The following is a 1,153,433-nucleotide window of genomic DNA, read 5'->3' on the forward strand; positions in this document are numbered from 1 at the left end:
CTAAAGCAGCTCTTTCAGCTTTTAGCTTACCGTCTCCTTCTGCCTTCACACAGCTTTTCCCCCTACAGGCCCCCTTATCAATGGAAGGGGAGAGTTGGGCTAAGAGACAAATCTAAGTGAAAGAACTTAATATAAAATCATAATGAGAACTAAGTTGAGAAAACAATGCTCAAGATATTTGAACTCAAATTCTGACAAAACCCTTTCGTTGTGTACCTTTTTTAGGGATGAGGTAACTCAGGCCCAGAGAGGTTACATAAAGTAAGGAAATCACAGAGCCCGTAAATGATGGAGCAGGGATATGAACTCGGTCCATCTGGCTCCAGAGTGTATGGTCCAAATTATCCTTCCAGGACAAGGCTTAGTTTTGAGCAGAGAATGTCTCGCCGGCTCCTTCTTCTCTTAGCAGATTTCTCCCAGAAGCTGCTTTGGTCCTACCTGCAAAGATAGGTCTGAAAAAAACCTGATGGTGGGTACTTTACAAGGTCTACCTCTCTGAGGAAATCAAGTTTCATTGGTAACTGACTCCACAATGTTGTGAGGTGATGTTTTGCTCCTGCATTTCCAGAAACAAAATTTGGTACCATTGAGAAGATACATAGCTGTGTATCTTACAAGGACAAAATAGAAGCTTTGTAAATACAGATAACAGGAAGTTAGAGGTTTCCTCACTTCCTCCTTCTAATGCAAGAAACAGTTACAATGATATTTATATACTCAGTATTATAAAATAAAACTTATAACAATATTCATGACATTAGATACTGTCAGTTACACACAATTTAGTTTCAGGGACTAAACTCTCCCAAGCTAAGTGCCAGTATTATACATTTTACATCTGTTTTTACTTCCCTTTTTATGAGCATTAAAAAACACAAAGCTGGGCTTCCCTGGTGGCGCAGTGGTTGGGAGTCCGCCTGCCGATGCAGGGTACGCGGGTTCGTGTCCCGGTCCGGGAAGATGCCACATGCTGCGGAGCGGCTGGGCCCGTGAGCAATGGCCGCTGAGCCTGCGCGTCCGGAGCCTGTGCTTTGCAACGGGAGAGGCCACGGCAGTGAGAGGCCCACGTACCACAAAAAAACAAAAAAAAAACTGCAAAGCTTACCTTGGATCCATGAATCTCTTTACATAGGGCCTTTTCTCAGCATTGGGGTGGAGAAGATTAGGAAGTCAAGTTACCTCCGAAAGTAAACAAAAGGTCAAAGGTCTCTTGTTAGCCTATCCTCATTTTTGTGATTTCTGAGTCAGCTATGAATGAACCCTGGGTGAAGCAATGTTAAAAGGATCATAAAGACAAGACTTAACTAGGACAATGTATTAAAATACTAATTTAAGAGAGCTTTTGAACTAGGCCAAATGTGCCTTTCAGATATTTCCATAAACTTTCCATTGGCTTTACCACTGGGATTTGCAAGTGAGAACCTGAGGACAAGATTTGTCCTAGTTGGTTTTTTTCCCCCTCGTGTTGACCCTTCGCAACCTCCAGTTAAATGCTTTCCAAATTAAGTATTTCCAGACTTGTGTATACCTACTAAAACACTGTTTTAAAGTCGCATTTTACCTGCTTCCTAGAAAGTGGCTCTCATTTGTAAGCGGTCTTCCTAAATGAAATTGTATTATTGCAAACTAAAAATGAGTATTTCCCTGTTTTTATTTTTCATAGTAAATTCTTCTCTAGTGGAAAAAGTGAATTTCAACTGATCCTGATGATTCAGTTGTGTGTTTTCATTTTACATTAGTAGAATGTGTTGCAATGAGGGCCATGTCGGTAAATACAAGAACACTTTTAAAGCATTCTGTACTCAAAGGGTTCCCAAAGCAATTATTCCCGTACGAGTTGTATCTCAACAAGTAAAGGAACTGGCATTTTCATCAAACAGCTTGACTTTATATTACTAGAGAAAAAATAAACCTGGCTAGTATCTGTATCATAAATACATAGAATGAATTCATATAAGAAGAAGTAATTTTAAAATCTAGTCAAAAATAGATTAGAATTGGAAATACTGTGTTATAATATGGAAAAATAATCTGAAAACATATTAGCTAAGAAACTTATAGTTCCTTTTTTCATTTCAATTCTTTACATTTTCTATCAGGATTGGTTGTACTTAGTGCCAAATTCTCTTCGTAAAAAATAGCGTTTAAGTAATAGCTGTTGCTAGGTCTTAAGTTTCCTAGTCTAGGGAACTCATAGAACTAATTGAGTCTTCTTATATCTCAAAATTAATGCCAGAAAGAAACTAAGCATGGAGAAAAATCAAATAATTAGAGAATAACTACTGATTATACGTATGGCAATTCTACGGTATATAAAAGGAAATATTAATGTGATTTAGGAGTCTTTAGAAAGCATTGGAGAAGTGAAGAAAAGAAAAAGAAAGTGGAAGAATCTCAAGGATTCAATTTCTCTGCAAGGTAATTTTACTTAAACTATATTTGCCTGGAGGATCTAATAGCATGTGTGTGTGTGTGTGTATAACTAATATAATAATTTCTATGTCTTTCATGAAAACCATTCTCTTGAGCTGGAAACAGGTCCCTTATTCAAAGAAAAGTATCCTGAAACTAGTTTCTAGGGTCCTCCAATTTCATCAAGTCTAGCTACATAAAGAAGATGTATTTGTTGCTCCACAGAGCAACCAAAAGCCCTTCTTCCTGGACCCACACTTGGGACTCTGAGTAAAAATACAAGGTGGAAGGGTGGAAGGATGGCAGATTCAGCATGACTGGCAAAAACTGGCGTGCCTCTGGCTCAGATCTTATAGAATAACAGCTCCGCAAATACATAAGGCACGATGCCAGAGACTGGCCAAAAATATTTTCTACTGGGAGTCGGGGGCACGGAGCCTTGCAGCAGTCAGCAGTGCCAGGAAGCACGACTGATGCAATCCATCTCTGGGGCCCATTGCTCTCCCCACTTAGAAGCCCTCACTCCAGGCCAGGGATCCCTCTTTTCAGTTATTCTAGCAGGAGTGGAGGGGGGTTTCTTTCAGTCGTCACCATAAGCGGGTTGTAATCAGGTTGTGTTCCCATCTCTACGCTGGACCACAGGGCCCTACACATAGTAGGCTGGCCGTTGGGTCATTGGGGGCTAATGGAACAGCATTTTGTGATACCTTCTCTAAGCTTCCATGCTCCAAAAGGATTACCGGCCCCCAAGGCCGTAATTCTGCAGCTGCTCTGAACAGTTTTCAGTTGTCTCCTAGACGGCCAAAAGCTGGACCAGAACCTGGAGAGGGAAGTAGCATCTTCCCTACCCTTTGTGGAATCAGTCCCGTGACGGTGACTGATGGATGGTTTCCCCACGCGGTGTCTGTCCCTCCCCCACCATTTGCTTAATTCCCCATCCCACTCAAAGAGCCCCTTACAGTTACAAATGCTCTAAAGAGGGTCTCTAAGGTTCACGTCTTCACCATCTTTGGGCCACAGCCACTATCAGTCCTTTTCTTCTAAGATAACAGGGACGGAGCCACGAGAGTCCCGAGGCCAGAGCCTCCAGCCCACCTCTGCATCCCCAGCGCGCTCTCCTGGAGATGGGGATCTTGGCATCCAAGGCCTTCCTCTCTCCGCCGTCCCCTCCTGGGTGACCTCCAGGCTTTGGAAGAATGGGGAGCTGGACTTCCAACGACACTTGGGGGAACTTAGTTGTCTGCCTGGCGAGCAGCAAACGCACTCATCGTGTCCTTCATTTTGAAGCGGGTGCTTCAGTTCCTCAGATCCACATCCTGCTATTTTCGGAACTGTACAGGCCAGGAAAGATTTGGACATTTGCTAATAGGGTAACACGTGCTTCAGGGGTTTTATTTCCCTGCAGTTTTTGAGATTTTGGCAGTTTGCCATATAGACATTGACAATATTGTCAGGGCTTTATCTTTTAGTATTGTGACCTTTTTCCTGAAAGCTAATTTTGACGGGAGGACAAAATATGGCATCTGAAGATCTGCGTGGAGGAAGGCGCTAGAATAATGGGTCAAGGACAGATGAGGTAGAAAATGATATTCTTTTGTAAACAGCAGCAACTGTTTCCCTATTCTTACATAAGTTAGGCATCCAATTAATTGATTGTCCTTAGACTAAGAAAAGTATATTTTTTATAAGATAACTATATTTTTTAAAAATGTAGTTATAAAATATAGTTATATTTTTATAGCTATAAACGGTATAGTTTATACTGTATTTTATAGTTATAAACTGTTATATAGTTAACTATATAGTTATCTTATAAAAGATAACTATATTTTTAAAGTACTACTTAAATGACTAGTTTTAAGGATATTGATGAGATAACTATATATTTTTAAAAGTACTCTTCAGATAATTTGAGAAACTTCCCACATTCAAAAACTAAGGGAAATCTTATTTCCCAAATTCTCCTAACATTTCTTATCTTCTCACTTGTAACTTTGGCATTGTGGCCTTTTAAAATTTTGTCCTTGACATTTACCTGAATAAGCTTTTCCACCATCTTCATTGCTGCTTTTTGTACGAATTAAGGCTGTTCACGTTACAAATGAGATTTGCTCCCAGTTTCTTAATTCTTAAATAATGGCATCGGCCCTAACCATTTCCAAGGGGACTGAATGTGTTCATCTATAATCATAGAATATTAACAGTTCTGTTCAAAATTTATGTGTACCCACCAAATTTCACCTTGTGAAATGACTCCTTTTCTGTATACTTTACCGCTGCGATTGTGTAATTAAGGAAATGCTGACTCATCCCAATTAAAGGCTGGAACCTTAGGATAAAGGAGACAGGCTTGCGCAAGACCCTTTCATATTCTAATTCCGAAACACACAGATATATCTCTTCCCTGACTGAAGTCAAAAATTTATGGCTCCTGAAGACATTTGAGTGACAAGGGAAAAGAACATTTAACTAGGAGTGCCACAAGTCCAGTTCTGCCTCTAACTAGTGCTGTGGAACCCCAAGAAATTCCCTTGGCCTCTCCAGGCTCCATTATCTCATATGTAAATGGTAGGCTGTCATCATGAAGCCTGTCCACCTTCCTCATCTGATGAAAGCTATGGAATTTCATCCGAAACATTCTCATAGCCATAAAGTTTTCTAGTCAATTTTAGGGATTGATGTACCTAAGGTTAAGAATAACTGCACGGACAGATAAAGATCCTTTTACCTCTTGCTTTCTATGATGTTAAGCCTTGGGAGCTGCTAGTGGAACTGGTTTCTTACATTTTCTTAGTCTATTCACAGGGTTGATGGCTGAGGATGCGAAATGGCATCTTGTATCCATGGCAACTGTGAACACTCTCAACTAGTCTGTGAAGATAATGCTTAAGACATCTACATAAGATAAACATGTGGTTGACAGTGGAAGGATCCAATTACTGGTTCAGTGGATTTACTTAATTCGACTGCCTTTTGCACTAGATGAAACTTTTCTGGAGCCTGCAATGAGATACTTAATGAGAAAGTCCCTTGGAAACTAGAAAGTGCTTTACAAATGTAAGCAATTGTTTCCTTTTCATTTTTTACGACAGATTTATACGATGAAGAGCATAAAATTTTGCAATAGCAATATCCCTGTATGCCCAACTTTGGCCAAGCTCATTAACTAACCTGCTGGATCTAGGGGAAAATCATCCGCTCTAGCTAAATGTTACCAGGCACTTTTGAAGAAATATAAAATCGGTTAACAGTATGACTTCTGTGCTTTTGTCTCACTGTGGACTTTCTTTCCTTGTTTAAACGTTTCTTGACCTCTTGAAATGCCAGATACCACCCTGGGAGCTACAGTACAAAGCAGGGGTCATTTAATTCCCTAGTGCCTGAGTTAGCCTATATTTTGACGTCAAAAAGGTCTAACGTTGGCGATTTCATGTACTTCCACCTGTACGTACACTGTGCCGCCCATTCTACAGAGTCAACCGAGTGCCCAGTTCCTGCCAGTTACTATACCAAATGCACATGGACTTGGTCTTAAAGGAGCTTGTGTGGTTTTGGAGAGAGAGTGGCACACACATTGACAATCACAACAGAGTGTGCTGCCTTCTTCTTCTGCCTGAAAAGATGGGTAGACAAGCAGGCAGGGAGGGCAGGATGGGTCAGCTACCGGGGGTCCATGCGAACCACAGAGAAGTCAGACTCCAGGGCTGCAGGTGTCTTCAAGAGCATATTGTTCAACCTCTTCATTTTACAAATGAGAAAATTGAGTCTCAAAAAGTGAGAGTGATTTGCAAAGGTTGAATAATCAGTTAACACAGGACTAGAACTCAGGGCGCATTACAGCATCCCTTCTCAGCAAGGGCAGTGTTGCCTCCAATGGGGGGGAAATTGGTTCCTGGGGGCAAAAAATTTTTAGATATTACAGTGGTCATCTCCAAAGGGCCATACTACATAAACACATATCTGTGGCATTAAATTTTCATGGGGTGGAGGGATGGTTACAGAAAAATATCTAAAAAGGTTTCTCACAGGGTAGGGGACAATCGTTATTTTTAAAAGTTGACTTCACTGTGGTGGTTTCATGGATATTAAGTCAAAACTCATGAAATTATATATATTAAATAAATGCAGGTTTTAACATATTTACACTTCAGTAAAGCTGTTAGAAAATGTTGAGAAACACTGCCTTACATCCTTTCTACTGTTCTTTCTGCTACTTTGCATCACAAACTGAGAAATAAAGATCCCACTACACTGAAACCTCATCTTTACTCCTTGGTCCTGGATATTATTTTATTGTCTAGCTTTCTTTCTTTCCATTTATTCTCCATTTTCTCTTTAATTCTCTTTTCCTACCATCCAACCATTACAAGCTATGAAGGCTAACTTGTTGTTAGTGAACTACTTATGTTCAGGCACTATGCACTGTGATATGTCTTAACTAATACTGCAAAACTGATGTAAATGAACAGATGTAGGAAACACAATCCCTTAACTTTATTCTCTAAAACAAAATCCATATTGAGAAACCAAATTCATAACATCCTAGTTTATTGGAAAAACATTTTATGGTTATACCTATAATAGCAGACATTAATGAGGAATGAACATTCACTATGTGATTGTTACCTGATTTTTACAAAACAAAGGAATTGAGGTACCAATTACTCAAAGTCACACTCTCATAGTCAGGACCACATATCTAATAAGTGGCAGGTTCAAGATCTGCGCCCTGGCAGTCTGGCTCTAGAGTACAATCTTTGCCCTCCATGCTACACTAATGATTATGACCCAAACTTGGAGGCAGTCTGGGTAGTTGCACAGTTGAGTTCTTGTTTCCTTGGTAATGTTAATATAGGGGGATTATGAGCCAGTTCCTGAGGTTATTTGTATATGTATTTCCAAGAGCTTGGAAATTTTAAGGAGCTGGAATAGCGATGGGACGGGGTCGGGTGGGGTGATAATGGACCTGACACAAAGGTGGAGTTAAGAGTTCTGAAGAGAACAGACAAAACCATGCTGGGAAGTTGATATATGTGCTTTGGAGGTCATAAGTTAAGAGCAGTAAAGCAACAGAAATTTTCAAGCATGGCTAATGTTGAACTAGCTGTTCACAAGTAACCTTTCAGAGAAGCAGCCATGTGGTCTATGTCCTGGTGAGAAGAAATGCGGGACCACTCAGGACCCCTGTCCAAGGTCCTACTTGTCTCCATTAAAGGTTGCATGTCAGTTAGGGTCCCACGAGAGACAGACACTAAGACACAATCAGACATGCAAGAGGTATTATTGAGGGAAACACGTGTGAAGGATGAAGGGCTAGAGAGCAGGTGGAGACAGGGAGCTCCTTCAGCCTGTGATGCAGTCTGACTCTCGTGCGTGAAGACAGAAAAGGAAAGATGACTGGGTAGAAATAGTCATAGGTTGTTCAGAGCAGCTCTGAGAAAAATCTCAGCCAGGCCAATGGGAATCCGCAGCAGAGTTTGACCTTTAGACGTCAAATGGCACAGCGCTAATACCCCTGCCGTGTCTTGGCTTGGGAGGAATGGCCTCTATGTAAATGCCACAGCAAACCCAAAGGTGTGGCAGCCAGAGCCCTGGCACACCGACCTCCTCATGGCTGCATCTTTTTTTTTTTTTTTTTTTTTTTTTTGGTGGTACGCAGGCCTCTCGCTGTTGTGGCCTCTCCCGTTGCGGAGTACAGGCTCCAGACGCGCAGGCTCAGCGGCCATGGCTCACGGGCCCAGCCGCTCCGCGGCATGTGGGATCTTCCCGGACCGGGGCACAAACCCGTGTCCCCTGCATCGGCAGGCGGACTCTCAACCACTGCACCACCAGGGAAGCCCACGGCTGCATCTCTTGAAGGGCAGTCTGCATGGTGCATCTCCATGACCACCACAGGCACTTATTCTAGACCATTTTCAAGAACCTCACACAGTAGGTGTCATTATCCCCACTGAAAGATGGAGAAACATGCTCAGAGAGGCTAAGCAAATTTCCAGAAGTCACACAGCTTGTAAATGGTTGAGATAGAACTTGAACCAAAGTCTTTCTGTTTCCGTTCAAACGTATTTTCTTTAGGATATCTAAAGCTTTATTGAGGTCTTAACAAATTCTTAAAAGTAGGCAGGGGGGGCTTCCCTGGTGGCGCAGTGGTTGAGAGTCCGCCTGCCGATGCAGGGGACGCAGGTTCGTGCCCCGATCTGGGAAGATCCCACATGCCGCCGAGCGGCTGGGCCCGTGAGCCATGGCCGCTGAGTCTGCGCGTCCGGAGCCTGTGCTCTGCAATGGGAGAGGCCACAACAGTGAGAGGCCTGTGTACCGCAAAAAAAACCAAAAACAAAACCAAAAAAAAGTAGGCAGGGGAAGCTTTGCATTACCACAGGGCATAAGGGGAGAAGTCTCAGAGCATACAATTTCATGGATAGCATACAGGATGTAAAACAAATTAGCAGAAACTGGATGTGATCAACTTAAACATTCTTGGATTTAAAATTCATGGTTTTAATCATCTGTGAGGTTTAAACAGAAACCTCGTTTGTAACTTGAAAGACTTTCAAATTTGACTGATTCATACAGTTGAATATATTAGGTGTAGGCAAGCTGATGTTACTGAATGATCTACTTAGCTTCTGAGAGATGCTCCTAGCTCACTTAGCAATCTTGTTGTGACTTGGCTTTCTTATGCTGAGTCATCGTCTCATATTCAGAAACCAATTTTCACCTAGTGAGGTGAAACCAATTCTATTTCATTTTGAAAAGTGGCCAGAAGAGAAACTACTGTTAATGCTGATAATGGAAGTGAAATGCCTTAAAAAATCCTTAGCTAAAAATTAAAATTTCTGGATAAACTAGAGTGCAATGTCAAATTTTAGTGTGGTAGGGAGGATGGGAGGGAGGGAGACACAAGAGGGAAGACATATGGGAACATATGTTTATGTATGACTGATGCACTTTGTTATAAAGCAGAAACTAACACACCATTGTAAAGCAATTATACCCCAATAAAGATGTTAAAAAAAAAAAAATTTTAGTGTAGAACAGTCACACCCTGAATGGGTACACTTTATGGTCTTACGGAGCAATGAGAAAAGGGCATTTATGACATTTCAAGAGAGTTCTCTGGCCTCGGCCATGTCTGTTCTCAAGCAAGAGAGAGATCTTTAAGGGACCAAAAGGAAGAGGCCACACTACTGTATTTTATGGGGAAAATCATAGGTTATGGTGGTATTTATGAATTTGGAGGATTCCTGGAAGTCCTCTACTTACCTCAGAAAAATGTTACGGTCAAGCATCTGCTACATCAGGGCTTCTTGATTTCTCACTAGAGACCTGCTCCTCCCTCAGTGCTGTCATTTCAGAAAATGGCACCGTGGTCATCCAATTGCCCAGGCTCTAAACTCAGCACCTACCTGCGTGCTCCTGATTTTCTCACATAGCTCATTTCATTCATCGGCAAATTCTTCCGGCTCTAAATTGGACATGGATTCCGTATCACAGTCCTTCTCAACCAAGTCTACCACAGCTAGTCCTTCCCAAACTACCAGCATCTCCTGGAAGATGGTGTTCCAGTTTCTGCAGCCACCCTCCACAGAAAGTACCCCCTGCAGCCTCCTGGGTGACTGTCAGAAAGTATAAGCCAGATCGAGGCAAACAACAAAAAGCCTTCAGGAGCTTTCTACCTGGTTTAGAATAAATCAGTATCCTGTTCACGACCTCTAAAGCCACACGTGATCCAGTTCCGGGCCTCCCCTTTGACTTTCTCTCCTCCCCTGCTCACTCACTCTGGTTGGCTTTTCTAAAAATGACAAACATGATCCTACCCCAGGGCCTTTGCACTTGCCTGCAGGTCTATAAGGCCCCTCTCCTCTCTTTCTTAGGTCTCTATTCAGAGGTCGCCACCACAAAGAGCCCTTCCCCAACACATCTGTGGCCTTTCACCCTGGCAATCTCTACTTTCTTGTCCAGCTTTACTTTTCTCCATGGTATTCATTGCCATAACATTACACTATATATGTGTGTATCTTTCTTCTTGTGTATTTATTCATTATCTATCACCCAACATGGGAATATAAGCTCCAGGAGAGCAGAGAACTTGCTTTACTTCTGCTGTCCCTCCAACACCTACAACATGTGGCACATAGTAGGTGCTCAATAAATATTTATGGAATAAATGAATGAGTATCTGGATAATGTGTGTCCTGCCTTTCATAGTCATTTAGAATAAGCAGACACTGGAAAGGAGATAGCACAACGTGTGGCACATAGTAGGTGCTCAATAAATATTTATGGAATAAATGAATGGGTACTGGATAATGTGTGTCCTGCCTTTCATAGTCATTTAGAATAAGCAGACACTAGAAAGGAGGTAGCATCTGTGGAAGAGCCTGGTGGGCTTGGTTAGAGATTCCAGTCCCATTTCTTGTCCTGGGTCAGCCTGAGGCTTCCTTGCCCCTTGGAAGTACAGGACATGGCATGCAGGGCATTAGTCCCAGGACACTGGGATAATCCTGCTGGGGTGATTCATGTGAACGGCTTCAACATGTGAATGAATAAACAAAGTGTGATATAGTCATATAATGGAATACTATTCAATGTTTAAAAAATGAGCCACTAAAACTGTAAAAAGACATGGAGGAATCTTAAATGCATATTGCTAAGTAGAGGAAGCCAATCTGAAAAGGCTACATACTGTATGATTCCAAATATATGACATCCTGGAAAAGGCAAAATGATACAGACAGTAAAATGATCAGGGCTTGTTGAGGATTTGGGGTGGGGGGGAGGAATGAGTAGGTGGAGCACAGGAGATTTTTCAGGCAGTGAAACTATTCGCGTGACACTGGAATGGGGGGGACATGACATCGTGTATTTGTCAAAACCATAGAATGTACAACACAAAAGTGACCCCTAAGGTAAATGATGAACTTTTGTTAATAATAATGTATCAATATTGGTTTATCAATTGTAACAAATGTTCCAATTTGGAACATTTAAGGCAGGATGTTAATAACAGGGGAATTGCAAGGATGTTAATAACAGGATGTTAATAACAGGGGAATTCTAAGATTTTCCCATCAAACTAAAACCTCTAAAAAGATAAAGTCTATTAATTTTTCTTTGTGTTAAAAAAATGACACAATTATATGCTGTCTCTAATACATTCAACCATAACAATATAGATAGGCTAAAGATAAAAGAGTGGAAAAAGATATATCAAGAAAACATGAGTCAGAAGAAAGCAGATAAAGCCGACTTGAGAGCAAAGAGAATTACCAGGTACGGAGAGGGCCATAAGGATAGAAAGATCAATCCACTGGGAAGACCTAGCAGCCACACTCCTGGGCATTTATCCCGGAGAAATGAAGATGGTGGGATATTTCTATATCTCAATTGTAGTGATGGTACATGAAAGTGTACATATGATAAAAATGGCAAAGAACTGTACACACACCTGGTACCAATGCCAGTTTCCTGGGTTTGATATTGGACTGTAGTTACACAAGATGCAGCCATCCAAGGCAACTGAGTGAAAGGTACATGGGACCTCTCTGTATTATCTTTGCAATTTCCTATAAGTCCATAATTATTTCAAAAGCAAAACTTGAAAAAAAAAAAAAAAGATGATGGCGGTTGAGAAAGTGATTTTTTATGTAAAGTTCATGTCATCTGAGTTGGTTTCACCTGTAGCCCTGCCAGCTGCTGCTTCATAATCCCTGATGAACTTCCTTACAGCGGCCCTCTGTGACCTCTGCCAGATGTGGCTACCGGGCTTCTGTTCAATCTCATTATGGCACTCTTGCCAGCTGTGTCCCTGTGCGCACCATTAAACATTTTCAAGCAGCCCTTGACAAGTTCTTACAGGTGTAACTTTTCCATCAAAGGCATTTCTTTCATTTTGCCTTTTTGAAGTACCTAAGAGATGTGATTTGCCCTTTACTCAATCATTTTTCAAAGGACCGTAGGCATCTATTTTCTTCATTTTTACTTGGTTAGTACACTTAAATTCTTCAAGGAGAGACAAAAAGGCAGACACTGAAAATTTGTGTATCAGGAAATTGAACAAGCAGGTATTCAGGGTGGCTGGGACCAAAAGTGACAGGAGTGTTAACAGCCCAGAAAACGTCTTGGTAGTCCTGGAACAAGGAAGTAAGCCTCCCAAAATTCCATTTCGATTTAACTGAGTTGATGATGCGGAATCCTGGCTACAGGGAAGGATCACCTTGGGACCCTCAAAACATAGCAACACTCACATCCTACCACAGACCAGGTAAATCAGAATTTCTGAATTAATCTATACCAAAGACACACGAATACTTGTGTGTATGTTGTATATCAGACTTCACGCACTCCTGTGGCACAGATAAGTGCTAGGGAGTAAAGTGAGGTTGAAAGGGGAACAGGAAATGTGTGTGTGTTTGTTGAAGGGGTTGCAGGTTAAAACTGGGTAGTCAGAGAAGCTCTTCTTTGCTCCTTTTATTCTTGCTGTCCTTCCTGAAGTTCTTTCAGTGGAATTACCTAACCTACAAAAGAGGAAGTCTTGTTATATATCAACGTCAACTTGCATTTACTAAGTCAACATTATCAACATAAGGAACTTGTCTTGAGAGTAAATATTTATAAATCCAGATAAATAGGCCTGATGGCTATCTCACAAGTTAAAACACGCAGGAAAGAAAGTGACTCATTGCAGTTACTCTTTGCATTAGGTTCTCTGTACCAATACATGGCACTATGTTCCGTAGTTCAGAATATTACTTCCTTTCCAGACTAATACATCTTGAAGGACCAAAGTTCATTTAGGGTAAACCATTTCCTTTTAAAATATAAAATGGGGCTTCCCTGGTGGCGCAGTGGTTGAGAGTCCGCCTGCCGACGCAGGGGACACGGGTTCGTGCCCTGGTCCGGGAGGATCCCACATGCTGCGGAGCGGCTGGGCCCGTGAGCCATGGCCGCTGAGCCTGTGTGTCCGGGGTCTGTTCTCCGCAACGGGAGAGGCCACAACAGTGAGAGGCCCGCGTACTGCAATAAATAAATAAATAAATAAAATATAAAATGTATTGTCTTTTCTAATTATAGAAATATTTGACTTTTGGACAAAAGAAAAGAAAAAAAATTAACCATGATCTCACTGTTAACATTTTGGTTTATGATCATCTAGTCCTTTTTATCTGTATATACATTTTTTCCTTTTTTCCCTCCCTATTATGTTTTCAAAAATATACTGGGCAAACTATAGTTATAATATATAACTATATTTATATATTATATATAGTGTATATTTATTTATAGTATAATTATAAACCATAGATATAAATTATAAGTAAGACAATTGAAATATTTGGGAAAGTGGGTGTTCTGGAAAATGGAAAGTTCTGGTGCTTTTTCTCCTATATTGCCTCAGCCATACACACGCTTGGTGGTACCCAGACCTGGTCATCATCCAGCTCTGTGCATGTCTGAAGACTCAAATTCCAACATCTACTCTGATGACAACATTGCTATCTTCCCCTTTCATGACTCAGCTTCTCTTGCTATTTTCCTTTTCAATCTCATTGATCTTTCCAGTCTATTGAACTTTTTACTTTCTTCCCACCAGCCCTCTTCTCTCTTCAATTCCTTTTCTATCTTCCCCAGATTCTGGGGAAGATCCACACCTATAACTCCCTTTATCTGCACTTTTTCCTTTGTGTCCCTTGGCCTCTCAATCATGAACCATGTAACTATAAGTGTCCACTTTGCCAGTCTAAGAAAACCTGGAGTCTTAACACTGCCAGAGAAAGTCCCCTAAGAGCATAGACTGCTTCCCCCACAGCCTCCTACGGGTCCTCAGCAAGGTCAGAAATTCTGTTTCAGGCTCCTGCTGTAGCGACCTTTCCAACCCTTCTCTTCTGTCCTCAATCTCCTCTCCAACTACTCCCCAGACCCCTCAGCAGATGGCTTGTCTTCCTACTTCACAAAGAAAATGCAGCCTGACACATAGGAACTCCTGGGCTCCCTTCCCGATCTCAGCCGTGCCCTTGCCAACTTCTGAGCCCATCTTTCCTCCCTTTCTCTTTCCCCAACAGAAGAAATGTCCCTCCTGTTGAAGACCAACTCCTCTGCCCTGCCTGAGCCCCGTTCACTCCAGTGGTTATCATTTTTCCTTCGCTCTTTTTTTTTTGGCCACGCCTCTTGGCTTGTGGGATCTTCGTTCCCCGGGCCCCGGCACTGAAAGCACCAAGTCCTAACCACTGGACCACCAGGGAATTCCCATCTTTTTTCTCACTTATATTTTCGCTCTTTCCTTCTCACTTGGGTCCTTCCCTTAGACCAGTGGCTCCAAATATGGCTGCATTGAACTCACCTGCGTTGCTTTCAAAAAAACGGATGCCTCAGCCTCACTTCAGACTAATTAAATCAGAACATCCGTGGGCAGGGTCTAGCCACAGGTATGCATCAAAGCTTCCCAGGTGGCGTTACTTGCTGGCCATGGTTGAGATCTGTTGTCTTAGTCATTTGAACATGCTCAGTTCTTTAATATAGAGAACGTCTCTCATTTCCTCCCATACCCTCCACTTTACAACCAAACTTCTTGGAACAGTTGCTCATACCGGCTCTCTCCTTCACTATCAGTTCATCCCTAATTCAATTTTGCTTTCTGCTTCTAGCATTTTGAATTCCATAAACTCCTTGTTCCTAAAATCAAGGACACACTTCATCCCTGGTTGTACTTGACCTGACCAGGGTATTAGACACTGTGGTTGTTTTTTGTGAAACACTTGATTTCCCTGGCTTCTCAAACCCCCCTGCTCATGGTTTTGCTTTTTCTTCTCGCTGCTCCCCAATTCTTTCAGGGGTTCTTCCTCCCCATCTGCTTTTCGTGGTGGCTTCCTCTACTGTTCCAGCCTCCATCTTCTCTTCCCTCATTCTCTCATGAATGTCATCTGTTGCCATGGCTCCCACTGTCCTTGGTAAACTGAAGCGTGACCCAAGCATCCCAGAAGCTGCAGACCTGTGGAACCAAATGCCTTCTGAAGATCTGCATTGCCTAATAAGAAAAAAAAAAAATTTGCTTTGCTCTTCCTTTCTATGTGCTCCTAAAATAAGGAAGTATACCCAGTAAGTATTTACATAGAGAAAGTTATATGTCTCAATACAATGGTAGGCCCTTAAAATTCTACTGGGCCAACACTGATTCTTTTCAAATACCTGTTCTCAGCACCCCCATTCAAAAGGCTCCTTGAAGTTTCCAATCTTATAACAAAAACTCCTGCTGAGTATCCTGGGCTAAGGATCACTGGGGGTTCTCTCCCCTACTTTCCCTGCCCCCTTCTGCTGGCCAGACAACTCCGGGGGGGTTGTTACACTGTGCTTGTGCACAAAAGAATGTGTACACTTTCATTTGGCTGTGTTAAGGAACTAGAGTGGTCAGTCTCTGGTTTCTACAAAGTGCTGATTTCCCTGTATCCCCCAAAAGAGGTCAACCCTGGAGGAATGATGGAAGAAAAACACCACAAAAAAACCTAAGAGACCACAGGTTGGGGCAAAACTGGGGTGGTGTGTGGTGGGGAGAGGCTGGGTGAGCGGTAGCAGACAGTGATGATGCTGATGTGGTATGAGGATAAGATAGGAAGGACGCCGTAGAATTCTGCTTTTGTTCTTCTTGCTATGCCTTGGGCCAGACAGTGCCAGCCCGGCCACCTGCAGAAACCTAGAGCTCTGGTTCAAGGGTCTTTTGGAGGAAATTCAGGGCAGCTTGAATGTCTCATGCTTAAGAATTGAGAAAAACAAGTGGGGACTGACTATGGGCAGTGCCCTCCCCGCTCTCCTCTGTCCCCCCAAAGCCACCAGGTGGGGAATGATCATCTAGAGAGGGTCCCAGGCACCAACTACTGGCAGTGGCTGGAATGCGTGGGGCTAGTAAGGGTGAAGAAGCTGAGCTGAGTTGTTTTGAGGCAGGAGGGCTGATTGGGTGATGTGGGTTCCTGGTTGTGGCCCTCCATGCAGGGCCCAAACCCTCCTCCTCCAAGCTCACGAAGTTCACGTTGTCTGGGATCTTGTCTGATGCACTGCCCTATAGGTTCAGGGCAAACAAGAGCTCATTCAACAACATAACAAGACTATGGAGGAGCATTTCAAAGAAAAACATACTGTTACAGTTTCTGTAAGAGGTAGAACTCTCAGAACAGACAGACCAAGAATTTAAATGCAGCCTAATAAGCACGAAAAATGAGATCAGGAAAATTATTAGCAATAAGGAAAAGAAAATGAGAACCAAGCAGAAATATTTGCTGTTTCCACAATTTTACTTTTAATAAAGCACACATCAGTGTGAAGAGTAACAGAATGGATACAGCCAAGGAATGAATTAGTGAATTGGAGCACCAGACTTGGAAAATCTCCCAGAAGAGATGAAAGAGCAAAGAAATAAATATTATTAAATAAAAGTTATGGGATATGGAAGATAGAAGTAGAATATCTAACTAATAGGAGTCCCAGAAAGAGACAAAAATTAAAAATGGAGAGGAAGAAATATTTGAAGAAATAATAAATGAACAAATTCCTTTAAAATTTTTATTTTATTCATGTATTTATAAATAATAAATAAATTTTGCAGAATTAATTTTAAAAAAACAAATAGGCATTAGGTTGTAAAGACACATAGAATACTAAAGAGAAGAGATAAGGAAAAACATCTACAGCTTATAGTAAAATTTAATCACACCAAAGACAAAGGAAATTCTAAAACCCACATATATAAAGAGAAGACTATAGAAGAACAAAAATCAGATGTCTATAGAGAGTGGAGTAGTGTTTTAAAAGCATTGAAGAATTGAGGGAAAAAAACTTAGAACATATGAATGTTATATTGACACAACTGTCATTTAAATCTGAGGGCATGAAATAAACATTCTCAGGCATGTAAAGTAAAGGCTTTGAACACCTTGCCGTGCAAAGCTCCTCACTGAGAAGAGTTTTGTGTGAAGTATTTAAAGACAAATCGAGAAGATACTGTTGCAAGAAATAGTGTAAAGAAAAGATGAACAAATATTTTGATGCCGCTTGTCGTCTTTACCGATAGCTATGACCACCCACCAAAGTTGTGCATGGTATGAACCTGATGAGTGCTGGGGGCAGAATAGGTAGAGGGATGTGAGAACACTAAAATTCTTGTCTTTGGGGGCTGATTAACATGAAGCACAGAAAAAGTGAGGGACAAACTGCAGTAATAGATAAAGGCGGTAGATAGAAATATATGTCAGTTATTACATAAAAGCAAATGAACTAAACATGCCAGTTAAAAAACAAATATTGACAGATGCTGTTTGCAAAAGACACACCTAGGCATATTGGATACAAAGGTTGAAGGTAAAGGATGTTAAAAACCTGTCCGGAAGATACTAACTAAAAGAGAGTGGGTGCTTCGTATTAACAGAGATTCGGATAAAGAGATGAAGACTGTAGTTGCATAATGAGAACATGTTCAAGCCATTAAACACCTAGTAAGACCTTCAAAATATGTGAAGCAAAAACTGACACAACAGTAGGAAGACATTGAGAAATTCACCACCATAATAGGAGATTTCAACTCACCTCTCCTAATGATTGAAGGCCAAGCAGACAAAAATAAGCAAGTAAACAGAAGAACTAAACAACAGAAATAATAAGTTGGACCTAGTAGACTTTTCGGAGTTCTGCTTCTAACAAGAATACATGCTATATAAGGAATGGATAAACAGCAAGGTCCTACTGTGTAGCACAGAGAACTAAATTCAGTATCCTATGGTAAACCATAATGGAAAAGAATATGAAATATATATATGTATATATATAAAACTGAATCACTTTGCTGTACAGCAGAAATTAACACAACATTGTAAATCAACTATATTCAAAAAAAAGAGTATGTGTATTTCCTCTGTAAACATAAAACATAAAAATTGATCATATACTCAGCCATAAAGAAAACCTCAGATTTATGTATATGAAGTAATGTTCCCATGGACCAAGCAGTTGTGAAAGGGATTCAGTTGATGCAGGAAATATGGAAATGTATTTCACAGCAGCACCATAATTCAATAGGAACCCTTTCTTGGAAGACTTCCAGGCTGCAATTTTCTTATTCTGATGGTTAAATGGCCACATTTCCATGGAGCAGGGTAAATTTACAACTTTCAGCTAGGTGACTGGATAGTTTAAAAAAAAAAAAAATTAACATAGATAGTGTAGTAAGTGTTTGCTTTAAACAAGAGAAATAAGTGCAATTCATCATCCTATGGGCTGAGTTATTTTCAAATAGCTTGTATGCTAAATAAAATGTTTATTGAAGTCCTAAAAGTAACTGATAAACTAAAAATAGAGCATGGGTAAAATGATGCTGCAACTCACCTGACACCTTAAAAATATCTGGAAATGTTATCTGTCCATCTAGGGCACTGGTCTTAAATATTTTTGACCTTAAACCACAGTAAAAATCCATTTTATGTCTATATAAATGTACATGTATGTGCATATCTGTGTATATATGTCTAATGGACTAGATCTATATTTAGCTGTATATCTATATCTATCTAAAGCAAAATTTCAGAAAATAACAGTTCTCCTTACTATATATGATATACTTTAATACAGGGGTCGCCAACTCCCAGGCCGCAGACCCCTACAGGGCCGTGGCCTGTTGGGAACCCGGTTGCACAGCAGGAAGTGAGCGGAGGGCGAGCGAAGCCCCATCGCTCGCATTAACGGCCGAAACATCCTCCTGCACTGCCCGCCCTTCCAAGGAAAAATTGTCTTCCAGGAAACCAGTCTCTGATACTAAAAATGTTGGGGACCACAGTTTTTTTTATGTATATTTATTTTTGGCTGTGTTGGGCCTTTATTTCTGTGCGAGGGCTTTCTCTAGTTGCGGAGAGCGGGGCCCACTCTTCATCGCGGTGTGTGGGATTCTCACTATCACGGCCTCCTTTGTTGCGGAGCACAGGCTCCAGAGGCGCAACGGGCCCAGTTGCTCCGCGGCATGTGGGATCTTCCCGGACCAGGGCTCGAACCCGTGTGCCCTGCATTGGCAGGCAGATTCTCAACCACTGCGCCACCAGGGAAGCCCCGGGACCGCTGTTTTAATATTTTCTATCCTATCCTATCCTATCTTATTCTATATTCTATTGAAAGTAATCCTGGTTCCCAGTAGAGTAAATCATTTTTTCTACTCATGAATGGGTCCTCAATTTTGAAAAACAATTATCTAGAGTACTTTACCTTTTCAAACACTTATTCTGATTGCTCACCCTTTATTGTATAATAAAGAATTTATCCAGTCTTTGTCCGACTTCCCAGCATGTAACTTGTAAAACCTTTGGAATTTCTCAAGTAGTAGAAGGGTCTTTGTTATTCACGAGGCCCTTGGATCATGCCTGAGTTTATGCTAATGAGGTAATTCACGGTCGGCCCCTAGATATCTTCAGGATGGGGGCTGGTCACCAAAAAGACCAAGTACAGATGAGAGGGCTGGGACTTCCAGCTGCCTGACCCCTGGGGAAGGGAAGGTGGCTGGAGATTGAGTTCAGTCGTGTGGCCAATGATTTAATCAATCAATGAAATCCCGGTAACAACTCTGATCCCTGAAGCTCAGTGAAGCTTCCTAGTCGGTGAACACGTGGATGTGCTGGGAAACTGATACACCATGATTTCATAAGAAGGCACAAAGTTTCATATTTGGGACCTTCCCAGACCTATGTGATTCATTATTTGGCTGTTTGTGAGTTGTGTCCTTTATAATAAAAGTGTGACGAGAAGTATAACTCTTTCTTGAATTCTGCGAGTCAATCTAGTGAATAATTGAAACTGATGGAGGTTGTAGGAACCTCCGAATTTGTAGCCAGTGGGCCCATTAATTAAAAAAATTAACATCCTAAAAATATCAATGGTTTTTGGATATCTATTTACAGTACTATTTACAGGTGGCTTGGGGACCCCTTGACATTCTGGCTGGTGTCTGAGGTGGGACAGTCACGTGGAGGACCGAGATTTTACCTGGTGGAGTGTGCACTAATTCCAGGCGCTAAGTGCTAGAATTGAACTGCATTATATCAGCTGGGGTGGAAACAGGATACCTTCTTGGTTCTTCTCAGATAATCTTGACACAAACAGTCTCAGGCTGCACATGGACCCTCATAATCCACCGAAAGCCATTTAAAATGGAGTAAAATGCTGTCACTTTTCTAGTTGGGCCCTTGCAGTGTCATCGCGAGGGTTATAACAATATATCAATTACTTCTCTGCATTTTCCCATTTATTTCACTCAAGCCATTTGGACTTGGGGAACTTTATTTCATAACACTTTTCAATTTTTCTAATATATCATTGGTATGTCCTTGTAAATTTTTAAGCATTTTGTTAATTATAGGTATTAAATCTTTATTGTTTATAAAGGTTTATTGTCTATATTAAAATGAGTTTCTTGGTTCTATTTGCGTATCTCTGATCTGCAGAATCAGGGTCCAGTATCTCTGTGCCTGCCTCATGTACTGATCTCTTGATGTCAATGAATCTGACACCAGTCCCTGCCCAGTCTCCGTCTATGTGATCATTACCATTTTTATTTTTAATTTATTTTTTATTTTTAAAAATTTTCTCTAACTCAGGGTCACTGTGTAAAATACAGGACCCTTGATTAAATTTGAATTTCAGAATACAAGAGTTCTGTATTTTTATTTGCTAAGTCTGGCAACCCTACTCTAATTATTCTTCTAATAATAAAAAAGAATAACTGGATTTTAGAAATTTTCAGGTAGGGCATATGGCTTCTGCACACACAAAACATCAGTTATGCTTAATTCCATACGGAATTCAGAGTTACACTGGAAATGCTAGATACAATTTAACACCAAAGAGCAAATTTTAGAGCAGATTTGGAGACATTCAACATTCATCTTTTTATCTAATTGTCTTTAATATTCTGAATTTTGGAAAAAATAAGAAATCTTTTTGTTAAGTTCCCAGAGGATATTTACAAACATTATCAGAAGCAGGTCCTATCTTCACTACTGCCTATCATGTAAAATTTGCCCAAGTTGACACAATTTCCAAGAAGTTTATCTAAGACTGAACTGAAAGTTTCTCTTCCACATGATCAGCTCAGTAGCCACATGCAATGGAAAAATTAGATGCATCTTAGGAATCCACTCACCCCAACCAAATTTGGAGTCATCCTCAGCTGCCCCTTTCCAGGAGATATGTACCTCATGGTGCACCCTGTGGTGGTCTTAACAGCTACTTCTCAGAGGCAGGAAGCGTGTGTAGCCTCCTTTCTTTCTTTCTTTCTTTCTTTCTTTCTTTCTTTCTTTCTTTCTTTCTTTCTTTCTTTCTTTCTTTCTTTCTTTTCTTTCTTCCTTCCTTCCTTCCTTCCTTCCTTTCTTTCTTTCTTTCTTTTTTTAACAATCAAGTACTATACAATGTTTTGAGAGGGACCTGGAAGTTTGCCACTTTTTATTTAGCAGATCTAGGAGGGAAAGCAAAGAGGCTGAAGGGTTGTGAACCGGGGAGTGAATTTCCATTTGTGCCCAGAAGGATGGCAAAGAACTCGGGTCAGGGGGAGGTCAGGAAGTGTGGTGTGCTCCTCGGAGCTGACACAGAGGCAGAAACGGCTGCTTATGGTCTGTCAGTTTGTATTAAGTTTCAGAAAGAAAAATAAAGGCTACTTTCATCCCTTACTGGTCATGCATGATAATAGGGCTCAAAATCCTTGCTCTAGTTCAGGGAGACACCAGCTCCCAGATCAAATGGGTCATATGCACAAACAAGAGAGACTATTTCACATGAAATAGTTTAGAACAAAACTACCTATGTTGTACAAATAGCTGAGGAATTACATAAAGATTTTTAGAAAAGCTTTGGTACATTCCAAAGTTCAGATGTATTTAGAAGTGACAATTGAAAGTTAAAATCATTTGACTTAAAATTAGTTGTTAGTATTTCATAAGACCAGCCTGTGTAGTAAGCATTTCAAGGCAATTACTGCATTTAATCTTCACGACAGCACTAAAGGTACCCATTATTATCCTCACTTTATAGCTAGGGTAACTGAAGCTCAGAGATGTCAAGTGATTTGCTCAATGTCACAGAGCTAATAGTAGCAGGTCAGGGTTCAGACCTGCACTTTTAACAATTCTATATTGTCTGTGATGTCTGTTTTTTTTGTTTGTTTTTTTGGGTTTTTTTATTTGTTTGTTTTTTTAGTTAAAGACTATAAGCTACTACAGAATTGGTAATATTGTTTGTTTGTTTGTTTTCATGACTGGAAATGCCAAATTGATGTTGGTTTTGAGAACTAATCAAATTTGGCTGTTTTGAATATCTCTGCAAGTAAATTTAATCTTAAAATGAGATTGTTTTCTTAACAATGCAATGAGTATAGGAACAAAAGCAAAGTGAACTTTCAAGGAGGTAGGAAACGCTTCTGTTCCGTTGAAAGCTATTGATCCAGCACAGATAATTCACAATAAAAAGCCATTTCAGCTAAGTTTGGTTTGACTTTGGCAGCGGTGGGGAAGTAAGGATGAGGAAAGGCAAGTGAACGTGAGTGAGTAGAGAGAAACAGAAAGGAATTATAACTCATTGCAGAAACAGAAGCAAGAAATTGTGCAAGAAATTGTTATTTATGCATAAATAAAGTACAAATCAAAATACACCCACACTCACATTTGAGCCTCATATTATGTCTAGTTGAGGCAAAGACACAGATTCAGAAAGGCTGACAGAAAGTGAACAGCAAGAGAGGTCAACCAGAAGCTTCTAGTACTTACAGCTCAGCCAGGCCTGCAGTTGGCAAACAAAAACAACAAGAGCAACAATAATTTTTACTAACCTTCCATGACCCCTTGCTATGTGCCAGGACCTCTTCTGTGTTAATTCATTTTTTACTCACAATTCCAGGTGCTAGAAACTACCGCTTACCCCATACAGACAAGGAAACTGAGGCATGAGAGATTACTCTACTTTCCCAAGGCCTCACAGCTGTTAAGGACGGGGTCCCTGTTTGCAAGTCCCAAGTTAGTTTCAGCTAGCATTTTCTCATGCCACACAGAATACAGGGTGAAGTGGAAATGAGTTTGGTATTAAGTCTCTTTAGGGTTGGTTCCTGCATGGTTACATAATGATATTCTTGGTGCCTTTAAAATCCTTAAATATTAAAGTACTTACTTTTCAATGTACCAGACTCCTCATGTTCATCACCTCATTTAGTCTCACATGCATATAAATAATATTCCCCATTTTAAAATGAAGAGTTTCAGTGAAGTTGCGTGATTCATTTTTGGTCACCGGGTACATTGGAAAGCAGGTCCACAAAATTAAACCCTGCAGGGGAGGAAAAAAATCTTTTCTTCTATCCATCTAAGCTTCTCTAGCTGAGTTCCTGTAAAGGAGAAAGACCAGAGACAGATTAATAAAAGAAAAAAACAGAAGTTTATTTGCATGAGTTTATACATGGGAATATCCAGAGATGACAAGCTCAAAGGGATGGTTAGAACTTGGGTTTATATATCAGTTAGACCAAAACAAAAGAAAAGGCATTTTGGGCATCTGGGCAGGATAGGTTTTGGGAAGGTGACCAGGAAAAGTATGGGAAACAAGGGTTGTTTAAGAGTTTGTTATGCAGATTTAAGTAGGCGCCATTTTTCCGTTGATAAGAATTGTTTCCCCCTTAGAGCAGTTCCTGTAGCATTTGTTGTAGAGCTGGTTTGGTGGTGCTGAATTCTCTTAGCTTTTGCTTGTCTGTGAAGCTTTTGACTTCTCCATGGAATCTGAATGAATCCCTTGCCGGGTACAGTAATCTTGGTTGTAGGTTCTTCCCTTTCATCACTCTGAGTATATCGTGCCCCTCCCTTCTGGCTTGTAGAGTTTCTGCTGAGAAATCAGCTGTTAACTTTATGGGAGTTCCCTTGTATGTTATTTTTCGTTTTTCCCTTGCTGCTTTCAATAATTTTTCTTTGTCTTTAATTTTTGCCAATTTGATTACTATGTGTCTCGGCGTGTTTCTTCTTGGGTTTATCCTGTATGGGACTCGCTGCGTTTCCTGGACTTGGGTGGCTATTTCCCTTCCCATGTTAGGGAAGTTTTCGACTATAATCTCTTCAAATATTTTCTCTGGTCCTTTCTCTCTCTCTTCTCCTTCTGGGACCCCTATAAAGAGAATGTTGTTGCGTTTAATGTTGTCCCAGAGGTCTCTTAGGCTGTCTTCATTTCTTTTCATTCTTTTTTCTTTATTCTGTTCTGCAGCAGTGAATTCCACCATTCTGCCTTCCAGGTCACTTATCCGTTCTTCTGCCTCAGTTATTCTGCTCTTGATTCCTTCTAGTGAAGAGCGTGGGCAAAGGTACGTTAACCTTACCTTCATTTAACATGAAGTTCCAAGATAGATGTTCTATTTACTTAACAATTAATAAGCTATTTAAATATCACATATGATTTTCTGTGACTTTTTACTATACTTTTCAGGGAATGATATCTCTTGTTCCACTAAGCAATCTGGTTACATATTTTGAGTCACGTATTTTTGCTGATGTACAGTAGTGCTTTTTAAAGGTGGAATTGACAGCACCCGGAAACAGATTTGATGAAAGTTCAAGGCCACATAAAATTGCTGCTGTGTACTTAGCACATAAAGGAGCATTATAACTCTGCGTCCATGTTTGCTTGGCCTGGTGTGGTTTGTCTTAGTCTTGGAATGGACACAGACAATACCATTAAAAGGCACAAAGAAATAAATGGATTTTTCTCTTTTCGTGTCTTCATCAAAAAAAAAAAAAAAAAAGAATTGTTGAGTTCTCCTCCTCCTAGTAAGGGAGAGGAAGACTTCTCAAACGGAAATTTTCTTTATAAATGTAAATTTACTTTACAAAAGGAAAACTTGCGCCCAATTTTTAGAACTTTTCTTGCATCTAATAGTTTTCAGTGGCCTTTAGCTCAAAATAATCCATATACTAAAGAAGCATGCTTTGGGGTGGCGTATCCTGCTATCCCTCAGCTCTATGGAAAAAAATCTAGATGACCTTGAGTATAGTGATGACTTTTTAGATACAACATCAAAGGCACAATCTATGACAGAAATCATTGATAAGCTGGACTTCATTAAAATTAAAAACTTCTGCTCTTCAAAAGACACTGCTGAAAGATTGAAGATTAGGACAGAAAAAATATTTGCAAATACATATCTGATAAAAGATGGGTTTCTGAAACATACAGAGAACTCTTAAACCTCAACAATAAGAACACAAACAACCTCATTAAAAAATGGGCCAAAGCAGACACTTCACCAAAGAAAATATACAGATGACAAATAAGCATAAGAAAAGAGGCACAACATTATATGTCATCAGGGAAATGCAAATTGAAACAACAATGAGATATTACTACGCATCTATTAGAATGGCCAAATCCCTAACACTACACAAAGACCAAGTTATTCTTTGAAAGAATAACTAAGAAAGATTCCTTTTCCTCAAGATATTCAAACACTCTGCACTTGTTGCCTTACTCCTGGTCATTTTGAAAAAAAGTTCCTCATGTTTGAAACGAGTTGACTTTCTAAGAATCATCAACTGCTACTTTTTGTTGTGTTTTCAAATGATGGCTTTTGGCCATTTCCCGCCTTTGAATACTACGACTTTCATTTATATTTTGCCTCTTCTGAAGGCAACTTCAGTCTAGAAGGTCACGGGGAGGCATCAGCAATGGAAAGATACACAAATACTAATTTCAAGACGAATAAAATGGATGGAGTAGTTTGACAGCTGTGCATTCTGAAACACACAGAAAAGATTTTTAGATGCTTAGGTAATTGAAGCACAAGTATTGATGGTTCGTGTAGTTTTTAAACACATTGAGGAATCTCTCCTGTGAGAACTTAATCCATTCCTACAGAGCTAGTGTTTTCTATATTAACCTAGTGAGAGATTAGAAAATGAGAGCTAGTGGCAAGATGCTTGCCTTGGTTTACGAATTAAATACGAATAATAGAAAAAAATTCTTTTTTCTCTGAGCCAGCTAGCTGATTGGAAGAAGCAGATAGATCACAGTTCATATACCTGTTCCTCCTCTTCCAAGCTCTGTAACTTTAAGTATGTTATTAAATACTTCTCAGCCTCAATTTTTTAATCTGTAGAATGGGATTTCCTATTTTCTCTCATGATTGTTCGGAAGATATATTTAAAAGTGCTTTGTAAATGGCCATATATTTTTCAAAATAACATTTATAGGAAAGTGGCTCAGATTATTGAGGAAAGTTTTCACCAAGGTAGTTTCAATAATATCTAGATGGGAACATTCTTATCTTCCTAAAATAAGTATGGTAGATATGAAATTTAACCCAACTTTTGCTCTGCTAAGGGAAATTTTAGTATTTTAAATATCTTCATAACTGAGATAGTCTGTTCATCGTAGAGTGGAAAAATAAATGAGATCCTTGGTCAGATGCTTAAAAAATATGAAGTGGCTGACTTTATAATTCTGAAAATAATTTTTGGGAAGGTACCCTACAAAGAGCAGACCAAGCATAACTCCCTGGTGATGCCAGGCCAGGAAGGAATGCTTCCAGGGAGTTAGAAGTTTCTTTCTTCCTCATCTTTAAAAGAAAATATGAAGAGGGTGAGTAACCACCAACAAGGACCTACTGTATAGCACCGGGAACTCTACTCAATATTCTGGGATAACCTACATGAGAAAAGAATCTGAAAAGAATGAATATATGTATATGTATAACTGAATCACATTGCTGTACACCTGAAACTAACACAACATTGTAAATCAACTGTAATTCAATAAAATTAAAACACACACACACAAGAAATGTACCTTATGTACCTGAATGTAGTCTGACATGGTCTGGTTTTCATAGTTGGTCCCAATGGGGAGGCTTCCTCCCTCCATCTCTCTTTCCCTTTTTCCCTCCCTCCCCCGCTCCCTTTCTACCTCTTTCCATCCCTGTTTCCTTCCACTGCTATTGATCATCTACTCTGTATAATGCTACTAAAGTCTAGGGACACAATAGGAAAAAAGACAACATAAAACCATCCTCATGGAACTTACATTCTAACAGAAGGACAGACATTAGCCACTCATCTTACTTGCAGAATCAATAAATACTCTTTTCTTTTGAAGTTTACTATTCCCATGGATGCTATGTTGTGACTACAAAGATTTAGAGATGATCAGAATGAGTCAAAAATGTTCTTTATGGTTCTTCTCTGTCTATATGGTTCAAAAAGCTGATTTATTAGTAAGTTCTCCTGATTGTTGGAGTGGGGTCTACGCCAATGATCAAAGTGTCCTCACTGGATACTGATAACTCTATACCTGCACTGGACAGGCTAAATTCATAAAAGCTTTTATAGACTTCTAGGGTAATTATTTTTTATTTTGAATATTTATAGGAAAGTAAAGTAACCCAAACTGCATATCAAATCAACCACCTGAAGTATTTAAATGCATAATTAATGTAATGCTTATAATTACTTTCCTCCATTAAAAACTGGCATTTGAATATTTGAGTGCATGATTTTAAAAAGCTACATTTTTTTTTTTTTTTTTTTTTTGCGGTACGCGGGCCTCTCACTGTTGTGGCCTCTCCCGTTGCAGAGCACAGGCTCTGGACGCGCAGGCTCCGCAGCATGTGGGATCTTCCTGGACCGGGACACGAACCCGCGTCCCCTGCATCGGCAGGCGGACTCTCAACCACTGCACCACCAGGGAAGTCCTAAAAAACTACATTTTAACAAGGTACTTCAGTCCTAATAAATTCAGTGCATATATGTTTCCCTCTATGCAATCATAACTACGGGTTTGTATGCTTCTGAGCTCAGAAATCCATTTTCCCTCTAGTATTTGTTAAATGTTGCTGGAGAATGAATTGAAAGGGTATGGATTTTTGAGATGGGAGTGTACCCCAAGGGGAGCCTTAGGCTCTGTATGAATAAGCAAAGGAAAAGGCTGGAGAAGATACCCAGTAGGCATGTCGGTGTTATTTACCCAGGGGAGTGGAACTGAGGTAGGAAATACTACCTACTCCAAAGAATTTTTTAATTGGTGGGTTTACAATTTTAATTTTTTTTTTACTTTTATGTGTGTTGATAATGATTCTTATGAAGTCTGCCCCCCTTCCCATCCCGCAAATAACAGGTCTTTCCTTCACCTTCCCTACATCACTAGCCATCACCAGCGCCAGGCTCTCTGTGGCTTCCACCCTGAGCTCTCTACAGCTGTCTCCCAAGGCTGCTTCTTTAGGCTTCTCTTCCCCCTGAGGCCATCACCTCCACATTTACACCCAACCTTTCTATCCGGATAACCCACAGTTACCAGTTACCTTGAATGTGACCCACCCCGAAGGTCATCATTCTTTCAGTCAGAACTTAGTTTACTTCCACACTTATTATTTGTTTGCTAATAGTGTCACCACCTTTTTATTCATTTGGGCTTGAATCATCAGCATTTTCCAGGTTGTGTCACCTCTGGGTTGCTCTGGTCAGATAACCCAAAGCCAGGTAACACTGGTCCAGTTCTGTTCCTTTTCCCGTAAAACCCATTCAGGCTCTCACTGTCTTCCTCTGGAGGACTTCTCTGTTCTCCTGCTTCCCTTACTCTGCCCAATCCGTCCTCTGCACCATGAGTCATCCTCTGCTTGTGGTTTGAGCATTTCAACCATTCCCCCCTCCTAGCCTCCGGCTCAGAAACTTTGAATGACTCCGCATTATCTATTGAACTTCTAACTTTGTAACCTGACATTCAGGATTTCTAGAACATGACCTTAGCTGTCATTTCATCCACTCTTTTTTTTTCTCCCTCCCCTCCCTCCCCTTCACAAGTGATCAAGTGCTGGGGATGTGTGATGAGGAAGGCAAACAAACTCCCTCCCTGCCTTTCTAGAGTGTGCAGCTAAGAGAGAGACAGACAGATGAGCAATTCTAATCAAGCATGATAAGTGCTCTGATAGGGAAGTATGGGGGTCAAGGGAGGATGCACAGGGAGCCCCCCAACACACACACACACACACACACACACACACACACACACACACACACACACACACAGTGTTCTTCTCAATAATTCTTAACACTCAGTTCTGTTTTGATTTCCCATCTCAGTAGCATTTCAGCATGTTCTACATGTGAAATAAGGTCTTGTTAAAAAAGCTTGTTTCTACCATCTTTGCTTCATTTCTACCAACTAATATGTTCCAGAATGTTTTTTATTACAAAACAAGCTGGAATAAATTCAGAGCATTTACCAAGAAATATTCCTTGATCATGTTTTTCCCTGAGGAGAGTATAAGTGGATTACAGCACTAAAAACAGGAAATACTTTGAAAATTGCGAAAAATCAGTGTGGGGCAATAATAACAGAAAATATTACTCTTTTAAAAATTTTTCTGAAGCTCCTGCTTTAGGGAAGAAAATGATAAAAATATTATTCTTCCTTTAGAGTGGTAAACTTACTCTAATGAATGCAAACTCTTTTCTTCCTTGTGGTAAAAGGAGCAACCAAGCATAATGATACAATTTATGATTAAAGAAAGGTTTTTTTCCCTATTAGACCTGTGCCACATTAGGTATTCGTAATATACAGAATATTACTACTACACACACCTATGGACTCTTCTTTCCTCTTACATCTGGGGAGCTCTAACCTGTGCATGCCTGGGCATGAAATGTTTACCTTGTTCTCTTCACATTTTTCAAAGCAATTGCTCTCCTATCTAGATGCACCAGCAAACAAGTTCTTTTCCCCCAAAGTTAGGCTTTGCAACATTACAAGAATTTGTATAACAAGGTCCTGCAAAATTTGAGAAAGGCCAGAGCCAGTTTCTTGGGGAACCATCGTAAACAGTGTTTCTCCAACATTTACCTAATGTCTTCACCAGCTCATGCACTTAGTAGCTCTGGGGCATGCCTGCGGTCCCTGCGGTGTGTGTCTAGTGGTAACAAGGTAGCTTCCTCTGTCCTCCTTCTTGTCAGCAATAATGTTGTGATATTAAGTGTTTGATGCTAGGTATATGTTTAGAACACAAGGCAATGCATAAAAATATGTGTATAGCCATTACAATGAAAGAGACATCCCTCCACTACTAGCTAAACCCCCTCCAGTGCCTACTGTGGTCGTTTTTTTAGCACATTTGGGGAACAACGATATGGTGACAGCATGGCCGGATTCTTCTGCCCTCCCATCCTGAATGGGGCTGTGTTCAGTTCTTTCCCCTTCTGAACCACAGCAAGTCTCAGCCCAGGTGCTGTTTTCCTCTCGGTCAGCCCTTCCTTCCCAGACCATCCCTGGTGTGGCTACTGAAGCCACACACACACAGCTTTACTTTTTAACGATGTCCCTTCCCCTCCTGTCCTTCCCTTTCACAGTGGGGTCTCTGTGACTCTCATTCTTTACTCATTTCCTGTCTCTCACACCACCTCTCTTTTTTCCTGGGACACAGGACATTTGGAACATGTGAACATTTAGTGACTCCTTTATCCTATTCTTTGGTTTTTTTTTTTTGTTTTTTTTTTGGCTGCATTGGGTCTTCATTGTTGCGTGCGGGCTTTCTCTAGTTGCAGCGAGCAGGGGCTACTCTTTGTTGCAGTGCACAGGCTTCTCATTGCAGTGGCTTCTCTTGTTGCAGAGCATGGGCTCTAGGCACGCAGGCTCAGTAGTTGTGGCGCACGGGCTTAGTTGCTCCTCGGCATGTGGGATCTTCCGGGACCAGGGATCGAACCAGTGTCCCCCGCATTGGCAGGCGGATTCCTAACCACTGTACCACCAGAGAAGTCCCCATCCTATTCTTAACGTTGATTCAGTGATGCCTTTACTCCTTCACTTATGAAACTATTTTGCACACATTATTCTAGCTGTTTGAGGAACCCTGGGGCCTAAAGGGCATCTCTGATGGGTCAGAAAAGATAACATGGATTTTCTTGCTTCATCCCATAGGAACAAAATGGGTTTTACCACAGATTCCTTAGCGCAGGCTCTGCTTTCCAAAAACACATTCACCACTGTTGTATACACAATGTAATAAGTACTTTGCTCTGTAGTGATGTGCTGCTTTCTGTTGTATTTATCCAACAGTAACATGTCACAAACAGTTAGGGAGGACCTGCCTCATGCAAGGCATTGCATTCGTGCTGGACGTTGTGCAAAGATGGATAAGAAGCAGTTCCTGTTCTCGCTGGTGACTGCACAGTCAGAAGCGTTCACAACTAGCTGGGAATCGGCTCGCACACCTCCACCCTCATTTTCTGTTCCACGTTGATTTTTGTTGAGGCACTTGCCTTTTGTCATAGCAACTGCAGAAAACATAGCTTTGCAAAGATATGATAGGGTCTACAGAAAGGTGGCACAATCGAATACCGAAAATATGAACGAATTCTAGCTAATAGTTTGCAGGGTGACCGGCAGATTTGAGTAGTGCTGTTTCCCTTGAACACTTAAAATATCCTGCAAAATCTCTGTGAGTTCACTGTGGTACCCTGGGATATCTTAAAGCAACTTTTGGGAGCTATAGGTATTTTATTTCACTTTATTGCATGCATTAGTATTTTTCTTTTCCATATTTTTGGGGATACTTTAAATACAATCAAATTATCATCAATACATGATTTCAAAAGTCTTAAAAAATAATTCATTTTGGTTGGTGCTGCTGTTCAGTAGTCCATAGCAGTTTGCCATGCAATTTAAATGTGATTCCAACTGTGTCCACATGCTTGTGTTTACTTGGACGATACTCATCTCTACCTGCGTGAACCTTGGAGGAAGCCAATTGCTACTGTTGAGTGTTAGGTCAGAAAGATGCATGCTTCCTTTTGTGCAGACAACTGTGAAACAGTAAAGTGGATTTGTTGGTGATCCTTGGTAAAGATGGTCTAGTGCGTTGTTTTTTTGTTTGTTTTTTACCATGACCGATTACTTTTAGATTTCAATTAGACAAATTAAGAGGCATAGGAAGTGAGCATCCGGTAGTGTGGGAGGTGTGCTCTATGTCACACACTCCCTCGCATGCACTGCCCTCCAGACCTCTCCCTTTGCTGCCAGCCTCTGCCAGCGTGACGGAGATGCTGCTCTATCCAGGGTAGGGTCTTGATCTCACAGACACAGGAAAATTTGAGCCATCGCTGCAGAAGAGGATTAAGACACCTGCTCTTCTCCCTTGATACCCTGAGCCATCCATTTCCCTTGAGTGTCTGCAGGTCAGTCTCAGAGTAGGAGTTGCCCTTGCCCCCATGCCCCAGCAGAACTCCTGGTCAGTGAACATGACTCCCAGCACGTGCTTTCTGGCAGTAGCTCTTCAAATCATTATCATATGACCCACGAGGATCCTGTGAAGAATGGGCATTTGTTCCTTTTCTTGCTTTTATGGACACCTGCTCTCTCCAATAAATGTATAAGTAGTGGTAGAATTTAATGATGGCAATATGATTCTTATACTCAATATTAAGTAATTCACCTGTTTATAATCATAATTGGCAGAAGATAGCACATTATTTGGGGGCTGTGTAAAGATGAGCTTCAGGGTTCTACAATACCCTAGACCATATTACTGCCTATGGGCTAATTATCAAGGGTAAGATAAAAATAAGTACCAGTGTGTACATGACATTCTAATGAGTCCTTTAGAGTACCTTATATTAAGAGTTTTCTGTAGGATACAAACAGCATTACATGGAATAATGAAATCTAGAAGCAAACATGTGCTAAGCTAAACAACATCTAACAAGTTTCTCCACGGCAGGAATTCTCAGGGTCTTTAATATGTTCATATGAGTGCCCAAGCTTCAAAAGCAGGTTAAACTGTTCAGTATTTTCTAAGTTTAATTTATTCTGGAAACTTTTACTTACAAAAACAAACCGGATGAGGCTGATGTTCACAGAATACATGTTGGAAGCAGTGTTCTTTTGAATTCAAGCCCTGGTGTTGGAAGCTGGACATTTGGACTTTCTCTGCTTCCCCTGGGCTGTACTGTCTCCTTGGTGAAACGGAGATAATCACACTATTTGTTAAATACTTCAGAGGTCTATTGGGCCAACTGGGTTTACGCAGGTTGTGTTATAATAAACATAAGATCGAACATTATTTTTCAGCAGTACATCTTACACAGAATCCCTTTTTATCCAATCTTAATAAAAGCAAAATGGTAATTTTATAATCTATAAACTTTGCTAGCAGATAAAAGACCAGATTTTCAAGGTGCTGCTTTACGCCTGAAGGAAGTGCAGTGGCAAACATTACATATGCAAATTGTTGGACTGGCAATTCTCTCCCAAGGTCAGCTCAGAACGGCTGCTTGTGTCTCAGTAAAGGAAGACTCTTTAAAAATGATCTCCAGGGGCTTTCCTGGTGGCGCAGTGGTTGAGAGTCTGCCTGCCAATGCAGGGGACACGGGGTCGTGCCCCGGTCCGGGAAGATCCCACGTGCCGCGGAGCGGCTGGGCCCGTGAGCCATGGCCGCTGAGCCTGCGCGTCCGGAGCCTGTGCTCCGCAACGGGAGAGGCCACAACAGTCTCTTAATCTTTAAAAAAATTGCCGATTAGTCAGATATTAACATTTGGGATGATTTGGGATGTTTCGTTAGAATATCATTTAAACATTTAATGACTCACGGTAGAAGAAAATGATGTGGGTGTTATTACAGAAATCAGACTTAAAACCTTCTTCATGTGAATTTCTAGAAGCTGAAAACAGCCCATTTTACACTTGAATATCCCATCTACAGGCTGCTGAGTAAACTCTGCTTAGGTGTGGAGAAGAGATTGACTTAGGGTTTGAAGATGTCTAAGTGTATAAGAACAATGAGATACAAGTGTGTCATACGTATAAAAAGAAACTTTGAAAGACATGAATCAGGAATCATTTCTACTTAGGTTTTCAAATTGTGGTAAAATACACAAAACATACAATTTACCATTTTTACGATTTTAACATGTATAGTTCAGTGGCATAAAGTACATTCACAATGTTGTGAGACTATCACCACTGTCCAGTTTCAGAATTTTTTGTCACCCCAAATGGAAATCGTTTACCCATTAAGCAGTCAATCTCCATCCCCAGTCCCTCAAGCCCCTGGCAACCACTAGGCTTCTTTCTGTCTTCTTGGATTTGCTTATTCTGAATATTTCAAATACATGTACATGCAACATGTGGTCTTTTGCGTCTAGCTTCTTTCACTTAGCATAATGTTTTCAAGGTTCAGCCATCCATCTCGTAGCACGTATCAATACTTCATTCCTTTTGATGCCTGAATAATATTCTATTGTATGGATACACATTTTGTTTATCTATTCATCCATTGATAGACATTTTGGTTGCTTCCAACTTTTGGCTATTGTAAGTAGTGCCGCTATGAACAATATATAAGTTTTTGTTTGAACACCTATTCTCCATCATTTTGGATATATATGTAGGGGTCTTAGTTCCCTGACCAGGGATCGAACCCAGGCCCCCAGCAGTGAAAGTGCAGAGTCCTAACCACGGGACCGCCAGGGAATTCCCTGGAGTGATGCCCTTTGAAAATGCAAGAAGGGACCACAAGCTAGGGGGCCTCTAGAAGCCAGAGAAGGCAAAACTCCAGATTCTCCCCTAGAGCTACCACAAAAAATTATGGCTTTGCCAACATGCAGATTTTAACCCCGTAAAATTCATTTCTGACCTCTGACCTCCAGAACTATAAGATTATAAATTTGTCTTGTTTTCAGCCACTAACTTTGTGGTAACTTGTTAAAACAGAAATAGGAAACTAATACAGATCCAGTATTTTTGAAGACAGGAGATGTATTTTAAAAGTATAAAAAAAAAGTGAAAGCTTGAGATGAGAATGGCTTCAGTAGACTGCACCCCAAGACAAATAAGTCTGAAGTCCACCGAGCACCTCTAATGGACATATGGTTATCCTGACCCTGCAGACTGCTCTACTAGGGATTTTAATAGAAATGTACTACTTATATGCAATAGTTTGAATAAGCATATATATTTGTGAAGAAATAGTAGCTAGTAGAAAGGAAACCTATTAAGATGAGACTTCTAAGTTTTCTTGTAAAATCGACTTAATGCTCAGTAGAGGTCGGTAATGGAGCATGGCAGAAAAAGATATAAAAACAATAAATATGGATAATTTGGGGACATATTAAAGTTTTTACATCTCAAAATTAAGTTAGAGATATATCTTCGTTTAAAATATATATATATATGGAATATTGTGCATACCTTTGTTTTGTTTTATTTTTGTCTTTTTGGAGTAGAGATCATCTTTATGGAAGCATAATTTACATTCAATAAAATGTACCCCTTTTAAGTGAATGATTCAGTGAATTTTGACAAATGTTTGCACTCAGGAAGCTACCACTGCAATCAAGATATAGAACACGTTTATCACCCCCGAAATTTCACTTGGGCCCCTCCTCAGTTATTCCCTATACCCATTCCCCAGCCCAGACAACCACTGACCTGCTTGCCAGCAATATAGATCAGATTTAATCTTTCTCGAATTCACGTACATGCAATTGCATTTTACCTTCAATTTTATATCTTAAATAATATTTTAAATGTGATAGGAGCCCCAACTATTAAATTATGGCAAAAATCCTCAGTGAAATGTATAGCAATTTTTTTTTAAAGTATTTATTTATTTATTTTTGGCCGCATTGAGTCTTAGTTGCAGCCCACGGGCTCCACAGCGCATGGGCTCTCTAGTGGCAGCACCTGGGCTTAGTTGCTCTGCAGCACGTGGGATCTTAGTTCCCTGACCAGGGATTGAACCCATGTTCCCTGCTTTGGAAGGTGGATTCTTAACCACTGGACCACCAGGGAAGTCCCTATAGTGATTTTTTGATAGGAATAATTACATCTGAATTCCTACGTTAGGATTCTGTTAAATTGATTTTTTTTTAACTAAATATATTTGTCACTAAAACAGTTCTCTTACTCTAAAGCAGTGTTTTTCTTTTCCATAAGTAAAATGATCTTATAAAAGTTCTATCAATGTTTTAATAGGCTTGATGTTTTCCTTCTCATTTTCTCTTTCTGATGAAGAAATCACTTGGGGTTACTTTAGAATCCAAGTTGGTGCTTATTTTCCAGGCGAACAGTCACGGTTGTTTACAGAACAGGTGTGGATCAGAGATGAGCAGAGCATTTTGGAAGGATTCCCAGCCAGGGTACATGAAAAAGACTTTTAAACAAGCTCTGACATTTCCCAAGAGATGTTGCTTCAAAGTCAAATAAAATACTCTAGTACTGGGTCAGATATATGTTATATGGCCTATCTTAGAAGTGTACTACATTGATGAAGAGGTAGAATTTAAAAATTTGTGCACTTCATGTATGCACATATTTCCTCTCTACATCTTCCAGCTTTAATAAATCCAGAATATTGGCTGTTACTGGTTTCAGGAGTGTCTGAACAACTGAATCTCGACAAGGAAGTTGCAATGTGTGTCTCACATTGAGAGTAATTGCAAACTCCTTCTAAATTTCTTTCTCAGCAAAGTTGTTTATCTTTTACCTCTAATTTGTTTGGCTCACCTTAATAAGTGATTACAGAAAAAATATAAAAAGTGTGCATATGGACTATTAGATCTTACCTTATTTGTCACTATTTGCCAAAGTCTGTCATTCAGGGTACAGGATGGAGGGTTTGCAGCTTCCCTAATCTGAGAACTATCAGTGCCAACACAGTTCTAGAAAATAATCACCAAAACACGTCTAATTGGGCTTCCCTGGTGGCGCAGCGGCTGAGAGTCCGCCTGCCGCTGCAGGGGACAAGGGTTCGTGCCCCGGTCCAGGAAGATCCCAGATGCCGCGGAGCGGCTGGGCCCGTGAGCCACGGCTCTGAGTCTGCGCGTCCGGAGCCTGTGCTCCGCAACGGGAGAGGCCACAGCAGTGAGAGGCCCGCGTACCGCAAAACAAAACAAAACAACAACAACAAAAAACACGTCTAATTACCAGGCCATAGAGAAGAGTGTTTTTATACGCTCATCAAAGAAACGCAGCTAAATCCTCTGAGCCCTCATTGAGCATCAAAGCCTCTTTCAGTAAGATGACAGTTCTCAAAGGTAATCTGAAAATTCCAGCTTCCAAGAAAACGACCATTTCCAACACTAAATATCAGAACTGCTGAAGCTGAGAAAAGCAATGAAAATGGAAACAGAGTTTGAAACAGACCCCTCAGACACAAAGATGTCAGAAATATCGAGTAAAACGTTGGCAACGCCCAAGTAGCTTGAATAAAGGCAGCGTAAGGTCAGTGCTCCACCTGCAAACGTGCAGTCATCCAGGTGAGGGGCTGTGGCTAAAGGGCCTCGTTCCCTGAATGGTGGTGCTGTCAGATCAGACCTCCGGGGGGACCATGAGTGTGTGTGTGTGTGTGTGTGTGTGTGTGTGTGTGTGTGTGCGCGCGCGCGTAGACAGCTTATGTCAAAACGTCTCTTTGGGAGTATTTCTTTCCCCTGATGCTCTTTCTAAGCCTCTTCTCTGTTAGCCACCCCGGCTGGAGAGTGGATGACCCACACTTTCTTTTCTCTTTGGAAGCAGGTGAAGTGCCCTTCTGCTCTCAAGTATAAGTGGCTGAATCCAAGAGGGAGGAGCTTGCTCTGGCTAAACAGTGAAAAACCTTCCAGGCTGCAGAGTCTCCTAACACTGCAACACTTCCATTTCTGTTACTTTAAACTTTTCCTAAGAACTCCATGGCCCTTGATGCTGCTAAGCTTTCCACGAAAGACTTCTCCCTGTGGGGGTCTCTTCGTGAGTGAATTGTCTTCACTATGTCTCCAGATCCCAGGGCTCCGTGAGGGTTTCTTAGCATCCACACACCAGTCAAATCACACCAGCTGGGTTTGTCCATTTTATTTATTAGGCATCTGGGTAATGTTTGGGTAAAAGGTATTTGCAGCTGAAAAAAAATTGAAAAACATGAATAAAATGGGTTACATGACTGAATTTGAATCCTGACTCTCCCACTGTATATAGCCACGTGGCCTTGGGTGGTGTAACTCATTTAAGCTTCACAATATCTGTAGAAAAAGGGTAGCAATACCTCATAGGGTCGTTATGAGGATAAGAATTGACAACGAATATAAAACTTTTGCTGCAATAGCTGACATGCAGTCAGCACTCAATATGCAATGGTTGTTGTTAATACCATCGTTATTATTTGAGCTCTAGAAATTTCGGAAGGCTCTGGAATGGCCTTCAGCCTTCTGGGATCACAGTGGTCCTCTAGTGAAGCTTTAGCACAGAGCAGAGTCTGGTCTTTAATGCATGCCTAGCACTAACTGTGGACCCTGTGTATAGAGGCCTGAGGTCCTTGTGACAGCACTGTTGTGAAGAAAGTGGGCTCATGCACAGGTTAGGAGGCAAGAAATGCTTTTCCAAAAAATAGTGGGCTTTGGGGTAACATAATGGTGTAGTTTGCTTTAGATACTTCTCTTTTAATATGCTAAGTTGGGTGAGCAAATATTATAGAAAAATATCCCAGCAGCCTGAAAGAACTAAAAGAAGCTACAGAGAAATCATTAAAGAATGTATTTGAGTTTTGTGAATTATATTTAATGCAAAGTGATTTAGTTCATAAAATCATTTACAGATGCAATAACAGCTACCATATTTCATACTTTACTAACATTTTTATCCTCATTCTCATGACACACTGTAAAGCAACATTGAAATATGAAGAATCCGCCAAAATTCTGAGGGAAGAAAGTAGCAAACCCTAGATTAGGGCCCAGGTCTGTCGGAACCTAAAACTCATCCAATTTTTTCTCTACCACACCCTTGGTTTCCCAGAAAATGTCAAAATGCCAGAGGATGGGAGCCTTTGCACTGGGGACAGATGCTGTGTGTCTACCTGTGTAGGTGGGACTTTTTGCTGCACTTTCTCTGGTGTCTTTTACTTAGCACCTCCTCCTTAGAGAAGGTTGGATCAAATATGGGCATCAGATAGGATACCGGTCGCAGCATCTTCCTTTGGTTCAGTCCTGGGACAGTGAGAGAGAGAGAAACTGTTCCTCTCATTTCTCCCACCGATTCCTCTTGGATGTGGCCCTTATTTAAAACCATCAGAAATACCCTTTATATAAGACGTCAAAATTCTAGAGCCGAGGAATCAGGAAGTTCATACTTGAACCATCCCTATGGTACATCCCTGCTAGCATCTTCCCAAGAACTGCTTTACATTAATATTCCGCTATAAAATGTAAAACTTTACACTGAAAGGGGAGAACTCCCGCCTCAGTCTCTTCCCTCCGCCATTGTTGAGTGGCCAGGGAACCCGAGGGGAAGGTGGCAGGGGCCCTCGACCCCAGCCCCCCAACCCTGCTCAAGGCTGCACCACCTCTGGGGCTAGGGATGCACCCACCTCCAAAGCCAGGTCCGCCCCTGGGGCCGTGCACCAGGAGAGAAGAAAAGGTGGAGTTTTAGAAGACCTTGAGCTCACCTCCTCCCACGAGAACACCAAGTCACAGGTAACTGCTGAACAACCATCAGCAAAAAAGACTGGAACCCACCAGAAAAGATATTCTACGTCCAAAGACAAAGAAGAAATCACAAGGAGTTGGTAGGAGGGGCACAGTCGTGATATAATCAAATCTCATACCCCCTGAGTGGAGGTATTATAATTATATAATTATTCTCCACAAACTGGAGAATAATTATATCGCAGAAGTTCTCCCACAGGAGTGAGAGTTCTGAGTCCCATGTCAGGCTCCCCAGTCTGGAGGTCTGGCCTTGGGTGGAGAAGGCCCCAGAGCATTTGGCTTTGAAGGCCAGTGGGTCTTGATCACAGGGGCTTCACGGGACTTGGGGAAACAGAGACTCAATTCTTGGAGGACACACACAAGGTCTCGTGTGCAGCAGAATCCAGGGTAGAAGCGGTGACGCTGTGGCTGTGGCTCTCTCTGGAGACCTACCAGCTGGTGGCAAACATATCTGGGAGTACTCATCTGAAGAAGGACACCTTATATGGGACATTAGCACCAAGACCTGGTCCCACCCAACAGCCTCTAGGCTCCAGCGCCGGGATACCTCAGGGCAAACAACCAGCGGGGCGTGAACACAGTCCCACCCAACAACAGGCAGCCTGCCTAAAGACTCCCTGAGCTCACAGCCACCTCCAGACACCCCCTGACACAGCCCTGCCCACCATTGTGCCAAGACCCAAATCCACGGCCCTCCCACCAGGAAGCCTCCACAAGTCTCTAGACCAGCCTCACCCACCAGGGCGCAGACGCCAGAAGAAAGAAATACACAGTCCCACAGGATATGGAATTGAGTTCTTAAACACAGGTCAGAATCTACCCTGGGACCAGCTAGTCCCTGGCCTTTGGGTGGCGAAAGGAGAGTGTACTTCTAGGACACACAGGATATCCCCTACAGAGGGCCACTTCTCCAAGGCCGAGAACATAACTAAGCTTCCACATACATAAAAATGCAAATAGAATTTTGGACAAAATGAAACAGCAGAAAAAAATGTTCCAGACCAAGGAATAAGATAAAGCCCCAGAAGAACAACTGAGTCACGTGGAGATGGGGAATCTACCTGAGAAAGAGTACACGGGAGGGGGCATATGCCCTCTGCCAGGTGCATTTAGATTGCGTGGGCACTGAGCCAGGCTCTTTCTCTTGTTGTTGACACAGAGGCATGATGTCTCTATATGAAGATAATTGCCACTGAGTGACTCAATTTTCCTAGGCAAGCTTTCAGCCTCTGTAACTCTTCTGGAGGGTGGCAGTCAATGGGTAAGACTAAATAGAAAGACTACTGCCCAGTTCAGAGCCTATTTCCTTCTTTTTATTTTACTTTTCTTTTATTTATTTTTAAAATTTTTTAAATTAAAAAAAATTTTTTTTTTAATTTTATTTTTTATTTATTTATTTTTTTACAAACCCTTGTGTCGAGGGCTGACTTTCAATAGATCGCAGTGAGGGAGCTGCTCTGCTACGTACAACAGAGCCTATTTCCTGATCTCAGTTTGTAAGTGAACATTCAGGAGGGAGCCCATGGCCTGGAGAGAAAGCTGGTGACCAGGGAAGAGCGGAAGAGTGGTTTCCACTGCCACCTGCCATGATGAGCTTCCACCTGCCATGATGAGTTGCCACCTGCCATGATGAGCTGTCACTGGCCCAGCAGCTGAATGCAGGTGCAGTGATTGCAACTGTGAAAGACTGGAGCAGAAAGACAGCCCTATGTGGGAGCAGCAGCCATGGGGCGGGTTAGTGGTCACACTAATTCTGGAATTTTGGAAGGGTTTTGTTGTCCTTTTCAGCTGGGACCCCAATCAGATAATGAATGTTCCTACTAAAAGCAACTTGAAATTACTATTATTGTCAAAGTATCTAGAGAATTCATGAGACGAATGTCACCATAGAAGAAGACTCTAGACCCAGGTCAAAGGGCATTCACTACAGACCAAGTAAACAGACAAGGTTACTCCCGGGATAATAAATGATAACAAAACCAGTTGGTAAAGGGCTTCCTGAAGGTTACCGGTGAGCATCTGCTGATATAATGGCAAAAACTTAATACAAATAGTAATAAAGGCCTTAATGGAACATAGAGAGAGGGTTTTGTGTTTTTGTTCAAGATAATGTTTTGTGTTCAAGATAATGTTTCATAATTAGTATTTCATTATGTGAGTTACATTTATCCATAGTCTTTTTTCTTTAAAATATTAACTATTTAATATGAAATATTTTATATTAAAATATAAAAAACTTAAAGCATTGATCTGAAGAACCCCCTCCCTGAAGAAGCTGAGTCCTGGGCATTGTGTGTCCCAGGAATCCGGTCAGGTTCAATGAGCTCTGGGGTCTTCCACGGAACTCAGGTGGGGTGACCCAAGTCGTAGGTTCACAAGGAAAAATTTCAAATGAAAACCAAGCAGACCATTCAACAGATTTATTTGTTGGAGAGAGCGAGATAAGGAGAGAAGCTCCTGGTATGAGGCAAAGGTACAGGATCCTAGGAAAATGGATGAGAGCAAGCGGATTCTGAGCAGGGGCTGGTTGGGGGACCCTGAGGAGTACCCTGAACTCAAGAAAGTAGCTGCAGCCTTGTTACCGAGGACCGTAGGCTCCAGACCCGTGCGGTGGGAGGAGAGGTACTGATGACCCGGACAGCACGGAGGGTTTCAGGGATCTCTTGCTGGGCAGCTGACCCCCAACAAGGCAACAATGACTGATTATTTCTCACGGTCCTACTAGTTTGCAGTCTGGGTGGTTCTTCTGCTGATTGTGGATGGCTCGACAGGGGCCTCACTCAAGCTGGCCTCACTCACGCGTCTGGCAGTTGGCTGTTGACTAGAGCAACTTGGCTCTCCTCCACGTGGCCTCTCACCCCCCAGGAGGCTATACCCAGCCCTTTCAGAATGCACTGGCTTCAGGCTTCCGAGAGAACAAGAGCAGAATCTGCAAAATCTTTTAAGGACTAGGTTTTGTAATGGATAGGATGTACCTTACCTTATGTTCTATGGGTCAACGACACTTACAAAGTCAGTCCAGATTCAAGGAGGGTGGAGAAACAGGCTCTATCTTTTAGTGGGAAGAACAACAAACACTGAAGAGGAGGGTGGACATTTAATACATGGAGCTTTTGTTTTAATATGGCTTATTTCTTTGGGGGACATACGTTATGTTACATAGACAGTCCTGATTCTTTCTCCTTATTTTCTTGATATCATATAGCACTTTCTAACCTTATCCAATAAGCATTTATTACATATCTATTACATTCTGGCATTGTGCTAGTTGCTAGGAACCGATCAGCCACTGTCTTCAAGGAATTTTTTCTTTCTTACCTATAAAATCAGAGAAACAGGATCTGGGTGGGGTAGGATGGGGGAGAACAACAGCAGGACAGAGCTTGAGAGGAAGGATGGCAGTAGAAAGCCAGTGACATGGGAAGGTACAGTAGGTTGGAAGGGAAACAGGATTACATCATCGGATTTTTCCCAAAACTGCCTGTAAGGGAGAATTTTATTCTTCCCTTAAACTTAAATTTTTCTTTATTCTTTTCTTAAACTTAATTTTTCTTTTTCCAGGAATAATCTGACTTCAGAGAAAGGAAAAGTCCGTGCTGGGAGTTCTTGGCACTAGTGGGAAGTAGTTTTATTGTTCTGGAATACCTCTGAGAGAAAGGAAATGTCCAGTGATGACCCAGAACTATGGTAAGTCAAATCGGGGTCCTTCAGGCCATTTCCAGACTCAGGGTCAGTGCCAAGCTTGTCCATTCAAGCAAGCTTTCCTGGAGCAATCTTACTTGTATGTGGAGCCATGGCAGCTCCTGAGCATGGTGGGAAGGAAGAGCCTCCTGCACTGGCAAGTCTCATTGGGGCACACATGCCATCTGTCACTTGTCTGGCCCACAGTTTACCATCCCCCCGCCCAAGTACACCAGTATGGGAGGAAAAACAGAAAACAGAGCCAGCTCTGTTCACTCCTTTGTTCGGCAGAGATGGCTGGCAGGGTGCCACCCACTCAGCTACAAAACACCAGGGCTTAAAACAAGCACCATCTCATTGTCTCTCAAATCTCATGCCTTATGTTGCATAAAGAAGTCTTGGAAAATGTACTGTCAGCTGGCACTATGGAAATTCAAGTGGGTTTATTACTTTCTAAAAATAAGATGAAAACTCTGATTGTAAAAATTTACGTCAACTTCTTCCTCCATAACACTCAATTGTGGAAATATCCAAGTTTAGTGGGCTTCCACGGTAACCCTTGCAATATTTTCCTGAGGCAGATGGAGAACAAATAGCTTCCTTACAGGTGTTCAGATGATGCACTTTACTGAATCATATTGAAAAAAACCTGGTACATTTTTTTCATCTACATGTGCACTCATGTACCCTGCTATTGTATCAGGATGCTCTTAAGTGGGTGCCCATTTCCTATGAAACAGCAACTGCGTCTTCCACAGCCTTTCAGAACATCTGCCACTGCTACCCAAACAAATCCTGGCATAATTAGGCAGTTCTAATGTAAATGTTTAACAGAGGCATGGGATTCTCCTCTGATTACTTTGCTGCTGCAGAGAAATAGGACCTAATTTAACATTAAGCCTGTAATTAGAGAACAGTGCTCTTCTGCTAGGGCAAACTCAATCCCTTGCATTTTGATAATGACATATTCAGAACTGAAATTAAATTAAGCTAGAAAATCATAACTCTACCTTAGGGTAACACACTAAGTCCATCTCATGTGGACTGTTTACAAAAAGTAAATCTAAATCACCAGGTGCCAGAGGTGACTTTATTGGGGGAACTGCAATTTTTTGGTTTGTTTACACTGGGATCTCCCACTCCTTCCGGCTTATTTATTTATTTAGATTCGTTGGTTGGTTTATTTAAATGACACTGTGGGGAATGTGAGTGGATGCTCTACAGTTGATGTATTTCATTTACTTAAGAGCGCAATGATGATACAAATACAAACAGGCACCGATGTTCATCTTCATGTGGGCCTCTCCGTATAGAACAAAAAGACCCTTCATCTTTTATTTTTCAAGTAGGAGAAGCAGGTTTGGCCAGATAAGTGTCTCCAAGTCCCTGGTCATTTATTCCGAGGCATTGCTGTCGGGGCTTTTGTTGATGACCAGGGAAGCTCTCTTCTCATATATGTGGGGCTGCAGGCTGAGCCTGAGCGGGAGCTGCCGTCCTGTTCTACAGCTACTGGTAATGACAGACCTGGGACAGCACCACAGGAGGGAGAGGCTGAGGTTCAGGGAGTGGGCGAGATCATTGTAGAGAAGAGATCAAGACACCGAGAGTGACGTGTACGCACGGTTATATCTAAAATGGATATCCAGGGCTTCCCTGGTGGCGCAGTGGTTGAGAGTCCGCCTGCCGATGCAGGGGACACGGGTTCGCGCCCCGGTCTGGGAAGATCCCACATGCCGCGGAGCGGCTGGGCCCGTGAGCCATGGCCGCTGAGCATGCGCGTCTGGAGCCTGTACTCCGCAACGGGAGGGGCCACAACAGTGAGAGGCCCGCGTACCAAAAAAAAAAAAATAATAATAATAAAATGAATAACCAACAAGGACCTACTGTAGAGCACAGGGAACTCTGCTCAGTATTATGTAACAACCTAAATGGGAAAAGAATTTGAAAAAGAATAGATACATGTATATGTATAAGTGAATCACTTTGTTGTACCCCTGTAACTAACACAACATTGCTAATCAACTCTACTCCAAGATAAAATTAAAAGTTAAGAAAAAAAAAGACACTGAGAGATCAGGCTGCTATAAATCGCAATTTCCAAGAATTTTCAGAAGGGAATTTCAATCTTGCAGGAGAATGATAGTGAGCTAAAGTGAGCTAAAGTCATCAAGAAATGTAGGATAATGATCTGGGGATCCATGAGGACTTACAAGCAGTATTCTTTTTATCACATGATCTTCAAAGCCGGAAAGTTTTGGAGTAAAGGGAAGGAGAATAAGAGTGGGAAGGAGGAAGAAGAAGGATATCTACTCTGCCTTTCAGTGGAACCATACAAGGACGGTGGGAGAAAAAGAGCCATTTCTTGAGAGGATTACAGGGAAGGTGGTGTCTTTGGGGGAGAGCCAGGCTTTTGTTCGATAAAGAAGGTGAAAGGAACATTTAGGGACAAGGTTGAAAATACGGAGCATCTTGCTGATGGTGGGTGGTGAGTTCTGAAGGGCACAGTGGAAGGGTTTCTGGAATTAGAGATGGAGAGAGGTGAGAGAAGGAGAAAGAAAAGGAACCGTGCAGAGTCTCTCAGGGATTGGGGACCACTGGGGGATGGATGAGGGATGGCTGGAGTCTCAGGCTTCTAGTTGTAACTGTCAAGGAGGAAAAAAAGGCATAATGAGTTTAGTTCCTTGGCTAATCAAGGCATAGTGTGGTGCTGGGGAGTAGAAAAGTATGTATTTTAGGATTTCAGGAGCTTCCTCTTTATCCCTGAAGCATTAGGATAGTTTATTGCTGAAATTCACTGGACATTGTATATTCCGGAAATTAGACTCCAGCCTTACCATCACTTTTTGTCATTGCTCTTTGTTTAGTGACTTTTCCGAGCTAATTATGTAAAATCCATAACCTTTGTTATATGGAACCACTGAAATCTCTGCTTGGTTAACTTACTGGTCAGCTAAGGACTGGCCAGAAATTTCCTTAAATGCTTTGAATCACTGTTTCCTATCTTTGCCAAGGGAATCTGCATGTGTGTTAAGGCACGTCTTAAATGACAGTTTACAACTGTGCCTTAGCTTTTGCTCCTGCTTTCAAATAACCTCAAGGTCAGCCAGAGGGGAAATATTAGGGTTTCCTCATGTCTTTCCTCGACATGTCCACAGACTTACACATGCATGTGGCTTTCTAGATTTCCATGAATATGTCAGAGCATTTCAAAGACTGTAGACATTTCATTCTCAAGACTTCTTTTATAGTTTTTGGAGCACTTCTTTTTAATCTTACTTTTTAAAGCTATGATTTAAAAATAATTTTTCTATAATAAAAAATAATATTTTTTGATTTTTTCCCAGACAGAAGCTATTCAAATAATGTGCTGTTGTTTTTATAGACACATTTAATCAAACTTTGTATGTATAGATAATTAAATCATATAAATATTAGCCTTTTACTTGTTTGCCTTAAGAGGCAGGCACCATATCTTGTTTACCATTCTGTCTACAGTAAGCTAGTACAGTGGCTGACAAATAGTAATCACTCAGTAAATACACAGAGGCAAATTCGAGGACAGAAAATTTCTTTAAGGATGTCTGATGAATGATTGCCTCTTTAAGAAAGGTCTAAACATTTTAATGCTTTCACCGTTGGTGGTAACTGCAATGAGAGAATCACAGCTTTTGTCATTCCTATATTTAAAAAATCAAAGCTAAAATATACAGGAGTGTATGTGATACTCCAAACCACTACTGACATGTCCCACGTCAGTTCTTATATTTTAGCATCCATTGTTTTCACGCGATATTTGTGCTCATTTTGGAAGAAATTACTTTCTGGCCAGCTTTGACTATCTCAGCTGATAAATTGGGACTCTTCAACTGTCAGAGAATTAAAATGTTAATGGAGCTAATCTGTTGTACAAAAATTCTCTTGTTGCTTTTACCAAGGACATGTATCGTGCTTTCAGATGTAAATGTTTTGAAATTTACATTTTATGCTTTGCCGTTATTCAAATAGAAAAATCCTTGTGTGGAAAATAACAATATACTTTTATTACAGTACATAGTGCATGTTTAATGATGCTCTTCAAGTGAAATGAATGGATTTTTCAGATAATCTTCCTTTTTAATCCCCAAATTTACTTTCTTTCTAATTCAGAATTGGCATCTGTATTACATTCATGTTGCATAGAAAAGAACTTACACATTAGCCTGTGAATCAACCTCAGAAAAGTGTGAGGTGAGGTTTTATACTTTTCTTTTTATCAAGCGACTGCTTTAACGTTAAGGGGAATCTAACCTGGAATTTTCATAAGAGGCCTTTGTCACTGTGGAAGACTCTGGGAAGACATAGTTTCTTTGGTGCTGATATATTTGAATGCTGTTTTTGAGTCTAGTTGTTGAATTGATGGGAAATGAACACACCAATATATACAATATCAAAAGCTAAACATCTCATTTAGATCAGTGGCAGAAGTAATCAATCCTATTTTAGTGGAAATATCGTGAAAAAATCTGAATTCTGTAGATGTTCTCCCTCAAAGTCTTCCAGACTTAAAAATTCCATAGGATTTCTGTAGTATGACCACAATGCAGCATCATTTATATTAAATGTATAAGAGGGTGTGTGGTGCTTGGATCCAGAGAGACATAAAATAAGAGAAGAAATTCAGCCACGACTGGCACCTTGCTTCATCAGAAAGAAAGCATGATATCAGCAGCCTCATATTAGCATTTCTTTTTGGATCAGGCTTTAGGCCACAGCTTGCTAGCACTCAAAATAGGTGGTTATTTAAGCAGGAAAAATAAATAGTTGTCTGACCTCATTAAAAATGCCAATTGGTTTGTGATTTATTTTTTCTTTAGTTTTTCAGTTGATTATTTTTCAGTTGATTATTATGACATTAGATAAACCTGGCATGATTAGCAAATGCCGCCAGGAAAATTTTCTAGGAAAGAAAAAGAAGTTAATGCTCAATGCCTTAAGTTATTGAATGATATGACAAATTTGTGGGAAAATGCCTTAGTTAGAACACGGATGTACTTCTCTTTTTCTAGCTGCCTCATTCAATGGCTTCTGGGAGCCACACTACCTGGGTTGAAAACCCAGCTTGGCTATGAAGTAGCTGTGTAACGCTGGCAAGTCACTCATCTGCTTCATTAGTTTCTTCATCTGCAAAATGGCGATAATAGTGATGACCTCATAGGGTTGGTATGAAGGTTAATTGAAATAATATATGTCAAACACTTTGAACAGTACCTGACATAAAATGCGCTATATGTGTCTGCCAATACTAGTACTAGTAACTCATTTTATAGGACACAAGATATTAGCAATTTTAAGAATAAGTTATTAGTTATTATCGCTAAAGAATATCCTTATATATTGCTTTTACTTAATGATCTCTTCACCATTAATTTAGCAAATAAATACCTTTTTTTTTTTTTTTTAACTCTGAGACTTTTGCAGAATGGGAGCATTGGGGATATGTTCACTAAATTGCTCATCGGAAGATTCATTACCATTAGTTGAGGTAATGGCTACTTGCATCATTAGCTTAAATCAACCAATGGGCAGCAGTGATTTCCTCAGCTTTTCCTTATGAATGACTTTTCCCTTGCTTGGACGCTTGTTTCGGTTTAATTCTAGGTGAGTCACTGAGGATTTCTTTCTCAACTTACATATTTTTAAAATCTTGACAAATACTCATATATTTCCATCGTTAGATTCAGTGCATATCTTTTTTTTTTTTTTTTGCGGTACGCGGGCCTCTCACTGTTGTGGCCTCTCCCGTTGCGGAGCACAGGCTCCGGACGCGCATGCTCAGCGGCCATGGCTCACGGGCCCAGCTGCAGCGCGGCGTGTGGAATCTTCCCGGACCGGGGCACGAACCCGTGTCCCCTGAATCGGCAGGGGGACTCTCAACCACCGCGACACCAGGGAGGCCCCCCTCAGTGCATATCTTTTTTTTTTTTTGCGGTACAAGGGCCTCTTACCGCTGTGGCCCCTCCCATTGCGAAGCACAGGCTCCGGACGCGCAGGCCCAGCGGCCATGGCTCACGGGCCCAGCCGCTCCGCGGCATGTGGGATTCTCCTGGACCGGGCCACCAACCCGTGTCCCCTGCATCGGCAGGCGGACTCCCAACCACTGCGCCACCAGGGAAGCCCCAGTGCATATCTTTTAAAAGCCACTCCTCAAAGAACAGAAGGAGGAAAACCAAACCACTGGAAGCCTGAGGAGTACTTCTCTGATTGTGGTAAAGTACCAGCTTTTGTTTTGTTTTTAAATTTGCTGCTGACCAATACTTCTATAAAATACAGTAAAATGGAACTTCTATGAAAAGTGATCATGTAGCTGGATGACATGGCAGTCTCAAACTGCTCTAAAAGTTCCTAAGCCCCTACTTGTAAATCCTGTATGTCTTTTGAAATGGAGCGGTAGCAAACACTGTGGGCTGGCACCTTGAGTAGTAACACTAATACAGTGCATACTCACTCAGATGGGCGTGTTCATGAAGGTTATTTTAGGATATCAGTCTTGGTTCCTTAAATGAGTGGTAACAAATGTCCACTGTCCTTCACAGAGCTGGCCTTATGCAATTACTTATTTCTCATTCAGTATTTAAATTCTCATTTTAAATACAATGTGTTAGTAACAGAAAACAGATCTGTGTTTTCCTGAGGCCTGGGATAGGAGGGTAGTGACTGCAAAGTGTCACAAGAAACTTTCTGGGGTGCTGGAAATGTTTTATATCTTGTTTATACTGGTTGATAAATAGACATAGGCATTTTTCTAAACTGTCTGAATTGTACATGTATTATGAGTGCATTTTATTGAATGTGAATTATATCTCAATAAAGTTGGTTATAAATTTTAGAAAATATGTTTAGATTTTAGAAAATACATTTTTGATCTGTGAAGAAATTGTAGAATAGACCTAATGCTCCCCTGACCTTTTCAAGATCAGGTATTGTGGACACACATCTTTTTTACTGTGTTCCACACCATAATCTGGTAACCCACCATACACCGTGTTGTACTGCTCGTTGACAGAACCTTGTGGTGTTGGAAGCTGCTTCACATGATAAAGGTGGACTTTGTACTCATTGCCTCATTGGCTTGGAAAGTCCTTTTTCATTTTCACAGAAGCCATTTCTTTAAAATAAGAAGACCCCAAATTCTTTCACAAGAACCTTTGGATTCCTTTTAGAATTTATGTTATTGTTCAAAGGTGAAATAAGCTTGGGTTTCTCAGAGTAATTTTAAATTAAAAATTTAAAACATTCAAAGAAGATTTTAGCAAGTTATACAATATGTAAATATTTTGGGTGAAGGAGTAACCATGCATGGACATATGTACACATGAAACTGATCTAAACTACAAAGTCACAGAATAAATATGAAAGTCCCTTCCCAGTCTTCATAGTACAGATGCACTCATGATTTAATTACTAGCAATAAAACTCTTCTATATTCAAGATGAGAATAATGATTGGTTACTCAGGGAAGGCTAGGAATAAGTTTTTTCTCTGCCATAATTACAAAGCAGGTAATTTCTTATTAAATGAGCAGAAAGAGTCTTTAAACTAACAAACCAATATATTATGGTCCTACAAACGAAGTAGGACCCTTTGGGGCTGCTTATGTGTATGTTGGGTCCAGGAAATCCTCAGCTGACCATCATCAGTATTGCTGGGCTCAGCCCAGGTGGTTACCATATGGCTCCCTGCTGTTTACTAGCATGCCCACGCCCACTTTGCTGCTTTTACTTCAATGGCTGCTACTTGACTTTTGACAGTCTGAAGTTCTAACATTTTTCATGCTCTCTTCAGGTCAGCAGCACCCAAAGCCTTTCTCTCAAAAGAACTTGATTTGGGGAAACTGTAGTTTTTGCAGCCACTTCAGGAAGTTCTACATTCCCCTGTGGGTTTATTATTGGGAATTTCACTGCCTTCTGCCTTATATTTAGACAGATGACTAGTTCCAAATTTCCCCCTATTTCTTTGAGAACCTGTTGTCTACAACTCACTCTTTAAAAATAATTTCTGTTATCAGGTAGGGTTTTTGGATGTAATCAATAGAATTATCTCTGAACAAAAAGAGGGATGTATCAGAATTCCATTGGAGGAGCTCATACAAATGATGCGGGACTGGACCACAGGCTGAGATCAGGAAACCCAGAAAGGCTGGGCAAGAGGGGTGACAGTGGTGCTGAGACAGGGACGGAGATGTCAGGGTCCAATATGGTGTATGGTTAAGAAGTAGGTCTCCTCTTAGACATGATTACTCCTAGCATCTATTTACTGCTTTTGATCCTGACAGACTTCCAAACACAGCAAACAAACTTAAATGTACATATATCCTGCAAAGTATTTGAAGGGTTTTAGTAAAAGTAGTTTCCATTATTTCTAAAAAGACTTTTTCTATTCCAAATATTCAGGCTAGTACAGACGTAAGAGAGCAGAGATTAATAATTATCCTGTCTTCAAACGTGACCTTCTTTGAGCCACTTAGCAATATTCCCAATGAAAGAACTGAGTGTAATTGGGCCAATAGCTATGTAGACTTGTGCTAAACTACCAATCTGAAAGGTCATGTCTTGTTGAAAGTATCTTAAAACACCTGAGAGACAATTTCCTGGTTTAGAATTAGAGAAATTAATTAGGACAAATATTCTTATTAATTTGGAAACAAAGTTGAGTTATTTGAAGATCTAAAACTAGACACACACCTTTGGGAAAACATCTATGAACAGGCTGAGTTCAGCATCCAGTGAAGGGAGGAATATTTGAATAAAGTATGTTTTAAGAAAGCAGATGTGCGGAATTAAATTGAGGATGGTATGAAGGGGCAAAGAGACCAAAACTTATAGATGCTGCATGTCATTTGGGAAAAAAATCCAACAAAGAACCACAAACAAACAAGCAAAAGCAACGGAACATGTGCTCCCTTTCTGTTTTTGAAGCCATGGAGGAAAATATAAGCCACTGGTTGGTAATTTCACGTAGTGTGACATTCCATGCAAATCATTAGAAGGCTTCCAACTACAGGAAGAGATTATCCACAAGCAGAGAAAATGGCAAAGAAAACATAATTGGTTGAATTGTAAGAAGCTCTACCTCAAAAAGGAGGGCCATATAAATCGCGGTTGGAGTGGACCATTACTAGGCAATTACTTCAGTTCGACATAAGGAAAGCAGAAAATTGTGCACTAGGGTTGGGCTAAGATAGATGGAATTCTGTGCCCATCTCTGTCTTTCACTTTGCTTGAGTACCATCTGTTTGTCCTCGCGGCCTCAGGCAGGAGCCAGCACTGGTTTCTCGGGAAGGGGAGTGGTCCTTGTGTATGTCATTGCTTGTCCTGGGGATGATGGTGATGCTGTTCAAGGTGCAGATTAGGTGGTGATGGGAAGCTTTGAAAACCCAAAGATTATCTTTCTGCTCTTGTAGAACAGATTAGAGACAAGTGGAGTGAGGGAGAAAGAAGTGGGGCCCTGAAAACCAATTCAAACTGTGCTCATGACCCTGAAAAGTGTCTTTCTCAGATTTCCTGTCTATCAGATGCAAAGGCTGAATTTGAAAATATCTAAGGTTCCTTGTACGTTTATGTTTCTGTGCTTAGTATATAGTTTTGTGAAGGTGAATTATTATTCTGGAACCCTTTTCAAATTCTTGTTCTGAATGAAACAAAACACCATTTTTTAAAAGTAACTGTCAAATTTTCCCTTTGGTATTTTCTGACGCTACACTTACTTGTGGCAAACAGTAGGGGTCAGACAAAGAATAGCTGTATTTTTTCCAGTCGAGTCCAAACTTCTGTTGCCATTGCCTTACCTTGTGTAAAGATTCTAAAATCAGCCAAATTATATGTACTGTGGATATTTAGATATGAGTTTTTTTAGTGAAGTCTTTTGACTTCGTTTAACTTAAATAAATGAGAATATCACACAATTTTGAAAAATAAAGTGACCTGTTTACTGTGAAAAAACTCCACTAGACCAGAGCAAAAGTTATTCTTGTTCAGTTGTAAATTTCTAGCATCAAGTGGGAAATTTAACAGCAGAAATATTGGATTAGGGAGCTGGGAACAGCTGATGGTTGGACATTAGGTCCTACAGGCAGGGTCCTTTTTTTTTGTCATTTAGCACAAACACACTGTTATTGTTTCAACAGTGTGGTGAGAAGTGTTCTAAAGGGCACAGTCTGGGAGCAGAGTGTGGGAACCATCACTCTCACAGGCCAGGAAAACCAGTGTGGGCCTCCAAGTGAATTACTGCCACCAACTCGAAGACTGGGAGAATTTTTAAAAAATAATTATCTTGTTGTCAATAGCAACACAATGAAGATATTTACCTTTTAAGCTTTTCTAATAGGCTTTCAGACACAGGATAAAACTTAACTCAATGAGCATTTTATTAAAAAGAAGATGCAGTTTCATCATAATGTTTTCAAAATGGGCGGAGTTGCATCATCAATAGAAATTCTTTAAAATATTTAAAAGATGATGCGTGAATATAAGGAGAAGTCTTTATAATGGAAGGAAGGGAAGGAAGATTAATTGTGCATTCGGGGGAATTGGTGGCTGTGTTTGGAAAGCCGACCAGCACGGAAGAACTCTGCCAGCTCAGCTGTGTCACCGTCAGCTTGACCCTCCACGCCCAGCCGGGGACCATTTCTGGGCATTGATGATGAGAGCAGCAAGAACGCATTCTGATGAGTCTCTGCCCCTCAGAGCATGTCAGGAGGTTTGACACAGGGAAGATCATTCCAAGTACACATTTAGCATGTCACAGGTGTGCTCCCCTTTTGCAATCAACGTGTAAAATTCACTTCATTTCCTCAGAGAATATACATAGTCTGTAACTGCAATTTTCAAATAAAACTGAGCTGTGGAGTTTGGACCAAGCCCTATAGACCAGGGTGCTACCTCTTACAGTGCAGAGGTCAAAGTGGATAATGTACACACTGTCATCAAAGAAAAATAGAGTGTTTTCTGTAACAAGAGGAAACGTTTCCTCTTGATTATGGACTACCAGAGCTTCATAAACCCGTGAAGCATTTGGATAAAAACACAGTACATGATGGTCTCTAAGCGGAAGATGGGACAACCATTTTTTTCAATTTTATAACACATGTTTCTTTTCATTAAAAAGGTTTTTATTGTTAAAAATCTCAAGCAAATACTAAAGCAGAAAGAATAGGAAAATGAAGTCCCATGTACCTATCACCCAGTTCCAACAGCTACCAGCTCATGGCCAATCTTGTGTCATTTATAACACCACCTGGATTATTTTGAAATAATCACCAGACATTATTTCATTTCATCAGTGAATGTGAAACATGTTTAAGAAATTCCTTTCCGGATGTTAAGTCTCCCAGGTGAACCACTAATATCACTGAACTTTCAAAGTGAGCCAAGAATCCCAGAATGCAGGATCTGGGTCATATTGTACGGTGTAGTCCTCCTATATTGTAAATGCTTATATAAATGAAATTGTATTAAATATAAATGAAATTGTATTAAATACAAATGAAGGGGCGTCTAAAAGTGGAAAAGAAGCCAGAAACATGTAAATACAGACTGGAAGATCTTTGCAAGGTGTTTGTGGTTGATTGTGTGTGTCTCTGTGAGTGGGTGTGTATGTCTGCATGTATTTATGTATTTGTCTATCTATCCGTCCATCCATCCATTATCTAGCTAGCTAGCTACCTACCTACCTAGCTACCTATCATCAATCTATCCAAAATTAGAATTTTCTTTCTGTGCTAATGAAGAATACATCTCCTTTTCCTGAACTTACCATATTCCTCGGCACTCTTTCTAACTCAACAGGGCATGTACATCCGAGCAAACCTCTGGGTCAAGGTTGAAATGTGGCTGATGTACAAGAGATGTGGCGTTGACCTAAAGTCCAAGAGGAACACATGATCAGTTCTGTTGCCTCAATCTTCCTAGAGCTCTTGGTTATTTGCTGGTGTTTGTGGGCTTACTAATACCTCGTGCAAAGTCATGTGGCTTCGTGTCTGCACGCTTCGTTCTCTCCATCCCCTCTCCCAGGAAGCTCTGTCCTTGATTCTTCCCACAGGCAACTGCTATAACTCAGATCAGTTGGAATTTATTATTGTATATAGTGTGAGTTAAGAATCCGATTTTATCTTCTTTCAAATGGCTTTTAAAACTTTTTTGCCCTTGTGATTTGAGATAGTCTTTATCATGTATTAATTTTCCATTTGTTCTGGGTCAGTTTTCAGATTGTGTTCTATTCCACTGGTCCATCAGTTTATTCAGGGGCCAAGACCACACTGTTTTAACTATAGGGGCTTCTAAGTATGTCTTCATGTGGGATATACTTCATCATAGTTTTTCTTTTTCAGTGCCATCATAGCTATCCTTGCATTTTATTTTTCATTATGAACTTTGGTATTGGCTTGTGTAGCTCCAAAAAATGCCTGTTATGTATTTATTTTTTGATCACCTTAATTTTATAAATCAATTGAGGGAGAAATAACATTTTAACCATGTATTAAGTTATCCTATCTCAAGAGCAAATGATGCTTTTCTGTTTGCTCAGGTCTCCTTTTGTCTACTTTAGGGATGTTTTAAAGTTTGCCTTACATAGGTTTTGCAAGTTTCTTGTTCAGTTTATTCCTAAGTATGTTATACTTTATTTTGCTATTGGAAATGGGACTTTTTCCAATATTACATCTTCTAACGGGTTATGATTTCTGTATCAGAAGCTGTTGATTCCTTTATATTAGTTTGACATTCTGCCCTATCACTGAATTATTTTGAGTATAATTTAATTATGTTCAAAACCCGTATGCCATGATATTTGCCAGTCTATTTATATATTCATGCTCTTTTATAGTATTTTAACTCTACGCCCTTGAATGATTTTTTAACTATAGTTTTTCTGTTAACCAAGGATGTAATTAGGATTACACTTGGAATTTACTATGATTTCCTTTAAGGAAAAACTTTTCCCATCTTTGCCACATTTAATGTTATACTAAATGCTCCGTGTATTAAACTTTTTTCCAAGTGTGCTGCATTTCTGCAATCTTTGCAATCAAAGAACCTGGGTACATTTCTTTCTTTGCGAAGGAAGCAACACTTGCTTAGTGCACGATAAATGCTAATCTAGAATACTGCAGATTTTTCTTCACAACTGGTAAGATGTAATTTTTCCTCAACTTAGCATATTGATTTTATGGTCCCTATCATAAAATCGCAGGCCTGGGAAGTGCCTTGAGAAGCAGTTCCCCTGGCTCCACAGAGAACCAAAGAACTTGGCATGGAGATATCCTACAATTTTCTTCAGAAGCCCATTTTAGTGTTTAATAATCCATCAGATTCTCAGAAAATTTTTCTTATATCCATATTAAATTACCAATGGTGCATAGATTTTTAGTTGCAATCCTGAATAACTGGAATAAATGACCTTTTCAAGCAAAACAGATATCCACGTAGGATCTGAAGAAGGGCAGTCTATGTGAAATAAACTGAAAATATAGCCTTCCTGGGCAGGAGCAAGAGATTTTCAATCAAGTGTGCCCAACTCCACAAAGTGTTTGTGCTGCAGTAAGCTGGACAGTTGTCATCAAATGATCGGAGATGTAACCCTCTTGGACTCTCATGAGTAATACCAGCACCAGGACTGAAACTGACAGCACAAGATGAACTATGACCCAGAGTCAGACAAATTGTAGTTGTGCTGTCACGGTGATGGGTCAGGCACACAGACAGGCATTCCAAGGCGATCTTAGCAGGCACTCTGTCTGAGAAGACAAGCCCGGCCTGAGCCTGGCTCCCCGAACTACTGTGAGTCATTGCAGGGCAAGACCTCCTTTCGTTTTTCTTGTTCTCTAGATGCTGGTTTGCCTGATGTTTGACCTTGACATATCTGATGATTTCTGATTGTAGAATCAGAAACAGTAGAATAGTCCTGCGTTTACAGAATAGTCAGAAACTCTAATGACTGGGTAGCCTGGTGGTTCAGGGAAGGATGTCATTCATCCCCACTCCATCAAAGATGGAGAATAAGATGGGATCAAGAATGATGGACAATACATGGGACAGTGGCCAAGAGAACCTCCCAAACACGCAGCAGACTACTTGTGAACAGTAAACAAACTTTTATTGTCTCAAACCATTGAGATGTTTAGGTTGTTTTTTACTGCTGTGCGATTAGCCTCTCCTGACCAACACAATTTTGAATCACAATTTGAAAGTGTGGCATTCTGCTTTTCTAACTTAACATTATGTCATTAGTATTTTCTCCATTTTGCAGTATTTAAAAATAATCGTCCTTTTAAAAATGAAGTAATATGAGATAATAATCCCTCAAGGAGATGTATCATCATTTATTTAACTAATTCCTTATGGTCAATCATTTACACCTTTACACGTCTCCCCTGCTTTTATATAGATAATATTAAAAATGGGTTGATCCATAGAATTTCTTCAGATTGATTTCCAGGAGTGGTTTACTGATTTCTTTACTAAATTATAAATTAATGTATTTCTTCATGGTCTCAATAATAATACACTGAGCCTTACAGATGAACTTGACAATGGCTGTAAGCGTGTGCTTGAAGATAACTGGGAGATCAGTCTATACTATGCTCGAATCCGTAGGTGCGCCACCCTGAACTAAGGCATGAGCTTTGCTTTCTGGGCGGAGAGGTCCCTGCAGTGGCCAGTCCTGCTGTCAGGGGCGTGGCCTCCTTGTCACTGGGGCAGCCATCACCCTGCAGACCCAGGTGTGTTCTGGGGCAGCTTCTCCTAACCCAGCGGCACTCACGCTCTAAAGGGCCCTGACGGTGCTTTATCTCTCGGCTCTTCCACTGGAGCATCCCTGACGCTGCGGAGGCTGGAGGCTCTGAAGGATCTGATTGGACAGGAGGTGCAGAGAAGTTACCGCTCCCCAGGAGAGCTCGACCAATAGGAGATGGAAGAAGCGGATAATTCCTCTAACATCCTCTTGAATACAATTTGAAAACGGCGTAGTTTCGTACAGTCTCTCTGAGGACAAGAGTAAACAATCCCCTTGTCACCAAGCCTTGTCATTCAGTACTGTGCCCTCTGTGTTCACCCTCCTTCCTCCGTGGGCTTACTCCAGTGAACTCTGCTTCCCTGAGATTGAGGTCCTCTCAAAACATGTTCGCGTATGAAGTTGTGTTTCAGGCTTTGTTTTCTAGGGAACCTAGGCCACGAAGATTACTGTTGCTTGAAAAGCACTGGAAACAACGACGGAAAAACGTTAACTCACTCTTCTTCATGTTAGCATTCTGATACTACTCTTACTATCTTAACATGGTTAAACATGCTGCAAAGGAGACGAAGTTCCTAATTCAAACTCATGTTAACTGATATCACCATAAAGCTTTGGGTTTGTACGGCTAGGCTAACAAAGTCTTTGTAACTTTCCATAGCACTAGGGATCTGTTTTGTGCGTGTGACCAGGACACCTTGAACCATAGCAACAAGGAGAGAACTATAACCTTCCAGGAGACAAGCAAGCAAGCAAGCAAGCAAGCAAGAAAGGAAGGAAGGAAGGAAGGGAGGGAGGGAGGGAGGGAGGGAAAAGAAAGGAAAGAAAGAAAGAAGAAAAGAAAAAGAAAGAAGAAAAGAAAGAAAGAAAGAAAGAAAAAGAAAAACCAAATATGTTAGATGATGTTTACGTGGTAGGGTAAACTTTCTTGCATCTAGAATTTTTTTTCTTTTAATTCTAGATCTAGCAAGATATGTAATTATAAGTAGAAAGTGTAGGTAGTACATTTCATGTTTAACTAATAAAGAAAACATGTTAAATATAAAACGCACAAATGTAACACATTTTGCTAAGGGCTTTTTTTCCCCTGAACAGGTAGTTTGTTTATTTAGGGTTTATGGTTGAAAAGTAAACCCGGGAGGAAAGGAAAATCCTTTATAGCGCTTTGTCCAGCACACGTAAACCTTTAAAATCACGATCACGTGTCCAACTCGAGTTGCAGGCAGAGTGTTTATGTCACGCCCTTTCAGAGTTCTTGCTCACCAACCATTTAAATACAGTGCTTTTTTTTTTTTTTTTGCGGTACGCGGGCCTCTCACCGTTGTGGCCTCTCCCGTTGCGGAGCACAGGCTCCGGACGCGCAGGCTCAGCGGCCATGGCTCACGGGCCCAGCCGCTCCGCGGCATGTGGGATCTTCCCAGACCGGGGCACAAACCTGCGTCCCCTGCATCGGCAGGCGGACTCTCAACCACTGCGCCACCAGGGAAGCCCTAAATCCAGTGCTTTTAGCCTGAATCACCGTCATGACAGATTAGGAGGAGGATGTGCAACACACTCACCCAAGGGGGCCGGCGGCGAACATGCCTCACAGTGACGTCGTGAGGAGCTGAGTATTTATCCCCCAACTGTCCATCTGTCATTGAACACTGTTTCCAGAGTCATTAATTCTCTTGATCTGCATGCGGGCACAGAGAGTTCCCACACCCAGCAATAAGTTGTGTAACAGATGCCCAAGTTCCTCAAAGCCCGCTATCCCATCCTTCTGGTGTGCTCTGTCCTGCTTCTGAGGACTTTTTCAGGAGCCCCTGAGGACTGGGCTCCCTGAATAAACACAGCAGAATGGAAGTGCCAGGAAACGAATACCGCCAGATTCTCCTTGTCTCTGTATAACCAGTAACCCTCCGGAGCTGCAGGTAAATACCCAGCTCTCTCTCTCCTTTGGTGGGAGAATTCTAAAATGCTGAGGTGTTTGTTTATACCAGCGCTACTCAAACTATGCACTGCTGTCTGGTGCAAAAACTGTATAGTGCTGGGCTTCCCTGATGGCGCAGTGGTTGGGAGTCCGCCTGCCGATGCAGGGAACACGGGTTCGTGCCCCGGTCCGGGAGGATCCCACATGCCGCGGAGCGGCTGGGCCCGTGAGCCATGGCCGCTGAGCCTGCGTGTCCGGAGCCTGTGCTCCGCAACGGGAGAGGCCACAACAGTGAGAGACCCGCGTACCACAAAAACAAAAAAAGAAAAACTGTAGAGTGCTGATCAGATCTCACAGTTCACACCTTCTTGCTAGGTCAGAAAGGAAGGCAATAGCTTAGAGAAGCGCAATTCTCTCTTAAAATCTTACATAAAACTGTTAAAATTCCATTTCAAAATGTGGCTAAGTAGAGGATATTTTAAAGTTCTAATTTTCAAATGTCTTTTAATGTATATAGAGCATTCTTTCCACTTGTATATAGCACTTTGAAATAACTTGTGGTTTGAGCACTCTTGAGATAACAATAATTTTAAATTGAGACAGTAGAAAATATAGTGCCTAATACATGGTACAGATCACTTGCCCTTTATATCAGCTGTTCTAAATATCAGCTATGGAGATTGGAGTAGTTGGCATTTAATGTCCCTTTCAGCTCACATGTTTTATTAAATTGGTGTTTAGAGTCCATCAAGACACAATTCAAGCAACATGTTGGTTGCCCCCCAAGCTTCTCCTCCAGGCTCTCTGCTGAATGTCGGTGTGCATAAACTCTGCACAATCTGCTTCTTAAGAGTCCAAAGGCAACTTTATGTCACGATGCAATGCCCTTTCCAGTTAGCTTTTACGTTCTACGTGCTGAAATAATTTCTTAATATTAATCACATGAAATTAAAAAGGAAGCAACATTTGGTTTCTAACTATACATCTGTAGTGCTGACATTCATCTCTAAGAAACTGAGGACGTGGTCTCTCTACTCCAGTGATTTCTCATCCACTGTCAAAACACCACTTCCTCAAAAATCAGATCTTAAATGTTGGGTGATTGGGAGAATGTTCAGTATGACAACTGAACATTAAAAGTAGCTTTGTCATATATGACAGAAATTAATGTTTTGGTTAGAAAATCATTGTTACCCTAATAAAATAAGGTAATTGATGAGAAAATAATGTTAGTTGCTTACATAAACCTGACTATATGCCAGATTCTCTCTTAAACATTTTACATAGTTTACTCATTTAATTCTTAAAACAAACCTATGAAGTACATACTATTATTATACCGACTTCACAGATGAGGAAACTGAGGTGAGGTAAAATTGATTTACCCACAATTATGCAAGTAGTATGTCATAGAACCAGGCTTTTCCCTTAGACTGACTCTATGGATTCTTAATCGATACATCATACCACAGAGCCATTTTCTCAAAGATTGTTAACTAATACGTACTTATTGCTGCTTAGTTATTAGAATAACAATAATCAATAGGAATGTTATTTGGAATGACTAGAAAACTAAAGTAACATTTCATGCTAGCATTTTCCATTTTTTTAGGTTTTTCTCATCAGATATGTTTCCTACACATACAATGAGTTTCTTCCCGGATGTATGTTATTGGAATTATTGGCAGTTATGTTAAAGAATGTCCAGAGACTTCTTTCTAACAACTACCAAAACCCTTGTTGTATTATTTTCTTTTTAATTTTAATGTACTTGTTCTTTGGGGTTTCTTTTAAATAGCTTTATTGTAACATAATTCACGCAGCATGAAGTTCACCCATTTAAAGTATGTAACTCACTAGACTTCATTATAGTCACAGAGTTGTGCAACCATCGCCACAGTCTAATTTTAGAACATTTTCATGACCCCCAAAGGAAAGCCCATATCCACAAGCAGTCGCTCTCCCTCCCCGCTCTCCCCCTACAAAAGCACTCATCTACTTTCTGACTCTATAGACTTGCTTATTCTGGACATTTCCTATAAATGAACTCATAAAATATGTAGTCTTTTGTACCTGGCTTCTTTCACTTAGCATTAATAATTTTAAGATTTATCCGTGTTATAGTAGGTATTATTAGTACTTCCTTGCTTTTTAAGTTTTGAATAATATTTTACTGCATGGATACGCCACATTTTCTTTATCCATTCATCCACTCATGGACATTTGGCTTGTTTCCAGTTTTCAGCTGTTATAAGCAGTGCTGCTTTGAGTGTTCATGTACAAGTTTTTGTGTGGATATATGTTTTTATTATGCTTGGACATACATCTAGGAGTAGAATTACTAAGCCATGTAGTGGCTGAACCATCTGACATTTCCAGCAGCGATGTTTAAGGTTCAAATTTCTCCACCATGGTAACACTTGTTATTGTCTGTCTTTTTTATTTTAGCCATTTTAGAGAATCAGAGGCAGTATCTTGTGATTTCTATATGAATTTCCATGATGGCTAATGGTTTGACCTCTTTTTATGTGCTTATTGAACCTTTGTATATCTTATTTGAGAAAATGTCTATTAAAATCCTTCACCCATCTTTTAATTAGGTTGCTTGCATTTTTCTTATGAGTTGTAAGAGTTCATATATTCTGAAATAAAACCCTTACCAGGTACACGATTTGAAAATACTTTTTTCCATTCTGTGTGTTACTTTTTCATTATTTGAGAGCATTGTTCGTGCCACAAACGTTTGTAGTTTTATGTAGTGAAAATTCATTTTTTTCTTCTGTTACTTTTGTTTTTCCCGTCATATCTAAGAAACTGTTACCTAACCTAAGATCATAAATATACACACCTATGCTTTATTCTAAGAGTTGTATAGTTTTAACTCTTATGTTTTAATCTACCATCCATTTTGATTTAACTTTTGGTATGATATAAGGAAGATACTTGTGGTAAACAGAATAATAGCCACTGTAAGGATGCCTACAACCTAATCCCTGAAACCTGTGAATATGTTATTTTACATGGCAAAGGTTTCAGGGAATTAAAGTTTTAAATGGAGTTAAGGTTGCTAATCAGATGACTTTAAAGTAGTGAGATTATACTGGATTATCCAAGTGGGCCCAATGTAATCACAAGGGTCCTTAAAAATAGAAGAAGGAGGCAGAAGAGGAAAGAGAGAAGAAAGTGTGAAATACAGAAAAATAGAGAAAGTGATGCAACATTGTGGGCTTTGAAGACGGGGAAAGGGGTACAGGAGCCAAGGGATACAGGCGGTCTCTAGCAGCTGGAAAAGCCAAGAAAACTTATTTTTCCTAGAGCCTCTAGAAAGAAATGCAGCTCTGCCAGCACCTTGATTTTTGTACAGTAAGCCCACCTGACTTCTAATTTAAAGAACCATAAGATAATAAATTTTTTGTTATTTAAGCCACTGTGTTCGTGGTAATTTGTTATGGCAACGCTAGGACATCAATACAGAGCCCAGCTTCGTTCTTCTGCATGTGGAGATTCATTTGTCACAGCAGATTTTGTTGAAAAGCTATTCTTCTCCCACTGGATTGTCTTGGTACCCTTGCCAGAAGTCACTTGGCCATGAATATAGTTGTTTCGGGACTCTCAATTCTATTTTTTTGATCTGAATGTCTATCTGTATGCCAGTACTATGTTGTCTTTATTATTGTGACTTTTTAATAAGTTTTGAAATTGAGAAGTATAAGTCCTCCAACTTTGTTTTTCTTTTCAAGATCCTTTTGGATCCCTAGCATTTCCATATGAATTTTAGGATCAGTTTGTCTATTTCTGCATAAAGCATCTGGGAGTTTGATAGGGATTCTTCAGTTAATTAAAGGATCTAATTAATTAATTTAAAGTTAATCTGTAGATAAGAGTGGATCATGACTGAAAACTCTGAGGCTTGAGCGGTGCTTTCAGGAGTCACCCGTTGACCTCATTCCATGTTTCAGGACGCCACGATTCCCTGCAAGGTCCTTTACCAAATGACAGAGCATGTATCTCTGGAGCTCTGCAGTTGATTCTGTTAGATCTGCTTGTTGCTTATCTCTGTTGGGGATCACAGCCTCTGTAGGCTGTCAAAGAGAACTTCAGGCTGTCACTCTTTAATCTTTAATCAACAGCCCCCAGTTTCTCATGATTCCTCTGCAAGGCACAGAGTTGGCAAGAGACAGGAGCCTTTATTTGAACAATCTCTGTTTATTTAAGCCTAAAGTCCATATGCCTCCTGTCACGTCACGATGACTCAATACAAGGACTAACTTTCTGAGCAGTCTGACTGTTCTAGAATCCATTCTCTCACAGGTAACTGCAGTGATGGAAACATCACTGAAATAATGGACCCAGACTAACCATTTGTCAGGGATGTATCATAGAGAAGAGGGCAAAGGAAATTGCATTAGAACATTTATTTTCTTGCCACATGATGAAGTGGCAGACATAGTTTTGAAATGCTAAACCATGTCATTTTTTTTTATCCTTGTTTTCCCCCCTTTTTCTTTCTTCTTTAAAGCCAATAGTTGCTATTGTGCTTTTCTCATAAGAGGGAGATAAAAGATCCAAATGTAGAAAAGAGCCTGCTAGCTTCTGGTTCTGATCTCTTTCCTACAGTCTGCCTGGACATTAGCATATCTGATATATGTCCTTGCCCAGTCCTGGTTGGTCAGAATGGCTTCTGAACGTATGGTCCCCATCCTGGGATCTCCCAAAATGCCTTTCGGGAAGGTCTCCTTCTCTGATGTCTCCCTGCTTTCTCAAGCTACACTTTAGTTTCTATGGTTCTGGCCCCAGTCTCCCATCCATTACCACTATTACTAAGCAGAATTTTGACACATTTATTAAATAAACTTTAAGCAAATATTTGTATATTATGATATATGATAATACAAACTCAATTATTTTCCAAATTTCTCGTGTCTGAATGAATGGGAAAACAAAAGCATACACCATTTGAGTCAACTAATTATAAAATATTTTTTGAATAAATAGTTGAATTACTTTGCAGTTACACTAATAATTACTGTTAACATGTCAGAAATGAGTGGGCTACAAAATAGTCGGTCTAGTTACTTAGGTGATTTTAATAAATGAGCTGGGTCAACAGTGTACTCATTTAATCAGCCATTTGGTGACTGGTTATTATGTTTAAATGAAAGCGTTCAGAAGACACTGCTAAAAGTTTCTTAAAAGATGATGTGAAGTATTATGTGACTTTCTTCAATTTACAAATATTTGTAATGTATCCATGGCATAAAATCACTGCACTGCAAGAGAACAGACATGGATTCTGCCTTCACAAGTTTCCAGTCTGTTTCAGAGATTGACAGGCCAGCTGCCTACTTTTATGAATAAAGTTTTATTGGAACATGGCTACACTGATTTATTTATGTACTGTCTATGGCTTCTTTCATGCTACTAGGACAGAATCCAGTAGTTGTGGCAGAGACTATATGACCTACAAAGTCTCAAATATTTTAGTTATAGCTCACCATTTAGAAAAAGATTACTGACACATGGGCTATTATAATGTCACAGAAATAACAGCAATATCACAGGTAAATCATAAAGAAATTGAGAAGAAAATAAGAGACATTTCAGGCATTAAGAAAGATGCCTTTTCTAGATTAGACACTTAAATATTGTTGGTATATTGAAGCCATCAGTCAATTTGAAACTTGAAATATTTGACCTTGGGAGAGGGAATTTATGCTGACCATCTAGTCAAGTGGAACAATGCAAATAAAATTTCAGGATATTTCCTCTGTGGTTCTGCTACATCCCCCCCAATCTCCAGTCACTCCCTACAGTCCATCCAACAAGACTGCCTGCCCTTCTCAACACTTCTCTTCTGTCACTGGGCTCACACTCATTGATGTTACTGAATCTCTTCTCATCCTCTTATCATTATCTACCTATGGAATCCTACACATACTTCAAGATTCACATGCAAGGCTCTTTTATTCCCATAAAGCTTCCTTTCCTTGTTCTCATTTTTGGAAGCAATTTCTCTGACATTTGTCCTCTCTCAACCTTATCCACAATTGTCTCATGGGACACTTTACACCCATAAATTATTCTTAAATTGTTCATAAATTGCTTATACTCTAGTAAACTGCTAGAATATAAGCTTTTAGGGGACAAAGTTTATGTTTTACCTGTGTTAGTTCTTCATGATAGTTAATAAAAGTCAGTAAGGGTGTAATAAGTGATAGCTGCCATCTGGTTCCCTCTCTGTTTTAACTCTGCAGAACATTTATTGTTTATCTTGTATTTTCTCATTGTTTGTTTTGTTGAATGGCTGTGTCCCTCCATCAGAAGGTAGACATCATTTGAGTAGGAATTTTGTCTGTCTTTTTCACTGCTATGTCCCAACTGCCTAGCACATCCCAAGTGCTCAAACAAAATGTGTTAAGTGAATTGATAATTGAGTGAATGAAAGAAATCCTAAACCTGTAATTTCAGGAAGTAATGGTTAGTGCCTTCATACACTAGAACAATTTTATTTGATGTTTAATAAGAACTTTGATAAATGAGTTTCCCAAATTATCTGTGAGCGGGCATTCTTATATTTACAAGTTCTTAAATAATTACATGGGGAATAGTATGCAAATTCAAAGCCATTAATTCTTCAAATATAAATATCAGTTTATCTGTAAGAAGGTATAACATTCTTCAAGATTAATAATTATAAAATACGGGAATTTTTAAAGACTTTGTACTGATGCTGAATTTCAGGAGATTAGAGAATTCGATAATTATCTACTAATGCCTCCTACTGCCTGATAAATTCTAACAGGGTAATTACCAATATGCTCCATTATTGTTCCTAAGGGTAAGACATGATGAACAAGAAATTTCTAGGCAATTATTCTTCTCTGGTCTGGTTAGAAGATACTAGGCAGATAAAGGGACCATTTAATCATGCAGGAAAAGCACCCATTCACTGAAAAAGGGCTGCTAGACTTTTTCAGGACTCTTAATATACAAAAAGACACTTTTAAATGGAGGAATGCAGACAATTGGCATTGTACACAACTGACACGGCTTCAGAGATGACAAAGTGAAGATATTTCTGGTCACTTGTTATAAAAGCTCAGAAATACAAAAAGTCCTGCTTAAAATTTCCCCTTTATTGCTTGTTTATTTTCTTCAACTTGCTAAATTCACACTTAAATCATATCCACATGTTCTCAGTTTAAACCACAACCATATATATATATTTTTTATTTTTGCAGTACGCAGGCCTCTCACTGTTGTGGCCTCTCCCGTTGCGGAGCACAGGCTCTGGACACGCAGGCTCAGCGGCCATGGCTCACGGGCCCAGCCGCTCCGCGGCATGTGGGATCTTCCCGGACCGGGGCACGAACCCGTGTCCCCTGCAATCGGCAGGCGGACTTTCAACTACTGCGCCAGCAGGGAAACCCCACAACCGTATTTTTAACCACAACCATTTCGAAGCTAGAAAGATGACTCCACATCACTTTCAGTTCCTCTTTTTATATTCATGCTTGATAAAGAGTTCATACAATTAGAGTCTGTGCTGAGCAGAAATGGCTTAAAGGGCACATGTCACAGTTACTTTCCACTGGCAGCTGGAAGTGACGGAGCTTCAGACTTTTCAGACTGTAGTCAGGCAGGCCTGGCCTGGACTCCTGGCTCAAACAACAGTAAGTGTGTGCACTTGAACAAGCTATTGCAACCCTGGTCTACAGCTGGGGGTAACGATAGCACCCATTTTACAGAATTGTGTTGGGGAAGAAATGAGATCACGATGGAGGTACCAACAGCTCGTGCCACACGGAATGCTGAGCGTTTTCAATGTTTTATCCCATGTTATCCTCACAACAGCCCTAGGAGATCAGAACTACTGTTATCCCTACTCTCAGAAGCAGAAACTGAGGCACAGATGATTGAGTGAGACACAGTGAGATCTTAATGTGTATTATTATTTGTGTTGGTATACATGGAGGACTTCTATGTTTTACTTGACTAAAAATATACTAACACTAAGAATCAACCAACATTACATTGACCCTGGGACTAGGCTGAATGCTTTACATGATTTTCTGAATTAATTCTCACATCTTTCCTTGGCCATACCACAGTAACCCCAATTTTGCAAATGAGCAAATTGAGGTTTAAAGAGGTTGAGTTATACGTCTGAGGTATAAGAGCTAGAAAGCAAAAAAGGCCAAGATGCCAACCCAGCAGCCTGATTTCAAAGACTGCAGAAGTAACCTGTGCTACTCTACACTAACCCGGGTTTATTACCTCATACCCGGGTTGTTAAATAAGCAAGAGGAAGTGGATTTGACAAAGAGGTAGGTTGTGGAGTAAGAACAAGAGCGTCCAGAGTAACTGGAATTCGATTTGGCACACACATATTATCGTCTAGTAATACTGTGTCAAGCACTTGGGGCAGAGAAAGTAATATGATAGTGAATTGACTCTAAGGTGCCACTTTTTTGTTTGTTTGTTTTTTTATACAGCAGGTTCTTATTAGTCATCAGTTTTATACACATCAGTGTATACATGTCAATCCCAATCGCCCAATTCAGCATACCATAAGGTGCCACTGTTTGTGATGTGGATTATTATTTTACTTTCAATTAAGGAAAAGAGTACCAAGAGTAGTAGGAGATCCTGCATTAAGTTGAGACAAGGGTTATACACTTGGTATAAGAGTAAACAAAAAATGAGCCTGACAGGCAGAAAAGGACAGGGGAAGTTACATGTCTCAGTCTCAGCCCTGGGCAAGGGAGGAAAACAGATCTCACTTGAAAATGTGAAGCTGGTATTCACTCATCTTTGTGGTCTGAAAATACACTACAGGTTTAATCTAAAGTGGTTTCAGATTAGTAATTTCTGACAGAAGCAAACTCAAATACTCTCTACGAGAACACACAGCAATTCAAGCCTAAGATGATTTTAATTGCCATTGATTGTAAAATGCATTCTGATTTCAGAGTTTTTGAAATGTGGGGAAAAAAACTCAGAATAGATGAAAGAGGGTATGAGATGTACTTCTTGCCTTAAAAGAGCTTAGAAACATCTGGTTGCATTATGATTAACAACATAAAACACAAACAGCACAAGTTATTATATCAGAGTGCAAAATGAGTGTTGCCGATGGTAGGAAAATGAGAATTTAAAATACACAAACTTCTGGCGAGAGCAGTGAGTTGGAAAGTCTTCATGAGTAGGTGGGACTTAACCTGGATCTTGATACCTGGATTGGATTTGGATGGGGAGGGAAGGAGGGAGGCCATGAAAGAAGGTGTGGAGTGAGATTAAATTACAATATTTTTAGATTGGAGGAAATGAGGAGACCAGTCCAGCTGGAATGAGGAACTTGTAGTGGGCAGGTAAGTTTTGAGAGTCCTATTGAGAAGATATCATAGAAGGCTTATAAGAGGAGACCTAAGTTAAGAATTAGGACTGGAAATGAAATCATTCATTCATGTATTCTGTTAGCCACTTGATCAAAAAACTACCCAATCAACAAGCATTAAGCAGACTGCTTCATGCCAGGTACTGTTCTGGGAGCTAAGCATAAAATGATGGATCATACAGTATCTTGTCCTGTAAGTTACAGTTGTTTAGCAGAAGAGCCAAGTAAACAATTGGGCTTATACCACAGTATGTCCTATCATAATAGCTGCAATTTATCTAACAACAATTGTTTCCGAGGTCCTAAGTAGATAATTTATATGTTATATATTTTAAAAACAAAAAATAGTTATTTTAAAGTCAGTTTCTTATGGCAGCAATAAAAATCCAACACATTCTGTCTGATCAGTTCTACTTCCTTCATCCCTCAGGGGTGTTAATTCTGAAAGCACTTCCCAATCAACTTCTTGCAGCAGATCTCTGCCTCAGCGTCTTGTTTCCATGGGACATGCATGACCTATGACACTAACAAATCTTTGACTCATGTTTTTCTACTTGAAATATCAAGCTCATGCTCACTGAATCACTGGTGGTATTGAAACGGAGCAGGACCCTGTGGTCCTTGCCCCCCATGTCCTCTGCCTGCCTTTTGTCTGCGGAAAAACTTTAGCCAAAGAATAAGTTTAATCAGAGAAGTGAGAAAATGCAGAAGCAAAGGAAAACAGTCCAATAAGACTAAATAATAACAGTTTAGTCATTAAGCAAAGTCAAGGACCCTTAATTCCTCCTCAAGGGCTATAGATAAGATTCTGAGCCGTATCCTGTGAACTGTCTTATGGATATTGAAACCCTCCCCGGGTAGAAGAAGTTAACTACGTGATGAGCAGACTGTAGCCATGACACAAGCTGCCACAATTCTGAGAACTGGCCTCAAGGAAATGGAAACAAACCGACCCTGGAACTGAAGATTAACTGTACCTAAAACAATCAAGATGACGCTAATCAGACCACCACGTGACTGATTTCAAGATGACTGTCAGAGCTGCCTGTGCTGTTTCTGCATGGAGCCCCCTCCCTCTGTCTTGCCCCCTGATTGGCAGTGGGGGGAGTTGGCCTTTGGACAGGAGTCCGCCCTTCCCCTGGTTGCCGGCATCCAAATTAAAGCAAACTTTCCTTTCCACCAACCTTGCCTCTTTATTGGCTTTTGAGCGATGAGCAGCTAGACCCCACTTTTAATTACAGTATTGCTGATAAAATCAACTCAAGGGCATGAGATCATGCAGCTTTATTTGCAAAATTTATAGCTTGGATAGACAGGTCAGCCTTTGCGGGACCATGGCCAAGAATGTGATGGGACAGGAGGAGGCTGGCGTATAGTGAGTCAGGGAAATCAAAGACCCAGTGCAGCTGTCAGGGAGACCCAGGCAAGCACTATGGGCCCTTCCGTTGGGGAGAAGCTCTACAGCAGGTTTTAGGAACCCAGTCCCGAAGTCTGGTAGGCAGAAGATTAAGAACCAAAGGGCCCGGGTGGTAAGTACTGAGGCTAACATGCAAGAGGCAATTAATAAATGCAAACTCCCTATTTCTGTCCCCATGTGGATATCTGAGAAACTCCTCTCTTGCATGGGATTCTTTCTCAGAGTATAGTTTCCCCTGAGCAGCAGGAAAAAGTGCTTTTTGTGTGTGGGTACTTTAAAGCAAATAAAGCTGTTATTCAAGGCGAAAGGAAAAAAAGTCAAACAAATTGTCTCCTCTCTCATTTAAAAACAAAACCAGAATAACAAGGCCCAGACGTACATCTGAATGTAACTACAGGGAAAATAAAATGTGCTCGGCGTTACCACCTGTCAAGGCAATACACGGTGTACAGTGGAAAAGGGGATAAAAGCTACCATTAGTGTCACTGAGTCAGCACGGGGGACCTGTGAGACACGGGAAATGCATTAGCCACAAAATGGACTCATTTGAGCACTTTTCTTAAGATGGTAGGAGGCTTTTTCACATCAGTCAGTGTTGAGGCTCACAGCTCTGAGCATCTTGAACAGAGTTACCCGATACCAAACAGACTACAGCGAAAGCCTGATTACCTCCATCCATGTTGTGAATTCATCTCAACACTTGAATTATCCCAGCCTCTGGGAGCAGGAGAGTGGCTGTGACATTACCTCAAAGAGGTCCAGAGAAAGAGATAAACACTGGGCTTTCCCTCTCTGTGCTGTCTGTCTAAAGCATTGCTCGCCCTCTGTGGTGTATCATACTTGTGGTGTACGTGACCATTACCTGACAGACTGAAAACCACCTTTACATGAGGGTCTGAGTTTGATGACTTTATTGTTCAAAATTTAATTTCCCGCGCCATCTTGCACAGCAAATATCTACTGAGTGAAAGATAACCACCTAAGAGGAACGGCAGTTTGGGTAATTGCTAAAAGGCATAGTTGGCCTGACTGTGGTCGCTAACTGATGCCAGGTGGATTTGATGAGCCTGAGATGACAAGGTTCCCTGCATCCACCAGGAACTTCCTACCAGGCCACCTGCCTGGTCATGACCTGCCCCACCAGCACACCTATGCCTGGTGGTCCTGAGAGGGGACCTGGCAACCCTCAATGAACAAGAGAGGGGAGGGGACAATAGCTGCTGGCTCAGGTTCCCTTGCTTTCTAGCCCAGTGAAGCTTCAGGATCTCTGACCTTGACGTTTGGGAACAGAGATGTTACAGGCATCTGGTCCATCGCTGGTGAGCATGGCCTCAACCTGGCTGCTTGTACTTGATTTCTCCTGGTGCCTGCACAAATCAGGCCACAATGATTTGGGATGAATTTTTTTAATGCTTTTTACCTAATATGATTAAACACTGCACACCAGTCCCACTAGAATAGAAGAGTCTTAGCAAAATGTTTAGAACTATGGTGTACTATAAAAACTCAACTTAGTTGTTAATATTTTTACTAGTTAGCTGGGTTTGGCATAGCAAAACATCATGCACTGGGTGGCTTAAAACAATGGAAATTTAGTTTCTCAAAGTCTGGAGGCTGGAAAGTCTAAGATCAAGGTTCTGGCAGGGTTGGCTTCTGGTAAGGCTGCTCTTCCTGGCGAGACACACACACACACACACACACACACAGAGAGAGAGAGAGAGAGAGAGAGAGAGAGAGCGAGAGAGCGAGAGAGCGAGAGCGAGAGAGCTCTGCATTGTTTCTTCTTATAAGGACTCTTCTGAATTAGTGCCCCATCCTTATGGCCTCATTTAATCTTGTTTTTTTTTTAAATTTCTGTTGGAGTATAGTTGCTTTACAATGTTGTGTTGGTTTCGCATGTACAGCAAAGTGAATCAGCCAGGGGGGAGGTGATAAATTAGGAGACTGGGATTAACATATACACATGACTATCTATAAAATAGATAACTAATAAGGACTTACTGTAGAGCACAGGGAACTCTACTCAATATTCTGTGATAACCTACATGGAAAAGAATCTGAAAAAGAATGGAGATATATATATATATATAACCTCATTTAATCTTAATCACTTCTTTAGAGACCCCCATGTCCAAATATAGCTACACTGGGGGTTAGGGCTTCAACGTACGAATTTTGGGGGGACACAAACATTCATTCCATAACGTCCATCACATTGATATGGAAATATTGATTTATTGATAATTAAAAAGAATGCAGAATTCTGAATAATTTGTAATGCACAGAATTTCAATTACTAGTGGTGACCCTTAGGCTATTGTTACAGATAGCCAAAAAAAAATCACTTCACATCTTATTGTGATTTTCAGTTTACGGAGATCTTCCTTATGTATTAAGGACCACAACTATCCAATAAGTGTTTTTAATTTTGCTTCATTGATCAAATAATTTAAGACACTAAAGAATAACATGAAGAAAAAATATCCCCAGACAACAGGTAACATATCATGTCATATAAACTGAGAGTCACAGTAAAAGTTACAGCAAAATGGTACATCCTTACGTTTTACTGAATAATTATTGTCATGCTTATCTTCATGATTTCTTTCCTTCTGTTTATGTTAGGTATAATTGACTTCTTTTTTCCTCTAGCTTCTTAAAGTGGACTATTGACTTGAGGTACTTCTTCTATTCCAATATAGGCACTGAATACTCTCAATTTCCTTCGATCATTGCTTTACCTACTTTTCACAAATTGTGGTATGTTGTGTTTTCATTTTCATTAATTTAAAAATATTTATTTCTCTTCTGATTTCTTCTTTGACTCATAATATTTAGGATATTGTCGAATTTCCAAATACTTGGGATTTTTCAGATAAACTTCTGTTACTGATTTCTAGTTTATTTCTCTTTTGTGTAGAAAACATACTTGGCATGATTTTTTTTTTTTTCTCGCGGTACGCGGGCCTCTCACTGTCATGGCCTCTCCCGTTGCGGAGCACAGGTTCCGGACACGCAGGCTCAGCGGCCATGGCTCACGGGCCCAGCCGCTTCGTGGCATGTGGGATCTTCCCGGACCGGGGCACGAACCCATGTCCCCTGCATCGGCAGGCGGACTCTCAACCACTGCGCCACCAGGGAAGCCCTGACTTTTACCTTCTTAAACTTGCTGAGACTTCTTTGAATGTCCAGAATAGAATCTCTCAGTGAATATTCTACATGAACTTGAAAAGAAAGTAGCTGGGTGGAGTGTACTGTGAAGTCATGATCTACATATACTTAAACTTGGTCTTAAAGAGAGCACTTTTTATTTAGGCTAAGATTTTTTTCTTAGAACTTATAAGGACATGACTTCAACATTTCTGAGCGATTTATATTTTAAAAGCTGATCTTAACTACTGCATATTTCATCTTTCATAGGCAGGAAAATACTCTAGTACTGGTTGGCAAGGAAGGATAGCATCACGATGGGTAAGATGGTGGCTCATGTGTGTTTGTGTTTGAGTCAATGCATGAGCATGTGTATTCTTATGTCCCTTTAGATGCTGACTTATTTGAGTCTGGAATTTTTGAAATAGGTAAACCCTATATTTCTATTTCTTGAGGTCATCTCAAGAAACCCTTGTGATGATATAAAATATTTGGGGGATAGCTATGTCACAGATTGAGAAATGGGTACTAGAGATAAGTTAATTATTAATAGAATTGAAAACTTGGCATTCCCAATCACAATTCCCCAGCCCCAAACAATTTTATTTTTATCTAAAGAGGAAAACAATTAGTGATACCTTTGATTATTAGTTTTATTTCCCTTCTTTACCCTTTTTGACCAGAAAAACTCTTCATTCTTCAATCATTCATTCACTCTCTTATTTGACAACTATTTATTGACCCCTACCACTGAGCTCAGGTTGTATGGACAGAGATGAAAGCAGCAGTCCCTGTTCCCAAGGAACTCACGGCTGGTTCGAATTGTTCAACGGCAGAGGGCAGATGGAAAACAGCAAAGCTAGAGATGATGCAAGTGGCCACTTAATTTTCATTGATGACAAGGAATTCAAGCATTGCTGTTTTTCCCATTGCAAGAAATATGAGACTTCACAGAAAAGTCAGGACTATGGATGTAGATTCGATGTTTTTACACTTGGAACCCCCATCCAAAAATGTGAGGTTTTCAAAATAGAAGTCTAGCGTTGATTAGGGCATTCATTTCCCTGGAATGATGAGAAATGAAAGTGGTCATAGAAACAAAGAATAAATAATCAAAGAGACAATTACATGGCGAATAGGAAGAGTAGGAATGTATATACTCAGAAATGATTTTATTTTTAATTTCTCAAATATTGTAAAACAAGAACAACAAAGATTTGCTATATAATAAACTTTATCCCTCGAAGAGCGGTGCCCACAGTAATCCTGTGAGGTTTGAACTAATTTTTACAGAAGCAGAAACTGAAGCTCAGGGAAGTTAGGTAACTTGCTCAGACACCCAGCTATTAGGTGGCAGAATGACAATTTGAAATTAGGAGAGGAAGGCTCACAGGCCACGCATTTTGCAGCCTTGGTGCATACCATCTAAGAATCCTTCAGGAGCTGCCCTGCTCTGCTCCTGTGGCTGAGGGCCATTCTGCCTCAGGTCCTGGGCCTCCCACTGCAGGATGAGAAAGAAATGAAACATTTCCCCTCGGATAGGAAGAAACTGACAAGGATGTGTTTTAATTAAATTTTAGTAGAATTTACATCCCAATAAGGGTGTGAATTTATTCTCTCTGTCGTAATCTTTCCGGGCCATTTAAATCCTATTTCCTAATTAAGAATTTCGTACCAAAACTGTATTCGTGCCTACTTGCCTCTTCAAATTCTGTTTCAATCTAATAGAATATATTTTCAGACTTACAGAACTGAAAAGAATAAAGCAGTTTAAAATTCACTTTAGTGTACTCAAAAGGAAGCTGGGTGTCATTTTAGGCCCTGGCTCAGCACTTTACAATGGATTTTGCGGGAACACACATGTTTCCTAAAAGTTCATCAGTAATAGGAATTTCATTAGAAAAAAAAGGCTAATAATATATTAAACTGTACACACACGTGCACAAACATACATATATATAAAATGTGAAGACTAAATGTTCTAAAATGTACATTTAAAAATTTTATATGATGGCTTGTTTTTAAGATGAAGGGTATTGCGTCTGAGAAAAGGAGCATTATCTGAAAGACCATCTGATGAAGAACCTCAGTCCCCTGGGCGTGAAATATAAGTAGCTTTTCCAATATGTTCTAAGAATGACACTGTGCTTGTCTTTTTCGTGTTCTATGCTTCTATACCCATGATTGTATAACCATGTTATACATTTGGCATATAACTTTAAGATGGGATTCTGACTTTATTAGATGTCCTCTCTGTGCCAACCACTTGATATGTCCCAAGATTATAAAGACCAATAGGACATTGAATCTACCTGCAGAGGCAGAGCAGCTGGTCAGAGGCAGTGAGCCAACCTTTGCCAAAGCATAGCATAATCAGATTCAACATACAGGTAGGCACAGGTAAAGTGATGCGTAAGTAGGATTTGGAAGGTTAAGAAATTAGGCATGGAAGAGGCTCAGGTTGTCTCTAAATAAGCCAACACTACCCCTCTGAAATAACTTTTTTTTTTTTACATTATGGCTACTCTAAATTTTTAAGGAAAGTATACACAATAAAAGTATATGATTTAACCAGTTAGTCTCCAAAATAAGGTATGTATACAGAATTTTAGAATACTTTTCTATTTGTAATAATTTTGAATATATTTTCTATTGTAAGGGACTAAAAAAACTTAAGGGAATGGAAATGTAAGCTTTGTTAGCTATCATTGTAGATGCTTGGTATTATATTATTAAGTTAAAGGGAAAAATTGAATGAAATTGCCAATTGCCATTCCAAAATCATGGTGAGTTCTTACCTAATGTAAGAGTATGTCAGTAATGTAAAATCTGAATTCTGTCATGATAAGCCTTACAGGACAAAATAAAAATGACAGCTGAGGTAGTTTAGAGCTGAATTTGTCAGTCTTCAAAATAGTATTTTAAAAGTAGACCAAAAATCCCCAGTCCATTCATATTCGTTTTGTCTGTCCACTTACCTTGTACAGTGTAATGTCAACTCTGCTGATTTGTTTTAAACAAATAACTGTCTTTTGCAATCACAAATTAAAAAACCTGACTAGTCTCAGGATAATTGCTGAATAATAATTTCTATTCACAAATTACTTCAGTGTTTAACTTCTACCATCAAATCTAACCATTTTACATTTAACTCTGAAAATTGAGATCAAAGATAAAAAAGTAATTTTTTAAACAGTCTTCTTTCTTTTCCCGTTGGAGAAAAAATTCAGAGGAAAAGAAGGATGGAAGCAAAGTATCAGAGTTGAATGATAAAAGGTATAATACAGCAGAAGTTGTAAGTGTCAATGTTCAGATATAGTTTGCTGCTAAACAAGAAGGACATGTTGGCTTGTTTCTCGTATGGAAAACAAAACTTCAGCTTGTATTTTAAATGTGAATTGGCATATGCAATTTCAGCGTAGGAATTATAATAAGCACCCTGGTTTACAAGGTTTAAACTTCCTAGGAAATATTGAAGAATTTAATAAATTAATGTAAACCCTGAGAATAAATTTAGAAATGTATACTAAATTTATTTTATTCTAAAGCACAGAGAAATGATCAAAACCAGGTTGTACTCCCAATTGCATTTGAATTATGAAATCTTTGTCCCATAAATGCTCTTTGAGTAGCCAGCACCTTCAGGACATCTTGTAGTTTACAGTTTCTACTGGCAATGTAGCTTCTTTAAAATTCAAGGAAAACTTTAATATCAATAAGAAACAGATCAAAATAGTTCATGCTAATAAAAAACGAGATCAGAAGTTTACTCGAGTTTGCAGCTGTATTAGTTTCCTAATGAAACAAAGTACCACAAACTGGATGCTTTAAAACAATAAAAAAGTCTCACAATTCTGGAGGCTGGAAAGTCCAAAATCAAGGTGTCTGCAGAGCTATGCTCCCGCTGAAACCTGTGAGGAAAAAGAAACTTCCTTGCAGCTTCCTAGCTTCCTGTGGAGGTCAGTAGTCCTCATGTCCCTTGGCTTGAAACTGCGGCACTCTCATCTCTGCCCCCTGTCCCTTGCGTGTGTATGTCTGTGTGCCTTCTTAAAAGGACACTAGTCCCATTAAATAAGGCCCCACCCTACTTCACTCTAACCCCATCTTAACTGATCACATATGTAAGGATCCTATTTCCAATAAGGTCACATTCTGAGGCATTGAGTGTTAGGACTTATCTTTTGGGGAACTTAGTGCCACGTATAAAGTCCATTGACCATTTTCTTCTTTTTATTTTTTTTTTCACTTTTTGTACTGAAATAGTTTTAGATACAGAGCAAGTTTCAAAGGTTTTACAGAGGATTCTCATATACCTTCACTCAGTTTCTACTGATGTTAACAACTTTCATAAGTATGATACCTTTATCAAGCTAAAATAATATTGGTAAAATTCTATTAACAAAGCTAGAGACTTTATTTGTATTGAACCAATTTTTCCACTAATACCTGTTTAAATGTTTTTGGTTCCAGGATCCAACCTAAGATACCAAGTTTTATTTAGTTAACTTAGTTGCACCTCCAATCTGGGACAGTTGTTTTAATCTTTACTTGATATTTTATGAATGTGGCATAGAGACTTTTGAAGAACATTGGATATTTTGTAGAATGTCCTTCATTTGGGTTTTTCTGATGTTTCCTCATAATTAGACTAGGATTATGAATTTGGGGGAAGGATATCACAGAGGTGAAGTGCCCTGCTCATCACATCATATCAGGAGGTACATTATACCAACATGGCTTGTCTTTGGTGACACTAACCTGAGTCATTTGGTTAAGGTTCTGTCTGATAAGATTTCTCCACTGTAAAGTTACCATTTCCCCCTTTTCATGTTCTGTTCTTTGGAAGCACGTCATTAAATCCAGTCCATACTGATAGGAAGGAAAATTGACTTTCACCTCCTGGAGTGGAGGGGAATATAAAGAAATTTGTGGACATAGGTTAAAACCTACAAAGTAATTAGTAAATGTTTGGGGGTAGACACTTTGAGGCTATGCAGGTAACCTGTTTGTCCTTAAAGGTTTGCCCATTAATTTTATCATACATCAGTGGATCTTACCTGCAGCAATTATTACTGTGGTGTCCAGGGGGTAATTTCCTACTTTGCTCATACCATATTCTTTTGAAAACAACTAAAAAAAAAATAAGAATTCTGGTGCAGGATTAAAGTAGTTATATCTATTGAGATAGCTTAAGCTAAATAAAATGCATTAATAGTGTTTTCTTTGAAACAGTATCAGCTCTAAGAAACAAACCCATCACCATGCTTTCTAGGGGACAAGTGCATTAGAGCACTGAGTGATGCGAAGGTGCTTAATGGTCCCAGAGCAGGTGACTTACCCTCTCTGACAGCGCTCATTTGTAGGAGGTGTGCATTCAGGAGTCCCCCAGGGCAGAAATATAGACATTCTCAGGTAAAAGCAGTTCTTCATAAACGTTATAACCTCATTCCAACGCGAGTTGTCAGTGAACAGCTTTCCAGATTGACAGCTTAAATCAAGAAAATGTCACACATATACAGTAACTGGCCTAATCTTTTCTGTAAATTGCTGCCTGTGGTTTTCAAAAACGTAGTAAATTGCTGGCAATTGACAATGTGTCTCCCTGCACGGCTAACTTCAGTTCTGCCCAGTTAACAAATCAGTCTTAAATTATTCATCAGATCACCCAGTGTCTGTGTTCTGATTGACAGTCATTGATTTTAGGGACCTGGAATTCTATCTTTTATACGGAGGTGACATTTTCCACCTGATTGTTTCTATTGTCTTCAAATGTAAAATTAAAACCATAAGCAGGAAAAATAACTACACCTCCTGTTTCAGTATCTCAGTTCATGTTGAGCACAAGTCACTACTCAGGGCTTTTGCTGTCCTATGCTGCTCGGAAGTAGAGCAGGCTGTTTTCTCAGACTAACAGTGCCTCCTAATGTTTCAAACACAGAGGAGTTTGTTCTCCATTAATTGTATCATTATAGGGCAAAAATAAAATGATGAATTATATGTACAACCTAAAACATCAGATGGCCCGTTAGGAAATTGTGCTATTATACCATTGCACATTGTTCTAGGAACAGGGCTAGATTAGCTCAAATAGCTCAAACAGAATTTTGTTCCTAAAATAAGTTTAGGGATGTAGTACTTTGTTCTGAAAAGACATCTTAACACTATTTTTTCTAGCAGTATACTTTTTTAAGGGGATTTTTCCAGCAGCATATTTACCCTTCCTTGAAACGTGCTTTTGATCAATACTGGCTCTAAGCTAAATAATACAGAGGGGCTATAAAGGAGTCTTATAGTTGAAAAGCACATTTATCTATATTTGCTCAACAAGATTAACTGCAGGGCACCTTAGAAGGGTCCCCAGCAAGAAGCATGTCACAGTTGCCCTGGTCTATAACATCGTAGCTCTGCAGTTTTGTTTAGAGCATTTCTCTTCAAGACCACCTTGGAAGGACAGTGATCCGCATTCTGATTCATGATCGTATGCAGTCACAAGTATAACTACAGGTAAAAGAAGAATCTGGAAAAAGAGTGGAGGATGGAGATGGACAGATCAACACAAATCCATCACAAGGGATAGGAAAAAACTGCTTTTCCTACATGTGGTTGGTCATAAACGTTGTCCTCATATGTGAATATCAGCATTAACTATGAATTATTAAGGCTGTATTCTCTTGGTTCTTTTTTTAAAATAAATTTATTTATTTTTGCCTGCATTGGGTCTTCGTTGCTGCGCCCAGGCCTTCTCTAGTTGCCGAGACTGGGGATGTGCGTGGGCTTCTCATTGCGGTGGCTTCTCTTCTTGCGGAGCACGGGCTCTAGGCACGTGGGCTCAGTAGTTGTGGCTCACAGGCTCTAGAGCGCAGGTTCAGTAGTTGTGGCACACGGACTTAGTTGCTCCGCGGCATGTGGGATCATGCCGGACCAGGGCTCAAACCCATGTCCCCTGTGTTGGCAGGCGGATTCTTAACCACTGTGCCACCAGGGAAGCCCTCTCTTGGTTCTTAAACACAGTAACTTATAAACTCATCATGTTTTCCTCTGGGAGACCTTTGCTCATCTTTGGTTTTAACACTCCTGCTTTATGTACTCAGAATTCCAAGAGAATTCCCTTATTATAACACTTTCACATTCTATCGTTATTATTTACTAAATTGTCTATGCTTTCCATTCTATAGAAAATTTCAGAAGCAGACTATCTGGTGTATTCTAATGTTCTGATTGTCATGCTCATAAGTTCTGAATTAAAATCTGGATGTATTGATTTGTGTTAGGTTGGACTGTACACCACAGAAAAGCCCCAGAACCATGGCTTACAAGACATTCTCTCATATACAAGAAATCCAATAGCGAGTCAGTCTGGATACGATGTCACAGCTTCACAGAGACAGAAGGTCCCAGGCTCTCCTGCTATCTTTCTGTTCTGTTATCCTAACCAATGACTTGTCTGCTCCAGGTTACCTTATGGTCCAAGCTGGCTGCTCAGGCTTCAGCCAATCCTTTTTTCCATCCTCCCCAACATAATTGGTTTGATTTCCTCATCATTCTGCTTCCCCTGCATTCTCAGCCTTTCTCCTTCAGTGTGAGAGACCTAGTCTCTTGTGGGTGCTCTGAGACTGCCGCACCAGTCAAACCACGAATCAAATGCACAGGTACCCTGGTGCCTCTCCTGGTCAAGGCCACTCTAAAGCCTCTACCCACAATTTCTCATGTATCAATAGCAAACTGTCTCTGTGCAAAGAGAAATTTTTTAGATCTGCCTATAAGTGATTCTTGTCAAATGAGTTACGGAGGCAAATTTGTATAGCAATTCAGTGACTCTCCTTTTTCCTTTGTAATATTTCAGAAAGTAGAGTTGCATTCTTGTATTGTAAGCTCTGTTCCTACAAGGCTCTTTGGCTAACTGTTCATCAGTTATCATTTAATTTTGTGGTGGTATTCTTTACTATTGTATCAAACTACTTGAAGGCATAAATAGCCTTGTGTTAAGAAAAACAATGTGGCATGCAAATCAACATGTTTATTATGTTCCCTTTTGTAATCTTATGAGACATTGCAGATGTCGCCTAAAAGTCTTCATTTGGATTTTCCTTTTAATTGAAATTTCTCAACTATAAGAGTAGGAGTGTATCCATTAAATACATGAATTAACATCACAGCAAGAGAATCCACAATCTTAAAGGCATTTACTGGTGTTCTATTTGTTCTACACATTGTTCTTTTAGAATGACCTTATATTATATAAGCTCCATCAAGAATTCCACCTGTATGAATTGCCTTTCGAAAGGCACAGGAACACATCGCACTGGACACTAGGAAAGTGGTTTTCTCTGGAGCACAGCACGGCCTTCACTTGATGTTTAGCAGCCGTAGCCTACTCTCAATGGTTTAACTTCTGCAGACAGTGACCTAACTGTCATAGATTGAAATAATTATAGGTTTATTAAGAAAGAAATGTTGTTTTTATTGATGCATGTGAGCAAAGTGCATAAATTTGGAGACCATCACATCAGAAGAGCCCCAGGGACACCAGGGAACCTGAGTGCTAGCAGGATCACCTCCCAAGCTCCCTCCAACTTCAGTCTGGCTCAGATGAGCACCCACTGCTCCATCCTGTCCCCTGCCCAGCTGGCAGAGTCTGGGGGAGGAAGTTATGGGTAGGCGAGGAAACCCTCAAGCCACAAGCCACAAGTGTGGTTTGCTTGGCCAGGGAGCAGACATGAGACAAGTATTTAACCACCAAGTTTTAACGGCTAAAGTTGGTACAGAATATGCATGATGTACTAAGAAACTGAGACAGGGAATCTAACACAGAAGAGTTAGGAAAGGAGATATCGGAGAAAATATAATCATTTCATATTTATACTCCTGAATTGAAACTATGCAGCAAACTAATTACACAGATAAAGCATTTTATTTAAAAAGTTGCTTATTCCAAAATGTTGATTGGAGGGAGAATGTAGTATGACATAAAAATGGCAGAGAAAATATATTTTAGTGTAGTTATCCAATTATATTTGTAAAGACCTGTTCAGTACAGTTCAATTATAAATATGAAATCAAAGAGATGCTGAAAGAGGGCAACTAAAATGGTGACAGAGGAAAAAATGACCAATGATAAATTCCCATGATCAAGGTCAAAGATCATGATGTCTAATGTTTGGGTCAAATTCTCATTCATAATGCACTATCCTGCCCTCTTTTATCTCAAGTCTTCAGTAAGTGTCTGCCATGCCCAATGGTCCTGTGTTTGTGGTGTCTGATACAACAAAGGAAGTGACTGGAAGAGGGACAACATCTCAGGGAAATGGGAGTGACCATGAGGAGCTTAATCCTAGCAGAAAAACAGGCTGCATGCTGCCAATTCCACAGGATGTACCTTCTCTAGTCTAAGTTACAATCTATCTCAAATTAGGTTACGTAGAAGGAAATAAAGCAAATTCAAATTACAAGATGCAAAATGGATTGAAATAAGCAGAAAACAGTGTACATAATGATTTTATTTGTAAAGTTCAAATTATTTTATAATATGCATATGATAGAAGACTGGGGCAATTAATAAAATAACAACACATTATAAAAGAGAAATTTAGTTTACAGGTATTGAACTTAGTGTAGGAAATGCACTGTATGGTCCATAGATATATCCATTGATGGGAAATGTGGTGACAGGTTCTAACTATACAGTGATTATAATGTAGAACAAACAGAAACTACCTCTGAGGGTTTTAGAGGAAATCCTCTGGGGATATCTTACTGCTTAACTGAATCAACGCCTTTTTTACAAAATGGGCCTCACTGGAGTTTTTGTTAGAGTTATTCCATAAGAATCTGTGCTGGTCAAGGCAGATTTTCTAAGATCTAAACCATAAGGTATTCAGAAATCTTCGAGAGTGACTTAAAGCAACAGCATGCATTTGAAGACTATAGTTGGAAGTAAATTTAAAAGAGATATGGCTTTTTATTTAATCATACCGTTTAGGTTCGTTACAATGACAAATTATACTGTGTACAAGAAAATACTTAAATCACTTAAATCAAAATTCAGCACAAGCTGCTCTTATATCTGGAAGGCAATCAAACCCTGCTTCTGCAGGAGTCATGAGAAGCTTGTACTTCGCTGACATTTGAACTGGATAGGCTGACAATAACAGTTGTGAAAGGATTACTGACCCTCCCGAGTCGCTCCTTCTGCCCAGTAGCGTTTGGGCCAATAGAACAAGACCGAATTTTGTTCTGAAGCAAAGTTTTATTCTTTGATCAGAGAATGGAGAGATGCCAGCTCGGCTCTAGAGCGTCCCGCTGCCCCTCCTCCAGGCTGGGGAGGTGCTGCTTTATAAGACTCTCATGGTGGGGGGAGTTCTCATGGGGTGCAGCCTCTCTGGACACGGCCTGCCGCCATCTTTTTTTTTAATAAATAAATAAATTTATTTATTTATTTTTGGCTGTGTTGGGTCTTCGTTACTGCGCACCGGCTTTCTCTAGTTGGCGGCGAGCGGGGGCTGCTCTTCATTGCGGTGCGCTGGCTTCTCATTGCGGTGGCTTCTCTTGCTGCGGAGCACGGGCTCTAGGCGCGCAGGCTCAGTAGCTGTGCGTCGCGGGCTTTCCGTGCGCAGGCTCAGTAGCTGTGCCTCGCGGGCTTTCCGTGCGCAGGCTCAGTAGTTGTGCCTCGCGGGCTTCGTTGCTCTGGCCGCCGCCATCTTGAATCGTGGTGTTTCTTCAGCGCTTCTGCGGGTGCCCGCGAAGCTGAGGTGTCGGGGCTACCGTTTTGCACCAGGAACTCTGGTCTGAAGGGCCGGGTGTGAGGCCTCTGCACGCGGCACCCTCTGAGCAAGGGAAAGTAGACAAAGCACAAAGGAGAAAGAAAAAGGTTAGACTTGATTTTACTGCCCACTTTCTGTTTTTATTTCCTGGGAATTGTTCATGGGTTAGGCTGGTGACGTGTCGCTCCAATGCCTTTTGGCCTGCTCTTCATTCCTGAGGGGCAGTGAGGGCGCAGGTCCGTCTTCTGTGACTGCTTCTTGCTGATTTCAGGCATTGTTGGAACCCTGAGTGGAGGTGCAGAACTTCTCCCAGCCGCCTTTAGGGGTGTCTGGTTGTCACCAGGGCTCGGCCCTGACTCTTCATCTCCCTGAGCAACCACCAGTTACTTGTCTTTGGAGACAAGGGACCCGGGACAATGTAGGATGCATGGCCCAAAAATCAACAAGACAATAGTGGTCACGTGTCAAACTTTTCCTAAAAATGCAGGTCTCTAGGTCTTCGGCCTGTAGGCGAGTGTGCCCTGATGTGGTCTGAGTGTGCCCTGCTCACACTCTGGTGGTTTTTCAGAAGAGAAGCTTCAGGTCAGAGGGAGCAGTCATGGGGGCTGTTGGCCCCAAGTTGTCTCACCGGAGGTTGGGGCTCGGGGTGGGGGGGCCTCTTCCCTCAAGTGTGAAGCACCCATGGAGTGAGCCCCGCGACTTCAGAGCGGAACGGGTGGTTAGGATCACTGGGTGGGGTCCGCCCCACTTAGGAGGGAGCGGGGCCTGCGGGCTGTGGGTTTTCCAGGTTGTTAGGTGCACCCAGTCTCCTGGCTGGAGGGGCTCAGGGCCGGGTTGATGGGTGTGGGCAGACCTGGTTACCCTATGCAGTGAGGGCTTTCGTGATTTCTCCTACCTGGAGGGCGACTTGAGTTGCTCCATCTCAAAGGGGTTAAGATGTCCCTTTGCTCAGGCTTGGGGAGTGGGCGTACCGTACAGGAGTTCAAATGCACTTCACTTTAACTTATCCCTTGGGGTAGCCGCATGCAGCGCAGGGCATTCAGAGCTAACTTAATCCAGTTGTCTTGAGTTTTCTGACATAGCTCAGCTAAGGCCCATTTCAGGGTCTGATTGGACCTCTCTACTTTCCCCAATGATTGGGGTCTCCAGGCGGAGTGCAAGTTCCATTTTATGCCCGGGGCACGCACTCATTATCTCCCTTACCACTTGATTACCACTTGAGACACAAATGCTGGACTATTATCGCTTTCTAGGGATCCTGGGAGCCCAAACCTGGGGGTTGTTTCTTTTAGTAATGCCTTAGCCACTTCACCTGCCATTTCAGTTCTAGCAGGAAATGCTTCTGTCCACCCAGAAAATGTGTACTGCTCTGCATGACAGTGAAATCAGTCTGCCAGTCTTCCCCAGGATATGTCCCTCTGGTTTGAATGGACCTTATCTGGGGACCCCTGGAGGGTCTGGTGTTGCGGTGGTTCATTGTGCAGATGCAGCGTCATCCCTCAACTGTCCAACTGATTATACTTTTCATGCCAGGAGTTGCCGTGACCTCAACTGACCAACTACATAGGGTTTCCCTTCCGTAGTGAGTTCCTTGATGAGCCTCCCGGATGGCTGGACAAGCTGCAGTTTGGGAAAAGAAGTATCGCCCACGTTCATGAACTAGTCACCCGTGGCTTCCTAAATCTCTGTTGAAGCCCAGTTTTCAGGCTCTGCCTAACGCTTCCTTTGTATAGATTGGGGAATGATTGCAGGGTTCTGGCCAGCAAGGTTTGAGGGGTGGTTACCAAGTTACTGGTTCTAGGGCCGGCCCTTTTGGCGGTTGCGTCCCCTTTGTTGTTTCTCTTTATTACCTCTGCACCTCCCTTTTGGCGACCTTTACAGGGAATTGCTGCCACCTTTTCTGGAAGCTGCACTGCTTCTAAGGGCTTCAATATGCTTAGCCGTGCTTCGCGTGTTTGTTCCCCGCAGTAAGCATCCCTCTTTCCTTCCAGATAGCCGCGTGTACCTCTAGGACAGCGTATGCATACCAGAGTCTGTGTAAACATTTAAGATCTTCCCTGTCCTGAGCTCTAAGGCTCGGGTGAGGGCTATCGGCTGGGACTTCTGGGCAGAAGTCCCTGGGGGGAAGCTTCTTGCTTCTGTGAGTTGGGTCTGGGAGGTTACTGCTTATCCCACCAGCCCTTTTCCCTGTCTCATAAAACTGCTTCTGTCCGTGAACCTTCCTCTTCGGTGTTTGGGAGAGGCTCACTTCCTAGGTTTGGGCAACTGGAATAGATGGTGTGTATGGTTTCTGTACAGTCATGCTCCGGGGGCCCCGTTTCTGTGTGTAGCAGGGTGGCAGGATTTAGCATGCTTTTTAGCATTAGGTTTTTATAGTAGCCATTGTGTTGTTTAAAAGCATAGCCTGAAATTGAACTGCCCTTCGGGGGATAAGCATTCTCTTCCCTTGGAACGTACTAAAGCCTAAACCCTGTGTGGGGTCCATGTAGGGACTGGCTGACCAGATGTTAACTTTTCAGGTTATTTTGGGGGGGGGTAGCTGCTACTGCCCACAGGCAAGGAGGCCACCCCCTAGCTGTTTGATCTAATTATTTAGAGAAATAAGCAGCTGCCCCAGTAAGGGGCCCTAGTTTTTGAGCTAATACCCAAGGGCGATTTCCCTTCTTTCATGAATGTGAAGATCAAAGAGTTTAGCCAAATCTGGGAGGGCAAGGGCAGGAGCCTGAAGTAATTCTTTCATTCTTGGACGGCTCCTTTGCATTCGGAATTCCATTCAAAAGTACTATCGTCCTTTCCTTTCAACTTCTCATACGGAGGTCTAACTATTTAGTTATGCCTCCAGATGTGGCAAAACCCGGCCCTCCCCAGGAAACACCTAAGCTGTCTTCTCGTTTGAGGAGGGGCAAGGCTGCAGATGGCTTCTTTCCTTTCCCAGGGTAGCCTTTTCTGACCTTCTGTGAGAATGAAGCCTAGTAGGTAGCACTCTCCAAAAGGCCTTTGGGGTGAGGGTTACTTTCTACGGCTCTTGTCAGTGGGGAGGGGGACAGAGTTCTTGCGGGTCCAGTACAGATGTGCTGCTCACAGCACTCCGGATCCAAGTGTTGGGTGCAGCATCTTTGCACGTGGTCCTCCTAGTTGAGGTGTTGGGTGCAGCCATTTCATACTAGGAACTCTGGTCCTAAGCACCAGGTGCAGGGCCATGCATGTGGCGCCCTATGAGCAAGTGAAACCAGACTAAGCACAAAGGAGACAAAAGGAAAGCTTAGACTTTATTTTATTAGGTTCTGTTTTTATTTCCCAGGAATTGTTAATGGACTTTACCAGTGACATAAGGGTCAGACTCTGGGCGACTGTCTGCTATCTGATCAGGAATTCAAAATATGAATCACCACAATAAAACATTCAGTTATTTATAAATAAGTCTTCCACTTAGACATGCAGAGATGCCATCCTTTGTGATATATATACTTTTCAGGATTTATTCAAACTGTGAAACCGATTTGCTCTGTATGTTGTTGCATTAACATGCTTAGTCAACCCCTTTTCTGCTTTTACAACAAGAATGTTTAAAACAATGTTTCACTTAGTCATTTGGAGTTGTGTTCATGCTGATGTTACTTATCTAAAAAGGTACATGAAGATACACTGGAAGCCAAGTCCCACTTCAGCGTGAAAAACAAAAACATAAGGCTGTTGTTTTGAAGTTTTGTTATGTTTACATATTTCCAAAGTCATTATTTACTATTTAAATCAGCATTTCCTTTAAAATATTATCTTGATTGTTACATTAACAATAATGTGTGTCATAATAATTTGTAAGTGTACTTTTTCATACCAGTAGTATGATAAACAGCATAATAAACTTGCCGTAGAGAGACTACATACTTCCTGATCAAATTAGATAATAACATTCCTGGTGATTGTACACAAGACAAAAATAACATTAAAAGAGAGAAGAAAAATGTGGGGATGGAAGGCATATATACAAAATAGGTCAATAACAAAAGTGTCAGTAAGTTTAAATCTTCTGGGAAGAAAGACAAGGAACACTCAGAAAACCATGGTCTTTAAAGGTCCACTAAGATATTTCAAATTTCAGAGTCCAGTAGTTTCTACCACTTTCAGTACCTGCCAGTAAAATTAATTTTTAAATTGTCTTGCTGGCCTGAAAATATAACGTTATCCTTAATGCTGACTTCATTACTGTTTTCTAAGTATTCTCATTTCGTAACAAATAACATGCAAATTTTTTGCGAGGCCACCCATAATATTACAATAAATTACACTAATAAATTGTCAGGACTAGAGACAGTGACAGCACTTTCAGAGTCCTGACAGAAAGCTAGTTCTAAAAACAGATATTCAGACTTAAGTAAGTAAAGGTTATTTTCTCAATCCATTTTTATGAAAGTAGAAAATATACTTTCTGTGGATCATATGGTGAAAATATTAACTAAAAAAATGCCATGAAACTTTAATGAATAGGATGAGAATGAATAAATTAATGACCGATTTCCATAATGAAGGAAAGCCTTCCAATCAAACCTATAAATCTGTTGTGACCCATTAATTGGTTTTTATTAATGGCTCTTTTTATATTAGAGAATATCTTAATTACTAGAGAGCATTGGTTATCTTTAACTTAACTGGCTAGTGCGAGATGGAGATCTAACCAGCCACTTTCTAGATTCAGATAAAGAAACTATGCCCTAGAGAACTTCATCATAGAACAGCTTGAGTGAATAAGAATGATGATTTCCTTGGGGAAAAGTCACCACGCACCAAAAACAATAGTTTTCCCATTCATTTTACTTTATCAGAAAAGCCCACGAATAGTTCCTTTCCTTAATTTTCATTATATAGGCAACTAGTGATAGTTTTCTATCAGTTAAGATAATGAATGACTTAAGTGATCTAAAATTATGAAGAATGTTATATTTGTTTTATTATATTATTTCTTGTTATTTTATACTCCATCCCTTATTAGAACTATGCATTTTCAGCAGTGTCAGTGAATAGTTAAGTCTTCTCAGAGGCTTATCATAGCCACGAAATTTAATTTACATTCTCTCTGCTTTTTGTTTTTGATTTTTTTATAAAAGTGTAGTATTTCCCAAACTGGTTAAGTTTGCTATCCTGTCACTCATTTTGTCTTTGAGGTGGAGGTTTTCCTAGTGTAACTTACTTTTAAAGGACCATAAAACTGTAGAGATGACCTAGGCTCTTGACTCTGGAGATTGGGAGAAGTTGGATAATGTAAATAGTTAAAAATACGTTGAGGAAAATTCCCAGTTAAGCTTTCACAGTACAACAGAAAAAGCTGAACAAACTGAATATTAAGACTTTCATTGGACCAATAAGAGAACTGAGATTTCAGGGAAAACTGCTCCCCTGAAATTTGGGGGGACAGGCACATCCAGAGAGAGAGCTGAGATCCGCCTGGAGCAGCAGATGCTGGCACCATAAACTGGCAGCAGCACTTAAATGGTGATTTTGATGAACTGTTGGAGGCTGAGCGTGGACCAGCATGACAGAGGGAAACTCCACAGTGCCAGAGTTTCGGTGGGCTCCCACACTTCCATGGACTTTTCCCCCAGGAACCCCAGCAGGTTTTCCTGTGAAGATCTGAGAATGGTCCCCTTAGGGCTTCATCAGGGAGTAGGGAGTGGGGAAGCGGAAGCGCTGTGAACTATGCCTTCGGTCTTCTCTGTAACAAAGCCTGCTCTGGGGAAAAGGACTTCACCAGAGCCTTATCCCTGCTTAGGGAAGAGGATTCCTCCTCTCTAGACTTCAGATCTCAACAGAGGGGGGAAACATAGTCAGCAGGGGTCAGGGCTTCACAAAAACAAACTGGAAATCAGAGAAGGGAGTGGGCAATAGGGGGACATGGTGTGGGAGCTATACAACTGGACAGATACTTTGTGAGGTCCCAGTCCTGAGACACAGGCTCACTGAAAGACTGAGGCTCAGCTGGACAACTGTACAACCCCCCCTCACCCCCACTCCCCACCTTACCATCACACCGTTAGCTCTCCAGGAGATTAACAGTGGATTACAGCCGAATGAGCTGTAAGACACAGGCTCTCAGACAAGAATTATAAAGCGGGCCTGAAGTTGAGAGAGGAGACACAAGCATACTGAAGGAATTTGAAGTCTTTGGTAACTATAAGCTACAACAAGTGTTAAACACAGCTCAACTGCTAGCCAGATTAATATAAATCTTCAAATGAGAGGTTTATTTACCTCAATTTCTATTAGCTGATAGCACCATGTCTGGCTTCCAAAAAAAAAAAAAACAAAACACAAGGCATGCAACAGCCAAGAAAAAGTACCCCCTAAAGAGACGCAGCAAGCATCAGAATCAGACTCAGATATGACATAGATGCAGGCATTGGCAAACAGATAATTTAAAATAGCGTAGTTAATGTGTTCAGGGCTACAACAGTAAAAGTAGCGTATAAGAACAGATGTGTAATGTTTACAGAAAGATGCAAACTTAAAGACGGAATCAAAAGGAAATGCTAGGAAAAGCAACACTGTGACAGAAATGAAGAATGCCTTCAATGAATTCATCAGGAAGCTTGAAACAGCTGAAAAAGAATCAATCTAGGTCAATAGAAACTTCTATAATGAAATTCAAAGAGAAAAGAAAATGGAAAACTAAAACACAACCAAAAATAAGAACAGAATATCCAGAAACTGTGGGACACTATGGAAAGGTGTAGCATAAATGTAACTGGAATAAGTGGAGAAGAGAGCAGAGCATAAGATATATTTGAAATAAAAATGGCTAAGAATTTCCCAAATTAAAGACAGACAGAAAATCACAAACCCAGGAAACTCAGAGAACACCAATAGGATAAAAATACACACACACAAATACCTACTCATATCACATTCAAACTGCAGAAAATTAAAGACAAAATCTTGAAAGAAGCCAGAGAAGGAAAAAAAAAAAAACAATGTTTCCTATAGAAATATAGAAAACAAATGTTTCTCATCAGGACACATGGAAGAAAAGGAGAGAGACACGAAATGTTTAAAGTGTTGAAGGAGAAAGCACTAAACTTGAGTTCTATAGCCAGCAAAATTATCTTTGGAAAATGAAGGATAAATACTTTCTCAGATAAACAAAAACTGAGGGAAATCACTGGTGACAGATATGACCCACCAGAAATGCTAAACTTCTTCAGGCAGGAGGGGAATATATAGGTCAGAAACCTGGATTTACATAAAGAAAGGAAAGATTTACATAAAGAGAAAAAAATACATGAAGGTAAGAATATCTCACTGTTTAAAGCAATAATAACAACAAAGTAATTAGTATATGGAGAAGTAAAATGAATATCAGCAATATCACAAGGGACAGGAAGGAGAAATTGGGAAGATTTTGTTATTAAGTGAAATGTGAAGGTGTATAGTTGTAGTTCAGGGTGGAATTATACTCATTAAAAATGTATATTTTAAACTAGGGAAACCAATAAAATATTTTAAAAATAAATATAGTTGATATGCTAACAGAAGATAAAATGGCATCATTAAAAAATGCTCAGTTAAAACAATGAAAGGCAGTAAATAAGAAAAAAGAAAAAAACAATTTTGGGATTAATATATACACACTACTATATTTAAAATAGATAATCAACAAGGACCTACTGTATATCACAGGAAACGCTACTCGATATTCTGTAATAACCTAAATGGGAAAAAAATTTGAAAAAGAATAGGTATATGTATAACTGAATCACTTTGCTGAAATTAATACAACATTGTAAATCAACTATACTCCCATATAAAGTAAAAATTTAAAAAGAAGAGAAAGGGAGACATAACAAAAAGACAAATGCAATAAATAGAAAGCAGTTACAAACATGGTAGCTATTCATCTAGCTGTATCAATAACTATTTTAAATCTGAATGGTTTAAATAACAATTAAAAGACAAAGATTTTCAGAGTGGATAATAAGACCCAACAATGTTTTCTAAAAGAAACTCATTTTAAATGTAAAGACAGGTTTCATATGAAAGGATTGAGAAATATATACCATGGTAATACTAATCAAAAGAAAGCTGGAGTAACTGCATTAATTTCAGACAAAGCAGACTTCAAAACAAGGAGATCGGGCTTCCCTGGTGGCGCAGTGGTTGAGAGTCCGCCTGCCGATGCAGGGCACGCGGGTTCGTGCCCCGGTCCGGGAAGCTCCCACATGCCGCAGAGCGGCTAGGCCCGTAAGCCATGGCTGCTGAGCCTGTGCGTCGGAGCCTGTGCTCCGCAACGGGAGAGGCCACAGCAGTGAGAGGCCCGCGTACCGCAAAAAAAAAAAAAAAAAAAAAAAAGAACAAAACAAGGAGATCATCGGGATTAAAGATGGCCACTATATAAGGACAAAGGGGTAAATTCTCCAGGAACACATTACAATGCTAAATGTGTATGTGAACAACAGAAGAACCCCAAAATTCATAAGGCAAAAACTGATAGAACTGAAGGGAGAAATGCACAATTATATTTTATTGTTGGATATTTTAACACCTGTCAGTAATTGATATATCAAGAGGCTGAAAATGTGTAAAGATATAGATGACCTGAACAGTATCCTCAAATCAACTTGGTCTAATGAACATTTCTAGAATACTCTGTCCAGCAGTAGGAGAATATACATTTTCCCCAAGCTTGCATAGAACATTCACCAAAATAGTCCATATTCTGGACCATGAAATACACTTAACAAATTTAAATGAACAAAAAATCATACTTAGTGTATTTTTAAACCACAATGGAATTACTCTAGAAATCAGTAATAGAAAGGTAGCGATTAACCAACCCCCCACCAATATTTGGAAATTAAGCAACTCTTAAAAGATAAACTGAGGCACATTAAAATTTCCAAGAGTTTATTTGAGCATACATTGATTCCAATTGGGCAGTGTCAAGCCCAAAGTTTTTAGGAGCCCTCCACCCACAGAACTAGAGGAGAGATTTTTATAGAGAAGACAAGGAAGCAAAGCAAGGAAAATTTTGATTGGCTGTAGCGTAAGACATTTCTTTATTTGGGAAAGCCTGGTTGGCTGTTTATGATTGTTCTTAAGTTTCATTTTCTCAGATCCTAGTGCATTGACTGTGGCTTATGTAGCTACCAAGGCATAAGAGCCACCTTGGCTTATGTAGCTACCAAGGCATAAGAGCCACCTTGGTCTAATGGCCTCCTCGTTTAATGAACACAACACACTTCTAAATAACACATAGGTTGAGACAGAGTCTCAAGAAAAAATTTAAACATTTTAAACACACGAAAATTTTTTTTAAAATATCAAAATTTGTGGGGTACAGGAAAAGCAGTGCTTAGAAGGAAGTTTATAGCATTAAATGCATATATTGGAAAAGAAGAAAGATCTAAAACCAATCATCTAATCTTTCCCCTTAGGAAACCAGAGAAAGAAGAGTGAACACTCAGTAATTCCATAACCAAACTGAGTACCGTATGGTTAAATAGTTCATTGAGAATTTATTTACATTTACCTATAGCGCTTGCTATTTTGTACATTTTTTTGCGCAAGTGATTATAAAAACTGTCTTTATAGAAAATGAAATTAAGTATGGTAAATAACTTATTAGATTGTGGTTTCTAGTACACAGCCTTTATATTGGCCCAGAGTAGGGTAATATATCAATCATATTTGGAAGAGTTAGAATACAGAGTTTTTGTGTTTTCTTTTTTTCTCCCCAAATTAACTTAATGATTTGGAGAAATATCCAATAATGTATAGGATGAAATTTTTTCTGGATGTGTCAAAAATAAATTCAATATACATATTTGTAATTTACTAAATTAATTATAATTTGAATTACATTGTTCTTTTCAATCTTCAAACAGGAATTTTGAAGATTTTAAATAGGTTTTTAGGGTTTTCACACTTATAATTTACATTCTCATCATCACCATGTTCATTTCTTCTTGCATGGCCAAAATCTGTCCTCTGATTCTGGCCAGACTCCATTTTAAATTCCCTGGGCAAACCTTGAACTCAGATGTGGTGTGAGATCAACTGTGCCATTATATGCTTGGCGTTCTGTGTTTTGTTCTCACTGTGAATTATTCAATGTGTGCAAGCCCTTGTTATCCTCCTTGCAGACAGTCCTTTTTCAATATAATTTAATACTTGAGTTCTAGAACAGTAATCTGAAGATATCAAAGTGAATAACAGTTTTTTCCTTTCATCTTCCTGTAACAATTTAGCAGTGTTTTTATAAAAAGACATGGTAAATCTAAGACACTTCCAGTCACAATGTGTTAAGAACTATTCTGACTATTCTAAACAAACCCATGCAGTGACTATTATATGTAGAAAATTACCAGTAATAGGAGCCCAGTGGAAGTCAAGGAAATCAAAGATATGCCCCTTAAAGAGGCTGAAAGTTTTACAAAAAACCCACAACAATCTAGTAGTGTTTAATTTATGTACACTCACACTATTTTGATATTTCTTTCATGGTTAAAGTGGCAGATTACAGTTTCCAAAAATGATCACAGAGTATTGCTTGTCCCATATCTTTTTCCAGAACCTTGCCGCCCCCCATCAAGAGGTGGCTTCAGATTCCCCTCCCCTTGAAATTAGAGCTATGGCTGCCTCGACAAGGAGAAAATGACAGAATTCAGGAACTAGAGGCTAGGTCACAGCTGGTCACATAACTTGCACCTGGCTCCTCCCGGTCGTCGGATGTTTTCCCGTGGGCCCACCACAATGTTGTGAAGAAACCAGGCCACACAGGGGGACTTACACGAGTTCTGATTGACAGCACCAGCTAAGGTCTCGGCCAGCAGCCTGCATCAGCTGGCAGATGTACGTGTAAGTGAGCCTTCGGAAGCCCTGTTTTCCGGGCCTTTGCGTCTTCCAGCTGAGACCCCAGACATCGCAGAGCAGAGAGGAGAGCCGTCTCCACAGGGCCCTGACTGAATGTCTTACAGCCAAATTCGTGAGCATAATAAATGGTTGCTTAAGCCCCTACAGTTCCCAATCATAATAACTGTAGCAGCTAGTGAGGTCTGAATGTTCAGTTTCATATTATGGCACCATATTAATAGATGTTTGTTACCAAATTCATAAACAGTTTTATGCAGCTTCTCTCAGGATGTGCCGAGGATCTTGTGAGGATTATGATTTCAAGTGTTAAATAGATGTTAGAGCTATGTGGAGAAATATATATGTAAGTTGTCCACACTAGCAGAATCTGGGAAGACTTATGATATAAATTTCCTACCATGCTTGATAAAATGATTGGCTTATACTTTCTGCACAACAATTTCAGGCTTACAGTAACAGAGCTAAGGCTATGTGGAGGAAATTGTTGCACGTTATCACCTCCCTGTGCGCAAATATACATTTCTTTTTTTCTCAAAAGAATGGCAGTTTTGATGAGAGCTAACCACTTGTTAAAAACAAAGCTTCCTGTTACAGTGGAGGATTACCGGACTGAATGTCAGTATTATGACATAGTGTGAGTGTGTTTCGTGTTTGGTAATTGCAGTCATTTTTGCTTTTGTTGTGGTCATCCATTTACAATGCTTGGTGTCAGTTTATTTCTCTCTTGTAAAAATAAAATACAGTGTGTGCATGTGAAAAAAACAAAACTACAAAGCTTCCTTATTATTTACTATGTCCTCAAACTATGGTTCAAACTGGAGGAAAGTAATCCCTTTGAAATACATTTTGTGGAGACCTAACCTTTACAAGGTACTTTCTCTCTTTTTAAAAAAAAAAAATTTGTGGAGTGTAGTTGATTTACAATATTGTGTAGTTTCAGGTGTACAGCAAATTGAATCAGTTACACATATACATATATCCACTCTTTTTTAAGATTCTTTTCCCATATAGGGCATTCCAGAGTGTTGAGTAGAGTTCCGTGTTCTATTCAGTAGGTCCTAATTTCTCTTAAAAAGTAAAAAACTATTTTGGAATAGTCAAATGCAAATTACGGAGCCATGAGAGTTTTGGCTGTATTGTCAGTATTAGTCCATTTTTGCTATATATATAACATTGTTAAGTAATTTTAAGATGTACTAAAATATGCATATATATAATTTACGATGATGCAACTGAATTTCATGAATTTCAGTGACTACCAGGATCATTATTATGTATAAGTTTTATATTCTTTATCTGTATAATTTTTATAGTTTTTTATAGTGCCACCTGCTATATTAGGATACTATCTGATATATTTCAGGCATTTCCCCCCTTCCTAGATTTCCTAGATTATTTGTTGAAATAATAATTCCAACAAAGTAAGGCAATGATTAGTTATACTGATAACAGTAGAAGCAACAGATTAGAAATAAAAACGGCACCTGAAGGATATCACCAGATATTCATGGCAGCTGTTTGGATTGGTTAGCTTTAATCTCCACTGACAAAAAGAAATGTCCATCCAGGAAGCCGAATCTCTCTTGGTTAAGGTGCACCTTCAGTAAGCTGTGGAGGAGAAAAGAAAAGAGCAAGTGCCTGAAGACAACCACAGCAGAGCCACATTCATTTCATGGGTATCTCTCCTAATTATTAAGTGACTTGTCACAGTCTCCTGCATCCACATATTGAAAGATACATAGAAATGGCCAAAAAGCAAAATGATCAGAGTAATATAAATAAATGGGCAGCCTTCCATTTCCCTATTTATCTCTGACCCTAATTAGTTGCCATGAACAGCCCACTAAAAATGCAGCCATTTACTCTTGATACATGTGTAGCCTGAAGGTACTAACACAAGTGCTGTGCTCAGAAAAATAGATCCCAGAAGGGCAGTTACAGGTAATACAGTATGAAAGCAACATTATTTTAAAGTCTGAAAGCAACATTATTTTAAAGCTGTCATGTAGGACAAAAGAGTCAAGGTAAAATTTTCAAACAAGTAAGAACAATTTCCTGTTCTGTTAGAAAATGTGTGGGTAACATTCCATTTTAGAATATTAGACCAAAAGTACATAGTGAAAAAGACTCTAAATAATGAAACCTATTAGGAGATCTGTATTCTTTACCGAGGAAATATCTCTCTCTCTCTCATCTATCATCCAAAAATCTATTCCATAAATACCTCAAAGATACATTTGATGTGAATTGAAATAAAAACAAAAATAAAAGGTCACCTAAAATAATTCATGCATAATAAAAGACAAAACAATAAGATAAATGAAGAGAGCAGTCTTGGTGTGGGTTTCTTTGGATTCCTCTTGATACTTTTTGGACTTCCTGGATCTGATGGCTGTTTCTTTCCCCAGGTTAAGGAAGTTTTCAGCCATTATTTCTCTGAAAAATCTTTCTGTTCCTATCTCTTTCTCTTCTCTTTTTGGGACACCTAAAATATGTTTATTGTTCCATTCGATGGGGTCCCATAAGTCCCTTAAACTATCTTCACTGTTTTTCTTTCTTTCTTTCTCTTCTTTCTTTCTTTTTTTCTTTCTTTCTTTCTTCCTTCCTTCCTTTTTTCCTCATCTGATTAGATGATTTCTACTGGCCTGTATTCAAGTTCACTGATCCTTTCTTCTGCTGTTCTAGTCTACTGTTGAATATCTCTATTGAATTTTTAATTTTATTTTTCAGCTCTATAATTTCTACTTGGGACTTTTTTTTTTAATTGGGATGTAGTTGTTTTATAATGTTGTGTTAGTTTCTACTGTACGGCGAGGTGAAGTAGAGTTCCCTGTACTATACAGCAAGTTTTTATTTGCTATCTATTTTATACATATTAGTTACTGTTTATATGTCAATCCCAGTCTCCCAATTCATCCCACCCTTTTCCCCCCATGGTGTCCATACATTTGTTCTCTGCGTCTGTGTCTCTATTTCTGCCTTGCAAACAGGTTCATCTGTACCATTTTTCTAGATTCCACGTATATACGCTGATGTGTGCTATTTGTTTTTCTGACTTACTTCACTCTGTATGACAGTCTCTAGGTCCATCCATGTCTCTACAAATAACCCAATTTTGTTCCTTTTTATGGCTGAGTAATATTCCATTGTATATATGTACCACATCTTCTTTAACCATACATCTGTCAGTGGGCATCTAGGTTGCTTCCATGACCTGACTATTGTAAATAGTGCTGCAGTGAGCATTGGGGTGCATGTGTCTTTTTGAGTTATGGTTTTCTCTGGGTATATGACCAGTAGTGGGATTGCTGAGTCATATGGTAATTCTATTTTAGCTTTTTAAGGAACGTCCATACTGTTCTCCACAGTGGCTGTATCAATTTACATTCCCACCAACAGTGCAAGAGTGTTTCCTTTTGTCCACTCCCTCTCCAGCATTTATTGTTTGTAGATTTTTTGATGATGGCCATTCTGACTGGTGTATTCTCACTTTGTTCATGCCTTGCTACCCTGACCTTAGCAAGCATCTTTATGACTATTGTTTTAAATTCTCTATCAGGTAAATCACATCTCCACTTCATTATTGTCAGTTTCTGAAGATTTATCTTGTTCTTTTCTTTGGAACATATTCCCCATGTTTATTCATATTCCTTGACTCTTTGGGTTGGTTTATCTGCATTAGATCAAAGAGTTACCTCTCTCAGTATTGACAGACTGGCCTCCTGTATGAGATGAACCTTGTCAATCAGCCTGGCCCAAACTCCTGGGTTGGTTTATCTGCATTAGATCAAAGAGTTACCTCTCTCAGTATTGACAGACTGGCCTCCTGTATGAGATGAACCTTGTCAATCAGCCTGGCCCAAACTCCTGGTTGCCCCTCAAACCTTGGTGGTTTTGAAAGCAGCTATCTTTGTTTTTAGTGGCTCCCAATAATTGAGAGTGTGCCAGAACCCATAGGTGTTCCAGTGGTACATTGCCCATATGCCTCTTCTGGCTCCTGAAAGATTAATACTTGCCTTCCCCTTCAGCTCCCCAGTGCAGGCTAATTCAAGTCCAATCTTCAGGTAACAGCTGGCAAAGTCAGGAGGTTAGCTAAGCAGCCTAGCCCCTATCAGGGAGAAACCTAGGTGCTGGGTATTTCTGCCCACTTAATCTGTGCTGATCCAGCAGGTATAGTTGCTGGGACCACTTTTACATCCAACTAGAATTGCCTTTTTTTTCATGTGGTCTCAGGGGACACATCAGTGCTGAGCCTTGTCAGAACCAAGAGCTCGGTGACAGTTGCTCAGCTGGCAGCCATTATACTTAGGGTGCTAGATGTGTGGACAAGCTCTTTCTAGGGAGAAGCTGGAGACTTGGTCTTATTGTTGGAGCAAGCAAGAGGGAGACAGTTGAGGAAGTGCCCACTGGCTCTTCTGGGCTCCAGGCAGGATCCCAGTCAGCTTTAAATTGCAGGCTGATTATAAGCTGGATCCTCAGACAGCAGCTGGGAAAGCATGCAGTCACCAGCTTTATTTAGATATAATTCACATATCATACAAATCATCTGTTTTAAAGTATACAGGTCAATTTTTTTTATAGTCACAGAAGTGTGCAACAATCACCACATCAATGCATTTCTATCATCTCAAAAAGAAACCTGCAATCTTTAGCTGTTACTCTCCTATCCTTCTATCTTTCCATACCTAAGCAACCACTAATCTACTTTTTGTTTCTATAGATTTGCCTATTCTGAATATTTTATATAAATAAATTATAAAATTTTAATGTTTTGTGACTGGCTTCTTTCACCAAGCGTGATGATTTCAGGATTCATCCATATAAGCAAAGAATGTTCCATGATATTAATATACCACATTTTGTTTATTCATTACTCAGTTGATGGACATTTGGATTATTCCACCTTTTGGCTATCATGAATAATAATGCTGCTATAAATATTCATGCACAAGTTCTTGTGTGGACATATGTTTTCATTACTCTAGGTATATTGCTAGGAGTGGAATTGCTGGATCATATTTAATTCCATGTTTGCAATTTGAAAAATGGCCAGGCTCTTTTTCAAAATGGCTGTACCATTTTATATTCTGACCAACAGTGTATGACAGTTCTGATTTCTCCACCTCCTCACCAAAATCTGTAATTATCTCTTTTGGATTATAGCCATTTTAGTGGTTGTGATGTCATACCTCATTGTAATTTTGATTTGCATTTGTAAGAGTTCTTTATATATTCAAGAAATAAATTCCTCATTAGATATATAATGATTTGCAAGTATTTTTTATTATTGGTTGGCATTTCATTTGTTGGATCATGTCCTTTGAAGCACAAAAGTTTTAAATTTTGATGAAGTCTAATTTGTCTATTTTTTCTTTGTTGTTTATGCTTTAGCATCGTGTCTAAGAATCTATTGCTAAATCTGATGTTATGCAGATTTAGTCCTTTGCTTTCTTCTGAGAGTTTTATAGTTTTATCCATTGCATTTAGATATTTAATCAATTTTAAGTTAATTTTTGTATATGTTGTGAGATAAGGGTCCAATTTCATTATTTTACATGTGGATATCCATCATTTCGGCATCATTATCATCTATAATAGTAATAGATACGATTTGCTAACATTTCATCATGGAATTTTGCATCTACATTCTTGAAAGATACTGTCTATAGTTGTTGTGTTTTTTTCTTGTAATGCCTCAATGCTTTGATATCAGGATAATGCTACTCTCTTAAAATGAGTAGGAAAGAGTTTTTCTACTTTTTTTGAAAGGTTTTATGTATTATTGGTATTCTTTCTTCTTTCTTGGGAACGTTCACCAAGAAACCTCTCTGGTCTGGAAATTTTCTGTATGGGACTGTTTACAATTATGAATTCATTATTTAGTAGACATTTGGCTACTCATATTTCTTTATTTCCTCATTAATGAGCTTGAAAACTTGTATCTTTCTAAAATGTATTTCATTTAAGTTGTTGAATTTAATAAAATATCATTTAGTTCATAGTACTCGTTTATTATCCTTTTGATATTTAGGATCCATAATAATGTTCTCTTTTATTTCTGTGGTTAATAATTTTTATCTTCTTTCTAGGTGACCTAATTTTAAGAAGACCTATGTGAGGAGGAGTGGCTTCATTGCCTGTGCATTTTTAAAGAGTTTTTGTTTTATTTTATTTTGTTTTCTGTGCCTCGTGGAGATTTGGGGACTAGATTAAGGTAAGCAGCTAAGACAATCAGTTGTTTATGCTGTCACTGAGTTCCAAAATTGAAATCTGTCTTTCCTAGTGGGACTTTAACAGGAGCACAATCCTTGTGATTGGATGGCTTTGTACACAGCACAGTCTCACAGTTCTGAAATGCACCTCCACCAGCAAAACGCTTCCTCTGAAATTAGACGTGTTAGCATCTGTTAAACTATAAAAATATGACGATCTATAATGAATTGGACTAATGGCTTCAGTCCTGTCCTAGGACTGAATTCATTAGAACCTTTCCTGAGAGGAGGTTTGTGCAGAGGAATAATGGGGCAAAGAGATAGTGGCTGGGCAAAAGGCATAGATGGGGCAGGAGCAAGCCTGGGTAAAGGAAAGAAAAAGATCTCAGACACGAGCAGAGAAACCTCATCTACAGCACAATTTTCCTAAGACTGCTTCTGCCAGAAGAATTTATTTCTACTTAGGGTAAAACGAACATATTATCTGTGGTTGGCTGAATAATAGCTGCCTGAAGATGTTCAAGTGCTAATCTCTACACCCTGCGAATATGTTATGTATGATGAAGGGGAATTAAGGTTGTTCATGAGCTGACCTTAAGAAGGAGATATTATCTTTGATTGTACAGTTCGGCCCAGTATAATCACAGGGATCTTTTAAAGTGAAAAAAGAAAGTGGAGGAGGAGGTCAGACTGGTGTGACGTGATAAGAACTCAACTCACTGTTGCTGATTTTATTTTATTTTATTTTTGAATTAGTGTTTTTATTTTCTTTTTTTAAATTAATTTTTAAAATTGGAGTATAGTTGATTTACAATGTTGTGTTAGTTTCTACTGTACAGCAAAATGAGTCACTTATACATATACGTATATCCACTCTTTTTTAGGTTCTATTCCCGTATAGGTCATTACAGAGTATTGAATAGAGTTCCCTGTGCTATACAGTAGGTTCTTATTAGTTATCTATTTTATATATAGTAGTGTGTATATGTCAGTCCCAGTCTCCCAATTTATCCATCCCCCGCCTTCCCCCTTGGTAACCATAAGGTTGTTTTCTACAACTGTGACTCAATTTATTTTTTGTAAATAGGTTCATTTGTACCATTTTTTAAGATTCCACATATAAGCCGTAATATATGATATTTTGTCTTTCTCTGTCTGACATACTTCACTCAGTATGATGATCTCTATGTCCATCCATGTTGCTGTAAATGGCATTATTTTGTTATTTTTTATGGCTGAGTAATATTCCATTGTACATATGTACACCTTCTTTATCCATTCTTCTGTTGATGGACATTTAGGTTGCTTCCATGTCCTGGCTACTGTAAATAGTGCTGCAATGTTGCTGATTTTAAAAATGGCAGAAGGGGATCATAAGCCAAGGAGAGGAGGCATCCCCTAGAAGTTGGAAAGGGCGAGAAGACAGATTAAGAAACACACCCCTGCTGACTCCTTGATTTTAGTTCAGTAAGACCCATTTTGGACTTCTGATGTACAGAACTGTTAGATAGAAAATTTGTGGGTTTTTAACCACTAATTTTGCGATACTTTGTTAGAGCAGCACTAGGAAACGAAAACACTACCCAAACAGTTTAAAGTATTTCCCTACATTTAAATAAGTGGTTGTTATTGTATTCATCCTCATTGCAATAATGAACTATGTAAAAACACAGAAAACAATATTCTATTACAGAGATTATTTTAACCCAACAACTTGCTGAATTTCACTTTTCTCTCTAAGATATGTTATCGAATACCTGCATTGTGTGTGTGTGTGTGTAATTTAAAATAGAATTCTATCTGTTAATATAGTAGTAAATATTTTAATTTTACTTGTTTATTTTATCCTAATCATGTATTTCTATCCCAAGGCATCTCTTACATGAAAGACAGACTGTATTACACAATTAAGGGGAAAATTTTATTCAGGCTATTGCATTAGGAAATATATTTCTTAATGTAGAATGCCTCGAGGAAGGAGAAAACTTGGGGTCTTACAGAGGCAACTAAGCAAGGTGATCATGAAGAAGGCTGGCCAATGAGTCTTATGGGAGTCACAAGGCGGGTTGGAGATGGGTGTTACCTCTGAGTAAAGGAGAGCAGAGTGCTTCTTTGTGGTTAGTTGTTTCAAGGGACATAAAGAGGTAGAGAGATTTCTTAGCCATCTGTTTTGCAGGAGGACAAGCCTCAGACAATGTACAATATTTCAGACACAAAGTGAAATAACTCAGAGAACAAAGGCTGGTAGTACGGTCAATAAATAATTAGCAAAGAGCGATAAACAACACAATTGATCAGTATGTTAGCATAAGAGTAGTACAAATGATAATCACTAATACTGCCAGACCTCCTGTTTCTATTTTACCTTAATACACTCAATACAAATATTAGTGCACAATTAAAGATCACTCAAGTTATTGTTCTCAGTGAATTAAAATTTACCAGTCAATCAATACTAAGCATTTTAATTAATTAAAAATTTATTAAATCCCTATTTGGTGCCTAGGCATATAAGATACACAGATACTCACCCTTCAAGAGCTTGTATTTTAATGGATGTACTCTGCAAACAACTTAATCTGTTAATACAGGTGGATCTATGAGACAGGATAGAATGTAAGTTATTAGTTTAATTGGATAACGTGGCTCTACCCAGTCTCATTATACAAATAAATTGAGTAATCTCTGGAGCAAACTATATGTACCTTTAGCTAAAGTCTAATAGAGAAAAGGCAGTACCTTAAAAATACAGAATAGAGGGCTTCCCTGGTGGCGCAGTGGTTGAGAGTCCGCCTGCCGATGCAGGGGACACGGGTTCGTGCCCCGGTCCGGGAAGATCCCACATGCCGCGGAGCAGCTGGGCCCGTGAGCCATGGCCGCTGAGCCTGCGTGTCCGGAGCCTCTGCTCCGCAACGGGAGACGCCACAACAGTGAGAGGCCCGCATACCGGAAAAAAAAAAAAAAAATACAGAATAGAGAAGTTCAAATGGATGTACACCACATCTTATACCCACAAGTGCACTAAAAATAATTCATTTTAAATGTAAATATAGTTGTTTCCTTCCTCTGGTAAGTTTGATGCTATGTGAGCTGATGTGATAGAATGTAATTTTGTAGAAGTGTTAAAGAAGTCTGGAATACAATTGGTTGCAATAAATTACCTATTTTTCTCTTGGGGAGAAAGATAAGTTGTCTCTAAAAGAATGGCTACAGCGAAAAAATAAGTATCAGATAGCACAGAGGAGGAGAATCAACATGAGAATATAAGAGAACATCTTGAAAGGAATGTCACTTGAACTATAGCCTGAATGAGAATTAATTTACCACACAAAAATGCGAAGGAACATAGTATACCAGGTAGAGGCAATGTGAGTGAAAGCAGAAGGTGTAAAACGGATTGGAGGGACCCCAAAGTCAAAAATAAATACAGGGACTTCCCTGGTGGTCCAGCAGTTGGAACTCTGAGCAAGGGGGGCCCAGATTTGATCCCTGGTCGGGGAACTAGATCCCGCATGCCGCAGCTAAGAGCCCACAGGATGCAACGAAAAGATCCCGCATGCCGCAATGAAGATCTTGCATGCGGCAACTAAGACCTGGCGCAGCCAAATAAATAAATAAACAACGTTAACAATCTCTCTCTTAAAAAAAAATAAGTATAAAAGCTGGAAGAACAGTTTGAGGCTTGTGCTAGAGATTTAGAAGCAATATAGCAGCAAACATATATAAGATGGCATATGAATTTCATTTGGAATAGTGAGAAGAGGCAAGGACCTGGGAGAGAAACCAGGAACCTTGACATTTCTGTGAGGAGCAGAAGAGCACCAGCAAAGTACATTGAGAAGGAGCAACTAAAGAGGAAGAAGGGAAACAATGGGAAAAGGGGGTGACACGAGAGCTTAAGAAGGAAGGAGAGTTAAAAGGGTCAAATGTCAAAAGAGGTCAGGTGAGTGGAGGGCTGAACTGTGACCACTGGACTGAACAATATGGATTGGTCTCAAAGCACAATTCCTAAGTTTTCACCCAGTGTATCCCTGTAAACATTGAAAACCCAAAGTGAAGCCAAAGCAAGTCTGGCAGACACTGCCAGCTGCTTATCAGATTACCTGTCCACCACCATGGCCTCTTTTATTTTTCCAACTCCGTCTTTTTCTGGGGAAACAACAGTCCTTCAGAGAAGGAATCAGAATGGCATTTGTCATTTCTACTCCTTCCTCCCCATGGTCTAGACGTGGACGTGCAGTTTAATTCTAAAAAATGAGATAAAGGGGGAAGTTCAAGGATAAAGGCTAACATGGTAATGATGCAAGAATGGAAGGATGGAAATGGTCTGGGTCTTTCAGGATATGCCTGAATCAAGAAACTTATCTTGAGCTGTTCTGTCTTAAGGCTCTCTATAAGTACTCTACAAATATTCTTATGTTTAAATCACTGTTTAGAAAGGTTTCCTGTTTCTTATAGCTAAAAGTATTTCTATCTTGTAATCTATTTACTGTTCCCTCTATGAACTCCATTGTAAGTCCATCTTTCCCTTTATTCATACTGTTTTGTGTGCCCAAAGTGTTCTTTTCCTTAAACTTCAGTATCCAAGTTCAAAGCAACATTAGAACGCCTATTTTAAATGTCAGTCCCATTATGAAGTTTTTCCTTCATCCAATCCAAAAGAATCTATTCGTTTTCTGAATATCCGTATCTCTTCTTCGTAAATCTTTTGCATACTTAAAACAAAGGCATTTATGTAAATGTCCTGACTCCTATTGTTAGACAGTAAGACAAATGAAGGCAGAATCCATGTATAAATTATGTGCATATTTCCAGTGTCTAACATACTGCTTTCCCCATTGCAGTTGCTCCATAAATACTGATTTAGTTAACGAATGACTAAAATGCCCAAGATGATATGGCTCGAAATGTCTCTATATGAAAAGGCTAGTAATAGAGGAAAAATAGATAATATGATATTTAGGAAAATTACAATAAGGAAGAAATTACTATAAAAGAAACCCAAATTAGAAGACCCAGGTCAAGGTACATGACATGTCTTCGCAATTGTGGCCTGTGCCTCATGGCAGCCTGGTGATTATATTATGTCTCTGTTCCTTGGATGCTTAAACTGCTTCGGTATGAAACTGCAAAGATTGCTGCATTTCACTAAGAGCCCATAGATCAAAAATACCAAACACACAACTATTTTTGTGCAGTCAGGGACACACAGTATAGACCATAAAGGAAGAGAGCATATGGAACACAGCAGTAGTCAAAGTGACAGATAAAAGGACCAGAAGAATAAGGGCCACAAATCTCACTGAATGGAAACATTCTCCTGGACAGATGGTGTGATACATACTCAAGGTTACCTTAGTGAAGTGAAGCAGAACTTGAGGCATAAGTGACAATGTACTTATGAAAACTCTCAATGGATGTCTTTCTTCTAATTTCAATGTTATGGCCAAACCTCCTTAAATCTTCCCATTCCATTCCATCTCCTATTGTCTTTGATCAAAGTTTTATTCCCTACATACACGGTTTGTCATGTACAGAACGATCTTACACACATATATTTATTCCCTGTAGTTGCCTTTTACTTGTTTCTTGTTTTAATTATCCTTATCATTAAGATTTCAGGCCAACTAGGGGTAGGAACTTCATCATTGTGTAGAAAGTCCCATTCTTTTAAAACCTAATGTAGACTCTGCATACTATCAGTAAACAGTACAAGGGTTTTGAGCGATAAATTGAATGAATTATAAAGACATCCTTTTCAAAAGTCTTATTTGATTACCTGATTCAGCTTTGACATAATATGGTCTTGATGGGACCATCTTGACCCAACAAGGTGGCATACACTTATTTCTTCTTGATCTTCCTTGGTAAGTACAGCTATAAACACTGGAAAGAGTACAAGAGACAAAAAAAAGAGACCCTGAAAGGTGATAAGAGGAAGAACTGGTTTGGGATCATGGGACTGAAGGAAGAAAGCAGCAGTAGGGCATCTTATGATGGCCCACCCATCAGAAAAACATGACCCAGGCACAGCATTTTTGCACTCCAGCCTAGCAACAGAAGGCAGTCCAGGTAGGCTCACTCTTACCTCAGATTGAGCAGAAGTCTCTCCTACAACATCACAAGAGCCCAGCATCACCAGAAAGGGGGACCATTGGAGCCCTGTTAATAATAAGCATCAGGAAATGTACTTCACTCCCCTCCCCAAGGAGAGAGAGGGGAATGGGGCAGGCAACAGTGTCAAGAGGATTTCACCCCAACAAGGGCTCAGACCAGGGAAGCTTCTTGGTTCCTGTGGGCCAAGCCTGAGGCTGGAGACTCCTCTACCCCACTGAGAGATACTAGGCTGTCTGGCCCAGAAAATCCCCTCCTGTCTCACGAGGCAGTATCGGCAGGACCAGTAGTATCCCCAGCAACACCAGATAATTCAAGTAGGCCAAAATAACATCACAAAGCTTTGAAAATTTAAATTGCCATTGGAACTGCAATCCACAAAAGTAGTTCTAGACCCACATATAAAGTCTAAACCGGTGACTTCTGGCTAAAATAAAAGATTAAAATAAAACTCTGAATCTCCTGGCATAACAGACAGAATGCCCAAGATAAAATAGAAAAGCATACATCATACTAAGAATCAGGAAAATTAAATTTGAATGAGAAAAGACAGCTGACACCAACACCTAGAGGAATCATATGCTGGAATTGTCTGACATGAGTTTTAAAGCAAACCATCATCAAAATGCTTCAACAATCAATTACAAATTTTCTTGAAAGAAATGAAAAATGGAAAATCTTGGCAAAGAAATAAAAGTCATGAAAAGAGCCAAATGGAAATTATAGAATTAAAAAATATAATAACTGAAATCAAAACAAACTTGTGGGGTGGACTCATTAGAAGAGTGGAGATGACAGAGGATAGAACCAGTGAATTTTAGATTGAATTAATAGAATTTACTCAGTCTGAAAAGCACACACCTAAAAACCAGCCCTCTCCCCTAATGTTAACTAAAGATCTAATATTCTTATTATCGCTATCCCATGAAAGAGGAAAAAGTGAACTGGTGAGGCTGGAAGAGTATTCAAAGAAATAATCACTGAAAACGTCCAAACTTGGCAAAAGACACAAACCTACAGATTCAAGAAATTGAGTGATCCCCAAAACGGATAAGCCCAAAGAAATCTATGCCAAGAGACAGTGTAATTAAACTTTTGAAAACAAAAGACAAAGAAAAAATCCTGAATGTCGCCAGAGTGAAATGGCACACTACCCATAGGGGAACGCCAATGAAACGATTCAATGATAGTGGATTTCTTTTATGAAACCATGGAGGCCAGATGGAAGTGACGTATTTTTCAATAACTGAGAAAAAAACAGTCAACAGTGAATTCTATACACAGGAAACTATCCTCAAGGAATGAAAGGGTAATAAAGACTTTCTCAGACCAAGAAAAATTAAGGTTTAGTCACTACAGACCTACTCTCAATACTGGCCACAGAAATTATTAAAACAGAAGGAATCTTCCAAAGGAAAGAATCTTGGAGCATAAGGAATGTAGAAGAACAGTGGAAGGAGCAGATTGAGTACATACAGTAGACTATCCTTTAACTCATGAGTTTTATAAATCTTATAATTGCAACAAAAATTCTAACTTCATCTGTTATTAAGATAATTATATTTACATAATTATATTTAAATGTGAGGACAGTAAAGGGGCCTAAATGAAAATAAGGTTTCCACATTGAACTGTAAATGGTAAAATATTGGTACTAGTATGATGTGATATCACATATAATACTATAATATCAGTGTAACCAATTTAAAAGAGACACACTCAAAACATCGTAAATAAATCAAAATAGAATCCTAAAAATATTTTCAAGTAATTCACAGGAAGTCAAAAAAGAAAGGAAACAGGAGTAAGAACAAGAAGAAAGCAACACAAAAATAATGAAATGGAAGACTTAAATTTAGAAATATCAATAATTATCTTAAATATGATTGATGGATGTAAAAAGACTGAGATTGAAAGAGTGGATAAAAACACAACATTGTTTACAAAAACTCATTGCAAACTCAATAGCGTAGGTAATTGAAAGAGTGAAAAAAGATATGCCATGCAAATATTATATATTACATATAAAAATAAATATAATGTATGCATTATATATGCCAATTACATAAGCCATACTATTAAATATATATGTGTATATATATATATATACATATTTCTCATTCAGAAAAATATCTAGTATGCTATATTCTGTAGAACAATAACTGATGTTTTAGTGTGAGCATTACCTCCAGAGATGGCATTTTATGACTAGTGACACATGTTATCATCAGCATCAATTATTTCTATCTGATTTTAAGTTCTACGTGACTTGGCAAGAATATAAAGATTACTAGGGAAAAGAAGAGTGAAAAATGCTTCTATTACTGATATATTCAGCATTTATTGAATTCCTGCTGTGTTCCCAAACCTAGAGGGTGCTTGCCTGGGTTTTAAATAAGTCCCAGTGAGTAACTCATAACCTAGAAGAAGCGTATTATGCTTTGATCACATTCAAGACTCAAATCGAAAATCTTCATGCATCTGGATTTTTATCCACACTGTCCAAGGCTGTTAAAATTTTGTAAAGTGAAACCAGTAGACTCGTCGTAGGAATGTGTCTTCTAACCACTCTTATGCGTTGGTAAACAATGGAAAATTATTCACACAGTGCAAAATCATCTTTTTTTGGCAGATCACATAAGCAGGCATGTTCACAACTAAAAACATCTTACCATAAGAATAAAAAATCAGTTGTTTAAGAGCTAACCACTGTCTATAGATATTATTTTATTGTTTCACTTTGCTTCAGTTGAAGAAATAGAATAGATGGTTTCAACCCATTGTTCATTATGTATTAGGTGAGGAAATGCAGAAAACTAGAAAGCGTGGCGAAGGGAGTGGAAATAATCCCTGAGAAGGAAACAGAACCTTGACAGACAGGCAGGGGAGAAACCTGCAGGCTCATACCAGCTTACTGTGTTCTGATTCCAAAGACTAACATCACAAGTCAGAGAAAATTGCAGGACCTACATTAAAGATACACACACACATACATACACATGCAATTATTTATGAACTTAAGGGAAAGTAAGATTTATTTGTTTCAAGAGGTGGGTGCAGATTTATTTCATACAGTTTGCTTATTTGAATAGTTAATTAGTGGCTATAGTCACAATTTACACAATAAATTGGGAAATGCCAGTAATAAGGACTGTCAGTTAAGGATTACTTACTGCTAAATGTAAAATAAATGCATAGAACGAATTTAACTAATGTGTCAAAGATGCTGTTATCAATGAATTTGGCTGTGTTTAATGAAAATACCAAAAATACTTTGATGAACAGAGGCACTAGTCCTTTTGGATATTACATCTAATGTAGTGATACAAATTGCTTTTTAACAGTCATATGGATATTCGCTTCTGTATCTTTGTGAGAGAATAGTTGAGGCTCCTGTTCATTATTTTTTCAATGACTTCCTCATAAGATCCCAATCATTTCTCAAACATTAGTACTAAAAGAAAGTTTGCTTCTTGCAAAGCATGTTGTCTCTTTTTCTTGGAAAATTTGAGATATGTAACTTGCCATTTAAAGTTCCCTGTGAAGTTTGCATTTCTATCCCAAGAATTTAGCACAGTGCAAGACTTAAGGAAGGCATTCAAATTATATTTGGGAAATGAATTATTGAATTCAGAAGTTCAGTGTACTCAGAAATTCAGAGCACAGTTTGGTAATAATCACAGCAGTTGTCTTGGGCTATAATATTGGTCTGCTTTATTTTTTTCAGTCCTGTTTTTCTACTTTCATTTCTATTTTACTGGCTTTATTGTATTGTAATTTCTCCTTCTAATGGGCTCAACTTGTGGTGAAGAAAGACACCCACATACCTAATACCAATATAAGAGAGAAAGGAAGAAATAAAACACTTAACAGAGATACAAGCAACATACTACATGAAGCCTGAGGCAGAAGCTGCTGTGTCTAACTGGAATTTATTAAGGAAAGAGAGACCTTGCAAAGATTGGAAATGTATTGAGCATGCTTTATTGAGCTTCCTTGAAGAACAGTTAGTTATTCAATCTGGCTAGAGCAAAGAACTCATAAAGAGTAGTAGGAGGAGATAAAACTGAAAAGGCAACTAAAAATCAGACTGAGAAGGACTGTGAATGCTTAGTTAAGAAGTTTTCTCATTATACTCCAGGCAATTAGGAGCCACTGAAGCAATCTGAGGGAAAATGTAAAGGCATTATTGCTGTTCCTTAGGAAAACAACTTAGATGGCAGTATGAAGGATGATTTGGAGGAATAAGATACTGAACGCAGCAAAACAATTGGAAAGTTTTGCAATGATCTAAGTTATAGATAATAAGAGCCTATACAGAGAAAGTTAGGTATAGATGCAAGGAAAAGTGAAAAGAAAAACAAAATCAACATGACTTGGCCACTAATGGGATATGAAGATAGAGAGTGAGAAGAAATTGCTATGGGTTGAAATGATGCTATTAAAGAATAGAGTTCCAGTAAGAGAAAGAGACATTGAAGAGAAGATAATAACACAGAACATCTCCCGGGTAGTGAGTCCACCATATTTCAGGCAGTGTGTTAGATACTTAATCCTCACAGTAACTCTGTAAAGTTGGGTGTTTTACCCCAAATTATAACTGTATATACCATTAAAGTATCTTTTCCATAGGCACACAGTGGATAAGTGACCAAGACAAAAGTTTAAGCCAGATTAGTCTGAGTCCAAAGACCAAAGAAGAAGCTGTCCAGTAGTAGAATGAGAATGAGGAGATTAAAAAGAAGCCAAGAGGGAGCCCAACAAGGAGGAATCAGTGATCAGTAATGTCAAATACTGCAGAAAATTACATGAGGGTGAAGTCTAAAAGAGGCACGTGGATTTTGCAAGTGGGGATTCATCATAAACTCTGGAAGAGCAGCATCATTTAGGTATCATAGATTGTTAAACTGAAATATAGGTCTTCAGAGTATTGAGGGACGAAGATGATAAGTAACTGAAGCCTTTTTACTTGTAATTTTTGGCAGTGATCAAAGAACAGAGATAGAAAAAGGACTGGGGGCAAGGCACAACCAAAGGAGGTTTTTTCATTGTTATTGATTGTTTTGGTTTTTGTTTTCCCTTTTTATTGACTATAATGAAGACTTATTACAGTGCAAGGAGGCAGTGGTGAGAAAGACATCAAAAACAGGAGAAAGAGGAAGTGAGGGAAGACGTGCTACCCCCTGTGCTCTAGCTGTGGTCTCTGACATGGTGGGCTGCTGGCAGAACTGTGTGGCAGCTCGACAGCGAACCCAGCAAATTGAAACAACGTTAACCCTCTTTTACTTAAACATCACATCTAATTAAGTTTCCTGGCATGTGAAATGCATCCACTGTGAGAAATGATGTATGTCAGGCATAACTCACCATTTAGCATATTTATATCATGAGGAGATATTAAAGATGTTTCCTCAAGCAGAGGATTCTATTATGCACACATATAACAGCACTTATTTGGATATCAATGAGTGGAGACCCATAGCTTATGTTTGCTACAGAAATCTCTATATTTCACCTTTTAAATCAGTGCAAATGTATTAGGGTGATAAAAGAATTAAGGACCATGATCATAAGAAGACTATCTGTAAGGGTCACAGGCTTTTGTCTAGTTGATGGCAAGTAATACACACAAGAGTAACTCACATTTTGCATAGTGACAGAGAGAACAGAGAGAATAGAATATAGTTTGACTTTGGAAGATCTATAAGGATAGCTTTGTAATCGGCATCTTTGAAATCATGAGAAATGAGGAGAACAGAAAAAAAAGTGAGTAAATAGAAAGCCTAGTAATTTGGGGGGAATTGAAAAGAAAGTAAAAGATAGCAAAACAAACATGGCGTCCCTAAAGAGAAGCCCCAAAGGAAAAGAAAACACCGTTGCATCCTAGACAAAAGATGCAAAGGATTCCTAGAAATGGGATTGCTGTTTCTTATGGTACGTGTTTTACTTCATAAGAAATCACAAACTGTTTTCCAAAGTGGCTGACCACTTTTGTATTCCCACCAGCAATGCAGGAGAGTTCCATTTACTCTGCATCCTCACCAGTTTTGGAATATTTAGGATTTATAAAATTTAGCCATTCTAATATGTGTTAAGTGGATTCAGTGGGTTTTTTTGTTTTTGTTTTTTTTTTTTGGTACGTGGACCTCTCACCGCTGTGGCCTCTCCCGTTGCGGAGCACAGGCTCCGGACCCGCAGGCTCAGCGGCCATGGCTCACGGGCCCAGCCGCTCTGCGGCACGCGGGATCCTCCCGGACCGGGGCATGAACCCACGTCCCCTGCATCGGCAGGCGGACTCTCAACCACCGAGCCACCAGGGAAGCCCCTAATTCAGTGTTTTTAATATTGTATTTACAACACAACACTGGGTGATTTAGAGATAATGAAAGATAAAGCAGAAATGATTGACTCTGTACAATCTCACAATTATAATCTAGTTTTTCAAAGAAAACCCATGGCATTTGTTCATTTGTATTAATTAGTAACATAAAAGAACAACTGATTTTTATTTAGGTTACTGTTCATTCTTGATTTTTCTCAAAATTTATTGCAGTGCTCACCTTCCCCTTTACTGCATCATTAGTTTAGGCGTAGCAAACCATAATTCCTCCCTTGTGATCACATCTGAGTCAAATCCAGGATGCACATTCTGCGTGTTATATTCTCTGAACTCATTTTTGTTTATAACTGCAACTCTAAGTACTAGGAGATGACAGAGGACAAAAAATACAGGCTGGGAACATGAAAAGACACGAATTGTCTCATCACAGTGATAGATTGAGTTTTGGACCACATTCTTCATCCCTCTCTGTATCCACCCTTTACCGTGTAACTTTGCAGTTCTGTCCATAAATATCAGAAAATACTTTCCCATCTCTTCAACTTTGGCGTGGCCGTGTGACTTTCTTTGGGCAATGTGTTGATTGCAGTTGTGATAAGCAGGAACTTGAAATGAGCTCACACAGTGGGGCTTGTCCTCTTATACTTTGGCCATTTTTATGAGAGAAATATGTCAGCTGGCCTGATGGCCCCAGGGCCAGGATAAGAGCCAGGTGGAAATGACCCACTCCAGTGACTGCAGCTTGAAGGTCAGTCCCTGCTGCCAACCCACTACCTCAGGAGGGAAACACCAATGCTCATTGTTGTATGCTACTGAAATTTCAAGGTTATTTGTTACGTGGCAGGAACTGACAGATTCCACATGTATGTAATAAGGAATAGATTAACTGTGAAAACTGATGAGATATTTAAGAGAAGGAATATAACGAAGTTGAAGCATTTTGACACCGCATGTGTGTGCATGGGTGTGTTGGAGAGTAAGGGGTGGGGCAAGAGCAGAGCAACTGAGAATACAAGGCTGCAAAGTTTATATTTCATTGGGGAAGTCTGTGGAGAAAAGAATGAAATGACAGAAACATTGTGTTTAAAATGGAGCTGTGTAAGATGAGGTCAGAAGCTAGAGGCTGCAGAAGTAAAATATTTTTTAAAGAATACTGCAATACTTGAGAAGAAGGACTGTAACTCACTATCTCTCTTTGGCAAAACCCAGCGGTCCTGTATTATGGCATGTATTCCCTGTATTATTCCGGAAATGACCCTGGCTAAATGTTACTCTCATTCAATTGAATCCACAAGTCTAATGACAGCCCAGCATCCCTTAATAGTGATGATAGTTACAATCATCATCAATATGTATTTGTTAAGTAGCACAGTTAGTGTCTGGCACCATTCTAAAAACTAAATAAAAGTAACCAAAGAACAATAGAGAATTTGAACTGACTGCACCAAGTAAAAGGCACTAGCCATTTATCATGTTACTCACACAACCAGCTGCTTCAAGAAGTGTGTGCCAAAGAGTTAGCAAGGTTAATATTAAGCCTTTTGTAGATAATAAGCCCACGTGGGCTGAGAACCTGGACAGAAGTCCAAGGACATAAGGATTAAGTCCCAAGTCTACTGTGGAGAACAGCTAGACTTTAGCTCACATTCAAATGCATCTCTCAGATATTTTGATAGGAATGACATTTGGCCTGGACTAGATATTTAGGATCCTCTACAAATTAGAAAAGTTCTCTTAGAGTAGAATAGAAAGACAATTCCTGGAGACAGGACTCTCCATTGAAACAGGTCCAGTACTACACAGGGTCTTGGAGGCAAGAAGTAAGTTTAGGATTAGCAGAACAGATTTTTCCCATAGTGAGAGTCTATTCTAATCGGGCCGCTTGGAGACAGACCTCAGCAATCTCTATGAGGTGCTTGAGAAGAAAACTCAGAGTACACTCATGGAAATTGTCCAAGTACCAAGCATCCCACTGAGAATAATTTTAAAATGATTGCTTCAGTTCTCTTTATTTCTCAAACAGAAAATATATATAATAAGCTTTTTCATGATTACTAATCTTCTAGCATATACTGAAAACAGAATTCCTATGTGTATTTGTTCATTCTTTAAAAATTGTGACTTTTTTCTTTCTCGTTATATTTTATTAATAATTAAAAAGATGATTATATATATTAACACATACCTATATACAATATAACATATATCACATATCATAGTAGATATAGATAGTATACTATATATAGAATAGTACATATAGATAGCTTATAAGTGGCAAAATTCAATATGAGAAATGGCTATTTGACAACCCAGACAAACCGCCATATATGTATGTGTGTATAGATATAGATTACTTATCTGTATCATATATTTTATGTTATGCTGTATTTATTTTATCTAGGTATATACACACACGTGCACACGCATACACACACATATAGTAGTTTTCTGTGATGGTAATCAAATAGCATTTCACATTTTATATTATCTCAAGGTCAGGAAGAAATAGGAATAAATTAATGCCCTAAATTAGAAGAAAAGACTACTTGGATTACTAAATCAGATGGCTATGTTATAATTAGAAAAATGACTTTTTAAAAATAAGACTTTGAACTTCAGTACCTTCTTAATTGTGTAACTTGTTAAGTGTCCAGAAATAACATTGTTCTCTAAAGCTCACGCCCATTAAGCAGAGCATGGCCACTCCATTGTAGTTACTAAGATTCTAGAAAACACTCTCCTGAGAAAAGAGGCAGGTACACGAGAGACTGTTGAACAAACATAAAACATTTCTGGCTAGGAAACTAATTACATAAAATGATACAGAAAAATGAAGCTTCTACCTCTAGAAAGAGGAGGAGCTCAAATTAGTCTCATCTACTCTGATTATATTATCCAGCGTATTTTAACTCTGCTTCTTTGAAAGGGGATCTTTAGAACTCTTCCCATATTTCCTGCCATAATTGCAACCTACCAATCATATGAGCTCAATCATGATGACACATTGAATAAATGCATGTGTCAGTGAATTAATGAATTGTCCTCGCTTTGAACATGGAACGCTAGAGAGGCTTCCTGCTGAACTCAATGCAGATATTTAATGTATTAACCAGAATCCGTGGGTAGGATGACAGCTAACGGCTGGCATTCTTTCCACAGTTCTGGCTCTTTTGCAGGAGCCCTGTGTGTCTCTCATGACCTCAGAAGGGCAAGCTGTGCTCTCAGCATCATTTGGACAGAAAGAAAAAATGGTATCATTGGAGTTACTAACCATGATATCACGTGCTTCCTCCCTAGACAATCTGGTGATGCTACATTAGGAATGTTGGCTGTTTTTCATTCTGATTAGAATGAACTTAGTGGTCTAGCTTACAGTAGTTTATTTCATCAGGTACAGTTTCATGATTTTCGGCCTTTTCATTTAAGTTTACGTTTGTAAACAGGAAGCATACTTGTAAAAGCTGTTAGATGAATCGGGCGTGATGATAATCAGACACCACACCCTGCACATAAAAGCCACCTAAACTTCTCTGCCCAATACCTGGGTTGATTCCCCACTTAGGCTGTTTCACAAGCCCAGGCACTGGCCGCTGGTGCTGTGGAGTGAGCACTCAGCTGGGAGTCAACAGAGGTCAGTCCCATAGCTAATGAGAAGCACAGCTGTGTGACCTTGGACAAGTTACATAACTTTGCTGAATTTCGGTTCCCTGATCCTTAAATTGGGGCTCTTATTTCGTAGAATTGTTGGGTCCATTAAATAAGATAATGTGTGTAAATAATTTAAGACAACACAGAATAAGTGGTTAACATGCTATTAAAATAGTATGGGTTAAAATAGTACCTTTGCATACTTCAGTCTTTTCATTTATAAAAGGAACACGTTAGACTGAAAAATAAATTTAGGTCCTTTTAATCCTATGAGTCTATAAATTTGATATACTGCCTACTATATTGTACACCAAGAGTAGAGACAGTTTCTACCTTTGTATTCTCACCAGGGATAGTGTTGACCGAATGACTTTGTAGCAAGCAAAAATATACAGCCAAGAATGTCAATTGTTCACTGTCAGGAACGTGTGCCTGAGTGACTCTCATAACTCAGAACCAAATCTTATGAATTCCAAGGTAGCGGTATTTTTAATGTAGCTCTTACTCTGCTGTTGCTCATTTTTCTAAATCTCAGCTATAGACATCCTTTACTTTTGTGGGAATCATGTCCACGTTGTTGTTGTTTATAGTAAGCACGGTCTAGTGCTCATATTGTAGTAATTGCCTTTCCTCATTTAATCTGTTTTTAATTATTAATTCAAAAAACACTTAATGAAGATCCCCATAAGTGGGCACCAGTGAAAAAGCAAAATCCCAGTGCAGCATCAAGCAGACAATTTTAGTTACAGCTACTCTTGCTGGGGGGGATTCTGTACAGAGATAAACATAAAATAAGATAGAGTGTGGGATTTCTGAGCAATGGAGACGAGAAAAGATGTTTTTCTCTTACCTGCAAAACTGTTAACAAAAAAGTCACTGAAAAGTATTCTTTTGAAGTACAACTTCAAAAGACATAATACAAATTGGTCGAATATTGTATTTAGGATATTTTCAGCGATTTGCAAAATCAGAATATTTGCAAATCTAGAGCAATATAGTTATAGTTGGTGTGTATTTATTTATTGCGCCACATGACCAAGCTTAGCTGGCACCGTTGCTACAGAGGTGAGCTGTCCAGCTGAGCCCTGATCAAATTGCCATTCTACAGAATCGCAATGTCTTGTGAGACCTGGGGCAAAGCAGGCATCTTGAGACCAAGGAAGGACTACGCTAAAAAAGATGAATCTGTGAAAGCAGAGATAAATCAGAAAGATTCTGGGTCTTTAGTGGCATAACTGAGTCACTGGATTTACCGAACCCGGGTACTGACAGTTAGATGAATTGGCTCCAGTTGTTTTCTTTTTCCTGTATTAGTGTTATTTTACTCATGTTTCCAGATCACAAGAGACAGAGTTCAGTTGGTTTGCTTTAGGCTTCACGTTCATGCCTAGGCTTGTGAAAGGCAGGCCAGCTCAACTGACACGCCCGCCACACTGCATTACTTTTCAGTCTCTACGAAAAATAATTCTTCAAAAGGAAAATGGCAGTGGAGATGCTCTAGCACAAGACAGGAGTAAAGATGCTTAGTAGTCACAAAACTACTAAGTGTTTGCTATAGGAAGAGGAAACTCTACTTTGTCCCCAAGTTATAGCTTTATATAAACAAAGCATTCTTCATTAACCCTCATAAATTTAATTTTAAATTAAATAAAAATTACATTTTTATGCCAAGACTTTATGTATACAAAATAGTAAACCCTGAAAATTACTTAGGTTCTTCCTAGATTTTTTTTAATATATGTGATTATTTTTTCACAAATCTCAATTTGAAAATATGAGTGTGTTTTTCACAAGTTATATAAATTGAGTAGAACTCTGCCATTCAAGTTAAAGGATGGTGTTTTTTTAATGGTATTCCTAATATTATCATAAATACATTTCAATACATGCCAAGAAAGTAAGCCCACAGTGTACCCTGCTAAGAATATAGAACAGCAGAGTTTTCAGATTTGAAGTGGCTAGTTTGAGAGAAAAAGGCAGGGAAGGCTCCCTTTCTTCCATTATTTTCAAAACACTTTGCTAATAGGAGATAGTAACTGAAAAGTGGTGAAAGATACAAGCAATAATGATGATGTCTACATGGTCAGGGATTAGGTCAATAGATTTATATTTATTTATTTATTTATTTTTATTTTTTGCGGTATGCGGGCCTCTCACTGCTGTGGCCTCTCCTGTTGCGGACCACAGGCTCCGGATGCGCAGGCTCAGCGGCCATGGCTCACGGGCCCAGCAGCTCCGCGGCATGTGGGATCTTCCCGGACCGGGGCACGAACCCGTGTCCCCTGCATTAGCAGGCGGATTCTCAACCACTGCGCCACCAGGGAAGCCCAGTCAATGGATTTATAATACATTGTCCTACCAATTTGAAGAAGTTAATCCTCTTAAATTCTCAGACATTTAACATATCTCCTCTTCTTGTGAGAAAATAGACAGGGAATATGTGACTGATAATAAATGAAAATGCTGAGCTCTGCTAAAGAAGCTTGGTGATCTGTACAGTTTCCTGTAAGAAGTACAGACCATGAGGAAAAGGATAGGGCGTGGAGAATACCCAGTTCCAAGGGATTAACCACTAGCTTTGTTTAGAGAGTGCTTAGTGTAGGTTAATCACTAAACATGCATTGTCTCCTTTGGTTCTCACAACCTCCCATAAGATAAATATTATTATCCTCAATTTACTTAAAAAGATATTGAGAATTAGCAACGACAGACGGATAGTATTGATAGTGATTCACCAAAGCAGGATTCCTAGCCAGCCCTGCCTGCCTTCAAGCTCTTGCTCTTTCCATGCCTGGACAATGACACCAGCTTTGTGACTTGGTTGGCAGACGGAGCCTTCCTCCAGCTTCTAGGGTCATTTCATAAACATTTATGAGTGTCTCTTCTCTAGTGATTAGGCCCAGCACCACGTGACTAAACTATGGAATGTTGCTCATGTTTATTATCTTCTATTACATCCCTCTCACTGTAACTTCTCAGGGAGTTTCAGTTAGCTATTCATAACCCTTTATCTCATCCTGTTTGCATCTGGGTTTTTCCATCATTACTTTCTCTACAAAGAAGACAGATGTGTTCAATTCTGTTATTACTCTTTTCAATCTTTTTTTTTTAATAGCAGATTGAGTTTTAATTTTTATTTGCCACAAAGCATAAGATTTCCATAAGAATTAAATACACGCCATTTTTACAGGCAACATTTAATGGATGGATCACTGTTATGATTTCAGCAGTTGATTCTGTTGGTGTAAGTACAATATAATCCTAGAGCCACTGTTAAGGTTCACACAAAATCACTTTTGCAATTCAAGTACAGGACACAAGCAGTAATTGGGTAATTAACATGGTAAAAGCAAATGCTTATGCTAGACAGAAATTAAATACTTTTCAAATTGACTATTTCATGAACAATGGAGTCCTTCTAGGATTATATACAATGGTTAAGCCCCAATAGGCCCATTTGAAAGATTATCATAACGATGAGTAAACCAATGCAGTAAACCTCAAAATTCAAATAAATGCAATGATATCTATTCACCAAAGAACAAAGAGGAAATATTGCCTCAAGTAGCACTGTTATATTTTCTTGTCATAAATTGTTTTCTAAATCTTATGTTTTAAAAAGTCAGTATAAATAGTTTGCTTATTTTCTCACTTTTTAATTTATTTTATTTTTAAAATCAACTTTTTCAAGCAAGTTTAGATCTACAACAAAATTGAAAGGGAGGTACAGAGATTTCCCATATACCCCTGCACACATCCCCCTTATTGACGTCGCTCACCACAGTGCTGCATTTTTTACCAAAGACGAACCTACATTGACACATCATGATCACCCAAAGTCCATAGTTCACCGTAGGGTTCACTCAGCGTTGTGCATTCTGTGGGTTTGGACAAATGTATAATAACATATACTCTTTGTTATAATATCATACAGAGTATTTTCACTGCCCTAAAATACCTCTGTGCTCTGCCTTATCTTGCTTATTTTTTAACTTAACGTTTAGATAGATATGCAACTGAATTTTGTTTCTGTTTTACTTATTTATTTATTGTTGGCTGTGTTGCATCTTCGTTGCTGTGCATGGGCTTTCTCTAGTTGCTGCGAGAGGAGGCTACTCTTTGTCATGGTGTGTGGGCTTCTCATTGCAGTGGCTTCTCTTGTTGCGGACCACGGGCTCTAGAGCGCAGGTTCAGTAGTTGTGGCGCACGGGCTTAGTTGCTCCGTGGCATGTGGGATCTTCCCGGACTAGGGCTCGAACCCGTGTCCCCTGCATTGGCAGGTGGATTCTTAACCACTGCGCCACCAGCGAAGTCCCGCAACCTAATTTTGAAGATAACATCTACATGTATTGCTACTTAATTGACTTTTTTATCATTGGATTATTTCTTCCTCTGAGTATGTTGATTGGTGCTATTATTGCTAATTTCAACAAACATAAAGATAAGTATAAAATATTCTTTGTTCACCAATGCCTGAGGGAAAAAAAAGTCCTGCTTCAAATAATTGGTTTTGGATTCCACTTAATATCATTTTTATTTGGTACTTATCTTTAGAAAAATGATTGATGCTCTTGCAGATTGATGAATATTGCTAAAATGTTCACCTTTACATTGTTTTATATATTCAAATAGGATGGAAAATAAAAGGAATAATAATAATAGCTACAATTTAGCATGTAGCATGTGCCAGGCACTTGGACAAGCACTTCATATGATATTTACCTTAGTAACCACCCCCTGCTATGGTCAGAATGTTTCTGTCCTCTATCCCTCTTCCCCCACCAAATTCACATGCTGGAATCCTAACACCTAATGTGATGGTGTTAGAAGGTGGGGCCTTTGGGAAGTGATTGGTCGTGAGGATGGAGTCCTCATGAATGGGATTAGTGTTCTTAAAAAAGTGACCCCAAAGAGCTCCCTAGCGCTTTCTGCCACTAGGATACATGAAGTCTGTGGCCTGGAGGAGAGTCATCACCCAGCCATGACAGCATCCTGGTCTCAGTCTTCCTGCCTCCAGACCTGTGAGAAATAAATTTGTGTTGTTCATAAGCCGCCCAATCTGTGATATCTTATTACAGCAGCCCAAATGGACTAAGACAGCCCTCAGATAGTTTTACAGGAGAAGAAACTGAGACATAGGTTAGAACCTCACTCTGCTGCTAAGTGGAAAAGCCTCAGTTTAAACAAAGAATTCAGTTGACTCCAGGACCAATGTTCTTAGCTTTACTGGCCATACTCCCTCTTTGACTAACTTTCCTTACATATACTTCTTTTAAAAACTCAAGTTGTACAAAGATTCTCTTTTGCTCGTGGTAGCCCAATATTCTTGCATTGCTACTACTAGCCATCCTTGCCGCTCTTCATGCACTTTTTATCTACTCAACTTCCTCCATGTTAAGATAGGTCTATATTCTAAGAACTTCTCCCAAAGACTCTCCATGAAATTTCAAAAAGAACAGAACTCCCAGTAAATAGCATTCTTAAGTCATTAACTCGCATATTCATTATCGACTTAATGTGCCACAGTCACGCAGACGCTGGGTACACGAAGATGGATTATAAGGAATCTCTACTCTCAAAGAGCTTGATGTCTGGTTAGTGTGCTGGGGAGCAGACGATTATGTAAACCAATAAACAAGTGTTGTAATAAAGGCATCCATACATGATATGGGAGATTAGAGGCAGGTGCTACAGAATAATAATGCTGGAGGGAATCTAGAAAGGCTTCTTTCCTGGGTGGGTGTTAGTTGAGCTTATCTGTGAAGGATGGAAGAGAATTAGACGGAATAATAAAGGTATAACTTCAAAGCACATCAAAAAGTATGTGTTCTGACCAGTAGATGCTCTCTATATATTAATGAAAGAAAGACAGCAGTACATGATGACGTTTTTGGATGACTTAGAGATGATGTCTGACTCTGGAGAGTTTGGACTTACGCCTGGATGGGTTATTGCCAAATAATGACATTGTATTCTAGTGCAGCTAAAATGTTTTAAATTTTATAAAGTCCCAATTTAAAGATACAATGCTCTGTCACAAAAACAAATGAAAATTATCATAAAACATTGCTAAGAATGGAATGGACCAACAAATCCCTCAGTGAGCCAGCTGTCTTCCTAGAAACGTAATAAGTTACAAAAGTTAATTTCTCACATTTTTTAATGTTACCAAGACCCTAAGAGATTTATTGCTATTAGGTTACTTTGTCATTCTCCTGGTTGACCCCCCAGTTCTACTCTCATGGGTAGTCTATGGCTGGTGATCAAGAACTACATATGGGTTAAGTGCAACTTTTATAGAGAGTGATGTGCTGTACGTATCAAGAGAAAGTGATTGTTCTATGAGACATATGGTAATAATAAGATTGAGAATGATATACACATTAACAGCTATAGAATAAGCCACATCTCGCTAGCTCTTTGTCAGTGAGTTATAAATGTATTTGTTTGTCATCGCCTTTGAAAATGCAGATATCTCATCTTCTTGGGAAAAAGTCAACCTTAATGAGGTTAACAGCAAAACCTTAAAGTAATAATGTAGTCGTTAAGCCATGTGGAAATTTTCCCATGATTCTTCATATTTGCGACACTATTTTTCACAAAACAGAAAATACTGTTGTATCCTCTGAAAGTATATACCATCTTAAACATTTTTTAAAAGATGAATTTGCCTATAGAAATGTCCCTTAAAGAAATGGATGGGACTACTGTACATCAGATACGTTGCCTCAATGTGCAACACCTCATCAGGCCTTCTCCACCCTGTCATCTCTAAGTGACCCAATACCGTCCTTTATTTCCTGGACTGACCCCTGTAGTTCTGAGTTTGTGCTGTTTAAAAAAGAACGCCTAGGCCTTTTCAATTCCTTAGCACATCCTGTGTCACCTTGGAAACCAAATGTGTGTATCAGAAATCCCACTCTCCCATCTCAAGCTCATCAAATGCTACAGCCCTGCCCCAAGTAGAGCACCCAATGCCGAGTGCTTGTCAGAAATGCAGGTGGGTCCTCAGTGTAATGAAGATAATTGTTACCTTTTAAGACATTTTAAATAGTTAGGCTCTTATTATAATTCATTACAGAGAATTCTCTTACGTGGCAGGGCTGGGGAATGGAGTATCCTGGTTAGTGGTTCAACTGGAAGAGGAAACAGAAGACGTTAGTGCTCCTGAGACTCAGTCTGGGTCTGTGCGAGGGGACTGGCTTTTTCCAGCGTGTCCTATCATCTAAGAGAGTATCACTGCACACCCTCAAATACCTAAATAACAGCAGAATAACTTTCAGAATTACCAACTCTGGGTAAATGCTCCCTCCAGTTCTTTCCCTCTTCCAGTGCACAGCCTTTCCTCAGGGAAGGCTGTGGGATGGAGTTGCGGCCCATCCCCGTGTTCCGAGCCTTGACAGCAAGGGGAGCAGGGGCAGGAAGAGCCGCGGAATCGCCCGTGAAGGTGGACAGCGTCTCTCTCACTTTTCCGTTTATGTGGTCCGGGAAGCTTTCTCTTTGTGCGTCTGTCAAGCTGTAATGAATATTTCTTTTCCTCACTAGTATAGGTCAGGGATACCATGTCAGAAATCTAATGAAAGTCATCAAGATGCCCCATTCTGGTTAGTAGTGGAAGAAGTAAAACTTGCTCCTGAGTTTACTTTGAAAATATTTCAGGTGGCCCTGGTACCCTGTTCCAAATATTTGATATACTGTTTGAGCATCATTTTTACATTAAATTATCTACAAGAGTTTTTTTTAATGTAGTTTAAGAAACATTTTGACCCTGAGTTAAGAGTGCAATGACTCACCTTCCTTACGTGACTGCATCATTAGCCAGGTGCCAGCTTAGGGAAGCCTGCTTTCCTTTTGACCCTGTCCACCACCTCCATTTCCTGAGACCCCTCCCCTAGCCTCCACTGCACCTCTCACCTGCTTGTCCACCTGTCTGGCTTTCTCAACCTCCTTTGCTTACTCGTTTTCTTTATCTTGCCTCTTAAATAGCGTTTGTCCCTACGACTTTGTCCACAGCTCTTTTCTGTTTCTCTTCTGCTCTCAACTTGTGTGACATACTCCTTTCATATAGCTTTGGTTATGCATCAGAAAGTTCTCAAATCTAATTTGATCTCCATTTCTGACCTCTCACTGTAGCAGAGTCCCAAACGCAATCACATACTTTAGCTAAATAGCATAGATATGGGGTTATTGCCGCCCTCAACCCTTCATTCCTCCTTATATTTCATAAATCAATTAATGCATTATAATCACCTGGTCATTCAATTTAGAAAACTTTTCCATATACATCAAAATTGATTTGTTACTAATCAGTTGTCAGATTGTCCTCCAAAATGTATTTCAAACCCCATTCCCTGTCTTGCTTTCCAGTGATCATCGTCCAGGCTTAGGTTTTGGTTTCTTCACCCTGAGTTTATTCTGAAAGCCAAAAGCTAAGGCATATACTGACCTCACTGACTCCCATCTCTTTCCTGCCCATTCTAAATGCTGCTTCCAGGATCATCTTTATGATATATTACTGTGTCTGTTCCCTGAGATATTGGCTCCCTAGTCTCAGAATAAAGTCCAAATTTTTGGTGCAATATGAAGTCCTTAAAAATTTGAGACTAATATACACACCTAATATTTATCTCTCCTATGGTAAAAGCGAAGTACAAGAGCTTAACCCATTTGACATTAAATCCTTTCCATAGACTCCATGCAGTTTTCCAGTACCTCCTAAAATATAAACTTGAAAACATTGTGGTTTAGAGTTAATTATTGGGACCTCTCTCCCACTGTTACCAACACCTTTCTCTAAGGTTTCTGTCATCACCCCAAACTTGTGACAACAGTTGGGTTGTTTCTACCTTTGACTATAATGAATAGTGTTGTTCTATAAATATTTGTATACAAGGTTTCATGTGGACGTGTGTTTTCATTTCTCTTGGGTACATACCTAGGAATGGAATAATTGGATCAAATGGTAACACTATGTTTATTCTTTTGAAAAATGGCCAAACTTTTTTCTTAAATGACTGCACCATTTTATATTCTACCAGCAATGTACAAGGGTTCCAATTTTCCACATCCTCGCCAACACTTGGTATTATCTATTTGATTCTAGCCATCCTAGTGGGTGTCAAATAGTATCTCATTGTGATTTTGATTTATATTTCCCTGAAGACTTATGACACTGAGAATATTTCCGTGTGTTTATTGCTCTTTTTATACCTTCCTTGGAGAAATGTTTATTCTATGAATTTTTAAATTAGTATCATTTATTATTCTGGTCTTAGACTGCCCTTTCACTTACTACCTCTAACGTGAGTTCATTTTTGCTTAATTTTCCCCCAAAAGATGTAGCATGTACACACATCTTGTAAGCTATTCCTTCCCAAATCTTGTTTCCTGTGTATTTTTTTTTTTTTTTGCGGTACGCGGGCCTCTCACTGCTGTGGCCTCTCCCGTTGCGGAGCACAGGCTCCGGATGCGCAGGCCCAGCGGCCATGGCTCACAGGCCCAGCCGCTCCGCAGCATGCAGGATCCTCCCGGACCGGGGCACGAACACGAGTCCCCTGCATCTGCAGGTGGACTCCCAACCACTGCGCTGCCAGGAAAGCCCTATAATAATATTTCATATCCACTAAAGCCAGATTATTCTCCATCTTTTGTCATATTATATTACACATAAGCTACAGTGAAACATAGACTCCCGCCTTTTACCAATTATTCTTGTTAGTGTTCATATTCCGTCAGTGTGGCGCAGTGCATACCACTGGTATTTTATAGTGTTCCTCTTTAGACCTTTCTGTTAAAATAAAAATGAATCATGTTTTTCTTTTTAGTTCATAAATGCTAGTTCATCCCCCTAGATTGGATTCATGTTCAATGACTAAAACAAACAGCTTTTCTTTAGTGGTTGCTCAATCCCTGATTTACTAGAGAGATATTCTCCTTCCTCAGTTCCCATAAGCCATTTCTCTTATTCCCCAGTTTTTGAATTACCCACAGTTGGTTTTATAACTTCCCCCCCCATATCAGGTGTCACAACTATTCTTCTTGCTTCTCCACTAAGTTCCTGCATTGCATTCACTCATCTCCAACTTCCCAGCACCTTCTGCTTCTCTGTGGTGCTTCCTGAAACCTGCAAGAACACTTCCAAGATGCCCTTCTGCAGCTCTCCTGGTTACCTGTGAAGCCTACACCCCTCTCTGTGTGTAATGCTGTTTCTAATACCCAACATACTAGAGTTTTGGGAGTGTGAAAACGATAGCCTTAAATTACCATCCACATGGAAATTGCTTCCTTGGTTCACAGCCAGTATCTGAGCAACAGCGAACAAAGAATCAGTCCAAGTGCTGATAGCAGGACCCAGGCTGAGTTTCCTCACCCTCAGAGGTCATGAGCAGGAGAGTCACAGTACGTGCCGCGATGGGGCAAAAAGAGGGCTCAGGGCAAATCCATCAGAGCCTGACTTATGGGAACCTTGAAAACAACAGCTTCTGCTGCTCCTTCCCTCAGTTGCCCCTGTGGTGATCTGCACAGAGACAGATCATTTATCCCATTCACCAAGTTCACATTTTTTTCACTGCCAGGGGAGCATAGGTGTGCTGTTGGCCCTGTCCCTGTCAGAGGACACTTAAAAAGTGTGTGTGTTCTTGTGTATGTGTGCCTGCATGCCTGGGTGGGTGGATGTGAGTGTGTAAATCTCTGTGCATCGTTGCCTTCATTCCAGCCCTGGCAAGGAGCTTAGCTCAGCTCCTGTGTATTTCCCCACATGATGGACACTCTAACTTTTTAACCAGCTGTTTCCTCCCCACCTCTCTGAAGGCACACTTCTCCCACTGACTTTTCCCTCTGCCCAGGAGGTCTGTAAGTTGTCTCTGATTGTTCTTGGACCTTTCCCATGTTTCACCTCAATCAAAGCTGCCTCTACATTTGCAGTCAAACCACATATCTGTCCATCCTAAAGTCACAGGGTATTCCCTTGCCTCTCATTTTCTCCTTTATAGCTATATCAATTTAGTTTAAAGTCCCCATGACCCCTTTAGAATGACAGAAAAAAGCTGTATATTATTTTTGAAAGAGGTGAAAGAAGACAGGGACAAAGAGAGGAAAGTAACATATAAATTACCAAAAAGAAAAAATGGGGGAAATGAGAGAAGTATTTCATGTCCTTGTAGAGCTACTAGAGAAACATTCACCTACTATGAAAATGTGCACACACATAACAGTGTTTGCACAATAAAAATATAGGAGTCATTCACTACTTCCACCACATAAGTCTTCAGATGTGCAGACTTCTCTGGCCTAAATCCCATCTGAAAGAAAAAGTAAGTTACTCTCTTATGTTTCCGTATGTTTTCATACATATATTTCTCAGGGGCCCAATACTCATACGAAATAAGTATCATTGTACTGGCTCTAATAAGTTAAGCCTTCTCATTTGATCCTGGAACAGAGCAGCAGAATGCTTTAAGCTGATACTAGGGTAAATCTAATTGGCAAATTCATAACTGTAACCTACAATGATAATAATAACAAATGTTTATGGAGGGCTTACCATGTATCAGGCACACTTCTAAACACATCACCTGCTTTGTTCCCCTGAAGTCTTCTTTCAGCTTTGTATGTCTTATTACAGTTGAGCGAACTGAGGCACAGAGAGTCTGAGCAATTTGTCCGAGGTCTTCAGTAAGACACTTGACATAACCGTGATTTACCTGCAGGGACTCAAACCACAGAGCTATTGCTCTTGACCACACTTTTATGCAGCTCTTTAATAAACTGCACCATCTGTTGACATTTTCTGTCTGAATCAACCTGAGTTTACACGGGGCAAATGCATTGTACCAAAATAGAGGACACCACACCTCAATGCCGTGTGAATGATGGGCCTAGGAGGTGGATGGCAGTAGCATCTTCAGCACGTCATGAAATTTCCATGTTCTTGTCATCATACTTCTGAATGGCTAGTCTAATAAACAAGTAAAAGGAAATGAAATTCTGGTCAGAAGAGAAGAATTAATGCAATGCTTCTCCAACTCTAGTCAAACATGCAGGTTGCTGAGGGCAACACGCAGTGTTCACGGTTGGTGGGAAGACTAACAAGTATTTACGGTACTATTGACACAGGCAGTCCCCTGAACGGACAAGCAATGCTGTGGTTTGTCGGGGAGGGAACAGGAGAGGAAAGTGCTGTTATTTCCCTCTCCTCTGTCTGCTCCATTGCTATCAACCTTAAGGATGTGCTCTGTTTCCTGTTTTCCACACTTGCTCTCCCACAGCCACTGGTGCTGCATTACCAGCAGAAAGTAAATCAACAGCTTCATCTCCAGCAACTTCGCTGCCAACCAGCCTCCATATTTGTAGCTCAGGTGGGCTCCACAGATTATAGTTTCCTTGATGTTTTGGCTTGAGTCACATCCCAGGACTGGGCTATGGTGTTAATACCCTCTTAGCCAGCATTTTTTAGATTATTCTGCTCTTACTACTTTGGGGCTATGACTTGAATTCCAGCCTACACTGTACCCTGACCAGCGGCTGATGTAGTTGAGGTTCTTGGTTCCTGATACCCTCCTCCCCATCTGTTGCAGGAGGCCTCCCTGACCAGGACAGTTCCTGTTGATTCTCTTACTTCGATCCTTCACCCAATATGTCAGGCCCACTAACCCTCTGGACACCAGCTCTCCCTCTGATCACTGTGCCTTGACCTGGCTTCTCTGGAAGGTGGCCATACTCAGAGTTAGTATCTCTGCCTCCCAATGTGACTAGAAGACACTTAGACGACACAGAGAACTAAAATATGATTTTATTTTCGATTCCAATTTGTCACATTTTTCTATGGAAAATTGAGTTGGACTACCTACGGTTAGATGGAAAGTCCAAGAAAATATTAAAGACACTGTTTTTTAGAAAAGGTCTTCTGACTTTACAGAGAAAGGTGGGTTTGGGAACAACAGGATTGTTTCCTTATTCATGAAAATAAAACATCACGTTCCGAAGACAAGAAGACATGATTTCTAGTCCCAGAATATGCTGATAAGGCTCCTGAGGATATAACACTAAACTTGCTTGAAAATAAGAGGTGACAAGTGACAAGTAGAGATGCTATGCATCAGAGGACTTCAGAGGATTTTAAAAAAACAGTGGTAAGTCCAGAAAGGGTCAGAAAGGAGACAAAAATTGAGTTGAGCTGTAAAGGATGAAAATAACTTGGAAAAAACCCGAATATCCTATTTCATGGTCATTTAATGCATACATAGGAAAGTAGGGGGAAAATTATCAGAGAAATCCACCTGCCAAGTTCAAAAACTATTGAAGCTCTTGACTGTCAGTATAAATATTAAAATAATGAACTTTATTTTACTGTCAAAAGACAGTAAGAAGGCTTTTTCAGTAAATTCTTCAAATTTGACCACTTTGCAGGTATAAGTAGCAGTAAGAATAAATTTTAGGCTATAGGCCTTCCTTAGAGATAGAGACGTACAGAGAGAAAGGACATACAGAGAGATTTATTTTAAGGAATTGGCTTATGAAATTGTAGAAGCTAGCAAGTCCAGGATTTTCAGCAGGAAAGTCCAGCAGGATGGAGACCCAAGAAAGGGTTAATTTTACAGTTCAGGTCTGAAGCCCAGGTGTAGGCAGAATTCCTTATTTTTCAAGGGATAGCAATCTTTTCTTTTTTCGGGCCTTCAACCGACTGGATGAGGTCTATCCACAACATGCTTTAGTTTGTATGTCAATCTCCTCTTAAAAATACCTTTAGAAATATATAGAGTATGTTTGACCAAATATCTGAGTATTGTGGCCTAGCCAAGTTGACACACAAAATTAACCGTAAAACTGTTGACTGAAAAAAAAGCACAAACTGAAAGTTGCCAGTTATGTTTTATCCGGGGCCCTTACTGAGAACTATAGCTAGGGAGACAGCCTCTTAGATAGCTCTGAGGAACTGTCCCAAAGAGGCAAGGGAGGCGCCAGGCTACTTAGGAGTTTCTGCTGAAAAAAGCAACCAACCAACAAACAAAAAAGTAGTGGGACATCAAAAGATTACTGCTAATCACAAAAAACAGACATCTCAAGTTAATACTTTTAGTGCTTTTCTGTGTGTGGGAAGATGTAAGTGTCTGGGCTCATTGAAATTATTCCTTAGATATGCATCTTAACTATCTAGGGCCAGTATCCCTTTTCCCTCCATCCTGAATTCCCTTCAGGGTGCACTGCATCTGTCTGGGGCGGCTGCAGTGGCTGATAACTTGATGGTGGGCACGTTCTCTCTTTACTGAAATGTCAGGCAACATTTTTTTGTCCACAGTATCTTCTGAGAGAGAGCTTCAGATAATGGCTTGGGACAGGTCCATCTCATCTGCAATTTTATTGTCTTTTCTAGCTGAGGAGGAACATAGATTTTATTGTGGTGCCAAGATCTTTACATGTTATTTCATTGAACTCCCATGAGAGTATATTTGAGATAAAGACTCTGTGTCCCAAGAAAACTTCAAAGCCAGGTCAGGCAACTCCAACACAACTGCATCGGCGTTCCACCTCATGACACAGCTTCCTAGAACTGTGTTTCTTGCCAGATCTGCTCTGATTTTCTTTGTGTCTCATCCCTGGCTCATTTATGATTTCATAATGGCTCATAATTTTGTAGATTATGAAATATTTCAGGCATAGAGAAAAATATGGGAAACAATAAACAGACACATAACTATCACCTTGACTAATCAACGTTATCACTTTTTCTTGTTTTTGTTTAGTTTTAAGGAAGAAAATGTAAAGATACAACTACACCTAACCTCCATCCCTTTTAACCTTCATTCCCCAAAGGAAACTACCTTCCTGAAGTGAGAATAAATTATTCCCGTGAACTTTTGTGCCTTTCTTTAATAAAAACTGTAACTATAAAAAAATCAGTGTTAAAAAATTTATGTCACTTGTGCCCTACCATGCCCATTCTTTTGCAATATTTTTTCCTGATTCTTCCTTGGTGTCCACCCTAGAGAAATTAGTTGTGCATAATATCTGTATAAAAATTTATACCACAGTCCTGTCTGTAAGAGTGGAAAAATTTGTAAACAAGCTAATCATCCCACGGTGGGGTTAATATAAATGAAAAATGTTTTATCAGTTAAATGGAATACTGCCTCGCAGCTAAAATAGATGGATAAGATGTTCCGAATTTAGGGTTGAAAAAGAAAACTTAAACCAAAAGGGTGATGTATATAAAATGATATCTTAAAATTCTCTTTTTAAAATATCACTTCCTTGATAATATAAAATTTGAATAACTTTATTCAAAAACACTCTTGGTGTTACCACTATTTTCTCTTTCTGAATATATGCATATCCTGTAGTTTATGTGTTGGATCTTGTGTTTAAGTCAGCTGAAGGGTGCCAGATTTTGACATTTTAATAGGTCAACATATTAGCCAGACCTCATTCAGCTCTTGTTATTGACGTTACCAAGAAAAGTAAAGATAAAAGAACTTTTGGGGGTTGGTAGATGCAAACTATTACATTTGGAATGGATAAACAACAAGGTCCTAACATATAGCACAGGGAACTGTACACAATATCCTGTGATAAACCATAATGGAAAAGGATATAAAAAAAGAACGTATATATGTGTATAACTGGGTCACTTTGCTGTACAGCAGTAATTAACACAACACTAAATCAACTATACCTCAGTTTTAAAAATACACTTTAAAACAAAAAACTTTTTTAAATTTCTAAGAACAGTTCCCATATGCTACACTCTCAATAAAACAATATTGCTCAGTATTTCAACAGAGCAGAGATCTGATAAGGTAATGGTAGCTTGACGTATGTTAATGAATAGATATTCAGATAAACCTCACATGGGAAGCAAATACCTGTGTGAGCACAGCAGTCATTCTCAGACCTGCTGGCACAGGCCAGGTCTGCCTCACTCTGTGCTATACTCTTGCTTGATAGAGCTCATCACAACAGCAATTGCGTAGTTTAAATAATTTATACAATTAAGGTTCTTTTCTCACCTACTGGACACTCAGCTGCATGGGGTCAGGGATCATGCTCAGGATTTCCAAGATACCAGAAGAGGGAAGGAGAGGAATACATTTACTAAAATAATTCACACCAGTGTTGTCAATCAATATGCACAACAGATCAGACAGTTTTTTCATGATTTGCAAAGAGTTTGCACTGCACAGTGAGAAATTATGCAAAAACAGTGAAGACACTTGAGTCACTGACAACCATAATCTTGTCCAGAAATGACCAATACATGGCACAACTGCTGCTACTTCCCAGTGCTGCGACTTTGGCAGACCTCGCCAAGTGAGCTGGGCATTCTGCCTTGGTGAGCACGTAGATGAGATGCCCTCAGGAAGATCTTCATCACTCTGCAGCAGCCTCGTCCAACCAGTCGGGTTTGGCATATAAGAAAGGACCACTTGCATTCCTGATCTAAATCTACCACTCTGTGTTTACACAAGAAAAACAAGACTTCAACAAACAAAACCTCTTTCCCCCTAAAATCTCAGAGTCCACTCTCGTACTTCTCCCAGTTAGTATATTTCCCTGCTCTTTTTGTGAATCTCATCTCTATTTCTATGCTTATTCAATTAACTTTGTTGTTAGAAGCTATCTCAAATGTCAGTAAGAAAAATGTTAGTGTAAAACAGTGGAAAAAAATAACAATTTTCCTGAAGTCACATAACTAATTATTAGTAAGTCAAGACCCTAGTCAAAGACTAAGCAGCTGTACTTGTGATTTTGAATTAGTTACCTATATAAGCAAGTATAAAAAAGAAATTTTGGGGTTAGTTTTGTTTTCAAAAATGCTTCTCAGTGGAAGAAGCACAACATTTGAGGAACTTCATTATCTTTTGTTGATGCAAGAAAGTTACTGAAAAATAGACAAGTAGAAGCCATCATTAGCAGCTTTTTAGAGAGAGATGGACATTCCAAATCATTTTTGCCAAACTCTTGTGAATCTGAAGCAACAAAATAATAAGACAATTAGCATTAAGTGCTGATTTTAGCTTCCTACTTGAATTTGGACCAGATTTATTATGGAGAAAATGTATTTTTTTTTTTTGCGGTACGTGGGCCTCTCACTGCTGTGGCCTCTCCCGTTGCGGAGCACAGGCTCCGGACGCGCAGGCTCAGCGGCCATGGCTCACGGGCCCAGCCGCTCTGCGGCATGTGGGATCTTCCCGGACTGGGGCAGGAACCCGTGTCCCCTACATCGGCAGGCGGACTTTCAATCACTGCGCCACCAGGGAAGCCCGAAAAAATGTATTTTTATATCAGGTGCTTAATTAATACATTGATTCAACAAGGAGTTGCAACTTCGTATTGTTTCATTATACATTTAAATGCTTATAGGGGTTTATGGTAGATATATCCTTGCTAAACTTTTTATTCATAATTGATTTACTTGCTGTGAAATTCTTGGTCATAGCTGCCTCAGTTATTTTCCTGTGAAAAAATATCTATTTGTGATGTGGCGTCTAGATGTATATGGAAGTTGTACAGAGAAAGTGTTGTCTATGTCTCTGACCTGAGTGGGGCTCGGGGATGGAGGAGCAAGAGGCAGCCTTCCAGGCAGAGGGAAGAAAGCAAGGGCAAAGGTCCTGAGGCAAGAGAGAGTTTGACATCTTTTGGAATGAACAATTTTGCCCTGGCAGTAGCAGAGGACGAGGAAAGTTGGTACAGTCAGAGAGCTACAGAAGGTTGTCCAGGCCAAGGCTAGGAATTTGGATTTTAATATAAATACGTTGGGAAGCCATGGTTGAGTTTTAAGTGGTGAAGTGACATAACCTGACATCTTTTAAAATGATCATCTCCCTTTTAACTTTGAATTACTGCTATTTTGGTAAATAACTTCCTTGCAAACTGGCCAGTAAGCAGCTCAAGGTTAGGAGCAAGTTTTTTTATTAATCGAAGTGCAATATTATATTGGTTTTAAGTGTACAACATAAGTCATTCTGTATTTTTATAGATTACACTCCATACAAAGTTATTATAAAATATTGACTGTATTCCTTGTGTTCCATATTACATTCTTGTAACTTATTTATTTTATACCTAGTAGTTTGTACCACTTAATCCCTTCACTTAATTTCCCCTCCCCCTGCTGGTAGCCACTAGTTTGTTCTCTGTATCCGTGAGTCCTTTTCTGCTTTGTTATATGTGATCATTTGCTTTATTTTTCAACAGATTCCACATACAAGTGAAAATATACAGTATTTGTCTTCCTTTGCCTGACTTACTTTACTAAGCATAATACCCTCCAGGTCCATCCATGTTGTCACAAGTGGCAAAATTTCGTTCTTCTTTGTGGCTGAGTAATATTCCATTGTATATATACTAAAATTTTCTTATCCATTCACCTGTTGATGGACACTTGGGGTGCTTCCATATCTTGGCTACTGTGAATAATGCTTCCATATCTTGGCTACTGTGAACATTGGAGTGCATATATCTTTTTGAATTAGTGTTTTCTTCAGTAATACCCAGGAGTGGAATTGCTGGATCATATGGTATTTCTATTTTTAATTTTTTTGAGGCACCTCCATACTGTTTTCTATAGTGACTCTACCAATTTACATTTTCCCCAATAGTGCACGAGGGCTCCCTTTTTCTTCACATCTTTGCCAACACTTGTTGTTTCTTGTCATTTTGGCAGTAGTCATTCCAACAGGTGGGAGGTGATATCTCATTCTGGTTTTGATTTACATTCCCTGATGATTAGCAACATTGAGCGCCTTTCATGTGCCTATTCCTGTCTGTATATCTTCTTTGGAAAGATGCCTATTCAGGTCCTCTGCCCATTTTTTTAGTTGGATTTTTTTGTTTTTTTGATAATGAGTTATGTGAGCTCCTTATATATTTTGGGTATAAACTTACTTTGGTTGTGTCTCTTATCTTTTCCTAATCTCATTTCTCCAGGACAAGGACAGGATCTCTCTCTCTCTCTCTCTCTCTCTCTTTTTCTCTCTGATTTTTGCATAGTATCTGACAACTAACTGTGTTTTAAACATAAGGATGTTTGATAAGTCATTTGATAGCAATTATCAAACCTGTGTCTACAGTTGACATATGTAGACATATGTAAAAATATGTCTACAGTTGATTAAGTGGGTTAACACAAATAACACACAGCTGCTTTTGAGATCAAATATAAAACTGGAAAGGCAAGTGTAAAAAGAATCCTTTGACGGGATGTGGATATCTTCAACTGGCAGCATGGCAAAGAGATACTGGGATGGCAATCTCTGCCTGACAAAAACACAATGGAGCAACTATGAAAAAAGTAAACTAAAAGCAAATGACAGGAACAGGTGTTGATTAATTGCCTTCTCTTCTACTCATAACTACTTGTTAATTTTATGTGTCAACTTGACTTGGCTATAGGGTGCCCAGATATTTGCCTAAACATTATTTCTAGGGTGTTTGTGAGGGTGTTTCTGGATGAGGTTAACATATGAATTGGTGAACTGCTAATGCAGATTTTCTTCCCAACGTGTGTGGGCCTCATTCAATCCATTGAAGGCCAGAATGGACTAGGCTCTCTCTAACTGTCTTTGAGCTGAGACATTAATTTTCTCCTGCCTTGGACTCGGACTAGAACTGAAACTTTACCATTGGCTCTTCTAGGTGTGGACTTCTCAGCCACCATAATCCAATGAGCCAATAATATATACACACACACCCATATTCTATTGGTTCCGTTTCTCTGGAGAACCCTAATACACTACTCATAATAGAATTATGACCAGGAGTGAATGTTTGTCAAATACACAAAAGAATGAAAAAGGAATGCATTTCTGAATAAATAATTGAACATGAGAAAAGAAGTATTAATATGGATAGGATTAAAGACACATATTGGACCAATTCTGGCCACATCTAAAATCTGAATGGAAAGGAATAAGTCTTCACATTAATATGCATTTATGATTTATTGTTGAAAATGTAATTAGTCCCTGAAATTATCCTTCTCCAGAAGTTTGTTCATTCTCTATTTCTTGGTGGTAATTTTCTTATTAAACTTAAGTAATCTCTTGCTGATTAGCATGCATTTAAATTGCAAGGACAATTTATTAAATTACATCTTTATAGAGAGGTTAAATTATTTTAATTACATGTTTGTAACATACAATTATAAGATAAATATGATGATGTTAAATGTGTAACAATAGATGGGATAGTGACAATTTAATAAGGTATTATAAATTTGGAATGTTAAGTACTATTGATTTGAGCTCAACTGTTCTCAAAAATAAAAGCTGTAGAGTAATAATTTCTCACTTAACACTTTGAATATACTATATTTTTTGTTTTTCAAATGGGTACAGTGTAATTTTAAAAATTAAAATAGAAGCCAAAAATTCCCTTTAAATGATGAAATCAGTATGCTAAAACATTCTCATTGCATTTTCAAATGAGAATGATTGCCTCAGATATTTATGCAAATTTTGATTTTCACTGTTCAGTAGTGTTGTGATAGATAATTCACAAATTTATCTCTATTACCATGTGGCAATGATTAATTTGTATATTTAGGCATGTAAACTGTAGTTGAGTGCATTTTCCAAAGGTGGCTTCACCCCATGTGCTCTTCTGCATGTGGCCTGGCCACTCCCCATCAAGAGGTGGAATCTATTCCTCTTTCTCCTTGAACCTGGGCAGGCCTGTGATTGCTTGAACCAATAAGAATATGGTGCAAGTGTTGCTGTGCATCAGGAAAGGGCATTGGCCTTTTCTAGCCTGGCAATTGCTACTTCCTGCTTTTTGGAATGCTCAATCTTGGAATCTACTGTCTTACTTTGAGTTATTTCCTCCACATAGCATTTATGATTACCTTACAGATTACATATTTAATCAATTATATATTCGTTTAATATTTGGCTCCCTCCAAAAAAATGTAATCTGCTTTTCAATGCTGAATCCCTGGTACACGGCAGGTAGTCGGTACATATTTGTTGAATCAGTGAAATTATGCCTGGAAGGGAAAAATTCCACCTGGGGTTTCATGAAATCACAGTCTGCCTAGTCTGAAGAACCAGAGTCAGTGCAGCCTCCAGGACTGGGTTGAGTCACTGGTTTCCTGAAGCATCGCCCTCTGATAATAGGTGAGGCTGAGACTCTCAAAGACCAGCTAACTTTCCAAGGATGGAGTCAGTTGAACCCAACTTCTTTCCCTTTTACATTCAATAGAGAAATGAGTTGAGCCTCAGAAGGAGGGATTTATTTTTCTCTTCATCCTGATATGCATGAAATCCTGACAGATATAAGTGATGTAACATTAAGTAGAGGTATGAATTGGCCAGTTTCTACAAAAACGTAATTGCTAACTTAACAATAAGTTCACCAACATTAAGGAAACGAGCTCTACTTTTTAACAGGGGATACAACATAAAAATATTTTGTATATACAACAGGAAAGCCAACTTCCACTTTGGCCATGACGAGGTAACTGGGATCAGACTTACCTCATCATTGGACAGCAGGCAGTACAGGACTACGAATTGTGAGAGAAGGGAAACCCATGAGGTGAGTGTGACATCTGCCTTGGCTTTCTGCCCGGGAGTGCTGTATATAAATCCCAGTGTAGATGGATAAAAACTCTCGAGAAAAATGGTGGAGCTGATGGGACAGAAATTGGAGTTTAGGGCTGCCCAGGAGGCTGTAATGTAGGCATTAGGGTTGGGGAGGGGAGAGTTGTATCCTTTTTATGACCTAGCGTGGGAGTCACTTGTGTCATTTCTGCCACAGTCAGAGGCCCACCCAGATCCTGGGAGAAGGAACCGAGGACCCGCTACCTGGTGAGGAAAATGTTAATGGCACGTTGTAGGAAAAGCTTGTGAGATGGGGAACTCGTTGTAGCCTTATGGAAAATACAATTTGCCATAATGTTAGAAATTACATGGAAAGGGACTAAGCATTTTGTCTTAGGTCTGGTTCCCCAGGAAATTTTACATAAAAATCGAAGAACACTTAATAAACATTTGCTGTATTGGGGACACTGATTTCACCCTTAGAGTTCATAGAGTTCATTGAGAGACACAGAAAATAGTAGAAGGAGTGGAATTTCTTTCCGTGCTCCAGGCTGCCCCTTGTGAGTGGGGCTGACAGTACCCCCTCGACCTGTGTGAGAGGCAACGCAGCTTCATCTAAATTGACAAGGGCTGGCCTTTCTCTGCTCACTTTCCAGCAGCTGCATAAATCAAACTCCTGTGTTGCCAAATGAAACTGTGAGAAGCCAATGTTGCCACTAACCCCAGTACCGCCTCAGCTGGCTTTTCCTTATTTTATAATCGTTCATTTCTGTGACGTTCATATTTTTATCAAGAAGTTGGCCCTGCTTTATTCAAGAGGATTAGATTCTCTACTGTATACTTTGCCTTTGGACACAAACATTACCCGAAAGGCATGATTCTTTCCTGCCTTAGGCTTATCACTTCTCTTTAATCATTATACTTAACCTTCAATGACAGTCCTCTTTAATAATGACACTTAATCTTCAGAGAGTACTTTTCATGTACTTGGAGGAAAAACATGTGAAAGGGAAAGTGCCAGCACTACTTAAGTCCCAAAAGGCTTTGGTAATTCACTTGTGCACACCTTCCAATTTAATTTACATTTTCCTGGATATTAACCTTTAAAGGCCAGAAATTATAGATATTATAAATACCAGAAAGCTTTAGTTTAATATTTAAATGGTAACTTAATATACGAAGAGGACAAAAGCAGAGGACATAATATTTGGATTTTAGCTTGGCACCTACAGCTATTAGAATCTGTGCAGGGTACAGCATTTCCCTGAGATGCCAACTACTTGTATATAAAGTACATGTGTCAGAGCAGATCGTTTCTAATTACAAGCTATAGAATACCCTATTTCTTTCAGTGCTGTATCAGCCAGTTTGAATTTTATATGACTTCAAAGACTGTTTTTTAAAAAATGCACATAAATTTTTTTCCATCTGCAAATAGATTTTCAATTTATATGATTTTCCATGAGTGTCCATAAAAATAAAACTTTTGTTCTGTTTATCACAAATTTGACTTAACTGTCGTTTATCAAGAACGCACTAATATATCGATACAGAGTGGTATTCTGTGGGCTCGATCCAGGCTGCTTTCTCTCTTGGTCCGTGAAGTTTTATTGGCACACAGGCGCACATGTCAGTTTATATATAGTCTATGACTGCTCTTGCACTGCAGTGTCAGGGGTGAGTGGTTGAGACAGAAATCTTAGCACTACAAAACCTCAAATATTTACTTTCTGGCTTTCTACAAAAAAAAAAAAAAAAGTTCGCATATCCCTATTTTAGAACAAAGGAAGTCAAACCCAAAAATGAAAGTAAAAATCTTCAGAAATTCTTATCCTTAGATTGAAATACCTCTGGTTGAATCTAGGTACCTCAAGAAGTTTCTCAAATCCTTAATCAGTTTTCAAAAGTAAATTTACATTAATAAACGTCTTTAAAGTATGTCACTGTGGTGGGGAGGAGTATGGAGCCCTGGGATACAGATTAAGTTTGTCCCTAACTTTAAATGACACTTCTGGTGACTTATTGAAGTTATCCAGACAATTTGTCTTTATCACATCATTTTTCTCATGCCTCTCCTAATCTATGCATTACTCTTCATAAGGTGTGAAAACTATCTAGGTCTTTCCATGAGCACCAAAACCATCAGTGGGTCAAATTAATCACAGTAACAACAACAAAAGAACTCTCTTCAAACTGAGGACAGTAATGCATAAAAATACGAAACTTTCCTGGTTTCTGTGATTCATTAAGAAAGAGATTTTACAGAGTAAATAAAATTGTAAGGTACAAATTACTACATTATCCTCATATCATTTTATAGCTTTAGTTTTTGATTTGAAAGACCATGACGTTCTCTACGAATTACCAAATTGTACTGGGGCTCTGGGGCAGAAGAGTGGTGATGGTGATACGTAACTGTAAACGAAAGACGGAAAAATATAGATCCCCAAAGTAGGATATAATTGCCACATGAAAAACCACATAGACAAAAACTCACCAGAAATCTAAACTTAAAGAATATTGAAGTAAAAATTACATTAACTTGGATCTCCCAGAGATCCTGTTTTAAGAGACTCATACCCATTCATTTCCTTTTTCAGATGCACTTAGCCAGTCATGTGAATGCATCATTGACATGGGGCAGCCCCAGCATGCAAGGACCGTATGGATAGTGCTGATAATTTTACTTGTGGTCCATGCAGAAACTGATTAACCTTAATGTGGCTCATTAGAAATGTGAATCAACACAAGTTTACTTCACTCTGATCTCACAGCAAGACACAGCATCAGCAAGAATTAAATGGGCTTGGAGGTGGGGAGGTAGTGTGAAGGAAATTTTCTACTTCAATAGAAATGTACTTTTTAGGTGTTTTTAATACTTAAAAATTACTCCTGCAGTCAGGACCTCTAGACAGCTTACCATCCAAAAAGAAAGGTGGGGAAGAAAACCCAGGCAGCTGGTGCTAAAGGGTGTGGAAAAAAAAAAAATTACTCCTGCAGAGAACATAATCTGCCACTATAAATCACTTGCACATGACCTGAAGGATAGGAAATAAAAGGAACTTTAATACGTGTAAAAGTTTATTGTTACTTTTATGATATAACCAAATGAATATAAGCTGTAGCTACAGCTAACATAAATGGGCAGTTCTGACCTAAAAGCCATAGCGTAGGTCTGTTTGTGCGAAACATATCATTCTGACTGTCCTAAGTGCTCCATGAGCTTTAAATATTTTATACCTTCCCTACCTGTGAATGTTTCCAGTCAAACACAGACACAATTGGAATATAGCAGGTTGCCTGGAACAGTAGTTCAGGAAATCAGGCCTGTATTTAATGGACTGTGGGTAAAGCAAGCTTAGTATCTAGCCTTGGTTTTTTATAGAGTCTTTTTAAAAAAATTTTTGGCCACATTGGGTCTTCGTTGCTGCGCGCAGGCTTTCTCTAGCTGCGGCGAGCAGGGGCTACTCTTCGTTGCAGTGTGCGGGCTTCTCATTGTGGTGGCTTCTCATTGCGGTGGCTTCTCTTGTTGTGGAGCATGGGCTCTAGGCATGCAGGCTTCAGTAGTTGTGGCACCCGGGCTCAGTAGTTGTGGCACGTGGGCTTCAGTAGTTGTGGCGCACGTGCTTAGTTGCTTCATGACGTGGGATCTTCCCGGACCATGGGATTGAATGAACCCATGTCCCCTGCTTAACCACCGTGCCACCAGGGAAGTCCCTCTAGCCTTGGTTTTTATTCATCTATTTAAAAAATGTTGATGCCTTTATTATTTTATTCAAAATCTATCCTCATTGTAGAAATATAAAATACATAAGGTGGAAAGTGTAAGATCCCTTTGATTATCCACCCCTCTCTGCCAACCAGAACAACAGTTGCTAACAGTTTGGTGTGTAGTGTTATAGACTTTTTACAGGCATATACTAATACAAATATAAGCATAAGTAAGTATGTATACACATACAAACAAATTAGTGTATATATGTATACATATATGTAATTTGTGTGAAAATAGACTTTATTTTTTAGAGCAGTTTTAGGTTCACAGAAAATTCAGCAGAAAGTACAGAGAGTTCCCATGTCCTCCCAGCCTCACACATGCACAGCCTCTCCCATCATCAGCCTCCACCCGATAGTACATTTGTTTCCATCCATGAACCTACATTGACACATTACTATCACCCAGAGTCCATACTTTACATTAGGGTTCACTCTTGGTGTTGTACTTTCTATGGATTTCTACAAATGTATGACATGTACCCACCACAGAAGTATCTTACAGAATTGATTCACTGCCCTAAAAAATTCCCTGTTCATCTCTCCCTCCTTCCTAGCCTTTAACAACCACTGATATTTTTATTCTCCACGGTTTTGCCTTTTCCAGAACATTATATAGTTGGAATACGATGTATTTCCAACTCTGGAAACTATCTGCTATCTATACCTATAGTTCTGCCTTTTCCAGAATATCATATAAATGGAATTATATAACATGTAGCCTTCTAGGCCTGACTTTTTTCACTTAGCAAAATGCATTTAAGATTAATCTATATTGTTGCATGAATCAACAGTCTACTTTTTATTGCTGAATAATGTTCCATTGAATGGATATGCCACAATTTGTTTATCCATTCACCTACTGAAGGAAGTAATAGGATTATTTCCTTTTTTTTGCTGACTATAAATAAAGGTGCTATACAAATAATGGAGTACAGGCTTTTGTGTGAACCGAAATTTTCAATTAACTTGGGTAAATATGTAGGAGTAGAATTGTTAGATTATATGATAAGACAATGTTTACTTTTTTTCAGAAACTATCAAAGTGTCTCCCAAAAGAGCTGTACTATTTTGTATTCCCACCAGCAATGAGTGAGAGTTCCTGTTGCCTTACAACCTCCCCAGTAGTTTGCACTGTTTTTTATTTTCTTATTACTTCTATCAGTCCTCATAGGCCCATGATGATATTTCATTGAAGTTTTAATTTGCATTTCCCTAATGATAAATGATGTTGAGTATTTATTAACTTATTTGATTAGTTTATTAACAAATTTAATATTAACTAATAAATGTATTAACTTATTTAATTATTTAGTGACGTGTCTGTTTATATAGTTTGTACTTTGTTCATTTAATATTTTTGAATTTTAAAGAGTTCTTTATGTATTCTATGTACAGATCCATCATCACAGACATGTGATGTACATGTATTTTCTCCTATTCTCTGGCTTGTTTTTTAAAAAATTTCTTAACAATGTCTTTCAAAAAGCAAAAGTTCTTAATTTGGATAAAGTGCAATTTAGCAATATTTTCTTTTATCGGTAGAACTTTTATTGTATCCAAGAACTCATTGCCAAACTCCAAGTCAGGCAGATGTTTTTCCTATGCCATCTTCAAGAAATTTCGTAGTTTTACGTTTTGCATTTAGGTCTGTGATCAGTTTTGAGTGAATTTTTGTACGAGGTGTGAGATACATGTCAATGTTTATACTTTTGCACGTGGATATCCAATGGTTCCAGCACCATTTTTTGAAATGACTATAATTTCTTCATTGAATTGTCTTTACATCTTTGTCAGTATCTGTATTGGTCTGTTTTGGGATTTTCCATTCTGTTCCATTGATTTACATGTCTGTTTTTTTGCCAGTATCACACTATCTTGATTACTGTAGATTTATGGTAAGTTTTGAAACTGTGTAGTGTAGGTACTCTAATTTTATTCTTGCTTTTCATATTTATCTCAGCTATTCTAGTTTCTTTGCCTTTCCACATAATTTTAGATTCAAAATATCTCCAAAAATTTTGTGGGAATTTTTACTGAGATTGTGGTAGGAATATAGATCAAATTGTGGAAAACTGACATCCTAACAATATTGAGTCTTCCAATTCATGAACATGGAATATCTCTTCAATTATTTAAGTTTTTGAATTCTTTTATAAATGTTTTGTACTTTTGAGCATACAGATCTTGCATATATTTTGTTATAATAATACAGAAGTGCCACATTATGTTTTGGTACCAGTTTATACAGTATTGTTTTTTGAATAAAGAACCATTTTTTATGTTTGGTATGTAAGAGTAAAATTGATTTTTGTTTATTTGTGGGTTTTTGTCATCAAAAAGGTTGAACATATTTAATAATGTATACAACCTGATGAGTTTGAAGATGGGTATACACCCATTAAACTATCACCACAATCATGAGTCACAAACTTATCCTTCAATTGCAAAATTTCCTTCTGCTCTGTTTGTTGATTTGTATTTTTAGTATTTCTTTTTGGGTGTCATAGGAGCACTTACCATAAGAGCTATCCTCTTAGCAAATTTTTAAGTGTACAGTACAGTATTATTAGCTATAATCTGTATGTTGTACAATAAATCTACAAAACTTACACATCTTGCATAATTCTCGACCATTATGTTTTAGATAATTCTTCTGAAATTTTTATTAATTTTTTGTTATTAGTACAATATTTTTCTTAGTTTCTTTAACATACTGTAGTTATTTCAGTGTTCTTTCTTGTGAAAACCGGTGCTTTCTATTCTTTGTAACAATTTTTTCCTTTTTTTTGGTCATAGTTTTCTGAATTTTGATTTATTTTCACACATCATATAATGTCTTATTGTATATTGAATCTTCTATATAAAATAAAGTAGTAGTCAGGAAATCAATAGTACTTAATTTCAGAACAGGAGATACCCCTTCCTCTGTGAGACCTGATCTAAGCTCTTATTGTAAATGGATCTGTTACGGGTTGAAGCTTTTGTTCACTTGAGTTCACTCTTGTCTCCCTCCTCTCCAGTACTCTGTCCTTAAAATTTTGGCTGCTAGGGCCTCATCAAAATGCGATGTCTGTCTCTTAATTCATCAGAATCTCCATGGTCTGCTCTTATAAGCTGATTTTGAAGGTGCCTCCATGAAGAATCTTGATGCAACACATAAGCTTCTTTGTTAATTTTAATTTTCCAAGGATCACAGCCCTGCACTGCCTGTGTACAGTTAACTGTTTCATGTATTGTGTTGAATTGTTTTCCTGGTTGTTTACGCCAGGAGGCAAATTCTGATACTGGTTCCTCCAACACAGTTTCCTGTGATTTTACAGCTTCTCTGGCTTGTTCTCATTATTACAATCAGAACTTGTGAGTGTTTTTTGCCTTCTAGCTAGATGTAGAAATCAGGACTACAATATTTGTTAAACTCTTGCAAATATAAAAGGTTCTGTGGAATTGTAAATTAAGTATTATTCCACTTGGCGTTGTACCACTCTGCTGTAAGAGTGGTAAGTGGTCTCTTGCATGTCTTTGAGTGAGAGGGATTTAATTCCCCAGTTCAACATGGACCAAGTCATCAAATGAGACTTGAGGCCTAGAGTAGTGGTTAGTACTGAGCCCTGATGAAGTATGAAAGCATGGTGGGCATGTGAGTGCTGAGGAAGTCTGAAATGCAGTGTAGTCTTCTAGATAGCAACATCAAGGGCCATCAATACACCATTTCTTAGATCATTGCTGCATGCTGATGTTGAGATGTAATCTAATCTTTGATGATGATATAAACTCCATATTCAAATCACATGGTCTAGGAAAAGCAGGTAATTTTAAAAATGCAATACACTTCAGTTAGGCTATTCCCCATGAAAAGATCAGAGACAACAGGACAAAATATACTGTAATAAGGCATAAAATGTTTGCTAATGTATGGTGTCTTTTCCAGGTTACTTTGAAGGTTAGGCCCTTCCTTAATTCACATCAGTGTCATGGAGAGTATTTTGGGTGACAACCCTTTCATCTTACGTAGTAGTTCACTAAAATAATTCTATAGTAATGGGTAATTTTTTAAAATACTCCCAAATTTCTTGTTTAAGGACCTCAAGATGATTGAAGAGGACCTTGGCTGAGTTCTTCTTCTACCCAGAAGGTAAGACTGAGTTGGGAAATGAAATAAAATGTCTAGAGGGATACATACCCAGCAGGTTGTGAAGACTTCAGACTTGCAAATAACTTTCATAATGATTCTGTTTTCCCTGAACATCTTTGCAAGGTCAGAGACCATTTCTGTGCATTCCTGTGGATTATTTTGGGTCCTTTGGCCATCTTCTAAGGAGGAATAACTTAAGGGGAAAATAAAGAGAAATTATCAAACTAGAAGACATACCTTTTAAGGGAACCAGGTTGAGTAAGATAACTGGTTCTAAAATGTTTTTTATTGCTTATTCTTATTCTTGCATAAACTATCTATCATAAACAACCTATGGTAAGTTAACAATATTTATACTTTAATTGGATGTGTATAGTCCTTAGGACAAGTTAATTAACTTTTGTTTTTATATGCCTCTCTTTCATTTGTTCTCAGAGGATCTCAAAAAAGATAATTAAGCATTCTCTAAGGCACTTTCACAGTCCTTATTACCACTGATTGCTAATAAGACAGCAGAAAGTAATTTAATCTTTTCAGGTTAATAGAATAGTTTTGAAAATCTGTTATTTTTGAGTATGAAAAAATCAATTACTATAGCAAGAATGCTTTCAGACACAAGCTGGAATTAGAGCAAACACAAAGATGCCACTTGTTTTAATTTGTTCTAAGTCTGTCAATCAGCTTACATACATGAAATTAAGAGTGTTTCACTTACGAGTTTAAACAAAATATTGATTACTGTAAATTTTATGTCTCAATAAATTCAGCACAAATTAGTTTGGCCCGAGCTCCAGACATAGAAAAGAATATGGTTGCCACAGAAAAAAAGTGTTTATTAATATTTTTATTTTGAATTATGTACAAGCTGCATTTAACTACAGGAGTGGACTATTTGATGCATTTATATTAATTCATGATCTTACTTCTAGTGAGCATTCTAGCTGATTGAATAAAAATGTCAGCATATTTAGAAGAAATTTTTATAATCGGGAATACGAAAACATTTAAACAAAGTAGGAATGTCTCTTTAGCTGTCTCTAAACCAGATCAAGAACAGACTTTTTAATTCCCCATTCTTCTTCTTTCTTATTTAACCTGGCAATCCCTACACTTGAATGCAACCGTTTATTCGTTCAACAGACACTTGTCACTTGTCTAGAGTAATCTGTCCCTCACTGGGAAATTTTGATTTAAAAAAGTGACACATGGTGGATGATGCCTGTGCCCCAGCCTTTAAAATCTAGGCACGGGAAGCAGAAGGTGCGCCTGAAGAAGAGAAGTGAAGCCGACAGCTAGAGAACTATTCACAGTCAGTGTCCTGGCACTGGCTGTTCGGTGGGAGCACATGCTGCTTCACACCTTCATGCCTTTGCCCAACTGTTCCTCCGCTTGGCGGGTCTTTGTCAGTCTCTCTGCACCACATCACCTCTGCCTCGTAAGCACATTCACTGTTCAAGCTCACCTCATTCATTAAGTCCTCCCTGAGCATCCCTCATCTCAGGCCATTCTATTGTTGTTGTTGTTTGATCTGCATGGTGAGAGCATGGCATATGTCTTTGACTAGTCAAATAAATTCATATATTTTCTATTTATATAAATATACACATCAGAGGAAAGGTAAATTCCCACTCATCACCACTCTTTTCTCCAGCCATGTTACATACCAGTGAAGAGTGGACGTTCTGGGTTGGACCAGCTTCATTTAAATCTCAGTTTCATCAGTTACTAGTTGCAGAACATATGAGTTATAATTTATTTAACGTTGCTGTGCCTCAGTTTTCTCATTTAGAAATTGGGGATAATAGCTATTTTGGAAATTGGGGATATAGTAGTTACGTTATAAGGTAACTGTAAACATTAAGTTTTAGATAAGAATAAAGCACAGTGTATGCATTCACTACACATTAGCTATTAAGTAAAGAAATGCTGCATAGCCATATCCACAGGCGAATTTAGAGAGAGGAAAAGGCACCCGTGGAGAGAAACCCTTTGGGGAGCTCTTTTATTTGCTCCAGAAAATTAACTCTGCCTCAGAGTATATGGGGCAGTGTTACCCAAATGCCTTTACTTTTCCAAAGAGCAAAGTCATGGGCTATCAGTTTCTTTCATGGCACCTTTGTATGAGTCCTTTGGAGTAGGAGTCAAAGATTCTAAGGGAGTTATCCCTACAAGAATTACCTCACCTTTTGCAAATACTGATCTGGCCAGGTAGATACCAGATGAGTTTCCATAGGCACAAACAAATTGACAATGGCCTGCCTGGGATCAGGGAGCTGGTAGCAAAGTTCCTGTTTAGAGGAAAGATGATTCTTGGCTACCTGTATGCTTTGAGTTATGACCTCTGACTCTCTGTGGTAGGTTTGCTAGCCATATAGACAGCGAGTATGTCTGAACATGCTAAGTGGATCATTCACTATGTTTTAATGCTTTGGCCCACAGTCAAAGTGAATTGTTTAAAAAAATATTTAACTGTGAGTATAAACTAAAGAGAATATCAGCATTTTTTTTCTAGCATCAGGACAAAGGGAAAACTTCCTATTCTGAAAAGTTTCACATCTATAAAATTCTGCAGATAAATAAGACCCAACATATTCATCTAATGAAGTGATAAAATTTGCCCTTTGATTTTTATGCTATAGTCTCTAATCTCTGTAGGACAAAAAAAAAGGTCACTCACAAGATAACACCATGGCATATTTTTATTAAAGACTTCACAGTAAATTATAAAAATTATAATATAAAAATACAAATGATGAATATAGCATTAACTATCCTTTATTGCCTGTCTACTTGTGTCAGGTGCTTTATGTGATATACATGCATCTATTCTACAGGTGTATATTGAGCATCTTCTGAGGGGAGGCCATTAACAGTGCAAAAAGGACCACTGCTCTCATAACCAGACTAAAAAGAGGACAGACATTAAGCACTCATCACCATTAATCAATTTCCATTGTGGTCAAAACCATAAAGGATAAATTCAAGTGACATGGGAGGACTTTGCTGAAGGAGTGATATTAAAACTGGGAATGACAGGATGCTAGCTGAAGTAGTGATGAGGGACAGAGACACCTTCCAAGTAAAGAATACAGCCTATGATAATTGAAAGTCGGGTGTTATACCCATTCTACAGGGAAAAACAGAGCAATGTTAGAAAATACTCATTTTGACAAAATTAAATAAAATTCTGGAACTTGGCTATTAAAATTACACTTTTATAGAAAAATACTCATTTAGGAAATAGAAGTCATAGCTTTGGACCCAATTATAAATTGATATTCACACTGGGAGTTGATGACACTTTTATAATTATTCACTGTGTAAGAATTCAATCTGCAAATATTAAAGATTCAGTTCTACTCATATGCAAAGCCTGTTCTTTGATTACGGTGTTCAGTTTTTCCAACATTTGGAGAAACAGGTTTATTGTTTCTAATATTCCTATTGTCTAAACCTTTGCATTTCTTTCTCTCTATTTTTGCTAGGAAAGTTTTGAATCTCAACATCTTTAGAGGTAGACCATGCTTGAGTCCAAGTTTTAGTCATATAATCACCTAAGCTTTCAAATTCACTCACTAACACAGTAAATCCGAAAGTTCTAGTAAGTGCACGCACATCAATCATTTTGGTCTGACCCCATGTTATATTGTATTCTCCTTTGTCTAGTACCCTAGAATCAACTCCCAGGCATAGTTATCTATGTGTTTGCAATGCCATTGTTGTATTACCTATTTTCCTGTTCTCCTGAGACATCCTGACGTGGACACCAGCATCAGCCCACATGATCCTCTCCTCGGTCATTAGGGTCCCAGAACACAGGTTCCCTCCTCCAAGCTCAAAAACACCAGAACTAGCCAAAGAGAATCAAATCCCTTCTCTGGGGTCTGCGTTTCAGCTTGATGGAGCTCATTTTCCAAGCTTCTGAATGTTAATAATCTCAACTTCTCCCCCAGCTTACCTTTCCCCATGATAATGTTGTAGATATTTCCTCTATATATAGGTTTAGGTATACAATATACCTAATATAAAATATATTGCCATGATACCTTAATGTGGATTTTTTTTTGCATTGTTACCTAGTTTACAATTCTATACAAATTAACGATTCTTGGTATTAAATTCTCCGTTAAAATAACTACCACAGTTTGTCTCCTGAGTAGGCAATAGACTGACATAGAAGTTTTTATCAGGAGTCGTCCCAGGAAATAGTACCTGAAAGTCGGGATTTGGGAGTTGGCTGGCTCATGTCTCAGAGCTTGAACACAATCCCAGGCTCCTTGCCAATGGGAAATGAGATGCTAATTAGTCCTAGGATACTGCAGAATTATGAGTAATCACCTTTGGTTGATTTTGATGAAGTGCCTTCTCAAGAAATTGTCTTGGGGACCATGAGGTTTCTGCACCGAATTTTACAGTACTGTTGACTACAGCAACAGTGACATGGAAATAGTACTGCGCTGGTAAATGTTTAATAACTGATTCCAAAAAAAAATTATCTGTCGTCACGGTCAGTTTCCTAGGTGTAAATATTCCCACCATGCCCAATATCGACCCTCAAATGTGGTGCCACTGAACACAGAGCTGGGAAGAGATACACACGTCATGCTGGCTGATATAAGCCATTTCCAGCATGTGTTGGCATGGGATGGATTTTTCTGACTGCACTGGGGTTCTTACAAAAACACTTACAAACTCAATTCTGTAAACTCTCAGGTCAAGTCATGATCAGAGAACAAAGAGCTTCTATAGTGGCCCTAGAAGAACCTCTTACTTATGAAGCCATCGGAAAAAATTTTCTGAAAAACTAACAAAGGCTTTAGTTGTGAAGTTTGCAGAACTACAACATAGAATGGATTCACAGTCTCGTCAAGTTTTTCATGTGAAATTGAGGATTGTCATTGGGAAAGTGTGGGACCCTGAGGCTCAGCAGCTTGTTTCATGTTTAACATCCTCTCTAGGAGATGCTGATGCTGCTAAAGTTTGAGAACCACTGCTTAAATTCGGCCTTGAGCAACTTACATCTTTATTTCCTAGATTGGGGGGAAAATATTTAGCATCAATTCAATGTTATGTTTTTTAAAAAGTTATACAGAGCTCTTCTTCCTAAGAACTCACATAACATACACATTTTATATATTACAGGCGAAATGCAATCTTTAGTGAAGGGTATCATTCTTTTATGTTATAAAAAAATAAGTAATGAAGTTATTTACATATTTGCCATATCAAATCAACAAGTATTTATTGGATACCTTGTATGTACCCATTCAAGTCTTAGGCACTAAGGGACAGAGTAAGGATAACTATATCTTTCCTAAAAATGACATCAGAAAGGCATTTTCTTTATCATCTGTGATAATTAAGATAAACTTTCTTTAGTTATACTCCAGCAGGCTCCATTGATTGAAGATCTCACGATCTTATTGAGGAAATGAGGCTCATAAAGTAAAAACAATTAGTAATTAGTACGTAATAATTTTCAGTCAAGTGACATCTTGTATAGTGCTATAAATTATTAATGCTTCATTTGTTAGACTAGAGGAATTACTGTGAATTTTAAAAATAGGAAGTCTTCAGTGGAAATACTTGAAATGAGCCTTCAACATGAGCAAAACTGTGTTTGGTACAAAGGAGAGGGTGAAGGGTTCTGCTAAGGAAGAGCGTGTAAGAACAATGGTTTGAAGGTGGAGATTACCATATGCGCAAGGCAACAAGATGGATATTTAGAGTAGTTGAGGAAATAGTTTAATTAAATCAGAGTTTAATTATATTAAATATGAATATAAGTGCACTTATATTTGCACTTTAACCTGTATTAACACTGGGTAGCTCATAAATCATGGAGGACTTGAAAATGTGACTTGAAATGAATGGACATATCCTAATTTACCTGAGGCTGGTGAAGGGCAGTGGAGTCTGGCAAGGAAAATGGAACAAGACAAGATAAAGTATTGGGATCATAGTGGACAGATGTACTGTTTGATCCTTTTACAGTACTGTTGACTACAGAAACAGTGACATGGAATTAGTACTGGGCTGGTAAATAACTGATTCTCAAAAAACATTATCTGTCGTCATGGTCAGTTTCCTAGGTGTAAATATTCCCACCATGCCCAATATCGACCCTCAGATGTGGTGCCACTGAACACAGAGCTGGGAAGAGATGCACACGTCATGCTGGCAATGTCTGGAGACTTTGTTGGTTATCAAAATCAAGGGTTGCTACTGTCTTCTGGGATGTTGCTAAACATCCTACAAAGTGCTGGAAAGTTCCCCACAGCAAAGAATTATCCAGGTCAAAATATCAGTAGTGCTGAGGTTGAAAAAACATGATGTGCTCTAAAACTCTTCTTTCTGCATTATTCTTAAAATGAAATAAGAGGATTAATTTCAATAAGTATTTAACTGATTTCTCTCTTTCTTCTACCTTCGGCATTTAAATTATCAGATGCTTCAAAACTCTATTTCCCAAATTAGATCCTGAATCTTGCCAATTATTCCTCTAAACCTTAGGTCAAGCCATCATCACGTCTGCTTCCATTCTTGTTCCTCCTACATTTCATTAGCAGCAGTGTAATTTTTCTAAAGCCTGTGAGAACATGGCCCTCCTCTGCTCCACAGCCTCCAGTGGCTTCCTTTATGATTTAAAATCAAGTCCAATCTGCACACCAGGACCTGCGGTGTGCCACAGGACTTGGAGGCTGTCTAAGGTGCCTGTTACCCGTGATCCTTCATTTTCCACTCTTTTCCAGGCACTGCTCTTTCCATTCCCCACAAATATGCCAAGCTCATCCCCTCTCAGGGCTCTGCACTTACATTTCCTCTGAATAGAATGTTCTTTTTCCTGAGTTTGATGTGGCTTTTCTTTTTCAAAATTTAAGACCCCGCTCAAATGAAACTTTCTCCAAGAGACCCTATCCCTGACCCTTGATTGATTTTCCTCATAGTATTTATGACTTTCTGAAATGTTCTTCTGTTTTCATGTCTCAGTTGTCTATATTAATGACAAGAACCTGAGCCTCAGGAAGAAGGGACTTGGTCCTACATTGCTATTGCATCCCTCATGTCTAGAACAATGCCTGCCATGTATCAGATGATCAGTAAATATTTATCGAATAATGAGTGAATGATTGAAAGGATGATTGGAATCTAAAGGCTAGGAATTTGCTTAATGCTGTGGATTCAACAAGGTAGACACAGTATGTATTCTCTAATCTTAGGATAAGGTCATTTTCTCCTGAGGGAAGTAAAGTGTAAGATGCCACTCCAAGGTCAGGAATGGACTGGCTGCTCTGAAGAGCCATCTTTGCATTGTTCCCGCGTCTGGCTACCCGCCTGCCGCAGTCACCTCCGCCGGATGCCGGCAGCTTTACCGCCAGCGTCGTCGAACTCCTGCTTTCTTTTTTTTTTTTTAAACATCTTTATTGGAGTATAATTGCTTTACAATGGTGTGTTAGTTTCTGCTTTATAACAAAGTGAATCAGTTACACATATACATATGTTCCCATATCTCCTCCCTCTTGCGTCTCCCTCCCACCCTCCCTATCCCACCCCTCTAGGTGGTCACAAAGCACCGAGCTGATCTCCCTCTGCTATGCGGCTGCTTCCCACTAGCTATCTACCTTACGTTTGGTAGTGTATATATGTCCATGCCTCGCTCTCGCTTTGTCACAGCTTACGCTCCCCACTCCCCATATCCTCAAGTCCATGCTCTAGTAGGTCTGTGTCTTCATTCCCATCCTGCCCCTAGGTTCTTCATGACCTTTTTTTCTGTAGATTCCACATATATGTGTTAGCATACGGCATTTGTTTTTCTCTTTCTGACTTACTTCACTCCTGCTTTCTTCTTAACCCGCTGCGTCGGATCACCGGCCTGCCCCATCATGTCAGATGCGGCCGCAGACACCGGCTCCGAAATCACCACTAAGGACTTAAGAAGGAAGTTGTGGAGGAGGCGGAGAGTCGGGAGAGGCACCTGCTCGTGGGAATGCTAGCGAGGGACATGGGGAGCAGGAGGCCGACAACGAGGTAGATGGCAGGGGGAGGGTGACGGTGCGGAGGAGGATGGACGTGACGATGAGGCGGATGACGATGTTGACACCAAGAAGCAGGAGACCGATGAGGAGGACTGGACAGCAAAAAGGAAAAGTTAAACTTAGAGGCCACCGTGACCTAGTCACCCTCCACTTCCCGTCTCAGGATCTAAACGTGGTCCCCTCCGAGGAGGGTCCCGCCTGCCCGCCCGCCCATGCGGGCAGCGCCACCCGCAGGTGACACGCGGTCCCTGCCACCCAGCCAGAACCACAACGCGAACTTGCAACAGGGGAGGAAAAGAGAACCACAACTTCCAAGGCCCTGCTTTTTTTTCTTAAAGTACTTTGAAGAGGAAATTTTGTTTGTATTTTTAATTTGCATTTTATATTTTTGCACACAATTGTTAGGGGGTCAGGCATTTTTAATGATCTCGGATGACCAAACCAGCCTTCGGAGCGTTCTCAGTCCTACATCTGACTTGACTTGTGGTGTGAACCATGTTCATTATAATCTCAAAGGATGAAAAAAAACTTGTAAAAAAAGCAAAAACAACAACCAAAAAGCAATCTTACTCTGAGCATTCCAGTAACTTTTTTTGTGTATGTACTTAGCTGTACGATAAGCAGTTGGTTTGTATGAGATGGTTAAAAAGGCCAAAGATAAAACGTGTCTTTTTTTCCCTTTTCTTGTCTATGAAGTTGCTGTTTATTTATTTGTCCTGTTTGATGTATGTGTGAAACAATGTTGTCCAACAATAAACCAGAATTTCATTTTGCTGAGTTGTTCTAACAACAAAAAGAAAAGAGCAGGAATGTGTTATCCAGGTGGAGAATGAGAAGAGCTTTCCTTGTAAATGGACTATGAAACACTGAGGCGCAGAGCTAAGAGGGGGGCTGAGCCGTGAAGGAACTGAAAGAGGAGCTGCATGGCTGTTCTGGAGACAGGCACAGAGGAAGCAGAGCTGAGGCTGGAGGATAGGAAGGCAGATCACAAGGGCCATATAGACATTGTGAGTGTGGACTTTATCATGGGGCACTGGAGGGCTCTAGAAGGGTTTTTAAAATAGTAGATAATAGTATCATATTACACAGTAATCAGAGCACAGGACCTGAGTTTATCAAGGCTTCAACTAAACTACATTTGCATAAGCACGAAGATCAGAATTTGGGTACATAGGAGAGTCGGTGGTGAATGTTCCTGAGAATGTTTATAATCCAACACTCAGGACTCACGCCAGGTGAATGACAGAATGGCTCAGTGCCAGTCAAATCCTGGTTCAAATGACACCCTCTCCTGCAATATATTAAATATTTCACAAATTGCAGAAGACATGTTTTTTGACTAGTGAGATTATTTCAGTTGTGAGCTCTTCCACAATTTTCCATTTTAAATAAATTGATTTAATTTTCCTCTTCTATTCATATGCAGATCTGCTAAATTATGTTTCACAGAAAGAAAAGTGGTCAGATTTAATCAGACCATTCATACCAGCCAGGGCTCTCAGTAATTACTTTTTATATGAGATAATTTTAATTTGCCTTACATTTACATAATGAAATTATTTTGTATCACTTCCCAAGGTCTCAGGAGGAATATGTTAAAATATCAGCATTCGGTAGTCATTAAGTATTTCGTTTGTTTAACAGTATTGATACACGTCCTACTGTGGGTAAGGTGCTGTTGCTCTAGGCACATGAAGCAGAAGGATCATTGTGATTGTTTAGAAAACACAAAGCTAAACAGTTATTTGGATGTCTATGAAAAATATTTCAGGGCCCAATGTGAATTTTGGGGGGAATGTGCAATCAGGGATGACCACCTTCACAAAAATATTTATACATAATTTTATTCTTATTTTTAATTTGTAGACCAAAATTTAGGAAAAATTATTTGTGCGTGTTTTAGAAAGTGGTTTAAACTTAGTCCATGAGTTCCTGTAACTGTAATTTCTTTGTAATCAGAAACTGAATCTCACTTACCTTTGTAATCTCTGTATCTAGCACAGAGCTGGACACACAGTAGATGCAAAATATTTTTTGTTGCATAAAAAATAGCGTGGGAAAAATTGTCTTTTTTTTTTTTTCCCTGCAAATCATTTGGCTGTTAAATCTGACTAGTGGGCAATTTTTCAAATTGTCTGTGAAATCTCATATTGAAAATTAATTATGTCATCACTTCAGCTGGCAACATTTGGTACTTCCAAAATCAAGCTTACTGTCATTTTTCCCCTTGCATATGTATCCTTTTCAGTCATTTTTATCATACGGGTACCTGTGGTTCCCCAAAGATTAGCTTCTGTAAAAACATGAATGATTTGTTTGTACATGAACAATATACATTCACATCTTCTTCCACCTATCAATTTTACTAAAATTTACTGAAATATGGACACTTTAAGGCATATCATTATTAATGTTAAAATAATGTGAAACTAAGAAGTTTGTTTTGCATTAATGAAGCTCTTATGCAAACTGTTCTTCCATTGTCAAATGAATGTGGAAATATAAATATCATTCTCCAAGGATTCAACTTGAACATATGATAAGGTCAGGATTTTAATAGTTTATAAAAAAACTTTTGCTGCGACTACATACTTAACAAATTTTAAACATTGAAGTAAGGTTTAGATTTTAGATTAAGCAGATGTGAAAAATAAATCAGTCATATTGAAAGAGAAGAAAATAAAGTGAAACTTTCCAAAATTCCAAACTCAACAAAATGCTTATGCATTTTCTTCATTTATTTCTCCAAATAATTGAATGAGAAATAACTTATTTGAAGCTGTGTTTAAAGAGTTATATCATGGTGATATTAACAAGACAACAGCTATGATACCTATTTAAGATTTATTGGATTTATTATGCTATAATGTATATGATAGTATATAATATAGTATATTATGTATTGCTCAGGATTGATGTTGAGTTTCATAAAGAGATTTACAAAAAAAATGAATTGTGAAGTCTGATTTGTCTCAGCACCCAAAGTACATGCAAAAAATAATATAGGGCTTCCCTGGTGGCACAGTGGTTGAGAGTCCGCCTGCCGATGTAGGGGATACGGGTTCGTGCCCCGGTCTGGGAGGATCCCACATGCCGCGGAGCGGCTGGGCCCGTGAGCCATGGCCGCTGAGCCTGCGCGTCCGGAGCCTGTGCTCCGCAACGGGAGAGGCCACAGCAGTGAGAGGCCCGCGTACCGCAAAAAAAAAAAAAAAAAAAAAAAAAAAAAAATATATATATATATATATATATATAAATGCACATAGGTAGTGACATCTCAGATTTTTAGATGTTCTTTCTAATTTGGTGGTAAAATGTTAGATCCTTAATAATATTCCTGTTGTGTTTTTTTTTTTGGCGGTACACGGGCCTCTCACTGCTGTGGCCTCTGCGGTCGCGGAGCACAGGCTCCGGAAGCGCAGGCTCAGCGGCCATGGCTCACGGACCCAGCCACTCCGCGGCATGTGGGATCCTCCCAGACCGGGGCACGAACCCGTATCCCCTGCATCGGCAGGCGGACTCTCAACCACTACACCACCAGGGAAGCCCTCCTGTTGTATTTTTTAAAATTTCATTTATAAAGGGAAAAGGGGAACTAAAGTGGGGAATTGTACCTCAAAGTTAGTAGTTTCTTTCTTTTTATAAATTATTTTTCCATGTCTCTTTAGAAATCCTACTTTCACATGTATTTTTCTTTCTTATCCAGAGGATTTCATAACTTTTGCTTTTACTCCATGGTCAATGTTTCCTCTTCCTCCTTCATTATGTTCAGATAAATTTTCTTCACATTGAAGTTCCTCCTTCCTATGCTTATTGCTTTGTTCTCACTTTCACCTGTTCTCCGATTCCAGGTATCATCTTAATTTTGCCTTCTCTCTGTGATTCTTATTTCACAGCCTGGATTATATCCCTATTTCTATCACCAAGTTAGTGATTTCATTTAACTCCTTTCATAAGAACTATGTAAATGAACGATCCCTTTGTCCACTAATATCTTCAGCTAATATACCTTTAACAGTCAGAGTGTAAAGAACATCCATCCAAATGGCCTCCCCATAACTTTCCAGGAAAGTATCACGATGCCAGGGCTCTCAATGCCTTTCCTAGAGGTGGCAGCAATGATTCTCCTTGTCTGCTCCCAAAAGCAAAAGATATATGGAACTGGGCAGATAACTATTGCTCCTAGGTGTTTATCCCTACAGGGGTTATAAAGGCAATTGCTCTTCTTAGATGGAACTGAATATCCATTTTATTCATAGAAAAAGCATTTGAAAAATAACATTAATTCTCCAAGATAGTGCACTTTTGTGTTGCTTTAAGTGATCCCCAACGGGCCTGAACACTTAATTGGATTCCATGCAATTATGAAATGGTATCAGGAAACAACTTAATAAGCAAGGTATTTTGCTCTTTGGAAGAGCAAAGACATTGAATAATTTTCTTCTGTTATGCATCCCTGTGTCCATTCAAGGAATGCAGGTATAGAAAAGCATTTCTAATTTACCTCTTAATAAAAATGTTTATTCATGAAATATTAAGTCAAGGGATGGGTTACTTTTTCACCCACATTGAGCCCTTCCTGTATCCTAAAGTGAATAATGTGTGATTTCTCATGCGGGTGGCAGAGGTTATCCAAATTAAGATGCTGTTTGAGAGTAAGCTTGGAAAGGGTAGGGAAACCATTGCCTTGCTTTTCTCATTTTCTACCCAGCTGACAAAAGTTAGTTTCAGATAGAGGAAACTTCCATCTTTATTTTCTATTCTTATGCGTTCTCACAGGACAGTTCAATCTTACACTTACTGTTAAGAGTTGTGAGCGTCGAGCATTCTCTGGGCCATGTTTCTCTGATGAGTGGAGTTAAGGCATGAAGGCAGTCATGTCATGGCATGTCGTGACAGTGTGGTTTTGTTTCCCTGTGGCCCCAACTGGCTTCAGGTTCCGTGACTTTGTGTTTACACTCTCCAGGGAGAAAGCCCTCTTCCCCCAGCTGGGACCCTCTCAGAGGACAGGTCAGCCATGCCACAGCTTTTCCACCAGCATCTAAGTGGATCAGTTCACTTCAGGCTTGTCTTAGAAGGTCTACGGAAGCCTTTTTTCTGGCTTTATCAAAGAGCCACATACTTTGTGGGTTTAGGGAATTTCTGTGGCCCGTTAGTAAAACTGAGAAGCTGGCTTCTCACTTGGCCGCAGAGTTCTTTGCTAGTAAGTGACTGGACCATGTTAAGTCCAGTATAGTCATGTGGCAGGTAAAGCTTATGTACTTCAGGTACAGACAGAACTGGGTTGAATCCCAATTCAGAGACTACATAACTGAGAAATTTATTTAAGTTCACTGAGTCCTGGGTTCTTAATTTTAAGTTAGGGCAACTTAACTGTAGCAGTTGTTTGAAAGTTATACATAATAAAGTGTAAAGTGCTTAGAATAACACTTTATGAGCAATATATAGATTGAGGGTTTGGTAAGAGCAGCTGATTAGGTGTGAATAAAAATTAGTCTTCTTCAATGGTCCACATCGAAAAATCTTTAAAGAGAACTCCAATCCCAAGATGTTTGGACTGAATAAAATAATAATATGTTAAATATGGGGGAAAAAAAATTGGTCTTCTAGTTTGGCTTGTTTGTGATCATTTACCATACTCATTAGGACTTGAATAGCCAGGGAAGAAGTCTTAAGAACAAAAATTTACTTGGAAAAAGAAAATAAAATGTCCAAATCATGAAATAAACCCTGGTTCCAAAGGAAATCTCCAACTATTAAAGATGGAGATGGTATGAAGGTTTAAAAAGTTACAGCTTTTATATATCAAAGATAAAAAGATAAAAATTATTATTCTGAAAAGTCACTTTCAATGTTCCAAAGTAACTCATAGGAAAAAACTTTAGCATTCCATTTGGAAAAATTGTTGTAGCAAATAGACATCACATTTTTTTTTTCTAGAACTAAGCCAGTACAAAAACTCTACATAGTTCTTAGAAAATACGTAGGGAAAACGAATTAACATTTCAGAATTCTGTGCTAACAGGTTATAATTTTCTCTGTTAAGTAATAGGATGCATGAGTTAAATATACCAATGAACAGTGTAGCCTTTGGGAATATTTTTGAAAAGTGATTTTCATTTTTATAAAAGAAATTGTTTCCACTATCTACTTACCTAGGCAACAGAAACCTTAAGTAGAGCAATTTAGTTTTTCTTCACAAAAAACATTTTCAGTTGAGTTCAGAAAGCAGCCCTCACTGGCTCAGGCTCACCTGGAATTCCAGGCATCCTCAGTATCCCAGCAGATACAGCCTTGAGATAGCAATGCTTTGTGAGATCATGTGGACAGTGTATGTGACTGACCCATTAAGGCCTCTCTATAAACTCTTAAGATTCTGCGGGGTAAGGATGGAGATTACTGACCTTGCGGCCACCTGTCGTAGACAAGCCTCGTATGTAAGTTCCCTTACTTATTATAACTGCCTCCTACAAATCTGGAGTTCTCTGTCTCTTTCTTCTGTTTCTCCTTGCCCTCCGTGTACAGTGACCAGTTTTGAATTTCACCTGGGGAAGCTCCCAAGATTGCAAATCAACACATATTTTATTGTATTTAATCCTCACATACACATTAGGATTTTGGTTATATTGCTGCCCCATTGCATAGACAAGAGACTTGGAGCTTAGAGAGGTGAGCTCATGTGCCCAGGGTGACGGGGCTGATGCAGCAGAGCCAGGATGCAGACCCAGATCAGTCTGCCTCTGGAGCCCCCATTCTTGGCCACGTGGACAGGTGCCGTCTCCCTCACTGAGGACCTTGGGTCACTGGGACACTGCCTTCCACGCCAACTGAATGACTGGTCTCAACTTCTTGACCAAAAGATTGCACAGGTGGTTTTCATGAGGATATTTGAAATGAAAGTTTAGATCATTGATTTAATGTTCTAGTTTTTTCTAATATAAACTTTACTGTGACATCTCCCTCTGTAAGTGCTTATTTAGTTGCATCTCATAAATTTTGAAGTGTTGTGTTTCCATTTTCAATAAAAAATATTTTATAATTTGCTTTTCTGAATGTACATCCAGTTGTTCAAAAAGCCTGTTTTGAAAATTCTTTCCTTTCTTCATGAGATTGTTTTGGTGTCATAGAAAATTGGCAAGCTGTATAGGTGTGGGTGTATTTCTGAGAACTCTATTATGTTTCATTGATCTATTCTTTATCTTTATTCTGGTATTCTGGTATTTTTACTTTATCTTTATTCTTTATTTTGTATTTATAGTCGGCTTGAAATCTGAGAGTGTAGGTCCTCCACCATTTTTGTTTCTAAAGAAAAATTTATTTAGAATATTCTAGGTTATTTGCATTTCTTTATAAATTTTAAGCACAGTTTGGGTTATTTCTTTCTTAAATATTTGATAGAATTCACTGACAAAAGTATCTGAGCTTGGGGTTATCATTGTGAGTACGGTTTGATCATGATTTCAATTTATCATCTGTGTAAATATATTCATATTATTATTATTTTTATTTCATTTTGTCATTTGAAAATGACACCATTTTATGACTCTAGCATTACCCTGATACCAAAGCCAGATAAGGACACTGCAAGAAAACTACAAGCTAGCATCCCTGATGAATAGAAAGGAAAAATTTCTCAACAAGATATTAACAAATAAAATTGAAAGCCCTTTGAAAGGATCATACACCACAATCAAGTGGGATTTATCCATGGGATGCAAGGATGGTCCAACATACACAAATCAATCAAAGTGATACACCACAGTAATAGGATGAAAGATAAAAATCATAATCATCTCAATAGGTGCAAAAAAGCCTTTGGCAAAATTAAACATACTTTCATGATAAAAACTCTCAACAAATGCTATATAAAAGGAATGTAACTCAATGTAGTAAATGCCAATTGTGACAAGCCCACAGCTAACATCATACTAAACAGTGAAATGTTGAAAGTTTTTCCCCTAAGATCAGGAATGAGACAAGGGTACCCACTCTCACCTCTCCTATACAATATATTATTGAAAGCCATACTAGGTACTGAACACAATTACTGGAGCAGTTAGGCAATGAAATGCACCCAGATTGGAAAGATAGAAGTAAAATTGTCTTTTTGCATATGATATGATTTTATATATAGGGAAAATTCCAAAAACTCCACAAAAAAAACTAGAAAACAAATTAGAACTAGTAAAAAAATTCAGTAAAGTTGCAGGATATAATACCTGCATACAGAAATCAGTGTGTTTCTATACGCTAACAACAAAAGATCTGAAAAAGAAATTTTAAAATCCCATTTACAATAGCATCAAAAACAATGAAATACTATTATGTCAATTATATCTCAATAAAATTGGGAGAAAAAACAATAAAATACTTAGGAATAAATTTAACCAAGGAGGTGAAAGATCTCTACATTAAAACTATAAGACTTTGATGAAAGAAACTGAAGAAGACACAAATATATGAAACGATCATGTGCAAAGATTGGAAGAACTTAAACTTTGAAAATGTCCTTACTACATAAAGCTATCTATAGACTCAATGCAATCCCTGTCAAAATTATAACAGCACTTTTCACAGAAATAGAAAAGCTACCTTAAAATTTGTGTGGAACCACAGATGACCCCGAATAGCCAAAGCAATTCTGAGAAAGAAGAACAAAGCTGGAGATATCACACCTCTTTATATCAAATTATATTACAAAGCTATAGTAATCAAAACAGTATGTTAGTGGCATGAAAACAGACATATAGTCCAATGGAACAGAACTGAAAGTCTAAAAATAAACCTTCACATATACCATGAATTAATACATGACAAGGGAGCCAAGAATACTCAGTGGGGAAAGACAAATCTCTTTAATAAATGGTGTTGGGAAAACTAGATAATCATATGTAAAAGAATGAAATTCAATCCCTATCTTAGGCCAGTTACAAAAATTAATTCAAGATAAATTAAAGACTTAAACATAAGACCTGAAACCATAAAATTCCCAGAAGAAAACATAAGGAAAAAGCTCCTCGACATAGGTTTGGCTACAATTTTTTGGATATGACACCAGTAGCACAAGCAACCAAAGCAAAAATCAACTTCTCCTCCCAAAAGAATTGACTAGGCTACCAGGCATAGAACATACTTGGGGAAAGCAGAAGTTAGGAAGGAAAGCACTGGGGTTCAGAATGAGAGGTTCCACATTTCCCTGCTCAGTATGTTTTCTGGACCCTGCTTTCCCATTGGGAAATGGAAGTAATTACAGCCATTTATTAGCTTGTCTAGAGGCCTGTTTAAATTTAAAGTACTTCTTTTCATTTGTGTACTTTAAAAAATCATAGATTTCAACTAAAGCCAGTGAGAACAATTTTGTGTGTCCAACAAAAAGGAAGAGTACTTAAAATGCACTCAAAATATCTAGTCTCTGGAAATATTTTAAAAATAATTGTATAGGGCTTCCCTGGTGGCGCAGTGGTTGAGAGTTTGCCTGCCGATGCAGGGGACGCGGGTTCGTGCCCCGGTCCAGGAGGATTCCACATGCCGCGGAGCGGCTGGGCCCGTGAGCCATGGCCGCTGAGCCTGCGCGTCCGGAGCCTGTGCTCCGCAACGGGAGAGGCCACAACAGTGAGAGGCCCGTGTACCACAAAAGAAAAAAAAAAAAATAATAATAATCATCGTATAGTTGTTTATATTCCTAGTGGTTGGAGAAGTGTCCTCAGAGTGCTATTTAAACATTTAATAACACAGCCAAGAAAATAATCTGAGATACAGTCAGCCCTCTGAACCCCCAGTTTCCTCATCTGTGAATTCAACCAACTGAGGATTGAAAATATTCAGAGAAAATTTTTTTTAGAAAGTTGCAAAAAGCAAAACTCGAATTTGCCATGCTCCAGCAACTATTTAAATAGCACTTACATTGTATTAGGTATTATAAGTAATCTAGAGATGATTTAAAATATATGGAAGGATGTCTGTAGGTTATATGCAGATACTATGCCATTTTATATAAGGCACTTGAGCATCCCCTGACTTTGGGCCAGGAACCAGTCTCCAGGGGACAACTGTATTATCACAGGAATCAAACTTTGAAGCCCAATGCATGCCAAGGTCTAAAGGCAGAAAGCAATCCATTTATAATTGAATATCTCACTTACTGTTTGCTCAGTGGACTCTACCTGTGCGTGGAGAAAAGGTTGACAGAGGGTTTAAATAATCTCAGGGTCATAACAATAAGAGAACATATGTAGGCGTAAATGTTATCAGGTAGCAAATTTAAAATGACTAATTAACAAATGCTTCCATTTGGGTGCTTTAAGAAACTCCTTTACTGGCAAATGTTTTGGAATCAAAGGTTTTCTTGGAAGAAAAGAAACATATTTTTTAAGTTAAATTAAAAGCTCGAGGTGTTAAGGGAGTAGAGAACGATGTCAATTGACCTGCTTCCAAAGCAAATAGATTGTTTTCTGCATAATATATGCAGAAATATATTTAGATTAACATAAATCTAAAACATCGGTGTGTATCCACCACAGAAGACCTACATCATGGGGAATTTTGTCATCCTGATACTGCAATTTTCCTGATTATTCTTGTCATTCTGATGGCCATTCTATGAGGGTGAATCGTATGAGAGTGCTAATACTCAATAATAGAAATATAGTTGTAAATACAAATAAAATGATATAAATACCATGTCTCATTTTCAATATTGAATACAGATGGCTTAAACAATAAGTATAGTCCTGAAAAATAATGTGAATCTTTAATTTTTATAACCTAGAAGTATTTTTTATATCATAAAAAGCTATATAAAATACAGTATAAACCTTAAGTAAAGCTGTTACACTTTCAGATATTAATAATTCTTTCTGAACTAATCATTGGGAATTTGGGTTTAATAATTCTTTTTTCATAAAAAGCAAGTATATTTAAATTTCATTAAAATAACCTTCTGAGTTAAAATAAAATTTTCCACATGAGTAAAAGAATAATTAAAAAGGCCTAAGAACACTTTAACCAGGCTTGCCATTTTGCATCATGTTGTAACATTTTCTCATAAAAAAATCATTTAGTTACTTTAGAATCCATGTTGGTGCTTATTTTTCAAGAAAGCAGCCATGATTGTTTACAGAGCAGATGTGGATTATAAAAAAGTAGAGCAGAACATTTTGGAATAATTCCCACTCAAGGTACATGAAAATGATATTTAAGCAACTCCTGATATTTCCTAAGAGATTTAGGTTAAAAGTTTAAAATTAATCAAGTAACTGCAGCTCTAAAGCTGTTAAAACACAGACGTTTTTACTATGCACAGTTGGCAGATATTTCCCTCTGTCTCCTCCAGCTTTAACACATCTTCACTGTGCTTCATGTGGCTGTTATCAGCATCAGCAATGTTTGGACAGCTGAATCCCAGGAAGGGGTTCCAAGCTGTGTCTCATATGGATTATAATTTTGACTCATTTCTTAGTTACATTCTCAGCCACGTTTGCACGGTTTTTTTTAACCTCTGGTCTACTTATATCACTTTAAATTAAACCAATTACAGAGAAAAAGATGAAGTGAATGTGCATCTGAATTGTTCACATCATTTGACATTCTCTGCCAAATAGTGACATTCAGGATGGAAGTTCAGAGTTTTGATTACAAGTACCAACACAGTTCTAGAAAGTAATCACTGAAACAGCTATAATTATCAGATGTCAAAGAAGGACCTCTTTATGTAATCACCGAAGGAACAGTACTGGATCATCTTGGCCTTCACCAAGAATCAGAGGACTGGATGCCTTGAATGTAGCTGCTTCCAGTTCTCAAAGGATAATCAGTAAATTCCACGTTGATAAAAAGGCTGTTTCATCAAATGTTAGCAAAGCTGAAGTTGAGTAAAAGAAGTGAAAATGAAAATCAAGTGAAATGAAATGAAATCTAGTGAAAAAATGAAAATCAAGTGAAATGAAAATGAAATAGATTTCTAAGAAGCAACACAGTGAGGAGAAAAACTGTACAAAAAGTGAGAAATACCGAAGTAGGTCCTGCTAAGTAACATCAGTCTAAGGACTTTGCTGCATAGGGTGCATTAGTACAGACAACTGGAAATCTGCAGTAATCCATCTGTTGATTGGTGCCCTGGGTGGGGAACTCCTTCTGGGCAGTGTCTGCGTTGCCTCAAATTATTTGTGGAATTCTCAGTGCATGTGGGTGTAGTGACGTGATTAAGAGAACGGAGCCTAACATTTTTAAAGAATGCTTTGAAAACTCTCCTCTGCATTCTGCTTCTTCCAGTCTCTCTGCTGTTAGCTCATCAGGTTGGATAATGAGTGATCCCCGTTGCCTTTTTCTGTGGAAGCTGGGAGAAGAGGGTGCCTGCTGTCATTGGAAATGGCACCATTATCTTGTCTAAACTGTCTAAACTCAAGAGTGGGAGAAGTGTCCGGGCTACTGGGCACCCTGACAGGGCAGTGCTGCCGTTTCCCTTACGTTAAATGTCACATGTATGTAGCCTGTTTATATTTCTCAAGTAGTTTATACTTCTCAAAGAAGTTTCTGAGAAGCAGCTTGCACTAAAGTGAGTGCTTTTCATTTTCTGTAGGCCCTAGAGTTCTGGGCTTGAACCACACCAGCTAGATTTGTCTGTTCTATTTATTAGGGATCTAGGTAATATTATGAGAAATGAAATTGGGAAACATTTTGATAAAAAGAGCATGGATAGTATTTTGATAAAAAGGGATGTTCTGGCTAAAAAACATTTTAGAGCAACTAATGTAGTAATTAAAAGCCAGAGTGAACTGGATTAGAATCATGGCTCTACCACTTTCGACTGGACTGTATGTGAGCAACCTAATCTAACTCAGCTTCAAATCAGTCATCTAAAAATTGGGATAATGATATTTCATGAGCTTGTTATGAGAACAAAAGAGGATAATGAACTTAAAACTTACGCTAATGCCTGACACACAGTCTGCGCCCAGCGGCAATAGTTACTGTCACTAGTCTTTTATAAATAGGAAAATCCAGAAAGGGCTGGAATGGTTCTCAGTCTTCTAGAGTTAATCACAACCCTCGTATGTGGCTTCAGCACAGAGCAGAGACTAATCTCCCTGGCCACGAAACCAGGTCCCCTGCATAGAGGCCTAGAGAAAATCATTTCAGCAAAGCTGTCGATCATCGTTAATTGATACATTTTCTTTTGTGCATTATAAATATTTTGAACTCTCTATGGTCACTATAATAGCAATTTCTGGGTAATTTATATATATTTATTTCCCAAACCATATAGAAACCTTTTAAGGCAGACATTATTAACTACATTTCAAACTTTAAGACACAAAAGACCAGAATGATTAGGGAGCATTTCCAAAATCAGAAGTCAGCAGAGCTCAGATTAGAACCCAGATCTGTCTGCCTCTAAAATGCTGCTCTTTTATTCTCCTCTGACATTGGGTTCTCAGCGAATCCTGAACACCATACTTGGATGGGAGCTCCAGTGTTTGCGGCAGTCACACTCCTGACTATTTCCTGCAGTTTCTGTGGTGCTCTGTCCCCCAGCGCTGCCTCCCTGAGATCAGTCCAGGGAGGCTGCATCAGTGACCACAGATTGCTACAGCATTTGCTGTGGCCCAGCTTTGGGATTAGGGAGAAGGAAAGTGTATTAGTTCCCCAGGGCTGCCATAACAAGTACTTCAAACTGGTTCATTTAAAACAAGGGAAATTGTGTCACAGTTCTGGAGGCTAGAAGCCTGACATCAGATTGTTTTCTGAAACCTACAGGGGAATCCTTCCTTGCCTCTTCCTGGCATCTAGTGGTTTGCTGTCAACTTCGGCATTCCTTGGCTTGCAGCTGCCTCCCTCTAATCTCTTCCTTCATCATCACAAGGCATTCTCCCTGTGTCTCTGTCTTCACGTGGCCATCGTCTTATAAGAACATCAGTCATATGGGATTAGGGCCCCACCCTGCTCCCGCATGACTGCATGTTAACTTACCTAATTACATCTGCAATCATCCTATTTCCAAATAAGGTCACATGCTGAAGTAAAGAGAATTAGGATGTCAACATATCATTTTTTATGGGACATCATTCAACTCGGAACAGAGAGAAACTTGCTTCTCTTACTTTTCTCTTCCATACTTCCTAAAACTCAGTTTAATCTATAGTCATGACCCTTGTTTAGAACTTGATAAGAAATACTGTCTTCATAGAACACAACAGAATTCCAGAGTCAGGAAAATATAATGTTTATATTTAAGCCATGTTTACTGAATATGTCTGTTGGCTTCTTCCTGAGAATCATTGCATATATTGGTAAAAGGATGGGAAATTAATACAAAATTAAGAGTGCCTGATATACGTGTGCATAGTGGAAATTAAGCCACATCCCTTCCATGTCTCTCCTCTGTCAGTGGCGTGGAGGGGTGGTTTCTTGACAGTTAAGTTAGATCGTTGCCACATTCATTTTCTTCAGGAAAGCATCTTAGCCCTTAGTAGAGAAACAGTCGGTCACTGAGGTCACGTGAAAATGTGAGACGGTGGGGGCCGGTGTCAGAACTTGCATTAAAATCTCCTTTTATGATTGAACATTCAGGAGAGAACGCATGGCTCAGAGGGAATGCAGATGACCAGAGAAGGGCAGGTGGAATGAACGAGTGGCCACAGGTGTCACAGCTCAGTGTGCATCTGTAGATGAGACAGTTGTGAAATGGACCAGGCAGGAATCCACTTCAGCTACAGCTGCCCTGAGGGAGTTGATTGTGGTGACTCTGGGACTTAGATCCCAAACAGAAAACTGTTCTTCTTGCTAAAAAGAACTTGAAGTGGTTGTTAATTCCACACCATCTAGAAAATTAGTGGGAGCAGAAAAATACCATCCAGAAAAACATGTGTAGCTCTCAGAGAGCTCTCTGATTATAAAGATGATGACAGAACCAAGCAAACACAGGAGGCCGTTCATAGGATGATAAATTAAGACAACAACAACAAAAATCAACGGTAAGGATTTTCCTTGATGTCCTCTCTGAGTACTTTCAGATGGAAAGGCTAAGAATGAATTCTGCAGATTGTAGGAAACACCCTAATGGGGTTTAGAGAAGAAAAGGAACTTTCTGCTCAAAGCAATGCTGCATACTGTTAGTCCAACTAACGACTTATTGATGACCAACTTTTTGCCTCCACATGTCCCACATTAAAATATTTCTACAAATAAATATTATCTGAACCCCCTTCCTGAGAATGCAGGGCCCTGTGTGCTGTGTGTCCCGGGAATGTGGCCAGATTCAATGGGAAGTGGGGGCATGTCGAGGGGGTCAGTGGTCCGTGAGCTGCACTGTGTGGAACCCGGGGTTCATGGGGAGTAGGTTCATGGGGAAGAATTTCAAATGAAAATCAGGCAGACCATCCAACCAATTTGTCAGAGAGTTAGACAGAGAGGGAAGATCCAGGTTTGAGCAAACTCTTAGGAAAATGGATGAGAACAAGCATATTCTGAGCAGAGGAAGTTCAGAGAGCCTGAGGGAATGTCCCCAACCTGAGAAAGGAGCTTATTATAGAGGAATCTTGGGCCTCAAGCAGGGGGGCAGGAGAAGACATGGAGTAAACCTGGATCCAGAGCTTATTTCTTTGTGCATGAACCGGGTCACCTGCACAGTCCTGATTCTTTCCTCTTTGGCTTCTCTGACCCACGATTAGCCCTTCGAGCATTGTATCATGAGATGAAATAGAGGAAACAGAGCCAGCTGCACTTCTTCTTGAGGGCAGTGACTGACTTAGTGCCTTCTATTCAACTGTGAACCACCAGGGCTTATACCAGTAAAATCTCATAGCATTACAGATATCATGTATAAGTGAAGATAAAAAGGGCTTAGGAAATGTGTGGCCAGTTGGCACAAAAGTAGCCTATGTGGATTTTTTTTTCAACATTAAATTTCTGATTACAATAATTTAAATAGCTTTCTGTTTCTACAACACTGAATTTTGAAATGCTTCAAGTTTTCTGGGCTTCTTTTTGTGATATTGCAATATTTTCCTGAGGCAGATGACAACAAATACCTTCATTACAGGTGCTCAGATGATCTATTGTAATGAGTTACATTGAGAAGCATCCAGTACATTTCTTGATTTCATACACTCATATATCCTGCTCTGATGTCAAGTTGGTCATAAGTTGATGCCCAACTCCTATGAAACAGTGACTGTGTTTTCCTCAGCCTTTCAGAACATCTGCCACTGCTACCCAAACAAATCCTGGTGTAATTAGGCAGTTCTAATATAAATGTTTAATAGAGGCATGGGATTCTCCTCTGATTACTTTGCTGCTACAGAGAAATAGGACCTAATTTAACATTAAGCCTGTACTTAGAAAATAGAACTCTTTTGCTAGGGTAAACTAAATCCCTTGCATTTTGACAATAACTTGCATTTGAAATTTGAATTTGAACAACCTAGATAATCATAGCCCTAATCTGAACACACTAACCTGGTCAATCTCATTTAAGTTGCTTTCAAAGGGTAAATTCAAATCACTATTTCCATGAGTGGATTTAACTTAGAGCTATTATTTTGTGTGCTTTATTTATTTATTTTTTAATTTTTGGTGACATAGGAGTCTTCTACTCCTTCCGTCACCCTTTTTCTCTTTTCTTTTTTTTTTTTTTCAGTGCTTGCAGATTGTATTAGAACAGTTACGGCTTTTATAGTTTAGTGTTAAAACAGCACAGGTGTAAATCGTACAAATAGTCTTAATACACATCTTTGTTTGGTTCCCTCTATCAAGAACAAGAGATGCTCAGTAGCTCCATGTTTTATGTTTCAGCAGGGGGAGGAGTTTGGGCCAGTCTGAATCCTCAGTGTCTCAGGACAATTAGCCCTGTCTGTTGTTGAGCAGGGCACCTGATTGTCCTTTTATTTAGTGTCACAGATTAGGATCTGAACAGAGGTTGCCATTTTGTTGTATTGTTATTGGTAATGATGAGATCTTGGGTGTGACCATGAGAGTGCCTGAGAAGAGTAGACACATAAAGTCATTGTGGAAAGGAGATCAAGCAACTGAGAGGCCAGAGTGTGGGAAGGATTAATATATGTACCCCAAAATTGCCAAGAATTAAAACAGGAGAAAGTCCATGATTTGAGCTAGGGTCTAGAATCAATAGAAATGAATGGAAATAAGAAAGCAAACCAGGACTTCTCTGGTGGTACAGTGGGTGAAACTCAGTGCTCCCAATGCAGGGGGCCTGGGTTCATTCCCTGGTTGGGGAACTAGATCCCACATGCATGCAGCAACCAAGGAGCTGGCGAGCCGCAGCTAAGGAGCACGCCTGTTGCAACTAAGACCTGGTACAACCAAATAAATAAAGAAAAGAAAACAAACCAAAAAAGTTATAAAAATAATTATCTGATTTATGAAATTCAAAGCTTGAGAGGTCTTTAGAAGGAAGGGAAGGAGAATAGTTTGAAAATAACAAGTAAGAAGAGCAATTCAACTTCCTGCCCCACCCTCTAGCACAACATACAAGGTAGAAGGAAATACAGCCACCATTTGAGAGGGTTGAGAGGAGATAAGGTTCTCAGGAGAGAGTCAGGTTTTGTTATATCAAGAACATGAAAGGACAGACTTCCCTGGTGGCGCCGTGGTTAAGAATCCGCCTGCCAATGCAGGGGACACGGGTTCGAGCCCTGGTCCGGGAAGATCCCACATGCCGCGGAGCAACTAAGCCCGTGCACCACATCTACTGAGCCTGTGCTCTAGAGGCCACATGCCACAACTGCTGAAGCCCTGCTGAAGCCTGCACGCCTAGAGCCTGTGCTCCGCAACAAGAGAAGCCACCGCAATGAGAAGCCCGCGCACCGCAACCAAGAGTAGCCCCCGCTCGCCACAACTAGAGAAAGCCCACGCACAGCAACAAAGACCCAATGCAGCCAAGAATAAATAAATTTAATAAATTCCTTAAAAAAACAAAACATGAAAGGAGCATTTAGAGAAGAGGTTAAGAATGCAGGGAGATGTGCTGATGATCGAAGGTGAGGTACAGAGGGCACAGGAAGTTTTTCAGAAGTTAGAGGTGGAAAAAAGGGGAGAGAAAAGAGGCCATCAGAGACTGGAGAGTGACTGATGTCCTCGGTCTGGAACTTCTTACGGTGACTGAAGACAGAAGAATCAAGCAGAACGAAGTTAGTTTCTGTTGTTTCAAAGTAGGTGGTGGTGGAAGCGCTGAGTGTGGGCAGTGGAGAGGAGTGGTCCTGGGGCTCTCTCTTCACCCCTGATAAGAGTGTAAAAGCTCTAGGGGTATCATGCTGTTAGTCCCAGCGTGCCACTCGATTCCAGCTGGGGGAGCAGGAAATGCTCTTGGAGCATGTGTGCTTTGGTTGCACCCTCCTTGATGAAACTGAGACTTTTGAAGACACCTACCACCAAACAAGTAGGCCCAGTTTTTACTTCTGATGACAAAGGTATAAGTAGGCATGACCCAGTGCCCTGGTCCACTCCAGATACTGTGACACTACTCAATACTGCCTTAATTCTCCAGAATATGGGGAATTCCTTCAATGGTCTCTCCTTAAATTCATTAATAGAGGTGTAAGGGACCTAAGAAATATTCAAGTTCAACCCTTTTCATTCTACAAATGAGAAAATTGAGACTGAAAAGGATTAAGTATCTTGGATAATGTCTTGCTAAAAGTTAATGGACAAGTCAGAATTATAACTCAGATATCTTAATTCTTAATCTTTTTTTTTTAGGTTTTTTTTTAGGTTTCTGTTGGCTTCTAAATTATTATGGCTTTAATCACTTTAAACATAGTTTTAGACCAGAAAATATGCAGATTATTTATCTCATGAACTAAAACTTTTAAATCCATAGTGTTTTGAGACTTAGAATATAGAATTTATCCATATTTCAAGCATTTTTTCACAAAATACTTAACAGTACTACATGAACAATATTAACATGTGGTTAAGGTGTTATTTGGGGGGACTTAACGGCTGACTAAGGAATGTGAAATAGGGTTACTGTAGGAACTGTACTTGAAGCAAGTTTTCTGAATTCTCTCTTTCAGTCTCCCTAGCAGTGAGATGCACATTAGAGAATCGCACTCCTGCAGTAGAGATTGCATCTCTTTAGACCAGCGGTCCCAACTTTTTGGCACCAGGGACCAGTTTCATGGAAGACAATTTTTCCACGGACGCGAGCGAGGTGGTGGAGGGGGGATGGTCAGGCAGTAATGGGAGCCATGGGGAGCGGCAGGTGAAGCTTGTCTCGAAGCTTGTCTCGCTCACCCACCACTCACCTCTTGCTGTGAGGCCCTGTTCCTAACAGGCCGCAGATTGGTAGCGGTCCATGGCCCGGGGGTTGGGGACCTCTGCATTAGACAGTAGGGTTTTTTTGTTTTGTTTCGTTTTTGTTTTTGTTTTTTTTGTGGTACACGGGCCTCTCACTGTTGTAGCCTCTCGTGTTGCGGAGCACAGGCTCCGGATGCACAGGCTCAGCGGCCATGGCTCACGGGCCCAGCTGCTCCACGGCGTGTGGGATCCTCCCGGACCGGGGTGCGAGCCCGTGTCCCCTGCATCGGCAGGCAGACTCTCAACCACTGCGCCACCAGGGAAACCCCTGGACAGTAGGTTTTGAACTTCGCTTATGAAGGATTTTTCTCAGGGTGACATTGGACACTAATCTGTATGTTTAAAATGATGCACATAAAGCCCTGACTGCTGTGTTATATGCCTGAGGCCTCAAGGTAACTGCATTGCTGAAGTTCACAATTCCTTGTGGTTCCCTTTTTGCAGAAATTCCATGTTTCCTGTGATAGGATATGTTGCTTAAAATATTATAATTTTTACTGGTCTTTCTTTGCTGGCAGAATTCAAACATAGAATGTAAACTGAGTATAATTTGGAAGAGAATTATGAATTAGAGGAAATAAGTTATGTTTATTATATTAATGACCTGTGATTTTTCATTTTTCTACAATACAAAACAAAAGGTACTATTTAGGTTGAATTTTATCCCCAAATACACAACTTTCGAGAGACAGTAGTGTGCAAATTCAATCCAGTTTACCTTTATAGATGATTAAAAGCATGGATATACCAGTTTCTGATATTACTATGTCCCCTGGACCTTCTGAGTGATTTTTAAGCAGTTAAAAGTCGAGATAGCAATATAAAAATCAATAAAAGATATCTGACTCACCAGATTATTACATTCTAAACCTGTAGTATTAAAGTAGTTTTTCTGTATTATTAATTTGCTGTAAAGAATCTCAGTTTCTAGAAAAGCTGTTTTTAGAAATTGCTATTCTGAATCAGTTGTTTGATAACTTCATATAAATATTTAGCTGATCAGTTAGGAATGATAAAAGTCCGCTTTTCTGTGTTCTGCTTCTTTTGCCTTTATATTCTCAATTCTCTGTAAGTTTAAGTAGGGGAGGAAAGCTAAATTAAATACAAACAACTTATGTATCAACTGCCAATATTTTCTTTGCATTCTGAACACATCTTTTAATCTCTAGAGATATCCTGGTTAATATTTCAAATACTGATGGAATTAATGTTTCTTTGGGATCTGTCATCCAAATTCTTTTATCCTGTTTCAAAAGAAAGTACAGTGTGACATATCAAACGTTGTTTTGTTTGTTTATTTTTTATTTTTTTCAAGTATTGTTTTTTTAACAGCTCAGGAAAACCCTGCTTACCCCATGAAAATCACTGTCATTCAAATACTGAGTTTCTTGGTCCAAAAGATCAACATATTTTCAGTGGCATCACAGTTAATTACAGAGAAATCTGACTCCTAATCCAGTGCTTAGAAGACATGAGTAGCACAGGGTCATCACACTGAAAATTAAAACTACATAACTAATCAGAAATTCCTGGAGGCATCTGATCTATCCCAGACAAGAGAAAAATATTAAAAGCTAAATCATTTCAAAGTTCAGGGAACTGAGATTCCAGTGTTACTATCCAGTTTTTCCTTACCAGTTCCTTATAGCACCATTTGCTGTTTCATTCTCCTGCAGACGAATCGTTCAGGTCTCTGAGTGATGTGGGGCTTTCTTCACACTATTTACATTAATATTATTTAGTTATAATAGAGGCTGTATTTTCTTTCTGAATTACAGCCAGTTTGTGTGTGTGGAAATATAAATTATCTCATAGCAAATAGGACAAAAGTAATAGTTTAGGGGAAAACAAACTTATTATATTCACTTAAAAATTTCACAGGAAATTAAGAATGAGAAATGTTAAATTGAAGTTAAGAAAGGACCCGATAAACTCCAGTTTCCTTAAATATTTCTCTTTATAGTCACCTTGCTTCATATTCTTCATATTTTACAAACACAATTGAGAAAAAAATACCTCTTCTCCGTCTTTTCTCAAAATCCTTGAAGATTTTCACTCCAACATAGTACCTGAGAAGTTTTGTTTTACATTAAAGCAGAAGAGTCTTTTGGACAACACACACATAAGAGGAAACTATAGAAGATGAACAAGAGTTTTTTCAATCCTTTGAATGGTATTTAAGAGCTATCAAGTCTATGGAGAACTAAGGGAGTGATATCTAAGAAAACAAAAATACTCCCAAGAGGTAATTCTGGCTTTTAGGAGGGAACAATTTCCTCCTAGATCCTGGAAGCCTAAGAGGTTGAAAAAAATTCTTCAATCAGTTCACAGACTGCTGGGACAAAAGTTGAAATTCAAGATCCATAAAGGTGCCTGGCAAGTGCCGAGAACTCTGAAAGTCTACACCGTAAAATAAAGCTACACTGAAAATAGATCAGCAGTGTTTTGAGTTCCCAGGAATTAGCTCTGAGACAGTGCCTGATAACCCTTGAAAGATTCGGTATTTCCATTCCATTAAAGAATTACCCTGGTAAGTCGCTTTAGGACCGTTTGATTATGGTTAGGACCAGTTTCACAGGGTATACATAAAGGATACATTGCAAGGTTCATTTTGAAGTCCCTCCTGCCTTCTTTTTTTTTTTTTTTTTTTTTTTTTGCGGTACGCGGGCCTCTCACTGTTGTGGCCTCTCCCGTTGCGGAGCACAGGCTCCGGACGCGCAGGCTCAGCAGCCATGGCTCACGCCGCTCCGCGGCATGTGGGATCCTCCCGGACCGGGGCACAAACCTGTGTCCCCTGCATCGGCAGGCGGACTCTCAACCACTGCGCCACCAGGGAAGCCCCATGTCCCTCCTGCCTTCTTTTATGCATGTTGTCTGTGAACTCTTTCAGGCCTGGGAGTCAAGAGAGGACCAGCTCTATTTATTACGGTGGCTCAAGACAGACTTTTGTCCCAGAACTCAATTTTTATTTTGATTTTTGATTTTCTTCCAGGAAATTCATGTTCAGTTGACCTTGGTAACATTGTGAATCGAATGGGTTTATTGTACCAGTCCTGCTGCTTCTTATGATAAACATGTTTGCCTCAGAGAGTGCTCTGGCCTGGCATTTGTGACCCTAGGGTCTACAATATCTCTTATTTTTCATGGCAGAAGCAGTGCAAATCTCCCAAAGTAGTCTTGCTATAATATAGATAGGAATTAGATCTCGGATGAGCAGAGGTATTTTATGTATACATATATATATTCATATGAATTTGATTTTGGATGAGCACAGTGGCAATGCAATTAACTAATCTAGCCACTTCATTCCATAGAGGGCTACGTTCCTCTCTGGGTTTATGGATAGGAATTGTCATTGCTACCAGCCTTATTTTGCCTGGAACTAAATTCAGCTTTTGCTTGTTAACCTGTAATGTTGCTAACCTGGATTAATTTTGGATACAAGCAACAGAAACCAATGTTGAAAATCAAAGGAGATTTATCAGAATGCTAGTGGAGGAGCTCATAGAATGGTTAGGATGCTGGGCCCCATATTTGGAAATCAGACAGGAATCAAGAAGCTCTGGAGGGGTGGGTAAAGGGACAGCAGTTAAGCTGATTCAGGGACGGGGGATTCTAATCACCATTGTTTACATCAGAGAGTTAGTATTCACTCAAATGTTATCTTTATCATGTATGTTTCTTCTTTAATCTTGGCAAACTTTCTAAACACTGCAAACATTCAAATGTATACACAGCACTCATCATTGGCAACTGCTCCATCAAAAATTTTGCAAAGTTTTATTGCAAGTTTATTTTAACAATATCTCCCAAAATGCTTTTTTTATTCAAATGTTTCCATCAGTACCCTTAGAGACGAGAATTAACAGTTCAGACAATGAGAATTGTGTCATTTTAAGACCAATAATAATTAAGCAACCTCTAAGCATGACTTTCTTTAATCATCTTATAAATATTCCCAAGGTAGGAAATTGAGTGTTAACTAGAACATTAGCTGCTCAGACTTGTGCTGAAAAATTAACTTGATAGGTTACATCTTGTCAAAAGTATCTTAGAATACCCTGGTGACAATCTCCTGGTTTAGGAAGCAAATGTCTTCATTAGTTTGGATATAGGAAACAAAGTTGACTTATCCAACATTGAAAGCTAACCAGTCATCATTGGGAAACTTTTATAATTTGACTGAATTCAGGATCCAAAGAAGTGGAAAATTAATGAATTTTAAAAAATGCAGATTTGGGGGTATATACAGTATATAAAAGCACAAAGGAGATCAGAAGAGCTGGATGTTCAGATCTTAAGGAAAATAAGCATTTTTCACAATTCACAATTCTCCTCTTCTTTATCTGCCAAGAACATGATCACCTGAAGTCATGGATGAAAACTTCAGAGGGCTTCTGTTGTAAGAAGAGATTTCTTCCTGCCAGAGGAAAGAGGGAGTTGGGTGAATTAAGGAGCTGTATTTGGGAATGTCTTGTAAATAAGTGGATAATTACTAAGATTGTCTCTGTTGCCTGGAGAAAAGTCATACAACTCTAAACTCAGAACTGGATTAATAAAGAATTAATTCTTTCTCTGGCCCTTTCTGCTGTGCCCTTGGACTAACTTGAACTTGCCTACCAACTTCCAGTCAGGCAAGGAGTGAGTGTACCTGCATCTTAGCCATGGCAGGGCTCAGGAAGCAGGGAAGACAGGGATTAAAAGCCAATGATTGTTTTTCCATGGTTGTAAAATAGATTTATGGCCAGTGGAGTGGGTGCAAAGATTGAAATGCAACTGCATAAACTGATTTAGACTAATTCTGTGATCCTAAAAATGGTCAGGCTCGGTTTTCTCTTCTATCAAATGAAGGTGTTGATCTCTGAGCTTCTTCTGGGTTGATGCTTCTGTGCTTGGTATTTACTCACTAAGGATGAACTGTTTTATAATGAAAAAAACTATGGGTATGTGTTTCTTTTGAAACAAATTCTTTTGTTTAATATTGTCGGAACCCACACTTATTTGCTCTTAACACTAGGGGTCAGGCTAAGAATAGTCCTGTTTTCTATGCCGTCATGAGCCATGTCAGATATTGTAGATACCCAAGATGTTTAGATTTTCGTTATGTCTTCTGAATTTCCATTATGTATTGTTAGATTACTCATTCACACTTTTTCAACAATAAATATAATAAACTAAATAAGAGATACTCCCTACAAACTAAACAATTAAGGAAATAAAAGTATGCTTCTCATGTTTCCAATGCCAATATTACAATCAAAATCCAACAGGTGTTTCAAAAGTAAATCTTACAAGCACGTGCATAACAGTTAGCAATCTACATCATCTTTTCCCAGGTATACCATTGTTATGTCCATTTTCCTAACTCTCCCGATTTCTTTCTCCTTTTCTTTTTCTCCCCTGTGGAATTACAGGTACTTTGACAAAAGCAACAACTTGCCACAGACCCAGAGTAACATTGAAAATCAAACAAATGCAATCACAAAGATGGGAAATTAATAGCATCCACTTTAAAGTTAGTTTTAACGGACTTTAACATCATTTTGACATTTTTAAGGTTCTAGTTTTTTATGTTTAACTTACTGAGTATAGATGCACCTTAAACACAACTGGTCTCACACACAAGTGCAGAAATAGATGCAATGTGATTTTACATAGAATTAGTGAATTATTTCACCTCATGTGGGTAATCCAAAGTAGAGCAAGGAAGGGAATGAAGATGTGGTTAGAGCTCAAAAGAGAAGGTCGGCAAATATTAGCTAGGGCTTCATGGGCTGTACAAGTAGAAGTGGTCTCTAAGAAAATATAAACAGATAAATTGCATTCCATGAAAAGAACCTCTCCTCTGCAGAAAGAAAAAAAAAAAAAGGCTCGTGTGTGTCTGTATGTGTGTGTGTGCGTATCACTTTCATTCATTTAGCTCCTACGTGCCAGGAAAGTAGCAACTGTCTTTTGATTTTAGCCAGTGTAAGCTGGTGCCTGTGAATCTTAAAGACATTTGTATCCACTAACAGAGCATGTGCTTCAAGAAACTATTCTTTCTTCAAAGAACCAATGGAATCAAACATTCTCCATGTGCCAGCTTTTACCTGAAGAATGATTTGATAAAAAAGTGAAGACACTGTGCAGAGCGCAGGAAAGCTTTTCGTAAGTGAGGGTCTTTGGTTGAGACAAATCACTGTGCTCAAGGAAGAAGGACCGTTTTCCTGTCAGTGCCCTGACCCAGTGTGCTTTGTAAGGGTCTCCTCGCCCTGCCAACGAGGAGGGGTCAGCAAGCTCTGGCTGCTAGACTGTGGATCCATTGACCTTTTATGTTTTTTATTGTTTCCACTGCCCTTTAAATTCCACATCAATGTTTTGTTTTCTCCAGGGCATCTTTTCAGGCCTAGATAAGTAGGATGCCTCTTCGTGTACAGAAAATGATGCCTCCTCACAGATGGAGCTTGGAGGTGAAGGGCTAAGAACAAAGCAGACATCCCCTCCCTCTTTCTGAGGCTGCTGATTCTTTTCTTTTTTCAACATCTTTATTGGAGTATAATTGCTTTACAAAGGTGTGTTAGTTCCTGCTGTATAACAAAGTGAATCAGCTATACGTATACATGTATCCCCATATCTCCTCCCTCTTGCGTCTCCCTCCCACCCTCCCTATCCCACCCCTCTAGGTGGTCACACATCACCGAGCTGATCTCCCTGTGCTATGCGGCTACTTCCCACTAGCTATCTACCTTACATTTTGTAGTGTATATATATCCATGCCACTCTCTCACTTTGTCACAGCTTACCCTTCCCCCTCCCCATATGCTCAAGTCCATTCTCTAGTAGATCTGTGTCTTTATTCCCGTCTTGCCCCTAGGTTCTTCATGAACTTTTTCTTTTTCTTAGATTCCATATATATGCGTTAGCATACGGTATTTGTTTTTCTCTTTCCGACTGACTTCACTCTGTATCACAGAAGTTCACACATTTTTGCACATTTTTTTTCTCTTTGGTTAGCTCCCTTTTCCTCATTGATTTGTAGATATTGTTTCCACAGTCTGGATATGAGTGCTTTACTGGTTGAAGCCTATTTTAAGATATGAAAAATGTTAAAGTATGTTTGAATATTGATAGGAATTATTTATCGATTCAAGATACAGAAGGAAAAATGTAGGAGAGAAACCCTTGCATGAGCAGTAGAGGGTAGGACCCATCCAGTGGGAGGAGCTGGCCATTGTGACTATATTGGAGGCAACTTAAACCTTTACCTAAGTGTTTCTGTTATCTTATTATTATAAATGTGATGAATATTTTAATTAAATAAAATTGTATTTCTATATCGGATCATTTTCACTTTCCAAAAATGGAAACTCTTAATTAAAAAAATAAGAAAATAAAGGCTTTTTGCACATATATAAAGGTAAAGTATTTTGTGCTGTGTTAACTGGCTTTCTGTTATAAGGACATATGCCACTGTGTCATGGTATTAAATCTTAGAATATTATTATTGCATCATTTAACTTTTTTTGTTCCATTTATTTTTCTTCTTTAGTCTTTTGAATAATATTAATTTTGCATTATTTTTATCTAATTATATTGTTGTCTTCTTTTAAACAGCACTTTTGTTAAATGTTCTAATGTATATTTTCAATTACTCACTTGAAATTGTCTTGGTTTGTTTCTTGTTTTTTTATACTTTATTTATTGTGTGTTTTAGCAAGTTTTAGGTTCTTCTGAATTTTTAAAATTTCTCTTACCTTGTTTATTTTTATTATTGTCTTTAATTTCTTTCATATATTTATTTTTGCTAAATTTATTTTTAGCTTTTCTTAATTTGACTAGTAGAAAATACAAAATAGATAACTAAAAAGGACCTGCTGTATAGCACGGGGAACTCTACTCAATACTCTTTTTTAGATTCTTTTCTAAAAAAGAGTGAATATACGTATATGTATAACTGATTCACTTTGCTGTACGGCAAAAACTAACACAACATTATAAATCAACTAAACTCTAATAAAATTTTTTTAAAAAGCTAAAAAAAAGAAAATATATTAGCAGCAGGTATTTAAATAATTCCCACCCTAGTTTGAACACTTTTATTCCTTCATTCAGTCTTCAATGGATTTTTGGCTCTTTGCAGTCCTTTTTGTAGCAAAATATGTAATAAAAATCCATGGCCTTTGCTTGTGCAATCACGAGTCATACAACAAGTTGTGCAACAGGTTTAACAGAAGAGAGAAGTCAGCTGATCGTTCTATTCCAGGAAAGTGCCTCCCTTCTGGGTTAGTTTCATCAAACACTAAGTGTTCATGAGATTTGGGGGATTTCTCTGACACTGCTATATGGGAGTGTCATATTAGGGAGAGGTTGGCTAGGGCCAAGAATTTTCCTTATATAATTTCGGAATGAAGACAGTTTCTTCTTCGTGGGATCACCTAACAGACAAAAAGCATCCCCCCCAAAGTCAGCATGACTTTGATATTTCAGAGCAAGAAGAATTCTTGCCTCATCTTTTACTTTAACCCTCAGCTGTCTTAAAAGAAAAGTATACTTCTTAATAGTTATGCTTGTGACTTTAGAAAGAACTATTTTCTTACAAGACTTTTCTGTCTTTGCAAAGCTAAGTGGAAAGCTTGCAGGACACAGGTCTCAGTGACCTAGCATGGATAACTGACCATTTTATCATCTGATTCTGGGTCCCGCTCTAAGGGAACACTTTTCCTTCAGTCAATTCCACCCAGCCTCCTTCCTCATTACAGGGTGGTATTTTCCACTCTCCCTCACAGTGTAACTGCCCCTCCAAACCCCCTCTCCTGCAGCATTATAGGTCCTTACAGTTACCTGCATTGTTCATTATCCACATTCCCCAAATGTGAGAGCTGTATATGGTCATTCTTCTCAGCTGACTTCTCAGTTTGCCGTGAACCTCCACATAAAATAGAATCTAGAAACTGGAGGACTTTTCCAGATCTGAAACTTAAGACCAGATCTGAGAGTTACTTGTTACTATGGCCAGAAAACAATCAGTCTTTTTCCAGGGAAATTAAAATGTTTTGTTCTCATGAGATCGAATTAAACCGATTAGAGAATTGGTTAAACATGATACATCTTAATCTGTATTAGGCCGGCCATATCCAGTGCATGGTGATGTCTATCAAGTCACAGTTACATGCTGGGCTGGCCAAAAAGTTCATTCAGGTTTTGCTATAAGATGTTATGGAAAAACGCAAACGAACTTTTTGGCCAGCCCTACTCTCTCTTTCCAGATATCTCTAGAGCACAGATAGGTTTTGTTGTTGTTGTTGTTTGTTTGGTTGGTTGGTTGAGTGTTTTTGGCCATGCTGCTCCGCATGTGGGATCTTAAGCACAGAGTTCTAACCACTGGATTGCCAGGGAATTCCCGTTATTTTTATACTAGAAAGATTCCCGGACTATACTTCCCAGTGGTTAACATTATAATTACAATAGTTCATATCTTTTAACTTTCCTCTTTAATATTCTTCCTTCCTTAGATGCCTAGATTTTAAAAACATGAATCCCCATTCTTTAGGAATTTTGACTCTTTCTTCTCTGGCTGTACAGGAAAAAGATATATAGTAGAGATAAGAGATCTAGCTATCCTGATTCTAATTAATGGCAGGTGGGAGTGTGGCAGATTATTACCCACCTCACAGGCTCAGGTAAACATTTTATACTTTCCCCATTTTGACTCTGACATTCCGTAGTGAGAGACGGCATGCCCTATCACTTACAGCCCTCCTGCCAAAATTGTCTGTGATCTTGCTTTTACAAAGAAAGCTCTGTCCATGGTACCATCTATATCCTGATGACTGGCATAATTATTTCCCAAGATCAGAGCACCATACTTGGTAATGGCATTATCAAAGACTCCAGGGAAAACACACCAACCAAAGATAATGATTGAGTTTTACCAGGGATGTCAAAGAAGAAAATCATCACTCAAAATCTAAAACAGAAAGGTGAATTTGTTGTTTATTAGACAAAGAAAAATTGTGCTTGCAAGATGCAATCTCTCTGAATAAAGCAATTGCTGATCTCACATAGGATTTGGAGAAGCATGGGGTTCAGGAGTGATGATGTACACAAGCAAAATCTTTTAGGGATGCATTAATCTCTAGCTGTGAAGAGTTGGTTCTTGGAGCGTAGCTATTGCTGATACTTTCAGGAGTATGGGACTGTCCCAAAATGCCTGGCATCCAGAAGTGTGATTACTGATTCAAAGTTGTCTTTGATCAATTGGGATTTTTTAATACCAGGTCTGAGAGTTACTTGTTACTATGGCCAAAGAGCAACCAGTCTTTTTTCAAGGGAAATTAAAATGTTTTTGTTTTTGTGGAATGTTTTTACATTCTGCTTTGTACTAGAGTTACACATGCCAATGTTTCATCTACTTGACTCTATTTAAGCTCCTTGAGGAACCTTGTCTTATAGAATCTACCCCCATTTCCCACAGCACTCTGCATAGTCCTCACTGGGTTGAGAGATACTCCATGACCAACCTCTTCAGGAACTTAGCAGTAGTGCCACCAGAGAAAAGAGGCAGAGCATCTTTTTAATGAGTTCAAAGAAACGTGAATGGAGAAAAGTTTTAAATTTCAGACAGAGATGGCTATAATTGCATCAGGCAACAAATTCCCTAGTATACAACAAGGAAAGGGGAAGCTAGGATAGAAGCCAAAAGCAGAACGAAAAGACATTTTATACAGGCACTTCTTTGCTTCTCTGGCTCCTCAAATCTGCCTCCATCTATCTATCGTCTCACCTGCAAGTCTAGGTCTGACCTGGACATTTTTCCCTGCCCCACTTTTTCCCAGCCCAGCAGTGCTTCAGCACAGTTAAGACCTAAAACCTAGCTGAGATGTGATTTTTTCCAGAACATAGGGTTCTCTTTTCCTTTCCACTGGTCGCACAGGGTTGAGTGCCATGCACTCATACTTGTAGCCCTTGAGTCCAGCATACCTTGTCCACCCGCTAATGCTAATTTAAAAGGTCAGGTATCTGCCAGGGCTCCAGGTCTACCTGGAGTCCAGAGATTCATATTAAGATTATATACTCTAGATTCTTAGACTAGAGGCTCACCTTCAGCTTCAGAAATAGTGCTGGAATTATTTAGTTCCCTTGAATATCCAAGAATACCCTAGTCTATTCAGGAACTGAGATATTGCCTCTTAAACTTAGGGAGCTCCTTGACTAGGTTCCCAAATTCTCTGGTCAGTCAACCCTGTCTTATGCTAGCAATCATTACTTTCTTTGCTGCATTAGAGTTATTTCAGTCCTTGTCTGATCCTTTTTACCCTATTTTTAGTCCCTCAAGCACAAGGACAGAATCTCCTTCTTTGTATCCCTAACAGAACCTTGCACGGAACTTGCACAGGAAGGTAGTATAACAAATATTGCTGAATGAATGGATATAATTAATTAAGTAAGAACTTTTAGCAAGTGTCAGAAAACCTCTGAGAGAAGTCTGAATCTCAGGGAAAAGGTCACCCTTTAGGATCTGAGCTTCCGAAGACCCACCTAGTCCATCCCTCAAATTCATCCAGGAACATGGCCACTTCAAAGTTCTTAAAAGGATGGATACACTCATAATTTATATGCAACAATATTCATTACTCCTATGGTCCACTTGAGACCTAAGTCGTCATCCATTTGTTTATGTGGATTATAAATCTATAAATATTCCTTGTTGCCTTGGGGTCGTTGAGCCCTCTCACCAAAGGTCTATCCTTATTCTCAAAGCTTCTATCTTTAATTCAGTTGCTGCTTCCACTGTTGTAAATGTATACCCTCCACTCAGACTTCTCAGTTCTTCCTAACTCAGTTTCTTGGAGGCTGTACTGCAAAACTACTTCAGAATATAGTAGCTTGAAACAAAAAACATTTCATAGGAACTAATGGTTTCATGGATCAGAGATTGGGCAGACTTGGCTGGGTAGTTCTTCTCTATTTGACATGGAGTGGCATCTCACAGTGATATTCAGCTGAAATGTTCTGGAAGGTCCATATAGCTTCATTCACATGCCTGTGCCAGTTGAAGGAGGATGTCTGGAAAGCTGACCTCAGCTGGGCTCCTCACCTTGCCCATGTAGCCTTAGGTCTTCTCCATGTGGTATCTCTACCTGAGAAATCAGTTTTGAATGGCAGCTCAGAACTTTAAGAGATCAAAGCAGAAGCTTACAGTCCTCACTAGGCCTGGGACAGGCATAGTGTCATTCCACTCCTTCATGCCATAATGCTCAAGGGAATCTCAGTCCAGTGTAGATTCAGTGGGAAGGGAAATAGATCCAACCTCTCAAAGAGATAAAAGCCAAAGACTCTGCTACCATCTCTCCTACAGCCCAAACCAAAACCTTATTTGTGGGTCTCCAAAATGCAAACTAGATCCACTTCTTGCAAGATGCCCAAAGTCTCATCCCATTATAACATCATCTCAAAGTCCAGAACCTTATAATTTATATCAGGACCAGCCTTGGCTGAGGCTCCTCAAGAGCGGTTCCTTGAGTATTGTTCCTTTTGATCTGAAGGTCTGTGAACTAAAGAGACAAGCGATCTGCACACCAACACACTCAATATACAATACGAGACAGGGTTAGGGCAACCACAATAGACACCTGTCTTCAAAATGCGGGAAAATTCTAGGCACATAAATGATTCATAACAATTCTGCAACTGGACGGGTACATGTTGCTGGTTTCTTGGGTAGGACTCTGTCCTAATTCCTGGAAAACATTCTCAGTGGTATTTGGATGCACCCTTCATGGATTTGAGTCACTGTTCCTTTTCCATAAAAAACGTACCAGGTTTGCAGCTGTGTAGTCTTCTCAGCCAACTTCCTGTCTATAAATTGTTAGGAGACCAAATACCAAAGTTTTCTTCTTTTTCATTTTGTGCTGTCTTTGTATGTTTTAATTAACAGTCTTTCAGCCAGTACATATCTCCTAAAGTTTTGTAGTTGTTTAATACATCAGATTTATATTTCACATCATTAGACAAAAGCCACTTACCACCTTCAGCAATCTGTGAGGTTTTGGAAAAAAAATTTTTAATTCTTAAAATTTTTAAAAATGCTATTTCTTAACAAAGAGGATCTGTAAGGCACACCCTTATATCTTTATGGAGTATTAAGAAAGGAGTCTTTCAGCCTCATCCTGACTTCAGTCTTTCTCAGAGACCTAGTCTTTCCGTCTTGGATTTGACTTTTGCCCTATGGCCATTTCTTACTTTGAGAATCTTTTCCTGGCTAGAAAGACTGTCCTGGGTACTCTATATGTTCTCTAAATTCTGATTAAAAACTGAACAACTTCCACTTCTCTTTTTATGTTTTATAATATACTAGACTATTTTATCATAGTGAGGATAGTCAGCGTTTCAGCATTCTGCCTGGAAATCCCCTTAGCTAAATCAATGAGTTCATTACTTAGCTACATTGCTTATCTTCTACATTCCTGCAGCTCTTAAGTGTTGCCAAACATTCTGATACTAAGTAACTAGGCTTCCTTTTTCTTGTCACTGTATCTCTTCTAGTGAATTGTAAAACGCATGAAGCCAGAACCTCATCTTTTCTATCGCTATTATATGCCAGTAACCAGCACAGTGCCTGATACATATTTGCTTAATAAATAAATGGAAATAGGAATACCATCAAAGTGAAATTAAAAATTAGTAATAATGATATACTTATCCACAGGAAATAAAAAAGAGTAAAAAATGTTGATGAAATTACAAATGGTACTTAGTGTCATACCAAGTACCAAAGCCTATGAAAACGCCCAGAAATTCTTTGCAGTATTTCTACATAAATGTCCTTCTGCCTCCTTCAGTTCAAATATTCAAGATGATTAATGGAATGCAAAGCATCTATTTCCCATTCATTCATTTTTTATTAAGATTAAAGCAACATTACCAGTATTCATTGGGCTAAATATCTTCTGGAAGCTAAACAGGCAAATAAATAAATCAATGTTGTTGATCAAGAAAAATGCATTCTCAAGAGACAAAGAAGGACACTATATAATGATCAAGGGATTGATCCAAGAAGAAGATATAACAATTGTAAATATTTATGGACCCAACATAGAAGCACCTCAATGCATAAGGCAAATACTAACAGCCATAAAAGGGGAAATCGACAGTAACACAATCATAGTAGGGGACTTTAACACCCCACTTTCACCAATGGACAGATCATCCAAAATGAAAATAAATAAGGAAACACAAGCTTTAAATGATACATTAAACAAGATGGACTTAATTGATATTTATAGGACATTCCATCCAAAAACAACAGAATACACATTCTTCTCAAGTGCTCATGGAACATTCTTCAGGATAGATCATATCTTGGGTCACAAATCAAGCCTTGGTAAATATCAGAAAATTGAAATCGTATCAAGTATCTTTTCTGACCACAATGCTGTTGAGACTAGATATCAATTACAGGAAAAAATCTGTAAAAAATACAAACACATGGAGGCTAAACAATACATTACTTAACAACTAAGAGATCACTGAAGAAATCAAAGAGGAAATAAAAAAATACCTAGAAACAAATGACAATGAAAGCACGACGACCCAAAACCTATGGGATGCAGCAAAAGCAGTTCTAAGAGGGAAGTTTATAGCAGTACAATCCTACCTTAAGAAATAAGAAACCTCACAAATAAACAACCTAACCTTACACCTAAAGCAATTAGAGAAAGAAGAACAAAAAACTCCCAAAGTTAGCAGAAGGAAAGAAATCGTAAAGATCGGATCAGAAATAAATGAAAAAGAAATGAAGGAAATGACAGCAAAGATCAGTAAAACTAAAAGCTCGTTCTTTGAGAAGATAAACAAAATTGATAAACCATTAGCCAGACTCATCAAGAAAAAAGGGAGAAGACTCAAATCAATAGAATTAGAAATGTAAAAGGAGAAGTAACAACAGATCCTGCAGAAATACAAAAGCTCATGAGAGATTACTACAAGCAACTCTATGCCAATAAAATGGACAACCTGGAAGAAATGGACAAATTCTTAGAAATGTACAACCTGCTGAATTGAAACTGTGATTAAAAATCTTCCAACAAACAAAGCCCAGGACCAGATGGCTTCACAGGCAAATTCTATCAAACATTTAGAGAAGAGCTAATACCTATCCTTCTCAAACTCTTCCAAAATATAGCAGAGGGAGGAACAGTCCCAAACTCATTCTGTGAGGCCACCATCACCCTGATACCAAAACCAAACAAAGATGTCACAAAGAAAGAAAACTACAGGCCAATATCACTGATGAACATAGATGCAAAAATCCTCAACAAAATACTAGCAAACAGAATCCAACAGCACATTAAAAGGATCATACACCATGATCAAGTGGGGTTTATCCCAGGAATGCAAGGATTCTTCAATATACGCAAATCAATCAATGTGATACACCATATTAACAAACTGAAGGATAAAAACCATATGATCATCTCAATAGATGTAGAGAAAGCTTTCGACAAAATTCACCCATTTATGATAAAAACATAACACCCATTTATGGTAAAAACCCTCCAGAAAGTAGGCATTGAGGGAACTTCCCTGAACATAATAGAGGCCATATATGACAAACCCACAGCCAACATCATCCTCAGTGGTGAAAAACTGAAACCATTTCCACTAAGATCAGGAAAAAGACAAGGTTGCCCACTCTCACCACTATTATTCAACATAGTTTTGGAAGTTTTAGCCACAGCAATCAGAGATGAAAAAGAAATAAAAGGAATCCATATTGGAAAAGAAGAAGTAAAGCTGTCGCTGTTTGCAGATGACATGATACTTACTATACATAGAGAATCCTAAAGATGCAACCAGAAAACTACTAGAGCTAATCAATGAATTTGGTAAAGTAGCAGGATACAAAATTAATGCACAGAAATCTCTTGCATTCCTATACACTAATGATGAAAAATCTGAAAGTGAAATTAAGAAAACACTCCCATTTACCATTGCAACAAAAAGAATAAAATACCTAGGAATACACCCACCTAAGGAGACAAAAGACCTGTATGCAGAAAATTATAAGACACTGATGAAAGAAATTAAAGATGATACAAATAGATGGAGAGATATACCATGTTCTTGGATTGGAAGAATCAACATTGTGAAAATGACTCTACTACCCAAAGCAATCTACAGATTCAATGCAATCCCTATCAAACGACCACTGGCATTTTTCACAGAACTAGAACAAAAAAGTTCACAATTTGTATGGAAACACAAAAGACCCCGAATAGCCAAAGCAATCTTGAGAAAGAGAAACAGAGCTGGAGGAATCAGGCTCCCTGACTTCAGACTATACTACAAAGCTACAGTAATCAAGACAGTATGGTACTGGCACAAAAACAGAAATATAGATCAATGGAACAGGATAGAAAGCCCATAGATAAACACGCACATATGGTCACCTTATCTTTGATAAAGGAGGCAAGAATATACAGTGGAGAAAAGACAGTCTCTTCAATATGTGGTGCTGGGAAAACTGAACAGGTACAGGTAAAAATATGAAATTAGAGCACACCCTAACACCATACACAAAAATAAACTCAAAATGGATTAAAGACCTAAATATAAGGCCGGACATTATCAAACTCTTAGAGGAAAACATAGGCAGAACACTGTATGACATACATCACAGCAAGGTCCTTTTGACTCACCTCCTACAGAAATGGAACTAAAAACAAAAATAAACAAATGGGACCTAATGAAACTTAAAGGCTTTTGCACAGCAAAGGAAACCATAAACAAGACGTAAAGACAACCCTCAGAATGGGAGAAAATATTTGCAAATGGAGCAACTGACAAAGGATTAATCTCCAGAATTTACAAGCAGCTCATGCAGCTCAATATCAGAAAAGCAAACAACCCAATCCAAAAATGGGCAGAAGACCTAAATAGACATTTCTTCAAAGAAGATACACAGACTGCCAACAAACACATGAAAGAATGCTCAACATCATTCATCATTAGAGAAATGCAAATCAAAACTCCAATGAGATATCATCTCACACCAGTCAGAATGGCCATCATCAAAAAATCTAGAAACAATAAATGCTGGAGAGGGTGTGGAGAAAAGGGAACCCTCTTGCACTGGTGGTGGGAATGTGAATTGGTTCAGCCACAATGGAGAACATTATGACGGTTCCTTAAAAAACTAAAAATAGAACTTCCATACGACCTAGCAATCCCACTACTGGGCATATACCCTGAGAAAACCATAATTCAACAAGAGTCATGCACCAAAATGTTCATTGCAGCTCTGTTTACAATAGCCAGGACATGGAAGCAACCTAAATGTTCATTGACAGATGAATGGATAAAGAAGATGTGGCACATATATACAATGGAATATTACTCAGCCATAAAAAGAAATGAAACTGAGTTACTTGCAGTGAGGTGGATGGAGCTAGAGTTTATCATACAGAGTGAAATAAGTCAGAAAGAGAAAAACTAATACCGTATGCTAACAAATATATATGGAATCTAAGAAAAAAACAAAAAGGTCATGAAGTACCTTGGGGTGAGACGGGAATAAAGACACAGACCTACTAGAGCATGGACTTGAGGATATGGGGAGGGGGAAGGGTAAGCTGTGACTAAGTGAGAGAGTGGCATGGACATATATACACTACCAAACGTAAAATAGCTAGCTAGTGGGAAGCAGCCGCATAGCACAGGGAGATCAGCTCGGTGCTTTGTGACCACCTAGAGGGGTGGGATAGGGAGGGTGGAAAGGAGGGAGATGCAAGAGGGAAGGGATGTGTGGACATATGTTATGTATAACTGATTCACTTTGTTATAAAGCAGAAACTAACACACCATTGTAAAGCAATTATACTCCAATAAAGATGTTAAAAAAAAGAAAAAAAGTAAAATGCCTTCTCATTTCTCAAAGCATGAAAATTTGCGGCACAACCAAGCTAAATGGAGAACTGCCTAAATAATCTATGAGTATAGAAAAATAAATAGGTTATATGCCATTTAAAAATAGCATGGTACAGGGATTTCCCTGGTGGCACAGTGGTTAAGAATCAGCCTGCCAATGCAGGGGCCATGGGTTTGAGCCTTGGTCTGGGAAAATCCCACATGCCGCGGAGCAACTAAGCCCGTGCGCCACAACTAGTGAGCCTGCGCTCTAAAGCCCGCGGGGCACAGCTACTGAAGCCCATGCACCTAGAGCCCGTGCTCTGCAACAAGAGAAGCCACCGTAATGAGAAGCCTGTGCACCACAACGAAGAGTAGCCCCTGCTCACCGTAAGTAGAGAAGGCCCGCACACAGCAATGAAGACCCAATGCAGCCAAAAAATTAATTATTTTTAAAAAAGAGTAACTTTAAAAAAAATAGCATGGTACAATCTTTGAGAGCCATTTATATCTTTAGTTTCTTTTATAATATGAATGCAGGGACAGCATCTTGGAAGGTTTCTAACCTCTCTCCTGTTTATTGAATGTAGACAGTAAATAAATGTATTTTTGAAAGAGTTTCTGCATTCTCAGTGCATGAGTTTTAAGTGCTACATTAAAAACTGTAGGTTTCCCTCCCAAGATTATAGTATCACTGGCATGTTTGCAATCAGTCAAACTTGGTAAACATCTTGTAAGGCAGCAGTATTGGTTTAGTGCACTATAAATGCTTATCATTCCCTCTAGAATATTTTATGTTTGCTTTCTTTACATACTGATAAGATATAATTTTCCTTAACACAGATCATTTATTTTAAAGCATGAATCATAGAATGCCAGCCCTGTAAATTACCTTGAGAAGCCGTCTATTCCACAGCCTTGCTTTCGTATGGGTCCTCCCTAGCCCACACTGGATAATGTTCATTGATTCCATTGTTAAAGCCCTTTGAAGGAAGAGGGTCCTTCAGTTTTCTTCTGTAGCACATGTCAGTGTTTAATAACCCATAAGACTCTCAGGAAATTCTTCCTTATATCCATCCTAAATTACCAATGGCACATGGATTCAGAGTTCAATCTTAAGTAACTGGAATAAATTACCTGTGCTATGGAAACAGACTTTCACTCTGAATTTGAAAAAGTGTTGTCTGAGTAAAATAGACTGAAAATATTACTTCTCAGGGATGGAGAGGAGATTTTCAATCAAGTGCCCCCAACTCCACAAAATGCTTGTGCTTCAGTAAGCTGGGTGATCGTCATCAAATAGTGTTGGCAAAACCCTTCAGGACACTTTCGAGTAGTCTAAGCATCATGGCCAAAATTGAAAGCAAAAGATGAACCATGACAAGAAGTCAGACAAATTGTGGTCAGGCTTTATGGGTGATAGGTTATGTACACAGACAGGCATTCCAAGCTGATCTCAGCAGACACACTATGCCTGAGCAGATGATGACAGGTTGAGCCTAAGTTCCTGTGCGCGTTGGTGTCTTGAGAACAAAAGGGGACAGAGACTGTCTTTTCAGGAGGTTTTTTTAAAATCATAATACCACTGTATTATCTGTGATTACACAATTTGGGTATTCCTAGGTGAAGACCTTCCTTTTTTGGCTTGTCCTCTGGGTTCTTTTGTTTAATGTTTGACCTTGGCATTTCTGATAGGTTCTGATGGTGGAAGGTCAGGAGTTTATGTGAACAAGCAGCATAGTTTATGGATTGGAGAAGATGGTGGTTAAAAAATAAGCTCCTGGAGTTGGCTGAGTATGGATCCGAGTCCTTAATATTTGTGTAACTTTGAGTAAATTATTTTTTTTTAAAGCTAAGGTTTTTTCAACAGTAAAATAAAAATAACGGTATATACATCACACATTTGCATGAAGATTAAGTGATATAATTCATGAGAAAAGCTTAGTACTTTTAGCTGTTATCTCTGTCAATAAATACAAGCATGAGCAAGCTAACATTAAAATAACTTCACTTATTTTTAATTCAGCAAACATTTGCCTATCATCTGCATGAGTAAAACACCCTGATTCAGACCCTTTGATGGAATCAAGAGTGAATTAGAGAAAGTTCCCAATTTCAGTCATTTTAAGAAGAGATGTAAGGCCCGTTGAGCACAATGTAGGTACTCAATAAATATTTTCCAATCAATATTTATCAAAACATTTTAAGGGGCTTCCCTGGCGGCGCAGTGGTTGAGAGTCCGCCTGCTGATGCAGGGGATACGCGTTTGTGCCCCAGTCCGGGAAGGTCCCACATGCCGCGGAGCGGCTGGGCCCATGAGCCGTGGCCGCTGAGCCTGCGCTTCCGGAGCCTGTGCTCCGCAACGGGAGAGGCCACAACAGTGAGAGGCCCGCGTACCGCAAAACAAAACAAAACAAAACAAATTTTAAAAGTCGTTATCATGCAACATATATAGAGATTGAGAAAAGTAGAGATAAAGGGTCATATACATAGTTTAGGGGGCAGAAGGGAGAAATAGAAAATTTTTAGATAATGAAGGTGAAAAAGGTAGGATAAAAGGAATATTGAAATTTTGTCTGGTTTTTGGACTAGCACAAATACCATTTGCCTCATTTATCTTCTGAATATCACATATTATTAGCACTTCTCAATATCCTTTTTGCTGGTTCAGCTGTCCACCTTAAAGGAGAGTGACACCAAGCCTTACTCTGTACTATGTTTAAGCATCTCTACAGATGAGTTATAGAATCATCGATCTCTAATGAGGAGGGTTTCACTCTTCCTTTCAAGTATATTCCTTTCACCCATGCTCAAGATTCTGTTTATGATGGTTTTTTTTGGGTTTTTTGTTTTTTTTTTTTTTGCGGTACGCAGGCCTCTCACTGTTGTGGCCTCTCCCGTTGCGGAGCACAGGCTCCGGACGCGCAGGCTCAGCGGCCATGGCTCACGGGCCCAGCCGCTCTGAGGCATGTGGGATCTTCCCGGACCGGGGCACGAACCCGTGTCCCCTGCATCGGCAGGCGGACTCTCAACCACTGCGCCACCAGGGAAGCCCCAGTTCATGATGTTTTAAGTATTTGTTATAGCAGCACCCCACTTCTGGCACCAAAATATGTATTAGTTTCCTATTGCTGCCATAACAAATTACCACAAACTTAATGGCTTAACACATATTTATTCTTCTGCATTTGTGGAAGTCAGAGGATCAAGTCAGTTTCACTGGACTAAACTCAAGGAATCGTTGGAGACAGTGCCTTCTGCAGGCTCTAGGGGAGAATCAGTTCCTCGCTTCTACCAGCTTCCAGAAGCTGTGGCATCTCTTGGCTCCTGGATGATTTACACTCGTTTCTGCCACCATCATCACATTGCCTTATGATTGTGAAGTCAGTCCAACGTTAGCGTATATTTGTATGCTTTTATCCTGATCTCTCTTTGCTGGGCAGCCTAAGAAAAAGCAACCACTGTTACTTGAAAGCTACAGGACAAATAAAAGAAGAAGAAGAAAACAAAAACCTTGAGTTGTTATTCTTTGTATGTTTCATCATTCTTCTCTCAGATTTCAGGTCATCAAAGAAGTGGTGTTAAAAAGGCTGAGCTTTCTAAGGCAAAGTCAAGTTAGCAAGGGTAATTGACATTGCTATTGAGTCTGTGTTATCCTAAAATTCAGCTAATTATCTAAGGTTTTGACTTAAAACATAGATATAGGAAAAACCTCTGTAGGGAATGTCCTACCAGCTTAACCTTCTCTAACATGTGAAAAATTACAGTACCAGTATCTTTACTCCATAAACTTAGATTGTTCATGCTTGGCCATTTAAATATTGTGGCCTTAACAATATTTCTTCAAAATGGTATATATCGAAATAGGCATTAGAAAATAGGAAAGCAAATTGAAGACTGCTTGTTGGCAAGCTGGGACATAGACTAAGAAACATGACTAAATTTGTGGGAGGTAGGGAAATGGGGGAAGGGAGACATTTGTTTGGTGGAGTGTACCTCAGATTGTAGTGGAGATTATAGTAAGTTGTATAATAGTCACAGTATAAGACACGTGAGGGGATAAGAACAGAACTGTCTGAAAAGGAGAAGAAGTCAAAATCTGAAGAGGCGATAACAAGAGAATGGAGACCTTTCTTTCTTGTGCGATAAGTTATTTCCATATTACCAAGACAAACTGGGAGAATATAGGCATGAGAATTTAGAGTTGGAAGAGCACAAAATAATAACAGATTACATACGTTTTTGTACTAACAGATACGCATTCAGATGAATTTCAGGAGGAGGAGGGTAGGACAATGGGGAAGAGAAGGAGGAAAAAGGGAAGGAGAAGCAGAAAGAGAAGAACAGCTGCAGTAGCAGCAATGGCAGTGACAACAAAAAGGAAGCCCTGATAACAAGCTGAGCTGCCTTAATTGCAGGGCCCTGGAGAAACCGAATGCATATCAGCTTCTAAGGCAGCAGACTGAGCAGCACAGTTAAGACCATGGCAGAAACGGAGAAGTAGCAGCTTGGGACAAGGGCCCTCCCTGGGGGCAAGCATCCTTCCAGTAATGGTTAACACTTGGAGAAGCTTAATCTCTGCTAGGAAGTGTACTAGGCCTTATGAATTCATTAAATCTTTTAATAATTATAACAGTATTATGAGATAGGTACAATTACTATCCTTATTTTATCAGTGAGGAAATTGAAGAATAAAGAGATTAAGTAAACTTGCTCCAGCTAGTAAGTACCAGAGCTGGGATTTAAAATGAGGCAGTCATATGCCAGAACCCACTCTCTTAACTACTGTGTTTTACTGCCTGTCATACTAAATTAGAATAGGGAGCAATTTTTTAATGAAAGTCCCAATTAGTATCCGCTCAAGTCACTGGCCTCTGGCCAGCTGGACAGGGTGGTGACAGATCAATGCATTTCATTTATAAGTACCAGCCGTCAGTGCTGATCAAATTCAATGGAAAATATATAACAAAAGGAATCTCTAAGAGTCATTTTTAATCTTATAAAAAACAAATGATAACGTCTTGTGTTAGTTTTGCAGTATATGACATCTCAGTTTTCGCAGACAGGCTGGCATCAAGTAGGAATTATGACACTTGTTTTTAAGGTGAAAAATATAAGCTAGTGAGGTTGGAATTTGCTCAGGGATGTTATTTCTAAAAAGGAAAAGTTCTCAACAACAGGTCTTTCATGAAGTCATGTTCTCTTTCAGTTATGCCATGCTGAAAATTAACATCTGTTGAAAAAAAAATTGTGTATGGAATTTCCTACATCTGAGGTAAATCTATTGAATATAACTACAAAAGCCACTGATAAGGGATCATGGTGGACACTCTTTCCCAGGGTCACTCTTCCCTGGCTGTCCCTCTTGTGGACTGTTATCCTTCTTGGAGCAGTAGAGACTTAGGGTCACAGATAATTTCATTGGCTTTCTGCTTACCTAAACTCTGATCTATTAAAGTTAAAAATGAAAGGAAGTGGACCTCCATAGTTCCCCCAGCCTCTCCTCATTCTGCCAAAATCCTGGAAGAAATTCACTATCCTGTGATTTCAGGAATGGTATTCAAAATTGTGAGCAAGAGGTGTGGCTCAGGCACCTACCAACCACCGAGGCTGGCTGTGGAGTTACCCCTTCAGTTATTGGGTTATGGTAGGTGCAAGGAAGGTACCAGGTCCAGGAGATGGATGGGTTGGAGGGAAGAGTCCTTGAATGGCTTGGGACAATGGCCACTTAATAACTGGAAAAAACTTTTCAATATTTTAATTTCAGTATAAGCCTACGAGTACGAACTAGCTAAATATTAACATTTGTTGGCTTCCTTGAGGGCAGAAACTATGTTCTAGTTTTCATTAAACACCACAGGTCCGCAAGCCTTTACAACTCTAAAATCCAAAAAAGCTCTAAAAGATAAAAATCGTCTCTATAACTCATTTGGCTGCAGCACCTTGTCTGCCTTGATGTGAGACCTTTTATAAACTTCATTATTCCTAAGTGAATAGTCATGATTTTCACTGCTGACACATTAATGTGTTTGATTATAGGATACTATTTAGGGATCCCCTGGGAGTATTTTGTAACAGAAGATGCATGAACTGTTTCACTTTCCTAAAACTTGAAAAATTCTTCATTCAGAAGCATATCTAGTCCTAAGAGTCTGAATAAAACGGCTGTGTACAGATACCATCTAGCATGGTATATACTCTGGGACAGAGTAGCTTTCAACAGCAGATTCTACATTGTTGAATGAATGTGCCTATGTGGCTTTCAAAATTATGCTTGATGAGAAAAAAGGGTTAAGGGAGTAGAAAAGCCAGTTTCTGCTCAGACTTGGTTTTGTACCCTTAGTTTATGTAAAGTCAGAACCAAAATTATATCTTTGGATTTATATCACCCCATTGTTTTCTCCACAAAGGGCAGGACTGATCCGTCATATATGGACAATTTACAAATGTAGATACTCAACAACAGGACTGTATGACTAAGTCAGCACTTACATAACTTGTCGTGGTTTTATGTAGAACCCCACATATGGAAGATATTCACAACCCTTTACATTACTAATAACCTTAAAAGGAAGATCAATATCAATTTAGGGAACGATGGGCTTTACTTTGCCCAGAAATGTTTCCAGTGTCCCAGCAATACTCTGACAATATGTTATGAATAGTTAAATTGCCTTTTATATGCTTAAAGTGATTAAAGATATATAAAATGCTAGCCTTTAAAAGTACCAGAAATTGTCTCATTGGAATACTGTGAAAGAAATACCATCAAACACTAAAGAAAGAGAGATGAGAAATCCCAGTATTTTTAAACAGATTCGTATAAATATTTCTGCAAGATGAATTCGCTTGAACCCGGTGGAAACTCATCAAGTTTTATCAGTGAAAGGCTCTCATCAAATCACAATCACATAATTTGGACAATAAACAACATAAAGCCCAGAATAATGGGAAAGACAAAAGAAGCCAAACCCAGATGGCCTGAAAATCTAAGGAGACCGAAAGCAGAATGGGGGGCAGAGGATATTCCCTATGGTGGGGTAGAGACGGTCAACAACCGAAAAGGCTTGGAACCCTGGGCAGTGAGAAAGCAGATTGCAGACCTGAAGTGCTACCTGGAGCACGTGAAGAATAGATTGAAATACAAGACATGAGAAGCAGGCAAACTGGCTGGAAGACCATTGCACATCAGTCCGCTTAGGCATAAGAAAATGAACCAGAGTTATAGTGAGGATGGAAAAGTATGAGAAGGAAATATAGAATATATTAAATTTTTATGTTGCCTTTTCTACTTACGTAGTAGAGTCATGCTAATGGGTTAATAACTCTGGGCTGATGGGCTAAAGGCTGATAGACTTTGCCTCTTTAGCATATTTCTACCTTTTTACAAAGGAGAGAAACTGAAGATTAATGAGTATACGCATTGCAATGGTTAGAAATGTTTTGTGAATATTTCATGAGGAACTGAAGACATATAGCAGTCCTTGCACAATTGTCATAATCTGATGTATTGTACCATTGCTCTGTCATGTTTATGGGGAAAAGAGTAAGAGGAAGATGTGCAGTCCTGTCCTTGGTGAGGTCCGACTGCAGCAGCAATGATACTCCTTTTCTAATCAAAACATCATTATTCTTCATGATAAACTCAGAGAGTAATGGAAGCTGCATTGAGGAAGGGAGACTACAATTATCTGAAGTCCCTTTTTGCTGTGCTGAAAACAAGTAAAAGATAGTACTTCATAGAAATCACTTGCGCTGTACCACAATCCATCAGGCTATTAAACATGTCTTTGAGGATAAGATTCTAAGGTTATTAATCTATATAAAACCAAGTTTTCCAGCCCTGAGGAAAGCTGAGAAAATTTCCCAAGGGAATTTCTACTCTAAGGCTAAAGAAAAGAACCAATTCAGATTTTTATCAATAAACTTTAATATAATGTATATTATTTTTTAAAAGAAATACCCCTTCAGTTAGGTTTCCTTGTTTATTCCATCTCTGGGGGGAAGCACTTATTAAAGCTTTTGTGACGAATAATTTAGTGAAATATAGAGAACTGAATATATACCTGTCTATGCATCCACTTAAAATTTCTCTTATTATCTGCTGTAATGTATTGATACCGAGAGGTGTTGCTCCATTACATTTTATAGTGAGCTTATAAATACATTAATATAGCTAAATTGTTTACTCTTATTGATGGGGTAAAAATAAAAACTATTATTTCTTGATCTATATTTTGTCAAAAATGAGTTTGAGTATTTGACTGTTGGGTGAGTTTATTGCCTGCAGTAGTATGGAAACCACCTTGCTCTGTGACTTTGGGAGCTTCTCTTTATAGCTAGGCATCAGTTTTTTTTATTTTTTTCTAATTGAAGTATAGTTAATTTACAATGTTGTGTTAGTTTCAGGTGTATAGCAACGTGATTCACTTATATATATATACATATATATACACATATATATGTATATATATATATATATATATGTTCTTTTTCAGACTCTTTTCCATTGTGGGCCCTGTGCTATACAGTAAATCCTTGCTGCTTACCTATTTTCTATATAGTAGTCTGATCTATTAATCTTAAACTCCTAATTTATCCCTCCTCCCCTTTCCCCTTTGGTAACTATAAGTTTATCAAAGGGGAATGTCTTTGTAAATCTATTTCTATTTTGTAAATCAGAATCTATTTTTATTTTGTAAATCAGTTCACTTGTACCATGTTTTTAGATTCCACATATAAGTGATATTTGTCTTTGTCTGACTTCCTTCACTTTGTATGATAATATCTAGGTCCATCCATGTTGCTGCAAATGGCAGAATTTCATTCTTTTTTATGGCTGAGTAATATTCCATTGTGTAGATATATCACATCTTCTTTATCCATTCATCTGTCAGTGGTCATCTAGGTTGCTTCCATATCTTGGCTATTGTAAATAGTGCTGCTATGAACATTGAGGTGCATGTATCTTTTCTAATTAGGGTTTTTCTCTTTTCTGGATATATACCCAAGAGTGGAATTCCTGGGTCATATGGTAACTCTATTTTTAGTTTTTTAAGGAACCTCCATAGTGGCTTAGGCATCAGTTCTTATATCAGTAAAATTAAGAACAAATAACATGTATACAACATGTATTCTGGACAAATTCATATTTTCCACCACAGTTAAAACATCAATAATAAAACCTATTGTTAGGAATACTTATGCATTCATTTGTGATATATTAATAAATATATTTTAAAGAGTAGAGTATTATTTTATTAATTTTTCTGGGGGGGGGTTACCCCCAATAAACTGCCCTATGTACTGTTACTTAAATCCTCCAGGACAAAGACAATGAAGAAAACCTAAGGACACAACATCACAACTGTGATATCTTTTATAATCGAAAAATCCAGCATCACAGGTATATATATTTGCTAATAAACTAACAAGTGATTGTGGATGGTGGAATTTAAGTCAGTCATTAAAATGCCTCCTTTAATATCTACTCTTAATATTTTATGATAAAAGAAACTTATGAGGTATGTGTATGAACAGATCTACTGCACTGTACTTGTTTCAGTTTCAACTTAAAGAAATCACTGATTTGCTGAGCCTTCTCTGATATGTCTTTTCTAACTCTAATCTTCATCGCCACTGGGATTTCTTTGAAAACTGCAGGGAAGTAACTTCAGTTTGCCTACCCTTTCTTATTCCTTCAGTGGTTATTGAGCTATACATATATTGTCTTGTCGTGTAAGCTCCGCTTATCTAAAAGACACTTATTTGCCCTTACATGTTTGAGGCTCCCACTTCATGCTTCCTAAAGCATATCAGATTTTTTAGAACTTAAACATCTTTCTGGGGTCCCTGAGTCTTACAACTTTTTGCCTTTTTCAAGCAATAGTATTCTCCTTTTGATGTAGGACTGCCTTTATTCTGGGTTAGTAACCTGTTCAATTCAACATTTATTTAGTGAGCATCTTCTCTAAATCCAATATTGTGGTAGGGTCTGTATGAGACCAAAAAAGAGGAAAAAACCTAGGAATCCTCACATGTCTGAGTTTGGGGTATATTCCCTCTGCAGCTTCCTTTCACTCACCTGAGTTCAAAAAACTCCTCCCTCTGCATCTTCTCTTCTGCCCCAATCTCAAGCCAAATTACACATTTGCAGCAAGAATATTAATAACTACAAAAGTAACCTAAGCTTACTATTAAACCATGTACCCCAAAGGTCAGATTCAGTAGTCCGCCCACAATGGCTGGGTTCCCACACACTGCACCAAATATAGATCACTACTAAGTAGAGGCAAGAATTGGAGCAGTGACACCACATACTTCTGTGGTCTTTGAATCTAGATGCCATCTCCTTCCCAGGCTAACTAATTTCACTCTGTGATTAGCCTTAGTCTGTTCTGTAAACTACTGAGTAAATTAATTGTCTTGTATAATGATTCCCCTTGCCCTTACCACTTTGTGGTACAGCTTCTGCTAGAAAAGCTCTCATTGTCTGTATTTCTTTCAGTTTGGATGGTTTCTCTATTTTCCATATCCAGTGCAAGTAACATTCCCCTGACTTCAACAACCAATCTGTCTGACCTGTTACACTGAGTCGAGTCACAGAAATTATTATTTTATCTTGTTCCTGGGATTGTAGCTTCTGTTCTCAATGATCCCTGGAATCAGACTCCTTGAATACTGCACATTGAACCATCTGCTGGTCTTAAGGTGGATTATTAACTTTAGACTTGGCTTTAACATAGGGAGAAAAATTATTTTTTAAAGCTGAAATCATACCCACCCCAGAGCTAATTCCTGAAATGGTAATGTGAGGGCGTGAGTTCCTTATCTTTCAAACACCATCTTTGTTTACAGATCACTCTGCCCTCCCCCCAAATGTCACATTTTAATAACATCATCCTTCTTCCAGTCACCTAGACTCCAAATTTCAAAGTCATCTTTGGCTCATCTTATTCTTTCCTGTCTTGTATCTACTTCATTTCCAAGATCTATTTTTCTATGCTTGTCATTTCCACTGCATGACTATTGTGTAGCTCACCTTATATGTCATATATCATTCTTTTAATTGTTCATCAAAAGTCCATTTCCCGTTACAATCCATCTAGCATACTACAGTCAATCTTTATTATGTAATATTTTAATAATATCAGTTTCTGTTCAAAAGTTTCCAATGGTTTCATTTTTCCCTATATAATTAAGATTAACCTAGTTTTAGATACTGTGACCTTGCTGATCATGGCCTCACTCTACGTTTTCTATCTTATTTCTCACTTATTCAGGCTCCTTATTCCAGTCCAGCTGCCCTTCTCACTGTCCAAGTACATGCTGGACTCATTCTCCTGAGTCTTTAGTCACTGCGTTAGGGTCTCTGCATGAAATGGATGGCAAAGTAACACTGGATGACTTGAGAGACTTTAATATAGGAATACTAACAAAACTATGCACAAGAGGGATGGAAACCACCAAAGATAGCATGATTCCCTAGAGCTAGTATGAATGGGAATTATTGTTATTTCTAGATAAAAAGGGATCAGAGGAAAAAGTAAATGCTGGAAAGTGCAAGGGGAGATTCACGTTGACAGGATGACTAGAGGAGTCCTGAGGATTGGTGGAGGACCCCACAGGGAAGGAGCCAGGAGAATCGATGTATCTGTACCCTAGCATCAGCTTCCTCCCGCCTCTGATCCCATGATGGCGGCTCCATGTGGCCACACCCACCAAAACACTGATGGTGAGGGGACATGTTGGTGTAGCCTAAAAAGGTCAGCCTGCTGGCACACAGAGAACCTTGAAGAAGGTGTTAGAATGATTTGGTTGCAAAAACAGAAGACATCCAACATGTTTATTTTCTTTTCCTTGTGCTTGTTTTTACCTTTACTCCTTCCTGCTTCCTACCCACTTTATTTTTATTTTTTATATTTACATACAATGAATACACTTTTTGGTGTGTGGTGTTATGAGTCTTGACAAGTGCTTACATAGACTTGTGCAACTCCTATCACAATCAAGATACAAACCATTCCATCACCCCCCCAGGAGCCCTCACTCAGCTCTATGCAGTCAACCCTTCTCCCGTCTCCTAACCTGGCCACCAATGAAACACTCTCCTTTCTTATAGTTTTATCTCTCCCAGAGTATCATACAAATGGAATCGTACAGTATATAACCTTTTAAGTCTGGCTTCTTTTGCTTACCAAAGTCTTTTTGGGATTCATCCATGTTGTTGTGTGTCTCAGTAGTTCATTTGTTTTGAATTGCTGGGAAGTATTTCATTGTATTAATGTACCACCTTTTATAAAATCCACTCACTTGTTGAAGGACATGAGGGGTAGTTCTAGTTTGGGATGGTTATGAATAAGTGGCTATAAACTTTTATGTACAGGTGTTTTGTTTTGTTTTGTTTTGTTTTGTTTGCGGTACGCGGGCCTCTCACTGTTGTGACCTCTCCCGTTGCGGAGCACAGGCTCCAGACGCGCAGGCTCAGCGGCCATGGCTCACGGGCCCAGCCGCTCTGTGGCGTGTGGGATCTTCCCGGACCGGGGCACGAACCCGTGTCCCTTGCATCGGCAGGCGGACTCTCAACCACTGCACCACCAGGGAAGCCCTATGTACAGGTTTTGTGTGAATCTCACCTGGGAGTGAGATTCTGGGTCGTATAGTAAGTGATGGTTTACTTTACAAAGTGACTGTGACATTTTGCATTCATATGAGCAATATTTGAGCTTAGCTTGCTTCAAGTCCTTACCAGAGTTTTTAATTTTTGTTTTGTTTTGTTTTTTTGTCTGTCCATTCTAGTATCTGTAAAGTGGTATCTCACTGTGATTTAAATCTGCAATTCTTGATGACTAATTGATGTTGAGCATCTTTTCATGTGCTTATTTGCCATTCACGTATCTTCTTTGTGGACCTGTCCAAAATTACTGTCCTTTTTTTTTTTTCCCTTTACTGGACTGCTTGTTTTATTATTATTTTGACATTTTATATTTGGAAAAAGTTCCCGTGTCATATATGTTACTTACAAATGTTTCTCCTAGTCTGAAGCTTGCGTTTTGAATCTCTTAGTAGTGCTTTTTAAAGAGCAGAAGTTTATAATATTGAGATACTAAAAAGGGAATTAACTATAAAATAGAGAAAGCATTTGAAATCACAAGAAACAGTGTTTTCTAAAGCTGTCTGAATACCTTTGAAATACTAGATGAAATGCATGATCTTCTAGGAAAAATGCAGTTCACTAAAATTGACCTCAGTAGAGGTCAGGACAATTACCAAAGTAGAAATACTGATAAAAGATGTAGATTACAAAAGTAGCACCTGATCCAGATGATTCTGAGGAGGAATTTTGACAAACTTTGAAAGATTTGATAATCTGAACGCTACTTAAACTATTTGAGAGCATAGAAAGAAAAAGGAAGTTTTCCAGTTTCATTTTATGATTTGCTTCAAAATAATGCAGGGAAGCAAGGGGGTGGTTAGAAATACAGATAAAACTGGTCTTGACTGGAGAAGTATTAAACTTAGGTGATAGGTATGTGAGGGTTAATTATACTCTTCTCTGTAGTTTCAGATTGTATGAAATGTTGCATAATTGTAGTTTATAATAAATAAGGCCATAATTTTGCAGTGAATATATAAAGCATTTATGAATAGAAATGAAAAAATAACTTAGAAATTACTTTTATAAAACTATACGAAATAAACTTAAAAAACAGTATCCCACCAGTGATAAGAGATTTGAACAAAATATTGGCAAGCTAAGACAAGTAATTGGAATGAAAAATTAACAGGGTAAAGATACATAGGCTCCAACATGTAAAAATAGGATAAATATTTTAAAAGAATAATGTAAGTAATATTTTCCGATCATGTTATATTAAACTAGAAGTATATATATATACTTTTTATATACTTTTTCATATTCTTTTCCATTACAGTTTATCACAGGATATTGAATAAAGTTCCCTGTGCTGTACAGTAGGAACTTGTTTTTTATCCTTCCTATATGTAATAGTTTGCATTTGCTAACCCTAAACTCCCAATACCTCCCTCGCCAACTCCCTCTCCCCTTTGGCAACCACAAGTCTGTTCTCTATGTCTGTGAGTCTGTTTCTGTTTCATAAATATGTTCATTTGTGTTGTATTTTAGATTCCACATATAAGTGATATCATATGGTATTTATCTTTCTCTTTCTGATTTACTTCGTTAGTATGATAATCTCTAGGTCCATCCATGTTGCTGCAAATGGCATTATTTCATTCTTTTTAATGGCTGGGTAATATTCCATCGTGTGTGTGTGTGTGTGTGTGTGTGTGTGTGTGTGTGTGTGTGTGTGTATCACATCTTCTTTATCCATACAATTTTATTTCTAAATACCATGCCAAAACAGTATACCCCCAAGTGATGTAAAAAGGCAAATGACAAACTGGGATAAAATACTTGCAACTGATATCACAGTTAGAGACGTCAATTCTGTAATGTGTTAACAGGTCTAAAGAAATCAAGAAAAGAAATGACTTCCAGAACAGTAGTGTAAGAAACTCCACAGACTGGTTCCCCAGCAACACAACCATAACTGGCAAATATTAATTTTAAAAAGAGGTAAAGTCTCTGGAAACTGTGCTAAGGTTATACAAAAAAAATGAAGAAATATTTTTTTATAAAAAAAGTCTACTAAATGTTGGTTAGAACAGAGTTGGCATCACTTGACCATGACCTGCTCCCTCCCTCCCCACTCAACTCTGCAGGAAGGGAGCTCCACTCCCCAGAAGGATGTGGTAAGAAAATAGAGCTCCCTTTCCTCACAGTCCCTAGTCCAGGGCTATGGTATCTTTCCGGGAGGCATAGGCTGCCAGGATTTCTAATTATCTCCCAGCTCCATGTTGCACAGGCTAAATTCCAAGTGAGCCTAAGATGTTAGGACTCTTCCTCCCCTGGCCCCCACTTACAGGGCAGAACCTCTACTGTAGGCATGGCAGGTCCTAATCACCTTCCCCCTGGATCACTCATTCCTGGGGGTTCAGAGCTGAGAGAGCATCCTGGTCATAAATCAGGAGTGTCACTCAGAAAGAAGGGGGTCACTGCCCCACCTCCGGCTGGAGAAGAGTGGCTCGGAGAGTTTGCTCAGCTAGAGAGGCGGGTCAGAGCTCCGAGGCGCCTCGCCCCACACACTGGCTTTACTTAGAACTGAATGTGGGTGTGTTCAAGCCTGAGATTGCTTTCAACACCAATGGAGATTTTTATGGAAAGCTGTTAAGAGGAGATGGGTAGCTCCATGAAAACAGCAGGCTAACTTGAAGGCCGGCTACACTACCAGAGAAAGAAAAAAGTCCTCCTGAGGTCAGAACAAAACTCAGATACTGACTTCAAGAAATATCCCTGCAAAGGATATCAGACCTTGGAGAAATTTATGCTCCAGTTTGTTATTGAAAACAATAGAGCGATTAGTCAGCTATTAGCGCAGCCTAAAAGCTACAGATGATACAATGAGAGGCAGACAGCTTAACAGATTTATTAGAGATAGAGACATTCAAAGAGAACCCTGATAATACAGCTGTCATCCCCAGATGACTGTGTGCGTGCCCTAGGCTGCAGCCTCTGAGGGGCCACAACACGGGTTTAAGTGTGAGCTGAGCAGTAGTTCCTGGTGTTGGGGGACAGTTATGAGGAAGGGGCCCAGAGGGTCTGCAGACACTGGCCCTGGCATCACGGCACTGTTGGAATGAAGCCAGCAGGCACCTATGTGCGGACTTGTTGGTATGTGAGAAAAATCCCAACGCGAGTATGCTTTTATAACTCAGACTTCATGTAACTTGCTGCTTTCCAAACATGGAGATCCAGAGTACAGTGTGCAGGGTTCTGCTTCTCCAAACTTCCTAGGACTCAGTCATGTGTGGTGCAGGGGAAAGTGGGAGTGGAGTTTGTTTGGAAGTTTACATACCTGAACTCTACCCTAGAACACTCTGATTTGGTGGTCCTGGATGAGGTCCAGAAACCTGCCTTTTTAATAAGCATTCCAGAGACTTTTAAGAAAATGGCATATAGATGTCAGTGTTTAGTTGTGAACATTTTGATAATTTATATTAGTGTAATTCTTTCCTTCTAAACTCTTCAGTTCTCATTAGATTTATCTCTGTTGAAAAAACGGTTACTTTTCCTGGGATGTAGCTATGCCCAGAATTTCAGAAATTATGTGAAAAGATAAATGAAAATAATTTAATTAATGTATTCATTTTTGTTGGAGGATGGAGGAAACGAAAAGTACCCATCAAACCGAGAAGTTACCTTGAGACTGAAAACTGAGGTGGGCAGCTGCATATAATCGATGGATCAGTTTATTATAGGATGAGTTACTCATAGGGTGGGATCGGATCTGGTGGACAACCATTCAGAAGCATTCACAGCTGCACTGCTGAGGGGCCATTGGGATAAAGTTTAGAGTTAACCTACGGTATGGGGGTGCGTGCTTGGAAACAGGGTGTGCATTCCTAAGTCAAGATTTATGAATGGGAACCTAGTCTTGTGGGCACTGGGACTACGGTCCTCTTCATTGTTTGGGGACCCACAGAGCATAGAGGCCATGTGGTCCTAATGATTATTAAACAATATCCATTACCTACAAAGCCCCTGAAGACAGAGAAGTGATTTGCCATTCAGTACAGTCCTGGGCAGGGTCAGCGTAAGGACAGGAGGAACTCTGGGCGCCCAAGATGGTGTCACGTATGCTAACAACCATACAATTTTAGTCATCTTGCAAAGGAAATTTTGTAATATAGAACAAAGGAATTCCTTTTGCTCACATTCCGCAATGAGCACTCTGAATGGAAAGCTAGTCAACTCAGCAGAGTAAAGGAATGGCGCCCTAGTTTTGGATTACTCGTGGGCAAACAACAAGTCGTATCAATCCGCACCTTCTACTCCACACCTCCGCTTTCGTCTATTTGAGATAAGTAAGGATTAGTAAATATTCTTTCACTGTCTTCAACAATGGTTTTTGAATTCTCCGGAACCTCCATGGCCTGTTGAGTGCAACAAAACATCCTTCACTCTCAAGAGCTTGAAGCCTAAGCTTCCCATTCAAAGAGCTGTTGACATCACTTGCTTCTGGAACACAGTAGGAAATAGCACAATAGAAAAAAAAAATACAATATCAGTCTGGTTTGAATTCTTCAAGCTTATACAACCAAAGGAGATAATTCTGAATTTAGGAACTACTGAATTACAATTTTTGCCCACTATACTGTTAAATAAGTCACTTTTAACCTATTTTCCTCTATTTAGAATAAGGAGTGTAATATCACATATTTCAAAGGCATGGCGATGGAATATCCCAGATTTCAGTAAATAATTTGCGACTGGAAGCCACTAAATGCTAAGTGTTATTTTAACTGCTGTGCCTTGGAGAGCATCCATCAGCGTTGCTAAGGGTTGCACTCGGGGTCTGGGAGCTTGAAGGTGAGCCACCCCGTTTAGCTTCTTCATGACTCATTGATCTAAGCCCTTAGCCTATGCTTGAACTGCATGTTTCTTAGAGAGTGGCTGGAGCTAGTAGCTGACTGCTCGCTGGGGACGACTTGGAATGACCCAAAGCAATATCAATGATAGCTTGAACTGGGTGCGTAAGGGAATCTGAAAGGTGAAAACTGAAGGGCTTGTAACGTATATTCCCTCCAATGCCTCCAAGTTTGCTCTGCGGTAGATTTTCTCTAAAAATATGTTATCTGAGCAACTTAAAACTTCCAGTAGCAATAACTCATCTGGCTGGACTGTGAGTTTTAAGGTGAAGATTCTGCAAAGCAGTAGAAATCTGAAGTCTGGCACATACCCCAGACTCATACTGCTGTTGGGCTCTAAATAATAAATACTCCTTATCCAGTATTCAGCGCAGCCACACCTCCAGCCGGAGTGAACACATTTGTCATAAAGCAGAAAACGTGACGATTTTGGAGACATTTTGTGTGTTTTAGTTTGGTTTCCTCTAAAAGTAGAGCTTGAAAGGGGGTTTTAGGACAGGTAATTTGTCTGACAGATGAACTCAAGAAGCAGAGGAAAGGAAGGGAGGGAGACAAAAAGACACAGAAGGAGGAAAGCCAATATAAGCGTGCCTTATTGTTGCCACTGCTAAAGGCGATTGGGCGATTCGTTCAGAACCTCTGGGAAATGAACAGAACATTTCTCAGAAATGTCCTTGCGAGAGTCGGGAGGCTGCAGTCTTTATCCACTGACACTCATCACCCATTGGTTTAAGGTCACCGCCAAGGGTATTGGCTTCAGGCTGTGCCTGTGGCTGGTCAAAAGAGCTCTGTTGGCATCTCAGAAAGCCCTGGAGTATGATGCACTGATCCAGGCTGTGCGTGTCTGAGGTACAGCCAGGTGAGTCAGAGCTCAGGTGCCACGCTGCAGGTGAGGCTAAAACTGAGATGAGCCACGTGGAATGTGTTACAGTCCAGCCTGCTGCACTCTTCAGATTGTGTCATGTCCCTCACTAAGTCCACTCTGCCACCACATTTTCAAGGTGGGAACTGGCTACAATTTCTATCAAAAAGTTTTATACAGGCAGGTTTAGTAGAACAAGCTACCGTCCTCCCTGCTGCAAGTGGTATCCAGACGACAGTTGGAATTTATCATTTCCCTCTGCATCCATGCCTTCTAGGTATCGCTCACCCGCATCCGGCACTCTGGTAGAACTACGTTGCTCACCTGGTACAGAGCCGCAGACCTTCATCCCAGAGGGGTCTGCATTCTTGATTGCCTTGCCTTTTTGTGGCAGTGTTTGTTCCAATTGTCTGTTCAGTAAGCATCAGGCATAGAAGTGCCAGAGAACCCCCGGGGGTCCCCAGGTCGCAGCCATATTCCCCCTTTAGCTCCTGATGGCAGAGTGGATTACGCTAAAAACTACAAGCCTTCCTGTGCTGAAACTAGGAGTCTAAAATGCCCAATAAGTTTCAGGGTAAACTGTCCCTTACTGTCCCTTGGTGGAATGTTTGCTGTTTCTTTTTCCCCTGGACTGCTAATTCTGTGGGATATACGACCTGTACAGCACACATCCTGCAGGAGTGTTGCTGGAGGTGATGGGGGGCGAGGCAATTCCACTTGTACCTTGGTTTGATGCAGACATAGAACAGTCCCCAACCCAGGCCTCAAGATGCCGTTATTTCCAATGTGGCCCTTATTTTAGCAGAGGATACCTCTTCAGATGATGCATTCAGTTTCCATTGAGTTCTCACCCTTTTAAGCTAATTCTGGGCTGCATGTTTAGCACATTTTACTGTATGTCTGGAGGAGGCATCTAAGTGTTGCCATGAGACCTTTTGGCTGTCGCCAGCTGCCTGCACTGGGTTGATAGCTGACTAAGCTGAGCCCGATTCTCTTTTTTGCTCAAGCCTTCTCGGGCAGGTAGGGAAAGCCAGCCCACTCCATCACCACCATATTTACCATTGCCCCGTGCTGTTCCTTTGCTAGAGCGACTGAAGGACCCAGTGCTGGCTTACGTTTCTCTCCTCTCCCTCATCCCAGTCACCTCACAGATGGCTCAGTAACTGTGCTGCTAAACACGCCAGGGATTATTGCCCCCTCCTCTAATCGCCAGAAATGGGCTGATGGTCTGTGATAGACCCGGCTCTAGGATCTCATTCTGAGTACTTTCTAGAATCACTTCTTATACCAACTGCCTTGGCTTAAGTTCCCCTGACAGGACAGCCTGTGGCAAGGATTAGAGCACCTCTATGTTTTGAGAGGTGATCATAGGGGAATGAGGAAGCAGGGTTATTGAGACAAGGAAAGGTGAAAAGCCAATATAAGCATGCATTATCCAGGATGCTACTGTAATCAACAGTAGCTCAATTTTGCCATGACTGCTCAGAGCAGAGAGAATGCTCCCAGAATTAGCCAATGGCTCCCTTTCCCTAATGGAGCTGCTAACTTTCTGTATCTCTAGGCTGCGTACAAGCCTAGGCTGAAACGAGAGCCTGCTAAGTTGGATAAGATCTCACGAGATAATGGCAAAAGACGCAGGTGTTTGATTCGTCGGGGTGCTGGCAGCACAGAAGCAGGCTGAGCCTCAGTGGAACTGTCCACCACAGTTAAAGGTCAATTCAGGAGTGGGCCAAGTTGCTGGGAAGGGAACATGTGACACGTGTGCTGCGATGTGGCACTACGAAGGAGTAATCTCATCGCCTGACCTAACCCACACCCTCCCCAAGCCCAACCTTGTCCTGTTAGCCACTCTGCCCAGATTCCACCCCATCAAAGAGGCATCTGTATGTGTACCTGGAGAGCAGCCAGAGACCCAGAGCACACTCTCCTGCACTTTCACCTACTGCCCTGCAGATGATGCTGGTTGCATGTTAAAAAAGGCCCAGAAGGTTTTTTTGGTTTTTGTTTTTGTTTTTTTCTTTGCAAACTGTGACCTTGCATTGTTTAGAGGGGACCCTTCTCTCCCACCATAGTGTTTATCACAGTGCATATCAAAGTCTGGCCACACTGAACTTGAAATCCTTCCCCAGAGACAGGAGGCAGGGGTTGTGGTTAGCACCGGGCTTGAGGGTGACAGTCCAGGTTTAGTTCCTGTTTCTTAACCAACGATGCATTCTTTGTCAAGTTAAACCAGTTTCCCATGCTCTTCATCCTTTAACAAGACGAAATCATCTCTTTCATGGGCTCATCAAAAGGATGACATTTGGGTTTTCTGTGTTTGTATACACAGTATGCATTTTGTTTTATACACTGTAAATGTGTATAAATGCACTGTAAATGTTCTGGAAGTATCCCAGTGCGTGGCAGCTGTTAGCCTGCTGGGTCTTTGCGTGGTCGTCTCCATCTTCCCCGAGTGCACCTCTCCCACACACCGCATCCTTTACAGCCTTCCCTCTGAAGTGTCCTGGACGAGTGCAGTCAGGGTCAGTCATAGCACGGCGTTCGTAGACCAAATGTAGTCATAAGTGAGCCATCGCCAGATGCCTTGTGAAAATACAAATGTCTTCTGTACTTCCCCCCATGTGTCACTCTAGTAACCCTACTGAGAAAGAAAATCATTTAAATCTCACATGACTTGTACGAAATCCATGCTGTGCTTTTCTAATGCTAAACAAACATCTTGATAAATCACTCTCCTCTCTTCCGTGAGTGGAATCTATGCAGACCAGGCAGGGTTAGACACACAGGCAATTTACTGAGGAAGTGCCCTGAAGGATAAAGAGGGAGGGGAATAGGAATAGGAGAAAGGAGTCTTTAGACTTAAACTGTCCTGCAGGGGCGGTGGCTCCTGTGACAGCAGAGGGGAAAGGAAGGACTGAGAAAAAGGAGCCTCAGACCACTGTGCGGTTCTGGGATGGGCTCACCAAGCTGATAGGAAGTCCCCAAGCCAGGGTGGCTTGTGAGAGGAGCCCCATGTCTGGCACATGCAGACTCAGCCCCAGCTGCCCCGCCGTCCTCAGTCATTGATGGGAGGCAGCAGGGGGAAGCGGGGCCTCAGCACGGGCACCTGAGAGCGCTCGGAAGCAGCAGCTGGGGGCTGTGAGTCTTCCACAGAAAGTTCTCTTGATGAGAGGTATTAGCGAAGCATCTCCACAGTTCTCACAAAGATTTTTCTCTTCCAGCGGCACTATCCTGTTGACTCTTTGGGCATATATGATTTCTGGCCCAGATTCTCTCAAGAGCTTGGAGTAAATTTGTCCAGACCAGCAGACTCGGACTCAGTCAGAGCTAAGCGTGTTAAGCCAGCGCATCTAGATCCCATGCAAAACGCCAAGTCCTCTGAACGAGGCTTCATCTGCAAGGGCGTGTTGCATGTGGCAGGAAGAGATGGTCGATCTATTCAGCACTCATTTATCTCTCTCATGAATGACATTTGCCTCAGCCCAGTCCCTCTTGCCCTGCCCCAGATGTGTAGGATTTTAAATAAATAGTTAGCTAAGTTTTAGGTCTGCTGAATGTTGATCTCTTCTGAGCAGTTGATTGCAGACTTTTTTGCTGCATCATTGGGCTTTGGCATATAACTAACTCCAGGTGTTTCAGGAAATGCCTTTAATGGTCTGGAGCTTTCTGTCTCATTCAGTGAATCACTCCTTCATTTTCCCACCCCCTGCACATTTCTTGTTAAGAGATGTTCATGTTAGCTGCAGTTGGCAGGTTGAGTAGAGAGCCTCAGACTGTGCTCTTAACAGAGAGCTTTGTCTCTGGCCTGTGGTCTATCAGCCTCACTGGCACTGTGATGAGTTTGCCAGGCTCATCTTTTGTCTCTATTGATGAGCATTGGGCTGCAATTTTTTTTTCCAGGAGGGAGTCTTTCTCTGTCTACAGATCAATTTGGACTTGACGTTTAAAGCTAAGACTTCCTTCTATTTCTGAGCAGTTTTGTTGATATCACTTTCTATACTCTATCAGTTCCCATGCTCTTTAGTATCTTTTCTAATTTAACGTTAAGAGCATTGAAGAAAATATAAACACCCTGGCGGTTTTGAGACCTCTGACACTATTGTATTAGTGAGTTGCACTTTATCTGTTTTTTCTTTCTGGTAACCAAGGAGCCAGATAGGTTTTATTTCTTCAACATCCTATCCCATGGCTACAAATTAAATCCCATGCGTTTTCTTCTTCCAGGTGGAGTGATAGAGTTACCTAATTTTCAATTTTTGGTGTGAGGCTGCACAAATGACCCTTGACTTTGTCTCCCAAAAGAGACCTGAGTGGTGGCTTTGATCTGATAGAGAGATCAAGTACACAGTGACTGACAGTTACGGTGGACAACTCTTCGCTGCTTCTCAAGAGATGAGGTCCAGGTATCAGAATAGCGTCCCAGCCTAAGCAGCCAAAGTCTCAGAGATGATGTCACTGGATAAAACCTGTTCCGCTCTGAAAAGAATATTTCCTCCTTCGACCCTCATCTGCCTTCCTATTACAGTCATTATTTAAAGGTATAAGTGCTTCACAAACAGTAGTTCATTATTCCTCAAATCAGTTTATGAGGTAGAAAAGGAAATGGGAGCGTCAAGGCTTAATCTCTCATAAGGTCTGAGACGGTGATTTAAAGCAATCATTGGGACCCTTCTACTTCCACCAAAGCAGTGTGATCATTCTACTAATATTTGTTTTCACCTTTCTTTTTATACACTCTCTTATTTTTAATTGGGTAACAATTGTCTGACATACGGAGTCAAAGAGAAGTGTATCACTGATGAAAATACATGAATAATGTTACACATTATAGAGTGTCTTCCACTGTGTGTACACTTTTCTTTTCCTGGCTACTTTATTCTATTTATTTATAGCAAGTGAAAAGAACTTTTTTTCCTTTTCATTTAGATACATTTGTTATTTGTTCTATTGAATGTTCTGTCTGCTTTTCCTGGCAACAATGTCTGCTGTTTTATATTTTTGTTTCTTGTCTTCCATCAGTGTGGCCACTTAGCACACTGCCACGTTTCAGGACTGGAGGGAACACAAAGGCGGTCTTTCTCCTCTCTCTGACCTTGAGGTCTGATATTTAAGGGGGCTTCTTGCACTGTGTCCCCACATGACAATAAGAATGCTATAAATGCCTTGGAACCACTTTCAGTTCAATTCCATTAAGTGAAAATTTATGGAAAGTAGTTCCATGGAGTTATAGGGACGCACCTTTTATGATTATTATTATTGATTGCAATAGGTTTCAGTCCCATTCTAATCCTGGTATTCGGGGTCCATGCGAGGGTGGAGAAGGTACCTGCGACCTTGGACTTGGCTGTTCGTTTTCCCACCATTTGTCCTTGAAGTATGAGCTGCAGGAAGTTTGTCCGACTCAGAGCCTGCCCTCCTCTGTGGGCCCCTGCACCCCAGGAGGCAATGAGTCCCTGCCTCAATTATCCCAGGGCCAGGTACCAGGCAACTCGGGACCATCCCATAGCTAGGCTCCTGCTGAATGTATTCACACTAGCCAGTCCTTAACTGTTCACCTTAACCTGCCTTGCCTTTGCCGGGAAGCCCCTGGAAAGGTCTAGCCCAGGCTTTCCCCTCACTCCTGCTTTCTGCCTACTCATCACCCGAGGCTTCCCCACGTGGGCCTGCGTCGTGTGCTGGGACCTGTGAGTATAATAAACCTTGTTTTCCCAAATCTCTCCTGTGTTTCCTCTTGTGGCCGCACCTGACTGGCCATTACATGAAAAAACAAAATAAAACAAAACACAGAACAGTATGGAATGTTTTAAATGTGCTCTCGGCTATTCAGAAATATCCAGAGATTCAGTGGCAAGGGACATAAAAGTGGATTTTATTTTAATAGAAAGATTCTTCAACTATCCTTTTCACTTTATTAAACTCAGATACCAGGCACTGTCCTTGGCCCTGGGAGATACAGGGATGGAGAAGTTGTGACTCTGTTTCTCAAGGAGCACACAGTCAACTGGACAAGATACAGAAAAACAAATAAATGCCTTTTGTGTATTTGGTGCCCCATGAGAGGTGGAGAACTTGGGGGAGGGGAGACAAGAAGGGAGGGTTTGCATCCCCTTGAGCATCACAGAAGATTGTCTGGAAGAAGGGATGCTTATTTAGTCGCCAAATATGTTACTTTTTTTAACCAGTTGTATTGATGTATATTGACAGATGTCCAAGATAAGAGGCTATATGTATGGCTTTCCAGGAAAAGTCAAGCATTTTGAAGAAGTTTCTTGAAGAAACAATTTCTCAAACTAAAGGATTTCAGAACGGATGGTGCTTGGGTGGTAAACCTGAGTGCTGAATAAAAGGCTTAAAAAATCCTGTACAGTTGACCTGTGAACAACATGGGTTTGAACTGCATGCATCCAGTAATATGCGATATTTTCCAGTAGTAAATACTACAGCAGTACAAGATCCCGTGTTGTTTGAATCCACAGATGTGGAATCCAGGATATAGAGGAACCTCGGGATAGGAGGAGCCTCAGGATGTGGACGGCTGACTATAAGTTATACTCGGATTTTTGACTCTGTGGAGGGTCGCGGGGTCCCTAACCCTCATGTTGTTCAAGGGTCAATTGTATTCTTGTTGGATGTAAAGCTTAAGACATTTCAAGTCTTTAATTATAGGTCATTTCTTTAGGTTTGACTCTACTCCTATAGAAAATATTCAACTTAATGAAGAAAAAATTATTATCCTCATCTCTATACAATAATTTCATTCACTTTATATTATAAATTCTTATTAATGTCTGTCCGGTTAAAAAGAGAAAGAGGGAGAAAGAACCAGGAATTGCCAACATATTATAATGAAAAGTATTAGTAAATACACTCTTTTTTTTTACATCTTTATTAGAGTATAATAATAGAGTATAATAAAGTATAATAACACAACTAAATTGTGTTAGTTTCTGCTTTATAACAAAGTGAATCAGCTATACGTATACATATATCCCCATATCTCCTCCCTCTTGCGTCTCCCTCCCACCCTCCCTATCCCACCCCTCTAGGTGGTCACAAAGCACCGAGCTGTTCTCCCTGTGCTATGTGGTTGCTTCCCACTATCTATTTTACACTCTTGATTATTGAGTGCCTGGTAGTGTCAAAGGCAACTATTACTAATCTTGTTGTTTTTAGAACATATAATACATACAGAATATAAGACGTCTTTATTCTGTGATTCATGAAATTTAGGTTTTTTGTTTTATGATCCCCTCACATACAAAAAGAGGAAGGTGGTGAGTCTTTTTTGAACTCCGTCTCTTAGGGAAGTGCTTTGTGAGCTGCACGGACTGCGTGAGGAGGTTCTCAGCCATGCTTAGTCAGGTTGCAAAGAGCGCAGGATATGTGTGCCATCCGGATCTAGAGACGGTGCACAGCCTGGCTGAACAACTCCTTCATTCAATTCCCTTGCCTTCTCATCTGTCTGTAACACAATAAAGGAAATTAAAATCAGTGATTGATTGTGTTTCAGTGCATTATCATCAAGACCAAACACATAAACACTGCACCAAATGAGAAGCTATTTAACCACATTCTTTTTTTTCTGTCAATCTAACTTGGTGTGTCATGGGCCAAGTAATTGACATTTATTTTATTCAAAAGAGGAAAGGAAAATCATTTATTCCATTTGAGTGTTTCTCCTGTGTTAACAGAACATTCTGTTTTCCTTGAAGAATTTATATTTAGGAAAATATACAAAAATCTTTATTAAATGGAAATCGTTATCATATAACCCATTTGATAGCACTACTATTTCAGTTTTTTCCCTTAACTGTTTCTTATTAGTTTATTTATTTTAGTTCATGGAAATCTTAAGTGTGAATTCTGACATTTCAAATAGGCTAGGAAATTAATTTTCTTCATTAGAAAGGGTATAAGGCTGCTGTTCCTTTTATTGAACCATATTATCTTAGTGCATTAGATTTTATTTGGGTATCAGTTTGATACTCTTAAAATAGAAAAAAAAAAGTAATGCAAAACCTTTTATTATCAAATTTCCTTCCAAGGATAAGGTTATGCCCTGGAATAATTGGCTCGTATATTGCCTTTTATTTGGTTAATTACTCATGTGGTCATAAAGACATTTCGTATTTCTAAATGGGTTATGGTACCAGCGGTGAATAAAACAAGCTGGTGTTATACAGAAGTTAGACATACAAAATGCAAGATGAATCTGGAGGAAATTTTGAGATTGTTTTAAAAAATGGTCTTTTCTCCCCTCTGTTAAAGTATTTGCGACTTGATGATAGAAATAACTTTCCTTTATTTATATGATGATAATAGAAACGACATTCCTTTGTTTAGTTAACAAGTATTTATAGTGATCAGTTTTAGGGAAGGGAGCATTCCAGCCTCTCAGTGTTTACAATCTTTCTAAGGTGGGTTATGGTCATTCATGACAGACAGTGCCGTACTGATGCAGCAGCATGTCCCAGGGGCCATACAAAGTGTCACTTTTCTAACCATCTACCTAACAGCTTTGTTTGAAAAGGGGTCCTGGGATAGGGCTAGCATTGTGGATTTTGGTCAGTACTCAAGTACTTGTACATGTGTATGGATTTCTCTAGGGAGATTTCTCTAGGAAGAAGATTTACCTGGTGGAATTTCTGTTTGTAAATATATATATATATATATATATATATATATATATATACACACACACAAATATATATAACAATATATAATATATATACTTTTTTTCAATGTTACCATATATTGTGAAATTACTTTCCAAAGTGACAGATTTAAATTCCTCTTATCAGTATATGAGTTCCTGCCACGGTTTTATATTTTCAAACTGGCAACGATCGGTCTTATAGTTGTTAAATTGTACCTTGCTGTTTTAAATTATATTTCCATAACAACCCACTATTCCTTTTTATCATCTTTTGTGAATATTGTGTCAGAATCTTTAACCATTTTTTTCTATTGATTACTTACCTCATTGATTTGTAGGGATCCTTGATATACAGTGGATATTATATTCTGCAGTTACATGTTTTGTAAATACCTAATTCCGTTTTCTGGCTGGTATTTAACCTTTATTTAGGATGCCTAGAATTTAAAATTTTCATATACTCTAATTTTATCAGTCTTTTCTTTGGCTCTTCCTATATTCTGGTATTTGTTTAATAAACCCTTTCTTACACCAAAGTTGTTAATTTTCTATATATACTTTTAAATATTTTAAAGATGTGCTTTTCTTATTTAAGTCTTTAACCCAAGTAGATTTTCATAATATGATACAAAATACAGATTTTATTTATATGTGGATAGTCCATTATTCCAGCATCATTTATTAAATAGTATGACTTTTCCACTGATTTGTCGTACCTCAACTTTCATTACTAGTCCAAAATATTCAGTATATCCATTGATCTATTTTTTGATGCTACGCAGTTTTCCCCATTGGTTTATTAGTGTATCGTTAAGCCAAAGAAAGCTATTTTAATTATAATTTTATTAAGTTTTAATATTTGATAGAATATTATACATAATCTTGGCTTGTTCTTTCCATTGATTTTTCAATATGACTTTTAAGATAAAGTTCTAAGAAAAATACTAGTGGAGTATTTATTGGAAAAACTGTAAATTTATAGATTGCCATCTTTATGATTCTGTGCCTTCCCAACCATGAACATGGTATACTCATGTTTTTTTGTTTGTTTGTTTTTAGGTATATATAGGTATTTATGTCACTCGATAAAATTAAGTGAAAGGTCTTACATGTGTTCTCTGGATTAATTCTTAGGTACATTAATGTTTAATATAAATGGTATATTTAAAAAATAATATTTTCTAATTAGTTGCTGCTGTTTTATAACAATTTCAGTGATTTTTTTTTACCTTGACTTTATACCTAAAAACCTTGTTGATTTGAATAGTGTTAACTACAGATTTTCTTGGGTTTTTATATGGGTAATTTAAACATCTCCAAACAATGACAATTGATGTCTTTTTCTGTTCCTGATTATATAACATTTCTTCATCCTGTCTGACTGTACTGGCCAGGAACTCTAGAACAATAATAAATATAAGGACTGTCAGCAGACATCGCTTTCCTTTTCTTAGTGTTTATAGAAAATATTGATTGTTTCAACATTAAATATGATAATGTTGATGGTTTTGTTATAGGTAAACACATCAGGTTAAGAAAGTTGTCTTCTATTCCTAGGTTGGTAAAAAGCTTGTAATATAAATAGGTATTGGATTTTATCATCATGTTATTTTCTCACATCTTCTGAGACAATCCTATGGTTTTCCGCCTTCAATCTGTTAATGTGACAAATGACATTAAAAGAATTTCTATTGTTCAAGCATTCCTGCATTACTAGATAAAACCAATGCCATTATTCTGTATTACTGATGGATTTTTTATATGTATGGTCAACCTAGTTTTCTAATATTTTCAGGAGAATTTTTGCACCCTTAAAGAAATTGGCATATCATTTCTATGTCATCTGCCAGTGGGTGGACCTGACAGAAAGTCATACTGGTGGATGAGGGGAGAAGTTACTCTCTACCTGCTTCCTCTAAAGCTGCCCTCAGTGGTAGCTGCAGTGATATTAATGCTGCAGTGGTAACAGATCTGGAAGTCGTGACGACACTGATTTCAGCAGCGGTAGCAGCACTGAGGGATCCCCATGATGGAGGCTACAGGGAGGGAATGGGAATAATTCAGGAAGTAATGACAATATTAGCTACACCTGTAGCAGCTGACATGCGAGTCCTCATGGTGGCAGCTTCAAAAACAACAGTAATGGCCCAGCCCCAGAAACGCAACCTCCTAGGCTCCTGCTTAAGAAGCTGAACTTGGACATCTGAATGTTTGAAGTATCTGCCACTGACCTTCAGGCAACATTTTCACTCCTGCAACTTAGAAGAAACAGAGATTTCTTGTAGTGACTAATTTTCAAGCAACCCTACCTTTTCATCTTTTGCTCCACACACCCTCACAACTGATTTTTCTATGCAATATAATAAATATGACTCTTGTTTTGTTAGCCCACACAATGTTTTAATTTCTTAATTAACTGCAATTGTGGAAAAACTTGACAGTCCTTAGAGCAGGCAATGCTGTTTCTTCTCCCTGCAAGATAGCAGTTCGCTGATGCCGAGTCATGGCTTCCCCTTTAAACAAGTTCATCACATTTTCCATCCATGCTGCTTCCATTACTACAACTCCTGCCTGGCCCTACACACACTGATATTTGCCGCGCCCACTGTAAATGGTAAACAAACATTGCAGGATTTCAGGAATAGCATCCATTTTCTTCACTTACCGAAGCAAGATGCATTTCAAAAGGTACATAAAGATAATTGCCTTAAACTTCAGTAGTAATGTTTAGAGCCACCTGTAGCTATTAAATGACAAGTAAATAGGCTAATCACATATAGTTTCAAAGTTAATTGTTTGGAAACAGCAGGGTTTTGGGTTTTCTTGGTTTTCTTTTGCTTGTTATTTTAAGCCTTAAGTAAAAAATGACATTACTTGCTCCACATTCTCAACTCTTTGTAGCTTTGCATTTTTTTTCTTCCATGCATATGAATCCTTTGAAGTCAACCAGGGCTGACTACAGAGGACTGTTTGTGCAATCCAATCAGGCTAATTTCAATTTCAAGTGCAGCAGACAGGCATGCTTTTCATCGCCTCCTTTGTGAAGCTATGATGGATTGACTACTGTTGAGTTAGTGAGATTTCCAGGAAAGGACAGTACAAGTGCTGTCCTAAGCAGCCTGTTAATAAATAGACCTCAAGTCTTGAAATCTTCCACTTGCTATTTTATGTTAAGAGTGGAGTAAACGCCACTAAAGCACAGAATACATTTCACTTTGCAGTTTCAGCTGAAGAGCTACCGTTATTTACATTCTCATGTGTTTCTAATAAGAAGTACAAGGAAGAAAGCCCTGTATAAAAGAACATACAGGGGCTTCCCTGGTGGCGCAGTGGTTGAGAGTCCGCCTGCCGATGCAGGGGAGACGGGTTCGTACCCCGGCCCGGGAAGATCCCACATGGCGCAGAGCGGCTGGGCCCGTGAACCACGGCCGCTGAGCCTGCGCGTCCGGAGCGTGTGCTCCGCAACGGGAGAGGCCACAACAGTGAGAGGCCCGCGTACTGCAAAAAAAAAAAAAAAAAAACCAAACATACAGACTTGTAAGAGCAAGAACTGGTAAGAAAAAGAAGTAGAGTTTCATGCTGTCTAAACATATTCTTATTTGCTTTACCCATTTAAAAATACTTTAGTGCAATCTCTTTCAAATATTATGGGTAGAATATGAAATAAGCACCTAAATAACCCTTTAAAATTACTTCTAAATGATTATGATGTGTGTGTTTGTGTTCTTAAGCATAAAAAATCATAATTTGAAAAGATGCATGAGCTATATTAAGCTCAGGAAAAATTAAAGTGTTTCCTAATGATTTTCTTTAATTTACTTTTTATTGCTTGAATTCTTCCAAAAGAAAGAGAAAAACAGAAATATCAAATAATGAACAAAGCAAAGGAAAAACAAAATACATTATGTAACCAAATCCAACATCAGTTCTCAATTAAAGTCAAGAGAATTTTAAACATTGTACTGATCGAAATAATACCTACCTCTTACTGCGTATTCACCATGGGTCTGGAGCAGTTCCAACAGCTTTATATTACTTCGCTCATTTAAGTCTCATAGCACTTCTCTGTTAAGAACCTGTATCATGGTCCTCACGTTACAGAGAAGGGAAGAGAAGTAATGTAAGTTTCTCAAGGCCGTGGAGCTGCTTGCGCAAGACTTGAGCACAGGCAATTGGGCTCCGGAGGTTTCACAACACGTCACTGGCTCTCGTCTCCCAGATACATATGTTTACGTGTTGATTTACAGTCAAACTTTGCTAATGCTTCTTCCATTAGACATGAACATTAATCATGTTTTTAGGGGTCTCAGGGCACACCATGTCTGTCTAATTCGGTCCAATTCTGCCCCTCCAGGTCACCTTCCGTTTGGTTGAAGACTTGAAGGAGGAATTTGGTGAAGCTTGGGGAGAAGAGGGGCAGGTGAGTAAGACTTCACAGAGCAATGGACTTTTTAGCTGATGCCTGAATTTGATGAAGAGTTCCCCAGGGAGAGGTGACGAGGCGACACGCGTGGTGCCTGTCTGGAGCTTGGTAGTGGAAAGGGAAACCTTGTTGGACATTCAGTCGCCCCAGGGAGAAACAGTGGGAGAAACAGTAGGAGATGCAGATGGATGATAAAGAGCTTTGTAAACCATCCTTAGGACCTCACCCACACCTGGACCGCAGCTCAGCAAGCAATAGTGGAAAGAAATCTTCCCCCAGGCTATGGGACACTTAGTGTGCCACGAAGAGGGAAGTTCTGCATCGACCCTGATAACACCTGAGACCTGCTCCAATTCTAGCATTAAGATAATGTTCATTATAACGTTCATATCAAATTTAGGAACCTTTTCTGGCTAGTAAATTCCTTCCCTTCTTCTCATCTTGGTAATCATGGGACCCAAGCCAAAAGTCAGGCCTCTCTGGCCACTTTTCACGGCTCTACTCTTCCACCCTCGGACGCTTCCTCAAACACTGCTTGCTCTTTATCTTCGCCCCTTAGACGGTGCCCAGTGGAATCCAAGATTACTGTGAACAAGTTCTTCTACATTTTCGTTATCTTCTTAGTATTCTCCTAGCACATCCTAACACTTCCATGAGGAGAAAGATTTCCTGGAAGCGGGGAGCTGCTCTCCGACCTCACCAGGTTCCTGCCAATTTCTGAACCTAGAGCAATCTACCCTAAGTCTTTTCCAAGAATAACTGCTCCATTCTTAAATAAAGATGTACCAAAGCCCATGGCATCAGGTTACAACACCACCTCTCTGCCCGCTCGATATGACCTCCAGTCTCTGGGTCACACAGTCTTCTGTATTTAGGGAGAACTGTAGTGCTTCGTTCATGGATTCTTTTTTCCACCCCAATTCCTGCCATTTTTAGGGAGACATAGTTCTTTGACTACTTGATGTCTATTTTCACTTCCAATCAGTTTTTTTCCCCACTTCCTCCCATGATTGTGAGCTGGACCTTTATATCAGCCAGCATTCCTTCATCTTTGAAATCTCCAACTCCTACAGGTCGTCTTCTGAATGCAGCCCTCAACAGAAATAGACCTTGTTTGGGATGCTCTCTAGTTTTCCTTAAACTGAAATACTGCCCTTTCTGTCTCATTTTGTTTTTTGCTGCCACCATGTCCCTGCTTTCTGAGTCTCCTCCTGTGGTCTCTCTGACTCCATTTGTGGAGGATGGTAGTGTCTCATTTCCTATGTGGACTCCAGCAGACAGTGATGGGGTTTCATAATGCAATCACTAATAGACATTGCATACCAGAGGATAAATACCTAAGAAAATTGCCAATAGGAAAATGGCTTAGGACAGTGACTTTGTAAAGCATGTATTATGGAAGTAACAACTGGTGCAATTCCAGGGTCCTGCACCGATTAACCTTTACAAAAGTTATTCAAAGACATGCTTATTTGGGCTTGATAGTCAACCAAACATGAAAAAATATTTGAATTGTTTACATCAGCTCATTATAATCTGTCCTTGTGTGCCCAGCTGAAAAAAATTTTTCCTGATAAAACAAGGTTTTGTTTTCTCTGTATTTCTCTTTAAAGAGACTTTATTTCATGTATATTGTTGATCCATTAACCTTTAACTCACAGTCAACAGCACCATAACTCAGGCCTGAACAAAGCTTATCTAACACACATATTTGGCCTGGATACAGCCTCTTAAAGGGCTTGGAGCCTAAAGGGTATGCTGAAGACAATGTAACATCTAATTTCCTGTAGAAAAGGTAAAATTCAACTAGGCCTGCTCTCGTGAAACTTATATCCCTGGGCTGAGAACCATCTGACAACTTCAGACCAGGGCGAAAAACCCAGGCCCTCTTTAGCCAAACACTTTAGAAATAAGACTGTATTCTGGGCAGAGCTGCTGGACATCATTAGCCAGGTTTTTGCCCCAGGTATTAAAAAAATACGTATAGGGTTTCCCTGGTGGCACAGTGGTTGAGAATCCGCCTGCCAATGCAGGGGACACAGGTTTGAGCCCTGGTCCACAAAGATCCCACGTGCCGCAGAGCAACTAAGCCCATGCACCACAACTACTGAGCCTGCGCTCTAGAGCCTGTGAGCCACAACTACTGAGCCCACGTGCCACAACTACTGAAGCCCGCGCGCCTAGAGCCCGAGCTCCGCAACAAGAGAAGCCACCGCAATGAGGAGCCCGCGTACCGCAACGAAGAGTAGCCCCCGCTCGCCGCAACTAGAGAAAGCCCACGCGCAGCAACAAAGGCCCAACGCAGCCAAAAGTAAATAAATAAATAAACTTATTAAAAAGAAATACATATAGTGATTTACTTTGCTGTATAGTATAAACTAATGCAATATTGTAAAGCAATTATACTCCAATAAAAAAAATAAGGAACATTAAGATTGAGGCCAGACTTATGGTTAGAACCTTGCTCGGAGTGCCCAGAGCTTTCCTTTCTCATTCAAGATCAAAGTTAGCATTATCATGTGCTTTTTAATATGCGGACTAATCCATCTGCATTTCCTTTTTAAAATTGTCTAATGATGTCTATGCTTAAAATTACAAATGACGGTGAAGTGTTATAGGATATTTGTTGTATTTACCTTTATTTCCACCCTTAGACTCAATAGTAGTGACAGGAAATTTTGCCTGAATTTCTGTGCCTTAGACCAAGTAATAATGAGAGAAAAAATTGCCTGCCTTCTTCAAGTTAAGCTCAGAGGATCCACTCCTACTTTCTGCAGGATAAGTTAAGTTTACATCCATTAATAGCAGGTTCATATGTTGGTTATGATAAGAAGGCTGTGCTTTTTCCTGCAGTATGCTTTTGCAGAGCATTTAGATAAAACTCATCCTCTCAATTCGCTTATAAATACTTAGTAACTTAGTCATTTTACATAAACTGCTTCAATTTCAATGAAGAATGTTTTTTCTTAGCATGAGATATAAGCATACATGAATTTAAAAGCAGATCATCTTTATGTCTGTTTCTTCAAGGATATATTGAAAATAGGATTTGCTGAAAACACCAACGATCCTATAAAATATTCAATGGCATCCATAAAAAGGTAAGAGCAGACAAAAATATTCTGCAGCACTTGGATCAGAAATAGGGTCCGCCAGCTTTTGAGGAAGTGGCAGGCTAATCTAGAAGACTTGTCTGCATGGGCATCTCAAGAAGCCCCCAGCAGATGGTGCTAGCATGAGACCCTCCTTGGACAGGGATGAAGGGCAAAAGTTTCTGGTAGCAAATGTTTGTTTCACCACATGCATGACTTTTTGGATTAGCATCATCAATGATTCCCATTTGGGCTCAGAAGAAATCTCCCCTCCCCACCACTGTCCACTTGCCCATCCATTCATTCAACAAACTTTTTTTTTTTTTTTTTTGCGGTATGCGGACCTCTCACTGTTGTGGCCTCTCCCATTGCGGAGCACAGGCTCCAGACGCGCAGACTCAGCGGCCATGGCTCACGGGCCCAGCCGCTCAGTGGCATGTGGGATCTTCCCAGACCGGGGCACGAACCCGTGTCCCCTGCATCGGCAGGCAGACTCTCAACCACTGCGCCATCAGGAAAGCCCTCAACAAACATTTTTAAAGTTAGGAACTAGGCTAGGAACAGGGCAAGCACAAAAAATGAGCCAGGACTGCTGCCTGTGACAAACTAGAGGAGTCCTGGAGGATTCTGACACGATATGCCTGTGCTTTGGGATTATAACTCTGTATTTGAAATGAAGGTTACTGTCAACTCTTTTTTTTAAAGTACTCTGATCTCCCTACCTATTGTGATTCACGGATGTGAGAAATTTCTCAGTGTTCTTATGACTATCTCCTCTTCCTTTACTACCATGATAGGAGAAAATAAGATATAGCATTTAAAGAGTTGAATATATTTCTTCTCCCTACACTTTCCCTCCTCTGCTAAAGAAACAGCAAAAGTCAAATTCCTTTGTCACTTATTGAATTATAGCATGTAAGAACAGCTATCGTGGAGCCAGGTTCTTCTGCGCCTATTGCAAATCCTCAGTTCATGAGCAGAGAATGTGTATCACAGGAGAAATCACGTGTAGTCATATTATATGGCTGAAAAGAGCCATAACAAAATCACTGAAGCGTCTTTTTAAAAATGGCCAACAATAGCATACTACATGCCAGGTATGTAGGGAAAAAAGTCCTTGCAAACACATATGAAATAGTAATTATGCTGTTTAGTGTTAAACACATCTCTTATTGCTAGACCATAAGCATAATGTAATTATTTTACCTTTAAATTATATTACCTAATGACTTAGAATAAACTGATCGTTTAAGATTTGGTAATCTGGCCCACTTTAATACACTATGTTGAAACAATGAATTCAAGTTGAAAGAAGGAAATTATACCAACCTACATCCTATATAGGCTCATATAGCACTACTGCCCACACTGAGGCTGGCAGGGTCCAGCAGTGCTCATCTCCAGGCTGCTTCTGCTTCCCAAATCCCCCACTGCAGCAGGGTCCACGTTCCCCATGCCCTGAGAACAGCTGAGAGTCTAACCGAAGTCATGTTCCCTGGCAAGTGGTTGGGGAAATGGCTGACAATAAAGTCTTAAGAGATGACCTGCTTCATGGGCTTAATATTAGGTTTTTCTGCTGTTAAGTAGGAGACTAGTGTGTACAATAGTTTCAAACATGGCTGGCTGAGCACCTTGGGGGCTTTTAAAATACAGATTTCTAGGCACCACCCTGATCCATTATAAAAAAACGATCAGGGTGAGAGAGTTACCATTTGCTTTTGTAATGCTGTACAACAAACACTGCTAAAAAGCTCAGAGGCTTACACTGCTTTCTTGCTTACAGTTGTGTGAGTGGGTTGTGGGTCAGCTGTTGTGAACAGACTCACCTTCACTTCTGCCCACATTCCATTGGCCAGAGCAAGTCACATGACCAAGTCATGCGGTGCCTCAAGTCATGAGTGAGCTTGATATATACTCTGCCCAAGGGAGCAGGGCGGGGGGAGGAGCATTTGAGGGTTGGTGCTGAGGGACTAGGTGTGACAAACGTTACAGGTGACCCTTATGAAGTCAGTGCTGTATGTGTTGGAGGATTGCTATTCTGGTGCCACTAGAGAATATAAGGGAAATAATGGGCTCCATTCTTTCAGTAACTCAGCAAGTATGTATTGTCACTAATACACACTGTCCAAAGACAGAAGAGGAAATAGAGCTCATGTAATTCAGTAATAATGGATAATTAAGATGGAAAGGGAACAAGAAAAGGGGTACCGTATACAAATTGAGCATGGGCACGAGCCCATCAGGGAAGGATTCTCAGAGGAGGCAACATCTGAGCTCAGCGACCGTGACGGGTGAACGTTTTCTAGAGAAGGGAAGTGCATGAAGGGGAGGGAGTACTCTAGTGAAGGAGGTTACAGGAGAAAATGAGGAACTTAGAAGCAGCATATTATATCTGGCTATGTGTTCTCCATAATCCTACTTCTTTCTCCTCGTGGTCCCAGAGCTAGATTACCTTTGCCAGCCTCCCTTGAACTTGGATATGGCCATGTGGCTGAGTACTGGCCAAAGAATAAGCCCAGAAATGCTGTGTATTCCTTTCCAGGTCTGGTCCTTAAAAACCTTCCACAAGCAAACCTCCCCTCTCTCACTCTTTCCCCTTCAATCAGCTGAACGGGAGGAGGGTGAAGCCAAAAGATGGAAGAAGCTGACTCACTGGACAATCACATGGAAAGTCTTCCGCATTGACTAGCGGCACCGTGGTTAAGAATCCGCCTGCCAATGCAGGGGACGTGGGTTCGAGCCCTGGTCTAGGAAGATCCCACATGCCGTGGAGCAACTGAGCTCGTGCGCCACAGCTACTGAGCCTGTGCTCCAGAGCCTGCGAGCCACAACTACTGAGGCCCGCATGCCTGGAGCCTGTGCTCTGCAGCAGGAGAGGCCACCGTAACGAGAAGCCCACGCACCGCAGCGAAGAGTAGCCCTCGCTCGCCGCAGCTAGAGGGACCCCGTGCACAGCAACAAAGACCCAACGCAGCCAAAAATAAATAAATAAATATATTAAAAACAACAACAACATTTTGTGTGAGGGAGAGAGAAAGTTTTATTGTCTAAAGCCACCAAGATTTAGGATTTGTTTGTTACAGCGGCTAACACTACTTGCTTTAACTAACAGAGATAATGTGTTTTACTGATGGTAAACGATGGCTACGAGGCAGAAAAAGAGGTTAACAGTCACTGACTCGCTGTGTTACTTGCTTATTCTAGATACGTCTGTGGTTAGTTTGAGAACCAAATGCATTAAAAGATGTAACAGCACTTTAGCACTATAAATCTGGGCAAAGCGTTAATGTTAACATGCAGTGATGCCCAGTTGAAGGGTTGGTTCACGCTACAGAGACTGTCTGCTCAGAGCAATCATTAATAGGATGCATTTATGGCAGAAGAAGCATGACAGTGTGTTCTTCTGATAGCTTTTTTATTTCTAATGGGCTTTGACGTGTATTCCCAAAGGTTCAAGCTTAACTGTCGCTGAGATGGGCCTCTTTCTCCATCTTTCAACCTTGGATATGCCTTTTCTCCAACGAGACTTAAGAAACAAAACCCAACTCATTAATCAGTGTGTCATCACATGACTGGAATTAAACAGTAAAGCAGTAAAACCTCTGAGCTAAAGCGACAGCAAGTATCACAGGTGTATTTTTCTGCTTCCATTTCAGAGTATGACACGATCTGGAAGTTGTTCTTTCTGCCAAAAGGAGTAGAAACATAAAGGCTCACCTTTCCTCTTCGAAATGAGGGCTCACAGAGAACTGAGCTTTGCCAAATGGAGAAAGGAGGAGGTGTAAGGGACCGATGAGAGGCACCCAGCAGTAACCCTTGCCAGAAGTGACTTTTTCTAAATGTGAGAGTTGGTAACTTTGTACTGAAAACAGATGTTGAGCTGCACACAGGCAGAGACTGAGAATAATTAGCATATAATTAGAATAAGAGTTTTGTTGCGAGGGCAAGATTACTTCATTGGAGATCATCATTATACAGGGTATCTAGAAGTAGCTGGGCAGAACCCATCAATGTTGGAAGAGAAATACAGGCATGAGCAAAACAGAGTGAGTTCTTTTTCTCACCTCTTGCTAAGAGTGACTCAGATCCTTAGTGAGGAAGAAATGGGAAATTCATGTCAGCATCCCACTGTGTAAAATTTCTTGTACGTAGTATATTGTGATGTTTTGGGTTAGCGATCATGAACTATATGCATCTCACTTATGCTGTGGGATAAGTCATTACCTGCTCATCTCTTTATGATTTTTATAAAATTGATTTAAAGAATCACTTTAAGTCGTTTTCATATATAAAATCCAGGTTGCATCCTACTGATTACTTAGTCAAGGTACCGGTGCCAAGAATGGGACACCAGGTGAGTGTAACCATGTCTTACTTTGGGCTTTTATGGAAACAGACCCTTAGATGAAAATTCAAATGCAAGCAGTTTGTTTGCGAGATGATCCCTGGAAACCACGGAAGCGGAGTGTGGACATGAAACCGAGAAGGGGAAGAGCCAATAAAAGGTATTGGGTTGGCCAAAACGTTCGTCTGGGTTTTTCCATAGGATGTTACAGAAAAACCCAAACGAGTATTTTGGCCAACCCAGTAAATTATGAAACAAATTACCCCTGAGGGCCACGGAAGCTGGGGAAATGATACAGAATATGCACCTTTGACTTATCTTTGCCAAGTGTCGAGGCAGCTGAAGTATTTCTCTTCCAACTTCTATCAGTCAGGAGGTGGAAATTCTCTGGAGCCACAGCCTGCCCTGCATGTGAAATCCAGGCACTGCCGGGAGGAACTGGACCCGTGTGCACCGAAATGGTAAGGACAGAGGGATGCGGTGGGACAGCCAGAGCATCTACTACGAACCGCTGTTGGATGCCATCTTAACAAGACTTTTTCTAGACTGGATGTGCTTCTTGGGAAAATTACTTTTGTGCATCTCCCACTCTGTCCCAGCACCACTGATTTGCCTACACACCTGAGGACCTGTTTGCAGGTACTCAGGATTGACTAAAACCAAGAATAGATTTCTGTGCCTTAATTAATTTTTATTTTAATCAACTTATTTTTATATATAACATATTCAAAACTGAGCTATATTTACAACTGTATTCAAAATCTATCAGTTCCTTACCACTGCTCTGTTAAGCCCACTATGGAAAACATACCAGGCAAACCTAAGAGGTCAAAGGACACTATTTAATACAATGTATAATGTAGCGAGTTGTAACTCTTTCAGGTGAGACCGTAGCCTTACTGAGGGTACTTAGGGATCTAGTAAATGCAAAGGGAATCTATGCCATTTGGCCCGGAATGCCACTTCAAATTTTCAAGACTGCCTCGGAATATCACAGTGATTTTACAAAGGACTACTCATTTTCTCTACTATCAATTTCATTTTCTTATTTTCCCATTCAAAAATATAAAGGGAACTTATACGATTGTATTGTCTTTAATGGTTTCTAAAAATTCTCTAGATTTCTTGAATAAAAATGCATGGGAATAAGCAGCAGCAGATTCATTGTGATTTGAAATAATTGAATCACTGATTTTAAAATGAAAACAAATGTATATTTATGCACATTGGTATATTTTGGGGGGACCATATATGCATATTATAATACCATGGACAAAGTAAAAAATCCATCATTTATATATACCTAAAACATAGTTTGCTTGGGCTTCCCTGGTGGCGCAGTGGTTGAGAGTCTGCCTGCCGATGCAGGGGATGCGGGTTCGTGCCCCGGTCCGGGAAGATCCCACATGCCGCGGAGCGGCTGGGCCCGTGAGCCACGGCCGCTGAGCCTGCACGTCCAGAGCCTGTGCTCCGCAACGGGAGAGGCCACAACAGTGAGAAGGCCGCATACCGCAAAAAAAAAAAAAAAAAAAAAAAAGTTTGCTTCATATTAGCCTGAGCTAATGCACTTTATATTAGGTTTTACGTTTCTGATGGGCTACTGTTCAGTATTGCATATGCCTGCTGTTACATGTGTAGCATATTTTATATGATTGTTTCTTACTTTTAACTACTTATTTTTAAGTATTATTAGACTTACCAAAAAAAGGTGTTAAAGTAAATTATAGAGATTCCATATACCTTCCTTAATGTTACCATCTCAGATAAACATTATATAATAATATAGGACCGATTCTGGAACCAGAGAGATGTGAGCAAATCTGCTGCAAAGGTTCATCATCTTGTAGAGATATTCTCTCCACATATGGTGCTGAAATGGATAAAAATTTTAACATCCTTGGTTTAAAAACGAGAGAAAAAAGAAAAAAAGATCTTTGCTTTCCTTTGAACACAATGTAATCCAATAGACAGACAGATAGATAGATAGATAGGTATCAAAAGATAGATAATACATACACACATACATACAAAACCGAGTTGGGTGGCATCAGGATTCACTGACTTTGTATTAATGTTCTCTTTTTTGCTTTCAGTCATGCCACCTTCTCTCGTTCTTTGTTGGATGTCTAGCTAAGCCACCATGCAGAGGAGTCTAATCTGATCTTCTGAAATCTTGAGAAAAGCAGAGGGCAGGGGAGCAGATTTTAATGGTAGTAAAAGAAGTGTTTGTGTCTCTGATATGAGGGCTCTGACATAGTAGGCGTGTAGTAGCGTTTGTTGCATAGAAATCCCCAATGGTCGCCAGTGTTTGGCAATAAACTACTGAGTGAGAAATGCTTGAACTCCTGGTGTCAGTAGTGGTGGCTCAGTTCATGATATTAGAAACACTCTACATGCATATCATTGCAATATTAATTATGATAATAGTAGCCACAAGATCAGTGCTGTTAGACCACTAAAGTGTGTGCTAGGTAAATATTAATTGAGGCTTAGTTTTGAACCCAAACAGAAATTTAAAAAGATGGTGCTTGGTTATCCCTTTCAGATTTTAAAACTAGCTATTACTAATAATTCTTGAAGCAAAATATTCCAAAGAAATTTCCTCGCTTTCTCCTTTTGTAATTCTCGAATCTTCCAGGCTTTCTGGTGTCCTTAAAAACACTCTTACATCCCCTATCCATCTTCCACTTCTTTCTCACCTTACCTCCTAATAAAACAGCCCTTGGTGGGGGGGGTCACTTTTAAATACTATGATGTAAAGTGCTTGTAATAGCAAGAAGTATCTCTCTCCCGTGTCCCCAACACTCTGGGACATTCATCGCTATGCATAACAAGTGAATCAGTTCAACTAGAATTGACTGTGGCCTCAGCAGACATTGGACAGCACAGTGATGTACCACAGCCTTTACCGCCATGCTTCACACACTCCACTTGTAGGTCTCCACATTTTGCTACAGGGTGAACCTTATCTTTGCTCCAACTGAGCAGCCATCCTGTCATTACAATGTCTGTCAGATATTCATGAAGTTAAGCTAGTTGTGGAGGATTTAAATTTTCTTGCTTAAAAAAGGTGCCAAGAAGGGCCCCCCATCAAGCAGGCACCAGGGCAAAAAGCACACATTTAGGGGCACGTTTGGGAACTTTTCTCAATGGAGATAGAAGAACACTTGATCAAACTGCACACTATTTCATTCAAACAAAAATGCAGACCTGGAAGTCTTCAAAAAAATTTGTTTTAAAAAGCAGTGAAATAATTAAGGAGGAACTTTAATTCCTTCAAGCTGGTGTCTCAAATCTTAGTATTTGAAGTCCTGTGAAATCTAGACATCTGCACTTCTGAGTCTGGTCTCTAGGGACACTCTCTTAACTCAGTTATCTCACTCTTCCTGTGCATAGGTATCTTGCTTCTCTCTCAACTTTAAGGGGGACAGGACTGGAGTTTCTCAAAAGGAATTTTACCAAGAAACTGAGAAATAAAAAGAAGAAAGAAAAAAACCCATAGACTCTGATGTCATTAGGGTATGTCTGCCTGTGTATACGTATATGTTTCATACTTACTGTATTCTACATACATGTGTGTATATGTATATAGTCAATACTGTGCGCAAAGTGTTATGCTAAAAATGTGCACATGTTATCTTTTTTAATTCAGCAAATGTTGAGTTTAACTATTGTTATAAGCACTAGAGAAACAGCATTGTTTTGAGTGGGGGAGATGGGAAATTATAAACAAAGCAATGTTTTGATTGAAAATGCAATAGACTGACTGGGGTGTTAAATCAGATGGCGTGGTCAGCAAAGGCCTCTATGGATGTGACATGAGGTGAGGGAGCAAGACACATGTAGGTGGAGGATGAAGAAGAACTGTCAGGCTTATTCCCATGGGGCAAGTTGTATATCACGCCCACTTTACACAGGAAAATGAGGCCTCGAAGGGAAGCGAAGTGACTTGTCTGAGATTCTACAGTGAGGAATGACACAACCAACCATACATTGGATTAGTTGATCCTTAGATTATTATTTCTTCATTAATAACTTTTCCAAAATCCTCCCTGGGCCCCACTGTTTCCATTGCTCAGTCACTGTCTACTCTCTTCTCCTCTCCTCTCCCCTCCCCTTAGTGACAGCACTCGGTGACAGCACTCAGTGCCAAGTGGGCCCCGCTCCATTGACCTTCTGCTTTCCCTTCCCACCTCCAAGCCTTCGGGGGAGGAGAGGTAGTATATCACTCAGCTCTGCAAACTTGGCCTTTGCCAAGGCAAAGCTAGCATAGCCTTTGACATAATAAGCAATTACGAAAAGAAGAAAGAAGTATTTGAGGGCAGCACTGAGGAAGAAAGGAAACAAAGAAGGAAGGGAGGACGATTTTTAGTTCATGATGGAATTCAATTTAGAAAAGGAATGAGAGACCGAAGAGAAAAACAGAGGTAGTTTCACACACTTTCTAGACTTATTACTAGCACTGTGCCATCTCTGAGTCTTTCCTCTTCCTCTCTTTCAAAGCCAAATGTATTTTTCAACTGTCTTTAACTGTACAAGGAAGAAACGCCGATCTGGGTCTATCAGTAGAGAGGGCAGTGGGAAAGGGAAAGGTATAGGAGGACCCTCCTGGTTCCCTGGAATCACACCATGTGAGTGGCACTGACTCTGAAGATAGGGTAAATGCAAATTACTACGCCTGCTTCCCAGTGGGGAGCAGTTAGTGCCAGTGCAGGTGTCACTCGCATCCTAAGATTTAAAGGCAATATGGTAAACACGTACATCAAGGCGCTCTTGAGTCACATGACCTGGCTTTGAGTTCCTCTTGGTCCATTCAGTAGCCGTGGGATGCCCTGTTCCCATTTCCACATCTTTGCACTGGGGATGCTCATAGCAGCCATTTCGTAGGCTGTTCTGAGGGCTTAATAAATGAATACACATAAAATACTCAGCCTGGTGCTTGGCAAGGACGCTGCAAATTTGGTACTTCCTAAAAAATAAATAAAACGATGAAAAAAGGATACTGGGGTAAACATATGTAAATGTGGAGGGAAAGAAGGGCCATTATGTTTAGTATCATCATTCATCACAATCCCTGATCGTGAAGAGGCTGTGATCATTTCTGGACGTTGTAGGTAGACTAGTTCATGTTCTCTCCCTCTTCAGCTGCCTCCTACAGCTTTCAGAGGGGTCAGTGGCCTGGAACTTTCTGTGTTGTCCTTTTCTATATTCTAAATTATCTATTTGTCAGGGTCTATTTTTTCCTGTTGTTTTCATTCATCATGAATGGTGACGGTTATGTTTATTGTGCATAAAAGAAGCATGCCCTCATGATCTCTGATGTCTTAAAGGTTGGGTTTAAAAAAAAAAAAAGGAAAAAAGGCTTCTGCCTCTATTAGTCCCCTTCTCCCAGACAATGGACAGAGGTGGAATCTAACAACTCGTGTTCTTGACCCCTTCATTGACCCAGATCTTCAGACTATTCCGTGTGTCCCTACTAGCATTTCAAAGACATCATGCAACCATTTTCCTGGGAGCTCTGTTTTAAGTTATAAACCTCAGTCCTGAAGGAACGGTTTAGAAAGAGCCAGTTAATTTCAAAACAAATAAAAACCAAACTCCCGGTAATGTGTGAAGGATTGCCTTGAGCAGAGTTTCCCTGCACGGAGTGAATTTTTAAAAACACAGAGATCTCTCTCCTTTTCTCACTAACCTACCACTAAGGACCCAAGAGGGCCGCAGTGGGTTAGAACGGGGTTTCAGTGCCAAGATCCGCAGAAAACCTCTTGAGACAACTGGCCGGGAGGCTTGTTCCTGCCTTTCCAGGTACGCGAGCCCCGTGCGTTGTTCCACCAGGTACAGCAAATGTGCCCATGAAATCTGACACCGAGCCTGAAGAAACTGAATCCTCCGCAGAACTCCTCCGCTCTAATCTAGTAGGTGAGAGAGAGCAAGAGAGCCTCCTTGGGGTTCATGGAGAGTTTGTCCTGGATCTTAACCATCCGGGATTTCCAAGCCCCTTCCAAACAATTTCATTCTCTCTAGGGAGAAATCATATTTATCCTCACCCAGGAAACATTCTCCATTCCTAGAAAAAGCCACGCGTCCTCTCCTTTCACGCCTGGTGATAATCTCTACAGCATTTTAGTGGAGAAAACCTACGCCAGGTCTCGCGGCGTCCCGCTCCATCCCCGCGCTCCCGGCCGGCGCACCTCCTCGCCGCAGCATCGCCCGCCTCTCGCCCATCCAACTCGGTCAACTTTCCCCCTGAGACTCCGGCAGGGGCGCCCTCCGGACAGCCGGCCGCAGCGGCAGGGGCGACCCTGGCCCCGAGATCCCGGAGCCGCGCGCCCAGCGCCGGCCGAGCGGACGCGCCCGCGCTCGCAGCCCGCCGTCTCGGAGCTCGGCCCGCGCTCCGCCGCGCTCGCCCGCCCTCGGCTTCTCGCCTCCGGGCCCCGTCTCCCACGGGCACCACGCCGTCTCCACTCCCACCCTCTCCACCTCCGGGGCACCTCAGCCGAACCCGGTTCCCTCCTTCGCACCCGCCTTGACCACCTTCCCGACACCCAGCACAGCCCCCAGCGAGAAAGCCCCGCCAGGGTCTCCCCAGTTCCACCCGCTGCCGAGGGTCTCCAGCACCCGCAGTCGCCCCTGTTCACGCTCATTCATATTCATTCGCATTCTCATTCTCCTCGTCCTCCCTCTCCAGACTCCAAACAAGACAGGCCGACCCTCCCCCCGGCACTCCCTTCCATTCATCCCTTCCCGCCACACGCACACGCACACGCACACACACGCACGCACACACGCGGCCCTCTCCACTTTTCAGACGCCCACCTCCTACACACTCCCCTCCCCTAAACAGACTTCCACCCACTCACCATCTGTAGCCTGCCTTCCGCCCCCGCCCCGCCCGCCCGGCCCGCCCCCCTCCCCAAGAAGCAGACCTGCACAGCGGGCGGCAGGGACCCCCGCCAGACGCTCGGGTCGTGCTCGCCGTCCTGACCTCTGCCCGCCCGGGAAACTAACAAAGGCGGCGCGCGAGCCCGGCCCCGAGAGCTGCGAGCGGCGGCCGCGGGGCGGTGGAGCCTGGGCCGGGCCGGGCGAGCGCCGGGCGGGGGCTGCTCAGGAGTTCGGAGGCAGCGGCGCCGGACGACGCAGACCTCTGGCGGCGCGCGCCGCTCGGACAACGCGGGCACCATGGGCTGCTGCACCGGGCGCTGTGCGCTCATCGGCCTCTGCGCGCTGCAGCTGGTGAGTTCCTGCCCCGGGACCGGCCTCGCCGGCTCCCTCCGCGGAGCCGCGGCGCCGGGCGGGCGGGCGGCCGAGCCCTGCACTCCCGCCGGCTCCCACCCTCCCCGCCGCTCCCCTCGCACTGCCCTCCCCGCCGCGGGCACTCACCGGGTCGCCCTGCGGGAGGGCGCTGTCTCTCCGCGGCCCCGGGAACGGGGGTTCACGCGCCCCCGCCGGGCGTCGCCACGAGGTCTAGGGGCTGCTGCCCGGGCGCCGGGGGAGTGAGCGACTTCCCAGCCCCTGGGTTGGCCGGCTGGCTTTAGCACCTCCGCACTCCCGCTGAAGTTTCACAGGGGCTTGTGGGCTCTCTCTTCTCGGGATGGTTTCCAGTAACGTTGTGTAACAAGGTGCGTGGGAATGCCCAGGTCCGAGGAGACGGGGCGAGCTCCAAGTCTTAGTTAAGAGGCGGTTCTTCCCTCCTGCGGTTGAAAGGGGGTGATTGAGGAGTCTTGGATCTCCAGGAAGGAGGTCGCGCTGTGTGTTTTTAAACAGAGTGTTTCAGCCCCTGCCCTTCCAGTTTCTCTTTAGGTTTTGTAGAAATGTTGCGTGTTCAGACAGCGACAGACTGACAGCTGTCATCAGGGAGAGAAGGCGCAGTGGCTTGTCAGGAAGTGCATGGAATGGGAAGAGTGGAGATCGATAGGGCTTTCAGTGGGGAGCGAATGCTTATCTTGACATATGTCCTATTGGGACCTAGACTGGGCCTGTGGTCTATTTCATAGTCGCTTGAGGTCAAGGCCACAGACCTTACGTGTGAGACTTGTGTGTGAGAGATTAATAGACATCGCTCTTTTATTACACTTAATACAGACTCAGTAGATGCTCTGTCAAGCTTTCTTCCAAGTGTTGTTTTTTAAAGTCATAAACATTAGCTAGCATATTTTGACTAGCAAGAGGAAAAAGGTTTTCGGTGAGTTTGACCAAGTCATGTCAACCCTTGCAAGACTCATTAACTGAGGGATAAAATAATGCTCTTTATTTAATAGTTAGTCCTTGTACCCACGAATGTTTTAAAAGGCTTCACTTTTCTCCTCCATGTTTTACTCTCCCATTAAACCTGCACTTTCGAGGTGCTCTTCATTGTTGACATAATGTGTGCATAATTTATATATTTATAGATCCGGAATCAGTGACTACTTTTCTTTAAACCTGTGGAACAGTCCCTTTTGTCCTATTGAACAATAGGATGTATTTTATAGAGTTTCCTTGAAAAATAATTTGAAAATTCACTGGAACATGAATTTTTTTCATTAAGGAGAGAAGGTCAGAGGATAATTTACACTTTGGTTATCAGAAGTGGACGTGGCTTATAAGCTGGGAAAACAATAAATATTTAGTCAACTTTGAATATGCAGAATTGTAGATGGGCACACTGGAGTGTGTAATCTATAGTAGCAGAATCCTTTCTGTTTTCTGTGGAAGTAACATGGAAGGGTTTTTGATGCAGCGGATTTATCAATGCAGTTATGATTTCCTTAGCTGAGGTTGTGATACTTGTGATGGTGATGTGTTTGGTGTTTCGTGTGTCAGCCTCGAATGCCTGCATTTTCCACATACACCTTCTCAACTGATAGAAATGCAACTTACTCTTCAAAGCTCATCTCAGAATTCCACCTTCTCTATGGAGTCTTCCTTGGTGCTCCAGGTAAAGACCAATCCCTTCTTTTCCTTTAATTGCACGGTAGGTTGCTTTTTCCTCTGTTAGAACACATTTCATCCTCTTACATTATTTTAGTGATTTCCACATTACTAGACCGTAAGCAGCCTGAGCATAAGGATCAAACACTGTTCATCTTTGTAAACCCTGCGAGTCCTTAGGAGAGCTCGTATTAGGAGAGAAAACATACAGCTGAATGGATGACGGTAATTAACATTTGCCATCCATACCGGGTTTTTGCATGAACGTTATTTTATGTTACCCCTAAAATTATCCTCTGAGGAAGGCACCCATTTCACAAGCTTGCAGATGAGGCAGCTGATGCTTGTAGAGTTAAACACCTTCTTCAGATCAATAGGTTTTGGATGGTAGAGACAGCCGCGTGATGGTAAACGCTTAATAATTGGATCTCGGACAAAACAAAACATATATGTATATTTTAGGTTGTTACATAATACATTATAAATCTTATATATAAGGATGTGTAGCAGTCACTTTGACAAATAATAAAACACGCAGTACTCTTTATTGTAAATTCTACATAACCGATTAATTCTGGCAGGATCTCTTTAGTTTGATGAACTTGATGGACTCTTGGTTCTGTAGTTCTGACATAAATGCTGGTTAATATTTTTATTTCCTTTGAGGAGGAATAGGAAAGTGAAACCAGGAAGTTGGTATTGTGACTTCACTCCATCGATGACGTGATATTGGTTTGAACCCAGGTGGAATTCTAGACTGCCCCTCCCCCCCATAGCCCGAGGCCAAGGAGGGGCAGAAGAGGCAGGCAACTCCTGATTGGTAGGCGGCAGGTTTAATTTGCAAGAGAATTTACAACACTTGTCTTGGAAGGGCTGCAAGCTGAGTTGCTCTCCGCCCCCACCCACAGCAGCCAGAATCTTCAGTTTATTTAGAGGCCTTTTTGGGTTCAGTCATGTCTACTGTCCAGATGGTCTCAACAACACATTGCTCTGTACAGGCTGCATCCTTGAAACAAGCCCGACTGAGGGAATGGTGGGCAGGACATATATTTGAAGACTGGGAGGGAGTGGGGAGCCTCTCATTGCCCGGGTCCAGCTCGAGGGTCAACTGGAGGTCAGGTCCTCTCCATGACCTCCTCCAAGGTATGAGCAGATTCTTTGCGGAAGTGGGTAATAGTTTTCAAGTACTGGAAAATTATTTCCTCAATTTTTTTTTTTTTAGTTTAACTATAGGTGATTTACAGTACTGTGTTCGTTTCAGGTGTACAGCTTCAGATTCTTTTCCATTATAGGTTATTACAAGGTATTGAATATAGTTCCCTGTGCTGTACAGTAAATCTTTGCTGTTTATCTATTTTATATATAGTAGTGTGTATCTGTTAATCCCAAACTCCTCTAATTTATCCCTCCTCCTCCCCTGCCCCCTTTGGTAACCATAAGTTTGTTTTCTATGTCTGTCTGTTTCTGTTTTGTAAATAAGTTGATTTGTATTATTTTTTTAGATTCTACGTATAAGTGATATCATATAATATTTGTCTGACTTACTTCACTTAGTGTGACGATCTCTAGGTCCATCCGTGTTGCTGCAAATGGCAATATTTTCTTCTTTTTTATGGCTGAGTAATATTCCATTGTATATATGGACCACATCTTCTTTACCCATTCATCTGTTGATGGACACTTGGGATGCTTCCATGTCTTGGCTATTGTAAATAGGACTGCTGTGAACATTGGGGTGCGTGTATCTTTTCGAATTAGAGTTTTCATTTTTTCTGGATATATGCCCACCAATGGGATTGATGGATCATATGGTAAATCTATTATTATTTTTTTAAGGAACCTCCATACTGTTCTCCATAGCGGCTGTACCAATTTACATTCCCACCAACAGTGTAGCAGGATCCCTTTTCTCCACACCCTTTCCAGCTTTTATTATTTGTAGACTTTTTGATGATGGCCTTTCTGAACCATGTGAGGTGATACTTTGTTGTGGTTTTGATTTGCATTTCTCTGATAATTAGCGATGTAGAGCAGCTTTTCATGTGCCTATTGGCCATCTATATGTCTTCTTTAGAAAAATGTCTATTTAGGTCTTCTGTCCATTTTTTGGGGTTGCCTCAGTTCTTCTGTGCTATTGGCAATATAATGACATGACACAGTTTAGGTTGAATACACATTACTAGAAAAAAGTTTTCCATCACTTTTTTAAGTCTAGACGATCAACAAAACAATGTTACACCCTGATTTTTAGCATTTGCCAATTTCTTTGGTGTAAATACTCCCACCTTGGCCAGTTTGAACTACAACATTACATAGCATTTCCATCATACAGATAAAATAAGCATAAATAACCTCAGAAGCATAGAAAAAGGAAGACAGTAAAATAATGAGGAAAGGATGTGTTTTAAATATTTAGTCCCTCTGTTTTTAATACAATTTAAAGTTTTTATTATTTATTTTAAAATAATGATTGTGTTTTACAACTGGCTCATAAAATCCTAAAGGTCTAACTTTCTGATCTGCTGTAAGCCTCCTCCAGCATGCCACTGGGTAGGACTCCCAGATCTCTTGTTGTTTCCACTGAAACCAGCTGTTATTATTTTCCCTTTCGTGTTTTTTTCTGCTCTCACCAACTGTTGGAAGATGGGGGTTATGAAGCAACAAATAAGTGCGGGTGTTGAGGGCGCATGGTATTCGGAGGACACATTTGCTGAAGAGAATCTACGTGCTGATGACTGAGTCACTGTGCGGACCATTAAAAGATGGTCCATTAATTCCTTCTTAAAGTTAAAGAAACAAATGAAAGGTTTTTATCATCTCATTCACACTTCATCCGACCTCCCTCCTCCCCAGATTGGGGATATCATTAGGGAGAATTTACCATTTTGAGGCTAGTGTATTTGGATGCTCTTTGGTTTGCAAAATCTCACTGTTCTTTCTACTTCCTTCACTGCACTGCTCTGGCCACCTCCCATGTTACTGTGCTTCTACCCTCGAGCACATTTGTGTGTTTGCCTCAGATGCCACATTCACGTTCTTAATTCTGCTAAATGAGCTTGGAGAGAATGTGAAAAGCATGAGTGCACGCCTGTAGAAAACTGTGCAAAGTAAATCTTTTCTGAAAAAGCAGTTCATCACCAGGTAACAGATTCATCAAGTCATCCAAGAACTTTAGACACATTTTTGTGAGGCTACTTTTGATTTTTCTTGTTTCAGAAGAATGTGTATTCTATTATTATATACGTGTGAAACACTTGATCGTATGCTTTTATTAAATTGTTTTTGGTTGCCACATTTAAATGAGTCTTAACGGCATGTTTTTCAGTCTAAAATTTCTTCCACGTGCATTTCTGAGCCACTTTCTCAGAATGGCCTCAGTGAAATGTTGAACTTAGCTTGGCAGGGATTGCCCCCACAGAGCTTCAGATGTCTTCTCAACATCACAGGGGCAACTTTGTCCCTGGATATGGTTATTACCAGGGGAGATTCATTGCACCTTGCATCACTTTATGGACAGGTTACCACCATATTCCTATGAGGCCTAAAAATCCCAAACTCTTACTTTACATATCCACAGTAACAGAAATCTTTAGAGGATTTGTAGAAAGCAAGCAGCTCTTAACACCTAGATGGACTCTGTTTTTATTTTAAAGAACATCCTGTCAAATGAAATAAAACCAGTAATTTTTTTCTCCCGGTGAAAATCAGTTAACTGTCTCTCCACTTCACATTCAAACCGTCTTGTGATCACCTGTGACACTACGATGCGGAGATAAAATGTGTTGAGAGGGGTCTGAATGATGGTGGTGTAGTTGTGGTAACATGTTTTTAAGCAAAGTTTTATGAAGGGTACCCCTCACTTATAGGTATCTGGCGGTAGCTGCAGATACATTTATTTTACTATGTAGATGTACTGATGCTTTTGTTTTAAGATGTTTTTAATTTTAATAGCTTTTTCTCTTCTCCTGAAAAATATAATTTGTAATCATTTAGTTTCTATTCTTTTTCTATATTTAAATACTCTGGTTCATCTTATGAAACTTAGAAAAAGAGAAATTAAAATTTCGGCTAATAATGAGCCTTTAGTTATGACGTGATTGGTGTTGAAACCATTACAATATTCTGCATGAGCCAATTTTCTACAAATCCATTTACAGCTCTCTTGTTATTTAAGTGTACAGAGTATTGGATTTGCTTAAGAAATGTTATATTCTTATAGTCTTATGGGTTGACTTGTGTTCCCCCCAAATTCTTGTGTTGAAGTCCTAACCCCCAATAACTCAGAACCTGACCTTCTGTGGAAAAAGGACAATTGCAGGTGTAATTAGTTGAGTATCCTTATATAAAAGGGAAATGTGGACACAGGCATGCACACGTGAAGAATGCCATGTGACAGGAAGAACAGGTGATACTTGTGCAAGCCCAGAAAAGCCAGAGGTTGCCAGCGAACCACCAGAAGCTGGGCGAGAGGAATGGAACAGGTTCTCTCTCAAAGCCCTCAGAAGGAAACAACCTTGCCAACACCTTCATGTTAAACTTCTAGCCTCCAGAACTGTAATACAATAGAATTTCTGTGTTTTAAGCCACTCAGTCTGTGCTCCTTGTTTACAGCAGCCCTTAGCAAACTTTCTTTGTGTTTATCTCTTTGTGTCCATGCTGTTTCTTTTACTGGATTTCAAGTCCACAAATGGCAGAGACTGATTTACTCACAGAATTTTACACTACACCCTGCAGAGGGTAAGCACTCAGTAAATACTTGGAGAATAAATTCATGCATAAATGAATAGCTAAACTTCATTGAGTTTTTTTTTTTTTTTTTTTCCTGTGCCGGGCATTGCTGTAGATACTTTTGAAATCATGTAGTTCTCACAACCATTCATTTTGGAGATTTAGAAATTGAGGTAGAGAGTTTCAGTGACATGCCCAAGACTGTCCAGCTGGTAGACTGGAACCGGGGTTCAGATTTGAATCTGCACTCGCTCTACTGTGTTCTTTGCTTCCTGGACTTGAAATAATCGACACCATTCAACCATTATTCATAGAGTCCCAAGCACTGGGTATACAGGTGTGAGCTATTCAGATGTAGGCCTGCTCTTTTGGAGTTTGTATCTGAGGGCAGCAGGGCTGCCAATAACTGTAAACAAAGATTACCTAATTACAAGTATGAAGTACCATGAAGGAGATGAAAGTGTAATATACACAGAGAAGTAGGGCGGGGTCGTCTTCGCTGGGGTGCTCAGGAAGACTTCTCAGTCCTGCAGAGGGAGGGGAACCATTCTAAGGAGAGGAAACCAAATGTGCAAAGCCTCCAGTTCTGAAGGAGCCTTGAACGTTTCTAGATGTGACCGGAGTCTGGTGTGGCGAGGGCACAGCATGAGATGGGGTGCACGCGGTGAGATGGCATTGGACACCTGCGGTGGCACCGGACTTCATTCAAAGAGCAATGGGGATCCCCTGGAGCATCTTAAACAGAGTCCTGGCGTCCAGTGCCTTGTGTTTCAAAACACTCTCATTGCTGAGTAGAGAATAGACTAGAGAGAAACAAGAGAAGAAACGGCAGCGGGGATCTTCTTCTGTTATTCTGAGCAAGGGAGAATTTGAATCAGACACATGCGGGAATTCGAATCAGGACAGATGGGGGAAGGGATGGACTTGGGACATGATTTAGGAGTAAAAGCCTAGGACTTGCTGAGGGGTCAACCCGCACGTTTTGTGTAACAGACTTGAATTGAAGTGCTTTTTACTGAAAGTGGGAAAATTGGGTGTTGTGGGTGTGAAGGTGGAGCCAGGAGTGTTTGGAGACACAAGGGTTCTGTTTGAGACACTTTAAGATTCTGACACCTAAGGCCAAGTAGCTGTCAGGTATCTGAGCTTGAAACTCAGAGGACAACTTTGGACCAAATATTCAGACTTGGGCACCATGTCCAATACTGGTATTTAAAGCCTTGGAGGAGATCAGTCAAGAGAGAGAGCATACAGGGAGATCAGCTCGGTGCTTTGTGACCACCTAGAGGGGTGGGATAGGGAGGGTGGGAGGAAGACGCAAGAGGGAGGAGATATGGGGACATATGTACATGTGTAGCTGATTCACTTTGTTATACAGCAGAAACTAACACAACATTGTAAAGCAGTAATACTCCAGTAAAGATGTTAAAAAAAAAAAAAAGAATAAGAGAGAGAGCATAAAAATAGATGAGAACAGGGTGGAAACCAGGACTCAAAGCGGTAAAACTGAGAAAATGGAAATGCACAAAGTTCACTGAAATGGGAGTATTTATATATACTTGTGTTATTTTATTCTTTTTTTTTTTTTTTTTTTTTTGCGGTACGCGGGCCTCTCACTGCTGTGGCCTCTCCCGCCGCAGAGCACAGGCTCCGGACGCGCAGGCTCAGCGGCCATGGCTCACGGGCCCAGCCGCTCCGCGGCATGTGGGATCTTCCCGGACCGGGGCACGAACCTGTGTCCCCTGCATTGGCAGGCGGACTCTCAACCACTGCGCCACCAGGAAAGCCCGTGTTATTTTATTCTTCGTAAAATATCAAGTGCTATTGATTTTTTTAAAAAACGGTCCCTAGTTTTAATAAAATCATTTTCATTCTGGTCACTTCCATGTGGATTTTTGTTTTGCCTAGTTTGTTTTCCCTCTAAGAGGATAATCCTGATCATAAGGTGTTGAAAAATAAATTGCTTTCTCTCCCCAGAACTTCGATAGGACTTTCTATTTTAAAAAATGAGCTGCTCTGTCCATATTTTTTCACCTTTCTCTCACCAATTTTACAACGTATACTTTAGGTCTCCGGGAAACATTTGAACAGTTATCCAGATTATATAAAGGAAGAATTTCAAATGTAAGCCTAAGAAATTTTGAGTTAATATTACTTAAGATTTTGGCATTAGAGACATATTAATATAAACTTTGCAGTTTCTTTGCAAACGTTTGTATATGTGAGCAGAAAATAAAGCAGATATATTTGTGTATATTTTGACAGTTTTCCTAAGCGTATGTTTTCATCAGGTGAAGTACATTTTGCATCAAAGGCAGGATTTCAAGTGCTTAACAAAAATTACTCATTAAAGATAAAAATCAGAACAGAAAACAGCAAATTTGAGGGCTTTCACCACAAGATGCCAAACCACAGAAGCATCTACCTTCCCTTCTTCCCAAGGTCCCAGCGAATGAAGCCCCAATAGTGCTGGGAAGAAAAATGGAACAAACAGATGACCAGCCCAATGGAGGGACCTGGGAAGATAAGAAGCAGAGCGTATTTGATCAGAGCATTAATATAAGCTGTGTGTGGCACCCAGGTGTGGTGTGTTAAGCAGAGATCCAACACTTGATCCGCTTGCTGGGAGGGGCACCCTGGCACGGGACTGGAGACTTGGGTGCCTTGTAGTGTTGCATTTTGAAAGTTAGGTGTCTAGTATCATTGTGGAGATACTATGGAATAGGAGAATAAATGTTATCAGTCATTCTGAAGGTGAGGCTGATTCATAGGCAAGTTAACATTTATAGTAATTTAGACAAAAAATGAGAAGGTTAAAAAGAAAACCACAAATGATTATCTTTTTAATTGCTTGTTTTGATTTTCTTGTAAAACTTACGTTACACTGCAAAGAAATTTTAACATTAATTTTGGAAAAAGATTTTTCAAACAATTTTGAAGACATTTCGAATGTCAATTTTAGGGAGACTATTTGACAAATACTTGATAAGGTTAAGCGGACCTTCTTTCTTAGGTGCATCAAAAATTCATGCTTTTAGTCCCCATTAACACTAATTGATGTTAATGTGTGTGAATCTTCATGCATTTACAACAGAATGAAACATTAGACTAAAAGATGACACTTTGTCTGTCAATGATCGGTATTCAAAATGCCAGTTAAATGGTAGAACAAGCAAATAGCACAAACTATCTGATTTACATTTTTAATTTGATATATTTGGCAGATACTAAAATAAAATAGGCGATAGGCCCTAAATATCCTTTAATGGAACATTCCTTTTTTATTATTAATTTTTATTGGAGTATAGTTGCTTTACAATGTTGTATTAGTTTCTGCTGTACAGCAAAGTGAATCAGTTACACATATACATATATCCACTCTTTTTTAGATTCTACATAGGTCTAGGTAGAGGATTGGAGAATAGATATTTTAAGATGGGCATAGTAAAAAAAAAATCTGGGGAAATCCTTGAGTCTTGCTTAGTCACGGAGTTAGGGAAGGTGAAATCCTTGAACTAGCAGATTGCTATTCTGTTGGACTCTTGTAAGAGCATCCCCAGTTCCTAGATTTGGAGGAGAAGCATCTGTCTATTGTGACGGGAGATGAGGCTGAAGGCCGCTGGGCAGCCGGGCTGGGGGCAAGGGCTCTGATTGCAAGAATTAGATGGTCCTTTGTTAAATGAAGGGAGGGCAAGATCGTGCCAATGTTAACGATCTTGTTCTGTTTTTCTAGGTTTCTTTCTTTCTTTTTTTTTTTCTTTTCTGCCTAGAGGACCACTCCTTAGAATGGCTTTGCTGATTAATTATATTCCTGAATCATTAAGTAGGATTAAATGTTTGAGTTTCTTCTCTCCACTCTGTCCACAGGTACTCGTGTTAAGAATGGTTTCATACAGAGGCCTAGCTCCTTTATTAACAAGCGGTATTGGAATAGGTTTGTAGCAGTCAGATTCTCGTAAGAGATGAGAGCTCAATGGATGTGATGATAAGTCATAAATATATTTCTGACAGTTTCTCTCTATTGCAGTCATTAGAGACCGTGGTTATACTTTGGTATTGATTCACGTGTAGTATAATAAGTGCTTGCATGTGGGAAGCGCCAGGCTACAGAGGTTGATTGGTTAAATCTGTTAATTAAAGTACAAAGTGGAATGCTCTGCTCTCCAGTTGCGTTTCCTGTACTGATAACTAGCTGTGACGGATCATAATTAAGATAATGGGAAATACAAAATTCTCGTTAATGGTGACTCGTTATCAATTTGTATTTAAAATACAAATTCTTGATGAGGGAGCTCTTTCAAATGATAATTTATGAAACGTATCATATCTTAGATTTGAGAGGTCTTTAAGAAATGATCTAGACCCGTCTTTAGCACTACAGCAGGTCAAAGCATGAATCTTCAATACCGAAGACCCTGCTGTCGATTCTTAAATATCTCCGAGAATGGACACTTTCACCAGTAGCCAAGTCCTCCTTATATTTTAATTGAATTTCTTGTGCTTCGATTTCTGTTCTCTCTTCTGTACATTTGCCTTTTATCTGCAGATGAAGGCAGTGATGTACTAGGGCCAGCTCGTACCAACCGGGGAGAATTTACTGCTATGTTTCCAGAAATTCTGTGAGCCGCATGTTAAATACAGCCTTTATTAAGCATTCGTTACATACATTTTAAATTATATTAAAATCCAAAGTAATAAATATCCCAGTCTCAGCCCTTCCTAGTTATTTTCACTGCATTGCACTGTTATTGGTGCTCCAGGGGTGATTTTTACATCTATGGTGTCTGTGGGGTAGAAATTCTATGTAACAGTATGCTGCTCAGCATCGCCTTCCAACTCTGCATCCAGTGGCATCATATTGGTAGCTAAAAATCTATCATGGTGGAAGTGTTCATGTCATAAAGATACGCAAACTCCAGTCAGGCCTTCCTCTCGCTCCTCAGAGCGAGTCACTCGTGATTTACCAGCCGCCACTGGGGTGGGCCTTTCATCAGAAGAAAGCAGGTTTTCTTCCTTGGACATACAGGAGCCGATTTATAAAGCCCTTAATGTAACTAATTAATGCGTGAATAGAAAGTGTATTTCCTAACCTAAATGTTCTATTTATTGCTTTTGAGTGCATCTGCAAAATTGTATAAACATAATGGAGAAGTTTTTATTTTCAAAAATTCCAGTATTAACTCCCTTTGTATAATAGCTTTCGGACCTCCCTAAACATTGGAGTTGATAACTGATTTGTGACTAAATGATCCAGAGTTGATCATCGTTTCACTTCTAGGTGACTGACTAGACTCTAGAATCCCACACTGAGAGGAAAGTCCTTTCTGCCTAATGGGTGTTGCTTGATTCCTGTGAGGGAAGAAGGACTTAGGCCCAGGCCCAGCTGCCCCACTTGCCTACTTGTTGGTCCTCAAAGCTCCTTCCACGGGGATGTCAAGTAATCAGTGGCAGGAAGACCAACATACCCTCTTACACCATGTCTGGTTCTTCCAGGCTTGGCATGAGCTTCAGTTTTTCCATTGTCCCCACATTGAAATATTGAATGTTCAGTCTTGCAGGAGGCTGTGAGAAGATGATTTATTTGAGAGCACACTAAAAGATATTTGGCTCATAAAATTTATTTTCTGAATTTTAAAAAGTTCCCTTGTTACAATATGGAATAAAATCCTATTGCCCCCTCAGTTCCCTTGTTTCATTCTTCCAGATATTAATATTTTTCCTAATTACAGATGAGAAAACTGAAATGTGGAGACATTATGCTGTGTATTGAAATCATGTTAGGATATGGCTTAAGCCATCAGAAATGTAGAAAAGTGGATAACAAATTTTTGCGTGTGTTATCTTAAGACCGGATTAAAAGAGAGAGTTGTTTCTCTGGGCTCAGGCCAAACCTGTTGGAAAGAGTAGTTATTTAAGCAGGTGGTTTCTTTATATATAAAATGTGATTTTAAACTACGATCCAAGTGACTTAAGTAATAAGAAGTGGCAATGTAACTCTTTGAAGCAGCCTTCTTTATTCTTCCATTTCTGTTTGTAGAAGGTAGCTTTCCTCATGATGGATATGTATTTTTAGAGTCTCTCAGGAGGCACCCCAATTTATCCTGCAACAAAAGAATGAAAGGTAAGGTTTATGCAGACCAAATATTCTACAGTTTGTGCATGCTCTACTTTCTTCAACAGATGAACCACTTCTGACAATGCTTTCACTGTCCAGATAGAATCTTCTGATACCATCGGACCTCAACTAACAACTGTCCTCTCTCTCTCCATAAGACTTGAAGCCATGAATCCTTTTTGCTCTCTGATGGGAAACTCTTCCCTGGCCTGGGAGTGTGTGATTGTCAAAGATCTAAATACTGCATCATTGACTGAGTGTCTTGAATGCAGGGCCAATGAGGGGAGAGCATTAGATGAAGCCACTGAACCATTAGGAAGCCTGTGAAGGTTCCCTTACAGCCTTTTCATCTAAAACAGAACTGTGGTTGGCAATACAGACGGAGTTGTCCTCAGGGATCTGTCCTTCGCACGCGGGGTTCTGTTGAAGCGTTTCACAAGAAGGAGACAACGCTTTGTAACGTTTCACAGACTACATCATACAGAGGAGCACTGGTCATCTATTATTAACATGTTAGTTTGACTAGTCCTAAAGTGTCTTTGTACATACTTTTTTACTCCTTCACCACGGATGATACTTTTATTGGAGGGCAGAGGTTTTGGGGAATTTAAGATATAAATAATAGCTCGATTTTCTTTCAAGACAACACAAGTACAAAATATTGATTTTCTTAGTATATTTTTCTTTATTAATGACAAAGTAGTTTGGTAGTTAAAAATAGGCATGGATTCGAATTCAAGATGCTTTACCTTTGTCCCATTATATTGAAGAAATAATATTATTTGCATATTTTAGAGGACTGTACCTAAGCTGAAGAGATAATTATATTTAAACATTTTCAGACATCTAAAGTTTATATTTCTTATATTTTTAGTCACTATAAAATTTAATTTGATTTTGCAATGTTGATTACTAATACCAATGAAAGGTTTAAAATGCCCTTTGGAGAATGGTAGTTAAAAGCTCTTTGTTATGAATAGAAATACACTTCTTTAGTCAATATGTATTTTCCATTGTATTTAATTAGGAGGTAATCTGAAATTTAGATTTGGGTCCTACTTCACCTGCAATACCTATGTGCTTTCCGTGACCCAAAGTGAAAGGCAAAGCAACAGAGAACCCTTATCCCACAGGCATCACAATTACTGGTTAGCTGCGGTGTAGCCGCGATTTTCTCCAAGGTGCTCAAATGAGTACAGGAGGCTCACCTTATGGGGGGGCGGGTCACAACCGGATGCAGGATTAGTGCTATAAGGACAACATTTAATGTGATATAACTGAACTCAAGATAGCAGCAGAAAGTTAGATGACATTAGAGATAGGTTGTCCAGACTGAAGTACGTGTGAGTGGAAAGATAGTGCAGCAAATCATGGCAATTTCATAAGCTTTATCTCTAAGCCTGAGGAATAAAATCCTTAGACATTTCTGGGAGTTCCTGGTATTTGGACTTATTTTTTTTCTATCACATACCAGTATAGGGGAAATGGTGTTTTTGACAGGATTAAACTACACACTCATGTATAAACTCCATTATGTGCAATAATAACAATTTGCAAGAAAGTCCTGGAGATAAAGATGTGAACAGTAATAAACGACAGACAGAAGACGAATCCGCAGTGTAATATTCTTTGAGCAGTGAATACTGAAATGCGTAAATGTAAGCATGATATGTAGCAATCCCGTCTTGTCAGCTTTGATCAGATATGTTTAAGCCAAAGGATGTGATAGTTTCATATTTCTCAGTGAAATATTTTGAGAAATGTACAGTCCAGCTTAAAGGGAATGCTGATTTGGAAATAATTCAGAAGGAAAAATGAAGGAATTTGGACTGTTTAGCCTAATGGTAGGTTATTAGCATCACAAGGAACTGTTCCAGAATGTTGAACGGAAAGTCCCCTCCTCCCCCCAACCTCCTCCTGCTTCAGTCTGTGTTTCCTTCCTCCCTGGAATCACTGTCCTACTCTGCCTATTCTGACCCACCTCAGTTACTGAGCCAGTGTTGACAGTTAGAATAGTACGTATGTCATCTTCAGCTCTTCAGTTCGTTGCCATTAAGTCTTTAAATCACATACATAAAACTCTTCTCAGAAGCACAAAGAATGAAAGATAATAATACAGCAAGATGACTGATTAGAGAAACTTGGACACCTTAGAAGAGTTGTTCCTCGTTCGTCCTTATCCACTTGATTCTCAAGCTTTCTTGGTGCTTCCCAAGATCTGACAATTGCTAACTCGTGCTTCTAGCCTATATAATTGCACGGGGCCTGTCCATATAATAAGACGCAGTTGATGTTAACTTACACCATATTTAGTTACATCTGTTACTTGTGCTTCCTGCATCAGTCTCTTACTACAGAGAAAGATGCAGACAGTGAGGCTGACATACCGACTTGCATCCCGGAGACCCTCCCTCTGCAGACCCCAGCTGCAGCTCTATCTGTTCAGCTGTCCGTTGTGACGGTAAAATTACAACTTACTGGTGTCTGTGCCGCTGTTCCTGTGACCACCATCTGCCTGTGTCATGCCGTGAATTCTCTCCTCAGTTGTATTTTTGTGAGTGTGACATGCTCACGGAGGCTCTCAGAGGCCACCTGGAGCAGTGTTTTATGATCTGGCCTTTCCCACCCATGTAGCTGAGAAAGGAGCCGTGTGAAATTTCCAAAACGGCCACTTCCTTGACGTGTGAGAAAGGTGCTGTCAGAAGCTTGCACCTCATGGCAGCAAACAGTGGATAAAACAGGTGCATAAAAGGTGCTATTACAGAAAATGAGTTTGACATTAATTTAGGTGTGCAAGTGATCAATTCTTAACTGCCTACTTCCCAAATCATTGTTTACAGTTACTACCTGGAGCTTGAGAGTAGCTGCGTGTTTCTTTCTACCACTCCATTCGCTTTTCTCTCCATAGTAAAACCATGGCGGTGACTATATAATTATTCTCTTCTACCAAGTGGCAGGCGTGATCAAATTCTGTAAACACTTTTGTCTGAACAAGATGTGTTATGAAGTTTCCTGGAAGAAGATTTTGGAAATTGTTTCTATGATGATTTAAGGAATAGAATAGATTGGTGCTGCTTTTGTCTGAAAGGATAGATTCAGCCTGTATTAGTCAGTGTTCTCCAGAGAAGTAGAACCACGATGATATGTAGACGTATATCCTATTATATGTGTATATGAGGAGATTTATTATAGGAATTGATTTATGTGATCATGGAGGCTGAGAAGTCCCCGCCTGCTGTCTGCAAGCTGGAAAACCAGGAGGGCTGATGTCCACGGGCGGGAGAAGATAGATGTTCCAGCTCAGACGGTGAGAGCAGATTCTCCCTCCCTCAGCCCTTTTGTGCTGTTCAGGTCAACCACAGATTGGATGGTGCCCACCAGCATTCCTGAGGGCGAGCTTCTTTAGTCAGTCAGCTGATCCAGATGCTGATCTCTTGTTAGAGACACCCTCTTGGGCATGCCTAGAAATAAGGCTTTTTTCCAGTTTTACTGAGGATTAAATGACATACGTTACTGTCTAAGTTTAAGGTGTACAGCCTGGTGGTTTAATTGACATATATTGTGAAGCGATTGTAGCAGAAGGTTCAGCTAAATAGTCATCAGGTCATATAGATACAACATAAAGAAAAGAAAAAAAGAAAAGGAAAAAGATGTTCTTCTTGTGATGGGAACTCTTAGGATTGACTGTCTATACAACTTTCCTGTATGTCATACAGTGGTGTTCACTGTAGCCATCATGTTGTACTTTACACCCCTAGTACTTATCTGCCTTATAACTGGAAGTTTGCCTTTTGACCACCTTCCTCCGACCCCCCTCAACCCTCCTCCACCTCTGGTAATCCCACATTTGACCTCTTTTTCTATCAGTTTGTTCGTTTTTTAGATTCCACACATAAGTGAGATCATACAGTATGTCTTTCTCTGTCTGACTTGTTTCACTTAACATAATACCCTCCAGGTCTGTCCATGTTGTTGCCAATGGTAAGATTTCCTCATTTCTTATGGATGGAATATGTGTGTGTGTATATATTAAAAAAACATGTAATATTATTATATGTAATATGTATTATATAATATATAGAGTATATTTTGTGAGATATCTATAAAAACTTCTTTATTCATTCATCATTCATCCATCAGTGGACCCTTGGGTTGTTTCCATGTCTTAGCTATTGTTAATAATGCTGCTGTGAACATTGTGAACATGGGGGTGCAGATATCCTTTTGAGTTTATGTTTTTGTTTCCTTTTAGATATATTCCCAGAAGTAGAATTGCTGGATCATGTGGTAGTTCTATTTTTAATTTTGGGGGGTACCACCATATTGTTTTCCATAGTGGCTATACTAGTTTACGATCCCACCAACAGTGCGTGACGGTTCCTTTTTCTCCACATCCATACCAGTGTTTGTTATCTCTTGTCTTTTTGATGATGACCATTTTAACAGGTGTGAGGTGATATCTCAGTGTGGTTTTAATTTGCATTTCCCTAATGACTAGTGATGTTGAGCATCTGTTGGCCTTTTGTATATCTTCTTTGGAAAAATGTCTATTCAGGTCCTTAGCTTATTTTTTAATTGGGTTAGTTGGGTTTTTTTTGTTGTTGTTTTTGGCTGTTGAAGTGTATGTGTTTTTTTAATATGTTTTGGATATTCATTCCTTATCAGATATATGGTTTGTAAAATTTTTTTCCATTTTGTAGATTGTCTTTTCACTTTGTTGATATTTCTTTTGCTGTGCAGAAGCTTTTTATTGATAGTTTGATACAGCTGCACTTGATTATTTTTGATTTTTTTGCTTGTGCTTTAGATGTTATAACCAAAAAGTCATTGCCAAGACCCATTTCAAGGAGTTTCATGGTTTCAGGTCTTACATTTAAGTCTTTAATGGATTTGGAGTTAATTTTTGTGAATGCTGTAAGATAGGAGTCAAGTTTTATTCTTTCACATGTAAATATCTAGTTTTCCCAGCACCATTTATTGAAGAGATTGTATTTTCTCCATTGAGTATTCTTGGCTCCGTTGTCAAATATGAGTTGACTCTATATGCCTGTGTTTACTTCTGGGCTCTTCATTTTGTTGCATTGATTCGTTTGTCTGGTATTATGCTTGTACCATACAGTTTTGTTTACTGTAGCTATATAGTATAGCTTGAAATCAGGAAGTGTAATGCCTCCTGCTTTGTTCTTCCTTAGGATTTCTTTGACTATTCAAGGTCTTTTGTGGTTCCGTATAAATTTTAGGAGTTTTTTTTTTTCTATGTCTGTAGAAAATGCCTTTGGAATCTTGATAGGGATTGTATTGAATCTATACATGGCTTTGGTAGTATTGACATTTGAAGAATATTAATTCTTCCAATCCATGAATGTGGGATGTCTTTCTGTTTATTTGTGTCTTCTTTGATTTTTTTGAAAAATTTGTAGTTTTCAGAGTAGAGGTCTTTCACCTACTTGGTTAAATTTATTCCCAAGTATTTTATTATCTTTGATACTATTGTAAATGCTTTCTTTCTTTTTCACAAAATCCATTGTTAGTGTATAGAAATAGTATGGATTTTTGCATGTTAATTTTGTATCTTGCAACTTTAGTGAATTCATTGATTAGATCTAACAGTTTTTTAGTTGAGTCTTTAAGATTTTTTCTATATAAGATTATGTCATCTGCAAATAGAGACCATTTTACTTCTTCTTTTTCAATTCTCAGCCTTTTATTTCTTTTTCTTGTCTGATTGCACAGCTAGGACTTCCAATACTGTGATGAATAGGAGCAGTGAGAGGGGGCACCCTGTTTTGTTCCTGATTTTACAGGAAAAGCTTTCAATTTTTCATGATTGAGTATGATGTTAGCTGTGGGCTTGTTATATATGGCCTTTATTGTGTTGAGATATGTTCCTTCTGCACCTTATTTTGTTAAGAGTTTTTTTTTTTTTATCCTGAATGGATGTTGAATTTTGTCAAATCCTTTTTCTGTGTTTGCTGAGATGATTGTATGATTCTTTTCTTTTATTCCATTAATGTGGTTTATCACATTGATTTGCATATGTTGAACCATCCTTGTGTCCCAAAGATAAATCCCATTTTATCATGGTGAATGGTCCTTTTAATGTGCTGCTGAATTTGGTTTGCAAGTATTTTATTGAGCATTTTTGCATTTGTATTCATCAGGGATATTGGCATGTAGTAGAAGTAATATTTTATCAACTCTCTGGGCATCCCTTAGTATAGTCAAATGAACACATAAAATAAACCATCACACCTCAATTGTTGGAAGCAGAAAAATAAACCATGCAGCTTTCAGTAAACATTGATAGACACACAATAGGTACCTGATACTTGCAAAGCAAATATTTGTCACATTTGTTTATTTTTATAATTGTACATTTGAAGTAGTCATTTCATTTAAGTATGATGCAGAACGTTTTTAATATTTTAATCATGCCTTTGAGCCAGTTCCCTTCTCTTATTCACACTTAAACTTGTAACTCTCGAAATTAGAGTCTTTGGGAAGCTCTACATTGACTAAACTTTTCTGGTTGCATCAGGTGGCTTCAGATTTGAAGGCACGAGGAAATTTCAAACAAGTCTGAACTCTTAATATTGGATGATGCCCTCTCAGTTTGGCTTGAGATTTTAAGGATCTGAAACTTAGTGGGTTCAAATATGTGATGTAATTCCTGCATTTATCATTTATGATTGCACTGAAAATAAACATCACCCCAAGGACATATTTCTCAGGATATTCCATGCCCCACAGAACTGATTTAGAATGAGTTCTTCTCTATTTGAAAGGGACCTTATTCTTTCTTTCTCTCCCTTCTCCCTCTCTCCCTTCATTCTTTGTTAACTCTTCTCTCTCTTTCATTCTGCCTTTCCTATCTTAATTTGTTTTCTACCTTCTATTAACTTTGTGTAGAGAAAAGTGAGTTTGAAAGGTTAATAATATGTTGCATAATAGCACATATTTTTCCTGAGTGCTAATTTTGAACATTATTATTCCCATTTGATAATGCTTGTAGCACTTAAAATTAATTCACTTCCACCAACATGATTATTTGTGGGGCTTTTTGGAGCCTCATCTATGGACTCACAGCAGGGAATTGTGACTAGATAGAACTGAACTAAATTTCAGAAACCATTATATTCATTCATTCATTCATTCATTCACCATCCATCCATTCGTTTGTTCGTGAATTTCTGCAAGGGTATTTAGTGAGGGCTAACCATGTATCCTGCATAGTGCCAGATACTGACTCAATAGGGCACACATAGTCCTCCCTCAGTGGAGTGTGGCATGTATGATAACAAAACATAGTTTAGTCACAGTAAATGTCTGAAGCACAGAGGATTATCACATGAGTAACTGTTATAATATATGTGGGAGATTTTTTGACTAATGCTTGTGGTAGGAGTGTGGTTAATAGTAACATTACCTATCCAAACGTTTGAAATCATTTTTCTTTACTACTGTCCAAACTGTATTTATGACTATCTATGAGATGAATTGAAAAATCAACCTTGGGGCTTCCCTGGTGGCACAGTGGTTGAGAGTCCGCCTGCCGATGCAGGGGACACGGGTTTGTGCCCTGGTCCGGGAAGATCCCACATGCCGTGGAGCGGCTGGGCCCGTGAGCCATGGCCGCTGAGCCTGTGCGTCCGGAGCCTGTGCTCCGCAACGGGAGAGGCCACAAAAGTGAGAGGCCCGCGTACTGCAAAAAACAAAAAAACAAACAAAAATCAACCTTGTTCTGAGAAGTTTATAGTCTTGTGACCAAAGACAATTAAGTAAATAGATAATGTCAACGTAATGTGCTGTGATACAGAACTAAGCCCTAGAAGCTCCGGGGTCCTGAGTGGGCATCTAACCCAGCCCGAGAGGGGACTCAGGGACACTTTCTGGAACCGCGATATCGGCACAAAGTGTGAAGGATGGTGGCCTAGTGTCAACGAATTTGGATAAGGTTAACTGATATAATCATGAGTAAGTAATTTATGCTCAGTTTTATTGTAGACAAAGTAGAAGGTCAAACCACGTGGCACATTAGCAGTATCTAAAATAATGAGAACTATTAATAAAAATGGAGTTTTCTGGTGACAAAACAATCCACCTCACCTTCTTCAAGAGAGGGAATAACAAGATGTGCACATTAAAAAGCACGCCATTGCACCGGTGTGTCCCTGTCACACAGATGCTAAGGTTTGCTAAGGAGTTGCAGAGTCCCAGAAAGTGTCGCTAGGATCCTCAGAGGTGAGAAAGCAGGAAATACCAAGCAAGGGGCCCTGGACTCCAATCCTGATCTTCTGTAGGAAAGGGAGGCTCGTAGCATTTTAAGCAGAACAGTTAAGATTGTTTTATAAAACTCTAAAGTCTAAATAAGACTTATTTGGGAAAGTGTTGCTGAATTGGTTGACCGGACCAGCTTTGGAGTCATCAGATTCCCACAGTCATTAAGGAAACTGATGCTGAGACTGGAACAGCACAAGCTTTATTCAACAGCCAAAGGATGGAGAAGCAGGAACCGAGTTTGCAAATGAACTTCTCAATCCAGTTCGGGTGGAGGCACCAAATATATAGTAGAGTCGAGGTAAAATGGAGGGAAGTGGACAGAGTCGGAGGAATATTTATGCGTTATCCAGTAACATGGGTGTGGTTTGGACCCAGAACTGATGCAGCTCTCCTTTTTAGTCTTTGTGTGGGCTTTTCCAGCTGTTGTCATGGCAATTGTAAACTGTCATGGCGCTGATGGGTGTGTCACTTAGTCTTACAATGAGCTTATAATGAGGCTCAAGGTCTGCCGGAAGTCAAATCTGCTCTCTTGGGCCTAGTTGGTTCTAAACAGTTCCTGTTTTTTTCTCTTTGCAGATTCCTCCTGAAACTTAGATAAGAGTAACTGGTTTCCATTAGAGGGAGAGGCAGGGGTATGATTCTGGGGCAATAGCCTTGGTAACAAGAGAGTTTCTACTATTGAAACAAATCTTAAAACTGCAGTTTAGAAAGTGTGAAGTGGTTCTAGATTTATTAAAATCTAGATTTTTAATTTATTTTTATTTATTAAAATTGTTAAATTTCTGTTTATTAAAATTCTTGCTAGGGATTTTCCAATTTAAAAATTAAGATGCTTCACTTCACATGCGTACCTTCTTGCTAAGTGATGGCAAATTCCTCTAGAAATATACACACATATGAAATAAAAATGGTAATTTTAAATAGATGTTATCACAACTTCAAACACGTTCAAAGAGAAACATAGCATGAAAGAGTTAATCTTACATGCTGTGTCTTTTAAGGGGACACTTGAGGATTGTAGTACACATCCCACTTAAGAGTTGAAGTATCCAACTGCATCTATCATTGCCCTTGTACACAAACTATGTTTAAAGGAAGCATATTTTAACTATACTGTATTATTTTCAGAAGTATAACAACTCTGGTTTTTGAATTATAACAAATAATAAATACAACGTGCTAATTGTGTTCCACAGTTGAAACCTTGGTTCATGTAGATATGACTCCAAATTGTAGCAATAGAGCAAATCACTCAATTCGATTTTCCTACATAGCGTTTTTCTATATATGGAAAAATTACCCACTTTTTAAAAATAGATTCCTGAATCAGTAAACCCCGGTGAAGTTTTAGTGTTTTTAGATCAAATATTGGCAGTTTTGTATGTTTCTCCCCAGTTATTTGTCCTGATTCTGTTGGCAGATACTATGCTACATTCACATGAACATGCTTTATATTTGAAGATGGTTATCTTCTCTGAATTACTACTCTGGGCCAATATCCTGTATTGCTATCATTCTTTGGTTTATTTTTTATTATTTGTGTATATTTCTCCCTTTGTAGGAATGGAAAGGTTCGTGCCATCCTTGTTTTTTTTTTGTTTTTTTTTTCGGTACGCGGGCCTCTCACTGTCGTGGCCTCTCCCGCTGCGGAGCACAGGCTCCGGACGCGCAGGCTCAGCGGCCATGGCTCACAGGCCCAGCTGCTCCTCGGCATGTGGGATCTTCCCAGACCGGGACACGAACCCACGTCCCCTGCATCGGCAGGCGGACTCTCAACCACTGCGCCACCAGGGAAGCCCATCATTCTTGTTTTTGTATTCTTCACCGTGCCTGTACTCTGATTTACGCACAGGAGTTGCTCAACAGATATATGTCGAATTTGGGTGAATGTGTTATTATATCTTCAGTATCGTCAGGTTGCTTTTGCTTGCAGGAAGCAACTCACCCAGGTAAAAATTGGTTAAACCGGTGCTACTCAAAATGTGATCCACAGACTGGTATCAATACATAAATTTCATTTCTGACCTGTGAGGAGCTAAGTAATTAAGTCAGCGTTTAGACCCATTTGTAGCAATTTGAATTTGTCCTGACATTCAAGTGGTTGACCATTATCTTAGGAATTTTTTATTGAATTTTAGAAAAGGTTTTGTCCTCAACGGATTGAAAATTACAAAAAGAAATGTCCTTTATTACAGAGTGTTTGAGAAGCACTGTCTGTTTATTAATAAATCTCACGTAACAAGAAATCCAGAGAGAGCTCGCTGCTGGGGTCAGATTATCAATTCAACAGCATTAGGGCCTTATGTGGTGTTTCTGGGATTCTCTTGGTCTTGTCTACTCTAGTTACATGTGCTTTCTGCAGTTCTAAGCCTCGTGCTTTCACGTGAAAATACTCAACTCAGGAAGGAAATGGGCAGATAGAAAAGAGCCCTTCCTCTTTCCCAGCTCTCTTTTCATCTGGAAGGAAAATCTTTTCCAGATTTCTCTGCATATTTAATTGGGTCACGTGCCCTTTCTGGACCAATCAGTGCAGAACTGTCATGTCCTAGTTCACCAAGACCCATCCTCCAGGTAGGACACCTCACTGCATGAGCAGAGCCAGAGTTCTGTTGACAAGAAGGACAAGAGAATGCTCTTCTGCTTCTTCCTCTGAAGACCTAAAATTATCAGAAAATGACATAACCACTGTCAACGTTGCAATAAGTAGGGAGGTATGATCATAGTTCAACTTTATAGACTATTATGCTCGGTATTTTATGTAGTTCTTTGTATTTTATACAACCACCCTGCATATAGCCAGTGTTATCCCTAGTTTACAAATAGGGAAAATGAGATCTAGAGAAGCTAAGTATCTTGCCCAGGATCACATCACTGGGAGGTAAAACAGAGCTGAGAATCAAGCTCTGCATCATGAAGGTCTAGACCCAGGTTCTTTCTACTCCGTTACAAAGCCTATTTTGATTTGCTGCCCGTGGGGTGTACACAGTATCCGAAACCTGGGAAAGTCTGACCCAGGGAGACTGACTTGAGTGATGCCCTCTTTCACATAGGTAATGTGAAACGTCTTAACAGTTCTACGTGCAGTTAATTTAATTTCTGGCACATGGGTCTTCACTTTTTTCTTATCTGGTCACTAAAATGTAAACCCTCTTTGCTGTTGTCTGAAAAGCATCCCCTATACATCATCTGTCACTGTCATTACTGCCCCAGAGGTCAAAGGCCACCTCTGTTGTCGTGGGATTGGATGTAATATGTAGACAGATGTATTCTCTGTAATTCTGCAATCTAGAAGACCACTGGTCAATAAAACCCCTCTCCATGGTGGATAAGTATAGCTTGAAACTTCACTAATATCGCGGAACTATTTATCGGCAGCACTGTGGCTTACCTAGGTTTTCTTGGGCTTTCAAAAACCATTTTCAACCCTAAAGAGGGTCACACAACCAACCTTCAAGCACTTCTTTACAACAGAGTTCTTCGGTAAATTGAAAATTGCCCAGTTTATGGTATTCTCCCTCAATCTTCCAGTTTCTCATATTCCAATTCCCTAGAAAATTGCTTTGAGAAAGATGAGACAGTATATCTCCGGAGCGGTCCAATTTTTTTCATTCTATTGCTGAGCCGGGCATACAGTCCTAATTATCTTTGACCATGCTCCTTTTTGCAGGTGATAGTCTGTTCTAGTTAATGCATGCATCATAGCAAAGTGTACAGGGCTGTAAAAACAAGCCTTGGAATATTCATCTTTAATGCCCAAATGTGTAGATTTTATTATCACATTTCTGAAGATTTTAGCACTTATCAAACGATGTGGGTCCACCTTAAGATATGTTTTTCTTACCACAGCCATACATTGTCAATTATACTCAGTTGTAAGTTACTTCAGATCAGCAACTTTGACTTGTGTGGCGTTTGATAATCTCGTTAATGTTGCTGACTCGGCCTTTGGATGGAAAACCCCAGCAAGTACACAGTGCATAATTAAACATTCTCATCAGATTTACCATTTCATGAGAAGTCATAAAAAGAAAACTTTTTGAGCAAAATTAGCTCATCTATCTTCTAAAAATTTCTATGTACTTTAGATTAAGTAAAATAAAAGTAATATGTTGAAGTACAAGTAATGCAAAACAGTTTGATTAATTTTATTTTAGTTCATGTGGAGGGCTTCCTGCTTTTCTCCATTGTTTGGTAACCCAAATACCACATTTTTCCTTTGAGAACATAATGTGATATTGGTATGGCAATATGGAAGGTCTGGCTACCTTGAAGTTTAGGGTGCCTTGTGAAATAATTTATTCTTACTGTTCTTTTGAAAATTTGTGAAAAACTTAAAAATTGTTCTCAAAAACCTAATATTTTTAGATGTCACTCATAAGAACATGGATATGTCTCCTATTTTCTTAGCATCGAACATGAAACATATTCAGAGCATTCTCTCTGAAATTTCTTTTGAAGTATTTCGGGTTGCTTTTGTTTTAGTTAGAAGCAATACAGAGTCAAAGCCTCAAGTTATAAATCTCAGTGGGTGTTTCTGCCAGGATTGGAATGCAGCTTGAATAAGATTTACTGTGACCTAAACTTTCAACAGAATAGCTCATGACAGCAAGATACGTCCACAAATGAGGGTTTTTCTTATTGCAATCAACTCTTTGACTTGTTTGTTTTTTACTGTTGTCTTTAAGCCCAAGATTTGTGGCAGACCCAGAGACTGGGAGTTTTAGAAAGAAACCTTTACATTGGACTGACTCAGGGAGAAAACTGAGAATAGCCTGGTTGTGTTGTCTGGGATAAAGTAGCAGGGTGTGTGTAAGAGCTGAGGCAGCTACATAAACCCCAGCTCTGGCCTGGTAGCGCTGGGAGGTGGGCGGGATAGCATGAGCTAAGAATTTCCCTTATACTTTATCCAGGTAAATAATGTAATGCTTTCACAGTGCTCCATTTTCCTTGTAGCAAAGAATTACCAGCGGTTGTATTTGAATGCTTTCAGGGTACTAAGGCTTCTAGGGGTCCACTGGTGCCATGGCACCAATAGAGAGGGTCTTTTACCTTTTTTTTTTTTTTTTTCTGCGGTACGCGGGCCTCTCACTGTTGTGGCCTCTCCCCTTGCGGAGCACAGGCTCCGGACGTGCAGGCTCAGCGGCCGTGGCTCACGAGCCCAGCCGCTCCGCGGCATGTGGGATCCTCCCGGACCCGGGCACGAACCCGTGTCCCCTGCATCGGCAGGCGGACTCTCAACCACTGCGCCACCAGGGAAGCCCTCCTTTTTTTTTTTTTAATGATGTTTTAGAGCTCATCTACCACAATCCCTTTCTTCTGAGAAGAGAGAACTGATTTCAGCTCTCCCGTTTCTTCAGAGGGCGACCTGGGATGCTGAGCTCCTGTGGCAGTCAGCTCTCTCCTCCCCCAAACTTAGGGAGAGTCCACAAGGCTGTGCGGGGAGCCCAAGGCCAGCTTGCCTCCCCACCGTGGTTGGAGGTTAGGGTAGTTACTTGCACAGCTCAACCGAGCAGTGCACAGAAAGGTATGGCTAACAGCAGAGGCAGGGACTGGTGGTTAAAGGCTGGAAAAGAGCCTGCCCTCCAGCCAGCCTCGGGCGGAACAATGGGATCCTAGTGTTCAGATGGAAGAAGTGCTCCGTGAATGTTTTTTGGTAAAAGTGAATAAAGGAGGGATTGAATGGATAGACTTCTGGAGGGGAAGGTGACCCTAGAGTCCGGTCATTCAACCATTTTCCTTGGGAATTCCCACAGCATGCCATGTTATGTGGTTCTTCACCCAGGCCAGTATTGCACCCTTCCACTCGCTTGGGGCATTTGGACCTGTGTGATGACGTTTTGGTTGTCACAGTGATGGGAGCCGTAGGGTGGCTGAGGTGCTACTGGCACTCAGGTTCCCAAAGAGCAGAGATGAGCCTTCAGCGAACAGGAAGTCCTGCCCGATGAGAAAGTGTTGCCTGAAGTAGTAAGTAGCAGCCCACTGAGAAGCACTGAGTCCCCATCTGAGTTCTTGGAAAGGAGGGTTAAAGACACGAAAGTCGTCACTCCCTCAAGTACCCAGATATCTTGTCGGACATGTAGCATTCAGGATAAGATTTCCTTACGTTTAGCCGAAACCTTGAAAATTCCTTCAAAGGAATGGAGAGACCTGCCAGCTTCCTCTGATGTTATTCCTACGACACATTTACTGACCTTCCCCATCCTGGTGACTTTCCTCAGGGTGTGACCCTGAGGACAGTTTTCTTTGTCCTTGTTAAGGTGCGGCATTTGGAACTTGACCCCGTCTTCCGTCTATGGCTTGACCATGCGGTGTGAAGAGCACCTGTAGCATTAGTGACGGCGACTAACTTAGGACTTGGTTACAGCTGTTACCGTTATTTCTATTAATGTAACCTAAGATTGCATTTGTCTGTTTTTGATTTTTATCAGCTGATTGTCCATTAACAATTCAAATCTTCACAGCAGCCATTGAGAATCAGAATTTCCATCATTCTGTACCAGGGAGTAGCATACTATATGGTAAAGAACCAGATAATAAATACTTCAGGCTTCTCAGCCCAGCTGATCTCTGTGGCAACTACTGGACTCTGCCTTTGTAGCCGGAAAGCAGTCGTGGACATGACATAGATCCACGGGTGTGGTTGTGTTTCAGTTACATTTTATTTACAAAAACAGGTGGTGGGATAGTTCTGGCTCCTGAGCCACAGTTTGCCAATCCCGGCTCTGTACGTAAAGAATAATTTGATTAAAATCCAAATGTGGTACTTTTTTATTACGTCTGTTCATATCATTGTATTGATTTCAGCCATTCATTCCAATCAGCTGAGAACCTCTTGAATTCTCCTTATTCAAGTTCTCTTATCCAGTAAAAATTAGATTCTTTTATACTCTGTATCACCTAATACATCACTTTTTTGCTTTTATCTACTTACTCTTCAGACCAAAACAGACACCTTGCACGGAATAAAGCCAAAAAGAGACCCTAACCACATAATAAGATGATTAGTGGTCTAAGTGATAAACATTTGATTACCATAGTTTAATCATCAACTAATTCATGAAAACACACCAAAATTCTGGTATGCAGCACAATTACTTCTTTTCTTTGTAAGAATCATGAGGGGGTTGTGTGTATTTTCTTCCTGAAATCAAGATGTATGTCTGTTTCTGTCTCACCCCTAGGTTCTTCATGACTTTTTTTTTTTCTTAAATTCCATATATATGTGTTAGCATACGGTATTTGTCTTTCTTTCTGATTGACTTCACTCTGTATGACAGACTCTAGGTATAAAGACCTACTAGAGAATGGACTTGAGGAAATGGGGAGGGGGAAGGGTAAGCTGTGACAAAGCGAGAGAGTGGCATGGACATATATACACTACCAAGTGTAAGGTAGATAGCTAGTGGGAAGCAGCCGCATAGCACAGGGAGATCAGCTCGGTGCTTTGTGACAGCCTGGAGGGGTGGGATAGGGAGGGTGGGAGGGAGGGAGACGCAAGAGGGAAGAGATATGGGAACATATGTATATGTATAACTGATTCACTTTGTTATAAAGCAGAAACTAACACACCATTGTAAAGCAATTATACTCCAATAAAGATGTAAAAAAAAAAAAAGATGTATGTCTGTTACAGGTTCTCGCCATGCCACTGCATAATGCCAACAAAACTAATATTGCTCATATAAAACTGGCTTTTAGTAAATCATCTGTTTACTCATATATTCTTACAGTTTGCTGGGAAGAGATGAAATCTTATCAGACCCACCCCTGTACCCGCTCCTTTTGAGAAATTTGCCCAATGGGGTTTTCACGCCATTGTAGCATGACGGCACAGACTTCTGACTGTGGTTCTGAGGTCCCAGTTAAGGGTCTGTTAGAACCCTCTGTGGGAAGGAAAGAGTTAACAGTGGTCTTGGGGCCCTTTTCCTCCTTCTCAAGGACACCCTGGGCCACTGCTGACCTCCACGAGTCATCCTGCAGACATTCCAAGGAGATTTAGTAACAGAAAGATAATCTGAGAAGCTCATATCTAAGATTGTCTTTAATAGAGTATTCTCTTTCTGTCTTGATTACTTCTTATAAATAAACAAACCTGGATTTTATGTGATACAGGTGGCCAGAGAGTGGAAGTTAGTCATGTGAGTTTTTCAGCCACACAAGGAATGAAATATAAAAACTAAGAGGGCCCTCAACTCTTTTTTCTGAGATAACTTGCATTAGACACGTAGTGACACGCATCTGTTACTCTGAAGCTGAACTGCATCCCTTTTGGGGAAAAGAATGTTTTGAAGCTGTGATAGTTCAGGCTTTCTTCATGATTGCAAGTGTGTCTGCTGTTACTTGGACTGTTAAACAAGCCCCACGCTAGTTAAAGCAGTAAGGACAGATTTCAATTGGGGATATGCTATTGCAGTAGGGAAATGAGTCCAGGGGAACTGAGTTTAACTTGGATTTGTAAAGAGGTGATGGGGGATTTTAAAGGGAGAATGAGGATACAGGGAGGGGGTGAATGGGGGCTCTGTAGAGTTAGGGAAGCGAAAAGTTACAAAAAGTGGGAAGGGATGGTTGGTCCATGTGAAGAGTTCGTTAACTGGTGCTTGTGACTTGACTCCTACCCTCCCACAGACCCTGGAGACAGGGGCCCTATTTTCAGGTTTTGGCTGGAACAAACACTAAACTCTTTGGGCAGCCTTGAGTTTTCTCAGGCAGGCACTTTAAGGGGAGTTAGGGTCGTCCTTGGGATGCAGCCTTGAGCTGTTAGAAACTGTGTTAGTGTTTGTTCAATCCTTGTAGGCCAAGGTTGACGGGGCTATTCAAGAAGCAGGCTCAGAGGAGTCTGGCTAGAATTTTCAAAGAGAATCTTTAGTATCCTTCACTAATCATTAGTGAAGTTGGGTGCTATCTGTGATCTGTGATTGCTGTGAATCAGCTGTGATAATACAACACTTTGGGATTCTGCACTGTGGTAATATATCAGTTGGGCCTGAGACTTGAGGCTGTGTGTGTGTGTGTGTGTGTGTGTGTGTTTGGGGGGAGTCTCTGGCTACTTTACGTTATTTCTTGAGTTTAATTTTCTTTTAAGGTGTTTGGTATGTTATTTCATTTTCCATCTTGATTCAAAAAGAGTAGAAGTAAGAGAGTATGTAATTCTGAGTTTTTTCTGCCATTTTCCTCAAGTTGTTAAACCCATTAATTCCATAGTCATAGACTTACTTCAGTTTCTTTTTTAAAATTACATGAATCCTGCCTTTTCCAGTTTAAAGACCAGTTTTGATGAAGAATAGAGTAAATCTAAGTGCTGTAAAAGTCAAATATTATTTATGTTAAAGGAGTAGGAGAACCTTTTATAATTTATATTTAAAGTATTATTTAGTATAATTTAGGGAATCACAATGTACAATTTTTGTAGTATTATAATGTTTCTAATATAATTCTATTATCAGAAAACTAGTTCTATGAGTATTACCATGATGTGAGCCTTTTAATTATTTTAGTGTTGAATATATATTGAACAATATACATTGAACAATATTCACTCTGCTGAATTTGAAGCTTACTAATCATTTTCTTCTTGGATTTTCCATGACTTTTTAGATGCTGAAGAAAGATAAACTATTTGAGGCTATAACTTAGCTGTGTATAAAATCAGGGTGTCTTTTTCTTGGGTTTAAGTAAGATCCAATACGTTGGAAATGTAGGGAAGAAATTCACATTTGAGAGAATGGTAGGTTACTAGTAGGTAGGTCTATTATGTCAGTTCTGATTTTTATTTTTTAAATTAGTAATTAAAGAGAAGTATTTTTGAGTGGTGACAAGGCTCTGCATTGCTAGGCAACATCGCTGGACTTAAGAAGGAAAACTAGAAATGGAGCAATTATTGTACTTCTAATTACCTCAAGCTCTATCCTAATGACCAGTTGTAAAAATGAGAGATGGTGTGCTATAAAGTATGTATATGCTTCAGATTAATTTTATATTTACCTGCATGTTCGGTTTTGCTATTAAAATTACTTTTTTTTGGTATTAGGTTGGCAAATTTCCCAATTTATTAGTTCTTCTGTTTCTTTCAGGCAGTATTTAATAGACTGCTGAGGAAAGTTAAAATTAAAAGGCCAGGAATTTATCATTACTCGCAGTCATGCTCAAATTAATGAGAATGGTAATTTTCAATGCTTTTTTCATTAGGAATAGTTTCAATTTGTTCAAGTCAATCATCACAATAAATAATTGTTTTGACTCTCTTTTTAGAATTCAGCTAATATTTCTATGCTTTAGAATTCAATGAATATTTCTATGCAATAGTAAATAAAATGCATATTTTCTCATTACTTTTCTGAATTTTCTTTTTCCTAATGCTCCATACTTTTACCACAAAAGATTCTATTCCTATGATCTTTGACTTTTTTATTTTTTCTTTTGATCTGTATAATTTAATTAATTGCTAATGATAGCTAAATTTTGTTGAACAGTGAATTTCAGTTTTAATAATGATGTATAAAATGCCCTTTTCAGAAAATGCCCCCAAACAAACTACTTTTGAAATCAAGGCTAGATACTCTTGAATATAATATAAATTTGTTATTAAAAAACATGTGTGTTTCAGCTAAGTTTTTAACGAACCTGTCAACAGTTATTGGATAGAATATTATATAAACAAGATACCTTTTCCTTAGGATATTTTCTGAATCTTTGTAGTACTTTCTAGTTTGTAGGTGAACAGAAAGAGATTTGTATTTTTGAACATCTGGTTTACTCCAGATTTAAACTTGGACCTGGGCAGGTTTGTGGCGATGTATAGGCATGTGAGTGGACAGGAGTTATTGATGACCACTAGTGTCTGTCACTCACACACTGAGCTTTCTGGGCTGCCCCGTGTTGCAGGCACTCCCTCTGTGGGCTGTGGGTAGTGACTGACCTCCTATTGGAAAGGAAGATGAGTCATTATCCTTTATGTGATGTAGCTCGTGTGGTATAAAAATGTATCGACTTCTCTGGACCCTTTTCATATATAGTCATCTTTAAAGTTCAGATGAAATGTACTATACAGGGCTGTTTTCCCAATTAGAAATCCAAAACAAAGGGATTAATTTTGTTTGTTTTATAGGAAGGATTAAGGTAAGTTAACATGGATTTAGGATATATCCTTAAATAAAGTTCACTTATTTATTTTTAAAATCCTCCTTTAATTATCTGTAGACTTTTGCTTCTGGTAGATGGAGTAAGTGGTACTGAATTTTCTCTTTTGATGTAAACAACTGTAATGCCGGACAGAAGAGATGAGGCAGTTTCTCAGGCATTGGACAGCAGGCAGTGCAGGGCCATGGCCTTGGGAAAAGGGAGACTCTACAAGGTACTTTCTGAATGAGAAGCAGGGTCTGGAGCCCACCCAGACAGCAGGGGTGTTGCTGATACGAGGACGCAGGTATTGGAGCTCAGGGCTGAAATTTGTGGAGCAGGTAACAGAGACAGGAAGATGCACAGTGGGAAATGAGGAGTTGATGAAATTACGACTCAAGACATTGGCTGTGGGCTGGGCCACAAATAGCGAAGAATAGCATCAGAAATTATAAAGAGTTGGATAAATATTTTTCCTTTATTTCTTTCAAAGGCAACGAAAATAAAAGTAATGGGATTGTATTATGAATATTACATCACATATGGATATAAGACATGTGAAAAAGAGATGGCATAAATAAATGGAGTTGTATTGCTGTAAAACTCTTATATTTTACAGCAAGTGTTACAATATTAATTTCTAAGTAGTCTGTGATAAGTAAAGGATGCATATTGTAATTCCTACAGAAAACATAAAAGATAGTTGTAGCTTGGAAGCCAGCAGAGATGATAAAATTAGAAATAATTATGATAATGACCCTAGAAAAAGCAAGAGAGGAAGAACAATAATATAAAAATCCTAACTGACAAATTAGCAGATATACTATTATACAATGGAAAATCCCAAACAAATCAATAATTGCCTCAAATATAAATTGATTAAACATTCCAAATAAAAGCTGTGTATTATCAGACTGGATTTAAAAAAATCAAAATCCTGATATATGCAATTAAAGATCAAAGATGGGGGGAATTCCCTGGAGGTCCAGTGGTTAGGACTCCATATTTCCACTGCAGGGACCCTGGGTTCGATCCCTGGTCGGGGAGCTAAGATCCCGTGTCTGGCAAGCCACATGGTGCAGACAAAAAAAAAAAAAAAAATCAAAGATGGGGATAGATGTACTTTGCCAACAACAAGCATCAAAAAGTTAGTGTGCTTTATGAATATTAAGCAAAATGGAAATCAGAAAAAGAGTATTGCCAATCACAAAGGAGAACATTTAAAAAATAAATATAAAAGGGTCAATTAAAAAAATCCTAATATACAATCAAATGTTAACAGAATTTCAAAATATATTAAGCAAAACCAACAGAACTCTAGGGGAATATAGATAAATTCATAATCAGCAGTTTCAACAACTCTCAGTAATCAACTGACACGACCGATATTTATAAGACAGTACACTCAAAAACTGCATAATATAGAGTCAATATAATGCCAATCAAAAATCTTAATTATTTTTAAACAAATTGACAAGCTCTTTCTGAAATGTAAATGGAATGTAAAGCATCGAGATATCCAGAGCAGTCATGGTAAAGAACAAGGTTGGAGGACTTCTGCTACTTGATTTCAAGATGTATTGTAAACCTCCAATAATCGATACAGTGTGGCTTGACATGAAGGCAGACACATGGAGTACAGGAATGTAAGGAGTGCACAGCAGACCTACGTGTAATTAAGTTTCGACAAAGGCAGCAAGACAATTCAAGGGAGTAAAGAAAATCTTTTCAACAGATGGTGCTGAATACTGGATAGACATATGGAAAAATACGAATTTTGACCCCTATTTAATTCCATTCCCAGAAATTAATTTGAGATGGTTCATCGACATAAACATAAAAGCTGAACTCCTAACTTTCTAGAAGAAAATGTGAGAGAATAGCATTGCAACCTTGGAATAGGCAAAGACATTATAGAAAAGAAAAAAGAAAAGAGCTGATAAATTGTACTGCATCAGATGAAAAACTTCCGTTCATCCCAAGACAAACTTTGCAAATGAAAAGACAAGACACACATTGTAGAAAATATGTGCATTACACCTTCCTGACAAGGGACTTGCGTTTAGAATATTTTAAGAACTAATACAAAACAATAATTAAAAGACAAAAAGACGAATTTATGGACAAAGAGGTTGAAGAGACAAGCACACAGGGACAGATATAAATGACAGTAAGCATATGAAAAATATTCTCCCAGTTATTGTTCATCAGGAAAATGCAAGTTAAAATCACAACCAAATACTATTTCTTACCCATTAAAAGAGTGACAACACAGGGCTTCCCTGGTGGCGCAGTGGTTGCGAGTCCGCCTGCCGATGCAGGGGACAAGGGTTCGTGCCCCGGTCCGGGAAGATCCCACATGCCGCGGAGCGGCTGGGCCCGTGAGCCATGGCCGCTGAGCCTGCGCATCCGGAGCCTGTGCTCCGCAACGGAGAGGCCACAGCAGTGAGAGACCCGCGTACAGCAAAAAAAAAAAAAAAAAAAGAGTGACAACACAAATGGTGGTGAGGATGTGACGCACCTGGAACACTCTGACATCGTTGGCAGAATGTAAAATGGGAAACTGGCAGTTTCTCAGAAACGTAAACATATCCTTACTGCACTCCAGAATTCCACTTCGAGATATTTACACGGGAGAAATATGTGTCGGGACAAAAGCTTGTACACAGTTGTTATAGTAGCTTTATTCATAATGTCCGCAAACTGCAAACAACCCAAATATCCCGAAGTTTCTGAATGAACTACCGATGCACTCAGTAACGTAAATGAGTTTCAAAAATACTGTTAATGTGAGAAAGGAGACAGACATAATCTTCTAGAAGAAAACATGGAAGTTCCTACTGTATAATATATTTAAGTTCAAGAACTTTTATAGTGATAGAAAGGATGGTGGTTCCTTAAGGGTGGGGGAGGAGTGACTGGAACGTGGCAGTTGGGAACTTTCTGGAATGGTGAAAATTTCTGTATCTCCATTGGGTCGTTCGCTAAAGGGGTGTCCACATTTGTCAAAATTCATTGAAGTGTATAAATAAGATCTTTGCATTTCACTGGGTATAAATGTTTCTTCAATCAAAAATATGTTTACGTGTTCAGTTGTAGATACCCTCTTAATACTTTAAAGGTCTGAATTTTGTGTGTTTTTCTCATTTAATAAAAATTATCTTTACGTGTTGCAGGTACCTGCTAATTAGCTTTCCTAGTGCCTCATTTTCATGACTGTAGACATTACACTGTCAGTAGCCTTAAGTCAGCTCTGCATTTTGACCTTTCATTAGAAGGCATGTTCGTGCGGAGACCATTTCTTCCATCTTGTTATGTGCATTCTCTGTAATGACCAGTTATCACTAATAAATTTCTCTTGGACTCCTGAAAAACAGGTGATTAGACTATTTTCTTTTCAAGGTCTGACTTTCCTTTTGTTCTGAGGGTTTCTGGCTGTAGGGAATATGCACACATACCCCCCCTTAGAGTTTCAAAACTTCATTAGGCAAGTCGTTGGACAGAATATATATACATGGACATAGACCTGCTTAAGGAAGATGCCTGGGGTGCCTTAATGGCTTTGCAGCTTGCTAAGAAAGGGAAGCGAACTGACGATAGGGCTCAAACCAGAGCTGCTGAAGCCACACCAAATAGAAGCCGCGCTCATTAAATACCTTCCTAAAGCCAGTCATCAGCAATGCTTTTGTTTCCTGAATTTTCAAATTAACTGATGGTATTTATGCTTACACTTGCAGTTTTAGTTAAAGATTGGAAAGTGCTTAATTGCAAGCCTGACTTATAATAGTCTCCATTTTTTGTGATATGTGGGCAAATATTTTTTTAAAAAATGTTGTATTTATGTACTTTTGAAATAAAAAGAACAGGCCCATGAAACTCTTTGATGCCTTTGGAGATACATTTATCTATTTTTATTTTTTATTTTATTTATTTATTTATCTTTTACATTGATCTGTTTTTAATAGTGTGTTGATTTAAAGAGAAACTGTACAACAGGCAGCACAAAAGTAGCGAGAATTATGAAGATGACATAGAAAATTAAAGTTTGAAAATACTATTCTTATAAGCGGAGAAACTGCGATGCCACCTGCCTCCTCGACTTCTGGGTGTGTTTCATACCGGAAAAGGTGGTCCCTGAAAGGGTATAAAAAGGGAGTCTCTGCTGGGGTGGAGTGAACCAACATGGCACTGGTGCTCGCTGGCTCAGAAAGTTATGTTTGTGGGACTCTAGGAAGTTGTCTAATCTTTTGGTCATTGTAACCCATGTGAATAGGACTTAGGGGAAGACAGTGGTGGCAGTGAGGGACATTCAGTCTTTTTCTGCTTTCTTTGGTGCTGTCCTTGCTGTTCTGGTTAAGATGGCAGATGTGTGGCGCTTAGTTTCAGAGAGTATGGCTTATTCAAGACCCAGAGGTAATGATGCACCGTGGGTAGAATTTCAACAAGAGGAAAAAGGTAAACCATGAATGTGGTATAAGTGAGATGCAAAAATAAACTCTGAAACTGGAACATCCCACATATGTAATTATTTAAATGTAAGCCAATAAGAATTCCTAGATAAGTTTGGTACAAATGGCTTCAGTGACATCCGAGTTCAGTGGTTTAGACGTGCATCTGTGAGCGACCTGGCGGAGAAACTGCCCTTTAGTTTTCAGATTCTTTTTAGTGAAAAGTAGCAACACAGTAATTTAAAGCCTTGGTCCGGGAATGCACTAGAATGACTCTATAATTTCAAGTATATTACTATTTCTGGAACATAAAGAGACACTGTCCTAGGACCCTTCAATACATGTCATAAAACTTCTCCTTTAATCTTTCTCCTGATATATCCCAGGCTTCACAAATGCTACAGCCACTGAAATATACATATTCATTGGAGAAGAGTCACTGTAAAATCGAGACTGTATGCCTTCCAAGCCATTGATCTGAAGTTGCTGGCGGTGAAATCTTGGCAAAATAATGTTTCTGCTGAGTTGTATATTCTGTGATATGGAGGAAAGTTGAGAGAATACACAAATGTATGTTGCGCTCACCTACAAACACAGCATCTGCTTCTTTTTGGAAATGTTGGCTTTGGGGTATCCCATTATCAGGAGCTGTGGCGTCCTTTGAAGGTGTCCCTGGAATGAGAATTAGAGTTTAAGAGGCTGACCCTAAACCAGCCGAGGCTGGAGCACATTATGGGGAGCAGTTCATCAGAGGTTCCCTGAGCTCCATCCTGGTTTCTCCTCTCCTGTCCCCGGCCAGGCTCTGCAGTAGGATTTGGGGTTCCCCTCCAAGTGGCTTTTAGAGCTCTCTGTGGCACCACTGTTATTGACCCCATTGCCCGCTTTTGATACCGCCTCCTGAATTGTGGGTGAAACTTGACATCTGAGGGCCTTCAGATTCCATCCCTGTTGAGTCCCTTTTCCTCTGGAGTTGATAGACGAGGGTAACACGCAGTCCTAATGGAAATATCTGGACCAGGAAGCCTGAAAGCAATTGTAGTTTTTCTTCACTTAGGATTTTACATGATTTATCAATTCAATTTTCTGTACTTGTATATTGAAAAAAAAAAGAAAGGCTAAATTACACACAACTTTTCTCCTAGAAGATTGAATCTGTATATTCTACATGTGGGCGTATTTATTTATGATGCACATTCCTCCATTACAGGACTTGGGGTAGCTTACATATTTTTTCAGTGCAAGATAAGATACTTATTTATATCTGCATCCCAAAGGTCTACCCAAGTTCTTGGTATATTGTAGATACTCCATAGATGTTTATTAAATCAAATTGAATCTAAAATAAAGCAAAGATTTTTAAAAAATAGATTTGAAAAATTTTTAATTTTATATTGGAGTACAGTTGATTTACAATGTTGTGTTAGTTTCAGGTGTACAGCAAAGTGATTCAGTTATACACATACATATATCTATTCTTTTTCAGATTCTTTTCCCATATAGGTTATTGCAGAATATTGAGTAGAGTTCTCTGTGCTATACAGTAAGTCCTTGTTGATTACCTATTTTAGATATAGTAGTGTGTGTATGGTAATCCCAAACTCCTAATTTATCTCCCCTCCTCCCCCACTGAGCAAAGAAGGTTTGGGGAAAGGAAGTGATCACACCAGATATCTGCAACAGAATGTTATCGTTAGACCTTTAATTTGACTCTGAGCTTCCTAAATTCAGCACACCATTCCCTTTGTGATAAATTGTTCAAGATTTCGTTTCTGACAAAACAGCACATAACCCTTACCTTGAAAGTAAAAAGAATATAAAATTTATCTAAGCAAGCTTCATGTAAAGAAGTGATGAAATATAATGGTCAGTATCCTTGACTTTGTTTTCTTTCTATTTGTCTGAAAGATGATACAGAAATATTTTTAAATGAACAGTTCTCATATACCCTCTCTCAAAGGTAGAAGGCACAATACAGCACCGTATTTTAATGAAGGGATTCTCTGTGGACCAGAGATAATGCTGTCTAGGAATCCTCTATTTATATTACAATTTAATATGATAGAACTTGTACAATTTAAGTGAATGGATTCCTATTAAAGTGTCATTTTCAAATATCAGTATTCTTGGCAAGTTCCCAGCACCACTCAGTCCGTGATTCTCTAACAAGTACCTACAACCCAGCTAGTCGTTGTTTTTGACTAAAGAAACAATCCTGACATGAAGAGGCAAAGCTGGCCTTCAGTGGTGGGTGGGTTAGGAGCCTGATTTATGTTCTTAACTGGACAGAAACCAGTTCGTTTCAGTACAAGATGAAGACACTTGGGAGCTTTCATAGGGGAACTATGGAAACATATCAATAGCGTTTATCTGCACTTGGGCTATAGATACTTGGAAATACGTTAGGTTTCATTTTAGAAAGTTTACTGGGGAACATTTTGAAATTTCCTGCAGATCTCTTTTCAGAAAACATCCTACACGAAGGACTGAAAGAGTAGCTTCAGTGTATTCCAGTGGGACAGAAATTCCTAGTTATTCCCTCATAACCCATCTATTAAAAGCCTTTTGGTGGGTTTCCACTGCCCAAAAAACAGGTACAAATTCTTAGCATCCTTCCATAGTCAGATTCTAACTGCTTGCTGTTCTCTACCACCCTTGAACACCACCCACCCAACACCGTCTTACTGCCCACTTCCTGCCGTGAAGGACATACACCACGTGCCTGCTGTTTGTGCTCCAGCTGACCACGCTGGCTTGCTCAGCCTGGGCATGACCTGTGCGTCCTAGTTTTCATCTGTTTCCTCACCTAATGACCTCTTTCTCTGCTTCCCATCCTCACCCATCAATAGCTTATCAAGACGATATAACTGTTCTTCAACCACACCTTCTCAAATCCTCCTACTAAAATCAATCTTTCTGCTTCCTTCATGCTTCCACAGTGCCTTGGGTGGTGTCATATTTCTGCCTTGAGGTGTATATTCCTGTCCACACACTAGATTGTCAGCTCCCTGAGAACAGTAATTTAATCAGCTTTCATCCTACATGGTTCAGTTAACATCATCAAAAGAGCAAGAAAGGACAAGATTTGTTTCAAGTGATTGAAAACTTGAATTTTCACACTTTGGCGCTAGAATTGTAAATTTACAAGACTGACTGTGTTGGACCTGTACATTTGCAAATCTGCATTGAGAGGAGAGAAAATAAATATGTTCCTTTGGTGTCCCTTTGCTATAGAAAGGCCATTTCATCAATTAGGGGAACTAGACTGTATCTAAATGCATGTGACTTACTACAGTAGCTTCATATTTTTAAAAATAAGATGCCTTTCACCTACCTTTTTGTCTTTCTAGATTGAATTTGTACTTTAATGACATCGAGACTCCTAATCAACATTTTGAAGTAAAATGACTATAATGGATTTACTCCTGTTCAATCATAAGATTTCTCCCTCCAGATTCCATTACAATAAAATGGTTAACCTCCCCACCCACTAATCTTTCCCTTAGTTCAAACACTATTTGATGTAACAAAATTTAATACTATTTACCACTATAATTTAGTGGAACAAAATGATTACAGAATCCTTTGAGGTTTATTAAAGTAGCTCCCTGAAGATATTCTTGGATTAAAAAAAAAGCTAATAATCAACAATTTATAATTTCAATATTGTCCATCTTTATATTCATAAGAATAATCCCAACAAGAGTGTGTTATAAGTTTTAATATGCTTGTTAGGAGAATATATTTTTCCAGCATTATAAGTGTTCCTTACCTAGACAGAAAAATATTTAATCTCTTCTCTCTTCTGTTGAAAATGTGGAAGTGTTTAGAATATAGCACAGGTCCGCAGGTAATAAATAAAACTTTTTTTTTCATTTTTCTCACTCTCCAAATCTTTAGGATTATTAATCTTTATAAACTTTCTTTAGTTTGAAAAACACTTTCTGAAAAACCATATATGTCCTAAGAGCACATTTTGCTAGAAGATGCCTGATGTTACCTGTCAGAATTCAGTAACTTTATAGGCATAGTTTTCAAATACCAGGGAGGACAGGGTTACATTTTGTTACAATCAGTGAGTTTTATCTTCTTCCTTGTACAAGTGGGGTTTTTTTGCTTTTGTTTTTATTTTCTGAGGGGGTGGGAATAAACCAAAATTCGAAGATAAGAAATATTCAGTTATGTTGCTTTGTTTAGATAGTCATTACGACTTTAGTCAAAATTTCATGAATGGAGAGTTTTCTTTGATGTGGGGAGAAGCTGATATTGATGAGGAAGATGTATTAGGAACATTGAAGATACTTTTGAAGGTCATATTTGCTCAAAATATATTTAGAGAGTTAATTAAGGAAACTTTTTTCTTGCTTTCTTTTAACTAACTCTGGCTCTATGTAAACTAGAACAGAGCGCTATGAAATTAACCCAGAGAACCAGTATGCTCAGGCCGAGAGAACAGAAGTTGGTTTAATTGTGGGTAATCGAGTTGGCCAGCCTAGATCATGGATCAAGTAGAAAGCAGATCTCAGGAACATTTCTAGTGAACTTTGCAAATAGCTTTTCTGTGGTTATTAATTCACCTGTGCCTAGTGAATACAGGAAAAATATAAACTAACACTTGTTGGGTGCACTGTACATTGCAGTCTTTTTCTCATCCAGTTTTTAAATCAGTTCTACAAGGAAGGTGCTGATATTTACCACATCTTGTAGAGGAGATAACTAAGTCTTCTGGGGAATATGGAGCTTGTCCAAGCCAGGAAGTGGCTTAACCGCTGCTCTGCATTGGTTGTTTCCTTATTGTTATGTGCATATAGGGAAGGGAAAAGACCCACATGACCCATGTCTGTCCAGATGTGCAGAAATACACGGACTGCAGATTTCTTGAGCTCAGGACCTGGAATTGTTTGCCTTTGAATCCTTAGGGGCTGGCGCCCTGTGAAGCTCATTGTAAGCACTCAGAAAACAGGAGTGTTGCACAAATTAAATCATGTCTCTACCTGTCTACCTGAGCTTTAGTTTTTGAACCATCTTGTTTAGTTACTGATTCCCAATTTTACTAATTTTCTATAACATTCACTCAAAATTCTCATGTTGTTCAAGTGAGACCCTTAACATAGATACTCATAGATACTCATAAACTCATAGATGCTGAGTTTATAAATAAAGGAAATCACCTGGATATTCTGAAATTCATTAGTATCTTCTCTCTTTTTCTTTTTCTTTGCTAGTAAGAGAGGTTGTCAGACTGAGTGGAGGCCTGAGCACATTTACAAATTCTGGGATTTTAAAAGTGTGGTTGAGAAGCGGTCTAATCCTGTCCTCTTGTTTTAGAGATTAGGAAAGTGAAGGTCAAGGAAGTTACCCAAGATCAGACAGCCAGTTAGTATCAGAGACCAAAGCTAGCGCTCTATTTATCATAGCACAGCCTTACTTAATCAGTGATTATATCTACATATACTAATCTCTCATTAAATTCTGTATTTATGCATCAGTGATTTCATGAACACGGTATCTTTCAGGTACTTTGCTGGGAGGTGGCTTCATGGGTGTGTAACTCGTGCAGTTGCTCAGGGCCCCGTGCTTAGGGTCCCACACTTACTGTAACGCCAGACAATTACCATTTTAAAATTCTTAACTGTTTTTTAACAAGGGGCCCACATTTTCATTTTGCACCGGGCCCTGAAAACTGTGTCATTGGTCCTTTCTGCTGGACCTTGGTGACACAGAGGCAAACAGACACTGTCTTCCTTTGAGAGACTCACAGTCTAACGGGGAGCTGGACATCGAAGTGCCAGGACTGCAGATGAGGGAGTAAATTAGCTTTGCCTGAAAGGAGAAAAGGAATTCCAGGAAAAAACAAAGCGTAAACAAAGGGCCATGGGAATGAGCCAATGCTGCAGTGAGCAGTGCCAGTGGGTGTGGTGAGCAAAGCAGTGGGATCGTGGAAAGAGGTCAAGAGAAGAGACCCTGGAGGAGGGAAACCTGCAAGTGACAGCAGTTTTCTTTCCAGGCGATGATGAGGACTGAATAAGGTCAATGGCCAGGGGGACCAAGGGAGCGGGGGAGGGGTCTGGAGTTGGAATGTGCAGGGTTGATGCGCAGTTTGGAAGTACATGCAGAGGGAGGGTCAAGGGTGACTGCAAACATTCATGCCCAAGTGCCTGGGTAGGTTAGAAATGCTTTAATTTAGAGAATAAATAGAGGGGAATTCTGGAAACTGGGGATATTGGCGCTGCTATAAATTATTGCGGATTTCCACTGGGTCTTCAACTTTCTCTGACTTTCCAAACTGCAGTGACTTCCGCACATTTCTCCACCTTCTTCAAGCTTTCTGGGCTGTTACAGCTCGTCCTCTGCCCCACCTCTCTCTGTCACTAGTCCCACACTCTGACCGGGTGAGAAAACAGGAGCCGTCAGGTAGGCTTTCCCTCATCTCCCCGCCGTCCATCAATCACTGTTCTCTCCTCTCCACCCATTAGCCCACCTTCCTAAGGCTGCCTCATCTACTCTTTTATTTTTTTAATTAAAAAAATTTTTTCATTGGCATACAGTTGATTTACAACGTTGTGTTAGATTCAGGTGTACAGCAAAGTGAATCAGTTATACATACACATATATCCACTCTTTTTTAGATTCTATTCCAATATAGGCCATTACAGGGTATTGAGTAGAGTTCCCTGTGCTCTACAGTAGGTCCTTATTAGTTATCTATTTTATATATAGTAGGGTGTGTATGTCAATCCCAATCTCCCAATTTATCCCTCCCCTACCGTTCCCCCCTGGTGACCATAAGTTTGTTTTCTACATCTGTGGCTCTATTTCTGTTTGTAACTCTTGACTCGTGGCTTCTTACGTGGGCCCGTTCCCTCTCCCTTGAATTGTCTCTTTTCTACTGCGTTGTTCCTCCTAATGAACACATCTGCCTTTTATCTCCCATCTTAAAAAAAAAAAAAAAGCACAGAGTCCTATGTTCTACCTTATAAGAATACTTTTCAGATACTCTTATACACAAGCTATTTCTACATATATTTATACCTTATCTTCACTTTATTCCAGTTTACTCTTCAACCCACACCAATACGTTTCCACCCGCGATTTTCTACTGAAATGGCTCTTGCATAGGGCTTCCTTATTGCTAAACCTAATACTTACCTTTCATTCTTCAGCTCTCTTCACCCTTCAGTAGCATTTGCTGCACCGGACCATTTTCCTTAAACACCCTGTTTTATTCACTTCTCTAGGACTAATTTTCGCTTCCTTTCCTTGCAAGATTGCTACACGTAGTGTCCACATGCTAACCCCGTGGTAGGGATCCGTCCTGGGTGGCAGCCGTCTCTATTTATCTCTTGCCCAGGGCAGTTTTCACCCACTCTCCCCTCTTTACATGGCTTCTACACTCCAACAGATCCTCAGTTCATTTCTCTAGGCCGGATCTCTGTGCTCCAAATCCTCATGGCCCGTTGCCGTCTACCTCACTGGCTGCCCTGATATAAGAATTCCAAAGCATAGCCCTGGGTGCCCTCCTCCTTTGACCATTTTTCCACCTCTGGCCCCTGTTTCCATCCAGCTGCTTATTACAGAGACCTGAGGGCCTCACACTTGCCCTCACCTCTCATACCTGATGCACTTCCAAGTCTTTTAGGTTCTGTCCCCAAATAGCTCTTGACTGTATTTGCTTTTCTCCATCACCAAGACCACCAGTGGGTAATGTGCTACCTCCTCTTCTTGGACCACCGTAGTCACCTGCTGAGTAGACTGCTGTGCCTCCCCTCATTCTCCACTTGGCAGCCACGGGGATCTTTTAAGCAATAGCTCAGATCCGATTCTGACCCACCTCCGTATCAATTCTGACAACCACTTCCCACCACCGTTAAGATGGTGAGCCCCAGTCTACAGCCCAGGTTGTCTGACCCCTGCCTCCCTCTCGAGCCTGACCTCCTGCTGCCCTCACCTCCCTCTGTCTGCTTTGCTGCAGTCACACTGGCTTTTTTTCTGTCCCCCAAAGTCCCATGCCCTTTCTACCCAGTGCCATCCCACTTGCTGCTGCTCCTAAGTTAACTATGCAGGTGACCATCCCTTTTCTTTTAGGAATCGGTGTAAAGTCACTTTTTCTAAAGACACCTTCTCTTACTTTCCAACCTGAATCTGTTCCTCCAGTTATAACTGTTATTTTTGTCCTTCATGACATTTATCATAACTTGCAGCTAGATATTTACTGAGTGCGTTGCCTGTACCTCCAAGACCTTGAGAAATCCATGTGCAAAGGGGACCATCTCTGCTTTCTCATGGCTATCTCCCTATCACTCCGAGTCTCTGACACAGAGTAGGTACTCAGTAGCTTTTTGTCAAGTGAATGAATGAATGAGAAGAAGTTTAGAGATAGAAAGATAACATTTTCCCTGTATTTCTAAGACATAGCTTCCCCGCGTAAAGGAGTTAAGCCACCCACGCTCTCTGATACAGCTAAGCAACCAGTGTCTGGGTACTGATGTTCTGTTGCTAACAAGGTTGAATATGTGTTTTGGTTTGGTCGGTTCTCTCTTGTTATTAAAATATTTTTACATTGTGAAAAATGTTTTGCTATTCTATCATTGTTCACTTTTTTATGCATTTGGTTTTTTGTTTGTTTGTTTCTGGAATTAGTGAGAAAACTATGAGTAAAGAGAAAACCTCTCTTCTCTCCCACCATGGCTTTCAGAACCTCCGTGATTCTGTGGATCAGAGGTTTTAGTGTGATGGGGGCTCAGACGCGAGCACTGTCGTAGGCCTATTTTACAGTAAATGGAGCCTCGACTGTGTGGTTCAGTGACCCATGCCAGAAAGACAGCCCTGACCACAGGCTTCAAAACGCTCTTCCACTGTTGACACATCTGCTTCCCAGGGAGACTGTGTTCTGTCCTCTTGCTGGAATAAAGGCTCCTCAGATGGAGAGCTCAGGATTGAAGTTCAGTTCCCTTGAACATTTCCCCCCTTCACAGAAAGGTTTAACTTAAATGAAATTTATTTTATCATTACACTTTTTCATGTATGGATAGGATCTGTGTTCAAGATAATTAGAGAGAAACACTTTGTGAATTTAGGAGTTGATGGTCATTCAAAAGGAAAGCCTCTCTGTGTATTACCCCAAGTCTTTTTGCTTCCTTTATTTAACAGCCTTTTATGGCTGTGTCCATGTTTGGTGTAGTAAAATATTTTTTTTTTAATTACTCTTGGAAATATAACACCAATTGAACAATATGTCGATGGAGAAGGCCTTGATTTTATTGCCTTTGCCACAATTCTCCTCATTTAGAAAGAAACACTGTATTTTGTTATCAATGTTGTGGTATATTTTTAGCTAAAAATGTGCAACTTTGAATTTTAATATTGATCTAGGAGTTTTCAATTAGAAATCTGGGGAATGGGGGTGCTATCTGTGTCCAAAATCATAATCAGAAGGAAAATCGTTTCCCTGTCGTTGGTAGGATCTGAGTGGCTAAGTGATTTTCTCATCGTGTGGCGGCTGTGACATGTTATTGCTGTTCACTGGAGGCTTCATTTCTATCATCCAGTCAGACCTGAGTTTGCATGCGTGTCGCGGGAGGGTGGTGTCTGTGTGTCTGTCAGTCGGCAGGGGTGGAGAGAATCTCTCCTGAGAGGTGGCCATGCAATAAGCATGAAAAAAAAAGTTTATAAGAACATGAAACATAATTGTATTATTTTAATTCGAAATAGACAAGAAGAACCCTTTTTTGGAACAGATGTATTAACAAAATTAAATTGAAGGAGAAGCAACAAATGAAATTATAATCCTACTGATATGTCACTTATCTGTGTCTGGGGAACATAATTTGATAAAGGTAGGTATGGATTGCAATGAGATTATCCAGTCAAATGGAAATGCAAAGACAGACTTCAGTCAAAAGTTTAATTTCTAATTATAAAAAATAAAAATCATGGTCAATTTTAACTTAATTGCCATGTTTAAAATATATAGTTCTAGTAATTAAAAAGAAATCAGTCATGAAACAAAAATATTACAGATGGGATAAATAAAAGGAGCTTAAGAAGTATCCTTTTCAGCTAAAATAAGTTTTTAGTGTGATTTTTAGAGTTTATCTTAAATTTTAATTTTTAACATCAGATGGGAAAAATGGCAAAACATATTTTTCATATAAATAATTTAAAAGGTTTAGAGAATTCACAGTCAGCTAGCAAGGAACGTGTTTGGTGGAGCAGAGAGGTTGCAGTGGGTCAGAAAGCTGGGCATTTTTGGTTCACTGAATTGTTACATATTCCTTAAGTGTGTACTTCCGCTTTTTCTCACTTAGATTTTGAAGTTCCCTTAATATACTAACCATTATCAAGTGCAAATTATAATGAGAAGAAGAGCATATTATAAGCAAATAAAATGTACCTATGATAGTAAACTTAATAGATATTGTGTAGGCCGACGAACAGAAGACCACCAAACCTCATGAAGAATAAAGATTTTAGTACATGAAGAGACAGGTCATTGCTTTATTTAAAAAATATTCAATGTGTAAAAGTATGAATTCTCTGCAGTCTAATTCATATGTTTAATGAAATTAAAAATCTAAAGAGGAAACTGTAAATTCAAAGAAATTATTCTAAAGTTCATCTGAAGAAAACAGTAAACATTTTTTTAAAAATTTAAATGTGGGCTTCCCTGGTGGCGCAGTGGTTGAGAGTCCGCCTGCCGATGCAGGGGACGCGGGTTCGTGCCCCGGTCCGGGAAGATCCCACGTGCCGCGGAGGGCTGGGCCCGTGAGCCATGACCGCTGAGCCTGCGCGTCCGGAGCCTGTGCTCCGCCGCGGGAGAGGCCTCAACAGTGAGAGGCCCGCGTACCGCAAAAAAAAAAAAATTTAAATGTTATTTAAGAGGAACATCTCTATAACTAGTATAGACATGCTAAAAGCAAATTAATTTATAGAGTTTTCTGGTTTGGGCACAAAAAATAGACTTATGAAACAAAACAGTTTTCCCAGAAATATTTCTTCATACTTTAGAAGTTAATGGTTATTGAAGAAAACATTACAAAACAATGAAGATAAGGAGAATTACTTAGTAAGTGGTATTGCAATAACTGATTAGAAATTTAGGGAAGGATGAACATAAAACCTCACCTTAAGTTGTCAGTTTCTTTAGGAGTATAATTCTCTATTTTTTAAGATTGGGAAATCACAAAGAAAAGGATCTATGATTACATGAAGGGTAAAAACTGAGTGACAAAAACTGAAAAGGCAAGCAAAAGATTAAGGAAATATTTGCAACAATATAATGAAGGTTTTTTTAAAAAAATGAGTTCATAAAATTAAAAATAGAATTGTTAAAACCCAATAAAGTAGTGCTTAAAGCTGTCCACCGTGGCATTCCTTAAAACCTGCAAATAAGACAACTGTCAATCAAGGGGATACTCAAATTGTAGAATATCTTCATGATGGAAAAACAGGCAGTCTTTTAAAATAACTATAAAGAAAATTAGGTAGCCACATAGAAAAATGCTAGATGTACAGTGATAAATGAAAATGCAAGGCACAAATTGCACGCGCTGTTATCATAACGAGGTAAAAAGATGTCTAAAAAGACAAGAAGGGAATATACACACGTTATAAAAGTTGTGTAAAGACAATGGGATGCTTTATTTTTTACTCTGTTTGAAAAAGAATTTTGTTGTCATTTTATAGTTTCTAAAATTAAGAATAAGCTTAGAAAGTTTAAAAGAAGAATTTGAAGATGTTCATGTATTCCAAAAGTAATAAGGAAAGAAAAAATCATAAAGTTTTAAAAATTATTTTTGTGTATTCTAAAAGATTTTACTGTACACAGAAATCTAATATTTCCCACTGGAATATCATGGTAAGTATCATTTTGGAATAGATAGTTCGTTATGCAAGAAAATACAAGCGATATCTTAGGAATGGGTGATGTAAGTTGTGAAATACACTTTTAGCACTGACGATAATTATTTTCATTTGAACTAATATTCTATGATATCATATGGATTATTTTATTTAGGATTTTCTTGGAGAGTGCCATCCAGCGTATAATCTCATCATTGTAAGTGTCCCTATTAGTCCTTCTTTTTACATACGTAGCATCCTCTTCTCAGTGCCAGCTACCATGTAATACGCCTGTCTAATTATGCTCCTGTGTGAAGACCAACCCCACAATCTGCTTTTTATTTTTTTTGGTCAACCGTCCTATATCTTCAGTGTTGTTCAGCTTGTCTGAATAGAAGAAAATGGTAGAAATGAACTCTAGCTCCATCTACTGTGTATCTCTTTCCGCCTCGTCATGTTTCCCACAGGTCATGGGATCCTTCTGGGTGCTGGGCGACGGGGTGAGTGGCGTCTGTGGATCAAGGAGCTGGGCTGAGCTCTTTTTTGGAATACAACTTAATCCAGAAACTAAGTATGCGAGCCTAGGCCTAAATGCCAGAGTGGAGAGTCAGGGAGAGGTGAAATCCAGGAGGGAATTTGGGTAGCAGAAAGGAAGACTGAATTCAGATTAGCGAGCTTGGAGATAAGGTTATACAGAATCAAAGGGGAGGAGGAAAGGGCTAGAGGGCTCAGTCGGCAAAATAAAGAGTGAAGAAACTTCACTCATGTTTTTATTCACTTCGCAAGTGTTTTTGCTGCTTGCCTGCTCTGGGCACACCCGCGACAGGGCTGGGGTTAGAGTGATGGTACTTGAGCAGTAGCGTGTGAGAGGCGGAGAAGGGTTTCTGCTTTGAATGGACAAGCAGTTAAGTGATGGTACTTTAGATGTGATGTGTGCACGTGGTCAATGGCTTTCCCTTTCGAGAAAACTTAAGACAGCACTGAAAATACACATCATGGCTTCAGGAATGGGGAAAAAGACTTCTTTACATAAATAGTAATCTGGATCTTGTAGTGCCTTGGGAGCTATATGTTGAGAATCTATATACTTTACTGACAAAATTATCATTATTTTCTGAAAATGTTCAAAATAGGAGAATGTGCACATTTATATATACATTATTGTGAATAGAGCTTTTCAGCTGCTGACTTTCAAGGAATTGCTTTCCCATCTCTTTCAATAGACGTTTCCAGAAAAGAAGTGGTGTGTGTCAAAAGCATAGCATGTTTTGCAATGAGAAATGCCAGTCAAATAGGGAGGTGGGTGGTGATTCATGATTCTTGGGCTTGGTTACATCTGTGACCAGTGACATTATCCAAAAAAATACAGGTTGAAAGGGAAAACTTGAAATCTCAATCTCACACTGAAATACTAGATTAAAGAGGGGAACTGGGTATTGAAATGGATAAAAGCTTTGATGTTCCACGTTAATTAGGATTTTGAGTCCTAAGGAACATGAAACTAGGCTGCTACTCTTCTTCACCTCTGGTGAGTCAGGTATTTAAAATACTCCCTGGTGCACTTGGCGGATCCTGTAATTAAGAATTATGGCTTCTGGGCGTCCCTGGTGGCGCAGTGGTTGAGAGTCCGCCTGCTGATGCAGGGGACACGGGTTCGTGCCCCGGTCCGGGAAGATCCCACATGCCACGGAGCGGCTGAGCCATGCGCGTCCGGAGCCTGTGCTCCGCAACAGGAGAGGCCACAACAGTGAGAGGCCCACGTACCACAAAAAAAAAAAAGAATTATGGCTTCTAAAAGTGCTGCCCACTTTGATACTGTTCTACTGCACATCTGTGTAAGTTAGTCCACGCTCTCGCTCTCACTGTGGTCAAGATTTCTGGTTTTTCTTTTACATGTGTTAGCTATTACTGTAGGCTCTGAGTAACAGTGATGACAATGATGATGGTGACGACAGTGACTATAGCCAGATTTCTGGACAGCTTATTTCTCCAGCAGGAACACTTCAGCTTTAGCCCCACTGAGAGTGGGGGCAGGACAGATGGCCAAAGACTTGCACTTCGGGAAAGTGTGTAAACTGCAGGAGAAATGAGTTTGTATTGCTCAACATAGATTTGATAAAATTAGAGCTTATCTACCATGTCTTCCAGGAAGTAAAAGTCACAAGTACCCTTTAATGTAAAGATTATACTTTATGAAGGTATTTTAATGGGAGATAATATAAATTAGCAATAACGTAGTGCACATATAACAATAAAGCCTTCTATGTGCTTTAGAATTCATCTTATTGAGTTGATTCTCACAAGTCATGTGGAGTAGATCTGAAAGGCTTAACCACATTTTAGGTGAGGGAACCAAGGTGTAGGGAGTCTCAATGACTTGCTTGGAGCAGGGAACGAGACAGGAAGATCTCCATGTAGGGGGAACCAAGCTGGCATGCTGAAATCATACTAAAAAATAAAATGAAGGAAAAAAAAAAAAAGAGTATCCAGTTTTCTTTTTTTTGAATTTATTTATTTATTTAATTTATTTATTTTTTCACTGCCTTGGGTCTTCGTTGCTCGCCTGGGCTTTCTCTAGGTGTGGCGAGAGGGAGGGGGCTACTCTTTGTTGTGGTGCGTGGGCTTCTCACTGTGGTGGCTTCTCTTGTTGTGGAGCATGGGCTCTAGGCGTGCGGGCTTCAGTAGTTGTGGCACGCGGGCTCAGTAGTTGCAGCTCGCGGGTTCTAGAGCACAGGCTCAGTAGTTGTGGCGCATGGGCTTAGTTGCTCCACGGCATGTGGTATCTTCCCAGACCAGGGCTCAAACACATGTCCCCTGCATTGGCAGCTGGATTCTTAACCACTGTGCAACAAGGGAAGCCCGAGTATCCAGTTTTCATGTTACTCTATCAGTTTCCCTTTTGTCTCACTAAGTCGTTAATAGAGTCTTACTATTTCAGAACTGGTCTCAACAGAGCCAGACATAATTAACTTAAGTGTCTTCACTTGGTCCAGAGATGTGAAGGAAGACGAGTTTAGAGGCAGTGTGGCAGCAGATGTCACTCGGAGAACCTACAGGGGAACACGTGTCAGCGCCACCAGGGCTGACTGCCCTGGTCTGCACCACAGTTCTCCTTGTTGGAAACCCTGGGAGGCTTGAGTTCTTACTTTATGAAGGATGGCAAAGATATCCGTCTCCAGGGACTAACTCCACTGCTGACGGTCATCCTGGGTCTTAATCACATCCTGAGTGTTGCCAGGAACTGCCCAGGCTCTAAAGTCTTATGTTCTGTTCCCTCAACCCCAACTCCCACCACCCCTGCTTCTCAACCTCATCGAGATATCCGTGTCACATCCCTCATCGCCTTCTTTCTCTCCCAATTTATTTACTCATTTTGGAAGGTTTTCCATTTCTACATTTCCTGTGAATCCAGAGTTCAGCTCTTCCTTCATCCATCATTTCAGTGCCCTTTGTCAATCTGCTATAGCTACCCTACACATCATTAACCCTGAATCAGTCTAGCCTTCCACTTGCACTCCGGTTTTGAATGATATGAAGAAAATAACCCTGTTGTATAGTTTGTTGCTGATACACACTTGGACTCTGCAATTTAGCTAGACCCAAACAACTTTCAGGGGAATTGTTTTCTTGTTCTGAAGAGTATGCATTCTCATTTCTCAAAGTGGTGGTTCTGATTCCTAATGAATCACTTCAAGTCGTGTGTCACTAACAGCTTCTCACATACTGAATAAAAGTCAGGCCTGAACTATAGTAACAGCTCACTCTCTAACCTCCGGGTCCATCTCCATCCATAGTCCTTCTCACCTCCTCTCCTGTAGGGTTGTAGTGCTGTCTCACTGTGGTTTTCAACAGCTGCTACCACAGGCTATCCTAGAAACAGCCTGAATACCACTCCTTCCTGAGTCTGAGCGTTCTCGCTTGCCTAATTAGCCTACAAGGCTTCCATGATGAATAAAAACATGTTCAAGAACTGCCCCTTGCCATGCTCCGAATTCTCAAACGAAGCTATTCATGGCGGCCTAACTTGGCGGTGTTTCTATGTCAGGTTTGCCAAGTGGGGAAACCGAGGGCATTCATGTGGGTCACCTATTCATTAGGAAGAAAGCAGTTTCTATCCTTTGCACTAGGCTCTTCTACTCCCCTAAACCACATGGATAAAAGCAACCTTTCTTCTTACCTCAGCTGGGTTCCCAACTTCTTTTGCAGTCCTTTTTATCAAAGTGGAATCTACAGGTCGTATTTCAAAGACTAGGCATTATTTCTAGGTGCTAAGCAGAAAAGTAATTAAAGTCCATTACACAAAAGCTCTGTTTCTCTTTTGCTTCTCTTTAGAAGCTGGATCAATAACAAGGAAAACATAAACATGGATTTTAAAATACCATGTTAACCAACGGTATGCTCTGTTAGAGTAACAGAGTAGCCCAAGTTGGAGACCCTCAGGGATGTCAGTATGTCCACTGGAGGTTTGATGACGATTTCTGGCTTTTGTCCTAGTGCCAGGTGCACAGAAAGTACTCAGTGAATATTCGCTGCCTGAAGATGTGAGTCCTGTCCTCTGCATTGTTTCAGGGGTGAGAAAAGCCAGAGGTCTCCAGAGAACATGTCACGCAGTTTATTTTCTTCTTAGTAAACAAATGCAGTAGGAGAAAATAATGATGGTCTGGTTTAATCTGATCATAATAAAGTACTATTTGGGCATCTTTGTCAGAAGATTCTGTTTTGTGTTGCTCACCATCTCTGGGGCTTCTTTTTACAACGGTGATATTACAAAGAGGTGTGGGCTGTTAACCCCTCCCACTTGTACCTCTGAAGAAGCAGTGGCGTTGTGACAAGTTCATGTTGCAAATCACTTGAGCTGCCTGCCTGAACTCGAGTGGGTTAAGGGAGCGTGCAGTGCGGAAGTTTTGTGCCCTGGTCATGGTTTTGGACTCCTCAGGACTATTAAAAACAAGGCATAGAATTCAAACAGGTCAATGACAGTTGGGGAAATGTGTTCACCAGTGGTTGGTTTACTGTTTCTTTTGAAAACAGCTGTGCTCTTTGGTCAGGGATTCTGTGACAATTAAAATGAAATGTGTGAAAATGTTGAATGATCCTGGATGAGACTAGTGACCTTGGAAACGCACCACCGTGACCATGGCTCCCTGTTCCAATTTGCTGAAGTGGCCACAGGACTCTTGAAAACCAGCCAGTGACTGAGGATCCAATTTTTAGTCCACTCATTTTTTTATGAGGTTCTCCCCCCGCAAAAAAAAGGAAGTGTTTGCTAACACCTAACTACACTTCCAGGGACCCAAGTGAGCTTTATCCGGACCAGATAATGCTTATTGCAGAATAGATCGCCTTAAAATGAGGACCCTTTTGGAAATTGTAGCTTAATGTGGTGAAGGGACTTGCATACACAATTTGGAGGCTATGAGAAAATATAGTTGACTTATCAAAGAATAGCCTTGACAGGCACTCCCCGTGACTGCTCTCTCTCAAATCGGATATAATACATCTTAGGTTGGAATCAACTTATTTTTCAAAAGTTTTAACTTGAAAAGTAAGATAATTTCAAATTCCAAATTGTTGGGATTGCAGAATCTTTTAAAGTACATATTGAAAATATTGCCTGATTAGTAAAAGAAACACAGCATGTAAAACACAAAACTTAATGTTTTAATTTTAGTTACAGGATTATAAATTTATAGAATAAAAATAACCAACATATGGGCTTCCCTAGTGGCGCAGTGGTTGAGAGTCCGCCTGCCGGTGCAGGGGACACGGGTTCATGCCCCGGTCCGGGAAGATCCCACATGCCGCGGGAGCAGCTGGGCCCGTGAGCCATGGCCGCTGAGCCTGCGCGTCCGGAGCCTGTTGCTCCGTAACGGGAGAGGCCACGACAGCGAGAGGCCTACGTACCGCAAAAAAAAAAAATAAAAAGAAAATAACCAACATAGAATTGCAAAAGTTGTTACAGTTTTAGAGGTTTAATTTTCAAGGGAGTATCTAATAATCTTTTTCTAATTTCCTATTTTTCAATAAGATTTGATTAGAGCTATCTTTTTAAGAAGCTGCCAGGAGCAGGGAAGTAGAAAATGGAACAGACTTCATCTTGTCCCCAGCCAGCCGTGGGATCCTGGGCAAGTCACTGTTTTCCTATTTAAATTGGAATAGGACAAGCATAGTCATCTACAGAAATACATCCTAGGGGATGACGTGGAAACGCATGGCTGAGGAGTTGTGTATGTGTCCAAATCCATCTGCTTAAGCATGTAATCCAGCAGGAAGGAAACCAATGCAAGAAGTTATCAGCGCTCTGCCAGTTCCCACCAGGGGACAGAGGAGGCCGTGTAGCTTGATAGAGGTCCAGATCACTTTGTTTTAATACCGTGCCAGAGAAGTTATTTTCTAATGCATAACTGAGTCTTCAAAGCTGATTCACCTAGCACAGGTGGACACTTACCACGTATTTGCTGAACTGGAACTATGCAAAGAGAATGAAGGAAGAACAAGGAATTGAGAGCCAGCAGGTATAAGAGACTAAGTCTCACTGTTGCTAAAGGACCTGGGCCCTGGGCTGATGACATAACCGCTCTGGGACTAAGATGCTGGATTTAATCGTTTCATTGCGAGGAGTTGAAGCGCCACTGGGTGCCGTAGGAAAGCATCTGCCTCTGTTCTGACTTGCCTAGAGTCACAGCACCCTGCTTTGATTGCATCCTTGGCGTACAGATGTCCAGTAGGTCAGCAGAAGCTACTTATAAATCACAAGAACATCCATTCTTCCGTGGCCCGAACCTTGCTTTGGGAAGTCTCAGTTATAGTGAAAGAGCGAAATATGGGAAGGAAATGCGGTTAAATCTCAAGTTCTAAGCCTCGTTTGCCCTGTGACTTTGGGTCAGTAAAGTGAAAAAATTATGGAGTGTTTCAAGGACCAGACCCTGTTCAGGGTCTGTAAAGGAGATAGCACATTGCCTGGCGCAGAACAGTTTTTCTGTAAACAGACTGTTCTTAGAATCGTGTTTACCATATTTACCATATCATTCACCCTTGATTATACGAAATTTAAAGTATGTTTTTATCTTTCAACCCTCAGAGTTCCAAATACATCTTTATTGCTGTTTTAATTGTTGATAACTCTCTTGAACACAGATATTTCTATTAAATATGACTTTAAAGCTTTAATGGTTACAGATCACTTGGCAGAAATTGGGTTTTAAAGGAGAAAATAGAATTTGAGTTAGGGCCTTCCATAATGTATGCAGATATAATTTTGACAAGAGGACATTGCAAAAATTGCAACTACCTTAAAAAAACTCATCTCAGTGCAGAATACAGTTATTAATTAGAATAAACATGTACCAGTACAGCTTACAGAGTGCCCACTGACTTTGTTGTTTCTTATTGACAAATTCATTCCTAGACACCACTAGTTTTTTAAGGGCAAGTTTTGACTTTCTTTCTAGAGACAATGGAAGCCAGTCCTCTTTCTCTGCATGTCCCTGTGCATCCTGTGTTTCTCCCCAAGGTCTAAGCATGATGGTGTCGCCAGGCCCACCTTCTCGGGTCCATGGGCACTAACCTGTGCATGAAAAAGAATGAAAGGCTGTTCTCCACCCACCGTCTCCATCTGGGTTCCCAAACTTTGTGGTGCTTGGATATCTTATTAGGTTTGAGGACCTTGATTCATTCTCATCCGTTGCATTGGTGAATGGGGAATTTGGCCTCTGAGCCCTGAGATCTCCCTACTCTGCTATCTAACGTCCCAGCCATTTCCCTGGGTTCTGGGGAAGCAGGTTGGAAAGCGCTCAGAGTAAGGCATCAGAGCAGAGCAGGGGATGGTGACCCTAACCCTAACCCTGCACTTTCAGTATATTCTTCTTCCCTGAACTATTACTATCTCTCTTGGAATTTTGATTTGTAGTCAAATACTTTGATTGAACTTTCTTTTCCTTTATTAGTTTTAAACTGTTACATTGTTAAAAGATTTAGTTTATATCTGCCGTTGATTCAGTTCTGCCTGTACTTTTCCTTTGCATTTGTTAAATGTCTTACTGTTTTAAGTGCTGATAATTGTTTTCTTACTATGTGTATTACTGAATTTTAGTAGTTGGGGAGAGAACTAAATTTTATAATTTTTTGTCAAGTTCTTTTTTTAAAATGAGCGACAGTTGACGTATAACACATTAGTCTCAGGTGTACAACCTAATGATTCAGTATACGTATATATTGTGAAAAGATCACTGCAATAGGTCTAGCTAACATCCATCACCACACAGTTACCATTTTTCAAGATCTACTCTCTTAGCAACTTTAAAATATACAATATTTTTTAAAATAAATTTACGTATTTTATTTATTTTGGGGGGCGAAGGGTCTTCTTGGCTGTGTGTGGGCTTTCTCTGGCTGTGGCGAGCGGGGGCTACTCTTCGCTGCGGTGCGCGGGCTTCTCATTGCGGTGGCTTCTCTTGTTGCAGAGCATGAGTGCTAGGCGCGCAGGCTTCAGTAGTTGTGGCTCGCGGGCTCAGTAGTTGTGGCTCGCGGGCTCTAGAGCGCAGGCTCAGTAGTTGTGGCGCATGGGCTTAGCTGCTTCGCAGCAAGTGGGATCTTCCCGGACCAGAGCCCGAACCTGCGTCCCCTGCGTTGGCAGGCAGACGCCCAACCACTGCGCCACCAGGGAAGCCCTACACTACAATATTGTTAACTGCAATCACCATGCTGTATATTACATCCTCAAGACTTATTTATTTTCTAAGTGGAAGTTTGTACCTTTCGACCACCTTCAAACATCGTGAAGGAGTTTTTGAAAGGAGGACTGTTTTACTACCTCTTGCTGCACATGGCAGTGGGTAATAATTGGGTATCTCCCAGGAATTTAGAATTAATAGCAATAAAACAGCTCTGATAGTTGAACTATTAAAGCAGAATGCAATAAGAAAGAGCAGAGCTGTGAAAACCTTAATGGGATAGTTTTTCCCAGCCAGAGAAATACCTGACTGAACATATTCATACAAGGTAAAGAAAGGGGGTATCTGTGTCAATCATCAGAAGGAAGTGTGTTTATGGGGGGAGGGGAGTGGAGAGACGTATTGGTCAGCAATAGAACATAGAAAAAGAAGAGTCAGAGTGTCAGAATTTTGACACTGATCAGTCAGTAGCTGATGGTTTTAGTGGAGTGATACTTTTGGCCAAAGAGCAAGGTAATAGAATTCCATGTTCAGGATGAATGACCACCGAGCTGACAGACACTGCAAACCATCCTAGACTAATGCTATCACCCTTTCAAATCCTGTAACGAACTTGCCTGCTTCTGATCCTAGCACTCACCAAGAAATATTAACCTTAACGTTGGACACTCCATGCAGGTGTGTCCACAGGGAGAGCGTGTGCTGGTCATGACCTCATCAGTTCTGCCACAGTTTTATTTCTCGGTGTACATTAGAAGAGTCAAGTTGCATCCTAATTCTACCACTTTGATTTTCATGAGCTTGGTGGTTTGAATACCCTCCTGAGACGTGGTTTGCATCGCTGAGCCTCTCGACCTGAGGGCCTGTCCTTGTCAATCTGCTGTCCCCACCCCGAGTCGCACGAGACCTTGGGTAGCTGAACAGCTGCTTCTCCTGGTGACACACTGGCCAGCTGCATGCCAGTCCATTTTAAATGCTCTCTTACCTAATCATTTTAAAAGAAACAGCTTTTTTCCGTTATGTTTTACTTCACTCTATTCTATTAAAAATGCTGCACAAAAAGCTTTATTTTCCTGAAATTCAGTGAGATCAACAAGCCAAAATTTCATGTAGAAACATGTTCTCTCGCTCTGTTTCCTCTTTATCTCCTTTATCCCCTCCCTTTCTCCCTCCCTCCCTCCCTTCCTTCCTTCCTTCCATCCTTCCATCTCTTTATCTCCCCTTCTTCCCTTCCTTATTTATTTTTCTTCTCTCCTCCCTTCCACATGCAGTTTTCTCTGAGCACCCCTGTGTGCCCGACACTACTAAGTACTCGGGGAGAAAAGCCCTTATAATCTTGTAGGAAAAAGAGGCACATAATCAAATATGCAGTTAAATATATTTTTCATTTATGACACAAATTCCATTTAACTGCACAAGTCTGTATTAGGCTCCTCTTGCGTGAAGCACCATTTGGGGTTTTGTAGAAGAAGCAAAAAACGTTAAGTCCTGGCCTCAAGTTGTTGTGCTATTAAACATGTAGAAAAAAAAAAACAAGAAAAAATAACTCTAGGCAGAACGTGAGCAATGTTACGTGAATTGTACAAAGTGTTTTTATAGGTGAGAAGAGAGCACTTCCAGCCGGAGTATTCTGGGATAAGGTGTGTGGTGTTAGGTTGTGCAGTAAGACTGCATCAACTGAATTTAAATGGATGGAGAGGGGCGTCAGGACAGCCAGGTTAAGGCAGGGCTGTGGGGAAGACAGAGTAAGGCACACAGAGCTGGTCAGAACTGATCGAGGTGCTCAAGCTTAGGGATAAGTGTAACAGGTCAGGAGAACCTAGCGCTCAGTTAGGAGCTGTGGTCCTGAATGAACAGATGGGGCAGGTTTGGCTGGATAGTTAAGTTGACACCAGAGCCAAAGCTCGTCTCCACAGTTAGCTGTGGGAGAAGCTAGCTGTTCTGAAAAATATTTAAAGAAAAGTATACTTATTTGATATTTAATTATTTTTCTGGAGATGACTCCGAGTGGTGTCTTCAGCTGTACCTCAAAGGCTTGTTCACCTGACAGACCCCTCAGCCCCCCAGCTTTCCTCGGTCTCCACGTCTGAGGACAATATGGTAACTTCAGACCTGGTGTTCGTGAGGAATGATTTGTACTTCCTTCTAAGTGGGGCACAGGGTAAGTGTGGTTGTGAAGACGGCTGAGTCACGGACTAGGGAGAGCCTTAATTTTTTTTAAATACTTGAAAATCTATCTGAGAGTCTGTTTAGATTTATGATTTTTCTCATTTACAGCTTTTACATACACATATAAAGTGACAGCATTTTTAAAAATTAATTAATTAATTAATTTTGGCTGTGTTGGGTCTTCGTTTCTGTGCGAGGGCTTTCTCTAGTTGTGGCGAGCGGGGGCCACTCTTCATCGCAGTGCGCGGGCCTCTCCCTATCGCGGCCTCTCTTGTTGCGGAGCACAGGCTCCAGACGCGCAGGCTCAGTAGTTGTGGCTCACGGGCCTAGTTGCTCCACGGCATGTGCGATCTTCCCAGACCAGGGCCCGAACCCGTGTCCCCGGCATTGGCAGGCAGATTCTCAACCACTGCGCCACCAGGGAAGCCCGGAGAGCCTTAATTTTGAGTTAAGGAATTGAAAGTTAAATTCACATGGCAACGTGAAGAGTTTGAAGGTGTGTCAGAGAAGGCCGTAATCAAGAGCTGTATTCTAGGAAGATTATTCTGCCAAAAGCAAATCTGGACGCAGGACACTTATGGGTATATTGCAACATCTTTGGAAGAGATGTGAGAATGGTCAACTAGAGTAATTGTACTCTGCATGAAAGGTCATCCTCATGGCTTGTGGTGGAAATAAAATCAATAGAACTTGGCCGTCAGTTGACTATAGGCAGCAAATGAGAAGCAAGAGTCTTGTAATTCAAAGAGCTTGAGCCTAGGTGATAAGCCAACTTCTGTAAAAAGGAAGGTCCCATTAGCAGAAGTAGGGAAATAAGCAAGTGCGTGGGAGATTTGGAAACAGAAACTGCAGATCTGCTGAGAAGTCTTGCATTTCACAGCTGAAAGTCTGCCTGTATAGCCCATTGACAAATGGCAGGAGGTGCTTGTTTACCTTCATAATAAAATAGATATTATTTTTCCTCACTCGTGGAAAAGTGAATCTATCATCTAATACATCGTATATTGAAATTTACAAGGGCATCGTCATTTGCTCCAGGTTATTTTGAAAGTTAGTATGACTCAGACTGGTTGGAAAACATTTTGGTGTTTTATCTAAAGAAAAACTGTTATCATTTTAAAACCCCAAATATCCATCCATTATGAAGCTGTGCTCAAGCCATATACCAAAAGTTGCTTTGCTTTATAAAAATGGTGTTCATTTAAATTTGAATTTTAAAAATAATAGTATTTGCACATCTGTGTCCAAATTGAAACAAATCTATTTAAGCATGATTCAAGAGGTTGCAAGGGTAACATTTAAAAGCGAAAAGATTTAAATTGCTGAAAAAATTTTATTTGAGTTTCTAAATCATATATGCCTTGAAAAGCATCTTATGTTTATTAAGAAGGAAAACTGCTCTGCCTAAATACTTCCTGTTTTGATAATGTGGATACAAGTCACTTTCAGAAGTGTTTGAAAGCCAGGAGCTGCAAGTCTACTTAATTCTAATTCATGGCAGAGGATGAAACCATCACCCACTGGAGTCAGGGCATGCTTTATGAAGTTGCTAGTTAACAGGTTCTAAGTCCTACTCCAAGACAAAAATCCTAGACTTGTTTGTAATATGAATGCTAGTCCTAGACCTGTAATCTCCCAAATCCTAGAGTCTGTTACCTCCAGAGAATCCAACCGTGGGGCTTTAAATCCTTCAAGTTGTGTATTTGTATGATTTTTCAGTTACATGGAGATAAGTATGATCATTCAGATTGTTTGTATTGTCTGAAACAGAAATATGTCCTGCCTCACAATTTAGCAGGAAGGTCAAGAAGTACTCTTAGTTCTTTGAAGCAGCCTCGACTGTTTATAATGAAACTTTGGACGTATTAGTAGATCCCCCCAAATTCCAAGCAGTGCTTAAGCTACAACTCTACAACAGAATGGCTATCCCCGAAACTTGTCTGTATCCCACAGTTCTGCTTGGTACTATATATCTTGCATTATACCTCAATTGTCAATTAATTTCATAAACCCTGATACATGAAGAAAAATTCTAAAGGTGATATTTCTATAAAATGGAAAATAATCATTGGTGCAGTGTCAGTCTGGTGACTTAGTGTAACTTGTTTGCTGTGTTTGTAAAATAAAATCGGCTCTACTTTTTTTCAGGTTACTTTCTTTATATGGTCTTACACAATGCCTTTGTGTAAGACAAAGGCATTGTGTAAGACCATATAAAGGGGGAAGGAAACTTGAAGTGAATGTTAAACTTAAAAAAAAATGTACTTAAAGACTTAAAGAAGAGAGTAGATGGGGTTGGATTCAATTCCATATAACTGAAAGCAAAATGTTGGCTATTTTCAATAGTATTTAAATTCCACATGACCTTTCAAAGCCATTTGGTTAGGAAGAGAGCTAAAGGACAGGGAAGACACCTGTATTTAAAACATCACAAAGCACATTATAGATATTAATTCTAAAATTGGGGAAAGGAACAACTTTATATGAGGTTTAGTGTGTTTAGAAAGTATTTAGAAAATATTTCTGTAACGTAAATATTCCTACTCTGTGGTAGGTGCTAGAGTACTTGGGACTTTCTCCTTATTTTTATTATTATTTTTTATTTATTAGTTTGTACGCTGATTAGTCTATAACATGCTGAGGATCAAAGTAGAAGTGGGTATTGCCATTACTTGGCGTATTTGATCAAACGCTGAATAAGCACAGGAGCTGGTTCTGTGTGCCTGTTCTTAAGGCTTGTGTAATCAGATCCGCACAGACCTAGGCTGGCTCTCGTCTGAAATGGAACTAAGCTGTATGTACGAGACTCGGCGTCAACCAGGTATGACCCTTCTGCTGCAGACCTTGCTCAGGAGCTGGGGGTGGGTGTAGGCAATGATGGTGACCCTAGGATCACTCGGAAGATTAGGTCTGTTCCCCTCAAGGCCCCGAGGACTTCAGTGGTCAATCCAGATCATAGTCAAGGCCACCCAACACCTGGACTGAGTCAGGAACGACCACTACAGTACAGTTTCTGGGCAATGGAGAGGCTCTTTCTTGCCTCAAATTCATCTCCCTGCAGGGCTGTACTCGAAATCTCAGCCCTTGAAGAATTATTGCTTAGATGTAGGTTTTGATAACTAATTTTAAAAACGTAACCAAGCCAAATAAAAATGAAACAAAACATGTAAACATGTAGAAACTGCAGCATTTGTTTCCTGCCATTTTATATCCTAACTTTAAGGCAGAACTGACTAAAATGTGTATATTTTGGTTAGGAGCTGGGAGATGAGCAGATAAGGATGCTGAATAACAGCCTGTGGGGGAGGGTAGAAAGGGGCAACGCAAACAGGTGTGTTGTGTGCACTGTGCTCAGTACTTCAAAAAGGTATTGCCTCGTTTAATCCTCACAAAAGTCAGGTATTACTAGCTTCATTTATAAGGTGAGGAAACTAGGGCCCAGAGATTTAATTAGCTTGACTAAGTTCATTCTGACAACAGGTGGCAGATCTATGCTTTCATCTCATGTCTGTCTGACTCCCAACACCATGATCATTTCAGTACCTGAGACCCCATTCGAGTGGGAGGCCAAGAAGTGGGAGAGGAGCCCCCTCCTCCAGGAGGCCGTCTGGATGACCTGCGGGCCGATGGGGCAAGGAGGCATAAATGTGGGAGCCAGAATGCCTTCTGTCCAGGGCATTTTCCGGACTGGTTCAAACCCAAGCGAGGTTCTTGGTGTCAGTGAGCTCTTAGTTTGGTGGTTTTTTCCAGACAAGGATGTGCGTGCCAACCAGGGCACATGGCACTCGACGACTTTCAGGAGGTTCAGTTTCCAGATCCTCAACTTCCATTCAATCTTCCATAAAACTGATCGGCCTGAAATATGCCTGTGGTTGGAATGGGCTCCCTTTCCCACATCCCTCTTCTCAAATTCCATTCTCCCACTCTGCAAAATACAGGCTTACCTCTTAGCCATCCCTAATTTCAGTGTTGTGTGTGGTTCCAAGAAGTAAAAACCAGTGGCGGGCCAAAGAAAGGAACATTCAAATACTGATGTGAGTATTGACAGAAAGAACGGTAGTGACAGAAAATAAAAGTCTTAATTATAGACAGATTTTTGCAAAGAAGTAAAGTAGTTTGGAAGTTTTAAGAAAAAATGTTTATACATGAGAATGAAATTCTTTGGGGGATGTGAAATGTCATTTTGAGTTCAAAGAGAGAAAGAAGCTACGTAAAATTTCTGACTCTTAAAGACATGATTGTACTTATGTGTCATAGTATATGCTGGTGGATTCACTGTAGTATTTAGATTTAAGGATATATTTAAAAGACTAATGTAGCAGTTTTATTTTAAAATGTAATGAATTATAGTATGGTGAAAATTACATCTTTGCAATTATTCAATCTTTTTAGATGTTAGATACATAGAAATTTGTGAGGGTTTGAAGGAAAAAAAATTAGGGTTATATAAACAATAAACATTGATGATCACTATAGATTCTGAGTGTCTGTGGATTGAATGAGCCATCCCCCTGAAATTTTCTTAATCATCCAGCAGGATAGAATCAACTTTGGGAAAGAAAGAGGAGGTAAATTATGCAAGGATCCCACCCTCCCCACCTGCTTCGCCACATTCCTTTTGCACACGCACTTGAAAAGGTGGGAGATGGGAGATGTTCTGGGTTTATAAGTGCAAGAACTGTGATCTCCAAGAAACTTCTAGAAGAAATCGAGGATTTGAAGCTGAATATTCAAATCTTCCAAATGAATTGTCTCATATTATTCTGTCTCTGATTTTCAGGAGGAGTGAATGGTTGCTAGTCGGTATAAGGAGGGATGTATGAAACTGGGTCTCTAGTGAGTAAAGAGCTGACCTGGGAACCTATTGCCTTCAAATCAGCTCCTACTGTCCCCCATCCTGTTAGCAACTATGTTTCCAGCAAAGAGACAAGAACCACTTACTTTTCCTCTGTCGCTATGCTAAGCTAATTATGGATGTGGGCTTTAATCCGTGAAATTGTTGTGAAACACTAACATGGGTAAACTCGCTCAAGTTTTTCCTATCATTGATTAAACAGATAATGGGGACTCTCCTTCAGGAAATCAGTTCTACAGATTGAATGAAGTTAACTCATGGGTCCAAGTCATTTGAATAATGAGAGTTGTGTCTTTGAAATAACAATACTTTTTTTGTAGATATTTATTTAGCCTTCAGATTTTTCTTCCCTTTATTCTGGAAGCTGGAGGAAAATGACAGTGCAGGTGTTGATGCATAACTGGCACATATAAACTTCCCTGTGATGTAAGTCAGAATGTTTCTTTGGAAGCTCAAGTGCTCAGGGCATAAATGTCAGCAGTTTTGAAAAAGCTGGTATTAATTATAAGGAGCTCAAGGGGGAATAGTAGATATTACTGATGGGATTGATAGACACAATGGGCTGAATTCATGAAAAGGTTTTTCTATTTGGGGGAATCTCAACCTGTTTCACTCACAGGTTCCTAAAAGCATAAAAGTTTGTCCTTTCAGAAACTGTGCTATAAGAATTCTGGCACCTTTTGTAAAAGGATATAGACATTAGCACAACTGTTCACAGTGCTGTAAGCCCACACGCAGACCACATATCAAGCTACTTATGGTTCTGAATTTCCATACTCTTTTGTTCACTTATTTATTCATTCGTAAAACGTTTGTAGGGGATACTGTGACCAAAGCCCTGGAGATACTGCTGCCAATAAGAGAAACCCCGTCTGTGGCACAGAAGAGAGACACAACAGTGTTTCCAGTTAAAAAGACCTACAATAGGGGCTTCCCTGGTGGCGCAGTGGTTGAGAGTCCGCCTGCTGATGCAGGGGACGCGGGTTCGTGCCCTGGTCTGGGAAGATCCCACATGCCGCGGAGCGGCTGGGCCCGTGAGCCATGGCCACTGAGCCTGTGCGTCCGGAGCCTGTGCTCCGCAACGGGAGAGGCCACAACAGTGAGAGGCCTGCGTACCACAAAAAAAAAACCCCAAAAAGACCTGCAATAAAATGTATGCATGTGTTTTTATCAGAATTGCTTCTGCTAATTGTCACTTGAGGTAAGACTGATTTTTAAGCACCCTTTAGTGGGTAAATCCACCTTCTGAAAAACTCTCTCTCAAGTTCCTATACAGGCATTCAGAACAAGGCCATGAATTAAGGGAAGATTTAAAATAGTCTGCATGTAATACAACACTGAATCAAGTATATACGGCAAAAGTGGATGAAAAATTTTAATTTCTCAATTACTAGGCAAATTTTAGATGTTTCAGTATTCAATAGCACCCCAGAAAAATGCTCCTGCTATGTTAAATTATTCTGCTGACCTAATCCAGTGTCACAGTCTGGCCCTGGTGGTGGTCAGTGTTGCTTGAGGGTGCCATTTTCCAGGCCTTCAGTTGGGTCTTATTGTTGAACAAGTGAAAAGGCCTCCTTTTTGCTATAATGAGAGGCCCCAAGACTTGTGAAGTGACCAGACTCCTGTCCTTGACTTTAGATTAGTGGTTCCCTGGCAACAGCCTTAACTCTATTGATAGGAAGGCACTGCTTTCTTGTGAAAGGGATCCTCCGGTCAATGGTCATTACCTGGCTCCAACTGCAATGCCAGCCTGTACCATATACTTCTTCCTCTTCGGCAGGAGTAGGATCTAAGCATTACCCCAGCCCCCAACTTGTGTTACATTAGAATCTGGAACTTTCTTTGATAGACGGTCTTTAGTCACAAAGACCCCTGTCCATTCAAGGTGCCCTGTGATGGTTATGTCTTTGCCAAATAACATAGTTGCCAATAATCAAAACACTGCTTCCTTTGCAGCAGATATTTTTAATACGCATTTTACACTGTATTAATGCTAGCAAACTCTTATGTGACAAGGATCTGTAGTCATGAACACTGAACCCAAAATTCTCTCGTGAAGACAACAATCTTTGTTTCAGGAGGTTAAATCTTGAGAGCCCTAGCTCATGTAAGCTGCAGGTAAGATGATTCTCCCAGCTTGCTTTGTTTTCTCTAGCTGTCCTCAGCTTGTAGGACCTTGCTGGGGACAGACTAGCCTGGTGTTTCGTGTAAATAGATCACAGAGGAAGACAATAGATTTTTAAGACACGGGCACCGTTTAGGACACGTCCCTTTTTTCTGACAAGGAGAGTAGATCTGTTTATCTGTTTTAGCACATGTTCTCTAAGTAACAACCCCTGCGTAACTGTTCCAACTGTTTTAAAAAGACACTAGGAGGGAAAACACTGTGGAAAATGGAATTCATAGAAAGCTTTTACATAGTCAGTTTTCCAGAGTGCTACACACGCAAATTGTGATGTGAATGTAATGGCCTGAGTAGTAGTATTTCAGACATTTCTGTTACACTCATTCAGAAGACTCTCTGCCCAGGACTCATCTATTAAATGTTTGACCTCAATTTCCAGGGTAGCCTCAGGGATTCTTCAGGATTTGTCGCAAATGCTAAGAGATGAATGATCATGAACTTTGTTGGAGTGACCCGACTATACGTAATACTTCATTGGGGTTGATTTAGCAAAGGAAGTCCTTTTTTTTTTTTGCGGTACGCGGGCCTCTCACTGTTGTGGCTTCTCCCATTGCGGAGCACAGGCTCCGGACACAGGCTCAGCGGCCATGGCTCACGGGCCCAGCCGCTCCGCGGCATGTGGGATCTTCCCGGACCGGGGCACGAACCTTTTCACTTTCTATACGAAGAACCAGGAAACTAAGTCACACCTGCTCCTCCTTTAGTACAGCGGTCTCAGGTGATAGATACCACTGACGATCCAGTTGCTCAAGATGGAAATCTGGAAATCATTGGAAACAGTTCCTTTTTCCTTATTAGCAGCCAGATTTCATTTGTTTCTAATGCCCGAAATATTCCTTTTTAGTGTGCCCCTCCCCGGTTTACCCACTAGCGTTACGTCAGTGTTTTAGCACCTCTTCCCTCGGTCAGGCTACTGTGATGGCTTCCTAGCCGTTCTGCTCCCAGCCAGACCTTCTTTAATTCTCTGTACTCCTGCTATTCACACACACACACACACACACACACACACACACACTCACACACACACACACACACACACACACACACACACACACACACTCCAGGAGCATCCTCCCAGCTGCTCAGACACGTGCCACTGCTTCCCTGTATCACTCAGGTCACAGTCCAAACTCCGGTTGGACACAAATCTCTTTGCTCCCTTCTCCAGCCTCCTCTGTCCCACTCTCTCTTCCCCTTCCAAAGCCCTCTGCACAGCTCTGTTAAAGTACTGGGGTGCTTTGTGCCCCTTCACACCTGCTCTCTCCTTGGACTCCCTTCCCTCCCCTCCCCAGCTAACTCCTACATGTCCAAGAAGACCCACCTCTTCTTGGACACACAAGCTGGTATCTCTGACTCCCATCTATGCCAGGTCCCACCCCCCTCTACGATAATTTGTGATTCACATGACAGTCTCTCCTACTGGTTGGTGAAATTGAAGGCAGGCGCCGTCCCTCATGTGCTTGGTACAGTCTACACGGGATCTGGCATAGAATAGACAATAAAGGAGTGTGAAATGGCTGAATGGCTAGAAAGGGCACTGCATTCAGACATTTCATTTCTTTTTCTGAAAGATGTCATTACCATCCAAAGAAGGAAGCACTGAGCATAGGAAGCCTGTGTTCTGCTTTAAGAGTTGGGAAAGCTTGAATAATTCTTTCTTATCAGCTCTAGGAAGGAGTTTGATTTTCATCCTGGATGAGCTGGAAGGTGAGTTAATGAGCATTAGGGGCAAATATCTCCCAACTGGACTTTTAACAACTAGTTTATAGCTCCAGGACCCATAGGTTATTGTGTATCTTTGTCTTTGTTTGTGAAAGACCCATTAAACAGTGCTTTGGAAGAGTTCTTTTAGAATGATAAAAAGTCCTTTTATTTTCATGTTTAACTCTGTCTTCAGATATGATTCAGCTGATGTGTTCCCTCAGAGGAGATTTCTTTGAAGTCAGGGGAACTCCCCAGCTGGATGACCTGGGCAGAAACATGCTCTGACTGATCATGATATGAATTTGAAGGGAACAATTAAGGAGTTATTTCCATTTTGATTCTAATAGGAAGCCTTTTTACTTGTATGCCTTTCAACCTGTCTACATTCCTTCTGAAACTTCAGTGGAGCCTCATGTCAGAGCTGTTAAAAAGACTTTGAAAAGGGAATGTGTGAAATCATAAACGCTTCAGAAATAAAATGTTTCCCAGTCCATTACATTCTTAAACCCTTGTTTCTGCCTAACAGACTTTATTAAAGGTCAGTAAGAATGTTTTAACAGCATATTGCTTTAGACCTCCAGGAGAACTTAGTATTTCTCTTATACATATCCATTGTTAATAAGTGATGGGTTTGGTGTTTTCTGAGTTTATATTTTGAGTAAAAACAAAAACTCATCATCAGAAAGAATTAAACATAAACTAAATTGGAACTGAAATTTCAAAGTGTTAAGTTAAAGAGAATATACATGAATGTAATTTGGGGTGACTTTCTCAACTAGACCAATGAATAACATAACATCTGCATAATGGCTTGCAATTTACAAGGAAAATTTCCATACACTTTCCTCATTTTTCTTCATAATGATTTAGTGACATAGGCAGTAATATCCTTTCGTTCTGTATACAAGGAGACTGAAGCCTGAGAAGATGTGGTGACTTAAGGACCCCTGCTAAGCTATGAATGAGCTGCACTGTCTACCTAGGTCTGTAGTCACAAACCTCTGCTTCATCTATTTGCCGTGAAGCGATGTTTCTGTTTTGGTTTTTGTTTATTAGTTTCTTTATAAAAAGTTTTTCTGGTACAATTTACAAGATGGTTTTTGAAAATGCACAAGCTAATACCCCTAAAAATATTTTCAGGTTTCCCATTACACTAGTATAGAAATATGACATTTTACTATCAACTTATCTCCTAAGAAATTAATTTTTTTATTGTATAAAAAAACTAGTTACCTGTCCCTAAAGGATATGTCCTTCAAGTACTCACTGGCATTTTTGAATTTGTGGTTAGTTTCACCTTTCTATGACTCTACAAATTAAATGATCCTTGGCCGTACATCAAAAGATTATCACGTAGTTGTTATTTATTTTTATAGCTCAGGTGAATCTAGCACTAATTCATTATAGTGCAGGTCCCATTGGCCAAATGAATACAATCTGGAAATATGACATGCATTTTAATAATAATAAAGCAATAATTCCGCATTCTGCATAGGCGTACTGGGGGCTACTTAAGGGAAGTTTAATGTCATTTAAGAAATACTGTGGATGCCCTTACTGAAATCCTGTGATAGTCACATTTATTTGGTCTTTTCCTGAAGCCAGGTGTAAACAACCACTTTGGAAGAGCACTTACTAAGCATTAACTTGATAGATTATTTTTCTTAGCTATATGTATTATCATTCAGTAAAAACAAGCAGCAGAAACTTTCCTCCTGTTCTTAGGGTGATAGGAGTTTTGAAGTCTTGATAGAGACACAAAGGTACATCATTAAATGCTTTACCTATGGCTTTGGGCTCAAGTATCATTATTTGAAAGTATTTAGAATGAATCAGTAAAAGCCATCGAACATTTCCAAATCCCATTTTAGAGAATAATTACAGTTATCCATCACCACACTGCTGGCAAGTAACGGCATTGCCTCCTTGGGTATTTTTTAATCCCTTTTTATGGCTCTGTCTCTTCCTTAGGCGTAAGGTCTATAAGCCATTAAGTGGTTTTTGAAAGACCAGGAGACCTGGAGGCCTGGGTGACTATGTCAATCCTATGACTTCAAGAATCAATATATAAAGAAGAGCACTGGCACAATATGGAAAATTAGCCTAAATATTTGGAATTTATATGTGCCGGGCCACGTGAAGATTATGACCCCATACCGATCATATTCCAGAAGATGTGTTGTATGTTACTGGTGGTATTTGGAACAGACATGTAAATTGTACTCTATACCACCTGCCAGAGGAGGCTATATTAGTCCCCCAGGGCTGGAGTAACAAAGTGGCACAAATCAGGTATCTTAAAATAATGGAAATGCATTCTCTCCCAGCTCTGGAAGCTACAAGTCCAGAGTCAATGTTGGCAAGGCCATGACCTCTCTGAAGGCTCTAAGGGAGGATTCCTTCTTGACTTTTGGTGGCTGCTGGTAATCCTTGGCATTCCTTGACTTAAGGAGGCATCACTTCAATTTCTACCTCCATCTTCCCATAGCCTTTTCCCCTGTATGTCTGTGCTCAATCTTCCCTCTTCTTCCAAGGACACCAGTAGAGCCCACCTTAATCCAGGAGGACTTCATCTAAATTTGATTACATCTGCAAAGACCCTATTTGAAATAAGGTCAGATTCACAAGTTCTGGGAGTTAAGATTTCCACATATGTTTTGGGGAGAGACGATTCAACCCAAAACAGATACCATAGATTTCCAAACTCAGTGAGTTTGAACGTTGAGGATGTTGAAATTATAACTGTATTTTTAGTACCAATATGAAACGTAGGTTTATTTTCTATTTCTGTATCACAGATCACCTCAAACCTGAGTGCTGTAAAACAACACCCATTTCATTATATTTCAGGATTTTGTGGTCAGAACTTAGGCAGGGTTTGGCTGGGCCGTTCTCCATGTGGCATCCGTGGTGCTCCACAGCTAGTGTCTCTGCTGGAGGGTCAAAGATGGCTTCATTCAAGCCAGAAAGCTGTGGGTTCAGGACCTTTTCACATGTTTTCTTGAGCAGAGTAGTTGGAGGTCTTACATGGTATTTTGGGGCTTCAAGAGTAAGTAACCCAAGAGACAGGAACAAGAAACTTTCAGTTTCTTAAGCGCCAGGCCCCCAGATTGGCACCGTATAGCTTCCACCATATACTATTGGTCTGTATAGTTACAGGGCGTCCTCAGCTTTAAGGGGAAAGGGGTGACTTTCTATGGAAGGACTGTTGTCCAGCTTCTGGCCATAGATTATTTATGATGCAAAGAAGCCTTTTTATCTAGTTGAAAGAGTTTATCAAGCACATCCTTAGGTTCACAGAAGCCTTCTTTCCTGGCAGAGAGGGTCTAAGATGTGTATAGCCCTTAATGTTATTAGAAGCCCTATTAGACTTGCCCTCAGATTCTTTGAACAAAGAAACACCCATGAGCTTATTTACCCCCTGTCAAGTTTTATAGGCAGTAGCCTGGTTTTAACCTTTGTCCTGAGGCTATTTCTGAGTTTGCGAGTCTATTGCTGGGCGAGACTGGGATGAGAAACAGTTTTATTTTCATACCCAGGCAGCCCTGGCTCCGTTATTCCTGTAAATCCCCCTCACAAACTCAACAATTCCTCCTTTAGTTCATCTCTCTTCTCATATCTTACCCTCGGCAGCTAAAAGCCTGTTGGCACTTTCTCTGTTCTGCCTGTAATCTTCTCTGCCTGGTTCACAAATTCATTCAGTTCCTTTTCTGTTTTCTTCATTATCACACGCGACACGGATGCTGACCTTTCTGCCCATACAGTAGAAGAGTTCTGTGTTCTCCAGCCTCCAATAGCGTATTTTCATTGTCCCTCAAGGCTTCGCCAGTAGTCTTTTCAAGGCTCTTGCAGCTTTTACTAACACTCTCTTTAAAAGTCTTTCTTTCCGCTAACATTCTCCTTGAAGCCCTTCCAGCTTCTGTCTACTGCCTGATTCCAAAGCCATGTCATAGGTTTTATACAATAACATCACACTTCCAGGTAATGAAGTATGTTCCAACTTTCTATTATTGCATTAAAAATTTGTCCTAAAACAAGTGGCTTAAGACAACCACCATTTTATTATACTCCATCATTTTTGTAGATTAGAAATACAGGCAGCTTGGCTGAGAGATTCTTCTGCTCTAGATGGTGTCATCCGTGGTCATTTGGAGGTGTCTGGGATGGTCTAGAATAGGGGTGAACAAACATTTTTTGTGAAGGGCCAAACAGTAAATATTTTAGGCTTTGTGGGACATATTTGATATGACAGCTACTCAACCCTGCTGCTGAAATGTGGAAGAAACTACAGGCATTATGAAAATAAATGACTGTGGTCATGTTCTAATAACATTTAATTTACAAATCAGGCATCTGCGCTGTGGGCCATAGTTTGACAACACCTGGTGTGTAATATCCAAGAAGGCTCCCTACACGGGCCTTTTATTTTCATGAAGATGGCTTGAAGGGAGGGCTCAGGAGGGCTTCTCCCCATCTCTCGGTAGGTGTAAGGCCTTTCTCCATGGTTTCTCCAGCAAGGGAGTCCAACTTCTCACGTGGAAGCTCAGCTCCTAGAGAGCGTTCCAGAGACAGGAAGTGGGAGCTTCCGGCCTCGTGAGGTTTAGGTCCAGGAAATGGGCGCCACGTCCTCATTTCTGCCACCTTCACTGGTCAGTACAATCACAGACCTCCCTTCCCAGGTTGAAGGGAAAAGACACGACCCTTAATGGATGGACAGTCTTAATAGGAAAGGGTGTCAGGTATCTTGTGGCCGTCTTTTTTATTAATGGAAGTATAGTTGATTTACAGTGTTGTGTTAGTTTCAGGTGTACAGCAACGTGACTTGGAAAGATGTATGTGTGTGTAATAATTTTTCAGATTCTTTTCCATTATAAGTTATTTTTTTATTATAGATTATTAGAAGATCTCGAATATAGTTCCATGTGTTATACAGTAAATCCTTGTTGTTTATTTTATATACGGTGTTGTGTATCTGTTAATCCCATACTCCTAATTTATCCCTCTCTCCCTCCTTCCCCTTTGGTAACTGTAAGTTTGTTTTCTGTGTCTGTGAGTCTGTTTTTGCTTTGAAAGTAGGTTCGTTTGTATTGTTTTTGAGAGCCCACATATAAGTGATATCATACAATATTTGTCTTTCTCTGTCTGACTGACTTAGTATGATAACCTCTAGGTCCATCCATGTTGCTGCAAATGACAATATTTCACTTCTTTTTTTATGGCTAATATACCATTGTATATATATGCTACATCTTCTTTACCCATTCATCTGCTGATGGACACTTAGGTTGCTTCCATGTCTTGGCTATTGTAAATAGTGCTGCTTTTTGGGGTGCATGAATCTTTTTTGGGGTGCATGAGCTTTGGGGTGCATGAATCTTTTCAAATTAGAGTTTTTGTCTTTTCTGGATATATGCCCAGGTGAGTTGCCCACACAGCAACAAACATGAAGATGCTTGTTGTCTAAACATGATCTATTGCTGTGATTTCTCTGAAGTTTATATTAAGTTGTTCAAATTCATTTGCAGGATTTTGGGGAAAAGGGCAGCCCTTGTTCATAGTATTCCAAGTCAAAAGAGAGAAAATTGGAAACATTAGGTTGGAGAGTTTTAGCCATATTATTTGAGGAAACTAGAAGAATTCAGGATTCAATCCAGTTACAGGAAAATAACAAAACCTCAAAAACAATGAACAGGACTAGAATGTGACATACGTGAAGGTGTTTTATGGTTTCTGCTGAAACATAATTTTTCTCTCTAAAACCATTTCTATCAAAGATAATTACACTAATTTGTTGGCAAACTAAGTCTAGTTTCAATAAAGTTGGCCTGATCATTTATATAAATGCAGCAAGAATAATGATTGATCATTGGGTTTTTTTAAATCTCCTTTGCCAGAACTTTTCATAAAGAATCTTAGATTGGGACTCGTAAAAGCGTTGAAGCCAGGAAGCCAAGTCAAGGCCTCAGACTTAAACTTCACTTGCAATAACCTTAGATTTGGGTAAAATCCTCTCTTCTCAAGGTTCCCCAAATATACTGAGGTTTCTGAGTCTGCCAGGAAGTGACCTTCCTTACTCACATGATGAGGCTGCTGTGACCCTTGTGAGCAAGGTACCAAGCTGTTCTTCCAAGGGACTTTGTTGGGTCTGATTTCGGATGCAGATGGCAGTAAATGGCAGCTTGCGACAAGCAGCAATGAGCAATAGCTGGAAGCAAAATCTTAGCTCCCTGACCAAGAATCGAACCCAGGTCGCTTGGATGGAAACCAGTATCTTAACCACTAGACCATGGGGCCAGCAGTCAGAATCCACGTCCCCAGTCCTTTGTGTACCTTGAAAGGAAGAATCTGACTAGGGGACGGAAGGTATAGAAGGAAGTAAAGTGTTTCTTAGAAAAGCAGAGTACGTGCAGAAAGACACAGGGGCGAACTCAAGCAAGAGAGTCACTAGAGACGCACCTTTGGGAAGTTTAAATCCTTTTGAAGGGGCTGTCTTCCGGGTCTTTCTCTTCTTCTTGGCCAATAGTATTGTTTTGACCCCATGGCTAATTTGCCTCTGGACCATCCCCTGGGTGCGCACGCACCTCACAGTCAAGATGGGTTTCATTGCCAAGGCCTCTGGGAGGAAGATAGCAAGACTTACTATGGTCTGGCATCCCCTGCCTTTTTGACCCTGTGAAGGCTTTTGCGTATGTGTAGTGTCTCCCTTGCCCCAATGATGGGAAATAGATGATTTCCTTGATCTTTTAACAGGGTTTAGCCCCTCTCTGTCTCTGCCATAAAAGTGCCCAATGTCTGGTCATGTACCCTATTCCTGCTGCTGTTTCTTATATCTCCTGTCTAAAATTATAGACAGGAGTCCGCTCATAAATATGTATTCCTGGAGCCTGTCTCTTGCCTCAGGAAATGCAAACAAGGGGCTGGTAATGAACGTCTGGCCTGGGGCCTGGAGCTCATCTTCTTCTCACCCCAGGAGGTATGAACAGGAGGCCAGTTGTAAATGCTTAACCTGGAGCCCATCTATCTCCTGCCTCAGGTCCATAAAGCTAATCTTAGTTCCTTAGAGCTGTCTGATTATATCTGAGTCTATGCATATCATTCTCAATTATGACATTCCCATGGAAGCCATGGAAACATAAACAATGTTTCCAATTGTGTCCTGTTATAAGAACAGATTCTTATTTACCACGGTAATAGGAATACTCACTCACTGAGAGTTTCCAAATTCTGGACGGATCAAGTAGGGAGAAAAGTTGTTTCATCATTGTTCACAAGGATATACTATACCAGATTTCTGTAAGTCATAGAGAGAGAGATTAAAAGAACAGATTTCCTTAAATCTGGAAAAACAAAGCATTAAAGAAGCAACAGTTTTTCAAACAAAAAAAAAATCATAAAAATTATAGTCATTCTCATGAATTTGTTCAATCCCATGTAATTAATTCTTCTTGATCTTAATCTTGTTAGTAATTTTATGAATCCAGTTTTTCCTTTGAGTTCTGTAAATTCTTACCCAGTTTAATGGTATGATCTTAAAGTATCAGAAACCTGTACTTGTCAGAGTCCTTTCCATGAATCTCTGAAGATGAAACACATTTGCAAAAGAGCAGAGTAAAACAATAACTTCTGTAAATGACAAAAAGACTTAAAAATGGCCATCGTTAGAGGTCTCATGAGAGTTCATTATAGTGCTACTGACAAGGAAATTTGCTTATTTCTGTAACATATGACATTTTAAGTTAATAACTAGAATTACAAGTGATAACATTATACCAGGACATATCAGATTTCTAGTAATGTTATATAATTTCTGGAGCACTAGCATACAAATACAACATAAGGAAGGCTTGGTATTATTTCTTGTTTACCAATACTTCCAATGTAATTTGGCATATCAAATAAGCCTGATTAGTTTAGCATCTCTCCTTTATAAGGAGAGAGAACAAATCTTTTGAGATGTTCCAGGCACCTTCTGGAAAATCCCAAAGTTAGTTCAAGGTAAAAAAAGACTTCATTTAGAATTTGGGGAAGTTTATCAAAAATATCAAAGATTTTGGACACTTGCCCAAATAGGATCACTGATTATTATGAAGCAATATTTAGTTATCTATTTAACCAAAGTGACAAAAGATTTTAAAGGTAAATACAGGAAGTTACATAATTGTGAGTAAAAATTAGCTTTTTTAATATTGAGAAGACTCAGTTTTTTTTTAAGTAATCAAAGACCTCATAAAGACAACATGAAGCACAGGAAATTATTTTGGTAAGACACAAAATCTTTGCATCCTAGGCAGATGACTTAAGAAATAAAGAAAAATCCTTCATAATTGCTTATCAGGAGTAGACTAATAGTCCAATAAAACTTTGTCTTTTTAGCAGATGAAAGAAAATTATAATAACCATTCAATTTTAGCCAGTTTAATTACACAAATAGTTTCTCCTGCTAAGCTAATTTGGAAAGGAAGAGACAAGGTGAAATCTTTACCTTCCTCTCTGAAGGGACATGAGCCGAGTCCTTAAATTACATCTGCAGCTAAAGACAAAAGAAGATGTTGGTTGGGAGAGGGGAGGATGCTAGTTATGGGACGTTACCCGGAAAAGCACAGTAAATAATGGTAAGATGTTATGTAGTTTTAAGTCATTGCTTTCTCCATTGAGAGTTTATCGAAATTTCCTTCTCTTCTTGGTACAGAGAAGGAGACAGGCTTACAGATGGAGATTCCCCTTATAAGTGTGAATGTCTCTTAAAAAAGAGTAACTTCTACTCAGTTTTCAGAACTTCTGTGTCTGCTGTTTCTTAAAAATAACCAGCTCAAAATAATCAATATGCCAAAGAGGCATATTTTGGGGTGGCATATTTGGGTCACCTTCACTGTCCATTAAAGTATTATTTTTTTATTTTTAATTACTTTTTTAACTTTTAACTACTTTCTTATTTATCTAGAAATTGCAGCATGTATTTTGGTGCTATTAGATTACCCTTGGACCTAGTATCGGCTACAGCACGATTTCTGTGTTGTTTATTTTAGAATTCACAGGACATGCAGACAGTTCACTTGTTATCCATTAATCTGAACCTTTTAAAGACAAAGTATAAAAGTGGCAGTTGGAACTTTGAAATATTTGTGTTCACTTATTAATTCAACAGGCATTATTTTTCAAGTACTATGGGAGACCCTGTCTCTTAAAGCACATAATTTGATTTCAAATATGTTTGTAATGTTAATTTTATGACAAAAAGAAGATGATGCGAATTCCTATACCATGGCCTTCTGGGTTTGGATGGCATGTTAACAATAATGGCAAGTCTAAATGAAATTAATCCTAGAAATAATAGAACTAGTAAGTTAATCTAATCAGAATCCCTGATTTATTGACTAAGAAGCAGAAGAGGTCCTGGAGCTATCTGGTCACTCCTTCCATCAAGATAGAGCATCCAAAGCAATTGATTTGACCTCCAGTGGATTAACTCTCTGCAAAATTACCTTCACTCAAGTACAGTTTAAGAAAATACCTTTAACCTTTACCCAGAGCTTTTGCATTTTCTAAAGAATCTAACTTGATGCCTTTTTATATAAAGATACACAAGAAAAAATTCTTTCTAAAATTTAGGACCAGGAAACAAAACAAAACAAAAACCAGAAACAGCTTCCGTTGTCAAGAATTGGTGGGCTTTCCTTTAGCGATAGTGACCTATGAGATTCATCATGTTTTCCTTTTCACTTCGTGCCCAGGACCGTCAGTTAGATGCAACAGGTTAAGGAAATTTTCTCCCTTTATACTCTATGTCGTTTACTGATTGCCTGTTTAACCCTTTTTTTGGCATGCAAGTTTTTATTAAAAGCTATTAAACTGTAAGTTATTTAGAAATAAATGTTTGAAGTCAAGACTACTATTCAGGTCTTCCAACTCTCAATCCAAATTTTAATCCATTCTTTCATTTTGGGGAAACCATTCATATCTGTATTTTTCCCCCCTAGAGAAAAATAGTTGTTTTCAATATTTGTGTAAAAGGAGGATACAAAGCAAAAGAGGTATCTGCCTCTCTACCTCCTTCTATTACTGTGGCTTGAATTTCAAAATTTCAAAACTTAATAAATATCACTCCTCACAATCTCTCAACTCTGAAGCAAAAAAAAAAAAAAAACGGAAGAAAGAAAGAAAAGAAAAAAATATTTTTTGTTTGTTTTGGAAAAGTGGAAATATATTCTTTTATTGGCGCTCAGAACTGTTCGCCATCTTATATAAATGCCTATATATTCATAATAAAGTTTGGAACATATTTGGTTTTCTTCTGAATACAGATTATATTGACAAAGACCAATGCAGTAAAAACCTTTTAAATCAAGCTTTTCCTCTGTGACAAAAATACTTGGTTTCTTGCTTCCTGAATCCATTAATGTATTTTGACTATCACCTGGTCACATACTGCTGGACACCAGGTTGCCTTCCCTATGGGGAAGGCTGAGACTTCTACATAAAGGAGCTCTCAGAGCTCTTGATGTTTCTCTTCTGGTGACTCGGAATAACAGGGCTGCTTTTTCATTGATGTACTGAATGTAAGAGAGTTATCACAGCAGCCACAGCCAGCGTGGCACAGCTGCCCACACTCTTTATAATGTTCTCTGAAAATATATTAATAATGTCAAAAGTTGGGTTAGGTCATCAGTCACAGAAAGAACTGCCCTTGAGAGGTTACGATTTGCTTTCTTAGAATCCAGGGGGAGTCATGGTAGATGTTAGAAAAATGGAGCAAGGCAGACTTTAATGTAACTGCTAATGTTCCAGTAAGAGACCCGTGGAGGAGAAACTGAGAATATACTTGTAGAAAGCAAATCTGATGAGAAGAACTTGGAGTGGAAAATACAATTGCAGAATGTTATTTTTGATTTTATAGCTGCTATATATTCTATTTCCTTTATTATCATTATTATCTCAGAGTACAAATAACATTAGTTATTATTCTTAATCTTTTAGAAAATCATTTGGCAACCTGCACAAGGGTACCTAGTCCAAAGACCAACTGACTACATGCAAATTCTAGTTTTGTGACTTAACTCCTGGACTACCCTGGGCAACTTAACCTCACTTTGCCTCACCTCTTCATCTGCAAAACGGTGATAATAATAGTGCCTACTGTTTAAGATTGTTGTGAGGATTAATGGAGCTAATATTTGTAAATCACGCAGAACACTGCCAGGCATAGAGATAGCATTATTTGAATAGTTATTATTTTTGCATAACATCCTGTTTACTCAGGTGACTAATTGTTTTCCTGATAAAACATTACTCTCTCATTTATATATGTAAACCTACTATCATCATTTTTTTTTTTTTCTGGGACCCAAGTTTTTCCAGCTCCATCTTCTGCCCTGCAAGCCAGGGCAAGTACTTGGACCCTAGCACCTCCTAGAGGATCCTCTCTCTTTTCTCCTTGACCAAAACCCAGGCAGTCCCTATACCTGTATTAGTGCTGGGTCCTTGAGCCTCTTCATACTAATACCCTACCCTCACTTTTCCACCCTATGCTATTTTCTAGAACATTGGCTTTCTATCTGCCTTAAGTTTTACTCTTTCTTTTCTTTTTTTTTAAATTGAGATGCATATATCCCCATATGTGAAAAAAAGTGAGATATATTTGACATATAGCACTGTGTAAGTTTAAAGTGTAAAATGTGTTGATGTGATACACTTATATATTGCAGTATGATTATTACCATAGCTTTACTTAACACCTGCATCATGTCACATGATTATCATTTTCTTTTGTGGTGAGAACATTTAAGATCTAGTCTTTAGCAACCTTCAGGTATATAATACAGTATGGGTAACTTGTCACAATGCTGTGCATTAGATTCACAGAATTTATTCATTTTCAAACTGCTCTTTGACTAACATCTCCTCAATTTCCCCACCCCTCCAGCCCCTGGTAACCACCATTCTACTCTCTCTTTATGCAAGTTCATTTTTTTTTTTTAGATTACACATACAAGTGATATCATACAGGATTTATCTTTCTCCATCTGACCTATCTCGCTCAGCATAATGCCCTCAAGGTCCATCCATGTTGTTGCAAATGGCAAGATTTCCTTCTTTCTCGTGGCTGAGTAATATTCCATTGTACCACTGATGGATATTTAAGTTATGTCCATATCTTGAATATTGTGAATGATGTTGTAATAAATATGGGAGTGCAGATACTCTTCAATATTCTGTTTTCAGTTCCTTTGGATACATACCCAGAATTTGGATTGCTAGATCATATGGTACTTCTATTTTTAACTTTTTTGAGGAACCTCTATACTGTTTTCCATAGTGGTTGCACTAATTTACATTCACCCTGACAATGCACAAGGGCTTCATTTTCTCCACATCCTCGCTGACACCTACCTCTTGTTTTCTTGATCACAGTTATTCTAACAGGTATAAGGTGACATTTCATTGTGGTTTTGATTTGCATTTCTCTTATAATTAGTGATGTTGAACATCTTTTCATGTACCTGTTGACCATTTGTATGTCTTGTTTTGAAAAATGTCTATTTGGTTCCTCTGCCCATTTTTTCATTGATTTTTTTTTATTATTGAGTTGTATGAGTTCTTTATGTGTTTTGGATTTGAACATTCCCTCAGATATATGGTTTACAAATATGTGGTTAGCAAATATTTTCTCCCATTTTGTAGGTTGCTTTTTCATTTTGTTGATTGTTTCATTTCTTGGGCAGAAGCTTTTTAGTTTGTTAGTCACACTTGTTGATTATTGCTTTTGTTGATTGTGCTTTTGGTGTCATATTCAAAAAATTATTGCCAAGACCAATGTTAAGGAGATCTTTCCCTGTTTTACTTCTAGGAGTTTTATGGTTTCAGGTCTTATATTTATGTCTTTAATCTATTTTGAGTTGATTTGTGTAACTGGTGTAAGATGGGGATCCAGTTTTATTGTTTTGCATGTGATTATCTAGTTTTCCCAACACCATTTATTGAAGACAGTAGCCTTTCCTTGTTGAATACTTTTGGCTTCCTTGTCAAAATATTAGTTTATATATGTGAGGGCTTATTTCTGACCTCTTGGTCCTATTCCATTGGTTTACATGTCTGTTTTTAATACCATACTGGCTGGATTATTATAGTTATTAAACTATAATAATATAGTTTGAAATTAAGAAGTTTGATGCCTCAAGCTTTATTCTTTTTTCTCAGGATTACTTTGGCTATACAGATTTTAGGAAAGTTTTTCTATTTCTGTGAAAAATGCCATTCAAACTTTGAGAGGGATTGCACTGAATTTGTAGACAACTTTGTGTAGTATGGATATTTTAAAAAACTAAGTCTTTCAACCCATGAAAGTGAGATGTCTTTACATGTGTTTGTGTCTTCTTCAATATTTTTCATCAAAGTCTTATAGTTTTCAATGTACATATCTTTTATCTCCTTGGTTAAATTCATTCTTAAGTATTTTATTGTTTTCTTTCTTTTAGTTTTATTGAGATACAGTTGACATATAACAACATTCAATATTTATGATGCTACTGTAAAAGGGTTTATTTTCTTTATTTCTTTTTCGGATATTTTATTGTTAGTGTCTAGAAACACAACTGACTTCTGTATGTTAACTTTATGTCCTGCAATGTTACTGAATTTGTTTACTAGTTCTAATAGATTTTTAGTGGAGTCTTTAGGATTTTCTGTATATAAGATCATATCATATGCAAACAGACAATTTTACTTCTTCCTTTACAAACTGGATACCCTTTATTTCTTTTTCTTGCCTAATTGCTCTGACTAGGACTTCCAATACTATGTTGAATAAAAATGGTGAGAGTGGACACCCTTCCCTTGTTCCCTATCTTAGAGGAAAAGCTCTGAACCTTTCACTGTTGAGTATGATGTACCCTTGTCATATCTAGCCTTTATTATGTTGGGATATGTTCCTTCTATATGAAACTTGTTGAGAGCTTTTATCATGATAGTATGTTTAATTTTGTCAAATGCCTTTTATGCATCTATTGAGACGATTGTGATTTTCGTCTTTTATTCTATTAATGTGGGGTATCACGTTGATAGATTTTTGCATGCTGGAACATCCTTGCATCCCAGGAATAAACTTCACTTGATCATGGTGTATGATTCTTTTAATGTGCTATTGAATTTGATTTGCTAGTATATTTTTAGAATTTTTGCCTCTCTATTTATCAGGGATATTGCCTGTGGTTTTCTTTTCTTGTAGTGTCCTTATCTGGCTTTGGTATTGGCATGATGCTGACCTCATAAAATGAATTTAGGAATGTTCCTTCCTTTTCAGTCTCTTAAAGGAATTTGAAAAGGATTGGCATTCTTCTTTAAATGCTTGGTTAAATTCACCTGTGAAACCATCTGGACCAGGTTTTTTTTTTGTTGTTGTTGGAAGGTTTTTAATTACTGATTCAATCTCCTTACTTGGTATTGGACTGTTGGGATTTCTGTTTCTTCATGATTCAGTCTTGGAAGGTTGCATGTGTTCGAGAATTTCTCCATTTCTTCTAGGTCATCCAATTTGTTGGCAAATAATTTTTCATAGTATTCTGTTTTGATCCTTTGTTATTTCTGTGGTATCAGTTGTTATGTCTCCTCTTTCATTTTATTTATTTGAGTCTTTTCTTAGCTAGTCTAACTAAATGTTTGTCAATTTTATTTATTAAAAAAAAAAAAACAACCAGCCCTTAATTTTGTTGATCTTTTCTATTGTTTTACTGAATTTTATTTCATTTATTTCCACTCTGATCTATATTATTTCCTCCCTTCTGCTAATTTTGGGCTTAGTGGTTGTTTTTTTTTCTGGTTCCTTGGGATATAAAATAGGGTTGTTTATTTGAGATCTTTCTTTTTAATTAATATATGCATTTATTGCTATAAACTTCCCTCTAAAACCTGCTTTTGCAACATCCCATAGGTTTTGGTTTGTTGTGTTTCTAGTTTTATTCTTTTCAAGAAATACATTGATTTTCTTTTTTTTTGCGGTACGCGGGCCTCTCACCGCTGTGGCCTCTCCCGTTGCGGAGCACAGGCTTCAGACGCGCAGGCTCAGCGGCCATGGCTCACGGGCCCAGCCGCTCCGCAGCATGTGGGATCTTCCCGGACCGGGGCACGAACCCGTGTCCCCTGCGTCGGCAGGCGGACTCTCAACCACTGTGCCACCAGGGAAGCCCCACTGATTTTCTTTTTGATTACTTCTTGACCCATTGGTTTTCAGGAGTGTATTGTTTAGTTTCCACATATGCCTATGTTTTCCAGCTTTCCTCTGGTTAATTTTTAGTTTCATACCAGTGTGGCTGGAAATGATACTTGGTATGATTTCGGCCTTCTTATTTTTGCCAAGACTTGTTTGGTGGCCTATTGTATGATCTATTTTAGAGAATGTTCCTTGTGGACTTGAGAAGATTGTGTGTTCTGTTGCCGGTGGTTTGAATGTTCTGTAGGTCTGTTAGGTCGATTTTGTCTAAAGTATGGTTCAAGTCCAACATTGTCTTGCTGGTTTTCTGTCTGGATGATCTATCCAATGCTGAAAGGGGTATTGAAGTCCGTTTCTATTATTGTGGTGCTGTCTCTTTGTCCCTTCAGCTCTGTTAGTATATGCTTACCATATTTAAGTCCTCCAACCTGAGTGTTTATATATTTACAATTGTTATATCTTCTTAATGACTTGACCCCTTTATCATTCCATAATGACCTTCTTTTCTTGTGTTACCATTTTTGACTTAAAGTCTTTTTTTGTCTGATATAAGTATAGCTATCCCTGTTTTTTTGGTTTCCATTTGCATGGAGTACCTTTTTCCATCCATCTACTTTGAGCCTCAGTGTTTCCTTAAAGCTGAAGTGAGTCTCTTGTAGGCAACATATACTCGGGTCTGGTTGTTTTTTTTGTTTTGTTTTGAATCTATCCAGCCACTCTGTGACTTTTGATGGGAAAATTCATTCCATTTACATTTAGAGTAATTATTGATATGTAAGGACTTACTAATGCCATCTTCTTAGTTGCTTTCTGGCTGCTTTGTAGTTTCATTCTTTCTTTCTTTCTTGCTGCATACCTTTGTGGATTGGTGATTTTTCGTGATTGCACGCTCTGATTCTCTTTCCTTTATCTTTTCACAAAACTTCTGTTATTAGTCTGTTGTCACATAAGACAGTTCCTTGTTTAACAAATGTTTAAAAACCTATACTTAGTGTACTGAGTGTAGAAACTAGCCTTTTGAAAGTGAATGCAAAATTGCTGTAGTAGAGTTCACATTTTGATTTTTATAGATGAGCACAGGAGTCATTATGGACAATGTATAATTAGTACCCAAGTGTTGCTTAATATATTTAAAGTCAATGTTACTAACATTAGGTAATTTTATCAAAAAGTTGAAGATAAGAAAAATCTTGAAAAGGTTTTTCATCTTGACATGAAAGTATGGATTGATTGTTGTGATTCAGAAATAAATTTGACAGCCAGGCTGTGTGTCGTAATGGCTTTTGGGGTGTTGTAGTCCTTGAGTTGGATCTTGATGGACTCCCCTAAAAACCAAGTAAAGCACTTTTTGAGATGAATTTATAAGCACATTAAATATCAAGGAGACCAATCTCTTTGACTTCTACTTAGAACAGTTGATGTAAATGGCAAATTTATTGTACATAAGCACATGAGGTACTTATGAACATTATGTACATATATTATACATAAGTGCATAAGTGTGCACGATCTTTCTAGATGTCTATATTTTGAATTATTGTTATCACAACAATGCTCATGCTTGTGGTATTTTTAAGTTCTCTACACAAGGTGGAAGAACCATCAAAAGGCATTTTGAAATGAGAACATTAGATCACTCTCTGTGTCGGAATTATTTTCAGCTAGAAAGTTTAACATTTATATGTAGGCTTTTAATAGAGAATGGTGCATTGTATTTTCTCTTCTCTATACTTTGCTTTTCTTTTGAGTTAGCAGTGGGAAGGGGTGAACTGTATCATCTAATAAGTACTTTGTAGTTCTAATTGCTGTATTTTTTTTATGCAACTCAGTTGCCTGTATGTGTTGACTAAGGTCAGTTTTCCAGTTTGCTAAACAGGTAGTAAGCTGTTAAAACTAAAAAATTTGGAATTGCATAGTGTACCATATGAGGCAATAAAATAAGAAATTTCAGTGATTTTTAAACCTTATTCAGCTCTTAAACTAACTTTCAAACTAATTTGCAATAAAATGACCTTGGATATATTTAATCACATGTACATTCCAAAGGCTTTAAAATTATATACATACAGAATAAGTGAGTGCGTCTTGTGAAGTGTGATTAGTTCTCTTATTTTGAAGGTTGAAAATTAACCCCCAAAGCTTTAGAAGGTAAGGAAATGGCAAAACCTGACTATGGCTGAGTCTGCCAGAGGCTTCTACTTTGCTGTAACAGGAGCTAGGCTCTACATGTCCCCAGAAAGGTGGATGTGAGTCATGTTATGCTATGTTAGCAGATCACTGCAGAATCATCAGGGCCCTTGTAGACCATAAGACTTAGACTGGGTTTTCCATGATTCAGGGAAATCATGGGGTATAATAGTTCAATGACCATTTACTCAGTATTTTTAATGGGCACAATAACTGTACAAGTAGCCTTATTCTAGGAATAAACGAATGATATCACATCCCCAGTTTACCTTTCATTTATTATGGTCAAGCTAAGAAAACTAATGATGAGTGATAATCAGGAGAACTGAGGACCTTTAGAGAAGTGAATGAGTGGATGATAGCATCCAGTCCTGAAGAACCAGCACAGATATCTGCCATGGACAGATATAGTTACATGTGATGCTTTCCAATATAAACGCTAAGCTAGTTCTGGAGAGTAGAGTAGTAATGGAGGATTTTAAATATGAAGATTTCTCCTGTAAATTCAGTTCACTAAAAGCAGAGTACTTGGCTTGTCTATGTCCTGCATAACTTAAAATTGCATTTCTATGAAAGAAGATAGGAGCTTTTGTTGAATTAATTCTATCCAAAGAGGAAAATGTATTGGAGCTTTAGATCTTGTGGGAACTTCAGGAGCCCATGATGCTATTAACTTAGAAGTCACAGTGGAGAGAAATATAAATGTTGGACATCTCCAGATCTGAAGCCTACCTTTTCTAAAAAAGATAGCAGAAAAGTTTAGAAAAAGAGATTCATTCCCACGTTCAAAGATTCTAAAAAGACAGATTATCTGGGAATGGTAAGAGACTTTCAAAATACAAATCCTGACTGTACACTTACAGGTGATCCTAATGAAGATCAAAGAGTAAAAATTTCAGCGGAAATATAACTAGATCCCTGTTAAATAAACTTTTTGAAAGGAGATGCACACAAAAAAGTATCAAAGGAGAGGTGCATAAATAACTAAATTCGGATTCTGAAAAAAAAAGAGGAATACACATGTAAATATAATGGCAGATGATCTAAAGCCTACAATGGTGGGATGTTTTGAAAAATGTTCAAAAACTTAAGAAGTATTTTTGCAAAGCTTGTTGGAACAAGAATAACAAGAAGGATGTGATAGGTCCCTTTCTGGGTAGATAAGTATGAGGCTACAGAGTGACACCGAGAAAGCAAGAAGCACTTACTCTTCATTTCTTCCTGTTGTCCAAGTAAGAGAATGAACTTTAAATTGGAAGAAAGAGACTTCATCATTCCCATAGAGGATCAGACGGTGAGAAAGCGTTTGGTGGTTTAAGTCAAATCTCAAACAGAAGAATTGTTCGTTCTTAAAAGGGTTTGAAGATATGATTTTAGATTCACTGTCAGTATTTTCTTTTAGAAATTTTTGACTACAAACATACTAGGCTGCCAGGGATAGACAATTTTGATCCTAATTTCCAAAACTGAGGAAAAGATAAATTCAAGCAACTGTGGATTATTATACTATTAATCTCCAACTCAGGGCTAATGTCATGGAACAGAAGACGACTACTTTTAAAAGAATGTAGTAATCACTAGGACACCTCATGGGTTCACTAAAACCAAGTCATCCCACTTAAACTATTTTCTCTTTTTTGTAAGGCTGCTCGTCCCAGAAAGCATGCTTATCATATTTGAAGATGACACAGTCTTTTAGGCATTGCAGATAAATTTAGTGACATTACTAAAATTGAAAAGTATTTCTGTTGGCTTGCATGATGGAAAGAAACAGGCAAGATAATATACATATATAAATCAACCGCCCGAGCATAGCATGGGGGAATATATATTTAACAACATTAATGTGCAAATAGAGGTTTCAGTTGCTCACAGTTGCTCAGTTTGTATGGGAACCAGTTGTGTCTCTGGCTTCTAAAAATAGGTAACACAATCTTTGATTGCTCTACAGGCATGCAGTGCTGAGATTAACAAAACTCTCCACTGAGCATTACTCATCTGCAGGATCCAGCTTTTAAGATAAGCCCTAATAAACTAGAATGTCCTCACTTGAGGATACGGAAAACCATGTTGTATGACGACTTTTGAAGTAGTTGGAGATATTAGTCTGGAAACCATTAAGCATGATGATTGTATTCAAGTACATGAAAAATAAATGTATTTACTCATTGCTCATCCAAGAAGTAGAACTGACCAAGAAATATGAGCTACATCCCATGCATCCCATTCAACGGGGACAAGAAGTGTCCCTGTTACATCTGGCTTTTAGATAAGTCCCTTCTGTTGTCAGATTTTTCAGTTTTAGTCTAGCAGGAGTGATGGCTATGTAATCCTTGAACAAGCTATTACAGAAACACACCTGAACTAGAATAGGTAATTCTAGTAGTAATCACTTTATATGTAACTCTGTGTGGACAAAGAAAGAGTCTGAGTATTCCCCGAGCCTCATAAGATTTCTCAAAATTTCTCATTTTATGTCTTAAATTACGTCATTGTATTTTTTGCCATGCTTTTATGTGCAAATGAAGGTACGTGCACAAGGTGGTGTCTCCAAATTACCTGGAGGGTCCAGGTGTCTTCGTGTGGAGGTGCAGCAATGGAATTTTTAAATCCTTGATACCACTAGGAAGTGTTGGAGCAAAGCACCTCTGCTTTAGAGAGGCAAGGAGTTGAGACTGCTGACTTTGGGGCAGGAAATGAATTCAGTGAAGTTAAAGCCTAGGTTTGGGCAAAAACCTAACTAGACAGAAAAGATTAGAACTGGGTATGGATGTTAGAGAAGACAGACTGCAGTTTGTTCAATTGGTAGAAAGCAGGATATGCTTAGTGGATAAAGCTGGCTCTAAACATAAGACTTAGGTAAAGTTGGGAAGGAGATAAAGCTTTAGGAAAAGTGTGATTGGAGAAGCAGAGATTGAAACTTGATGTGGGTACGAACACTGAAGCCACATATGTGATTGCGACAGTCCTGGGTCCCAGGAGGATCAAATACATGAGAAAACTAGCAGGATGTATCTTGGAGAAGAAGCAGGTCCAGGTCAGCTACCAGCTTATGGAAGTCCCTGCATGAGATGTGAATGTCTCCTTGAAGGCAAGTTCCATCCAGAAGACAATTGTTCAATTCACCCTAGTTCCAAAGAGTCAACCTACATATATCAGGATCTTCTCTGGCTGGATCCCTGTCCCATACCCACCTCCCACTTCTCCCAGGATCTGAAGATACACTCACCCTCAACGTTCTTACTCCTTTGAGGTTTGGAGTTGTGTGCTGGCAAGGGGTCCACTTTTCCGGACAAATTATTATTTACATTTAATTTTGGTGGTCCAGAATATGTCGCCTTATGGAACTCTTGTACCTAGCTGGTAGGAATGTGAAATGGTTTAGCAGCTGAGGAAAGCAATATGTTGGTTACTCAGAAAAATTAAACATAGAATCGCCATATAGCAATTCCAAAAGGATTGAAGGAATTGAAAGTGAGGTCTCCAAGACATACTTGCACACCTATGTTCATGGCAGCATTATTCATGATAGCCAAGAAGTAGAAACAATCCATATGTCCTCTGACAGAGGGATGGATAAACAAAATGTGGCATATACATACAATGGGAAATTACTAAATTTTCCTTAAAAAGGAATAAAATTCTGACACAGGCTGCAAAATGGATGAACCTGACAACCTGCATAATGGATGAAATTAGCCGTGCACGAAAGGACAAATGCTATATGATGCGACATATATGAGATACCTAGAACAGTCAAATTCACAGAGACAGAAAGCAAAATGGGGGTTTGCAGAGGCAGGGGGAGAGAGGAGAATGGGAAGTTATTGTTTACTGGGGGCAGAGTTTCAGTTTGGGAAGTTGAAAAAGTTCTAGAGATGGACAGTGGTGATAGTTGCATAACAGTGTGAATGTACTTAATACCACTGGTCTGCACACTTAAAAATGGTTCAAATGGTAAATTTTATGTCGTATACATTTTGTTTGTTTTTTCTAAAGACTTTATTTCTTTTAGAGCAGTTTTAGATTTACAACAAAATTGTAATGTTGTAAATCTAAAGTTGCTCTGAAAGACCAGCACCCACACATTCATAGCCTCACCCACTATCAACATGACTCACCAGAACGGTATGTTTTTTACCAAGGATAAACTTACACTAACACATCATACTCACTCGAAGTCTGTGGTTTACTTTAGGGTTCACTCTTGGTATTGTACATTCTGTGGGTTTGGACAAATGTATAATGGCCTGTATCTATCATTTTAATATCATACAGAGTGTTTATGCCCTAAAATTCCTCTGTGCTCTGCCTGTTCATCTCTTCCCCCACCGGCCCAGCAACCACTGATCTTTTTATTGTCTCCATAGTTCTAATTTTTCCAGAATGTCATAGAGTGAGAAGCATATGTATACACCTTATCAGATTGGGTTTTTCACTTAATAATTTGCATTTAAAGTTCCTCCATGTCTTCTCAGGGTTTGATAGCTCATTTATTTTTAGCACTGAATATGTCATTATATTTTAATCATCATAAAAATATCAAAATATGTTACCGTAGAGAGTAATAAGCTTTTTCATCACTGAAGGTGATCACGCAGAGGCATTGGAGAAGTATCGTAGAGCTAGAGAGACTGGAGGTGGAACCCTGACTCAGTGACACTTACTAGCTGTGTCACTTTGGGCAAATTATCACTTCCCCGTCCTCAGGTGTCTGATTTATAGAATGTAAATCATAGTTCTTAAATCGAAGAGATGTTAGAACAACCAAGTAATATGAAAAATATGAAATTGCCCAGCACAGTTTTTGTGGTTTACCAAATGCCCATTACAAGTCAATTTCTGTTGAAAAGTACCTTTCAACCCTTTAGAATTTATGATTCCGAGAGGAAGTATCATCACCGAAAAGTAATTTATTTTGTAATAAACTTATATAAAGTGATTTATGTAAAGATATATTTATTTTGAGATACTATGCAGGAGTCCTGGGCAACCATGGAAGAAGCAGGGTTGTAGAAGTCTCATTCCGGGATGGAGACAGAGAACTCCCTCCCAGGCTGGGTCAGTACAAGTTACGGATGAATCAATAGGGATGAAGCTGCTGGGTTGGTCAAAGACCAGGTATGAAGGCTGGTAACGCTTACCAGGCAGGGAGATTGACGGAAACCAAAGTTTCAGGAAGAGTGGGAGAGAGGACATCTTGGGAGCACAGAATTATGCTGTTGGAACAAGTCAGACTTCTGCAGAGCAGGGATTTTTAGAGAAGTCAGGTAAAGGTGGGGCCGTAGGTGCTGAGGGGCCTCGATTTCAACCCTCATGCGGCTGAACTTCACCTCTTCTTTCTCGTCTGCCTGCCTGGGCGGTGAGCATCTGCTCTTCTCTCACTGCTCTCATCAAGATGTCCGCTAAAGCTTTTCCAACAACCCCTGATAGAAATGACAACTGGCTTCTGGATCCTACACACATTCGTCCCATAGCACATGGAACATTTCATTCACCTACACTGATTCCGACCTATTAAACTTAAAGGGCTTGTAGGGCAGTGTCTCCCCTGCCTCCCCAGGAGTTATGGAGTAAATGCATGCGGTACCAAAGACGAGCAGAAAAGGAGGCTGAAAAATGGGCGAGCCAGGCAGATGCTCTGGAGGAGTCTTGAGGGAAAAGCATTAAGCTGAACAGCATCCTCTTAAATGGCCTTACTTCTCCCAACATTAAAGATAACTGACATTTGATCTAGATCTTGAAGAAGCAGATAGAAAACAGTTGCTTCTTGTTTCTGGAGACGACTTTACACCCTCTGCGCCTCAACTGAGCACCCGACCGCCACAAGGACATGGCTTGTCACGTTCACGGTGATCCCTACCTCTCTCCCTCCTGCACTACAGATCCCTCGGGTCCACGAAGACACCATTCATCTTTGTAACCCTCCGCTACTTTCCTTCCTAGGCACTGGTTCCCAAGACATAGGCACCACATGAATAATTGTGGAGTGAATAAATTAATGATCAAAATCTCAACGATCCAGCCTTTACAAACACCTCCTGCATAATAATAACCCTATTCCAGCTTCGGAGACCCAGACTTACCCTTCTCAGTACAGTCAGGCAGGTTGATGACTTAGGGGTCTGTCCCAACAGGAAGAATGAGCTCATCTGCCTTCTTATTGCTTGATCAGCAGTCAGATCAGATCAACAGCCTGATCCCCGGATGTAGTGTCGTCTGTGCCTTTAAGAGTGAAGCCTCCGAAGCCTCAGTGTGCAGTTCAACCGCGGGTAGGCCTGTGGCATCAGTTTAGGAATCGGTGACAAGGGCTAATTGTGTCTCAGGCACACCTTTGCCCACTTTACAAAAGTTAAAAAAAAAAAAGAAAAGTCTTCCCTAAGACAGGGTTAGTTTAAGTCTAGTTTAATAGTTTCTATGTGCATTCTTAGTACGAAATATTAGCTCAGGGATTTTAATGCAATTAGAATTTAAATTCCACTTGCTGCAAAGAAATGAGTTTTCATTAACACTCCTGATCTGAAATGGGTTCAGAAATCCCTAGGCTGCCAAAGCATGTGTTTGAGGCATAGCCTGGATTCTCCTCAGTTTGCATACTTGTATTTCTTCATTCAGGACCCATGTATTCATTCATTCAGCTGTTATTCAGAAAATTTTAACGTATAAATGGTGTATTATCTCTTTTCTAAGGACATGGAAGCTATAAGAGATCTCACCAGATTATAGACTCTTCTGTTTTACTGGACGCTTTATGGCAGTAATCATATTTTGTTAATTTTTATATCATAAAATCTATTTCAGAGCCTGGCACATAGTAGGAACTCAATAATCATTTATTAATGCATGAACAAATTTCCTGCTCTTACAGAGAAATTTTTGTCAGACATGAATGAATACTTTTTCTTATCAAATGTGGAGAATAACATTTTCTTGTGGCTAACATCACTGGAATTAAAACAGCCACAAATACAAACTTTATGTATAAAATAGACCAACTGGTTTAAGATGTCAGAGGTACGATGTTAATAGACATTTTCAGCTGCTGGGAGAACCTTCAAAACTAAAGCTGTATTTGAGTGGCTTCTGAAAGGAAGTGAGTGTGCATGAGGGGTCTGAGAAGAGATTGATCACAGTTCAATCAGAGATGTTTAAGGGCTGAAGTTTTAACTGATAAGATCAGGTTGTGTTTTGAAAAGTAAATGGAAAGCCTGCCGGTCACTTTTGTTTGTTTGTTTGTTTGTTTTTGTTTTGCTTTGTTTTAAGGAAAGAGGAAACGTATAAAACTCAAAGCATCAGATGTGGAATTCTTTTGGAAAAACAACCTCAAGAATTATTAAACAACGAAAACAGAAGCACCATTGTTGCCAAAGCTACTTCTGTTCTTAATATAAATCATATGTACTCATTGAGCTGGAAAGGGAACCAAAGATCATCTAGCCCAAGCTGTTTTTATTCTAGGCAAGTAAAGGAAGGAATGTGTAGAATTTCGAGAACTGTGAAGTGTCTGAGATTTCACTCTACTCGCAAACTAGCAAGTTAGCTTGTCACAGTTACATGGATGCTGGTAGGAGACCCAAGACTCCTGGGTCAGAGGTGGAAGACAGGTTGTTACACACAGGGGTGACCATAGACAGTGTGTCAGCATCTGTGCACCAATCCCTTGGTCCCTGGTCCCACAGAGGGACGTGGCCGTGTCCATCTGACACACGCACACGCAGTGGGTCACGTTCAAGGAGGAGAGCCCTGAGCTTAGGGACTCTGAATCTTTTCAAGTGGGCAGAAAGCATGTCTGCCCTTCCCTCTACAAGGAGATTTATCATTATTATACAGGGGAATAAATCTGCCTGCCCTTTTCTCTGGAGGGAGATACTGTCTCCACCCTCTAAGGCTACTTGCTAGCCAAACACCTGTGAAAATACAGTCCAGAAAAAAGGGCAGTCAGTCTCTCACTGTCAAGATGTGCAGAAATGCAAGAGATCCGTGGAGATTTGTCTCCTAACAGAAATGAGTCACAGGTAGAAGACCACAAGGCTGTTTTCAAGCCTAGGGCTTTTTTCAATCCTAGGGCTTTCTTCACACCACCATTATTTCCCCATAAACACCCCAAGTCACAGCACATACATTCTTTCATTTTCTGGAAGCCTTGTTTCTCCCAATTTCAGAAGCAAACTTTGAAATCTTTGTGACACAGTTTAGAAGGTCAGTACCCTATATGTCACTCCTAATTCCACATTACTTTACGGCCTCTCTTGCTTTCAAGGTCAGCATTGGCTTCCCAATTTCAGCTTTGATAGGATTAATCAGGCATCTCTTGAGTCAATGGAACAGGGTGGTAGTGGAGAGTGGACAGGATCCAAATGTCAAAGAAGCCTGAATAAAAGGCGACTCAGTATAAAAGATGATTCTCCCACTTTCTCAATAAGAGGAACTAGTATTTTTGGCCAGTCTAAATGTCTAACTCTTAGAGATGTAGGTGAAAGTCTATGGCTGATTTTTAATTCTAAATTTATAATTTTAATTAATCATATATACTTAAAGCCACATATGCAATTATATAGTGTATTAGTAAAGCTGCTTTTTTTCTCTCATTTCCTAACAATGTCATTCAGATTCTTCACATGTATTTCAACATTTAGAGCCACTTTGGGGTCATCTAATGCAGTATTTTATGTCCATCGTTTCTACATTCATATGTTTTTAAAAATTCAATAGGTTTGTTTCTGTGTATGATGTTGCCACTATATTTTATCTCAGGCTATAAATATATTAGGAAAGTTCTTTTCACATCCATGCTGTAGGTATGTATGTAGGTATGTCATGATCTCTAAAATGTAGCAACACCATATGACTTTTCAAAGCGATATTTAAAAACTTTGACTACAGTAACTGCCAACAGTGGCAGGTGTGAGGACATAATCCTAAGCATTAATTCTAAATCCAGGTTATAGTTCTTGGCTCTCCCTGTTTATCAGTTTATTCAGCTGAGCTCCAGAAGCATCTCAGCCAGAATTGGTGGAGAACATTTCAGGCTAATGCAGTTTCTTCAAAACATGGTTATATAGAGCTCTGAACCATCAGAGATGGAATATAGAAACATTTACTGAGAGATGATTTAAGGGGTGGAGGGGAATCCTCGCCTTGTTATACGTGTGTTTTTAGCTTAGCTTTGTAGAGTAATTTGAAATTCTGATCCCATTTTCCTCATCATTAAAATACAAAAAAACTGTGTACGCTGCTTATGTCCTAGAGCTGTTCTGAGTGTTGGACAAAGTAACGAGTGTGAAAGAAGTTTGTGAACCATAATTTACACGTGCTTGTGCATTTGCTCATGCTCTTCTTTCTCTATTATTCTCCATCTGTTAATAGATTGTTGGCACTGTATTCACCCAGGCATCGAAACTTCAAAATCGGGAAACATCTTTCATCTACCCCCTTATCGAACAAATTGCCAAGTCCTGCCAATTTTTTTCTCTTAGGTAGATCCTAGTCTGTATGCTTCTCTCTTCCTAAGTACTGCTGCCTTCATTCCGATCTTGTCTTGACAGGCTCCATGACCACCTTGCAGCCTCTTTTCACACAGCTGGTCGGAGCACTCTTATCTTTAAAGCACATCAAACCGTGTCACTCCTAGGATTAAAATCTCTAAATGTCTCCCATTTGCCTGAAGTCATACTTCAAGTGCGTTTTGTGATACCAAGTTCTGTAAAGAAGTGTCCTCTTAAAAAAGAATTCGATGGTAAAAAGAAAATTAGAAATTCTATAGAGTATATTTAAAATTCTTGTTGCTGAAAAATTGCTCATTTGCGTATAAAAGGCTCTTAGAAGTCCTGGGATAAAGGCATCTCTTTGTTTCCCCAAATAACCTTATATTCCCAGATTATTTGGTAATTAAATTCTTTCGTTTGGCAAAACATCTGTTACTGCTCTAAGAAAGGCAAACCTGAAAACTAATGCCCAAACTCCCAAATACGTTTCAGGAAATGCTCTACTCTCTCCATCCTCACCTCTCTCCTCTCCTGGACATTGCCCCCCAATTCTAGTTAACTCAGCAGAGTTTACGAGAAAAAGAGAGGGGTTTGAGTTCCTCAGAAATTCAGGGATAGTCTACACTCTTAAAATGCTAATAAGTTGTATTATTTGTGAGTTCTATTGGGCTGGCCAAAAAGTTCGTTCGGGGTTTTCACAGCGTCTTACAGAGAACTCGAACGAACTTTTCGGCCAGCCCAATGCTCTGTATTTAAAATTGTTCTTAGATGATAACGTATGACCCACTCTTTTTCTTTGACACATATGAAGGTCATCAAGCTATTTGCTCTTTGAGGTAGCCCATGGACTAATTAAACACTAGGTTTCTAACTCTGGTTGACACTTTAAGAGGAAACAGTGGAGTACATTACAGATTCATACTATGAGGATAACAGATGGAAAAGTCTATCTAACTTATCAAGCCTAGGTGTTGTTAATATCTCAGGCACACATGTGGAGGAAAGGCTGGAATTGTGTCACTGACAGTTTCCCCAAGAAGTACATAAGTTTATAAGATTGAGAGTTGAAGCTAATTAATGTTCTTTGACTTTTTTTTTTTAATACTCAAAGGACCTGAAGATAGTAGTTTGATAATTAGACTGTTCTTCATTTTCAGACTGAAATTAGACATGATTAGGAATGCTGAAGTACTGGACAGGTCAATTGTGCATCATTATTAGAGCCATTTAATGCATTTGAATGGTGGTTGATAAGGTACAAAATGCTAAGTAAGCCGAAAGGAGAAGTTTTATTCAATTAGATCTAAGTATAGATATGAATAAGCTCACATTTGCATTTTTATGCCTTAGTTCAAAAAATTAAACGTGTTCCCTTAGATGTGAGTGGTAGAATATGTAATTTTTGAGAGAGGAGCACTGCTGAAGCCGGCATCTCTTCACACAGTGCATCTCGGGGTCCTCAGACACCAATTGTCCTTTAACAGTGAATTAAAGAAAAGGTGTCTTCAGCATTTGTGCTGCTAAGAGCCATGCCTTAAGTGATAACGTCGATTGCTTGTGTTACTAGCTAATCCCACTTATTTTCTCAGATTTACCAATAAATGTAAAGTAATAACTTACACGTTATTGTATTATTTTCTTCAGGCTTACAGAGTTCATTGGTTTATATAGGTACAAAACTAAGCAAACAAACAAACAACAGCAACAAAAAGTGCAAGGACAATTTCTAGGGGGAGTTTCCTTTTTCTTAGCTACACTTTTAAAGTCTTTTACGAATTCCCATGTACTTTAGCTAAGATTCTTACATTTAAACATTATTTTCCTTAAAGAACTAAGGGTTGGGATTTCAGAGAAGATCCGTAAATATCATCCTTTCTATTCTTTCTATTTATCTGGTTTGGAAACAATTGAGACATAGACACAGAGAGAGATCAAAGGATCACTTTTTGGTTTTTACCTGATAAACGGCTATTGGACTGCATAGTTTATATCTGTCAGCAAGCGAAGTGGACATACTAACCCTTCCTGATCTCCAGGCTGGTCGGTGGACCACTGGATCAGAAGGGAGATTTGGATCTGCAGAGCAGAGCCGCTTCCCCAGGGTTGCTGCCTCTCTTTGGTCCAGAGGGGAAGGACAGATAGAGAATAAGTTCGCCAAGCTCCACCCCGTCAAGAGATCCCGTGGCTGTCATCCACTGACTGGGGTCCCCATAGTTCTACAAGTTGCAGAGTAGCAGGATGAGGCCTGTCTTCTCTTAGAAAGCAGAGGGGCAGCGAGCATCCTTTTCACTTATAGACTCTCACGGATGCTCCTGCTTGGGTAACACACGTAGTTTGTGGGAGGAAGACACCCCCGCACACTTTGCTCTGAAGGTGCCACTGCCCTGTGTTGTCGTAGGGGCAGTGACGGGAAAGCCACGTATGCCTTCATTCTGTTCCTAGTGTAAAGGTTAAATGGAGCTTGGTGGTAATGTTCCTGGTTGAGGGGACAGAGGCTGATTCCAAAGGTCTTACGACACAAATGGCAAAGGAGGAGCAGCCCTGATGTCAAGGTCCTCGAACGTCGCTGTGACAGGTCTGTGAGGTGAGCTGCTCTTCAGAGGCACCCACACCTGAAAGCTCACCTGGGCACAGTGCAGCCTCACTGCAGATGGACTTGTCCTGGAGCCCTTTCCAGCAACTCCGGTGGGGATGCAGCCAGGAAGGAGGGGAGGATGTGTCTCTCCAGATTATGCAGTCTCGGGGCAACTATCGCACTGAGCAGCTGTGGTCCCTTGTGTGAATGACTGAGCATCTGCCTGTGGGATCGACACGTGGACAGGCTGATTACTGGTGGAGGTTCCCAAGCAGCTTGTGCTTAGCCCCTGACTATTTAATCTCAAAGAAAATTGCTATCTGGACATAACCAGGTAGGCTTGTCTAAAAAGAAACCAGCTTTTTACCATTTGGAGCAGTAAAGAGCTCTTTTGTGATAGCTATCAAGAGCACGGAAGGCAGAAATAGTTCATAAACCTCGTGGTGGTTCTGAACAGCAAGGGTCTTCACTGTTCTCTTAATGGATTATAATGCAGGGAGCTAGCAGGCCAGGCATTGCTCTAAGAGCTTAACATGAGTTAACTCATATTCAGCCTCAAAACAGCCCAACACGTTTGTACTAACATTATTATAATTTGTATCTTCATAGTATTAAAAAAGGAATGAGATTCATATAAGGTTAAGTAACCTCCTGAATTTCATCCAGTTAGAAAATGCCAGAATGAGGATTACAGCTGGTCTCTAAATTAGCCAGAGCACGTAACCCCTGCAAGCTGCTACTCCTCACCAGTCTCCTATGTTGCCCGCTATCCCTGATACACGGAGTCCACCTCTAGAAAGGGAATCTGACTTGTGGTTATTTAGAACGTTGTAAAGGAAATACAGCAAACGCCATCTGTTAGAAAGAACTCTTAGTCTGGTTTGCTTTCAGCCGCATTTCCAGGAAATGAACTTTTTTATGTCACTTCATCGTAGCTTTATGGATCATTTGCACTGGTGTTTATATTTGAAGTGCTTCGTGATGTATTTAGCTATTTACTGGTTTTAGAGTTGGTCTTTTCTTCCCTCTACTAGCATAGTAAGCATGTTGAGAGAAGTGCTTAGCAATAGTAGGAACTCATTAAGTATTTGTACAATGATTAAATGAATGAATGAAGTTAAAGAAGTTATTTATTTAGTCTATAGTGGCCCATTTTCTTTTTCACTATAGTTTTAAACAGAGAATAACTGTTACTGACTCAACATTTTTAGGGAGTTGAGACAAATGAATTATTGAAAATCCTTCCAGGTCCGTGATTTTATTAAATGTTGTACCTAATGACTCATATTCTTAATACAAATATGTGCCTGATGATTCATATTCTTTTTTTAAAATTTAATATGTTTATTTTTGGCTGTGTTGGGTCTTCGTTCCTTCACATGGGCTTTCTCTAGTTGCGTGAGCATGGGCTACTCTTGGTTGTGGTGCGTGGGCTTCTCCTTGCGGTGGCTTCTCTTGCTGCGGAGCACGGGCTCTAGGCGCATGGGCTTCAGTAGTTGTGGCTCACGGGCTCAGTACTTGTGGCACGCAGGCTCAGTAGTTGTGGCTCGCAGGCTCTAGAGCACAGGCTCAGTAGTTGTGGCACATGGGCTTAGTTGCTCCGCGGCATGTGGGATCTTCCCGGGCCAGGGCTCGAACCCGTGTTCCCGGCATTGGCAGGCGGATTCTTAACCACTGCACCACCAGGGAAGCCCATGATTCATATTCTTAACGTTCGTATGTACTTGTTTATATTAAATGGATGTAATGTGAAGTTAGCAGTGAAGAGTTAAGTGTTTACGGATAAGATTTCCTCTGCCATTCCCAGCAAGGAGCAGTCTTGTGAATGTTCCTTTCTGCCTCTGGGCTTGGTGCGTGTGCTCTCCTCTGCCTGTACTGCTCACTTCCTCCTATTAGCCTTGAAAACTCCTGTTCTTCCTTTAGGTCTTCGCTTCCATGTCTCTTCTTCCAGGAGGCATTCCTAGGCCCTCCAAGATGGGCCAAATGCACATTCCGTACTACCCGCCCAGGCCCCTTTTGCAACGCACTGTAGCTTAGTCATCTTTTGGTCTGTTTCTCCCACTGGGCCATATAGTCCTTGATGACTGAGATTCGCTCCAGCACTCGTACAAGCTGTGCGGCAGCAGAGGATTTCAGTGTATATTGAGTGAGCGAATGAATGAGCACCAAGAGCTAAGCAAGGGGGTATGTTATAAGAATCACTCTCAAGTAATAGGACATAATTTAGAAGACAATAGGAACAGGAGGCAGGAATTTGAGGGACGCATTCATAATGGTTTCTGGTTTTTAAAGAGCTGGGCATCTATCTATCAACTCCTGCCAGATAGTTTCCGGATCTTCGATGTCGATTCCAGAAGCCAGGAGAATGGAACATAGCACCAAACAACGAGCGCAGACGACGCTTGATGAGGGAGTGGCAGCTGCAGAAAGAAGCTGTGTGTCAAACTCAGGGACAGTTTCCCAGCTGGGTGGAGAAACCCATGAGGCTTTGGAAACTGCATGAATAACAGGCAGGAGAAACTGCAGAGCAGAAGAAAAAAGCAGAGAGTACAAAAAAAAAGTGGAAAAACACCGTAAGTTACATTCAGATAAAGGAATAGTGTAGGAGGGCAGGAATGAAAGAGTATGAATAAAGATATGTGGAGAGGGAGGTAAAGCTCTGAAAGACGCAATAATAACTGAGTTCTGTTCTGAAGAAGAACTTCTGACGGCGACGGCAAAGTGCCCTAGAGCACATGCCTGGTGATGCTGTTCCCATTCATCTCTTGGGACTGCCTCTGTGCACACCTAAGGTATCCTCCAGAACGTTTGTTTCTCTTGACAGTGAGTCAGCGTGATGAGGAGATCACTTTCGAGAACGTGTCTTCCTCTAGCTTTTTTCATCTACGGTTCCAATTCTGTCTTGCCTGAGCCCTCGTGCTGGGACCAGTGGATGCTACCTAACTGTCTGGGACGATGAGTATTCAGTCTGCCTCCTTAGCACACTGGACTTTGTTTGATGTTGTCCTTGTAGCTGTTCTTCTCTTTGAAGATTTGGGTGAAGCTGTAGGACTGCCCCATCAAATGAACGTGTCATCAGCCATGAGACAGTGTATTCCAAAAGTGCTACTCAAATGCTACTGATTGTCCTTAGGGTAGATAAAATATATTATTCAAAAATTATAATACGAAACTATATGTTTCAAGTGCCTTAAACTGTCAGAGAAAGGAGATATCATTTCTGCCTGGAGTCATCAAACAGATATGCCAGGGATTAGAGGAAAGTTGTTTTGCGTCTGGTCCACCAGCTAACTTCTGGGCAAGCCAACATTTATCATAAAGTCTATTGGAGAATCTACTATCTCAACAACTAGTTCTATTTGAAAGACATAGTTTTCTTTTTTTCAAGCAGAAGAAATGAATTGCTAGTCTGAAATTAGAAAGGTGTCTAATTAGTGCTTAGTATCTATTTTTCAATACAGATTAGAAATTTAAAAAAAAAAAACGTATGTAGAATGGTGCAGTGTACCATAATAATGGGGAACAGTTACCCAGAGGATATTTCTCATTTGATTTTCCTTCTCTAGAGGTTTATGTGAGTTTAAAATTTTTTACTTATCTTTTTCTTTAAAACCCATTGCAGTATAAGGAAAAGTGAATGTTTATTGGGCATGTTAATGAGTGAATGAATAGTTTTCTGTATGTGCTCTGCTGTAGTTCCATTAAATGAAAGCACTAAAGCAAATTAGGGCATTACTTAATGTGTATATTAATAGATTCAGGCCTATTAACATACAAAAAGTCAATTAGCAAATCAAGACTTAGAGCAATGCCTTAAAGATAATTATAAAACTTCTGTAAAAGTTTTTTTTTTTCCCCAAATCATTTAACTTCTATAACTTGGAAATTTTATAGGAGCGGTCTCAAGATGACAGTGTAGACAGATCTCGAACTCACCTCTTGCCATGGACACAACAGATCTACAACTACATATGGAATAATTCCCTCAGAAAGGGATTTGAAAAGTGATGCACAGGGCCTCCACAACAAAGGGTAAAAAGGCAGCATCCAGACAGGTAGGAGAGGCAGAGGGACAGTCTCACCAAGGAAAAAAACACATCCCAGCCACGGTAACCCACAAGCAGAAAGGATCACAAAAATACAGATCTTTTCCAGGGATTCTAGCTCCCCCAGGCACTCCAGCCCAGAAATCCTGCACAGGAGAGGTGAGCCTCTAAACACCTGGCCTTGGAAACCAACGGTGGGTATGTCCCGGAAAATCACTGGACTGCGGTGGATGAAAAACTCCCTCTTAAAGGGCCCACACCCAGACTGACTTGACCCCAAAACCGGTGCAAAAACACCAGATTGAAAAGCACATGGACGGTAGGTGAAGGGGATCCACTTATACTAATCTTGAAGCATCTGCTGGAGAGGCAGGAGCCAGTTGGGATCTTCCCCAGGGACAGAGCCACAGGCAGGAGCCATTTCTGTGGTCTCAGGCTGCCTTACTCACACCGATGCTGCTGGGCGTCATTTTCAGATTCTCCCTCTAGCCTGTTAGTGCCAGTGGGTACAACCCGCTGAGAGCCCTGTCCACCCCTGTGCCCTGGCTGAGCCTTACAGCCAGCCGAGCGATAGATCCACCCACCAACACATGCTGCAGTCTCAGGCAGACCCCACAGCCAGTCCAGGGGCCAGCGCTGTCCACCAGGGTGTTGCAGCAGTAGCAGTGGCCCGACCGTATCAGGAAAGCACATGCAGCCCACATAAGGAACATCCCTGGCTTTGAGCACCTGGCTTTGACAGCTGGGTGGGACTGTGCCTCTGAACCTTACAGGCATCTCTTAAAGAAGGTCACTCTTCGACACTGGGAGAGGTAGCTGATTTATCTAATACACAGAAACAAACACAGAGAATTAGGCAAAATGAGGAGACAGAGGAATATGTTCCAAATGGAAGAACAAGACAAAACCTCAGAAAAAGAACTAAATGAGACAGAGCTAGGCAGTCTATCCGATGGAGAGTTTAAAGTAATGGTCAGAAACATGCTCGCTGAACTCAGAAGAGTGGATGAACACAGGGAGAACTTCAACGAAGAGACAGAAGATCTAAGTACCAATAGAACTTAGAACTGAACAGAACTGAACTAGAGGGGCTCATCAGCAGATAGGATAGGCAGAAGAATGAGTCATGAAGCTGGAAGAGAAAAAAAACGGAACTCAGAGCAGCAAAAGGAAAAAAAATTAAAAAGGTAAAGACAGCTTAAGGAACTGTCAGGACAACATCAAGTGGAAAAACTTCATATTACAGGGCCCTCAGAAAGAGAAGAAAGCGAAAGGGTCACAAAAATTATTTGAAGAAATAGTGGCTGAAAACTTTCCTAATCTGGGGAAGGAAACAGACTTCCACATCCGGGAAGCCTAGAGATCTAAAAATAAAATGAACCCAAGGAGAACCACACCAAGACACATTATAATTAAAATGTTGCAACTTAAAAGAGGGACTTCCCTGACAGTCCAGTGGTTAAGACTCTGTGCTTCCACTGCAGATGGCACATGTTCGATCCCTGGTCTGGGAACTAAGATCCCACATGCTGTGTGGCACAGCCAAAAAATTAAAAATAAATTAAAAATAAATTAAAAATAAATTTAAAAAAAAGACACAGAACAATTTTTAAAAAAGTTAAAGAGAAAATCCTAGAAACAGAAAAAGGAAAAAAAAAAAGACTTGTTACATATAAGGGTAACCCCAAAAGGCTATCCACAGATTTTTCAGCAGGAAGTGTGCACACCAGAATGGACGGGCATGACATATTCAAAGTGTTGAAAGGAAAAACGAAAACAAAAACAAACCTTTCAACCAAGAATTCTCCACCCAGCAAGGTTATCGTTCAGAACTGAAGGTGAGATCAAGAATTTCCTACATAAGTAAAAGCTAGAGTTCATCACCACTAAACCAGCCCTACAAGAAATGTTAAAGGGACTATTTTAAGCTGAAAAGAAATGGCCTAACTTATAATAAGAAAACATATGAAAGCAAAAATCTCACTAGAAAAGGTAAATATATAATAAAGGTAGTGAATCGATCACTTATAAAGCAAGCATGAAGGTTGAAAGAGAAAAGTAGTAAAATTAACTAAAATTACCATAATTAGGGATGCATGAAATAAAAAGATGTAAAATGTGTCGTGGAAAGTATAAACTTTGGGAGTGGGGGTAAAAGAATCAAGTTTTGGAATATGTTCAGGTTTACGTTGCTACCAACTTAAAACAGGCTGCTATTTATGTAGGATGTTATATGTGAACCTCACAGTAACCACAAGGAAATAACTTACAGTAAATACACAAAAGAAAATGAGAAAGGAACCTGAATACAACACTAAAGAAAACCACCAAAACACAGGGGAAGAGAGAAAAAGAAGAAAGGAACAGGGAGGAACTACAAAGACAGCCAGAAGTTTAATTAGGTCCCGTTTGTTTATTTTTGCTTTTATTTCCTTTACTTTAGGAGATGGATCCAAAAAAACATTGCTGCAATTTATGCCATAGAGTATTCTGCCTGTGTTCTCCTCTAGGAATCTAGAGTTTGGATTTTATTTATTTATTTATTTTTATTTTTAAAATTTATTTATTTTTGCTTACGTTGGGTCTTCATTGGTGCGCATGGGCTTTCTCTAGCTGCGGCGAGGGGGGGCTACTGTTTGTTGCGGTGCACGGGCTTCTCATTGCGGTGGCTTCTCTTGTTGCAGAGCACGGGCTCTAGGCACGCGGGCTCAGCAGTTGTGGACTCGCGGGCTCTAGAGTGCAGGCTCAGTAGTTGTTGCTACACGGGCTTAGTTGCTCGGCAGCATGTGGGATCTTCCCAGACCAGGTCTCGAACCTGCGTCCCCTGCATTGGGAGGTGGATTCTTAACCACTGTGCCACCAGGGAAGTCCCTGGATTTTATTTATTTTTAAGGGTAGCAGCTTGCATGATAGACTTCATCATTTCCGTACAGCGGTTTCTTTCCTCTATGGAGTTTCAAAATCATTACAGGAAATTTTACTCTTCTATTCTTCCCATCCTGATTAGTTTTATTATCTATGGGATATTTCAATTCCATAGTTCACTGGAGTTTTTCTTGCTTCAATTAATTAAAATGTACACGTGTTCAAAACCTTGGTTTGCAGAGCCATTGTCCAAGCTGCCCTTCCAGACAAAGCACTAGAGCTTAAAGGGGATTTGTTGTCAGAAGAGCAGATCTAACAGAGAACTCGTGTGTAACTCTCTAAAGATATCAGAGGCTGAAGAATCAAAATAGATGGCATCTAAAAACCAGTCAAAGTCTAGATACCTTGTTTTTCAAACCATTTTTCTTTCTTTTATAATTGAGAGGGTTGTTTAAAAAGGTTTGATCTTTTTATAGTGCATTATTATTATTTTGATATTTTTTCAAGCACACAGAAAAATATAGAGAAAAAAATGAAACACCTGTGTATTTCTTGCTCTACCCATTCTCTCCCATCCTCCACATGGCGGCATTTGGCGTTTATTTTTCTCGGTAATCTTTTCATGCTTTATATTTATGGACCCATAAATAATATGGTATTGTTTTGCATAGTTAAGCTTTATTTAAATATTAGTATGTAAAATTTAATTATGTGCCGTATAACACTACTATCGCTTTTTCTTCTGAACCTAATGTTTTTGAGATTTATACATATCGACACATGAAGCTCTAGTTTGCTTATTTTAATTTCTATATGGTATTCTGTAGAGAAGAATGGACATCTCTATTGTTTCTAGTTTTCATACTTACAAACTCTGTTGAAATAAACCATTCGACATATATTTCCGTGTACACACGCTACAAGAATTTCTCTAAGCTTATAGGAATGAAGCAGACAGATCACATAAGCACAAAACTTCAAATTTACCAAGTTCTAAGGTTGCAATTTGCGACTTCTCCCTGCAGGATCACACAGTGCTTATTGCTATACCATCACTCAGTGCTTTCTGATGATAAATTTGTGTTTATCTTTTGAGTATGAAGTGGTATCTCATTGTTGATTTAATTTGCATTTATCTGAGTAGCGTGAGCTTGAGCATTTACATATTTGCTTTACATATTTTTAAAACATATTCAATAAAAGTGTACTCATTAAAAAAGAGGATAAAGAAACTCAGGAAGAAAAATATTGCCTGTAGCTTTTTTATTTATGGGAGACTACAATTAGCTTTTTACATTTTAAGGCATTTCCTTACTATCCTGTTTTTCTTTGAATGTCATTACTCATGGTTATGACTATACATCATATATTGATTTTAAACAGAATTCAGGAACATTCACATATTTTCGATTGAGGATACAAAAATATTTGTTATTGGGTGAATTATTAGTCTTCAGTGTAAAGAAAAATTGACATATGTCATTCAACAGTTTTGTAAAAAAATATACATATTCCTTATGTTGATTTCTGTAACAACTTGACTTTTATGAAAGGAAAATAGAGCCTTTTTGACTAATAATTCTCCTAGCACCATGTTCAATATTGTTAGCTAAGGAATATTACGAAGAATGGAACCAACACTACCTATTGTAATAAATAATCATTAAAATTACAAAACATTTTATTTGAACCACGGACAAGAATGTGGTTTAAGAGACTCATTTGTTTGTGACTCGTAGTGCAACAGATTCAGAAGAAAAGCTGCAGAGGTTTTGCAGAGTCCAGCTGTCCCAGGCTGCCCAAAGCACCTTGGAATTATTTCCTTTGAGACTTAAACCTGGTTAAGGTAGACTCAGCAATCGAGTCTTATCTGAGGTCTGAGTTGTAGATTTGTTATTTTTCAAGATTGCCTGTAGTAAATCTTAAAGAACATTTGTAAACAGGAGCATGTAAATGTGATATGTCCTGAGCCATAATATAATGTGGTTGTGTCTTGGCAGCAAACGTTGTTAAATAGTAATATTATTTGTAAAGGAGTTTGGTGACTAGTATGTTAACATGGTTTAAAAACATGACAAAACGTTTTTGTTGGAAATGGCTTAGGTAGACTTCTGACTGAAGAATGAAAAACAGACAACGTAGCCTTCAATTCGAGCTAGGATGTCATGAGAAGATTTTTAAATTAATAAATGTTGTTCACTTTCACAAGCTAAATGAACTCACTCGCGTGCCTCTGTACGACAACTGAGGCAACCACTTGGACCTCTTGACTTTCGCTTTTGCCGTAAGTGCAGTTGTTTCTCTTAGTTACCACTTTTGATGATGCGGTTTTCCATCTCTTTCTTCTGCCAGATGATAATGGGAATATGGGCGAGAGCATCTTAGGGCTCTCACATCTTCTGGTTGATCGACAACCCAGGAGGTGGATGCCCCCCTTGCCAGCACTGGTCATTAGCACCCAAGGCCCTCACACCCCCAGCTGGTGAGTCAGGGCTTCGACAATGGTGGCCGTGGACAAGGCTGGTAGCTCCGGTGCTGGTCTCAGCAGAGCCTTGTCAGGAGAAACGGGTAGGAGAAGCAGTCTCAACTTTGGGAGATAAGCAGGCTTCCATTATCAACAACTCGAGTTTCCAAACTTGAGTAATTTCTGTTTAACATTCAAGTGAGATAAAGTGAGAGCGGAACAAAGGAAAAGCTCCCTCAATTATTTTAAAACATTATAGTAAAAGCCTTGGTTTCAGCAATCTACAGCTGCTCCTGAAATGTGGGCACTTAAAGCAGATCACAACAGGTGAGCTCAATCAAACGTTCATGTGTGAAATATAAGCTCAGTTGTAAGCCGTTCTGAAGAACTATTACGCCAATAAAAAGCAAATGGTAATGGATTTTTTTTTCCTGTGAGGCACAAATGGGGACTTTATAATTTACTTCTTATGGGGCCTATTGAAAAAAGCCCACTGTGAACTACTTTTGAGTATCCCTGTTTTTTTAAAATATCAATTACTTGGTTTTGCAACTAAAATGTAAATTATGCTTTATTCCATGTTACATTTTCTAGAATCATAAAGGTGAATAAAGTACTGTTTCCATACTTTCTTTACAAGACCCTTTATCATTTCTGAATGTTTGAAACTTCAGTTTGCTTTTTCTTCCCCTTGGCATTGACAATTTTTCCTGTAGTTAAATCTTTTACTTACTTTTTCTTTGTAGGAGAACCTTTAAGAATGCTGAAATCCATTTTCTCCCCATTCAGCAAGACATTTTTATCTTGCCAATCACACTCACGCTGAAATTTACTCTCTCTGCCTAAAGCTTCAAGCACGCATGAAACCACTTTATACAAGGATGCCCTTCTACCATTTCCTTCACAACCCCCAGGAGTCAAATATCTAATCCTTTAGGTTTACAAAATATTGTTTGACTAGGATGGTGCTTTATTTATATTAAGGGAAAAATACTTTGTCAATTAAATAGAACAAGGAAATGAGATGTTGTTTGACAATAGAAAGGTACATCGTTTCTCCATGCCTGCCCCAAAGTAGGTGACATGGCCGGTTATATAAAGAGTTAAATTAAATGGACTCACTCCAGTCTAGGTCTCTGATGGATGGAAGGGAGAGATTTCATCTGCAGCACTACTAGAGCCCAGTCTCCTAGCTTAGTGTTCTTTTCAAGGTATGATAGTTGGTTAGTATCAATGAATACATACATAGTCATGAGTTCTCCCCTAGACATGAATATTTTAATACTATTTTTACCGATCTGCATGTGCAGATTGATCATTCCCTCTTCTAACTTCCAGTTAAACTCCATCAGTATTAAGCTGAGAAGTTCCTTTGTTAGGGAGGACCAGGGAGCTGGAGACCCCTCCTGGCCCCAGTGGTGAAGGATTATCCTTTATCTCTTGGGACTGTAATGCATTCAGGTGTGAGCTAGGGCCATGTTTAGTATTTTGAACATCAATCATCCAAAGATTCAGTGACTTTAGATGATTTTCTTGATTTTAAGGATTTAATGTAGGTAAAGGTACCAAAAATAATATAAACAGCTTTCACTGAAAAGTCATAGTCATAGGTGCAAAGGCTCCAGAATTATGCAAAGCTTTGGGACTCGGAGCCTGCAGACCCCAAAGGATGACCTCAGAGGTAACAAGTAGGGTTACAGAGGGACTTCCTGTATCAAGGATAAGCCCAAGGTCTATAGATATCTTATAAGATATCATTGTATGTTGTAAGAGACCTTTTAGAAATTATAAATGCAATTACTACATAGAACACACGTTTGACAGTGTTTTGTATGTAGTAAGTGCCTAATATACATCTGCTGAATTCATTCATCCTGGAAGCTTCCATTTGTTGAAAGTCTCATTAGCAGTGGGATGCAGGATCTTTCGGGAGGACATATTGACACAATCTATATTTAGAATCAGAACTCTGAGAATCCTACTAGTTTCCTAGAGGCATAAATCCTTCCGAATAGTGTTCCTCTAATGGAGACCATCGTTTCCATCATCATTATCATCATCGTGAACATCTACACCATCTTCATTTCCCTTTATTGAGTACTTGCTTTGTGCCAGGCCTTCTACAGACATTATCTCACTTAACTCTCAGCCGTAACTCTGCAGAGTATTAGTTGCTTCATTTCACAGATGAAGCATGGAAACCTAAAATGGGTATTATTATTTCCATTTACATATTCTAAACTGAGGGTCGGAAATATTATGTTATTTATTTAAATCATTCAGATAGTAAAACCCAGATCCAGAATATAAATAATCCAGGTCCTTCTAACTTCAACTCCCTCAGTTCTGCACAATTGCACAGTTAACACTGAGAAGAGAGAGTATTTTTAAAATTATTTTTTAGTCTACATGCAGTAAAATTCAGTCTTTTTGATTACAGTTCCATGAGTTGTGACAGGTGTTTAGTGTCATATAGCCACAACTACAGTCAAAATACAGAATTGTTCCATTCCCCTACAAAATTCCCTTGTGTTGTCCCTTTGTAGTCAGACCTTCTCCTACACCTAACCTCTGGTGACAACTGACATGTCCTCTGTCTCTAACCTTTGTCATTTCCAGAATGGCATATAAATGGAGTCTACAGTATGCATCCTTTTTTGGTCTGGTTCTTTCACTTAGCATAATGCATTTGAGATTCATACAGGTTTCTGTGTGAATCGACATGGATGAAATGGATTGTATATATATGCCATCGTTTGTTTATCCATTCAGTAGTGCAGGATGGCCTCATCCTAGGACTAGTAATCGCCAGGCTATTGGCCAGGGAGCTGCAGTTCTCCTCCACGAGATGTCTCCTAACAGTAGCTTGGGTCCCCCTCGTGGAGGTCTCAGTATACCAAAGGCAGTGGATGGAATTGTGCTTGTGCACTGGGACTTCCTTTCTCTTGCTTGCATAAGCATTGTTTTTCATCCTCTGCTGATATCTAATTTGCTGCTATTCTATGAACCAAAGAAAGTCACTTGGCCAAGCCCCAGTTACGGTGTGGAGAAAAAGACTCCACGTTTTGAAAGGACACCTGACAAAGTCACATGGCAAGTTTCATACATCAGGTAACTTGCTTATTACTTGCTCCAAATTTCAATTTATTCATGTATAAAGTAGTTATAATAATTCCCACCTCATAAGATTGTTTTGAAAATTTAAACTTTTTAAAAATAGAAAGCTCCTAATAAAAGCACTGTCACTGATAAGCGGTAGCTACAGTTATCCTTGGGGTATCTGGAAACGTTACTGTTAGGCAAAAAAAAAAAAAAAAGCTAGGATATAAAGGACATGATCTCTCCCAAAAAGGAATGCTAGTTTCTGATTATTCTGTCACATTAATGCATGATTTTAGGTTAATTATTTATGTCTAATTTTAAATAAATGACAAGTATGAACAATAAAAATAACAAAAGAATGAATTTATAATACGATAACTCTTACTTTCTGACCTAACATTGTTATAAGGGGAAGAAGTTAGCATTATTAAAGTATACTGGGTTATTGGAATGATGGACATGGTAAAGAACATGATACAGTGGAGAGCCTGCTGGTCTTACAAGACCAGAGTTTGAGCACCACGTAAAATAGTGAACTTGGAAACTCCAAATCAGTACACGAGAAGGAGTGTAAGAAAGGCAATAAATCAGACATCCCAGGTACGTGATAACAGCCTATACTTCTCCAAGATTTGGGATGTACATGAAAGGTCGTACTACTTATAGTAAAGTTTTGTATCAGTTTGTATGATCATCTTCACAGACAGTCGTAAGTACCCACCCAGGCCAGGCAGGTAACATAATTGAATTGAGCGTCACACAACAGGACGTGGTGGATTGTGTAGTAAATGGGGGAGTTCTTGTCCCATCAAAAGCAGGCAATCATCATCCACTACTTAGTGCTAGACAAATGTTGCCACGTGGGACTGTGGGCCACATGGTATAAGGGCCCATGTGATTTTTCAATAAAGCCAGAAAACTAGATTTATTATTTTTTGCTGAGATTTTTGTCCCAAACATGGAGTGGATGAAATAAAAATATGCTCGTGGTAGAGTTACCATGCGGGCTGCCTTTTTTTTTTTTTTTTAATAAATTTATTTATTTATTTTTGGCTGTGTTGGGTCTTCATTTCTGTGCGAGGGCTTTCTCCAGTTGTGGCGAGCGGGGGCCACTCTTCATCGCGGTGCGCGGGCCTCTCACTGTCATGGCCTCTCCTGTTGCGGAGCACGGGCTCCAGACGCGCAGGCTCAGTAGTTGTGGCTCACGGGCTTAGTTGCTCCGTGGCATGTGGGATCTTCCCAGACCAGGGCTCGAACCCGTGTCGCCTGTTTTGGCAGGAAGATTCTCAACCACTGCGCCACCAGGGAAGCCCCAGGCTGCCATTTTTGACCTCTGAATGAATCACTGTCAGCTTACATCTGCAGCCTTCATTAAACTACCGTGTATAGTAAGTGAAGGGGTTCATCTTACCTTCAGCATTGGCGCTTACATTCAGAAAGGACCCGTTATTTTATGGAGGACACAGATGAATAAATAGATCACATTTGCTCGTCATCACCTTTATTCCTCTTCAGTATGATCCTACCCCAATTAGGAGGAGAAAAATGCAAAAACCTGTCTGTTGTGATACTGTTCCCCAGTTTGGCATTTATTTGGGTGCGGCTGTGGTACCCTGGGAAAGTCACTTCACCACTCTCTGTATCTGTAAAATGGAGGCATTGGGCTCAATTAAAGCTGCAGTGATTTTCATTCTAAAATTCCATGTGGCTCTAGTAAGGTGGGTAGTAGTTATAATTTTAAGCACACCGTTTGTTCCATGTGCTTTCCTGTCTTATCCTGAGAAAGGAGAAGCAATAACTCTGCTTATGGTTTCTTGTTGCCCAGGTAAATATCTGGCAACAAAAAGATTTCTCTTTTATATAAATAAAAAATTGCTTTCCAAATATTCTTCCATCAGGCATGGTATATTTAGCCTGGGTAAATGTAACTCAGATGCCTTGATATTTAATGACATTCTGGGGTATCAGAATAAATTATTACCTCTTATCATAGAACACTAACTTTTAAAAATACCTAATAATTTCCCAAAGTGTTTGCTTTTAAATCGTTATAGACCTTAACTTACTAACGTGGGCCTAGAACAGTGTGTAACATCAGCTTCTGTGAATCAGCAGCTACCTTATAAGCATTATTGTGAAGGTTTTAGATATTGAATAAAATGCCTTTGTTTTTATAAGTGTACTTTGGGCCCCTGACGTTTCTTTGTTTTTTTTTTTCAAATTGAATAATTGATATTGATCATTCCTAATATATAAAACCTGCCAGATTGCTTTATCTTTGTTCATTATAAATATAGCCACTTCCAGTTGAACATTGTGTATGGGGCATGGATTTATTTCATGATTTTGAAAAAAATTGAAGAAAAAAATATAATGCTTAGCTATTTTCACTTCAGGCCCAACGAAGTCATATGTGGCAACCAAAAACCCAAGCGTTTGAGGCAGATCTTCGAGCGTGAGTGGACTAATTGCAGTTCACACCTAATTAGCTACTTTTATGAAATCCTGGCCATTGTCTTGCACACGAAGTTCTACTTCAGGCACTTGACAGTCATTCTCGGAATTAATTTTTAAAACAGCCATCAGGGTTGCATTATCCTAATATTAAAATAAAGACACCAGAGCTCAATGAGTTTGCACAGCTTTCCCACGTATCTTGTCTCCAAATTGAGATTTAAGCCCCATTGACCAGCTGTCCGTTATGCTGAGCATGCTGTAGGGCATAAGGCACGCCTCCCCTTGCCATGGTCTGCCCCTTCCAGTTGTAAGGAAATCTCTAGTTGACCAAAACCTCCGTGACCAAGGGAGCAATTGGGTTATCAGCTTGCTTAATGGGCCAGACTAGTGCCTTATCCCTCTCAAATAGACTTCTCCGGGAGAACTGGGAACAAAACTAGAGCAGGCCCTGCAGGTACAGCCCACATCGGCCTCCCCTGCTTAGCCGCGGGTAGAGAAACCGTCCAGGGCAGATAGTCTGCCTGGAGGGATTCTAGCTGGCAGGGCTGGAGGGTTGCTACGTGGAAACTGGCCACACAAAACCCCACAACCAGAGCGCAGTTTCATCCACGGAAGAATCAGATCCACAGTCTCACGACAGGCATGAGTCCTGCACGTCAACACCTTACCTCCGCCTGGTAAAGAAACCCGGCCCCCAGAATGCAGGCTCTCACCTGGCATTTGATTCGTTTTCCTGTGCAGAGGAGAAACAGGGAGAAATAAAGGTAGAGGTGCCCCTCCCAGCACTTCACTGAGGGAAAAGAGGTGCTGGTAGAGATAACTTCCATAGCAAGGCCAAGGCAGAAAGGAGAGGGCCTGGTGGTGACACCCTGTCTAGCCATCCCGGGGCAGCCGCAGCCGTGCCAAGCTGAGGGATGCTCTGGGCTGCCCTCTTTTTAGGGAATAGAAAGGGCTTAATACCCCTGAATAGTTATCTCATTCCTCTTCCTGATTTCTTACAATAACCATATTTGCAGACAAGGGAACTGAGTAAATTTGTGTAGCACATCTGGACCTAGAAATATGTACAGGTGGATATCAAGGAAAAGAGATGCAAAGAAAGCAGAATAACTGTTTATTAAATGGTTCCTGATATAGTTTAGTAGTTGAGGGGAATTCAGTTAAGTTTCTAGGCCGCTTGAGTATCATTTATTGCACAGTAGCAGTAATGACTTCTCTTAGATAATGTTATTTTGCCTAGTTTTGTTTTTTTGTGTGTGAATAATGGAATTCAGTTCAGTCTAAGGGGAGCCTGATTTGCCTTTATAGCCGCTGCGGGGGTAGCCAGTCTGGAAACAACAGTTGTCTGTGCAGGTGCGTGCATCGTTTTCTCCTGGCACCATTGGAACTTTCCTGGGCTGCTCTGGGGAGGCCAGGTCTCTGTCGCACCCTTAAGGGTCAAAGAGGTGGCTTTGTTTAAAACATTCCTTGAGAAGGGACTTGCAGGAAATGAAGTGAACTTGGTTGATGGAAATAATGATCAAATTCAGTATGTGGAATAAGGTCAAAACCAGGTGACAACATTAAATAAAAAGGATGACCATGAAAGATGAGAACGAAAGAAAAGGGAAGTCAGCCTTTGATATGCAGAAAGGTAATTTGGACACAGTGAAGGGAGAAAAGATACGCTGAAATGGAGCAAAGTAGGAAAATCAGGAAATCTTATGGATAAGAAGTGAAATGTGTATAAATGTGACTTTAAAATAGGCTTTAGTGAAAATAAAGCAATGATAAAAATAAGAGCAAGTGCCAATCTTTGAGATTTAATTTGCAGATTACAACGGGAAGTATGGCTATAGGCAAGTTTTTAATGCCACACATTGTTCAATGCAGTATGAAGATGAGTTTGTGTGTGTGTGTGTGTGTGTGTGTGTGTGTGTGAAATACTGGATTCATTTGGGAAAAATACATAGTGTCAAAAAAATCACAAACATTTTCTCATGTTTTGTGGAGTGAAATTGTTCTCTGGCTCGTTCTGGCCCGAGATAATTTCTTTTTAGCATATTAATCTCTGACCCTATCTTAGTAACAACAAAAATCATAAAAAATCACTTGACAACTTGAGAAAGTTCTAATTCAAACGCTAAAATATATTTAGTAGAAAAAAAATTAACACTGATAAAATATCAGAACTGCCAAATAGTTCAAAATTCTGATAGAATAAACCTATGAGGAAATTTGTAGGACAACTCTGTACTTTTTGGGTTTGTTTCCGGTACGCGGGCCTCTCACTGTTGCGGCCTCTCCCGTTGCAGAGCACAGGCTCCGGACGCGCAGGCTCAGCGGCCATGGCTCACGGGCCCAACCGCTCCGCGGCATGTGGGATCTTCCCAGACCAGGGCACAAACCCGTGTCCCCTGCATCGGCAGGCGGACTCTCAACCACTGCGCCACCAGGGAAGCCCACAACTCTATACTTTTGAAAGTAGTTACTACTGAATATTTTTACTCTGCACAGTAGTTAAGTTTATTGGCAATTACCTGATGCCAGAGTAATTCAAAACTAAATAAACATGTAACATAGAGAAATAAATTTTTTCGCACAATCGTAAAGAGCATTTTGCTAACACAGCTTTTAAAAAATGTATATAATTTGGTGGATATTTTTGTAGTCACGTGAAGCTCGCTTTTAGAGCTAGTTTTCAAACTTAAGGATAGAATTTAGATAAGTTTTACAATTATAATGGGAAGTTGAAATATTTGAATTATCTTGAGCTACATAACTTCAAAAAATTGTCTTGCTTACTTGGCCACTTCATTATGCAAAGAAAAGCACAAATGTATTATATTCATTGAACCATTAAATGGGAGTCCAGCAAACCATTAAAATTAATAGGTCATCCAGGAACAGGACAGATATAGCAGGAAAAAAAAAAACCCTAGGTTGATTAGCTGTCAAAATGTTGCATCTGTTTGGTAAGATGAACAGAGGAGCAGCTATTTTTGGTAATTGTCTTTCCATTTTCTTCATCATAATTCGTATGTGTTGTTATTTAAAACCTGCAGACTAGATTTAAATAAAAACATTCTCACTACATTCTTCAAAAATACTAGAAATAAAGAATTTGACTTGGAGATAAGAAAGCTTGATTTCATATTCAGCACCAGCTTCCTCAACTGCAGCAGCAGCATGAATCTTCATGTTGACCATGTGCAAAGATGCTGAATTTTGGCAGAAAACGTTTAGTAAAAGGTAAAGAAAGGTTATTACAGTGCAGAACCCTATATTCTGTTTCAGTAGAATCTGAGTTCATAGTTCATAGAAAATGTATCTTAAGCATTGTTACCTAGGAAGTGACACCAGAGTAATGCACACTTACTATTTTCTTGAAGGAACCAGAGGGTTTTCTTTTGTAGTACCAGGTGATATTCCATTGTGGGCATTTGAGGAAACCCTTGCCTCACTGGGAATTGTTTCAATACAGTGTCATTTGGTCTTACACATACTTCTGGGGTGAGAAAAACATCCTTGGGAATTAAATATTGCTATTTGTGGTAACTGTCTTTCCATTTTTTAACAATGATAAGCAATTTAAGGATTCACACTTTACTGGTATCCTAGACGCTTGTAAAAAAAAAAAAAGATGCTATAAAAGTTACTGTTTATGGAAGGGCATAAAAACATTAACAGTTACCTTACTGATGCATATATGCTACAGTCACAGCTAGACAAGCAACACAGGCCTTAGTCTATGTGGGAGAGCACACACACGTGCCAACACACACACACATGCACACACGCTTGCACACACATCCTAACAACATAATGGACCAGCATAATCTTTAATTTCTTATAATTTTTATAAAATAATGTAAAACCATTAAAAGTACGTAGAAGTTACGGAATATTACTCCAGAAGAGTGGGAAAATATCAACAAAATATATTGGTAATACTTTACTAAAGCTGCCAAAATTAACCTCTCGTTCACCGTGTATGAAAAGATGCTATTTCCCAGATCTTATAAAAGTCATAGACAAATATGTAATAGGGCAGGGATAAACAATTCACAGACTAGAGATAAAGGCAGTCTATATGCAATAGTCACACATTCAAGTGACCAAGGAATGCAACATTATTTTTTATAAATGTTAAGCTTCAGAATCCAAGTCCCTATTCCCTTTGATAACACTTCTGCATGAGACTGGCAAATGTGGCAATTTTTAATCAATTCAGGGTTTAAACTCAACCAGTTCTGAGTTCTCATCCCCCTTCCCTACCTCCCCCACACTCCCACTTCTCCCCCTGGTGGCATCTAAATTCCAGTGTGGAGCTGGGAGGCTTAGGACTGTGGTTCATGGCCTTTGGGGAGAAGGTCATCGGTCTGTGGTTATCCTGCAGCCTCTTCTGACATTCAGAATGGTATTTTGGAGCTGCCGATCTTTGCTAACCCATCCCAATCTTTATTGCATCCACTGCTGGAGAATTTCGATGATCCAGACCACATCTACCCACCTGCTGGAGTTGTGGGCACCTCCCTACCTCCGCTGAGGCTATAGAAAGTTCAGAAGATTGTTTTAAGTCCTCTCAGTATGGACATGTCTGGCCATCTTTTCCTTCAGGCTGATGCTTCACTATTCTGCTTTCGGAGTCTTTCCTAGGAAGCTTACTGTTTTAGTCTTCACCCACAAATCCAACATAGGTCTCATCACCAATCAGTTACCTCTTCTCCAAAAGGACAATCTATATAGGGCTTCCTTGATTCTCATCCACACCACACACTGGGCCTCTTCCTAGAGGAGTGGTAAGATAAGAGATGCCTTCTCAGAAACCTCTGCCATTAGCTAAGTCTCTTGCCTGCCTATACTCAGCTGCCTGCTTGTATCAGTTATCTATTGCTGTGTAACAAACCATCCCAAACTAGTGGCTTAAAACAACAATCACTTATTTGCCCATGATTCAGCAATCTGGGCTGGTTTTCTGCTGGTCTTTCCTGAGGTCCTTTACATGACTATGGTCATCTGGAGCCTCAAGTCAGGCTGACTGACCCAATAAAATTGTATTCACATCTCTGCTGTCAGTGGGGGTGGCTGGAACAGCTGAGGCCTGGCTGGACCTCTCTCTCACACAGACTCCCCATCAGTGTAGCCCAACTGCTTTATCTGACCGCTCAGGTATCCAAAAGAGTGACAACTGAAGCTACCAGGCCTTCCTCATGTTGACCATGTGTTTGTAGCAATCCATCGTCAAAGCAAAGCCATCCAACTAGTTTAGATTCAGAGGAAGGGAAAATAGCATCCACCTCTGGGCGTGAGGAGGAGAATGTACAGGGATGGGAAAAACTGACCCGGACTATCTACCCCTCTGCTGGCAGAATTCATCTCCTGAGCAGGAAAAGGGTTTCTTCTGCCAACGTGAATTCTCACCTCCTCTAAGTCCTTTATGTTCTTAATACTTTGGAAATTCAGAAAAACTTAATTATTACAATTTAATGCATTAGCTTTACCTTTTGTTTGCTATGGGTCTTGAGGCTTATTGTAGGTCAAAAGTGAACACTTGATTGTATTTGCATTCTCTCTTTCTCTGAGGAGCTACCCCTCAGCTTCAAGGTCTACTTTGAAGAGTGGAAAGGCCATGAGAATCGGAGGCGACAAATTTTAGAAACACATTTAAATAAATTACCTGTTTATATTTTAAAATGCTAGTCCACTGACATATTTCTGTTTAGTTTCTTTATGATGTGGCACATTTATCATCTTCCTCTTCTTACTAAAATGTTTACTTTAAAAAAAGAAAGATGTGTTCATTGGAACATCGCTAGAATTTCACTTGTCACTGCAAGAGTCACCACTGAAACCTCAGATTATAGGAGAAGTCAAGTGTGTAACGATACTCCAGGAGTGGATCTCTGGTTACCAGAAGGCCCACTCAGATGGGTTCAATCCCACCTTCCCTCTGGCTCCTGCTGTGGGCTTCAGGTTGGATGAAGAGCCTGAGGCAGCCCAAGGCAGTAGGTGATAGATAGGAATGAAATCACAGCGACTCTAGTTTCGTTCCACTCTCCACGTTAGACTACAAGTATTTCGAATTGGGCAACAAACACATACACACATAATCTGGAGTATTACTACAGATTAAGCTAATCTATCTGCTGTCTCCTTTCCTTCTAAAGGATGAGAGTGATTGGAACTAAATTTGTATGTAATAGCGAACAAATAGTGTGATCAGGAGAAGAAATATGCTTTTGTTGAAAAAGATAAGACTCTGGGGGCTAAGTCTGTACGGTCCCCTGTAGTAGCCACAAGCCACATGTGGCCACAGAGCACTTGGATTATGACTAGTAAGACTGAGGGACTGAATTTTTAGTTGATCTTAATTAAAATTTGAAAACAATCAAATTTTTCCATTTAACCTAACTTTGTTAAATTTTTCCATTTAACCTAACTTTGTACCATTTTGGTAGGGCTGTATTTCACTTTAATGAGTGAAATTTTAATATCCAACTTGAGATAAAATCTATATCAGATTTCAAAGACTTAGTGTGAAAAAGAATGGAAACTATCTCATTAACACTTTTGATATTGATTCCATGTTGAAATGATAATATTTTGGATATATTGAGTTAAATAGAATATGTTAATAAAATTAACTTCACCTATTTCTTTTTACTTTTTTAATATTCCTACGAGGACATTTAAAATTACATACGTGGTTCACATTACATTTCTGTGGAATGGGACTGCAGTAGACTCTTCAAGTTAAAAGTTCAGCATCATTTATTTGTCCTGGATATAAACTATTCTTTAACAATATAAATCTCACCTTTTTTTAATTCTCTTAAGGGTATAAATTGTATTTTGATTTATGATATTAGCAAGAATTTAGTGAGAACCTACTTTATTTTGTTTATTTTTTTAGAACCTACTTTAAGTCCTCCATGTTTAGCGGCACTTTATCTGTTCTACAAGAAATTAAGCCAAATTAGTTTGCACTGTACTCCCAGAACAAGCCCTTCATTTATTTTGCCCCTATGACTGTTCTTGTGTTGGTTACCATCAGGAAAATGTCCCCATCTACCACTCAGAGAACCTTCCTAATGTGACTTTGTTTCCTGGGCAGCAGGTTAGGATGATTTCCTTCTGCATTTTCTATGCTGATGGACTGTGATGTTTCCACTGCTTTAACCTCAGCTTATTCAGGGAGAGAGGATGAAGCCCTTGAACAGGCAGTAATATATTTACAGTTTCTGGCAATCTGATGGAGTGCACAACAGATGCCCACTAAATATTACTTTGAGTATTGGGATATTTGAGGTACTCTTTGGAGTTTTCTAGAGGATTCGTCTTAAAACTCCCAGCTCAGAAGTGGCATTTCTATTATCAGTGGCGTCCTTCACAATCTTTACGATTTTAGAGTCTCATAAGGATGCCATTGCCCTTGTTGCTCCAAAGATACTGATCCTTGCTACCATCCTGACGTTTCATTAGAGGAGGAAATAAAACTTAGCATCCCATCTGTGCCTTTAATTACCTATTTCCTTAAAAAAAACCAAAGCTTCTAAAAGTCACCTTTTGTTGTTTTGCAGAGCGAGGTTATGAGGGTACTGGGGTTATTTTGTTTAAATTAAAGCATTTATATATTGAAGTATGTACCTTTTTTTTCCTCAGGAGCACAAAGAACTCTACAGGCAATAACTCATTTAGATCTTCAAATTCTGTGGAGGGTTGGAGGTGATAAGTAGTATATCGAATTTACAGGGAGCACAGTTGAAATAGAGTGATATGGTGAATTGCTCTGAGTCGCAGAGCACAGCTATCATGGAGCTCAGAGTGGAACCAGGTCGCTTGACTCCCAATTAGTTCTCTGTCCACTAGATCACAGTACCTGCCCCCTTTAGTCCTTGGAAAATGGATGATAAATTTTATATAAAGCTAACGCTCAGTACCTACGTTTATAATGGGCATCTACAATTCCCGGCTTACAGTCATATCCTAGGTCTCTAGTCTGTTATGGGGTGTCTGCCAGCATCCTTCAGCTCAGCCGTGTCCTTGCTGATGTGGCAAAGGCAGGAAGAAAGGCAAACAGGAAGACGGCGATGGAAGGAAAAAGCTCTTACGTGTGTGGGAAACACACAACCCAGAAAGTTCTGGGAAACAGTGATAGTTGCAGAGTTAGTTGGTGAGGAGTATACTGCCCTCTTTTGTGCAGATGGATGTAAACTGAAATGGCATTCCATCCTTATTTATCATTTTCCACATATAAACCTCGACATTAAGTAAGCATAAGGGCAAATTAAACCAAAACATCAACATAAGCAAGCAGTGTTTGAAGCCAGAACTTTCACAGTTCTGCAAGGTCACTGCCCTTTCAAACCTCAGGCGGATTTTGTGCGAGCTGTTGAATCTCTGGTATCGATGGAATGACAGAAGTGAAGGTATAGGATAGTAATTTAAAGATTTCCAGATGGAAATGGTAACAATTAAAACAAAAAATGTCCCAAGGTTCAATAGAAAGATTATTTCAAGTTCTTCAGTTTCACATAAGTAGTCGTTTGCTCCTGGCACCTTAGAGAAATAAGCTGACGCGTGCTCTCTGTTAGCAGCAAGAGCTGCCACTGTGCTGTTTTATTTATTAGTATCTTTATTTTGATTTCTCAGCGATTTCTAATGTATCTTCTTGAAGGTCAGAATTGGTTATGCTGTTTAACATAAGAAATTATAGTCACAGGAATCCCCTGGTGGTCCAGTGGTTAGGACTCTGAGAGCTCACTGCCGAGGGCCTGGGTTCAATCCCTGGTTGGGGAGCTAAGATCCCACAAGCCGATCGGCGTGGCCAAAAAAAAAAAAGAAAAAAGAAAAAAACTATAGTCACAATTTATATGGGATAAAGCTACTCTATTTTTTGTTCCTATTACCTTGGGAGTGTTTAAATTATTTTTTTCGGAAGATAAGATGAACTTATTACATGAAATATGTATTTATTTCTGAGATTTATTTAGACAGGTGTAATTGTATAAAAAAGGGAGAATGGAGAGTATGGTAAGCCTGGAAGAAGATGTAAATGAATTATGTTATCTCTGAAAGAGGCTTCCCATAAGATTCTGGAGACTGGGAAGGTGTGTATCTCACTAGTGGCCCTATTCCAGCGCCTAGAACAGTGCCTCCTGCACAGTCAGCTCGCAGACAGTATCTGTCGACTGTCTAAATGAATGATTATTCAGAAAATCCAGATTTCAGTGACTTGCAGCATGGAAGGGACGTGAAGATACGGAGAAAGTAAGCACAAAAATATCATTTAAGGTGCTTCAAGTACAGAGGAAATACGAACAGTCTCAAATGTGAGAGTTTTTTTTTAACATTATTAAAAGCTGAGGAAAAGGTCTCATATAGTGGAGCGAGTGGATGATAGAGGAGAGGGAGGGATAATAAATAAGACAGGGTTCCTGAACAGCCAGGAGAGGATGGGACCCCAGGCAGAAGTAGCTGGGCCATCTCAGATGAGCAAGGTTCCTTCTGTTCATTCAGGAGTGAAGGGAAAAGGTGCGATCATAATGAAGGCGGGTCCGTTGAGAGAGTTCCTGTATGGTGGATGCTGTCTTTTCTACGAATCGGCTCTTCTTTGGAGAATGACTAGAAGTATCAGCTGTAGATACAGAGAAAGGATGGGGAGCCAGAGCATGATGGAATCCCTGTAAAGAGGTGGAACAGGACCCCATGACAGCACAGTCAGCAGAGCTGTGGGCTTCCCAACAGCCCAAGGTGGAGAAGGAGGTCAAGGGGTCGGTCCAGAGATGGTCCATGGAACCACCACATCAAGCGGGCCATTCCACAGTCTCTGAAATTACCCAGATGATGGCAGCACTTGGGTGGAGTGGAAGACTAGGGGCCAGTAGTAGAGTCTTCAGTAAACGAGGGAAAAGGCAGGGAGGGTGGACCACACAGATAAGGAGAATGGCACGGTCCTGTGGCTTGAATTGCACGCAGACTCAAACAAGTTAAATATTCAGACAAGATCAAATCGTAAACCAACAAAAACACTGACTAAACTAACAGCTGTAATAAACCTGGCTTTATATTGTCTTGATCGCAAATATTTGTCTTTTTAGTCTACTTCTCCTTGTATAAGGTTAAGGATATGAGAAAAAATTACCACAGGAGTATTTCTAAGTGTGTAACAGTTTGCTCAGAAATTACAAAGGGGATCTAAGCTATAGTTATTTGCACAAATCCAAAATTAAAATGTTGAAAAGTATAGACTGATTAATGTAAGTACCAGTGACATTTCTGTTTATGGGCCATTTACACAAATACATTATTTTACACATGAACCCTGAATGTTTTAGCAGAATCCACATTTCATTATTTATCTAAAGCCCTTTGTGAAATGCAATAACAAATCTCAATATTAAAAGTTATTTGGGTTACTCTCTTTTTAATAACCCTATGATATTATCTTTGTAAATATAGCTTCAAGTTGGTTATTTCTTTTTCGTTTATTTAGGGAAGTAAATGAAGAAAAAATTATAGACATTTCCTACGTTTTCAAGTGTGATTTAATTAATTTTCACAGCTGCTAGACCAGAAATAGAATGATTACTTCAAGTTTATAAATCTGCTAGATCAGTATATTCAACTAAAGTTTTACAGCAGCCCCAGAAATACTTACATTCCAGTGAACTCGAGTTCTTGCATCCTTGGAGAACCGAATTTACGTTTCTGCATAGCTGATTTTGATAATGTGAAAATATTTTGCATTGATAAGGCCTTTTATTAATGCAAAGCGGACTTCTGTCCTAGTTTAACACAGCTTTGCTATTAATAACAATATGCCTGACATTATGCCACATTTCAATATCAATAAAATTGGTGGGTGGAGCAAAATGTGAATAAATTATTCACATACAAACAAGAACATTCTTGTTTTCAAAAGCTGGTCATTGGGGAATCACAGGTATAAGTGAGATAAAAACAAACTCAATAAGATACAGCTGTAAAAGAGAAAGGACGCAGGGACTTCCCTGGTGGTCCAGGGGCTGAGACTCCTCACTCCCAAAGCAGAGGGCCCAGGTTCGATCCCTGGTCAGGGAACTAGATCCCGCATGCCACAACTAAAGAGCAACTGAGACCGGCGCAGTCAATTAAAGAGCAACTAAGCCCCAGTTCATATATTAAAAGAAAATCAGATCATCTTTCTCTTAAAAAAAAAAAAAAAAGGGAAGGAACACAAAAGTTAATTTTATAAGTATTGCACATTGCTAACTTGTATGTGGGCATTATTAATATGGAATCGGTTTGCAATGGTAAATTTCACAGACATTTAAATAAATAAGTTACAAATAGTAAAGTCTAAGAGCCAAATATCAATTTTCTCCTACTCTGTTCTATTCAGTAAATATTTGCTCAGTGCCTACTTTGTGCCGGGCACCGTGCAAACAGTTGGTGATACAAACAAGTGAGGCCCCAGCTGCTGGCTACAAGTGGGTGACTTCTATTCCCCAACTATACACACGTATATTTCAGTAAATTTGGTTTATATAACTGAATACAAAGAAAAGAATCAAATTATTTCATTCATATACTTGTAAAGATGGGGAAAACGATTACAGACGCATTCCCCAAAATGTGAGTGATCTGGATCAATTGTTTATAGAGTCTCAGATCTTAGTTTTGATCTTATTTTGAAATAATCATGATTTCCCTACTGGATATGCCTTCGCCCACAGCACCTTTTACATAATAGGATTTCTATGAATATTTTTTTTAAAAGAATAGGGAAAAAAGTAAAGAATGGACAGACATTATGTATTTCTATTCTAAAATGTTTATCTCAGAGAAATACATGTAGTATGCAAAAAGAAGACAAGTAAAAATACCTAAATAAAGTAAAATATCGAAGGATAAAATGTAACTCCTGAAAACCCTGGCTAGAAAGAAAGAGTAGTCTGACAGACCACACGAGTGTTCTCTTTTGAAATATAGGTTAGCATGTGTGAATTACATGCTGTCCAAACAAAAGGGGAAAAATAGTACTGAGCCCTTTCTGTGGAGGCAAAATATAAAAATTGGGACTAATTCATAACCGAAATACTAGTCCTACTAGCAAAAATTTAAAAAAACGTGCTTCTGAGTTTTGTGAAAAGAAGCTAAAGAAAAAAAATATATGTAAAGAAAGATTTCCATTTGACCAGCCATTTATCTCTCTGACTAGCACTGAGCCATTACATCATTCATTCAGGGGAGTGCTATATGGTGAGTCTTGAACATACAATTATGCACATTCGTAAGAACTCCCCTCCCCTCACTCACCATTAAACTGCCCTACCCTTACCCATTCATAGCACCCATCAAGGCCAGCAAGGGAGAGAATGTGCTAAGACAGAAGTCACAGTCTTGTGGGTCTTAACCACAGAATTGGTATCCCATCACCTTTGCCTTATCCTGTTAATGAGAAGCATCACTAGTCTAGCCTGTAGTCAAGGGGAGGAGATGACACAAAGATGTGAGTCCCAGCAGGCTGGGATCTTTGGGGGCCATCTGAGTCTGACTGCTACTGTTAATCATTTTTGTTTGGTCACAGAAGTACAAGAATCTTCCAACCTCTTTTTTTTTTTTTTGCATTCCTAAAGCTACTCTGAAACCTTAGATGTGGCTTTCTTTGTTTATTACACGTGGTATGTGTGTCTGCTATGGCCTCAGTTATTTCCCTCAGTCAGTTTTATTTCCTTGGCCAGGTTGTTTGCTGATTTTTCCCACCTCGGGTTAATTACCTCATGGCTGCTTCTAGGCCACATTTGCATGTTCCCTCATGGCTCTAAAGTATAATACAGATCACATCACTAATATGTATTGGGTTGGCCAAAATGTTCGTTTGGTTTTAAGTAAAAATAAAAGACACATTTTTCGTTTTCACCAAGAATTTTATTGAACACCGTGTTCACTAACTGAATGAATTTTTTGGCCATCCCAATATTGGGCTAAAGCATGCTAATAAAATAATATATTTCACTCCTATTACAGCTCTTTCATCTGTTGCTCATGGAGCACCCAAGTTTACCTTCCACATATCCTGGCCACACCCCCCCACGCCCCCTCCCCAAGCCCACCTCTGTCTTAGTGCATTTCTCTTGTGCTCTTCCCAGCTCTACCCTTCCTCCCTACCTTAACCTTGTTCATATTTTAAGTCTAAATTCACGTACTCTTGATGAGCCTTTCTTCCTTTACAAGCTCACTAATTTCTCCCTTCTCTTAACTAACAAAGTATTAATAATTTATACCATACAAGTTATTACTTGCCTGTAAGTTATTTTGAACCTGTATCCAGTTCGAAATTTATGAGTCTCCTTTCTCCAATAAGTTCTTCAATCAATATTGCTCACTACAGTAAAACCGAGGATAATTTATCTTAGTCACCACAAATGTTTAGTGAAATATTGTCCCAGCATCTTTCTTAGGGAAGCCAGGCTTATATTTAGTCTGTCTCCTCAATACCCAACACATGGCTAAGTGCACACAATGTATTCATTAAATGCTTGTTGACTTGATATGGGCAACAAATAAATATATAAGGCTTGTAACTAATTTCATTGAATATATTTTCAACATCTTGAAGCGAGAAGGGCTGTGCCTCACTAGAATTAGTGTCTGCTATATGAACCGTGTGTGAGCTTTTCAGAGGGACCCTCTGTAAATTTAAGAACTACATTAAAATTTATATGATGTCTAAGATTTGTTTTCAAAACCTAGGAAAATAAGACTATAAGTTGCTAAGATATAAAGTATAAAGCTAAAACGTTCTTTCCCATAAAAAAATAAGTCAGATACTACTCGCTCCTACTTTAAAAATTTTTTTTTGGTATTTCTCTTATGTCTTTTTTTAACCTTTTTTAAAAATTGAAGTATAGTTAATTTACAATATTGTGTTAGTTTCAGGTGTACAGCAAAGTGACTCAGTTTCATATGTATATATTCTTTTTCAGATTCTTTTCCATTATAGGTCATTACAAGATACTGAGTAGAGTTCCCTGTGCTGTACAGTAGGTCCTTGTTGTTTATCTATTTTATATATAGTAGTGTGTGTCTGTTAATCGCAAACTCCTAATTTTAATTTACATTATAAAGCTGTTGTTTCCTAATTTCTGGGCTATAAAATTTGCTCAAACACAGGACCTGTGATAGAACCTGGGATTATAATTTTAAAGTATTATATTAAAAAATGTCATATTTACACACTGAGATACCATTTACACCATTTTTTAGATCTAAAAGTAGTTTTAATGAATTTCCACTGATCTAAACAAAAACCTTTAAGCACAACAAGTATTTAAGAATTTTCTTCTTCCTGCTAATTAGAGACTGCTAATTCCTGTCTCTGATCCTACATTTGAAAAGAGGAACCATATTTTTCACAAATTTGTATGTAATCATGCAAATAGATTAGACAACTTTGTTGTTTCATATGTGTTTTTCTGGGAAAACTTTAATGAAAAATAAATTTCAAGTGAACTTCCAATATTTTTACTTGTAAATATGGTACATATTCCTTTATTGTAATTTAGTTGTTGACCAAATTGCTGTTGCTGTAATCCCTGACTGTCTTAGTCTATTCAGGCTACTATAGCAAAAATACCACAAACTGGGTAGCTTATATACAGCAGAAATTTATTTCTCACAGTTCTGGAGGCTGGGAGTCCAGAATCAAGGTGCCCTCAGATTCCCAAAGGCCCCACACCTTAATACTGCCACCTTGGGGGTTAAGGATTTCAACATATGAATTGGGGGAGAAGTTGATCATTCCTCTTACTTAATGTTCCATGGTAAGCAGAGGAGGTCCCTTCCTGTCTGATGGGTGGGTTCTTCAGAAGGTTTTCCAAAGACCCTTGCTGCTGTTACCGTGTTTCTCCATCACAGTGTTTTGCTCCCATCCACTTGGTGTGAGATCGTATTGGCATATCACCACGACCACCATGTTCCAAACAGCAAGATGGAGGAAAGTGAAAAGGATACAATGTAGAATTTGCTTATAAAACTTCTGTACCTATCCCATTAATGAGAACGTAGACACCTGGCCAAACCTTGCTAGAGAAATTGGAAGATACGGTGTTTATTTCGGTCAGTTCTAAACCCAGTTAGAAACTAGGAATTAACTGAGGGAAAATAGAACAGATTTGAAGAACTACCTGTCTCTGCCATACCGAGAATCTTAAATTTGCAACGTGTTACTGGTGAGGTTGACATTTTTCTCATACATTTATATAGTTTCTCCTGTGAATCACACATTAGTGCCCTCTGCTAATGTTTTCATTGGATTAGTTTTTTGTAAGATTTTTGTTAAAAACTATTAATTATTGACTACCACATTCATTCAAGTATTTTATCATTTTTTTTTTATTGGAACTTTACAAGCTATGTCGTCAAACATCTATGATAACATTTTCATTCCTCTTCGAAAGTTTTCCTCAACTCAAGATCAGTTATAATATTCATCAATATTTATTTCTAGGATTTACCTTAGTTTATTTTATTTTTTTTATTTATTTTTGGCAGCATTGGGTCTTTGTTGCTGCACACGGGCTTTTCTCTGGTTGCGGTGCACGGGCTTCTCATTGCGGTGGGTTCTCTTGTTGTGGAGCACAGGCTCTAGGTGCGTGGGCTTCAGCAGTTGTGGCATGCGGGCTCAGTAGTTGCGGCTCGTGGGCTCTAGAGCGCAGGCTCAGTAGTTGTGGCACACGGGCTTAGTTGCTCCTTGGCGTGTGGGATCTTCCCAGACTAGGGCTCGAACCCATGTCCCCTACATTGACAGGCGGATTCTTAACCACTGCACCACCAGGGAAGTCCCTAGGATTTATTTTAAATTTTAACTTTCACTTATAATTCTTTTTTTTTTTTTTTTTTTTTGCGGGCCTCTCACTGTTGTGGCCTCTCCCATTGCGGAGCACAGGCTCTGGACGCGCAGGCTCAGCGGCCATGGCTCACAGGCCCAGCTGCTCCACGGCATGTGGGATCTTCCCGGACCGGGGCACGAACCCGTGTCCCCTGCATCAGCAGGCGGACTCTCAACCACTGCGCCACCAGGGAAGCCCCTCACTTATAATTCTTTTAAAAAATTTTGTAATGAGTTAATGTTTTTAATTATTTTTATTTTTTATTGAATACAATTTTAATTAAATATTTCAAATTTTTACAATATTATATTAGTTTCAGGTGTACAGCATAGTGATTCAATATTTTTGTAGATTATGCTCCAAAGTTATTATAATGTTATTGACTGTATCCTCTGTGCTGTACATTACATCCCTGTGACTCATTTATTTTATAACTGGTAGGTTATACCTCTTAATCCCCTTCACCTACTTCACCCATCCCTCCAACCCCTTCCCTCTAGCAATAACTAATTTGTTCTCTGTGAGTCTATTGCTGTTTTGTTATATTAGCATAATACCCTCCGGGTCCATCCCTATTGTAGCAAATGACAAGATTTTATTCTTTTTTATGGCCAAGCAATATTCCATTACACACACATACACACACACACACACACACACACACAGAGCACATCTTCTTTATTCATTCATCTGTTGGGGGACACTCAAGATGCTTACATATCTTGGCTATTGTAAATAATGCTGCTATGCACATTAGGGGTGCATATATCTTTTCAAATTAGTGTTTTCATTGTCTTTGGATAAATAGCCAGGAGTGGAATTGCTAGATGGTATTGCAGTTCTATTTTTAATTTTTTGAGGAACCTCTATACTGTTTTTCCATAGTGGCTGCATCAATTTATATGCCCACCAACAGTGCACCAGGATTCCGCCTGCCGATGCAAGGCACACGGGTTCATGCCCCGGTCCGGGAAGATCCCACATGCCACAGAGTAGCTGGGCCCGTGAGCCGTGGCCGCTGAGCCTGCGCATCCGGAGCCTGTGCTCCGCAATGGGAGAGGCCACAGCAGTGAGAGGCCCGCGTACCGGGGGAAAAAAAAAAATATATATATATATATATATATATATATATATATATATATATATATATATATATATATATATAAAGGTCCTCAAAAACTGGAAATGTCCTAGACCTCTCCAGATTGTTACAAGGCTCTGCTATAAACCAGTAGAAGAGTAGCGGAAAGGCAACATGGCTGACAGGCAAAGGTCCCTGAGATTCTGAAGTGGACTCCTATCCTCACTCCCTTGCTTGGCTGGGAAAAGTCCCTTGTTGTCTGTCAGCTTCAATTTCCACATCTGAAGTGCAGATAATAATAGTTTAAAGAGTTTTCTGAAGAAGAATTGAGGTGATATGTATCCTGACACTGGTAATTACTAGGTACAAGGTAACTACTGCTAACAATGTCATTAATACAGAGATGATGTTTCGGTAGATTTTTCTATGCACAGAGAATGTCTCTGCTTGCTGCCCTTGGTTCTGCCTCCCAGAGAAATATTTTCCATGTGTTTGCTCAGAAGAACCCATTCATTGTGGAGAATGTACCTTGGGCTACCTTGTTTGTTAATGCACTCCTGTGGAGCCGAAGGCATCAGGCTTTCACAGTGGTGTAGCCATCACGGCCAGCACACTCCAGCGTGTGCGCTACAGCTGCGCTGGTAAGCGAGCCATTCTTTTTTGTTTGTTTTATATCCACTCTATTTTTCAATTCTTTTCCCATATAGGGCATTGCAGAGTATTGAGTAGAGTTCCCTGTGCTGTACGGTAGGTCCTTATTAGTTATCTATTTTATATATAGTCGTGTGTATATGCCAGTCCCAATCTCCCAATTTATCCCTTCCCCCACACCACTCTCTTCACTGGTAACCAGAATGGATAAAGAAGATGTGGTACATATATATACAATGGAATATTTCTCAGCCATAAAAAAGAAGAAAATAATGCCATTTGCAGCAACATGGATGGACCTAGAGATTGTCATACTGAGTGAAGTCAGACAAAGACAAATATCACATGATATCACTTATATGTGGAATCTAAAAATGGTACAAATGAACTTATTTACAAACAGAAATGGAGTCACAGATGTAGAAGACTGATCCATTCTTAAACATGTCCATAAAAGAAGTCAAAATGGAAACTGTGCTTTTGAGAGTGGATATATTTCTGAAGTAAGAGGGTAGATTGAAGAAACTGTCTCAAATTAAAATATAGCAATAGAGTTATAAATATTTGTTTGGAGAGGGGCAGCTGGGAAAGAATCATGGAAGGGATGGAAGTCTGTGTGGATATTGGATAATTAGTAGGGTACTTGTAGACCCAGCACAGGCAGAGGGCACAGAATGAGTCCACATGGCGTGAACCTGGTTTACTGAGAAATGGCACAGAAATATGATTCAGGGGAAAGTTGGTGTTAGAAAGAAAGGGAGATAAAGCACTCTTAACATTTTACAAACTTGTTTATGACTTTGCATTGTATATTAATATTCCTTGGAAAGCACTCTTTCTTTCATTAGGTTAGTTTTCTTACATCATATCCAAAGACAATCTGAGTCAAAGAGTGATTCCTGGTTGGGTTACTCTAATTCTCACCTTTAATCAGGCTGTATTCCTTGAAAGTGGATGTTCTGAAAACATGAAAACTAACTCTCTAAATGTATTTTACGAAGAACATAAAGAATTAAGGTGCATCTCTGTTTTTTTCACTTGTATCTCCACTCTCTTAGTTAAATATACCTTATATTCAAAATAAACATATTAATAGCATTTTATTTCTGTTAACTATATTCTATAATTTGCTCCAAACTCTGACTGAACTGATTTATGTTAAATTGACTAAGATATGTGACCAAAAACAAACTAATATTGTACTTGAAGTTGTGAATTCGGAGAGGTGAATAGTGGGGAAACAATCATAATTTTAGGTAAAAGGGTCTTTTAACAAATAGATTAAACTATCACGAAATGAAACAAATAACATCTTTGTGTTTGTTCTTAGTCAAGGCTTGTATCTGACAAGCCTTATTGCTGTAGCAATTGATTTTCTTGTATTCTAAAATAACAAAGGATTTTAAAAAATGTTTTCAGGAAGCCTAAAAAAAAGGTGATTTATTTTCTGCTAAGTCTTGTTAGCAATCGATGGTAGCAAGGACTGTAAAAGTGCCTTAGACAATGCTTAATTATCTGCTTGAGATGCTCTAAAAACCACCAAAAGAAAAGCATATGAAAAGGAAAAAGTTAATTAACTGGCTGTAAGAACTATATCCACCCAATTTAACTATAACTGACATGTAGTTATCCCGTGTCAAAGCCCTTTAGATATTTATGTATACGAGAGAGAATAATTTTTAGCAAAAGAAATAAGTAGTAGAAAACTAATGGAGAACCAAATAGCTGACTACATGGTTTTATCCTCAAAAAGATTCTAATTTGCTCATTTCCCTTTATAGTCTCCTCAATTTGCTTGTCCCCGCAAGATAGCCAAATCACGGAAAATAATTCATAAAAAATACTCAAAGAAGGTCTCTGATGTTGTAAGAATACTAAAGGAAAATGGGATCATTATGATGGTTCCACACAAGTCTGAAATTATCAGAGACTAGAAATCCCTGCAGGAGGATTTTGTTTAATTTCCCCGCTGAGTACTGCCTTTCCAGTCAAAGGAAAACTTAGCCTAAGAGCTCTTTCGTCACTTGGAGGAACGTCAAGAAACAGGGAAATTATTTCCTTACAACTAGACAATCATTTTAATGAACTAATTCTATGTTAGAAGAGAGGACTGAGGAGTGGTTTAGATTTGTAACCTAGAAACCCCCTGTGATACTGATGTGACTTAAGGGCTTATGCATCAAGTCAATCTGTGACAGAAACTGTACATTAGCATGATATTTGATGTCTGTCAATATCGCACACATATTTTTTCATGCTGTCTTTGATCTTTCCTGAGGGCTGTGTCAAAAGGGAAATAGCCTCTCCAAAGTATAATGCGTTATCAGAGAGAGAATACATCCAAGTTTAAGGTCCTTAGCCTGGACCATGTGAATTGAATTTTGAATGTCGATTTCATATTTGCTCCAAACATTTGCTTCTCATGCACTTCAACATACAGTAATGAGTCTGAGAACAGGAGACTGTGTTGTCCCTTGGAATGCGACTTGTCATTTAGAAGATCACCATGCCTTCCACACTACCTCAATCCTACTGATCCCAAAATAGTGCTTTCATATTTGATCAGTGCTCAGCAGTATCCATTACACCCACGCCCTGATGTTTTCTCTAGTGACTTGGTACCTTCTGAACCAGTGAAATGAATCTGTCTCATTTCTGAATGTGACGGCCCACTAACCACTGAGTGGTTTGTTGCCTTCTTAATTCCAACGTAATTAATGAAATCCTCAATTAATTACTTTGACAGAACATCTTATGTTTGTGAAAGTTTAATAAATGTTCTGGCCCTTTTAAGAGTAATTTGACTATTTGGGGGACTTCTGTATTCAAATAAAATCTTATTGATTTCAGCTCAATACAACTGAAAATGTAGTCATTAAAGGGCATTTCTTGCGAAATTTTAGATCACAGGTGTGTGGGCCATCTCTGAGTAGAAGCATCAATTTCTAATAAATATTTGGTTTATTAGCTCAGGTTATTGACAGTCTCTTGGTAGGAGGTGGGGAACAGGAATGATCAGCTCATAGAATTGGGTTAAGAAGGGGGAAAAAACAATAGGTTCATGAGTTGTAAAAAATGCACCATTCTGTAGTGGATGTCAATAATGTAGGCGGCTATGCACGTATAAGGGCAAAAAGTATATGGGAAATCTCTATACCTTCTCAGTTTTGCTGCTCTAAAACAATAAGGCTTTAAAAAATGCAGATGGCAAAGTAGCTATAGATATTAGTAAAATAAAAATATAATTCTAAGTATCCACCTCTTAAATTACTAGAAAAATAAGTGAGCAAAGTTAACAGTAAATACAGTCTTCACAGATTTGGGTAACTTTATTTGCATTGTACAGTGATTTCTTAAGCCCCACTGCAATGAAACCATTTTAAAAAGTGCTATTAGAAATGGACAATTCGATATCTATTATACTTTTTCTTTATAAGATGACAGGGATTTTTCTCTAAGCAAGTCCCAAATTTGGGGGTTATTACTTTAAATTTCATTTGACATTAAATTTAATTGACAAAATTAATTGGATTAAGAGGAGTTAAAATTCCCCTTGATGGAAATATCGATAGCTTCTCCCTTTTGTGGTTTTTGAAACTAAGTCTTTAATGAACATAGAAGTCAAGCAAGGGCATGGAATCCGTCCCCTAACATCCTGTCATCCTTTTGTGCCTTTGGTTTTTAATCTTCGATTCACTCATGCATCATATCTTTTTTGAGTATTTACCGAATACAAGAGTCTATGCTGAGTCCTGGTGACACAAATACAAGCAAGACAGATACGCCCTCTGTCCTCATGGAGCTTATAGTCTGTGTGAGCTTGATGCAGACCACACCAACATGAATAGGATAAGATCCAGTGAGGGAAATGCACATAAAATACTTAATAATTACACCCTGGGATAAGTCTTCTGCTAGAGATTTGTATTGACATTATAGCAGACCTCTATTCTTCTTAAGAAAGTCAGAAATGGTGTCCTTAGGGAGCTGACCCTTGAGCTGAGTCTCAAAATAGAGCAGGATTTAGACCCTGTTGTTACCATTGAGTCACGAATGTCTCAACTTTATTTCTTTCATTTTTTTTTTCATTCAACAATACTTAAGTGGAATCCAAGATGCAAAAGGCATTTTGCAGGATGCTACGGAGGCGAGTCAGTCAAGGACTCTGCTCTCAGATTTCACAAGGTGAGAGAGAGAACAGGGAAACAAGGAAGAAAGGGATGGGCAAATGCGGGATGAGAATGCAAAAGATGGGGCTCTACTCCCATGGGGAGCAGTCAGGGAACGATTCCTGGATGCAGTGACATTGGAAGTAGCTGGAAATGCGGCCCTGAGCTTTTCAGCCCTGAGTAGGTCCTGCTCAGGGGTAGGAGCGTTCTGCTTTATCAGAACCAGGGTTTATCTTAAGATAAAGACCCAGAGATGCATATTTGAGGAAAATTTTAGGAAAGGACCACTTCTCCTCCAAGTCTCTGTCCCTGCACTTGATACAGGTAAAGAAACAAATTGCATCATGATCAAGTCATTCCTTTCCATAAAGGCTCCAAACTCTACCTAAAAGGAAATATCACTGGATTTAGGCTTAGGAATTTCAAAAATGTCTTTTGGAAAGCCTGAGTCCTGAATGTGTTTTTGATTAAAACAGTTACATAATGATTAAATTTGGGAAGCATTCAGTCTATAGACCTTTCTTGAAAATTAACTATACACATGTGTATTAAGGAACTTAGAAATCCGGTGGTTAAAAAATAAATGAGGAGATATGGGGATATATGTATATGTATAGCTGATTCACTTCGTTATAAAGCAGAAATTAACACACCATTGTAAAGCAATTATACTCCAATAAAGATGTTAAAAATAAATAAATATATAAATAAATAAATAAGCAAGTCAACCATTAAATACCTCTCGTTTCCCCGATTTTTCATAGAACACATATTAACACTGAAGGAGCTTTGATATACGTCAGTTGTCCTTACACGTCAAGATACTCTCTTTCCCAATAGCAAGCATTAGCTAGGAGAGTGCCTGAAGACACTGGGCTCTGAGGGGCAGGTGGACGATGGAGGACGGGGAAAGGGAGGAAGAAGGGAGGAGAAGAAAAGGGGAGATTTCTGATAAATTGACAATTTTCGGTCATCTCTAATACCTCTAGCTGCTGAAGTATGACAGTTCAGGCTTTGAAATTCTACCTTAGGGTGTGTGCTGTCTTTTATGTCCACCTTCAGCTACTGGAAGTGTCGGGACTTTACTGGCCACCAGGGCTAGGCTTCCTGATGGTTAAAGGCAGTTTCTCCTGGGAGCCTAATAACCAGTTTCTGGTTCACAGCAGCATCAGATTCTGACAACTGAAGGTGGTAGACACAATAAACTCTCCAGCACAGCTTCCTTTATTTTCACCTTTACCAAAAACCACATGCTGACAGTGTTATGACGTGAGGGGACTGAATTGCTGGACAAATGGATCATATAAAAAATAAAAATAGTCAAGTAGACATGTGAAGTCAAAAAATAATTTTAATCCCTTACGAACTCCATTGAAAGGGAGTTATTGCTAAAAGTAACTATGCTAAATTTTAATTAGATGTGTCCATATAGAAGTACATGTAAGTGGCCCAAAGATAAAGTTCACTTTTTAATTTAATTTAATTTAATTTTATTTTATTTTAAGTCTAGAGAGTAACCGACCCAGACAGAGCAAAAGCATGAAGTTAATTTTTTTATTTTTATTTTTTATTTTTTGACCAAGCCACACAGCATATGGGATCTTAGTTCCCTGACCAGGGATTGAACCCTCACCCCCTGCATTGGAAGCATGGAGCCTTAACCACTAGGCTGCCAGGGAAGTCCCTTTAGTGTTTTAATATTGTAAAGAAACACTGGGATAAATATTCTTAGATGTAAATCTTTTTGCTTGCTTTGATTTTTTTTCTTCAAGATAAATTCCTAAGGAGAAATTGCTGCGTCAGAGCATATGAACATTTTTAAACTATAATGTAGCAGATCATCAAATTGCCCTTCAGATATTACGTATCTCACAGGTCCACCAGAGGGTATGTGGAAGAGACAGTATCTCCCCATCCTCACTGATAAATGGAGATTTTTAAAGTACCAAAATAGTTCTTTAAAAGTCTTTCACTCATAATTTACCCCAAGTCTTACTAGCTTTATTCATATTAAGGCAGTCAGGTGAAGTTTCTTTTTCACTCTTGAGTAGAGCTGAATTCAGGGCTGTGAATTTTACATAAAGGTATTTTCTGAGAAGAGTCTAAACTATACAAACATCTTTTATTTATTAAAATAGTATTTAATATGGAGACTTCAAATGAGACAGAATAAAGCCATTACATTACTTTTGTCATATTAAGTGGTTATAAAACAGCTGTGAGCACCAGCTTTTTGTTTTTTCTACACATATAAGGGTTTTATTTTTTTTTCTTTTGGAATTTTATTTTATTTTATATACAGCAGGTTCTTATTATCTATTTTATACATATTAGTATGTCAATTCCAATCTCCCAGTATATATGTCAATTCCAATCTCCCAGTTCATCCCACCTCCACCCTCGCTCCACGCATTCCCCCCTTGGTGTCCATATGTTTGTTCTCTACATCTGTGTCTCTATTTCTGCCTTGCAAACCAGTTCATCTGTACCATTTTTCTTGATTCCATATATATGCATTAATAAACAATACTTGTTTTTCTCTTTCTGATTTAGTTTACTCTGTATGACACTCTCTAGGTCCATCCACGTCTCTAAAAATGACCCAACTTGATCATAAAATGACCCATTTTATGGCTGAGTAATATTCCATTGTATATATGTACCACATCTTCTTTATTCATTCGTCTGTCGATGGGCACTTAGGTTGCTTCTATGACCTGGCTATTGTAAATAGTGCTGCAATGAACATTGGGGTGCATGTGTCTTTTTGCATTATGGTTTCCCTGGGTATATGCGGAGTAGTGGGATTGCTGAGTCATATGGTAATTCTATTTTTAGCTTTTTAAGGAACCTCCATACTGTACTCCATAGTGGCTGTTATCAACTTACATTCCCACCAACAGTGCAACAGGGTTCCCTTTTCTCCACACCCTCTCCAGCATTTGCTGTTTGTAGATTTCCTGATGATGCCCATTTTAACTGTGTCAGGTGATACCTCATGGTAGTTTTGATTTGCATTTCTCTAATAATTAGTGATGTTGAGCAGCTTTTCATGTGCCTCTTGGCCATCTGTATGTCTTCTTTGGAGAAATGTCTACTTAGGTCTTCTGCACATTTTTTGATTGGGTTTGTTTGTTTTTTTGATATAGAGCTGCATGAGGTGTTTATATATTTTGGAGATTAATCCTTTATCCACTGATACATTTGCAAATATTTTCTTCCATTGTGAGGGTTGTCTTTTTGTCTTGTTTATAGTTTACTTTGCTGTGCCAAAGCTTTTAAGATTCACTAGGTCCCATTTGTTTATTTTTGTTTTTATTTCCATTTCTCTAGGAGGTGGGTCAGAAAGAATCTTGCTGTGATTTATGTCACAGTGTTCTGCCTATGTTTTCCTCTAAGAGTTTTATAGTGTCTGGCCTTACATTTAGGTCTTTAATCCATTTCAAGTTTATTTTTGTGTATGGTGTTAGGGAGTGTTCTAATTTCATTCTTTTACGTGTAACTGTCCAGTTTTCCCAGCACGCCTTATTGAAGAGGCTGTCTTTTCTCCATTGTATATTTTTGCCTCCTTTATCAAAGATAAGGTGACCATATGTGCATGGGTTTATCTCTGGGCTTTCTATCCTGTTCCATTGATCTATATTTCTGTTTTTGTGCCAGTACCATACTGTCTTGATTACTGTAGCTTTGTAGTATAGTCTGAAGTCGAGGAACCTGTTTCCTCCAGCTCTGTTTTTCTTACTCAAGATTGCTTTGGATATTCAGGGTCCTTTGTGTTTCCATACAATTTGTGAAATTCTTTGTTCTAGTTCTGTGAAAAATGCCATTGGTAGTTTGATAGGGATTGCACTGAATCTGTAGATTGCTTTGGATAGTAGAGTCATTTTCACAATGTTGATTCTTCCAACCCAAGAACATGGTATATCTCTCCATCTGTTTGTATCATCTTTATTTTCTTTCATCAGTGTCTTATAGTTTTCTGCATACAGGTCTTTTGTCTCCTTAAGTAGGTTTATTCCTAGGTATTTTATTCTTTTTGTTGCAGTGGTAAATGGGAGTGTTTCCTTAATTTCTCTTTCAGATTTTTCATCATTAATGTATAGGAATGCAACAGATTTCTGTATGCAGAAATGCATACAGATGCAACAGATTAATGTATAGGAATGAAACAGATTTCATTAATTTTGTATCCTGCAACTTTACCAAATTCATTGATTAGCTCTAGTAGTTTTCTGGTAGCATCTTTAGGATTCTCTATGTATAGTATCTTGTCATCTGCAGACAGTGGTTTCAGTTTTTCACCATTGAGGACGATGTTGGCTGTGGGTTTGTCATATATGGCCTTTATTTTGTTGAGGTAAGTTCCCTCTATGCCTACTTTCTGGAGGGTTTTTATCATAAATGGGTGTTGAATTTTGTCAAAAGCTTTTTCTGCATCTATTGAGATGATCATATGGTCTTTATTCTTCAATTTGTTAATATGGTGTATCACATTGATTGATTTGCGTATATCGAAGAATCCTTACATTCCTGGGATAAACCTCACTTGATCATGGTGTATGATCCTTTTAATGTGCTGTTGAATTCTGTTTGCTAGTATTTTGTTGAGGATTTTTGCACCTACGTTCATCGGTGATATTGGCCTGTAGTTTTCTTTCTTTGTGACATCTTTGTCTGGTTTTGGTATCAGGGTGATGGTGGCCTCATAGAATGAGTTTGGGAGTGTTCCTCTCTCTGCTATATTTTGGAAGAGTTTGAGAAATATAGGTGTTAGCTCTTCTCTAAATGTTCGATAGAATTCACCTGTGAAGCCATCTGGTCCTGGGCTTTTGTTTGTTGGAAGATTTTTAATCACAATTTCAATTTCAGTGCTCGTGATTGGTCTGTTTATATTTTCTATTTCTTCTTGGTTCAGTCTCGGGAGCTTGTGCTTTTCTAAGTATTTGTCCATTTCTTCCAGGTTGTCCATTTTATTGGCATAGAGTTGCTTGTAGTAATCTCTCATGATCCTTTGTATTTCTGCAGGGTCAGTTGTTACTTCTCCTTTTTCATTTCTAATTCTGTTGATTTGAGTCTTCCCCTTTTTTTTCTTGATGAGTCTGGCTAATGGTTTATCAATTTTGTTTATCTTCTCAAAGAACCAACTTTTAGTTTTACTGATCTTTGCTATTGTTTCCTTCATTTCTATTTCATTTATTTCTGATCTGATCTTTATGATTTATTTCCTTCTGCTAATTTGGGGGTTTTTTTGTTTTTATTTCTCTAATTGCTTTAGGTGTAAGGTTAGGTTGTTCATTTGAGATTTTTCTTTTTCTTGTGGTAGGATTATATTGCTATAAACTTCCATCTTAGAACTGCTTTTGCTGCATCCCGTAGGTTTTGGGTTGTTGTGTTTTCATTGTCATTTGTTTCTAGGTATTTTCTGATTTCCTCTTTGCTTTCCTCAGTGATCTCTTGGTTATTTAGTAGTGTATTGTTTAGCCTCCATGTGTTTGTATTTTTTACAGTTTTTTTCCTGTAATTGATATCTAGTTTCATAGTGTTGTGGTCGGAAAAGATACTTGATACAATTTCAGTTTTCTTAAATTTACCAAAGCTTGACTTGTGACCCAAGGTATGCTCTATCCTGGAGAATGTTCCATGAGCACTTGAGAAGAAAGTGTATTCTGTTGTTTTTGGATGGAATGTCCTATAAATATCAATTAAGTCCATCTTGTTCAATGTATCATTTAAAGCTTGTGTTTCCTTATTTATTTTCATTTTGGTTGATAACTCCATTGGTGAAAGTGGCATGTTAAAGTCCCCTGCTATTATTGTGTTACTGTCAATTTCCCCTTTTATGGCTGTTAGCATTTGGCTTATGTATTGAGGCATTCCTATGTTGAGTGCATAAATATTTACAATTGTTATATCTTTTTCTTGGATTGATCCCTTGATCATTATGTAGTGTTTTTCCTTGTCTCTTGTAACATTCTTTCTTTTAAGGTCTATTTTTCTGATATGAGTATAGCTACTCCAGCTTTCTTTTGATTTCCATTTGCATGGAATATCTTTTTCCTTCCCCTCACTTTCAGTCTGTATGTGTCCCTAGGTCTGAAGTGGGTCTTTTGTAGACAGCATGTGTATGGGTCTTGGTTTTGTATCCATTCAGCAAGCCTGTGTCTGTTGGCTGGAGCATTTAATCCATTCACATTTAAGGTAATTATTGATACATATGTTCCTATTACCATTTTCTTAATTGTTATGGGTTGTTATTGTAGGTGTTTTTCTTCTCTTGTGTTTCCCACTTAGAGAAGTTCCTTTAGCATTTGTTACAGAGCTGGTTTGGTGGTGCTGAATTCTCTTAGTTTTTTCTTGTCTGTAAAGCTTTTGATTTCTTTGTCAAATCTGAATGAGATCCTTGCCGGGTAGAGTAATCTTGGTTGTAGGTTCTTCCCTTTCATCACTTTAAATATCTCGTGCCACTCCCTTCTGGCTTGTAGAGCTTCTGCCGAGAAATCAGCTGTTAACCTTATGGAAGTTCCCTTGTATGTTATTTGTTGTTTTTCCCTTGTTGCTTTCAATAAGTTTTCTTTGTCTTAATTTTTGTCAGTTTGATTACTATGTGTCTAGGCATGTTTCTCCTTGGGTTTATTCTGTCCGGGACTCTCTGAGCTTCTTGGACTTGGGTGGCTATTTCCTTTCCCATGTTAGGGATATTTTCGACTATAATCTCTTCAGATATTTTCTTGGGTCCTTTCTCTCTCTCTTCTCCTTTTGGGACCCCCTATAATGCGAATGTTTGTGCATTTAATGTTGTCCCAGAGGTCTCTTAGGATGTCTTCATTTCTTTTCATTCTTTTTTCTTTATTCTGTTCCATTGCAGTGAATTCCACTATTCTGTCTTCCAGCTCACTTATCCATTGTTCTGCCTCAGTTATTCTGCTATTGATTCCTTCTAGTGTATTTTTCATTTCAGTTACTGTATTGTTCATCTCTGTTTGTTTGTTCTTTAATTCTTCTACGTGTTTGTTCTTTAATTCTTCTGGGTCTTTGTTAGACATTTCTTGCATCTTCCCCATCTTTGCCTCCATTCTTTTTTTGAGGTCCTGGATCATCTTCACTATCATTATTATGAATTGTTTTTGTGGAAGGTTTCCTGTCTCCACTTTATTTAGTTGTTTTTCTGGGGTTTTATATTGTTCTTTCATCTGGTACATAGTCCTTTGCATTTTCACTTTGTCTATCTTTCTGTGAATGTGGTTTTCGTTCCACAAGCTGCAGGATTGTAGTTCTTCTTGCTTTTGCTGTCTGCCCTCTGGTGGATGAGGCTATCTAGCACCAGCTTAATGAATGCAGAAACTTTACTTAACCATCGATAGATTCCAGTCTTCATCTTTTTTGTTATTAGTTGTTAAGTACACAATAAAGCAATTATATTAACACATAGAAGTTGGAGACAGTATCCTTTTTCAGAAATCTTAGTTTGGTCACTTAATTAGGAGTTCTCACATGTTGACCAGTTTCCTAAAATAACAATGATATAAATGTCAAACAGCTTTTCATAAAAATAGTAAAACATCAGAAATCTACCTCATTCTGTAATAAATAGTGATGTCACAGGCTACTGAACTGGTGCCACTTGACTTGGCAGTTAGCATTTTTCACATTTCTCAAAAGTACCAGATTTGGTACAAACAGAATTAAGAAATTAAGATCCCTGCAAAGTAGAAAAAAATGTAATTTTGATGTGTGGGACACACCAAAAAAGAGGGATGATATTAAAATGAATTAATAATTATATTTAAATCTAAATAAAATGCACCAAAGTAAATGAAAGATTGTTTTAGATTCTTCAATATATTGTTTTTCTAATCACTTTAAGTTTCATTTCACAATGTTACAATAGAGGCAAATGAATTAGAAAGAAGAGATGTATGATTCCAAAATGCTATTATTAGATGTGAAATTTTCAATATTATTAGTATGGACAGAAGTAGAATGGCTCTCTTTTGGCAGAAGATGCTAAAAGCATATGAAAAACCATTGATCATTAATGACCTATAATATCTCACAGAACAGCCACAAGACAAGAAAATAGGTATGGCTGACTTAGTTGTACTTCCCTCGAGGAATAGTTACAAAATTTCTTCTGAGTAGAAATGAAGCTTTAACACTCTTAGTTAAAGAAAGAAAAGTTTTCTTTGCAAAATAAAGTCCTTCGTGCCTACAGATACACACAAATAGCAGAATATTGAGACGTTTTCTTTATACACAGGCTCCATTTTAGCTGTGAACGTGGACATCCTGCAGTGTTGACTGACAACTGGGCAGTGCTTTTCTGTCACTTCTAGCAATGACTTAAAATGACTTATTGATGCTACAGGCTATGTCCTCCTGTCTTCCTATGCAAGGAAGGGTCCCTGAAATTCTAAGTTACGGGAGCTACTGAAAGCAGTAAAGACAACATTTTGGGCGTCCTCAGGTAACTCATATCCTGTGAACTTAGAAATGTATGATGACTATTTTTATGTGTAAAACACTGGAAAGGACTTTAATATCCAAGTAGGGATGTTCTTTCTTCCTGATAGAATAAATATTGCTATTTAAATTGAAGTCTAGGAAGGATGTATGATAGCTTGGGAAACTGCTGTAAAATGAGTAAGCTGTCAACTTTGTTAAAACCTAAAAATAAGTCTAAAAACTACATATGTCAAAAAAGGCTAGAAGAAAATACGGCAGAGGTTTATCATTATTTGGTTTACTGTGCAAGGACCTTGGGTCATTATTTTTTAATCCTCCCATGTTCCTAATTTTCCAAATTTTCTTTAATAAACATATACCAATCGTTGTTGTATATAATGCCCCCTAATTTGAGAATACATTATGGATCCCTTGAGCAGGTGCATGGTGGGCGTAATACAGAGCGTCTTGCAGGAGCGGTGGCCACACCTGGCTCCATGTCCCTCCTTTCTGCTACTCTGTTACCCCTGCTTCCCTCGCTTCCCTTCTTTTCAGCCCCTTCTCTGTGCAGGTTTCACATTTTTCATGTGTATCTTTCCATAGGTAGTGGTCCAATCCTTAGTTGAAGGAATAGATAAAATCAATGTTCATTCTTTTTTTCTTTATCTATACTTTGTAATGGGAATCAGTGCTCTAAAATCAAAAGTGAGCTGTGTTCACAAATAGGGTGACAGTTACATTTAGGCTCAATTAAAATTGCTGTGAGACCCACTTCCCCTTTGTGACTTACACATACACCAGTGAGTCTAATAGCTGACAGATCAGTCTGTCACCCAGAATCACCTCAGGTCACCTACCGTATCATCTCTCTCCTTGGCGCCCACTTATCAAAGATGCCCTTGAGGCCAGTGTCAGGGGCAGTCACCATGAAGATGCCAATATCTGTGCTCAGGATGGCTGAGAGCCCAAAGTTGCAGATCCCTGGGTGTCAGAGCAGGGAATGAAAGAGGCCAGTGTAGCTGGAGGATGGATGGCAAGCAGTGGTGTCACCCAGGTTTAGACTGGAAAGGTGGGCAAGGCCAGTCATGCAGAACCTTCTAGGCCAAGTTAATTAAGGATATTAGGCTTTGTCCAAGGGTCACTAGGGAGCTCTTGAAAGATTTTAAGCAGGGGAGAGTGATGTGCAAAGTAAATGATCATTCTGGCTGTGGTCCATATTTGCACAGCTGGTGGGTGACGCACCATGATGAGAACCCAGCTCCTCCGGATTATGAAACGCGGACCTTTTCCACACTGCAGAGAAGACTCTGTGAAGGACACTCTCAGTTCACAAATTCTAAGGGAGGTGCCACATCTTAGGAGACAGTTAAGACGAGTACCATGCAGCCTCTACTTCTCTGTTAGTATAAGTTTGATCCCCGCCAGCCCATGCTTTTCAGTGCTTAAAAAGATCAAACTTAGCAGGCGTTTGAGCCTGGAAGCAAGAAAGCAAATGACAAATCCCAGCATCATTTTGGCTAAGGAATAGATTTCCTTCAAGTGTCTCCACACTTCAGCATTCATCCTGAGCGAAAAAATGCATCCAGCACACAGACTGCTCCCCCTCACGTCACTCTCCGTGTCAGACTTGGAAGTCTCAATACTCCACCCAGTGTAAGGCAGAATCGTTAACTTTTGTACTTAGCCGCGTGGAATCAAATGCTGAGTGTTCCGAACATTTGCAGGCAGATGTTATCAAAGATGTTCTATTTTCACAGTTTCCTCAGTTCTTTGCATAGAACGACCATTGCCACCGAACATGAGGTGCGGTCAACGGAGAAACATTTTTGTTGTTTGTTTGCTTGCTGTTGAATTATGAACATGTGCTCGTACAAGGGGAAGCATTCTACATTACTGCACGGGATCAGCTATTGTTCCAATCTCAGTTTATGGTAGTTTTTGTTGTTTTACTTACTCTGTTGGGAAGCAGGTATTAATATGAGAAGAAAGGCTTTTTTGCTTGCACTTGGATGTTGATTTTAATGGAAAGCAGTTCAGGACCCACTTTTCATTGAATTCTGCCCCCCACTTTGTAACTGGGATCGGGTGCACTGCCTTTACTGAAATGTGCATTTTGTTTACTCCTTCATGCAAGTCCAAGGTCAGGGCAGTTCCTGAATCAGGAAAACATCATTATCTCCAGTATCGATTTGTTAGTCTTTAATTACCTTCCATACTGTACACCGAAAGGACCCAGAAGGTAAATGCTGGAACAAAATCCAGCCCCCACTAAAGGTGCCCTTCAGGTGTGAATTTTATGACTTCTTTGGTCTCGTTCAGACATTAATGTCAATCAAAGGATCTGTGTCCAACCTTCACTGAAGATGAAAAGCTGGTCAAGATTCAGACAAAGTTTGCAGCTTACAGGACAGCACTTTTGTCAGTAGATATCAGTCAGAAGAATCAGTCGAACCAGTATATTGACAAGAGTGTCACTTTCACTCTGTCTTAGGAAATAAGATTCCCGCCTCCTGTCCTGGGTCATTGTCTCACACTGCTCTCCATCCAGTCCTTTCCATCTCCTTTCGTTGTCACCATGTCTCCTTCATCTGCAGACTTCTTCTGCTACTTTCCCTGCAACCTACATCCATGTCCATGCTCAAATGTATGCATATATATATATACTTTTTGTATATATATATATATATATAACAAACTGTATATATAATTGTACATATATAAAGCTATACACATAAAATGTTATATATAACTATATATTAATATAAATATATATAACTATATACAGCTATGACTATAACTATATATATATACACGCACATAAAAATTCCCTTGCTCCTCAATAACTTTCTAGTGACTACACACTCCTTTCTGTTTTCTCATCAAGAGAGAGCTAAGGACTGTGAAATAAAGATGGCCGTGAAATATCTTTTCCGTCAGACATTCTTATTCTCCTGACATGCAGCGTTCCAGGAAGATATATCTGGCCGTGGGGTGCCAGAGGCAAGCAGGTCACGTTGTGGCTATCACAAGAATTTGTTGCGTGTGAGGTGATAAATATTTGCGCAAAACTTCTATTCCAAATATCCTGACTTATTTCAGAGCTCTCATGACCCGTGCGAACTTTGCTCTCAGAATCATCCCTGAGGCTGAGCCCGTCAACTGTTGCCATGTGACCGTCTCCATTTCTGAGGCCTCATCTGGGGATAAGTTGTCAACAATCTCAGCTTGGTTTGTCTGCTTTCTATTCTGTTTCTATTTCTGTTTCCCTCTTGCTTGTCATTAAGTTTTGAATACGATCTAGGTCTCATTGGTTCAAGCAAAGGGCTAAGGTTTTTATTCTTTGCTGAAGAAGTAGCACATAAAGTTACTGATTTTAAGAGATAATTGAGCTCCATACTCTTTTTTTTTTTTTTTGCGGTACGTGGGCCTCTCACTGTTGTGGCCTCTCCCGTTGCGGAGCACAGGCTCCGGACGCGCAGGCTCAGCGGCCATGGCTCACGGGCCCAGCTGCTCCGCGGCGTGTGGGATCTTCCCGGACCGGGGCACGAACCCGTGTCCCCTGCATCGGCAGGCGGACTCTCAACCACTGCGCCACCAGGGAAGCCCTCCATACTCTTTTTACTGCTATAGCTATGGTATTTTATTATATTTTGGTTTTTTTCCTTTTTTGTATGTCTTCATATATTAGATGAGTCACTTCCCCTTTATTTTAAACGTGTGATAAGATTTAACATCTTTACAATGTGAAGTTGTCTCTCAGTGAGCAGAGTGTAACTCTCCATTTATTCAGATCTTTTGTATCTTTTAGTAGAGTTAATAAAGTTTTATAATAAAAAATTTTCTGTACAATGTCTTATGCATTCTTTATACATGATTACAACAATCCCTAGATATTTTATTGTCTTTTTGCCTGTTTGAATAATATCTTATTTTTTATTTTATTTTTTATTTAGTTATTCCTTATGTAGAAGAAATTTTGAATGTTGATCTCATATCTGACAACTTTCCAGAACTATCTTATTATTTTTCAGAATTTACCTGTTAATTGTATTGGAGATTCTTTGTAGATGAACATATATTGGGAAATAATGGCACTGGGTCATGATCATCTCTTTAAGCTTCCTGAAAGATCTTATTAAAGTGTTTGACTTTATTAGAGATCCACAGTTCCTCATCCAAAATGCTTAGGGTGAGATGTGTTTCAGAATTCGGAACTTTTCAGGTTTCAGAAATGTGATATGACACATATTCTATACATTTTGTACAAACCCTGGTGAAGTCTTAGACTCCGTCATCAAACACATTAGTATTTCTGCAGGGGACTGTGTCAGAATTCTCACAAGGAGGATAAAAGCTGTACATAGTTTTTTTCTGGGTCAGGTCAGGTCGTGGTGCCAAATGAAGGAGTCCTAAAATTAAGAAAAATGTTGGTTATAAGGGATATGATGTAGTATGGATTTTTTTTTTTAATGCACAGAAAATCCCCAAACTCCATTTAATCAGTTTTTCCACGTTTCTTTCTTCTTTGGTGCTATTGACAATTAGAGCACAGTTCCTAGTTTGACCTTAAAATTGTCCTATCCAATATCTTTTGAAGGAGCAGATGTTATCTTGGGATTTTTCAAACTGTGTTATCTGTCTTTCTTCTCTTATAGGGTTTATCCTTGCTAACTCAAAAGTTTACCGTGTGAAGATGTTTGTATTGTGATCTTTGTAAGAAACTGAATATTTAAGTGCACCAGAAATCTCAAAAGTATCTGGGGTTAGACAGCTTCATTTAAGTGAAAAGCAACTGGTCTTTAGAAGCAGTGCTTTAAAAAGTATGGGATCCGCTCTTCTGCATCCTTTTCCAAGTCTTCAAAGGGCTATGTTGACAAATACTTCATGAGATTCTAAGTGCATGAAAGCAAACCTAAGATTAGAAGCCAGGCTTACTCTACCTGTAGTCTATTAAATCTGCGTCCGATTTCCAGAACATCAGTCTGCTGTGTTCCACTCTATATCTGTATTTGACTGGAAGCATTCACAAATGGGGAGGACATAAAATATTTAGAGCCCATGGAGAACTCAGGACTGTCAAAATGATCTATTTCACATACATAGCCCTATGCTGGGGTTTTTAGGGCAGATTTGTCCATTTATGTCAAATATAGCTACAGTCTTTGCTCTCTTAGATTTCATTGAGTTCTGTCATAAAACTAACAGTAAACTTTGACATGCATTTGAGTTCTGTTTCTTTTTTCCTTCTCTTCCAGCCTTTGGGTCATGTATACGTGATTGAGAGAGGTAGAATATGTCTTCAGAATGAGTGAGTTTTAAGTATTGAAATACCATAAGGTTTGTTTATAGTTAGAAAGGGAACAACTGCCAAGGGTCTCCCACCTCCTCCCTTTACTTCTTGATGAGTTTATGCCTTACTGAATTGTCAGAAAAAACTTTTTATTGAAATTTAATAAGGCATAGTAAACCATCACATGGCATAGACCACAAGGAGAGCTGCCCACACGTGCTCCTTCCTTGTTGGGTTTGCTCTCTGTCAATAGTGGATATAAATGGCTCTGACTGAAAGGAATTTTAGCAAGAAGATAAATGGGTATCCACAGTAAGAAGAGCCTCAGGCAAAAGCAAAATAATGTATTTTTAATTTCAATATTCTTTCTATTCAGGTGACTAGTGTGTTTTAATGTTTATTTATAGTTCTTGTAACCTTGATGGGATGGAGGGGATAATTTTGTTGTGCCTTTGATGACTGATGTGTTGCTCTGTTTTTACTTCATTCTTTTCTTTCCCTCCACTTTGCCATCCTTGGTTAATTCATGAAGAATGTTGTAACCTTACAAATGAAAACCTGAGGCTAAAACTTACTTTAGTGTATCAAATTGTACTTTTTTTAATAGGATTTACTCTTTTTTTTCCTTAATTAATTAATTAATTTATTTATTTAGGGCTGTGTTGGGTCTTTGTTTCTGTGCAAGGGCTTTCTCTAGTTGTGGCAAGCAGGGGCCACTCTTCATTGCGGTGCGCGGGCCTCTCACTGTCGCGGCCTCTCTTGCTGCAGAGCACAGGCTCCAGACGCGCAGGCTCAGTAGTTGTGGCTCACGGGCCTAGTTGCTCCGCAGCATGTGGGATCTTCCCAGGCCAGGGCTCGAATCCGTGTCCCCTGCATTAGCAGGCAGATTCTCAACCACTGCGCCACCAGGGAAGCCCTATCAAATTGTACTTTAAAAACTCCTCTAAATCTGCAAAGTCACCATCTTCATAAATTACATGACCAAGGTGTATTGTTGTTATCAATAGCATTGCAATGTTTAGTTTCAGCAGAGATCTTTTTACTGCCACTAGGACTGCGTGAGTTAATGAAATTCTAGCTCACCTTCACTATTTGCTAGAACTTCATTTAAGGACTGTCAAGAGCACAGGAAAAATGAAAATCTCTTGGATTTATTAAAATCATCTGAATGATGTTTGAAGGGAATGATATTTGAATTATTCTGAATCTTAACCTCCAGCATTCGAAGCAGGTGGCAGCTTTGGTCTTAACATCCACATTGTTTCAAAACTATCCACTTGTGTGGACTGAGGATGAGATTTGGTGTGAGGGCACCGGTGAGGTAGGAAAGTAGAAGGGCAAAGAGTATGGCTTTCCCAGACCCAGGAGAATTAGAGGAGTAAGCGCTGTAATCCTGTCTTCAATAACATCTCAAACCTGTGAAAATATTCTGCAACAGGACAAGAGCTGCCTGAGGCTTGCTTCTCTGAAGCAAATGCCACTTAATCAATTTAATGGTAATAATTATTGGGTCTATAGGGGCTTTGCTATGTGTCAGGCACTGCATTAAGCACTTTAAATAATGACTCATTTAACCTTTAAAATAACCCTGTGAGGAGATGCTGTTATTATACACACTTTACCAGTAGAGAACTGAGGCTCAGAAAGGTTGAGTAGCCTGTTCGGGTCACACAGGGAGTTCACTGCAGAGCTAGGAGATGGAGCCCAGTCAGTGGGGCTCGAGTCTTCGCTCCTAATCTCTGCTGGGGTGCCTTCTCATATATCCACAACGTAATTCAGCATCAGAAACTAGAACCTAGAATCCCTGCAGAAGAAATTTTGATCCAACTCCTAAATAATTACAGCTATTTTGAAGAATGTCATATTATTTTGGTGTTGTATACTTTGAAAGCACATCACTACAACTTTGTATTGGATTGGCCAAAAAGTTCATTCCGGTTTTTCCATAAGATGTTATGGAAAACCAATAAAAGAGTAGGTAGAGATGATTAATCCACCTTGTTGATGAGGAAATACATACAGTGAACAGTGAGAGATATAGTGATATTTCTCCAAAGGTCATATAGATGGTATTTATGCAGTGTAGAGTGTGGGTAAGTTATGTCTTGACATCAATTTTGAAAATATTAAATAGAATTATGATTTTTTTTCTTCAAATTAGTTTGGATTACATTTATTTGGAGCAGAGGCAGCTGTCATTCATGACTATGCTACAGTAATTTAAAATACAGTAAGCTTATCATAAAATACAATTAACTAGAATCCAGTCGTTTGCCATTGGATCATCTTCCCTTGAAAACAGTCTGCTTAATTTAAGAATCCAATGGCCATTCCAACATGGATATCAAAGAAAGCAGTGTGATGAGCCTCAAAGGATTCCCCAAATCAATCTGATTATTTACATGATTATCCAAAGCATGCATAATGTATGATTATAGATTTATAGATTAGATAGATAGCTTATGTAGAAATTAGGCCGGAATTCTCAGAAGTATGAATGTTCTTATGAGTTTTTCAGAAGACAAGCAAACCAAAATTTGCTATAAATTTTCTAAATAACATGTGTATTGCTACTACGTGAAGGAAATAAATATTTCTAAATAGCATTTGAAAAAGACATTGAGTTCTGTGTGTTTCCCTCACCAGTCCCATCCTGAGCACATTTTATTCTCCCTCCCCCTCCCCCTCCCCCTCCCCCTCCCTCTCCCTCTCTCATATACATTTCAAGACCCAGAATGACATTATCAATTCTCTCTTTCTCCAAAGTGGTAGGTATTTCAACTGACCTTTGACTAGTTCGGTCACGACTCATATCTGATAATTTACAAAGAAAAGTAGAAATGAAGCTAGGCAAGAAGGTAAGGTAGAAGTTGTTGAGTTTGCAAAACAAAAATTGGGTTCAAACAGATGTCAAAGTGATGCATGATGAAATCCCAACATCCACGTCATCTGCCGTATTTCGGCATTGATTAATGCTCTTCGAACATTTCAAGCAGCAGGTAACTTAGCTAGTTGGGTGACAACTCAGCCAGAAAATGCCAAGTGGTAATAAGCACCATGTGAGCAGTCTGTTTCTAGACTCACGCTATCTGGTGGATGTTTGATGGGAAGATCTATGCTAAAATCTGCCATAAAAACATTTTGTAGAATCCTAAAAACTGAGTGTTTCAAACAGTAGAAATAGATTACTTGACATCATTCACAGTCAAGTATTCTTGAGACTTTAAAAAAAGTATTATTTTTTATATTTTGGTTATTCTCCTAATTACCAAAGGGGTTCTTTTCCACACCTTATGGAGATGGTGATAGGAAAGGGTTTTAAACTTAATTAAACAGTATTCAGATTCATAGGACATTACAACTGGAAGCAGTCTAGAAAGCTTCAGAAATGACCTCTCATTTGCTGGGCAGAATATCTGAGGTTGGAGAAGCTAAAGGGGTGTGAAGATGACACTGCTATTTAGTAGGACACTACTTGTTACACATACTTATTGGTTGGCCAAAAAATTCATTTGGGTTTTATGCATAAGATGTGATGGAAAAAACCCAAACGAACTTTTTGGCCAACCCAATATTTCCACATGCACATGCTTACTTTATTTTCCAGGATACCTCAATTACCAGTTAAGAACGTTTGAACACCAATATGGTCCACTCAGTAGAATAATGCAACTCATTCACCATGCTCAGGAAGATACAGCAAACACACACAGAAGATGAGATCTGTATCTAGGCAGGAGGACTTTAAATTAGAATGTTCACACATGAGCACAGCGAGCTCACTTGCAAAGTATCGAGTTCTCTGATACTGGGTTCAGAGGTGAGAAAATCCACTTGCAGTGATGGGTGTTAGAGCAGAATCTTTCAATCTGTTGGAGGACGGGCTGACTTTGAAGTCTTCTTCAGCTATGATCATGAGACTTTGGGGGGGGATGGAGTAGTTTGTCTAATGTTTCTTTTTTTAAATTTCAGCTTTATTGAGGTATATGAGTGTGTGACTTTAATGTAATTGAGCACACAATGATTTCCACTTGTGGTTTATAATCTTATTTTTCTACTTCTCAAGACCATCATTTCTTTTGAAAATCTATTTTCTTGTTTTCTAGCTGTGAGGTCTTTTTTCTAGGTAGATAATGATTGATCAAAAGCATTGAGTAAAGCATGATTTAGGCACAGTTTACCATTGATTCAAATTTATACCAGTGGCTCTTAGTACATTAAATTAGTCACATGTGGATGTAATCTGAAACAATTTGGGTCTGCCATATATTGTAAATTGCTTTTTCTTACCATGGTCATTAGCACCGGCTTATACCCAATTAATTTTTATTCAGGGAAGATTTATTCAAGTCTTTCTCAGGTGGGTGAAATAAGCACGTGGCCAAAAGCCGCCACACTGTCAGAGGCTCACTATTGATTACCTACAGATTTTCTGTCTCTTTGGCTTAGATTGTGTCTATAGGTACGTCCCAGAGGGGAATGGTTAATGTAATCTGGTCTTCAAACGCTCTAGTTTTGTTTCTCGTGTAGAAACAAAAATTACAGCACTACAGCGGAAAACTCAAAGCATATTGTCATCTTCCTGTCTGAGTATCTGCAAGTCTATGTCAAGATTAATCTCTCTGTGTTTTTCAGCTGCTTAGTTGAGGCTGCTGTTTCTGAAAGAGCCCGTGTCTTGTATTCAGCCCTTTGACTTGATTGCTCACACCTAGGGCTAGTTCTACAAAAACTTATTTGCCAAACCTAAGGAGTCAGAAAAATTACAGAGAGGAAGTGTGTGTAAAGGATCATGTTAAGTGGAGTCATGTTTATCAAAAAGGAATAAGGCTTTTTAAACATACAAACATGTCAAAACATATCTGTCCATGGAAACGAGACTGGAGCGTGATGGGTGGTTGGCCTTGGAGGTCATTGACCCAACCCTTCCACGGTGTGAATAATGGGCTGTTGGTAATTTAGTGCCAGACCCTGAACCAGCTGTCACTGGGAAGGTTGGGAAGAAAGCATGTTCTGTTGGTCGTCTTGATTTGCAAAAGCAGCTGGGGTGGACAGTGTTCCAGGTCTTTGTCTTTGTAGAACAACATGCATTTGTCAGATGGAAGGTCTTTCTGTTGCTTCTAAAACATTGCCCATCCATTTGACAGCTAGCCTCTTCACAGGGCGTAGGCACTCCGTATGGCGGCTTTACAAACCTTGGTTCATGCCTTCTTCTTTTCATACGATGACCTACTCTCATATTACTGAGTGCCCAGAACATTCCAGTCATTCCCAGAATCTAAAGGTTGTTTCTCCCAACCCCATGTGTTCTCAAAGCTCCCACAGGCTTTGGAGTGCTCAAATCTTACAGCACATCTCATATTGTCTCTTATTGAATCTTGTTTGATCTTTCTTTCTGTTTCTTCTTTTAGAATTTTGAGCTCCTTCAAGGGAAAACTGACATTTTAATTCATTTTTGTAATTCTGTTCAGAGCTAATAAATGTTTCTGTATAAGTAGGAACAACCAAATGTGCAATGAAAGTGAGTTTGGTCCATTAAAATTCAGTTTAGTAGAATCCAGCAAATTTAAAATCTGTTTTAGGCATAGTATAAGGTTTATTAGTAATTAACATTGATGTTACCTTGGAAAATGTTGAAAGTCAATGCAATCCATCTTGCCAAACAGAGCTACTTAGCAGAAACACAGCATTCCTATTATGGTCTACATTAGAATATTGTAACTTAGTGCTTTTTAGGTCCTGTCATGGAAGCTAGTAGACATATCCTAAAACATGCCAAGGCGCTGTTGAAGGAAATTAAAACTCGTGTCTTTGAACTGAATTTTGTGATATGTAAAAACTATGTCATAATATGGAAAACTATATTAACTCTTGGTGATTTGCTCATTCTCCTCTCGCCCCTAGAGCTGATCCTTTGTCCCTAAATGCTTTCATTTATATGTGATCTTTCCCTTGCTTTGTGTGTATTTGTATCTATCTATCTATCTATCCATCTAGCTAGCTACCTATCTATGTCTCCATACCCCAGGACAAAAAGCAAAAAGTAAGAGGTATATGGGAACTCTCTGTACTATTTTTACGACCTTTCTGTTAATCTTCAATTATTCCAAAATAAAGTTTATTCAAAAATAAATCAATGAAAGGTGCAGTATTCAGAACGTATTCTCAAATTAAAACTGGCAAAGCTGGTGCATCCCTTGACTCCTCTTACATCATGAAGTCAGTAGAATTACTCTTGATAATAGCACGTTTTATCAAATAATTATTAATGTATCGTCTCTCTAGGTATAAATGTATATGTGCCTTTGGATTTACACAGAAGAAAGTTAAAAAGAGAGTAATTACTAGTATTTTATTCATAAAATAACATTAAAAAACATCAATCACTGTGTGGGCCTTCCTTTTTTTCTTGTCTTTGCTCAAAAACATTCTTTTTATTTGTTTGTTTATTTATTTATTTTTGGCTGCATTGGGTCTTCGTTGCTGCACGCGGGCTTTGTCTAGTTGCGTCAAGTGGGAGCTACTTTTCGTTGTGGTGTGCGGGCTTCTCATTGCAGTGGCTTCTCTTGTCGCAGAGCACGGCCTCTAGGAATGCAGGCTTTAGTAGTTGCGGCACGCAGGCTCGGTAGTTGTGGCTCATGAGCTCTAAAGTGCAGGCTCAGTAGTTGTGGCGCACGGGCTTAGTTGCTCAGCGACATGTGGGATCTCCCCGGACCAGGGCTTGAACCCATGTCCTCTGCACTGACAGGCGGATTCTTAACCACTGTGCCACCAGAGAAGTCCCAAAAACATTTTAGTGCTTGTTGGTGTAATGCGAAAGAGTTTATCTGAAATGCTAGTTAGAATGTTCTATTTAAAGATGTTCACAGATCTATCCTGATGGTATTCTAAATCCTGTAATGTAAGAAAAGTCCTCCATGATAGGTCAGGAGGATCTTCAGGTCTAACTATTTTTGGAAAGCAAATAGTTTATTGTCAACTAAACTTTCCAGTTATTCAGTGCTGACTCTGAAAAGTGTCAGAAGTAGAATCTTTCTTGACATCAATGACATTCCACATGCTTAAATATACTTGAAATAAAGATGTACCTGTGAATTATTCATCATAGTGCCTCTTAATAGTGCAACTTAAAATTTGTTTGCAAAACTACCTGGGACTATAGCTCAAATGTGAAGTTAGAATGGCTATTTCAATGTACTGAGTTTAGCATGTAGAAGGACTTTCCATTTTCTAACGTAGTCTTCTAAATAGCTTTCTCCCCACTGGAAAACATTTTAAAGACAGACACAACATAGCATTTTCAACTATAAAATGGGAAGGTATCAATTTACAGCTTGCTTTTTTTTAGAATGTTCAAACTCAAACATTTTTATAGACTCAATAGATTGCTTAAGTCAACAATATCCTGGACTCTTAAGTTAAAATCTTTCTTTTTTTTTTTTTTTTTTTTTGGCCGTACGCGGGCCTCTCACTGTTGTGGCCTCTCCCGTTGCGGAGCACAGGCTCCGGACGCGCAGGCTCAGCGGTCATGGTTCACGGGCCCAGCCGCTCCGCGGCATGTGGGATCTTCCCGGACCGGGGCACGAACCCGCGTCCCCTGCATTGGCAGGCAGACCCTCAACCACTGCGCCACCAGGGAAGCCCTAACATCTTTCTTAAATTGCCGTTATCGTATGCACTGCAAGTAATATACCATCATCAGATTTATACTCTAAATTGCAAATGTATAATTACTAGAATTTAACCTTTCCAAATTGATGTAATTCACCCTAATTATCCTGACTACATAAATGCATGCTAATCAGCAAGAACACACTTAAATAAAACAAGAATGTTAACACAACAACTGCAGAATAAACGAACTTTTAAAGAAGGAAAACATTCAGGGACTAATTACATTTTCAACAATAAATCATACATGCGTACTATTTTATTTTATTTTTATTTTTATTTTTTTGCGGTACGCGTGCCTCTCACTGTTGTGGCCTCTCCCATTGCGGAGCACGGGCTCCAGACACGCAGGCTCAGCGGCCATGCTCACGGGCCCAGCCACTCTGCGGCATGTGGGATCTTCCCGGACCGGGGCACGAACCCGTGTCCCCTGCATCGGCAGGCGGACTCTCAACCACTGCGCCACCAGGGAAGCCCCCAGTTTTTAATTGGGTTTTTTTGTTTGACATTGAGCTGTATGAGCTGTTTGTATATTTTGGAAATTAATCACTTGTTGATCACATCATTTGCAAATATTTTCTCCCATTCCGTAGGTTGTTTTCATTTTGTTTATGGTTTCCTTTGCTGTGCAAAAGCTTTTAAGTTTAATTAGGTCCCATTTGTTTATTTTTGTTTTTATTTCCATTACTCTTGGAGACAGATTCAAGAAGATACTGCTGAAATTTATGTCAAAGAGTGTTCTGCTTATGTCTCCTCTAGGAATTTTATATTATCTGGTCTTACATTTAGGTCTTTAATCCATTTTGAGTTTATTTTGTATAAGGTGTTAGAGAATGTTCTAATTTCATTCTTTCACATATAGCTGTCCAGTTTTCCCAGCACCGCTTATCGAAGAGACTGTCTTTTCTCCATTCTTGCCTCCTTTGTCATAGATTAATTGACTGTAAGTGAGTTGATTTATTTCTGGGCTTTCTACCCTGTTCCATTGATCTATATTTCTTTTTTTGTACCAGTACCATACTATTTTGATGACTGTAGCTTTGTAGTATAGTCTGATATCAGGGAGCCTGATTCCTCCAGCTGTATTTTTCTTTCTCAAGATTGCTTTAGCTATTCAGGGTCTTTTGTGTTTCCATACCCATTTAAAATTTTTTTGTTCTAGTTCTGTGAAGAATGCCATTAGTAATTTGATAGGGATTGCATTGAATCTGTAGATTGCCTTGGGTAATGTGGTCATTTTAATAAAATTGATTCTTCTAATCCAAGAACACAGTCTGTCTTTCCATCCGATCATCAGTGATTCTTTCTAAGTTTCTTCAATGCACAGTTTCTCATTATGTGGTGAAAACTGTTTACCAAAAGTGAAAAATAATCTAAATCCACTATGGCATACCTTGCTTATTTTTACTGTGCTTCACTTTACTGCACTTTGCAGATATTGAATGTTTTACAAATTGAAGGTTTGTGGCAACCCTGTGTCAAGCAAGTCTATCAGCTCCATTTTACCAACAGTATTCGCTCACTTTGTGTCTCTGTTTCACATTTTGGTAATTCTCACAATATTCTAACATTTTGATTATCCTTGTGTTTGTTAGGATGGTACATGATCAGTGATCTTTGGTGTTACTATTGTAATTGTTTTCGGGCTCCACAAACATCATTGTCTTATTTTAAGAAATGGCTGCAGCCACCTCAACCTTTAACAGCCACCACCCTGATCAGTCAGCAGCCATCAACGTTGAGGCAAGACCCCCCCACCAGCACAAACATTAGGACTCACTGAAGTCTCATATGATGACTCATATTAAGGTAAACACATATTTTTAGACATACTGCTGTTGCACACTGAAGAGTACAGCATAGTATAAATATAACTTTTATATGCACTGGGAAACCAAAAAAGCAAAAAACTGTGTGACTTACTTTATTGCAATATTTGCTTTATTGTGGTGGTCTGAAACTGCACCTACAATATCTCTGAGGTATGCCTGTGTTTATCCACATTGGTTTCTATTTTGTTATGATCTAATTTCAATAAAAGTATAATAAGTATATGGCCATCAGTCCCCTTTTCCAACATCCTTAAAAGTTCAGTTCTGCTTAATGTCATATTTATGTCTCTAGATAAGCTTTCCTGTAGTAATTGGCACCATCAGAATGGATGTCAACTCCTGACTTGTTTCCTCTCTCTTTGCCAGCATCTCAAAATTGGATCACTAATTCTGAGTAAGGCAGCCCTAATGCCAGCACCTAGTGGATATCTGTTGGATTTCTGCATTCTTCCCAATAATCAAACTTACTCTCATCCACCTCCGTGTTCTGTTGCTTTTTCTCAAGCCTTGGAGGCCTAGAACTCCATCATCCTCTCCCAGCCCATCACCTCTCTGTTGGCCTCGACCATAAATCTGGGTTGTTTTCTGAAACATGCGAGTGATTCCATCTGAGACGTCACATCCCGGAGTCTGGAATGCCATCCTAAACCAGTACCAATGGCTGGATGTTGTGTCATGCCCTCCTATTTCCTATCAGCCCTATTCCTTTCAAATGAATTCTAATCTTGAATAATAAATAATAATGGTAATAATAGAAGTGATGTTTTGAGCAGGTACTATACGCTAAGCAATGCCTGAATTATCTCATCCTTAAAAACAATGTGTGAAACCATTTTCCATTTTAAAGATGGGAAAGTGGAGGCTTACGAAAGCTAAGTAACTCGCTCAAAGTCACACAGCAGGTGAATAATACTGTTGAACATGGACCAAGTGGCCTGAAGCCAGACCTGTGTTCTGAACTCCACTCTGTGGTTCCTCTGGAATTATGACTCACTGGCCCTGCTGGATTGGTCAGAGGTGGGATGGAGACACAGGGAAGACTTGCCTTATCAAGACTGGTGCCCAATAGGACCTCTAAGTTGGGACTCTCCCCTCTTACCCCTTTAAATGTTCTTATGATTGTATTATTATGTGTTCGAAGAGCTTTGCTTGGCACTGGGAATATGTAACAGACAAGAAAGGCACAGTCCTTTCTATCCAACTAAGCATCTGGCAGGAGAAAGGAACCTTAATCCCATAATTTTACGACAAATTGCAAACCTATTGCTGTGATAAGCTCACTAAGAAGATCGCCATGAACAAGGAAGGCCTGCGGCAGGACGACCTGACCTACTCAGGCCGGTCAGAGCGTTGCTGTTTTGCCTCAGCAACTCAATCAGATCGCTCAGTACTTACTATCTGACTCACACCTCTCTTCCCTTCTAGGTTCAACCACAATAAACTTTCCAGTAGAATTCCAGCTCTGAGCTGCACTGGTCCCAGCATGCTTTCCAGATCTCCCAGTTCATAGCAGCCTCGTCTTCACTAATAGAGGTTTTGCTAAATATATTTATTAACATGTTTCAGGCTACCATTACCTTATCAGACCTCTGCTCTGCTGAAATTTGGAGCAATATTGTTTTATTGATTGGTTACCTACTGACGGTCGCAAGTGCACACATGCATTATTCTCATACCACTGGAGCTTTAATAGTCTGGAGGTAATACAGGAAGTAATTTACTGTCATCTATATATGGCAGTTTGAATGTTGTGGTCAGTCGAGCTGCCAATTTCGAAATTCTGGTCTGCATACAAATAAGTCATCTAAAGTCTTTTCGGAACCAACTTGATAAGACCAGATAGCAAGAAAGACCAAGCCTCTGAACAACATCACTGATCTGATTGCCGTACACAAATACAGTAAAGGGGACCGATTTATTAAGAATGAAAGGTAGACTTCCTTTATGCTGAGTTTTTAGTGGAGTCAGTGATGGGGACTGAATGAGAGTTTGCTAACATGTTGACTTAATTTAGTGTCAAAATCCTGCATCTTTTTGCTGTCTGCCTTGCAGGCATCGACACAGGAGCTGAAGACAGAGCAGAGGTTTAGATAAAGAAAATACTGAAATAGTTTCTTTTTTCTCACCAGTGATAACACTAAGAATTTTTATGTACTAAATCATTCAATATTTTATATTATCAAGGGATCAATCTTAAACAGAAGCAAAAAAAAAAACCTACCATTGTAAAAACTCACTTTATATTCAGTGCTTTCCTTGTCCTAAATGCATTTTGAAAAAAAAAAAGAAAGAAAAGTTCTATAGAGATGTGTAGATCTTGTTGATCCATTTTAACTGCTGGATAGCACTGATAGCATCCCATTCCATAAATCACATTTATGTAAACATTGCAAGGAGAGGGACAATTAGGTTGTTTTCATTTTTTGTTTTACTAGCATACAGTGATTAAGTGAAAATCCTTGTACATATCTCCTTGAGCTCATCAAGTTTCCCTTGGATAGACACCCATAAAAGGTGGGAGAAAAACAAGCCATAAAAAATATGTGCAGTTGGATTGCAATTACATAAATCTTTAAAACTCCCACACATATTACTTATTGATGAATTTATTTATATTATAGAAATTCAAAACTGTGCTCGGAAATGATCCACACCAACTTCAGGAGAGTGGATACTTCTAGAGAGGAAGAAGTACAGGATGAAATTAGCATTTTAGCAATGTCTGTAACATTGTATTTCTTTAAAAAAATGATCTAGAGCAAATTGCAATATGTTAACATCTGTTCAGTCTTGGTGATAACTATGTAGATGTTATATTTTTCTTATACTTTTAAATACACTTGGAATGTTTCATTAGTTCTGTTAAAATTAAGTTCCATGAAAAGTTGCAGGATATTATTTAGAAGAGGAAAATCTCTTGTGTATCATAAAACATTAGAGTTACTGGTAAACAAAGTCTTTGATGCGTACACTAATCTGCCCCCTGTGGAAGGAAGTACATATGAGTTGGAAAACTAGCTGTGAAAAATGATCAAATCCCTGGGTAGCAGAAGGACTCCTATGGCTATGAACGTAAATAGTACTTTCTACTCTAAGGCACTGGGGGTTGGGGAAGCGCCTGGAAATCTTGGGCATTTAGGGAGCTGACTCACACATGACCTGATAAGGACAACTCCACCCCATTTCTGGGATGAGCAGGACTCTGTTACAGACAGGACTCAACCTTTGGGCGGGAAGGAAGTTGTTCTGGGGACCGTTAATGCCACGTGAAATTAGAATTAAATCAGGGATGAGCTACAAAGAGAACTGGAGCTGAAGATTCTAGAAGAAAGGCAAGGCTACCTGGTGAACCTGTGTGGTCAGGTGGGAAGCAGATACGGTTGGCGTCAGAGCCCATCTGAGTTTGAATGATGGGCAAGACAGTAAAGCTCTGAGACTTCGTTTCTTTACCTTGAAAATAGGAATAGTGCCGCCCTCGTGATAGTCTTTTAAGAATTAAGTAGAATAACACATGAAAGTTCTTGGCACCTCAAAAGTTATTTTCCTCTCCACTTGGTAAGGTAAACGTAATAGGGGGTAAAATACGGAAGAGACAGAAACAGCCAGAAGACTTCACCTGTAGTTGTCTGAACTGCTCTCCCAGAAGGCACCTAAGAAAAACTCCCATCTCTGCTGCCAGTTCTCAGACCTGGAAGGAGGACTGGGTGGAGGGTGAGACTGGACAGTGACTGAAAACAGCTACAAATTAATGACGAGGGCAGTTCTTAGATGATGCATATATGCCACACATCAGTTAGGATGCAGCCGCCACTTGGTTAGGCTACACACGTTAGGGGAAGCTTAGCTTTTCTGACCATGACGCTAAGCACTGGGCATCCTCGTTCATGTTCTGACCCCTGATCAGAAGCAGGAAAAATGCTCAAGGACCAAACATCAATCAGTCCCTGGTGGGAGAGCTGCACCAACACAGTCACTGTCTGCTTCTGTCACGTACTGTCTGCTGTGGAAGGCTGTCTCACGCTTTAAAGCATTCATCCCAATGTAAATTTCCGGGGGACGATTTTAAAACGAAACAAAAATCTTTAATATAGGCATTCTCTATCTGCTGCCGCTCTTGTTCACTGCTGCTTTTTAATTCCTCTTTTATTCAAATTAAATACCTTAACCGTCATTCAGAAACTGTGCCTTATGTTGCCGTAACTTCCCACCGTCAGAGCAGTTAATTAGCTCTTGGCCGGGCTGAGATTCTGAAGAGCTTGAAAGGATGATTTGTAATTGTGCATTGAAGTATAGCAAGATGGTTCAGATAAACCTGGTTAAAAGTCCATTGTCTGGCATTTGTCAGTTTCTACAGGATCTAGATTTTCATTTATTTGACAGGAATAGAAAATCTTATTTGTTTCACATCTCTGAAGGTAGAGCCATCATCATTTCTTATAACTGAACAAATGAAGGCTATAAAAACCTAAGGAAAAATGTAAAAAGGAAAATGGGATCTTATTGAAGCAAAAAGCCCTATAAAATTGGAAAAGGGCTTTGCTGTGGAAGACCTATACCATAAAATTGATTCCTATTACTACTGTTACCTTTAAAGAGGTCAAAAATGAGAGACTTACAGAGAATCTTTTCTGTTCATCTTTGCCAGCAAAATTGAGTCCATTCTTCTGAGACTGGCATTCAGAACCCTGTGGGGTTTTGAACCTGACACATCTCTCTGATCATTTCTCCCAGTACTTACCTGCATATACGTTATGTGGCAACTTTTGATCATTTCAGCCCTTCTTAACCACCTGACTCAAGTTTTCCTTGCTTCTGGAGCCTTTTTTCTCCTCTTAGTGGCCCTTCCCTCCTAGGGACAAATTTAGGAAAAATACAAGATGTCTGGTTAAAGTTGAATTTCAGATAAACAAGGGGTATTTTTCAATATAATTATAACTCATGCAATACTTGGGATATACTTTTACTAAAAATTTATATCTTGTATATCTGAAATTCAAGTTTAGCTGGATGTCCCGTACTGTATCTGGCAACGCTACTTCCTCCTCTGAACTCTCGGGGCATTGATTATTCTTATCATTCACTTATCACCTGGCATTTCCAACCTAGTCCCGTTGTATGTCTTCAGTCAGATTTTAAGCTCCTTGGAAACAGAGTGGAGTTCCACGTCCAGTTTGGATACAGAAGGATGTGCAAGGTCTTCATTCATGGGATAAAAGCCAGAAATCACGAGGCCAACATACAAACAAAAATAGTCATAATTTTTTTAAGACATTGAAGAATTGTGAGCACAAAAGAATGTTAAAGGTATAATACCAGAGAAGCTGATGGATGTGAGACCAGTTTCTGAGGCTGTGAAGGAGGCCACCAGCCAGAGAAGAACTGTCTTTGCTGGGACCAGCAGAAACCAGTAAATGCTGGGTGGATCTTTGGGCTGGCATGTTATATTTTAATCTAATGCTAATCCAAAAACTAAGTAATCTTCTCCATCTAGTTATTCCCTCTTTGGGAGTTTTGCTGAGTGAGCAGAGGCTGGGAGCTGGGATGGAAAGTGGAGAAAGACCTCATGATCTTGGAACCAGAAAAAAGAATACCTACAGGGAATAATAATAAATATGACATTGTAAGAAATAATGGAGGCAAAAAAAAATAGAACAAAAGCTTTGAAGTGCTATAACACAAAAACTATATACTGTCAACCTGGAATTCTATATACAATAAAAAAATTTCCAAAATTATGGTTAAATAAAAATATTTTCAGATAAACAAAAGATGAGAGAAATGGTTGTTGGCAGACTCAAACTATCAAAAATGCTAGAGAGAGTTTTTCAGGCTGAAGGGAAATGGTACCACATGGAAATTTATATCTACAATAAGGAATAAAGAACCTTGATAAGGGAAAAAATAAAGGGTAAATATAAAAGATTATTTTCTCTCTTAAATTTTTAAAAAGTCAGTTAAAATATCTTACATTAGAAAGAAAGAAAACATATATGAATTCAGGGTTGATCATGATAAATTAAGAACACATGCTGTAATTCTTAGAGGGATGATTATAAAAATAATGAAAAGAGGCATAGCTAAAAAAAAGCCAGTAGACAAGGTATTAAAACATACTCATTTACTTGAATCCTCTCCAGAAAAAAGTAAAATGGAAAGAAGGAACACAGAATAGAAAGGACCAAAAAGAGAATAGAGACCATGTTTCCCTTTGGAGATCTCTATCTTTGTCATAAACTACTTTTTTTTTTTTTTAATCTCAGCTTTGGTTTATTTATTTATTTTTGGCTGCGTTGGATCTTTGTTGCTGTGCGCGGGCTTTCTCTAGTTGCGGCGAGCAGGCGCCACTCTTCGTTGCGGTGCGCAGGCTTCTCATTGCCGTGGCTTCTCTTGTGGAGCACGGGCTCTAGGTGCACAGGCTTCAGTAGTTGTGCCACATGGGCTCAGTATTTGTGGCTCGCGGGCTCTAGAGCGCAGGATCAGTAGTTGTGGCACACGGGCTTAGTTGCTCCGCGGCATGTGGGATCTTCCCGGACCAGGGCTCAAACCTGTGTCTCCTGCATTGGCAGGCGGATTCTTAACCACTGTGCCACCAGGGAAACCCTAAACTACTTTTTTAAATTTGAAGTTTAGTTGATTTACAATGTTATGTTAGTTTCAGGTGTACAGCAAAGTGATTCAGTTATACATATATATGTGTGTGTGTGTGAGTGTATATATATATATTCTTTTTCAGATTCTTTTCCCTTATAGGTTATTACAAAATACTGAATATAGTTCCCTGTGCTCTACAGTAAATCCTTGTTATCTATTTTATCTATAGTAGTGTGTATCTGTGAATCCCAAACTCCTAATTTATCCCCCTTCTACCCTTTTGTAACCGTAAGTTTGTTTTCTATGTTTTTCTAAGTTTGTTTTCTAAGTATGTTTTCTGTCTTTGTCATAAACGACTTTACTTATCTGAAGTGAATGAGAAAACCACGCCACTTCCGTCTCGGAGAACCGAGCCATTCTGACTCTGTTCCTTGTGAGCCTCTGTGAGCTGTAGTCAGAGGGACTTGCCTGAAACGCTGTGCCTTTGTGGTCAGTTTTGCCCATAAGTTTTCTTTTCAACAGCTTTATTGAGATACAATTTACGTGCCATAGAGTTCACCCACCTAAAGGATACAATTCAATATTTTTTAGTATTGAATATTTAAAGAGTTTTGCAACCATCATGGTAACCTAATTTTAAAATATTACATGAAAAGATGCTCAACATCACTAATTATTAGAGAAATGCAAATCAAAACTACAATGAGGTATCACCTCACACCTGTCAGAATGGCCATCATCAAAGAGTCTACAAACGATAAACGCTGGAGAGGGTGTGGAGAAAAGGGAACCCTCTTGTGTGGTTGGTGGGAATGTAAATTGCTGCAACCACTATGGAGAATAGTATGGAGGTTCCTTAAAAAACTAAAAATAGAGCTACCATATGATCCAGCAATCCCAGTCCTGGGCATATATCCAGAGAAAACCATAATTCGAAAAGATACATGCACCCCAGTATTCACTGCAGCACTGTTTCCAATAGCCAGGACATGGAAGCAACCTATGAATCCATCAACAGATGAATGAGTAAAGATGTGGTCCATATATATACAATGGAATATTACTCAGCTATAAAAAAGAATGAAATAATGCCATCTGCAGCATGGATGGACCTATAGATTGTCATACTAAGTGAAGTAAGACAGAGAAAGACAAATACCATATGGTATCGCTTATATGTGGAATCTAAAAAAAATGGTACAAATGAACTTATTTACAAAACAGAAATAGAGTCGCAGATGTAGAAAACAAACTATGGTTACCAAGGGGGAAGTGAGGGGAGGGATAAATTGGGAAACTGGGATTGACATATACACATTACTGTATATAAAATAGATAACTAATAAGGACCTACTGTGTAGCACAGGGAGCTCTACTCAGTACTCTCTGTAATGACCTATATGGGAGAAGAATCTAAAAAAGATTGGATATATGTATAACTGATTCACTTCGCTGTACACCTAAAACTAACACAACACTGTAAATCAGCTATGTTCCAATAAAAATTAATTTAAAAATAAATAAATAAAAAATAAAAGTAATTAGGATAGGAAAAAAATATATTTTACCCCAAAGAAGCCCTGTACTCCTCAGCTCCTTTCTTCTAGCCACTCTGCTTGTGAAATTTTGGAATCCCAGGCTCTACCTTAAAGACCCTGAAACTACATGGCTGGGGGTAGATGGGGACACGTGTATGTTTAACAAGCTCCCATGGGTGGTTTTGGGGAACACTCACGTTTGACAGCCACATCGGTAATCGTATTCTCTTCTCTCCAGTCCCGTTTCACTTTGCCTCTTCATTAAGTCCTGGAAGTTCACAAAGATCTCATATTCCATGGTGAGAATGAGCTCGCACCCCAGTTCCGGCACTGCCCACCCCCAGAGTCACACCTTCTGGTGCCTTGTTTGTGATGGGCTCCCTGGTTGATGCCATCTGAGGGCCCTATGAAAACTCACGCAGATTTAAAAGAACTAAAATTATTGCTAAAGAACACGAACAAACATTTTAACGAATCAACATAAACCATAGTAGGGAGTAGTGGTTAAGAACAAGAGCGTGAAGTGTGGTCAGGTCAGATCCAAGGGGTCTATCTTTGTGAACTTGAGCAAATCACTCAGACTCACCACAAGTCCTGCTGTGTAATAACAACTTCTTCTTGAGGTTGTGATGAATAAAATGAAACAAAAGAAGTCAGTTATCTGGAAAAATATCTGGGACATGGTACGTACTCAGTAGATGTTTATTATCATTAGAGTTTGTGGCTCACAGTTTCAGGTTCGGCTCGTACTAAGACCAATTGGAAGCATTTTGCTGCTCTATTCCACGATCAGGTTAAGAGGCTTGGAATTTTATAACCATGGCTCTTACTTCATAGGCATGTTGTCACTGAGAAATAGATATGTGAAAACACAGAGGGAAGTGGCAGGGTAGTAAATTGTCTACCTTATTTGGATGGAATGGAGAAAAATTGAGTCTGCACGTTGTTTGAAACTCTTATCATGGAAGCATAGACTACAGCCATGTATCTTTGCTGTTGAAGGATTGTTGGAATCACGTACGTGTTGTATAGTTAGTGTCTGTTTCTATAATTCAAAAGCCATCGTACCCTCCCCCAAATACAACATTTTAGGTAATTTATTTATTTTTTTTGCCTTTGTCTGTTTGACCCTGTCTCTTGTTTCAAGAATAATATTCTGCTTTTCTCTGACACTCTAAAGCGATCACAGGAATTCTAAAATGGACAAGACAAAGGGAAAGGAGAAGAGAGGGAGTGTGCTGTGACTATAGGATGGAGAGATTTGTGGTTTGATTGCAAATACAGAGGCGGCTCTGATTGGGGAAAACATAGGAGAGGTACAAGAGCAATGCAAGGAAACGATTACAGATCTCCTGGGCAGAGGGAAAGTCAGTGCAGGAAATGTTCATGTGGGGAGGAAACAGCTGGTGAAAAATGTTGAGTATCCATCATGTGGGGAAATACACACAGAGGTAAGCAGCCTGAGAGCGCAGGCTCCTTGCCAGGACTGGGATGAGGGCAGGGATGGGCTTAGATTCACACTCATTTATACACACACACACACAAACACATACACACACACTCCAGCATCTTTTGGAGTCCTTTGCCAAGGACAGTGACAGCCGCACATCCTTTGCCCGGTGATGGGTTGGATGAGGGCTGTGGGCTGTCTCTTTGTGTGGCCACTGCAGAGGCAACTAGGGAAGGAGCATCCCAGGCTGTTATTCTCATTGATTTCATGGCTCTCGAGGACGCTGCGGCTCTCTCATCACGGCCACAGAGCCCAGGAAACAATTCTCGCAACAGGACGGTTCTTAAGCCTCTCCCTTTTTTACTTCCATATATTGAGCTTCCTCGGGGGAGAGAAATCGTATCTCTAGGAGATAAGGGCGCTTTGCTTTATTGTGTGAAGGGGGCTTCTGGGAGGTGTATACTCTAGGACCTAGAGAGTCCCACAGAGAAAGAAAATGGGAAAGAGGGATTCAGCAGTAAAGCAGAAACAATTGTTGTGACTCCCATTGAAGTATAATGCAGCCTGGAAGCTGAGAAAAAGAGGAATGACATTCTGAGGACGAGGGCAGAGAAACAGGCTCACCTACAAAATACAGGAGATTAAGGAAATGTTAGAAAAGATAATACGTATATTAAATAGTTTCCAGAACCTAATTCGTACCTAGGAAACAAACTAACTTCTATGAGCTAAAATCGATACATAAATAACAGGTTATTTTTATAATAGAGCCATCTTAAATAGAAAACACAAAAGAAAAAAAAAACCCTCAGCATAATACTTTTTATTGCACTGACAAAATCTGAAATTGAAAAGCAGAAAGGATAAATGGAGGAATGTTCTGTTTTATTGTACTTTGTGTGTAATATAATAAGAGAAAGGACAGGAAATAACCAGGTTTTTGTGATCATCCTATTTTAGAACTAAGATGCTCCTGAGACCTGAAACAAAAATTGTTCCATAGGAGAAAAGATAGCTCGTAAAATGCATCCACGTACTGTGTGCTTTGGAGAAAGAAAAAAGTGGCTTTGTAAAAAATGAAGCAGAAGAAGGAGAGTAGGTGAAAGTACAGCAAATTGCAGAAGAGTTAACTTACCACCAGGGGAAGAAAATGCCATTTCACATAAAAGATAGAAAAACTCCTGAGATGTTTGAAAAGAGAATTCCAGGTTCGTTACTGTAAGTAATTCAACTTAAAGTGCAAACAGGTCAAAGCCAGATACTTAAAGTTTTAGAGAGTATCACATACAGGAAAATATCACCACTGAAGGAAACAATGCAAATCAAAGACATCAATGTTAGCAATGTTGCTTCTGAGTGTGTGCTTTGTATTATCTATGGCATGTATGATACCAAATTCAATAGGGTAAACTCTGCTCAGAGTGTTTTAAATGGGCCTGGGGGAGAGTGATTTTTTTTTCTCATTATAAGCAGCCAATTTTATGGCCCATAAATAATAATTCAGAAATGAAAGTTATATGGAACTAGAAATATGGTTAAATTGTCTAAGATTTCCAGTCAGGACAGATTCTATCTTAATCAAAGGATGCCTCCAACTAAACAAAAGTTGTGTTTGAAATTTAGAAGTAACACAGCCACAGATGTATCCACCCACTCTAAATTGTGTCACTACTGTGAAAATTATGAAATCAAGAGGGAGTAGCTTAATTCTTTAGAGGATTATGAACTCTCAAAGCTCTCATATATGAAAAGATATAAAAGTGTGTTAGAGTAACTAGAAGGACAAGTCAAAAATATAAGGTATTAGTATTCATACCTAATACTTCCAAAAACAGGTTTCTTTATTTAAAAAGGAGGAAGCTTGGGCCATATTTTTGCTTGTGTTGTATCTCCATTCTTGGGTTGCTCGCCAGTCCAAGACTGTCTGTTTTTAACACTAGCTTCATTCTCACCACTATGGTTAAAAAGTCATTATATGTTTGTCAATTTTTCATTTATGGATTTGCTCACAATGATTTTACTCTTAAAAGAAAGAAAAATCATACATAGTCCTATTACCCTAATACTTTTTGAAGCTGTGTTTTGTTTTTACTTTATTCTTTCTGTTCTCTGCTCATAAGCTTATGTATTCTGACACAATAATAATTATAGTACAGTTTTTTTTTTTAATGTGTCCTACCTGCAGCCTAGGGCCCTGAATTTTTAGACTAAATACTGTGTGGGAGTCTTCATACTGTACCCCTGCAGGGGCCTCTTTCCTGCCCAGCAGAACTGATTTCCATCAGCTGCCACTTTTACTCTCCAAATAGTCTCCCTCTCATTTTCAAGTTTAAAGGAAACTTACACTTGTCCTTTTCTCTCTGACTTTATGATAAAATCTTTTCTAGACCATCACCCTGGACTGTATCCTGCTTCCTAAATGTTCCTCAATTGAACGTTATTGCCATTTGGGGTGGGGCAGCTCTCCCTTGAATGCAACATGAAATTATCATGGTTTTTACCCACTATGTATGAGTAGGGCTTCCCCTTTCCTTCCCCCTTTCCTTGTAAAAATGCCCCCCCCACATTCCTAAATTCTCCTTAGAAGGTAGCACCATCCGCCTCTCCCCAATGAGAATCGCTAACACACATTCACCGTGTGAGCTAAAGATTCAGAATCAAATGGCCACAAATGTAGCGTGATCCTAGAACTGTGGCAAAGAGCTAACCATCCAAAAGTGTCTCCCCAACAGGCCTCCACGATTCCTGAAATTCCCACCGTTGGGCATTGCCCCAGGTATATAATGATGGGAAAAAAAAAAACCCAAAACGTATATAGCTCTTACAATATGCCAGACACTGTTGTAAGCGCTATTCATGTGTAGTAATTTAATGAACTCTGTAAGGTACTATTATTATTGTTATTATTATTATTTCCATTTTATTGATGAGGAAATGAGGAACAGAGAAGTTAAGCAAATGGTAACTAGGAGAGCCAGCTATTCAGTTGGTTAGTGGTAGGGCCAGTATTTGAACCAATGTTATCCAGGCCCAGAGTCCACGCATGCATGCTTTTAACCACCACCCTATGATGCCTTTATACAAAGCCAAGGTCACAAGCTCCAGTGGCCACTGCTAAAATAGCTGTACATTACCCTGGAAGAAAGTAAAGTCATGTGGTACATTAATTTTCAGCTCTACTCTATGGATGGCCATCAAATATAAAATTAACACAAGACACATATGTGGTCCTGGTTAAAAATATAAGCATTGAAGTCACTCAGACCTAACTGCCTATCCTGAATCTACCACCGGCAAGTTGTGTAACCATGCACTTAGCACCATGAGCATCATGTAGTAAACTTTCAATACGTACCAGTATTAGTGTTATCATGTTTATTATTAATCATCTTTATTATTAATATCAAAGCACTTTTCCACAGTACTTCTCAACCTGGTAGTCCTTTAAAATCAACGGGAAAGGTTTTAAAAAATACCTATTTTCTGGGCCATACACCATATGAAATAAGCCAGAGTGTCAAAGGTGGAGGGGTGTGGTGGGCTCCCTGAATACTTCTAAAGCGCGACAGGATTCAGAACAGTGTCGGTCCGCTAATATTCATACCGCTGCCAGGCAGTGTGCTGGGTGTGGTGGTGTGAGGGGGCCACGGTACTGGATGCCCAGGAGGTTCTCAGAGAACGGAGCACCCTCAGGTAGAGCACACGGAGTGGAGATTTACTGCATGGGCCCTGGGATCTGACAGGTCTGGCTTCAGACAGGGCCCCCCACTGCTTCATCTTCTAATCCTCTGTTTCGTACTGTGCGTCTAGTGTGGTCTGCAGGTGCTGGCCTCTGCGGTCATAAGAGGCCATAAGGTGTCGTGTTGGACTTGAGGTGTTCCTTAGTCTGATTGTTCTCTGAATCTGAGCAGTCTAAGAATGAATTCCTAGATGTGAGTGTTCTCAGAGGAACTGATCTAAATCTTTGTGTATTGATTTTATTATTGCTATTATTAGAACTATAGTTTATGAAGCACCCATTCCATCCCAGAGTCTACATATATTGTCTCATTTAATCCTCAAAACAACACTGCAAGGTAGGTGATGCCACGCGTTCTACAGGTGAAGAAAGTGATGCAGAGAGAAATCAACTTGCCCAGATTCACACAGAGCCTGTGTGGTGAGGTCTGAATCTGAACCCAGATCCTAGCTCCAAAGTCCCCACTCTCTCCACCGTGTTTGCGTTGTCTTGGATAAGATATCCTGAGTCACCTTTGGGACTGCTCCAAGCGTCTTGTCAAGTCTGGACTCACCCCACATTGTCCTTAGTCTTGAGAATAACAGACCAATTTTGGTTGCTGAGGAGAAGGGAGTGCCAAGTCGTGACTAAGACGGTTCTGGACAAACTGGACGCACTCAACAGGGACCTTATTCAAAAGTGAAGCAAGAGACAAAATGTGTCTGTTGTCTCTCTGATCCTGACTGTGATGACTTAGGAGAAAAGATAAGATAAGGAATATTCTACCCCTCAGGGACCCCGAGTAAACTTTCAGAAGCCAATCAACCTTAGACATGTTATTTCACAAACTTCATTTGGTGCAGCGTTGGTCAGCATGTTTCTGTCCCAGTTGCCCCCAGTGGAATTCTAAATAGCAAGGAAACAAGGGAGAAAGGGAAAGGAAAAGGAATGAAGAGAGACAACGAAAAAAATCTTGACATTTCCCCAGAATATTCTAGAATTTAGCTTGATATTCTTTGAATCAAAGTTTTGTTTTGTTTTTTAAGTAACACTTGGTTTTCATATAACATCTCTCTTCACAGGAATTTAAATGGGAATTCAGTCACTCACGGTTTTCCATGTGATAGTGTTTGTTTTCAAGATGAAGTTGGGGAAGAAGTAATTAAATTTTTTTTCCTATTTGGATGTAGAAATTAGAGGACAGAGTTGGGATTTCCCGAAGTCCCCCAACGAGAGGAGAAGTCATCCCAAGACACTTTTAAAATGGTCCCAGAGGATGGATGCCTCAGGGCTTGTTGAGAAAAGCCCTGGGTTTCTATTTAAAGGACAGCTCTGAATTGTACCCAGAAAAACCATTTCTTGAATAACTTTGAGGTTTTCTTTGAAGCTAGACACCAAGGTCATGGACTTCTGGAGTCCCCTGAATACTGATGAGGAATAACGCCCAGGTGCAGGGGGCAGGGGATGCTTCTCAGCGTCTGTAGGGTGCAGAATTTACAGAGACAAAATCGAGGAATGTAGGGCTTCCCTGGTGGCGCAGTGGTTGAGAGTCCGCCTGCCAATGCAGGGGACACGGGTTCGTGCCCCGGTCCGGGAGGATCCCACATGCCGCGGAGCGGCTGGACCCATGAGCCATGGCCGCTGAGCCTGCGCGTCTGGAGCCTGTGCTCCACAACGGGAGAGGCCACAACAGTGAGAGGCCCGCAAAAAAAAAAAAAAAAATTGAGGAATGAGCAGAATGGAATAATTCCCCAGGGACCTGGAAAGAGGCAGGAGAGGGGACCCTGATGGAGAAGTCACTAATCCCAAGAGAACATGAGCAGCCCCACCCTCGTGGACTGACAGTTGCTGTGAGATCTGGATGCCTGGGCGTAATCATTTAAAAACCCAACATCTGTCATGCTTTTCATATTTATAATCATGATATCATTGTCATTTCAATTTATTGAGTGATTTTGTGACAGGTAATGCTAAATTCTTCCTTGATGTAGGTATTCATATTCACGTTTAACTTCTTCTAACCCAATGATGTTAATAATTGTTCACAACATCCTCTCCTGTGTCCCCCTCTCATCCCTGATGCTCCAGCCACACCGAATTGCTTGCAATTCCTTGCATGTACCGTCCCACTTCTGACCTCCATGCTGTCTCCCTTTTCCCCAGCCACCTCTTACTTATCCACTGAGACGCCTCTCAGCTGGCACTCTCTCTAAGAAGGCCCCAGGTTGGGCGATGTATTCATCTCATATAGTCGTAATTCCAGTGCATGACTCTGTCATTGGACGTAACCCGTGATATACTAACTATCCATCTATTTCTGCCACTCCAGCTAGAACTGTGAGCTGCTTGAGAGCCAAACTTTACATGCCCATCAGCTAGCACAGAGGCAGTTCTGGGGTAGCATTTGGTAAATGTCCATTGCTTTAATAACTGATGGAATAAAAAAGAATGAAAATGTATGGGAGAGCTTTACTAAAGGTCATCTAGAAATCCATAGAAATAACCAAAGCTAAGGGACCTCCAGTCACAAGCAGCTGGACCCAGCCATTGTTTGGGCAGCGTCGGCAGTGGCCTTGGCACCGGGACTGCATTTACGTGTGGACAGGCACTTACTGTGCCACGGACTTAGTGACAACAGCTCCTCCCATCCACCCAGGACAAATAAATCCTGTGCACAACTCTGTCACTGGACTCACCACATTATGTATTAAGATCTATTTCTTTCTTTTGACCCAACAAGAGCTGAATAGTCCCTGACAGGCAGAGCCCCTGGGCCAGCAGAAGATGTGGCCTTGACGTTCCCAGGGTTGCGTCCTTTGTCATAGTGAATGCACAGCCCGGGCAACTCCTGCTTGCTTGTTCTGTCCCTGCAACATGTGAGTGGGGACAAAAACCCTAGAAAGAAGCACTGGTAATGGTGGGAGTGAGAATCTCTATTCAACTCTGAGAAGTATTTTCTTAAAATCCATTCCTAAGAGGCTTTGGAAACCTATGTGGGGTATATATGTATAATTTCAGGTCAGACACCTTAGATTATTTTTATTTGTTTTTACCACATAGAGAGGAAATAACATGTTAAAAATTGAAGTACAGTTGATTTACCATATTGTTTTAGTATCTGGTATACAGCAAAATGAGTCAGCTACACATATATATTTTTTCCAATTCTTTTCCATTATAGGTTATTACAAGGTATTGAGTATAGTTCCCTGTGCCATACAGTAAATCCTTGCTGTTTGTCGATTTTATATACGGTGTTGTGTATCTGTTAATCCCATACTCCTAATTTACCCCTCCCCCTTTCCCCTTTGATAACCATAAGTTTGCTTTCTGTGTCTGTGAGTCTGTTTCTGTTTTGTAAATAAGTTGATTTGTGTTATTTTGTAGTTTCCACATATAAGTCATATCATATAATATTTGTCTTTCTCTAAGTTACTTCACTTAGTATGATAATCTCTAGGTCCATCTACGTAGCTGCCAATGACATTAGTTCATTCTTTTTTACGGCTGAGTAATATTCCGTTGTATATATGTACCATATCTTCTTTATCCATTTGTCTGTAGATGGACACTTAAGTTGCTTCCGTGTCTTGGCTATTGTAAATTGTGCTGCTATAAACATTGGGGTGCATGTATCTTTTCAAATTAGTTTTTGCCTTTTCCAGATATATACACAGGAGTGGGATTGCTGGATCATATGATAACTCTATTTTTAGTTTTTTAAGGAATATCCATGCAGTTTTCCGTAGTGGCGACACCAGTTTACGTTCCCACCAAGTGTAGGAGGGGTCTCTTGTCTCCACACCGAGAGGAAATAACATTCTAATAGCACAAATGTATCAAATCCTGTTTAAAACTCATTCATTCATTAGGCAGATGTTTATTATGTGTTCACTCCATTTGTTGTCTGCTAAACTAGAAGGCTGGCAATAGAGGTTAAGTTATACATATCGGGGTCATCTTTTTAAGGACCCTTTTATTCTGTGTCAACAAGTTTGAGCTTTATTCGGGAAAAGTGTGAAGCCAAGAACACAATGGACTGATGGGACTGTCACTCTATGACTTTGTGTCACGTAGAGCAGCGGTACGGAGGATGGCTTGAAAGGACAAGAGTGCGGACCTAGAGAGATCCTTTAAGAGGCTGTAGCATTTGTTCAGGGAAAAGAGACTCAGATCTAAACAAGGCGATGGCCCTGGGAAAAGAGAAGAGAGAATGGATTTGAGAGTGATTCTGGAGGTCGACTTGAGAGATTTAATGACCGATCAGATATGAAGCCTGGAGGAAAGTGTTTTAGCTTGAGTGAGCAGGGGATTGATAATGCATTAACTGACTTCTGAAATATGGGGAGAGGGCGGGGCTGAGTGATGACAGTAAGTCAATGTTAATTACGAAGTAGTCGTTGGCTTTTTAGCTGAAAATACACAGTACAAATGAGAGTGTCAGCTTAGGAGCAAGACCAGGGATGGAGATGAAAGAAAATTTGGGAAATGGTTGGTATAGAGGCAAAGCTAGGAGAGAGGATTTGATCACACAAGCAAAGCGGAAAGAAAAAATGCTGAGGATAGAGTCCTAGGGGCACCAACATTTAGGGGGCAGAATAAAATAAGCCAGCAAAGGAGACCGAGAGAGTCAGACCAGTGGAGCCTCAACGGAGCCTGATAAAGGATGCTGTGAGAGGAGCGAGTTCCAGGAAAGGGCGGTCGACCTTGGAGCCAAGAAGAAAGGAAACCTCCATAAGTCAGAATCTGTTGATCTCAAAGATGAAAAGTTGTATAAGGAGTTCATTCATGGCATGCTGAGCTCAGGGTCATAGGGTTTCCTCCTTTCTTTCTTCCTCTTCTTATTCCCATCCTCTTCCTCCTTCCTCCTCCTGCATCTTCTTTTAAATGTTGGGGTGTGTAAATTCTTTCATCTGACTATTTGGTGCTCAGACAGTTAACGTATTAAATATTTGGAACATCCCCTCATGGTAATTTGAAATATCGCTCAAATTAAGCTTGGAAGCACAGCTCAGCACGAGCTGAGTGCGGTGTCTTTCTCGCTTGCATTTGATTTTTGACGTGCTATCTTCGACCTAAGGCCACGTGCAAAAGTAATATCCTTTATTACAGTTTCACAAACACACAGAGAAAAGTGCCAGTGCTCACCATGGATGGGAAAAGTGGGAAAGACATTATTAATCTTCCCAGCGCCGTTCTCGGGCTCTTCTTACTGCTTGTGATTTCTTAAGGCTCAGTAAACGGGGACTGGCAACAGCTTCATCCTGCATCCTCTTTCTGAGGAAAGGCTGCATTGTGGAAGAGTGAAAGGCGTGGGGAGGGGGCCATCGAAAATAGGGTCAGTAATAGTTTTGGAAGTTGCCTTGCTGCTGTTTAGATATCTGATGGTGCAAAGGAAGTGGATGCAGCAGGTTGACAAAATCAGTCATCTCATGTAGACCCAGCCTGAACGTCACAAGCACTAACACCTCTCACACCTTTACTTTCTTTCTTTCAATTGGACCAGTAACTGGGAAACTCAATTCCTAGACCAGGTCAGGCCAAAGAATTCATCATCATCAAAATAAAAGGCAAGGCATTGAAAATATCACAAAAGGTACTAGTTACCCCTACTGGCTTCCCACACAGCTTGGGCCGTCACCAGCTGTGGGGCACTGATGAATGGGAGAGCAAAGCGGGTTTTCTGAGATGCTGAGTTTGGTGGCCAAAATGGCACGCGTGGTGCTAAGAAACCGAAAGAATCTGTGCTTCTCTTGTAATCAAGAACTCAGAATTCCAGGGGTCACTCAGTGGAAAAAGGACAGCCGTGAGCTGCTTATGGATGGCAGAGTTTGGGGAAGTCTAGAGGAAGTTCTATACATGGAAGCAAAGAGACAAGGGGAACGGGCACGTGGACATTTGGGGCATGGAGGCACTGATTTCTAAAATGAAGGTTCACTCTTCTTTTTTTTTGTATGAATCCTAATGAAATGGTATGTTTTTAGAGGCGGAGGCAGCATGTCCTGTTGTAATCCAAATAATGGTATTATCACAAAAAGACACAATTGAGTTTCCAAGTTGGCTCAACGGCTACTTTTTAGTGATCCTCTCATTTGAAACTTCATTTTTTTCAAGAGTTTTGAATACCTGCATTTTCACATATGATCACAAAATACACATGACAGTCTAACAGACTGACTCGGTAGAAGAGGATCATCCTGCCGCTGTTAACTGTGGTGTCATCCAATCCCATTATCACCGCACATCTTGTAAACCCATCCCATTCTTTTGAAATGTGACCGTTGTCATTTTTCATAACAACTGCATTTAAGCCAGTTCCATTGCCAGCGACTAATTACATGTGGGAATAGAATTTGGAGGCATATACCAGAAAAATGACAAATATCTGTGACTCTCTCGAGGAGTCTTGACGTTGTCGTTAAATGTGAGAGCTTCACTTTGGTAGCTTATTACATTTCTAGGAAGGCAGCTGGAGCACTGCGGAGATTTATCGGTTCATTTCATTGTTGGCAGTGTTTTACCTTAAAATCTAATTTTTAGTTTTATGAGCTTAAGCACTGTATCTTTAAACTGACATTTATAAAGTTAGGTCACTTGGGCTGAATGGAATTCAGTGCTGCAATAACTTTGGCAATAATTACCCAACCAAGTTTTAGCCGGACCTCCTCTTGTCCCAGGGATACCACCGCCTTACCTACTTTGGCCTGTTCACCCACAGAGAACATCTCAGTGTTCTGGAAACATTTCAGACTCTACCTTATCTTGGTGCCACTGCACATACTGTTCTCTGTGCTTTGAAGGTGTTTCTTATTTCTTCTTCCTAATTCTGACCTAGCCTTCAGGGACGGGCTGAGTGTAAACTTCCCTGTGTTTTCATAGCACCTGTATGCTCCTTGGTCGTGACACTTGACTCATTGTTTTATATAGTTGTCCCATTGCCCCACCCCAATAGACAACGAATTCTTTGAGAGCAGAAATTTTTTCTTTTCCATCTTTACCGTTGCCTGCCTCAAAGGGTAGCACGTCATCTCAGTAAATACATATCATGAATGAATGAATAAGTGAGGTAAGGACTATTATATGTTGCCATTTACTGGGAATCCTGTTTTCCTTTTCATTTCGTGGGAAAGCTTGTGGTGAAAGTTATCAGTGTGTGGGCTTCTGGTTAGTCTGGAATAATGGGATCGGTGGAGGGCGCTAAGGATACCTGGTAGGGCTGCTGCTAATGGAAGAAAAAGAACAATAGACTACTTACTGTGAGCAAAACAAAATCAGTGTAAGGCCTGAGATTTTGCGGAGTATCTGTGTGTAAGGCTGCATTAAGCAGAGAGGTAGTTAGTTAGGGGGGCTACGAACTGAGGGCCTGGAGTGAGTTAGACCTCGGTTTAAACTGTGACACTGCTGCTTAGCAGCTGTGCATCCTCAAGCTCCCTCAAACTGTCCTTGCCACCTAAGTTTGTTGGGAAGGTTAAATGATATTTTATATTATTCTAGCAAAATGGTAGACAGGCTAAGAGTTCAATAAATGCTAGCTATTATTTTTATTTTATTTATTATATGGCAATCATCAGTTTATTTGATTTGAAAATGTAAAAGCTAAACATACATTTATCTAAATCTTGAATTGTGCGTTCATAGCATTAAATTGAAAATTATATCCTGAAATCTTTAAAATGATGTAAACCTTTAAATTATAGATAGAAACATATTAACCTCATCAGTTATCTGTTACATGTTATGTAGGCAGGTGTCTGAGAGCGAATGAACACTTGAAGGGTCTCTGAAGGTCTTTGTAGGTCCCTGTGCCTTGCTTTTAATATCTGAATAATGGAGATTTTTAAAACAATATATTAAAGTCTATGACAGGTAGGTTCTAAGATATAACAAGTTTGGAAAATGAAGACAAAACATTTAGCATATTCAAAAGAGCTGTGAGGGCTTCCCTGGTGGCGCAGTGGTTGAGAGTCCGCCTGCCGATGCGGGGGACACGGGTTCGTGTCCCGGTCCGGGAAGTTCCCACATGCCGCAGAGCGGCTGGGCCTGGGAGCTATGGCCGCTGAGCCTGTGCGTCTGAAGCCTGTGCTCCGCAACGGGAGAGGCCACAGCAGTGAGAGGCCCGCATACTGCAAAAAAAAAAAAAAAGAGCTGTGAGTTTGCATTTTATTTTAATTATGTTCTTTGCTCATCACAAATATCAGTTAGGCAGTCAATAAACCAAGTACAGGATACACTGAATTTAAAATAACTTATCATTGTTGTCTGAGACAGAACATTCCTGCCTTGCAAATTGAAATTCTAGCATCATCCCGTCATTAATATTGCCTGGTGCCTTTGGTGAATAATTGGATCAGTGACCTACATCAGGGTGTGATGGCAAGAGTAACCCATCAACCAACAATCTGGCTTCAGGTCCAACTCCATCACTTCCATGTATGACCCTAGATAAATTCAAGTTATCTGGGCCTCAGTTTTCTTTTTTGTAAATTGGGCACAATAAACCCTAATCTAATTTTCTCAGAGGTTTTTGAGGATCAGATGTTAAATAAGCTGAAAATATATAAAGTAGTATGATAACTATTACTTCTTCATATTAGAAGTGGTCATAGCAGCTGTGATAATCTTTTCCATGTGTCAGTTTGGCAAGGAACAGTCCCTAGTTATTCAAACACTAATCTTGGTGTTACTGTGGTGATGTTTTGTAGATGTGATTAAAGTTCATAGTCAGTTGACTTTAAGTAAGAGAGATTATCCTAGATAATCTGGGTAAGCTTTATTTAATCAGTTGAAAGCCCTTAAAAGCAGAGTTAGGCTTCCCCAAGAGAAGAAATTGCACCTGTACCCCTGCCTATCCATGGGTCATAAGCTGCCCTTCATGATGGCCTGTCCTCATGATTTCAGATTTGCTGATCTGAGGCTCCCAATTGCCAATTCCCTGCACTAAATCTCTTAATATAGTATCTCCTGCTGGTTCTACTTCTCTGGTTGATACAGTAGCAATTTACATGACTCTCTGAGAGAGAAGCATGATGAGAAATACAGGAGACAATAAGGGATGAAGCAATCACATTATATACTTCAAGGACTCAGAATGATTAATAGAAACCTTCTTCAGAAGCTCAGGTGGGAAGGGAAGACCCATGTTCTCTCAGCCCAGCTGCCTGCAGGACGGTGCCTGGGGTGGCAGCTGGGGCAGAGGCCGTTGTAACGACCGCTGGAAGCTGAGGTGACACTCTTCCCACTTTACTGAAGAAACTGGCTAACATTTGCTGGTTGTCACCCAGTTAATATGCTTGTGTTGGATTCTGAACCTTGGTCGCAGGATCTGTGCTTTTTTTTGCCTTGCTAGACTAAGATGGCAGTTCTGAACTTGAACCCAAGTGTAAATAAAGGTCGGTATTCCCTGAAAAAAAGAAATGGGCCTCCTAAACTTCTGCATGAGTACTTATTCTTACTACATAGGAAGTAGTAAGAATAAGTACTCATGCAGAAGTTTAGGAATATGAGAATGTGTTAGCTCACTGAAAAACAAAACTCCATGAATGTTTACATGTGCTTCACACAGTGTAAAGCTGACCCTGGGTGCAAAAGCAATGCCCATCCCGTCAATCAGATCACAGCTGTATGACGGGAGAGGCAGTATATCAAGTCACAGTAGTAAGAACAAGGATGGTGGAGTCAAACAGACTGGAATTAACATCATGCTTTGGTGAGTCATTGTTAGTTACCTGACCTTGGACAAGTTATTCAACCTCTTATATTATTTTTTAATGAAAATATGGGATAACAATAGCTTTCTCTCAGGGTTGTTGTAAGAATCAAGAGATGCATGTGTAGGGCCAGCACAAAATAAACACACAATAAATAGTGACTAATAGTATTATATCGGGACTGTGGATTCTCAACACACTACGCCCTTTCTCATTTTCTGAACTTCTTACTAAGAACCAACATTGATGAACAGCATCTTGAGAGGGTAACTGAACACTCACATATTCCCTACCTTCCACAAGGAAGGAGAAATAGTAAATATCCAAAGAAAGTCATAAGATCACACTTCCCAAATTGTATAGAAAGGTTTATTATAAATGTCACAGTAGTCCTAAGAAATGGACTCCTTAGCCTGTCCACTGGCAATGTATCATTACATCATTACCAGACAACTGAAATTATAAGCACAGCACAGATGGATCCTAAAGACCAATGGCCAACTGTTGTTCTAGCCTTTGCCCATGTGGCCTACATTACTTTTGTTTCCTACCTATTCGTAAGTTAGATGTTTTGGAAGTAACTGTATACAGGGGCTTCCCTTGCTTTCTCAAACTAACCACCACATCTGAATTGTCTTTTGAAAGACTTATCCTACACTTTCTTCCTCTTTTTATTTCTTTTTTGTGTGTGTGTTACACAGGCCTCTCACTGTTGTGGCCTCTCCCATTGCGGAGCACAGGCTCCAGACGCACAGACTCAGCGGCCATGGCTCACGGGCCCAGCCGCTCCGCGGCATGTGGGATCTTCCCGGACCGGGGCGCGAACCCGTGTCCCCTGCATTGGCGGGCGGACTCTCAACCACTGCGCCCCCAGGGAAGCCCCTCTTTTCATTTCTTGAAAGAGGCAAAGAGAAATAATGGATTTAATGACACCAATATTAGCAGTTTACTGCAGTCTGCATAAAATTTTAAAAGCACTGAAAATCACTTAAATAAAAGGGAAAGAGAGCAGGTGTCATGTGTGGGAGGGAAAGGATGGTGGAGGTAGTTCCACCTTGGATATTAAGTCCTATTTGAGTGAATGTAGAAAATAAAAGTCTAGGCTAATGAGAATTTTCTGAGTATTATCCCCATTTCTTTGATTAGTTAGGAAAAGCACCTAGAGTGGGAAGATAAGGGGACTAGGCATAGAACCCTAGTGAGTACCATATATTAAACTGCAGGAGGAGGAGAAGCTCCTGGAGGAGGCCAAAAGACGAGATAAAAGAATGTGACTCTGTAGGGCTTCCCCGGTGACGCAGTGGTTAAGAATCCGCCTGCCAACTCAGGGGACACGGATTCGAGCCCTGGTCCAGGAAGATCCCACATGCTGTGGAGCAACTAAGCCCGTGCACCACAACTACTGAGCCTGAGCTCGAGAGCCCGTGAGCCACAACTACTGAGCCCACAAGCCACAACTACTGAAGCCCGCGCACCTGGAGCCCGTGCTCCGCAACAAGAGAAGCCCCCGCTCATCGCAACTAGAGAAAGCCCGCGCGCAGCAACGAAGACCCAATGCAGCCAAAAGTAAATAAATAAATAAACAAAAAGAATGTGACTGTTTTAAAGAGGGTGTAATCAACAATGTCAGTTACTTCTAAAGGGAGAAGACAAAAAATTGGAGACTAAAAACATTCATTAGATTTATTCATTAAGAAAGTCATGAATGATCTTAAAGGGAACAGTTTAACTGGAGTTGTGAATATAGAAGATGCATTGCAGCAGCTTGAGTCAAGAATGGTAGGTGAAGAGAGGACATAGAAAATCATAGAGAACTTTCCCAGGAAGTTCAGCTAAAATGGAAAGAATAAAGACAGGAATATATCAGGGATTTTAGCAGAACTTAGTGGTCCATGATGGTGTTCAACAAAAAATGTGACGAGTTGCTTCTCTCCAGAAGTGGAGTGTAGTATTTGTTTAATAAGTATAATGATGGAATTTGGTACCACTTGGACTTAGCCCTATACCTGAATGACCTGTGAAACTTTGTAAATTTAGATGCCCAAGCTCCACCTCAAATCTATGAACCAGCACCTCAGGGATGGTGTGAGTCTTCTATGGTCCTCGTTTTCTTTTTGTCTTACTAGGTACTGTATATATGGCCCATGCCCCACCTTATTGAATTGTTTTCTTCTTTATATCAGAGCTAAACATAATAATCTCAAGATGTTACTCAACTCTATCTGCAATTGCTCAAATTTTAGTCTGAACACATACCTTCCAACTATTATTCTATTGTAGTAACTAGTTTAAATGTTCTGACTTGTTACTTTACAAATCTGTGAAAACGTTAGAAGCACCATTTTCTGCCAATTTTGCAATTATGCTTTTCGCAGCTGCATGTGAATAACAGAAAATGCTATCAGGAATTTAATTGGTAGCAATTTTGGAGGGAAAGAGCAACGTCTGGTCTGAGGTCTACGTGGAAATCTCTCCCTCCATTGTCAGAAACCCTTTATTCTGTGGTTACTTCCTATCCCTCACTATCCATTATCCTATTTTGCTATAGCAGCTGGAGTTAAAACTCTCTGCTTGCTGCCCTGCAGTTTTGCTGTAACTGTTTCATGCCCAATTATGTGTAAGCTATGTAAATCTTTATTAAGTGTTTTTGAATCAAAAATTAAGGATAGATTTGAAAGAAGGATTGAAATTAATAGAAGAGCATTGATATAGAGTCAGAAAAATAGACACTATACCAGCAAAAGGAAAAGAAATCTATGGTTGAGCGCTAGAGATAAATAAACGAGCACAGACTATTAATTAAATGTTAAAAATCAGCAGTATGAGAATTACACAGGTACATCTCTTTAGTGCTAAATTGGCTTTTTTCAATAAATTCATTTGATCAATACTGCAAAAGTTATGGGGGATACAAAAGTAGGGAATAATTAAACAGAGAATATGTAAAAATATATTAAAATATATTCTTGTGGGACAAAAAGGGTTTTAGATTTTTTTAATAAATGGAAAAAACGTTAGCTGAAGCACTCCAAGTATAGATATTCTTACTCTCATTTATTGACTTATCTTGTCCTGTACTAAGCTGTTTGCCCACATTACTTAATATCTCACCAGCTCTATGAACTAAGAGTCCTAACTTGTAGATAAGAGAATTGAGATTCATAAGAATGAGGTCATTCGCCCAAGGTCACACAGCTAATAGGTTAACCCAAGGGCTGACTTCCAAGCCTGGAAGCTCTTTATTTTTTAACATCTTTATTGGAGTATAATTGCTTTACAGTGGTGTGTTAGTTTCTGCTGTATAACAAAGTGAATCAGCTATACATACACATATATCCCCATATCTCCTCCCTCTTGCATCTCCCTCCCATCTTCCCTATCCCACCCCTCTAGGGGGACACAAAGCACCGAGCTGATCTCCCTGTGCTATGCGGCTACTTCCCACTAGCTATCTATTTTACATTTGGTTGTGTATATATGTCCATGCCACTCTCTCACTTCGTCCCAGTTTACCCTTCCCCCTTCTCATGTCCTCAGGTCCATTCTCTACGTCTACGTCTTCATTCCTGTCCTGCCCCTAGGTTCTTCAAAACCGTTTTTGTTCTTGTTTTTGTTTTAGATTCCATATATATGTGTTAGCATACGGTATTTGTTTTTCTCTTTCTGACTTACTTCACTCTGTATGACAGACAGACTCTAGGTCCATCCACCTCACTACAAATAACTCAATTTCGTTTCTTTTTATGGCTGAGTAATATTCCATTGTATATATGCACCACATCTTCTTTATCCATTCACCTGTCAATGGGCAGTTAGGTTGCTTCCATGTCCTGGCTATTGTAAATAGAGCTGCAGTGAACATTGTGGTACATGACTCTTTTTGAATTATGGTTTTCTCAGGGTATATGCCCAGTAGTGGGATTGCTGGGTCGTATGGTAGTTCTATCTTTAGTTTTTTAAGGGACCTCCATGCTGTTCTCCGTAGTCAAGCCCGGAAGCTTTTTAGCAATAGAGCCCAGCTGTGCCAACCCCAGCCCAGGGCTCACCCCACAGCACAGTTAAGGCAGAGTTTACCCCATTAAATTGGTCTAAGCAAGGAATTGTCAGTCTACTAACTGAACATTGAGTTTGGGGAACCTCTTCTTTGTAAGTATCATTCGTGGTTATATGCTTTTATTAAAATCATTATGCCCTTTTAATTTAACAGCTTTTAATGATGTACTTACTGCTTGTAATCTGTAAACATACAAGAAAAGGCAGACAACTGTAAATACACACAAGAAATAAGCTGTTTTAAATTAGACTAATAATCCTCCTATACTGCCTCCCAAGGGGCATAGAAATCTGATAGAGCCAGAATTCTTACCATAGCTTCACCATGTGGGAGAACATCACATGTTTTAATAACTCCAGTGAGCTTCAGCTCTTTACCTCTGTCCTGCCTCAATGATGTTGAAAGTGCTGAGTTTCAGGGCTTGTGCAGAACCTCCTTGCTGGGTGATCAGAGATGGAGAGAGCTCCAGGGGAAGGAGCAGTGTCGTCGAGAAAGGAATTTCGTAGACTACCATCTTGCCCCCTGGTTCCGGTAGACACACAAAACTGCTGAAACAAGTTTAGTAGAAAGTCTACTTGTGTTGCTTGTTCCAAGCTTGTATTAATCCATTCATTCATTCCTCACGCATATACGTTTATTCATCAGACCTCATGATAGTGATAGGTTTCAGTGGTGTCAGGGAACATGGGAAGAGTTCTGAAAGCCTACTGGAGACCCTCCTTCAAAAAGGCAGAGCTAAAATGGGTTGTACAACATGATTAGACTAGATTGGACTGACTTGAGCTCGTTTCGGGGGAGGCAGAAGTCTCATTCGCTCTGTATTGTTTATGCAATTAGTTTCTTAGTGGGAATGTTTTAATTTCCGTCTGTGGCCTCCTACTCTCTGCTTCCTCACTGGTGCAGTGATTTCCTAGTATCTTAATAACTACAACGGGTATGCTTTACTTAATGGGTATGAGCTTTAGAGAATAATGTCATTTCTGAACACTTAAGGAGTTTTGCAATTAACAAGGCATTGAAGTTCAAGGTCTTAAAAAAAAGATATTTCCCTAATGATACAGCTGCCAACTAAGGAGCTGATAATCTAAAAAAGTTATTTCTTCTGCTTTAGGCTAAAATAACTTCGTTATGTCTTACCGTGACACAATTCAAGGTGTGTGAAGTGCTTTTTGACAGCTATTACAAAAAGAAAAAACTTTCAAAATATGTAATTCCATAGTTTTTAGTTATAAAAGTGTAGAATTTGAGGGAAAGACAGAGAATGACAAATTATAGCAAAATGAACTACTAAACATAGAATGTCTGTCTCAGTTGTAAACTTGAAAACTAATAGTGGAAGATAGGATAGATATTCTATTTTCGCGGTAAAAACAATAATTATTGATGCAAAGTTCTGTGAGATATGTGGGCAGTGACTTCTAGATCTACCCTGAATTTTCCTTTAAGCTCCTAGCAGTGTCTGTTGCCTTGCAGGTAATTTAATTTAGAATAAACTCTTATAATAGGAGCAGAAAATGGTCTACTAATTCTATAATTCACTTCCAACCCCACTAGTCCCTGCTTGGTTCCAGACCTCTTTTCAGTGGAGACACACTAAAGGCTGACATCCTATTTCCCAGAGGCCAATTCCAATTAAGAGAGGACCCTAAGTATCTAGCATAGGCCCAAAATATCCCTGGTAAAGGCACTGAGAGCCACATTTGAATTTGATGTTGAAATCCAGGAGTCTTGTGCTGTGCAGTTGGAGTTTTGATTCCAGTGCCCCTGGACATTTTTGACTCTCTGAGTTCCCAGCCATAGGGAACTTAGTTTACTGATTTCTTCAGACTGAGTTTCTGGCATTGCCAGATTGAGTTTATTAGCTACAAAAATTTTAGGATTAATATTAGCAAGGCTGCGGGCATCTACTCCTGAAGTGCCTGAGTGGTTAAAGGGAAGGTGGGTAAGCTACCCTACTTGGCATTCATGCATTCAAATCCTCTCATTGCTTAGTTCATTTTATTTGGTTTTTAGAACATTGCCAGGTGTGTGTGTGTATGTGTGTGTGTGTGTGTGTGTGTGTGTGTGTGTGTGTGTGTGTGTAACATGTACACTGATTATAACTGTAGGCTACCATCACAAGTAAGGAAGGTTGGTAATTATCAAGCCTTTGGGCTAGATTGAGAATAATATTTAGCCAGGGTTGTTATGTAACACATTGTAAAACAAGATCCCTGGTTGCTTTGTCAAAAAAAAAAAAAAAAGTGACATAAATATAGCAGATTTCAGCACTTGTTATTGGGGAGGGCAGAACTGGTCTGGAGAATGGTTTATTTCTGTCATCTTTAGTTTTGGGTTTATCTTACTCAACTCCATTGTAAAGATTGTATAATAATGTGATTGCTTTTCTCCTCAGACCTCCTCTTGAAATGTAAACTTTTCAATTTGATTATGAAAACTATCCCTCAACTGCTTCGTCTTCACCTTATTCCTACTTCCAGCTCCACTCTCTCACACATACAGCATCATAACGCCTCCACTTCGTTATATCAGCCTAACTGCCTCTTCAGCTCTCATAATCTTATGCACTGTGCTGCATGTTCCGTGTGGTACCAGCAGAAGCACAGGGGAAAAAGCAAGGACGTTTCAGGCCTCTGCTTAGATCACCTCTGGTGTAATCTCATTGGCCAAAGCAAATCACATGGCTAAGTACAAAGTAAGTGAGTGTGTCTTAGTCAACTCAGGCTGCCATAACAAAATACCATAGACTGGGTGGCTTAAACAGCAGACGTTTATTTTTCACAGGTCTAGAGGCTGGGAAATTCAAGACCAAGGCACAGGCAGATTCAGTTCTTGGTCAGAGCTCTCTTCCTGGCTTGTAGATAGCATCCTTCTCACTGTGTGCTCACGGGGCCTTTCCTCCATGCCTATGCCCGGAAAGAGAGATCTCTGTCTTCTTATAACACCACTAATCCCATCATGAGGGTCCCACCCTCATGACCTGATCTTAATTTAATTACCTCCCCAAAGCCCCATGTCCAGATACCATCACATTGGGGGTTAGGGTGTCAACATATGAATTTGGAGGGAACACAAACATTCAGTCCATAACAGAGTGACGAAGCACAGTCTACCATTTTAGGAGGAACTGAAAACTTATATGGCAAAGGTCTTTAGGATGAATAAAGAACTGGGCCAATAACTCAGTCTACTAAGTGGTACATGTATTTCCCTTCATTCAACTTATATTACACATACTAGGACTTGGGATTATAGCTTGAAGCAAGGTGGAGTCTCAGAGTTGATGAATCTTGTAGCATAGTGGGGACAACTGACATGGAGCAAGCAAAGTACAGATGTGATCATTACTGTGATAGGACTTCCCTTGCCATTCACTATTCTTTTTCTTCTGGAATGTCCTTCCCACTTAATACAATTTATTTGTATCTAATAACAGTTTCAAGACTGAGTCAAATGTCACCTTTTGTAGGAAGTTGATTTCCTCCTATAATCCTTTTTATTCTATGTTCTCCCACTTTTATCAATTCAGGTTCTCTAGTGAACCCCAGGAAAGGGTTCCTTGTTGATACATATTCTGTAGCATATGTCAGACTGTGCCATGTGACTGTCCTAGACACAACTAGGATGGAAGTAATAGTGGCATTTATGTGAAGGACTGCTATAAGTATGAAAAGATATTCCCTGGCCCATGATGAGCCCTTGGTGAAAGTGATGGCAAGTATCACACTTTTTGAAGACAGAAGCTGGATTTTCTGTTCTTTTTTGCTGCCTCTCAAGACAGAATGTCATTGAATGATTCCCAAATCCAATTTTGCAACACTCACAGTATATCTCAAATTTATTTGAGAGGTGTTTCATTTAATGCACTCAAGCAAAATTAAATTTTATTTATGTTAATAAAAATAGAAGAAAATGATATTTCGTGTATCACTGGGCTGGCAAATAAAGTGGCAAAGGTTGTAGCATCATGTCTCCCAAGGGGTTGAAAGTCACTATAAAGAGGTGCTTTAATCAAGGTTACTTAATAACAAGAGGAGGACTTACATATTTCTCTTTAATAACAATTTAGGCAGTATATTTTTAAGGATGTAAGCTGGTCATCCCACTAATAAAACCTTGAAACCTGAGATAAACAAGGACTGCAAAAGAATGCGGTGTTCTCTCTGGTCTTTTTTTTTTCCCTTTTGTGTCCTTGTCACTGCAAGGATTTTTCAGTTCACCCATGAATCTTCCTTTTATTATGTCTTATCATGGTTGAAGCATCTTCTAAGAACTGATAACAGGAGGGGAGAACTAATGATTTATTTCAAGAGGAAGATCAGACATAACGTTTGAAGGTTGACACGAACGTCAGTGAACACTTCATGGAAGTGTGTCTGGATGGGTCTGAATATGTGTACCGCTTGTCACTGAGCAAGGTCGCAGGGCCTGGGGATTTTGAAGCGCCAGAGAACTCTGTCGTCCTCAACCCTGTATCTTGCAGGTGAGCAATCTGGGCCTCAGCAAGGTTGATGTCCTATTTTAGAGCACGTGGTGAGTTGCTGCCAGAGTCTGGATTTGAACCCAAATATTATGGCTCTAATGCTATGCTCTTTGAATCTTATCAGCTTCCTTGGAGATTTATTTCAGCAGTTGAAAGCTTTAGATAATGACATTTAGCATGTCTTCCTTAACTGAGGACAAATGCTACATGGGTTTCGATCCCAGGAGAAAAATGTCAGGCTATATTCTACAATGTAAGAAATGATCAGAAGAGAATTAGATGTTACCTCTGTGGTACCACGTACCAGTGGGAAGGGGTAAAGAGAAGGACACAGCAGTGGGGAGGATTTGATCGAGGAAACGACCCAGGAGTTGGACCCTGACGAATAGGCTGTGTTTGATGTCAGGGTGGAGGCAGCTGAGTTTGGATGTGGAGGGGAAGGGAGGTCATCAGAGAGAACCAGAGAAGGCAGAAGCCCAGGAAGGGAATGTCCAGATAAGCGTTCATCCTGGAAGCAGCGGATGACTCCCAGGCCGCCACAAGGGAGGAAGTGGGGTTTGCTATACCGAATGTGACTGCTGGACAAAAGGCAAACAACTTCGGTTTTCAGAAAATCTGAGACTATATCCAGTTTTCTTCTGTTATGCCGATTACATACATATAAACAGACTCTTACACATGTTCCTTTTGTCCTAGTTATTCCATTTATGGTATTTTTTTGACTGTTTCCAACTAGAGCTAGACTGAACTGAGAATTTGGGGAAAGGCAAAGATGATTTATGACATAACTGTATCACTCCCAAGTTTCCTAGTATTGTTTCATGAATACCGGGTAAAAATGTATTGAATATATGAAAGAATGGGATGCAGAGGAAGACATCATACCCTGACTTTCCATGAGTGGTTCTTGGAGGACCCAGCCCTGCCCTCACTCCATCGCCCTACTAAATCCGCCTGAGTCTGTCCTGCGCCTTGTGGGATCTTAATTCCCCCACCAGGGATTGAACCCTGGCCCTCAGCAGTGAAAGCTGAGTCCTAACCACTGGATCACAGGGAATTCCTTCTCTCTTTTTAAAATTGCTCTTCTAGGGACAAAGGAATCTAGGATGCAGCATGGAATGTGCTCCCTTCAGGCTTTCTCTTCAGGGCCCACACGCTTCTTTTGCTAATTTTCATTTGTTTTCTCAACTCCCTCCAAGTGGCGAAGCTTCCTGCTTACTGGTGTCTTTTATGGGTCTCCTCATCTCTCATGTCTGTTGCTGATTCTAAGCCTTTATTGCTCTTGTAGCTCCTCTTGGGGAGTCAGACTGTATTCTACTGTCTCCACCCCTGATGTCTGGCCATTACGCAGAACGTGCGTCCCCGCTGTTGTGCATTCTGTACGCCGGGGCTAGACTTTGGCATTCTTCCCATGGTGCTCTAAATATTTGTTTGATGACTGCTCACTTCAAAGCTGAAATCAATTTCTGTAGCAAACAGAAGCCGCTGGACTTACGCTTCCTGTGTGTCAGTATTCAGATCAGTGCTTCTTTCTGTATGCAAAATAAAATCGTAAACTTGAGGGATTATCCTTGGTATTTACTAACGATATAACTATGCTAAGCGATGATTCATGTCTGAGACACAGCGTTTTGCTCAGTGGATGCGTTTTAAATACCGATATAAACTAGTTGGATATCATGTTTAAGTTGAAGAGGGTTTGAATAGTCCTTATTTTCTAGACGTGCCATAGAGCTGCCCAGAGCTCTGTCTGCAGTCTATCCTGTAGCAACCCATGCGGACACAGCAGGTGGCCTTCAGAGGGATGTAGTCAGCATTTAGCATCATCATTCCCACCGCCACCAAATAAGCTCCCAAGGCAGTGAGGAAAACCCGTCTCCTTCTAATATGTTCACAGTCTTCCCTCACCACTGCCTTGTTATACCCAAGGAAACCTTCCTATAGACAGGAAAATATACACACAAAAAATACCTTATCTTTTTCTTCTTGTTCCTGCATCCTCTGTTCTATCTCAGGTCTTCCTGTCGTTGCTAAATGTCCTGAAGAACAGGTTGTATTTCTTCACTACTCCTCAGCACCCAACCCTGTAGTCTTGCTTCTGGGCTGTCCCAGTACCTGATGACGGACGCGATGCTGTGTTTGCAGAGCCCCTGATGGATTCCCCTTTGCAAAATCCAGTGGCCCCTTTCTGTTTCTCACCCTCCTGTAATTTTTCTAGTTTATTCCAGCCGACTACCCACTCCTTATTGACACGCCCCCTCAACTCCTGTGACGCTATGCTCTCCCCATTCATTTCTCACTTATTCTAGTTCTTAGTTTTCCCTTCTGACTTCCTCTTTCTCCAGCTACCCTTTAAGAGTAACATCCTTGGTCTTCTCTGTTCCCATGTGTCCTCCCTAAATTCCCTCAGATGCTTCCCCAGCCACCATCTACCTTCAGATGACTTGAAATCTCACGCCCCAGTTATTCTCTTGGGCACCACGGGCACATCTGCAATAGCTTTCTGTGTGTGGACATCCTTTTAGCTTTCAAGTTCAATATGTCCAAAGTGAACCTAGACTGTAAAGAATAGTATAAAGAGCATGACCTTTGTGCCTGAACAGACCAGGGTTTGATTTCTGGCTCTTAATTTGGTGTCTTGGAGAAGATACCAACACTTTTTGTGCAGCATATATAAAAAGAAGCCTATAGAACCTACTTCGCAGAATAACGGTGAGTATAAAATGTCTAAAACAAAACCTGGCAAATGGTTGTCATTCAATACATAGGAGATGTGCAGCATTATTACCTTCTCTTCAATGCCTCTTTTTCTTCTTGCATTCCTCTTGCTTACAATCAAAATGTCATCATCCCATAGTCATTTTCTCTTCCCCTCTATCCCAATCCTCACTTCCAGTCACTGGTCACGTCATGTTGATTCTACTTCTTTAGTCTCCCTCGAATCTCGTCCCAGCTATCTATGTTTTGGTGCTTACTCTTTGTTTCTTGGATTATTGCAATAAAGTTCAAGTTGATGTCTGTTCCATTTCTCGAAACTATCCATTATATTGTCATCAGAGTTGTGTTTTACTTGGTTTTGTTTTCCTGACACACAGAAATAAACGGGTTAGTCTTCTCAGAACCCTTCAGTAGCTCCTTGCTGCCTATGGTACAGTGCCATAATCCCTTAGCTTAGCTGGCATTGTCCTTTACAGTGTTATTCTACTGTCTTTTCCAGATTCCGCTCCCACTAGCTTATGCTCTTGCAACACCAGATGACTCAGTGTCCCCCAAATAACTGTCTGTGTTAATGACACTCCTCTGTAAAAGCCAAGTGCCAGTTACTTTTAGCCACTTCTTCCTTTTGGTTCCTGTAACACTTGAGTATCTGTTTAGTGCTTTTTCATTCTATCGTAGTTAGTATGCAAGTCTTCTTTTTCCCCATAAGCTAAGTCCTTTGAGAGCAGACAAGACAAATATAATGAAGCTAGAAAAAATAAATAAAAAATGGTAAAGGAAGAACCACGAAAAGCAGTTCTGCCGAGAATAAGGTCAATATGGCAATAAAGGCCGTGCACAAAACCTAGTCAAGAGTTAGTCATGAATTCATTCCCTTCACAAGTAATGTTGGGTGAATCCCTTGTACCTAGCACGTATGTACTGAAAAGCAAACAAGAACAAGACAGATCTGGCTCCTACTCACAAAAAAAAATTTGTGGGAATGAGTCATACCCTTGAGATGATCTTAGAAGAATGTACGCAACAGTTCGCTCTGAGGAGCAACATTTCTGCGGGTTCTAAACTCTGAGAGAAATTTCCCACTTGGTGTATTATTTAGGGTCTATTGAGTGAAGTAAAGGGTAAGGCCCTCAACAATGCTTTCATGATAAAAATAGAAGCATAGCCTTATATGACTATTAATTACTATTGAAAAGAAATGAACGTTCCCTACTACATAATAAGGACTTGCTGAATGGTTACTGAAATCAAGCCCTTTGACCTGATTTTGTCAGTCTTTTTACCAAATATAGCCAGACCCACCTCCAAGAATATCACTGACATCTTAGTCGAAATGGTTCTGTGCATTTCTTTGAGATATTAGCACCAACAAACCCTTATCTGCCAGCCCACGTGTACCAGCTTTCTATTGCTGTGCTGACAAATTACCCCAAAAGAATGGCTTAAAGTAACCGAATGTATTATCTTAACGGCTCTGTAGGTTCAAAGCCCTATACAGGTCTCACTGGGCTAAAGTCAAGGTGCTGCAGAACTTGGTTGCTTTATGGAGGCTCTAGGGCAGAAGTTTTTTCTTTTAAATAAATTTATTTATTTATTGTTTATTCATTTATTTATCTATGTATTTATTTTTGGCTGCGTTGCGTCTTCGTTGCTGTGTGCGGGCTTTCTCTAGTTGCGGCGAGCGGGGGCTGCTCTTCCTTGTGGTGCGCGGGCTTCTCATTGCGGTGGCTTCTCTTGTTGCGGAGCACGGGCTCTAGGCTTCAGTAGTTGTGGCACACGGGCTCAGTAGTTGTGGCTCACGGGCTCTACAGCACAGGCTCAGTAGTTGTGGCGCGTGGGCTTAGTTGCTCTGCAGCATGTGGGATCTTCCCGGACCAGGGCTCGAACCCATGTGCCCTGCATTGGCAGGCGGATTCTTAACCACTGTGCCACCAGGGAAGTCCCTCTAGGGCAGAATTTGTTCCTTTGCTTTTTCCAGCTCCTAGAGGCCACCCGTATTCCTTGGCTTGTGCCCCCCTCTTTAAAGCCTCAGGAGCATTGCATCTCTCCGGTCATTACTACGTTTTTACATTTTCCTCTGACTACAGCTGGCAAAGATCCTCTGCTTTTAAGGACCCATGTGATTAGATTGGGCTCACCTGGATAATCCAGGCTAATCTCATTTTAACATCTTTAATCACGTCTGCAAAGTTGTTTTTTTCGTCCTACAGAGTAATACATCCAATAATCATTTGGGGCGGGGGGCTTTTTTCTGCCTGCCATACCATCTTACAGACATGTGCTATTTTACAGTGGAGACTGGGACTCCCCCAGCTACCTGTTCAAAGGAGAAAATTACATGATGTAATTCTGGACCCTTTCCCTAAAAAATAAATAAAGCTGCATTTCCTTAGAATCCATGAGTAATTGTGTAGGGACATGTGTGCATGTGTGACTTAGGACATACATATTTTCTTCTGCTTTATAAAATTAGAAATTAAAGAGGGTGTCTGGGGTGACCATGTCTGAATCTGTCTCCTTTATAGGGGACATTGGAGGCCCCTCTCCTCCTCCCCGACCTCTTCCTCATGCTTTGCATTTCCCTTCTCTTCACCTGATGTGGAATTGATAATAGGTTAAAAGCATCTATTCCATTTCTTTGACGGAAGCAAAATGAAGCAATAAAAATATCTACCAACCCAGGGAAGCTCTTGCATAAGTGACTGGTGTTTATTGCGAATGTAAAATGTTTTTGATGTGAACACGCTGCTTCATGTGATCTTCTGAATAAAGATAATTTTGCGCTGTGTGAATAATTTCCAGTTGTTTTCCAAAGTGTGTGAGCAGTTAGAAAAAATATTTCTATTATGTGCTTGTCGGCTTCACTTTACAAAATGGAAACAATCTTGGATATTGTAGATACAACCAGATGGATGAAGATTTCTGATCTGAGTCTGGAATGTGAACAAAGCATGAAATGCTGCTTGTGGACTACGAGTTACTTGCTGGGATTCATCAGAAACCAATGTAGTCAGTACCTCGGCAACTCTCTAGTTCTGCACACAGTAGACGCTCAATAAATACTTATTCACTGAGAGAATCATGTTTCACTTTTTTTCCTCCAGCCAAGAGTTGTTTGAGGATATTCTTCCAGTCAACCTAATGTGAATCAGGTAGAAATGGCTGACACGCCTGTCAGAATAGTCCCTCCTACCGCCGTGGTCCGCCTGATGCCCACTCCCAGGTCCTTACGAGGCTTTCTACTGAAGCCATCACCTTCCCAGAAGTGTTAACACTATATGCCACTGGTTGAGAATTGCAGAGTTGCCATCATTTCTTTCCTTCTTTGTCTCTTGTTTTAAAAAGTGTCCCAGGATGGATGGAGGAGAAATTATTAACATGACTCTCTCTTCCTTTCTGTTACAAACCTGCTTCCACATCCCCCCAGTTGTAACAAATGATTCAGCTGTTCCATGTGGGGTCTGTAAAGGTAAACATGCCTGCACCCGGCTGCCCACTGCAAGGGCCAGCGAGAGAGGAGGGTGTGCCAAAAGGACACGTAGAAAGAGATGGGGGCTGAGAGTGTATCTGGTGACCTTTGGGGAGGTTCTGCTGGTGCATCATTGGTGCCCAAAAGAGCCATGTTTTCTCTCCACAGTGTAAGTGCTGAAACACATCTTGTTGTGTTGTTTTTCAAACTCAGCTAAAACAGACATCTGTCATAATGCAGTGATGGGGCCTCTATAGGGAAGGTGATACAGTATTGTTTCTAGGAAACAATTCCTTTTATGCCTCTTTCCCTACATAATCATTGAAAGGTGTGCACTGGGCCAGGGAGAAAGCAGGTCTTGAAAATGTGGGGAGATTTTGATTAGAGAGCAGTGAGGCCTTCCCACAGTGCAAAGCGAAAGCACAAGGAGGAAGGTCATCCTTACAGATAATAAAGCTGAATCGTTCCAGGCCAAGCTCAGTTTTCAGTCCTTTACTTTTCACCCTCTTTTGCCCCTCCTCCCTCCACCTTGGACATCACTTTTGGATTCTTCCTTTGCTTTCTAGCTCCTCCAAGCCGAGGCACGGCCACCGGTTTCCTTTTGCCCCACACACTGGCACGCTGGGCTGTGGCTCTGAAGTATAACGTACATTCAGAAATATATACTGATCCTAAGTGTATAATGAAATGAATTTTCACAGAGTAACCACACTAATGTAACAAACACCCAGAAAGGGAAAGAGAACGTTATCATCATCGGTACTCCAATGCCCCTTTGTGCCTCTGCACAATTCGATAGGTTTTTAAAGAAGGGATTTTTGGGAATTCATTCACTTCTTCTCTCCACAGTCATGCACGGTTCCCTCCAGGAATGCACAGTTCTGTACCGTCTTTAGGAGGGAGATGGCTTTCTTTATAGGGTCTAGCTTAGAGCCTTGCGGGAGGAGCAAAAATACCTGGCGCAAGGGAAGGACAACTAAAGGACTTTGCTAAAATGAGTGCAGGATCAACACGAATGACAGAGCACTGATCAAAGGAAAACGGGAGGGGAGTGCAGCGGGATTTTGTCAAGAAAAGCTTTGTCAAAGGCTGAGAAAAGCATTTAGAGATGCATCTCTTCTTATCCTTCACCTCACTTTATAGTTTGTACCTCAGACCCTGTTTCACTGTCTCAGAATAACTCTGACCACCCGCCGTGCCAGGGTGAAGGGTCCTAGCCAGTGAGATCTGTGGCCCTTGTTCTTTACATCCTTTGTCACTTCCACTTATGTCTGTGCTCCATATGCTTCCTTCCTTTATTGCCAATGTTGCATGTCCCTGGCTTAACAAAAACAGCCTTGGGGTTGGTGTTCCTGATCTCTGGGCTATTAGTGAAATGCGGCAGGGGTTGCATTCTTATCTCTAAGCGCCACGAGCATCCAGGTGCCAGAAGTGTGAGATCATGACTACATTGCCATGAGATACGGGTCCACAATTCCAGTAACATGCCATTTGCCGTGACGCTGTGTCTGAAATTGCTATTAACTCTCTCCTCTGACTTTGATTATTCTACTAGGAATTTTCTTTCTTATCATAACTCTCCTAAATATTACATTCTCCGTATATCTCTATTACCAGCTTCATTCATATTGAAACTCAGATATTTTATTAAGTCACTTCTAAGGACCTTCTCTGGACATACAATGTATCAGGTGTTGGGAAATGAAATTAATTTGGACATGGATCTTGCCCTTGAACAAATTAAGGTCCAGCAAGGGACATAGGACAAGTACATAAATACCTATCTTGTAAATAGTCAGAGATTTACAGGAAGAGAAATAGATGGTTGAGGGATGGGAACAGAGAAGTAATTCCTTACGACTGGGAAGAAGAGAGAAAACCATGTGATGGAAAATGATACTTAATAGGGCCTTGAAATTTGGGTTGATTTGGGATATATGAAGATTTTAAAGGAGCTCTTGCAAGAGGAGCTAAACTGAATAAAGGGGAAATGGACACAAAATGGAGTTTGTATAAGAAACAACGGTTAGCTATTATGTCTGTTAGAAATGCTTTCAGACATCCGGGGTTTATTCTATGAGAACCTGGAGGTGGTTGGTCCTAGGATTTGCTCAGGTCCAGCTGTGTCCTCAAGGACGTGGTCTTCTCTTCTTTCACGCCATCATCCTCAGGACTTTGGCTCTTTTTGCCACTTTGCCTTGACACCTCCCATCTAGATCAATCGCTGGAAAGACAAATGGATTTGCTGTGATTGTCTTAGACCATTTGCGACTGAACTCCTTACAAAAACAAGGCTTATTAACAAGAAGGGGGGGAGAGGAGGAGGAAGCAGAGAGGAATAATAAGAAAAAGAATGAGGAAGAGGGGGCTTCCCTGGTGGCGCAGCGGTTGAGAGTCCGCCTGCCAATGCAGGGGACACGGGGTCGTGCCCCGGTCCGGGAAGATCCCACATGCCGCGGAGCGGCTGGGCCCGTGAGCCACGGCCGCTGAGCTTGCGCGTCCGGAGCCTGTGCTCCGCAACGGGAGAGGCCACAGCAGTGAGAGGCCCGCGTACTGCAAAAAAGAATGAGGAGGAGAGAGGAAATGACCTAAAAGTTGGATTTTAGCAGCACCGTGAGAGAGAAGTTTGGATAACGTGTGGGAGCCATTTTATGGGTTAACCTCGTGTTGCCAAATTCCATAGTCAGTTTTTAGTCTTCCCGCTTGACCCCTTCTTGGCGTTTGCCTCAGTTGACTCACCTTCCTTCTCCATGTCACCCCTTCTCCAGTGTTTTCCTTCTACAACAATGGCTGCTTCTCGTCAGTGTAATTTGCTGGTACGCCAACCCCCCTCCGCCCCCGTTTCCCAGGTAAACGGCCCAGTTGCTTTCCTTGTCTCACCTCTCCTGATGGAACCCACGTAAACTTGCCAGGTTTATACGTACTGCTCGAAAACCTCCAGCACAAACTTTGGAGTGTTCTTTCCACCTTTGGTCTGGCTCGCCACACCCACCTCAGCCTCTGTGTCTCCCCTTTTGCTTTCTGCAAGCCCTGAAATACCACATCCTCCCCTTGCTTTGGGTCAACGCATAACTCTTCACTCGTAACTTCATGTAAGAGGCATTTCTTTCATGATGCTGTCTTGCACTCTAATTCCTGTCACTCCTCTGGGGTCCCAGTTTGCTCACTTCACCTTTTCTAGTGCTTATTTCACTATGTTTAGACACTGATTCAGTGACCAATGATTTCCTAAGTCTCTCCAAGGCCACTGTAACCTGCCCACCCCAGGCCACTATGGGCTCCCACCCAGATCACTGGAGAAGTCTTCTTTTTAATCTCCTTGTATCCTGTGGGCTCTCCAAACTGTGCTTTACGCTGAAGTGAAATGATCTTTTCTAGACAAAAATAGTATGGTGACTGTTCTCTGCCTTAAAGCTTTTCAAAAATTTCCTGTTATTCTCAGGAGATAGACAAAGGTCCTTACACTTCATACGAAGACATGCAAGGGGACCCTTTCCAACCTTGACGCACATTTGCCTCCCTCTTACTCTCTCTATCCAAATCCCACTGGCCTTCTTTCATTTATTCAAAAGGTCCAGGCTATCCTCTCCCTTCACAGAATCTTTAAAACGTTTCTTTCCTTTGCTTGGAATGTTATCTTCTCAATCTCCACCGAACTAACTTCTATTCATCTGTCTGATCACAGCTCAAGAACCACAACCCTGGGGAAGCCTTTCTTAATACTCAGGTCCATGTCTTCAAGAGAGCCTCGTCCCTCTCATTCATGGTGCTTATCTTTGTTTATGACCAGGGAACTGTTTTTTATGATTCTTTAATTAATATCTCTTTCCCCGTCTAAACAGTCATCTCTGTGAATGTATCACTTGGGTGTCTTTTGCTCGTGCTTATATTCCCAGTGTCTTGCACGGTGCCTGGCAAAGGTGTAATGCTCAGTAGGTATAACTCTCTTAGCGAAAATGAATGGGTGAATCGACTTTCTATTTTATACCATGAAATTCTGGAGAACTGCGACAGTCTTGATTTGACATGATATCCCAGTACCTTGAAGCGTTCTCATCTATGAAAGTTACTAAAACGATTGATGGATGATTGATTTAATGAATGAACTATTGTGACTATCAGGCTGATGAATTTGGAGCTATCAATAGGAGATTTTAGGTTTGGAAGGAGTCTATTGCCCTAGCCAGCTAACCCCAATACTCCCAACCAGCTCTTCTCACTAATGCTCTTAACTCATTTCTTTTACCCAATCTTCTCTTTTAAATATTTAACAAAACCTGGAAACATGTTCTCATTTCTGCCTCCTGTGATCTGGCCAAAGAAACAGGACCCCTTCAAATATGTGACCATGTTTTCCCTGGTTTTAAAGGATTTGGGGTTTTTAGATCCCTCTGACTTCTTTTTCAACTTTAGAGTCAGTCCTGTTTCAGGTTGATATTCGTTTCTGCTTTTTAATCCTCCAAATCGCCTCCCTTGATCTCAAATTCCAATCTTATACTTGCTTATCCATTCATCTAGAAGCTGCATTGGGGGAATAGGCACTTTGCAGGACTCCCACAGACACAGGTCCTAAAGGGCAGCGTCCACACCGCAGGGACTGGTGCTGGGAAATCTCCTTCATGTGCAGTGAGCAAACTGAGTGTTAGTCCTACTGTTTGCATCTGAGCTGCTGCTGCTACAAATAAAACCATGCCTCTCACCTGGGGTGTGTATTTATGTAACCGCGTTTTTAAGCTCAGGTAAATCCTCAGTCTCAGCCTCATCTTGGCTTCCCTTTCCGACCAGGAAAACTTTTATTTATCACGTTTTTCATTTTCTCTGAACAGATGGTACATTACCAGCAAGTGACAAATAACGAGCTTCCCAACAAGTATTTAGAAACAAATAAATTTAACCACACCAAAAAAATATGGCAGCAGGGTGTATGGGAAACACACTAAGTAAAAGAGTTTATAACAGTGTTGGCGTTCCTACTGGCATCATAAGTCCATTTTTGAAAAAACATAATATAAAATGTTGAAAGAAACTGAATTAGACGGCTCAGTTGGCATCATGTACATTTCCTTTGGAACACAATTATTGGGAAGAATAATCTGCTCTTGTCAAAGCATTTACATTCCTGGAAGACAGAAGGAAGCCCTGTCTAGCCTCGCATGTATAAATAGTAGTAATGCATTATGATAAAGAGATGCCTCCTGTTTTGCTAGGAAAAATATTACTAATGCTGTTTACTACAATGAAATATGATGCAAGTTCAGGCGACGCATTTGCAAAGCTGCATTCTGTCACGTCAGCTCACGCTCGCCACCAGACCCTCCACTCAGATTTTCTAGGGGCAAGGCATGAGAATAGCTATGACTCTGATACAACACTACAACGTCCATTTTATTTCTGTATTCTGAATTTTCAAGTATTGCTTTCCTACACCAAATCTCCCTATTGCAATATAGCTAACGCTACACATAGGTTTCTCTATATTTCATCAGAAATTGTGTTTGTGTAGTGGGTTGGGTCTGCTCCATTGGGTTAAGTATAATTTGAATTACATGCCGGTTCACTGATTTACTAATAATAGTAGCTTACTTTCTTTTTACATAGAGTATCCTTAAATTGGATCCTTGAATATGAATATACCATTGCAATATTGTTTTTATCTGTGCATGTTTTCAAGAAAACAAAATCATGCTAAGTTTAAAGAAAACAAAACCGTGCCAAAGGATCATTCTGATTCCTGACGTTTTTTTTTCGGTTCAACAGAGTTTTTAAAATCTATGCCAGTGCTGTATGTACCTCTAATGATTTTCTAAGTTCCACAGCATAAACCTTGCATATTTTACTTCCCCTCTCCTAAACTGCCCGTATCTCTTCCATGCCAAAATAATACTATGCTGCGTATTCTTATGCATATTCCCTTTTGTCAAGATATATGTATGTGTATCTATCCATCATGTATATCTACACCATGTATATACACATAAGTGTATATCTATCCATCCAAGGGTGGATGTAATCACAAGTTACACAGATAATCAATTGCACCAAGTAGTGTCATATTGCTTTCCAGAAAAGTCATATTAATTTATACTCTCACCAAAATTCCTCATGGTCTTCTGTTTCCCCACATCTTCACCGACACTTGATATTATTTGGACTTGCAAATTTTTGTCAGTCCGACGGAAGAGAAGTCATATCTTGTGTTAATTTGCATTTATTAGATTGCTGATGAGGTTGAACGGTTCTGCATATATTTGTTAGCTCTTTGGATTTTACTGTGAATCACCTACTTATGTCATTTGCTTGCATTTTCTTGGGGGGTTGCCTTTCTTCTTCTTGATTTGTAGGAGTTTCCTTGTATTTTTAAGATATTGTCCCTTGCTTATTTTAGATCCTGTAAATCTTTCCCAGTCTATGATGTATCTGTCAACTTTGTCTAAGACACCCTCTGTGGAATGCCCTTCAATTTTTTCGAAATGTAGTTTGTACACTTCTGAGTCTCAAACTGTTCTATACATTCTTAAGTTATAGCTCCACCCTCCGCCATCCATTTCTGATCAAAATCGCCTTTCCACCTCATCTTGTCTGCTTTCTGTGTAGTATAAGGTTAGGATTCGGAGGGTTCTTTCTTTAACTGGTATGCAGTTCTTTCCCCAATATCTTCTGCTAAACAATCTACCTTTTCACAATTAATTACTGGTGCCAGCATGATCATATTTCAAGTTAACATAGTTGTGCAGCATTTTCAGGTTCTCCATCTTGTAGCAGTATCATACCTCTGCTTATTACTTGGAAATGTGTCTTCATGTATGATAAAGTAAGACCCTTGTTTTTGCCTTTTTTGTCAAAACAGCCTACACTTCACATTACTTTTAAGTAAGTTTTCCAAGAGTCTCAAAAAGCTTTTTCTGCCAATTTGGCATTGTGTCAAACTTACAGATACACTTGAGAAAAATAAAGATTTTTAAAATGTGAAAACATCCATCGATTAACAAAGTATATTTCTTTTTTTATTTACATGCGGTTGATATCCTCTAACGGAGTTTTAAAATTATACTTTGTACAAATCTTATGGGTTCTTGGTTCCCTGAATTCCTAGGTACTGAATAATTTTATTGCTATTATAAATCTGTATCTGGAGTCCAAGTCTTTCTTTTGAGAATCATCTGCAAATGTGTACCAAGCTGCCAATTTTACATTTCCATTTTGGAAGTCTCTTTTATATAAAATTTCATGTCTACCCAACTGAGAATTTGATCTCCATCTCACACCCCAAATGCCTTCCCCTTCAGTCTCTGCATTTTATTGCTTGGTACCACTTTCAGCTCCATCCAGACATTTCGTCATAAATCCTCTACTGATTTCCTTCCAATACTATCTTCTTTTTCACCATCCAATCTAATCCATCATTTTAATGCTAAAATTATTTGTGAGTTTTTTTTTAAATTAGTACCAAAATATTGATTGAATAGATGAGTGAATTATTGTAGCCATTTCTTTCCTCTGATTGCAGAGGTCAGTTATGACTTCTAGACTGCGGCAGTAACATTCTTCTGTCTTCAGCATAAAATAAGATGACGCTCCGTCACAAGGACAGTTGTTATTCTAACAAACTTACTTTCAGAAACTGCCATGAGTATTAATCAAGAATAGTCTGAGATGCACCATACTAACAAATATCCCCAGATTCCGAAGGTTTATTTCTTACTAAGCACAGTCAGCTGCAGATCTAAGCAATTCTCTGGGACAGTGGTTCTGTGTACAGTTGTGAAGTGATACAGACAAGCTGAGTCTTCACCTTTCTGTAGCCGCATAATCCGGAACTCACAGCTTTTCATGGACACTGGAAGGGAAGAGAATGATGTACGACTGTATTTCATCAGTAATCAGAAGCTTTGGGTAAAAGTGATACATTTAATTTCTACTCATCAACCGTTGAATACACGGTGTTGTATACACTCTGTTGTGTTGTATACACTCTGTTCTCTCGGGGTCATGGATTTTAAGTTCTCCTGAAATGGATTTTAAGTTCCCCTGTGGTCAACAGTTTGTTTACAATGGGTCTATTTTTAATGTTTGCTTTTCAGAATTTCATTACACAGGAGAACTATCTAGGAGAAATATATCCATGTCTATATCTATACCTATATCTATATTAATATTTCTGTCTTCCACGTCAAATGGCATGGAAATCACAGCATGAGTTCACCTCACTGGTCATATTCAGCTACGTGAGTTGACTGTGGGAGCAAACAGGAAGACTCAAGTATAATTCAGCACCTGCAGGTGCCCAGTTGATTTCATCATGGAAACAGGTGACCGTGGACTTTGCACTCTCTAGGTAATGTCTCTGTGTATCAGCTTCCTCGTTGCAAAGTATCAGTAACATTAATGCCTTCCTCCTGGGATGTTGGAAGATTAAATGAGATAATGCATGTGACGTATTTAGCACAGTTTCTGGCACACAGTAGTTGCTGTCTAAGTGATGCTGGGTATTAAAGATATACGATTTCATTGTGTATTAAATATTCGTTTTTATATAACTTTTCACATCAAGAACATTAGTAATCAAAAGATTTAAAATTGTTTTTCTTAAAACACAGTAAAAAATTACTTTTTAAAACACGTCTCTTTAAAGTTAAAAGGAGAGACTTTAAAATATTTTTGTCTGTGTATTTGAGTTGCTCTTAAATGTCCACCTAAATTATCTCTGCTGTTGCTAAAACAGCATAAAGAAGCAAATCTTCTTGTGACTTGGATTCTAGCTGCAGTTTGCTGCTAACTAGCTACAGGATTTAGAAGTGACGTTAATGCCTGGGTCCCAGCTTTGTCAGTTCTACCGTGAAGGGATTTACTTGGAAATCTCTCAAACTCATTTTAACATGCAAGTTCTAATATTTAATAGCTTTACCAATGTGTAAGGTGGACATATTTTTCCTAAAGGTAAAAAAAAAAAAAAAAAAACCACTCCATAATATTTCATACAGAGCTTTGTACCAGGACTTAGGAACCACAAGAGAAGTGGAGGACACAGTCCCTGCCTTCAGGGAACCTCTATTAGTGAGGTGAAATTCCTGGCAGTGTCAGCATATTAAAAACAAAGGTAATGAGACTTCCCTGGTAGCTCAGTGGTTAAGAATCTGCCTGCCAATATAGGGGACATGGGTTCGATCCCTGGTCCCGGAAGATCCCACATGCCGCTCAGCAACTAAGCCCGTGCACCACAACTACCGAGCCCGTGTGCCAAAACTACTGAAGCCTGCGCGCCTGGAGCCCATGCTCCGCAACAAGCGAAGCCACGACGATGAGAAGCCCACGCACCACAATGGAGACCCAGCGCAGCCAAAAATAAATAAATAAAAATAAATGTAATAACAAAAGCTAGTATTCAAAATGTCGAGGAAGAGTTGGAGGGGAAAGGTGACTTGCTAAAATTCTTAAGATGGTTCGTTAAAAGATCTGCAAGCAGAAATCTCATGTCTTCTGCTTTCATCCTCCTGGGAGTTTCTTTGTAAGAACAGGCCAGATTCACTTTTCTGCCCCTTGAAATGATCCTGTCATGAATACACATCACATCAAAGAAAAGCTGCTGATCATTACACATTTTACTTTCTTGGAAGATCAGAATACATGAGAACATGTACCATATTAATGCCTACAATCACAGTGGGTACACACAGAACACGTTCTTTTGGTATCATTAAAAGACACCTGAAAGGGGTTCCAAGATGAAATAAAAAGCAGCTTTTAACACAAGGTGATAGAAGTGAACACCGATCCCTCAAAATTCACCATCTGTGGGTATCTCTGCATGGTCGGTCATCTCTCTTCCTAGACAGAGCTGGGTCTGCTGATGGGACCTTTCTCAGCTCTAATCCATGAGGTAATACTTTAAAAAATTGTTTCCAAGTCATAATACTGCTAATATTTTCGTAGCCAGTTGCATTCAAAATAGCTTCCTAAATTTTCAAATTGCCAGGACCTCTTCCCTCTGTGACTTTGGTGTTTGTCTCCAGCCCCGTCCTGTACACACACGTCCCACCACATGTAACCCAGACCAGCGCTCTGCACCCAGGCCATCCAAGGCTTTCCCAGACCAGCGGACGACTGAGGATGTGTAACACTCTCTTGTCAGCTTTTCCCCCGTTTTTGCAGATTCCTGCTTCACATCTATCATATGCAAAATCTGAAACAAGACTGACAAAACCAAAAAAGCTTCAAACGAACTTGTTTGTGTACATTAGATGTCCTTGGAGCTCTGAGACCACAGAGACAACCTTAAATCCTCTTCCTTTGGCTGCTTCTGTTCATGACTTTGTGGCACAACATCTAGAGTCCTGCCCTTCTGACTTCCTTCCTTTCCTCTCTCAACCTTTTTTTTTTTAAATTAATTAATTTATTTTTGGCTGCGTTGGGTCTTCGTGTCTTGTGCACAGGCTTTCTCTAGTTGTTGCGAGCGGTGGCTTCTCTTGTCGCGGAGCACGGGCTCTAGGCGCATGGGCTTCAGTAGTTGTGGCACGTAGGCTCAGTAGTTGTGGCTTGCTTGCGGGCTCTAGAGTGCAGGCTTAGTAGTTGTGGTGCATGTGCTTAGTTGCTCTGTGGCATGTGGGATCTTCCCGGCCAGGGCTCGAGCCCGTGTCCCCTGCATTGACAGGCAGATTCTTAACCACTGCGCCACCAGGGAAGTACCTCCTCTCTCAACCTTTTAATCCTACAGATTGATGAAGCTTATGAGGGGAAATATAATAAGAGATAGAACTCTTGTTAAGGGATTATTTTCGGGATTGTGATTGGTTAGGTGAAAAAACAGTAAAAGAAAAAAAAGATAAAATTAATTTTGATAATATATTTTATTTAACCCAGTGTCTCAGTCAGCTCTGGTTGCCATAACAAAATACCAAGGACTGGCTGGCTTAAACAACAGATATTTATTTCCCATAGCTCTGAAGGCTGGAAGTCTGAGCCAGGTTGGGTCATAGCAAGAGCTCCACCCTTGTGACCTAATTACCTTTCAAAGGCCCTTCCTCCAAATACCGTCACACTGAAGATTAGGGCTTCAACATATAAAAATTTTGGTGGGGGTACACAAATATTCGGTCCATAGCATCCAGTATATACAAAATACTATACTTTCAACATGTAATTAATATAAAAATATTAATGGGATACTTAAATTCCTTTAAAGTCTCCCCAGTCCTCTGTGTATTATACACGGAAAGATATCTCAAAGCAGGTGCTAAATTTTCATCAGCAATACTTGAATGTTATTTATGTCAAAAAATTTACATTTGAAAAAGGAGATTCACAAACCCAAGTTGTCCCACACGTGTCAAGTCTTCCAAACACTGCAGCCAATACCAGTCTTTAGATCTAAATTTAAATCGAGTACACTTAAATAAAATTAAAAATTCCATTTCTCAATCACACTCGCCACATTTCAAGGACACACATGATTAGGGGCAAACATTCTAGGCAGCACAGAGACTTGTTATTTTATTCAGATCTGGTTAGACTTTTACTGGAAAATAATATCTAAGTCTGGACTTAAGGGCTAAGAAGAAATAGAGAAAACTTTGAGAAGCAAGTGAATGTCTCAAAACTATTTTAATATTTTTAAGGTTTTGGGAAAATAGAGTCCTCAAGGAAGGAAGCTATTTCCATTTGTGTGGAAAGAGTGTGTGATATAAAAATTGTTAGAGAGGTCCTTCTCCAACTCAAACAATAGCCAGGCACCATGAATAGACTGCAGCTCTAAAGGAAGAGATTGTTCAGCTGTAAGAAAAGATTTCTCTCTATTCAGAATAGAAAGTTGTAAGAGCTCTGTCCCTGGAGCTCATTAAAATTAGGGCAAATGTACTTCTGTCGGGGATGATTTAGCCACAGTCTTCCTTAAGGACCGAGGGATTGTTCTCTCAAGGTTTCTCCCTGCTCTGATTCCATGATTCTGAGATAACCGGTGGGTAGAGAGGCCACACACCAGCTGTTTTTAAATGTTGTCTTTGGAAGAACGATTAATCTTTGTGATTACATAACTGGTTCTGTAGAATTTTCTAACTTTTTTTTTCTTGCCTGGGAGTGTGTGTATCATTGAGCCAGTGCTTAGCTATGAAAGCAGGAAAGTTCTGGAGTTGTGGAGGAGTCCTTCTATCACTATAAGTATGATTACGGTAAATAGGCAGTAAGTCTCGTGTGTCTCTGAGAGGCACACATACATCCCTTTAAACGGTTTGCAGAAGACGGCTGAGGCCAAGGACGCATCCATGTTGAATGAATCGCAGAGAGCAAGCCCCTTGACCTCACTTGCAAGTCATCTTGAGTTGCTTTAATTGTTGGCAGTGTAGCTGAATGATTGACAGAATGAGCAGATAGGATCGAGACCTGGATTGCAGCCTCCGATTCTCCACAACATCAGTTCCAATTTATCTCAGAAGGCTCATTAACGCAGAGTCCTTAGGGGTTGTCAATTCAAGAAAAAAAGGATTCTAGAAACCGGAAAACATCTTGAGCTGATGTCATCAAAATCTTTATTCCTAGATAAGATTTTAGTTAAGGTTTTCCCTAAATCAGTTTATTTCTTGGTCCGGGAAGTCTGAATTCTTATGTGCCATAATTGCCGTTTAAACATTTTGAATGTAGGACAAGAAGTTCTCCATGTTTTGGTTGAGATTAGGCAAGTGTTCCCTGGATCAGACAATTGTTAGGAAGCAGTGGTGGCAACGATGTTCAAGTTGCATGGCTACCCTCATCCCCTCGTGGGGCTGAGAGTGAATCGGAAGCAAAGAGCTCAGAAAGGCAATGGTCTAGGATTTGTTCAGCGGTAAGATCTAATCATATTCAGACATGAGACCCGTATTCATCTCCATACTGTGTTTGGCGAGAGAGGGCTGGGGAGTACTGGCCCTTCGATCCCAATAGCACAGCGACCACGCTTCTCAGTATTGACCGTATTCCTCAGTATCCATTAGACTCACCTAAACAGATACAAAGTAAGGCAGTGCGGCGAGAAGGGAACAGCTAGGCAAACGTGTGAGAGAGAGTAATGAAATAACCCACTGGTATTGACTGTTGCGTACCAGAAATCAAAATGTTTAGGATGGGGAGATATTTTCCTGATCCAGGGAATGGGAAATGGAAAGGCTCACATCCTGGTTGTCACAGCCTTCCCATGAGATCTCTGGGTTAAGACAAAGGCACCCCAGGGTTCTGCACCTCGGCAGAGGGTAAGGAAGTAATACACCCACAGTACTTTGTTTCACACACGTACGTGTACGGTCAGCTGTACTGGAGTGTGCAGTGGGGCAAGGATTCAAAGAAGCAATGTGATGCCAATAACATTACTTCAGAGACCGAGACTTCTCCAAGCCTCACAGAGAGGAGGATGAGTTAGAAGTCCAGCTGGCTTGGCCTTACTATTTTATAGTCCATTATTTTATAGAGTCTTAGCATAGCCACAAGGAATTTCTCCTGTATGGCTTTGGTTCTCGAGGATAATAATCTGGCCTTAAAGTAACAACAGTTGCTTTCATATAATATTCTCTATAACGTAGAAATGAGGACAAGATGGTTTAGGTCAATGACATTGATAGATCCTACTGCGCTAGAAGAGTCACTGTGTATGTATATGAAAAACGAGGATAAATGAACAAAAGAAGTATTCGGTTCATCACACCAAACTTCTCAAAAATCTAGCTGATGTATCTTGACCAAGATTTTAAGCCAAGATTCAACTGGTTTTACGACTAACAATCATGCTATGTCTCTGATTTGTCTTAAGACTCACGTTGTCATTTCCAAAGTTTCCACTACAGAGATTTATGCTGTCATTGGATCTAATTATGAATTAGTGATTGATTCATTTAGGGAATAATTCAACCAAATGGCAGTGGATTGAAAACTCAGCAGGCCCTGAAGGGACACGTGGGCAGTGCTAACTAATTCTGTCTGCTGATTGGGAATCAACACAGGTCATTCAGAAAATAGCCCTGAAAGGAACAAATTATTCATCTTCCATCCACAGTGAGTGGCCTTCTCAGCCTTGCACTACTGACATCAATTAACCCCCATGGCGTTCTTCATTTATTGGAAATCTCCAGGCACACCCCCATCCTTCTAAGGTAGCTATCCAGAACTTTTCCAATTGGTTTTGCTTTCTTTGCAAAGGTTTTAGACTGAACAGTTGTGCTATTTTTTCACTCTTCATTCTTAAGAGTACTCTGTCCATCCCGTGCAGGTTACTTGTTTACTCTCATTCCTGAGTATATCTTCAGATTTTATGAAATGAATACAGGCCTTCAGAGAATTGCTGAGATACTCTGGTTTAATAGCTGCATTTGTTTGGTGATGTAAATGGTTGTATTAAAGATGTATTCATTGCACGTAAGGATTGATTTTACCAAAGGGCCCGTCAGAGAGAGCCCACATAGAACCATCTATTGCTCTGTCACTTCATCCTTTACAGAGGCTACTGTGGTGGGGCGGGGGTGGGGCGTGTGTGGAGAGACCCTCAAAGGGTAAATGAATCTATGTAAATTTCTTCGATTAGCAACAGCTGTGTAATTCCTGCTGCGCGCCCTCAGCTACACTGACATTAGCTTGCATGGGGAGTTGTGTACCAAGAATTCTGTCGCAGAACCCCTTAATGAGATCTGATTGCATTTTTTTCAAATGCTTACTCAGGGATGCATACTTAAGAGTGAATCGTAACCTTTTCAAAATTGACATTTCAAGGGAAACAAATATTGAGTAGTGGGAGGAGGAGGCAGCAGTAGAAGAAGCAGCAATTTCATAACTAGAGGAAAAGGGCAACGTCGGAGGGAGCCCTTGTTCCTGGTAAACCTGCCACGGCATCCCATGGGGGTAACTGCCTCTCCTCTTCTGTTCCGTACACCTGCTTCTTGCTCCTCTTTCAGATGGGATGGGATTTGGTGCTAATCAGAGGGATTTATATCAAAAGTTTCATTGGAAGAGTCCCTCCATCTTTGACCGTATAAATAATTGAAAGTTATATTTAATCTAATGTATCTTCCAGCCCATATTTTCTCCATCGAAAATTAAATTACATTGATTTTACCTCTAAACTTGACCCGAGTGAGTGGTTTCAAGACTCTTTAAGTAAATCTGTCTATTTAACTTAAGTCAGGTCTAAATGTTTTCACTGTAGATTAATCGCAGAAGCTAGTTTCCCACAGTAAATACGCTCCTACTGTAGGTGATCATATTTACCAGTCTTCTCTGTTCCTTTCTCAAAAAGGAATCTAGCAGTGTTATTCCTTCTATCTGTCAGGGCTGCCAAAGTAGACTTTGTCAAAGCACATATTATCTGTACTGACTTGGGATTCCGGAAGAATCAACGAGCACGTTTTACTCCCCCTTGAGAGGAAGGGATGAAGGTAGGGATGGGTAGATGAGAGATGAAGGAAGGGATGGGTAGATGAGAGAAATAGGCATCCTGCAAGGGGTGGGCTGGGGGAAGGTGGGGGTGACAGGAATCTGAGGCTTCTCCTTCTCTCTGAAGCAGGAAATGCGGTCCTGCTGGGAAATGGAAGTGATGCAGCGTGGCAGAGGCTGCTGTGGGAGCAGGAGAGTTGAACTGGTGCTTGTAAAAGGCTGTACCTTAAGATGGGGAAGTAGAGCTACCTGAAGCAGGAGAGAGATGGCCAAGAGGTATTTGGAGACTATTAACCTGGGAGTAGTGGGCAGAAAGAAGGATGACAAGGCTGGGGCTAAGATTTAGAGAAATAAGTGAGGAAGAAATCACAGTGGTCTAAAAATAAGATGAAAGAACTGTAAACAATGATGTTTGTGCAAGAATAGAAGAAGGGTCCCACAGGACAATGCAAAAGAAGGCTCGATTACATTCGGTGACGAAATATGTAGGGTGAGGGAATGAAAGAGTCAAAGGTGATGCCCAGATTGCTAAAATTTCTTAGGGGGCAGGGATTGTGCCCATCTGATTTTGTATTCCTAGCGCGAAGCATAGGGGCCATATCACATCTAGACACTTAAAATGCATGCTAAACAATCTATGATCCATATTTGAAATGAGACTAAGGAAAAGAATCCAATTTCTATATTAAATAATAGTATTTTTTAGTGTTGTAAGGAGATTAATGGAGATTATGGAGGTGGAATCCCCTTTCCCAACATCCTACCATTAATTATAATACGCATAATTATTTATATCATAAAAATAATCAAAACACATTTTGATGGGATATCAGAAGGAGGAGACATTTTTGTGAGGAAAATGATGGGTTTTATTTTAGATTTTTGAGTCAGTTGTAGGTCATTTAACTGGAAAATATCCAGAAGGGAGTTTAAAAAGCAAGATCAGAGCTTCAGGTTGAGATTGTACTCAAAGCTGGTGGGAGAGATTTATTTACTCACTTTTTCCTTGTTTCATTCACTCGTTTATTCTTTCACTTCATCCAAAGGGATTTGAGGTATCTCCTGAAAATACTAATATTAACACTACATGAAATAAATTTGTTGGAATATTTGGTTGGAGAGAAGACATGAGTAGGAAAAGAAAAACGTGCCAAGCACAAGTTTATTCTGCCATTTTGTTTCGCAGTGTAGCCAATGGCGGGTCACAGGTGTGGCTGTCTGGTCGTAGCTTCCACAGCTTCCACTGGTCAAAGCAAAGAGGAAAATATCAACAGTTAGAAATTTACAGAGTATGGAGGATAAAATGAAGCCAGATGTCAAGAAGTACAGTCTCCACCAAGGAATCCCATAGCATCTTCAGAGGACTCGTTATGTAATACAACGGACAACAATTACTAGAGCATTTGTCCCTAGCTATAGTAGAGAATTTCATAAAACCTTTCCTTATAATGTTCCTCCATGCGCACATTTGACCAAACTATATCTTTACAAAATAATAATGGGGATAAAGCATCCCATTTGAAACAGTGAGGTAAAGTTTTTGAGTGTGTGACCGTTCTGGAAGTTTCCGGAGACACAATCTCTATATATTGTAATTGGCAGATCATTTACTATGTATCTGGGAGTTAATTCACTGAGCCTTGGTTTCCTTTCCTTTATTTCAGATATGAAGAATGTTTGCTCTTTGGTAAATGCTATGGACGGGTTAAGAACTAATGTTTTAGAAAGTGTATTAGTATGTGTACCTCTCCAATCCAGTCAGGATCCAATGATAAACATTAATCAGAAGCGTTTTTATGTATAATACTGCTCCAGAAATGTCAAGAGTATAATGAATCCTTGGGATTCTTGTGGGTCTGAGATTTGACTTGATATCAATATGAAATATGAAGGATTCAATAAAGGGATTTTTGGTGTTGGGGAGTGTGTGTGTGTGTGTGCGCGCGTGGGGAAAATATATCCGTTCTTTCTTGGCCGTTATATCAATCTGTGTGATTTTATGGAAAGAAGAAAACTACTGGATGAATTCTAAAGAGAAGATAAACACTATCCTTGACTCCCCAGCTTCCAGTCCAAGAGGTGATGGGACTGGGTCATGGTGGGTGGACCCTGATCTATGGCTTCTCTCCCTTCTCTGTAGACTAAAATCTTCTCTCTCTTTTAATATCTCCCGACTCCCTCTCATCTCCTCTCTCTCTTTCTCTGTCTCTACACAGGACACATTTATTTGTATATTTTTTGTAGAATAAATGTTACATAAAGGATTTCCATAAGGACTCTATAATGCCAGCGTTACGGTTGCTGTAGTGGACTTTTGGCTGCCCCCATCCCAGCATCTAATCTATACCTTCACTCTCCCTCTGCATAACGTCCGTATTTGAGTGCCATTCACATAGTGATCTCTCTCTCTGTCTCTCCTTCCCGAAGCTCATCCTCCTGGACCCATCTTGTAATAGGAAGGCACTTAGGCTCTGTTGAAGGCAGAATTGAGGGGTGCCAACTAACAGGCTTCTGGTGACCCTCTGAGCCAATACATAACAACATCCACGAAGCCCGGCCGACATAATTTTTCAATTATGGGGCCAGTACATTCCATGTGGTCTACCCCAGTTTGAGTTGGCTCTTCTGTTATTTGCAACCAAAAACTTCCTAGTTTGTATAGTAATGGTTCAGAACACTTCAGGAATGAAGAGGAAATAAGTCATAGATTGAGTGCCTACGCGTTATATCATGTTATCCCACTGAATGGTAGCTACCGTTTTCCCAATTTTCAGATAAGAAAACCAAGGTGCAGCGAAGCTAAGTAACTTGACCGAAGTCATAGTGGCAGAGGCAGGATGAGAAACAGGACTGTCTGATAGCAAGGCCCATTTTCATTCTTCTAGCCCAGCAGTTCTAAACTACTTCTCCTTTATCGTACACAGCAGGTAAGGTCCACATACTAAACATACTCCCACGGGCATACCTAGGGTTGAGTATGGTTCTTGGCCTCTTCCTGTAATTCGGCCTTTTTCTCTGCTATCCAAGAAGGCAAATCGGAATGCAAGTGAGAGTGGCATTCTTACATGATAACCTTGAAATTTCGTTAATTTAAAAGGAAAAAAAAATTACCCAAAACTCACTAAGGCCTTCTGTAGTTGGACTTCAAATTATTCTAGACAAATCTTACTGACACGTTGTTCCTTTCTGCCTCCTACTATGAGAATGAAGTAGACACATCCTCTTACACTTTCGGTACAGGCTGGAGGGCTGAGGAGAGTGCTAACCCACGTACAGAACGAGCACTGGAGTCAGAAGTGTCAAGCTGGGCTCTTGATGTTTTCCTATGAAGTGAACAAATCCCACAGTCTTGGTAGTGATGCTAGAAGCTTCTTCTACGAGTTCTAGCACCAGCCAGTCCGGATTTCACTTGGTTTGGCTGTAGCCCTGCTCTGATGACATTGCACTGACTAGTTTGCCTTTATTAAATGCATTGACTCACCACATTCAAAAAGGTTTGAGATGGCTTACAGTAAAGTCATAGAACTTAGGACTGCAAACAAATGGAACAATAACTGAGCAGTGAAATGGGGGGAGGGAATGATTAGGCAAGTTCAAGAGAGTCTGTTACTCCTGGACAGGAAGTGACCCTGAAATGTGACTCAGACGCTGGAACCATTTTCTGTTTCTACCTCTCTGTCCCAAACTCTTTGACAAGTTTCTGTAGTAAATATACTTCTTGCATAACTTCCATTAAATAGGCCAGAGAGTCTAAGCTCAACCAGAAACCAAACTCAAGGAACTTTTAAAGTTAGGTCTTTATCTTATGACCTTAAGAGCTGATATCTTGGCAGATGTCTGATGACCATGTGGATTCAGAGCAGAACGTGATGCTCTTCATTGATGCTGTTGCTGTTGGTTCTTGGATTAGAAAGACTAATTATTAAAACAACTTAGAAAGTTGTTTTCCTCTGCAAATAAACTCCCTTCAGGTGTAAGAAAATGCAAACAGTACTGCGTTCTGCTTTTTTCTCAACTCTCCATTTTCTGGTTTTGAGTTTTGTTTCGATTCAGTCCTTCACCACCTAAGAAATGTCTGTTCACTTCAATAAGGAGCCACACTTCAAGAATCCTGGTTTGCATCCCATTCATATCTTCTGTCTGCCACATCAGCCTTCCTCACTGAGGGTGCAGTTATGAGGACCAGACTCAGGGGGCCAGAGATAGACAGTTTCTGAGCCTAAAACACGTGGTCTGTCTGTGGGATGCAATAACAAACACCCCTAACGAACACCTCCACAGCTCACCAGATACCTGATGTTTCCTCCTGTCCCTTTAGTATGTCACAAACATTAGGTGATTATGAATGTTAAGTGCCTTCTGTCTTTCCATGTCTTTCTATCTTGTTCAGCACACCACACTCTACTAAATCTGCCTAACATGTCTCGTGGGATGGTACTTACCTATCTATCCTTAAAGCATCATATGAATTCTATCCATGTTTCATAAGTTATTTCCTTTCATACTTAGAGAGTCTTCATCGCTCCCTCCTTGCACTCCCAGCCCACTGGGTCTTTTATGTTTATATTTTTTAATCGTAATGGCGGCACTCTCACCATGCACTGTAAGGATCTAATCACAAGTCAGTTTTCCCAACTATCCTGGGCTCTTCAAGGACAGGGCTCACGACGTCCTGCCTCCCCAGCCCACTCCCTGATGCAGAGTAGGTGGCGTATCATTTTTTCTGAGTAAAGCAATAAAGGAATACAAAGACCCTCCAAGTAGTTTAAGATGCACTGACACAGAGATGGTCTGAAGTGAATGACTAGCTGGTGGTGTTTTTCTCCCAACACCCTGCTCAGATGGTGCCTGGTCTGATTGGAGAGGAGCAGACAGATTGAAGGGAAATAGCCAGATTCTGAGCGGCTGGGCACGTGCCTCACTGCCCACCTTCCTGGCGGGAGTGCTATTCTCAGCTGCACAATCGCGCTTCCTCCTGGAAGTCTGGATCAGCCCTGGGTGCCGTGCATCCTGCCAAGGGTCCTCATGACTGCTCAGTCCCCTCCGATGACAGTGGTGAAGCAGGGACTGAAGACACCTCACCTCCGCGTGTCTGGGGAAACACTGTCATTTAGAATTTACTCGTGAGCCCCAGTGCTCACGTTCTTCTATCTTTGGCATCTCTTCTTTGGTGAACGCACCTGATCTGATGCTCTCTTTTGTGATCATGCCTCAGTCTGGCTCTATTAACTCTTGTTTGTCGGTAACATCCTTGAGAAACGAGGTGATCGTCTCGCATGTACCTTGTCATCACGCTGATCATGACCGTTAGCTGAAGGGGAAGTCCAGCCTCGTGGCATCGGGAGGTGACGTCAAGGCCTGGCAGAGAGACAAAGCCACTCACCCATGCCAAGGCCACGGTCAGTTCTGCCAAGCATCCCCTCCCTGCTTAATCCCCCAGACTGAGGCTCTGTGCCTTCGTGATCCTGTCCAAAGTATAACGTCTATATTTGCACTGAAGCCCCAAGGGGAGAAAACTGCATTATAATGAATGTGTGCTTCGCTAGCTACAGCATAATAAACATCATGCTATAATTATCCATGTTTTCATAGAGCTAGGAAGCTAATCTTTTGAAGAATTAGCATCCCTGACAGGCAGGCTCAGCATTTTGCATTGGTTTTGTGATGATACATAGCTTCGTAGTGTGTGCGTTTGTGTCAGCATTTCAGCATCTCTGGATGAACACCATATCGGAAATATTTTGGTAGTGAGTCCAATTAGAAGTCAGTATGGTTGTAATCACTTAGTGGTCTGGCTCTGCCTTTCAGTTCCATTCTGCGAGGAATTTTACCAATGTAGCCTGACTGTGGCAGCTCTCCCCAGCAGTTTCTGGAGTCTCCTCGTTCTAGGTAAAGTGTCCAAATGGATGGAGGTAGTGAGATTTGAGGGCCTGTGTATGAAAACTCCTACTTCACATCCCATATCACCATGGTGTTCAATGCTTTACATTCTAGTGCAGTTGAGTCAGCATTTAGATCTAGGAATTATCACCACCTAGAATATTCATTTATTTATTCTTTCAGCAAATCTTTCAGTGTCTACCCTGTGTCACTCACTCTCCTAGCACTGTGGATACAAGAGTCGACCAAACAAAAATCTCTGACATGCTAGTGGGGGAGACAAAAAATAATTCAAATAAAAACATAAAATGTGTCATTTTGGAGTGATGAAATGTGCTGTAGGAGAAAAGAAACAGGAAATAAAAGAGGAGTTTGGCAAGGGAGCTGCAATTTATAGTTTGTTCAGGAAAGGCTCCACAGCAAATGTAACTTATACCCTGTTAAAGTGTGATTATCTCAAGGGAAAAAAATGTAAAAAGATGGAATTTTAACCTATAATAACTAGAACTGTTAACAACTGTTGGTATGTTATAGCATGGCCCAGCTGCAGTGGAACAAATTGGAAAAATTAGATTGGAATTCCATATGGTGACACCAAAAAGAAAACAAAAAATTCTCCTATTTTCTCATTAGGCTTGGCGTCACCTTAGCCCCCTGAGCTGGGAGAGCCTTATATGGTGGAATCTTCAGATTCCGCCTCCCAAACAAGTGTTTCAGGATGTTTGGATTGGGGGGAGTCATTCTCTGAGGAACATAATTACATTTAGGGGACAGAGTTTCTCCATTTTGAAACCTCAGTAAAATCGCCTCCTTCTCTCCACAGCTTTTTTCCCTTATAGATGATTTTTTGGAGCTTCTTAAACTTTTTAAATTGTTTTCCCTTTTCTTTAAGACCCTGATCATTACTTATATAGAGAGGAAAAGTCCATATGTATAAATCGGTAGTTCACATTATATTCCCACAAATGGTAATTATGACTAGATTTTTAAATTTTTATTTTATCGAAATACAGTTGATTTACAATGTTGTGTTACTTTCTGCTGTACAGCAAAGGGATTCAGTTACACACACACACGTATATATACACATATGTATCTTCTCTTTTCATATTCTTTTCCATGATCGTTTATCACAGGATATTGAATATAGTTCCCTGTGCTATATACAGTAGTACCTTCTTGTTTATCCATTCTATATATAATAGTTTGCATCTGCTAATCCCGAACTCCCACTCCATCCCTCTCCCACCCTCTCTCCCCCTTATGCCTAGATCTTTTAAGTCTTTTCTCTCTGGACTCAGCAAACAGAACTCCTCCACCATGAAACTATGGAGAACAAAGTTAAGATAATAGTTATTCTGTAATATCATCTAAATTTGCAAGGTTTTAGACACGAAGGAAAGACGGCAGATTGAAATTGAGAACGGGAGCGCGCTGGAGAGTGAGGGATCCTCAGAGGGCCCTGCTGGTCCCCCAGCAATGATGGTCTGTGCCCTCAGGGGGCATCATCATCGCCACGACAACTTCATGAAAATGAGAAAGGTGGGTGGAGCTTGGCCCAGCTCCTGAGTTTCCTGCGGCTCTCTTTATTCTCTGATGACTTTCTTGCCTTGCATCTGCCACTCTATTAAGCACCGTGGTCATGAAATGAAAGCCCTTCCCCCTTAGTAGGCTGATTCCAATATGTGTGTTCAAATGGGTGTGCTCAGGAAGCTCGGCTCCAAGCTAAACAACGACCGTATACGGGAGGAGTTGCTTCCTTTGACGGTTAGTGCGACCCAGGCCAGGTGGGATGGACCAGCGGACCCCTTTGAAGAAAGACCAGCCAACAGGAACACTATAAGTAGAACAGCTCCCCCTCTGTCCGGAGTCCGTAGTGCAGCTCCTCTTTCACAGTGTGGATATTGCTGAGTTATGAAATCACCCCAATCCACACTTCATTTAGTAGTTGGAAATTATGTCACTTTGATCATAATTAAATGTATTTTTTCAACCCCCTAAAACTGACATAGGACGAGTCTCACATGTGAACTGTAAAAATCATCAGCTGTTTCTTATCACTGGTAGCCCAACACAGCGGTGTTCATCCTTTAGCATATAGGATTACCTGGAGGGCTTTTGCCACCACAGGGGGCTGGGCACCACCCAAGAATGGGGCGGGGCCCAGGCGTTTCTATTTCTAACAGAAGTTAGAAGAATTTCCATTTGTTGATGCTCTGGCTCCTGGACCACACTTTGAGAACCACTGGTCTAACAGATACCTCTATTTTTCTACTTCCACGTGGCTGCCTCTCCCTGTCAGGAAAATTCTTCTTTCTTCCTGGCAGAGATGTAATAACATTCCATTTGTTGTTTCTTTCTTTGTATGTTTCCTGATTTTCTGAAAGTACCACAGAATGGTCCCAAAGGAAGTATTCATAAGCAGCTTGTGAAACACAGCTAGACGAACAACATTCCACTCGTTGCAGCTGTATATTGAAATTCAAATTGATTTGATTGTGTGCATGCTTTGTTTATGAGTAGCATTATTTATCATACTTGGAATTGGACTGTCTTTATGGAGTCATTACCACCGTTCAGTTAACACTGAGTGATTCCTCTTTGCATCCAAAATTGATAGAGCTAACAAATGAGCACTGAATTAAATCCATACTACTGCTCATCTTATTGAAGTACTAGTAACATATGTTACGGTGTATGTGCTGCTTCCGTCATATACAAGTCATATGTCATATGTGTATACACAGGTATAGACACACATATCTATGAATCTGTAAATCTCTCTCTCCCTCTCTCTCTCTCTCTCTCTCTCTCTCTATATATATATATGTATATATATATGTATTAAGTTCTCTTGGACACACATTAATATTTTCAAGAAAATGTCCCTAAGTATTTTGGGAACATTCCTATAAGTGGATCCATTTGGAACATGATAAAGAATGTTTATAACGTTTTAAGAGTAAATTTCATTTAAAAATCAATTTATCATTATAACGCCTTCAGAAAGCAAGACTGCAAACACCCATGGTGCCAGGTTTCTAACTGAAGAAGAGAAGGGAAGCATGATTCAGTTGCTTTCCCTACTAGATCTGAAATATATATATATATATATATATTTTTTTTAAGGTATAAACATACAGAACAGTTATTAAACACTTAGCATGTCGAGCGTAAATTTAACAGTGATGTTAATATATGTCCTGTTATGGAACCTAATCGACTGGATTTACTGAATTGCTTTTGCTGTTAGCATATTCTTGGTAGAAATTGGATAAGGGGACCAGCAGAACAGCAGTGGGTGTTTCCTGGATGTTCTAAGTGGTGGATCCATGGACACATCTGGCCAGGCCTGGAGAAACATGGCAGGAACAGGTTCTTTGACCATGAAACTGTCTCTGGAAGAACCTATAAAACCCTCTTGAAACAGTCGCTACTTTTTCTTGTCTCCTGAATTAAATTCTTTTGACAAATGAAGCAGAGTTTAGAGAGGTAACTTGCTCACATTCTCTTCAGTGATATTGGAATAGTGGCAGTAAACCTCCGTTCATTTCCCCCAAACTGAAATACATTTTATATACAGTCCAAACCATTCTCAGCCTACATTCCAGGAATCTTCCCGATGCTCACAGAGGAAGAAATGTGATTTGTGAACTTAGTTCAGTGTCGCTGAGTTCCGCCTTCCCAGCAGGAGAGAGAAGATCTAAGCCGTAATCATCAGAAGGGGGGCCCGTCTCATTCGGGAACAAGCGCGTGCATACGTGGCAGCACATGCGCAAAAGCTGGGTTTTGCAATAAGCACCACAGCATTTCGGGAAAGAGAAAGAAAAGATGAATCGTTACCTGATGCCTGTACTTTAGAATAAATTCTGGGTAGGGCACATTTCAAATGGAGACAAAATGCTAGTATGTCCAGGGGCTGCTTCAGAACTTTTATATAACTGGGGCCCAGGGATAACAAGCTACTTGGAAGGAAGAGAGAAGGCATTTGTTTTGAAGTTCTATTTGTCAAGTAAATACACTCATTTTACTTAGAGTGCACCGGCAAAGTGTTTTTAAAAGATACCTTTGTTTATATTCTATATGATTTTTCTCCACTTACCTAGTTCTGTGTTTATGTTGGCCAGGAGAGGAAACCAGTAGAAGTTCTTGGGGTTCTAAAGCATCTCAGCCTTGGTGCTGCCACTGCTGTAAAGCGCTCAGCATCTTTCTAAGGCGCCACGAGTCATAAGAAGGCTTCGATTAGAAACAAATTCTTCTCCAGTCTCACTCACCAGGAAGACTCTCTTTTTCTTAGTTTAGCTTCATGTACTCCTGGCCACTTCTCCCTAATTGCATCCTATTATATCCAGTAATGCTCTCATCAGTTTCCCTCTTTTATATTTTTCATCCAACAGCTCTCAATCAGCAATTCCTTTGAACATTAGTGTGCAGTTTCATAGAGACTCGATTGACCCTTGAACCACATGAGTTTGAACTGTGCGGGTCATCTTATATGTGGGTCATCTTATATCGATCCCATGGGCAGGGGTCCTGGAACCGATCCCCCTTGGATACTGAGGGACGACTGTAGTTATGGCTTTCTTAGGAACCTCAGAAGATAAATCCTGTTTGAAAACGTGCAAGAGTCTAGTCGCTACGAAGCGAAGCTGGTAACTTTGAGAGTTGACTTCTGCTTTCTGGGGCACCTTTGATCAGGTTGCTTTTGAAAGATCCTTCTACTCAACAATGCATTTGCTGAAGTGCAGGATAATTTTCACTTTTGACACAACCTCAGAGAAGCCAAGTTCAAGGACAGAGCTATGTAGTCTTTGTACCGCACCTCGTGGTGATGGCGACTGTGATTACAGCCCAGCCTCCCTGAGTCCAGGGTCTCCGCCAGGAGCTGCTTCCACTGATGGAAAGCAGGTGTCAGGGCACAGGGACAGGAAAACAGAGCCCTGAGGAACTTGAGAAAATTGTAGGTCTGGCTTGATCACTAAACATGTCATTGGCAGAGGTAGTTCCTATTATGAAGTAACTTTATAGTTGTCTTTTTTTTCCTGTACAATAAATCTTAAAGAGAGTTCCAAAAGAAAGTGGTTTCCGAGTGTGTATTGCCATGAAATTCCTGTCATTTCTGACAACGTAAATGAACTTGAATTCCAATGGCATTGTGAGCTTACATCCTTTGTATATTTATATAATCTTCCCTCCCCCCAAAAAGGAAGAAGAATAGAACCTTCTTTTTCTAGCCAGTGTTCTGAAATGTCATAATGGTATAGCTTGTTAGGGTAATTTTCATCCATTTTGCTGAGCCCTTGATTCGAGAGAAGGATCTCTCATCTGGAAACTTGTTCTTGAGCTCTGAGAAATTTTATTAAATTACTTTGGGTTTTTTGTTGTTGTTTCTTTGGGAATTCTTATTATTTAGGTATTGTATGTCTCATCCTTTTTCTCCTATTGTCCTATTTTTAATTATATTTTCTGAGATATTTTCTCAAATTTATCTTACCTAGTTTTCTATTACTGCTATGTTTTTAAATTTCGGAAAGTTCTTTTTTATGTTGCTTAGTGCTTCTTCCTTAGTGCATCCTATTCTTGCTTTATAAATGTTATCTTCTTCTCGATCTCTAAGAATATAAATGATAGGTTTGGGTTGTTTCCTATTGTGACTGTGGACTTTGCTTCTCTCTATGCGGTTTCTTTCTTCTGAGTTACTTTTTCAATTTTTTTGAAGTCTTTTATGTTAAAGATGTGTTATGATCCTTGACTGCCTGCTCACACTTAAGAGCAAACTAACACAAATCTCCATGCGTGTGGGTGGGTCTTACTGCCTGTGGACTTGACTATAAAGTTATCTGGCCAGATGGTTGCCCTGGGGGAAGACACAGATGGCTGCATTGCTGCATCTTTTCTCTCTTGGTCCGGTCAAATCCCTCAGAGAGACTCTTGCCCAGAGAGTGAAGCCCCAGCTCCCACTGTTCTGAGACCCCACTTGGGAAGAAAACTAGGGAAGTGGTAGTTCGTAATATCAGGTTTGTGGATTTTCAGACCTCTGATTTTCTTTACCAGGAGCCTTGCCGCTGATAAGAATTTGTGTTACCTAGTCTAAATTTTGTCCTCCTCTCCAAAGGATAAATGTTTCATCTTCTACCAGAATTGAGAAAGGACAGTCATTCTGCTGCATGGAGTGAGGGAGGGGATCTGGAGTCTAAGTGCTTTAATTTTCAATGATTTTTGCAATATTCAAAGCACATGGAATTATGTGTAAAAAAAAGTTATTATATATACCCGTACACCCACTACCACACTTTAGAAAGAACCCTCAATGAACAGTTAAATGTTCTTCAGGCACCTTTACAGTGTTACTTCCTCTGTCCTTTGCTTTCCTGTTTCTTTTCAGTAAGTGTATACACCTAAACATCATGTAATATTTTGCATGTAGTTAAACAGGCAAGTTTTTACTCTCACCATTGAGAGTCTCTGTGAGATGACTCATACTTGCGTGGGTGATCTCTTCAGCAAAAACGCACATTAGAAGAAAAGTTTCTGTGTGGCCATCAGCCTGCTTTCTTCTGTAGCAAACCAGCTTGTTACCTGAGATTACCTACCGGTGATGCTGCAGGTTCCACACTCGTGTCGTTTTTCTGAACCAGGGTGTCGCCTGCTGGCTTTTGCTAGCATTCCAGGCCTCTAGCCTTCCTTTGGTCCACCCTGCTCCTTTAATGTCTAGAGAATTTAGAGATCAGTCATTTTCCTTCCATGCCCGTTCCAGAAGGAGCATGTAGGAGAATTCTAGAAACTTCACCCTATGGACTATGCCTTCAGTTTCTATATAAACAGTGGCTCAGAGGTGGCACTGCCTCTGAGGGCCCCATAGGAGACACCGTTGACAACGTTGCAGAGCCCTATTGCGATCAGTAGAATCGCAGATGGGGCTTGAGCACGCATGGCCATAAATGCCCGGAATTGTCTGTCACATTGGTCTAGAATGCAACAGTTCCTGGGCACCATACTTTTAGCACCCAGAGAAAATGCTAATCTTTTATCTGCTTCATATAGGCTCTTTAATTAGATACTTCGGCAAAGTCTTTGCCAATATGTAACATCCTTGATTGGACATCTCAAACTGGTTTCCTGAATTTAATTCTTCTTTCCATTTTGACATTCCTTCCATTTTAGGTGTCTGGTAATGTATAACTGTTTTGGCCGGCATCTCCCAGAGTTTCGAAGGTTTTCATTTAAAATTATCCTGGGTGTCATTAACCGAAGGGAATCACTGTTAATATTTGTGTGCTTTTTTCCAAGTTATTTTTTCTTCTTTACTATGATGAAAGAAACAAAATTGGCATGCTAAATTTAAAAGATTCGTTTTGTGATTATAATGTTATTATGTCTTCACTATAGAAAATTTGGAAAATACAGAAATATATAAGAAATTTAAACCCAGAATCTGAATATTCAGACATAACCACTTTAAAACTTTATACTTTTATATTTCCTTAAGGTGTTATATTTTATTTTTCATCACAAAAGTATTAAAGGCTCATTTGAAAAATATAGATACATAGAGTTATAGAGCACAAATAATTAGGATTCCTTTTTCAGCCTTATCTTTCCCTGAAATAAGGTTCCTCAAGGTTTAGCTTCTTTCAAGTTGGTTGTATATTTTCCCACACCCCCCACACATTACACTATTTATAACATTTATATAGAGCACATATTTCCTAAGATCCGACGATTAGGCAAACTAAAATAAATAGGTGTATACACCAACCTTTAAAATGTCTTACTTAAATAAAACTATAACACAGATACTATTCCACAACTTACGTTTTAAATTAGGTCATTTGCACTGAGCACATCTTTTAACTAAGTGAATATAATCTATCTTATTCTTTCTAATGACCTTATGGGATTGATATGCAATAATTTATGTAGAAATTTCTCAAATGACAGACACTTTGTTTCCAGTTTTTGTACTATTATACTCAACACTGCTGTGTTTATCTTTATATACGCAAAGCATTTTGCATATGTGAGCAACATGTCTTTTTAGTCAGATTCCTAGAAGTAAAATTATTCAATCAAAGGATATATGAATATTTATCCAATTAGTGGAAGTCCAATTATTTTCCAAAAAGGCAGTATAAATTTTACCAAAAATATATAAACATGCCTGTTTCTCCACACCCTCACCAATACTGAAAATTGTCAGCCTTTAAATGTTTTGCCAATCTGCGCAATCCAAATTACTCATTATTATTTTAATGTATATTTCCTTGAGTATAAACACTCATCCAAACCTGATTTTTTGCAAGCAGACAGCCTATTTGCTGCTGGATGGCTGACAATCTATGTAGAAAAACTACATTCCCCAGCATGCACTGCTTCCAGGGCTTGTCCTATTCCTACTTTTGTCTACAGCAGGTTAATGCATTACTCTCATGCCCATATCCATCTCAGAATTAGAGGATAAGGTACAGGAGACCTTCATCAGACCACTCATATTGCAATCCCAGTCGTTTTCTGAGCGTGGTAGTTGGAATGGATGTAGGAAGAAGCACTGATGGTGGCAAAGCTGATGCTTTACATTGTCTCCCTGAGAAAGCAGAAGCTAGTTTCAGAGTTGCTTTGAATCTTGCATTTCGGATCTCAGGAGCACATGGTGAAGATGCTGAGGTGATTGCGACTAGTAGCATCTAGGTATCTGTATCCACAATTGCAGGTTTGCATGGTTTCCAAATAACAAAGCACAAATGGGTACTCGTTGTGCTTTTGGACCCAGCTGTACCAGTGATTATTTCTCCCAGATTCTGTGCTTGCCCCTTTGTCTGTGTTGCACTTCTCTGAATTTTCACTGTTTTGCTGTCTTCATCATAATCACTGTATGAATTCGAAAAGGCCGTGTCATGAGTATGAACCAGACACTATTTTAAATCAGAAGTCTCCGGATTGCCTCTGGGTAAAATATTTTCTATAATTTCATTCTATTTAAACATAAGCTTATAAAACATTGGAAAAGGTAACAAAAGGAAGTACAGTAGTAGATTTTTAAGTCTTGCCGTTACACGCTATCCTGAGGATTCTGACAGCGGATGTCAGGGGATCCACCACAGCTTTAAATATTGAACGATGGGATCTGTGCCAATGGAGCATATGGTTTTAAATGAACAATGAATATTCTATTATCTCGTGTTTGATGCCTGGGAGGAAAGTGGATTTGTGAAGATCTGGTGCAGCTGAACCTCCATCAGAGACAGCCCTTTTCATCATTGGTATCTAAGGTCTAAGGATGGATTGAGGGACTCGTTTGAAGAAGTCAGATGAGGATGAGGTTGTTAATGAGTTACAGTTGTGCCCCACGATGGACCAGCAGCTGCTGTGATCAGATACATTTTGAGTGACTTGCTAGTGTCCCTAATGATCGGAGTTGCCTGAATTTTCTAACACTGGTTGCATGGTGACTTCACCCCTGTCCTTGGAGAGGTCTCTGTTGATTTATCTCCCTCTGGTATCTCCTGGTGGGTTTTTTTTTTTTTTTTTCTTGCGGTACACGGGCCTCTCACTGTTGTGGCCTCTCCCGTTGCGGAGCACAGGCTCCGGACGCACAGGCTCAGCGGCCATGGCTCACGGGTCCAGCCGCTCCGCGGCATGTGAGATCCTCCCAGACCGGGGCACGAACCCGCGTCCCCTGCATCGGCAGGCGGACTCTCAGCCACTGCGCACCAGGGAAGCCCTCTTAGTGGGTTATTAACATGGGGCCATATCTCCTTCCCTCCAGGCCTCAGAGGTTCACTTTTCTCCTGTATGTGTTTGCCAAAAGCAAAGGTAACTAAAAGAACGTTGTATCAGGAGGCATTTTATTTGTTTATTTGCTTGTTTATTGTCGCACTGCACGACATGTGGGATCTTAGTTCCTTGACCAGGGATTGAACCTGTGGAAGCGTGGAGTCCTAACCACTGGACTGCTGGGGAATTCCCGGGATGCATATCATTAATACTTAGTAAAAATAAGGCCCTGGCTTATGGCAGCCTCAGTTGACAATCAGGGGCTTTTTCCTATTTATTCATTTCTCATCGGAAGGGAAAACTCAGAGGCCACTAGGCTGGTGGTAAGGAGAACAGAAGGCTGCGTTTCATGACTTTAGTGATTACATTTCTATTGTTTGGATTGGCTTTAAAATGCTTGTAGAATTTCAAGGCCCCTGGCCCCCAGCTCAGTGATGGTCTAAACACGTGATAGAACTGCTCCTCTGATCACCCACAAGCAAACCCGGTATGAAGGGTCAGCTATCACTGGGCTTCAGGCTGCAAGGAGAGTCCCGGGTTGACTGTTTCCATGGCCACAGGGATTGGCACACTGCGTGGCAGTCAATCACGAGGAAGGTCGTCTCTAAGGCACGGCTTCTCAGATTTGAAGGTGCACACAAGTCCCCTGGGAATCATGTTAAAATGTGGGTTCAGATTCTGTAGCTCTTGGTGAGGCCTGGGATTCTGCAGTACTCACCAGTACTCACCAGCTCACAGGTGCTGCTGATACTGTGGGTCCACATCCCACACTTCGAATATACGAAGTCTTGGGTTCTAAATCTTTTAATTAAAGATGAAGATAAAAACACAACCTCTGTTGGTTTGTGATCCCTTGGGTTGTACATCTTGTACCAACCATCCACTCCCATGCTCTTACCTGGACCTACGTGAACAGAAATTGAATTTCTGCAGCGACCAAAAGGTGATTCCCATTTCTCTGATAATCTCTTTATTCCTCATGAGTTTGCAAAGTAAACCTGCTACAGTTAAAGTTGAGCTTTAATAAATGAGCTGAAAATATGTTCAGCCTTTTACTACTTGAAACATAGTTCACATTTTGCTGAACTACAAATGCAGGACTTGGGAACATTTGTTAAGGAAGGTAATGCTGAAGAAATAGCTTTACATTTTCCAATCTGTTACCTCCCTGTCAGGACTCAGTTCAGCCCTTGCCTCCAGCCGGGGGTCACTGCCATCAGAGCACCCTGGTGCCCCTCTGCTTGGGGTCCTCACGCTGCACCAGGACCAGCTCTGCATCCCATTCATCCCTGGGTCCACATGCTTCCCAGAGCAACTGGCGCCCGTGCTCAATGCATGTTAGTGAAAAAAATCCCCATTGGAATAAAAATATAAAGTAAATTACGGCATGTCACCCTGGTGGAATAAAATGTACCTGGGGAAATCATGGTTGCAACAACTCTAACAACATGAAAATTTTATATTATGTTAAGTGAAAAAAACTGGATGTAACCATGCACTTTTGTGTGTTTACAATTTTTAATATACACAAATAATAGACAAATAACAGAAAGGAACGTGGGAAAGAGAACTGTAAGCTAGTCAAGATGTAGCTTATAGATGATTTAACTTCCTCTTAAAAAGTATTCCTTTCTTATGAAACAGTTTCCAACAAATTATAGGAAAAAAGAAACCCCAGAAGTAATATTTTACTATTATTAGCCGTTATTTGTGCTTCCTTCCACATATTTAATTGCAAACGTCCACTCTACCTAAGACTCCTTTTAGAGATATTAAACAGATTTTGAAAACATTTCATTAACTATAAGAGTGAATAAATTTTTATAGATTACGTTAATGCTCTCATTTTTCTTGTAAACTTTATAGCATTCCCTAAAGTTTGATGAAACGTACAAGGCCCTTAAGGAAGAGCTCACGTCCTCACCCAGACACTCAGTAAAAAAGCTGTTAGGAATTCCCTTTCTCAAATGAGGTGCCGCAAAACTCCCACATCTTTCAATCCAATTCGGTAGTCTGTTCCCCGGTCTGTTCCCCGGTGCCCTCCTTGTCTCTTGGCCTCTGTACTACCTAAGTTTTTTTTTTTTTTTCTAATTTATTTTTTAACATTTTAACATTGGAATCTAATTGCTTTACAATGTTCTGTTAGTTTCTGCTGTATAACAAAGTGAATCAGCTATATGTATACATATATCCCCATATCCCCTCCCTCTTGTGTCTCCCTCCCACCCTCCCTATCCCACCCCTCTAGGTGGTCACAAAGCACCGAGCTGATCTCCCTGTGCTATGCGGCTGCTTCCCACTAGCTATCTATTTTACATTTGGTCGTGTATATATGTCCATGCCGCTCTCTCACTTCGTCCCAGCTTACCCTTCCCCCTCCCCGTGTCCTCAAGTCCATTCTCTACGTCTGCGTCTTTATTCCTGTCCTGCCCCTAGGTTCATGAGAACCTTTTTTTTTTTTTTTTAAGATTCCATATATACGTGTTAACATACAGTATTTGTTTTTTCTTTCTGACTTACTTCACTCTGTATGACAGAGGCTAGGTCCATCTGCCTCATTACAAGTAACTCAATTTCGTTTCTTTTTATGGCTGAGTAATATTCCATTGTATATATGTGCCACACCTTCTTTATCCATTCATCTGTTGATGGACACTTAAGTTTCTTCCCTGTCCTGGCTGTTGTAAATAGAGCTGCAATGAACATTGTGGTACATATCTCTTTTTGAATTATGATTTTCTCAGGGTAAAACCCAGGAAAATCATGTCTTTGTTTTCATCTTGCATAAAATCTAGCCTCAGTAACAGGTATGTCCCTTCATCTTTCTGCCTACAACCTTTAAGTTTGAAAATAATGTTACTAGGTAAAACCAGCTAGCAGCTGATACGGTCACTTTAACCTTTTGCATTTTCACCTGAGAAGGAAAAATTTTGTTCAGAAATTTGGCAACATGAGTCTGTGTTGAAATAGTTTGAGTGATGATGAACAAATCCTCTTTTCGTTAGACTAACCTGTTGATTCCTTTCCTTTATCCAGATGGACCCTCTTCTTGTCTCTTTCTCCCAGTTTTCCCCTACCAGTTTCTGTCTCTATCTCTGTATCTCTGACTTTTTCTTCTCCCTTAAATTGATCTGTACTTCTAGATAAATGTCTTCAAATTAATTTTATTCAAATATTTGAGAGATTATATTTACATGTACAAATGCATACATACACTCACATCTGCACGTTTACCTTGTGTCATCCTCATGTTTCTAGAAGTGCAGCATTCATGAGAAGAGTCTCCTTTGGCTCACCTTGTACCTCTAGAGCCTACCATGTCACTTAATATGTTTTCATTGAAAGAATGAACATATGAATTGAAGCAGGAACAAATGCTATTAGTAGTGAGGTAGGAACTAGTGTGGGAAACCAACAAGTTACTAGAAACTCTTACGATTATAGTTTGCATGTCCACATTGATTGCCCTTTTCTCGTATCTCCAATCATGTCACTTTGTTGATAAATATTTCTCATTCTCCTGTGATTCACTATTTGCTGTCAATCCATGGCCTTTAAAAGGTGTTTACCCTTTCATTTTCATACCAATTCCCCCTTTTCCTCTGAAAAATGTGGACAACACTCAAGAAGCTATAATTCCATCTCCTCCTTGAGCTAGGACAGCACTTGGTTTTCACCTCTCTTACATCATTCATCTCATTCTGCTCCATCATTTAGGAACTTGGCTTACGACTCCTACGAGGTTCTAAAGCCCATTTAAGAAAACAATGATTTCTCTCCTTTTGTATTTTAATCTCTGGCATTGCCTAAATTGGTTCCTGGAACATCACTGACATTGGCTGAATTGAATTTAGAATTTGAGACATTCTGTACAGTGCCTTTAAACAATGTTTATCAAGAGATGGAGAGCAGAGGGCTTCCCTGGTGGTGCAGTGGTTGAGAGTCCGCCTGCCGATGCAGGGGACACGGGTTCGTGCCCCGGTCCAGGAGGATCCCACATGCCACGGAGCGGCTGGGCCCGTGAGCCATGGCCGCTGAGCCTGCGCGTCCAGAGCCTGTGCTGAGGCCCGCATACCGCCAAAAAAAAAAAAGGAGATGGAGAGCAGAAATAATTTTCAAAGAGTAAGGTTCTCAAGGTAAAAGTCATATTTATTCAACTTCTCTGAGGTAAAAACAAGCATTGCATTTTCCACAAATAAAAAGACTTTGGTGCATTTAATGTGTTCCTATAAAACTGGATGTGCTATACATTGTAAGGGATTTTTACAGATTCTTAGAATAGTATCTCCTTTGTATGGAAGATGGGGAAGAGAGTGAGTTTGCACAAGAACAGGTCAAATGTATCTTCGGCTGGCCAAGCAGAACAATGTAAATTCCTTATTTTATTTATAAATCCTGACGCTGTTGTCCCAGAAGTACTTCGGAGCTACTGAGGACCTGCTGGGAGCCTCCGATACTACCTCTGTCACTCTCATATTTCTCCCCTTCACTGTTCTGCAGTATTTGTGTGGCTGATTTATTTGCCAATCTCCTCAACTTGACTGTGGGCTTGGGTGGACTTTGGCCCCATACTTAGTCCTTGACATAGAGTAGAGGACAAACATTTTTAAATTGGGCTGTTTACGCAAAACCCCATAGTGAATGATGATTTAAAGAAGAGAAAACTTCTATCGGTGGCTATCCTGGAATGTGCGAAAATAATTTCATCATCTACTTTAGTATTTTTCAAATGCTGCTCCTCCCTGGTGGATGCGGGCGTGGGACGGAGGAAGGAAAGGCAAAGGATGAGTCTCCAGGGTCCCCAACTTCACTCCAGCTCAGGCTTCTGTAATTTGAACAGAGGGTTATATGGCCATAGGGATTTTGTTTTGTTGTTGTTGAAGCCGCGGACTAGTTAGTTTCCAAATATCAGTGTGGTTGAACCATGACAAAGAGGAAAATCAAAGGAGCTGTGGGAATGATGCCTCTATGTGTGCCTTAGTAATTATTATAAAAGAGAAGAATCTTAAAAACCAAGAGAAATTAGTATTGCCTTGTTTGAGTGTTTGGTGCTAGAATAGGGCTTGCTTCTGACTTATAAACTTTTAACTCATGCTACAAAGGTCAGAGAGGACAGAAAACTTTTACATTTGAACAGGTGTTTTGAGACCTTTGGAAGTAAGTTTGTCAGTTGAGTTGCCTTCAGAGACAACAGAGGTACATCATTGTAGAAACGAACCCATCACTTTTCCAGTAGTTTCAGCAAGAAGACGTTTGGATGCAGAAGTCAGGTGGGAAATGTTCAGAGTATGTTTATTCTTGAAATGTTGGTAGACAAATCTTGATATCAGAGATGTTGCTTGACGTGTACATTTTATTTGATCCTGCATCTTTGACTTGAGTAACATCTCTCTTGGAAAGACTTGCTATACCTTTACTCTATTTGGGTGGAAAAACTATCTTTTTGATCACATTTCTTTGCAAATGTTTTCAATCAGTTCTGCTACCTGCAAAATACCAAAGTAGTTGAGGAGATGGGTCTTTCCATCGGGTTCCCTATGCCTTGATCCAGGACATCATTCATTTACCCAAAATAAAACTATTGAATTCAACATGTACTAAATATTATAGAGCCATAGACACAACTGTTGAGGAAATACAGAGTGAGGACCTTGCTGAACATTGTTTGACCTACATTAACATATCACACTCAGTTCTAATATTTTCTATGTTTTACTTTCTTAATATGTCTTCCTTTTTTTGCTTATTTGAAGATTTATTCTGATTAATTTAGTACTTATTAGAATAAAGATAATATTCTGATTCCAGATTTCCACTGGAAAAATACCAGTTTGTAATTTTTCCAAGCTGTTCACAGCATGCATCTAATAATCCCCTGATAAAGAGTTTAATGATTTCTTTGCATTGGCGATCTGTCATAATGCAGCGCCTGCGAGCTCTTCTTAGTTAAACCGTAGAGATGAAAGAAAGTCCAACCTTGATGAGCAATTCATTCATTCACATTTCCGTTGTTAAGGATGTCACTGTTCAATGACTAAAGAAGCATCCAAGTCTCATTAAACCGTCATGCCATTCGGGAATGGCACAAGGTGGACCAAATGAAAAAGGAACGTGCTATTTCTGAACTTAATGCCAGCTCTCCTGCTTCTCTTTTGTCTGGTTTGATACGTTGACGTCGACGTCTCTGCTGAGGCTCTTGACAAGTATGTACACTTTTAGTTGCCAGCCAGGTCTTAACTTTCACAAAAGAACGGCTGGAGACCTTCTAGCCCTGAGACAGCTGCTGGGATAAAAGGCACCTTTCACTAAAAAACACTCTTTCCTCTTGTGATATACCCTAAAATGCAGCAGTGCAGCCACTGGAGGGGGACTCTGAAAGCCAAGGTAGAAAAAGAAAATTGCTGGATTCATGGTTGGCAGTACAGAGTTATATGTAGTTGGCCATACAATTGCAATCTTGCTGGTAAATCAAGGTGTGTTGCCATGGCGAGATGGCTATAAGAGGAAAAACAGGTGGTGCTGGTTGTATTGGAGACAAAGAAATAAAAACTCCGTGTCTCCTTCTATGTAAAAGTTATGTAGAATTCAATAATTTAGGGAAGAATAATCAGGCTTGTACTACCATTTTTATCCCATTAATGCAGAAATCCACCATGCAAATGGTTACATTATTCATGTCTGTGTTTCCCAGCTCAGGAGTTACCCCTCTCAGTCCACTTATCAAACCATTTCCCTTATTTCCTCCAACTCAAGTAAATGCCCATTTTATTTATTCAACCTATCATGATTTAAAGCAAGATTTCCCACCAAATATTTTCACTGCAAGTTCTCTCTCTCAAACCAGTCTCTTTTCTTTTTCTGAAGAAAAGAGAATCTTTTTTGACAAATATTTATTGTACAGATACATTTTGCAAAACACTGCTATACTCTTTGTATGTATGCTATCTGATACAAATATAAGCTGACCCAGGCCCTGGATTATTAACATATTATATCTTATGCCACAGACTGTTTTGCCCTCTAATATTTACATGACGAGAAAGAGCGTGCAGTATTTTTTCCACTTAACAAAGGCTGATTCATGAGTTTCTAAAAATGCATAATTTAATAATGAAAAATGTAATTTTAATCACTATTATCGAAGAGGATTTCTTCTTTCATTTGTTCCGATGTTTAGCATTAAACAATAATACTGCTTGATGGAGAACTAGATAAGTACAAGTTCCCACTTTGCCTCAAAATGGGATGACCTATGACAGAGATGACCTATGCCATCAGTTTCCTAATAAAGCAGGTCAGTGGGATTTTGTTTCCTTGAAGTAAGACTTTTCTAAATTCCGTGAGAGGAACATGTAATAGAGGCAATATATTACTTGAGATCAGAAACATCTTTGGAAGATGTATTTCTGGCGGAATGGTAGAATAATTTCCCTGAACATCACTGCTGTTAAAAGCAACTGGAAATGTCAGATTTAAAAGATGTTTTAGTCGCATCAGTGAGTTAACTAAAGACACTAAATTCTTCTAAACTTGAGCTTTATTTTCAAAGCTCAAAGAATGGGGAAGAAGAGACAAATCCCAAAGGACTGCCCAAGCTGGGAGTCTAATAGAAGACCCTGCTCATAAAGCTGGAACCCCACACATCGACAGCTTCAAAGTGAAGGTGAGAGGTAGACCCAGACTCATCCCCTAAGGACAAGCAGAACTGTCTTCCTCCAACCTTGCTACTAGGTGGAAAAAAGTTAAAATGTCTCCTCAGTATTCACAAAAATAGATTAGTCCTCACACAGATTTGTCAGCTAAATTCACATCACTTGAGAAATCCAGAGAATATATAAGTAAAGGATTTAAGTTAAAGTGGTGGTAGGCTATTAGTGTCTCCAGGCACCTGGCAAATACAAATGAAAATCCAAAAGGAAATAAAATTCCTTTTGGAGGTTATCTGCCTTCAAAATAAATCACAAAATTTCTAAAAGATAAAGTTCCAAGGACCTAAATTCACAACCAACAATTCAGAATATCCAAAGAACCAAGGGGCCATACCCATAAAGCGATGAATAATCAAACAGCTGAATCAAACTCACAAAGATATCAGTCAGGCACAGAACATGAGATAAGCATGAATTAATATGCTCAAAGAAATGAAAGAGAGGTTTTAGGTAAGGAAAGAGCACAATGACTAAGCATATTTGAAAAAATCAAATAGAATTAACAGAAAAAATATATATATATAATATTAATTTTTTAAAACTCAGTGAGTGGGTTTACCAGATTTGGAAGAGTGGAGAAAAATAATGAATGGGAAAATATTTTGTGAGGACATTATACAGAATACAATTCAGAAAAACAAGAGTTAGAAAATATAGAAGATTAAGAGACAGGAAGATGGAATGAGAAGCTCTACGTGCCTGAATGGAGTTCTGGAAGGGAAAAAAGAGAGGCAGAATAAAACAAGTGTAACTATTTGAAGAGAATTTTAGCTGAAAATTTTCCAGAACCGATGAAAAGCATCAATCATTAGATTCTGGAAGACCAAAATTTACCAAGAAAGATAAATTAAAAACATTCACACAAAGATACATCATAGTCAATCGTCAAAACTTCAAGAACAGGGCTTCCCTGGTGGCGTGGTGGTTACGAATCCACCTGCCAATGCAGGGGACACGGGTTCGAGCCCTGGTCCGGGAAGATCCCACATGCTGCGCGGAGCAACTAAGCCCGTGCACCACAAATACTGAACCTGCGCGCTAGAGCCCTCAAGCCACAACTACTTAGCCCACGTGCCACTATTGAAGCCCGTACACCTAGAGCCCATGCTCCACAACAAGAGAAGCCACCGCAATGAGAAGCCTGCGCACCACAACGAGGAGTAGCCCCCGCTTGCCCCAACTAGAGAAAACCCGTGTGCATCAACGAAGACCCAACGCAGCCAAAAATAAATAAAATAAAATAAAATAAAGATTTTAAAATACCTATTAAAAAAAACTTCAAGAACATAGAGAGATTTTTAAATCTATGGAGGGATGGGAAGAAGACATTTCCTTCAGAGGAAACATAATGAAACAAGACCCTACTGCTTACTAGCACCATTGGGATCCAGCACATTTTTTATTGTGCAGAAAGTAAAATATATTTAATGAGAAATGTTTTTAAGTGTTTGAGTAAAATAAAGATACTTTCAAGTGAAGACAAATGGAAAGAGTTTGCCACCAGGAGACCCTCAATTTAACAAATTTAAAAGTATATTCTTCAGGAAAAAGAAGTTTTCCCAGAGAGAAGGTCTGAGAAGCAAGAAGAAAGGATGAGCAAGAAGCGGTTGTATATGTGGGTAAATCAGATATAAACATTGACTGAATAAAACAATAACAATAATAATGTCAAGATAGAAAACTATATGCAAAAAATACCTATTTGGGAAATTATAGTGTTCTGAGATTGTATTGTTTGAGAGAAAGGGTAAGATGATGATTAACTTTAGACACTGATAACTTACGCATATATGCTTAACAAGTCTAGGGTGATTATTTAAATAAAAGTAATAAAGCCTTGAAACTAATATACTTGAAACTAATAAGGGGATAAAATGGAATGGGGAAAAACTGATAATTTCAAAAGAAGGGATGAAAGTAGAAATAAAATCTTAGAAATGGCAAGAAAAAGAAATACAAAGCAAGGATAATAGAACAAATACACATATATCTTTAATCACAATAAACATAATTGGACAATAAAAGACAAAGATTCTCAGGCTGAATTGAAAATGATAAGCTGAGTCATTTGCTTATGTCATTTTTTTAATGTGAGTTTCTTATAGATGGCATACAGATAGGTCATGTTTTTTAATCCACTCTTCCCATTTCTATCTTTTAATTGGTGTATTTAGACCATTTACATTTAATGTGATTCCTGATATATTAAGGATTAAAATCTTACATTTTATTTTGTATTTTCTGTTCACACTTTTTTCATTTCCTTATTTTCTTTTCCTGCCTTCCTGTAGATTATTTGAACATTTTTTAGAATTCCATTTTGATTTATCTATAGTGTCAAATAATTTTAACGTCTCTCTCCTCTTGGTAATGACACCTATTGCTTGTCTTTTTTCATTCAGTTTGAGATCTTCGTGGTTCTTGGCCTGGCCTGATAAATATGTTCTTCTGTATCATTAATAGCACTGCCATATGGAACAGTAATTATACTTATTGCACATAAAATTACAGGAAAAAGCATTATCCTTATAAAGAAATTTACAAATATGGATCTTCACTAGAAGCAAGGGAATGAGTGTGTCTGAGATAAAAGCTCAGGATGTTGGCAGTGTATCTCTGTTCGATCAGTGTAGCTCATAAAATTAACACTCATTCAACCCCTGCCACTAGAAGAGGGACCAGAAGACAGGTAATATGACAGGTTCTAATTCATGTAGTTGGTTTATACACTTATAATCTAAAAATACTGGAAACCAAGAGGCTAATCAAACTTCCTGGTCCTTTGAGAAACATTTTAATGTCCAAAAAGTATAAGCATGGTTGAAAAGTGATTAATTCAGTTTGTCCCCTGAGACTCTGAAGATCATACACCCATATCAAGTTGATGAAGACTGTGTCACCAAATTAGATCATAGCTGTTGGTTAGTGATAACTGTGAAGAAGAAAATAAAATGCACGTTTAACACCAGAAACACCTCAATCATTGTCTAAGGTTTTCACTAGCTCTGCAATTAGAGACATGCTCCACGGTCAGTGGTTTGCTGCCATTGTCAACATCTTTCCCAGGGTCTGGACAGCAACAGGACACCCAAGCAGCTGCTACGTAGTGAACTGAGGGTAGAAAGAGAAAGACAAAGAGAACCATCAAAAGAAAAATAGACAGTTGAAATTCACCTACTTTAACACCATAAACTGATTATTACTTAAATGTCTATTGTACATTCTAATTTTTCAAGTGAGAATGTCTTCTTTATAGCATAAATACTTTGGCATGTTCAGATGTTTTCCATATTAGTTTCCAAAGAAGAAACATTTAATTTCCTTCCCAAATGAAAAATCTAGTTCTTGCTGAAAACGTATACTTTAAAGGAATTCTTTAGAGAAAGAATTTTGCAGGTGGTCTCTACTACAAATAAAAATGTGAAAAGGCCCTTAGAGAAACTTTCGGCCCATAACCTTCTCTCCGTCTTCTCATGCTGGGTTGCCATTTAAGTAAAACCTCCATGGGAGTCTTAAATGCCACAGCAGGCGTGTTCCTGCCAGCTGTTTGTATAGGTCACCCAGCCGAGGGGTTCAACTTTAGTGTTCTTGGATCCGTTATGGCGCCACTGGAGGGTTGAAATTTAATCTTCAAAAACTGTTCTGTAACAAACTGGCACTTTGGGCTTTTGCTGAAATAGTTGCCTTCTTCCTGGCTTGAGCTATTCATGAACTGGAACTGCATATTTTAAGGTCAGCTTCTGCTTGGCAAAGTTGGAGGAGTTTGGCTGCAGGAGAATTTCTGGCAGGGGAAGGATACTTAGAAGCTGAATCAAATGATGTAATCACCCCATTTAGAGATCAAGGGACCTCTTCAAACAAATACTAACAGATTATTCCCTTCTGCCTAATTTTTGTGAAATTCTTACCCAGAGCATTACCGACTTAGTATGAAAAAAGGAAGCAGAGTGCTATCGCCCAGTTTCTTTATGGCATGGTTCGTCTTATGTCTCCTATCCGTGTCTGCAGGGCTAGCAAATAAGTATGAAAACCCCTCTCTTGACAAGAACCTGTTGGTAAAATGTAAGAATCTTTTTTCAGACTGTGTGCTGCCAAAGGAAATATTTTGAAAGTTTTCTCAATTTTAAGAGCCTCATTTCCCTTAATTAAACCACAGTTTGAAACTTTGTGTATTTAGTTAAGCTCACTGGGTTGATATGAGAACAGTAGTTATTAAAATAATCCCTAACAGTGAGTAACCCAAAAGTTATTGTTAGTGGGCTTTAAGTTTCCTTCTAGGACGCTTTTTGCCCAGTCCTTACCTATTATTTCAGTTATCCTGATTGTATTTGATTTAACCTAAATTGAAAAGCACTTGACCTTTCGTGCACACATCCACAGATAGAGAGGAGACGGCTTCCATACCTGAAAAGAAATCAATGATGATATTCTAATGATTGGATCAAAAGCATTTTAAAACTTTTTTGTTTGCCTCTTTAGTCTTTCCACATTGAATTCATTAATCATTAATAATATATATGTAAGATCTCACTTCCTAAAATGATCTGGTATCATGTGATTTTTTTGCAATGCCTGCCCCTCAAAGCAGACGCTGGGCTCTAGAGAGACCAAAAACTACAAATTCTCTTTCAATTAATTCTTCTTGAAAAAGTCAGAGTATCCTGAACTTGGTTATTGTCAGAGAGTGGCTTGAGAATAAAAACTTCTATATAAATGCAGAGCATTGCTGTTGATCCTTAAGTATCACTAGACGTAGCCCAAGTGATTATTGACACGAAAGCGACTTTATCTAGGCACGAATAAGGACTTACTCATTATCTTTTTATTTCAAATAAGGTATTACTAGGATATATGATATATGCCCTAGTATATATACTGAGAATATTTCGCTTTTTTTCCATTATGCCTTGTTGACAGAGCTTTCTATAGATACTTTTGTGGAGTTAGAGTTCTGTTTATTTACATCAGAATTCTAATACCTGTATCACAATTTTTGAATTATAATGCTACTTCAGTGAATTTTTCTGGAAAGAAATCTTCCTACGGATGCAGGAAGCTTTGAGAGAAGTTCTGGTGACTGTGGTAATGGAGTTGGACATAGCAGGAGCTGGAATCACACTATCTCAGATATGGTTTTCTGGGTCTCACAGAGGGTTAGGGAAAGCTCTGGGCTCTTCCTCGACGGGTCAGGGCCGGGCTGAGATGTGTACACACCTCCACCACACATCAGAGTCCCATCCCTGAGAAAGGTAGCATTGAGAGGGCTGGAAATAACAACTGTGTGGTAGGCGGAATATTGGCCCCCAAAGATGTCCACGTGCTAATCACTGGATCCTATGAGTACATCTCCTTACATAGCAAAAGGGAATTAAGGTCACAGATGGGATTAAGTATTCAGCTGTGGTTAAAATGGAGAGATTTTTCTGAATTATCCAGGAAAGCCCAACGTAATCAATCACAAGAGTCTTTATAAGTGGAAAAGCGAGGTAGACAAGAAGGCACTAGAGGGATGACAACGTGAGGACTTGACCCATGGTTGCTGGCTTTGAAGATGAAGGAAGAGGGCCAAAGAATGTGGGCAGCTTCTAGCAGCTGGAAAAGTCAAGGGAAAGAAATATCTCTTGGAGACTTCAGACGGACGGTAGCCCTGCCTCCCAAGACCTTGCTTTTAGTGCAACAAAACCCATTTTTGTTTCGGCTTCTGAACTACAGAAGATAGTATACTTCTATAAGTTTGAGTAATTTGTTAGATCCTTCAAAGAGCAGCAGTAAACTAATACACAGCTGTTAGCACTTATTGATCACCATCCAAAGTGCTTGACATGCATATCCTAATAGTTACCTGTAAGATTACTATTATCTACCTTTGATGAAGAAACTGAAGCTTGCCTGAGATAGCACAGAAACTAAGCTTCTGGAAAATGCAGCTCGCCTCTTCTGACAGACAGAGAGAGGGATTGCTCCACTTAGAAATTCAGGGGTAGGAGGAAGAAAGACTACATCATGAAACAGCGCACTATGTTTCCGAAATCATTTCTATCTCTTGTGATGGAGCTTATTCCAGAATTAACCTCATTAAACAGTGTGCATTTTATTGCATGATTTCAGGGTAGTATGGTAGAAATAATATAGGATCAGGACATAAAGATGCTAGTCTGATCTCTGATGCTAATTAGCTGATTGTTCTGAGCTTTTCATATAAAGATAATATTTATCTTGTGTTTTTAGCATCAAATTAGATTAATAAATATGGAAAAATGTAAGTGTTAAATGTCCCATTCATAGTATTACTATTCTCTTGGGCTTTAGAGCACTTTTTAAAATTCGGTAGCTCATTCTCTGACATACTAAGAAGTTGATGAAATAGTTGTCATTCTACCGGTTGATATGACCCAATGCATAAAATACACTAAAGAACTTTCCCGAGTGAATTCGTAGTTCTTAAATGCCCTTCACATGCCTCTTTCAGCTCGTCAGCCTCCATAAATCTGTCCATGTGCAGTGCAATATCTGTTCCTTTTTAAACAGGAAACTTTCCTTGATATGTCACCCACAGCTCCTTATTTCTTCAAAAAATAGTTAGCGTCACAACATGTGGCTGTTTTCTGATTTCCAAAAATTGTTTACATGACCAAGTAGCTTCTATCCTCCTGATTGAATTGTAAGGGTAGGAAATGCCCATTCAATTTCCTTGAAATACAGGGACTCAAAATATATAGACAGAATTCAAGAAGCCTTTTCAGATGTTCTGGAGACAATTGCTGAGTAAAGTTAATTCAAGGAACAAACTCCAACAATCGCGCTTGGCATCAAGGAAAATACTCCTCCAAACCCTATGATTCCACCTTCCGCAGCTACATATGCACTCGTGGTCATTCAGGCCACTGGGGAGGGTCTGTTAGACTTGATCAGTTAGACTTTATTCATTTCACTAAATGATTGGTTACTTGTTTCACTGGAATAATAGACTTTGCCTTCTAACACTGCTACCAAAAATAGTACAAAACCATGCAGAAACTGTGAAGCCCTTAACACAATGGCTATCTTTACTGGATAAACCAAATCATGAACAGGCCATATCTAGAATTCCTGGATCCATCGAAGTCTGTGAACACCCTAAGTCTTGGTTATCTCTGTCTATGGACAAGAGAAACTTCTCTAAAATAGCACCTGCTTCAATGTAGTGGTAGATCTGCAAGTTATTAGGACTTTTCGTGTCACATCTCTATGACTAGGCTCCTGATACAAATGCTACTGATGCTTCTGTTTATTTTTTTAGAGCCATGAAAACATATTCACGAATTATGGCTTAAAATCCAAGATCGTAATTTGGCCTAGGCTAGGTCTATGAACACAGAAGTTTGGCATCATCAACCGCAAGCTTGAAAAGTCCACTGGGATTGAGTAGCTATGAGATGCTAGAGCAGATGAAGCAAGGATGATGGTGGCAGAGCTGAGGGCTACACGGACTTTCCAGGCATAAAGAAACCTCCTCTAATACCCAACAGTTATTTGAAATGACCTGGGTTGTATCAATTTAGCCAGTAGGAATGTTAGAGCTTTTAAATTCCCTCTTTAAGGAAAGATTCAGTGCTTCATGGTTATAAAATACCTCATGAATTCCTAGAGTACAGGTTATATAGAAGAGAGGAGCAGTCGCACAGTATGCTTTAATTTCCCAGTCTTTTAGGAAACCATGGTTTGATCAAATACTTTCCTACGATTCCACTAACGTGAGTAACCCTGTTTTGATCTTTTTTAATTGTGTCCGATTCTGGTGAGCCGAGAAAAGTCCCAGGGGAATGGAAGGAAAAGGCAGGTCACGGTGAAGTTCAACCTCCAGGAGTACTCACTTCCTAGGAATGAGCATTCTTACCCAGCTTTTGTTTGGACAGAAGCATGTTGTGTAGATCCAACCTAAGTAAATGACCAGGAAAATGTTTGGTCACCTAGAGTTTTTATAGCTCTTTAATTAAGTGTAAATAAATTTTCACCATTTGTAATCATTATGAGCTTTTAGCCAAAACACTGTGTGAAGCATTAAACGTAATATATGGATCGATAAGAAAGTCACTGCATTTTAAAGGTGCCCCTGTTTGTCTCTATCTATGTTGCTCGGGCATACTAAGGAAATAGGGACACTTCTTGAGCTCTTGGGAGTATGTGTGGTTAATATAGGATGTAGTTAATGAGTCATATATTTATAGGAAATATTTTCACCTTGGAGCCTGATAAAAGGAAATGCCTGACCCTCCAGGAAGAATTTGAGAACACTCCCCTTTTCCCTTGCCATACTCATGAATTTATATAGAACATTCAGTCTCTCCCAAGTTCTGTTAGATATACTTTATATGGTCAGATTATACTTACATTTTGTTCCATAATCATAATGAAGACTTCCAAGCTTTCTACAATTGGATTCTGAAAGTTACAAGCCAATAAGCAACATTCCCATTACAATGAGTGTGGGATAATTTTCATGCAGCCCTAGTATGATCTAGGGTTACATTTCTGTCCTTACAGTTCCAGTGTTGCCAGCCCCATGCCATTCAGGGAGAATGTTTCAGTGGCCTCTTCATATTTACATTCAAAGTCATGCCCAATTTTAATTTTGTTAGTATTTTTTTGTTAGTATTTTTGAACCATAGTTTCCTTGCATCAATGATTTGGTCTCCTTCCTTCTTCCCTTCCTTCCTCCCTCCCTCCCTTCCTTCCTCCCTCCCTCCCTTCCTTCCTCCCTTCCTCCCTCCCTCCCTCCCTCCCTCCTTCCCTCCCTCCCTCCCTTCCTTCCTTCCTCCCTCCCTCCCTCCCTCCCTCCTTCCCTCCCTCCCTCCCTTCCCTCCTTCCTTCCTCCCTCCCTCCCTTCCCTCCTTCCTCCCTTCCTTCCTTCCCTCCTTCCTTCCTCCCTCCCTTCCCTCCTTCCTCCCTTCCTTCCTTCCCTCCTTCCTTCCTCCCTCCCTCCCTCCCTTCCTCCCTCCCTCCCTCCCTCCCTCCCTTCCCTCCTTCCTTCCTTCCTTCCTTCCTTCCTCCCTCCCTCCCTCCCTTCCTTCCTTCCTCCCTTCCTTCCTTCCTTCCTTCCTCCCTCCCTCCCTCCCTTCCTTCCTTCCTCCCTCCCTCCTTCCCTTCTTTCCTTCCTTCCTTCCTTCTTCTCCCTTCTACTCTTCCTTTTTATTAAAATTCTGGTTGCCTTCATTTTTTAACTTGTTAGGAAAAGATGCATATTCTTTTCCATCATATTCTTATAACTCCCAGAGTCTTACCTACTTGACCTTTTACTTAGAAATGATCCTATTGTTCTTTAGGCCACTGCTTCCTGTTCTGTTTTAAACTGGTGACAGGTTAATTTTGCTTTCTCTGAGTGTCTCCTTGCCTTTTTGTTTTCTTGAACTCTCTCCCTTTATTTAAACCTCTAGTTCTCCCAATGTCTCCTTCATTCTCTTCTTTGCTATGGCGTCTCCGCAGAGCCCTCCATCCTCTGCTTTCATCTGGACCAGATGTTTCCTTTTGATGCCGCATCACACATTTGATCACTCCGCCTTTCACTGCTCTCCTGAATTAGAAGCACTATTTTCTAGGTGCCGTATTCAGTGGTGTCGAGATAAATATTTTACCATAGGCTCTCATAACAAATAAACAAGACCTTGGTTTTTTTAGCATTTCCTGATGTCCATGTTGTAAATATAATGGCCAATGTCAAGTTCCCAAAACTTGAAGTCACTGACTGTGGAGTTGGTATCCATGCTCCCCGGCTAGCTGCAGCAGCGCGAGCACATCACTGATGAGACCATTTTGACGGAGATGTTTTTAAAATATATTCATCCTTTTTTTTGAGTTAACAAAGCAACCTGGATATTATTTAATTTCATTCTGTGGCTCTAGGTCATCATTATTAATATCAAGCTCTAAGGCAAAAAGTGGTATCGCTAATGATGACATTGAGAGAGAATATATTTGCCTCTAAACTAAATGACTTAATAGCTGAAAATGGAAATTAGATAAAGTAATTAATACCAAATGCAATGGTAATTTGTTTACTTTTCAAGGGCCTTTTGTCATTGTTAGCTGACTTTTTAAAATACAGTACTCAAATCTAGCTTTCATGGTTTGTATAGTTGTTTTAGCTGCCTCTTGCCTGACCCTTGATATGGTCTCTTCCACATCTGTTTGTCGTTTGTTTATGGCCTTTTATTTGTGCTTTTATTTCAAGTCACTATAAATCCATTTTAAGTTATCAGAAAATGAATATCAATAAGTAGAGAGACGGGGTGTCTCCAATAAAGACTGCAGATTTTCTAATCAGTGGTGTTAATTCGGCTTCCCTTTCATCGTGTGTGTTTTCTTTAATATCATAAAGGAGAATGCTATCCATGCATCTTCTGACAGAAAAGAAAATGGGGTTTCCTCTCTTTGAAACGTTCACTTTAAAGGTTTTTGTGGTGCACGACAGCTTTAAAATAGGGTTGCTTTTCAGGATGAATTGCCCACAGCTGCTCTTCAGGACGTTTTTGGTTTTTTCTGAGCACATCCATCCTGTTGGACATAAAAAACTGCATATGTACATCACTGATGGACCAGTAAATAAAATGCTGCGTTTTTAGGGAAAGGTTCCTGGGAACTAATTAGAGTCACAAGCAGAGAGAAACAGGGGGTTGAAAACACTGTGCTGCTTCTTACCTTGCTCTGATTATTTTGTGTTTTAGCCCTTTCTGTGCATCTCCCACTTTGTGAGTGCAGGGAATGGTGACAAATCACTTGACGATCAGGAAATACCCATGAAATGAATGTGGTTCGGAGTGGGTGTCTTTAGGTATTTGCTCGTTTCTCTCCTCCTCCACAACTTACTGAAGGTGAATCTAAACCCAGGTAAATTCAGCTTACTGGATAGAGGACATTTCTTTATGTCCAAGGAAATTAAAGCTATTCGGGCCTACACCTGCCACATAACTAGAAAAACACCTAGGGTACCATTTTCATTTCCAATCTGCAGTTTCTTTTGCTGGCAGTATGGTTAATCGTGGGATCATTTTCTTAGAAATACTATTTTATCAAAGTAAATGTAGAAAAATGCTTGAAACGTGTAAGATTTGTGTCCAAATACAGCAGGCAGAATTATAAAATTTTTAGATATAAAATGCAATCAATATCATTTGTACATGGTAATGACAGTGTTGGCATTCACTGGACTATATAACATTCATTTAATATATTATCTCAATAAAATATGGTTCAAAGGAACTATGTAACTCTAGTTTTAGATCAGGACTACAGTCAATAAGTAAGCTCATTTTGAAGAAGGAGTTATTATCATTCATGTAAGTAAGTAAGTAAGCCCAGAGTAAGTAAATAAGCTTCATTTTGAAAAAGTGGTTAGTCATTATAATCAATGACAATCTAAAGAAAGGAAAAAAAAAGAACAGAAGATTTGATAATTCATGTTTCACACAGGAAGGCACAGATGGGTAGCTTTTGTTATTGTTTTTGGTTTTTTCCAAAATAATAATAGTCCTAGCATTGCAAGCCTGGAGATACTGTTCTGAGTAGGTTATACTAAGCCAATAATTTACTAAAAATAATGATAAGTTAATATGATAAAATATGGTATCATAAAATGTTGCCTGGATTTGCTACTATAGAAAATGATTTCAGGAGTATATCTCTAGCTCTCCAAGTCTATGAACACTTGAAGTCATAATACTCAAAGTTATCTTAGTATATTTTCTGAGAGAAGTTGCGTAAAGCAGTACATGAAATGGGCACCACGGTCTTAGTGATGATGGTGTCCGTAACTGTGATTCAAATTGACTGCAGCCTTCTCCAGCTGTGAAACCGAGATTAAAATGGTCTGCTGGTGCTTGGGTTAGATGCTCACGGGCTCTCTCTGCTTTGTTGCAGCTCTCAGCATTAGAGAGGCAGATCTTTGACTTCCTCGGCTTCCAGTGGGCACCCATCCTTGGAAATTTTCTACATATAATAGTCGTCATATTGGGTCTGTTTGGAACCATTCAGTACAGACCTCGCTATATCGTGGTGGTAAGTCTTTTTGTTACCATGTCTTTTCATATAAACACTGAAAAACTGTTAGGAGAAGAAGGAAATAGATCATTTAAGTTGTTCCCTTTGATATAACGTGGCTTGGCCATTCTGGCCTTCATTACGAATTCTGTTGAGAGATGATTACCTGGGAGAAAGAAGACTCAGTGAATGTTTACAATGAGAGCAAAGCAACGTGACTGTAAGCGGGAGATGATAGTGAGACTCACAGTGTAATTGAAATCAAGTTTCACAAGGAAATTTAAGATGTGGTTTGGATGGAGTAGGACTGGTTGTGGTCTTGATGTTAGATGAGATATAAATGTACATTAACTATCATGTCAATGGCATATGTCACTAACCCTAAAAAGCAAACCGACCTAGCCATAACTGTTTACTAACTGATAGCAATAATACAATTTAATTTTAATGGACATAAGACATTACAAATGCATGTGCATTTATTTAGTACTCACCCTTTAAGATATTGCATACTGTATATTACTGAACATTTCTCCACTTTGGTAAGATAAATTTGAAACATAAATCCATACTCCAAACTATGACATACATGGCAACACACCCTCCATTGTAGGGAAATTTAATAAGGGATATTCTGTGCTCCGCAACTGACTGGAAGTTATTTCCAGTAATAGATTTCTTCAGTGTAAAAAGAGGGGAATATTTTGGGCTACATGTATAAGAAGGTTGTCAGAAATACCAAGCATGTATAAGGAACTGTAATGAGGGGTGACATACTCTAAAATGCTCATTGAGCCTGAAAAAATATACCATGTTCAGTAGAATTAGTAAATATTTTCTTGCAATGCGATGATTGCCTCACTAGAAGAAAACTATAGACTTAAAAATATGCCATCTTTGCATTTTGGTTTAATCCAGTCACACCTATCAAAAAGAAAAAAGTTATACATTTTTCTATAAGTGCCTCAATTCTCTGTTTGCATCTCAAAATTGGCTTTTGGGTATCTTTCATCATATCACACAGAGGTGAAGGTAACCAGCCCACAGCATAGACTCTGCCCTCAAAATTGCTGCTCCAGGCACCCTGGAACATTTCTGTCACTCAGCTGACTGCAGGGGCTAAACAGTCCCTGCTTTCCTCTTCTTCCCTGAAAGATAGCCTCTGCTAAGCCACTGTGTGATCTACTGAAAAGGTGTTTCACAGACGCGGACTTGCAGCTCAAGAGACTTTAATATGCATAATAGCAAACTATTATTGGAGTCTATGTTCTAGTTTGTTGCTTTGAACACAGAGCACTTTGACTTAGTACATCCTTGTCATTGTGTGATGTTATTTTCTGCTGAAGCACAAAATGCCAGGTGACTGTGCAGCCAGTGGCGTCTATGGGATGAAGCTGTCTGTGCACGTCAGTGACGTACTAGTCCTAGTGCTTCTACCCTCTCCACATGAGCTCTACACGCTCTTCACGCAGCTCCTGCCTTGGTCGAGGCTTTGCAGTCTCTTTCCTGCACATGGACTTCCTGCTTGCCTTCGGCTTCCTCCCTGTTAACGTGTCCCTTGTACTTTTTCTAAATCGCTGGCTTGAAACCCTTCACTAACTCGTAGCAGGATAAAGTCTAAGAGTATTCTGGGCTGCCCCACCTGACCAAACTGGTCTCACAATCCCTACTTCCTTCCTTCCTTTCTGCCCCTCCTTCTTCCCCGATATCTGTTTTTTCTTAACTTTCTCCCTTGCGTTTTTCTTTTACATATTCATTCCTATTTATTGGGTTTCTACACTGTGTGTGGCATTGTGTTCAGTGCGGGGAACAAGGTGAGCAAATACAGACAGACGTGTTTTCTGCCCTCCTGGGTACTTACCTTACAGTCTAGGGAGGGCAAGTGGGTTTTATCAGATAATCATCCACATAAACGTTAAATTGCAACTGTCACAAGTGTTAAAAAGGAGCACGTTGTGCCAGTAGATGTATCCTGGAGGGTCCCTCTGAGCCTGCAGTAGATGTATCCTGGAGGGACCGCTCTGAGCCTGCAGGTGTGACTGTGGAGCTGAGATCTGCAGTGTGCGTGTGAGTTCACCAGGGTAGAGGGGACCGAAGCGGGTTCTGGGCAGGAAGCACCACAGGGCACACAGTAGGATGTCGATAGCAGTAGGTCCCATTCCCTTGTTAAGCATTCACTGAGGACCTGCATGCGAACATGCAGTGTCGTAGGTGCTCAATAAATACCTATTGTTTCCCCATCTAGTTCCCTTCCAGTTCCTAGCGTCCTCTTGCGATAGGACTGGGGTCACTTCTTTGTCCGGTATCTTTTCCTCACTTCCTTCTCTCGCTTCTCCCTCCTGCATGTTGAAGGAGGAAGATTTAGGTCTTTCAGAATCTGCAAAGAAAAATGTCTGTAAGACAGACAATCTACGTTTTTGCTCATCTTGATTTTCTCTTGGTGTGTACGCCAACCAAATCCCTATTGTTTTATTTACTCTCTCATTCGAGACCCTCTCCCAGGAAGGGGAGAGAAAGGAAACAATGAATTGCCAGGAAAGCGGTCCATGCCAACATGTCATTTGGTTTCACCTTCACAAGTGTCCTATGGGTGTGTATTAGCATCCCTAATTTTACAGATGAGGCAAGAGTTAAGGAGAGTTTAAGTGACGTATCCAAGGAACCCAGAGAGTAAATGGCAGAGATGGATGCTATCGTTAGGTTTCTGGAGTTGCGTTATCACGATCTAGGCTCTGCTTCCACTATCACATTCCAGATGCTGTGCTGCCACTGTCAGTATAAGATTTGACACTGGAAACGATCCTGCCTTACCTCCTTAGCTGATCACAGAATGTTGTTACCTATGTGGGATTCCAGATGAACTCTTATTCTAACATGGGTCTAAAGTATCTATTTGGGAGAAATGCTGAAGAATCGTTAGTCAATACGTATGGGAAATCTGTTCACAGAGGGCGCCTTTAATGGGAAGATTATCGAGGGTGCCTAGTTATGGGGAAAGTGACTACTGCACATCATCTTTATCACACCACGAGTAGCTCATCCCTCAGCTGTTTTCATGAATACTTTGGTTCGAAGCCACAGTTGGTGGTCTCCAGGCCACCAATTAATTAATTCCAATTAATTCTGGTATGAAAAAGCCTGGAAATGAATATGGCCTATGTCACACTAATCAAGGGCTGCCTCCAAGGCACCCACTTCTCAACGGCACTGAGCGGAGACCTGGGTCCAAAATCCATACTAACTTCTCACTGAGCGGGAAAGAGATTTCTGACTGTAGGAGGTTTTTCTCTCGAACTTGGCCTCCATTATTGGCTGAAACAGTCACCAGCAGTGCCAGTTAAACAGAATCCATGTCAAGCTAGCAGACATTTTGGAGCACCAAGACACAGAGGGTAGGGTCCTGCCATTTCTTAAAACAAACAGGGTTTATCACGGCTGAATTTAAAGAATTGATCACCCTCATGAAAATGGTTAAGGTAAAGGGGCACGTAGAGCAAGCTCTCCAGTGTCTACAGGCAAATTTCAGACTCCTTAGGGTGGAAATCAGAGCTTACAAAAACTGCTCGTTACTTCTCTCTCTCGCATCCCCTGCCTTCCCACCTCGTGCCAGACGTGCTGACTGATTCGTGTTTTCCAAAGACCACGTGCTGTTTCTTGCCTCCTTGGTTGATATACACTGCACTTGCTCTCTGGAGCACCCTATTCTCCTTACCCATTTGGAAAAATCTTAATAATTCTTCAACTGAATAGTCGCCTTTAAGAGCCTTCTCTGGCCATCCCCCCTGCAGGCTAAGTGCCTCTGCCTCTCTGCACCCATAGATCCTGGTAACTCTATCCTATCTGTCTACACGGTTGCCGTCCTTGCTTCCAGGCCCATCTCATCTCATTCAACAGTGTCCTCCTGTATATGTATACGTATAGCTGATTCACTTTGCTGTACAGTCGAAACTAACACAGCATTGTAAAGCTGCTATACTCCAATAAAAATTTACAAAAAAACAGTGTCCTCCTGGCAGGCAGACGGTGCCTGTCCATGGCTGTATTCTAAGTTAGCCTGATGTGCATGGGCCTTTAGAGATGCTCAATACTTGATTAAACAAATAATAAATTAATTAAAGGTTATTGGATGAAATTATTTTACTGGATGGACTAGACGGTGATTTCTCATCTCAGAACATGGCAACAATAGTTCTGCAAAAGAAGCTGGCCTTATGCCTTGCTTCTTTCAATCTGAACACCAGGATTTATAGGATAATATAAAAATATACATATAAAATATATATAAGATAATATAAAAAATAGTATGTGCCGCTCTGGCTGCACCTACCATTAGCTGACTTACTCCTTGACTTATTTTCTTTCTAATAAATATAACATTGTGGGCCCCTGACACTGTCTTGAGGAGGTCCCATTGCAAAGACTGTTAAAAAAATTCACCCAAATCACAAAATGAAAGAGAGATAATTCCCCTTTGGTTGCCATCACTGCTGAGAAGGTACAGTTTACTACTTCTACATGTATTTTTAGAACATAAAACCAACTTTGTCATAGGGTACTCTTTCGCTGATTAAAATTTATTTTAGCTAAGGTGCAAGGTGGGATATATACATTAGGGATGCCAAGTGTAATCATAGCATTTGAATGCACTTTTGTGTTTCCTTGGCTGTAGACAAAATGAAGCAGAGTGGGGGCTAAGTCATATTTAACAGTCATAAAAAGCACCGTTCTGGAATCAGCTGTTTACTCCTGTCTGCTTTGCTCCTGTGTCAAATATTTTAAAATCTTACTTACGAATTCTAGAAAGAGATTCTGCTCTACAATTATTTAAATCTTTATCATTTCATGGATAATAATTTAATCAAGCGGTTTTACATTCATTTAAATGCAGAAATATTAACTAACTTGACAGTTTTTGAATAAAGATTAACATTGGAATTAAAAGTAACTCAAAGCTTCCTTTAAAAATTAAAAAAGGAAAGCCAAGTAAGTATGCTAGGCCCATATGTTAGTTATTTGGACTTTTATACAAATGTCCACATCCAAAGAACTGCAACTTCCTTTCATTTGAATTGTTATACAGGGAAATATCCCTACTATGTCATCATAAATCTCCCTCCAGAGTTACTGCTCAACATGGCAGTTAAGAGTGTTAGGTTTCCATTCAGTGGTCTCAGATTTATTTCCCCCTGGACATGAATACTAAACTCCAGAAACTATTAGAACAATGGGTGAGCAAGGAAACTACTTTTTTTTTGAGTGAATCTAACATATTGAGTATAATATTGTATCTGATTGATACACATGTGAATGAATGAATGAATGAGTGGCCTTCCTGGTAACTGGAAAACAAACAAGCTCAGGAAGTAAAAATAATTTATGTTATGGACTAATTGCTCTATGAGAAAGAAATAGGCTGGGAGACTGCTAAAGTTCATTTCAATTAAAAAATACTTCATAAAACTATGCAATATCCAGGAAGCCACAGAGAACACATAGATGTTTTTCCATATTTATGGGCATTGTCTAATTAAATTAGGATTTAAAATATGTGTACTGAACATAAGCAAAGTAGGACAGATAAATAGGTTGATAGATTATATTTAGATAGATAGATGATGGGTAAACAGATGGATAGATAATTATACAGAGTGATTTTTTTTTTTTTTACTTTGAGAAGTTAAGTCTTCTATACTTCAAGTATATCTATGTGGCTGTCTGAGCTTGTAGGCATACTCCATGATAACCAAAAGGTATTTGTTAAAAATGTAGTTTGTCTCTTTTTTTTATTCTAGTTTCAGTTGCATTATAAATAAATTGACCCACGTCAAAAAGAAGAGAGGGAGGATAGCCAGTGTCTTATACCATATGTGGTTCTAATACTTTCTGCTTAGGAAATATTCCTTTGGATGTGTTATTCGTGTTGCTAGAAATCCTTTCCTCTTACCTCTGCGTGCAGACTTGGGTCTCAGGTGCACATTGAGGTATATGGTTTCCATCTCATAACAATCCAAAATTCACCTGTACAGGTATCCTTTGTTCTCAACAAACCAGTGTATTAGAATAAAGAAAATTACAATATTGCTTTTTAAAAAACTACGTATTTATATAACACAGGACACAATAGCAAAATACAGAAGAAATCATTTCAAAAACATAACCAGTTATAGAATATATATGAATGAATTTTTGGTAAACTGGTAATCTGGTGAATTGGTTGTTTGATAAATTGCAGAATTTGGGGAAGTGTTAACTTGCAAATTAATCTGTAGTCCTTTTCCTAAGATCTTTTAAAATGAAGACTGTCGTGTAAAATGAAGATCTTTTAAAATGCCCAAGCACCCCAGCTCTGGAGTCAAACTGCCCGAGTGCCTATCCCAACTCTGACACTAACTGGGTGATCAGATGATTTCCTCTCTACCTTGGTATTCATGTGAGGGCTAGACGACTTAATCTGTGTAAAGTGCTTATCACAGTACCAGGAATGCAGAAAGCAGCGGAGTAACTCTTGTTAGGAATTTCGGAGCTGAGGGTTGGAATCTACTCAGCCTGATCATTTTAACTTTGAATGTTTGAAAGTGTCATCAATAGGACAACTTGTGAGGGATCAGAATATACTTCAATCACTAAGCTTGTGCTATGATTTTAAGTAGAATTTTTTATTATGTGTTTTTTATAACTATGAGTTGATTTACTTTTCTAAAAGCATACTTATGGGTTTAGGCTTGCAGTCCTAATAATGAAGAATCATGTGGTTTCACAGTTAATTCAGTGCATTTTCTTACTTTAGTCTTGCTTTATTTTATGTCCTTCCCTTAACCTTTATCACTGGCTTTTTCCTCCTGAATGAGTGGTCTGCACTACTCTGTCAATCAAATATACCCATAATTATATTGATTTAGGATGAAAAATATCAGATACTAGATGCCATCTGACTAGCAGCATCTTTAAAATGTGTTGTGGTTATTGTGACTTTATCAGTTTGCAAAAAGTAAACATTGAGAATGTAGATTAGCTATTTTCAATATTCATGGGGATATTTTGTGGTTCAGAGGAATGCATTTGGTGCATTTTTAAGGAAACATCTAAACCCACTCACACTAGAAGGCTTTGCCAGCGGAAGGTATCAGGTCAACAATGTCGGCAACGACCAAAAGCCTAAATATATATTTTAACTTATGTTAACTTTTTAATATATTTTCCAACTCCTCTAAATTTCCAGTGATTTTGGAGCCTTGACTCATTATTATAAATGTATTATTCTTTTTTTTAATGTATTATTCTTTAAAAAAATCATAAATGACAAAGATACAAAATGTAAATTGAATTTTAGAAAAAGTTGAAAAGCTTCTGATAAGGTTTGTAATAAGATCGTGGCTATTTTATACCGTGTCTAAAATTCATAAGTCTGTTATTTGGCAGAGCATAGAAGAAGCTAATAAATTATTTCAATATTTGTCTTAATTTAACAATAGCTAATAAGTTATTTCAACATTTATCTTAATTTAACAATAGAAAGCAATAATTTAATTAGTATGCCAGTTTAAGAAGTTACGAATTCATAGATTTTTGCAGTACAATAAAATGAATGAGCAAACCGTTGTATTTGATCTGCTCATTGTGTTGCCATGGTAAGTTCCATCCCGAGTCATCCAAGCCGTCCTATATGTCAGCTTTCCAGACCTCAGTGTCTTTGTCTGCCTAAGAAAGTGACCGGATGAATAGAGCCCTAAGACCTCTCTGTTGATGAGTCTTGATCTAAGGCTACCTTAATTCAGTCTGACTAATACTCTTGAGGAAGGCATTTCCTAATACATAATACATTAATAAAACCAATTAATCAATAAGGCTGGCATGTTTAGAGTTTTTTGGTTGTGATTGGAAGGTATTTTCCCATTATGGAAATATGTTGCTTATTTGCTCACTCTTAATCCTACTTATTAATAAGTAGGATTTACTTATTAATCCTACCATAATTAGAACTGGTGTGCTTTTAAAAATTATTTTACATAATCACATTATATTCTATCATGATAGTAGGGGCATACACTCCACTCAATAAAATAGTCCAACAGTTGAAAGGTTGTTAATTTTACTCCATACATCCATTTTCAAACATGATCCTCATTCAGGGATATGGAAGTGAAGCGTTTTGACTAACATTCCTAAACCTTTGATGATTTATTGTAACTAAAAGATAGCTAGCTAGCTAGCTAGGTAGATAGCCCCCAGAAAATTTGCATAATTGTGTCCCTTGGAAAAGCTGGTAGTCAGAAAACAAATCAAATCAGCTCTTGGATTTAACTTGCAACTGCAAGCAGGCAAAGCACTGTAAAAATAAATCTAGTTTTATTGGCATCTACTTAAAGCAGTAGAAACTATTGGATTTTTAATTTCTAGAGATCTTAGGGGACCGCATAAGGATCATTCTTTTCTGAGCGTGCCCTGTTTCTTCCCAGAAGACACACTTATTGACATTTTTATTATCGATTTATTTAGTATGCATGCCTTTCATCTCCACATTTTTCTTCTCTTTCTTCCCCCCACCCTTTCTTTCCAGTATACAGTATGGACTGCCCTCTGGGTCACCTGGAATGTTTTCATTATCTGCTTCTATTTGGAAGTAGGTGGGCTCTCTAAGGTAAGTCCATCATGCTTTTAAAGTACACTTTTAAAAAGAATACACTAATAAATAATCTAAGTAACATTACAAATGGAATACTAATATATATAGGTATATATAAGTATATATAGGTATACAGTAATCTAAGCAACATTAGATACTAATGTTTGATAATAATCAAAACAGAGTTTGGATACCATTAGAAAGAATAACCTTGGGAACATGTTAATACAATGAAACTCTGAAACAATGGCCTTATGATTTAGTTTTTTAAGCTGTCGTGGAACTCAGCTACCAGTGTATCCTCATGTCCAGTTTAAAAAGGCCTAATGTCCCAGTGACCACAGCCCCATATGTTAAGTGAAAAATGGCTTTGAACATTCTTGTGTTTGAAATGGGAAAAGGGATTGACTAAGATGTAAATGTAACAAATATGAATAGCAAATTGCTATCTTTGCTTGAATATTAATTCTGGAAAAATAAAGTTTGTCAGAGAAGGAAATCCTCATTATAGTAAATGGAGCATACGTTTACTGACAACTACATACATCAGTGCAGTGATTCCTATTGTGAAATCCTGATCAGAAAAGAATTGTCTTGATGCAACATGATACAAATATTATTTCTGTCTGTCTAGAACTCATGTCAGCAAAGCACATAATTTTCATTATGACTCTTGCAGAATCATCTTTTGATTACCATCCAAATGGAAGAGCATCTTGAGTTAAGTTTCTAGTTAAGTTTCTAGTTATGTTTCTTAAGCATTTTTCTCATAAACCAGCAGTTCCCACTTGAAATCGTAGAGAAGAAACCTAACAGTATAATTCCAAAAAGAATAAGAAAGCTGTAATCTATCTTTTAGATTTCTTGTTATCAACTATATTTGTGCAAACATTCTATCGTTGTATGATAGTCTCAAATTTTCTTTAAGTAGCATTTGTGGTTTAGATCTCAGAAAATTTGCCTTGACCAACACAGAGACTTTTAGAATTGTTAGGCTCCACTGAAGTCCATACGCTAACAAAGAATTTTCGATTTAGCCAAGCAGCAAATATCCCTGAAGCGTTTTCTCCAGAACCTCCAGAGGTGGTTACTCTTTGTTCTACACTCTAATAACTTTATAATTAGAACTTGTTATCATTTTCTCACATTGGCAAATGTATTCAGGAACCAGAAATGACATTTCTGAGTTACATACAAATGCACCAACATCTACCTTTACCTCTACCTAATTTCTAAGACAGAAGAAAGTGCTTAAATCAGTGCCCAGTTATCATCTGTAACATGCAGATTATAAAGTAATTTTAAAATGCAATTTTATGAATAAAATAATTATGGATAATAAGTTAAGCATAGCATTTTTCAACCCATAACATTTTGTAATTCATGATTTGATTGGTCATTTTAAGTCATACTTTTATTTCACTGGATGGAAATCATCTTTTATCTCTTTCTCTATTAATTGGTTTGGAATAAATTAGACCAGAGGAAATTTGTTCCATGGAATTGGCATCATAGTGTGTTGAAAGAGGACTGAATTTCAAATCATAAGTCTTGGATTCAAATCTTGTCTTTAGTGCTTATAAACTATGGGCCCTTAGGCAAAGTACTGAACCCGGAAAGTCTCTGTGAAATATAAAAACAGGACCAGCTTCTCCAGTAAAGATAGTAATCAGGGTTTGTTTGGTGTTTCGCATTGTTACCAAATATGGTAACTCAGGTAAGCTGCAAAATAATCCTGTGATGTGATTTTTTTTAATTTTTAAAAACTATAATAATGGTAGCATTGATTTGTTCCCCCAAAGGCTGATTTCCCTCCACGGCTCAAGCTAACCTTTGTGAACTGTTTCTTGTAACTGCTTTTCTAATATCAATGTGCATGTCAAGGATTTTTTTTTCCTCGTTTCTTTGGGTTCAAGGTTAAAAAAAATGGGTATAGTGGTCCCAGTTACTCATTTTATTACCCGTTCAAATGCCATTAAGCAGTCAACCAAGTATTCTAGACCATAAATAGGATAGATGACTCCAAAAGGAGCATCCTAAAGAGATGCTCTTGGTTTCTATTTACTGTTTCAAAGGCTGGTAACCTCTCCTTGGCTAGCCACAGGGAAGCCTCAGTTCCAGCCTGTAGGGAATCTATTCTGAAAACTAGAGCAGAGTTAAGGACCCTTGATAAACCCAAGCACCTCTGCCATTTTTTCCAGGTTGCACCCCATTTCATAAGATATTCCTCGTCCGTGTGTGCTAGTTTATATACTAACTTTCTAGAGCCCTCTATCTCCTGCTAGTTCATGAAGGCATTTCTTGGAATTACCCACTTGGATAGGTTAATAGAAACCTCCCTCTACTTTGATTTTTGCCCAAAAGGTCCATTCTAAAATGGTGAATCTTTCTCAAAAGACCGGATTCAGATTAATTTCCACAACATCTCTATGGATTCGGGTGTTATTCCAATGACAGGCACTACTGAGCCATTCTCATTAACTAATAGTGTACTCGCCTGGCCGTGAGCAATCATACGTCTGGCCGTGAGCAATCATACGTCTGACCGAGGGGACTCGATCACACCCTTCAGATTTTTCCCTTTGCTGTTATCTGCCCATCAGCTTGGCATCATACTTTTGTCACTGTGGTCTTGAAGGTCCTGATTCTCCCCAGACCTTCCAGAACTTGAAGGAAATGGGAATGTGTGCATGTATGGGGAGGTTGAGGATGACTGTGGGTAGGTGACCAAAAGTGCCTGCACTTTCATAATCTACTGGAGCCTCAGTTTCCTTTTCTGCAAAGTGAGGAAGACCACAGCACTAGTTTCATTGGATTGTTGAAAGAATTAAGTAAGATGATTCATACAAAGAACTTAGAAAGGATCTTGGCATATTGTGAGGTTTCAGTAAAAAGTGGTTTTTATAATTGCCAATCAACATCATCATCTTTATTGAGAAATTAACAGACATCAGGATCCTCATTCTGCAAACCTGTGGGACCTATATTTATTACTATGCAAGAGCTGTAAAAGGGAAGGAAATGTGGAACTGAGTGACTTGTTTAAAAAGTATGTAACAGTCCCTTGTGATAGGACCTCAGATCTGCATATTAACTTCACAGCTGTAACACGATTAATTAAACCCTTTCCTTCAACATGGAAATAGCGTTTTTGAAATGCTTCTGCAGCTAGATTCTCCTGCTGTCCCTCCCGCCCCCCTTGGAAGGACTTTATGAATCTTTGGAGGCACTAAGACTGTTTTTCATGCTGTACTTTAAGATCACCAAGGGTACAATTAATAAGTTATTGCTGCTTCTTTGGAAGTCCCAAGACTTGAAATCATTTTTTTCTTCCTAGGAATCCATTCAAAATGTAAATATGAAAACCCAACTCATTTGCTACATTTAAAGCTACTGAAAGACAAGTTATGTTGAGTACTCAAGTTGTGCTTGTTTTTAATCCCCCCCAAATTAAGCTTATGCCTTATGGCATCTTTTTGATTACTCCAAATTGTACAAACTTTACGCGAATATTTCTTCTAATTGACGTTTCCTGAGAGATGTATGGAACTTACACATTACTGATCCTAGAGAATTTTCAGTGTGCCGCATTTTCCTAGAATTCTGACTGTGTGTAACTGTGCATGAGTGTAATTTAGACATAAAAAATGAATGTATAGAAATTCTCTGTAGACTTATATTAATCATGAGCTTTGATCAGGGGTTTTCTAAAACTTAGGCAGGAAGCCTGGGGGGGAAATGGACTAACCCTTCCTGATTTCTCCTCTGTACTGGCGTTCACGTTGCCTTTGCACAAAAGGAAAACTACCTATATTTGTTTCTCTATATCGTGTCTTAATGACTGCACTTTTTTCATAGTACCTGATTTGTGGGTATTTTGATTCTTAAAGAAATTTAATTGATACAGCCACTATGGAGAACAGTATGGAGGTTCCTTAAAAAACTAAAAATAGAACTACCATACGACCCAGCAATCCCACTACTGGGCATATACCCTGAGAAAACCATAATTCAAAAAGACACATGCACCCCAATGTTCACTGCAGCACTATTTACAATAGCCAGGGCATGGAAGCAACCTAAGTGCCCATCGACAGATGAATGGATAAAGAAGATGTGGCACATATATACAATGGAATATTACTCAGCCATAAAAGAAACAAAATTGAGTTATTTGTAGTGAGGTGGATGGACCTAGGCTCTGTCATACAGAGTGAAGTAAGTCAGAAAGAGAAAAACAAATACTGTATGCTAACGCATATATACGGAATCTAAAAAAAATAAATAAAAGGTTCTGAAGAACCTAGGGGCAGGACAGGAATAAAGACACAGACGTAGAGAAAGGACTTGAGGACATGGGGAGGGGGAAGAGTAAGCTGGGATGAAGTGAGAGAGTGGCATGGACATATACACACTACCAAATGTAAAATAGCTAGCTAGTGGGAAGCAGCCGCATAGCACAGGGAGATCAGCTCAATGCTTTGTGACCACCTAGAGGGGTGGGATAGGCAGGGTGGGAGGGAGGCATAAGAGGGAGGGGATATGGGGATATATGTATACTGATTCACTTTGTTGTAGAGCAGAAACTAACACCATTGTAAAGCAACTACACTCCAATAAAGATGTGAGGAAAAAAAAAGAAATTTAAGCCACTTCCCCAATGGCAATGATAGCACTTTCTTATCCTCTTTTGACTTAAATCATCACCATCCACTCGCAAGGGTTCTCTTCTCTTGTGAGACTCTTCAGCTGAATATTTCACCTGAGCAGTCTGGCAGGGTCAATGGGATCATTCTTCTTTTTCAAGGCTCACTCTTGTTATCTAGCCTGAGTTGTTCCTCTGTACTTACTAGGAAAAATCTCTTTCTTGATCACGATTCGTTTTCCTTCAAGGTTGGATTCTTCCACTAACTTTGGCTTGGGGCAGGCACTTTCAAGTAGGAAACGTTTAGGCAATTCAGAGTTCCGTGTAGAAGTTATTGCATAGGAAACAGAACTCCCAATCCCCTTCAGCTGCTTACAATCCGTCCATTATTCGTAATAAACATTCTAAATATTTTTATGTTTCAAAGAATTCTTCTTCTGTGGGCAGTTTCAAACTAAATAAGTGATGCATAGTGTATTTCTTTCTTTACGTAAATACAACTTGCTGAATCTAGCAATGAGTATTAAACTTGCATTTATCCTTTCCTTTTGATGATTTTTTTCCTCAGACATTTTTCAGAAAGAACCTTGAAATATGATGTTTATGGAGGGCTGAAGCTAGGATACAAAATGTCTGTATTTGAGAATAATGTATCAGCAAATGATATAGGAGTAGCATCCAATAAACCCAGCAAAACTATGCCTGCTTTTGAAGCTACAAGAATGACATCCTTTTTACTGTATCATGAGTAATAGCATATCTGTATCAATGAGAATCTTTGGAAAAATGCTTAAACTTTCAGTTCACTGGAATAACAAAATATTTTATGTTCTGAACTAATATATTAGTATATATTTATCCTGCTATCCTGAAAGAATGTTTTTGTCTGTAATATCGACTGGGGGAATGGGAGATTGGAGGTGATGGTGGACATCTATCCAGTTATTAAAGATTTATAAAGGAAGAACCATCACAATCTGCTTCTGGGCATTGAATCGAAATGAGACCCAAAAGCTTGCAAATGTTTATTGTTTCCTACACAGTCCTTTACATAAGTGATGCAATTATGTTCTTTTATTTTAAAAAAAAAAGTAGCAAAGCTGTGTAAATATAGTTATGCATTCCTTATTCCAAAGGACTTAAACTATACTTTTTCCCTTGGCCTTGGTCTAAGTGAACATAACTTCTGAAAATAGCATCTTCAGTGTTCTTTGTATGGTAAGATAATTGTTTTCCCTGTAGCTTCTTTTCCACAGTAAAGAAAATTATAAGCACACTTAAACTCAGTATTATATTTTAATAGATTTCATCAAATACAAACATTTTGAAAACCTTTGCTAAAAAATTCCAATTTGCTGCTACGTTATAGTCCAATGACATACAGAAACCACAATGAACTAAGTAATTGCTGCGGCCTGGGTGGTGTTCGGAGTTTTTAATCACAGGTTTGTGCGATAATCTTATGTCCTTCTGTAGAGGTTCAAATGGTTTTTTCAAAAGAGCAGATGGATGTATTATTCGATCAACAGTAACTCTATTTATTGCTGCAGAATGAGAGTCATTGAACAAAGCCAATGCAAATGTAATTGAATAAATAAATAAATATATATATATATATATATATAATTGAATAACTGGGTTATTGTCTCAACTCAGTGGATTATATTCATGAAATGGTTTTATTTCTTCGAATAAGCTGTCTCCGAACTATTTCATCTCCAACCCTGTTCCCATTCATTATTACACTGGGTAACAGATTCTGTGCACAAGTTTGGTCATTAAAAATTAGTCTCCTGGGCTTCCCTGGTGGCGCAGTGGTTGAGAGTCTGCCCACTGATGCAGGGGACACAGGTTCGTGCCCCGGTCCAGGAAGATCCCACGTGCCACGAAGCGGCTGGGCCCGTGAGCCATGGCCGCTGGGCCTGCACGTCCGGAGCCTGTGCTCCACAATGGGAGAGGCCACAGCAGTGAGAGGCCCGCGTACCGCAAAAAAAAAAAAAAATTAGTCTCCTGTCTGATTCAAACCTGTTCTCCTCTCACCAAAGCTGACCATGCTTACAGCCTTTACATACCTTTCTCTCCTCCCTTCTCTTGATTCCACTCCTCAGGGAGAAAAGACAGGACGTAGTCAACTTCTATAACCAACCTTGAGCTGATGGTGGAGTTTGCAGAGATCCTTGACCTCATGCCAGCCTTAGTCTTTTCCAGCCACTTGTAACAGCTGCTGCTGATGTGACAATCTCCAAATTGGCTAATTCTTCCACTAAGTTTAATAAAACAATATTTTTAATAAATCTATAATTATTCCAATAGATGTAAGTTTGTTAAGCCACTGTTTATATAACATTAAGCCCTTCTGCATGGAAGTTGGCTGCTACGTTTCCATGCAGGCATTGTTTTTTTTTAATTTTGGAATATGCAGAGAAACCACACTTTATAGCTTGTATCTAAATGCTTTGCTGTGTTTTTAAGGCAATTTAAAGATGCTACTGCAAAATTTTTGATGCAGTCAGTTGAACATAAGATCATTTTAGAACAATATGTAGTACGAATAGAACATGAGTAAATGCCGTTAAGATTTTGGATTTTTTGTGATGTTAATTAGTTTGTTCTGAAGACACAATCTCTTTGTTGTGAAACGTCAATTAAGAATACAATCCCGGGGGGGGGGGGGGGGGCTTCCCTGGTGGCGCAGTGGTTGAGTCCGCCTGCCGATGCAGGGGACACGGGTTCGTGCCCCGGTCCGGGAAGATCCCACATGCCGCGGAGCAGCTGGGCCCGTGAGCCATGGTCGCTGAGCCTGCGCTTCCGGAGTCTGTGCTCCGCAACGGGAGAGGCCACAACAGTGAGAGGCTCGCGTACCGCAAACAACAACAACAAAAAAAAGAATACAATCCCGGTGGAGAATTTCAGGTGACATTTGCACGCTTCATAAAATTATAGAGACAGATAAACACATTTAGTTGCATTTATTTACTTTTTTAAACCAGAATAACAGCATATACCACTGCGAAATAAAATAGCACCACACAGTCACATTATAACGGATGAATATTGAGCTGGAGGGTCCTGCAGGAACAGAGGGGCCTAGGATAACAGTTACTCAGCAACTACTCTCAGAGAGAGGCAAACGCAAGTCATTTGAATGCTTCGCATCAAATTTTCCTATGTCGTCTGTGAGAGTGGCAGGAGGGAAATCACAGGTAACAATAATCATATCTCAGAAGTTCTCTTTGCCCAGAGAAAGCTTCTCTTTGAGCCACTGGGTGGCTGTGATGGCGTGAGGAATTATGGGCCTGCGGCTTCAGACTGATGGGTTAGAGCCTTGAACACAGACGGCCCTAAAAGTATCTGTGCATCCAGTCTGTGATGTGGCTGGTTACAGCGGCTGCTGGAACCCCAGCGCTGGACCACTGGCTGCCCCAGCACGAGAGTTCTGGATCTCTGGCTCAGAAAGGATAAGCTGGAGAAATCAGGGGGAACTGAAGGATGAGGAAATCAGTCAGAGTCGCCGGGAATGATGTGAAAACTGAAAATGATCGGCCAGAAGTTTAGTGTCAAGGATGAGAAGCGGGAATGGAGATGTGTTTTGCTTTCTCTTGACGCAGGGAGGTGCTGATGGAATGACAACTTAGGGGTCCTTGTAAGGAGATGCCGTTTGGTGTGAAGCTCCTTACAAGTCATGTCTGCCCACCAGCTGGGCTGACTGGCATGGCAGCCAAACATGGACCTGCCCAGGTTAGAGAGGCCGGAAGCAGGAGCCATTCCAGCCCCCCCATGTCCTGTTTGAGGGCCGACAGAGAGGAAAACGGAGGAAAAGTGCCTGGAGCAAAGACTGCCCAGAAGATGAGGCAGAACGGGCTGGTCCCAGCACAGACCACCGAACAGAAGCACAGGGTGACGTAATTAAAGGGGAGAGGGACACAGGAAGTATCTGAGTGTCCAGGATTCGGGGGGAGCCCTCCGCCACCCCTTGGAAGCCCTCAGCGTTGATCCCCCTTTGGCTGTTTTCTGACTTGGGAACAACAGGAGAAGTACAGCAACAATATTCAGTTGTATTTATTAGAATTGTCAGCGTGCTTGCCTGTTAAAATCAGCACATCGAAGCATCCAGCGCTCTAGACTCCTTAAAAATTTGGCTTTTTCCTGGGAACTCTCAGCCTAGTTCAGAAACTAGATGGAATATTTCACAGTCAGATAAGAAATGAAGCTGAGAAAACAAATGAAGACCTTAAAAAAGTAATTCTACTTTATTCTTGCAGAAGCTGGTATGGTTCAAGGTCTCTGAGAACTTATTTATGGAGTCCGAATATCGGTAGTTCTTAATTACCTAAAAGCATGGGAACTTTAAAAACATATTTCTAAGATTAAAGTTAGATGAGGAGGGACAAAATTGAGTGAAATTTAGCTAACTTAAAAGAAAAGGAAGACTATCCATTTGCTAAATTAATTTACAAATGGGAGATATAACTTTCTATGAAAATCATATCACTTTCCTAATTTTGTAGGTGTTCAACTACATCCATCTAATCACTCTTTCATTAAACAAATGATGGCAGAAATTTCTAGCTATCTTCCATTATCTATTCCCCCTCCTTCTGGTCAAGAGTCAGGGAAAATTTACCTGTTTGAGGCGCAAGTGCTAAAACACTATTTCCTTTGCCTTTATACGAACAGGTGTGATCATCTGAGTTCTGGCCGTTAAGATATAAGCAGAAGAATTGTGAAGCCTTCTGAAAAGGCTACTTAAAAGCTAATTCAGTTTAGAAGCAGGCCCAAACTTAGTGACTTGTAGAATACAAATCTTACATTTAAAAGAATACAAATCTTACCCTTCTTCTATAGATCGGAAATCAGACATGAGTCCCAATGGTCTAAAATCAAGGTGTGAGACAGCCACTATGGAAAAGTGTATGGAGGGTCCTCAAAAAATTAAAAATAGAACTACCATATGATCTAGCAATTCTACTTCTGGGTATTTACCCAAAGGAAATTAAATCACTTTCTTGAAAAGATATCTGCACCCCCATGTTCATTGCAACATTATTTGCAGTAGCCGAGACATGGAAACAACCTGTGTCCATCATCAGATTAACGGTTAAGGAAAAAGTGGTATTTTATAGGAATATCACTCAGCCACGAAGAAAAAGGAAATCCTGCCGTTTGAGGGGACGTGGGTGGTCCTTGAGGGCATTATGCTAAGTGAAATAAAGAGAAAGACTAATACTGAGTAATACCACTTACATGTGGAATCTAAAGAAACAAACTCACAGATAGAACACATTAGTGCATTCCAGAGGCAGGGCGTGAGGGGTTGGAAACATGGATGAAGGTGGTCAGGAGATACAAACTTCCAATTAAAAGATGAATAAGTCCTGGGGATGTAATGTACATCATGGTGACTATAGTTAATATTGTATTGTATATTTGGAAGTTGCTAGGAGAATAGATCTTAAAATATCTAGTCACAAAAAACTTTGTAACTCTGTGAAGGGATGGATGGTAATGACACTTACCGCGGTAATCACTTTGCAATATATACATATACAATAGTGTGTGTCAATTATAGCTCAAAATAACTGGGAAAAATTAAAATAAATTAAAATAAAATCAAGGTGTCCGCAGGGCCGTGTTCCTTTCTGGAGGCTCTGGGGGAGAATCTGTTTGCTTTCATTTTCCAGCTTCTAGAGGCTGCCCACATTCCTCCCTGTCTTCAAAGCCAGAGATGGCAGCCCAAACCTTCTTATGCTGCCGTCTCTCTGATTTTCTGCAACCAGGAAACGTTCTCCACTTTTAAGGACTCCGGTGATTAGATTGGACCCACCTGCATAACAGAGGCTTCTCTCAGCATATCAAGGTCCTTCACTTTAATCACCTCTATAAAGTCCCTTTGCCATGCAGGGTACCGTATTCACAGGTTCTGAGGGTTAGGACATGAACATCTTTGGGGACCGCTATTCTGCTATCACAGCGGTGCCAACCATTTGGGACTATGAAGTAACCTGAAGGATGTCGAGGTTGAGATCTCAACCATGTCCACCAGGAGGATGTCAACCATGAGACTAATTGAGTAAAACGAAGAAAGGATCCTGGGACCCTAACCCTGTGGAGCTTCTGTATCAGCCCTGTGTTGCCCACGCAGATTTCTTTCATATGGGGTGGGGGGGCGCTCTTGGCGGGGGGCTTGAAATATGCAGCTGAAAATAATACCTGACCAATCATATATAATTCTATAGATCATTTTACCTAGCATTTACTTGGTTCAAAGCAATGTGCCAGGTAGTAGGGCTACATCCAGTTCCTGCCTCATAAAATGTTCTATGTCATAGGAAAGACACACATTAAATAGGTAAAAACAAGAAAATGTAACCAGTGTTATGATGATGAAGGAAAAAGGCCTCTGATACCATAGAACAGAGAACATAGCATCACCGGGATCAGGGAGGGTTTCCTAAGGAAGACAGGAAGACACACTCGGTAAAGAATAGCATTATAAGTACCATGCTGACCTTTAAAACACAAATGCTGTTATTGACCTACCGTCCACCAGAAAAGTGCTTTCAGTTGCTACTTTTTTTTTTAATTCCCTATAATGAATTTTCGTCAATCCACCCACCTCCATCCCGTATTTTTTCTCCAGACTCTCTTCTGGCCAGCATATATTGGAGAAAGAACTCCATGGGGTTACATGCATCAGAGCCAAGGTCACTACCCTTGGGAGGTGGTCACATAAGGACATGCTCTAAACAAGGGAGCTTTCGAGGTACAGATTATGACTACCAGTGGCCTGGAAATATGTTTAGGAACAGTTGGGAGAAAATGCCAGAATGCTGGAGGTCCTTTTGAGATGGTCTGGAGTTAATTTCCCTGAGCATAAATAGACAAATGTGCTCTTCGAATATACGAGTGTTTCACTGCACAACTGCACTATTTAGCTTAGGGCCAGTAACTGATTCAAAAAGTATTTCAAGGAAGGGCAAACATGCTTCCTGCAAAATCCTCTGTGTGCTACTGAAAGAAAAATGGCCTTGAGTTAAGAAGCCCTTTCAGAACAAGCACTCTATCCCCACACTTATTTTAGCAACAAAAATTCAATTTGGTTGAGCTGTCTGGAGAGTTGATTTGACCCTGTTTCCAGAATAATGTGCGATGGTTTGAAGGCGTCATTTCTACATGGACCATCTATGTTTTAGCTTATACGTATAATTTGTCATTTTGTGCTTGTCCTTAATTCTAGAATTAATAGAGAAAACACTTCCTCTGTGTATTTGAAGTATCGGGGTGCATTAAGACTATTTTAAGTATTAGTGTGAGAAGATGCTCTGTTCTGCTTCTGGGCAGCAGAGAACAGCAGAGGCACTGATTGTGTAGTGAGCTGTGCTCACCCTTAAGTGAGATCCTGAGACAAAGAGTATAATTATTATTTCCTACATACAATTAATCTTATATGCCGAGAACATGGTATGAATTTTACTTTAGTATAAGAGGCAGACAGGCTACTGGTCCCTGAAATCAATGACAGTCAGAAGAGCCTAGACATTGGGTGATCTGATGAATAATTTAAGACTGATTTGTTAACTGGGCAGAAGTGAAGTTAGCCGTGCAGGGAGACACATTGTCAATTGCCAGCAATTTACTACGTTTCTGAAAACCACAGACAGCAATTTACAGAAAAGATTAGGCCAGTTACTGTACATGTGTGACATTTTCTTGATTTAAGATGTCAATCTGGAAAGCTGTTCACTGACAACTGGAGTTTGGAATGAGGTTATAACGTTTATGAAGAACTGCTTTTACCTGAGAATGTCTATATTTCTGCTCTGGGGGACCCCTCAATGCACACCTCCTGCTGGGATTAAATGTGCATATGCAAATGAGCGCTGTCAGAGAGGGTGATGCACCTGCTCTGGGACCATTAAGCACCTTTGCATCAGCCAGTGCCCTAATGCACTTGTCCCTGAGAAAGCATGGTTATTTCTCGGAGAAGAAATCATTGTCTATATTATTTCTTTAGTCCTGTGCCTTCTGGGGGGTATAATCACTTTCATCCTGTACTAGAAGTTTACTTTGCTATTCATAAGAAGCTGATTAAAGGAAAATCCCATTTTTATTAGTGTAATTTCTTTCCACTTCTTTTCCCTATTGCAATTAAGTCAGTAACAATAATTTCTTCCTATTTGAATTTGTAAAAAAGTAAAATGAAAGAAACCTCAGCCCCCGGTGGAATTTGATACCGTAAGGTATCCTGAAGGATAACTTCTGTAGGAAGTTATATACAGCATCATATACAGCATCTCATAATTTAAATACAACAAAGGATAACCTATGATTGATCATTCTTGGAGCACTACCAAAAAATGGGCTTTTGAGATACTTCAAAATTTATACTCAATGTTTACGTTAATCAACTTCTCCAAAGATTCCTGGCAAGCTTAAACATTGCAAATCAGGGTTGTCATTGTAATTCCTCTTCTGAAATCACAGGTGTCAATAGTAACTATATTTTTAAATGAGTTTAGTTTTCCAAATGAGAAGCAAGTCAATGTGTATTGTTGTTAGCAACGAAATCAATCTGAAAACTAAGACAAATACCTTCTCTCCTCTGCTTTGCACCCTTTCTCTGTTGCCCATCTGGCTGGGTCTATAAACTCTTCCAAATTGATGGCAGTGTTTCCTTTAATCATTTGTTCCCACATGTTTTTCCCAAAAGGAGAAAACAAGAAGACCACTTGATAAATTATTTTTTTATCTTCTATATCTAATATTAAAAGCAAAATATAGGATGTTAGAAGTTTACCATAAAAGCCAAGAATCAAACTGTTTAATAGCTAGAGATTAGTATTAGACCACAACTCTGGCTTTACCCAGAGGCTTTTTTTTTAAAAAATCAGTAAAATTAAAGTCCACATGAGTGGACAACTTTTAAGACATTACACTGAAGACTGACAGAGCTCTTCAGTGGCTCGGCAGACTTAACTGTCTTGACATCTAAGGCAGTAGAAAAACACTCTTGACAAACACGTAAGTTTTTAATTACTTACACAATCTTGGCTTTGGGTGACTCTAACCAATTAAATCATACAGTTTCATTGTTCATTCTTTGTCTATAGTTTGTTTTTTGTGTTTTTTTTGCGGTACGCAGGCCTCTCACTGTCGTGGCCTCTCCCGTTGCAGAGCACAGGCTCCAGACACGCAGGCTCAGTGGCCATGGCTCACGGGCCCAGCCGCTCCGCGGCATGTGGGATCTTCCCGGACCGGGGCACGAACCCGTGTCCCCTTCATCGGCAGGTGGACTCTCAACCACTGCGCCACCAGGGAAGCCCTGTCTATAGTATTTTTAATGTAAAATATATGTATACTTTCAGAAGGGGAAAATATGTTGGCTTATTTAGAGCTAGCTTTGTAGACAATAAAATCAATGTTTTATCTGTTTGACTAAAGATTAGACTGGGGTATAATAATGGTGGCAGCTAACAGAATGCCTTGCATGTAGGAGGCTTTCACCATTGTTGAAAACATCAGGAAATGAATTTCCAAGTTCTAAATCGTGATAGGTTTACCCACTAAGGCCCCTTGATGCTTGGATCAGAGTATAATGATTTTTGACTTGATCTATTTCTTTACCTTTAGAAACTCCCCACTTTATTTTTCACTAAATCATCAAAAGCCTCATGTAATTTATTATGAGTACCAAACAGAGAGGTGGTTTATTACATTGCATTTATATTGTGTTTTCCTTCAAGTAACTCAAGGGGCTTTACAAAACATGACAGCAGTCATCAAAACACTTTGTCAGGCATGTGAGGCAAGAAATAATGCTGGTATAAATGCACCACAGGCATAATACTTACTGGAAAATGTTCATTTTCTACATATTTTTCAAGAGATGATCTGTTTTAGAAATTTTCTTTAAAAGAAGTTCCAACTTTCTTAAAAATTTTCTTTTCTCAGCTTTGGAATCAGACATTTTAATGCAACAAATTCGTTGAGCATCTTCTCTGTGCCAGGTATTATTGTAGGTGCTGAGAATATAACTGGGGGATGAAAAGAACCTGCTCTCACAGAGCTTTTATTGTAGTGAAAGAAACATAATATATAAACAAAAAAATACATGACATGATATCATCTGTTAAGTGCTGTCAAGAGGAAAAAAGGCAGGATAAGGGGATAGAGGGTGACTTCATGGGAAGATGGAGTTAAGAGACCCAAGTGGAAGACAGGAGCAAGTCATCCAAAGATATGGGAGGAGGCCAGGTCCCCAGGATGGAAGGATGCTCAGTGTGTACAACAAATAGCAGAGATGCTGTGTTGTGTCCCTAACTGGCTGTGAGTATGGAGAGCTGATCCTGTAGGAACCTTGTAGGCCATGGTAGGAATTGGGATTTGGCCTCAGTGTAATGGGAACCCAATAGAAGTTTGAGTGTAGAATGACAGGATGAAAATTGGTGTGACTGTCATATAGGAAACAAGAGTAGAAGCAAGAGGACCCATAGAGAGATGATCCTGGTGGTCCAGGTAAGAAATAAAGGTAGCTTGGACTAGGGTGGTGGCAGTGACAGAGGGGAGAGTAATCAGAACTGACTTACAGTTGGAAATCAGGACTGGCAGAATTTGCTAAAGGATCAGAGGTGGTGTGTGGGAGAGCTTTAAATTCTGTCTCTGCCACGTGTGATACTGTCTGGGAGCTGTAGTTTTCTCACCTGTAAGAGAGCAACAATACACAAATCCCTAGGTAGCCACAAGGAATTGGTTCCAGGACCCCCGCAGATACACAAATCCACAGATGCTCAAGTCGCTTATATAAACGGCATAGTATTTGCATATAACATAGACACATCGTCCTGCGTGCTTTAAACCAGCTCTAGATTATGTATAATACCTAATACAATGTAAGTGCTGTGTAAATAGTTGTAAATACAATGTAAATGCTAAGTACATAGTTGTCATGCAAATTCAAGTTTGCTTTTTGGAACTTTCTGAAATCTTTTCTTCGAATATTTTCCATCCGCAGTTATTTGAGTCAGCAAGTGCCAAAGCCTTGAATACAGAGGGCAGGACTGTAATCGCCTCTGAGCATAGTGAGGCAGCCACAGTCTCCTGTGACATGGAGCACGCTTTCCATGCTTTGAAATGTCTGCTCCCTCCCCTTTCCCTACTAGCGCTTTTCTTTCTTACTTTCAGTTCTCTTTAACTTCACACTCCTTACTTTTCTTCCCCTTTTGTTTCCTGTTTCTCCTTCGTTGTACAGTGTATTGTCCTTGCCCTCTGAATGGCTTATTTAAGGATGCCGGGATTTTACCAGCTGGGCTCCTTTGAAAACGAAGGGGTCTTTTCAAGGAAGGGGTCCTGAGCCTAACTTTCTTAGTTTCCTGGTAAATCCACTCTGCATTTTTAGACTCTAATCAAAATCCTTGACTCAATCGTTGATGTACTTCTAATATATATAGTTGAAACCTCCATGGAAAGAGAAAAAAAGCAAGATGTGAAGTGTATTTGCTTCTTTCAAACATAGACAGCCTTTAGCATTGAGAGCAAAAGTGGAAAGGGTTTTGAAACTGAAAGTCGGTTAGAAAGTATTTTGTGCTACCAACTTGTATATGTTTACCATGAAATTCTTCTGATTTCAATGAAGATCAGTTCTATTTAAACCCACATTTTGATTTTTTTGAGAAATTCTCACAGTGATTCAGTTCTGACACTAATCAATTCAACACCGACTGGGTGTCCAACTATTCGATCCAGTTCTGAAACTAACAACCCAGCTACCTCAGACTCCACAGGTTAAGGGCTAGGTCCCACAAAGCCTGACCCATTTCACCCACCAGCTGCAGTAGGATACCCAGCTACTCAAACTCCTGCCCAGGCAACTACCAATTCAGGGGTTCCTACAGCCCCCCACTAGAACTCATGAAGGCACTATGAGTACTGGTTTATTGTAAAGGATACGACTCGGGAACAGCTGATTGGAAGAGAAGAAGAGAGCAAGGGATGGGAGTTGGGGCTTCTGTACCCTCTCCAGGTGTGCCGTCCTCCCAGCATCTCGATGTGTTGCTCTGTTCACCAACCCCGAAGCTACTGGAACCACGTTGTTCAAGAGTTTTTAAGGAAGTTTCTTTATGTAGGCATGATTGATTAAATCACTGGTCATTGGTATTTGAGCTCAATTTTCAGTCCCTCTCTCCTCCCCAAAGAGAGTGGGGTGGAAAGTTCCAACCTTCTAACTGTGGTTGCTTCTGGCAACCATCTCTCTCCCTGAAGCTAGCTAGGGCTTTTGTCCTGAAGAGTTACCTCATTAACATAAACTCAGGTAAGGTCAAAAGGGGCTCCTGTGAATAACAAAAGATAGTCCTATCTCAGGAAATCTCAAAGGTTTGAGAAGCTCTGTCCCAGGAACCCACAAATACCAAATATAGATTTTTTTATCACACCACACTATTTAATTACTATCCCATTGAGAAAAGAACTTTCGAAGGACCCTGACACTAGGTGCTAGGTTCATCCAGAATAAGAAAGACACTGAGTGCAGAGGGCGGAAAGCAGGGAAAAAGAAACAAAGGAGGACCTGAAGATCTGCTGGGTACCAGGCAAGTTCACAGAGGGAGCTCATTTCACCCTGGCATCAGTCTGCCAAAGAAAGTGGCCTTTCCCCTTAATATATAAGAAAATGCAAGGTTTAGAGAAGGTAAATAATTTACTCCCGGTCAGATAACCCATGTCTGGCAAATACGATTTTTGATCCTAGGCTGCTGTGTCCGAGACCAAGATCACATCCATTATTGACAGTTGCCTCCCGTATACAGAAGCATCACAAAATGGAAGAAAGAAAAGAAAAACCAGGGCAAACGTAGTACTGTATTCATACGTTCCTCCCCCACCACCAAGGAGCGTTGGGTCTTATCTAAGCAGCCTGAAAGCCTGAGACGTGGGAGGTTTATGAATAACAAAACTCTGCCCAAGTAGCTGACACAAAGGCTACCTACCACAAAGTGATAAGATGAGATGACTTAGCACGGTAATCTTGTGTGTTCAATCATCAAAGGCTGCAAATCCACCTTTGTATTTTCAGATTTCAGAAAGGCTTTGGCCCTAAATTATCTGAAAAATTGTATACTCACAGCTCTGTCATTAGGATCTGAAACAGCGGGCACCCCACTTGGTGCCTCACTGGTTATCCTCATCCTGACACCTGCAGTGGAACCTTGCAACTGACAGCAGAGTCAGCCGCATTGCCCCGTGCCCTTCATCCCTTTCTGCAGATGAGGAAATCACGTCTCTGAGAAGTTAAATCTCTGGGGAACACACACTAAATCGGTAGCTAAAGGGAGTCAGACTTAGAATATCAGACCCATGTCCGTGGACGTTGTCAAGGATGTGATTCAGGCTTGGGGTTGGAAGCATAGAAATGACTTACCAGGATCCAGTAGCTGCCTAAGCGGTCAACCCGGCTGTGAGCAGGGCGAGCAGGGTGTATCTTTTTTTTTTTTTTTTTTTTTGCGGTACGCGGGCCTCTCACTGTTGTGGCCTCTCCCGTTGCGGAGCACAGGCTCCGGACGCGCAGGCTCAGTGGCCGTGGCTCACGGGCCCAGCCGCTCCGTGGCATGTGGGATCCTCCCGGACCGGGGCACGAACCCGTGTCCCCTGCATCGGCAGGCGGACTCTCAACCACTGCGCCATCAGGGAAGCCCCGCGGAGGGTGTATCTTAAAGCTACTCCTCCATCCAGCTGTGTCTGAAAACTGGTGCAATTGTTGTGACCGCCTCCCTGGCAGAGGACGATTACTTACAATGACTTGTCTTTTAAAATTTTTTCCCACTTATTTATTCAGCATTGCTTTTCCCTTCGGTAGAAGAATGATAATCAATAAAATAGATATTCTACACTTTTTTCTACAGTGATGCTGTTGAGTTAATAAACGTTCCGATTTGGTGTTCATGTTGTTTGTTAGACCTCAGCCTCCAACTTGGGGAAACCCTGTACTAATTTAAGCAGGAAACTGTACCCAGTGAAGATGCTACTGCGGTGGACAGATGTTGCAGTGCCGTCGGGTAGTTGCAAGTATTTATTTACCTTAGCCGAGTTCAACTTGGCAATTCCCATACTGGGTCACTTATATTTTCAAGGGAATGGAAACGGAAACATTCAAGCCTGGAACAGCTGATGCATATGGGCAAAAGGTACTGAAAATACATGGCAATGTTTTTAAGGGTCTTTCTGTTGACAAATTGGTGAAATCACTAACCGAATCGGATCTGACTGCTCCCCGCTTTTAAAAAATCAATACTGGCAGAAGTTGGTAGAAAGGAAAGTTGCTTTTAATCAGAATGCCAGCAGTCTGGGGCGACAGTGGACTCAGTGCTCAGCCATGAAAGTTGTCAAGGGAAGAAGGGAAGTAGTCTCCGTTAACTCTGAGACGGGGGGTCAGAGTCGCCATCCCCCGCTGCATGCAGGCTTGTGTGCAGGCTTGTTGGGTCTTCGTGATCTTTCTTTAGATGCTATCTTGTTCGCACAGTTTGTTCCTCCTTTTACTGAAGGGGAAGCTAGGGAAGAGGTCTGACCATCTGTTAATTACTTATTCCTCATTTCTACTTCTTTGATCTATGGAAAGAACCAACAGATTAGAGATCAGGCAAGGTATTGTGTGATCAAAAGATTTGAAAGGTGTGCTAGGGCCAGAGATGAGTCGAGCATGGGGGGTGCCTGGTTTAAGGTTAGTGACAGACAAAGGGGCCTCCTGCAGAGAGCTCTTTCCTGCCAAAAGCTGCTTACAAAATGCTTGTTAAGATGTGGAAAAAAAACACAGTAGTTGACAGCATCCTTGAGAAAGAAAGTGAACTAACCTAGGGCTAGCCCTGAAAGGAAAAGCTACAGGGATGCACTATATACAAATGCATATTAACAAGTCTTTCTGGACAATTTAAGGGATGCCAGGGGTCATTTGGAATATGTTTATTTGATTTTCACCTTCTATGATGACTTTAGACCCAGATCTCACATCAGAAGCCAATGCATTTTGCCTCTAGGTATCGATTCTTAGAAACCTGCTAGCCACCATTTATGCTGTAACTAAATGCAAGAAGAAAGGTAGTGAGGAAGTAACTCCAGTTTTTTTGGAAATAAAAGTAAAGTTTTACTCATCCCCATTCACCGCCGTCCTCCTACCAGTTTTTATGTATCAGACCCTTTTCTCAGCAAAGGAAGATATTAATGATCTTATTAACATATTAAACAATGGCATAGGAAAGGCTGACATTTCCCAAAGCTTTTGGTCAATGATTAAAGCAATGAAAGTTGCCAGTTATTCAGGCCAAGCCTATGGAAGGCCTTCAATTCACTCACTGCCTGAAAGGTCAGGTAAATTAAAGGATAATATAGGGCCAGCCTTGAACATTCTGCGTGCGGTGATCTCGAGTGCTCTTAAAAGTGGCTGAAGCTCGGAGGCCTGGCATTAATTCTAGCCAGCTTCCTGGTATTGATTAAGAAGTAATCGCAAGTGCTCATTTGTGGGCAAAATTAAGAGATAAGTCCTTTTCAGAAGGTCATTTTCATGTCTTCTTTTTAATTAATATTACTGACTTGAAGATTTGCAGTTAAATTAGCCCATTAATTATAAAAGTCATCAGTTTGGAGAGTGGGAAAGGATAATTTATTTATTTGATATCAGATCCAGATTTTCAATAATTTCCCATTTCTTCTGATACCCTGCTAGGAAAGGGCTGAAGTTTTGAAGTATGAGTTGAACGGGTGGTCATGGCTTATGCTGGTTTGTTCTGTTGTTGCATATAAACATTTTTTAAAAACTGAAAAAGGTACTGAATGTAATGAAGAAAAATATCTATCTATCCCCCCTTCTACTAACCATTGCCTTTCCGTATTCCCATTTGTTAAGCTCGGCATAAATGCAGATTTTGTGTTTGTGTGTGTGCATATGTACATAGTATAGACATAACTCAGCACATATATAAAGAGATACACTCTCTAAATTTGTCATTACTTAAACTATATTTTCATATTTTGCTTTTTCACATGTTATAGTAAGAGCATTTTCCTATGTAATAGTATCCTTGGAAAACCATGTTTTGTTGAATTTTTCTTTGAAGACAATGTAGACGCGATAGAATTGTAAGAAATGATACAGAGAGAGCCTGTATATCCTTTGCCCTATGCCTCCTGTGGTAACATCTTGCAAAAACTATTGGTACAATGTCACAACCAAGATATTCACATTTGTTCATTCACATAAAGAGTATTTCCATCACTACAAGATCCCTCATGGTACCCTTTTATAGACGCACATACTTCCCTCCCGTCGTTCATGTCTGGCAACCACTTATCTGTGCTCTATTTCTTTTGTTTTGTTATTTCAAGAATGTTATATGAATGGAATCACCCAGTATGTAACTTTTCATACAGCATAATTCTCTGGAGATTCATCCAAGTTGTTACATGTATCAATTGTTGATTCTTTTTTATTACTGAGTCTGTATTCCATGATGTAGATGTGCCAGTTTGTTTAACCATTCACATAATGGCAGATATCCGGGTTGTTTCCAACTCTTGGCTATCATGAGTGAAGCTTCTATGAACTTTTGTGTACAGGTGTTTTGTGAATATGTTTTCATTTTTCTGGGATAGATGTCCAGGTGTGTAGTTGCTAGATCATTTGATAGTTACATCTTTAGTTGCATGTCAAACTGTTTTCTAGCGTGATTACCATTTTACTGCCCACTATCAGTGTATGAATGATCTAGTTTCTCTGCATATTCACCAGCATTTGGTGTTGTCACTGTTACTTATTTTAGTCATTCTGGAAGGTGTATAGTGAGATCTCCCGGTTTTAATTTGCATTTCCTTAATGGCTAATGGTGCTGAATATCTTTTCATGTGCTTATTTGCTGTTGGTGAAATATCTCTCCATGTCTTTTGCCCATTTTCTAATTGGATTTATTGGGTTTTTAAAAATGTTAAGCCTTGAGACTTATTTATATATTCTGGTTACTAGTCCTTTGTCAGATACGTGGTTTGCAAATTTTTTCTCCCAGTCTGTAGCTTTGTCTTATCATCCTCTTAGCGGACTCTGTAACAGAGCAAATGTTTTTAATTTTGATGAGATCCAATTTATCAATTTTTTCTTTTTATGGATAGTACTTAGGCTGTCAAGTCTAAGAACTCTTTGCTAGCCCTAGATCCTGAAGATTTTCTTCTTTTTCAAACTGTTGATGAAAAATTAATCAATACATCTAAGAAAGAATTGGAAAATTTTATTCAAGCCAAATTTGAGGATTATAACCTGGGAAGAGCATCTCAGAAAGCACTGAGAACTGTTCTGCCCTTAGAGATCAAAGCACAGTTATATAAGTTTTTTGAGACAGAGAGCTGTACATCAAGTGACATATTATTGACAGTTTACATAATCCAGATTTAAGTGTCATGTGGGGTGGGTCATGTGACCCATTACAAGAAGGAATGTTGTCTTTTAAGGAGTTGTCTCGCTGATGCTGGGAGAATGTTGCTCTTTATGGTTGAGCAAGTATTCCTGCTGATGGAGGAGGTCTGGTCAACGCATAATGCAAACACACAATGCATAGTGCGGGGAGAGAGGAGTCCAAAGGACAGAGAAGAATTTTTGCGTTTAAATTTTTCTTGTTTTGCCATAAAATAGGACTTTTATTTCACTAAACATTTCACAGTTTTGTGTTTTATTTTATTTATTTATTTATTTATTTATTTGCAGTACGCGGGCCTCTCACTGCTGTGGCCTCTCCTGTTGCGGAGCACAGGCTCCAGACGCGCAGGCTCAGCGGCCATGGCTCACGGGCCCAGCCGCTCCGCGGCATGTGGGGTCTTCCCGGACCGGGGCACGAACCTGTGTCCCCTGCATCGGCAGGCAGACTCTCAACCACTGCGCCACCAGGGAAGCCCAAGTTTTGTGTTTTATATTTAAGTCAGCGACCCATTTTGTGTTCATTAATTTAGCTGTAATTTTATTCCTTATGTAAGATTGAGTTAATATATTAACAGTGAGTTAACTTTTTTTTTTTGAGTGTTGAGTCCAGAAATTCATGGATGAAGTGAGGCTAGGAGAAGAAAGGCATAATTGCCTATTAACTGAGGATAAACTACCGTCCAATTGAACCAGTTGAGACAAGGGATCTCAACTGACCCCTCGTCCTGGCCGTCCTTCTCCAAAGGTCTCGTCCAGAATGCGCAGTCATCATTTTACTCCTCTCTCTTTATTCCTACTGCTGAACTCTTGAGGTCTTTCATCTGCTAAACCCACTTGTCTTCCTCTTCCTTCTTTCCACGTGTTATTTCTCTGTCTGTTTACAAAGAATATCGACCTGAACTTTTGAAACTTGTAAAGCACTATAGAATTCAAAGAATCTTTCATTCAATAAAAAATCAATAAAAAATAAAATAATAAAAAATCAAGAAAAGAAAAAAAAAGAATAGCATCTTAGTGCTAATATTAACAGCTGCATTCAAATATTATCAAACAACCTAAAACCAGGAGACTCTTCCCTAGAAATAAAATTTGTATATATAACCACGATGGCATTTTCCTCCCTCAGGAAGTCTTAACTAAAACAGTAGGCATGTATTTGTTTATAATCCAGGTTATTTAACATAGATGTCTAGATTTGAAAGTGGATAATAATCTCTAAGAATGCCATTTAGGTGAGCAGGTTCTGAACCAGGATCAAAAGACTCAATAGAAGACAGAAAGACATCAGACGTAGCACATCCTGGAGAAGAGAAATGAGGAAAATTCACAGATCTGGGCTCACAGTATTTATAAACACACTTGTTTTTTTAACCTCTCTCCCCTTATTGACTTTGTAATTGAAATTATCAATATGCATTGGGACTGATGGTCTCAGAGTCAATAGTTCCTTTTTTTTTTCCTTTTAGTGTTTTAATTTTCTATATATTTTCATTATATAAAATGTTTTGTAAATATTCAACATGTACATTTTTATTATTTTTATGTATTATTCCTTTTTTGTTTTCTTTTTTAACTTTTTATTTTATATTGAAGTATAGTTGATTAACAATGTTGTGATAGTTTCAGGTGTACAGCAAAGTGATTCAGTTATACATATACATGCATCTATTCTTTTTCAAATTCTTTTCCCATTTAGGTTGTTACAGAATATTGAGCAGAGTTCCCTGTGCTATACAGTAGGTCCTTGTTGGTTATTCATTTTAGATATAGCAGTGTGTACATGTCAATCCCAAACTCCCAAACTATCCTTTCCCCCTATCCTTCCCACCCCGCCCAATCATAAGTTTGTTCTCTAAGTCTGTGAGTCTGTTTCTGTTTTGTAAATAAGTTCATTTGTATCATTTCTCTTTAGATTCCGCATATAAGTGATACCATACGATATTTCTCTTTCTCTGTCTGACTTCCTTCACTCAGTATGACAATCTCTAGGTCCATCCATGTGGCTGCAAATGGCATTACTTCATTCTTTTTAATGGCTGAGTAATATTCCATTGTGTATATGTACCACATCTTCTTTATCCGTTCCTCTGTCGATGGACACTTAGGTTGCTTCCAAAAGTACATTTCTTGCTCACCACAAGCCCTGATGTAAGTTGGCAGGTGGTCTTCTACATCTGGTGAGTTGGCGATTCCCTTCAACTTGTGAGGTCATCATCTCAACAATTGACTTCCAGACTTGCCCCAGCAAAGGAAGGGAAAGATGAAAGAGATCCATTGAGTTTCAAGTGCCTTGGAATAGAAATGGCTCATTACCTGCTCTCACATTCCTATGTGCCAGTTGCAATCATGTGGCCCTGACCCAACAACAGGGGAGTTACGGAGATGCAGGGACCTCATGAATATTCAGTGAACACTACAGGTCTCTACTGACCTTGAATTTTAGGAAACAATGAGGTGTAAATTAAAAGCCAATGCAATATTTTCCATATTTGGTTGTCCAGACTTCATTACCTATAATACTACAAAGGATTTTGTGGGGAAAATTTTTCATGGTAAAACAAGTTTCGGAAATGCTGTGTACCATATTTAACTCATTGAATTTACAATGTACAATTGTTTATTAAAGGTTTTGAAAAGTTCCACATTAAAGAAACTTATTAAATTAGAATAGGTAAGATATCACAGAGAGAGGTCTGTTTATTTATTTATTTATTTGGTCAATATTTTTTGAATATCATTATTTGCCAGGTGTTGAGCTAGACTTCTGGGGGAAATCTAGCTTTCCTTTCTTAAGCAGAAAATATACAACAGGATGATGAAAGAATAGGAAACTGCTGTTGGCTGTAAGCTATGCAAAGGGTCCAAAGGCTCCAGAAGAGAGGAAAAGAAAAAGAGAAAAAAAAAAGTGTTTCTCTAGAGACAGAGACATAGAAAGGAAAAGAAAGTCCAGTGTCTGAGACCATTAGCTGTAGGGAGAAGCAAATCTCCATATTTCTGTCTGGATAATAGCAGTGGGGTATTCCTCAAAACCACCAATGAGGTAATAAGGGCAATGAGGTAATAAGGGGCCCCTTTTGTCACAGGCCTGGCAGATGATGGAGGATGTTCTCGTTCTCCTATGAGATCAACGATGCCAGAAAAAATTTCACACCACTTTAAATTTATATGGACCATCAACATATGTCAAATGACCGGGTTCTTATTTGAGGAACAATAGTCATAATAAAAATGTTATGGAGTATAAATGGTTGATGGTAGATTTTTCAGTAACATAATGAATAGGTGCTTCTAGATAATGTAAGTGCAAATGGATATTATGATTAGAAAAAATATCATACATTTGTACAGACATTAAGTACCTAGAAACATTAGCCAATCGATACAGCCATTTCTAAAGTTTATAGCTATGTCTAACTTTTATATTTGTATGATTTCTCCTACCTTCATTACTCTATGAATGTCCAGCAGAACATATATTCATATTAAAATAACAACACTAACCATGGTCTGAGCAACTGATAGATAGCATTACTTTGTTGTGATATTTGAGCATAATATTCTCAGCCCGACTTAATCCTTCATGTCTCATTCTTCCATCCATCCATTCATTCAGCAGCACCCATGACATGCTGGACATTGTGTTATAAAGCAATTGAAGTTATAAAGCTAGGATCAATGCTGGACATTGTGTTATAAAGACATTGAAGTTATAAAGCTAGGATCAAGGTCTAGACCTAGTAGATAGTTCTAATAAAAGCTTCAATTAATTAGTTCCTACTGGTCCTTGGCATGTGCTTCTCATTTAATTCTCGCAAGAGTCCCAAGGGGTAGACATCATGATTCACATTTAACAGAAACTAGAGTTTGCTCAAGGTCATATGGCTAAGAAATGGTGAAACCTGGACTCCCGCTTGGATTTTTCTGATTCAAAGCTAATTAGGCACTGTGCTACAGTGAGTTATATAAAACCAATCACTGTATTTCTCTTTTAAATTTTAAAACTATTTTATTTTTAAATTTTATTGAAGTATAGTTGATTTACAATGTTGTGTTAATTTCTGCTATACAACAAAGCAACTCAGTTATACATGTATATATTCTTTTTCATATTCTTTTCCATTGTGGTTTATCGCAGGATATTGAATATAGTTCCCTGTGCTATACAGTAGGACATTGTTATTTATCCATTCTATATATAATAGTTTGTATCTGCTAATCCCAGACTCCCAATCCTTCCCTCTTCTACCACCTTGCCCCTTGGGCAACCACAAGTCTGTTCTCTATGTCTGTGAGTCTGTTTCTGTTTTGTAGATATGTTCCTTTGTGTCATATTTTAGATTCCACGTATAAGTGGTATCATATGGCATTTGTCTTTCTCTTTCTGACTTACTTCGTGTAGTATGATAATCTCTAGGTCCATCCATGTTGCTGCAAATGGCATTATTTCATTCTTTTTAATGGCTGGGTAATATCCCGTTGTATACATATACCACATCTTCTTTATCCATTCATCTGTCGATGGACATCTAGGTTGTTTCCATGTCTTGGCTACTGTGCTGCTATAAACATAGGGGTATGTGTATCATTTCAAATTGTAGTTTTGTCTGGGCATATGCCCAGGAATGGGCTTGCTGGATCATTTGGCAACTCTATTTTTAGTTTTTTGAGGAACCTCCATACTGTTCTCCACAGTGGCTGCACCAATTTTACGTTCCCACCAACAGTATAGGAGGGTTCCCTTTTCTCCACACCCTCTCCAGCATTTATTGTTTGTAGACTTTTTGATGATGTCCATTCTGACTGATGTTAGGTGATACCTCATTGATGTTTTGATTTGCATTTCTCTAATAATTTGCAATAATGAGCATCTTTTCATGTGCCTGTTGGCCATCTGTATGTCTCCCTTGGAGAACTGTCTATTTAGGTCTTCTGCCCATTTTTCAATTGGGTTGTTTGGTTTTTTTGTCATTGAATTTTACGAGCTGTTTGTATATTTTGGAAATTAAGCCCTTGTTGGTCGCCCAGTCCCTGTATTTCTGTTCCATGTGAGGAGTCCTGTCTCCACCATGTACAGACTCTGTGACTCAGGCAGATTGCTTAACATCTGACTTCAGTTTCCTCATCGGAAACTGGGGACAGTAATAGTTCCTGCCTCATCAGGTTGTAAGCTTGACAATTACTCTGATGGAGAAATAAACAGCATGTGATTACAGGAGGACGAGCACTTCAGTTGCTTACGGAATTGAGAAAGGCTCCTAGGAAGAGGTGACAAAGGACAAGGGAGTTGAAGGGTGAGAAGGAATTGGAAATTGCCATATCGCCCCCCCTTCCTCTTGTGGATCTCTTTTGAGCCATGACCACTATTTTATCTCTCTTTACATTATGTATCCACTTAGGGAAGTCAGCAGCAAAGACAAATCTAAGTTACTGAACATTTTTTACATTAATGTCAAACATTGTTGCAAACATTTTACATGTGTTAATGCAACAGAACCCAGACAGCAACCCTGTGACAAGGAAACTGAGGCACTGAAAATTTAAGTAGTTTGCACAAGGACCATGAGTCCTGTCCTTGTGGTTTGCTTAATTTGGAGGAAGGCTAATTTTCTAGCTCCCTAGCCCTTGAGGTATTTCTGTGTTCATTAGCTCCCAACTCCACCCTCTCCACTGGGGTATGGGCACCGCCCAGAGTTTCCTGCTTGCAGCACAATAAGTAGAAGGTGCACCCCATGATTCTATTAGTACATCTCGGCCCTTCAGAGACACTCAACTTCCATTGATTTCCATGGAGAGAAGCCTCATTTAGATGGAAATGCAGAAATGGATTTCTTTGTTCTTAATATAAACTCATATTTTATGCTGGGCTCAATGATTCTGACAAATGGAGAGGTTGAATTCAGATCAATGAAGATTCCAGAGATTGTTCTCACTGAGCAAACACGTCAAGTGGCCTTTGGGGCACAGACGCCGAGAAAGCCTCAGAGGCACTGGGTCATGGTGGAATGTCAGATGTCCTGTCTGCACATAGCTGCTGGTACTCTCGTTTGACACCAGCCTCTGCAGGATTCCCCAGAGAAGGAGGGAGGTCCTGGGAGACCGGGAGTAGGGCATCGAGTCTAAAGGCCAGGGCTCTGAGGACAGACTCCTGAGGTTTGCATGTCACCTCCAGCCACTGGCTCTCTGACAGGTTACCTCACCGTGCCTCAGTGTTCTCATCTATAAAATGCACATAATAATAGCATCTTCCTCTTAGGGTGAACATAAGCATTAAATGACCTACTGTATGTAAAGTGCCGAAAATGGTACCCACCATACATTAAATGAAGCAGTGAAAAAATAATACACTTTGACTGAAAGCATTTTTCCAGAAGTACTCATTTCAGACAGTAAGTCATCCACTCTCACTTCTATGTTGCCAAATGTAGCAATTAACTCTGTTCAGCATGTCAGTGAAATACAGAGCAATAGTTAGCAAGTTTCTGAAGGTTTGCCACATCGCTAACTGAATGATTTGTCCATGCCGTGGATCCAAGGAAAGATGTGCTGGTGGCCAGAACTAGGGGAGAGCCAAGGAGGAAGTTTATCCTTCTCAAAAGAAAGCCAGTGCCCGTGAGCAGCTGTGAGCGATAATGGCCAGGATGTGCAATCATGAATGAGAAGCTCTGCGGTGGTGGCCCTGCCGCTTAGCAGCAGAATGACTCTGTGACAATCACTCTCTCTAAAACTTAGTTTCTCTATTTGAGAAATATGGATAACAGCACCTCACAGAATTAAATATGCTTTAAATGTATTTTTGCCCTGTGCGAATGCTAGCTATTATTGCTTCACTGATTCAGTGATTAAAATGCCTGTGTCCTGGGCGGGTTGGGCTGTTCTAGCAGTTATTGGTAGGCTAGGCTGTTGTGAATTACTTCAAGAGGCGATCAGGCTGCTTTCCCCTTAGGCGTGGCTGGGACCAGGGATGCTGGGTGATGGGGAGCTTTTGCTGAGCTCTGGAAAGGGTGATGGGAAGAGTGTATTTCTTGAAGCATGGAGAACTCAGGAGCTGGGATGGGAAGGGGTCCAGAGAGAAAGATAGTAGAATTCTGCTACTTTCACGTGCTTTGAAGTGAAGCTGATGCAGTCCCTGATATAACAGCTCATCAAGATGATGATGTGCTCGTGATTGCAGTAATTACAACAGCTTGTCTTTTCACAACTCTTTACAAGTTTAAAAATCTCCTTATTTATGAAAAAGTCACAACTCTGGTAAAATAGAGATGGGAAAGGGTGCATCTATTGTCATCCTTAGGATGCTGGTTTCATGGAGGTTTGAAAGAAAGACCCATTTTGTAGGAGGTAACAGGGCCCGGAGGACAGGAAGTAAACTCTGGAGGTAGAAAGGTCGTTCCAGTTTCTGAGCAGCCATGAGCACTTAGACAAGGTCCTGAGTCCCACAGAGACACAGTTTCCTCATCCTTAAGAATAATAGCACCCACTTCACAGGCCATGAAAGGGTGAAATAAGATCGTACGAACGATATGCCTTCTACAGGGCGCTCAATATACAGGGTCCATTATTACCATAGCTTCCCACATCCGTGAAAGCATCCTGCCCTCTAAGCACTGTGGGCATCTCTAAATGCACTGTGAGCTAGGTCATGATCCTGCTTCACAGATGGGGATGTTGAAGGCCACGAAGGTCAAAGGACTTGGCGGAGACTATAAAGCTATCTCACACATCAACTTTAGGAAACGTCTCAGGAGTAGCAGGGCCTGGAGAGGAGACTGGGCCTAAATCTAAGCTCTTGTCAGTGACATGCTAAAATGTCATCATCTCCACGTGGAGTGAAGTGCTCGTATACGTGGCTGCACGAGAAGATGCATGATTGATGCACTAATGTTTTCCCCACTGGGTTTGCACATGGTCTGCATAGCAAATTTTGCACATTTTGTCATCACCTGTATTTGAAAATAGGATGTTTCTGGACAAATTAGCCCATTATCTAACCAATTTTATCACAACCAGTTTTTTTTTTTTCATTTCCCATCTCAATGTTTAATTTTTGGATTGTGGAATTTTTCTTCTTACTGTGCAATGCTAAATCATTTTAAGTGATTCTTCGAGGCTGTTCTGTTATTCTCATCATTAATAAGTAGTCATCCTTTCCTCTGTGTTTTATTTACCTCTAATCTATACATATGCTACGTTCTTAATGTTTTTGCAGAGGTCATGCTTTTAATCACTGTTAGCACTTTAATTTGTGTTCCAGTTGTCAAGGAGTTTTTATAGTTTTCTCATGCGTAAGCCATGGTTTTAGGCAACTTCCCATTCAAGACTGTAAAAAAAAAAAAAAAAAAAAGGCATATATTGTTAACTCATCCCTCCCCAGATGGCAACTTCTACGAGATCAGGGACTGTCCTTTTTGGCTTTCTTCAACATTTTATTCCAAACACCCAGCAGAGGACCTGGGAAGGAGTAATCCTTGATACATGTTTATTGAATGAATGTTGAATATGTGACTTAAATTCATTTTACTTTTATTTAAACAAATGATTCATTAATCTCTCAAAAATATCTACAGTATTTGAAGACATTTTTTCCCTCCAACATGTTTGTGCATAACCCAATTTATGTAAGACTCTGGCTCAAGGCTGTCAGTACAGAAAGAGCAAGGCCTTGCCTAGTCATGAGGGGAAGATGCAAAGTAAACGGATAACTCTAGTAACGTTGGCAAATAACCCGGGCAACGTTACTAGCTTCCAGTCCCTGTCCTAACAACTCATATGTATGAATGTATTCCATCCTCACCACTACCCTATTTTAAGTGCTTTTCTTATATCTGCTCATTTAATTTGCTCCAACCTCAGGCTGTAAGGTAAGTTATTTAGCATCGCTAAGGCTCAGTTTCCTCACCTGTCAAACGGAGTTTCATTTATTGAGTAAATATGTTTTGTACACTTACTGTGTGCTATACACTGTTATAGGTGGTAGGGAGATAGCCACAAACACAGTGGAAAACCATCCTCATCCTCCTGATAATAGCACCTACGTCATAAGATGGCCAGGAGGGTGACATGAGATGATACTAGTAAAATCACCTAGAACAATGCTGGCACATAGTAGGCACTCAATAAATACTAGACATCATTACTATGCAACAACATACACAGACTAAGTAGTTAAATATATATTTTCCATTGACCAGGAAGGAGGAGATTGAGGGATAACAAAGAGTTCAATATAAATTTATTATCACTCAGTAATATAAAAGAAATTCTAAGTACTGGACTGTGATTGACCCAGGAATTTGGGGGCAACACATATTCTTTTAGACTGGAAAATACTAATTAAAGTATTTCAAATTCACTCCTTTTCATTAGACATACGAGTTTCTGAGATTTATGTATGGGTCTGCACCCAAGAGTTGGATTCTTTAAGAGGTGCATACTAATAACTATAATGTAATTACATTAGATAATTGTTTAAGCAAGAGGTGGAGTCTGAACCGTAGAAACACACTGTAGGCTGGCCTTTCTTCCCTCTGAATATAAATGATGTTCTGCAGTCAAATGAGGTGTAAGCCATTCGGCAGACAATTATAATGGGATTTAACCTAATTAGTGTTGGAGAACAGAGACTCTTCATTAAAAGTAACACTTCATAATCATGTAATAATGAAGCTTTCCTGCTCAAAGGCTGATGGAAGACCTGACCCTAAAAAAAAGTATTTTTCTAGATTTTTCCAAATATATTCAGCAAGTCACCAACACTGTGATGAGGTGTATCCAGACGTGGTACCTCCTCCATCCCAGTACTTCTGTCTCCCTTACTTTATTCAAGTCTCAAACCCGACCCTCATCACCCCCAGCTCTGCAGGTGTCATTGCTTTTTATTTCAAAGTAGAAATAGAGGCAAAGAGTTGTGACTTTCCTCCACTTACCTTCTCTCTCTCTCTCTGTAATCACTTTTTCTCTCTGACTCAGAAAGAGGTGCTCTTCTGCCTAGCACCTTCTGCTTCCTCTAGAAATCGCATCTTTACTTCATGTGTTTTTACTCTCCCCCCACTGCTGGATCCTTCTTTTTATCATATAATAAACAAGCCTGAAGCTTCAAGCCTTGTCTCCCATATTAAGAGAAGGGCAACTTTCCTTTACATCCGGGCTCTATCTCTCTTTCACAGCCACGTTTCTAGAAGAACAGATTTGTTTTCACGGTCTCCACTTCCAAACCTCCCACTTAGTCCCCAGAAGGAAGGGACCTGGCATTTCGAATGGCACTGCTCTCCAGTGGTCACCAACGACCTCTCTTTGCCATCTCAAGTCAGCTCCTATTGGGTCCCTTTTTACTGGAATTTTCTGTAGCACTGGAAACTTTTGAACACACTCTCTCCAGCTCTTTTTAAAATCCATGTCCCCAGAGGGACATCTTTCCTGACCTCTGTATGGGGATCTCTGAATGTGTCGGAGCATTTTATCCTCTACACTGCTCTGTGATGTCTTGACTCTGTGTTGCCCTCCCCCATCCTCCTGTTTCTCTGATATCCTGTACCTTGATGAGGGATGCCACCCTACACCTAAAAACTAATCCAGAAACATGAAACACTGCTCTATACCCTCCCCATTCTCTCCTGCGTACAACGTCCTGATAGCAGAATAAGATTCCTAAAGTGAAAATTTGGTCCTGTCACTCCTGTGTTTGTAACCCATCAGTGGTTTCTCGCAGCTTTCAGAAGAAAAATCAAACTATTTGACAAGATACCCAGAGTCCCTCACGAACTGGCCTTGGCCGAATCGTTCATTTTCTCCCCTTGACCTTCCCCCACAGGGAGTTGTCACTGCACGTGTTCCACACTAATTTTCGTCCCCAGAGACTTCTCTGTACTCTCACATCTCTGAACAGCCTTCCTCCCTCTGATGTCCAGCTAACCCCTTATCCTCAAAATCCAGGTTCAGCACCACCTCCCCTGAGAGCCTTTCTGCTAAAAATGTCTTTCCTGTGAGCTCCCAGGGCCCCTCTCCCTTCCGCTAGCTTAACATCTGAGCGTTAAGCTCTCATGGGTGGTTTGACAGTCTCTCTGACTAGGTTTTAAGTCGCCTAAGGGTGAGTACAAGGTCTTATTGACGTTTTAATCACGGGGCTACTTCAGTATCTGGTACAGGTTAAGCATTGGATGTTGTCATATGTTGAAATTATTAACACAACGTCAATGGCCAGGGGAACATTGTAAAGACAAGTACAGCACCATCTGTAAATGAGAGATGCAGCTGATGTGTGACACCCAGGGGGACCGTGGTGCTTGCCTTCATGGGGTGCCCTCTTGATGGCTACCCCCTTTTCTCAGCTACAACACTCTTTCTCCGTACATGTAGATTATCGCATAAGAAGAGCAACAACTTATATTGGTTTGGTAGTTTCTCATGTGTATATATATTTTAATATAAAATTTATGTATTTTTAATATAATCTGCTAATGTGATTTTTTTAATTGAAATATAGTTGATTTACAATATTGTGTTAGTTTCAGGTATAAATTAAAGTTATTCAGTTTTATCTATATATGTATGTATATTCTTTTTCAGATTCTTTTCCATTATAGGTTATTAGAAGTTATTGAATATAGTTCCCTGTGCTCTGCAGTAGGTCCTTCTTGTTTATCTGTTTTATATATAGTGGTGTGTATCTGTTAATCCCATACTCCTAATTTATCCCTCCACCCTCTCTTTCCCCTTCGGTAACCGTAAGTGTGTTTTCTATGTCTGTGACTCTTTCTAGTTTGCAAATAAGTTCATTCGTGTTATTTATTAGATTCCATATGTAAGTAATATCATATAATATTTGTCTATCTTTGACTTACCTCATTTAGTATGATAATCTCTAGGTCCATCCATGTTGCTGCAAATGGCAGTATTTCATTCTTTTTTATGGCTGAGTAATATTCCATTTTATATATGTACATGTATATATGCCACATCTTTATCCATCCATCTGTCGATTGACATTTAGGTGGCTTCTGTGTCTTGACTATTAAAATAGTACTGCTATGAACATTGGGGTGCATATATCATTTTGAATTAGATTTTTCATCTTTTCTGGATATATGCCCAGGAGTGGGATTGCTGGAGCATATGGTAACTCTATATTTAGTTTTTTAAGGAACCTTCTTACTGTTTTCCATAGTGGTTGTACCAATGTACATTCCCACCAACAGTGCAAGAGGGTTCCCTTTTCTCCACACCCTCTCCAGCATTTACTGTTTGTAGACATTTTGATGATGGCCATTCTGACCAGTGTGAGGTGATACCTCATTGTAGTTTTGATTTGCAGTTCTCTAATAATTAGCGATGTTGATCATCTTTTCATGCGCCTGTTGGCCATCTGTATGTCTTCTTTGGAGAAATCTGTATTTAGGGCTTCTATCCATTTTTTGATTGGGTTGTATGTTTTTTTTGATATTGAGTTGCATGAGCTGTTGGTATGTTTTGGTAATTAAGCTCTTGTCGCATAGTATGCAGATATTTTCCCCCAGTCTGTACGTTGTATTTTCGTTATGTTTATGGTGTTCCTTTGCTGTGCAAAAGCTTATAAGTTTGATTGGGTCCCATAGCATGATTTTTAACATTGAAGTACCTGTTGACCCTTGAGGAACATAGCTGAGAAATCCTGGTCCAGAGTTTTAAAATGAAAATACCAAAATACTCTTTACAAATGATAACGTGAACTTTAAATTGTTTCCTTCCTTCAGTTCCGGGCAGGAAATTGTAAGTTTCAGTGGGGTTGAAGTATAGAAAAGGTGTTTGCAGTAGTTAGCTTCAACAACAGTTAATTTACAAATATCTTTAAGTAGGTGTTTAGGTTTAAATGGCCCTGAAGGAGTATGGCTTTCACAGATGAGGGTGAATTCATGCCGTGACTACTCAAAGAAATTTAATAAAAATACCCCTCTAACAGATTTTTCCTGCCAAGAGGCAACGTTCCATCTCTATGTCATCTGTAGCGTTTGCCCCAGGAAGAGAGACAGAATGACCCTGGGCTGCAGGGGCAGATGGGGAGGCTCTGCGATCCCTTGTTTGGGTTGCTTGGAGGCTGTGAAGTGTGGGGTGAGAGCGAGAACGTGGGGCTCTGCCTCTCCGGACTCCACGTCATCACTCAGCCTCCTAACAGCTGGGGGCTGAGCCAGTTATCTAACCTTCCCAAGCCTCAGTTTCTGCTGCATCTTGTAAAAAATGGGGGAAAGCTAGCTCAAATCTCACAGGCTGTTCCAAGCATTATTATTTCCGCAGATTTTGAACGTGTGAAAACAGAAGTATTCGTGGGGATGCACCGTCCTCTTCTCCTTATTTTCCACGTGACTGTTCCTTTCATGTCACTGTTGATAACTGCGTGCCCCAGTACAGCAGGGTCCTGAGCTTCCCAACCATTTCAACCCCTAGTACCTCAGTAGTCTCGTCATCACGGGGGAGGGTTCCGTGTCCACAGCTGTAGTCTTGACTGTGTCTCACGTCCCATGTTTCTTGCAGTGGGGAAGACTCACTGAGAGAGAAAAAGCAGTAGCAGTAACAGTGGTCACTGACTGAGTGTCCGAGTCTTGCCTGTGCTATTTCTAATCCGCGCAAGAGCCCCGCGGGATAGGTGTCACTGTCTGAAGGTAGAGAGAGGCACCACAGACAACAGAGGGATGGAGTGCAGGCAATGGGAAGCCCAGGAAACGCCTGCAGTGGGCCAGGGTCCTGTGAACAGAAACGCCAAAAGTGCAGCTTGTCTTTGACATACTTTCTGCCATATGACCCTCAATTTCAGCCATGTGATTAGAGACAGATCTGCCTGGCCCAGGACAGCAGCCAACCAGGGGGCACCGGCGGGAACCCTGCCCAGTAGAAACCCACTTAGACCTGCCCTTACCTAGTCCGAATGTGAGAGGTTATGGTGAAGGTGTGAGCCTCCCGAGAAGAGGCAGCTGTCATTCAAGGTCACCTCCCTTCTCTGTCCCTAAGCATCTTTGAGAGTGCAGCCAGCACTGTGTAGCGCAGTGCAGGCTGTAAGGCCAGGAGGACTGAGTCTTTACTTATGGAGCTGGGACCCTCCCTCCTCTCTCCTCTCTCCACAAAAGAAATTAGGGTGGATTGAGGAATGTATGCTTAACTGAAACCAAGGAATTAGAAATGTAATTACATAGAGAAGTGCTTTTCTTCTCTACAGATATTGCCCAAGGAGAGCAGTGGCTGCACCTGCCAGAGATGGGAAGAGGTGGTGCCTGGTGGGGAGACGCCAGGGAGAGTGGGAGGGAAGGGACAGAGCTTTGAAGGAGCAAGGGTGTGTGAATGGAGTTACTCCATAAACCAAGCGAGAATGGAAGGGCTGCTATAACTGGCCTTAGGACAGCATGATGGACATGTGGGGAGAAACAAGAGCAAGAAAACGGAGAGAGAAAGAGGAAAGAAGAAAGTCGAAGTGCTGTATTAAGTAGAATCTCAGCTCAGAAGCCGAAGATAAAAAGAATTCAGACTGAACAGAGAGAACCTGGGGATTCCAGTTACCTGGTGGGTCGGGTGGCTCTGTCTCAACTGTGAGAGTCTAGCGACAAACAAAACACCTTCTCTAGAGACCTTAGCCATTGAAGGCATCGAGAGATAAAAATAAATAAATAGAGGATACAAACAGTAAAGCAAAAGGAGGAAGCATTTGAAAGCTCTTTTTAAATGTTTAAATACATGACAAGCTACATGAGATTGTCTCCAAGTTACAACCTCTTGCGATCGTATATTTTTTTATTCTGTGATTCCCACAAATTGTAGTATGAAATATTTATGCATATGAAGAAATTCTGAGAATACATTCATTAAAGTTTGAGATAAAAATCCCAAAGTCAGAGCTGGTGGTTCTTGAAGGAAGGTCTCTTTGTCCCCCAGATGGTGACCATGGGGACGTCCCTCTGCACAGCACATGTGGACAGACTTACCTTTGGGAACTACCTCGGAAAGTTGAATCATATTCCCACACCATAATTTCTTAGTGATACTAATCAGTGATGCAATGTCAGCAGAAGCCATACTACCATTTGGGAAAATGCAAGAGAAAATATCTGAGGGCTGACTGTCCTGTCTACACAGAACAGAACCACGTGCAAATGACCCAGGAACGTGAGGTGTGTGTACCACTATCAGCATCGAAGCTGTGGTAATGAACTCGGATCAAAGCGGTGCAAGCTGAGGATGATTCTAGCTGGCAATAAAAAAAAAAAGAAAGAAAACACTTCTGGCCATTTCATTCCTTCTTACAGATTCAGAAATAGATGGAAATTGAGAACTATGGTTGGAGAGGCCAAATTTCCAGTCCTATCAGTAATGAACTTATTTACAATATTCATCCTCTAATCTGTGGTGCAGCAAACTTTAAAATATTCTATATCATTGTCTCATGATGAATGATTCAAGAAAGAAAAATTGTCATTTTTCACAGCTTCCAAAAACTATAGACACATTTCCAGTGAAGAAACACACACACACACACACACACACACACACACACACACACACACAAATCATGTATAGCAATAGCTACTGTTAGAATTTTCCTAATGCACTTTATTCACAGTAATTAGAAATGGACGCTAAAGCAAGTCTCTCCTTGTACCCTCAAACGATGAAATTTACCATAGTAAATTGCACATTTTAAAAAACAAATCTCTGAACAATGTTGAACTTGCAAATTCATGTCCATGGCAGTTCCCAGAAAATAAAAGTCTCATTCTGAACATGAAGTTCTCCACTTTGAGACGAATCATTCATTGTGAATTGCAGCTATGTCTAGGATAGCATTTTGGTGGGCATACTTCCATTGATGAAACTTTTATCTCTATTTAGGGCTTTCCTCATAATTAGAGAACTGAATTAATTATACTGATACCCTAACAGAAGGAACTCATGTCACTGGTATAAATTTTGCTACAAAGAACCTCATTAGAGAACTCAGAAATCCCCATTAATCTTATGTTCATACTCTATAATGATAGTAATTAGTGATGATAAATTGATATTTGAAAAATACACAATAGTCAGCAATGCTCACTCTATCATGCACTCTATCTGCACTATACTCTCCTAATTATAAATGTTTAAAGTTGAATTTTTTGCTCCTTTGTAATGAATTAACTTTCCTCATGTTATATAAAAACATAACTGTTTTTCATTTTATACACATATCAACATCTATCCTCTAAAAAATTTAGGATGTTTTAGAAAAGTATGGTTTCAAGTTCAGGAGTGTAGTACAAAAATTTGTTAAATAACAAAAGCTAAGGCCAGACATAACCGGGCGTAAAACAAATGGTTTCCTCTAATTAATAAAGTTCAGGATTTAACCGAAAGACCTTTTCTTCCTTTTCATCGCCTGGAGTCTTTGAAGAGCAACCCCGAGGCTGCTCAGAGAGTTCACTGCAATATTCCTTTATTATATGGACCCACCAAGGTGTGGAAGAAACACAGCACCTGTGCATGAGGATGTGCATGCAAATGAACTGCCCCTGTCTGCACATCCTGCTGGAGCAGGTGATTTCTGCTCTTCTCCTGCCCCTCAGGAAAACTCCAGTACAAAGGCACTAATCAGATTACTGCCGAGAAATGAGGAGCTCTCTCAGTCTGGAGTTTCCTGCACAGAAACAAAATAAGGACACTAAGCAATTAGGAGGCTTCTCCAGAGAATGTTCTTATCTGCCTTTAGTGTTCCATCTCAAGGAATCCTCAATCCCCTGGAACCACTTATTAGATGAGCCTAAACAGACTTTCAGGCCAACTTTGTCCTTCAAAGGAGAAGTACTGTAAGTCCTGGGCATATTTGTCATTAATTCATTCTAGAGAGTCAAGATGCGTAATGATGGTGCAAATAGTACTGTGGAAAGAGGCCTCGCAGCAGCTGGCTGGTCGCCTCCAGTGTCAGGGGCCTGGGGGTGAGGTCCTTCTGTCCTGCACAAGGGGAACTGAAGAGTAAGAACACACAGGAAAATGCAAGAACACACAGGTTTCCATGAGGTGAAATATGCCACCCATTTTATGTTGACCCCCTCTGCCTATCACACATTATCAGCAGCATGCTGGAAAGGCTACGGCAGTTCCTTATCCAGTCCCAAAGGAATAGCCAGTAGATTTGCTAACTCTGGGGGCTTCCATTAACTTTCGAAAGCTAGGACAGCTCACAGGACAGTATACTAATAATATGTTCTATTGGTACTTTGTGGCAATATGTAAGAATCTGAAAATATGGCTTCATCAAAATATGAGTGTCCTTAGAGTGTTTGACTCCTAGTCAAAGACCCTAGAAAATGTAAATGATTGACCCATCCTAATAAGGTCTGCAAGCTCCTTAGGTGAATTTTTATAAAACAGTGATGGTAGGAGAAAGATTCGTTTTGAATAAAAACCCATCTCCAGGGCTTCCCTGGTGGCGCAGTGGGTGAGAGTCCGCCTGCCGATGCAGGGGACGCGGGTTCGTGCCCTGGTCTGGGAAGATCCCACATGCCGCGGAGCGGCTGGGCCCGTGAGCCATGGCCGCTGAGCCTGCACATCCGGAGCCTGTGCTCCGCAGCGGGAGAGGCCACAACAGTGAGAGGCCCGCATACCGCAAAAAAAAAAAAAAAAAAAATCTCCAGTATTTTCCCCACATTTATCATTTTTAAAAAAACACTTTTCTCCATTCTTACTCTTAATCCTTGGCCATGGACCAGCCCTCTACATCTGAAAGTTACATGCTACAAATCAGGGGCTGGTGGCAGGAAGCAGTCATTGGAAATGAGAGACACAGAGAGGCAAACAAAAGCTCATCAACGTGTAACTTATTTCCACCTTTCAAAATCTTCTGTAGCCATATTGGCCATCCTCAAAGCTGCCAAGATGACTTTATGATCTGAAGGTCTCTGTTCCTTGGAGGAATAGATTTAATAGCGGAATAGCTATCACACAGGTACAGAGCTGCAGAGTGTATTTGAGTCTCCTGCACCCCAAATGCCAAAAATGGCAACACCTATTAATATTGCTGACCTGTTTGTTTTTCTCAAGACTTAATTCAATAATCTTTGCTTCTTCCTAATGTTACAGATTCAACCTTGATGTCACAATTGTATACGATCTTTTCCTTCCCTGAACCCCAATACAGTTTTCATGTCCCCTGACTACCAGAATCCTATAAGCGCAGAGGTGTGTAGTTCATGTAGTTCCAAAAATACAGTGATGGAGGTTGGGTGTTCCATAAGCTCTGGGCTCCTCCCCAAGGGAACTTCCTCTCATAATCATTTGTAGAACTTAAGATGGAATAAGCTGAATGAAACACTTCAGGAAATGTTTCTAGCACCTTCCCTTTGCCCTGTACCTTGTTAACATACATGCTTATATATAAATCATCACTACTTCTCTGCACACTCTCAGCCTGGCCAACACAGGGTCTGCTTAGCCAGTGGAAGCCCTCTGAGCACACCCACGTGGGTCCAAGTCCCACAGCCATTTAGATATGTCCTCTGCTCATCCAACTTGTCTAGAGCCAGAGGGACTTCCAGTGTGAGATGTCTGTTCATAGTTTCCTTCTTTGCAGCTGGAAACCAGGGCCAGTTCCTTTCAGTCACATTGTGGTACTCAAATTCTTTAACCTCAATAATTTCTGACCCTCAGCATTATGGTAGCAGAAGTCACAGGCTATGCCCTAGAAATAGAAGAGAAATGCCTCGTTCGTATTTTTTCACTTCTCAAGGTGTGGTCCTTGCGCCAGTGCATCAGCGTTACCTGACAGCTTATTAGAAATGCAAAGTCTTGGCCTCACCCCAGACCTATTGAACCAGAATCTGCACCTTGACAAGATGCTCAGGTGATTCACATGCCACCAAAGTTTGTTAAGCTCTCTTACACAGGATAAGAGAACCTCCCAAGTCAGGTTAAGTAATTGTGCTAACAGAAGGCTTTGCAAAATAGATGAAAATTTTAATAATTGCTTTAATTTTTATAAATAAAGGCACGTTATATTGCTATATTTCTGGTGGGTAAACACAGACCTAAGGAACAGAAAGGTTTTTGGAAACTTGTCAGGAGAGCTGGACTCTACTTAATACAGGCTGATTCTTCCATGTCAATTGCAGCTAAGAAATTAGACATGAAATATATAATCACAATAACAAAAATGCTCTCAGTAACCCACGCATGCTTTGCAGACATTTGCTCTCTGTAGGCTTTTGATAAGTTGTGGGAAGGACCACTGCCATTCAGGAAATACGCATAGGTGTTTTTCAGAAGTCTAACCCTAATCCGGCTCTAAATTCCTAATCAGAGGGAGATGTTTCTTGGGCAGTAAAATACGACTCAATAAGTTAAATACACCATTGATAAAGCAAGATATAAGTCCAGGAAGGGGTTGCTTATCTGAATCGCTTACTTTTTAACATGTAAATCACAGAATTATTTTCATGAAAATGTGTATGGGGACAGGTAACAGGAAAATTTAGGTAGAGCTTTCTTCTAGGCTACAAATCTTTTAAATTATTATAGTCTTCTCTCTGAGGAGTTATTTCCACTTAATTCTAGAATGCATTTGGCTAAGATAGATTTCAGATATTCTATTTATGTTTTAATCTCATGTGAAAATGAATAGAGGAGGCCCTTGTTGAATGTCCAGAAAAATGGTGAGTCATCAGTTAATATGTTCTGAAAATGTTAGGATGAAACCTGCCAGGAGAGACATAGATGAAACAAATCAGACCAGCAATGATACTGTACTCTGGGGAAAAATGATCCCTTTGTTATTATAAAGGTAATACATGGTGGTTGTTGAAAACTTCGAAACTGTGAAGAAAAATAAAGTATTCATATGCCCATCTACCCTGAGGCAATAACTTTAAATCTAATTATTGAAAGAGAAACCAGTTTGTCACTAGTAAACTTCCAAAATGTGACCATTTTACATAACAGAGCAGACCTGTCATTGACACCTCAGTCAGAATTCTGTTTCTCAACCAAACATATTTCTATAGGACGCTAGTAGGTACAGTTCGTTAGACAAGGATGATATCTTTTTTTACATTTATTATCGTAACAATTCTCAAACCCATAAAGTAGTTATTTTTAAAAATATTGCTTTTTAGGCTTGTAATTTCATTTCAAATTGGATAATGTTGGTGCTGAACCCTGCCTGCCGGGTTCCCAAAGGACAGCTTCATTTTTAGGATGTGACCTCCTCTTTCTTGGTCTATTGGTACAATGCTAAACAATATAACGCACAATGTAAACAAAATAAGTAATGAACTTACACCTCTTTGCTTTTTTCTGGTGAAGCAAATGTATCCCACTGAATTCATACCTTAATAATTATCTTTTAAAAAGTTAATCTCTTTTCTTTAGTAGATTTCCCCTTAGTCACTTTCCTGCAGAGAAAGTAGGAAGTTTATCAAAAGTCATGTTACTTGTAAGTCAAAGAAGAATGAGCTTTCTGTAGGCACATTCCTTCCTCCTTTTCACACCATCCCTACATGAAGCTGATTTAGAAGATCCATATCACCGTTTGCCTTAATTAACTCGATATGTTCATAACGTAAATACAAAGATTTGTCAGTGAATACAGAAGGAGGTGTGCATTTTCTATCATAACAAGGTAGGGTAAAATTAAAAATTCCTGACATTATCTAAACTTTATACATTATTAAGCACAGAATGGTCACCTTCGGAAGTGCTGTTCAGGTCGTAGTTTTCAGAGCATTCTTCTGTGTTCCGGACATAAAGACATGAAAGAATGTTTGTGCTGAAAGAACCCTTCGAGATCACCTTATGGAGCCCCTTGTCTTTGTTCATGGTAACTTAGCACGAGAAAAATGAAATAACTTGACCAAATTTATTCAGTTAGAGCTAGTAACTGTGATTTACATGCACAAGACTTTTAAAATTCTGGTACATCCAACACGATTCTGTAAAGCTAAAATATCACTTTAAAACTTTGATGTGGTAGGAACAGAAATCCTATATCAACAGTTAGGAAGTGAACACACAAAAACATTACCTACAGAGGTAAAGCTTAACTTATCCAAGACTGGTTCCCTGCAGGCTGGTCTCCCAGAGGAGTTGCATCCTGCAAGACTCCAAAAAAACTAGCTAGAGCTGCGTGTCCAAGGCAATCAGTCCTTGCAGAATGGCAATGTGGAGGATTGGGCCAAGGACCCCCACATCATATGAGCTGCAAGAGTCAAGCTTAGACCCTGCCCCTGACTCTGCTAGGAGAGTTGCTATTGGCTTCCCAATTGTGCATTTTATTAACCCCAAACCCAAGGCCAGGGGCCCCTCCCCAAATCTGACTGCCCTGTGGGTCTCTATGTGCAGTGGGCAGAGAGGGACCTGCACAACTCCCCAGATAAACACTGCTTCAGAAGGCGCGTTGTGTGTGCTATCGGGTATTTGCCTTTGTTGCTCATCCTACACCTAGGGAATCCTTTCATCAGCGCTCCAAACATTACTAGGCATGCCTTTCCACCTGTGGAGAAAGAACTGTTCCTCTCTTTATACGTAAGCTGTTAGATCTCTCATTGTTCTAATGGATTAGTCATAGTGATGCAAAATTTCTTTCAATGCAATGCCATTTACCCTCCATTTGACTTTCCAGTTCCACTTTCTACCCTCTCCTTCCCATAAATACCGAGACTACATTTGTATAGTTTCTAGTAAAGGACTTCCATGCTCTCTGGGTTCCAATTGCTTTTTTGCTAATTGAAGTATAGTTGATTTACAATGTTGTGTTTCAGGTGTACAGCAAAGTGATTCAGCTATCTATCTACCTATCTATCTATCTATATGCATATATATATATATATATATATATATATATACACACACACACACAATCTTTTTCAGATTCTTTTCCATTATAGGTTATTTCAAAATATTGAGTATAGTTCCTTGTTCTATACAGTAAATCCTTGTTGGTTATCTATTTTATATATAGTTGTATGTATATGTTAATCCCAAACTCCTAACTTATCCCTTCCCCCCTTTTTCCCTTTGGTAACCATAGTTTATTTTCTATGTCTGTGGGTCTATCTCTGTTTTGTAAATAAGTTCATTTGTATCATTTTTTTAGATTTCACATATAAGTGATATCATATGGTATTTGTCTTTCTCTGTCTTACTTACTTCACTCAGTATGATAATCTCTATGTCCATCCATGTTGCTACGAATGGCATTATTTTATTCTTTTTTATGGCTGAGTAATATTCCATTGGAACAAATGAAGGGACCCGGTAGACAGTGGAAGGGAGGGAGGAGAGTGAAGTCAGGGATTTTATTCTCCTGGGCTCCACCTTGTGAGACCATCTCAGGCTGTCTTAGGCTGGCAGCGTCCCTTCACTTCACGCCGTTATTGTCCTTGTCTCCATCCCCCTGGCTAGGCTCTCACTTCCCCAGTCTGTTCAGGTCTGAGAGGGTCAACTCCTCCACTGACCCTGCTGGTGCTCGGTTCCTGCACTGTCCTTTGTAGTTCTCATAGACCTTGTCACTGTCTTGTAATTACTCCCTCTGCAAACCCTAGGCCACCTCAAAATATCCTGATGTGAGTGTTTGCCAACTCTTTCCTTTTGGGACCCAGGTTGATGAAATGCAAGCTTTTATACTCTCATCTCTACAAGGAGTCAATACACATGCAGCACAGCGCATCCACACATCTTGGTTAAGGAGTACAGCTAGGTTTTTTGGAAAGAAAGCTAGAAGAAAGAAAAAAATTTCAAAGTGACATTTTTAGACTTCCAGAAGAATAAATCCCTATTTAATCTCTCCGTTGATCCTTATATCTTACTATACACCTATCTCCCACATTTCCTAGAAATTCAGAATTACGACTTTTAGGAACCTTTTTAAAATTAAGTGAATCAAATGTTCACATTATGAAGTCTGTGGAAAGGATGATTATAGATCCGTTATTTTGGGTTATGACTGAAAGCTAAGTAATGGCTGCATATTGATTATAAGTATAGATTTTAGCATTTTCTTTCTGAAGAGCTTTTGGTTTTCTAAATGGTTCTTCAGAAATTCATATGCGTTTGGAAGTTCTTTATTCTTTATCACCTGAAGCACATAGCAGAGTGTCAAGCACAAAACAGATGAGTCATAACTGATGACTGATTAATTTGTTTGCATAATTAATTGTTTATGCAGTTATCTGCCTTCAAATCTGTAATTTTGTAGGCGGACACACCACCCGTAGCTGTATTATGTCTGGCACGTGTGAATTTTGTTGCGTTTTTCTCATTAGGTAGGTTAAAGGAACACCCAGAGGGGATTATATAGCAAACATTACTTGTGGGAAATGTCTCTAACTTTGCTTCATTAGCTTGTCATTGACCTAAGGCAAATCATAGCAGTCTCAGGATGGTCTGATTCCAATACCAATTAAGAAGCACGGAGCAGGAGAAGCCAAGGGGTATAATAGAGCTTGGGTGACTTCTTAATAGTGAGCCACTCCTCAGTGGTTTCAGGTCACAGACCTGGAGAGCGCAAAAATAAGGAGGGTGAAGCTGAACTGCAATTCTTTGATGATACTTCATGTTCATACTCTGGACAAATTTAACCCAAAACCTTCCATTTACCTGAAATTTTTACTCTAATTTTTTTGGGTTTTAAGGAGTAAAAAATCTTACCAGGTAATATAAATATAAATGATACTGTTTATTTATCCTCTTAAATGTAATGAAGACATGCTGTTTTTGGAAAAGGGTAACAGCAGGGACACATTTGGTTTTTCTGAGGTTTTATTTAAGATGAATGAGGATACATATCTCAAAAATAACCAGGATATAAAGAGATTGTCTGCACAACCACAAACGCACCCAATATTTTAAATCCTCCCCCCCGCCCTTTTTTAAATCAAAAATCACACTGGGGACTTCCCTGGTGGCGCAGTGGTTAAGAATCCTCCGCCTGCCAATGCAGGGGACACGGGTTCAAGCCCTGGTCCAGGAAGATGCCACATGCCGCGGAGCAACTAAGCCCGTGCACCACAACTACTGAGCCTGTGCACCACAACTACTGAGCCTGTGCTCTAGAGCCCACACGCCGCAACTACTGAGCCCGTGTGCCACAACTACAGAAGCCCGCGCGCCTAGAGCCTGTGCTCCGCAACAAGAGAAGCCCCCGCAATGAGAACCCACGCACCGCAACGAAGAGTAGCCCCCGCTCGCCGCAACTAGAGAAAGCCCACGCGCAGCAACCAAGACCCAACGCAGCCATAAATAAATAAATATATATATTTTTTTTAAAAATCACACTGGATTGAAGATAAAAGAATTAACCAAATTTATACGAAGTGATGGGTTCTCTGGAAGTTCAAAGACCCACGTTTCTTAAATAGCATTTTTCTGGGTTATTAAGTAAAGGGCATCATTACTGCGGAGCGCCAGCTCTGCTTCAGACAACTAAAGATATTCTGGGGTTTCTATTCTCAACTACCGCTCTTGCCAGGAGTGCAACTTTGTGATGCAAATCATCTGAGGCTCAAGTTATCTCAACTGTTTAGCCCCTAAAACAATTTTCGGAAGTATTTCCTAGTTAATCTGAGGACCCATTTACATGAAATTAATATTCTACTTTCCATAAGTATTACTGTTCTCAAAAGTGGTTTTCTGCTTTATAATTAAATCTTGAAACATTACTTTGAAATACATACCAAAAACTCTGGGGATGAAGCATATTATATATATAGAATACACACAGACACTCTCACATATGTCAGTTGCAGTGGCTTAAAAATCAAAGGGCATTTTTCTCATTCTGTTAGGAAATTAGATGCAGGTATGTTGACTAACTGGGATAGTTGGTCTTTCTTTTTTTTTGTAGGGAAGAATGCAAGAAATAAATGTTTTAACCACAGGTTGTAGTGACAGCCTCCAGAGCATCTGCTGTGAGTTTCGATACTTATATCTGAATGGGACACGGCTCTGTTTCCCTGTCAAGTCCTCAGAGGAAGCCCTTACTAACTGAAGAGTAGGGTGAAGCCTTCCACCCCAGGTCAGAGGGATCCACATCCTTAAATAATAATGAGATTCTAGATGTGGGTGGGGTGGCGTGCCTAAGAGGGAGGCAAACTGCCAGCTGTTGCTCTTCTCTGCAAAAAGGTCTCTGGTGTGAGGCACTCATATCTGGAAACATCCGGAAGACCTGGTCTGGCCGGGGCTCCTCGGGAGTCTGCATCATGCAGCCAGCACCGCAGCTCTTCCCAGCCTCTTCCACAGCTTTAACCTCCCAACCCCCATGCTCAACTCAGTTCAAAGGTTTAATCAAATGAGGCTTAGAAGGTGATTTTTTTAGAGACCTAATTCACTCCTACTAATCATGTATTTTTATACTTCTATATGAAACTGAAAAACAGTGCACTGTGTTAGGTTTTGAATCTGTGCTTATGAAGCCTTTTCATTCATTCACCCAGCTCCAAAAAAGTCATTTAAGATACTAAAGAAAACTAATGTAGGAGATAATATGCTTAGACATAAAAATGCTCTGACTGATCCTATAAGAGCTTGTTCTGACCATAAAATGTGGAGGTTAATTTATATGTTCCTAATGTGTATAATAAGCCATTGTATGTATCCATTTTGAACAGGCTTAGCTTTTACATAAAGTTGATTTCTTTGGAAATCTATTCCATTTAAAAATTCCCATTTATGATATGAGCCCAATTACATTTTATAGCCCTAAAATTTACCATCAGCAACTTCTGTTCAACAGTTAATAAACTGGAAACAGAGCAAAAATATAATGCATGTGATCACATAAAGTAGTGGGGAGTAAAATAACACACACAAGCAAAAATTATAATAATGAAAAAAATGTTATTAAAGGTACAATAGGTTAGGTCAATCACAAAGTAAAAACTCCAAGATTGAGAGCCACGGGGGGGAAATAGCCATGAATGTCAGCTCAAAGAGGCATAAGTGAATAAAAAGGTGTCTTGTAGCCCTAGTTCCCTGTATGTAGTCCCTGGCAAGCAATGCTGATGAGTGTTTAATTTACTCATTTGCTGTGAAATCAATTCTTTAAGACTGGTTTTTTTTTAATTTTATTGACGTATAGCTGGTTTACAATGTTGTGTTAATTTCTGCTGTACAGCAAAGTGATACAGTTATACATATATATACATTTTTTAATATTCTTTTCCACTATGGTTTACCACAGGATATTGAATATAGTTCTCTGTGCTGTACAGTAGGACCTTGTTGTTTATCCATCCTATATATAAGTTTGCATCTGCTAATCAAGACTGGGTTTTTTAATCTGTAAGACAGAAAGGAGACAAACTTTGCAATATATAATAACAGACGCATTCATGTCTATGTGATGTTATTTCTTAGAACTAGTCAATAATATATTCTACCTTGGAACATATGTATTTAAAATCATGTTAAGACCATCAATTATGATCTGTAAGGAAAGCTGTTGAAAAAGTTTACATAGGCAAGACTGCACTCAACAGTTGTCTGTAATTCTGAGGAGAAAACACTGGCTGTTCTGGGACTTGACACAAAATGCAAGGTAGCAAAACTACTTATAAAGGTGCTTATACATGAGGAGTATTTTTAAACCAGCCACTGGACCAGGTTCTGAGGAAAGCAATTATCAGCAAAGTAAATAGAGGGCCTGCCTCTTTTTAGAGAGACAAGAATTAAAGGGTATGTCTGATTCAGCACCATAAGTGCTGGGAGAGCAAATGTGTAGGTGTGGGAGGCGCTGACCTGGACTGGGGAAAGGGTAGAAAGAAAGGAGGGCTTCCAGGAGGAAGTGACGCTTAGGCTGAGATCTGAAGGATGAGTAGAAGTTTGCTAGATGAAGAAGCAGTGAAAACAGTTTATGTGCAGACTTAGAGGCCAGAGAGGGTGTGGAGCCATGAGAAAATAAAAATTCAAAGGGGCTGAAGCCTAAGCTCCTAGATTGCTGAGAGGCAAGAAATGAACCTGAAGATGAAGGTAGGGCATAAGGCATCAAGGTCAGAGGAAGCCTCATTAAGGACTTTTTACCTGAAATAACAGAAAGCCTTTTTTTTATTGAAGTACATATTAGTTTTATATTGCTACTGCAACAAATTACCGCAAACTTAGCAGCTTAAAACAACAGAAATTTATTATCGCACAGCTTCCGTTGATCAGGAGTCTGGGTATGAGAAAGGCTTCGAGGTCAGTGTTTTAAAGGATCTCAAAATCTGCTCTTATTCTTGCTCTAACTGGAAGTTTGTGCTCTTTGACCCATATCTCCCCATTTCCCCCATCTCACAGCACCCACCTGGTAATCATTTTGCAGTATATAAGTGTGTCAAATCAACACGTTGTACACAGTAAAGTTACACAATGTTATAGGTCAACTGTGTGTCAATACAGTTTGGAAAAAATTAAAATAAACAAAGGGACAGCTCTCTATAGAAAATGAACTGGAGGAATGCAGGCAAGGTAGGAGGGTGGCTGGGAGAGGTTATGGAGTAGAGATGGAATGAAGTCGTTGCGGCTGAAGTGTATTTAAAAGATAGAATTGTCAGGGCCTGATGGGAGAACAGATGTGAGTAGTGAGGGGTAAGAGGGAGTGCGGTATCACGGTGACTAAAGGTTTCTGATTTAGGCGTCTGGTGGTCTCATTCACTAGGAAAGGAAATGTCAAGGGAAGAGCAGTTTAGGTTTGGCACGGGGATAAGTTTGGGGTGTGTTGAGTTGGAAACACCTGTAAACCTTCCAAGGAGAAGTGTCCAGTAAGAGCTGGCTCCATGGAGCTGGAGCTCAGGATGGAGATGGAGACCTGAGAGTCATCAGACTCTCTTGGTGATTGAAATCACGGGAGTGGGTGATGTCTCCCCAGAAGCATGTATGTTGTGAGAAATGAAGTGGCCTAGGAGATACCCTATACCATAAATGTGCCTTGATCAGAGGAAGACGGTCTTGTGTCCTAACCCAGGTGTCCAAAGAAGCAAAGCCCAAAGTAAAGCTACATGCTAACCTTTTACTGGGGGGAGAGGATGCCATAGCAGGATGGTAAGAATAAGAGAAAATAGGAGTGAAGTAGAAAAATCAGGAAAGCAAACACACAGTGGTGCATCACGTCGTTAGCTTCATAGGAGACACAGCCAGGGGCTTTGTCATGGGACACATCTCCTGAGAGATCCTGTGGACCTACTCCCCTGGCTGTCAGTCTGTAAGGCTGCAAAAGAGCCCCTCAGTCCTTCTGGGGACTTCTTGGGGAAGCCAGAGCGTCCATGGGGTTAGTCCAGTCAAGCCTCAGTGCTGGAGCTTCCAGTTCCCGTAGTAATGGACGTGATGGAGGCTTTTCCGCACCTCGGTCAGTACCCCCGGGAGAGGCTGGACAGAGGATGGTGTTAGGACGTGAAGCAATGGCATTAGCAGGTGGAATTTTGTAAATGATAGAATAGGGTGAGTCTAAATGGATTTCCTTCAGGGAGGAATCAGAGCAAGTAACTGATGTCCTGGACAGTTTGGGATGGGACTGGGCCAGGCATGTTCTGTGGAGGAGCCAGAGAAGGTGTAGCAGAAGTGGGTAAAGCAAACAATGTCAAAGCCAGCAGGAAAGGCCATATTACCGGAGGGGTCATCAGTGTCAGATATTCTGTCCACTCAAATACAGTGAACACTGAAGTGGGGATGTGCGGATTCCCTGTGCTTCCAGTTGTGTACTTTGGTTTTCCTGTGTGAACCATGCCTCCCTTACTCTTGGCTCACTTGGTTTGGGTTGAGTGAACCCCACCGTCTGGTTTCCAGGGTTAGTATATGGCCCAGGTGCAAACAATCAGCATGTGATCTCCCTGAGCGGCAGGGATGGCCTGTGAGCCAACCAGGCCAATGGGACTCCATGCCAGGAATTTCACTGCAACAACCAGTAAAGAGCCTGGGATTTTTACAGTTTGTGAGCAATAAATGCCCTTTTATTTTTCTGAAGTCAGTTTGAATTGTTTTCTGTCAATTGTTTTGGTAACCAAAAGACACCTGATTACTACAGAAGCAGAAGAGGATCCATTAGATTTAATGGATTTGATGACAAAGATTATCGGTAACTTCAGTGAGGATGGTTTCAGTGGAGCGGCGCTGGCAGAAGTCGGGACCTTCTCACTGCCTCTTCATCCTCTTTCCTCAACCTTTGAGACACAGTTTCATCTACTTGAGAAAGGATGGAGAAAGTCAAGCTAAATGTTTAGAGAACCCAAAAATGACACCACAAAAAATCTTGGGGTTTAGAGCCATGCTGCTCTGGATCTCCTGGAGGGAACAGGTGTGCTGCCTCACGTATCTTTTGTAGGATCTTAATTAAACCTTTCAAATTGTTTAAAAAATCCAGAGAGGGCTTCCCTGGTGGCGCAGTGGTTGAGAGTCCGCCTGCCGATGCAGGGGACACGGGTTAGTGCCCCGGTCCGGGAGGATCCCACATGCCATGGAGCAGCTGGGCCCGTGAGCCATGGCTGCTGACCCTGCGCGTCCGGAGCCTGTGCTCCGCAACGGGAGAGGCCGCAACAGTGAGAGGCCCGCGTACCGCAAAAAAAAAAAAAAAAAAAAAAAAAAAAAAAAAAAATCCAGAGAATGCCAAAAGATGTGTATTTTCTAATAAACCTTCATTTGAATTAATTCTGATTTCCCACCAGTACCTGCAAAAAGAAAAACATCTTTTTTGAAAGGAAAAGAGAATACATTTGCAAGATTATTCCTCCTTGAGAAAAGTGGATTTTTTTTTCAGAATAACGCTGATACATGTTCTTTTTCTTCAACTTTTAATTTATAATTTAATGTTTATTCACACTTTATATTCATATTTGCATGATAAAAAAGGTTCCACATCTTCTTTAAAATGCCTTTTTATGGTTTGAATTGCTAAAGAGAGACACGCAAGGAATTAAAGAGGAATAACAATTTCCAAGTCTCATATTGGAACGATTTGCATAACTGTCTAGTATTCACCTCATTAAGTGTCATTGGCAGAGGATTGTTGCCCTTGTGGAAGGTTTAGGAGGAATATTACTTGGCAAATTTCATGGCAGCTCCGTAATGTCATTCAGTACTTTATATGGAATTATCTCCATCTAGAACTTTTGGCCTTCGATGTTAAACTAACAGTCTAAACTGTCTCTTAAGAGAAGTTGGAATTTAGACCGGTACCATATGATATCACTTACATGTGAAATCTAAATTAGGACACAAAGGAACCTATCTATGAAACAGAAACAGATTCACAGACATAGAGAACAGACTTATGGTTGCCAAAGGGGAAGGGGGGTGGGGGAGGGATGGAGCAGGAGTTTGGGTTTAGCAGATGCAAACTATTGTATATAGAATGGATGGACAACAAGGTCCTACTGTATAGCACAGGGAACTATATTCAATATCTGGTGATAAACCATAGTGGAAAAAAATATAAAAAAGAATGTGTATACATATATATATATATATATATATATATATATATATGTATAACTGAGTCACCTTCCTGTACAGCAGTAATTAACACAACATTGTAAATCAACTATACTTCAATTTAAAGAAAAAAGAATTTAGACTGGTCGGTTAACACCACCTAAAGGCTCTCCTCCTACTAGCTCTCCTGCAGCTTCGCTGAAGCACTGCCAGACAGATGGACTGAACCATTTGTTCTCAGAAGAAATATAACCTTTTTCAGAAGAATAAGAACAGCTTCTCATTCGCAGAACATTAGGATTAAAAAGAAAGCATGAAAAATGTCTAGTCTCCTTTTCAGTCAGACAATTAACAAGAATGTTTCTGAGGAGATTTTTAAGAAGGCAGATTATTTGGGATAAACCAGGTTTAAATAGTCTACTATATGCTGATTCTCTGGTTGTTGGTTAGAATGCCCCTGGTGTAATGGTATGGGTAGGTGGGAGCTACAACTACCATTTTTGAGACAATAATTTCTGCCAGAGCTTTTCTAAGCACTCTACCTTCCATTTGCCAAACAACCCTCTGAGGTAGATACACTCATTGCTCCTCTTTTACAGGGAAGGAAACAACCACAGATAAATTGCTCATGGTCTGCCACTAGTAAGTGTCAGAGCCAGGCCAAAACTCGGGTCTGATACGCAAACCATGCTCTGAACTACTACCCATTTATAAAAAGAGACTGAAAGAACAGAACTCAGGAAAGCAGGAATGTGATATTCTTCATTTTGGCACACTGAACCAAATTCCCTATTGTCATTATGAATTTGTGTCCAGAGCAATAGTCCCACCTTGGTTTATCCAGGATTGTTATGAATTTTTTTCTGGGTTAGATACTGTGTTAGTCAACTTAGGCTGCCTTAACAAGATACCATAGACTGGGTGGCTTAAACAACAGAAATTTGTTTTCTCACAGTTCTGGAGGCTAAAATGTCCACAGTCAGTGTGTCAGCATGGTCAGGTTCTGATGAGTTCCTCTTCCTGGCTTTTAGATAGTCACCTTCTTGGTGTATCCTCAGATAACAGAGAGAGAGAGAGAGAGAGAGAGAGAGAGAGAGAGAGAGAGGGAGAGCAAGATCTCTGGCATCTATTCTTATAAGGGCACTAATTCCATCATGAGGGCCCCATCCCATGACCTCATTTAAACCTAATTATTTCCCAAAGGCCCCATCTCCAAATACTATCACATTAAGGTTTAGGCCATTAATGTATGAATTTTAGGATGGGACACAATTCAGTCCATAGCAGGTACTGATCCAGGTATTGGGGTTTAAAAGTTGAAAAGACCTAGATTTCACTTCAAGGAAATAAAATTTTAAGGGGATACATAAGGAAGTTATTACAAAAATTACAGATCCCAAAATAAAGAACTATACAAGGTATCCTGAAAGCACCAAGGAAGATGCAATTAATTTTGTCTGGGTCTGTGGGGCAGGGTGAAATTAGAGCAGGTTTTACAGAGGAAGAGACTTGGCACTGAATCTGGAAGTGTAAGTGGTTGGCCAGTAGCACATGGGGCTCCACCAGCCCTGCTGTTCCATTGGGGTAGGATGGAGTTTGATTTGTTGTTTGTATGATCAAGACATACACTTAGTTCATATTCTTTTACAAGAAAAGAACATTATTATGTTATTAGCTGGGGACATATACAAACTGAATCACCACAAAGAAGCTCAAAATTGACAAGTCCTTCCTGTGGATTCAGTGGTTCTAATCATTGTTTTAATCCCTCACTCTTAATCATGAACAGACAGCCTGAGGATGACAGATACCTAAAGAAACCCTTTAAAGTGAAGGATAGTGACAAAAACAAAGCAGAAATAAAATAAACTTCTAGAAGCATAGACTGTGCAAAAAAATAAAAAAGCAATAAACAAAGTTAAACACAGTGGAGAAAAAAACACTATCTTAATATTCTAAATGAAATAAGAAAAGATTTTGCAACACCAGAACAATAACAAGGTGCTTAAAAAGTGCAGAAAACAAAGCTGAGTTCTTGGAAATCAAAAACATTATAGAAGAAATAAAGAATCCAGTAAGAAAAAAAAAAAGAACCCAGTAAGAGTCAAAATTTCTTCTCCATATATTTTCATTCCAAATATTGGGTATGGGAAGTTAGGAACAATGAAACAATTGCTATCTTGGAAAGATTGTGTTGGAAATAAAATAAGCCCCCTTTCCTTTGAATCTGCAAGTAAAATGAAACAAAAGTCACCTTCTCTGGCCAAGCCCCATGGCTCTGTCTGCCCAAGGGACCAGAGGGATGGCTCCAGGCGGAGGGTCTCAGGGAGCAGCTGGCAGCTGAGAGCCGACCTGACAGAGGCTGCTTCCTATGAGCAGTGGCCTTGCCGCCGTGCAAAGCAGCAGGACCCATCTGGAGCTGGTTTTGAACCACGGCTACAATTGATTCTCCATTACACTGCCTGTTTTCCAATTTAAAAATCTGATTCAGCAACTTGTTCCGATCTCAGCCTTGAAAATCAGGACATAGATTTGTGAGCCTGAGAATACTTATATGGCTTGCAGAATTTCAGCAGCTCTTCTTTCGTATATCAAGAAACATTTAGCTGGCTGAAGACACAAAGTAAGTGAGGGTCATAGAATTATAAAATCCTATGTTTGAGGTTCTTCTGTGACTCAGGGCAACCAGCCTCATAAATTAGAACCTCACTTTGTAAATGACATTTATATTTAAATATTACCCTTCCCCAAAGAATGTTATTTCAGGCTATGAATTTGTGAATTGGCATAAGAGTGTTTTTCAGGTTACTCTAAAATGTCTAGCCCAGCCACTCCCCAAATTAAATATAGTTCTCATTCTTCCTAACAACTCTTTTTTAAACATAGCCCTCATCAATTTTTTCTTATTTTAAAGAGAAGCTTGAAACAGAGCTCTGTATTTCTGAGGTTGCCTCCAGCTAGGACTGTTCAGGGCAGATAAAGAAACTTACAAGTAAGGAAAGACAATGGAAGCCGCTAGTAAATGAACATATTACCAAATAATTGACAATTTTATTAAAAATCTGTTTGTGTAAATGAAACCTTTTTTTTTAAAAAAAAGGGGGGTATACTTTGTGTTTTCTAAACTCAAGCATTAGAAAGGTCAGTTTCCAGTATATGAAGCTATATTGCAGTTTATTGTGTTTATAACTTTCATGTTCCAGCTATTTTGTTCAGGCTAGAAACAGTACCTAAAGTATTTCAACTCTCACACTGTTTTAAAGGTCTGCCTACATATGGAATTCTATCTTCCAAAATAGCTATCTAAGCATGTCTGAAATTTGCTATTATTTATCAACGGCTCAGAACAATTTTGTAAATATTTCAAAGGTGTACAGTGAAACCTCTTAAGATGTCAGAATCCATTTTAGAAACTGAAATAATGTAGTATAGCATGTATTCAATAATATTCACTTTAATAGACTGGTGGTCAATACTCTACATTTAATTATATTCATTTGAATCCATTTTACGTATGCATTATAAAAGAAGCAAAGCACATCTTGTGTGCCCGCAGTTAATTCTCAGTAACAGGAAACTGGGACTCCCACAAATCAGCAAGTAATCCTCCTTTTATCCTCTTTTACATTCCAAGCCCATTCCCTAATTGTTCATTTCTCCTATGGGTCGAAAGCTGAAAGAAGTAAAAGAAGAAACCTCTATGGTTTACATGTTGCTTTATCAACCCGTTCGTATCATGGAGACGGGATCTTTATGCAGCTCATCATTCTGTCCACAGTACCTAAAACATAAAATAGTTTCCTGCATGTAATGAGTTCTCAGTAAATACTTGTTGAATGAATGAATGGTACCCACTGTTGGTGCCTTCTGTGAAATATACCATGGAGATGGTACAGTAGAAACAGCCCTGCAGGAGGACACACAAGTGCTGCCATCTATTCTATCTTCCACCCCTTCTGGCCTGACCTTGGCCAAGTCTGTGTCTCAGAATTTGAGGTTCCTCATTTGAGGAACTGGGATAAAACTATTGACCCCTTGCCTCAGCAGTCATTAAGTGGAACAAATGGAGAAAACTGTAAACATTCAAATAACCAAACGGACAAAAGAAAACAGAATGACAGAAGAGAATGCAGATCTCTTGGTTTATCTCAGCCGTCCATGTGCCTTTCTGTTTATCATCAGCTTTTAATTATTTGCATTAATGAAGGGCAGCCCAGGCATGAATAATCCCAAGCACTTGTGTTTGGCTTTGGAATTAAATTTGAATGTGCTCTGTGTAGCATTCCGAGAGTATATTCTCACAGAAGTGTGATGTAACTGCAAAGATCCAGTTCTCTGGAGCTGGCTTGGGGGTACATTTGGGATGGCCTCGCAATGTTCCCCTGCTTTAAAAGATTCTTACTGGATGCCCAGACCAGTGACAGTCGTGAGGCGAGCATCCTACACAAGACGTACCATCCTCTGGCAGAAACTTAGTTTGGTCTTGAGGATGTAGTGCAAGATTCTTCAGTAAACTTTGGAAACAGTCGTTTCGTTTATTCGTTTGCTTTATCTGGAAAGAAATTGAGTATATCACTGGAGGACTGAGGCAGTAGATGCTCGGAGTTCTAATTTGTCACTGCTTGGCGTATTATATGTAAATGAGCTTATCCATTCGGATAATTTGATGGTTTGCTTGTGAATAAATGGGTATATCGTCCCATGAAGATATCGAGTCATATATTAAGTCTTTAAAATAAGTACAGTATTCATAGCTTCCCTTCCGTTCAGTGATTTTTCATTGATGAAACATGGGTTTTTGAAGTGCTGTTGAAATCATTTGTTTTCTAGCCTGTGCATTTGTTGATTTGGTTAGTAATTTTCTCCTCCCTCTGCAGCAATTGGCTGATAAACTATTCCTTGGAACTTCAGGAAGTGAAGTATTACCTACTCATTGCTCTCCCTTGTGCCTCCAGGCTGCACTGTAATTCTAACCTGTCCTACTTTGCGGTGGATATGTTTTTAAGTGCCAGAATGTTCTGCATATTTACACTGGAGTGTGTATCTGGAAGGCAGGGGTTATTCAAGACTCTTAAAATGGAGCAGTGATGGGGAGGAAGGAGTGATAAAAAGGGAGAGGACCTGAGCCCACCTGAGAGGAATGTTCCTGAAACCCTGCCCCGACACGGAATTCATCCTTTTTCACCCTCCAAGTGTCCATTCAGTCTGAAACCATTCATATGTCCATGGAATCACTTTGACACTGGGCCTGACTATGTCAAGGTCATGACATTAAATTAGTACCATAGCCAAGACGTAACACAGGGGCACACATTCCACTCCATCTCCTGGTCCGTGCTGAGCCTGCTTCTGAGACGACTTCCTCGGGTTTGTCTCTCCTTTCCCCGTGAGTGTCAGTGACCTGCTCTGAAGGGCTCACCTTCACGTGCTTCCTGCTCTACCAGTGGAGATGAAGTTAGATCTGAACTCAGGTCCGGCCTCTGGCGCCTACCAGCCGTGTGTTAGGCTGACGGTGTGTACCTCGCGATGTTCCGTAAGGATGAATCTGCATGTTACGTGGGAAATCCCTGAGGGCCTTGCACGTAAAACTCTCCATCTTTAATCGATTAATGGGACTCGTGGGTGCATTGCACCTCTGCTTTTGCTATCGTCATGATGACAAAGCGTTTCTGAGACTGAGGCTTTCCAGCACGCTCTGCTGTGCTGGATGGAGATGGGGAGCTGCTTCTTTGTGGTCCTGGAACCTATTTAGTGATGCTGCTTTCTGGCCTGAGGGTGAGGATAGATTTGGCCCTGCAGTGGGCTGCATGCTCTCTGGCTGGCCGAGCACCTCAGGGGGGGTCCGCCTTCTTAGCTGAACCGGAGCCACTCCATGGTTTGGGGGCAAGAAGGTTTCCTGATGGAGCACAGAAGCAGGAATCGTGAGACCTGAGCTCTATGCAGGGCCCCAGCGCTAATTTGGTAACTGACCTTGGACAAACAAAAGAATTGATCTTATGGCCACACCTCACAAAGATGTAGTGAGGATTCACGTAGGCTATCTGGAGCAGATGCAGAAGGAAACACCACAGAACACACCATTAATTTTATAATCTATAATTAAGTATGTGGATAGTGAGGTGTCCACATGCAAATTGTACATTATGCGTTTAAAAACCAAACCTTGTTTCTTTCCTTTCTTAGAAAAGTAAAGAAGCTAATTATGCTTGGCCTTACATTAGTAGAGATGATGACCTGGAAAACTTTATTGGAAGGCATTATGGAAGCTTTAATGTATCCGGCGAATGTGACATCAAAACTGCTAGTGAAATGATGAAAGGCATCACGTAGTCCAGGACTAGAGGCAAAAATGATCAATTATACTTTATTCACAAAAGAAAGGAATCTATCAAAGGTGGTTAGAGATGAAAAGTTCAGAGTCTTAACCCAATTCTGGATGTGAGCATGTGTAGTAGATAGACACTCAGCTGCCCTGGAGACCCGTCCCTCGAGGGCTTTCTCCACGCCCTCCGTGTCCACATCCCGCAGCCAGAGGTAGAAGAGGGGAGACCGGGAGACAGAGCTGGCGGGTCAGCTGGCCCAGGTCGGGCTGTGCGTGGGACTTCTCTGGGCAGCTGGGGACTTCCCTCTCCCCACCTGGCTCTGCTAAAGGAACAGCCTCACTGAACACTCCGGAACAGCCTGGCCGACGTGCACAAAGTGCTTCTACCCCCTTCTAGTACATTTCCGGATACTCAGCAGAGGCAACATGGGGAAATTAGAGCTCTGAAGTTTAGGATTGTAGCAGAAACCCACTTTCATTATTCAGTTAGTTGACAGTAGACTGGAAGCACGGGCACCCTTCCTCCAGGTCGGTTCGCTTTCCTCCCTGGGTCAGCAGGCTTGTGCTGTGATCTGGACCTTCCACGGTTTTCTCTCCTCCTCCCTTGCCCAGTCAGGCTCGGCAATCCTGAGCCCTTATGACCGTCAAGGACTGTCTGAGCCGCAGGCCACCATTTGGTTTCCGTCTGAAGCTGCTCTTCTCATGGCCCCGGGCCTCCAAGTTGACAGTTCGCAGTGTTAACACACTGGGTTCATAAGAACGAATAAATCGGTACCTTTGATTTTCTCTTGTGATCCTCTCACCAGCCTCCACTTCCCTGGGCGGGGCCGCGGAGGTGGGGCAGGTGCAAACCTAGCAGCCCCTCGGTTTATTTCAGTCAAGATCAGCGCTCCTGGGTAAATGTCCACTGAGGCAGCTTCACCCTGAGGAGGCCTGTTCCTCCCCCAGGTGGTTGCTGACTGAAGGGGAGGCCCCTCGTCCTCTTGATGTCCGGATGGCGGTTTGGGGGAGGGAGGCTGGCCGGTGCGAGGTGCTGGCTGCTCCCCTGCACCAGCCCCTGGGTCCTGGCTGTCCTCTGGCTGGTCTCCGCTGAGATGGGTGCATCCGTCTTAACCGTGGAGTCCCGCCTGTGTTTCTGCTCAGGCCCGGCTGCTGTAACTGCCTGTGTGTTCACTCATCCAGGCCCCGCTCCTGGGGAGCCCAGCATCGCCACTGCTGAGCAGGCCCTTCTCCAGCTCTGACTAGTACAGTTCACCTGCCAAGGTCATTCGTGTGAATCCTGAGGGGCCCATCCGTCAGCCTTTGGATCCCGGGTCGCTCAGCTGGTGCCAGAATGAGCCCATCTGAGGCTCCCAGCTCTCCAGCTGCCCCTCACCCCACAGGAACCTGTCATTTCTGGTGCCTTCTGTGCTACACAGGAGCCCAGGCTGGCCGAGGGGCATTAATCCAGCCCCCTCCCTGCCCGCGGGCTCTGAGCTGCCACATTTACCTGCTGTGGTTTCTATAAATCGCAGCCTTTGCTCCTCGGTCTTTCCAGACAATCCAAAACAGGGGTGGACAAAAGTGTCTCAATTCCGATTTCCTGTCAACGTTCTCATCATGCCCGTAACCCTCCCAGCCTGAGATGATGCACAGCCTCTTCCTCAGTTTCTTTCGAACGTGTGCTTCTCTTGGGCATCCCAGTCATTGCCAGTCCAGCTGCAACTGACTCCACAATTCTACTGTGGTTTTCTTCCCCTTTTCTTTGGAAGGTATTTTTGTTTTATTGCTTTTCTCACAGGAGTCATCCTTTCCCTTTAACCATCAGATGGACCTGATATACATTGATTCTTAGACTCTTTTAAATCATTCATACAACAAATTTTCATGGAGTTACGCTTTGTCCTTTGTGCTGGGAATAAAAAAGTTAATAAGAAGTTCTGCCCTTGTAACATTTGCAATCTGGTGAATGGCCCAAAGTTGTTTTTATTTCGCTTTTTATGAAATATTTCATAGATTGGTTGGTGCATTCATGCAAAATTCTTTGAACGCCTACTACAGGCAAAGCACTTTGGGAGACAGCGTATGAATGTGCTCAGCTGGTTCAGTGATGAATAAATACTGTCCTTCTCTGCAAGGATTGATAATCGAGTATGGGAAGTAAACATAGACAAGCACGTATCTACCACAGGACGTAAGCAAGTACTGGGATGGCTGTACAAGATAACTTCTATGGGGAAGTAGATGAAAGAGCAATTCATTATGACTTGAAATAATCCGGAAAGCTTTGCCAAGAATATAGAATTTTTGATGAATCCTTGAAATAACTTGCAAGGCCAAGATATGAGTGTGTTATATTTCAGACTTGAAAACTAGAATAGGAGAAGTGAAGGCATAAAAGTGCACGAGAAGGTATAAGAAAGAGCATGTGTGGCTGGTAATTCCATGTGGCTCGAGCAGAGGGTGATTTGATGGATGGGAAAAGAGATGAAGTTGAAACTGTCAGATTTGCAGGCTCCAAATGTCACGTGGAGTTCAGGCTTTCTTTAAATGGCAGTTTGGGGGGGAAGGAGAGTGGCGGTTCTGGCCCGTGATTTTGGAAAAAAGAGCAAGGAGTAGTTTGAAGCCACAGAGAGGCTTCCTGGCTGTCGCAGAAATTTGGGCAGTAAATTCTGAGGGGCTGAGATGCAGAGGTAGGTTTAGAAGTGAAAATGCGGATCAGACACAAGAGATCTTGGTAAAGGTTCAGCCAACAGTAGGGATGGAATGTGTTAGTAAACAGCCGAAGCAAGGGTCAAGGGCATCCAAGAGTTTCCTGACCAGAGCGGCTGGGAGGTAGATGGTGCTGGGGCAGGGGGACATTATGCGACATACGACTACCTCCAAATACCGCACTTTATTATGTCACATACTCCTGACGATTCTAAGACTACCCCCCGTAAAGGAAAGGGGGGATGTTCCCCCAGAGCACCGATCCCAAAATTCGGGCTCCCACATCTTAACCTTAACCGGTGCTTTCTACATGATATTATCTGCCTGTTCTTTTCCAATAAACTTGCAAAACAGCCTCAGTGAACGCAGTTGAACATTAATAGAAAAGGGGGGAAAAAGGCTCTGTGGACAAACCCAGTCAAGCAGGTAAAACAACAGGGCTGGACACCCCAATGGCCAGTCCTCCTGGAGTGTTTGCTAAATGAATGAATTGAAAGTATGGAGCTGCGTACATGGCTTTAAAGACTATTGCAGAGGGTGGAAGAATGAGGTGTTTGTGAGGATATCTGTCCTCTGCTGGTATTTTCAGTATTTCTTTCCATACATCTGGGCCCTACACCTGCGCCCATATATTCGGCCTCCTCTACTGCTGCATGTTCCATGCTCTCTGAAAGGCCAACTCCTCCATCCTCTATCCCCTCTATCCCATCCTATCTATTCTATCCCCTCTATCCCATCCTATCTATCCTGTTCCCTCTATCCCATCCTATCTATCCTATCCCCTCTATCCCATCCTATCTATCCTATCCCCTCTATCCCATCCTATCTATCCTATCCCCTCTGTCCCAGCCTATCTATCCTATCCCCTCTATCCCATCCTATCTATTCTATCCCCTCTATCCCATCCTATCTATCCTATCCCCTCTGTCCCAGCCTATCTATCCTATCCCCTCTATCCCATCCTATCTATCCTATCCCCTCTATCCCATCCTATCTATCCTGTCCCCTCTGTCCCAGCCTATCTATCCTATCCCCTCTATCCCATCCTATCTATCCTATCCCCTCTATCCCATCCTATCTATCCTATCCCCTCTATCCCATCCTATCTATCCTGTCCCCTCTGTCCCAGCCTATCTATCCTATCCCCTCTATCCCATCCTATCTATCCTATCCCCTCTATCCCATCCTATCTATTCTATCCCCTCTATCCCATCCTATCTATCCTGTCCCCTCTATCCCATCGTATCTATCCTATCCCCTCTATCCCATCCTATCTATTCTATCCCCTCTATCCCATCCTATCTATCCTGTCCCCTCTATCCTATCCTATCTATCCTATCGCCTCTGTCCTATCCCCTCTATCCTAGGAGAAGCATTTACTCCTAAGATGGTCACTTCTCACTTCAGATGCCTCAACTTTTCCTCTCCTAGACCATTTGGATTAGCCTGACAAAAAAGGCTGTAATAGGTCCCATTTTTTAACAAAAACATCTTCCCTATCCCTTCCCATTTGGGGTCCATCTAGAGCCCATTTCTTCACTCTTTATTTTAAAAAATGAGTGTTTACAGTCACCGTGATACCTTCTTTACATTCCATTCTCTCCTGAACCCTCTCAAATCAAACCTTCTATCTCCCTCTCTCTGAAACTGCTCTTGTCAAGGTCAGCACAGCCTGCTTTGTGGGAGGAGAGGACGATAATCAATGATCTGTTCTCATTTTCTTTGATCTCTTAACAACTTTTCATGTAGTTGATCACTCCTTATTTTTTTATTATTTTATTGTTTTGCAGTACGCGGGCCTCTCACTGTCGTGGCCTCTCCCGTTGCGGAGCACAGGCTCCGGACGCGCAGGCTCAGCGGCCATGGCTCACGGGCCCAGCCGCTCCGCGGCATGTGGGATCTTCCCAGACCGGGGCACGAACCCATGTCCCCTGCATCGGCAGGCGGACTCCCAACCACTGCGCCACCAGGGAAGCCCCTTGAGATATGTATTGCTGGACCCAATGCTTTAGACTTCTGACACAAAGCACAGTTACCATGCTGTCAACTCCTTTGGCATTCTATGTCTATCTGAAGAGGCAGGACTTGGCCTCAGCATCCCTGGATCTATAGACACTGTAGTGAAAACGTGTGCTGCTTTAGCTAGCCAGGAGGTGGTCCCTTCTTAGTCGTGCCTCAATTTTCTTTTGGAAATCGACCTTTCTGCTCTTATGTATCATCCTATCAGGAGGGAACAGTTATAGATTTTTAAATCCCAGTGGTGGGCTTCTAGACAAGTTAAAATATGGAAACTGTGGTTCCTGTTCCCTGATTTGTGTCCCTCTGTAGTTTTCTTGGTTTTCACCTGTTTCTAAGGCTAGTCCCTAGTCTCCCACCATTTCTGGGAAACCCCACATCTGCTAATGCACACAGACATATATCTTGCCAGATAAATCTGTCTTATTAAAGTCCCTAGATTTGCTTTATCTTGCTTATGACAAATCATCTTATGTATCGATGCCATGATTCTGAATGTCATATTTTTTAAAAAAGCGGAAAAGCAAAACCCAAGTAAGTACATGTTTGTCCCAGTCCTCCAGCATTGAACATTTACAATTATTTGTGTGGAGAAAGAGTGGCATGATAGATGTTTTCCTGTAAAAAGGGGAGCTATAGCTAGTGGCTTTCAATAAATTCATATTGTTTTCTTCCAGACTCTCATCTTTTAAAAGCTGTTTTAGTATGCTGTCTTCATGCGCACACACTTGCAACTTTTAAGTTTGTGAGGTGGACACGTCACCCAGGATGAGACCAGATAAGAATGCCTCTTATATCTCTCTTGACGAGTTGAGACTTTTGAAAGCCTGCCTGACAGTTTTTTGCTTTAACCAAATCTACTTATGCCCAAGAGCTTTCTGTTACCTCTTTTAAGTGCTCTTGAAAATAGTTTAAGACTTAGGTGCTTAAAACTGAAAATTGAGTGCCACGATTTTATTGACTTTTGAATACAGACAAGTAAGCACCATAAAAATCTCTTCCGAATAACGTCCGCGAGTTGCTTAAGGGGGGTAGAATCATTTGGAAAGAATGAAAACACTATATTTTTCCGTGAAATATTAACACTAGGAAGCTACGTGGTTTATAATTGTATGTATCCTTTTCAGGGTTTTATTTTAAAAGTTGACAAAAGAAAAATTATTTATGATGTCACACCAGTGCACTTTTCTGTGTCACGGCCCTTTGTTTTGCAAGTCACATAAAACTTAACTGACCTAAGTAAGAAGAAAGAATTCATTGACTTTTATAACTGAGATGTTGCATGTGGGTCCGGCTTCAGGCACAGTTTGATCCTTGGGTCTATAATATTACTGGAGTTCTAACTCTGCTTAGATTTTCCCCCCTTTCATGGTGTTTTCTTCAGGACAGCTTCCCTCACGGTAGGAAAGAATGGCTGCAGCAGTTCACGGTCTGACAGCCATACCCCACATCATCTCAAAGAAAGCAACGTGCCTTTGTCTCACAATTCCAGGAAGAAGACCTGAGATTGTCTGACTTAGCTGGATTAGATCATATGGCTATGCAAACCAGTCACCATAGCCAGAGTTATGGAATGTGCTGACTGGCCTCTCTAGCTCATGTGTTCCATCCCAGTGCAATGGTGGGCTCAGCTACTCCAAAGTCACATGAATCCCCAAAAGCAGCTATAGGGAAAGAGGAAAGGGAGAAAAAGACAAAGCATAGGCAACCAACAAGTGTCCAGTCATCCTCCTTCATCTTGCCATTGCAAATTAAGGGCAATGTAGATGTGTGGTACAAAGGTCGTCCACACCATCCATCACTTTGTACCAAGGCCAAGTCTAATGTTACAGAAAAAGACTAATTTTCAAAGAGAGCCAGCAACTTACTCAAGGTCAGACAGCTAGTAAATGATGAAATGGTATCAGCTCCATATTTGTCTGATGCCAACATCAGTGGTCTTTACACATCTAACAGCCATGGGAGAATATTAAGATGAGTCTTATATTTTCTCCAATTCATTATTAATTTTATTATTAAAACTGTTAAGAAGCAAAATTCTTCACACATAGAGATAATAAAAACTCAATTCATTATTTCAAATTTTATTGGAAATTATTAATTTATTTATACATTATCTATAAATTGTTCATTTATTTTCCGTAGTCTATGCCTGGAGTGGGCAAGTTCTTGTAGAGCAGAATGTATGGTAAAGTATAGTGATGACATCATTTTTATTTGCAATAAGGCCAATTATGCACCAGCATCAATAATGATATGATCTGACAGCGTGTTAGATGGTGTTAGATGATGGTTACAGAGAAGATGTTAGAAAATTATAAATGTTTGTTAAAAAGATGCTATGAAATCTACAAGGAGGTTGGAGAATCAAGGGAGGCTTTACGGAAGAGGTGTTGTGTGAGCCAACCCTGGAAGAAAAATGGGAGAGATCTTTGTAAACAGATTAAGGAAATGTCTTCTACTAGGAAAAAGATATGAGCCAAGCCAAAAAAGTAAAGAGAATGTGGAAGGAATAGGAAACAGTACCATTGGACTGAGGTGCAAGAGAGAGAGATTGATTTAATCCTGCCACCGAAGCCTTGGAATTGATTGTTTTTTACAGTGCCAGCGGTGATTTACAGGTGATTTCTAATTTTAAGCAAAAGAGTGACACACTGAGATAACTGGTCCCCCTGTCACTACGGAGTCTTTTTGAGGGTGCAAGATGCTAGGTAGATATACTTTGTCTGTTCCATCTTTTCGGTCCCTTCCTTCTTCATTCTTGGCAAGTCATAGGAAGGGACCAAAAAGATGGAACAGACAAATCTCTTACATGTGTGTGTGTTTGGGAGGGTAATCGGGGGGAGTCTTTGTTATTTATACAAAGTGCTCCCTGTGATTCTCCTGTGTAGCTTGTGAAGCCAGGGCTGATCACTGGTCTACAGAAGACTTCCGCCCCACTTAGCGAACGCATGCAGATTCCTACGATTTGATCCCTACCTGTCTCTCGCCTCATCCAGATGATATGAAAGAACTCAAAACTCCCCAGATGTGCCAGGCTCTTTCAGGCCTGTGCCTCAGCTCGTGCTGACTCTTCAGCTGAAATTTCCCCCCTTTGACGGTCTGCCTAGTGAACAAAGATGCAAGAACCAACTCAGGTGTCCCTCCTTTGGGAAGTCATTGCTTATCTCATCAGAAGCAGGCGTGACTGTTACCTTCTTTATAGTTTCAGTGCCCTTTTGGTAGACATCTCTCTTTCTGTTATTTGTCCATGTGTCAAGCTCCCTTTATTAATGAAGCTTCTTGTACCTAGCCCTGCTCCAATTCGCACTAATGAAGTGAATGTCTCTTAAGTATTGTGCTTGGGGTGAGGGCAACACAAAGGGGTCACAGTCGTCAGAAACACAAAAGACAAAAGATGGCAGGAAGCAAAGAATTAACTATTTGATTGCAGTTAGTCTGGTGTCTTGCTATTAGTTTGCTTAACATGTAGAGGGAAAGATTTTGATGGGGATGGTAACTAATTCCATTTGGACGGGATCAGTTTTCAGTACCAGCCAGGCATCCCGGTGGAGATGCCCAACAAGGCAGCTGTAAATGGGAACTGAGTTCAGCTCTGAATAATACCCCAATGAGAGAATACGTGAAGGGAAGAGGCTTGTTATGTTATAACCATGTGAGATTGTTAGAATCTTTAACACTGGTACTCACTTCACAGGGTAGAAGCAGCGAATGTTCTTGCTGTGTCTTTCGTGAGAGTCTGGCCAGTTACAAAACCTCCAGATAAGGAGAATTATAATAAAGCAGGAGGAAAAGCACTTCCAGCATCCAGTTCTCCCGCCCCGAACTCTCCTGCCCGCATCCTAGACTAAGCTGTGAGACACACAGGCTCCACACACAGCTTCCGCACAGGCTTCCTGGAAATTCCAGGCCACAGTGTGGTCTTGTCCGGCTTTTGTCTGAGAATCAGAAGCTCATTTATTTTTCAAGTTAATGTTTCTGAGTTTCAGTCTGTTCATTTGTGAAACAAGGCTAAGAATACATAACCTACCTATCTTAAATGATCATCGTGCACATTAGTATATGCAAAAAAGCTTAGCCAACTTCATGGCACTGCAAAAATGAAAAGTGATTTTTTTCTATCTGTAACGAGATATTTTTTCTTGTGTCAATTCTGTTAAACTTTTCAGAAGCCTTGTGCCAAAGATCACTGAATTCGGCTCTTTTGCATGATCAATATACCCGTATTTCCAAATCACCTTGATAGATATTCACAAAAAATTAATCATTTATTACGAATCAGAGTTAATATTTTTTCTTAAAACCTTTCGATACTGGAAGAGCATATGCATTTTTCTTCTAAGGCTCAAGAAATCCTGCCAAAATTCATGGTGACCTGATTTATGCAGACAATGGGCAGGGTCGCCTTGGAAGAGCAGCCAGGTTGAAACCACCATCACCGGTCCTGTGCCAGACACCTGTGGAAGTTCTGTGTGGACTTTGAGGGTCGGGGATTCTCAGATTTCAACATGGCAGAAAGCAAGTGAACTGGACCAGCAGCTAATCGTCGCCTCCCCAGCTCATCAAAAGCTGCCAGGTGCTCTCAGGACCACCAGGCAAAGCCATGCTTCTGAGATGGGAGCAGGCATGCTGATGGGGCAGGTGACACTGGCCTGATAGGAGGTTCCCGTGGAGGTGGCAGTGCAGGGGGGGTGGCTCATGCCATCTGAGTCTCGGTTGGTTGACCACAGTCAGACCAACAGTGCCTTCTAGTAATAACATACAGACTCTGATTTTGAATTCTTTTTTTAAATTAGAAAAGAGAGGATTTCTTTGCCATTGTTCTTCCTATTACTCTGTATGTTAGCTTTATTTATTTAAAGTACCCGCCCACAAAGAATACATTTCCTGCTATTCTATTGAAATAATTCTCAGGAGGAGACACTGCCAGCATGAGAGGAGGTTTTCAGACACCCTCATGGGGACTGGAAGAGGAACTTACACTCAGAAATTGCCTCTTCCGTGCCAGACAGAGCGCCAGGGTTTTGCACGGAAGATACTTAACCTAATGTTCACAACAGTCTCGTGAGGTAGCTCGGTAACCTCCCTCCCCACTTTACAGAAGCTCAGAGACGCTAAGCCACTGTGCAAGGATGTGTAGTTAGTAATTAGAAGGACAAGAATTTATACCCAGAAGTGCCTGACTCCAAAGAACATGCTGTTAGATTAGAAAGGAACAGATACTTAAAGGTCTGCGATCTGGTGGGTCCAATCAAATGAGCAAAGATTTTAAAACTCAAAAGATCTCTAACTTTATGACTGAGTTGTACACGGTTTACATATCTGTTGTCCAGTGGTGGGGTCGTTCAGGTCAAACAGCCTTTAAATACGGTGCACAGATGAACAAAGCCTGGGGCTTTTGTATTCTTGTTTTCTGGTTTGTTAGTTTGCTTGTTTCTATATTTTTCAAATATTCAATGAGTAAGATTCCCTGGGAAACAGACCCTGAGGTGCGCGTTACCTGCTGAAGGACCACTGAGGTGTGCTCTTGAGACCTGTAGGAGAAAGAAGGAAGAAGGGTTAGTAGAGGGATGCTGAGATGCCATACAGCAGCAGTAGTGGCCTCACAGCAGCCCAGGGTGAACTCTGAAGCTGGGATAAGCCTTCAAAGTGTCCCTGGAGGCAAGGAGGCTGAGCCTTTGTACCCCGAAATGGTGCATTGGATATGGGGAGGGGGCATAACCCTGGGTGATGCTACTGCCTTCCAGAGAGGGCGGTTCCTGGAAGAGACTGAACTGAGAGCCACCTGGCCCACAAGAGTGCCCCGGTCATCAAGGGGGGACCTGGGTGTCATACTGCAGTATGCACTATAGTCCCCACCTGTGTGCTTAGGGCCCATGGATTCATGTAAGTTTCCCTGATATGGGACTGGTTCCTCCAGGATTTGGGGCAGTCTCATTTCTTGGGATAATTTATAAAAGAAAGCTTAGTGATGTAAACTGCAGCCCCCATAGCTGTGCTGGTCTTGATGCCACAATGGAGAGTAATTACCCTCTGTTCTAAACTGCTCTCACCCTCAGCCAGCACTTCTGCTCCTCTAGTTAGAGGGCGCAGATGTGCATCTCTGAGGACTCAGACTCCTCCACGGCCATGGCACTACGCTTAGAGATGGACCACCAACCTTGAGCGTGACCACAAGGCACTAGACCCCCTGAGTATCACCTGGGCTCAAATTCTCAGAGAGTCCTTTTCCTCTCTCCACCCACTGCCAAGATTGAGATAAGCAAGATGCCCTTCTCCTTCCTTCTGTGTGGTGGATTTTTTTTCTGGATTATATCTACACTGAGGGTATAGTTGTTATCTACGTTTTACGTTAGGAGGTCTCCTAAGTAGACTGCTCACGTTGGGTATTTTTCCCATTATTGGTACATAAAATAATAATGGATGTCACCACCAGTGGATTCATGGATTTGATGAAATATTCCCCACTCTAGTGGGCTGAATGGTGTCCCCATAGATCCCAGGTCTAATCCCTGGAAACTTTGAATCTTACCTTATATGATAAAGTCTTTGCAAAAGTGATTAAGGATCTTGAGATGGACATTATTCTGAGTTATCCAGGTGGGTCCTAACGCCATCCCATGTGTCTTTAATAAAAAAAGACAGGCAGAGGAAGATTATACATGCATGGAGGAGAAGGCAATGAGAAGACAGAGCAGAGAGAAAGTTGAAGATTTTGGCCTTGAAGATCAGAGTGAAGCAGCCACAAGCCAAGGAATGTTGGCAGCCACCAGAGCTGGAAGAGACAAGAAGTAGATCGTTCCCTAGGGCCCCTGGAGGGCAAACTTGCCAACATCTTGATTTCACACATCTGACCTCTGGAACTCTGGGAGAATAAATCCTCTTGCTTCAAGCCACCTAATTTATGGTGATTCGTTACAGGGACCATAGGAAACTAACGCACCCATGGTGCTGCTCCTAAGACCCATTTCCTTTTATGTTTTTATATGAAACTTCCAGAGGTATTAGGAGCTGGGCTGGAGGCCATGTAGTAAAGTTAGGGTTACTCATACCTTCTCTGAACTCACACAGACTGGCTTTAACTATTGGCTTTTACCAATTTCTAGCTGTGGGACCTCAGACACATGACAAACTTTTTAAGCCTCAGTTTCCTCATCTGCAAAATGGGAGCAATAGTCACATCACATAGGCATACTGTGATGATTAAATTAGTATGACCCTATAAAGTGTTAAAGTATCAGGTGCAATGTAATGTTCATTAAGCTATTACTATTAGCATACATTTTAATCAGATTATATATGCCAAGAAATACATAATTCGATTAAAATATATGCTAATAGTACACATCCATCAATACAGATAATTAGCAATATATATTTATTAAGGACTTACTAGGTCTCAGGCAACCCTCTGTGCCTCAGTTTCTCCAACTAAAAAATAAGGATAATAGTACTGACTTTAAAGGGCTATCGTGAGGGTTAAGTGGGGGCAATCCGCATTCAACAGGGAGCCGACTGCAGGACATATAAGAAATATGAGTTGTCACCAGTACCTCTGTGCAATATCTCGCTTAGTCCTCACCACAGCCCCCTGAAACTGGACCACTTTTACTCCCATTTTATAGACAAGAGTTGGAATAAATTGTTCAAGTGCACTCAGCTAGTGTTTGAGCCCGGGTTCAAGCCCAAGTCTGTCTGAGATTACAGTTGGAGAACTCCATTATTTCCAGCTGCCAAAGGAAGGTAACTTTCACCTCTTCAGAGTTTATAGTTTCCATACAGATTCCAAGTATACTCTTTACCATATAGGAGATCTCTAAGTGGTCTCTCTATCATGGAGGAATGTCTTAATTCTTTTTTTTTTTTTCGGAATGTCTTATTCTTGAGAATAAAACAGGAGCATGTTAGCAGTGATCCTGTTAGAATATTTCAGGCAGTAGGAAACATTAGCAGATAATTACCTATCGCTCAAACTTCAGCAGCATCGAGAAACTCTTAGAATGTCCGTGTTTCATAATAATTAACTGTCAATGGTAAATATAACAAGTATTCCAAGCCTGGAAATACAAGAATACTGAGTCTACAAATACTTTGGAAGTGTCTTTCTGGTATATCCAAGTAATTATGAATCACTAAAGAAACTCTTCGCTGGAGAAAAAAGATCCAAGGCAGACTCCCCAAAAGCCAGAGGCCAAGTTCTTTACTACTGCTAGTAAATCTGCAAAACAAGCTCCCTGTACCCCTAAACGGTGGTCCCCAAAGCACAAAGTATCCCTAAAATGACAGGCTCAACCAGCAGGAAACTCATCAGAGCTTGTAAAAAATACCTGGTATTTTGTGTATGAAGACACCACAATTATCTCCTAAATTTTCAGTTTTATTCATTTGTTCATTTACTCAACACTTACTGCCTGAGTGTCTAGGACATGCCAGACATGATCCTGGGCGTTGAAGTTTTAGTAACAAAAAAGACTTAATGAGGTCTCTCCAATAAAGCCTCCTCTCTGGGGTTGGGAGATTGATTTAACCAACCAACCAACTAGAGAAGATCAAATAGTAAGTGAATTTTCTGCAGAGAAATAAAACAGGGAGGAGCCAGGTGGCAATAATCCATTCATTAAATCGTTACTGATCATTTGTTAGGTAACCATCATGAGGGCATAAAATGAAAAAAAAAAATCACATACTCTTCCCTCAAGGAGCTTGAAGACTAGTTTTAACTGTACTGTGGGACAGTGTGAAAAGTGCAGAAAAAGTTAAATGGATCCAATGTGGACAAAAAGCACTTCTATGTGGTAGGTGAGGAGCTTTCTAGGAGCTAAAATGGTGAATGTTCAAGGATGGGTGAGTTTCTACGTACAGGAAGTGATAGGGAACAGCAATGAGAAAAGGCATCCCCCAAACAGAGAAGAGTGTGAGAGCAGAGCAGGAAAGCAACGCATAGCAAGTAGTCTGGCTAAGCTGGGGTTAGAGGGATTGCGTAGAAAACTAGAGGGAAATATAGGGGGACTGTGGGTTTAATCAGATCACAGAGCCCTTGAAAGCCAGGGTAAGGACCAGATTGTAGTTAGGCAATATTAAATAGCTTCAATGCTGAGAATGACATGTTTGGAGTTGTACGATGAGGGGTTTAAGTGGCAGCAGGGGTTTTGGAGGAATAAAACACGAAGGACAAGGGCCCAATTTGCAATAGACCAGGCATAAAAGATGTGTGCTCATCTGAGATGATCATGGTGAAAACGGAAAGAAGAAAATGGCCAACATTTTTTGTTTTCTGCTATAGATGGATGAAATTTCCTGAGTCCATGTGTGCTGGGTGGGGAGGGGAGAGGAGACGGGGGATAAGACTAAGTAACAGAGACCAGGGTGAGAAAGAGAGATGCGGAAGACAATGATCCAGTTGACAGAGATATAAACCATAGAGGTAAACACTGTAACTAGAACTTTTATTGTCACTGTACTTTGGTTTGCGTTTCTCCCTTTGATGGACTGCTGGTTTCATCCTCTTTGAAATATACCAAGATTCAAATCAAATGAGGGGCTCCATGCATTCAGGAACATCTATTAAATGTCTATCCTAAACTAGGTGCTAAGTATTTTTTTTTATTGGAGTAGAGTTGACTTACAATGTTGTGTTAGTTTCGAGTGTACAGCAAAGTGAATCAGTTATACATATCTCCACTCTTTTTTAGATTCTTTTCCCATATAGGCCATTACAGTGTACTGAGTTGAGTTCCCTGTGCTATACAGTAGGTCCTTATTAGTTATCTGTTTTATAAACAGTAGTGTGTGTATGTTTCTTGATAGTGGAGTCATTGTTTTCTGTTCTCAGTTTCTTTAATGCCTCATCTGCGCCTTTGTTAGGGCTTCATTTCTCTCTACTTTGAATTCCAGGAATTGTGGTACCTGCTACCTCCTCTAAAAGGCTGTAAGTGCCTTGAGGGAAAAATCCAGGTCTGTATTGCCATGAATCACGCTCAGTAGACATAAAATAAATGTTTGTACTTTGAGCTTATGAAGTCACATAATATTTGAAATACGCTAGTAAGAGATTTGACAGTGACTACTCCATTCCACCCAATACCCAGTTAGCCCCCAGTTGCATAGTAACTAATTACGAAGTAGATTGCTACACTATTAATACAGTTCATTTATTAGAATGACTCAGATTACCAAGATGAATATTTTGCAGCCCAGTCATTTCAGGAGGATTAACAATATCCTCAGTGAACTACATCATCATTCAATAATTTATCAACAGTGTCGAGAAAATAGTTGATCCAGGCTACATAATCTTTTTTTCTATTAACCTAGGTATAGAGATTTGTGAAAAATAATTTTGAGTTTGTGTTGTGATTCATCACATAACACAGGGATACTGGCCTAAACCATAGGTAATAAATGTGTCATATTTCTAGTGAATAAATGCTGGAACAGAGAGAGGACATTTTAGTAACATTCCATACTAAGTGATAGCTCTTTTTCAAAATTTTTATTGAAATGTAGTTGATTTACAATGTTGTGTTAGTTTCAGGTATACAGCAAAGTGATTCAGTTATACATATATATATATTTTTCTTTTTTTTACATTCTCTTCCATTATAAGTTATTACAAGATATTGAGTATAGTTCCCTGTGCTATACAGTAAGTCCTTGTTGGTTATCTATTTTATATAAAGCATTGTGTATATCTTAATCACAAATTCCTAATTTATCCCTCCCCCCACCCTTTCCCTTTGGTAACCATAAGTTTGTTTTCTATGTCTGTGAGTCTATTTCTGTTTTGTAAAGTTCATTTGTATAATTTTTTTAGATTCCACATATAAGCGATATCACATGATATTTGTCTTTCTCTGTCTGACTTACTTCACTTAGTATGACAATCTCTAGGTCCACCTGTGTTGCTGCAAGTGGCATTATTTCATTCTTTTTATGGCTGAGTAATATTCTGTTGTGTATATATACCACATCTTCTTTATCCATTCATCTGTCGATGGACATTTAGGTTGCTTCCATGTCTTGGCAATTGTAAACAGTACTGCAGTGAACAATGGGGTGCATGTATCTTTTCAAATTATGGTTTCCTCCAGATATACACCCAGGAGTGGGATTGTAGGATCACATGGTAGCTCTATCTTTCGCTCTTAATAAATATTTAAAAAAACAAAACAATTTGAACAAACCGAGAGCAACGGTGCCTCATGGTAAGGGATGAGGAGCTCAGGCCAAAACCGGAGAAATTATGGAAAGACTTGAGACCTTCCAGAAAGACGTATTTGGAGATTCCAGATTGGGACAGACAAATCTGGAAGCCATGCTGCCCACCCAGGACAGGGCAGAGGACTGCGAAAATCAGACATTCCAACATCCAGGCAAGTAGCAGGGAAGAGATCATCTGTCAGAACCGAAGGGACAACATAAAGCTGCAGAAGCGTAGGCCCAAGGATTCAGTAGGAATGGGCACCTTGGAAACAGGACATTTCTGAGAAGAATCATTGTACGCTTCCTACACAGAAGTAAGCAAAGGCTACGGGACTCATCCAGAGTAAGCAGGTGGAGGTTAGAAGACGCATCTGGCAGAGATGAGACACAACAGGATTGAGCTATGGCCAATTCTTAATAGCAGAATAGCCCTTAAAGATGTTCAGGCCCTAACCCCTGGAACGTGTATATATTACCTTCCATGGCAAAAAGGACTTTGCAGATGTAGTTAAGGTTAAGGATGGTAAAATAGGTGGATTTCCTGGTGGACCTTCGTTAATCACATGAATGCTTAAAAGCAGAGAACTGCCTTCCACTGGGAAAAGAGGTCAGTAAGATGAGGCAGAAGGGAAGGTCAGAGAGATTCAAAGCATGACGCAGACTTGATTCTGAAGATGCAGACCATAAGCCAGGGAACGTAGTAGCCTCTAGAGGCTGAGAACCACTCCCGGCCGACAGCCAGAAAGGGAACTTGGACCTCAGTCCTACAACCACAAGGAACTGCATTCTCTCATCATCCTGAATGAGCTTGGAAGCTCCTCAGAGCCTCCAGTAAGGAATGCTGATTCCTTGATTTCAGTCTTTTGTGTCTCTAAGCCAAGTTCCCAGCCAAGCCCATCTGGTCTTCTGACCCACAGAACTGTGAGATAATAAATTTGTGTTATTTTAAGCCACTCAAATTGTCGTAATTTGTTATGGCAGGCATAGGAAACTAATATAGATATCAAAAATCACCCTGAATTGTCAGGAGACATGATTGGCTTAGAAAGGATTCTGGCTATTGCTTTCTTTCAGTTTCCTTTCCTTCTCTACTTAGGCAAAAAAAGAGGTCAAATTTTCAAGATACTGTGGAATTCAGCATATCCAATACCCACAGTGGGACAAACATACTTTCATTATTTCATTGGGCATATTCTGCAGAACTCTGACGTTTTGTGATAGAATTTTCCAATCTCTTGAACCCTGAAATTCAGTAAAGTAACATATAATGTGTGATTTGAGCTAAAACTTTTGATGGCTGGGTTTTTATATGCCTTAGGGTCTCTGCAAAAATGCTTCACCATATTAAATAATTCCAGGTAAATAATTATCCATTTAATTATATAAATTTTCCAGGGTAATTTTCATTCAATTATAACTAATTTTCTAATTATAATTAATATTAAAGTCCCTATAATAATTGGGACTTAAGAAAAAAAGTTAGAAAGACAAGTAAATGTTTTTAATGAGTTGAATAATATCATATATATTGTAGAGATCTCCCAAGCTTTTTTTTGAAACAGTAGCAACTAAACATGAACTTATAAAATATGAAGATAGAACTAGAATGATTTCAATAAAGGAGAAAAGCTTTTTCAGTAATTATTTAGCCCCTTGGTCTTGAATCATGGCATACCACACCTAAATAGTTCTATTTTTGTAAGAATAACCATTCAAGATATTCAATGCAGACACTTTCCCAGTGAGCTGTACTTGCTCTGAATGCCCGTTTTTTTTTAAATGGATAAAATGTGACTAATTTCAAAATTGCATATGTGATTGCAGTGGTGCCTCAACTGGATCAGCTGTGTGTTAGGGAGAACTTTGCCATTATTGGATGAGGGATTCTAGCAAATGAACTTTCACATTCCCCTTCCCTTCCTAAGGAAAACGTTTCAGTTTCATGTAATTGGTCTTCCTTCAAGGTTCATGGTCTCTTCTAGGGTGTCCTAGACATAGAGCTGATACTTAGTTAATTTACCTTTTATTCACATAACAGTGGCCTTTCAATTTTCATTTCTTCCACCTTTCCAATAATGGTTTGTCATTAAAACTAGTTTTGAATCGTATAAGGAAAAACACACCATATGGACAATTTTTTGCTTTTCCACTAGAAGTGATGAGGAGAGTTGAAGTTGGGGAAGATGGACTTTCAAAAATAATATTAGAACATGTATGTTTACATATTTTTTCTATAAATAAGTTTACTCATATAAGCTACCAAAGGGAAAATCAAAGATTCTTCTATATCATTAGAATGTGACTTTAAATCACCTCCTGGGTGACATGCTTAGATCACAGCTGTATGGCTTAATAACGGGATGATCCGGAGAAGTTATTTAAACTTATCTTGGTCTTTATAGAGAGGATTATCAACCCACTTCATAGTTTGTTGTGAGGATGAAATGAAATGAAATAATGCTGATAAAGTACTTAAGAAGAGTGTGTGGAAGAGAGTCAGCTCCCCAAAAAAATATTAGCAATTTTTATTTAAAATGGCAATGAACAAGGAGAAAAAAGCAAACAAAGGTTAGGAATCAACACGAGAAAATGCTGGGCTATGTGTGGGAGGTTGGGAAGAAGAAGGGAGAATTTCTGCCCCTCACTGGGAGTCATGGGGAACCACTAAACAGTAGATGTGATTCCCTGAGGACACCCTAAAGACATGCATAGCGGTGCTTACAAATCTTCTCCCAGTTGCTCTGTTGTGGCTGCAATTTTTTCAACCACTTTTATATGGGAGCAAACCCATGGAGAGTCTTCTTATGTTCAACTAAACATTTTGACTCAAGACCATCATAGACCACACTTGGCACCAGCAATTAGAAGAATCTAGGCAGGAAGCAGAGCTTGTTGATGGTCAATGTCAGGTATTCTTCTTCCTGAGAGTTCTTGAAATAATCCATTCAGCAGGAGTTTTACATCAAACCAGGTCCAGGAGCTGCACTGGCTTAAATGCTTCATGCATCAGGGCATCTCATGTCTTTTGTAGCACCCCCATAGACGTAACTTCTAGAATCCCCAGTCAGAGCGCGGCACTTACTCGGGAAAGCCAAAAATTCTGGCTTCTCATCAGCATGTATAACACATAATCCCAGTACAGATGTAATTTGTCAATCGTGGGTCCCTTTTTCTCATACTCATTGTGGCTTCGCAATGTCATCGGTACATCTTATCTTTACCAAGTTGCCAGGAGGACAGAGAGAGAGAGTTGCCAAAGGTCAGTTTCTTAAGCAGCGGGAGAATGGGTATTGTTAATCCTTTATCTACAATAAGTAACTGGTTTATTAAGAGAAAGATGTGTTGGGATATAAAAATAAAACTCTTATTTGTCAGTTATTGTTCTGAACATGCTCTGTTGAATCCTAATACAATCATGGTTAGACTCTTTAACTTTTCAGTTTTATTTAGTGATTAAATCAGACACATAGAGTTCTTAAAATTCAGAGTCTTTTCTCCATTTCTGCCCTGCCCTCCATGACGTGGAGTGGAAGGGGTTTTGGTCTGGCTCTCAGGAGACTCTCCCATGTGTATCCCACAGATGATGGATTAGGGAGAAGAGGTACAGACGAGAGGGCTCTCTGTGGACTGCCTGGGGTGACATTGCATTTCCTTTTTGGATAGTCACACTGCTGATGTGGCTTGTACATAGTTTGTGACAAGGATGGATGGCGTGTCTCTAACGAGCCTCACTGATAGGGGTCCCGCTCCTTAGCGGACCCCCTAGGCATGCATCTCCTGACCAGCCCCCACTGGCAGCTTTACCCTAATTCCCCTGAAGTCTGTGTGGTAGTTCCCAATCTCAGCTACCATCCATTGCCAACCGGAACCCCACAGGCAGGTCCAGGATCCATTTCAAGAACTGGGAGCTCAGGGGTGGTCAAGGGAAAAGAGGAGGAAGGTGGTCTGGGACCCAGCTCTGCTGACAGAACCCACCAGGCTATCTCTCCCCTGTGTTCTTCTCCCCAACAAAGAAAGAATTGTCAACCTTCAATTCTTGTAGGCGCATCCATCTTTAAAGAGCTATTTCCTTGGAACTTTCCTTCCTCAGACTTAGGGAAGCAAAGTACCCCTTTCCCCATCCCTTCTGATCTCTGCTCTCCTGAAAAAAGTGGTAATTCTCCATTCCCATTATCTTGTTAACTGGGTGTAAGAGTTGGTGGTAGCAGGAGTATAAAGTGAATTCTGTGGAGCAAGCACCTCCCAGAAAAACTGGACGGGGGGTAGCTCGTTCCCCAGCTGGAAGCTCTGTGAGAGGGGAATGTAGGGTTACCTGTAAATACCTTGTTCTCGGGGGGGTCAGGAAGACAACATCCTGCTCTGCACTTAACATCCTCAAGTTTCAATGTACTGGAAAGACTGGTACCAGTGTGTTAGGTTGCTGTAAAGGCTCTTCCCTCCAGTGAGGGTTTTCCTTCCAGGCAAGCCTAGGTCCATCATTAGTGAGATTTATGACAACAGGTGGGAAAGATTTTAATATCCTCTCCATCTGGGGAATATAGAGCTTACACTTGCCAAAGCTCAAGGGAACAAAATAGACTCACGAATACTGAGACTTGGGTGAGATTTTCTAGTTAGTCTCTATAATTATGCCATTTGGTTTAGGAAAAAATTCGTGTTAAAAAGTCTTCAATCCTCCCTTTTAGTCACTGACTTACAACGTACCCTCGTTTTTTATTCAGTTTCATTAACTTTCTATTCCTCACAACAGAGGAAATTGAATTTAATAAGCTTTAATTCTTTACTTCTGAAGCACCTCTTTGGTTCACTCACTTTTGAAAATTGATCAATAACAATTACTTTAAATAAATCACTAAGACTTCCCTCATTCTTGCCTTTTAACAAAGCAAGTTCAAAGAACATTAATTTCTCTTTGCTTATCCTTTTAGTCAAATGGGGAAGTTTATTTTTTTCTAAGCTTCACTGCTCTATACCATCACAGTGGCATTCAAACACTTGCCCTGAGAGGTTTAATTGGGCTGCTAATGGAATCTATATAAAGGATATCTGCAAAACTCTATACAGGTTCCCCCGCTATCCAAAAGTAGAGGCTTCCTAGGAAATCTTTCGTAAGCCGAAATGCCGTGAAGTGAAGAAGCAATGACCTTAGGACACATCTTGCCAACAGATGCTCAAAATACATCAAGATAAAGCACAGATGCTCACAGACACGGTTCAAAGCTCTGGCAGCTGGATGCTGAGATGCTAAGTGTGGTTCCCAGGAAGGAGCTTGGCTTGGCGGGGCCCCGCTCACTGCTTGGGGTGCCCGCTGCCTTTACAATGGCTCAGCTCACTGCAAAACAAACACAACTCTATTTTTGCTTTTTTTCCTAAAAGTGAAAATCTTCCTCGGGTATCTTTTGGTTAGTGAAAACAGGTACTAATGTAGGTCTTTCATAAAAAGCAAAATGGCGTAAAATGAACCTTTGAAAAGCAGGGGACACCTATATATGAAGAGGTGAGGTTCTCTAGTGGGGTGAGGGGAAATGAGTCATCCCAACAGCGTGACTGCTGCATCTTCAGGATAACATGTTTTCAGATGCTCAGCTGCTCACGCTTCTCGTCTGTATTACAATCCCATCACCTTTTCGGTTTCCTTTCTCCAGAACTCTCTTCATGAACCTACTACTCCATGTCCAGAGCCACACTATTCTAAGAATTCATTCCATTTAAAAAATGGACAGTGGTGGTTGTGGAAGCTGAGACGGTAAGCCACTCAAATCTCCTTTCAAGAGAAAGTCTGCCTTAAAGAAGCCACTTAGCCGACAGCCTCCAGCTGGCCACACTGTCCCCAGGCTGCTCCCAGCCCGTCTCTAAGCACAGTGGAAGTGCGGGAGCTGGGTCCTTTCTGGCTGACGAAGCCCCGCTCCAACAGACAGGCTCTACAGCCTTATGAGCCTTTGTTCAGAGCTGCACTGCCATCCACGGACCCTCCTGTGCAGCCCTCCTGCTTCCCTTTCTGCTTTCCAAAGGGTCAGGCCTGCGCTGTGGACCGAGCTCCCCTGCCGCTTCCCCTGCCTGGGCACCTCACCTTTCTCAGACATCCCCACTCCGCCCGCGCCCCGTTATATCTCTTGCAGCTTTGGTGTCCATTTCACAAAGGACCCTGACATGACAAATGCTGTACAACCTACAGAAAAGGCATGTTATCAGAGAAAGGAATAGAGACGTGCTGTCCACCACTTCCGCTTCACTAACCAGTATCTGCGGGAAACAGAGGTGTAATTTTTATATAAGTCTCCTAACCTAGATTTTAAGACTAGAGAGCTAATGGAAAATGGATGAAGATAGTCTCTCAAAATAAACAAGTGCATTCCATCACAAGATCACATTTGAATGAGTCCAAACATACACACTCAACTGTTCTCATTGGAGGAATGTGTGTGTTTTCGTTTCAACTAGCTAAAGGCAACAGAAAAACACAGGAATGACAAGTAAGGGATTAAAAAGAAATCTTCAAGCTTTGGTGTGATGAGTCTTTAGGTTTTAGAAGAAATCTTTAAGCCCCCTTTTTCATTCCTCTTGTCCCTGCAGGCTTCCTTCCCTTCCCCAGAGTTGTGTCTGAGCTTAGGTGAGGGAGGGGGTGGGATTCTGAAAAACCAAGGTCCCGCTTGGGGGCATGTCCCTTTCATCCTGGGGTCCCCAGTGCCTTCTCTGGCTACTATGCCTGGACACTCATTCCAGACAACATTTTTCTGGGTTCTTCTATCTGCCCAGCGTTTTACCTGAAAACAGGTGTGGTGTCTTGTATTCTGAAGCCCCTCAAACCCTTTCTGGGGTAATGCTCCTCCACATGGCTCTAAGGAAGCTAAAAGTACCTCTTTCTCTGAGGCATCAAGCAAGTGCCTTGCTGGTCATGAAACAGTCTACACTTTGTTTATCTAATTCTAATTCACCAATCCAGATTATCTTTTTCAAACCAGTGGGGGAGCTGTCATCTTTTTCTTTCTTTAAATCTTTCTCTGAAATATTTCGTCGGTGCCCCTAAGCTTCCAGCTTCCCCCTGAAGGCTTGGGCTTTTGTAATCGAAAAGCCAAAAGACAGCAGACTTTCTGGTTGTTGTTCTGTACGTCCATCTCCTGGGGCAACAAGCACAATAGCACCATCTGCTTTAAAAGGAAAAGAAAAAGGGAGAAATGCCAAATGGAGGGAAGAACTGTATTATTCTTGCCACTTCAGCATATGGCTAGACAGTAAATTAAAGTTTGAGCGTTGAGAGGAACATTAGAGGTTTTCTAATTCAACTTCCTTTCCCATCTTCTCTATTATATGTTCCTGACAGATGGTCAAGCAGACTCCATAATTCCAGTGACAGAGAATTCGGTTCCTCATAAGAGAGTGCAGCCCAGAATTGTCAGACTCTTAGAAAGGCCAGCCGTACACTGAGCTGGCACCTGCTCTCATTACGGGCGGTGGCAGAGAATGTCCTTCACTGTCCAAGCAGCAGTGGCCTTGGAGCCAAACAGACAGAGATGGTTCAGATAACCTCAGCAAGCTTCGATTTCTTCATCTGTAGAATGGAGCTGATGATATCTAGCTTTCAAAATCATAGGGAAGATTAAATGAGATAAACATGCATGATTACCTGGTATAGCGTTTGTCATGGTAGATGTTTGATGAATATTATTTCCGTCCAGTAATGGTCAAAACACATTCATTCATTCACTGGTAAAATATTGAGTTAGCATTTCTCTTATTCCGAACCGAACCGTGAACGAGACACTGGTAACATAGCAGAGATAAAAGAAATGCATACCTTGTCTTAAGGAGATTAATGTATCCAAAATAAACATCTAGTTAGAAATGTTAAAAGTGCTATGAAAGAAAACACCAGGGTACTTAAGAGAACGCGTATAAAGGGAATCATGAAGAACAAGTGCATTTTCAGTTACACACACACACAAGCCTAATGTATTATCTTTCCCTAAAAAGTCTTCTTATCTCAAGAATAAACATTTCAATGTTGTCATCCATTCTTCAGATAGCATGGTTATGAGATGGCTTAGTTTTTCCTATTAAAATATGGAACATTAAAAGATCCTTAAGTTAACTTAAGCCTAATAATAATTCATATTGTTTAAAATTCCTTTTTGTGTTTTTAAGTCCCTTTAATCATATCAGGTAACAATTGCAAACATGCATCCCTTTTATAGCTGGCACATTGTATGTACCACTTTTTACTGGCTATTTGCTTCTGTAATGTTGAGGAGGAAAATACATTTTAACAGAAACTATAATCAGGTTGCTTGCAGGAACTTATTTTAAAGTTATTTATAAACTATCTAGATAGGGGTTCTAAGTTTCTCCACTTCACTAGACTTGCCGTTCTTGGGAAGTGACCAAAAGTGATGTGTATCATCCCTTCTGTGTAGACACCGGATATCAACGCCTCCAGTCTCATGGAGGTTCTGTCCAGCTGGCTGTGTGCCTTCATCACAGACACAGCGCCCAGAGGGCAGGCCCCTCCCCAAGCACACGCCAGCGTTTAAGCCATCGGCCTGATCACATCTCACATCTTTCATTTTTCTTCCAGTTTTAAGAAGAATTTACACTTGGGCATTGTCTGTACATTTTGTCTTTTAGGCAGACATGGATTTGACCCCATCAGAAGTTCCCAAACCATTAATCTAGTCCATTTACAAACCCAGAAATGTCCATTCAGCAAACAATGTCATCCCAATACACCTGGTTTTAAAACCTAAGTAGATTATGTGCTTGTTTTTTTAGACTCTTTCTCTATGAAATAGACCTCCATGGAGCTCACTATACCTTTATATCAGAAGAGCACATTTTAAAGTACGTTCAGATATTCCTACTCAGCCCACCCAGGTGCCCAGAATTCCTACACACCTACCAGAATTTCTTCTTTTGTGTCTTTGTCTTTTTTGACCCTGAAATTATATACATTTGAATATAAATGTGCGATGTCAGCACAGAGTAGGATGGCTAACCCCGTAAAGAGATTTACAAAGTACCAGCTGGGCCTGTACGGTCCCTTAGGAAAGTTATGATACGTAAATCTCAATTTCCTCCAGTGATATCAAAAGAAGCTCATTGCATCTGGTCACCTGCCTCCACACTGAAAAGCAAAGACAAAAAAGGGAAGACAGATGATACGAGGCGATGAGGTAGAGTGAAAAAGGCTCCTTGGCCTTGGTCCCCCTTGCAGTCCCCTCTGCCCACCCTAAGTACCTGCTCCTTAGGAGCTGGCTGGGCAGTAGCAGCAATCTCAGGGTTTCCCCCAGCGGGGCTCGTGCACCAAGTGGGCCCTTCCTGACCACACACATTCACCAGCAGCTACAACGACGGGGGCAGAGCATGACAAGGCAGGCACTTGTCCCTGAAAGAGGGAAGAACTGTCACCCTCCCTCCGTGAGTAGACGTGGCTGTTCTCACTGTCTCCCTTGAAAGCCTCCTCTGAAATACAAGCTTTCATGCCAAGGCAGATGTACAGTCTGGGAAGTTTTCCAAACGCATCACTGAAAAGCATGAGGTATTCAGCATCCACGCCTCCGCGGAAGTGTCTGTCTCTGTCTCAGGCCGCCTGGCTGGCAGCACTGGTGTGTAGACAGTTGTCCAGAAGCTGGGTGGGGAGGAGCCCAGGCCTGTGACAGAGGCGCTCCCAGCCACTTCTCTTCTCTGTCTGCAGCACCGAGAAGGTTTTCCCTGACAGCTGCACGCATTTCACACGAGCCAAACGTTCCACTGAGGCAGCAGCTGCTTGCGTTTGTCTGAATAAGCTGCACCCTGAAAGGTGCAAAGTCATGAGCTTCAGGGAAATAGCGTCTCTGGCACAGGGACACTAGGTTAATGGCGTCACCCGTTTCCGTTGTGTTTCCTGATACTTGGGATCCTAACTAGAAGCCGTGGACTAAATTATGAAGATAACGATGTGTTCCCTGGCTCTCAGGCAGGAAGGTATCAGACACACAATCCCTGCCCGTCTATCAAAGAGGATAAAGTCATCCAACTTCCAGAGGCCTTCGAAAACTTTCGCGTATCTTAGAGTTACGTGGTTTCGAGTATGTAGTTCAGTGTTTTTTCATAAGAAGTACTTGAAGCTAAGTAGCTTCTCTACCTGGCTTTACACGTTATCTCCTCCGTCATGGAAGTGTTTTCAGCACAGAGGCAGGTGTTATTGTAAAGAGACCAACTCAAGTGAATCTTGGAGTGTCTTAAGTGCCTCCACTCTGGACGGGAACCCCAGAAAGAGGGTGAGATATGCTCATTCCATTGTCTCTGATTCTAAGCATGTTCCAAATTCAGGAAAACAGGCAGAGTCTGGAGTGGAGGCTGATGCAGTGACGGGGACCCCCACCACGGTGGGTGGGAGTGAAAGGAGACAGAGGGCTCTTGAATGTCTTCAGGGAGATTTCCAATTGTCCCCAGGTTTCAAAACTTCTTAACCTTAAACAGAAGTCTAAGATTTTTTTGTTGGTTGGTTTTGGGGTATTATCCAAAGGAGGAAAGAAAAAAACATTTGGTGTATTTGAGAATGTTAAGTTGTCAAATTCTTAACAAGTCCATCAGGCCCTGCATATTCTGGGTCCTATCTTCCTGTATTGCTTCATTTTAGGCCACTTGCCTCTATCAAAGGAAAGATACCACAGTTGACCCTCGAACAAGGTGAGGGCTGGGGGCGCTGACCCCGGTGCAGACAAAAATCCACCCTTATCACTTTTAACTCCCCCAAAACTTAATTACTAATAGCCTAGTGCTGACCAGAAGCCTTACTCATAATGTGAATAGTTGATTAACACTATTAATGTTGTATATGTATTGTATACTGTGCCTCTATAATAAAGTAAGCTAGAGAAAAGAAAATGTTACTGTGAAAATCATAAGGAAGAGAAAATACATTACAGTACTGTACTGTATGTATTCATAGACAATGCAAAATGACTCATCTGTCTGTCGGTACCTACACGATATTGTCTTATATGACACAAAACGCTGCAGATGTTGTATTACTAACACTAGGCATCAGAAATAAAAAGATAATGTGAAAATATATTTACAGGTGTAATGATTCATGCATTGATATGAAGAAGTCACAGTATGATTGCTTTATGGTAGCCTGTCTGTACGCTAATGAGAGAATAGTTATAAAATTTTTACAGCACACAGTTCAGTATTACAGTCATATTCGTGATACAGTATTGGAAACATTGTTACTCAAAAAAAAAAAAAAAAAAACCCGTGATGATAGGCTGATACGCAGTTTCTCCAGTTACAAGAGAGAAAGGCATACTGTACAATAATATAATTCTTTGAAAGCAAACTTATAAAACAGTAAAAAAACTAACATTATCAATTTTATATTAAATATCATTCACCTTATGCCTGCCTATGTAAGGATAGACTAGTATCTGCATGTATTTTATGCATTTATGATATAACCAGATTTTTCTTAATTTTTCCAATATTTCTAGCCTGTGCAGTTCATGTGCAAGGTTTTCCAAATTGTCGCAAATCTCCAAAAATGTTTCCAATATATTTATTGAAAAAAATCCATGTACAAGTGGACCCATGCCATTCAAACCTGTGTTGCTCAAGGTTCAACTGTACTTTGCTTTTGTTTTTCACTTTGTTTTCCTAGCATGATTCATCAAGGCAGGGTTCACGGAATTGATGAGACATGAGCTAGGTCACTGTATCAGTCAGCTGTTGCTGCATAACAAGTCATTAAAACAGCGGCATAAAATAATAAACATTTATTATTGCTCATGAGTCTAAAGGTCAGCCTGCAGGTCTTCTGGCTCAGTTAGAAATATTCATGCATCTGTGATCAGCTCCGTGTCAGGCAGGCAGCTCCACTTATCCTAGCTGAGCTCTCTCACATGTTCCACGACTGCACTGCTGGCAGCTGGCCTGGGATGAGCTTGACTCTCCTTCACATGGTCTGACATCTTCCAGAAGATCATCCTGGGCTTTTTCTCAAGTCACGGCAGGGTTGCAAGGGAGAAAATGAAAACTCTTAAGGCCACTTGAAGCCTAGGCTCAGAACTGGCACGCTTCACATGGCTCATTCTGTTGGCAAGCGTGGGCCCAGAAGCCATCCAGATTTAAGAACCAAGGATCTTCAGAGTCATATTCCAGGAGCTTAGAAACAGGGGCCGTTTTTGCAGTCAAGCCACCACAAACTTCAAGGATCAGTAGGAGTCCAATTGGCAAAGATAATATGTAAGAAGCTTCCAGGTATAAAGAGCAGTATGAGAAAAGCACAAAACATATTTCATAAAGGGCAAAGAGGACTGCTATTAGAACAAAGATTTTGTGTTTGCAAGCACAGAAGAATACTGGAGGTTTGTGGGAAAAGGGATTAGAAAAGAGATGCGGAAGGGATTTCCATTCCACACTAAGAAGTAGAGCCTTGTTCTGTGATCAGTTGAAGGCACAAAGAATTATAGCAGAGGATGCTTGTTTGCAGAATTTAACACTGATCGCCATTTTTTCGTTCTTAAAACTCTCTTTTCCTGTCGGTTTAATGATAATGACTCTTTCCTGGTTTCTTTCTCATTTATCTCATGTTTATTCCTCAGTTTTAGTTATGAGCTCTCTTTCTGTGTCCTGCCTTAATTGGGGCCACCCAGCAATCCATCCTTAGCCTTCTCTTCTCATTTAAAAACGGCCCCTCAGCAATTTCATCCACTTTGTTAATTTCCACTAATGCCGTAGTGATGACTCCCAGATCTGGACCCCTCCCAGACTCTCTCTTGAGCTCTGGACTCATTTATCAAACTGCATCCTGGGTGCTGTTCACACATGTCCAGCTCAACTTGTCTCCAACTGAATCTTAACATCTTCCTTTCTATGCTTCTCATTTTCTCGTGTATTCTTTTGGTTAAAGACCACTGTTATCCATTAGATGCACAAGCCAGAAGCTCAGGAAAGACCTGAACATTCTTTCTCCCCCTCATGTCTCACATTTAGTCTTAGGTCCCATCAATTATATTTCCTAATATCAGTTCTAGAATGCTCCATTTATCAGCTGTGGCAGTGGTTCCGTGGGTTCTCCAAGTTATGTAGGAAGGACAGAGATAATTCAGCTCACCTAATTTTAGTGTGAAGAAGATTTTATTGATGTCGTAATGGTATCTTTTTTTGTTTGTTTTGTTTTTTGTTTCTTGTTTTGCGGTACGCGGGCCTCTCACTGTTGCGGCCTCTCCCGTTGCGGAGCACAGACTCTGGACGCATAGGCTCAGTGGCCATGGCTCACGGGCCCAGCCGCTCCGCGGCACGTGGGATCTTACCGGACCGGGGCACAAACCCGTGTCCCCTGCCTTGGCAGGTGGACTCTCAACCACTGCGCCACCAGGGAAGCCCCCCATAATGGTATCTTGATCAAATGATATTTAAGTAAAACACCTTATATCTCTTTGAAGCATTCCATAACCTGCTCCCTGCAACATAAGAATTTGCACCGCATGACAAGAGGCAGGTGTGTTATCTGGAAAGACTGGAAGGAACAAGCTTTCCAATATGACTTGTGACCTTTACATACTCTTGGTCCCAGAAATCTCATCTTCATGTGACCTACAGTCATATGGTATATATAGTATTTCTCTATGGTCACAACAAAGGCTCAGCCCAGCCTTTCTCTACATCTTGGCACGAAACAGTTATTCCTCCAAGTCTGATGTCAGTACTAAACGAATGCTAAAACCGCATAGGCCCTACCCACTCCATTGAGCAAAGTTGTTTAGATAGCTTTCTTCAAACAAAATCTTATGTGGAACTTCACACATAAAACAAATAAAAGCAGAGCTGGCTTTACTGAAGCATGGGGTAGAGGTGCAAGGACTTGGCCTTTGGGTTTCTCACCCGTTCCTTCTAAGCACCTCCTGCAAGACCCCCGAAGGACCTCTAACTAATCTTAAGGCCCTGAAGAACCCAATTTAAAATTCATGGGCCTGCAGGACCACATGGTAGCTCTGTTTTTAGTTTTTTGAATGTGTTCTTCAGTTCTATAATTAAATAAACAAACAAATAAATATTTTAAAAAAAATTTTTAAATCATGGGCCTAGGGGAAACAGGAGGCCAATGTACTTCAGGTAAAGAGCAAATGTCATTTATATGGACATATGCAATGAGTTCGGCTTATCTAACCAATCCTAGAAAACAAAACTAAAAATTACATTACAGACTGTGTAACAGGGCCTTTTCCCGCCAACCCCCTGCCCTAATCAGCTCTCCCCTGGACTCTGGCAAGAGACTAACTCATCTCCTTGCTGCCAGTTCCTGATCCATCCAGGAAACGAGTAGAACACTTTCCAGAGTCATCTACCTAAAACCAAATATTACCACATCACTTCCAGTATCTGTGAAGCACAAAATAAAGTCTAAATCGCCTATCTGCTACATGAAATCCACTCTAGAAAGGTTCCTGCCCAAACTCTGTTGTCAATTCTTCTCCCTTTCTTAGCTCACATCCCGTAGCCTGGCAAACTGGGAAGAGTTAGAGATTTTCAAACTTGCTGTATTTCCTATCTCCATGCCCCCCACAAATATTGTTCTCTCTGCTGAGAATTAGCTCTCCCTGTGTCTGCCTGGTGCAAGCCCACTTGTCACTCTGTACACAGATTTCATATTACTTTCTCCTGTCTGACGACTTTCCTAATGCCTCTCACCTTAGGCAGCCTCGACCCCTTCCTCCTGTTGCCGTAGCACATGCTCATGTTTCACTAGTCATACTGTGTTAAAATTGCTTACTGGCATGTCTCTCTGCCAAACTTAACTGCAGTTTCCACAAGTGAAAGGACCAAGTCTTATTTACATCCACATCACCAGCACCTAATACAGTGCATGTCATCTGGTGAAGGTTCAGTGATAACTTGAACAAAAATAAGAGCGAAGCTTTAAGAAAATAAGTACAGAAACAGCATGGAGAATGAATTAGAGAGGAAGCCATATGCGAGGGACCAGTTAGGAGGGCACTGAGATAATCCAGGCTGGTGAGTAATGAGGTGAAGCGGGAAATGGTCAATGGCCATAGAGCAAAGAATATTGGGCATCTCTGAAAATGGAATCCACAGTACTCAGTGAGGGCTTGGGAGGGCGGAAGCAATAATGACAATAAATACAAAACTGAGCCTGGGGCTAAGAATGAATGATTTTAATAACAATTCTTGGGAAAGCAGGAGGGAAGCTGAACTCTATTTCAGATATGGTCAACGTGGACTCCGTGAGGTTCACGATGTTAGCTATTGCTGGCAGCTTGAGAAAAATGGTTCCAAACGAAGGGAGTATTTTTAAATTATATATATTTTTTTAATTGGGAAACTGAGCTACTGAGTTTTAAATTTTAATGGTCATCAAGTAAATTTTCACTCAGTTAAATATCTAATTTTCATCACTGTAACACCTGAAGTATATTTTTTTTAAGGGAGTCTGTGTTAGCTATATTGAACTGTTCTGTTAAGCTTCTTTTAAATTACTGTCAGGGTTTCTTCCTTAAAGGTCACTCATTGTAATAGAGTAAGAATGAATCTAAATCTGGATTAAAAGCTTTTGGTGAATTCAGAGTGGTTTTTTTTTCCCCGGACTCAATTAATGACTCAGTGCTCCCTGAAGATTTCATATCTATAGGCAACATACACCATCTTGCTGAGTTAAAATCCTAGTAAGGGATTGGATTAATTCTCCATTCCTAATGAGAAGAATACCAACAATGATTCTAATTATGTCTTAGACTTATAGAGCTCATTTCTTCCTAGGAGCTAAAGGAAGGTCTACATCTGTTACTTTATTTATACATAGAAACAAAGTGATCTGACAAAGGTTACATGGTATGCCACTGTGATTAGAATCCTGGTATTAGAAATCTGGATTTTTAATTCTACATTTAGTGTTCTTTGTTTTAAGAAGTTCCCATTTTCAAAGAGAGAGAGAGAGAAAAAAAATGTAATTTATAGAATGAAGAATTCTTATTTGACATAAGGTAGGCATTTCTGAAAGAGACATCTGTGAAGCTTTGGAGTATGGATTATAAGGCACTGTGAAATTTCTTTTACTAGAAGTATTCTAAGGTAAAACAGATTCATACATGTCTGAAATCATTGACTGGGAGGCTATCTGATTGAGGCAAGGTAGAATAGATTATTTCTCAAGGTTTCTTCCGGTCATATAGTTCAATGATTTCTTTGTGACATGTTCTGTTACATTTTTTCCTAGTAAAATTTTTAAAAAATATACAGCCAATGCAAAATGGCACTGTTAAATTGCCTCCATTTTACTTTACTAAGGAATAAATGGAAGAGACTTGGTCTGAATCTCTCTGCACTTGCCCCTCTACAGTCTGCTTTCAAAACTGTAGCCAGAATGATCCTTTTAAACCAGAGGTCCTGGCAGCCCTCTGCTCAGGACTCTGCATGGCTCCTTTCTCCACGTGGAGTAAGAACCAAGTCCTTATGGCAGCCTAAAGGGCCCTGCCTGAGCTTTAGAAACATTCCTCCTGACCTCCTCATGACCTCTCTATCCTCATCCTCTGTCCTACTACTTGCCCACCGCTCCAGTCACACTAGCCTCTTTGTGTTCCCTGGGCTGGGAACCTGCCTGCCTCAGGGCCTTTGCACACGCCGTTTCCTCTGCCTGGTATTTTCTTCCAAGAGTTATTCTCATGTCTCTCTGCCTCCCCTTCCTAAGACTGTCTCAGATACCACTTTCTTAATGAGAAATGTCCTCATCGCCCCTTATTTAAAATTGCAAACTTCCTCCACCCCCAATAAACTCTGTTTTTTCTTTTTTATAGCATTCTTCACTTTCTAACATACTTAATAATTTGCTTATTTATTATTGGTTTTGTTGTTGCTGTTGTCTCTCCCCTCCTCCCAACCTCTAGCACCTCCCAAATGCTGGAACATATAGTCCTCAGGGGCAGAGATCGTTGTCTATTTTGTTCGTTGATTCATCTCAAACACTCAAATAATGTAATAAATTAATTTAACTCTAAATTGGATCTAAAATAACACATTAAATCAATATAAACTGGGAAGTGGAAAGACAATAGAAAGGACAAGGTAAAAATGGTGAAAAAAAGTTCCCACTTTTCACAGGTGGAGTCAATAGAATAGTGTGATTATGCTCATTAGAAGGGAAAAAAAAGGTTCAGTGCTCTTCTTAGACCTCATTTCTAAATATCCAACCCTGAAATATTTGAAGAGAATTTTCATGTTCCACTCAAGTGCTTAGTCTATTCTGACCCAGGATAAACAATGAGCCGTCTCACAATTGACCTAAGTTCGTGTTCGTCTGTCATCTGAGCCCTTCTGTCTCCTCTTACCGAGTGACACCCAGAATTGAGTGCAGCACAGGGCAGAGCACAGCCATCCTCTCACTTCTAGATGTTTTACTGTTACTAATTCAGCCTAGGATCATGTTTGGGTTTTGTTTTTTTCTTTTTTCTTGAGGCTATATTAATGACTCATATGGAATTCCTATTGAATCGAATTCCTAAGACTCTTTGGCTACATAATTCCCCTCTGTGTACAGCCAAGTGTAGGACCTTAGATTTTTCCAATTAAACAGGAACTTGGTAGATTTCAGCCCATGGCTACATCATGTGAAGAGAGTTTTGATTCAGCATATTTACTAATCATGAAGTTAACTTCAACTATAAATGGAGTGGGGGGAGTCTGCCCTCCGTCTCTTTACATAAGAAATGTAAGTAATTGGAAAAATGCTGAAGAGGACAGATAAAAAGATGAAACCCTGCAACACTTCCCCAGAAACCTCCCTTGTGATTGACATCAATTTATTAATGAGTGCCACTGAGGGACTATATGATGTAAGTAGTTTCTAAGCCATTTATCTGTTGTTCAGATTTCTTTCTACCTGAAGAATAAGAATATTGCCTAAGATTTTGCCAGTTTAAGAGCTAGTCCTGAATGACTATTTCCATCTATTCTCCATCTGTGAACCTAATCAGAGAAATAAATCCAGACGTTCTTGTTGTGAGACACATGCTGGATTCCTTGTGACCTTCCTCAGGATATTTACACACCACTTCTTAATAATTTATCCTAAAATCGTTTTCACAATTTTGCTTCCTACTTTTTGCAAATTAGAAATTTGATGTAACCCCACAAAAGCTGTTGAAAAAAGGTCAAACAAGTTCAAGGAAAATACTAATTTCATTCTTATAAAGCACGTTGCTGGGCTTCTCTATAATTATACTTTTCATTCTAAATCAGTTACATTGAGAATCTCTATTAAACCATGAATGATGCTCAATTAAAAGTCTTTAATTGGCGTTGCCCTTCAAAATGGAATTAGTGCTAATGAAATAAACTGCTTTTGATATTGTGGAACTTCTGATGAAATAATTGCTGCTGTAACTAATTGGGAAGCTTTGCATAGCGAATGCTTCTGAATATCTGCTTCTCTTCCACCTACTTTCCTAGTTTTGTTGGGGGAGGGAGGAACGGTAGGAGATGGAGGGGTCTGTAAGTTGAACTTAAGATCTTCGCCTAACCTTTTCCCACGGTTTATTCAGCCTTGTCCTTTTTTGGTGTTTTTTATTTTTGTTTTTGTGGTACGTGGGCCTCTCACTGTTGTGGCCTCTCCCGTTGCGGAGCACAGGCTCCGGACGTGCAGGCTCAGCGGCCATGGCTCACGGACCCAGCCGCTCCGCGGCATGTGGGATCTTCCCGGACCGGGGTACGAACCCGTGTCCCCTGCATCGGCAGGCGGACTCTCAACCACTGCGCCACCAGGGAAGCCCCAGCCTTGTCCTTTAATTGGGTATTGTTAAAGGAAGATCTTTAAATTTGCTTGGCTGTTATTAACATACCCAACATTATGATTAGTTAGTCAGGAACTGTGGTCTTTGTGGTAGGATACCACAGAAAGATAAATTCACAGATTTTATGCTGCTCAAAGTTAACCACTATGCAGAATGGAAACATGGGTAATCTATGAATTATTACTTAGTATCTTGACATTTTTAGAGCAGATTGTTTTGAAAAAGAAACTTGGTTATTTAATAGCTTGCTGGTGATTTTGAAATTCAGAATGAGTAGATAGCTTAGTCCACTGCTCTGTGATGCTGAACAGTCAACTGGAGAAAGTGTGGGGTGGAGGGGAAGGGAGAAGAAATCTCTGAAGTAGTTTATTTTTGGTTTGAACTTACTTGATAATTCAGAGAGGGTGCACGAGTCTACAGCTTAAATGCTGGTGCTTGGAGTCACGTTGTTACAACCTGCACTGCAGTTCCCTGAGCTAAAAAATGGAGAAATGGTATTTTCCAGAATTGCCTCAGGATAATTTCACTCAAATGTGGAAGTGATTTATGAACTATGAAATACTGTACAGGCTCCCAGAAATATAATCTCTTTCCCCAGTCAGCCCCTAATTCAATCAGAATGGTCAAGTCAGTAGACATGCATTTTTTTAAACCTTGAATCACCTATTAATCAGCACCTTTGGCAAAGAAGATAGAGACGTAAAAATAACAAGTTCTGTGTAAAAAGCTCAAAGACATCTGAAGCACAAGTGTTTACCCGGTATTTTTTTTAAAAAAAATAAACTGACCTCGCCACATTTTTAAGCAATAATCCATTAACTGTTTTGTTGTTGTTTTATGTATTGTTGATTGATTCTTCAACATAGTTTGAAGATGGTAGACTTTCTCTGTCACAGGCAAAATTTTAAAAACTCAGACCATATTTTCCAAACTAAAAAAGTTATATTTTTATACCATTGTCTTCCATCCATTTACTTTATGGACCCTAACTGCTCCGTGGTACTCTTGGCCAGAAACAAATTCATTCTAAAGATTATGTTTGCATTTTGATCCTTTCTCTTAGCCGTAAAATTATACATAGCTAGTCTTTTCTCCTATAAACCCATCTGTGATTGCTGGAAGGTAAATTATTTCATTGAAGGTCAGCATTAAATCCAGCCAGATTTACCTTTCATTAATCCCCGTGTGTTGCTTAGGTTGTAAGCCTTTCATCACTGTAGTGTAACCACTTTTGGGTCCTTTCTCTTATTTTGATTCATAACGCTGCTCTCATGCCATGGATGTGAGGATTTGTCCATCTGGGTGTTTAAAAACATGGCATCAGACCGATGGAGTCGCCGTTTGGTGCTGTGTCTAATGTTCACTTCTTCACTACACATAACCAGCCATTTGTCAAAAATGCCCAGCCTACACTCACCAGGTTACTATGGTCGCGTATGCTTTAGTCATGCTTTCTAATTCTCAATTAGAAAAATCTCAAATTTAGTCGTTACGTGTTTCACGGGTTGTGGAAACACAGGGGCTCCTTCAAATGGACAGCTGAAAAACTTGCCGGGCAGTTAAATGTGGATCAAGTGAAACTCCCCACAGATGGGCGATTGACTATCCCTCCTGTGCTCCGTCTATGTTGAAATAAAAGTAAAATCCTATTTTCAGTATTGAGGAAATAAATGGGGGCGCTAAACTGGCAGAGTCCTGTGCAGCAGGGTGCCACGTGGAAAAGATGATGTGACAGGTACCTTCACCTCCGCTGCTCAAATGAGCTTTCTTTAAAATGAGTCTCGGATCCCCGTTTCCATCATTGAGAAAAGAGCCAGAGTGAGAAACAGACTGTACTTCCCAGGCTTCTCTACTGATTGAGATGCCACCCATTCTTCCAAAGCCAAATGCCACCTCTTCCAGGAAGGCTCCCTGTGTGTGCCCATTTGGAACTGATGTTGCAGTTCCAAAGCAGTAACTTATGGGGCTGAATGCAATGGTCTCCACTTGCCCCTGTGTTCCCAGGATGCACAGAGCTACAGCCATCCAGAGGTGCATCTTTTTCTTCAAATTCCACGTAAGCACCTATGGGTGAACGGCAGCCATGTATGCTCATGTGCCCATTGGAGAGCTTTCTCCATTCTGCTGTGTTGGACAGTCGGGTTCTTTACATGCTTGTCTTCATGTCTAGATAAAAAGCATCTTCAGGTCCACACTCCTCTGGGTCATCTCCACAATGTCTTTGCACTTGAAGGCCTGCAACCAAAGAATGTTGAAAGTTGAATGAATGTAGAACATCAAATCCAATGATGCCATTTTCAGTTCTGTCATGGCTGCCTATACTCATTTCAGACTTTGAATATGTCATCTGTGTATTATATGTGACATAAAAATACAACTTCTAAACCAATATTATTGATATCATTCCACTCAGAAATCATTCAGTTTAAGACAGGAGGCCATACAATTACAATGTTCTCCAAAAATGGGGGAGGGGTGTCAAATGCATTGGAAAATATTTTAATCTGAAAATTGTGGACATTTTAGAAGCAAATATTTGGTTATTTTGACCTTGAAAGATTTTTTTTTTTTTTTTTTGGCCATGCCATTCGGCATGTGGGATCTTAGTTCCCCGACCAGGGATTGAACCCACACCCCCTGCTTTGGAAGTGGGCAGTCTTAACCACTGGACCACCAGGGAAGTCCGAAAGTTAGATTCTTATGCACATAGTGTGTACAGAAAGACAGAGTGCCTGTGGACAATTTGCTTCCTGATCAAACTAATAATTATTTTATTTGTATTACCGAGGATGAACACCAGTGACTGAGACAAACATGGTTTTTGGAGTTTTCTAGATGATTTACATGTTGCAAGTTAGAGTCAGGGGCCAGCACTTTAAAGACTTGTAAATTGTCGCCTGTGTTCTGTCTTTAGCCACAGATCCATTTTTGAAAATTCTAGGTGGTTTGAGTTTAAATTGGTCTCTTAAATGATTCTGTTGTTGTAGAACCCACTTAGCAACATTTAAAGTTTTGTTTCCAAAATTTTGTTCTTGGAAAGCTTAGCTGGTTGTTTCGTTTTGATTCCTAAGTCAAATTTAAGAACTATTAAGACCTCTGCAAAATATCAATGTAAACTTCATTGAAGCCATATAATAATAGAAGAATTAAAAATAAAAACGACAGGGAGTTATGCTTCACTGAATCACATTGTCAGCATTAATGATTGCCTACATTTGCACCAATATTTCATTCCTTTCATTCCATAGCATCATGGGAATGAGCTCCATTAGGGTAATATATTCCAAAGAAGCTCATTATTTTCTGGGCTGGGGGGATAGGGGTATTGTTCCATGACAGAGCTACTGAATTTAATTTCCTCTACCTTGCAAGCAGTACATACATTCATTACTTTAATTTATTAAAAGTATATTACCTAAAACTGCAGTTAACTAAGTCAGACAATTTGCTTAATCTCATAGTATCTAGCATTTTGGTCATCTTTCACTAGGTATTCTCTGAAGCAAATTCTCATTTTCTTTTTAACAAAATCGTTTTCTAATTTAGATTTTTAAGATCAACAGACCATTTCAGCAAGATAATCATTAAATACAGGTTTTCACATCTACTCTTGCAAATTAGCAAGGTGAATTTTGTTTTGTTTGCTCTTATTATTTTTCTTATTCAGTGTTTATTTTATTATGGCTGTGAAAATGGTATTTGCAGATAAGATGTGGTGAAATACATACACTTTTCCTTTCCTGAACAACTTTTTAAACTTCTTTGGAGTTTCTCTGGAAGAGTTCTTTAACTTTATTGTCTAACATTTCTAAATGAGCTTTTAATTTACACCATAATATTTTAAGTACCCAAAAGGTCGTTTTTTTACAAAATCTTCATCTTACTTCATTGTTATGATACTTTTCTCTCTGCTTTCTGTGGATATGAATGATGGTCTTTTATTTCTGGAGAAAGAGAGCCGTCTTTGCCACTAGGGTGTCTGTTTCTTCCAAGCACTTCATTTTCCCCTGTTTGCCGTGGTCTCTGTCCCCTGTCTTCAGGGAGGGGTTGCTCAAAATCTCGACGAATTCCGTGAGTCTTCTTGGCCATCTCCTTCATATTAGGGTGGATTTGGCTTTGCTCTCCAGCTGTCGGATACCCCAGGAGAGAGTCTCCTAGCCTCGCTCCTACAAGGTAAAGCCTGGCTTCATCCTTGAGTACCTGTGTGCTTTTCTTAAAACTCTTAGGACTGTTCTGGTGGCTTAAGGAGGGAACGAAAGTGCATCTATATTTGTTGCAAACCACCATCTTGACCAAGAATTCTCCTTTATTTCTGTGTACTCTTAGCAGCTAGAACATAACTTGCAAAAGTGGAGATTAATTAAATAATCGTTGAGAATAGAAGATAAATGGAAGGAATCTAGGAAGTTAAACAGGGATTATCCTTGCTACTCTTTTTTTTTTTTTTAAATGCTTTGTTTAGGGAAGGTTTTAGTTTGAGTTCAAAGTTAAAGGGTCTGAAAATTCTGAAGAACATATCGTATGGTTCGTTTGTGGCTGAGAACGATGATTTGGTCAAATGGTATGAAAGGCTTTAAGAATTATTCCTTTTTCACTGGCAGCACCTGGCACCATTTGGAACCACAAACACCGTTTTCATAGAAGTTAACAGCCCAGAAGGTATATCACATTTTGATGACGAATGTTCTAAAAAGTTGCATGAATATGACATTATTGACAAATTCCCCCCTCCTATTTATCTTTAAGGGGCTTATTAAATAATATGAGACCGTCCAGGGAGTTTTCTTATATTGCTTTATTATTCTTCAATTAAATTATCACTCAGAGTTCCTGGATTTAGTCTTTCATATTTCAAGGCACTGAGAGTTAAGTTGTGGTCTGGCTCAAGGGATTCTGAGAGGTCTTTAGACCCGGCAATGGATGAGTTCTGGGAAACGTGAGACTCTTCGCTAACAAGGCATCTCAGAACATTTAGCAGGCCCTTTCTTTCTAGAAACTTATGACCTCTATTTTGGGGAAATGTTCTTAAATCATGTGTTGCTGATTTTCTCCCCTCCATGCTGTGTGTCCTCCATGTTCTAATGGGAAATTCTATCACTCAAACATTGCGTATTCTGGATCAATCTTCTAGCTTCTTGCCTTTTCTCTATTTTCCATTCATTTGTCTTTTTACTCTACTTTCAGGGAGATTTCTTAAAACTTTATCTTCCAACCCTTCTACTTAATTTCCAGGTGTGCTATTATGTTTCTAATTTCAAATGCTCTTTTTTAAAATTTGGGTGTCCTGCATTAATAGCATCCTATTTGGGGTTTATACATGTTCCTAATTGTTTTGTTTTGTAGATTTTTTTCTCCCTGCATAATCTGTTTTCTCAAAGTTGCTTGCCTTTTTTTTTTTTTTTCTGTCTGTTAGTTTGAGTCTTTATCTTTGAGAGCCTTTCCTCAGATTTTTCTCATCCTCGGCTTTCTGTGCATGATAACGAGTGAGGGCTTTAAAACTTGATTGGCTCTGCTGAGCACATCTTGGGTCTTCTCAGCTATAGCTTGAATGGGCATTTTATCTCCTCCTGTGTTCTTATCTATTCAACAAATATTTATGGAGAAAGCACAATGTCACTAAGAATTACTGAGATTAATGTTTGCATTTGGTTACATAACATGTCTATTATGAATTGGATATTATTCAATTAGTAGGAATATCCCCTAAATGAAACTTGTTAGGTTAAAATTTGTTAACTCCCAAAGATTGAAGTAAACAGTTCTATGGTTTATATGTGTCAGTAAATAAGACTTTGATATATAGAAGCCCTCATTCTATTACTAAATTTAATAATGCAAATGGAGTTATAGTTTATTGCTTCTATAGAAAGCTTCATCAGTTTCTGAGAGGACTAGAAAGCTAATTGTAATGTATTTGGAATTCTTTTAGAATCAGGTGGTTATTATTAATGTTTATTTCAACCAGAATTAAACCCCGAGATTTTTACAGATCACAGTTTCAGTTTATCCAGATAGTATATTTCCTTCCGGGTATAGTATTAGATATTTAACTTTTATACTTAGATATTTGATCTATACAAGTTTATGGTTCAGCAAGCAATATAATTTGCCAGACATGTCTCCATTTTTCATTTCAGAAATAGACCAATTGCTTGTACAATAGTATGGCATTTTTTATGTAGCAATTTGCACAGACTATAATTTGTTTTCATTTATAAAAAAGTATGAAGTTCGTATTCAGACTGGTTTATTGAAGGAGTAAATCTTTACATAAACGATGACAGTATTATTTTTTAGTGTATATAATTTTTTAAAGAAAACAACATGCTATGATAGCTTTTACTCATGAAATAGAAAGGACTGCTTTTTTTCTTTAAAAGTGTTTAGTAATTGTTTTATCTTTTATATCACATGTATATTATTTTAAGAGAAAAAATTAATTGGAAAGAAAACTACCAAATTTCTTTGAACATTTTCTATATGCCAAATATTCTGCTAAAGTTTACTCTATATGGGTTATGTCATTTAATCCTCATAACAGCCCTACAAGTTTATTGTTATTCACATTTTATGGATTAGAAAAATACCAAGGCTCAATAATAAACATAATAAAATAATGACAATATTAATAATAATGTTTAAAGTCACTAATATTCACTAAATATTCGTGAATATGAGCTCTACTTGGGGCACTGTTTTAACTGCTTTGTATATATCATGTCATCTGATCCTTACCACACGTATGAAATAGGTACCAAGATCATTCCCATTTTACAAATGAAAAAGGGAAAGGATACTTTCCCTCAGAGGGAAAAAAAAAATAACTGACCCAAAGTCACAAGGCCAAATTCAAACACAGGGAGCTGCGTCCATAGTCAGTGCTAAAATATGACTCTTGGATCCCTTGGGACCATTATTATGCTGGGAGTAACAGAAACTCTGACTCAAAGTGCCATAGGCATTAAGGGCATCTAGCATCTCGCATCCCAAAGCCCAGATGTAGAGCAGGTCTCAAGACTGGTTGATGATGAGGTGATGTCATCAAGGACCCAGGGTATTACTATGTCTGTTTTGCCACTTTGGTCTGGCTTCCAAAATTAGGTCTGCTTCTTACTGGCTATCAATTTAAGCAAATTACTTATACCAAGAATGAGCCCAAGTATGTTCAGTTGTAACTGAGAATGACAATGTTGCAGTATTGATTTAGAACTGGAAGCAGGAAGGCTGCAGCTGTTCCAGGCTTCATGACTGGGTACCTATTTCCTTTTTCTCATCTACACGGTCAGCAGAATAATATCACCTATTCCAGGAGCTGTTGTGAGGATTAAGTCAGTTAAAATACATAAAATGCTAAGAACAATGGCTGACACATTGTAAATGCTACGTACGTGTTAACTATTATGGTTGTTGTTTTTCCGGTTATGCTACTGTGAAATGTCCAGAAAAAAGCAATTATAGTGGCTTCCTAGAAATCAAAAAATTTTTGGTCCTGTAGGGGATTTTTTTCCCACATCTGCCTTGTGGGAGTTGCGTTTCAAGCCTTTCCCTTGAACAGCCACCTAATAGGACAACAAGTTTACCGTAGACAACAGTCAGGACGCCCCAGAGCTGAGGGTAGTCACCTTCCCCGAGGCCAGGGCCAGGAAGGGATGGGGCATAAAGAGACAGGCTCAACAACCTTCCTCATTTACTGTGAATATGATGTAGAGGCTGTTAGCATTGGTGCCTCCAAAGAACTTGGCATAAGACGTAACGAAAAAGACAAGGAGCGAGTCAGCAGCCTGAGTTTGCCACCTCCCTCTGCCATGTAACTGCTATCTGGTTGAAACACTGACTCCTCAACCAAAAATCGGAACTAGGTAACCCAGGGTCATTTTGACTGAGTGTGTGCACATCAGTGCCCCCACTGCATCCCTCCAGAAGCTGCACGGACAACCAATGACCTTCCCGATAAGAAGAGATCCCATCCCACAGCTCCTTCTGGTCCATGATACAAAAGATGCTGTGCTTCCCTGCCAGGCCCTTCAAACAAATGAGAATACTAATACACATCCTCCTGACTGGATTTAAGAATCAAATATGATCATATGTAGAAATGCTCTGTGAATCTGTAGGACACAGCAATAAAGAATGGGGGTTAATGTACCCCTACAGGACTTCTGAGCCATCTGCTAGGACGGCAGATTAGTCCTTTCCTGATAATGGATTGATGACAGATGCACAACCTTAGAAGCTATGTTGCCCATTAACCCGTGACACTAGAATCTTAGTTATAAAAGTGAGCAACTTTATAGAACACACATTGGAGACAACATTAACGAAATGATTAAGATTTAATGTTTCCTAATGGGCCGTTATATCCTTTTTTTTCCTTGAAGTAGATTTAAAAATACATGAATCTGTGGCATAGAGATTAGTATCATTCTAAAGAGCTGGCATCAGAACTCTCACAGACACGTGGGGAATTGCTCCCTTTGGCCTGGAAACTGGAATTCTCAGAAAAACGCTTAGAGAATAGCAGCTGTTAGGAATCATCTTTCAAGAAGCCCAACCAAGGGACTTCCCTGGTGGCGCAGTGGTTGAGGATCTGCCTGCCAATGCAGGCGACACAGGTTCAATCCCTGGTCCAGGAGGATCCCACATGCCGCAGAGCAACTAAGCCCGTGAGCCACAACTAGTGAGCCTGTGCTCTAGAGCCCGTGCTCCACGAGAGAAGCCACCGCCATGAGAGGCCCACGCACCACAACGAGTAGCCCCTGCTCGCCACAACTGGAGAGAGCCTGCACACAGCAGCGAAGACCCAATGCAGCCAAAAATAAGTTAATTAATTAATTAATTTTAAAAGAAGCCCAACCAGAATTTACCTAGAAATTAACACCTGCTATTGAAGATATGTCTAATATGCAAAATTAGCAAGGAGGCTATATCCACAGTTTTATTATAGTTTCAGTTCTACTTTAAAATTGCCGTAGCAGAAGAACATTTGATCAGGAGACAGCACTGAGTTTTACTACAAATGAGGGTCTGACTACTACAGCTGAAAATAGTGTCACGCCCAGAAATTTTAATGTGAAGAGGCCACAATTCAGTCAGACATTCTGTGGCTTGAATTGTTAAATGGTCACACTTACCTATAGAAAGAATATTCGTTTTCTAGCTAAAGTATTTATTTTGGAAATACTTCCCTGAGTCATTTTCCTAGAAGTAGGAGCCTATTCCCCATAACACATTAAGCTTCTCAAATTTGAAATGTGATTTTTATGTCTGTCTATGCTTTACTCTTTGCTTCGTCAGTCAGTGATTCCTGCCTAATAAGATTGAAATCGTAGTACAAGAGTCTTTTTTTAAAAAAAACTAAAGCTGTGTTTTGTTTTGTCATATAATTTATTGTAATTAAAGTTGTATTTTTACAATACCAAATGATGAATAACCATTATCCAGCTACTTTGATCAAGAGCTAATTTCAGATTCTGAGTTCATTAAGTTAATTTAAAACTGTCAATAGTTACATATTCAGATTAAGATTCTTATTAAAGAAGTATTTAGTTTTATTACTTTCCTATAAATATGCATTTCTGCGTGAGTATAGAAAATGAGATTTGTAAATAGCACTTCAAACCTTTTAAATTTACTAGACAGTGATTTACCCCCCAGAATCTTCATGGTGGTGAATCAGATGGCAAAAATTACAGGTATAAGAATAAAGTTTATGGCTTTTCCAAAACATGACTTTCTATCCATTATCTCTTAGACTCCTTAAACCTACGATTGGGGATTTTTTTTTTTGGTTAGTGTGACACACTACTTGTAAAACAACCTCAGCAAAAAAAGGGCTTGTGGCTAAATAGAAGAACTTTTCTTGTTACATCCTTGTGGAGTGAAAAACTGTACCTATTTTACAAATAAGTAATTCCCTAGTACTTGAAGTCTGGGATCACACCTAAGGGACACCAGGCTAGTTGACTAAACTCTGAAAAATATGGTCAAACCAATTATTCTTTGATAAGTTTTTAGAAGACATTTTAAAGCGTCTTGTTTAACTCATGCAGCATTTTTCCTCAACATATTAAACCAATTTATCTGCATAAACACAGTGTAATTTACATGAATATTATTCCTTTAAACATGTAGTTGAAAATATTCAATTGTGGCAAAACCATTTTTCAAAGTAGCCTAGCATAACACAGGTGCAAGGCAGTCAATTCTTTATTCCAATGCCAATTCTCCTTCTTTTTTTTTTTTTTAATTATTTATTTATTTTAGCTGTGTTGGGTCTTCGTTCCTGTGCGAGGGCTTTCTCTAGTTGTGGCAAGCAGGGGCCACTCTTCATCGCGGTGCGCGGGCCTCTCACTATTGCGGCCTCTCCTATTGTGGAGCACAGGCTCCAGATGTGCAGGCTCAGTCGTTGTGGCTCACGGGCCTAGTTGCTCCGCAGCATGTGGGATCCTCCCATACAAGGGCTCAAACCCGTGTCCCCTGCATTAGCAGGCAGATTCTCAACCACTGTGCCACCAGGGAAGCCCCAATTCTCCTTCTTATTAGCTGCTGTCTAAAGCAAACTTATCATGTCTATTCTACATAATTTTCTTTTTGTTTTCTTCCTTTCCTATTTTTGTTTATATAGTACTTCCTCACCCTAAGATAAATATTCATGTTTTTCTTCTAATTCTTTTATGGTTTATATTTTATGTTTAACTCTTTAATACATTCAGAATTGACCATTTGATTTTAAAGTGTGTGTATTTTTTTTACATTTTCTTTTTTTTTATTGAAGTAGAGTCGATTTACAATGTTGTGTTAGTTTCAGATGTGCAGCAAAGTGATTCAGTTATGCATACATATATACCTATTTTTTTCAGATTCTTTTCCCTTACAAGTTATTACAAAATATTGAGTATAGTTCTCTGTGCTATACCGTAGGTCCTTGTTGGTTATCTATTTTATATATAGTAGTGTGTATCATTTATTTTATTTAAGAACAAATAATTCCTTCAATGAACATTTATTACATACTCACTCTGTTTGGCACTGTGTTTACAAAAATGAATCCATGCCAGGTCTTGAGAAACATAAAATCAGAGGGTAAGGTAGGCCGTAAAAAGATAAATTAAACTACAATGTGAAAAGGGTCAAAGAGCAGGAAGAAGACACAAAGCTTTGCCTATAGTGGTAGCTTCTCCACTGGCTAGGGTTTGCTTCTCGGGGCAGGTAGGATGCTGAGTTCGTAGAGTGCTCTCATTACAAAGCTGGACTCACATGAGCAGAAAAAAGCAGGTGTACTATTGAATATGAACTGGCTGTGTCCAAGTCTGGACAAAGACAATAGACAAATGTCATTAAGTAGACATTGCTGCTGCCACTCCCACCTCATAAGTCCAGAAAGAGCAGAATATTATGATTGCCTTCCAATAAATATTAGGCATAGGACCGCCCTCGGAATTTTTGCAGTGCTGTGTTTAACCTGTGTATGACGTGGAAGCTTCGGTCAGAGAAGGCTTGTTGGGAATCTATCTTTCCTTCTCCTTTCCTGTATGAGTCGAGCCCCCTACAGTCTCCTGCACATTATTCTGCTTCTCCTAGTGGTGGGACAAGAGGCATGGGTGGCAGAGGGTAGAGTCGGGAGCATGGGTGCGGCAGAAAGGTAGGGAGGATCTGCCATCACGCCCTTAAAAATCTAAGAACCATCAGAAGTAACTTGCATTCTAAAAATGGACCCTATTCTTGTCGCTAAAGTTCTTTAATTATGTTCATTGGCAGCTTTGCATTGACCACGAGCCTGGTTGCATTCTCTGGGGAACTAACATTTGACACTTTCATACATGTGAGAAGCTTTGAAAAGCTCTGGGATGACCAAGTCCTAAGAATCACTGTCCTACAATCAGCTGAGAGCTTGTCTAGTTTTTTTTTGTTTGTTTTGCGGTACGGGGGCCTCTCACTGTTGTGGCCTCTCCCGTTGCGGAGCACAGGCTCCGGACGCGCAGGCTCAGCGGCCGTGGCTCACAGACGCGGCATGTGGGATCTTCCCGGACCGGGGCACGAACCCGTGTCCCCTGCCTCGGCAGGCGGACTCTCAACCACTGCGCCACCAGGGAAGCCCCTCAAAGCATCATTCTTAAAGGAAAACTGTATCGGACTGTGTGAGTCACTTTCTACATAAATGGCTCTGAATTAAAGTAGTTCTAAATACCTTTGTTCTGCATTCACCAATATATTATAATTAATATAGATTGTATACTTTTAGATTACAAGGTGCTCATGAAGAAAATATGACATGTTTGCACTATGATGACTAGAGAACAATGACTATAAATAGCATTTCTGTTAAAGAGATGAGCAAGGAAAAACTGATGCATTCATTCTCAGAGAAGATCTTGTGACCTAATGAGATGTTTAACTTTATAATGATCTATATGTACAGTAGGACTATCTTATTTATAAGGAGGAAACCTACACTGTTTGAAGTCTCCTTGGGCAGAGCATAGACAGGCATTGTTGCCACTTTAGACACTACAAACGATGTAGCTACAATAACTACCCAACATCCATTGAAGATGCCATCTGGTAAGTTGCCCCACAGAAATAATCCCAGCTCATGGCAAGAGGGTTGTTTGGTGGCCAGCTGCAGAAATGTCAAAGGGAAGAGGTTTTCTACTTGGGATAATCGTGTGTGTATTCATCTAGGTACTTATGGAAAGTGTAGCTAAGTGTGCTTTTGGACAAGGTTGATATTTTAAGAGTAGTTGCTATCTGTAAGGACAACCAGAAATTAATGTCTCCCCATGACCTGCAAATTGAAAAGGATTCAAATATTCTTTGGAAAGCTTCAAATTCAACTCTAAGGAAGAGCTAAAAGTGGTCTTTACTTCATTTAGGGGAATTTAAATTACTGGGATTAATCATTGCTAGTAAGAATTCACTTTATAATATGAATTAATTAATAGTTTGGAAGCACCCTGAACTCCTTAGGACACTAGGAAAGAAAACCCCATGACTCAGCCATGGGGTTAAAAAAAAATGACCTTAAATATCATTCCCCCCCTAAAGAATTAATAGTGATAAAATAAACAATGTCCTTTGTGGCCACTGGGCCTTATATACTTGTGGAATATCTGGCTAGTGACACTTAATCTTGTTTAGACGAAAGGCAGAGAGCTAATGCTGACATGAAGCATCTCTATACTTGGTGTGATTACTTATCAGTCATATTAGGGGATCTGTGGAGACATGAAGAGAGACAGTACTCTCAAAACGAATATCGTGGGCAGATGTGGGCTTTTATTCTCAGTTCAGCGCCTGCCCCACAGCAAAGTGAATAGCCCCCCCATCCCCCTGAACACGTGTGCACACACCGAGCTGCTACAATAGAAATCCAACTCTGCATTTGAGTCCTTGTCTCTGGAATTTCCAGATCCCAAGAGGCTCCCTCCTGCAAGCCTTCCAAGATGGTTACTCTGAAACTTGAGATTGGCTGTGAGAGATAAGAACCTGCCAGAGAGGTTTTTACCACATCCAAGTTTGCAATTAATCAGACCTCTTTCCAGCCTTCACGATTATTTGAGCAAAGGAAGCAACTGAGAAAAAACAGTGTTCTTTTGCAGAGGGTTTTGAACCACACCAGCAGCTACATACACAGATCAAAAATACCAGTATTATTCTATTTATCCGGCTACCTTTCAAAAAGGGAACAACTAAAAGGATCATATGACTTTTCCTTTTTTTAAAAAAAAAAAATCCTACCAGATTAAAACAAACATCTATTTTTCTCAAACAAGGAATTTTCCAACCAAAATTTTAAAATAAGCAAGGATTTTCTTTTCAGACAGTAAACTTGGCAAAAAACAGATTGAATAGAAACACTTCTGTTGTGCAAATGAAGTAAAGTGTGTGCATACATGCACATGCGGCATGAATTCTGAATACAACAAACTATAAATATAACACATTAGTACAGGCATGAAACACAAAGGTAGCGCCATTTTATGGTCTCAAAATCCCAATTAGCATAAAAGGCATAACATTGTAATCAAATAGTTATTGATTAACACAAAGACAGAGAAGCCAGATGTGTTGAGTGGGCTTGGTAATTAGCTAAGTAAACTACAGGTGTTTAAAATTCATCGATTACAGCAACATGTACACTTATTGTTAGAAAATCATCTGTAGGCAAATCTTAGTGTCGTCAGGTGCAGCAATTACATACCATAAATGTCAGTATCTGGGAATGTACATTATACTTTCACAAATAATATTTGAGGCATCACTGGCATGAAATGGTTTTTTCCATTGCATTGAAATGTTGTTGCATTCTATGCACAAATACTCAGCTTTGAAAGGCTGTCTTTGCAGGGACATACCTGGTTCTGCCCTATGGACCTGATGCACATCAAAAGTGGGGATGAATTAGGAGATTCGGATTGACCTATATGCACTAATATGTATAAAATAGATAGCTAATAAAAACTGCTTTATAAAAAAAATTCAAAAAATAAAACTTGTAACATGTTTTTTTAAGCGTAACTTACACGTAAAAAACATTTTAATTAAAAAGACACTACTGGGCCTTCCTGGTGGCGCAGTGGTTGAGAGTCTGCCTGCCGATGCAGGGGACACGGGTTCGTGCCCCGGTCCGGGAAGATCCCACATGACGCGGAGCGGCTGGGCCCGTGAGCCATGGCCGCTGAGCCTGCGCGTCTGGAGCCTGTGCTCCTCAACGGGAGAGGCCACGACAGTGAGAGGCCCGTGTACCGCAAAAAAAAAAAAAAAAAAAGGCACTACTGTATATATACACAGTAATAAATTCAAACAATACAAAAGACTTAGAACAAAAAGTAAATCTCCTACCCCAAACCTTCAATGCCTCTCCCCCAGAGGAAGCCACTACTAAGTATGTCCTTCTAGAAAAGTGCTGTGCATATGGATTAAAAAAAACTGCACACATATGGATTTTTTTAAAAAAGCAAATCAGCATAAAACAAGACATGGCTAATGAATGGACAACTACAAAGTAAACACGGATAAGAGAAGGGGAGGTTGACATTTAAAAGAAAAACAAAAGTCTTCCTGCAAATTGCAGACTTTTGTAAATTTCTCGCTGTATTTCCCCTACCCCCTTCAAGGTGGCCCTGCAGGAGGTGGGCTTCATTTATATCATGTCCTCTAATGGGACTAGTGATTTCTTTTAAGTCGTTATTGGAAAACTGGGGGTGAGGGGGGGTGGGGGGGTGTTCGTTTGGATCCTTCCACAGCAGCCAATGGTTTTGGAAAGAAATTCAGCCTTTCACCATGGTTCTTTTCCTCCTTGTTTTGCACAGTGTCTCAGTTATTTTAATAAACATGAGAAAGATGGCTGATTCTCTCCATACTTACCTTTCTTAAGAAATGCATTTGATAATACATTCCTACTCAAGAGTGGGACCACTAGGTCATAAGGCATACATTTATCTAGCGACAGTGGATATACAAAACTTTTTTCAAAGTGGCTGCACAAATTCACACTCCCACTAGCAATAATGGATGTTCAGTGACCTTCTGGGGTTTTTTTAGGTTTTCTCAATTCTTAATTGAGTTTGTGCCTCAAAAAATCCAGTAGCGGGCTTCCCTGGTGGCGCAGTGGTTGAGAGTCCGCCTGCCCATGCAGGGGACACGGGTTCGTGACCCGGTCCGGGAGGATCCCACATGTCGTGGAACGGCTGGGCCCGTGAGCCATGGCCGCTGAGCCTGCGCGTCCGGAGCCTGTGCTCCGCAACGGGAGAGGCCACAGGGGTGAGAGGCCCGCGTACCAAAAAAAAAGAAAAAAAAAAAAAAAAGCCCTATCAATACCTAGTTGTAAGGATAAGAAACAAAATCAAAATGATCAATGGCTGCTCCTCACTCTGCAGACTGTTCTTTATATTCAACACCAGTGGCATGGGCCTAAATAATTATGATGTGCTATGGCTTGCAGGAAGAATTCTCTAAGAAAGCAACAGTAGGGGGCTTCCCTGGCGGCACAGTGGTTAAGCATCCGCCTGCCAATGCATGGGACACGGGTTCGAGCCCTGGCCCAGGAAGATCCCACGTGCTGCGGAGCAACGAAGCCCGTGTGCCACAACTACTGAGCCTGAGCTCTAGAGCCCGCAAGCCACAACCACTGAGCCCACGTGCCACAACTACTGAAGCCTGCACGCCTAGAGCCTGTGCTCCGCAACAAGAGAAGACACGACAATGAGAAGCCCTCACACTGCAATGAAGAGTAGTCCCCGCTCACCGCAACTAGAGAAAGACCGCGCACAGCAACGAAGACCCAAAACAGCCAAAAGTAGATAAATAAGTAAATTTATAAAAAAAAAAGAAAGAAAGAAAGCAACAGTAACTGACAAACACTTTCAAATGGAAGCTTGAAAACCTTTTAAGCTTATCCCTAAGAGCTGCTTTTAATATAGGAAAATAACATGTAATTATTGATATATCAGTAATTAAACTGATGCTAAGTCTTTGTATAATGGGCTCCAAACACGTAAACCTCGCTACCAAGCACTGTGTTTGTCCTTTATGATATAGATCTACAGTACTCTCTGAAATGTTTGGTGCTTCAGTGAAAAGAAAATTATTAGAAATGTAAGACAGTTGTTTTAATTTTTCTAATTCCTATTCTGAGATAAACAGTATTTCAAAAGAAATTTCAACTGACATGAATTTAATTATATAAATGTAAACCCAAAGCTAACTCTAAAATTGAGCAAAATCTATTTTCTTACATACTTGTGGACATCTCTTCAAAGTCACATTTTCACTTGCAGATGGGCTGGCTTATGACAAAAGACAGTGAAAAGACAGAGTAGATAGCCATACAAAATTGGATTCAATGACCCTTCTAGCCACAACGAAGGAAAAAAATGATTATTAGTAGTTGGGAGTCCATTTCTAGAAATAAAGAGGATTAGCTAAAATTAAATTAGATACATGCCAAAAAAAGCAGATGATTAAAAGAACAAAGAAGAATAAGAGAAAGACTAGTTCTTTGATTAATGAAAAATTATAGAGTGGTCTACTGTAATAGAAGGTGGGTATTGAATTTTTCAGGGTGTGAGCCGATTCCAATACTGTAGCTACACTTACTAGGAATAAAATGTGGGCAGGCATATCCACGTACACAGTTAATGAGCATTTCAAAGAATTCTGGAAATTCTTTTTTTTTTTTTTACTCAAGTACTTGAAGAAAATGGGAACAAGTTTGAGATTCACACTAATGAGATGAAAGGGCTTTTAAACACTTAGTATTTAGTTGAGTAGATATTCAGGGAAAAGCAGTGTTCTGGAATAATTTTAAGTCATAACTTTGCGAGTGTGAGTGGATGCACGGATTGACTCTTGTCCACCCCATGTTCTTACTACCTGGACTCCCAACTTCATGAAAAACACCGAATCCTCTCTTCTCAATCCCCTCAATTCCTTGAAACGTAGTTTTTCACTCCCAGCACTCTGCCGGCATTGCATTTTGTAAGGTCCCCATTGCCCACCACTCAGCAAATTCAGTGCTGTTGTTGTTGTTGTTTGTTTGTTTTATTTTAGGAGGAGTTTTTGCCTCTGGCATTACCAACTTCCCTGAAATTCTTTCTCCTGTTGGCCTGGACATGCTCTGTCTCTCCAGGCTGTCCTCACACCTCCCAAACCCTTCATGTTTCTTCTCTCTCTCCTTGCTTTCTTCCTCCTTGTTTTACAAACTGTCCCTTGGTAATCACATACACTTGCATAAATACAAATACCGTTATCCATATCTCTTAAATTCTAAGGACAATGGCAAAGACATCAGTTGTCAATTTTCTTAACCATGGTGTGCTTAAATTCTCAGATAATGTTCTAATTCCAAGAAATGGGAAAGAAATGACATTTGAGAGACTCAGTTATTTTGAAGGTTACTTTGTTGACCTATGGTTTAGCACTAACCCGTGTCTTTGAAAACTACACGCTTTGATATGATAGCCAAAATGTCAGCAAAATAAATGAACTTCTGCATTTATTTATTTACTTTTTCTTTATTAAAAGATCGTAGTTTTCTGAGTTGCATTTCCTTTGACATGCCTGACATAGGAAATTGAGTTTATTATGTGTTAAGGTGTTTTTTAATGTTTGAAATCTAACTACTGAAGGAGATAGAAATCAGACACAAACTTGTGATAAAATTTTATACCAAATTTAAGAGGTCTAAACTTTAAGTATAATTTGATGCTATTGATTTTCTCATTCGAATTTTAATGCAGTCATTGCAAAGAATAGAACAGTTTATAAATATGTTACAGTGCCAACGAATCAAGTGAGAACTGCACTGAGAGAGTTCTGTGAGTGTAACAAATATGTGTCATTAGTTCATAAATTCACTTTTCTTTTATTTGGATAATATAAATTTCAGTCCAAGTCATACTGAAAGGAACTTACAGTCCTGCAACAGAAAAGGCCACTAGGTAAGAATGCGTAAAGAATAGAAATTGCTGTGGATTTTGAGGTCCTACTAGTTTATCCTGAACCTAATGAATTCTATTAAAATTGGAAATAATCGTTTTTCTGTAGTGACCAAGACTAACTATAAGAGATTAAATCTGCTGGCCGGGAAAGGGAGCAGCATGCAGTTTGCCTGTAGGTAAATTGCTTTGTATGAAACTGAATTCACTTGCGAAAGCAATTATATTTTTCTATAATATTTTCCCTCTAGAGGGTAACTGCAAAGGATACATGTAGCCAACCAACAACCAAAAAAAAAAAAAAGATGATGTAAAATGTTTTATTATCCATAAAATTCTGTAACTGTGAAGGTAACTGAATGATATGTGCAGCAAACCATAACCAAGAAAAACAAACAAAAAAGATAGAAAATGTTTTATTATTGATCTAATCAGAAGCATACTTATAATGGTGCTTGAATTACTTGAGTTGAGGAGAAGCTAAAACTGTGAAATAACTGCCTACCAGCCTAAACTGGAAATGTTTCTTACCTTGCAGTGTGGGTACCGCGTACAGCAGGGAGTAACAGCAGGTGAGGGGCTCCCACGCTGGTTTTATTCAGTCCCAGACACCTCGAAGTTCAAGAACTTACATTTCACACCGGCTTCCCTTAAGTTTTCAGAGTTCCCAATTTCTGATACTTAGGAGTGTCCTATGCCACTGAGATGGGGACTTGTCCTCCGAGGGACACTGGGATGCACAGATGTGCGTTATTTGTGCTGCACCATCGGTGGGCGGCCCCTGGGCGGCTGAGCAAAAGCCACGTGTGGTGTCCACTCAACAGGTCCCCCTGGCACCAGTGACAACACACTCGCGTGGAGTGGGGGCTGGGAAATGGACCTGCTCCTGCGTCCTCGGCTCCCCTGCCGATCCACTGTCCCCGGTCCACGGCCTACAGTCCACAGGCGCCCTTGCCATCTCTCCATCATCACACCTCCTCCTTCCTGCTCCACACGGGCAGCTGTAATCTTTAGCTTATCTGGGAGTCAAGAGTCTGGTTCTTCATCTATTCTTTTCAAACTATTGTTTATGACAAAAAATGTTATAGCCTTAGTTCTTCATGGCTGACACTGCAAATACTACGGGGCATCTCTTGAGAATTAAACACCTGCACTGGTGTTTCTCTTTAGAGCTCTGAAAGCCTATTTTGATATGTAAAAGTCAAGGATTGCCTTCTTTGTTCTTTTGCTCAGCTGTAGTGGCATTTTTTGGAAATAACTTGGGAGGAGGGATCTAGCTCCCTTCAGGGTATGAGGAATTGTAAGGGGTTGGGCAGGGGAACATAGTTGGTAATGGGATAACATCACGTCACAGCTAAAAGTACAGATTGCATAGGGTCAAGTCTGGATCTACCACTACATAGGCAGTTCATTTAATTTATTTATTAACGAAGTTGGGCAATTTATTTTGCCTTTCTTTCCTCACCTGTTTTAGTTTTGTTGTTGTTGTTGTTGTTTTATGATCGTTATACAACAAATACTACAAACCTGGTGTCTTAAACAACAGAAATTTATATTCTCATAGCTTATTTTCAGACTTCGGGCCGAAGTCTGAAACTCAGTTTCACTGGGCTGAAATCAAGATGTTGGCAGGGCCGCACTCCTTCTGGAGTTTTAGGGAGAATCCTTTCTTGTCTCTTCCAGCTTTTGGTGGCAGCCAACATTCCTGGACTTGTGGCCACATCACTCCAAGCTCTGCCTCTGTGGTCACACTGTCCTTCTATTCCTCCTTGTGTCTGTCTACTCTCCCTCTGCCTCCCTCTTATAAGGAGACATGTGATTGTCTTTAGGGCCCATCAGATAATCCAGGATAATACCCCCATCTCATGACCCTTAATGCAATCACATCTGCAAAGTCCTTTTCTTGCCATATAAGGTAAAATCCACAGGTTCCAGGGAGTAGGACATAAATGTATTTTGGGGAGACCATTATTCAGCCTACTGTAAGTTAGGATGATGATAGTACGTGCAAGAACACATAGCGTGTGACAAGTGCTCAGAACAATGTCTATCAGGCAAAAAATCTCTCAATAGGGCTTCCCTGGTGGCGCAGTGGTTGAGAGTCTGCCTGCCGGTGCAGGGGACGCGGGTTCGTGCCCCGGTCCGGGAAGATCCCACATGCCGCGGAGCGGCTGGGCCCGTGAGCCGTGGCCGCTGAGCCTGCGCATTCAGAGCCTGTGCTCCGCAATGGGAGAGGCCACAACAGTGAGAGGCCCGCGTACCGCAAAAAAAAAAAAAAAAAATCTCTCAATAAATGTTAGCATATGATGGTGATGCCAATGGCAATGGAGCAACAAGAAAATACAGAAGAAAATTTCAATGTGGACAATATAATTTTTAAATAAACATAGGAACTTTTAAATAAACATGTCATCTCTGGAATTTTGATGTGTGCTAACCTTGAAATGTTATTATTCAAAGAATTATATCACCACATTGAATAACTATAACCGATGTGAAAAATGAGCTGTTTCATTTAGCCATATGATATACATGTCGCCAATGTTAACTTTGTCTTTTGTCACTTTTTACTAGAAATTTAAACCATTTCAACAATTTCATTCATCCTGAATTCTTCCTAAAGTGAAAATCAAAGATGTGATGTGATATGATTGTCTCTTTTTGCTCTCTTGTCTCCTTATATCCTAGGATACAGATCTAATGACATTCAACATCTCTGTACACCGGTCGTGGTGGCGGGAACACGGGCCTGGCTGTGTCCGAAGAGTGCTGCCCCCGTCAGCCCACGGCATGATGGACGATTACACGTATGTCTCCGTCACTGGCTGCATCGTCGACTTCCAGTACCTGGAGGTCATCCACAGTGCCGTCCAAATACTACTCTCTGTAAGTATCACGTTTGTCCGATCAGGACTCTCTTTAATGGCATTTTATATCTAAACTTTCTGTCCATACACCCCCACCGGTAGATAATGCCGTAGATAAGCACACAGAGAACATCCTTTAAACAATGGAAATAGCAGCGATGATGCTAACGGTAGTTATGCTTAATGGCAGGTGACATCTTTTTCCTCTTGGTATCCAGACACTTTGTTTTTAGAACCAGTTAGTTGCTGTAGTTTCTAACTTGAGATACAATCCCCACAATGCAGTGGAATAGTACCACCATCCCCCAGAAGTGGTGCATTGCCCCTTCACTACTGTGGGCTCTTCTCCTAATATACTTCTACTGCTGCAACTACTTCTAATGCATTCTTTTATTAAGTCATGTTAGTTCCAAAGAAAGAAGGATGAAAATACACCCGATGTCTTTCTCAATCTAATAAACCTCATATTTTAAATAATTATTTCTTAAGAAAACAAATTCCTCCAGAGAGTCCTGTACATTTTAGTGCCTGAAATTGGTTGTGAGGATACAATTCCATATAGAGAAACAGAGAGGCAATGGTCTGATTGGACCACAGAAGGCTTATGTGCTAGGAATTCCTTAAAGACATTTTCTTTCCACCAGACTGTCCCAGCCACAGTTTGATCACGCTGTGGAGTGGAATTAATTTAAGATATATACCATCTTCAAGAATGCTGTTTCTTTGAGATCCGACAAGGACTTGGCATTTTGTTTGAGTCAATATGCAATAAAGCCGTTCTCACAACACTTTTCACATGAACCAACCATCTCAGTTCTTCTATCCAGCTGGTTAGAGTTAGAGTCAGAATGAGAAAGACAGGCTCAATAATAAATAAATAGATGACAGAAGTACGAGAGGTGTATGTCCATGAAGAATGTACCTTGGAGTTATTTCCAGAAAGATCTTTAGGAGTCCCTGCTAACACTTACTGTATCTGTTATCTACTGCTGTGTAACAAACTGCTCCAAACTGTAATTACTTAAAACAGTATCAGTGTGTTGCTTAGAGTTCTGTGGCTCAGGAATTTGGGCAGGGCTCGGTTGGATTTCTCTGTTTCACATGGTACTAGCCAGGTCACTCACGTGAACCTTCCACCAGGAGCTCTGCTGTGGTTAGAATATTCTAGAAGTCCTCACTTATATGTCTGGTGCTGGCTGTTGACCCACATTCTCCTCCACATGGCTTCTCTTTTTGAAGAAAACTTGACAGACTTTCTTGCAGCCAGGCTGCTGGGTTCCAAAAAGAGAAGCCCAACATGCAAGCATTTATCAAGCCTCTACTTGAGAGTAATGTCTACTGTTGTCCCATTGGCTACAGAAAGTCATGTGACCAAGCCCAGTATCATTGTGGGAGAGGCCTCTAGAAAGGTGAGAGTATCAGGAGACATGGCTCATTTGGAGCCATCAATATAGCAGTCTTACCCGCCTTTACATAATTTATTAACTATTGTTCTTTAACCTGCATATGTCAAGGTTTAAAATAGTGTTTTAGAACATATTTGAATTATAATTTTCTAGAAAGCCTAAAGACTAGAATAAAATACTTCAAAGATCTTTTAGTGTTCTAGTTCAATGAAAGGCAAATTCTACCCTAAATTCAAAGAGGTTGGACCACAATGCTAAGGAATTTTCTTTCAGAAATGTAACAGGGAATCTGATTATTCTTGGTTTCTATATGCTGTCACTTGTCAATATATGTTTATCAATCTTTCCCTATTCTCTGGTCTTTCTTTACTCTCCTGGCAGTTACATATGAAATTGTGGCAAACTGTATATGTTTAAACCTCTGAATTAAAAAAAAAACATGGAGGCAAATTTTCTTTTAAAATGTTTCAGTCTATTTTGAGGTGAAATTGTCCTAGGTTCTAAAAGTTCTTATTAAATTTTGTAACACTGAAACATTTTTCTAGAATCCTTCATGTGTGAACAGATTCCCCTCCTTTAAAAAAATGCATAGAAATGCATAGAAAACCCATTTTGTGGCATGATGGCATGATTTCCAAGTTTTTAGAATGCTGTAGAATCAGAAAGTCATTTCTCCATAGTAACTCCAATTCAAATGAACAGCAAGGTGAAAGTATTTATATGATAAGAAGCTGAACTAACATGAAAAACCTACTTTAGAGAAAAGTACAAAATGAAGTGTATGTTGCCACCTATAAGTACTTGTCACTTATAAATTAATTCCTCAGCACATTTGTTTAGTGAACGTTCAGAGCTGTCCACCTGCATACAGAGTCCTCATTATCTTGTTCAGCCTTCCAGCAGTAAAAATATAAGTTGCTGATCTCTGACTTTTCTTGTATAATATACCTGCCAGACAGGATTTTCAATATTTTTTCTTTTTATGTTAAAATGAAATATATCCTGACTTTGTTTCACAGCGATCAAATTATGTATTATTGTTGTGGTTGATTGCATATAATTTTCTTTTATTTTCCACTTATTTCATACGAATATGTCTACAATGATTAGAACTGTGATTTTTAAAAATCTGATGATATGGGAATACTTCCTGTATCTCAGCGTGTGCTGAGATGCTTAGCATGTGCTGAGATGTCTTATTAGTGGAAAAAGTAACAGTTGCAAGATTTAACAGCCCCTGCATGGGCAACAACGAAGCAAACAGGCTTTGAGATGAGGCAGGGTCCCAGAGGCCCTGCTGCCCCAGGGGTTACCCCTATAATTGCTGAAGGCCCAGGAATATCTAGAAGGACACAGGGAGGGGCCGGCAAGGGCGCCCAGGATGGCGGAGAGGGGTTTCAGGGCAGCAGTTCTCTGGCAAGTTGAGAGGGAAGTGTTTGAGTGACTTACCCGCGGATACACCTCTGATGGTGGACACCACCTGTATGATTGTCCCGCCTAACAGCAGGGCTTGGAACTGGAAGAAACGAAATCCCAGTCATAAGCATTCAGCAGGAAATGTGTACAAGCTTGATGGAAACAAACAGAGAAAAACAGCAGAGCTCAGAAAGAAGGGATAGGGTCCCACACAGGCTCTGAGAGCATCCGCACCCCACTCAGCTCTCCCCGAGGCCTCCTGCCAATTGTGAGCAACACCAAGTTGAAGATCAAGTGGAATCCCAGGAAAGGCTGTGGACAGTTTGAGGGGAGGGGCACGTTTCATTTAGGAGGGGATGATGCCAACATCTTCAAAGGCAGTAGCCGGGATCAAGGCTGCGGGATCTCCACCTCACCTGAAGCATGGCCAGTGATCTGAGTATCAGTCTCCCCGCCCCAACTCTGCCCCGCCCAGTGTCACGCCTGCACTTTGCTCCTGGAGACATGATGCGAAAGTGCACATGTGATTACTCACTTTCCTTCTGATCACCCTTCGGTGATTCCCGTCACCTTGGAGACGAAATCCGAATTTGCACCTTGTCAGCTGAGGCCCTCATGACCTGCCCCTGCCTGATTCCCACCCTGGTCTCCTGACCCTCCCGGACAGGAGCCCAGCTGCCACCCATGCAGAGTGTGACCTGTTGGCAGGCGAGCCTGCAGCCCGGCCTGCAGCACTCTGCTGGGAATGGGTCCTCCCCCACCGACTCTTCATCCACCGGCCACGGTCCACAAGTAGATATCTTTCCTCCAAAAGTTCCAGGATATGTTAATTTAGTTTTTTTAAATAGACAATACATTCACTTAATTCAGAAACATAAAAATGTGTACGGTGAAAATCCTCCCTCCTTCCCTTGTGTCCCCATTTGCCTGGGGCCCCCATCTCTCCTCCGCATCGGGCAACCCACCCCGTTTTGTCTTGTTTGTTTGTTTAGTGTCATGCGTATGACTCCAAAGTGGCTTTAGGCAAATATAAGAAAATGTGACTCTGTATTCTTAGCTGCACCTCACAAAAAACAGCATACGATATGCATTCTTCTGAGACTTTCCTTTTTTTTCCCTATTATATATTTTGGAGCTGTTTCCATATCAGCGCATCAGTGTTTCACTGTTTATTTTAATGGTCCCCTATTGATTGACATTTGGATTGTTAACTCACCTAAATATAATGATTTTTGGATATATATAAGATACAATATATCTAACATAATATATAATATATAGTATAATACAATGTCAACTGTATATTATAGTTATGTATTTTATCATTTATGACACACATGTTATACTAAATAACTGTGCATGTGTCACTGAGAGCATTTCGTAGACCTGTACATCTCATGCACCCCCAGGCTCTACCAGATGGCCTGCCATGTGCACACTGTTTTAGAGTCATTGAGTCTCTGGTCTGTCTACTTCCCAGAAAGAAAGCTCATTGAAGGCTGGTATAGTGTCCTTTTTTCCCCTGTTCATTTCCGTGGTCCCAGTCACTAGCAGAGTGATGGCACTAAATATTTAGTGAATGAATAAATGACGAATGAACACTTCCAACGTCTGAAGTGGGTAAACACAACAGGAAGAATCCATTGATCAAACACTGGCAGGGGTGAATGCACAGACAAAATGCTGGAGCCAGAGAGAAGATTCCCTTCATCTGGCAAAGGAAGGGGATGTAGGCAAAATATTCTGCAGTGCTTGGCACGAAGCACTCAATAGCTCTGTGTTGCTAACGGTGCTGTTGTTACTACAACTGCTCTTTGCCTGTCCCTGCCCTACCCGGGCTGGTCCTTCTTCAAAGACTAGAGGGATACATCCTGGCGATGCTCTATGTATTGAAACCTTAGTTCATTAATCCCGTATCTGACACCTGTTTCCTGCATGAAAAATGTCATTCCTATGATCTTCATGGGACATGAAATCATACATTTCTATTCTGAGGACTGAACTTTATTTAATATGTATCTATTTTCCTCATTCTGGTTTCCTAGAATTCTTTCCAACCTATGCCTCTCAAGAGCATTTGGCTAACTGAATGTGTTTCAGATTTTTGTGGAAAGTCTCAGAGTCACTACAGTGAAACAAGATTTGAAGTAACCAGTTAAAGGCCAGTTGGAAGCTCCTGAGGGCTCTGATCATAATCCCTTGTTCACCCTGTATCCGTAATACCTAGGGCTGTACCCAGCTCAGAGTAAGCCACTCACTCAGAGTTGTTCAGTAAATTGTTGTATAAATTCTCTGCATTTTAGTTTTACAATCCACAGAATGCATGATTTTTAAACGTGGTACATAATTTAATGTGGCTGTGTCTTGATTTTGTTTCATACCATTTGGTAAAGAGAACCTAAACAGAAAATATGCTTGAAAATTATTTCTGATGCAGATGTTTGGATTGGTGAGGGTACCCAGGTGCAGGGAAAAGGAAAGTCAGTCTGGTCCGAGACCATAACTCTACCTTCGAATTTGTTCTTCCGCATCCATGTGTGCTTTATTTTGAGAGTTTAGCTTATCTTTGTTGCTTTGCTCCCATTAAGGAGAGTATCAAAACAGTTTGTGGTGAAAATTTAAAATTATGTCCACTTAAATTCCAAGCACTGTACTGTACATATTTTCAGATCACTTTGGATTCTCACTCTGGAAATGTAACACCACAGATTTAACGAGGAAACATATACAGTATATGAAATTAAATACTACAGCCCAAAACACAGCATTTCCTTTTTCTACGAGAGAATATGGATAAAATATTTCTGGTTGCAAAAATCTCCATTATCCTTTAATCTCATTCTGCCATACTATACTTTACACATTTAATTACCAAAAATCTGAACATGAAATCTTACAAATGTAAAATAAAACAAGTGGCTAAAAGTCATATTTGCATCACATATGACAGACAAAGGGTCATTATCCATAGACCTGATGAAATCTTTTAAATGAATAATAACATACACATTTAATAATTAAGTCTATGAATAAATGTAATCACATGAGAGAAAATCCAAATTATAAAGGTCTAAAATATGATTATTCTTGATAGTAACTTGATACATGCAAATTAATTTGAAAAATTATTTCACTAACTTAGCAAATTTTTAAAATAATAACATATAGCATTAATAATAAATTGTTACTTGCTTATTGGAAAAAGCATTCTTTACTGCAAGGACCATTAAATGTCCCTACCTTTTGGCCCTGTAACCTCGCTCAATGAAGTTTCTCCCAAGGAAATGATTCAACAGAAACAAAGAGCTTACCTGCACTATGTTTTTTTTTTTAAACTGTTATTTATGATAGCAAACCTAGCTAGCTATGTCTAAACATATACTATTAAAGACATAGTACAGCAATTTACAATGTACTAACATGATAATTAGGTAGTAACAATCATTATGTTAATTTTAAACACCATATATAAGACGTGGAAAGGTATTTATGATTTAAATAATCAGTCAAGGAGGAGAGGTAAGATGCAAAAAAAGATGTAGCATTAAGTGTGTGTTTTCCCCAAAGATGGTTTTACATATGTATCACATTTTCATTAATAATTCATGTGTTTCATCATCGCATGATTTGTGTAGAAGAGTAGAAGAGGTGTTATGATCGTTTTTCTTAGATTATGAAACATTTGCAAATCTCATAATTTTTTATTTAATTATTTGGAGGCACTCTTAAATCTTCGTTATTACTAGATATTCCATTTCAGTGGACTGCCCAGTTCTGAGGTCAATAGGTCAGTAATAATGAATATGCAACTTAAGGCCTTTTTTCATTTTCAGGATTCATTATTTGTGGGTAAACAGACCCATATACTCATGTTAACTATTAAACAAGATATGTGTATTTTAAAGGAACTCATTTTTATAACTAGTAGACAAATCCTAATCTCTAAACCTTTAAAACTCACCTTATCTACATCACTTGAGACTCACCTTATCTACAACTCTTTGGGGCTAATTTTACATATATATAGTCTTGAACCCTCACTGTCAAGATATTTTCATTCATATCTGATAGGTGACAAAGTCTCATTCTTTAATGTCTTTGGAGGCTGTCACCATGGTCAGAGCTGGGCATCAGAGTGCCCTGAGAATTGGTTTTCTGTCATGCCTGTGTTCTTTGCATTGCCTCCATCTAGTCCCATCATCAGCATTCATCCCTGTTTTCTGTCTTTCATATCAGACATCTTCAGCTTAAAGATAAATTAAAACTCAATAGAGAAGGGTGAACAGTAATATTAGACCACAAGGTATCCCACGGAATCTTTATCCTCAAAAGACTGTGTGAATATCTATTCCATCTGCTTAGAGTAAATAGCACGGTCACAGGAGCGGATAATACTATTGCTAATTCAGTAACATACACTCACACAGTGTAAGAATGCAAGTCAAGAAGTAAGCTTATGAAATAAGTTCCAATTGCTATCAATTGTACCCCTCCAAAAATGCAAATATAATTAAAAGTGGGTTTCTTTTAGGTCTTATTTCTGAGTTAACATTTCCTTTATTTAACAAACTGTTAGTATGTGCTTGGAGCTGCTCTGAGTGCTTTGCAAATATGAACTCATTTAATGCTCAAAATAACCCAACAAGTAGGTATTATTTTATTCATTTTCAAATGTGAAACTAAGACACACAAAGAGGTTCACTAATTTGCCCAAAGTCACATAGCCTGCGAGTGACTGAAGCTGGAGCTGACATCCAGGCATGTGGTCTCCAGGGTGCCTGGTCTTGACCACTTCATTGACCGTCCTCATGACATTGGAAAGAGAACCTCCAATTTCCTTCCTGCCCTTAGCTGAGATTACCGGTAACCTCTCTCAGGGCTGAAGGCGGGGAATCTCCTGCTGTGTTGATGGGTTTTACATGGCAGTTTTTAAAGTAATAGAGAGCAATTAATAATTATCTGATAGCTAAAAGATTTGTGGAATGAACAGTTCAAAATGTTTCATTTCACGCTGGAAAACATCTCCTAACCACCTTTTGGTTGTTAAAAAAAAAAAAGGAGGATTTCAACACTTATAAAATGCTAAGTATATCAGACTCTTTTATCTTTTTTTTTAGACTCTTTTATCTTGCTTGCTTGCTGGGGCATTCTAGGTGCTAGTTAAGAGGAAGGAAATCATCGTCAACCTCTCCTGCCCTAAATCCTTCCCGCATTCATCCTGTCTCAAATAATCCATTTTTGTAGGAAATGGGTGATTTCTGCTCGCATCAAATTTGGGGCAATTTCTGAGCACTACCAAGAAGGATCGAGTATTTAGATCAGTTACTCCTCTGCACGAACTCTGGTCTCCCTATTCAATTCCAGCCTCAGAAAATGAATCATCGGTTTTTATCTAAAGTTCTGTAAAGGGATCATTTATTGGACCATCAAAATATTGAATAGAGTTTGTGATTGTCGAGGAAGTACTGCCGTGCCAACGATACTAGAAAGGGTTTGGCAGACACCTTTATGTTCAGGAACCAGAGTATATCTGGTTAATAAAATTGTTTGGGTTATGGGGCTTCCCTAGTGGCGCAGTGGTTGAGAGTCCGCCTGCCGATGCAGGGAACACGGGTTCGTGCCCCGGTCCGGGAAGATCCCACATGCCGCGGAGCGGCTGGGCCCGTGAGCCATGGCCTCGGAGCCTGTGCTCCGCAGTGGGAGAGGCCACAACAGTGAGAGGCCTACGTACCACAAAAAAAAAAAAAAAAAATTGTTTGGGTTTGAAAGTGTCTGTTTGGTGAACTGTGATTTTAAGTCATTTCTTTCTCAGTATTCATGTCTATGCAGTTTATGTTGTCTTTCTTTCAAATGTGCATACATTTTTGAAGGCTTTATTGAAATACAATTCACATACCATGCAATTCACCCATTTAAAGCATACAATTCAGTAGTTTTCAGTATATTCACAGATCTGTGCAACCATCACCGTAGTCAATTTTAGAAGATATTCATCACCTGAAGAAAAACCTACACCCTTTGACTATCACTACCTATCCCAACCCTAAGCAACAACTAATCTACTTTCTATCTCTTTAGGTGTGCCTATTCTAGACATTCCATATAAATGAAATCATATAATATGTGGGTTTTTTTGTTGTCTGGCTTCTTTTATTTAGCATGTTTTCAAGGTTCGTCCATGTAGCATGTATCAGAATTTCATTTCTTTTTATGGCTGAAAAATATTCTATCATATAGTTACTTTTAATACTTCTATCTGTTATAGATACATGTACAATATTTAGCAAAAATTTCAGATTTACAATTCCTATGTAGAAGGCCCTCACCTGCCCACTGATAAAACCCTAAGAGGAACTTAGGCAATTCACCATCTATTTTGTCTACATATATATCCTTGTTTTGGAAACATCTGGGTTTCAGATAGCAATTCTCAGCGCTTAGATGTTTGGTCTTACATAAATCTAACACAGCACTAATGTTGTCTGTCACTTGTACACGGCGTCTATGGGTTTGAGCAACTTAAAACACAAAAACATTTAAAATTCATATCCTCTTATACCATAACATTCTCCTTAATAGTATGTGTATGACTGGATTTTATTCTGTATGTTAATCAGTCATCACAGACATATATGTTTCCAACCACAGATTTTCAAATGATCATGATTATCCCAGACATGTTTGCAGGTCTTCATAAATTATTACTGCTCTACTAGTTTCAAATAATCTGCCAAACATTGATTATTAAATGCAAAAGTGAGTTATGACATTTGGTAGACTTAAATACGATTTTATCAGAGAAACATAAAGCTTAATTAGAAATCATATCTAGCACAAAACCATTAATACAGGAAATCTGAGTTATGTTTAATAATTAATCAAGGCAAACATTGTGACTGTAGGCTTATCGGGAAATTAGAAACCAGAAAGGTAATTTTAGTAATGCTTTACTTAGGGTAGTTTAATGTCATTCAGATGTTGGCAGAGGTTTCCTCTTTAGCCCTAGGTAGGAATAATTATTGGGTTGAAAAAAAGCAGTTTCCATAATAACAAAAGTTAATTCAAAAACATTTACCCTTTTCCTTTAGAAGATCAAATTGCATATAAATTCGATAAAGAAAATCTTATGTCACTTTTTGTATTCTTTCTACATGAAAACAGGCAGTGTATCGTTCATTCAAAAAAACATACCCAGGAAGCCCCTACATTATACAGAGCACTGTGCTAGGAGCTTTGGGCGTGAGAGGAGGGATCTGAATTTCAAGGACATCTGAAATGAGTTACTGGTGGGCTTACAGCAGCTTTCATTCATTCCACCACAGGGAGAATTAAGAATTCTGAAAATTAATTACCTCGAGATACATAAAAACAAAATATTAAAGCATATCACAAAGTGCAAAAATGGAGACGTTCAGGAAAGAAAAAAAAAAAAGCAGTAGGTCGGTTGTCCTAATGAGAAGGTAGAGAAACTCCTTCTGGAGTTCACAATCCCAGGAAACAGAGCTGCCTTGGCCAAAGAGAGGTCCAGACATGCAGGGGTTTTGATTCTTATTACAACTGGTCAAAGGCAAGCTCAGAAGGAACCAAGGTTCAGAGTTCCCATGGCTGCAGCTGAATCCTACAACAGAGAGAACCTTGGGCGACTTCTCACATGTGTTCCAGACAGAAGGAACAGCGTTAAGCAGGGAAATAAAATAAGAAGCCAGGGGAGCGGTGGGTAATTCACTTTGACTTGAGAAAAGAGGATGTGCACGAATGCAGTGGCTTAAGTTGGAAAGAAACTTTGGGGTGAGGAATTTGAATGCCAAGTTAAGGCTTTGGGACTTTACCCTAAGTGAAATCAAGCTAGTTTGGGTTTATAGGCAGGTCATGACTTACACACAACTCTGAACTAGGGAGGCTATTCTGATAGTCGTGTGTAGGATGGATCACATCCGCAGAAACACATATCAGGATGGTCCATCATAGTCTGGACCCGTATGTCCCAGAGTGTCCTTGGAACACCTGTCCGACAAATTGAACCTTGAGAAAGATTCCATGGTGACATAAGTTTGACTGATGTCATGTTATGTCCACTCTTTGGAGATTCACAGTGAAAGTGAGCATATTAAAGTTTGAGAAATCCTGCTGTTTAAAAAAAAACAAAAAACAATCATGGGGCTTCCCTGGTGGCGCAGTGGTTGAGAATCCACCTGCCAGTGCAGGGGACACGGGTTCGATCCCTGGTCCTGGAAGATCCCACATGCCGCAGAACAACTGAGCCCCGTGCGCTACAACTACTAAGCCTGCGCTCTAGAGCCCATGAGCCACAACTACTGAGGCCATGTGCTGCAACTACTGAAGCCTGCATGCCTGGAGCTCGTGCTCTGCAACAAGAGAAGCCACCGCGGTGAGAAGCCCACGCACCGCAGTGAAGAGTGGCCCCCGCTCATCACAACTAGAGAAAGCCCGTGCAAAGACCCAATGTAGCCAAAAGTAAATAAATAAAATAAATTTATTTTTAAAAAATCATGAAAAACGAAGACTTGAGGGACTCTTCCAGATTAAAGAAGACTGAGGAAACATGACAATGAAATGAAATGTGATACTAGAGCAAAATAAAAAAGATCTTTGTGGGACACTTGGAAATTGAGTAAAGTCTATGGCTTAGACAATAGTGTTGGACCAATGTTAAATTTCCTGGTGTTTATCACCATACCATGGCTATGTATTAAGATGCTAACATTTGAAGAATCAGGGTGAAGGGTATACGGCAATTCTTTGGATAATTGTTTTCTGTAAGTCTGAAATTATTTCAAAATGAAACTAAACATGTTTTTTAATCTAGAAAACTACTGCATTCCCAAACAATTTTCTAAAGGAAACACTTTGGGGAATACTGGCTTAAGGGAAAGTTAGGAAGTGTCAGTAAGAATGGAAATCAAAGGATAGATTTAAAAAACATTACTGAGACTTGGCAGTGACGGAGGCAAAGGAGATAAACCCCAAGAAGGCAGAGGGGTCTGCATCCACATGGCAGCTGGGGGAAGAGCTGCTTTGACAGAGAGAACAGGCGAGTTTAGATTTGGACACATGCTGAATCCTGACTCTATTCTTGCTTTTAACATTTTTAAGGTACATCTGTATTTTTAAAACCTAATTACCTGTTGCGATAAAGAACTACCCTCTCTTGCTCATTCCATCAGTATAGCCTCCCCATGGCAATAAGTGACTGGGAATGGAAAATTAGAGACAAAATTATCCAAAAGAATTCACAAGAATCCCAATATGTATGAATTTTTGAAAACATGGACTTATTTTGTAGCATTCAGGACTAAACAATAGTAGTCATTTTGTTAAGGTTGTCGGCATTCTCCACTTAAAATATGGCCCCTGGAAAGTTCTAAGAAGGCTCCTCAGATTTTAACACTCTAGTATCATTGGTAAATACGTGATCATTCACATTCATTTTTCTACAGATTGTGAAACAATACAAGCGCAAGGTGATTTTTTTTTAACTTATACTCTCTTTACCCAGCAGTCAGAAACATCTCCAAGCCAAATAACAGATGAAAAGTGAAAACAGCACCTTGTGGCCAAAGCACCAATATTATCATCTGAATTTTTAGCTTTCATACGCATGTTTATTTTTGTGAAAACTTATCAATATAACGCCTTGCAAATTTAATTATACAGAACCTTCGGGGAATAGATTGTTCTGAAAATCTAAACACAGGAACTGTTTTTAGTGTTGAAACTTTCTAAATTTTAACGTTTAATTTAGTCAAGGCAGGGACCCATTGAATGCTCTTTGTCAAGGGGGTATCATAATGAGAAATGTGCTTAAGGAAGGTGAATTAGGTTGTAGCCTTGAGTTCAGGAGACACAAAGCTGGGAGGACAGCCGTGCAGGCAGCTGAGAGATAAAGAAGCCTGAGCTAGAATAGAGGGAGGCCAATGACACTGAAGAAACAGAAGGGGTGGGGGAGGGAAGGAGTGGGAGTTTGGGATTAGCAGATGTAAACTATTATATATAGAATGGATAAACAACAAGGTCCTACTGTAGAGCAGAGGGGACTGTATTCAATATCCTGTGATAAACCATAATGGAAAAGAATATTAAAAAGAAAGAATGTCTATATGAATATAACTGAGTCACTTTGCTGCACAGCAGAGATTAGCACAACACTGTAAATCACCTATACTTCAACTTAAAAAATGAAATTATTAAAAAAAAAAAGAAACAGAAGGGAGAGAGATCAAGTAAGGAGAACTTGGTCACTGATTAGATAAGAAAGCAATAGAAAGGGAAATCCCAAAGATAACGCTCAGATTTTGAGCCCAGTTGACAAGTAAAATTGCGATAACATTACAGAAAGAGAGGAATCACGAGTAGAGGCTCATTGGGGGTACATCTAAGTTATTTCATTCAGTATATCACATAATAAAAAATACTATGAGTGTGTTTCATTTTAATTTGAGGAGGAAAGTAAAAGAACGTTTCCTGGCAATCAGAAAATCTGGTCAATGCCGGGAAGCATGAAGCCCTGGGGCCTGGCGATGAGGGGAGGGATGGCTGACTGGAAACGGACCAGGTCAGATAGCATTTAGCGCTTTACGGCTACTGTTTTCTACCGTTGCTCACTTTCTAGTTTTGTTTTGTTTTCCCTATTTTTCCTAGTAGGTTTGTTCTAGCATAAAAAAGGGAAAACAATTTTTTTTTTTTGCTTTTTTTTTTTCACCTCAAGAGCTTAGCAACATGCCTTGGACATAACAGGCTCTCAATGTCTTATCGCAAATGACTGGCTTGTAAGACATTCGTACAGGGAAGCAAAGCTAAGCCAGCCGATGGCAGAGACTCGAAAGTCATAGGAAGGAGAAACACGCTGTGCTGTGAAGGGGTGAGTTGGAGTGTGTTGTGCTGTCTGTAATTCACCTTAGCACAGTATAGCATGCGTGCTCTGTACGTGTATTAGTATTACTACACACACTGGGGGCGGGGCTAGAGGCAGTTCTGTCTGGTGGGTTCCCACTTCCAGCACCCTAATCACAGGGTCGACCCTAAACAAAAGCCCACGTATCAGAGGCAGCTTCCAAAAGCCGTCAGCCTCTCTTCTGTAATCAACACCAGACAGGGTTTATTTAGCATACTTGATAATAGAAATGTTGCTTTATTGGTGAAATGAATGGTTCTCAAGTTATGTGCCTTGGCTAGAAATATTCTTCAAGCACTCATGCTGCTTTGCACACACAGAGCATGTGAGTCTAGTGAGTCTACTGGCCCTACACGCTGGGGAACAGGGCTCTAGAGTGTGGGTTCACACCAGCCCTTTGTTCAGATACTTGAGGACTCTGCTGCCTGACTCCAACTCAAAGCAAGGCTGCATCTTGCTGCTAGAATATTGTCGGAAGCAGCTTTTCAGATGCCCCCAAAAACCAGAAAGCTGGGACTTCACTGAGCTTGCAGAACAGGTTTTGTGACTGGTTTTGTGCTATTTGCTAATAAATGTTGCTATGTGTGTGGCAGAGTTTGTACTGAGACTTGCTTGCTTTTAGGTAGTAAGTTTGTGAGAGAGAAAAACTTTGGCCCTTGACTTCCTCTAAATATCTATTCAAAAAAAGGACTTAGTGACTGTAAATGATCAAATTGGTTTATTCAATACTTATCAGAGAAGGCGTATCCTAGGAAGTGGCATTTGAGCAGAGACACCAAAGAAGTCATTTAAAGTGTGGGTCTAGGAATATTCCAGAGGAAACAGGAAGATTCACATGGCTGGAACTTAGACAATACGGGAGAGAGTGATGAAAGATGACATCAGAGAAGTTGGTAGAGGTTAAAGATGGTACAGAATTTGAGTTGGATTATAAAATGCTAGGAAGATATTACTGTGTTTCAATCAGGAGAGTGGCATGATCTATATTTCGAAAAGCAATCTGGAGCTGCTTAGAGAATGGATTGGAGGAGAATAAGCGTGGAAGAAAAGAAACGACTTTGTAGGCTCTTGCAACACATTGCATGGGAGAAGATGATGGCTTGGACTTGGATGGCAGCAATAGAGATAGAAGTGTCTAGATAATGGTTCTTGCAGGAAGAGAAGCAGTGGCTTCTCTTGAGGAAAAGGAAGAAATAAGGATGGAGCTTGGGGTTTGGATTTGAGCCGTGGGGTAGATGATGCTACGAGTTACCGAGATGAGAGAGTCTGGGAATTTTGCTCCACTGGTAAATTTATCTCTTCTCGACATAAGAAATAATGGGAATCAAACATAGATTTTTAAAAATAGTTTTAATAGAGAAATACTTCCAGAAGTATCACAAGACTTAACATAGTCAGCCTAAAAGAAGCATCATCTAGAAGTAGAAGTTATGCCTTCTCAGATTAGAAAATCCTGCCGTTCTAATGGTTCACAACTGGTTGTCATTTCATAATGACTTAAAGCAATTAGTGCAGTATTAGCCATTCACATTTGACTACAAGTAAAATTGATAGCAAGAAAGCCACGAGGACGTGGTGTTCTCTATTTAAATTGATTAATGTAAATAGCTCTTTGGTTTAAAATTGGTTTCTATAAAAATCAAGGCAATATTTGCAATCCATAATTATTACTTTGTAGCAAAGATAATCAGGAAGACATGCAGACAATGAAATATGAACAACTAAAATCTTCAGGATACACAACAGCTTTAATTAATCAGTTAAACTCATCCAAATAAATAGAAAACCATGTTGTAAGGCTTGGCTGTAAAGGATTTTAAAGCCAACGATCATAATAAAAGAAATCATAGCTATCATTTACTGGGTGTATACTGTGTGCCTGGCATCGTCCTTTGAAGTATTATCTCGTGTAATCTTTTCAAGAGTAATACAAAGTAGACCTTATTATCTCTAATTTACATATGAACACACCAGGACATGAAATAAATATCTAGTCTAATTTCCTGTGGTCAGTGATTGGGGAGAGGGCATCAAACTCGGTTCTGATATATCCCCAAACTACTGTGTTTATTGAGGATACTTTGTTAATGCATAAAACAAAAGGCAATATTAATAGAAGTGTATTGATATTAAATATAAATGTATCATTTAGTGTATGCTTTGGAAGGATACTAGAGTTCTAAAGAGTCAATTTGCAAATTTTGCTCATCTGTTTTACAATTTCGTGGAAGTCAAAAGCTTCAGATTGTGAGATTTCTGTGTCCGACATCTGTTGGACAGAGGCAAGAAGAGCGGACATCTATTGTCTTGGCTTGCCAGCTCCCACACCCCCAAGCTTTGATAACAGCACCTCAACTGCTCTGTAGTTAGAGAGCCACACACCCACTCTTGCCCTCTGCATGGGGAAGGTGGGCTCTGGTAGGGCAGGGCTGACCCCAGACCCTCCAGCTCCAGGGTTGGACGTGAGACCCAGGTATTGTCATCAGTATATTCCTCCCCCTGGACCCAGTGATGGGTTCAGAGATAATCATGTGAGGGAAGCTGATCATTGGAACTCAGTTCAACAATTCTTAACTTTTAAGAAATATCAATTCTTTCCTTCAAGCCTGCTGAATTAGGAGGGCGTGCATTTGCAGATGTAGGCAGCCACCGTATGGAGAGGGACTACCTGAGGCAAAAATAACTGTATGAAAGAGGGACATGTACAGAGACAGAAAGAGACAGGCAGATGTAGTCCTGGATCAAGTCATACCCAAACCAGCCCGACCCTGGCTGGCTATTGGCTACTAGACAATTTAAAATCACATATGCAGCTCGCTCTGTATTTCTACTGGCCAGCGCGAATCTGCGGCATCCCTGATGAATGGTGATGCAGCCTCTGCTTGAACGTGCAGCTCATTACCTGTCCAGGCAGCTCCATCCATTGTTGGACTGCTATAAGCTTTAAAAACGAATTTTTGCCTGTAGAACCACAATCCGTTATGTTGGAACTTGCATCTATTGACACTCGTTCTGCTTCCTGAATATCATAGAGTATCTACTCCCTGTTCACATCCAGCTCTTCTGGTTTGTTACTACAAGATGACTTTCTAACCCATCTCCTACAATCTTTAGGACATCACGGACATTTTTGACGGGTGCTTTGCTGACAGGATCCCGTGTTGGCATCAGCAGTAGTTACAGGTGTGTTAGCCATGATCCTTTACGCCTCATGCAAACTCTGGCTCCACCTCCTCCTTGTGAAGCTACCGGTGAGGTATAGATTTCTGCCTGACACCTAGGAAGCTCTCCGTCCCATGAGGTGTCATCTGGAAAAAAGCAGAAGTTACGGTCATCCAGCAGGGATGCTTTCCCCTCCCCTGAGTTCTATCACGGAAGTGGTCTTGGACTTCCGGCTGAGAAGAGGACAGGTGTCAAAAGGGAGTGACAGCTCTGAGTCCACTTTCAGCCCAAAGCAGAGTCTGTTCCCACAGAATCTGCTCCCACCCAGGCCTTGGGAAGGCAGACTGATTGTGACAGTAGATGTGACGGCTTCTTTGTCATTAGTGTCCGTAAAGAAGTATCAAGAAATTTAATATCCTTTTTATATTAAAAATTTTTTTTAATTAGGGAGAATGCCACAGATTGCTACTTAAGTGTATCATGAAGTTTAGGTTCTTGGTGCCTGTTTTTACAAGCAAATCGAATTCAAATCTTTCAGGATAAAAAGTGGCTTTAAAACATCATTATTGTGTGTGATTTTAACACATTCAAAGTTTTTTCACCGCAAAGTTGTGAACACCTATGATAAATTAGCCTTTTTAGTTGGAATTCCTTTCAGGTCAGGATATTGACACTCTTGAAAATAAAAGCACATCTGTATGTCCAAAACCCACTCTTTTTTTCATTTCTTAATGTTCCAACTTAGATTTCATCACTCACCCTTAGAATCCACTGTTTAGTCCAGTGATCAAATAGAAAATTTTCTTGTCTAGGGAAAGCTTTTTATTGCAAAAAAAATTTTTAATGAAAAAACTAAATAAAACAAGGTCAAAAGTTCATGCCAGGAACTAATTAGAGCATCCAGGTTTTGTGGACACAGTAATATGCCCTGATTATCCAGACAAGTAACCGAAGAAGTAATAAATTTTGTGGTGATGAATCCAATTCAAAGTATCAAGAGATGCTAAGACATTTCAGTGCCCTTTCAACTCCCATTGTTTCCATTCCTATCAACATGCAAGACTGAAATTCTGTCCACACGATACCCAAAACATTCAGTTAATTCAGTTTATTCAACCCAATTAATTCAATATGAAAAAAAAATCACCAATGAATTGACAAGCTAGTTTTTACAAAAAAGTTGATCCAAACAGTCCCAGTCCAAGAAGCTTTTATAGAGACCATCTAAAAAGCCAGGGCTTCCATCTCAACTCCTTATTTCCTCAATAAGTCATTGTACTGCCTTCTTCCACGTAAAAAATCACCTTCAGGATCCTATAGTGCCTCTCTTACCCCAGTGCAATGAGCCTTTTCTATGTCATCAAATCCAAAATTTCTAAAATCTCATTGTCTCTAGCCTAGCGAATTAAAAGAGTGCTGGTGATTCCACTAAACAGGTTAGAGATTCAGTCATCCTCTGAAAAGCCTCCTAATTTACATCTTTCCAACCTCCCGCCACAGAGGAAGTGACCACCGAGGTCCCCAGTGACCTTGCTCTGTGTGATAGATGGAGCCTAAGGTGAACCCCAATAATCCTCTCTTTCCATTTATGCCCTTGCATAATCTCCTCCTCTTGCGTGTTTGGACTGAAGTGTATGTTCTAAAATTAGATTGGGGTAATATTTGCACAGCTCTGTGAATATACTAAAACTCACTGAATTGTACACTTTAAATGGGTGATTGGTATGCTATGGGAATTATATCTCAATAAAGCTGTTTTTTAAAAAGTATCATATACTATGACTAAGGGGGTTTATGCCAGGAGTGCAAAGCTAGTTAACGTATAAACATCCAGTCTTTTCTTATTTTTCTTTCCTGCTAAAATTAATACTGCAATGAATAGAGATGTTATCATATTTTTAGAGAATGTTTTAGATAATACATCACTCCCTTTTTTAAATTTAAAATCAAACAGGAATACAATACAGGAAACAGACAGATAGAAATCTGAATATGAGCTTTATCCCTCATAAATCCAGTTGAAGAGCATGGCTTTAAATAGGGCAACTAAATGGGCTTTCTAATCCTTGCTTCCCAAATTAGGCACCCTCACAGCTGGACAGTCTGGGCTCCCATGGGACCAGGACTGAATTAAGTGACAGAGAGCAGACAATGCCTGCGTCCTGCAGGAAGGCTGGCTCTCTCGTCCCCACCTCTACATGCCTCAAGAAAGAGAAAAGGGCTGAACTCAAGTGCTCCCACATCACGAGAGAAAATTTAGTCCCTCCAAATGTATGCACAGGAATGGAGATAAACACTACAAATTAAAGGAATTTTGCAGAGTTACTTACACTAGACATATGAAAATCACAATTAAAACTTTCTATGTTTGTGGAATGAATAAATGATTAAGAATAATTGCATTTAACATTATAGTACTGAATCGTTTTTATCCCACCTGGAATAATATATTTTTAAGTACCCTCCATTTTTGTGTATTGGGGGAGGGGCAGCTTGGAGGTTATTAAGACACTGTAGGAAAACCCTGCCCCAACCCAGTACTCCTAAGGGATTGCCACCTGTTTCCCAGGGTGGGTGGTATCAAATAGGATCACAGAGATTGGCCAAGTTCTGCCTCATTACTCATCTACTTATGTGGAAGGATGCACATTGAATTACTTATTTAAACGTACATAATCTTTGCTACTGGATCCTATGAGAATTAATTCAACCCTCATATCAGTTTTTCATCAGTGGTAGAAAGAAACACACCTGGACTGGAATTCTGTTGCTACCATATCCTGGGTAAACTTTAAGAAGTTCCACTTCTTCATCTGTAAAGACAGTAATGGTGTCTTTTTTATTGGGTAATTGCAAGACTTGGAGATTATACATATAAGGAACCAAGCGCAGTGATTGGCCCATAATATGCATTCAATAAAGTTTAGCTGATAATAATATCACAAGTACCAGCATGCCCATAAAGATGTTAGCCCAAGATTCACAGGACATATGGAACTTCTCTGAGAAAAGTGTTACATAAATGGTAGGTATTTCATATAATATTATTATACATAGATCATCAAAGATGCTGCCTCTTACTGGAAGCAAAGACAATTAATTAGCTATAGATGATTTAAGTAAGATTTGCTGTGGTAGTGAAAAAAATTTTCATATCAGGACATAAACACAATAATGTATATCCCAGTACTTATGGGATAGCCCGCAATAGTGGATGTGTCTAACCTTGTTTACCACGAATGCTTGGGAAAGTTGAAAAACAAAAAACAACACCTACTGAGGGTCCATCATGAGTGATCCAGGGAGCAGTAACAGAAGGGCACAAAAAAGAGAATTGGTCGTGTAATTGCATTCTGTCAAACAGCTAGACAAGCAGCCTGCAGTTTTGCATTAGAATGCGTTTGGTTATCCCATGGACAATGGGCTGGTGATCCTATAAATATTTATTGCTGAACTAAAGAAAGCAGCATAAGCTCTTACCCTCTGCGAAAGGTCCGTAACCTGCACGGTGCCAGTAAAGTATGAAACCCTGATGATTTGGTTACTTCTTAACGTGCTCGGTACATGTGAACAGTCTGGACGCAGTCGTCAGGGGCACGCTCCTGGAGGGCAGTCGTGAGCATATGCTTCAGTGGGTGAGCTCTCAGACCCACAGCTGCTCTCCAACCCGACCCGAAGCAGGACAATGTGGAACCCACGGGTTAGCAGATTTACCTTTATTGGTTGGGAATAAGGATTAACCCTTTATGAAGAGACTGAATGTGAGAACAAAAGGAGAAAGGGGGGGGAAACATTTTTAAATGTTTTATTGGTTGGGAATAAGGATTAACCCTTTATGAAGAGACTGAATGTAAGAACAAAAGGAGAAAGCGGGGGGGAAACATTTTTAAATGATTCTGTGTCTGTATACATTACATAATGTTATTCCTCCACTGTGCCTTGGAAGATATAAACTAATTCTTTCTTTGAAAGGCATGGCATCACTTAAGCAATGAATATACTCCATTTCCAATTCTGTGTGCTATATGTGTTGAACAAACAAAAACCAAAAATATACCACTTCTGGTTTTGCAGATCTTTTCATATCCTGTCTACTCCCAAAAAGATTTAGACTGCTAATAAAAAAGCACAAAACTAAAAAGACCAAAAACAGCTATTGATAAAACAAAGAAAACAATCAAAAATCAGAGAGAGAGGTCAAAATCTGCTGGCAGAGAAAATCTGCTATAACTAAACGTGATAATTATGAACTTCCTTGGCAACCAGAACAAAGAGGAAAACAAATACTGCCATCCTCTTGTTTTAAACAGTTATGATACCTTCTCAAAACTGCACATCAATACACCATTTATTTTTCTTGCTGTGTTGGTATGACAATGAGTGAGTACCAATAGGCAGTGAGCAATGGGCTCCTTGTCTGCATGTGTGTGTGTGAATAGTCCATGAACTTTTTTTTTTTTTGCGGTACGCGGGCCTCTCACTGCTGTGGCCTCTCCCATTGCGGAGCACAGGCTCCGGACGCGCAGGCTCAGTGGCCATGGCTCACGGGCCCAGCCGCTCCGCGGCATGTGGGATCCTCCCGGACCGGGGCACGAACCCGTGTCCCCTGCATCGGCAGGCGGACTCTCAACCACTGCGCCACCAGGGAAGCCCCATGAACATTTTTATTAACAGTTGAAGTGGAAGCTCAGAGGCTACTTATGAATTCAAAGATTAGGACCTTTAATGCAGGAATTCTAGAAGGGAAATAATTATCTCAAACATGTGCTCTATGTCTGGTACGTTTCCAAGCACTGGGGATACACAAAGAATGGGAGGGCATGGTCCTGTTATCGCTACACTTGAGAAAGACATAGTTTTGAATAAGTAATTGCAACTCTGATCAGTGTTACCTATAGTGATAGGTGCATACTCCTCCTGTCACCAGTAGCAAGGAGATTCTGTTCATCCTTGGTTGACCAGAGCCCTTATCTCTGCTAAGTGGGTAGGTTCTGGAGTTAGAATACCTGGGTTTGAATTCTAGGCAGTGATTGGTCTAGATGACCAATGATGAGGTCTGTGACCTCAGCCAAGTTACTTACCCTCTCTGTGCTCCAAGTTCTTCATCGTTAAAGTGGGGACAACAGTAGTACCCACCTCTCGAATGTCATTGTGGGGATTAAACGGGTCTTCTTCTCATGGCAGTCACAGGGTTCCAAGAGCATGCTAGTGAAAACTGCAAGGTCTCTTGAGTCCTAGTTTTGGATGTATTAGCTCAAACCTCGCTTCTAAAGTATTCCACTGGCCAAAGGGAGTCACAAAACCAACCCAGATTCAAGGGACGCGGAAAAAGGTTCCACCTCTTAATGGAAGAGTTGCAAAATAATGTGGGCAGTGTTATAATCTTCCACATGGCAGTGGGGATGAAAAGGCCACTAAAAGTGTAGGATGAATAGATCTTAATGCTTGTTTGGACACAGGGAAGAAAGAGGAAAGAAAGGAACCAATAATGACACCACATTTTCTGTCCTGAGCAAGTAGGTGTATAATTTTGCAAATCACTTGGTACTGAATTGAGAATCAGCCCACATTTTAAACTACAATTTTAAATTGTGTTATTATGTAGGGTCCTTCAAAGGTACTTGCCAACAACTCAGGTTCTTTTGAAAATCAAAATTCTCGATGCTATTTAAATATTGTTGAATTTTCTTTGACTCTATACCTCCAGGGCTTAAAAAAAAAAATTCTTCAGTGTGTAGACTAAGACATATTATTTGTAATTGGTCCATTAGAACAAATTCCATATACACCTGATTTATACCAGTTATTTTGTTGTTGTTCATGAGCAAAACATGAATATCTGACTTCTAGAAAATGGATACAACGATGCTACTTCCAAATGAAAGGTTCTTGGTACTATCCATATATCCCTAGTTCCCTAGCTGTTACAGTGGAAAATGTGTTGACATTTTCCTTTAATAGAGAACTCCTAACAGTGTAAATGGCTGTTCCTCATGGTAAGAATTAGCTCATTTTAAGTAGCTGTTTTGACTTTCACTCATTGTAAAGATTGAAGTCTTCTCTGCTGAGAAAACTATTGTCCTTATTCATAATACAAATTCCAGAAAAATTAACAGCATTACTTTACCAAAAGGCCTTGAAAGTAAATATTGTTGATTATACCTACCTTTGTATATGCACATTTGGTGCTTTACTGTGAATACCTGTAAATATCTCTCCCTGTCTTCCCTTCCCCTTCTGCACAGCCACTGCCTTAATTTAGACTTTGAACAGTTCCTTAATGAGTCTTCCTGCCTGAAGTCTCATTGGGCTATTCTCTACATGTTTCTAAAATGCAAATCTAATCATTAACTTCTCTACTTAAAAAAAGTTACTGTCTCTCCTTTGCCCCCAGAGTCCATTCCAAGCCAATATTTTCAATGGATTTCAGAATAAACAAGTTACTTTAAACTATCCTCAAACTCTTGAAGGAAGGATAGATACATTTGCAAGGAAACTGAGTTATTCCAAAGGGCAGACTACTCATTTTCTTGGCTATAATTCAATCATTATGTTCGACAATTATTTGAGTGGAAATATTGGATATAAGTTGTGTTTAGTGCTTTAAATTTCAAAATATTGTTGTTTATTTTGATTTTTCCAAGCTTATTTCATTCCACATGTAAGTGGTGGGGTATGATATACGTGATGTTACCACGTGATAAGTGCCTTTTGATTTTTGAATTTTTTACTTGTTTGGGATCATCTTCTAAAATTTCAGTGCTCTTAGGTTAATTAAAAGCACACACTGGGACTTCCCTGGCACTCTGCGCTTCCACTGCAGGGGGCCTGGGCTCGATTCCCGGTCGGGGAACTAAGATGCCACATGCCACATGGCGCGGCCAAAAAAGAAATAAAAGTACACATTTACAGAGTACTGGCTTGTGCCAGAAATGGAAATAAAAAACACGGTCCTTGTTCTCAAGGACCTCATGGCCTTTTAGGTAGCCTTTTAGACAAACTTTTAATGGAGAAGAGTAGTGTAGTGTGGCACATGAGAACTAGGTATTGTGGAAGAGTGGAATGAAGAAAGGATCTATGAAATCTAATGAAATCAGGGCAAGTTTCACAGATAAGCTACCATTTGAAATAAGTCTTGAATAGGAATTTGCAGGTTGAAAAGTTAGGGAATAGTATTCCAGTTAGAGGGAATGACATAAACACTTTTATGAAACAGTATGGTTCAGGGAAGCCTAATGATTTATCTGAGCTTAAGATTCAGTAGGAAAAATGGTAGAAGGTAAGGAACTCAAAGGTGCTGGGCTAAGTGTTCTACGCATGCCCAAGGTGGTACACAAACAACACAGTATCAGGATGAACAGCATGCAACTGACACCTTTGTAGATCAAGAGTTGAATACATTGTGAATCAACTATACTTCAATAAAAATTTTCTTTAAAGCCAAACACAAGTATCCTCTGCTTTTCAAATGTTTGCTTTATGCCACTTCACTGTTTCAAAAGACCTACATTAGCTTTCACTAATTAAAAGGAATCCGAGGAGGATTTTTGCTTTTTCTAAAAAAGGTGAAAATCGAAAATAGCTTTTGTTTTGCAGCAAGCTGTCATAGCGGCAGCGGCACCGTCAAGCTCCTTCCCCAGGAACCACATTCAGCATCTCAGCAGCCAGCAGCCAGAGCTTTGAAATGTGTCTGTGAGCACCAGTGCTTTATCGCAATTTATTTTGTGCCCCCGTTATCAAGATATGTCCTAAGGTCATTGCTTCTCCGCTTTATGCCTTTTCAGTTTACGAAGGGTTTCCTAGGCATGCTCTCCTTTCAGATAGCAGAGCAACCTATATTGGAATTTCAGAGATTCAGACTTCTCAAACTCAGCTTTGGCATTTCGAAGTGAGTTGGTCTCACTTGACACATTTGCTTATGAGAAAAAGAGGCCCCCTTAATGTTTTTCAGATAAGGATGGTTGACTAAGGAGAAACAGGTGTAGCTCTCCCAGGAGTCCAAGGAGACCTGGACTCGGCTGAACACCGTGGAAAATAAATAGACGTGACCCCGACTCTGACCCGGCCATGGCATCGCCGTCCTTCCTGCTGACCCATCCCACTTTTTCTCCTGTGGCCCTAGACTTCCTCGGCTTACTCATAGTTTCCACTCCTTCATGCCTTCAACTTACTACAGACGTGGCACCCCCAGCCCTACTCCAAATCACAGCCCTCTGGCCTCAGCTCTCTCCAGCGACTGAGAATGTGCACATGTTTTGAAGTTCTAAGAGGTTGAATCTCATTGGCTCAGCCCCTCTTTTGGTGCTAGGCTGTAGGTCACAAGCCGGTGTATAGGCTGGCTCTCTGTCTCTCCTTGGGGCCACTCCCCCCCTGCAGGTTACCTGTGACAATGGGAATAGCGTGGCAGTTAGTGGCAGCCAGTGTGGGTGCAGCTGCTCATTTCCTTGGTAAAGTTGGGTGAGTGTCTGGCAGCCGGTTCCAGAGGTCTGAGAGGACCTAACCTCTACCTTTTCATTTTCAGCTCTAGGAATATCTAACCAATGGGTCCTCAGTATCATTACCCAGAATATCTATAATCCTCATCTCACCTGACGTTTTGGGGGTTCAATAATTCCTACCCTTGCTGGAGTTTCAGCCCGAGGGAAGGAAAATATCACCAATTAAGTAGCAACAGCATGATGCCCTGTTTTATCAACTAAATCCTTTTAAGTATCTAAGCAATAGTTGGGAGTCATTCCTTTTACCTACGATTTTAGACATACTTGAATATCTACTTTTTTATTTTTAAAACAAAGAGTCTCTCTTATAAGTCCAATAGCTATCAGGAAAACAAGTGAGCTGCAGTGCTGTCAGTAGCTTCGCTCTTTTTCTCTTATCATCTCTTATGGGGTATTTCTTTTGCCACCATCAGTAGCCTTTGCGCGCGTAGAATATTATTTCTCTGCAGGAAGTAAGGTGGCTTGACTGGTAAGAAATGGCCTCATAATGAAGTGATTATTTTTAACTGTGTAGATTCTAGTCTGGCTCCAATAAATATCAAATAGAGCATGAGACAAATGTCATAGAAAATTCCGTTTTCACTTCCGATGTGGTGTATAAGTACAAGAAAAATCCATTCAACTGTCACTGATAAATGCTCTTAATAAATAAAATGTCATCAGGCAAAAACGGAACTCAGTAACAATACTTAGAAAATAGTCCTCAAACCTGAAGCTACTCTCGGGAAAATCTATAGCTCCCCACCCCCCCGACAAATATACCTAAAATACTGGGCTTAAATCTCTGAAAGTGTTTCTTGAGGTAAGTGAAGTGTCAGGAAAGGAAATTGAAAGTTGGTAAGGAGGAGAACTGGAGGTCTCTTCAATGTCAACCCTCCCCTTAGCCTCATTTTCTTTCTTCTTCATCTTCTATAGTTGTTATTTATCTGGGGGAGAGTTGCCAGTAATGTGAGACTTCCAGACAGTTGCCTGTGTCCCTAAGATGCCATAATAATTTGTCTTTCCAGCATTAAGAAAACTCTAACTCTGTGGAAATGCAGAGAAGGTCCCCAACAGAGGGGCTGTGGGAACAGATACCACTTAACTATTGCGATGGAAGTCCATTTTAGTACGGAATTCTATTATAAAATCAGGTCTGTTCCTAAAAGAATTCCCAGTAAACTGAACTGGAAATCAAGACATAGGTCAAGAGACATGCAGTGCTGGGCCACTCTGGGTTTTTCTCCAGCATCAGTTAACGCTGGAGAATTTCAGGAACACCATACTATCTTTCAGAAATCGCAGAACACTATCTTACTTATTTCCCATTGTCTACATTAAAACAAGCAGACATTAGACAGGGGCCATTGCCTGGGCTCTGAAGAACGGAGGGAATGGGATAGGTAGCAAGCAAAGGGGGCACATGGATTACCTTTCCAAAATCATGACTAGGACTTCCCCACAATGCATATTACTCTTTTAATATTTTATAAATCTAGCTTTTTTTTTTACATCTTTATTGGAGTATAATTGCTTTACAATGGTGTGTTAGTTTCTGCTTTATAACAAAGTGAATCAGTTATACATATACATATGTCCCCATATCTCTTCCCTCTTGTATCGCCTCCCTCCCACCCTCCCTATCCCACCCCTCCAGTCACAAAGCACCGAGGTGATCTCCCTCTGCTATGCGGCTGCTTCCCACTAGCTATCTACCTTACGTTTGGTAGTGTATATATATCCATGCCTCTCTCTTGCTTTGTCACAGCTTACCCTTCCCCCTCCCCATATCCTCAAGTCCATTCTCTAGTAGGTCTGTGTCTTTATTCCTGTCTTACCCCTAGGTTCTTCATGACATTTTTTTTTCTTAAATTCCATATATATGTGTTAGCATACGGTATTTGTCTTTCTCTTTCTGACTTACTTCACTCTGTATGACACACTCTAGGTCTATCCACCTCATTACAAATAGCTCAATTTCGTTTCTTTTTATGGCTGAGTAATATTCCATTGTATATACGTGCCACATCTTCTTTATCCATTCATCTGTTGATGGACACATAGGTTGTTTCCATCTTCGGGCTATTGTAAATAGAGCTGCAATGAACATTTTGGTACATGACTCTTTTTGAATTATGGTTTTCTCAGGGTATATGCCCAGTAGTGGGATTGCTGGGTCATATGGTAGTTCTATTTGTAGTTTTTTAAGGAACCTCCATACTGTTCTCCACAGTGGCTGTATCAATTTACATTCCCACCAGCAGTGCAAGAGGGTTCCCTTTTCTCCACACCCTCTCCAGCATTTATTGTTTCTAGATTTTTTGATGATGGCCATTCTGACTGGTGTGAGATGATATCTCATTGTAATTTTGATTTGCATTTCTCTAATGATGTTGAAGGTTCTTTCATGTGTTTGTTGGCAGACTATATATCTTCTTTGGAGAAATGTCTATTTACGTCTTCTGCCCATTTTTGGATTGGGTGGTTTGTTTTTTTTGTTATTGAGCTGCATGAGCTGCTTATAAATTTTGGAGATTAATCCTTTGTCAGTTGCTTCATTTGCAAATATTTTCTCCCATTCTGAGGGTTGTCTTTTGGTCTTGTTTATGGTTTCCTTTGCTGTGCAAAAGCTTTGAAGTTTCATTAGGTCCCATTTGTTTATTTTTGTTTTTATTTCCATCTGCCTAGCAGGTGGGTCAAAAAGGATCTTGCTGTGATTTATGTCATAGAGGGTTCTGCCTATGTTTTCCTCTAAGAGTTTGATAGTTTCTGACCTTACATTTAGGTCTTGAATCCGTTTTGAGCTTATTTTTGTGTATGGTGTTAGGGAGTGATCTAATCTCATACTCTTACATGTACCTGTCCAGTTTTCCCAGCACCACTTATTGAAGAGGCTGTCCTTTCTCCACTGTACATTCCTGCCTCCTTTATCAAAGATAAGGTGACCATGTGTGCGTGGGTTTATCTCTGGGCTTTCTATCCTGTTCCATTGATCTATATTTCTGTTTTTGTGCCAGTACCGTACTGTCTTGATTACTGTAGCTTTGTAGTATAGTCTGAAGTCAGAGAGCCTGATTCCTCCAGCTCCGTTTTTCTTTCTCAAGATTGCTTTGGCTATTCGGGGTCTTTTGTGTTTCCATACAAATTGTGAAATTTTTTGTTCTACTTCTGTGAAAAATGCCAGTGGTAGTTTGATAGGGATGGCATTGAATCTATAGATTGCTTTGGGTAGTAGAGTCATTTTCACAATGTTGATTCTTCCAATCCAAGAACATGGTATATCTCTCCATCTATTTGTATCATCTTTAATTTCTTTCATCAGTGTCTTATAATTTTCTGCATACAGGTCTTTTGTCTCCTTAGGTAGGTTTATTCCTAGATATTTTATTCTTTTTGTTGCAATGATAAATGGGAGTGTTTTCTTGATTTCACTTTCAGATTTTTCATCATTGGTGTATAGGAATGCAAGAGATTTCTGTGCATTACTTTTGTATCCTGCAACTTTACCAAATTCATTGATTAGCTCTAGTAGTTTTCTGGTAGCATCTTTAGGATTCTCTATGTATAGTGTCATGTCATCTGCAAACAGTGACAGCTTTACTTCTTCTTTTCTGATTTGGATTCCTTTTATTTCCTTTTCTTCTCTGATTCCTGTGGCTAAAACTTCCAAAACTATATTGAATAAGAGTGGTGAAAGTGGGCAACCTTGTCTTGTTCCTGATCTTAGTGGAAATGCTTTCAGCTTTTCACCATGGAGGATGATGTTGGCTGTGGGTTTGTCATATATGGCCTTTATTATGTTGAGGAAAGTTCCCTCTATGCCTACTTTCTGCAGGGTTTTTATCATAAATGGGTGTTGAATTTGGTCGAAAGCGTTCTCTGCATCTATTGAGAAGATCATATGGTTTTTCTCCTTCAATTTGTTAATATGGTTTATCACATTGATAGATTTGCATATATTGAAGAATCCTTGCATTCCTGGAATAAACCCCACTTGATCATGGTGTATGATCCTTTTAACGTGCTGTTGGGTTCTGTTTGCTAGTATTTTGTTGAGGATTTTTGCATCTATGTTCATCAGTGATATTGGCCTGTCGTTTTCTTTCTTTGTGACATCCTTGTCTGGTTTTGGTATCAGGGTGATGGTGGCCTCATAGAATGAGTTTGGGAGTGTTCCTCCCTCTGCTATATTCTGGAAGAGTTTGAGAAGGATAGGTGTTAGCTCTTCTCTAAATGTTTGATAGAATTCGCCTGTGAAGCCATCTGGGCCTGGGCTTTTGTTTGTTGGAAGATTTTTAATCACAGTTTCAATTTCAGTGCTTCTGATTGGTCTGTTCGTATTTTCTGTTTCTTCCTGATTCAATCTTGGCAGGTTGTACATTTCTAAGAATTTGTCCATTTCTTCCAGGTTGTCCATTTCATTGGCACAGAGTTGCTTGTAGTAATCTCTCATGATCTTTTGTATTTCTGCAGTGTCAGTTGTTACTTCTCCTTTCTCATTTCTAATTCTATTTATTTGAGTCTTCTCCCTTTTTTTCTTGATGAGTCTGGCTAATGGTTTATCAATTTGGTTTATCTTCTTAAACAACCAGCTTTTATTTTATTGACCTTTGCTATCGTTTCCTTCATTTCTTTTTCATTTATTTCTGATCTGATTTTTATGATTTCTTTCCTTCTGCTAACTTTGGGGTTTTTTGTTCTTCTTTCTCTAATTGCTTTAGGTGTAAGGTTAGGTTGCTTATTCGAGATGTTTCCTGTTTCTTAAGGTAGGATTGTATTGCTATAAACTTCCCTCTGAGAACTGCTTTTGCTGCATCCCATAGGTTTTGGGTCGTCGTTTCTCCATTGTCATTTGTTTCTAGGTATTCTTTTATTTCCTCTTTGATTTCTTCAGTGATCACTTCGTTAAGTAATGTATTGTTTAGCCTCCATGTGTTTGTATTTTTTACAGATCTTTTCCTGTAATTGACATCTAGTCTCATAGCTTTGTGGTCAGAAAAGATACTTGATACAATTTCAATTTTCTTAAATTTACCAAGGCTTGATTTGTGACCCAAGATATGATCTATACTGGAGAATGTTCCATGAGCACTTGAGAAGAATGTGTATTCTGTTGTTTTTGGAAGGAATGTCCTATAAATATCAATTAAGTCCATCTTGTTTAATGTATCATTTAGAGCTTGTGTTTCCTTATTTATTTTCATTTTGGATGATGTGTCCATTGGTGAAAGTGGGGTGTTAAAGTCCCCTACTATGAATGTGTTACTGTCGATTTCCCCTTTTATGGCTGTTAGTATTTGCCTTATGTATTGAGGTGCTCCTATGTTGGGTGCATAAATATTTACAATTGTTATATCTTCATCTTGGATCGATCCCTTGATCATTATGTAGTGTCTTTCTTTGTCTCTTCTAATAGTCTTTATTTTAAAGTCTATTTTGTCTGATATGAGTACTGCTACTCCAGCTTTCTTTTGGTTTCCATTTGCATGAAATATTTTTCCATTCCCTTACTTTCAGGTAAGTAAGGGAATGTCTCTAGGTCTGAAGTGGGTCTCTTGTAGACAGCAAATATATGGGTCTTGTTTTTGTATCCATTCAGCCAATCTGTGTCTTTTGGTGGGAGCAATTAGTCCATTTACATTTAAGGTAATTATCGATATATATATTCCTATTCCCATTTTCTTAATTGTTTTGGGTTCGTTATTGTAGGTCTTTTCCTTCCCTTGTGTTTCTTGCTTAGAAAAGTTCCTTTAGCATTTGTTGTAAAGCTGGTTTGGTGGTGCTGAACTATCTCAGCTTTTGCTTGTCTGTAAAGGTTTTAATTTCTCCATCAAATCTGAATGAGATCCTTGCTGGGTAGAGTAATCTTGGTTGCAGGTTTTTCTCCTTCATCACTTTAAATATGCCCTGCCAGTCCCTTCTGGCTTGCAGGGTTTCTGCTGAAAGATCAGCTGTTAAACTTATGGGGATTCCCTTGTGTGTTATTTGTTGTTTTTCCCTTGCTGCTTTTTTTTTTTTTTTTTTTTTTTTTTTTTTTTTTGCGGAGCACAGGCTCAGCGGCCATGGCTCACGGGCCCAGCCGCTCCGAGGCATATGGGACCCTCCCAGACTGGGGCACGAACCGGTGTCCCCTGCATCCGCAGGCAGACTCTCAACCACCGCGCCACCAGGGAAGCCCTCCCTTGCTGCTTTTAATATGCTTTCTTTGTATTTAATTTTTGACAGTTTGATTAATATGTGTCTTGGCGTATTTCTCCTTGGATTTATCCTGTATGGGACTCTCTCTGCTTCCTGGACTTGATTAACTATTTCCTTTCCATATTAGGGAAGTTTTCAACTATAATCTCTTCAAGTATTTTCTCAGTCCCTTTCTTTTTCTCTTCTTCTTCTGGAACCCCTATAATTCGAATGTTGGTGCGTTTAATGTTGTCCCAGAGGTCTCTGAGACTGTCCTCAGTTCTTTTCATTCTTTTTTCTTTATTCTGCTCTGCAGTAGTTATTTCCACTATTTTATCTTCCAGGTCACTTATCCGTTCTTCTGCCTCAGTTATTCTGCTATTGATCCCATCTAGAGTATTTTTAATTTCATTTATTGTGCTGTTCATCGTTGCTTGTTTCATCTTTATTTCTTCTAGGTCCTTGTTAAATGTTTCTTGCATTTTGTCCATTCTATTTCCAAGATTTTGGATCATCTTTACTATCATTATTCTGAATCCTTTTTCAGGTAGACTGCCTATTTCCTCTTCATTTGTTAGGTCTGGTGGCATTTTATCTTGCTCCTTCATCTGCTGTGTGTTTTTCTGTCTTCTCATTTTGCTTATCTTACTGTGTTTGGGGTCTCCTTTATGCAGGCTGCAGGTTCGTAGTTCCTGTTGTTTTTGGTGTCTGTCCCCAGTGGCTAAGGTTGGTTCAGTGGGTTGTGTAGGCTTCCTGGTGGAGGGGACTAGTGCCTGTGTTCTGGTGGATGAGGCTTGATCTTGTCTTTCTGTTGGGCAGGTCCACGTCTGGTGGTGTGTTTTGGGGTGTCTGTGGACTTTTTATGATTTTAGGCAGCCTTTCTGCTAATGGGTGGGGATGTGTTCCTGTCTTGCTAGTTGTTTGGCATAGGATGTCCAGCACTGTAGCTTGCTGTTCGTTGAGTGAAGCTGGGTGTTGGTGTTGAGATGGAGATCTCTGGGAGATTTTCGCCATTTGATATTATGTGGAGCTGGGAGGTCTCTTGTGGACCAGTGTCCTGAAGTTGGCTCTCCCACCTCAGAGGCACAGCACTGACTCCTGGCTGCAGCACCAAGAGCCTTTCATCCACTCGGCTCAGAATAAAAGGGAGATAAAGTAGAAAGAAAGAATTAGTGGAAGAAAGAAAGAAAGAAAGAAAGAAAGAAAGAAAGAAAGAAAGAAAGAAAGAAAGAAAGAAAGGGAGAAAGAAAGAGGGGAGGGAGGGAGGGAAGGAGGGAGGGAGGGAGGGAGGGAGGAAGGAAGGAGGGAAGGAAGTAAAAAAAGAATAAAGTGAAATAAAATAAAGTAAGATAAAATATAATAAAGTTATTTAAATAAAAAATAATTTTTAAGAGAAAATAAAAGAAAAAAAATTTTTTTAAAAATACAGACAGAACCCTAGGACAAATGGTGGAAGCAAAGCTATACAGACAAAATCTCACACAGAAGCATACACATACACACTCAAAAAAAGAGGAAATGGGGAAAATATCATAAATCTTCCTCTCAGAGTCCACCTCCTCAATTTGGGATGATTCATTGTCTATTCAGGTATTCCACAGATGCAGGTGCATCAAATTGATTGTGGAACTTTAATCCGCTGCTTCTGAGGCTCAGCTGGGAGAGATTTCCCTTTCTCTTCTTTGTTCTCACAGCTTCCGGGGCTCAGCTTTGGATCTGGCCCCGCCTCTGCGTGTAGGTTGCCTGAGGGCGTCTGTTCCTAGCTCAGACAGGACGGGGTTAAAGGAGCCGCTGATTCGGAGGCTCTGGCTCACTCAGGCCGGGGGGGAGGGAGGGGCCCGGAGTGCGGGGCGGGCCTTCGGCGGCAGAGGCCGGCGTGACGTTGCACCAGCGTGAGGCGCGCCGTGCGTTCTTCCGGGAGAGTTGTCCCTGGATCACGGGACCGTGGCAGTGGCGGGCTGCACAGCCTCCCCGGAAATGGGGTGTGAATAGTGACCTGTGCTCGCACACAGGCTTCTTGGTGGCGGCAGCAGCAGCCTTAGCGTCTCCCGCCCGTCTCTGGGGTCCACGCTTTTAGCCGCGGCTCGCGCCCGTCTCTGGAGCTCCTTTAAGCAGCGCTCTCAATCCCCGCTCCTCGCGCACCAGGAAACAAAGAGGGAAGAAAATGTCTCTTGCCTCTTCGGCAGGTCCAGACTTTCCCCCGGACTCCCTCCCGGCCAGCCGTGGCGCACTAACCCCCTGCAGGCTGTGTTCACGCCGCCAACCCCAGTCCTCTCCCGGCGCTCCGACTGAAGCCCGAGCCTCAGCTCCCAGCACCTCCGCCCCGGTAAGTGAGCAGACAAGCCTCTCGGGCTGGTGAGTGCCGGTCGGCCCTGATCCTCTGTGCGGGAATCTCCCCGCTTTGCCCTCCGCACCCCTGTTGCTTTGCTCTCCGCCGCGGCTCCGGAGCTTCCCCCCGCCCCTCCGCCACCCACAGTCTCCGCCCGCGAAGGAGCTTCTAGTGTGTGGAGCCCTTTCCTCCTTCACAGCTCCCTCCCACTGGCGCAGGTCCCGTCCCTATCCTTTTGTCTCTGTTTATTCTTTTTTCATTTGCCGTACCCACGTACGTGGGGGGTTTCTTGCCTTTTGGGAGGTCTGAGGTCTTCTGCCAGCGTTCAGTAGGTGTTCTGTAGGAGTTGTTCCACGTGTAGATGTATTTCTGGTGTATCTGTGGGGAGGAAAGTGATCTCCGTGTCTTACTCTTCCGCCATCTTCCCCAGCAATTCCTAAATCTAGCATTTAGTTTATTAAACTTTTTTGCAACAAAGGATAGATTTTCTTTTCGTTAATTTGTACACCTATGCCCTTGTGAACATATATAATTTATGGATTATTTTTATTGTCTTATATTTCAAATTAACAGAAAGTAATATAACAGAGACCTTTGTACCCAAATTGAGCAAGTATTAACATTTTGCCATTTTTTGTTTCGGGTATTTTAAAATAAAACTTGCAGATATCATCAAAGCACCTTTTTCTCCCACTTTCTTCATCAGTAGATGTTGTCCTAAAGTGGATGAGTAATCTTCCTCTCATAGTTTTTATCTAGTTAATCAATAAAGAATTGCAATGTAAAGATTATAGATTTTTAAAATTTCTTGTTTTGTGCCTTCAATTCACCATGCTTTTCCCTTGCTTCTACTCCTTTCCTGCTTTTTTGTGAGATTCATCCATTTTCTTTATTCCCGTCACTTCCCTTCTGCTAGTTAAGGAGATATGTATATTTTTCTGGTCTTTCAGTAGTTACCCTTAAAGATTCACATATGTACTTGATTTAAAAATCTAAGTTTATGTTTTTATCTTCCTTTTGAACATAATACGGACATAAAGTCCTTGACACTTTAATTCCAGACATCCCCCTCTCATTTTCCATATAATTTTGTCTAGTGTTTTAGGTCCACCTTATTTATAAAGGCCACAACTTAGTGACTAATATTTTTATAGAAGCTGCTTATTTTTTTCTTTTTCCCAAGTTTTCCCTTGGGATAAACGATGCTTTTTTTTTTTTTTTTGCAGTACGCGGGCCTCTCGGGGTTGTGGCCTCTCCTGTTGCGGAGCATAGGCTCCGGACGCGCAGGCTCAGCGGCCATGGCTCAGGGGCCCAGCCGCTCCATGGCATGTGAGATCTTCGCAGACCAGGGCATGAACCCGTGTCCCCTGCATCGGCAGGCGCACTCTCAACCACTGTGCCACCAGGGAAGCCCAAACGATGCTTATTTTGATATTTGCACCTGCTTATCAATTTCCTTGATCACTACTGCTGCTTGCATATAACCCCTCTTTGTTCTAGGTTCAGTTACCCTTGAAGTAGATGAAGTATATGCCTTAGCAGTTCTTTCATAGAGCTCGGGAACAGTAAACTCTGGTTTCATTGGTCTGAATGGCTTTCAGCTACATTCTGTAATAGTAGTTTAGCTCAACAGTTATCCTAAGTCGACAGTGTTTCCCTCAGCATACCATCTTGTGTTGTCTCTTGTAACTGTCGAATGGTATTAATCACACTGGTTTGATAAGTATTCCCAGAAACGTGTATGTGCAAGGAAATATCTGGCCTGAAATTTTCATGGGGAAACAATCTTATAGGTAATTAAGTAGTTCCAGTACTACTTTATTTAAGTCTTTTCAAAATAATTCAGATTCAGTTTTTTAAAAATGCATTCAATGCCTATCGAAGGCTAGAGGCTTTCCCGTTTCACTGCATCTCACAATCTTAGCAAATTTTAATAGCTCCGAATTTTACAGATGAAGAAACTGAAGTGGCCAAATATTTACTCTTGATCACACAGCTAAGAAATGGCATTCATGGGCTGCAAACCTAGGTCTTGTGATTCCAAACCAGTCTAGTTGCGTCTACAATTAATAAAGTTATTTTGTATCCCTTCACTTGTTTTTATGACAGTGAAAGGAAATAGACTAATTAAAATCCAGAGCCCTTGGTCACTCTCATTTAGTGATCACATCATTTATGGTGTCTTCCTCAGGAAGTCCAAGGTGAAAGTCAGCTCCCTAAGTTCAAGGACTGCAAAGCCCAAACCTGCCCTGAGGGCGGGGGAAGAGACTTCCCTTTAGAAGAGTCAGCTGCTTGCTTGAGTGGTTATGTTTGTGAGTTTCAGATTCAGGGGAGGTTCCCACGGTCACATGCTGAGAAACTGAAAAATGGAAAACTGGAAAAATAAATGACCTTTGAAATACAGAAGCGCCTTTACGCCAGAGAAAAATGTAATTTGGTTTTCAGGCATATTTCTCTTCTTTTATGATTTGAGGATATCACCAGGCAGGCCAGCAAGTCTAATGGGAGATACTTGGTGAAGTAGGTCATTTCTGGAATAAAAGTGGTTCTTTTTTTTATTTATAGCATGCGAACATGGGAATTAGGGGGACTGAGTTTCCGTCTGGATCCTGAATCCAATTTGAGAACACACACACAAGTCATTCCGTTTTTTCGCTTAGGAAATGTGAAATCTGAAGGAGATATCTGTCTTTTAATATGTGAGCTAAATGCGTTTCTATTTATTGGACAAACTTTGATGTTCTTATTTTATGTTTTTATTTACCATACTGTGTGTATATGCATGTAGATAGGTGTGTATGTGTCTAGGTAGGTAGGTGTGGATTTTTGCTTTCTTTTTTCCCTTCTCCTGACTTTTGTTAACTTGATAGTTTTAAATACTCCTGGTTCTACTTATGTATGTATCTATATGTTTATTTGCTGCCCACTTGGAAAGTGCATATATGTTTTCTCCCATTAAAGATTATCCTGGGCTTCCCTGGTGGCGCAGTGGTTGAGAGTCCCCCTGCCGATGCAGGGGACACGGGTTCGTGTCCCGGTCCAGGAAGATCCCACATGCCGCGGAGCGGCTGGGCCTGTGAGCCATGGCCGCTGAGCCTGCGCGTCCGGAGCCTGTGCTCTGCAATGGGAGAGGCCACAACAGTGAAAGGTGTGCATACCACAAAAAAAAAAAAAAAAAAGATTATCCTTAGTTTCTTCTTTACATTTTTAATTAAACTTTTAAATTTTAAGAGAAGTGTAGATTTACATACAGTCATAAGAAATTATAAAGAAAGAGCCTGTATACCTTTAGCTAGTTTCCCCCAATGGGAACTGTATCTTGCACAACAATATTATCACAACCAGGATATCGATATCGTTACAGTCAAGATACAGAGAATTTTCGTCGCCGCAAGCATCCCTCCTATTGCTCTTTTCTAACGTTCACCCACTTCTCTCCCTCCCTGCCCCTCTTCTCCACCTCAGTACCTGATCTTTGGCAATCACTAATCTGTTCTCCATTTCTACAATATTGTTATTTCAAAAATGTTATCTAAATGAACTCATAAAGAATGTAAAGGTTTGGGATTGGCTTTTTCTCACTGAGCTTAATTCCCTGTCGACTTATCCAAGTAGCTGCATGTATCAATTATTCCTTTCCATTGCTGTCATAGTAGTATTCCTTGCTAAGGATATATCACACTTTGTTTACTCATTTGCCTGTGGAAAGATACCCAGATTGATTGCAGCGTTTGGCGGTTACAAAGAAAGCTGTTGTGCGTACTTGTGCACAGGTTTTTGTGTGGCCGTAGTTTTCATGTCTCTGGGATAAATGCTCAAGAGTGTAATTGCTGGGTTGCGTGGTAGTTGGATACATAGTTTTTAATGAAACTACCAAATTGTTTTCCAGAGTGGCTGTACCATTGTACATTCCTACTGGCAGTGTATGCCTAATCTAGCTTCTCTGCATCCTCACCAGCATTCTGTGTTGTCACTGTTTTTTATTTTCACCACTCTTATAGGTATATCAAAAAGTCTCATGGTTTTAACTTGCAAGTCCCTGATGGTTACAGCTGTTGAATAATTTTTCATGCACGTATTTGCAATCTGTATATCCTCTTCAGTGAAATGTCTGTTCATGTCTTTTGCCCAGTTTTTAATTGGATTGTTTGCATTTTTTACTACTGAATTTTGACAGCTCTTTATAGATTCCAGATACAGCTTCTTTGTTGAATACGTAACTTGCAAATATTTTCTCTCGGTCCATAGCTTATCTCTTCGTTCCGTTAACTGGGCCTTTCACAGAGCAAAACTTTGACTGTTCACAAGGTCCAGTTTATCAATTTTTTTCTTTTATGGATCACATATTTGGTGTCAAGTCTCAGTCTTTGCATCGCCATAAACTCCAAAGACTTTTTCCTACACTCTTTTCTATAAATTTTATAGTTTTACATTTTACATTAACACCATAATCCCTGTTGAGTTGATTTTTTGAATAAGGTGTGAGATTTAGGTCAAGAATAATTTTTGCCTGTGGTTACTTCCAGCACCATTTGTACAAATGGCCATCTTTCTCCATTAAATTGCTTTTGCACCTTTGTCTAAAATCAGTTGGACATCCTTCTGTGAGTCTATTTCTGGTCTCTGTATTCTGTTCCACTGGTCCATGTATCAGTCTCTTCATCAATATCATACTCTCTTGATTGCTACAACTATACAGGAGGACTTAGTAGTGGATAGAATGCTTCTTCCCACTTTGTTCTTTTATAGGATTGTTTTACCTATCCCAGGGCCTGTGTATTTCTGCATAAATTTTAAAATAAGTTTGTCTATGACTATAGGATAGTTGCTAGAATCTTATTAGGAATCACATTAAATATATACATCAATTTAGGAGGAAATGATATCTTTACTTTGTTCGGTCTGTATGAACATGATATGTCTCTTCACTGTTTAGAGCTCCTTTGATTTCTTTCCTTGGCATTTTGTAATTTGCAGCATACAGATCCCTATACATATTTTGTTAATTTACACATAAGTATTTTATTATCTTTGGAATGATTGTAACTATTTTCAAATAGTTATTTTCAAATAGTTATTTTCCACATATTCATTATTAGTATATAGAATGTGAAAAATTTTGTGTAATAAATGGTCTAATTTCTTCAGCAAATAAGTGATATAAACAAAAAGGAAACTAAGTGAATATAGATTAAAAGGCACTTAAGAAACAAATCAGCCAAATGTAATATGTAGTCCTCATTTGAATAAAACAACTGTGAAAAAGATATTTATGGGACAGTTGAAGATATTTGAAAACAGATTGGATGGAATAGTAAGAAATTATTGCTAATAATGATTTAATAATAATATGAATAAGGATATAATATTGTTAATAACAATGGTAGTTAAGGAATTATTGCTAATTTTATTAGGTAATATAATGGTATCGTTGTTAAGATTTTTAAAAATCTTGTATGTTTGAGTTAAAAATTGAAGTGTTCACAAATAAAACAATCACAAATAAAACAATCCCAGATGACCGGGATTTGCATTAAAATAGTCCAGAAAAATAATTGCAGGTGATAAATGACTCATAATTGACCAAAAGTTACTGTTGATGTTGGTTGATATGAATGAGAATTCATTTATACTATTCTCCCTATGCTAATTCTATGTTTGGAAATTTCCATAATAGTAAGATATATTGCTTAATCATCACCACTTTACATAACAGAACATTTAGCACCTAATCTTCATTTTAATTTATTCTGAGTCATAGACAGCATTGATTAATTTTTCAGTCACACTAGTCATATTTCCTTCTTTTGGGTTATGGTGTTCTGTATTTTGTGGCATTGGTAACAGTCATGGCATTGGGGGAAAAATAATTTATTGGAGCAATTTGTACTTCCTCTGTGGACTGGATGAAGATGGAATTTTTTTCAGAGAAATTACTGGGGACAAGATCTCTTTATCTCCATTACTGTTGGACTCATGAAAGATTTTTATCAGCTCTGAAATTGTAGGCCCACACTTTTGACTCTGAGAATAAGCTGATAGGATTTGAAAACTTTCTGTCCAAAAGCTTGCAAAAAATTTTATAAATATAAAAAATAAGCTTCAAATAGTCTCAGTAAACAAATTTTATTTTTAAAAAACAAGGAAAAGTATTAAAAGTTCGGGGGAGGACCTGCCTGATGAAGGAAAGGACCAGGCAGGGGAAACAGTATTGATTTTTTAAAAATTATCTTAGGAAAATATTGGCTGGAGTAGGCAGGAAACCAAGGCGAGAGGTTGGGGTTATGAAGCTGAAAGATAGTAACCATATGGCTGAGGGTACTTCCTAACTAACAAACTCTTCCAGACGTACAAATTTGTATTTAATCCTGTAGGAAATGGAGGGCCAACGGAGGTTTGAAATGGGGGAATAACAGAGTCGTATTTGTTTTGTAGTTATAAGATAAAGATGTGGAGTGTGGGATAAAGGGGGAGCGATCTGGCAATAGCAACATCAAAAAGGGGAAGCTGTTGGGACTTCCCTGGTGGCACACTGGTTAAGAATCCACCTGCCAATGTAGGCGACATGGGTTCGAGCCCTGGTCCAGGAAGATCCCACATGCCGCGGAGCAACGAAGCCCGTGCGCCATAACTACTGAGCCTGCGCTCTAGAGCCCACGAGCCACAACTACTGAGCCCACCCGCCTAGAGCCCAAGCTCCGCAACAAGAGAAGCCACTGCGATGAGAAGCCCGCGCACCACAAAGAAGAGTAGCCCCCGCTTGCCTCAACTAGAGAAAGCCTGTGTGCAGCAAAGAAGACCCAACACAGCCAAAAATAAATAAATAAAATTTTTTTTAAAAAAAAGGAGGAAGCTGTTGAAATGGTCTAGACAAGAGATGATGAGAGCCTGAACACAGCATTGGGAATGAAAGGAAATGCTTTCGCTGAGACAGATTTAATTAAGATTTGGCGTCTCAGTGGAAGAAAGGGGAGAGAGAAGAATGACTCACCGGATAGTAGCATCATTAAGCAAGGTAGAGGATACAGAACTTAGAACAGGTTGGGGAGGGAGGACATGAGGAGTGCGGGATTAGACACGCTCGCTGTGAAGGTCCACAGGACATCCAGGCAGCGCTGAGGATGACAGCTTAGGATCAGAGGTTAGTTGTCCTCTTTGGCTGAAGTGAAAGGTATTCCATGCCCAGGAAAAATGTGTAGAACAAGAAGACAAGAACAAAGGCAGAACCCTGGTGAACCCACAGACTAAGGTGGGAACGAAGGAGGGGCAGGTTAAAAAGCAACGGCCAGAGGTAAGAGAGAGAATTACAGCAAAATGATATCAATTTCAGGAAAGCTCCCTGGAGTAGGTGAGATCTGAGGAAGTGCTTGACAATGGAAGATGATTATATCGGGGAGTAACAGTCTGTGAAGAAGAAACTCTCAGTAAACAAACATAAACAAGAACGTGCATATTTAGCTAAATAATTTGAAGCAATCTGCGTCTACAGCGCCTTTATTTTTGTTTAATTATCTTTGCAATATGTGTTTCCTGGTAGTTTTTGTTCTCTTAAACCTGTCACAGGCATAATTATAAGCAGGAGTATTTTAATTAATGCTGATTGCATTTTACCTTGATACTCTTGCAAAATTCAAAGCCTAAATTATCTTTTGTAATAATGAGTTACAGAGTTTGAGCTTTTAATTTCTATCAAATGACAGTTGAAGTAAGAATGATACCAACTGTTGCCTAGTAGTATGTGTTTCCCCTCTCTGTTGATAGTAAATGTTTTATTTTATAACTGGCAAAGTCAACTCTCAAATATCTAACTGCCAAGCAGGTGATAATCTGTGGCAAAGTTTTATGCTTCATGATCCATTAGGATGGAGACAGGGCAGTGGTGGATTTTATTTTCTCTTTTCTTTGTGTTTTTATTTCCTCTTTCACTCTGTCGAGATTGAGGTCTTGTCTCCATACCAAAGTTCACATTTAACACTCAAACACTTAAATGTCTTTCTCATCACTGGAAAACGTTTCTGTCCAGAAAGACGGTAACCTTAGAAGGAGAAATAGCAGTTGGATTACTGGAATTTTTTTTTTTTTTTTTTGCGGTACGCGGGGCTCTCACTGTTGTGGCCTCTCCCGTTGCGGAGCACAGGCTCCGGATGCGCAGGCTCAGCGGCCATGGCTCACGGGCCTGCTCCGCGGCATGTGGGATCTTCCTGGACCGGGGCACGAACCCGTGTCCCCTGCATCGGCGGGTGGACTCTCAACCACTGCGCCACTAGGGAAGCCCAGGAGGACTTTTTTTTTTTTTTTTTTCCGGTACGCGGGCCTCTCACCGCTGTGGCCTCTCCCGTTGCGGAGCACAGGCTCCGGACGTGCAGGCCCAGCGGCCATGGCTCACAGGCCCCGCCGCTCCGCGGCATGTGGGATCTTCCCGGACCGGGGCACGAACCCGTGTCCCCTGCATCGGCGGGCGGACTCTCAACCACTGCGCCACCAGGGAAGCCCCAGGAGGACTTTTTGAACAAGAAACAGAATTGGAGAGATAGTACTGCTGGTAATGCTTCTCATTTTGAAGCACATCATTATTTTTGAAGTGGTCATGAATTTCTAAATTACATATTAAAGTGAAAGACACATACCTCTATGCTGGATCCACATGTTCAGCACATCAATATTAGTGTAGATGATAAAAGATAATGTATTCGGTTGCTGAAAATGTCCTTCTTGAGTTCCCATCTTCATCTCATTTGAAGGACACAACAGGTAGAAGATTCCTAAGAAATCCACACTGCCAGGTCCTTGCATGCATGTGCCCATAAATGGATCTTACTAAGTGACACATGTTATTGAAAGGGGAAACTTGAGATAATAATGAATTTCTTATTTACTGCACATTAGAAAGGGAAACCCACAGAAGCTGTACTTTTTGGTGCAAAGTGGCTGTAGCCTTGCAATTGAAAAGCCATTATACAGAGGCTGATGACCAAAGCTACAGATTAGGGCTGGAAAAAAAAATCCCTCCAGGATGCAACTGTGAAAATCCAGTTTCTCGTTACTAGTTTATGATCCTCTGTGAAGTTTAAATTGGGTTGAGGAAGGTGGCCAAATCCTTGTGTTATCAAAATGAAGCGTGTTGTCAAAAGAAAAAGGTACCAACTGATCTATAGTGGTTGTTCTATTGCAGATTTTATCTTCTTGATGGTGGGGCATAATTTATTTCCTCTCACTGGAAGGGGAAAAAATATTTGAAGGATTCTGAGTTAAAGACATCAAAAAATCCCATTGAGAAAAGTACAGAATTAGAAAGCAGTTGATTCTTTAGCACAACAAGATTGTTTCAATGAAAGCATTAACATGAGGTAAATTTTATGTTAATCTATAAAGCATTTTACCTTAATGATCTGACTTGCATGTGTGTAACATATGTGTTGGTTTTGTGTGGTTTAGTATTATAAGGAAAGTATCACAGGATAAAATTAACTAATCTAGGGGACTCTAAGAAAGGCTTACATTAGAACCAAATTGGGAAATGATTCTCAACTCTTTTTCTGCACACACATCACAGAGTACTGCGTCACATTATTCTTGCCGTACTTGGGCTAAGCGTTCAGGTTATTATGATGTCACGTGTAGCCTGAGAAGTCCCAGGGACCATATTTAGGAGATGCACCCTTCAGCTAAAGATGTTCCCCAGCGAACAAATATACAGATGCACAAGCAATCATAAGTCATTCCCCCTTGGCATTGTAATGCTAAGTACAAATAAATTGCATATAACGCTGAATAGAAAACTCACAAGGATATATTTCAAGAATGTTATGGAGGTGAAGCCTGATAGCAAATTCAAACGTAGCCATCTATGAAAAGAACCATTACTTAAATTTGGTTTAAAAGCCAGCATCATATTGCTACCCTTGAACTTCAGCAAAAATGAGAGTGTAGCATTGAGAAGATAAAAATCCACAAACTGATTAGTAAAACCCTTCATGATCTACCACAAATCTACCTTTCCGCTTCAAGGCTGCCACTTTCCGTCTCAAAGCACCACTCAACTGTGGGAGTGCCTCCCACCTTTATAATCACATAGGTTTGTATATTCAGGGACATTATTTTCTGATAGATGAGTCAGGGCAACTCCTTCTAATTCCCACGAAACCGTCATTTAGGCTCAAGCCAGGGTTGTTCTGACCTTATCCTCTGTAGTAGCAAAAATTAAACTCCCACACTGGCTGTCTTAGATTGGATTCCGTGAGCAACAGACTCTGAGGTGGAACTTTGCACCTGGAAGTTTAATGGGGTGTGTTCTGAGGATGCAGACAGGGCGAAGCGAGCAAGTGGGACTGAACAGAGGGGAGAGGTGAACCGCAGTGAAATCTCACAGAGACATCACCTAATCCCCCAGGGAGCTCTGGAGCTGTCAGAGCCCTTCAAAGTTGCTCACTTTGAGGGAAGGAGGCTGAGATTTTTTATTGCTGCATTGACCAGCCATTGGATATGGACCCCTCCCTGACCTGGATGAGACGGCTTTCTTCAGCTGAGAGAAATTTCCCAAAAGCGATTGAGTGAAGAGCCATCAACAACCAACACTCCCAGTCGCTGGGAGAATGAGCGCTCAGCCCCCCGTGGGGACCTGAGTGATGGGCCACGACTCGGACTCCACCAGCCTCACGTCCCTAGCATTCTCATCGTCTCCTCTATCCATTCGTGTAGCATATTTCATAGGTACTCAATCTACCAGATACATGATATCTTGACAATGTAAAGGTGAATGGAAGATGATCCTGTGGTCTAAGGGAAGAAAAAAACATACAAGAAAAAAAAATCATGGCGAGCACCATAATAATAGTAGTTGCAACATGCTTTGGGAATACAAAAGAGGGAGTTTTACTTCATGGAGAGATTCAGTCGCTCTTTCATGGGGGGGTGGAAAGCTTGAGTGCGGTGCTTGTATATTCCAACTTCCCAGTTTCCCACTTGGCCTGGAATGCCCTCACCACTCTTTTTTATATATATATATATTTATTGATTTATTTATTTATTTTTGGCTGCGTTGGGTTTTTCTTGCTGCGCCCAGGCTTTCTCTAGTTGTGGCGAGCGGGGGCTGCTCTTTGTTGCGGTGCGCGGGCCTCTCATTGCGGTGGCTTGTTGAAGAGCACAGGCTCTAGGCAGGCGGGCTTCAGTAGTTGTGGCACGCAGGCTCAGTAGTTGGGGCTCGCGGGCTTAGTTACTCTGTGGCATGTGGGATCTTCGCGGACCAGGGCTCAAACCCAAGTCCCCTGCATTGGCAGGCAGATTCTTAACCACTGCGCCACCAGGGAAGTCCGCCCTCACCACTCTTTTCACCTATTTAAATCCTCTTTTTATAGCCCTGACCCAGTTCTAACTCTACCACAAGGCCTTCCCTCATCAACCTTCCCTACGATCTTAGAGACCTCTGCTCGGCACTAACCAGTGGGCTGCTGATGCTACAGGTCACTTATGATCTCAAGGAGGTGTAATGTCACCTACCTAAACGGTAAACACCAGTAGGACAGAGGACAACACAGTTCTGACAGTTGCTTCATAGATTATTATCATCACAGAATATAGAGCCCAAAGATACTTTAGAGATGATTGACCAAGCAACCCAAATGAAAACAAACAAACAAACAAGAAAGGAGATCGTGACTTTGTCAAGGTCTCCCACATGGCATAACAAAGATGTAAGATTAGAACCAAGTGCATGGACTCCCATCCCCTCCTTACACTGTCTCCTCCAAAGCATGAAACAGTTCATGAGTCTTCGCAAATTTAAGGTAGTTCTGAAATACACATAAGGAAGTAGATTTTTCCCCCAAATAATCTGCAAACTTTATCAAGCTTAGTGATCTTACTTATAATTCCTATTCATTTTTCAGTTTTACTAGACATATATTTAGGTAGAGATCATAAGGGCCTTTTTTACAGATTCAACAGGGTGTTGAGGCAAGTCCATCGTACAGCATGTACATCCAATTGAGCTACTATGGAGAAACTGGGAATATTGTTGTCTCTCTAATCTCTACAGTCTGCCTACAAAAGGTGCCCGGATGCTGTCATGATATCAAATCCACTAGATTAAGTGATCCACTAGTTTGATTAGTTATAATAATGTGTGTGTGTGTATGTGTGTGTGATCTTTACACATACCTCTGTTTGAACCTGTTAAACAAACTGATTGAAACAATGGTCAACAAAACTGCTGATCAGAGTTACCCAGGAGCGTTTTAAAAGATTGTTGAGTCTCTGGGTCTTGCTCTCTGGAGATTTCCCAACTGGGTATGAAATGAGGTCCAGAGAGCTCTGTGTGAAAAGCTCCCAGGTGACCCTCATGTGCAGCCAGCTGTGGAAATCATGTTGTTGTGACGTGTGAGGTGACGGAGCTCCGTCATTCCATGGTACTCCTACAGCGGGTAAAGCCATCATACCCGCTGCCTTATGGCCCCTGACTGCTGGTCAGTTTCAGGCAGCCCCCTCAGTCACAGAAAGGTAGGGATTGAGAGAATGAAGGGCACAACAGTAGTGACGCCTCAAAAAACAACGGAGAACAAATCTTTTACAGGCATATCAGTAACACTGAGGGTGAGTTATGGCAAGTGCTTCACCTTACATCAAAATGCGTGCTCCTGGTTCAGACGTCTGCCGCCTGGATTATCACTTCAGTGACCTATGTTACTCTAGCCTCATTTCCTAGCTTAAGGGAACAGTGCATCATCGAAAAGACCTCGAAAGTTGAGGCCATAAGGCATGAACAAAATAGGTATTACAGGGCTTCCCCGGTGGCGCAGTGGTTGAGAGTCCGCCTGCCAATGCAGGGGACACGGGTTCGTGCCCCGGTCCGGGAAGATCCCACATGCCGCGGAGCGGCTGGGCCCATGAGCCGTGGCCACTGAGCCAGCGCGTCCGGAGCCTGTGCTCCGCGATGGGAGAGGCCACAACAGTGAGAGGCCCGCGTACAGCAAAATATATATATATATATATATATATATATGTATATGTATTACAATAAGAGTTTATTCATCTCTAACAAGTATGTGTGTAAATGTGCGTGTGGGTATAAATGTAAAAGTCTTGTCTAAGGAATAAAAAGAACAAACTTCTATTCATTTAAACTCTCTTGAGTAGGCAACTCAGTATTGAGTATTTATTACAAAGCAGCAAAGCCATACTCAACATTGTGAGCAGCCTCTCCACTGGCCTCTATATTCTGTTTAACTCAGAATTATGAAGTCCTCTAAGGCAGTACATATTAAAATTTCCTTAGAGCAAGGGTCCTTTTTCTCTTTGTTAAATAAGACTTCCCACGTAGAAGAATTCTATCGGCTCCATAGTAATAAGGTCGCTTTTCAGCGTATGAACCCAGAGAAATTGAGTTGCATCCCCTAAGCACTAAATAATTGCCAAATAACAGGAACTGATTTGCTCCAAGACAAAAACCTGATCTCATTAGCACCTGCTGTTTGGGGACAGAGAAGACAATTATATGTGAAGGGTACCATGCTTTTGGAAATGCAAATTAATTATACATTATTTATTGGAAACCCAATGTCCTCCTAGTACCGTGGCTAGGAAAACAGAGGAAGTAAGTGAGAACTTGACTAGCTGAGACTTGCTGAATTGTAAGGAACTATAGTCATGTGCTTCAAATCTGAGTGCCTTGGCTGGGTTGGCTACAACTCTATCCCTAGTCTCAGTTTTCCCCCTTTATCTTTGATGGATCATCAAAGTCTAAGTGTGGAAGGGAAACAACTGTCATTTGGTAGGTTTTAGCCAAGCTAAGCTGATCTGGATGGTTTAATTTTCCTTTTACAGCAAAAATTACAGGGAAATAATAGATAAATAAATAGCAATAAATAGTATGTAAACAATTTCCCAACCCAAACCGGTGACAATAAAGAAGTCACAGCATGGCACGTGCTGGTTTCCTACAAATTAAGCTCCTTCGCATCAGGGTAGCAGAGTCATACCCCTGCTAGAGTCTGTATCCATTGTTTTTCTACTAGTTGCTGGGGTTAGTAACAAAAGGCTAAGAAGAAATAGGATCTCCTCACACACCAGGCAAAGAGAGCGGGGACTTTCAGTTTTCACAAGGCTGCTGCTTTGCTTTCTCTGCCGTGCACATGTCTAGTGTGCCAGGAAAAAAAAGAACAAAGATGGAGCAAGAGTTGTGCCACTGACCTCAGTTTGCCCTCATGTGTGGTTTTCTAAGTATCCATCAAGTTGTCCAAATATGTGGTTACCAAATACTAGAATGTGAGAATATATATAGTTACTTGAAATCTTTATGTAATTTGTTAGTTCACCTAAATCGGCTGCATGACACATTGGAAAGAGGCAGAAGACCCGGGTGTCTCTCTGCCATCTGTTCAAGTCCATAATACCCTCAAGGCTCAGCTCTTCACCAATCACATGAGTCCGGTGGGCCAGAGAGAGGTCTGCAAACCTTTTAAAAATTTATATTATGTAAGTTTTAAAACAAAAGAGTTGAAGGTACATGCATCTATCCCCCTGCTTCAACCATTAGCGACACAGTCTGCAGACTTTTTGATCACATATCCTTGCCATTAAGTTAAGGAGAATTTACACACAACTTATATGTATATAAACATGTATTACTGTAACAATACATTATGCCCATTTTTAAACATACCTCACATGTATGTACTTTTTTTTTTAATTAATTAATTTATTTATTTTTGGCTGTGTTGGGTCTTCGTTTCCGTGCGAGGGCTTTCTCTAGTTGTGGCGAGCAGGGCCCACTCTTCATCGTGGTGCGCGGGACTCTCACTATTGTGGCCTCTCTTGTTGCGGAGCACAGGCTCCAGACGCGCAGGCTCAGTAGTTGTGGCTCACGGGCCTAGTCGCTCCGTGGCATGTGGGATCCTCCCAGACCAGGGCTCGAACCCGTGTCCCCTGCATTGGCAGGCAGACTCCCAACCACTGCACCACCAGGGAAGCCCCATGTATGTACTTTTAATGCATGAGTTAAAATATAATGAAGTTCTATACATGAACGTCCATAGCAATTTTGTGAGAGCTGAAAGCTAGAAACAACCTAAATGTCCTTCAACAGGTGAATAGATAAGCCAGCTAGTGTATTGATACAATGCAAGGCTACTCAGTAGTAAAAAGGAACAAACAACCTATACGTGCAACAACTTAGATGATCCTCAGATACATTGTGAGAAGTCAGTTTCAAAAGGTATCACTCTGTTATTCCATTTATTTGACGTTCTCAAAAAGAGGAAACTATTGTCATAGAAAATTAATCAGTGTTTGCCAGGAGTGAGGTAAGGGTGTAACTATAAAGGGATAGCATAAGAGAGAGTTTTAAGATGATAAAACTGTTCTGTATGTTGATTGCAGTGGTGGGTGTACAAATCTATTCATGTATTAAAATTCATATAACTGTATATCAAAAGCAAAAAATACACTGTATTTAGGTATATATGATAATATACCTAAAAATGTAATCAAAATATATAATGAAGTTCTAATATGTTCTCTTTGAGCCCCAGTGGTTCACCATCCACCTTTTACCTCTAAATTCCCTTTTAGTGATCACAGTCTGAAATAATCAAGTTACTATGACAGACTGAAAATAGTCAAAACTTCTTTGACACTTTCCCACCAAGAGGTGGGGTCTTTGTCCCCTCCCCTTAAATCTGAGAGAGCCCTTTCACTGCTATGACAAATAGAATACAGAGGAAATGGTTTTGTGTCAACTTTTGGGGCCAGATCTTAAGAAACTGGAAGCTTCCACTCACTTTTTTTGGGAACACTCACTCTTGGAACCCACACACCATCCTGTGGGGAAGCCCAAGCAGCTGCATGGAGAATCCCACGTGGAAAGAAATCAAGGCTTCTGACTGACATCCAGCAACCACTTGCCAGCCATGTGAGTGAGCCATGCTGGAAGTGGGTATCCAGCTGGAAGCAAACCACTTCAGCTGATACCACAGGGACAGAGACGAGACATTGCCACCCTTCTGCCACCAAACTGCAGATGGGTGAGCAAAATTAATTACTGTGGTTGCTTTAAGCTGTTAAGTGTCGGAGAGATTCGTTATATAGTAATAGATAACAGAGAGTTCCTCAGGAAAACACAGGCCTCACAGTCACGAGTCATTGACTTATTGCAGAGTTTATTAATGTGCCAACCTCGAGAACCTGCGTCAGAATGGTCTGAAGTTTTGTGAAAAAGCAAGTCCCCACCCCTTGCCAAACCTACTGAAAAAGAATCTCTTCAAGTGGGAATCCAGAAACCCACGTCTTTAACAAGCCACCCCTGTGATCCTAGTGCATCCTAATGTTGGACTCCCAGCAATTCAGACACACTGAAAAAATTAATTGGGAATAGCTGGACTGGGGGGCGATGTCCCGTGTCACTACCAGAAAAGATAAGGAAGTTCAATGAGAAAGAAAATTGCTACAAGCAAACCAGGCAGAGAGGTTCCTGAAGTAAGGTTGTTCGAAAGACAAGAGCACAGCAGAGCATAGATTCTAAATGGACGTGAAAACAAGAGGAAATAAGACCAGGTGTATTGCAGGGAATGGGTAGGAACAGTGACGTTTATTAAATGGCCACATCATATTGATAGGGTATTTAAGCCCTATGGTTTTATGGATTTTGACAAATTAATAGTAATGATGATGATAATAAAGAAGAGGAGGAAGAAAGATGGGGGGAGAAGGTGAGGGAGAGGAAGAGGAAGAAGAAGAAGTGGAGAAAGAGGAAGAATGACAATATAGAGGAAAAGTAACAAAGCTAATTTGTTTTTGTTCTTCACAGTTTAGTGATTTCATACATATACATATATATTTAAAAGAAAACCCAGTTAAAAACTATAATCACCTTTCTTTTATAAATACTCATTTTTTGTTCATTAAAGCTATTCCTGCGTAAAGTAGACTCTTGGAAGACGTGCTTCCCATCTTCCATCACAGAATGAAAGATAGAGACTTTTTTTTTAATTTGCCACATCTGCTTCAAAGTGACTTTGAAATGAAGTGGGAAATGAATACATTTAAGAAACCATCATTGTGTTCCAATTACTAAAAGCAAAAACATCGATCAAAGGAGGAGCCAGAATTCTATTATTAGACATAGATTTGAACTTCAAGGTGCTCAGAGTGGGCGCCAGAAGACAGAAATGGAAAGGATCTATGATTAATGACCGAACATAGCAAATTTCTAGATATATGTTCACAAACCAATATTTTTCCTATCTTTCCTGTTTTTACTTTTGGATTTGGGGCCATAGCTATAAGTCACCTGACACAACATTTTTGAATATTCTTCGATTGGTCTTTTGGTGACGACTTATCAGGAATCTGAGATTCATATTTGATTATCACTTATTTTGCCCACTAAGAAATAAACACATCCAGTTTTTTCCTCTGTATTCAACAAACTGAAGTGTATGTACTAGAATTGAACCTGAGTTTTAATATTAAACTCAAGGGTGGATGTAAACAGTAAATAGCATTAACTAAAGGGTTGAAAATCAAATACTAAATGTGAACACACTCAATATACATTCCTGAACATAACAAGGGCTTGATTAATATAATTTTCCATAAATCCTTCTGAAGGTAAATTAGTTCCTTTCCTTCTTAGAGTCTCCATTATCAATTTCTTTCTGAATTTTTTAATGTATGTTCACCATCATGGCTGGATACAACCATAAAAATACTGATATATCCAACTATAAAAGCAGTTGTATTACTGAAAATACTGTGCTAGAAAATGAAACATATAATTCCCACTCGACCCCTATGTCTAAAATAAATGTTTTAATATAACATATCCTTCTGTTATAGATTTCTAATATAATGTATAGACATCTGTAACAGTAAGATATAAGGAAGACTTAGCAAATTTATTAACTACAGTCCTGTCTTTCATCCACAAGTTTCAATACTGCGTTGCATAACGTCAGTCTGGCCTTCTCTGACCATCCTTGAGATTCCCTTTTAGGTGGCAGGAGGGGGAATTGGAGGAAGGTAGTCAAAAGTTATAAACTCCCAGTTTAAGATAAGTAAGTACTAGGTATGTAATATACAACATGATGGCTATAGTTAATACTACTGTATGATATATAGGGACACTGTTAAGACAATAGATCCTAAGAGGTCTCATCACACGGAGAAAAATTTCTTCCTTTTTTTTTTTTTTTAACATCTTTATTGGGGTATAGTTGCTTTACAATGGTGTGTTAGTTTCTGCTTTATAACAAAGTGAATCAGTTATACATATGTTCCCATATCTGTTGCGTCTCCCTCCCTCCCACCCTCCCTATTCCACCCCTCCAGGTGGTCACAAAGCACCAAGCCGATATCCCTGTGCCATGCGGCTGCTTCCCACTAGCTATCTACCTTACGTTTGTAAGTGTATATATGTCCATGCCTCTCTCTCGCCCTGTCACAGCTCACCCTTCCCCCTCCCCATATCCTCAAGTCCGTTCTCCAGTAGGTCTGTGTCTTTATTCCTGTCTTACCCCTAGGTTCTTCATGACATTTTTTTTCCTTAAATTCCATATATATGTGTTAGTATACGGTATTTGTCTTTCTCTTTCTGACTTACTTCACTCTGTATGACAGACTCTAGGTCTATCCACCTCATTACAAATAGCTCAATTTTGTTTCTTTTTATGGCTGAGTAATATTCCATTGTATATATGTGCCACATCTTCTTTATCCATTCATCCGATGATGGGCACTTCGGTTGTTTCCACCTCTGGGCTATTTTGTATAGAGCTGCAATGAACATTTTGGTACATGACTCTTTTTGAATTGCGGTTTTCTCAGGGTATATGCCCAGTAGTGGGATTGCTGGGTCATATGGTAGTTCTATTTGTAGTTTTTTAAGGAACCTCCATACTGTTCTCCATAGTGGCTGAACCAATTCACATTCCCACCAGCAGTGCAAGAGTGTTCCCTTTTCTCCACACCCTCTCCAGAATTTATTGTTTCTAGATTTTTTGATGATGGCCATTCTAACTGGTGTGAGATGATATCTCATTGTAGTTTTGATTTGCATTTCTCTAATGATTAATGATGTTGAGCATTCTTTCATGTGTTTGTTGGCAGACTGTATATCTTCTTTGGAGAAATGTCTATTTAGGTCTTCTGCCCATTTTTGGATTGGGTGGTTTGTTTTTTTCTTATTGAGCTGCATGAGCTGCTTATAAATTTTGGAAATTAATCCTTTGTCAGTTGCTTCATTTGCAAATATTTTCTCCCATTCTGAGGGTTGTCTTTTGGTCTTGTTTATGGTTTCCTTTGCTGTGCAAAAGCTTTGAAGTTTCATTAGGTCCCATTTGTTTATTTTTGTTTTTATTTCCATCTGCCTAGCAGGTGGGTCAAAAAGGATCTTGCTGTGATTTATGTCATAGAGTGTTCTGCCTATGTTTTCCTCTAAGAGTTTGATAGTTTCTGGCCTTACATTTAGGTCTTGAATCCATTTTGAGCTTATTTTTGTGTATGGTGTTAGGGAGTGATCTAATCTCATACTTTTACATGTACCTGTCCAGTTTTCCCAGCACCACTTACTGAAGAGGCTGTCCTTTCTCCACTGTACATTCCTGCCACCTTTACCAAAGATAAGGTGTCCATATGTGCGTGGGTTTATCTCTGGGCTTTCTATCCTATTCCATTGATCTATATTTCTGTTTTTGTGCCAGTACCATACTGTCTTGATTACTGTGGCTTTGTAGTACAGTCTGAAGTCAGGGAGCCTGATTCCTCCAGCTCCGTTTTTCGTTCCCAAGATTGCTTTGGCTATTCGGGGTCTTTTGTGTTTCCATACAAATTGTGAAATTTTTTGTTCTAGTTCTGTGAAAAATGCCAGTGGTAGTTTCATAGGGATTGCATTGAATCTATAGATTGCTTTGGGTAGTAGAGTCATTTTCACAATGTTGATTCTTCCAATCCAAGAACATGGTATATCTCTCTATCTTTTTGTATCATCTTTAATTTCTTTCATCAGTGTCTTATAATTTTCTCCATACAGGTCTTTTGTTTCCTTAGGTAGGTTTATTCCTAGATATTTTATTCTTTTTGTTGCAATGGTAAATAGGAGTGTTTTCTTGATTTCACTTTCAGATTTTTCATCATTAGTGCATAGGAATGCCAGAGACTTCTGTGCATTAATTTTGTATCCTGCAACTTTACCAAATTCATTGATTAGCTCTAGTAGTTTTCTGGTAGCATCTTTAGGATTCTCTATGTATAGTATTGTGTCATCTGCAAACAGTGACAGCTTTACTTCTTCTTTTCCGATTTGGTTTCCTTTTATTTCCTTTTCTTCTCTGATTCCTGTGGCTAAAACTTCCAAAACTATATTGAATAAGAGTGGTGAAAGTGGGCAACCTTGTCTTGTTCCTGATCTTAGTGGAAATGCTTTCAGCTTTTCACCATGGAGGATGATGTTGGCTGTGGGCTTGTCATATTTGGCCTTTATTATGTTGAGGAAAGTTCCCTCTATGCCTACTTTCTGGAGGGTTTTTATCATAAATGGGTGTTGAATTTTGTCAAAAGCTTTCTCTGCATCTATTGAGATGATCATATGATTTTTCTCCTTCAATTTGTTAATATGGTGTATCACATTGATAGATTTGCATATATTGAAGAATCCTTGCATTCCTGGAATAAACCCCACTTGATCATGGTGTATGATCCGTTTAATGTGCTGTTGGATTCTGTTTGCTAGTATTTTGTTGAGGATTTTTGCATCTATGTTCATCAGTGATATTGGCCTGTAGTTTTCTTTCTCTGTGACATCCTTGTCTGGTTTTGCTATCAAGGTAATGGTGGCCTCGTAGAAGGAATTTGGGAGTGTTCCTCCCTCTGCTATATTTTGGAAGAGTTTGAGAAGGATAGGTGTTAGCTCTTCTCTAAATGTTTGATAGAATTCGCCTGTGAAGCCATCTGGGCCTGGGCTTTTGTTTGTTGGAAGATTTTTAATCACAGTTTCAATTTCAGTGCTTCTGATTGGTCTGTTCATATTTTCTGTTTCTTCCTGATTCAGTCTTGGCAGGTTGTGCATTTCTAAGAATTTGTCCATCTTCCAGATTGTCCATTTTATTGGCATAGAGTTGCTTGTAGTAATCTCTCATGATCTTTTTTATTTCTGCAGTGTCAGTTGTTACTTCTCCTTTTTCATGTCTAATTCTATTGATGTGAGTCTTCTCCTTTTTTTTTTTTGATGAGTTTGGCTAATGGTTTATCTATTTTATCTTCTCAAAGAACCAGCTTTTCGTTTTATTGATCTTTGCTATTGTTTCCTTCATTTCTTTTTCATTTATTTCTGATCTGATCTTTATGATTTCTTTCCTTCTGCTAACTTTGGGGTTTTCTTGTTCTTCTTTCTCTAATTGCTTGAGATGCAAGGTTAGGTTGTTTATTCGAGATGTGTCCTGCTTCTTAAGGTGGGCTTGTGTTGCTATAAACTTCTCTCTTAGAACTGCTTTTGCTGCATCCCATAGGTTTTGGGTCGTCGTGTCTCCATTGTCATTTGTTTCTAGGTATTTTTTTATTTCCTCTTTGATTTCTTCAGTGATCACTTCATTATTAAGTAGTGTATTGTTTAGCCTCCATGTGTTTGTATTTTTTACAGATCTTTTCCTATAATGGACATCTAGTCTCACGGCGTTGTGGTCAGAAAAGATACTTGATACAATTTCAATTTTCTTAAATTTACCAAGGCTTGATTTGTGACCCAAGATATGATCTATCCTGGAGAATGTTCCATGAGCACTTGAGAAAAATGTGTATTCTGTTGTTTTCGGATGGAGTGTCCTATAAATATCAATTAAGTCCATCTTGTTTAATGTATCATTTAAAGCTTGTGTTTCCTTATTTATTTTCATTTTGGATGATGTGTCCATTGGTGAAAGTGGGGTGTTAAAGTCCCCTACTATGATTGTGTTACTGTCGATTTCCCCTTTTATGGCTGTTAGTATTTGCCTCATGTATTGAGGTGCTTCAATGCTGGGTCCATAAATATTTACAATTGTTGTATCTTCTTCTTGGATCGATCCCTTGATCATTATGTAGTGTCCTTCTTTGTCTCTTCTAATAGTCTTTATTTTAAAGTCTATTTTGTCTGATATGAGAATTGCTACTCCAGCTTTCTTTTGGTTTCCATTTGCATGAAATATCTTTTTCCATCCTCTTACTTTCAGTCTGTATGTGTCTCTAGGTCTGAAGTGGGTCTCTTGTAGACAGCAAATATATGGGTCTTGTTTTTGTATCCCTCAGCCAATCTGTGTCTTTTGGTGGGAGCAATTAGTCCATTTACATTTAAGGTAATTATCGATATGTATGTTCCTATTACCATTTTCTAAATTGTTTTGGGTTCGTTATTATAGGTCCTTTCCTTCTCTTGTGTTTCTTGTCAGAAGTTCCTTTAGCATTTGTTGTAAAGCTGGTTTGGTGGTGCTGAACTCTCTCAGCTTTTGCTTGTCTGTAAAGGTTTTAATTTCTCCATCAAATCTGAATGAGATCCTTGCTGGGTAGAGTGATCTTGGTTGTAGGTTTTTCCCTTTCATCACTTTAAATATGCCCTGCCAGTCCCTTCTGGCTTGCAGGGTTTCTGCTGAGAGATCAGCTGTTAACCTTAAGGGGATTCCCTTGTGTGTTATTTGTTGCTTTTCCCTTTGCTGCTTTTAATATGCTTTCTTTGTATTTAATATTTGACAGTTTGATTAATATGTGTCTTGGCATATTTCTCCTTGGATTTATCCTGTATGGGACTCTCTCTGCTTCCTGGACTTGATTAACTATTTCCTTTCCCATATTTGGGAAGTTTTCAACTATAATCTCTTCAAATATTTTCTCAGTTCCTTTCTTTTTCTCTTCTTCTTCTGGAACCCCTATAATTCGAATGTTGGTGCGTTTAATGTTGTCCCAGAGGTCTCTGAGACTGTCCTCAGTTCTTTTCATTCTGTTTTTCTTTATTCTGCTCTGCAGTAGTTATTTCCACTATTTTATCTTCCAGGTCACTTATCCGTTCTTCTGCCTCAGTTATTCTGCTATTGATCCCATCTAGAGTATTTTCAATTTCATTTATTGTGCTGTTCATCGTTGCTTGTTTCATCTTTATTTCTTCTAGGTCCTTGTTAAATGTTTCTTGCATTTTGTCCATTCTATTTCCAAGATTTTGGATCATCTTTACTATCATTATTCTGAATCCTTTTTCAGGTAGACTGCCTATTTCCTCTTCATTTGTTAGGTCTGGTGCATTTTTTTCTTGCTCCTTCATCTGCTGTGTGTTTTTCTGTCTTCTCATTTTGCTTATCTTACTGTGTTTGGGGTCTCCTTTTTGCAGGCTGCAGGTTCGTAGTTCCCATTGTTTTTGATGTCTGTCTCCAGTGGCTAAGGTTGGTTCAGTGGGTTGTGTAGGCTTCCTGGTAGAGGGGACTAGTGCCTGTGTTGTGGTGGATGAGGCTGGATCTTGTCTCTGTAGTGGGCAGGTCCACGTCTGGTGGTGTGTTTTGGGGTGTCTGTGGACTTATTATGATTATAGGCAGCCTCTCTGCTAATGGGTGGGGTTGTGTTCCTGTTTTGCTAGTTGTTTGGCATAGGTTGTCCAGCACTGTAGCTTGCTGGTCGTTGAGTGAAGCTGGGTGCTGGTGTTGAGATGGAGATCTCTGGGAGATTTTTGCCATTTGATATTATGTGGAGCTGGGAGGTCTCTTGTGGACCAGTGTCCTGAAGTTGGCTCTCCCACCTCAGAGGCAGAGCCCTGACTCCTGGCTGGAGCACCAAGAGCCTTTCATCCACACGGCTCAGAATAAAAGGGAGAAGAAGTAGAGAGAATTAGCAGAAGTAGGAAGAAAGAAAGCAAGGAGGGAAGGAAGGAAGAAAGAAAGAAACAAGAAAAGGAAAGAAGGCAAGAAGGAAAGAAAGGAGGGAGGGAGGGAGTGAGGAAAGAAGGAAGGAAGGAAGGAAAAAAGAAAGAAGATACAGTAAAATAAAATAAAGTATAATAAAGTTATTGAATTAAAAAATAATTATTTAGAGAAAGAAGGGACGGATAGAACCTTAGGACAAATGGTGGAAGCAAAGCTATACAGACATAATCTTACACAGAAGCATACACATACACCCTCACAAAAAGACGAAAAGGGGGGAAAAATCATAAATCTTGCTCTCAAACTCCACCTCCTCAATTTGGGACGATTCGTCGTCTATTCATGTATTCCACAGATGCAGGTACATCAAGTTGATTGTGGAACTTTAATCTGCTGCTTCTGAGGCTCCTGGGAGAGATTTCCCTTTCTCCTCTTTGTTCTCACAGCTCCCGGGGCTCAGCTTTGGATCTGGCCCCGCCTCTGCGTGTAGGTCGCTGGAGGGCGTCTGTTCTCTGCTCAGACAGGACGGGGTTAAAGGAGCCGCTGATTCGGTGGCTCTGGCTCACTCATGCCGTGGGGGGGGGGGGGGGGGATGCGGGGCGGGCCTGCGGCGGCAGAGGCCAACGTGACGTTGCACCAGCGTGAGGCGCGCCATGCGTTTTCCCGGGGAAGTTGACCCTGGATCCCGTGACCCTGGCAGTGGCGGGCTGCACAGTCTCCGGAAGAGGGCTGTGAATAGTGACCTGTGCTCGCACACAGGCTTCTTGGTGGCGGCAGCAGCAGCCTTAGCGTCTCCCGCCCGTCTCTGGGGTTCGCGCTTTTAGCCGCGGCTCGCGCCCGTCTCTGGAGCTCCTTTAAGCAGCGTTCTTAAACCCCTCTCCTCGTGCACCAGGAAACAAAGAGGGAAGAAAAAGTCTCTTGCCTCTTCGCAGGTGCAGACTTTCCCCCGGACTCCCTCCCGGCTAGCCGTGGCGCACTAACCCCTGCAGGCTGTGTTCACGCCGCCAACCCCAGTCCTCTCCCGGCGCTCTGACCGAAGCCCGAGCCTCAGCTCCCAGCCCCGCCCGCCCCAGCGGGGGAGCAGAGAAGCCTCTCGGGCTGGTGAGTGCCGGTTGGCCCTGATCCTCTGTGCGGGAATCTCTCCGCTTTGCCCTCCGCACCCCTGTTGCTGTGCTCTCCTCTGCGGCCCCGAAGCTCCCCCCTCCACCTCCCGCAGTCTCCGCCCGCAAAGGGGCTTCCTAGTGTGTGGAAACCTTTCCTCCTTCACAGCTCCCTCCCACTGGTGCAGGTGCTGTCCCTATTCTTTTGTCTCTGTTTTTTCTTTTGCCCTATCCAGGTACGTGGGGAGTTTCTTGCCTTTTGGGAGGTCTGAGGTCTTCTGCCAGCATTCAGTAGGTGTTCTGTAGGAGTTGTTCCACGTGTAGATGTATTTCTGGTGTATCTGTGGGGAGGAAGGTGATCTCCACATCTTACTCTTCCGCCATCTTCCCAGCACCCCCCCCCATTTCTTTTTATTGTATCTATATGAGTTGATGGTTTTTAACTAAACCTATTGTAGTTATCATTTCACAACACATGTAACTCAAACTATTACGCTGTATACCTTAAACTTATGCAGTGATGTATTACAATTATTTCCAGTAAAAACTGGAGAATTTTTTCTTTAAAAAAAAAAAAGATTATCTTTTACTAAAATCGGAAGGCAAAGTAGCAGCTGCTGTTGTCAAGCACCTAGAACTGACAGATTTTTTTACATCAAAGAGAGCAAAGAACAAAGTCACCTGCATGGATCAGGGGTCGGCACTGGACAGACCCGGCCCGCAGATGGAGTTTGGGCGGGGCCTCTCCCTGTGTCTACCTCGTAGCTTTGGCTCTGATGGCTTCCAGCTCTCTGTGGTGAGGTCCATGGTAAAGAGATGACTCAAATGAAGCAATGTCCAGAGATACTTAAGAAACTGGACCCCATAACCTGCCTAGGAACTTAATCAGTGTTTAGTCAATTCAAGGAGTTAAGGCACTAATATCTGTTTGTTTTGTTTTGTTTTGGTACGCGGGCCTCTCACTGTTGTGGCCTCTCCCGTTGCGGAGCGCAGGCTCAGCAGCCATAGCTCACGGGCCCAGCCACTCTGCAGCATGTGGGATCTTCCCGGACCTGGGCACGAACCCGTGTCCCCTGCATTGGCAGGCGGACTCTCAACCACTACGCCACCAGGGAAGCCCCTAAGGCACTAATATTTGTATGAAGAGTTGAGCAGAGAGTGAAAGCTATAAACCTTTTAGTAAACAAAAAACGAGTTTGCCTGGAAAGTTGAAATGCGACAGGTACATTTATCACTAAAGGGAGTAAACGCAATTTCTGTCAAATTCACTCACAGAAAAGTTTAGACTCACAGTCCTGCCTCCGTTTGACATTCATGCAAGATTCCACTATGTGTTTTCTAAGAAAATATTAGCAAGGAGTAAGCAGCTTCCCCACTGTTAGGACCCTGTAAATGACACTGGGTATAACGAACTGGCATTTGTTTTTAATGAATGATACCTTCTTTCTGTCTTCACAAATTTGCAGTTTATTTAAGATGTTTGAAGTTGATTGATTCTGTGCGTCTTCATGAGATGCAGAACATAACACCGTCTCCATTTAAGATTAAAACAGGGCTTCTCTGGTGGTGCAGTGGTTGAGAGTCCGCCTGCCGATGCAGGGGACGCGGGTTCATGCCCCGGTCCGGGAAGATCCCACATGACACGGAGCGGCTGGGCCCGTGAGCCATGGCCGCTGAGCCTGCGCGTCCGGAGCCTGTGCTCCGCAACGGGAGACGCCACAACAGTGAGAGGCCCGCGTACCGCAAAAAAAAAAAAGAAAGATTAAAACATTACTTCATGATATGTTTGAATCGGCAATTCGTGATTTAATAATGATAACAGTTGCTGAAGTGAGCTGTGGATGTTCATAATATAGATGCATGGGAAAGACCCCCTCAATCGGTATCAGGCAATTTAAAGAATTGCCTCCCCCTGCCTGAAAATTCCAGTAAGATTTTAGAGTTATCTCAAAGTGATTTTTAATTGTTCGGTGGAAAATTTTTATCTGAATATGGAAACAATGTGTACAGCATTGTACTATGGTATGCAAACATCGTGGCATTTTGGTGACCAGAGAACGGTATTTCTGTTTCAAGTTTGTAGCTCAAGATTTTGTATTTTTCCATCTGTCTACTGATTTGTAACAGAACAACTTTTGGAGTAGCTAGATTCGACAAAATGTAATGTACTATCAAATAATATTCACACAATTTTTCTAAATTCAATATGCTTCATGGTTAATGAGAAACAAAAGACACTGAGCTAATTCACTTTGTCTCTTGTGCCAAAAACAACTTGAAATTACAAGAGCAGTTTACCTTAGACATGATCCAATATGCCCTCCTCATCAGAGGGAATCCTGTTGTAGGGAACTGCAGGATGCTTGAGGGGTTGATGTCAAGAGAGACGTCGAACTTAAATTTTTTAAATTGGTTTGGCTGCATAGTCTGTGTCTATTAAATGTCTACTTGGTGCAAAGTACAGCCTAAGAGCTAATGAGAGATAAAAGTAAGGAAAAGCCCTCTTGATGCTTAGAAACTTGCTAGGAAAATAAAAAGTATATGGAGGAAGTAGTTAAATCCTAGGATTTAGAAATGTGTAATGATATCAAAATGGGTGTGAAGGCAACGTTCAGAGTGCTTCTCTAAACACTAAGGAAGACAGATGGGACTTTTAGAAAGAGACTGTGGATTTAGTGGAAACTTAATAAGAATGGAAAATGGAAACAAATAGAATTATGTAGCTAGGTTAACTCTCAAGTTAGTCCATAATTGTCTTATTAGACGTGTAAATGTTATTCTGCCCCGAAGTATGGTCTACATAAGTTTTAACCAGAGAAAACCAAACCTTTAGATATAGCAGATGGGGGTACTGGTTGGTAGAGTAGTGATTGACTCTCTCTATATATATGAAAGATTTTGCATTTATAAGATATGATTGCAAATTCTTTTCCCATTTAGATTATTACCGAATACTGAGCAGCGTTCCCTGTGCTACACAGTAGGTCCTTGTTGGTTATCTCTTTTAAATATAGCAGTGTGTACATGTCAATCCCAAACTCCCAAAAGAATAGATACATGTATGTGTATAACTGAATCACTTTGCTGTACACCTGAAACTAACACACCATTGTTAATCAACTATGCTCCTGTATAAAAAAAAAAATTTTTTAACTTTCTCATAAAAAGACATACTTATTAGGCATAAGAGATAGAAAAACCATCACATATTTAATTTGCACAAAATATTTGCACATATCCAAGGGAATAAACTTTGCATTTGGGACACCAATTTCCAGTCATTTGAGTAAAATGTAACTATACATTGTCCTTCAGCTTGAACCAGACAATATTTGTATTCCTGAGGATAGGTTGTACTCCTCTAAGAAAGAAATGAGTGACAAGAAAATGAGCGACTTGTCATTAACTTTCTTAACTTCGGATAACGGGGGAATTTCAGTATGCGTGGCGGGCTTCCCCTTGCTCCTACGTACAAGGGTTATAGGGACCCGGCTCCCCACCTGAGCACCGCAGAAAGCAGATGTTTCTGACGTAATTTCATCCCCTTCCAAAATATATCCACTCCCATCTCTCTATCAGGAAGAATCTGACAGTAAGGCCCTTTCTATGTCATGTTGCTTTTGACTTTACATCTTTCCTCCTTCTAAAGGCTTAATAACAAGAATTCTTCATCTATCATTGACTTTAACTCCCTTATTTATGCACTCAGTTGTCTTTTTTTTAACCAATCTAAAATATGCCAAGCCTGACAGACTATTCTAGCTAAAGATCTTAGAGGTTTCTTTGCCTATATTTTAAAAAATAGACTTTACACCACCACAGAGTGATATATATGAGCCTGTCGCCCTATCAGATGGATTTGGCCTTCCTAAAAAGTCTCTTACAAATTAGTAGAAAAAACAAAAGACATTCATATCTGAAATGGTGATGTTTCAGGCTTTTAAAATAATAAATAAAAAGAAATAAGTCTTTTTTAGAGACCTTCCTTTGATGACTTGGAATGGTTCAGATAAATGAAATCAGAAGTGGGTTCCAAGCTGTAGAAAATCAAAGATTTATAAAAGGTCTTCACTGCACCCAGAAACCACATACAAGTTACAGTATTTTCTCCCTAGATTATAAACTAGATAGAGGATAGGATGGATTTTATTTTCAGGCTTATATATTTACATCCACACCCCCCCCACACACACACACAGCACTGCTCTTAGTAGTCATTCAATAAGTATTTTTGAATGAATGAATGGCTTTTGTGAATGTTAGCCAAGCTTACTGTTATCACTAGGGAGGAAAATGTTTCCCACATCCATCTTCCCTGACCTGCATCATTCTTCAGTTGTTAGTTCCACACACAAAAAATAGAGCTCTCAAAGGGATGTTGACTGACTTAGTGACCTGGTTATATACTTAGAGTTTATCATGCAGATACCATTGTTTAACATAATCTACTCAGTTTCACGACAGACGTCAACGGGGCTTTCTAAGAAATTAATTTTTCATTGTAAAACATGGTTTGAGCTTTCCTCTAGGGCTTGCTCTATTTAAATCTAGAGAATCAGAAAAGAAGCAATAGAAGAGAAAGTGAGATTTTCTTTCCTCTACTTTCCTGTCCTTTTACCCTGCTCTCTACATTCTTTAGTGTTTAAAAAAATGTTTCTATGAAGAGTCCTCCAGAGGACCAGACTGCCTGAGAGTCAGACTGATGGTAACTTTGCTATCCCAATGCTCAATGACCTTCCAGAATGAAAGAAGTTCCACAAATAAACTGCATAATTCTGAGCAAGGCAAATACTACAGGGTGATTTCTCCAATCATTTAAACAGTATTACGTACCTTTTCAGTCCTAGTTTCTGTGTTTAAAAAGCTGGTGACTCAACGCACATAAAGGAAAAATACAACTATGACAAAGGAAAGCAAGAAAACAGTATTGAATCTGTGACTTAGTGAGGATGTCTGAGAAAGAAAAATCACCTGAACAGCATCTCAGCCTCACGGACCTCAGGGCCTGCAGTGATATGCTTGCATGTGTTACACGCTTGCATGTCCCCCAGGGACTTTCAAACTGAAGAGGCAAGTTAGAGGGTTCTCACATCTACTGCAGCCAGGTATTTCAGAAGGTGGCATCACGGCCCCCTAAAGATGTGCATGTCCTAATCCCAGAACCTGTTAAAATGTTACCTTACATGGCACAAGGGACTTTGCAGATGTGAATACGATTAAGGAGATGAGATGAGTAGATCGTCCTAGATTATACAGATGAACCCAATATAATCACAAAGGTCTTTAGTTGGTTTACAATGCTGTGTTAGTTTCAGGTGTATGGCAAAGTGAATCAGTTATACATATACCTATATCCACTCTTCTTTAGATTCTTTTCCCATATAGGCCATTACAGGGTACTGAGTAGAGTTCCTTGTGCTATACAGTAGGTCCTTATTAGTTATCTATTTTATATATAGTAGTGTATATATGTCAATCCCAATCTCCCAATTTATCCTTTCCCCCCTTACCGCCTGACAACAGTAAGTTTTTCTACATCTGTAACTCTATTTCTGTTTTGTAGATAAGTTCATTTGTACCTTTTTTTAGATTCCACATGTAAGCGATATCATATGACATTTGCCTTTCTCTGTCTGACTTACTTCACTCAGTATGACAATCTCTAGGTCCACCTATGTTGCTGCAAATGGCATTATTTCATTCTTTTTATGGCTGAGTAATATTCCCTTGTATATATGTACCACGTCTTCTTTATCCATTCCTCTGTCAGTGGACACTTAGGTTGCTTCCATGTCATGGCTATTGTAAATAGTGCTTCAGTGAACATTGTGGTGCATGTATCTTTTTGAACTATGGTTTTCTCTGGGGATATGCCCAGGAATGGGATTGCTGGGTCGTATGGTAGTTCTATTTTTAGTTTTTTAAGGAATCTCCATACTGTTCTCCATAGTGGCTGTATCCATTTACATTCCCACCAACAGTGTAGGAGTGTCTTTAAAAGTGGAAGAGGGGGTCTTCCCTGGTGGCGCAGTGGTTGAGAGTCCGCCTGCCCATGCAGGGGACACGGGTTCCTGCTCTGGTCCGGGAAGATCCCACATGCCGCAGAGCGGCTGGGCCCGTGAGCCATGGCCCCTGAGCCTGCACGTCTGGAGCCCGTGCTCCGCAATGGGAGAAGTCCAACAGTGAGAGGCCCGCGTACGGCAAAAAAAAAAAAAAAAAAAAAAAAAAGTGGAAGAGGGGAGCAGACAAGTGAGGCAGAGAGATGAGAAGTGAAAATTCAACATGCCGTTGCTGCTCTGAAGATGGAAGGGTGGCCCAGCCAAGGAATACATGCAGGGTCTAGAAGCTGGGAAAGGCAGGGAAACGGACTCTCCCCCAGAGCCTTCAGGAAGGACCGAAGCCCTGTCAACACCCTGGTGTTAGCTCGGGAAACTCATCTTGGACTTCTGACTTCCCGAACTGTAAGAAGACAAATTTATGTTGCTGTAAGTGACTAAGCGAGAAAGCTTGAAGACCATCTCATTAGTCGTTTGGGGTCCCAAACTTTATGGGAAAGGCCCTAAAATCTGTAACCAACGAGTACTTTGAGGCACTTTGCAATTTCACAATAAAAGGCTATTTGTATGCTAAATTAATCGTGTGGTAAAGGCAACTGCCAGGGCAAAAGCTGAAATATCAGCTTAAGTGTCTCAAACGTGCAGATCTCTGGCCTCGCTGATCTGACAGGGCATCCTTGGCCTGAGAGGTTTTTTTTGCAGCTCAATTTATTCACATTTCTGCCTTGAGCTTTTAAAAGACATGATTCCATTATTTACGGAAGGCACAATGGAGGAGCTCTCCAGGGTTACTGCACATAAACCTGGAGAGAAAGTGAGTGTATCCACAGAATAAAATAACTCCTTCGAAATGGTCTGTTCTCATGTCCAAGAAGGAAGATTTATTTCTGGGGACGGTAGGGATTTCAGATTCCTTTCAGAAAACTGCAGATTAACTGCGTGCATTTCAGAGACTTACTTGAGCTTTAGGTTAGTGCTGGCAGCAAAATGGGAAATCAAGTTACAAGAAAATGTTCATTTTTACGCCAAGAATGAAGTAGAGGAACTTTCTGTGTCATAAGAAGATTCTCACTGCATTGCCCTCCCCAGATACTATTTTGATTCCCTCTGACTTCAAAATTATCAGGTGTTCACAGCCAGGGTTTAACAAGGACGCTCTCTTTTCTTGTTCTACATTAGTTTTCTCACTACCGAATGCTGATGTGTTAGGATTGATGTGGTCTTCCTGAAGTTTACGTAAAAGGAAGATTGAGGCAAAGACAAGAGTGAGAAAGACTTACTGGTGAAAGGAGCTTGTTTCTTCTTGGCAACTGTCTGCATTTGGCTTCCCGTGGACTTTGTCACTGCCTGGTCTGCCAAGGGACAGAGGCACTGGGCCTGGGCAATCGATGAATCTCCATGAATTCCACTACCACCCCCCAACAAGGAACTCTGGCCAAGAAGGTCTTAGGGTGTTCCATGCCCTCCGTGCCACTATCTGCATGTCCCACATCCAAAAGGAAATTCGGATGAAATAATTCCTATTTTACCCACCAAGTACATTGTACACAACCGTAAATCGAAGAACAGCTCTCCAGACCTAGAACATATTTGGATACAATTAGAAATAAAAAAGGAATATTTTGCCACGTGCTGGGTTTTTTAGAGATACTGTAAAGGCAGGTGTCCAAAGTTAGGGATGCCTTCAGAGTTTACATATTTTCAATTCTCGTTCCTCCATTGGTTACATGGTTTATAATTCTAATTCTTCTTATTCTAATAATAGATTCATTGACCTGCTGCTAAAGTGATAATCCTGCACCTAACAGAGCTGCCTTCTTGCCCTGTATTTATACCCCCTCCACCGCCCCCGTCACTCCTCCCCCAAACAAGAAGTTCCATAAGAGAGACTCAGGGCTTCCTTAGCTTCCCCCTCCGCCCCACAAGACCTGAATCTAAGTCCTATTCAGGAGAAGTGCTGGACACAGGCAGAGTGAGTACAGAACCCCAAATGAGGGAAGAAACAGGATCAGGACAAGATTGAAAACTTCCTAAGTAAGTGATGTAGCATTTGTATTCATTATTTTTGCTTATCACAGTTATCCCAGAAGGTGTGAAATAAAATCAGAGAAAAGGAAGTTCTCAGCACACATTCACATAATAGGCCTCACAGATGGGTGTGCTGATCAAGAATACTCTTCCCGCAGGCAGGTCTGGAGGAAGAGGAAACCAGCACTATTTAAGCAAGTATTGGACAGTATGTTAAAAGAAAGAAAAACAGACAGAATCACCCAGACAAAAGACAGGTTTCTTTCACTATACCCTGATCTCAGGTGGCCTTGGCCTGCAACGGCTTGAAGCAGGGTTTCAGTTCCCGACCAGTGACTGAGGTTGGGTCGAGGCAGTGAGAGCACCGAATCCCAGCCACTAGACTGGTGGTCAGTGACAAGGCCCTGGTCCTACGGCTTTGCATATGTTATTTTATTTTATCTTCATTCTTTCTTTCTTTCTTTTTTTTCTCCCTATTATACTGAGCCGTGTGGATGAAAGGCTCTTGGTGCTCCAGCCAGGAGTCAGTGCTGTGCCTCTGAGGTGGGAGAGCCAACTTCAGGACACTGGTCCACAAGAGACCTCCCAGCTCCACGTAATATCAAGTGGCGAAAATCTCCCAGAGATCTCCATCTCAACGCCAAGACCCAGCTTCACTCAACGACCAGCAAGCTACAGTGCTGGACACCCAATGCCAAACAACTAGCAAGACAGGAACACAACCCCACCCATTAGCAGAGAGGCTGCCTAAAATCATAATAAGGCCACAGACACCCCAAAACACACCACCAGACGTGAACCTGCCCACCAGGAAGAAAAGATCCAGCCTCATCCACCAGAACACGGGCACTAGTCCCCTCCACCCGGAAGCCTACACAACCCACTGAACCAACCTTAGCCACTGGAGACAGATACCAAAAACAATGGGAATTACGAACCTGCAGCCTGCAAAAAGGAAACCCCAAACACAGTAAGTTAAGCAAAATAAGAAGACAGAAAAACACACAGCAGATGAAGGAACAAGATAAAAACCCACCACACCTAACAAAGGAAGAGGAAATAGGCAGTCTACCTGAAAAAGAATTCAGAATAATGATAGTAAAGATGATTCAAAATCTTAGAAATAGAATAGAGAAAATACAAGAAACGTTTAACAAGGACCTAGAAGAACTAAAGAGCAAACAAACAGTGATGAACAACACAATAAGTGAAATTTAAAATTCTCGAGAAGAGATCAATAGCAGAATAACTGAGGCAGAAGAACGGGTAAGCGACCTGGAAGATAAAGTAGTGGAAATATCTACTGCAGAGCAGAATAAAGAAAAAAGAATGAAAAGAATTGAGGTCAGTCCCAGAGACCTCTGGGGCATTAGACTCACCAACATTCGAATTATAGGGGTCCCAGAAGAAGAGAAAAAGAAAGGGACTGAGAAAATATTTGAAGAGATTATAGTTGAAAACTTCCCTAATATGGGAAAGGAAATAGTTAATCAAGTCCAGGAAGCACAGAGAGTCCATCACAGGATAAATCCAAGGAGAAACACACCAAGACACATATTAATCAAACTATCAAAAATTAAATACAAAGAAAAAATGTTAAAAGCAGCAAGGGAAAAACAACAACACACAAGGGAATCCCCATAAGGTTAACAGCTGATCTTTCAGCAGAAACTCTGCAATCCAGAAGGGACTGGCAGGACATATTTAAAGTGATGAAGGAGAAAAACCTACAACCAAGATTACTCTACCCAGCAAGGATCTCTTTCAGATATGATGGAGAAATTAAAAACTACAGACAAGCAAAAGCTAAGAGAATTCAGCACCACCAAACCAGCTTTACAACAAAAGCTAAAGGAACTTCTCTAGGCAGGAAACACAAGACAAGGGAAAGACCTACAATAACAAACCCAAAACAATTAAGAAAATGGTAATAGGAACATACATATCAGTAATTACCTTAAATGTAAATGGATTAAATGCTCCAACCAAAAGACACAGACTGGCTGAATGGATACAAAAACAAGACCTGTATTTATGCTGTCTACAAGAGACTCACTACAGACCTAGGAACACATACAGACTGAAAGTGAGGGCATGGAAAAAGATATTCCATGCAAATGGAAATCAAAAGAAAGCTGGAGTAGCAATTCTCATATCAGACAAAATAGACTTTAAAATAAAGACTATTAGAAGAGACAAAGAAGGACACTACTTAATGATCAAGGGATTAATCCATGAAGAAGAGATAACAATTGTAAATATTTATGCACCCAACATAGGAGCACCTCAATACATGAGGCAAATACTAACAGCCATAAAAGGGGAAATCGACAGTAACACAATCATAGTGGGGGACTTTAACACCCACTTTCACCAATGGACAGATCATCCAAAATGAAAATAAATAAGGAAACACAAGCTTTAAATGATACATTAAACAAGATGGATTTAATTGATACTTATAGGACATTCCATCCAAAAACAACAGAATACACATTCTTCTCAAGTGCTCATGGAACATTCTCCAGGATAGATCATATCTTGGATCACAAGTCAAGCCTTGGTAAATTTAAGAAAATTGAAATCATATCAAGTATCTTTTCCGACCACAACGCTATGAGACTAGATATCAATTGCAGGAAAAAATCTGTAAAAAATACAAACACATGGAGGCTAAACAATACACTACTTAATAATGAATTGATCACTGAAGAAATCAAAGAGGAAATCAAAAAATACCTAGAAACAAATGACAATCAAAACACGATGACCCAAAACCTATGGGATGCAGCAAAAGCAGTTCTGAGAGGGAAGTTTATAGCAATACAATCCTACCTTAAGAAACAGGAAACATCTCAAACAAACAACCTAACCTTACACCTAAAGCAATTAGAGAAAGAAGAACAAAAAAAACCAAAGTTAGCATAAGGAAAGAAATCATAAAGATCAGATCAGAAATAAATGAAAAAGAAATGAAGGAAATGATAGCAAAGATCAGTAAAACTAAAAGCTGGTTCTTTGAGAAGATAAATAAAATTGATAAACCATTAGCCAGACTCATCAAGAAGAAAAGGGAGAAGGCTCAATAGAATTAGAAATGAAAAAGGAGAAGTAACAACTGACACTGCAGAAATACAAAGGATCATGAGAGATTACTACAAGCAACTCTATGCCAATGAAATGGACAACCTGGAAGAAATGGACAAATTCTTAGAAATGTACAACCTGCCGAGACTGAATCAGGAAGATATAGAAAATATGAACAGACCAATCACGAGCACTGAAATTGAAACTGTGATTAAAAATCTTCCAACAAACAAAGCCCAGGCCCAGATGGCTTCACAGGCGAATTCTATCAAACATTTAGAGAAGAGCTAACACCTATCCTTCTCAAACTCTTCCAAAATATAGCAGAGGGAGGAACAGTCGCAAACTCATTTGTGAGGCCACCATCACCCTGATACCAAAACCAGACAAAGATGTCACAAAGAAAGAAAACTACAGGCCAATATCACTGATGAACATAGATGCAAAAATCCTCAACAAAATACTAGCAAACAGAATCCCACAGCATATTAAAACGATCATACACCATGATCAAGTGGGGTTTATCCCAGGAATGCAAGGATTCTTCAGTATACGCAAATCAATCAATGTGATACACCATATTAACAAACAGGAGGAGAAAAACCATATGATCATCTCAATAGATGCAGAGAAAGCTTTTGACAAAATTCAACACCCATTTATGATAAAAACCCTCCAGAAAGTAGGCATAGAGGGAACTTTCCTCAACATAATAAAGGCCAAATATGACAAGCCCACAGCCAACATCATCCTCAATGGTGAAAAACTGAAAGCATTTCCACTAAGATCAGGAACAAGACAAGGTTGCCCACTCTCACCACTCTTATTCAATATAGTTTTGGAAGTTTTATCCATAGCAATCAGAGAAGAAAAGGAAATAAAAGGAATCCAACTCGGGAAAGAAGAAGTAAAGCTTTCACTGTTTGCAGATGACACGATACTATACATAGAGAATCCTAAAGATGCTACCAGAAAACTACTAGAGCTAATCAATGAATTTGGTACAGTAGCAGGATACAAAATTAATGCACAGAAATCTCTGGCATTCCTATGCACTAATGATGAAAAATCTGAAATTGAAATTAAGAAAACACTCCCATTTACCATTGCAACAAAAAGAATAAAATATCTAGGAATAAACCTACCTGAGGAGACAAAAGACCTGTATGCAGAAAACTATAAGACACTGATGAAAGAAAATAAAGATGATACAAACAGATGGAGAGATATACCATGTTCTTGGATTGGAATAATCAACATTGTGAAAATGACTCTACTACCCAAAGCAATCTACAGATTCAATGCAATCCCTATGAAACTACCACTGGCATTTTTCACAGAACTAGAACAAAAAATTTCACAATTTGTATGGAAACACAAAAGACCCCGAATAGCCAAAGCAATCTTGAGAAAGAAAAACGGAGCTGGAGGAATCAGGCTCCCTGACTTCAGACTATAATACACAACTACAGTAATCAAGACAGTATGGTACTGGCACAAAAACAGAAATATAGATCAATGGAACAGGATAGAAAGCCCAGAGATAAACCCATGCACATATTATCACCTTATCTTTGATAAAGGAGGCAAGAATATACAGTGGAGAAAAGACAGCCTCTTCAATAAGTGGTGCTGGGAAAACTGGACAGGTACATGTAAAAGAATGAAATTATAACACTCCCTAACACCATACACAAAAATAAACTCAAAATGGATTAAAGACCTAAATGTAAGGCCAGACACTATAAAACTCTTAGAGGAAAACATAGGCAGAACACTCTATGACATACATCACAACGAGATACTTTTTGACCCACCTCCTAGAGAAATGGAAATAAAAATAAACAAATGGGACCTAATGAAACTTCAAAGCTTTTGCACAGCAAAGGAAACCATAAACAAGACCAAAGGCAACCCTCAGGATGGGAGACAATATTTGCAAATGAAGCAACTGACAAAGGATTAATCTCCAAAATATACAAGGAGCTCATGCAGCTCAATAACAAAAAAACAAACAACCCAATCCAAAAATGGGCAGAAGACCTAAACAGACATTTCTCCAAAGAAGATATACAGATTGCCAACAAACACATGAAAGAATGCTCAACATCATTAATCATAAGAGAAATGCAAATCAAAACTACAATGAGATATCATCTCACACCAGTTAGAATGGCCATCATCAAAAAATCTAGAAATAATAAATGCTGGAGAGGGTGTGGAGAAAAAGGAACCCTCTTGCACTGTTGGTGGGAATGTAAATTGATATAGCCACTATGGAGAACAGTATGGAGGTTCCTTAAAAAACTAAAAATAGAACTACCATACAACCCAGCAATCCCACTACTGGGCATATACCCTGAGAAAACCATAATTCAAAAAGAGTCATGTTCCAAAATGTTCACTGCAGCTCTATTTGCAATAGCCAGGACATGGAAGCAACCTAAGTGTCCATCGACAGATGAATGGATAAAGAAGATGTGGCGCATATATACAATGGAATATTACTCAGCCATAAAAAGAAACGAAATTGAGTTATTTGTAGTGGGGTGGATGGACCTAGAGTCTGTCATACAGAGTGAAGTAAGTCAGAAAGAGCAAAACAAATACTGTATGCTAACATGTATTTATGGAATCTGAAAAAAATAAAAAGTCATGAAGAACCTAGGGGCAATACGGGAATAAAGACACAGACCTACTAGAGAATGGACTTGAGGATATGGGGAGGGGGAAGGGTAAGCTGCGACAAAGTGATAGAGTGGCATGGACATATATACACTACCAAATGTAAAATAGCTAGTGGGAAGCAGCCGCATAGCACAGGGAGATCAGCTCAGTGCTTTGTGACCTCCTACAGGGGTGGGATAGGGAGGGTGGGAGGGAGGGAGACGCAAGAGGGAAGAAATATGGGAACATATGTATATGTATAACTGATTCACTTTGTTATAAAGCAGAAACTAACACACCATTGTAAAGCAGTTATACTCCAATAAAGATGTTAAAAAAAAATCCATACATGATCACACAGCTATCAAAGAGGAAGAAAGATCAAAACTGCTAAAGTGGTATATAAAGGGTGAGGAGAGAAAGCCTGTGTGTTTTCATTTCAGTAAATGATGAATGCGTAACAGAGAGGCATAAACTAAAAGCTTTGACAAATGAATTTTCTTAGAAATCAATGACTAGATAACCGGGGCAAGATTTATCAAAAGCATAAGAAGTGTGACAAGTGGGTCAGCTTTTCTGTTTTTACAAATGAAGAGTTGATTTGATTCACATATTTAAATTCCGATTTTAAAGAAGAGCATCATTCTTACGCTACTTTTTTCAGCCCTGGATGGCATGATTTAATTGCGTTGGTGTGCATAGTTTACTAAGTGATGCCAGTGATGACACGTGAAATGTACATAACGAAGCATCGTTTTCTTGCTGTTTATTTTCTAACTTAAGAGGAAGTTCAGTTCCCTTTTAAAGAGCAAGATTTTCTTATTTCAGTTCACTTTTCCTATACCCTTACTTCAACTAAAATATTACTCAACTGGGAAGAGTCTAGTTAAATTTTACCAAGTTCAAATAAATAAACATATACGTTTAAATTGCTTTAAAGATAATGAGTTTTTATGTTCCTATCCCTGCCCCCTTTCTTTATAAATAATAATACAGAATTTACTAGATCTTTCCCACCAGCCTCCAATACTAAACAAGCTATTTGTGGGTCTCACATTTACAGAGACCCACATTTACGTGTACAGAGACACATTTGCAGTTAGATTCACGTTTACAGAGACAGTGCTGTGTCCCAGGTAGCAGTAGTAGATGTTGCTTCCAATGGTGCTGATTTCAGTAGCACAGAGGATGCAGCCCAGGAAGTGGAAGGGCAGAGGATAAGGAAATTTTTAATAGCTTTGCTCTCTTAGTGCTTTGTCTGAAAGAATTACTGTTATACTTGACATTTGTTGCCATTCTGCTTTTTCATTTTGCGTGAACATCTGTGTGTTGAGGGGAATAGAGGGAAGACCTCAGAAACGTCAGAATTATTGCGAACGGCAGACTCTCAGCAGTCTGCTTAAATGCTGGCTGTAGAGTAGAAACCTGAAACAATAAGAAGCTTTCTAAATTTTGCAAAAAGCAAAACATGTGATAGGAGGGGACTTACCTGGTGGTCCAGCGGTTAAGACTCCACCCTTCCATTGCAGGGGGCGCGGGTTCGTTCCCTGGTTTGGGAACTAAGATGCCACGTGCCACGTGGTGCGGCTAAAAAATAAAATAAAAATGATTTTTTAAAAATATGTGTGTTAGGAAAGCTGTGACTTCTTTCCCAACAGCATAGGTGTATGGTAGGTGATGCCATGAGGAGTGAGGAAGGGCTCTGGCACACTTAAATGTGATCTCACTTCTGCCCCTTCTTACTTGTGACCTCAGGTAGGGTACACAGTCCCTCTAGGCTTCACTCTTCCAACCTGTAAAATGAAATCATACCACCTACCTCATGGGGGTGTTGAGAAGATTAAGAAGATAGTGTACACAAGGTGCCAGGCTCCATCATCGCCAAATTGCTTTTTCTTCCCTTGCTTCTACTTTATTTTAACATTGCAAATAATTTACACTAACAGCCAATCAAGAACTTGAACCAAGGCCCTTTGTAAGGACCTGGCTCAGCCCCCGCAGAGAGAATCTCTAATTCACTGTGATAGGCTCACTCCTGCATCCTCCTGCTGAATAAGTTGCTGGTAAACCCTGGAGATGTTTGAATAGGCACCGGGGATAGTCCGTGGTGCTTGCCCACATTTACTTACCTGTTGACTTGAGGTCAGTGGTCTACAGTGCAAAACTGTCAAAAGAATTTCTCTGATGCCCAGTGGGCGAGGCCGAACCCCTTGACCTTGGGTTGCAGCTAACTAGGAGCAGCTGTCCAAGATGACTTGTGTTCTTGCACACGACTCACACCAACACTTAGACAACCTTCAATCCATACACCCAAGACGAGAACCTGATACTTCCACCCAGATGATTTTTCTTCTATAGAGACACTGGAGCTTTCCTGGAACTGAGTCATTAGCCTGGCCTCATTTCAGGACGGGCATTATGCCAAATGCCCACTCAAAGCCTAACATGGGCAGGGCAGATAGGGTTCATCTTGCATGAAAACTCATCTATTGGGAGTGACTTCCTAGACAGCCATGTGTGTAAGAATTCTGAGGCCTCTTCTGACTTCAGCATAAACATAAACATGTGCCTTGGTCAGTGATGGCTTCGGCCGGGGGTCCTGGAGAAAGTTGTTTGGGCACATGGCCAAGTTGGAAGCCTCAGTCACTGGGGATCTTCAGAGTGCTGCTTTAGTTCAACACGGACATAGACTCTTGTTCAACAGGTGGCCATATTCATACACCCAGTGCGCTGTGTAATGATTGGGTAATTCCTTCAGTTGGGTGACATCACCATGAACTCAATATCCAAAGAATCTCAGTCTCTGGTCAGTGCTACAAGAGACTCCAGACCCACCCATAATTTTAAATATCACCAAGGATATACATTCCTGGATACTACCTGGTCCTTCACAACCTTTTACTTCCAAGGATGCAGGGGCTTATCCAGTATCACTTGAAATCGTTGAAAGCCAAGGCTTGCAGCTGGTGCTTTCCCGTCACTTCTAGCAGCCTCCTTCAGCCAGCACGCATACTGGAGTATGAAGAAAACAAAATGTACCAATGCTCACACAGGAATCCCAGGACTCTGAAATATATTTAGACTTTTTAAGCCAAAACCCTGCCTGAATTCTACCCTTCTGCCTGAGCTGGGGATCTTCTGCCAGGTACATGAATTCATGACCAGTCAAAGATGGCGTCTGTGGAGAATTTAAGGAAAGAAATCTACCGAAGGGACCCATGTGCCCAGCTACTGTCTCTCTTCCTTGTCACGAGGAGACGCAAGGATGCACATCTGTGCAATGAGCACCAGGTATTAAATAAAATCATTATCCAAAATCGATACTTTCCGATTGACTCTTGGCTTGCTGTATCAACACAGGTGAACCACAGTTCATAGCATACAGGGATTCCTGAGAACATACAACTAGTCATAATCATGAAAAAAGATGAAGACCCTAGTTTGAGCTTATTATGTCCATTTTGAATGTACAGTTGTCTCTCAGTGTCTGTGGGGTATTGGTTCCAGGGCCCTTCGTGGATGCTCAAGTCCCTTATATAAAATGGAGGAGAATTTGCATATAACCTACACACCCTCCTGTATACTTTAAATCATCTCTAGATTACATGTAATACAATGTAAGTGCTATGTGAAGAGTCAGTCGCCAGGGCTTCCCTGGTGGCGCGGTGGTTGGGAGTCCGCCTGCCGATGCAGGGGACACGGGTTCGTGCCCTGGTCCGGGAAGATCGCACATGCCGCGGAGCGGCTGGGCCCGTGAGCCATGGCCGCTGAGCCTGCGCGTCCAGAGCCTGTGCTCCGCAACGGGAGAGGCCACAACAGTGAGAGGCCCGCGTACCGCAAAAAAAAAATTTTAAAATAAAGAGTTATGGGTCTTCCCTGGCGGTCCAGTGGTTAAGACTTTGCGCTTCCACTGCAGGGGGCGCGGGTTTGATCCCTGGTCAGGGAACTAAGACCCCACATGTCCCGCGGTGTGGCCAAAAAATAAATAAAATAAAATAAAATAATAAAGGAGTTAGGCCATGCATAGACCAATTTAACATTAAGTCAACATTAAACAACCCAGACGTGTGACTTGTTTGTCACTGTGGACAGCAACTCCTGGGAGGGAGCGAAGGAGGGAAAGCTGTGAAGCCCACGGGGAAGACGGTAACGGAACTGTCTCCATCTGAATATCAGCTCTGTGGAGTCTAACTGCATCACGTGGGAGAACGAGCTGTCTTGTATCAAACCCTCACCATCAATTCATGAAATGCTGGTGGCGCTTTCTGGTGGGAGCCAAAAGACCCATTAGCCATTAGCACAGACCAACAGAACCTCAATGACACACACAAGTCCGCCAAGAGCTGACTTATTTACTGGCCCTCTTCTGCCCTCTCACTGCCAGAGCCAGTACCTTCCCAAAGCACAGAAACAGAAAGACAATATCTTTTATTTTATTTCTTTTTACAGTAGGTCTCTGTTGGTTATTTTAAATACAGCAGTGTGTACATGTCAGTCCCAAACTATCCCTCCCCCCACCCTTCCCCTCTGGTAACTATAAGTTTGTTCTCTAAGTCTGTGAGTCTCTTTCCGTTTTGTAAATAAGTTCATTTGTATTATTCTTTTTTAGATTCCGCATATAAGCGATATCACATATTTGAGAAAGACAATTTTAAATCTCTTAGAATTTAATTTCTGAAGGCCCCCAGCTGCCCAGTTGCCTGCAATGCGTGCAGAATTTGTCCATTTTACAGCCCCAGCTAGACTGTCTATGTTCACCTTGGAGCGGCAAAAAGCTAGCCCAGGAGAGCGCTAACTATCAGTGAGGTCTCCACACCTCAAATCATCACCCTCCATCACCTCCACCCTGTGTCTGTCTTGCTTATCAGGTACATTGGTGTCTGTTACATTCTTCACGGTGGTGTTAGGAAAACATCCTCCTTCTGTGACTACTGAGAAATCTATATTCATGTCATCAAGAAGGATGGACTGGAAGGACTCCTCTATCAGAATCCCAGAATGCAACCGCAGATATCTTTTCTAAACCCTTTATAATCCATCCCAATCACATTAGTGGATAAACCAAATGTCACGTCAATTCTGCTCTGAAGGGGTAGATATGTCCCTAAAAAATTGTATAAGAAAAACCACAGGATTTATGGGGGAGATGGGGTCAGGGGAAAAACAGTTAAATACTTCATCAATGACATATGAAAAGATATGAAGCTATTAAGATGTTAGCACAGTTTTGCACATATTAAATGGCTAAGAAATAGGTAAATATTGCAATAAATATGGTATTTTACCTTGAAAGAAAAAGATCTGCAGTTTGCTTGTGAAAGTGGGTGACAGAAGGGTCCCAGCCTGAGACTTATTGTGAAGAGGTGGAAGAAAACTTACCTGAAATTTGATGGAAAACTGTAACTTCAGAAGCAAATGAGCTTGGTTCATAACGCATGTGGTAAACCCAGGTAGCTGGGAGATGCTGGTGATGTGTTCGTGTGTGAATTTTGTGGTTTCCTGCACAGCTCAGTTCAGCTGGCTGCAGCTTTCTGTTTGCTTATTTTTCTCACGGACAAAGTCATGCATAAGCAAATGCAAAACTTGCATTACTTTAAAATTGTTCCCAAATACATCAATCACATATTTTCAAAGCAAGCATTATAGCAGAACTGACTGTACTTAGAGCCTCACCTTCAATTTATAGCATCTGTCAGAGAAAATCATGCTGGCCTCTTCCAGCACACCCATCCTCCACCCCCAGAACGTCCCTTGCCGTGTTAATCACCAATTTCATCCTTGTTACTTTTTTTTTTTTTTTTTTTTTTTTTTGCGGTACGCGGGCCTCTCACTGTTGTGGCCTCTCCCGTTGCGGAGCACAGGCTCGGGACGCGCAGGCTCAGCGGCCATGGCTCACGGGCCCAGCCGCTCGGCGGCACGTGGGATCTTCCCGGACCGGGGCACGAACCCGTGTCCCCTGCATCGGTAGGCGGACTCTCAACCACTGCGCCACCAGGGAAGCCCCATCCTTGTTACTTTTAAGCACCAACTGCCCTCTGCCACCGGCCCATTTTAAGGCCAGGGAGCAAACACACCCAAGGATGCAAACTGACTAACAGTAAACCCCACAGAAGTCCTTGAGACAAGAAACCAGATTTGGTTGCCCATTTCATGCCTACCTTGGTCTAGCTGGCTACAAAGCTGGTAGGAAAACAACTTCATCAAGCTTTTGGGAGCTTTCCAAAATTGTCTGTTCCAGGAATGCAAAATCCAGCTCCCGAGGGCTTCACCTGAGGTTTCCTGCTTTTTCGTTTATGGCACCAAACTGTATATAGAGCTTCCCACTCAGCATCTTCATCCACCTAAACGACACAAGGAAAGCAGGTTATTTGGAGGCATGGCATAGATTGTTATGTTATCCAATGTGACACCTCTCCCCTCCCCCACCACGGGAGGCCTGCATGTGCTAAGACACGACCCAGATGCAGACGCAGACACTGAGACCTCATGAGAAGATGAGATGGTACCCTGGCGGTGAGGAAGTAGGTAGCAATGACGGATGGGAGAGCAGGGTGGGCTGGGTCAATCTTTGGGCTGCCTCCAGAGAGAAGAAACCTGCTTTAGGTCTTGTTCTGAGCTTCTCTGTCCCTCAAAGCTTTCTGAGATGCCTACCTGGGCCTCAGCCCTCTTGCATGTTGAGCCTGCCTCCGCTCCTGCACCAAAGCTAGCACCCCAGCTGCTGCTTTGCGGGGGCTTAGTGCTTTGGCGTGTAGTTTGTACCTTTCTCCTTAGCCTTGCCGGGAGCCATGATACACCCACCCCGTCTCCCCACCATGTCTCAGTGACTCTGTCAGAGCTCCACTGTCACAATTATCTGCCGGGATGACAGTTCCCTGTGTCTCACTATGGACTCTAATCCTTTGGCCTCTACTTCACCTCAGACTGTACCTGCCTAGGGGAGCCAACAGTGACATCCCAGAAAGGGATATTTCCCTTGGCTATGGTCCTACAGGGAGTTCCTGGGGGGTCTGTTAGACCACCATGAAAACAAACTCCTACAAGTTTTCAGTTTGCATCATTTTTAAAATATTGTGAGAATTCATTGTATTGCTTGAAAGGAGTCCACTTAGTGACTGTAAAAGAAATGGCATCTTCATTCTTTCCAAGTGGTACAACTTCAATGCTATTTTGTAATTTCTGATTATACTAGGATATTAGCCTATTTGTTACTAAAAACTATTTTGCTTTTTTCATTAGCAATTTGACATCTAATCAGTGTTTGATACTGTGAATGATTTTAAGATTAAACCATGAAGAGGTTTGAATCAGAAGCCTTCACTTCATATCCTAAAATAAGTTTAAATGAGTGAAAGAATAAAGACAGATTCATCTCAATGTGACATGAAGGAGCTGACATGGAACATTTTTTCATTTATTCTCTGATGTCACTTGTGAAACAGATGAACTCTCTTGATAGCCGTATGATACACTCAGGGCTCCAATTGTTTCCTTGCAGTATGAAGTTGTGCTTGTCCTAACCAAATTTCTACATTTACCGTCTTGTATTTACAACAATCTGTTTGATCCGCGGTTCAGTTTGGCTACAGGTACTATTGCCAAAAAGTGAATATACTGTCAGGAATCAAATTATAAAAACAATATTAATAAAACTAGACAGCTGCCCCTTTGTATTTTAAGGCATTAAAAAATATGATTTGGCTTCCCATTTATAGGACAGAGACAATGCCTCATGTAAAACATAGTCAAAGGGAAGAAGAAACTTTCCACAAGAGTGACAGGGTGTGAAGCAGTTTGGTTCTAGAAAGAAGATAGTAATTTGCACAAAAACAAAAAAGAAAATATGCTATAGAAGCAATGAATGAGATCATAACAAAGTCACTTAGGAAATCATTCTCTGTAGTTGAGATGAAGTAAAAATTAAAATATTTTAATGTTGAATATTAAAGACATTAAAGAAAACGTGTTTACTGAAAAGAGGATCCGATATTAAAAACTTGAAAGGTTCAAGTGAAAAATAATTTAAGGCATTTTCAGGGAAGAAAGAAAGGAAATATTTAGCATTTGTTATAATATCTGAGTTCCCCTTCTTTCAGGCAAACAGGTGCTGAAAATCATGAAAAAAGTCTTAGTTCTAAATAAAATACAGTCAAGAGTTTTTAAAGGTCCCTGAAAATCATTTTGGAATTGGAGAAGATAACATTGAGGTGATATATAGGTTTTAGGCAAGATAGGACACAAGTCAATGACTTGAAGAAATGGAAAAAATACAGACACAAGAAATAACACAGAGACTGAAAAGAATACGACTACTCCAAGGAGAAGTCAGATAATACAAGTTTGGGGTCTCAGATCAGGAGGAAAGGTGGCCCAAGTTATTCTTTCCATAAACTCTAAAAAGAGCTTTAAAATGGTTGCTTTACCATCCAAAAATACAGGAGTGAAAAATTCCAGGTTTAAGTGTCCGTGTTGTGCATATGTATGTGTGTATGTGTGTGTGCATGTGTTTTGTGTAGCTGTATGTGTATCCACATGTGTGCATGTAAGCGTGTTCCTGTGCACGTGTGTGCATGTGTACGTATGTAACCATACTAGAGAATCCAAACCCTTCAATCCTTCACACCAAACATCTCTCAAATTAAGGAAGAGGTAAATCAAAGCAAGTAATTTATTACTCTTTAATTTTATTAAAAAAGACTTTAATGTATAAAAGTTTTCAACATCGTGCCTAGAACTAAGTTATCATCAATGCCTGATAATTACTATAGTCATTATTTTTACTCATAAACATACTAAATACTAAACCAAAATTAGACACACCAGAAAGTTCAGCAAGAAGATAAGAGATAGAGGAGAGAATTGAGAATTGACTGGCCAGCGGATGGCTGTTATTCAAATGGGAACCTCCAGCCTCCACTAATACAGACCCTACGTCCCTGACTGCTATTTTCTGAGTAGCCTGTAGCCCCACAGTCAAGTTAGGCAGGAAACAGAGTCCAGGAATAATGAGTCGCCATAATAAATTTCCTACTAAAGTGCACTGCCCAGTAGCAAGAAATGTTAGTTGATAATGACAAATCCGATAGCCTGATGCTGAACTGAGATATTTAAAGCAGCATATTACATCCTTTTAATAACCATGCTCCACTCGCAGTTCAAAAGCATAGAGTAAAAAGCTTTTCCTTGAGCCATCTCCCCAAATGAAATCGATCCCTTGGTTGTACATGTATGAGTATATTTACACTGAAAATCTGTACATAAATTCACAAACACATGCACAGAGAAATGTCGTACATCCAGCAGTGAAAGCATCAAATGGTTTTAAGACAGATCAACAAATCAACTAAACCATTAAACTGACAGGAGACCCTGTACGCTATTCTCATGTCACTCTGAAAAGAAGATAGTGGATCTGACTAGAATGCATTAAAAGACCAGGCTGGGGACGTCCCTGGTGGTGCAGTGGTTAAGAATCTGCCTGCCAATGCAGGGGACACGGGTTCGAGCCCTGGTCCGGGAAGATCCCACATGCCGTGGAGCAGTGAAGCCCATGCACCACAATTACTGAGCCCATGTGCCACAACTTGTGAAGCCCTTGCGCCTAGAGCCCGTGCTCCACAACAAGAGAAGCCACCGCAATAAGAAGCCCGCGCACCACAACGAAGAGTAGCCCCTGCTCGCCGCAACTAGAGAAAGGCCTCGTGCAGCAACGAAGACCCAACGCAGCCTAAATAAATAAATAAATTAATTAAAAAAAAAAAAAAAGACCAGGGTGTCTGGAGATTGAAAAGCATCTTTAAAGGAAAAAAAGAAGAGAAGTGTGACTATTAGAAAAGGAAACAGATGTTCTCGCGAGAAAAAAAGCCAAATTACGAACTCTTGAGCTTTGCAACAGTTTTAAATGATCCTCTGTGGTGCGGCCTAAGAACTTTAAACTTTTAATGAAAGCAAAAATCATTTTATCATACTGATGGCAGAGTATTTTTTCTTTTCGTGTTTCCTTTTCATTCATTCTTGGTTCGTTTTCATTTTTCCCCATGACCCAGTATTTGCTTCCATTACAAGCTAGGACCTTACTAGCAAAGGGAAGTGGACCAAGGAGGCATTTGTCTCAGTCATTCAGGCAGAAACAGTTTATATCGAAATAGCAAGGTGTTTCAGACAAAACAGAAATTTTGCTTGGATTAACCCCACATCTGGTTTGTTTTCAGACATAAAATAAGGTATTGATGATACCACGGCACTGTGACTTTGATCCATCCAGTGCCCTGAGTCCTACCTGTGCTTTGGGACCCTTTTGTGATCACGGCAGTGTTATCATCTGTGTGAAGGCTTCCTTTTGAACACCATTATTCAAGTCTCATATTCTGAAGAACTTAGTAAGGGAAAACTGCATGCCTTCAACACTGATAAACCCTGAGAGTCTCAAGGTCTAAACACGTGAGGGAGTGTTGATAGGACTGTCATCACGTGCTCTGCCTTATGACAACAACGTGGGTAGTGTTTCCATAACCTGTCCATAGACTTCTAGTGATGGATCCACAGCTGGACAAAGCCATCTCCTGAATTAGTATTCAGACCTTTCCCACGGCTGCCCACAGTGGAGATGGGGAGAAAAAGTAAAAAATTGAAGCAAAACGTCAAAAGATCTAAAAGATTAGATTTTTTTCCTCCTTGCCCCTGTAGCTTTCTGACAACAGACTATTGATGGGAATGGAGCATATGAAAGAAATGAGTGAGGACGAGAGAAATATAACCTGATCATGGAAAGGACAGAATGGAAGGGTGGTGTGCCTTGGTCTGCGTGCCCTCGGAAATGGCCTTGGCTAAGAATGTTTTGGAAAAGACATGTCTATTCTAAAGAGAAGCTGTTTTTAACTTTTTACAAAAATACTTTTGAGAAAGAAAAATAAAATTATTGGGTTTTGGTGGCATTTTTTCAATGGGAAAACTAATTTAGAAGGAAGATGAATGACATCGAACCTGAGGAATGAACTTAAGTAGGACCCATCTAGAGAACTGACATCAAGTAGAATTCTTTTAATTTAAAAGGATTAAAAGGCAGAGTAGAAACTCATTTTAAGATAACAAGGTAAGAGAACAAAAAGAAATGAGGCCTCCACATGGAGGCATCCAGGAAGAGCAGAGCTGGGATGGGGGAGCGCTGAGTCCCTGCCTGGAACTCCCTTCAGAGGCGCAGTGCCCAGCCAAGCACTAAGCCTGGGCGGGGGGCGGGGCAGCTTTCCCTGACACCTGGCAGGTAAGGACTTCATCATCGCTTGTGCTTGGGCCTGAAAGAGCGCACCTAGGATCCTACCTAGAGTCAGACTCCTCACCCTCTAGTTAAAAACTTTAATGCTAAAATGATCAGTTAGTCCTACCAAAATCAGATACTTATTTTATATTTTATAAAGTAATCAGATACTTTATACTTTTTTCCCAATGAACAAATGGGAGAAGGTTTATTTTTCAGTTAAATGATGGTGTCAACATAAAGAAAGATACAAAGATCTAATAGGAGACTTTGCATTTCAACCAAGGCTCAGATACGTTCAATAATCTGCTTTATATCAACCTTCCCGTTTTTGTTGTTTGTTTTTCTGGTGTTTCAGAATGCTGGGAGGCTCTTTTAGTACGGCAATAAATGGATTAGATGTTTGAAGGGAAGAAGGTATTTGCTTTGTTAGGTTTACATTTCTTTCTGTACAAGAATTCAACCTATAAAATCCCAATGGAGATAATACCTTGGTTAATCAAATAACTCTTTTCTTAGCAGTTAATATATCCTCCCGGAAAAAGCAAAACCTAACTGTGCAGTTCTCCTTGTCTGACGTGAGAGTCTTGCTGGTGGCGGAGGCATTCAGCACTGAAGCACCTCAGCTTAGCCCCATCCACAGTTACTGCTGCTACTCTTGAGAACTTGACCTCTGCCGTTGCTGCTGTTGGCCTAGACATCGACATGGGGCCGCCTACAGAGGGCCCGTGTGAGGGGGCTCTGTGCCGGGCATGGCCCTGTGAATAACCCGTCCAGCTCCCACAGAGCAGAGAAGGCCGTTCCCTGGGAGGTCAGCAGCCTTTCCTGCGGGTCAGTTTGGTGTCAGGTCCATCCCATCGCCCAGAGAACTGTAACCCTGTCCACAGGCAGATGTCACAAAAGCTCCTTAAACTCTGGAGGCTTCCCACAGTCCTAGATCTTCAGGCCCTACTAAGATGCATATGTAACGCTTCCCCTGCACCAGACACTACATAATCCCTTTACTTATAATAATTCAGTTAATCCAAATGGAAATTCCATTCGTGGGCTAGATATTAGTATTATCACCCTCATTTTTAGAAGGGGAAACAGACACAGAGAGAGGAACTTGTCCCTAGCCACACATCCAGAGCAGAAGCTGGGACATGCACCCAGAATTCTGGGCATATTGCCACCTCACTGAAGCAACTGAATTCACACAGCTCCTTGAGATCACCCAGTGCTTCCAAGCAGATTGCCCAAGGCATCAAGAGATGGAGAGCCTTTCTGAAAAGCCCTACCATCAACTCCCCGACATAAAGAGTGTTCACTTAAAGTCCAGCATCCCATCCTCTTGCCAGGTCTTGACCCAGAGTTTAGTGTGGAATGAAGGGACTTATATATTTTTATATCAGAGCTTTGGGAGAGAGAAGGTAGAGAAACACAGAGATGTCAGATTTCCTTCAGTAACTGCACGCTTAGATTTAAATAGATTGATCCATTTTTCTTTAAAACAGGAGTTTTTAAAGATTTACTTATGGTTTTATACACACACACACAACCTTCCCCAGGTCCTTCCATTTTACGATAAAGACAAAGCAGGATGTAGGTGGCTCGGGGATTCTCCCCATGGGGCCATCAGCTTGGAGACTCCTATTCCAAGTTACTTTGTCCTACTTGTAAATTGACAGAATCCAAAATCTACTGAACACCAGAAGTGAGGGGCATGGCAAAGGTCCAGGTGCCAGAGCTGGACTGTTAATTTCAAATTCAACTGAAGCGTCGCGTTGAAAATCATTCCTGTATTTGGTTTAATCTGCATATTTAATACATCATATTGACTTTTTAATAGACTTTGTTTGTTTGTTTGTTTTGCGGTACGCGGGCCTCTCACTGTTGTGGCTTCTCCCGTTGCGGAGCACAGGCTCCGGACGCGCAGGCTCAGCGGCCATGGCTCACGGGCCCAGCCGCTCCGCGGCACGTGGGATCTTCCCGGACCGGGGCACAAACCCGCGTCCCCTGCATCGGCAGGCGGACTCTCAACCACTGCACCACCAGGGAAGCCCTTTAATAGACTATTTTTTGGTTTCAGTTTTATTGAGATATAACTGACATGCAGCATTGTTTAATTTAAGGTGTACAGCAGAATAACTCGACTCATATATATTGTAAAATGATTACCACAATAAATAATAGTTAACATCCATCATCTCATACAGACACACAAAAAAATGGGTTTTTTATTATGATGAGAACTTTTAGGATCTACTCTCTTAGCCACTTTCAAATACACCATACAGCAGTGTTAACTGTTAGTCGTCATACGGTACATACATTACATCCCCAGAACTTATTTATCTTTTAACTGCCCATTTGTACCTTTTGACCACCTTCATCCAATTCACTCCCCCGCTCCCCCTTTCTGGTAAACAAAAATCTGATCTGTTTTTCTAAATAAGTTTTTTTTAATAGACCTTATTAGGTTCACAGCAAAACTGAACAGGAGCTCCAGAGAGTTCCCATATACCCCCTGCCTCTACCTATGCACAGACCCCCACTATCAAAACCCTATGCCTGTGGTATATGGGAACTCTCTGTCCTTTCTGCTCAGTGTTGCTGTGAACCTAAAAATGTTCTTAAAAAACAGTTTATTAATTAATTTAAAAAAAACCCTCACATCGGATTGGTCCATTTGTTACAATTGATGAACCTACATTGACACATAATAATCGTACAAAGTCCATAGTGTACATTAGAGTTCACTCTCGGAGTTGTACATCCTGTGAGTTTTAACAAATATATGACATGTATCCATCATAAAATATATATATATGTATCATACAGAATAGTTTCACTGCCCTAAAAATCCTCTGTGCTCTATCTATTCACCCCTCCCTCCCCACTAATCCCTGGCGACCACTGACCCTTTTATTGACTCCATAGTTGTGCATTTTCCAGAATTTCACATAGTTGGAATCATACAGGATCTAGTTTTTCAGATTGACGTCCTTCACTTAGGAATTTGCGTTTAAGGTTCCTTCATGTCTTTTCATGGCTTTTACAACCCATTTCTTTTTAGTGCTCAATACTGTTCCATTGTCTGAGTGAACCACATTCACCTACTAAAGGACATCTTGGTTGCTTCCAAGTTCTGGCAATTATGAATAAAGCTGATATAAATATCCACATGCAGGTTTTTTGCGTGGACATGTTTTCACCTCCTCTTAAATACCCAAGGTAGGATGAAATGGTAAGAGTATGTTTGGTTTCATGAGAAATTGCCAAAGTGTTTCCAAAGGGCACCATTTTGCAGTCCCACCAGCAACCGGAATTCCTGTCGCTTCTCATCCTCGCTGTTATTTGGGGCTGTCAGAGTCCTGGATTTGGGCCATTCTAATAGATGTGTCGTGCTATCTCGTTGTTTTAATTTGAAATCCCCTAAGGACATATGCTGTTGACCATCTTTTTATATGCTTATTTGCCAACCATGTGTCTTCTTTTCTGAGATGTCTGTTCAGGTCTTTGGCCCATTTTTCAATGGGATTGCTCATTTTCATATTGCTGAGTTTTAAAAGTTTTTTGTATACTTTGATAAAGTAGCCTTTGATAAAGGCTTACAGTCCTTTATCAGATATGTCTTTTGCAAATATTTTCTCCACAAGTCTGAAGAAATATTTTCTTCACAAGTCTATGGTTTGTCTGCTCATTCTCCTGACAGTGTGTTTTACGTAACAGAACATTTTAATATTAATGTAGTTCATCTTACCAATTATTTTTCTAATGGACTGTGCCTTTGATGTTGGATCTACCAAGACATTACCATGTCCAAGGTCACCTAGATTTTCTCCTATGTTATTTTCTAGGAGTTTTATAGTTTTGTGTTTTATACTTAGATATATGACCTATTTTGAGTTAATTTTTGTGAAGAGTATATTCTTTTTTCTTTTCTTTGTTTTTTGCACGTAGATGTCCAATTGTTCCAACATCATCTGTTGAAAACACTCTCTTTGCAGTACCTTCACTCCTTTGTCAAAGATCAGTTGACCAAATTTATGTGGGTCTATTTCTGGGCACTCTGTTCTGTTCCATCGATCTATTTGTCTATTGTTTTGCCAACAAGCAAGTTTTGAATGAACCCTTCTTACTTTTTGTTGCACTCATCCGAGGGGTTCCAGAAAACTATATTCAATTTTTTAGCGTGGATTTATTAGACAAATGTGGTGTGCCAACAATGGACTAGGCACAAAGCTACACAGAAAAATAAGGTAAAGTGACTACAAGATAAAAAATTTAAATCCTGTAGAACATTAGAAGAGGTCCTTCAGGACTTCCCTGGCAGTCCAGTGGTTAAGACTCCCCACTTCCTATAAGATTAGATCACTCCCTAACACCATACACAAAAATAAGCTCAAAATGGATTAAAGACCTAAATGTAAGGCCAGACACTATCAAAATCTTAGAGGAAAACATAGCCAGAACACTCTATGACATAAATCACAGCAAGATCCTTTTTGACCCACCTCCTAGAGAAATGGAAATAAAAACAAAAATAAACAAATGGGACCTAATGAAACTTCAAAGCTTTTGCACAGCAAAGGAAACCATAAACAAGACCAAAAGACAACCCTCAGAATGGGAGAAAATATTTGCAAATGAAGCAACCGACAAAGGATTAATTTCCAAAATTTACAAGCAGCTTATGCAGCTCAATAACCAAAAAACAAACAACCCAATCCAAAAATGGGCAGAAGACCTAAATAGACATTTCTCCAAAGAAGATATACAGACTGCCAACAAACACATGAAAGAATGCTCAACATCATTCATCATTAGAGAAATGCAAATCAAAACTACAATGAGATATCATCTCACACCAGTCAGAATGGCCATCATCAAAAAATCTAGAAACAATAAATGCTGGAGAGGGTGTGGAGAAAAGGGAACCCTCTTGCACTGCTGGTGGGAATGTGAATTGGTTCAGCCACTATGGAGAACGGTATGGAGGTTCCTTAAAAAACTACAAATAGAACTACCATATGACCCAGCAATCCCACTACTGGGCATATACCCTGAGAAAACCATAATTCAAAAAGAGTCATGTACCAAAATGTTCATTGCAGCTCTATTCACAATAGCCCGGAGATGGAAACAACCTAAGTGTCCATCATCAGATGAATGGATAAAGAAGATGTGGCACATATATACAATGGAATATTACTCAGCCATAAAAAGAAACAAAATTTGAGCTATTTGTAATGAGGTGGATAGACCTAGAGTCTGTCATACAGAGTGAAGTAAGTCAGAAAGAGAAAGACAAATACCGTATACTAACACATATATATGGAATTTAAGGAAAAAAAATGTCATGAAGAACCTAGGGGTAAGACAGCAATAAAGACACAGACCTACTAGAGAAAGGACTTGAGGATATGGGGAGGGGGAAGGGTAAACTGGGACGAAGTGAGAGAGAGGCATGGACATATATACACTACCAAACGTAAGGTAGATAGCTAGTGTGAAGCAGCCACATAGCACAGGGAGATCAGCTCGGTGCTTTGTGACTGCCTGGAGGGGTGGGATAGGGAGGGGGGGAAGGAGGGAGACTCTGTGGGAGGGAAGAGATGTGGAAATGTGTGTGTATGTGTGGCTGATTCACTTTGTTGTAGGGCAGAGGCTAACACACCATTGTAAAGCAATTGTACCCCAATAAAGATGTAAAAAAAAAAGACTCCCCACTTCCAGCACCGGGGTTGTGGGTTCCATCCCTGGTCGGGAAACTAAGATCCCACAAGCCACGCAGCACGGCCAAAAGAAAAGAAAAAAAGAGGTCCTTCAAAAGACACCAAGATAAGGCAGTATATGAAGGTGATAAATTAGGGATGCAAATAGTAAATCTTGTGGTTCTATCTAGGAGAGAGCCATCACTTCCTACTGATAAAATCTAGCCATTATTGAGCTCTGATATGCACTTTTGTACAAATACCTTTTTTAATGGTTTTAGAAGTACCCAAAAAAAAGGGGGAATTTGTTCTGGTTCTTGGAAGTTAAGCAGAGCAAATAAAGTGGTATGTCATTTGAGACTGTGATACTGTGATTAATAAGAAATATATATTTGGTCTTCCCCTTTTTTGACACAGAGCTCCTGAAACCCTTGGAATTTCCTAAGTGATGAGTGATAAAAGTGTCTTTTATTATGTTATGAGGTGAGCTTTGGACTGCAGCCAAGGATGGGTTGGTTGCCAAGAGAAGCAACCATGTAATTAGAATTAGAATTTTAACCCCCCCACCCCCACCCCCAGACCTCCAGGGTGGGGGGAGGGGCTGGAGCTCGAATCAGTCACCAATAGCCAATGATTTAATCAATCATGTCTATGTAATGAAGCTTCCACAAAACCCCAAAAGGATGGGATTCAGAAAGCTTCCAGGTTTTTGAACACGTCGTGATTTGGGGAGAGTGGCACACTTGAAGAAAGCATGGAAGTTCCATGCCCTTTCCCCATACCTTACCATATGCATCTTTTCCATCTGGCTGTAGCTGAGTTATATCCATTTATAATAAACAGATGGTCTGGTAAGTAAAGTGTTTCTCTGAATTCTGTGAGCAGCTCTAGCAAATTAATCAAACCCAAAGAGAGGGGTCATTGGAACCTCCAATGTATAGCTAGTTGGTCAGAGCACAACTAATGACCTGGACTTGTGATTGGCATCTGACCGGGGTGGGGAAGAGGGGCAGCCTTGTGGGACTGAGCCCTTACTTAACCTGTGGGATTTGATGGCGTCCCCATGTAGATATGTTATAGCTGAGTTGAATTGCAGGACACGCAGCTGATGTTGGAGAATTGCGTAGTGGCATATGGGGGAAAACCCAGACATTGGAATTGGTACCAGGATTCTTGGAGGCTCAGAATAGGCATGATTTGAAATTTCAGGGAAGTCCAAGGTAGAGTCAGGAAGCTTTCATGGCAAACCACTTGGGATCGGCCTTGAGCAGTGACCAGGATTCAGAGGGGAGCGTTTGGGGAGCAAAGGTCTGGCACTGGTATGAGTGTGGGGTGACTTTTAATCAGGTTTGGGTTTGAAAGGAGAAAAATGCATCATTACTATTTCTAGTTTCATCTTGGGAAACCACAATGGAATGGCATAATGAAAACTAAAATAATTTTGTTTCCATCAATAAGATTTTAGCTGAAAACATATATCAATATGGACTATATATTCACCTTCCCAATTAAAGTGTGGTATGTTTCGGCGGCTGTAAGAATAATTTATTTTAAACATAAATAGATCTTCAGCTTAGCTGACAGTTCTACCTGTTGGAACCCACATTATCCTTCTTGAATCCGTTGATCTGAAGCAGATTAAAATATTTTAATAAGCCCCCTTAGAAAGATAGTAGGCCAACATTACTAAACTTTTAAAAACACTGCCCTTCAAAGGGAATTATTGAAACACGTTTAAGCTCTGACAGCAAATAAGAATACCGACCAACAAACATATCTCTAGCAAATGAGCATCGATAGCTCTCTGTCTCTGATTTTCCTTTTGTTAGTTAATTTGCACAACGATGAAAGGATATGTCCTGTAGATAGTTTCCTCACTCAAGCCCACTGCCCACACCCAGGATGCGAGTGGAATCCTGCTACTCAGACCACTTCTTCCTTACAACTTATGTATGTTCCATGAGCTATTTTCCAATTTATTGGAAGGTCGTTTTTCTGCCCACAAGTAGAGTGTTTAATTTCTGCCTGTGCCCCTGAACAACAGTATAGAAGCAGCCCCCAGTTCGGAAAGGTATTCAAGCATAGACAGTTATCATTCCAACTCGTCAGCCGAGTTTTCTTCTCCTCTAGCTGGAGAGCCCTTCGGGTGTCCACGCTCTCAGCACGTATGTGCTTGCACGCTCGCCAACTAGGGAGACTGGATTTGAGGTTCCCCTCCCAGCAGGGCTGGCCTGCTCACCCAGAAGGGAAGCGCGGGTCACCGTTTTGGAGTGTTCAGTCTGGATCATGTCACCTCCGTCATCACTAGATAAAGCACTTCCCCACGGCCAGGTAATGTGCCATTTTGCAACCTTTATAAGCCCTTTAAGATCATTAGATGGCTTTATCCCTTTAATATTTTATCCTTTGAAGACCACCAGAGGGCTGTGATTTTTCTCTTTAATGCCAACGAGACATCTGGGACTAGGGAGCGGCATGGAAGAACACGGTGTCGCTGGACCCTTCTGGAAGCCAACGAGCAGAGGGGGGATGTGGGGGGACAAATAGAGCCAGTTTGATGTCACTGTTAACTATTGAAATACTCTTCCTATTTATTATTTTAAGCAGAGACAAAATTTCATCCTTATTTGGCCGGTTTGCATGGTGACTTTGCTTTTCCTAAAATGCAAAAAAATTCCTAGCAAAGCCCCCTGACATGGTTTCCGTCTTAACGCATATCCCTCTCTCCCTCCCTGCCTCTCTTTCTCTACACCCCACTCTTCCCAGCCTCCTTCCTCTTCCTCCTCTTCTTCCTTCCCTCTCCCTCTCTCCATCTTGACACACATCGATGTTATTAATTGAATGAAATAGCAGAGAAAGGATGTCAGGAAAGTCCGGGCTGAAAATTCTTTGAGAATCCATCAGTAAGTGGAGACAGGCTTAAAATCCTTCTATTCACAGGATCAAAATTGTAGCAAAAGCAAAAATAACAAGACTGGGGCTGGTGAATATGTGTGAGGTAAAGGTTACAACAGATTCCATAGGTGACTTTTATCCATTAAAGTCATTAAATATATTTTAATTAAATATATTAAATATTTTATTATTAAAATTAAATATAATTTTTATAAAATATATAATATATATATTATATATTATATAATATATTATATATATAAATTTATATTATATATTATATATAAAATATATAATATATATTTTAAATATATTTTAGTAGTTCTTTGTTACACAATCATTTAATTCCTTTTCTGAGAAGAGACATCTCTAGGTATCATGTAAGGTAAAACCTTTCAGAATTAAAAAAAAAACAACAGAAAAAAGGAAGGAAGCAGTACGGTACTCAAGATAAAAGTATTTCATAGTCACAGCCTTACATAGAAAGGTTAACATTTCAAATGACGTCTGCAAAATCTCCTTCCAAATATGCTTCCTTTCTACTCTTTGATTAACTTCACTTCACATTAGCACCATGGGGGGAAGCAGGCAGACCTTTTAAAACCTATCGCCATACTAACTGATGTGAGAAAATGTCTCTTGATCTAATGACTTGTGAATAAGATTTATCTTCACACTTTCCAGGCCGCAGTTATTAGCCCCCTGGTGAAATGCTCAAATTATATGCTTGAGAACATAGATACAAATATACAAAGCCAGGTGTGCCATTCTAATGCAAGTGACCATAAATTCAAATGTAAAGGAAGGAGATCTTAACGGTTAGGAGAAGATTCTCTCATGTCAAAACCCCAGTTCTTTTGGTAAAAAAAATATTTAGGTACTTATTTATTGATATATATATGGTCTTCTATTAGCTTCCAGAAATAAATAGTAGATGATACCGCTCCCTCCAGGAGTCTGTCATTAATTTGGAAAGTTGAGACATACAAGCATAAAATGGTAAAGAAAAGGTAATAAGATGTGTCAGGCAGTGATAAGTAGCTTTGTAGGTCAGTTATCTGACATACAAAATAAAGGGGGGACTTCTAATACTTAACAGACTCCATTCCACTTTTAAAATACACGTTAGTGTAAACAGTTGGCTTAATAAGAAGAAAATAACTTGTGTAATTATTTCACGCAGAAGCAATCAGTGCTGGGCTCTTGTACAAGCAGGACATAGTTCTAAGTGTGCTTGAGGCAGTGGACTCTCTCCAGACAAATGCAGATACTTGCAAATGTTTGCATAGAATTTTGTGCTCGGATCCACTGGCTCAGGTCCCCTCCCCACTCGAGCTTTCATGTCCCCCTTTTAAGGATCACAAGATAAGAGGAAAGACTCAAACTGCTCAGAGGTCAGTCAATAGGGTGTGGGGATACTCTGGAAAATCTGAGACTGCTCAGTTTGAAAGAGCAGTAGCTGTTCAGTTTGAGCAGACTGGTGACACGCAGAACTACAGGTCCAATTCTTTTAAGGAAAACTAGATATTTGAAATGTTTTGTGACATCTTCCAAAATAATATTTTATTTCTGACAACCATCTTAACATTTTAAGAAAATAACACATGAACAAAATGAAGCATATCTGTGGACTGAAGACAAGGTTCCCCTCCCAGCAGGGCTGGCCTGTTGTTTTGTTTTTTTATTTTTATTGGAGTTGATTTACAACATTGTGTTAGTTTCAGGTGTACTGCAAAGTGAATCAGTTATAGATATATAGATATATATATATCCTTTTTTTGGATTCTTTTCCCATATAGGTTATTACAGAATATTGAGTAGATGTTTCCTCTAGTGATTCAGTGTGGCCTGGGGAAGTCAGGGAGAGCTGTGACATTTACTGATGAGTTACTTCCTAAATATGTGTGTGTGTGTGTGTGTGTGTGTGTGTGTGTGTGTGTGTGTGTGTGTGTGTGTGTGTGTGCGCATGTGTATACATAAAGATATATACAACGGGGAAAGGTTTAAAAAGGAGGCAGCCACCCAGACACTGGAAATGTCCATGATCAACGGGTTGGAATGATGAGAAAGTATGGAACGTTTGGGTAAAAGAGGAGAAATTTTCCCCAACCAGAAGAGAGAAGATTGACTTTGTAGTAGAACAGAGCCTTGGAAGGCAAGTGGAGGTATCTGTGTAAGCAGAAGATTCTTGACTGATCTTGATTAATTGCATTTTGATCATACATAAAGATTTATGCCTCTAAGATATTTGCCATAAGATGGCATTCCCAAGGAAAATCCAACACTGCGTTAGATGGATTAAATTGTGTCAATACCCAACAAAGACACATACTTTAAAACAGATTTCTTCCTTAGCCATTTATTCACTTGTTATCAATCACAAATATGAATTCAAACTCTTGGAGATCTGATTTCAGTGAGAGAAATGCTGGAGCTTTAATTATTTGGATAGCAATCCTGATGTGAAATTCTGCAGAAGGCAAGTCAGAAAATGAGTTGGGTTGAAAGTCAGTTATGCATGCTAACTTCCATTCATGTACAAATATCTGATTAAATCCATATAATGCAGCTGGGTCCACTTTCATCTTTAATGAAAAGAAAATATCACTCAAAGGATGTGAAAACAGAGACTGAAATTCGAAATATGTTTTTCATGAACACTCACAGAATTCGTTTCTCACATTACTGTTGTTTCTGTTTCACTTGTTTGCTTTTTTGTTTGTGTTTTGTTGTTATGGTTTGTTTATTTTTTGTATTGGAGTAGAAGTGCTTTACAGTGTTGTGTCAGTTTCTGCTGTACAATGAAGTGAATCAGCTCTATGTATGCATATATCCCCTCCCTCTTGGACCTCCCTCCCACACTCCCCACCCCCCCATCCCACCCATCTAGGTCGTCACAGGGCACTGAGCTGAGCTTCCTGTGCTTTATAGCTGCTTCCCACTAGCTGTCTATTTTACGCATGGTCGTGTAGATATGTCCATCCTCATCTCCCAGTTCGTCCCACCCTCCCCTTCCCCCTTTTATTTGCAGTTGTTAGTTGTTGTTATTATCTAAGAATGAAAACTCTAAAAAGGACACAAGGGAATACTGTAAAATTTAAATTTTCCTCCCAGCCCTTAAACCAGGGTGGATCAGTTCCCCTCTCCAGTGGCAACAGCTGATATCAATTCTGTGGATAAGCTTCCAGAAATATTCCGTACATATAATACCAGCCTATAATTGAATTTAGCTGCGTATAAAAGAAAGCCCGAGTATTAGTTATGTAGAAGATAGAGACGTGCTTGACTCTCATTTGAGAGGGATGTGGATGCAAGCACAGCAGGCCTACAGTAGTGGCTCCACGGTCACCAGAGAATCAAGCTCTTTTAATATTTCCTTCCTCATCATTCTGATTTCAGATCATTCAGTTTTCTTCCTGAAAATCACCTCGTGATCACAATATGGTGGCTAGAGTGAAATCTATCACGTCAACATTCCAGCCAAGAGGAGGGAATAACAAAAGGGCGTGCCTCCCAGCAGTCAGCTCCCTTCAAAGAGCTTTTGGAAAGCTCACATCTAGTTGACTAGCCTTGTCAGAGGAGGTAGATTTTAAGCCAGGCGCTATGCCACTCCCAAACTTAGGGATTCTAATAATAAAGAACAAAGGAACAATGCATATTGAATAGGCAACTAGCAACCCACTACAGCATACAAGGGAATACCCATGTGCATTCCCTCCCCCCAATTTTTTTAAACGGTGGCACGCTATCCGTACTCACATTGCTTTGATTCTATCGGCCACATTGGTTAGATTTCAGTAGGACCAAAACCAAAGGACGAAATCAGGGGCTGATTTCTTTCAATGACAGGCTCTGTCCTACCCCAAATGCTCATAACAACAGTTGCTTCCTGCCCTCCTTGCTGTTCAAAGAGCTGCCTATAGACCAGCAACAGCAATACCACCTGGGAGCTTGCTAGAAATGCAGGATCTCAGGCCCCGCCTCAAATCAACTAAATTGGAATTTGCAGATTAACAAGATCCCAGGTAATATGTATGGTCATTTGAGTTTGAGAGGCAGTGCATGCCCTCAGCCCTTGTAAAGTCCCAGCTTAGTGAGATGCAAGCCTAGTAATATATTAGGAGCCCTCTCCCAACTCACTGTTAGGGTGTGGAAGTAATTCCATAGCCTTCAATGAGTAACCAGGGCCAGTGTGAGCATCAGGCTGTATACAGTAGTCCCCCCTTATCCTCGGGGGATAAATTCCAAGACCCCTAGTGGATGCCTGAAACCACAGATAGACCAAAGCCTTTATGTATAGTACTATGTTTTTTCCTATACATACATACCTAGGATAATTAATTTATAAATTAGGCACAGTAAGAGATTAGCAACAGCAATAATAAAGTAGAACATTTATAACAATATATTGTAATAAAATTTGTGTGAATGTAGCCTCCCTCTCCCTGTTTCTCTCTCAAAGTATCTTATTGTACAAATGTAATGCCTTTTCCATCGTAACTAAGCACTTATCACTCACTGTGGCCATAACTTTGCAGTTTGAGGCACAACAGTGAAACTAGCACGAATTCCTTCCTCCTTCTTCACAATTTCACCAATTTGTTCTTACAATGGATCTTAGCAACCTCAGCATATGGCTTTTTTTTCTTTCCTTAAGTCAAGAACTTTCACCTTTTCACTTAAAGGAAGCACCTCACCACTTGTCTTTGGCATATCCAAACTGCCAACATCACTACTCGTGCATTTGGGGGCCATTACTAAGTAGAATAAGGATTACTTTAACACAAACACTGGTCCTCTGATAACCAAGTCAGCTGCTAAATGACTAACTGGCAGGACATGCTGAACAAGGGGTGATTCACGTCCCGGGCGGGTCAAAGTGGGATGGCATGAGATTCCACCACGCCACTCAAAACACGGAGCAACTGAAAACTTATGGATTGTTTATTTCTGGAATTTTCCATGTAGTATTTTCAGACTACAGTTGACTGAGGGTAACTGAAACTGCAGAAAGAGAAGCCATGGATGCAGAGGAACTCACGTCCTTCCTGATCTATTCCTAACTGTGCCATCAGCCAGCATGCTTGCTTATTTTGCCCTAATTTCTTGGGCTGGATTCTTTCCTCGAATCCCCACGCTTCCCTCTCCTCAACTGGAAGGAAGGTGGCTTTCAACCCTAGCTGCCTCTGTCCCTGGTTTCTGTATCTCCTTTCATCTGAAGCTGCCTTTGCTTCCAGTCTCCTTCACTCTCCTTAAATGCACTGCACTTGTTTTCCATCCTTAAAACCAAGAGCTCGGCGAATGTATCACTACCCCGAAGCTGGATCCTGGCTCTCTTTCCTCTCTTGAATCGGGACAACCTCGGCTAGGGACTAGAGCCAGGATCCCAGCTGACTTTGACTCTCTCCTGTTGTTTTGGAGCCAGTCCTTCCTCCCCCAGATCCCAGGCAGATCTTTCCTACCCTAAGTTTGTGCCAAGCCTGGATTGTCCCAGCTTGTCCCCTTTGACACAAGGGCCGTTCAACATCACACCCACATAGGACCATGCTGCTGCTGTCAGAAAGGAATTCATTGCTAAGCCCCACCATTGACCTAGCCTTTCGGTCCACTGTTAGCACAGCAAGCATTGCTTCTAGGCGCTGGGGCCGCTGAAGTCCAGAGGCAGGTGGGATAGAGATGGGGAGGCCTGGCAGAATCTAATATTCACAGTCCAGTTGGAGCTTCATGTCGACTGATTCTGTGTGAATTTTGACGGATAAAAAGGCCATTAGATTTGAAAAAGTGTACACTGCTAACCTTTACAAGAGCAATCTCAGCAGAAAAGTAGGGCCAGAAGCCAAATGGCAGTGAATTAAGGAAGGAATGAAAAGCAGAGGAAAGCAGGCAGCTAATAACAACATTCATTTCAGACGTTCATGCGTAGAAGGAAGAAGCTGTGAGACGTGAGAGAATCAAGTGACAGTTTTGTAAGATAAGGGAGAACTAAACATTTTTGAAGGCAGAAGGAAAAGAGTCCATGAAAAGGAGATATTGGAGACAATGTCTCAAAAGAGCAAAAGAAAGATCTTTGAAAAATCAAGATAAGAAAAAACATTAGAGAGACGGGAGTGATCCTTTAAAAAGGAAAGACTCCTTACCCTCAGATGCATTAAGAAAGAATGAAGGAATGCATGGAGAAAGAAAATACAGTAAGGTGTGTCTGTGTATATATTGATCGGTTCACTTTAATAGTCTTACACTCAACAAAGTAATAAGCAAGAATAAGGATTGTGTTGAGTTGGATTCGGGACTTCCATGGGATCAAAAATGTTTATTGTAGGGCTTCCCTGGTGGCGCAGTGGTTGAGAGTCCGCCTGCCGATGCAGGGGACGCGGGTTCATGCCCCAGTCTGGGAAGATCCCACATGCCGCGGAGCGGCTGGGCCCGTGAGCCATGACCGCTGAGCCTGTGCGTCCGGAGCCTGTGCTCTGCAACGGGAGAGGCCACAACAGTGAGAGGCCCACGTACCGCAAAAAAAAAAAAGAAAGATGTTTATTGTAGGAAAAGTCTATGGGAACAATCTATTAATGTATTCTCCTCATTTGAATAGATGGGAAACTGTGAATGAAAAGATAAACTGATTTGCCAAGATGGGCTCAGAGGGATCTCACAGCTGTCAGGATTTGATGCTATGTAGAGGAATTCCTGAAGATCATGAGCGAGACATTAACGCAGAATTTGCCAGGTTCTGGAAATGAAGCTGAGGTCCAGGCTGAGGCTGGGAGTAAGCTTGAGGAGGAAGATGAAGCCACAGTTGAAACTGAGGAAGCTAAAATTCATTTGTTCTTTTTTTTTTTGGTTGTATTGGGTCTTTGCTGCTGCGCACCTGCTTTCTCTAGTTGTGGCGAGCAGGGGCTACTCTTCATTGTGATGCACGGTGTGCGGGCTTCTCATCACGGTGGCTTCTCTTGCTGAGGAGCACGGGCTCTAGAGCACAGGCTCAGTAGTTGTGGCGCACGGGCTCAGTAGTTGTGGCTCACGGGCTCTAGAGCACAGGCTCAGTAGTTGTGGCGCACGGGCTCAGTAGTTGTGGCTCACGGGCTCTAGAGCGCAGGCTCAGTAGTTGTGGCGCACGGGCTTAGTTGCTCCACAGCATTTGGGATCTTCCAGGACCAGGGATCGAACCCGTGTCCCCTGCACTGGCAGGCAGATTCTCAATCACTGAGCCACCAGGGAAGTCCCAGTTCATTTGTTATATTTATAAGGCATGAGCACTATAGTTCTGCTCTACTTTGTGACCCAAGAGGAGGAGCAAAGAAAAGAGAAGGAGAAGAAGTGATACAGGGTCGGGCTTGGTTTGGTCCATCAATGAGCAAGAATGGTTGGGGAGCCTAGGGCTGTTGGGAGGGCAGCATGAGCCACTTTCCACGCACGGTGCCTTCTCAGTGGAGAAGCTCTAATGAAACCCAAGTCTTCACTGTCTCAGGTCTTGCCCAGTGAATATGGAGACATTCTAAACTATGTCAGATATGTGGACTTTGTAGACTAATGACATACACTTGATTCCTGATTCCACTACTAACTAGCTATGTAAACTGAAACTAGTTATTCTGATCCTTCATTTCCTCATCCACAAAAAAAAGATACTACTACTCACCTTACAAATACGCTGTGAAAGTTAAATTCTGGAGAACTTAGCACTAAGTACCTAGTAAATACTCAAATGTCACCACAAATGGTTGCATAGGTCTCTTCTTCTAATGAAATAGAAACAGGCACCATAAAATATAAGGAGATATCATCTGTCTTGAAGTATCAGATTATCACCTAGCAATAGCTGTGTAATATATGCCCATTCAGATATTCTCTAGAATTCTCTACAGTGAATAAGATCATTCTCGCAGCTCAGCTCCCATCATGTGGAAAAGTAGAAAGCTATCACACCTGGTAGGGAACATATACTTTTTGTCAGTGATGCTGAGGGAGATACCTCGAGAACCCTTTCAAGATGCCATATTTTTAAAGCTCATTGAACACTATTCTCTGCAGCTGAGTTTATGTGACACCAAAGCTTCTTCCCACACAATTGCTACTTCTCAGGGCAGAGTAGGGAGACCAGCTTTAACTACCACTGAACCAACCCTTAATGCCTTTCTCCTGGGATGCTCATACAGCAAAACAGTCTCAGTCCGACAACTGGAACAAGAAACCAACAGTCAGAGCTATTGTCAACTATTCTCATTTTTAAACACCGGAAATAGAAGCAGAGGTACCATTTATTTTCACCCACAGCTACAAAAAATATCGCCTATTTTTTACTTAGGATTTTTGTGGGTACAGTTTAAAGCATCTAGAAATTTCACTGGTTCTTGAAGTAAAATATTTTAATCCAAAACAATTAGTTGAAAAAACAGTTTTAGAACTACTTTTCTTTCAGTCCGACCCCTCTTACCCAACCCAAATATCCTTTTTGATTAACACTCCAACTCCCAAATTCCCTTTCTGGAATGCGGTTACATGTAAACATTATGCACTTTGATGGAGGTTGACAATTGGGCCTGAGATATCTACCTTGAAAATGCCAACCGGGACAACAAAGGTTGCCGAGAGCCAGCTTTGGCACCACGGGAACAGCTGCTCCTATGAGAGTCCCACTGACCCCACTGGTAGCACGTGGCTCTGTCTGAGATATTTGGATTGCGACAGCTTTAGTGTGGTTCATACAACCCAGAGCTCATCCCCAGCTTCCATAAATCACGCAACTCACTTTTATCAAAGGTAAAGAACCAAGATTGCTGCTTGTGTGGTTAAGTTTTCCTTCTTGGACCTGGGCAACTGTCTCATCTCTTGAAAGATGAATTTCACAAATTATAAAGAAAACTCCATCCTTCCACCATCTACAATGGAATAGATTCTTAAACACATTATTTGAGGACTCTTAGGAACAAAAATGATAGAACTCCTAGAGGTCAACACAGACTCTCTAAGAGTAGATCATAGTGAATTAACCTTGTTGCATTTTCAGTAATGATTGCTAGACTGTGCTTGGATCGAAATACATGGTGCACCTGAATTTCAACAAAACATTTAGCAATCAATTAAACTCCAATAATAATGAATTTGCCTGGACCCTGACAGGCACTAGAATTTGAAAGGAAATATCACAGCCTTATAGTTCTGGGATCATTCCAAAGCCATTTCATCTTAGGAAAAAGCTCTTAGTTTGGGCAATAAGAAAATGGATAACATTAGTGAAAACCGCCTCCTTTCTAATGATTTCAACATATTATAAGGAATAATGATGACTGTTGCTCATTGTATTGGAAAAGTATCTAGTAAAACGAAAAGTAAAGTCTAAAAACTCCAGATTATTAGACACAAGCATCTTGGAACTGTTTTATGCTTTTGACTCAAATCTTATACTTCTCAGGCTTTTAAAATGCTTTGGAAAGCTTAAATCATCATTTTAAAAGAACAGAGCATGTGGTGAGCAGTGGGGTGCGTGAACACCTGGATAGTACTTAATCCCATGTAAGATTACTATGAAAAAAATCTTGGGACTTCCCTGGTGGCGCAGTGGCTAAGAATCTGCCTGCCAATGCAGGGGACACAGGTTCGATCCCTCGTCCGGGAAGATCCCTCCCACATGCTGGGAGCAACTAAGCCCATGCGCCACAACTACTGAGCCTGCGCTCTAGAGCCCGTGCACTGCAACTACTGAAGCCCGCGCGCCCGAGAACCCGTGCTCCACAACAAGAGAAGCCACCACAATGAGAAGCCCGCGCACCACAAAAAAGAGTAGCCCCCGCTCACCGCAACTAGAGAAAGCCCCCACACAGCAACGAAGACCCAACACAGCCAAAAACAAATTAATTAATTTTTTAAAAAGAAAAATCTTGAGATTATAGTATAAAGGAGCTTGTAACTGCTTTGCCAAGTAAATGCAGATTTGGATTGTAGAAGAGCGGTATATATAGCAGCAGTAAGGAGAGAGGTCAGCATCATGGGCTACAGAGTCAGAGTGTAACTTCCTACCTAAGTGGTTTGGGGACAAACTGATTAACCTCTGTGCCTCAGTTTTCTCCTTCATGGAATGAAGATGATGATAGAACTTAGGTCTTAAAGATATAAGGGCTTAATGAATCAATGGACCCATAGTGTCTGCTAAGCCCTGTGCTGAGCACTAAACGTCCACTAGCTCAGTAACCCTCACAATAATCAATGAAGTGTTTAATACGATCATTTCCCCATTTTATATATGAGGAAACTGAGGCTCAGAGAGGTCAGATACCTGCCGAAGTTTGCTCAGATAGTAGTGGCAAAGGCAGTATTTGAACTGAGATCTCTCCAACCACAAAGCTGGGCTCTCAACCAGCATAACCATTAACTGTAAGATAAGCACTGGATTCCAGGAGCAAGGCTGAAACCCATCCTGAGAACCGGATACACTGGAGGAACACCAGAAGCAAGAGTTGCCACTTGTGGATTCCTCAAGCGCTAAATGGAGCTCCCTGAATGCCTCCAAAGAAGACCATTGGTCCCGGGGACGCTGAAGTTGTTCCAGAAGTCATGAGAAAAGAGATACAGAGGCTCAGAACCAAGGAGGGTGCAGGAACAGCACACAGGCGAGGTGGCAGTACTCATCACAGAGACCATCGGGAGAGGTCAGGCGGTCCATGACATGGGATCCTCCCCCGCCTTGGCCCTGAATGGAGGATGGATGATCTGCTGCAGAACAGTGAAGTCCGGGCAGATCCTAGGCTGTGCCTCTGCTCCCCTCAAAGGTTCATTGGTTACAAAGGCTGGTGCACTGGTCCTGCAGCCAGTTGCTCACAAAGGACACCCTGGGGCCTTCTCAGAACTAGACCACAGTCTCATTCGGTCTCTGTTCAAGAAGGGAATTAGGTGGAATTGACTCCATGTACTAATTCAGCCAAGCGGATCACAGCTCCTGCCACACGTCACTAGGTGGGGCTTTCAAATACATCCCTCAAACAAATTAAGAAACCTGTGAAAACCCCACTTGATTACGGACAAGTAGACTTCCATTTTGCAAAATGTCTCCCCTTAAATTCCACAGATCGTCCAAGCAGAGGAATGCCTGTTTTTCTCTTGGGTTCTCCTAAGATCTGTAAAGTCTATATATCCACATAGAACTCCATCTGCAGCCAGGGGCTGAGAAGTCTACAGAGGTTGCATGACTGTCCCTGGATGGCGGGAGCAGTGTCCACAATCGACAGGGCTCCAGACATTGCCGTTTGTTAATATCCTCTCAACGACTCCCTTGCTGACTGAGCCAGCTCCTCAGTGGGAAGTGGGTGGCAGTAGACAGACACACAGATCTGTCTGCCCTGGGGCAGTGCCTGGCTACCTAAAATGGGGCTCAGAGCACGGCCAGTCTGCCATCCACTGCCTTTCAGTGAGTGCTCTGGGGATCTCCGTTCTCAATACGTAAGATTTGGAGATGGACGTCCCACTGTCGGGTTGTGTGGTCCAGTGGCAAGCTGGATTTGAGAGCGTATTGGCAGGAATGTCCCTCCTGAGACACTGAGGGTGCCCACCCTTGACCCTGAGAGGCACAAGAAGAGTCAACATGCTCTAGTAAGCCAAAGAACAGATTCAAAATGAGTCATCAGAACTAGAGGTCTGAGTTGCCAGAGAGTGAAGTCAACAGCTCAAGATGGAAAGAGGGACAGAAGATGGAACAGACAAGTTGAGGTGGGTCTGAGCGGGCTTCTGCCCAAGCCCAGCTTTTACTCCAGTTCCCTGGACCTGACTCCATGTAGAGGGTCAGGTATGGAGGGGGCAGAGCTCGATGTGACCTGGAGTAAGTTCCCATATATGCTCACCCAACACCCTACCCACCACATTCCGACACCATCACAAGAGCAACTCTTTAGCTCCAAGCTACATTTATGTGCATCTCACACATTTACAAATTGACTTTTAGCTTTATGTTTAAGATTGTAAAATGGGTAAAAACTAGAAGACATTTTCCTTAATAGAAACATTTTTCTTCACATTACCTCGTAACACTCAGGTACTATGACCCTACCACACTATTTACATGATGCCACTGAAGAATCATCAAGCTTGGCCGTGGACACTTAGAAAGGTCCCAGATGTGAGTTACCTAAATAGGCTTGACTGTCTGTTTGTCCTGTTTGAACAATGCTCTTATTCCTCAATGACCTGACACCAGAAATGCACTGAGAACAAAGCTTTTTGCAAGTCAGAGTAACTCGTGTGTCCTCTGTAGATTGCTGAGCTGGCTTGTGCAGAGTGTCTGCATCATAAAAGCGTGTCATTAAAAAGCTTATCTTCCTTGGTGGAAGCCAGCAAACCATTTGTTTTCCATTTTGACTGTCTACACAAGTGCTTCTCATACACATAAGGACAGTAAATCCCCAAAGCCCAAAGTAATGTGATGCTGTTGCCAGTGTATATTTTTATGGTCATCGTAGAGAAAACAACTTATTTCCATATTCATTGATTCATTTGGAGCCCAGGGTGCCAGTGGGACTCTTAGGAGAGTGAAGCAAATGTCTTCAGATCATTTCAGGCTTCACTTGGCCTAGGACACTTCCATAAACAGACATAACACATTCTGGATTCCTGAAGGGTAAGTATGAGCAGTTTGATTAAAAAACAAATAGGTTAGGAATTACTAGGATTCCGAGGATACTGTCTCTAGAGTCATAATAATAAGAAGCCAGTCCCTCCGGGGACCTCCTCCCCTGAGGATCCTAAGTTCCCAGACTTTGTTCTTCTGGGCACACAGAAGAAAACAGATGGACATGGGTGACAGTTGCACGAAGAAGCCCTCCTGGAAGCCACAGAGAAAGAAACGTGTCCACACAGCTCTGTGCGATGAGACTGTCCACCTGCAGCCTTTCTTCAGTCTCAGAGTTTTTTTGTTTTGCTTTGGTTTTGGTTTTTTTGCGGTACGCGGGCCTCTCACTGTTGTGGCCTCTCCCGTTGCGGAGCACAGGCTCCGGACACGCAGGCTCAGCGGCCATGGCTCACGGGCCCAGCCGCTCCGCGGCATGTGGGATCTTAAATATCTCCCTAGGAAGGAAGGATATGCCTGCTGTCCCGTCCAATACAGAGGGTGAGCCATTGCACAAAGCTGAGCCCACACCCCTTCTAAAAGAGGGAGTCAGAAGGTTCCCAAGTTAGTAACCATGTGTCATGTGCCTGGACATTCTGTCGTCTGTCATCCTGACATGACAAGAGGGCAGGCTGCATTCAGACTTGCAGTGAGGGTTGGAGCATTCCTTATGAAAACCACTCATCACTTCAGAAAAGTGGCTAGAAAATTCTTATTCCATCATCTTATTTCTCCTCTCCCCAGGGAAGGAAGCAGCATGTATTCAGGAATGCCTGTAGCTACTTTTAATGTACTTCAAATGTTTGGTTTCATGTAAAATCAACCAATAGTTAATTCATAAGTGGAAATAGACCAAGATCCCTAAAATCCCTTTTCTTTCTACATGTTTACGATACATCCATCTGTCTAACATGGTACAGTCATTGGCTTGTTCTCGTGTTTATTGCATGACCCAGATGGTATCAAAGCAAAACAGCAAAAATCTATGGAACTTATCAAGACGAAAGCTACTGCTGTGGTGAGCAGAGCCGGCTTTTACGTTGGCTGAGTGACCCGGGAACCCTGTGGGAATTTCAGCGTTGCTAACACGCTGGAATTCACCCACCTTATTTCAGCCATACTGGTTTCCCTGCCCCCACTTTGCTTTGCAATACAGCGCTTCTCATCATTTATTCATTCATAAACATTTAATAAGTACCGTCTTTGTACCAGGCAATGTGTCCGAAATGCAAAGTTGAGTTGACAAAAAGTTCTCTCCAGATCCTGGTGGTGGAGACAGACATGCAAACAGATTGTATAATCATGTGAATCGTGCCTCCACCGTGGTACATGAGGCCAAAGTAAGGGAAGGAGCAGATCCTCTTCCTGAAGGGACCAGGTCAGGACTCTCAGAGGATGTGGCCATGCTACCAGCTCTCTCCGATGGTTCCTGCCTTCAAGGGTCTACTGGGAAGTGCACACATAGCTATGATACAAAGCAATGCTGGGAACCGCCATTGGAGATATAAGAACAAAGTGCTGAGACAGTTCGGACTTAGAGGCGAACCCACTGGAGAGATCAAAGAAAGTGACATTAACATCAGGACTTAGAGGATGAGCGGGTTTGGGCAAGCAGAGAGATGAGAACGGGTCAGGGGTTGGCGGGCACGCAAAGAATGGGGAATGTGTAGGGAGTTGGAGCACAGGCTATGGCAGAGAAGAAGAGTGGGGGATAAGCCTCAGAAGCCAGGTTGAAGCAGGATTATAGAGGGCTTGGAGACCGATAACAAGTGCGTGTGTGCTTGGACAGGTGAGAGATTCTTTGTTCTCCATGACCCCAAGTTGTGAATTATGATTTAAAAAAGAGTTTATCCCCATCAGAAAACAAACATGTTGTAGTAATGCCCACTTTTCAAAACAAAAACCAAAATCCCCATCGACCTCCCATCTTTCTCCAGCTGCTGTCCCTTTCTCTACTTTCCTTTTAGGCAAAACTCCTTGAAACAATCGTTGACATCCTATTTCCTCCTGAACCAACTCTGATCAGATTTTTGCCCCACCCTCCATCAAAACCACTTCCATCAGGGTCTCCCATTTCCTCCACTTTACCCAGCCCAGCGCTCAATAACACAGTGCTGGTTGTCCTTGACCTATCAGAGGCCTTGGATGCCCCCAATAGCCCTGGCTTTCTTGTATCTCTGTATCCCTTGGGTCAGTCCTTTTCTGTCTCCTGCTGGTGAGTTAACTTCTCTCCAACCCCTAAATGTAATATGTTCCAGGGCTTCATCCCTGGATCTCTTCTCTCCCTTCACTCACTTCCTTAGTGATCTAATCCAGTCACATGGCTTTAAATACTATCTATAGATACACTGATGACCTCCAAATTTATCATCACTCTTTGCCTGAACCATTTCTCAGGGTTGTGTTTTCAGCTAGCATCCCTAAGGGATGAGGTAACTTCTCCCCCATCCCACCCCTGACAAAGAGTAGGCTTGCTCCCTCTTGCTAGAAAAGTAACTAAAAAAAAAAAAAAATCACTATAGAGATTCTTTAAATACTTCTGTGATGGGTTTTTAGAGGTAAAATTACTGGGTGAAAGAGTATAATGCTTTTTACCAACTTTTTCTTCCAAACGTAGTACATGAGACTATCTATCTGACCACCTTTGCTAATACACACCCACAAGAAAAGAAATGTTGCAAATTTGGTCATAACATAGTTTTCTTGTACTCTTAATGTGCATTTAATTTATGACTGATGTATGACATCATTCCACAGTTTATTAGTTTTCTTTCTTTCTGTATAGCTTAGATATTTACGTTCTTTGCTCATTTTTCTATTGTTTGTCTTTTTTTTTTTTCTTAGACGAATGCTTTATATAGGTGGGATTGGGGGAGGGGGAGGCCTAAGAGGGAGGGGCTATATGTATACATATAGCTAATTCACTTCATTGTACAGCAGAAACACAACATTGTAAAGCAATTATACTCCAATTAAAAAAAAAGTAACTCGGGTTTCCATGGTGGCACAGTGGTTGAGAGTCCACCTGCCGATGCAGGGGACACGGGTTCGTGCCCCGGTCCGGGAAGATCCCACATGCCGCGGAGCGACTGGGCCCGGGAGCCATGGCCGCTGAGCCTGCGCGTCCGGAGCCTGTGCTCCTCAACGGGAGAGGCCACAACAGTGAGAGGCCCGCGTACCAAAAAAAAAAAAAAAAAAAAAAAAAAATGGTGTTGGAATCTAGTCTTATGCCATTTACATCCATTTAATATACTGAAAAAGGTTGAATTTACGCAGTCAGAATTTACAATATGGAGGAGAAAATCATTCAACTGTTACAACTATAGAGATGGATGTTTTTAATGGAAGAGAAAAGAGGTGTCTTTAAAACGAATGACTCAAAACTTTATTTAAAGCAGAAATAATCAGGATTATTATCCTGATATTATTTATTTTATGTGTCTTCACTATTGGCAAGAATGCATTTTATTCCATTTCTTGGAGATAAGCAGAAAGCCACAGGGACTATTTCAACTCATGTTCTGGGAAACCAAGAACTATACAACAGTCAGCTTCTACAGATAAGTGATTAACATGATGTCTAGACATGTTCTCATGAGAATAACATTATTAATTAAACAGTCATTTGGTTAATCATGATAGCAAAAGTAATTTGGGGAATAAATATTTTATTAGTATGCCAGTCAATAAAGCAAAAGTAAAAGGATATATTTTAATTAATTCATTTGTTATAATATTGAGATTATGTCTGACAAATTCTGTTTGAAGGCCTGGACGATGATCTAATATTTCTAATACGGCATGTCTTTATCTTATTGTTTCTGGTTAATGGTATTGCATATTTCAATTACTTAGCCAAAATTCCTTTCTTTACATCTCTCAAGATATTATTAAGATCCATTAGTAAACAATTGGATATGACAAATTTTCTGTTGCTATGCATTGCTCTGTTCTTTAAAAACTGGGTGTTCTCACATTTCATTAATAAAAAATAATTCACTGAACAGGGAAGGACAGTGTGGTATCACTATAACTAAGAGGCTGATCTTACTTTCTATTTGTCAGAAGACTCATTTGGGGGCTTCCCTGTTGGCGCAGTGGCTGAGAATCTGCCTGCCAATGCGGGGGACACGGGTTCGAGCCCTGGTTCGGGAGGATCCCACATGCCGCAGAGCAACTAGGCCCATGAGCCACAACTACTGAGCCTGCACTCTGTAGCCCATGAGCCACAGCTACTGAGGCCCATGTGCCTAGATCCCGTGCTCTGCAACAAGAGAAGCCACCGCAATGAGAAGCCCACAAACCGCAACGAAGGGTGGCCCCGGCTCACCACAACTAGAGAAAAGCCCGCGCCACAATGAAGACCCAACGCAGCCATAAATAAATAAATTTTTTTAAAAAAAACTCATTTGGAAAAAGAGAAATAAATCTATCGATGAATTATCTTCAGTATATAGACAATCTTTTCAGAAACACAGTTAACCCAATAATTTTAAAATAATCCGTGGTTCTAAAACACAGGGAAGAAATACAAAATAAATAAAACTTAAGTAAAAACTTTTTTTTTTTTTTGCGGTACGCGGGCCTCTCACTGTGTGGCCTCTCCCGTTGCGGAGCACAGGCTCTGGACGTGCAGGCTCAGCGGCCATGGCTCACGGGCCCAGCCGCTCCACGGCATGTGGGATCTTCCCGGACCGGGGCACGAACCCGTGTCCCCTGCATCGGCAGGCGGACCCTCAACCACTGCGCCACCAGGGAAGCCCTAAAAACATTTTTTTGAAAAATTATTCAGTTGAGTTTGCTCCTTTTGCCTTTATAAAAGTACATCTATAATCTTCTTCTTATGCAGTCCTTCTAACTTGCTCGATGTCTCATCCTGACCCCAAACCTCTCCCTAAATTTCAACTGCACTTACTCAAATGATGGAATCAAGACTAAATAACTTGCATTTGTTCTTCAGTGTTAGCCATCTGGTCAACCCCTTTTTGTTTAGCCTGGAAGGAAACTTGTATTAGAATCATTAAAAAGTTTTCTGCAAAAAAAAAATTTTTATTTTGTATTAAAAAGAGTCCCTAGAGGTTGCTTCGATTTGTTCCTTTAAATGTATAAATATGTAACGAAGCAATTTATGGAACAGTCATTAGCAGTTACTGCTTTCCAGGTCTCTTGGAAGGCAAACCAGAGAAGGGTGGGGTAGACTTCATTTTCAAGTTAAAATCTCTCTATCAGGATGGGATTTTTTTCAATCCCATCAAATTAACTCTACATATTGGTGTATGAAAAGAGTGTTTTAGCATTGAGTTCACCAAGTTTGCTCTCAAGGACCCTTCTCATCAGTCCTCTGGCCTTTCTTCCAGTAAATGCCAATGAACCAACCAGTAAATGCCAATGGACCCAGCATATCAAATGGAATGAGCTAATGTTAGAAGACACCAACATATGTTCCCTGTCAAAGAGGCTAATAATATGCTAATATACACTTTAGACATCATTGTCATCTCAAAAGGTATCAATGAAGACAAAATAATCATTTATTCTACTTCAAATCAGCATAAAGGTGTAAACAGATTTTTTTTTTGTAGAGATGTATAGTCTATTAGGAAAGTAGAAAAATAATATTCATCGTAGTATTGAGCTATCATGAAGGCCTTGGCTTTATACTAGGAAAGTTCTACAGCACTCAATCAAAACAGTTTGCTTATCTTTCACCTACTTAGATGGAAAAATAATGATTTGTGAGATCTAACTTAGCTGAGTTTGCTGTAGGGGAAAAATTATTGAACTACGTAAGCTATCAAGCACCTGTGGCCTAACTATTCAATAAGCAACGTCTAAGATAAACAATGCAGTATCTAAATGTTGGTCTGTAACAAAAGTAACAAAACTAGTTCAGACATTTTTCTACTGTAACATGATTCATCCATTCTTCTACTACCCTTCTCCTTGCAAAGTGAGTAGAAGAGACCCAAAGTATCCGCCATCCTAGTCACACTGCATACAAAGAAACTCTTAATTTGTTTGGCCGTCACTTGGTCTAGCTCTTTAGGGTTCAAAAGATATCTGATCTGCCTGTTTCTGTCACTAGGACTCATGTCAGCTGAACTCATTGCACTGCTCTTTAAGCAAAAGGGTCATCTTCAAAGTCAATTCTCAGTAGGTCATATTCATCTAATGAGGTCATTAGAGGTCATATTCATCTAATGAGGTCATCTAATGAAGTCAGTAGGTCATATTCATCTAATGAGGTGCATAAAGGAATCCAAAGTAGAACCCATGTATTAAAAGGAATGAACAAGATAATCCATGGGAGCATAAGGAGAAAATGTTACTCCTATTTCTTTCTATCTGTCTATCTATTTTCTAAAAACCTAAGAAAAACCAGCCTTTAACAATATCTAACATGTGGCTTGACTCTGGTAGCCTCACCAGGACTGCACGCTAGGACTTCATGTGTTACTAAAGTACTAGCAATATCCCATGAGGCAACAGGAGCCTCCCTGTATGATGTGGCCGCAGAAGAACTCAAAGGAATATTGTTCTCTTGGGTAGGGTCCTGCTCCCGAACTGCACAGCCAGCTCTCTTCAGAAGGCCTTACCCCGGACTATGGGCGCACATACACATCCCTGCCCTTGAAACCAAGCAGGACCCTGTGAGGCCCCCTGGGGTACAAAAGCCTTTTTGTATCCCTGTTTCTTAGTAGGAAAAAGGTTTCAGTCTCTTAAACATTCCCTGAGTGCCGAAGGACAGGCTCAAATAGTTACTAATTAGGGAAGGGAGGGGATGCAGAAACAAAGGGGGAACAGTCAAGTAAGAAGAACAATATATGTGGTGTTGGTGGCTGGCAGTGGATAATTAACAAAACAATTTCGTATTCAAATGGAATTTACATGCTCAGAGCATTTTCCACAAGTAAATGATTGGTATTTAATTTACAATGAACATATTTTGATTCCCTTTGTGGTAATTAAACATTAAAATAGTTGTAGTAATAATGAGAGTTGCTACAAATTGCTCTACAAATAGTCAAAACTTAGAAATAGATGTTCTGAATAATCTGTGGTGATTTTGCGATATAAGAACTGTAAATCCCAAATCAAAATCTAAGTGAAATATCTGCAGTTTTTTCCCCAGTTCTGTGTACTACTTTAGAAAGCTATTAAACCTAAGTAGAAATGAAAAGGTTCTTTAAAATCACGGCTATTATTTTAAAACATTTAAATAGCATTTAAGATTTTTTTCTATTACAAATTCATAGACGATAATACTGTGTATTCTTTATCTATTGGTTACATAGGCTTTTTAATTATGGACATCTGTCCTAGATTTTTAAGATATTTTTTTCTCCTTTGCAGTTGGTTGGTTTTGTGTATGCCTGTTATGTGATCAGTATTTTCGTGGAAGAAGAGGACACCTGTAAGTATTATTCTACCTACCTGTGGGTTTATTTTATCTGAGATATAGGTTCCAAAACTAATCATTACAGGACCGTGAAATCTTTTATATTTGGAATTTTAAATGATTAAAATCAGCATAGTAAAGTTACAATCAAACATTTACCAACTATACTGCACACACACAAGATGGCGCTAAGTATTGAAACTCTCAATCCAAGTCATGTGGGAGGATGCTCAGAGACAGGGACACCTACAGATAGATGGCTGTTGTTTCATTTTAGTAACTTTTCATCAGAGACCTAAACGTTTCTCTGAGTAGAAAATTGGGGTTGTTTTATCCACCACTAATTGTAAGTATGCTGGCTACAGAATTTTGAAATCTGACTAATAGCGATAACATCAATACAATAACACAGTCTACCAAGAACTACACATACATAAACTACATAAAATACTCTGAGAAAACGAACAATGACAACCTTCAATGCAAGATGTAAAAAAAGAGAGAGAGAGAGATGCTGAAAAAGAATTAATGGAATGATAAAAAGCTAAGTGGTCACATTTTAGCGGAACACTAAAAAAAAAAAAAAAAAAAAAAGACATATTACCCAAAGTTATGTGGGTAGAGATTTAGCAACGTAGGTTAACGAGTGGCATTTATGGGGTGCCTGCTAATGTCTAAGGCACTCCTTGGCACCACTCCATTATGGGTTCATGTAATACCAAAGAAAAATTTAATTTAAAAATAATAATAAATTATTAGATAAACAAATCATACCCAACCATCCCAGGGATTTGGTTATACCGCTGCAGATACTCTCTGGGTTGCAAAGTTGACTCTTAACAAAAATGAGGACAAGTGTCTAGCTAGCCATTACAACTTCTTCCTAGAACACAACTCCAAAAGGGTCTGATGAGTGCTTGCCACCAGATAGGTACAGTGCATGGTGTATGAACTGGAATCCAGTTAACAATGAGGATTTATTTAACCAACCGGAAGAGATATTAGACCTTGAGATTAAACTCATTAGGCAGTGAAAACACACAAACGTACCACATCATCTCTTTTGTGCTTGCTTGGGGCTTTGTTTTGTTTGGTTTTGTTTTTTAATGCTAGATGAGCTAGAAAGTTTCTGACATTTCGAAAGTGCTGTTGTAATGACAATACTTTTGACTATGAGGTTAACTTCAAAAAGTACATTTTCAGGTGTTCCATTAGTAGTTCCACAATTTGACAAAGTTAGTGTACAGAAAATCAGCAACATGCTTCCAACTCACAGCTAAGACAGCCTGACAGCCAAAAAACAACCGGTTGAGCAAGGACAATTTCAACTGGAATTGAAAGCTTAAAAAAATTATTAGAATTGGTGCTGAATAAATACTTCCCCCCAAATGATACACTGATGGATAAATCCCAGCTGAATACCTTATAAAGTACTTTTGAGTAGGTACCAAAATGATCCTGTTTCTTCTCCTCACCGAACTGAGTAGAGGTTCTCAAATGATTCTAATGCTTCATCCCCACCTTATTGTGTGAGGACAGGTAGATTAATCAATAATCTTCTTTTATCTAGTAGAATAAATATATAAAGGGCTTTTCCTTGAAGCTTGTGATTTCAAGCAAAACTTGGAAATGCAAAATGTCATGCAAAATAAAAGGCTCATCTAAATTGGGTAAAAGATTTTTGACCTTCTAGCAGCCTTTTTGAGAGAAATAATGTCAGTGTATCAGATTCCTCCTGGCAGATATCGTAGTTTTAGTGATTTTAGAGTCTTTAGTTTAAGTTTCTCTATAGAAACCTCTGAATCAGCTATTTTAATGCCCATCAAACCAGCCTTGAAGCACCTGCTAGCAGCCTATTCTATTAATGGTTTAATTGTACTGTTTGTTATTAGGGCCCTACATTAAGTTACCAAGAGACATCTGTATAAAGTAGTTATATTACCATCAATTCAAATAATACTTAGAGCCAAAAGGGTTTGGGGTGCTCAAAACAAAGTAAACATGCCGTAGACCAACGTGACATGATAATCGGCGGGGAGCAAGTCGACAGTAGAAAGCAATCACAAACCTTTTAGTCTGAGAGTTCTCAAGTGAGGGTAATTTCATATTTTCTATTGAAAGCAGTAGGAATCAAAGTGCAATTTTAATTAAATTGTCCTAGAGTCTTCAGAAGGCAGATGTGAGCAAAAAGAAATGTCTGAAACCAATTGCAATGATCTCATAGTCTAGTACAATTTGTGCCAACACTTAGGTTTCGGGTGCAACAATGAACTGCCCTTACCAACCCCCAGTCGAGAAGACGTGTCCTTTGAATTGTGTTTCCAGAATTTAAACATAAAATAAGAAAATAATACTGGTAGCCTTCCTATTTATCTAAGTATGCTTCTGGAAAGCTTCTTCTGAAAGGTAACTGCAAGTAGATAATGTAATGTCACAGTATTTTGGCAGACAATATATCATTTATCATTTCGATTTCTATTCTAACTAATGAAAATCTCTGCCTTATTCAAAATGCAAAGTTAAGCCTTTCTTGGACTGAAAGCTGTCGGCCAGCCTTAAAAATTAATAACTACCCGCTTCTCTCCTCTGCACTGCTTAAGTGGTTCTATGGGCGTAACATTTCAGCTGATGGACATTTCTGAAGGGTAATAAATGCTTGAGGAAACATTTATTTCCAGCCACCCATCTTCTTAGCTACCGTTCAGCCTCTTTAGCCATTTCCTATAAAGACTGTGATTTCAGGTCAAAGACAATGAAATAAAAAGCTCACAAAAGCAAGAGTACTGCTAGGTAGGGTCAATACTTTTCATCATTCATTCTAATGAAAAAGCCTATTTATATATGTTTCATTTATTTCCTTTTTTAAAATCTATCAATCTCTGTGAACACTTTTGTGAGACCAGGATATTTGGAACATGTAATCGTAAAAACATGTCAACATAGAGATCGGACTTGAGGACACGGGGAGGGGGAAGGGTAAGCTGGGACAAAATGAGAGGGTGGCATGGACATATATACACTACCAAACGTAAAATAGATAGCTAGTGGGAAGCAGCCGCATAGCACAGGGAGATCAGCTCAGAGTTTTGTGACCACCTAGAGGGTTGGGATAGGAAGGGTGGGAGGGAGACACAAGAGGGAGGAGATATGGGGATATGTGTATACATATAGCTGATTCACTTTGTTATACACCAGAAACTAACACACCATTGTAAAGCAATTATACTCCAATAAAGATGTTAAAAAAATAAAATAAAAAATAACCATAAAAAAAAAGTCAACATCTTGTGTGTGAACCATCTACTGCTGAAATGAACTTGTGGGCTTGTTAGTACCTTGTCAGATTTACTAAAAAGAACGTTTTTAATTCAAGGAAGTGTGGAGGGGAGGCAAAAAGTACTGAAAAATAGTATCAACGTGTATAAATATTGCCAGGCTTTTTCAGAGGAGCTGTTGCTAGCACTACTTCTTCTGATACTAGGTTGCAAACTGCAAATGGGATGTCTGTCGGGCTCACAAAGGCCAGCCTGGGCTGTATATGTTGATTGGCAGGAGAAATGTACATCGAAAATCCTAAGCATTAGTTTTTGAAAAGAAAATGAACTCCCCAGATGTGGGTTCAGCATTTTACATGGAAAATCTCAAAATAGCTCTTTATACAACCATTTGACCCCTTGAGGCCCAGGCTCAAGACAGAAGAAAGAGCCCAGAGTCAGCAACAGAGACATCAATGGTTTAATGAATGGGGGATCTTCCACGTCTGAAGCAGAAAGGGACCTGGAGCGACACCCCACTATCAGGTTGACTCATTGGTTACCAGGGAAAACAGCAGAAAAGCACGCCCCTCACCACCCCTTTGACAAACTAACATAGTGGAGACATTCTGATATAAAGATTAGAACAATTACTACCAGGGGTCGGGGGCAAGTACACAGGCATTTACTGATTAGGCTCTATGATTAAGAGGGAAGGTCAGTCGTGTGGGTAAGGTGTAGGTGAAGCAGGGACTGGTCCAGCAGGGGATGTACAGAGAGCAAGAGAACAGCCATCTTGGGTGGCCTGACCATACAAGGGTGGAGGGACAGGAGAAATTTGTGAGAGTCAAGGATGGAGAAATACATGAGACCCAAGTAACGATGATCCCGTGGTCACAGTCAATATTTCAAAGGAGTCATAGGACTGGTACAATAAGCCATGAAGAATCTACTGGTTCTCAGAGAGTATAAATTTCTTTTGGCAACAATCTGGTGAGTTGCAGCTATCCTCACCACAGCTTAGATTTAGGGCCTGAAGCATGTCCCCATAACTCTGCCAAATAGCTACAAACTTACTACCTAACCTTTCTACTAGAATACAAAATCTCTGCAGTCAGAATCTCTATGTTCCCAGATATAACGCTAGAGCCTAGAAAATGCCTTGCACATAGCAGCTAATATAAAAAGTGATTGTTGAGGGAACTCCCTGGCTGTCCAGTGGTTAGGACTCAGTGCCTTCACTGCCAGGGGCCCAGGTTTGATCCCCGGTTGGGGAACTAAGATCCTGCAAGCCGTGCCTCGTGGCCAAAAATAAAATAATAGAAATATTTTTTAAATGATTGCTGAGTTTATTTATTAAGTCAATTCTCTTGGCCCAGCAACTCATTTTTCAAAATGGATTTCAAAACTACAAGCTTCTCAAATTTGATGAAGTGTTAGGATTATGTTCAGAATTTAGTGAGATGCTTGGTACATTTACAATGTTTTTCTTCCAGTTTTATTGAGATATAATTGACATGCAGTACTGTATAAGTTTAAGGTGTGCAGCATGATGACTTGACTTACATACATCATGAAATGATTACCAGAATAAGTTTAGTGAACATCCATCATCGCATGTAGAAACAAAAGAAAAGAAAAAAATAGTTTTCCTTGTGATGAGAACCCTTAGAATTTATTCTCTTAACTTTCATATAAAACATACAGCAGTGTTAATTATATTAATCATGTTGTTATTATACCCTTAGTATTTATTATATTTATCTTATAACTAGAAGTTTGTACCTTTTGACCACCTTCATCCAACTTACAAATATTTATGTTTAACAAATGGAGGTCCTGCATCTCTTTAGCATAATCAGATGGATTTTTAGTAATTTTGAAGGTCAAGATATAGGGAGATGGGGACTTCCCTGGCAGTCCAGTGGTTAGGACTTCGCCTTCCAATGCAGGGGGTGTGGGTTAGATCCCTGATCGGGGAGCTAGGATCCCACATGCCTCGGGGCCAAAAAGCCAAGACGTAAAGCAGATGCAATATTGTAACAAATTCAATAAAGGCTTTAAAAATGGTCCACATCAAAAAATCTTTAAAAAGAATAAAAGATATAGGGAGATGGAGTAAACCTCCACTATACCACATTAGAGCAAGAGCTTGAGTTTATGGACTCCTGGACAAGCCATCAGGGAGGCCACAGAGACTTGGAAGATAGATGCACCATAGAGTGAACGCAAATGCAAAATACGGCCAAGGGGACAGACGTACGGTCAAAAAGTTGGGTCCAACAGGGTGGAGACCTAAGCCAGCCCCACACATGGGAAGGTCAGGCCGCACAGAATAGGGTTCTAGCTACAGTGCTCTGGTTCAGAGAGGATTCCAGTCCTTGGGCAGGTTAACAAGACAGTCTCTGTAATGAATGTGTTAATAACTCCATGGTGGGCATCCTTTCACGATGTATACATATATCAAATCATCATGTTGTAAACTTTAAGTATATTACAGTTTTGTCAATTATACCTCATCAAAGCTGAAAAGAAGACAGTATCTCTCAAGAAGAATGTCATAAACACCGAAGTACCCAAACCAGTGACTCAAGAGGGGAACTTTCCATGGAGACTAGAGAAGCCGTTTTACTAGAACAAGCTCCAAAGTCAGCACTAACCTCATGGTGAAGTGGAACCCAGACAGTCGTGTCTCTCCAACCCAGAACGCCTATATTTCAACCTAACTAGGGACCATCTACAGCCGTTATTTTCTTCCCCTCTCACTTCCTCATCCCCAGCTACATCCGTTTTCCTACATTCACCAAGCCCTTTCCTCTCTCTGTTGACTAACTTAGATACATCCTTCCGATCTCAGCTTAACTGTCTCTCCCCAATTTAGCCACTTCCCTCTCACCCTCCCCAGGCTAGTTGAGGGCACCCAGGATATACTCTTATATGGTCTCATTGCACACTGCATTTTCCTTGGAAACATTTAACACAACTGTAATTTTTAAAAGTCATGCTATCCCCAGGGCCTCGCCCATTTCCTGACATAATGGGCACTCTGTACAATAGATAATGAGTGAGTATTGAGTGAAGAACTGTGCAAGCAAATGGACTCGGAAGGTTGGTTAGGAGTTCCATTGGCAGAGAGGGGGGAGAATTCTTCCGTTTCTATTCTCTGTCTCCATTTCTATGCATGACCATTCTTCACACAAGCTAGAACCTTGGGCACATTCCTTGACTCTTCCTCACCTCCCACATCTGTTCAGTCACCAGATGAGACACAGTCACCTCCCTTCAAGTACGTGTTCTTCAACATTCTTCCCCAGGACGCCCTCTTCCCCGTGCCTCAGTAGACCCTCTGAACCTGTGCTCAATTTATTTTTTAATTAACTGTGTTCCCCACTTGTAGAGCACGGGGATCGTACCCTGCCCACCCTGGGATCCAAGGACCTGGTTCAGTATCTGGAACATCATAAGAAATCAGTAAATATTTGTAATACAAATATGATGTGAAATTCTGTGCAAATATGTGCAAAACACATAGCAAGGAAAATGCCCTCATGTCGTTACATTATCTCTCATATCACTGTCCTCACACCTTATGAAAATTTAAATTTCCCATTCCTTGCACTATAGAAAAAAAATCTGACTAATTTGCAATAAGTTATATAAATGGTTTGTACACTTATATTTCGTGGAAGTTTTCACTGGCTACTAATCGTGGCCTGTTTTGACAGAAAGTTGACACCAACAAGCAGAGAACACCAATACTCCAGAGGGGGTTTAATTTTCTGTGTTCCCACTTGAAACTGTACGTTAGAAATTATTTAAATGAAGGTGGTCGTCACTCTGCCAATATCTAGCTCTGCGCCCATTAACAAAAGGAATCACCCCTTGGGGGATCCCCAAGGCACTCAGCTCTAACACCACACCCCTGCAGATGATGCCCAGAGCGGGGGTTATCTCAAGGTACCATCAAGTGCATCACGTTCTCTTCATTCATTTACAAATGGTAAATATCAGGCAGCTATTCAGAACATCTCGAGCTGTCTGATCCACATTAGCAGCCCAGGGAGTGTGAAGCATCAGCCTCACCCCTTAAAGCAAGCGCTCTCCACAGATGCCTGTTAGCTTGAAGGAGACATAATCTGACCTCCCTCCATCCCTGGTCAGACAGGTCGGAGCTCTCAGGTTCTCTTGGTTACCAACAGCCCCAAGCTGTGTGGCATGGCCTTTCCTCAAGAAGGAAGACGGAAGGATCTATCCTCCAGATGGTACAGAATGGAAGATGAGGGATTTGGGAACCAGTTGTGATTACGAGGCAGTAACAACAACAACAACAACAATCACATCCTCACGGCACCCTAAATGCAGCGACAAAAAAAAAAAAAGGGCTGTGAGGATTTTATGTGGCTCCTGGGCAATGGTTTTATTGTGGGTTATTAGTGGGAAAATTTAGGAGCCCAAGAGAGATAGCAGCTACCAGCGTTCCGACAGGGTCCTTGTGTTTCCATTTTAATTCTAAATTCAATATCCCTATCCCAACGCCCGCCACACACACCCTTCTCAATCCAAACACTGAGCTGTTCTGCCCGCCCCACCGCGGGTAGGCTGAGCCCTCACCTCTCCAGCCGGCCCTGAGCTGCAGAGAAGCACGTGCTGCACCAGCAGGCCTTGATGCAGCCCCATGACGTCACACGTGCGCATGTGCGCCGGCCGCCTCTCCTTCCTCCTCTCACCCATTCTGAGTCTGCGCCTTCTCCCTTAAAACCGCGGTATTAGTGCTCCCTACCCTGAGACTTTGGAGTCCTTACTCTCACTTTAGGAATGAGGACGTGAAGCCCAGAGAGGTGACGTGATCCTTGCACCCTTGTCTTCTGCCCGCTCAGCGCTGAGACTCTCCCGCTAAGACTCTACAGCAAAGAAAAGGAAAGCCAGTAGGCATGGGTGCCCACAAGCTCCTAGGGTCTCTCTCCCATCGGAACTGTCCATACTCATCCATGATGTTCTCCTTCCCGACATAGAAGAGGAGAGGAGGCCTTCACTCTGTCCCCAGGCTTCTGTGGCTTTTCTGTCCATCCTTCCCACGTATTCAGGTGCCTGCTTCATTCATGATTCTCTTTCCGCCTCCCTAACTTTATATCTCTTTTCCCCTTCTCTCTCCCAGGTTCTTCCTCTCATTGGACCTTTTTCCTCAGTTTATGAATAAAGCCACATAAGTTTAAAAACAAAACAAAAGAAATTACCCCGGCTCCCCACCCGGTATACACTGAGCTTCCCTGTCTCTCATACTTCTTCCCTCCACATCTAGACTTTTCTACAAAATAGTCCAGACTTACAGTGTAACTTTCTCACCTCCTATCCGCTGTCAGGCCGCGGCTGTTGGGCTTTCTGTCCTATATTATCACTGAAAACACTCTCTCGAAGGCCAGCAATGACCTCCTAATTGTCAAGTTCACTTAGATCTTACCGGGCTTCCTTGTAATGGGTGACTTAGGTCACTGCTGACTGCTCCCTTCTGGCTTCCAAGCAACCCCATCTCTTGAGTTTTCCCAGGCAGTCCCATCTCTTGAACAGCACTTATTTTTAAAATATATATATTTATTTTGTTGCACGAGGTCTTAGTTGCGGCACGTGGGCTCCTTAGTTGTGGCATGCCAACTCTTAGCTGTGGCATGCCTGTGGGATCTAGTTCCCCGACCAGGGATCGAATCTGGGCCCCCTGTATTGGGAACACGGGGTTAACCACTGCAACACCAGGGAAGTCCCAAACAGCACTTATTTTACCAATTAAAATTTTTTTCTATTATCCTCATGCAAATTAAGCAGATTTCTAATGCAAACATAGGTAACACATTTTGAAGTACTGGCCCTGGCTGCTTCTGGAGTGATGTTTTATCATTAAGTCCTTAAAATGTTAACTTGCCATCCCCAGTATATAGCTTATACTCTCACCGTTACACTAAAGCATTTTAAGTAAGATCAGACAATGACACAGAGGCATTTTAAAGTAAGAACAAACAATGAAACAGGTGTTCATCCCTCTTAGATAGCAAAATGGCACACAATATTCTCAAGAGCTATACTCTTGGACCAAGTATTTAATGGGAGTCAGATTTTATAATTCCTTTGAAGAAATGTCATGCAAGTAACCAACACTAAGAGGAATATATAGAACACTCATCTTCGTGTGCTGTATTTTTTTTAAAGATCTATTTTTTTTTTTTTTAATTCATTTTTGGCTGTGTCAGGTCTTGGTTACGGCACGTAGGATCTTCGTTGAGGCATGCAGCCTCTTCATTTTGGTGCACAGGCTTCTCTCTAGTTGTGGCGTGCAGGTCTTCTCTAGTTGTGGCGCTAGGGCTCCAGGGCGCGTAGACTCTGTAGTTTGCGGCACACGGGCTCTAGTTGAGGCGCGCGAACTCAGTAGTTGTGGTGCACGGGCTTAGTTGCCCCGCGGCATGTGGGATCTTAGTTCCCTGACCAGGGATCGAACCTGCATTCCCTTGCATTGGAAGGCGGATTCTTTACCACTGGACCACCAGGGAAGTCCCTTCATGTGCTTTATACTAAGCATTTTATTGACTAAAAAAGAATAATTTAGTGTTCTTTCTGGGAGCAATATTTGAAACTGGTCTAAGTGAGGTATTTGGGAGTACCAATAACTTGGATGCCAACGTGAAGATAAAGTAGGGGAGAAGTAAAGGCATTTGTCTCTCCTTCTAAGTTGTACGAGGCACAAAGTAAATTAATTCTAAATTTTATACCTAACTAGCCTTTCAGTTTTGTCCACATTTTTCCTCAGAGGAGGAAACAGGTGCTCGCTCTCTCACTCACTTTCTCTCTTTTTTCTCTCCTCTCTTTTGTTTGTCCTTGCTCTCTCTCTTTGATTATAAGAACAAAAAGTCTAGAGGTGAGTTAATGGTGTACTCAGAGAACAGCTTTCTTTGCTATGTACAGTTCAGTCAAGTGCAAAGCTTGAATGTACATGGTTGTGTCAGAGATTGGCCAGATCTTTGCCATCTGTGTGTTCTTTTTCCGACACACAGCTGGGCTGCATCTCCCAGGCTCCCTGCAGTTAGGTGCCCATGACACTGAACTCCAGATCATGGACTGTGAGCAGAGGGACATGCCCATTTCCAGGCCTAGCGCCCACGTCACTTCCACACGTGGTTCTCCACGCCCTTCCCGCTTCTGCCTGGTGGATACAGACCAGCGTAGGAGCTTTGGAAGCCACATGTTTAAGATGATGGAGCCACAATGTTGAAATAAATACTGAAATTTATTTCTCCAACAAATAGGCATCTCAAGCAATTTGAGTTTGCTGTATGTTAAGGGATTTTCAGCTGGGAAGCAGGACCTCAGTTCCAAGGGAATTCTCACTTTCCACAAATGGATTCAGAGCTTTTTGAAATAGTTGGTGGAATAAGAGGAGAACTCATTCCATACCCTTCAACTGTGATTAATTCCGCCGCCCACAGCATCAGGACTCAGATGACGTTAGATTTGAGTAGACGCAAGACTTTACTCCGATTAAGAGTCTCTTTCTGGTTGGTTTTATACTCACTAATGCTTTAAAACATTTTAATGTCTTCCCACATGACTCAGATGCTTTGCTGACATTACACTGACTCCTTTCAACCATAGCTCCTGATGGAATTCTGTGTTCTTTCTATATTCTAGGTAGCTTGCCAATTCTTGTAGACATTTAAATGCTTGATTGGATTCAGCATTTCTCCCACATCTCTTCTTGTCTGAGGTCATTAACCCATCCAGATCCAAAAGTAGAGTCCAGTTCCAGCATATTATTGATTAATTTTAGGACTTTAAACAAGTTTAAATAGCTAATCCTGTATTGATTTGATTCATTCATTCAAGAAACAGTTATTGAAAGACTTCTGTATACTAGACCCACAAGGATACAGAAATGAATAAGACGTGGTCCCTTTCCCAGGAGATCTTACATTCTAATAAGTGAGCAAGGCGTGTAAATAATTATGGAGGAGTAAAGTGTAGATAATGGTCTGTATAAAGTGAATCAGAAGCACAAAAAAAATAAGCAGAGGCTAACTGTGTGTCAGGGCACCAAGCATGGCTGCTCAGAGCATGAGGACATGGTCTTATATGAAGAATATTACATCATGAGGAAGGGAACAAAGGAAGTGCATTTTAAATACTGGCAAAAGTATGTCAACAAAGCTTGGGAAAACCATGGGATACTCAGGAAGTGATGAGTAGTGAGGTATGTTCAGTTCACTAAGTGAACAGCGGGGTCAGTCTTTGAGGGACCTTGGATTCTGTCTTAACACCAGTGAGTCCCAACCTATTTTATATCTTGGCACTTATAGAGAAAGTTAACATGTATAAGGCACCCTGTGATAAATACATTACTTTTTCCGAGCAATAAATGACCACCCCAAAGGGCTAGCCACCCCAAGTCTTACTCAGCAAGTGTGTACGTGCACACCTACACCCTACTCAGGTCTCTCCTGCCGGGATACTCTGCTAGATGACATGCAATCAATGAATGGATTTAATCTTGGGAAGAATATGATCAGATTCAATTTTCTTTGAACAGTAATTCATAGAAAGAGAAAAGAATTTATAAAACGATCTCAGAAGAAATGGCATTTTGGGGAGGGAGTCTGCCCTAGAAATGGGAAAACCAAAAGTAATAATAGAGGCTATTTTTTAAAAAGAAAAAAGAATATTCAAAGAGGAAATGTTCAAAATTGTAGAAGCAGACAGTAAAAATGAATTATAGAGAGACTTCAAAGTCAACAAGTATTTGTCACTTGATTTATTGAGCAAAGTAGAACATTAGCCAGATTTAAATGAGAATGATAAAAATATATTGGGAAAAACTTGGATAACTGAGAAAAAATGTATTACTTAAGGGAAAAATTATATCTGTTTAGACAGCTTCTTAGAACTGTTTTTAGCCCTTACCTTTTTAAGCAATATTTTTCCTCTCAGCCATTCTATTCTGCTTTATTGACCCCAAAGAGATTTTAAAAATTCATTATGCCATTATTTAAATATTATCTACTCTTAGAAAATTTTAAAGTGGGAAGAAACTGTCAGCACTGATTATGGGAACATCTGCTTCCAGAGATCTGGACCCATGAGAGAAACAAAAGCTGGAAATTCAGCCAAATAAAAATGAAAAGGGAGCTCCAAAAATAGAAAAGGGAGGTGTTTTCGGAATTTTTAAAAATCTTGTTTTCTCTAGAATAAAATGTTCCTCTGAATGAGCCCAGCAGTAGTGACACAAAGCCTCCAGTGATTCGGAGCAGACAGTAACTGAAAACTTACAAAAACTTTGAAAGAGACTTCAGGAAAGCCAAACTGTAGTTGATAAGAGTAAACAGCCATTCCACCAAATTAGTGATGAAGATTAACCAAAGGGTTAAGAGTATGTCTACAATAGGAAAATAGCACAATTTGTGTCGCTTTAAAAAAGCTGAGTAACTTTAAAGGGAATAGAAAATACACTGTTAAAGATGAAAACACAAATAAGAAAGAAAGAAAAAAAAAAGAGAACCTAGCTCCTTTCTTTCTGAATATGAGAAAATCAAAACAAAAAAAGTGGGGCTTCCCTGGTGGCGCAGTGGTTGAGAGTCCGCCTGCCAATGCAGGGGACGCGGGTTCGTGTCCCGGTCTGGGAAGATCCCACATGCCGCGGAGCGGCTGGGCCCGTGAGCCATGGCCGCTGAGCCTGCGCGTCCGGAGCCTGTGCTCCGCAACGGGAGAGGCCACAGCGGTGAGAGGCCCCCGTACCGCAAAAAAAAAACAAAAGTGTATGTGTGTATTGAGGAAGTAGGATGGTGGGAGCTGGTATGTCAGAGGCATCTTTATAAAGGTGATACAACTCTAGCAACTAAGAGTGAGGAAAGAAGCCACGGTGGTAGATGTTTTCTTATCAAAGGACCCTGTAAGGACACTATAACCAGGTTCCCCCTTGCAAGAATCAAAGACAAAATTCTAGAGACGGTCCATGGGATCCTTACAGAATAACTAGAATAAGTGCATCCCTGCATCTAAACACTGAAAGCATTAGGAAAAAGTCACTCTGGGGCTTCCCTGGTGGCGCAGTGGGTGAGAGTCCGCCTGCCGATGCAGGGGACGCGGGTTCGTGCCCCGGTCCGGGAGGATCCCACATGCCACAGGAGCGGCTGGGCCTGTGAGCCATGACTGCTGAGCCTGCGCGTCCGGAGCCTGTGCTCCGCAACGGGAGAGGCCACAACAGCCAGAGGCCCGCATACCGGAAAAAAAAAAAAAAAAGTCACTCTGTGCACTTTGCATAAAAGGGATATATTACCTACAAAGAATCCCACGGAGTGACTTGAAATACCAAGAAAAAAAGAGAGAGATGTTCCCTCAGTATTTGTGCTACTGTGGGGGGAAAGGACTAGAGAATAAAAACAATGCCAGTTAAAAGCTAAAAAAAATGGTGATCAAGTTTGTCACGTGTGCAGACTTCCCTGGTGGTGCAGTGGTTAAGAATCCACCTGCCAGTGCAGGGGACACGGGTTCAAGTCCTTGTCCGGGAAGATCCCACATGCCGCGGGGTAACCAAGTCCGTGCGCCACAACTACTGAGTCTGCGCTCTAGAGCCCGTGCTCCGCAACAAGAGAAGCCACCACAATGAGAAGCCCGCGCACCGCAAGGAAGAGTAGCCCCCGCTCGCCGTAACTAGAGAAAGCCCGCGCGCGGCAACAAAGACCCAACGCAGCCAAAAAAAAAAAAAAAAAAAAAAGGTGTGCACTCAGGCGGATCACGGGTGCACTGGGCGGGTCACATGGGCTGGGCACGTGCTCAGGGAGTGCCCAGCACCAGCCCTGGACAGAGGGAGAGCCACAATCCCACGTGACACTGAACTCCGAAAATTCTGCCTCCCTTGAGCTTTACTTTCTTCCTTGCCACGTCCTTATACGGGGAAGCTTAATTTTCCACAATAAGAAACACTCAGAGATGGTGAAACCTCAGCCTTCAAAACGTGATGGACTAATCAATCCTCCCTCCTCCAGACTAGCTACTCTTTCCAAATATGAGAAAATCAGACTAGACGCAAGCTCAATACAGGTTCCCCAAGGACAGATGCTCTTCTGGGGAAGGGGGAATAGAATGCTGGAATTCTCACAAACCATTGTTATCCTAAGCTAAACAAAGGTTTTGAAATTTTGGAAATCAGTAGTTGATGGGAATGTGTCATCGGAATAAGATAAATGTGTGAATAAATCAACAGCAGCCCGCGGTCTGCTGCACAGTCCACGGCTTTTATCTCACCGAGGGCGTCCACAGCCTGGCAGGCATTGTACAGACGAGTACACTGAGAGCTGAGTCTTCCCAGCTCGCAGCCTGCAAGAAGTGGAACTAATATTTGATCCAGATATTTCAGGGACCAAAATCCGTGTGCTTTCAAACACCCAGCTGTGCCAACAAGGATAACAATGAAATTCTTCATAAATCGGTAAAGAAAGATACATCGGGCACTCACTAGATTAAAACTAAAGCATTCATGTTTAAATATTGATTAAGAATATAAATTACGTGCACGATGTAAGAAAAATAACGGGCTAGCCCAGTAAAATGTAATTGGATGTGGGGAGGCATAGGTAACACACCCGGCTGTCTTCCTGCAAGTCAAATGTCTTGTCAGCAAGTACTCAATATGTGAAGATTATCATGAGAATAACAGAATTTTAGGATGTGATTCAAATACTACACAACTGTGAAAACAATGCCCCCCCCAAAAAGACTGTTGACCTTTAATAGCTGTTCTGTATGGGTATACGATGAAATTTTAATTATTAATCTGCCATGATTAAAGTCTGGTTCAATAAAATGTAACAGAATATGATTTGGCAAAGGTTGTGGGTATGATCTGTAAGAAGCAAAAATGTACCTTCCCTTATTTTCCCAAAACGAGATTTAGCATTTCTTCTCATGGTGGTCACTTCCACAAAGATATTCCATTCCAAGTAACATCATTTCTTCCAAGTGGAAGTTGGCACAGGAAATACGTTTGAAAGGACTACAAACAATGCGGTTTCCTGGCTGCAGGCTCTCCCTGCGGGATCTTTTATAGTAACACCTCAGTTTCCGAGAACAGGTGAAGGGGGCAATGCTCTGCATAACGCTTTTCTGCATCAGCTGATGCCAGGTGTTAATTGTGCTAAGTTTTTTGTTCTACGTTTTAAGACTTTAATAACCAGAGTATATTGAATTCAACTCAATTATCCTGCAGGTCACCCACCAAGCTGTGCCCGGCCCCTCCTTCTGTCTTCCCCGCCTCTTCCAAGGCACTCTTCTTGCTAAGACCCTTTGTGGTGTTCTCACTGTAATGACTGCAGATTCCGTGGATGCTTCCTTTCTAAACCTCCTTTTCTAATACTTCTGAAAACCATCCGTGCCTCTTCTGCTACTTCCCAGGTTTCATTGAAATTCTTCTCCTTATTTCTACTGGAGAAACTCCTTCAATTCAGCATCTTCTTCTCACATCTTTCTCATTACAGTGACTTTTAGAACGCACAGTTGCTTCACTTTCTTAACAATGTGATATAACTACCTTTCTGCACACATAAAAGCTGAAGGTCTTTCCTACTGAGTTGTTTTCAAGTATTTTGTTAAGTCATCTTAAAAAAAAAAACATTTTTTAAAGCATCATTTTAAAAACACTTTCAGAGTCTATAAACTTGCCCTCCATTTGCATTTCAATTTACCTCTTTACTTCAACTACCTTCCTACTCTGGTGTGTGCATAAAAAACTATTTTTCTAATATGGAAACACCAGGCTTCTCTTGTCAAGAGGCCACATTGCTGTGTTCCATCCATAAACGATTTGTGATGTTTTCACTGTCTTAATTACCTACTTTTCAATGATTCCTCCTTAATAGTTACTCTTTTGGTAGTCTTGTCTAGTTCCCAAAATTTATATATATATACACACACACACATTAGGGTAAATAAACTACAATACTTTTTCCACCTTTTGGATATTATGAATAATGCTGTTATAAACATTTGTGTACAAATTTTTGTGTGGATGTATGTTTCCATTTCTCTCGGGTATATAGCTAGGAGTGGAACTACTGGGTCATACGGTAACTAGATTTACCCTTTTAAGAACTGCCTAACTGTCTTCCAAAGTGGTTGCACCATTTTACCTTTCCACCAGCAGTGCATGGTGTCCAGTTTCTCCACATCCTTACCAACATTTGTTATTATCTGATTTTTTTTTATTATAGCTATTTTAGTGGGTATAAAGTAGTATCTCACTGTGGTTTTGGTTTGCATTTCCCTGAGAATATTTTTGTAATGAGGTTGATGTTGAAAACGAACAAACAAACAAACAAAAACCACTTCAGGATGACAGAATACATTTTCTCTCTTTGCTTCTCTTCATCTGTCAGAGGTAGGGTTATTTCAGCCTTTAAAGAACTGCTTTATAAGTTAATCTAAGTTCCCTACAATGACTGTGACCACTTCATAAATGAGTCTTCTACATTTTAACTGCCCTGCATTCAAGATCAGTTAAAGAATTTAAATAAAATTATTAAATCAAGTTATTAAATCAAACGAAGCACCCCCAAATCATCTTTTGAAGCTTTTAGTAAATGGCAATAAATGAAAGCTTATAAAAAAGGAAAACACTGAAATTTATGCTCACAAAAGCAAGCAAACTGGACAAATTAGCATTTAAATGTTATACAGAACTAACAGTGCCGGGGAGGTATTTGGGCTAAACTATACTGCACCTGTCCTCTCTTTAGCAAACTTGCTTGGCATTTAGCAGCGCCTATACGGAAGATATTTCCACAGTGAAAATAGTTAATGCTACATAGGAAGTTATTAGGTCAACTAAAAAATTGGCATATGGTTGTTTGCTTAGATAAAAATATTGTATCAGTATTAATTTTCCTGAAGTTGAAAACTCTACTGTGTAAATGTAAGAGAATATTATTATTTAGAGGAAATGCTCACTGAAATATTTGGGGGTGAAGGGCTTTATGCAAGTAACTTACTCTTGAATCATTCAGAAAAATGTTATTGTATATATATTATTTCTGTGTGTACGTGTCAATACATGTCAATCTAGATGTATATGGAAGAGAAACAGCAAACAATAAAGCAAATAGAGTAAAAAAAAATACTGTGATTTACAGTCAATTAAGGTATCAACAATTTCACATTTACTAATCATAAAAAGAAATTTTGAATAAGATTGTAAATAAATTTATGAAAATAATAAAACCATACTGAAAAAACTATATATTATATATATTTTTTTCCCCAAAATATCAGTGGTTTGGTATGTTAGAGACGAGATGGGCTAAGGAGCAGATTCATGGCAGTACATGAATATATACCAAAAATAATCATTCTGTTAATGTTCCATTTTAACGTTCAAATGAGAAATGTAAAGAAGTTTTCTTTTTATTTTGCTTTAATGAATACAGGTATTCATTTTTAATCTTTATTTTTATAAATAATTTTATTTTGAATATAATTTTTCAATTTGTGAATAATTTTATTCACAAATGTATATATTTGTACTTTTGTTTAACACCCCCTTTAACTTCCAAAATGCCCTATAAATTATAGGATCATTCAACTTTTAGTCAATGATCTTAATTGATCAAGTGATCTTTCTTCTAAATTCCCGCCCATTGGTCAACAAGGTAAGGGAGTTGATATTTGATTAAATATCTAATCTAATAAAAACTTAATCCAGTCTGACTAAATGGCCCCTTTAGGCACTGCTCATTCTCTCTGGGAAAATCTTTTTAGTGTCTCACATTGACTCCCCTCTCACTGCTTCTCTCCTTGAGGTTGTATCCAGGTAACCTATGGGACTTGGTAGGGAAAGGATGGGCCTCAGCCTCCTCTGGTCTCCAGGGGTATTACCTGGAGATGGTCCCTTGTCACCTGGTTGTTGTGAGCCCCAGAGGACTCCAAAGCTCATGTCTACACAGTGATCTGGTGAAGCTCCGCCTCACCTCCTTCAGTGGAGATGGAAGGATAGAGCTAGTCAGATTAGGTCAAGACTTCACTAGAACTTCTAGGCTAATTCATCTCTCTCTAAATCACAGTTCACTAGTATGCCTGTCTTGAGTGGAGGATATAATATAATATTCACAGCTGTGTGCCTAAACACACTGACACAGAGTTCAGTGTTCCTATATGCCCACATATCTGTTAATGTTAGAGTGCTGTAGTATAACCAGAGCTTGGTATGACCTAATTAATATTTTTAATGGACTATGACAAAAAAAAAATCAGGAGAAATGAACTAAGATTAGCTGTAGACATTAGGTTTGGAAAAGAAAGATTGAGGCTTTGATCAAAACAGAAAGAAATTAGAAAGAATATTACCAAAAATAGTGAGTCTATACAGACTGTGAGGCAAGTACCACACCACCAGAGAGAAGTCGACACCTCCTCTGCAAAATGCAGGTGCTTAGGGACTTCCCTGGCGGCCCAGTGGTTGACTCCGCGCTCCTAATGCTGGTGGCATGGGTTCGATCCCTGGTCGGAAAACTAAGAGCCCGCATGGCATGGCCAAAAAGGGAAAGGAAATTAGGGGACCCAACAGAATGCAGGTGCTTATTTGTCAGGGACAGCTTGAGGACAGAAGGCAAGGACATAGATTTTGTGACTTCTCAAAGGTCTTTCTAATGATGCAATAAATATTCTTAAGGAAAAAAACGGATTCTGGCAACAAGAAGAAAAGGTATATCTTTTGATATATAGGGGGAAAGGGCATATCTGTATGCCTAAGGACAAACACATTATTTAAAATCTAATGTTATTTAATGTTACTTCATTTTTCACTAAAGCCAGTAACAACTGTGATTTTTCAGTCACTAAGATCCCAAGTTCTATGTGTGTTTCTTAAAACTTCCCCATTTTTGGACAACTGATAATATTTTGAACAGTCTTTATCTTAAATACACATTCTTCCATTTTTGTGATAGGCAGATACTTTTGTTAATATTATTTCTATGTGTTCTTTTTAAATCACCTAGTACTATGTGAGTTTGCACATTTATTCATATCGGGCTATGTTGTATTTTCAGTTGATTTCATAGGTGGACTTGATGCACACTCCTACTACCAGGATCATGTTGAGTTAAAGCCTGTTCATCTGTAAGTAAAGGTGTGATGAGATGGAAAATATTAATCCTTCTAACTTGGCCAAAACTAACCAAACCTGAAATAATTTGGACCTACCACTACTAATCATTGGTTTAATTTTCCACTCATATTTGAAACACACCTTTCACATGTAACCCAACATTATCATTATTATTTTTCATTCCAAAAAGGATTTGAAGTCGGTACCGTGGTTTATGTTTCTAAAATGATAGTTTTATTTTATTTTTTTTATCAGTAGTTGATTGCCAAATTGAAGGGAAAAAAGGATGATTTAGTCTACAAAACAGAAACTTAATATGTGTCTTGGGGGCAACATAGCAGAGGGAAAAGGGAAGAAAGACTAGGTTGGGATCCATGCTCTATCTGTGCGGCCCCAGGGGCCTCCCTTGAAGTCTCTGAGACTTGGTTCTGTCACCTGGACTCAGTTTCATAGGTGGAGGAGGGAGGATGGATTCAATGGGATAAGGTATGTAGAGCATCTGTAAAGTTGCCCATGACTGTGCCTAGTACTCAAATATTTGACTAACCGGAAGGAAGTCAACAACTACAACAAAAACACCTCAAACTGGACAGATTTCAGTTGAGTATAAGGAAGGAATCATGGTCACTTGATTGATAAAATACTAGAAAACAAGAAAATAGATACCATGACTCCATTCCTAGAAAACTCTAAGTAGCAAATAGACAACTGTATAAAATAATAGATATCATGTGCACTTTGCGTATATTATCTAACTTCATCCTCATGAAACTACTGTAATGTACTAATTAGTAGTCCATTCTATAAATAGACTACTACATCTATGAGGTTCATCGATGATAGACAACCTTCCCAAAGTCTCTCAAGTAGTCAGTGATGGAGCTGGGGTCTTTCCCTCAACATGACATTGTGGACCTGCTCGGACGACCTTCCGATTCTTTTGGCTCAGTGCTCTGTAATTTCATGGAGACAGAGGAAATTTGGACAGCAGTCACTGGTGTAAGAAACACGCATGAAAGTCTTCATCAGCTGCCTCTTTGCCACAGTGGTTCCTGCCCAAATCTGTACCCCCTTCCCCAGCTTCTTTGGGGCGGAAGCCCTGAGAAACCTGCACTGGTTACTCCACCTCCCCATGTGGAATTAACTCGATTCCAGCAGAATGAGCTGAAGGAAACATAGTTCACAGGCTACACAAATCAGCACTGTGCCTGTCACATGAGAGATGTTTAAATATATGTTGGTTTCTTAAAGCCAACCTAATCTGGAAAAACATTCACCCTGTATAACGTTCCAGGACCAAGCAGCCGTCACCTCATTACTCATGCTACTGAGTGCTCATAAATGATCAACTCCAGAAGTGGGTATCTGTGGATGTGGGGAACTTGGCAGGGATTGTGACAATAACAAAGATGATCAGAGCAATGGAAGTGAGAAAAGAACTGAAACAATGCCTAGCGGTGACTTAGAGAGTCTTCTGTATATTTGTTATGTGAAAAGAGGATGATGGATGATGTCTTTCATCTCCACGGTGAAAAATATAACTCAGCAGAGAAACTGCAGTATGAAAGATGTCGGTCAGATGTCAGAAAGATCTTACTATTAGGGGAGGTTATTAAAAAATGCCAATTGATTACTGATGGTAATGGAATCTCCTTTCTTAAATGACACTCGTGTATCCATGTGCCTGAAAAGGGTGTCCTGTGGCATGGCCCAGAGGCAAAGTGACTTCTGTCTCTGTTTCCTAAAGTCCCTTCAATCTCTGTGAATCCAGAACACATGAAACGTCCCGGTAAGTTTACCTAAAAGGCTTTGATCAACTCCACTCCCTCCTCAAAGGGCTTTCTCTTTTTTTTTTTTTTTTTTTTTTGAAGTATAATTTACAATGTTGTATCAATCTCTGCTGTACAGCAAAGTGACTCAGTTATACCCATATATGCATTCTTTTTTAATATTCTTTTCCATTATGGTTTATCACAGGAGATTGGATATAGTTCCCTGTGCTCTACAGTAGGACCTTGTTGTTTATCCATTCTAAATGTAATAGTTTGCATCTACCAACCCCCAACTCCCAGTCCCTCCCTCCCCCACCCCCCTCCCCCTTGGCAACCACAAGTCTGTTCTCTATGTCTATGAGTCTGTTTCTGTTTCGTAGATAGGTTCATTTGTGTTATATTTTAGATTCCACATATAAGTGATATCAGATGGTATTTATCTTTCTCTTTCCGACTTACTTCACTTAGTATGATAATCTCTAGTTGCACCAAAGGGCTTTCTCAACTCCCCTGTTCACTGCTGACCTCCCACACCTTTTCAGCTGAATGTGGCTTCAACTACAGGCTGCAGAAAGCAAGAGAACAAGTTTCTACTTTGATAGATGATGCATATCATTATGTTAGATGAATATGGAATGCCTTTCAACCATGGAGGGAGCAGGAATCGGCAAGATCAAACTAAACCCAAATTAAAATCATTGTGCATGAAACAATTTAAGAGGTCAGTGGGTGCCCCCCTCAGGTATGCAAATATGGCAGAGTTTATCCAGTTGGCATCAACCAGCCTGCTTGATTTCTTTTAATAAAAGCCTTTGTATTGGATTCCATTGTAACCAGCTCAGGGATGCCACATCCATTGTACCAGCAAGACTGGAGGAAAAGCCAATCTTCTGAACTAAATCGTTAGAGAGGGCAGGAACCCTGGCTTTTAACCTTCGTTAAGGCTCTAAGTTCCATAGAGTACAAAGCCAGGTTTATGAAGAAGCCTCTTTATGAAGGAGATCGGGAGAATCTTTATCATATTCCTGGGAACATGGATATAGACGGGTAACTTTCAACTCCAGATGGGTGGTTACATTCACTGCAGACTTGTACAGGGAGCTCTCATTCTTGTGTTTGATTGTGTCACTGCTCGCAATCATAAAGTGCACTTTTCCAGGGCCCACAGTCCAACTGGGTGTGAAGATGTGCACTGGGGTGATGTGATGTGAGGCAGTTCACACGTGGATTTGGTCTTTCATGCTTTGTCTCTCTTTAAAGTACCAGCATCAACGAATGAACTTATTTACAAAACAGAAACAGACTCAGACACAGAAAACAAACTTATGGTTACCAAAGGGGAAAGGGGGGGAGGGGTAAATTAGGAGTTTGGGATTAACAGATACACACCACTATATATAAAACAGATAAGCAATAAGGACCTACTGTATAACACAGGGAACCATATTCAATATCTTGTAATAACGTATAATGGAAAAGAATCTGAAAAGGGGTATATACGTATGTGTGTGTGCACGCGTGTGTGTATATCTGAATCACTTTGCTATATGCCGAAAACTAACACAACATTGTAAATCAACTATATTTAAATTAAAAAAAAAAAGTAATGGCACCAAGCTATCAAGACCCACTGGTTACATAAATTGGTTTACTTCCATTTACAACTGTTTGTTGGTCACTCACAACATGTGTACCAGGCCCTGGGCTGGAGATACAAAGATGAGTAATACTTGGGCTTGACCTCCAGCCGTGAATGATCTAGTAGAGGAGACCTACATAGAAATAAGTAGATACAAAACAATGTCCCCAAGGCAATTTTTTGCAGAAGAGGGAACGTTTACTTCTCACTTGGGGAGAGAAGGCACCACTGGGAGATGATGCCTGAGCTGATGTTGGAAAGACGATGAAGAGTTTATCAAAAGCAGAAGAAGAAAACGAATATCCCCTGCATGGAGGCCACGCTGCAGAGGATAAAGTTGAAAGTTGTGCATATCTAATCTGGCCTTCACCACCATTCTCACATAAAGTCAGCAACCTACTAGGAAGCAGATGTTTAAGCCGCGAAGGAACCTTGGCTCCTGGTGGGGATGCTCTGAGGCCCTCAGCAGCCATTGCTGCACCATCTAAACAATGGCATCCTTTATGCCTAAGGCCATGGCGACGCTTCCGGTGATTGTTGTCTGGGTCTGGCTTGGGGATACGTGACACACGGGTCAAGGGGAGCCTGTTCTGGGGACCATTGTCTTGCCATGGCGGCGAATGAGGGAGCTGTAACTCTCAACATAAGTACATCCTGCTTCTCTGCCAGCATCTCCTCCATTGCTGCTCCTACACCACCTTTCACAATGGGGAAACAGTCAGGACAAGGGTTGCTCACCTGGTCATCAGTGGCTTTGAAGAGGACACCGCCGCAGCAGCTCATGGTGGAAGCAGCAGCTACCCCAAAGGGAGGGGGCTCACAGAAGCAGATTTACCTCTCAGGAAGAAGCAGAGCTTGGCATAAATCCACGCAGCTCTGAAAGAGATACAGATATTCAGGGAATGATGTCAGAGTGAGCAACTGAATTACTTTAAGTTTTGTCAAAATCATCATAATGGTTAGCAACTGGGTGGTGGGGCAATTAAGCTGCATGTGGCAGTAACTCTTCACATAAAAATAATTAGACCAAGGCAGTTTATCAAAGAAAGACAGCAGTGGAATCTCAGAACTGAGTTTCACAAGAGAAGTACAGAGATCTGATGATGCTAGAAATTTCCATGAGGAGAAATTTCCATGAGGAAGACACCCTGTGACTGCAGTTAAGAAAGACGTGATGAAAAAAGCTTCTCCTGTTACTTTTAGCCAATCTTTTTCTAAGGTTTCCAAATGAGAACTTGACTTTTCTCTGGTATCTTGACTTGTCTGATTGCCTTTGCAGGAGGCTAATTTTTCTTCACAAAAATTGTTACATGCTCTGTGGTCACCGCTGACAGACTGTCTGCTATTGCAACCAAGTACCGGAACACAGACGCAGCTGCCCCCCATTTCAGGCTGGCACTGCCGTCAGCTCCACTGTACCTCCACCCCTCACAGCCCAGACTCAGAGGGCATCCGCCTCTGACGATCGGGCTGCTGGACGGAACCAGACATGGTCACATCCATCTCCGCTCTTTCCTGAGAACGGGTGTTTTGTATCAGTATCCTTACAAGTTGGTGCCAGGCCATTCTGCATGTACAAAATCTACATTAAAAACCAGCCAGGAGGACAAATCAAAGGGATGTGTGTGGGTGTGTGTGGGAGATGCGGAGGTGAGAATGATGTGCTTTCAAACCCTGATTTAACAGCCAATAAACACCGATGGGGAACCATCATTTACCCCATCCCTCCTCCATGTCTTGACCAGCCGCCTGAAGACTAATAAAATGATAGCTCTCTGGCTATATCCTGTTTTCATTTGCCCTTGATTGGCTTTCACACCTTCCTATCCATCTATCTACGTGTCTGTCCCTGTGGCACGCAGAGCCAGGTGTCTGTGACCTGCTCATGGGATGGCGGCTCACTTTTCCCATTACTGAGTGTGCAGTTCTGTTGCCTGAGGGCAACCGTCAGTCCCTGGAAAGATGGGCGCTTACAGAGGCATTAACTCTCCGGGACGCCTCAAGCATGCAGAGCACTGCAGCTGTACAGCACTCAGTGCCCTCTTAGTGGTCGCAAAGGAGAGGCAGCTTCCCTGCCTGCCTGCCTTACTTAGCTCAAACGGGGCGGCACTTAGGGCTCACCGCTCCCCCTGGCTTTGGGGAGCCTTCCCTTTGTCACTGGCATTCATGACTTTTTGATCCATCCTAGGAAATGATTATACTATTTTAGGGACAATGTAAGAACACACCTAACGTGTAGCTATTTGACCAAGTAGCAGTGAGATGGCTGTGTTTATATGGTTCCCGCAGTTCTGACTCATCCCTACACTGGCCAGTTCATGCACCATTCTCCTTGCTAGGATGGAACGAGGCCACCAACCGTGCAGCCGGCCACACGTGAGAGGGCCTCCACCACTGATGGTCAGTCATCCTCACTGGGGACACAAAGACCCTCTCGTTTGACACATGGCCTCGCGCACTGCCCCCAGAGCCTCGAGGAGCCCGGTCCTCGTGCTGCCTTGTGAAGCAATAAAGCCTTTTCCAAAATGAGAAAGCTCGTATCTGAACGGTGCTCCCCCCAGGGAAGCTGTCAATTCCTGTCTCTCCCAGGATCTCAGGACTCTTCTCAGTACTTGTCATTGATGTCAATGGGAAGAAAGTAGATTTCTGTAGTGGTGTGGAGATACGGAGCACCTCCCCCCGAAAAAAACTCATCAGCATAAGTAAAAGTAACTTCATTCACACCTGTTCCCAAGAGAAAGTACACACTGATTTTAAAATTAAAGGTAATGAAGATAAACCAAATTTTATATTTAATGTATATTTTTCATTTTATAGTTACATCAAAAATATATATAATCCCCATGTTATGACAGGTTCTGGGAAGAAACAAGACATAATAAAGAATGTACAAAACAGAGTCAAGCGCACACACACACACACACACACACCCCGGAAGTGACAGAGAGACTTAAAAAAGCAATAGAAAAAGAGACAATGACAGGCCTATCAGGAGACACACTTTGAAATAACAACACTGTCTTATCATTTGATTTCATTCTGCCTCGAGGGTAGGTACCCTCAGGTAACTGCCAACATATCTACAAAATCTGCCCAAAAAAATGATCTTAAGGATCCCAGAACTCAAACTCTTCTACCCAGACTAATGGATCCATCATTAAAAGAGTGATAACTAGACATTCTATGTCTCCAGAGGTGATGCAAGACACAGCACCATCTATGAGATATCTTGGGCTGACTGATCTTGGACTGAAAGTGTAGAAAATACAAGAATAACACAGTAAGTTAAATCTCACCACAAGGAAGCAATCAGCCACTCTAGAATGTGGGAAATAGTACAGGTCAAATGAAAACAACGCGGGAGGGGGGACTTACATTTTAAAAGGGATTTAAGAGACATACGAGTCCAATACAGTGTGTTTACCTTGTTTGGATTCTGGTTTCAACAAACCAACTGTAATGAGATGCTTTTAGACAATTGGGGAAATGCAAATATGGACTGGATAGTAAATGATACTAAGGAATTGTTGCCTATTTTGATAGATATGCTAATAAATAGGTTTCAACAAAAGAAGAAAAAATTTTTATTACTTGAGCAGAGTTTCTGAACCTCAGCACTGTTAACTCTGGACCCAAATAATTCTTTGTAGTAGGGGCTGTCCTGTGCATTTTGGGATATTTAGCAACATCCTTGGCCTCTGCCCACTAGACACCAGTAGCGGGCACGCGCGCGCACACGCGCACACACACACACACACACACACACACGGCCAAACTGTGGCAAACAACTGGTAAATGTCCCTGGCTAGGAAGAATCACCGAGTTAGGGAATCATCACTGAGCTGTGCCAATGAGTGACACACAAGACATGACGTCTAGGATTTGCTTTTAATACTCTAGCCAAAAAATAAATAATAAAGTTGTGGTGACTACATGAAATTTAATTAAATAATTTTTATTTTAGTTGAAGCTGGATAGTGAGAACATAGGGATTCATAATACCATTCTCTTTACTTCTGTGTGTGTATGTTTGACTTTTAAAAATCCATCTGTTAATAAAACCTAAGGCAGAGTGGTCAATAGGCTTTCCTTTCAATGCCTCCTCTCACAGTTGCTTCATTGTCTTATTAGAAAACTCCTTGCAGACATATTTCCCAATGCCTGAAGTAACCCTCCAGCATTCCTACCTGGCATCATAGGGACAGGCTCAGCCTACTTCGCAGCTTTTCCAATCCATGTTGCTAAAGCCCCAAAGCAGAAAATAGTAACTATAAGTAGAGGTGACATGAAAGATAAATGTAGTGGGTACCTAGACGTTCCCCCGATGCCCACCAATACTATCACTAACAAAGAAAGAAAACGCCTTCCCCTGCTGCCTTATCCCATTCTAGAAGAGTCACCTGTTGGACGGATGAATAAACTTCCACAACTGGAATCTTCCTTCAGACTAAAAGGTTATATAAAACTATAAAAATCCCACCATTAAAATCTCATCCCTTTATCTTTCCATTTAAATCCTTGTTCAACTCAGTGGGGTCAACGGGCTAGATATTTGGGCTACATCTTTCAGAATGTAGAGAAATAGGAGAGCAGAGAAAGCGTGATAAGTGATAAGGAGAGAACTGCAGGGCTCCCGCCCCTGAGGGGTGAGGAGGGAACAGAATGTACAGGGAGAAGAGTGGCTTCCAAAAAGTGAAACTGGGAAGTTGAACATTTTTTTCAGCTATTTCAAAGTATGATGAAAAAGTCCATTCCGAGCCATAGAGTCACTGAACTGAGTTAATGGAAGAGAATATCTGGATGGGGATATAAAATAAGTATGAAACACCGTCTCCACTGGCACCCTGCTTATAATTTAGTTGGCAGGAAAAAACTTACATACCTGAGTGAAACAATCAGTGCACAATTAGTTGTGAAGCTGAAAGCCCTTCGCTACACATGGGGTCCAGCTGATAGCGTAAGAGTTGCCATTAGCAGGATGAGAAAACACCACGGCTGAGGTAGAAGTGGAATCTTCATGGAGGAGAAGAGATTTCAACTGAACCTCAGAGATGAATAGGTTTGGATCAGCTAAGACTTTTCACAAGAGAGAAACAAAAGTATCCAACAAATATTTATTGGGTGCCAACTGTATAGCAGACACTGTGTTGAGGCTGATACTGTACGAAGATGCTAGAGCACAGCCCTCACCTTCCAAAGGCTTACCACCTGGCATGGAGTCAGGAAGATGCACAGAGTCTTTGTCAAATGTGTGGAGACAAGAATGATTGGAGATGAGAGTGTGTATTCCAGAGAAACAGAACCGATAGGGTGTGTGTCTGGAGAGAGAGAGATTTTAAGAAATCCGCTCATGTGATCACGGGGCAGGCAAGTCCATATCTGCAGGGTAGGCAGGTAGACTAGAGACCCAGGAAGAGGTGACATTGCATCCGGAGTCCAAAGGCAGTCTGGAGGCAGAATTCCTTCTTCCTCCGGGGACCTCGGTCTTTTCTCTTAATGCCTTCCAACGGATTGAACATGACCCACCCACATTATGGAGGGAGTCTACTTTACTCAGTCTATTGATTTAAACGTTAATCTCTTCTAAAAAAAAAAAAAAAAGGAAAGATACCTTCACAGTGACTTTTAGACTGGTGTTTGACCAAATATCGGGGTACTATGGCCTGGCCAAATTGACACATAAAATTAACCATCACAGGGCTTCCCCGGTGGCGCAGTGGTTGAGAGTCCGCCTGCCCATGCAGGGGACGCGGGTTCGTGCCCCGGTCCGGGAAGATCCCACATGCTGCGGAGCGGCTGGGCCCGTGAGCCATGGCCGCTAAGCCTGCGCGTCCGGAGCCTGTGCTCCGCAACGGGAGAGGCCACAGCAGTGAGAGGCCCGCGTACCAAAAAAAAAAAAAAAAAAAAAAAATTAACCATCACAGGGTGGGATGTATGTAAGGGCCATAGGTGGTATGGAAGCCAGACCTGGATGGTTCTTCAGCAGTCAGCCAATGGAAGGCTCTAGGAAGGTTAGGCTAGGGCTGTAGCTAGCAGTTCACAGACATAATACTACCCTGTCAGCTTTACCCCAGGGCCACCAAAGGCAATACCTTTACATCACTCCCCATTTGCTATGTGGCTGACACGTCTTTCCCAGGAAACCGCAAGTCCTCCCCTCCGACATTTACGCCTGCTTGCCCCGCCCTGATCTGAAAAGCAGGGAGCCCAGGTGTTTTGCTTGCTTATTGCTACAGCCACAGGCACAGACAGCAGAAGGCACATTTTGCCTTTTGAAAAGCCTGGATGAATAAAAAGGAAATTTAGTTTTCAATTTTGAAGTCTTTTAAAGCACTTCATCCTTTCTGTTTCAGGTCGAAATAAGTAATGACGCTGACTCTGAAAATGCGGCTGCTGAACTTGACTTAGGAAGCAAAGCACCAATGACAGCACCTCTCTGCATTGACACGTCTCACTTTCTTCCAGAGGATGGACTGCACCTCCCCACTTTCCCACGAATCACAGAGTTCTCCAGGCACGGCCTAAGTGTTATTAGCATTGTTCGCTAGATGAGTTGTAGGTGCTTGGGTGGGTGTTTTTTTAGTCATTTCCTTCTTACATGAATACTTGTAAATTGTACCCCAAAATTGGTTTTTAATCTTTTAACAATATTTAATGTGAGGCATGCAAAATGAAAAACATTCTGTGAAAGCTTTCCACGGTCAATTCTAAGAGAAATGTGGCTTTGTGTAGTTGAGATGTCAAGTCCCCATTGCTGACTGCGGTGATCTCGGGCCTGACGGGAGTTCTCATAGAGGATGTTACCCGGGGTTCCTCGGCAGGAAGTTAGATGCGGTGACAGATGATAAATGGGTACAGATAGTGGATGGGGCTTTCAGACTGAGTACAGATCATTTTTTCAACACCACAGACAAAATAGAGAGTCCTCCTTTGTTCTCGACTTTCAAAAACCCAGAATCATATTATGGCAATCTCAATGTTCAGATGCTTACATGGTATCTCGTTCTTCCTATGTTCTGAAAAAATACATATCACGGGCGTATGAAAGAGTGAAATGACCAGTAGAACACCTTTCCCATTTGGAGGGTATCTCTGAGGTTCAGATTTTCTACCCTTTCTCCCAGTTCGGACACTGGCGTCAGACCTAAATATACAGCTTATAGGTTTATGGGACAGAAATCACAACCATAAATCTGTGATCAGGAATGTTGCTCTTAAGATATTCCAAAAAGTATTAAAATAGTGTGGAATTCTCTATAATACTTCTAAAGAAGATGTTTATATTTGTTCTGAATCAACTTTTCTTTCTCCTACCCCATCCCAAGAACCAAGAAAGTAATATGGGAAACAATATTCCACGGGAAAAGGACTGTTGAAAACATATCACAGTTTTTTCCTTCATATCTTTCAATTATTATTTCCCATATCAAAATAAGCTTTGCTCACTTTGTGTAACAACTAAGATGAGGCCTCCTATAGGGCCCAAAATTGTGTCTACGTGCAGTATTTAATCCAGAAGTTAACTTGGCCCGTACATCTCTAAGTCGGTCTACAAACCATCTTAAATTGTGTCCAATTTTTTGTATGTGTGTAGAGGTTTTTATTTTCCTTCTTCTCCTTTGAAGCCCATATATTTTATAAGATTCTGTTAAGAATCAGAATTTATGCAATAAAGTTGGCCCTGGTTCCTTCCAGTTCATGAGAGACACCATGGGCTTTCCGGAGGTCTGTTGTACTCACAGCCTCTGGGCTGTGCCCTGTCAGTCAGCTGACACTCACTGAATCCCATCACTTTTCATTCCACTGAATAAACCCAAATTCAAAATGAAGAGGAGATAGCAGGGACTGGGGAGAAGGGCCAGTCCAAGCCCACTTGTACAGTTGGGGGCTGGAGCCTAGGGGATTTGGTGATTTCTCCGAAGCCCTGCTGTATACAGAGGGCACAGGCTATGACCGGAGGAAGGAGAAGCCGGAGGGCAAAAGTGGGGGAAGGTTGGGTCCCCAGCCCACCACTGTGGTCTTGGGCAGTGTTAGACATCTCGGTCCTGGAGATTTCCTCATCTGTAAAGTAGAACAACAATCCCTACCTCCCAAGGGTAAGGTGAGGATTAGCTGAAAATATAAAAACTACTGTGTAAACTGTGAAGCATGCCACAATTGAAACAGGCAGTTGCCACTGTCATGTCAGAACAAGACGTTGGATCCTGTCCGGAGCTCTTGTTACCCATTCAAGTGCTGTGCAAAGCCCATGCAAACCCCAGACTCTTCCAAGTTTTCTAAAAAGTAGCTTGAAAAACTTGCCCATATTTAAGAGATGAGAAATAGTATACACTAAACACTGCATTTCTTAATTTTAAAATAACTTTTACATTCAAATTCCAAGACGAATACATATTATTATGGAGAAAACTAATAGCATATAAAAAATGTAGAAAATGAGTAAGACGGAAGAGTAAAAATAACATTTAAATATTTTAAACTGTCATTTCATCACACACACACACACACACGCACAAACAAAACACAGTAAACTTCACAAAACAGTACCACACTCACTAGTGTTGCTGTTTCACCTTCGTATAAATCTGAACATACTTCTACAATGCACTGCAGAGTCCTAGATCTTGTCTAGCTGCAGATTTGAGGAGGAAATCCTCACATCAGTGATCTTTCTATGGATATTCAATATAGGCAACTACTTAATATGGTACGTGTGTTTTTAGTTTTTAATCTTTCTTCATTTAGGTTATAACTGTTTCAATCCCCAATCCCAGCAATCCATAATGGTAATTCTAAAGTTCCAGAAAATTTGCCACTCATCAGAAACAAGTCAGATAGATCTCCCATCTCCCCTCCCTCCCACTGGGCCCCTCCCTGCCTCTCCTCTTCCCGGCCAGTCTTTAGAGGTTCTGCTTACTTAAGACCAAGGGATGAAAAGCAGCACAGGCTTGTGCGGTAACACTCAGCAGCCACCCCTTGATCCGGGTAATTCCACCACAGCACCGTCCAGCTTGCTGCCTCTTAGCAGCGAGCGTTTCCAGGTTTTGCAGCTTTTGCCTCCCGTTTTAGGGAATGTACGCTGCACCATGCATCACGCAGCAGGGTTTTCGACAAAAACGTGTTCACTCTATCTACACTCTTGCTGAATCTTGGCTTCCCTGTATGCAAAGTGTGTGTCTGGTCAGAGCGCCGCGTATATTTAGCCTGTATTCATGTGCTGCCATCCCCTCATCCTAAAAGATGGTCCAACTCCAGGTTCCAGCGCTCTCCGCAGAAGTTGTCTCGATTTACCTGGAGATGCGTCCCCCAGTGCCCATGAGCCCCTAGTGCTGACTGGAATGGAGACGCGAACGTTAAAACCACAGGTTTTTTCCTCTTTGAACCATCCTGGCATCCTGCCTCGTGAACCCTGCCCAACCCTGCCCCAGGCCGTGTCTTCTATCTTGGTCAATGACTTTTCTTAAAGATAAGAGAAGTGTGTGAAGTCACAGGCAGCTGGGATTTACCTTCAAAGCAGCACAGGTTAATCGATGGAATGACAGTGGTTCAGAGGGTTAGTTAGAGAATTCCCAAGGGACAGAAGACACACTGGGGTGTGGAACTGCCTAGATCAGAGAAATCCAGAACGTCTCTTAGGAAAAGCTCTAAGCTAGTACATCCACAAGTATCTTAGCCTTCCACCCGCCATAGAGTGTGAGGGTGTGTGTCCCTGAAACAAAAACTTATGTCCATATCACTCCGACCTGAAGGGCTATCGCCTCACTTGTTTTGAAGATAACTTGACATTCTGCCTAGCATCCTGCCTAGCATCCTTCTTTCTTTTTTCCTCCAGAAAAAATAAGCCTTGCTATTTCCTATAGACCTAAATAAAGGGAGCAGCCGGCTTCAAGAGGCTGATCTAACAAAATAGGGCAGGGCTGCCATCTGTCTCACTTAATGGATGGTACGCTCGCTCGTGATTGAGAGGAATTCGTCTTCATCAACATCAGCTGAAACTTACGATGCAAATCTGGAGAGGACCATCGTGACTGCTAAACTGAGAAGCAAGTGAAAACCAAAATTGCTCTTTTCAATCTTTGCAAATTAGAAAGGAATCTTGCCAAGAATAAACAGATCTTCATTTCATACCTAATTTTAAAATGTATAGTGTCCCAAAATGTGGATTCACTACTATGGTGTAAACATTCTGGCTAATTATTTCTTGAAGGAAATACTTGCTTATCATTTCTGAGTTGCTGTAGTAGGTAACTAGGAGAACGTTTACAGTTGATTAGAATTCAAAGGTTCTGACTTGACCTTTTAGCCCAAGGTGGTAGTTGCTTTAAATGGATAACTGAATTAAGTAGGAAACAATACCAATAATTGATCTTTTCAAACTTCGAAACCTTGAATGTGTTTTTCTTGTTTCCTCCCATTTAAGAGTCATCGGTAATCTCTGATTGACAGATAGTCTATCTATGAACGCTGCTCAAATATTCGTGATAAATAGGCCATAACTCAAGGATATTATGCCCCAAAGTTAAGCTAATACAGGGAATCACTACTCACGTAGCTACATAGTGTGCAGCGCAGAAAGGGAGCAGATATATCTTAAATATTAGAAGAATGTATTTATTAATAAAGAATTCTTCCAAAAACAGAATTCCCCAAAAATTCACAATTTGTGGGCAGCATTTCCCTTTTCATTCTGAAGAAGCTTAATTTCTTTATTGAGAGCTAAGGAAAAAATGCCATTTCTAGAAGGCAGGAAAAGCTTCTTAAATATTGATATTTGTAGAAAAGTTTGGTGTCAGGTGATAAATGAATCATCTTCCTTAGACTTGCAAGCATATGAAGAGCAAGTAGCACATGAAATACTAAACATTTTTAATGAAATATCTGAAGAATCCAGAATATACCTTGGCTTGAACCTGAGAACTAAATTAAGGAAAAAGAAGAAGGAGAAATAAGAGAGGAAGGAAAGAAAGGAGGGAGGAAAGGAGAAAAGAAAGAGAAAGAAGAGGAGGGAGGGAGGAAGGAGGGAAGAATTCAAATTTGAAATTCTACCCAATTTGGATTTGGACATATCAATCCTTAACTTGGTGTTATTGTTCTTGTTTCTTTGAGGAACTGAAAACATTGGACCATTTTCCATTTAGGGCATGCTTTTCCTTTGCTCTCCAGAGTTAAGTTTTTAAAAACAGTTTGAAGAAACCAATAATCTATCTAGTTATTCTCATAGAATTGCTTTGGCAGACAACGTTGTCAGTCTACATTCGTTAGGATTAGAGTTACCTACAAGTGACAGAACAGAAAAATGACAGTGGCTTAAATAAGATACAGGTCTATGTCTCTTCATATTTCAAAATTCTGGAGATAGCAAAGAGGTGGATTTGGGTTCCCTAGAGACAGGGACCCAGGCTCCTTCTGTCTTGCTCCACTATGTGTCCTGCCATTCTCGAGATCATGATTCAAGATGGCTGCCAAAGTTCCAGCCATTGCTTTTGTATTCCAGGTAAAAAGGAGGAAAAAGGGACAGAGAAGGGTGCTTCTTCCATTTAAGGATGTGTCTCACAAGTTGCACACACTACTTGGTTCACCCCCAATTTAGTTGCAAGGAAAGCTGGAAATTGTAGTCCTTATTCATGGTGGCCTTGTACCCATCTAAAATTTAGGGGCTTCATTTCTTAGTAAGAAAGGGAAATGCATATTGAAGAATGCTTAGCAGTCTCTGCCACAAGGTTCAAACTAGGGGGCATGATATTTTGGAATAATGTTTTTATTTACTTTAATTATAATACATTATAGAAAAATACATATATTCTTCAATACTGTGAGGAATTGATTATCACCTCTGTGAAATGAGAATTTCTACCTCATCTTTCTGCCTTTCTTTTTAGAAAGAAAAATGTAAATCTATGACACAAGATACTTCAATGTTTCCCATAATTCTGCAGAGTATATTTTAACTTTCCTTCTCTGAAAATTGAACTGAAAATTCAAGAACCAATCTAATGTATTGCTTGGTTCTCACTGTTCTGCTACAAAAGTACATTAATTCTTCTGTGGTCATAACTCTTCAACTCTTTCTTCTGAATTTATCAGTAGTGTCATTATTTTCTTTTCATTCAATTCAACAAATATGTATGGACATCAGTGCTTAGGGAGGTGGGGAAGGACTTCCAAGTGAACAGTATATGGTCCTTTTCTGTTATTTTCTCTCAGTAAAAGTTAGACTTGTGTTTCCTTTCACCTGTTTTTCTTTAAGAACATAATATTGGCTAGAGACAACGAGTACAGTCGTCCCTTTGTATCCGTGAGAAATTGGTTCTGGGAGCCCTCAGGGAAACCAAAATCCTCCACGCCCAAGTCCCTTAAATAAAGCGGCACAAACAATGAAAACAGTCACCTCCCCCCACCAACACCCCAGATCCGTGGATGTGGAAGCCCGTGGATACGGAGGGGAGGGTGTATTTTAAACTACTTGATAGTACGTTTCTCTAAGAAAACATACAATTGAAGGAAATCGTAACCTGCTTTTGTAATTAGATTTTATCGTATATTCCTCCTAGGCTCTGTGAGTGTGTGTGTGTGGTGTGTGTGTGTGTTTGTGTGTGTGTGAGTGAAAGGGAGACAGCCAGAGCAACAGACATAGAAACCTTCCAGGTATTACTCATTAAACAATACCCCCATGAAGTGATCTTCATCACTGAAAAGTGCTGGTTATATTCTCCTCGCACCTTGTGCCTGCAAATCTGGCAGCTGGCCCTGATCACTGAGATAAGATTGGGTGGCTTATCCATGCTGTACACACACATCTACACACAAACTTCACTAAGTACATCCTTTTCTAAAATCACATTGTTAAAATGCACCATTGTGGCCCATTTCCCTGAAGGATAAATAGTGTCACATTATTTTTCGGAGCGAGAATTAAAAGAAGGAAGATGCCTGGGACAATGTGTTCCTTCTCTGCAAAACTGTAGTGTTGAAAGGATCTCAACAATTGGTTCGCTTGGTTCAGAGATGAGGAGGGAGGCTGGTAGCTGCAAAGGCTTCTCCCTCGTCCCGTCGGTCTGCTGGCCAAGCTTTCGGTCCAGCCTTCTTTTCTCTACATTTGGTGGCCAACAGCTGTCACGCGTCTGGACTGACCCATCCCTTGGCTGTTGACTGCAATCTTATGACTGTTTTCCCCTGGGTTCCTGCTGGTGGCTCCTCCCTTTCCCCCTTCCCTCCTCCTGGATCTGAGTATCAGAAAGTCCTGTCCAGTGGGCTTGCCTCTTGCCACTTTGTCTTCTCAGGACAAAAAACCATCGCAGACCTCAGATCACTGCGCTTTGCTTCCTAAAAGTCAGAACAGCTCCGTCCTTCCTGCCTTCTCCTTTCTTGACTCGTGATTTAAACATACTTCTATCTGCTCCAGTCGAGCCTTCTCATGCTTTTTTGTCAGCCAGCAGATAGTTTACTATTAATTACCAGATAATCAGTCTCTTCTCAAGACTTTTGTTCCTGAGGAAGTGATTTTGTAAATTGCTTCAAGTCATCTTTTAACTGCCTCACATAATTTCATTTCTTTTAAACCTCTTTTTTTTTTTTAAAGGGAATTGCTCTCTTGCACTTCTGTTATCTTAAATCTCTTTTAAACCTAAAACAGCACTCATTGAATGCACTTTTACAAAATAGTTTTCTTGGGTCTCCTATGTAAAGTGAAATCAACAGCCTCACCGTTGCAACACTCCTACTGCACTCCGATCATGACGGTACAACTAGAGTGTTCTATGTGTGAATGGTCATTAGCTTTCTGGTTCCCTCATCATAACTTGCACTGTGTCGTGCAGACTCCTCTTTGCATTGTCCAGGGTGTTCATTATTCTAAACTGTCCCATTTAACCCATTTATTCAACCAATACCTGTAAATAATTATTTACGTCCTTCTATAGCTTTTCATTTTTGCCATCACTCGAAATAAGAAAATCAGTTTCCTGTGCTAAACATTTTAAAGCAAAATATAATCTACAGAGCACCAAGTTAAGTAATTTTAGAGAATGGAATTTGGGGCAACTCACGTGGCATGCTTAACTTGTTTTTTACTAGGGCAAGCAAAGCTCGTCAATTCCATTTTATTTATTATTTTTAAACCACTTGTTTAGTGTGGTGAATTAAGAGAAAAATCACCGGACTGATCTTTGGATTTTTTTTAACATCACAGAGAAAAGCCATTCATTACTCAAATATCTCAAGTTCCCCCAGAAATCAAAATTGCTTGACCCTTTGGAAAGTTCTGTTTGTGCTCTAGGCCTGCAAAGACTTGGCTCTAAAGTTCTGAGCTTGAGTCACATTGGTCCCATTAATCTTTGTCGAGAGGATGTTTTGGGGGAGGGTCGAGAAGAAGGACTTCTGATCCTGTTTTATTCTTTCCTCTTTTGTTTCAGGGCCCATGGCCGTCAACCGTCCTTGACTTTAGTCCACCTGATCTTCACATTTCCATATCTGTAAATATGGGGCTGCACGCTAATTAAAACCTCTTAAGAAAGTGGAGCGTTTTCATTGAAGTTTCCCTGCAAATCTAAGATGCCGTATGATGGATGCTAACAGCACAGAGTATTATTAGTATCGGTGACAGCTGTAATAAGGCTAGGTCTCGTTTTCTCATAAAAACATAGATATTCCAATTTCCTCCTATATAACTCAAAGGGAATTTGGGTGTTAGCACTTCAAAATACTTCTAAGTCCTTAGGGGATCATCTGAAGTGGAAAGTATTAATTTTCTAAATGCATGTTTTATTCTCTTTCCAAATAATAAAGTTACTTCTCATCCCATGGTAGAAATGTATAGGTGAGAACTCCCCCCGAGACCTTCCCAATCTGAAAACACTAAGGAATTTCTGCCATTGTAGGTAGAAAGACAAGAAAACATTGTCTTCTCAGTTGTGCTTACCTTTCAAACTTTTCTGAGACTCCCTTATATGTGACAAGAACTCTGCTTCCTGGCAACCTCTACCCACAACAGAACTGAGAACCGAGGAACACACAGAAAAGGTCTTTGACTATCCCAATAGATGTTATAAAGTCCACACTCTGAAACTCCTGAGTTTTTCCCATAGAAAAGTTCTTCAACCCTCTGTTTCAATCCTATTAACTCTTTTTTTTTTTTTTTTTTTTTTTTTTTTGCGGTACGCGGGCCTCTCACTGTTGTGGCCTCTCCCGTTGCGGAGCACAGGCTCCGGACGCGCAGGCTCAGCAGCCATGGCTCACGGGCCCAGCCGCTCCGCGGCATGTGGGATCTTCCTGGACCCGGGCACGAACCCATGTCCCCTGCATCGGCAGGCGGACTCTCAACCACTGTGCCACCAGGGAAGCCCAATCCTATTAACTCTTAATTTGCGCACAATTCTTATGATCTTAATGATATTATTGTCAATCACATGACAGACTAAAGAGCAGAGAATTAGAAAGGAATACTTTCAACATGCAGGAACACTTGCAATAATTTAACATACTCTCCCTAACTAAAAGAACAGGGAAAGAAAACTAATAAAAATCTATAGCACAGTTGTCTGGAGACATTTAAGGGGAGAATGAATACACTTAGTAGAGCCTGTGGGTAACTGTATTGCTTCAAAGGACAGCATTTTACTCATATGGTGATAAATCCAGATTATCAATAAAAACATTTACTGTAAATTAGGAACAGGAACCCCTTAATCAAGATACGGTCCTTTCATTTGTCCTAAAATTAAATGATCGATTTTTATTTAAATTAGACACTTCAGCATCTATGGGAAAAAGTTTCAAATAACCATCCAGATCTTCAATGTCTGTCATTCGAATGGAAACACTTTAAATGTGGCATTGCTGTGCCCTGTATCACCTGCACAACTTTATACATTGGCCCTGTGGTGAATAAGCTCTTCTTAAATAATTGGGTACATAAAATTGATTCTGGAAACCTAACCATCCAAAATGATTAAAATAAAGACGCTGAGGTATTTTAAAAGTTAAAGTATCAGTAATAGCAAAGACATTCCCTGAATATTCTAAATAGAAGTCATGTTCGAGTGAGATGCTCTCTCGGGGGAAAAAATGAATAGATTTTCAAGACTGGTTTTTGGTATTAGTTCTCTGGAATTTTCCCCTTCGATAAATTTTTCTCCATCTTGTAGTTGTCAAATTATCTCTTCTAGTAGAATGCTCTGATCTTTTTCAGTTGCAAAGATATCAAGGTCCTGGTATGTTTCACAGACAAGGGAAGCCTTTGCAGCAAGCATGAGTGCAGCATGCTTTTTCCACGGGAGGTGTTACCCTACTCCTCTGTTTGCGAAAACAAACTTCTTCCTGGCGCATTCTTGGCCTATCAGCGCTCTATGAAAAGAAATCTCTTCTTTCCTGATAATAGCAGCTTACAGCAAACTAGAATGTGTAGTTACTTCTGCAGTCATGGGTAAGTCTGATTTGCACTTTGATGTGTAAAACTGACAATACCCAGAAGATACTACTGGTCTTGAAGTCTCTGTGCAGGTGGTGACCACACTAGCGTTTGGTACACCAGCTCCTCCAGGGAGACAGGATTAAATGACCGTCTTGAAGCCACACTGTGTGCCAGCATCCCCCCAACCCGGTGTCTAGCTACGGCTGCTGCTGCTTCCTTTCAAAACACCCTGCTCAGCGCCTGCTGTGTGTGAGGGGCTGGGCAGGCACTAGAGATATAAGGAGTTTGCCCACAAGGAGCTCACAGTCAGTTGTGAAAAGGAGTATTAACCTCATCACCCTGAACCTGTTGCTCTGTACAAGCCAGGTCCTGAAGGGAGAGGCTAGGGCCTTCCTTCCTCCAGATTCTGGGCCCCAGCAACCCCAGGAGGAGAAAGCAGAGCCCATTCACAACCTCCCTCTCTCTCCCAGTGATTCAGCAAACAGTGAGCATCTACTTTGTGCCAGAAGCTGGGGGAGTGACGGAAACAAATCACACCTTTGCCCTGAGAAGTTTACAGGAGAAATCTTAGTAGCTTTCAGGTGGTCAATAAGTTGCTTTCCTTGGGTTCGGCCTCTAGAAATGACATCCGTTCACTCTATGATACCCAGGTCTTGCTAGGCCAGAGGCTGCCCCGTCCATCTGGCCAAACCTGTACCATCTTTTCTGTTGTGACTCTGGCCGAAAGGGCAAATGGACAAAATGAGCCCCCTACCGCTCAGGACCTGAATAACAAATGCCAGAACTGCAGTCACCCATCCCAGACAAGCCAAAGCAAGTCTGCAGGGCCTCTGAATTCCCATTCACAGCTCCTCGCAATCAAAAGCAATCGTGGCCACTACTCACTCACGCGATTATCAACAGACATTTTCTCCTTCCACCTCTATGACCCGAGGGTGGTGCACAGGGTCTAGTCCAGAGGTCCTCAACCTTTTTGGCACCGCAGACCGGTTTCGTGGAAGACAGTTTTTCCACGGATGGGTCGTGGGTGGAGTTGGGGGGAGAGGGCTCAGGCGCTAATGCGAGCAATGGGGAGCGGCAGCTGAAGCTTCGCTCACTCGCCTGCCCGCTCCCCTCCTGCTATGTGGCCCGGTTCTGAACGGGCCGCGGACCAGTACCAGTCCGCAGCCTGGGGGGTGGGGACCCCAGGTCTAATTTCATGGATCACTTTTAAATAAAACCCAGAGCAGACAAGTAAGGGGACTCAGTAAAGGAGCAGTGCGATGATGAAAGCAATCCCTATGCAAGATGGCAGAAGTTGCCGGGATTACACGACGTGTAATTATTTCTTTGGTATTGTTTCTAACAAACTCAATATTGTTATTATTATTTATTGAAAGCAGAGTAGCAGTATTTAAATGGTGAGAATGCCTCTAGGTCTTTTTGTCACTGTGACCAACAGAATGAAAGTTTAGTTTGTTCTCACATTTGTAATATCAACTCTGCCATCTTATGGAAAATACTGGAAGTACCTAAAGCATTTCACTCTACAAAGGCAAGGATCTACTGGTAAGAGGACAGAAGGACACGGCCTGTGTATTTCTACATGTTTTTAACCTTTAACGTTTTTACTAACAAATGTCATTTTAAACAAAACTTTCCATCTTGAACGATTCTTAGATTACTTGCCAACCAAGATGTGTCTCAATCTCAACACTACAACTTCATGTAAAAACCTTGAATAATATTTTGTACCAGTATGAATTTCTACTGCCCCCAACACTGTGCAGTGACTTCATTGTATATTAACTTCTTTTCTTACACATATTTGAGCTACCAGGTGAATCAACTGAAAAAGTCGAATTCTGTTAGGAACTATCCTATATGATGTTGGTAGCCTGTGAAAAAGGAATGTCTTTTTTCTTATACAAACTGGTAACAAGACTCGTTTTCACAGTTCCTTTTTACATTTTCTGTGCATATAATATCTGTATATTATACTCATATTCTAAAGTGACCAGAAAGTGTTATTTAATAGAAACTGCATACATTTTTTTATGCCTCTATGGACCTTTTACTTTAGGTACACTTACAATAAATTAGCAGTATAATGTTCTTTTCAATTACGAATAAAAATGTACATTGAAGTAAAAGATGACTACTGTTTTTAATGTTTTTTCCCCATTCCAATGTGTATTTATTAAAGTTAGAAAAGCCCTCTATTTCATACACAAATAAAAGTTACATCTGGGGCTTCCCTGGTGGCGCAGTGGTTGAGAGTCCGCCTGCCGATGCAGGGGACACGGGTTCGTGCCCCGGTCCGGGAACATCCCACATGCTGCGGAGCGGCTGGGCCCGTGAGCCATGGCCGCTGAGCCTGCGCGCGTCAAGCTCCCGTAGAATAATAATGACTATCTTAATCTGAATCTTTCTACATTCCTAAAATACTGTGCAGGTCAACAATGACGTCATCCACAGCATACTCCAGGGATACCATCGGGCCTCCCTCTCCTGTCAGTAGAGAAAGCTCTCCCCCTCGTCCCTTCCCCCTTTTCTACCTCCCAGGACCCTTTGGTCTCCTCAAGGTTTTTGCTACGTACCCACTGCTCGTGCTCAGCCTTGGGCATTAGGCCTAGTTGGGCAAGATGCTGATGTTGGGAGGATAGAGATGGGAAAAATACTGTGCTTTCTATTCCCTGAGTTGTATTACCTGAGGCGTCTTGTGTTACCTTCTGGCTCAGAGAAGCTGAAGGATGTGAGGTAGGTGAGGGAGTACAGAAAGTCCCCTACCTCACTGAGAGGTTCTGCTCTGGACAAGCAAAGTTAAAAGTCAGCAAGGATTGCTCTAATGGATCACTAAGTATAGAAGAGTGAAGGAATTGCCTGGTGGTCCAGTGGTTAGGACTCTGTGCTTCCACTGCAGGGGGCCCTGGTCGGGGAACTAAGATGCTGCAAGCCACGCGGTGTAGCCGAAAAAAATGAAAATAAAGAAAAAAAAATAAAGAAGAGTGAGCCACAGCTCCTAAACCATGCTATCTAAAATCAGGTCACTGGGTTTATCTCCTTACATTACCCCCCAGCCTTCTGTAAAATCTTGTTGAATGCATACATTACTTGTGTGTGTTGGGGAGGAGTGTAAATTAAAATATCATTAGCGTAAATTTGGCACTAGATACTAACATTAAAGATGCACCTATTCTTTGACCCAGCAATTTCTAGAAAGTTGTCCTGCAGATGCCACATATGTGCAAAAAAGTTCTCCACTGTTTCTATTGAAGCTTTTTGGTACAGGAAAAGACCGGAAACAACCCAAGCGCCTACTGGTAGGAAACTGCATAAATCAGTTATGGTGGAACCACGCAATGGGTTATTACGTGGCCGTCAGAAAAGAAAGAGGAACTCTGTGTGTTGGAGGATTTCCAAGACACAGCAAGGGACAGAGCCACTTGTGGCAGCGTGCGGAGTGTTCTATCATGTTGGTGACGGGGGAAGAGAGGAATCCTATCATGTATTTGACTCAGCATAGAGGATATAGAGAAATCAGTTACACTGGTCGTCTGGGGAGAGAGGGCTGGGTGGCTGGGGACATAGACCAACAAAGAAGACTTTGTAGACTTTCCTTTTATAATCTGTTCAGGAAAATTCAAGTTGGTAATAAATAAACAAAATGTTTTGATCTTAAACCAGCCATGCCATGGGCTACTGGGAGAAGAGGCCCCAGCTCTTCCTCTGAGTGAGAACGTTCGAGGGCAGGACTTGTCCTTGAAGACAGTGTGACTCAGGCATCACGTGGGGAAGAGCAGAGGAGCCGTGGGGTCTGCATTTCCTTCTGCCCCAAGTGTAGAGTCCCTCCCTAAGGTACCAACCTAGAAGAAGCCAGGTTTTCTTTTTACTGAGGAAGGTGGCATTTTCTTTCACGGGCAATCGGACTCTGTTTTCATAGTTTCTTTAGTTTGGCTGAAGCTCGGCAAAGTAAACAGCAAAAACAGGTGAACCATAATATTAAACCCACGTCACTGGGGTGTTAACTGAGGCCATTAAATCTTTCATTTGGGATCTAAGTATTAGAGTAGGACTTTGACAACACTGTGAAATCGTACCAAAAGTAGACTAATCCACAATAATAATACAGCAAACAGCATGACTGAGAAATCTGAGAAACGACTCAAGCTTTCCACTTGGTATTTACATTAACACCTACCCATTTTAATGACATAAAGAGAAATAGTGTTATTATACATAAAGAGAAATAGTGATGCTTAATGCATCAGGGCTCAGTGAACGTGGAGGAAAAGCAGATGGCTTCTGTAGATCTGAGAGTATCTTAATATTAAACAAATGAACCACAAATAGATGGGCACGGCAAAGGCACAGCCTGTTGCATGCTTAATCGTGGGCAGTAGGTCTTTCAGATGTTTGTGCTCCGTGCTCTTCGGGAGTTCATTCAAATGGCGCAGGCTGCAGGGCAAGAGCCAGGGGCACTGAACTCAGCTAAGAAGGAGAGAGAATTCACTGTGCTACCAGCGATGGAGGAGCTCAGCCTGTGTCTGAGGGAGAGGAAAACCCTCCTTCCCACTTCTCACGCTTTGTTGTGCTCAGTGTGGAAGCAGGTTGTTGTCAAGAAAACCAAGAAAAGCTACATTGACCTACATTAGTCATGACTGATCTACAAATGTCATGAGACACATGGAAGAAAGAAGACTGGGGACAGGACGGGTGACCGAGGAGGAAGAGGGCAAGGTCCGGGAGAGCTTGCAGGAGCAGAAATGGAAGGAAATCGGAGTAACTAAGGAGCTTTAATGATGCACGGTGTCTACAGAGAGTGGTAGGAAATGTTAGTGTGTTTGTGACCACGCAATCGCCCCCTCCTCCGTAGCCTCATAAAAAAATAAAATGAGGGCTTCCCTGGTAGCGCAGTGGTTGAGAGTCCGCCTGCCGTTGCAGGGGACGCGGGTTTGTGCCCCGGTCCGGGAGGATCCCACATGCCGTGGAGCGGCTGGGCCCGTGAGCCATGGCCGCATCCAGAGCCTGTGCTCCGCAATGGGAGAGGCCACGGCAGTGAGAGGCCCAAGTACCGCAAAAAAAAAAAAAAAAAGAAAGAAAGAAAAAGAAAATAAAATGAAAACTCCACCTGAAGACCTACTACTCCTCAGGGCTTTATGGAGTCAGATTTACGTTCCTTTCTGTGTATGCTGCTGGGCTGACAAGGGTTTTGAGTTGGAAGCAAGAAAGCCTCGTGTTTTGAACAAACGTATGGACGCCAAGGGGGGAAAGTAGGGGGGCAGTGGTGGTGGGATGAATTGGGAGATTGGGATTGACGTGTATACACTAATATGTATAAAATAGATAACTAATAAGAACCTGCTGTGTAAAAAAATAAATAAAATAAAATTCAAAAATTCAAAAAAAAAAAAAGAAAGCCTCATGTTCTGGGGGTTGAATTATTAAAATTGAAACTATGAGCCTAGTACATTTTTTAAGTATATTGGATGCTTGAGGCCCTTAACACCAGCACGTACTTACTAATTGTCGTCAGAGGCTTTAAAGACCTTTGGGTTGCCAGGTTTTTGTTATTTATTTTATGAAAGAGGCCACACAGCCATGGTCTTCTATAGTGGAGTCAACTCTTACTCAGGGGATGAAGTGGTAAAGTGAGTGCATCAAGCAAAAGTTGAGCATAGTCAACATTTCCATTTAAAAAACTGTAATTCACCCCTGAAGTCCAGTACTTGTGAACTGTACACCCGAGTTCAGCCCCGTCAGGAGTGTTTCAGCATTGAACACACAGCTCTTCACTGGTTATTTAATCGGCACCAACCACACGCAGACAGTGATGAAGGATAAAATAGTCCTCACCGTCACGTCAGTTCTAGGTGATGTTCTAGGTGATAAGGCGGAGAATAATGACGTGATCAAGTAAATAAAACTACATCAGATCGTTTTCTGTGCTGTGGAAACAAAGAAAGCAGGGAAAGCGAGGAGGCAGCGCCAGGACGAGAGTTTTACGTAGAGTGATCGGGAAAGGCTCGTTCAGATGGTGACATTTACGCAGAGACTGGAAGGGAGGAAGGAAGGTAGGGCATGAGCCAGCAGCTCTGCCGGGAAGGGCATTTCAGACCGGGAGCCCAAGGGCAAAGGTCAGGTGTGGAAGCGGCTGGGAGGCGGGGAGACCCAGGAAGGAGGCTGGCACAGCTGGCGGCAGGAGTGAGGAAGGGTGGGAAGGATGGAGATGATGCCAGGTCCCTGAGACCTCAGAGGCCAGTGCACAAGGTCAGCCGTTACTCTGAGTGATTTAGGAAGTAGCCGAAGAGTTCAGAGCAGAAGAGTAATAGGATGGAACCCAGGTTTCTGAAGAATCACTCTGGACAGAGGGATGGATAAAGAAGATGTGGGACATATATACAGTGGCATACCACTCAGCCATAAAAAAGAAGGAAATAATGCCATCTGCAGCAACATGGATGCGCCTGGAGATGATCGTACCAAGTGAAGTACGCCAGACAGAGAAAGACAGATATATGATATCACTTACACGCGGACTCTAAAAAAAAAAATGATACAAAAGAATCACTCTGGCTCCTTTGTTGAGAAGAGACAATTGGGAGAGCAGAAGCAGAAACAAGTGACAGGTGAGGAGACTGTTGGAATATTCCAGGTGAGAGGTGGGAGTGGCTTTGACCACAGAAGTGATGGCAACCATGGTCAGGGGTGGTTGGATTCTGTGGGCACCTGTCAGATGAGTTAGTTGTTAGAGGTCTTTACAGAGGAGGGATTGAGCTGTCACCCTGCGATTTTTTTCATCATTACAGTTTTTTTGTGTTTGGTTGGGTTTTTTTGTTTTTGTTTTTTGCTGATTATGTGTAGTTGAATTTGAAAAATTAAACATTCATATGATGACATCCACCAAATTTCCTTTTACTTGGCGACTTGTTCATCTTTCTAAGGATTGTGGTTCTATGCCTACATTCAGTGTTACTCTCAACATTATCTTACTTATAAGCAGGTTACAATCTCTGAGTAACTGTTTCCTCATTTGCAAAATGTGGGTAGTAGCAATAATAATAATAATTTATGCTACATGATGGATGTGCTAATTAAATGAAATATATATCAGCTACCCAGTCCAGGGACTTTGCAGGTGCCCAGCAAATGTCAATTCCCTCCCCATGTTTCTGCCCTTGTACACTGACTTCTTTTATCATAATTAGAAGGTAAATGTCTTCAGGTTACATCTGGGAAAATTAAGATAACAAGAACTCAATTGCAAATTAAAGGTCATGCCTTTGGAATTAGTTGAAGATTTAGGATTTTTAGGATTAAAGAAAGCTTCCACAAAACAACTCGCCTACAGTCTTCACAAATTCAAGGTCATGAAAGTCAAAGACTGAGGAACAGATTAAAGGAGACTAAGAAGACATGACAACTGCATGCAGCATGTGATTCTGGATTAGATCCCAGACCCCCCCGTTTTTTTTTTCATTTGCTATAGAGAACAATAGCAGGGCAACTGGCAACATTTTAATAAAGTCTGTTGATGTTGATAATTATACATTATTATGTAAAAAAAAATTCCTGTTTTTAGGAACTATACATTGAAGTATTTAGGGGTAAAAGGCAACACACCTGCTATTTAATCTCATTTAGTTAAAAAGGAATGTGTGTGTGGGTGTATACATACACCCACACACACAAAGCAGAGAAAGAGAGGATGATGATGCAGATGTGTAAAATGTTAACAACTGGGTAATCTGTCTGAAGGATATACAGGAATTCTTTGTACAATAATTGCAAGTTTTCTGTTAAGACAAATTATTTCAAAATAAAAAGTTTCTAAAACAGAAATTTTCTATTATGAAGGGGAAAGTAAATGACTTTTATGCCATAACTATTCAGGAACTCCTACAGAGGGGAAAAAAAAATCAAAATTAGCAGCCAGACTTTGGAATGGAAACACGTTAAAATGACCCAAGGTAGAGACTGGCAAGGTTCATAGAATTCTCGAGGCCTTAATGAGAAGTGATGAGACCTGAGCTGTAGTATCTTGACACAAGTTCACGAGCACAGCATCAGTTCTTTCTTTAACTTACAGTTCAACACAAGGGCATCATTTGTGTGGATTCCAAGAGGCCCTGAGGGCACTACATAGTTTGTCAGACCTTTCTGTTTGAAAGCGAAGAAAAGATAAAAGCTTAATTGTAGTACCAGAGCAGCAATAATCCACACACGTCTGATCCTACCTCTAAATAGCTGGTTTGGGATGATGCCAACCAGAAAACTACATACTGTGATCACTCCATCACTTCTAATGCTTTTATGCATGCTTTTATTTATGTAAAGTAGGAGTCTGTAAACCTTAACCATGCTACTTTAATTGCACTATTTAAATATCCAAATGGTTCAGCCCTCCTTACTTTAACATGCACATTCCAGTCTTTATTTCTAGGAAAGAATCATCACATAGAATGTGGAAAATGCATATATGTATAAAAAGAAAATGTGGGGGCTGCCCTGGTGGCACAATGGTTGAGAGTCCGCCTGCCGATGCAGGGGACGCGGGTTCGTGCCCCGGTCCGGGAAGATCCCACATGCCGCGGATCGGCTGGGCCCGGGAGCCATGGCCGCTGAACCTGTGCGTCCGGAGCCTGTGCTCCGCAACGGGAGAGGCCACAACAGTGAGAGGCCCGCGTACCGCAAAAAAAAAAAAAAAAAAAAAAAAGATATGAACTGTGACATAAGAAAACATAAAATGTGAGGAGGGGGAGTGGAAAAATGTAGAGATTTTGTATGTGTTCAAAGTTAAGTTATCAGCTTAAAAGAGACTTACAAATATAAGATGTTCTGTGTACGCCTCATGGTAACTACAAAGCAAAAACCTACAGCAGATACATAGAAGATACAGAGAAGGGGATCAAAGCATACCTCGGAAGAAAATTATCAGGTCAGTTCTATCTCAATGTTTTAAAAGGGCCACTGCGGCCAACTGGCCCAGCACTTAGACAAAGACAGTTCACAGATGCAGAATTGAATTAACCCCCTCTCAATGCATTCAGTGCCTCACAGGCTTGCTTCAGAAGGACCTGGGTCTCAGGCAGGGCAGCTGGGTGTTAACTCACTACCTGCCCAGCCCAAAGGACTGCCCAGCAGACCCACAGAATCATGAGCTACATAAAATCTACTATTCTATCTATTACATTTAGAATGGATAAAAAACAAGGTCCTACTGTAGAGCACAGGGAACTATACTCAATATCCTGTGATAAACGATAAGGGAAAAGAATATGAAAAATAAAGAATGGGTATATGTGTATAACTGAGTCACTTTGCTGCACAGCAGAGATTAGCACAACACTGTAAATCAACTACACTTCAATTAATAAAAAAAGAAAAAGAAATAAAATCTACTATCCTAAACGGTTGAACGGAACGTAAACACAACCTGGTAAGCATCAGGGCAGCTGATTCTCTCCTGACATCTAGTGTTCCTGATTCATTACTGCAAAATAGTTCCATTTAATTTTAAACTATGAGAATGAAAATGTTATATGGAATAAAAACTTTGTTCATTTTAGAAGGAAATTTGTTAAGTCCAATAAAACTACAAGCTAGGGCTTCCCTGGTGGCACAGTGGTTGAGAGTCCACCTGCCGATGCAGGGGACACGGGATCGTGCCCCGGTCTGGGAGGATCCCACATGCCGCGGAGCGGCTGGGCTCGTGATCCACGGCCGCTGAGCCTGCGCGTCCGGAGCCTGTGCTCCGCAGCAGGTGAGGCCACAACAGCAAGAGGCCCGCGTACCGCAAAAAAAAAAAAAAAAAAACCCTACAAGTTCAATAATAACAAGGTTTCTGTTTCTAAGGAGCAAAAGATTTTTTCTCCTAATTCTTCCCATATGAGAAAGATTTCCTTGCTATTCTGATAGCAAGGTAGAGGCTCCCAGCATATACATAGGGCTGTCCCATTATTGCAGAGGAGGGAGGGGCACTTACTGAAGGCCTACTATGTGCCGGGTACTGGGCCTAAATACTTTAGTGCGAGTTATCACTGTGCTTTTAGAAGCTACAGGACCGTCCTAACCAGGGTCGCTCACCCTGACGAGGTGCTGAGGGCTTTCCCACTCTGCAGCTGGAAAGGGAGACAGTCAACACCCCTTCTTGAAACGTCGCGTGCCAGGCTACAAGTTACACAACTTGTGGGCAGTCAGAAAGAGCTGGCCTATGCAAATAGAAATGAGGGACTGGGCCTGTCCTTCGAATCCCACATTCCTGTTCCATTGGAGATGTTCCACGAGGGAAAAAAAATGGAAATGCTGGAAGAACTTTGACAGCTGTTGGGAGCACATTAGGCGTCTCTTACTTGTATAAAGGAAGCCCCAGATTTACCCGCTCCTGCCTCCTTTTGTTTCCTTCTCCTAATCCACACACGTTCCCGCACCCACACTTTGTCAGCCTCTGCTCCTCTCCTGCGTCCAGGTCTGGATCCTTGATACTCCAAGCGGGACTCAATGGCTGGTAGCATCATCGTCACCTGGGAGGTGGTTAGAAGTGCAGATCTTCAGGCTCAACCCCAGACCTATTGAGTCACAAGCTGCATTTTAACAAGATCCCGAGATCTTGGTGATTCTGATGCACATAAGTTTGGAAAGCACTGCTCGACACCAGGAGTGGTAACAAATGAGCTTCAGCGGACAAGCCACCTCCAGGAACAGGGGGAGCTGACTGGAACCATGAACTGGCTCAAGGCAAGAGTGCCGGCACAGTAAGGGATGTTTTCTTCGAGCGCGGTAGGCCGTGTGGCATCCATACTTTGTGCTCAGAAACAAACCTTCTAGTACTTCTTACTGTTTACCCTCTCAGCTGCAGCTGTCACTGGGCCTGCCCTGAGCTAGGCAGTATCACCCTTAGACTCGGGCAAGTGGAACCCCTGCTCAGACCTGGCCCATCAGGGGTCTCCACGCTGTGGAGTACCTTCCTCCAAGCTGCCTAAGCCCCTTTCCAGTGCCTGAGACTGGTCAAGGGCAGAAGTGCTCTCTGGGCTGGGTACCCCACGCCTGGAGCTGGTCCCATGCGGGTCCCGGTCCCAGGAGGCACGCACCTCAGCGTTTCATAAGCACTGCCCCAGCCGCCGGCGGGGACGAGCCAGCCAGGGCAGGGCCACGCGGCCAGGCCACTCCGAGCCTGGCCTGAGCTGCACGGGTCCTGCCTCCCACTTCTCCCCGTTCCAGGTGCTGCCCAGCATCCTCGGGCTCAGCAGGATGCCCTGAGCAGCTCTGGGATTCATGCCGACGGGACAGCTCCAGGAGGGCCGCCTGGCGAGAACGGTGCTGTTGACATGCTGATTCTTTTTTATTTTGGGGGGCCATACCACGCGGCATGCGGAATCTTAGTTTCCTGACCAGGGATCGAACCTGCACCCCCTGCATTGGAAACGCCGAGTGTTAACCATTGGAGCACCATGTCCCTTGACATGCTGATGCTAAGTGACTCTCATGATGGGCACAGGACAAGCTCAGGGATCTGGGCAACGGGAGATCTGCTAACCCTTGGGCTTGAGCCGCACGTGGGCCCGCGTATTGGCTCTACTCCTCCAGCTAGTGTCACCGCCGGTTTACCCACGCAAAGGCGGTGGGGTGGCAACACCCATCTCTCGGCCTTCAGGCTTCCGGCCGCTGGCGTCGTTCTCCCAGGCCCCCCCACACGTCAGGCGGTCTTCTGGCAGTGGTCGCCCGTCTCCTCCCAGGACTTCCTGACTTTCTCCGTAATATCAACAGGCACTTCTAATGCACGTCCTCACTTGGCTCCGCTGATGTAGTGACGTCCGGCTGCCCTGGGTCAGTCTCCAGCCAAGCTGACCAGGGACAGACACGCCTTGCCCGAATGGGAAGCTCTCCTCACTGGCCCTCGGGCCAACTGCTGAGCCTCTGCATGGTGGCGTGGGGAAGGCAGCTTTGCAAGAGATTCCATTCTTGGAATAAAGTGCTTCCAGCGTAAAGACTTCAAAAAATACACATGGCTGGCAAAAATGGAAAACTTAGCATGAGTGAAGAAGAAAAAAGATGGTTCACGTTTTCTTGCATTTGTGGCCATCATCGGTGGAGCACGGTCAGAATCTCTGGGAGCAATGAGAAGCCAGCATTCACAGGCAGGAAGATGGATGATTGAGCACTGTGAGTAATGATACAGTCGGGATTCAGGGCTACTAGGGAACTTCAGAGACAAGCAGATCTACAACATTGCAACAGATGGGCTGGGAAGAGCCCGGGCAGTGTAAGAACAGTGTCACTACCTTTTCTTATTGGTGAAAGAGATGAAATTAGCTAGAAACGGCACATCTGTCAAGACTTAACAAGGAATCTTCATGCTCATGGACATAATGAAATCTGCCACACTCCCGTTAAGGTCTTTTCAACTGATTAAATGTGTTAACCCCCTTTGATTTCTATGTTCTGTGCGGCCTTACTGCCCAAACTGTACAGTTTATATCAGTGTCTTCAAATTATTGCTCCTATCTTTCTGTACATAAAATCGTTCCTAATCTCCTCCAGCATCTTGCCCAATCACTCTCTCTGCTTCCCATGTTCCCTTCTCCAGCAGCATCTCTGGAAGAATAAGGACAGCAGATACCTACATGGTGTCAGAAACAGCTCAAAAAATCCTCTCTTCTAACTGTTTGGTTGTCCTCAAGGAAAGCCTAAATTTCAGTGTTTGTGAGGGTATATGGGATGGTGAGGGGTGGAAGAGGGAAACACAGATTGAGAAATATATTAAAATATACCCAGGCAAATATATGACAGCATTTAAATTATTTTCCATGGAAAAAAATACATTCACAAATGATCACAAATATTAAGGACCTACTGTGCTGAACACTGTGGGAGATAAAAACACACACTCTGCTTTCAAGAGGAGTGCACTTTAACTGCAGAGCTGCAACAGCAGAAACAGAAATATGTGTGTGTACGCGCACGCACGCACACACACACGCGCGCACACACCACACTACTCCAGAGACTCAGAGGAGGAATACATCACAGTGAACTAGGGATAGGATTTCAAGTGTCTTCAGACACACAGCTAGCCAACAGGCACATGAAAAGATGCTCAACATCACTCATCACCACCAGGGAAACGCAAATTAAAATCAAGTGAGATACCACCGCACACCTGTCAAAATGGCTGTTATCAAAAAGACAAGAAAGGGAAGATGGCGGAAGAGTAAGACGCGGAGATCACCTTCCTCCCCACAGATACACCAGAAATACATCTACACGTGGAACAACTCCTACAGAACACCTACTGAACGCTGGCAGAAGACCTCAGACCTCCCAAAAGGCAAGAAACTCCCCACGTACCTGGGTAGGGCAAAAGAGAAAAAGAGAAAACAGAGACAAAAGGATAGGGACGGGACCTGCACTAGTGCGAGGGAGCCGTGAAGGAGAAAAGGTTTCTACACACTAGGAGCCCCTTCGCGGGCGGAGACTGCGGGTGGCGGAGGGGGAAAGCTTCGGAGCCGCGGCGGAGAGCACAGCAACAGGGGTTAGGAGGGCAAAGCAGAGAGATTCCCGCAGAGAGGATCAGTGCCGACCGGCACTCACCAACCCGAGGCTTGTCTGCTCACCCGCCGGGGCGGGCGGGGCTGGGAGCTGAGGCTCGGGCTTCAGTCGGAGCCGGGAGAGGACTGGGGTTGGCGGCGTGAACACAGCCTGCAGGGGGTTAGTGCGCCACGGCTGGCCGGGAGGGAGTCCGGGGAAGAGGCTGCTGAAGAGGCAAGAGACTTTTTCTTCCCTCTTTGTTTCCTGGTGCGCGAGGAGCGGGGATTGAGAGCGCTGCTTAAAGGAGCTCCAGAGACGGGCGCGAGCCGCGGCTAAAAGCGCGGACCCCAGAGACAGGCATGAGACGCTAAGGCTGCTGCTGCCGCCACCAAGAAGCCTGTGTGCGAGCACAGGTCACCCTCCACACCCCCCTTCCGGGGAGCCTGTGCAGCCCGCCACTGCCAGGGTCCCGGGATCCAGGGACAACTTACCCGGGAGAACGCACGGCGCGCCTCAGGCTGGTGCAACGTCATGCCGGTCTCTGCCGCCGCAGGCTCGCCCCGCACTCCGTGCCTCTCCCTCCCCCCCGGCCTGAGTGAGCCAGAGCCCCCAAATCAGCGGCTACTTTTACCCCGTCCTGTCTGCGCGGAGAACAGACGCCCTCCAGCGACCTACACGCAGAGGCGGGGCCAAATCCAAAGCTGAGCCCCGGGAGCTGTGAGAACAAATAAGAGAAAGGGAAATCTCTCCCAGCTGAGCCTCAGAAGCAGCAGATTAAAGTTCCACAATCAACTTGGTGTACCTGCATCTGTGGAATACATGAATAGACAATGAATCATCCCAAATTGAGGAGGTGGACTTTGAGAGCAAGATTTATGATTTTTTCCCCTTTTCCTCTTTTTGTGAGTGTGTATGTGTATGCTTCTGTGTGAGATTTTGTCTGTATAGCTTTGCTTCCACCATTTTTCCTAGGGTTCTATCCGTCCGTTTTTTTTGTTGTTGTTGTTTGTTTGTTTTTTAATTTTTTCTTCTTAATATTTTTTTATTTTAATAACTTTATTATATTTTATCTTACTTTATTTTATTTTACTTTATATTCTTTCTTTTTTCCTTCCTTCCTCCCTCCCTTCCTCCCTCCCTCCCTCCCTCCTTTCTTTCTTTCTTTCTTTCTACTTCTACTAATTCTTTCTTTCTACTTTTTCTCCCTTTTATTCTGAGCCGTGTGGATGAAAGGCTCTTTGTGCTGCAGCCAGGAGTCAGTGCTGTGCCTCTGAGGTGGGAGAGCCAACTTCAGGACACTGGTCCACAAGAGGCCTCCCAGCTCCACATAATATCAAACGGCGAAAATCTCCCAGAGATCTCCATCTCAACACCAACACCCAGCTTCACTGAACCACCAGCAAGCTACAGTGCTGGACATCCTATGCCAAACAACTAGCAAGACAGGAACACAACCCCACCCATTAGCAGAGAGGCTGCCTAAAATCATAATAAGTCCACAGACACCCCAAAACACACCACCAGACGTGGACCTGCCCACCAGAAAGACAAGATCAAGCGTCATCCACAATAACACAGGGACTAGTCCTGTCCACTAGGAAGCCTACACAACCCACTGAACCAACCTTAGCCACTGGGGACAGACACCAAAAACAAAAGGAACTACGAACCTGCAGCCTGCAAAAAGGAGACCCCAAACACAGTAAGATAAGCAAAATGAGAAGACAGAAAAACACACAGCAGATGAAGGAGCAAGATAAAAACCCACAAGACCTAACAAATGAAGAGGAAATAGGCAGTCTACCTGAAAAAGAATTCAGAATAATGATAGTAAAGATGATCCCAAATCCTGGAAATAGAATAGACAAAATGCAAGAAACATTTAACAAGGACCTAGAAGAACTAAAGATGAAACAAGCAACGATGAACAACACAATAAATGAAATTAAAAATACTCTAGATGGGATCAATAGCAGAATAACTGAGGCAGAAGAATGGATAAGTGACCTGGAAGATAAAATAGTGGAAATAACTACTGCAGAGCAGAATAAAGAAAAAAGAATGAAAAGAACTGAAGACAGTCTCAGAGACCTCTGGGACAGCATTAAATGCACCAACATTCGAATTATAGGGGTTCCAGAAGAAGAGAAAAAGAAAGGGACTGAGAAAATATTTGTAGAGATTATAGTTGAAAACTTCCCTAATATGGGAAAGGAAATAGTTAATCAAGTCCAGGAAGCACAGAGAGTCCCATACAGGATAAATCCAAGGAGAAATATGCCAAGACACATATTAATCAAACTGTCAAATTTTAAATACAAAGAAAACATATTAAAAGCAGCAAGGGAAAAACAACAAATAACACACAAGGGAGTCCCCATAAGGTTAACAGCTGATCTTTCAGCAGAAACTCTGCAAGCCAGAAGGGACTGGCAGGACATATTAAAAATGATGAAGGAGAAAAACCTGCAACCAAGATTACTATTCCCAGCAAGGATCTCATTCAGATTTGATGGAGAAATTAAAACTTTTACAGACAAGCAAAAGCTGGGAGAGTTCAGCACCACCAAACCACCTCTACAACAACTGCTACGCACGGCGCGCCTCAGGCTGGTGCAACGTCATGCCGGTCTCTGCCGCCGCAGGCTCGCCCCTTGTTTCTCTAGGCAAAAAACACAAGAGAAGGAAAAGACCTACAATAACGAACCCAAAAAAATTAAGAAAATGGGAATAGGAACATACATATCAATAATTACCTTAAATGTAAATGGACTAATTGCTCCCACCAAAAGACAGATTGGCTGAATGGATATAAAAACAAGACCCATATATTTGCTGTCTACAAGAGACCCACTTCAGACCTAGAGACACATACAGACTGAAAGTAAGGGGATGGAAAAATATTTCATGCAAATGTAAACCAAAAGAAAGCTGGAGTAGCAATTCTCATATCAGACAAAATAGACTTTAAAGACTATTAGAAGAGACAAAGAAGGACACTACATAATGATCAAGGGATCGATCCAAGAAGAAGATATAACAATTGTAAATATTTATGCACCCAACATAGGAGCACCTCAATACATAAGGCAAATACTAACAGCCATAAAAGGGGAAATCGACAGTAACACATTCATAGTAGGGGACTTTAACACCCCACTTTCACCAATGGACACATCATCCAAAATGAAAATAAATAAGGAAACACAAGCTTTAAATGGTACATTAAACAAGATGGACTTAATTGATATTTATAGGACATTCCATCCAAAAACAACAGAATACACATTCTTCTCAAGTGCTCATGGAACATTCTCCAGGATAGATCATATCTTGGGTCACAAATCAAGCCTTGGTAAATTTAAGAAAAATGAAATTGTATCAAGTATCTTTTCTGACCACAACCCCATAAGACTAGATATCAATTAGAGGAAAAAATCTGTAAAAAATACAAACACATGGAGCCTAAACAATACAGTAATTAATAACGAAATGATCACTGAAGAAATCAAAGAAGAAATAAAAAAATACCTAGAAACAAATGACAATGGAGACACAACGACCCAAAACTTGTGGGATGCAGCAAAAGCAGTTCTAAGGGGGAAGTTTATAGCAATACAAGCCCACCTTAAGAAGCAGGAAACATCTCGAATAAGCAACCTAACCTTACACCTCAAGCAATTAGAGAAAGAAGAACAAAAAAACCCCAAAGCTAGCAGAAGGAAAGAAATCATAAAAATCAGATCAGAAATAAATGAAAAAGAAATGAAGGAAACAATAGCAAAGATCAATAAAACTAAAAGCTGGTTCTTTGAGAAGATAAACAAAATAGATAAACCATTAGCCAGACTCATCAAGAAAAAAAGGGAGAAGACTCAAATCAATAGAATTAGAAATGAAAAAGGAGAAGTAACAACTGACAATGCAGAAATACAAAAGCTCATGAGAGATTACTACAAGCAACTCTATGCCAATAAAATGGACAACCTGGAAGAAATGGACAAATTCTTAGAAATGCACAACCTGCCAAGACTGAATCAAGAAGAAATAGAAAATATGAACAGACCAATCACAAGCACTGAAATTGAAACTGTGATTAAAAATCTTCCAACAAACAAAAGCCCAGGACCAGATGGCTTCACAGGCGAATTCTATCAAACATTTAGAGAAGAGCTAACATCTATCCTTCTCAAACTCTTCCAAAATATAACAGAGGGAGGAACACTCCCAAATTCATTCTATGAGGCCACCATCACCTTGATACCAAAACCAGACAAGGATGTCACAAAGAAAGAAAACTACAGGCCAATATCACTGATGAACATAGATGCAAAAATCCTCAACAAAATACTAGCAAACAGAATCCAACAGCACATTAAAAGGATCATACACCATGATCAAGTGGGGTTTATTCCAGGAATGCAAGGATTCTTCAATATATGCAAATCAATCAATGTGATAAACCATATTAACAAATTGAAGGAGAAAAACGATATGATCATCTCAACAGATGCAGAGAAAGCTTTTGACAAAATTCAACACCCATTTATGATAAAAACCCTGCACAAAGTAGGCATAGAGGGAACTTTCCTCAACATAATAAAGGCCATATATGACAAACGCACAGCCAACATCATCCTCAATGGTGAAAAACTGAAAGCATTTCCACTAAGATCAGGAACAAGACAAGGTTGCCCACTCTCACCACTCTTATTCAACATAGTTTTGGAAGTTTTAGCCACAGGAATCAGAGAAGAAAAGGAAATAAAAGGAATCCAAATCGGAAAAGAAGAAGTAAAGCTGTCACTGTTTGCAGATGACATGATACTATACATAGAGAATCCTAAAGATGCTACCAGAAAACTACTAGAGCTAATCAATGAATTTGGTAAAGTTGCAGGATACAAAATTAATGCACAGAAATCTCTTGCATTCCTATACACTAATGATGAAAAATCTGAAAGTGAAATCAAGAAAACACTCCCATTTACCACTGCAACAAAAAGAATAAAATATCTAAGAATAAACCTACCTGAGGAGACAAAAGACCTGTATGCAGAAAATTATAAGACACTGATGAAAGAAATTAAAGATGATACAAATAGATGGAGAGATATACCATGTTCTTGGATTGGAATAATCAACATTGTGAAAATGACTCTACTACCCAAAGCAATCTACAGATTCAATGCAATCCCTATGAAACTACCACTGGCATTTTTCACAGAACTGGAACAAAAAATTTCACAATTTGTATGGAAACACAAAAGACCCCGAATAGCCAAAGCAATCTTGAGAATGAAAAACGGAGCTGGAGGAATCAGGCTCCCTGACTTCAGTCTATACTACAAAGCTACAGTAATCAAGACAGTATGGTACTGGCACAAAACCAGAAAGATCAATGGAACAGGATAGAAAGACCAGAGATAAACCCACACACATATGGTCACCTTATCTTTGATAAAGGAGGCAGGAATTTACAGTGGAGAAAGGGCATCCTCTTCAGTAAGTGGTGCTGGGAAAACTGGACAGGTACATGTAAAAGTATGAGATTAGATCACTCCCTAACACCATGCACAAAAATAAGCTCAAAATGGATTAAAGACCTAAACGTAAGGCCAGAAACTATCAAACTCTTAGAGGAAAATATAGGCAGGACACTCTATGACATAAATCACAGCAAGATCCTTTTTGACCCACCTCCTAGAGAAATGGATAAAAACAAAAATAATTGGGACCTAATGAAACTTCAAAGCTTTTGCACAGCAAAGGAAACCATAAACAAGACCAAAAGACAACCCTCAGAATGGGAGAAAATATTTGCAAGTGAAGCAACCGACAAAGGATTAATCTCCAAAATTTACAAGCAGCTCATGCAGCTCAATAACAAGAAAACAAACAACCCAATCCAAAAATGGGCAGAAGACCTAAATAGACATTTCTCCAAAGAAGATATACAGACTGCCAACAAACACATGAAAGAATGCTCAACATCATTAATCATTAGAAAAATGCAAATCAAAACTACAATGAGATATCATCTCACACCAGTCAGAATGGCCATCATCAAAAAATCTAGAAACAGTAAATGCTGGAGAGGGTGTGGAGAAAAGGGAACACTCTTGCACTGCTGGTGGGAATGTGAATTGGTTCAGCCACTATGGAGAAGAGTATGGAGGTTCCTTAAAAAACTACAAATAGAACTACCATATGACCCAGCAATCCCACTACTGGGCATATACCCTGAGAAAACCAAAATTCAAAAAGAGTCATGTACCAAAATGTTCATTGCAGCTCTATTCACAATAGCCCGGAGATGGAAACAACCTAAGTGCCCATCATCGGATGAATGGATAAAGAAGATGTGGCACATATATACAATGGAATATTACTCAACCATAAAAAGAAACAAAATTGAGCTATTTGTAATGAGGTGGATAGACCTAGAGCTGTCATACAGAGTGAAGTAAGTCAGAAAGAAAAAGACAAATACCGTATGCTAACACATATATATGGAATTTAAGAAAAAAAATGTCATGAAGAACCTAGGGGTAAAGCAGGAATAAAGATGCAGACCTACTAGAGAATGGACTTGAGGTTATGGGGAGGGGGAAGGTTGAGCTGTGACAGGGCGAGAGAGAGTCATGGGCATATACACACTAACAAACGTAGTAAGGTAGATAGCTAGTGGGAAGCAGCTGCATGGCACAGGGATATTGGCTCGGTGCTTTGTGACAGCCTGGAGGGGTGGGATAGGGAGGGTGGGAGGGAGGGAGACGCAGGAGGGAAGACATATGGGAACATATGTTTATGTATGACTGATTCACTTTGTTATGGGGCAGAAACTAGCACACCATTGTAAAGCAATTATACCCCAATAAAGATGTTAAAAAAAAAAAAAAGAATGGATGATGCTCAGGAATTACAAAGACAAGAGATAGAATAAAATAAAATAAAATAAAAATTATAAAAAAAAGATGTGGCACATATATACAATGAAATATTACTCAGCCATAAAAAGAAATGAAATTGAGCTATTTGTAATGAGGTGGATAGACATAGAGTCTGTCATACAGAGTGAAGTAAGTCAGAAAGAGAGAGACAAATACTGTATGCTAACATATATATATGGAATTTAAGAAAAAAAAATATCTTGAAGAACCTAGGGGTAAGACAGGAATAAAGACACAGACCTACTAGAGAATGGACTTGAGGATATGGGGAGGGGGAAGGGTAAGCTGTGACAAAGCGCAAGAGAGGCATGGACGTATATACACTACTAAACGTAAGGTAGATAGCTAGTGGGAAGCAGCCGCATAGCACAGGGAGATCAGCTCGGTGCTTTGTGACCACCTGCAGGGGTGGCATAGGGAGGGTGGGAGGGAGGGAGATGCAAGAGGGAAGAGATATGAGAACATATGTATATATATAACTGATTCATTTTGTTGTAAAGCAGAAACTAACACACCATTGTAAAGCAATTATACTCCAATAAAGACGTTAAAAAAAAAAAAAGACAAGAAAGAACAAGTGTTGGTGAGGATGTGCAGGAAAAAGAACCCTCATGCACTGTTGGTGGGAATGTAAACTGGTGTAGCCACTATGGAAAACAGGATGGAGCTTCCTCGAAAAACTAAAATTAGAACCACCATATGATCCAGCAGTTCCACTCCTGGGTATTTATCTGAAGAAAACAAAGGCCAGTAATTTGAAGATTTATGTACCCATGTTCACTGCAGCATTATTTACAATAGCCAAGATACAGAAGCCACCTAAGTGTCTATGGTTAGACACTTCACAATGAGTGAAGATGCAGTATATATATACATACATACATACATACATATACTGGGGTTGGCCAAAATGTTCGTCTGGTTTTCTGCCTACGATGGCTCTAGTAGCACTTAGTTGTCTTTAACTTCATTCAAAACAATTTTATTAGATTGTTAACGTGACAGCTGTCATATCAAAGAGCATTAAAAAAAATTAGCAAAATTGGTAAATTTTTGTATGGCCATTTTAATATCGAATATGGAAGAAAAAAAACATTTCGGCATATCATGCTTTACTATTTCAAGAAAGGTAAAAACGCAACTGAAACGCAAAAAAAGGATTTGTGCCACGTATGGAGAAGGTGCTGTGACTGATCGAACGTGTCAAAAGCGGTTTGCGAAGGTTTGTGCCGGAGATTTCTCACTGGATGATGCTCCACGGTCAGGTAGACCAGTTGAAGTTGATAGCGATCAAGTCGAGACATTAACTGAGAACAATCAACGTTATACCACGTGGGAGATAGCCGACATCCTCAAAATAACCAAATCAAGCGCTGAAAATCATTTGCACCCACTTGGTTACGTTGTTTTGATGTCTGAGTTCCACTTAAGTTAAACGGAAAAAAACCTTCACATATTTCCGCATGTGATTCTCTACTTAATCATTAACAAAAATGTTCCGTTTTTAAAACAAATTGTGGTGGGCGATGAAAAGTGGATACCGCACAACAATGTGGAACGGAAGAGATCATGGGGCAAGTGAAATAAACCACCACCCACCACACCAAAGGCTGGTCTCCATCCGAAGAAGGTGATGTTGTATATATGGTGCGATTGGAAGGGAGTCCTCTATTACGAGCTCCTTCTGGAAAACCAAACGATTAACTCCAACACGTACTGTTCCCAATTAGACCAACTGAAAGCAGCACTCAACAAAAAACACCTGGAATTAGTCAACAGAAAACGTGTAATCTTCCATCAGGATACTGCAAGACCGCATGTTTCTTTGATGACCAGGCAAAAACTGTTACAGCTTGGCTGGGAAGTTCTGATTCATCTGCCGTATTCACGGGGCATTGCACCTTCGGATTTCCATTTATTTAGGTCTTCACAAAATTCTCTTAATGGAAAAAATTTTAATTCCCCGGAAGACTGTAAAAGGTACCTGGTACAGTTCTTTGCTCAAAAAGGTAAAATGTTCTGGGAAGATGGAATTATGAAGTTGCCTGAAAAATGGCAGAAGGTAGTGGAATAAAAGGGTGAATATGTTTTTCAATAAAGTTCTTGGTGAAAATGAAAAATGTGTCTTTTATTTTTACTTGAAAACTGAAGGCACTTTTTGGCCAACCCAATAAATATACATATATACAAACATATATACATATGTATACATACACATATGTATGTATATATATTCCATATATATGTATACATATATATACATTCCATTATGTATACACACACACACACTGGAATATTATTCAGCTATAAAAAAGAATGAAATCTTGCCATTTGTGGCAACATAGATGGATCCGGAGGGTATTATTCTAAGTGAAATAAGTCAGACAGAGAAAGACAAATACTGAATGATTTTAGTTATATATGTGATCTAAAAAATAAAACAAATGAACAAACACATCTAAACAGAAACAGTCATAGATACAGAGAATGAACAGGTAGTCACCAGAGGGGAGAAAGGCAGGGGGTAGGGCAGAGTAGGTAAAGGGGATTAAGAGATATAAACTTCCAGTTACAAAATAAGTTAAGTCCTGAAGATGTAATATACATAGAGAAAATACAGTCAATGATACTGTAACAATCTCCTATGGTGACATTAACTGGACTTATTGTGATGATCATTTTATAATGTATACAAATATCAAATCACTATGTTGCACACCTAAAACTCATATAATGTTGTATGTTAATTATAACTCAATAAAAATTAATAAAAGAATAAAGAGTCTTCAGCAAGGATGAGGTAGGTGGATGGGTAGGGAGTGGTATGTATTTCCAGAATCAATCAATTAGAAAAAATGAAATATCTGTATTTTCAATAAATTTATTTTTTTCTAATCTTCAGATAAAAGAAAGCTTTTCCATGAAAAACACTCAGATTATGTATCTGTCTCACTGACTGATTATCAAATGTGATATAGTCAAATATACTGAATGAAGAATCAGAGCCAGTAACATCATAGAAAAGGAATCTCTGTGGCCTTCTATTATCGTCATGAGTAACAAGTTATTACAACAGTTTAATCATGGAGTTAATCAAAATTTCTCTGTTAACACATTGAAGGCTTTCAATCAAATATATAACTTTGCTGAAACGAAGAAATGTTCCCAGTATAAACTGGACGGTACTGATAAATTAGTGCTTTGCCCTCTTCAACATCAGATTCAAAATGGTGATTGTTTTTCCGAGCTGCAAGAAAAAGAAAGCGTTAATTTTTAAAAAGATAGGATACAATTTTCAAAAGGCTACTTTAAAATATTTCTTCCTATAATCAGCATTATTAAGTGGGATAATACCAGCAAAAAGGAAAAACGTCTTACCAAATTCCCCCAAATAAAGCAGCACCTGATTTGGAGTAGAGCCTTCCTGACAGCAGCCGTGCTAACCCTGCACCAGACCCCACGTGGCGCTCACTCCCCTTTCATTCAAACGCCTATCACACGCCTACTGTGTGCATAGCTTGATGTAGGGCCTGGGGATGGCGACATCCACAAGGCAAGGTCCTAACGCTCAAGAAGTCTTGTCTAGTCACCACACAGAAGTTTTTATAGACTAATCAGGAGGACGCTTCAAGAGGATGGAGAAACTGGCAAAGCTGAGGCAGGGGAGAAGGGAGGCATCTCCCCCAGGTAAGGCAGAAATTTGAAAAGCAAGGAGGCACAAAGAAGTCGCATGGCGAAACTTTAGGTGTGAGGGGGTGAGGGCTCAGACTTTACCCTAAAGTCAAAATAAAGTAAATACAGGCCTCCGTGGCATTTTTAGAAAGAGGGATGTTGGAAAATGAAGGCCATGTAGCCGTTCCTGTGATACTGCTGCAGGGAGCCTTGCTCTGCTCTCTGCTGTTCTCATCACTCCTATACGAACGACATGAAAATGTTTCTTGGGACTAATACTACACCTGGGAGAACTTTTTTTTAATTTGGGGTTTTTGTAATGAAATGACCCGTTCACCGGAGCACAATTCTAAACCACAGTGAACTCAGGAGGAAGCACTTTACCTGCGAGTGTGGACGGAGGGTTGATAAAACCTCAGGGCAAGCGTGAAGGGAGGATGCAAACAAAGTTCATGGAAATCTTCCCGGGGCCGCGACTTGCCAGAGCGACGCCCTAATCCCTTGCAAGTTGTGTTCGTAGCTCTGTCTTACACCCATATCACTCAACTAAAACCCAAGCATCTATAGCCAAATTCTCAATTTACCCACAAACATAACCTAGCATGACTATGCCTGTGTTTTCATCATGAAAAAGCAGGCAAAGCGTATTAACTTTCTCCACTGTGCCAATACCTACAGATAGGCAGCCTTAAAACCACAGACTGATGAGTATAGAGTCAATTTACATAATTGTCTTGGAAAAGTAAGATCTAATCCTCAGAGAATGTCATAATTAAATCATTATCCCTAAAAAGAGTAATTGGAGGGGAATCTAAAGAAAAAAGGACTCAAGAAAACAAAACAAAACAATCTTTATGCTGTTGTTCAGGAAATCAGCCCACTTAAGACTGTACAGTACCGTTAACTGAAAGAACTGTCCTGGTTTGATCTGAATGACTAATATCTCAATTTCAGGGCTTTCACATGAATTAATTTTTTTAAAAGTTAAACCTACAAAACATTTACAGAGTAAAAGTACACAGAAGTTCAGATGAGGGCGATTTCCTTCAAAACCACACTAGAGAGACAAAATTATAACCCCTGCCCCATATTACCTTCAGCCACAAAGAACTCTGCTAAATAAAATGCAGCCCTCACAGCATTAGGCGCATGGGAAATGCCTTTTAATTTGCCCCACTCATAAGGAGCTTTCTCTGGGTGCCACTGGACACCATACACCGGATACTGGTATCCTGCACAAAGAACATAGACTGGTGAGTATTAAGTAGTAACAATGGTCTGGGATATTACTTAACAATTAAATTATGTTTTACATGCTGTGTAAAACATTATTTTTATAACACCCAATGTCAGACAAAATTAAACTGTGCACATTCTCTCAGACACAAACAATTTCAGTTCACAGTCAATGTGAAAGTTCACAATACAATATTTCACTGACTTACAACCTTTTATAATTTGAAATACGATTCCGTTTACTAGGTGATCAGAGTAGAGTGAAATAACTGAGCCTTTGAATATATCCCAGCTCAATAGTAAACCGCACATCTGATTAGTCACAAGTTTCTTCTACAACTCTCTTCCCCCCACTTCATACCACATTTTCATCCCCTTCTATAATGACATTCACATGAGCATGAACTGCGCCAGCATCTTTAGTGCCCTTTTACATAAGTCTCAGGCTCAACTGTGTCTCTGTCTCAGTCTATGGAAAGGTTCATGGTTTCATGCTGACAATTTTTAAATAGATTTTCAAAGTTTAAATTTGGTGTGAAAGATTTTTGGTAATGTACTTCACTTATTTTTAGAATTCTTAAATATCTTTATATACAAAAATGATACGATCCCTAGGATTTACTCCAAAAACTAAGCTGGTATGAGGAGAAAATAGATATGAAACAACAATGGCCATATCAATGTGATAGTTGTTGAAGCTTAGAGGAAGGGACCCGGGGGATCATTACATTACTCTCTCTGCTTCTAAATATGGCTTTAAAATTCCATAATTTTTTAAAAAATATGTGTAATATTTACCTTCTGAGAAATATCTATACTCATCTCTTTTTTTCTTCACATATGCCTTTCCTCATTTTAATTGAAAAAAAAATCCTCCCTCTATTATTCTTGCTTTGAAATTATAACCCTGACTACCACGGGAAATACTTAGAGAAATGAATTATCCAAAAGTAGAGATATCTAGGGAAAAGGGTACTGTCCGCATATCCCATGAGACTCTGCTAAGAGAGATCATGTCAGAAGAAGGAAACCTATTTTATCCTAGCCTTCTTCAGTCTAGATTCACAAGAGAAAAGAACCTACCAGCAAGCAGCTCCGGTCACTCTACTCCATCCCTCCCCACTGCGCCCTCCCCCCCCTCCTTCTTTGTGACATACTCTCTTTCTCTGTCTTGAACCACATGTGATGCCACCAGCAGGAGACCCATGGGCTGGATGACCAGGAAATTAACTGTTACACATAGGTAACTGAAAGGCAGATCTTCTAATATATTTCTTTGAGATATGAAAAGTATTATTTAGAACAAGAAATACCCTAAGTGGTGGTGCAGTGGTTAAGAATCCGCCTGCCAATGCAGGGGACACAGGTTCAAGCCCTGGTCTGGGAAGATCCCACATGCCGCGGATCAATGAAGCCCATGCACCACAACTACTGAGCCTGCGCTCTAGAGCCCAAGAGGCACGACTACTGAGCCCACGCACCACAACTACTGAAGCCCACGCGCCTACAGCTCGTGCTCTGCAACAAGAGAAGCCACCGCAATGAGAAGCCCGTGCACCTCAAAGAAGAGTAGCCCCCGCTCGCTGCAACCAGAGAAAGCCTGCGTGCAGCAACAAAGACCCAACACACCCATAAATTAATTAATTAATTAATTAATTAAATTTATTTAAAAAAAGAAATACCCTAAGTGATAAATTGTAATAAAGATTTTTCAGATAGATGAATGGATAGGACAGAGACACACACTGACATTCAGAAGCAAGTTGAGATTTACTCATTTTTTGTAAACTGCGTCAATAAAAGATCAATGCAGGTTCCTGACAACTCTAGGAATCACGCCCTGGCTCACTAATTTAGAACAAAATATCAAGAACAGGAAGGAAATGCGCATATAGGAGCATCTCAAGTGTTTCTATCTAGTAGGTGTCAGAAAACTTTCAGAAGATAAAAATTTCAAATGAGCCTGGTATGATGACATAGCCAGGAACAGAACCAACATGAAGTCCTATTCCCTAATTTCCAAGCCAATACTCTTTCATTTAAATAATTACTCATCTATTCAACATCTACTGAGATTTCCATAAAGTCCTGGAAACACAAAGAATGACAGAGTCCCAGCTCTCAATGAGCTCTTAGCCTAGGAGGAAAGACAGAACATGAGCAAATAAGTGCAAAGAGACATTCCTAGGAAGTGCAGAGCAAGTATAAAGGAGGAGCACTGAGGATGTGGCGAGAAAGGATAACGGGCAGGGATGGCCTCCAGGAGCTGACCACTGCCCTGAGTTCTTAAAGCTAGCTAAGAGGCCATCAGCAGAAGGGAATGGGGAGGAAGGAAAGCTTTTCAGAGGAGAGGAAAGAGCATAAGGAAAAGCACGGGGGCAAGAAGTGCTGCTCTGTGGAGGGCTGTGTGTACTGAACAGGGTGCATGGAATCCAGGCTAGCGAGGGCTGCGGGGGAGACCTTGAGTAAATGACTGGGAAATCCAGACTCCATCCTCCAAGTGCTGAAGAGCCACTGAGGAGCTTTCTCCCCAAGCAATGTGGTCAGACTGGAATCTCGGGGGATTGCTGGTGACCGGCTGGAAGGCAGGTTTGTGGAACGGTTAAGAGCTCCTGCGGCAACACAGGTGGCAGGTGGTTTATGCTGCAGTCGGACAGGAGGAATAGAGAGATCTGGGAAGAAGAATTCCCAAGAAGGATGTGGGAAGTAGCAAGTGGCACGGACTTCTCAGATGTGGAGGATGAGGGCCGGAAGTCAAGGGCAGCCAACACTAGATGATGCGGTGAATGGCAACGCTGTCAACTAAAGTAAGAAATACAGGAGGGGAAACAGGGTTAGAGAGAGAAGTTCAGAGTGGTTCACTTCAGACTGCATTCATCAGCCTTCCCAGAATTCCGGGGAGGTCGTTTCTGAACCTTCAGACATCTGACCTCCCCCAACAAGGGAGCCAGTGACATGGCCACAACCTGCGAATAGCATGAACTACTTCTGCCTCGTCCCAGTTGACTCCACTCCAGTGCTCGGGCCTCACCAGTAGCACCAATCAGTCTCGCCAGCTGAGAGACCACCTACTGCTTCTGCAAGCTCTCATTCATGGTACTTTGCTTCCTTGTGCACTTGTGATGTTTTGGCTGTGAACCAATCACTTTCCTTAAAACCTCATATGGAAACTTCTTAAAAGTCCCGGAAAAATGCAGGTTCCTCCAGAGAGCACTACTGACGTTTGTTTCTGACACACACGTTGAGGCACTATCAGTCCGGGATAGCTTCAAACACACTTTTTGACTTAAGATGTGCCGAACTTCCCAGTTAGTATAGCGCGGGCCACGCTAGACCGGCCTGTCATGAAAACACTCGGGGCTTTACTGATTTACCAGCCCACCCGCTTAGCGCTACGGTTCAGGATGGCAAACTCTCCCTGCAGTTGTGCAGGCAGGATTCACGGAGGGTCCAGCCTTCCGCGTCCTGCTCCACGGGGGTACTCTCCAGGGAGGGGGGGTCCTGAGCTTCATCTCAAGCTCCCATGACTCAATAATAAGGCTGGTTTAAATACTCCACTTACCTCCTGCAATTTGGGATCTGAATACCCTTACTGTCACTTCATCAATGTATTTACTTAGGAAGATGTTTTTCTGTATGTCAGTCACATTTTTTGCTGTTGTCTGCAGCACGTACTTAAGCTGCAGTATTGCTAGAAACAGAAATCACTTTCTCCATTTATTTCTTCATCCACTCTCCCCTTACTCTTCACTTCCCCTTTTCATCACCCTATCATAGAGGGTGACCCAGGTGAACCACAACTGATTTGGAACATGGGCAAAACAGGCCTCCTGTCTCCAAAAATGCCCTAACTTCTAACTTCAGTCCCCAAAGTAACATGATCTTATTCATAAGAGAACTATAAAATCAAAATTAATAAATATAATAAGTAAAATAAAGTGTACATCTGCAGTGATACATACCTTCCATTGTTGAAATAAACTCAATAGAGCCATCTGTATTTGTAGTTAATATATTGAAAAACGCCTTTAACTTTTCATTCATTGTAAAATTCTAAAGTGCAAAAATAAAAACAAAATAATTACTTCTGTAGTAAATCTAAATGCATTAATTTCATTGTGTTATTAATGTGATACCTTCACAGAGAGGCTCCACTTGTGGAAATTTGCAGTCAGAGGTTCTATTGCTAATGACAGCAACAAGTCAGCAGGAAAATTCTCGAACATTCTGCTCTGCAATGGACCTGAAATAATTCAAGCATAAAAAGAAATAATTTAAACACAGAAAAAATAAAATCCATTGAAGTCAACTGATCTTCAGCCAGAGAGAGGCCATTGTTAAGACATAATCAAGATGACTAAATGATATGCAAACACATCGTTTCCACAGAAGTATTCTAGTCAAGCACAAAATAAGTTTAACACACAATTCCAAATATGTTCCATACTTAATTACTTTTCTTGTAGAACTGTAACATAAATAACTAAAATTCTTCAGATGTGATAACGAGCAGGCTAGCCAGAGAGTAAGCAGAGGATTTCAAAATGAGTTCTCTAGACAGCGCTGAAAAATAGGTGAAATTTTCCACATGTGTATATATTTGTTTTCTCAGGAAAGGACCCAGAACTTTTAACACATTTTCAAAGGTATCTGGGACTTAAACGGGTAAAAATACCAACAACGTAGGAAAAAACATTAACCAGGCCAAGATAATTCTACTCACTAAATAGATCAAAAGAAGCAATGGGATTCCCTGGTGGCGCAGTGGTTGAGAGTCTGCCTGCCGGTGCAGGGGACAAGGGTTCGTGCCCCGGTCCGGGAAGATCCCACATGCCGTGGAGCGGCTGGGCCCATGAGCCATGGCCGCTGAGCCTGCGCGTCCGGAGCCTGTGCTCCGTCCACAACGGGAGAGGCCACAACAATGAGAGGCCCGCGTACCGCAAAAAAAAAAAAGAAGCAATTTACCTCAATGAAGGCTCTGGAGTCTGACACAGACATATGCCAGCAAAGGGATAAGAAAATCCTGACGGTGTTCAAGGCCCTAACGCCAGCTGTCCCTCAATGAATCCCTCATTCAGGATGCTAATGGCTTCCATTAGAATCCCAGAGCCCTACATAATAAAAATCCGCTGATACCTTACTTCAGCAGATTTCATTCCTTTTTTTGTATAAACTCGGTTTTAACCACATACAACCAAAAGAGACTGACCTGATACATACACTTCCCACAGGATTCTTGCAGTAATTAAGTGAGATAATATGAGAAAAAGCTTTGAAAAGTATAGAGCATTTTATAGATTCTATGTATAACAACTACTACTTTCTATCCAAAATCCTTTTGAGAACAGGAATGGTTGGTAGCATTCAACATTCAATTCTGATGATTCAGAAATCAAGTAACCTCCAAGAATCATGATCTATTTACACAGATTGGTAAATAAAGCATTTGTCTGGTCTTTGTCCTGGGTTCCTGACTGGGAGCTTTTAAACCCTTGGAATTTCCGGACTGATAGGTGTGTCTTTGTAATGCTAATGAGGTGACACAAGGTGGCCCCTGGACAGCTTCAGGATGAGGCTGGTTATCAGAAAAACTAACCACGTGATTATAGCAGGTCTGACTTTACCTGGCTATGTAGTGCAATGGACATGCATTGGACTTCTAGAGCAGGTCTGACTTTGAGCTAGCCTCATCTCCAGGGATGAGACAGGGACTGGAGATTGAGTTCAATAACACGGCCAATGATTTAATCAACCATGCCTTCATAATAAAGTCCCGATAAAAACTCTGAGCACCAAAGTTCACCGGAGCTACAGGGCTGGTGAACATATTGATGTGCCAGGAGGGTGACGTGCCCTGACTCAACAGGGAGAGGGCAAGAAGTTCTATATTCCCTCACAGACCTTGCCCCATGTGTATCCTTTACAGTAAAACTCTTTATTGCAAACATAGCACTTTCCTGAGTTCTGAGAGTCATTCCAGTTCATTATTAAACCCGAGGGGGATTGTGGGAATCCCAAGATTCATGGCCATCTGATCAGATGTATGGGTGGCCTCGGGGTATGACTCGTGGCTGGTATCCGACAGAAGGGCAGTCTAGTCACGGAGATAACCTTTAACTGGAGTCTGTGCTAACTCCAGGTCGTTAGTACTAGAATGGAATTGCAGTGCACCCTATCTGGGATCCAAACAGAGTACACAGCCAAGGGAAAAATGCTGACTATAATAATAAGAGCTAACACTTATTAGAGTAATATTTAAAGTGCTTATCAGAGTACCTGGAAAACATTATCTTATTTAATCCTCACAAAAAAATCCTAAGAGGTAAACGCTTTTACAAATCAGGAAATTAAAGCTAAGAGAGGGTAAATGATTCCCCAAGGCAGCAGTGACAACGCTAGGGCTCAACACCAAGTCTGACTTTAGAGTTTTTAATCATGCACTGTCCTGACGTCACTAGAAGCAATAAGTTATCAACATTCAAAATTCCTTAAGCCAGCTTTATAACTCAGTACAAAAAGTGACCATTCACATCTTCAGCCTGTGCAAATAATTTGAAAATTAACAAATGTTATGAACATATTTTTACTCTGATATTTGCAACTTATTAATCCTGCCCAGTTAATATTTTTTTCAGGATCAAAAGAGAATTCTTACCTCTAGTGAAGTTCAGTGGCATTTTAATTCCAACAGTATCTGTGAGGGTTAATAAGCTCTCTCCGCTGACCAGGTACGTAAGCTCTTCAAATCCCAGGCAGGTCCCCCACGTGGGAAAATAGTCTCCCTTACCAAAACCCTGTGCAGAATAAAGAGAAAACTAAGCTTACTCAAACCTTTCAAAATAAAAATTATATATTTGATTTGTCGTACAAGATTGGCACCTGAGGTATACATGGATTTCTAAGGAGTTTTCCAGGATCAATAGTAGTAGGCTATCACTTACTCTCTCTTCTATCAGTAGGATATCACTTAATTTCTCTTTAGATCAAGCTCCCACATAATAGTTCAGGTTTAATTAACCAAACTATCCAAACTCAGTTGTGCTGGGAAAGATACAGACATTTGCCAGTCAACTACCGAACAACACATGTAACATTCAGGGACTGTAAATATCAAGGATGATGCTAGATAAATGCCTATTTACACATTTTCTACAAATCTTGTTGCTTTAAATGACTGTCCAGTTTTGAACGTACTCTGAATGGAAGTCTTTCCTCCATTATCTCAGAATTTATAGTAACAGCTGCATTATACCACCTTCAGCTAATCAGATTTAAATCAGGTGAAAGCCATGATCTGGAAGGAAAGGAACAGTCGGCAAGCAAAAGTAAAATAAAATTTCAGAGAGTAAAAGCTGTCAACTAAAAAAGTACAAATGTACTGGGTTTCTTCAGAGGAAGTCACAACAACCAGTGTGACTGGGGGAGAAGCATTCCAGCAACTGAATTTTCTGATTAACCAAAGATTAAACCCAAGTGTGCTGATAGTTACAAAACTGGGTTTTGTAACTTTTCTAAAAGCAGTGGTTTTCCTGCATAGACTGTAAAATATAACCTAACAGGGCTTCCCTGGTGGCGCAGTGGTTGAGAGTCCACCTGCCGATGCAGAGGACGCAGGTTCGTGCCCCGGTCCGGGAAGATCCCACGTGCCGCGGAGCGGCTGGGCCCATGAGCCATGGCCGCTGAGCCTGCTCGTCCGGAGCCTGTGCTCCACAATGGGAGAGGCCACAACAGTGAGAGGCCCACGTACCGCAAAAAAAAAAATTAATTAATTAAAAAAAAAAAAATATATATATATATATATATTTATAACCTAACAGTAACTCATTTTAAATGAGGAAATTGTTAGGGAGTTTTTTTCTGTTCTTCAATGAGAAAAATATAGAACAGCATTAATTCCTATACTTCCTATCTCAAGATAGGATTTTAATACTTTTATATGCAAGTCTGGAAAATTTTATTTTTAGAAGTTAGAATTGTATACGTTATGTTGAAGGGTCTTACTGCATCCACTTACAATAAACACAAAAGAGGGCTGAACTGTTCTCTGTTTCCATATGCACACCAAACTTGATTTCTGAACTAAATGTTAAACCCCCATTTGCTGGGACCACATCTTTTGTTTGTTGTGATCAGCAGAGCAAAGGACACAGAGTGAAACCGAATAGATCTCACAGAAATCACTTCTCAGGGCTTCTTCATCAGGGCCTGTGGACCCCAGTGGCTACAGCTAAATGGAAGTTCAAGGTTGCTAAGCTTTTTTCTTTGCTTTGAAATCTTCAAGTAGCTAATTACATTTTTTAAAATTTATTTATTTTTATTTATTTATTATTTTTGGCTGTGTTGGGTCTTCATTGCTGCGCACAGGCTTTCTCTAGTTACGGCGAGCAGGGGCTACTCTTCGTTGCGGTGCGCGGGCTTCTCATTGCAGAGCACGGGCTCTAAGCGCGCGGGCTTCAGTAGCTGTGGCACGCGGGCTCTAGAGCACAGGCTCAGTAGTTGTGGTGCACGGGCTTAGTTGCTCCGCGGCATGTGGGATCTTCCTGGACCAGGGCTCGAACCCGTGTCCCTTGCACTGGCAGGCGGATTCTTAACCACTGTGCCACCAGAGAAGCCCTAATTATATTTTTTTTAAATAGGCCTTTGGGTCTTACGGGTTAGGTGGCTCCTTTTTTTTTAAATTGAACAAGCCAGTTACATGAGTCTCTATATGCAAAGGAAGAGTGGCTTTATAATGTTCATATATATGCTTTCCAAATGCATTTTAAATCACTCATGTTATAAAATCTCAATTTTGTTCCCTAGTTTTTCCAAAAAATATCTACTGAGCATGTACTAAGTACATGGAACCATATGATATGAAATGAGGAATGCCTCAAAGGGTGTCAGAGCCATGCAATCTGATGAGACATGAACAGCTAACTTCAAGATATTCTGTCTCTGGGCTTCCCTGAAAAGCTGGCTAAGGCACAAATTAGGGACGGGGTAGAAAGGAACAGCCTAAGCAGATCTGAAAGTAGGAGGACACAGAGTATGTGCTGGAAATACCAGCCTGGCTGCAATTACCTGCACAAGCAAAGTCTGGAAAAGGTGAGCTGTGGACACACTGTATATCTTGACTCAAAGACTATAAAAGGCTACATACAGGTCATCAAGCCAAGCCATTAAGTTTTCAAACAAGCATCTCATATGTTAAAAGCAGTTTCTTAGGGAAATATTTAAGGTTGGGGGAGATAGTAGGACCAGCAAGATTAATTAGAAAATTGCTGTTAACAGTTCAGGGGAGAAATAGCCAGGGTCTGAGCTATGGTGCAAAGGCAGGAGCAGTCTTTTTAGGAGACTAAAAAGGAATCGAGAGGCTCTGCAAGTCACGGAGAGGAGATGAGAATTAACAACACATGAACAGGGACTTCCCTGGTGGCACAGTGGTTAAGAATACGCCTGCCAATGCAGGGGACACAGTTCGAGCCCTGGTCCGGGACGATCCCACATGCCGCGGAGCAACTAAGCCCGTGCGCCACAACTACTGAGGCTGCGTCCTAGAGCCCATGAGCCACAACTACTGAGCCCGCATGCCACAGCTACTGAAGCCCACATGCCTAGAGCCCGTGCTCCGTAACAACAGAAGCTACCGCAATGAGAAGCCCACGCACAGCAATGAAGAGTAGCTCCGCTCACCGTGACTAGAGAAAGCCCGCATGCAACAACAAAGACCCAACGCAGCCAAAAAAATAATTAAAAAAAAAAAAAACACAACACATGAACAACGCCCAGTACATAATGAAGCCAGCTTACTTGGCCACCATGAGGGCCTGGTTCACATTAATGAGCCCAAACAGAGAGGGCCGGCCAGCAGGGCCCTGAGGCTCCCTGGAGCCCAGAATTAAATGAAGCGCAGAGAAAATGGCCAAGAGCTGCCACTGGCTGGAAAAGAACAGGCACCCCAACAGCTAAAGGTGTGACGAGACTAGGGTAATTGTGCAGAAAGTATTACCACGTGCTTAAAAAAGGAATTATCCTCGTGGAAAATTACAAAAGCTCACCTGGAATAATAAGAAATAACTGAGGTTTACCTGTATGGCCAACTTGTAAAATATTTTGGCCACGTGGGCGTAACCTGAATTTATGAGGTCAACACTTCCTCCAGGGAAAAGGATCCTGAAACAACATCAAACAGCGTGCATTTCAACCCCTCCCCACTCCCAGAAAATAAACAATCATTTTATTTTAAAACAACTTTTCCTTACTACATAAGCAGCAAGATCATTAGAGAAAATGAGAAAAATTAGGCAAAAAGAAAATACAAAATATTTACAATCCCACCCATTTGTAAACTATTGCAGTTAACAATGAATTTGTGCATATTCTACCAAACCTCTTGGATAAACAAGTTTATTTTTGAAATAGAGTGTGGATAAATTAAAGTAAAATAAATGGGGGGAGGGGAGGAGAATACACACAGCTAGAAATCAAGTAGAAATAAAATTCCAAGTATAGCTAGGTTTAAATTAAGATGATCAGAGATGCCAATATCAACTGCAGGTCCATAATCATGCGTCAGGCTTAGCTCACAAAAAAAATCTGTTTTAACAATAAAGAACAAACTAGTCATAAAAATATAGTAGGCTAGAATTAAATATCTATGGAATTTAAAATTTATTATTATTACCCTGAAATCTCTTCAGAAATAAGAATGGTGTTAGAAAATTTTGAAAAAGAACACAATTACCATTCTAAAAAATTCTAGGAGAAAAAGGGGAGTCACAAGCATTTGACTTTATTTTACCCTACACATAAAGGAGAGAGAGAGAAAAATATTTATGTTTTCACATCAACTTTGTAAACTAACTCTAAAAAGCTCTTAAAGTAACTAAGGATATTCAAAAGAGATTACAAAGGTTGAATTAAATATATTAAAATTTTTGAAAATACTTAAATATGAATTTGAGACATGTGAAATATCACCTTTGAGACTGTGTTCATTCAGTAATAGGTATTAGCCCACAGAGACAAAGATGGGTAATTTTTGCTGTTAGTAGGATCGTGGTCTAGTAGGAAATATATAAACTATAAGGCAGAACATCTGCCACAAAACCAAGCAGAAAACCCTACAGTTTAAAGTGGCTTAATGAAGACTCATTAGCAGCTCTCCCTTTTCATTGACTCAGTATTTAAAAAGCTGCCTCTGAACAAACTTGGTATGTTTAATCTCAAAGTCCATTCATAAAGTAAAACTTGACTGTCCCTCTCGGTTGACAAACTCCTTCAAAGCAAGGCTCTGCCTTTTCATCTCTGCAAGCCCCGCCCTCCCCAAAAATAAAAACTTCATACAAGGCTCAGTAAAGGTGTTTCGGAAGTGGCATTAGAGTCCTGCTCATTGCCTGCTGTATATTTTTGAGGTTCTACCATATACTCTCTCCGGGACTTATTTATCTTTGTCCATGCCAAAGTACACTGCATATAACAGGCATTGTAAATGTTTCACTAAATTGAACTAACTTTACTGTAAATATTTACTGATCCAAACTGAGGTGAATACAAACGACTGTTTTGAACATAGCTTTTTAAAAAAAAATATTAATAAATGAACAGTTTTCTAAAATTTTTAAAAAGTTCTTTTTATAAAAGTTTTACAGTAAAATAGACTCCCTCCATCCCACTCCTGATTAGAAATAACCACCATTATGGGGCTTCCCTGGTGGCGCAGTGGTTAAGAATCTGCCTTCCAATGCAGGGAACGTGTGTTTGATCCCTGGTCAGGGAACTAGATCCCACATGCATGCTGCAACTAAGAGTTCGAATGCCACAATTAAGGAGCCTACAAAGCCACAACTAAGGAGCCCACCTGCTGCAACTAAGACTCACTGCAACAAAAATTAATTAATTAATTAATTATTTTAAAAAGATGGGTGTTCTTTAAAAAAAAAAAGTAAAAATAAATAACCACCATTAAAATTTGTTATGTTGACCTCATATATGCTATATATATCTCCTCACCCCAACTTTAAAAACAAAAGTAAATGGTAGTATACTATACACACCACTATGTGCCTTGCTTCTTATCACATGGTTCACAGAACAATAGTGATTCAGGGCAACATCTATAGATAGCCTCATGTTTAACCTGTGCATAATATTCTATTATATGCATATAGTCTATTTTTTTATCCAATTCCCAACTGATGGACCGTTGGATGGGTTCTAAATCAGAAGTATTTCAAACAATTCTACAATGCATATGTTTGGGCCTAAGTCTTCACATAAGGGGGGATTATATTTTTCTTTCTGTTTTATTATTTTCTTTTTACTGAAGTATAGTTGATTTACAATGTTGTGTTAGTTTCAGGTATACAGCAAAGTGATTCATTTTTTTATACATATATGTATGTATATGTATGTATGTATATATATTCTTTTTCAGATTACTTTCCCTTATAGGTTATTATAAAATATTGAGTATGTTCCCTGTGCTATATAGTAGGTCCCTGTTGGTTATCTATTTTATATATAGTAGTGTGTATATGTTAAAAGGGCTGATTATATTTGTAAAATAAAATTCCTCTGAAGGGTTTCCTGGGTCATATGGTATGTGCATTTTTAATTTCAATAGATACTGTAAAACTGCCCCCAAGGGCTTCCCTGGTGGCGCAGTGGTTGAGAGTCCGCCTGCCGATGCAGGGGACACGGGTTCGTGCCCCGGTCCGGGAAGATCCCACATGCCATGGAGCGGCTGGGCCCGTGAGCCATGGCCGCTGAGCCTGCGCGTCCGGAGCCTGTGCTCCGCAAAGGGAGAGGCCACAACAGCGAGAGGCCCGTGTACCGCAAAAATAAAAAACAAAAAAACCTGCCCCCAAAAGACTATGTAACTCACCCTGATGGAAGAAATGTTCACCTGTTGAGGTATGGGGACATCATCCTGGCTTACACATGATTTGGCTTGAACTTTACGCTAACTAGAACAGCCTATCTTATGGCGCATCAACCAAGTGCTGTACAACTGCTTTAACCACTAAGAAAATAATACGTTATCCAGAAGTTTCAAAAAAAGTTCACTTTGAAGACGGGGATAAATGTCTCCCCTTCCTATGACGTCCATGCTAGTAGTCCTTCAAAGATAAGGTTCCCTTCCCAGACACCAAGGTCATGCTGACTCGCTGTATATGTGCTAATCTGTCTGTCAAAACCCTGAAGGAATGTACCCTTGTGTTTGATGTACGTTCTTTGCTCTGTCAAGATATAAAATCGTGTTTTTCCAGAGCACTTTCTTCCTGGGCTATAGTCCTCCATTTGGCTCGAATAAACTCTCTTCTGTTCCTTAATAATTGTTTATTGATTATTTGGATCAACAACTCCCATAAGTAAAGGATAAGAACACTGTTTCCTCACACCCTCACCACAGAGTACTAGCACATTTTCTGCTCTTTGCTAACTTGATGGTTTTTAATTGCTATAATTAGCTTTCCTCTAATTGTGAGTAATGTTGCACATTTTTTCATATGATTAAGAGGGTTGCTTTTTTTTCTGCGAGCTAAGCAATCATATCTTTTGCGGAGAAGCTAGAGGATATAAAACTTTTTTTCCAAGTTCTATCCAAGTCACCTTCGGAAAAATAACCAATTAATATTCTCATTCTTAAGACTTATACATCCCCTAAGCAAGCAGTATGCCACGGCCTCCAAAGTGGCTTCAAAACATTTAAGACAAGCATTAAAAGAATAAAGACTATGTCGCACATTAAAAAAAAATTGTATGTTGTCTACTGTGTAACATTTATTTCTTAACCTGCCTTCTCTCTGCAGGACTTCTGCACCTCTCAACTCAGAAAACTAATATTACACCACTGTAAGACAGCTACATAGAAACATGTATTAAATTTATATGTACTTCTTTGCATTGCTTAGACCTCCTACACTATATTAAACCAATGTTGGCAACTCACCCATTAATAGACTTGAAAAGCTTTTCATACTCTTCATCTTTAAGATCAAGCCTGAAAACAATAAAAATAATTACAAAACATCCATTTCCAAAACTTAAGAAGAAAAGTAAGCCTCTAAATGAAGTCACCACATTAATTTTTAAAAGCCGGGTGAAAAATAATTCTTAAATACTGGACTATATCACCTCTTTGCCTTCCTAGAGGCATTTTTTTCAAACTACATGAAAGCCACATACTTATATCCTTGTTTTGCTAATCAGACAAGTAAACATGTTTTCCTCTGGTCTAATGTAATTTGATACTGTGAGGTACATGTTAATATGCAAAACATTAAAGACCATGAGATTTGGGTACCAGTAATTTCTCTGCTAGCCAAGATAAAAAAAAAGAAAAGTAAGGATATTCAGTAGTTTTAAGTAAAGACTAAGAGATTTATTAGCATACCCATCTTAACTACAGGAAGCTTCGGCAAAAAATATAAATGCCAAGTCTCTGCTTCAACCCACCCCTACCGCCAACCGCAAAGGTCTCAGAACTACTGTGTATTCACAAGTCAGAAGAGTTCAGATCTAGGCGGTACAGACTACATGCAGGTCCCTGTAGATGGGCCTAATTTGCCCAGGTAATTATTCTGAAGTTCCCTTCATCAAACATCTGGTAAGGTTTTCCTAACAATTACCACGTTATTGATGATCTTATTCCCTTCTCCAGAGAAAACCCACGGGATTAGTCTGTGACAACTGGCTACAACCTTGACTTATGTCACAGTAAGACAGGTTACTCTTCCAGAAGTTCGACGGAATGAAAGGACAAGGGAAAAGAGCATCCTATTTATGAATTCCTGCAAGAACTGTGCTACGTTCAGAGTCTTCTGGTTGCATAAGAGAATAAAAAGGCATAATGCCTTCTCAGATATCAACTACAGTCCATTTCTGCCGCACAGGAAAGTTCTAGAGGCATTAGGACACTTCTCCCATTATTAAGGAGATACCCATGATGCCCGGACTTAGCTGTGCTTTGCCAGAAAACCCCTCTAGGCTCTCCTCTAAGCCCAAATGAGCTGTGCTGTTCAGAAATTCATAATAATCCTCCTCTGGCAGAGAGCCACAAAGCAGTGGGTGACACTGCAGTGGTGCTTACCACTATCTTAAATGGAGGATAGATGGGCAGGTGGCTGTGACTTGGGAAGTGATAGGAAGATGAAATGTGAGTCCCAGTATTCTACCAGTTCAATCTCCCGATTGTGTCAACAAAGAAGGAACCAGCAGGGACCCAGAAGCTTCCCCATGGATATTTAAACCAGATGGGCAGCTACCACCACGAGGAACCAGAATGGATTCAGATCACTCAGCTGCGCTCCAGGGACTCCTACCAGCTAGCCATGCAGCCTGTTTCCAGTCACTTCAGTCATTCTAAGTAAATGGCTCCCCCATTGTCCATGACTGAATTTTCGGGCCCTGTTTATCACTATTAAGGGGCTTAACTGTTGGTTGGGGGCAGGGGGTGTCACAAACTCAAGCGCCTCAGAGGCCTTGCAGGCAAAACAAACCAGGTCACATTCTTTGAACACAGACGGTGCTTCCATGTTATCAGACTTTCTTGAAACAAAAGACCCTCTCAATAAGTTCTTTTTAAAGAAAACAGCGAAAGTCTGGTAATGATGGCAAATGACACAGCTTCAGCAACGTGAAAAGGAGTGACAGGCGCTGTTGCCAATGGAGAGCAGGTGCTCCGTTTAAAATGAGCTCCAGAAAACTGCCTTCAAAAAAAAGGAAGCCAAAAATTCAGACTTTTACAAAGTCTTCTGATTTGTACATATTTTAAGCACTGCGTGAATGAAGCACATTTTTAAACCAAGAGCAGCTTGTGGGCAGCCACGTGCCAGCTCTCAGGTGGGGGACACTCGGTGGGTCTCCCTAGTCCTGCGGCGGAAGATCATTATAACCTGAGTGCACCGGCCACCCAAGGGCGAAGGCAGCAGACAGAAGGCGGAAGGACACCAAAGACAAACTTCTTCAGCTGCTCCAGGATTAGGTCTCCCATCCTCCTCCTTTTCCTTCTAAACTGCAGAAGTTGGTCCCCAGCACCCGAAATTCAGAAATGAATCCAATGTTACCGGTGTGATCACTTGTCTCGTTCTACATTAGGCAATCCTCTGCAGGTTCCTCTGGGAATTAAGCTGCCATGCATTACATTGTTTTTACAGGATCACGTGATTCTAATTCTGAGCAATATACCTTCAAGTGAACTTTGGGAACCCAAGCTGGAAATTAACCTGAATGCTGACAGTCACGGTTTCAGTATCTCAGGCTTAAGTCCCAGTATTCTCCAAATCATCAGTTTCAAAACTTCCCTAGTTTCAAAATTTCCCATTTCAAAACTTGTGTCATTCTCATCTATTCCTCCCTGTGCCCTTTCATTCTATTACTCGTCAGGTCTTATTGATTTTTTTTTAAAGAATATGTACCCATCGATCCTACAACCACTGCTCTAAGACAAGCCCTTCTCGCTTCACACCTCGCCTACTCACACCTAGCAGCCATCTCTGCACTGGCCTACCTGCCTTTTCACTCTCCACCTCCCACCTGTGTTATCAGCACTAGGTCCTAAAAGAAGAGCTTGCAGAAAAAGCTTCCAGGATCAAAACTTTGCAACACTGTCCTAAGGACTGTCCAGAGCCTCTGCCTCAGCTCTAAAATGCTGCTGTTACCTGGGTTCCAAATAAGATTTCATTTGAAAAATTAGATCTGCTACTATAAAATTGAAGACTAATGTCAAAAGCGAACGTTCATCTTGGAGTAGAGACAGTTAAATGTAAAAGATCAAGCAAAAAGACAATCCTTATGATTCTAAACATAAAACCATTTGGTGGTACCATTCTCAAAATTGTAATATTTGCATTTTTAGTATTAATGTTCTTTTTGAGCAGTACTTTTCTTTGTTACAATTGTTTAATGCGAAATTATTTACAAAAACAAGTTGCCCAGAGCAAACAGTTGTGTTTTGTGTGTGAAATCACTTATAATGGATTAGGTGAGGGTGCTGGAAGACCCCCAAATATAGCCAATTTTGGATGATAAGATAATATCAATACTTACAAGGTTTCTGTTAAAAAATTCAACTCTTTCCAAATCAAAATGACATGCATCATTTATTATCACGTCATGTCATGAATATGACATGAGTCATTTTCTTATTCTAGGTCATTATATCACAAAAATAATGTACCTCCTTTAAAATTGCAATACCTGTCATTTATACTGAAGCAACACTGCTGTAGTAGTAATTTCCAAACTTCTATAAATTTATTTATTTATTTTTGCTGTGTTGGGTCTTTGTTTCTGTGTGAGGGCTTTCTCTAGTTGCGGCGAGCGGGAGCCACTCTTCATCGCGGTGCGCGGGCCTCTCACTATCGTGGCCTCTCTTGCTGTGGAGCATAGACTCCAGACGCGCAGGCTCAGTAGTTGTGGCTTACGGGCTCAGTTGCTCCGCGGCATGTGGGATCTTCCCAGACCAGGGCTCGAACCCGTGTCCCCTGCGTTGGCAGGCAGATTCTCAACCACTGTGCCACCAGGGAAGCCCCCAAACTTTTAGAGTAGAGCGCAAAGGTGTTTTAAAAGTCTTCTTCTAGAACACTCCTTGATTCCCTAAGTGTTTCCTTACCCTAATATTACGGGATGAAGTGCCGCTGCAGATGCCTTCACTCCATTACTTTCACGCTGTCTGATGAGGATCACCTTTTCTGGGGGAAAGGTGACTCATCTCATTCTCTGTCTAATACATATGCCTCATGTCTAATGATATCACAGATGCACAGAGCTTCACACCTTAAACGACTTAATGAGAGACTCCTAAGCATTAGATGTGTGACAAAAATCAGGTGTGATGTGAACACACTTGAATGACGTGATCACAGGAGAGAAAGCATTCATTTTAGAGATAAAAGATAATTTTAGAGATAAAACAGCAGTTGCAGCTTGTATTACTCAGAGTAAACACTATCGAATCATACCTTATGGGTACAACTCTTGCACCTGCGGATTCCAGATACTTTACATAGGATGCAGCAATATAGTATTTTCCCAGGATTTTCATGTTCTCACTATGGCACGTTTGCATTAATATTCCTAAATTACAAAAAAAAGAAGTTTCACTTTCAAGCAATTTCCTTTTTTCCTGCTCAGAAACTGAAACACATCATCCTAGAAATGTCACTACTCTACTCATTTAATTCACAGAATTAAATATGAAACTTCTCCTGAAAGCACGTCTATAGAATTTGGGAAAGGAGTAGTGGAGGCTGATGTGAGTTTTAAGTAGCCTTCTCTCTTGCCTCATTAGGGAGGCCAAATAAGCCCCCCAAGTAGGTCTACAATAGCACCAGCCTTTTTCACAAAACCTAGAATCAACTTCAGAGTACAGATCCTTCAATCTAGAAGGAGGCCTCTCCCTTCCCACACACACACACACACTCTAAGGCACATCGTTTCCTTGACAACAAAGTAAAGGAGTGAAAATATCTTCTATCCATATCTCTCCAACATCATCACCACCACCTTGATCCAAGCAACTAATATCTTGCGTCCCCCCGACCCCAGACTATTATAATAGCCCCTTAAAAGGTCTCTCTGCATCCTTTCTTAAGCAACTGCCTTCCAACTCCATCCAGTTCTCCACATGGAAAGAAATCCGATGACATCACCATTCACTGTTTTGGCATATATTACTGAATCGTACTATATACCAGGCACTGAACTAGGTGCTGGGGACACATGAGTGAACTGAACAAACCAAATCCCTGCTTTGTGGGCTTTAATTCCAGTGTGCGGAAGGGAGAGAAGAGAGGAAACACAGTAAACAAGATCAAAAGGGTAAACAATAGTGTGATGGCTGGTGGTAAGAGCCGAGAAGAAAAGTAAAGCAGCAGAAGAAGGTGTGTGTTTGGGGAAGGAAGGATTGGGTAAGTTCCAATCTACAGGAAAGAAGAAAGTCTCTTAAATGTGGTGGCCAGGCAAGTCCTCTCTGTCGGCAGGACTTCAGAGAGGTGAGGGAGTCAGCCACATGCGGGTATCTGGAGGAAGACGGTTCCAGGATGAGGGAATAGCAAGTGCAAAGGCCCCGAGTCGGCTCTGTGCCTGTCCCGCTGCAAGGAGTGCCTGTGACTAGAGTCCTGTGTTGGCAAGGAGACAAAGTGACAGCAAAGGAAATCAGAGAGAGAAGAGAAAGAGATCAAAGCAGCAGGGGGTACCTCCTTGCTTGAGCACTTCGATGGGTTCCTAAACTTTCACAAACTCTACAGACCCTGATGCTCGGGCCCACCTACCGCTCTGGCTGCCTCTTAGCCCTGAAACCTCAGCCCCAGCACAGCACTGGCATCCAGGACACATCAAAACACATCTCTCCGGAGAGGATACCTGTGCCTGTATCGCTCACTACTTCACCATTTGGAACACCTTCAGTGTCTCTGCAGGCCAGTGTCTCTGCAGGCCCTGACAGGCAGGGCCGTCCTTATCAGTCAGTCACCTGCATCCCCAGCTTCTTACAATAACTGGTATTCATCAGGCACTCAGTTAACATATATGCCACATGCCAAACTTTGTTCAGTAAGACTGCTTTTCTCCTCATGGAGCGGGAAGATCGCCCTTATTAAGGACAATAACAGTTAGCAGGGAAATAATTAGGGAGTGTCATAGGAAATGGAGTGGTTACAGGACAGGCAAGGATGAGGTGCCACAAAGGCGGGCTGGGGACATGTGGACACAAGGTACTAGAAAGGAGGAAAGTACATTAGAGTAGGTAAGTTCCACCAACTTCTCCCCCGCCCCCTCTCCATCCTGGGACAAGAGCTCGGCTATATTCCCCGCCCCTCAAAATGGGACCAAAATTCTACCCATACTTTGAGGCCATCTCATGAATTTCGCGGCTTCTTTTCGTTGATCCTTTGCACTCCTAACTCAGTGCCTTGCACACAGGTATTCAGTTAACTATTTTGTCTTAACGGATCAGGGTAAACCAAAAGCTTACTTACTTTTTCTATACTTGACCCTGGACTTGTTTCCTAGAAACCACTGTTTCTAGCAAAGGGAAAACAATCACTCCTCTTCTTCCCTTTTTCCCTCCCCTCTGCACCCACAATTCCCAGCACACTACATGAGATTATACTTTGAGTTAGTTCCCCTGGGAGATTCTAACCACTATTTTAAGTAGCTTATAAAATAAGGCATTCCGGGTTCCAAATACTGATACACAACACATTTGAAAACTGGGCACTACCAATATACACGAAAAAATGCTCATCTACTTTCTGTTTAGTCACACAATACAGTGCCCATCTTCGGGGTGGGGGGAACACACAAAAAACAATATGAAAGGCATAACACTACAGCTAAAATGAGACCATTTTACCTGTCCACACACAAGTTACTTTCTGCAAATTTAAAATCCGGGCCGATTTCTCCTGGGTTGCTTTCCCCTGCCCAGTATCAAATGTCTATTCTGGCAATGCAAATTGATTTTACTCTCTTTTTAAAACATACATTTGTCGAAAACGAAAAATGACATGCTTCACTTTAACACCGAACAGAACTGCCATTAGGATCACACCAGCCGCTGCTGCCCTCCTCTGCTGGAGATGACTAAGACCAAGGTATACCATTATTTCTTGATTATCTAGCCAATTCGATTTTTATACGTTATAATGCATCGTTCCTCGAAATGCGCCCTCAGCCGGTGAAATTTTAATAAAGATAATGCATGTATAGAATTCGTTTAATCAGTAGAAATTCCTAGCTAAGTACAAACAATTAAACCATCCGCAGGATTCTTCACAGTGCACCTTCCTCCCTTCCAATTTTAAGAGCCTTGGAGTTGAGGAAATCAACGAGGCATTAATTAGCTATATTTCAGCACGATCCAAATGATGGCTTGGCCCCTGTGCTACACAGGAAGGCACACATCCTAACCCTGAACTTGGGTCTTCTAGGACAGGACGCAGCCGCCGGAGCGCAGCTGCTGGAAGCGCCCACCGCGGTCCCGGCCCCCGGCCCCCGGCCCCCGCCGCCTCCTCACCGATGATGGGCTTCTTGGAGGTGGGGGCGGGAGAAGCGGACAGCCCAAGGCTCGCCGCCCCGCAAAGGACCAGGCCCAGCACTCTCAGCAGAAGACCCAAGCTCGCCATCGCGCTCGCCACCTCCCGCCGCCTTTCAAAGGCACGGCCGGCGCGCAGCCAAGCGACTCAACCCCGGCCTCCCGGCCGATCCAGGGCTTAAGGCGAGGGCGGTGCTCCGCCGCAGGGGCCTATGGGAAAAGCTGTCCCGGCGCGTGCGCGCGGCTGCCGCGGGGCGGGGCCGGGGCGGGGCCGGGGCGGGGCCGGGGCCGGGCGGCTCCTGGGTACCAGAGACCCTGCTCGCCCCATCACGGCGCCGCCGCCGCGCCCCCGCCCCCGCCGCGCCCCGCCGCGCCTGCGGAGACTCGGGAAAGTGCCGGGTGGGCACGGGGCGGTCTCCGCGTCTTCGAATCTGCCCTTTCAGTTGTTTTCTCGACGTGACCTTAAGTCACCCAGAGCTAACTGGGGCGCCCGGTCCAGCGGTCGAAGGGGAACCGCAGGGTCTCTGCCTGACCGAAATGGTAACCTGGCAGCAGGGGAAGCTGGCGAGAGGTTCTAGAAGTCGCCTGAGAACTTTGCGCCATCGGCAGCCCCTGCCTAAAATCGTCGGGAGCTGCTAAAATCGTCTTTAGGAAGGCTGGCAGCCAAGTTTGACACCCCAGCGTTCCATACAAGGATGTACGGTGACTTAGGAGGTAATTTCCACATCTTGCCATTTGTGTTCAGGGTCGAGGCTTATGGACTATACGAAGGGAAGACAAGGGAAGGACGATGGATGCGAACACGTCCACGGACGCACCGCCCCAGCCCGAGCTGGGTCGGCCCACCGCTGGCATCGCGGCAAAGGGGCAAGGCCAGGCCAGGCCCGCAGACGGTGCCTCCTAACTTCAATGTTGACCCCAAGCACACAGTGTCCTACAAACGGGGCAGAAAGGATGACTTGGGTTCCTAGTCATTAGAAGTTTTTTGAGGTTTCTGTTTAAAATTTTAAAAGAGATTTAGAAACACTAGGCATATTTTGGTGGGAAAGTAGATGAAAGACAGAGTGAAAACCAAAATATAAAGATTTGGCTTATACTAGGTGAGCGTTCCCACCTATAAGGGTCAAATTCAGAATAAAATTGAAGAGTGTTTGAAAATCAACTCAATGGCAAGTATGGAGGATGCAAAGACGAATTGGACAAAGTCTGTTTTCATAAGTTTACAATTTAGTAAGGAAAAAAGAGAACAGGACTTGTGGAGAGAACGTATTTCAAGAAGAGTGAATGCAATATGTAGTCTGGTTTGGCAAGAAAATAATGCTGCTGTAGAAGGGCATGATGAGTGATAAGCTCCATGGGTGCGGTAAAAGATGTTGTGAAAGGCCTCACATTCTCAGCTGGTTTTGAACACAATTGAACAGAACCTTTGTAAGTGTGAATTTGTGGTACTGGAGAAATTGACTCTCCACATAGGAAAAAGTTAAAGTATTACCTGGCAAAAATACAAAAATAAACTCCAGGTGAGTAAAGATGTAAATGTAAAAGGCAAAATATTATACTTCGATAAGAAAATATAGGAGTGTATGTTCATGACTTTGGTGGTTAGCAGGATTTCATACAACATTATATTTTAAAAAAGACATCTTAGTGGAAAAAAACGTAGATTTAATGATGTTATAATTTGAAAACTTCTGTGTAACTAAGTAAATTCAAGATAAGGCACAAACTTGGAAGATATATTTACAAAATACAGAATTTCAAAAGTGTTCATTTCTAGCACATACTGAAGAACTAAAATCAACAAGGAAGAAAAACAACCTAATAGAAAAATCGGAAAAGAATATGAAAAGACAAATCAGACCTTCACTAGTCATCAGGGAAATGCAGATTAAAGACAAGATAATATGTCACATCCATCAGGATGACAAAAATGTGAACCTAAGTCAAGGGTGTAGAGAAATAAGAATTCTCTTAACACTGCTGGTAGAACTGTAAAGTATTACAACTGTTTTTGAGAGCAATTAGGCAATATCTGGTAACGGTGAAGATGCACATATTCTGTAACACAAACACTTTTTAGACTTAGGTATGTACCCTAGAAAAAGGCTTGCGTGTGTGAATAAATATATACAAGTATGTTCTTTGTAGCATTTTTTTGTAATAGTGAATTATTACATGCAACTTACATCATTATCAATAAAAGAATGAATAAATTGTATAATAGATAATTATGATGCATGAAAATTAATAAGTTGGAGCTGCTTATGAACAGAGTTAAATTTCTTTTAATAAGAAATAACAGGGACTTTCCTGGTGGTGCAGTGGTTAAGAATCCGCCTGCCAATGCAGGGGACACAGGTTCGACCCCTGGTCCTGGAAGATCCCACATGTCACGGAGCAGCTAAGCCCGTGTGCCACAACTACTGAGCCTGTGCTCTAGAGCTCGTGAGCCACAACTACCGAAGCCCACGCGCCTAGAGCCCATGCTCTGCAACAATAGAAGCCACCGCAATGAGAAGCCCACGCACTGCAACAAAGAGTAGCCCCTGCTCTCTGCAATTAGGGGAAGCCTGTGCACAGCAACCAAAAATTAATTAATCAATCAATTAATTAATTAACTTTAAAGAAATGAAACAACAGATAAGTTATGCTGAGGTCCAGAGGATGTCAACGGCCTGAACCAGAATCTGTCCCCACATCTTAATAAAAAAACCCATGAGGTGTACAAAGAGTACAAATAAAGTTACACATGATTCATGCGATACTAGGAGTTGGAGGGTATCACAAACATCAAATTACCAGAAAATTTGGTAAGTAGCAAACTCCAGCAGGAGCAAGCTTCCTCCACTGCTGCAAGACTCTAGATGCTGAGAGTAGAAGATGCAGGGCTTCAGAGAATCTTGGAAAAAGAGGAAAGAGTAGTGGATGATATAGACGTAGCATAGGCAAAATCAAACCCTGAGAGAAAATGTCAAACATTAAGTGCCAAAAGACTGAACACAGCCTGGGTCTTAGAAGGTTATAGTACTGGCTCTCAGGAAGGAGCCAGAGGTGGCAGCTTCAGATAAACATTGCTTCTGAGGGGGACGCAACTGCATTGACAAGGGGGTAGTGTCCTTTAAAGGCACGACGATGAAGGGAAAGGAGGAGGTAAGGGGAAAAATGAAGAGAAGTCATGCCAGCAGCCCCACTTCACCTCCACATACACACAGCTGCCACCACTAAAAGCGTCTGTTAGAGGAATTGCACTTCACTGCACTGGCACAATAAAACACTTTCAACTAGGAAGGGTCTACAGAAGGCCTTGTTTTTGTTTTTTGGCCGCACCATGCGGTTTGTGGGATCTTAGTTTCCCGACCAGGGATCGAACCTGGGCCCACAGCAGTGAAAGCACAGAGTAGTAACCACTGGACTGCCAGGGAATTCCCCAAAAGGCCTATTTTAAAAAGAATCAAACCAACACAAAACTACTCAGAAGAAAACAGAGAAGGTGAATGGTAACATTTCACCTAATGAAAATTCTCCCCCAAGGAAACAGACAAACAAGCAAACAAAACCATAAGACCAAGCTCCAAATTAAAATTAAATATCCTTAAGCAAGTGTTAGATAATACTGTGTACATATCAAATCTAGACCAGAAGTTTACAGCCCAAGAACAGAAATGGACAAAAATGGGATATAAATGGTAAATATCTATACATATACACATAGGTAAGATAGAAATACAGAGATATATCTTAACCCAAACAGAGATACTACTTAGCCCAAAAGAAAAATCAGTGGAACTGTTTGCAGTTGTGTAGAACTGGGAAAAATATTGGAAAATATAAAGTACATGCTCATAGCTCAGCACACGTGACATGTGCCGAGTTCTGGAATGGTACCAGAGACTAGAAAGGCTGAGTAGGAAAGGGAGTGAAACATTGAGTTGTCTTGCAGAGCATTGGAGATAAAGTCCCATTGGAGGGGGAGGGAGCCTGAAACAAACATACAGCAGAACTCCACTTCCAGACACTTGCCATATTTTGAATCTGCAAAGGGTAGGAACTAAGTTTAGATTTGCAAAAGGCAGAATTTTCAAGGCTAAGAAAAAAGAAAATATCCAGGGTACCAACCAAAAACGCAAGTGGACCAATCCTGAAGAATGGGAATGAACCAGAGATGGACTGAATCCTCCTAAGTCTGCAGCCCAGCTCAAAACCTGATTGGATTTACTTGCCTTTCATGCTATCTGACAAAAGAAAGGAAGAGTCATCACTTGATGGGAGGTATTACCTGGAGCCTCTATTAGTTAAACACAATGACCAACATAAAATGTTACTAAAAATACGAAGAAGCAGGAATGTGTAATAATAATCTAAAAAGAAGGGTGAAATAGGAGACCCATAGATGGGAGTTAGAAGAAAAGACTTCTATTTTAATTTTGTATTGAAATATAGTTGATATACAATATTATGTTAGTTTTAGCTGTGCTACATAGTTATTTGATATTTGCATACATTATAAAATGTTCACCACAGTAAGTCTAATAACCATCTGTCTCCCTACAAAGTTATTGCAATATTATTACTTATGCTGTATATGACATCTGCATGGCTTATTTCTTTTCTTTTTTTTTTTTTCCTCCCTCCCTCTCTCCTTATTTCTTATTTAAGTGGAGGTTTGTACCTCTTAACCCTCTTCACCTATTTGCCCTTCCACCACCCTCCCCTCTGAACAACTATTGGCTTGTTTTCTGTAACTGAGTCTGTTTTCATTTTGTTTGTTTTGTATTTTAGATTCCACATATAAGTGAGATCATACAGTATTTGGCTTTCTCTGTCTGACTTATTTCACTTAGCATAATACTCTCTAGATCCATCCATGTTGTCACAAATTGCAATATTTCTTTTTTTTTATGGCTGAGTAATATTCCATTGTATATGTATACCACATCTTCTTTATCCATTCATCTGTCAGAGGACACTTAGGTTGCTTGCATGTGTTGGGTATTGTAAATAATGCTACAGTGAACATTGGGGTGCACATATCTTTTTGAAGACTATTTTTGTTTTATTTGGAGAAATGCCTAGAAGTAAAATTGTTGGATCACATGGTAATTCTATTTTAAATTTTTGAGGACTCTCCATACATTTTTCCATAGTAGTGGTGCCAATTTACATTCTACCAACAGTGCATGAGAGTTCCCTTTTCTCCACATCCTTGCCAACACTTGTTATTTGTCATTGCTTTGATGATAGCCATTCTGACAGGCATGAGGTGATATCCCATTGTGGTTTTGATTTGCATTTCCCTGATAATTAGTGATGTTGAGAATCTTTTCATGCATCTGTTGGCCATTAGAATATCTTCTTCATTGGTGCTGTACTGTGTGTATATGTGTGTTGGGTGTGCAGGAGTAAAGTTAGTCTGACACAGTGATTGAGTGAGGTCAGAGTCCGCCAAGCGAGGCTCAGACACATCAGTTCTGTGTAACATTCCCGTGGCCATGGGCTGAGTCCAGCTGAGGTAAAACAGTTGCTCACAACCTTCCCCAGAACTTCTCTGTTGACTCCAGACGGGGCACCTGCCTACCTGTCAGGGAATATTGGGAGGCTTCTATCAACAACAAAAACTGGACAAGTAAAGAGGTTGATTATTCTGACTGTTGCAATATAGACAGCTCCCCGGATCTGACTATCAGGGTGTTTCACTCACGAGGTTTTGCCTTAGACCTTCATGGAAAGGGGTGAACAGTGGCTTCTGGGGGTTGTTCTGCAAGCAGAAGTCTCAGTCAGGTATCCGAACAGGAAATGCTTTTCTCCGCAGTCAACAAGTTTCAGGAGGACAAAGAGTTGTAACCTTGCCTAACCAGTCATGACAAGTGGTTCTAATCATAGCTAATTACTCATGAGCCGTAGAGCAGGAAACTGGAGACCTTGTGAGCAGGTTTGGGCAGAAGAGAAAGGTCTGTGTTTGCTGATCTCGTCAAACATAATTTGTCTCCGAACAATGTAGGGATTAGAGTAATTTCTGAGGAATTTTGGCCAGGATACAAAATACACACACTTCATCTCCCTTGCCCCTTCCCCCCCCGCCCCCCTTGCTGCTGATTCTGAGAGGTCTTGTGTAGAAAGGGTGATATTTTTGGAAAAGGTTGGTGTGCCTAGAAATAGAGACACAGATGTAGAGAACAAACGGACACCAAGGTGGGAAGGGAAGAGTGGGATGAACTGGGATATTGGGATTGACATATATACACTGATATGTATAAAATAGATAACTAATGAGAACCTACTGTATAACAGAGGGAACTCCACTGTACAGTAGAAACTAACACAACACTGTAAAACAATTATACTCCAATTAAAAAAAAAAAAGGTTGGTGTGCCTAGCCTATACGTGGGGTTAGGAGTCCTGTGATATAAGGATGGAAAAACAGATTGGGCCTCATCGTTAAGGGCCTCAGGTACCAATTAGTAATTTACCCGCGTGCAGTGTTTCTCTGGCGAAAGTTCAGAGAATGAAATCTTGCAGAAAAATAACTGCAGCAGTGGAGGGGTATATAAAGGCAGAACCAGTGAGAAGCTGGTAGTCCAACAAGAGAGGCTATGACAGCAGGTAGGATGAGAGATGATTAGCCTTAGAAATGGGTCATGGTCAGATATTTTCAGGTAGGACTGATAGAACCTGGTGGCCATTGAGCCCTGTGGCCTGTGGAATTGGGTCTATTAGGAGCATGGTGGTGTTGCAGAGAGCGTGGACTTTACAGCTAGGCCGGCCGAGTTCAGTATGATTCTGGCATTTACTAGCCCTGTGATTCTGAGCAAGGAATGGACACTTTCAGAGTTGAGTTCTCTTCTGTAAAAACAGGCATAATGCCACTTACTTCTTTTTTTCCGCAAAGATTGAGTGACACATGTATGTGAATCTAAAATAGGGCCTGGCACAAAATAAGCAGTTCATACATTTGAGTGCCCTTCAGCTGACATTCAAGGCTTCCCATATTTTTTTTCCCAAGCATCCTTCTAGGCAGAAGGCCCACGCTCCTGTAGCATTGCCTTCCCTCCAGAAATATAGGCCTACGTACGACTTCTCAGACGTGACCTACTCCTTCTGGTCTCTGAGTCTCTGCTCATGCTATTCCTTTGCCTGGACTAGCCTCCCTCTCCTCACTTCTGATTGCTCTCTGGGGGAGTCCATTCTTCTTACAGGCTGTGCTTCAAATAGTACCTCCGCTAAAAACACATCCTCTAGATCCCTGGGTGGAAATGATCTTTCCTTCTGTGAAACTCCTAAAGCACTTTATTGCAACCACTCTAAAGGTTCTTACACTATACAGGTATCCGCTGCTTTTCGAAAGGCTGCTTTACACCACTTCACTTTTGCAAAAACCTACATTAGTACCTGTTTTCACTAACCGAAAGAAATCCCTCAAGGATTTTTGCTTTTACAAAAAAAGGCTAAAGGCCAAAATAGCACTCAGTGTTTGTTTTGCCATGAGCCATTATAAAGGCAGCGCCACCCAGACCAGTGAGAGTGACACTGCCAAGCTCCTTCCTGGAACCACACTTAGCATCTCAGCATCCAGCATCCATAGCTTTGAACTGTGTCTATGAGCACCTGTGCTTTCTATTTATTTTGTGCATCCGTTAGTGTTACCCCATTTTGGCTTAAGCAAGGTTTGGTAGGAAAGCTCTACCCTCAGATACCAGGAGAAACCTGTACTGCACTTTACCTGGCTATTTTGGTTTTTTTCCCTTAAATATCCATTTATTTTTTAATTAATTAATTTTTGGCCGCGTTGGGTCTTCCTTGCTGCACACGGGCTTTCTCTAGTTGCAGCGAGCAGGGGCTACTCTTCGTTATGGTGCGCGGGCTTCTCATTGTGGTGGCTTCTCTTGTTGCGGAGCACAGGCTCTAGGCATGCGGGCTTCAGTAGTTGTGGCATACGGGCTCAGTAGTTGTGACTCGCGGGCTCTAGAGCGCAGCCTCAGTAGTTGTGGCGCACGGGCTTAGCTGCTCCGTGGCATGTGGGATCTTCCCGGACCAGAGCTCGAACCCATGTCCCCTGCATTGGCAGGCGGATTCTTAACCACTGTGCCACCCGGGAAGTCCTACCTGGCTATTTTGGATAAGTATTTTCTCTCTTCTAGTTAGCATCCAATTAGTTTTTCTATTCACTATAGTACTTAATTCAATGTACAGTGTTATCAAAAGTAGATATTTAATAGACTGATATGATTGACTTGGATAGAGAAGAGGCGAGCAGTCAATCAAGTGCTAGCTCTGGGGGAGGGAGAAGGATGGGATGTGCCCTTGCCAACCAGAACATTAGTGGGGAGGCACTGCTGCCAATCCTTATTTTACTGCCATCATTCTAGTTCAACCTTTGTAACTCCTAATTCCTCCACAGCATCTAGGTGGGGCAAAATTCAACACACAGGCCAGGAAGGAGTGTTTCAGACAACACCGCCTTACTAGTTTGTTGAGTTTTGGGCTTGTCTGTATGTCTGACCTGTTTCGTGAGCTACTGGCTTAATTTAGGTGGGAGACAAGATATTCTTTGCTCTAGAACGTGTTATTTCTGTAAGAAAAACATAATTTGACAAATGAAATCGTGATCTGGGCTCATAACAGTTTCAGAATCCAAATATCTGATTTAGTGACATACTCTGGCTTTTCTCACTTAGAAGTTTTAACTTCTGAAGTATGCATGGCTTAGTTTTATGAAATTAATTTTGGGTCCCTTTCAGCACAACAAGACAGGGGAAGATGGTATTGAACTGAGCAGCAGGAAAGCCAGCCTGCAATTGAAACGTTTAAAGAAAACACTGGCATTTTTGTAATGGACAGCTAGATGCGATACTTTTTTCTTAACCTCTTCTGTAAGGAAAAGCAGTTTTTGAAAAAGAATGCCTAATATTCATACTTAAAAATGAAAAACAAACAGCTATAGTTTGCATGAAAGATCTTTATTTTGTTTTGAACAATATTAAAACAAATAAATTATCGGGCAGTTCAGTAACACAATGAGCACACGTTAGAGTTAATCTTTTAAAAGGCACCTCTGGTGCAATTACAGTAAAGTAATAGAGACAATTCAATAGCTATTTATTTTGCCACCTTATAAAACTGCCCGTTCATTTTACATTGTTCTTTGAATGTTCTTCAGTGAATCGCTGCATTTCATAAAATATTCAAAGTCCTATAATGAAATGTACTTCTACTGATTGACTTATTTTAATTCTATTTACTGTCAGTAACATCACCAGTGAATCATATTTTTTTTTTTTTTTTTTTTTTGTGAATCATATTTAAAAGATTTTAAAATACTATCCTTTATTCTTGTGCTAAAGTAATCATTCCTTCACAGAGTCAGAAGAAAGTGTTTTAAGCACCCAAATGTGAATGAAGTGGAACTTTGTGATGTAAACCTTCTAGGAATAAAAGTTGGGTAAACTAGAACTTTTTGTTGTTGCTATTATTTATACTTTTTAAATAGTTTTATTCTGCTGTCATTTTTAATTATACAATTTTAAATTGTATGATTTTGTAAAGAAGATTTTAACATTTTTTAGAAAACAGGCATGATCTAATATTTTAAATTAAATTTATAATATAAAGTTACCTTCCCAATGCTAAATCAAAATCAAACACGTTCTCTAAAGAACATTCACAATCACTCCCAATTTTTCACAGATACATGTACAGAGAATCATAAGTATCAGCTCATCTGATTAGAATAATTTTCTTATAAAGAAAAACACCCATTACATATTCTTTCACAAAGATACTATTGTATGATTAATGTTGAAACCCAACTAAGCTAAAAAATGTTTAACAAATTTTGTATACTGTGTTCTTTCATTTTTAAGTTTAAAATAAAACTTAAAAATTATAAAATACTATAAAAATTGTCATAAGTTGAAAGCTATACTGACATGTCTTTCTCAATAAATGAAATATGCTTTAACATAGCTACAGTACAAACAGCACATTTTAACTCCTGATTTTTTTTAAGTAAATATGAATTGTAGGATTTGGCTAGAATGTTCTGATAATACAGTAAAACCCAAATTTCTTCATGCATAATCTGAAAAGTTCCAGATGTAGTTGACAGTGATTTTAAAATGTAAACATTTCCTCTCCCTTGTGTAGTTGTGTTACTGTTCAATTAAAAAATAGAGTCCACGTATACGGCAACCAAATATTATTCCACCTCTGAATCTCTATGTAGTTAACTGTATCAACATGAATAATTTCATAGAGACCTATTGATGCTACACATAAGAGTTTATGGCGTACAGACTCTTCAATCAAAAGTTTCTATTGTGCAAATATGGTAAAATAGAATTTCCCTGAGGTGAACTACCTTGCTGGCCCACAGAAATAACTATATAAAACTGTATTCAGATTTTAATCTGAATTATAGTCTATCTGACACGCACCCAAAATGAGTGTGAATAGATTTTTATAATCAGTTGATTTGTGCTAATATTTCTTTTCAGTGAATATTTATTCATTTATAATCAAACCAGTGTGACCAGAAAAGTTGTTTAAAATAAAACTTTTGAGAAACACACCGAAGTGCGCGTGAAAAGATACTTTAGAGATAACTTTCTTCCAAGTGCAAAAATCAGGAACCTCTTCTATGCTTTTAAGGTATAATAATATTTAATTACTTTAAAGGTAAAGAAAAGATATTTAAAAAGTAAAGAAATTTCCCAAATATCCATGTTGCTCAAGTTAGAAGATTTTTACATTGAAAAAAATCAATCGGAAAAGCATTAGTTTAATGATTCTTTTTCTTTCATTCATATAACCAGGTAGGATCTTACTCATGTATTTTTAATTAGGAAGTCTCTCACATTAAATAACTTCTTCTCCTTTAGCGGTCTGTGAAATGCTGCTGAGATAATTTTCAGACTTCATTATAAAATTTGTCCACTCCTGACAAATGTCCTCCATGGAGTATTCTTTACCACCGTATTCCACTGGAAGAATGTCTGGGAAATGCTGAAGTAACCTTTGTTTGTAATTGTCCCCATGCATATGAATCTGAAACAGCCAAAATGTTTTAGAAGGTATGCCCTCTGCCTCTCAGTATATCAGATGCATTTCCAATGGAAAATCAACACTGTAAGATAAGATGCTCTCATCACTTCTAAGATAGGAGCACATGTATAGATACTACCGATACATCCTTTATTCCTCTGCTTATGAAGCTAATAACTATACTTATGTTTAGATTGTGCTGCTTCTGAATCTGATCAATTTACTGTTCTCTTATATTTGCATCCTTGTAACTATACAATATTTACAAAAAGCCATTCTTTTTTCTTTCAAAAGTAGATTTTTAAAACTCTAAATAAAATCATTTTATACATTCTATTCCCTAATGTACAGGTGATTCTTAGCAAAAGATTGAATATCCTGGGATGGTTCTGTAGATGATAAAAATGTTCTTCCTTTTATTAGTTCATATTAAATAAAAGCATATATCTGAGCACACAATCAGGTACGCAGGGAATAATTTATGTGGTACAGTTGACAGACAGTCTTGGCTAATAAAAAATTAAGAGAAATTATGATAGTTGTTGCGTTGAGAACTTTAAATTTTTGAACATTTTAAACTATAAAAATTGATCATATAATGTCCTGAAGTTAAAATAAAGACTTGGAACCTTTGATTAAAAGCACATCTTGTTAAAAATAAATACATAAATACCTTTACTCATCTGCTAGGCTTCATCTGTACATTCAACAATCATTTAATAAGCACCTACTATGTGCTTAGGATATGAAGACTGAAAGATGAATGAAACAAGTTCTTTGCACTCAGGAACCTTACAGTCCCAATCCTTGATTTTTTTCTGAAATGTTTGAAATATTACCAGCTAATTGAAAAGAAATTCAACCATCTCTTCAGGAAGGGAGAAATAAAATCATTCATAGAGTACTGCCAAAATGTTTAAAGGGAGAAAGTGGCTAGATTTGGTCCTCCCTGCCTTCCCCATTTTGGCAAGTCTGTTTCATGTCAATTAACTTTCATTGAAATGCTTCACTTCTCAATTTAAAATTTTTCTTCTCTTCTTGCTCATGTTCTCCTGTTTATTAGGTTCAGTTTATTGTTGTATTCATTTTTTTGGTCCAGAATATAACCCAAAATAGAAATACTTATTTTTATGTCTGTCAGCGTTCAACAGAAGATGGCCAGCTATTGTCAAGCTATACTGAAGAGAGGAAAAAAAGAATAAACAAAAAAACCCGGCTTTTATAAGAATAAAAGAATCTTCCATAGGGGCAGTTCTTCTTGAAGACAGACAGAAATACCTACTGGAAAACCTCAAAAGAAGCTCTAGAGTCGTCATTTTCTGACCAGATGCAAGATGTTACATTTTCTTAGTATGAAAGAATATACTTTGTAACATTCCAAATATGCTATTATCACTCACATTACCAGTATTTCTATTTAAATAGTTTTTGATATTTAAATTGTCAATGCCTTTAAAACCTGTTTGTGTTCATGCATTAGATGTTGCCAACGTTTGTCTAAATAAATGCTCTAAAAATTATCCTCTACAGATTCATGCAGAAGACTGGTTGCCAGTTTGGGAACTCACACTCTATTGTCAACACTTGAAAAATACCAAGTAATATTGATATTCACCTGAGATAAGACTCTGCAAGATAGGTAAAAAACATCAAATTGGGCTTCCCTGGTGGTGCAGTGGTTGAGAATCTGCCTGCCAATTCAGGGGACACGGGTTCGATCCCTGGTCCGGGAAGATCCCACATGCTGCGGAGCAACTAAGCCCGTGCGCCACAATTGCTGAGCCTGTGCTCTAGAGCCAGCGAGCCACAACTACTAAGACTGCAAGCCACAACTACTGAGCCCGCATGACACAACTACTGAAGCCCACATGCCTAGAGCCCGTGCTCTGCAACAAGAGAAGCCACCACAATGAGAAGCCCACTCACCGCAATGAAGACCCAACGCAGCCAAAAATAAATCAATAAAATAAATTAATTAATTAAAAAAAAATCAAATCTATTTGCTTTAACTAACGACATTAAGTCACATACCTTGGGTACTATGGTTTTCAGTTACACGTGTCTAATTTAAGCATGTTTATTATTTACATAGGTAATACATTCACACGGCTAGAAATCAAAACAAGATAAAAGGTCCACAGTGAGCTGTCTTGCTCCCAACCATATCCTCAGCTACCCCATCCGTACCTCTCTTTTGTTCCATAGAGGTAACCACTTTGGTTGTTTCTTTGCACATCCTTTAAAAATAACTTTTATGCCCATATAACTATAGATTCTGATTTCTTCCCTTTTTATACAAAAGATAGTGTAAACACGATTCTGCATGTTCTTATTTCCCTTCACAATACATCCTGCAAATCTTACTGTGTTCCATTGTGTAGGTGCATCACAGTTTATTTAACCAGCTCCCTCATGATGAAAACTGGGTGGTTTCCCATATTTTGCTACAATGAATCCCCTTGTATATGTAATTTTGTTTATGAGCATGTATATCTGTAGGATAAAAATCCCAGAAATGTGAAGGCTGTGATTTTGATAACTATGACCACACTGCCCCCTACAGGGAATATATCATTTTGCAGTTTCACCAGCCATGTGTTAGAGGTCCAGTTTTTCCACAGCCTCACTAACTTGATTTTTCAAAACTAAAAAGAAATTTTATAGAAGTAGTTGGGTTGTTAGATAAATATTCAAAACACTGGGACAATGCTGTGTGTGTTGGGGGGAGGGGCGGAAATAAGAGAGCAATTTTTAAATAACAAAGGAGTGGAACATTTGGTGCAGAAGAATAGTGACTTGAATATGTTTTACTTACCCGTTCCTTAATTTTTTCAGTCAGAAATGGTTTAATCATGGAAAAGACAGCATGGAAAATTATTGGCTCGTTTATCAAATGGATACCACGAACTTTTAATGGAAAGGAATCCTTTGAAAATAAAGAAAATGTCTTGTTAATAACAAAGCATAAATCAATACGTAATCGTATCGACAAGCCCCTTCTTTGAACACTTGCTAAACTTACAGCAATACCTAAAGTGTGATTTTATTTTCAAAATTATTCCATCAACACAATAGCCTGCTTTATAGTTCACTGTCCCTAGATTAAGAAAAGGTCTCTAAAAAGGTTGCACCTTGTAGTTTAGGCCAAGTATTTTAAGAAATACCTACATCTTTCATAAGCAGGACACAGAAAATGTCTTCCCCAATCACATATAAATGTGCTTTTGAAAAATCAATGAGTCATTTGGATACTTAACCTTTTCCCCTCAAATTTTTATTTTGAGGAAGAAAAATCAAACTTTCATAAAAGTTGAAAGAATAGTACAATAAACACACACTTTTAAACTTTTGACACGGGTATAAGTCTTTCACATCAAAGTAATATCGGCTTTTTTCTAAGGTTTAAAATGTTAAGGATTCAAAGAACAACCCCATCAGTATTTTCCCTACCCAAGGATGTGTTGTTAATATAGAGATTTTTCCTGCCAAGTTTCTTTCATGCAAAACTCTTTTTTTTTTTCTGCACATAGCTTTTAGAGATGTGTTATCAATTGTGATTTTTCCTTTCAGGTTCTTTCTATGAATAATTTTATTTTAAACATAATTGCTAATATGCTCTCTAAATAATTTGCACCCCGTTTTGTTTCACTGACATAATACAATTTTTGTAAACATTGTGAGCTTTAATATTGATGCTATAATTCATCAAATGGATGTACCATTATTTAAGTAACGCTTTTCCTATTTCTAGACAAATAAGCTGTTTCTAATTTTTTTCTATAAAAATTGATGCTATAGGGGGCTTCCCTGGTGGTGCAGTGGCTGAGAATCCACCTGCCAATGCAGGGGACATGGGTTCGATCCCTGGTCCGGGAAGATCCCACATGCCGCGGAGCAACTAAGCCCGTGCGCCACAACTACTGAGCCCGTGCACCGAGAGCCCGTGCACCACAACGAGAGAAGCCACCGCAAAGAGAAGCCCGCGCACCGCAACGAAGAGTAGCCCCTGCTCGCCGCAACTAGAGAAAGCCCGCGCGCAGCAACGAAGACCCAACACAGCCAAAAATAAATAAATTAAATAAGTAAATTTATTTTAAAAAATTGATGCTATAGTAACTATCTTTATGCATAGAAGCAATGGTGGTTCTAAGTACAGCTTTTATCTTCAGATATCCTGGATTGGAATCCCTGTTTCACTGCTGACAAAATGTGTACACTTGGGCATTGCTATGTCACCTCTCTGACACAGTAAAATAATTTGTAAGATGGAAAAATTAATAGTCATATGTCATAAGCTTTGGTGTAGCCATTAAGTGGTAATGCACTTGAAACACTTAGCAAAGTACCTGGCACACAGTAAGCTATTATTATTATACACAAAGTCTTTGCTATATTTAAGATTATTCCTTGGCTAGGTTTCCAAAAGCAGGATTACTGGGTCAAAGATGATGGCCATTTTTAAAACTTTTTTTTTTTCCCCCCGGAAAGAACTGTATCAATCTATCAACCTGTATATCAACTGTATCAATCTGTATCAACCAAAACCTACATGACATTTTGTTGTATGATTGCTATAAATATTATTTTTTGAGTCAATTTTTAATTTAGGAAGAAAATTTTAGTGACTGAAAGATAAAATCACCACATTATTGTTTAAATATATGAATTCTGTGGTTAGAAATTTTGAACATATTTTCACAGTTTGTTGCAACATTCTTTCTTTTTTTTTTTTTTTTTTTTTGTGGTACGCGGGCCTCTCACTGTTGTGGCCTCTCCCGTTGCGGAGCACAGGCTCCGGACGCGCAGGCTCAGCGGCCATGGCTCACGGGCACAGCCGCTCCGCGGCATGTGGGATCTTCCCGGACCGGGGCACGAACCCGTGTCCCCTGCATCGGCAGACGGACTCTCAACCACTGCGCCACCAGGGAAGCCCCATTCTTTCTTTTTGAATTAATAACACTTTACTTCCTCTTACCGTTATTGATTCTATGTATCATTTCTAAAATTGTATTTAATTTTCTAATAAATGTACTCTCCCTTCTCTTTAACATATAACTAAGTATTGTACCGAACAGTTAAAATACACACTTACTGTAAGAACAGCAGCAATCTTCTTGGCTACAGATGGAGTCATCTGAAAAGCATGAGAAAACTGCCAGCCTTCCAAATCAAAGACAGCCTTGATTCCATTCCGTTGTGTTTCTACCTCCTGTACAATAAGCTCGGACGTGATTAGACTTACACGAAACACATCATAAGCTGTGAAAACTTTTGGGTCCCAGTGTGCTAAAAAAAAAAAAATGTAAAAAATCATATCTCGGCACTGTGTAAAGAATCAGAAAGATTTACAAAAGGAAACGAATTCTTTTTAGACTTAAAGGATCTATAGAAATAAAACACGTACAAAGATCATGAATTGAGTAACAGATCAAATTGGTGGTCCAAGAACACGTGCCTGTTTCTCCCTCCCTCCCTCCCTCCCTCCAATCCCTAGCAAAGAACAGATTCTTAAGAGCACGGAGAAAATAAGAGAATAAATGCAGCCTGGATTTGATGGCCAGATGAAGCTACAGCCCAAACTACAGCAGGATGGAACTGCAGCTGAAGGTTGGAATGCCTCTGGGTATGCTCCACGCTCGAAGGTATTGAAAATGGGAAAAGCAAGGCTCTGAATTATGAAGAATAACTAGGGCCCCATTGTAACCACAGAGGTTGCTGCTAAGGGAAATGTGCGAGGAGCAGACAAGCAGGTGGGTCTCTCTGACACCCTCTGTGACGAGCAGCGTGTAGGAGAGGCACGTCCATATAGGCTAGAAAAGTAGTGTGCGCTCGGAAGGGTAGCCAGCTCCCCACACCCAGGAAAAACAAGGAATACCTGTGCTAAGAAGAGGAGCTACTGAGTTCTTGTCCTCTCCCCTCCCCCACCAGTCCTGGGGCAGGCCACGTCATGCAAAATTGACAGTAATGGATAGGCAAGCAGGTGATCTTTAAAAAAGATATGCAACCACTAAGAATTTTAATAGTTTTAAAGACACAGACACACAAAGAAGAGAGGATCCAAACTCAATAGACAAAGGCACTAAAACTGAAGGAAACAGCTAATAAAGCAAAAGAAACATTAAAAGAAACAAAATTGTTTCACTGAGGAAAAAAAGATACCATAGGCTATTGTCATGAGAACAGGCTATTATGAAAAAGAATCAGTTGAGATGTTGGAAATTAAAAGATGACAATCCAAGCAAATCTCAGTTGATGGGATAAATGTCAGAAGAGACACAGCCAACGATGGAATAATGGTTTGGAACATCAAGCTGAGGAAGTCTCAATCTCAACACTGAAGACCCAGGAGTCAATATGTATGAATAAAAAGTTAACAGACATGCAGCTAGATCCAGAAGTTTCAAAATCCAACTAATTAGAGTTCTGGAAGGCAATAATACAGAGAATAGGGAACAGAGGAGAAAGGAATAGTAACAGAAGAGAAAATTTTTCCAAAGCTGGAAAAAGATGCAAATCTTCAGATTACAAGGTTCATGCAATACCTAACAAGATGAAGGGTTAAGGAAAAAAAAAGATTCATGACTAAGGAATGGTAAAATTCTAAAAATACCAAAGTTTCTGGCTTGAACAACTGGGTAGAATGGTGGTACCATTTGTTGAGATAGGAAACACTGGAAGAAAAGTGTTGAGGAAGGAAGGATCATAGGCAGTTTTGAACACGTTAGAATGGTGACTGTGAGATGTCCAGTTGGATACAGCTGAGATCGGGAACTGGTCGTATGGGGCTTTGGGAACAAAGGGATAATGGGGGTGAAGATACAAATCTCAGAGTTTCTGTGCTTATAGGTCTATATAGCAGGGAGTACCATGGACTTACGTTTCTCTCTGTTATGGTAGAGAGGTAAGTAGCTTAAGAAGAGGAGGCTAAGGCCAATGTCCTAAGGAATTTCGGAATTTACAGTAGAATACGTAGTGCCAGCAAAGGAGACTAAGAAGAAACAGTCAGTTTAAGTTGGAGGAAAACACCAGGAGTATGTGGCATCAGAGAAGGGAGGCAAATACCTCAAAAAAGAGGAAGAGGTTTGCTATGTAAAGAGGTCAAGTGAAATAGCACTAAACACATCCACTAGATTTGGTGAAAAGGTCACCGATGATTTGCTAAGGTCATTTCACCAGAGAGGTGGCAGTGAAACCAGACCGGGGGGCGTTGAGAGGACCTGTGAGAAAATGTGGATGGTGAACATAGCTAACTCTAAAAATGTGGCTGAGAATGAGGTGTGGGGAGACGGCTAGGGTGGAGGCTGGAGGGTCTTACGGGATTAAGGAGCTTTTGGATGGCTGATCCTAACAGATTTAAATGTTAATGGATAGTGTGTAATAGCAAGGAAAAATCTAGAGATGAAGAGAGAGAAGGGATAATTAGAGGTATTCCTAGAAAGGTACAATGGAATTGCCCTTTATTTTTAAAAGCCTCAGATTCCTGGTAGGAATCTGAATAATCAATCCATGGATAAACCAGTTCACGTGTACTGTACGACTTCAGACACTGGCTGCAAGCTATAATGGTGCAAAATATGAACAGAATGACTGAAAGTCTGCAGTTCAGAAAATAGTGACTGACTTAAATTTCTGAGCCCACCAACATAGTTGTCTAGACCTGTGCTGTCCAAATAGTAGCCATTAGCCATATGTGGCTATGTAAATTTAAATTAATTAACATTTAAAATAATTACAGTAAATAAAATAAAAATTCAGCTTCTTAGTTGCGATAGCCACATTTCAAGTGCTCAACAGCTACGTGTGGCTAGTAGCTACTGAGAACAATCTCACCATCATAGAAAGTTCTATCGGACATTGCTGGTTTAGACTCTAAGCTCCCTTAAAGCAAAAGAAAAACTTGCCGTACATTTTTAGTTCCTTCTCCAGCAACTATCTAACATTTATTGAGTGCTTAGTACATACCAGGTAATTTTCTAATTATATTTTATATATACTATATTGCAAGATTTAATGCTCACAGAAACCCTATGAGGAAAGTTTCTGCTATGCCCATTTGACAGATGAGAAGATGGAATTATAGCTGCACAGCTTTCCATGTAGCTAGACATAGCAGAGCTGGGATTCCGACCCAGGCAGCATGCCCTAGAACCTGTGTTCCTGAGAACCAAGCCAGTCAAAACTTAATGCTCGCTGCTAAATTTTACTTTTGCTGCTGTAGTACAGTAGTGAGTCTCAAAAGGCATAAAATTATATCCTTTGGCTTATAGGCCAATAATGGCAAAATTTTAGTTTCCCCTTGGGTTGTCCTGCTGGACTGGAGGAAAAGGTTCTGTGCATTTTCTCACTGCTTACACTGCACAGAGATGGTACCAGGGAAGGAGTTATGCTAACGTTCTACCCAAAAAGCTCTACCACAGATTTCCTTTTTTTAGTTCCTCCCATTAATTCAATTAAATTTAGAAAATGTATAAATATAAATGTATCCTATTCTTTCATTTTACTCATAAAACTCTTCTGAGTTTCTCCTTTCGCCCTGGAGTAACATGTTATTCTACATAACACTCAGAAGATTTGCCGCATACTCTCCTGTCTGACCGTCACTAAATTGATGTTTTCTTGATCTTAAAATCTCTTTGAGTTAAACAGTACACTTATAAATTAATAACTGCAAGAGGCTACAGGGAGATCAGCCCGGTGCTTTGTGACCACCTAGAGGGGTGGGATAGGGAGGGTGGGAGGGAGACGCAAGAGGGAGGAGATATGGGGATGTGTGTATATGTATAGCTGATTCACTTTGTTATAAAGCAGAAACTAACACACCATTGTAAAGCAGTTATACTCCAATAAAGATGTTAAAAAAAAAAGAGGCCCTCGCTAAACAATAGAAGACTGTTGACTTCTATTAGTTAAGGTGTTTCTGATCAAAGTAGCACATTTGCTTTTTCACTATTAAGGTCTCATTTTTACTTCTTAACATGAGGAGACCCCAAAAAACCTCCAGCCAGGCATGCAGAGCCAGGATACTCGCAGAAGGAATCACCTGTAGGTTTCCATCTTGTGCTTCTGGGACCTCTGAGTAGGGTTGCTAGATAAAATATAAGAAGCCCAATTAAAGCTGAATTTCAGATAAACTGGATATATTTTTTTAGTCTAAGTATGCCCCATGCATACTAAAAAAAATTATTCATTGTTTACCTGAAATTCAAATGTAACTGGACACTGTAGCTTTCATAAAACAGTTTGACTTGCTACATAAAACACAGATACTTCGCTAAATCTGGCAACTCTAACCCTCAGGAACTCGGGGAACCTCACGCAACTTCCTATAACACCGGTGAGGCAACGACAGGACAGAAGAGCACCTGTAATGTCTGGCTTACAGACAACGACTTCACGATTAACCCAGCTGTATTTGACACAGAAGCTGGAGCAGAAAAACAGAATCATTCTACTTAGTCTTCGGCTACCTTTTCAAGAACTGAATGCAGGATCTTCTTGCAAGACAGCCAAGTGCTGAGTTATAGGCAGGTATCTTATCTATAAGCAGGCAGGAAAAGCAAATCTATAAATATCTTTAAGTTCCCTAGAATATTTACAGATGTGAAAGTTTCCGTAAGTGGATAATTCATAAGATTCTGCTCATGAAATGTTGGTTATCTTTGTCATTCCAACCGGGCCAGGAAAGGATGCTGGGGACAGTGTGAACCCTCCGTTTCGTGCCATTTTTAATCACACACAGGTCGAAGGGAAGGGCAGAAGTTATGGGTTTCCAGCCTCCAGGAAACACTAGGAAGACCTAGGGGTGAAAAGAGGAAGCAGTGGAAAGAAAGAGCGGGGGCTTCCCTGGTGGCGCAGTGGTTGAGAGTCCGCCTGCCGATGCGCTGGGCCCGTGAGCCATGGCCGCTGAGCCTGCGCGTCCGGAGCCTGTGCTCCGCAACGGGAGAGGCCGCAGCAGCGAGAGGCCCGCTTACCACAACCAACCAAACAAACAAACAAACAAACAAAAAGAGGGGAACGTGGAACGGGGGTTCTTTAACACTTGCCTGGGTGCTGCTTCCCACGGCCCCTTCCTCCCCTTCCTCCACCTGGAGAATGAGCTCCTCGCTCCGCAGCCTGGACCCAACCACCGTTCACTCTGTCACTCACTCCAAAAATATCTCATAAATACCTACCATGTGCCACGCCCTGGTTTCGGTGCTTGGGAAACATCAGCGAACAGAACACAGACAAAATCTATGCTCTCGTGGAGCTTGTATTATTATAGTTCAGAATTCTTATTTGAATTTTTGAAACACTTTACCTTGATCTTTTTTACCTTTTCCACCTATTTCTCTTCTCTGTTTTCTTTTCCTCTTACTTTATATAGTTAACTGTGTGGAAGAATGGAAGTAGGATTTTCATTGGTTTTGGATAATTTTCTCACAACGGCCAGTTTTATTCTATTTGGGGGACCTTAAAGACTAAATGAGGGATGTCCCTGGCAGTCCAGTGGTTAAGACTCCAGGTTTCCAATGCAAGGGGCGCGGGTTCGATCCCTGGTTGGGGGACTAAGATTCCACATGCCACACAGCGCAGTCAAGAAAATATAAAAAATAAAAATTAAAAAAAAAATTTTATAAAAGACTAAATGAAACCCAAGTTAAAACCTAAAAAGCTAAATTCTTAAATATGAACTCATGGAAGCTTCCGATATGGCAGTCAAGAAAAATAAAAAAGAGGAAGTGCTGTGTGTGACCTACCAATTCTGTAAATCAGAACTTTGCTGCCAGTGGGGTCTCGGGCTCTCAGGACGCCGACGTAGCCGGCCTTCAGAAGGCCAAGAACGCTTCTAGGATGGAGATCTGCACTTATTTCTGGACATTCTGCTCTCCACTTATAGTAGTTTTCCAGTAACTGGAAAATAAAATAAAACTTATCTACAGATAGCATACATGGTAAGCATTTTGTAAGAGCGATAGGAAAGTCTTGGCATTATGTAGGGCCCTTGCCACGTATTATGTCAGGATTCTAACCTGGGGTATCTTTTTAGCTGTAAAAGCTAAAAGCACACTTCATGCAGGATCTCAGGTGATAGGAGTTAGTCACAAATTCAAAGTTGAGGAATTTTTATTTGTCTCCTGTGGTAAAGAGTCTCCCAAAGATAGCTGTCAACAATGCCTCCCCTCCTGGTGTGCACATGTCATTCCTTCCACCAGCAGGTGGAGTCCATTTGATTCCTTCCTCTTGAAGCTGAGCTGGCCTCCTGTCTCGCTTTGATGGAAGTGACACCGTGCTTGGTTAAGAAGCCTGAGACCTTCTCTTTTTGCTTTCTGGGATCCAGAGACCATGTAGGATTATTAAATAATGAATCTCTGCAGAGAGAGGCCCTGGACGATGAGAGGCCATCTCAGATAGCCTGACCTCAGCCATGGTCCCATCTCATGCAACGTGGAGCACAGACGAACCATCCCCGCTGAGCCCTGCCCAAAGTGGCGCATTACAATAAACAGCCGTGGTTTAAGCCGCTAAATTCGGGGTTGGTTTGTTACTTAGCAATAGAAGGCTGAAACATCCACCTTTTAGTCTTTGTGAATAAGGAAGAAAAGAAATCAAGCAGATGAATTAACTCTACAAATGTTTTTGAGCATCTGCAATGTTCCACACACTTAGTGAGGCACTTGAGGTATAGCAGTGGGCAGAATAAAATCCCTGCTCTCTTTGGACCTCACCGGTTGGTGACAACTGGATCATACAGGCCATGCTATGTAGTGAAGAGCTTGATTCGCAGGCTGCTGCTGCTTCAGGAAAACCTTGACTCCACCACCTACTATCCACTCGGTCTTGGCATGTATTTAACTGCTCTGAGGTCATGTTTTCTCAACATGCGTCTTGCAGGGTGCTGGGTAAAGCATACATGGGCATAACGAGTGGTAGTCAGCCTTGCTGCTCTCTTAATAGGGAAAGTTATTTAGATTAATTGCTCATCCAAGCTTTTAGTGCAGGTTTATATTAAAGATAACTAAAAATTTTTGGTTTTTATTTTCTCTCCTAGAAAAAAGATACAAAGGAACATTTCTATACTGTACTAACAGAAAACAACAAAAATTGACCTTGTTAACGGTGGTATACACTCGGATAGCCTGTGGAACAGTCTGCCTGGATATTAGGTCTTGGCAAAATATGGTTTGAAAGCACCGCATTTTCTTTTTTTTCCCAAAATAACCACCAATAATGGTTACTCTGCATTTACAAATAATACAAACATTGCCAGTGTATTGTGGAGAATACTGACATCAAATTACAGTTAAAATTTATTATATTTCAATTTACCTTTCCATGATTTTCAGCATTCTCAGTTTTTCTAAAATGACAGTATATTTGTTTTGAGTTTAAAGAGATCTATTAGCAATGTGGAATCAAAGTTCAGATGAAAGGAAAGGACAAATTTTGCATTTGAGAGTCACTGGAATGAACATGAGAACTGTAATCACGAAGTAGTCATGATCTGGAGGAGAAACTGCAAAAACAAGTTTAAAAAACCAAGTAAAGGGTGAAATTCCAAGCCTTGGGGGATGTCAACGGCTGGGAGTGGCTGGAGGAAGAGAGGATCTGGTTGGACCACAGGAGATCTGGCACCACAATGTACAGAAGGGAGGGAAAGGCATCTGTGTTGCTCTACTCCCCACTTCTTTCTCTCTGATACTGTTTCCCTCTCTTTCTCTTCCTTTCTCCCTGTCATTTCTGCATTTAAGAAACTTTCCCTAACTGTTTAAAAAAAAGAGAATGTTACTAAGAGTTAAATGCAACAGAGAGGTTAGAAAGAAAAAAAGTCAGTAAATTTGCCAACAAAGAAATAATTGGTGACCTAAATAGCAGATTCCAAAAGGAGTAAGAAAAAAAGACACCTTGTAGATCCTGATATATTCATTCTCTTCTATAAGATGAATTTCTCTTCCTTCTCCTTTCTTAGGGGGCATCAGAATAGTGTTACTAGCATTTTTAATGTTCATTACTTTTTTCATAGTTCCCTCAGATGGAAAATGAGTCCTTTTAATTCTAATTCAAGCAAAACACCAGAAGCAGCATAGGAGCTCCAATACAGAAATAACAATTTTATTTTCCCGTGGAATAATAAAAGTTATAGCTTCATTAACAGGGATCTTTTGGGGGCTTCCCTGGTGGTGCAGTGGTTAAGAATCCATCTACCAATGCAGGGAACACGGGTTCAAGCCCTGGTCTGGGAAGATCCCACATGTCATGAAGCAACTAAGCCTGTGCGCCACAACTACTGAGCCTGTGCTCCAGCGCCCATGAGCCACAACTACTGAGCCCATGCGCCACAACTCCTGAAGCCTGCACACCTAGAGCCCGTGCTCCACAACAAGAGAAGCCACCGCAATGAGAAGCCCACACACTGCAACAAAGAGTAGCCCCCGCTCGCCGCAACTAAAAGAAAGCCCGCACAGCAACGAGGACCCAACGCAGCCAAAAATAAATAAATTTATTTTTTTTTAAAAAAGGGATCTTTTAGGGAATAGAGGCAGGTTCCTCAGCTTATTGATCTCTGCAGAGTGCTGGGCACTTAGGAGACAGGTACATGTGTTGAACGAAAGAATAAATTAATACATGATTAAACCAGCTGGATCCACATGCTTGAAAAAAATGACTTTCATAAAGATGCACAAATTGCCCTCATACTTTTGCAAACTGAAGGCTCTACACCCGGATCTTTGGTTATTACTTTTCCACTGATAAATACATTCAAAAGTCTGGTTGACATAAATAAATTATGTAAATGACGTAAACTGCTACCGAGCAATTCTCCAACAAACCACATAAAGTCCACGGCAGAAATAAAACTGCCTGCGGGTGAATATTCATTACCGAAAGGCACCTGTTTTGTACCACCACTAGCAATAAATAAATATAAAAAGTTACAGCTTATTTTAACTCTGCTTTGTAACAGAGTAGGTTTCTCCTTATATTTTTCGTGTACTTTCCAACAAAATTACAACCATATTTGTGCCACTTTTCTGGGGTTTAATGGCATCATTTCAATTCCCGCTCTCGAACATTCTAAGAGGTAACTATTGTTACCCCATTTTATTGGTAAGAAAACTAAACTGGAAGAAATTACACATTTGTTTCAGGGTAGTAGCTACCAGGAGCAGAGCGGAGTCTGAAACTGACACTTGATTCAGTGAATTTTACAAAAGAAGCTGCATTTAGTGGGAAATGAGCAGGGAGCGTCAGTGGAATTTTGAAAACATTGAAGTATTTAGGAAAACTATAAAAATAATTAAACAATAAAAAACGTATCACATAGAGCAAAAATATAAGGAGGAATATTCACATGTGAAAGATAAGATTCTATATATTCACAAGAATATATAGAATAGACAGAGGTTAACAGTTGTTTTAAACAGATGGGGCAAGTAGAGTTCACTTGAGAGTGCAGGCTCCCCTGAGCTCCGCTCAAGTTCAAATTCTTGCTCTACCCCTTCATAACTGCGATTTAGGATAGTTACTTACTCGTTACATCTCAGTTTCTTCTAAAATGAGAAAATAGTGAGATAATCCACGTAAACACTACTTACCAAAGTAGCTGGTACTCCCAAAGTTATTAGAATTCACAAAAGTCACTAATTTGTTATAATTTCAAATACAAAAACTAGAATAATGAGAAACTTCATTAAAACTGAGGGACTGGGCTTCCCTGGTGGCACAGTGGTTGAGAGTCCGCCTGCCGATGCAGGGGACATGGGTTCGTGCTCCGGTCCGGGAAGATACCACGTGCCGCGGAGCGGCTGGGCCCATGAGCCATGGCCGCTAAGCCTGCGCGTCCGGAGCCTGTGCTCCGCAACGGGAGAGGCCGCAACAGTGAGAGGCCCGCGTACCGCAAAAAAAAAAAAAAACTGAGGGACTTATCAAGGTTTCTTCATACACTAAAACTATAGGGCTTTCATATTTTAAATAAAGGAGTGTAACTGAATTCACTGCCTCTGTGGAGGAAAATGAAAAAACAGTTTCATACTCTTAACTCTCCCTTTTTCCTTTCAAGTTGGCAGAAAAATAGGGCAAAGAGTTCACAGAAACTTGATTCCCATCCCGTAGATTTGGACACAGTCCTTAGCCAGCTCCTCAAGGACATTATGCAATGAAAACAATTCAGGAAAATAAATAATACAGGAAAAAAATATACAATACAGAGGCTGGAGGTCAATTTTATTTTATCTTCTATTTAGACATGCTCCGGACGCGCAGGCTCAGCGGCCATGGCTCACGGGCCCAGCTGCTCCGCGGCATGTGGGATCTTCCCGGACCGGGGCACGAACCCGTGTCCCCTGCATCGGCAGGCGGACTCCCAACCACTGTGTCACCAGGGAAGCCCTAGACGTTACTTTTTTTAATTGGAGTAGAGTTGCTTTACAATGTTGTGTTAGTTTCTACTGTACAGCAAAGTGAATCAATTATACATATACATATATCTATTATTTTTTAGATTTTCTTCCCATTTAGGTCACCACAGATAACAGTAGAGTTTCCTGTGCTATACAGTAGGTTCTCATTAGCTATCTATTTTATACATAGTAGACATTATTTTAAAAAAGTAACCAAAATGGGGACTTCCCTGGTGGCACAGTGGTTAAGAATCCGCTTGCCAATGCAGGGCACATGGGTTCGAGCCCTGGTCTGGGAAGATCCCACATGTCGCGGAGCAACTAAGCCCATGCGCCACAACTACTGAGCCTGCGCTCTAGAGCCCGTTGAGCCACAACTACTGAGCCCGTGTGCCACAACGAGAGAAGCCACCACAATGAGAAGCCCGCGCACCGCAACTAGAGAAAAGCCCGCGCGCAGCAACGAAGACCCAACGCAGCCAAAAATAAAATAAACTTAAAAAAATTTTTTTTTAAAAAGTAACCAAAATGAAATCTGTAAATCATACACTTTTAGTTGTTAGTTACCTATAAATGTTTAATACCCCATTAGAGCTACACTTTTCATTGGACCTGAGATTGTGTCTTCATATCTAGTAGCTGCTGAATAAGTATGAGGAGAGCTTAGTAGCCATCTGATAAAAGAAAAGAAATAGGTAGTCTCCTATTTCATTCCTAATGTCAAAATGAAGTGCAGTAGATCGACAACTCCAACATAAAAAAGAGAAGTCATAAATTACTAGAGAAAATTTTGCAGAAGGGAAGAGCTTATGAAACTAGAAGCAATCACAGAACAATCAAATCAATACATTTGATTACATAAAAACTTTAAAATTCTTCACAGAAAGAAAATAGCATTAACGATGTCAAAAGACGAACCGCAAACTAGTACAACAGCCTATTTTCTTTAATACACGAAGATATGAATAAAATGTTTTGTATTTTATGTAAACAACGTGGAAGAAAATAGCAAAACAAGCAGTTAATTAGAAAGGAATTTAAAAATGTTAAATATATGAAAGATGATTAACCTCACTTGTAATTAAATAAATGCATATTATAATAATAAGGAGAACCAGTTCCTCATTATTATTATAGTAATGAGAACCAGTTCCTAGCAGGTTGACACACAGATCATAAATTTGGTGACACAGCATGGGTGATAATATGGGGAAAGACACCATTATGTATTGATAACATAGAAGTGATAAAATAAGTGCAAACACTTTGGAGGACAGTTGGTCTATTCATCAACACTGAAAATGCACATTGCACTTCATCCAGCAATTGTGCAAGTTCAACTTATCCTATAAGGATTTTCCTATTTTTGTATTGATACAATGAAAAAGACGTACTAGAATACCCAGTTGGTGTGGAAGAAACCCTATTTGTTTTGGTTTCTGTGTTTTGTGAACTGTCAAGCAAATTGTAGAAATTCAAAAAATAATCGTTGAATGAAGGAATGAACAGCATGCACGGCAGCATTGCCAATGTCTGATGACAACTCCTATGTCCAATACAGGAGACTGGTTAATACATTTTAATATAATAAATTGAGACAATGCAATAGTACACAGCCCCCAAAAGAATAAGACACATGCTGAAACAGATTCATCTCTATGATAAATTATGTTAAAAAGGCAAAATGTAAAACACATACATATGCTTGTGTGACTGTAGATTACACCTGGAAAGGTAAGAGACAGGTAACAGTAACTGCCACTGGGTAGGAGGCTGGCAAGCTAAGGTCTGGGGTGAGGAATTTTTCCCTTAGAAAGTTACTTTTAGGAACTTGCTTTGCATTCTTTACTATTTATGGATTTTTTTTTTTTTTTTTTTTTTTACCGTCTGTACTTCTTACTTTTTCAATTAAAAATTAGTTACCAACAACAAAAATCCTCATACTGAGACAGCTGGGACTCTGCACTCTAATACTTCCTCTGCCTCCTAGCTCGCCGTGTGACACTGAGCGAGCCACTTGGAGAAAGGGCTAGATCAAGTTCAACTGCTGAGCACTTCCTACGTGCCAGGCTCTGTGCTGGGTACGTCCTGTTCCGTGAAACTGGTTAATGTTCAGTCCTGGAAACCAGTCATCGCGGGAGGCCCTTTCACCGTTATTTAACAGGTGAGGATGCTGAGTCCAAAGTGCCAGAACTCAAGGTCGTACCCCTCTTTCTGATTCCTGTCTTCCCACCACCCTGCTCTCAACCAGCTGTCATAACACACCTGGAGCCACAAAAGAAGTGCCGGGCTTCCCTGGTGCGCAGTGGTTGAGAGTCCGCCTGCCGATGCAGGGGACACGGGTTCGTGCCCCGGTCCGGGAGGATCCCACGTGCCGCGGAGCGGCTGGGCCCGTGAGCCATGGCCGCTGAGCCTGCGCGTCCGGAGCCTGTGCTCCGCAACGGGAGAAGGCGCAACTGTGAGAGGCCCGAGTACCGCAAAAAAAAAAAAAAAAAAAAAAGAAGCGCCTCATCCGCATCCCCCTACTCAGAACACTCTGGACTGCTTTACCGTCTCGACACTTCAGTGTTACTATTAATAATACTCTTTTGCTAGGATTTGGCTTTAGATCTTCAGTTTTACTGGCAATTTCATTTCCCCCACCAAACGTCGAGTTACCTGCTAAGATGGAATAACTCTAGGCTTCCCACTTTTCAGCTGTCATTTTCTATCTCACCCGCTCTGCCGCGGAAAGTGAAGCATTTCCCCCAAACTTTATAGGTTCGGGAGACTCGTGCAGGGCAGAGTTCCAGTGCTTGGGGTCAAATGGGCCCTCTCCCTAGAAGGTTCCAGCTTTTTTCGAGGTTTCCCGTTTCCACGACCCAGAGAAACTGCAAGGACCAGCGCGGGAATCCTCAGAGCTCCCGCTTCCGCCGCGCGGTGCGCTCGGGCCGCGTCCCCGCCGAGGTCCGGCCGGCGAGCCGGGCGTCGGCGAGGGTCCGGGCCCAGCCGCGGCTTACCGGCCCGTCCCCCGGGTGCGGCCCGGCGGGGAGAACCCCTTACCCGCCAGGCCAGGTCCAGATCGAAGTCCCGGGCGCGCAGGAACCGCAGCAGGAAGGCGTCGCTGAGCGGCCGCCGCGCCAGCCGAGCGCCCGCTTCCCCAGCCCGGCGCCGCAGCTCGGCCAGGCTGGGCTGCAGCAGCGGCGAGTGGTCTGGCAGCCCGTTGAGCTGCGCCCCCGCCGCCGGCCCCGGCCGCGCCTCCGCCATGCCCGCCGCCCCGCTCCCGCCGCTGCCCGGGCGCCGGGGAGAGGTCGGGCCCGCCTCCGCCCCTCCTCCGCGGGCAGCCCGCGCACGCCCCCCGCCCGCCCCGCCTGTAAGGGTGAGCCCGGCCGCTCCTTACGCGGAACCATGTGGCAGCCCCGACGTGCTCAGCGTTCTGGAAGCTCCAGGTCGGAACCCCAGCCTTCCCAGTAAGGAAGGCACTGCTGTTCGACGTCAAGGGGAAGATGACAAAGTTTGTTTGCCTTAGTTGATTGTGATTGGTTGGGATGTGTTTTTTGTTTTTTGTTTTGCTGTACGCGGGCCTCTCACTGTTGCGGCCTCTCCCGTTGCGGAGTACAGGCTCCGGAGGCGCAGGCTCAGCGGCCATGGCTCACGGGCCCAGCGGCTCCGCGGCATGTGGGATCTTCCTGGACCCGGGCACGAACCCGCGTTCCCTGCACCAGCAGGCGGACTCTCAACCACTGCGCCACCAGGGAAGCCCTTTTTAGGTTTCTTTTTTGGGGGGGGGTAGGGATATTTTAAGAATAGTCTGCTAGCGTACTTTGCTTTTTCCCCTCCCGCCCTTCCTTCCTTCCTCCTTTCCTCCTCCCTTCCTTCCTTCCTTCCTCCCTTCCTTCCTTCCTCCCTTCCTCCCTTCCTCCCTTTCTTCCTTCCCTCCTTGTCCTGGAGGTGGAAGGAGCCTTAGAACCACCACTTCACGTCTTGGTGGCGGGCTCGCCGCGGAGCCCTTCTCCCTACCCCTTCCGCTTCACACCGACTCCTCACCTCAAACTGTGTTACAACAGTGGTTTCCAAAATACATATCCCAAAATGGCACCTTCACCGACTCACTGCTTTTCCCCTTCCTCCCAATCCAGGCAAAGTCTTCTCAGTTCTTGGCACTTTACTCTGTTAGTGACATATACCAATAAATGACTAGTAAGTGCCAAAAACAAATCTTTCTAAACACTCTATACTTCCTCTGTTATGCTTCACCACCATGTCTAGTCCCTCAACAGAGAGTCCAGAATCCTTATGTGACCTCATCTAAGTGATCCTGGGTAATGAAGACGGAGCAGGAAAGTGATGTGGAAGCCAGAAAGGTCGTTAAATTGGTCTTTTTCTTGATCTCTGCCCTATCCCAGAGTTGACCTGTTTCCCCAAGGGGGAACCCATGAGACGAATTATTATTGAATATATAGTATGCGACAGGTAAATACTAGAATCGCACAAATAAAACCAAATCTTTGCCTTTAAGATGTCCAGTGGCAGGTGAGAGAGACTGCCATTTCATTCATGAAAAGAATAGTTATTAAGCAGCTTCTGTGTCCAGAACTTGTTCCAGGTACCGAGGGTCCACCAGCAAACAAAACAGACAAAACCCTCGTCTTGGGGGCTTTGATTCTTGTGGAGGGAGATAGACAAGGAATGAGATAAACAGGCAATAAAAGAGAATATGAGAGGTGGTGATAAGTGCTCTGGGAAAACATAAAGCTGTGAAGAAGGATAGCACCTACAGTGATGTTTGAATCAACACCTGCAAGGGGTGAGTAGGCTGGACCAGGGATAGCCTGGACTAGGGATGGGGGGCGGGGTGGGGGGGACGGGTGGAGCAGGCTTGGGAAGCCAGCGGAATAAATCATCAGAATCCAGTAAATAAGCTGTGGTACTTACTTAAATGAGGGCTAGAGATTCCAAGCTTTGATTTTTACTTGGAGTGAGATGGAAAGCTATTGGAGTAAAGGCTTACAATTCAACATGAAAACTGTCATGAAAGAGGCAGAGAGAAAGTGCTGTAGAGAACACAGAGGAAGCCTTCCTGACTCTGCCTAGGAGATCTGGGAAGGCTTCATGAAGAGGGGACATTTGCTTGGGCTTAGTGGACGCATTGGGAAAGTATGCCAGGTGAGGGCGAGAGGGGGAGATCAGGAAGAAAGTACTAGCCAAAAGGTGTAGACTGTGCAAAGCCTTACTTGGAGCTCTGACTAATGAAAACTACAAGGGAAGCCAGTCTTTTCTAGTAGAAGAAAGAGTATACATAGCATATTTTCTTCTCTTTCAATTTTTTTAACACATTTTTCTACTTGTTCTTAGTAATTAGCATCTGCTATTTTGAAATAGGGCAGGAAGTTTAGTGAGGGGGACTTCCCTGGCAGTCCAGTGGTTAAGACTCCATGCTCCCAATGAAGGGGGCGTGGGTTCGATCCCTGGTCGGGGAACTAAGATCTTGCAAGCCATTCAGCGTGGCCAAAAAAAAAAAAAAAAAATGTTCAGTGAGAGGTCATGGACATAGCTATAGTATCATGGCTATAACATCCTTTTGTGGAAGTGAGCTATATGGGGTATGGAGTCCAATTTGTTTAGGTCTGCACTGGTAAAACTCTTATAAGATAAGCACAAAAGAAGGTTTATTGATTGATTTAGATTGATAAACATTAAACTCAGTGAAAATGGAACCAACATGGAGCCCAGATGGCTGTGAGAGACAGCTCCTAATAGCCAAGAGGTACAGTGGTAGCGGGGCATATCTGTGACCAAAATGTGAAGCAGTTCCAGTGCCTACAGTTAGTACCATTGAAGAAAGAGGAAAAGAGAAAGAAAAATAGATGGAGAAGTGGTAGAGTAGACTCCTACAGGAAATCTTGATTACTTTCTTTTTATAGATCTTTATTGGAGTATAATTGCTTCACAGTACTGTGTTAGTTTCTGTTGTACAACACTGTGAATCAGACATATGCATATGTATATCCCCATATCCCCTCCTTCTTTCGTCTCCCTCCCACCCTCCCTATCCTACCCCTCTAGGTGGTCACAAAGCACCAAGTGGATCTCCCTGTGCTATGTTGCTTCTTCCCACTAGCTATCTATTTTACATTTGATAGTGTATATATGTTGCTGCTACTCTCACTTCACCCCAGCTTCCCCCACCCCCCTCCGTGTCCTCAAGTCCATTCTCTATGTCTACATCTTTATTCCTGCCCTGCCACTAGGTTCATCAGTACCATTTTTTTTTTTTAGATTCCATATATATGTGTTAGCATACGGTATTTGTTTTTCTCTTTCTGACTTACTTCACTCTGTATACAAATAACTCAATTTCGTTTCTTTTTATGGATGAGTAATATTCCATTGTATATATGTGCCACATCTTCTTTATCCATTCATCTGTCGATGGACACTTAGGTTGCTTCCATGTCCTGGCTATTGTAAATAGTGCTGCAATGAACATTGGGGTGCACGTGTCTTTTTGAATTATGGTTTTCTCAGGGTATATGCCCAGTAGTGGGACTGCTGGGTCATATGGTTGTTCTATTTTTAGGTTTTTAAGGAACCTCCATACTGTTCTCCAAAGTGGTTGTATCAACTTACATTCCCACCAATAGTGCAAGAGGGTTCCCTTTTCACCACACCCTTTCCAGCATTTGTTTTTTCTAGATTTTTTGATAATGACCACTCTGACTGGTGTGAGGTGATACCTCATTGTAGTTTTGATTTGCAGTTTTCTAATAATTAGTGATGTTGAGCATCTTTTCATGTGCCTCTTGGCCATCTGTATGTCTTCTTTGGTGAAATGTCTATTGCAATCTTGAGAAAGAAAAACGGAGCTGGAGGAATCAGGCTCCCTGACTTCAAACTATACCACAAAGCTACAGTAATCAAGACAGTATGGTACTGGCACAAAAACAGAAATATAGATCAATGGTATAAGATAGAAAGCCCAGAGATAGACCCACACACATATGGTCACCTAATTTACGACAAAAGAGGCAAGAACATACAATGGAGAAAAGACAGCCTCTTCAATAAGTGGTGCTGGGAAAACTGGACAGCTACATGTAAAAGAATGAAATTAGAACACTATCTAACACCATACACAAAAATAAACTCCGAATGGATTAAAGACCTAAATGTAAGACCAGACACTATAAAACTCTTAGAGGAAAACATAGGCAGAACACTCTATGACATAAATCACAGCAAGATCTTTTTTGACCCACCTCCTAGAGTAATGAAAATAAAAACAAAAATAAACAAATGGGACCTAATTAAACTTAAAACCTTTTGCACAGCAAAGGAAACCATAAACAAGATGAAAAGACAGCCCTCAGAATGGGAGAAAATATTTACAAATGAAACAACAGACAAAGGATTAATCTCCAAAATATACAAACAGCTCAAGGAGCTCAATATCAAAAAAACAAACAATCCAATCCAAAAATGGGCAGAAGACCTAAACAGACAGTTTTGCTAAGTAATGCAGACCATCCTTCTGTCTTTCAACAATGTATCTTAGATCTGAAAAAGCATTTTAGAATTCCTGGCATGAGTTTTCTGGAGATGTTACTCACTCTTTGTTTTGAAGTGTCTTCGCTCATATGTTGCTCTGGCAAGCTCACCTGCTTCCTGCACATACATCCAGGCCTCTGATACAAAGATTCCAGAGGGGTTTCTGGAACTAGTGGCATAAGGAAATGAAAACAAAAAATGGAAGGAAAATTAGTTAATATTTGTACAACTAACTTACAGTTTACTCTGAAATTATTTAGCAACTATTTATTAACATGTAATAATTCATAAGTATACCAATTATTTTACTTTCAGCTTCATAAGAAAGACATAAATACTATTTATTATCATTAAGAGATAACTTCCAAAAACGTACAATTATGACTCTCATACAGATATAAAAATGAACGTGTGTTAAGGATTTTTTATTTAACTTGTAAGCAGGGAACCAGGCAGATGTTATGAGGCTCAAAGGAGAAATCAAAATAGCACACATTTACATGGAATAAAGGATGTTGAAATGAATGTGCAAATGGAGACAAAACTAACTTCTTCCACCGTGAAGGAAGGAGGCCAATTGAAACTCTACCAGGTAGGGCAGAATTTGCATGCTTTTAGGTAGCTGTCATTGCCATCAGTGAGCTATAATTTATGGTGTTGTGAAATAGAATCAGATAATTCAGAGGGAGTGCTCTGGAGTCCATACAGTGCACAGCTTTCCCCTGAAGCACAATTTTATCCTACATCACTTGGGATGATGTAAATTTATTTAAAAAAATTTTAAAGTAATGTTTATGGTGGAAAATTTTAAACAGAAAGAGACTACTAGTGAACACTAATGAACAGGCTGCTGCAGCAATGAACGAGATTTTGCCAGTCTTGTTTTATCGGTCTCCTCTGCTTTTGTTTATTTATTGATTGATATTTTTGGTTGCATTGGGTCTTTGTTGCTGCACGCGGGCTTTCTCTAGTTGTGGCGAGCAGGGGCTGAGCAGCCTCAGTAGTTGTGGCGCACAGGATTAGTTGCTTCACGGCATGTGGGATCTTCCCGGACCAGGGCTCGAATCCGTGTCCCTTGCATTGGCAGGTGGGTTCTTAATCATTGCACCACCAGGGCAGCCCTCCTCTGCTTTTTTAATAAACTGTAACATTTTAAAGGATCATTTTCCTGGTAAATACTTAAATGTGCATTTTTTTTCTATTATATTATCAAAATACCATTTTTCACACCTAAAAAAATTAGCAACAATTCCCCAATATCATCTAATACCCGGTCTATATTCAAATTCCCCTGCTTGTCTCAAAAATATCCCTTTTAATCTATTCAAATTAGGATACACCTAAATGCACACACTTCATTTGGTTGGTTGGCCTAAGTGTAAAAAGTAGCTCTCCTCTTTTTTTAAAAAAAATTAAATACTTCGTTGGAGTAACCAGGTCAATATTCCTTAGGATTTACCACATTCTAGATGTGGTGGGTTGCTTTTTTGTGGTATCATTGGATTGTTCCTCTTTCCCCTGCATTTCTTATGATAAGTGTTAGGTGAGTCCATGCGGGTTGTGAAAGAATTCACAGAAGTATTAACAAGGGAAGAAAAGAAAGTTTGTATTCACTTTCCAAGGGAGGAAAGGGGCCAGACGCACAGAGTGGCGTTGACCCCAAATGGTGGGGCTTTGAGTCTTTTATTGGGTTTCAGAGAGCAAGGTGCAGCAAGGAGGGGTGGTTCACATCTGTTCTGGTCCACAGCTGTATCTGCGCTGGCTGTGCTTCTACAGGATGTGCTGAGAATCTGTAACTTTTTGTCTTCAGTAATTTTCCAGTCCTTAGATGTCTGAAAGAGACTTGATAGTGGCCCTTGACAGACGCTACTCTATTCTGAACAGTGTTAGTTGGGTTTACAATAAGTAGATCTAGATGTTTGATTAGATTTAGGTAGTCTTACTCCGGGAAGACTATTTCATGAGGTGACTCTTCCTTGGATCCTTGCGTCTTCTTTGCATAATATCCACGTGGTCCATTTGGCTTACGGTGCTGCTTGATTAGCTGGTTTACATGCTGTCACCCCAATCCATCCATTTGAAAGTTTTCCATTTCCCTTTTACCCAGTGGTTTTGCATTTGCTGATGACAATCTGTGCTTAGGCCCATTACTTTATTAGGGATTGCAAAATGGTCATTTTCTATCTTACCATTCTCTCCTAATTTATTAGAAAGAATCTTTCTGGGAAATAGGAGCTTGCCGTTTTCAACTATTTCGTTAACTTGAAATTTAGTTTTTATGGGAAAGGTAAGATAAATGCTTGACTGTTCTCATTAACTGGTTGGCAATATTTACTAAAGCTGAAAATATTCATGCCTTATGACCAGCACTTTCACTCTATGTATATGCACATATATTCATATGTATAACATGGGTGTAACAAAATGTGTCTATATATGTAGAATACATATATTCAACAAAGAGTACCATATGTTCAACAAAAAAAAATGTAAAAAAAATGTTTGTAGGAGCTCTATTTGTTGTATCCCAAGTTGGAAGCAATGAAACTGTGGACTTAAAAAATTATTCACAACCTAAAATTTGAGAGTTATATTTCATTTGGAGGGAATTTTTAGGACAGCAAGCCCAGGAGGCAGCATCTCAAGTAACCCGGAGAAAACTCTCCGAGGAGACAAGGCGACTGGGGAGTCAGGTTATACAGAAGTTTTGCAACAAAGGGCAGGTCGTTGGGAACATCAAAAGATTGTTGTAAATTAAAGAAAACCAGATATCCCAAGTTTAGGAATTTAGCGCTTTTCTATGTATGGGAAGACGCAAGAGTCTGGTCTCACTGAAATTCTTCCTTTGATATGCACCTCAGCTATCTGGGGTCAGTATCCTGTATTTTCACATCCTAGGTTTCCTCAGGGCTCGCTGTAGGGAGTGGCTGCAGTCTGATGGCTGCTAGATGGCACGTATTCTTTCCTTCCGAAGTTTCCTCAGAGCTCACAGACTCACGTTGGAGGGCTGCAATTGCTGATGACTGTGAAATCCTTTGCTTATTGATACGGCAGGAAATATTCCATTTCTCGAAACTGTCCATCAACAATAGGGGGGATGAATAAATTTTGGTATTTTCAGACACTCAAGCACTCTATATAATGAGAATGAACAAACCAACCACACACAGCGTGGATGCATCTCACAAACATAGGTAGAGTTAGAGAAGGCAGGCACTAAAGAGTTCATGCTGGATTGTTCCATCGATAACAAGCATAAAACCTGGCAGAACTACTGTGTATTAGAAACGTGGGTCCCCATGGGGGGCAGATGGTGATTGGACAGGCACAAAGGCGCTCGCATTCTTGCTCATTTCTACTGGAGTGTCTTGGTTTCTAGGTGTCTTTAGTGAACAGAAGCAGAAAGTGCATTGTTTTAAAGCAGAAGATGCTTCATGAGTCCAGACCTATTTTTCCCAAACTGAAGCTTGCCATGGTGTTACTGACCTTTGATTTTATATTTGTAACCCTGTTCCCTTACACTGGATATCTTACCCCTTACTGATATTGACATACTTAGATGTTTTAATCATATAATTTACATGTAAAAGTTTAAAATTAGCAGTATCAATAATACTGTTAAGAAATAAGATCACTGAATGCTGTTAAAGATTTCCTTGTGGTCCTTTTTGTCCTTAGGATATGTCTGTGGGGAAATTAAACTTGCCTGGATTGCTTAGTGTTTCTATAAAAAGACCTAGGCTCACAGAAACATCTTTACATACCATGAGGATTAGATTATGTAGCAGTGTGTCTAGTTAATTGCTCTGACCTGAAAGGATAGGAAGACTTCTCTAATCTCCTGGAGAAAGCCAGATGACCACATCTCAGTCCCTAGGTTAAGTCCCCACAGTGCCAGGAAGACTGGAATGGCTATCCCAGAATGAGGAGACAGCTCTAAATAGTAGAAGCTGAGAATCAAAGGGAGTAGATCTCTTTGGCTCCTGGGGAGATTTTATATACATACCAAAGGTCTGGAGGTCTAAGGAGGAGACCCTTTTAGGAGGGGTGGAGGACAGCCTCCTTTTATGCAAAGATAAATCATTTTTCCTCAACACTCCTTAGTAGGGGTGTTTGGCCAGTCATGTAGGAAAATTATCCTTTAGTATTCATCAAGTTGCCCTGGGGTCAAGGAATGGGACAAGGGGAACCAACCCACTTAATTTACTGTAAATATTTAGTAAGAACTCTGTTTCTGACCCAAAACACCTTGTGTGTACAGGATAAAATGAATAAAGATGAATAATAAAAACCTTTTTTTATTTTTCCAACTATATCTTATTAGGGATATACAGTCAAAATACTTGCGTTTAAATTCACTTAAGAAATGCTGTTTTCTGTGGGGTTATGCGACCAATTTAATACAGGAGTTTATTTGTCCGCTCCTCCTATTTCCAAATAAGGTCACGGTCTGAGTTCTGGGAAGGACGTGAATTTTGGGTGGACACTAAACCAGTACCAAACCTGAGGGTGGTAATGACTTTGTTTTCCACCTCTTCACTGTTGTACATAGTCCCTTTATTAAACTATATCCTAAATTATCCAATTTGAGTGTGCCATCTGTTTCTGGTCAGAACCCTGTCTGACCAACCAGTGTGGCATATTAAGACAATCAAGGTGTCTGGATGAAGTAAGAAAGCAAGAGAGTTTGCACAGCCCCGGGTAAGATCTGGATCCCAGCTGCCTAAAGGCAACTTGCTTCTGATTATCTTCACTGATAGGGGCTTGGAGAGCCCTTTTTCTTAGGTCAATAGCACAATGTTTATTTGCTCCTGTCAAGAAACCACATCTTGGAACCTCAGCTATAACTGGCATCACCACCGGCTCACGTTTGTAATAATTCAGAGTCACCTTCTAAGAACCATTTGGCTTTTGCTAACTGAAGGAGCAAGTTAAATAGCCCCAATTTCTGCAGTTACCTAGGGATGTGGTCCTGCTTCTGGGTTACTACCTTGGAGATAATATGGGAGATTGGCATTGGGGGTGGGTGGAGAGAGAGAGCAAGGTGGTCCGTTTTGAGGGATTCTTTTTGGCTCTTTCTACTAAAATAGCACGTACTCCATGGGTCATGACCGATATGACCAGATACCAAATATGCTTATTCCCATTATCTGTTCTGCGAGTGAGGAAATGACCATAGGATGAGTCTTCTATCCCATCAGATTCACTAAAATAAACTCAGGTCAAGACTTCATCTATCACTTATCTCCATAACCCTCATTCTGATGGAAACCATAGAGGTATTTTGGGGCTCTGGGGATTAGCTTCATAGTATCTGGGAACCCTTAGAAGCTCAACGTGGTCCTTTTTCTCCATTGCTCTGTTACTCTGATAGATAGCTTCAGGTCCCTCTGCGCTTGATCTGGGGGAAAGATTTGTATTATACACCTGTTGCAGAACAGGGAATGTCCCAGAAGGACCTAGCTTCCCCCTCAATCAAGTATCCCCACGTCTGTGGACTGTGGACTGAGGATGTAAACTGGGTACTTACTGGTCCATTCCTGTGGTGAGGGAAAAGGACCTGGGCTTTGGAGTCAGAAAGCCAGAGTTGGACCCTGATTCTGTTTGGCAGCAGACGTGACCCTGAGGAAGCGCCTGGCTCCTCTCTGAAAGGGGTTCCTTTGACTACCTCATTGGGATGTTGCAACGGTCAAGTCAAATGAAATAATATAGGTGAAAGTGTGTTGTAGTAACTACAGATGCAGGGTATCAAAAGAGCATCCTTATGTTTGTCCAAGATCTGTTCATTGTCAGGTTCATTACGTGTATCACATATATTTAATATATACTTATGTAGATTATATGTCATTATTATTAAGTTTTTTGCTTCAACGTGCCAAAATGCTCACACACGTTCTTTGCTTTGTGACTCTGGCACTGAGCTCTAACTGAACTGATTACTAATTTAAATCAGCTAATTTTGTGTCTGCTACTTTGCTACCCACGTCGCCAAGTGAATTTATCTCAGGATCACATGTAGTCTCTTCTGATTACTGTCCTAGTGACCTTAAATACCGACACCTAATTCTAGCCCAAGTCCCTGACCCTCATTTCATTCCTTCTGAGGCACACATTTTTCCACATTTTTCATCTCTGAATTTGGGATACATGTAAATGGCTTCTTACAATTGCTATTGTCCAGACCACGGTTGTGACACAGTAGATGTTGCCTGCACACCGCAAAAAGGCAAGCATGAAGACTTACAGAGGGAGTGTGCATGACGTGGAAGCAATCTGAAGATAAAATAGTGGTGCAAACTTTTTTGTGTGTGGAAAAATATACATAAGAAAATATGTATCAGTTCAGTCATTCATAAGTGTACGATTAGGTGGCATTAAATACACTCACAAGGTATTCACCACTACCTCTTCTTCAAACTTTTTCATTACCCTCAACCAAAACTCTGTACTCAGTAAACAATAACTCTTCTCCCTGCCAGCCCATGTAACATAATGTTTTCAAGGTCCATTCATGTTGTAGCAAATATCAAAATTGCATTTCTTTTTATGGCTGAATAGTGTTTCATTGTATGTATCTACTACATTTTCTTTAGCCATTCTTCACTTGATGGGCACTTGGGTTGCTTCTGTCTTTTGGCTATTGTGAATGATGTTGCTATGAGCTTTGCTGTACAAGTATTTGTTTGAGTCTCTACTTTCAAGTCTTCTGGATATATACCTAGGAGTGGACCTTCTGCACTGTATTGTAGTCCTATGATTAATCTTTTGAGAAACCACCAAAATGTTTTCCACAAAGGCTGCAGTCGGTGCAATCTTTTATCCTCTGTCAACCAAAAGATCAGGGGTACAAACCAAAAGGTCATGGGCAGGAGATGGGGGCATTGGTGAATCACATGTAATTATCAACATTCCTAATGTCAAAATAAAGTAGTTCTACTAAATTGTACACCTGGCTTAGAGTCCGGAACAAACGAGGCTTAGTTCTTTCGAAGACTCTTTTTTTTTTTTTTTTTTTTGCGGTACGCGGGCCTACCACTGCCGTGGCCTCTCCCGTGGTGGAGCACAGGCTCCGGCCGCGCAGGCTCAGCGGCCACGGCTCACGGGCCCAGCCGCTCCGCGGCATGTGGGATCCTCCCGGACCGGGGCACGAACCCGCGTCCCCCGCATCGGCAGGCGGACCCCCAGCCACTGCGCCACCAGGGAAGCCCTCGAGGACTCTTTTAACAAATGTTGCATTTTAATGCCAGAGGGGAATAATAATTGTATAGAAAACCATGGACATGGATGACTGTCAGTTAAAGAGTGATACAAAAGAGATCGTCCCTGGGTGTGAAGATGTTTTAGGAATGCATTAATCGAAGTATTTTGTTCACATCATCTTTCATTGAAGCTACGGTGCCATGTATTGTAAGACTACATTTCTTATATATGTTATAAAAGTAAAGAGACATTGAACTACGATTCATTGCTGTGGCAACACTGATTACAATATACTCACTGATTTCTGCAATGTAAAAATATTTTTAAAACGTCTTAGACTCACTGAAATGCAGTATTTTGCTTTTTTTAAATTATTTTATTTTATTTTTAGCTGCGTTGAGCGTTTGCGGCTGCACGCAGGCTTTCTCTAGTTGAGGCGAGCGGGGGCTACTCTTCCTTGTGGTGCGCGGGCCTCTCATTGCGGTGGCTTCTCTTGTTGTGGAGCAACGGGCTCTAGGTGTGCGGGCTTCAGTAGTTGTGGCTCACGGGCTTAGCTGCTCTGCGGCATGTGGGATCTTCCCAGACCAGGGATCGAACCCGTGTCCCCTGCGTTGGCAGGCGGATTCTTAACCACTGTGCCACCAGGGAAGTCCCAGTATTCTACTTTTTAATGTATTTACAAGAGTTATTGAGTGGTATATGATAATAATATTTATCTAAGTCTAAAATAGTTCTTTCTATAAATATAAAATATTTGGGTGATAAGAAAGCAGTGTATCATAATGTTTTTCTAAGTAATACACAAAATAATGCTGCCATTTACAATCAATGGCATCTTAGGTTTCATAAATAAAATATCAGCTTTATCTGTGCTTTTGATTCTGTTCACTCCCTTCTTCTAGACTTGAATTATGACTCCTGCTTACCAGGAATATCCATCCCTGTTTTGAGCTTTCATTTAAGAGGTACAGGGCTTCCCTGGTGGCGCAGTGGTTGAGAGTCCGCCTGTCCTACAGTTATTATTTAACATCAGATTAAGAATAGGAAAAGAAAAAAAAGCTAATTTGTCTTTTTTCATAGATAAATGTTAATACATAATATTCCTGTTACATGAAAATTGTTTATATAGGTGGCCTCATTCTGGAAACAGGAATAAATGTCTGTATGTGAAGTTTTTAGAAGGAACGAGGCAATCAGGCACCCACAGTCAGTTTACTTAATGGTGGCCTTTAGTCCACTACCCAGCATTGTAAATAACCAAAAACCAACTCCAGAGAGTGTTTACCTAGCCTTGCCCTGTGAGTTAGTTCTGGAAATCAGTTATGCAAATTAACCAAGTTCAAATAGTGCTTCAAATAGTATTTGCTTCAGTTTGTACTACATGAAATTGGAATTTTCATAATTCAAATGTTTCCAAAATGTATTTCTATAAAACTTGATATTCATGCATCTCTAAGAAGCTTGCGTAAACTGTAATTTAAAAAAAAGATGAAGGGAATTGATTAAAAAGGAAGATGTAATGATTGCTGATAAAAGCATTAGGAAATCAACCTAAGTTTCTGGTGGGAGGGTAAACTGGCACAACCTCTCCAGATCGTTTGGCAATCCACATTCCTGAAAAAAAAAATGTCCCGAAAAATGCCCTGGGGAAAAAAAAAAAAAAAAAAAAAAAAGAGGACATGTAGTTCAACCCAGAGACTTATTCTGAGGAAATAATTGCTTAAGAGTACAAAGATCTACATAAAAGAATGTTCATTTGGGGGGTGGTGAACTCCAAGATTTCTCACTAAATATTTAAAAGTTAAAGCCCCAAGGCTCTGCTGTGGGGTCCCTCTAACTGGACGTAACAAATGGGAGAGGAGGCATCCTCCTGGCTCCGGCCCCAGGCGGGCGGGCCGTGCTGTGCTATCCATGAGAGGCTGGGACCACGGCAACGAGAATGTGCCCAGAGCACACCTGGCGGGGTGGGTACCAGACGCTCAGGCAGAGTGCTTGAAGCAGCGATTGTCTGGTTGAGCCAGTAGAGAGACAGTGAGGGCAGCCGCCCCTGATCTGTGAGTGTGTGCATACCTGCCTGGGCCTCTCTGAAATACCTAGTTGGAGGGAGGACTTTTTGCGGGAAGGGAAGATTCAGGTATTAATACGATATGACCTAATTTTTATCTAAAAACAGGGCAGAGCTGGAGACATGGGAGTTGCATGCTTTAGAGTTTTAAGTATACAACTAGCAATCACAGATTTAACATTTTTGGATTCGACTGTCTCTCATTCAGTAAACAGTTGAGCACCTACTATGTGCCGGAAATTCTTCTAGACTCTAGGGCCACAAATGTTGGGGATCTGTCATTCTCCTTTTAGAAACTGACTCTAAATTAATAGTATATTAAACTGCTTTTTGTTGTAGATAGATCACATTACCCAGACATGGAAGTTGAAAAAAACTTTTAAGCTAAAAGAAATAGTAACAGTTTGAAAATTCCAAATCCTGCTATTGACCAATATTATTCTTGAAAAAATATATGTAAATATAATATCATTTATTCAAGTTTTGAATATTTTATTTTTCCTATGGACACAGGTAGTACATGCCTTGAACATTAGAAAATAATCTAAGAATTCAAATTTATTGCCCCCAAAATTGATATTTTGAAAATGAAAATACTTATGATCAGAACTGAGCAGAAGATTTATGAACATATTATCACAGCTTCAAATTATGATTCTTGTATATTCTAATATTTACTATATGATGATCAATGTGATGAATGACGCTTGTGTTTCATTTCAGGACAAACCTTATCTAGGCTGTTGAATATACTTTAAAAACTGCAATTCGGGCTTCCCTGGTGGCGCAGTGGTTGAGAGTCCGCCTGCCAATGCAGGGGACACGGGTTCGTGCCCCGGTCCGGGAAGATCCCACGTGCCGCGGAGCGGCTGGGCCCGTGAGCCATGGCCGCTGAGCCTGCGCGTCCAGAGCCTGTGCTCCGCAATGGGAGAGCCCACAACAGTGAGAGGCCCGCGTACCGCAAAAACAAAACAAAACAAAACAAAACTGCAATCCCATACGTTTCTTTATAGGCCTTAAATTTTTTTCAGTATATTTTTTTTTTGGCCACGCTGCATGGCTTGTGGGATCTCAGTTTCCTGACGAAGGATTGAACTCGGGCCACGGCAGTGAAAGCCCAGAATCCTAACCACTAGGCAACCAGGGAGCTCCCTTTATAGGCCTTCATTTTGAGGAAATTTAGAGCTACACTCAATGTCCAATTCAAAAATAAGCTCATTTCAGGTCTTTTGTTATATATACCTAGATTTTCTTTAGACAATTATACCTCTTTTGGTTTTTTTAAAATGTCCTGTCTGGTTTTTGCATCATAGTTATCTTACTCTGTGCCTCACTAGGCAATGTGGGAAAGACCACTGGTACCAGCTGGTAGCAGGACCACCTTGGTCCGTGTTCTCTTTGGACATGGGAGCAGTTAGACCACATCTCCCAGGACACCTCCTCTTGAGTTGGGTGAAACATGACTGAATTCTGGCCAGTGGAATTTAAGCAGGTGTGATGGGTGATGTCAGGGACCAGTTAGGAAAACGGACATTACTCTAGGCATTTCAAATATAGGCAACTTAATGCAGATTACTCCTTGCACGACTGTTGGAAAAACTGAGAGAGTAAGAACAAGAATGAAGTAACATAACGTACAGTATGATGACTATGGTTAACACTGCTGTGTGGTGTATTTGAAAGTTGCCAAGAGAATAGATCCTAAGAGTTCTCATCACAAGGGAAAAAATATTTCCTTTTTTCATTTGTGTCTATATGAGATGTTTAAACCTATTGTGGTAATTGTTACATAACATATGTAAGTCAAGTCATTATGCTGCACACTTTAAACTTATACAGTGCCGTATGTCAATCATATCTCAATAAATCTAGGAAAAAAATTTACGTAGAAAAGAAATCCAGAAATTAGTAACTGAAGGAAGCACCTACCACCCCTAAAACTGGAGGAATAAAGGGACTAGGTGGTGTCACCACAGACCAGAACTATGGGGACATGCCACCTCGGCTGTTCTCAGAGGAGGGGTCCTCTCCCTGGTGCTGTATCCACTGAGGAGCTGAGGTGTTGCCACGTGCACTGCTGGAATCATAGGGAAGGGGCCCTTCGCAGGTGTTAGGGCCGTGGACTGGGGTTTCAGGGCTGAGGCTAAGACTGAAGAGGAGGCTTTGCCCAGTGGGTGATGGTGCCACTAAAGACACTCTTCCACAGGCGACTGCTGCTGCTGCAGGGATACTGATACGATGGAGAACAAGGGAGTCTCTCTTCCTCTACCCCCATCTGCCTGTTTTTCAGTAGTATCTCTTTGGTAGAAGCCACTAGAAGCCAGCTGCCGAGGGAGTCTAGGAAGTAAAGGTTGCAAGGTCTCCACCGCACAAGTACCTGTCAGAACACGGAAGGAGCAGACGGACTCAGGGCTAAGAGGCTGGTGACAGGCCTGGAATGTCCCACGAAGGAATTTGGACTTTGTTTCTGAGGCAATGAGAAGCTCTCTGAAAAAGAAGAAATAGATTAAAATTTCTGGAAGTCTGTGCAGTGCATTGTAAAAATATTTAAATTAAAAGAGGAAGAGAATGTGAATATGAATCAACTTTGCACATTTTGTTTTCATAGGACATTTTTTTCTATTAAAAACCAATACACGCTTATAGTAGAAAATTTGAGGAAAACAAAAAATTATAAAAAAGAATTCTGCCATCTAGAGATTGTCACAAATAATATTCAATTATAATTCCTTCTACTCTTTTGTCTAGAAATATATATTTTCAATATTAATGTTAATATTATAGGGTAAAAACAGACTTTACAGCCTCTTCTTCAATCACCATTATGTTGTGAGCATTTCTTCAAAGGGCAATATTCTTAATGGTTACTTAATACTGTACTTGATGAAATACACTATAAATTGTTACACTACAAATGGTTACACTATAAATGGTTACTTAATACTGTACCTGATGAAATACACTATAAATTACCATTTGCAACATTGTTAAATGTGGAACAGAGGGATAAAGTGGAAGTTTACTAGATCCTAAGGTACTCAGATGTCAGATACCAAAATGAATTGTAAGACAAACTGCTCTGTCAGAATACGAAAGTCATTGTCTGAAAACTGGCTCCTAACTCCTGAATGCTTTATCCTCATCTAGGGTATAAAAGGGTCAAAAGTGGAGATGACTTTATCCTTAAGCAAGTTCAGTGAGGTCCTCTGAGAGCTAGTATGATTGGCGCCCCTGTGGTTAGGGCAACCTAGTAGACGCGTATCTGATTCTTGACTGGAAAACACAGGGCAGAGACCTGTGGGCAGCTGCCCTCAGGGTAAGAAGAGAGGAGAGTGGCTGGGCATTCCCATTCTGAGTTTGTGAGGGTAAAAGATGCCAGCTGCGTCCCAAGGACAAGATCTGGGCTGCACCTGTGAGAAAGAGCTGGCCTGGGACTGCTTTACATTCTGTCCAAGAGGGGCTACCTGGGGACACTGGTCACCAAAGAAGTATGTGTGAAGTAGACCATGTCATGTGCTGAACTGTGTCTAAACAGCCCATTAAGAACAAAAACAGGAGCTGGGAGGCAGAGTTCAGCTGGAGGACGATGCATCATCTGTATCAGTATCTCTCAACCGGGGATGTTTTTGTACCCTGGGGACATTCGGCAATGTCTGAAGATTTTTTGGTGGTAACAGCTGGGAGTGAGTGGTGTGTTACGGGTATTGTGCACAGAGGCCAGGTGTGCTGCTAAGCATCCTATGATGCATGGGACAACAGGTGATGATTTGGCCCAAAGGTTAAATGCTACGTTTGGAAGCCCCTGGTGTACATGATGCAGAAAAAAGGAAAGAGTCAGTATGAAACATCTGCCAAAAAATTGCTAGTGGGGCAGTCTCACAACTCTGTGAATATACTTAACATACTGAAAACTTTCAATAGATGAATTATCTTATATGTAAATTATCTCTCTGTAAAGCTGTTATAAAACATTTTATGTAAATCATCTCTCTATAAAGCTGTTATAAAACAATGGGTGGGAGTTCCCTGTTGGCTTAGTGGTTAGGATTCCAGGCTTTCACTGCTGTTGGCCTGGGTTCAGCCCTTCGTGGGGAAACTGAGATCCTGCAAGACAACATTATAGAAATAAATTTATAATAGAAAAAAATTAATATATGTAAACAATGCCTTGAATAAGCAGGGCTCAAGGAAGTTAATCGGAAGGAAACTTTATATCTGTGTCCCACAGTGACTTTACAATATGCCCATTCGAAATTTTTCCTCTGCTCCTGGAAGATTTTTTTGATCATTTCCAGTTAATAAAATTTCTGTGATCACTTAATGTCACCAAAGTAGTCTCGATTTAGAAATTAGAATGTTTAGTCTACACAATCAAAACTTTGAATGGTATTTTACATTAATTGATTTTCTAATGTTAAACCAAGCCTGCGTTCCTTGGATAAGGTCCACTTAGTCACGTGGTATAATCCTTTTTATATTTTGCTACATTTGGTGTGTTAGTATTTTTGTGACGATTTTTGCATCTCTATTCATAATGGGATATTGGTCATTAGTTTTCTTGTGATGTCTGTGTGGTTTTCATGTCAGGGTAATATGGGCCTCAAAGAATGAATTGGGGAGTGTTCCCTCCAATTGTATTTTTTAGTAGAGTTTGTGAAGATTTGGTATTCATTCTTTAAATTTTGGATAGAATTTAACAATGAAACCATCAAGGCCTGAGCTTTTTCTTTGTCGGATGTTTTCTGACTACTAATTCAATCTTTTTACTTGATCTAGACCTATTCAGATTTTCTATGTCTTCTTGATTCAGTTTTGATTCAGTTTGTGTCTTTCTAGGAATTTATCCATTCATCTAGATTATCTAATTTGTTAGCATACAGTTGTTCACAGTATTCACTTATAATCCTTTTATTTCTGTAAGATATGTATTAATGTTCCTTCTTTCATTCCTGGTTTTAGTAATGTGAGTCTTCTCTCTTTTATTTCTTAGCCTAGGTAAACTTTTGTCAATTTCGCTGATCCTTGCAAAGAACCAACTTTTAGTTTCGTTGATTGTTTCTACTGTATTTCTTCTTTTTTTTTTTTTTTTTTTGATAAATTTATTTATTTATTTATGGCTGTGTTGGGTCTTCGTTTCTGTGCGAGGGCTTTCTCTAGTTGCGGCGAGCGGGGGCCACTCTTCATCGCGGTGCGCGGGCCTCTCACTATCGCGGCGTCTCTTGTTGCAGAGCACAGGCTCCAGACGCGCAGGCTCAGTAGTTGTGGCTCACGGGCCCAGTTGCTCCGCGGCATGTGCGATATTCCCAGACCAGGCTCGAACCCGTGTCCCCCACATTGGCAGGCAGACTCTCAACCACTGTGCCAACAGGGAAGCCCTACTGTTTTTCTATTTTATTTATCTTCACTCTAATCTTTATAATTTCCTTCCTTCTGCTACCTTTGAGTTTAGTTTGCTGGGTTTTTTTTTCCTAGAACAGCAGTTCCTTAGAATGACAGTTCCTTATGGTGGAAAGTTAGATTATTGATTTTAGATCTTTGTGCTTTTCTTAATGTAAGCATTTATAGCTCTAAATTTCCCTCTGAACACTGCTTTCAAGGCATTCCATACATTTTGGAATGTTGTGTTTTAGTTTTCATTCATCTCGAAGTATTTTCTAATTCCTTTCATGGTTTCTCCTTTGACCCATTGGTTGTTTAGGAGTGTGTTGTTTAATTGCTACAGATTTGTAAAATTTTCAGTTTTCTCTTTGTTATTGATTTCTATTTTGGTTCCATTATGGTTAGAGAAGTTACTTGCTATGATTTCAATATTCTTAATTTATTGATACCTGTTTTGTGGACTAACATGTGGTCTATCCAGGAGAATATTCCATGTGTACTTGAGAAGAATGTATATTCTGCTGTTGTTGGGTGGAGTGTTTTATTGATGTCTATTTGAGCTATAATATATTCAAGTCTTCTACTTCTTGTCAACCTTCTGCCACACTATTTTATTCATTACTGAAAGCAGGGTATTTATTTTGTTTGTTTTTTCTCTTAATATCTCCTCTAATATTGGTTATATTCTTACAATGCCCACTCTTGTATAAAATCTATGTAATTATGGTTATTTTCTCAGATATCTAGCATTATTGGGTCAAAGGGTATGAACATTTAAAAATATCTTGATCCATGTTGCTAAACCTTCTTCCAGAAAAATTGAACTAGTTAATAAATCCATGAGAAGTAGCACATATTTTTGCAATGTATTACAATGTTTATATTACAATAATATAGGCAGGTTAGGATTTCAAAATAGATGCAACAATGCTATATTAATAGGGGTAGGTAACTGAGCAAGAATCAGATATACAAGTATCAGTATTTTAATTTCCTATCACCGTTATAACAAACTGCCAAAAACTTAATGGCCTAAAACAACGCAAATTTATTTTCTTACATTTCTGGAGGCCAGAAGTCCAAAATCAGTTTTACTGAGCTAAAGTCAGGGTGTTTGCAGAGCTGCATTACTTTGGAGGTTCTTAAAAGAGAATTCACTTCCTTGCATTTTTCGGCTTCTAGCCTGTATTCTTTGGCTTGTGGCCCCTTCCTTCATCTTCAAAGCACATCACTCCAATCTCTGCTTCCATAGTCACGTGGCCTTCTCCCCTGCCATTGACTCCTCCTGTGTCCCTCTTATAAGGACTTGTAATTACATCAAGCCCACCTAGAAAATCCAGGATATTCTCCGCGTCTCAAGATCCTTAATTTAATCACAACTGCAAAGTCCCTTTTGCCATATAAAATAACATTCACAGATTCCAGGGATTAGGATGTGGACGTTTGGAGGTCATTATTTAGTTTTACCACATCAACCTTTTATAGACACTATGTGTTAGATTATAGAAAGAAATATATGTATGTTTCTGTCCCGGGTTCCTGGCACAGAGCTCCCCAAACCCTTGTAATTTCTTAAGTGATAAGAATACTAGGAGCACCTATTGTTCTAATATTTGTCTTTGACCCCATCCCTGGCGCAAAACTCCTAAAATGTTTGAAACTTCGTAACTGATAAGGGCACTAGAAACACCTTTTGCTCTGTGGAGGTGAGTCTGAGTGGGCTCCCGGTGAGAAGTTCGGAATTTCAGCCCCATCCATCATCCTCCAGAGAGGGGAGAGGGCTGGAAATGGAGTTAATAATTGACCATGCCTATGTGAGGAAGCCTCCATAAAATCCCAATGGGAGGGGCTTCGGAGAGCTTCCAGGTGGAGGAACACATCCACACCGGGAGGGTGATGCACCCCAACTCCATGAAGATAGAAGCTCCTGGGCTTGGGACCCTCCCAGACCTCACCCTGTCTATCTCTTCGTCTGGCTGTTCACCTGTATCCTTTATCATATCCTCTAATAAAATGGTAAATGTAAGTAAGTGTTTCCCTGAGTTCTGTGAGCTGCTCTAGCAAATTAATGGAAGCTGACGAGGGGGCTGAACGGACGTCTGATTTATATCCAGTTTGGTCAGGAGCACGGGTGATAACCTGGGCTTGTGACTGCCATCTGAAGTGTGTGACTGTGAGTGTGTGTTGAGGGGAGTCTTATGGGATTGAGCCCTTAACCTGTGGGATCTGACTTACCTCCAGGTCGATAGGATCAGAATTTAGTTAAATCGTAGGACACCCAGCTGGCATCCCAAAGACTTGCTCTTTGTTATTGGGGAAAAGACCCACATTTCGTGACCAGAAGTGTCAGGTGTGAAGTGTTTGATGAGAGTGGGAAAGGAGACACACAGGAGAGAAACACACAGTAGGGAAGAACTGGGTTTTTCCCTACACAGGAAAAAATAAATTGGGGTTTTTCTTTTTACTACATAAATTTATTTATAAGTAACGAATTGTGACATATTTTTGCTAAATCTTTCTAATGGCACAGTATTACAACTCATGACATTTATTGACAAAATTACCAGGAAAAAAAGCTAAAGAGCATATATTATTAGAATGAGAAAATTTTGTGATGTCTGAAGCCATGAGCCAGAAAGATCGCTGGGGGACAAATGTGCAGCAAAAGGAGAAATGTACTGAGCCTCATCAATAAAGGCCCTCTGGGCCAGAACACTTCTGACCTCTGCACGGACCGCTCTAAATGCCATACACAATAGCATGCCTTTGATCATCAGTGTGCCATTATTTTGGATTCCTGTAGCTCAAGATCTGAAACTTGAGAATGACTGGTAATTGCAAAATTAACAATCCAAATTTCTTAACGTACTGTATTGTAAATTAGTGGTTCACAAAATATGGTACAGATACCTCCAGTTATCTCCAAGGACTCATGATTATCAAGGTTGGATATATGTCTGTTTAATGTTTACAACAGACCATTGCTTATATTATCATTCAGCATAAATCAATGGATTTTCTATCATATTTAATAGATGTCACCTCCTAAATATCACATTAAATCAGCACTAGAGGTGCAGTGAGGTGATCTGTTTTTGTTAATTGGTAATGGCACCATGAAGAGATTGACTGGGGGAAATGAATAGTGCCTGGAATTCCAAAGCAGGATCTAAAGTTTGAGAACTAGTGGATTAAAGAAAAGAAAAGGGAAAAAAAAAAAAAAGCCATGATTAATTCCACCGTAGCACCACCTAGTGGAACTTTAGAAGAAATCAATTGGTTTTTCTACTTGGAAACGAGGAAAAATGTAAAGTGACGCAGGATTCATTAAAAGTAAGCACAACACAAATTGCACATCCTCAAGTTATCTGGGAGACTGATATGCTCTCTTTAAAAATAAGAAGCAGCTTTATATTTATAACTAAAAATCCAATTTTTCTAGTTATAAATTCGACATACTCATTTTATGCATATTACAAAACTAAGAAAAAGTATACTAGGATAAGGGTCATTCATAATTCCACCATTCAAGAATGTATATCATTTTAACATTTTTTTCTATGTCTGTATATATATTTATATTTTTAAATAGAGTTTATATATTTGTACTGGTTTCATTTAACGCTTCTTTGGTTACATCAAGCTATTAAATATTTATCTATATAATAATTCTGGTCACCAATTCTATGTGTGGTTTTTTTTCCCTCCACCAAAAAGCAATCTTGGGGCTTCCCTGGTGGCCCAGTGGTTGGGAGTCCGCCTGCCAATGCAGGGGACACGGGTTCGTGCCCCGGTCTGGGAAGATCCCACATGCCGCGGAGCGGTTGGGCCCGTGAGCCATGGCCGCCGAGCCTGCGCGTCCGGAGCCTGTGCTCCGCAACGGGAGAGGCCACAACAGTGAGAGGGCCACGTACCGAAAAAAAAAAAAGAAAAAAAAGCAATGTTGGACTCCACGGGCCTAGCTGCTCTGCGGCATGTGGGATCTTCCCAGACCGGGGCACGAACCCATGTCCCCTGAATCAGCAGGCAGACTCTCAACCACTGCGCCACCAGGGAAGCTCGAAAAGTCTTTCTTTAAAACTCATGGCCGCTCCCAAAGAATTGATACAAGGGAAAACAGAAAAGAATTATTATATGCTATTTAACAAATATTTATTAAATAACTATGTCAGGCAATTGAGACAAAAGTTTGAATAAAATATAATCTCTGCCCTAAAGGGGTTTATAATCTAGTTCTAAGAATGAGATAACATATATTTGTACAATGCTTTTTAGTTTAAAATGTACTGTCACACAGTACAAATTCTCTGCTCTGTTCCCTTTCCATAACCAGAATATAGAGGCCATCAACCAAAAAAGGGCTCTACAGAGATTCAAAGGGAAGCGATTCCTTGCAGTTGCGTGGTAAGGGTGGGCTGGGAAGAGAAGACTTCACGGAGGAGGAAGCAGCTCAGGTGAGCTCTGAAAGGTGGACATACTTCAATAGACAATGATTGGCGGCTTTCATTATAATAATAACTTGTGCCTAGCATAACTTGTGCATAGCATAGCTTGCAAAGTCAAGAGGACATTAGCGACAAGTTTAGGGGAAGCACGAGGACCATAATTTGGCTGCAACACAGGAGAAGAGAATAAATCTGGAAATAAACATGTACTTAATTTGTCCAGATTTGGGGCTAGCAAAATTAAATGAATAAACTGTACTTTAATCTGAGGTAGGAAGATAGGTTTAGCTACTTCAAAAGAATTCCTCATTTATTTCAAGCGACCCCTTGTATTCCCACCAAATTAATTTGATTTTCTGTGCTTCCCTCCAAAAGTCCAATCAAGACGACCCTTTTCCTAATCTGTCCCTAATCGACTCATATACGTCTCCCCTCCCCCCATCCTCTCCCACCTAACAGCTGTCTCTAGGACAGTGACATTTTGACTGTTTCTTAATTTATTTCTTTATTTGTGGTTTCCGATTTTCTGTAAAGAGCAGGAAGTGTTTTAATAATACAAACCTATTTTTGTAATAAAATGTTTATTAATACCTTAGAATATATCCTCCAAGATTCTTTTACATAGAGCCTATGTATTTTTTCTACAATCTAATATCATGCGTACTCTTTGCAATTTACCTATTTTTAAACATCTAGGTTGTACCAAATTTTTGAAATGACTAATAGTGGAGAGCAGTTAAAATTAGATGAAAATAAATTAGTATAAAAAAGTACAATCATGTTCCTGGGGGGGGAAAGCAAAATGGGCAACAATTCTTAAAGATGCATAAAACATTACAAGCCCCCCACCATGACCAAAACGACATGTCGTCCAGCTTGCTTTCCACCAAACTACCGTTGACAAACTATTTTCAGCTGAATAGTAACGTTGCTCTATGTACTGAGTCCTGTGCTAGGCAATGATAACATGAAGATGAAATCCCCGATCCTTATCCTCAAGGAGCTTAATGACTAGTAAGGGACACAGCCTACATAAAGGATGCTCAGGTTGCTATGGGAACACAGAGAAAGGTATCTGATCCTGTCTGAGAGGATCCAGGAAGGTATCCTTGAAGATAGTCAAGCAAATGAGTCCTGAACCATGGGTATGAATTAGGCAAAGAACGGCTGGGGGGAGTGGGAGTGTGAAAGAATTTCCAAGCAGAAGCAACAACCTGTGCAAAGATACAGTCAAGAGTGACTATGGGAATTCCCTGGCGGCTCAGTGGTTAGGACTCCCCGTTTCCATTGCAGGGGCACGGGTTCAATCCCTGGTGGGGGAACTAAAATGCCGATGCTGCACCACCAAAAAAAAAAAAAAAAGAGTGACTGTGGTAGGTGAGAGAATTCTAAGCGATACACTGTAGCTCAAAGGTACAGTATATGTGAGTCTGTGGGAGTTCAAGGGAGTATAGGAAAAACTGTAACTTTTATGTATTTGCAGTTCAGTTTATATTTAAAATTGTTCTTCTTGTGATGCAATTTATATTAGACCTAATATTAATATAATAAACACATGTTATAAAAAATAAATTTGGCCTTATTGGGTTTGCATGCTCCTCATTGTTTTTCCGGTTAAGGGTACGAGTTCACTGAGATTTGGAGACAGCTGCTTTGGGTGAAGGGAAACAGTGATGGGTTTTAAGGAGGAAAGATTGGCAACAAGATGGAAAACTTTGGCAGCAGGATGGAGGGTTGTTGATGGGAGAGAGCATGCAGGCAATTTGGAGGCATTAGTCAAAGTGAGAAAGGCTAAGAGCCTGAACCAGGAAGCAGCACGGGAATTGTGGGAAAGGGACATTCAGAAGGTAATGTAGACAGGGCTTGGTAGACTGACATTGTGTGCACTGCAGAGGAAAAAAGGATAGAAATAACAGAAACAAAAAGAAGGGGATGGATGCTTTGTAAGGTAACCACAAGTGGGCCAAATCAAAAGTCAAATGCAGAATAAATTAATACAGCAATACTACAGGATGCATATCCTCGTTGAAGCCACCGTTCATGATAGTAGTTTAATGCAAGAATGCATTTTAAGTTGTAAATTTCCAGCCCACACAGATGTAACACAAGAAATGTGTTGTTGGAGACTGCCAACCCAGAAGTGAAATAAATGATCAGATTCTGATCAAAAGAACATGTGAAATGTACTGAGTTTCAATGGAAGTGGTATAAAGTTCTGAATTCAGTTACGCTTGTAAACACCATAACATGTTGGGAAGATAGTGACATAGTTACAAGAGCATACAGTCTTTACGACCTTAAGAGAACCCCCATCTGGACACAGTTATGAAACTACAGATAATGTCTAGAAATAGGTATAGGGTGTAGGAGTGAAAATATTTTTACTCTAGAACTATCAGTCATTTCAAGTGAATTTGGGGCATTATGATAGAATGCTACTTTAAATAATGGCTAGACTTTCCCCCTGGTTTTAGACCTAAATATGCTGCATTATCTGATTTTCCAGCCAACTTACCTAGCAAAGAAATAATATCCTAAAAATCTAAGAACTTTTTTGAGCCGAAGCACTAATATCCTTCCCTCTGCCCTCTATGCCCCAACCGTGCCGCCTGTCACTCGCAGTTCTGAAACTGCCTCTCCCTTTTTCCCCTCTACCACTCTTCTCCTGATCACATTTCACCTTGGGCGTATTCCTTCTAATTTCTCATGTTTCAGCTTAAGCGTAATTTTCTCAAGGAGGCATTTACCATACCGCTATATAGTCTAAATTCTTCTGCTATGTGATTCCACGAACTTCCCTTTTGGTAACATTTATTTGACTTGCAATTACTTTTTAGTACCCACCACCCCAACTGGACAGTAAACATCATGTGGGCTAGAACACTGCCTGCCACATGGCAGGCACTCAATAAACACTGATTGGATTAAATTGAGCTTTACAGTTCAAACAGATAAATCAGGTATATTAGGCCAGAATCTCCATCTACAAACTCATATGTGCATGAAATGTACACATAGAAATTGTAGAATTACTACAATTCAACTTCTATTCCAAGGCATCGTTTTACCAGGCTGGCAAAAATTTTGTCTTGGTCAATTCAGTATCTTCCCCTCTTTTCCCCTAATATTTGCATAAAGGCAAGATATTGAGATGAAGCTCATTTCCATGTCATCTGGACCCTCGATCACTTGAGATATCAATTCCCCACCTGGACCTTTTGGATTAGGCCAAGCAGGTTGCCCTGGAGACTGTCTTTTTCCTATCCCACGATTCCTCTGAGTTAGGATTGCTCTTCTCTGCCTCCGTCCTTGGGTCTCATTCCCAAGGATGAGTGGGACTCATTCCGCTGCTTGGTGCTCCAGGCAGCCGCTCCCTCTGGGTCCCGCTAACGCCCAGGGGTCTCCCCCAGAGCTGAAGCTTGGAGCTGCTGGCTCTGGGACCTCCACCCTACCTGAGATGTGCTATCTCTTCACTCGGCAGGGAGCGTGCTCTTCTCTGGGACCCTCCCAGGCTCCTCTCATTTGGACACTCAGGACCCCTCTGAGCCTTGGGGATTCTTGTTTGAGGCTGTCGAGAGACTGTGGAAGAAGGAGGGGAAGCTGTAATCGTTTTGATGCTCCCTCCTCAGCCTTTTGTCTATTAATCCATTAGTTTTTATCCTTAAAACTCAAAGGCCAGCACGCCCCGCCCCACCCCCCACCCCGCCCCATAGCTACATTCCTTCCCTGAGTACAAACAGAAGTGCCTAGGTGCTGCTTTAAAATGGATAAAGGACCAAGAAGACAAAAGGAAATGTTGAGACTGGACAATTTATAACAAGGGTCTACTTGGGAGTATTAACCTTTCTGAAATCATGACATCTGATTCCAGATGTTAAAGCCTTCTTGAAGTACTTCTTGAATTCTGCTTCTTTATCCCTACAATGGCTTCTCTCAAATGAAAACACAGTTGTTTTTAATTGTTCAGATAAAGGCCTCAATGCTATTTTAGGCTGTATGTGTTCTAGTTGTACCCTAAATATATGTGTATTTGTTACATATATTCATGTGAATGTGTAAATATATACACATATACATATCACAATACCATGTCATATAGTCCCATATTATTGTTCAAATAAGTTGCATATTGTACAATATAAATGACCTGCTTCTATCAGATGTGTAAGCTGTTTCCAGTTTTTTAATTACAAATGAAGATGTGATTAAATTCCTTTTACTTGAAAAAGAAAAAAAAGGAAATGTTGAGAAAGAGGAGAGAGACTTGGATGAATACGGACAGACACTGTAAAATCAGTGTTCTGCTTCATATTCACAAGTAAAAATCTGACTCCTGAATGGAATATTTGTGATGAGTTACTAAAGGGGAATGTAGCGATTATTTACATATTCTTAATCTGAGATTGTAGTAAATTACAATCACCAGGCTGTTGGACAGAACATCTCCTGGCATCTACTCAGAATTACCATGTGCCAGAGTCCCTGCTTGGTCCCAGGTGCTGGAAAAACGCTTCTCAACAACCCTGGGACATAGGCATCATGATTCCTTTTTTTTTTTTTGCGGTATGCGGGCCTCTCACTGTTGTGGCCTCTCCCGTTGCGGAGCACAGGCTTCGGACGCGCAGGCTCAGTGGCCATGGCTCACGGGCCCAGCCGCTCCGCGGCATGTGGGATCTTCCCGGACTGGGGCACGAACCCGTATCCCCTGCATCGGCAGGCGGACTCTCAACCACTGCGCCACCAGGGAAGCCCGATTCCATTTTTTTAAATGAGGAAACTGAGCACGTTTTAACTAAAGTTCACACAGCTATTAGGTGGCTTGGCAAGAATTTGAAGCCAGGCACATGTGACTGAAAAACCCACGTGTTCTTAGTATTTTCGTTGCCTCTCATAGATTTTTGGACTCATGAATAGTATTGGTCTAAGATAGTATTTTATTCTTTTCCACTTTATGGTTCTTTAATTCTCCAAAATAACTCTCTTATTTTTTAAAAATTAAGATTATCGAACATTCTTGAAAGAGATTCATAAGGTATTATATTGGCTTCCTAGGCCTGCTGTAACAAAGTACCACAATCTGGGCGGCTTAAAACAACAGAATTCTTTTGTCTCACAGTTCTGGAGGCTGGAAGTCCAAAAACGAGGTGTCCGTGGGGCTGTGCTCCTTCTGAAACCCATAAGGGAGAATCCCTCCTGCCTCTCCCTAGTTTCTGGCGGTCTACTGGCAATCCTTACCAGTCCTTGGGTTGAAGCTGCATCACTTCTGCCTCTGCCCCCTGCATCACGCACGGGGCCTTCTCTCCAGGTCTCCTCTTATAAGAGACACCAATTGTATTGGATTGTGGGCCCACTCTACTCCTACCTCATCCTAACTAATTATATCTACAATGGCCCTACTTCCAAGTAAGGTCACATTCTGAGGTACTAGCAGTTAGGACTTATCTTTCAGGGGACATAATTCAACCTACAATAAGAATGTTCTAAGTACTTTAAACAGCAGAGACACTATTTTGTATACAGTGAACTAACAACTGGTCATCAACATCTCATAGTGAGAAGAACAAAGATACTAGTAAATATCTCATATTTTTCATCATTAGCCACATACTTTTGGATTTAGTAACGTTTTTAAACCTCAGTGTGCAAGCAGTGTATAAAATGCTGCAAAATATTTAAAGATTAGCTCATAATAAATACTATTGATACAACATATTTGTGAAGCACTTGATAGTTTCACCAAGTATTCTTGGGTGTGATTTCTCACTTAGCTCTCAAAAGAACCCTAATATATTTTTCTCATTTTGAAAATTAAGAAATTAGAATGGAGAATGTTAAATACTTGTTTAAGACAGCCTTTCTAAAGAGGCAGACTTGGGACATGAATCCAGATGTTCTTAGTAAAATTCTGGAGCTCTTGCCACACATCTTGGTACCTTTTGACATTTAATAATAATGATGATGATGATAATGATAACTGCTAATGTTTATTGAATGTTTACTATCTGCCAGGGACAGTGCCAAGCACTCCACAGAATTCTCTCTCATTTAATTTTTCCAAGAACCCTAAGAGGCAAGCATAACACCAAAGCACAGAGCCAGTGAGGAATTAGCCACAGGCCACAGAGCTAGTAAATGCGAAAGCCGAGATGCACACTCAGGGGGGCCTTCTCCAGAGCCTGCCCTCTTAACTACTTGTATATGCCTAGCTGACCTTAGGAAGCCTTCCTGGGCAGTCTCTATTCCAGAGTCCTCGTCACCCGAGGTTGCACCATTATTAACCAGCGTGACCACCATTATTAACCACCATTATTAATAATGGTGCACCCTCGTTGCACCATTATTAACCAGCGTGACGGTGTTTATTGGCATCTTACAAACCAATATATGATTAGCCAATTACTTTAAGCAAGTGACTTAATATTTCCACTGCCAGCTGTCTCATGTGCCACATGGAGATATACTGCAGTGAGGGCTAAGTTATATAACACATGTAAATGACCCAGCACACATCAGCCAGGTAATGGGCACTCAATTAATTGTACTTATGAGTCAGGCTGATAATGATAATTTATTGTTTAAAAAGTACTCTGGGGGTTGGAGGAGGGGACAATTAATCTTGACGGGTGGGACTGGAGATGTTATGGGGAAAAGTAACTGTAGGGCCTTGAAGAATAGAAAAATGTTAACAGGTGAAGGGCATGCTGTGGTCTGAATGTTTGGGTCCCCCCAAAGTTCGTATGTTGAATTCCTAATGCCTGATGTGGTGGTATTAGGAAGTGTGGGCCTTTGAGAGGAGACTAGTGTTCTGATAAAAGAGACCCCACATAGATCCCTGCCCCTATTGCCACGTGGAGACACGGCGAAGCTGCAGGCCATGCACCAGAAAGAGGGCCCTGGCTGGAATGCAACTGTGCCAGCACTTCCAGCCTCCAGAACTGTGAGAAATACATTTCGCTCCTGTACACGTGTATAGGCTACCAGTCTGTGGTACTTTGTTACAGCGGCCCAAACAAACAGGGCATTGTACGCAGAGAATCCTGCACAAATGAAATGACGGTTCCAACAAGTGCGCCCTGCCTGTAAGAACAGTAGGGAATCACAATACTGAGCACCCCCTACGGAATTAGGAACTGTGACCCCAACTGCCTGTGCTGTGGGTACTTAAGGAAACCATCCCCTCTGCAGCCATCGAGTCTGTAATTCTCTATTCACGTGTGCGGACCACTGCCATCACCCACGTATCACCGCGCCCTTTACCGACGGAGGGCCACGCTTGCAGTGGCAGGAAGAGCTGGTTTCTGCACTGGCCCTCTGGCCTCCACATCCTGCGTCTGAGGCACCTGATCCTCTTCTTCCCTAAGGACTGTCCTGCCTGCCGCCTGAGACAGTGGCCACCACATCTACAATAGAGAAGAGCACTCCCTCGGGTTTGGAGTTGGTGGGGAGGGCAGTTACTTATTTCCACGTCCACCCTGGGCTGAAGCCCGCGGTAACTCATCTCTCACCAGCCATTATCCAGGGACCCCGGGACAGCACTCTCTGGTCTAGTCCCGTGGCACTATTGGGAGTGGGGAAGGGAGAGGGTGAGAGTAAGTGGAGTTTTCCATCAGAGTCCTAAGGTGGCCTGGGAATCAGCCCTTCTTCACAAGTCAGCACAGCCAGGATTCTCGCCCCTCCTCCCCCATCACCTGATGCCACCGCTGAGTTCCAGCTTCCAAGCTCTGCTCACTGCTTTCCCGCTACCTAGACTTTTCTTCACTGCCCGTGTAAACGCCATCCACTCTGCAACCTCTGTTGATCTCGTAACACTCCTATGGCACTTGGCACATGAATTTTACTCTTTTGGAAAAAGCAGAGACCTTCCTAAAAAAATTGCCTAAAACTTGATTAGAAGACTGGCCTAACCACCTGAAAGGTCTATGTTCTAATTCCAGCTCTATCATTACGTACTGTTACAACCTAAGTCTAACTTTCTTCTCTTATGAATGGATTACATCCTAACTGTCCTGCCTCAGAGGATTGAGACGTGCTCATTTAACAACAGATGTAAACCATTCCTGAAAATTGTAAACCACTATCCAACTGAGGTGATAAGGGCAGGTTTTATCTTCAAAACTAGGAAAGTTCTTTAGAGGATAAGGGCAATGTCTGATTTGCATCCCCCCAAAATGCCTCAGAAAGTGCATCAATTACAGAAGGCATTCAGTATTTGTTGATTAATGGGAAACAATATTTTTAGCAAAAAAGAGGTCTTTTAGTGTAAAGTTTCAGCTTTATACACTTAGTTTTAGTAAACAAGATCTAATGAACATATTTAGCATTTTAAAGATCCAGTGATTTTTCTGACTTCTGAATGACATTTACAAGCATTTACATTTACAAGAATACGAAAAGATTTTCGTATTCTTTTACAACCTAAATCTAATTTCATTACGCTAGATTTATCAGAAACATCAATATTTTCCATTTGAAGCTCCTGATTAAAAAAATCACTTTGGAAAAACCAGAATAAAACTGGAATTCTTCAACATTTTCACGTTAAAATGAATAGTTTTCCTTTTAAAGTATTTTACTTGATGCACTTGTGAAATTCAGGGAAGCACAAATCTCATTTAATAGCATGTAGTGAGTCTTCCAGCTTATGGTGGGTTTAGTATTGACAAAAATGTTGTAACTTTATTTATTTTGGCCGCACTTCATGGCTTGTGGGATCTCAGTTCCCTGACAAGGGATTGAACCCAGACCACGGCAGTGAAGGGGCCGAATCCTAACCACTAGACCACCAGGGAACTCCCCAAAATGTTGTAATTTTCAAACGTTTAAGTTAAATCTAATTTTCTCATGGGCTGGGAGGTTATGTCCAACTTTCTATAACCCCACCACCACTTATAACCAACTACAGATGACATTTGTTTCATCTGCACATTACTTTCTAATGTATTTAACTCACTAACGTAACTCACTTACATGAGAACCACAGTACTCGTATCAAATTTTATTGAATAATTCAGCATCTTCGTCTGTACCTACAAAAAGAGAAAGGAACACTTAATTATCACTTATATTGTATCAATCATTATACTTGTCACTTGAACTTGTTGACGCTTATTATGCCTGAATTCTGTATTTGTAGATATGCCTACTTAAAATGTGGGGGAAAGCGGCGGGGGTTGGAGGTGGTGGGATCAATCGGGCGATTCGGATTGACATGTATACACTGATGTGTATAAAATGGATGACTAATAAGAACCTGCTGTATAAATAAATAAATAAAATTAAATTAAAAAAAATTTATTTGTAACCCTCAGATCAATATTCCAGCAGTTTTGAGATGGTGGACATACACATGGGCAGATTGGGGGAATCTGATTTGCTAAGGGAAGCACACGCTCCCCGCTGAGGTCTGACACGGCTGCACACTCTCTTCTTGTTTCAGCTCGCATACTGTATACATACATCATTTTTGTAGTCTATTAAGTGCTGATTATCACATTTTTGTGCTTTTGGTTGCTGATCTTGCTGTTTAAAATGGCCCCCACCTGTAGCGCTCAATGCTATCTAGTGTCCCTAAGTGCAAGAAGGCTGTGATGTGCCCTAAGGAGAAAATACGCACATAAGATAACTCTGTTCAGGCATGAGTTCAGTGCTGTTGGCCCTGAGTTCAATGTTAATGAATCAACAGTATATATGAAACATAAATAAAACAAGGTTAGGGACTTCCCTGGTGTCACAGTGGTTAAGAATCCTCCTGCCAATGCAGGGGACACGGGTTCGAGCCCTGGTCCGGGAAGATCCCACATGCCGCGGAGCAACTAAGCCTGTGCACTGCAACTACTGAGCCTGTGCTCTAGAGCCCACGAGCCACAACTACTGAGCCCACGTGCCACAACTACTGAGCCTGCGCGCCTAGAGCCCGTGCTCCACAACAAGAGAAGCCACTGCAATGAGAAGCCCGCGCACCGCAAGGAAGAGTAGCCCCTGCTCGCCGCAACCAGAGAAAGCCCGCGCGCAGCAACGAAGACCCAACGCAGCCAAAAATAAATAAATATATTTTTAATAAATAAATAAAAATAAAACAAGGTTATGTTCTGATTGGCTGACAAAAATGTCATGATTAGAGGCTTGCAGGAACTTAACCCTGTGATTCCCTGGGAGCAACGGCTCATTGTTTGCTAATTCAGTTTCCCTGAGACTTTATAGAACCTAACTACCAAGAATAATGAGAATCGACTGTACATTTGCTTGTATTTAATGAACAACAACAACAAAAATAAGGTAACTCTTCTTTTAAAATTTTATTACGGAAAACTAAAAGAGGGAGAATAGTAAACGGACCCCCAGGTACCTAGGACCCAGACTCAACAACAGCCAGTGTCGTTTCCTCCTCCTCTCTCTCTAGCTGGATTATCTGGACACAAATCCCAGACATATACCATTTCATCCATAACTATCTTATAGGTAAATTCTTGTTAACTCTTTAAAACTGTAAGAGTAAAAAATCTGGAAAACCAAGTTACAAAGAAGGAACTGACCACATAAATTGATAGAGTTAACATTTTGATTGATTTCTTCTCAGTCTTTTTACCCATAAACAGAAAGATTGGAACCATATTGATTAGCTCCTCCCTTTTCATTTAACATTAAGCCAGTTTTCCATATCTTCAGTCTTCAAAAATAAAATGTAATAATCCTTTGTACATCATCTCATTTAATAAGAGGCATGTCATTTTTTCCTGTCTGCTTCATTTTTATCTTGAGATAATTGTACACTCACATACGCTGTAAGAAATCATCCAGAAGACACAGTATACTCTCTACCCCACAATGGGAACATCTTGCAGAGCTATAGAGCAATGTCACAACCAGGAGAACGATGTCCATACAGTCAGGATAGAACTTTCCATCACCAGGAGGATCCCTCCCGTTGCCTTTTTACAACCATACCCACTTCTCTTTTGCCCCCAAATCTTCCTTAACCCCCTGGGAACCACTAATCTGTCCCTTCTTCTATAATTTTGTCATTTCAAGAATGTTATATAAATGGAATCACATAGTATGTAAAGTTTCAGGACTGGCTTTTTTCACTCAGTGTGAGACTCAAGTTGTTTCGTCCGTCAGCAGTTCCTTCCCTTTTATTACTGACTAGTATTACAGGTGTGGACATAGCACAGAATGTTTAACCATTCACCCACTGAAGGACACCTAGGTTGTTTCCAGTTTTGGGCTATTATGAATAAAGCTGCTATAAAAATGTGCGTACAGGATTTTGTGCCACAAAAGTGCATTACTTTCCTATTGTGGCTGTAACATATTACCACACACCTAATTTAAAAACCTCAAATTTACTATCGTGCTGTTGTGGAGATCAGAAGCCTGAGTTCCAGGCTTCCCTGGTGGTCTAGTGGTTAAGACTTGGAGCTTCCAATGCAGGGGGCAAGGGTTTGATCCCTGGTCAAGGAAGTTCCTCATGCCATGGGGTATGGCCAAAAAAAAAAAAAAAAAAAAGTCTGAGTTCCTTCTGGAAACTCTAGGGGCGAATCTGATCCCTGCCTTTTCTTTCCAGAGTTGGCTGGCGTTCCTTGGCTCATGGCGGCATACCAAGTGTTGCTTAAAACATCACAAGATCTTCTGACTTTGGCCCTTCTGCCTCCCTCTTATAAAGGCCCTTCTGATTATATTGGGCCCACTTGAACCATCCAAAATAATCTCTCTATGTCAAGATCTTTAACTTAATCACAACTGCAAAGACCCTTTTGCCATATAAGGTACCATACTCACAAATTCTACGGATTAGGATGTGGGCCTCACGGCAAAGCCATTACGTAGCCAACCACAAGTTTTCGTTTCTTTGGGGTAAGTGCTCAAGAATCCAACTATCATTGGTGGTTGCATGCTTACTTTTATAGGAAACAAACTGTTTTCCATAAGTCCCACCTGTGGTGTAAGGGTGATGCAGTTTCTCTACAACCTTGCAAGCATTCTGTCACTTCATTTTAGTCATTCTGATAGGTGTGTAGTGATGCGTCACTGTGATTTTGCGTTTCTCTAATGGCAAAAGACGTCGAACATCTTTTCACGTGCTCATTTGCCATCTGTATACCCTCTTTGGTGAAATATCTGTCCATACCTTGTCTGCTTTATTTTTAATGCAAATAACCAGAAGTTTTTCACAAACTGTTTCATCAAGGCTAGTAACAGAATTTATGGGTTCTTTGAGTAGGTTTTTGACCTGGATCTTTGGGGAAACTTAGGTGCAGTGGTTCTAAAACTTTAGTGTGCCTCAGAATCACCTGTTGAGCTTGATAAAATATAGCTTGTTGGGACCCAAGCCCAGAGTTTCTGATTTTGTAACTATGGGGTGGAGCCCTGGGGAATTTGCATTTCTAACAAACTCCCAGGTAGCAATGATGCTGTTATCCCAGGACGATACTTTGAGATGCTTTAGGGAGACCTTAGGGCTACTTGATGTTTTCTGTTGCCTTTTCCTTGTCATTGTAAATGTCCCTGTAGTAAACATTAGAATGAATCAAATAGTTGTTGTGCTCCAAAGTGAAGTGCTTGGGGGAAAAAAAAAAAAAAGAACAGGGGTATGGCAAAAATCAATCTGATCTCCCAGTGGCCAAAGCTTGGAACAATCTGAGCAACTAAATAAATTACGACAGTACTGGATTATAACCCAAAGAATAAATATCCATGAGTCCATAGTGATAAAAATAAATATGGAAGAAAGGACAAACCTTCCCTGCACAAGAATTCTAAATACTCCAGGAGGTGGAGCTTTAATCCCCTTCTCCTTGCGTGTGGGCTGGATTTCCTGACTCACCTCCCAAGACTATAATATGGAAAGTGGAAAACCTGGCAGACATCCCTTTAACCAAATGACCAAGATTAACATGATCGGTGGTAAGTCATATCGATGTCACATGCCCCCTGTTATGATGTGATAAGAAAGGCATCTCACCTTTGGTATTGTTCCCCTAAATCCACGAGCCCCACCTAGTTGTGAGGAAGGAAACATCAGAAAAACTCAATTTGAGGTTCGTTCTAAAAATATCTGCCCGGTACTCTTCAAAAGTGTCAAGGCCATGAGACAAGAAAAGACGAAGAATCTCAAAAACTGGGGGAAACAAAGTAAAAGAACGTTAGTGAAAAAACTGGAAATCCGGATAGCCTGTAGGTAATCATACTGCAACAATGTCAATTTCCTAGTTTTGCTAAATATACCTGGTTAAGTAATTTATGAACATTAGGGAAAGCTGGGTGAAGGATACAAAGGAATTCTCTGTACTATCTTTGCAACATTTCTGTTAATCTACAATGATTTCAAAATAAAGAAGTTCCCCACCCAGTTTCTGATTCGGTAAATGCAGTGGGTCCTGAACATTTGCATTTGTATTAAGTTCCCCAGAGATGCTGTTACTAGGGAAACGCTCTGGAAAACACCAGTTTACGGAAACCTTAGGGCTACTTGATGTTTTCTGTTTCTTCCTGTCATTGTAAATTTCTCTGTAGTATACACAAGAATGAAAAAAAGTTGTTGACTTTTCTCTTTCAAAGCAGGTGTACTTTTCTTTTTGATGGGAGGAGGGGTTTATTCACTGTTCTGCTCAGCTCTCAGTTTTACCTTAAGCATGATATTTAAGGATTCCTTCCTTCTAAAGATGCATCAATCAACCCTCACATTGAATTTTCCGTGCTTGGTTCACTTATACTGTTACTTAATGATAACAAAAAGCCTTAGAAATTGTCTTAAATATTGGCAAAAATTCAAAGAGAAGTTTAAATGCTGCTAGGTAAGGAAGTGAATCTGGGTAATTACTATGCACACAGTTTATTATAATTTGTCTCTCACTATCCACTGTCACCTTCTTCCTTAATAGTAAACTTTGATTTTTAACTGAGCACATGGCCAACCAGAATATATCAAAATATATCCTCCAAGTTTCCTTAAGTTGGTATTTTCGTAAGACTGTGCCCTAGTTAGGAGACAGGCAGAAGTGCAATTTCTACAAAACGTCCTTAAAGGGGAGAAAGGTGCCTTTCTTCACCTTGCTTTCTGCTGGTAGGAATGACTATGATGGCTGGAAGTTGAACAGTCATCTTGGACCCCAGGTGGAAGTGTTATCACGAGGATGGTGGCAAAACAGGCTGTAAGAAGCCCAATACCTGACTCTGTGACAGCAGCCCAAGCCCGGGACTGACTACCTCCAGACCAATTTTTTAAAAAAATTTATTTTATTTATTTTTGGCTGCGTTGGGTCTTCGTTGCTGCACGCAGGGTTTCTCTAGTTGCGGTGAGCGGGGGCTACTCTTTGTTGCGGTGCGCAGGCTTCTCATTGCAGTGGCTTCTCTTGTTGTGGAGCATGCGCTCTAGGCGTGCGGGCTTCGGTAGTTGCAGCACGCGGGATCAGTAGTTGTGGCTCGTGGGCTCTAGAGCGCAGGCTCAGTAGTTGTGGCACACGAGCTTAGTCGCTCCGTGGCATGTGGGATCTTCTCAGACCAGGGATTGAACCCGTGTCCCCTGCATTGGCAGGCGGATTCTTAACCACTGCGCCACCAGGGAAGCCCCTCCAAACCTCTTTTGTATGAAAGAAAAACTGACCTGTCTTAAGTTCCCGTTATCTTGGACTTGCTATCACCTGCAGCTGAACCTAACTGGAACGGATACCAAGGGTCATGCAGAAGTGCAGGGCCCACGTTTGCCACTGTGCAGAGTGGAAGCTCACTGGATAAAGGCAGCAAGGTGGCTGAGGAGTGAAAGGGGGCTGAACTCCAGCCTGCCCTCTCCTTTCCAAGCTGTGACCAGAGTGGGTATTCACTAGGAGGCTGAGATGCCTGCGGCCCTGTGCAAGAGTGAAGCACTGTCTAGAATCTAGACTCTACAGCTAGTCTGCACACTTCTGGAGGCAGTGGGGAGGATCTGAGATAGTTCCCACAGGTACTTAAAACATATTTAATATTAAATGGGCCACATCTCATGGTAGGTAGTGCTGCCTTCTGCAACTTCAGACCTCCAGGCTAGTTAGGATAATATGGAAGGAAGGAGTTTGTTGGGGGACAGAAAGAGAACAGAAACTCACCAGAACATGTCATTAGGCAGCATTATATGGTGGCTACAGTACAAGCTCTGGAGCCAAACTGCCTGTGTTCCAATCCTGGCTCTCACAGTGATCAGCTGTGTTATTTCAGGCACTTTTCTTAACCTCATTGTGTGTCAGTTTTTGTCAACAGCACTTAACGCCCAACGATGCACTGAGGATTTTAGTGATTATTACAGTGCCTGACATGTAGTGATGAATAAATGTAAGCTATTACCACCATTCTGGGAATTCTTTAGCAAAGGAACCAGAAATTAGCCCTGTATAGCCACTGCTTCTTGAGGGCTTAAGCTCTGCCAGGAATTATCCACATCTGACCTTATTTTACTCATGGGGAAACTAAGGCTTAGAAAGGTTCAGTGACTTTCCCAAGGTTATACAACTAATGTATCTAGCCCAGCTGTAATTCAAACTCAGATTGGTTTGGATCCCAAAGCCATGCTTTTTAACTAAGATAATTAAGGTTGGAAGGCAAAGCCTGTAAGGTTTCACATGCTTCCTCTTGTATACCCTCCGTTTGTTTCCCCACTCATAACAGGTACTGTAGTAGCAAACTCTTTCAGGCTAAGGTCTGTAAGGAAGGAGGATGGACAGACTGGAGAGATCAAGAGCAGCAATTGGAAGGGTGGGGTAGGGTGGAGCAGGGCGGTCTCGGGAAATTGCAAAAGCATTCAGCCTGAGCTGAGAATCAGGCAGAGTCCCACTTGGGACTTGTGGCAAAATGGGAGAGACTGGGGAGCTAAGCAGACCTGCAAAATGCCTCTTGGTGATGTATATGAAACACTGGACTCTCGAGATAAGATTCACTCCTCTTCATTGCTTCTAAAATATTGTTGCATTGTTAAACACAAAGTCAATCCTATAACTTAGCAATTTTATATTTTATAAACTATCACTTATCCGATGGCTTTTAAGTAAAGTAAGGATTTGGCCATTTAAGTAATTTCTTTACATTGAGTCTAAGAAATCTTTGCCTTTATTGCAAAGACGTTGTTTCAACCAACCATTCAAAATGTTGTAAATCAGCTCCTTTGGTTTTGCCAATTTGCAGAAAAGTAACTTTACCAGTTTCTCTTGAACCTTTAAACTTCTGTCCTTTTAGGACTGAAAAAACGTCCTGCAACTGTGCTTACCTTTCCCAAGGTAACTTTATTCATTCATCAAAATCCACGTCAGGGGAGGGTAAAGTCTGACTTCAGAGGTGACGGTTAATGTGAGTTATTCCTACCATGCTCCTGGGGTTTGGAGAGAACAAACACTTGCCGGGGCACCTCCTCTGTGCTTTTAAGTGTTGGCGCCCAGAGCCGCAACCCAGCTACTTTCGCTGCACGTGCTGGCTCGCGGTTCGCCCAGCAACTCCGTACCGAGGGCCTCCGACTCATCCCGCCGCCCACGTGGCCTTGGACGGCCTCGGGCGGCCGCGGTGGAGGCCGCCCCGGCTCGTTCACCTAGGGGCGGCCGCGGCTACTGCCGCGGAGTTCCTACCCACCAACGTTCACTCCGTCACCGGGAGGGCGCCGGGAGGGCGCCGCCGGCCGGGCTCTACAATCCCGGGCAGCGCCCGTCTGCCGCCCACGCCCACTTCCCGCCCAGAATGAGACAAGACTCCGGCTCCTGCCCGGCTCCCCGCTGCTGCCGCCGCCGCCGCCGCCTACCGACGCGCGCCCTGCCACCTCCGAGCGCGACAGAAGAAAGGCACCGAGTCGTCTCAGAAAGCCGGCGCTCGCAGCCGCACAACCGCCCTCCGTACGCGGCGCATGCGCCGAGGGGTCGGCCGCGCGGGCCCATCTCAGATCACGTGAGGGTGCGGAGGCGGAGCCAAGGCCTGTGGCGGGAGGGTGGGGGAGGAAGAGCGAGGTGAGCGCGGACGTCAGAGTGGAGAGCGGAAGGTCAGGGAGGCTCAGAGCGGAAGTGAGACTAGGGAGCCTGTCCGCCATTGTGGACCCGAGAAGCGGAGAGAGAGAGGGGAGGAGAGTGTGCAAGCGGAAGAGACGGGCGCCTTCCACCGACTCCCGAGCGCGAGGCCCTCTTTCTGGCTTCTTAGCGAGCGGCGGCGGCTGGAAGAGTCTCTCGGCCGAGGGCGGCAGCCAACTGCTGTGAGTGCACGGGGAGAGGCCCAGGCGGCGGCGGCGGCGGCGGTAGCAGCAGCAGCTCTCGGGTTGCGGTGAAGAATGTCAGCCACTAGCGTGGATCAGGTGAGGGAGCAGAGGCCGCAGGCTCAGCGAAGGCCCGAGCCCCGGAGCTCCACCCTCGCGTGGGGCTCCGGCTCCTCCCCGTCGCCGCCGCCGCCGGGCTCGTAACGGTGCCCCGGGCACGACTGGTTGCGGTCCCGCCGCCCGAGCCGGGGCGTGTGCCCGGGCCGCGGAGCCTGCGGTCCAGGCGGGCGGTCGCGGGGGCCGCGGAGGGTGGAGGCAGGACTGCGCTCTGGGGCCTTCGGACGCGTCCTGAGGGCGGCAGAAGTGGGGCTGACCCCGGGCGAGCGCTGGGAGACGGCTCCCGAGTGGCGGGTCGGAGGGCTAAGCCCCGGCATGGGTGGGCGGTCGGTGGCGATGGAGGATGTGGTGGGTTTCACTCCTACGCGGATTGTTTAAAATAACTTGTCTCGGATAACGTCTCTGATTAACACGCTTTTCCTCTCTTCCTTTTTTTTTTTTTAATTTTTCCTTATTACCACATCTTTCATCTTGCTACACAGAGACCTAAAGGGCAAGGAAATAAAGGTGAGTTCGGATATTTTTTTACCTTTATTTCTCATTGTTGGTTTGATGTTACTTTTAAACTATGTGAAGGCCTTTTTGGTTTTGATATTTTGTTTTTGTTTTGTTTTGTTTTTGTTTTTTTGAAATGTAGGATTAGAGAAACAGTTTTTCTCGGCTAAGGCAGCCAAATGCTGTCCGAAAGTTTGGTAGGTCCTTGGTAGGTCTTTATAGAAACCAAAGTGATACGAGAAACCGTTTTATTAGCTTGTATTTCACTTAAGGAGGTATTGTTATGAATGTAGTGACATTTCTTTAATTTTACAGCCTGTATTATGTGACTTCTGCCACAGATTCTCCCAGTGTATGTAGATAAGTGGACATTTTCTTCCTGTCTGGTTTACGTTGGAACGCGCAGCCCACATAGAATTTTGTGTTCCAGTAGTGGAAATTGTACTGTTAGTCACTGGTTCCGTTGAAGTCGGTCCCATTGAGGCAGTAGCCAGTTAGAGATCTGGACGGAACAGGCATGTCATCTTGCTCTGTAGTCTTGCAAGGTTTGACTCAATATGGTACTTCAGAAAGGATTGGGAAGGAAATAATTTGTGAGGTTCCTTCCAGGATTATATGATTTACTCTTTAGCTAAAAGAAAAAAAAAGTACTGCTGAAAGTCAAGCATTTTTAAAAAATTAGTGTGATTTGTGTTTATTAATATGGAACCATACAGTCAGCTGACTGAAACATGACATTAATCATGTGACATTAGTAAGGGTAGAACAATAACTGCTTTCTTGGGACGGTGCCAATTAAATAACATTACAGTGAACTATGTATTTATTACATTTTGTAATAGGGCTTGAAATTAGACTAAATAGAATTATGCTTCGTGTTTCTTATTTCTGTAGTGAAGTATTAACCTACAAAGTAAGATCTACAGTCGCCTTTTAGATGTAAAGTTTAATGTTTTTTATTGGTGCTCCTCACGTTCTTAGGGTTTTTATTAGCTATTGCACATTTGAAAGGAATGGGTTCTGTATGCACAGCTTAATTTTCTTTTGAGTTGTAGTACAATATTTTTGAGAATTTTTACATACTAGTTATATGGCACTGTATTAGGTAACAAATTCATTGCTTTATTTTGATTAAAGATGTATATAAACGGCAATTTTAAATTTTAGAATTTAATTTTAGAATTATCTTTTGTGGTGTAAGCACAAAGCTCAGAATTTGATATTGTTGATTTATTTAAAGTGAGTTTTAAAAAATTTATTTGTAAATCTAAAAAGAATGATCCATTAATTTCTTTTTTTGTTAGTCTGCCCATTAGGAAGTATATAGACTTGGACATATGTGCAATCTGTGGTCATTATTGCCTAGCATAAATTATTTTATCCTAGATCTGTGGGGAGGTGGCACTTTGCAAGGCTATTTGAAATGCTAAGTGTTTTGTGTTACCTGCTTTAAGGTAAGTGCAAGTTCTATGAAGTACTTAACTTGTTTGACAAAACAAAATAGAGCATCTACAGCATTGTAAGCCATTACTGTATTACTGTAAGTTTGATTTATGACAGTTATTTCACTTAGGTATGTCCTCATGACATCTTTGATATGAGAGATATAAATTTTCTATAAACAAAATTGTTTATCAACTACAAATAAATATTTACTGGTTAGTAAAATTTTTTTAATCCGTTTGTATCACCTCTGTTAGATGTATTTAGACACACATACAAAGTATTTATTTGGATAGTTGTTTATTCCAAGAGATTTTTCTTGCTTTCCCCCATACTCTTCAGTTCATAATTTCATCCATGGATAGAACAATGGACTAGGATTCCTAGGAGACCTGTGTTCTCATACTGCTGACTTGCCAAGTGAGCTTGAACACATCGTACCTTTCCGTCAGAATTTCCCCTCTCTCTGTAAAATAAAAGTAACAATTCTAGCCATAAATCCTATTGTATGTTAGGAGGGTTGTAGTTAAAGTAGTCCATTGCTCCAGTAGCCATGATAATTGCTGCCTCACCTCATCTATTTATTGTTAAGGTGCAGGAAGACTATTGCCTAAGACCTGGCAGGAGGGAAAAATTCTATTGGCCTAAAAGTATTGGTAATCATTTAAGCTGCTTTAAATTGGTAGATACTACAAGTGTACAAATACACATACACATTACTTGTATTTTTATGCCTCTGATAATTACAAGGAAAAGGCAGCAGTTCCAGTGAACTGATACAAGTAGCTATATGTGTGTTTAAGAAAAACTACTCTGCCTTAGTTGACTTGGTTTTCAAGCTAGTAAAATTGTTTTATAATTTTTCTGTTTACTTTTATGAAGCAGAAAGCAAAGTTATTTTTCTTGAACTACAGTCCCGGTGTTCTAAGAATATGAGTATTAAACTTGAATTCAGAACTTATCAACCTCATGAAAAATGCATGTCCCTGAGGAATTACCAGAATTCTGAAAGCAGAATCCTTTTTAGTTGACTTAATATGATTTCAGGGACTGTGTATTTCCTTTCTTAATAGTCTTCAGTTGACAGCATTAGCCCAACACCTGGCTTCAGTGTCTTTGATTTTCTACTAAGTATTTTTCTGTATGTCCTTAAATACACTAAAGGAGCAAAAATTTAAAAGGAATTCTATATCAATCTCTTTGTAAGGCAAAAATGCTTTTGTAGTATAAGTATACTTCTAGGTTTACTTGTTTATAAGTTTGAATTCTTTTTAATAGATTGTCCCTATGTTAAATATTAGAACTCTTTTATCCTTGGCCAGGGTAGTACTGAAGGATAGTAGAAATTTAAGGATAGTTATGTACCTATTGGCCCATAATTTAAAACTGACTTCATATCACTTTTATTTATTTAACAAGTGGAATTTTTGCTTGCTGGAATAAAAGTACCATTCCTTTCCCTGCAGGCACCACAGATAAAAGTGTCAGATCCCATGCTTCTAGTAGCCTCAGGCCTTGCTGCCTGCTTCCTCCTATCCCTTAAGTTTATAAATAGGCAAATATATGGAAAGGAAATATCTTTTCCCTCCTCTCCTCACCTGCCCCTCCCAACAGAGGGACATAGTCATTGTTTGGTACTGCAGTTTAAAAGAATTAGGCTGAATTTGGCTATCTTTTAGTGTTTCGGAAAAGTAGTGGAAAATGCCTTGTATTTTGGCAATATCTTTTGTATCCTCTCTCCACCCTACCCCTAACCCCTCGGGAAATGACTGCAAAGCACTTTACTGTTATTTTAGGCTTCATTTTATTAATCCTCAAAACATTCCTATAAGGAGATAGAGGGTATATGGTATTGTCGCTGTTTTTGTAGGTGGGAAAACATGATGCACAGATCTGTTGACTTTCCTAACTTGATGTAGTCAGGACCAGAGCAAAGAATCACCTGGCTCCTAAGGCCCATGTTCTATCTTGATTTGACTCTGCTTCATAGAGCAGAGGAAACAGGCGAAGAATCATGTAAGTCATCTGTTCTTTTTTCCCTGAAGAACTTGTACAGACTATGGGACTAGCTTGGATTTCATTACTATTTAATGGCTTTCAGTCTCCAAGACATTAGATTGTCATTAAGTAATGTTCAAAACCTGAAGTCTTTAAGACAATTGAATTTCTTTAAGAAAGGTATGCTTCTGAAACTCTAGGGCTAGCTTCTTATTCAGATTCTAATTTGATGCAAATTGCTTATCAGTATGCGTGAAATACTTAAAACAAAATAAAATACTTTTTCCTTAGATTGCCATAGTCCTTGAATGATCTTTTAGGACTTAGACATTTTAATGCATCATTATAAATGACTATAGACTATTTACTTAGTGTATGAGATTATTTTCTTAGTCTCAGCCTCTTAGAATTAGAAGAAAAGATAGAGCAGATGAGTAAGAAGATCAATATAATATATATTTGGATAAATTTTAAGTAGGTACTTTTTTACTGTTTTAGCAGTGTGGACTAAACTTATGATAATCTAATGAATACAAGAGATAATAGTTGTAATTTTGAGATGGGTAGCTGTTTCAGATACTGTTAAACATGAACGTAACAGTGACAAATATGTACCAGTCCAGGCACGTAGTGAAGAATTCTTTTTCAGGAGGTAATAGACCAGGCATAACTATCCTTGATAGAGGAGTGGTAAAGGAGAACAGATATGTTAGAATCTCTTGGGCTGAAATGATTAGCCCACCTGAAATAACCTAAGGTACCCTCCGCTTTAATTTTGTTTCTAGTGGCTGTTACATATTTAAATTCTGGGGAGCACATTTAGCTCAACTCTGGCATTGATGCATTCCTTATCAAATGCAGTTAAGCCACCTCAGTGGAGCCAGGATCACGGTGACCTTGAGGTTTCTTTTGTAGTCTCTGAGGGGCAGTGTAGAATCATGAGAGGTCTACTTTGAAGACTTCACAGAGTAGTATTTTTTTGAGTGATCATTGCTACTCAGTGGGTGGCAAAGAACTAAGGGATTTTACCTATTTTTGCTCCCATGACTCTGTCAACTTGTATATTTCATTTATGTCTCTGAACTCATTGGAATGATTAGGGAAAATAAAGATGTTATGATATTATAGAAGAACACACAACGTAAATCCATTGCTCCTAACCTTAATTTATAATATTTTATATTTAAGTATTGTATTTAAAAATGCTGTATTTTTAAGCAACAAATTTTCAGGTATTGAGGGGCTTTTTTTTGTTTCCAAGAGATTAGTCGATTAGTCATAAGCTTGTTTATGTGGTCCTAAAGTAATTTTTAGTCCTGTTTGGATCTTGTAATATTTTATGTGATAATAATATCCAAGATTATTAAATACTGTCATTGAATACTCAGATGAGATGAGATAGGTGCTATTAATAACCTCCTTGAATAGAGAAGTAGTCAGAGTTAGACAGGCTAAGTTACTAACTAGAGATTCCCCCAACTTCTCCGTGTTGGACTTGGGATTCAAACCCAGGATCTTTTTACCTTGAGTCTGTGCTCAGAGGCACTGAGACAGTGTCCAGAACAACAGCTTGATATAGAGCATTTATGGAAGTGATCTCTGAACAAATATGGCATTATAAATCACTCTGACTGGTTTTCTCGTATGTTGCAAGAGTAATCATGGTTATCTTTAGTGTCTTAGTTTTATTTATACTTTCTTGTGAAAGTCTTCATGGTTTTTTGTTTAGAGTAAAGGCCCTTTTTATTTAGATTTTTTTATGATAATATTTATTTATTGTGATATTGCTTCAAGTGAATTTTAGCCACTTTCTTTGACTGGAGACACTTAGGATATTTATTTTAACGTCGGTTACCAAACAAGGTTACTTATTTACCTTTATTGGACTGAGTAGTAAAGTGATTTAACAAAGGTAGAGAACGTTCAGAAATCTATCTTGTCAATAACACTGCTTAAAGTGGTTATTTTAGATTCAAACATAGCATTAGCAAACCCTTCCAACATTTTAATTTAACTGCTTACTACAGTGTTGAAATTGGGATATTTACGTTATGCTTTTAGTAATGAGAAGTGTATATATACTTTGTATTTATGTAATCTTGGGCCTATATATACAAGATTTGTAAGTTTTTGGTGGCACATAAATATTTATATCCAAAATTAAGTTAATCCTAAAGGGGGTTTTTAAATGAAAAGAACAAAGAACGCAGGATAAGTTTCCGATTTGATTTGAAAAATATTGAAAATATTAGGTTATTTTGTGAGTTTCATAAAGATAATTACAGTACATCTAATACAAACATATTTTTTAGTTTCAGTACAAAACGGTTCGATTCATCAAAAAGATGCTGTAAATGATGATGATTTTGAGCCATACTTGAGTAGCCAGACAAATCAGGTAAGTGTGACAGTCACATATTTAGGAAATTAAACTTACGTTAGTATTAATTGATTTTTTAAAGTAGGTATTTTAGTTGAATGAGGCGAACCCTAACATGAATTAACCCAGTGTGCCTACATAATAGTGAATAGCAGCTGCAGGCTTTTGGCACAAGAGGGTTCTTTGGAAATTGGAGATGGCTGAAACTAGATTATGAAATACAGGGATATGTATGTATTGTAGTTAGATTTTTTTTTTGACTGTTGAATTTAATCTTCTAATGCTGCCGCCATATCTTCATAGCTAAAGCACATTATAAGGTTTAATTAGCTAGAAGTTTGTGGGAGAAGACTAGTTTGTGCCTGAAATTTTTGGTTAGTATAATTAAAGTTTTAATATAACCTGGTATGTAATCTGGTAGCATAGGAAATAGAATTAAAGATATTATAAACACACTTGCTTATATATTGTAGGCATGGAGAATTTCATCAAATCAAATAACTGGTCGCTTTTGAGGTTCTTCTGTGTTTGAATTTTTCACAAATAATCTTGTGATTTTTGTATATAGGAATAATTTATATTTAAACATTGACCAAAAGAATGGTATTTCTTAGTCTCTGTATACCAATTCTGCATCTCTTTCTGTTTGTTAATAAAAATGTCACTACTAGAAATAAATTTTAAAAAAAACTTTCATTATTAACCAGTTTCTTCAGAGAGAACATTCTGGAATGAAACTGCTTTGTTGTTTTGCTTATAAAAAGACATATGAAAAATGTACCTTGAAATCTTAACCTAGATTTTTTTAGCTTATAAAAGAATAAGGAACCAAATATTGTTACAGAACTTTGCAGTTGCAGAGAAAATTTGAAAAAAAAGTAGTTTCCAATTTGTGGAATGTACAGTTATTTTTAGGACTTTGGAGAGCCATGGTTATGTTCAACCTGATCTACATTTATTTCTCTTTAACCACCCCCTTCTATCTGTTGATCTACATCCCTAGCGTATGTTGGGAGGGAATAAATAAATAAGAAAAAATAAAAATGGGTGATAAAAATCTATGAAAGTTTGGCTACTTTAAAAAAAATGAAAAAGTTCATTTCATTCTTATGTAATCTACCTTTATGATCTCAATAACAAATTTACTTTCCACCTAAAGGTTGGGAAAGAATATATCACTGGAAAATAGGGCAAGATCATTTGTTGTGAAGTGTAGTGCAAGTTTTAAAAGAAATATATTCTGTTCTATTTGGTCCCATACAGTAATCTCAGTTAACATCCTTATGGCAGTGTTTCCAACTTTTTTGAGAAATTCTGATATAATGAGGTGTAGTAGATATTCTCCTAAAAAGATCTCCATGATCAGATAAGTTTGGGAAATTTATTTGGTTTACATAATTGTTTTTTGCTACTTGATTTTATACTTTTTGTATTTTAATGTAAAATGATTTTTTAAGACAAGGGTATGGTATGAATATTCTCTGACTGACTTGTTCAAACTCTATTTTCAAGAAATTTTAATGGATTATAAATGTTTGAGAATTGCTACCTGTGAGAATCTTCTCGTTTTATTTGGTAACAGATGTTTCATAATTTATTTGTCACAGGGGCTTAGAAGATTGGTTTTTTGGCATTCCACAGAGATGCTTCAGGTCTGCCTAGGGGAGACCTGGGGAGGGTAACCTGGATCCTACCCGTGCAGCAGCCAGAGCTGTGCTTTGCTTTTCATGTGTTTTTATATGTTGGAATTCTGCATAAGATTTCACATAAAGTGTTGGAAAGTCATTATTTTTTAAGACTATAAGGGCATTTACCTTAGTGAACCCAGTTTTTAAATTGAATCATAAAAGTTTCCCTATGTTGGGGCAAAAACATCTATAAAAGGTTTGTTTTAATGTGATGTTTAAATGGAAGGTCTTACACTTTATATTAATTAAATCACTTACTGATGTTAGCATCAATGTAATGTGTTCTTTAAAGAGAAGTCTTAAAGTTTAATACCAGTACGGCTATATTTTGCCTCCCTCTCCTTGCCAGTGCTGATGAATAGGTTTTCAGCAATTATCTTTCTGTAATAACTAAAAATAATTGTCTAACCAGGATACATATTTACCTTTTAAAGAATACTAACACTATAGAATATTGAAAACTGGGTTTATTGGAGAGCAGAATTGAAAATTATCTGAAATCTTAAAGGTAAGCTGTACAGAATTTAAATTTATCGTAGTTACTTAGCTAAAATAGAAAAGTTTTTACAAATTGACCTTTTAAAGTACACTATTGAAAAGTGGATTTATTGATGAAATATCTAAAGTAATTATTTTCAGATGTAAAGTTATGCAAGTATTTGTTGTACTGACCTAGCTGAAATAATTGGCTAATTAAAAAATTTTTCAACTAAATATACAGGATGTCTTTAAAATTAAATCCCTTCTTCTGATTTTAATATTACAAATAATAAAAATGATATTCTTTAGTCTAGAAAAGTTTTTAATGTTTGTTTTATATGCTTAGATCTAAATCAAATCAAACCCAGGGATGCTTTAAAAACAGATTGTTGGCCTTTTACTTCTGTGGCAGCTTATTCTATTTTCTCATGCTCAAGTTCTCAGGGAATAATTTTCATAGTAATTTTAAAAGTAAACGTATGTCCTTCAGGACTTAAAATTAGTTCTCTGTAGTTCCTCGGAATAATCTGACGATTAAGTTGATTAAAAATTCAGGTTTAATTGGTACTGTTCAAGATGCTGTGTAGTTTGTGCATATACATTTGAAGAATAAATTGAAAAAAATGAAGTTTGAATTGGTCTGCCTGTATATATGGGGAAATAAATTCCTAGCCATGCTTATCAGAGAAGAGGTATAGAGAACTAAGACAGTAACAGATTTTTTCTGTCCGTGTTATTACTGCCCTTAGGTAAGGTTTTCATTATCTCTGCTGTTGGAATGATTTCTTAACTGGTAATTCCATATTGCCACTCAGCAGTCCTCTTAAAGTCCAAGTCTGTTGCCGTCATCATGTTAAAGACTTACCAAAGCTTCACCACAGTGGATATATTCACTATATGAGAGCCCTTAAAAGGGCTCCACTTCCCTCCCTGCCTCATCTTTGGTCAACTTTATCCATGTAACTTATTTAGGGAATAGGACTTCTTATTTTCTGAAAATATAAGTATTTTCTGAATATTTTCTTTCATGATCTCAAGCTTTCCATTTATATATATGATGTACACACACAGACTGTCATGTTTGTCACTTCATGAAGTCTTCTGATTTTCCAGTTACTTGCCCCCTCCTCTTTGTACTAGAGTTTTTGTTTTGCTTTCTTCTTATTTCTGTAACAATACCTATCAAATTGCAGGGTAAATATGTCTTCCCTACTAGACCTGTGAAGCGTTCCAGGTCAGAGACCATGTCCTTTATCTTATTTTCTAGGTTATCCAATGTACTCAAGGATTCTAGGTTGATTCTAGGTAGACTGGCACTGTATCTGGCATGTAGTAGGCATTCATTAAGCATTTATTGAATAAGTAGATTAGGTTAACTGCTAGAATTAGGGAATGAAGAAGTATGCTTGATGAAATATTCAGATTAATTGAGTATAATGTATGATACATTTTTTCTTATGACGTCTATGTGATTAAATATGCATCTTTTTTACTTTTTGAGAAGTACAATAATATTTTTAAAATAACAGAAGAAAATGTACATAAACATTAAAAGTATATTAAATTTCACTTAACTTTTTGTTAATCTAGTAGTTAGTTCTGGGGTTTGAAGTACCTCAGGTTCTTAATGGAAAACAGTTTCCGTTTTTCTATGCAGATGTGCTGTTTTTGGTGAATAATACCTCAACTGTTTTTTATTGAACTTCTAGGACATTGTACAATGTTCTTTCTTGGAAGTTTGGATATTTATGAAGTAAAAATAGGTATTAAGTTACTATAACTGAAAGACTCAGTTATAATTGAGTTGTATTAAAGTGTCCTCAGGTCAGAACAGTAATCATGAATTTTTTCTTAGTATTGTTCAAGTTTTCTTTGAGATAATAGAAAAACAATTGACCTGACTCACAAGGCTAAGAAATGATAATTATAAATGATTTTGAAATTCAAAGGAAGAGTTTTTCATCTTTTCTATATTTTAGTTTTCAAATTAAAACAAGATTAACTCCTATACTTCAGTATAGCACTTTGCAGTTAACAACTAGATTTTTAAAGATATGTAATTGATTACAGCATTTTACCGACGAAGAAGCAGGGTTAGAGAAATTAAATGATCTGATGATCACTGACATAGAAACTGCAAAAGTAGGGAATAACTACTGTTGATTGAATATTTAGTGTGTCCTAGGTACATTATCTTTATTTCTTTTTAATATTCGAGAAAACTCAAGTTTTAAGTAACTTGATATTGGCTTCACACAGCTGATAAGTACTGGGTTGGGATTAGAATTTAGTTACCTCGTGGCTTCACATCCACCTTCAGGTTGCGTTTCTAAGTTTATGCTCTAGGTAAAGGGTTTGTGGATCTGTTACTTTACAAGTATGTTTCATTATATCCATTGATTATAATATATCATTTTTTATGTGTACATATTGTTATTTTCCCCTTTTCAGTTAGTCTTTTGAGTAAGAGGGAAGTGCCAGACATTTCATATCACTTTCTTAAAGGTTATATATCTTTAAACAACAAAGTAAAATTTCACTATTACTGACCAATTTCAGAATTATGAATAAACTATTTTAAAGTGATTATTTGGACATAAACTGTTAAATTGATTGTACCTCGTTGTACCAGGTTTGAAGTAAAAGGTGAAAGAAAGTTTTGAGTTTCTGTTTTCCATCATCAGTAGGTGGAAATTTTGTTCCCCTTCATTCCACTTAGCTAGCAATTAAAAATCTATCTTACATTTAGCAGAACGTTTAAAAATATTTCCAATTATAATTGAAGCTCTGCTAATACAAAATGTGTTGACCATATCTTACTTTTAAACGTTAGTAGTTTCCTACAGCTTTGTTCTTACTAGAACCCAAACCAAAACCCTTGCCTTTTGGAAGGAGACTGCTTAAGTTACTTTCGTAAAGCTGAGGAAAAAACATCTCATTCAGCTAAAACTACTGAAAGAATTAGGAAATAAATAGCATTGTTTGATAAACAGGAGAAAGCAGGCCATTTATCCAATGTACTCAAGGATTCTAGGTTATCCACTGTACTCAAGGATTCTAGGTTGGTAGCATAGAAGCACTGGATAGCTCTGTAGTCAGGTAGGGACAGCAGTTGCATCTCTGCTCATTAGCTTGAGCTGACTGTTTGACAAGGCCCTTGTGATTAATGGAGCACATTTTAAAGTAATTTAAACTTACCGTTTTGACAAAATTAGTAGTTTAGGGGTGAAGTAGTAAAACCCATGATTTAAAAAATAATTGAAAAGATATTTAATAAAAGGCCCCACAACAAAAGGGTGTGGACCTGCTCCAGCCCCAGAAGTGGCAGAATTGGTGAAAATTTGTTACCCATTTAATCTAATAATATAGCTTGGGGGGACTTTTTTTTTTTTTTAATAGGAATCAGTATATATTAGATAATGTGTTAAAACCGGGTTGACAGACTGACCCAGGGACCAAAACTTGTTTTCTTTGAGGAAACCCTTGAGCTAGCAGCTTTCTAAAGGGTTGTTAAAAGAAGATGAATATGGGACTGCAACCAGATGCTGTATTGGGCTTTTGCAGAGCTTAAAATATTTGCCTTTTGGCTCTTTAGTTTGCTGATTCCTGAGTCATGTGATGGATATAGACAAATTAGGAACCTGATGTGTAACTGTTGCGCAAAATTCAGCATTTGTGAGGGTGAAGTAAGAATATTCAACGTAAGTTACGAGTATAATTTTGCAAACACTTTATCATGATGAATGAACTTAAAAATTTTCCACCTTGTCTGTTTTTCCACTCCCACATCCAGGTAAAGACTTACTAAGTCCAGATTTCAACGCCAACATTCTAAATTAAAACTTTGAAACTGAAACTGATTACCTCCATATTCAACTCAGCTTCCTTATTCTTCCCTCATGTGGAATATATTCACTTCCCTGTGCAATGTGTCTTTAACTGTAGGTTTTCTTTTAGAATGAATATTTTATATCAGTATTTTTCACAATGTACGCATTCAGTAAGTGTTTGGTTAAAAAAGTAATAAAGGGAAACCTTTAATAACTCCAAAAAAACTTAAAAGTTAAAAAAATCTTGATTGTGTATGTTCATTAATATTGGCTAAATTTTGGGGCTTTCTCAACAGTGACTTCAGTATGAAGTACTATGAATACTTTTACTTTCAATAAATAATTTGGTGATTGAATTATAAACAGGTGTGTGTGTGTATATCCATGGCTACTGAAGCTTACTCATTATTAATTTCTTCAAGAATTTTTTTTTTTTTCTTCGAAAACCACTGTTGGTGACTTTGAGCTTCCCTCAGGCTTCATTTCCTTCATACTAATATTGTGAGCATTCTTTGAATATATTTTCAAATATGGTTAACAGTTATCCAATATAGTTAAAGAATATGTTCAACTAAATTAGTAAATGATTGACACATATATTTCCAGTTTTGAATACAGTGGAATATACTTAATATCAAATGTGTTTAAAGTCTTTTTTTTCTTTAAATAATGCTGACATAGTTGTTTTTTGTTTTTAAGTTCAGGTTTTACTGAAAACAGTAAATCTATGTCTTAATTATTAACTTAAATGCAGCCTTTATTTGATTCTCTTGTCATTTTTATTTAATTATATGAGAGTCATTTGAAAAGGCAAAATATGAAATTAGCTTTCTTATGGACAGTGGACAGTTTTAATAGTTGTAAGGTATGTCACAAATAACTTAATAGTAATAGTAAAGCATTTTAGTTTTCAATAATAGGCCTTTAAAAAATAAAATGAATTCCAGGTAGTATCTATGATGTAATTGTCACATATGTATATTGATATACTTTCTTGAGTGGGAAAGCAGTGGCAGAATAATCCCAAGAGAGTAACAGCCAAAAAAAACCAGAATGGATTTGCTCCATTTTGCACTTTGCTCCATTGCATTCTCCACTTTGCTCCAGGGAACTTAGAATGTCTATGTAAATAAAGTGAATAATCAGCCTTCAAAATGGTATTGACCCTTGGGAGGGGAATACAAATGGTCTTGACTAGATATTAGCTTAGTTTTTTCATCTTGCTTAATTTTACAAATTCTGAAGCTCTGTCCAAGGCTTTAAAAATCACACCTAAATCATAGAGTGAAAATCTATTACAGTTGTCCCTTGGTGTCCCTAGGGGATTGGTTTCAGGACCCCAGCTGATACCAAAATCCACAGATGTTCAAGTCCCGTATATAAAATGGCGTAGTATTTGCATATAACATGCACATCCCCCTGTATACTTCAGATCACCTCTAGATTACTTATAATACCAAGTACAATGTAAGTGCTATGTAAGTAGTTGCCCGTGTGGCATATTCAAGTTTTGCTTTTTGGAACTTTATGGAAATTTTTTTCCTGAATATTTTCGCTCCATGGATGCAGAACCTGTGGATTGGAGGGCTGGCTGTATCAGACATATTTTTGGCATAAGAAATGTACTTTCAAAAGAAATCTGTAGAATATTTTATTTTTTACATTGGCTAGTAACAAATTTGACTGAGTTTTTTCTTTAATAAGCTTTGATTTTTGGCAAATCACTAAATGGATGATTAATTTTATTCAAAATAAAGGTCAATTTAATTACAGTAATTCTGGAAAAAATGATAGGAACTTAACTATTTCTAAATTAAAATTCTGATTAGGAAGGTGATAAATTTGTTACGTAAAATTTAGAAAATAGGCACCTGTAACCAACCATTAAGAAACCATTAGGATTTTGTTTTCTTTTTCAAAATGAGCAAGGCAAAACAAAACAAATATGGATCATGCTCTAAGTATGATCTTGAATCTTTTTTTGTTTTTCCTCTCAGAGTGTGAACATTTCTCTATTCTAGTTTTTCTTTATGAAAGTACAAAATTTAATTGCTGAACTGGATTCCATCATAGAGATAAACTGTAATTCCTCTATTATTGGGCATAGTTTCCATGTTTGTTTAATCCTTGCACATAAATTTTTTGTTCATCAGTTGCTAAAAATAAAGCTAACAATCAGTGTCTCTGCAAACTTTATAAATCAGTTTTGTAGAAATTAGAGTATTTTTAAATCGTGCACAGAGGATCTGGCTCTTAAACAAAAATAATCCCTACCATATCCCCCCACCCACCTACCCCCGCAAAAAAATACCCTGTAATTTCATTACAGATAAAATAAAAAGTCATCAGTAAAGTTTTTCCTTGATAAAACGATTTGAAATTTTAACTTTATCTGGAACAAGTGCATCTGTTTTCCATTTATTTAAAACTATTTGATTTTACTCTTTCAGATGTTTCTCTGCCCCCTAATCTTATTTCTGTCCTGATTGTGGTCTTTTGTTTTCCAGAATAACAGCTATCCACCAATGTCAGATCCATACATGCCTAGTTACTATGCTCCATCCATTGGATTTCCATATTCTCTTGGGGAAGCAGCATGGTCCACAGCTGGAGACCAACCTATGCCATATCTGACAACCTATGGACAAATGAGTAATGGAGAACATCATTATATACCAGATGGTGTGTTTAGTCAACCTGGGGCATTAGGAAATACCCCTCCATTTCTTGGTCAACATGGATTTAACTTTTTTCCTGGTAATGCTGATTTCTCTACATGGGGGACAAGTGGATCTCAGGGACAATCAACACAAAGTTCTGCTTATAGTAGCAGTTACGGCTATCCACCTAGTTCTCTTGGGAGAGCTATTACTGATGGACAGGCTGGATTTGGCAATGATACTTTGAGTAAGGTGCCTGGCATTAGCAGTATTGAGCAAGGCATGACTGGACTGAAAATTGGTGGTGACCTGACAGCCGCAGTGACAAAAACTGTAGGAACAGCTTTGAGCAGCAGTGGTATGACTAGCATTGCAGCCAATAGTGTGCCGCCCGTTAGCAGTGCAGCGCCTAAGCCAACCTCCTGGGCTGCCATTGCCAGAAAACCTGCCAAACCTCAACCGAAACTCAAACCCAAGGGCAGCGTGGGGATCGGGGGCTCCGCCGTGCCACCACCTCCTATAAAACACAACATGAATATTGGAACTTGGGATGAAAAGGGGTCAGTGGTAAAGGCTCCAGCAGCCCAACCAGTTCTGCCTCCTCAGACTCTAGTCCAGCAGCCTCAGCCGTTAATTCAGCCGCCACCATTGGTGCAAGGCCAGCTGCCCCCGCCGCAGCCGCAGCCACAGGCGGGAGCGCAGCCGCAGGCCCAGCCTCACCAAGCACAGCCGCAGCCACAGCCGCAGCCGCTGCAGAATCGCTGGCTCGCTCCTCGGAACAGGGGGGCGGGCTTCCACCAGAACAGTGGAGGGGGAGGTGAAAACTTTGGTTTAGGTGTTGTTCCTGCCAGTGCTTCACCTTCAAGTGTAGAAGTGCATCCAGTGCTGGAAAAGCTAAAGGCCATAAACAACTACAATCCCAAAGACTTTGACTGGAACCTGAAGAACGGACGGGTGTTTATAATTAAAAGCTATTCTGAGGATGACATTCACCGTTCCATTAAGTACTCTATCTGGTGTAGTACTGAGCATGGTAATAAGCGTTTGGATGCCGCTTACCGTTCCCTGAATGGGAAGGGCCCACTCTATTTGCTCTTCAGCGTGAATGGCAGTGGACATTTTTGTGGAGTGGCTGAAATGAAGTCTGTTGTGGACTATAACGCGTATGCCGGTGTCTGGTCTCAGGATAAGTGGAAGGGCAAATTTGAAGTTAAATGGATCTTTGTCAAAGATGTTCCCAATAACCAGTTACGGCATATTCGCTTAGAAAATAATGACAACAAACCAGTTACCAATTCAAGGGACACCCAAGAGGTACCCCTAGAAAAAGCTAAGCAAGTGCTTAAAATAATTGCTACTTTCAAGCACACCACCTCAATCTTTGATGACTTTGCACATTATGAAAAGCGTCAAGAAGAGGAGGAAGCCATGCGTAGGGTAAGAGTACAGTGATTTTTGTGTGTAGGGTCTTTTTATTGGGGTGGTGTGTATGGATTGTAATCTTTAATGCCTTTTAATATTACATTCTGAGTTTAAGAACTTTACTCTGAAGGCAACCAACCACTTAGCTTAAGAAACAGAACTCTGCAGACCCCGGTGAAGGCCTCGGATGCCTTTCCAAGGGTAACCCTTACTCTGAATTTGCTTCCTGCGTGTTCATACTCCTCAGGTGATAAAGGTCTTTATTCTTTATCAGAGTCCTGAGTTGTGCATTTGTAATTAAGCAGACTTAAGAACTGGCTAGGGATTCTAGTCGCTAATCTTAAACTTTAATTTTACGGGAAAATGTATTTGGAGTTTGAGACAAACAGCTTTTAAAGTACTACATATTTTGTATTTATGATAAATAGATATTTTCCCCCAAGATTCCTGAGGCTTGTTCATAACTTGTACACTTAAAGCACTTGTACAAAATATAGTAAGGATTTGACTTTATAGGAAGGCAGCTTAGAATTGAGAAGTGGACTTAAACTCTGCAGAATTTGATTTCTAATTCTGTTATTTGCCCACTGTGAGACTCTTAAGGGAGATGTATCCTGAAGTTACACACTGTTTATTACTTGCGTCAGGTTGGCTGGGATTTGATCACAGAGCCCATAGAGCAGGACAGGCTGAGGAATATTTTCTGTTCCAAGCTACAAAAGTAAATTGCAGAGTCCTATTTATAGGAGGGAAAGAGAATGGATGGAATAGGCAACTAGCAGATTTTTCCATAGACAATACATTTAAATTTCAAATGAAGCAGGGCTTAAGTTAGAATCTTCTCCAGTAAATTATGTTGGTTACTATGGAAAGCTTCTATGTAGAAATTAAGATAAAGCACGAACTTCAACTTTATCTGTATGTAAAACATCAGTGATTCGTTTCTGTTGTTTCTGTTTGTGTGCGCCTGAGTATCCTGTGGCTTTTTAGTCTGTACAGAAGAGGGAATTGTTCAAATAACAATCCTCACCGCTGAATAATGTTGAAATAATGATCCTGCCAAACCTTATGGCATATAAATATCAATTAGGGTGCTCCCTGAAAATGCAGCTTCTTGAGACCCACTCAAGGAAAATCTGATATATTTGATAAGGGACCTGGTATTGTTACAGGCACCTCAGGTGATTCTGGTGCTAGTGATTGCTGTACTGAATTGTTAGAAATTTTGCTTTGGAATAATACGTATGACTCTTAAAGGCCCTGCTCAACCTTTCCAGTGAATTGCTGAATATAATTGAGTTTTCTCCAGGTTAAATGTGGGAAGTGAGGGAAAAAGGAGGATCAAGAGTAGCTTCTGAGTTTTTGAGCTCAGCAGTTGAGTAGATTGTCCCACTGTAAGTGCCTTTACAAATAGTGAATCAGGAGAAATGATTCAACTTTTCTTTTCTTCCATCACCCAGGACAGGTCACCTTGTACGTCTTCCCACACTTCTCCTCTACCCAGTCTGAAAATTTATCTTAGTTTTATTTTTTTATTATATAATTGTCTCAGGAATTATTTATGTTTTATAATCATATATACAACAATGATTTAAACTTTATTTTTTTATTTTTTTTTTGTGGTACGCGGGCCTCTCTTGTTGCGGAGCACAGGCTCCGGATGTGCAGGCTCAGCGGCCATGGCTTACGGGCCCAGCTGCTCTGCAGCATGTGGGATCTTCCCGGACCAGGACACGAACCTGTGTCGGCAGGAGGACTCTCAACCACTGCGCCACCAGGGAAGCCCTAAACTTTATATTTTTAAACTTAAAAATTTTACATTTAAATTGTTTCATGGCTTACTGCCAGTCTTTTTATAATGTGTCTGAACCCACCTTTGACATTTTAATTTGGAGCCTAGCTTGTTTTATTACCATCATCTTTTTTTTTTTTTAGGAAGAGTAATTTGATGTAATATATTTATTAAGCGCTTCTAAATCCCGAAAATGCCTTTCTTTGGCCATGATATGTGAACAACAGTTTTATTGGATATAGAAATCTTGGGTCACAGTCTTTTCATTCAGGCTTTGTTTTATAGTTTTCTATTTATAGTCTATTATTTATAGTTTTATATTATGGAGAAGTCTGGGGCCAGCCTAAATTTTCTTTCTTTGGAAATAACTATTTCTGTCTGTGTGCACAAAATTTATTCTTGCTATGTGAACATGTATATGGAATGTGCACAGTATGGGTCTCTTACAGTTTTCCTTATTCCTTCATCTGTAGGCCAAATTTGTTTCTTTTTCTTTTTCCTAGTAATGTCAAAAAATATATTGAATCTTTGTCCTTGAATGCCATTGGTTCTTATCTTCATTATTTTTCTTTGCGTTTGGAGAGTTTCTCAAAATTGAATTTCCATGTCATTGATTTGATTTACTTTGTGTTGGTTCAGTGATTTGTGAGGTTTTGTATTTTTCAATGACTGTTAGTTTGCTTACATTACCACACCTAGTTCTCCCTTCACACCTGTTGTTTTCTTACCTGAATCCCTTGTTCCAGAGTCCACTTTGATTTTTTTTTTTCCCCCTTCTTGGCCATTCTTATCTTGATTTTATTGAGCACAAAGATGACTGTTGAAAGCTTATTTCTGCTTCCTGTAATTATCATTTTTAAATTCCTTCGTCTTACATATCTTTAATTTTTTTAATTAACACACAGTAAAATTGTAAATTATCTTTTGCTGCCTCTTTCTAGTCAAGTGCTCCCCTCCACTAGTAAGTAATTCACTGATCTGTTCTCTCTCTCTATAAGGCGTTTTCCATAATTTCACATGAATGAAATTACAATGTGTAATCTTTTAACACTGGAGTCTTGTACTCAGCACGATGTCCTTGCAGTTTATGTTGCTTTGTGTATCAGTTCTTTGTTCCTTTTAATTCTGTCTTTCCATTGTATGGATTTACCAGTTTGTTAACCATTCATTCTTTGAAGGACATCTGGTTGCTTTCAGATTTGAAGAATGTAAATAAAGGTCCTATAAATATTTGTGTATATATCCTTAAAAAATTTTTTTTAAATCATACAGTGAAAGTCACTGTTTTGGGCTGTACAGTTTTATGAATTGTAACACATTTGTAGATTTGTGTAACCACCACTATCAGGGTACAGTATTCCCCCCAAACTATCTTTTCTTTCCCCCTTTGTATTTTATCTTTCCCCAGTGTCTATCTGAACTCATTATAGTTTTGTTAGTATCCTTTTTTTCTGAAAAAGTATTTTAAGACTCTTTGCTTTTTTTTTTTTTTTTCTGTCATCATTAAACCAGGCAGAGAATCATCCGGATCAGGTATTTGCCCCCAGATAGGTTTGTTTTTGTGTGTGTGTGCTTTAATGCTTGGTGTTAGTTGCATATTCTCTTTCCATTGCAAACGTGGAGATGGGAGAGCCATGATGTATGTTGACTTTACCAGTTAAGTGATTCATCAACCTGTGAAGAGTAAGAAGGGAGAGCCAGTGCAATGGATATGCTAGTAGTTGAAATTTGACTTTCCTTTGAGTTTGAAACCACCATGTCAGGAAACCTTTTCCCTTGCTTATTAACTGTTTGGCATGTGGGATATCAAGTGTTCTTGCCGTTTTCTTTCTGGAGCTGTTAAAGTCCTTGTCCAGGCAGAAATTGTAGATACTCATTTGTAGATTTCCTCTTAGGTACGCTTGTGTTTGCACTTTGGCTTTCCAGCAAAACTACTTTCAAATACTCTTGGCATCCCAGTGATGAAGGATGTGCCTCCTGTCTATTCTAGGTCCTCCTTGGCTCCATCAAAAAGGACAAATCAGTGGTGTTTTGCTAGGATTTCCTTCACTGGTTATGCCTTTTTTCTTTTTTAAGTAAAAGGAGTTGCAAGTTATTATTTATGTTCTCTTTTAATGTGACCCCATCTGTCTTGTGTTCAGCTGAAATTCCTCAAAGCTTCTGATATGTCGAGGTCACATTTTCCCAGGTGCACATCCTTCAGAGACCTTGGGTAAAGTAGGGGTTCTTAAGCAAGACAAAAAATGGCACTACTTATAAAAGAAAAGATTGATAAAAATTTGCCTAGATTAAAATCTGTTCATCAAAAGATGCTTTAAAGAAAGTAAAAAGACATGTTAGGAACTGGGAGGAATTTGAACATAACTGACCGGAGACAGTTGTCGAGAGCATTTAAAGAACTCCTGTGCATCAGTTTAAGAAAAAAATAATCCACTACAAAGATGGGCAAAAGATATGGATAATCCTTTCATGAGAGAGGAAATAAATGTGGGTAATAAGTGTAAAAAGATATTCAGTCTTAATAATAATTCAGGAAGTGCAGATCAAGACTATAATGAGAAAATATTTTATATCCACTCATTTGGCAAAATTAAGAAATTTGATAATAGCAAGTATTGGAGAGACTGTATAACAACAAAAGGTCTTATACAGTTGCAGGTGGGAGCATTGAATTGATATAGCCATGTGGGTGGGTAGTTCTGCATTTTCTTACAAAGCTGAATGTTTCAGTACCTTGTAATTCAGCAATTGTCCTCCAGGATATATATCTATACCTAAGAGAAACTTCACGCATACCCCAGAATACATATAAGAATGTTCTTAGGTGTACAGTTGATACTAGTAAATAACAGGGAACAACTCAAATGCAATCAGCAGGAAAAATGCTTGCTTTATGGTTTTTTTGAGCAATTTGAGAGTGCGTTTCATACGTCATGGCTCTTTACCCCAAAAAAGTATCATATATATTTCCTAAGAATAAGGATATTCTCTCATGTAACCGTGATATTCTGTCAGTTGGTCCAGAGTGTCCTTTAAGCCTTTTTTTTTTTTAATCTTTTTTTGTAGTATAAGATCCAGGCTAAGATTAGAATAACCAAAACAGTTTTGAATAAGAACTATTTTAGAAGGCTTATACTAACCTGACTTCAAATCTTTGCCTTCCCCAAGTGTGGAAAAATTTTTTTGTATATTTTTTAATAGAAGTTTTGTAGTTTAAAATTTTACATTTAGTTTTGTGGTTACTGTAGCTTTCTTTCATTTCTCTTCTTACTGTTTCATTTTTCTCTTTAAGTTCTTCAGCCTATTTGTGATAGCAGAAAAGAAGTTTAAAAAAAAACGAATTCCATCTTGTCATTGCTGGGTCTTTTTCATTGACTGTTTTCTTGTCCCTTTTCTGGTTATTTTAGCAGAGGAGGAATTCCCCAGCTTGCTTTGCCAGTACAGCAGCCTATGGAGGAGCTGACCAGACATACCCTGTCTGTTCATATAAAACTTGGAAAGTCAGATTCTCTATCTTAGACTGAGGGGTAGTCGTGAAACTTAAAACTGCAGGAAAAATCCATGCCAGTTATTGCAGTGTTTGTATAGTTCTTCATTCTTAGATTTGAACACATAACTTTGATATATTTGATTAAAATCAAGCTTGATGAAAAAACCAAGACAAATCCTCTAAAAGAAATAGGTATTCGGAGAGCAGAAGGTAATTTATACAAGATTTGATTTGTTAGGATTCACATGGAAAAAGAAAAGAAAACCAGAAAATGTTCTTGGAAATGAGAAACAGGATTGTCAGCAGTTTTTAAAAATGTTTCTTTTTAAGCAAGTGGATTAATAAAATGTTAATGTTTTAGATCCAGTTAATCATCTGGAATTTCAAATCAGAAATTTCCAAATGTGGAATAATAGAGATGAAAAATATAAGGTGTGAAAGATGTGGTGGAAAGGAGGTCCAGTATATCTAAAGGAGTCTTTAAAAAGAGTACAGGAAGAAACAGTTGGAGGGAAGAACGACTAAAGAAAAATTTCCAGAGCCAAAAGATACATGTTTTCAGAATGATGGGCTCACTGAGTAACCAGCAGGATTATTTAAAATTGTAAAAGATAAAAAAGATAAGATAAAGAGAAAAGCTTTCGGAGCAAAAGGCCTGTAAGAAAGCTACACAGGAAGGAGAGTCAGACTGTTACCAGAATTCTGTCATCTACAACTCTGGACACATATAAAATCATATTTTGTAGTATAGGGGAATGGGGCATAGAATTATGTTCTTAAAGATGAGTGTCGAATAATATCTGTGAGGGAGGAGTGCAAAATAAAGATTTCAGGTGTACAAGAGCTTAGCTACATACCCTTCATAAGAAACTTGAAGAGGTATTTCAGCAGAATGAAAAAGGAATTTAAGAAGGATAACACCTGGTAGCTGGTTATACTAGAACCATCAATAGGGACTCCGTATGCATTTTGAGTCAGAAGGTTCTCATTGTATACAGTGGACCTCAGGGCTGTAAGCCTCCGTCTGTTAAATGGCATTGTGGTCTTAGACAAACGACAGGAGCCCTCAGTTGGGAAGCACTGACCTTGGAGATGCTCTTTGAGAGCAGGACTTGCTTTGTTCTTTGCTGAATCCTTAGCACCTAATGCTTGGCGCATAGTGGGTGAAGTCATAAGGACAGTCACCAGAACTAAAGATAGAGTGAGTTCTATTGTAGGGATGGGGAAGAGGAGAATATAACGTTCACTGTGATAAATTGCTCGTCATATACAATGGGAATTGATAGTGTCTGAATTGACAAGTCAAGAAATGTATATATTAGCATGCCACTTAAAGTCAGTAGTGGTAACCTATCAGAGGAAGTTGAAATAGAAAAGACTAGAGGGGGATAGGGGAGCTTTACTTTTTTACTTTAACTTGCAATTGTATGTATTACTTCTAACGATAAAGCTAGTTTGATTGGAAAATAAAGAAAACAAAAAACTGCTAATGTCTTGAGTATATTATGTCCAGTATAAATTCGAGTAGTCTACATAGCCGTAGAGTCTACTTTTGACTATTTAGATAACCTTTTACTGAAATTTTACCTTCGTTATACTGAATGTGCATCATTTAGCTTCTACTATATTCTTTCATTCTTATAAATCCTTATTGATCAGTAAACAGTCTGAGGTGAGATTTTTAGTTTAATAACTTTTAAAATTCCATATAGGAAAAATTAGTGTTTTCAGGTACCTGTAACTTTGAGATGAACTTAAGGCATAACTGTAATAAAATCCTTATTAGTTTTAATTTCCAGAACCGTCTGTGTATTTTAATCATTTATGCTATTTTGTGTCGCTGAGCCTTTCCAAAGAGTAAAGTTTAGTCCCTGATATAATTTTTTTCAAAATTGGAATAATTTTGATTCTGAGATGAGATGATGTTTAGGTCTGTCTCAAAGTAATCAAGTTTGCGCTAATATACAAGAAATTACTTCAGTTGTAGTTATTTTAGTAGTAGTTACTGTTGTTAGCAGTAAGCATTTTCCTGACAGTTCTGTACTTCTTTTTTCTCAAGTGGAACATTTAGTTTAATGCTTTCCCATTAATCAGATTGCAGTTCTTAGGATCAAGAATGGTTGAAGTCTCTATCTGATGACCTTTCAGTAAACTCTTCTACAATTGTAGTTGTCTATTTGTGAGTTGATTATGATGAACAGAAACAAATTCAGTGTATAAAATCTTGCTTTTCCTTTCATCTTCACTGTAAAATTTAAAGAATATTTCTCTGGAAAACAGTTTTTGGCCCAGGATGTATCACACGTGACAGAATAAACTTACATTACGTATTTAAGTGAGTAATTCTATGATAAGACATTGAGTGATATTTGAATAATCAAGATGATTCTGTTTTTATTGTAGTAATACTCTGTTCTGAGCTTAGTAATAATTCTTTATAAGCCAGAATTGGGAAAAGAGGTACTTCAATTAGCATTTTATAACACTGATTTTTTTTTCCCCATCAGATTTATCTTGGCACCCCATAGGAGAGTTAATAGTGGCTATGTTAAGTTCCAATGTTGATAAAGAAATTTATGAGTTTTTAGGAGATGGATTATTCGGTTAATCATAGATCTTTGGGAGAGATTTGTTTCACATGGATTATGGTGTGAACAGTCATCCTTAAATTGAGTGGTATCTCAGTTGTCTATTTTTCTTTAGCAACAAATGCATGATTACAGTCAGCCCTCCATATCCACAGATGTGAACCTGCAGATAATGGAACCCGTGGATACAGGGGGCCAGCTGTAAGGGCCTTGAGCATCCTCGGATTTTGATATCCACGGGGGCCCTGGAACCAATTCCCTGCAGGATATATAGTATATGTGTGTGTGTGTGTGTGTGTGTGTATATATATATATGTAGTGTGTATATATGTATATATATACACCTAGGATGTAAAAAAGCTACAAGTGGACAGTTCCACTTGTGAACAACAATCTGGAGTATAATAATTTTATTACTTTCATTTTATCATAAAGAGTCCGAAATCTCACTCCAAAATACGGTTGCATATTGATTCCTTCGCTCGGCTTTAAGACCTTGTTACTGGGTTCCAGAGAAGTAGTGTCATCCTGCTCCTCCCACACTCCACGGACAATTCTAGCCTATGTCCTGTGTTCTAGTCAACCTTTATCACCATATATTTAGAGCCTGCGTGTTCTTTTTTTAACTGTTCCCTTATTCATTCAACAGATAAATATTAAAGGTTACCAGTAAGCCACTTAAGATAAATAGCTCTTATTCTTTTTAAAATTTATTTTATTTATTTATTTTTGGTTGCGTTGGGTCTTCATTGCTGCGCGCGGGCTTTCTCTAGTTGCGGCGAACGGGGGCTACTCTTCGTTACGGTGCGTGGGCTTCTTATTGCGGTGGCTTCTTGTGGAGCACGGGCTCTAGGCGCATGGGCTTCAGTAGTTGTGGTGCAAGGCCTCAGTAGTTGTGGCGCACGGGCTTAGTTGCTCCGTGGCACGTGGGAATCTTCCCAGACCAGGGCTCGAACCCATATCCCCTGCATTGGCAGGCGGATTCTTAACCTCTGTACCACCAGGGAAGCCCCAATAACCCTTTCTTTGTAGAACTCAGAGGTCTTGGAGAGACAGACATAATTTCTCTCAGTAAAATTTTGTAGTTTTCACTGTTGAAAACCACATGGCTCTTACTGAATTTGTTTCTAAGTATTTTATATAATTTTTACTGCTATTGTGAATGTAATTTGTATTTTCAGTCTTCCCAGTTGTTTGCTACAATTTTATATCAATAGAAATGTCCTATATTGTGTGACCTTGCTAAATTCACTTAATAGTTCTAGTAGTTCTAATAGAACATCCTTAGGATTTTCTGCCTAACAGATCATATCATCTGCAAATAGAGACCGTTTTATTTCTTTTTGATCTTTATGCTTTTTTTCTTGTAATTTTATTACTTGTATTACTTAAACATAAAATTAAGTGAAAACTCTAAAACCAAAATAAAACTGCACATAAACAAAAAATTTAGTGTGATGAGTGATGTTATTTTGCCGAAACTAAATCACAGCTCAAAGCATGAATTAGTCTTAAGTTTTAGAACCCTGTTTTTACTCTCATTTGGACCACCTAAACTAACACATGTTATGACTGTCCTCCACCATTTTCACTATTTGACCTCCTTCCTAACTCTTCCATTTTATAGTACACTTTGAGGTTATTTGATCTTTGGTACAGATGAATAGTTTTTTATTATTAGACTGCATCTGCTCTTTTCTTAAACTTGACACACAATAAAGCATCAAATGCAAATGTGGGCACTGGAATCTTTGTAAAGTAGTTCTTTACTATAGTGTGGTCATGCAGAAGGATCAAGAATGTTAGAGTTTTCCTTCTCCCTCTTTGTAGAGGGCACCACTGTCCGCCCTTCCAGTTCAGGCCAACAATACTGGACTAATTCGCAATATTCCTCTTTCACACTCCATATCTAACCAATCTATCAGTAAGTCTTATTGGCTCTGCTTTCAGAATAGATCCAGAATCTAAACACTTTCCACTAGCTCTCCATCCTCCATTATTATTATTATTGTACTGGATGATGATTGTGCTAGCCTCCTTACTGGCCTTCGTGCTTCTACTTTTGCTCCTCTATACACTCCGTTACCATCAGAACAGCCCTTAAGAGGTCCTTCTGACAAGTGAGACTGGACTCAGTTTTCTCCTGCTTTTCTGAAGGTAGTATCAAAGTGTTGCCAACCTCAAGATACATCAGGAAATACTCCTTTTTCTAGTCTCTGGAACAGTTGGTATAAGTACAGAATTCTTGTGAAACCACATGAGCCTGGGAGTTTTTCTTTGGGTTAGATTTTTAATTGTTGGTTAAAGTTCTTTAGTTATTATAAGTCTTCAAGTTGTCTTTGTATTCTTGAATTTGTTTTGGTAAATTTTATTTTTAGGAAGTTGTTTTAAGCTTTTTTTCGTATTGGCATTAATACTATTTTAATTTTTTTTAGCTGTGTGAGTCTTCACGATATTATTTATGATTCATTTCTTTTTTTTAAATCAGTCTTTCCAGAGATTTTTCTATTGTCAGCTTCTTTTACCCCCCAAACACCAGTTTTTATTTTTGTTCTCCTAGGCTCTCTTTATCTTTGTTTTCTGTTTCATTATTTTCTCCTGCTGTCTTATTTGATTCATTTTACTTTGGGGGACTCAATGCTACTTACTTTCTAACATATTGAGTTGGATGATGAGCTCATTATTTTTCAGTTTTAAAAAAATGTTTTTTTAAATTCTATACATTAAATTTCTAATTTTATTTTTCAGGGCTTATTAGATTTAGTATATTTATATTGTACTGGTGTAAAAAATTTTGAATTTTTGTTATGATTTTTTGGGAGACTTTTAGAAATGTGTTTCAGATTTTCCAAATATGGTAAGATTTTGTTTGTTGTTACCTGTTTTGCTGTTAAAATTGATGTCAGAAAATATGCTATGTATGATACTGACTCTTTTGGTATTTAGATTGGTTTTCTGGTCTGGTATATAGTTCCTTTCTGTGGTGGTTCATTGTGGACCCTGTAATGATTTGGCTCCGTTTTCTGTATTCTGTATATTCAGTCTTTATTTTCATTAACTTGTCTGCTTTATCAATTACTAAGAGAAATGTGTTAAATTCTCCTGCTATAATTAGGAACCTGTCAGGTTTTCTTTGTAATTCTGAAAACTTTTAATATATGTAAAGTTGTATTTTTAGTTTAATACTGTTACAGCTTTTTATAAAAAATGTTTCTTACTCAGTATGTAGTGGTTTTTGCCTCAGTGGTTTTTGCATTAGAATCCACTTTATCTGATATTAATATAGTTGACTAAGTCTTCATTTGGCTTGTTTTATGTTTAGGGTAAATTTCTTGTAAATCATGTGTAACTAGATTTCTTTTTTTAATTTTGAGCTCTTTTGTGTTTTTGTTAATGAACCTCCATTTTTTGATTGCTTGATAAAAATGTATAAATAATATAAATGTGTATTTCTGCCATTTTATGTTTTGTGCTTTCTAGTTCACCTAGATCTTTCAAGCTCCCCTCTCCCTCCTTTCCTGTCCTAGCACAGGAAAGGAGTTTTTAAAATTTTTCTCTTTTCCTGTCCACTGAGTTAGAAGTTATGCATTATGTACATAGATTTAATCTGTATATTTTACTGATTCAGTTAAAGGTGCCATAATTGATTACAGTTCAAAATGAAACAGCATCTCTAACTTCTATTTAAATAAAACATGGTCCTCATTCATATACCTAATCATCTCCCTCAGGTTAAACCTCTCTTTGTCTAGCTTATCCTTAAGTAGTATTGCCCTTTTTTTCTGTAGTTTTGGGGTTTTTCATGGAGTTGATGAATTTCTCTAGTTTTGATCAGTCATTTCATGGGGAGGAATAAGCAGTGAGCTGTTACCACTTTTTGCTTCATCTGTAATACAGTGTTTTATATCCAGCTAATTAAAGCAGGCTTCAACATTTCTCATACAAATCTGTTTCCTTCAGCTGAGAAATAAATTTCCTTTATGTTTAGGCTGGTTTTTTAAAAGCTTTAGGGCCTTTGTAAAATTAGACTACAGATTCCTGGTTCCAAATTCTTTTTTTGTCTTTTTTTTCCTTTGTTTATGTTGTTGGATTTTTGTTCTTGTTTATCCTTTGGAAACATGATTAATTAGCTGGCTCTGTGTCTGTTTTCATTTTTGTTTTTTTCTTTAGGAATATCTCACTGATGCTTATGGGTGTATGAAATAATTCATTTGTAGTTATCTTATAGTAGGGCATTTATTTGTTAGCTTTCTGTATTAAACACTGTTATTCTAGTCTAGGAATATATAAAGATGAAAAAGAAAGGACTTTAGTAACAAAGAACTTAAAGTTCTCTTTGGAATTTATTTTTATAAATTGATTGATTGATTGATTGCTGTGTTGGGTCTTTGTTGCTGCGCCCGGGCTTTCTGTAGTTGCAGCGAGCGGGGGATACTCTTCATTGTGGTGGCTTCTCTTGTGTGGAGCACGGGCTCTAGGCGCGCAGGCTTCAGTAGTTGTGGCTCGAGAGCTCTACAGCGCAAGCTCGGTAGTTGTGGTGCATGGGCTTAGTTGCTCCACGGCATGTGAGATCTTCCTGGACCAGGGCTTGAACCCATGTCCCCTGCATTAGCAGGCGGGTTCTTAACAACTGCGCCACCAGGGAAGTGCCCTCTTTGGAATTTAAAATACAGTTTTCTGATGGTGTCACAGGGGATGGGACATTAATTTGACCATTGGCAAAGTATATACATATTTATTATGGAGCATGTGTTACTTATAGAAAAGTGGGAGTAGTGAAGCCACAAATAGAGAGTCTTATAATGTGTTAGACACAGTGGCTTTCAGTGTGGTCCTTGGACCAGCAGTATTAGGATCACCTTGAACTCGTTAGAACTGCAGGCTCACAAGTTCAGCTTCAGACCTTTGCGGCCCAATAGTGAGTGTTTCCACAGCCATTCAGGTGATTCTGATGCTTGCTAAAGTATGAGAACCAGTGATGACACATTAAAGCAGATGGTGGCACAAACAAACTACGTAATGCATCCACTTGACAGGCATGCAGAGTGCTAGTCATCCTTTTTTTCAAGGATAAGTATTACATGTGGATAATTTGGTTAATAAACATCATGAAAACGTCACTCAACTTATGTTCAAGGGGTTTCTGCTTTCTTAAAAGAAATTATAATAATAAGTATTATTAATATTTCTTCATGTGAAAAATTATGCTGAATCTGAGAGTAGGATATGGAGGAAGCTTGTGATTCAGTGGTTTTTTTTGTTGTTTTTTTTTTAAGTTAATACTGAAAGCTTAATTTAACGCAGTTTAATGCAACTCTTTTCCTTTCCTCCTAACCCTACCTCGGCTAATAGTTTTCAAATTGCTTCAGAGGACTTCTGGTCTGTTTTGATACCTCACCATCAAAAACTCACTGAAAGGGCTAGAAAGACATTATTGTAATAGTCTCACCTAAACAAAATTCTGTGGGAAAACAGAGCTGTGGTGAGGACCTATAATCTCCTGAACTAGGTCTTTGTGTTTGGACTTCTTTATTTTAAAATGGTTTGTGGTAATCACACTGAGGTGTGTATAGGTAATAGTAAATCGTTTTTAGCTAATTACTTGAAAATTAGTATTTGAAGAACTTCTTATGGAGATGGTTTACATTATAAATGCATATAGTTTAAATCATTAAATAATGATGGTGTTTTGTTAAAGGTCTTTGTGCTTTTCTTTCAGGAGAGAAATAGAAACAAACAATAACCATATGAAGATGTCCTGTTAGAATTATACAACACTAATGATGTAGACTCTGGAAATGCCTAATAAGTCAAAGAAGACGTTATTAAAGCTTTTTTCTGCTTAAGGTGACATCTTTGAACTCTAACACAGAACTGACTCTCCTTGTAATGGTTTTCATCAGCGCGTCTGCCCTTATACTCTCACCAAACACACTTGAGAACTGTAACTTCGTCAAGCACTTTCTGTCCTGAAGCTTTTACCAGTATCTGCTGTCTTTTGTAATTATGCATCCTAGCTAAGGCACAGAAGACTGAATGAATGCAAGGATTCATTAACTCTTTGAATTTGTTAAATACTAACAGTTAACCATTAGAAGTGGTTCAATGATGTAAGAGTCACACTGCTTCAACTTTTTCTTTGTTGTAGTTTTTAAATTGTCAATTTTTAGCTATTTGACAGATTAAAAGCAAAATAATCATGCCATATTTAGTCCTGGAGTTCAAGTCTAAATGTTTATGTGAAAATTATTGTAGTAAACTTTTAATATGGCAAAGCAACCTTATGCTCTATTTTAGCCAAATGAAACATAATCTGAGATTATATTAGAACATTTCCCTTGTCTTCAAACTGTTTGGTGTAACAGAATATTGATATGCAGCTTGGTGGATTTCACCAGTTAATGCACATTCTTCTCCCCTCCTTCCCCCAATAATATGTATACTGAAAAATGTGCATTTGTCTGAGGAATTATTTTGTTTGCTACCACTTAATGAATCTCAAAATTTTGAGTAATGTACCTCAGTCTAATCAGACTTTTTATGACCTTTATAACTACATTTAAAACCCTTAATTCCTATTTCTGGGTGTTTGCGAGCCTGATTGCTATCATGAAGTAAAAAATTTATTACTCTAGGTATTCACTAGCTAAATAAACATAGTTCTTGTTTAGCAAGCATATATTGTTCCTCAACTCCTTTCTCCAGCTTTTGCAGTGTCCTGGCATCCTTAAAATATTTGAAAATATGGCCTTGATCCATGGATTAAATCAGTATCTAAGTGAATGTGTTGATGTTTTATTGATCAGATCTATATAAATGGGAATACAGCATATATCTGGGTATTCTTATAGTTATCTTTTTAACATCTTATTTTTTTCGTTAATTACATATCAACATTAATTTTGTATCTTGAAACAAATTGATTTTGTATAATTATGTGTCAGACATCTGTATTAACTGATCTGATGGCACATGGTTATGAAATAATGTACTGCCCCTTATATTACTGTTCCAAAAGGAGAAAGCTATGTAGAAAGATATGTTAAGGATGAAAATAGCAATACAGTAGATTTGAGTACCTTGATGTTTTGCATTTACTCCACTTATGTTTACATCATGTTTAGAAATGTTTTCATTTACTATGGTCTTTGGTCACTTCGATTCAAAATTTAGTGACAGATATTTCTTTGAGGCTTTCATTTGTGTGATTTTTTTTTTTGTACAATGTTTTCTTAAAATGTACAAATACTGTATTCAAGCGAAAACCAATACAGTATTTGTAGCTAAATTGTAGCTACTTCACAGTGCTTTGGTAGTCCCAGGATAGTTACCAGTGTTTACTGAAGGGAACATCAAAATGTTAATAGTATATTACAAAATAAAGACTTTCTTAAAGGAAAATTGCACCTATTTTACCTTTTTTAAGAGTAAGCCATGAAATCTTGTAGTAACATGTCTCGTAACTATTTGTAATGAAAATTGGCATTTGGGTATAGTCACCACAGCAGCGTTCTGCATCCCTAGGATTATATAGGTAGGACATGTCAGAGAGGGGACACTGTCACTCGGGAGGTCCTGTTAGAGAAAACTGTACAGGGGTGACCTTGTGGAAAGGATCTGAGTCTTCTCTCTGAGGTTCTCTTCTTCTTGGTGCTTTATTAGCAACTCTGAATATTTTTATAAAACTAGTTACATTATACACGGATTGAAACTTGTTTAATTTATATTAGGTTTCTGTGTAAGAGATGTCACGGAAACACTCAGCAAGCAGGCTGATTGCAATAGCAGACTCAGAAATGTCAAATGTAACTCAGCAGTCTACTCATGGTGAGGAGTACATCCCAGTGCCTTTAACCTGGATTTCTAATATTAAGTGAAATGGGTGCAGCATTCCTTTGGGGAAAAAGCCAAGACAAAACAAAACTTTTCAATTGGTCAGTTTTTTTCCTCATTTAAATTTTCTTCCGAGTGCCTCTTCTCTCTCCCTCCTTGGTCTGTCAGTGTACAGCAAAATGTTTTTCCTCTAAGTGAGATGATCAGAAGTTGTCTCAGTAGCACAACTAATGGAAGGTTTCTTAGCTGTGGGGACCAAGAGGGAGAGAAACTGGGCTCTAGAGCAGGAGACTGATCCAGTGTTCTGAGTAATCACAAATTAAGACATTATTGGCCCAGTAACTTTCTTGCTTAATGTTTTTCCAAGATCTGGTTTGAATGTTTCTTAATTAAAGTTATCTTACGTGGGTGTTTTATTTTGAAAGGTATTATATAGTTTGTATATTTAACAGTAAGGGGGAAAATGTAACCAAAATTAGTATTCTTTCTCTATACGTATTGGTACTTGAAGATTCCTTTCAGAAGAAACCCCAGCCTTTTCCTAAGTTCAATCCTCGTTTTAACTTAAGTGATCTTTCTAATTCAAAAGCTGTGTTCTTTTTGAATACCATGCATGGGGGTTAAGCTGATGTTAAAACAGTTTGCAATAAAAGAAGAATCAGCTTAAGTCATTTAATCATTTCAAGTGCATTCTGCATCCTATAAAAATAAGTTTGAGAACTTTAAGAGAATTGTGTTTCATTAAGTTTTGCATATCTTTTGTTATGCCATGTAAATTCCCTTCTTTTTCATATGATTAAAGAAAGGTTATGATAAAATGATTAGTTCATTTACATTCACTTGTAGCAGTTACATGAGAATTTAAATTTTGTCGTGTTTGGGTTTGTTCATTCCTGTGAATGATGGTACAGTTAGGTGAGATTTTCTGTTATGGTACCCAAACTCACCATTTGGTCCTCTTTAATCTTTGAGGGTTTCAATAAAAATTGTTCACTCATATCTGTGTTCTTTCCATTTTATCTTTATAAATACAGATTGCCTTCCAGAAAACGTAACATTCTTGTCAGCTCTGTTACGAATTTCCTGATTGACATACCTTTCAAGTACAAATAGATTATGTCATTCGATTTAGTTGGCCATTTGAAATTAAGTGGGGAAATTAAAGAGAGGAAGGATCACAGTTTATCCTAATCTTTATCCACTCCAGTGAGCTTACTGAATTACATGCTCTTAACGCTAAACTTAGAGCAAAAGAGAAAGAGGCTTACTTAACAGGAGGAAGTCTTGGCACCAGCTGTCTCATAACCCTAATCCCCCATTCTTGGTACCAAGGAATGCTTTTTAATAGTGTGGACGTTTTCCTTTGGGCTGGATAGAGCTTGTGGAGATGGGATCGTGGTGACTCTGAATGGTGCGTTGATAATCATTGCTGGGCTCTCTAAGGCACTCGTTCAGATGGGGGAAACCAGAGTTTTAGTTTTGTGCTGCATACCACACTGTTAGCCTGCGATCAGAGCACAGTTTTACAGCACCCCAGGTGTCCCACATTGCAGCATCATCTCCTAAAGAGGGTTTGCATCTCTTCAGCGTACTTATATTTGAGGCTACTCATTTTTAGGTGGGACCCTAATTCTTACTGGCTTTGCTTTATCTTGCTTAGTGACATTAGATTTAGTCATTGTAGTCTAGGAACTAAAATATTCTTGCAGTTAGAAGTTAACTGAGCAATTCAAGGTCATTTGCTTTCTAATCACAGAACAGTTGATCCGTGAACAACACAGGTTTGAACTACATGGGTCCACTTGTACACAGACTTTTTCCAGTAGTAAATACCACAGTGCTGCACAATCTGAGGCTGACTGAATCTGTGGATGCAGAGGAACCTCGGATGTGGAGGGACCGTGTGTGAGTAGGGCCGACTTTAAGTTGTATGTCGTGGAGGGTCAGCACCCCTAAACCCCTGTGTTTTTCAAGGGTCAGTTGTACTTGTCATTGCGTAATCATGATGTGTATTCTTTCCTCATTTCTCTTGGTGCAGTGATAGTGAGGGGCAGAACTCCCCTGTAGATCACCCACAGGTAGTAGCGGCAGTTTAAATACAGTTTGTTTATAAATTGTGCACTAAGTTCAGAATTTTTCTACTCCATATTTTGAGTTACTTGTATGTATAACATTGGAGCTAAATGTAAATGAAAACTGTCTTTATAAAAGTCAGTGTACAAGGAAGATGTGAGTGCAGAGTTCGAAACACTGGGGGAGTTCCGCATCCCTTCCTGCCACCCTGGGCCGCTTCAAAGAATACCCCTTACACAGAACACACTTAGAGCTTTAAGTAGCTGAACGTCATTTGAAAACATCATTGGCTGTTTCTGACACATCTGTAACCAGAATGGAATTACTGTATAGGGGAGGATCTTAGAATTGGGAGTTGGAAAGACCGGACTTACATAGTTACTTCTAACTGGTAGATGGACACTGAACAAATCACTTCCTTTGTTGTTAGTGCACTTGGTAAATTCAGGAGATTGGCATAGAATGCATCTTAGGTTCTCTGCAGTTCTGAATTTTTATAATTTTATGATTTATATAGCTTTGTAGGCTTATTCTAGCAATAATGAACTTTTAAAAATAAGTTTGGAAACCAGTGAAATTTGTGATAGTCATTCTTTGTTTATTTCAGAATATAAGTACTGAATACCTCCAATTGTATTTTATTCATTGACTCTGATAAAATATAACCATTACTTCCCTTTAGTGAGTTTTGAAGTCTAGTGGTTCAAAATCTTCATCTTTTCCACAGTGTTGGTAAAAAGAATCAAGAGAATGTGTGTCCCAAAGAAATCCAGTCCAAGTTTGTTTGCTTTTTAATTCTACTGCCGTTTTACATTATCCTTTTTTTTTTTTCTTCCAAAGAGACTATATTTTAGAACAGTTGTAGAGAAAAATCGGGAAGACAGTACAGAGAGTCCCCATATAGCTCGCATCCAGCTTCTTCTCTTCTTAACATCTCACATTAGTCTGGTACATATGTTGTAATTAATGGACCGATATTGATCCCTTATTTTTTTTTTCAGATTTTTTTTTTTTTTTTAACCAAATTGTCCTTATTCTGGTTCAGGACGCCATCAAGGGTAGATTCACGTTACTTTTAGTTGTCGTGTCTCCTGAGGTTCCTCTTGGCTGCGATGGTTTCTCAGACTTGGTTTTGGTGATCTTGACAGTATTGAGGAGTAGTGGTCAGATATTTTGTAGAGTACTCCTCCTTCGGAATTTATCTTATATCTTTCTTATGATTAGATGGGGTTATGAGTTTTTGGGAGGAAGACCACATAGGTAAAGTTGCCATTTCCATCACATCATGTCAAGCATGCATACCACCAACATATGCCTGTTGATGTTGACTGACCACTTGGCTCTGGTAGTGTCACGTTTCTCCATTATGAAGTTACCCTTTTTCCCTCCTTTCCACACTGTACTTTGGAAGGAAGTCACAGTATACACTTGAGTAGGCAATTATGCTCTCCCTTATCCTTGTATTTGTAAAGAGGGATACAGGAATCTGTTTTACTAGAACATAGTCTCATCCTGGCAGGCTTGTGTGTCCTTTTTGCTTTTATCTCTTTAGAACTTCCCTCCCCTCCCACTGTCTTTCCTCATTTCTCAATGGAATAGATGGATTTTGGAGGAATTCTAATAGAGACTCATACCCTCTCCCTGAATGGATTCTAATTGTGTGTGGAGATTTTAGTAAAGGGATTGAAGTTATATCAGTAGAGAAAACTTAGATGATGGCCAAATATCCTGATCTTACGAGTATAGGTAAGAAGAGATAGTCATTCAAATTTGACTGGATTGAAAAACCAAAGGTAGGAGTTAAACAGTGTTTTATGGTTAGAATGATGCATTCCTTTAAAAGGTGATTTAAGTAGATCTGCCTCTGTTTTTTGATGGAATGCTTTTGAAATACTTCGGAGGCTGCTGCATAATATTCTGGCCGGGAGCATGGACTTTGGAGGCTGATAAACCTGTAATGGAATCTGGGTCCACTAGGCTCCAAGCCTAGATTTCTTCATCAGTTAAAAAAGATGAATGAGAATGGAGCCTGTATGGATTAAATGAAGTAATAGGAAGTGGTGAGCACAAAGCCTGAGCCTGTGGCAAGCCTTCCGATTGTTAACTGTTGCTCTCCTCTTTTGTTTCTTATGGAAAATTTAGAATGTATTGTTTACCGTTGAATATTTCTTACGGTAATCTTTACTGCTTAGATGCAGTTTAGAGGTTGTAGAAAGTTGATTACTTTCAGTTCATATTGTTACATGATTGAGATCCTGAGAAAAGGCACTACCTGAATAAAGCTTTGTTAAATTATCATTTATCTTCGTTTTTTGCAACTTTTGATTTCCGGGGTTTTCAGTGACTGTCAGCCATGCTTTTTCAAAGTACGTAAAATCAAATGAGGGGCTTCCCTGGTGGCGCAGTGGTTAAGAATCCACCTGCCAATGCAGGGGACATGGGTTCGAGCCCTGGTCCAGGAAGATCCCACATGCCACGGAGCAACTAAGCCCGTGCGCCACAACTACAGAGCCTGCACTCTAGAGCCCGTGAGCCACAACTACTGAAGCGTGGGTGCCTAGAGCCTGTGCTCTGCAACAAGAGAAGCCACCGCAATGAGAAGCCTGGACACCGTGACCAAGAGTAGCCCCAGCTCGCCGCAACTAGAGAAAGCCCGCTCGCAGCAATGAAGACCCAATGCCGCCAAAAATAAAATAAATACACTTATTAAAAAAAAAAATCAAACGACATAGTTTATCCTGCTAGAGCTGAGCAGATGGCAAAACCAAAGGCAAATTAGACCAAAAGGAAAGCAACTAGGAAGAATAACAAGAAAATCTATGAAAAATAGAAGAAAATTCAGCCAAAGATGAAAATTAGATCAAGAAATTTTTTGCTTTGCTTGTTACAAATGCCTCGATATTAATGCCACTTAAGTGTATTAGTAAATTATAAGAGCACACTGTGAATATTTAGTAACAATTCAAAATGGAAACACTATGGATGTGTTACCTCCGTATTTCAACTTTACAAGGAAGAGGTATTTGACAGTAGTTCCAACGATTCGTGATATCGTACAACTTTAGAAGGAAAAGGTATTTGACAGATAGTAGTTCCAACTAGTATATATTCAAGATTATATTTCGAGGTAAAAAGTTTACAAATAAAGCTTCAACATATGTTTGCGTGCTGATATTAAAGCTCCAGTATGTTAAGCTTGTTCTGCTTGGCTTTTGCGGCAGTCACTGACTGTTTCCTCTGTAAAGCACCCAGTGCTTACAGCACAGTTAGTACTTCATCTCAGAGCTGTTTTCTAGTTTGCCCATGTATGTATGCTTACCAGTGTCATCTGTGGTTCCTTCTAAGCTTGTTTATTCCAGTTGTACTTATTTCTTTTATTATGAGATTTAAATATGTAAACTGATAAAATGTGATTGATAGTTGTTGCTATGAAAACTAAATTGACTTCTTTGGAAATACCTGACAAAAGTGAGTTGTCTAATTAGGTATAGATCAGAAAACAGTAAAAACTTGGCAGGAAAATCATTAAAATGTAGAAGTTTTCGTGCAGTTTGCAAGTGTATTTTCATTTCTTACTCCAGTGGGAAATGTTAGATGGTGCCTTAGAGGTGAGGTATGGTTCACAGAAGAAAGACATGATTCTTATTCAGAGAAGTCTTGGACCTAAATCAAATCCTTGTGGGATACTAATTCCCCAACCAGGATCGAACCCCGGGCTGTCGGCAGTGAAAGCGCAGAGTCCTGACCACTGGACCTCCAGGGAATCCTGAAGTATTTGTGTTTTAAATTAAAATGTGCAAAGTTTGTTTGTATCACTTATGAATCTACTCGTTAACTGACATCTTTCATTATTTAACACTTTATTTTAAAGTTTTAACCTAAATTATCCTTTTTAAAGTCCCAAAACTTTTTTCCTTCTCCATTAAACAGCTTAACATGACTGCATGTGTCCATGTGTAATAAGCTGCTAGGATATCTTTGCAAATAAATGTAATAAAGAGAAAGAAGTATTCATACCACTTGGAAACTACAATGTGCCAGCACTTACATATTTATTTCAAGTATCTAAACTATGAGCAATGTTTTCTGTATGAAATGTACCCACTAATAATTTCTTGTATCTAAATTTAAAGCCAACTGAAACGATGTCAAGTCTTGAGTGAAACCATTCCTCTTTTGGAAAGGCACAGAGCTTATGTAAATTGATGGTCCTCCCCACGACCCCTGCCATTACTCCTTTAATATGGGGAAAAAAGGCCTGAGAAAGAGGAACTTAGATATTCAGTACCTGTCTTAGAGTTATGTAGCCTTGGCATGTTTCTTTGTTTTTGTTCTTTTTTTTTTTTAATTTTTTTTTTCAAATTTCTTCAGCTTTCCAGGCAGTAGTTGAAAGGTCATGTGTTAAAACCAAATGAAAAGCCAAAGGAATGAATATCAGTAGCATATGTGTGTATGTGAGTGTGTGTGTGTGTAGAAATAAACTAGGTATTTGCATCTGTATTTATTTTCAACCAGATTAAAAAGAGATTTCACAGAAGACATTTTAAACAGCTTTCTGACAAAGGTTCAGATATAAAAAAAGACATTAATGCTGAGTTTCTTTCACATATAGACACAGCCTCTTCTTCCCCTTCAGTTCCTGTGTTTAGTTTGGTGAGGAAACATCCATCCACAATGAAGGCGCAACTTTCACTGTTTTAAAGGAAAGCCTCCAGTGTTTCATCATTGTAGATCTATTTTTACATCATTCAGGAGTGTTGCACAGGCCCAATGCTAGACAGATTACTGCCTCACAGTGGTTCCTGGATGGTTTTGATGCTTGGATCTATTGTCCTGGTATCTAGTCTTAATGTAACTCCCCTAATTTATTAATAATAAAATTATCACCAATCAATATCATACTTGTAACATTTCCATCATGTTTATAATACAATAATATATAATATTAATAATCTCAAATTTATTAACAGCTTGGGCAGCAGTTCCCAAACTTTTTTTTTTTTTTTTTTTTTTTTTTTTTTTATTTATCTGTCTCTCTGATACTGTTACATCAAATCTAATGTGCAGTTCCCAAACTTTTTAGTCTCAGGACCCTGTTACCCTGAAATGATTGAGTAACCAAAGAGCTTTTGTTCATGTGGGTTTTATCCATATTTACCATACTGGAAACTAAAACTGAAAAAGTTTGAAGCGCTTATTGTTCGATTTAATAGCAGCTGGATTTTCATCTTTCTTGTATATGTAATCCTCTGGAGAACTGGACTGTACACTCAGGAGAGAATGAGTGAAAAGTCCTGGTATGAATCTGAGTATGAACTTGTCACTGCAGACGCCCTCTGGGAACCACGGCTCTGGGGACACTGTTGGTGTGCTGCGTGGTGTTCGCGGTCCCCTGTGTGAATGGCTGTCCTAAGATCTTTTGGGTCCCGTTGGGAAACTCTCCACCATTCACGGGTACACAGCCCCCCACCTTCCTACAGACACACACCAATCTTTTTCCTTCATGATCTACTAACAGAAAGTCCAACACGCATCTCGGTTAACATCTTCATTACAAGGGATCTATTGATTCATAGCTTTTAGTTAACACTGAACTTTTTTCCTGTAACTTCGTATCATTTCCTTACCCTATCCGCTGCTTTATTCCTTACCCTATCCGCTGCTTTAAAACTAATTTGAGCGTTAAACATGAGTGGTTTAACGCTCAAATTAGTTTTGATTTGTATTTGTAAGGGGTTTGTGTGGGGATATCTGCAGGGGAATGTTTGCTTTTATCCTTGGTCCTCCTTGCCTGACCTGACCCGGCTCAGCATCCTCTGTCTTCCTTTTTCCTCTGCTCTTCTTTCCGTACCGCCGCTCTAACTTACCAAGCTGCAAGCAGAGGCGGTGGTAACAAACGCAGGGACAACGGCAAGCGAGCAGGGGTTCCCCTGCCCCACTTTGCTCAGCTGTGTTTCTCTCCCGTCCAGGTCGGCCGTCCTGCTCATGTCCTTAACCAGCCCGGACTGCCCTCCGGCCTCAGATCCCAGCTCCTTCTTTCTGCCCTGGCCCCGTCCTCCAGCCGCACTGGCTTGCTTTCTTCCCACAAACTTCAGTTTCATTCCCACTTCCGAGTTCTTCCGTCCTCTGCCCGGATCAGATATTTGCTCTCTTCTACGGGGCTCCGCTAGGTTTACTTCCTCAGAGAGGACGTCCCTGGTCACCACAGCTGAATCAGTTACTCTGCCACTCCATTCTCTTACCCTCTACCTTCTTCCTAGCACTCATCCAGAAGTGTTCGTGTATCGCTTTTTTCTTTTTGAAATTAAAAAAAAATTTTTTTAAGGCAATAATTTATTTATTTTTGGCTGTGTTGGGTCTTCGTTGCTGCGCGTGGGTTTTCTCTAGTTGCGGTGAGCGGGGGCTATTCTTCGTTGCGGTGCGCGGGCTTCTCATTGCAGTGGCTTCTTTTGTTGCGGAGCACGGGCTCTAGGTGCACGGGCTTCAGTAGTTGTGGCACGAGGGCTCAGTAGTTGTGGCTCATGGGCTCTAGAGCGCAGGCTCAGTAGTTGTGGCACACGGACTTAGTTGCTTCGGGGCATGTGGGATCTTCCCGGACCAGGGCTTGAACCCGTGTCCCCTGCATTGACAGGCGGATTCTTAACCACTGCGCCACCAGGGAAGCCCCTCACGTATGGCTTTGTAAACTGTGAGATTCGGAGGGAAGGGACTTTGTCTGGCACGGAAGCTGCTCCATAGCTACCGGTTTAATGAGTCATTGACGCCTCCCATCTGCTCCTGGATTGGGATGGATGGAGCCTTTGCTATCGATCTGCGATGGCGGCCTTCGTTGCTTGAGATCCAGAAGTCAGTCTATGAATTGGTGATGCAAAGAGCAGGGAAAAGTTGCTGCTGCTAATTATTGTTTGAGAAAAAGCCATGTGACTTTCATTTTCCTTACCAAGGACCTGCTGACTGCCTGACCATATCTCCATTCCATCTCAAGTATTCTATTTGCCTGCTCTTTTGAAATCCGCCAGCTTCCCTCCCTCCCTCCCTCCCTCCTTTCTTTCTTTTTTTCCAAAATTGCCTTTGATTGCCATTTACACTGGATTTTGTCTGGGTCAGATAAAGTGGGGGAATAGAGTGTGACTGGCCCTGCGATGGTTAAGAGTGCTGGGAAGCACCGGGGAGGCCATTGACTCACATCTTTCAGTTTATAGAGGAAGAAACAGGCTGGGATGCTATGACTTTCCCAGGGTCCCAGTTAATGACAGGAGGACTTCCAAGCCCAGATTTTCTAGCTCCAACTTCAAAGCCAAATGCTTCTAAGTCTGTGCCCAAACCTTCTCCATAGCTGTTGACCAACCAAACAATTAAACGCCTCTGTTTTCTTGTTTGTAAAGTGAGAAAAATCCTCGCTCAGACTTGTTTGGAGGCTTCAGTGAGAATGCGCGCTGCGGGGCCTGCTGAAGCCTCCGGGGTGTGTCAGCACTGGCTCCCTGCTCTCCGCTCTCCTGCAGTGCTGGCTCCTCGAGTAGAAGAACCTGTTTTTTCCCTAATTGGCCTGGTGTTTGTCTCCTTCTCTGCATTCAAACTGTAGATCTTCCACACCCTTTCCAAAGCCATGGGTGGGCTTTTCAGCTTTCACAGGGCCAACGCTGTCTAGACAAGTGAAGTGTTAAAAGTTTTGTTTTAAAAAATGAGTCTGATTTTTAGAGATTGATGTTTCCTTATTATCGAAACATATATATCACTTTTCACTTCAGAAATGTAGCTACGTCTTTAAGTTACCCTAATACCTCTACCATATAGAAGAATGTTCCACCATAAGAGAATCCGTATTTGTGATACAGGGGTGACGCTTCCAATTTCAGATAAAGGAGTAAGGATCTTATCAACTGGCTTCTGTACTGCCCAGCTTAATGTGGTTCGTAACTGAGCAATTACAAAATAAAACAAAAAAGTTTTTTAATTACATAAAACGACAGAAGAGGGAGCTATTGAGGTTTGATTACATTTTCCATTGCCCTGGTTGAGGTTTTTCTTTAAACTATAATATTTTGACTTAGATTTTCTCAATTGTCAACAGACAGGAAAAGTTTGATTATACTGGAGGATGCATATTCACTTCGGAGGATTACAAAAAATGAGTTTATTTTTTTCTATCATCTGGCCCCCTTCCATTCTTTATCATTCCCCAAACTCCTGTAAAGGTAATTGGTATAAGAAGAGTCACGGTGATTTTGCAGTGGTAATTTTAGAAATGAATCTACTCCTGCAAAGGTAATTGGTATAAGAAAAGTCACGGTGATCTTACAGTGGTAATTTTAGAAATGAATCTACTCCATTAGTGTAAATCCGGGTCATCGGGATCAGCTGTTCTACGAGCCGCTGTCCTAACTTGTGCTTTTGTCTGGCTTCCCGGAAACTTCTACTGGGCCTCAAAGTCTTACAGGGATTTTTGCTTGTATGATATGAGACCTGAAAGTCTTGAAATTCACAGGCACGGTTGACCTAGACAAGACACGCCGTGTGCATGCGCGGGTGGCATGTGCAGTGTGTGGATGGATGGGTGACGGGGAGGGAGGTGGAAAAAGTTTGTTTCGGGCCTTTCTCCACAATCGTCTTTAGGTCACGCCCATGTGTGTGATTTACTCCTGCTCTCCAGGCCCTGCGACCTGCTGGCCCTGTGCCCCCTAACTGGACCCTCAGCTTCCGAGCTCTCCCCACTCCTAGCCCACCCTCCCCACTTCAGCCATCGTCTTCATTTTTTTCAACACAAGTTGGAATTCCTCCTCTGGGAATTTCTCCTTTTGTGCATAAGTGCCTAAAAAAGGGTGTGGGGATGTGGGGATACTCCTTGCAGTGCTGTTTGTAATAGCAAATTAAACCATAGAAACAAGTCTGCTGGTCTAAAGAGTAAATGGTGTAAAGAGTAAATTCCTAACAATGAAACACTGGGTAGCCATTAATGCTGATGTGAGAAGATGGTGATGAATTTTCTTAAATTAAAAAAACTCACGGCACATATGATTTGTACCATGAGTTTTAATTGAAAGAAAAGATTCACATATAATTTTAATACATAATTTAAGCAATTTAAAAAGGATTTTATAGCTGAAGTTCTTTGAAATATACGTAGGACATTCATAACAATGGCTACTTCTGAACATGGTGCTAGCCTTTCTGGGTGTGGAGGAGGAAAGAGGAGAGGCTTTGCTTTTTGTCTTATAACTTTCTTTGGTTTGAACTATCTACCGAGAGCTTATACTTGTAATTAAGAACATAATTTAAATGCAGATGAAAGGGGAAGGGTGGGGTGAGGGATTGGGATTTTGGGATTGACATGTACACACCGCTATATTTAAAACAGGCTTCCCTGGTGGTGCAGTGGTTAAGAATCCGCCTGCCAATGCAGGGGACACGGGTTCCAGCCCTGGTCCGTGAAGATCCCACATGCCGTGGAGCAACTAAGCCTGTGCACCACAACTACTGAGCCTGCGCTCTAGAGCCCGTGAGCCACAACTACTGAGCCCGCATGCTACAACTACTGAAGCCCACGCACCTAGAGCCCGTGCTCCGCAACAAGAGAAGCCACCGCAATGAGAAGCCGGCACACCGCAATGAAGAGCAGCCCCCGCTCGCTGCAACTAGAGAAAGCCGGCATGCAGCAACGAAGACCCAACGCAGCCAAAATAAATTTAGTAAAGAAAAAAGAGCATTAAAATAGATAACCAACAAGGACCTACTGTATAGCACAGGGCACTATACTCAATATTCTGTAACAACCTAAATGGGAAAAGAATTTGAAAAAGAATAGATACATGTATATGTATAACTGAATCACTTTGATGTACACCTGAAACTAACACAACATTGTTAATCAACTCTACTCCAAGATAAAATAAAAATTAGAAAACAAACAAATGAATAAATCTACTGACCTTCCCAGATTGAATCACAGCATCAGTGTCTCCCTGAAGCCTTTCATGTACCCCTGGGTCTGCTTTAGATGGTGTTCCTCTGTGATCACCCAGCTGGAATCCTTCTCTCTGCTTGGGGTAGCTTGTATACTAGAACCAGAAGGGTTCTGATGTCAGGCAGAACTGGGTAAAATCATGACTCAACCTTTACCTGACGTGGACAACATATTTAACCTCCTTTAGCCTGAGTTCCTTCACCATAAACGTGGGAATATTGATGCCATTTTGCAAGATTATTGTGAGGGGCAGAGTGAATTTATGCGAAAGCTCATCTGATGACAGGCAGATATAGGTGTTCAATAAGAGGTAACGGAATTTTTAGAGAATGGAGATTGCTTTCTCCATTCTCATAGCCTTGCTACTTTGTCAAATAAAAGTAGTAATGCTTTTTACACAGGTTTTTCTTCTGTGGCATGACATCATTCTCTAGACTTCTGTATCGAATTTTACCTGTGCTGTCTCTCAGCTAGCTATTTGGATGGACAATCTTGATTGTGGCCTAATACCAAAGCCTGCTGCCATGTGTCCAGTGGTCCTTTAGTGGCTTACCTCCAAGGTGAATCCAGTGGTGACATCCAGGCACTCTATTAGGAAGAGCACAGTTATAGGAAACTCAGCCTGAAAATTTGGCATTCTCCAATCAACTGTATAGGTAGTTTCTACTACCAATGGTGTGAGTTTTGTGTGGCCGGCATGGAGCAGGGAAGAGCAGGTAAGCTGAGCTGCTGCATCAGAGATAGTGGGTGGTTTCGCAATTTTAACAGTGTCACCCCCTCTTATGAGTGACCCCTCTTTAAAGGCACTTCGCCCATACTGCTTTTTATGATGCCTTCTTTTGAAATTGTAAGTAGCATTTGTCCTGTGGCAGCGTCTCGTCAATGCAAATTTTTGAATGAATGAATGAATCCATGATTTTTGCCCAAGTTTGATAATCTTCCCAAGCATCTAATTTTATGTCATTTTGTTTAATGAGGTATAATCAAACATTTTCTTTTGCTTCTTGGGAAACATTTAGATGGCAAGAACCACAGATCAACTTGATTGTTCCATAAAGATATAAATGCTACTGGCAGAGTTCACTTATTTAGAAGATGTTTCTGGAACATGGTACTGCATGAATGTGATAAGGTGATGTATCCAGGTGAGTGAAATACATGTCAGAAATATCTCCTACAAAAATTCAGTGCTGTCCGTCTCCTTTAGTTCCTTTCAGCAACAAGCTGGAAGTGTGCTTGGTTTCAGCTTTGTTTCTTTTGACACTTTGCTTTTTATCAGCAACAAGAGATGTGTTGTTTTATCTTCTGTTTTGAATCTGTTTTAAACCGACCTCCCCGCCCCCCGATGCCAAGAACAAATTAAAGGGCTCTTTTTCTTGATAGCTAAGATTGTTATCCCAGGAAATGAGTCAGTGAAAATGTGTCTGCATAAAATAGCAGTAGCAAAATCTGTTCTTAATGAAATGCATTGCTCTGGCAAGAGCCCGGAGCTCAGCAAAGAGGTCAGATGATTCTCCCAGATCACCACGGCCAAAACTTTTGCCAGTCAAGTCAAGATGCCAAGTTATATACCTGGGAGGAGATACTTCCGAAAGTACCTCTTCAATAAGCCTATTTGGGATGAAAAAAAATGGCCACAGTTCCTTTGTTATGCCTCTGATTGGGAGTTAGAGTTTATCTTCCCCTGGAATCTGTCCTGTCCTGTGACTGCTTCACCAACAGAAGGCAGCTCAAGTGACACTTGCCTATGTGGATCTAAGCATTAAGGTCTGGAAGCTTCATTCTGGGGAGCCCTAAGTTGCCATATAAAAAATCTGGCCACCCTGGAGAGACCACAAGACACTACACGCAGAGAAAGTCCAATCCATCCCAATGTCCAAGGGAAACCTCGAAATAATTTCAGTCTCATTCCCCTCCTGATTACAGTCTGTCACAAAAACTTATGACCTATGGATTTGGCTTTGGGACGGGTAGAACATGGAAGAGACTCAAGGGGATTGTTAGTGAGACCTGGAAGGACAGAGAGAAAATTGTCATTGGAGGTTGGAGAAGAGGTGACCCAAGTTACCTGTGGCTGAAAACTTGGCAGAAAGTTGATAGTGTCGAATGAAAAAAAATGTACGACCTAAAAGTTGAAAATTACGTTTTATTCAGCAGACTTTCTGGAAGACATCCTCTCAGATGGCTCTGAGGGACTCCTCCAAAGAGGTCAGGGAGGAGCCAGGATATGCAGGAGTTTTGGCAGAAAAAAACTAGGCAATCGAAACATCAAAAGATGACTGTTTATTAAAGAAACCCAGGCATCTCAAGTTAATGAGTTAGCGCTTTTCTCTGTATGGGAAGATGCAAGAGTCTGGGCTCACTGAAATCATTCCTTTGATATGCACCTTAACCATCTAGGGCCAATATCCTCTTTCTACCCATCCTGAATCCCTTCAGGGTGCACAGTCAGGGGAGCTACAATGGCTGATGGCTTGATGGCCGCAACATCCTTTGTTTACTGATCTAGCAGGCCGCATTCTTCACCTGCAAAAGTATGGAAAATAGGGGACTTCTCTGGCGGTCCAGTGGTTAGGACTCTGCACTTCCATTGCAGGGGGGCCCAGGTTTGATCCCTGGTCGGGGTACTAAGATCCCGCAAGCCGTGTGACCAAAAAAAATATATAGAAAATAGAAAATACACCTAATGAACTTGTGGTTAGAGCTTAATGCATACATTCGCTATACCTCTCTCGACATCTTTGCAAGGATGGCGTCAATATCCTTATTACCGAGGTGAGGAAGTTCAAACTACAAGAGATGAAATATCTTTGCCCCATATCCCACAGCTGGTAAGTGGCAGGGTCATGCTTACAACGCATTTTGGGTAAGGGGATTGCCAGGCGGAATAAAAAGTTCCAGTGGGTTTCTTTTAGCTGTAAATGAAAAGGTATCAATGGTGAAAGAGGAACTAAGAAAGAAATTATTGAGTTTTTGAGAGAAGTTAAAGGAGATATTTCTTAGCAGGAAACTCTTAGAAACTCAGCCAGTGTGTCTGACAAGAGAAAAGGAAAGGTTCTATTGTAAGAGGGTGACTGGCAGTAACTAGGCTGTCTCACACGTGGCCAGTGCCTTGAGCCATTATGCAAATGATTTAGTTGGAACAGAATCATGCTCCACAGAAAGGCTTCGGATTTCTGTTTCAGTGACTACATCATGGCCAACACAGGGAGACCTCCTCCAGGCTGATAAATCCGTGGAAATGCCATGGAGTAAGCTCTTCAAAGCACGAGACCTACAGGTTTCCCTGACTAGCTGCACAACGGAAAAAAAAGGCACCTCGAATAACGAGCCCCGTTCCTACAGAATGGCTGATGAGTTCTCAAACTCGGCCCCTCAGCGTGGAGAACTCCACTGGTTTTGTTGCTGGTATTGGAGTCCCCATGCTGGAGGCTGTGATCTCTGCCCAGGACAACGACTGACCTTCCCACCCTCCAAACGAAGCACTGGCTCTGTAATCTGAATCAAAACCCAAGAATGGGACTAAAACCAACCCCCCTTCAAAGGAACCCAGCAATAAGGCAATATGCTGATGGATTAACAGGAGCTTCCCAAGGAGAGACAGAGGGGGTGAGCTTTGGAGAAATTGGGCCCATATGGCAACTGGGGGAAGTGGGTTCCAGGAGGCAGCTGTCCACCTAACTGAAACAGAAAGTGCCTCTTTAGAGCCAGATTCCTCCGTGGTACTTGACCTCCAGCTACTGGAGAGAACTGATCAGGGAGCTGCCTGACCCTGCATTCCTGTGTCCTGCTTTAACAGCCTATAAGGAAAAGGTAGGCTAAGGGTGAGACCAAGAAGGAACCGACCGTAGAAGGAACTCTCTGACCCTAGAAGGAACTGAAGACCTTATACTCCATTGAGGGTACAATGGGATAGAATGGAAGGGCTGGGGCTACAAACTTTGATGGCTCTTTTGTCTATCTTCTCAGGTTCTTTTGTGGGTGAGTGCCCCTCATTCAATTGGCTGGATTTGACAATAGGAGTGAAATGTGGAAGGGAAGTGACTGTCATTTAATAACACTGTCACTAACTGGATGGGGCTGTCTCGCCCCTGTGAGGCACCATTGTTGCTCTCATTGCTGATAATGCTTATTAAGCATAAGAGGGTTCTCCCAATGGAGGGGAATTGCTTCTAGAAGGATAACATGGGATGGAGGCACTAACCAGGCTTCCAGTTCCATCCATGTTATGCAACAAAAGCGATATAGAAGTACTATCTAGAAATAAACATCTTCAAAGCCATGATTAAGGACTTTAAGACAACAGAGGTATTGAGAGATGTAATTCTTTGTAACAGTTCAGTGTGGCCATTGAAAAGGCTAATGGAGGCTGGACACTTCAGGTGGATTATTGCCACTGAATTCAGTTGTTATAGCCCTGGCTATCCCAGATGTTGTGTATCAAAACTGGTGGCACCTGAAATGTCATCTAGGATATTGCTGATTCCTTTTTTCTTTTTTTTTATAAATTCGTTTTATTTACTTATTTAGCTGCGTTGGGTCTTCGTTTCTGTGCGAGGGCTTTCTCTGGTTGCGGCGAGCAGGGGCCACCCTTCGTCGCGGTGCGTGGGCCTCTCACTGTTGCGGCCTCTCCTGCTGTGGAGCACAGGCTCCAGATGCGCAGGCTCAGTAGTTGTGGCTCATGGGCCCAGTTGCTCCGCGGCATGTGGGATCTTCCCAGACCACGGCTCGAACCCGTGTCCCCTGCATTGGCATGCAGATTATCAACCACTGCGCCACCAGGGAAGCCCCCTGATTCCTTTTTTGAAATGCCTTTGGCCTAAGGAGATCAAGATCAATGCCTTTACCTGGCTGGGGCTTCAATAGACATTTATGGTACCACAAGAGGAGTATGTGAGTTCTCAAGTTATTTGCCACCAGTAGGTGACCTGAGACGTGAAGGAACTCTCTCTCCCTTCAGGGGACTGAGTGTCACTGCAATGATGGCATTATGCAGACAGGCCCTACATTAGTTATCTATTTCTGGGTAACAAATTACTACAAACTTGGTAGCTTAAAATAATACATATTTATTATGCATAGTTTCTGGCATGGCTTAGCTGGGTCTTCTGCTTCAGGGTCTCTCATGAAACAGCGGTCAAGGTGTGGGTCAGGGCTGGGCTCTCATCTGGAGGGTCAGCTAGGAAAGAATCTGCTTCCAAGCAGATACCCTTTGCCACAGAGGGTCTTTGTACTTACACTTTTTTCTGCCAGGAACACTTTCTCCAGCTCTTTGGAAGTCTAATTCATTCTCATTCTTTACATCTTTGGTTAAAGATCACCTTCTCAAAAAGGCCTTTCTTGACCACTCTATATAAGCTAACCTCTGTCGGTTATTACATAACCATGTTGATTTCCCTTGTTTATATATTTATCATTTAACTTTCCCATTTCAGAGGAAGTCCTATCAGTGCAGGATGTCTTGGTCCTGCAAGGGTGCTGTGAATATCTAAGAAAGGGCAATATAAGATTCTGTTACCGCTGCCATAGCTATGTTTAGTCACATCAGGGTCAAATCTTCTAGAATGTAAACTGTTAGAATGTAAGACCCTTACATGTGTATATGGACACTGGTGGGCAAAACTGAATGCTTAACAAGTACTCTTTCACTATGATAATTGTGCTTTGTAGTCAGTTATTTGGGGGTAGCTATGAATACAATAAATATAAAATTAGAATGTCGAATTAAACTTTTGAGAAAGAATTTACAAGTGTGTATGACTGCACAATGTATTAATTTAGGGATTAATCTTGAAACATTTCAAAATTGGTTTCAAATGGCTGAATTTGTCTAAATTGAGGGAGATTTTGTGATTGGTAGCCAGCGCATTTTTTTTTTAAATTTTGTGTTCATTTCCTGCATTACCAAAGATCTTTTAAATATGTTATCCCACCAGAGTAATGCAGTTAGATTTCTAATAGGGATTTTAAACAATATAATTTCATGTATTAATTTTACATTCTCAAGGGAAAACAGTGAGAGATGAAAAGCAAAAGGCAATGTGGCAGACAACTTCTGACAGAGCTTGCAATTACCCCACCTCCTGGTATTCCTGTCCTTGTGGGAGCTCCTCCCTTTAGGTGTGAACTGGACTTGATACTTGCTCCTAAGGAGCAGAAAATGGCAAAGGTGGGGAACATCACTTCCAAAATGAGGTTATAATAGATTGTGACTTCTGTCTTGCTTGCACTCTCTTTGGCTCCTCTCATGGGCTTGCTCTGACGAAACAAGCTGGAGAGACCCATGTGGGGAGCAGCTGAGGGTAGCCTCAAGCCCATCACCTTTAAAAAGCTGAGGCCCTCAGTCCAACAGTTGTTGAGGAACAAGTCCTGCCAACAACCACCGCAGTGAGTTTGGAAGCAAACCTTCCCCAGTTGAGCCTTCAGATGAGACCGCAGCCCAAGATGACACCTCGATTGAAGCCTTGTGAGAGACTCTGACACAGAGGACCATGTCAGGCTGGGCCCAGATTCCTGATGCACAGAAACTGTGAGCAAATAAGTACATGTTGTTTTAAGCTGCTAATTTTTGGCATAGTTTGAAACACAGCAATAGATAACTCGTATAGCAAACTTTTATAATAATATTAAGGGAATTAGGTAAAAATATTAGTTGAAAGTATATTTTGTGCTACACCTTTATCTGTATTATCTCATTATTCCTCAGCTCCAACCTGTTGTTCACTTTTGACTGGCAATTTCCTGGACTTCAAAAAATTAGCATAAGCAGTTATTGCACTCTGAAATTTCCATTTAGGCTTTGTGCCAGTTATCAATTTATTGCCCGTCAGCTCCAAATTCATCTTTCAATATCTACTCTGTCATAAAGGACAGGCCAACTTTAAACATTTTTCCTTTATAGTGAGCATATTAAGCTTTCTCGTAGAGGGCACCGGAAGGAGTTTGCAGAAGGAATGGGCTTTTGTGTTGGTTCTGGTGCCTACCCTGTCTGTCAGCAGTGTGGGTGTGAGAACGTCACTGGTGCTCTGCCCCGGCCATGAATCAGGAACGCATGGTTCTCTGACGATCCTGCATCCCTGGCCTGGACTGATGATCACAGACACTGCACCCTAGGCCCTCTGCCCACACTGGCACCCCACCTCCCTCTGCGTGCCTGCTCCCTCCGTCTCTGGTTTGTCTCCTGAAGCTCTCCTGATGTAAACTTTAGGCACTCCAGACCTCTTACCTGCACTGGTGCCCCTCCCCCCTTGCTCACCTGTGGGCATGCCCACCAGCCACAGCTTGCTTGTGTCACAGAGGCTGCTTCCTGTTTGCCCTGTGATTGTGCGCCCACAAATCTGTCTGCCAACTAGTGGCCTGAAACTCTTCCTTCTCCACTGAGATCTGGACCCCAGCCTGGGGAAGGGGACCACCTCCTATGTTTGTCTTCCCTCGGGTACTCTCTCTTATATAGTTTCACCCTTGAGTCATAGTGTAGTTATGTTAAACTTCATGTTAAACTTCCTCTGCTTAAATTGCTGTGGAGATTCTGTCTCCTGATTGGACCCAGACTGACGTAGGCCTGTTGAGGAGCATTGGCTGACCTGTGGTACCTTGACACTAGCATGTTGTGGCCCCTTTCCCCAGTGATGCAGAGAAGCAGCATGGTAGAGGGACAAGCACAAGCAGCAGGATCAGGGGACAAGGGATCTCTGGTTCTATGACCAACTGACTCTAAAAGTTCATGTAGGCCATTCACTTCTTCAGCATCCGTGTACAGAGAATCGATTTTGTCCCTGCCATTGCACTAAATGTTGGCGCTTCTGCTATGAATAAGACACCATCATCCCCATTTGCCTTCAAGGAACTCAGTGTCTAGTGGAGATGGGGGAAGACAGATATGGGACAAAGTATTATTATACTTCTATAATTGATGTATGCACAAAGAGAGCTCAGAGGAGGAGAAGGATACCAGTTACTGTTCTGGTAAAAAAAGAAAGGCTTTACAGAGGAGGTGATATTTTGAGGCCTGAAGAATGAATAAGCTGGGGAAGGGCATTTCAAGCAGACAGGGCAGCATGTACAAAGATGTAGTGGTGAGATAAGGAAATAAGAATACTAATAACTTACAGAGAAGTTACTATATAGCACTCACCAGGCTGAGAATTGTACATGGAATTTAAGCCCCGTTAATCAATTCTAATGAAGTAATCCTCATATAAACCCTGTGAGGTTGGCTAGAAAGTTCTTAGTATTGTTGAATCTCAGTAAGGATGTGTTGAAGGACCAAAAGGTGAGCTATCCCTGTTTTGAAAACGAGGAAATGGAGGAAGAGAAACATGCAGTCTGTCCATTGCACTTAGCTGCTCTGTTCTAACTGGCATGTGACGGATGGCAGAGGGGCATGGGCTAGGGTTGGAAAGGTAGGCAGGGCTGCGTCACTGAGGAGCTTTTGTAATGTCACCTCTTTGAGCCCAGTTTCCTCAGCTGCAAAGTGAGCATGTTGGCCTGGAGACCTCTGGCTCATAGAGTCTCTGAGTACTCCACAATCCACCATGTTCTCTGGGATAAGATTCTGTAACCTTATTTTAATTACCCATTAGCCTTTAATATTCTTCTTCCCATGAAATTTTCTGAGCTCAGGAGGAGGAAATGTGTATTGTTTTTCCCCAAGAAAAGATAATGTGGAGTTGGGTCATGACTAATTCCCTGAGGTCACTTGCCTATAAGTCCTGGGAGTCTGAGATATTGATAGTGGCTGGTGGGGAAAGGGTGGGGTGCCATTCACTGAGGGGCAGATGGACCAAGTGTCCTCCTACTAGATGAGTGTCTAAGGAAGATGAACTGATGGGGTGGGCAGTTACGTCTTCAGATCCATCCCACAGATGTTAACAACCACAATGGCCTTGTACGAATAATACCGAGTCAGTGACTCCAAGCCAGATTATGGCTGTGAATATGGTGGGTTCTCTGTGTTAGGCTGTCTCCAGGACAACCTTGACTTAACAAGAGACACATGACAGTGGAGCAGAAAAAGCACGGGTTTTGAAGCTGGCCATGGCTGTGAATCCCTGCTGTGGCATTTACTAGCTGTTTGACCTTGATCATATTCTCTGTACCTCTCTGAGCGTCAGTCCCCTCATCTTAACATGGTGAAATAAATACCTATTTCACAAACTTGCAATTATGCTTAACTGAGATATGATATGAAGTGTGATTCTATTAGAAGAGGGGCTCAACAAAAAGAAGCTGGGGTTAGTATTAGTCGAGTCCTCTACTCTTGCTAAAGCAGAGAAAAGATGAGGGAGGCAGCTTGAATGAATGATGAGATGAGGGCTGAATATAAAATTTTAATGGACATAGATTATTTGAATGATACTAACCTGAATTCAAGTTAATTTTAGTCTGCAGACTCGATGTCTGTGTTAAAACCTCCTTCCCTGGTATTCGTGTTCCTCAACCATTGTTCTCTAGACCTTTAATACTGTCATCATTCTTAATTCCTCGGTGACGCCTTATGCTAACCCAAAGCCTCAAAGTACATCCACTGTAATTACTTTCCCAAGATATTTGGTGACAAGTTTGATCTCATTATAAATTGTTGAATGGTTGCTGGAACCAATTTTATTGACCTTGATCTTTTGAGAAACTGATATCCTTCTTTGTTTTCTGCTTGACTTGGTGGTGTGCTAACAATTACTGAGATTTATTAAGGTGCTTCAGAAACTGTTTCTTCTGTGTTGGAAACATAGCCTCTTGTCTTTTATAACTCAGAAGACATGCAAGCTTTTGTTGTTGTTTTGCAGAAGCAAGCTTTTCTTGGAACTGGGTAGTTTTGCTTTTAGGAGAAGCCTCTCATCAATAGATTATCTGAGATTTCATACATACTACAAAAAGCTTAGAATATCAGTCTGTAGGCACATCAGCTTAAAAGATTTCAATGTAGTCAGGTAAGATTCTGAGCCATGTAGGCCATGTTCAACACTGGCAATGGGTTGTTCTTGTTTTTAAAAAAGGAAGAAGTGGAGGAGGGAAGGATAAAGAAAAGAAAAATTACAAAAACTAAAAATGCACTCCCATTTGGGACCAAGTTGTTTAAATATCTGATATTGTTGAAGGCTGTCAAGGTTGAGTCTTGAGTCACTAGTAAGTGAAGTAGTTGATGTGATGTAAGTCTGAAAAGGCTGATCACTGAAGCCAATTTCTTCTCTCTCCCCGTCTCTCCCTACCTCCACCCCTCCCATCTTCTCCTCTCTTCCTCCTTCCCTTTCTCACTTTTTAATTTTTTAAATTAAATGTTTTTCTTTATATGTACGCACACATATATATATACACGTATATATATAATTGAATGTAATGCTTACATGGAATCATATCGTTATCTGGGGAGGCTGTAACATGTTTTTCTCCTTTGTTTGCCTCTTCTTGCTTCTCTCCTTTGCTCCTCCCTAAATCAGGCAGACCTTACCCCTTATGAATGTGTTTTACTCCATGTTCTATAATTATAAACAAGCTACATATAGATACACTTCTGTATGCACATGAATACACACAGAAGGCCATTTTTCAGTTCTTTTTAAAAATGGCATTATATTATTCCTACTTTCATGTGTTTTCTTTTTCTCAAGAAAACTTCAAGGAACTCTCTTCAAGTATGTAGTATCATTCTAACCATTGTTTTAAGTGATGCAAATTATTTCATGGTGTAATTTTATCTTAATATATTCAAGCATCCCCCAGATTGATAGACAGCCGCTTTGCTTGTAGTTTGTGACCATATCGACAGTACTGCAAAAAACATAGCTGTAGATATTTTTAGGTGCCTTTATTTTTATGTGATAGATTACCGGTAGAATTGCTCCCATCCAAGGGGGTAAGTCTGTTAAATTTTATTAGGTGTTGCTAGATTGTTTTCCAGAAGGACTATAAAATTGACCTTTCACCTAGTAGTATGAGTCTCCCTTCCCCCTACATTCTTGTCAGTAGTAGGCGTTTCTTGCACTTTAACTTTTGCTGGATGTGATACCTCATTGTTACATTTTAGTTTTGTATTTTTTTGCATTTACTTGACTACTAGTGAATCTGAAATCTTTTTGTGTGTGTGCTGGTCACTCAGATTTGCTTTTCTGTGAACTATTTTTATATCTTTTCCCATGTTATTGCAGATGATAACACTTTGTCAATCTTCACATTACAGATGATAACACTTTGTCAATCTTCAAAGTTGTGACTTCCCCCCCCCTCCCCCCGCCCAAAGCACTGCTTGCCTGTGCTATTTTTTTTTTTTTTTTTTTTGCGGTACGCGGGCCTCTCACTGCCGTGGCCTCTACCGTTGCGGAGCACAGGCTCCGGACGCGCAGGTTCAGCGGCCATGGCTCACGGGCCCAGCCGCTCCGCAGCATGTGGGATCTTCGCGGACCGGGGCACGAACCCGCGTTCCCTGCATCGGCAGGCGGACTCTCAACCACCGCGCCACCAGGGAAGCCCTGTGCTATCTATTGATTTTGTTTACGACCCTTTCACCCTAATGAAAAAAATTGTATTGTCAAATCTTCTTTTCCTCCCTTCCTCATTCCCTGTCTAGTTTTTTTCTTTCTTTCAGATTTCAGTTTTTCTCACTTGGTTAATAAATTTTCTCCATACCTAGATTACATATGCAGTCTCTTACATTTTCTTCAAACATTTTCATTTATCTTATTTGTTTATACAGATAACTCCTGTATGCACCTGGAGATGACTTTGTATATAGTGTAAATAAAGGCCCGCCCGCTTTTGCATTCTCCTCATGGAGCCCTGGCTATGCCATTATGCTTTTGAAATGAATCAGTTCATTACTCGTGAAATTAATGTATCCCCTTGTGACATATACACTGGGATCTATTTCTGGATTGTCTATATTATTCCACTGATTTATTATTTTTAATATATTTTCATGTCAATACCATAATGATTTTATTACAGTGGCTTTACAGTACATCTCCCATTGTCATTAGATTTTTAAATAGTTTTCTTGGCTATTCCAGATATTTATTCTTCCCTATGAAATTCAAGATGATCCTAATGAAATAAAAGATTCTTTTGGGATACTTAGAATTACATTGATTTACATTATTACTTTTGGGAGAACTGACATTTTATTATTGTCTTCCTATGCAACTATGTTATATCTTTGCATTTGTTCCAATTTTGTTTTATGTCTTTTAGTAATATTTGTACTGTTCTTCACATCTCTGCTGTTCTTGTATTGTTACTGCTTTGTAGTTTTTGTCACTTCTGTGAATGGAATATTTTCTCAGTTTGTATTTGTAAGTGTTATTATTTCTGCAGAGAAAAGCTACTGAGTTAGTATTTATCTTGAACCCATCAGACAGACTATTTCAGTGAGTTTATTGATCATATTTACCATCCATTCAACAGCTATGTATTGAGCACTTTTCTAAGCACTAGGGATAGAGCAGTTGATAAAACATACAAGACCTCTGCCCTAATGGAACTCACATTCTAATGCTTATAGTAACCAGAGTGGGGCATATGGTCTCAACCCTTGAGAGTGAGTGGCATGACAGGCTGAAGGAACAAACTCAGGGTATTTATATGACTTAGTGGTGGCCTGCAGGATATGGCAAAGTGACAGTCAACTAGGACAGTGAGTCTCCCTCACAATCTGACTTTTCTGAATTCTCTGTGCTGTGGTCAGAGCTTTCCACACTTTTCCCCCTCAGTGCACCTCTCTTTCCCCACGACATCTTTTCTTTTCTATGTCACATGCTTTCAGAGTGTAGGTGCTCTGAGACAAACCTTTTAGCTTATGAAGTGGGGATGCACCCAAAATCCTTGTGTGGCCATTTGGAACTCAAGAAGAAAGGTAACAAGAAACAGTACTGTTATTTATCTAAGCCCTTCTAGAAACCGATTTGTTAATTACTATGTCATCTTTAGTTCCTTTATCCATATATTTGTAGACCTTTCATGGATTTTCATCTTTAGTTCCTTTATCCATATATTTGTAGACCTTTCATGGATTTTCATCATGAGTGCTATGTTAAGGTGTAAATAGATTATTATTACTCTGGTACTCCTATGTACTCATTCAATTATGTCAAAAGACATGATGTGGTCTGATGTAGCTCAGGCTCTTATAAATATGTGCTGATAACCTGGCTACATATCCTTCTTTCCAAGATAGACAAAATTAATTTCCTTGTTGTATTTTCAAATAATTTTTAGATACCAAGAAACAAGTCATGTTAGTGGTTCACCGTTGACTCTGTCTCTTCTGGAGTTTGACTTACATCATTTTCTACAGCTCTGAAATAATTCCTTTGATGACTATAATAAATCAAAGATGTCTTTTCCAATAATTTGCTGCCTCATAATCCTGATAAGATTGTTAATCTTTATTATTGCCTGTCTAGACTCTCACATCTAGGGGTTGATTATGACAAATCTGAATTGTGCATTAATCCCTCTCTAGTTTGTTTTCAAGCTTATTAACTGAAATTTATAAACCAATTTCTGTTTACACGCCTCTGGAACAAGAATATGATGCTGGATTGTTTCAGAGGCTCCATGTACATAGTAACTGTTGATCAAGAAAGATTCTTTTTTTAAATTTTTTTTCCTACTTACTTACTTAATTAATTAATTTCTTTTTGGCTGTGTTGGGTCTTCGTTGCTGCGTGTGGGCTTTCTCTAGTTGCGGCGAGTGAGGGCTACTCTTCGTTGTGGTGCGTGGGCTTCTCACTGCGGTGGCTTCCCTTGTTGAGGAGCACGGGCTCTAGGCGCACGGGCTTCAGTAATTGTGGCACGCGAGTTCAGTAGTTGTGGCTTGCAGGCTTAGTTGCTCCGAGTCATGTGGGATCTTCCTGGACCAGGGATCAAACCCATGTGCCTTGCATTGGCAGGCGGATTCTTAACCACTGCGTCACCAGGGAAGCCCAAGAAAAGATTCTTTAAGTGATTTAGCTATTTAACTTTTTGGGGGGCCAAGTAGACTATGGGATGAACTACATGGCAGACGGAAGGGTGCTGAGGCCTAATAATCACGCTTACTGTGAGTGAGAGACACTCAAAGATGAGAATCATGTCAGTGTGCTCTGATCTCTTCCTTCTCCTTGTTGCAAAGAACCATGCACTCTCTGCATTATATTAAGGCAATTTTTTAGTATTTCCCTTATTACTACTGGTTTCTCCAATGTGGACACGATGTTTCTTGAAAATAAAAATTATGTCTTTACTTATTGATTTCTGACCAATCTTTATCACCCAGCCCATGAGCCACACAAGCATACATATGACACTTAATGAAAGTTGATGTGTGGGCTTGGAGGGCTGAGCCAGGCCAGGTGGTCCTGGGTGAGGTTATGCAGTTGCTGGTTGTGCTACATCAATACGATTAAACCTCTCATGCAGTTTTCCTGCTACCAAAGCGTCTTAACACAGAGATAACAACCTAAGGCTAAACATCTGAGTCAAGTCCTTTCGGAAACCAGATGTGATGAGTCAATGTTCGCTCTGGGAGAACAGGGAGGCCTGGTGGGGGGAAGGGGGCAGCAAATTACCTCTCTGAGGGCATAGCAGGGGGGTAACAGCTGGATGTCCAGATGGTGCCCTCTTCTGCTTCAGGATGCTCAGACAGGTGGCGAATTACCAGAATCAGAACGTCCCTCTACACTGGTCACTGGGAGCAGTACCTTCGGCTGAGAACTCTGCCCTTTAAGGAAGTAGTTTAAAAGGGTAGGTTGAATTCAGTGGCTGTTTCCCATTTTCCCCATGTTTGAGTGTGGATTCCTTATAGTCTTGGCTATTTAAGAATACCAAGAAATATTTGCCTTTCAAGAGGCCGGAGTCACGGTACAAGGAGCAGTTACGAAGAAACTCCTCCTAAGTGTTTACACGGGAAGGGTAGAAAGTTGGCCATCGGTTTGCACTTTAGGTAGAAACTGACTGAAAATTTAGGGTTAGAGTCCAAACAAGAAGTCTGCTTTCTCCTTGAGTCTCGTTTGTGTTGCCATTTAGGACAGAAATGCTAGTAATTGCTACCATTAATTATACGCTTATAATATCCATAGTGAATCCGCACAACAAAACTGAAAGATAAATGCAATTGTCCCCATTTTGCAGATGAGAAAATGAGGTACAGAGCATATAGAGCAACTATGTTATTTACCAAAAGTCACTTAGCTAATAAGTAGCAGTACCTGGTACAGCTTGAATCTATGGCAATAGAACTCAAAACCCCATGAACTGTTAAAAACTCTGTACTATGCTAAAAAAAGAACATGAAGCGGCTTCTACAGAGACTATTCCTCATTGTTTTGGGGTTGTATTCATAGGCAGGGACCTTGCTCTGTACAGTGATTAATAATCCACAACAGAACATGTTTGAAGCATTTCTTTGGGCATATCAAAAATATAAATGGGCATTTTTACAGGTAATTATCTAAATCCCTACTTGCACTTGCTTTATGGCAAGATATTTACATCTGCAACAGCATACCCATATTGGTAGAGTTCAAACTGTTATGTTTCTATACAGGTAGTTTTAATTTTAAAATTATTGTAGAGAACCACTTTGGCCACCAGATGGCAGCAATGCAGGATTTTGAAAGCTTTTCAAATAAAATCTCAGAGAATATATATTTAAATTTTACTAATTCAGCTTGTGCTCTACTGAAATATACCTTTACATTATCTTGAGAGAAAGGTATATTTCATTTTGGCATAGGGAAAATAAGATTAAACTCTGAATTACTGGAAGCCTGGATTAATGAGGTTTTAATATATAGACATGTTTACAATAATTAGCAGGATGGATTCTTTTTTAAAGAATCTATCACATTCATTATAGCACATAAATGTGTAATTTCAAGTACAAATGGTTCTTATCTTGAAGCAGAACAGACAGAACTGTATTTGGTTGCACTTGTTAGCAGGAGCTTTAAGTTAGACTGCAGATTTTACGATAATAACACTACATTTTAATAACACAGTGTATGATTTAGGCTGTTCTCTCTCAGTTAGTCTGAATTAGTGTTTATTTTATTATACGTTTCAATACCAAATTCAAATATGGTAATGGCAGAAGTAGCAATAATAATGACAATAATAATATATCACATCAAAGGAGTTCTGAATAGTCGACCAAGCATTCTCCTGTAACCTATCTCATTTTGTGATTGATAGAGCTGGTAGACTGATTTATGTATAAGTTCAGATATTACAGAAAGATATTACAGTATTTGTTCAGGAAATACATCTCTCTTTCTTCCTTTCCTAGATGACGATTTGGCCCTCCTGACCAGCATAAACAGCTCAGTTTGAAAAACATGGAGGAAAATAGATGCATAATTTTGTGGAGGATCACCTCTGTCTCAAACTCTTAGAAGATTGATTCCTAAGGGAATCCCTTTGGTAGGAGTTACTGTGTCCCTCCTGTGTAACCATCAGTGAGGTTCTGTGAAATGACAGACAGCATTCTTGGATTATATTCAATTTCAAATTACAATTAAAAAAATTAAAAATCACTTAACTCCACATCTACTGTCAAACCTGTGACTTAACAGGTTTCCAACACATCTGAGAATTCATTAGTGTTCCTCTTCCTTTGTTCTTTGACTTGTCTTGACTCTATGTGCAGTGTACTGATTCCTCCTCAGCCATGCAAGAAGACCTAAAAGTATCTGTCTACAATACTTATTTTTTAATGCAGAACAATTCCTCTCCCAAGGCTAGTGCTAATTATACTGTCAGGATGCAGTGGTGGAGTTAGCTCAGTTAAAAAGAAAGACAGGGAAGAAAAGCTATTGATAACTTGAGGCAAAGGTCTGAGTGTGAGAACACAGCAGAAACACTTGGTGGGCGGGGAATTAAATTTCCGTGTGACTCTATGTGGACGTGCGTAGATGACTTAGTCGGTTAAGGATGATAATTCCTTTTTTGCTTGGCTCCATATCTAAGGCCCTCCAACTGATTTCTCTCTCAGAAGAATGTCCCTGTCTGTCCTTAGAGGATAGACGGGGCAGACTTTCTGCTCCCCGCTCTTTGTTTGGGGGTCGTATATACTGTGTCCTGGGACCTAGCCATCAGTTCCACTGTCTCTAAAATCCAGCTGCTCATCAGGGATGTCCCTCTTGTCCCCACTACCGGGGGAACTCCACGCGGCTGGGCCACCCCCTGCTGGGTTGTCTTGAGCACCCTCCTTAGGCTCTCTGAACCTGTTTCATCATCAGTAATGTCGGGGTGTGAACACCTACATGTTATCATGTATGCAAATGTATGCAAAGAGCCCTCGTATATTGTCTGGGGTGTTTCTAACCCCCTTGCTCCTTTCTGTTCTTTTTAATCTTTCCTCAAATTCTTCTTCCAAGAGGGATAGCAGTCAACGTTTTGCAGACTGACAGTCCCCAGTGCTTCCTTCTTTCTCTGCATATTGTCTTTTTCTTTTAATGAGGTATAACTGACATAAAATTATTAGTTTCAGCTGTGCATATTGTTTAACTATAATGATTCCAAGAGTTTTGTATTTAGTGGGCTTGTAAAATGTAAAGAAAGTTTTGAAGGCTGATATAAGGTTGCAGACATTTTATTTAGCCAAGTACTTAAAAAAAAACCCCACTACCACCTACTGTTACCGTCATTTAATAAAAGATATATTTTAACAACCAAAAGGTAAAGAGGATGTAAGTTTGAAATAAAGGACAGCTTTAAATGTAGTACATGTAGTATGACAGGAATGTAAGCAAAGCTGCTGCTGAGAGTCTGTGAGGAAGGAAGGACCCTGTGTCGCAAGCAGTTAAGAGGCCAGGACCTCCTGTCCCAGGCCTGGGGGTAACAGGTAAGGTGTCTCTCCCCCCCCAAACACATACACACACGCACAGACTGGGGAAGCGTGAGAGGGGGCAGCGAGGTATATTTGAGAGGTTAGGGAGCCACCGGCAGGGAAAAGAAAGGCACAGAGAGGGTGAAGGAACAGAGAGAGAAGGAAGTGCCCTGAGCTCAAGAGGCAGGAGCTGGAGGAGAGGCAAGAGGCCGGGGGTACAAAGGTGAGGAAATGGGCGGAGAGGACTTCGAGAAGTTTTGATATTCTTCCCCCCAGAAACTAAGGTAAAAAAGTAAATTATTGGGGGAGGGATAAATTAGGAGTATGGGATTAACAGATACACACCACTATGTATAAAATAGATAAACTATAAGGGTTTACTGTATGGCACAGGGAACTATATTCAATATCTTGTAATAACCTATAATGGAAAAGAATCTGAAGCTATACACCTGAAGCTAGCACAATACTGTAAATCAACTATAGTTGTAAATCAACTAAATTAAAAAAAAAGAAGAAAAAGTAAATTATTTTTCAGCGCTTTAGGATAATGGATTGTTTTTTTTTTTTTTCCTAAGAACCTTTCTGTAGAAGCAAGTTGCCTCAGTTTTGCGCAATTCACATTCACTTTGAGGAAGTATCAGTATATACATTGTGCTTCTCCTCATTGGCCATAGGTGGAACGGGGTCCCTGTGTGCAGGAAAGTCACCTTAGGCCTCCTGCCCAGGGGTGGACGCTGATGTCACCAATGTCTGCCACACTCCTTCAAGCCCCAGCCCTCACCTGCTCTCCTCAGGGTCCCGGGCCGGCCCCCGGGTGGCACTCTTGCTCTCAGTGACAGGTAAGTGACTCTACTGTTGTCTCCAGGGCCACTCTCGACTCGAGAGACTTGTGGCTCCAACCAGGGCCAGTTGGGAGCAGACCCTCTGCTTCACTTTACAGATTTTTAAAAATTGAGGTATAATTGACATATAACATTGTATCCGTTTCAGAGGTACAACATAATGATTCGATATCTGTATACACTGCAAAATGAACCACAGGTCTAGTTAACATCCAGCACCACACATGATTACATATTTTTTGTGTGTGTGATAAGAACTTTTAAGATCCACTCTTCTAGCAACTTTCAAATACACGTTACGGTATTATTAACTATAGTTGCCATGCTGTGCATTACATCCCCAGGACTCAGAACTGGAAGTTTGTCCATTATGACCCCTTTCACTCACACAAATTTGGTACTAGGTCCTCCAAAAGGGTGCTGGGCTTTTCAGGTTTTAAGTCTCCTGAGAGTGGGCCAAGGTGCACTTGAAAAATACCACTCAGAAGTTCCTCTTGTGTGCCCTAAATGTCTGGGATCACATTAGACAATAACTCACTCCTAACGCCTGTCTGTCTGCATTTCCTTCTCATCAGCAATATACTTTTTTTTTTAATTTTTAAAATTATTTATTTTTGGCTGCGTTGGGTCTTCATTGTTATGCGCAGGCTTTCTCTAGTTGTGGTGCCCGGGCTTCTCATTGCGGTGCCTTCTCTTGTTGCGAAGCACGGGCTCTAGGCACATGGGCTTCAGTAGTTGTGGCACGCAGGCTCAGTAGTTGTGGCTCGCGGGCTCTAGAGTGCAGGCTCAGTAGTTGTGGCGAACGGGCTTTGTTGCTCTGCGGCATGTGGGATCTTCCCGGACCAGGGCTCGAACTCGTGTCCCCTGCATTGGCAGGTGGATTCTTAACCACTGTGCCACCAGGGAAGCCCAGCAATATACTTTCTAAATATTGGTAACTTAGCTGGGGTTTCCTAGGAAACAGGCTCTGGATGGAGATTTGGATGCAGGAGGTTCTCCAGGGTGGACCCTCGGGATCAATCCCTGTGTGGCAGGAGGCGGGGAGGTTGGTGAAGGCAGCAGAGCCGGGCTCTGAGGTAGGGACGGCCTTCTGGCCTTTATAACCACCAGCCAGTCATCGGATGCAGCCTGTGCGGTGAAGTGTGACCTTGGCCATGTGGCTCTCCTTAACTAGGGGCAATTCCTGGGTGGGCATGGAACTGAGTGCTGCCGGCCACCAAAGCTCTCAGCACGGAGATGTGCTTCAGTCCTAAGGAGGGTATCTGGGCGCACACACCACAGTATCCCCTCAGGGGGAATTCACCCCTCCTTTCCTTCAGGGGCTGAGGGCATCTGCAATGTAGGATCAATGAAGTTTCCAGAACCGACCACAGATCCCAAAGTCCTTGTCACCATTTTTTTTTGGCCGTGCCACACAGCATGCGGGATCTTAGTTCCCCGACCAGGGATGAAACCCACGCATGGAGTCTTAACCACTGGACCGCCAGGGAAGTCCCACCATTTTTTCTTTTTTTTTTAAAGGAAGCCTAGTTGGACTTATGCAAAAGGATTTTAGGAAGTCTCAGTGGAAGTTCTGAGAGGTCCCTGAGTAGGTGGGTTTACTGTCCTGGTCAGTCCATCTGAATAAGCATCAAGACCTCTGCAAAAGGTGTGGCGTGCCTGTAGCTCACAATCACAGTCTACCTTTCGTGTTTTTATAGACAAGGAGGCCGAAGCTCAGTAAAGTTAAGCAACCTGCCCAAAGCTGCATGACTAGTCGTAGAATCAGAATTTACTCTAGAACCATCTTGCTCCCGTTACCCTCCTCAGCTTCTTCCCCATCTGTCTCCGTCACTTCACTCCTGATGAGGGCAACATTGATTATATGTCTCTGAAATTGCTTTTACTCAAGTGCTTGGCAGTCTTTTTTTTTTTTTCAAGAAAAATCAGAAGGTTTATTAAAACATACTCAGCTCAGACATATTGACTTAATGAAGAGGTCAGTTTCCCCCCAAACACTAACCTTTTTCATTTTCTCTAAAGGTTAAAGGCTTATGGGTTGTTTTATAGAAAACAGCAATACAGTGCTTAGAGTACATACCAAAGGACCTATCCTCATTTATCCATTCCACGCCGTCAGGTTAAAACTCTTTGCTTTGAATCGTTGCCAGCTATTATGCTGGCCAAACAGTGCAGAGAACATGGGGTTTTTAATGGCTGGGATGTTCCAGATGCCAAATAAAGGAATGACTTGCTTATAAGACAGACGGAAACCATGACAGATACAATGGGCTTTGAAGAGAACCATTTTCATGGAACTTGCAGAAAACCAAGACAGAAATGTCTCCCACACTTTCCCAAAGCAGCAAGAAACCCTTGTGTTCTCCACCCCAGCCTGGACCGCTCACTACATCTGCAGAGAAGACCCAAGAACTCACTGCTTGCTAGGGAGCAGGTGTCACCTCTCCACCCCGGGGCACCCTTGCCACCTGACAGTATTGTGGAAAATCTGCCGTGGCATCTGCCTCCCGGCCAAGCCAGGATGCTTCGAGCTGGTGGCCCCATTTGCCCTCCTCAGTGAAACGGTCACATCTCCAAGAGGCCACCTGGGGTCTGGCTCACTTTCTCTTCTCCTTTCTAGTTCATCTTTCTTTGTCCATTAAATAGTTCTGTTTCCTGAAGTTTGGTTTTTATGTCCTCTTATCTTTTCACTCTAGATCTTCTTTCCAGAAGATCTTTTTTGCTCTCATGAAGTTAGTTACCTTTTATAGGCTAATGACTCTTGAACCGATATTTCTATCCTAGATTCTATTTTTGAACCTTGCACCCAGCCAGCTGCCTGCTGAATATACCGACTTGGACGCCCTGCTGGGCCCACTTGTCACTTACATTGTCCGGCACTCTTGGGTTGCAAATTCATATTGAACAGAAATCACATTTGAACTTGCTTAGGCCAAAATGGGGAATTCATAGGATTAGGTGACCAAGTCCTGGACACCTGGAGTCAGGGACTCCAGTGCATTGGACTTTGCCTCAATCACTTGTCCTGATTTCTCTTGGTATGTTGGCTTTATTCCAGCCAAGTGTTTCCTGGCCTTTTCAGTATGACTGCTGGCAGCTCTTAGGTTCCTATTTCAGAGCTCATATTAGGAGAGGACAAAAGCTCTTTTCTTCAGCTCCGTTTCCACAGCACCTGGGAAGGACCCTGCTGGCCCATCCTCACACTTAATCCTACTGTGACACCTACCACGTGCTAGTGCAGAGCCCAGTTCAACTGACTGCAAGCTCCTTGGGACTTGTACCCTTCATACGCCTTTCCCAGCGCCTGGCATGACACAGGCTCACATAAATAGGGACTGAATGTGTGACAGAGCTGTGACTTACCTTCTAGAAAGCTGAACCTGACACCGTGGGTAGGAGCAGGGTACCATCAGAGGAAGGGATCGTTGCATGGACCTCATCACCCTGGCGAGCCTCCAGCTTCCATGTGTCCATGGGAGCAAAGACGAGTGTTTATGGTATGGGTCCCCCAGTCCATACTGTGTCTCAGGTCTCTAACAGGAACCCTTCAGAAACTGGATGAAGATAAAAGATAATGTTGCAAGGGTTTATTTTAAAAAATGGCTGTGGAGTCCTTGCTCGCTGATTGTGGTTAAGGCCTTTTTATAGCCTCTGCCTTTGGTTCTTCAAAGGAGGACATTTCAAGAACCCCACGCCATCCTCCTATCCCCCATCACCATTAATAACTCCACATCACAAATCTGTGTTATTTCTCCTTCACTGAAACTAAGTCAGTCTAAAGGCATCCAGTTCATGGAGAATGATTACATATTATGCTGATGCAGAGCACATTTAATGGCAAGAGATAAAAAGGATTGACTTTACTGCAGGCGTGTCACCTCTGATAGTCTAGAGAGTTTTATCTCCCTGTTGTGTGGAGAATACGGTGTCATGTCTGATGTGGGAGCCACCACACTCATCACACGCCCAATTCTTCCATCCATTCGCTTCTGCAGTTGATTTTTTTTTTTTTTTTTTTTTTGCGGTACGCGGGCCTCTCACTGTTGTGGCCTCTCCCATTGCGGAGCACAGGCTCCGGACGCGCAGGCTCAGCGGCCATGGCTCACGGGCCCCGCCGCTCCGCGGCATGTGGGATCTTCTCGGACCGGGGCACGAACCCGTGTCCCCTGCATCGGCAGGCGGACTCTCAACGACTGCGCCACCAGGGAAGCCCTGCAGTTGATTTTTAAGGGCACATCAAGGTATAGAAAAGGTTTCCCCCTCCCCCTCCAAAAAAAGAAACAGAAAAACCCCACACTGATTTACTTTTACTCTGGTAATGGAAACCACAAAGCCTCTAACTGGAATAGATAACAAGGAAAATTCTCTGGCAGGAACAGGAAGCATATGTTGGGTGTTCATGCTTCCTTATCTCAGTGCCATCCGATTGAAGGGAGGTGAGACGTTGCCACTCTGCTCGTGGTTCCTGGAGCCCGAGGGAGCTGAGCGGGAAGCGGAGGAAGGGCTTTTATCTTTCACGACAACAGTCACTTCTGTCTTGTTCACGGAGCCGCGCTCGCTAAGATTATCACTGGTAATCGCGTGTCTGGTAAACTTTGCTCACCACAGTCAGAAGTGTTGGCCCAGATTCTAGTACAAAGGACAGGAAGCTCTAGCTGGTGGCGCTGCCTTTGGCTGGGCCCGTGTACCTTCAGCCACAGCGTGAGAATTCTTGGGCTACTGCCTGAGGGGCAGTGTGGTAGAACGGACAGATTCCAGGCTCCAGAGCCCCCAGACCAGTTCCTGGCTGTGTAACAGTTACTAGAAATTCCTAAGTCTCAGTTTCATCACTTGTAAAATAGGCTCCATAATTTCTACCTTGACACTTTATTGTGAGGAATCGATAATAAGAAAAATAACTAATGAAAACATACTGAGATCTTGCTCTAAAACAGCTCCATGCTGTGTCTTTTATAAACACATGTGATTTAAACAAATGATGGCATTTCATCCTGATGAGCAATAGGGTGGTTTCTTGTTATTCCCATTTACAAGTGGAGAGCAGGTTTACTGGGGTTGAGGAACTTCCGTTATATCAAACAGCAAGTGAGAGCCAGAGCCTGGGGGAAACCAGGCTGGTGTGTCCCAAAGGTGTGGTCCTAACATTGACACGAGTCTTTCTCAAGCTTGAGAACAGCACTAACTCTTTTTTTTTTTTTTTTTTTTTTTGCGTTACGCGGGCCTCTCACCGTTATGGCCTCTCCCGTTGCGAAACACAGGCTCCGGACGCGCAGGCTCAGCGGCCATGGCTCACGGGCCCAGCCGCTCCGCGGCATGTGGGATCCTCCCAGGCCGGGGCACGAACCCGTGTCCCCTGCATCGGCAGGCGGACCCTCAACCACTGCGCCACCAGGGAAGCCCCAACACTAACCCTTTTAATGCGTGGGAGGCTGGGGGAGAAGATTCTCGGATCCTTATTATGGATGTGAATTGTTTTTCTTCAATGTTGTAAATTTCCACAAGCTGAAGATTAAGTATATGTTAGATAGTATAGGAGACATATTGTTGCTTTACTCTTTCCCGTGTGAATACGGTGCTGATGACTAAAGGTGTAAAAGCTTTTGTGATCAGCACAACTCTCCTATCACAGCCCTGTGATAGTTTAATTCTGCCACTTTTCTCCCTGTGAATTGCTGTAAAGCCTTTTGTCTTGCAGCTCTTGATGTCATTTGGCTAAAAAGCAGGATTTCCAGATTAAGTTCACTTCTGTTGGTTTTACATTAGGCTTTGATGCAAAGCAACTTGGTACTGACACATTCATAAAAACAAATGCTAAGGTAGGTACTTTACCAATGTTCTCAAATTTTTGTAATGGACAGATCCTTTTAAAGGAAAAACAGGGTTTCTTGCTCCTATTAGGTTATAAGGTTGTTATCCATAACGTGAAAAATATGCTTTTATTACTTTTTGAAAGACTATTAACTTAACAGAGGCACAAAATTTATATGTTCTGTTAGGAATCCTCAAGCTATCAAGAATACAGCTGAGTGAGGATGTGGAAAAAAAAGGGAAGCTACGTGTACTGTTGGTGGGAATGTAAACTGGTTCAGCTACTATGGAAAACAGTATGCAGGTTTGTCAAAAAACTTAAAATAGAGCTGTCCAGCAACCCCACTTCTGGGTATATATCCAAAGGAAAGGAAATCACTGTTTTTGTTTTTGTTTTTTTAAGATGTTGGGGGTAGTTTATTAATTAATTAATTTATTTTTGGCTGTGTTGGGTCTTCGTTTCTGTGCAAGGGCTTTCTCTAGTTGCGGCGAGTGGGGGCCACTCTTCATCGCGGTGCGCGGGTCTTTCACTATCGCGGCCTCTCTTGTTGTGGAGCACAGGCTCCAGACGCGCAGGCTCAGTAGTTGTGGCTCACGGGCCTAGTTGCTCCGCGGCATGTGGGATCCTCCCAGACCAGGGCTCGAACCCGTGTCCCCTTGCATTAGCAGGCAGATTCTCAACCACTGCGCCACCAGGGAAGCCCGAGATCACTGTTTTGAAGAGGTATTTGCAATCTCATGTTCATTGCAGCATTATTCAAAATAGTCAAAGTATGGAAACAACCTAAGTACCTATGGATAAAGAAAATCTGATATATACACTGTAATAATGCAGTAGAATATTATTCAGCCTTAAAAAGAAGGAAATCCTGTCATTTGTGACAACACGGATGAAACTTGAGGGCATTATGCTAAATGAAATAAGTCAGACAGAGAACAACAAATACTGTATGGTCTTACCTATATGTGGAATCCAAAAAAAAAACAAAAACAAAACTCATCAAAACAGAGAATAGACTGGTGTTGCCAGGGGCCGGGCAGTAGGGAAAATGGGAGATGTTGGTCAAATACAGTTATGAATAAGTTCTGGACATATAATGAATGTACAGCATGGTGACTATAGTTAACAATACTGTATTATATACTTGAAAGTTGCTGAGTAGACTTTTTTTTAACATCTTTATTGGAGTATAATTGCTTTACAATGGTGTGTTAGTTTCTGCTGTATAACAAAGTGAATCAGCTATACGTATACATATATCCCCCTATCCCCTCCCTCTTGCGTCTCCCTCCCACCCTCCCTATCCCACCCCTCTAGATGGTCACAAAGCACCGAGCTGATCTCCCTGTGCTATGCAGCTGCTTCCCACTAGCTATCTATTTTACATTTGGTAGTGTATATATGTCCATGCCACTCTCTCACTGCGTCCCAGCTTACCCTTCCCCCTCCTTCCCCCTCCCCGTGTCCTCAAGTCCATTCTCTACGTCTGCATCTTTATTCCTGTCCTGCCCCTAGGTTCTTCAGAACCATTTTTTTTTTTTTTTAGATTCCATACATGTGTTAGCATACGGTATTTGTTTCTCTTTTTGACTTACTTCACTCTGTATGACAGTCTCTAGGTCCATCCACCTCACTACAAATAACTCAATTTCATTTCTTTCTATGGATGAGTAATAGTCCATTGTATATATGTGCCACATCTTCTTTATCTATTCATCTGTTGATGGACACTTTGGTTGCTTCCATGTCCTGGCTATTGTAAATAGAGCTGCAATGAACATTTTGAACATGACTCTTTTTGAATTATGGTTTTCTCAGGGTATATGCCCAGTAGTGGGATTGCTGGGTCGTAAGGTAGTTCTATTTTTAGTTTTTTTAGGGACCTCCATACTGTTCTCCATAGTGGCCCTATCAATTAACATTCCCACCAACAGTGCAAGAGGGTTCCCTTTTCTCCACACCCTCTCCAGCATTTGTTGTTTGTAGATTTTTTGATGATGGTCATTCTGACTGGTGTGAGGTGATACCTCATTGTAGTTTTGATTTGCATTTCTCTAATGATGAGCAACCTTTCATGTGTTTGAGCATCCTGTCATGTGTTTGAGCATCCTTTCATGTGTTTGTTGGCCATCTGCATATCTTCTTTGGAGAAATGTCTGTTTAGGTCTTCTGCCCATTTCTGGATTGGGTTGTTTGTTTCTTTGATATTGAGCTGCATGAGCTGCGTGTATATTCTGGAGATTAACCCTTTGTCAGTTGCTTCGTTTGCAAATATTTTCTCCCATTTTGAGGGTTGTCTTTTCGTCTTGTTTATGGTTTCCTTTGCTGTGCAAAAGCTTTTACATTTCATTAGGTCCCATTTGTTTATTTTTGTTTTTATTTCCATTTCTCTACAAGGTGGGTCAAAACGATCTTGCTGTGATTTATGTCATAGAGCGTTTTGCCTGGTTTCCTCTAAGAGTTTTATAGTGCCTGGCCTTACGTTTAGGTCTTTAATCCATTTTGAGTTTATTTTTGTGTATGGTGTTAGGAAGTGTTCTAATTTCATTCTTTGACATGTAGCTATCCAGTTTTCCCAGCACCACTTATTGAAGAGGCTGTCTTTTCTCCACTGTATATTCTTGCCTCCTTTATCAAAGATAAGGTGACCATAGGGACTTCCCTGGTGGTGCAGTGGTTAAGAATCCACCTGCCAATGCAGGGGACAGGGGTTCGAGCCCTGGTCCAGGAAGATCCTACATGCTGCGGAGCAGTTAAGCCCATGCGCCACAACTACTGAGCCAGCGCTATAAAGCTTGCGAGCCACAACTACTGAGCTTGCATGCCACAACCACTGAAGCCTGCGTGCCTAGAACCCGTGCTCCACAACAGGAGAATCCACCGCAATGGGAAGCTCCCGCACTGCAATGAAGAATAGCCCCCACTCACCACAAGTGGAGAAAGCCTGTGCGCAGCAACGAAGACCCAACGCAGCCAAAGATAAATAAATATTAAAAAAAAAAAAAAAGATAAGGTGACCACATGTGCCTGGGTTTAACTCTGGGCTTTCTATCCTGTTCCATACATCTATATTTCTGTGTTTGTGCCAGTACCATACTGTCTTGATTACTGTAGCTTTGTAGTAGAGTCTGAGGTCCAGGAGCCTGATTCCTCCAGCTCTGTTTTTCTTTCTCAAGATTGCTTTGGCTATTCGGGGTCTCTTATGTTTCCATACAAATTGTGAAATTTTTTGTTCTAGTTCCATGAAAAATGCCATTGGTAGTTTGATAAGGATTGCATTGAATCTGTAGATTGCTTTGGGTAGTAGAGTCATTTTCACAATGTTGATTATTCCAATCCAAGAACGTGGTATATCTCTCCATCTGTTTGTATCATCTTTAATTTCTTTCATCAGTGTCTTATAGTTTTATGCATACAGGTCTTTTGTCTCCTTAGGTAGGTTATTCCTAGGTATTTTATTCTTTTTGTTGCAATGGTAAATGGGAGTGTTTCCTTAATTTCTCTTTCAGATTTTTCATCATTAGTGTATAGGAATGCAAGAGATTCTGAGCATTAATTTTGTATCCTGCTACTTTAAAGCTGGCTTGGTGGTGAGGAATTCTCTTAGCTTTTGCTTGTCTGTAAAGTTTTCAATTTCTCCATCAAATCTGAATGATATTCTTGCTGGGTAGAGTAATCTTGGTTGTAGGTTTTCCCCTTTCATCAGTTTAAATATGTTCTGTCACACCCTTCTGGCTTGCAGAATTTCTGCTGAAAGATCAGCTGTTAACCTTATGGGGATCCATTGTATGTTATTTGTTGTTTTTCCCTTGCTGCTTTTAATATGCTTTCTTTGTATTTAATTTTTGATAGTTTGATTAATACGTGTCTTGGTGTGTTTCTCCTTGGATTTATCCTGTATGGGACTCTCTGTGCTTCCTGGACTTGATTATTTCCTTTCCCATATTAGGGAAGTTTTCAACTATAATCTCTTTAAATATTTTCTCAGACCCTTTCTTTTTCTCTTCTTCTTCTGGGACCCCTATAAGTCGAATGTTGGTGCATTTAATGTTGTCCCAGAGGTCTCTGAGACTGCCTCAGTTCTTTTTATTCTTTTTTCTTTATTCTGCTCTGCAGTAGTTATTTCCACTATTTTATCTTCCAGGTCACTTATCCGTTCTTCTGCCTCAGTTATTCTGCTATTTATTCCTTCTAGAGAATATTTAATTTCATTTATGGTGTTGTTCATCATTGTTTGTTTGCTCTTTAGTTCTTCTAGGTCCTTGTTAAACACTTCTTGTATTTTCTCCATTCTATTTCCAAGATTTTGGATCACCTTTACTATCATTACTCTGAATTCTTTTTCAGGTAGACTGCCTATTTCCTCTTCAATTGTTTGGCCTGGTGGGTTTTTACCTTGCTCCTTCATCTGCTGTGTATTTCTCTGTCTTCTCATTTTGCTTAACTTACTGTGTTTGGGGTCTCCTTTTTGCATAGAAAAGTGTTTGGCGGGGATCCCTCGTTGTCCAGTGGTTAGGACTCGGCAGTTTCACTTCCAGGGCCCAGGTTCAAGCCCTGGTCGGGGACCTCTGCAAGCTGTGATGCTCTGGCAAGGGTGCAGCAAGTGTTGTGGAATAATTAAATATTTATTTCATCACATTATATTTTTAATTTTTGGTTGTGTCGTGTGGCATGCAGTATATTAGTTCCCCAACGAGGGATCAAACCTGGGCCCACTGCAGTGGAAGCGCAGAGTTTTAACCACTGGACTCCTGGGGAAGTCCCTATTTCATCACATTTTAAACTAAACAGTTTTGAATAGGCAACTTACGGTCCAAAATTTTAAAAGGGTAAAAAGGAGACGTGGTGTTTAAATGAACAGATTTATACACTATGCAGGAATTGGTTAATATTTTTATTACTTTTCATTTTTTCTCTGCCAATCAAAAATGTGAATGATCTCAGAATGGTGTGGAGAACACATGGATGAGAGCCTTTTTTGCATTTCTTGTCACAGTTAACTTCAAACGCCAGTGAGGCCAATTTTTAGAAGGATGGATAAATACATTTAGTGTAATATACACCTATGTATACCTACATGGACCCTCCCTTGATGACAGAAACGGAGTTTTGGATAGAAGAGTCCCAATATTGATGAGGGAACACATGATGTGTTGGAATGAGTGGACCTTCAGTAAGTCATGGGCACATTGCTTGCTGCACAGCGTAACATTTCAAGATATTGCATCCAGGAATTAGATTTGTGTCACTGGGAAGGCTTCTGAGATTACAGAAGTGAAATGCTAAGCCAAATGAGTGTGTGAGTCTTTCACATCTGTCCCTTATTTTCCGTATTTTTGCTTCATTATCTGCATTGTTGGATTGCTGTATCTGTCATATGCCAACAGATGGCAATATTATAAGATCATTTTTTTAAGATGGTTAAAATGAACGATATTCTCTGCTGCTCCCAGATTAGTCAGATGGAAGAAACAAGATCTTTATTGGTTGTCTCTTTGGTATTTACAAAATCTTGTCTTTCTAAATTTTTCATAAAATATTAGCAATATTATTTTCACTTCACTGCTGCCTCTTCTCGACTAGTTAACTTTTTTCCTTTGCTTAACTTTTAACTCCATATCTAAATCCACCTTTGTGGTATTCTATGTGCAAATCTTGATATATCTGCTAGTAATGAAAGCAAAGTGTACAACCATTGGTAGAACTATTATTAATTAAGTAGTACTAGGCATATAACATATTTAATTCAAATGAAATTTCTTTGTTTTTTTTTGAGAACAAGGTATATAAACAAACCACACTCATATTGTACGTCTTTTTTTTTTGAAAACCAACTTTTAGACTGGAAGAAGTGTTTTTATTTTAGAACCAGTGTTTACAATTTATAAACACCTCAAAAGAGTAAATGTTGTATTTTGAATACTAGGCTTCTCTTCTCACTAGGTTAAGAATCCTGTAAAATCTTGTCCCTTTGGAGAACCTTGAAAGACACTTAAGGAGCTCTGAGTTCTGGTTGTTGGGGAGAGTTTTGAGTAGAGGCTTAAGAAAGGAGAGAAATGGGGTTGAAGGCACTGGACCTGTACTGTTGCCGGGAGGAGCCGCATTCTCCTGCTGCATCAGTCTCATCCAGACGGAAGCCCTATTATCCCACAGCTCCTCCTTATTTGTCACTTTCCTGTCCCTTTTCCCTCTGCCCCACTGCCCCCTGGGTCCTGGGAGCATCTCACCTGATATCTCTTCTTGGGGGATGTAATCCATGTCTACCCACAGAGTTCCAGGCCTCAACCATATATCAGAGTTCAAAATATATTCCCAGGCCTAAAGGCTCTTGGAGCACCATTCCTGCATTTCAGCTGCCTCCTGGACTCTTGGTACCTGCAGGATTCACCGGCATCTCAAATGCAGTATGCCCAGGAGATCATTTCCCTCACGAACCAGTTCCAATGTCACACAATCCACTTCCCACATATACAGGTTAGAGGGCGGGTCCACAGTGAGTTCCTTAATATCTGAGTCCTGAGAGATACTCCACAAGAAGAGATTGGAGAAAGTCTGGCTATTTATCACAGCTTTGGAGATTCACAATACTTACTGTTGTAGTAAAAGCTCAGAGAAGATCTGCAGAAGAAAATGCTTTTAACTCGATTTCCCTGCTTATCTGAACAGGGAATCCCTTTTCTAAGGGGTTCTGGTGGAAATCTTGAGAAACGCTGCCTAGGTGTCATCTGTGCTTTGTCCTTTCTTCCTCCTCCCTTGCTTTAAAAATGGAGATATAACTTGTGAACGCTGCAGCACACAAATGTTAAACGTACAGTGTGATTTTATGTACACGCACACCTGTGTAACTACCACCAGATCCAATTATAGAGCTTACTCTGTGATTCCACTCATATGAAATTAAGAATAGGCAAAACTAACCTGTGATGATGCAAGTTAGAATAACGGTTACCTCTGGGGGTGGGCATGGGAGTGGGGATGCAACATTCAGACTGGGGAAAGGGCCTGCAAGAAAGTTACGGGGTTCTGGAAATCTTCCCCACCGGTGTGTGCACTAACAGAATCTCTGTGCTCCTGTGGTTTGAATGGCCCTTACTGCCTTCTTGCTGTGTGTGTCCAGGGAGCATCATTTCTCGCCTCTGGGATAGCAGCCCTTTTGTTCCTGGGCTATGCTCTTCCCTTTTCCTAGACCACCCCCCTACACTGCTGATACTTCGCATATTTTTGCCATCACGATAGATGTCACTTGCAATTAAAGTTGAGCTCAGAATCCTTTTTATGCACCCACCACATTCTGGGTTTTCTCCATCTATTGTACTCATTACCCTGAGCTGCAGTCGCTTGCTTATGCATTTGCCTTCCCACTGGACTGTCATTTCCCTGAGGGCAAATATCTTGATCACGGTTGTAGCTCAAGCACACAGATGACATGTTTTTAAAAACCAACCCAAAGCATTCTAATAAACTGTCCTCCTTCCTGTCTCATTCTCAACTTCTCGTCCACATGGAAATACAAGTCCTTTCTAAAATTCAGGTTTCATGATGTTTATCATTCTTCCTATCAGTAATCTCTGGAGGGTCCTCTGAATTTTCAGGATGGAGGCCAGCACTCTCCACCGGTCATTCAAGAATCAGGCGAGCTGGCTCCACTCTAACGTTTCCCATCATTTTCTTTCAATCATCCACTGTCCAGGGAGCAGAGCCCCACCCCATCCTCAAACACGTGAGGAACTCTTATGCCTCCAGGCCCATGTCCATGGCTTTTCTTCTGCTTTACATGTCTCCACTTATGTTCTTCAAGGCCCAGTTCAAACATTCGTTCATCCTTCAAATATATCTTACTTTCTACCGGTTTCCAGGGACAGTTATATGTACCCAGAAACAGAAGTGCGCAGGACATGTAAGATCCCTACTCTCATGGAGCCGATATTTTAATACAATGGAAACAAGAGTGATAATTAAATAAGCAAGGTAATGATTTCTGAAAAATGTTCTGAAGCAAATTATTTTATATGTTAAAGACTAACTTTGTAGAATGTTCATTAAAATAGTGCGGTCATTGGCAGTTGTTTTAACTAAAAGAATTTTATTGGCTTTACTGAGCTTTTAATTTAAATTCTGCCACCTCCCACGTCAGTATCCCTGTGTCTTTTACATGTTGATTCTTTCAATGGTTTAAAGAATATCCCACACACTTGCTCTTAATAAGACGTTTACAAACTTTTAAATATAGGAGAGCACAAATAAACCAGACTTCGGGTAAGAAAGGTTAGCTATACTTAATATTGCTATACAGCATTTTAGGGTTTTTAATCATCCACGTTGCAGTAGGAAATCGAAGAAGGAATGTGATGTAGCAGAAAGAGCAGTAGGTCAGGAATCTTTGCTCTCATTCTGACTCCTAAGTCCTCTATTAGTTAACTATGTGACCTTGAATAATTCACTTAGCTCACTGTGCTCATCGATGCAAGAGACATTTGAAGTTGAAAGTCGCTAAATTCTTTTTCAGTGTTAGAATTTTATGATCAACTGCGGCAGCAGGAATAGATAGAGCTATATCTGACTTAAAGGAAACCCCATCTGTGAAATTTTGGCTATCTTTATAAAAGAAGTTAAGTTTTTAAATATGTTTTTTGCCCTATCCTTTTTATAGTATCACTATTTTCTCAGCATTCAACTCCAGCGACACATTCTCAGCCCTCATCTCACTTGACTCATCAATAGCATTTACTGGTTGATCACTTCCCCCTCTTCACTGAGCCCTTTGTCTTTCCGTCTCTTCATTGCCCTTCTGCTTCCCTGAGTGTCCTCCAACCCCTTGCACCTTCCTAACTTCTGAACAGTGGTGAACCCAGGGCCAAACCCCAGTTCTCTCTTATGTACACATTCATTCTAATGATCTTGTATTTGTTATTTATTGCTGCATAACAAATTATCCCCAAATCAGCAGCTTAAAACAATACACATGTATTATCTTACAGTTTCTGTGGGTCAGGAATATAGGCACAGCATAGCTGGGTCCTGTAATTTAGGATTTTTCATGAGGCTACAATAAAGGTGTCAGCAGAGACTAGGGTCTCATCTGAAGGCTTGACTGGTGAAGGATGTGTGTCCTGCACAGGCTTGCTGGCAGGATTCAGTTCCTTTGAACTGTTGGAGTCAGGGCCTCAGTTCCTAGCTGGCTGTTGGCTGGAGGTCACCCTCAGTTTCTTGTCATGTGAGCCTCACTCACATGGGAAATTACTCTATCATTCTTTACATAAGATATACTCGTACCTATTGCTGCTCGCTGTGAGTTAATCATAAAATTAATTATGTTTAAACATAATTAATTAGGCATCTCAAATTTAACATGAATTCCTAATTTGTGACCCACGTCCCCAACCCAAATACGCTCCTCCTGCAGTTTTTTACCTTTTAAGTAAATGGCAATCACATTTTTATAGTTTCACATGCCCAAAACCTTGCAGGCATCCATGACTTTTCTCTCTCTCTTTCACACCCACATCAATCCATCAGCAAATTCTACTGACTTTACCTTCAAAAGAATTTATATCCAGAGTTCAACTATTTTTTGCTATCTCCCCTACGACCATCCTGGTCCAGGGCACCAACACCTCTTGCCTAGCTTATTGTAAAAAATCCCCAAGTTATTTCCCTGCTTTTGCCATTGCTACCATTTAGTCTATTATCAACACAGCAGCCAGACTGATCATGTTGAAATTTAAGTCAAATCATGTCATTCTTCTGTTTCAAATCTCTCACTGGCTCTTTATTTCACCCGGCAGAAGAGCCAACATTCTTATAACTGTATCTAAGGCTCTACATGACTTACTCCTTTGTCTCCTTCTCCCATTTTCTCTCCTCATCCTAATCCCCTTACTTCCTTTGCTCCAGCCACACTGGCCTTCTTGCTGCTCCTTGAACACACTAGGCATGGGTTTTAAAAGTCCTTAGATTTGTTTTAATCTGGCATGGCAAGACATGCAGACATGGAGATGACTGTCAGACTGTCATGAAGGAAGAAGTTTTTACTCACAGTTCCCTAGAAGCATCACAGGCCATGCAGGGCCACACAAGGAAGCACCGGGGCCATCAGGAGGCAGAGGAGTGAGGGCAAAGCAGGGGTAAAAGTGTTTACTGGGGTTTCTGCAGGGAAAAGCACGGCAAGACAGGGTAAGCATGCTTAGGACCAGCCAGTTTTCGTAATTTTAGTGGTCTCTGGGGTACAGGGGCTGTCTTTAGTTGTCAGATACCTGCTCTTGGCATGACTAGCAAAGGGGAACGTTGGCCCTGAGTAAAAGCCCATTCAAGAAGGTGGCTGGGGTGTCAGCTTTGGATTGGTTGGTTTGCATATGAAATGCATGTTCCAGGAGTGAGTGGTTTGCTACCTCTAGGAATTAGCTAACCCCACAGGGCGGGGGTGGGTGGTGGTAGGGTGTCAGTCTTTCCAGGATCAGCAGGCTCTAGATGCCAGAGCTTCAAGAATACAGAAAATAAGAAAATACAGTTAATGCGGCATATGCTCCCCACATATGTACAGCAGCACTCACATGCTCCCTGTGTGTAGATGGTCATTTCCACAGGGGTTTGCATGGATTGCTCACCCATACAGTCTTTACTCAGTATTACCCTATTGCTCAGGCCTTCCCTGACCTCCACCCCATGCAGTCTGGGTCCTTCGCCTCAGCCCCATCGTCACCCTTCTGGTATCCTGCTTTCCCCTTTTCTGTTCTCTTCAGCACTTACACTTTTGACATATAGTTACTTATTTATTTTTCTGTCTTCCTAATTAGAATGTAAACTTCATGAGTATAGAGACTTTAGCTGCTATATATGTGCCAATGGGCAGCCTCCTCTACTCTGAAGGTGAGGAACCAGTCTGCAGAAGGACCAACCCCCGTCAGAGCTGGAGACCTGGTTGCCCCAGGTTTTCTGTTGGGATAATGCCCCGAGGCTCCTGCTACGTTTTCTAGAGAGGCCCTTGGCAGAAATTCAGCTCAGTCAATAATGGTCAGAGAGGGACCAATAACATCATCTCTGCCATCGCACACATCTGTCTCCAGAGGATGACTGTGTGTGATCTGAGAGTATCCTGCCCTCCAACCAGGGACAGGATAATAGAGGAGGTGAAAGGTCATGCCTTTTCATTTTTGTTTACTGCACATGAAATAGCCCTCTTTTTTATTAATAAGAGGTATAGTTAAGAACATTCAGTTTGGTGAGTACAAGGAGTTGGGTGATAGGTGATTAAAGTGGTGTATTTTTAGTTACTCTGGCTCATCCAGATGTCACTGTATAATACAATGTGCGCAGCTTTAGGCCATAAATCTGTCCCTTAGCAACTGTGTGAAAGTGTCAGATTCCAAATGCGCTAAAAATTAAATGAAGAAATACTTAACATTTTAATAGTGCTTTACATCCTAGAAAATTTCCAAGCATTCTTACATGCTTGACTTCATTCATTTATTCTACACAAATGTATTAAAGACACACCATATGCTAGGCTCTGTGCTAGGCATCACGAATAAAATGAAGAACAAGAAAGACAAATATGAGGCTTATGATCTAGGGAGGGAGATGATGAGAGACGACCACGAACAGAAAGGAGTCAGATGACCTAGGAATGCAGTGGAGGACAAGAAGGGCATGGGAGAAGGCTGGAGAGAGAGCCCAGGGCAGAGTCTTGAAGGTCACAGTGGAGCCTGAATCTCAGTACAGATCTTCTCTGACTTACAATGAGGTTACATCCCCATTAATCCATCCTAAGTTGAAAATATCATAAGTTGAACAGTCATTTAATATACCTAATGTACCAAATATCATAGACTTAGCCTAGCCTACCTTAAACGTGCTCAGAACACTTACATGAGCCTACGGTTGGGCAAAATCCTCTAACACGAAGCTTATTTTATAATAAAGTGTTGAATATCTCATGTAACTGACTGAATACTGTACTGAAAGTGAAAATCAGAATGGTTGTCTGGGTCCAGGATGGTTGGAGGTGTACCGGTTGTTTACCTTCATGATTGCGTGGCTCACTGCCACTGCCCAGCATCGTGAGAGAGGATCGGAGGTGGTTGCTAGCCCTGGAAAAGATCAAAATTCAAAATTTGAAGGCAGTTTTTACTGAATGCTTATTGCTTTTGCACCATCGTAAAGTCAAAAAATCATTAAGTCGAACCATTGCAAGTCAAGGACCATCACTGAAATGTGTTAAGTAAGAAAGTGACATGATCCAGCTTGTGACTCTTAATCCTCCTTCCAGGCAAACATTCTTTTTTTTTTTTTTCTTGCGGTACGCGGGCCTCTCACTGTTGTGGCCTCTCCCGTTGCAGAGCACGGGCTCCGGACGCACAGGCTCAGAGGCCATGGCTCACGGGCCCAGCCGCTCTGCGGCATGTGGGATCTTCCCAGACCGGGGCACGAATCCGTGTCCCCTGCATCGGCAGGCGGACTCCCAACCACTGCACCACCAGAGAAGCCCCAGGCAAACATTCTTTAAAACATCTCCCACATAATACGTTTGTTTTAAAATTTCTTTTCTTGTTATTTAGCTGGACCATGGCTACCACAGCAAAAAGCAGTTGTTAGATTTAAGGAAAGTACATATTCACTCATCTGTACTTTTTACTCTCAAGCATAATAGCAAAAGGATCATTGAGTAAGAGATAAATAGGAGTTTGAAGCTTAACTCTACCAACTAATTATTTGTGAAAATTTAAAAAATCATGTACCTTCTCTTTCTGTTTCCTTGTCTGTAAAATAAAGAGTTCTCTGTTTCCTTGTCTGTAAAATAAAGAGTTGAAAGATTGAGAAGATGTAAAGGAGCTGTTCCATTCTATTACATGATCAAGCTTCATGAGATCAATAGAATTGGCTGTCAGCCAAGTCTTATAATTAATTGGCTTGTTGGTCATTAGGAGGAATACAACAACTTGTATTATTAAATGGTGTCATGTTAGGTTTCACGGCTGTGAGAGCAGGGCTACCTCTGAGATCATAGCAAAGGTCTGACTTGAGTGAGCCTCATCTCCCATTGTGTTGAGCCTGCCTTGGCCTTGAGGAAGAGCATCCCCTCCTTTCTCCTGGGTGCAATGCTCTCCGCGTAGTTTAGTTTGTGACATTCGTTTGCTTTTCCTGATTCTCTCTCCCCAAATAGACGAAGTGGGCCAATTTGGCTTGGTCATAAACGCATTTTCCTTTAAAAAAATTTTGCAAAGGGTGCTTAGGCATGGCTAAAGCTGAAAATTGGCACTTGGGCACAGCAGGGGACACATTCGCTGTTTTGAATTTAGGTTTTCATTTTATCAAGTAACACACTCTCCCCTCTCCTCCAAAGCAGCTTGGAGGATGTTCCCTAGAGTCTGTATTTATTGCAAAAATATAGAGCCACAGGCCAGACTTTAATTCTATTAACTTTCCTGTGCGATAGATGTTCAGAAGAGAAATGTTGATTAAATTTATATATAAAGGCTAGAAATTTGGAGGCAAATATTTTCTAAGATATAACAGGTTCTCTAGTGTCCTTTCTCTAGGGCTTTAACTATTAATTTAGATCCGAGGCCCACTTTGTATCTTCCACTTGCCCATGTGGTTTGTTTATAAACAGTTTGTTTATGGAAGCTAAATGTCTTGGTTTTAAATCAGAGTGTGATATTATTACTGCTCGTGGCAATCTCCAGCCTAATTTAATAATTCGCCTGGTACAGTTTCTCTAATTGAATCGTGTTAGTTATAGACAATACTAGGGACTCAAATCTACCTGTTGACCCAGAGCTCTGCTCCCTCCCTCTAAGCAGGAGGCTGAAGTTTACAGAGGGATCGCTAGGTAAACAAGAATTTAAAGAAACACATGCTGAGACCAGTGGGGACTGTTAAAAGCTCGGATAATGTAATATAATGTCACCCAGAGCTCTGGGTGTACAAACTGCAGATTTATGCAAGTAATTAATAGTGTCTTGCCAAGACAGTCAGTAGGCTTTTCAAAAGGAATCTTTCTTTGTGTCTTTTGATATTTAAAGAGCTGTAATTACAATGGCAGAGCTTTGAATTCTCTCCCCCCCAATACACATTAATTTATGGACCAATCCAGTATTACAGACAAGCTAATGAAAGAACCACATACTCCCTTTATAATTTTTTTTTTACAGTTTCACTTGTGAGGATGAATGTAAAGTAGTTAATGCTATAAATAAGTATAATGATGTATCTCTTCTCTCAATTGCCAGTTGTTGATGCTGCAGCCTCACACAATAGAAGAAAAGAATTGAATTTAAATCTCTACCCATCTTGTTTTCTTCTCCTAGCTTGTGCACCAGTTAAGAAATTCAAATGTTTCTGCCATTATGAGGTACTTCAGAAAAAGACTCAAATTGGATTTTCCCCTCTCCTCTTTAAGAGTTATGGAAGACTCAGGAAAAAAATTACATAACTTATGCAGTCAGCTTAGGCTTTGCCAGGTTCAAGGTTTAGCATCTTGGCTTCTCAATAATAATCTCTCTCCCCCCTCAACAACTTTATTGAGGTATAACTGAAAAGTAAAAATTGTATACATTTAAGGTGTACAAGGTGATGGTTTGATATGTGTATACATTGTGAAATAATTACCACCAAGTTAATTAACACACCCATCACCTCACGTAGCTACCATTTTTTTCTGGGTATGTGTGGTGAGAACCCTTACTCTCTTAGCAAATTGCAAGTATATCATCCTGTATTATTAACTATAGTCACCATGCTGTACATTAAATCTCCAGAACTTATTCATCTCTTAGTTGAAAGTTTGTACCCTTTGACCAATGTCTCACCATTTCCCTCACCCCCCCAGTCCCTGGGAACCACCATTCTACTCTTTGGTTCTATGAGTTTGACTCTGTTAGATTCCACATGTACGTGAGATCACACAGCATTTGTCTTTTTGTGCCAGGCTTATTTCACTCATCATAATAGTCTCTTTCACTCTGGCCAGGGCTGGGAAGAAGCCTTCAGAATGCCGTGCCACGTGGTACTCTGACAATGAAACTTCAAATGCTCACAAAAATTGTCCAGCTCCTTATGGGAGTGCCTTGACCAGAAAGCATGACTGTATTCTCTGAAATTTTTGAATTTTCCTTTTAAAAGTTTGAAATGATGTTTGCTTTTCTTTCAAACAAGCCATTTTTGTATGCAACTTAACTAAAGGCATAAAGCTTGTCAGACATTTTTACCTAAATAGACTTTGAGTACAAGGCTAAGGCCAGGACTCAAGAATTCAAATACCTGGGGACCAAAATATGAACCAGGATCATATTATATTTATAGAAGCACTAGAGTCAAGACGCTGCACATCCTTTCTCCGTGCAGTGAGTCATAGGAATCTGCCAAATGAAATGCATGTTGTGCTGCACTCAGTTCTTGGGACTTAATGACATGTCTCATAAGACCGACATCAGGGATGCTAATTCTCTCCATCCATTTATCGTATGTATTTCCTCCATGAACTTAGACTTTGAAAGGGCCTCTGCATCATCTAATCCAAATTTCATTTATTTCATGAATGATAAAACTGAGATCCTGAAAAAGGAAGTGGTGCGCTAGGGTCCAACAGAGAGTTACGGCAGAGCCAGGATTTAGGTCTATGTGAGCTAGGACAGTACGTCCTTCTGTAGACTAATGATTTGTTTTAATGACATCCATCAGCTCAGTGGGGTCAGAGTGGGAATAGTCACCTTGTTGATTTTTCTGTTTGTTGACCCTTTTAGACTGTAATTTCCTTAAGGACAAAGTCCTTGTGTGTTTACTTTGCTCCGAACGCTGCCTGGGAAGACTTTATAAAAACAATGAGAGTGGGGACTTCCCTGGTGGCATGGTGGTTAAGAATCCGCCTGCCAATGCAGGGGACACAGGTTCGAGCCCTGGTCCGGGAAGATCCCACATGCCACAGAGCAACTAAGCCCGTGCGCCACAACTACTGAGCCTGAGCTCTAGAGCCCATGAGGCACAACTACTGAGCCCATGCACCACAACTACTGAAGCCCTCGCGTCTAGAACCTGTGCTCCGCAACAAGGGAAGCCACTGCAATGAGAAGCTGGCGCAAGGCGATGAAGAGTAGCCCCCACTCGCCGCAACTAGAGAAAGCCCGCGCACAGCAACGAAGACCCAATGCAGACAAAAATAAATAAACAAATAAATAAATAAATAAATTTTATTAAAACAAAAAAGCAATGAGTGTAGACTGTGCACTGCACTCCAGCAGCAAGACAGCATTACTTTTTAAAACCAACTTTGGGTACCATAATCTTGATGCTGCAAATGTGGCGAATCATCTGGTTTCAGCTTAACAATTCCAGAAGGGGGTCATTACATTTGAACCATATTAACGACGACGAGAAGACATCTTGAGAAAACTAGAACCCACACGACAGATACAAATTAATAAATATTTAAGCAGAATTTTGTAGACAGCAAATTACAAGTAACGTATAGTGGAGAGGCCAGGAGCATCAGCTTTGTGTTGGTTCTGTCAAGACCACACGTTTGGTTTTCTTCTGTGAAGTTGTTTACTGATCTGTCATGCTATTTCAAACCTGTGTTAATTGGCTTTGGAAAGTTCTTCCCTTATATCAAATCGTCTGTACTAATTGCAAGGAATTGCCAGATATTTTGTCTATGTTTGTTTAAGGTTCACACTATAAGGACTGGGTGATCATTAACTATATTGCCATAGTAATACTCACTGCTATTTCTAATTTGCGGCCACACAGATCAACCCGGGGAGGAAGAAGACAGCCTGTGATCTAGTTCTTTCCCTTTATGGGGAGCTGAGGGTGGTTGCTGTTGAAGAAGAAAAATTATTCATGACACTCGTTAAAGGCGGTACGGACGACTCTACTCAAGGGTGACCTACTACAACGGGGTTTTGTAGCAAGGCACAGAGATCAGGCTCAATCCCAGTGACAACAAGGAAAAATGGGAATTTACAACCAAGGAGCAGGGTGGAGGTCGGCGGGCGGAAAATTACTAAGAGGAAATAAATATCTGGAATAAGCGGATTCTGGCTAAACTGACCTAGCAGGATTCTTGCTGAAAGCAGGCCAGTGTGATCACATGTCACCTGGGGGATGGTAAAGGATAAGGAATTTGAATAGATATCAAAGGCGATCAAATATGGAGGATGGAAGGGGGAGGTTTTCTGGTTAAACTGACTTGGCAGGATTCTTGTTAAAATAGGACAATTCAGAGACAAACACAGAAGTCCAAAAGTCAAGGTCTAGTTGAGAAAGAGCTCAGAAGAGGCTGACTAGAGTTTGGTCATGGAGACAATCTTTGCTAATGCCCAAGAGAGAGAAGACAGGTGATGAGGTGTATCTTCTGGTAAGAATGCTAAAAGCCAACTTAATAATTCATGGTGTTTTTCAGGAGGAGAGTCCTTAACTGTGGAATATTTTAGCAAGATGTCTGATTTAGAATGCTTATGGTAAACAAACCTGGAATCTAAAAATTTATGTGACACGGCTTCTTAGAAAATGTCAGGGGTCTAACTTTCTGGATATTATTCAGAGATATGTCATAACCTGGAATGCTCCCCGCCAAGAGAGAAAACCATACTCTACCTGGAGAACTCGCTCACTGCGCTGAGCCAGGGGATGCAACTGATCCAAAAAGTAAAGACCTGGAGGGCTGTACGTGGGATTCAGACCTCGCCTTGCTGTGTCTTGTGCATCTTAGCTACTTGTATTCTTGCAACTATTAGCAAAGCTTGACACTGGGTAAGATCTTTGATTCACGTGAATGCCTTGGCCACCTGATCCTTTGCGTTAGCTCAGCTACGATACAGGAAAATAAGCTCTGCTTTCCTTCCACATTCTTTCTCAGTGATGCTCACTTGTAGAAGTGACGTCTTTTTTTTTCTTTTTCCTGAGGATCATTCCTCTCTACGTCCTGTGGTGGAGAAGGCTAGACTATGCAAATCTCTTCTCTTTTTTTAGGGGTAGAAGAAACCAACTTCTAGACTGAACATTACCTGAAAAATTCCCTTCACCCCCAAAGAACACATCCATTCTTTGAGATTTCCACTTTGGAATTCTCCAAAAATTCTCCTCTTACTGCAGCCACCCGGATTTTTCTTGTCTTACAATTTTATGACCACTGTGTTTGTGAGCTATGAGTGGATGGCAAGTAGTGGGAGCAGTGCTGACATCGTTTATTCTTTATATTGTTCTTGAAAGAACAGTGCTTTGCCTAGTCATCGGCTGAGCACTAGACTGAAAGTCAGATAACGGTCCCATTCTGCTTCTAATTACCTTTCTGCATTTGAATGTGTAATTCATTTCCCTGTCTTTACTCCCTTCAAAAATGGAATTAAATGTTTTCCTTTTGTAGTAAAAGTTCTCAAAATATTTGTGTCTGTGCCTGTGTGTACACACGTGTGTATGTGAGACAGACAGTAAAATCTTGTTGCCCTTGGTTCCATAATACCTGGCAGTCAATGTAATATGCAAATACTTTGTCAATTGATTTTTAGATAATTGCACAACACAGTTGATTTAAGCTCGAATATTCAATATACACTCTATAAAATCACAATAATTCTATTAAACTGATTGGCAGAGAGATTTCTGGAACAAGTAAGTAAACCAAATCCACATTAACTGTATCAATCTTCACGACTGTCTTTTATTAAATAAAACCTTTAGAGAAAGTGACTTTATATTTCCATATATTTTTGTTCAATAGGAACTAAACTTTTTAAAGGTGGAAAAGGCTTGTAATTGATATATAAAATTCTGTCCAAGGTCAGAAAAAACCAATTCATTGATCTCTGTAGAGGTACAAAATTGAACCAAAGGAAATTAAAAAAAAGGTATTCATCTTTTTAAGGTCTAGTCTTTATCTTATATCTATCTTTTTTACATAGTGTGTAGCTGAAAGTCTTTAGAATATGCATAAGTAACAAAAATCAAGGATTAAATTGTAAAAGCATCTAATTTTAAGAAAACAAAATTGCCCGAAGGTTATCTAATACCATGTTAGCTGTTTAAAGTCTATCTGAATCCACTACCACAATCATTTATTGAGCACTGCTAGGTATTGTGACTGTTACTAAAGATATCAGTGAACAAAACAGATAATCCCTGCCGTCATGAAGCTTGCATTCTAGTGGGCAAGAGAGAAAATAATAAACTCAATATGTAACATAAAATATATTTGAAACTGATAAGTGATAAGGAGGAAAAGAGAAAGCAGCAAGGAAGAAGGCTAGGGAGTTCTGGGAGCTGGAGGCTACTGCAACTTTCAATCGAGGGATCAGGAAAGACTCACGCTGTGAAATGAGCAAAGCATGTAAGAGTGTGGGTCTTGTCAATATGTGGGAAGAGCAGAAGGAACAGCCAGTGAAAGACTCCTGTAACAGGAGCATTTCTTGAATATTTGAGACTCAGCCAAGAGGCCAGTGTAGATAAGAGCAGAGAAGTAATGCTGTGTGTGTGTGTGTGTGTGTGTGTGTGTGTGTGTGTGTGTGTGTGTGTGTGTGTGTGTGTGTGTGTGTGTGTGTGTGTGTGCTTGCACCCAGGTACAGGCAGATCGTGTGGGGCCTTAAGGACCATTGTGAGGCATGGCTTACTCTGAGTGAGTGAGCTGGGCAGTCCCTGGAGGGCTTTAAGCAGAGGTGTAATATAACCTGACTTAAGTAATTTTGAAGTATTCACTCTTGGAGCAGGATAGGAACTTCACAGGTAGACACCTGAGACACAGATTAGCAAGACTAGATAAGATGAAAAGGATAATTTTGGTTGCAGTGTTGAGAATAGGTAGAAGCAGAGAGACCAGTTTTGAAGCTATTGCAATAATCCAGGAAGAGTTGATGGTGGCCTGGACCAGGGTGGGAGTGATGGATATGATGAGATGGGGTTGGATTCTATTTTTATTGAGAAGGTAAACAGAATTTGCTGACAGATTGGATATGAAGTATTAGAGAAAGAGAGTGTTAGAGACAATTCCAAAGTCTTTACTTTGCATGTGGAAGGATGGAATTGCCCACAACTGAGATGAGGATGATTCTAGAGGAAGGAGGTTTCGAGGCTCCATGCTGTGTATGTTAGATTTGAGATGTTTATTAGATATCTGAATGGAGATATCAAGTTGGTAGTTAGCTATATGAGTCTGAAGTTCGGGGTAGTGTTTTGGTTTGGAGGTTTAAGTGCCCCAGCGAAGAGATGGCATTTAAAGTCATGAGCCTGGATCGGATCAATGAGGGAACAAGTGGAAAAGAGAAGAAGTCCAGGAAAGAGTCCTGAGGAGTTTCAAAGTTAAGGAGTTGAGAGATGAGGAAGGATTGGTAACAGGTGTGAGAAGGGGCACCCCGAGGGGAGCCGGAACCAGGTGAGTGTGGTGTCGGAGGGCAAGTGAAGACTGTTTCAGAAGGAGAGTGATCAACTGTTTGCAAACTGCTGATGTTTGGAATATCATCTCTTGGGATTCTGTCTTGAACATTTAGAGATTGTTCTGTATTTGACATTTAAATTATCAATATTAAAAAGGTGAAGATTGCTATAACAAAAATATTATTTGAAACCAAGCATTTTTTTCTCTACAAAGGGGGTAGGAAGGAAGATATTCTTTTCTTTTTCTTTATTCTTTGGGAAAATATCAGTGGACTCACATTAGTTTGTACCTTTCACATGATGGCCTATATAGTTTAGCTTGGTACAATTTGGTACTTATGTAATAAATACTGACTTATTTGACTAGGGTCACAATGCGGTGTTTTAAGTTAAATAATTGACTATGAACATATCCTTTGAACTTTGACCAAAACACAAGCGATTTCCCTCCACACACTAGATGTAGAAGATGCTTGCTATTTATGCATATCCAACCATGTACTTCTGGTTCTCTGTGGCTCTTTTTTATACCTTGTTGTACATTTCGAAAAAGAATCATTCATTTGCAAGTGTGTGAAATTCATGAAGCAAATGGAACCTTGTATTAGATGATCTCTAAAGACTCACGCAGTTCAAAGCTTCTAAGAATAATGCTTATACCAGTGGTCTGTGTTAAGCCAAGCTGCATGGGGGTTGGGAGTTAGTAGCCCTTCAAATAATCTAGATTAACCCCACTGCCATTTCTCTCAGGGAAAAAGCAGCTCAGCTTTTTAAAGCATATAGGTCATCAGTAAAAGTTAGATTATAAAAGTCTTCAAGTCACAATCATTCCATAGAGTAATAGAATTGAATGTGATTTAGTCTTAAGAGTGAGGGAAATGAATTTTTAGTTAAGAGCCATGAAAATCAGCACTATTTCATATAGTTTAAATAGACTGCTCTTTTCGGTTCCATATAGGTGTTCATTCAGTTCAGTATCCTTGAGTTCAGAGGTAATAAAAAGATACACATTTTTCTTCAAATTCAATCAATTTTGAAAGGCCCATAATTTTTAAAGCTATTTTTTTACTTTAAATTGCATAACTACTAATTTTTCATCGCCAATTTCAAAGAGGGATACTACAACCCAAATTCTTCCGTGTCGGTTTTAAGACTCCACAGAGGAAGCATGGAGATGACACGATGCCAGAGAGGTCTTTCCACTTGTCAATTCTTTTCTAATGCTTCAAAGAGATTTTAAAATTGGGCAGAACCTCTCAGAATTTTAGATCAGAAGTTTCCTCCTCAACAACGACTCCTTTATCATTAGTATATTGTAAACTATGACTTTTGGGAATGTTCCAGAAGGAATTTCCTTCACAGTGGAAACCAGTGGTGGATTAAGTTTATCAAAATTGTCTGAGAATAAAAGCTGATTTTATGGTTAAAATGGTGTAAAGTAAATGTGAAGTAATCACTGTTGGACTTGGATGGGAACTTCCCAAGTAGACACTTGAGACACAGATGAGTATGACCAGTTCAGTTACCATCTGAATTTCCAGAAGAGAGTCCACAGGCTTATCTTCCTGCTTAGTTCTTGGAAGCAATGTGTCTGCTCTGCATGTGACCAGATGAACATAAGATGAGACAGCAGAAGAAAGGAAAAATAGTTGTAATTTTTTTTTAACTGGAGTAGAGTTGCTTTACAATGTAGTGTTACTTTCGGCTGTACGGCAAAGTGAATCATCTATACATATACATATGTCCCCTCTTTTTTAGATTTCCTTCCTATTTAGGTCACCACAGAGCATTGAGTAGAGTTCCCTGTGCTATACAGTAGGTTCTCATTAGTTATTATCTATTTTTTTCATTAGTTATTATCTATTTTATAAAAAAGTTGTATATTTTATGACGCTTAGGAGTCCTTTTTTCTGCTCTTTGAAGGAGGGGCCCCATGTTTTCATTTTGCACTTGGCCCTGCAAATGACGTAGCTGCTTTGATTACAACCACCATGAATTCACGGTTCCCGACCGCAGCTGGTTTGTCGGCATAGCTAGGCAGCCAGGCCTGAGTGTTTCTCCAGCCAGCTGTCTCCCACTGTTCACATGGCTAAACACTGTCTACTCTTCCCAAATGCATGCTCCTTCTGTCTCCACCTTCATCTCAGCAGACAGCGGTATCTCTTACTTAGAGAAAAAGAAACAGAAGTTACCAGATGAACTGTGTTTCTCCCGTCCCTTCTGTGCCTCTTGTTAATAGGACAAGGTGTTCTCCTTGTCTAATGTTTATCCCTCACCTGCACCCTGGCTTCCACTCTTCCTGCCCTCCCAGAACTGAACCTGACTACCCCCTCCTCTCAAGAGGTAGCACCAACCTGTGAGAGGAGCGTGGGCCCTGGAGACATTGTCCGGGACTGGATCCCAGTTTTGGCACTTAGTACTTGTGTGACTTTGGTAAGCCTCTTAACTGCCCCAGGCCTCAGTTTCCCTCTCTGAAAACTGGGGTAATAATAGCACTACTTATTTCACTGTCTTGCCATGAAGATTAAATAAGTTAATATTGGTAAAGTGATAAGTATGTGCTATACAAATGTTTATTTAATAAAATCAAAGAATAAAAGTCCTCTCCTTCATCTTCAAACTTTTCTCCCCTTGATGCTTTTTGACATACTCAGTTCTCTCCTATCTTAAAAGTGACCCTTCCTGGACCTCCAAATTTCTTCCAGCTGTAGCTCCATTTCTTCCCTCCTTCCAGAGCTAAATCCCCTGGAGGTTATCTGCACACACGGTCTCCACTTCCTCACGGCCCACCCACTCCTCAACTCACAAGAAAAGGATGCCTGCCCACCATCAGCTGAAACTGATCTTACCCTGAAAATCCATGCTTCAGGTCACGGAACTCAATATACACATTAAAAAAAAGAATCTTATTTGTTTGTTCCTCTGTACTTGAGATGTTTGGCCACTTCTTGAAAATCTCTTTTCCCTTGTTTTCCAGGATGATGCTTTCCCTTACTTCCTCCTCTCCTCTAGAAGCTCCTTCTCAGTCTCCTTTGCAGAGTCCTTTCTCTCTGACCATCACTATAATTAGGTTTTCTTCAAGGTCCTCTCCCACCTTATTCTACCTGACACACTCCCTGAATGATTCCACCTACCCCCATTGCTTCTGTTACCATCTATGGGCTGCTGATGTCCACGTATGTATTGACAACCCAGATTTCTCTCCCAAGTCCCAGATTAATGTATCCAACATTAATATCTGGGGATATTGCCACTTGGTTGTCCCAGAGACATCTCCAAGTCAGCACGTCTACAACTGAACTTATTTCCTCTCCACCTACTCCAACTGGCTCAACATCTTGGGTCCTGTTCAATTACGTCTCTTGCGTGCAGGATAAAATCCTTTCTCTTTTATATCTTCCATGGTCACACTCTTGGCTGCCTTTCCAATATTTGATCTTGACAGGCCCCATCTTGACCTTTGTACTACAGCCAAAATGACCTGACTGCACTGATCTAAATACATAAAGCTCATGCTTCCATGTCCTGTCCTCAGAACCACTTCCCTTCCTGGCTTCAAAGTGAATACTTAGTTATTTTTAGGTCCTCTGTGAAATTTTCGTAATGGTCCACAAACTCAGATGAGTGAGTGTGGTCACTTAAATATTTTTCTACACCTCAAGCGTATTTCTGTCTCTATGTCCCTCTTCCATTGACACCATGCTCGTGGAAAACCTAATCACAGTCCCTGGAGCTCCCTTCCTTCTCTAGAGTTGAGTCACCATTTGGGGTATGACCTAGTTACTACAGGTTGCTGACAAGCAGCTGTGTCCCTTTCCTTTTAGCCCCAGCATCTCCAGCAGCTTTGTGTTACTTCTACACCATCCTTGGGATGTAGAGGCTTTGGTTAAGTTCTCAGTGCTTCCTGACTGTAGACGCACAGCCGACCATTCCTCTCCGGGGGCTTCTCCTCGTTAGTGGTATATGGCCATGAAGTTGGGCTGCATCCCTGCTGCTCTCTGATCTGCAGATTGTTCTTCACTTCTCCTCTCAGCCAGGCAACACCTCCTTCTAGGATGAGGTGGGAATGGGGAGAGAATCCCTAATCTTGCTCATGTTTGTCTACACTCTAGAATCTTCTTTTCCCATTTACCTCCTTTGAAAATCCTCTCAGTTATTCTAAGGCATCATTTGTAAATCTGAATGCTTGCAGGGTAAGGTAAGTAATGTAAATGAGTGGAGAGGTAAGGCAGTTGGGGAGACAGGGCCGGTTTAAAGGGGCAGCAGCTACTACTCAGCTCCAGTTCATATATGACTGACTCGTCCCGGATTTTTAGGGAGGCAAGTAAATCCAAAAGGGCATTGGTAGATCAAGGGAATAAGAAAACGTAAAGTGGCCTGAGCAGGTTTCTCCTGTCATTCAAGTTCGTGTCTTTCTTCCCCAGATACTCAGTAACTATTTAATGAAGGAAGGAATGAATCTGATCTTACTAGAGGTAAACAGATAGAAAGCTGGAGGGGAGAGGTATAAAATTTAAGATCTTACATCGAATGCTAGACCTTTGCTTTCTCTCATTTGCATACTAAATGCAGGCCTGCAGATGGCTTCCTGTTATTACAGCTGCTGAATCGACTTACATTGGCTGCAGAATTCTATTGCCCTTGCTGCAGAAAATGACCTTGAAGTATTGAAGAACTCTCTGGGCTTGTTTCAGAAGACAACAGCAAAAGCAGGATTAATTCAAATGATGGGTTATATATTTTAAGGTCCTTCAGGTAATTCCAAGGGCAACCAGAAATCTTTTATGAAGTCTGAATTTAGATTTAAAAGCTTGATAGAGCCCTTATTCTCACTCTCATGTCATTTTATTATTTAGGCATTCATTACCAGCTTCTTTTCTATTTTTGATTAGGTTGCTTAACATTTTGTGGTCTCTCTTCTTTCCCTCTCTGCTTTCCACACTTGCATTTTTAATAAAGAAAGATGAAAGAAAGAGTGCCTTTTCTACCTATTAAAATGATTTTACCTTTGCATCAGCATGTTTCTCACTTTTCATCACTTGTGAAAATGTAACTATTATAACAGACGTGCACAACAGCATGTCGTGAGATTACAGAGTCCCTCTTCACATTTAGGAGATCCTGAAAGACCAGTGAAGAGCGCTGAATGAATCAATGAGAGTCCGTGAGGAAAGGTTAAATGGATAGGGATTACTCATCATGTATAATAAGGGAATTTGCTAAAAATAATATTAATTTGTTTCAGATAATGTGATCTGTTAAAAAGAGAAACTCATAACATTTTCAAAAAAATTTCCTTCTCTGTAAAACTTAGAGACATATCTGTCTTTAGCTGAGCTGAGGGAAGTTCTCTTGGAGGTGTCTGATTTCAGGGCTATATCAGGGTCCCAGCAGAAGAGGGAAACCACATGGAAATTTGAACAAGGAAATCTTAATGTAAAGAATTATTAATTATAATTATATAAATATAGTTATTTATAATTATATATAATTATTGTTTATAATTATATAAATAACAGTGAATTGGAGTTACAAAAGATTGGCTGGTAAGAAGTAAAGAGAATGTCACAGGACGTAGAAATAGTGGTTGTTAAGCCACAGTCACTGCTCCTGAGGCTGAGTGCGGGTACCCAAGGAGGAGGACCTCGCCCTGACCCCCAGCTGGAGATCCAGTCCTTGTTGGAGAAGGAATCGCTATATAGTTCACTGACTGGCAGAAAAGTCACTGAGGTGTGACTTCTGGTAGAAGTGGCTGGAAACACCCCCTCTGGAACTTATTGGACAGCAGGGAATCTGTTGATTGGGAGGTACCTCACTGGAGGTACTCTACAGCAGCAGGTTACAAAAGCTGCTGGAGAGGGATGCCAAGGGAGCTGCTGGCTGCTGGTACTGCCCGGGCTGGCAGTGCTGCATGAACTGTGTCCTGAAGAGGCTGCAGGTATCGTGGGAGCTGAGTGCCAGAGACGTCACCTAAAGACGACATCTTTAGGAGAGTTCTAGAAAGCACACCTGAATGGGCAAGAAAGCCCCTCCCTCCTGTAATATGTCTCCAGTGCCGTCTACTGGCAAAGCTTAGTATCATGACACTTGGCCGAGAAAAACTAAAGGATCCAGAACAATTTTTGCTGAGCAGGCAATGAAGGGTGATCTTGCAGATGAGGCAGGCAATAAATTGATAAATGGCACAGGGATATTTTTGAGATAGTGAAAGTTAATTTGTAAGGTGAGCTAAGGGAAGAATTCTGGCTTTGGTGCTGTGTGACCTCTCAGGATGCAGTGAAGAGGCTGGGCTGTATAACAGATCCCATGCAATTCCTAACAGTCTATTTCTGTTTTGTTCTGTTATTCTTTATTGAGCTGACATTGCCTTTGAAATTGTGTATTAGCCTGTTGGTCGAGATATTCATTTTAATTTGGGGCGAGGGGGTTGAAAAGTCTATTACTGTTATTGTTGACAGTCTGAGAAAAAATGTTTCTTATTGTAGGTTAACATAGATTTTGTGATTAAGCCACTTCTGAATCTTTTCTTGGTACTCATTATGTAATAAAAGCAGCCTTGCCCTTTGTTCTGTTGAGGTAGGTTTTTGGTTATTTGGGGGGACCATTCTAACCTCTGGAATTTGAGTACTTAATTTAAAAATATTGTTTACATAGTATGACACAGCTGGGGAACAAAACATTTCTTTTCCCCCCAAGCTTGTTTGTGTCAAAAACATTATTTCCATTATCTTCATAAGTGAAAGAGTAATAAGCATGGTAAAGTCACTCAATAAGTCTTGTAAATACTTTTTGGTGTAAGTCCCAGAAATTGAGAATAAGGATGATTGGGTAAAGAACCCTACTGCAAGTCAGATGGCTTTTAATTCTTTGCTTTCTACAGAATTAAAGGGGACTTTCAGTGGCTTTTTAGTTGACGGATCGTTTAAAAAAAAAAGATTTCTGAAGATATATTACTTCGTGATATTTTTGGAGGATAATTTAGGAGGGGTTTAAAGACATCTGACATCTCTGTAACAAAACTTCTGTTCCCACTTGCTTATTTATGTGGACAAAATTTCTCAACACTTTCATATCTGAAAATGAAACATAGAAATATAATTTATGTTGAACATATCTCATCCTATCTCATCCTGTGAGTAATATCCATCCACAAACACATGATTTCTTTGAAAAAATAAAATGGCCTCATGTATCTCACTAGATGTTTTTTTGATGAGAAGTCACTGTGATAGGCAGCATTCTTGAGATGTCCCCCCAAGGTCCCTGACCCCTGGTTAATCAACAAGCACGAATCCAGGTATTGCTCTGAAGAGACTTTGCAGAATTAAATTTACTAATAAGTTGACCTTGAAATAGGGAGATTGTCCTGGATTACCTGGTAGACCCAATAATCACATAAACCCTTAGAAGCAGCAGCAGAAGGCAGAAGCCTCAGTCAGAGAGACGCAGCAGAAGAAGGGAAGCAGAAGAGATGTGGAGGGTGAGAACGACACATTGCACAGTGGCTAGTTCGAGATGTAGGGGGCTCCCTGCAAGGACCAGAGAGAAGCCTGTAGGAGCTAAGAGTGATTCCCAGCTGACAGCCAGCAAGGAAATAGGAGTTCAGCTCTACAGCTGCCTGGACCCGAATTCTGCCAACAACCTGAATGACCCTGGAAACGGATTCTCCGCTAGAGCCTCCAGAAGGGAACACAGCCCTGCCAAGTCCTTGAGAGTCTGAACAGAGGAACTGGCCCAGCCCCACTATACCTGGACTCCTGACCCACAGTGAGAAAACAGATGTGATGCTTTAAGCTGCTACAGTTATGGTCATTCGTTATGGCAGCAACAGGAAACGGATAGGAGCTTGTAATATTTAATGACATTTAATCCACCTATTTAATGTATTTTACGTTGTTTTGATCAATTGTAATCAATGGTGATATTTACATTGATAACATTCTGAAAGAAAAATATCTTTAACACTTAGAACTATGTAGTCACAGAAAATGATAAAGTTTAATTTCAGTATACAGTTTTTTAGTAGAATACTATGATAAAATAATAAAAAATCATTACAGATAAAATATATTACATTAGGATAGAATTCTGTAAATGCAGTGGAATGGCAATAAGTAGATGAGGAGGAAAGGAATAATATAAGAAATTTCACTGTTAAAGAAGAGCTTGTTAGTGTCCATTTTGCAGATGGATAAGGAAGGGTATCCAAATCATACAGTATTACGTTCCACTGGCTATATTTGAAAGGGAGATCTCATAGTTTTATTTTAAAAAATCATTATTTACACTATGCTGGAAACTATACATTTTGCAACTACTTAAACTGATAATGAACAAATTTTGATATCAACTTAAAAAATATGCAAGGGGCATATAAACTTTCAAAATTCCTGTAAGGAATAGGAAAACAAGGAAGTTCAAAGACCACTGGCTGGTAGGACTCCATTTTCTGGGTTCCTACACAGCACGACCTTCCGGTTGGGGCGAATCTGGGGAAGCACATGAAACTTAGAAGGTTTAATCACGTACTAACTAGTTTACTAAAGACCAACTGAACCTCTATAGAGGACTCACATCATATGTTTAACTTATGTGAGTCCAACTATTCTCACTCAGCAAATTAAAATGTGGAGAAACAGGGGAGGGAAATAACAACTTGAGTTGACTAAACAGGTCTGTCTGGTTTCAACTCAACAGAGGTGTGTCCTGAGGGGGAGTGACACGCATCTCACGTCCCGGTAGCTCTTGGAGGGTGAGTGCTTTTTCACGCTGACTTTTAGTTTAGTGTTTAAACATACACATGATTCTCATGTCATGGCCCTAAACACAAGCCAGCTAGCTCATGTGATGCTCAAATGAAGAAAAAGCACCTATTTGAGAACCTAACTCCCACCCATGCTGCGGGGGTCCAGGCACCGTGCCCAGGTACGAGGGGACGGGAGCCCTGCTGAGGAAATGGTGCAGAGTCAGGCTGTTTGCGCACAAGCACAGGAAGATGACTGTCTACCCGGGGTTTGATCTTTCATCCTATAGGACTCAGCCGTCTGCTATCTGCCCTCTAAGCGCTTTACGTTTGTTGATAAATTTCTTCATTTTCTGCCGCACCTCTAACACTTGGTCTTCCTTCTGGCGGTCTGGTCTGGAGGTCTGTTCGTGGCTGGTCCATCTGCTCGGTCGCCTCGCTGGACACACAGGCTCCCGCCTCCTCTCTCTCCAGCCCACTCAGACTACAGTCAAATGCTGTCAGGTCTGCCCCCCAGCCCGGGCTGGAAGCTGCATCCCATCTTGCTGTTTGTCTGCAAGCCCAGCCGCAATGCAGATGTTCACCGTGGACTGGGTCCTGGTCTTCCTTATGCCTCTATTGTCTCCTCTGATTCAACCCTTGCAGCTCGATGCAACATTTAAAAATGCAAATCTGCCTGTGTCTCTCTTGCACTTAAAACTCTTTGTTCACAGCATCCCAATCTTTCCCGCCCCCTCTCCTTCAGCCATGCTGCTCAAGCACATCCGTTCCATGCCTTCCCAGGCCATACCTTCTGTAAGAACGGCCTCTCTCCCACCTTCCTCTTGTCCGTCTGGGCAACTCATCTTATGCGTGAAGAATCACTGCACTGACGGTGGAAATGCCGACACTATCCACAGCCTCACCTGGTACCCCCTACATCCAGCACACTGTGCGCCAGGGAGTACGCAAGGCACTTTCCATACACAGACTTTGTTTAAATTATACAACAAGCCGATGAGATAGTTATTATCACTGCCCATTTCCAAATTAGAAAGCTAAACTCAGAGACAGTAAATACCTTGCCTCAGCTGGGATGAGGGTGGGCCAGGATTCAGAGCTGCGGGGCTCCGCACCCAGAGCGCATTCGCCATCAGTTCAGCTGCACTCCTGCTCCGCGGCTGCGATGCACAGGGACTGGGCAGTTACGCAACCTCTCCACAGTGTCTCTCCTGTAAAATGAGAATAATAGTACCTATTAGTAGGATTCTTGGGAAAATTAGCAAAAGTATTGAAAGCAAACTGCCGAGTCCTCAATAGAAAAAGGCCCAGCTCCTCCAAACTCGCCTTGGAGTTAGAAGAACCTTAACCTGGGGGAAGGGTGCCTGGATCCTGAAACTCCGACTCTCGTCTCCTGCATCCCTTCCCTGGGGGACCCTTGCTGGCCTCCAGCAGGGGCACCACCCATCCGGTTTTACACTAGGGCTCAAGCATAAGCGAGTGATTTTCCTGTAAATACGGCCTAATACAGTTAATGTAAGGCTGGGAACCTTCACTGAAAGCTAGGAAACAATGAAAATAAAACTAACATGAAGGGTAACACAAAACTAGGTAATTTGGGCTGGGAAATGTAGATTGCTTGGCGTTTCACAGACATGTCCCAGGACTACTAACTAGTATGTGAACCTGGCTGACTTCTGAGGTTCGGTCAGTAAGTCTACTCATCTGCGGACCTAGAGACAATGACGTCTATTTGGTAGAACTATTGTGAGAAATGGATTTATTCATGTATATTTACTGAGCCCCAAGGGAGGCATTCAATGATAACTCAAACCTTAACAGTTTCCGCTAAGTGGCACGTGATCCTCCAGTGATGATTACATTAGTTTACTTAAATCCTCACAGCAAAGGGGGCTACTTTTACTTCCATTTTACAAACGGCAAGAGTAAAGCCCAAAGAGTTTAAGAAACTTGTGGAGGGCACACAGCTGGTGATGAACATGTCCAGGACAGAACCCAGGCAGCCTGGTCTCAGGGCCCGTGCGTGGGCTTAGCTTCTCTGCTGCATTGCCTTGTGGTGTGAGTGGAGCTAACAATTTATTGTAGTACACATGCAAGGAAACAAAGAAATGCATATATAAAACTAAAGTAAGTGCTATGAAGGAAATGAATAGGGTGTGTGGCAGAGAACAAGGGGAAAGGGGTGTTGGAGATCCTTCAGAGAGGGTGGTGAGGGGTGTTTTCCTTGAGAAAAGTGACATTTAAGCTCACATTAAATGAGATAACGTGTTTGTCAAAGGGAAGTCTGAGCATCGTGCCAATAAACGTTCCCCTTCCTTTTCTTTTACGCATTGAAATAAAATTTTGCAAACATTTTCTGGACCCTGCGTCACCTCCCACTGCTTCTGGCCACCCCAAGAGGTAGACTCCCAGGGTGTGTGCCCAGACCTCATCTTGCTGTTTAGTCGAAAGCTATGGAAAGTCACGAGGACTCCAGGGCTTGAACAATTGGCAAAAAGATGCTTAAACATGACTTTGTTTGCACATAAGCTCTTTTATTAGATAATTGAGAAAATCTAGCTATTTACAGGTGTCTTCACTTTTGTGCCTTTAACAATTCGTTAGATTTCAAAAGCATCAACTTAGTTCTGTTGTTCACAATGGCTTTGAAAAGGTGTTAAGACTTCTGGAAATTCGTTGAGAGTGGGCAGTACCTTTGCCTATGCTTTTTATTCTGAAATAATAGCTGCTTTCTTTGGCAAACCCATCATTTCTAATTTAATGGGCAGTACTTCAGTAACTGAACTAGCTTTTTGAAAGCTACTATGGCAGCCAAGGAGATCATAATAGAGGACAGAAATAGGATAAATGGAGAAAGAGACACATTACCTCTTTTTGCTCCTTTGGTTGTTATTATTGTTAATAATAATAATAATAAAATTCAAGAAATTGATATAAGTGTCTTTTTAAAAATATCCTTGGGGATGTCATATAAAATAGCATTTGTGGCAGTGCACCCTAAATTATAGTACACTAAAAAAAAAAATTGGCAGTGGTGGGTTCTGCCTGACAACTGCTGCCTGATATTCTGAAAGCAAAATAGTCACTTAAACATTTTTAGGCCATTTCATGAAAAAAAAAAAAAGAATCATACTTTCAGCCCCCGGTTATGATTTATTTATATGGAGCGAATGATGGTTTGGTGCGGCAGGCAGACAGGTGGCCCCAGTGATCTCCGCCTTCCGGTGTTCATGCCCCGTGTAATCCTCTCCTCCTGAGTGTGGGCTAGATTTAGTGATGCACTTCTAACGAACAGGGTGCGGCAGGAATAGTGGGATGCCACTTCTGAGACTGGACGGTAAAGGACTGTGACTTTCATTCTGCGTGCTCTTTCTTGCTCTCTCTTCGATCCCTCAGCTGCGGGTGACCAGCTGCCATGCTGTGGGCAGCCCTGTGGAAGGTCCCACAGGAGGAGGGACTGAGGCTTGCAGACATCGACACGAATGAACCTGGAAGCACATTTCACTCCACCAGCTGGGCTTCCAGATGAGACCACAGCCCTGGCTGGTAGCTTGATTGTCCCCTCATGAGCAACCTTGAGCCAGAGGCACTCAGCCACGTGACACTCAGATTTCTGACTCACAGAAACTACAAGATAATAAATGTTTGTTGATTTAGACTGTGCAACTCTGGGGTTATTTGTTATGTAGCACTAGGTAACTAATACAGATGGGGAGTACAATGGGAATGATGGATTCTAGACCAGGCCCCAGGTCTCTGAAAACAGGGTGCATAATGACATGACCTGTAGGCTCCACTGTGTGGGGTTCTGAGAGCACACGTCAGGGGTTATCCAACCTCTTGAGCTTGAGATTTTTCATTTCCCTACGCTGAGGCTAACCCTCTGCCTTCAAGGTTCTACACTGAAAGCAATGGAAATGGAATCTAGCCAACTAAAGCAAAAGGAAATTTACTGGAAAGGTATTAGGGTATGGTAGGTATGGAGAAGGATGCTGTCGAATCAACAGAAGGCTTCGAGGCCAGGTTTGGGGACAGGGAGGGGCACACAGAGTCCCAGGAGTTAGGAAAAAGTATGGCAACATTCTCCTAGCAGTAACTTGGGTCAGCACACAGCCACTACAATATATGGCCCCCAATTAACTTTCTATCCTTGCCTCACTAACTCAAGATTCAAAACACTGAGAGAGATCATTCAATTGGCCATTCTTAGTTACGTGCCCAACTCCTGGCTGCTTTGATGCTGGTAAATGAAGAATGGGGCCCTTTGAATTTCTTAATGGAGGGTAGGAACCGGGGATTTTCCTTTTGTGGCAGAGACTATAACTGTTTCCCCATTGTCTGCTTTCCTCTTCTTTTTTAGTAATAAAAGTTTTAGCCGGGCTAAAGACTGCATTTTTCCCAGCCTCTCTCATACAAAAGTATGTATCCTAATTCTAGTCAATGAGATCATATGAGCAGAAATGGTTTGTGCAACTTCTGGGCTGTACCCTTAAAAGGAAAGGAAGGTACTCATGTTCCCTTTTTCTCATTCCTTCTTTTTATAGCTGAATGTAAAGATTGTGGAAAGTCATCTTTGACCTTGTGGACAAGGGCCATACCCTTGGGATGGCAAAGCCAAAACATGGAAGGAGCTTGTGTGCTCAAAACCATTGAGCCACCACTCAGGCCTGGACCCACCATCTCGAATGTTATAAGTGAAAAATAACTTATGTGTTATATAAGAAATAACTTCTATGTCATATAACTTCCATGTTATACAAGAAATAATTTAAATGTTATAAGACAGAAATAAGCCTCCTTCAACCTTAAACAAGTTCTCGTTGAAGCAGCCTAGTCTGTGTCCTGAGGCTACAGCCACTGGGGGAAGGTAAGGCCTTAAAAAGAAATCAGGTGCCACCAGGATGGGGAAACACCTGCTTGTACCTGGCGGTCTAATGGCAAATGTCCTCTACTGCTAGTGGCATTGCACTGCTTATGAGGTACAGACCATTTTGTGAATTATTTTGATGGTAGCACTGATATATCGGCAAATTACAACAGAACTCCTAGGTTGGACCTGTACCCTGGTAGGGAACCTCATGGTTATCAATTTCCCATCAGTCCATGTGCTCTGCACTAGTCTTCTCATCCTTTATCCTTTCTCCATCCATGGACACCTTTTTATGCAAAAGAGCTCTCTGGATCATGGAATTTTTGAGCTGTAGGGGACTTTAGTGAACAAACAGCTAGTCCAAGGGATCCCAAACCAGTCCGAGTGGCACAATCTCCAGGGAAGCTTGTTGAAAATAGGGACGCCAGCCCTTCCCCCAGCCCCACCCCTGCCCACTCATTAAACGCCAGGGGAGGTTCAGGATGAGTTGCTCTCGTGGGCACTCTCCAGTTCTGCAGGAGGGTAAAGAAGCCCTCAATGCTCCAAAAGGCCTTGGAAAGGAGTCTCTTGGAGAACATGCCATTTTCTCCACAGCCCAGGGCACTGCCTTTAGGTATTGATCATCGATCACTCTGTCTTCACGTGGATGGGTATGGCTTGCCATCCCACTTGCCTGGGCCCGTCTGGTTCCTCTAGTACGAGCAGCTTCTGAGGAGGGCACCAACCCCAGACACTGCCAAGGCTTGTCAGTTCCTGAGGCTTAGTACTGAGTCCTTCCCTGATCCCCTCAGGAGGTTCCGGTATTTTGGATGCGCTCCCCCAAAGCTGTCTGGGTCTCATGGCCCCGTGGAAGCTGCAGTCTCCAGGCTCCAGTGTTCTGCACCTAACAACTGCCCAGGGTGGGTTGCCACGCCTTCCTGTCTGACCCCCAGTGCACAAATGTTTCTATACCCTCCAGTCTGAGGCGATCCATGTTGCTTCCCTTCAAAGCCTAAACCACAGAAGCTGGTAACTTACTGCTGGAGGTAAGGAGATCAGAAAGTGCAAAATGAAATGCCCTCAGGGGCCAGTTAGGTGGGAACATGGAGGTGAGCAGAGAGTGGGGAGTTTCTGTGGTGAACTGCAAGCACGTGCTCAGCCTAAAGGGGCAGCTGCTACTCCTGTGTTGCTGATCTTGTTTGGAAATAAATGTTCAGTGTTGCATAATCTTCTGATTTTTCAAGAGAGGATGACAATTTGGATTTTTTTAAAAAAGTGAAACATCCCTATTTTAAAATATTGGCAACTAACATATTTAAAAAAAATCACACTGTGGGTTTTACATTTGAAAGCCAGATTTGCACCGTGGGTCACTGGTTTATAACTTCTGGGTAGGATTTGGCAACACAGGTCCTACTAACTCTTCTGATGGAAAAAGGGTGAAAAAAACCCTTTAGATTTTGTTCCAAGGAGTGTATAACAAGGTAAGGAAACAAATAACAAGACACCCACGACTTTCTCAATAAGTCACCCTCTTACATCAATTATCATGTTGCAGGGACTAAGTGATAAGTTGAATAATGATAATAAGCAACGTGCAGTATCTGGCACATGTGCAGTGGTTAAACAATGTTTAGCTTTTAGCTTATATCTTTGAGTCTATTTCTGTGCTTTCTGTTCTGTTCTGCTTACCTATTTCTGCACTAGCAGCAAACTCTTTACTATTGTGGCTTTATAAGATATTTCATAAGACAAATCTTAGAAATGGCACAGGATATTTTTGAAGTAAGTGACTGTAATTTACTCACATACATACACATGTGTAGACAGATGAAATCAGAATCATCCAGTGTTTTCACTGGAAAAAATCTTAGAGTTTATCTAGCTCTTCACAAATGAGGAAACTGAGGCCTGGAAAGATTAAGTGGCTTGCTTAAAGTTTCCCAGCTAGTTGATGGTTGTGTCAGATTAGAAGTGATGTATTTGGACCTCCTGTTTAGGTCTGTTGTCTCCACTGAGCTTCGGCGACTCCCTGCATTCTTTTGGTGCACTTGACATTTGCACCCTTATGATTAAGGCACTAGGCACAGGGGACCCTGCTTGCATGTCACCTTGGCAGTGTTCTAACACCTTAGCCCATATTAGATTCCTCAAGTTACACCGGGGTGTGGGGAGTGGGTACCAGGGTGCTGGGAGATGTGCTATTGGGAGGACTTGAAGACAAACTTCACTAATTTCTTGAGTCTGATCTGCTTTGCCAGCATAGTAAAAAGCAGGTAGACAAGGAGAAAAGGATGGATGTTAGAGGCAACCTGCTGGATGCTTAAACTAAGGCAGCAACATGAACATAGTTAAATATCAGTAGTAAGCAGAGACGGATTTCTAGTTAAATAAATCCAAGACACATTCAAACTTGATTTAAAACGAAGTATTGTTCTCCCTTCCATCAAGTCAGGAAAAATTCTAAGTGTTTGTGCAGTTTAGTCTTCCAGGGTGAGTTTAATTTACCTTTCTTCATTGGAGCTAGAAACTCATGGCCACATCTGGGACTAGATGTAATAATGTAACCTATTAGGTGTTTTAAAGAGGAGTTGGGTTACTGTAAATACCGTGTAGAATTTCAAGTCCACTCTCACTGGGTACTTTTGGGGGAATATATATTATACATAATCTATATAACATATATGATATATATACACAACAATAATAATATTATCATAATATAACAGTTCACAAACTTAGGTGAGGAATAAATGTCAACTCATTTTTCTATAGATAAAACTAAATTTTAATTTTGTGTGCTAATCTGTTGGGGTTTGTTAAAACCTAATTTCAACCGATTTGGACTTCTCCTTTTCCCTCTGGTTCCATCATATCTCTGGGGGATTTAAATGATGCCACGGAACTGGACAGAGGGGAGACATCTGGCAGCTGTCATCTGTCCACATTTGTTTCCAATGTGGCAACTGCTGACCTACCTGCTCCTGGCAGATGGTCTATGAAGGTCACTGCTGAGTCATCCTTTGTTCCTGCCCCACAGGCCTCTTCAGGTCCAAGACTGTTGTTGCTGCACCGTTGAGGGCACACAACCATCAACTTCCAAGACAGTCCGGGGCCTATGCCACCCGGACAGACCCCACAAAATCATATGGGGTTCAGGCACCTCCTTACCTGGAACAGGCACAAGAAAAGCGATGTGTAGTCATGGGTATGATGTTGACTTCTCTCTGCCTTCTTCAACTCTGCTAAGTTCTTCATTTCTACCATGTGAGATGCTCCCGGGAGAACTAGGAAGTGACACGTGAGGGGGGCCAGAATGTTGTCCCAGCACTGAGGCTAATCAAGTCAACCTTACACGGCACATAACACCCTTTGCCCCGGATTCGAGTCACTTTTATTAGCTGGGATTCAAAGCCCAAAGCCGCAGACTACCCCGGAAAGCCGGCGCGGGAACACTCCCACAACCTCCGCCTTCTCCCTGACGCGACGACGGGAGGCGGGCACGGCGCACGCACGGTCCACGCATGCTCAGTCTTTCCGGGCGTCTCGCGAGCTTTGCCTGGCTGTAGACGTGAGAACTGTCTCCACTTCCGGTATCCAGCCAAGTGCGAGGCAGGTCCGCGGATGGAAGGGGCGCCGGAGCTTGACCGTATATTTCCCATGTTCGTCTCCCGCGAAATCCCCACAGAAAGCGCCACGTGTCCTGGTCCCGGGACCCTCCCCAACGCGGTGGCCCGTGTCCAGGCGTCCCAGGCCCGGTGAGTCTGTGGTGGAGCGACCCCACTCCCCAAACTTCTGCTCTAGAGCCCTTCTGGACCCAAGCCATTTACTTTTTTTTTTTTTTAAACCTCCTATCCTTTTTATTTTTAACCCACATTACAAATTAAAGAATTATATGTTATACACTCTTTTTGCAAAAACTTATTTTCTGAAAAGAATTCATATGAAGACTGCAATCATCAGAGTTTTAGAATTTGTGATGACAGCCAGGATATCCACGTTTACCCTCAGTAACTCTTTTTTTTTTTTTTACATTTATTTATTTTTGGCCGCGTTGGGCTTGTTGCGGCAAGCGGGGGCTACTCTTCGTTGCGGTACGTGGGCTTCTCATTGCAGTGGCTTCTCTTGTTGCAGAGCACAGGCTCTAGGCGCCTGGGCTTCAGTAGTTGCAGCACGTGGGCTCTAGAGCGCAGGCTCAGTAGTTGTGGTGCACGGGCTTAGTTGCCCTGTGGCATGTGGGCTCTTCCTGGACCAGGGCTTGGACCCGTGTCCCTTGCATTGGCAGGCGGATTCTTAACCACTGTGCCACCAGGGAAGTCCCTTTTTTTTTTTTAAACATCTTTATTGGAGTATAATTGCTTTACAATGGTGTGTTAGTTTCTGTTTTATAACAAAGTGAATCAGTTATACATATGTCCCCATATCTCTTCCCTCTTGCGTCTCCCTCCCTCCCACCCTCCCTATCCCACCCCTCTAGGTGGACACAAAGCAACGAGCTGATCTTTCTGTGCTATGCGGCTGCTTCCCACTAGCCATCTATTTTACATTTGGTAGTGTATATATGTCCATGCCACTCTCTCACTTTGTCCCAGCTTACCCTTCTCCCTCCCCGTATCCTCAAGTCCATTCTCTAGTAGGTCTGTGTCTTTATTCCCTTCTTGCCCCTAGGTTCTTCATGACTTTTTTTTTTTTTTAAGATTCCATATGTACATGTTAGCATACGTATTTGTTTTTCTCTTTCTGACTTCACTCTGTATGACAGACTCTAGGTCCATCCACCTCACTACAAATAACTCAATTTCATTTATTTTTATGGTTGAGTAATATTCCAGTGTATGCATGTGCCACATCTTCTTTATCCATGCATCTGTCGATGGACACTTAGGTTGCTTCCATGTCCTGGCTATTGTAAATACAGCTGCAATGAACACTGTGGTACATGACTCTTTTTGAATTGTGGTTTTCTCAGGGTATATGCCCAATAGTGGGATTGCTGGGTTGTATGGTAGTTCTATTTTTAGTTTTTTAAGGAATCTCCATACTGTTCTCCATAGTGGCTGTATCAATTTACATTCCCACCAACAGTGCAGGAGGGTTCCCTTTTCTCCATGCCCTCCCCAGCATTTATTGTGTGTAGATTTTTTGATGATGGCCATTCTGACCAATGTGAGATGATATCTCATTTTAGTTTTGATTTGCATTTCTCTAATGATGAATGATGTTGAGCATTCTTTCATGTGTTTGTTGGCAGTCTGTATATCTTCTTTGGAGAAATGTCTATTCAGGTCTTCTGCCCGTTTTTGGATTGGGTTGTTTGTTTTTTTGATATTGAGCTGCATGAGCTACCTGTAAATTTTGGAGATTAATCCTTTGTCAGTTGCTTCATTTGCAAATATTTTCTCCCACTCTGAGGGTTGTCTTTTCATCTTGTTTATGGTTTCCTTTGCTGTGCAAAAGCTTTGAAGTTTCATTAGGTCCCACTTGTTTATTTTTGTTTTTATTTCCATTTCTCTAGGAGGTGGGTCAAAAAGGATCTTGCTGTGATTTATGTCATAGTGTTCTGCCTATGTTTTCCTCGAAGAGTTTGATAGTGTCTGGCCTTACATTTAGGTCTTTAATCTATTTTGAGTTTATTTTTGTGTATGGTGTTAGGGAGTGTTCTAATTTCATTCTTTTACATGTAGCTGTCCAGTTTTCCCAGCACCACTTATTGAAGAGGCTGTCTTTTCTCCACTGTATATTCTTGCCTCCTTTATCAAATATAAGGTGACCATATGTGGGTGGGTTTATCTCTGGGCTTTCTATCCTGTTCCATTGATCTCTATTTCTGTTTTTGTGCCAGTACCATGCTGTCTCGATTACTGTAGCTTGTAGTGTAGTCTGAAGGCTGGGAGCCTGATTCCTCCAGCTCCGTTTTTCGTTCTCAAGATTGCTTTGGCTATTCGGGGTCTTTTGTGTTTCAATACAAATTGTGAAATTTTTTTTCTAGTTCTGTGAAAAATGCCATTGGTAGTTTGATAGGGATTGCATTGAATCTGTAGATTGCTTTGGGTAGTATAGTCATTTTCACAATGTTACTACTTCCAATCCAAGAACATGGTATATCTCTATATCTATTTGTATCATCTTTAATTTCTATGTTTCTTTGCAAAGTTTTTACTCCTTGCTAAAGCAAAGTCACAGTTTTTTAAGTGAGTTTGAGCTTATAACTTTTAATGTTATGCAGTCGTTAAAGAATACATATTCGGAAATGGACCCACTGCAAGGCTGGCTGAAAAGGATAGAGAATTATGTACAGTATACGTAAAAAGAATTAAGTACAAAATTATGTATGGTATTTAAAAAAAAAAAAAAGGAAGGTACTTTTTGAGTGCTTGTAAGGGCCAGGCACTGTGCTAGATCTTAAATTTGTAGATTGATAAAACACAGTCCCTGCCCTTAAGGAGAGGTGCCAGTGGGCCAAAATAGTAACATGTTTATTTCTAGAAGACAGAAGTGTAAGTGACTTTTATTTTCTTTAGGCTTTTCTTTATTTGTGAAGTGTGTTCACAATCTTGAAAAACATTTTATGTTTAACTGTAGACTTATCCAATTGAGTTATTTTGCCGTAAAATGATACCTCAAACGTCCTTTATGTTTTCAGAAGCTGTTGGCTGTAGCTGTCCTAGGATAGTGGTTCTCATAGTAGGTGTGGAGAGCCCCACCCACCCATTTAGAGAGTTCAGAAGGCCAAAGCTGTTTTTACAATGTTTTAAAGACATTATTTGTCTTTTTTACTCTTAATCATGCAGGAGTATATGGTAGGGTTTTCCGCTGTACAGTTGGAACGGTCGTATAACTTAGTGAATCAGTATTTTCCAGTTGACCAATACACGATGTTACAAAATCACACATGGGTAAAAGATCAATTCAAACTGCAAGATAAACCAATAAATTTTAAGGTTAACAGTACAAAATGTATGGTTTCAGATTTCTCGTTGCAACTGATCTTTAAGAAACTACCATTTGTTAAGCTATGTAATATCAAAAAAGAATGTCCATATTATCTGAAATGACTATTAAAATGCTCCGTTTTCTGGTCTTCCCTGGTGGCTCAGTGGTTAAGAATCCGCCTGCCAATGCAGGGGACACAGGTTTGAGCCCTGGTCTGGGAAGATCCCACATGCCGTGGAGCAACTAAGCCCATGCGCCACAACTACTGAGCCTGTGCTCTGGAGCCCGCGAGCCACAACTGCTGAAGCGCCTGCATCTGGAGCCTGAGGAGAAGCCCGCCCACTGCAACGAAGAGTAGCCCCTGCTCACTGCAACTAGAGAAAGCCTGCGTGCAGCAACGAAGACCCAACGCAGCCAAAAATAAATAAAAATTAAATAAATTTTTTAAAAAAGGGCTTCCCTGGTGGCGCAGTGGTTGAGAGTACGCCTGCTGATGCAGGGGACACGGGTTCGTGCCCTGGTCCAGGAATATCCCACATGCCGCGGAGCGGCTGGGCCCGTGAGCCATGGCCGCTGAGCCTGCGCATCCGGAGCCTGTGCTCCGCCACGGGAGAGGCCACAACAGTGAGAGGCCCGCGTACCGCAAAAAACAACAAACAAACAAACAAAACTTCGTTTTCCAACCTCAAAAAAAAAAAAGGGGGGGGGAATCAGAAGGAATCAGGAGCAAAAATAAAAGGAAATCAGTTCTTAGTTTTTGAGTATCAAGAGCTAAACCTGTCCTTTTGGTAGCCCCTAGTTCATGGCCATGTAGCTATTTAAATTTAAATGAATTAAAATTAAACACATGAAAAGTCAGTTACTCGTTTGCACATTTCAGGTGCTCAATAGCCAGACTTGGCTAGGGAAGCTACTGTATATATAGCTCAGAATTACAGGTCATTTCCACCATGACTGGAATTAGACAACTCTGAGCTAGACCATAATATATAACAAATAAAAGCAAGCTTTCATCCTCTGGGACTTGATAGGATTTCCCTAGATGGGGGAAGGTAAAGGGGTAGAGGAGGCCTTAGAAAGGAAAGAGAAAGGTGGGTCATCTGACAGAGGTGGAGTTCACATCTAGAGGTACTCAGTACCCATTGGAGAATGCTGTCCACTGCTGGCATTTGGGAGCAGTGTGGGAGCAGAGTCTGTGTCCAGAATCCATCTGGTCTCCATTCAAGGTTTCACCATGCAAAGCCTGCCTTGAGGAGTTGTGTCAGGTGTTTTGCCCGGTGGCATGAGTCATAGGAGGATTGTTGGTCCGTGTTGAGCTTCAAGGCACTGACAGGATTAATTTGAATTGTGACGCTCAGAGTGTTACGTATGATACAACGGGTAATAGTGTAAATTAAGAGGATGGTAAGCGAGTTGCTGAGTGCTGCTTTTTTTTTTTTTTTAAATAAGAGCTAAACAAAGCCATGCTCAACTCTAGAAGATTCAGCAAGGTCACCATTAGGAATTCTCCTTCAGGTGTTCCCAGAGGGTCTCACTTAGTTGGCTAACCATTATTGTACCTGAGGGTTGTGGGAATAGAAAGTGATGATGCTGCGTGGTGGATGGATGTATCACTGGGACGGTGGTGTTCTGAAGCTCTGCTCCAATCAAGTCTCTTGAGGTGAAATGGTCCTGGATTTCAATGTGGGATTCAATATTGATCTCAGATATTTCTTTCCCACTTCCCCCTGGCTTTTCGGCTGCTTCCTGGGAGCAAGTACTTTCCTCCACAACCATAGCTCTCACTGGACAGCTCCAAATCCACAGACCCACTGCCAAAATCATGTCCCCTTTAACAACTTCCTAAAGCTGCTGTGTTCTGGGTGCCTCCATACCTCTTATATGCGTCCTTACTCCTGCCCACATTTTCATAAGTAACTGTTTTCCTAAAGTCTATTTATTTAAACCATCTGAGTGAATTCTAGTTTATTCCAGAAACCTAACACAGAAAACCCAACTAAGCCATACCAAAAGAGAGGTATGTGCTTAGCTGACACTCTAGTGACCTTAATAGAATTGTAGAGTTTTGGTGTGAGAACATTAACCCCATTAAGGAAAATGTATAAGAAACAACCTTATTAAATAAATACTTAACTATTTTTCTAGAAGTATGTTGTTGGGATGTATAGGAGACATGACTTAGCCTGGCCGATATCCTTAAAGGATCCACTCATCTCCGATCTGAGTCCATGTGGATTGGATGGCAGTGATCCACCCCAACCCCACGAGACATGAGGACCTTACCTTGGCCACTGTGATGGGTTCAGATGGAGGCATGTGACCAAAGCTGGGACCACCAGAACCGGTCCCAGGACTTCTGTTGTATCAACTGGGAAAGGGCTCTCTATTCTTTTTAGAGGTACTAATCTGATAGAATGTGTATCTGGAATTGCTGGTGCCCATTGTTGCCTTTAAGTGGGGAGAGTCCTCTTGAAAAGAAAGCCACACACAGGAACGCAGAACTGAGGTATAGGAAGAGAGCCCTCACAGCAGTACTTGAGCACCTGAATCTGGTGATGCCTGAAACCATAGATTAACCCTTCGGATTTTCAGTACACCAGTCAGTCAATTATCTTTTCTGCTTCAGCCGGTTTGAGTCAGACTTTCTATCATTTGCAGTGGAAAGAGTTCCGACCAATACAAAATATTAATAATTGTTACCTCTTTTTTAAGAATCCACAAGAGAAATTTTTGGGGGTTCTTACATCTAGACATGGCTTTGTCTCTTCTGAGTAAATGCTTTGTTTTATGAACACTGTGTTATCATGAAAACAATTCTGTTTTGGGCATAAAGTTCAGAACTAAATTTTGGATTTGCTTCCAGCCAGTGGATAGAGCTTTATCACATTAAAAAAAAAGTGTCAGCATTACTCTTGGCTCTATCTTATTTTTTCTACTTGTATTTTTCTTCTGACCTGATTTCATCACCTATTTTTACTTTATCTTGTTTTACCTCTCTAAGCTTGTCTAATTTGTTTTTTAGCAAAGGTGGTGTATAAATAAATAAATAAGTCAAATGAGAAAATTCCATAAGGTTCTGTTTACATTTCCATTGTCAACTAAGAACATCTGTTTCTTTTGAGAAGATATCTCCTTAGTGTATTACAAACATCACTGCCTGCCTGTAAGAGATAATGTGTGTAGTCTTGCATTTCTTTGTAGGGTTGTGGCTTTACTTAATCTCTTTGCCAAAAAATTACTGTCTTGAGGGAAGAGCACAGGGTCTTATGTAGGTAGTAATATAATTTCTTCTCACAACAAAAATGTAAACAGGACACGAATACATGGATTTACTAGAAGTGGGCCACCATGTAGGGGATGTTAGGCTACATTATTGGTTTGGGCATTTATTCTGTAACATCTTAAAGTTTTTTTTGTATGTTGTTTCATGAATGTAAGATTCTTTTGTCAAGGGCTGTTTCACTCTCTCTCTGTAAGGTCTCTCCAGCACGGCTATTGTTCAGTCTCTCATCTTCTTGTTCCTTAGTCTCTGTCAGGGTCCACTGAATTGACCACTGTCAGTCATCTCTGCCTTCTGCAGGGTGCTCTGCATATTGTCACCAGGGCAGTATTTCTTCAGCACTTGGACAGGCATGTGCTGGCCAGGTCAAGTCCCTACTGTGGTTCTCTAACATCATTTAGAGATGATGTCTTCAGAATCACCAGCAATGAGGCCTCATGCTTTATCTCCCCACTTCTCCTGTTCCCAGTACCGGCTCTCCTCAGTCACACCTGTCTCCTTGCTGTTCAGAACGGAGTTTTGCTCATGCTTTCTTGCCACGTCAGTATCATCTCTCCAAGTCCTCTCTCTTTCTCTATTCATCCACATCCTACAGTTTTCAAGTTGAAATTCAGTGAAATTCTTCCTGGGAGTTATTCTCTGCACAATTCCTTCTTGTCTACAAACTGTCCTGGAGTCCCTATTCTGATTCCAGCATCACATTATGTGCAATTGCATGCATTTCTCCAAATAATAATTATGTATATATGTGTTTCTTTTATGTAGATATATTATTTCTTAAAAATAAATAAAAGCCCATTGAAGGGAAGTATTAGGCCTTTCTTTCTTTCTTATTCCCTAAATATTTAGCACAGTGCTACATACACAGTATGTATTTAATAAAAGTCAACTAAATGGACTATGAATGAGAAGATCTAAAATTTAGTTACAAGTGTGCTTTGGGTTAGCTATCAGACTACAGTTTATTCAAGATTTTACCTTTTGAGTCCTCTAATTTCTTACTTAAAACAGAAAAATAAAAGACTTCAAGGACTCTCTGAAAAGAAGAATCCCATGGGGCAGCCAAAGAAATGCATGTGAACAAGTAGGGGTGCACTTTTCTTCTTTGTCTTAGTAATGACTGAAAGGGAGCTTGTGTAAGATTGGACGAGTAATCCCAGTGCCTGTGTTCTACCCGTGGACACTAGATCCTGAAAGTTTGAACGATATTCAAACTTTCAGGATCTCGTTTGGTTAAATGTGGCCACAAGACTGAGTTCTGACAATGGGATTTGAGAGGGTCATGTGTTTCACTGCCAGCCAAGCTGAGAAAAATTCTTGTACACTTTTTTTGCTCTCTTTCCAGTGCACTGGTGGAATGGAGAGAACTTCGTGGGTGGGGAGAGGGAGAGGTGCTCTCCGCTTCTTGGGCACCAGCTGGACTGTATTTCCTAGAGTTTGGTGGGGTTAAGTGTGACTTTGAGATTGAGTTCCGGCCACTGGAATGTGGACAGAAGTCATGTGCCCAAGTTCCAGGCCTGGTGTATCAAATCGTCCCACTCTCTTTACTTACAGAATAAAAACTCCAAGGACCTAGAGGAGGGTGGAACCACAAGGTGGTAGTAGCCTAGCTGCCGAGGAACAGCATGGAACAGAGCACCCTCACCCCTCCCCATGACGAGGTAAATGAGGAGCTGAGATTTCAGGGTTTCTTTCTTTCTTTAACAGCAGCGTTACTTATCCTAAGCAATGCATGTTTTATGGGTTAACTAGAAGGATAACTACCTTAGATAATTTTCATCCCCAGCTAGCAGAGGCAACTTTTTCTACACACATGGTTACTTGACTGAACTTTGTCCCACAATCAGCAGATTTGGGTCACCTATAGTATGGAATACCCTAGGCTGGAAACTCCCTGAAGACAGGAATTAGGCCTTTCTTACTTCCACTCTATCCTTAGCACTCGACATAGTGCACGGCACATTGTAGGTGCTCAGTAAATACTTTGAGGATGAAGCAGTCACCTCAAGTGACCATGATGTAGGTGTGAATTTTCCTGGTCCCCTTCGTGTCTGTGTCAGGTCATGTGTACTCAGGGACTAAGAACTGATTTAAAGACTTGATTATGACAAACTGGTAACTCTATTTTTGTTGATTTAAAGTGAGAAATTTTAATGCAAATTCGTTTTAAAAATGTTAAATAATTGTGCAGATAATAGTACTCATAGAACTGAAGTAAGAATCCATATGATTACTTGTCTTTTTCGAACAAAGTAGCATATAAAGGCTGGATATAGTCACACAGAAGACTATAGCTATTACTTCTTTAGCTGTTGTAAAGCCCTTGCTCTGGCAGTTATAAGCAGCTGTCCTTCAGTAGGGAAAGGGAGGCTTTGGGCCATCTTCACACCAGTTTAATTTTATAAAATCTTCACCTGGGTCTTGGTCACTATGGAGGATATTAGGTTTTAAGTAACCACATGACCCTCATTTTGTCCATCAGAGATTGAACTCGCAGTACAGTTAGCTGAGAGGCTTCATACCTGGTTCTTGGTTCACTAAGCTACGTTTTTAGTGGTTTCCATGGAAATAACAGTAGAAATGGCTCTATGCGTCTGAGTAGGAGCTGCCAGCTGAGCTCTGAGAAGAGTTGCATTTTCCCTTGATACCCAGAGCCAGTCATCAGTGTGGAAAGCATTGCAGGATGCCACAACCTCTGGCCAGGTCCCCAAAGCTACAGTTACTTGGAGGAAATCTGATATTTTGGCTAACAGTTATGGCAATTAATTGAAAACCTTTACAGAAACAAAATTACTTAGATTGAATATCTTCTTAGACCTCCAGTTAATTGGATCAGATATTAATACTTTGATTTAATTTAGACTCATATATCTGATGTAGCAATTGGTGCATGCCTTTTATAAACATAAATTTGTCTAGATTGTTAAAAATTCTCCAATCTTTTATTTAGGGAGAAAGAAAACCTGAATATTTTGTATCTCAAGAGTTATCAATGGGAACTATATTCTCACATATTTCATGATAAATTGGGAGTATGTGTAAGAATTTTTATTAAACTCTGTAACCATGTTTAGACTCTGCTAATAACTTGCTGAGAGAATTGGCCAAACTACCTAATCTCTTGACACCGTTGTTTCCTAATTTATTACATAAAGTTTCAATGAAGTGCACATAATGAAGACTGAGCTCTATTCTGACACAAATGGTTATAAAGTTCATGACAGAGTGGCTGTTTACTAAAGTATATTAACATGTAAATGTAACTAACGTTTATTGAACAACTACTGTGAATGGTCATAAATTGGACTGTTCTTCACAAATGAATATTCTGCCTTATTCATTGTAGACATATAGCCCATATATGGCTTATCAGTTTTCAAACAAGATGGTGCAGTGTGGTAGATTCTAAAGTTATTCTACACATTTTGATGGTTTAGAAGTCACTATTTGTGTAATGTACCTAGTATATTATGATAATCAATTTACAGAGTATAGCACAATGAACACACAAAATGGTAGCGATTGGATAGACAGCTTTCCTAACTCTTATTATTTTAATTTAATTTAAAAAATTATTTTTATCTACCACAAAAATAGAGCTCAGGAAAATCGTGCTGGTTATTTGACTGTTCCACTGGCTCACATCATGACTAAAAGAGAAATTAATGAACTATAAAAATAAATATAATTATATATAGGTAAATCTGATTGGTGAGAAAAAGACTCTAAAGATTTACCAATATACTTGGAGGGAAAAAAACCCTGTTCTGACCTAATGGTTAAAATATGTATATGTGAATCAGAACTGAAAAGTATACATTCACAGAGGAGTAAATGTGTATGTTAATTGAAGCTGGGGAAATCACCAAAGGCAGAAGATGACCATATTATCATCTATAAAAACAGGAAATAAGGTAGTGTGAGTAGCTTGAAGGTTTATTATAGAATATGGAATTCAGACCCAGAACCCAGTAAAGTTCACTGATACTTCCCACGTCATTTGATTATCTTACCCTTCGTGTGATGCCAGTTTTGCTTTTTTTAAATTTCCATGTTAGCAATTATTTTTTTATATTTAAGTCACAGTACTCAGGATATTACAGCTTTTGATATTTGAATTTAATATCCTTACAGGACAACTGCTGAATCCATTAGTTAGCCATCTGGTTTAGGGTAGCTAGCCTGCTATTTCTCTAGGCTTTCAAATTCTTGAAATGTTTTGTGCTTATGATCATTTGCATTTTAAATGTGTGCATGCATGTTCATGTATATACTGACATCCTGCTATAATATTTCACTCTTTTAGAGCTAAATGAAATGAAAGAGTGACTTCTAAGAAGATTTAGTATATGAAATGCCAAAGCCATCTCATTACAAAGTTTTGTCCCCAACTGTATCAGTTTCTTACGGATGCTGTAACAAATTGCTGCAAACCCAGTGGCTTACAATTCTGGACAGAAGTCTGAAATCGGTTTTGTTGGACTGAAACCAAGTTGTTGGCAGGGCCATGCTCCCTCTGCCAGCTCCAGGGGAGACTTCCTTTCCTTGCCTCTTCTCGTTGCACTCTTTGCATTTCTTGGCTTGTGGCCCCTTTCTCCATCTCCAAAGCCAGCACCTCAGCATCTTGCTTCAGGCATATTGCCCTCTGTCTCACTGTAGTAAAATTTGCCTCTGCCTCTATCTTATAGAGATGCTTGTGGTTACATTTAAGATCCACTCAGGTAATCTAGGATATTCTTTCCATCTCAAGATTCTCAACTTAATCTTATCTGCAAAGTCCTTTGTGCCATATCAGATAACATTTACAGATTCTAGGAATGAGGGCCAAGATATCTTTGGGAATTATTATTCAGCTGTACAGGAAAGGATGAACTCAGCAGGTCTGGGTTGCTCAAACCCTATACATTCCCAGCGTCTTCAGAACTGACCCTAGGCTTGGCCTCTGGAAGATGACCTCTGAGTCCTTGGCGTATCCTACCTGCTAAGTTTCTTTGTATACCTGAGATCTTGGGCCACAGGAGATAGTTTGCGCTAACCATATGATTTATGGTGAGCACCTGTTTTGGCATGCCTGAGGCTGTGGACCGTACCATGTGTTTGACCTCTTGGAGGAGGGGGGCTGCAAACTGAGTAGCTAAGGCCAGTCATACAGGTACCGCATGCTATGTCTTAGACTCCCAATACAATCCCTGGACACCAAGACTCAGGTGAGATGATCGAGTTGGCAACACTTAGCATGGGTTGTCACACATTGTTAAGGGGAGAATCATATACTGTCCTTGCATGACTTCATAGGGAGAGGACAGCTGGAAGCTTGTGCTTTGTTTCTTCTGGCCTCTGCCCTCTGAGCCTTTTCTTCCTGCTGATGTTAATCTGTACCTCTTCACTGCAGTAAACTGTAACAGTGTGTACAGATTTTCTGAGTCCTGTGAGTCCCTCCAGCAAATCATGGAGCATAAGGCCGATCTTCAGGACCCTCAGTACATCAGCCTGCCATACCAAATGAGTCCAATAATAGAATTCAGGTTGATGTTAGAATGGCAGGGGGTGTCTGTATGTATAGAATACATTGTTCAAATATGATATGTGTAATACAGAAAAGACCATCTCTGGTACAATATTAATTTTAATTAAAAACGGAAACATTTCCAGCATATATGAACAAATTACTGAGAGCCATGGAAATCAGATGCTATATCATTGTTGCTTTGGAAAGAGTGGAAAAGTAGTGAAGATATTATAGCTCTGTACACAAATTTATAAGCCCAAACTTCATATAAATTCACATAAATACCATGCATGTCTCATAAGCTTAAAAATAAAATATATTCCTATAAGCTTTTGGGAAATGGCAGATAATTGGGATCCCGTTGCAGAAACTGGAGACATTTTGGAGACTGAGGTGCCTCAGGTAGCAGAGGGTAATTTGAGTTGTTGTTAAAACATGCCACTGAAATGATATAGCATGAGAGGCCTTGGAGGTGGAGAAGCAGCTGCAGTTACAGTGCGTTGGGTCTGATATTACATGGTTTCATGTCTGCCAGGCTCTGTTTCTATGGCAGAATGTGTGCTATTCAGTGTATTCAGTATTCGGTAAACTAGAAGTTTCTGGGATATTCTTTCAGTCAATTCCTGACCACAGACTAGGAGAAAAGATTTCTTCATACATGTGCACATTTAAGATGTTTTTGCAGCAAACTGTACCAGAAATTACTATAGAATGTCGTTTGGAAAAAATCAGGCTCTGCTAGAACTTGGGGCTATGGGTATAAAAAGTTTACAGAAACATTTACCAGTGAAGAAGCTCCAATACATTTATGGGAAACCTTAAATTTTTGCTGTTAGTGAAACTAATAATAAGAGGGCCAAAAAGAGGCAACCAAGCTCTTGGGGAATAAGACAGAGCAAACTTGATTACCTGAACTAGACTCGGGGAACTGGAGGTGCATCTCAGGGTGAGGTCTGAGCAGTGTTCCTCTGAGCAGGGACCTGGTTGGAGATGGGAACCTTCCATGAGCTTCCACTGAGGGGAGAATGGTCACAAAAATAAGAGCTGGAACCACTTGCAAACCCACCCCTGGTAGCTGGGGGCGGGGGGGGGGGGTGCAGCATATACAGGATAGATTGAGGGGGAAAAAATGCCAAGAGGAAGGGATTTGGCTTGAGGCTACCTTTGGTAGACCAGTCGACTGTTACTACTAAGCTTGCGTGATTATTGGAGGGACTTCTAACTGGACGCTGGAACTTCGGAAGTTTGGGATGTTGTGCCTCTTCTCTCCCCACGCCATCCCTGGGCACAGCCTGTGCTTAGCAGCCAGTGGATTTTAACGTGGAAATCTAGAAGAAGGGCGAAGTATTGGTTGTGCTTCATGCCCAGATTGATGGGGGTGAGAAGCATGAGAAAGAATCCTAGAGCAATCATGGGAGGACTTCTCTAATTTGCACAGCTAGGGAGCTGGGGTTTGGGTCTAGGATAAGCAGATTCCCAAGGGATAGGAATCTCACAGCCAATACTTAAAATCCAATAACAATGGAAAATAAAATAGCTTACAACTTAAAAAATCATATTCTGTGTATTTGAGATTAATTCTATGTTGTCTGATTTAATCCTCACAACAAGGGAATGAAAAAGTATTATTATTTCCAGTTTATGAATGCTGAACCTGAGATTCTAGATGGCAGAGCCTGAGTTCACACCACCAGAGCAGGACAAATTTGAATTCTGTGTCCTTCTCAGCATGACAAACTACTCAAAAAGCGTGGATTTTCAGTCAGTGCTGAGTTAACGCTAAGTCACTGCACAGAATTTTCCACAAATTACTGTACTCACTGCCTCCGAGGGAGCACTGCATTTTATTGGTGCATCCTTTTGGCATCTAGTCACGGGTTTGCCCCATGGCTCCTCTTACACTGCTGCCTGGAGATTTATGTCTTTAAGTCTTTCTCTTTAATGAAATAGTGCTTTTCTTGAGGGTGGGAACCATGTCCTATACATTTCTGTAAGTCAGACGGTGCCTAGCCTAGTGCCGTCTGCATGGTGTTCTTACTAAATATTTGGTTATTTTTTTTCTATCATAGTGTGAGATGAAACTATCTCTGATGTTATCTTGTAAATTACATGTGGAAAACACACTTAAAATATGTGCCTTGCATGTGATTTTTCTGCAATTTCTTGGATAATGTTAGCATGTGGTAAATACTTATCTAATAAAAAGACAGTATATATACACAAATATGAAATCCGTGATGTTGGAATTCCCATATCTCTCTTGGTGATACATTGTTTGGTAAAAGGAGGTAAGTAAAAGATAGCAGTGGTTGGTTACTGTCAAGGGAAAAAGTTATCTGAGTGGCCTTTGAATTTCTAGTTTGTTAGATATTGACAGCCTCAGGGTACAAGTGAAGGATTTCTGAAGAGAATTCAAGAATGCTTACCCTGTGCTTGAGACATTATAGTAAAATCATTTGCTAACAGGATTCAGTGCCATTGAGTGGGAATTCACAGACTAAATTGAGAGACTTTCAGTCTTAGCTATTCTCTTAGTCGTCCTCATTTCTCAGGTGGTAGTATTTATTTTCTCTCTTCTGTTGGAAGTGCTATAGTTAACTCTCTCCATAGTAAATAAGTTAGAAGAAATTCCCTCCCTCCCTCCTTCCCTCCCTCCCTTCCTTCCTCCCTTCCTTCCTCCCTCCCTTCTTTCCTTCCTCCCTTCCTTCCTTCCTTCCTTCCTTCCTTCCTTCCTCCCTCCCTCCCTCCCTTCCTTCCTTCCTCCCTTTCTTCCTTTTATTAGGTCAGAGAAAGATGACAGAAAGAATGATAATTGTACATATATACACATGACTTTTTTTAAAAACGAAAATTGTTTACTTGAAAACATGTACAGAAATAAATGATTTTCTCCCTAACATCAAATATTGATCATTTCCACCATGACAAATGGATAACTAGAAACTTCTGCCTTTGAAAATATGCTTTTATGTATTTGACATGAAGGAAAATATTGATTTTGTTTAAACTTTCAGAAGAGTGTTTCACTTGAGAACATTAGTGAAAGGCTGTGGTAGAAAGGGAGAAGCAGAGAAGCTGTGATATCTTTTTTTCTCCTTACCCATCATATTCTTAACAATTTTATTTTTTTTTCCACACAGCTCTCCACATTCTCACTTTCTCTCATATGGCCCCTCCAGACTTCTTAACACTTACAGATCACTTGCAAGACTAAAAATTTTCCTATCTAAACCATGCATTAAAAAAAATTTTTTTCACAGGTAAGAATAAAAGCATTCTCATTAATTTTAGTGAGTATTTAATGTATCATAGAGTTTCAGGGAATTTGTTTTTAAAACAAAGACTCTTAATAATTGCTAAATGTCAGCCTTAGTATTTTCTCTCAATTTCTTAGAACTGTTTTAGAGAGTGAGAGAAGTGAAACATGTTCTTTTTTGCTCCTTCATTTTCTAAAAGTAGGATGACCAAGTGATCATTTAAAAAGGAAATAAAAATGGAAAATGGTCTGTGAACTACCATGCTAAAAAGAAACCTATCCAAAATAAATAAAACACCAAAAAAATCTTTTAACAAATATTGCACCAAAAAAAAAAAAGAAAGAAAGGAAAAAAGAATAAAGGAGTCTAAGCCAGGAAGAAATTGTTCATTCTGTGAAACTAGCACCACTGATCTTACTACTGGTTTTCTCTTTGTTCCTGAGACTTTATTTTTCAAGGCAGTGAAAGTAGCCTCAAGAGAGATTGCAGTTCAGTCTTAGCCAGGGTTGTAAACTTATGCCAGAGAGCCACTATATGTGGTAGTGGCTACATTTGATGGGAAAGAAAGCTTTTTTAAGATTAAAAAAAAAATTTCCTGATGTTCACCATCATGATGTTCCCAGCATGTCAACATCTTCCTTAAAAATATTTCTGCAAAGAAAATTTGCAAAATACAGAGAAAGAGAAAGAAGAATGTAATGCCTCATATATCCATTGTACAGATTTAACAATTTATTAACATTTAATATATTTATTCCATGTTTTAGATTTATACACCTTTATTAATCCTAAGGTTTTTCATTAAGGTGTAATTTACATACAATAAAAATTTCAGTGTTAGGTGAATAATTTTATGAGATTTGACAAATATATACAGTCACGTGACAGCCAGCAGACTCATGATATGGAACATTCTACACCCTAAAATTTTCTTATGGCCATTTCCAGCCAATTCCTTTCCTCCACCAAAACCCCAGTAAACCACTGAATTCTTTTCTTCCTCTATAGTTGTATCTTTTCTAGAATTTCACAAAAATTGAATCATAAGGTAGATAGTATTTTATGTCTGGCTTCTTTCACTTTGCGTAATGCTTTAGAGATTTATCCATGTTGTTGAACTTATAAATATTTTTTTCTTTTTATTCCTGATTAGTGTTGCATTGTATGGATATACTGAAGTTTCCCATTCTGTAGCTGATGGACATTTTGGTTATTTCCAGGTTTTTTTTTCCCCCGTATTCTGCATGAAGTTGCTATAAGCATTTGGGTACACATCTTTGTGTAGATTTTTTTTTCATGTCTCTTGGCTAATCACCTAGAAGTAGAATTTTGGTCATACTGTGTGTATTTAATTTTATAGAAAATTGTGAAACTATTTCCAAGTGGCTGTACCATTTTGCATTCCCATCAGTCATGAATGAGAGTTCCAGGTGCTCCACATCCTCACCAGTACTTGATTATGTTAATCTTTTAAATTTTAGCCATTTTGGTGAGTGTGTAGTGGTATCTTAATTTGCATTACTCTAATGACTAATTATATTGAACATCTTTTTACATGATTATTTGCCACTTGTATACCGTATTTTATGCGGTGTCTTTCTGAGTCTTTGCTCATTTAAGAAATTTAGTTGTTTGTAATCCTATTATTGAGTTTCAAGTGTTGTTTATATAATTCTGGCAGTGTGTCCTTTATTGGATGTGGATTTTGAAAATATTTTCTCCCAGTTTGTGGCTTGTATTTTCATTTTCTTAACTGTCAGTTTTGAAGAGCAGAAGTTTTTAATTATGATAAATTCCAAATTATCAAATTTTTTGTAGTTGATGCTTTCTGATAGTAAAGAAAGTTTTAAAAAAATATTTATTTATTTTTGGTTGCGTCAGGTCTTAGCTGTGGCACGTGGCACCTTTCATTGCAGCACGTGGGCTGATAGTAAAGAAATTTTGGCTAAGCCAAGATCAGCAAGATTTTTCTCCTGTGTTTTCTTTATGAAGTTTTATAATTTTCCATTTCAAGTTATGTAAATGATATTAGATGAATGTCTAATATCTTTTAAAATTTGCATCTGATAATCAAATTGTTCTAGCACTGTTTGTTGGAAAAAACTATCATTTCCCCATAATTTTTTTTTAATATTTATTTATTTTTGGCTGCATTGGGTCTTTGTTGCTGCTTGTGGGCTTCAGTAGTTGTGACTCGTGGGCTTGAGACCGCAGGCTCAGTAGTTGTGGCGTTCGGGCTTAGTTTCTCCGCAGCATGTGGGATCTTCCCGGACCAGGGCTCGAATCTGTGTCCCCAGCATTGACAGGTGGATTCCTAACCACTGCGCCACCAGGGAAGCCTCCCGTAAATTATTTTGGTATCTTTTTCAAAATCAATTTACTTGTAGGACTATTTATGGACTTTCTAGTCTGTTCCATTGTTTATGACTATCCTTTATGGCAATACTACAACTGTTGTGATTACTATGGTTCTATAATATGTCTTGAAATAATGTAGTGTAAGTCCTCAATGTTGTTCTTCTTCAAAATCACTTGGCTACTCTAGGTCCTTTGCATTTGCATATAAATTTTTACAATCAGCTTGTCAATTTCTAAAAACAAAAGTCTGCTGGGATTTTGATTGGTATTGTGGTGATCAATTTGGATAGGTTTGACATTTTAACATACTGAGTCTTGTGATTCTTGAAAAGGTATTTCTCTGCATTTACATGGGCTTCCTTAATCTTGCCAGCAATGTTTTGTAGTATTCAGTGGAGAAGTATAGCACATATTTTGCTAAATTTATACTTTACTATATCATAATTTTTTATTCAATGTAAATAGTACTATTTTTACTTTAATTTCCAATTTTTTATTGCTAGTGTATTGAAATACAAGTAATGTTTGTATATTGTATCTTCTGACATTGCTAAATGCACTTATTGGTTTTAGTAGTAGATTACTTAAGACTTTTCACAGTCAGAATCTGTGCACAGAGAAATTAATTTATTTAATAGGTACAGACTTTTAAAGTTGTCTACTTTTTCTTGAGAGAGCTTTGATAATTTATTATTTTTAAGGAATGTATTCATTTAATCTGTTTGGATAAATTTGTTGGCATAAAGTTATACATACTATTTCCTTATTATCCTTTTAAAGTCTGTAAGATCTGAAGTGATATTTCCCCTCTCTGTTGGTAATTTGTTTCTTCTCTTCTTGATCAGTTCAGCTAGATTATCAACTTTATTGATATTTGAAAAGAACCACTTTTGGCTTCATTGATGTTTCTCTGTTGTTTTTTCTATATTCTATTTCACTGATTTATGTTCTTATCTTTTTATTCTTCTACTTAGTCTAGATATGATTTGCTCTTCTTTTGCTAGGTTTTGAAGATTAAAGTTTAGATTATTGATTTGAGAACTTTGTGCCTTTCTAATATAAGCATGTAATGTTTTCCCTCTAAATAATCATTTTTCTACACATCACAGCAAATTCTCATTTAGTTAAATTTTTTCTAATTTTTTTTGTGTGTGTTTGTTTCTGACCCATTGGTTTTTTGGAATAGAGTTGCTTAATTTTCAGATATTTGAAGTTTTTCTAAAAATTTTATTTTTGCTAATTTTAATTTAATTCTTTTGTGTTCCGAAGACATACTCTGTAAGTTTTCAATCTTTTGAAATCTGTCGAGACCTGTTTTAAGGCCCATCATGTGTTCCATCTTGGTGAATGCTTTATGTGCACTTCAAAAAGGTGTGTGTTCTGCAGTTTCTGGGTTTAGTTTTCTAAAAATGTCAATTAGGTGAAGATAGTGGTTAGTATCATTCAGGCCTTCTATCAGAAATACTGATATTCTTGTCTAGTTTTTTTTTTTTTTTGCAGTACGCGGGCCTCTCACTGTTGTGACCTCTCCCGTTGTGGAGCACAGGCTCCGGACGCGCAGGCTCAGCGGCCATGGCTCAGGGCCCAGCCGCTCTGCCGCATGTGGGATCTTCCCGGACCGGGGCACGAACTCGTGTCCCCTGCATCGGCAGGCGGACTCTCAACCACTGTGCCACCAGGGAAGCCCTCTTGTCTAGTTTTTAAAAATAAATTGCAGAAAAGATGTGTGTTAAAGTCTTAATGATGGTTGTGGATTTGTCTGTTTTTTCCCCTTAGGTCCATTACTTCATATATTTTGAAGTTCTTTTGTAAGGCACATACATATTTATAATTGTTATCTTTTCCTGATATATTGAACCTTTTATCATTGTCCACAGTGGTACTCTTTGTTTTGGTGTCTATTTTGTTTGATTTTATATAGCCACTCCAGCTTTCTTTTTGCATTATATATCTTTTTCTAGTTTTTCACTTTCTTTTATTGAATGAAAGATTCTTTAAATTCTGTAATGCTTTATAATTTTCAAAAGTTTCACACACATGATTTCATATAATCCCATAATAATCCGTTTTTTAAAAAAAATTTTTCAGTTTTTCACTTTTAATGTGTTTATATTTCAAGTGCATATTTTATAGAGAACATATAGTTGGGTTTTACTTTTATATCTGGTTGGGCAATCTCTGCCTTTTAAAAAATATTTATTTATTTATTTATTTATTTGCCATGCTGCATAGTGGTATGCAGAATTCCCAACCAGGGATTGAACCTGTGCCCCCTGCAGTGGAAGCATGGAGTCTTAACCACTGGACCACCAGGGAAGTCCCAATTTCTCCCTTTTGATTGGAGTATCTGGTCTGTTCCCATTGAAAGTAATTATTGACGTGGTAGCTTTAGGTCTGCCGTTTTTGCTATTTGTTTTTTATTGGTCTTACTTGTATCAACATTTTGTTCTCTATTCTTTCTTTTCTGTTTTCTTCTGTGGTAATCAGGTATTTTCTAGTTTTCCATTTTAATTTTTTGATTGACTTTTTGCTTTGTCTTTCTGTATTACTTTTTTTTAGTGGTTGCTCTAAGGTTTACAACATACATCTTAAAATTAGCCCCGATCAATTCAGAATTAATATTTGAATTACTTCAGGTAAAATATAGCAACTTTGAAACAGTGTATTTTTGTTTGCCAACTCCCAGTGCTATTTTTATCATATATGACTCATGTATGTATGTCATATATTTATACATAAATATAAAATGTAACTATATGTACGAAGTATATATATATTTGTATTTACCACATATTTACTTCTGGGGGTCTTCATCCTGTTGATATCAGTAGCTGCAGTTTAATAGCATTCTCCTTCAGACTTCTAGTGACTCTTTTCTCTTAGGGATAAATCCATTTCATTTTTGTTTATTTGAAAATGTTTTTATTTTCTTTCAGTTTGAAGAATAGCTTTGCTGGATATAGAATTCTTGATTAACATTTTTTTTCTTCTGCACTTTGAACATTTTATTTCAATTTTTTCTGACTCCTATAGTTTCTGGTAAGAAGTTAGTCATTAGTTATATTGTGGCTTTCCTGTGTGTAATGTATTTTTTCTGGCTGCTTTGAAGAATTGCAGTTTTTCTTTGACTAATGGCAGTTTGACTATGATGTACCTAGGGATGATTTTCTCTTCATTTATTCTGACTGAGATTCATTGAGATTTTTAGTTCTATAAATTAATGTTTCCCAACAAATTTGGAAAGTTCTCAGACATTTCCTAAAAAAAATTTTCTTTCCCTCTCTCTCTCTCCTTCTGGCACTCCCATTACACGTGCTTAGATCACTTCATAATGTTACCAGAGTTTTCTGAGGTATTGCTACTTTTTTATTTAATGTTTTTTTGCGTCTTTTTCAGCTAGGACAGTTTCTATGGATCTATCTTCAAGTCCACTGATTATATCCTCTCATTTCCTGTCTGCTTTTCAGCCCATTTAGCCCTTTGTAATTTTAGTTATTTACATTTCAGCTCTATGATATCCTTTTCAAAAAATAATTTCCACTTTTCTCTTGAGATATCTTATCAATTATTGCTAGCAAACTTTCTTATAATTATTCCAACATATTTTCTGTTAATTCTTTGAATATATTTGTAGTAACTTTTTTGATGTCTTTACCTGCTAACTTCAACATCTGGCCCAAATTGGAGTCACATTCTGACTACCTTTTTTCCTGAATATAGGTCACAGTTTTCATTCTTTGCATGAGTACTAATTTCTCACTGAAACTAGATATTATAGAAAATGTAATGAACTCTGGCTTCTGTCATGTTCTCCTGTGTATTATTGGGTTTTTGTTCTAGTAGGTGATCACCTTGTCTGGATTCAAACTGTAGACTTTGTCTCTTCTGTCAACAGCTGTTATTCGTTGTTGTTTTTTTTTGCGGTACGCGGGCCTCTCACTGTTGTGGCCTCTCCCGTTGCGGAGCACAGGCGCCGGACGCGCAGGCTCAGCGGCCATGGCTCACGGGCCCAGCCGCTCCGTGGCATGTGGGATCTTCCCGGACCAGGGCACGAACCCGTGTCCCCTGCATTGGCAGGCAGACTCTCAACCACTGCGCCACCAGGGAAGCCCTGTTATTTGTTTTTAAGGCTTCCAAACGCAGCCTTTTTACCTGTTCCTTGTAGTTATCCCCATAGCTATAAAATGTGGCAGCCAGCCAAGAAAATCCTTTTTGAGGTGCAGCTCACCCTCTCTGTGCTGTCTTGCTTCTGTGATTTTTTCCTGTCTATGACCCCTGTCTCCCCAGTTTCTACCTGATTCAGGCTCTATTGTCGCATTCTTCTGACTGATGCGGATTCAGCTTTCTTCAGCTGAACCACTCGTAGTTGGGGAATGCCCTCAGTAAGATAAGCACCAAGTTTAGAGTTCTGGTTCTATTTAAATTTCAAAAATATTTTTTTCTCTAGTCTCTGAATACTTTTCCCGCCTGAGCTCAGTCTGTGGCACCTTTAGCTACAACAGGCTATTGTGTTTCCCACGGCAGTTCAACAGCCATAGCTGTGGGGGTTGGTTAGAGCCATGGATCGAATAGCCACAGACTCAAAATTCGTAACTTTTCCAGCTACAGTTTTTTCACAGTCAAACTTTCCTGTTGCTTTTGCTTGTGTTTAGATGCTTTCTAAGATTTTTTTAATCAACCAAATTTAAATTTTAGCCAGTATTTTGTAGTCGTTATCTGTGGGGGTCACATTGTCATCTCACCTCTCCACCATTACTGGAAGTTGAGCCCCATCTTCATAAAGATATTTTAAAATAAATTATAGACATGTCATTTTACATCTAAATATTTCATGTGCAGCCCACAAAAATAAAGACGTTTCTTAAAGTATTCACCGTAACATTATCGTATTTAACAAAATTAACATGAGTCCTTATTATCTTTTAATACTGGTTCACATTTACATTTCTCCGTTTGTCCCCAAAATGGCTTTTATGGTTGGTAAACCAGAATTCAAAAAGACCCACAGACTCTAGTCGTTGTATCTTTTAAGTGTCTTATTTGGAATTTTCTTCTCCATAATTCTTTTTTTTTTTTTTTAATTTTTGTTTTTGGCCATGCCATGTGTTATGTGTTATGCCACGTATTACCTTAGTTCCCTGACCAGGGATCGAACCTGCACCCCCTGCAGTGGGTGTGTGGAGTCTTAACCACTGGACCTCCAGGGAAGTCCCCCTTCTCCCTAATTCTTAAATGACATTGAGTCATTGAAAAAATAAAACAGGCTATTTTGTGGAGTGTCCCATATTCTGGATTTGTCTGATGTTAACTTGTTCTATCTCTTATATTTCCTGTAAACTTAAAGTTAGAACTAATGTCTTGGTTAGAGTTAAATTAAACATTCTTGGTAAAATATATCCCAAGTGATGATGTATCTTTCATGATTCATACTGTTAGGATTTATATAGCTCCTGGTTATTCCGCTATTACATGGATTATTGGGTTCAGGTGGTCTTCAGTCTCCTTTCTTCCAGATCATTTTTTCAGATTACTTGATTAGCCAACTTGGAAATCACTATACCACCTAGAATCACTTAGTGATTCTAAATATTCATATTAGGATATTCTATATTCTAATATTCTAAATATTCGAATACTCTAAATATTCATATTAGAATATTTCTACCCTCCAACTCTTAATTCATGTCATCATCAAAATGAAATTATCCATAAATTCTTCCTAGCTCAGAGTGAATCCGCAAAATTAAAAGACATCTAAATTGAAATAAATTATCCCAGTGAATCATCTAAGGTGTATACATACTGCCAAGTATCCTCCGCTTTCTATATATCCGTCTCCTCTGTAGCTATGCTTCATGAGTCTCTGGCTTCTAAGAAGATAGCCATTGTTTTGCTGATAACTTACCATTCATTTGTTTATTTGATTAATGTAAAAAGCTACAGTGAAAAACATTTTTTTTTTTTTTTTCCGGTACACGGGCCTCTCACTGTTGTGGCCTCTCCCGTTGCGGAGCACAGGCTCCGGACGCGCAGGCTCAGTGGCCATGGCTCACGGGCCCAGCCGCTCCGCGGCATGTGGGATCTTCCCGGACCGGGGCACGAACCCATCTCCCCTGCATCGGCAGGCGGACTCTCAACTACTGTGCCACCAGGGAAGCCCCAGTGAAAAATTTTAGGACAATTAAAAATACCCATATAGGTGATTAACAGATATACACTACTATATATAAAACAGGTAGACAACAAGGACTTAATGCATAGCACAGGGAACTGTATTCAATATCTTGTAATAGCCTGTAATGGAAAAGAATCTGAGAAATATTATATGTATATAAAACTGAATCACTTTGCTATACATCTGAAACTTATACAGTATTGTAAATCAACTATACTTCAATAAAAATAAAATTCCCATATAGGACTGGAGTTACTGATATTGATTCTGTTGACTTGGTATTCATAATGTGTTGAATGCCTGAATCAGAGAAAACTTTTTTACGTTATGAAGCTCAAGTCAGTTCCTATATATTAGATTATATCAACTTGATTAAATTTCCTTTCATGTATCTCAACTGGCAGTCATTTCCATGGGCAAAATGAAGACCTTTGAATTATCTTCTTATTTGATTAGGACATGCTGTATTTTTTTAACCTCTTTCTATCTCTTTTCTAAATCAAGATTTAGTTATGTTAATTAGAACTGGTAGGCCCTACAGCCAAATTTTAAATCAAGCCAGTGGTCTCATTTTTTGAAATAGTGTGGATGTTTGTATGGGGAAATCTTCCTTTATTACCATTCACTGTGGTAGAAAGAAGCAGAGCAATTACTACTGCAGAGTAATTTAATACTGTTTTATTAACACGGCCTTTCATCTTGGTAAGGAGTTCTGGGATTCATGAGGATGTCCATTTTCTGTGAAATACTATCCCATTTAAATAGATTAATCCACAATCTATGGTTATAAAAACATTAAAAAAATAAAGAACTAAAATCTGAGTAGAGAATAAAATGTAAGAATCAATTAACTTGCATCCTTTTAAAAAATTATTATACTATTATCTTTAATAATTAGATACACTTTTCCTATTTCTTACCTGAGCTATTGTTCTTTTTTATGCCAGGTACTTGACACATTAGACTAGAGAAGAATTAAATTTGGAATTAATACTTGACTAATGGTCCAAAATAATTTAGAGTTTAAATCATTCTGATAAAATAAATTGTAGAAATGGTTGTTTGTTTTTATGTGGTGGATGGCTCTTTTAGCAGACATTATTTGGTGTTTCAGTTACAGTTTACTTTCTCTGCCCAGTAAGTTTCCTGGAGAAATGGTGTTGTAGGCATTTTAGAGAACTTATATGAAAGAAAATTTTTTATGTAATACTTCCTGTGCAGAAGCAACATTTAAACATAAACTTTTCTCATAATACTTCTTTCTTTTAATAACAACTATTACTTTTCCCAAGGAGAAGTGAGAAATTAAATCACAGAGAAATGAAAGGATTGTTTAAGACCAGATAGTCTTTAATTCAATTGAGTATTCATTTTATTCTTCATATCTGAGTACTCCTTCATTCCTCCAGATCAGAGGATTTGCGTTATGTTGTTTTCTGTATGTATTCTGCATGCCTGTATTGCCGTAAGTATGGAATAAATTTGCTCTGTGACATTAAAGACATTAAAAAAAGCCACATCTTTTTTTTTTTTGATTTTCAAATGAAACTTAGCTCAGGATCCAGTTAACTAACTATAATGTTTTCTGGGCGCAGGGTCATATTCTTCTTCTCAGCCTCTGATTTCCCCACATTAGGAGGAAGTAGATCTCAGCTTCAATCTGGGAGTCCCACTTTAATCCTTTCCCTGCTACCTGCAGTGGATTGTCAGGAAGTAGGGTGGAGCCAATCCCACCTTGACCTGCTGAACATTACTAATGGGCATTTAGGCTTTTTTTCATTCCCTCCACCCAGGAGTCCTAGCCTACTGGTGGTAACAGTGGAGATGAGGGTCAGGAAGCCTTTTTTGGTTGGATCAGGAGAGCCTCACTTGTTTTTCAAGACCCCTAAACTATACTTTAAATTTCACGTTGAAACTGAGTCCCCCCCAACACTGAGTTCCCCTGCTGAGTTTATGATTAACCTCTCTATCCAAAACTTTATTCCCATTCTTGTCATGCCCCTGTTCCCCTCAGGATTGAGTGGTATCAAAGAAAAGGGGGGGCTGAAACCCAGCAGGACCCTGTAGGGCCCTCCCAGGTACAGAAGCCCCTTTGTGCCCCCCATTTCTTGTTTGTAAAGAAAAAGGCTTTAGTCTCCTAGGCTCTCGTCTCTTCCTGCCTGCCTGCCATTGTCTGAAAGCTTGTGCTTCCTCTTCTGTTTTTGCTCAGTCATGAGCATCTTTGCCAAGGCTGCCAAACTCTAGTACTTATTGTCTAGACGCCTTAGGTACACACACAGGGATCCTTCTTAGATTTATTACATGCCCCAGAAGGGCTGTGTACACAGGTCAGAGTCCTCCTTGGGAGACCCTGTCCTCCACTGTTTGGGGAGTACAGATCTTCTCTACTTCCTTCATTTCTGCAGCTCTACTCAGAGTAGAGCTTGTATTAAACCTTGTGTAATGCTGTTAGGAAATTAGTTTTGAGAACAATTCTTTTCTTTTTTTGGCTGCACCACGCGGCTTGTGGGATCTTAGTTTCTCGGCCAGGGATCGAACTCGGGTCCATGGCGGTGAAAGCCTGAGTCTTAACTGCTGGACCGCCAGGGAATTCTTGAGAACAATTCTTAATTATCTGGGAAACCAACACTTCCAGGACACAAAACCCAGGTTTTCTTGTCAGTGCCCGTATGGGGAAAATATAATCTACCTATCCTCTTTCTCTGGCTTATTTTTTATTGATGTTACTGTTCTGTAATGCTTTTCCCTTCCTGTATCCTTTCTCATTTTCTTCTCAACTCATTTTCTTTCTTCTGTCTTCCCCTTCTGCTTTTTCTCCAAAGAAAGCAGTTACGGGCACAGCAAATCTAAATCAGTGAAAGGAATGGGAACGTTATCTATGTGACATCTCTCTTGATTCAAGTGGGAGTTATGCCCATTTTCCAGGGAGAAAAAAAGTTGTATGTGTTCAGATGGGACCCCAAAACCACTTATTGAAAAGTACAAATTATAATAGTTGAAAAATTTATAATGCCAGGACAATGGTATGTTTCTTTCCTTTTGGCAAATTCATTTTGTTTCTGTTTTTCAGCTTATAACAAAACATTGCCTGAACCTTGAAGTAAAGATAAGCTTTGTCTTATCTCCCTGGGTGAAGGAGACAGCTAGGGAGAGCAATACATATCTTAGTGGAAATATTTTGCCATGGGAGGTGTGGCTACCCTCATTTCTCAGAACATTTAAAAAAAAAAGAAAAAACCTTTCGGATCACAGTGAAGGAGCAGGATTGAGATTCATCCATAAAAATAGGATGGAAAAATCCCTGGCACAGCTTCCAAGGCTGGAAAATCACAAATTTACATTTTCCTTATCCACAAAAGGTCAGGAAGTTTGTTTATTCCCTGGATAATTGGTGCCCATCCTCTCAGACATTTCCCAAACCTGCCTATCTTTTAGGCTGCCCTTCCTGCGCTAGTTTTCAACCCCCCAAACATCCCACCTCCCTCCCCATGCCCCCAGGCCTCTGGGGAGTGTTGCTGAGGTCATGAAGGCTTGCCTTCCGTCCTCTCCTTTCCCTCCTTTCCACTGGCACTCAGGGGGTCCTACTTGCTGTAAGTGTGGACTGATTTTCCCAAGGGCATGCCGTGGGGGTGAAGTCAGTTCTCCAGGTTTCGTGAAAAAGGTCATGGGCTCTGAGCCAAGCTCTACCCCAAACTTGGCAAATGGTCAGCCGATCAGTGGTCCGCATCGGGGGACATGCCTCCCCACACTGTGTGTGGGCAGAGCTCTGTTATGATCTCTGTACAAATGATTTACATGCCTCTTAGAATCAGATATTTCATGTCTTTTGTCTCATAATAGTAGGTTTAAACGATTGAGGGACAGGGGAGAAGTCAAGGTGACCATTTCAGATGGTCATTACCTTGTTCATAAAAGAACCCTATACGTTTGCCAGTATTATTACAGGCTAGTTAGTTTAAGCCATCGCCGCCCCTCTGCGGTGCCTGGGGTGAAGGACTATATTCCCTCCCTCTCTGACCCTTGTACGGCTGCTTTCACAGAACACTGATGAATTAGTTTAGGAGAGGTAAATAAGAAGGACATTTGAAGTATCCCACAGCTGAAGCAGTTTCCCTAGAAGAGAGCAAAGAGCTTATTTAGGAAGCTGTTTGGTTTTTGTGAAAATCCTCTTTTTATATGTTCATTACGAAAAGAGGAGTTAGAATTGAATGTTCTGGAATGAAAGAGTCTAGTTGCTTGCAGAAAGGGCTCAGGAAAATTAAAGATGCAACATTTTCACCCCTGAGTGCAGGATAATATTAGCTAACCAAGTAGCAATGTCATAGACAGGGCTTAATGATTCGATGGGGTTTACCAGTTATGAGATGACAGAAGAGGGGAAATAAAGTCGGCTGGGAAGGAAGAAGACAGAGACTAACTCTGGAAGACATTTTCACTCATCTACTCTCTAATTAGCTTGCATGAATTTCTAGAAATGGTCAGACGCTGGTAAGAGTCTTATCGAAAGCTTACATATATATGTAAATATGTATAATACAGAGATATAGCCAAACATAATGTTCAAATAATTTTAAAAGGGCAGGAAAAGGAAGAAAAAAAATCATTGAGAACAAAAAGCAACATAACCTAACAGTAGATCTAAATCCAAACATCTCACACACACACCACACACACACACACACACACACACACACACACACACACACACACACACACACACACACACACACACACGGTATTGTCTCCTGCATTAATTTGGCAGGTAGTTGGCTGTGTTTCTTTACCTGATGGTGTTCCATTTCCCTGTTTATAAAGCCAAGTTCATACTGCTGGCTCTTAGCTCACTGAGGGGCTAGGAGGGTTAATGAGATCTTACATCGGTCCTGAATATCAGCCTTACAAAGTGCAGAACCAGACTCCCTTTTCCATCCTGGACCATAAAATTCTACGGAAGAGTGGGCAAGGGACGCTGTGTTTTCCTTCTCCAGCCCTCACACCTCACCTGGGACGTTTAGCTCTAACACTGCAGTTCCTGTCTTTAGCCTTAACTCTCTTCTGATTTCTAAGAATTAATTTGTACTTTGGAATTGCGACCGAGGTGTAGTCTGTTAGTTGATGTTGACAGATTTCTGTTACACTGAGACCAGAGAATTTAGTGGCAAGTCTGTGAGAGGGCAGGCAAGAAAGAAAAAAGAATGTACTGAAGACCAGAAGACAGTAATACATCCCCCGGAATACACAATGTGCAGAAGCGAGATAGGACCCAGGAGAAATATTGTACAGAATAACGCAAGCCTCCAGTGAGGAATCAGAATCTCTGTGATTAGCATCAGTAGGAGTAAGAAAAATGACCTTTAAACAGGAAAGGTGGCCTCCAATTTCCCATTGTTTTGCTGTGAGTCTCCTGCTGCTGCTTTATCAGTACTCTTTTCCTGGGTCTGGAAGGCTCAGGGTTGGACAGCTCTCCTCTCCAGTTCTGCTCCCTGCAGTGGTACTAAAGGGTTAGAGTTATGAGCAGCAGACTCTTTCTGGGGAAGAGCTACATCATTTTCAAGGGGACCTCAAATAATTTAGTTCAGCAAAACACCCTTCTGATCGGCCAGCCCAATAAAGTGCCGCTGAGCTGGCAATAATTCATCCGCCTCCTTCAGCAGCTACCATTGGAACTGCGTCTGAACAGTGAAAACAAATATGCTTTCACTGTATGTCTGAAATCTTTAATTCAGCCTCAGAGTTCCAGAGGAAATACTGCATTGCAGCTGTCCTGTTTTTGCAGAGAATCTCTGTTGGCCGGTGGCTGGGAGAGGAGGGGCTACAGCAAAGGCAGCCTGTTTTTAGCTCCACTCAGCAGATCCCTCAGCTCCAGGACATAATGAGAAAAGCGTCCTCAGCTAGCTTGGTGGACAGAGTTGGCTGGGGAGAGAAGGCTAGATACATAGGTACTAATGAAATCGGGTTTGATTATCTTCATTTATTCATTTAAAAAATCACTGGGTGTTTATCAAGCAATACATTTTCTTCAAAGAGTAGACACTTTTTAATGCTCTGGAGAATTTATAAAATAGATTCAAGATGCCAGATACACTCTCACCATTCCCACAGGCTTGCTTTACCGCAGCGTGGACATTCCCCGTCTTGGCCACTAGCACAGTGGCTGGAGACATTTATGACAGTAGTGTTCATGCATGCATACATTCGCACATACATTCTCCATGCATTTACTGAGTATTTCTACCATATTCTGGACACTAGAAATGCAGGTAAACAAGACTCAAATCATCAGTTTCAACAGTTCCTTCTTCATCCTCACCAAACTGCAGTTCTCACGTGTGTCTGGACGTCTCTGCCATCACTCTCCTTCCTGTGCTCCTCGGGGGCCCAGGCTGGCTCCAGTGCAAGTGTCCGTGTTCTAGTCGGCCAGTGCTGTTTCACATCACTTTTCTATAAATTTTTGCTGCCAAATTCCATTTGCTAAGGAGTGGAGCACACACAAGACATACAAGCATCTCTCTTGCTAAAACTGACTTGTGAGTTTGGTGCTACCATTATTCCCATTTTGCAGGTGGGAACCACGCGGTAAAGTAAGTCGCCAAGGTCATTTGGCTAGTGAGAGGCAGAGCTGAGATTCTGAATCAGGTCTTCGATTCTTGCCAGAGCCCTCAACCACTTCGCCTCTTGTCCCCAGCCGGTCTAATGATGAGCTGTCTCGGGCCTGGGGAGAGCAGAACCCAACCAGCAACTGCTGGGCTCCTTAAGTATGCATCGAAGGCTCCTCAGAGGTGGCTTATTTTACATTTTGACCTCCCTTATGAACAGATCCCTTCAGTCTTTCCATGGCAGCAGCTTGGGTTCACAGGGTGTGTATCTCTACTAAAGAACAGTCTTCCAAAGGCCTGCCTTCTCCTCTTTCCTTCCTTCAGTGAATTGTGTTATCTAATGCCCGTATTGGGGTGTTGTCTACTTAAGGCAGTTATGATGGTTTCCTCCTGAAACACATCCAGCTGAAATTCTGCTTTAGCAACCTGGTGCGTTTTCCCTTTAATGGTGTGAAGAGAATCACACACACACAAAGTCTACCATATGATACTGGTGTATTGTCACAGCAAAACATGGCTTCTAAAAATCATGCCTTGAGTTTAAACAGAGAAGCCTTGGCTATTAGTCCAAAAGGAGGTTTGTCTGGGAAAAAAAAGTGTTTTGCAGCTGAGAGCAGTTTGAAAGAGGCTTTTGGTGAGCTTTTGTTCTTGCCTGTTTAACAGTTTAAGGTTTAGAGAAGCCTAAGTGAATTCACCTATTGCATTTGAGTCCAAAAACTGAATCCATTACAGATCTGTCTTGAGCCTGCCGTGAATTTCAGGGCTCCTAGGAGAATGCTCCAGGCTCACTTAACTGGTTTGAAATTGCATGGCCTCAGGCTCCACCATCTTTATTTGGAGCAGGATGGGAGCCGGGGAATTAGTTCAAAAGCCGCAACCACTTTTTCCCTTTCCTCTCTAATTTCTGTTGTTCCACATTGGTTCCACACCATTTGCAAAATTTTAAGAACCATTCCAGAGGACCTAGGTCATAGCAGTTAGAATGAATATGATTCTATCACTTTTTCTATTATTTTTCATGTTTGTACCCACGCAATCTGTATGTATGTGGTTTGGGCCTTGGAAATTTGGAGGACTGAAAAAATACTGCAGACCTTCTCTCCAGCCCCAGATGGAATTTTTATTTGTTTTTGTTTGTGGTTTTGGTGTGTGCGTGTGCCTGTGCCTGTGCATGTGTGTATTGGTGGGGGAAAAGGGGGAAGGGAGAGAGGGAGAAAGAGTATAGAAAACGGAGAAAAGGAGGACTTTGATCTGTGACAGCCAGACGTGCAGAGAATGTAAGTGTTCTCTGCAGAAGGGGATTCAAGAGGTAGAAAAGAGGATAACTGCTCAGAAAATTAAATCACAGGTTGTGTATATATCATACCTGCCCCATGAAGCAGAGCAGGACTCACTGGGCTTAGGCTCCCCTCCGAGCGGGTTCAGAGGTGGGTTGCTCATTCTAAAAAAGCTGTTACTGTACTGTTGGGCCTCTCCCGTTGCGGAGCACAGGCGCCGGACGCGCAGGCTCAGCGGCCATGGCTCACGGGCCCAAGCCGCTCCACGGCATGTGGGATCTTCCCGGCCCGGGGCATGAACCCGCGTCCCCTGCATCGGCAGGCGGACTCTCAACCACTGCACCACCAGGGAAGCCCTGTTGCTGTCTTTTGATGTGAAACAAGGACTAGTCCGTTCTGCTGAATTCGTCAGGGAGAGCAGGTAGAAGGGGTGGCGTAGGCAGCGACTGACCCTGGAGTCACGGGGCTGGAGTGCGGACCCCGTAGAGGACGACAGGGCGGCAACTGGAGACATGGCCGTCTGGACCGTGGATGTAGAACATGACTCCAGGAACAGTGTGCCTGGGCTCCAATCCCAATCCTGCGCTGTGGATGACGGTGTGACTCTGATTGAATGACAGAACTCCTCAGCCTCAGAATCCTCATTTATAAGCTAGTAATAGTAAGAATGAGACTTAGTTCTAGGTTTCTGAGAGGATTAATGAAGTAATGAATTTCACGTACTTGGCACAGTGACTGGTACGGAGTATGTACTCAAAAATATTGGATTATTATTCCTCTTCAGCAATTAGATGTGCCAGAGGCTGGCTAGTTTTCTTCAATCCCATTTTCCTTTGCCCCTGGACAAATAGCTGCTATATGCCCCCGCCTCCATTGTATCAGGTGAGACCATTTCCTAGGCTGCAGGAAATGGCTCTTGGGCAGAAGCAAGTATACCCCTTCCGGATCTGGCCCATCAAGCCTCACGTGCAACTTCCGTGCCTTCTCTCTTTCTCCATCTGCCCTCATCTGCTGGATGCCGAGATCCATCAGAGGACCCCTAAGCGTCAAGGGACAATGGACCAACAAGTGAGAAGGGGCCTGAGTCCTTGGATGCCAAGCACCTGGCAGACAAGCACCTCTCTCACCAGTTGTACTTGAGTTAGAAAACGACTTTGACTGTGAAACCACTGAGATTTCTGAGTTAACATGTTTAGTGACTAATGAGTTTCACTTTATGACAGGACCTCATGTGATTGTCAGAGCACACAGTAATAATCTGAAAATCCATGTATGAAAAATTTCTTACTTTAATGTTGAGACAAAGTTGGTTATGAATTAATAAATAAACTACCACGTGGTAAAGTGGATGGAAGATATAGTGTCAAATGGAAATAATCAGAATCTTTACTCGTCTAGGACTAAGATGAAGGCACTGACATGGTCACCTCAGGAGTTTTTAAAAAAAAATCAGTCCTTCAGTGAGTCACGCTGGTTCATGTTGGTGGTACAAGCACGGGTGATGCAGCTAATGCTCTAAGGGGGCTGTTTCTTCTGGAGCGTGTGAGTCAATCCTTTACCAGCACAAAGAGCAAAAGTAAAAGATACGGGTTCCCTTTCAAATGACTTGTGGATGTAATTCCTCCTGTGAACTGGATCCAACAGAACAAAATAACCCCACCCCACCTCAAATTCTTCACAACACTGGAGCTAATATTTTGCCTGATTAGCCTAAAATCACGAGTGGGTTATCAAAAAAAAAAAAAGAAAAAATCAAGGGGCTGGAAGCGAACCAAGTATGTGGAAGGCTTGGCCTCCAGGAGTGCTTGAGGAGCAGGTTGCTGTCCATGGTCACAGGAATTGTTCTGCTCTATTCTCCTTGACCTTCAGAGCTTGATACACCCAGTAAAATGGAATTCAGAGCACCAACACTTCCAGGCAAGAAATGGGACAGAGGAAAGACAAGGGTCTGAAAGTAGAGAGAGGAGGAGTCTAATCCCTCAAACAGAGCTTGAACATGTGAAGAGTGAATAAGGGGCTGGGGAAGGGAGCAGCCTGCCATCTCCATCCTCAGAGCCCCTGGGTGAGGGGCTTGAACAAGGCCCCCTGAGGCTTCTCTTACCAGAACTCTCAGGTAAATTACGTAACTCGAGAGTCTTCAGATTCCAAAGAGCCTGGTTTCTTTATTGTTGCCAGCACGACTCAAGCTCTGCTGAATTTAATGGGCACTTTAAGCACCTTAATTTATTTCCAACCATCAAAATTGTTTTCAAACCTCTTGTTTTGTTCAGAGATTACTCTCCCACTTCAAGTTTGCTTCAGATTGAAGGACAGAGAAGTAACATTGGTTAACGTGAGTCTGAGGCTCTGAGGGAATGAGTCTGAGCCGTGGTGATGAAGAATCTGCTTGTGGCTGTGATGAGAATACTTCTGGAATCTGGGAAGGCAGTAAGGGCTCTAGTTAGCGGTCAAACCGAACAGTTACTTCTGAAACCAAGTGAACGGAGCCTTGAAAGTGCAAAGTAGACCTGATGCACACAATTCAGGCTTAAAGAGGTGGTTTTCCAACTGATTGTGCTGAGCTCTGTAAGTTAATTCAACTTTCTATACTCAGGTTCCTCTCGTATTTTCTTGCCTAAATTTCTTGACTGCTTCATCTCCTCACTCACTCAGTCATCCTTCCATCCATCCATCCACCCACTCAGTGACTTGATTGCACTCCTGTAATGAGCCACTCACCATCTCGATGCAGGGAATGTTGGGTGAACTGCATGGAGCTGGCAGAGCCTTGCCGGCACCTTGAGTTTGTGCTTCCTCCATCATTTTCATTCAAGTACCAGCCTCTTTGTTGGCTGACTCCCGTACTGTCCGCGGTTAAACTCTTCTCCCTGTATCAGGTTAGCAATTCTTTCTTATTCCCATAACCACCTTGACATTTATAATTGTCATATGCCATTTCACCAAGCACCAAATTTTTAACATGGTGACAGAGTAGAGCTCAACTCCTGGAGATGGGGGGGGGGGCACTGGGATAATCGCAGGTGAGAGAACATAGTTTCATACTTGAGGTGGGTACCAGGGGACCTGAAGATGAGTGATAACGTATCGCTGTAACTCCTCATTGAAAATCACAGTTGGAAAGATCCTAACAGGTTATCTCGTCCAATTTCCTGGGAGTCAGAAATCTTCTCTACTACGTCTGTATCAGATCAAGAGCCAGCGTTTCCTTTAATGTTTCTAGGGATAGAAAGTGCATTCAGCAACACACTTACGGATTCCTCTGAACTATTCTAAAGTTCTCCGATATATTCTCACTGATGTCTGCCTTTTTGTAACCTCAGTACTTTGGTCCTTGTTTAATCTCTCTATGGAAACAATAAGAATGTCCAATTTCTTTTCCATGTCACAACTGTATCAATGTGGACTTTTTCATTTGTAAGTAACCAAACCCTACCTTAACTAGCCTAAGCATAAAGGGGAATTTAATAAGAAAGATGCAGAGTTTTCCTATGGGACCCAAGGACAGAAATGCACAAATGCATTAGGCTTGAGGAATGGTCTGGAATCAGAGACTCAAAAGCACCAAGATTCTTTCCATGTCTTTCATCTCTCTCTCTCTCTCTCTTTCTCCCTCTCTCTCTCTTCCATAATTCCTGGAGAGGCCGGTTACTGCTCTATTTGAATCAAGTTCCACCTCTGAGCAAATCTGTGTTTGTCATATATGAACACGGCCATTCCTGCTGCAGTCATGTGGAAAAAGGGCAAAAAGAGGGCCAGTTTCTACAGAAAGAGTATAAGGCAGGTAATTCTGTATATTCTACGAATACCGCGTCTCAGTGTCATTCAAATAACACGTTGTTTTGATTTGGCATAGTTTATTACAATTAATATGCGTGTAAAACCATGTGAACTCCACAAAGTAAATGGTTTATCCTCCACGATAACCAATAGATAGTCTGCCGTGATGTTCCAGAGCGCTCACTATCTTAACGTGTATGTTTCACAGAAAGTCATAGTCAAACAAATAGGATTATAATACATTATTTTAGGGAAAGGATGTTTTGATCCACGTTTTCTATTAAAATAAACAAACACATACTTCCTTTTTTGGCCAAAGAGGTTAAATGCCCCACAGTGAACTCACAAAGCAAACTCAGATAGTTTGTTATTTGTCATTCAAATGTTATATCATTCAGATAACAGATATTTGAATGCAGCAATATTTGTAGATATTCCTCCTAATTTTATCACCAGGTTATATATCTCCATTTTCTCCAGCCCCTTTCTCAGATGACTCAGCTTCCATGCAGACTACGTCCCTGTTTTTTTTTTTAACTTTTCAAAATTTTGTCATAAAAATATAGCTTCTAGAATTCATCACAACAGATATATTTGATCGATATGGAGTTAAGGTCATCTTGGCAAAAGTTGGAGACCCCCTGTGAGATTCCTTCTCTTAGAACTTACCACTTCACCTGACCTGGAAGTTTCCATCACTGGTAAGGGTTATGATCCCAAAGAAATTTTTCTATATAGAGAATTCAAGATGAAAGACTGAATAATGCTATTGGCCAAGGACTCTCTGAATCCAAAGCAAAGTGAAATCTTATTAATAATATAACTGAAAAAATTTGCCCTGAGAACATTGGGCTATTACTTACACCAAGGTTTTAGAGACATATTGTCTTCTTTAGTAGTTAAAATTCATGAGCTACAAATGGTAAATGCATACAGCAATTTTTTTCTTTATACACTACTTATCTCATATAGAATGGTGTTTAAATGATACTTTAAAAATTACTTTATGCTTTGTAATTGGTGTAAGCTTCATTGTTTCCTAAAATAACAAAATTACCTTTACCATTGCATTATTTAATTTAAATTAACAAATCATTTATTAAGAACCAACTAAAGGCACATATAAAAGGTATCATGCTGGAAGTGAATATGGCTTTTGAATTTCAGAAGCTCATAATCTAATAATACACATATATATGCACACACACAAATTTTAGCAAAAGGTGTGTCTCAGGCTTACCTAGGGTAGCTACACAAATTAGAAGACAACAAATACAAGTAAAGGGCCGTATGGAGGGACAGTGAGCTGTTGCGATTTGGGGTCAAGTAGATTTGCTCTTCAACCCAGTCTCTGTCCGTTACTCTCCATGTCCCTTCAACAGGCTGAATATCCTCTTTTGATTCTCAACTTCTTCCTCTGTGGAATGGGAAGAACAATATTTATCTGACAGGGTTTTTGTGAGAATGAAATAATATCATAAAAATATACTGAGTACTGTTTCGTTTCTTCCATTCCACAAACATTTAGAAGCTTTTAATGTGTTAGAGGATTCAGATAAAAGTGCTACCCGTCACTGTGCAATGTAGTAAGTGCTGCAACAGAAGACTGAATTGAAGAGTTTGGACTTTATCTTTTTTCGAAAGTGGAAGCCATCGACAAGTTTAAAGCAAAATCTTACACTTTTAAATGTCCATTTTGAAGAAATAACTCTGGTCCTAATATAGTGAATAGATTTAAGGAGACAGAATGAGGGCAAGAGACTTGTTTGTCGTTGTTGCAGAAGTCCTAGGCAAGCGTTGAGGAACAAAGGCAGTAAAATAGGACTAAAGATGAGGGTCCAGGTATAGGGTAAGCAGGTGGCTCCTTTATGGAGAAAAGGAGAGGAGGAGAAGAGACCAACATGGCTGTAGACTTAGGTGCCAAGGGATACAAGAAAATAAGAAGGTGTTGGGTAGAGGACAACGAAGGAATGATCTTCTGGACGTGCTGAATTTGAGGTGCATGTGGGACACCTAGGTGGAGATTTTTAAATAGGTATTCAGATGTTAAAGAGAAGAGCTAAGGAGAGAAGTCTAACCCAGAGACGTGGCTTCAGGCTCTGCGAATTAGCTACGGCACCCTCCCCTTTGTTATGCACCAGAGACCACTTCCCTGGGCTGCAGTGAGTAGTACCTACTGGGAGTAAACCCTGGAAACCTGCCCTCAGTATGACGAGGTGACAGATCTTGCCTTTTACTGGTACGAACATACCCAGAAGTTTCTTATTTACCAGAAAACCACTCATCTGACCATTCATTTGTTCCTGTCTAGGACAAAACAGTCGACAGCAGCTCATACTGAGGTAATAGACTTGGAGACCCATTAGTCAAAAGTGGTCATGTTGGGTCCGATTCATGTCAGGAGTTGGAAAAGAAAGTCTCCGCTCTAAAATCTGTCACAGAGATACTACAACATGAACAAGTGGTAAAAATGGTTTAAAAATTTATTGTTGAAAGACTTAGAAATTTAATAAAAATTTCCAGGAAATCCAAAGCTTCTGGAAATGTGTGCGTCACAGGGAAGGAATACTTCATCTCCTGGCCAGAGGCTGACTGTCTAATGATGATAAGTCATCTTTGCCTCCTCTCCGCTGGGCTCTCAGGCCCATAGTCAGTTGCCAGCCATTAGTTATCTGACCTTGTAGGTAGTTCTCTGTAATTCCTGGCTCTGGCACTAGGGACCTGAGCTTGAGCTTTCACACTAGATCCCTCCCTACCTTCCAGACCACTCCACGCACCGTACCACATTGACCTTCTTAAATCGCTGAGAACAGTCCAGGCTGGCCTTCAGGCTCAACAGTACACGCCTAAGCTGGCTTCCTTGCCTCCCTCATGCGACAGATGTTACAAGTGCAGCTGGAAGCTAGACTTTTTCTAAACTCAGGTTGCATTTTCCTCTCTCTACATTTTCGTTCCTGCTGTTCCTTCTGACATGCCCTTTCTCCATCTTCATTCTTATTCCTCCACCTGCCCCACTGAACCCTTACCTATCTTCAACAACCAGCCTAAATACTTCTTTTCTTAGGATGGACAACCTTATCACATGAGTTGGAAATCCGTCCTTTTAAAAGAAACTTGCTTGTGCAGAATTTACTATATGCTACTTTTACTGATACATGAAAAATGTTATTTTCTCTACTCAAATATAAGCTCTCCTAGGACAGGAAAATGTCATTTTGTTTTATTTTTGTATCCTTTACAGTACCTTTCACCCATTATGTGCCTGTTAAATGACTGTTGAATAAATAACTGAGGCCATAGGTTATGACCCTTTTTTTTATTTTAAAATTTTCCATGTTAGCATTTCTCAGAGCATCCCTCCTCCTCTCAGGAACAAAGTTTGGCCAGGGCATTATTCTAACAGAGGTTCTGTTACACGTGAGTCTTAACCTTTGTTTAAGGAATTGAAATTCAGTCATTAGATGGAAGATTTATTGAGAGATTATGGAGACTCAGACACAGCGCCAGGCTCTGGGTTCGGACCTAAACAAGACACAAGACAGTCTTTGACCCAGAGGACAGCACGATTAAGTCCTGTGATAAAAGCATGTTTGTAATGCTGAGGGAATCCTGAGGAGGGAGCTCTAACCTTGCCTGGGAGAGTAGGAAAAGCATCAACACATTACTTTGTGTAACATTTCATTCATTTGTCAATGCAGGTATTTTCTAGCAATCCCTCTACAGAATTTATTGAGTATCCAAATGCTTGTTTGCACACTCTGCTCCTAGCTGAAATTAATTTTTACCCAATTAATAAACATTTCCACAATATTCAAGAATCTTTAGCTTATTCTGTCAGGCATTATTCTAAGCACTTCATAGACAATATCTCATTTAATACTCATAACAATGTTATGGAACATGTACTGTTTTATATCCACCCAGGTTAAAAAAAATAACGGCCTAGGCATAGGGGCATATGTTAGTTTTTTATATTAATTGTCAGGACCTGGACTTAACACAGTTCTGATTCCACAATGCAGAGTACTAACCACTGTACGATCATGGCAAGCTACAGGAGAGCTGGACAGTTCTGATTTCATAACCCACTTTCTTAACTATCACATTACACATTCAAAATAATTTTGGAAGAACATAAATTTGAAAAAATTATGGCAAAATAATAACAAAACTTTGGCATTTAAATGTTTTAAAAGTGATGAAAGCAAACCTAAAAGGACAACCACTCTTTAAGAGGAAAAAATCATTGTGTTATTTTTGTACTAAAAAAAGCATTTCAAGTGCTATTTAAAGTACAAAAAATCAGTAAACTATACCCTCTCCACAGAATTTTGAGGTTTGTGAAAACGTGAGATTCTTACAAATGTGGGAGGAGAGAAGGACCTTATATTTCCATTCTGGAAATGGTCATAGCACTTTACTTCTTTATTGTTATATTCACTTCTTGTATTTGTTCAAGATTTAACTTCTGTTTAGAACTGCTTAGGGATAGGATTTCTACTTTTGCAAAAGCTTCAAAATCATCGTTATTTCTTGCTCTCCCCCTTAGATATAGATTTGGTGGGAAGGAAGTCTCCAGTTATCAACATCGAGTCTCTCCAGTTTGAGTGTCAGCAGCTCAGAATCTCCCCCCTACCCGGTTTTTTTTTTCCTCTGAGGATCAATTTTCAAAACAGAGCTTGGTTCTTAACACGGTGAGTTTTGAAAATTTGATCAGATGTGAGGGTCATCAATTGTTTATTCTTATATCTTTTTTATATTTGGAGATACAAATTTATTTTAGAATCTCCAACACTATATCCACTTAATACAGGACAGGTCTGTGTATGGAATTGGTACCCAAGGAGCTTAAAAATTGTAAAGGAGCTTGTGAGACATTAGATTATATAATCTATCTATCTATCTATCTATCTATCTACCTACCTACCTACCTACCTACCTATCTCTTCATCTCTGCCCCCGGTTCCTGGCAGAGAGCTCCTAAAACCCATGTAAAGTCCACCTTGATTGGAGCATTTGAAGCGTCTTTTGTACTAGTGAGCTAACTCTGCATGGCTCCAGGATGGGGGCTGGTCACCAGAAAGAGGAAGCCATGATTAGAAGTTTGGAATTTTCAACCCCCCACCCCCCTGCCCCACCCTTCAGATCCGGGGGAGGAGCTGGAAATGGAGTTAATAATTGATCATGCCTATGTGAGGAAGCCTCCGTAAAATACCAGTAGTATGGAGCTCAGAGAGCTTCCGTGTTGGTGAACACGTCCACGTACTGGGAGGGTGACGGACTCGAAATCCATGGGACAGAAGCTCCTCCTTGGGATCCTCCCAAGACCTCATCCTACATAATCTCTTCATCTGGCTCTTCACATCCTTTAGTTATAAACTAGTAAATGTAAGTAAGTGTATTCCTGAGTTCTGTGAGATGCTTTAGCAAAAATCAAATCCAAGGGGTGGAGGTCGTGGGAACCTCTGATTTGTGGCCAAGCCAGACAGAAATTGTGGATAACCTGGGGGCCTACTCCTTGCAGCTGGCATCTGAGACGGGGAGACAGTCTTATGAGACTGAGCCCGTAACCTGTGGACTCTGCTGCTATCTTTAGTAGATAGTGTCAGAATTGACCAGCTCGTGTAACAGAGAATTGCTTGATGTGGGAAAACCCCACACACATTTGGTGACTAGAAGTGTAGAAGTGTTATGAGTGTGAGAATAAAGGAGAAACCCAGGAGGAATACTGGATGTTTTTTCCTATACAGAGCTGTAGTTGGTCAGCATTCTTGGTACCAAACATGTAAGATCAAAGTAAGTAGTAGGGTGCTAGGCATAAAACTTGCAAGTGTTTCTGAATTCTCTATTCTAGATCCCAGAAATAAACCCACACATATATGGCCAACTGATCTTCAACAAAGGTGCCAAGAATACACATGGGGAAAAGACAGCCTCTTCAATAAATGGTATGGAAAAACTGGGTATTCACATGCAAAGAAGGAAATAAAACCATTATTTGACATACACCACTCACAAAAATGAACTTGAAATTGATTAAAGACTTAAATGTAAGACCTGAAGCTGTAAAACTACTAGAGGAAAACATAGGGATGAAGTTCCTTGACATTGATTTTAGCAACTATTTTTTGGATATACACCAAAAGCACAGGCAACAACAGCAAAAATGGGATTGAATCATACTAAAATCTTCTGCATAGCAAAGGAAACAATCAATAGAGTGAAAAGGCAGTCTACAGAATGGGAGAAAATATTTGCAAACCATCTATCTGATAATGGGTTAAAATCCAAAATAAAGAACTTATACAACTCAGTATCCCAAATCAATCTGATTAAAAAATGGGCAGAGGACCTAAATAGACATTTTTTTTCAAAGAAAACATATAAATGGCCAACAGGTACATGAAAAGCTGCTCTACATCACTAATCATCAGGGAAATGCAAATCAAAACCACAATGAGATACCACTTCATACCTGTTAAAATGACTATCATCAAGAAGACAAGAGAGAACAAGAAGACAGGAGATAACAGGATATGGAGAAAAGGGAACCCTTGTGCACTGTGTGTGGGAATGTTAATTGGTGCAGCTACTGTGGAACAGTATGGAAATTCTTCAAAAAATTAAGAATAGAACCACCATATGATTCCAGCAATCCTACTTCTGGGTATATATCCAAAGGAAAGAAAAGCAGGACATTGAAGAGATTTCTGTACTCCCATGTTCATTGCAGCATTATTCACAATAGCCCAGACATGGAAACAATCTTAAGTGGCCATTGACAAATGAATGGATAAAGAAAATGTTATATAAATAAATAAATAGGTATTCATCCATAAAGAATAGGGAAATCTTGTCTTTTGGGACAACATAGGTGGACCTCAAGGGCATTATTTTAAGTAAAGTAAGTCAGACAAAGAAAGACAAATATTGCGTGATCTCACGTGTGGATTCTAAAAAAGCGAACTCAGAAATAGAGAGTAGAATGGTGGTTACTGGGGGTTGTGGGCAGAGGAGATGAGATGTTGGTCAAAGGGTATAAACTTCCAGTTATAAGATTAATAAGTTCTGGGCGTCTAATATACGGCACGGTCACTATAATTAACAATACTGTGTTGTGTACTTGAAAGTTGTTAATAGGAGATCTTAAATGTTATCACTGCAGAAAATGATAATTATATGAGGAGATGGAGGTGCTAACTAATCTTATTGTAATAATTATTTCGTGATATACATGTGTCAAATCACTCCCAAAGCAGTCTCAGTATCATGCCTACCAATTTTAAAAGTAACATATATTTTTCATATTCTAACTAATTGTTAGGGGAGGCTATATTTTAAAATCTTAAGCTTCTTTTCCCCTAGTTTTAATCTACTTTATTTTGTTCTATCACAGTGTCCCCTTCTATCAACTTTCCTATTTACAAGGCCATTTTTGTTCTCATCTAATTCCATACTGATGCTCTCAAATCCTCCCAGCCAGTTCCTTCTCTTCTATGATGTCTATTTCAAGATTCCTGAGAGATTGACAAGCCCTAGAAATACCACTCACCCATCTGTTTTCTTTCCCTTCTTTCATAGTTGGACCTAAATTTCACTCTTAAATGCATCTTCCTAAATGCTGCATGACTATGACAAACCTGACATGCTTATAACCGCCTGCCTCTCGTCTAAGTTTTGTACACCTGCCAACTTTAGGAAAAGCGCTGAAGTTACTGTGTGTGTGTATTTGTGTGTCTGTGCTGACACCGAAATGTTAGCTACGCTTCTCTCTGGATGCTGAGATATTTCTCCCTCCTCCTCGTCTTACTTTTAAAATTCTCCTCCTCCTTTCTCTTCCTCTTCTTCTCCCTCCTCCGCTAATTCAAACCTCATCTCTGGTTATAGTTCTACTAATGTGCTTCTAATGATGTTTTTATCTTCACCATCTGATGGGAGTAGTTCATGCTTTGTTAGCATCCCAAGTACTGTGAAGCCTGTAGCTGTCAACACTTGAAAGACTTTTATTTTCATTTTCATTTTTATTTTTTTCTAGCTTTATTGAGGTGTACCTGACAGATAAAAACTGTATATATTTAAGGTATACAATGTGATGTTTTGATCTATGTATATATTATGAAATAATTACCACAGTCAAACTAATTAGCACATTCATCATCTCAGCTAACGATTTTGTGTGGTGTGTGTGGTGAGAACATTTGAGACTTTCTTAGGCAGTTTCAAGTATAATACAGTACTATTAAATATAGTCACCTTGTTGTACCTTAAATCTTCAGAATTTATTCATCTCACATAACCTTCGTACCCTTTGATCAACATCTCCCTGTTGCCCTATCTCCTTTCCCCATTGAGTATTCTTGGCTCCCTTGTTAAATATTAGTTGAACAAATAATATGTGTGGGTTTATTTCTGGTCCTCAATTCTGTTCCATTGGTCTGTACGTCTGTTTTTTGCTAGTACCATACTGTTTTGATTACCATAGCTTTGTAATAAAGTTTGAAATCAGGAATTGTGATGCCTCCAGCTTTGTTCTTCTTTCTCAGGATTACTTTGGCTATTTGGGGCCTTTTGCGATTCCATACTAATTTTAGGATTGCTTTTTCTATTTCTGTGAAAAACCCCCTTGGAAATCGATAGTGATTGCATTGACTCTATGGATGGCTTTGGGTTCTATGGATATTTTAACAATATTAATTTTTCCAATCCATAAGGAAGGGATCTATTTGTTTGTCTTCTTCAGTTTCTTTCATCAATGTCTTCTAATTTTCAGCATACAGATTTTTTTCACTTTCTTGGTTAAATTTATTCCTTCTTTTTCATGTTATTGTAAATTGGGTACTTTCTTTTTTTTATATCTTTATTGGAATATAATTGCCTTACAATGTTGTGTTAGTTTCTGTTGTACAACAAAGTGAATCAGTTATAAGTATATATCCCCATATCCCGTCCCTCTTGAGCCTCCCTCCCACCCTCCCTATCCCACCCCTCTAAGGTCGTCACAAAGCACCGAGCTGATCTCCCTGTGCTATTCAGCAGTTTCCCACTAGCCATCTATTTTACATTTGGTAGTGTATATATCTCAGTGCTACTCTCTCACTTTGTCCCAGCTTCCCCTTCCCGCCCTGTGTCCTGAAGGCCGTTCTCTACATCTGCATCTTTATTTCTGCCCTGCCACTAGCTTTCTTTTTCAGTTGTTTCATTGTTAGTGTATAGCAATGCAACAGATTTTTGTGTTGATTTTGTATCTTGCAACTTTGCTGAATTCCTTAATTAGTTCTAACAGGTTTGTGTGTGTGTGTGTGTGTGTGTGTGTGTGTATGTGTGTAGTCTATAGGGTTTTCTGCATATAAGATTATATCATCTGTGGAAAGAGACAATTTTACTTCTTCCTTTCCATTTTGGATGGCTTTTATTTTATTTATTTTACTTTTTCTTGCCTAATTGCTCTGTCTAGGACTTCCAGTACTATGCTGAATAGGAGTGGTGAGAGTGGGCATCCTTGTATTGCTCCTGATTTAAGAGGAAAAGCTTTCAACCTTTCACCATTGAGTATGCTGTTAGCTGTCTTCCTCTTTGCTGTCTTTCTTTGTGAATTGATAATTTTTCATAGTGATATTCTTTGATTCCCTTCTGTTTATATTTTGTATGTTTACTATTGGTTTTTGCTGTGTAATTATTATGAGGCTTACATAAAATATTTTTCAGGTATAACAGTCTATTTTAAGCTGATAATAGCTTAATTTTGATTGCATACAAAAACTCCACTCTTACCTTCTTCCCCATAAGTTTGTGGTTTTGATATCACAATATACCTCTTTTTATATTGTGTATCTATTACCTAATTATAGTAGCTATAGTTATTTTTAATACTTTTGTCCTTTAACCTTTATACTAGAGTTAAGTGATAATCTGATTATCACACTGCCATATTGAGTACTAGAGTAATCTGAATTTGATCATATACTTAGCTTTACCAGTAAGTTTTATATTTTGATGTTTTTTAAATGTTACTGTCCTAACATTTTTTAATGTTAGTGTCCTTTCATTTCAGCTTGAAGGACTCCTTTCAGCATTTCTTGTAAAGGCAGGTCTAGTGGTGATGATTTCCCTTAGCTTTGTCTGAGGAAGTCTTAATCTCCCCTTTATTTCTTTTTTTCCCCACTTTACTCATTAGTTTTTATTCATCTTCAAACTCATTATTTCTTTTTTCTTATTTTTTATTTAAAACAATTTTTTCAATTTTTATTTTTTTATTGAAGTATAGTTGATTTACAATGTAGTGTTAATTATTGCTGTACAGCAAAGTGACTCAGTTATACATATACATACATTCTTTTTCATATTCTTTTTCATTATGGTCTCTTACAGGATATTGAATATAGTTCCCAGTGCTATACAGTAGGACCTTGTTGTTTATCCATTCTATATATAACAGTTTGCATCTGCTAATCCCAACTCCCAATCCATCCCTCTCACCCCCACCCCCAGGCAACCACCAGTCTGTTCTCTGTGTGCGTGATTCTGTTTCTGTTTCATAGATTCTCCTTCATTTCTGAAGGATAGCTTTGCCAAGGAAAGTATTCTTGGTTGACTTTTTTTTTTCTTTGAGCACTTTGAATATATCATCCCATTCTCTCCTGCCCTGCAAGATTTCTGTTGACAAATCCTCTGATAGTCTTGTGGAATTCCTTATGTGAGGAATTTTTTTCTCTTGCTACTTTAAAAATTCTCTCTCTTTGAATTTAGATAATTTCATTATAATATATCTTTTCTTTTATTCTAATGTGTCTTAAAGATCATTCTGAGTTGAAATTTTTGGGTGGCCAGTTAGCTTCAGAACTTGGATATCCAAATCTCTCCCCAGATTTGGGATGTTCTCAGCATTATTTCTTTAAATAAACTTTATGTGCTTTCTCCCTCTCTCTGTTCTTTTTCTGGGACTCCAATAATGTGTAAATTGTTTCTTTTCATGGTATCCTATAACGCATGCAGAATTTCTTTACTCTTTTTCATTCTGAGTTCTCAGGAACCTACCAGGAGCCTGGTGCCACAGGAGTTGGCTAGCTCAGGGGTGATCTGGGAGCCCGGGTTGGGTAAAGTCCATGGGGAGACATTGGTCACAGGAGCTGCCTGGGTGGGCTGGGAGCTCGTTTTCTTTGAAATCACTTGGGGCTGCCAGAGCCAGCAGATGCTGGGGTGGGTCAGGGGCCTGGATTGGTGGGAGTCCACTGGGAGCCTGGTACCACGGAAGCCACCTTGGATGGCAGGAGCCACTGTAGTCCTGGGGTAGCAGGAACTCACTTGGATCCTGGTGACAGGGAAGTCACCTTGGGCCATGGGAGCTTCCTGGGGCCGCTGGAGCCAGCAGGCACCGGGGTGAGCCAGGGCCCAGGTTGAGGGATCCCCTGCGAGCCAGCGCCTAGGGCCATGGAATCAGCCTGGTGCTAACTGTAGGTCTGCTCAGTGGTACAGATCGTCTGCGGTTCCACTCCTTACGTCTTCTCACTTCTGGATTCAAGGTGAGGGTGCAGCCCTATGTGAGACATGGTTGGTGTTCTCACGGCAGAGGGCAAGCACGCAAGCTGTGCTGGCCGAGTCAAAACTTCTACGTCCACTCACGTAAGCAAGCCTCATGGTGAGGCAGAGGTACATGTGATGCCCCTTGCAAGGGGGCGCCACAGGGCAGAGGTGTCTACTTTGCTCACGTGGCTGGGAGAAATAATTTGAGCAATAGCAAGAGGTACCATATTAGTGGGCAGCTAGGCATTAGTATTATTATACTGGTCTTTGGGGGTCCTGGGGGATCATGGGAAGGAAAGAAGTCTTTGCTTGCAGCTGTGGCAAAGACAAGAATTTGAAAGTGTCTCATGTCCATCCATTCCTAGTTATAGCGTATCATTTTACTCCTGAAATTAAAAATGAATTCAATATTTAAAATGCAAATATAATTAGAAATGCAAAGAATATAACAATATTAAAATGCAAAGGAATGCAAATATAAATTATGTAATTTATCTTTTTGACATATCTTATCTGCAGAGGCTTGTGCTGACATAATTTCATCTTGTTTAGTTTGCGCATAAAAAGATAATCCCTGATACCATGTGAATTATATTGTGGAAATCTTTTCTAAACCATCATATGGGGGAAAATATAGCTGGGCTTCTTACTCACACTATGGGCCAGTATTAAAGGAAATGGAAAAAAATACAGTTTGACCTGCCCAGGTTATTCATCTTGATTGAGTTAGCAATTTACCCCTCAACATATTTTTCTCTGGATTGCTTCCTTAACCACTGAAAGATGACAGGCCACAGTTGGACTTCAGAAGTATGCTATTAGCAGCCCCCTTCTTCATAGTAACCATTCTCTGTAACCAACTTCCCACTGCCTGTGGTTGAAAAGTCCAAGATATTAAGGTCTGAAAATTGAGGTTTTGAATTGAAAGGAAAACACCTCAATTTTAACTATAGTGCAGAACTTTGGCTTTTTAACATAGTTCTATAAGAATCTTTGCAAGGAGCATTTTCAAATTTGAGGTTACGTTTTGCCTTAGTTCTTTCAGTAAGTGAAATAAGAATGCTAAGCTTAGGGACTTCCCTGGTGGCACAGTGGTTAAGAATCTGCCTGCCAGTGCAGGGCACACGGGTTCGATTCCTGGTCTGAGAAGTTCCCACATGCCTCAGAGCAAATAAGCCTGTGCGCCACAACTACTGAGGCTGTGCTCTAGAGCCCGTGAGCCACAACTGCTGAGCCCGCGTGCCACAACTACTGAAGCCTGAGCGCCTAGAGCCCGTGCTCTGCAACAAGAGAAACCACCGCAATGAGAAGCCCGTGCACCACAAAGAAGAGTAGCCCCTGCTCACTGCTACTAGAGAAAGCCAGCGCACAGCAATGAAGACCCAATGCAGCCAAAAATAAATAAATAAAATAAATTAAAAAAAAGAATGCTAAGCTTAAAATGCTGTGAAGGATGATGTGAATATGAATGCACACTGTGAAGGTGTAATCATCTTTCACTGGCTGTCTTTTACCACCATTATGAAATTATGATACCACATTATGCATTTGTGTTGATTGCCGTGTTTGGGAATTAAGTCACTAGGTGACATGTTACCATCCTTTGTTGAAGACCAAACTCAAATCCTGACCTCATTTAAGAGGCCTTTTCCAATTACCGTAGTCCTCAGTCAGCTCTCTAAACTGTGACTTTATTTTCTGTCCTTCCCACAAAATCTGTCATGTATTCCCCCAAACTTCAATTCATGGGGGCAAGGCCAGGCCTAACCTGTTTACCCTTGTCCCAGTTCCCAGCATAGGCTTGGCTGGTAGTTGGTTCTTAATCTATACTTGTTAAAGGAATGATTATGCTGATTTGCAGAGTCACCTGACTGCACATGTGAGTGTCGCTATCTTCACAGGACTGTGTGGTCTCTGCAGTCAAGAGTCATTGTACTTTTGTTTAGATCCCATGGCACCTTGCAAAGTGCAGGCTGGACACACAGGGGCAGTTATGTGATATCTGTTGCGATGGTTCTCCAAGTTCCGTTATGTTCGTGTCTTCCACGGCATCAGCTCTTAAATGTCAAGCTTAGGCTTTTCATATGATACTGCTATGAATACTTTTAGCAAAGTACTGTATGGTATTCATATATATTTGTTGAGTGACTCACATGGTACCTCACAAATAGGGGGTAGACTGTTAAAATGAACTGAACTCTTAATTTTAACCATGATTTAGTCCTGCCCAGCTACGTTGACAAAAATCTCTAGCTACTTAGAACCCAAATGAAATATCAAACAGTTAATAGGACAAAGAAAAAAGTGGGAAGATTGATGAGTTTAGTGAGTAAAAATGACAGTGCTCCAAGAACATCACGTTGGAATCACGGACTCTTTAAAGTAGAAAGAAGTCTCTGAGGCCTTTGCAGTAGATCTAGGGCATCACCAGGGAGCTATCGAACAGATTAGGGACTCTGACGTCAGATTACCGTGGTTCCAGCCCTGGCTCCTCCATGTGTGTGGCCGTGTTCCACTTATCTTATCTCTGTTTGCTTCAAATTCATCATCTCTAAAATGGTGATGTTAACAGTATCTACCTCACAGGATTGTTGTGAGGATTACATGAGATAAATACAAGGAAAATACTTAGCAAAGTACTAGGTAGAGTAAATGCCTACTCGAAGTAAGTATGTAAATGCCTACTCATTGTTATATTGTTGTTGTTATTGTTACGAGTTGAACCCCTATGGGGAGGCTGCAGTGAATAAGGCATGGCGTCAGGAGTTCATTGATGCAGCTACCAATCATTTTTTTAAATGACCATTTAACCATTTAGACACTATGTAAAATATTAAATTCATTGTCTCAATACTTAAGACAACTCTTTTACAAGAGTGGAATTTGAGACTTAGGAAGGCCAAATAGCTGATCCCTACTCACCCAGACTCAAGAATCCAGTACAGCTCTCCTGGCTGAATTCTGCAGTTTACACTCTCTCCAAGGGAAATACCCGCAAAAGTAATATAATAAGGGATCAACAACAGTACTGTCGCAAAGTAAGCATCTTTTAAGAAAGGGAGATCATTTCAGGGTGGCAGCTACTGTGGAAAACTCCATGAGGAAAGTGACATTGGATGAGCAGAATTGTAAGAGAAACTGGGATAGAATTTTAACTTAAACTATGTGAACTTGCCATTTTTGTAGGTCAAAAAAAGTCATATGTTGTTAATTTCAGCTAGCTTCACCTAGAACAATTTGTAACAGTGATGAGGGCATGGATAAAGTTTAAAAACGGGGAATTTCAGTCTTCTCCCAGGCTCCCCGTTTTCAAACAAGGGGTCTTGAACGTTAGAAAGAAGAGAATCAGACATGGACAGATTAGGATTCAGGGATTCTGGGAAAAGGAGAATTAATCTTTAGTGGGATAAAATTCAAGAATAAATTACTGATGCCATGACTGTTACTGTGTGGGAAATTTAAATCATTTGAACACCTTTTTATTTTTAGGTAGTTTATGTAAGAGGTAAACAAATGATTTAATTAAAGCTGTAAGGAACAGTAAGGGCAATGAAGATGTTTCCAGAGAGTTACTTAAGGCTTTCATGAAGCATTATAGGACTAATCTGAAAACACAGCACTCGTTATTCAAGAGGGATGTGCGTCAGACACAAATAACGTGGCAAACATCCCCTCCTTCAAATTTGCCAAGAATCTTTCATTGACATCAAAGTATAAGAATTTTACTCTCCATGTTAAAAGGATGATTTTGCACTTTTCTGATTGAAAAATAGAGACCTGAGTGGAACATTTAAAGACTATAAATATTTCCGTTTCTGGAACGCTCTCATCTGTTTTGCTGCCCCTTGTGATTATTTATCCTGAGCGCTAAGGCACTGCGCCACCCTCCGTTCTGAATAGGCACAGCCTATATTTCAGGGAGAATCTTTCAGAAGGAAGGGAGGGTGACATTATTCACCAAGGATCCCAGGTACAAGGCTCTTCCCACCCCACCTACGCCAGTCTCCCAGGACTCTTTTAAACTACCCCAGGAAGCTATACTTTATTTCTAAAAACTTCTGGAGGTAAGGAAAAGACACTGCTATCTACTGAGCTTGTTAATAAATAGCAATATACTAGACCCCTATGAGCTTTATTTCATTTAACCTATCAGCAATGTTATTCTTAACTACCATTGTTATGTTATTATTGTTATATTATTATTGTTGTTATTGTACATACATGAAACTGAGGCTTAGGAAGAAAAAGAGGCCTAAGGTCCTGTCATATAATCTGAGCCCTGGTCTTACTAACCCCAAAGCCCATTTGCTGTCCTGTGCATCATGGCGCCCTATAGTCACACATCTTCTGTCTCATCTCGGTTCATCAATTGCAATATTTAATAATTTTGCTACCAGCCTCATCCCCACGAAACAGTGGTTCTCAACTGGGGGTGGTATTGCCATCAGAGGACATTTAGATTATCGCCACTCGTGGGGCGCTACTGGCATCTGACGGGTAAACGCAGGGACACTGCTGTGCGTCCCAGAAGGTACAGGGCAGCCCTTGTAACAAAGGATTACTCAGCTCAACGGCCGAGGAGTGCCAAGGTCGAGCTGCCCTGTCCTAAATCTTACGTGCTTCCTAATCCCCTAATTCATCCCCATGTTTCCTTGTTCTGGAAAATTTTATCTAGCTGCCGACAACCCATTTTTATTTCTGGACAATTAGAAAAAACTGAATAATTAATGTAATCTTCCCTTTATCAAACTTTCATTAATATCTACTTGTGCAGGTGATTAGCTAGACACTGCTCAGCACTTAGATCTTGTTGCTCTCTATTGAAAACTTATTAACTGTAGGCAGGCTTCTTTCTAAAGCCAGAAGAGAATCTAGCAGGAACATAACACTGCTACACTTCCATGCAGCAGCAACAGAGCCTTCACATTCTCAGAGCTTAGTGGGGCAGGAAAGTGTTTTTCAGGTGAAGAACAAGGGCCCAGGGGAGAGGACAGTGCCATATAACCCCTGGGATATCGCCCCTGGGAGCCGAGGAAAGTCGTCCCCTTCTCCCAGCTTAAGGCAGTGTAGCCACGGGGAGGGCGCTGGGTTTCAGAACCGCACCAACAGCAGGAAGGAATTCGTCCTGGGGCTGTGCAGGGCTGGCATGCACCAAACACGTGCAGTCTCCATACATACATGCTTTAGTATCTATTATTAGATAGAAATTAATATCTTTAATTTCTTTTACAGCTTGTTTTTGGTTTAACTGATGAACAAGCCTGCAAATGATCTAAATTTTCTCTTGCACTTTGCTTTGCCCATGTAAACACAGCCACAAGCCGACGGTAATTCAATTATCCTCTCTCTACTTGCAGCCTCCTTAATTGTTACACATTCTTTTTTTTTTTTTAAATCTTTTTTTATTTTTGGCTGCGTTGGGTCTTTGTTGCTGTGTGTGGGCTTTCTCTAGTTGCGGCGAGCGGGGGCCACTCTTCATTGCAGTGCGTGGGCTTCTCATTGCGGTGGCTTCTCTTGTTGCGGAGCATGGGCCCTAGGCACGTGGGCTTCAGTAGCTGTGGCATGTGGGCTCAGTAGTTGTGGCTTGCGGGCTCTAGAGCACAGGCTCAGTAGTTGTGGTGCATGGGCTTAGTTGCTCCGTGGCATGTAGGATCTTCCCGGACCAGGGCTCGAACCCATGTACCCTGCATTGTTAGGCGGATTCTTAACCACTGCACCACCAGGGAAGCCCCGTATACATTCTTTAAACAAAAAGCTGATACTTACTCACTATTCTTTGCAAAACAGCTTTAGTTGGGATAGACCATCACAGTCATTTTAGGAAGAATAGCTCTATAGGTTTCCACAAGGCCCAAGGCAAGCATAATTTATGGAAAGACAAGCTTTCCAAATCCTGAATTCTTGAGATTTCAAATTCCCTAAATTGTAGCTTTAACGGAAGAACACAGTCCGAGGCCTCACCTGGTTGCATTATCTCTAAGTGGCCACAAGAGGGCGCATGAGGAACACAGGCCTCGAGCTGGGCTTCCAGAAACCATTTCCTTTATCACACAGCAGCTGCATCTGCAGCTTCCTGCACTGGAGCCGGTGGAACAGATTCTTAGAACAATCACTTACACATCTTTTTAGCACATCTACACAGAAGGAGGAGAAAGGGAAGGTTCTGAAGGTTCCATGAGATTTTCTGTCCTGGGTTTCCAAACAGTGTCTGGGAGAGACTCAGCACGTCCATGCACGCAGGCATCGCACTCTCTTTGATTTAGTTGGGACTCTCACCACTGCCAGAAATGTCCAGGGCTCCTGGGCTGACTTGGGGTTTGAGCAGAATAAATCACTCCAAGTTTGAGAGACTTTCCCACGTGATTCCTTCCTGTCAAAAATGAACGTGTTAATGATTTAGCTTGCCTTTGGCATTTTCAAAAGAGGAGAAATCATCACTCTCTTTTCCTTCAAAATGGTTAGAAAAGAGAACGGGAAGTCAGAGCCCCAGGTTCCCTCTCCCTACCCCTGACTCTGTTTATGTGCTACTGTCACAGGTGGGTGGTCCCAGAATCAGGAGAGCTCAGGTGATTCCAAGGATACCCAGAAAATTACTGTCCAAGGGGGCGCTCTGGGGACAGAAGACGCAGATCAAATATAGGAGTCCTGCAGGGCAGTGGTACTCGAACTTTGACCCACGTTACAATCACCCAGAATTACTTGTTCAAACACAGACTTTTAGGCCCCGCTATGAGATTCTAATTCCGGAGGTCTGATATGGGGCCTGAGAATTTGCATTTCTGTCAGGCTCTCAGGTGATGCAGACGCTGCTGCTTGGGGGCCACACCTGGAGAATCACTGCTTCGGGAAGTATTTGAAGATCGCTAAGGCTTCTGGGTCACTCCTGAGGTTGGACCTGGGGATCTGCAGCACACAGATCCCAGTAAGGGATGTGGGACTGGTTCCTGAGATCCCAGCCTGGCTTCTAAGGTCCCGAAACTACGCCACGCTCAGACCTCCCAGCAGACTCTGCTGCTCGCCTTCTGAACAGAATGAATGGCTCTCAGGCTGCTTCTCCTCTTCCCCAGAACACTTCAGAGCACTGAGCTCTGAAGTGGAGCAACTCCACAATCCTGCTGAGAACTGTGGCCTCTAATTTTTTTTTTTTTATTATTTGCGGTACACGGGCCTCTCACTGCTGTGACCTCTCCCGTTGCGGAGCACAGGCTCCGGACACGCAGGCTCAGCGGCCATGGCTCACGGGCCCAGCCGCTCCGCGGCATGTGGGATCTTCCCGGACGGGGGCACGAACCCGCGTCGCCCGCATCGGCAGGCGGACTCTCAACCACTGCGCCACCAGGGAAGCCCTGGCCTCTATTTTAAAATCCTAATGCAAGTATCGGGGAGTGTGGGCAAATTCATTCTCTACTGAGTGATCACAGTTTGCCAGAGTTTGTCTGTTGACTCCATCTCTGGGTGACCTCGGCAGTTTACTTAACCGCTGTGTATGTTTGTTTTCTCCTTATAAAGTGGGGACAGAGCTGCAGCTACTTCGCGGGGTTGAGTGGGTTACATGAGTTAATACTCGAACAGTGCTCAGAGCAATGCTTCGCACGTTAGTTGCAATAAATATCAGCTATTATCGTCATCCCTCCTCTTTACCTCCAGTAGCCGTTTCCTTATGTGGAAACTTGAACTAAGAAGCATCCCAGTCCCTGGGAGTGCGCCCTTGTACCTGGGTGTTGGGAGGCCAGAAGTGTTGTGGCATTACCTTTAACCCTGTCACCTGGCTGAATGACAAGGCTTGACCATGAGGCAGAGGCCAGAGATCAGGTGTAAAGGTCAGTTATAATTTCTAAGTGATGAAGGTATCCAAGCCATATAGCTGGTTCATGTTTTCTTAATTTTGAACAGTCTGTTGCCTTTGAGCCAGATTAGAACATCTTGTGAAACTCCGATTCTTTTTCAATACAAAGAAGCAGTGAAATAGCGGGAAGAGGAAGAGGAAACATCCTCCTGGTCAGATAAAAGTCTTGGGGCAAATCCCTCCACTGCTGTGTCTGCTTTCTAAGAGATAGGTGGGTACAAGGCTGCAGAGCTACCTCGGGATGACCAATCGTGTTTTCCACGTGTTTCCATGTATTACTACTTGTAAACTTAGACTTAATTACTTGTAAGCTAAACAAATACCGTTGATGTGGATATATATTTTCCCCTTTTAATTTTTGAAGAAATTATTTACTGAATAGGAAATATTTTGTCATGATGTAAAATTCGAAAGGTTGAAAAGGATATACAAGGAAAAACAAGCCTCCCTCCCACCCCCACCACCTAATCTACACAGTGTTCATCCACTGAGGAGTAAAAAAAAATTAGTAGACTTTTTTCCAGCAGTTTTAGATTCGCAGCAAAATTGAGTGTTCAGTGCAGAGATTTCCCGTATATCCCCTCCCCACACATACACAGCCTCTCCCACTCTCAGCATCCCCCAGCAGAGGGTACCTGTGTTACAGCTGATGAACACACACTGACACATCATTAAACTTTAAGTCCATCGTTTATATTAGGGTTCACTCTTGGTGTTGTACGTGCTATGGGTTTTGACAAATATATAACGACATGCACCCACCATTATAATACCATATGGAATAGTTTCACTGCCTTAAAATCAGTTATACTCCAATCTCTTCATCCCTCCCGACCTCCCACCAAAGCCCTGGCAATCACTGATCTTTTTACTGTCTCCAGGTAACTGAATAGAACCCTATGGGGCCTTCCTGGGACAGACTACCCCCTCCCCACTGCCATGGCCTCTGTCTGCCTCTCGTTTGTAGGATAACTTTAGCTTCCTAGGCCTTCCCCAAGGTCCAAAGAATAAATTTAATTGGAGAAGTGAGAAAATGCAGAAACAGAGCAAAGCAGTCAAGTAAGGCAAAGTAATAATGGTTTAGCCCTTAAACAAAGTCAGAGACCTTTAGTTCCTCCTCAAGAGCTGCAGATAATATTCTGAGCTTTGAGCCTTTGAGCCATTTTGCAGGTACTGAAGCCCCCACCAGGTAGAAGTTAACTGTCTGCTGCCCACAAGCACGTAGACCCCAGACCAGTTGGAACCAGAAGGGTGATGATGCCAACTCCCACTTACCTCATCACCAACCAGTCGGAAGAACGTCCACGAGCTGATAACACAACCCGCATCCCTCTCCCTTACCCTGTCTTTAAAGACCTTTCCCTGAAAGCTATCAGGGAGTTTGGGTTTTTTGAGCATTAGCTACCTGGGCTTCTTGCTTGATGCCCTGCAATAAATGCTGCACTTTCCTTCACCACAACCTGGGGTCAGTAGATTGGCTTTACTGTGCACAGGTGAGTGGACCCAAGTTTGGCTCAGTAACTTGCATAGTTTTGCCTTTTCCAAAATGTCATCTAGTTAGAATCATGCTGTCTACATACTATAGCATACAGCCTTCTCAGATTGGCTTCTTGCTTTTAGTGATTATGCATTTAAAATTCTTCCATGTCTTCATCTACTCATCTTGATATTCATCTTCACCTATTCGTGTTCACCTGTTGAAGGGCATCTTGGTTGCTTCCACATTTTGGCAATTACGAATAAGCTGTTATAAATGTTCAGTTGCAGGTTTTTGTGAGGACGTCAGTTTTCAGGCTGAGACTTTAAAAATAACAACTCTGAGGTGTAAAGAAATCTTAACCACCTGAGACCTAGGACTGTTTTATGTCTCTTCCTTGCATCTGTATTGAAGTTGGTATCAAGAAGCTAGGATCATCGTTGTCAGAATGGACAATGGATAATGCTTAATGGAAGCATTCTTTGCAACGTGTATTTTTTTTCTAGGTTGACGTTGGTTAGGCTGCTCTCCCCACCAGGAGGCTGGGGTGGAGCTGAAGTGTTTCCCTTTTGCTTGTTCTTCTCTTTTGCCTCCACCTGGGCTTCTGTCCTGCCTCCAGATTCACGTAAGGCTTTTTACCGTTGAGATAACTCTCCCTCCGGTGTTCTAATGTGTGTCATGCTCCACTTAGCTTTCTCCATCTCCAGCCCACACTTACCAAGTCCAGCTCCCACTGTGGTTTGTACATCTATGTCTGTTTCGATCTGTATCCATATCTATTTCCCTTACTAGATTAAAAACTACCGTCTTCTTTCCCTACTTCCAGAATGTTATACGGTGCCTGTAAGAGATACTTTGTAAGCATACACTGTTAGCACAAAACGTTGTTGATGTGGTTGCAGTTAAGAACTGTTTGGCTAATCAGATTCTATATCCCATAGCAGGAACGATACAGACTCCTAGGAGGCTCTAAGAATTACAGTAGCTAACATATTTTAATAGTTAGTATGTATTAAGCACAATGCAAGCATTTTCACATAAATTATCTCACTTATGTTTATAAAACTCCCCATTTGTTACTATTACTCCCATTTGATATATGAGGAGACTGAACCTCGGTGAAATTGAATAACTTGCTTGAGGACTTTTGCACATGAATCACGTTTCAGGATTGCACATCAGGGCCTAGAGCATACAAAAAACAAAGCAAATTTTAATTTAACTCATCTGTTATATTGAAGTGAATTATATAATGTGAGTCCTCATCAATATCGATGTGTATGTTTGTGTTTATTGGGCTAGTGTCTGTCTTCCCCCAGACTGGAAGCTCGAAGAGTATAAGAGACCCTTTTGCTCCATAGGTCTCCAGTCCCTAGCAAATTCCTGACCCAATTTAGGTATTCTAATCAGTGAATGATCTCAGTCTTCCTGTGGGGCGACTAGTCTATCTCCTGATACACAGCTATGATGTAAGAATAGGGCATTTTGGAGGCTGGACGTGAGCAGTCATCATGAGGAATGCGTTATCACCATCTCCTAGTACAACGGTCCCACACCCTTATCTTTTACTCTCCAGATTAATTTCTGGCATAGATCTTTGATGGAGAAAAAGGTGCGTTAATATACAAAAGAGAAGGCAACTGGGTCCGAGAAAGCACCTATTCTAAATAATTTGTATAATCTTATCAAGTATCTATAAATTTACTCTTGAAAGCCTACCCGCCTTTAATGCATGGTGATTGCTGGGGTAACGTTACTGTGACCGTCTATGAGGTGTCAGTTATAATTCAGGAAGGAAGAGTTTATGTCCTCACTGAACCCAAAATGGCTATTAGAGATCTGAGTGCCATCAGAAAGGGCAGTGGAAACAAAAACAGACTGTATTATCCTCCTCTTTTCAAAATCATTATGCTTTTGCTCTTGATTTCCTACTGCTTAGAGGTTCAAGTTTTAACTTCTCAGCCTGGCATCCAAGAAATTCCATTTAATGACCCTAGCTTATATGTTCACTTTTATTTAATAGTCCGCAGTAGGGACTCAGGTCCACTGGAATGGATTCTGCTGTCTCTCTCATATGTCAGGGTCACTGTAATCTTCACTTTGCCCAGATGGCGTGATTTGCTCAGTTCTCTCATTCCTCAAAACCAGGGTTAAATGCGGCTTTCTGCATTCTCCTGATGACTTCAATATATTCTATGATTGTGACAGTTTAGTCATGTGGCTAACGGTTCAGATTCTGAGTCAGATTTAGGTTGACACAAGGCTTCATCATTTGCTATTTAGGTCATTGTAAGGGAACTTCTCTAAGCCCGGTTTTCTCATCTGCAAAATGCGAATAGATAAAATTACCTTACAGAATTGTTATGAGAGTTAATGAATATTTGCATGTAATATGTTTCTTTTTTTTTTTTTTTTTTTTTTTTTTGCGGTACGCGGGCCTCTCACTGTTGTGGCCCCTCCCGTTGCGGAGCACAGGCTCCGGACACGCAGGCCCAGCGGCCATGGCTCACGGGCCCAGCCGCTCCGCGGCATGTGGGATCTTCCCAGACCGGGGCATGAACCCATGTCCCCTGCATTGGCAGGCGGACTCTCAACCACTGCGCCACCAGGGAAGCCCAATATATTTCATTTTGAATAGCGACAATCTTAGATGCTTAATAAGTACTTTAAACGCAATTGAGTTGGAGGACAGCATGAAGTTAAAGGAAGAAGAAACAGCCTCGGCATATGGTCCTTTAGTCAAGTCTGCATAATGTTTGAATTCATCCCTGCAGAGAACGCAAGAGGAGGACTGCTCTATTAGTGATGGTGATGGAGTGAAGATTTTGTGTTCAATTTTAGAAATGTGAAGTTGACAAAAGTTTAAGACATTCAAGAAGAAGCAGGTAGCCAGTAGGATTCACAGGTCTGGCAACCATGGAGAGACCTGGGCCGGGTCAATTTCCAAGTTACCTCTGTCTGGGAGGTAACTGAAGCCATGGGTATGTATGGGATCATCTAGAAAGAGAGTATAGAGTGTAAAAAGGAGAGGATCCAGGAGCAAAGATGAAAGATTATAGGTTTGCTTACCGGCTGCTTAGAAGATGACTAGCTTGTGAAGGAAGTGGAAAAGTGAGTAGAAAGATGAAGGCAAAGCAATGGTAGTGACAAGGCCCCAGTGGAAGAGGATATTTTGAGAGAGTTGGTGTGTTTGGTGTTGTCAGGTGCTTCTGGGGAACCAAATAAGCTGAGCACTAAGATAACCATTGTGTTATGTACTGTTGACCTTTCTGGGAGCTACTGGAGAGCTGTTTGGAGTGACTCAAAGAGAGAATGGGAAATAAAGAAATAGAGACATCGGGTAAAGAAGTCAATGAAAAGAAATGACTGTTAGGAAAGAATAGAGACAGGGTCAGAATTCAGAATGAAACGTGGACGCTGTTGATTTTTGTTAAAGGGAGAGATTTAAGCATATTGAAAAGCCATTGGGAAGGATGTAGATCTGTTAGGGGTTGAATGGTCCCCACAAAATTTATATGTTGAAGTCGTAACTCCCAGTATCTCAGAATGTGACCTTATCTGAAGTGAGGGTGTGGTCAACCTGGAGTAAGGTGGCCCTAACCCAGTATGACTGGTGTCCTTTCAAAAAGTGGCCATTTGGACACAGCGATATGCACACAAGGAGAAGGCCACGTGAAGATGAGGCGGAAATTGGAGTGATGTTGCTACAAGCCAAGGAGCGCCAAAGATTGCCAGCAAGCCGCCAGGAGCCAGGCAGGAAGCACGGAACATAACCCAAAGCCTTCAGGAGGAACCAGCTCGACTGGCACTTTCTGATTTGCAGCCTCCGGAACTGTGAAACAACAGATTTCTGTTAAGCCACCCAGTCTGTGATGCGTTGTGATGGCAACCCTCGCAAACTAATATAAGATCCTAGGAAAAAAGACAAATATACAAGCATAGTTGATAGTGGAGTTCCCTCAGAAGATAAGTGAGAATGGGATTCAAGCTGATAAGCAAGTTGATGGAATGTGTGAGAGGTGAGTGGGCCTGTGTGTTTGCTTTTGAAAAGGTGATGCTTCCCCATCTTAACAGCTTCTGTTTTCTCTGTAAACTAGGAGGAGAGACTGCCTGGTGAAAATGAAGGCATTAGAGTGGGTGTTGAGGACCTTTGTGAGGTTGGCCATAGCGCTTCATCTAATCGGCTAATTGCTCTGTTGTGTGACTCTCTTCAGCCATGCTTGGCTGTGGGGTGAGTCACAGAGGAGTGTGGAGCTGGGCCACCCAGGCTGGGCTAGCGGGACAGGACAGCTCAGACAGAGAGCATGAAGAAATGTTATCGGAATGATATTCAATGAAGGCTGAGCCAAGAGAAGTAAAGGGTTTGGTTTAAAGGATGGAGTTGATGGTTGGAAGAAAGTAAAAGGAGCCATGGTGAGTTTGAAGAATGTCTGCGGCGGGAGAAATTGCACACGTCAGTGGAGGAGAGAGGTGTGGGAGTGGAGCAGTGTATTTTGGGTGATGACAAGGTTCCAGACGTGACTGTTGCAGTAGCTGGACTGGGGCAAAGAAATGAGAGACCGTGGACCACAGTGTGGGCTAGATTTAGTTACTTATTTAACAAAGAATAATTGAGGGCCTACTCTTGGCCGAACCCTCCCCTAAGTACTAGGAATAAAACCGTGAACAAGTAGACATAAATTTCTACCTTGCAGAGCCTCCAGTGGAAAAGAGTTGAACAGTAAGGTATGCAGTATGTCAGATTGTGAGAATGCATTGGACAAATTAAAGTAAGGGTACGGGATGGGTATTGTGTGTGTGTATTGCTATTTTAAGAAGGGTGGTCAGAGATGAAAGAGATGAACTTCTTGATAAGGTGATACTTGAACAGAGACCCAAAGCAGGTAAGAAAGCAAGCTTTGTGTCTGTCTGGAAGAACATTTCAGAAAAGGAGAACGGCCGAGTGAAAAGGCCTGAATCCCTAATTGCTGTAAGATCTCCCACTGGCTCCTTTTATATAAATGAGGCTCCTCCAGAGTGTTTCTCAGTGTTTCTGTGGGTGTCCTCACAGGTGTGCTCACAGGTGTGCTCACAGGTGTGCTCACAGGTGGCCTCTGCTTTGATGGGCACAGCTGGCTTCCCTGTGGTGGTATCAGAAGTCCCACTGGCCTTGGGAGGGGATACTTCCCATCTTGGCTCTAGAAGGTCAGTGTCCCTGCTCTGCCCTGTGCAGCCACAGGACCCGATGACAGCCATCTCCCTGGTGGACTCCCCATCAGCGCCCCCTCCTCTGCGCGGCTGCCATTGCCACCTCTGACTTCGGATGACAGCGGACTCCCGCTTCTCACAGGCCGGGGGTTAGGCAGGTCGTGCCCATTGTGGGAAACAAAATACCCCTCCAGAGAGAGGAGAAGCCCCCAGCCAAGTCTCATCTCATTTCTCCTCCGAAACAATCACGTGGCATGTTGGTTTTCATCGCTTTTTCCAGCAGAGAACAGGCGAGATTTTGTTATGATTCCAAGGAAAATAGTCAAGACAGTCTGACAGTGGATCATTTCTCATAGTCTAGGTTATTTGGCCGTATTCACAGTTACCTCTTTACCTTGGGGGAAAAAATCAAATGTGTTTAGCTATGTTTGAAGGACAGTAGTCAGTTGCACAGGCAATGGAGGTTTTAATGTGTGTTCCACGTCATTCAAGGGCTGGGGCTGTGCTGAAGCCCACGGAGTTGAGAGAGCAGTGCCAGGATATGTATATCGATGTTTATGAATTAATAATTTTATAAAAACTTGTCATGGAAACTCGGTATTTAAAGAGCTCCCATAGTGGGTAGTTTGGTAAAGTGATTAGACATCCCTGAATTTACTTGCTAGGTAAATCTGTTCTTTTCATATTTTCGCTTACAGTGAATCACCTCTTCATGTATGTTTATACACACATGAGCACTCATGTGGGTCCCTTTGACAAAGTTTATTGGGAAACTTGCTCAAAGAATAAATTGCTGTTACTACAAATAGTATGAAACTGGGGAATGAGTTGAAAAAAAAATTTTTTTTTTTTTCATCTCAGAAGGGAAAACATAGGGGCCTGCTCACTTTCTAGAAGATGAAAAATCTGAAAAATTTTATGTGTGTGAGAGGTTAAATATTTCAAAAATATTCTAAGTACCCTAATGTTTATATCTGAGCGGACATTTTTATAAATGACCAGGAAGTTAGACTAGCTTCACAGTGACCAAAATCTAAAGTGTGCAGACTGACTTCCATGACTCGAGCTGAAATTTCCTCACAGAGAGGTCGCCGGTAAGGAATGGATCCTGGGGACGTCCTGTGCCGTGTGGCAGTGGAACCGTGCAGTTGCAGTCTTCTCCCGTTAAGGGTATTGTTGTTTCTAGTCTAGGTCTTTCATGTTCTCAGGGTCCTCAGTGCTCAGCTGCTCAAGAAATACAATTTTTTCATATACCTTCTGTTGATCCTGTGATCCATGCTAATCTCTCCCTGCTCTTGTGATTTACTTGTTTCGGGATGTGAGGGCCACAAAGCTCAATAAATCCTTTCTCTCCATAACTTGCCATCCAAAGACGTTTTTGTTGCTCATACAATTCCCTGCTGTTTACAACATCAGAGGTGTCCTCCAAATATTTCTCCCCTCTCAACTTCAATAGTACTGTTTCTACTTTTCATCTGACTTAGTAGCTAATAAATCAAGAAGAGAGAGAAAGAAACCTTTCTTGTAGATTCTTTTATTTTTGTCTTTCAGGGGTTATTTACTAAAGTATGGTCTTCAACATGTTCTCACTTTTATGTTTTTGCCTTTTCTTTGCAACTGAAATTTGTGACTTTTCTCCACTTATTTCTCTTTTGAAAACTCTATTCCATGGAAAACATTATTAAAAAGTACTTTAATTCTTTGCCAGATATCTTCTGTCTACACACCTTGATTTATAAGCTTTTGAGAGAATTTACATGTTTCTCAAAAATTAGGTATGTACAGCATTAAAAAATATATAGTAGAACCCTTGAGAGGGTTTGTTTTTTCATGGACTTTGAACGTGCAGCGATTTGATCATTTCCCCAAGTCACGGGACTTTCGTACGTTAGTAAGGATGTGTTTAGTGTCAGCAAGAGAACCCTTAATGAGACTGGCTTAGCAATGAGGAACTTGATTTCCCCCTGGGATAAGAAGGTTGGGATCCAGGGGAGGAGGGGCCCCCGCTCAGCTCGTGCGCTTCGTGTGGCTTCTGTCTTCCTCTGTGCATTGGCTTCATCCTTAGCCATTCTGAGCAAGATGGCTGTAGAGGTTCCTGATACGGCAATGTCCACAGGACAAAGAAAGGATTCTCTCTCCTTGTGTTTTCTTCTTGGGACCAAGACACATTTCCCCCAGAGCCCTCAGTTTTTCCTTCACTAGAATTGACTAGGATTGGGTCACATGCCTATCCCTGAACCAGTCATTGGCGAGAGAGTTGAATGCCATGACTGAGTTAGACTGATCGTTTGAGGGGCCTTGACCTTGCCTCCAGACTCCTCATTTCACTTACACTCAGGCTGATCATTTGGGGTGGCTGCATTAACTCCTAAGGTACACCAACATGGCAGCTCAGATGGTGCTCTAAGATGGCTGTCCATTTCATGCTCTAGCATCAGGTTCATTAAGGATTCAGCTGCATTCGCAGAACCTTACAAAATGTAAATTGCACATCACCTCTCCTAATCTTTTAATGACTTCCTGTTGCATTAGGAATAACACACACCCTCTTGGCCGTGGTTGATAGTGTCCTGCACGCTCTTGTGCCTGCTCGTCCCTGCGTCTCACGTGGTATCGTCCTGCCTTCACTCCAGCCACCACACGGGGCTACTTCTGCTTGAACATCGTTAAGTTGTTTCCCTCCTGGGGCTTCAATCATTGTTTCCTCAGCTTCGACCGTCTTTTCCTCTGTTCTCTGTATGGCAGGCTGCTGGGCTGGTGTCACCTTCGACTCTCCTTTTTCACGGTGGCTTTCTCTGCCCACTCTATTTACACAGACCTCCTGCCTTGGAGGAGCGAGAAGGTTGTCATTTTAACCTGTTCTTTGCCCTCATAAGCCTTTTCTCAGTTTGTAATTTTGTGCTCCTTTGTCTGTTTCCCTGTTTATTACCTGTATAATAGATAAAATAGACGATGCTCCACGAGGGCAGCGCCTGTGTTGTTTCACTCACCACTAGACACCATTCCCAAGGACAGGGCCTGGCTTCCAGTAGGTACTCTATGGATAGGAGTGAAGTAAACAAACAGAAAAGGGAATAATGTGATTCACTTGAGTACAGGTCATGTCTGTGTATCCCTAACACCTAGCTGAGTGTCCCCCACCTAATATGTTCTTAGTGTGTGTTTAGTATTGGAAGAATAGGAATGTCTTATTAAAACAATAAAAATGAGCATTTGACCGCAGGATCAGAAAACGTGAGGAGGGATTTCTTATTATTTGGAGAAATGCAACAGCATCATTAGAAACCATTCAGCGGGGTTTGTGATATTTTCAGGTAAGTTTAGTACCATTCTTGCAAAATAGTACCTCATTATTTCCTTAATGAGGAAAGATAACATGTGAAGAGTCGGACGTCAGAAGAAAATAATCACAAACAAGGACAGAGGGAGAATCACCTCCTTCAAATTTAACTTGAGTTTTAAATTTTTAAAAAATTAAAAAAATACTTTTGGCCACGCGGCTTGTGGGATCTTAGTTCCCCAACCAGGGACCAAATCCAGGCCCCCTGCAGTGAAAGCACAGAGTCTTAACCACTGGACTGCCAGGGAATTCCCTAAATTTAACTTGATTTTATGGGATATCCCAACAGACTCATGGAAGGCTGAAATCAGCTAGAGATAAACCTCTCTGGTGATATGTAATCACAGATAGGCCTTGTCTTTGTTAGGGGCCTGCTTTGGACCACCCCATGGCTAGTTGAACCTTTTTATCCATACTGATAAATGCTGACACTTCTGTAGTATTTACTATATGCCAAGCAGTGTTCTAAAGCATTAGCTCATATAAGACTTCCACAACCCTATCAGATAGGTTTTATTATTAGGCCTATTTCACTGAAGCACAGAGAGGTTAGGTGACTTTTTAAAGATCACACAGCTAGCAAGTGGCAGAGCTAGATTTCAAACACAGGCCTGTAATTTTCATGGTGCAAAAGACTCCCTTAGAATCACTGCAACCAAGAAACTGAAGATGAATGTGAATTAGTTACAAATGTTAATGATCACTGTTTTTCACACTGGTCATAGTTTATTGGGTCTCCCAGAAAGTGGACTTTCAACAGTTTAAAAAATAATTTTAGGCATGCACAATATAATGCATAAACACAAGAAAGTATAAAATACAAAATGAAATTATTTGTATTATAAAAAAATTCATTGTGTAGTTTCTTGGAATAGAATCCTAGTAGTACCATGTGATAGCTGGTCACTAAGTGATTAACTAATAAAGTGGGGAGAGATGAAGAGACGGGTGCCCTTAGGATGCCTGACTCAGACTGAGGACACCGGAGTCTACTCTGCCCTGCTTGGCTCTGTGACCTTTATTTCTTGGGGTCTCAGATTCTTTAGCAAATTAAGGGCACTGGGTTAGATGACATCTAAGTCCAGCCACCTCTAGCCTTGAATAATTCTATACAAAGGTACCAATGTGTTAGTAGAAAAGTAAAAGTTGTGTTGACTCTCCTTTTATTTTAGACCTAGGTTTTCAGGAAGCCAACTGAATTCTGTCAGTTCTAACTTTATAATGCTTCTTGCCTAGACAATTGCCTCTAGTCTTAAATTCCTCATAATCCATTCTTTCTTTGTTTCTTTTTTTCTTTAGAATTAAGAATTTGGGACTTAAGAAATTTCCAAATCTCTTCACATACAGTAGAAGCATTTTTAGCTTTTAAAAAACTAAAAATGTTTAAAAAACATTTTAGTTTTTTTCCAGAAATTGTAATGTCAAAGAAGGGAGAAAAATGTCTGTGAGATGTGAATGCATTATTTAGTTTTGTATTCTTCAGTAAATGTCCCAATGCCAATGTTAGTCCAATGCATTCTTTTTTTTTTCATTTTGAAAAATTGAAGTATAGTTGATTTACAGTGCTTCAGGTGTACAGCAAAGTGATTCAGTTATCCTTTTTCAGACTCTTTTCCATTATAGGTTATTACCAGATATTGAATATCATTCCTGTGCTATACAGTAGGTCCTTTTTGTTTATTTTATATATAGTAGTGTGTATCTATTAATCCCAAGTTCCTAGTTTATCCCTCCCCCACCTTGTAATCTATTATTTACGCTTGTTTTTTGGAAAGAAAATGCTTGGCTTTATCACTCCCCTGTGTAAGCATCTTCAGTAGCTGCCTTCTCATCAATACAAGATGTCCACAACCAGACTTGGTTTTGTGCTCTGGCTTGAACGCCGTATTCTTTTGCACTGAACTATATGCAGTTCTTGGAGTTTTTTTTTTTTTTTTTTTGGCTGCACAGCATGGCTTGCGGAATCTCAGTTCCACGACCAGAGATTGAACCCGGGCCCCCGGCAGTGGAAGTGTGGAGTCCTAACCACTGGACTGCCAGGGAACTCCCCAGTTCTTTGAGTATTGCAAGCTATTTCACATCTCTCTGCATCTGCTCTGGTGGTTCTGTCTGGAATGCTACCTCTCTGTGTCCCTTGTTGGGTAGTGGACCTTTTAAGACTTAGGAAAACGTCAGCTCCTCTGTGAGCCTTTCTCGTCTGGACCCCTCTGTAGCAGGTCCCCACTGCTACCCCACCTCAGATAGAACTGGCTGTTCCTTCTTTGGTGTCTCCACTGCCCCCAGGCCCAGATTCCCTACCTGAGATGCTTGAACACTTGCTATCTATCTACACCTCCTACTAAGAGGTGTAGATAGTAAAGACTGTGTTACATCCATCTTTGCATCTCTTGCGTTTCGCACAGCTTCTGATGTACAACTCAGTAAATATGAACAGAGGAACAAAAACATGAATAGAAAGAATGCGGAAGCACCTACTGTCTAAAACATACAACTTGCTTTTAAATTTCCCAAGCTTTTGGCTGAATGCATTTAGAGATGGGGATAGATGGAGAAAAAAGGTGTGTGAAGAGTGGAGAAATTTGGTAGGAAGTCTTCCATTCTGTCGTCCATATTGTTTGCAGCTGCTTATGATACTGTTCTCTCTTCTGACTTTCGTAAATAAACATTTTAAGATTTTCTGGTATCTGATGTGGTATCAATGGCCCAGTATGTCTTTTGAAATACTCTTATTTTATTTGGACAGAAAACCAGAAAAGCTGGTTAAGAGCATGTATGCTGCACTGGAAATTAATTTGAGAGAATAGAGGCTCAGAATTCAATAATTATTTTAAGCTGCCTTTTCAAATTCAGGAAGCCCAGACGCTTATATGATTTTGCAATATTGCAGCAAATGGACCAAAGCACAAATTCCAGTGTGTGAAAGATAGATTTTATACACATGCTTACATTTTTGATTAATTTATTCATTATTCCTCAGACATTCATTGGACACCTTTGGCAGAGCACTGCACCAGATGCTTTGGATTTTAAAAAGGTGGATTGGAAGACAGTACTTGGATTGTTCTGGACAAAGTCCTTGATGCTTGGAGAACCTTTTACGGTTAATTATGGGCCCATGATTGCCTTATATGAACCTTCCAGGAGCCCTGTCTCCTGCTGGTGTCCTGCCGTCTTTATTGCATTTACACAAGCCCTTGGTGTATGCCAGCTCCTCACATACACCATCTATGCTGCCACCTCTGGGCCTTCAAATAGCTCTTTTCCCTACTTGAATCCTTCTTAGCAGAGAACTCCACTTATCCTTCAGGACTTAAGTGTCAGTTCCTCAAGGAGCTTTCCCTGATGCCTGGACCAACTCAGCTCCCCAGGCTGTAGCCATGCTTCACAGGCCTCACTGGAATCACAGTTAGTTAGTAATGCATGTCGTTGTTTAATAGCTGGTCTTCCTGCTGGAATAGAAAGTATATGAGAGGACCACCTGTGTGTGTCTTTCCGCCCATGTGTCTGCAGAGTCCAACACGGCGTTGGTATACAGTAGCCTTCAGTCAATGCTTGCTGAATGAATAAGTGAAATCATAATGGCAGAATTGCTAGAATGGACTGCTTCCTCCTTGCCCTCTTACAGCTCGTACCCTGTCCTTCCTTTCTCAAACAGAAATGCTTGGTGGCGCGACGATACTGAGAGACTCTCAGGGAGTGATTCCTTTTCTTACAGAGGTTTGTTACACATTTGAGCTTATGGCCCTATGGCTGCTGGTGACACCTCTGTCTGTGCTGCATCCTTCCCCGATGGAAGGGATGGAGAGGGGGGAGCAACTGATCGTCCTTCCCCATCGAACATAATCTTAGAGGAACAGGAAGAGATCAGCTTTTGATACAACAATAGTAATTTCTTTCCCTGTTGGAAGGTAGACTCGAGTTGCTCATTCATGGTTAAAACAGGATTTTAAAAGTATCCAGTCTAGGGCTTCCCTGGTGGCGCAGTGGATGAGAGTCCGCCTGCCGATGCAGGGGACGCGGGTTCGTGCCCCGATCCGGGAGGATCCCACATGCTGCGGAGCGGCTGGGCCCTTGAGCCATGGTCGCTGAGCCTGCGCGTCCGGAGCCTGTGCTCCACAACGGGAGAGGCCACTACAGTGAGAGGCCCGCGTACCGCAAAAAAAAAAAAAAAAGAGCCAGTCTAGCAAAGGCAGTGAGAATCAGGAGCAGAGACCAAAACATGTAGCCATTCATTTCAGAAAAAAGTGGGAACTTAAAAGGCCCCAGATCCAGTCATGTTCTGTGGAGGCCTTGAAATTCACTCTGGCACGGAAGAGGTCCCACTCAACATTATCCACGGAGGAAGAGGAATGGGGCGGCCATCACCATGTCATGTTCTGCCCTCTTCTCAAATTACAAAGTCGGAAGCAGTCCAGAGTTGAGGAATGGGGTCCTTATTCTGCTTGTATCCACCCCACACTGGCTGTGAGGGTGGGCTATAGGCGGAACCCTCCTCGGGCATTGTTCCTGAACGCCCCATCTCTCTTAATTGCCTCAGCATTCCTTCCTCCTGGCCGGAGAGATGGATTGCCTGTGAGATCTCTTCCTAGTTGCCTTCTCATTTCTCTCTTAGAGGTAGCACTAAATATCAGGCGGCCCTAAAAGCTCTGAATTTTTCTTTTTAGAAGGGGTTTGGGACGTCCCACCAAGCACACTGGCAGAATCTCTACGGAGACATACAAACTCAGTGTGACATGATTTTAACTGAAGCCTTGTCTGCTTACACAACTTTTGGAAATCTTATTACAAGAAATATCCGGGGACATTGTTTTCTATGATTCTAGTCAAAATCAGATTTGTATCCATTCTCGTAAGCCATTCTCTTGTATTCCTTGAAGAGTCCAATGGTCTAAGTTCTTTAGGTAGGGTTTTCTGCACCCTTGCGTCTACACCCTTGCAAACTAAGTCCTTTCAGTTTTTCTGTACCAACAGTATCAGAGTCACTTAGGGAAACTGAAAGCTCTTGGGCATGATCCCAGACCTATTGTGTTATAAGCTCCGGGAGAAGACCACGATTCTGTGTTTTAACCAATTGTATAGTTAAGCTTGTCTGATGTTTACCTTTGTGTTGAAAATAAAAAATAGTTTTCCTAATCAAATTAAGACTTCAAAGAAGATTATGAGGCAATGGTTTAACCTTCCCAGCACAAAAATGAATAACACAGATTAAAGCAACATTATTTACCTATTAATAATAAATGACTAACCATAGTGATTTTGTTAAATGGGTTAATATATGTCAAATACTTAGAATAGTACCTGACATATAAGAAATGTTTTGTAGATGTTTGCTAATATTAAAATTACTATTATTTGATCCCATAGGATATTATTCAATAATATTATTATTAATATTAATTTATTAATTATTAAATATAGTCCTCTCTTTTCTTCTAGAGATCATTTAAAGGGTCTTAACACAGATACAGACTAAACAATAGTTAATAAAATTGAGAGATAGTGAAAACATAATCACATTAAAAAATGAAATTTCAGTCCATGCCATAGAATACCCATACCTGCCTCTTCTAATCACAATTTTTTACCTAATTTATGTTACTGTGTATACCTAAGGTAAACAAGACTGGCTAGCTGTTTGCCCAGTTCTTCCCTTTTCTCTTTGGGTACTTCTCTGCCTCTCAGAAAACGCTTCCCTGCTGTCCTCTACTCTTTCTTGGTAAGACCCCGGGCCGGAGGTTGGCACCTAAGGTGACCTTGCAAGACATCAACAGTCCCTGACAGTTTGGGCCCCTAAATGCACGAAGGTGAGCTTCTTTCCCATCCCCTATACACTGCCAATGGGATTTGACCAGAATAAGACACAGACTTCTATTGTAGTAAGCCAAAGAGAAGTTGAGTTCCTTTAAGTAAAATTTGATATAATTGGATTCTGCTCATATTTAATTGTGCAGTATGAGTTTTAACATGAGGCTCAGTATACCAGCAACTTTGCTATAAAGTTTCATATATATATATATATTCCATATATATACGTTTCTGTGGCAAGGGTCAAAGACAACTATATAAAGATACAAGTAAGTGAAAAATTCCATGCTTTTCCCAGACATCATGAATATCCAAATTGCGTCCTTATATTAAGGAGGAAAGCAGTCACTTCCATTCTGTCAAAATAAAGGAATGTGTTAAAACTGGTGTGATGGTTACATGAGCAGATTCTGTAAATTGAAGCAGAGATGCATTCACATTCCATCATCCACTAGCTGTGTAACCTCGGGGAAGCCACCGAGTGTTTCCAAGGCTCAGTTACTTCATTAGTAGAGGGGGGTGGAGTTGTGAATATGAATGAGATAAATGTGTTGGGAAGGGCTTATCACTGTGCCGAGCATCTAGTCAACACTAACTATTGTTATTTTATGTGGATGAGGAAGGAAGAGGAGAGAAATAGATTAATGCCCTGTTTCAGAGACCCTCGCTGAGTCGGAGAGGCTGTCCCTCATATGCCAGAATCGTACTGCAGGATAGAGGTTCTGTGCCCAGCGTGCAGAGGCTGCATTTGTAGGAGAAAGAGGAAAAAGAGGAAGGGAAACTTTGTCTCTCCATATGCAGACCTTGCATAACATTTCCTTCCTGAGTTCTTGAATCCCAGTGAGACAAGTGAGTGTGTGTTTGGGAAGAAGAACTCATGAATTAATATTTTTTCCCAGTAGAGAAACTCACAGAAACTTTGAAGTGTTTATTAAAGAGTTGATAATGAGGAGAAAACTTTTTGAAAATCATATTAAAACGTACCTCCCAAACTGCTTCAGTAATTTAACCTTGGAATCACAAGACTCTACTGGAATAGAAAGAACACATTTTCCTCTCCCCCACCATCCCTGGTGTATCACAGGCGTGCTGATAGCGATGATGGCCTTTCTAGGAGCTGGTGGTGCAATGATACTCTTTTTGTGACCGCTCGAATAATTACTGAAGTTGAAATTTGTAATCCTGATATCGAATATTTCATAATGACATCAATTTAAACTTAATACTGCTCTTATCTTTTGACAAAAATAAGCTTTAATATTTCTTTTCTCCTAGAGGGGGTGAAATAAGGAGAGACTTTATTATACAAGATAATTAAAATTCTTCCTGAGGTTAAAAGTGATTTAAAAAGAATCACAACATGAGATAATTAGGCCTTATTAGACACTTTATCTGCTTCACTGAAGTCACTTTTTCCGGGATGATAAAATGTGCCTTTGTCTTTTTTTAGCAAGCTAGATACCAAATTTGGGGAAAAAAATGATCTTTCCTCCTCCTCTTAGACTCAGCACATGACTGTGTGAATGGATTTGGGGAAATAATTTAATGATAGGGTTACAGTTTCCAAAAGCTAGACCTTTATAGAATGTGATGGTTTTCAAGTACTTATTCATTTTTCTAGTGAAATTACATTTTACCCTCTATTTTTAGTTGGTTAATAGAAAATGATATGAATTTGTGTTTTCTGACTTTTTTTTCCCCCTTGACAGGCAGAGTAATAACAGATTAGTTTTGGGATGTTTAACAAAAGCCTTTTGTTATTTGACAGACTCGTTTATGCTTTCTTGTGCCATAACAGGTAAGGCAAAGAATGTCAGTGTTTGTATTTCTAATGTCTAATGTACATATAATATAGGTTATTACAATAAGCGTGTAGTAGTGGATGGTATTTTTTTAGATGAAAAGTGGTTCAGGCATTTAAAGTGCATGCTGTTTTTGTAAGAGGAAGCAGGTACCCTAGGAGCATGGGAGTTTTGCCAGAGTTCTAAACCATATCCCTACATGAGGCCTGTTACTGCTTTTCTATTCTGCTCTTAGGCCCGAAGACAGGGATGCTGTGACTGCCACCCTTTGCTAATGGCTCTTTGGGCTTCCAGTGGATTTTAACAGTGTTCAGTGCAGCTAACAATAAGTGAATCAAATAGTGCTTGTTTGTGCCCATAAATTTATATGCAACTTATTTTTGTCTACTGATCAGAGGTTGGAAATAAATGGTTCTACTTTGTCTTTAAGAAAACGTTTCAGTTCTGTTTACAATGACTTGCTGTCTAGGCTTTATCAAATTGCTCCTTCCTTCTGAATGACCGTATCCTTCAGGGAAAGGCTAATGTATAGATCAGTGCATCAAGGGCCAAGTGTAATATATAGATCTCTTTGACTGAAAGCTAGATACATAGAATTGTCCAAGTAAATGTCTATTTTAAGGTAAAATATCTACAAGGGAAATAGTATCATTTGTTGGATAAACAGCTTCTGTCATAGTTTTGCAGGGTCTGTTGTAAACGATATAAAGGAAATGGTTGCTTTAAAAAGAAACTTAAACAGTAAAACAGAATGGAATTAAGCCAATCCTGAGCATCAGAAGCAAGTGTCCATTAAGTAAGGCTTGAAGTGTTTTCATGTAAGTATACTGTTGCTTTTCAGGCTGAGTGCTACATACCTTTTTCCTCTCTGGAGAGCTGGTAGAACCTGTTAGGAAGAGGATGACACCTTTAGGGTACTAGCAATGGGTACGGGTTAATAAAAAAGGTGCACAAAACATGCATGTACAACCTAACAAATCAGTAAGAAGCAGATGCACATATAGCAAGTCCCCAGGTAAAGAAACAGAACACTGCCAGCACAGCTGATTTTTATCCATTGATTTTGAATCAGGCTAACTTGATACATCTTCATTAATCTAACTAACAATCAGTGGAATCTTTTGGAGTTTGCTATACACACACATCATCTGTGAATAGTGAAAGTTTGGTTTCTGTCTAATCTATTTACCTTTCATTCTGTTTTCATCTTACTGCACTTGCTAAGACCTCCAGCGTAATGTTGAATAGAAATAACAACGGCATTCTTGTTCTTCCCCAATCTCAGAAAGAAATGTTTAATGTTTCACCATTAAATAGAATACTTGATGTTTTTTTGGTCGTTTGCTAATATTTATCTTGACAGGATGTTGAATTTTATCAGATGCCTTTTCTGCCTCTGTGCAAATCATCATAATATTCAGTAAATGCACTAAATTACATGGATTTTCTAATGTTAAAACAACTTTGCCCCAACTTTCCTGCGGCAAATGAAAGTTGTTCACTTTGTATTATTTCTGTGTGTAGCTGGATTCAATTTGTTAGTATTTGATTTGGAATATTTGAAACTCTGTTCATAGTGAGATTGGCCTGCAGTTATTCTTCCTTGTTGAGTTTTGGGACCAAGGTTATCTTGACCTTGTAAAATTATTTGAAAAGTGTCTCCTCTTTTTCTGATCTCTAGAAGATTTCTTATAAGACTGGAGTTATTTCTTTCTTTAATATTTATAACAACTTGCTGGTGAAGCCTGGAGTTTTCTTTATGGGAATGTTTTACATTCTATTTGTTATTTTTATGTCAGCTTTTTAAGTTGTGTTTTTCTAACAATTTGTCAATTTCATCTAAATTTTCAAAAATTTTGGTGCAAGGTTCTTGCCATTTTTAGTGAAATTTTCTTCGAAATCCTGTCTTTTTTTCTGAGTTCCACAAGTTTGCATATAAATTAGTTTTGTTATCTATCAGTTCAAAGACTTTCTGATTATCTTTATGATTTCTTCTTTGACCCATTTGTTAATTAAAACTATATTTCCTATATTAAACCATATGGGGGATTTTTAGAGTATCTTTTGCTTATCAGTTTCTAGCATAAGTACATTGTGATCAGGGAATATACTCTGAGATTGCAATTCTTTATGGTCGAGTATATTGTTATCTCTGAAGCAGTTTCATGTATTTTTGAAAAGAAAGTATATTCGGCAGTTGAGTTTGGATGTTGTATCACCCACTGATTCAGGTTTATTAATCGTGTTCTTCAGATATGCTGTATCCTTACTGATTTTTGTCTGCTTCTTCTAGAGGTATACTAAGATTCTTTCATTTTAATTGTGAATTAAACTTTAATTATGAATTAATTTTTCCGTGCATTTCTGCTACTTTTTGTTTTGTTTTGGGATTATACTATTAGGTGAGTATGGTTTAGAATTATATTTTCCTGGTAAATTGAACAGTTTATCATTATGAAGGAGCTTCTTTATCTTACTAGTGCCTTTTTCTTTGTTTTATTTTGTGTGGTATTTATGTGCTACTTCATATAGTTTTCATTAATGTTTGCATCGTATATCTTGTTACATCCTTTTACTTTAAGCCCTTTTGTATCCTTATGCTTTAGATAGCGCTTTTAAGCAGCATACATTTTATTTCTAAGTAAACAGGCTTTGTCTTTTAATTGAAACTTTTTAATGCAGTTACATTTAATACACATCTTAATATATTTGAGTTTAAATCTACCATCTATCTGCTATTTTTTTTTTCCTCTGGGAAAAGGGTATCTGGGTAATTTTTTTTTTTAAAAACATCTTTATTGGAGTATAATTGCTTTACAATGGTGTGTTAGTTTCTGCTTTATAACAAAGAATCAGCTATACATATACATATATCCCCATATCTCCTCCCTCTTGCGTCTCCCTTCCACCCTCCCTATGCCACCCCTCTAGGTGGTCACAAAGCACCGAGCTGATCTCCCTGTGCTATGTGGCTGCTTCTCACTAGCTATATAGTTTACGTTTAGTAGTGTATATATGTCCATGCCACTCTCTCACTTCGTCCCAGCTTACCTGTCCCCTCCCCATATCCTCAAGTCCATTCTCCATGTCTGTGTCTTTATTCCTATTCTGCCCCTGGGTTCTTCAGAACCATTTTTTTTTTTTTTTTTTTTAGATTCCATATATATGTGTTAGCATACGGTATTTGTTTTTCTCTTTCTGACTTACCTCACTCTGTATGACAGACTCTAGGTCCATCCACCTCACTACAAATAACTCAATTTCGTTCTTTTTATGGCTGAGTAATATTCCATTGTATATATGTGCCACATCTTCTTTATCCATGCATCTGTTGATGGACACTTAGGTTGCTTCCATCTCCTGGCTATTGTAAATAGAGCTGCTGAACATTGTGGTACATGACTCTTTTTGAATTATGGTTTTCTCAGGTATATGCCCAGTAGTGGGATTGCTGGGTCACATGGTAGTTCTATTTTTAGTTTTTTAAGGAACCTCCATACTGTTCTCCATAGTGGCTGTATCAGTCTACATTCCCACCAACAGTGCAAGAGGCTTCCCTTTTCTCCACACCCTCTCCAACATTTATTGTTTGTAGATTTTTTGATGATGGCCATTCTGACCGGTGTAGGTGATAGCTCATTGTAGTTTTGATTTGCATTTCTCTAATGATTAGTGATGTTGAGCATCCTTTCATGTGTTTGTTGGCAACCTGTATATCTTCTTTGGAGAAATGTCTATTTAGGTCTTCTGCTGATTTTTGGATTGGGTTGTTTGTTTTTTTGATGTTGAACTGCATGAGCTGCTTGTAAACTTTGGAGATTAATCCTCTGTCAGTTGCTTCATTTGCAAATATTTTCTCCCATTCTGAGGGTTGTCTTTTCGTCTTGTTTATGGTTTCCTTTGCTGTGCAAAAGCTTTTAAGTTTCATTAGGTCCCATTTGTTTATTTTTGTTTTTATTTCCATTTCTCTAGGAGGTGGGTCAAAAAGGATATTGCTGTGATTTATGTCATAGAGTGTTCTGCCTTTGTTTTCTTCTAAGAGTTTGATAGTGTCTGGCCTTACATTTAGGTGAGTTTATTTTTGTGTATGGTGTTAGGGAGTGTTCTAATTTCATTCTTTTACATGTAGCTGTCCAGTTTTCCCAGCACCACTGATTAAAGAGGCTGTCTTTTCTCCATTGTATATTCTTGCCTCCTTTATCAAAACTAAGGTGACCATATATGTGTGGGTTTATCTCTGGGCTTTCTATCTTGTCCCATGGATCTATATATCTGTTTTTGTGCCAGTACCATACTGTCTCCATTACTGTAACTTTGTAGTATAGTCTGAAGTCTGGGAGCCTCATTCCTCCAGATCCATTTTTCTTTCTCAAGATTGCTTTGGCTGTTTGGCGTCTTTTGTGTTTCCATACAAATTGTGAAATTTTTTGTTCTAGTTCTGTGAAAAATGCCATTGGTAGTTTTATAGGGATTGCACTGAATCTGTAGATTGCTTTGGGTAGTAGAGCCATTTTCACAGTGTTGGTTCTTCCAATCCAAAAACATGGTATATTTCTCCATCTGTTTGTTATCATCTTTAATTTCTTTCATCAGTGTCTTATAGTTTCCTGCATACAGGTCTTTTGTCTCCTTAGGTATGCTTATTCCTAGGTATTTTATTCTTTTTGTTGCAATGGCAAATGGGAGTGTTTCCTTAATTTCTCTTTCAGATTTTTCATCATTAGTGTTTAGGAATGCAAGAGATTTCTGTGTATTAATTTTGTATCCTGCTACTTTACCAAAAATCATTGATTAGTCCTAGTAGTTTTCTGGTAGCATCTTTAGGATTCTCTTATAGTATCATGTCATCTGCAAACAGTGACAGCTTTGCTTCTTCTTTTCTGATTTGGATTCCTTTTATTTCTTTTTATTCTCTGATTTCTGTGTCTACAACTTCCAAAACTATGTTGAATAATAGTGGTGACAGTGGACAACCTTGTCTTATTGCTGATCTTAGTGGAAATGGTTTCAGTTTTTCACCATCGAGAACGATGTTGGCTGTGGGTTTGTCATATATGGCCTTTATTATGTTGAGGTAAGTTCCCTCTATGCCTACTTTCTGTATGGTTTTAATCATAAATGGGTGTTGAATTTTGTCGAAACCTTTTTCTGCATCTTTTGAGATGATCATATGGTTTTTCTCCTTCTATTTGTTAATATGGTTTATCACATTGATTGATTTGCGTATATTGAAGAATCCGTGCATTCCTGGGATAAACCCCACTTGATCATTGTGTATGATGCTTTTAATGTACAGTTGGATTCTGTTTGCTAGCACTTTTTTGAGGGTTTTTGCATCCATGTTCATCAGTGATATTGGCCTGTAGTTTTCTTTTTTTGTGACATTTTTGTCTGGTTTTGGTATCAGGGTGATGCTGGCCTCATAGAATGAGTTTGGGAGTGTTACTCCCTCTGCTATATTTTGGAATAGCTTGGGAAGGATAGGTGTTTGCTCTTCTCTAAATGTTTGATAGAATTCACCTGTGAAGCCATCTGGTCCTGGGCTTTTGTTTGTTGGAAGATTTTAAATCACAGTTTCAATTTCAGTGCTTGTGATTGGTCTGTTTATATTTTCTATTTCTTCCTGGTTCAGTCTCAGAAGGTTGTGCTTTTCTAAGAATTTGTCCATTTCTTCCAGGTTGTCCATTTTATTGGCATAGAGTTGCTTGTAGTAGTCTCTTAGGATGCTTTGTATTTCTGTGGTGTCTGTTGTAACTTCTCCATTTTCATTTTTAATTTTATTGATTTGAGTCTTCTCCCTCTTTTTCTTGATGAGTCTGGCTAATGGTTTATCAATTTTGTTTATCTTCTCAAAGAACCAGCTTTTAGTTTTATTGATCTTTGCTATTGTTTTCTCTGTTTCTATTTCATTTATTTCTGCTCTGATCTTTATGATTTCTTTCCTTCTGCTAACTTTGGGTTTTGTTTGTTCTTCGTTCTCTAGTTTTTTAGGTGTAAGGTTAGATTGTTTATTTGAGATTTTTCTTTTTTCTTGAGGTAGGCTTGTATAGCTATAAACTTCCCTTTTAGAATGGCTTTTGCTGCATCCTGTAGGTTTTGGATCATCGTGTTTTCGTTGTAATTTGTCTCCAGGTATTTTCTGATTTCTTGTTTGATTTATTCAGTGATCTCTTGGTTATTTAGTAGTGTATTGTTTAGCCTCCATGTGTTTGTATTTTTTACAGATTTTTTCCTGTAATTGATATCTAGTCTCATAGCGTTTCGTTTGGAAAAGATAGTTGATATGATTTCAATTTTCTTAAATTTACCAAGGCTTGATTTGTGACCCAAGATGTGGTCTATCCTGGAAAATGTTCCATGAGCACTTGAGAAGAAAGTGTAATCTGCTGTTTTTGGATGGAATGTCCTAAAAATATCAATTAAGTCCATCTTGTTTAATATGTCATTGAAAGCTTGTGTTTCCTTATTTATTTTCATTTTGGTGATCTGTCCATTGGTGAAAATGGGTTGTTAAAGTCCCCTACTATGCTTGTATTACTGTCGATTTCCCCTTTTATGGCTGTTAGCATTTACCTTACGTACTGAGGTGCTCCTATGTTGGGTGCATAAATATTTACAATTGTTATATGTTCTTCTTGGGTTGATCCCTTGATCATTATGTAGTGTCTTTCTTTGTCTCTTCTAATAGTCTTTATTTTAAAGTCTATTTTGTCTGTTATGAGAATTGGTACTCCAGCTTTCTTTTGATTTCCATTTGCATGGAATATCTTTTTACATCCTGTCACTTTCAGTCTGTATGTGTGCCTAGGTCTGAAGTGGGTCTCTTGTAGACAGCATCTATATGGGTCTTGTTTATGTATCCATTCAACCATCTATGTCTTTTGGTTGGAGCATTTAATCCATTTACATTTAAGGTAGTTATCAATATGTATGTTCCTATGACCATTTTCTTAATTGTTTTGGGTTTGTTATTGTAAATCTTTTCCTTCTCTTGTGTTTCCTTCCTAGAGAATTTCCTTTAGCATTTGTTGTAGAGCTGGTTTGGTGGTGCTGAATTCTCTTAGTTTTTGCTTGTCTGTAAAGGTTTTAATTTCTCCGTCGAATCTGAATGAGATCCTTGCTGGGTAGAGCAATCTTGGTCATAGGTTTTTCCCTTTCATCACTTTAAATATGTCCTGCCACTCCCTTCTGGCTTGCAGAGTTTCTGCTGAAAGATCAGCTGTTAACCTTATGGGGATTTCCTTGTATGTTAATTGTTGCTTTTCCCTTGCTGCTTTTAATATTTTTTCTTTGTATTTAATTTTTGATAGTTTGATTAATATGTGTCTTGGCATGTTTCTCCTTGGATTTATCCTGTATGGGACTCTCTGTGCTTCCTGGACTTGATTGACTATTTCCTTACCCATATTAGGGAAGTTTTCAACTATAATCTCTTCAAATATTTTCTCAGTCTCTTTTTTTTCTCTTCTTCTTTGGGTCCACTATAATTCAAATGTTGGTGTGTTTAATGTTGTCCCAGAGGTCTCTGAGATTGTCCTCAATTCTTTTCATTCTTTTTTCTTTATTCTGCTCTGCGGTAGTTATTTCCACTATTTTATCTTCCAGGTCCCTTATCCGTTTTTCTGCCTCAATTATTCTGCTATTGATTCCTTCTAGAGAATTTTTAATTTCTACTTATTGTGTTGTTCATCATTGTTTGTTTGCTCTTTAATTCTTCTAGGTCCTTGTTAAACATATCTTGTATCTTCTCCATTCTATTTCCAAGATTTTGGATCACCTTTACTATCATTACTCTGAATTCTTTTTCAGGTAGACAGCCTATTTCCTCTTCATTTGTTAGGTCTGGTGGGTTTTTATCTTGCTCCTTCATCTGCTGTGTATTTTTCTGTCTTCTCATTTTGCTTAACTTACTGTGTTTGGGGTCTCCTTTTTGCAGCCTGCGGGTTCGTAGTTCCCGTTGTTTTTGGTGGCTGCCCCCGGTGGGTAAGGTTGGTTCAGTGGGTTGTTTAGGCTTCCTGGTGGAGGGGACTGGTGCCTGTGTTCTGGTGGATGAGGCTGGATCTTGTCTTTCTGGTTGGTAGGACCATGTCTGGTGGTGTGTTTTGGGGTGTCTGTGACCTTATTATGATTTTAGGCAGCCTCTGTGCTAATGGGTGGGGTTGTGTTCCTGTCTTGCTAGTTGTTTGGGATGGGTTGTCCAGCACTGGAGCTTGCTGGTCATTGAGTGGAGCTGGGTCTTAGCATTGAGACAGAGATCTCTGGGAGAGCATTCGCCTTTTGATATTATGTTGTTCGGGAGGTCTCTGGTGGACCAATGTCCTGGACTCGGCTCTCCCACCTCAGAGGCTCAGGCCTGACACCTGGCAGGAGCACCAAGACCCTGTCAGGTACACGGCTCAGAAAAACAGGTAGAGAAGAAAGAAAGAAAGAAAGAAAGAGAGAGAGAGAAGGCGGGGGAGGGAGGGAGGGAGGAAGGAAGGAAGGAAAAATAAAGAAGTAAAATAAAATAAAAATATTAAAATAGAAAAAAATTATTAAAAATAAAAAACTAAAAATAAAGTAGAGTACGAAAGAAGAGAGCAACCAAACCAAAAATCGAGGCCACCAATGACAACAAGCGCTAAAAACTATACTAAAAAACCAAAAAAACAAATGGACAGTCAGAACCCTAGGACAAATGGCAAAAGCAAAGCTGTACAGAAAAAAATCACACAAAGAAGCATGCACATACACACAAAAAGAGAAAAAGGAAAAATATATATATATAAAAAATTAAAAAAGGAAGAGGGCAACCAAATCATTAAACAAATCAACCATAAATAATAAGCTCTAAATACTAAACTAAGATAAACATAATTCCAGAAACAAATTAGTTGCAGAAAGCAAACCCCAAGTCTACAGTTACTCCCAAAGTCCACCACCTCAATTTTTAGATGATTTGTTGTCTATTTGTGTATTCCACAGAAGCAGGTACATCAGGTTGGTTGTGGAGGTTTAACCCGCTGCTCCTGAGGCTGCTGGGAGAGATTTCCTTTCTCTTCTTTGTTCGCACAGCTCCTGGGGTTCAGTTTTGGATCTGGCCCCGCCTCTGCGTGTAGGTCGCTGGAGGGCGTCTGTTCTTCGCTCAAACAGGACGGGTTAAAGGAGTCGCTGATTCGGGGGCCTCTGGCTCACTCAGGCCGGGGGGAGGGAGGGGCACGGAATGCGGGGCGGGCCTGTGGCGGCAGAGGCCAGCGTGACGTTCCACCAGCCTGAGGCATGCCGTGCGTTCTCCTGGGGAAGTTGTCCCCGGATCCTGGGACCCTGGCAGTGGCGGGCTGCACAGGCTCCCCGGAAGGGGGGTGTGGAGAGTGACCTGTGCTTGCACACAAGCTTCTTGGTGGCGGCAGCAGCAGCCTTAGTGTCTCATGCCCGTCTCTGGGGTCTGCGCTGATAGCCGCGGCTCGCGCCCGTCTCTGGAGCTCGTTTAGGCAGTGCTCTGAATCCCCTCTCCTCGCGCACCCTGAAACAATGGTCTCTTGCCTCTTCCGCAGCTCCAGACTTTTCCCCGGGCTCCCTCCCGGCCAGCCGTGGCGCACTAACCCCCTGCAGGCTGTGTTCACGCCACCAACCCCAGTCCTCTCCCTGTGCTCCACCCGAAGCCCGAGCCTCAGCTCCCAGCCCCGCCCGCCCCGGCGGGTGAGCAGACAAGCCTCTCGGGCTGGTGAGTGCCGGTCGGCACCAATCCTGTGCGGGAATCTCTCCGCTTTGCCCTCTGCACCCCTGTTGCTGCACTCTCCTCTGTGGCTCCGAAGCTTCCCCCCTGCTACCCACCGTCTCTGCCAGTGAAGGGGCTTCCTAGTGTGTGGAAACCTTTCCTCCTTCACAACTCCCTCCCAGAGGGGACGGTCCTGTCCCTATTCTTTTGTCTCTGTTTTTTCTTTTTTCTTTTGCCCTACCCAGGTACATGGGAAATTTGTTGCCTTTTGGGAAGTCTGAGGTCTTCTGCCAGCATTCAGTAGATCTTCTGTAGGAGTTGTTCCACATGTAGGTGTATTTCTGATGTATTTGTGGGGAGGAAGGTGATCGCCATGTCTTACTCCTCCGCCATCTTGAAGGTCTCCTCCCATCTATCTGCTTTTTATTTGTCTTGCCTATTCTCTGATTCTATTCCCTTTCTTCCATTTGACCTGAGTATTTTTTCAAATCATTTGATTTTTTTACCACTGCCTTATTAATTTGGAAGTCTATACTTGTTTGCTATTGTTTTAGTGATTACTCCTAGAAGTTAGTGAGGTTTCTTGACATCAAATTTTAATGTTAATAAAAACTTTTACTTTTCTCCCAAATATAAAAGAATCTTAGATCAGTTTCACTCTATCATTTGTGTAACTTTTGTCATATGTTTGTACATTTCATTCTTCCTCACAATATATGCTTTTTCATATTCTTTTCCATTATGGTTTATTACAAGATATTGAATATAGTTCCCTGTGCTATACAGTAGAACCTTGTTGTTTATCTATTTTATCTATAGTAGTTTGTATCTGCAAGTCCCAAACTCTTAATTTATCCCTCCCCCACCCCTTTTCCCCTTTGGTAACTGTAAATTTGTTTTCTATGTCTGTGAGTCTGTTTCTCTTTTGTAAATAAGTTCATTTGTATCATGATATCATATGTTATTTGTCTTTCTCTGTGTGACTTACTTCACTTAATATGATAATCTCTAGGTCCATCCATGTTGCTGCAGATGGCATTATATCATTCTTTTTTATGGCTAATATTCCATTATATCTATATCTATATCTATCTATCTATCTATATCACATCTTCTTTATCCATTCACCTGTTGATGGACATTTAGGTTGCTTCCATGTCACAATATACTTTAAATTCCATTAACATCATAATTATTATTGCTTTATACAGTTAAAAATAATATTAATTAAATATTGAAAAAGTGTTATGTTCTAAATCTTAGGTTACAGTAGCTTTGTTGCCTCTCCCTGGTAATTTTGCACCCTTTTATTTCCTTTTCCTTTTTCTTCTCTTGCAATCCTTCTGTCTCCTGTGGTTGTATTTCTTACCTTGCATTGCACTGTTGATTTTGATGCTTTTCCTGGCATTCATTCATTGCAATTTAGGTTGTGTTTACATTATTTCTGATCTTTACATTTTTCTATTTTTTGCTTCTCTCCTCTGCTTGTGTTTTGGCCACATGTGAAAACAGGTGACCTGGACTGCTAATTTGATACATGCTAGCTACCTGATTACTCAGGCTAGTGGATTCCCTGTCATCTACTTGTCCTATGACTTTCTTGGGAAGAAATTGGTCACCAAGGGGACTCTCCTCTCTGGAAGCAGACAATCCCCCTTATCTGGATGTCATCAATGTTCTCATTTTAGAACCTGCACCCCTACTGCTGCATGACAAAGGAGATACCTGTTATGGAATTTGAGTACTAACAGAAAAGTTTTTTTAACTTTTTCTTTTAAATGTTGTTTAAAACAAGCATAGGAACATCCCAAGCAAAACTCTACAAATCACTTTATGTTATATTAACAATCATTGAACCTAGAATGTTTGGGAATATCTTTTGGAATGATATGAAGAAGCTCTGAGTGGAGATTATACTAAAAGCTTATCATTCTGGGCCATTAACATCTGTGAGGAGCTTGTACAATGATGCTGGTACTCATAAAGCAAGCTGCAAAATGTAAAGGCAAAAAACCCACAAAAGGGGAGCTAAAAACAATGAAAACATTTTTATTTAAGAATTCCTGGGGACTTCCCTGGTGGTCTAGTAGCTAGGATTCGGCACTTTCACTGCTGCTGTGGCCTGGGTTCAGTTCTTGGTTGGGGAACTGAGATCCTGCAAGCTGTGTGGTGCGGCCAGAAGAAACAAAAATTCCTGCCTCACCATATAATACAATTGGTCCTCTCAGAATCAGTTACTTAGCGCCACAGGGAGAAGTGAAGTTTTTTTCTCTGTTATTTAAATTTGTATGCTCACTGTCAAACAAGTTGAATAATGATTCAGATGAGAATGATTTTTCTTACCATTTTATGAAATTCAGCCCATTCTGACTCATTGGGCAATCGCCTGAAAAGAACATATTTAACAGGAGCCTCACCAACCTGTTTGAAAAGGCATCTAAAAAGTGAAAATTGAGGGCTTCCCTGGTGGCGCAGTAGTTGAGAGTCCGCCTGCCGATGCAGGGGACACGGGTTCGTGCCCTGGTCCGGGAAGATGCTGCATGCCGCGGAGCAACTAAGCCCGTGTGCCATGGCCGCTGAGCCTGCGCGTCCGGAGCCTGTGCTCCGCAACGGGAGAGGCCACAACAGTGAGAGGCCCGCGTACCGAAAAAAAAAAAAAAAAAAGTGAAAGTTGAGGGGAAAGAAGAAAATGTCCTCAAAGAACTCTGTAACATTTTGCTATCATCAATAATTGCTGCTGTGGTATAGCTTTCTCCTTTAGAGGAGGGAGGACTTATTGACTCTTGGGGGAAAAGTAAATAAGAAGGCCATGATTGACACTTATGATTACAGGTAACTACATACTGTTGCATAGAGTAATAAAATAACTGAAGATTTTTATCACAGATTGATATACATCTGCTTATAACAATCACCAATACCATAAATGGCAATGAAAGTGACCTTAAGCATTGACAAGAAGAATAGAAATAGAGATAGAAATGGCTGGAGAGTATCGAAGTTTCCTACAGAAGAAAGTTAATAAGCCTAATTTTGGAAACACAGTTGAGAACATCTGGTTAAGGGTACACTGAGAAGGAAACATGTGATGTCACTACTGTGGATGGCTGGGCAGTTAGGGGAGAGGAATGATGCATTTCTCACACGGATTATAAAGCAGGTGCGGGGATATGATCTGGTTGTTATAGGAAACTTGAACTATTCAGACATCTGCTGAAAAGCCTTACTCTGCCAAAAGCATGGTTTTGATATACTCTTCAATTGGCTTGATGAGACTTTGTTCTCCAAGAAGATAGAAGTTGTAACATGCAGAACTTTGGAACCAGTTCTTGTCAGGAAGGAAGAACTCGCTGGTGATGCAGAAGTAATACAAGAAATCTCAGATTTCATAATAAGGAAAAAAAATAAAGTAATTCCAAGAATAATCAGACATATAAATTAGTGTCAAGGAAATCAAACTGAAACAAAATCCGAGGAAAGTATCGTTCATTGGTGGGTGATTATAGAGAAGAATGTGGCTTAAGATTGGTAGAAGGGCCCCCAAATAGAATTTCAGAAAACAAAATACTCATAATCCCCACGCACTATGAAAGTTAGAGGTGTATAAAGAAATCAGTGTGGCTGCAAAGAAGTCTCTCTGCTGAGCTCCAGTCTTATAAGGAATCCACTAATGTCCAAAGGAGGTTTAAATAACAAAAAGCATACAGGATGATGGAAAAACAAAAATGTAGACTTTCTATTAGGCTTAAGATGAATGCTAAAGAAACAGAGAGGTATTGTAGCTGCGCTGAGCAGGGGGTGGGTCTCAACATGGCTCTGTTTAACATCATTCCCTAAATGTAGGTGGGAGAGCACCTCCTTCAAATAACACTATTCACTAGATGCCCACCCTGTCCCTTTGTTTGGGTTTATAAAAATGCTGGGGGTACTTTGGCATTGCTTTGTACAGTGTGCTGGCCCTTGTTCTTGGGCATTCCTTGGTCAGCATCTTAATAAACATCACTTATTCTTGTCTCAGTCATCCAGTGCTAAGAACTCTTCAGTCTCTTTCTCTCTTTACTTTTTTCTCAAATTCCCTCACCCTACTCCATCCCAATGAGGGCAAGTTATTCTTAGACTTCAGGATACTCTTTCCTCCTTAAATTCTGTTGTCTCCACCAGCTTGCCACAAACGTTTCCTAAGTTAAGGAAGCAAATGGAGGAAAAATAAGGAGAAAGCACACTTTTTTTCCTCAAAATAATCTTACATTTCTATTTTTAAAAATTATACTTTTTATTTTCAGATAGTTGTAGATTCACATGCAGTTATGAGGAATGATACAGAGATCCCACTTACCCTTTACCCAGTTTTCTCCAGTGGTAACGTCTTGAAAATGAAGAATGCAGTATCACAGCCAGGAGATCAACATTGCTCCGTCCATCAGTCTTCATTTCTATTTGCCCAGTTTTGCCTGTGCTTATGTGTGTGTGTATGTTTTGTTATATGTAATTTTATCACATGTGCATGTTGATGGGAACCACCACCACAGTCAAGATCCGCAACAGTTGCATCACCGCAAACTCCCTCATGGTGCCCTTTTAATAACCACACCCACCTCCCTCTAGTAGCCCCTGCCCAACTTCTGGAAACCATTAACATGGTCTTCATTTATAAAATTTTATACATTCTTGTTTTTTCAAAAATGTTATACAAATGAAATCATTTAGTATGTAATCTTGGGGGATTTTTTTTTCTCTCGGAAATTCAGTATGCTGCAAGCAATAAGAAAAAAGAGATAACGTCTATTTTGGGGATCACAGAAAGAAATGCACATTCTATTTGGCATGTTTTCCTTTATTGAAAGTAATATTCAAAGTGGAAGGGCTAGAATGGACCATATGCTGCCAAATGTATATGACCATTTCCAATCTCTATTCTAAGCTCCAAATCCAGATTTATACGTCCTTCTGGAAAGTTCCACATGGATCACTTGAAGAAAATTCAAATGCAACATGTTCGAAATCAAATGTGTCATATGTCATCCTCTCCCCATAAAAAAAATCCTCTGTTCCACCTGTACTTCTTGCCTTAACTACAGGCCCCATAGTCCCTAAAATCACCAATCTTCATGTCGTAGTTGGCATCTCTCACTCCTGCCATTGATTCCACTCCTTATCTCATTGTCTTTAGCACCTTAATTTTTACCTACTATAAAATATCTCTGGCTTATGCTTCTCTCCATTCCCATTGCCTCTTTCATAGTAAGACCCACTCTTTCAGTCATCACATTCCATAAGCTCCCATAAGAAGCACATTTGAAGTCCTGGCCTGTCTCACACATTGAAGCAGCAACTAGTAGGGATTCTAGCAGAGAGAAATATGTCATTTCTTCTAATGGGTGGGGGAAAGGCTTACTCTAGTGGTAAAGTGTTAAATGTGTGTTCTATCCCTGACAAGTCTTCCACAACATACTGGATCGTCAAAGCTGAAAAGGCCTGCCTTGTCGATCTCCTTCAAAGGGAAACTTTCCTACTGTCCATTGCTGGCTGAAGGCACCTTTCTCAGAACGTCTTTAGGCATAGGTGGTCATCTCCTATATCGGCAATGTCCAGTCTTTCCTACCCTGGCCACATTTTATTGAACTGGAACTTCCCAAGGGCACGCAATTGCAGGCAGCCAAAAGCATTCAAGAAGTCTTGACTTGAAAGCTCTACTCAAATATGATTTTACTCCCTCAGGAGTTTGACCTGGAGATATGGGGAGAGGATAGAGGAGTTAGTAGAAGTATAAGTGGAGAGATACACCCAGAAAGAAGAAAAATCAGAGAAAGAACTAAGCCATGCCAACTGATAAATGCTAGAGGAAGTATCAACAAACTGTAGCTGAAAAGCATCAAGATAAGCTGGCTTTTGGAGTTTCTTGGATCCTAAATATTCATTTTGTCCCTAATTTCTTTCTCTTCCAAAGGTCTTATTGTATGTCTCTTTCTAGAGTCTAAGATCCTGTTATTAGACAGTGTATGTATCATGTTAACCATGCATGAGATGAGGTAACCTGAATGAACTTCTGTTCCTTGTGGCAAGCAGGAACATTTTCTTTAAAATTGCTTCTGGATAATTAATATTCCTTTCCCAAAGGGACTGGGTGAGGATGCAAAGTTAAAAATAGGAACGTGTTGGCTTTTCTGATGCAAAAGCATACAGAGATTTGGCTCAGGATTTGGTTCTAGAGCAGATAGTCTGAAACTGTTTTCTCCATTTACTTGCTGTGTGACTTTGGAAATTTACTTCTTACCTCTAAACTGGAATTTTCTTACCTGTAGATGGAGGTAAGAGAAGTCACTGTCTCAGAGGGCAGTGGCGAGGTGTAAAGGAGACAACGCAGGTAAAGCACTCGGTATGGGGTCTGGTAGACAGGAAGCACTCATTGGATATTGAAGATGAGGGTCAGGAAAGCCTAAAAGATGACTTTCAGTTTTATGTCTTGGTACCAATCACTGAAAAGTAGAACAAAAAAAAAAAGAAGATCTGGGATGATCCTTCAGGGTTGTCCCAAGTTGAGGCAAGCTGGCTGGGTCTTTATACCAGTCATATACATGAGTTATGGACTACAGGATACCCGTGGGAAACACTAAGGCAGGTGTTCCTGGGGAACTTACAGTTCCCCAGAGAGGGCTGACATCTGGAAGCTATTTGCCAACAATCTTTCCTACAGCTAGGTGGAATAAATCTTTCAGTCTGTAATGGGGGATCTGGGTGGTTCGCAACTTAGTACTAAGGCACAGGACTCAAGACCAAGAAGAGAGACCTGCCAAACTCCTGGAGGAGCTTCTTCAAGAACTTACATGAAGACACTACTTGTATCTACCAGTTAAGTTCTTAAGTAGCTCTTCCAGGAGTTTGTTAGGTCTCTTTTCTTGAGGGAACCTATTCAAAACATGTAAGGAAAAGGTAGTGGACCCTGATGATACATCTGGTTTTGAGTACACAACTGATGTTTATTTCTTTCCTCTATTATCTGTTCTAGATTATCCTAGCCTCTGCGTTAGTATCTATTACTGACAGTTTAGACGTACAGTAGCTGGAAAAGCTACAGTAGCACTGATAAGTGGGAACCCATACTCTTGGGCCTGTGGATAGTATCAGCTGTTTATTCATACATGTCAGAGACTGAGTGATGTCAGTTTGCTAAGTCTTTGTGTCCTTTAGGTTTTTTGGCATTTCATCCATGGTGGGATACTCTCTGATGGCTGTTAACATGCATGATACAAAGATCTTCATACTTTGTGTCTTCTCCTGTTTGGTACCTCACATGCCTCTACCTTAGATTTCCTAGTCCATGATCTTCCAATCTGTTTCTTTCTAGACAACTGTCCAATCATTTGAGGCATTTGCCACTGCCCACAAGTTCACGTAAATGCTGGGCTAACCTCAGGCCACTCTTCCTTCCACTCTAAGTGGTTGATCAAATGCACTGCCTCAGAATATGCCCACTTGGAGGATTTCCCCTGAGCTCTGTCCTTTAAGGGTACTTCTCAGTAAGGCTGTAGTGCAGCTGCCATCCATTTTCAGCTTGAATCTAAATACTGAGCTGACTTACTCAAGAATAACAACGTGTTTCATTGTCTTCTCATTCTTCAGTCCTCTCCGCAAATGCAACCATTGTTATGAGCTGAGGAAGGGACCACTGTGGTGGACACATGGGGTTCTGGGCTATCTGCCTATCAGGCTGCTTTTGGCCTTATATCCTGCTTATGCTCAATCCCAGTTATACCACTTCAGTTTCACGATGGATTGCTGCTGGGCCAGTCTGACTTTATGACTTGGTAGATCTAATAGAATCCAACTCATGATGGGCAATTCAGGCTGCAAGGTGACTTGTTCTCCTATAGTTAAACATTCTGTCCCTATCAGGATTCAATCAGCATATCAAGAACTATTTTTCAAAAGGTGTACATTTTCTGCTGAAGATTGCACAACCTTGCTTCAGAACGCTAGGGGGTCTATGTTGTAATTCCCCCATGAGGACTTGCCAAAAACTCCACATGGTACCCTTCCCCAGCATTGATACATCTAACACCCTAGGGTCTTCTGGGTTGCATAGCTCATGCGTCAGGGCTGCTAGTACGTCAGCCTAAACTTGCTGGAGAGGTTTTTCTTGCTCTGGGTCCCTCAAATCCGGCAGCTATCTGTGTTGCATGGCATTTGGCAGCGGTATTTTCAGGTGCAACATGCCTCAAGAACACAAAAAGTTTTATCAGGCATAGTGTTTCCTTCTTTGTTGTGGGATATTCAGTAATTTGTCCTTTACTTTCAGGGGATTTTTCAAGATATCCTAGACCACTATAGCCCTAAATTTTTTTTGAATTAGTAGACCCTTAAATCCACATTGCCTAAAGCTCATGTGTGTTACCAATGACTAAACGTATTCATGATGAGCTCTGAAGCTGGGATGGCTGGTTAGAGTTGTCTCAAGTTGGCATGGCTGGATCTGCCTGGGCTTTGTCTCCCCACAGTGACATCTGAGAGGGCTGAAGCTGAGAGGTTGACAGACAGCTTTCCCACGACCTGGGCGAGAAACTCCTTCAGTTCGATGGGGGCATCTGTGCCATGGAACCCAGCATGGCAAATTATTTTTGCAAATTTCTGTTTTCTCTTAAGTTTAAAGTTACTTTTCCTTCCTTTAGTTAAAATTTTTCACTTGATGACTTTTATTTGCTCCTGATTTTTGATAGTTTTATATTTCTTATTTCCTTTGGTTAACCTTACTCATTTTAGCCTTTTAAAATTTTAATCTTTTTTCTTCTTTTCCCCATTGTTAATTATTTTCTTTTTTCTTTCAAATTTTAAATTAATTTTTTAGCCTTCATTGGTTTTTATATATGTATTAATTTTAAACTTTTCTAAGATTTTAACTATTTCTCATAATTTGTTTATGTAATAGTAGCTCTGCAAAATGGAAGCAGCAAGGACAAACTTCCTTACAAGGGAAGTCTGGAAGTCTCCTTGAACTCCTTTTTTTTCAATAATTAATTAATTAATTTTTGGCTGCGTTGGGTCTTTGTTGTGGTGCGTGGGCTTCTCATTGTGGTGGCTTCTCTTGTGGCAGAGCATGGGCTCTAGGCACGTGGACTTCAGTAGTTGTGGCACATGGGCTCAGGAGTTGTGGCTTGTGGGCTCTAGAGCACAGGCTCAGTAACGGTGGTGCATGGGCTTAGTTGCTCCACAGCACGTGGGATCTTACCGGACCAGGGCTCGAACCTGTGTCCCCTGCATTGGCAGACGGATTCTTAACCACTGCACCACCAGGGAAGTCCCAAACTCCTTTTTTTAAACTGCCCTTTTGGCTGCATTTAGTTGATATCCCCTCTTTTCTAGTGATATGTACATAAAGTCATGGTCTTCTCAGGGAACTCACAAGCCAACAACCCTTTTCTGGGCCACAGCCATCTTCTTGTAGACAGTGCTCATGTGCTGTTGGCATGGGGGAGTTTCTCATCATCACATCTATTTCATTTAAGGGAAATAATACTTGAAGCACATTAATGTCCCCTTTCTTTTGCATTATCATGAGATGATCTCCGTATTCAAATAGAGCCCTCCATCTTACTAGAGGTGAGTATGAGGTAGAAGTAGGGGTTGGGGTGGATGTTGGGAATGCTACCACTGGGATACAAAGAGAAGGCATTAATAGTCACCATAAAATATCCAATAGAGGACTTTGCAACAGGATTGTCTTAAAATCTGGGCTTTGTTTAGAGATTTCTATAGCATACCGACAGTCAAGGTTGGTGGTCTTTGATTGGTTATTTTCTTCCCTGAGTGTAGAGAAAATAAAACTTTATCCTGGAATTCTTCACTGAAAGACCTGTTCTCCTAGCAAAAGGATATTATTGTATAAAGATAAGCCTGAGTCTAACCTGAGAGATAATGAGAAGTAAAGGAAGTCAGATGAGAGAGTAGGGCAGGTACCAGAGTTTTACTCAATCCCAATACTTAGGGTTGAATGTTGAGGTGAGAGTGATAATTGAGGAACTTTCAGGTAGATATGGTGTAGGTGGAAAACATCAGGGCTTGTGGCATGTGGTCTGCTTCCCCAGGTGACTAAAACTCTAGGCACTAGGAATCTAGAAGAGGTCCTGAACAGAATATTTCCAACATGGTGCAGGGTTGTAGAAAACAGCAGTATTGAAAGGAGGCAGGACTCTGGTTTTCCTTCTCTGTGTTTCTGTATGTTGTATTTTGAGTCTGTTGATTGTTTCCCTTGCTTTGCAGAAGCTTTATAGTTTCATGTTGTCCCACTGGTTTGTTTTTGTTACTTATACTTTTGCTGTCATATCTGTGAGGTCATTGGAAAGACTTCATGTCATGAAGCTTTTCCCTTATGTCTTCTTCTAGTTTTACAGTTTCAGATCTTAGGTTTAAATCAATCCGTTTTGAGTTGCTTTTGTGTATAGGTGTCCAATTTCATTCTTTTGCCTGTGGATATCCAGTTTTCCCAACATCATTTACTGAAGAGACTGTCCTTTTCCCATACTGGATTCTTGGCACCATTGTTGAAGATCAGTTGACCATAAATGCAAGGATTTATTTCTGGGCTCTGTATTCTGTTTCATATATGGCTGGCTTTATGCCTGGCCCATACCGTTTTGATTACTATAGTTTTGTAATATATTTTGAAATCAGGAAATGTGATGCTTCCAGCTATGTTTTTCTTTCTCAAGATTGATTTGGCTATTTGTGGTCTTTTGTGGTTCCATTTGAATTTATGGAATTGTTTTTCCTATTTCTGTAGAAAATGCCATTGGGATTTTGATAAGGATTCCATTGAATCTCTAGACCACTTTGGGCAGTAAGGGCATTTTAAAAATATTAAGTCTTCCAATCCATGAACAAGACATGTCTTTTTATTTGTTTGTGTCTTCTTTAATTTCTTTCATCAGTGTTTTATAGTTTTTAGTATGTGTCTCTCACCTCCAAATAGGCAACAGGTATATGAAAAAATGTTCAATGTCACTAATCATCAGGGAAGAGCAAATCTAAACCACAATGAGATATCACATCACTCCTGTCAGGATGGCTGTTATTAAAATAAAGGACAATAAGTGTTGGCTAGAATGAAGAGAAATTGGAATCCTCACAGCATGTTGGTGGGAATGTAAAATGGTGCTGATGCTGTGGAAAATAGAAAGGACATTTCTCACAAACTTAAAATAGAATTACCATATGATCCAGCAGTCTCATTTCTGGGTATTTATCTGAAAGAATTGAAATCAGATTCTTGAAGACATATTAGCACTCACATGTTCATTGCATCACTATCCGCAGTAGCCAAGATGTGGAAACCTAAAGGTCCACTGATGTATGTATGGATAAAGAAGATGTGGTATATACATACAATGCTTATTATTTGGTCTTAAAAAGGAAGGAAATTCTACAATATGTGACAATATAGATGAACCTTGAGGGCATTACGCTAAGTGAAATAAGCTATCAGAGGAAGACAGATACTGCATGATTCTACTTGTATGAGGTATCTAAAATAGTCAAGATCATAGACTCAAATAGTAGAATGGTGGTTGCCAGGGGCTGGGGGGAGGGAGAAATGGGGACTTGTTAATCAATGAGCATAAAGTTAAGCAAGATGAGTAAATACTAAAGATCCGCTGTACAACGTTGTACCTGTGGTCATCAGTACTATTCAGCTGACCCTTGAACAACATGGGTTTGTACTGTATGGGTCCACTCATACCTGGATTTTTTTCAATAAATATATTGGAAAATTTTCTGGAGATTTGAGACAATTTGAAAAAAATCATAGACAAACCACATAGCCTAGAAATGCTGAAAAAAGTCAGGTGTGTCATGAATGCATAATATATATGTAGATACTAGTCTATCCTTATGTAGGCATAAGGTGAGAGATATTTAATATAAAATTAATAACCTGTTAGTTTCCTTACTGTTTTATAACTTTGCTTTCAAAGACTTTTTGAAACATTTTTGTATAGTGTGCCTCTCTCCCTTATAATTGGAGAAGCTGTGTATCAGCTTATGATGACAGATAAGTTTTTTAAAAAGTGTAACAGTTTCCAATACCTGTATTATGAATATGACTATAATACTTTATGCCATAACAATATTATAATAATTCATTCATTAGGTATAGCTAGGCTACTGTGAAACAATTATATTGATTACAGTATGCTATCATAAAGCAATTATACTGCTGCTACAAATGCTGTTATCAGTGCATGAATTGGTATGCCTATAAATAAATATGAATTTCTTTTTCACATTATCTTTTCATTTTTGATGTCGAGTGTTAGTAATACATAGAGCATATAATGTTTTGTATCATATAAGACAATATTAATGTAGATAGTGACAGACAGATGATTCATCTTGCAAACAGATGACATAAACTTACGGGATCAATAAATACAGTATAGTACTGTAAATGTATTTTCTCTTAATTTTGATTTTCTTAATAACATTTTCTTTTTTCTAGCTTACTTTATCATAATAATACCGTATATGATACATGTATGTATAATTCAAAATATGTATTAATCGACTGTTTATATTATTGGTAAGGCTTCCAGTCAACATAGACTATTAGTAGTTAAGTTTAGGGGGAGTCAAAAGTTATACGTGGATTTTCGACTGCAGGGGGCTGGTGCCCTTAACCCTGCATTGTTCAAGGGTCAACTGTAATGCAAACGTAAAAATTTGTTAAGGGGGTAGATCTCATCTTAAGTGTTCTTACCACAATGAAATTAAAAAAAAATTAAAAATCAATGAAAAAATTACGATTGTTCTTCTACCCTTCAAAATGTGAGAAAATTTAAGAACTATCATACTATTGATTGGAAATGCATAACAAAATAAAAAATAGTAAAGTTAATATTTATTTATGACACTGTAATTTAAAACATTAGAAACATTGAGAATTAAGGTATATTATTTCTTTGTAAAAAACTTAAGAAAAATAGATTGAAAGGTGGTTGCCTTCTTCTTGTCATATAACTTACGGTATGGAGTGAGCATCTCTTCTATGCTTTGGGAATTGTCACACTCCTTTGGACCACCTCCCAGCATTTTAACTGTTGTGCTTTCAATGTCATGAAACATCTCTGAGAATTCCTTTAATGTGAACATTTTTCCTGGTGTCACTTCCTCTGTGACACCTTTATCTTTTTTGTCACAAGTGCTTTTATCATTCATGGGGGTAAGTTGTTGGCCTTCACTAAGTTCCTCCAGCTGTTTATCTAGGGTCTCTTGAAGGGCAGCAGTGTCAATATTCCCAGTCAGCTCCTTTTTTTTTTTAATAGACGTTTGATTCGAATTTCACTTCCAAGTGTTACCCTTTTTGTTTCTTTGCTGCACTTTCATTTTATTGGCTAATTCTCTCTTTTAAGTGTTCATTTTCATAAAATGTCTTAAGGGTTTACCACTAAAAGACAAGGAAGCAACACAACTACAAGCTTGTGTGAACTGAATAACAGATGCTCAGTGACCAGTCACCAACAGACTTTGAAAGAAGTGACATGATGGGTCATCAATCATGAGTACATCCATTATTTACATAGTGATCTGTGGACTGAAGGGCTAACAATGAAGTTTGCACTTTATGCAATTAGTTAGTCTATTGTGGCAACTGAAATTTGAGCTATATGTCAGGGAACTGCTGTTATTTAACTGAACCGTGGTAACTGAAATTCATACATACTGGAACTGTGCAAAAAGAGGACTGCTCAGGTAAAACAGTGCCTTTCTAAGCCCTCACCTTCCTGGGGTCTTAAAACGTCAGGATGACTCAACGTCTTTCTTCTTAAATTGAGGTAAACTTTATATGCTGTAAATGCACAGCCCTTAGGAGTACAGTTAGATGAGTTTTGAGAAATATCAATATATACATTAGTGTAACTACTAGTTCCATCCATTTCTTGACCTCCCTTTCCCTGCGTGAAGTCTTTCTGTATAAATCACCATGAGACACACTCCAGTCTGAGTATTATGTTGTAAAAAACAAAGAAAGTATACTGTCCCAAATAGTTACATATAATACATCTTGTTTTGATGAGCTTGCCCCTTTTTATTTGGGCCAAGTCACCCACAACAGGTGCAGTGTTAGAGCTACTATATCATAAGAAAAAAGTTGTATTCTTCTCATTAGATTGCCTGAAAATTGCCACTCATTAAAATTTCTTCCCTGAAATGTTGTTGGTTGGGGTTCCATGTATAAGAATCTGGAGGAGTCAGCTTTCCTGCTAGGTTTAAAAAGCATCTCAATTTTAACAACCTGTTTTTATAGCCATGATTTTAAACCTTTTGTTTTGAGGGCAAAATGTTAGAAGGAAACATAAAAGCAAGCAAACTACTGCCATTCTGTTCATTCTCAGAACTACTTGATGTTGTGTCTCATGGAAAAATCCTGATGCATTTCCTGAAATTGTACGTGGTTCACACAGGCTAATAATCTTTCAACTGTTCTTTACTTTAGGCATCTCCATGGTAGAGATACTTGTCTCTGGACATCTGAATGACTGGTCTGGGAGTAGGCTTGGTAGAGTTCTACTGGGAGCCAATGCAGAAGGAGGAGATTGCATTTCTGGGACTGTTCTCCTTTGGTGAGTTGAATACATATGAATGAATAATTCTTTACTAAGAGAAACTGGTCTTGCTGAATGGAAGTGCATAGCAGAGCCCTAGGGGAAATCTGCGAAACAGAACTATAATTATCTCCTCTGTGCTTATTGCTACACTTAGGAAGGATTCTATGAACTGGTTAGAAAGTGATCAATTTCCTCTTACATTAACTTCAACCTAGGGCCTGTTTGTACTCATAATTGGACTATTAGGATTAAAGGGCTAAGAAGAATGAAATGGTTGGGACTTTTGAATTTTATTGGTGATTATTTGGTGTCCTAGGATCTACTGAATGCTGTCTTGGTTGCCTCAAAAGAGGAACTGATGCTCCTACTTCACAGGGTTTTAATTCTTGGCTTGACAAAAACTGATGGGAAGTTAAAAACTACACTGGTAAAGTTACCTATGCGGTAAACAAGATGGAACTCAGGAGGTCCCACCTGAATTCTTATCATATTTAAATTATACTATAAAAATATTATTTCTTCTAAAAATCTCAAAACCTTCTATGATGTTTTAGGCACTCATATCTGGGAATACATATAGATTCTGGGATTGTATTTTCCATATTTGAATATGGTGAGTGAGGTGCTAGAAATCCATCTCATGGTTAGTACTTGGGATAATTAGTTTTTATTATTACTAATATTATTACAGTAATATATGCCCATGGCAAAAATTTAAACAATGCAAAAGAGTATGAAATTAAAAATATCCCATGATATCATTCAACTCCAGTTCCACTTTTCAGATATAACCACTTTTCATAATTCTTATTGTTAGTGTTTAAATCTTATATTTCTTTCTGTATTCAGCAACTTAGCATAGCATCTGTTTTTACCCCAGTATGAAAAGGAGAAATTGACTTAATTCTGTTACTCTCACACCCTTCTCCTTACTCATAATTTTAATTTATTATATATAATTATTTTTATTCATATACATTTATAACTTTAGATGTTACACTTAAACCAGTATTTCTTAATTAACTTCAGATACTATCTTTTGATTCATGTCTATATAAAATGATATTATTGTTTCTACTCAATATTATAACTATAGTTAAGAATTCTAGACTTTGTCTTTAGGTTAGTTTTAAATACTGTATCAATGAACAACCAAGAAGAAAGATATCAACCACAGAAAAGGAAATGTTCAAAATTTTGTCATTTTCTTTCCCAGTTCCTTCTGTTTTGTGTGTGTGTGTGTGTGTGTGTGTGTGTGTGTGTGATGTCTTTAGCTGTCAGTGTTTTTTGAATCATTGAATTGAATATTGCTCAGTTGCCTCTGAAGTATTATTTTTCACATTAGATATATCTGTGAAAAGCTTTCATAGTTTTTTCGTGTTTGAAAATGCACTTATTTTGTCATCACATGTTATTAATAGTTTGTGTAAAATTCTAGGGTCGATATTAATCCCCTTCTCAGAACCTTGAAGATATTGTTCCATTTCTTCTAGCATCCAGTATTTTGAATGAGATATTTGGTAGCAATATGAATCTTGCTTGCTTTTGTTTTCATTTTCTGGAAGCTTCTAGGGTTTTCTCTTTATCTTGGGAGTACTTAAAATTTTATTAGAATGTGTCTAGGTATTAAGACTTTTTCAATAATCTTTGTGGTACCATTCTTATCTAGTAATTTTCTTCAGCTCTGGGATATTTTTCTTCTACTATATCTTTGATTACTCCCTCCTATTTTCTTTCTGAAGTTTTTTCCTTTCATCCCATCTTATATGACAGTCAAATTTTTCTATATTTCTACCTTTTTGTCTTTTTTTGTTCAATGCTTGGAAGATACCTTACTTATTTATTCCTATTTCTATTTTTTTTTAACCAATCATATTTTTACTTCTAAGAACTCTTTATTTGGTTCTTTGATTTTTTAAAAAAATAGATGGCAGTCTGTTTTTGTTTCTTGGGTATCATACATTTTCATTAATCAATTAATTAAATATTAAAAATTTTAAAAAGTTTTCTTCTGTTTTCCCAAATAATCTTGTTTCATTCAAACTTATTCATTTTCTTTATTTACTTTTTCATTTTTATTTCACATTATTGATTTTCCTCAAATGTTGGGCAGTGCTTCTTTATTAATTCATATTTAAAATTACTTATGAGGGACTAGGTTGATTAATATAGATGGTTAGCATGCGTTCTTCTGTCATTGTGTAGGCCTTTTCCTAAACAGGCCTCTGCTGTGAGTAGAAAGTTGATTTTGGGCTCTGTGAACAGAGTTCATATGTGTTAGCTGGCCAGCTTCATTTCCTGCTTAGCAAGCAGAGAGATGACAGGTATGGTATATTCTCTCTTCAAGCATAAATGAGATGAGTTTTGGCCTGCAACATTCATGCTAAGAGATGTTGATTTTATCCCATTTCTTTGGAGCACATTTATCTTTTCTTTTGCTCTTTCTTACTTTACCCTACAGATACTTACTCTTTTATTTCTAGTATTTATACCAGATCCTGAGTTTTCTTAGGAAGGATGGTCCCACAACTCTGAGATAGTAAGCACATGTATTAAGTGAACCCTCATAAAATACAACAAAGGAAGTTACTTTGAGAATTGCTTGACCTTTGTAGTCTCCAGATTTTTTTCAGGTTTTATTACTGTAAATAGTAGTTGTTCATTTAGAATAGTTGATTAAAGAGTTTAAATTAAATAGAATACCTCCTGAAGACTTTAAGTTCCCTGCAGTTTTTATGGTTTATTTGCAAACTGTGGGGTCTGATTTTAGTCCCATCTGAGTGTGCTCATTGAGTAATCTCTTCATTTTTTAAATAGTAGTCTACTTCACCCTATGTTATAGGTTCATTATTCATTTTTTAGCAAGTAATCCTCTATTTTCATCCTGCTAGTCCATTAATTAATCTGTTCAATTTTGAAAAGGTAATCTTCTACTTTACCTGATGTTATAGGTCCACTGATTAAATAGGCATGTCTTCTAAATTCTGTGCTAGTTTCCTTCCTAACTAATTTCAAATCTGTGTTCCTTGGGCCAGTATTCTACATGATGAACAACTAGGCTTTAAGTTTTACTCATTCAATATTGACAATTTTTACCCACAATTTCACATTGTAATTTTGTGAATAAAAGTATCTAAGATTTGAAAATAGTGCACTTGGACCCAGGGGCAGTCCTCAGTTATCAACTTAGTCCCAAGTACACAAACTTTTTCTTAAAGGGACACATAGTAAATGTTTTAGTCTTACTGCCATACAGTCTGTGTCTCTGCCACTCAAATCTGCTACTGGAGCCCAAAAGCAGCATAAATAAAACATAAAAGAATGGGTGTGGCTATATTCCTATAAAAACTTTATTTAGGTCTCTGTCCTGTGATCTTTAGTAGTTTTTTAACTAGACTAAGTCATATAAAATCAACATAAACTTCTCATACTGAGGCTCACAAAGAAACTACATTCACAAATGAGTCAGTTGTTGCCATTCTCCCACCTGATAATATCCTCATTGAAAACATGCTAGTGTATAATGGGCATATGTTTTCCTCTTTATTATCCTGATATTGTAATGAATTGAAATCGCTTGTGGATGAAATAGATTTAATGCTTTTTAGAATAAAAGGATAAGTATTCTTTATATCACTGGTATGGGTTTTCTTTCACATGTTAGGTTACAGACAATTGATTTTGCTATCAAATTGTCTTAAAGAATGAACATGCATCATTCAACAACTTCAAATCACAAATTATCATTTTTAGCAGACGTCCTCCAGCATTTAATTGGCTTATATCCAATGATCTTGTATCAAATTATTCATTTTTACAGAGGTATATTTTCAACCAATTTATTTTTTAGAGTTCTCTAAGGAATTACATGGTTAAAAGTTAGCTATTCTGTGAATGCTATATATTATGAGAAGTCCTATATTATTTGAAAAGTTTCCAAAATACTGTGATTTAAGACATGCTCTATAATATAAAATTCTTGGATCTTTATTGATAAATATATACCTATTGTCATTTTATTAATTGTTTTCTGGTTGTTTTTGTAATTCTTTTCCATTCCTTTCTTCCTATTTTGCTCTCTTTCCTTGTGATTTGATGACTATCTTAATGTTACTATCTTAATGTTATATTTGGTTTCCTTTCTTGAATCAGGAAACTGGGGTCTTCCTATGCAATTAATCTTCTTTAATTTCATGGAAATTATAAATTTCACAACTATTAATTATTAGCCATTAGGAAGGTCCTGAATTTGGACCTTTCCCCAGAAGCTAATTACATGTACTTTTGCATACTTGGTTTAAATGTGACTCTGTGTAAACTTTTTCCATTTATTGTGTGTCTCCATGTTTCCATTTACTTTTATCTGGATGATTGTATGTATTTCTTTGTATTTCTTTATCCCCAATTTGGAAGAAATGAGCTGTCAGTTAAAATTCTTGTTACAAGACATAGAAAGGCCCTTTAAGCAAAAAGGGAGTTCATTCTGCTGTGTAACAGAAAAAACCCAGGGATAGAGTTGGTTTCAAATTTTGCTTGACCAAGGGCTCAAGGAAAGACCACAGGATTTTCTTTTTCTCTCTCTGCCTGTCAGTGCAGTTTTCTGCTGTGTTGGCTTTATTTTCAGAAAAATTATCTGTGTGTCTGACAATAACCATATATCTATAAAAGATCCATCTTGGATAGTTGGTGTATTAAGATTCTCCAGAGAAACGATTCATACACATATGAATTGGCTCATGAGACAAGAGGCAGGTAACTCCCAAGATCTGCAGGGTGCAGTAGCAGGCTGGAGCACCAGGAGAACTGATGGTGTCATTCCCATCCACAGGCCAGCAGGCTTGAGACTCAGGAAGAGCTGGCATTTCAGGTTGAGTCTGAAGGCAAGAAAAAAGCTGATATCCTAGTTCAAAGGGGCAGTCAGGCAGAAAGGATTCCCTCTTACTGGAGGAGGGTCAACCTTTCTGTTCAATTGAGACCTTTAACTGATTGGATGAGGCCCACCCACCTTAAGGAGAGCAATCTGATTTACTCAGTCTACCAATTCAATGTTAATCTCATCCAGAATTATTCTCATTGACACATCCAAATAATGTTTGACCAAATACCTTGGCATCCCTTATACCAATCAAGTTGATACATAAAATTAACCATTACAGTTGGCTTTCCTAAAAGCATCTAGAATTGTCTCACTTGGTCTGATTCATTCAGTTTTGGTAGTGTGTCCATCCTTGACTTATGTTTGAAGCCAGGGAGTGTAACGTACTGTTTCTTTAAGCCTAGATCACAAGATACACCCTGGCTGTGGGGCTGGTGTCAGCAATACAAGAGGAGGCATAAAGGCTGAGAGTACAGAGAGGTGGATTTCTAAAGACCAAAGCAGAATACATCTAACACAGAAAATTAGGTGATTGTTGGAGCAAAACAAGGAAAAAAAATGTCCATTTGTTGGGATATAATTGAAAAAGTAATGATTGTGAGTTATTTTTCAGCACTCTAAAAATCAAAAGTATTGAATTACCCTCTGTGGCCTCTGGAATGGTGATTTGTAAGTGGTGACCATAAAATAATGGGACTGGTTTGTTAACAAACATAAAAGAATATATATATTCAAAAGAGAATAGCATTTCAAGGTCATTACCTTGGCTATTTATACACATAATGATAACAAGTACCACTAATTGAATGTCTGCTGTTCCAGGAATTTTAGGAACGTAGCTAAACAACATTACTTTAAATGCTGTCCACCAAGTTCTTCTTAAAATCATCCTCTCTGGGCATAACAAGAATGTCCTTGGGAGTGAGAAGCAAAGGTAACACACTGATTTTCAAAAGAAATAAAACAAACTTTGGTGGTTGGGAGTAGGGAAGGAGATTTGAGGAAAACGTTGGGAGAGGGAGCAATGTTAGTAGGAAAGTTGGCTGGGAAGAGGAAATAGCCCACAACATTTCTAATATTTATTTTTAAATCTGTTAATACTCTGTCAGTGTCTACTAGGCATAAATGCCTTGGATGATTTAGAAAAATCAGAGGAAAAAGATTGTGCTCTGAGGTGGCACATTTAGAAAAAAGAGGAAGATACAGGAGGGAGAATGTGAAAGAGATCAAAGATTTAGCAGAAACAAGAGTTTAGAAGGAGAGCGGACCATAGAGTTTAAGCCCCAATGTGACTCGAAGCATCTTGGGGACTGGAGTTTCCAGAGATCACAGCATGAAAAGGAAAGGGTGATCTCAACTGACATTTGGATTAGAAATATATCATTGCTAATTGTCCCAACAATACCATACTGTATTAGTATTCACATTTGCGAATAAGAAGACTTGGATTCTGAGAGATCAAGTGACTTACCATACGTAGGTCCCACAGCTTATAAACTGGCACAGCTAGAATTTAATTCCAGGTTTGATTCTAATTTTCCTTAGATGCTACACTACTTGCCCTTATTTCATCTTTGTTCACAGCTTTTTTTGTGTGCTCACCACCTAGATTTGACTTGAGTTATTTGATATTTGTAACAAGGTATATAACTGACACTGAACTGAAACACGTACATTTGCATGGTCGGTACATTCTTTTCCTGAAGGAGGATAAATACAGAACGTCAGCTAAAATCTAATGGTCAGGAGTAACGTAAGCATCATGGCAGCCTAAGAATTCCCTCATTTTTGTCTCTTCTCCCTCAAAAACAAAAATTTGTCATCCGTCCATGGACAAACGTGCCTTTGGGGGAGGCAGGCACTGTGGATCCAGCACTATATGCCAAGGAACCTGGGAGAAGTCTTATCTTACCAGCACATCAGATAATAGGCAGACAGACTTTGGTCCCAGGTGTGGACACTGCAGTGGCCTGTGAGCCAACTGCAGCCTCTATTGGCCATGGTCTGGTAGCCCCTGGAGAACACTGAGTTAGTCACTCACAGATGAGAGGGTCCTTGTGAAAGTCCAGGTTTCCATAGACGAAGTTTCAGGACTCCATTAGAACAACAACAACAAAAAAATACAAGTTAGGACACATTGGAGTGGGTAAGAGGAGCAGTTTGACTTTACCTGTATCACCCCTCTCCCAAGGCGGCACGGCTTAGGGCCAAGGAAGTTTGTCCTCAGCTCGAGCCTCCTGCAGCATGCTGCCAAAAGGTTCACTTCTCTTCCACCCCATCCAGAGTGCTGAATCGTGAGCCATGTGACTGAGGGGCAAATAGAGGTGGGGAAAGCAGCGTATAGAACTCTCAGAGGATGTTAAAGGGACCCAGATACTAACTGTGTCATGGATTCCATGAAGAAGACTACTCATGAGCCCCTGGAAATGCCTCATCTGTGGATCACGTGACTGGCCCATGGGCACCCCTAGTACACTGCCTCGCCCACACACCCCCTTCTCCACTCTGTGGTCAGTCAGAGGAGTGCAAAGAAAAAAAGTGAAAAAGAGAGAAGAAAGTCATATAATCTGTGGTACACCATCAAAAAGACCAATTCACAAATTATCGGCATTCCGAAGGAGAGGAGAGGGAGAAGGGAGGCAGAGAGCGTATTTAAAGATATAATGGCTTAGAGTTCCCCACATCTGAGAAGAGATTTGGATATCCAAGTTAACGAAGCTCTTCAGTCACCAAAGTCAACTTAAAGAGATCTTCAAGACACATTATAATAAAACTGACAAAAAAGTCAAACACAGAGAGAATCTTAAAAGCAGCAAGAGAGGAAAAGCTTGTAACTTAGAACTCCTCTAAGGCTATCAGTGGATTTCTCAGCAGAAACCTTATAGGACAGGAGTGAGTGGAATGATATACTCAAAGTGCTGAAAGAAAAAAAAGTCAACCAAGACTACTTTACCCGGCAGAGCTATCCTTTAGAAACAAAGGAGAGATAAAAGACTTACACAGACAAAAACCGAGGGAATTCATCTCCACTAGACCTGCCTTATAAGAAATGTTGAAAGGAGTCCTTCAAGCTGAAATGAAGGGACACTAATTAGTAACCTGAAAACATGAACCTATACAGCACTGTGGTAAAGGTAGATACATAGGCAAATTCAGAATACCCTAATACTGTAAGATGGTGGAGTGTTAACCATTCAACTTTATTATGAAGATGAAAAGACAAGCGTATTAAAAATAACTATAGCTACAATAATTTGTTAATGAATACACAATATAAAAAGAGGTAAATTATGACATCAAAAGCATAAGATTATGGGAGGGTGCAAAAGGGTATAGAGTTTTTGTATGTGATTGTAGTTAAGTTGTTATCAATGTAAAATAGACTATTATATCTGTAAGATGTTTTATATATGCCTCATTATAACCACAAGGCAAAAACCTACCGTAGATTCACAAAAGATAAAAGAGAAGGGAATCAAAGCACGTCACCATGGAAAATCAATTCACAAAAGAAGTCAGCAAGGTAAAAAGAAAAGAGCAAGGAAACTACAAAACAGCCAGAAAACAATTAATAAGATGGCATTAGTAAGTCCTTACATATTAGTAATTACTCTGGTTTTTTTGGGTTCTTTTTTTCGCCATGCTGCATGGCTGGCGGGATCTTAGTTCCCTGACCAGGGATAGAACCTGGGCCTTCAGCAGTGAAAGCGCAGAGTCCTAACCACTGGACCGCCAGGGAATTTCCTTAATAATTACTCTTAATGTAAATGGATTTAATTCTCCAATCAAAAGACGTAGAGAGGCTAGATGACTATAAAAGGATCCAACTATATACTGACTCCAAAAGACTCACTTCAGCTTTAAGGACACACATAAGCTCAAGGTGAAGGGATGGAAGAAGATAATACATGAAGTAGAAACCAAAAGAGAGCAGGGGTAACTATACTTATAACAGGCAAAACAGACTTTGGGCCTGTTATAAATGGTAACAAGAGACAAAGAAGATCATTATATAATAATGAAGGGGTCAGTTTATCAGGAAGACATAACAATTGTAAATATATATACACTCAACATTGGAGCACCTAAATATATTAAGCAAATACTAACAGGTCTGAAAGCTACAATACTTTGATGAAATTGAAGAAGACACAAACAAATGGAAAGATATCCAGTGTTAATAGATTAATAGAATTAATATTATTGAATTGGCCATACTACACAAAGCCACCTATATGTTCAATCCTTTATCAAAATTCCAATGGCATTTTTCCACAGAAATAGGACAAACAGTCCTAAAGCTTATATGGAACCCAAAAGGACATCAGATAACCAAAGCAATCCTGAAAAAGAAGCAGCTGGATGCATCACGCTTCCTGGTTTTAAATTGTATTACTAAGCTATTTTAGTGACATATCTGGCATTCTTTTTTAATTGTAATTGAAGAGACTGACATGAAGCTTTTGGTTGCCAAGGCATCCATTTCAGAGACGTTCATCTCGAGTAAACACATGGCCAGCCACACAACAACGTAAATAAAGGCCAGGCGTGCCTCATCCATGAAGTTCCCTTTTAGAAAGCCCCGCGTGACCTAGATAACTGATTACTTGCTTCTCCCTTCCTGTACTTTACTTCTTGCTCTTATGTTTTAAATTCACCAATAAATAGCGAACGCACGAATAAAGGCAGAACCCCAGGTCTGTGCTTTCTCTCCTTCCCTCCAAATCCATGAGTTTGCGGTACGGCCCCAGGTGTGCCAGGTACCCTCCAGGATTGGTGAATAATAACATTTGCTTTTTCCAAGTTCCCTGATGGTTGTTGCTGCGGCGTGTCTTACTCTGTGGTTCTTATAATAAGAACCACAAGAGTGGTCCAGCCGCCACATTGGGGGGCTCACCACAAATAGCATGGGCCCAGGTGCCCTCAGGCATTCCTAGCAGATAAAGTCGCTGTTGATAGGCTGAGACTGACACAAAGCAGCTATAGTAGTCAAAAGAGTTCAGTACTGGCATAAAAACAGACACGTAGACCAATGGAATAGAATCAAGAGCCTGGGAATATTAGCCCTTATACATATAGTCAACCTGTATTTGACAAGGAAGCCAAGAGTAATCAGTGGGGCTAGGATAGTCTCTTAAACAAATGGTGTTGGGAAAACTGGACAGCTACATGGAAGAGCATCAGAATGGGCTACATTCTCACACCATATACGAGATGACTGCATTGAAGTGACTAAAATCACACGTACAGATTTGTAAAACTCAGTCACATTACTTTAATACTTTAGACCTTTTTAGTAGGCTTTTTCATTTCTTTATGCACCGCGTACTGTGTTCTATTTATGATGGTCTGCAGTAAAAATTGGATTAGTACTTCATTTTAAGATTTATCATAAAATCCTCTTTTATCAGAATGTACCTTTGTATCAGTAGCACCTGTCTTATTTTAATGTAGTATTAAAAGGTATTGTAACTAAAAGGAAACCTTTTCTCAAATCCCTCGTATCATTTTTAAAACAAAGCCTTAAATGTAAGCCATTGACCCGCTCTTGTAAAAATTGCCTTGGGGAATCAGGGTACCTGATTCATAGAATTGACTATAATAGCTTCTCCAATGCCATTGTATGCTGTCAGGCTGACTCTTCTTCAGGGACTTCTCAGAATGCACATGACAGATTCAATTGTTTAAATACGTGCTTAGTGAATTTCTCAGATGCCTTTGTTGGATCAGAGATTGTGTGTACCCTGCCATTAAACCCTGTGCAGTATGTTATCAGTCTCCTAAAGAATCTATCATGAAGCTTCCTAGTATTCAGAGTACTCATGGTCTTCTGTGCCAGTGGGCTCCCAGATCGGGGCATTGAAGAACAATGCTTTACAGAGTCTTTTTGCAGATTCACCTTGTATAGTAAAATAATTTCTTTTGATCTTTTTCAACTAAATTAAATGTACTAAATTTAAATTTCTTATTCTTTAACAAAAAGTCTTGAAGAGTTGGCTCCCAGCTCAATGATGCCATCAAGGACCCGAGGTTTTCTGTTCTTTTGATCTACTGTTCTTGCCTATTGGTATAGGTCTAGGCGTCACAACCTTACACTCATATTCCAAGCAGTAAGGAAGAGACTGAGATATAGTATTTTGTCCTTATGAAGCTTTGCCATGTTATTGAGGATTTTATTAGCTTCCCCAGAAACGTTCCCTTAAAGTCCATTGGCCAGAAACTAGCTGGTTTAGACCAATCATAGAGCAGAGGAAGGGTGGTTCTTTTGTAAGGGTATAGACTCTCTCCTGCCTTTAGAACACAAAATCCAGGGCTCTACTAGGAGCGAAGGTGATGATATTTGTTGAACAGACAATGGATACTGTGTGCTTTACAGCTGGTGTACGTGTGTGAGGAGGAGGTCAAGGGCAAAACAAGGCTGAAGGAAGATTTGTTGTTAAAGAGTACAGGTAACGTATATCATAGAGGGATAATTTAGAGGCAGTGAGTGGGATTAGAGGGCTGTCTGGGAAAGCTTACGTTTCTAAGGGCAAAATAATGTGTCTGTATTAGGCTGTGGTCGTTGGAATCAAGAAAAAGGAAGGCATCATTTCTTCTTGTCATTTTGAGGAAGAGATGATAGCACCTCATGAGGAAATCAATAAAAGGATTAAGAAAAGGTGACCAAGGAGTGAAGGATATCTTCACAGTTCTAATCCAGGGCACTAGAAGACAAAGGCTGTCACTAACAGCCTGTGGTAGTAGAGATGGGATTGATTCACTGGGGGGAAGGAGTGAACCCAGGCTTAAACTCAGTTCAGTGCAGCATCATTTATTGAGGACTTACCATGTGAAAGCACTGTTTCAGGCAGATCCTCAGGATATGAGAAAAAGTGTAATATATATATATATACATTATATATGTAATATATATATACACTTTGCCCATTGGAGAAGGGATTGATGTTTAAGAAATCGATGCATGATGTTTAAGAAAATTTTTAGCGCCCGATTGTGTGCTAAGAAGGGCAGGCTTTAGGTGGAGGCAATCTCTGGCTACGTGGTCTCTTAATATAGTGGGATTTTAGGGGATCTGCAAAGGACTTTATAGAAAAGCAAAACAAAAGGTTTCTATTATTAAGGATATATTCCTTGGTGGAACATATCCTTTTATACCTGTTTTAAAATGAAAACACTCTGTAGAGGGGAGACTACTGAAATTTGAAATACCTAACAACTCGGTATAACTTGGGAGTCAGGGAAGGAGAGGGAGATTTGGAAAGAACTTGAACAGGAGGAGGTAATGAGCATTTTCCAGCCTTGCTGAGGGCTGCCCTGTACTTGGGCCCCATTATGCCCTCTTGTATCTCATTTATGTGTTTCAGCTATCTAAATTCAGCAAATTCACCACATAATTTGAGTTTTCCACTATATGATATGGATCCAGCTCAGGGAGAAGGGGTTTGGAGAATTTAATAGGAAAAAAGTCTTGATGAGAACAGGTATTTTTAAAGGCAGAGGAAAAAAAATTAAACCCTGACATTGTAATCAGATTTAGCTAAATGAGACTGGAACCTCAGGAGAAAACTAGAGACAAGCCTGGGATAAAATCAGAAACAGCATTTTTTTAATTGGTGTGATAAATTTGGTAAACAGCTTCTCTGCATCATTGTGGAGAAAATCTACACTAAAAGAAAGCTGTTTTGATTTTAGACATTTTTTAGAAAGTTGTTTAATTTAATTAATGAGAAATCATAAGTTAATTGCCTTTAGCTTTAATGTGAGGGCATTATGCATGCAGGCATATTTTATTTATATCTCGACTGTTTGATGTACACAATCAATTCAAAAAGGCATAATGAAGAGGTATTCTGTCCTGCATGGAATAATAATTAGGGGCTCTAGTACAGAATATTTTTTATTAATTGTGCTGCTCAGTAAACATGTTTGACATAATGCTGAGAAATGCATTTGTCAAATTTTACCGATATGTTTTCTCTATTCTTTTGCTTTCTCTAGATTTTTTCAGGCTTTTTTTCCATACTGACCCTGTTCTCCTAAGCTAGGAATCCTCACCCTTCACCCCCAAGAAGCCCTAACAGTTTGATTTAGAGACTTAGGACCACCTGCTAAGTTTGTTGCGTTACGAAACTCAGGAAATCTTATTGGACATCTGGCTGCTGTTTCAACAAGGGTCACCTATGTCGTTAGGGAAATGGGAATCTGATTTTTTTCACAGATAAGTAGAGACCACATCAGTCTATAATGCAGTAATATTAGTGGAATCTCTATGGTCTTTTGATTGCTGTATACTTTGCTAGACAATTTTGCATGTGATCTCTAGATCCTTAGACAGTGTTGTTTTCTTTACTGAGGATTTGGGCATGATATCTGAAGCCTATTCTCCCTATGACATACAAACATGGATTGCTCTTTGTCAAGGTACAAACTATGTTTCCAGAATTTGTCAACCAAATTTTACCTCATAACTATTTTTCCATGCTTAGGGCATCAGTCAATTTCACAGAACATTTTCCACAGTTTGGGGAAATGATTTGAACTCTTGAATGTTCTTTCAAACTCCTAGTGCATATTTATTGAAAAAAATTGTATTTACATCTTTTTTTTTTTTTTTTTTGGGCAATAAGCATGTCTAAAAGTTTCTAGAATGTTTTTCCTTGAAAATCTGTATAGCCAGGAGCAAAGTTCAGGGGCTTGGGATACGCGGCAAAAACTGCATGTTTTGGCTCCTCTTGGTGCTTTGGACTTGTCTCTTCTGACAACCATCTTTCACTTTTTTACCAACCCCCAACTCCATCACCTCAGTCAAGTCTTTTCCTGTCCCTGAGTTTTCCACATTTCTCTTCTCCAAGCTTTCCAGAAGGGCATCTCAGCAGGAATAGTATGTCTTGGTTAAGCCAATTGCTTCTAATTGCCATGTGATACAGAACTTTCTTCTGAGCCACCAATGCCCAGGGATGATTCTTTGGTCTCAAGGAAGTCATACATGTGAGATTGACAGAGAACCATATTGTTCTAAAAATCAAATGCAGATTTTACAGCTCTTTCTCCTAATGTCCAGTTCGAATAGAGCTGAGGTGAAAGTGACTATAGTAATAACATTCAAATGTTGTCACCATCTGGTGCCTGTTTGGTGGCCTATGTTACATGAGCAGGTGGTCCTTGTGTATCTTTGAGTGGCCAGCTGTCCACGTCATACAAGCCACTGTCACATTAGTGTTAATTGGCATCTTGGTTGTAATGATCTGTGGAGAAGCCAAAGCTTGAATAGACCTCAGTACATTATTCCTCTTTGTCTTAAGAACTCTGGGTCAAGGCTGACAAACATCTCTCTCTGTCCTCTTTTCCTTATTTCTTATATGAAAGTCTAAAAGGTCCAGAATAAGTGATCTTATTCAATGTACAGAAACCCAATACACATACTCTTAACCTATTTATTCTTAGCTGAGGTAAGAGATCCACAAAGAAATCTTCAAAGAAACTTCATGGAATTTAGAAAGGGTCTGTTGCCTGTTTTGATTGCTTTGGAGATGATTTATCAACCTCCAACTTTAAATATTAGGATTTTAGAAATAAAAGTAGCTCTTCCTTTTTAGTTGTAATTTTTGGGAGAGTCTGATCTACAGGTGGTGGCTACCAAGAGAACCTAATTGGAAAAGAGAACCATAGAAAATTGCCGATATTATGCCCTACAGATTGTCAGTTTCGTGTGGTTTAACTTAGTACTTCTGCTTTTCAGTCTTCAAAGTTTCCAGGAAATACCTATTTCCTTAAGTGAAATATCCTCTATCATAAATTCTTGGCCACAGGACTGTATTTAAAATAAGCTTACCCGGCCCGCCTTGAGTGATGACATCTCCAGTGCATTAGGCTGGTCACAGGATACTATTAATACGTCTTCTAAAATGATCATGCCTTCTGAGCTCAAGTTACTTGAAAAGAATAAAGAGTTGTACTTGCATGAATTTTAGGTAGAATAATAGGCACGATTTAAAGTCATATACACACACAAATGTTGACTTTTAGAGTCAACTTACAGAAGCAAGCATGAATCTTTTTATCTTATTCCCATGATACAGAGACGAAGAAAACATACCCCAAGAAGTTAAATAATGTTCCAGATGCAGTGGGAAATTTTGTGTTTCACAGTCAATACATTGGCCTCAAGTGTTTGCATCAGACTGACCGACAAGCAGCTCTTCACGTCTCATCTTTGTTCACTAAGCCTTATGTGGGTGATCCAGCCCCCACTTCTGTTTCCTTCAGATTTCTCTAAGTGCCACACGGTCCTTTGTGCCACATAATGTAGCTCTTGATTCTTCACTGTTTGGAATACTTTTTTTGTTTCATATTAACATTAATGTTTCTGTAAAATCGCTTGGAGTGAGGTATTAGTACTTTAAGTATTTTGATTCCTCCAAGAGTGCCATACTGTGCCAGATAAATAGGAGGAACCTATAAATGCTAAACATTTCGTAAATGTTCACTAAGCAAATAGAAAAGATAGGACAGTGAGCTCTGTAACCAAATTAAGTTTTCGAGGTCCGATTTTAAAAATTAAAATGAATAAAATAAGCCATTTGCACATCGAATGTCTTCAAGATATTGATCTCTGTATAAAAAGGCTAGGATTTGGAATAAATTGAACCAGTATAAGAAAAGTAAAAGTTAGACTGTCTGTCTTTTATGCATTCCATGAATTCTGAGGATTTCATACTTCTGAATCAGAGCTAACTACATTAACAAATTATGTATGCTGAGTTAGTCATATTACTCAAGTCCTGTTCTTTTTCCTCTGCAGAATATTTGTCACACAGATATTTAAATGGAATCAGAGCTGTACATAATCATGACACAATACTTTGTCAAAAAGAGAGAAAAGTTAATCAAGTTGGTGAATCATCATGGCTCTCCTTCCCTACCGCATCTTACAAGCTCAGAAGAAGTAGACTCTGAAAAAATTGGTCGTTATTAAGGAAGCAGAGTCAGAGCACCTTAGTAAAATACAGTAAAATGTTAGTCATTTGTCCATGTATAATATTTTACTCCTTTGACAATTAAGCACTCTTTACTATAAAAAAAGGGTTCTATTTAGTGTCTGTCAAATAATTCTGGAAAGAAAAATAAAGTACAGTATTTCAGTATGAAACAGAATAAATCACAACTGGCATGAGTTAAATAACTAAATTAAAATCAAGTTCCAAATTGTCTTATCTGAATCATCAAGTTAGGGATCTTCTCAAAAAGGCATATTGCTATCCTGGAGGCAGGAAAAAAAAAAAAAAGAGCATAGAATATTGTATTTTGACTTTTTCTATTAGTCCTTTTCCTCAGAAAAGTCCTTGGTAGGCTGAAGAGTGTCTCATTATAGTTGCTGGAAAAATCTCTTGGCCAGAAGCTTTTCCTTCAGTCAGAAGACCTGCTAAGATGGTAGGGATTCAAGCCAGGACAACAAGAGGGGAAGTTTAGGAAGAGAATTGTGTTACAAGCCTAGACTGGTACAGATTGCAGCAGAAAATGGCAGGCTCTGGGAAGGAAGAGACGGTGGACAAATATGACGTGACATTACAGAGGAAAAATGAAAATATTAGGAAAAAATCATGAGGTCTTAAAATTATGAAAAAGTTAAATAATGGGAGGAAAGAAACCAGTTAGGACCACTAGGAAAAATGAAAAGCTGCTCAAGAAATAAAATATAACTATATTATGCTGTTGGCTCTACAGCAAATGATAGTTTTATTCATAATTAAGTAAACACTGCATTAAATTTCAATGGGTAGGATAAGTCTTTTAGGGTAAAATATGGACTACATTGAAAACGGAGTGCAAATGTGATCACCCTGCAGACGCAAAATGTAGATGCCAGCGTTTGGAGGACCAGAGATGGAGAGACAGCTAAAAGGAAGGATGGAGGCAGGAATATTTTCATGAGACAGAGGGAGGGGTCAAGAGACACTGTATCAGTGGATAGAGTACAAAATAAAGACGGAAACATATTACTTACAGTTATAAACGTAACAGCTGGAAAGCCTAAAAAAATAGTGATATAACCATTTTAAGTGGATGATGGGAGGAGGTGGGGAGTGACGGAAGGTGAGCCCAATCCTAATTCATCGTAGCAGGGAGTGCGTACAGTTCCTGAATTTATAAATACGTGTGGAAACACACTATTTGTCAGCATGGATGTAATCATAGGAAGAAAATATTAAAAATGGTTTCCCCTGTGGATCCATCCTAGATGGATAGGTGGTGGCTAGGGTACCATTTCTTTTCATTATATCCTTCTTTATAAAGTGATTTAAATTTTTCATATTTATATAACTCTAACGAGTATCTTTCAAAAAGCTATTGGAAAAATACAAAACTCTCATTCACAACTGTTGTACACTTATTTCCTTCTGTGTGTAGATTGAAGGTATTCCAAATTGGTCAGGGTCAGTTCAGCACCATGTCTTTCCTGGAAAAGCTTTCTGTAGGTTTAGACCTGCATGAATTCTCCTTCCTTTCCATTCAACTTCAAGAGGTCATCAGTTTCAGGTGGGGAACTTTAAAAAATTATTCAATAATAAATATTGTACTTATATGACTCAAATTCAAGAGGCATAAAAGGAAATACAATAAAGTTCACATACTATTCATGTTTCCCATGTACTCAGTGTTAAACCTGTTATTCTTCCAGAACCTTTCAGAGTTATTTTACTCACATCAGAGCGAATAAACATACAGGCGTGCATATACATATAAATTTCTGAAAACCTGTTGGATTGCAAATTTTTAGATAACTTGAGCTTATAATCCATTATTTTAAAAGGAAAAAATAATATATTCCTAGGCAATTAAAAACCTCAATTTATTTCTCCAATTGTTATATATTAATTGAGCAAGGATGTCTGCGTCATAAAACACCAAGCACTTACTGAACTCATTAATGAGTATGTTCACCTGCGGTACACAATAACAAAGTTTGCTACTCAAAATATGGTCCAAGGACCAGCAGCATTAACATCGCCTGAGAGCTTGTTAGCTTTGTCGAATCTCAGACCCAAACCCAAACCTAGTCAATCAGAACGTGCATTTTGCTGAGATCTCCTCTCTCCATCTGCTTTATCACTTCAAACTTTTCTTCTTATGTGTGGGCACTTCTATATCTCTTTGGCTCACCTATTTTCTCCTTCTCTACTTTTAGGAGATATTTTTTTACTTCAGGTGGGGGAAGATAATGACAATAAAGCAGAACTTGATTAGACAGCATCAGCCGCGACTCCATTCTATCTGGAGGACACCTGAGACCTGATTGCCACTCCCTCTGACCGTGCCTGGAATCGTGCTTAATGTTTGTGCGTGCTTGCGTAGGGATTCATTATAGCAGCTTTTCAGTTTAGATAGGGAATGCTGAATAGAACAGTTTGGCAGTTATAGTGACTCTTCAGAGACTGAAAGGTCAGATAGCAAGGAACAGCAGTGCTCCCCTCCCTCTGCTTTAAAAAAGATCAAATAGTACAACAGTATACAGACTGTGCTGCGTTTCTATTTGTTTCCTTAGATGTCATTACCTGTTGGTGCATAAAGAAACTTCATTGATCTTCTTTTATGGCAGCCAGGTACTCCATTGTGTGGTTAAGCCATAATTTAATAAAACAGACCCTTTTCTTGATGGACATTTGGGTTAATTTCAATATTTTACTATTACAGACAATGTTGCAGTAACAGTTTTATGCATATATCTTGTCATATGCCTGAAAGTGTGCCTATAGAAGAGAAGAGAGTGGCTAGGCCACATGACATCAACTGCTGTTGCTAACTTGTTCTCCACGGATATTTAATTTACACTCCACTTGAGAGAGCAAAGTGGTTCCCCATGCCTTGTTCAATAACAGTGTCATCAAACTTTGGGATTTTTTTACCATTCTTAACTATGAAAAGATATTTCAGTGTAGTTTTAATTTACTCTTTTGTTATTATGAAAAATAGAAATAATATGTTCATATGTTTATGAGCCATTTGCTATTCTTATCCTGTGAATTATGTATTCTAATCTTTTGCTCATTTTTCTACTGGGTTGTTGGGATTTTTCTTATTGATTTGTTGGAATCCTTTACATTAGAAAGACCAAATTTTTAAAAGTCATATAAGTTAAACTTTTTTTTCCAGTTTATCTTTTCACTTTCTTATGGTCTATCTATCTCTCTCAACAGTTTTTATAACAACATTTAAAATATGTTATAATGCTGAATTAACCAATCTTTCCTTTGATAGTTTCTAGCTATTCCCATTCTGAAATGGTAAAAGAATTCTCACGTAGTTTCTTGCTTCTTCCTTTATGGTTTTATTTATCTATTTTTTAGTTTGGGATCAAGCGACTTCAGCCTGTTTCAATGTGAGGTGTGGACCTAACTTAATTTTTTCCCCTCAGAGCCTCTCAGTTATCCCAATTCTACTTCTTGAATGAATGCAGAACTTTTCAATAATACAGATTCCCAGAAGCCACACTCAGATATTGTTATTATATAGTAAATTTTGGTGGGACACCAAAAGAAAGTCCCAGGTCATTTGTATGTGCAGCCATATTTGTAAATCATGGCAAGAAGGCTCAGTCTGCAGGTGAAGGTGAGAGAATTTTGTTTTTCTTAATGAATGTTTTCCATATGGTTGGCTGGAAGCCTACTCCCTATTTGGAAGAAGAAGCTGTTTTCCAGAAGTGGCTTGGTGATATATTTGCCTGAATATGTTTCTATTGATAAGACACAATATCAGGAAATTTATATACTGACCAGTCTCCTCTCAGATGATTCTCTGGGCTTCATATGGGTGATATGGGTAGCTTTATTTTTTCATCTAAATTATTTAAGCATATTATTTTGCGAGTTGAATTTGTCCTTTGAAAACAGAAGTGCCCTACTTTTAGGGAGGAGCCTAGCTCACTGGACTCTTCTTTCCTAGTCAGTTGGAAAAGGTTTAGACCTATGAGATCATACCTGAGTTCAACTCTGCATACATTAAATGAGTAGCCCCTGTGGCATCTGAAATATCTTGTTCTGTCCCTTAGTCTCACTGGCAACAAGAGGAAGTTCAGGTATTGCCCGAGTTAGGACCAGTTGCTGGGTGGATGGAGTAGGAAGTCCGAGAATGTCCTGAAGACTCACTAACACATGGGCAGCTTTGCCACGAGGTGCTAACCTTCATCCTTGGACACTTAGTCTTTAGACTGGGTAGCACAATAAACTGATGTTGATGGAAAGTAGGGATTTCTGTACTTGCTTTCCAGCAGGAGTTCTAGCTGAGTATTAACACCATCAGTTAGCATCAGGTTAATTCTGAACGCAGCTGAATATGCTTGGGAAGCATTCAAAACTGCTGATGCTCGGACTGCATCTGTGGACTCACACCACTCAAACTCAGACATCTGTTCTCAAGTCCGTGGTTTCTCCTTTTCTCTGTATTCTAAGCTCCTTTAGAAGAGCAGAATGGGAAAAAAGAAAGTGTGCGTATGAGGATGATGAGGAAAAAGGTCTGGTTGTTGGAAACCAAAGTAGTTCCAGAGACTTGGGGTTCCAAGAGGTGGCAGAAGGATGCTAAATGGGACAGGGAAAGAACGCTGAAGATAAACCTCAGATTTAAGTGCTTTTTTCCTCTATCTAGAAGGGCAAGTAGAACATGCTACGTCATATGTGATGGAGATAATTGCTTCTTCACTGGGGGACAAAGCATAGGACATATTTCAGAGGAAAGTGCGGGTATTCTCTGAGCATCTTATCCTTTAAATGGTGTGCTTCCTCACGACCTTGATCTTTCTCCACATATAGCTTTATAAATACTGAGAAGCTTTTTAATGCCATAGTTCCAAGGACTTGTTTAGGTTTTCTGCAGGACCCGATGCCTCTCATTTTCTAAAAGAAAAATAACGAAATCTTGCTAATTCATAATTCACAGGCTAGAATATTTGCTAAGATTTTGGATGCTATAAACACGGGCTTATCTTGGCTTTCCAGCTTACATGTATAAGGAAGTCTCCAAAGCGTTTTGCAAACAGTACTTGGGCCTAAGAAACAGTTTAAATCGTGTCATTCATGGCAGGTCATTGCCTTGTCCTGAGGATAAACCTGATGTGTGCTGAGTAAACAGTTGTATCACACGATTTTTAAGCCTTTAACGAGACTGAAGTGCTTTCTGATTTTAAAAGTTGACTACTCTTTAGACCTGCATTTCATTACAGACCCACTCTGAGAAGCATAATCAGAGTTGAGGTTGATGTAGAACGTCTGGACTAAGCTCTTAGCCCCGTTTGGTGCGGAGCTGGGGAAGCTGTTACTGAGAGCTCAAGCAGGTTCCTTAGACCGTGCTTCAGTCAGGGAGCAGCTGACTTTAAACCGGGATATGGCTGGACGGGTCTCTCTCCCCGTCATCTCCTTTACTATGGTGCAGCTGAGCCACCCCCTAGTTCCCTCCCTCCTGTATCTGTTCCCTCGGTGTCAGAGGCAGTACGATGGGGCCTTGGCAGTGCCCATCTACCACAGCCGGTGTTTGTGTGGTTTTTCTTCTTGTTGTCCTGTTACCAGTTCCATACCATTCGTCTACCGTAACAATGGAGGGACCCTACCAGCCTTCTGAAATGCTGGAAGTGGATGGGTTGCGCCATCAGGGACGGATCAAAACTGCGTGGGTGTGGCGTTTTCCACGTGGCTCCAAGGCTAATGCCATTTACGGAGCTGGCAAAATGCAGCCACTTAACAGAATCGTGTGTTAAATGATAGAGTAACAAACGTGAGAGGAAATCCATTTGGAGAAGAAAACAGTCACATGTGAGATAATGTTTATGAATCCTCTTTTATAATCTCCTCTCCTATTCATTTGATCCCTTTTGGCAGTTAGTATATACATTTCCTCCATTCGCTTATGAAATACGAGGGCAAGGATTTCCTTTTTTCTTCCCCCTTGTAATTTTATTTTATTTTTTAACATCTTTATTGGGGTATCATTGCTTTACAATGGTGTGTTTGTTTCTGCTTTATAACAAAGTGAATCAGCTATACGTATAATTACAGGATTTCCTTTCCAATTTTTGTATCTCCATCCCCTAACATGCAGCCCGACAGATGGAAACTTCAAGAACAAGTGAAGGGCTGGGCTGGCACTTCCGTTTTGAATTCTGAAGGCTGATCGTTGGGCACGGCCATTAGTTAGAAGCTCCTTCACACCCTCTGTCGGACGGCTGAGAAAGTTCACACAGGGTCCAGCCTGGAGAAGCTACTCAATCAATGTAAAACATTCACATTTCCACCATTTCCTGGGTCCGTTCCACGTGCAGGCCTTTGGCCCAGGTACCTCATATACATTACTTCATTTAGTCATGGCAACAGCCTTAGGAAGCAGGTCTTCTTCTCCCTGAGACCCGAGGAAAAATAATCTGAAAGTCATGTAGTTGTTGAGAGGCAGAACCAGAATTCACATGCAGGAACCTAGAAGTTGAAAGGAGAATTCATTGGTACTTCTTGGTATTACTCTTACATTCGTGAGTTTTTAAGAGTAGCCAAAGGCTTTTTTCCCTGAAGGGCAGGGGGAGGGGAGGGATGGCTGGGATGGGAGGGGGAGGGGCTCATAGCAACTTCTGCTGAACTGCTGTCCCCACCTGGTCCCCGTTTGCCCCGTAGTGCCTCTCATTGTTCCTTCCTAGCTGGAGTCTGTCGCTTTCAAGATACCTCTTAATGAGAACGTTTGAGAAATTACTTGTCGGGTGATAATCCACAGAACATGGTGTAATAATTGCTCACCACAGGGCTGCCCTGGGGGGTGACAAGGACCCGTATTGGTGCAGCTTGTGAAGAGGACTTGAGCGCTGGACCAGCTGCACATCCCTGCTTCCTCCCGAGAGCGCCTGATGCGATATTCTCCACGACCTCTAAGACCACCTTGAACATCCCCATAAGATCCATTACTATGCTTTCCTTTGCTCCTAGGTCCTGGGCTGATCTCGTCTTAGGGAGCCATAAAATGCTACTGTCACTGATCCCTCAATGTAAATAACATTGGAAACTGCTTCCTTAACAGCAGTAAATCTAATGTCTATTTCATCGAGAACCAGAAATCTGAATTCTGCTTTTCAGCTAGCTCAGAATGTGTCACTGTGGTAATTAGTACCCTCTGTTTTTGCTTTATCTTATCATAATAAATACTGTTGATAGTTTAAAATTCTTATATCAGTTGTTTTTGGACTTCCCTGGTGGCACAGTGGCTGAGAATCCGCCTGCCAATGCAGGGGACACGGGTTTGAGCCCTGGTCCGGGAAGATCCCACATGCCGGGAGCAACTAAGCCCGTGCGCCACAACTACTGAAGCCCACGCGCCTAGAGCCCGTGCTCCCCAACAAGAGAAGCCACCACAATGAGAAGCTTGTGCACCACAATGAAGAATATCCCCCGCTCGCAGCAACTACACGAAGCCCACGCGCAGCAACGAAGACCCAACACAGCCATAAATAAATAAATAAATCCATGGGAAAAAAAATCAGTTTTTCTCTATGGACTTAAGTTTTGAGGCAGCTTTAAAAGTTTGGTCCTGAAGAGACAAGACTTGGGTTTAAAACAAGAAATGAAGCCTTTGAGTCACTGACATTTTTTACCAGTACTCAAGTGGTAAAAAATCTTTCCCAAGACTCAAGTGTTAGAAATATTTTTGAAGATGTTTTTGTACTAAAGATCTATTTCTTACCAAAAAATGCACCTATGGGAAAGATATGAATTTATGTAGAAATAACTTAAAAATAAATATATAAAATTTTTCACTGAGGGCACACAAAATAATTGGCCAAGAATTGGTCATTTTCAGTAATATTACACTGATAATCTTACGATCTCCATGTACACTTAAAATTTTTTATTAACATGAATTCATTATAGAACAAATTACCGCACTTAAACATTAAAAGCTACTTATTTATTTATTTATTACCACTCGTCCTTTTTCCAGGGGATGTATGCTTCTGAATGTAATGAATAAAACCAGACGTGATTATACTCAGTTTGTCGGAGTCTGTGGTGTAAGTGCCACTTTCAAACTTGCAATACTTCCTCTTACGGGATAGAGGGCAGGAAGAGGAAGGAAAGGGGAAGAAAACCACCTTGGCATGTCCACGGTGTCCCTGGGTCTTGTACTTTGCCTGTTTTATGTAGTTGACAACATTCCTCAGAGCCATTTTCTTGTACAGGTTTCTTGTCTCTCCTCTGAGGGAAAGCTGGAATTCAGACCCGCACTTGTTTGATGCCAAAGCCTCTGTTCTTCCTACTATCCCTCTATGTCTTCACGGGATGCTTCTCTAAAAACATTTGAAGTAGAAAGGGGAGTAATAAAAATTCTAATTGAAAGTAACTGTTAAGTTCAACATAGTATAAATAACCTTGCGTTTTAAGATGGGGTGTGATATACTTTGCATATCTATGTTTTAACTGCAAGTTAAAGAAAACAAGTTGCATAAATATAATAATTGTCGTCTAACATAAAATGGTGGCAAGCACATGAAGATCAGGGGTAAATACCTGGATTAGGTTCTATTTGAATTCTAAGGTTGCCTTGAATCAAAAAAATCAGTGGTATTTTGTTTTGCATACAGGGGCTTTTTAGTCATCTTTTGGGTCTTTTCTCACATCTGCTGAAAGCCATGGAAATTTCCTCCAGTGTCCATGGAGGCATAGTCATTTCTGCATAAAATTTTTTTGAGAGGGTCACAGATTCCCTAAAGTTCATCAATGACCCCCTTCTTTCACCTTTTCCTGAGGTCCATGGGTCAACATGGAAAACTTTGTTATCACAGATGTCGTTCTCTAAAATATTGACTCAACTTTGTTCTTTGGAATTTCACAAGGCTTGGAAACGTAAAAGGATCTTTCATTAATAGCCTAACTATAGCAGGGTACATGTTTGGGGAAATGTGTAACTGGGGGAATAGAAAGATCTGGAAATGCTGGTTGGATCAGGGCTGTAGCAATAGCTGCACATACACACTGCTGAAGGATGGCTTCCATATGTGGCAGATCTTAATCATCACAGCCTCCCCTGCAGGAAAGTTCTGAGGTTAGTAAGCCGTCCATGGCTTTACAGCTCAAGAATGGGGGAAGCTAGGATTTGAATCCAAGGAGTCTGGACCCAGAGTCTGTGTTTGTTATGACACTACAGGCCTCTCTAGGCTGATTCAAAGCGCTTGTTTTGATTCACAGTTAATGCGTTTGCTACTTTATCTGCTGTGGATGGTTGGAATTTGGCTCTTAGCTGCAGTTCCAAGAATACGTTATAAGTAAAGAAAATTCAGTTACCTGAAATTTCAAAATATCTTGATGTTTGGCTGCATATCTGACTAATCAACCAGGTTGATTAGATTTCTGTGAGGTGTTGGGCTTTGAGTAGTGTAGGTGGCATTATATAAAGGGCATAAGAATTCCCAGGTCAACCAAGTTGTGGGCCATGTAGTGTTCTCTTTACCGGCCTCCATATGGTCCTCTATCCTTGCATAATAAACACTAGACTGGCATTATTAAATTTTTAAATGACAGGTAAGTTTAATAGGATGTTAACAAGTTTTTAAAGTTAAGTTCAGAATTATATCCCTTAGTAAAAATTAATTCTTTAATAACTGTTTCTAGACTCTTGGCTAGAACCTGAAAGCAAAGTCTTCCCTTCAGCACTGGGAGGTATATAAAAGAGTTTTCTGACCACACAGCTCTGTGAGCTCATCACTGAAAATTGGTTTGCAAGGTCTTTAGAAAGGCAGGCTATTTGTAAACTCCTTTTGACTTAGCTAGCAATGCATAAAAAGTCCTTTTTCTGTGCTGAAAGATACTTGAGAAAAGAAAAAATGTGGTGAACTGGGTATATCTAGTTGAGATAAAACTGACTTCCTCATTTCTGCATAAGCAAAATATACCACTTATAGGAAAAAAACAAATTTATGAAGTAGAAGTAGAATCAGTTCACAGTGCATTTCTTTATTCCCCACTGGAAGTTATTACACAAGCACTGTGTTTTTACCTCTCATATAACACCTGTCATTCTTCCTTGTGCTTTAGGTAGCAACCCCTGCTATAGTCTTCACTTCTTTGGGGTGTGTATCATGTCTTTATCTCCGGACACACTTCCTGGGCTGTGTCCCTTTTCCTGCACCAATTTCTTCTCCACTTGGGATTTTTGTACTCAGAGGTGCACCATGAATATTTATGAGATTAAATTGAGCTGTCCGATATCAATTCAGGAAATTTTTGACCCATTTGTACAAATAATCTGAAACATTCCCTTTCCCACTGAGGTAGTGGAGCCTCTGGGTTACTGCTCACTCTTTCCCTCTAAGCGAGTCAATACCCATGTGATGTTAATTTCTTCTAAACCAAAGCTATTACGTCCTCATAATTCAGTGTCTGTGCTTGATGGTCTCTATCATCGGTCTTTCTCAACTTACTCCTGTTAACACACCCATTTTGGTGGCTGTTATAACACCTCTTCTGCTGACCTTTAAATTTTGCTTAAATGGGCATTAGCCTAAATAAGAAAGTGTTCATTTCTCTAGCGAGCTAAAGAGCACAGAAATCTGGAACCTTTTTGTCATGGAGAATGATGATGAGCTGAGTCATAAGAAGAATTGCACAACTGTGGTATCTCCTTCCAAGCTAACTCTTCTTCCATGCTTTAGTGTTTTTATCGAGTTTGTAGTTTGTTTTGTCTGCCCACTTCCCCTTTCTTTCTCTTGCCTTTCCTCTTTCCCTTCCTTCTTTCCTTCATTTAGAAAGCCATTCTAAACTCTTCAAGTTGTGGTTTGATTTTAGAGTCATGTATTGACTTATGTTTTGATACACTAGGGGGTATATAAAATCTTTTTGTTTGTTTTAAAATGTTTATATTAGTTTTATATTAAAATAGTCCTAGATAGCTCCAAAATAGAATGCAAAATTTACATAAACCTTTGAAGAAATTTTCTTCTGAGGTATCTTCAGACTATGTGTCCAGAAAGACTGGAGGCATAAGATCCCTTTTTTCTCTTTTCTGTTTCTGGGGATTTTCTGTCACATTTTTGAGAAGTATTCAAAACCTCTCTGTGAAGACAAGCCTTTCTTTGCAATTTCACTCTCTTCATCTTATATCTCAGGCTCTCACTGGAATTTTACCATTCCCAGTTCCCTACTCAAAGCCCAGCTGGTCTGTGGGGACCATAGGGCTTGGTGGGGCTTGGGGGTAGATGGGCAGAGCACGTAGCAATGTGCACCGGTGGAACTTGCGTTGTGCTGGAGCACCATTCTAAGGGCTCTTGAGTCAAGTTTTCAGCATTTCTTCCTAACTCTTCCATCAGTGAAATCAAGTTGATAGATTCAAGTTGACCATGATGGGGGTATTTATACCACAGAAATTGGCTAAAGCTACAAATCAGTCTCCCCTTTCTCTCTCTCTCTCTCTCTCTCTCTCTCTCTCTCTCTCTCTTTTTGAGAAATGGTTAGGTAGGGACCAACACACCCTGTATAGTTGGTGCTTGGTCTAGGTGTCTTTCTTACGCTTTGTATGTTGCTGCTGTAGCCTCACTAGCTATTATGCATTAGTCCATGGGGATAAGGGAAGCAATCAACCTTTGCCCCTGTTCTCACAAATGGCTTGGTTATTAATCAAGTGTCATTTGGCCAGGCTCCCTTTGTTCAGTCCCCTGCTTATAAGTATGGAAGTGTTAGCTCTAGACAGAACCACAGATATGGGAGCTAAAGCCCAGAGTGATTAATGACTTACAAGGTCATGATTCTAGGTGGAAGCAAAGCTGGGCCAAGAATCCAGGTTTTCTGTGTCCCAGGCAGGTTTTGTTGCTTTTCTTCAACTCTGCTTTCCATAACTTAAAAAATCCTAATTCATAAATGTTCTATTGTAATGAGGTTCAAAAAACATTGCAGGCTAAGGTAGTAGGTCTAATAATATTAATCTTTGCTTCCTTTTCTAATCTGAAGAATGAGATACATCAAGAGAAATAGAAATTATAAAAGTATTGGTAAAAAAAAAGCTCTAAATAAATAAATGTGTTAAGAGACACATACTTTTAAACAATTTGCCATCTCGTCCGTCAACATTTAAGGGAATGTCTGCATCTAGCTCTCACGACTTTAAATCACATGACACAATTTTCCTCCTAATTTTAATGGTTTCTTCCAAATCACTTATTAAAGGAAACTGCAACATCTTTAGCAAGAAACAGAAAGATAGAGGGCAGCACGGGATCAGAGTGCTGGCCGCCCTTCAGAAGAGCAGGGCTGCATAACTTGCACATCTGAAGAGGAAGCCAAGAAGGGCGAGGAGTTGCAGCTATACTCGCATCCTCTCCCCTGCTTCTCCAGAAAGAAACACAGCGTCTCTTGCTCATTGTTTAACAAGAAAAGGGGGATCTCGGAGACACAGCCAACGAAGGATAATGAGCGTGCTGCCGGTTCAAAGTCAGCGTGCAGATTGGACAGGGGAAGCGTGCAGAGTCAGAAGGTCTGATGTTTAGAGGCTACGAACGAGAACTGGCCCAGCAGAGGGTTTTGTTTTTTTTTTTCCTTCGGTCCCTTCCAGCCTCAGTAATTGGGTAGGTTTGGCAGCCTGGGAGCAGGGCGCGTGGCCCCTGATGAACGCTCCCTTCGCACACGGGTGTGAATAAGCGCAACTCGGGGAGGTGGCGCCTATAAATATGCCAGGGGGTCAATAGAAGTGATTTCATTCTGCCTTAACAGGGCTGCAGATGAGGTCTGACAGGGCAGCCTGACTTCATGACTGCATCACAATGGTGAGGAGAGCCTGAAGGAAAGAAAGAGCAGCTCCAGCAGCAGTGGCAGCAGCAGCAGGCCGGCCCCTGAGCTGCGGCTCTCAGGAAGGCCAGCCAGGGAGAAAGGCAGCAAAAGACCAAGGAAGACCTCGGAGGCCGGCGCTTCCCACTGGCTCTCCCTGCACTGCGTTCTTCTCCTTCTGCCCTTCCCTTCTGTCTTGCCTCCGTCTCTGTCTCTCTCCCTGCACTCCTCCACCACACCCCCATGTTCATCCCCTTGCTATTTCTAGAAAGAATCTCTTCTGTTGCTGGCAGAGCATTTGTAACAAAAGAATGATAGAAGACTTAGATGCTGAAGCGGAGAGGAGAGGGCTTTTCACTGCAGGAGTGTTAGGATCCACTCCTGGGAGGATGGAAATGAGAAAATCCTGGGAGAACTTGGGTGCCGAACAGTTCAGAAGGAAAAAACGAAAGTCTTTCTAGGGAACTCGCCCATAAAACAATTCAGGAGCTGACATAAAGTATTTTCCTGCGACTCCTTTTCTTCTGACTTCAGGAAATAACACATAAATTTCCCCAGGCACCTCCTAGTTACGCCATCGTTCATGGCTCTCCCCTGGCTAGGCGGCTTTTTTCTTTTGGCTCCCAGACATCCCTGTGCACCTTGAAATGGAAGCTCCTTTTCCAAGGCCAGAGACCAGACCTCGCGCACGCCCTCTTGCCCTGCTGCTCGGGCTCCATCCTTCCCTGGCTGAGTCTCATGAACGGACTGGCACCACCCGTCCTGATTGTTCAGCCGTCTTCACGCGGGTTCTGATGGCTGTGTTATCCACGTGCCTGGGGCCTGTGCAGAGAAATGGGAAGGATGAATGACTGTGAAATAAATTGAGACGCCCTCCTTGACACCTTCCTCACTTTCTGTACTCAGCTAGTGCACACTCCAGCTATTTATTTGGTTTTGCAATTTCCAGGAAGTGAGGCGATCAAGGAGGGGTTTTAAGGCAAGCTGTCCTGTCTTTCCCTGGATGGTCTGCCTCCAAACTACATCTATCTCGATACCATGAATCATGTTCATGTTTTTACGAACAAGTGTTCATAATTGCTGGGCGTCACCATCCTTTCAAAATTTTTTATAAATAGAAAAAGATAAGCAGATACACAAGCATTACCTGCATTACTTAAAGCCAAGTTTATTTCCAGAATTAGAACCTTCTGGGCTATCAGATGTTCATTTCTCATGGCCTGCTGACTACTACCAGTTTTCTAAGTTTTATAGGTTTAAAGTAGTCCTGATAAAGGGTTTTTTGGTTTGTTTGCTTGTTTTGGGTATATCATACTTTTGCTGTATGGTTACAGAGTTGATATGCAAAAAAAAGACCGAAATTTCAAAAACGCTATTTGAAAACACACACATATGTGCATGATTTCATGAGTACGGGTCTGAATTCTGCCCCAACCAACACTGAGTTAGTTTAGAACAAGGATTTTATAACTTGCCGTGTGTGTTTTTGTATCTGAACAAACTACTCAGAAGAAAACCCACTGATAAGGAAAGTACTTATTATTGTTTGGTTTGGGTTTTGTTTAGTTTTGTCTTGTCTCACTGCCTCTAGGTTATGGACTTCCTATGGGAAGGATCAATGCCACTCATCTTCATACCGGCTATATAGGTCTAGCTCAGTGTTTGTGCCTAATAGGGTAGAATAATTGTTAGCTGAATAAAACTCGAAGCATATTTTAAGTGCTTCAACTTCAGTAAAAACAGTATTTCGGAGTTGTGGAGTGGAAAGGGAAGACGGTAAGGTAAACTAAAAGTGTGCTTAGTCCAATAATAAATTTAATTCCAAATTTTTACCACTTGTTCTCTTAATTTATTATTATTTAGAAGAGAAGAGAGATGAAATCACAAAATAAGCAAAATCAAGCTAGGAAACTAAAAGACTCCTTAAGAAACAAGGAATTCTCATCAGGCAAATACTGAAAGAATCAGCATCTTCAAGTGTATAAAGGAGTAGGGGAATTTCTGCTTTACAAGTACAAAAAGAGAAGAGGAAAGAAAATTGATAAACCTCTTGGTCTTATAAGCTTTGGAAATGATACACAGCCCATTTATTTACCTAGCATTTATTTTTCACAACAATAGAAAATCCAGTGACCAAAAGAAAAGAAAAAAAAAACCCACCACAATGAACAAGATGCTGAAAATTAAGGCCTGAGAAGGCGGCACACTGAAGAAATGGGGTAATGACATAGTAAGATGAAAACGTACCCTGTGGCCCTTGGCACTGGCTTTACACCAGTGTGGCTGGAAGAGCTCATTGCCTGCAGAGGCAAGGCTTCCTTAACCTTTACTAAGTGCGTGAAGTGTTGACATATTTTATTAAGGGTTCTATGGCAGCGCCTCTGCCTTCGTTCCTAAGTAGTATTTTCCTTCTTGCTTTCACTTCTGATTTATTCCTTGCCAATCCATGTCTGTGACCGCTTTAAGATATGAATAAAGTCTGCTCAATGTGAAGGGACCCAGTGCAAACTTGTCCATCGAATAGGACGTCAGGTCAATGCTCTGAGCTTTAGTTGCCTTCTCATTAGCGATTTGATTACGATATGCCTTGATGTAGTTTTCTTCATGTCTTTTATGCTTGGGTCTCAAGAAGCTTCTTGGGACTGTGGGTTTATAATTGTCCTCAAGTTTCGCAAAACTTTGGCCATTATCTCTTCAAATATTTTTTCTGCTCCCTGCTGTCTTTGCTCTCTTTTGAGAACTCCAATTACACATATATGAGGCCATTCAAAAGTGTTCCACAGCTCACTGGTACTCTGTTCATATTTTTGTCAGGCTTTTTTTCTCTCTGTGTCCCATTTGGGGTTGTTTCTATTACTGTGTCTTCAAATTCTTGAAAATATTTTTTCCTCCGTTTTCAAATCTGCTGTTAATCCCACCCATTACATTCTTTATCTCAGTCACTGTAGTTTCCATCTCTAGAAATTTGACTTGGATCTTTTTCTATCCATCCCTCTCTATTTCTCTGTAGCTGCTTGAACGTACGGAATGCTGTTGTAACTGATTTCACGTCCTTGTCTGCTATTCTGACATGTGTCAGTTCTGGGTCACTTTAGATTATTGATTTTTCTCCTCATTATGAGTTCTGTTTTCTGGGTTTTTTGCATGCCTGTCCAATTCTGATGGGATGTGAATTTTGCCTTTTGGGGGCTCCAGGTCTTTTATTCCTCCACACCCTGAGCTTTGTTCTGGGACACCTTTAAGTTATTTGGATGCAGTTTGATCCTTTCAGGTCTTGCTTTTAAGCTTTGTTAGGTGAGTCCACAGCGGTATTTTGTCTCATTACTGAGGCAAAAGCCTTCTGAGTGTTCTGCCTGATGTCCTGAGAATCGGGAGGATTTCCAGTCGGACTGGGGGAGGGGGTGGGGAAGGGAGACAGGCACTGTTCTTGGCTCTATTCAAGTTCTGGGTACTTTTCCCTCTAATCCTCTCGACTGGTTCTTTCCCTGGCCTGGAGTAGTTTCCTTCCATGCGTGAGCTGAGCAGTGCTCTGATGAATAATCAAGGGGACCCTGCCTCTGCAGATCACTGGAATTTTCTCTCTGGGCAACTCTTTCCTCGCCTGTGCTCTGTTCTTCGAATTCTAGCCATTTTGTCCTCTAGACCTTCATCTCCATCTCCTCAACTCAGGGAGTTTGCTGGGTTCTGCCTGATTCCCTTTCCCTTCTCCATGACCTGGACATTTCTTTCAAGGAAGTAACCTCAAGCAGTGGTGGGGCTCACCTCATTAATTTCTAGTCTTCCAGGGATCACTGCCCTTCACTGCCTGATAGCCAATGCCTTAAAGACTGTTGTTTCATATTTTTTCTCCAGTATTTTTGGTGTTTAGGGTAGGAGGCATTTCAAGTAAATCCAGTCCTTGTTAATACCTTTTTGGCCAGAATCACAAGTCCTTAATTTTCTTATCTTTAAAATGATACTTTAATTTTGGATTTACCTACAGAGTTACATAAGAGAGGAAGTTGTATTTTTAAATGTAATTATCTTCTTTATAGCTCATCTCCTTTCAAAGATTTATAGAGATAAAAATACAAACATCAGGTAAGAAAATCATGTTGGAAGGTAAGATGAAACCAAGGCTAATAGCCCCAAGGTTTATTTTGATATTCAACTAAAATTGTCAAGTGCCTGCTGTATGCCAAGTCCCAGGCAAGGTACTGAACAGAGCACGCCAGTAATGTTCTGTACTGTTGACAGAGAGCGTGCAGGCTTTGTCATGTTCCCAAGATGACATCACTCAATAGCTCAGGAGAGGTATAACTGCCTGATATTAGGGTTGAAATTCTTCCTGAGGATTCTCATAAGGGGCAACCATGTGATGCAGTGACTGGTTCTCTCATCCTTGACCTCTCTCGTCCTCATTTACACCTGTAACAGCCATTTGGTATAACTGCTTTATACTTTTCTAGGATCTGTACTTTCACTCTTCTGGTTCCTTCTGTCTACGTTTCCTTCCATGCTGCTCTCCCTTCCTCCAGGAAGCCTTCCTTGATCCCCTCATCCAGGCTTGGTGCCTGTCTTAAGAGAGTACAGAGTCCTCAGAACTGAAGTCTGGCATAGCTCTTGTGACATTGGGTGATAATACGTTGCTTGTCTGACTTCATGCCAAACTATAAGCTCCTTAAAGGAACGTATGATACTTTAATTCTCCATTCCCAGGGCCTTGGATAAAATGTTTGGCATATAATCAATGTCAGCAATATCCAATGAATGCATGGAATGAACGAATTAATCCTAAAAGAAATAGAAGAGCCAGATTCAAAGTCCTGTTTCTCGTAAGTTCTCTCAGTATTTGTTTATGGAATGATGCTAAAGCACAGTTCAGGTGAGGCGTGTAGTAGTTCAGGTACTCACTTAACTGATGGTCTGGCCAAAGATGATATATTTGAAATGTAAGACATTATTATTCCACTACTTCTAAGTTTTGTTTAGGCCTAACTCTCTTGGTTTATGTGGTCCTTTTATAGTTTCTCATGCTCATTTTATTATGTTACTAATAATACTTTCTGTGAGCTGAATGTTTGTGTCCTCCACAGATTCGTATGTTGAGGCCTAAATCCCCAATGTGATAGTATTTGGAGATGGAGTCTTTAGGAGGTAATTAGGTCATGAGGGTGCAGGCCTCATGAATGAGATAGTGCCTTTATAAGAAGAGACATGAGACATGATTGCAGTCTCTCTCTCCACCATGTGAGGATACAATGAGAAGATGACCATCTGCAAACCAGGAGGAATATCCTCACGAGACACTGGATCTGCCAAGGCCTTGTTCTTGGACTTCCAGCCTCCAGAACCCTGAGAAAGAAATTTCTACTGTTAAGGCCACCCCATCTGTGGTATTCTTTTATGGCAGCCCAAAGTAACTAAGACAACACTAATGTATCTCATTTTAATAATAATAATTATCTCATTAATAGTACATTCCCTGAAAGTAGCTCCTCCCTCACTAGCACCCATTCTTTCTAGTATCTGACAATGGTACTGGTTATACAGAAGCCTTCAAGTTGAATAAATGAAAATTTTAAACCTTATAGAGCTCTGCGATCTTGCCTTCCTCTTTCATTCTGCCACACTTGTGTGCTTGTATTATCTGATATGATGATAGCAATTCGTCTGACAGGAAAATTTAGGGATTATTTTATTTGAATGACTAATAGCATAATGTTTAAAGAAAATACTTGTGGATGATAGAAAATGATCAATTTTACCTTAAGTTATAGATTAAAGGAATTTTGGTTTGCTGTGAAAGGAGGTGGATGTCTTTTTCCCCATATAATTAAAAGTAATGGGATGAAAGGGTAAACATTAAGAACTCTTCTGGGAGGTGTAATTGTTTCCTCTCTGTTTTAGAGAAAGGAATGAGGGACCTTCCCCCACACTGGGGAATGCGGTGTCATATGCTGGCATAGAATCTGGTGGGCTGGGCCTGGCCAACACCTATTCTCTCTGAATCAAATTCTGGCAATGAGGCAGACATTCAGCAAGTCCTGAATGCAGGACATTCAGGGGCACTCAGATAAATAAGACATGACCTCTAACCTCAAGGAGAGGGGGGTCGAACCACTGGGTCCCTGAGATGGGGGCCTAGTTTGTCTCATTTAGTGTTTTAACTCCAGTGCCTATAACAGGATCAGATCTAGGGTACAGATTTTAATAAGTATTTACCAAATGAGTGAACGGGTTCTGTTAACAGCCTAGCAGAGCTGTAACTGGAAGGGCGACCAAATTAAGAAATTACAGAGCACGTATGATCAGTTCTGCCTGTGTTGGAATGTGAGGTGGAGGTTTTTGAGCACGAATCCATGGAGGAGGTGACATGGGAGTTGGGACTTGAAGGCTGAGTAGAATTTTTTCAAATGAGAAAAGGGCATTTCAGTGGTTGTCGAGACTGGTGGTGGGAAGATCTGCTAAGGTGCTGGTCTTGTAACCAAGACTAGAGAGGATATAGACCTGGCTGAGGAAAGTGTCGGTGGAATTGAAGAGGAGGGGGTGATTGAGGATTTATAGGAAAGAAACAAGTCAACGGCAGTTTGATGCTGACTGACACGTGCAGTGGAGACACGGAGAACTCAGGGAAGGTTCCAAGGAGGCTGTTAGGAGGATGAAGGGTGCTGTGTCACTCCCCGCTCCTCTCAACTCCACCCATTTTTCTCTCCCAACCAGAACATCAGCTTCCCGAGACAGCCTTGTCTTTTTGTTTACTGCCGAGTCTTCAGTACCTAGAACACTTAGTGGCGCATTTAATTTTTGCTGAATGAGTGATTCAGATTTTGCAAAAGTCGCCCTCAAGGACGATGGCATTGTCTTGACTCTACCTGCTTTGGTGAACTCTCCCTGCTTTGTGTGTGGTCTACATTCTGGTAGGGAGGACTTTTATGTCCAAACTTTACTCAGTTCTCTGTACTTGTCCATACTGTTCATGTTAGTGTTTTACTGCAAGCCTAGAGGTCAGAAGGCTGTTGTGCCAGAGTAAGACGTTGAAGAGGTAATAAGTCTCCTTAGACTTTCACAGTAGCGTTTCCATATTGCATCTGAGTAGTCACAGAACGTCGAGACTGGAAGGGGCCTTTAATAATAATGACTAATAGCTAATATTTTTTGACAGCCTAGTACATGTCTGCTGAGCACTTTTTGGATTATTCATTTAATCTTCATAATAATTCTGTTTTATATCATCTTTACAGCAACGATTATTTTTATTTTCAATTTACAGATGCAAAAACTGATTCTCAGAGGTATTGTACAACCTAAAAAGGTTCCCCAGCTAGGAAACCCACCTGCTGATTTCTAATTACAATGAAAGAGCTGAACATGAATGTAAAGATGTGATGGTCTAAAAGCCAGTACAGGAGATGGAGACCTAAGGAGATCCCTTCTCCTGTGGTACTGCCCTCATTTTCAGGCTCCTGCTTGTACCGGCTCAGTTGCTTGCTGGACACAAAGATAATAGCAGATCTCAATGCATAGGCACAGGGTGAGATTCCTTTGCTTGAGGTTATAAATTCATCAGCCAGAGGGGAAGTGTTTCAATAATCACTCTGAGTTAAAGGTAGGTGATCAGTCATGCAGCTCATGTCTCTTGGCATGAGGAAGTCAACTTCCTTTGACATTCTGGGTTCTCAGGCATGAGCCCAAAATGTTGGTGCCAGAAACATGGATTCCTAGTTGAGATCAAACTCACACTTCCAGAGAGCAGAAGGTCAGAGCACTAAAATGGAAGCGTTAGAATTAAGCTGGCTTCCATCATAAAGCTTCATATAAATATTACACCCAGCTGTATAAGACACTCAGTGTTTGGTTTCTGAACCTATTAATACATAACGAGGCTACAATGTAATTAATATCGTTTGTTTTGATTTTCCGTTAAATCTGCTTTAGTAATAAGAATGCAAGGTAATTATCCAGAAAGCCTTTTCAACAAATGTCAGTTTTCATTGATTAAAAATCATGAGTGCTTCATTTGAAATGATATTTACAAGCATGCTTTAAGCCGAAATGAATAATTATCAGGTTATTGAACTGCGAGTTGTCTGCAAAGAATTGTTTACTTTTTCTTTGTTTTGGTTTCGCGCTAAGGCTTGATCTCAAATAATAGAGGACAAAAAAACAGAGGGTGTTGAGAAGAAATGTCATGCTTTTGCTTTGAGGGATTTCATTTTCTTTATTTAATGTTGAAGCCACAGTTTCCCTCCTGTGTTGGCTGTGGAATCTCCAAAGCTGAAGTTTGGGGAGGTGAGAGCCAGACATTGTTGCTTGGGAGGGACTTGAAGCTGTCGTCACCAGCCATCTAGAGTTCCTCTGTTTTCCTGGGATCCTGCTGCACTTAATGGTAGCTGTGCTGAGCAGACTCGGGCGTTCCTTTTCACTCTATGATGGCTTTTTCTCCTACATATTTCTCTTTTATTCTTTCACATAAAACAGTGGGAAAGTAGTCTGTCATATGTTATTCAGAGTCGTGTGAATTCAGAGCCCTTTGTTTTTTTTCAGGGCCTAAAGAATGGGCACCACGACAACCCACCAATGTAGACTGCAGTGTATTCCCGTTTACAAACAAACATGTGTGTACAAATCAAGTGACCCAAATTATGCACTGCATGGACTTAAAAATAATGTCCTTGTGTGACTAACTCTTATTTGTTGTACTCCAACAAAATGACAAAAATCCGTGACTATATGCTCTCTCCATTCACTTACCCACTGTCCTTTGCCCCAAACACTCTTGGAGATGTTTGAGATACTGCAGCAAAAAAGCTGCCCAGGGCCCCTACCTTGTGGACCTCGCCTTTGAGCCCAGGAGACTGACAATAATGAACAACGTGTAAAGTATGGAGGGTGTCAGATGGTGATAGATGCCATCCAGAAGATTGAACAGGGCAGTGGATGGGGGGTGGGCCTGGGCAGGGAAGGAGTTTCGTTTGCTATTAGGTCATCGGAAAAGCCTTGCTGAGACAGTTGAGCAAAGCCTTGTAGAGTGTGAGAGTGAGCCATGTGGGAATCTGGGGGAAGAGCATCTTAGCCCCGGGAACAGGACGTGCGAAGACCCTACTGTGGTGGGAGGCTGGCTGTGGAAGCAGAAGAAGGAGGCCAGTGTAGATGAGACAGGGCGCCAGAGGAGGAGAATAGTAGGAGAGACAGTAGACGGAATTGGAGAGTAAAATGAAACACCCACTTCCTGACAGCTCACATCTGTCATAAAAGATGTACTGTAATGACTTGAGGCTAAGAGACTGTTGATCTGATGGGCAACTTATGGCCTTTTTTCTGAGTCTTTCTGTGTAAGCAGTATAGGAACTAAGCCACTAAATCAGTGACCATCACAACGGGACTACTCTGGGTTCTGGGATCCGGTCAGAATTCATCCCTGGCCGTGGTAATTAGGCAACTTGGTAATTTTTTTGTTTTGCGGTACGCGGGCCTCTCACTGTTGTGGCCTCTCCCGTTGCAGAGCACAGGCTCCGGACGCGCAGGCTCAGCGGCCATGGCTCACAGGCCCAGCTGCTCCGTGGCATGTGGGATCTTCCCGGACCGGGGCACGAACCCGTGTCCCCTGCATTGGCAGGCGGACTCTCAACCGCTGCGCCACCAGGGAAGCCCGATAATTTTTTTTTTAAGAGAGAAGGTAACAAAGAGAAACAATATTAGAGATGAAAAGAATGACCATTTTGTTGTAATTGAAAGCAGTGTTGGACATAGGTACAGGTGTATGCGTTAAAGGTGACAGGGTTTTCAGATGAAATTCTGAGTTTTCTTCTACATTATGGTATTTTGGTAACTGTCTTCATAGGAAAAATGGACCAAATTTTTGAATATCGTATTCTTGATTCCTGACACTCAGGGTGTTCTGTCTCTCCTTTTAGTTTTTCTTGGGTTCTCCTTAAACAGCAGGAGAAAACCGAGTAGCATGTTTGGTTGAATGATTAGATTAAGGTGATGGGGAGAGAGGAAGGGAACTCGGATTGTTTTGGGGTTTACTTTGGCTAGGCACTGTACTAGGAATTGCACGTTACCTTCTTTTTTTTTTTTTTTTTTTTTTTCCGATATGTGGGCCTCTCACTGTTGTGGCCTCTCCCATTGCGGAGCACAGGCTTTGGACGCGCAGGCTCAACGGCCATGGCTAACCGGCCCAGCCGCTCCGCGGCATGTGGGATCCTCCCGGACCGGGGCACGAACCCGTGTCCCCTGCATCGGCAGGTGGACTCTCAAACACTGCGCCACCAGGGAAGCCCACGTTACCTTCTTTTGTCCTCACGGCTCTCTGAGGTGGGTGGGCAAACTGCTCAGCCCTCTAAGCAACCCTCTCTGTGCTTCTGACTCCATCACACCTCCATGGAAGGAAGATTCCATTAAGAGATAAGGTAGAGAGTGCGAAGGTGTGAAAAATCAGGATCCACATCTATTAATGGTGGCTACCAGGAAATGAAATGCTAATTCAAGGTATTTTCTTACCTCATTAGAGAGAACACCCTCTCCAGGCGCCTTTAGGGCTTGGAACCATCACCTCCCTCCAGCATCAGGGAGCACTGCTTGCTTTGGTTACAGTTGTTGTCTGTCAGAAGCACAAATCTTGAAAATACCCAAGGACCCAACCAGTAAATGATCAAAAAGTTTGCACTTAGGGTGGATGAAAATCTGGGAAATGTGAAGACCCTTAGTAATTCTATGGCATCAGAAAATTAAATTTCTGTAATAACAAATTACGATATAATGAGGTCACATTAGTGGAATAAGAGGCCCAGATGCCTCAATGATTTAATCTCTCTCTTCACATAAGCTTGCACCGAATTTTAATGAGTATTTTTTTTTTTTTTTTTTTTTTTTTTTGCGTTACGCGGGCCTCTCACTGTTGTGGCCTCTCCCGTTGCGGGGCACAGGCTCCGGACGCGCAGGCTCAGCAGCCATGGCTCACGGGCCCAGCCGCTCCGCGGCACGTGGGATCCCCCCAGACCGGGGCACGAACCCGCATCCCCTGCATCGGCAGGCGGACTCTCAACCACCGCGCCACCAGGGAAGCCCTTTAATGAGTATTTTGATTGATAACATATTTAGTTCAAAATAGGTCTTTGAAGACAGCTGTAAGAGTATTAACATTTAAAAGATGCTATGATAGAAATTCATTTCATTAAGTAGCTGATAAGAAAAAAATTACTGTATAAACCTGCTAGTGTCAGACATCCTGTTATGACCCATCTACCCCTACTGAGCAAAGAGGCAGTAATATATCTTTATTGGACTATTTTTGAACACTGTAGGAGCTCATTTTCCTGATTTAAGATAAAGCCAAGTGACACCAATGAACCAGGTACAGTAAATGCAGTAAATTCAAGAAAAGAGAATTTCAAGTCAAAGCTGCCTAAATATGAAATGGCTTTGGTGCTTCAGCTCTTGGTAAAATTGCAATGGCTTTGAGGGCTTAGGGATTATCCTGGTGGGGCTGAAAGCTTAGACCAGTGCTATCCAATAGTAACATAACGTGGGCCACAAATGCAAGCTATATATATATACTGTTAGAAATTCTAGGGGCCAAATTAAAGTAGTAAAAAGACACAGGTGAAAATAATAAATGTGATTTAACCCCAGCTGTTTAAAATATTACCATTTCAACATGTAATCAACATAAACATTATTCATGAGATATTCTATATGTATTTTTTGCACTAAGTCTCCAAACCACACCCTAGTCCTTCTGCTCCGGAGAATGTAGAGCAAGATCAATTCCTCATCCGTATGACAGCCCCTTTCACATTCTGCCAAAGGTCTTTCCTCCCTAAGTCATCTCTGACATACTAAATACCCAAATTCTAATAACTCTTCTTCTTCTTTTTTGTTAATGCGGTACGCGGGCCTTTCACTGTCGCGGCCTCTCCCGTTGCGGAGCACAGGCTCCGGATGCGCAGGCTCAGCGGCCATGGCTCACGGGCCCAGCCGCTCCGCGGCATGTGGGATCCTCCCGGACCGGGGCATGAACCCGCGTCCCCTGCATCGGCAGGCAGACTCTCAACCACTGCACCACCAGGGAAGCCCTCTTCTTCTTTTGAGTCTTTATATTTTCCTGGTCACTGTCCTTTGGATGTCTTCCGGGTTAAACAAGTAACCTTCAAAAGTTTGATTCTCAGAATTGGTCTTAATGAGTGTAATGGGACTGTCACCCACCTTGAGCTGAATTAATGCCCCTAATAATGCAACAGGCTATTAGACCAAGTTGATAGTTTACTAGATCGGACAGTAGACTCAATTAAAGGGTTCAGGGTGAAACTGTCAATTTCTTCTGCCAAGAGATGCCCTGAAGCCAGGGGTGTGTATATTAAATAAAGCTTTAATTTCAAGGCCCTCTCTTGCATGGGCCCCTCCAAGGCCCTGGGAGGGCCTTAGCAGTATATTCATAGGGTCATATCACGTTGTAATTTTACAAAAGTGAGATATTTTACTGTCTTTTTCCACTTTGACTTAACCTTCGTGTTTCTCCTCATGTTTGGAATGGCTATGAATGTTTCTGGAACTGAGCTAAGGAGGAACTGAGTTGGGAGTGTACTTAGTTTGGATTCAGTGAGACAATTATGTGGTTTAAAGTCATTTCATGCATTACAACTGGACACATAGATGTATAGTTGTTTCAAGCTGACCAGTGTAGAAATGTGTTCCAGAAATCTTTCTCCTTTCCCCTGGGCCTACTCAACCTGCATTAAAACACAATTGTAAGGTCAGAGATTGTATATCAATATGACACATACTATAGATCCTAGACCGAGAAGCTACACTGTGGAAATTTCTTTCAATCATCCATGTATAACTGCAGTAATGATTTTGTTCTTATTGACACAGTTAAAACAGAAACTGTTGGGACTTCCGTGGTGGCACAGTGGTTAAGAATCTGCCTGCCAATGCAGGGGACACGGGTTCGATCCCTGGTCTGGGAAGATCCCACATGCCGCGGAGCAACTAAGCCCGTGTGCCACAACTACTGAGCCTGTGCTCTAGAGCCCGCGAGCTACAAGTACTGAGCCCACGTGCCCAGAGCCCGTGCTCTGTAACAAGAGAAGCCACCACAGTGAGGAGCCTGTGCACTGCAATGAAGAGTAGCCCCCGGTCGCCGCAACTAGGGAAAGCCCACGTGCAGCAACGGAGACCCAACGCAGCCAAAAACAAATAAATAAATTTATTAAAAAAAAAAAAACAGAAACTGTTGTCAGATATATACTTGATAATAGGATATATACAGTTATGACAACATATATATTTTGTCTTTTTTGACGGACTTACGCAAAATAGAATTTATTAGACTTCCTGTGTTTTTAGGATACAAACTTATAGTTGTACTATAGTGAGTAGGTCTTCCATAAGAAAATAAGTTGAAAGATATTTCCCCAAGTTTGGCAGTAGTACTGAAAATTTATGTGACATAAAGAGTAATGATGTCAAAGGAATTATGAAATCAAAGGAAACTTTCTACACGAGAAATTATGAAAAACAAATTTCGATCAACGAAATCAATAGAAGATTGAAATATCTTTCTGTTCTCTCTAGAAAAATATTGCAAAATTAGTGTCATATGAAGAAGTGATTCAAGCGTACATAGCCAAAAACCTGTAGGAAAATCGTATTACACAGCTATGTCAGGTAGTAAATTAATATAAATATTATGTTATTTTTCTGGTGGTTGTGATATTTTTGGTAGTTACCAGTTTTTTTAAGTTTATTTATTGTGATTTCTTTTTTCATTCTTGTTAAATATGTTTACTTAGTAAATAATAATTATTATTTAATGAATAATGAATACTTAATTTTGTGTTGTAACTTTGCACTCTGGAAGAGTCTTTTCTTCTGTTATTTCTAAAGGTTTCAGGTCCCATGAAATCTGGATCCACTCCTATCTGCAGCAATCCTGTTGGTAAAAACTATCCATCACTCAAAACCAACATCAAATGTCACAAAGAACTTTGACCAGTGTTCCTTTTACTTATTTAATCAAGGAATTAAGTAAAATTTTGAGAAAAAAAGACCAAGGACAAATTTTCCTAAGCCTGTTAAATTATTTGGCCAGTGTTGTTGTGAGGATTAAATAAAAGGATATTTAAATAATTTTTGGAATATGAAGGCCCTCAATTAATGTTAGTTTTATAACTGTTATAGATTTTATTTTGATTTTTAATTTTTAAACCTTCTTATTTGGAAACAATTTGAAGCTCACAGAAAAATTACAACAATAGAAATAGTACACAGAATACCAGTATACCCTTTAGTAAGACTGACCTATTTTTACTCTTGTACCCCATTTGCTTTCATTTGCTTTATTATTTAATCATCAATCCCTCTCTCTCTTTCTCTCTGTTTCTTGGACACTATCAATTTTAGTAAAAATAATGTTGATACCATTATTTTACTGTCATTATTCCAGTTTTGTTGTGTTCCAATAATGTCCTTTACTGAATTGTTTTTCCTTTTATTAAAGAATCCAATCTAGAATCAGCTATTGTATTTAGTTATATTTCTTTAACCTACTTTAATCTGGAAAAATTTCCACAGATTTTATTTATTTTTTATGACACTGGCGCTTTTAAAAGAATTCTACATCCTTTCCTCTCTTTTAATACAACTGTCTCTTATTTTGGGATTGCCCAAAGTTTCCTCATGATTAAAATTAGGTTACATTTTCCAAGATGGAACAGAAGAGATGTTTGTGTCCTTCTGAGAGTGTTGCTTCTAGACATACACAATGTCCATGTGCCCCTCATTGGTGATGTTAATTTTGATTACTGGGTAAAGGTGTTACTTGCTTTGTCACTGTATAGTTACTACTTTTTCTCTTGCAACTACTAGACATCCATAGGGAGGCTGTAAGGTTATGCACGTATTGTGGTTGGTCCTCATCAAAAATTTCCCCTGTATTTAGCATCCATTGATAATTCTTGCTTGAAACAGTCTTTATTCCAATGGTGCTAAACTAATTTTCTAACTACACCTTTCCAATCACATTTACCTATTGGCTCTTGAAATTGTACTGTAAGCAAGAGCTTTGTCTTCTCCATTATTTATTTGTTTAGATGCTTAGTTATCTATTTGTTATCAATAGACTCATGAATTTCTGTTTTTGCAGTGGTCTATAATTAATTACTGTCCTTAATTATTATTATTATTATTTTTTTTTGTTTTTTGTTTTTTCAGTACGCGGGCCTCTCACTGCCGTGGCCTCTCCCGCCGCGGAGCACAGGCTCCGGACGCGCAGGCCCAGCGGCCATGGCCCACGGGCCCAGCCGCCCCGCGGCACGCGGGATCCTCCCGGACCAGGGCACGAACCCGCGTCCCCCGCACTGACAGGCGGACCCCCAACCACTGCGCCACCAGGGAAGCCCCCTTAATTATTTTGATGTTTAAATTGTCCAAGATTTGCCAGTGGGCGCTCCTTCATATCCTCATGACATACAACTACTGTTTTGTTGTTGGTGGTGATTGTTTTTTTTTTTTTTTTTTTGCGGTATGCGGGCCTCTCACTGTTGTGGCCTCACCTATTGTGAAGCACAGGCTCCGGACGCGCAGGCTCAGCGGCCATGGCTCATGGACCCAGCTGCTCCGCGGCATGTGGGATCTTCCCGGACCAGGGCACGAACCCAGGTCCCCTGCATTCGCAGGCGGACTCTCAACCACTGCGTCACCAGGGAAGCCCATGGTGATTGTTTTAACATTTAACATCTGGGGACTCACAGGGTGCCCAGGTTGATTTTGTTCCCAGCTTGCAACAGGCCTGGAGTTAGCCATTTCTCTGAAGAGAACTGTTTCCATTTGGTAAAGAATGGTATTAGGGACCAAGATGTTTTTGATTTTTGATAGAGATCAATATCACTTTTCTAAATGAATTATTCCTGGATTCTACCTTTTTTCCTTTTGAAAATCAGAATCTCTCCCTTATTCAAGTCTTCTACAACTTCTTCATAATTACTATCATTCTGCAAGTTTATATTAACAGACCCTTTATTAGTTTAAGATGTATTTTACTTTGACCCAGTGACTTGAATTCATTTTCCATTGTGGGATACTCTTTATTAGCTCATCTTTTTTAAAATTCTGTATCTTCATTGCAGTGTAGTTTTCTGTCTTTCCTGTTTTAAATGCATTGTGTTTAATGGAATAGAAATAAAATATGATTTAATTAGCTATTTATTTTTATCACCCTTTTAAAATGGAACATAACATACACACAATAAAGTGCCCAAATCTTAAGTGTACAGCTCAATGAATTTTTACAAATTAAATACACCTGTGTCTCTACTATTTATATCACAGTATAAAAACTTACAAACAGCCCAGAAGTTGCCCTAGTGCACTGTATCACTCATTACCTTCCTCAAAATATCCATTTTTTCCAACAATGTTTTGTAGTTTTCATTGTACAAACCTTGTACATCTTTAGTTAAATTTATTCCTGAGTATTTTATTTTTTATATTTTATAAATGGAATTTTCCTTTTTATTTACTTATTTTTAAAACTTATTTATTTATTTTTGGTGGCATTGGGTCTTTGTTGCGGTGCGCGGGCTTCTCATTGCATCAACTTCTCTTGTTGCGGAGCACGGGCTCTAGGCACATGGGCTTCAGTAGTTGTGGCTCACGGGCTCTAGAGCACAGGCTCAGTAGCTGTGGCGCACGGGCTTAGTTGCTCTGCGGCATGTGGGATCTTCCCCGGCCAGAGCTCGAACCCGTGTCCCTTGCATTGGCAGGTGGATTCTTAACCACCAGAGAAGCCCTAAATGGAATTTTCTTAACATCATTTTAATTGTTTAGTGCTAGAATATAGAAATGCCATTGATTTTTTTTGTATATTGATCTTGTATCCTGAAACCTGCTAAACAAATTTATTACTTCTTCTGTTTTATTTTTTCTGTAGAATTTTTAGGATATGTACGTATATTTCATCAGCAGGTAGAGAAAATTTTATTTTTTTCTTTCCAATTTGGATGTTTTTATTTCCATTATACTTTTAATTGCCTTGGCTAGAACTAATACAATGATGAATAGATATGGCAAGCTAGCCTTGTCTTGTTTCTGATCTTAGTGGGAAACTTTTTATTCTTTCACTATTAAATATGATGTTATCTGTGGATTTTTTTGTAGATCCCTTTTTATCACGTCAAGAAAGTTCTCTTCTAATCCTAGTTTTTTGAGTGTTTTTAGTGTGAAAGGGACTTGGATTTTGTCACATGCTTGCCCTGTGTCTATCAAGATGATCATGTGGTTTTTGTCCATTAATCTGTTAATGTGGTGTATTACATTGCTTGATATTCATATGTTTAAACAGCTTTGCATTCCTGGGATAAATTGCACTTGGTCATGGCATATAATCCTGTTTATAGTTTGCTGGATTTAGATTTTGTTGAGGATTTTTTACATTTATATTTGTAAAGGATATTGTTCTATAGTTCTCTTTTCTTGTGATGTCTTTGTCTGGTTTGAGTGTCAAGGTTATACTGGCCTCATAAAATGAATTAGGAAGTGTTCCCCCCTATCTGTATTTTGGAGGTTTATTAAATAATGGTATTAATTCTTTAAATGTTTGGTAGAATTCACCAGTGAAGACTTCTTATCTTGTACTTTTCTTTGTAGGAAGGTTTTTTTGTTGTTGTTTTCTGTTTTTTTGTTTGTGTGTTTTTTTTGTTACTGATTTAATCTCTTTAGTTGTTACAAGTTAATTCAGATTTTCTATTTCTGTTCTCAATTTCAGTAGTTTCCATCTTTCTAGGATTATTAACATTTCATCTAGATTATCTAATATATTGGCATAGAGTTGTTTATAATAATCCCATATAATCCTTTTTATTTCTGTGGTTGGTAGTAATGTCCCTCTTTCATTCCAGTTTTTGGTTTTTTTCATCCTCTTTCTTTTTTGCTTGATCAACCTTTTTAGTGTTTTATCAAATTTGTTGATAATTTTTAAGAATCAACTTTTGGATTCATTAATTGTCTCAATTGTTTTCATATTATATATTACATCAGTTTTCACAATTTTTTTTCTTTTATTTGATTTGGATTTAATTTGCTCTTCTTTTTCTAATTTCTTTAGGTGAAAATTAGGTTATTGAATTAGGATTTTATCTTTTTTAAATGTGTACATTTAAAGCTATAGATTTTCCTCTGACCACAACTTCACCTGCAAATCATGAGTTTCGGCATGTTGTGTTTTTGTTTTCATTCATATCGAAGTATTTTCTAATTTTCTTTGTCATCTCTTCTTTGATCCATTGATTATTTAGGAGTATGCTGTTTAAGTGTCATATATTTGTGGATTTCCCAAATTTTCTACTGTTTTTAATTGTTAATTTCATTCCATTGTGGTCAGAGATGTACTTTGTATAATTTCAATTCTTTTAAATTTATTTAGGCTTGTTTATTGGCCTAAAGTATGTTCTACTCTGGAATATGCTCCATGTGCACTTGAGAAGAATGTGTATTCTGATATTATTGGATGTAATGTTCTATAGAAGTTTATTAGCTCAAACTGGATTGAAGTGTTAAGGTCTTTTATTTCATTATTAATCTTCTGTTTAGTTATTCTGTCCATTATTCAAAGTGGGATATTAAAGTCTTCTACTTTTATTGTCGAAATGTCTATTTCTCCCTTCAATTCTATTAGTTTTTGTTACATGTGATTTGGGGATATCTCATTAAGTGCATATTCATTTATAATTGTATCTTCTTAATGGGCTGATCTTTTCATCATCATATAATATTCTTCTTTGTCTCATATAATTTTTTTCATAAAATCTATTTTGTCTGATATTAATACAGCCATACCAACTCTCTTTTGGTTTACTGTTTAGATGAAATATCTTTATTTATCCTTTCACTTTCAATCTGTTTGAGTCTTTAAAGTGAGTCTCTTATAGACAGCATATAGTTAGATCATTTTAAAAAATCCATCTTGCCAGTCTCTGCTTTTTGATTGGAGAGTTTAATCCATTTACATTTAAAATAGTTACTGATGAAAAAGAACTTAATTCTGCTGCTTTGCTGTTTGAATTCTATGTCTCATATCTTTTTTTGGTGTCCTTTATTTCCCCATTACTACCTTCTTTTGTGTTAAATATTTTCTAGCCTGTTATAGTATACCTCTTTAATTACCTTGTCATTCATTTACTATACATTTTTGAATTATTTTCTTAGTGGCTGCCCAGGAGATGACAATTAGCATCTTAATTTATAATAATCTAATTTGGATTAATACCACTTAGTTTTAAAAGTATATAAAGAAATTTGTTCTTGTAGAAGTTTGTTCCCACCTTTGTGTTGTTGTTGTTACAAGTTCATCTTTATACATTGTGTGCCTTTCAACATAGATTTATAATATTGCTTTATGCAATAATCTTTTAAGTAAGAAAGGAGAAGAAAAGTGTTAGAATAATAAATTTATACTGACTCCTGTATTTACCTATTTAGATACCTTTATTGGTGTGCTTTATTTCTTCATGTGATTTTGAATTACTCTTTAGTCTTTCCATTTCAACCTGAAAACTCCCTTTTAAATTTCTTATATTGGAGGTCTTCTAGTGATGAATTATTTCACTTTTTATTTATCTGAGTATATCTAAATTTCTCCTTCATTTTTGAAATATAGGTTTGCTAGTTATAAAAGTTTTGGTTGACAGTCCTTTCCTTTTAGCACTTGAGTATGTCATCATCACAGTCCTCTGGCCTCTGTGGTTTCACATGAGATATCAGCTGTTAAATTTAATGAGAATCCCTTGTATATGATAAATCACTTCTTTCTTGCTACTTTCAAGATTCTTTCTTTGCCTTCCAGTTGTTTGATTATAATGTGTCTAGGTATGGATTTGTTTGTGTTTATCCTACTTGGGCTTGTTGAGCTTTTTTGATATGTAGATTTATATATTTTTTAATCAAATTTGGGAAGTTTGAGGTTATTATTATCAAGTATTCTTTTTTTTTTTTTTGCAGTATGCGGGCCTCTCACTGTTGTGGCCTCTCCCATCAAGTATTCTTTCTTTCCTTTTTCTCTCTCCTTTCCTCCTGTGACTCCCATTAAGCATATGTTGGTATGCTTGATGGTGCACCATAGGTATCTGAGACTTTATTTTTCTTTCTTCTTTTTGCTTTTTGTTCCCCAGATTTGAAAATCTTAATTGACCTATTTTAAAGTTCAATGATTCTTTCTTTTGCCCGCTCAAATCTGTTGTTGAGCCCCTCTAATGAATTTTTCATTTTGGTTATTCCACTTTTCAACTTCAGAATTTCTATTTAGTTACTTAAAAAATTATTTCTAGCTCCTTACTGATATTCTCCATTTGGTGATATATTATTTGTATACTTTCCTTTTGTTGTTTAGACATGGTTTCCATTAGTTTTTTTGGTTTTTTTTTTGGCGGTGCGCGGGCCTCTCACTGTTGTGGCCTCTCCTGTTGCAGAGCACAGGCTCTGGATGCGCAGGCTCAGTGGCCATGGCAAATGGGCCCAGCTGCTCCACAGCATGTGGGATCCTCCCGGACCGGGGCACGAACCCGTGTCCCCTGCATCAGCAGGCGGACTCTCAACCACTGTGCCACCAGGGAAGCCTCCATTAGTTTTTTGATAATATTTAAAATGACTGATTTAAAGTCTTAAGATGTCCAGTAAGTACAACAGCTAGTCTTCTTGGATAAAGTTGCTATTGACAACTTTTTTCCACATATGGACCATATTTTCTTATTTATTTGCATGTCATATAATTATTTCTTTATAACTGGATATTTAAAATGATATAATATGGCAACTCTGGAAATAAGATTCTCTCCCCTCCCCAGGGGTTATTGTGGCTATTGGCTGTTCTTGTTGTTGTTGCTATCTGTATATTCATTTGGATATTCTAAATATATAATAATATGTTTTTCAACAATTAGTGTTTTATTATTCCTTTAAAAATTTTTATATGTGTATTTCTTCTTCTTGTCGTATTGCACTAGTTAATTCCTCCAGTGAATGTACTGAAGTGACAGAAGATATCATTGTCTCATTTTTGATTGCATAGAGAATGCTCTCATTTTATCATTATTATGATCTTTGCTTTTTTGGAAATGTACTTTTCACATTATATTATCATATTATAATTAGTTGCTAAGACTTCTTTTGATTTTACTCAAATTTTTAAATTTAATGTAACTGTTGGGAAGTTTAATTTTGTCAAGTGTTTTACACAGGTGTTCAGAAGAGAGATTGGTCTATGATATTTCTTTCTTTTAATGTCTTTGTTAGATTGCAGTATCCAATTTATGCTTGCCTTGTAAAATATAATGAATAAGGTTTTCTCATTTTTACTTCCTAAATCAGTGTAAAACTAGGGCATTTCCCCCCTTATGTTGAAGAATGCACCAGTTAATCCATCTAGTCATGGAATTTTCTTTGTAGAAAGATTTCAAGTTAAAGACTTTTCTTTCTCTTCTTGACTTATTTCACTAAGTATAATATTCTCTAGGTCCATCCATGTTGCTGAAAATGGCAGAATTTTATTCTTTTTTATGACTGAGTAATATTCCAGTGTGTGTGTCTGTGTGTGTGTGTGTGTGTGTGTGTGTGTGTGTGTCACATCTTTTTTATCCATTTGTCTGTTGATGGGCACTTGGGTTGCTTCCATATCTTGGCTATTGTAAATAGTGCTGCTATGAACATTGGGGTGAATGTATCTTTTCAAATTAGTGTTTTCATTTTTTTCAGATGTATGCACAGGAGCAGAATTGCTGGATCATATGGTAGTTCTATTTTTAGTTTTTTGAGGAAACTCTATACTGTTTTCCATAGTGGCTGCACCAATTTACATTCCCACCAACAGTGTACGAGGGTTTCCTTTTCTCTGCATCCTTGCTGTCATTTGTTGTTTGTTGACTTTTTGATGATAGCCATTTTGACAGGTGTGAGGTGATGTCTCATTATTTTGATTTGCATTTTTCTAATAATTAGCCGTGCTGAGCATCTTTTCATGTGCTTATAAGAAAAATATCTTCTCGAGAAGAAAGATATCTTCTCAAGAAAAATATCTCTTGTTTGTTCTTTTTCTAATTCTATTTTAGGTTGTTTATTTGAGATTTTTCTTTTTTCTTAAGGAAGGCATGTATTGCTATAAACTTCCCTCTTAGAACTGTCTTTTTTGTATCCACAGATTTTGGAGTGTTGTGTGTCCATTTTCAATTGTCTCAAGTTATTTTCTGATTTCCTCTTTGTTTTCTTCATTGACCCATTGGTTTTTACTAGCATGTTGTTTAGTTTCCACATGTTTGCTCTTTTTTCATTTTTCTTTCTGTAATTGATTTCTAGTTTCATACTGTCGTGGTCAGAAAAAATTCTTGATATAATTTCTGTCATCTTAAATTTGTTGAGACTTGTTTTGTAGCCTAGTATGTGATTTATCCTCGAGGATGGCCCATGTGCACTTGTAAAGAATGTGTATTCTGCTGTTTTTGGATGGAATGTCCTATAGATATTTATTAAGTGCAGCTGGTCTGTTGTGTCATTTAAGACCACCATTGCCTTATTGATTTTCTGTCTAGAGGATCTGTCTATAGATGTAAGTGGGGTGCTAAAGTCCCCTACTATTATTGTATTATTGTCAGTTTCTCCCTTTGTGTCTGTTAGTATTTGCTTTACATATTTACGTACCGCCTTAGTGGGTGCATATATGTTAACAAGTGTAATATCTTTTTCTTATATTGATCCCTTTATTATTATATAATGCCCATCTTTGTCTTTTGTTGTAAAATCTATTTTGTCTGATATGAGTATTGTTACCCTTGCTTTCTTATGATTTCTGTTTGCATGAACTATCCCTCCCTTAACTTTCAGTCTGTGTCTGTCTTTAGCTCTAAAGTGAGTCTCTTGTAGGCAGATTAGAGACCTGACTCATGGTTATTTAAAGTGTTTAAAATTTTAATTGTTTTTATAATTTTCTAAATATACTTTGTTACTGATTTCTCATGTATATTTCTTCTGTTGTTAGAGGAAACATAGTCTATTTAACTTCAATTCTTTCAGTTGATGCTTCTTAAATTTATTTCTGAAGCCTTTTACTTCCCTTGAGCCTTAGACTTTATCACATACAACACAGCACATACACCCATACACACACCCATACACACACACACACACACACACACACACACACACTTTTAGATATGATTATAGAAGGATAGAGCATTGAGTGAGAAGCCCACTTCCCTGTGGTTACAATCTTAGAAACACTAATATTCAGGAGGAAGAAGAGGATCTAACTAAGGACACAATGAAAGACTGGAAGAAAGCACTTTTCATTTTCAGAAAGCTAAGGGATTAGTGCTTCAAAAAATCAGCACAGGTGTTTGCCCAAATAGATACTTATTATCTGGTTATAATATCACTTTTTCCCAAAATAATGGCATGTAAAAAATGTGGCTGAGGCAGCAATTCTCACCCTAATAGAAGCCTTTTCAAAATCACATTTTATATCGTAGTGTCCCAAACCATTACGATCCTAATAGGTAGAGCGTTAGAGCGTAAGGGAAAGGTGACTATGGAGACACGTTCTCTCTTTTTCAAAAGACAAAGGTAAAAAAACGTACTGCAGGGAAGCTAATACAAAGCTTGGCTTACAGGAACAGTCTAGTTCATGTGAGAGACGAAAATGAACTTTTTTCTTAGGCTAAAGATGTAATGAGCTTTTCCCAAAGTCTAGAAACTCACACACTTCCTAGTTTGAAGTCATTAGCATATCATGGCACACCCCTTTTCTAGTTTGTTAAATTGTGATAACATTTCAATAGAAGAACTGGGAGCCTGACCTGCTGTTTTTCACTTCTTGCCTGAGTTACATACTAGAGGGTTCAGGAAATAAATGTAAGAAGCACATGACCTTTTAATTTCCCTTTCCAGATTTCCAACATTTTCTGGTTGCTTAGGTATATTTTCTTGGAGAAATTGCATTGGAATGCTTATAAAAGACACACGTGGAGAACCTGTCCAGTGCTTCTTATAAAGACTAACTTCTTCTTGCTAGATTTGCACTCTGGGGGTCTGTTACATTTTAGGAGAGAGGATTTGACCTGGAGTGAGGTGTGTAACCGCAGAACTCTGGCGTACTGTTATGGCAAAAGACTACTTGTGACGAACATGTTACCTCTAGCTTATCTGCCTTCTAGGGAGAATGGGCCCTGTTGGTGCTCAGGCCTTGGTTCTGCTAAGGGCCTCAATGACTTTGTGTAAGAAAGTTTGGGAGAAGCAGAATACCATCCTTTTTTGGTGCTAGGATTTCGGACGAAAAGGGAGTCTGCTCTGCCTGGAAGAACTTGGAGGGTGAGAGTTACGGTCCAGCATATGCTCCAGAGAGGAGAGGAAGCAAGAGAGTGGAAGGAGGGAGATGATGGCTGGAGACTGTGACACATCCCAACAACCACATGTATCTTGAATAATTTTTTTAAAAAAACTGACAAAGGACTTGGAATAGTGGAAACCGGTGACAGGGCAGAGCTGCATGCCCAGAGTGATGCGTGGAAGGAAACAAGACAGACTGTAAGAATGATGCAAGTAGACCTTCTGCTATAGTCTCTGGAGATTGACAGGAATGTGGGGCAATCATCAGACTTTCAGCAGCTGAAGAGTGGGCTGGGGTCCAGGCCAAGTAAGCCTCGGTCTCCAAAGGGCTTCTTCTGACATCTCTACATTGATGTGGTATCTCCTCTTTTCTTTCCTATCCCTCCTATCTCTTCACCTTCTCCATCAGTCTTCAAAATGTCGAAAAAAAAAACCCCAAAAAACAAAAACTCCAGACCTTTAAAATTTGTAGAGAGAAAGTTATTTGGAGGAAAATTCAAAGATGACAGAGAAATTAAACTTGAAATTTTTGGAAAATTTAGACAACTAATAGAGTATAAACAATTAGAGGGAGGGAAATGGCTGCAGTGTCCTGTGTGTATGACATTGGACCTGATGTAGTAATCTACATAGTCAATAAAAGCAGTTAACTGATCCTAAGCCACTTTATTTTCCCTTATATGTACTGTGCATTGATTAACATATAGTAGAAACATTATTTTCTTAGGGGTCATATGTTGATATCCTAGTAAATCATCCTAGTAAAACGTGAGAGCAATAGCTATGAGAATAACAGTTTTATTGATTTGAAAATGATATATTTCCCAAATATTTTTCTCCCTTTACTTATGCTTATCTAATTATTTCTCACAGTTATATATTTATGTTTGGTACCTATGTGTATGCCTTGTGCCTGTCTCATATATGTGTGTGTATGTATGTATGTATTTTTAAGCTGGCCATTTTTAAACTTACTGTTTACTTTGACATTATGAGCTGTCTTAAATTATTAGTAGTCCTGTTCGACATGGAGTCATCTATGGATATAATGAACACATTCTAAATAATATTTAGTCAGGACTTCCCTGGTGGTCCAGTGGCTAAGACTTCACCTTCCAATGCAGAAGGTGCAGGTTCTCTCCCTGGTTGGGGAGCTAGGCCAAAAAACCAAAAAACCAAAACATAAAACAGAAGCAATACTGTAACAAATTCAATAAAGACTTTAAAAATGGTCCACATCAAAAAAATTTTTTTAAAATAAATATTATTTAGTCAAATAACACTAGCTGCAGCAGCCTCTTGGAGGACATTATTTTGTACCTTTGTACGTCACCTTCTACATTATCAAATTCAGTAATTTCTTTTCCACTTGATCTATCACATTTGACGTAGGTGATTAACTTCTTAAAACACTCTTTTTTGGGACTTCCAGTGGTTAAGATTCAGTGCTGCCAATGCAGGGGTGTGGGTTTGATCCCTGGTTGGGAAACTAAGATCCCATATGCCCCGTGGTGTGGCCCCCCCAAAAAAAACAAACACTCTTTTTCCTTGAATTTCCAGATTTCCCTCTTTTCTGGTTCTCTTAAGGCTTTTCTCCTTGCCTTTTCTCTATTACAGTTTACTCTGCTTTTTTGGCCAGACTGATACAGTGGTACTGGAGGCTCTCATGTTTAATTCCAAGCAGGGTCCTCTGGCTCTTGTAGCCAGTGTTGCCTTCAATAGAAATTCATGGCTCCAGCCCCAGCTTTTTGGGATCCAACTCTGACTTTAGCCCCTTGATAGTATCCTGGCTGGGGTTGCCCACTTCCAATAAGAGATTCAGACATTTTAAAGTTCATAAACCTTTAACTAAGAAAGGATCCTAGAACTTGAAGCCGTATATCTGCAAGTTCCACTCAGTTGCCTCTCACCTTTCTTTCACTCACTCACTCATTCATTTATTCTTTATAAATTCCACAAAGGAACTAGTTCTGCCTTGTTGCTCCTTCTGTTTCCAGAGCTACCAAAGTTATGGCTTTACCACCGTAGGCACTTGAGAACTCTTTGTTAAATGGGTGAGTGAAGAAATGGATGAATGAATGACGCTTCTCCAAGTTGCTTTTCATTACTGTATGTTTCCTAGGCCTGTGTTGGTGTGGTAACTTATTTATAAAGATGGCTACAAAGCTTCCTCTCGTCCCGGATGCTGCCCCTCGGCCGGCTAACTGCCAGTCCTCCCACCACAAGGTGGCATCTATTTCCTCTCATCCGTACCTGGGCCCTCTGACTTCCTTTGACCAATAAAAATTGGTGGAAGTGATGCTGTGTGACCTCTGAGGGAAGGCAGTAAGAAGCTTTGCATCCTTGCCCTCAGATAGCGTGTAAGGAAGCCTGCCTGGCCAACTGGAGACCAAGAGGCCATGAGGAAGAGGACCAAGGAAGCCCACCTGACAGCTAGCACTTACTGCCAGACCTATGAGTGAAGCCGGAAGTGTTGAGCCCGGCCAGCCATCCCAGATTAATGGAGCCATATGAGCAAACCCAGGTGATGGCATGAGAGGCATCACCCAGACAACCTGCAGAGTCACATGAGACGACACATTGCTGCTTCTTTAGGCACACGACTTAAAAGATGGCATGACTTTAAAGAGGAACAAGTCAATGTCGTTCCCTTTAAGGAGCTTATAATCTGCTGGGAAAGACATGTCACATACACTAAGTAATTTCTGGTTCTCATGTGAGTAGATTATGGGTCCAGTTGTAAAATCTTTCTCCTACAGTTGTGAATAATTCTTGGCAGCTAGGAAAAGGACATCTAACAAAAACAAAATGAAGACAGAGAGACCTTGAAAAAAATCACATTTAGCCTAATAAACATGAAATATTGGAAACAGGGGAAGATACACATGCATAAAGCTAGGAAATTGGAACCATTTATTTTATGCATTATTTGGAAAGGAAGTATGAATTTAGTACTGTCCTAACCATCTCAGCTTTTCTCCATGGAGCATGCAGGAAGAATATATTTACACTGGGTTCTGTACAGATATTACATATATTTTACATACAGGCTCTGACAGACTCAATTCGGAACGAAGAGTAATCTTTCAGATACTTTTCATTGCATTTATATTATAAACTCCATTTGGCGGGTGAATATCACTGTAAGCCTCACCATTCATATGCTAATGTTGTAAGTTGGAGTTGTCAAGAGAATTATGCACAGGCTTGAGTACATGTGTGTGTGAGTGAGTGATATTTGTGTTTGCCAAAGCGGCATGTGCTCCTGAAGGGAGAGTGTGTCTTATCTTACTAGCTGTCTGGTCTCAGTTTCTCTCTCTAATGTGCCAGGAAGAAAATGTCTTTATCACTGAATATTTTGGTGATGCATAGATTCCAGGATGCCCTCCAGTGTTATAAGACATCTGTGTGTGTGTGTGTGTCTGTGCATGTATGTATGTGTACATATTAGGCTGGGAGATTAGCATGCTTTTTGTTTCTGTGTTCATCATTATTACTTCATTGCATAGAATGTCTCATCATTTCATGGGATATTTTCTAACATTCTCTCAGAATTTTGAACTCTTTTGGTTTACTTCTATTTATGAGACCATTTAACATTTCCACAGATGGAAGGAAAGTGCTCTGGTATTCCACTCTTAACACTTGAATTGATCCTATGTTTCTGTAAGAACAATAATCTTACTTAATTGAATAGCTTCAGTAGAAAGCCTTTTCTATATGTTTTAAATTTTAGTAATTTTGTAACAATTATAAAAAGCAGCAGAAGGTGTGGAGTTTAATGTAATTATAAGGTGGAGTTTGATCAATGAGGCCAGAGGCAAGGCCAGGGAGGAAGGTCAATTCATGTGAGGCCAGGGATGGTCCAGTAAAACTGTGGGTATTCCTCTCTGGGCAGTGGTCTGTCACTGCAGGATTATAAGCTGGGAGGTAACATGGTCAGATTCATATTTTGGACAGATCACTTGGGTAGGGGTGTGGAGGAAAGACCTGTCCACACAAGAGTCTTGTCCTCTCTCACCAAGCCAAATGATGCATTTTACCCACTATCAAATATTTCTGAGTAAGTTCTTCAAGAAATAGAATGTGGAATGATTTTTTTCAAAGTACGGTTCTGGATCTACCTCCATCAGAATTACTCAGGGAATGCTTGTTAAATAAGCTAATTTCCAGGACTACCTCATGCTTACTAATTTAGTATCTTTGTAGATTGTTAACATTTCATCCTGACTTTGCTCAAACTGCCCCTTTGGTTCGGAAAGTTTTCCCTTTTTCTTCCTCCATCTTACTCATTTTTTTCAAAACCCAGTGAAGTCATCGCTTCCTCAAGGAAGTCAGTCTTGAATCAGGAACCATCAACCAATCAGAATTGTGCACGAGCTGATCACACACACTGCAACTCCCCTCTCTCACCTTGCCTTTAAACACCCATCCCTGAAATCCACTGGGGAATTCAGGTCTTTTGAGCATGAGCTGCCCATGCTCCTTGTGTAGCCTTGCAATAAACACTGCGTTTTCCGGCACCAGAACCTGGTGTCAGTAGATTGGCTTTCCTGCACACAGGTAAGCAGACCCGTTTCATTAGGTAACAAATGGACAAGTTCACTGTACCCATTTTAGCTGTTCCCATGGTTCACAGTGACTTAGAAAATGTGGGACCTGTCCTTTAGGCTGTACCAGAGCTTCCAATCTCAGGGGTTTTTCCAGCAGAACGACTCTGTGGGGAGGCACACCTTAGTGATGGGGAGCTAGTGGAGTCTATTTTGTCATGTGAGCCATGTCACCATGGCTCGTGGTGACATCGGGAACTTATTAAAAAGGTGGAGAACGATGCCTAACCTGGGTCCTGACCCCAGATCATCAGGCATGGCAGAACTCTTATTATGTCTAGGAGTTTCCTGACAAATATGCTACTTTTATTATTTGTATATAAATTTCTGTATCTGTGAGCCTCATTTGGTGATTGCATTCGGTTTGGCCTTTGCAAGTGAGCATTTTGACTCCAAGAATGAGGTATCTAATTTCTTCCCTGTCTGTAGCTTTTCTCTCTCCACACTTTGTAATGATAGAGCCATCCTATCTGTGAAGTAGTCTGGGAATGTCTGCTTTAGTGCTTTTGCACAGAGAAGACATAAAGCCAGTAGACACCAAAGGGCCAGAAGGATTGCGCAAGAAAGAAAATACCGAGGCAGGTGTGCTTGGCTAGTCAAGGCCTAAAATCCAAGGCAAGTTGAAGTGTGTGTGACTAAGATATCACAACAAAAATGACACATACAAACTTTGAGAAAGAAATGTTGAACAAACAGGGTTTACAGCTTGTGAATTATGGGACTAGATAAATGAGAACTAAATCGTCAGGACAACTTGGGAGATTTCTGCCTCATGAAAGTTCCCAAATATTCATTTATATTTCATTTCTCTGCAATGGATGGCTCCATAAATTCTGGGCAAAGGCAGGAGGAGAAAGACTCACACCTGCAGTCGAGGAGTTCCAGCCCACCTGAAGGGTGCTGATTCTGCCAGTTACAGCGTGGCAGGTGGTGTATGTTTGGGGTTAGGAAGGCGATTCTTGCAAAGTGGCCACAATTTGATCTGGGAGGGTGAGCGTTCAACCCGACACAGCACCATTTGCAGTGGGTGCTTCCTTAGATGACCTTAGTTAATATTCATTCTTCTCTAAAACTGGATTTGTCTGACAGACTACATGAGCTACTGCGTCTTTTTATTTGTGTGCCGTAGAGACTGGAAATTTATGGAATAGGAAGCGATAAATCAAGAGATGGGAATGAATAAGGAATGGTTCTCTCAAACTTTTGTATTTGTTGATGCACTGGCAAAAATAAACAGCCTAGAAAAGTGAAGACAGTCAAATACTTTTGAGTTCCTCCTAGAACGTGTGGTATAAATGCAATGCATTATATTCATTTATGCTCCTAGGAGGCACATTTTTTTTTTTTTTGGAATGCTCAAAAGAAAGGATGATTCGATACATGGCAAAAAAGTGCTAAAAGAAACTTTGAAAACGTTTGCCACTGGAACATCATTTCAAACCTGTCAGAGATGTGGGGAGGAAATAGAAAAACTTCTGCCTTGACAAAGTTTGGGGGAAAATGGGCCAACTAAACAAATATCATTTGAAGGCAGTAAGGAGTAAACTGTTCAGAAACACAATTTTATTTCCTTTTACAAATTCTTCCTCCAGAGATTTTAGTCACTCGCAAAACAGATGTCATTTTTGAAAATGCAGAATTGCAAAACACAAAAAAATCAGCATCCTTCAAGAATACTGTTGTGCGTTCTTCTTATTTGCTGGTAGAAAACATGTGTGTCTTGAATACCAATTATCTTTCCAGTTCAGTATTTCCTTCAGAGAACAAAAACTTTCTGGTACAGCTGCAGAGGACAAATAAAATGGTATCACAGAAGAGCAACTAGCACCTTGGAACCAGCTGTTCATGCTATTTTGTCATCTTCTCTTTAACCCTCTGAGTCCTGAGTGAGAACGGGGAACATTCTGGAATATGATCATGTCTCTCTGTGTGTGCATGTGATTAAGGATTTCTCAGCTTGCACTGGAGGGCAGTGTGAAAACAGGCAGACCTTTATTCTAGTCCCAGCACTGCCAGTTACCAGTTGTGTGACTTTGGGAAATGTATATTTAACTTTTCTAAGCTTTCTTTTCCTCACCTGCAAAAAGGGTGTAATAATGTTTGCCTCATAGAGTTGTTATGAGAACTAAATAAGACAATGTATGTTAAAATACTTAGCCTGTGGCACCTAACAGGCGCTCTTTTGAGATTGCAATCTATTTGAGGTCAAAGTCTTGCTTTTGAGCCCTGCTCTGCAGGTCTGTTGTGGCGATAGGCACAAAAAATATTTTATATTCAGGTGATCGTTTATCTGAAGCATTGCGTAAATATCTAAGCACCTACTGTGTGTCAGCGCTTTCACCTGTGCCATTGTGAGTCTCCAATAAACTTGTATAATTGTGTTATGATTGGCATTTTCTAGATAGGAAACTGGCATGCAGAGAGGCTCAGGAAATGGCTCAAATTCAAGGCAATTAGTGGCAGAACTGGATGCAGGTCTTCACATTTTAAGTTCAGCATTCTTTCCAGAGAGACTTCCTAAGACAAAACAAAATCAAACAAAAAACACAGAATTAAACCCTTTGGGGGAGATAATGTTGATGTACCACTGCAGGTGCTCAGTAGAAAAGTCAGTCTGCAAAAGCAGGGGAAGGCAGGCAGCCTCTGTGGCTCTGAGTCAACCAAGAAGCTTCAGAGACTGCTTCCCACTAGCTATCTATTTTATGTTCGGTAGTGCATATATGTCCATGCCACTCTCTCACTTTGTCACAGCGTAGGGAGATCAGCTCAGTGCTTTGTGACCATCTAGAGGGGTGGGATAGGGAGGGTGGGAGGGAGGGAGCCGCAAGAGGGAAGGGATATGGGAACATATGTATACGTATAGCTGATTCACTTTGTTATAAAGCAGAAACTAACACACCATTGTAAAGCAATTATAGTCCAGTAAAGATGTTAAAAAAAAAAAAAAGAAGCTTCAGAGATGCGAGTATTCAGATGGGAGATTGACAATGATCTGGGGCGGGATGGAACCAGAGGCTTCCCATTGAAATTTTACTATCTTTCCAATTCACAGAAAGTGCATTCGCTGTAATTCATGTTATTTTGAGCCAGGCTCATCCACGCTTTGGTGTTCTGCCCACTCCCGTGGACTTTCAAAAAAGGACATTTAAAGGAAGCTATATGATGTGCTGCACCTTCACTGAATCATTGCCAGGAATCACAAACTTTTCTGAGAAGCAACCTTTAGGTAGAAGGCTTGATTCCATACCCTTTAGCTTCATGTAGACTCAGTAAAAGAGGTTTTTTTTTTTTTTAAAAAAAAGTAAAAAAGTAAAGGAAAAAGTAAGATATCATGGTTCCTTTAGTGTGAATGGAATTGATTCAAAAAATTCTTTTTTGCATAAGCTCCTTCAAAACAAAATCAAAGGGGAAAAGGGGGAAAGAAAAAACAACCTCTCCATTTCCCTACAGGAGGAAGGTCTCTGTGTCAGGTGGTGAATCCAGGGACAAGCATGACGTGCTATTCCCCTCTCTGTCTGTCTTCTCGGGAGGCATTTCTTTTTGACAAACTCAGGGCAGCTTAAGCTGAAATTAAAATTCCTCCCACCCTCCACACGAGGGTTGGAAGTGGATGCTCAGATCCTTGGAGTTGCCTGCGACGCAGCTGTAGGGTCTGCATCTCTGGTGGAAGCCGTGACTTTGAGGCAGAGCTGGGCTGCCAGGGACAGTGCCGGCCAGCATGACTTAGAGGAGGGGCAGAGCCAGACCAGCACTGAGCGGCCTGAAAGGCCTTCAGGGTGGAAATCACAGTCCTCTGCTCCAGTCTTTTGCTGCTGGGTGATAGGAGCCTGCTCTTCCAGGTGTCCTCTGTGCCTTTTCCCCAGGAAAGCAGATGGCCGTGCAGTTTGCTTTCCAGTGTGCTCCAACTGGAGTGTTCAAGAGGGCTTACTTTTTGCTTCTGGGTGACTTTGGAGGGAAGCAGACAGTTGAGTTTCTCTAAAGTCTGTACGTTTGTTTGCCTGATCTTTTTAGACCAGTCCACGCTTTTCTGGAGTAATGGGCTGGGGTAGGGGAGCAAAATATTGTCTTGTAACCAATCCCACTCTGTTTTTACCTTTTGAAATATTTTTCTAGATGTAGTTGGTGTTGGGAAAAGCAGACCCTCCGTAAATTTTACCAGTGATCTGGTAGCCCCAAAAGGATAGGGATGGGGGGCCGTTGATAGCATAACCTGGGACTAACAGCAGGTATTCCAGCCACAAGTGAGACTGGAAATGAAGAGGTTCTTCCACCTCCTTTCTACCATGATGACATAAAGTCACCACTCTTTCTTCTACCACGATGACATAAAGTCACCACTCTTTCTTCTCCCACGATGACATAAAGTCACCACTCTTAATTCTGGAACTGTTTTGGACAAGCTATTGCTGTTCGAGAATTTTGGTAAGATGAGTGATGAAAACTACTCTTTTGAAATTCTAGGAATATGAATAATAATTCATACCTCCATTAAGGTGACCAACCATCCTGGTTTGCCTGGGACTGATGGGTTTCCTGGGACATGAGATTTTCAATTTTAAAACCAGGATAGTCCCAGACAAATAGGGACGTTTGGTTATCCTATCAAGGAGGATAGCAGGGTGTAGAACACTGAACTGAGAATTAGAAACCCTGATATTAAGTATTGGTTGCTTAACTGACCAGCTGTGTGGCCTTGGGTAACCTTTCTGAACTGCAGTTTTCTCAGCTGCCAAACGAAATTTCTAGCTGTATGGTCCATGGGGTTCCTTCCTGCTTCAATAGCCCATGATTTCAGGACTATTTACAGTGACTGAAATGGGAGCAAATTATAAAGATTTATATAATGTCCTAAAAAGGTTGTATTTCCAGCTTGGATAGAGACTGCCCCCCTCCTAGAAATCTGGAATGACTCCATCTCAGTTCCAACCAGCCTGTGCTATTGCATCTTCCTGCCATCGCCTTCCGGAGTTCAGAGCAAGGTCACTCAGCCTCCTGCATGCAGGTGCCCTCCTCTGTTTATTGAATCTCTCCTCTGCACTCAGCCCTCCTTCCCACCGCATGCCCTGCATCCAGCCTGTCACCATCTCCCACTTGGACTCACTTGGCTTCTGCTTTCATGATTTTTCAAATAATACGACTACGTTATTTATGTGTTCTATAGTTTAAACTTTCCATTCATTACTTTAGCCTTTCTCCACAACTCCCAGTTAATTTGACCTACTGAGAATGTACTATACCTAACTACAAATGGAAAATTATAGTTACACACTGAATTTGGACCAATATTCTCATTGTGGTAGGAAAATTAACATCCTCCTTAATCTCAGCCTTACTTCTACTTCCGTCATCAGCACTAATTTGTAAGTTTTAAATACATGATTGAAGTCACCAATTATTGGGATCACATTACTGGATTCACAAATACCATTATTGGAATCAGAAATACTGTGTTGAATTCCTACTTGTTTTAAAAATTTTAATTTGAACTTACACTTTCTCTATTTTGAGGTGGCTGATACAATGAAATAATACAAAACAGGATAATCAGGTATAAAATTAGAACAGAGACCATCTATAGCAAGTAGGAAATGTCACCTGGCACTTAAAATAAGATTATAATGATTAATAATAGCTAATAATAGAAGGTGATGTCACGGAGTGTTTACTATGCCCAGCACTGGCACTCTTCATGAATGAAGTCACTGTTTCCCAATGATCAGGGCACCCAGGGAAACACTTGAGGCACATGGCTCTCATTGTCTGATCAAAGAAAATATGTACATGGATTTGTAGAAAGCAACTTTTTCCTGAGCTAAATTCAAGGGAGAGTATTATTTTGTGTGTACTTTGCTGAAGCACTCTGGATGAAGTGCGGAAGGCTTTTTTCAATTATAATTTTGCAAAAGCCCCAGACACTTTTCAAAAGAATGCTCCTTGTTTTGACCTACAAAAGCTTTGGTGGTAACATAAAATTGTAACTTAGCAGAATATTTGAATTCATCATCAAGGGCTGAGTAATTTTCTCTTGTGATCATGTACGTTAATAGAGGGATAGAATTTAGGGAATATTGATTAGAGAGTTGGATGCCCATTTGAACATTCTCTTTAGTACCAGATGACTTGAGTAAGCCATTGGGCAGTCCTGACTTACAGTTAGATCATGATCAATTCTTTAAGTGTAGAGCAGGTGTTCTGTACTTCTGTGCTTAACCAAGGGCCATATATTTTATGTACTGAATGTGTAGGCAGCAAAGTGGATATTCTCATCTAGTCGCTTAAGAATCCAGTTCTTATTTTCTCCTAAGCCCCTTGAGCCTACCCCAGTGGCTGCAGAGACACCTGCAGTAAGGGTAGTGATTTCCCCAAGAAGAGCCGCAAATCTTCTCCAGCCTTTGCACAACCACTCGGTTGGGATCTTAGAGTCCTGTACTGTAGAGCATGAGGGAATTCCTTTTAGCATGAAACAATTTTAAAGACATTTGTTACCAACAGACCATCTTGTCCAAGAAGGAACTACATCCTGATAAGATAGACAGAATAAAATTAACTGTAAAAGGCATTTTCTTAAAGTTGAAAGAATTAATGCGCTGTGTGGAGTCACTTAAAATTGATGGAGTTAATTGAAATGTAATTAATGTTAGGAAATGCCTTTCACTTCAGTGAGTTTGCTTTTATCTTTGATGTTTGGTACTGATTTGCATTTCCTGAAAGTAAGTAGGAAGTGGATCGCTTTTGTAGGATAATTAAAACATATCACCAGAATTTTTTAAAAAGAACTTGTAGGGGAGGAAAACTTTTCCCTTCTTCCCTTCTAGGTTCTTTGGCTGGCCTAATAATCAAATTAACATAGATTAACAGGAGAAAAACAAATTTAATTATGTACATTCAGGGGCCCCATAGAATATGAGATCCAAAGGCAGTCAGACAATAGAGGCTTATATGCCATCCGAGCTCAGGAGGAGGGGATGGGGGTCTGGGACTTCAAAAGGGAGGAGGGCAATTTGTGGGAAGATGGGAAGAGCACATGTTTTGTAAACAAATGTTTGCCATGCTATTCAGAGACAGTGGGACACAGAGAGGACTGGTCTCCAGGCCCTGCCAGGCTTCCCCCAGCTCACCACTCCTAGTCCATATTTTTTGTAGTTATCTCTGGTGGTAGCTCTCTTCCTGGACCAGTCCCTCTGTCTAAATTCTTTTAGGCAGTTATGGGGGAGGTAAAAGCTCTTCCTCAGGTTTCTGGGCCTTGACTGTCTTCAGCTCAAAATAATCCACATGTCAAAGTGGCACATTCTGGGGTGGCCTACCCTGAACCCCATCAAAGTATACTCTCCTGTAGCATATGTGTATGTGGGGAACAGTAAGTCATATATTCAGTATATCTGTTAGCTGTACCAAGTTGTTGGATATAAATTAACAAGACAGGGAGGGAATCAGACATAACCATGGTTAATATCATTTCCATTAACATTTACATGTATTTGAAAACATTCTTGTGGATCCTGACTTTGGCTTTAATATCAAGATAGAGTAGCCTCTAATATCATGACTGTCCCAGATACCCATTGGCATTATTATTCACAATAATAATCATGATTAACTCTGAATAGTACTCACAACTTGCTAGACACTGTGTTAAGGACTTTATACATATAAACTCATTTGATCTTATGTACCCGAAACCTAAAAGATACATATTTTTTATTATTATTCTCCTTTCAAAGATGGGAAACGGAAGAATGGAGACATTAACACAGCTAGTAACTGCAGAATTCTGGATTCAAAGCAGGGCAGTCAGGCTCCTGAGCCTCTGCCCATAACCACCAGGTAATATTGCTGCTGTCATAGATTGGCGAATTTCATAAATTGTCTTAAATTGCTTTGATCTGATATTTCATGGAGATAAAACACTCTATAAAACTGATCACAGTGAGAAAATTGTGTCTAAAACCCTCTTCCTTCTCATAAAGTTACTCCTTTTGGAAAATAAAATGTCCTATCATTTGTTTAGAATTAATCTGCCATGTTATTTGAAAAGAATGTCTAGTAGTCTAATAGGCCTATTGTTTTGAACAGATAAAGCATTTTTCTTTTGGAAGACAAGGCAAACTCTATTTCACACTCTTCCTAAGGGGATTATGCCTCTGGAGCTAATTACAATACATAATTTTTCAAAATTGTGTTTACTTAAGATAAATTCTTAAGAGATTCCTTGATAAGAGACCTTCTCCTGGGGTCATCTTTTCTAACAGTTAATGATTGATCAGGTATTTTAAAGTGGATTGAGTTCCAGGCTCCCAGCTGGGCCAGTTCCTGGAACCTGCAAAATGCAGAGACCATGATGGCTGAATGGAGTGACTTGTCCAGTCATGGATAGAGACAGGCACTTCCACATTCCTTTCACAAAAGTCACGCAGTATCTCAGAACCTTCACTTAATTGCTCCTTCCAGCTGAGCCCCACACCTCCCACTGGGGTCTATTGTAATTATTGCACTCTAGAATTTTTTTTTTCTTTTTACTGAAAGAAATTGTTGGTTAAAGGATCTTTTGGTGATATCAAATAAAATGTACATTTGCTAGGTTTTAGGCAATCATATTTATTAAATCTGGACATACACTGGCAAATTCTCTTTTCCCCTCTTCCAAGTAGTGGTATAATAAAGCCAATTTAAGCCTATCTAAGATGAAGATTATATACAAAGAAGAAACTTCTCCCAAAAGACAGGATGAGTTAAGTACTATCAAATCGAGTAGAGTAGATTAATTAAAGAGTTGGAAAATTCTCACTTGACTTAGCCTTCGTATTTTTGTAATAAATAATAAGATAATTTAAAATGAAGAGGCAGGTAAAGGCATTCTGATAGTCCAGTGAGCTCAGAGTGGTATTTTTAAAACAGAAAGAAAGGTTGTCTTAAGTGTTGGGACCCAGACTGTTTATGGTATGGCACCTAAGGAAGCTGGATGCTTGCTTCCATCATTGTCTTGGAATGAGACTCACTTATGTCTTCTTTCCACAATGCATCTTGAGTCCCTACTGTGTGTGGTCAGGCACTTTATATAAGATTGTCTGTTTTGAAAGTGCCATGGGTAGCAGCAATTAATAGATAATAAGATAATTAAAAATGTAAATTATTAGGTAGTCCTTCTGACACCAATAATTGACTTACGTAACGTGCTTTCTTTCCTGTCTGTGTTCAGTTGCAAAGAAAATAAAACACATTTGGCTACTTAGGTTTCTTTTTTTTTTTTTCCATCATTCTCAGCATATTTATTTACTAGAAAAATCCAACACATTAAAACTTTGTGACTTAGTTTTTAAAGTTTGTGACTGAAGACAATAAAGCAGCGTACCTGAGAAGCTCATAGATGTCATTATAGCCTCTATTGTGGAAGTACCCAGATGACACACAAGTCTGGCTTTTTCTCCTACTTAAGTTCTTCATGTCAAGGTGATCTTTTGACATGTCTCTAAAGGTCTCTCAGACCTTTAAAAATAGTTAGTATTTTCTAAACCATAATTCAAAAAGAGTCATGTACCACAATGTTCTGTTTACTGTTTACAACAGCCAGGACATGGAAGCAACCTAAGTGTCCATCGACAGATGAATGGATAAAGAAGATGTGGCACATATATACAATGGAATATTACTCAGTCATAAAAGAAACGAAATTGAGTTATTTGCAGTGAGGTGGATGGACCTAGAGTCTGTCATACGTAGTGAAGTAAGGCAGAAAGAGTAAAACAAATACCATATGCTAACACATATATATGGAATCTAAAAAATAAAAATGGTTCTGAACAACCTAGGGGCAGGACAGGAATAAAGACGCAGACGTAGAGAATGGACTTGAGGACACGGGGAGGGGAATGGGTAAGCTGTGACAAAGTGAGAGAGTGGCATGGATATACATACACTACCAAACGTAAAATAGATAGCTAGTGGGAAGCAGCCGCATAGCACAGGGAGATCAGCTCGGTGCTTTGTGACCACCTAGAGCGGTGGATAGGGAGGGTGGGAGGGAGACGCAAGAGGGAGGGGACATGGGGATATATGTATACGTATAGCTGATTCACTTTGTTATACAGCAGCAACTAACACAACAGTGTAAAGCAATTTTACTCCAATAAACATTAAAAAAATAGTATTTTCTAAATACCTCACTGAAAGATTATGGTATATAAAATTACTTACTGTTCTCAGATTTATTCAATTGAATATATCGCGTACTTATTTTATATCACCATTGTCTTAGGCACAGAGCATAAAATGATGAAAAGGGACATTGTGGCTTTCAAGGGATTCACAATTCATCTAGGCACAATCAAGCTGAGAGTCAGATGTGAAAATGAGCAACCGTGTTCTATAGTGATGAAGTGCTATCATAACAGAAGTAGTAGTGACATGTTACTGAATCTCAATTATCGATATGATATGGAAAAAAATCCTCACATTTCCAATTAAGTAGCCCAAACATTTGGGATAAATTATTTGTGCCATAGCCCAAGACAGTTCAGCTTTTATTAATTCTGGACTTTGGAATTTATAATCATCAAGCTTTACTTAGAGTAAGAAAAAAAGCAACGAAGTAATCTGCTATTGGCTTCTCTATTTTGGTCTCTGACTTCAAGGACTTTGTGGGGAGGGTGTGTGAATGTGTAATGCAATGTCCATGTATTATGCTTTTCAATTTTTGAAATCAAAGTACTCAATCAACATTAATTAGGAGATATTGTGCTGTAATTTCCAAGTGCATGTACAATGGGTAGTCTTCTAAATTGTGTGCAATTTTCCTTTTCTTTCGAATTTCCACATGGAGCTTTCCCTATTATATATTAAATTGAGAGGCAGTTAGTTTCACATTCTGGGCATCCAAACATTAGGTTTTTTATATTTCCATGTGTCACGTGCAAAGTATGCCTACTTCTGGAAAGCTTCATCCTTGTCCTTTTCCTCATAGCCTACCCTTTATGGGCCTCTGGTAACAAACTTGGAACTGTTCCTTTTGGTTTTATAAATCATGTCTAAGGGATTCTAAACCACATTTAATTACACATGACAGAAAAGCTTCATGTGCTAATGTTCTTCTGGTTGACCCACCACGAATTCCTGCTAAAATTTTTATAAGCCTTGGAGACAGTTCTCCAGAGTATCCCCCAGAGCATTTCCTGGACACCAATGATGCAAGAGTTTACCATCCCATTGATGGTTGTCCCAGAGCACCCCAGGATGAATACTCCCATTCCCTGAAAGCTGCTCGTGGACCACGACGCTACTATAAATGGCTGAAATGTGATGCAGCTTCCTCCAGCTCAGCCTAATGGAGATTAAGATCCATTAAGAGCTCTCTGCTGCATGTGCAATTTCGATTGATCAGATTGACTCATTTCATTTTAGCCAATGATCCTATTACAGAAGTTGCCTCCTTCCAGTGTTTCACTGGCACAGGGAAACCTGCAAATGCTCTGTACTGTAACAGGCAGTGCAGAGAGGGGCATGGGCTCGAGTTGTGTTTTCCAGCCCCTGCGAGACATCATTTGCAGTGTGTGATTCTTACAAGTTTTGGGGAGTTATTATCATTCATGCTCTTACTTAGGATTGCTTAGAGGTTAGAAGTCTATGTGATTCATTTTAAAAATAAACATTTGATTGGGAAACTGTGTTAGCCACAGTATAGCTGTAGACAGAGTTCAGTATGAGCAATACTGTGGATTGGAAACGAGGTTTCCCTGAATTGGAAACCTGTGAGGGAAGCAGCTAGAGAAAGGAAATGTTTGCTTATAATGATAGACTGTATGAAATTAATAGTCATCTTTATTTGTAAAAGGAGTGTTAAGCTCATGACAGACATTATTGTTTTAGCGGTCAACGCTAAGTGGAATCATGGAGTTTTGCAAAATGTAACAAGTGGACCTTCTAGAAAGAGTTTATGGGAAAGGATAAGAATAGAAGTGCATGTAGCTGTGCAGCTATACTGACTGAAGTCCTTCTTCGACTAATTACATGAATGTGTTATGTGATATTAAGGATTTGCTTATGCAGATGCCTTCATATTCCCCAAGCACTTTCACATAGATGAGTCATAAATTCAACGGCCATTTATTGAACATCTGTTATGTACTGCATCTTTAACATATATTGTGACATTTAATCCCTTTAAGAACCCTGTAAACTTTAAATTACTTCCAGATCCAATTTTTAGATGAGATAAAGACACAGGGAGGAAATGATTTGCCCAAGGTCTTGACCTGGAAGAGGTACAGCCTGGTTTCAAACTCAAGTCTGACTGGTTCCCAGGGCGGATTCTGTTTTGTTTTGTTTTTGTCTTTTAATTGAAGTGTAGTTGATTTACAGTGCTGTGCCCATCTCTGCTGTACAGAAAAGTGATTCAGTTATACACATAGAGACATTCTTTTTTTATATTCTTTTCCCTTATGGTTTATCACAGGATATTGAGTATAGTTCCCTGTGCTCTACAGTAGGACCTTGTTGTTTGGACGGGTTCTGTTTTATTTTGTTTTTTAAGGACCCCACACTTTCTTAACTGGCCAGATTCTCTCAACAGCTTTGCTCAGTGGATAAGCCATTATTGTTGTTAACTCTAAAGCCTCTGTGGAGATAGACAACCTATTCTGGGTTTACGAGTAGATGATGGCAGAGTGAGGATTAGAACCCAAATTGCCTGACATACTGTATCATCTCTCGTGTAATGTTACAATCTACATTTACAGTTCTGGAGTATTTATACTTTTTTTTTTTTTTTTTTTTTTTTTTTGCTATTCAGTAACTTTGGAAGGGAATTCCTGGAAGTGAAATTCATTATCAGTGACTGGAATTCTAGTTTTAATTCTACTACTTTTCTCTCTGTAACCCTTACTCTTGTTCTTTATAATGTAGGAGGCTGTGATACTTATTGTGCTTAAACAGTGAGGTAGATATAGACCATTGTATTAGGCCCAAGTTAAGGAGAAAGGATGAGGATGGACAACCCCTTTAAAGAAATAGTTCTTACTTATTTTGAGGCAATAGGAATTTCTTGAATTTTTTTCCTGGACAGATAACTCCTAATGTGGAGTTGGGATGGGCTCTACAGGTGATAAAGTGTTTATTAAAACTATTTGCCAAAATCACACATTGAGTTTAGGAATCACTGTGTGTGTGTGTGTGTGTGTGTGTGTGTGTGTGTGTGTGAATTTCATTGGACTGCTTTTGGAAGTCCAGTGAATTGCTTTTCATTGGAAAAACAATTATTTCAATTATGAAGCTAGATAAAAATGCTATGTTTTATACGAATGTATCTTAGTTTAGAGGTGAATTAAAGCTACAATGGATGCTTTTTTGTTAGAAACAACAAATAGCACTTGATTTTTAATAAAAATTTTCTGAGAAAATTTTGCAGTGTTTTCAAGCAGGAAATAATGTAGCAACCAAGCCCTAAGAATATCCTCACTGTAAAATATTCAGAGTGTGCCCGAATACTGGCTTCTCGTAACTTAGTCCTTCACGATACTACCTACACCGTGTCACTGATGGACATGAAAAACGGTTTAAAAGCATAAGGAGAATATAAACCTTGCTCCGTATATTGACAAGTTCAGATGTTTTCTGGCAGCTGTGCATCTCCTAGGATTGCGAATAGGAACATTAGTGACTTGGGTTGGAAAAACAAGCCAATAGCAGCAAAACATTTTTCTTAAAAACGGTAGTTGATTGATCTAGAATAAGCTAAGTTTCTCAGAGCCTTTTTAGAAAGTACTTTTTATATTTATTGACTATAAACAGTACATGTTTTGCTTGTCTGCATAATATTTCAAATAGCCACTGAAGGATACGTATTTTTAAGGTTTATATTTGGGCTTCTGAGAGCTGCTCCAAATGATCATGTCTCTCTTCTTTGAAAGTGGCATTAAAATAAAGATATTTTCTCATCTGGCATATGTTGAGAGGAAGCACAGTCTCAGAACCAAGAAGTATGCTTCGGTGACGTGGGATGTGGAGGTGTATGCATGTACGTGGTTCATTAAAAGACCAAAACTTTAAGGGTGCAACTCAGAAGAAGCCTATTTTTCATCCCCATTGTCCCATCAAACATGCTGTGAGAGCTAGTCCCTTTCCTGCCCCTGGATGAAATTCTGTGCAGGTCTATTAGTTTTCTAGACTCGTTCAAATCACAAGTCTCTCAGGACTTCTAATTATAAAAGACGTCTTACTTTAATAGTGAAATTACCTAATCTATTGTAATGATGACGACTCAGAACTTTATCAGAGGTTACAGCTGTTTCCTCCTCCAGTTTGAGGTGTGGCTTATGGGAAGCTGCATGATGAAGTGGAAGTTGGGTGTCTCCTCCCTTTCTCTGTCTGGTACTCCTATTCTCCGTGGTAACCAGCCCCTCTTGGGACTGACTCTGGTTCTTCCAGGGTTGGAGCCAGAGGACGCAAGGTAAGAACCCTGGAAAGGCTTCCTTGACTTGTACCATCTGGAGGTGATGGTCTCTCAGTTTGGTGACTACTTCAAGAGGCAAAGTACGGGAATGCGTACATAGATCACTTCCTGGAATCCACAGAGACATCCCACAGCCATCTGTACTTCTTGGTCTTTCAACTCAAGGCTTTTAACACCTTGAAGGGGGTTGCTGTGCAGGGTCAGCCTGAAGGAGTGCTTGGTCATCTCCTTTACAAGTTCTGAGTAGTTAATCTAGCACCCCACTTTTTAATGAGAAGACGGGGTCCTTGGCATCTATCATCCTGTGCTCCGTTTTCTGGGCTTGAATCAAACCTGAGAGAGGAAGAACATCCTATTAATATTCTGTTACACACAAAAGCTGAGGTTGGCAGCTTGGCGCTCTGGAGAGCACTGGAATGATCTAGAAGTGGCCATGCCAGGCTCTGCACTCTTTAATCCTCCCAAGGCAGGCTAAGTAGGTACACACTGTCTTCATCCCTGTTTTACAGACAAGGAAACAAGACTGAAAGAAGTGACATAACTCTTTGGGGTCCACCAGCTGTAAGTGGGGGTGGATTAGGAACCACGGCACTGGTTGGAGTGTGGGAACTTTTAGAAATGTAAAATCTTGTGCCCCATCCCAGACCTACTTTACCCGAAACTCCAGGGAGGGATCCTGTGATGTGAATTTAACAAGTACCCCACGTGATGCTGGTCACAGGGTTCACATTTGAGAACCACGACAGTGCAGTATAGTCAGGGAAAACTGAATTCGAATCTTTGCTTTGGCACTGGTTATATACAGAGCTCATGGAAGTTGTATCAAGGCTATTGTTGAAATCCCTTAGCTTTCATCATAAGGAAGACTCATACTTGTGGAGTGTTACAACTGTTGTACGTGGTCCACACACAGTAGCTTAGCCTTTATGCGCTGCTGTCCCCAGTTTACAACCGAGGAACAATGGCAGAGGGCTTGGTGAGGCTGTCTGCTCTTGTTACATTTCTGGTGAGGAGCAGATCAAAGGCAGTTTGCAGAGCACCTGCTCGTACCACTAAGAGCACTGTCTTCTTAGAAGGAGAAGTCACCCCAGCTCTGATGACCTGACTGTATTTGGATCTATGCTGAAAGTAGCAACAGAGAATAATTGGACTACAGGTTCTTTTTTGGAGGTAAAACTTCAAACTGCCTCTCTCTTAAGACTTCTGAAAGGAGAAGCATGTTTCTTGTGAGAGAAACATTTATGGAGGTTTTCCATAACAAGAACTATTAATCCATTCTCTTAGATATTCTAAAATCTCTTCTGGGATTAAGCCAACACGTCATGTGAATTTGCGTGCTTGTAGATATACTTTCACTAAACTGCATTTTAGCATTGTGCCACTGACCTACGTTGAAGACTGTCACAAGAAACGGTACTATGAAATGCATTGTATTTACTCTAAGGATATTGCTAAGGAAATTTCCCACCTGTTGCTCAGAAACCTCTTTCTGAGAATCTACAGGAGATGTATTTTCAGTCATTAGTAGGAGGATAACATTTGCTTTTCCTGAGCATCTGATTCGTTTTTGTCTTGTAGACACAGAGACCCGTATAATGAGTCATACTTCTGCCTTTGCATTATGGGCTCAGTTGTGTCCCCCCCGACAAGTCGTATGTTGAAGTCTTAACACCCAGTACTTCAGAATGTGACTGTATTTGGAGAGAGGATCTTTATAGAGCTTATTAAGCGAAAATGACGTCATTAACATGGACCCTAATCCAATATGACTAATGTCTTTATACGAAGAGGAAATCAGGACACACAAAAGCACAGAGGGAAGAAGACAGCCATCTACAGGTCAAAGAAAGAGGCTTCAGGAAAAAAACCAGTCCTGGTGACACCTTGATCTTGGACTTCTGGCCACCAGAATTATAAGAAAATTGATTTCTGTTGTTTAAGCCACTGAGTTTGTGGTACTTTGGACTAGTTTTTT

General features: G+C 40.2%; 5 protein-coding genes and 1 long non-coding RNA gene across 10 annotated transcripts; 2 read left to right on the plus strand and 4 right to left on the minus strand.

Moving 5' to 3' along the window:
• Positions 1–238,884: 238,884 nt before the first annotated feature.
• NKAIN3 (sodium/potassium transporting ATPase interacting 3) lies at positions 238,885–750,389 on the plus strand. The gene is made up of 8 exons (XM_059995454.1): positions 238,885–239,167; positions 239,263–239,324; positions 484,459–484,596; positions 493,136–493,216; positions 607,806–608,003; positions 720,453–720,513; positions 739,823–739,892; positions 749,646–750,389. Exons 1-8 carry the CDS (start codon positions 238,885–238,887, stop codon positions 749,653–749,655), a joined length of 903 nt encoding a protein of 300 aa, XP_059851437.1. The 3' UTR covers positions 749,656–750,389.
• LOC132440179 (uncharacterized) lies at positions 314,238–330,238 on the minus strand. Its single transcript, XR_009522534.1, has 3 exons — positions 330,197–330,238; positions 315,204–315,251; positions 314,238–314,297 (listed from the first exon to the last, which is right to left on the minus strand). It is a non-coding gene; the product is annotated as an uncharacterized lncRNA (long non-coding RNA).
• A 32,635-nt stretch (positions 750,390–783,024) lies between the features above and the next one.
• Positions 783,025–806,277, minus strand: GGH (gamma-glutamyl hydrolase). 3 transcript variants are annotated; one of them, XM_059994699.1, is made up of 9 exons: positions 806,072–806,274; positions 803,016–803,130; positions 799,004–799,054; positions 795,138–795,222; positions 791,723–791,861; positions 789,204–789,310; positions 789,030–789,120; positions 784,926–785,063; positions 783,025–783,406 (listed from the first exon to the last, which is right to left on the minus strand). In XM_059994699.1, exons 1-9 carry the CDS (start codon positions 806,178–806,180, stop codon positions 783,285–783,287), a joined length of 957 nt encoding a protein of 318 aa, XP_059850682.1. In that variant the 5' UTR covers positions 806,181–806,274; the 3' UTR covers positions 783,025–783,284. The 3 variants fall into 3 exon arrangements, with proteins under 3 accessions (XP_059850682.1, XP_059850684.1, XP_059850683.1); XM_059994701.1 differs by lacking the exon at positions 784,926–785,063 and having other exon boundaries at positions 806,072–806,277; XM_059994700.1 differs by lacking the exon at positions 799,004–799,054 and having other exon boundaries at positions 806,072–806,275.
• Positions 806,278–815,381: 9,104 nt separating this feature from the next.
• Positions 815,382–835,791, minus strand: TTPA (alpha tocopherol transfer protein). Its single transcript, XM_059994702.1, has 5 exons — positions 835,550–835,791; positions 827,867–828,020; positions 822,220–822,413; positions 819,943–820,053; positions 815,382–817,130 (listed from the first exon to the last, which is right to left on the minus strand). The coding sequence occupies exons 1-5, from the start codon at positions 835,751–835,753 to the stop codon at positions 816,942–816,944; spliced, it is 852 nt and encodes a 283-aa protein (XP_059850685.1). The 5' UTR covers positions 835,754–835,791; the 3' UTR covers positions 815,382–816,941.
• A 12,098-nt stretch (positions 835,792–847,889) lies between these two features.
• LOC132413035 (uncharacterized) lies at positions 847,890–876,158 on the minus strand. Its single transcript, XM_069540009.1, has 3 exons — positions 875,877–876,158; positions 868,091–868,149; positions 847,890–851,786 (listed from the first exon to the last, which is right to left on the minus strand). The coding sequence occupies exons 1-3, from the start codon at positions 876,156–876,158 to the stop codon at positions 851,486–851,488; spliced, it is 642 nt and encodes a 213-aa protein (XP_069396110.1). The 3' UTR covers positions 847,890–851,485.
• Positions 876,122–920,546, plus strand: YTHDF3 (YTH N6-methyladenosine RNA binding protein F3). Of its 3 annotated transcripts, none has more exons than XM_059994703.1 (6): positions 876,122–876,416; positions 876,917–876,941; positions 880,243–880,388; positions 882,683–882,768; positions 891,256–892,845; positions 919,962–920,546. In XM_059994703.1, the coding sequence occupies exons 3-6, from the start codon at positions 880,331–880,333 to the stop codon at positions 920,082–920,084; spliced, it is 1,857 nt and encodes a 618-aa protein (XP_059850686.1). In that variant the 5' UTR covers positions 876,122–876,416; positions 876,917–876,941; positions 880,243–880,330; the 3' UTR covers positions 920,085–920,546. The 3 variants fall into 3 exon arrangements, with proteins under 3 accessions (XP_059850686.1, XP_059850688.1, XP_059850687.1); XM_059994705.1 differs by lacking the exon at positions 919,962–920,546 and adding an exon at positions 906,420–909,530; XM_059994704.1 differs by lacking the exon at positions 880,243–880,388.
• The last annotated feature ends 232,887 nt before the right edge of the window (positions 920,547–1,153,433 follow it).

The sequence above is a fragment of the Delphinus delphis genome, chromosome 17, assembly GCF_949987515.2.
Source record: "Delphinus delphis chromosome 17, mDelDel1.2, whole genome shotgun sequence".
Classification (NCBI taxonomy): Eukaryota; Metazoa; Chordata; class Mammalia; order Artiodactyla; family Delphinidae; genus Delphinus; species Delphinus delphis.

What these genes read in the sequence shown, in the direction of transcription:
- YTHDF3 (XM_059994703.1), top strand. Translation starts at nt 880,331, where the DNA reads ATGTTCTATCTTGATTTGACTCTGCTTCATAGAGCAGAGGAAACAGGC. An exon ending in GGAAACAGGCGAAGAATCAT is followed by an intron (nt 880,389 to 882,682) that starts GTAAGTCATCTG and finishes CATATTTTTTAG; the next exon opens with TTTCAGTACAAAACGGTTCG. An exon ending in TGAGTAGCCAGACAAATCAG is followed by an intron (nt 882,769 to 891,255) that starts GTAAGTGTGACA and finishes TTTGTTTTCCAG; the next exon opens with AATAACAGCTATCCACCAAT.
- GGH (XM_059994699.1), bottom strand. Translation starts at nt 806,180, where the DNA reads ATGGCGAGCTTGGGTCTTCTGCTGAGAGTGCTGGGCCTGGTCCTTTGC. An exon ending in CTCCAAGAAGCCCATCATCG is followed by an intron (nt 803,131 to 806,071) that starts GTGAGGAGGCGG and finishes TTTGTAATTTAG; the next exon opens with GAATATTAATGCAAACGTGC. An exon ending in GCCACTGAACTTCACTAGAG is followed by an intron (nt 789,311 to 791,722) that starts GTAAGAATTCTC and finishes GAATTATTTCAG; the next exon opens with GTCCATTGCAGAGCAGAATG.
- LOC132413035 (XM_069540009.1), bottom strand. Translation starts at nt 876,158, where the DNA reads ATGGCGGACAGGCTCCCTAGTCTCACTTCCGCTCTGAGCCTCCCTGAC. An exon ending in AGGTGGCAGGGCGCGCGTCG is followed by an intron (nt 868,150 to 875,876) that starts GTAGGCGGCGGC and finishes CTCTTTTTGTAG; the next exon opens with GTACAGACGAAGATGCTGAA. An exon ending in ACGAGTACTGTGGTTCTCAT is followed by an intron (nt 851,787 to 868,090) that starts GTAAGTGAGTTA and finishes CTTCTTTTTCAG; the next exon opens with AGAGCTTCTCATTGCCTCAG.
- NKAIN3 (XM_059995454.1), top strand. Translation starts at nt 238,885, where the DNA reads ATGGGCTGCTGCACCGGGCGCTGTGCGCTCATCGGCCTCTGCGCGCTG. An exon ending in AAGTAGGTGGGCTCTCTAAG is followed by an intron (nt 493,217 to 607,805) that starts GTAAGTCCATCA and finishes CTTATATCCTAG; the next exon opens with GATACAGATCTAATGACATT. An exon ending in CCGTCCAAATACTACTCTCT is followed by an intron (nt 608,004 to 720,452) that starts GTAAGTATCACG and finishes TCTCCTTTGCAG; the next exon opens with TTGGTTGGTTTTGTGTATGC.
- TTPA (XM_059994702.1), bottom strand. Translation starts at nt 835,753, where the DNA reads ATGGCGGAGGCGCGGCCGGGGCCGGCGGCGGGGGCGCAGCTCAACGGG. An exon ending in ATCTGGACCTGGCCTGGCGG is followed by an intron (nt 828,021 to 835,549) that starts GTAAGGGGTTCT and finishes TTTATTTTCCAG; the next exon opens with TTACTGGAAAACTACTATAA. An exon ending in CTGAAAAAATTAAGGAACGG is followed by an intron (nt 817,131 to 819,942) that starts GTAAGTAAAACA and finishes TGGCTGTTTCAG; the next exon opens with ATTCATATGCATGGGGACAA.